Here is a 1010918-nt window from a genome sequence, read left to right as displayed (position 1 = left end):
CATCCCTGGCAACTCTGCCTCTTTTAGACTCTTCCACAGTCCCTCAGGGCCAGCCTTGGCCACCTCCTGACAGCTCCTCCAACTCCAGGCAGCTCCCAGAGTTCCTGAGGAGGTGAGGCCTGGCTTCTTCTCTGGGACCTCCAAGCATCGTCCGCCCTCTGCAGGGAGGAGCTGATAGAGCTGATGGCCTCCCCTGCCAGTAGTGGATGTGTGGTTCGTGGTCAGGCAGCCCCCGGTTCCGGTTCCAATTTGGCCTCAGCATGACTGTGACTTCTACCTGATCACTTCCTCCGTTCACCCATTCATTTGGTCAGGTGTTTATGGAACGTCTCCAGCAACACTTTGGTGTGGCTAAGGGTATAAAATGTCAAGAACAGCATTGCTCGCTGGACTGGTACTGGAGAGACCAGGTGAGGAACGCACCCAGACTCTTCTCCACGCGCTTCCCAGGCGTCAGAGGGGCTGCTGCCTCCCCTACCTAGGCACAGGGCCTCCCTAGGAGGGTAGGAGGAGGAAAAGGACAAGGGAGGGGTCTGTTCTCAAAGTGATGCTTTTAGGTCAGGGGCCGTCTGGTCTCTGGGGAATTTGCTAAGAGCCTCACTGGCCACGGCCGCCATCCGGACGGAAATCCTTGACTCTCTGGACAGACGCAAATCCCTCCTGGGAGCTGTTTGTTGTTTTTAGCTAGTTCGGGGGCTCATCTTCTGCCCAGCCCAGAGATCATTAACACTCCAGGAATGTGGCTTCCCCTGGCCCCATCCCCACCCACTGGCCCCTAGGGCCTCCCTCCTCCCACTCAGGCCACGGTTAGGAGGAGAGTCAGAGTGCCAGCGGAGGAAAGCAGTGATGAGTGACAGTTTCCCAAGGCGCTGGGGAGCCCAACCTCATTTTCAGGATGGAGCTTCCCTCCCGCCATCTCACCCATCCCACTGCCCTTGATTAGCTCCCCAAACAGGAAAGACTCAGAGTTCCCTGAAAGGCCTCACGCTCCAGGACCTTGCTTCCCTCAGCATCAGGTGTGTCTCTTAGGCAATAGCCCAGAAGTGTTTGCGTTCCACTCCGAGGAAGCTGCCGGCAGCCTGTCCAAGGTCAGAGCCTGGCTTCTTCTCGACAAGGACAGCTCCTCAACCGGAGCTAGAATCTGGAGACCCCACCTTGCTCCAGTTCCCTGGGCCTTGCAGAGGGGAGAAGAGAAGGAAGGAGAGGCACCAGACACCCCTTGAAGACCCCCACACAAATCCAGCGGGGAAATGAGGAAAGGGCGCTGCCATCAGCCCCCGGCCGCCCGGGCTGGCTCTCAGCCTCTTCACATGTGTGCACGCAGAGGGACGGACAGTACAGCAGGGCCCTCACTCTCTTCCAGAGGCTAGTTGCAGGAAGACACTGGAGCTGTCAGTGAGCCGGCAGCTGTAATGCTGAAGACAGCTGGAGCCACTAGAGGCTTTAAGTAGGGAAATGGATATTCAGCCGTCAACAGAGCAGAGGGTAGTGTGAACAGGCATGACTGCTGGGGAGACCGGGGAAGAGACCTCTGTGGCAGTCAAGGTGAGGGAAGATGGACCCTGGACCAAGTGATGGGATGGGGATGGAGAGAAGTGAGGAGGTTCAGGACTGCTTAGCTCCTGCTGATTCACGTGGAAAGGATGGCAGAAGACAGTCCAAGATGGCCCTGGATTCCTGGCTTTGTCAGTTGAGGACATAGATGGTGGTGCCATTTCTCAGAGCTAAGGGCAGAGAAGGATGAACATACTTGCAGAGACAATGATGCATTCTGTTCCGCAAGTTACTAGAGGTTCCTGTGAGACAACCAAGTCAAGATGCCAGAAGTCAACTGGGAGTGCCTGTCTGGAGTTCAGGAGCAGGGTGGGGTATCCAATCCCAATCGATGCAGATTGGCATGTTGTCCATTTATTGATTCCCTGGTGGCTCAGATGGTAAAGAATTCGCCTGCCAATGTAGGAGACTGGGGTGCAATCCCTGGATCAGGAAGATCCCCTGGAGAAGGGAATGGCAACCCACTCCAGTATTCTTGCCTGCAGAATTCCATGGACAGAGGGGCCTGGCAGGCTACAATCCATGGGGTCACAAAGAATCAGACACTGCAGAGGAACTAACACTTTCACTTTTCACCTGGGGCTAAAGGAACAGAGGCAACCACGGGGTGGGGGGAGTACGTAGAGGGAGAAGAGGAAGACCTGGGCTGGAACTTCCAGGGGTCCCCATCTGTGAGGACTGCAAAGAAGCTCAGCCCCAAGAAAGGTGTTGTGGGCTGAACTATGTCTCCCCAGTATGTTGAAGTCCCAACCTGCAATATCTCAGAATGTGACTACATTTGGAGGTACAATCCTTAAAGAGGTAATTAAGTTAAAATGAGATCAATTAGGATGGGCCCAAATCTCACCAGTATGACTACTGTCCTTATAGGAAGAGGAAATTCGGATGTAGTCACACATAGAGGGAGAGCACCAGGTGAACACGAAGACGCCCATCTGCAAGCCAAAGAGGGAACCCTCAGAAGAAAACAACCCTGCTGGCACTGTGATCTTGGATTTCTAGCCTCTAGAACTATGAGAAAAAAAAAAAAAAATCCTACTGTTTAAGCCACCCAGTCTGTGGTGCTTGTTGTGGCACCCCTAACAGACTAATACAAGAAGAAAGAGGAAGATGAGTAGGGTGTGGCATCCCAGATGACAAGAGATGAGGATGCTTCAAGTAGGAGAGGCTGTCCGGGTATTTAATAGAAGCTGAGAGTTGAAGGAAAATGAAGACCAAGGTGTGTCTTGGGAAGACCTGGAGAGAATGGTCTCAGTGGAGTGTGGTCATGGCCACAGATCTCCATGGGTTAAGAACTTAGCAGGACTCCCAGTGACTGCCAGTATCACATGGGGTTAAGCGAGGGCTCTAGGAGGGAGATTCTTGGGCAGGTCTGCACGTCTAGGGCAGGTCAGACCCCACCCCAGAAGTGGGGTCTCCAGGGTGGCAGGGAGTGGTAACAAGAGGCAAGAGGAGAGAACAGGTTGGATGCAGGAGGTGTGGGTCTGAGGGCGGGAAGCTGGTGGGGCATGGAGGCTAGCTTCCCTGGCCCCTCCAGATCCACTCTGCAACCGTCTCCCCCCACAGTCCGTCCCAGGAGGCTGACTCATACAGACTTGCTCTCTGGCTCCCGCCATTGGGAGTCACCAGAAGGAGACTGGAGGATCAGAGGAGAGTGAGACTGGAGCTCTCCCCTCCGAACCTCCCTGCAGTCTGTGGGCTTCGTGCTCCTAAAGTCTGTAGCTCCTGTTTGGGGCCCCCTCCATCCAACTGTCCTCTTAGACCCTGATACTTGCTCCTGCGCTTGCTTGGCCTCTTCAGGCCTGAAGGCCACATGGGTTCCCAACTGTTGCTAGTCCTGGGGTCCTGCAACATCTCTTGTTGGTTTCCCAAAAGGTGTTGATTCCCCTTTATTTAACTCTCTTCAAAGTGCTCCGTTTGAAGAGACCCTCTCTTTCTACTGGGCCCCTGGCTGATACGAAGGTGCTCCCTTCTACCGCTTCTAGATGGAAGTAAGTTCCTCTGCTGAGGGTAAGGGAGGAAAGGGGTTTGGGGGAGAACCCTGGAGAGAGGTTTGAGACACACCATGGAGAACAGGAATGGACCTATAAATGGGGTGAAATCTCAGCAGAGGGGCACCATGTAGCTCGCTGGTCCGATGGTCTCATGGACTCAGCTGCCAGGGCAGGTGGGAAAACGGGTTCAAGCAAGTGTGTGGTTTCTCCAGGTGCAACTAAGGAACAGCAGGACCAGGGGATGTCAGAGGATGGAGGGGCCCGTGAGGTGAGAGCGCGGATGGAGAGGAAAATCACGTGAGTGACGGGAAAGAGCATGTGGTCTGAGGGGAACGGACATCTGAACGTGGGATCAGAAAGCAGGTGGGATTCTGGGCTCTGACTTGCCCGAAGAGTGGGTGGTGGTGAGGGACAAAGCGGGTGAGAGGTTGGGGTACTGGATGGGTGTAGACCCTCAGGTTTTGAGAGGAGGTTCAGGACATCTGGGAGGACCGGGAGCCAGGAGCCACAGTCTTTGACAACTGAGGGGGCCGACTGGGACCCACAGCCACACACCCACACACACCCCCATGGTCACAGTGACATGCAGCACGCCCACAGCCCCACCAGACACTCCCAGACACCCTCACACGCACTCACCCTCACACGCGCCCCAGACAGCAGATGGGGCGCTCGGGTAATTGGTTAAACCTGTTCCCGATGTCTGGCTCCGCACTGGCAGCGCCTGTCTGACAGGAAAGCTGGCTGGGCCCCGCACGGCTCAGCCTGCTGGCCTTCCTCCCCTCCCCCGGGGGCTGCCCTGAGCAGCGCCCCCAGCGAGGCCTGTGGGCCCCGGCCTGGCTCCCTCCCAGGCAGAAGAACCCAGTTTATGAGTGAGGGTTCCACGAGCCCCACAGGAAGAGATCCCAGCACCTGTAGGGAGGAGCCCAACCATGGCTGCAGAGACCGAGGGACCAGGCCTGGAAAGTCCCACGGACAAGGGGACATGTGAAGATCATGCCCTGGGCGGGAGGCACGCCGCACAGGCCACCAGACCTGAGGACAGCTCCCTGCGTCCCTCCACCTCAGCCATGTGCCCCTGGGCTTCTCAAGGTGCTGTCAGTAGCTCAGCCTGCGGAACTCTGTGGGCCCTGGGAGGCCAGCCCGACCGAGGGCTGCGACTGAGTCGACTTGCCCAGGGAAGGCCTGCTGAGTGGTCCTGTCTGGCCGGCGGGGCTCGACCTGGTCCTCACCTCCGCAGGGCCCTGATCTCCAGCGGGAGGCGTGGTTGGGGGAGGGAAGGGAGCATCATTCCTCGCTGCTTCTCCCCTTCCCGCTGCATCTGTGTCTCTTCGAGAGAGACTTTGGTTTGTTCCCTGGAGAGGGCCCAAAAACTCCCAAATTAGCAAACCTGGCAAGCCCACAGCTCAGAAAATAGTTCATCCTGATTCCATGTTTTTCAGGCTCACAGAAGCCTTTATTAATGAAGTCACAACACCAATATTTACCGTCTGTGGGGAGAGGCACAACATGGGGCATGGATGGGAGTGCCTCGGGGACTCCCGCCCCGCCCCCTGCAGGCCTGGCCCGGGAAGATGGGCAGGTTTCCTCGAGTCCTTTCCAGCCCTTTATGGGGATGACAGGGGTGCTCTGCTGTGATCGTCCTGCATCCCCTCCCCCACCAAGTGAGAGAGGAAGAGTTTACCCACTCCTCCACCCCTGGTAGGGCCAAAAAAAAAGCCTCCTCTTCTTACCTTCACCCTGTCTGCGCATACATACTCCCCAGAGGTTATCCTGCCTGTCCGGGAGCGAGAGTTCACTGTGAGATTCAACTGGACTTACCCAAGTTAGGACTTTCAGGCTGTGAGGGAAGCATTTTCCTGGTTGATGTTTAGGAGGGAGGCATTGGGATGGAACACGGCCTTTAGGTTTCTGGCATTGACTGGACCCCCGAGAGACACTGACAGGCCCCAGCAATAGGACCTTCTGTGCTTAGATCGCTTCGTGTGCCTCAAGCAACAAAGCTTGGCCTTTGACATCTTTTCAACGACTTCAACATTGATCAACCCCCCAGGACATTCAAGGTACCAAGAATAGGCTAAGGAAAGGCACAGCACAGGCAAAACCCCTCGCTCACTGGGCAACAGGGATGACGTGGGTGAGACGGAAGCAGAGGAAACCAGGAGTGAAGGAGGAGAGGCCAAGGGCGGGAAAGAAGGGAGCAGAGTGGGGGGCTGAGCACGGGGCAGTGTGCTCCTATTTGGGCTTGAGGAAGAGAGGCCTAGGCACAGCACAGCTCCTTTGAAGTGGGCCTCATCCCTGACATCCACACAAATCTCATTATGCCCCCCTCTCCTCCCCTCCCAACTCAAACCCCTGGGATCCATTTACATTGCTTCCCAAGGTAGAAGAAACCTTGGTTGTTGGCAAAGGTGGGCAGTCCTAGAGAACAGGTAGGGCAATGAGTCAGCTGGGCATGAGGTGCTGGGGGGCATGGGGCGCCGCAGGCAGGCTGCTTGTGGGTCTGCAGCTCAGCAGAGGTCAGCTGGTGGCATTGACCAGGAACCAAAGAGAAGTCCTGGAGGTGGGTGCGAAGGCCCAGGCAGACGGCACAGCAAGGGAGGCGGGTGGGGCACGGACTGACCCTGGGGTAGACAGAGGGGACAGGACAGGGATAAGGGTGGGGAGGACTCAGAAAGGCAGGAAGAGCCATCAGAGGCACTGGGATGAAGGCAGGGAGGGGTGGGGGAGCCTAGGAGGGAATGGCCTAAGATGGAGAGCAGTGAAGCCAGATGGGGGGCATTGAGTTGGGCCGGGGGTGGCAGTAACCATGGGTGGTGACAGTCTTCAATTCCCACCCAGTGGGGAGGCAGAGGTGGGGAGCAGGGGTGTGGATCACGTGCGAGATGGAGCAGTAGAGGCAGGTCTGGCCATGGTAAGGGCCAGAGGCACGGGATACAGGTTGCGAACAGAGGTTTTCTTAGGATGAAGGAAACCTTGCTGCGTGACAAGCAGGAAAGACAAGTGAACAAATTGGAGGCAGACGAACTAGAGATCGGTGGGCCCTGCCTCGAGCTCTTGCCCAGGATGGAAGGCCCTAAGGCCCCAGGAACCAGTTGCAAGCTCAGCCTAAAGCCCTGTCTCTGAAGATTTCATCCACCCAGCAGGGCTCTGCAGGGGCAGGAGAGCATCCTGGTGGGGCAGGACTTGGGGCAGAGGTGGTCACCTCTGGGAAGGATGCCCCCTTTACCCAGCCGCATTTTTCCCTTGACTGGAGAAGTCACCAGAGCTCCATGCATGGAGAAGTATGGATGCTGTCTCCTCCTTGACCCACCTGGGCCTGATTCCCACCATTCATTAAGTTTGGGAAGACTTGAGCATAGCCTCCCTCAGAATACAGAGTGGTTCTTCCCTACGTCTAGCCTCAGTTTCTCTTGCTGTGGAGTTGGAGCTAGAGACCAGGGTCAAGCATCATCAAAAGAGAAGAGTCAGTGGATTGAGTCTCCAAGGCCCCGTCCAGATTCCCAGGCCCTGAACAAGCTTGCTCAGCCAGTTCCCCCTGTGGCTCTCAGAGCCAGAACCCACCACCCCAGGCTCACAGGCTCTGGGGTTGGAGCTGGATGCCCATGTCATTAAGAGAGAGACTTTTATTGTTCCCATAGGGAAGGGAGACACAAGGGGATCACTAAGAACTACAGCGGGTGCCTGCAAAATAAATTAAAACAGAAATGCGTCAAAACGAAAAGGAGATAAGAGAAATGGAGAGTGGCTGGGAGGCTACACTGCCCAGGCGGGCAGGCTCTCCAAGGAGAAGGTCGAGCAGTCCTGGGCCTCAGCCAGCCCATATCTTGTCCCTCTGTCGGTGGTGGCCCCAGGCTCCGAGCCCTCCGGGGCCGTGACCTGAGGCCTCCACGCAGCCCGGCCGAGGAGTGGCCAGAGTCCTGCTGGGCCCACCGGTGGGGGGGCCTGGCCAGCAGCGCGTGGCACTCTGCCCTGGTGGGATTCGGCTGCCCACCCTAGTCATTGGAGGTGACGTCGATGTCCTCCCCGTTGGCCTGCTTCGTGGCAATGCGCCACCGGTTGATGTGGTGGGAGCCCTTCTTCTTCTGCTCCGACTCGGGCCCTTCCTCCTCCAGCTTCTGCCGCTTGTACTTTGTCCTCCGGTTCTGGAACCACACCTTCACCTGGGCCGGGGAGGGAGGGGCACAGGTGAGAAACACCCAGCAAGCCCCCAGCAGCCACTCAGCCTTCAGGCTGGGCTGGGAGCTGGATGGGGAAACCGAGACCAGGGTTGTCTCCGCTGGCCGGTGCCACCTGATGGGTCTGGAGGTCTTCCCTTCCAGATGCAAATGAGGGGGGCCAGGGCACAGTGGGCCTGAGAGGGGCTGTTTTGCTGTCCCCTCAACAGAGGGGCAGAAAAGGCAACGGCACCCGACTCCAGTACTCTTGCCTGGAAAATCCCATGGACGGAGAAGCCTGGTAGGCTACAGTCCATGGGGTCGCTAAGAGTCAGACATGACTGAGCAACTTCACTTTCACTTCTCACTTTCATGCATTGGAGAAGGAGATGGCATCCCACTCCAGTGTTCTTGCCTGGAGAATCCCAGGGACGGGGGAGCCTGGTGGGCTGCCGTCTCTAGGGTCGCACAGAGTCGGACACAACTGAAGCGACTTAGAAGCAGCAGCAGCAACAGAGGAGAGGGAGGGGTCTTGGAGCTGCCGCGCATCCTGGTTCCTGCAGCCATCACATGGGTCTGGATGGTTAGGGTGAGCCCCACCCCAAAGTCAACCCTGTGCTCAGAGCAGCACGAAGAGGCAGAGCAGACACAGCTACTTAACCCAGAGGTGCTGTTCCTGCCAAGGGCAGTGTCCAGGACAGCGGAGCACTCTGAGGCCCAGAGACCCCACTGCTCGAGGCGCCAGCCTCTCATACCGTCCAGGTCAGTCTGTCTCACAAGAGGAGCCTGTCTTAGTAACCTCAGGTAGAATCCTCCATCCCGCCTCAGAGGTGGAGCTGGATGGGTGGGGAGTCCTGGAGCCTTGGGTGCCAGCTCCTCGGGGTAGTCTGAAATCCACCAATGGGGGCCTCATCCTCCTTACACATCGGGGTGTCTGCATCCCACCCAGTGCTCTGGACTTGCTGCCCCCACATCACCAGCCCCTGCAGCCCATCCAGATGTGGGAACAGGTCACACAAGGAATAGCTGGGAGAAATACCAGGGGACAGAAGTGAGCTCCTTCTTAAACACAGAGAGCCTCCCAGCTCATGTCAGGCAGTGAGAGCCCTGACAAGGGGAGGGGTCGGAGCCCAACAACTCTCCTGTGTGATGTGGAGGCAGGGCGGGCCCATGATGCTAAGCCCATCTCCTCTAGGAAGCCTCCCCAGACTCGGTCCCATCTCTCATCATCCATCCCTTCTCCCGCCTCCTCCAGCATTTGCTCAGTGCCCAGCACACGACAGCCCTTAACATCCTCTCCTGCATGATCTGGGAGGATCGTCCTGGTCCTTCACTAGCTTTATAGTTTTAGTTCTTGAGGAGTGTGGAGAAAACCTCACTTTGTCAACTCCTCCTGACTACACAGTCCTTTTCTTGGCCTTGCAGCACCAGGCCAGACCAGATCGCCCTCAGAGTTGGCGAGAGGGGTTGAGTGCTGATCATCTGCTGTGTTCCCTCCCCTCTCTGGATTTAAGTCCCTCATGCATAAGAGAGATGCTTTCTGGGGCCCTTTACAGCTTTAGGGCACCTTCTGGGCTTTTGTTCACAGGATACCTGGGGAAGGTGGTGCCAAGGGGGCAGGGTTATGAGGCATGGAGGGTTTCCTGAAATAACAGCACATTTAAAAAGCAAGTGGTAAAGAATCCGCCTGCCAACGCAGGAGACATAAGAGACGCGGGTTCGATCCCTGGTTGGGAAAATCCGCTGGAGAAGGGCATGGCAACCCACTCCAGTATTCTTGCCCGGAGAATCCCATGGACAGAGGATCCTGGAGCACTACAGTTCATGGGGTCACACAGAATCGGATATGACTGAAGCAACTAAGACAGACGCAGACAATTGCGGTTGGAGTGACCCGTGGCGCCCATACAGGTGGTGAGCGGTAGGTCATGTGTGTGGGACAACCGTAAGCACCTCGCTGCAGCAACAGCAGTGACTACTAAAGGGAGAACCTTGAATCCTGGGGTAGGGGGGCAGCTAAAGGCGATCCTCAGAGACACTACACAGATCTGTCCCTGCTCCCTGAGAATGGGTGAAAAGCACAGGCCTTAGCCACAAAGCCCAGAGCGGCAGCCAAAGCTGGGCCGGCACGCAGGCCCAGGGGGCAGCTTCATGCTCAGGATGCCCCGCCTTCCCATCCTGCAGACACTGCCCCCTGTTCCCTCCGTGGAGCCTGCCCCTCCCAGGGCCTCCATGGCACCACTGGTCCTGCCTGTTGGTTTCTGAGCACCAGGGTGGGTGTGAGGGCAGCCAGCGCTCCGTGCTACACAGGACAGCCACATGGACAGGAAGAGATGACTGGCCTTGGTGGACGGAGTGAGGGGAGGCCTCCTTCCTTCAGTTCCAGGGCTGGATTCAACCCATTGCCTGCATGTCCCAGCTCAGATAGATGGAGAAGATGGCAGATGCTCCAGGGGCAGGGCTTCTGGATTCCGTGCCCACCTTTCCTCAGGCACAGGGCTGGCTGGGCCCTGGGTGGTTCTCGGCACAACCATTTGGCAGCCAGCCTGGCCCCTGCCCCCCACCCTGGAGCCTACTGTGACTGTGCCAGCCCGTAGGCGGGTGAGCTCGCCCAGCCTGTGCAAGGCGTGTGTGTGACTCAGGCCTGGATGCAGGGCTGGGGCGGTATTCCTGAGAGCCCCAGGGGCTGGCTGAGGGCTAAGCATGGCCAGCCTGGTGATGCACCATCTGGGGCAGCACCAGGAACACAGGGCCCTTTCTGCACCTTCTCCCTCCCCCATGCATTCCCAAGTCTCCTTCCAAAAGGAGACTCATCTCTAGTTGCATGGGCCTAGCCTGCCACCCTTGCCCAGCATCACTGGCCCAAAGAGTGAAAGCTTCAGTGGTGGAACTTGGGGCACAGAGTATGTTTTCACACCAGGGACAGCTTCCTGGCCAACCCAAATGAAAAGCAATTCTGAATATTTTCTCCATGAAAATACTAGGGTCAAGGAGGCAGCTCTCTAGAAACGGGGACGAAAACTCTCTTCCCAGGCAGCCTGGCTATCTTCCGGAGAACAGCCTTGGGCTGAGTGTCCAGATGCTGTTTACAAAGACTGTAATAGCAAGGGGATGCTCATGACTTAGTGATATCAGTGAAAACGGCAGGATGCACAGTTTGGGCACAGTGTGATCACAGCCATGGAAAAACAAAGCCTATGCATAGGGGAAAAAAGACTAGAAGGAAATGTACCCAAAGTATGGGGGACCTGTCTTCTTTCCACACTTCCGACTTTTCTTTAATGCTTACTTGTAACAATTAATAGTAATTTTTTATTTGGCCAAAGAAAAGGAACTGGGCCCAAGTGTGGGAAGAGTTAAGAATGACACCCCATGAACTTTCCAGTCCAGCCAGGCAAATCTGGGGTCATCCCAGAACTCCTTCCCTAGAGGACAGAAGACCTAGAAAGGAGCCAGGTCACATAACGTGGCTACCAGCTCAGTGGCAGAGGGCCTTGGGAGGCTGCCTGCCCCCAACACTGGCATGCTACTCACCTTTCTTTAAGCCCAAGGCACATTTGGCTTTCTGACCGGGGAAGCCCTCACACACCTCTGAACCCTCTGGGTTTGGAGAGAGGTTCCTTGTGGCCTTCTAAGTCCCTACCATACTCAATGTCTCTCAGTCTTTCTGATAAGCAAGATCCTTCCAACAGTCTCCACTTCTGTCCAAGTTACACCACCGGGACCACTCTTACTTAGCCTTTGAAACTCTGTTCCCTGTCCCCGGACGTGGCCCGTTGCCTGTCTGTACTTCCTTAGTGCTTTTCTCTGTCTCCGTGACAGTGACTCCAGCAACGTGTTAATTTATTTGCTCAAACCTCTGTCTCCTCATCAGACAGTATGGGAACCTGGAGAACAAAAGTGGTGTGTTAGCTGGCTTTGGAGGCCCAGTGGGCATGTTCCAGGTATACTCAGCTGGCAGGGCAGAGGTGAAGTGACTGAGCCCTATGCTCTAGGAAAGAGGCACTGGTGCCCACCTGGAAAACAGGGGAAAATCAATGGTAGAGGGATTGGACTCTTAACTGGAAAAGGGGTTTGGAAATTTGCTAGAGAGATGGGATCCTTTCTTGGCTTACTTCAGTGGCCACTTCTATAAGAGGGTCAGTTCCTAATTCTTTCAGCTGTGGACTGAATTAACCACTTCTAGGGGAAGGTGGAGAGGAAGATCCATTGTTGAGGGGACAAGGGTCAGCTTGAATTAGGCTGACTGACTGATTCAGGTGAAACCGGTATGGATAAATGAATGAATGAAGGTACCAAAGCACTAGTGGACTGATCACTGGATACACCAATGAATGAAGATGTACGCGAGTGAATGGACAGATGAACTTACAAACAAGCAAACTATAGCTCCAGCCAATGTTTCAGGCTACCTTTGAATGAACCAGGTCTGGATCCCTTCTTTTCCTCCACTCCCCAGTCTTAGCCCGTCCTATCTGGGCCCCTGCACACTTTCAGGTGAATACCTGTCCTCTCCTCAAAGAGTTAAAAATCCTCTATCAGGGGCATTTGAGTCTTGTAACTCTGATACAAGAGGTTTCTCCTTATGTCCTACTGTTATCTCCTCTGTTTTAATTTAAGCCCGTGTCCTTCTATTCTGTCTCCCTCAGACACAGAGACACACCACTCTTTCTAGTCTGTCATCTTCAGACTAGACAGACGCTGGGAGGCATTAATCAAGCCACTCCTCAGCGCGCCTCCCTGCCCTCTCCACTGGGGATCCGCTTCCTAACATTTGACCACGTGAAGTGCTCCCACTCTCAAGGTCAAGCCCAATGCCATGCTAAGCTCACCCCTCACTCCCCCAAACTGACGTTGCCTCTGGCTCCTCATCAACCAGAGTCCTAACTCTTCCTAAGCTTTCTGGTTTCCTCCTCTCTCAGTCCACCCTGGATGCCTTCACTCTCAGGGAGACATCACAAGATTTGCCTATCTTCTCAGGACCACACCCTCAGAGAACCACTCCAGCCTCCCTTATCTCTCCTGTCCTCTCCTGCCTCCCACTGGACTCGTGGACCTTCAGAGGTGCAGAAGTTCTTGGAGAAGAGCCAAGACTTAGGGAAGGGATGAATCCATCTCAGAACACATGGTGAGCCAGTAACCTTTCCTAAAAATTCAAGTTCCTTGGATATCTCCCTTTTATCCTTCCCCCAAAGGGAGATATCCCAGGCGAGAAGTCTCCTTACCATGCCCTTCTGGGGAAAACCCATAAGCAGGTGACCACAAACTTCTGACTCCTAAGATCGCCCCCACCCATGCTCTTGGGCCCTAAGAAGGCAGCCACACTCCCACACCATCTTAATCCCAAACCCTCCCCCTTTCTTCCCACCAGTCTAGATGGCCCTCCTGTCTCCATGGCTGTGGTCTTCCAGGAGCCTTCCTCCCATGTAATCTCCCCTGACCTCCTCAGTCCACAGCTGTGGCTTCAATAGGACTCCAGTCACTCACCCCTTGCATGCCCTACCACTGTCTGAGGAATCTCCAAGGCCAAGAGACCACATTTCTGCATCCCTTTCCCTCACAATTCAGCTAAACTCAGCCAGGGTAGGTCAAGAAACACCTCCTGAACTGTCTGGAGTTGGAGGAGCAGCTAGAAATACTGACAAATCCATCAGCTGGAGCAACCAAATGCTTTCTCTCCCTCACCCTTAAAACTAATGTGCCCCCCCGCCCCCGACCATGCACAGAAGCTCACTGAGGTGCTCCATGCCATGCGTACCTATAGCACCTGACCTTTGGGCACTGATCACACTCAGCCCACATGTCCTCCACATTACGGGCACACATATGTTCGTGCATGTGTGCTAAGTTGCTTCAGTCGTGTCCAACTCTTTGCAATCCTATGGACTGTGGTGCTCCAGGCTCCTCTGTCCATGGAATTCTCTAGGGAAGAATACTGGATTGGGGAAATGAACTAGGCAGAGCTCCCCAAGCAGGCAAATGGGATTTTAGTATTTGTCTCCCTGCTAACTGACTGTGTGACCCTGGGCCAGTTACTTCATGCCATGCCCTCCTCTAGGGGATCTTCTCGACTCAGGGATCAAACCCATGTTTCCTGCATTGAAGGTGGATTCTTTACTGCTGAGCCACGAGAGAAGCCTCACACATATGTTACATATGCTCATTACACACACACACACAAGTTCACTCAAACTCGAGGGTCTGATCTAACCCAGGCCCAAGTCTGCCCCACCGGCCACCAGGATTGAATCTTAGATGGCCTTCACCCTGGTCAGACTGCTGGGCTGCGCTACAGCAGAGAGGAGCAAAGAGCTAGAAGGAAGAACTAGCCCTTGCCCAGGGCCCCTCCTTCCTCCTCCTGGATTAACCCGCGCCATTAATTCTACTCTCAACCAATTTAAAGCCCTAGCCCAACTAAAAAGCTCAGGTTGCCTACCCAGAGCATTCCATGCTAGAGCTTTGGGCATACAGATACCCCTGAACTCTGAACCCATACACCGATGTGCTTAACCCTCCCTGAAGTTTTATCCATGAATTGGTCAATAAAACTCCATCACCTATGACTGATCAACAATCAGCTATGATAGTGCAAGGGAATCACAGAAGCAGAGGGACAGAAAGGGAGCAGTCATGCCAAAGACTAAGGGGAATGACTGATAAAATTAGCATATGGATAAGTATACAAGTCAAGAGAAAACTGCCCACTCATTCAGTACATGTTTATGGAACATCTACTCCTCGCTGGTCACTGAACTGGCCCTGGAGCACAGCAAGAAAAAGGAAGGCTTGCCCTCTGTCTCCCAGAGCTGAGATGCTCAGGCCTATTGTTCATTAGGATCACCCAGAGAGCTACTTTATAAACTTCCCTGGGTCTCACCCTGGAACTCCTAAGAGAACCTCCTGAGCAGGCTCTAGGAATCCGTATTTCAAGATTTCTTTGAGAGATGGATGCAACCAGTGTATATATAGTCTGACAGGTGGCATGGCAGGTTATTAAACAATAGAAAAATCCTACATATATTGTGATATGCAGGAGATATGCTGTGAGTCCTGAGAACCTGGAAGACAGATTATACAGAAATACAGAGAAATAGAATATAGATAAGCCAGATGCTCAGGGCTAGAAAGAACCCTGGAGTTCATTTTATTCAACCTTACAGATCAGGAACTGAGGCCCAGAATAAAAGACAAAGCAAGAGTTGATGAGATGATAACCATTATAGACATATGCATATACTGTCAGCTGCTAAAGATCCATAGAGATGGAAGTTTGACATGGATGGTAGATATATAGAAGGTAAAATAGAGTAGATGATAAAGAGATAACCAACAGTTGGGTAAATAGGAATTATTGTTCACAGGAAAGATAGAATTAATAATAAATAGGAAATATAAATTAACCAGCTTTGTGGAGGTAATTTAATGAGAGTAGACAGAAGTATATGGCTAGATATAAAATAGCTATCTGTGAGGGACAGAACAGAGAGCTCTGAGAGACAAATATAGATATTGACAGTAGAAATAGATGGCAGGGGGCTGATGGGAATGACTGAAGCTTGACAAATAGCTGATAGCTAGATTTGACAGGTAAGCTTGCCTGGCAAATACAGCGAGATGGATAGATAATTAGTTAATTATATAGCCTAGGTCCAAATGATAGTTACAAAAGGGACAGAAAGCAGCTCTGCTGATGAAAGAGACTGAACTAAGAATCAGTAATTCCAGGTGGAGACCTTATTATAACAATAATTTGACATATTACTTTCAGCAAAGGGGAGAGAAGTACTGGGGATGCTAATGAATATTATTTGAGTTCAAGTTAGGTATCTTTGATCCTTAAACCTATTTTATGAACGATGAAACCAGAACTCAGAGAAGTTGAGTAACTGGCCCAAGGTCACACAGTTAGCAGGGAGGCAAATACTGAAATCCCATTTGCCTGCTTGGGGAGCTCTGCCTAGCTCATTTCTCCATCTTAAAGGCCTCACCTGGAAAGACAGGATTCTAACAAGGAGGTTTCTCAGGCTCAAATATCCCACAGTTCTATTATTTTGTTTCATATGCTTAAACCAGCTCATTTATCGATGCAACAAGATTAGCCATGAGTTTTGATAGTTAACAAAGCTGGATCCATTTTATTTTCTATCTGGTTTTCTTTTAAATATATGTTTAAGCACCTTCTAATAAAAATGAGAGGAAACAAGCATTAGGTTTACTAACTGGCATTGTTAGGCCCAAATATTGACAGGCAGATAAGTTCAGTTGAAAGAAGGTTTATTAAAAATGCTCTCACTGAACTAAAAAAATGGAGGTTTAAAAACAATGACATTATTTCAACAAGTGTTAATCTGTGGGTGGTGGACATAAATGGTTTTGTTTTCTTACACTTCTGCAATTAAATTTAATAACTAATAAATTTAAATGAAGGTACTATAAATACCATTCTTAAATGACACCTTGTTTTAAACAAAAATTTTAAAACGTTTGCGAAGAGGGGAAAAGTGGGTGTTATTTTATTAACTTGTTTTTTAAAAGTACCTTAAAAAAAAAAAACGTTTTTAAAATTTAAGTCCGTTTTTTTGTGAGCTTGATCTCTGCAGTTAGAACAGACCGGCTAGCAAATCTGAAAAAGCCCGGGTCGTGCCGCAGAGACGGGAGCAATGCATTGATGAAACAGGGCATGAGACAGGTAGGACATAGATACCCACATGCGTCGTGAGCGGGAAAGAGTGAGGTCGGGGCCGGGGACGAAGTTGGGTTTGGATTCCCACATGAAGCCTTCTATCTAGCCTCGCTACCCAGGAGACCCCAGGCTGCACACACACACCCCAACCCCGCCCCCAGCCCGGCACCATCTCTCTGCCGGGACTCGGGTGGAGGATGGTGCTGTGAGAGGAGAGCAGAAAAAGGAGCAGAAGATGAAATGCCGGCGGCGGGCGAGAGCTGCTGGGCCGCCAGCCGACCTCTCTCTTTGCGAGTATGGAAGCTGTCGGGGACGCGAGGGAGTTAAGGTCTCCCAAAGCCAACCTAGTTACAGAAATTCGCCTCCAGGGCAGCAACCAGCCACCCCAGCGCGCTTGACTCCGGGCGGACCGAGAGCTTTAGCGGTGCTTCCAGACAACATTTATTTATGCCAAAGTCTTTACTTACAATAAGGCCAAATCTGCCTCCCTATACTTCCCTTCTAGTTCTTTAATTCTTTAAAATCAATTACAAAAACACTACGTGGTGATTGTAATTTCATCCAGTTCAAATTCCTTCAATGCCACCGCAGTTTATTCCCTCCCCAACTCAACAGCCCTTCAAGTGATGAAAACAGGCCCTGAATACCAGAATCTACTTTCCCACCGTTTCCAGGTCCCGCCGACGCCCGCACACACACACCGCCGTTTCAGCGCAGTGCCAGTCCGCCTGAGCAGAGACCAGGGCCGGCCTCGGACCCCGGGCAAGGGCGCGCACTCCCGGCTAACCTTCTGCTCTTTATAGCCCGAGGACCCGTGGTCTTTCTCCCCACCGCGAGGCCTTCGCCCCCGTCGCCCCTGCATGGCAGCGGAGCCAGTACGGGACAGGCCTGGGCACCGCACACACCTCCGAGCGCCCCCAGAACAGTGGCGGGAGAAAGGCTGCAGTCACCGCAGGGCTGAGAGGACACCAGAGGGCCCGGGCGGGCGCGGAGTGACCGCGGCGTGGGTGTTCCGCGCCCGGCCGGCACCCGAGGGCGCCCGCCGCCTCCTGACAGCTGGCACCTCCCGTGGGCTGTGTGAGCCGGGTCGGAATAAGGTTTGATCCCAGCCTCCGGGTAGGTCCTTAGTACTTAATAAAAGTCTTGTGGCCCCTTCGAGGCTGTACGCAGTCGGAGGGAAGGCAGTCATGGCGGGGGCGCCGCAGGGGTGGCGGGAGGAGCCGGGGCCGGCTGGGGGGCGAGGCCGGCCTCTCCGGCACCCGCCCGGCCCACCTCCACCTGGCCCACGGGCGCAGCGCGGACCATTCATTACCTGCGTCTCGGAGAGGCTGAGGCTGCCGGCCAGCTGCTTCCGCTCGGCGCCCACCACGTAGTGGTTCTTCTCGAAGGCACGCTCCAGTCGCAGCAGCTGCGAGGGCGAGAAGGCCGTGCGGATCCGCTTGGGCTTGCGCGCGAAGGGGCCGTGCAGAAGCAGCCCGTCCTGGGGCACGTCGCTCGCTGTGGCCGCGTCGCCGACGGCAGATACAGACAGAGAGAAGGGCACCGTGAGCTGCGGCCCGGCAGCCCGCGAAGCCGGCCAAGCTTGGCCCTCGCGCCTCGCTCGCACACGCTCCGGAGCGCTCCGCTGCACTCTCCAACCCTTGACACACGCACACCCACGTCTAGGCTTTCCCCTTTGCCGCCCTTTCTTTAAGTCCACTCCTCTCCCCGAAACCTCCTCCTGGCTGAGAGCTATCGGGTCAGGGGACGCCCAGAATCAGCGGGGCGGATCACTGTTGGGCCAAGAGGCGGGCCGGGGTCTGGAGAGGCACCCACACAGTGCCTGAGCAGCCTAAGACACCAAGGGAAGCTCTCTTTGTCTGGTATGCCCAGTCGTGTCTCCCTCAAAGTGGACCAGGGGTAGAGACAGGGTTGGGTGTCAGGAAAGTGGCAAGGGGCACAACCTGGCTGTCAGATGTCCCCGTACCAAACGCAGATTCAAGAACTGAGGGTATCTTAGGAACTCTCCCTTCACACCTGCTTAAATCAGCCTTGCAGCTAAATGCTCAGGCTACTAGCCCATAGAAAATTCCTGCCAACAAGCGGAGACTCTGCCTTGCAAGTGGTAAAAATAGGCCAGGGGCCAGGTCAAAATCCAGACAGCATCTGGAGGTCTCCAGTTAGGTTACTTCTTCCCAATATCCCACCTCTCTCCCCCCAGGTCATCAGATAAAATCCTCTTCCTGCAGACTTACTGCTCTCTGGTGGAAAAAGACCTTGCTTCATCCCTGAATAATCTTGTGCTGAAGAGATGTGTATAAATAACTAGATGTCATCTTTCTCCCTAATAGATATAGATATATTGGTTTCTGCATGGGCGTATGTAAATATATGCTCCAGCCTCCCTACTGTCTTTTTCTCCTAGAATGTAACAGTCCCTTGGCAAATGTTGGCCATCATGGGGACTCAGCTGCTACATGCAGGACGAGGGCTGACATTGGGCTGAATAGGGCTGAGGTAGTAGGGTCAGGAACTACAAAAGCTGGAACAAGCTTCCATCCACAGCCCCAGTCTCAAGGAATCCCCCCACTAGGCCCTCACACAACCTCTGCCTTGGTTGCACATGCCAACAAGACTGGAAACAGGCCCTGACACCATCCATGGATTCCCATGCAGTGACACATACTAGTACCCTAACCCACCAAGAATGCAGAGCACTGCATGAAATGTTTTGACAGTTAGCAGTTGAGATTGGCTGATCCAATTAATTTCTTCAGAAATGGCCACTGGTTTGACTCAATTTGATTTGTTGTTTTGTTCTTAAGACAATTGTTTGGATAATTCAGTTGAGCTCTCCCATCTCTGGAAATATCTCTGTAAGTGAGGCAAGGGCACATAATTGAGATGCTGTTGCTACAGCTCTCCAGGTAACTGTTCATGTCCCTCTGCTGGTGGAAACTGCCTGACCTGATTTTCTCCAAGTCTATGGGCTTTGGACATCTACATAGGAAAACTTGATTGCTGGGGTTTTCTGGGGAACAGCGTTGCCTAGGAATGAGTGGCTAATGCCTGGGTGGGTGGGGGGAGACAGAGTCCCCTGAGAGGGAGAAGCTACTAACTTCCAGTTGCCTTATCCATTCCAAGTGACTGGATCTATGCTGCTACAAAAGTGAGTGGGATCACATCACAGGAAGATGGAGGGGTGGGAACGTCCTGCCCACTGGGTCCTTCAAGGTGGGGGCAGAGTCTCAGGCCTGACAGAAGGAAAAGTTTAGCTTGTGGTGATGGAGGGGACAGATGATTAGGGGAGGTGGTCTGGCAGAGAGGGGTAGGAGGGAGAGAAAGGAGGAGAAGGATCCAGGTGCGGAAAAGGATTACAGCCTCAAGTGGGAGCCAGTGTGATGAGGCCAGAGAAAGGTAGGAGAGGTGGGTGGGAAGCAAACACTCCTTGTTGATGTTAAAATAAATTGCTTCAAAAAACAATAGCATTCTGAGCTCAAGTCAAACACCAACAGTGGTTTTCTCTGGACAAATGAGCTGGAGAGGGACAGAAAGCCTAGCACACCCCTGTGATCACAGGCTTTGGCCTCAGCAACTTGACGGGGCCCAGGCTGGTCAGAAATGATGTGGCAGTGTGGAGACACCCTCGATTTGTGATTTGTGAGTGAATGGGATGCAGAAGTGTGAAGGGTAGTGTGGGGCTGAAAAAGCAGGACTGCAGCCTGCCTAGTGTGTGATTTGATGGGTGTTTTATAATTCTGTGCTGTGTGTTGGTCACTTGTGCGGTAGAGTTCTCTGTGTTTGTCTTTATAAACCCAAAGTGGAGGATGGAAACAACAAGCTTCTCTGTCCTGACATACACAGGACCATTTGGCTCAACGCTGGCTATTTTAGGGGAAAGATAGACTGCTTGGGGTCTTCTTCAGCTGGGGAGAGAATAGCCATTGTAAGTTCACTGTAATCCCCCGAAGGGGCGGGGAGCATGTGTTCTGTAATCTGTGTGTGCATGTGCAGAAACACAGAAGTCCTGACCCAACCAAGAGGAAGCAGAGACCAGGAACAACTACTCAAGAGGCTGAGTACTGATGAAAGATATGATTTCAAAAGAAGCAAGGGCTTTTTCCTGTAAGGAAGAGTATGTTTAGTACAAAATTAACCATCCTGAGAAATTGATTAATAGTTTCATGTTTCTATAAGAACCAGGGTGGTGCCTATGAGCCTGGGCCACTCTCACTCTGATCTATGGAGAAGGGACCTCAACCGTCCCTACCATGGCTTCAGTTTGCCTTAACTGGACCACAAGGGCAGAACACGCTCTCGGACTGGGGTTGCAGTGTGGCCTGTTTAGAGACAGTCTGTGAGAGTAGGCTGTCAGTTTCAGGCAAGGACACGTGGGAAAGTGGAAAGGGGCTGGCTGAGTCTTCCCTGTAGCTAGTAACTGAACCCCACTCTGCCCCGTTTTCCTCCAGCCTCTCTCTTTAAGGCAATGGCTGGGAACTAGCAATCGACGTTCCCAGGACTGAGGTGGCAGGAACTGGGAACTAGGGATTCGAAGGCCTGGGGCCCAAGCTGCAGTGCCTCCTGGAGATGTTATGGCAAGCTGGGGGCTCTGGGCCGGATGGCGAGGCGGAGAGGCCTGGGGCTACGAGAAGGAGAAGCCCGCTCGGGAACGGAGATAACCTATTCCCCCCTCCTCCTGCCGGAACAAAGGCTCTCTTTGAAGCACCGGCCCATTACCACCACCAGTCCCGAGGGCCTAATCTCCCACGGCCCCCTCCCGCCTCAGCTTCCCGGCCTGGAAAGTTCCTGCTGTCCGAGGGAAATAGCACCGAAGTGCGGCTAACTCGCTGTCTCCTCCAGCCCCTCCTCTTCAGGCCTCGAAAGCCGCCTCCGGCTTCGGGGTCCCGCCGCCTGGTCCCGACCATTCCGTGCTGACTTTTCTTCTCCCAGCGCCTTACTCAGCGGAGAAGCCCTACCCTGCGCGCCGGGACCGCACTGTTGGAGAGCGCTGCGCACAGAACGCAGACGTCTTCCTTTTCGTTCGTGTAGGGTTTTGCTTCTTGCATTAAAACGGGGCTGAAATGAGCATCGCAGAGACCCGGTTCTCTAGAAAACGCGGCGCCGGAGGGCCTGAAATGACTCGGCTCATATCCCCGAGGGCCCCCGAAGACGCAAGGACGCTGGGGCCGCAAGGCGTCTGCCCCGACGCTGACCAGCCCTGAAGCCAAAACCTCTCAGAATTAAAAAAGTCATTCCGTGCCCAACGGATTCTCGTGTTCAAAAATGAGACCACATTTGGCTCCATCTCCGCGTCCAGACACAGTTCTTGGGAGAAAAATGCAACCGTTTTTGCAACTAGACAACGTGCCCGCCGGGGCTGAAGGCTCAGGGAGCGGCGGCAATTTCCGAGAGGATTTTGCCGAGGATTTATTCAGCCTCGCCTGACTGGGGATGCTCAGAGCCGGAGCTGGATCTCTTACAAGGCGTTCCCGACCTTTGGTGCCACGGCCCTCGAACCCTAAAAGCCGGTGTCGGCGAGGTCAATGGAGGGAAAGGAAGCGCAGAGGGCATGGGGCGCCCGGTCTAAAGCCGAGGGCGTTGCCGGGGAGGCCATCTCCGAGTGAGCAGAGACTACAGGGGTCAGGACCGGTTCTGCCCTCTTCTTCGAGCTCCTGTCCCTCCTCTGGTCTGCTAACCTCCGGTCCCTCCGCCGCCCCAGCCCGAGGGTTTACAAACAGCCGCGACTTTCAAATTGGCCTGCAGTCGCCAAGTTTTAGAGACCGGGGACCCAGCCCATGGAGGACCGAGGTGGTTTGCTCAATTTAAAATAATACTTAATTTTATCAGTAAACATTGATTTTAATTGACAGACTTCTTTCCCATAGCAGCTGACACCATAGGCATTTTTTGTTGTTGTTCCGGATGATTTGGGCAAATCTTTGAAATCCCCAGAGCAGACAAGGCTTCCCACAAAAATTCTTGCTCAAACAATTACATTACCTTATTTTGTGGGATTTGCTGGGTCAGTATCTATTAGCCAGATGGGACTCAGAAAATTGACAAATTGGGGTGGGGAAAGCGGCTTTCCATGATACAGTTAAGCATCTATAGCCAGAGTTTCAAGAGGTCATTTTCTTCTGTTATCTAGATAATTGTACTAAATACCCAATTTATTTTGACTGTGTAGATCCAGTTTACCACCAGATCAGCCAAAGCTCTAATCACGTCCTTTTCACTTGTTTTGCTAAGAGCCAGTTTACCTATCTCTGAGTCAGGAAACCTAAGGCTGAGGTCTGGTCTACACTAACAAAACTGAAAACTAAACCAATTACTGCACAAATTAAAACCACTCCAAAAAAAGTGAGGGGGGGGCGCAAGAAGAAAGAAAAGAAAAAACCAATAAATACAAAGAAGAAAGCGAACTCCAACTAATGGAACTCTTTGCTTGGAGCAAGTCAGACTACTGAAATCTGTGTGTGTGTGTGTGTGTGTGTGAGAGAGAGAGAGAGAGAGAGAGAGAGAGAGAGAGAGAAAGAGAGAAGTGGGGGATCTTCCTTACCAATCCCATTGCCCAGTGCAGACTAGGGGGCTCAGACTGCCTACGACCTTAAAAGCCCTCTGCCCCCGCCCCCTGCCTGGGAGGACTTCAGTCGGTACCCTAGCAGCCTGTCGGTTCCCGGAGTCCTCGAGCGTCGCGGGAAGTCGGTTTGCTTTGGCAAACCTTCCCACCCTGGGTCCGAGAGGCACGTGAGACTTGGAGAAGTCGGGCCGAGGTTGCTGAGAAACATCCCCAAACAGAGGAGCACTGAACACTGAACATTAACTCTCCAGTTTTCCCTCCCCTCTGCCCCTTCTTCCCACAGAATCGGGGCAAGCAGGCGGACTTTCCCCTGTCTCCTTGCGCCAGCGAAGGCGGATCCCTGGGAGTTGGTGGTGGAAGTGCGAACGTAGTATGGTCCCAGGTCCACCTGGGTCGGAGGGAGGGCGGCCGACGCTGAGTTCTCTGGGATGGGACTGGCTCAGCCTAGACACATTAAGGCAGGCCGCAGGGAGGACCAGGAGAGGCTCCAAGGATGCGCCCGGGCTTGGCGTCCGGACCGGCATCATTCCTGGAAAAGCCTGGAGGTCCCAACCTGGTTCTCTGGGAGGGAACCCAACGCGGCAGAAGAGCGAATGGATCTGGCGCGGCTCTTCCCTGCTCAGGAATCGGCCTCTGTGGACCTGCAACCTTTTCTGACACAACTTCTGAATGGCCCCGGACTCCCCCGAGCCTTCCCCGCGCCGCCGCAGCGCGGGCGCCGGCCCGCCGCCGAGGCGGGCACAACGTGGGCACTCACCCTGAAAACGGTGGCCGAAGAAGCGGTTCCGCAGCACCCAGGGATAGAAGTGCAGAGGGTCCCGGTGCTGGGCGCCGAAGAAGGAATGCGGGGGCTGCAGCGGGGAGGCGCCCAGCTGGTGCGCCGGGTGCACGGTCAGCGCGTGGTGGTTCATGGCCTCGGGGAATACGAGCTCGGGACCGCCGTAGAGCGAGCGGCCGGCGCCCGCGGCGGCGGGGAAGCCGCTCACGAAGGCCGCTTCGGCTGCGCTGGGGTGAGGATAATTGAGCGCCGTGGGCCGGAGCGGCTCCTCCGAGGCGGCCGCCGCCAGGGGATGGGAGCCTGCGCCGCCGCCGCCAGTGCCCCCTCCAGTGCCGCCGTCCTTGGCCACCAAAGACTCGATGGTAAAGCCGCGCTTGGCTGTGGGCTGGAACATGGTCGCGGCCGCCAGAGCCGAGCGAGGCACCCGGGCTCTGGGGAGCGCTCCGCGTCCTGGCGCCGCCGCCGTGCGGGGTGTGCACCCAGCCAGGCACATGCACACACACCAGCACCCTTCACCTCCCCCGCCCGCCCGCCCGCGCTCAGCCCCTGCCCACAAGCCAGGCGCGGAGCGGCGAGGGGCGTGCGAGCCAGCGAACGCGGAGTCGGGCCACGGCGCGAGGCTAGGCGCGCCGGCCTCTGCGGCCAAGCGGGCAGCTCCCGGCGCCGGCACCGGCGCGGGCTCCGAACGAAGCTACGAGCTGCTTCTACCGCCTGGGGACTGAGCCCGGCCCCTTCCCTTCCGAGTCCAGCCAGGACCGACCCCCGCCCCCGGTCCTCCCAGCAATGTCCTGCCCGGCCTCGGCCACCGCGCTGCTAGGCGAGAGTTAGCGGGCACCTGCCCCGCGCTCGCCCATTGGCCGCCGCTCACCTGCCCCAAGGTGGGGGGCGGGGCGGGGCGGGGCGAGGGACCGCGGGAAGGGAAAGGAGCCAGCAGTCGGAGGCAAAAACCGGACTGGAGCTTGTGCCGGGCGAGCTAGGCCTCCTCCTGCTCTCCCGTCTTTTCGCATCTCTGCCCTTTAGCTGAGTCTGGCGGCAGCCGCAAGCGTCTCCACCCAGGCGGGAGCCGAAGGAGGTGTGTGAGGGGTCTGGGGCTTGGGAGAATCTCCAGCCCCACTCCCCAGTGTGTAAATCAGTTGAACCCTCTCCAGTTCGTCCCGGGATGTCGTTTCAGTTCTCAGATAACTTGAATTCGAGTGCAATGTGGGTGTTTGGGGTCCAACGAATAGATTTCTCCTGAGAACTTGCTCCCCTGGCCGCTAGGACCCTCGGGATCTTCCATCGTCCGTCTCCTGGGACGCAGTCTGAAGCCGCGGCCTTGTTCCTGAGGTTTCTCGTTTTCTGGGTGGTAAGGGGGACAGCTTCGGAAAGCAGACGCGCAGTTATTTTCAGAAGAGGCCAGGCCAGGGAGAGCGCTGGAGGAGCTGGCGGAGTGGTCACCCAGACGTCTCAAGCTGCAGTTCTCCGGGATTGGAAGCAGGACCTTGGCCCAGCTACGGGCATCGCGACCGGCCCGCAGGGCCATCTGCTTTCTTCGTCTTCTCTGATTGTGGAGCTCAGGTGCAGGCGGTCCAGGACAGGCCGGGGCCTTGAAGACACTGTCTTACGTTGGAGGTGGCCGAACAGTCCACAACCAACGCCTAAGACCCTCCAAGAAGACACACAGACCATCCCGGGAACGTAGCGGCCACCTGGGCTCCTCCGACCCTCACCTTCCACTCGCGAACGCGGAGCAGCGGACTACTCTACTCCAGCCAGTTTCCACTTCGTGCACTAATTCGTCGGGGATGAGAGGGCAGTTGGGAACGAGAACAAATACTCAGCAAACTTTTCCACCGGGGCCTTCCAATATCCAGGCCTAAGAGGACACTAGGCGGTGATGGGGAGGCTGGGACCCGCACCCTGCCAGTGCACTGCGAGAAGCCGACCTGCTTCCTCGCTGCTGCCCGGCTTAGTCAGAGCGGCCTGGCCGCGGCCCGGGTGCGCGGATTCAGGCAGTGCGTCCCGGCGCCCAGAGGCCAGAAGGTCCTCGTGCCGCGAGGCTCTGCAAGGACTCCAGGCCAGGTCTTGAGAGTGGCCTGCCGAAACGCCCGCAGTCTCGGCCGGGGAGAGCGCTCCGGGCGCCCTTGTTGCCACAAAGCGGGTTAAAGTCTATTTTCCACTCGACTGGTCCGAAAAGCCCCCGCGCGCCGAAGCCGTTCCGGCCCCCATGGGAGAGGTGGGGAGGAGACGGCGAGGGGGTGGGGGGAGACTGCCGCACCCTGCAGCCGGTCGCGTCCAGAGCAGACCCGGGCGGAGCACCTCGGAGGCGCCCCAGAAACACCTGAGGAAGGACTCGTTACTGAATTCGTGGCGAGGGCTTGTGTCTCTTTTACTGGCCCCTCCAGATCTTTCTGGCTCACTGTGCTGGTCTCTCCGTTTCTGGCTCAGGCTGTCTGTCTCTTTCTCCCTTTCCTGCCTCTTTACCGCCCTCTCTCCCACCACCGCTTTCCCTCTGTTTCTTCCCCCTCTCCCTTTGCCTCATCCTCCGTTCCGGGTAAGGAGAAGCTCCCTGAGTGGGGATAAGGACCTAACCAGGCCATATCGCTGGGGTGGTGAGGGCGCGAAGCTGGGCAAAGACGTGGAACCGAGATTTTCGTTCTGTGTGGAAGGAGACAACGTGAATTCTGCTGGAGCAAGGTCCCCGCAGGGAGCCAGGTTTAGCTGGATAAGCATCACCCGGGCCTGTTCTCTGAATGTGGCTAGGAGGGACTAAGTGCTTGGGCCTGTGACCGAGAAGACTGGAGCCGGATAGGGCTGAACTCAGCCCCAGGCTTTGTTCCCCTAGCCGGTGGTGAACCTCACCGGTCTAGCTGCAGGCCCCCACCTCTTACCTCACCGCAAGGCCGGACATTGACCCCTGAACTCACTAAATTGGGCAGGTAGAGGAGCTTGGAATCTACTGGGCCATTCTGGACATATCTACACTGGCCACAAGGACTTTCCTCATCTGGCTCTGGGTATACATCTCCCTATGTAAATCCATAGACTTTTATAGTAACAATTCCTTCCCTTGTTGTCGCGCTTTCCAAATACTTGGACATCAGTTGTCTGTCATTAACCCTGTTTACAGATGAAGAAACAGACTACACAGGACCAGTGACTGGAGTCCGGTCCTGGTCTGGGTTGAGGTGGGACAGTTCCGTGGGCCTGGCCTGGTTCAGGTTCTGCCCCCATTCTACCCCAACCCCAACTGCAGCTGGACTCTCAGAGGATCAGTGATGGGTTACCCAGTGCCTTGGGTGAAGGGGGTTCTACCTTCAGTTTCCCTCTCCTTAACCTCTCCCATTGTGCCTTTCTCTCACTTTCCTTCCCTGTAATTTCATAATTTCCTTCCTTCCCTTCCCTCCCTCGGCAGATATTTATCTCTTACCTGATTTCCTCTATTTCCGTTGCTCTTAGGGCCTCTTTCCCCTTTGTTGCCTCCCCTGCAGTAGGTTAAGAGAAGAATTTGTTACCTTCAGGAGCTCTCTAAGTCTCCCTCTGTGTTCTGGATCCAGCATCAATGCGCCCCACCAGGCCCCAAGTTTTTCTTGTGCCAGATTCCCTGCTTGGTCCCTGCCAAGCTCCCACAGGTCTCCCATTGCTGACCATGTGCTTGCTCCCTCCCCTCACCAGTGGACAGAAGCCCACCTTACCCCCAACCTGCGGCCCCTCCCCCACCTCTGCTCCCCAGCCCTTCCCCTCCACTTCCCCGTCCTCCCTTTCAGGCTGCTGAGTTCTGCAGGAGTCCCCAGGTTGATCATGCCTCCCTCATGCTGGAGCACCTTATAGTCCCACGCATCTGCAGGCTGCTTGCCTTTCACTCTACACCAGCCTTCCCTGGGTTCTCATCTCCCCAAACCCAGCACTTCGCTTTATTCAGAGGAGAAGACCTGAACCATCTGTCCTAGTTCTAGCCCCACATCAACTTTTCTCCCCTCTCCATCTCTGGAATAGACTGGGCTCAAGTCCTGACTCATCCATTTACCAGTGGTGAGCCCTGGGGCCAACAATCTTGCCTCAGCTTGCACATCTGTGAAATGGCAAGCCTTTAGTGGGACCTCTGTGGGGATTAAATGAGATAAATTTGTGATGTCCAAGACCAATGTCTGACTCCAGAGAGGCACTCAGTGAATGTTGCGCTGTCTGCCTTTGCCTATGCAGGAAACCTGGGACTTATCCTCAAATCCTCATTCTTTCCCATCCTCCTTATCCTACCAGTCACCAGGTCTTGAGGTCAAGTACTTCTCAGATCTCTATCTTCTCCCTTTTTGCGTCTTTGCTGGCTGATTTCATTCTTCATAACTCAGTTCAACTTCTCCCAGAACCATCCCCTATTCCCCCCACCCACCTGTCACCACTCAGTCATAGCATTCCCCTGGAGAGTGGAGCTGTCTTTGGAGACATTGGTCCCAAACATCCCCAGTCATCTCCCTTTGACCTTCCGTCTTCCTCTTTCCTCTTCAGCCTCCTTCATCTTCATGTCTCCCTGCCTTCGTGTTTCCCTCACCCCGTTAACTTTTCTTCTTCACCACCAGCTAAGTCTTAAATAACTTTTTGTCCCTCTCCGGCTCCCTCATTTCCTTCTTGACTCTGCAAGCCTTTACAACCTGGCTTCCATCCCCATCATATTAGGAATAAGCCTTGTAAAAGCTCCAAAACTTTTATCACGGTGCTATTACAACAGTAATGTGTGCTTACAGAGACAATAATAAGCACAACAACCTCATCATGTTATTGTCAGATTGAATTAGTTATAATCCCCACCCAATGGGCTTGAAGCAGTACATGTAGTAAGCACTTGATAAATGTTAGCAATTATTTTATAGAGCTGTGTTTTCTAATACGGAAGCCATGTGGCTATTGCGTGCTTGAAATGTGGATGGCTTCAACTGAGATATTTTGTAAATATAAAATACACACTAGATTTGGAAGGCTGAGTGTTAAAAATGTAAACAATATTAATATTTTCTATGTTGATTACATGTTACAATAATAATATTTGGGATATATGGGGGTTAAATAAAATATATTATTTTTATCAATTTCTTTTTACTTTTTAAATGTAGCTACTAGAACATTTTAAAGTGCTTATGTGTCTCACATTCCTATTGGACAGAATTGCTGTAGAAAATGCAAGTAATCCAAAAAAGAGAGGAAGAGTAAATGGGTTTGGGGAAAGGGAAAACAGAGGTCTTGTAATTGTCAAGCCCTCCCACGCTGAAACAGCGTTATGGGATTCTTGCAGTATATCCTTCCAGTTCTTTCTGTCTCTAAGTGTCTCCCTTCAAAAGCAGGAATCATACTGTACACACTTTTGTAAACTGCTTCTTTGTAACCATCACAAGCATCTTTGTATCCATTAAATATTCTCTATTGTGGGACATTTATGCTGTTTACAAAGTTTCAGTATTTTAAACAAAATTTGAGCCAGTCTTACTATCAATACATGTACATGGGTATTACTTTTCTATATATTTCTAGAAGTATAATTTCCAGATGTATCTTGATGGTTTGGGGGAAGAAAATGGACAGAATAAACAAGATAAATTTGCTATCATTTAATAAGTTCTATATGAAGTGCCACGTGCTATGCTATGTCCATTGTACATTAATTTCCAGATATGCAGTATTTTGATTCTTTTGAGCCACGTTGCTAATTTGGCCCTGGAAATGTTGTACCCATTTATTCTCCCATGAGAGAGTTTAAGGATTTCTCTTCATCCTCTGAAATACTAATCAGGACTCCTTCTTTCCAAACCCAAGTCTTTCTAGTTATAATTGTCAGTGGGCTCTTCAGCATTTGAAGAGCCCTTCAACTTCTATTCTTTTGGAAATTCTCTCTCCCCTTCATTTTCCTAACAAGTAATTGCCTAGATATGCAGCCTCTGGGAATAGCTCCTTCATGGACTTCCCTTTCTTTTCCTAACTGTGTGTCCTTGAGACTTCCCTATTTCAACCTTCCAATCTATCCATCTATATACCATTATTTACTCCTGCAGCTTCAACCAATAACTGATACAGACTCCTTTATGGATTTGTAATACCAGCTCTTTATTTTTCCCCAGATCAAGTCATTAATTTTTCAGATATTTGTGAGATGCCTTCCCACAGGCTCCTGAGACACTCACAATACCCTCAAACTGAAATCAATTTGCCCACAAAATCTGTGCCCCTTCCTGGCTCAGCTTCCTCTGAAACAGCCCCATCTTTCTCCAAGACATGGAGCAGCTAGGAAGCATCTGTGATGTCTTCCTCTTGGCCAGCACCCTGCACAGCCAGGCTTTGCATCCATTCCTTTCTTTCCGTGCCCTCTGCCACTGGCATACTTCCCTCCTTGTTACCTATCCCCAGTGATCCTCCTACAGTAATAATTTGTGGTCTCTCCTCTCTATGATTCATATCATATGTGGCTGCCGGATTTCTACAACACAACTGTATCTCGGTAAGATGTTTTCACACAACTGTGGGACCCAGGGCAGCTTCTTTACCTCTCTGTGACTCAGTTTTTTCACCTGCAATCTGCAGATAATAATAACACCTGGAGAAAGAATTAAGATGAGGTGATTCATGTATAGCTTTGCAAACTCAATAAACATCAACTGTTAGTGTCAATGTCTCCAACAGAGTTCAAACCCCTTAGCTGGGCATTTAAGGACCTTCATGAACAAGAACCTACTAGATCATGTCCTCTGCTCACCTAGGGATAAACTGTGCTGCACAATACTCCTGCCACCCAAGGCATTTATCCAGAGACCCCTTACTCTCTGCGGCATGCTCTACACATTTCTCCTCCCAAAAAATGCTACTCTAGAGCATATGTCCATCCCTTTTCTGAGAGGAGGAAAATTGTCAAAAGTGCATGAAGTCAACTGTATAGAATGCCAGCGTCATGAAAACTGTCATTTATTTTGTTCATTGCTGTGTTCCCAATACCGAGAATAATTGCCTGGCAATATTAGATGCTTATTCAAGACTGTTGACTGAATATACCAATTCGAAAAACACAATTTAAAGTTATGTTTGTTCTGAGACAGTGTAAAAGTGTAAATTTTCATCACCATAGAACATAAAGAAAAGATGATCCCATGCTCTGTGAGGTCTGTGATGAGAACAGGACCTATGCCTCATTCTGGGAGATTTCTTCTGCAGAGCCTCCAACAGATGGGAAAGGAAACCCAGACACTTTGAACTTGAACCCTGCCCTGTAAATTACCTAAAGTCTTGAGTGGGGAGGACTAAATTTTCCAGTGTCTCTCTAATTGTAAAATGTGTGAACTTGGAGCAAATATCTCTTTCTTCTGGGAAGACCACTTCAATGGCTGCCTCACTTTTGCAAGGACAAACAAAAGACTCAGTTCTTAAATGGAGCAGTTAGAGGTCCCGTGACTCAGTGCTCTGCATAACGATACAAACATCTCTCTAATAGGATGGTATCTTTGTAGATTACTATTATTTCAGGGACATATTTCTTTTCAACGTATGGATCTAGGCTGCTCTCTCCCTGAAAATTAGAACTCCTTCTTAGGACTATAGATGTGGTCTTATTCAAATACTTCTTCTATGGAATTGAAGGGCAGGGGAGGCCATGCCCTTCGCCTCCCACTGATAGTGTGGTCTTGACCAAAAGCGCCAAAGCCTACCCCAAGTTATTGATTCTGCTGAATATCACTCAAAATGTCAGTCCAGAAGGAATATTTTTACTTTTTATTTTAAAAACTTGCAAACATACCCCAAAGTAGACAAAAGTGTATAATGCCTATCCATATTCCCTGTTGCTTAGATTTTATAGCCACTCACATTTTTCCATTTTGCTTCATCCTTTTTTCTCTAGAGTATTTTAGAGTAGATTACAATCATCATGATATTTCACCTCTAAATATCTCACTGTGAATCTCCTTGGGGAATTCTTTTTGAAAACCAAAACTTTTTACCATATGAAATTTCAAACATACCTTGTAGAGAGAATGATATGATGAATCTCCACATGTTTATCATTCAACTTCAGTTATCAGTCTTTTGCCAGGCTTAAAAACATCTTTTTGAATGATTGCTGAGTTGGCCCAAAAGTAAAGAAAAATAATTGCCCATAAATTCTGGAAACTTGAATTGAGACAAGGAAGTACATTTTGAAGTTAGAGTTTGTGTTGGAACAAATCCTAGCTCACTGGTGATCCAGAGTTTGGGCTTTAAAGGGCCACAAGTTCGAAGGACAGGGGACAAAGAAGGGGACAGGAAGTCAGATCAAAGACTTTTTTTTTGAAAGGTGACATCTTAGCTGAGTGAATGAGAAAATAATTCACCTGCCACAGAAGGAGGTGGTGGACATATGATTCTGGCTTAGCTTTGGCTCTGTGTGGAAGGGAAAAAAGAAAACATGTTTTCTTGAGAGTTCCTAATCATAGCCCCGCTATACTTGGATTAGGGGCCAGAAATTTTAGCAAGCCTAAAAGATTCCAAGCTGAAATTTAGTATCCACTGAAAGAAGCAAGCAAGCTTCTTTAGAGGAATACACTTGAAAGCCAAACTTAAAACAAACTTTTTTTAAATTTTATATTGGAGTATAGTTGATAAACAGTGTTATGTCAGTTTCAGGTGTACAGCAAAGTGATTTAGTTATATACATACATGCATATATAGAAATCTTATTTGGGTTACTACAGAGTATTGAGCAGTTTCCTATGCTATACAGTAAGTCCTTGTTGGTTATCTGTTTTAACTATAGCGGTGTGTACATGTCAATCCCAAAGGCCTAATCTATCCCTCCCCCTGCCCCTGCCCCCCTCCCTTCCCAATCACAAATTTGTTCTCTAAGTCTGTGAGTGTGTGTCTGTTTGAAAGACAAACTTTAAATAACTTCCCCAGACAAAGTTCCAAGGAAGATAAACTCACAATGAAAAATCACAAAATATACAGGGAAATAACCTACCATGGAAGTCAGCAGATACTATAAACTATGAATCAGACCTGTAGAGGCAGAGCATATTAGAACTATCGGGTACAGAATATAAAATAATTATGTACATTATGTTTTTAAAATAAAAGAGAGTATTAAAAAGAAACTAAAAATACCTAACATGGGTGTGGAAATGGTACAACTTCAGAAACTACTTGGCAGGGTTTTGTTTGGTTTCTGTTTTGGCCATGCCATGTGGCTTGCAGGATCTTAGTTCGCTGATCAGGGATTGAACCTGGGCCCTGGCAGTGAGAGCACTGAGTCCTAAACACTGAATGGCCAGGAAATTCCCTTGGTGGTTTTAAATAAAATTATAATATACCCATTCAGCCATTCTACTCCTGGGTATATATCCAAGAGAAATGAGTACATATCTACAAAACTTTATTCATAATCATCAAAACCTGGAAACAATCTACATGCCCATCAACAGTAGGGTGAACAGATAAATTATTAGACTCATACAATGAAGTGCAGTTGTCCATCAGAACAACATGGATAGATCTCAAATGCACTATTGGGTTGATAGAAGTCAGAATAATGGTTATCCCTGAGGAATTTTCCAGTAGACTGGAAAGTGGAAGAGTGGAACATGCTGAGGTCCTAGGAATGCTCTATATTTTAACTTTGGTGGTGTTTATATGGATACACACAAATATAAAGGTTCATCATGAGTACATTTATGATTCATCCATTTTACTATGTAAATTATACCTCATACAAACAAAAGGGACTAGCCAATTTGGAAAAGTACCAGGGAGAGATATAAAGTAAAATTACTGAAACTAGAAACTCAATTACAGAAAGTTAGTAGAACAGACACAGCACAAGAGAGAAATGATAACCTGAAAGATCTGAAGAACTGAAGAAATACAGCACAAAGAGAGGCAAAGATGTAAAAACTTTTGAGAGTTTAAGGGATATGGAGGGTTGTCCACGAAAGATTATATCTAATCAAGATTCTGAAAGTAGAGAATCGAGGTCATAAGCCAGAGGCATCATTTGAAGAGCTAATGGCTAAGAATTTCCCAAAATCGATGAATGACACCAATCCTTGGCTTGGGGAAGTCCACCAAATTTCTACAAGATAAATAAAAGAAATCCACACATAGACAGTGTAATTGCAGAACACATTAGGAAAAGAGATCTTGAAAGCAGCCAGAGAAAAAGGACAGATTATTACAAAGACTGACAAGCGACTCTCAGCAGTGGATACCAGGAGCGAGTGGAATGTGTCTTCAAAGCACTGAAAGTAATGTACAATACGGAATTGTGTTGTTAACACAACGGGCTTTTCAAGATAAGAGTGAAATAAAGACGCATTTGGGCAAATCAAAAATGAAAATTTCTATCAACCCATCCTCCCTGAAGGAATTTCAGGCAGAAGAAAAGTCTGAGATGAAAAGATAAATGGTGAGTAAAGTTAATATAACAAATACTGACTGATTCAAAAATGGGCAAAGACTTGAACAGACATTCCTTTAAAGAAGATATATGGATGGCTGAAAGTACATGAAAACATGCTTAACTTCACTAATCATTAGGGAAATGCAAATCCAAACGAGATGGCTTCTATCAATAAAACAGAAAATAACCAGTGTTGGCAAAGATGGGAAGAAATTGAAAGGCTTGTGCCTGTTGGTAAGAATGTAGAATGGGGTAGCCATTGTGGAATACATAGCAGTTCCTCAAAATCTTAAAAATAGAAGTACTGTATGATCCAGCAATTCTACTTATGGGTATAATACCGAAAAGAATTGAAGGCAGAATTGTGAAGAGATATTTGTACATCCATATTCATTGCAGCATTATTCACAATATCTAAAATATGGAAGCAATTCAAATATCTATCAACAGATGAATGAATAAGCAAAATGTGGTATGTACATATACAATGGAATATTATTCAGCCTCAAAAATGAAGGCAATTTTGCAATATGCTATGATATGAATGAACTTTGAGGACATTATGGTAAATGAAATAAACCAATCACAAAAATTAAATATTGCATGATTTCACTTTTTTGGGGTACTTGGAACAGCCAAAATGATAGTGACAGAAAATAGAATGGTGATTGCCAGGGACTGGGAAGAAGGGGGAATAAAGAGTTATTTTTTTCAATGGGTAGAGAGCTTTAGTTTTGCAAGATGGAAAGAGTTTTGGAGATGGATGGTGGTAATGGTTGAACAACAGTTTGAATATACTTAATACCACTGGAGGGAGAAGGCAATGACAACCCACTCCAGTACTCTTGCTTGGAAAATCCTTGTAGGCTGCAGTCCATGGGGTTGCTAAGAATCAGGCACGACTAAGTGACTTCACTTTCACTTTTCACTTTCATGCATTGGAGAAGGAAATGGCAACCCACTCCAGTATTCTTGCCTGGAGAATCCCAGGGACAGAGGAGCCAAGTGGGCTGCCGTCTATGGGGTCGCACAGAGTCAGACACGACTGAAGCGACTTAACAGCAGCAGCAGCAGCAGCAATACCACTGGAGAAGGGAATGGCAATCCATTCCAGTATACTTGCCTGGAGAATCCCATGGCATAGAAGCCTGGTGGGCTATAGTCCATGGGGTTTCAAAGAGTTGAACATGACTGAGTGACTAACACATAATACCACTGAACTGTACACTTAAAATGGTTAAGATGGTAAATTTTATGTTATGTGTATTCCACCACGATAAAAGTAATTTAAAAATGAATACATAAATAAATAACAAGTAAACGATGGCAATAGCAAGAAATACGTGTATATCCTAAAATATATCTTTCTGGCAAAGTAAAAACTCTGCAACACATCCATCTAAAATATACATATTGATTACAAAACCTCAATGTCCTTGTATAATTTGTAGGACCAAAAAACCACTAAATATTGAACAACAGCACGTTAGTTGGGGTGGAGTGGTGACCAGATAAAGCAGTAGTCCCCAACTTTTCTGGCACCAGAGACTGGTTTGTGGAAGACGGTTTTTCCATGGACCACGGTGGGGGGGTTTGGGATGATTCAAGTGCATTATATTTATTATGCACTTTGTTTCTGTTATTATTACATCAACACCACCTCAGATCAAGGCATTAAATTCTGGAGGCTGGAGACACCTGAATCAAAGCATATTTGAATTGCGTATTTTTCTGAAGGAAAGTAAAGATAGTGATTAACGATTTTTGGAAGTTACATGTGCCTGATAAGATGTCTAGGGTAACACCCCAAAGAACAAAAACAGGATATTATTTCCACGTTACTAAAAGAGGAAAAAATTGAATTTTAAAAATCTAGAGTGAAAGACAGTTAAACAACAATAAAACATCTTCTTAATAAAAACTGTAGTCCAGTGGAAAAATCTGAAATTCATGGTTTCTATACTATACAGTAGAATGCCACTCGGCTGAAAGAGCCCTGCTTTGGGACATTAATCTGGTTAGAAAATAACTGAGAAAACATGGAAAGTGTCATAACAAGAAGTGTTAGAGAATCTGTCATTGGCATTCTCTTCTTGGAGATGGAACACAATCACTGAGCAATTCTAAATAAATACTTAAATCACAGGAATTTAAAACATGATGTCAAAACAAAAGTTTGAGTTTCTATTTTTCACAAAAATTTCGAAGAGTTTACCATCAAATTATGATGCCAAATAGAATTGTGAGGAATAATCACATATTTCACCATCAAGAGTTAATCAGGGTTGATGCAAAGATTGGTATAGACAGTAACACATTTCAAGCCAAGATTCTGTATGTGGTTTGAAATTTATGAAAGAAAGTAATAGGCCTTATCAATCTGAAACTACCTTCAAACTATTGCACAAAATCTTCAGGAAGAATTAAAATATTCTTTTAAAACCTTTATATTCAGATTGATGATGGATGAGACAGAGCATTCTAAAAGAGGTGCTGTTTTTTTAACCCATTCTATGGAATGGGCATTTTGTTATTCTGCTAACAAGAATTCAGGAATGAAAGTACTTGAAAAAAATTACTGGAAATTTCAGACAACCAGAAACAACATGAAATACATTTATATTGGTATAGTTTTGTAGAAAACATCTACTTTTTGGTGACATTGTCTTTTGTAAACTATCATAGGATTAACTGAAACCTATTGAGGAAAGCAGACTGTATCTACAGCTGAAAATGAAAACTGTGTCTATCAGGGGGATAGGGAATCTAATTTGTGAACAAAAGGAAGTATCTTGTATTGGAAATCAAAGAGAAATATCAACTAATTTAAGTTGGTTTCTACAAATTGTTCACACAATATGGATCTTTCAGTGCCAGTTTCCTTTTCTGAAATGGTAATATATCATAGAACCTGCTTTGAGTATATAAATGCAAAGCACATAAAATTGTGTTCAGCACATAGTAAGTATTTAGAATTATTAATAATATAATATAGACACTGTTTCCTTAAACTATGCATGAGATACAAAAAGACAACTGATGGCATAATAACACTAAACTCTGTGCAAGTTTTTTTGCAGAAAATGTCCCAGACCATCCTAATTAAGCAGATGTTCCTGGGTGCCATGGCTATGGATGAGCTCACGGGGAGGCTCTTATGTGAAATTATTATGGAAGCTGATTTTAATAAAATGCATGCCTATATCTACATGGGAGCTGCTGACACAAGTGAAAGATTTAATGTTGTTGCTACAACGTTTACGGAGGATGAGCCAAGAGCTTTATACACACATTGTCATGCACATCTTGGGGATTTAATGGTGTTGAGGTTTGTTGGGATATGAAAGAACTCCACAGTGATCTCAGTACTGTCAATTCTTTGTATGACACTATTCATGCATCTCTGAAAAGCTGGCAAATTTTCAAAACATTTGTAAGTGGAGTGAAGGCATAACATACAGGAAGCTCCAAGGTTGTTGAAAACATCTTGGATTGTTGGTTGTGTCTGAGGGACTTTGCCGCTTATTCAAACATGGGAAGTTCTATCAAGCTATTCTTGAAATGCACAGGTGGCTGGTGCGGTGAGGCAGACTCTGGTTTCCAAATTTGAATTCACCTTTGTTTACAAATTTTAAACAAAAGGATAAGCATTGCAGGCATTTTTTTTTTCCTAAAGAGCTTCCAAGGAAGCTATAGACATTTTTCTCTTTGCCATCAAAGTTAGAAGCAAGATTTTATGGTTTATCATCTGAAAGAAGTGATAACTATTTCAAAATCATTTGGGACAGAATAGAGAAATTATGCCAAAAAGTAATCCCTAACGATTTCAAAGTGGGAAAAAATTGTTTTAAGAAAAAAAAGTTTTCATGTTAATTCAGATAAAACATTTCCCCTACTACATAGAAAAGGTATAATAAACCTTTATCTTGAATAAATAGTAGTCATATTGCTAAACTTGTATTTTCAAAAACCAGTAATAGCTGGTTAATAAAATGAAAGAAATTTCAGAAACACTATCTTGTGGAACAGTATATTAAATGAAGTGAAACATGTACAAGAATTTTCAGTGTTCCTGCCTGCCATGCCCAGAGCTCCACACACCCCAACTGTCCTGGGTGAACCAGGGCCCTCCTCCTGGCCACAGCTGATTGGACTGTGATGGGCACCATAAGCTTGCCCATCACCTTTGGGCTGGGCTCAAACAATGGGATTCTCTCGCAGGCATTAGAGTTAAGTGACTTACAGTGAAATGATGCCTGATAGTGGGCAGAGGGGCAGAGAGCACTGCAAACCAGGGAGCTGGGGATGGTGGAGGCCCTGCGGGCTGGGCCTCCACGTGAGCCCAGGGAAGCCCAGCCCATGCAGAAAGGCCATCCTGGCTTCAGGCCAAAAGCCTGCTCTACTGAAGGTCGGGAGCGCAGCCGGTAGTGTGCAAGTGCTCCCCACCCATGTCTGTCTCCCCGAGTCTTTGAGAGCAGTCCTTATATTGCCTCCTGTCCCCCTACAGTAATGTTTGCCAGACTCCCTGATAAATGGATTAATTAGGATCAGAGGACAGGTAGGAAATATCTGCTGGGTGACGGATGTGATGAGCATGGTAGATCTGCAGGAGAGGACTCTTGGCCTCTTACTGGATCTCCTGGAAGGTGGCTGAAGTATTGGTGGGGAGAGGCCTGAAGAAAACTGTGAGAGAGCCTTGAGAAGTCTCAGCAGCCAGGGGCTGAGGACAGGGGCCTGTTGGTGTGTAACAGTCATCCCTAGGAGAGCCCCAGTGCCTCGGCCCCAGTGCTTCAGAGACTTCTGCCGTCTGGCCTCATCCACTCCTGACAGGCCTCGGGACACCCGGCTGGCGGGGGTCCACGTCCTCACACACCACACCCCTCGCTGCTGTGCCGTCCACCGCTCACCAGAGCCAGCCCTGCTCAAGCCTCAAGGCCTCTTCTAACCTCACTTCTCCCAGGCAGCCTTCCCCACCTTTGGAGGCTTCAGGCCTCCATTCACACTTGCATCTGTTAACTCAGGAGAGGCATGTGGCAGGAACCCAGGACTCCCCGGGGCCACAGCACGAAAAGAACAAGATAGCCACTGCCCTTGATTCCCACAGCAGGCGTTTAGGCCCTCCTCACCCCTTCTTTTGCCTCATTCCATGACCGTTCTCCAGTGAGAGAGGAGAGCCACAAGAGCCTTTTCTCGCTCGTCCATGGCTGAGTTTCTGGTCCTCCTCCTCCCGTGTCCAGGAAGCCTGCTGTTTCAGCTGTTCTCTTTCATTCTGCCTCCACATAGGTACAGGATGCTTCTCACCTCCACCCACGCCTGGGGACACTCCCTGTGTCTCCCCCAGGTAGCCAACCACCCTTTAATGGCACACTACCGCTCAGGTGTGGCGAGCCCATGATTCTTAGTAAGCTTGGCAGCTCTCCTGGAGACCCCTCTCTTTCTCAAGGGATCACAGACTTAGTCCCCTAGGTTACCCCCGAGTCTACACTGCCCTTCCCACCCTGCTGCCCCTTGCCGCTCAGGCCTCAACCTTGCAGCCCCCTTTCCTGTAGTCTGAGAGGCTGCTTCCAGGCCTTGACTAGCCTGATGTTCTCAGTGCCATCACTGTGATGGGTGGAATTTCTGATTGCTTAGACATGAACCACGAGGAAGGCCAGGATATGCTAAGCCGAGCTGTCCCTTGCTGCAGTGGAATCCCTATCTTACTGCCTTCGGTGCAATTTGCTCTTCCTCCAGGAAGCCTCCCCAACTACTCTAAACCTAACTCCGCTGGATCTGCCAGGTCTCTTCCAGAGAAGTTTGAAGCTCACAAGTGACTCTGTAACGTGTTCAACTTTTGCCTATCTATAAAACCTTTGTAAATGTATAGAATGGTGTGGTTATGTGTTTTCCCAGTATTCAACAGATATTTCCTGATCACCTGCTACGTGCCAAGCATTGTACTTGGTGCCGAGGACAAAGCAGTGAGCGAAACGAAGCATGGCTGCCCTGCCATGGAGCTTACCTGGTAGCATGTTGGGTGAGACAGAATGAGCAACCAGGCACTCATGGTGTGAATGGTGTGGAGTGGGTGGCAGGAGGTTTTAGGAGCAACATGGCAAAAGCACAATATCAGAGATGCCAACCGTTTCTTGTTCCACCCAAACCCTAATCTGAGGAATCTTTGGTCCAAACAGCCATATTCTGTGTGAGCCACACAACCCCAGAATAAAGGAGATCCGACGAAACAGGCTCTTAGGTCAAGCTTAAGCAGGGAGTGGGATTGGCCAGGGGAAGCCACTGGGGATGTGAGGGATCCAGCAGACTTAACCACCACGAGAGGAGCAGGAGGGAGTCTCCTGGAGGTAAGAGTGCTTGTCCCCGTGAGTGAGACTTCCAGGGGGCTAGGCCCCACAACTGCACTCACGGTAGCATGAGCAGAGCAGTAGACATTTGAGAAAAAAAATCAGAAGAGCTACATTTGGTTTGAACAGTGTACATTCTTCTATCCCTCTTTCCTTCTTTTTATGTCTCAGTTTATTCTCTCTCTTATTAAATTTTCTTCTAATTGCCAAGGAAAGGAATTTTCATGACAGAAAAATTTTCAGAACACTATAAAGCAAAAAGAGGTACATAAAAATTCTTCAAAGTTCCACCACTCCGATATCATTATTGTAAAAATCTTGGTGTTATTGATTACAACTAATACTTGTTGAGCTCTTTCTAGATACAAGGCACTAAGACTTACCAGGCGTTATTTTATTTAGTCCCCGTGACATTAGTAGGTGAGTACTCTTTGCAACTCAACCTGGCAGATAGAGGAGGACACTGAGACATGGTCTAAGTAGAAGACAGACTGCAACATGAATAAGGGCAGGTGACAAGCAAGCTGAATGATAGGCCGTGTTCAATTTTTGTTGTACATATTTACGGTCTTAAAAAAAAGACCATAAACAAATATGGACTCCTGTTTCTTTGTACAAATATACTTTGAAGAAATTTTAAGTAAAATACAGTCATACTTAATATACTTTATACAGGTCAAGTCATGTATTTGTGCTGGAGAAAGTAAAAAATACAAGTGATTGTAACAAAGAAAACAAAAATCATCTGTGATCCTCCCACCCGAAAGACCACCGTTTACATTTAGAATCTTTCCTCCATTCCTGGAATGAATTTAGAATTAGGGACATAGCTGCAGCTCCTAAACAGGCAACATCACCCAGGGAGCCTTTTAATGAGCTGGGAAGCCACATGAGTACGCACTGGAGGGTGTGAGTTACACTCGAGACCCTGAAGAACACTTCTGTCTGACGGCAGATGAGTTTGTTACAGACTGTAAGGTTAAACACTGCTCAAATTCTTTACAGACACCCCGGTGGCCGCGCAAGGGGAGCTGGACTTTCTCCCCAGAGATGCACGAGCTGGAGAAGTCATTTCCTGTCTGAGCCTCAGTTTCCTCATCTGTACAATGAGCTGCTACCTTTAGAAGAATGAGTGAATGCCAGCAGGGTTTCACTTCTGGGTTATCTGCTGCATTTTGGATGATTCCTGACACAGTTCCCACCCAGCTCTGGCACGAAAAACAAGAGGGCTGGTATTAATGAAAGAAGCTGGGGTCAGGGAACACCAAAGGCTTAAGGATGCCCAAAGGAGGGTGTGAGCGCTATTTCCCTGGAGGGCTGGGCCAGCCAAGCCGATTAGGGCCCCAGAGCAGCTGTGGGCAGAGGGAGGCCGCTGGGAGTGAGGGGATTCAAACGGCTCTTTCCCACCCTCTCCCCCACCAGCCTGCTCTGTGTAAAAATTCCAAACTCCCAATCAAACCCCCATCTCTTTCTTCTTTCATTCACCTGCCCATCTTCCTCTCCTCTTCTCTCCTTTTCTATCCAAACTCATAATTAATCGCTCAAGGCAAAAGTAATGAATGTTAATTGGCCATCTGTAGGAAGACTAATTAAAATCTACCACGCTGGGGTTTCAAACATACCTATAGCAACGGAGTGAATCGGGAATGAGGCGACGAGGGACTGAGGTAACAGCTGAAAGACTGCAAAACACCATTGGGCTTAGGTGTGAGGGAACAGCGCCAGAGAGGGGCCGAGACGCTGGAGAGGGAGAGGGGAGAGAAACTTGCTTGATTTGTTCTTACCACTGCAGGGCCTGGTGTTTTGTGGCTTTCTGTTTTGTATTTAACAAACACATTTACACATTTCCTTCTCACCGGACGTGGTTTAAGGGGTGGCTGGAGTTTGTCGACACACAGTTGTCGTTCCTCGGCCCCAGGCCTGAACACACCCCTTTTTCCAAGTACACTTGCCCCATGTCAAAATCACACACACACACACACCCCCCCCACACACTCCCACATATGCTGGCTGGTTAAATCTCTTGCACAACTTTGCACAGGTTCAGGCTTGTCACACTATACACTTGCACATTCAGTTATAACCTGAGAGCAACCCAGGGACATGTGGTGACACATAATCACATGTAATCATGTCTGCACACTGCTCTATGCATGTATGCTTTAAGTGTACAAGCCAACTGTCACGCAGATATGAAAGTGGGTGTGTACTCACAGTAATTTATACCTACACTCAAATTCACGTAATTGTCTTCTAGATACGCACAGATAGATACCCAGGCCCACAGTTGCATGCATATACTGTTACCTGGCAAGTTTTACATCAAAAGTTTTATACACAGGTATACTATGGTGACTTAGATGGTAAAGAATCTGTCTGAAATGCAGGAGACCCAGGTTCAATCCCTGGGTTGGGAAGATCCCCTGGAGAAGGGAATGGATACCCACACCAGTTTTCTTGTCTGGAGAATCCCATGGACACAGGAGCCTGGCGGGCTATAGTTCATGGGGTCACAAAGAATCGGACACGACTGAGTGGCTGACATTTTTCACGCATCGGTCAGTCAGTCAGTTCATTTGCTCAGTTGTGTCCGACTCTTTGGGACCCCATGAATCACAGCACGCCAGGCCTCCCTGTCGATCACCAACTCCCGGAGTTCACTCAGACTCACGTCCATCGAGTCAGTGATGCCATCCAGCCATCTCATCCTCTGTCGTCCCCTTCTCCTCCTGCCCCCAATCCATCCCAGCATCAGGGTCTTTTCCAATGAGTCAACTTTTCACATGAGGTGGCCAAAGTACTGGAGTTTCAGCTTCAGCATCATTCCTTCCAAAGAAATCCCAGGGCTGATCTCCTTCAGAATGGACTGGTTGGATCTCCTTGCAGTCCAAAGGACTCTCAAGAGTCTTCTCCAACACCACAGTTCAAAAGCATCAATTCTTCGGCGCTCAGCTTTCTTCACAGTCCAACTCTCACATCCATACATGACATAAGCAGAGCCAAATATTAATACTAAGGTGGCAAACAGGGACCCATACATACTTGGCTGGGGGCCAGGGCAGGCCTAAGTGTGATTCATATGTATCCACATATGTGCATACAGAGGCTCCGGCCCCAGGGAAGAACACACCCTGAATGACGACCACTCACCTTCTTGGGAACACAGGGCTGGAGCCACAGATGCAAGCACTCAGGCCTCATGTCCTTTTTCACTGCTTTGAGCAAAGTAGGCACCTACAACCTGCCTAGAATGGCCCATCCAACCTTCGGGCAGAAAGGATGGTGGATCTTGGGAAGGAGGGAGAGATGACTTGGGAGTTGGGACTGGCTTTGAGGAGGCAGGGCAGAGGTGGGGCTTCTGGCGAGTGGGATGGGTGGTAGGGCCTCTGGACTCTGCCTGTCTTGATGGGGTCAGTTATGTGGGTGTGGGGAGGCTTCCACCTCTGGGCCTGGCACTGTGAGAGGAACTCTGACCTGGGGCGGGGTGCCTTCCACCAGGGCTCCTATTCACTTAGACTGAGAAGGCTGCCCTCCTTTCTGAACAGATTTGGAGGACTCTTCCTCATGACTGTAAAATCCCTTTATGACAAGTGTAGATAAAAGCAGGAAGGAGTGCAAATGCACAGAAAAGAACTTCCTGACCCAGGGGCCAGGGGTAAGAGCTTGGAAAGGGTCAGTGAAGAGAAGGGGGCCAGCCTCCCCTGCTCCCCACCAGAAAAAGGTAAGCACCCTGGGCCTTAGTCCACACTCCCTGCTCAGGATCTGAGATTCTCAGACCTCTATGGCCCAGAGTCAGTGTCCCAGCACATCCCTAGGCCCAGCGGGGAATCCAGCTGGGAGAAGAGCCAGCCAGAGGAAGGCCACGGCTTTGGTGCTCCCAGAGGGAGCTGCAAGCTGGGTGCATCCCTGGAAGTCAGGAGTCAGCCACCGAAGGGATCCCGGCTCTAGCAAAAGGCTGCGAAGAACCCCTGAGGTCCAGGAATGACGGGCATACAGGAGGCCAACACTCACTACCACCCCTGTAGGATCCAGGGGGTTTGGCCACCCTTCCTCCCTACCGACAAGTAAGGACACCCAGTGGCTCCAGTTGCCCAGGGCCGCATGGCTCTAAGAGGCTAAACCAGGCCACAGAAGCCAAGCCCGGTACTAGGCCTCTCCGTGTGCAGGCCGGGAGGGAGTGGGCCTGCTTCCCTGGGTGTGGACTTCCTGGAGAGCCTCCGGGTCCTTGGGGATCTCCCTCTGCCAGGCTGAGGGCCTCAGCATTCTCTGGGAGGAATAGGCGCACACATGCACACACTCTCACACTCACACACACAACCCTACGACAGCTTCTACATTTGGAGCTGACAGATGTGCAAGGTAACAGCTCGGTGCCGCCTGTGCAGCTGAGGCCCCACGTCAGAGTGGGATTATTTCCAGCGAGGCTCAGGGCGGCTGCATGAGCGCAGGCCCGGGTGTGTGTGAGTGTGTGTGAGGGAAAGACAGAGAGAGTGTGTGTGTGTATGTGGTTTCTCTTACTCTCTCCTTCCATCTAAATCTGTCTCACTATGTTGCAAACCGTTGTCTGTTTTCCTCCCTGTGTTCCTCTGTCTTCCTCTTCTGTCCTGTTCATGCTGTCTCAGCCATTCACCCTTGCCGTCTGAGTTTTGTCGTCTCGACCTGGATGCTTCAGAGAAGAGAGAAGCCGTGCCTCCCCTCCCTCATTTAGCCCATCCCTTTCCTGTCACTCCCAGCAGGCCCCGAGGACGGACTCTTAGAGAAAGCCCATTTCGTCTCAGAGGACGATGCAGCTGTCCCTGCCCTGCGCACAGGGTGCCTGCCTGGGGGATAGGGCGGTGGAAGCTGGGGTGGTCATGAGGCTGGGAGCAGCTCCCCGCCTGACTCCTCGCCGTGGTCACTGTCTTCAGGCTTGGCCTTCTTCTCCTACTGAGCCAGCTCACCCCGCTGCTCGTCACTTATGTGCAGGCCTCCTTTGCTTCCCAAATGTTCTGTCTCCCTTTTGTTATTCCCAACTCCCAGCATAAGCTCAGCCTGCCCATGGCCCTGGGCTGACCCCAAACCTGGACTCACAATGACCCTGACCTTGGCCACATATTAATCCTTAATTCTGACCTAGACTAACCCCAACTCTTAAGCCTGACTCTGTCTCTTGAACTTCCCCTTCTTTGAGGGGTTAGCTCCTTTGATCTCTGCCAGTATCACCTGAGTTTACAAGGTTCACAGCTCACCTTTTAAATTAGTTAATTAATTTTTACAGCTCGTTTTTTAGTACTGTAGCATTGGAGTAGGGACATACTTGGACCCACTGAATTGGAATCTGTAGTAGAGGAGGGACAATGGAGGAGTGATTTTTTTTTTTTACCTTTCTTGGTGATTCTGACACAGGCCAGTCCTACCCATGTCCGCAATACACACGAGGGCTTGCCTTCAGGGATTCCAAGGGGAATCCAAGGAGGTGGGGTTTAACCCCCACATAGGGAAGGTTGGGGTGGGTGGAGGCTTAACTGCCAGGCACCAGTCATCACACCCAGCCCTTTTAAATGCTTCACTCAACCCCTGGCAGTGGGCCACTATGGATTCACTTGCTCACTCATTCATTCATCCATTCACTCACTTATCATCAAAGACTCAACAAGGCCTCAAAGAATTAGGTCTGCCTAAGGTCTCCGGGATACACACAGCCCCTTGAGCCTTGGATCCCTGGGGTCAAACTGGGCCTTGGAAGGGCAGGACCTGACAGGAAAGGACTCCACAGCAGCTGGACCAAGACCTGAACCAGAGTATGGACCAGACAGATTTCCGCGGCCCCAAGAGGAGGCACGGGTCTCAAAAGTGGGACCCAGGCCCCTCTCTTCCCTTGTCCTGGGGTTGGGGATGAGGGACTTGGGCCTGTGGGCTAAGAGACCACTAGACAGCTTGCAGGCCGGTCAGCTGAGGAATCGTCTGAGCCCCTGGAATCAGCTGGAGGTAGGCCTGAGAGGTGGATCCCTCAAAGGAAAAAAGAGGCTTCCTTTTCCCTTCCTTCCTTTTCCCAACCACTTCCTGAAAGTCAAAGGTCAGGACCCTCTCAGCTCACACTAAGGGCAGTTAGAGCTGTGGGGTTGGGGGAAATGGGAGACAGAGGGAGGGTAGGGGAGTCTTGCTGGAGTGGGATAATTTGGGGTGGGAGTGGGAAGGTGGGCTTTACTTCAAGTCTGAGGGAATGTCCAGCGTTTAGCACTGCCTCCCAGCACTGCAGGCAGAAGACCTTGGGGCTGGGGCAGAGAAGCAACGACAGCTCACTCTCTCCTCCGTCCAGCTACCCTCTAACCCCATCTTCAGTGGCCCCAGAGGCTCCCAGTGAGTCCTCGGCTAACCTCCCCGCAAGCTGCCTGGTGTCTTCAGACCCATGCCCCTCCGCGCTACCCCATCACTGTGTGATGCTGCGGGGGCCCCACCCCGTGACTGGCAGTGCTTTCACCCCCATCCCTGCCACCGCACAGGACCCCGGTGAGGTCCTGTGGTGAGGGCGCAAGGCTGGGCACTGGGAGCGGGAATTACTGCACACACGTCTGCACAAGAGGCCGTGTTCTGCGGGGAGAGGCTGGGCGAGAGCAGGCTGGAGGCAGCAAGCCCGAGCCCAGCTCTGAGGTGAGACCCCGGGGAGAGCCGGTGGCACCTTGCCCTAGGAGTGGTCCTGAGGCCAGGTAGAACAGCTGCTCACATCCAGCCTTGGCCAAACAGTGGACTCAGGCTCTAGGCTGAGTGCTAGGGGACGTGCTTCACCCACTCAGGGGACAAAGGAGAGGAATTGGGGGTGGACAGGGAGCTTCTGACCAATCCAACCCCTGCTGGTCATGCTCATGGACAGAGGTGGGTGCTGGGGCTCCCTGGGGTGTGCCTGGACTATTCCCATCCCCCACTCCCACAGGCCAGCTGCTGGCCTCCAGCTCAGGGGTATTAAACACAAAACCGAAAAACTACCAGCTCATTCAGGCCACAGACAAAGAAACCTTGTTTGTCTTTAGGCTAATCTGAGGCCCGCCGGCCAGCAGCTGAGCTCTGGGCACGTGCAGGCATGTATTGTGTGTGTGTTCGAGTGCGCTCATGTGTGTGGTAGCCAAGGACAGGCCGTGCACTCTAAGAACACACATGGCTGCCCCTGAGGTGGCAGGAAGGCCTCCCTGCCCCAGGGGTGCAGGACCTGCGAGCCTGAGTCCAGCCCAAGAAGCAAGGCCTGGGAAATCCCTATGGTCAGAGCACAGGGATCACTACAGAGGCCAGGAGGACCCGCCGGGCAGAGTGATCCCGGCTCTTTCTGCCTCCCCAGCTTCCTGGGGGCCCCTGAGAGTCCAGAAAAGTACAGGCAGAAAGGAAGGTCTAGGGTTTCCAAGGCTCTCAAATCCCCCAACTCCGAGCTGAGAGGATGTCAGGCATGGGAGTGCGTTGCCACCTTGTGGGGACATGTGGTACTTCTCCCTAAGTCTTGGTCAACCAGCTTCCTGGGGAGGGAGACAGCCCCACCGCACATCATACATTTTGCTGGTGCCGACTGCCCTTACATTCCCCTGGAGGCAAGAGGCCAGGCGAGATCTGTCCCACACTCACCAGACTGTGGCCCAGCCCCAGCCACAGAGGCCAATCTGAGAACTGCAGATGCAGCCTGACCACATTTGAAGCACCTTAGAGAAAAGTTTGCCAAGAAAGAATCTTAGAGCTCATCTACTCTAAGGAAACTGAAGCCCAGAGACAAGCCCCTGCCCAAGGCCCACAGCATCTCTATCACAGAGGGAAGCGAGACCGAGGGTCCAACTCCAAGCCTCAACCATTTTCCTGAGGGTCTGGTGAATCCAGGACAAGCTGTCCAGACAGAATCCCAGCCCGAGAGGCCGGGATTACAGGGGGTGTGGTGAGGGCTCTCGCCACAGGCCAGCAATGGAAGGGGCATCTGAGCCACACGATGAGGCTACGCATGCTCTGGATCTTGAGTTGCTCAAGTCGTGTCCGACTCCTTGTGACCCCATGGACTGTAGCCTGCCAGGGTCCTCTGTCCACAGAATTCTCCAAGCAAGAATACTGGAATGGGTTGCCATTTCCTTTTCCAGGGTATCTTCCTGACCCAGGGATTGAACCCAGGTGGCTCCTTTACTGGGGACCCATTAGGGACACCCCATCTTGATATTAAAAGGCAATAAATATCAGCTTCTGTGGCCACTCAGTGTGGCGCCAGCACTGTGCTGAACAGTTACAAACATTAGGTCATTTACTACTCATGATGCCCCTTTGAGGGAGGCACCATTATAATCCGCTTTTTTCAGATAGGGAAACTGAAACAAGAGGAGTAACCTGCCCTGGGTGGCAGAGCAGGGATCTGAGAACAGTGCCTTTGACTCCACTGAGGGCAAAGGCTCAGCTGGGTGAAGAAAGCGCATGAGTTGCTCCCTCCCTCCTAGGGAACCCAGCAGGGCACGGCCAGCTCTAGCTCAGGGCCTGCCTCCACAGGGACCAGTGTTGCCTCTGGTTCCCCAGGAGGCATGGCTTCAGTGCGCCCTCTGCTGTGCACGAGGAGGAACAAAGAGATCTGTCCGGCAATCAGAGGCAGGGCTGAGGCCCGAGACGGCTGGCAGGGACCATGGTCTCTGACCGAATAAGGAACAGGGACAGAGGGCTGCCTGGCTGTAGACCACCACCACCACAGAGCTCTCAGCCTGGCCCACACCTCCTGATCTACAGAAGGAGCACACCCTTGGTTTCTCAGGGTTTTTTCCTCTTAGAATCTTGTCTACTTTCCATAAAGGCATGTTGGTCCTATGTCCAATCCCCTGAGGATCAGGTCTGTGGGGCAGATGAATGTTACCAGGAGGGCCCACGACAGGTCCACTGAAGATCTGGGATCCATCCAAGCATTGCCATGTGGGTAAAGGGCAGGGTTGGGAATCTAAGAGAGCCAGGGAAACCACCTTTCCCCAAGGGCGGGGGAGCTCTGAGTCAGGCCCTAAAGGCTGGATACCCTTTGAATAGGTCAAGGGTGAGGAAAGGGTATAAGACTAGGGTAAGAATAGGAAAGGCATAAAGGAGGCACAGGTGTCTGGGCCAGTCACCTAGGACTTTGTTTGAACCTGGGTTTGCTACTGAGGGGCGCTCTGTGAGAAGAGGCAGACAGCCCCAAGACGCCCCAGGACATGAGGGCAATACCGCAAGTTTGGATTAACTGCCTCAGGAACACCCCTTGGGTCGAGGAAACCAGGGAGTTAGTCATAGGACCTGTATCAGAAGAGAAAGCAGGTATTAACAAAGGACAATCCACATTTTATTTGTATCTGCCTTTAACATGTAAAAAACTCTCAGGCTCCTTTCCCCCATCTGGTGGATAGATGGCAGATTCTGGAGGGAGGAAGCATCAGAATGAGGACACAGAGTTCAAGTGAAGGTCTTGCTACCCTGGGCAAAGAGCATCCCTGTGGGCTGGGACTTGCACTGTCCTCCTATCCCTCCAGGCCATCTGTCAATCTACGTGGGTCCTCCTGTTTGACACTAGCTCATCCCTCCTTCCCCATGGACCGTCATGGGCCAGAGACCCATCCTCCTTTTCTCAGTGTTTTTAGCTTCCTGTCCTAGTTTTCCCATCCCTAAAATTCTATTTCTAGGGAGAAAGAACACCAACAGCCATAACTTGTCTCTCCCAAGTTCACTCCTAACTCAGGGTGGTCAATACAGATATCTGAAAACTGGGAACTCCAGCCACCCAGGGCTCTCACAGTTGGTTGGATCTGAGGGCAGGGCAGTAAGTAAGCATGAGTGCTTATCTGTGTAAGGTAGGGTTGGCAGCGCCACTGTGGCAGCATGTAGGGAGGCACAGGGCTCCTGGGTGTGCCTGTAAGAAGGGGAAGAGAGCACCTAAAACCAAGGGCATGGTCTTATTCATCGTAGAAGTCAATATGGGCTCCAGACTCGAACTTGTCATTTTGCAGCAAGCTCAGAAGTTTCTGGGCTGATATCTTGCAATCCACAAGTTCCCCCTTTCTCTTCAGCTCCTGCAGGCTTTTTCGCAAGTCTGGGTCCACAGAGGTCTCCCGGGCTAACTGCTGCATGTCAGTGTCCAGGGGACCTAGGGGATGAAGAGCAGAAGATGAGGGGACATGACTGAGGCAGGGGCCCCTGATCTATGTGTGGAGTTGGGTGGAGTCAGGTCTGGACAGAGGCAACACCTCACCTTGGCTGACATGTGGTCAGCATCACCAAAGGCTCCACACTTCACTATCGAGTCCAGGCTCATCCAGTGTCCACTGAACACGGTCCCCTTAGACTACCAAATCTATAGATTCACGCTACCCCATCACTCCCCCTCAAAGTCCCAGAGCAGAGAGAGACACTCTCCCTGTGGGAGGAGAATGAAGTGAGCAACCAACTTCTCAAGGGCTCCCGAGCCAGCCCGCTCCAGCACCAGGTCAACTCCCATGGCTGTAGGTGGCTCCCTGTGCATTCCCAAAAAGTCTACAAACAATAGGTGCTGGAGAGGCTGTGGATAAAAGGGAACGCTCTGCACTGTTGGTGGGAATGTAAATTGATACAGCCACTATGGAAGACGGTGTGGAGATTCCTTAAAAAACTAGGAATAAAACCACCATATGACCCAGCAGCTAAAGTAATGCTAGTAAAGTAATGCTCAATATTCTCTAAGCCAGGCTTTAGCAATACATGAACCGCGAACTTCCAGATGTTCAAGCTGGTTTTAGAAAAGGCAGAGGAACCAGAGACCAAATTGCCAACATCCGCTGGATCATGGAAAAAGCAAGAGAGTTCCAGAAAAACATCTATTTCTGCTTTATTGACTATGCCAAAGCCTTTGACTGTGTGCATCACAATAAACTGTGGAAAATTCTGAAAGAGATAGGAATACCAGACCACCTGACCTGCCTCTTGAGAAACTTGTATGCAGGTCAGGAAGCAACAGTTAGAACTGGACATGGAACAAGAGACTGGTTCCAAACAGGAAAAGGAGTACGTCAAGGCTGTATATTGTCACCCTGCTTATTTAACTGCTATGCAAAGTACATCATGAGAAACGCTGGGCTAAAAGAAGCACAAGCTGGAATCAAGATCGCTGGGAGAAATATCAATAACCTCAGATATGCAGATGACACCACCCTTATGGCAGAAAGTAAAGAGGAACTAAAAAGCCTCTTGATGAAGGTGAAAAGAGGAGAGTGGAAAAGTTGGCTTAAAACTCAACATTCAGAAAACGAAGATCATGGCATCTGGTCCCATCACTTCATGGGAAATAGATGGGGAAACAGTGGAAACAGCGTCAGACTTTATTTTTTTGGGCTCCAAAATCACTGCAGATGGTGACTGCAGCCATGAAATTAAAAGACGCTTACTCCTTGGAAGAAAAGTTATAACCAACTAGATAGCATATTGAAAAGCAGAGACATTACTCTGCCAACAAAGGTCCGTCTAGTCAAGGCTATGGTTTTTCCTGTGGTCATGTATGGATGTGAGAGTTGGACTGTGAAGAAAGCTGAGCACCAAAGAATTGATGCTTTTGAACTGTGGTGTTGGAGAAGACTTTTGAGAGTCCCTTGGACTGCAAGGAGATCCAACCAGTCCATCCTAAAGGAGATCAGCCCTGGGATTTCTTTGGAAGGAATGATGCTAAAGCTGAAACTCCAGTACTTTGGCCACCTCATGCGAAGAGTTGACTCATTGGAAAAGACCCTGATGCTGGGAGGGATTGGGGGCAGGAGGAGAAGGGGATGACAGAGGATGAGACGGCTGGATGGCATCACTGACTTGATGGACGTTGAGTCTTGAGTGAACTCCGGGAGTTGGTGATGGACAGGGAGGCCTGGCGTGCTGCGATTCATGGGGTCGCAAAGAGTCGGACACGACTGAGCGACTGAACTGAACTGAACTGATGACCCAGCAATCCCACTCCTAGCTTGGTTTCCTACCCTGAGGAAACCAAAATTGAAAAAGACACATGCATCCCATTGTTCATTGCAGCCATATTTACAATAGCTAGAACATCGAAGCAACCTAGGTGTCCATCGACAGATGAATGGATAAAGAAGTTGTGGTACATATATACAATGGAATATTACTCAGCCATAAAAAGGAATGCATTTGAGTCAATTCTGATGAGGTGGATGAACCTAGAGCCTATCATACAGAGTGAAGTAAGTCAGAAAGAGAAAGAGAAATACCGTATAATAACGCTTATGTACGGAATCTAGAAAAATGGTACTGAAGAATTTATTTGCAGGGCAGCAATGGAGAAACAGACATAGAGAATAGATTTATGGACATGGGGAGAGACGGGGAGAGGGGAGGAGAGGGTGAGATGTATGGAGAGAGTAACATGGAAACTTCATTACCGTATGTAAAACAGATAGCCAACCGGAATTTGCTGTATGGCTCAAGAAACTCAAACAGGAGCTCTGTATCAACCTAGAGGGGTGGGATGGGGAGGGAGATGGGAGGGAGGGTCTAAAGGGAGCAGACATATGTATACCTATGGCTGACTCATGTTGAGATTTGACAGAAAACAACAAAATTCTGTGCAGCAATTACCCTTCAATTAAAAAATAAATAAATTTATAGAAAAGTCTACAAACAATAAATGTTGGAGAGGGTGTGGAGAAAAGGGTTAGAACCCTCTTGCACTGTCAGTGGGAATGTAAACTGATACAGTCACTATGCAAGACGGTATGGAGAGTCCTTAAAAACTAGGAATAAAACCACCATATGACCCAGTAATCCCACTATTAGGCATATACCCTGAAGAAACCAAAATTGAAAAAGACACATGTACCCCAATGTTCTTAGCAGTACTATTTACAATAGCTAGAACATGGAAGCAACCTAGATGTCCACTGACAGATGAATGGATAAAGAAGCTGTGGTACATATACACAATGGAATATTACTCAGCTATAAAAAGGAACGTATTTGGGTCAGTTCTAATGAGGTGGATAAACCTAGAGCCTATTATACAGGGTGAAGTTAAGTCAGAGAGAGAAAGACAAATATCATATATTAATGCATATATATGCAGTCTAGAAAGATGGTACCAATGAATTTATCTGCAGGGCACCAACAGAGAAATAGATAGAACAGACTTATGGACATGGTGGGGGGAAGGAAGGAGAGGGTGAGATGTATGGAGAGTAACATGGAAACTTACATTACCATATGTAAAACAGATAGCCAATGGGAATTTGGTGTATGGCTCAGGGAACTCAAACAGGGGCTCTGTATCAACCTACAGGGGGGGGATGGGGAGGGAGACGGGAGAAGGGTTCAAGAGGGAGAGGATATGTACATCTATGGCTGATTCATGTTGATATCTGGCAGAAAACAACAAAATTCTGTAATTATCCTTCAATTAAAACTAACTAATAGAAAAAAAGAAATGATAGCTGACAACTTCCCAAATCTCTAGGGAGATTTGTACATCTAAGTTTATGAAGCTATTATTTCAACCCCAAATTATCTTCTCCAAGACATCAGGACTAGATGGTTTCACTGGTAAATTGTGTCTATCTTTTATGCCAATACCATACTAGTTTGATTACTGTGGCTTTGTAATATAGTTTGAAATCAAGCAGCATGATGCTGGGGATCTTTGTTCTTCTTTCTCAAGACTGCTTTGGCTATTGAGAGTTTTCTGTGGTTCCATATATATTTTAGAATTGCTTGTTCTATTTCTGTGAAAAATGCCACTGGAAACTTGATAGAGATTGCATTAAATCTGTAGATTGGGTTGGATAGTATTGACATTTTAACAATATTAATTTACCCAATCCATGAACATGGCATCTTTCCATTTTATATTTTCTTGAGATTCTTTCATCAATGTCTTACAGTTTTTGGTGTACAAGTCTTTTATCTCCTTCGTTAAATTTGTTCCTTGGTATTTTATTCTTTTGGATGCAATTGTAAATGGGACTGTTAATTTCTTTTCCTGATACTTCATTATTAGTGTATAGAAATGTAACTGATTCTTCACATTGTTTTCTCTATTAAGATGATCATACAAATTTTATCTTTTGTTATTGTGGTGTATTACACTGATTTATTTGTAGATGTTGAAACATCCTTGCATCCCTAGGATAAATCCCACTTGATCATGGTATACAATCTTCTTAAAGTATTTTTGAATTTGGCTCACTAACAATTTTGCTGAGGATTTATGCATCTATGCTCATCAAGGATTTTGGCTTATAATTTTCCTTCCTTGTAGTGTCCTTGTCTGATTTTAGTATCAGGATAAAGTTAGCCCCAAAAAGTGAGTTTGGAGAGCGTTCCCACCTCTACATCCGCTTATCCAGCATGCCTTCCACCTGCTGATATGGAAGCAGCCCTCAAGATCAATGTCCAGTTTAGCTGCCTCCAATAAAGCCATCCCTGGTCACACCACCAGAAAGTGCTTCCTTCTTGAACTCTTACAAGTTCACTGATTTTATTTTTAAAAAACATTTACTTATTTATTTGGCTGTGTCGGGTCTTAGTTGTGGCATGTGGATTTTCAATCTCCACTGCAGCATGCTACATCTTTTAGTGGTGACACGTAGGATCTTTCAGTCGTGACAAGTGTGGTCTTCAGTTGCGGCACGTGAACTCTCAGTTGTGGTATGTAGTATCTAGTTCCTGAACCAGGATCAAACCCAGGCCCCCTGCATTGGGAGCACGGAGTCTTAGCCACTGAACTACCAGAGAAATCCCTCTAAGTACTTTCTCACCTGGGGAACCACAGCACCCCAGAATTTGGAGTCAATGGACCTCATGGGCAGAAAATCAAGGAATCTTGGACGTCGAAGAACCACCCTCCTGATCCTCAAATATCTTTCAATCAAATATCAGTGCATCCCCAGTAAGAAGGGATTTGGTCCCTTTCCAAACAGCCCTTTCCATCTTTGGACACCTGTTAGGACATTCTTCCAGAGACTTAAACAAAAACCCAACTGGTCTCTGCCTTCATTCAGGCCCTAAGAGCCCCACAAAAAAGTTCAACTTTCTCACAATGTCCAAGAGAGCTCCCTGAGACGTAAACCAGTCACATGGCATTCTGGAGTTTGTTCTGCTCCTGACTTTGGTTTCCACTTGCTCTCTGTTGCCTGAGTCTGAGGCTGAGCTCAGAGTGGGTGCTACGTTGAATGTCAGCTGCAAGAATAACCGTATATATTTGGGAGGAAGAGAGGGAGGGCTGGGTCCTAGAGATCATGAGGAAGTAGACGTGGCACCGATCAGACCTTGGAGGCGAGGCTTGATCGGGCTATGTTGCATCTGGGTTTTGATCAGCTTAATCTACCTCTCTGCCCCTAGGGTTCCTAGGGGAAAAGACTACTGGATCTCCACCTAAATTGCTCAGACATCATAAACCATCTTCCAATTCCAGCAACCTCAAGCCTAGAATAGAAGCCTCACTCTTAAGAAAGGGGTATAGTAGCATCATGGTAGAGAGAAACCAGGCCAACCGTCACAAGGCACCCCCCTCCTTTAAATTTCATGAGAATGGGGCTCTATCTTATTTATCACAGCATCCCCCAGTGTTCCAGCACAGTTCAGCACGGGATGGTCAGCATTCAACAATGTCTGTCTGCTCTGCATTCAGCCAACATTCACTGCAGACTGGCTTAGTGGAGCGCTGTGTGAGAAGCTGGGACAGAAAGATGAATAGTGCATAATCCCTGCCTTCAAGGCTTTCCTATGCAGAGAGAGACTAGACACATTAAGATAATACAGTATGATAAGTCCTATTTAACAAACGATAACAATTAGATAGTCCTTCACAGTTTGGGATCACTTCTACAAGTTTGACCTCATTCAGTCCTACAAAGGGCCCTGTGAAACAGGTAACATCTTCCCTATTTCACATGAAGAAATGAGGCACAGGCCTGGAATTCAAATCCTAAAATCCTAATCATCTCTCAGACTCTAATATCTCAGACTTCCTGTCCCCATCCTCAAGTCCAGGCAGCTCCCCACTCTCAGTCCATATCCACTAACTACAGCTTCCTGCCCCCACCAGCCCTAACTTCCTTGGAGCCTGTATTTCCCTTAAGGAGTGATGGGTCAGGATTCAAGGACAATCTACTCTATGGGGCCTTTCCTGGAGGAGACAGAGAGGGCTCCTAGCCCAGTCCCCGAAGGGTAAGCTGCCAGTTCTGAGAACATGGATGGCAGTAAAGCCTCACCTACCTGGGGCATAGCTCAGCACCCTCACGCTAGGTTCCTCCGCCGCCAGGACCTGGAACATCATGTTACGGGCAGCCTTCCCAGCACAGTACAGTCCCCAGCCCTTGAAGGGCTGCAGGGCACAGATGGACGAGATGTTAACCACAGTCCTGCTGAGGCCAGGACTGTCCGGGAAGGCCTTCAGGATACTGGAAGTCAGGCAGAGCGTGGAAGTCAAGTTCAGAGTCCAGTAGTTGTTCACTTCAGTTGGGTCAGTCAGGTCCACCCAACGTTTGGATACATCTCCAAGAGTGCCTGAAAAACCAGACCTTACGAATCACCCAGTGCCAGGCGGGGTTCTCTCTTCTCCCAGCCCTTTTCAAATTCATTCAGACACCCGCTTCCCAACCACAGCTAAAGGAGTCTCTCTAGGGCTTCTGAAGATGGCTCCCTCTTCCCAGACCTGCAGACTGACGTACCTGGGGAATCCCCATACCCGAAGCTTCAAACTGAGAAGGCGCATGCTCTGCTCTGGGGCTGGGTTTAGGGGAACTCTGGGGGCCATTTGGATAAGTGGGGGAAATTTACAACTGCGGAGAGACTCCATGCCCTAACTCAGGTCTCCGCCAGAGGGCGCTGAACAAGAGGATCAGAAAAGTTCTACAGGCATTCTGGAACAAATGGCGCTGAAACAGGAAGGGGGGCGGAGTGGAGAAGCGGGGAGAATGAGCCGCCGAGGCAGCACTAAATCTTCCTCCACACCTCGCTGAAACTAGGACTTCCAGGCGTCTTTTCTGACTCCTAGGAGTCACCTTTAAAGTTCCAAGAAGCGAGGGGGATGAAAGAGAGGGAAAACAGAACAGGACGCTAAGCAGTATTCCAAGCGCTCACGGGCCAACGGGCGTCTTACCCGCATTGTTGATGAGCAGCACTCGCTGCAGGCCTTCGGGCCTGGGGAGGTCGCACAGAGCACCGACCAGTTGCTGCAAGCCGGTCTCGGCGCCCAGGTCGGCGGGCACCCGCACGATACGCAGACCCGGCCACTCGGCGCCCAGCTCGGTCTCCAGCTGCCGCAGGGCCTCGTCATTGCGGGCGCTTAGGACCAGCACGGAGCGAGGCGACATCAGCGGGGCCAGGACTTGGGCCAGCGTCCGTCCGAAGCCCCGGGAAGCCCCAGTCAGCACGCATAAGGTGCGCCCCAGGCCGCCCACCTTGCCGACGCTGCCCTCCATGCCTCCTACCTGCTAGCTGGAACCGCTACCATGACTCGGCAGGGGGCGGGGCGGCCGCGGAGGGAGGAGGAGGAGGCAGCGCCCGGCGAGGGCGGGAACCTAAGGAGAGCGCCGGGGCACGCTTTTCCTTGGTCGCAGGCGGTTAAAGTGGAGGCGACTGCAAAATTAGAGCGCGAAGAGACTAAATCCGAGGCAGGCCCCCCACAGGAAATCTTAGCCCAATGCGGACCGCGGGCCTCATCCTTTGCCCTGCAAACCCATCAGTGCCCCTATGGAATTCATTCTCCTCCCGAGTTCAGACCTAACTTCCTTGTGTAAGTGATTAAGTGTTCGTCGCTCAGTCGTGCACGACTCTTTGCGACCCCATGGACTGCAGCCCGCCAGGCTCCTCTGTCCATGAGATTTTCCAGGCAAGAAGAATGGAGTGGGTTGCCATTTCCTTCTCTGGAGGATCTTCCAACCCAGGGATCGAACCCAGGTCTCCTGCACTGCAGGCAGATCTTTTACCAACTGAGCTACATGGGAAGCGCAGTTTAAGTGATTACCTCCAGGTTAAGCCATCTTGCTTCTTGCTAGACACCTCTGCACGTGCCAGTGTAGGGACTGGGGTCCGTACTAATGTTATAGCCACGCGTTTGCAGATAGTGGAGTGCAGCTTATTACACCAGCGGGCCCAAGGCCGAGTCTCCTCTTAGCCAAGGACCCCGACCAGCATTTGTGAAAATCTTTTATACCCCATGTGTACATTTCCGAACCCACCACCCCAATTTCCTTGAGACTTACATATAACAAAGGAAGGGTAAATATAATCACAATAACCCCATTATTCAAGTGTTATCAAGTGTTAGGTGTTCAAACAGTTAATAATCAATAAGCCTGCGGTTACACTCCAATAGATACAGAAAGAACTTATGACCTGTCCGGAGGGAGGGGTGATTAGAGTATGTTTTCTCCTAGGCGATGAGTAACCTGGATGTGATCTTCAAGGTTCCCCTGTCTGGAGGGGGTCTTATCCTTCTATTGTAGTTTCCATAGGCACTAAACACAGAGTCCAGAGTCCGTTGGAGAGGTGGCTGAGCGTGATCAGCGTGAACAGGCCTAAGATGGGGTCCAGGCCCTATGAATTCCTTCTTCACTGTAGGGGAAACTCGCCACCCCGGAACAACCTCTGGGGAAACAGAGTCTTCTCTGTACTGTGTTCACACAGATTCCCCTTGCCTCTCTGAGATTTCTCACTCCTTCTGTCCCTAAAGTTCTGCATTTGCTGGGATCCTGCACCCACTCATGCCACACTCTTTCTCGTAGGCAATTGCATCCACTCCCACATTCAGGTTTTCAGAAATGACCAGGCCTGTGGTTCAGAAAACCCACATTTCTGGCTTTTTTTCACAGAAAGGTCTCAACTTAAAAAAAATATTCACAACTTATAAGTTTTATTTGGTGGGAATTTTTAGGACTTCAAGCCAAGGATATAGCATTTCAAGAAACCCTGAAAGAACTCCAAGGAAGCAAGGAGAGGTACTAGGTTATATAGAAGTTTTTGCAACAAATAACAGGTTGTCTAAACATCAAAAGATTATTGTTAATTAAAGAAAACCAGATGACCCAAGTCAAGGAAGTTAGCACTTTTCTGTGTATGGGAAGTTGCAAAAGTCTGGGTTCACTAAAATAATTCCTTTGATACATGCCTTAGCTTTCAAGGGCCAGTATCCTGTTTTCACATCCCTAAGTTCCTCAGGGCTCGCCACAGGGAGTGGCTGCAGTCTGATGGCCACTAGATGGCAGGTATTCTTTCCTTAAACTCTACCCCTAATCCTGAGTTCCCTCAGGGCTCACCAGCTCACGTCTGTGGTGGCTGCTGGTGACTATGATGTCCTTGTTCACTGATGCGGCAGGAAGTATTCCATCTCTTAGAGGCAAAATGGGAAAGCTGGCAGATGGCCCCGGATCTCCTTACAAAGCAGTCTCCTGCGAGTTTAGCAAGCATGGGAGGCAACCCTCGTGGCTCAGCCCAGGTCCACACAGGGCTCTTCCCTGCCCCAGGGACAGACAGCAAAATCGCCTTTCAAGGCTCCTAGAAAAATGCACTTTGCTCCCTTGTTCTCTGGGCTGTCATTGTGAACATCAGAACAATTTGGAAGAAGTTTTTCACTTTCCACTTAGGTGCCTTTACCACAGACTTTTTGTAAAATGTACACCCCAGACTGTAGTACATTAATGTGGAAATTATTCTAAGAACAAATGAAACTGGAAAATTTAGTAGATTTATTTGTTTATATAGCATAGCATTATTTTGAAACATTTTAATGTAAAATACGATAAAGAAAATAAGTATTTATGCTAAGTGATGTTGGGAGTCAAGATTACCAGGTTAGTTAAGGGAATAATCTCTAAATTGAGTTTGAATTGGAAGCCAGAAAATAGTAGAATTTATTGCAATTACTTTCACATTTATACAATAACACCAAAAACCTTTTTCCCTTTTGATGTGTTCATTTTCCAATACCTGTTGCAACAGAGAAAAACAAACCTGACTCCATATTGAATCTATTCCTTTAGCTCTAACCATTGTGCTCTGGTGCCTGTGCTTCTGTCATGCTGGCTCAGTACCTTTTGTAAAAAGTGTTGCCTATAGCCTGAAATCGGAGAAGGCAATGGCATCCTACTCCAGTACTCTTGCCTGGCAAATCCCATGGACAGAGGAGCCTGGTGGGCTGCAGTCCATGGGGTCACTAAGAGTCGGGCATGACTGAGCGACTTCACTTTCACCTTTCACTTGCATGCATTGGAGAAGGCAATGGCACCCCACTCCAGTACTCTTGCCTGGAAAATCCCATGGACGGAGGAGCCTGGTAGGCTGCAGTCCTTTGGGTCACTAGGAGTCGGACATGACTGAGCGACTTCACTTTCACTTTTCACTTTCATGCATTGGAGAAGGAAATGGCAACCCATTCCGGTGTTCTTGCCTGGAGAATCCCAAGGATTGGGGAGCCTGGTGGGCTGCCGTCTATGGGGTCGCACAGAGTCGGACACAACTGAAGCGACTTAGCAGCAGCAGCACAGCCTGAAATATGTGGGATTGTGCATTCTCTAGACTCTGACTTTTAAAAGCATAACACTTTTACTCATATAGAAATGAAAAGTTGCAGAATGGAGGATAACATTTGTCTTGTTGGAGGTTTATAGGAACATTTCGACCTTATCTACTGGAGACCTACAAGGACAAAGGATTCTAGCACCAAGAAGTTTGCAACTAGCCATACCTACCTTGCCCCTTCTAGTATAAAAGAAACCTGAATTCTAACTTGGTAAGATGATTCTGTGGAACACTCCTCCACCGTCTTCTCAGTCTGCTGGCTTTCTGAATAGTTACCATCTCTTGCCCAACACCTCCTCTCTCAATTTACTGGCCTGTTGCACGGTGAGCAGCACAAGCTTGCACTCAGTAATGCTATGATGCTCCTTTTTAAGAGTTCTCCCTGCAACAGTGGCAGAGATTAAAGCAGTGCCCAGATAAAGTCTGCGCTTGTGTTTTGTTTGGCCAATAGGGATTTTTTTTTTTTTTTTTTTTAATGTGAGGTGACATTTCTGAAGTGGAAGATTTTACATAGTATCAGAATTTCCAGCTTCTTTGGAGTAATGGGAATGCCTGGCAAGCTGGGTTCTGATTGAGGTGAGCCAACATCACCTCTTGGAAAGAAGACTGCTCCAGTTTGCCAAGATTTTCATCACTCACAGGTGTAGGGAAACATTTCTTTCCCACTAATGGCACATAGCTGAATTCTTGGTTAGTGGTGATGGTCAAAACATTAAAAGCCAGGGCTTTGTGCTGGATTGTGGAGAAGTGGATCTCAGGATGAGATGAGGAGGCTTTTGAGGCTTTAACAAGGACAGGACTCTGTATACCTGTACATCATTTGAAGCGCCCCTGTTTTTCACTTATCTATTAAGGATGGAAGATACAGAGGTTAGATTTGATTGCTTCAAAGCTAAACTCTCTTGTACTGGGCCAAAGGCCTACTCTTTAAGTAAATTTCAATAGCTTCCCCCTGCTCTCCTGGCCTCAGAAAACAGATTGGTGAAAGCACAGTCCCATCCATTCATTCATTCAGCATTTATTGAATTTCTACCATGAGCGAGACTTTGAAGAAAGGAGGGAACTGTTTTCAGTGCAAGTGCGGTTGTTGGCCACCCAAATGTCCAGACCCTTCGCTTTGGGCCTTGGCAGCTAATCAACATTGTTGCAAGGTGGATGCTGCCAATTTATTCTTATGTAACCGGAGTCCTGTCTTGGGAGTTTACAAGGGAGTAAGGTGTGGCTTTCATTTGTAGGCATGGAGTTAGTTTGTGACTTGCACTATTTGAAGCAGCCAGATATGTATGATTTCTGGAAATCTATGTTTAGAAATGTATATGTATGTATATACATCTGTAGATACAGAATCTATCTCTAGAGAGTGGCTCTCAATTGGGGGGTGTGATTTTGCCCCCTTGGGGACATTGGGCATGTCTGAAGGCATTTTTGGTTGTCATAATTTCTAGGAGGGAGCAGCGGGCCTCTAGGCCAGGGATGCTGCTCAACCACCTGCAGAGGCACAGGAGAGACCCCCTTCCCACAGCAGAAACTTACTCGGCACAAGTGAGTACTGCTGCGGTGGAGAAGCTCTGTCCTAGGGTATGCTTTGGCTTTCAAAGTGCTACTTGTGTTAGGAGGAAGTTTGTTCTTGAATCTATATTGCCGTTTATAATAATCACACATACAGGAAGGGGCCTTAGAGGTCATGTATTTGAACTTTATTCTAACTTAAATCCCTCAGAACAGTGTTCTGCACAATATTAATATAATGAAAAAAGATGTTTATTTGTTCAAAGTGCGAATACTTGAGCAGTATTCAGTATAATAAGGAGAACGCAATGGCACCCTACTCCAGTACTCTTGCCTGAAAAATCCCATGGATGGAGGAGCCTGGTGGGCTGCAGTCCATGGGGTCGCTAGGAGTTGGACACGACTGAGCGACTTCCCTTTCACTTTTCACTTTCACGCACTGGAGAAGGAAATGGCAACCCACCCCAGTGTTCTTGCCTGGAGAATCCCAGGGATAGGGGAGCCTGGTGGGCTGCCGTCTATGGGGTCACATACAGTCGGACACGACTGAAGCGACTTAGCAGTAGCAGCTCTCCTGGCCTCAGAAAACAGGTTGGTGAAAGCACAGTCCCATCCATTCATTCATTCAGCATTTATTGAATTTCTACCATGAGCGAGGCTTTGAAGAAAGGAGGGAACAATAAAGGGATGGCCTAACCTCTTCTAAACTTAGCAGCTTCTAAGAGGAACTATTTGAAAATAGCACCCAAGGAGAGTATGGTTTGCTTGACTGGAAGAGAGCCTGGAAAAATTTTCTTTTCTGAGAAAAATTGTTATCTGCTGTACCTGTCCTCCCACCTGTCTTATTTCAAGCAATATTTCAGTAATTTATGAATAATATTTCATGGGCAGCAGCTCATAGAATTCATTTAATAGTAGCACTGCTGCTGCTGCTAAGTTGCTTCAGTCGCGTCCGACTCTTCGAGACCCCATGGACTGCAGCCCACCAGCCTCCTCCATCCATGGGATTTTCCAGGCAAGAGTACTGGAGTGGGGTGCCGTTGCCTTCTCCTAATAGTAGCACAGTGGTTTCCAAATTTGTTTACACACTGGAGTCACTGGGGAACTTCAGTACACTTATGCCTCTATCCCACAGGCCTCGGTTTGGGAATTTTTTATTCTATTTAAACTAAAGCAAACAAACCCAGTTCACCCATTTCTCCCACCTCCACCCCCACCTCTTACTGCCACCAATCTGTTCTCTGTACCTCTGTGCTTCGTTTTTGGGTTTTGTTTTTAGAGTCCACATATAAGAGAGATCATATGGTGCTTGTCTGACTAATTTTGCTTAGTGTTAATATAATGTCCTCAAGGTCCATCCATGTGGTTGAAAATGAAAGATTTCACTCTTCTTTTTTTAATGGCTGAATGATATTCCACTGTACATATATGCTGCTGCTGCTGCTAAGTTGCTTCCGTCATGTCCGGCTCTGTGCGACCCCATAGACGGCAGCCCACCAGGCTCCTCCATCCCTGGGATTCTCCAGGCAAGAACACTGGAGTGGGTTGCCATTTCCTTCTCCAATGCATGAAAGTTAAAAGAGAAAGTGAAGTCACTCAGTCGAGTCCAACCCTTAGCCACCCCGTGGACTGTAGCCGACCCGGCTCCTTCATCCATGGGAATTTCCAGGCAAGAGTACTGGAGTGGGCTGCCATTGCCTTCTCTGTGTATATATATATACCACAATTTTTGTATCCATTCATTCATCCTTTGACAATTAGATTGTTTCCGTATCTTGACTATTGTAAATAATGCTGCAATGAACACAGTCAGTTCAGTTCAATCACTCAGTCGTGTCCAGCTTTTTGCAACCCCATGGACTGTAGCATGCCAGGCTTCCCTATCCATCACCAACTCCTGGAGCTTGCTCAAACTCATGTCCATCGAGTCAGTGATGCCATCCAATCATCTCATCCAATGAACGCAGGGGTGCATATATCTTTTCAAATTAGTGTTCTTGTTTCCTTTGGACAAATACCCAGAAGTAGAATTGCTGGATCATATAGGAGTTCTATTTTTAATTTTTTGAGATACCTTTATACTATTTTCTATAGTAGCTGCACCAATTTGCATTCCCACCAACAGTGCACATGGGTTCCCTTTTCTCCACATCATCACCAACACTTGTTTCTTATCTTTTTGATAGCAGCAAGTTCTAACAGGTATGAAGTGATATCTCATTGTGGTTTTGAGTTGCATTTCCCTGATGATTAGTAATGTCAAGCATCTTTTCATGTGTCTGTTGCCCATCTGTGTGTCTTCTTTGGTAAAATGTCTATTCAGATCCTCTATCCATTTTTAATTGGATTGTTTGGCTTCCTGCTTCTGAATTGTATGATATTGTTTGTTTTAGTCCCTTATCAGATATATTATTTGCAATTATTTTCTCTCATGCAGTGGATTCCCTTCTTGTTGTGTTGATAGTTTCCTTAACTGTGCAGAAGTTTTTTAGTTTGATACCCTCTCATTTGTTTATTTTTGCTTTTATTGCTTTGGGTGTCAGATTCAAACAATCATTGCCAAGACCAATATATCACGGAGCTTACAGCTTATGCATTCTTCTAGGAATTTTATGGTTTCAGGTCTTATGTTCAAGTCTTTAATCCATGTTTAGCTCAATTTTTGTGTATCATGTAAGATAGTGGCTCAATTTCATTCTTTTGCAAAAGGCTGTCCAACTTTCCTGGTACCAATTACTGAAGAGACTGTCCTTTCCCTGCTTGATATTTTTGGCCCCTTTGTCATTTTTATTTCATTTTTATTTTGTCATAATTATTTAGCCAAATTTGTGGGTTTATGTCTGGACTCTATTCTGTTTCACTAACCTATGGGTCTGTTTTTAATTCCAATACCATACTGTTTCAGTTGCAAAGCTTTGTAATATATTTTGAAATTGGGGAGAATGATGACTCCAGCTTTATTTTTTCTCAAGAATTTTCTCTAGGAATTTTCATCTAGCTCTCCAGATGATTTTTATTATTTTTTCTCCTCAAGAATTTTCTCTAGGAATTTTCATCTAGCTCTCCAGATTGTGCAAACAAGCTTGAGAACCACTGCAATAGCAATCGGCAGTAACATTATTTTAAGGGTATAAACACCTGAAAGGAAAGTCATATGTTAAAATAGGTTTAAAAGCCTAAACCTGATAAAGGCATTTAAAGGAAAAATTAGTGAAATTTGAATAAGCTCTGTAGGTTAGTTACTGATATTGTATCATTTCCTGATTTTGACTCATTTCTCAGTCAACTGGAGTACCTTGAATTTGTTTTTTTCAGAGAAGATATATAAGTTGTTTCCTTTTCGAGCCCTTAAATATATAAAAGTATCTTCTGTTACATTCTCTTATGAACAAGACAAAGATATGACATAGAATTATTGACTCATTTTTTATTTGATATTCTGAAATGATACTCTATCACCTTTTAATATTCAGTGTTACCTGCTCCGCCCCCCCCCCCCCCACATAAGCCTGGTGTTAATGTTTTTTATTTTGTAAATAACTCATTCTATCCCTGACTGGGTTCGTACAGGATTATTTATTTACAAATTTTGAGTCTACTCGGTATGTTTAGGTGTAGGTCTCGTTTTTAATCATTTATTAATCTATTGCACAAAGATTTATTGGGCATCTACCATGTTTCCGTGGTAGTTTAGTGGGCACTTTTGTTAGGAAGACAACTCTTTCATCAGTTTAGGGACATCTTTCTCTAACTTATCTCATTACAGTCTTTTCAAGTAGAATTCCCAATGTTTGGTTCATTTAATCTGACTTGTACTCCTTTCCCAATTTGAACCAGTCCATTGTTCCATGTCTGGTTCTGTTTACTTCTTGACCTGCATACAGGTTTCTCAGGAAGCAGGTCAGGTGGTCTGGTATTCCCATCTCTTGAAGAATTTTCTCAGTTTGTTGTGATCCACACAGTCAAAGGCTTTAGTATAGTCCATGAAGCAGAAGTAGATGTTTAACTGGAGTTCTCTTGATTTTTCTATGATCCAATGGATGTTGGCAATTTGATCTCTGGTTCCTCTGCCTTTTCTAAATTTAGCTTGTATATCTGGAAGTTCTCAGTTCACATACTGTTAAAGCCTAGCTTGAAGGATTTTAAGCATTACCTTGGTAGCATGTGAGATGAATGCAATTGTGTGGTAGTTTGAACATTCTTTGGCATTGCCCTTCTTTGGGATTGGAATGAAAACTGATATTTTCCAGTCCTGTGTCCACTGCTGAGTTCTCCACATTTGCTGGCATATTGAGTGCAGCACTTTCACAGCATCATCTTTTAGTATTTCAAATAGCTCCACTGGAATTCCATAACCTCCACTAGCTTTGTTTGTAGTAATGCTTCCTAAGGCCCATTTGACTTCACACTGCAGGATGTCTGGCTCTAGGCAAGTGACCACACCTTTGTGGATATCTGGGTCATTAAGACCTTTTTTGTACAGTTCTGTGTATTCTTGCTACCTATTCTTAATCTCTTTTGCTTCTGTTAGATCCTTACTATTTCTGTCCTCAAGATTGCCAGGAAAAATGTCAACAGCCTCAGATATGCAGATGATACCACCCTAATGGCAAAAATTGAAGACAAACTAAAGAGCCTCTTGATGAAGGTGAAAGAGGAGAGTGAAATAACTAGCTCAAAACTCAACATTCAAAAAACTAAGATCATGGCATCTGTTTCCATCACTTCATGACAGATAGATGGGGAAAAAATGGAAACAGTGACAGACCTTATTTCTTGGGCTCCAAAATCACTGCAGACAGTGCCTGCAGCCATGATATTAAAAGACACTTGCTCCTTGGAAGAAACATAGGTTTCAAACCTAGACAGCATATTAGAGAAGAAACCTAGGTGACAAACCTAGACAGTGTATTACAAAGCAGAGACATCACTTTGCTGACAAAGGTCCATATAGTCAAAGCATGGTTTTTCTAGTAGTCATGTAGGGATGTGAGAGCTGGACCATAAAGAAGGCTGAGCACTGAAAAATTGATGCCTTCAAACTGTGGTGCTGGAGAAGATTCTTGAGAGTCCCTTGGACAGCAAGGAGATCAAACCAGTCAATCCTAAAGGAAATCAATCCTGAATATTCATTGGAAGGAGTGATGCTAAAGCTGATGCTGGAAAAGATTGAAGGCAGGAGTAGAAGGCAACAACAGAAGATAAGATGGTTGGGTGGCCTCCTTGACTCAATGGATGTGAGTTTGAGCAAAACTCCAGGAGATAGTGCAGGACAGAGAAGCCTGGTGTGTTGCAGTCCATGGGATCGCAAAGAGTTGAACACGACTTAGTGACTGAACAACAACCATCATATTGATGTCTTTTATCACTTTTATGTGAACTAAGTAAATATTTCTTAAATCAGCCTTTTAAAACACTGTAGCATCAATCTGTAAGTCATTGCCTCCTTAAGTTTACCTTGTTGAATACAGGGCTTCAGACTGCTTTAAGGTATAAGGACAGAGCTCTGTGTAGCCGTCAAGCTCAGTGCTTTGCAGAATGGATTATTGTCACCTGCTCCATGTACAGGAGGGTTATAAGTTATACGTGTGTGTGTGCACCTGTGTGCATGAATGTGTGTATGTCTAGAAGGTGGTCTCTAAGTCTGTTTTTGTTGGCCATGGAGAAAAGATGCTGATTGCTTGCAAAGGCATCTGGCCCAAGCACTCCATAATCCTTTGACTTAATAGCAAAACACACAGATATAATACATGTACAAGGAAGCACTCCAAACCTCTGAACAAACAGTGGGTTAAGCACACACATTTAACCTTGCTTCCTCCTGAAACAACAACAATAAAGTTGTTATTGTTGCTTTTAATGATACAAACATACTTGGTTTGGGAGATGGGAAAGGAGGTAATTACAAAATTTTGGATGCTAGAAATAACATAGATGACTTAGGAGACTCAAAGAGGCCAAATTATTGGTAGCAATGGGGAGAGTTGAGATCCAGCTTAACCTACTGGCAAAATTCTAAAAAGGATCAGAAGTTGGCAACACCAACTATCTCTAAATGAATGATAATGAGGAAGGCTATGATAGCAAGTGAGTAAAAGCCAGTGAGAATCTGAATCCCCTCCTTCGGTCTACACCCGTGGTTGATTAATCCTCTCTCACCTCAGATTATCTGTAGGCTGTTATGGACTAAATATTTACCCCTAAAATTCATATGTTGAAATCCTAGCCTCCAATTCGTGGAGAAGGCAATGGAACCCCACTCCAGTACTCTTGCCTGGAAAATCCCATGGACGGAGGAGCCTGGTGGGCCGCAGTCCATGGGGTCGCTAAGAGTCGGACAAGACTCAGCAAATTCACTTTCAGTTTTCACTTTCATGCACTGGAGAAGGAAATGGCAACCCACTCCAGTGTTCTTGCCAGGAGAATCCCAAGGACAGGGGAGCCTGGTGGGCTGCCGTCTATGGGGTCGCACAGAGTTGGACATGATTGAAGTGACTTAGCAGCAGCAGCAGCAGCCCCCAATTCGAGGTGGGAAGGTAATTAGGTCACAGGAGTGGAGCCCTTATGAATGAGATTAGTGCCTTTATAAGAACTCGAGAGCTTGTCCTTGTTCTCTGCCCTGTGAGACACAATGAAAAGAGGGCTGTTTGTAAACCCTCACTGGACATTGGATCTGCTGTCACCCTGATCTCGGAATGCCCAGCCTCCTGAACTGTTTGTGGTTTAAGGCACCAGCCTATGGTAATTTGATATAGCAGCCTGAACTGTCAAAGGGAGAAACATAAGATCTCTGGGCTAGAGAATACCAAGTACAGGTGAGGCCATGCACACCCTCATAAATGGAGACGAGGGAATGAGAAGGCAGGGTTAAGTGGACAAATAAGACTGAAGGCTGAGAAACCGCCCCTCCCCCGCCAGGCTTCTTCCCCCACTGAGCCCTAAGAATGATGGCAGCAAGATCTTGAACCTTCACACTGCACATTAGAAGAATCTGACCATCCCAAGAGGAAAGACCTAACATCGGGAGTTTACCATCAAATGGTTTAATGAGATCACCTTATAATGAAGTCCAAAGTCAACAAGCTCCATTCACTTACTCAGGGCTTTCAAATAAATTTTAAGTTCCCTCACCTCAAATAGAAACTGTCTTATGAATGAAACAAGAAGATACTATGTGAGAACAAAAAAGTTGCTAGAAATTTAAAATAGGATAGCAGAATAGTTATAAAAATTAATAGACTGGTTGCTGCTGCTGCTGCTAAGTCGCTTCAGTCGTGTCCGACTCTGTGCGACCCCATAGATGGAAGCCCACCAGGCTCCCCCGTCCTTGGGATTCTCCAGGCAAGAACACTGGACTGGGTTGCCATTTCCTTCTCCAATGCATGAAAGTGAAAAGTGAAAGTGAAGTCACTCAATCGTGTCCGACTCTTAGCGACCCCATGGACTGCAGCCTACCGGCTCCTCCATCCATAGGATTTTCCAGGCAAGAGTACTGGAGTGGAGTGCCATTGCCTTCTCCGAATAGACTGGTAGGAAGATAAATTTGAGAACATTTTTCCAGACAGTAGAGCAAAAAATATAAGGGAAAAAGAAAGCTAGAATCCTAGTGGACCAACTCAGGAGATCCAAAATCTGGATGAGAGCAATTTTATAAAGAGAGATAGAAAACAAGGAAAAATTAAAAAAAAAAGGAAATCGATAGTGAAACAATTCTAGAAAAATGTTCAGAATTAAAAGGCATGAATTTCTAACACAAAAAGGATACAAATTTCTACTGTGTACCAGCACAAGGGATGAATATCGCTTACACCAAGGTTTATCATTATAAATTTTGAACAATGGAGGTTAAAAAAAAGATCCTACTAATTTCTAGGGAGAGAGGTAAAAACAAAAAATAGATTATATAGAAACAAAAGATGGTAATTAGGATGTTGCTGGACTTCTGGACAGTCACACCAGAAATTCTGAAGAAAAATTATTTCTAACTTTGAATTCTATATTCACAAAAACCATTAATTATGAATGAGGGTAGAATCATATGCCTTTCCAGGTACATGTGCCTGCTAAGTCTTTTCAGTCGTGTCCCACTCTTTGTGACCCTAGGGACCATAGCTCTCCAGGCTCTCTGTCCATGGGATTCTCGAGGCAAGGATACTGGAGTGAGTTGCCATGCCCACCTTTTTTCCAGGTATACAAATCTCAAAATATGTCTCTTACATATTCTTGAATATATCAATAAATTAACTGAGGATTATGACACTAAAATAAGACTGCCGCTGCTGCTGCCAAGTCGCTTCAGTCGTGTCCGACTCTGTGCGACCCAGTAGACGGCAGCCCACCAGGCTTCGCCGTCCCTGGGATTCTCCAGGCAAGAACACTGGACTGGGTTGGCATTTCCTTCTCCAGTGCATGAAAGTGAAAAGTGAAAGTGAAGTTGCTCAGTCATGTCTGACTCTTCGAGACCCCATGGACTGCAGCCTACCAGGCTTCTCCGTGCCTGGGATATTCCAGGCAAGAGTACTGGAGTGGGGTGCCATTGCCTTCTCCGAAAATAAGACAAGTCAATGAAAAAAAGGCTTAGGATATAGAAAAGAAGAGCTAAAACACAGGAGAGGAGCAATAGCATCCCATGATAATGGCTGAACTACTTGATGGCAGGTGCAAGTATTTCTCTCTGTCAAAAGTAGGTGTGCTCCCCTGGGAAGGTCAATCACTCTATCTTCCATAAGACTGTTCAGGGGTCCAAATCCTTCTATCCTATTGGTTTGCCATCAACTAGGATGTTGTCCTTATCTATATGGTCCAGTCTGGCTCACCAACACTCCATTTACATTCCAACTTTCAGGAAGAAAAGGGCAAGCGGCTTCCACTCGTATCCCATTAGCCAGAATTGACTACATGATATATATGCTGGGAAGGATGGAAATCACGTGCTCCTGAGCTGGGTTATGGAAGTGGATTTTCCTTCCCTACAGCAACACTCCAACTTCATTGCTGTCATTAACAGATAGCTCCTGCTTTTCTTTAGTGGCTTGAGAAAAAAGGGAAAGAAATCAGAGCCAGTCCTCTTGCCCTCATACTTGTCATTACTCCTCAAAACTCACCTTTTCTAGACCCATATCATATGATATAACTAATATATGGAATCTAAAAAAATGATACAAATGAGCTATTTACAAAACAGAAACAGACTCACAGACATAGGAAACAAACTTATGGTTACCAAATGGGAAGGGGGAGGATGGATAAATTAGGAGTTGAAATTAACATATACACTACTATATAAAAACATATAGTGGACAAGTGCCTGCTATATAGCACAGTGAACTCTGTTCAATATTCTGTAATAACATAAATGAGAAAAGAATCTGAAAAAGAACAGGTCTATGTATGCATATAACTAAATTGTTTTGCTGTAGACCTGAAACTAACACAACATTGTATTCCAATATAGAATTTAAAAAATTTTTTAACTTACTTTTTCTTTATTGCCTCCTTTGACCTAAGATTCCTCAATAGTTTGTCACCTGGTGACAGTTGCCTTATTTGTATTCTTTGGTTTCTTTCATTCATTTGTACATTCATTCAACAGCTATTTATTGAGTACCTATGAAGTACCATGCTTCCAGGATACCATATCCACCCTACATTTAGGCACTGGGGAGACCTCAGTGTAAAAAATAGGTTGAAACTAACATTGTAAATCAACTGTATATCAACCATACTTCAATTTTTTTAAAAAGGCAGACATTCTTGTCTTCCCAAAACTTCCTGCAGGCTGGTAGGGAGAAACACACACATTACATGCACACACACACACACACACACTCACACAAAGTAAAACCTGTAGTATGTTGCGGATGGTGATAAACTTCAAAGGAAAATAAAACAAAAATGGTGAATATGGAGTGCTAGGCTGGAGGGTGCTTGCAATTTAATTTAGAGTGGCCAGAGAATGCCACACTGAAAGCACAATACTTGAGAACTGTAGGAGGAGAGAGAGTGATCCATGAAGACAGCCAGAGGAGGAATATTTCAAGCATAAGTATTTCTGAACATAAGTATTAAGACTCTGAAGTGGGAGTGTTCTTGGCTTGTAGGAAGAACAGGAAAACAGTCAGGGTAGTTTTATTAATGTTAGAAAGGCAGAGGGAATTTGGAGCAGAGATCAGAGAAATCATGGAAGGCCAGATTTGTATAGGATCTTGTAGGCTTTTCCTCTTATTAAGAGAACTTTGGATAAGCATTCGAGGGATCTGAGCAGAAAGGAACTGCTTAGATTTAGGATCATTGTTGCTTCAGTTTTTAGAATAAACTATCTTCTAGGGAGAAGCAGGAAGACCATTTAGGATATTATTTCTGTAATACAGATGAATAACTGTGGAGTTTTGGGCCAGGGTGATAGCAGGAAGGTCATGAGAGGTGATCCATATGGGGATGTATCTTGAAGAAAAACCCAAAAGTATTTGCTGAGGAAGTAGATTTGGACATATGAAAAAGATAATAATCAATAGTGACCCTAAGGTTTGGGACCTGAGCAACTGGGAGGATAAAAATTTGCCATTTTCTGGGATGGGGAAGACTGCAGAAGGAACAGGATTCTTCCAAGGGAAATCAAGAGCTTGGTTTTGCATCTAAGTCTAGATGTCTACTAGACATCCAAGAGGTAGAGATCAAGTAGTGGATAATGTTTGGAGTAAAGTAGAGAGGTCTGCATTGGTGATATAAATTTAAGAGTCTTCAGCAGAGAGTTTTAAAGCCTCAAGGCAGGTTGAGCTCACTTAGAGAATAAGTATGGATGAACATGGATGGGCTTCCTAGGTGGCACTAGTGGTAAAGAACCCGCCTGCCAATGCAGGAGACGTAAGAGACGTGGGTTCTATCCCTGGGTCAGGAAGATCCCCTGAGGAGGGCATGGCAACCCACTCCAGTATTCTTGCCTGGAGAATCCCATGGACAGAGGAGCCTGGCAGGCTACAGTCCATAGGGTCACAAAGAGTCGAACACAACTGAAGGGAATTGGCACATGCATATACTCTAGACCTACTGAGGGTAGAATTCGGTAGGCTAGTTCAACAGACGACTCTCTGACTCTCTAAGGCATTTTGAAGCATGGTATCTGCAATAGGGAACCCCTGCAATAGAGGTGACATCAACCATACCCACTCAGGAAAAAAATAATAATAAAATTTTTTCATACAATAAAAAAAAAGAAAGCTTGGAAACTGTAGACCGTCATTTTTCATGTCTTTCTTGGTCAAATAAAATTAGTACCCTAAGTATATATACACATGGATATCACCAGATGGTCAACACTGAAATCAGATTGATTATATTCTTTGCAGCCAAAGATGGAGAAGCTCTATACAGTCAGCAAAAACAAGACCAGGAGCTGACTGTGGCTCAGATCATGAACTCCTTATTGCCAAATTCAGACTTAAATTGAAGAAAGGGAAAACCACTAGACCATTCAGGTATGACCTAAATCAAATCCTTTATGATTATACAGTGGAAGTGAGAAATAGATTTAAGGGCCTAGATCTGATAGAGTACCTGATGAACTATGAAATGAGGTTCATGACATTGTACAGGAGACAGGGATCAAGACCCTCCCCATGGAAAAGAAATGCAAAAAAGCAAAATGGCTGTTGAGGAGGCCTTACAAATAGCTGTGAAAAGAAGAGAAGCGAAAAGTAAAGGAGAAAAGAAAAGATATAAACATCTGAATGCAGAGTTCCAAAGAACAGCAAGGAGAGATAAGAAAGCCTTCCTCAGCAATCAGTGCAAAGAAATAGAAAAAACAACAGAATGGGGAAAGACTAGAGATCTCTTCAAGAAAATTAGAGATACCAAGGGAACATTTCATACAAAGATGGGCTCAATAAAGGACAGAAATGGTAGGGACCTAACAGAAGCAGAAGATATTAAGAAGAGATGGCAAGAATACACAGAAGAACTGTACAAAAAAGATCTTCACGACCCAGATAATCACGATGGTGTGATCACTGACCTAGAGCCAGACATCCTGGAATGTGAAGTCAAGTGGGCCTTAGAAAGCATCACTATGAACAAAGCTAGTGGAGGTGATGGAATTCCAGTTGAGTTATTTCAAATCCTGAAAGATGATGCTGTGAAAGTGCTGCACTCAATATGCCAGCAAATGTGGAAAACTCAGCAGTGGCCACAGGACTGGAAAAAGTCAGTTTTCATTCCAATCCCAAAGAAAGGCAACCCAAAGAATGCTCAAACTACTGCAAAATTGCACTCATCTCACATGCTAGTAAAGTAATGCTCAAAATTCTCCAAGCCAGGCTTCAGCAATACATGAACCGTGAACTTCCAGATGTTCAAGCTGGTTTTAGAAAAGGCAGAGGAACCAGAGACCAAATTGCCAACATCCACTGAATCATGGAAAAAGCAAGAGAGTTCCAGAAAAACATCTATTTCTGCTTTGGTGACTATGCCATAGTCTTTGACTGTAAACTGTGGAAAATTCTGAAAGAGATGGGAATACCAGACCATCTGACCTGCCTCTTGAGAAACCTGTATGCAGTTAGGAAGCAACAGTTAGAACTGGACATAGAACAACCCACTGGTTCCAAATAGGAAAAGGAGTAAGTCAAGGCTGTATATTGTCACCGTGCTTATTTAACTTATATGTGGAGTACATCATGAGAAACGCTGGGTTGGAAGAAGCACAAGCTGGAATCAAGATTGCCGGGAGAAATATCAATAACCTCAGATATGCAGATGACACCACCCTTATGGCAGAAAGTGAAGAGGAACTAAAATGCCTCTTGATGAAAGTGAAAGAGGAGAGTGAAAAAGTTGGCTTAAAGCTCAACATTCAGAAAACGAGGATCATGGCATCCGGTCCCATCACTTCATGGCAAATAGATGGGGAAACAGTGTCAGACTTTATTTTTCTGAGCTCCAAAATCCCTGCAGATGGTGGTTGCAGCCATGAAATTAAAAGACGTTTACTCCTTGGAAGGAAAGTTATGACCAACCTAGACAGCATATTAAAAAGCAGAGACATTACTTTGCCAAGAAAGGTCCGTCTAGTCAAGGCTATGGTTTTTCCAGTGGTCATGTATGGATGTGAGAGTTGGACTGTAAAGAAAACTGAGCACTGAAGAATTGATGCTTTTGAACTGTGGTGTTGGAGAAGACTCTTGAGAGTCCCTTGGACTGCAAGGAGATCCAACCAGTCCATCCTAAAGGAGATCAGCCCTGGGATTTCTTTGGAAGGAATGATGCTAAAGCTGAAACTCCAGTACTTTGGCCACCTCATGCGAAGAGTTGACTCTTGGAAAAGACCCTGATGCTGGGAGGGATTGGGGGCAGGAGGAGAAGGGGATGACAGAGGATGAGATGGTTGGATGGCATCACCAACTCGATGGACATGAATCTGAGTGAACTCCAGGAGTTGGTGATGGACAGGGAGGCCTGGCGTGCTGCAATTCATGGGGTCGCAAAGAGTCAGACACGACTGAGCGACTGAACTGAACTGAACTGAAGTGAAGTATATCTATATCCCATGTATATTATATAATATGTCAGGACAACTAGATATCTTTCTGGGAAAGATAAATTTGGATCCATACCTCACACTATATACATCAATACAAATCCCAAATAGAGCAAAAATTTACGTGGAAAAATAAAACTATTAAAGGAGTCAAAGAAAGATGAGCAATTTCTTTGTAACATTGGAGTGAAAGGGGCCTTTCTGTGATTCAAAGTCCAAAAGCCAAATAAGAGGAATTGCTATATTTACCACTGAAAAATCTGATGGCAAGAAACATAGTCCAAGTTGCGACAGGCTCAGTTGTCTCCAACTCTTTTGTGACCCCACGGATTGTAGTCATCCAGACTCCTCTGTCCATGGGATTTTCCGTGCAAGAATCTTGGGGTGAGTTGCCATTTCCTCCTCTATGGGATCTTCCTGACCCAGAGATCCAACCCCTGTCTCTGGTGGTTCCTGGATTGGCAGGAGGATTCTTTACAACTGGGTCACCTAGAGTCAGTTACAAGGCAGAGAAATAGGAAATATTTGCAACTCAGAAAAATGACAAAGGGATAATCTCCTCAATATATAAAAAATTTCTTGCTATCAAGACACGAAAGAACACAATATGAAAATAGGCAAAGCATATAAACAGATGATTACCAGAAAAGAGAAATGTAAATGATTTTAAGCACATGAAAGATGCTCAATTTCACTTATAATGTGAGAACTGAAAACTAAAACAAAATTGACCCCCGAATTTGAAATTTAATAACATATTTTTGGCAAGGAACTCTTATGCATTGCTGATTGCAACCCTATGGAAGGCAATTTGAAAATATGTTTCAAAATTACAAATGTTTTTATTCTTTGACCAGTAATCTCACAGAATTTTACCTCAGACTTCCTATGTATTAAATAACTTATGTTAAAGGTCTTGCATTGCTTATAACAACAAAAGGTTAGAAAAGATCTAAATGTTATAAGCAGTGGCCTCGTTAGGTATGTTATGGCGCCTCTACAAAGTGGAATAGTACACGTATGTAAAAATGAATGGGACTCTATGTACTGATGTTAGAGGATCTCCAGACTATACTGACTGGAAAGGCAAAGTGAGGATCAGAAAAAAGTGTATATTATGCTACCTTTTGTGCATTATAAGGGGAGAATAAAAATATACACTTAGACTTTCTTACATTCACGTATTAAATATTAGAAAGATCCCCAATAAATTATAAAATTAGTTAACTATCAAAGAAGAAGAGGAGACTGTGAATATACTCACAGTGTACCTTTTTGTATTATTTTGATTTTTTTAAGCCTTATAAATGTATTCTCTATTCAGAATTAAATTAAATAGATTTCAAATGAAAACAAAATGTACTAAAAGAACAAAGAAAGATTATATCAGAATTTTAAGCTTTGTAGACTTCCTTGGCATTTTAGCATTCATAACATGAAACAAAATAATCTTTAAGAATTTAATTTTTAGTTATTAAGTTTTATTCAGCTTTGAATCTTTCAAAAAAAGGCCTATTTGAGAATTCTTCACAGCTTGTGAGAATGACTTACAAGGAGAACATCAACTTGGCCATCATAAAAGTTTGTAAGAAGGAAAACTCGAAAATCCTGTAAAGCAATATCTATGCTGAAATAAATCTGATCCAGATAGAACAAAGAATATAGACTATAAATAAAAGGAGAAAGTTTCAGAGAAAAATGTGATATCCCACACCCATTCTTCCTTAACTAATCAAATTTCAAAACAACAGACTTTATAAAAACATTTCAAGAAAATAGGTCCTTCTTCTTTTGAGTCTATGCAAAAATTTAAACAGAAAGCTTGAAAAATATTGCTATAGACTACAAACTATTTTTAGTGCTAGAAGATGAAGGAGTTTTGATGTTTGATGAAGAAATAAAATCCTTCTATAAAATGTTACTAAAAACATTTCTTAGAATTAAAGTCTGTGGTGTGTAAAAATGTTAATGATGTTATTAAATGTGCTACTTGTGTATCCTGTACATTGAAAATGAAGAAACTTGAAAACATTTGAAAATGCAGAAATAACTAAAATTCTTTCAAAAATAAGAACTATGGATTTCTGGAAATAAACAGAGTAGACCTTTTCCATACTGTTCTCCAGACAAAGCAAAAATATGATACAGAAGATATTTGGAATTGCTGTTGGACCAAAAGAAAGCCTTGGCATTTTCTTTGCAGATAACAACAGCAACACAGCAACAACTCATGGTAGCTTCAAGATAAAGCAGTTAATTTGCTGGACTAGCTGAAGTAATCAACTCAGTTGTTTTGTGAAGGCAATATTCCTTTCTCTGTCTGAATTTAACAATAAACATGAGCAGGAAGGAAGGCTAGAATGACCCTGTGATAAAGGATTGGCACTGGAGGTATCAATATGAATTCATATTTAGATTAATATAGACACAGAAGAATAGACAAATAATAATAGATACGTGCTCACACACACACACACACACACACACATATATATATATATGCACACACACATTTATCAGCTGTCTTTTGAGAGGGTCAGAAGCAAAGATTACCCAGTGGCAGTGAGTATAGTAAGTGTCCAGATCCTGGCTTGTAAAACCATTCTCTGGTAAAAAGAACCAGGGCTCCTTGGAGGAATGGCTGATTTTAGAACTGGTACAAAAAATGGCTTGGAGCATGTTGTAGTGCCAGAAAGTAAAAAAGTGCTTAAACAAAAGCATCCAAATGACAGGGGTACGTGAAAGAGACACGGGAGGCAAGTGCAAATGCTCACAGTGGCCAAAATGCAACAAAGTAAGCAATGAAACCAAGTAGACCGGATTGTGACCCAAAGCATGACATAGTTTCCCATGAATCTACATGCTATAAACAATTAAGTAATAAACAGAAGGAGTCGAATAGACAAACCTCTCATACAAAACAATTCCAGAGAATTCATGTAGATACCATCACCACAAGGACTGCAGCATGACTCCCCGTTTCTTAACCGTGGCTGTGCACAGTGAATTCCTTCAAATTGTAGAGTATGTAAGGGCCAGGGGTGAGGACATTACAGTGGAGAAATAATGGTGTGATGAGCATGTCACTTTACCATTGAGATCTTCCTCCCCCAAACCCATAATCCCAGAATAATCATGAGAAATATATCAGTCAAACCCATATTGAAGGACATTCTACAAAATATTTGACCAAAACTCCTCAAAAATATCATGACTATCAAGAACAAAGAAAGTCTGAGTAACTATCATTGTCAAAAGAACACTAAGGAGACATAGCAACTAAATGTAATATTTTATACTGGAAGAGATCTTGGAAGAGAAAAAGAATATTAGGTAAAAACTAAATAAATATGAATAAAGTGTTGACTTTTTAGTTAATAATAATGCATCAATATTGGTTCATTAGTTGTGAACAAATGTACCACACTAATCTAGAATATTAGTAGGGGTAAGCTACATGTAGATATATCATCGCAATGTTTTTTGTCAATCTAAAATTACTCTTAAAAAAGAGCCACTCAATAAATTTCTCTTCTTTTAAAAAATTATCAAACTTAGGTAGATATATTTTAAAATTATTTTATTATTCTTATCGTTATTTTATTTATTTTTATTTTTTGGCTGTACCATGCAGCATGTAGAGTCTTAGTTTCTTGACCAGGGATTTAACCTGTGCCCCCTGCATTGGAAGCACAGAGTCTCAACCATTAGACCACCAGGGGAGTCCTGATAGATATGTTTTTAAGTCTATAATTTATTACTTCAAATGCATGCAAAATATTGGATGGATTAATGGAAGGATAGAGGGCTAACTAGATAGACAGGTATGTGATTAAATAAAAAAAGACAATAGTGAATTGTTAATAGTAAAATCTAGGTTGTTGACCAGTAATTCCATTTCTAGGTATTTACTCAAGAGAAATGAAAACATATGTCTCTGTAATAACTTGCATACAAATATTCACAGTAGCATAATGCACAGTTGCCCCAAAGTGGAAACATTTTAAATGTCCATCAACTTGTGAATGGGTAAATAAAATGTGGTATACATATAAACTGGAATACCACTAAGCAACAACACAGGTAAACTTTATGAAAGAAGCCAGACAAAAATAACTACTTATTATATGAAACTTCTAGAAAGAACAAAACAGACAAAAAGCAAACCAATGGTTACCTAAGACTGAGGGTAGAAGCAAGAATTAGCTCCAAATAGGCACAAGGGAACTTTTTGGAGTGATTGAAAAGTTCTAATCAAAACATCTATTTCTGCTTTATTGACTATGCCAAAGCCTTTGACTGTGTGGATCACAATGAACTGTGGAAAATTCTGGAAGAGATGGGAATATCAGACCATCTTGAGAAACCTATATGCAGGTCAGGAAGCAACATTTAAAACTGGACATGGAACAACAGACTAGTTCCAAATAGGAACAGGAGTATGTCAAGGCTGTATATTGTCACCCTCCTTATTTAACTTATTTGCAGAGTACATCATGAGAAACGCTGGGCTGGAAGAAACACAAGCTGGAATCAAGATTGCTGGGAGAAATATCAATAACCTCAGACATGCAGATGACACCACCCTTATGGCAGAAAGTGAAGAGGAACTAAAAAGCCTCTTGATGAAAGTGAAAGAGGAGAGTGAAAAAGTTGGCTTAAAGCTCAACATTCAGAAACAGAAAATCATGGCATCTGGTCCCATCACTTCATGGGAAATAGATGGGGAAACAGTGGAAACAGTGTCAGACTTTATTTTTGTGGGCTCCAAAATCACTGCAGATGGTGAATGCAGCCCTGAAATTAAAAGACACTTACTCCTTGAAAGAAAAATTATGATCAACCTAGATAGCATATTGAAAAGCAGAGACATTACTTTGCCAAGAAAGGTCCATCTAGTCAAAGCTATGGTTTTTCCTGTGATCATGTATGGATGTGAGAGTTGGACTGTGAAGAAAGCTGAGTGTGGAAGAATTGACGCTTTTGTTTTTTTTTTTTTTAGAAAGATATTTAATTTTATTTTATTTTTAAACTTTACATAATTGTATTAGTTTTGCCAAATATCAAAATGAATCCGCCACAGGTATACATGTGTTCCCCATCCTGAACCCTCCTCCCTCCTCCCTCCCCATACCATCCCTCTGGGTCGTCCCAGTGCACCAGCCCCAAGCATCCAGTATCGGGTATCGAACCTGGACTGGCAACTCGTTTCTTACATGATATTTTACATGTTTCAATGTCATTCTCCCAAATCTTCCCACCCTCTCCCTCTCCCACAGAGTCCATAAGACTGTTCTATACATCAGTGTCTCTTTTGCTGTCTCGTACACCGGGTTATTGTTTGAACTGTGGTGTTGGAGAAGACTCCTGAGAGTCCCTTGGACTGCAAGGAGATCCAACCAGTCCATCCTAAAGGAGATCAGTCCTGGGTGTTCTTTGGAGGGAATGATGCTAAAGCTGAAACTCCAGTACTTTGGCCACCTCATGCGAAGAGTTGACTCATTGGAAAAGACCCTGATGCTGGGAGGGTTGGGGGCAGGAGAAGGGGACGACAGAGGATGAGATGGCTGGATGGCATCACTGACTCGATGGACATGAGTTTGGGTGAACTCCAGGAGTTGGTGATGGACAGGGAGGCCTGGCGTGCTGCGATTCATGGGGTCGCAAAGAGTTGGACACGACTGAGTGACTGAACTGAACTGAACACTGGATTGTGATGATATTTGCACAATTGTATGAGTTCTCTAGTTTTAGTTCTTAAATTTAAGTTTTTGATCCATTTAGAATTGATTTTTTTGTATGGTGTGAGGTGATGGTCTAAGTATGTTTTTTTTTGCCTGTAGATGTCCTGTTTTCAGGCTTCCCAGGTAGTGCTAGTGGTAAGGAACCAGCCTGCCAGTGCAGGAGACACAAGAGACACAGGTTCGATCCCTGGGTTGGGAAGATCCTCTTGAATGGGACATGGCAACCCACTCCAGAATTCTTGCCTGGAGAATCCCATGGACAGAGGAGCCTGGCAGGCTACGGTCCATAGCACTGCAAAGAGTAGGGCATGACTGAAGGGATTTAGCACATGTGCACACATATCCTGTATTCACAAAAATACACTGTTAAGAATACCTAGACCTGTCTCCCACTGAATGGACTTGGTACTCTTGTCAAAAATCAATTGGCCATAGAATCGAGAATTTGATTCTGGGCTCTCAGCTTTATCCCGTTGCTCTATATGTCTATTCTTATGCCAGTGCCACATATAGCTTTGTACATGTGGAAACTAGGAAAGTGTGAGTTCTTCAAAACTGCTTTGGCTCTTGAGGCTCTTTTGAAATTCCGTATGAGTTTTATGATGGGCTTTTCCATTCCTGAAAAAAAGAACAAGAAATGCCATTGGAATTTTGAAAGGAATTACATTGAATCTGTATATCAGCTTTCCAATCTATGAACATGGGGTATTTTCCCATTTATTTAGGTTTTCTTTAATTTCTTTCAGCAGCTATTTTGTAAGTCTAACCTGGGTAAGATAGTTCTTCGAGACACTAGTCCACCATCTTCTCAGTCTGCTGGTTTTCTAGATAAACTTACTATTCTTCGCCCCAATACTTCTTCTCTTGATTTATTGGCCTGTGGTGTGGTAGTACAGCCTTGAACCTGGCAACCTTTTCTTGCTTAATTGCTCTAGCTAGAACTTCGAGTCCAATGTAGAAATGAAGTGGCAAAAATCAACATCTTTGGTGTTTTCCTGATGTTGTTCAGTCACTAAGTCATGTCCAACTATTTGTGACCCCCATGAACTACAGCACTCCAGGATTCCCTGTCCTTCACTGTCTCCTGGAGTTTGCTCAAACTCATGTCCATTGAATCAGTGATGCAATCCAACCATCTCATCCTCTGTGATTCCCTTCTCCTCCTGCCTTCAATCTTTTCCAACACCAGGGTCTTTTCCAATGAGTTGGCTCTTCGTATCAGGTGGCCAAAGTATTGGAACTTCAGCTTCAGCATCAGGCCTTTTAATGAATACTCAGGGTTGATTTCCTTTAGGATTGACTTGTTTTATTTCCTTGCAGTCCAAGGGACTCTCAAGAGTCTTCTGCAGCACCACAGTTTGAAAATATCAGTTCAAGGAAAATCTTTCAGTCTTTCACATTAGGTTTTTTTACATGGCCATTATCATGTTGAAGAATTTCCCTCTATTTCTATTCGTTGAGTGTTTTTATCTTGAAAGAATATTGGATTTTGTCAAATAAATTTTATGCATCAGTTCAGATATTGATGGTCATTTCCCCCCTCATTCTATTAATGAGATATATAGAATTGATGAATTTTATATGTGAAACCAACCTTCCATTCTTGGGATAAACCCCACTTGGTGATGATTAAATTAATCCTTTTATAGTCATGAGGGAATGTTGGTCTGTAGTTTTCTTGTAGTGTCGTTTGCTTTGTTCTTAGGGTGATAGGAAAGGAGATTTGAACAACGCAGTTACAAGTTTGACTTAAAAGATATATACTGTGAACCCGCATGTGTATATATGTGTGTTTGTGTGTATTTCTTTGTGAAGAGAGAGAGAGAATATTTTGTATCCACAACTGAACAACGTTAATCTTTTAATTACCCAAAGAACATAAACATAGAGATTTCTATAAATCCCTCGAAGTCTCTTACCACAATGTACTCACTTGAATTTCTAAAACCATCTTTCCAGGTAATTCAGTTCAAAGTAGAAATAAAAATCTGTTCATTAAATAATAACAATGACAGCCCTACTTTGTATACTAGCAAGACCCTTCTCTGAGGAAAATTTACATAACTAAGTAGCTTTTATTAGACAGCAAAAAAGAAATGAATGAAATGAGTTCATTGAGTTAAGGATCTTTGTTTGCAAACAACAGAAATCAACTTGGACAAAATAAAACAGAAAAAAATTTGGTTCAATTCAGCACTGAAAGAAAAAGCTAAAAAAACACAGGTCTATAAAGGGCAGAAATCACAGGTGGCTCTGGAGTTGCTTTCTGAACCAGGAAACAGAAAGCAGTGAATCAGTACAGGATGAATCAATTACTAGATGAATCAGCTACAGCTGTTTCAAGTCTTATGATTTTGCTTAGGATTTAGTTGCCATGGAGAAAGCATAAAATTAGCCTAGGTCAGGTTTCATGTCTATTTCTTAATCTAGAAAAGTTCAGTGTGTCTTCATTGATGGTTTCACCAAGCAGTATCTAATGGGGACATTACTTCCTCAAGAAAAATTGGAATGGTGCCATCAGAGGAAGGGGCAATGAATATGGTATGGCAGAACAGCAAAGTGTCCATTATGCACCGTTTGATGCTAGATTTTTGCTAGGATGTTCACTACAGCATTTGTTTATAGTACCATAAAGTTACTTATCTTTATGGTAAAAAGCATTTATCTCACCATAAAGTTATGAGATCTCAATATTAACTGAACTGATAAATATAGAGTATTTAAGATCATCTATGATACAGCCATTATAACTATGTTTTGGACAAATATGTAAAGAATAGAAAAAACTTACTATGGATAAGTAGAATAAAATCTGTTTGTGAAAGTGAAAGTCACTCAGTCGTGTCCGACTCTTTGTGACCCCACGGACTATGCAGTCCATGGAATTCTCTAGGCCAGGCTACCCACTGGAGTGGGTAGCCTTTCCCTTCTCCAGGGGATCTTCCCAACCCAGGGATCGAACCCAGGTCTCCCACATTGCAGGCGGATTCTTTACCAGCTGAGCCACAAGGGAAGCCCAAAATCTGTTTAGAGTCTATGAATTAAATTTAGTTAAAGCATTTTATTTATGCATGTAACTAACTCCTGAGAAAAATATGAAATATGTGTGTGTGTATCCATAAACTAACATCTGAACCTGTAAAGATAACCTTATTTGGGAAAAAGGTCTTTGTAGATGTAACCATAATTAAATGAATGACCTTGAGATCATCTTAGATTATCCTCATGACTTAGATCTAATGACCAGGGTCCTTAAAAGAGACAGAAGACAAGACACAAAGAAGACATGGCCCTGTGAAGACGGAGTTTAGAGTAATGCGACCACAGGCAAAAGAATTACTGGAGTCACCAGAAGCCTGAAGAAGCAAGAAACTCTTCTCTTCACTCTTGAAAGGAGTGCAGCCCTGCTATAGACAGAAAGAAAAAATACACTGGGATCTTGCTCAGGACTGTAGCCTTTCAGATAGCCCTGAGGAATTGTTTCTAAGAGGGAAGGGAGGAACAGGATATTTAGGAGTTTTTACTTAAAAAGAACGTATTTGGATGTCGAAATATTACTGCTAATCACACAAAAAAAATCTTAAAGATTATAATGCTTTTTATGCAAAAGAAGATGCAAGAGTCTGAGCATATTGAAATTATGCTTTTGATATGCATCTTAAGATGCATATCTTGATAGTTAACTATCAAGGACCAGTATCCTGGTTTTTCCTCCATCCTGGATTTCCCTCAGGGTGTCTGCAGTGGCTGATGACTGGATGACTGACAGCTTGACAGTGGACAACAGCCTCTGTTTACTAAAATGTCAGGCGATGTTTTATGTCCACAACACCTTGTCTTGGTCATAAATTCAACCAAGGACTGGGGAGCATTTAATGACCAATTTGTCCCATGGTGCTAGAAAGACTCACTCCTAGATCAGCAGGGGATTCTGTTCCTAATCCACTTAATGTGTTAATTTTTGGATTAGACCCTGTTAATAATCTAAAATTCTCTGGATTACTTGTTCTTCTAGTCTACTATGATCCAGGAAATGTTTTCCTTTATTGCTTCTTCCCATGGCTAAAGTTGCTTAATAATATTATAATTATTCTATGTAGAGTTATATATCTGATCAATTGTCTCAAGATATTTAGACATCATCAATTTTGTCAGAGGCTCAGTTACATACTGGGTAATGCAAGAAACAGCAACCTTAGAAAATAGACAAGATATAAGTAATACCACTAGCAATATTAATAAAGTCATATATAACACAGAGAGATACAAGGCATAAAAATTTGAAAACAATGAGGGAACAAATTAAAACAAGGGTTAGTTTAAATAGTTGTAATCTGGTTGCAATAAGCCATCAATTCCACAGGTGAACCAACTGGAGAAACCAAATTCCAGAGGGATCAGATATTGAGAAAAAAGAGAAATGTTTCATCTTTGTTTACAAATGTGTTTTATCAACTGGTTGTAAGTCATGGTTAGCATAGGAGGAAATGTTTTTTGGGAAACAAATGTTTGTTGTTGTTGTTCAGTCACTTGGTCGTGTCCGACTCTTTGCTGCCCCATGGCCTGAAGCACTGCAGGCTTCCCTGTCCTTCACCATCTCCCAGAGTTTGCTCAAACTTATGTCCGTTGAGTCAGTGATGCCATCCAACCATCTCATCCTCTGTCATCCCCTTCTCTTCCTGCCTTTAATCTTTCCTAGCATCAGGGTCTTTTAAACAAACCTTAAATACCAGTATATTTCAGAAACAAGTCATAAAATTATAAATCATCTTTATCAGTTCATTTAGTCCCATGTAGCTAATTTCTGTTGATCAGGGAAGTCATCAGACTTTCCATTAGAGTAGTGCAATTTCTTCCCCAGCTCAGTGCTGTGCTTAGTTGCTCAGTTCATGTCTGACTCTTTGAGACCCCATGGACTAGCCCACCAGGCACCTATGTCCATGGGGATTCTCCAGGCAAGAGTACTGGAGTGGGCTGCCATCTCCTTCTCCAGGGGATCCTCCTGACCCAAGGATTGAACTGGGGTCTCCTGCATTGCAGACAGATTCTCTACCAACTGAGCTATGAGGGAAGCCCATCCAGTTCAGTGATATGATCTAAAAGTCAGAAACTTGTATTTGTCAAAAAGTCCTTTTTATGAATTTTCTTGAAGGTTTTCATTTTATGAAAGCATCAGAGTAAAACAACGACTGATTAAAAATGACAAAAGACTTAAAATGGCCCAGATAAAGATGTGATTACAAAGCAATTGACAAGAAACTTGCTCATTTCTATGACGTAACTTTTTAAGTTGATAACTAGAATTATGAATATGTGTAATTAGCATTACACTAGGACATAACAGATTTTTTAGGAACTCCATGTAAATTTTGGGATATTTACCCACACAGTATAACCTAAGATGATTTTATCACCACTTCTTTGACAATGTTTCCCATGTAATTTAACGTACCAAATAAGCCTAATGAGTTTAAAATCTCTCTTCAAGGTGTTTCAGAGCCCTTTGGAGCATCCCAAAGTTAGCTAGAGAAATTTATTAATAAAGAACTATATTTACAATTTGGCTTGAAGAAATTTTTTAGAGATATCAAAGATTTTAAAACATTTGGTCAAGGGAATTCCCCAGTGGCCCAGTGGTTGGGACTCAGTGCTTTCAGTGTCCAGGGCTCAGGCTCAGTCCCTGGTCAGGAAACAGGTCCACAAGCCATGTGGTGCAGCCAAAACAAACAAACAGAAAAACCTTTGTCAAAAAGATCATAGGTCTCTGTGAAACAACACTTGTTCGTTTAAGCAAAGTGGCAATAAAATAATTTAAAGGCAAATACAGGTCATTTAGAAGGCAAAGAAACGCATAATCTATTATCAAACAAAGAAAACGTTGTTCGCTTAACAGAGAGAGAAAACCAAACTTCTGTCCTGCACAAGCTCACCCTCAATAACAAAATTTATTTACTTAATTAAATTAAATTCAGTTCCAACCTGACCATGCACAGAACTCTTTTCTCAGAGCTCCCTTTCTACAAACTTTCCACAACTTTCTATATCTAATCTATATCTTTATCTGTATCTATATTAGATACATCTATAAAACTTTTGTCTTTTCCAGCTTTAGGACAAAATCACTTTTCCGCCATAACAAAATGCACTTACATTGCTCATATCTTCTTTTGTTGAAAACACACATCCTACTTTTTATTTCATACTGAAATGTTTCCTTTATTATTGCAGTAGCTTTCATGGCATATATTACAATTCTAACCCTTAAAAAAACCTCACTATCTAATGAAAACTGAGAAGCAAGTAATTGTGAACTGCTTGCCAAACTAGCATTTCTTGATTGGAAAACTTAGAAACATTCATAACCTCTAGAAATATTCACCTTCTCAGAGCATAATTCTTTCCTCAATGTGGTACAAGCCATATGTCTAGCAAACCCAAACTTTTTTCCTCTCATGAGAAAAAAGTAGGTAAACTTAGACCTGTTTAGTAATTAATGTTCCAGTATTTTATCCTAATTGAAATTATCTGGATATTCAGTGAATTCTCATCATTTAACTTAATATGGCAAAACTTTGTAATTTTAACTTACAAAAAATCTGGAGAAAGTATTTTGATAGACATACTTACCCCAAATATAATTATTTCTAAAGAGTTCACCTAAAAACTATCTCATTTATCTCTATTTTGTAACTTATGAAAATATCATCATAACAAGTTATTTATTTATTTATTTTTGTTAACAAACTGCAACACAAATAACATGAACTTACTGACCTTCCATAAACCTAGGTAAAATAAAAGACATGTTTCTATTGATTACGCCAACAAGCCTAAACCAGATTTAATACTTGTATTTAATACTCAATATTTCCTAGATCATGAGAGCTTGAAATTCATTCTGGCTGGTTTTCTTTATATTTCAGTCAGTTTAGTTCAGTCACTCAGTCATGTCTGACTCGTTGTGACCCCATGAACCGCAGCACACCAGGCCTCCCTGTCATCACCAACTCCCGGAGTTTATCCAAACTCATGTCCATCGAGTCAGTGATGCCATCCAGCCATCTCATCCTCTGTCATCCCCTTCTCTTCCTGCCCCCAATCCCTCCCAGCATCAGGATCTTTCCCAATTAGTCAGCTCTTTGCATCAGGTGGCCCAAGTATTGGAGTTTCAGCTTCAGCATCAGTCCTTCCAATGAATACCCAGGACTGATCTCCTTTAGGATGGACTGGTTGGATCTCCTTGCAGTCCAAGGGACTCTCAAGAGTCTTCTCCAACACCACAGTTCAAAAGCATCAATTCTTCGGTGCTCAGCTTTCTTCACAGTCCAACTCTCACATCCATACATGACCACTGGAAAAACCGTAGCCTTGACTAGATGGACCTTTGTTGGCAAAGTAATGTCTCTGCTTTTCAATGTGCTATCTAGTTTGGTCATAACTTTCTTGCCAAGGAGTAAGTGTCTTTTAATTTCTTGGCTGCAGTCACCATCTGCAGTGATTTTGGAGCCCAGAAAAATAAAGTCTGATGCTGTTTCCACTGCTTCCCCATCTATTTCCCATGAAGTGATGGGACCAGATGCCATGATCTTGGTTTTCTGAATGTTGAGCTTTAAGCCAACTTTTTCACTCTCCTCTTTCACTTTCTTCAAGAGGTTTTTTAGTTCCTCTTCACTTTCTGCCATAAGGGTGGTGTCATCTGCATATCTGAGGTTATTGATATTTCTCCCGGCGATCTTGATTCCAGCTTGTGCTTCTTCCAACCCAGCGTTTCTCATGATGTACTCTGCATATAAGTTAAATAACCAGGGTGACAATATACAGTCTTGACGTACTCCTTTTCCTATTTGGAACCAGTCTGTAGTTCCATGTTCAGTTCTAACTGTTGCTTCCTGACCTGCATACAGGTTTCTCAAGAGGCAGGTCAGGTGGTCTGGTATTCCCATCTCTTTCAGAATTTTCCACAGTTTATTGTGATCCACACAGTCAAAGGCTTTGGCATAGTCAATAAAGCAGAAATAGATGTTTTTCTGGAATTCTCTTGCTTTTTCCATGATCCAGCGGATATTGGCAATTTGATCTCTCGTTCCTCTGCCTTTTCTAAATCCAGCTTGAACATCTGGAAGTTCACGGTTCACATATTGCTGAAGCCTGGCTTGGAGAATTTTGAGCATTACTTTCCTAGCGTGTGAGATGAGTGCAATTGTGCAGTAGTTTGAGCATTCTTTGGCATTGCCTTTCTTTGAGATTGGAATGAAAACTGACCTTTTCCAGTCCTGTGGCCACTGCTGAGTTTTCCACATTTGCTGGCATATTGAGTGCAGCACTTTCACAGCATCATCTTTCAGGATTTAAAATAGCTCCACTGGAATTCCATCACCTCCACTAGCTTTGTTCGTAGTGATGCTTTCTAAGGCCCACTTGACTTCACATTCCAGGATGTCTGGCTCTAGGTCAGTGATCACACCATCGTGATTATCTTGGTCATGAAGATCTTTTTTGTACAGTTCTTCTGTGTATTCTTGCCACCTCTTCTTAATATCTTCTGCTTCTGTTAGGTCCCTACCATTTCTGTCCTTTATTGAGGGCATCTTTGTACGAAATGTTCCCTTGGTATCTCTAATTTTCTTGAAGAGATCTCTAGTCTTTCCCATTCTGTTGTTTTCCTCTATTTCTTTGCATTGATCACTGAGGAAGGCTCTCTTATCTCTCCTTGCTATTCTTTGGAACTCTGCATTCAGATGCTTATATCTTTCCTTTTCTCCTTTGCCTTTAGCTTCTCTTCTTTTCACAGCTATTTGTAAGGCCTCCTCAGACAGCCTTTTGCATTTCTTTTTCATGGGGATGGTCTTGATCCCTGTCTCAGCATTTAATTTCTAAGTGCTTACTTTTAAGTCAGTTAAATAGAGCTCTTTTATCATTTAGTTTTGATAATACTATTCATATCATATATATTATGTATACACAGACATATAAACAGATATAACTGGAGATCTCATAACTTCATTTAAAACTTAGTTTTGAATCTAGTATTACAATATAAACCCACTAGTTTATAAATAACAGAATAAGTGAAATTTATTTGCTCAGATCACTAAAGTTTTACTATCTGTGGAAAAGACTTTTAACATTTGTGTTGGTCTTGATACATCCTTAAAGGGGCAATGAATTAGCCTTTGGAACACGGAGTGGCTTGAGTTTTAATGGCGTTTCCCCCTCAGTTCCAGGTTTCCCTGGTTGAACCAATGAGGCTCAGTCTCAGGTCAGTCTGTGGCTGCATTTACATTTCTGATTTGGGGAGGTTTGCAAGACAAAGATGGCTGCTTTTAATTTCATAAAAAACTGGTCTTCTGCCTAAATAACTTTATAAGATTGATTTGCCTAACTATATTTTCTTTAATTTGCTTTTTTTATAAAGTAAGAAGATTTCCAACTAAACTAAAAATCAAGAGTTCCATGTTCTACCCCATACATGGTTGGTGGAAATGTAAATTGGTGCATCCAGTGTGGAAAACAGTATGGAGGTTCTTCAAAAAACTAACAATAGAACTACCATATTATCTAGCAATCCCACTCCTGGTTATATATCCCAACAAAAGTATAATTCAAAAAGATACATGTACCCTACGTTCATAGCAGCACTATTTGCAATAGCCAAGGCATGGAAATAACTTAAATGCTCAACAAATGAATGGACAATGAAGATGCGATACATATACACAATGAAATACTACTCAGACATGAAAAAGAATGCCATTTGTAGCAACATGGTTGGACCTAGAGGTCATCATACTGAGTGATTTAAGTCAGAAAGAGAAAGACAAATCCCATAGGATATCACCTGTATGTGGAATCTAACATATGACGCAAATGAACTTATTTATGAAACAGAAACAAACTCACAAATATAGAGACCAGACTTGTGCTTGCTGAGGGGGGAGGTGGGAAGGGAAGAAGTGGGAGCTTGGGATTAGCAACTGCAAACTATTATACATAGAAGGCATAAACAACAGAGCACAAGTACAGCACAGGGAAATATAGTCAATATTCTGCAATAAACCATAATGGAAAAGAAATGAAAAAGTATGCAAATATGGGTATAAGTAAATCACTTTGCTGTACTGCAGAAATTAGCACTTGAGTGTAAATCAACTATGCACGCATACTAAGTCACTTCAGTTGTGTCTGACCCTGTGACCCTATGGACCATGGTCTGCCAGGCTCCTCTGTCCATGGGATTCTCCAGGCAAGAATCTTGGAGTGGATTGCCATGTCCCCCTCAAAGGGATTTTCCCAACCCAGGGATCAAATCCCTGTCTCTTGCGTCTCCTACCAGCACCACCTGGGAAAAGCCCCAAATCAACTATCCTTCAATATGATAATTTTTTAAAAGAAGAGTTCTGTGTCCTAGAACTTTAGCGTTCAATATATCATGCATGAGAAATGTGCTCCCTTCATTAATCACAGCCTTGTCCTGATGAAGGGGCTTAGCTTGTATAATTCAATGAAGCTATGAGCCACACCATGCAGGGCCACCCAAGACAGACAGGTCACAGTGAAGAGTTCTGATAAAACATTGCCCACTGGAGGAGGAAATGAAAACCCACTCCAGTATTCTTGCCTGGAGAGACTCATGGACAGTATGAAAAGGCAAAAAGATATGACACAGGTCGGAAGGTGTCCAATATGCCACTGGGGAAGAGCTGAATATGATTACTAATAGCTCCAGTAAGAATGAAGTGGCTGGACCAAAGCAGAAACAGTGCTAGGCTGTGGATGTGTCTGGCAGTGAAAGTAAAGTCTGATGCTGCAAAGAACAATATTGCATAGGAACCTGGGATGTTAGATCCATGAATCAAGGTATATTGAATGTGGACAAGCAGGAGATAGCAAGATTAAACATCAATATCCTAGGGATCAATGAAGTAAAATGGATAGGAATGGGTGAATTTAATTTAGATGACAATTATATATGGGCAAGAATGCCTTTTAAGAAATGGAGTAGCCCTCGTCATCAACAAGAGTCTGAAATGCAGTACTTGGGTGTAATCTCAAAAACAATAGAATGATATCAGTTCGTTTCCAAGGCAAACCATTCAGCATCACAGTAATCCAAGTCTATGCCCCAATCACTTTGCCAAAAAAGCTGAAGTTGAATGGTTCTATGAGGACCTGCAAGACCTTCTAGAATTAACTCCAAAAAAATATGTACTTTCATCATAGGGGATTGGAATGCAAAAGTAGGAAGCTAAGAGATACATGAGGTAACAGGCAAGTTTGGCTTTGGAGTACAAAATGAAGTAAGGCAAAGGCTAACAGAGTTTTGTCATGAGACCATGCTGGTCATAGTAAACACCTTTTTACAACTGAAGAGATGACTCTACACATGGACATCACAACATGGTTAGTATTGAAATCAGATTGATTATATTGTTTGCAGCCAAAGATGGAGAAGCTCTACACAGTCAGCAAAAACAAGACCAGGAGCTGACTGTGGTTCAGATCATGAACTCTTTATTGTAAAGTTCTGACTTAAATTGAAGAACATAGGGAAAACCATTAGGCCATTCAGATATGATCTATCAAATCCCTTATAATTTATACAGTGGTGATGACAGATTCAAGAGATTAGATCTGAGAGAGAGAGAGACAGTGTCTGAAGAACTATGGACAGAGGTTTGTAACATTGTACAGAGGCAGAGTGACTAATACCATCCCAAAGAAAAAGATATGCAAGAAGGCAAAGTGGTTGTCAGAGGAGGCTTTACAAATAGCTGCAGAAAGAAGAAAAGCAAAAGGCAGAGGAGGAAGGGAAAGATACAGCAAACTGAATGCAGAGTTTCCGAGAATAGCAAGGCGATATAGGAAGGCCTTCCTAAATGAACAGTGCAAAGAAATAGAGGAAAACAATAGAATGGGAAAGACTACAGATCTCTTCAAGAAAATTGGAGATACAAAGGGAACATTTTCATGCAAGGATGGGCACCATAAAGGACAGAAGTGTTAAGACCTGACAGAACCAGAAGAAATGAAGAAGAGGTAGCAAGAATACACAGAAGAATTATACAAGAAAAGTCTTAATAACCAGGATAACCACAATGCTGTGGTCACTGCCCTAAAGCCAGATATCCTGGAGTGTGAAGTCAAGTGGGCCTTAGGAAGCATTACTACAAGCAAAGCTAGTGGAGGTGATAGAATTCCAGCTGTGCTATTTCAAATCCTAAAAGATGATACTGTTAAACTGCTGCGTTCAATATGTCAGCAAATTTGGAAAACCCAGCAGTGGCCACAGGACTGGAAAAGGTCAGTGTTCATTCCAGTTGCAAAAAAAGGCAATGCCAAAAAATGTTCAGACTACCATACAATTGGGCTCATTTCACATGCTAGCAAAGTAATGCTCAAACTCCTTCAGCTAGGTTTCAGCAGTATGTGAACCAAGAACTTCCAGATGTGAAGCTGGGTTTTGAAGAGACAGAGAAACCAGAGCTCAAACTGCAAACATTGGTTGGATCACACAGAAAGCAAGGGAATTCCAGAAAAAGATCTACTTCTGTTTCATTGAGTATGCTAAAACCTTTGTGTGGATCACAACAAACTGTGGAAAATTCTTAAAGAGATGGGAATACAAGATGACCTTACTTGCCTCCTGAGAAACCTGTATGCAGGTCAAGAAACAACAGTTAGAACTGGACATGGAACAACTGACTGGTTCCAAATCAGAAAAAGAGTACAACAAGGCTCTTGTCACCCTGTTTATTTAACTTATATATAGGGTACATCATGCAAAATCCTGGGCTGGATGATTTACAAGCTGGAAAAACATCAACAACTTCATATATGTAGATGATAACACTTTAATGGCAGAATGTGAAGAGGAACAAAACAGCCTCTTGATGAGGATGAAAGAGGGAGTGAAAAAGCAGCTTAAAACTCAATATTAAAAAAAAACTAACATCATAGCATCTGGTCCCATCACTTCATGGAAAATGGGGAAAAAGTGGAAGCACTGACAGATTTTATTTTCTTTGGCTCCAAAATCACTGCAGACAGTGACTGCAGCCATGAAATTAGAAGACGCTTGCTATGACAAAACTAGACAATGTATTAAAAAGCAGAGACATCACTTTGCTGACAAAGGTCTGTATAGTCAAAGCTATGTTTTTTTCCCAGTAGACACGTATGAATGTGAGAGTTGGACCGTAAAGAAGGCTGAGAGCCCAAGAACTGATGCTTTCAAATTGTGGTGCTAGAGAAGACTCTTGAGAGTCCCTTGGACAACAAGGAGATCAAACCAGTTAATCATATAGGAAATCAACCCTGAATATTCATTGGAAGGACTGATGCTGAAGCTTAAGCTCAAATACTTTGGCCACCTGATGTGAAGAACCAACTCACTGGAAAAGACCTGATGCCGGGAAAGATTGATGGCAGGTGAAGAAGGGGTCAACAGAGAATGAGATGTCTGGGTGGTATCGCCAAATCAATGGACGAGTTTCAGCACTCTCTGGAAATTAGTGGAGGACAGAAGAGCCTGGCATGTTACATACGGTCCATGGAGTTGCAAAGAGTGGGACCTGACTTAGCAACTGAGTAACAACAATAAAAATTTGCACAAGGCATTATACAACAAAGTTCCTCTTTCCAAGGGTACAAGTTAGATCCACAGGGGGAAAAAATCTCTCTTATTGTTTGTATTAGTCCCTGAATATTAGCTCCCAGTTTTAACATCATTATGTGTGGACTGAGGTAACCCTACTGATTTTCTTTAGTACATTTAATTAATATTGTCTAAGAGGCAGTTCTATATGCCCTGTCTTATAATACAAGGCAGGGGAAGCATTCCCCAGTGAGACATAAAGTTTATTCCATAATATATTTAGACAAAAGAGATGTAATCATCTTATATAAAGCCCATTTTAATAAACCAATTTTCACAAAATTTCATCTCAACTGTATTAGCTTTTATACCTATAACTTTAGTTTCTATTAGGATCCCATCAGTAAGCCTTAGCCTTACAAAATCCTCCAAAAGCTTTTTTTTTTTTTAAATCCTTTGGCCATTTTATCTATTTTTATAAAGGCTTTGGGGTTCCCAGTGAGAGGTAGAGCTGAGGGACTCAGACTTTTTTGTTAATCTCTTAACTTGATTAATTGGTCAGGTATTTCACTGTAATTTCACAAGCAATTTCACAAACAATTTTTGGCAAGATATTTCACTGTAATTTTCTTCCAGCCTTTTAAACATATATAAGTATATTTTCAATATACATATATTGAACAGGGGTAAATAAAGTGGGACTTGTTTGGCGCCCTTCAATGTTGGGATCAATGAAGGTCCTTTAAGCCCATCCAATCTCTGGTAGTATTGTATCAAAACCTTTTGTTTTAATTCCATTAGTATCCACTTTATTTTTCCCATTTCTTAATAAACATCTGAAAATCTCTATCCTATTGGGATGAGTTCCTTTAAAATCTCCATCTTCATGGGAAGAAACCTCTATTTTCCCTCAGCTTCTTCTTATATCCTTGTTAATCAATCTAATTAACACTTTTAAATATATATATATATTTTATTGAAATATAGTTGACTTAACAATGTTTTAGGTGCACAGCAAGGTGATTCAATTATACATATATACATATATTATTTTCAGATTATTTTCCATTGTAAGTTATTAGAAGATATTGACTGTAGTTCTCTGTGCTATACAGTAAACCTTTGTTGCTTGATGATTATCTATTTTTTTAAATTGGAAATCTAGCATTCTAGTCACACTAAGCTAAACAAGTGGAATCAAAATGTCATAAATTCTTACAGTAGGCCAAATTTCATAAGTTTTCTAAAGTATATATATTATACATACTATATACATATATACATATGTATACAAAAGTTTTTCTACAATGCTTGATAAAGGCTTGAGAAAGAACATCAAAGGAAAAAAAAACAGGAAGAGCTGGAGAAATTGGAAAACAGGTGGAATGAAATGGGAGCACTGAATATGAAATAGAAAAAGTGAAACAAACTAGATGAAAGTAAAAGATCAGCATATAGTCCAGTTGTTTTTAAACATTGCTGCTCATTAGAAACACATCAGGAGCTTTGGAGAAAAGAAGCATTAGTATTTTTTACAAAGTTTCAAGATAATTTTGATATGCATATGGATTTTTAAAAGTGATTACAGGTTTTTGTATTAAATGGCAGTTTTGGTGATATAAAATTCTATTATTTTCTATTGACCAATCATGATAAAATGGTGTTGAATGAGTAATAGTTACATAATCACAATAGTAAAAGATGTTTATCAATTTTCACAATCAATTGCCAGACAAAAATTAAAAGATAATCATATTTGCAAGGCATAATGGAAGCATAATTAACCTAACAATATAAAATAATTACATACAATTTGGGGGGTTAAGTAGAGTGATGTGGTAAGTGAAGTGCAAACATACACATGTTTTCATCTGCCCAGCAGTCTATGTCTTTTGGTCAGTGCATGTAATCCATTTACATTTAAGGTAATTATCGATATGTGTGATCTTATTGCCATTTTCTTATTTGTTTTGGGTTTATTTTCTATAGGTAAGTCTTTTCCTCCTCTTGCTTCCTGCCTAGAGAAGTTCCTTTAGGATTTGTAAAGCTGGTTTGGTGGTACTGAATTCTTTTAACTTTTTCTTTGTCTGGAAATCTTTTGATTTCTCCATCAAATCTGAATGAGTCTTGTTGGGTAGAGTATTCTTGATTGTAGGTTCTTCCCTTTCATTACTTTAAATATATCACGCCATTCCCTTCTGGCTTGTAGAGTTTCTGTTGAGAAATCAGCTGATAATCTTATGGGAGTTCCCTTGTATGTTATTTGTCTGATTGAAGGGCCTCAGCTTGAGCTGAGAATTGAAGGCTGATCACCTCTGCTTGGCAAAGAACTTGAATTCTGGTTCTGTTCTGGTCTGGTTTGTGGTTTGAATTCTGGTTCTGTTCTGGTCTAGTCTGGTTTCTGGTAGGGCCAAGTTCCGGTTCTCCCTTCCCTGGAGGCCCAGAGTAGAGTCCCGTAATGCCTGGGTGTCTGCAGGTGGCAGGAGACCTTACAGACGTCTGTGAGGTCTCCTGCTTCCTTCCCCCTCTTCTTTCAACCTGGCCTCCTTCCCTCCCTTTGAAATATTTGAAGACCTGAGATATTTCTGTACTTGGATCTGAAGTTCTGTGTCTCTGTAGGAGGTTTTCTGAGAGACTGCAGTCTTGTACTTCAGGGACTGTCTGATTAGGATGGCTGGGCATGTGTATGTGTTCTGTTGTGATTTGCGACGGCCATTTTGCTTTGTGTGGCTGCCATTTTGTTTAGACCTGCAGCCATTTTGGTAGAACTTGATTTTCCTTCCCTGTGCCTTGAGACCAGGACTCTTGAGATCACTTATCTATGACCATTCCTAATTCCTGAGACTGAGGGAAAAACAAGACTTGGATCTGAAGTTCTATGACTCCATAGGAGGTTTTCTGAGATTATAATCTTGTATTTAGGGGAGTGTCTGACTAGGACAACTGAGTCTATATGTGTTTCATACTGTGTGTTCTGGGTTGTGGTTTGTGATGGTTAATTTGCTTTGTGTGGCTGCCATTTTGTTTAGACCTCAGTGAAAGTTGGTTTAGGTACAAAACTTAAAAATTGGTTCCCAAACTGGTTCTCTTTGCATATACATTTAGTAAAAGCAAGCTTGATCAAACGGCTTTTTAGAATTCTGACCCTGACTTCAGAAAATCAAGTTTTACTTGATTTTCTCTTTGTATGCCTTGAGACCAGGGCTCTTAGAAGCACTAACCTAGACCATCTTTAATTCCAGAGACTGAGGGAAAAATAAGAAGAAGCCTTTAAATTTTTATTTATCCCAATTGTTATTTATAAACTAGTGAATTTTATATTGTGATATCCAATTCATGACTAAGTTGTGATCTTGCATTTACCTGTATGGGTATGTGTATGTCTTAGTATGTGTCTGTTTTTGGATAATATTGCTGAGATTAATTTATAAATAAGCTCTAATCTCATTGGGTTAAAGAAAATTAAGCACTTACAAATCGAACAATTCTAAATACAAGAGAAATTATCCTAAATGAATTTCAGGATTCATGTAGGATTATCCTAAATAAGTTGTCAAATATTCAGTATCAGATGAATACCTGGTAGTACAGACATGTCTCTAGAACCATCAATAAATGTAATACTTCAGTTGTACCTAGGTTTGCTAGAGGTCAAATAAGACCATAGTCTATCTGTTACAAATTTGCCAACAAGAAAAGGAACTTGATGTGGAAAAAAATTAAGGGAGTGTTTTCAGTAAAATAAGTTGTGAGAAATGAAAAGTAATGAAAGGAGTGAGTTATGCATGATCAGGATTTTCGAAGACTGGATTTCATTTAGTGGGTAAATGGATTTTGTTAGGAATGACACAACCATAGGAAAACTGGTTAGAACCAACTAGGTCCAAGACGGCCAACTTTCACCAAACTTTGAGCCTCTGTATATACACCCATTGTAACATATCAGCAAGCTAAGTGACATGCTCACCCGCTTTGACTGAATCTGACTGAGTGTCCTAAACCCTTTTAATTTTTTGGACAAAATTTCCTAAATCAAATTCTGTTGAAGTTCTTTTGACCTCTAGCTAACTTTGGGATGCTTAAAAGGGCCCCTGAAACATCCCAAAGAGAGCTGTTAAGCTAACTGTGTTTATTTGGTTGGTTAAATTACATGGGAAGTATTATCAAATGAGTGATACATCCTCTCAGGTTATATTGTATGTTAAATATTACTAACATAGTTATACTGGAGGTTATGTGGAATTCTTTAAAATCTGATACATCCTGGTAAAATATTATGAGTCATAATTTTCTGAAGGACTGTCTCCAACCTGGATGGAGAGACCCTTGTCAGGGCCCCTGCACTGGACTGGCCTATAGAGAGGGTGGCTGACCTCAAAATTACCTTAAAATGACTCTCAAATAGAAAAGAAACTACACAAAGATGATATCAAGAGAGAGACAGCTTGCCCAAAATCCTTGATGTGACTCTTATGATCATTTATAATGTTTTCTTGCCTTTTGGACCTTTGCATATAAATCAAGTGTATTTCTATCATAGGCATGATCCTATGCTAGTTTTAGAAATCAATCCAATTGTTGGGTGTGTGGCCAATTACCTGTGTCTAGTTCTGGGTTACCTTGGGGAATTTCTCTACATCAAGGCTCTAATTAGGGCTTCCCAGGTGGTGCTAGTGGAGAAGGAAATGGCAACCCACTCCAGTGTTCTTGCCTGGAGAATCCCAGGGACGGGGGAGCCTGGTGGGCTGCCTCTATGGGGTCGCACAGAGTCAGACACGACTGAAGTGACTTAGCAGCAGCAGGTGGTACTAGTGGTAAAGAATCTATCTGCAATGCAGGAGACATAAGAGATATGGGTTCAATCCCTGGGTCAGAAAGATCCCCTGGAAGAGAGCATGACAACCCACTCCAGTATTCTTGCCTGGAGAATCCCATGGACAGAGGAGCCTGGCAGGCTACTGTCCTTGGAGTTGCAGAGTTGCACATGACTGAGCAACTGAGCGCAGCAAGGCTCTAATTAGTTGGCCCGGAGGAAATTTACTTTAAAAGGAAAATTACAGTCATGTTCATGTCACTATTGATATTACTAGATGGGAATCACCTCACTCAGCCAATTAATAATATCGGCTCTGACCCTGACCATAAATATGAGTTTTTCTTCTGTTACTCAAGCTCAATCAAAGCAACAAGCTAAGTTTCAGCCAAGGAATAAAATCTCCCACAATTATGGGATGTATTTATGTAGATAACACCAGGCTATGGTAATTTAAGTTGAAAGTCTCTTCTATGTTGGGAACAATTAGATCATACTAAGGATAATCAGTCTAGTAATACCACCAAACTGGGCTATGTGCCTTATGGACAATGCTATTGTATAATTTCTCTGAAAGATAATGATTGGTACAGAATAGTCATCCTGGAATATTACTGGGCTGCACCTAATGGAAGTTCTTGGCTTGATTCTTACTTATGACTTTAATAATACTACTAGCTATGTTATTTGTGTTTCATCTGTTTCACTAAATTGCTGTTTCGTATATTACCAAATGTGTGACTGAGCCTCTGATAAAATAATATATAGGTCCATATGAGATCAATATTGATAATGGTGTAACTCTAGATATGGGAAGAAGCAATAAGAGGGAATATTTTCCTGGACCAAGAGGCTAATATAGACAGGTGGTCCAGAGAATTTTGGATACTGTTTTATGGCCTGGTCCATAAAGTGGACATTGAGTGGCCTATCAGCAAGATCTCTGCCAGACCTGAGAATGAGCATTCTCAGCACCGTGGGATGAAATGATCATGAAATGCCCCCTCAAAATCATGGCCAAGTTTGTAACTATGAAGGGGACCTGCCAACGGGAAACAGGCACTTACCATTTACCTCTACAAAGATTAAATCATGGCCACTGCAACTGCTGACCTTCAACACCCGTGAGAGGAGTTCAGGGCAGAGATTAGGAATGAAGCACAAAGTAAAAAGGCCATTTAATTCTTGAAAATATCTCCTAGAGCGGCAAGACTCAGGCAGTGGATGTGTTAATTTCTTCCTTCCTTCCATCTACAGGAAGACAGGGTTTTCAACAAAGGCACTTTAGCTTAATAGCTAGGCAAGAGAGGCAGGATTATCTGAGGCAGGCCATTATGTATGAATAACAAAAGCAGCAATAAAATAAGGGTTAAAGTCAAAGAAATGGATCTAGCATGGAAGAGTAAAAATGGACTCTTCTCTGTTACATTGGCTCCTGCCATCCCCATTTGTCTGGGAAGCCAGAATCGTATTTACAAGGAGGGGCTCTTTATACCTTTCCAGTGTGGAGGGAAGACGAGGAAAACCCCACAGTAATGCCCTAGCACTACTATACGATTTACAACACAGAGCAATGTGGTGAGTGCTTTTTATTCTCTAAATGCCATGGTGGGGAGTAAAGTTTCTTTTTTTGGTGGGGTATGGGGGCAGCCAGGCAGTAAGAACACAGGCCGCCTTATTTTCAGAAACCGGGAAGTGGAAACATGTATTCTAGGTGTCCAGTGCCCCAGATCACTCAACAAAAGAAAGTGAAATCACTCAGTTGTCTTCTACTGTTTGTGACCCCATGGGACTGAATAGGCCATGGAATTCTCCAGGCCAGAATACTGGCGTGGGTAGCCTTTCCCTTCTCCAGGGGATCTTCCCAACACAGGGGTCGATCCCAGGTCTCCTTCATTGCAGAGAGATTCTTTACCAGCTGAGCCACCAGGGAAGCCGAAGAATACTGGAGTGGGTAGCCTATTCCTTCTCCAGTGGATCTTCCCAGCCCAGAAATCGAACCGGGGTCTTCTTCATTGCAGGCAGATTCTTTACCAACTGAGCTATCAGGGAAGCCCAAAGAAGGCACCATCTAACCTGGTGGATTCTAGGAAGGGTGTAGCTCTCAGCGGTGTGACAGGCAGGCGGAGGATCACTTGCAGAATCAGCATCCACCGAGGGGTTTAAGCCCAGCCTGTCACACCGCCACCAGATGGCACCAAAGTGCAACCACACCTCATGCATTCGGATTTCGCGGCCTCAGACTGGACAGTTAGGAAAGCAGAATCAGATACTGAGGCAGGTCTCTTGAGAAAGGGTCTTTTCTGTCCTCTGCCCCCAATCCTCAGGGTTGAAACTTCCCTTAAGGGGATATGAACCTCTCCCACAAGCCCCCAGTTAGGGATGTGGGATCCCAAAATGGATATTCTCTGGGGAGAAGAGGGAGGCAGCAAGTCCTGCATAAGTGAGTCCAGGGAGCCTGGCAAGGTACCAGGATCATCAAAGGACTAGAGGGCCTGAGAAAGCGAAGGTTTCACAAAAGTGGGTGGGAGAGGACTAGCAGAATAGAAGTGACCTTGAGCCCCGGGCCAAGAAGTGTGTGTACTAAAACTACGAAGTGTGGGAAACAGTCCCACATTGTCCTGCGTAGTCTGTGGCAGGTGACAGGCTGGAAGGGGAAGTTGATTTCCATCTCAAGGGATGCCAAAGTTGGCCGGTGATGACCACAGGACATTCAGATGACTCTCCCTTAATGCTGCAAAGACTCCCCTGACTTAGATGCAGCCTCCTGTAAGAAGATGGGAAGGGGGAAATTATAATTCACTGGGAAAATCCTGAACAGGCAGAAATGGCTTAATTTATCTGGAAGTGACTACTATTCATGTCTGGTTATGGGTTTTGCTTTTCTTGGCCATTAGGATTAAAAAATAACTCAAAATAGAGGAAAAATTGTGTAACAGAAAAATAAAGCTACATTTTGTTTTACAAAACCTGAATCTTCAGCCTGTGAAATGTATATCAGTTACAAATATTCATAAAAATTGAGTGCATATAAAAAACCTTAATACATTCCAAAAGCAGAAATTGTACAGATTACATTCTATGGCCACAATATAACCAATAAACATGCCAAAACAAAACAAGATAACCCAGTCACTTGGAAATCATAAAAAGGGGAAAATTATCCTAAACAGCACTAGAGTCATAGAGAAATGAAGTTTACAATATAAGACTCTTTAGAGAAAGGATAATTGAGAAAGCACAACGTATTAAGTCTAAGATATATGGGCGAAGTTATGTTTTTGTAACGTGCTAGGTCTGTTTCTTTGACTTGAATTATTCTAAGTTGTTGAATCCAGATACTCTCAGCATCCAATCCCAACACAGAAATACATTTTCCTCGTGTCCCATCACCACTGATGAACCCATATTTTGGACCAAGGATTTTGATTAATTCTAACTGTGCACCTGAAATTAAAGGAACTACTCTGATTTCCTGGCCACCTATATATCAATCATTTGTAACAACTGACACCATATACAAGGACTCAGTGTCAAACAATCATTGTCTCTGTTAACCTCTTGGCATACAAGCCTAAATAACGTTTGTAAGACTCTAAAGATACTGGAGTTATCATTGTGCTACAAAAAGTATTATAAATATTTTGTAATAAAAAGTATTTTAAAGTGATTTTCTCCAATGGTTTTAAAAGTGTTTTTTCTCCATTCTTACTGTATGCATATAAAAAATAATATATATATCTACCTTGGTCTTTTCAAACCTAAAATCAGGAGCCCCAGCACTAGAGCATGTGACATCATGTTGTGGTCTGACAGCCATAAGGTGGCAGCAGAATCTGAAGCTTTTTCACTGACACGCAGTCCAGGCTATCTTGGCTTGTCCAGGTACAGTAGCCCTCCTTGTCCTTTAATCCTTTGGTCTCTAGTCTGGTTTTAGAGCTTGCTTTTCATTATCTTGCTGTGCTGCTTCTCACAAGTGAGCAAACACAGCACTTGTATAGTCACTGAGTCATGTCTGACTCTTTGGGACCCCATATACTGCAGCATGCTGGGCTTCCCTGTCCCTCACTATCTCCCTGAGTTCACTCAAACTCATGTCCATTGAGTCGGTGATGTCATCCAACCATCTGATCCTCTGTCATTTCCTCCTCCTGCCTTCTTTCTTTCCCAGCACCAGGGTCTTTTCCAGTGAGTCAGCTCTTCATATCAGGTGGCCAAAGTACTGAAGCTTCAGCATCAGTCCTTTCAATGAATATTTAGGGTTGATCTCCTTTAGGATTGGCTGGTTTGATCTTCTTGCAGTCCAAGAGACTCTCAGGAGTCTTCTCCAACACCACAATTTGATGCATTGGTTCTTCGGCTCTCAGCCTTCTTTATGGTCCAACTCTCACAACTGTACATGACTACTGGAAAAATTAAAGCTTTGGCTATATGGATCTTTGCCAGCAAAGTGATATCTCTGCTTTTTAATGTATTATCCAGGTTTGCCATAGCTTTTCTTCCAAGGAGCAAGTGCCTTTTAATTTCATGGCTGCAGTCACTGTCTGCAGTGATTGTGGAGTCCAAGAAAATAAAGCCTGTCACTGTTTCCATTGTTTCCCCATCTATTTGCCATGTAGTGATGGGACTGGATGCCATGATCTTTGTTTTTTTAAATGTTGATTTTTAAGGCACTTTTTTCACTCTCCTCTTTCACCTTTATCAAGAGTCTATTTAGTAGTCTTTACTTTCTGCCATTGCCAGGAAAAATATCCATAACCTCAGATATGCAGATGACAGCATCCTTATGGCAAAAAGCGAAGAACTAAAGAGCCTCTTGATGAAAGTGAAAGGGGAGAGTAAAAAAGTTGGCTTAAAACTCAACATTCAGAAAACGAAGATCATGGCATCCGGTCTCATCATTTCATGGCAAATAGATGGAAAAGCAATGGAAACAGTGACAGACTTTATTTTTTTGGGCTCCAAAATCACTGCAGATGGTGACTGCAGCCATGAAATTAAAAGACGCTTCCTCCTTGGAAGAAAAGTTATGACCAACCTAGACAGCATATTAAAAGGTAGAGACATTACTTCACCAAAAAAGGTCCATCTAGTCAAAGCTATGGTTTTTCCAGTAGTCATATATGGATGTGAGAGTTAGACTATAAAGAAAGCTGAGTGCTGAAGAATTCATGCTTTTGAACTGTGGTGTTGGAGAAGACTCTTGAGAATCCCTTGGACTGCAGGGAGATCCAACCTGTCAATCCTAAAAGAAATTAGTCCTGAATATTCATTGGAAGGACTGATGCTGAAGCTGAAACTCCAATACTTAGACCATCTGATGGGAAGAACCGACTCTTTGGAAAAGACCCTGATGCTGGGAAAGATTGAAGGCAGGAGGAGAAGGAGATGACAGAGGATGAGATGGTTGGATGGCATCACTGACACGATGGGCATGAGTTTGAGTAGGCTCCGGGAGTTGGTGATAGACAGGAAAGCCTGGCATGCTGCAATCCATGGGGTCTGAACTGAACTGAACTTTCTGCCATTAGGGTGGTATCATCTGTGTATCTGAGACTGTTGATATTTGTCCCAGCAATCTTGATTCCAGCTTGTGATTCATTAGGTTTGGCATCATGCATAATGTACTCTGCATATAAGTTAAATAAACAAGGTGACAATATACAGCCTTGTGGTACTCTTTTCCCAATTTTGAACCAGTCCATTGTTCCATGTTTGGTTCTAATTGTTGCTTCTTGACCTGTATATAAGTTTCACAACCACTGTTTGGTGGTTTGACATTCCCATCTCTTGAAGAATTTTCCACAGTTTTTGTGATCCACACAGTCAAAGATTTTAGCATAATCAATGACACAGAAGTAGATGTTTTTCTGGAATTCCTTTCCTTTCCTCATGATCCAAAGAATGTTGGTAATTTGATTTCTGGTTCCTCTGCCTTTTCTAAATGCAGCTTGTACATTTGGAAGGTCTTGGTTCACACACTGTTGAAGCCTATCTTGAAGGATTTGGAGCATTATCCTGCTAGCACGTGAAACGACTGCAATTGTGTGGTAGTTTGAACATTCTTTGGCATTGCTCTTCTTTGTGATTTCAATAAAACTGACCTTTTCCAGTCCTGTGACCACTCCTGAGTTTTCCACATTTGCCGGCATATTGAATGCAGCACTTTAACATCTTTTAGGATTTTAAATAACTCAGCTGGAATTCTATCACCTCCACTAGTTTTGTTTGTAGTAATGCTTTATAAGGCCCACTTGACTTCACATTTCAGGATGTCTGGCTTTAGATGAATGATCACACCGTCATGGTTATCTGGGCCATTAAGATCTTTTTTGTACAGTGATTCTATGTATTCTTGCCATCTCTTCTTAATCTCTTCAGCTTATGTTAGGTCCTTGCCATTTATGCCCTTTATTTTGACCATCTTTGCATGAAATGTTCCTTTGGTGTCTCTAATTTTCTCTAAGAGATCTCTAGTCTTTCCCATTCTATTTTTCCCTCTATTAATTTGCATTGCCTTGGAAACGAACAGAGATCATTCTGTCGTTTTTGAGATTGCATCCAAGTACTGCATTTTGGACTCTTTTGTAGACCATGATGGCCACTCCATTTCTTCTGAGGGATTTCTGCCCGCAGTAGTAGATATAATGGTTATCTGAGTTAAATTCACCCATTCCAGTCCATTTCAGTTCGCTGATTCCTAGAATGTCGACATTCACTCTTGCCATCTCTTGTTTGACCACTTCCAATTTGCCTTGATTCATGGACCTGACATTCCAGGTTCCTATGCAATATTGCTCTTTACAGCATCGGACCTTGCTTCTATCACCAGTCACATCCACAGCTGGGTACTGTTTTTGCTTTGGCTCCATCCCTTCATTCTTTCTGGAGTTATTTCTCCACTGATCTCCAGTAGCATATTGGGTACCTACTGACCTGGGGAGTTCCTCTTTCAGTATCCTATCATTTTGCCTTTTCATACTGTTCATGGGGTTCTCAAAGCAAGAATACTGAAGTGGTTTGTCATTCCCTTCTCCAGTGGACCACACTCTGTCAAATCTCTCCACCATGACCTGCCCGTCTTGGGTTGCCCCATGGGCATGGCTTAGTTTCATTGAGTTAGACGAGGCTGTGGTCCTAGTGTGATTAGATTGACTAGTTTTCTGCGAGTATGGTTTCAGTGTGTTTGCCCTCTGATGCCCTCTTGGAACACCTACCATCTTACTTGGGTTTCTCTTACCTTGGGCGTGGGGTATCTCTTCACGGCTGCTCCAGCAAAGCACAGCCATTGCTCCTTACCTTGGACGAGGGGTATCTCCTCACCGCAGCTCTTCCTGACCTTCAACGTGGGATAGCTCCTCTAGGCCCTCCTGCGCCCGCGCAGCCACGGCTCCTTGGACCAGTAACGCTGAAGAAGCTGAAGTTGAACGGTTCTATGAAGACCTACAAGACCTTTTAGAACTAACACCCAAAAAAGACGTCCTTTTTATTATAGGGGACTGGAATGCAAAAGTAGGAAGTCAAGAAACACCTGGAGTAACAGGCAAATTTGGCATTGGAATACGGAATGAAGCAGGGCAAAGACTAATAGAGTTTTGCCAAGAAAATGCACTGGTCATAACAAACACCCTCTTCCAACTACACAAGAGAAGACTCTATACATGGACATCACCAGATGGTCAACACCGAAATCAGATTGATTATATTCTTTGCAGCCAAAGATGGAGAAGCGCTATACAGTCAGCAAAAACAAGACCAGGAACTGACTGTGGCTCAGACCATGAACTCCTTATTGCCAACTTCAGACTTAGATTGAAGAAAGTAGGGAAAACCACTAGACCATTCAGGTATGACCTAAATCAAATCCCTTAGGATTATACAGTGAAAGTGAGAAATAGATTTAAGGGCCTAGATTTGATAGAGTGCCTGATGAACTATGGAATGAGGTTCGTGACATTGTACAGGAGACAGGGATCAAGACCATCCCATGGAAAAGAAATGCAAAAAAGCAAAATGGCTGTCTGGGGAGGCCTTACAAATAGCTGTGAAAAGAAGAGAAGTGAAAAGCAAAGGAGAAAAGGAAAGATATAAACATCTGAATGCAGAGTTCCAAAGAATAGCAAGAAGAGATAAGAAAGCCTTCTTCAGCGATCAATGCAAAGAAGTAGAGGAAAACAACACAATGGGAAAGACTAGGGATCTCTTCAAGAAAATCAGAAATACCAAAGGAACATTTCAGGCAAAGATGAGCTCGATAAAGGACAGAAATGGTATGGACCTAACAGAAGCAGAAGATATTAAGAAGAGATGGCAAGAATACACAGAAGAACTGTACAAAAAAGATCTTCACGACCCAGATAATCACGATGGTGTGATCACTGACCTAGAGCCAGACATCCTGGAATGTGAAGTCAAGTGGGCCTTAGAAAGCATCACTACGAACAAAGCTAGTGGAGGTGATGGAATTCCAGTGGAGCTATTCCAAATCCTGAAAGATGGTGCTGTGAAAGTGCTGCACTCAATATGCCAGCAAATGTGGAAAACTCAGCAGTGGCCACAGGACTGGAAAAGGTCAGTTTTCATTCCAATCCCAAAGAAAGGCAATGCCAAAGAATGCTCAAACTACTGCACAATTGCACTCATCACACATGCTAGTAAAGTAATGCTCAAAATTCTCCAAGCCAGGCTTCAGCAATATGTGAACCGTGAATTTCCAGATGTTCAAGCTGGTTTTAGAAAAGGCAGAGGAACCAGAGATCAAATTGCCAACATCTGCTGGATCATGGAAAAAGCAAGAGAGTTTCAGAAAAACATCTATTTCTGCTTTATTGACTATGCCAAAGCCTTTGACTGTGTGGATCACAATAAACTGTGGAAAATTCTGAAAGAGATGGGAATACCAGAACACCTGATCTGCCTCTTGAGAAATTTGTAGGCAGGTCAGGAAGCAACAGTTAGAACTGGACATGGAACAACAGACTGGTTCCAAATAGGAAAAGGAGTACGTCAACGCTGTGTGTTGTCACCCTGTTTATTTAACTTATATGCAGAGTACATCATGAGAAAGGCTGGACTGGAAGAAGCACAAGCTGGAATCAAGATTGCCGGGAGAAATCTCAATAACCTCAGATATGCAGATGACACCACCCTTATGGCAGAAAGTGAAGAGGAACTCAAAAGCCTCTTGATGAAAGTGAAAGAGGAGAGTGAAAAAGTTGGCTTAAAGTTCAACATTCAGAAAACGAAGACCATGGCATCTGGTCCCACCACTTCATGGGAAATAGATGGGGAAACAGTGGAAACAGTGTCAGACTTTATTTTTTGGGGCTCCAAAATCACTGCAGATGGTGACTGTAGCCATGAAATTAAAAGACGCTTACTCCTTGGAAGGAAAGTTATGACCAACCTAGATAGCATATTCAAAAGCAGAGACATTACTTTGCCAACAAAGGTTCGTCTAGTCAAGGCTATGGTGTTTCCTGTGGTCATGTATGGATGTGAGAGTCGGATTGTGAAGAAAGCTGAGCACCAAAGAATTGATGCTTTTGAACTGTGGTGTTGGAGAGGACTCTTGCGAGTCCCTTGGACTGCAAAGAGATCCAACCAGTCCATTCTGAAGGAGATCAGCCCTGGGTGTTCTTTGGAAGGAATGATGCTAAAGCTGAAACTCCAGTACTTTGGCCACCTCATGTGAAGAGTTGACTCATTGGAAAAGACTCTGATGCTGGGAGGGATTGGGGGCAGGAGGAGAAGGGGACGACAGAGGATGAGATGGTTGGATGGCATCACTGACTCGATGGACGTGAGTCTGAGTGAACTCCGGGAGTTGGTGATGGACAGGGAGGCCTGGAGTGTTGCGATTCATGGGTTCGCAAAGAGTCGGACACGACTGAGCGACTGACTGATCTGAATTTGCATTGTTCACTTAAGAGGGCTTTCTTGTCTCTCCTTGCTATTCTTTGGAACTCTGCATTTAGTTGAGTATATCTTTCCATATCTCCTTTGCCTTTCGCTTATCTTATCTTCACAGCTATTTGTAAGGCCTTCTCAGACAACCATTTTGCCTTCCTGCATTTCTTTTTCTTTGGCATGGTTTTGGTTACCGCCTCCTGTACAATGTTATAAACCTCCACCCAGAGTTCTTCAGGCACTCTATCAGATTTAATCCCTTGAATCTATTTGTCACTTCTGCTGTATAATCATGAGGTATTTGACTTAGGTCATACCTGAATGGCCTAGTAGTGTTCCCTAAGCGTCAATTTTGCATTAAGGAGCTCATGATCTGAGCCACAGTCAGCTCATGGTCTTGTTTTTGCTCACTGTACAGAGCTTCTCCATCTTTGGCTACAAAGAATTAATCAGTCTGATTTCGGTATTGACCATCTGGTGATGTTCATCTATAGAGTCATCTTTTGGGTTGTTGGAAGAGGGTCTTTGCTCTTTGTAAAGTGTGCTCTCTTTGTAAACTCTGTTAGCCTTTGCCCTGTTTCATTGTGTACTTCAAGGCCAAACTTGCCTGTTATTCCGGGCATCTCTTGATTTCCTACTTTTGCATTCCAATCCCCTCTTGTGAAAAGGACATCTTTCTTTGGTGTTAGTTCTAGAAGGTGTTGTAGGTCATCATAGAACCACAGAACTTCATCTTCTTTGACATCAATAGTTGGGGCATAGACTTGGATTACTGTGGTGTTGAATGATTTGCCTTGGAAACAAGCCAAGATCATTCTGTGATGTTTGAGATTGCACCCAAATTCTGCATTTCAGACTCTTTTTTTGATGATGAGTGCTACTCCATTTCTTCTAAGGGATTCTTGCCCACTGCTGCTGCTGCTGCTGAGTCGCTTCAGTCGTGTCCAACTCTGTGCGACCCCATAGACAGCAGCCCACCAGGCTCCCCCATTCCTGGGATTCTCCAGGCAAGAACACTGGAGTGGGTTGCCATTTCCTTCTCCAATGCATGAAAGTGAAAAGTGAAAGTGAAGTCGCTCAGTCATGTCTGACTCTTAGCAACCCCATGGACTGCAGCCTACCAGGCTCCTCCGTCCATGGGATTTTCCAAGCAAGAGTACTGGAGTAGGGTGCCATTGCCTTCTCCGTTCTTGCCCACAGTAGTAGATATGATGTTCATCTGAATTAAATTTTCACATTCCTGTCCTCGTTGGAGAGTTCTGACAAAACATGGTCCTCTGGAGAATGGAATGGCAAACCACTTAAGTATTCTTGCTTTGGGAACCTATTGAACAGTATGAAAAAACACAGTCCTGGCTTGCGTTACAATACCACTGTTGCTAACACAGAGTGACTTTTGTAAGTTATATAAAACCACTATAATGAGTGTTGTTGAAGCTTTATTCTTTCATAATGTGTTTATTTTGATTTGTTAATACTATAAGGTTCCTAATTTACCACTTCATCGCTTTCTTCAAATTTTGGCAGCTGGTCTTAAGTGAAATCCATGGACTCCCTGCTGCTGCTGCTGAGTCGCTTCAGTCATGTCCGACTCTGTGTGACCCCATAGACGGCAACCCACTAGGCTCCTCTGTCCCTGGGATTCTCCAGGCAAGAACACTGGAGTGGGTTGCCATTTCCTTCTCCAATGCATGAAAGTGAAAAGTGAAAGTGAAGTCGCTCAGTCGTGCCCGACTCTTAGCGACCCCATGGACTGGAGCCCGCCAGGCTCCTCCATCCATGGGATTTTCCAGGCAAGAGTACTGGAGTGGGGTGCCATTGCCTTCTCCGATGGACTCCCTAGTATTAGCTAAATCTAGGATTGGGAGAGGATCCCAAGGGTGAGAAGACTAAAATTCCTGGAAGCTGTCTTGGTGTTGCTGAGGTCTATTTCCTCTGAGATTTGGCATGAGTTTTCATTAGTTTGTGCCTTTTCTTTTTGTTGTATGTTTCATAGGCATGTTATTGTTGTTGTCATTTAGTCATCAAGTTGTGTCTGACACTGTAGTGAGCTACCATTTCCTCCTCCAGGGGATCTTCCCAACCCAGGGATTAAACCCAAGTCTCCTGCTTGGCTAGTGGATTCTTTGTCTCTGAGCCACCAGGGAAACCCTTGTTATGGGGAAGTTAAAAGAAGCTATATTGAAGACCGCTAGCCAGAACATCCTTATAACACACAATGGGGCTGAACCTTTGACAGTCCTGTGGAACAACCAGATACTGAATTCGAAGGTTCCTGGAGCTGGCACCAGGGGCAATGGAATGCTCCCCCTCCTCCAGCCCTCCTGACTGTACTCACTTCTTACCATCTTCAGGAAGAAAATGAGGTCTGGCTAGATCAAATGTCTGTGGCTCTGGAAGAGAGTCTCAGGAGTGTAGCGCCAGGAGGAAAAAAAGCCAGAAGCGTTATGTAGACTTGTTTCTCTTAAAAAAAATCTGTGTAACTCCCTGGCTGTCCGGTGGTTAAGATTCCGTGCTCTCACAGCTGAGGGCCCAGATTCGATCCCTGGTCAGGAAACTAAAGTCCCACAAGCCACGAGGTATGGCCAATAAAACACAATACTTGTTGCTTCCCTTGTGTTCAATTAGGGCAGAGGGTGAGTCTCCTTGTGGCCCCTTCTCACTCATGGTGCTCTTACTGACCAGGGCCCCTTTAGGTCTCTGCTCCTGACCACGATGCTCTTTCACAGCTGGGTGAAGCCAGCACCCTACAAAGGTTCTTACTGTTACTGCAACCATCCTCTCGTGACATCTCAGACAAGTATTTGGGAACTTATGCTCTGCAGTGTGGGCTCGACAGAAGGGGTGACCCCACTTTGAAGAAGGAGGGTCCCCACTATGGCACCCCTTCTACCACCATAATCTCCCCATAGCCAATTGTCCCAGCCCCTGACAAGCCCCTAGGTTTTTTCCTCTCTGAATTTGTTTATATATATATATCCAGTACTCTTGCCTGGAAAATCCCATGGACGGAGGAGCCTGGTGGGCTGCAGTCCATGGGGTCACTAGGAGTCAGACACGACTGAGTGACTTCACTTTCACTTTTCACTTTCATGCATTGGAGAAGGAAATGGCAACACACTCCAGTGTTCTTGCCTGGAGAATCCCAGGGACGGGGGAGCCTGGTGGGCTGCCATCTACGGGGTCGCACAGAGTTGGACACGACTGAAGTGACTTAGCAGTAGCAGCAGCATATATATAATTATGTTAAAAAACTTATTATTTCTAGCTGCACTGGGTTTTCATTGCTGCATGCAGGCTTTCTCTAGTTGTGGCAAGCAGGGCCTGCTCTCTAGTTGTGGTGTGTGGGCTTCTCGTTGCAGTGGCTTCTCTTGCTGCAGAGCGTGGGCTCCAGGGCATGTGTGGGCTTCAGTAGTTGTGGCTCAGGCTTAGTTGCTGCGTAGCATGTGGCGTCTTCTGGGACCAGGGATCGAACCCATTTCCCCTGCACTGGCAGGTGCATCCTTAACCACTGGACCACCAGGGAAGTTCTTCCCTCTGAATCTGATGGTCACGGCAAATGATCCCAAAACATTACATTCATTTAAAAGACCCCTTAGTTGGTCTAACAATGGCACCCCACTCCAGTACTCTTGCCTGGAAAATCCCATGGACGGAGGAGCCTGGTAGGCTGCAGTCCATGGGGTCTCGAAGAGTCAGACACGACTGAGCGACTTCACTTTCACTTTTCACTTTCATGCACTGGAGAAGGAAATGGCAACCCACTCCAGTGTTCTTGCCTGGAGAATCCCAGGGACAGGGGAGCCTGGTGGGCTGCTGTCTGTGGGGTCGCACAGAGTCGGACACGACTGAAGTGACTTAGCAGAGTAGCAGAGTTGGTCTAAAGGATGAAAAGGAGTGAAGAGATAGATGTTGCAGTGGAGGGAGGAACATCCCACTGTAAGGGGCCAATGTGAAGGACAGTTGAGGTGGCTGGCTGTTGGACAGTGAGGAGCGCCAGTGCAAGATAAGGCCAGGGATTGCTGGGGCTAAACATTTTGATCTTTATCATGATAGTGATGGAGAGCCATTCAATATTTTGAAACAGATTAAGTGATACAACCTGATTTGTGCTTTAAAAAATAATCTGCAAAATAATTTGGAGCAAGTCAGAAGAATATAGCTATGGCCCAAGTGAGAGATGATGGTGATGGAGAGAAGACTTATTTAGAATCTGGGGGGAGAGGAATGAAAGATGTCCACAGCACAAAGGTAGGGTTGTTTTCCTGTGGCCATGCCTACCTTTCTCTATACATTCACACCTACATTCATACTTTCACTTCACTTTGGGGAGAAGGTTTTCTCTGTCAATCATCTCGGAGGGAGAACTTGGGGAACTGGGAGCTTTGGGTAAGGAGATAAACATACGGTAGGTGAGATGGGGATGGTGAGATCCCAAGGTGTGGATCACTCTAGGTCAACAAAGCTGTTCAATTTCATCTAGCCAGACCCTCACTGAGAACCCTGGAGAAAAGCTATCCAGCTGCTTCCCTGTAGACCCAGAAGCTCCCTGGGTCCCAGTCTCTAGAGAAGTTGCACTAGGGTGCCATGGCTACAGTAGTCATGTGACAGACTACCTCCACCCCCATATCCCTAAGGACCTGGTGCACCACACTTGGAAGGAGGTTTGGTAGCAGGACCCCTGGGTTTTCACACAGGGCCTCTTAATTGTCTTGGTGACAGACACAGCTGAGGTGTGGTGTTTTCTGACTTTAGTCCTCCACAAGGGGCTGGTCTACCCAACCAGAGGGAAGAGTTGATGGGGGCGACAGGCCAAAGGTCAGAAAAAACCTGGAGACCTTGGAGGAAGAAGCCAGGCACCAAGAGAGGGAGATTGGCCACTGGCCTCAAGGTAATAGAATCAAAAGCAAGAAAGTGCTCAAAAAAAACAAGAGAATGAGAACATATCAAGAGAACACAGGAGTTGATCTGAAGGAGCTCCCAATGGTCAAAGCTGGAACAATCTGAGCAATAAAATGAATATTTTATTATCCGAAAACATTAAATATATGTACATGCATTCATAGTCAGGAAAATATGTCTGAATAAATAATTAAATGGGGATGGGAGAGAAATCTTGCCTCCAAAAGTTCTTTTAACTTATGTCAATAGTCCCTCATCTAGAAATCGGAGCTTAGTTCCCTTTCCACACCTAAGGGTGGACTTGATACTGTCTGTATTCCAAAGGGAGTTTGGGGAAGGAAAAATAGTAACATTGCTACTAGTGGAAGAGTCTGGCAGACACCGCCTCAACCGTGTGATCAAAGTAAACATCACAGGTGATGTTGTGTGGGTTTGTTGTTGATTCACTCAGTCGTGTCTCACTCTTTGTGATCACATGGACTGAAGCGCACACCAGTCTTCCCTGTCCCTCACCGTTTCCCGGAGCTTGCTCAAAGCCATGTCCATTGAGTCGGTGATGCCATCCAATCATCTTGTCCTCTGTTGTCCCCTTCTCCTCCTGCCTTCAATCTTTCCCAGCATCAGGGTCTTTCACAGTGAGTCAGTTCTTCTCATCAGGTGGCCAAAGTATTGGAGATTCAGCTTCAGCATCAGTCCTTCCAATGAATATTCAGGACTGATTTCCTTTAGGATTGACTGGTTTGATCTCCTTTCAAGTTCAAGGGATTCTCAAGAGTTTTCTCCAACACCACAGTTCAAAAGCATCAGTTCTTTGGTGCTCAGCCTTCTTTATAGTCCAACTCTCACAAAACCATACCTTTGACTATATATATGGATCTTTGTTGGCAAAGCAATGTCTCTGCTTTTTAATATGTTATCTAGGTTTGTCATAGCTTTTCTCCCAAGGAGTAAGCGTCTTTTAATTTCATGGCTGCAGTCACCATCTGCAGTGATTTTGGAGCCCCAAAAAATAAAGTCAGTCACTGTTTCTGTTGATTCCCTATCTATTTGCCATGAAGTGATGGGACCGGATGCCATGATCTTCGTTTTTTGAGTGTTGAGTTTTAAGCCAGATTTTTCACTCTCCTCTTTCACCTTCATCAAGAGACTCTTTAGTTCTTCTTCACTTTCTGCCATAAGGATGGTGTCATCTGTATATCTGAGGTTATTAATATTTCTCCTGGCAATCTTGATTCCAGCTTGTGCTTCATCCAGCCTGGCATTTCATGTGATACATTCTGCATATAAGTTAAATAAGTAGGGTGACAATATACAGCCTTGAAGTACTCCTTTCCCAATTTTGAACTAGTCGTTGTTTCATGTTGGGTTTATGTGCCCCCTAATGTGATGCAAAGAGAAATGACTTCATCTCTGTGGTGTTCTTTCCTGAAACTCACAACTCCAGTCTAGTTATGAGAGGAACATCAGCCAAACCTGAATTGAGTGGTATCCTATGAGATAACTAACCAGTTTTGGGCTTCCCCAATACTGCACTATTTTCACAATGTTTTCTGTAAATCTAAAATTATTCCAAGTTATCATTTTTGACTAATGCAGTGAAATTGCCTTCCTAGTTGTTGTTGTTGTTCAGTCACCCAGTCGGGTCCAACTCTTTGCGACCCCATGGACTGCAGCTCGCCAGGCCTCCCTGTCCCCCACTATCTACTGGAGTTAGCCCAAGTTCATGTTCATTGCATCAGTGATGCTGTCCGGCCATCTCAGCTACTGACACCCTCTTCTCCTCAATCTTTCCCAGTATCAGGGACTTTTTCAGTGAGTTATTTATTTGCATCAGATGACCAAAATACTGGAGCTTCAGCTTCAGCATCAGTCCTTTCAGTGAATATTCAGGGTTGATCTCCCTTAAGGTAGACTGGTTTGATCTTCTTGCTGTCCAAGGAACTTTCAGGAGTCTTCTCCAGTGCCCACATCCGAATCCCTAGAATCTCTGAGTGTTATCTTATGTGACAAAAGGGACTTCGCAAATACTATTAAGGGTCTTAGATAGGAGGCTGTCCAGCATATTGCAGGTGGGCCCAGTGTGAAGTTGAGACTGAGCAGGGTTCTGTGTGGCCTTCCTGGGTACAAAAGACCCTCTGTGTCTTCCATTTCTTGTCTGTAGGAAACAGGCTTTAGTCTCCTGGGTCTTTCCTGAGTTCCAAAGGCTACTCCATTTCTTCTAATTGATTCTTGCCCACAGTAGTAGGTATAATGATCATCTGAATCAAATTCATCCTTTCTCATCCATTTTAATCACTGATTCCTAAGATATCTATGTTTAATCTTGCCATCTCCTGCTTGTCAATGTTAAATTTACCTTGATTTGTGGACCTAACATTCCAGGTTTCTATGCAATATTGTTCTTTTCAGCATCAGACTTTAATTTCACCACCAGACACATCCACAGTTGAGCAATGTTTTCACTTTGGCCCACTTGCTTCATTCTTGCTGGGGCTATTAATAGTTGCCTGCCTCTCTCCCCCAGACATCTTATGACCTAGGGATTCATCATATCTTTTTGCCTTTTCATAGTGTCCATGGGGTTCTCTAGGCAAGAATACTGGAGTGGGTTGCCATTTCCTCCTCCTGTGGATCACATTTTTTCAGAATGCTTCACTATGACCCATCTGTCTTGGGTCCTCTAGTTTGTCTTTCATTTTTCTGATTTTTTTTCCTCCCATTCCAAGAGGGGTATCTCTACCTTAGGGCCATTTTCATGTCAAGACAGAAATGAAAGTAGTCAGAGGGAAGGCTAAGGTCCTTGATGGGTTGATACTGGGATGCAGAAAGAGTAGTAGCAGTAGCAGTAGCAGTAGTAGCTCAGTCGTGTCCAATTCTGCGATCTCAAGGCAAGAATTCTCCAGGCAAGAATACTGGAGTAGATTGCCAAGCCCTCCTCCAGGGGATCTTCCCTACCCAGAGATCAAACCTGAATCTCTAGCATTGCAGGCAGATTCTTTACTGTGTGAGCCACCAGGGAAGCCCTTAGAAAGAGAGAGCATACATCTGAAGGGATAAGACTGAAGTGGAGAGGGTAGAGGGGAGGGAAGAGTTCTGTAAGATTAAGACAGTAACTTAGGGGTTCCCAAACATGTGAGAACCCTGTCCCATTGAGTCATCTGGCAGAAGTGGTGAAATGGTAGAAAGCAAGAGCCACACAGTACCCCCAGGCTCCCTACCCAGAGATCAAACCTGAATCTCTCGCATTGCAGACAGATTCTTTACTGTGTGAGCCACCAGGAAAGCCCTTAGAAAGAGAGAGCATACATCTGAAGGGATAAGACTGAAGTGGAGAGGGTAGAGGGGAGGGAAGAGTTCTGTAAGATTAAGACAGTAACTTAGGGGTTCCCAAACACGTGAGAACCCTGTCCCATTGAGTCATCCGGCAGAAGTGGTGAAATGGTAGAAAGCAAGAGCCACACAGTACCTCCAGGCTCCCTGGTTGCCGTCCCCACCATGCTTCCTAGGGGAAGGGTGGTTTGGAGGCTGTGGCGCTACTTCACACATCCCCCAGGGCTGGACCAATTAGCATCTTACTGCTGCTCCTGAAAGGTCTCCTGGGCCTTGCTCAAGCCTGGACTGAACTGAATTTTTATTAACTGGATGGCTGAGGATTTGGAAGTAGATTTAATTTGACTGAAGGGAATTAAAGTGATGCACCATTTCTTGCATATCCAGTTTGTGAAGCAAAATTTATAGCTGCTTTGAGCGTGCTAGTCAACTTTCCTAAATAGATGAGACACTCTCTATATGCAGAGCTTACCTTTTATCATTCATTTGGTCAACAAAGATTTATTGGGAACTTCTATGTGGTAGGCACTGATCTAGGTACCAGGTATACATGAAATATTTCAGACACGGTCCTTGATCTCTTGGACTTACAGATTCATGAGGGAGAAAGAAAATAAACAAAAAAACCAAGCAAGTATATAAGTGTAAATTGGGATGAATGCTATGAAGGAAAAAAACCAGCTGTTCATCTTATAGCTGAGGACATAACACAGAAGCTGGCCCTGAAGCCATTGCTATCAGGGAGGGGAACTTGAGGCACTAATGTAACCCACGCCGCAGCTCCTCTGCTGGAGCAGCACCTCACCAAACTCCAAGTCCTTGGGTCTCATGTTGCTTTTTGTAACGGCCGCACCTGCCTGATGCGAAGACTCATTGGAAAAAACCCTGATGCTGGGGAAGATTGAGGGCAGGAGGAGAAGGGGGGTAACAGAGGATGAGATGGTTGGATGGCATCATCAGATCAATGGACGTGAGTTTGAGCAAACTCTGGGAGATAGTGAAGGACAGGGAAGCCTGGCGTGCTGCAGTCCATGGGGTCGCAAAGAGTTAGACACGACTGAGCAACTGAACAACAACACGACCTGCCAGATCTTTTCAATTTGAGTGTTTAATATTCAAATACCATAATCAAATCGTCAGTCACATTCTGAGGAGTAACTACTGAATCTGACTCATCATGCAAGTCTCAGACATAAATTGCAAACCCTGAAGTTGTCAAGGTTTCGGTTTTTGAGGGACTGAGAAATGGCTGATGGTGCTGGAGGGAAGAACAGGATATAATAAAACTGGGTGCTAACTTTGGGGAAGGTGCGCCTGGCCATGGTTTAAGTTCAAATTTTGTGCTAACTGCAATGGGAGTCACATGCGGATTTTAAGTTGACAAGTGTCCGTCTAATTTTTCTTTTAAACCATATCACATAGTGCTAGGTTTTAGGAGAAAGGACTATTTGTTTTTGATTTTTTGATGATTCCTTGCCATACTGAATTAAACTACGAGTTGGTAGATGCAGGGGGAGAATTACTTTATGGAGATGACTTCCTTATGGTTAATAAAGACTGGTAAGTGAAAAAGTTCTGTGTTGGAGCCTTTTTAAGTTTCCCAGTCTGTGAGAGTCAGAACCTGGAAAAGCTAAGTTGTCCTCGTTTCCTCTTGCTCAGCTTCTCCCTTTTCCAGTCTGAAAAAAACCACTGAGGAATGTTTTTTTTTTTGGATAATTCCCGATGTTTCCTTATTTATATTGGTGTGTCAGAGATTCCAGGCAGTGTGTGTGTGTGTGTGTGTGTGTGTGTGCGTGCATGTATAGCAAAGTAATGAGTGAGGCTTATGATTTTAGGGGAAAGGCAAGTTATGGTGAAAAACAAAAAGAAAAGAAAGGGACTTCTGGGCAAAGATTAGGACCTCTAAAATCACGGTTAGAAGTTGTTTAGGCAGGGGCATGTAGGTCTGAGTTGCTGTGAAGCTCCATGGAACCAAGGGTGACGTCAGTGTGATGTGGCCTCTGGGGCCTGGCAGAGCAGGAGGCTGACATCACTGCCCAGGGGATCCAATGAGCTGACTCCAGGGAGGCCTCCTCACAGCCCCCAAAGATGCTGGAGCAGCAAACATGACCCAAACGGACCCTGGGGACTGAGCTGCTCCCATTTGCTGTTCAATTATTGTCCTTTCCTTCACAGCTCCACTAGCATAGAGGCTTACCTCAGCACTGGTGAGGGAGAAGGAAGGAGTGTTGATGCTCTGCTCCCAGTAAACTTTAGACCTGTGGGGAGACATATTTTTTCCCTTAAAAGAGAGCCATCAGCTGAGTCAGGCTCCTGCCTGCAAGGAGGTCATGGTATAGATGATGGGACAGAATGAAAACTAATTAAAGCAATAAAGGAAAGCATATGAGCTCTGAGGTGGGGCCTGACTTCAAACCTCAGTCTGTCAGTGACTAGCCCTCTGACTCTGGGCAAGTTATTTAACCATACTGAGCTTCAGTTTTTTCCTCAATAGAATGGAGACAACAACTTTTGTCCTACAGCAGGGTAATTGTGACAATGAAATGAGAGAAATAGAATTATGTTCCTGGAACCTAGCAGGTCTTAATAAGCAGAAGCTGCTGTTATTGCTACTACTTCAGGTCACACCATGTGACAGGGACAATATCGAGTCATGTATTAATGCAAGACAGAGGGTGTTGACGAAGGATCTACTGTTCAACTGCCTGTGTTAGGAAAGAAAGGGTTATCTTCACAGAAGAAGGTCACACAAAGCTGGATCTTGAAGTATAATTTCAGCAAGTGAGGAAGGAGGAGGAAAGGGAAGAGCACTTCATTCAGAAGGAACAGAATAGCATAAGCAAAACCTGAAAAAAGCAACCGGTAGTTCATTTCAGATCAGTTCAGCTCCACTCAAGCTACATGAATTAAGTGCTGTCTATTCTAAGCCATTAAAAAAAGTTTTTTTTTTGGAGTATAGTTGATTACAATAAGTCTGAGTGAACTCCAGGAGTTGGTGATGGACAGGGAGGCCTGGAGTGCTGCGATTCATGGGGTCACAAAGAGTCAGACACAACTGAGCGACTGAACTGAACCGAATGTCAGGCAGACCATCTTCACTGGAGTTTTCTATGCTAGTCACTCCAAACTCACACTGTTGCTGGTAAAAACTCATGTGAGCTCTCTGGCTGCTGAGGGGGCGGCGGGGGGGGGGGGGAGGGCTAGAAATAAAACCTGCTGACAGTAGCAGAAGCTCATTTAATCACTACTGTACATATTTAGTCTACATACCCATCTTCTCCCTGTGAGGTATAAAAAGCTTTTTGCTTAGATGTTAAAATTGGTGATTGAAGGGACCAGAGATCTTTAGAAATATGAAAGCCTTCATATTCTTCCTGCCCCTCCTACCTGTGTCTGAAATTGTTTAAGCATGAGTAATGAAACAAGGTGAGACAGCCAGAGATTGTCTAGAAACAGACAGGTTTAGCAACCTTCTCAGTTCCTGGCAAACCAAGACTTGTAACTCATTCTCCTCACTATTGCTTTGTTTATTTATAAAATGTGCTTTTAATTAATAATGACTATTCTTTATTAAAAAAGCAGTACATATACAAGGGAAAGAATTCCAAAACTGCATGCATAATAAAAAATATCTTCCTGCTACTTCATGCCCCTTCCTCCCAATATCTGTCCTGGTTGTCACTAATGTTTACAGTTTCTTGGATACCCTTTCAGAAATATTCTGTGAAGTATTTTATACATATATAAGTATATATATGAATTTTTTCTTTGTGACTTTTTACTGAGGTATAACTGACACACACATCACATTAGTAATTTCAGGTATACAACATGATGATTCGATATTTATGTATGTTCTGAAATGATCACCACAATAAGTCTAGTTAGCAACTGTCACCATATGTATTTATGAAATTTTTTTTCTTGTGGTGAGAACTTTTAAGACCTAGTCACTTAGCAATTTTCAACTGTGCAATAGAATAAAAATTTTGTTTTTGTCTTTCATTTTTCATCAAATATTTGTTGTTCAGTTGCTAAGACGTGTCTGACTCTTTGCAAACCATGGACTGCAGCATGCGAGGGTCTTCTGTCCTCCACTGTCTCCTGGAGTTTGCTCAAATTCAGGTCCATTGAGTTGGTGATGCTATCTAACCACTTATCCTCTGCTGTCCCCTTCTTTTTTGCCCTCAATCTTTCCTAGCATCAGGGTCTTTCCCAGTGAGCCCGTACTTTGCATCAAGTGGTCAAAGTATTTGAGCTTCAGCTTCAGCATCACTCCTTCCAATGAGTCTTCAGGTTTGATTTCCTTTAGGATTGACTGGTTTGATCTCCTTGTAGTCTAAGGGACTCTCAAGAGTCCTCTCCAGCACCACAATGTGAAAGCATCAGTTCTTCAGTGCCCAGCCTTCTTTATGGATCAAATCTCACATCCATACATAACTACTGGAAAAACCATAGCTTTGACTATACAGACCTTTGTCAGCAAAGTTATGTCTCTGCTTTTTATATGCTGTCTATGTTTGTCAGAGCTTTCCTTCCAAGGAGCAAGCATCTTATAATTTCATGGCTGCAGTCATTGTCCGCAGTGATTGTGGAGACCAAGAAAATAAAATCTGTCACTGCTTTCACTTTTTCCCCTTCTATTTGCCATGAAGCGATGGGACCAGATGCCATGATCTTAGTTTTCTGAATGTTAAGTTTCAAGCCAGCTTTTTCACTCTCTTCTTTCACCTCCATCAAGAGGCTCTTTAGTTTGTCTTCATTTCCTCTATTTGGGTTGTATCATCTGCAATCTGAATCTAAGATTGTTAATATTTCTCCCTGCAATCTTGATTCCAGCTTGGGATTTACCCAACCCAGCATTTTGCATGATGTACTTTGCATATAAGTTAAATAAGCAGGGTGACAATATACATCCATGATGTACTCCTTTTCCAACTTTGAACCAGTCAGATGTTCCACATCTGGTTCTAACTGTTGCTTCTTGACATGCATACAGGTTTCTCAGGATACAGGGAAGGTGTCTGGAATTCCTTTCTCTTTAAGAATTTTTCACAGTTTGTTGTAATCCACACACTCATTGAAACATTCTATCACCTTTTAACACATAAATAGAAACAGATTTAATATAAATAGAATTACACTGAAGTTGAGGTAAAAAAACAAAAACTTATAACTTTCCTTGGAAAACTATAAATAAATTGATAATTTCCCGTCAGTTTTGCATTAGCCTTCTCTAACTACGTCAAGGTTTATGCTCTTTTAGTATTGTATTTTTTATGCTGATCAATGTGATGTAATTTCTTAGCCAGAAAGAATTCAAAGCAAAAATCAGATTTAGGGTCTCAACCTGTTCCAATTGGTTCTTCAGTTCAGTTAAACTCTTGGAGACCCCATGGACTGCAGCACGCCAGGCTTCTCTGTCCACCACCAACTCCTAGAGTTCACTCAAACTCATTTCCATCACATTGGTGATGCCATCCAACCATCTCATCCTCTTGTCTCCTTCTCCTCTTGCCTTCAATCTTTCCCAGCATCAGGGTCAGGTGGTCAAAGAATAGGAGTTTCTGCTTCAGTATCAGTCCTTCCAATGACTATTCAGGACTGATTTCCTTTAGGATGGACTGGTTGGATCTCCTTGCTGTCCAAGGGACTCTCAAAAGTCTTCTCCAACACCACAGTACAAAAACATAAATTCTTTGGTGCTCAGCTTTCTTTATAATTCAACTCTCACATCCATACATAACTACTAGAAAAATCATAACTTTGACTAGACAGACCTTTGTTGGTAAACTAATGTCTCTGCTTTTTAATATGCTGTCTAGGTTGGTCATAATTTTCCTTTCGAGGAGCAAGTGTCTTTTAATTTCATGGCTGCAGTCACCACCTGCAGTGATTTTGGAACCCCCCCAAAATAAAGTCTGACACTGTTTCCATTGCTTCCCCATCTATTTGGCATGAAGTGGTGGGACCAGATGCCATGATCTTAGTTTTTTTGAATATTGAACTTTTTTTTTTCCTAATTTTATTTTATTTTTAAACTTTACATACTTGTATTAGTTTTGCCAATTATCAAAATGAATCCGCCACAGGTATACATGTGTTCCCCATCTCGAACCCTCCTCCCTCCTCCCTCCCCATACCATCCCTCTGGGCCGTCCCAGTGCACCAGCCCCAAGCATCCAGCATCGTGCATCGAACCTGGACTGGCAACTCGTTTCCTACATGATATTTTACATGTTTCATTGCCATTCTCCCAAATCTTCCCACCCTCTCCCTCTCCCACAGAGTCCATAAGACTGTTCTATACATCAGTGTCTCTTTTGCTGTCTCGTACACCGGGTTATTGTTACCATCTTTCTAAATTCCATATAATGTCCATCAGCAGATGAATGGATAAGAAAGCTGTGGTACATATACACAATGGAGTATTACTCAGCCATTAAAAAGAATACATTTGAATCAGTTCTAATGAGGTGGATGAAACTGGAGCCTATTATACAGAGTGAAGTAAGCCAGAAGGAAAAACACCAATACAGTATACTAACGCACATATATGAATATTGAACTTTAAGCCAACTTTTTCAGTCTCCTCGTTCATGTTCATCAAGAGGCTCTTTAGTTCTCTTTGCTTTCTGCCATAAGGGTGGTGTCATCTGTATATCTGAGGTTATTGATATTTCTCCCAGCAATCTTGATTCCAGTTGTGCTTCATCTAGCCCAGTGTTTCTCATGATGTACTCTGCATATAAGTTAAATAAGCAGGGTGACGATATACAGGCTTGATATACTACTGTTCCTATTTGGAACCAGTGTGTTGTTCCATGTCCAGTTCTAACTGTTGCTTCCTGAACTGCATACAGATTTCTCAGGAGGCAGGTCAGGTGGTCTGGAATGAGTTTGACCTTTTAAATATGATATAATTGTTTATGAAAAGTTGCTTTAATAAGTAATAATTAAAATTCTATTGCCTTTTTAAAACTTGAAATAACTTTTGTTTTAAAAAATACAGCAGTAAAGACCGTCGCATAAACTTTTCACAAAACATACTTAGTCTTTTTACACTGAAAATGTTTTGCACTGAAAACATATTTTGTATAGTCCAGGGACTTATAATGGCCATTTCTTTCTCATTTTCACCTTTGTTCCCAGTCAATGTTTTTTAGGGTCCATATTCTGACTGTAAACACCAAGTTCATATTTACTTTCTTCCTGTGGATGGACGGAACCATATATGAGAATTTTATATCCAATTTGCAACAGTAAATCTTTTAAAGGGAAAATATCCTAATTGACTTGAGCTTCTCTGGTGGTGCTAGTGGTAAAGAATCTGCCTGCTAACCCAGGAGACACAAGAGACACTGGTTTGACCCTTGGGTTGGGAAGATCCCCTGAAACAGGAAATGGCAACCTGCTCCACTAGTCTTGCCTGGACAATTCCATGGACAGAGGAGCCTGGTGGACTACAGTCCATGGGGTTGCAAAGAGTCAGACAGGATTAAGCACACACAACCAAAGGCTTTAGCATAGTCAATGAAGCACAACTAGATGCTTTTATGGAACTCCCTTGTTTTCTCCATAATCCAGTGAATGTTGGCAATTAGATCTCTGGTTCCTCTGCCTTTTCTAAACCCAGGTTCTATATCTGGAAGTTCTTGGTTCACATACTGCTGAAGCCTAGCTTGAAGGATTTTGAGCATAACCTTGCTCGCATGTGAAATGAATGCAATTATACTGTAGTTTAAACATCCTTTGACATTGCCTTTCTTTGGGATTGGAATGAAAACTGACCTTTTCCAGTCCTGTGGCCACTGCTGAGTTTTCCAAATTTGCTGGCATATTGAGTGCAGCACTTTCACAGCATCATCTTTCAGGATTTGAAATAGCTCCACTGGAATTCCATCATCTCCACTAGCTTTGTTCATAGTGATGCTTTCTAAGGCCCACTTGACTTCACATTCTTGTATAGTTCTGTGTATTTTTGCCACTTCTTCTTCATCTCTTCTGCTTTTGTTAGGTCCTTACGGTTTCTATCCTTTTCATGCTCATCCTTGCATGAAATGTTCCTTTGATATCACCAATTTTCTTCAAGAGATCTCTAGTCTTTGATCTGTATTAAAAAAGAGATCCAAGATGCTTTTGATGCAGGTGGTTGTTGGCCCAGTTGAGCCATTAGAATAAAGTACAAATTTCTGTTCCTGGTGTTCCTTTTCCAAGATGCTTTCCTAGCACCATTTCTTGTTGCTAATTCCCTATACATCAGTGCAAATGAAGTTCTTTCTGGTTTTCTAGGTGCTTCTCACACCTTCCAATCACACCTTTTGAAATGTTCAGGCATAGTCTGTCAATGAATTCTTTACTGACAAAAGTGCTTGCCCTGTTTGATTCTCAGAACTTGCTTACAGGTACATTACACCTTATCTGTTAGTTTTGGGGTTTTTACTTTTGGGCTTTTCCTCTTTCATAACTTGTAAGATATCTGTTCAGGGAAACCTAGTTAATCCTTCCTTAATATTCATGCCTAAAGAGGCTTTTGCACTTTGAGGCAAGGGTCTTCAACAAGAACTGCCTGACAATCGCCGTTGCATATGAAGTTCTTAATTGTTCTTGCCTTACAGTAGAACTTTTTTTTTTTCCCTGAAAAACAAGTTTATTTATTTGGCTGCACCAGGTCATGGTTGCAGCACATGGGATCTAATTCCTTGACCAGGGAGTGAACCCGGGTACCCTGGCATGGGAGTACGGAATCTTAGCCACTGGATATAGTGGAGCTTTTAACACAAGTTTGTGGCTTCAATGAATAATGTGTGAAATCAGGCTATTTTTCCCAGAGAACTACAAATCCCAGCGGGCATCGCGCGGAACGTCCGCGGACGTGGTGATGCTAGGGGGCGTGCCCAGTCTGAGGGAGGGGTCGTCCTGCGGGTGGCCGGAGGCTTAGGATCCCCGGGAGCCTGGAGTGAGAGAGAGAGAGATTGAGAGCGAAAGGTGAGCGGAGCTGAGGGAGGGGACGCGCTGCGGGGCTCCCCGAGTCTATGGAGCGGGTTAAGATGGCGGAGGCGGAGAGCCTGGAGACAGCGGCGGAGCACGAACGGATTCTTCGAGAGATCGAGAGCACCGACACGGCCTGCATCGGGCCCACGCTCAGGTACCGTGGGTACCGGGGCCACAGAGGGGTGGGCACGGGCGGGACCCGGGAGCAGGCTCCCTCGGGACTGTGCGCCTGGCCGGCCTCCTGCAGGGCCAGCGCCGGCCCCTCCCTTCAGAGAACCTGGCGAGCGACCTCCACCCTCGGCGAGGCAGGTCCCCCTCCGTAGCCCCGCAGACCCGACGTGGGGTTCCTTCCCGACCGTCGGCGCCGGCAGCCCCGTTACCCTGTAGGCTCCTTCTGCCTCCCTCAGGGCTGGGGCAGCCTTCGTTCTCCCTCCGAGGCTGGCCCGGCGCGGGCAGCCGGAGCGCGCCCGACAGATGGTGGCTCTTAGTAGAGGGTCCCCCTGAGGACATCACCCTTCTGCCCCAGACGCAGGTCCTGCTCTTCAGGCAAAACAGAATTCACCCCACGGTCTGTTGCTCGGAGAGCAAACTCTTGCCTCTTTAAAAATCACAATCACTTCTCAGAAACGAGTTCCTGAAAATCCTAGGCCTGGAAGGAAGGAAGTTTCCTTCAGCCCGCGCGCCCCTCTCCTGGGAGCGGGTACTTGCCGAGCCCTGTCAGGAGGACGACCTCCCCAAAGGTCAGATTCCTGGTGCTCATCGCCGAAAAGACGTTATCTCCCCCCGTTCCCCGTGACCCTTACTTTGCCCACACACCCCCATTTCACTTGGAGACGTCAAACTAAGCCGCCACCTACCTCAACTTATTTAACAAACTTAGCTACAACTTACTGTGTACAGCGCAAGACATTTATTAAGAGATTTACAAGTATGACTTATTCAAACCGCAAAACAGCCCTATTTGGTAGGTACTGTTATTACCCTCATTTTACAGATGAAGCCCAAAGAAGTTAAGTGACTTGCCCAAGGTCACAGAGAAAAGTAGGGGAGTCGCGATTCCTGCTCAGGCATTCTGGATCCAGAGTATGCATTCTTAACCCCTCTTGTTCTGCCTCAGTTGGGGATCACCATCTATCCGTACTTTCTGCCAATTACTCAACCAAGCGCAAACTACCTTTCTCTTTCCCCTCAGTTTATTAGTGCCCTAGAACCAACACATCGTCCTTCCTGTGGCACCTTCTGATCTCCATGCAGCCAACAGAATGATCTTACCCACCTTGTACAGTCTTGGGAAGCTATTCCTCCCTTCATAAAGATTATTTATTACTCACTGCTTGTTTTTTTCATGGGGAGAAGTTGTCTCATGAAAGTCGTTGAAAGAGGGGGCAGGCTGCGGACTTCGCTTCTCATCTCCACCTCCACAGCTTCCTTCTCCAGGGCACATGGTTCTCCCAGTGCCATCCCTGGACATGGGACATGACCATCCTTAGTAGTTTGCTTTTTGTCCCTGACTGCGCTATGATCATGACTGTCACGCTCCTCTTTTTTCATATTTTCTTGAGCTCTTAAAGGTAAATGACCCTTATTTCATTATCTTTACTTTTATAAAAACTAAGACTACTTACTGGTATTCTATGTGCATTACTATTGGTTATTAATGTTTGGTTTTTGTAAAACAAAATGTTATTAGACTTACAGAGGATGCTGTTTGAGGATTTTACTAAGAAATTTGGCTGCTGAGCTATATAGCTGGCAGCCAAGCAAAGCTCCCACTGGAATAGTTGGGATTACCAGAGTTTTTAGGAAGGATTTTTCATCAGAATACCATTAATATTGTCTTGAGTTGGTTGTTTTGAGTTGCTGTTGTTCTTGGTTTATATGATAAATGACTTAATTTAGTGTTATCAATTTAGTTTGTTGTGATTTATTATGTTAGCCCTCCACTGAATAATAATGCATATTTGTTCAGCTGAATTTTAGCCTGTAATTTTCCATTATATTGGCTAAAGAATATATACATTTTGTTTAAAATGTTATCCATTTTCCCTAAAATTTGCTGCGTTATCACTGAATTCCATTGGAAAGTGGGGACTTTTTTGGGCTAAGTGAAGTAGAGATCTTTTGTCCTAAGGGGACATGGTAAGAAAAGTTTTGAGAACCACTGCACTATCCTACTAGTTTAATTTTCTTTTGTTGACTCCCTTTTTTCTTTATCAGGGGCTTTTCATTTTTGGTGTTGTCCTGTCTTTGATGGATAACCCTAAATCTTAACTATCAGACCCAAGATTCAATCATGTGAACATCCTATAATCCAAGTAATATCCACTGTCTTTGTCTTCAGTCTAGCTTGTTCCTGCCTGTATTCACAGGAGATGATCTCATCTTTCTTCCTTATCCCTTGCAGAGGCAGCGGCATGCATAGACTTGGTGTTTCAGATCCCATGCTTTACCCTGGGTGCGTGTTCATAATCATTATCTCTTGGTTTTCCATCACAGTCAGTAAACAGGTATGATAGAGGCAATAGGCTCTTCTTCCTACCATTACCCTCAACTGTAAATCTCAGCCTCTATCCCTCTTCATAGACTTTCCTATTTCTTCTGTCTTTTGAGGCATTTTTAAGGCTCTTGGTTCTTACCTGTCCCTGAGACAGGTATTCTAACTGAAGAGGAATTAAATAACAATAATTTGTGGTACCAAATTATTCTTCCAATTTTATCCCTTTTTGTTTGAGGAACCCCAATGGCTTGACTTTTTCATTATATAACTATCCTTATTTTAATCTTGAAACAGTACTTGCAATATTAGTTGATTACTGTTTATCATAAGGAGTGACTTTATTTATTTATTGTAATTCTAAAAGTCCCAAGCTTATCCATACATACAGAGGCTGTTGCCTAGAAGATTCTTTTGGGGAAGCGGCCATCTCTTCTCTGTCTTCATCTCAAAAATTATTTTGTTAGCTACAAGTCCTAATTTTGCAGATGAGGAAAGAAGCCTGCCAGGAGCCGGTGAGGCATTCTACTCGTGACAGAGGTCATGAGGAAGGAGGCTAGGCATATGCAAAGGCGGGATCCAACCTCAGGAGTCCCCCTGGATATTCTCGAGCATCTACCCCCAAAAAACCAGAGTCTGCCTACTTTATTGTTTTGTGCTCTCACCTCTGACTTTACTGGGGGCTGTTCCCCACCACCATCTCGCTCTCTCTGTCAAAGAGTTAACTTACAGCTCCAATTAATAAAGTTCCTGGGCAATTAGGAGTGTTTAAATCCAAACCCCTCAGATGGCTCTCTAACTCGCCTGACAAATTTACCCGGACTCCTACAGCTATGCATACTATTGTTCACAGTCTCCCAGCCTCGAGAGGCACAGGAAGCTTAAGATATTCAAATAGCTTAGAGCCTCTCAGAAAGTTAGAAACTGTCAGAATAAAACTAGTAAAAGATTTCATTGATGAGCCAATGCTTGTTGCCAAGTTTCCACATCCCCTGAATTGTATCCTTGAATGTGTATTAATTAATATAGTTGGTATGTAGAAAAAATAAGTAGTGGCCTTGGTGTTAGTAACTTTAGACCCTTAAGGTAATAAATTCTTTCCTTTGTTGTAAACCCATTACACATCTGCCCTATAGGAATGCAATTTTATCTTCGGAAGATGGCACCAAACCTTAAAATAATTACTCTTAGAGAAAATAAGTCTTTGTTGATAAGTCTTTGTCAAGAGTCATAAAATGTTAATAAGCCTTCTGGCCAGAAGATGATGTAAATCACCTAAACCATTTGTATATGGTAAATTTGCAGGAAAGAAACCCTGGTTTTTGATAAGGATCAAAAACTGCTGACTTTGCATCCCCTATTATCCTCTATGTGTAACTTAGGGTATAAAAGCCCCTGTTGAAAATAAAGCTACGGGCCTTGCTCACCAAAGCTTGGTCTCCCCATGTCATTCTTCCCCTTAACTTCCAGCTGAGTCTCTATCTGGAGCGCGGATATCCTCTGCGACCATTTATTTGCCTGGGCTTCTAAGACCCACTCGAGAAGGTGTCTAAGGTGGGGCACCTTCTGCTATTTGAGAGGGCGCCTGCGGCCTCCGTGGTCAGAGCTAACCTGGTGTCACGGGTTATATTGATTTTCCACGTAAACCAAGCTACTCAGCTTCTTTTCTCCACTGAATTTTCCTACTGAGCTATCCTCATTCTATTACTCTTTATATCTTTGATAAATAAATAAATAAATAGGTCGCCGAAGCCGTCTCTCCTTCGAATACCCTGGATCAGCCGGGGCTGGACCTCGACAGAAGCCCATTAGGTGTAAGGGCATGTCTTGTTTTTAAAATAATATTGATTCTTGCTTTGTAGTGCTAATGCATTACAGAAATTGATCACAAGATATTGTGCTGCTGCTGCTAAGTCGCTTCAGTAGTATCCGACTCTGTGCGACCACATAGATGGCAGCCCACCAGGCTACCCCGTCTCTGGGATTCTCCAGGCAAGAACACTGGAGTGGGTTGCCATTTCCTTCTCCAATGCATGGAAGTGAAAAGTGAAACTGAAGTCGCTCAGTCGTGTCCGACTCTTAGCGACACCATGGACTGCAGCCCACCAGGCTCCTCCGTCCATGGGATTTTCCAGGCAAGAGTATTGTGCTGATAATACACTGCAAAAATTGATCACAGAATACTGGTCACAAATCACTCATGAGTAATAGCTCTATATTCTCATTTTTCAAATCACATCTATGTATCCCTAGTCTTCTTTCATATCATTTATTCGAAATAAGTTGTTTCCTCACTTTGCTCTCTGGGTACTAGCAATTAATATTCAGTCTTAATTGTTATTTAAGATTTTAAAAGAGACTTTTAAATTTAGCAGTGAAGTACCTTGCCTTTAAAACAATAGCTTTATTGAGATATTCATATACTGTACAGTTAACCAATTGAAACTGTACAATTCAATGTTTTTTTTTTTTTTAGCGAATTCACAGAATTGTGTAACAGTTACCACAATCTAATTTTAGAACATTTTCATCAGCTCTGAAAGAAACCCCATACCCATTAGCAGTCACTCTTCATTCTGTCCCTTCCCCAGGCAGTCACTACTTTCTGTCTTCATGGGTTTGCATATTTTGTTCACTTTGTATAAATGGAATCATAGAACATTTTGAGGAACTGCTAAACTGTGTAACAAAATGCCTGCACCATTTTTTAGTCCCACTCCAGTACTCTTGCCTGGAAAATCCCATGGACGGAGGATCCTGGTAGGCTGCAGTCCATGGGCTCCTGAAGAGTCAGACACGACTGAACGACTTCATTTTCACTTTTCACTTTCATGCATTGGAGAAGGAAATGGCAACCCACTCGTGTTCTTGCCTGGAGAATCCCAGGACTGGGGAGCCTGCTGGGCTGCCGTCTGTGGGGTCGCACAGAGTCGGACATGACTGAAGTGACTTAGCAGCAGCAGCAGCAGCAGCAATGTATAAGGGTTTTAGTTTCTCCATATCCTTGTCAGCACTTGTTGCTATCTCTTTTTATTTTAGCCATCCCAGTGAATATGAAATTGCATCTCACTGTCATTTTGATTTGTATTTCTCTAATGGTTAATCTTTTCATGTGCTTATTTAGTTATTTGTTTATGTTTTTTGTTTGTGTATTATGTTTTTTGGAGCAGTGCCTTCAGTTTTTAATTGGATTATTTTTATTGTTGAGTTATAAGTTTTCTTTATATATTCTGGATATATCTTCTACCAGGAATAGGATTTGAAAATACTTTTCCATTCTTTTGGGTGGTTTTTTCATTTTTCTTGATGGTATCACCTGCTGCACGAAAGTTTTAAATTTTTGATATGAGGCCAGTGTATCTAGTTTTTATTTTTTTGCTTGTGCTTTTGGTGTTGTATCTAGGCAACCTCTGCTTAATCCAAGATTATGAACATTTGCTCCTAAGAGTTGTATAATTTTATTTCTACATCACAGTCTGTGATCCATTTTGAGTTAATTTTTGTCTATCATATAAGGAAGGGTGTCCAATTTCATTCTTTTGCATGTTGATGTGCAGTTTTTCCAGCATCATTTGTTGAGTGCCATTTTTTTCTTATCCAGGTATATTTCAGGTTGACTTATTTTGTCTTTTTATCATGAAATTTATGTTCTTTATTTGTAGCAGCAGTGTAACCTTCAAGACCTTGTCATTGTGTTTATTGGACCTCCCTTGCTGAGTGTTCTCACCTGGGAAAAAGTTTGCTCTATTGTTTTCAGCTCATGATTTTCTCTTCTTAGCTTAGTTGCTGCCTTCCATTTCTAAGGGGTCGGTGTTGTAAGAATGATATGATTGCTATATTTGATCCTGGTAAAGCACTTTACTGTAGGGACTGAGTCTTGTCTTACCGTATGGAGTGGTTTTGTGCTATACTGCTTAGTTTTAAGATTAACAAAGGGTATTAATGATAGAATCTTATCTATTTGATCTTTATCACTATTAAAACATTAAAAATTCTGTCAACATTATAAAAATTTTGGAAGCTGTATTAAGAATTACTTGTACTGTTGTGACATAGCTGCTGTTGTTTTGGTGCATTTCCTTTTAGATGCTTGCTTTATTTATTCTGTTGTTAAAAAGTTGTATTTTTGGTATAGCAACAGTTTTCTCTCTTGCTTATTTGGTGGTGGAGGTGGTTTAGTTGCTAAGTTGTGACCTTCTCTTGTGACCCCATAGCCTAACCCACCAGGCTCCTCTGTCCCTGTCCATGTCTCCTGCATTGCAGGCAGATTCTTCACCACTGAGCCACTGGGGAAGCCCAAACCGTGTATAAAGCTGCCTCTTCCAGAAAACAAATATGGGGGATATTTTCAAAAGCTCTTTTGCTGAATGTCATTTGATAATTTAATATGGTGAACTGACCTCCCCACTTACTGCTTCTCTGCCTTTGGCCACATGGCTTTGTTTTCCATCCTTTGGCCTTCCATTACCTGCTACTGCTAAGTCACCTCAGTCGTGTATGACTCCATGCGACCCCATAGACGGCAGCCCACCAGGCTCCTGTCCCTGGGATTCTCCAGGCAAGAACACTGGAGTGGGTTGCGATTTCCTTCTCCAATGCAGGAAAGTGAAAGGGAAGTCGCTCAGTCATGTCCGACTCTTTGCGACCCCATGCACTGCAGCCCACCAGGCTCCTCTGTCCATGGGATTTTCCAGGCAAGAGTACTGGAGTGGGTTGCCACTGCCTTCTCCACCATTGCCTAAGTTGTACAAAATCCAGATAATCCTTGGTTGATGACACTTTCTCATTATTGGTCCTTGTATGGATCTCTTTAAGCAGTTAATTATTTTTATAAGCAACTTACCACCTGAGTGGGCAATTTTTTTTCATCTTTAAGTGGGGATACTACCTACATTGCAGGAACAGTATTAAAAAAAAAAAAGGAGATAAAGCATTCTTCATGGTACCTGCTGCTGCTGCTAAGTCGCTTCAGTTGTGTCCGACTCTGTGCGACCCCATAGAAGGCAGCCCACCAGGCTCCCCCGTCTCTGGGATTCTCCATGCAAGAATACTGGAGTGGGTTGCCATTTGTAACTCCGATAGTGTGAGTCATATTCTGCCTTTTACCCTTGAGTTTGTAATGAGGACTTAGGTGTTTCATTGTTGTTGTTTAGTTGCTAAGTCGTGTCTGACTCTGTGACTCCATAGACTGTAGCCCGCCAGGCTCCTCTGTCTACGGAATTTCTCAGGCAAGAGTGGGTTGCCATTTCCTTCTCCAAGGGATCTTCCCCACCCAGGGACTGAACCTGTGTCTCCTGCTTGTCAGGGGGATTCTTTACCACCAAGCCAGTGTTAATTACAAAACTTTGTGTTTGGAGTGATTCTTGACTTTGATTTTTTACTTCTACTCATATATCTGAGGGATAAAATATTCATCAATAATCAGACCCTGGAAGTGGTTATTTTGAGATAGATGGAGAACGGAGGAGGAGATAGGAAACAATTTTATAAAAGCAGTTTAGGTGACTCTGATATTCTCCCTCCTTGACAATCAATGAGGGGAAAGAAATGATCTCCTATTTCTGATTGTTTATTTTTTAGTAGTAACTACCCATTCATGGGAAATAGATGGGGATACAGTGGAAACAATGTCAGACTTTATTTTTTTGGGTTCCAAAATCACTGCAGATGGTGATTGCAGCCATGAAATTAAAAGATGCTTACTCCTTGGAAGGAAAGTTATGACCAACCTAGATAGCATATTGAAAAGCAGAGACATTACTTTGCCAACAAAGGTCTGTCTAGTCAAGGCTATGGTTTTTCCTGTGGTCATGTATGGATGTGAGAGTTGGACTGTGAAGAAAGCTGAGCACCGAAGAATTGATGCTTTTGAACTGTGGTGTTGGAGAAGACTCTTGAGAGTCCCTTGGACTGCAAGGAGATCCAACCAGTCCATTCTAAAGGAGATCAGTCCTGGGTGTTCATTGGAAGGACTGATGCTAAAGCTGAAACTCCAGTACTTTGGCCACCTCATGCGAAGAGTTGACTCATTGGAAAAGACCCTGATGCTGGGAGAGATTGGGGGCAGGAGGAGAAGGGGACGACAGAGGATGAGATGGCTGGATGGCATCACCAACACAATGGACATGAGTTTGGGTAAACTCTGGGAGTTGGTGATGGACAGGGAGGCCTGGTGTGCTGCGATTCATGGGGTCGCAAAGAGTCGGACAGGACTGAGTGACTGAACTGAACTGAACCTTTAAAAAAATTTTTTTTATATTTTAATTTATAACTGTAATGTAGTGACTTTTAAAAAGAAGAAACAGACAACAACAAACTTAATCCTACCACCCTGTCACAACTCTTATTTTTGTATATTTCTTTTAAACTTTTTCCATATTAATTTTATTATATTAGAAGAATAATGTCATGTTATATGTTGCTTTTTCAGGTAACATTATACATTGTTATATATCTATCATTTTAGTGGCTTCATTCATGAATTAATTTATTTGTTTATTCAACAGATATTTATGAAACAACTTCTGTGTGCCAGGTATTCTTCTGGACTCTGGGATATAATAGAGAACAAAATAGATACGTCCTTGCCCTTTTGGACCATGAATTCTACTAGAGCACTTACAGAATAAACAGACACATAGACACATGAAATAATAGTGCTATTTAGTGGTTATGTTACATGTGATGGGATATTGTTTCTGACTTAGGTGTTTAGAAAAAGTTGTTTGAAGTAGCAAGCCATGTATCTCTTCCAGACAGCAGGCACAGTATGAAGACCCACAGGAGAAGCATAGTGGGAGGTGATGGTAGGAAATCAGTGAGGGTCCAGATAGCATAGACTAAGAAAGAGACTGTTTTTATTTCTAAGTGTCATGTCAAGGTAGAGAAGAGCATTGAGCAGGGAAGTGACATGCACTAACTTAAGTTAAACAAAGAACATTCTGGCTGCTATATGGAGATTGGAGTAAGAGAAGAAACAGGAAAACCAGTCAAGAAAGTGAAAGAAAAGTGAAAGTTGCTCAGTTGTGTCCAACTCTTTGCGAACCCATGTACTGTCCATGGAATTTTCTAGGCCAGAATACTGGAGTGGGTAGCCTTTCCGTTCTCCAGGGGATTTTCCCTACCCAGGAATTGAACTCAGATCTCTCGCATTGCAGGTGGATTCTTTACCAGCTGAGCCACAAGAGAAGCCCAAGAATATTGGAGTGGGTAGCCTATCCCTTCTTTAGGAGATCTTCCCGATGGGAAGAACTGGGAAGTCTCCTGCATTGGAATGGAACCGGGGTCTCCTGAATTGCAGGCGGATTCTTTACCATGTAAAGAATGACAGGCATCAGAGGCCAATTACTTTAGGTTATGCTTTCAATGAAGAGAAAAAGAAACTCTAAAATTGTATATAATTCCAAAAAATAAAATCTTCTGATATGTCAAGGTTTTCAAGATTTTCAGCAGTTTTATACAGGGAAGCTATCAGGGAAGCTTTAACCAGTCAAGGGATATTTGGAATTATATCCAAATGGTTATAGCATGGTTGTATAATGAGATGGTTGTAGCATGCAGTAAGCTATTGGGGAGAAGGTGATGAGAAGTAGTTGGATTTAGAATATTATTTTGAAAACAGAGTCAAACTTTTGGGATTACTTATGGGGGTTAAAGAAAGAGAGGAACCAAGCATGATTCCAAGGCTCTTGGCCTAAGTAAATGGGTGAGTAATGGTGGTGCCATTTGTTGGAGTAGAGAATAAAGGGGAAGGAACTTTATTTTTCTTCATAGCACTTCTGCCTGACATATATTTTTGATTGTCTCCTCTATTGGAATTTGTATTCCAGGAGGGGAGGAATTTTATTCCTTTTGTTTGCTACTGTATCTTGGGAACCTAAGAGAGGGCCTGGCAAACAGTTGGTGCTCAATAAATATTTGTTTAATGAATAGAAGAATAAAATAATTGTACCATGAGCTGTTAATTATCTAGGGGATTAATTAACTGATTTGCAGATTAACTGTCTTTAAAAAAGTATGACTAGGCTTTTGAGCTGGAGAAGGAAATGGCAGCCCACTCCAGTACTCTTGCCTGGAAAATCCCACGGACAGAGGAGTGTAGTAGGCTACAGTCCATGGAGTCGCAAAGAGTCAGACACGACTGAATGACTTCACTTCACTTCAGGCTTTTGAGAAAAAATAAACTGCTGAAAATCTTGAAAACCTTGACATATCAGAAGATTTTATTTTTTGGAATTACATATAATTTTAGAGTTTCTTTTTCTCTTCATTGAAAGCATAACCTAAAGTAATTGGCCTCTGATGCCTGTCATTCTTCAGTATTTTTGCAGTGTTGTTAAAAATTTTCAAATTTAAGTATAACTCTTGAGTAAAATTTTATTTTCTAAGTTAAAATATTTATAGATTTGGGAAGAATGGAATAGAAATAAGTTTCAGTTACACTATGGAATTGTTGTTCAGTCACTAAGTTGAGGCTGACTCTTTGCGACCCCATGAACTGCAGCATGCCAGGCTTCCCTGTCCTTCACTATCTTCCTAAGTTTGCTTGAACTCATGTTCATTGAGTCTGTGATGCCATCCAACCATCTTGTCCTCTGTTGCCCCGCTTCTCCTCTTGCTCTCAATTTTTTCCCAGCATCAGGGTCTTTTCCAATGAGTCAGCTCTTCACATCAGGTGGCCAAAGTATTGGAGCTTCAGCTTCAGCATCAGTTCTTCCAATGAATATTCAGGGTTGATTTCCTTTAGGATTGACTGGTTTGATCTCCTTGCAGTCCAAGGGACTCTCAAGAGTCTTCTCCAACACCACAGTTCAAAAGCATCGATTGTTCAGCGCTCAGCCTTCTTTATGCTCCAACTCTCACATCCATACATGACTACTGGTAAAACCATAGCTTTAACTATATGGACCTTTATCAGCAAAGTGATGTCTCTGCTTTTTGATACATTGTCTAGGTTTGTGGTAACTTTTCCTCCAAGGAGCAAGTGTCTTTTAATTTCATGGCTGCAGTCATCATATGTGTGATTTTGGAGCCCAAGAAAACGAAATCGGACACTGTTTCCACATTTTCTCCATTTATTTGCCATGAAGTGATGGGACCAGATGCCATGATCTTCAGTTTTTGAATGTTGAGTTTCAAGCCAGCTTTTTCACTCTTTACTCTTTCACCTTCATCAGAGGCCCTTTAGTTTGTCTTTGCTTTCTGCCATTAAAGAGTATCACCTGCATATCTGAGGTTGTTGGTATTTCTCCCTGCAATCTTCATTCCAGCTTGTGCTTCATCCAGCCCGGCATTTCACATGTTGTACTCTGCATATAAGTTAAATCAGCAGGGTGACAGTATTCAGCTTTCACATACTCCTTTCCCGATTTGAAACTAGTCCATTTTTCCATTTCCAGTTCTAACTATTGCTTTTTGTCCTGTATTCAGATTTCTCTGGAGGCAGCTAATGTGTCTGGTATTCTCATCTCGTTAAGAATATTCTATAGTTTGTTGTGATCCACACAGTCAAAGGGTTTAGCATAGTCAGTGAAGCAGAAGTATATGGTTTTTTTGAATTCCCTTGCTTTTTCTATGATCCAGCATATGTTGGCAATTTGATCTCTGGTTCCACTGCCTTTTCTAAATCCAGCTTGTACATCTGGAAGTTCTTGGTTCACATACTGCAAAAGCCTAGCTTGAAGGATTTTGAGCATAATCTTACTGGCATGTGAAATGATTGCAATTGTATGGTAATTTGAACATACTTTGGCATTGCCTTTCTTTGGGATTGGAATGAAAACTGACCTTTTCCAGTCCTGTGGCCACTGCTGAGTTTTCCACATTTGCTGGCATGTTGAGTACAGCATTTTCACAGCATCATCTTTTAGGATTTGAAATACTCAACTGGAATTCCATCACTTCCACTAGCTTTGTTCATAGTGATGCTTCCTTAGGCCCACTTGATTTCACACTCCAGGATGTCTGGCTCTAGGTGAGTGCACCATTGTGGTTATCTGGGTCATTAAAAGGTTTCTGTACAGTATGAAGTAGGATAATGAATTTTTTTGTAGTTTGATAATGTTAGGTTTTATTATAATAACTTCATTGAATTGTCAGGGAAATTGGAAAAATGAACAAAGCCGTGTAGCTGGTAAGACAGTGTTGGTTTGGTTCTATCAGCAGTGGGCTCCAACTTTGATTTTATTTGAGCTAAACACAAATTTTCATTGCAGCTTTTCCAGTGGAAGGTTATTCTAGTGTGTTATCTGATCAATTAGATTCAAGCCATAAGAAAATTAGTAGTCACAGAGGGAAATTAAATGGGAGAGTAACATTTGGCAATCATTCCTATATTGAATTTGAAGAGTTTATTAGGTATCATCAGATCAAATATGTGATGCTGGTGAAACTCATGTGGAAGTTTTACCTAGTATAATTCTGAAAATAAAAAAACGAGTAGGTAAATTATTTCTATGGGTTAGAAATATTTAAAAAGTGCAAATAAAAAGGTATGAACCATAAATCTAGTATGTTTCCTATTCCCTCTTTTTGTTTTATTAGTTTGTTGTTTATTCTTCCATTGTATTTTATTACAAATATAGGCGTATATGATTTTATTTTCTCCTCCCCTTTTATATAATAAATAATATACTGTATATACAATTATGTAGCTTAGTGTCTTGTACTTTTTGTATTATTTCATCAATATATTTTGGAGATCTGTCCGTATCAGTATGTAGAGATTTTCCTTATTCTTTTTTACAGCTACATAGTGTGACTGTACTATGGTTTATTCATCCAGTCCCCTATTTCTGTATATTTGGGTATTTCCAGTCTTCTTTTGGACAAAATGATGCAACTGTGAATAACCTTGAATATCTGTCATTTCTTATTGTACACGTTGTACCGTATCTGTAGGATGTATTTTCAGAAGTGGGATTGCTAGGTAAAATGATGAATGTATTAAATATTTCTACTTTCATAGGTATTACTCTCTATAGTGGTTATATCATTTTGTTCTCCTCCTAGCGGCCTATGAGATTGCTTATTTCTCCATAGCTTTTTAAACAAAGCATGTGTGTTAGACTTTTGAGATTTTTCCAATATGATAAGTGAAAATGGTATTTCAGTGAAGTTTTTATTTGTGTTGTATTTCTTTCTATGAGTGAGGCTTAATGTTTCTTCCTATATATAAAGGCTGTGTGTGTATATGTGTGTGTTTGCTGTTTGTCTGTGTCCTTTGCTTATTTTTCTATAAGGTTGGCTTTTTTTCTTTTTGATTTGAGCACTAGTGAAGAGCCTTTGGACATGAGTTTGAGTAAACTCTGGGAGTTGGTGATGGACAGGGAGGCCTGGTGTGCTGTAGTCCATGGGGTCACAAAGAGTCGGACACGACTGAACAAACTGAACTGAACTAAGAGCCTTTGATAGGTATACTGTGCTTAAATGAATTAGGAGTATGCAAATGAAAATGGGTTGTGATTACTAAAACAAAGAAACTTGTTTTTTTGTGGAATGAAAGTTTCAAACTTTCCTTTTTATTGTTTTAATTATAAAGGAACATGAATAAACAGACTGTTTAAAATTACAAAAATCAACCTACCTGACTTCAGGCTCTACTACAAAGCCACAGTTATCAAGACAGTATGGTACTGGCACAAAGACAGACATATAGATCAATGGAACAAAATAGAAAGCCCAGAGATAAATCCACGCACCTATGGACATCTTATCTTTGACAAAGGAGACAAGAATATACAATGGATTAAAGACAATCTCTTTAACAAGTGGTGCTGGGAAATCTGGTCAACCACTTGTAAAAGAATGAAACTAGAACACTTTCTAACACCATATACAAAAATAAACTCAAAATGGATTAAAGATCTCAACGTAAGACCAGAAACTATAAAACTCCTAGAGGAGAACATAGGCAAAACACTCTCTGACATACATCACAGCAGGATCCTCTATGATCCACCTCCCAGAATATTGGAAATAAAAGCAAAAATAAACAAATGGGACCTAATTAAACTTAAAAGTTTCTGCACATCAAAGGAAACTATTAGCAAGGTGAAAAGACAGCCTTCAGAATGGGAGAAAATAATAGCAAATGAAGTAACCGACAAACAACTAATCTCAAAAATATACAAGCAACTCCTACAGCTCAACTCCAGAAAAATAAATGACCCAATCAAAAAATGGGCCAAAGATCTAAATAGACATTTCTCCAAAGAAGACATACAGATGGCTAACAAACACATGAAAAGATGCTCAACGGTCCGCCATTTGCAAGCGACGCGGTGCGGAGCCGGAGTGGTGGGGAGCGCGGCCTGCCGAGTGGGTCGCTGCCGCCGCCGCCCCGAAAAAAAAAAAAAAAAGAAAAGATGCTCAACATCACTCATTATCAGAGAAATGCAAATCAAAACCACTATGAGATACCATTTCACACCAGTCAGAATGGCTGCGATCCAAAAGTCTACAAATAATAAATGCTGGAGAGGGTGTGGAGAAAAGGGAACCCTCTTACACTGTTGGTGGGAATGCAAACTAGTACAGCCACTATGGAGAACAGTGTGGAGATTCCTTAAAAAACTGGAAATAGAACTGCCTTATGATCCAGCAATCCCACTGCTGGGCATACACACTGAGGAAACCAGAAGGGAAAGAGACACATATACCCCAATGTTCATCGCAGCACTGTTTATAATAGCCAGGACATGGAAGCAACCTAGATGTCCATCAGCAGATGAATGGATAAGAAAGCAGTGGTACATATACACAATGGAGTATTACTCAGCCATTAAAAAGAATACATTTGAATCAGTTCTAATGAGGTGGATGAAACTGGAGCCTATTATACAGAGTGAAGTAAGCCAGAAGGAAAAACACCAATACAGTATACTAACGCATATATATGGAATTTAGAAAGATGGTAACGATAACCCTGTATACGAGACAGCAAAAGAGACACTGATGTATAGAACAGGCTTATGGACTCTGTGGGAGAGGGAGAGGGTGGGAAGATTTGGGAGAATGGCATTGAAACATGTGAAATGTCATGTATGAAACGAGATGCCAGTCCAGGTTCAATGCACGATGCTGGATGCTTGGGGCTGGTGCACTGGGACGACCCAGAGGGATGGTATGGGGAGGGAGGAGGGAGGAGGGTTCAGGATGGGTTCTTAAATTTGTAAGGAATATATTAAATTAAAAAAAAAAATTACAAAAATCTTATACCTGTAGGCTATGATAATTTGAAATCAGCAGGTTTTGGGGGAATGCAGTAAACATTATTAGATAATACTGCTTCATATACAAATGAAATTCTTAGCAAATCAGAGGATGTCAACATTTTAATAAATTCTTTACTTTAAAATGTTATGGTATATATTAAAATGTTTACATAATTTCCAGCATCTGCATAATTTGTATATGAATTAGTTGCAAAAAATTATTGAGAAGGACAGTTGTGTAGTATGGACAGTTATTTTGAAGGACAGTTATTTAGTATGGACATTTATTTAGGACAGTTATTTCAGAAGCAGTTTAGGATTTTAGATGACATGATTTTGCTTTAGTTTGAAATATGATATGTGTAGTTTAAAATATGAATATAGTTTGGAATATGAATATTTTTATGTCATTGAGGAAAATAATATTTTTATTCTTTCCATCATTGGATTTGATAGCTTTTAGCATTTGCTAATGATGTAATAATTGATTTAATCACATACGGGGTTTCAGCTTCCTGCTGAAAATAGCCTGAAATTAAATTTGTAAGTAGCTTCCCTATGAAATGTGTGAATCTAGGTTGAGATACTGAGCATCTATGATATTTAATATTTGCTTGGAGGAAATACCAAAAATAATAAGGGGAGATGAGTTAGTAAAAACTGAGTTAAAAGCAGAGCTGGTCTTAAACACTTGTGACCTGTTGTGACTAATAACTTATTTTTTAGAGATAACCTGCTAAGGCTATGAGAAAAAAGAGTAAAGCTTTTTTTTTGTAGTGTTGTAGTATCTGCTGGAGTATGTAACAGAAAACAAAGAAGACAGTTTGCTGACTAACTGATGTTGCACGAACTTTGTTCGAATATTTGAAATAAGCAGAGGTCAGCTAAGAAATAGAAAATGATAATGAAATATTTTAATATTTTGGCTATTTTAAAAAGCAATTTGTGATATAAATTTGTAAGTTATATTTATGTTATATTTTGCATTTATAGATATCCTAAGGATGTTAAATGTTTTCTTTCAAATTGCAGGCAACTTAGCATTAATATTTCCTTTATGTTTTGACTGATTTTTTGAAAGGTAATTAATTTTGTTTTAACTTTGTTTTGTGGTTATTCTCAATCTCCTTCCCCTCTTATTCTGGTTGACAGTTGACTGTTCTCCCCTTCCCTCTCTTTTTCTCTGATTTTCCCCTTGCCTTGTTGTAGAGAGGAATTAGATGGTTTCCAAAAATATGTGTGATTTACAAAAATACATATAGTAGATACAGTCAACGGTGGTGAGCAAATTAGGGCAAGGGAAAGCAAAGGTAGGAAAGAATATGAAGTCAAGAGAGAGCTGTAAAAAGATTATGTTTGTTAAAGTAGCCATCGGTTTGGCTCTAGGGTTTCCAGCAGCTAGTGCAAAAACGAGATATGCTTTGTTGTTTGAGTTATGGTGTAAAATTAAAAAGTAGTTACTTTGGAGAAGCACAGCTATTCTTGGTTCTGAGTAAGACCAGAGAGCTGTTTATACCATGTGTCCTTACAAAGAAGACCCTGTGTAATGTAGCTTTAATATCCGTATAGGAAATGCAGCAATATGTGACAGGCTGCTTCTTACATTGTCCTCTAGTGAAAACATACGGCATAACCAAAGCACAATTCAGTAAAAGCAGTTCTGCAGGGAGTCAAGGGAATGAAGGTGTCTGCTTGTCTTGCCTTAATCAGGGCATAGATTTGACAATATATACAGTGAAACTTGTGCACTTACCTCCTTTTTTTGATTATTGATCACTTTGAGAATCTTTGAATGCTACACACCCTTTCCTTAGTAAAATGCTTGTGACCAGTCTTCATAATTTCTAATATAGAAGAGTGTATGCGTTACATGTACATTAGTTAATTCTTCCTAAGTACTGCTTTTAGTAGTCAAGGTTTTTGACAATGACAATTATCAATGAGTTCAAGATTATACATATATATACTTGCCTTTCTTTCTGAATGTATCACTTGCCTGTGTTCTTAGTTAAGTAAGACCCACGTGTACTTTAAAAGTAAACCATCTGTGGATTGGAGTGTTTTTATGAAAGTTGAAGAACCTGAATAAGCCACTTTATTCCTTCAAAAGAAATGCAGTGAGAGAGAGTACTTAAGGATAGAGCCAAAGGTCTTTGAAAGTTATTTGGGTTGTGTTCTAGAATGACATAAATGCTGTTAAAGCCATAATAATTTTATTCCTAATAGTCTTAAATTTGGTGTTAAAAAAGACCAACCTACCTTGGCCATTTAAAAAATTGCCAGCAAATAAAGTAATCGTAGATATTTTGTCTTAAGTTGTGTAATTCACAATATACTCTCTGGAAAAGGTATGTGCTATTAATTAATGGAGGCTATTTACCTACAATGTCTGGAACCTAACTTACTCTCAGTTCAGTTCAGTTGCTCAGTTGTGTCTGACTCTTTGAGACCCCATAGACTGTAGCAAGCTAGGCCTTCCTGTCCATCACCAACTCCTGGAGCTTACTCAAACTCATGTCCATAGAGTTGGTGATGCCATCCAACCATCTCATCCTCTGTTGTCCCCTCTCCTCCTGCCTTCAATCTTTCCCAGCATCAGGGTCTTTTCCAGTGAGTCATTTCTTCGCATCAGGTGGCCGAAGTATTGGGAGTTTCAGTTTCAGCATCAGTCATTCCAATGAATATTCAGGACTGATTTCCTTTAGGATGGACTGGTTTGATCTCCTTGCAGCCCAAGGGACTCTCAAGAGTCTTCTCCAACATCACAATTCAAGAGCATCAATTTTTCAGCACTCAGCTTTCTTTATAGTCCAGCTCTCACATCCATACATGACTACTGGAAAAACCATAGCTTTGACTAGATGGACCTTTGTTGGCAAAGTAATATCTCTGCTTTTTACTATGCTGTCTAGGTTGGTCATAAATTTTCTTCCAAGGAGCAAGCGTCTTTTAATTTCATGGCTGCAGTCACCATCTGCAGTGATTTTGGAGGCCCCCCCCCAAAATAAAGTCTGTCACTGTTTCCACTGTTTCCCCATCTATCTGCAATGAAGTGATGGAACTGGATGCTATGATCTTAGTTTTCTGAATGTTGAGTTTTAAGCCAACTTTTTCACTTTCTCTTTCGCTTTCATCAAGAGGCTCTTTAGTTCTTCTTTGCTTTCTGCTGTAAGAGTGGTGTCATCTGCATATCTGAGGTATTGATATTTCTCCCGGCAATCTTGATTCCAGCTTGTGCTTCATCCAGCCCAGCATTTCGCATAATGTGCTCTGTGTATAAGTTAAATAAGCAAGGTGACAGTATACAGCCTTGATGTACTCCTTTCCTGATTTGGAACCAGTCTGTTGTTCCATGTCCAGTTCTAACTGTTGCTTCTTGACCTGCATACAGATTTCTTAGGAGACAGGTAAGGTGGTCTGGTATTCCCATCTCTTGAAGAATTTTCCACAGTTTGTTGTGATCCGCACAGTCAAAGGCTTTGGTGTAGAAGTAGATGTTTTTCAGGATCTCTCTTGCTTTTTTGATGATCCAGCAGGTATTGTCAATTTGATCTCTGGTTCCTCTGCCTTTTCTAAATCCAGCTTGAACATCTGGAAGTTCATGGTTCATGTACTGTTGAACCTATTCTAGATTTATAATTAAAAAGCTGAGATGTATAAGTCTAAGAGCACAGTGATTGATAAAATAAATTTAATCATGTGATATGTATTTGCATAACTGTGAACTGTGACTTAGAACTTTGAAAAACATGCATTGCCCAATTAAACATCTAAGTAAGCAAGAGCTATCACAGTACATCCAGCTAGATTACCTTGATGTGATTTGTGATGATATATATGGACTAGGACTCTGTTAATACATGCCTCCCATTCACAGTTTTTTTTTCTTTTTTTGGATAGGCACCATTTCTAAAGTCTTTATTGAATTTGTTATAATATTGCTTTTGTTGTTTATGTTCTGGTTTTTTGGTTGTGAGGCATGTGGGATCTTAGCTTCCCCACAAGGGAATGAACCTGCGCCCCTGGAACTGGAAAGTGAGATCTTAACCAGTGGACTCTTGAGTCCCCCATTCAGAGAGTTGATGATCATCTCATTGACATGTATCTTGCACTGTAATGAATTTACCTTCAGTTATATGGTAATTTGATAATCAGACTAGATAAAAGCAAAAGCAAAAACAATGACAGTAATAACAGACTTTTAAAAAGAGTAGTTCTATAATTTTTTGAGTTAAATTTAGATGTTTCCTGTGTGGCACCCCACTCCAGTACTCTTGCCTGGAAAATCCCATGGATGGAGGAGCCTGGCAGGCTACAGTCCATGGGGTTGCTAAGAGTCTGACACGACTGAGCAGCTTCACTTTGACTTTTCACTTTCACGCATTGGAGAAGGCAATGGCAACCCACTCCAGTGTTCTTGCCTGGAGAATCCCAGGGACGGGGAAGCCTGGTGGGCTGCTGTCTTTGGGGTCGCACAGAGTCGGACACGACTGAAGTGACTTAGCAGTGTTTAGGATGCTGGATAAATATTCTTTTGTGTATTAGATAAGTGATAGGCCATTTGCCAAAAGTGATAATTTGGATTAAAATGAGGCTCTTTTGCTGTAATTGTTTTTGAATAAAAAGCTGTGGAGTAACACAGACTTTCAGTTTTGATTGTTTTTATGCACTTGGAACATGACAGGCTGGGATGAAGCTGCATCTCTTGGCACTGTAGTTTTGTTTAGTGAAGCACTGCCATCTTATTTCTTGTCCAAGCCTTTGCTCTTATTGTTCTCAGTATCTCTATATTTGAAAAGTGCTTTTTAATGTTTTTCTCCTTTGCATATTTTGGCTTTGTTTCTTTCCCTATGTTTGTGCTTGCTTTTTGTATCTCTCTTCTGCTTCCTGTGATACATCAAAGCAAGCAAGAATCATCACAATGCAACTAACTTCCACTTTCTGGGGAAGCTCTGGTGCCAATAAACAATAAAATTTTAAGGGTATTGATATGAAATGTGATCTTACCAAGAAATATGAATGAATAAGGCCTTCCCTGGTGGCTCAGCAGTAAAGAATCCGCCTACAATGCAGGAGATGCTGGTTCCATCCCTGGGTGGTGGAAGATCCCCTGGAGGAGGGCATGGCAACTACTCTAGTATTCTTGCCTGGAGAATCTCATGGTCTGAGGAGCCTAGTGGGCTACAGTCCATAGGGCCTCGAAGAGTTTTGACACGACGGAAGCAGCTGAGCATGCACGCACGGATGAACAAAAACAGCAGACATTGAGCTTGACTGAATCCATGTTATGAAACATTTTTGGTATGGAGTTTGATTTTGAGAAAGACGTGTTTGTATAACACATTAAAAAAAAAAGGAAATAAGGGAGCTAGCCAAACATTTTGTTTTTGATGAGGTAAAAGAATTACTTGACATTTATAAGGGAGAAGTGTACAACAAAGATCTTTTGGCATTGGAGTAGCAAAAGAAAGAGGAAAATGGGATGAGAACAGCTTTGGAAATCTAAAGTAAAATAGGCTATTGGAAACATTTTCAATGGTAAATGTGGATCTGACTCTATACATTTATTATTTGCATTTTTTAAAAATGTAACTTTTTGTTTTGAGATAATTGGGGATTCAGTTCTAATAAATTATACAGAGATCCCCTGTACCTTCTACACACTTTCCTCCACTAGTAGCATCTTGAAAAACTGTAGCACAATATATCAGGAGCAAGATACTGGCATTGTTACAGTCAAAGTACAGCACATTTCCACCATCACAAGCATCCCTATTTTCCTTTTGTCCCTCTATGCTCTTTAATCCCTGACAGCCAGTAAACTGTTCTCTATTTCTATAGTTTTGTCATCTCAAGAATGTTATATAAATGGAACCATACAGAATGTAACATTTTGAAATTGGCTTTACTCACTCAGTATAATTTCCTGGAGATTTCATCCAAATTGATGTGTTATATCAAGTTTGTCCCTTTTTATTGCAGAATAGTATTCCATGGTATAGCTGTACCACAGTTGTATAATCATTTACCCATTAAAGGCCATCTGGCTTGTTTACAGTTTTTGGGTATTAAAATGAAACTGCTATAAATACATCTGTAAGTTGAACACACATTTTCACTTCTTTGGGGTATATAACTGGTAGTGGAATTGCTGGGTCATACAGTAACTCTATGTTCAACCTTTTGAAGAACTACTAAACTTGTTTTCTAAAGTGGTGATAGTATTTTACATCCCCACCAGCAATGTAGGTGGGTTCCATTTTTCCAGATCCTTGCTAGCAATATGAGGTAAAGTGTCTGTCTACAATGTGGGAGACCTGGGTTCGATCCCTGGGTCGGGAAGATTCCCTGGAGAAGGCAACGGCAACCCACTCCAGTACTCTTGCCTGGAAAATCCCATGGGCGGAGGAGCCTGGTGGGGCTGCAGTCCATGGGATTGCTAAAAGTCGGACACGACTGAGCAATTTCACTTTCACTTTCATACTGCATCATGGTTTTAATTTGCATTTTTCTAACTGCTAATGATGCTGAATATCTTGTTATGTGCATATTTGCCATATGTGTATATACTTTGTTGAATTGCCTCTTCATGTGTTTTGCCCAATTTCTAATTAGATTTTTTTTAATTGTTGAGTTTTGAAAACTGTATCCTAGATACTAGTCCTTTATTGTATGTGTGATTTATAGACATTTTCTACCACTCTGTGACTTGTCTTTTCACCCTCTTAACAGAGTCTGTTGCAGATCAGAAGTTTTTTATTTTGATGAAGTTCAAGTTACCATTTCTTCTTCACATAGAACATATTTTTGGTGTCAATTCTGAGAGCTATTTGCCTAGCCTTAGATCTTGAGGATTTTCCTCTGTGTTATTTTTTAATCCTAAAAGTTTATAGTTTTACTAAAATGTAAAGCGTGTGATTCATTTTGAGTTAATTTTTTTAATTTTGTAGTTTTTGTATAAGGAGTGACACTTCAAAATTTCTTTCTCTCTCCCTCCTCTCGTCTCCCCACCACCCACCATGGATATCCTGTTGTTCCACCTCCTTTTATTGAAAAGGCTCTTTTTCCTCTAATGAACTACTTTTGTACCTTTGTCAAAAGCCACTTGTGTATTCTGGGGCCTCAGTTTTTCTGTTGATCTATATGTCTGTCCCTCTGCCAGCATCATAGTCTTGGTTACCATAACTAAATAGAATAAGTCTTGATAATGGGTAGACTGATTCCTCCCACTTTAATCTTTTTTTAATCAAAATAGTTTTAGTTCATTTATTTCCTTTGCCTTTCCAAATAAATTTTAGAATAATTTTGTCTGCATCTATGAAAGTAACTTGCTGAGATTTTGATAGTTGCATTAAACCTGTTATCAATTTGTGGAGAGTGGACATCTTTACTTCATGAGTCTTCCAGTCACAGACATGGTATGTCTTTCAATTTGTTTAGCTCTCTTTTCATCACCATTGTGTAATTTTTTGCAAACAAATTCAGTCTATATTTTGTTAGATTTACACTTCAGTATTTCTTTTTAAAAAAAGTGATTGTAAACGGTATTTTTAATTTTAGTGTCATTATGTTCATTGCTAACATGTAGAAATATAATTAATTTTTGGATGTTTACCTTGTATCTTTATAACTTTCTTTATTATTCTAGGACCTTTTTTGTAGATTCCTTGGAATTTTCTATGTGGATAATAATGTCATGTGCAATATGGACAGTTTTATTTTTTCTTTCTAATCTGTACCCTTTTACTTTTAACTTTTTTTTTCACTGTCTAGAACTATGCTGTCAGGACTGTCCAGGACTGGACAGGACTATGCTGAATGAGACCAGTGAATGTGGACATCTTTGTCTTGTTCCTAGTCTTAGAAAGGATCCAGTCTCTCCCCCAAGTATAGTGTTTAAGTTAATACGATTTTTTGCAAATACTCTTTATCAAGTTGAGGAAGTTTCCTTATATTCCTGTTTGCTGAGAGTTTTTAATCTTGAAAAATTGTTGAATTTTGTCCAGTGCTTTTATTTCATTGGTTGATATGATCATGTGGTTTTTCTTCTTTAGTCTTTTGGATTACATTGATTGATTTTGAATACTGAATGAACCTGCCTTCCTGAAATAAACCTAACTTAGTAATTGTATATATTCCTTTTTATATACCTACTTGTCCATTTTTTCTTAAGAATTTTTATGTTTATATTTATGGGGGATATTGATACGCAGTTTTATTTATTTTTTGTTGTCTTGATTTTGATGACAGGGTAGTTTCAGAAAAATTAATTAGGAGATGTTTCTTCTTTCTTCTGTTTTCAAGAAGAGGCTTTAGAATTAATTAATTCATAATTAGGTTAATTCTGGTTTAAGCATTTTGTAGAATTCTCCAATTAAACTAGGCCTGGAGACTTATTTTTTGGGAGATCTTATATCAATATTACAAATTCTGGGCTTCCCTGGTAGCTCAGTGGTGAAAAATTCAGTGCAGGAGGTGTGGGCTCGATTCCACCGTCCAGAGAGGCTTTCCTGGTGCCTCAGACAGGAAATGGCAGCCCACTCCAGTATTCTTGCCTGGAAAACCCCATGGACAGAGGAGCCTGGCAAGCTACAATCCATGGGGCACAAAGAATCTGACATGGCTGAGCAGCTGATACTTTCACTTTATGCAAGAGTGTTGAGAAGATCCTCCGGGAAGGAAATGGCAACCCACTCCAGTATTCTTGTCTTGGAAATCCCAAGGACAGCAGGGCTACAGTCCATGGGGTTGCAAAAAGAGTCAGATATGACTTAGTGACTAAACAACAAGTCGATGGACATGATTTTTTTTTTTTTAATGGACATGACTTTGAACAAGCTCCGGGAGCTGGTAATGGAGAGGGAGACCTGGTGTGCTGCAGTCCATGGGGTCACAAAGAGATGGACATGACTGAGCGACTGAACTGAACTGATTACTAATTGAGTTTCCTTCATAGTTGTAGGGCGAAATTACTGTTTTATAGTGGGTAAATTGTGATAATTTGTGATTTTTGAAGACTTGGTTTATTTCATCTACATTATCAAATTTATGTCAAAAGAGTTTATAACTCTCTTTTATTATCCCTTTGATGGCTACAGGGTATGTAGTGATATCTGTGGTTTTATTCCTTACCTTGATAACTTGTTAGATATCTGTTGATTTTGTTGGTGTCTTCAAAGAATCATTTTTCCATTAATTTCATTGTTTTCATTGATTTTCTGTATTGTTTTTCTGTTTTCTTTTGTATTGATTTCTGCTTGCATCTTTACTATTTCCTTCCTACTGTTTGTCTTGTGTTTTGTTTTTGTTCTGTAGGCTCTTGAGGTATATAGCAGCTTCAAATATTGGTTTGAGACTTTTCCTTTTTTCTAATGATATAAACTGTGTCTCGTGCTGTGTGCACTCGGTTGTGTCTGACTCTTTGGGACCCATGGACTGTAGCCTGCCAGGTTTCTCTGTCCTTGGAATTTTACAGGCATGAATACTGGAGTGGGTGGCCATTTGCTTTTCTAGGATATCTTCCCAACCCAGGGATTGAACCTGCATCTCTGGCATCTCCTGCATTGGCAGGCAGATTCTTTACCGCTAGCACCACCTGGTAAGCCCATCTCTAGTGCTACCTATCTCTATATTTATAATACTATAAATTACCTCTGGTGCTATAAATAGCTCAGCTCTGCTTTACCTGTGGCCCACAAATTTTGATATGTTGTATTTTCATTTAGTTTAGTGTATTTTTGATTTCCCTTTAGACTTCCTGTTTGACCCATGAATTATTTAGACGTGTGTTGTTTAGTATCTAAGGATTTGAATATTTCCTGTTATCAATTTCTAGGTTGATTCTATTATGGTTGAAGAAGATACTGTGTTGATTTCAGGTCTTTTGAATTTGTTGAGGTTTGTGTTATGGACTATATGGTCTTTCTTGATATATATTCTACAAACTTTTGAAAAGAATGTGTATTTTGTTGAGTGTGTGTGCTCAGTTATGGTCAACTTTTTGCCACCCCATGGACTGTATAGCAAACCAGGCTCCTCTGTCCATGGAATTTTCCAGGCAAGAATACTGGAGCGGGTTGTTGTTCAGTCACTCAGGCATGCCCAGCTCTTTGTGACCCCGTGGACTGCAGCACGCCAGGCTTCCCTGTCCTTTGCTGTCTTCTGGAGTTTGCTTGAACTCATGACCATTGAGTCGGTGATGCCATCCAACCATCTTTCCCTCTGTCATCCCCTTCTCCTCCTGCCTTCAGTCTTTCTCAGAATCAGGGTCTTTTCCCATGAGTTGGCTCTTCACATCAGGTGGCCAAAGTATTTGGAGCTTCAGCTTCAGCATCAGTCCTAAAAGATGATGCTGTTAAAGTGCTACACTCAGTAACTGGAGCAGGTAGCCATTTCCTCTTCCAGGGGATCTTCCTTACCCAGGGATCGAACCCATGTCTCTTGCATCTCCTGCATTGGCTTCTTCACCACTGTGCCACCTGGGAGGCCCGTTCTGTTGGGCAGAGTATTTTATAAATGTTCATTAGATTTCCATTAATTTGTGTTTTTCTGTATCCATGCTGATATTCTATTTCTCTTAATTGTTGAGAGAGGGGTATTGAAGTCTCTTAATTATAATTGTGGAATTGTCTATTTCTCCTTTCAGACCTGTCCATTTTTGCTTCATATCTTTATCAACTCTTTTGTTTGGTACATATGAATTCAGAATTGTGATGTCTTCTTAGTGGACTGAGCATTTCGTTGTTTTTTTTCCTGGTAATTTTCTTTGCTGTGAAGTCAGCTTTATCTGATGATAATATTAAATATTAAATTATTAATTAGTAGTAAATTAATACTTATTGAAATATTAAATATTAAATCTGATGATAATAGATTACGCATTTTCCTTTTTTACTATTTACACGATATATAACTTTCCCTTCTTTTGTCTTTGACCTGCCTCACTGCATTTTAATTTGTGCTGATAGCGTGTAGTTGCTTTTTTCATCTGCCCTTTCTGTCAGGTATAATTAGAACATTTACATTTAATGTAATTATTGATATGCTAAATCTTAATTCTGTTGTTTCATTGTTGTTTTCTGATTATTCTCTCTTTTGTTTTTCTGTTTTCTTTTTTATGCTTTTCTTTGAATTACTTGAACATTTTTAGAGAATTTCGTTTCGATTTATCTAATGTTTTTGAGCGTACACTTTTTGGTGGTTTCTCTAGTGTTGATGTTGTTTTTATTTAACTTCCTAACGTTTTACTAGTGTCATCATTTTCTACTCTGAGTGAAGTATGGAAACCTTACCACCCCCCCTCCACACCATGTCCCTTTATTTATCCACATTTTTGCTTACTGTGTCCTTTCTGATACTCCAAGCTTTCCTTTTTTAAAAAAATCATTTCCTTTCTGTTTAGAGAACATCCTATAGCTATTCTTTTAGAGTAGGCATGCTGGCAACAAATTCTCTTTACATGGGAATGGCTGAGTTTTCCTTCACATGAGAAATGTTTTGATTTTTCCTTCATTCCTAGAGGATATTTCTCCTGGGTGTAGGATTCTGGTTGAAAAGTACTGTGCCACTTCTTTTTGGCCTCCATGGTTTCTGATGAGAAGTTTGTTGTCATTCAAGTAATTTTTCCCTTAGAGGAAAGATGTCATTTTTCCTCTGATTACTTTCAAGATTTTTTTTTCTGTCTTTAGTTTTCAGGAGTTTAATTTATAATGTGTCTTGGCGTGAATTTCTTTGGGTTTATCCTGTTTGGCATTTGCTGATCTTTTTGAATTGGTAGGTTTGCATCCTTTGCCAAACTTGGGAAGTTTTTAGCCATTATTTCTTCAAGAACTTTCTTGCCGCATCGTTTTTCTGTTCTCCTTCTGGGACTTTGGTGACATGGATGTTAGATTTTTGGTACAGGCCCCTGAGGCTCTGTTCGTTCTTTCAGTTGATTTTCTCATGTTGTTCTAATAACGTGATTTCTCCTGTTCTTTTATTTCACTGAGTCTTTTCCTCTCTCCCTTTCACTCTATTCTTGAGTGTAGCCACTAAGTTTTTAATTTCAGTTATTGTATTTTTCAGTTCTAAACTCTCAATTTGGTTATCATTTCCTGTATTTCTTTGTTCGGGTTCTCTTTCTGTTTCAAGCATGTACATAATTATTTGTTGAATCATGTTTATCATGGCCACTTTGTAATCTTCACCAGATAATTCTTTTCTGTTGTCTCCGTTTTGGCACCTAATGATTGCCCTTTTCATTAGTTTGGCAACTTCCTGGTTTTGGTCTGAAGAATGATTTTTAATTGAAATCTGTACATTTTTGTATTATGTTAAGCAGCTCTGGCTCTCATTTAAACCTGTTCTTTTAGCTGGCTTTCTTTGATATCACTTGGGTAGGAGAATGTGTGGGTCACTGCTTCAGTACTTTTAGGTAGGGTGCCCCTTGGTTTCTGCTGACATCTGAGAACGGTTTCTCATCACTGCCGGAGATGGCAGTTGTGACTCTTGGTCTCTGCTGACACTGTGGTGTGGGAGAGGGGGTTGTAACCATTTGGTGGAGATGAAAGTTCCAGATCCCTTCTTGGCCTTCTCTGCCACCCTGACTGGGGTGTTGGGTGCTTTGTCATCACCTGTGAGGGTAGATTTCTAGGTTTTCTTTCTGACTGTGGTGGTCTGGATTATGGGTGGGTCACTTTCCCCACCCTCCCTTCCCCCGAGCCCTGTGGTGTTTATCTTGAATAGAAGGGTGATTGTATAAATGTTTTCTGTCTTGATTGACTGCCTCTTTGGTCATCTTTTGACTAGAGAGAGCAAGCGTTTGTGGGGGCTTTTTAAAATTTGCACCTGTTTGTGTTTCTGGGTTGCCAGTCTCTTTAGTTCCAAGTCTGAGATACGAGGCAAAAAGAAAGCACAGGGGACTCATCATTGTGTCATGCTTTTTGTTTTGAGATCCAAGCCAGTTTGCTGCCTTCTTTCCACCTTTCATATTTTCTTATTTTGTTTTACATGTAATGTCTAGAGTTTTAGTTATACTAATGGGGAGAAATAGAAAATACTATGTCTGCTACATCTTTCCAGAAGTGGAAGTCTTATTATAAGCCTTTTGATTGTCAGTTTTTTTTTTCTTTTTGTAAGTATGATGCATGCTTATTAGTAAAAATAAAATTAAGCAGTAGAGAGAGTATAAAGATGATACAAGTATATATCAGGCAGAAATCTATTTATGAGATATGACCATCATTAACTTTAGGTCAACTTTTTACTTAAGGTAAAAAGTCAGTTTCCATATTTTAGGCAAATTGAATTCCATTCAATTTTAGGCACTATTAATTAATTTCCCATTGTGGAAGAAAAGGGAAATTAGTGCTTTTTTTCCTCCAATGGCTTTATTGAAAATAGTTCATGTACTATACAATTTACTTATTTAAACTGTACTATTAAGTGGTTTTTAGTATATTGTAGGCTACATAATTTCTCCAGAAAAGAATCCCCTGATACCTTGGTAGGTGTTTGGCTGCTGGAATCTCCATGTATGGGGTGCACGTGTATGGGTTTGACTGTTCTGTATTAACTTTTTCAGTTCATCTGTTTGTTTTCAGTGCTTCCGTTATTCATGGCGTTCTAAATCCTGACCTTCTGCATGATTATGGTTGGTACCTAGACTCCCTTTTGGATTTCATTCCATTGGCAAATAGACTCTTTTTTGTACTAATCTGCTTCATCCTTATTGCTGTTTAGCAGCTTTTCTTCCAGAAAATGTTGCTATATCTTGTTAGCTGCAGGTTCTTTCCTAGTTCTTTTTGGAGTAATAGGCTTACCTTTTCCTTTGGTGGAGTTTTAGGAGGGAGGAAGATAAATGTATGTTGTTTCATCACATTGAAATAGAAGTCTGAAAGCCAGAGTTAACTCACACTGCTCAAGCTGTTACCCTCTAGGCTGAAGCCAGTATACATTAAAGAGTGGATATTCACTAGAGTTTTAAAAATGAAGGAAAGCTCTAAAGATTTCCCGTGGCTACTAACTGGCTGTCCTGCTCCCCATCCCTCATTTATCAAGGCTGTTTTCATGTGACGTGATGACCCTCTCCCATGTATGGAACTTTTTCACTATCTCCTGATTTTCTTTCCACATATTTTGTGTCTTTTTCTCCTCTTCCCTTGTTTTACACTGCTTGTCTTTTCTCATCCAGTGTACCTTGGTTTTCTCTATCCATGATTTTCCTATAGAAACCTTATTTATATATGTGTTCCAGTGTTTGCATTTCTTCTTTTTCTTTCATATTTTATAAAAAGTGTATTGGTTGACGTGATTTTCCTTTAAACTTTATTGTTTTCTATTTTATGTAAAATTTTATGTCATATCTGTGAGTGTGTGACAGCCCCTAGGCAATTCTTAAAAATTTTTCTTTTGTTAATTGAGTAACATTCATGTACCAGGTACTTTATTTTTAAACAGTAATGACTTTTAAATATTTAAAAATTTTACGTTTATTATAAAAAAGAAACAATTTAGAAGTATAAGTAAAATTCCCTCTCTTCCCCACTCTAAAGTTGTCTCTTCAAAGCATTATTAATTTGATGTGTAGTTTTCCAGACTTTTTTCTATGATTATATAAGCATGTGTATATACATTCTTGCATTCGTATGTACATACATAGTCTTATAGTTTTCTTTTTAGCTAGGAGTTATCATTTACATTTTGTTACATATCTTTTTTTTCTATTTAGTAATATGTAAATATGTCAGGTATATTTATGAATTGAAACTTCTAATTCTACTTTTGTTCTTTTTAATGACTGTAGAATACTTTGTTGTAGAATTAAATATTCCTCTCTTGATGGACATTTAGATGGCCTCCTTTTTCTCCTTCCCCACATTGTTTTTACAAAAATTTTTGTTATCAGTATCTTTTTATATATCAGTACTATAGAATAGATTCTCAAATCTATTTGAGAATAGATGTGGGATTGTTGAATATGAGCTTTGTAAATTTAAAACTTTAATAAGTACAGCCAGTTCTTGTCATATTCTTTTTTCTTACCAAATGAAGTGGAAAATTTAAAGGGTACAAAATTGAAAAAACAGTATAATAAATTCCTGCGTACCCTTCTCACAGTCTTAACAGTTATGAACACACAGCACATCTTGTTTCATCTAATTCTCTAACTGCCTACCCTTTCTCCCCATCCCAGCCTTTGCTAATTTTGAAGTAAGTCCTAGACATCATATCAGTTCTTCCATAAACATTTCAGAAACACCTGTATTACTTCTGGAAAATTTTGGTTTGATTTATAAATATTTGCTTTGTATATAGACTCCTAGGAACTTATTTATTGAATGAATCAGGGACTGCCTGTAGTTGGTCTGAAATTATCCTTTCTGGCAATAATTAGGCAGCAAGGCCAGTTGTCTAAGGTCATACCTAAAACTGTATAATCAATATATAAGATGTAGCTTTTGTTTCCATTCTCTGCAGGTAGGCATGGGGAGGGTGAAATGGGGAAGAAAAGCATACATTCAGCTCAACCAAAAGAGTTTAAATCTTTAGGGTATAAGACTAAACAACAATAAAAGAAGTCTTTGTTTATCTCACTGAGTTATCATCTGATCTTTCAGAAGAGTTTGCCTATAGTTCCCAGCTCCTGCACCAGATTTTACAAATTGACTCTAAAGACTTTGAGTTCATAATTTTTTTTACTGAGAATCTTAAGTAAGGAAGCCTAATGCAGTTGATATTCTTTGTTATGATTCATTGCATTCATTGAGGATGCTGGCATGTAATTATAATGGATTACTTAGTATGTACTAATGGATTATGTAGTAATATACTACTTTTTTTTTTGTAAACTGAGGATGAGCAAAAGGTTCTTTAAAATAATGACTCAATAAGAAAAATAAAATAAAAATAAAATGAAATAATGACTCAGGCCCTCCTCTCCAATCAGAAAAGACATTGATGTGGAGGAGGTAAATTGGCAAAGTGATTCTTAAATACTGCTGGAGTCAGGAAATCTTCCTAAGGCTTTGTTTAGCTTGAACTTTTAAATCAGTTGTACAGTATGAGGGCCTGTGATCAGTACTTTAAAGTGGCCTTATTTCAACACACAAAGTTCTGAGAGTTTATAAAGCTGGGAAAATAACCTCCCAAAGGTATACCAGACTTAAAATGTTGTCATCTCCTTTGTCACATTTGGACAGCATGACCCAGAATTTAACCTTATTAACCAGACTTATTAAAAAAAGTTTATAATAATTAATTCTTAAAATAATTCCCAGGTCTCATTTTCTTGTGGTTTTATTTCCTATGTTATTACATAAACTTGGTCAAGAGTTTTATTTTTTGCTCTCTGTCAGTCTTTGACAAAGTAGGAGGACAAATTCCATGTCACTTCCAATCAGGTTTCTTTTTTTTGTTTTGGCCGTGCTGTGCGGCCTGCAGGATCTTAGTTCCCTGGCCAGGGGTTGAACCTGTGCCTCCTTTCTTGGGTGCACAGAGTCTTAATCAGTGATCAAAGAAGCAGGGAGAAATTTCTTAAGATACTTGAAGTAGAGTTGTAAAAGTGTATCACTGGATTACAAATTGCTAGAAAGGCTTTGAAATTCCTTTAATCTTTCTGGTTCTCCTCAGTTTGCTAGTCTGCAAAGGCCAGTCATACACGGAGATGGCTCCTTAAATAGCTCTTTTAAGTGTTAAATGAAGGAGAAATTGTCATCTGTCTGGTCCAGGAGTGAAGAGGGGCTGCAGAATGCTACAAATTGCTGTATACCTCAGCAGATTTATTTCTGGTATTACTATTTTGCACCATTAGGTTCTGTTCATCAAATAAAAAATTTTTGAAAGACTATTTTGCTCTAACTAACCCAAGTTAGTAGGTTGTCAATAAAATAATTAGTTGCTAGTGATCAGACCACTCATTTCACCATGGCCTTGAGTGCGTGCGTGCTCAGTTGTGCCCAACTCCTTGTGACCCCATGGACTGTAGCCTGCCAGGGTTCCTTTGTCCATGGGATTTTCCTGGCAAGAATACTGGTGTGGGTTGCCATGCCTTCCTCCTGGGTATCTGTCTGCCTGTATTGCGGGCACATTCTTTACCACTGAACCACCAGGGAAGCCCCTCTTCATGGCCTTAGGATGGGCTGTATCAGACCTTTGTCTATTGTGGTGTTTTTGTTTTAGAGATACAACAGATAAAATAGGAAAGCAGATCTATTAAAAAATAGATAAAAATTAAATTGACTCAGAGTCAAATGAAGGATATTAATCTGCAGCAAAATTCTTAAACTAATTTTGCTTTCCTATGTACTAGATCCATAGTCAAAGCAGCATCATCCTGTTTGCTGGAAAAGCCAAGAGTCAGAGGACAACCTGCTGGTCTTTATGTGCTTGAGGCTGCAAGCACAGAGCTATATAGTTTTATCACTAGTTACTTGGAAAGATGAGGTTATAGGTTATGTATGTAGCAGGGAGACTCCTATCAGTCTAATGTCTTGTCAGCTTTACCTTTTAAAGATTTTTGATTTACTGGGAGGTTCATGTATGGTCTGCTGCTGCTAAGTCGCTTCAGTCGTGTCCGACTCTGTGGGACCCCATAGATGGCAGCCCACCAGGCTCCCCCATCCCTGGGATTCTCCAGGCAAGAACACTGGAGTGGGTTGCCATTTCCTTCTCCAATGCGTGAAAGTGAAAAGTGAAAGTGAAGTTGCTCAGTCGTGTCCGACTCTTATCGACCCCATGGACTGAAGCCTTCCAGGCCCCTCCGCCCATGGGATTTTCCAGGCAAGAGTGCTGGAGTGGGGTGCCATTGCCTTCTCCGATGTATGGTCTAAATTAGGTTAATTCTTAAGTGTGTTTGCTTTGCACATTTGTGCAGGTTGTATAGTGCATAGCTGGGCCATATCAATGATGATGACATTCACAGCATATGTCATGTAGGTTTGTACATTGATTAGGACAGTTTTCCGGCAGATGGCAGGCAAGTATCTTGAAGAGGAGAAAGATACCATATGGGCAAATGTTTTTTTTTTGAGTATATAAAAATTTCTTGCAAAACTGTAAATGAGAACTCTTTTTTAAGTTGTATTCATAGATGGAGTAATTTTAAGTGCATTGTCCATATATTTAACGCCTCTTTCCTGTATTTATTATGTCTCTCACATTTTCCTTATTTTAATACTATGTATTTTTTTCCACCCCTTCTCCTGGACCCCTGGAGAAATGAACTCAAGTAAATTTGCTATGAAAAACTTTTGGACTTATTTTTGGCATATTTAGTTTGTTCATAATTAAGCAACTCTGAGCTTTAACATGGATGTTCTTGACATTTTGAGATGACTTAATGCTTGGATCCTGTTAATAGTTCCATTGTATGTTGTATAAACCGCACATCTTTGCCAGAGGTCTGTTCTGTCAGTATGTGATCAGCTGGGATTCTGTTTGTTACTGTCTAGAGTTTTCAGAAGGTTGCCCTGGGTAGCACCAGGCTTTTGATAGGATTCACCATCTGGAGCTGTTGTTTGTAATGTTAGGCTTGGCAGTTTTGTTATTTGTTCTCTTTGCATCAAGATTAGTCACAGGTCAGGTGGGATTGCTTCTTCATTAATGATATTTTGAATATTTTTGAGGCCTTTATCCCCTACATTTATCAGAAAGAAGGCTCTCTTAGTGGAGATGTCACCTACATTTGTTTGGATTTATGTGGCACCAACAATACCAAGAGGTGTTTAAATTGGTCTTTCAGGTTACTAGATTGTGAGTTCATCTTAAACAGTGGTCCTCAAACTGGAGAATGGGTCAGAATCATCTGGATACAGGTTGTGGGCTCCACCCTCAGATTTTCTAGTTCAGCAGGTCTGGAGTAGAGCCTGAGATTTTGCATTTCTAGCTAGTTTTTGGCGATGCTGATCAGCTGCTGGTCACTTTGAGAACCATTGCTCTTAAGATAAAATTATCTTATTCTTCTCTAAATTAACAGTACTTAGCATCTGTCATGAAAAGAAATAGGTTCAGGTCTTTGATAAGATGATCCAAATCTTAGACTTCTTTGTTTTATAGATGAAAAGGGATTTTTTTCCTGATTTAAAAAATTATATATATATATATAGTAAAAAAAAATCAAACTAAAAGGAAAAGTTTAAAGATAAAAGTGAAAAATACTTAAAATCCCATTATCAATACCCTAAGCTAATTTTGGTATACTTCATTCCAGATGTTTTCAATCCATTTACATACATTTATGATCTCATTTAAAACAATTCAATTTATACCTGACATTTTGTAACCTATTTCTAAAATTCAAAAATATTCATTGACTCAGAAGTACATCAGATTGGTATTCCATTATATAGATTACACAATTTATTTAATCAATAATAATGATAAACATTTAGATTGTTTCAATTTTCTAGCAATTATAAGTTCTTATATCTTTGTACATATGTCTAATCATCTTATGAATTACAAGAAGTGGTATTGCTGGATCAAAGGAAATGTACATTTAAAATTTTTATAAATATTGTCAAATTGCCCTCGAGTTAAGGTAGTGAATTAACACTTGCAACAAGCTTTCACAGATTTTTCCTGGGAAGTGAAATGGTTTTAAAGATATTAACTTCCTTTATTCTAAATTCCAATCTTTGTATGGTAGAAAATGTTCTTTCTAAGATAAGTGTTAGTCGCTCAGTCATGTCTGACTCTGTGCAACCCCATGGACTGTAGCCTGCCAGGCTCCCCTGTCCATGGGATTCTCCAGGCAAGAATACTGAAGTGGGTTGCCATTCCCTTCTCCAGGGGATCTTCCCAACCCAGGGATCAAACCTGGGTCTCCTACATTGAAGGCAGATTCCTTACTGTCTGAGCCACCAGAGAAATAGACTTTCTAAAATGAACAGTGTCTATTCTTGGAGCAAATAAATATTCTAATAGTTCTGGGATTGAGAGTCTTTAGTTCTCTATCCCTTCAAATTTCATCATAGTTCTGATCAGATTATTTAATCTTGGTGAGCATCAAAACACTGTCCCAGATGTTACCTTTATATTCATGATACTGAAAGGACCTTCTGGGATGACAGATGCATTATTTGTCCTTCATTCAAGTTTTGTTGAAAGTTTCTGAGAAGGACCTTTATTGCAGGGTAGGAACAGTCAACATGGTGTTTTTGGAATTCATCTGGTGACCAGTTAAACAGCTAAAAATATCCTGAAACTTTAGGGTGTAAAAGGAAACCTTTAAAATAAAAGTCAAACCATCTTTATAGTGATGTAATTTTTTTTTTGCTAAGTCGTCTTTTTTTTGACCATGTATTCCTGTCAGTAAACAATGAGCACACTTACCCTCTTTAAAGTATATTTATTTATAAATTATGTGCAAGTACTAAAATATTATATATTTTATAAAACATACATTGGAAAATAGAAATGTAAATGGATGAGATTAAGAGATTGATAGTAAGAATGTAAATGTTTTATTTCTGTACTTCAGTAGAAACTATTGCTCTGTTGAGGGTTTGTTTCTTAAGAATCATTTTCTACAGAGAATAGGGGGGCTTCCTGATTTGAGGCATCTGTATGAGCTGAATTTTTATATCTATCACAGTCCTACGAAGCCCAAGTACCTATTTTGCTAGTTTGTTCCTGAACCTGATAATGCACTTTATGTTTCTTTAGCAACTTCTGGAAAACTTAAGTTACTTGTAATCCAACTCAAGTTACTTGTAATCTCCACCACAGTGGAGAATGAGAAGAAGAGGATTTTATTTGATCCTTTAGGTAGATGGAAACATTCTTTTTAAAATCATTTATAGAGCATATATTACTTTGACTTTAGATCCAGTTCTATTCAGAATCATAGAATTTATAAAAATTATTGTAGGGACTTCCCTGGTGGTCCAGTGATTAAGACTGCCTTCCAATGCAGAGTTCATGGGTTCAGTGTCTAGTCGGAGAGCTTACAATCCCACACGCCTGGGAACCAAAAAATAAAACAGGAGCAATATTATAACAGATTCAATAAAGACTTGAAAATGGTCCACACCAAACAAATCTTAAAAAAAAGTACTGTAGAAATCATCTCATCTCATTTTTCTTTATTATCTAGGTTTTAGTGTGGTAATTTAGAATCCAGTCCTAGACTCTGGGGTCAGCCTACTTGGGCCCCATTTCAGGCTCTGTTCCTTATTTACTGTGTGATCTTGGGTGAGTCACTTTACCTTTTTGTGCCTTACTTTCCTCATCTGTAAAATGGGGCTGTAAGAGCATTCATCTTATGAGGGCTATTGTGAGAAACAGTGTCTCTCTTGTAGTCAGAGCTTCTACTAAATGTTGGCTATTATTACTACTATTCATTCATTGTTATTAATTTCAAAGAAATATGAAATGGAGTATTTAAATTAAAATTAAAACTGAAAAATTTCACTTATAAGTCTCCTATCAGCTATTTTGGTATTTTATGACAAAATGAAATATCTTTCTGGAGTTCTACTGTTTGGGTTTGAACTCTGGTTTTATTACTTACTAGCTATGCCGCCGTGGTCAAATCAACTTATATTTGCCTCTGGTTTCTCATCATTTAAATAAGTGATAATAATAGTGCCTATCCTGTAAAGTTATTGTAAGAATTAAATGAATGTGTAGGGGTTAGGAGAATTCTTGGATATAATGAGTGATTATTTTATCCTTTACAGATACTTAAAAATATATTTGTAAAGTTTAATTTTTAAAGTGGCGGTGGCGGTTTAGTCGCTAAGTCATGTCTGACTCTTGCAACTCCATGGACTCTAGCCTGAGACTTCTCTGTCTATGAGATTTCCCAGGGAAGAATACTGGAGTGGGTTGTCAGTTCCTTCTCCATGGTATTTTCTGACCCAGAGATTGAACATGGGTCAGAGGAGGGCATGGCAACCCACTCCAGTATTCTTTCCTGGGAAATCCATGGACAGAGGAGCCTGGGGCATACAGTCCACAAGGTCTCAGAGTCGGACATGACTAAAGTGACTTAGCACTTAGCTCTCCTGCATTGCAGGTAGATTTTTTACTTTTATGACCGACTGACTCATCAGGGCAGCCCTTTATTTTGGTTTAATTTTTAATGTCTATGATGCTGGTTCAGTCCCTGGGTTGGGAAGATCCTCTCGAGGAGGACATAGCAACCCACTCCAGTATTCTTGCCTGGAGTAGTGACTGAGCACACACGTGCGAAGGTATTCTTGGTTACCACAGGAAAGAGTTGTTTTTATGTCATTCTCCCATTTAAAACCTTGGTTAAATTATTGCTAACAAAAGAGATTTTTTTTTGGGGGGGCAGAATCTGAATATGATGAAAGGTATAGTTCCTTTCCCAGTAATAACAACCACGCAGAAATTTTGTAATAGTTTTGGAATGGCCTTTTAGAGGGCTAGCCTGACTTTGAAGACCTTTTCAGTCTAGCCATAATCTAGCTGTCCTTTTGTTCTGACCCTGTCTCCTAACCCAATTACTCTGGTTTTTTGTTTTTTTTTTTTTAGTTATTGCTTCTCAAACCTGGCTGTACCTGAGAAATGTACATAAAATTATGTATCCATAATTAACTCCTTCCCTTTCCAGGCAAGGTTGAGAACCACTGATACAGACACATTGGATTGTTATATTCCTGGAGAATTTAATTTCTTCCTTTTCTTTTACTCAGCTCCTCTAGATGAATTCCTAGTATTTTTTCAAGGTCTGAGTGAGATGGTGCTTATTCTGTTATGTTTCCCTGACTCAATTCCTATTAGAACTTTTCTGTTATTTCTTTATACTTAGATTTCACACTTTTTATAATTTCTGTTATAACAGTTAACTCATTATGTTTAGTTGTTCACATTTGTATTCTGAGCAGGTTATGAATTCCTTATTTCTAGCACCTGCTACACTCATTGGGTCATGTTAGGTCAGTTCACTTCAGTCGCTCAGTCGTGTCCGACTCTTTGTGACCCCACGGACTGCAGCACGCCAGGCTTCCCTGTCCATCACCAACTCCTGGAGCTTACTCGAACTCATGTCCCTTGAGTCGGTGATGCCATCCAACCATCTCATCCTCTGTCGTCCCCTTCTCCTCCTGCCTTCAATCTTTATTAGCATCAGGGTTTTTTCCACTGAGTCATTTCTTTACGTCAGGTTGCCAAAGTGTTGGAGTTTCACCTTCAGCATCTGATGCTGAAACTGAAAGCTGAAACAATATTCAGGATCGATTTCTTGTAGGATGGACTGATTTCATTTCCTTGCAGTCCAAGGGACTCTCAAGAGTCTTCTCCAGCACCACAGTTCAAAAGCATAAATTCTTCAGTGCTCAGCTTTCTTTATAGTCCAACTCTCACATCCATACATGACTACTGGAAAACCATAGCTTTGACTAGACGGACCTTTGTTGGCAAAATAACGTCTCTACTTTTTACTATGCTGTCTAGGTTTGTCGTAGCTTTTATTCCAAGGAGTAAGCGTCTTTTGATTTCATGGCTGCAGTCACCATCTGCAGTGATTTTGGAGCCCCCCAAAATAAATTCTGTCACTGTTTCCATTGTTTCCCCATCTATTTGCCATGAAGTGGTGGGACCGGATGCCATAATCTTAGTTTTCTGAATGTTGAGTTTTAAGCCAACTTTTTCACTCTTTTTTTTCACTTTTATCAAGAGGCTCTTTAGTTCTTCTTCACTTTCTGCCATAAGCGTGATGTCATCTGCATATCTGAGGTTATTGCTATTTCTCCTGGCAGTCTTGATTCCAGCTTGTGCTTCATCCAACCCAGCATTTCGCATGATGTACTCTGCATATAAGTGAAGTAAGCAGGGTGACAATATACAACCTTGATGTACTCCTTTCTCGATTTGGAACCAGTCAGTTGTTCCATGTCCAGTTCTAACTGTTGCTTCTTGACCCACATACAGATTTCTCAGGAGGCATGTCAGGTGGTCTGGTATTCTCATCTCTTGAAGAATTTTCCACAGTTTGTGGTGATCCACACAGTCAAAGGCTTTGGCATAGTCAATAAAGCAGAAGTAGAGGTTTTTCTGAAACTCTCTTGCTTTTGATCCAGTGGATGCTGGCAATTTGACCTCTGGTTCTTCTGCCTTTTCTAAATCCAGCTTGAACATCTGGACATTCACGGTTCATGTACTGTTGAAGCCTGGCTTGGAGAATTTTGAGCATTACTTTGCTAGCATGTGAGATGAGTGCAATTGTGCAGTAGTTTGAATATTCTTTGGCATTGCCTTTCTTTGCGATTGGAATGAAACTGAAATTGACCTTTTCCAGTCCTGTGGCCACTGCTGAGTTTCCCACATTTATGGCATATTGTATGCAGCACTTTCACAACATCATCTTTTAGGACTGATATTCCATCACCTCCACTAGCTTTGTTCGTTGTGATGTTTCCTAAGGCCCACTTGACTTCACATTCCAGGATGTCTGGCTCTAGGTAAATGATCACATGTTAGGTACTCAGTGTTTATTTTGATCATTTGTCAAGTAAACTTACTGAACTCATTCATCTGCTTATGTTTAGACTGTAGCATTTCAGCACCTTCTCTAAGAAGTGAGTAAAGGAAAGATATGTATAAAGTGGTAGGAACTGATTAAAGTGTTTTTGATTATTAGTGTACTTTATATGAGTGAACTTTCTTTTTCTGTTTGTAGCTCTACGTCTCAACCAAGTATCTGGGTGATGTTCACCAAATTTCAAGAGTGCCTTTAGGATTGTTTGACATTGATTTTGGGGAGCTCTGTAGGGAGGATTACCCCCAAACTACACAGTTATCATTGCAGAGCAGCTGATAGGGAGTTAGGTTAAGAGTCCCATGTGGCTGCCAGTTTGGAGAGTCATGCCATACATAGTTAAGCTGCCATAGATGGAGAAACAGTAGTTTCAAATGTTGGCTCCAAATCAAAGGTCAAATGATGGGTTATATGTGTGTTTTATCAGAATTGAGCTGCTCCTAACAAGGGCAGCTCTATATTGCATGAAACAGAATTTCTCTGTTTATATAATGATTAATGAGTATACTGAGCAATGTGGCAGTGGTTAGTGCGAAGGCAATTAGTTGTTGATAAATCAGTATTCATCTCTCATCCCTAATACCGAGGAGTACTTCCCTTTTAAAATGAGGTTTAGAGCAACTCTTGCTGGCACACCATGGCTCCACTGGAGAGACTGAGGCTCAATTTAGTTTTCTCAGCATTCTTTCTCTTACATTTTATTAATGTGTCTTACATACTGTCTACCAGCTCTTTGCCCATATCGTATTTGTTGTTCTAGGTACATATTATTCCAGTATCTTGTTTTCTAATATACCTTTTTCTTTCTAGTGCATCTTAACCTTCCCAGTGGTAAAAGGGGCTCATCTCCCAGTAGAAGTATTCCCCTTTATTAGTTTTGTTTTTTCCTGACGCTGTACCTAATGATTTCTTTTTACATCTCATTTACCTGTTTGTAAGGGTTGTCCTTTCAACCATTTTCCACCTCAGAGCCAAACCTACTCTTCAAGGCCCACTTGAAGTGTCTGTCATCTCTTTTCTCCTAACTCCTTCAGGTAGTTAAAGTAGTTCATTTTCTTTGCTTCAAAACAACACTGTTCATATCTCTGTTATGGAATTTATAACATTATTCTTGCCTGTCAATTCCTTCTTTCCCCTCAAGACTGAATATTTTATCCTTCTGTGAATATTTGGGATGGGTGAGGCATAAGCCTTTATCTGTGTTACAAATGCAGCCTGTTCTTAGGCAGATCAGTTTTAGAAAGTAGTATATACGGGAGTTATGGGTCTGAGTTGAATTCTTGAGAAACCGTATGCCCATTTACTGTTTGGAAACTCTGTGTATGTTCTTTGTGTACCTTTTGTGTAGATATGTGAAAATCTTTAGCTTATACATCAGATTACATGTCAAGGAAATGGTCACATCACCAGTGTACATAATAGTTAAAACATGGAAATGATTCAGATGTACAAAAACAATAGGATGGATGAATATTATATGTTCAGATTGTAGAACAGTATATAATAATGAAAATGGATGACTCATAGGTAAGGTAGAACCACATGGATTCAGCTCATTATTTATGTAATACTGAAAGAAACAGGGCACAATAGAATGTCTTGTATTCAGTTTGTGTAATATTCCAGAATGAGCAAAGCTAACCAATCTTGTTTATAGGTGCATATGTATATGGTAAGATATAGAAGAGAACAAGAAAATGATTATCACAAACTCAGGGTAGTGGTTACCTCTGGGGAAGGAAAGTGAGATAGTGATTAGGGAGTGATACTTGGTAGGGCAAAAGTAATGATTATAAGTGACCCAGTGAGTTTGGGCATATTATCTAACCTTTTAACCTCAGTTTCTTTAATTGGAATAATGTAACTACTTTATGAAGGTTGTAAGGATTAAGAGAGATAACCTATATAAAGCAGTTAGCTCAGTGTCTGGCTAATAGTTAAAACTAAATAAATGATAATATTGTCCTATTATATTGTTTCTCTCACCATGACTTGAAGTAGATGCTATAGACTTTTGGTACGGAGGATAAAGTTCAAAAAAAGTGGATGAAATTGAAATAAGAAAAAAATCTAGAAATAACGAAAAGGACAAGGAAACTACATTTAGGAACTACTGAACTACTGTGTCATATGTCTTGCTAGGTGAGTACATTATTTAATCTTCAAAATAACCCTGAGGCCAGATTCAGTTATATTATAATAGCCAGAGTTAACCCATATCTTGTGGCCTAGGTGTCACTATTACCATTTCATGTCAGATTGGTTAGGTAACTTTCCCAGGGTTCTACAACCGATAAGTAATAGAGCTGGAATGTAAAGCAAGAAATTTCCCCACTGTGCTGTTATAATGATTAAATTTAACTTGTAAGTTGCCAGAAGATAGTCTACATTTGTTGTACCTGTAAATGCTCACAGAATTATTTAACGAAGTTTATCCTGAGAGATTTCTCTTGAAGAACATTAGAGTATATTCATTTCCAGAGAGGGACTCCATTTTTCTATGGCTGTGCAACAGAGTCTGGTTAAACTACTGTAGTTTATTCTGGACTTCCAGGATTAATTCTGATTTAATAGGATCGATTCTGGAATGCTGAAGTTGAGTTTTGAAGAAATTATTTGGAATCTAAATTTCAGTGAATTCAACATTGGAAGACAGAAACTTACAGGGTTGGTTGCTAAAGAATATCTCATGTTGAATTATTGTGCTCACTGTCTTAGGTGTTTACTGCAGTGAAGCCAAGTGTGATAGTGTGCAATCAGATTTTCAATATACTCCAAGGATTAAAAAGATGAGTTAATCAAGAATTGCTTATCTACTAGGGATATATCCTTTGGGTATTGACTCCTTCCCTGTTGTGTTTGCTCTCTTCATTATTATTTCTTAATAAGCATTTATATAGCCCTTAGTTTTAAATTTATTTTTAATTGGCCTATTTTCAGTTCAGAAAGCATGGTTAGTATTGCTCTCAGTTTAAGTAGGTAAAGTTAAGTGGCTTCCAAAAACCACCCAGAGAGATTGTAGTGATATCAAGATGTATATCCCCAGCTCCAGATTGCTTTTGATGCCAGTATTAATCATCTTATCTAATTTTCTAGACTCTTGTTTTCTACTGAGAAGTTTTGAGTTAAAATGGGCCACTTTTTTTTGATTGGAGGATAATTGCTTTACAGTGTTGTGTTGGTTTCTGCCATACAACAGTGTGAATCGGTCCCAAGTGTACACATGTCTTCTCTCTTGAGACTTCATAAAATGGACCACTTTTATCTTGTCTCCTACATTACTTAAGAAAGGAGCTATGAACAGTTTGTTCCCTCTTTAGGTTAAAAATTTTTGGAGAACAGAGGAAGCTGAAAGCATAGCTTTGTGTCCCAGAAACTACCCGAGAGACCTTTTAATAAGGTGGGACTTCTCTGTGTCCCAGAAACTACTTGAGAGAACTTTTAATAAGCTAATTATTGCACTTAAAAAAAAAAATCCCTGTTTTCACATTATTTTTGTTTCCTGTTGAAGAGCATATTGTGGATTAGGTCCCCCCTGAAGTTGTGGCATTGATGGCTACTAAATACACAGTTCTTTTCTTACTTCTTTTTATTGAAAAAAAAAAAAAAATCTCTCTTTTGCTACTTAAGTTATAGAAACTCACTGCTTACTGCTTCTATGTAACTGCTTTTTCTAAGGCTTATTTAATTTAACTTAGTATTTTCATTCTTGGATTTAAAAATTAAAAAAGTTAATAAAGGCTCCGGCCATATCAGCCTGAAGGCGCCCGATCTCGTCTGATCTCGGAAGCTAAGCAGGGTCGGGCCTGCTTAGTATCTTAAAAAAAAAAAAAAAAAAAAAAGTTAATAAAGGTTTGTAGTGTTTTATTGGGAGAAGGCAATGGCACCACACTCCAGTACTCTTGCCTGGAAAATCCCATGGATGGAGGAGCCTGGTAGGCTGCAGTCCATGGGGTCGCAAACAGTTGGACATGACTGAGCGACTTCACTTTCACTTTTCACTTTCATTCATTGGAGAAGGAAATGGCAACCCACTCCAGTGTTCTTGCCTGGAGAATCCCAGGGACGGGGGAGCCTGAAGGGCTGCCGTCTATGGGGTCGCACAGAGTCAGACACAACTGAAGTGACTTAGCAGCAACAGCAGCAGCAGCAGTGCTTTATTGGAGTTTTTGTGGTAGAAGCTGGGAATACACTCAATAGACCAATCCATTTCAGCTGACTGTGTTAGAAAGTAAGGGGATTTTTATGGCTGCCAGGTGGAAATTCCTTTTCCTAGTTGGCCTTGTGCTATTCTTCTGAGTGTGGCCTTCTTAAGGGGGTCTATGAACATTTAGGTAGATTGGTATAAGACAACAAAGTTTATAAAAATAGAATCAGAAAGATTTTGCTTTCTATTAGATGGCATAGTTTTCCCTTCCAACTTCAGGGAGTGTTCGTGTATGAGTGTGTTAAGTTCTGCCACTCTGCCCTCTGCTGCCCTTTTTTTAAGCAATGTAGGTTTAGTAATTAATTATTAGCATTTGCCATATTAACTCTACACAGTTTCCTCTTTGAGCATCAAATTGGCTTTTTATTATATAGTTAAGAGAAAGTTCAGGTTGGTATCCACTAGGTAGTTAGTAGTTCTGATTTTCACATTCTTCCTGAAATGTAGAACATTTTGACTTCTGAATCAGAAAATAGAGCAATTTTCTTTCTGATGTTAATCATGACATAAACATTAAACATATAATCACACCCACAGTTTAGGAACTTGGGAGGCACAGCTAAAATGAGGAAGTAGAAATTGGATATCATTAATTTACCTTCAGCTCAGAAGATACTGAGTTGTCAAGAGCCCTAGTGTCTCCAAGCTGTGCCTCAGCAAGTTAAGCAGGCACACCCATCCTAGTCTCTCCAGACTTTTTCATTGTATACTCCTTGGAGGTGGGGATAAAGTAGAGCGAGGAAGGTAAGAAACTAGCATTTATTGATTGGTGCAAGATGTATTATGTATCTTAGGTCATTTAATAATAACAGCAATGTTCTTATAGATATTAGTATCCCCATTTTATAACTGAGGAGACTGAGGTTCAGATAAGTTAAATAATTTGCCCAAAGTCACATACTCATAGTAAGTAGAGGAGAAGTATTTTTGAATTAAAAAAACAACTATGTTGTTTTTAGGTCACTCTGATGACAGTATAATCAGGTACATTTGAATTAGAGATCTCAGATGAAAAATGGTTCATTTAGCATCTTGTGGGGCTTCCCAGGTGGCTCAGTGGTAAAGAAAATGCCTACCAATGCAGGACGCACTGCAGACTTGGATTTGATCCCTGGGTTGGAAAGATCCCCTGGAGAAGAAAATGACAACCCACTCCGGTATTCTTGCCTGGATAATCCCATGGACAGAGGAGCCTGGCAGGCTACAGTCCATGGGGCCGAAAAGAGTTGGACACAACTGAGTGCACATGCACGAGCATCTTGTAGTTGGGTAAATTGTTTGTCTCACATGATCAGCAGTCTGGGTGGGATTTGTTAATACTGCTTCGTAGAAGGTGGTTGACAAAGGTCTTAGTTCTTTTGGGATTTGATAGTGCTAAGTGAAGAACTTGTTGACATGTTTTGTGCGTTTCCTCACCCTGATAAAGAAATGGTGGAAAATTGCAAGTTAAACTAGTCTTAAATACAGCTGAATTCCATCACATCAGCATTCTCAGAGGAGATGGCGCCAAACATGGCACCACACCCAGAATCAGCCAGGCACACCCAATTAGAGAGTCTAAATCAAGAATTTAGTGGAGAGGTTGTGACTTATCCCAGGATCTTGGAGAAAAAAGCTGACATTAAGCTCTCAGGAGGAAACTCAGGAAAAGAATGGGATTCTTGCTCATTTGCTGGTGGTAGCATCAAGGACAGTCTTGATACTCCTGAAGGATGTATGTTAAGAATCTGCAGCTTCAGAACACTGCCAAATGTTGATGCAGGGTAGTTTCCTGGGCTCATGCACGGGCTAAATGACTAGCCTTCACACTTATGTTAATACCGACTCATGTCCATCTGGTTGGTGATGCCATCCAACCATCTCATCCTCTGTTGGCCCCTTCTCCTCCTGCCTTCAGTCTTTCCCAGCATCACGGTCTTTTCCAATGTGTCAGTTCTTTGCATCAGGTGGCCAAAGTATTGGAGTTTCAGCTTCAGCAATCGTCCTTCCAATGAATATTCAGGACTGATTTCCTTTAAGATTGACTGGTTTGATCTCCGTGCAGTCCAAGGGACTCTCAAGAATCTTCTCCAACACCACAATTCAAAAGCATCAATTCTTCCACATTATCCACCCCAAATTTCTCTTTCTTTTCCCAGTCACATGTTATGATTACATGCCCTTGGTCCTTGGAAGTTAGATGTGGCCATGTGAGTTGCTTTGACCTGTGATGTGTGAGCTGAAGTCGTCTTAGTCTCTGCCACAGTGACCTGCAGCTCTCTGATAAGGCTGTGGGCCAAATATGGTCTGTTGTCTGTATTTTTAAATAAAGTTTTATTGGAACATGCTGCTGCTACTGCTGCTAAGTCGCTTCAGTCATGTCTGACTCTGTGCGACCCCATAGACTGCGGCCCACCAGGGTCCCCCATCCCTGGGATTCTCCAGGCAAGAACACTGGAGTGGGTTGCCATTTCCTTCTCCAATGCATGAAAGGGAAAAGTGAAAGGGAAGTCGCTCAGTCGTGTCAGACTCTTCGAGACCCCATGGTCTGCACCCTACCAGGCTCCTCCATCCATGGGATTTTCCCGGCAAGAGTACTGGAGTGGGGTGCCATTGCCTTCTCCATTATTAGAACATAGCCATACTTATTTGTTTATGTATTATCTGTGGCCACTTTTGCACTACAATAACAAAGTTAAATGGTTGTTATAGAGACCGTATGGCCTATAAAGCTGAATATATTTACTATATGGCCATTTACAGAAAAGTTTTGTTGACAGCTTTTCTGGATGTTGGCTCCTTCTTAGAATGAGGACTTTGTAGAGCAGAGACTCCTACTGACCTACAGTGGAGATATGCATATGCCATCAACAAGAAATAAATCTTTATTCTTTTAAGTCACTGATATTTGGGAGTTGTTTGTTATAGTGGTGTAATCCAGCCTGTCTGACAGTTGGGCTCTTATAGGAAAAATGTTTCAGTGGTTCAGAGAGGAGGAACCCTTATGGATAGTAGCAATGTGGAACAAAGATGGATAGCAGTGTTATGGTAATGTTGTAAAACTGTGAGACTGTTAAGCTCAACTGTTTAGATTTTGTTTAGAATCCTCAGTATGGAATCAAGACTTATGATTTTTTTCAATGGACAGAAGAATAGTATGGTGGGAACTTTATGGTAAAAAGCTTAATCTGCAAATAGTTATCAAAAGGTTGGGAGCATTTGTTGAATCAGGAATTTGATCTATGTAAAACGAATGTTCCTGCAAACTGGACTGACAGTGGTTTAAATGGAGTTTTTTTTCTTTTTAATTTAACAATTTGCAGTGACTTAGTTTCTTGTCCTGTTTAATGCTTAATAGCAATCTCAGATTTTCTGAAATTTGAGCTGTTACACAAGTGAGGAATCCTCACTGTAAAGAGAATTGTGATAATTGAGGGCAAGTTTTTAAAAAAATTTTTCTTCCTTTTTTCTTTGATTTCCTCTTTTTTAGATAAAGCAAAACATCAAATACTGCCATCAACTCAGTGAACTTGGTGTCACTACCTAACTTGGTGTCAGATAGCCAAAGGTAGTTTAAATGGAAAAACAGTCACTTTAGAGTTAGATCTTACTGCATCTCCTGTAACTTCATCTGCTATATATCTGCTGAAGGAAACCTTCGTCAATTTGCCATGTTACATGAATACAGCTCAAGGTTGATGAGTCTAGCTAATGGTTTGTCAATTTGGTTTTTCTCAAAGAACCAGCTTTTAGTTTTATTGATCTTTTCTATTGTCTCCTTCATTTCTTTTTCATTTATTTCTGCTGTGATCATTATGATTTGTTTCCTTCTACTGTGGGTTTTTTTTTTGTTCTTTTTCTAGTTTCTTTAGGTGTAAGGTTAGGTTGTTTATCTGTCTCTTGTTTCTTGAGGTAGGCTTGTATTGTATAAAACTTCCCTCTGCATTGCTTTTGCTGCATTCACAGGTTTTGAGTTGTTGTGTTTTCATTGTCATTTGTTTCTATGCATATTGTGATTTCCTTTTTGATTTTTTCAGTGATCTGTTGGTTATTCAGAAGCATGTTGTTTAGTCTCCATGTATTTGTTTTTCATAGTTCTTTTTTTTTTTTTTTTTTGTTTAGTTGGTGTCTAATCTAGGTCAGAGATTATGCGTTGTGGTCAGAGAAGATGCTTGAAATGATTTCACTTTCTAAAGATTTACCAAGGCGTGATTTGTGGCCCAAGATGTGATCTATCCTAGAAAATGTTCCATGTGCACTTGAGAAAAAAGTGAAGTCTATTGTCGTTGGATGAAGTGTGCTGTAGATATCAGTTAGGTCCAACAGGTCCAATGTATTATTTAAAACCTGTGTTTCCTTAATAATTTTCTGTCCAGATGATCTGTCTGTTGGTATGAGTGGGGTATTAAAGTCCCCCACTATTACTCTGTTACTGTGTAGTTCAGTCACTCAGTTGTGTCTCTTTTTGACCCCATAGACTGCAATACGCCAGGTTTCCCTGTCCATTACCAACTCACAGGCTTGCTCAAACTCATGTACATGGAGTTGGTGATGCCATCCAACCATTTCATTCTCTGTTGTCCCCTTCTCCTCCTGTCTTTAATCTTTCCCAGCATCAGGGTCTTTTCCAATGAGTCAGTTCTTTGCATCAGGGGGCCAAAGTGTTCGAGTTTCAGCTTCAGCATCTGTCATTCCAATGAATATTCAGGATTGATTTCCTTTAGGATTGACTGGTTTGATTTCCTTGCAGCCCAAGGGACTCTCAAGAGTCTTCTCCAACACCACAGTTCAAAAGCATCAATTCTTTGGCACTCAGCTTTCTTTATAGTCCAACTCTCACATCCATACGTGACTACTGGAAAAACCACAGCTTTGACTATATGGACCTTTGTTGGCAAAGTAATGTCTCTGGTTTTTAATATGCTGTCTAGGTTGGTCATAGCTTTTCTTCCAAGGAGCAAGCGTCTTTTAATTTCATGGCTGCAGTCACCATCTGCAGTGATTTTGAAGCCCCTAAAATAAAGTCTGTCACTGTTTCCATTGTTGCCCATCTATTTGCCATGAAATGGTGGGACTGGATGCCATGATCTTAGTTTTCTGAATGTTGAATTTTAAGCCAACTTTTTCACTCTCCTCTTTCACTAAAGAGGCTCTTTAGTTCTTCACTTTCTGCCATAAGGGTGGTGTCATCTGCATATCTGAGGTTATTGCTATTTCTCCTGGCAGTCTTGATTCCAGCTTGTGCTTCATCCAGCCCAGCATTTCACATGATATACTTGGCATATAAGTTAAATAAGCAGGGTGACAATATACAGCCTTGATTACTCCTTTCCTGATTTAGAACCAGTCTGTTGTTCCATGTCCAGTTCTAACTGTTGCTTCTTGACCTGCATACAGATTTCTCAGGAGAAGGTCAGGTGGTCTGATATTCCCATCTCTTTAAGAATTTTCCACATGATCATGACGGATATTTGGGTGTTGTTCATAATCTGCTTTAGTTCAAGGAGCCAGTCATACCACATGCTGGACCAGGTAGAGCCACAAGCAACAGGGTTAGTCTGGGGAGGAACAAGTGAGAGGGTAACAGATAGGAAGGCTGGGGACCCCCAAACAGAGGAAATAGGCTGCAAGTGTCAGATATTTTTATCTCTCTCTTAAGCAGCAGGAGGAAGCAAACTACAAGTGTCAGATCTTTTTTCCCTTTCATATACAAAATTAAAAGGAGATTTCTTTTAAAATTCTGTGCTGCCATGACGACACTTGGTTCCACCTGAGCTTAACTTTTCTCAAACCTTGAGCTAACCAATGCATTTTTCTTACATAAGTATTTTTCTTAAGCTATGTTAATGAACTATGTATTTACTCTAGACTCTGTCTTTCTTCAAGTCAATTCCACCTAAGACTCAGAACTGATAATGGCTCAACAAACCAATATGTTTTACTGATACAATTGTTCTTCAGTGTATTTTAATAAGACTATGTATTTGCTTGGAAACCTGCCCTTCTTCAAGATTCATGTCAATTGTTTTATGGCCTGTGATGACTCACCTTGTGCCAGTGTTATCTCAAAATGCATGTTGTGGGTGAGGGGCCTGGTGCCACTCTCTGAGTTTTGAGACATTTCCTTTCTCTAATTATCAGCCTGCTAGTAGGTATATAGCATGGCCCCACCCATCAGAACAAGACCCAGTTTCCCCACAGTCAATTTCTCCCATCAGGAAGCTTCTATAAGACTCTTATCCTTCTCCATCAGAGGGTAGACAGAATGAAAACCACAATCATAGAAAACTGATCACATGGACTACAGCCTTGTCTAACTCAATGAAACTATGAGCCATGCCGTGTAGGACCACTCAAGACGGATGGGTCATAGTGGAGAGTTCTGACAAAAAGTGGTCCACTGGAGAAGGGAATGGCAAACCACTTCAGTATTTTTGCCTTGAGGACCCCATGAACAGTATGAAAAGGCAAAAAGATAGGACACAGAAAGATGAATTCCCCAGGTCAGTAGGTGCCCAATATACTACTGGAGATCAGTGGAGAAATAACTCCAGAAAGAATGAAGAGATAGAGCCAGAACAAAAACAACACCCAGTTGTGGATGTGACTGATGATGGAAGTACAGTGTGATGTTGTAAAGAACAATATTGCATAGGAACCTGGAATGTTAGATCCATGAATCAAGATTAAGTTGGAAGTGGTCAAACAGGAGATGGCAGGAATGAATATTGACATTTTAGGAATCAGTGAACTAAAATGGACTGGAATGGGCGAATTTAACTCAGATGACCATTATATCTACTACTGTGGGCAAGAATCCCTTAGAAGAAATGGAGTAGCCCTCTTGGTCAACAAAAGAGTCCGAAATGCAGTACTTGGATGCAATCTCAAGAAACAGAATGATCTCTGTTCATTCCCAAGGCAAACCATTCAATATCACATTAATCCATGTCTATGCCCTGACCAGTAATGCTGAAGAAGCTGAACAGTTCTATGAATACCTACAAGACTCTCTAGAACTAAAACCCAAAAGAGATGTTCTTTTCATTATAGGGGACTGAAATGCAAAAGTAGGAAGTCAAGAGATACCTGGAGTAACAGGCAAATTTGGCCTTGAAGTACAGAATGAAGCAGGGCACAGGCTAACAGAGTTTTACCAAGAGAATGCACTGGTCATAGCAAACACCCTCTTCCAACAACACAAGAGAAGACTCTATACATGGACATCACCAGATGGTCAGTACCGAAATCAGACTGATTATATTCTTTGCAGCCAAAGATGGAGAAGCTCTATACAGTAATCAGAAACAAGACTGGGAGCTGACTGTGGCTCAGATCATGAGCTCCTTATTGCCAAATTCAGACTTAAATAGAAGAAAGTAGGGAAAACCACTAGACCATTTAGTTATGACCTAAATCAAATCCCTTATAATTATAGTGGAAGTGACAAATAGATTCAAGGAATTAGATCTGATAGAGTGCCTGAAGAACTATGGATGGAGGTTCGTGACATTGTACAGGAGGCAGTGATCAAAACCATCCTCAAGAAAAAGAAATGCAAAAAGGCAAAATGGCTCTGAGGAGGCCTTACAAATAGCTGAGAAAAGAAGAGAAGCTAAAGGCAAAGGAGAAAAGGAAAGCTATACCCATTTGAATGCAGAGTTCCAAAGAATAGCAAGGAGAGATAAGAAAGCCTTCCTCAGTGATCAGTGCAAAGAAATAGAGGAAAACAATAGAATGGGAAAAACTAGAGATCTCTTCAAGAAAATAAGAAATACTAAGGGAACATTTCATGCAAAGATGGGTACAATAAAGGACAGAAATGGTATGATCTAACAGAAGCAGAGGATATTAAGAAGAGGTGGCAATAGACAGAAGAACTATACAAAAAAGATCTTCATGATCCAGATAACCACAATGGTGTGATCACTCGCTAAGAGCCAGACATCGTGGCACGTGAATTCAAGTGGGCCTTAGGAAGCATCACTATGAACAAAGCTAGTGGAGGTGATGGAATTCCAGTTGAGCTATTTCAAATCCTAAAAGATGATGCTGTGAAAGTGCTGCATTCAGTATGCCAGCAAATGTGGAAAACTCAGCAGTGGCCACAGGACTGGAAAGGTCAGTTTTCATTCCAATCCCAAAGAAGTAAGTAAGTAAGTGAAGTCACTCAGTCGTGTCTGACTCTTTGTGACCCCATGGACTGTAGCCTACCAGGCTTCTCCGTCCATGGGATTCTCCAGGCAAGAATACTGGAGTGGGTTACCATTTCCTTCTCCAGGGGATCTTCCCAACCCAGGGATCGAACCCGGGTCTTCTGCATTGGAGGCAGACACTTTAACCTCTGAGCCACCAGGGAAGATAATCCCAAAGAAAGGCAATACCAAAGAATGGCCAAAGAATGTTCAAACTACTGCACAATTGTACTCATCTCACATGCTAGCAAAGTAATGCTCAAAATTCTCCAAGCCAGGCTTCAACATTATGTGAACTGTGAACATCCAGATGTTCAAGCTGGATTTAGAAAAGGCACAGGAGCCAGAGATCAAATTACCAACATCCATTGGATCATCAAAAAAAGCAAGAGAGTTCCAGAAAAACATTTACTTCTGCTTTATTGACTACGCCAAAGCCTTTGTCTGTGTGGATCACAGCAAACTGTGTTACTGTCCGTTTTCCCTTTAGTAGTTGTTAGCATTTGCCTTATGTATTGAGGTGCTCCTATTTTGGGTGCATATATATTTATAATTGTTATATCTTCTTGGATTAATCCCTTGATCGTTACGTAGTGTTCTTCTTTGTCTCTTATAATGGTCTTTATTTCAAAGTCTATTTTATCTGATATGAGTATTGCTACTTCAGCTTTCTTTTGATTTCCATTCACATGGAATGTCTTTTTCTAGCCTCTCACTTTCAGTATATATGTGTCCCTAGGTCTGAGTTGGGTTTCTTGTAGACAGCACATATGGGGTCTTGTTTTTGTATCCATTTAGCCAATATGTATCCTTTGGTTGGAGCATTTAGCCCATTTACATTTAAGGTAATTATTGGTATATGATCTTGTTATCATTTACTCTATTGTTTTGGGTTTGCTTTTGTAGGCCTGTTCTTTTTGTGTTTCCTGTCTAGAGAAGATCCTTTAGTGTTTGTTGAAGAGCTGGTCTGGTGGTGCTGAATTCTCTTAATTTTGCTTATCTGTAAAGCAAATTTGATTTCTCCTTTGAATCTAAATGAGATCCTTACTGGATAGTAATCTTGGTTGTAGGTTTTTCCCTTTCATCACTTTAAGTATGTCTTGCCGTTCCCTTCTGACCTGTAGAGTTTCTGTTGAAAGATCAGCTGTTAGCTTTATGGGGGATCCCCTCACATGTTATTTGTTGCTTTTAATATTTGTTTTTTTGTGTTTCATTTTCGTTAATTTAATTAATTTTGTTAATTTTGTTAATATGTATCTTGGCATGTTTCTCCTCGGGTTTATCCTGTATGAGGCTCTCTGGGCTTCCTAGACTTAGGTGGCTATTTCCTTTCCCATTTTAGGGCAACTTTCAACTATAATATCCTCAAATATTTTCTCATGGCTTTTCTTTTTGCCTTCTTCTTCTGGGACCCCTATGATTCGAATGTTGTTATGCTTAATGTTGTCCCATTTTATTGTTCAGTTGCTCAGTCATGTCTGACTCTTTGCCACCCCATGGACTGCTGCACACTGGGATTCCCTGTCCTTCACCATGAGGTGAGCTCTGTTGTCCAGTAGCTCTTCTCATTACTTTTTATTCCTTTTTCTTTATTATGTTCTGTTTTAGTTATTTCCACCATTATATCTTCCAGCTCTCATCCATTCTTCTGCCTCAGATACTCTACTGCTAGTTCCTTCCAGTGTATTTTTAATCTCAGTTATTGCATTGTTCATTGTTAATTGTTTATTCTTTAATTCTTCAAGGTCTTTGTTAAATATTTCTTGCATCTTCTCAATTCATGCCTCTGGTCTATTTATTTGTGCCTCCAGTTTATTTTCAAAGTTTTAGATCATATTTACTATCATTACTCTGAAATCTTTTTCAGGTAGATTGTTTCCTCTTCATTTGTTTGGTCTTGTGGGTTTTTATTAAGGTGTTAATCATTCCTTTTCTCTTGGGTCTAATATTTTAATAATGTATTTCACATAGACCATTTCTTTAACAGAAATTAATAGTATAGAAATTCTTTTTTACATATTTATTGATTATGAAAATAATACATACTTAAATTGCTTAGGATTCTGATTGCAAGCGATAGAAATATGTGAATTAACTTTAGCAAAACAGTTCAGTTTATTAGCTTCCTTTGAGTAGGCATCTGAAGACACAGGGTGAAGCTGGTATTATGTAAGACTGCAACAAGGGACCCTTGTGTTTTTTTTACTGACAATGTGTTTTACATTTTTAGGAAATGTTTTCAATGTAGTTGAAAAATACATGTACAAAAATGTACATTTAGAAATTATATATATATATATATATACATACATGGGTTTCCCTGGTGGCTCAGATGGTAAAGAATCCGCCTGCAGTGTTGGAGACCTGGGTTCAATCCCTGGGTTGGCAAGATCCCCTGGAGGAGGGCATGACAATCCATTCTAATATTTTTGCTATGAATAGAGGAGCCTGGTGGGCTGCAGTCCATAGAGTCGCAAAGAGTCGGACACGACTGGGCAATTAAGCACAGCACAACACGTACGTGTTTTTATATAACTTGTATATTTATAATGTTATGTTTATTTTGTCATGGAACAGCAAGTTGTAATCTGTACATTTCATGTATGTATATTATATATATATATATTTTTAATGGGTGGATAGAGAAATAACTGAGTGTGGGATTCTGTATCAGTATACGTATACCTTATCATGGCTCTGTGACTTGGCAAATAATTTGTCTTATCTGTGAGTCTTTGTATGTAAAAATGAAGATAATAGTATTCTCTATCATGGGGTGGCTTTGAGGTTAACAAGATAATAAAGAGTGTTTAGAAGCATCCTTTATAAGTAGTGAACATGGGCTAAATGTTAGTTATTATAAATGCTGTAATATTTATATTACACTTTTGTTGTTGTTGTTCAGTCACTAAGTCATGAGTGATTCTTTCTGACCCCATGGACTCCAGCATGCCAGGCTTCCCTGTCCTTCACTATCTTCCAGAGTTTGCTCAAATTCATGTTCATTGAGTCAGTGATGCTATTTTATCCTCTGCTACCGTCTTCTCCTTTTGCTTTCAGTCTTTCCCAGCATCAGGTTCTTTTCTGATGAGTTGGCTCTTCACATCACCTATCCAAAGTATTGGAGCTTCAGCTTCAGCATCAGCCCTTCCAATGAGTATTCAGGACTTATTTCCTTTAGGATTGACTGGTTTGATCTCCTTGTGGTCCAAGGGACTCAAGAGTCTTCTCCAGCATCACAACTTGAAAGCTTCAATTCTTCGGCATCCAGTCTTCTTTATGGACCGACTCTCACATCTGTACATGACTACTGGAAATACCTTAGCTTTGACTATATAGACTTTTGTCTGCAAAGTGATATCTTTGCTTTTTAATATGCTGTCTAGGTTTGTCATAACTTTTCCATGGGTTGGAAAACTCAACAGTGGCCATAGGACTAGAAAGGATCAGTTTTCATTCCAATCTCAAGGAAAGACAATGCTAAAGAATGTTCACATTACCATACAGTTGCACTCATTCCATGCACTAGCAAGGTTATGCTAAAAATCCTTCAAGCTAGCCTTCAGCAGAATGTGAACTGAGAACTTGCAGATGTACAAGCTGGGTTTAGAAAAGGCAGAGAAACTAGAGATTAAATTGCTAACATTCATTGGTTCATGAGGAAAGCAAGGGAATTCCAGAAAAACATCTACTTTTGCTTTACTGACTTTGCTAAAGCCCAAGCAAAGAGAAACTAAAGAACCTCTTGATGTAAGTGAAAGAGGAGAGTGGAAAACCTGGCTTAAAACTCAACATTCAAAAAACAGTCATGGATCCAGTCCCATCACTTCATGGCAAATAGATGGGGAAACAATGGAAAAACAGTGACAGACTTAATTTTCTTGGACTCTAAAATCACTGCAGATGGACTGCAGCCATGAAGTTAAAAGACGTTTGCTCCTTAGAAGAAAAGCTGTGACCAACCTAGACAGCATATTAAAAAGCAGAGACATTATTTTGCTAACAAAGGTCCCTCTAGTCAAAGCTATGGTTTTTCCAGTAGTCATGTATGGATGTGAGAGTTGGACTAAAAAGAAAGCTGAGTGCCAAAGAATTGATGCTTTTGAACTGTGGTGTTGGAGAAGACTCTTGAGATCACTTGGACTCCAAGGAGATCAAACCAGTCCATCCTAAAGGAAACCGATTCTGAATATTCATTGGAAAAACTGATGCTGAAACTGAAGCTCCAGTACTCTGGGCACCAGATGTGAAGAATTGACTCATTGGAAAAGACCCTGATGCTGGGAAAGATTGAAGGTAGGAGAAGAAGGGAACGACAGAAGATGAGATGGTTGGATGGCATCACCAACTTGATGAACATGAGTTTGAACAAGCTCCGGGAGTTGGACAGGGAAGCCTGGAGTTGTGCAACCTATGGAGTCGCAAAGAGTCAGACGTGGCTGAGTAGCTGAACTGAACTTGACTGTATGGATCACAACAAACTGGAAAATTCTTAAAGAATTGGGAGTGCCAGACCACCTTACCTGTATCCTAAGAAACCTGTATATGGGTCCAGAAGCAACAGTTAGAACTTTACATGTAACAACTGACTGGTTCCAAATTGGGAAAGGAGTATGGCAAGGCTGTATATTGTCACCCTGCTTATTTAACTATTATGCAGAGTACATCATGTGAAATTCCAGAGTGGATGAATTCCACCTGAAATTGAGATATCAACAATCTCAGATATACAGATGATATCACTCTAATGGCAGAAAGTGAGAAGGAACTAAGGAGCCTTTTGATGAAGGTGAAAGAGGAGAGTGAAAAAGCTGGCTTGAACCTCAGTATTCAGGAAACTAAGATCATGACATCCAGCCCCATTATTTCATGGCAAATAGAAATAATTTGCCATGAAAATTACATCCATACATCATGTATGGATGTGAGAGTTGTTCCATAAAGAAGTCTGGGTGCTGAAGAATTGGTGCTTTTGAATTGTGGTGCTCAAGAAAACTCTTGTGTCCCTTGGAGTGCAAGGAGATCAAACCAGTCATTCCTAAAGGAAATAAACCCCGAATATTCATTGGAAGGATTGATGCTGAAACTGAAGCTCGAATACTTTGGATAGGTAATGTGAAGAGCCAACTCATCAGAAAAGACCCTGATGCTGGGAAAGATTGAAAGCTAAAGAAAAGGGTGACAGGGGATGAGATGGTTAGATAGCATCACTGACTCAATGGACATGAATTTGAACAAACTCTGGGAGATAGTGTTGTACAAAGGAGCCTGGCATGCTGCAGTGCATGGGGTCTCAAAAAGTGGGACACAGCATACAACTGGATAACAACAATGGGATTGCCTGATGGCTCAGTGGTAAAGAATTTGCCTGCTAAGCAGGACACCCAGGTTCAATCCCTGGGTTGGAAAGATGCGCTGGAGAAGGAAATTGCAACCCACTCCAGTATTCTTGCCTATAGAATTCCATGATCAGAGGAGCCTGGTGGGCTATAGTTCATGGGATTGCAAAAGAGTCTGACACTACTGAGCAAGTCAACAACAACGATGGATAGATACATATGGATTTTGTACTGTGCTTTTTTCACTGTTCTGTTTGTTTTCTTTGTTATATTTTTGAACTTTTAACACCTTTTGGAAAACTCATAAGCCTAAACGAGAGAATATTTGGAGTTCCTTGGTGATCTTAACTTTCCTCTGAAACATGGCATTTTGGGAAAAACTACTTGAGCATGCTAGCCTTTAACCCAGAGGTGTGATGTTTTCAGAAGGAATGGGAGATGACTAACACCAAATCTTAGTCATGATTTATGGTTGTTGCTTTAATGTGTCAATTATCAAGATCAGTATATCCCTTTCATGAACTGAAAAGATGATTTTTTGATTTAAAGAGTCGAAAGATCAGCCAGGGACTCTTTACCAGCGATTAAAATGACAGTTTTTCGTTAGTAGTATAAACCATATTGTGATTACATTTAAGTTTCTGTTTATTTTTGTGTTCTGCAGGATAACCGATTTGTTATTTGCACTACTTATGTGGGATTTATTGTTGCTGCCCGTTTGATATTTTCAGATATGTTCTGTTACCCTCCTAAAGGTTGCTAATACTTTTTTTAATGGGACTGAATAGTTGCCGGGGACCAGCCCCGGCTGATCCAGGGTATTCGAAGGAGAGACGGCGTAGGCGAAGATCAGGAAACAATTGCTTAATTAAATGTTAATTAAGGATATAAAGAGTAATAGAATGAGGATAGCTCAGTAAAATTCAGTGAAGAAAAGAGGCTGAAATAAGGATAGCTCAGTGAGGAAATTCAGTGGAGAAAAGAGGCTGAGTAGCTTGGTTTACGCGGGAGACCAATAAAACTTCAAGACAAGAAGTTTGCACCACTTACGTAGGCCGCAGGCGTCCTTCCGTTCTCCCGAAGGAGAGGAGACACTGAGGCCTCCCCGGTCGGATCTTAGAAGCCCAGGCATAATTAGTAAGCATGGCGGGTTCCGTGCTCCAGATGGAGACTCAGCCAGAGTGAGAGAGAGAGCGACATGGGGAGACCAGTATTTCGAGAAACTGATCCCAATTCTTTATTTTCCATGGTCTACTTTTATACACTGAGATGTTATGCAAAAGTCACGTGGGGACAGCAGTCCTGACCTTTATCAAAGTCAGGTGCTTCACACAAATGTATACAGAGGTCTTAGGGGTGTTACATCATCTTCTGGCCAGGGGGGGCCTGCTGACAATTTACGACCCTCTCCTTGTGACAACGGTCAGTCAACCAGGACACTTATTTCTCCAGGGGTGATTATTCTTAAAACAGACACCACCCAAATAAAGTTACATTCCTATAGGGTGATGGTGTAGTAGGTTTTAGTTAAGGAAAGAATTTACTTAGCCTAAGGTCTAACGTGATTAATATCAAAGGTTAATACTTATTTCTTCTATATATTCATTAATGTGTGTAAGGGCAGGGGATGTGGAGACTTAGCAACAAACATTGGCTCAACAAATGAAAAACCCTTCACCAATACAATTTCTAATCAGCCCATTATACTTATACTAATAGTGTCTAACTTCTCTAAAGAACCTGTTTTTAGAGGGTTTAAAGCATCTCGTGCCTCTCACGGTTGGGAGGCTGTGAGCAATCACATGTGGCTGGACGAGCCTGTCAGGCAGGCTAGAGAACCTTCAGAGGAGTTTGTAGGTTAAAACACTCTTGTCACGCCCAAGAGTTTTTATTGACTGGAGCTCTAGGTTAACTCCTTCTCCGAAAGAGGTGGTGGGGGACAGCCCCCTGTAAAGTCAGAGGTGTAGGTGAGAGCACAAAGTAGTAAAGTAGGCAGGCTCTGGTTATGGGGGTAGATACTTGAGGATTTCCAGGGGGACTCCTGAGGCTCGATCCCGCCTTTGCATATGTCGAGCCTCCTTCCTCATGACCTTTGTCATGGGCAGAGTACCTCACTCTGGCCCCCAACAAATAGTGATATAATGAATGTGATTTTTTGAATTGTAATGAATTATGTCAACATTTGGAAGACCTGCAAAACTCAGAGAATGAGTATTCTTCAAATGATCAATGTCCGATATTACATAATCATACATGGGTAAAAGTTTCATTTGAGGTTTCAGATCAATGGATTTTAATCTAAAACTCATCAAGTTTTGAGGTTGTATCATAAATTTGCATATATATGTAATATGTAAGTTTCCTGAAAGGCCTTTAAAAATACTTTGTCCTTTTTCCAACTACATTTGTGCAAGGCTGGATTTTCTCTATATACCATAACCAAAACATGACATTTATTATATTTAATGTAGAAGTGGTACAGAGTCCAGATGTCTTCTGTTAAACCAGACATTAAAGATATTTGCACAAATGCAGCACATACTCTTCCAACTATTTTTAAGAATATAAAAATATTCTGTTTTTCCTGAAATGTATTTTTTAACATGTAAATATTGTTGGTTGTTAATATTAAATGAATTAATTAGTATTTTCTAATTTTTAGTTTTAATTTCTAATACAGTAAGTATTGATGTATATAAAATTAATGTAAACAGAAATTATTTAGGGTTATTAAGAATTTTTAATAGTCTAAAGGGCTCTTGTGTTTAAAATGTGGAGAACTGCTAGTTCGGATGAAAGAAAACAGAAGATACATGGCAACTGAATGTAATTCATGGTCCTGGATTGAATACTCTCCAGGAGGAAATGAAACCACTCTAAAGACCATTATTGGAGGACTTGCCTGGTGATCCAGTGGTTAGAAATCTGCCTTCTAATGCAGGGGATGTGAGTTCAATCCTTGTTTGGGGAACTAAGATCCCACATGCCATGTGGCAACTAAGTGTGTGTATGTGTTGCACGCCACAAGTAGAGAGAAGCCCATGTACCTGAAGTAATTACTGATGTAGCCAAAAAAAAAAAAAGTGGAACCAAGAGATGGAAATGGTCCCCTGATTAAAAAACAACAACAACAAAGATTATTATTGGGACAGATAACAGGATTGGACTATGGACTATGAATTAATTATAATTTTATCAATGTAAATTTCTTGAATTTGATAATTGTGTTGTAGTTAGGTATAAGAGGAAACAGTAGTCTTAAGAGTTTAATACATGCAACATATTCTCAAATGGTTTAGAAAAATAAATATACAAATATACAGGTACATATACCGATGTACATATATGTACATATGTGTAGAAAGAGAAAATGATAAATGAGGCAAAAATGTTACAAATTGGTGAATTCTGTATATGGCTAAATAAGAGTTCTCTATTATTTGTACAATTTGAAAGTATTTCAAAATAGAAATTAAAAACTTATGAAGTAATGTAATGAATCTCTTAGAAGCAGATTTTACAGATTAACTGGTGAGAGTTTTATTGTGCTTGTGAATGACTGAGATTTTGAGCAGTTTATCAGTTCAGTTCAGTCGCTCAGTGGTGTCCGACTGTTTGCAACCCCATGGACTGCAGCATGCCAGGCTTCTCTGTCCATCACCAGCTCCCCGAGCTTGCTCAAGCTCATGTCCGCTGAGTCAGTGATGCCATCCAACCATCTCATCCTCTGTCGTCCCCTCTCCTCCTGCCTTCAATCTTCCAGCATCAGGATCTTTTCCAGTGAGTCAGTTCTTTGCATCAGGCGGCCAAAGTATTGGAGCTTCAGCTTCAGCGTCAGTCCTTCCAATGAATATTCAGGACTGATTTCCCTCAGGATTGACTGGTTTGATCTTGCTGAACAGTTGATAACTGGCTATGGCACCCCACTCCAGTACTCTTGACTGGAAAATCCCATGGACAGAGGAGCCTGGTGGGCTGCAATCCATGGGGTCGCTAAGAGACAGACATGACTTCACTTTCACTTTTATGCATTGGAGAAGGAAATGGCAACCCACTCCAGTGCTCTTGCTTGGAGAATCCCAGGGATGGGGCAGCCTGGTTGGGCTGCCGTCTATGGGGTCACACAGAGTTGGACACGACTGAAGCGATTTAGCAGCAGCAGCAGCATAAACTCCTTTGGAGTTGTCACGGCTTTTCAGAGGACACTCCTTGTGCTCTGCTGCCCCCTAGTGACATTTATGTTCATCAGCATTTTATTGTGCAAGTACAGTAAGTTGGGAATTTATAATAAATCATTGTAGTGATCATTTAAAAGTACTTTAGTAATTTTAATTAAGCAAAGTAACTTTTAAGGGGAGGTTGGGGAAGATACTACTGTGAGGCCGAATCTCATGATCTTTTTTTTTTTTTCTAATTTTTTAAAAATTATATTTTTGTTCTTAGAGTTCCTTTCTATTGTATCCTTAATCCCTCCTCCCTCCCACCTCTCTTTTTTGAAGATAGTATTTATTGGTTCCTCATCTGACAGAGATATCTCTAGGATGTGAAGGACAGGGAAGCCTGGTGTGCTGCAGTCCATTGGGTCGCAAAGAGTCAGATGCGACTTAGCGATTGAATAGCAACATCTGACAGAAATAGTAAAACTTCCTGTGTTTTCTTTTCTGTGACCACAGATATTAGTCAATAATATTATCTTAGTGTTTTACTTTATAGCCTTAAAATGTTTAGAATTCTGCTAGCCCATAATCTCTCATTTGCAATTTGAAAGTACCAAAGATTTTGGAATCATTTGTTATTAAAAGCTATCTGAATTTATTTGGTGAGAAAACTTAATGTGAGTTGATATGAGATAGTCTTTCTTTATATTTACCACTTGTGTGAATATTCCTGCATTTTGCTGCAGAGTTACTGATGTGATTGATTAGGGAATGTTTCTTAAGACCTCACTGGGGATGTTATATATAAAGCGCGCACTATAATTATTTTTTAAAATCTGCAAAAATCTGAATTATGGAACATTTCTGCTCCAAGGATTTTAGATTAGGGATTGTAGACTTGTATCTGATTTGCTTAGCTTTGACTCCCAGTCACTATGTATTAAGCATCACCAGTTTATATTACTTTCTTTTTTCTCTTTTTTAATTAGTTGTATAATTTTTACATGCTATTTAAAAATTTTTATTGGAGTGTAGTTGACTTACAGTGTTGTGTTATCACATACTATTTTTATATACCGTATTTTGTCACTCTTAATCTGATCTTTTTGTCTTAGGGTTGCAGTTAAGTATGTTCCCTCATTACTTCCAGTCTTTTTTGTTGAAGTTTCTCTTGTCATTTAGTTTGGTTGGAGTTTCTTCTCTACCAGTTCAGAATGATTCAAACAATAATTTTTGGATTATTAGATTTTCAGAATGACTGCTCTGTAGACTGTATATTCAGAGGACAGTTTCATTGATCTTAAAATTTTGACTCATATGTTGTTTCCCTGAGTATTGACTTCTGGTGTTCAATGTTGTCCGATGGCTGCTGGGTTTTGCTTATATGATTACTGACTGTTTATTTTTTCATTTGATGTCTTTTGGTTCTTCTTTTTCTAATCTACTTCTTATATGAAGTACTTTTCTGAGTACTTCATATTAAGTATTATATGAAGTACTATTCTGAGTACTTTATATAAGTAGAGTTGTGCAGTATTTGTCTTTTTCACTTAGGATAATGTCTTCAGGTTTCACTCGTGTTAGTATGTGTTAGAATTTCCTTCTTTTTAAGGCTGAATAATATTCCATTGTATGTGTACCACATTTTGTTTACCCATTCGTCTGTTGATGAGCACTTGAGTTGCTTCCTGCTTTTGACTCTGGTGAATAATGCTGCTATGAACATAGATGTTTAAATATCTCTTTGAGTCCCTGCTTTCACTTTTTTGGAGTATGTACCGAGAAGTAGAATTGCTGGATTATATAGTAAATTATTTTTAATTTTTTGAGGGACCACTAAAATGTTTTCTGTAGTAGATGTACCATTTTACATTGCCCGCTTTAACTTTCAAGGGGCTTTTTTTTTTAAACTTAGTTTTAGGATTTTAAGCTGGCAGTTTATTTTTTGTTTTTAGCACTTTACTGTATCATTCAGTTGTTGTTTGACATGTATTTCCTGTTAAACAGTTAGCTCTTAATGTTGTTCCTTTTATATTTTTTACCATGTTTTTGGTTTTCTGCAGTTTTACTATGAGGTATTGAGGTATAGTTTTCTTTGTGTTTATCCTGTTGGGGTTTGTAGAGCTTGAAACTGTGGACTGATGTCTTTCATTAGTTTTGGGAAACAGTTGACTATGATGTTTTCAATATTACTACCACCCCATTATAAAAAGAGTAGACCTCTTTCTGCAGAGTCACAAATTCAAAACTATTTCTTAGTAACCACTAAGATATTATTTACTTTTTTTACTCACATTTCTGTTGGAGAATATAGTGAAGTATCCAAGAGGCTATATGATATGTGAGGACTATCATTGTTTTAATGGGTAATGTAATATATGCTTGTATATAGTTATATTTAAATTCTTATTCAACTTTAATTTTTAATGTGATAAATGTCAATAAAAATAACCACATATACAAAATTTTTTGGGGACCTTCATATTTTTTAAGAGCATGAAAATATCCTTAAGCCAAATAGTTTGAGAACCACTGGGATACACATTTTGACTCTATCTCATACATTTCGTATAGTCTTACATATTTTATGGACTTCCCAGGTGGTGCAAGTGGTAAAGAATCCACCTTGAATCTCCATCTGGAGATTCAAGAGATGCATCCCAGGGTTGGGAAGAACCTTGGAGTAGGAAATGGCAACCCACTCCCATTTTTCTCGCCTGGAAAACTCTATGGACAGAGGAGCCTGGTGGGCTACAGTCCATACGGTCACAAAGAGTTGACACGAATGAGCACACACATGTGTATGTGTTGCATTTTACATATTTTTATTTTCTTCTTTATGCCTTAATCTGAATATTTTCTATTAATTTATCTTCACTAATCTTCTCTTGCTGAAAAACCATTCTATTGGAACTCTTAATTTTAAAAATTACAGTTTTCATTTCTTATTTTTCTCAGTTTTTAAATAACATAGATTTCAATGCTCTGGTGAATTTTCCATCTTTTCATCTGTTTTGTTCATCTTTTTCTTATCATATTGCTCATAGACATTTTAAGTCTTTTTCTCATAACTTCCAATATCTAGATCATCTGGATCTTGATTTTCAGTTTTATGGTCTTCCTTGGCATGCCTGGTAATTTTGGACTGAATGGGAATTTAAAATTTTAAAATTTAAAAATTCATGGAGGTTCTGAATAGCCTTCTCTTGCTTAAGGTTAAACTGTCTTCCCCTTACCCCTTTCTAAGGTGGATAGAATGGCAGTGATCTCAATCCAGTCAGGGACAGAACTGTGGCTATCTCTGGTTCAGGACTGCCTTTTGATATAAGTAAGTGTAAGTGAAGTCGCTCAGTCGTGTCCAACTTTTTGCGACCCCATGGACTGTAGCCTACGAGGCTCCTCTGTCCATGGGATTTTCCAGGCAATAGTACTGGAGTGGATTGCCATTTCCTTCTCCAGTGGATCTTCCTGACCCACGGGTTGAACCTGGGTCTCCCGCATTGTAGACAGACGCTTTACCATCTGAGCCACCAGTCTTTCACATATTCTAAAGAGCCTTGAAGTGATGATTAAGTTCCCTTTCCTCAGATGGCGTGAGGTTGAACATTTTTTCATGTGTTTATTAGCCATCTGTATGCCTTCTTTGGAGAAATGTCTGGAACTTCACCTCTTAAGTCTCTAATTTATGTCCCTTCAGTGCCACAAAACTGTCATAAGCTAATTTCTCTACCTCTTCTACTTGATTCCTTTAATGGAAACAGCCTCTTGTTTGCAGATTTGGCAAACATCTTGGGAAAAAGTGAAAAAGAATGTTGGTACACCCCTTCTCATTCTTCCCCTGGTCTCCAGCATTTTGTTCCCTTAATTTCTGGTTGTCTAGCAGCTCTGTAAGTCAGCCAAGAAAGAACATCACAAATATGGTATGCAGAAAGCCTGAACAGGTGTTAGTTCAGATTGGAGCAGGGGAAATGGGGTCATCAAGACAGAGTTTTCCAGAAAAGGGGGGGTTCCAGTAAGAAAGGGATGGTAATCTTAGTATACAACCTGGCTTAACAATAAAGAATATTTATATAAACTAATACAAATATTGTTTATTGCCTTTCAAAGACAAAGTACTGGTAAACCATAAAACTGCTTTTGATTCTGGTACAGAATATCTATGTTATCAACTCAGTGTATAATTCATTTCATCATTTGGAAGAAGGTGAGGAAAAGAAACCAAAAGAAAGTAGTGGAGAGCTAATGCCTCACTTTGCACAGGTAGGGCGTTGAGATAATCTATAGATAATAATGTAAGAATTAAAAGCTTAAGTACATTATTAAGAAATAAAAGCACAATATTAGGCATAGTATATTAATTACAAAAATCTTTAGAAAAACTAACAGTGGTATATGTATATTGAGGAGGGGAATGTTATGATATGATGAGGTAAATCTGCTCTGATTACAACAGGAAGTAGTCAGTATCTAAGCTGATAAAGGAGCTCCCCGGGTGGCTCAGTGATAAAGACTCCACCTACCAATGCAGGAGGCTGCAGGAGTTGTGGGTTTGATCCCTGTGTTGGGAAGACCTGCTGGAGGAGGAAATGGCAACCCACTCCAATATTCTTGCCTGGAAAAGTCCATGGACAGAGGAACCTGGTGGGCTACAGTCCGTGGGGTCGCAGAGTCAGACATGACTGAGTGACTGAGCACAAACTGATAAAAAGAAAGTAGTCTTATCATATTTTTTTTACAGATATGGGTTTACCTCCATAAAATTAGAATCAGAAATTTTAAAAAGCTCAAAGTAATTTCCTCTGGAATATTAGAATGGAAGTCCAAGAAGCCTAAAGATCCTTAAGCAGGATAAACACAGCAACAAAACTATACCAAGGCACCATCAAAAGAATCACAATAGCTCAAAAGATGAGAAGGGGAAAATGAAAGTATACTCAGTTAATTACAAAGAAGAAGAGGGAATTATTTATATTAATATAATTACCTATTTGACTAGGTTTAAATTTATTATCTTGCTATAATTCATTTGTCCCATCTGTCTCCCTTTTTTCTCTTTTTTTACTCTCCTTAACTAACTTAGATTAATTGAATACATTTTAGGATTCCAATTTTCTCCAGTATTGTCTTATTCAGTATACCTTTTTATTTTATTTATATGTTTTCATTATTCCTTTAGGGTTTATAATATGCATTTTTACTATTTGCTACTGCCTGAATGTTTTGTATCTCTTTAAAATTCATATGTTGTTATCTTAACCTCCCCTTCAATGTGATGATATTAGGAGGGGAGGTGTTTGGGAGTTAATTAATTCATGAGGAAGTGGTGAGAATGAAATTCTCTTGAATGGGATTTGTACCCTTGTAAGAACAGACATGAAAGCTCTCTCTGTTCTCTGCAATGTGAGGATACAGTGAGAAGATGGTTGTCTGGTAGACCAGGAACCTGGCTCTCATCAAACATTGGATTTACCAGCACCTTGATCTTGGGTCTCAGTCTCCTGAATTGTGAGAAATAATCTTTTATTAAGCCATTCAGTCTATGTAATTTGTTATAGTAGCCTGAACTGATTTAGACAACAAGCTACTTTCACATGATATCATGGCAGTTCATGTATAACACAAACTTGTAATAGTATACTTTCATTTCCACCATTGGCCTTTGAGTCATAGTTAACATGTAATTTACTTCTACATATCTTACGAATTCCACAATTCATTGCTATAATTTTTGGTTTAAAACATTCGTTTATCTTTTAGGGACTTCTCTGGTCATCCAGTGGCTAAGACTCTGCTTTCCCAATGCAGGGGGCCTCCATTTGATCCCTGGCTAGAGAACTAGGGAGTTCACATGCCACAGCTAACAGTTTCCATGCCTCAACTAAAAAGATCCCACATGCTGCAATTAAAATCCAGCGTGGCCAAATAAATAAAAGACAAAACCATTCAGTTATCTTTTAAGTAAGTTTAAAAAATTATAAAAAATCTGTATATTTATTGTTACTGTGATCTTTATTCCTTTGTATGGACCCATATTTTGATGTGATTTTGTTTTCTTTTCACCCGAAGAACTAAACTTTAATGTTTCTTGTAGTGCAGGCACATTGGTTGGAGAAGGCAATGGCACCCCACTCCAGTACTCCTGCCTGAAAAATCCCATGGACGGAGGAGCCTGGTGGGCTGCAGTCCATGGGGTCGAGAAGAGTTGGACACGACTGAGCGACTTCACTTTGACTTTTCACTTTCATGCATTGGAGAAGGAAATGGCAACCCACTCCAGTATTCTTTCCTGGAGAATCCCAGGGATGGGGGAGCCTGGTGGGCTGCTGTCTATGGGGTCGCACAGAGTCGGACATGACTGAAGTGACTTAGCAGCAGCAGCAGCAGCAGCAGGCACATTGGTAACAGCATCTCTAAGATTTTGTCTGAAAAAAATCTTTATTTTTCCTTAGATTTTGGGGAATATGTTTGCTGGATATAGAATTCTAGGTCTGTAGTTTTTCCTTCAAAACTTTAAAGATATCTTTCCATTGTCTTCTTGCTTGCATAATTTGGATGAAAAATCTGTAGTCTTTTTTCTGTTCCTTTTTTTGTTTGTGTTTTTTTTTTCCCTCCTCTGTATCCTTTAAGCTATTTTTTCTTCTCCTTTTTTTTTTTAACTGATTTTCACCAACTCCAAGAAACCCTTTTCTGACTAATCCAGTTCCACACCAAACATTATGTTGCTATAATGCTGTACAGATTTAGGTATATAGCTTTAAGAGTACAGACTTAAACATTATATTAATTTCTGTACAGATTTATAGTTTATAATTACCTTCAATTGTATTTCCTTGTGCTTTTCTTTACTAATTAAAGTATGTGCTTCCACAAAGAGTATGTGCTTCTTGTCTCCTTTTTAGTAAATTCTCAATAAATGATTATTAAATGAGCCTATGATGTAAAATGTCTAAACCACTTGGTAGAGCCAGTTTCTATTTAACTTGCTGTGGTCATTTCATTTTATTATTTTCCTATTTTATTTCTTTGTAGTCAAATTTCTCCTTCCTTTTAAAGTTTATTTCTTCTAGTTTAGTGTATCATGAACATTATTAAAAAATTGCTCCATTTCCCTCATTAAGTAAACAATCAAGTTACTCCTTAGATTGGACAACCAGAGTATTATAGTGATATTCCATAGTTTTTGGAGGGTGACCTAAACATAATCTTATGGAGAAATAGTTTACTGGTAAGCAGCATTTGTTTTTTCAGTGATTTTTGAGGCCATATTAGATTGTCATTTTGTTGACTGCAGAATTGATCTCTGTAGGGTATCTGATTCTTCAAAGAAGTTATATGGTCTAGACCAGATTGATTGATAATATATAATTGATAATAGATGAGTAATAAAAGTATGCACTAGATCTTAGGTAGATATCTAATGAATTGTATAACAAACTTTAATCATAGGATCATTTCTGAAGGAAAGGCAGTTTACTTTTTCCATACTTACCCGTTGTACATCTCTTAAATTGAACTAATAATGCGACATTAATGGCCTCTCTTCAGAAAAATGTCTCTAAACATATTAAATTAGTCCATCTCCAATCTTTATGTAAGTTTCCATGTTAGTCATTCTGTTAAACTTTATTTTGTATTGGAACCATTTTCCCATGTAAGTCCATATAGATCAAGGTAGTTTCAGATTTTCTTTTAATCTTTCAAGGTATTAACAAGAACATCATTTTAGTATCATTTATGTAGTTGAACAGCATATTTTATTTCTTGGTCTAGGTATAAAGTAAATGTATTCACTAGAGCAGGTACTAAGATGACTCCATGTAGAGATAGTTAATGACTGAAGTAAAGTCTTAATCAAAGACCATGACTAGCATTTAAACTAACCCTGTCTTGAACATAAAGTATATAGCAAGGCTGACTGTGATATGCCAGGGCAATGTTTGGGGATTATGATCCAGATCATTGGTTCTGGATGCTAACATTTGAGAATGATTTCTTGATGGAGCATTTGTGACCTTGGAATTATGAGTTGTCTTAGAATTTCTTTTCAAGGGACGGAAGCATATGAATGGGAGGGTAAGCAAATATTTTGTTAATAATTTGCTGTAAAGATGGTTTATTACAGTTTAATATTAAACAGCTCCGGAGGCCTAAAATTTATCTCGCTTGGTTCTAACTGGTGTTTCTTTCTGACACATGTTGTGAATCAACTGTCCTTCCAACTTGAAAGAGCAGAGAGCTTGCTGACGCAACTCTTTTGTTCTGGGGAATTGTTTCCACTGTGCCTTCAAAAGCAAGGGACATTAAAAGCTTTGACTCATAGCAAGTTCTCTCCAAGTTGGTCACAGTTGGAGGATTGAATGCGGGCTAAAGGAAATGGGTTGATGATTTCTTCTATATCCTGGACTTAAAAAAATAAAATTGAACATTTACTTTTTTGAGCTCTCTATTTAACCTTATGTGATTAACAATCCTTTCTGCCCTCTTAAAATGGAATCAGAAATGTCACATGTTGGTGTTTTCCAGAGTTCTCCTTTCTTAGATCCTAGAGTTGCTTGGGTTTCTGCCCTTCCCCATAGTTGAATTACTTTTGTGAAAATATTCATATACCTACTTAACTAAGCAAAACATGAAAAGGGAAGATTCAATGACAAAATCGTGTCTCAGAAGATCTCAGACAAGAAAAAGGATTATGATTATAACAGGTAATAAGTAGTAGATTCAGAATATCAACTGAATGACTATAGCAATATGTTAAAACAAAGATTTTATGTGACTTTAAGCTCAGTGTACAGCATGATATACCTGCCAGAAACACTCAAGCATTATTTTTAGACTGTTTTAATAGAGGCTGAGTAACAAGTTAAAGGCACTGAGTTTTATTTTCCTAGTTTGACTATATTTGATTTGAAAATTGTTTGTATTTGAAGTGTGCTTTCTGTGTGTCATGTACTGTTTTGAATGTTTTACTTATGCCATTTAATCTTTACGTAACAACTGTATGAAGTGGTTGCTATTTTTATCTGCATTTTATAGATGTGGAAACTGAAATAAAGAGAAGTTTAATAACTTTCCCAAGGTCACACAATTAATAACCAAGACTTGAATTCAGGAAGTTTGGCCTTGAAGCCTGTGCTCTTGACTGCTGCACTATAAATGCTGTCTGTATTGTTGCCTTTTAGGAATGTTGACTACTAGAATGTGTCCAGAGGGTAAAAGTCTGAATTGAAAGGACTTATGTAGAATAGTTGATTAATTTGGAGTCTTGAGTTTGGAGAAGGGAAGGGAGTGACCAAGGACTCATTTTTGGTGGTCCTTAGAGTGTAAAAATAAGATAAATGATGAAAATTACAGGAAGGCAAATTTTATTTTTTACAGGAACTTTGCAATAGCTATTGAAATGAGATTGGTTACCTTGTAATGAGCTTCCCTTTACTAGAGATGATCCTCTGAAGGAGAATATGGCAACCTACTCCACTGTTCTTGCCTGGAGAATCCCATGGACAGAGGAGCATGGTGGGCTATTGTCCATAGGGTTGCAGAGAGTTGGACATGACTGAAACGACTTAGGACACATGCATACATGTGATAGAGACATTTAGAAAAAACTGAACTTTTGTCTGAATTAAGGCCAGTCATTTCTGAGGTTCTTTTTTTCTGTACATTTCTATGTATCTCTGTTAAATAGGGATCTTTCAAATGGGCTAGTGTACACTGTCCTTAAGCAAATGCTTCTATTAAAAAAAGGCAGGATATTGATTCCTGATGGAAACATGGTGTGAGAGCCTGGATATGTTCTCATTTATTTTTGTCTAAAACATGAAGGTTTGTTGCAGATAGTTTTATGATGTTGGTAGGAAGTTCTTTGCACATCTGTTAGTGGTATAGGAAACAACAGAAAATGGCCTACTTTTCCAGTTCACAGATCAAGTTACTTAAATTGAGTAATAGATCAGAAGTTCCATCATAGTAACCATTGAGGCTCCCTTCTTCCCCACCATATAAAGGATTATGAAAGAAGGTTAATTGGTGGGGTTCATAGTTGTGATGGAAGGGCTCTGGGAAACTGCTATGTCAATTTGCAAATTAAAAATTTCAGGGTATCAGGTATATCTATTTAAGTGTATTTTGAGGTGATGATCAGTAATGAGATGGTTAGAATATAGAAGAGACTAAATTTTAGCAATTCTGGAATTCTGTGGTGGTCCAGTGATTAGGACTCCATGCTCCATTGCAGGAGGCATGGATTCTATCTTTGGTTGGGAAACTAAGATTCCACAAGCTGAGCAGTACAGGCAAAAAAAAAAAAAAAAAAAAAAAATCAATCCGTGGTGATTGCTTCTTGGGTTTGTAGGTGATAGATTGTGGGAAGAAATTCTTGTTCTTTTTTTTTTAACATAATATTTTGAAATAACTGTTAAAAATGAGGCCCCCAGTTACTCTGAAGTGTTTGTTCTTGTTTGTTTTTTATTTCAATTAATATTTTATTGAGCATCTGCTATGAACCAGGTACTATTGTAGACTTCTAAAAATACACCTCCTTTTTTCAATTATGTAAAAGCAATTATTGTAAAAGCAATGCATGGAGACTTCTCTAGTGGTTCAGTGGTTAAGAATCTGTCTGACAGTGCAGGGGACACAAATTCAATCCCTGGTCCAGGAATTAAGATTCCATATACCCTGGGGCAACTAATCCCAACTACTAATAAACAACTACTGACGCCTGTGCGCCTAGAGCCTGTGCTCTGCACCACGAGAAGCCACTATGATAAGAAGCCTGCACACCACAACCCAAGTGTAGCTCCTGCTCACTGCAACCGGAGAAAGCCCGTATGGCATCCAAGACCCAGCACAGCCAAAAAAATTTTTTAAAGCAATACATGTTTTAGAAAATAAAAAATGTAGAAAAGTAGAAAGAAGTCACATTTGCCTTATTCAGACACTGCCATTTGTATTATTTTCATGATTTTCTCTTCTCCCTTTTCCATCTTGTCCTCATCTTCCTGTGTCCCCTTTTCCTTTTCTTCCTTCTCTTTTATCTTTTTTTCTTGATATAGTTGTAGCAACCTGGGAAAGGGTAAATATTTTTGTTTCCTGGCAATGTCAGAAAGATTGCTTCATGTGTGAAATGATGATAATAACAGTGGGATTATTTTTTTAAAAGATTTATTTATTTACTTTTGTAACATATAATAATAATGTTACTATAATTTTGAGCTGGATTTATCACTTAATGTTCTGGGTGATATTGGTGTAATAAGATTTCCTAGACTCAATTGCTGGGTGGTTGAATGACTGTCTTCTAATGTTCTTTATGAGTTGGTACTGTAAGTGACTTTTTTCACTCACATTCTTGAGCCATCATTACAAACTTAGACATATACCTTAGACTTTTTTCACAACCACAATTAGGCATAAATCAATTTAGCTGTTCCATAAGATGTATGGTAGGATTTCTCTTCATATTACTATGATAACCATTTAATTTTTCATTACTCTATTTCGACCTGGATAAAGTGTCTACTTTATCCAGGTCGAAATAGAGTAATGAAAAATTGCTAAATAGCAGGATGTTTAGCATTGCTCTGTTCAGCTTTCTGTGATTGTACATTATAGTGCCTGTTCTGGGTATGAGACTGATGTTTATCATTATGATACAGAATTCTTGACTACTTTTATGTTCTACCAGATACAAATCTTTAACAGACTCTATCCTCCTCTCCTCCTTCAAAAAAGAAAGACTTTCCCAGCAGATTTTTCTCTCCTTTGAGAATTAGCTTTGTAATTTAGAGCATATAACCATGATGTTTGGGAGCTATCTAACTATTTCCACTGTTGAAATCTGGTTGTCCGTGGTTTAATCATCAGTAGTTAAGAAAGAAAGCAAAAAAAAAAAAAAAAAAAAGTGGCTCCAGGCTGCAGACTACCATAAAAAATTTCCACTTGGAAGCAATTTTTTTCTAAAAGCCCTTAGGGACTGCTGTCACCCTCCGCCTCTACTGGCAACAAGGTCTAGAAACACCGGTTCCCTTCAGAGCCAGGTTTTGTTGCAATTTAATCGTCTTCCTTCTCCTAGCTTCCAGAGAAAGTTTGAGGAAAGCTAGGGAAATAAATTCAGAGAAGGCGATGGCACCCCACTCCAGTACTCTTGCCTAGAAAATCCCATGGACGGAGGAGCCTGGTGGGCTGCAGTCCATGGGGTCGCGAAGAGTCGGACACGACTGAGCGACTTCACTTTGAGTTTTCACTTTCATGCATTGGAGAAGGCAATGGCAACCCACTCCAGTGTTCTTGCCTGGAGAATCCCAGGGATCGGGGAGCCTGGTGGGCTGCCATCTATGGGGTCGCACAGAGTTGGACACGACTGAAGCGACTTAGCAGCAGCAGCAGCAGGGAAATACATTATTCCCAGACACTTCTCTTCTATAGTAGATTTTCTTGAACCTTCTAAGTTCCTTTTTTTCTTCCTCTAACTCCTCCTTTTTCTGTTAAGCATTTTAGCTGAAGTATAAATTATTTGCACTGCTAGAACTTGAATTTCCTTTTAAGCAAGAATGTTTATTATTAGCTCTAGTGCTTGTCTTTGGAGAAGGTCTAAATATTCAAACATTTTGGGGCATTGCTTTGGGCCCTTTGTCACTTTATAATGTTTTCTCTGTGGGAGGTGGGCATTGTTCCAGGTATAAATCCTCAAGCAACTTGTGGTCCTGTAGGGGAGATAGACATGTAAATAAATCATTACTGTGTAGACTGCATTACGGTGTAGACTGCTCAATATAGTGCCTGTTCAAAAATATGAACAAATAAACATTTCAAAACAAAAGCATATCAACTCAGCTTTCCATTGGTGAATGTCATTAGAGGTGGTGCCCATTAATTTCTAGGATAATACTATGCATTTGTTCAAGAAGAAAACAGGATGATAGTACTTCTGGTGAAACTTACCTCAAGCCACACATGGGTTAATAGGATCAAGGATGGTTCACATTGTACAGTGTCAAAATGAGGTGGTAAATGAGGATACTGTGGCTATAAAGGAGCCACTTATATCACTTCCTATCAAGGGTAGGTCTGGGTGTTTCAACAGATATTGTTTCTTCATTTTTAAAATTGAATTTTAAATATATTTCTTAAAAGTAGGCTATTACATGCTATAACAAGCTTTTAATGTAGTTGAAGTTGGCTTCTTTTTGGGAAAGTAACAGAAAAGTAACCTTCAGTATGAATCTTCAAAGAATGGACTCATAATCCTGTTTGGTGTAAATGTCTTGAGAGAGTACAAGTTTAAATTCTTTCTGGTTTTATAAACAGTTTCTTAGGTTCTGCCTAGTTTGTAAGGAGGGGCGTTTCTATATCGGGTTAGAGTAGTTGTAGTAGGAAAGGAGGTTTTAGAGAGAGAGTGTTATGAGCTGAATCTTGAAGGACAAGGGGGAATTTGCCACCTAAAGTGATAGTAAGGAGATTGTGGGCAGAGGGATTATATAGTACACTCAAGGAACTTTAAGCAGAGTTGTAGAGTGGTATGGGGAGTACTCAGAGGTAAATCTGTACATGGAGGTGTCTCATATTCTATGCTAGGGAATTTGGATTTGATCCTGAGGCGGAACTTAATCCTAAATTGTGGTGTGTGTTTTATGATCATATTTCATTTAAAGGTTACTGCAAAAGAAGTATTAAACATGGATTTTTAGGGAAAGATGAAGAGGGAGGTGAAAACAGTTGCTCAGAAAAGAAATAATGACATGAGGCAAGGCGGTGGCAGGGGAGGATAGGGAGGAAGAGAAGCATAGAAAAGCTATTATGGAATTAAATTAGGAGGCCTTAGGGATTGATTAGTTGAAGGCAGGTGCAAGGTGGAGTGAAGTGTCAAGATTAATTTATGTATTTCTAGTTTGGGTAACTGGTTGGCTGGTGTTTGTTTCAGTTGAGATGGTAAATATAGGAGGGATGTGTAGGTTTGGGAAGAAAAGCTAATGGTTTAGCTTTTGAGATGCACAGTTTGAGATGTATTTGAGGATGAATGGTGGTTGAATATTCAGGTTTGTGGGATTTGACAGATATGCCTTGTTACTGATTTGGAAACCAAAGATGTTTAAATAACAGTGAAAGCTAAAGTACTGATAGATATCTCTTAGGGAGTTTGAAGAATGAGAAGAGGTGAAGTCTGAGAAGATATTGAGGGCCAGAAGGAAGAAGAATTATTGAAGACTGAGAAGGGGACTATAATAGAAACTCTGGGAGAAGATATTTCAGAAAGAAGAGTTGGTTAGCAGTGGCACATACAAAGAAGGAATCAAGCAAATGATGAATGGAAGAATGAATATTTGATTTGAGAGTTAGTAGGCTTTTAGTGACCTTAGTTAGCAAGAATAGGTTCTTTGTGGTGATGTGGTAAGAAACAGGTATGCTGGGTTGAAGAGCAAATCTAACTTGAGGAAACGGAGGCGATGAGTATGGACTGCTCTTTAAAGAATCTTAACTGTGAAAGGAGAAAACAGGAAAGAGAAAGGATACCAGATTAAAGTTACTGGAAAAGAGATTTTAATAATAGTACCTCTTAAAAAAAAAAGAGCCCAATTGTTTTATTAAGAGGTGGCATGTTTTGTTAAGAAAAATGGTGCTAACAGTTCATCTGTTTGTATAATTAGCTCCATCAGTGTAAGGTTCTATATATTACTGTAGTTGAGTCCTGAAGAGAATGACAGCCAGTTCTAAATGTTGATTGATAAAGCTCAACAGAGAGGAGTGCCCTTCCTCTGTTGGGAGACTTATTTTGGTCAGGTTTATAGGTTTGTCTTTTTTATTTCTAGAATAATAACTTCTTTGTATCTTTTATCAATATTGGGAAATCTTCAGCTGTTTCTCTGGATATTAATATTACCTGTTTGTTATTTCTTATTAGAGCTCCCATTAAACCCGTCCTATTCTCCATGTTAGAACTGGACATGGAACAACAGACTGGTTCCAAATAGGAAAAGGAGTTCGTCAAGGCTGTATATTGTCACCCTGTTTATTTAACTTATATGCAGAGTACATCATGAGAAATGCTGGACTGGAAGAAACACAAGCTGGAATCAAGACTCCCGGGAGAAATATCAATAACCTCAGATATGCAGATGACACCACCCTTATGGCAGAAAGTGAAGAGGAACTAAAAAGCTTTTTGATGAAAGTGAAAGAGGAGAGTGAAAAAGTGGGCTTAAAGCTCAACATTCAGAAAACGAAGATTATGGCATCTGGTCCCACCACTTCGTGGGAAATAGGTGGGGAAACAGTGGAAACAGTGTCAGACTTTATTTTTGTGGGCTCCAAAATCACTGCAGATGGTGACTGCAGCCATGAAATTAAAAGACGCTTACTCCTTGGAAGGAAAGTTATGACCAACCTAGATAGCATATTCAAAAGCAGAGATATTACTTTGCCAACAAAAGTTCATCTAGTCAAGGCTATGGTTTTTCCTGTGGTCATGTATGGATGCGAGAGTTGGACTGTGAAGAAGGCTGAGTGCCGAAGAATTGATGCTTTTGAACTGTGGTATAGGAGAAGACTCTTGAGAGTCCCTTGGACTGCAAGGACATCCAACCAGTCCATTCTGAAGGAGATCAGCCCTAGGATTTCTTTGGAAGGAATGATGCTAAAGCTGAAACTCCAGTACTTTGGCCACCTCATGGGAAGAGTTGACTCATTGGAAAAGACTCTGATGCTGGGAGGGACTGGGGGCAGGAGGAGAAGGGGATGACAGAAGATGAGATGGCTGGATGGCATCACTGACTCGATGGACGTGAGTCTGGGTGAACTCTGGGAGTTGGTGATGGACAGGGAGGCCTGGCGTGCTGCGATTCATGGGGTCGCAAAGAGTCGGACACGACTGAGCGACTGATCTGATCTAATCTGATCTGATGTGATTCTCCATGTTCTTAAGCTTTCTTTAATGTTTTCTGCTATAGGTTGAGTGTTTTGTGTCTCCCATCAAAATTCATATGTTGAAATTCTAACTCTAAGGTGATGGTATTAAGAGGATTAATGTAGTACCTTTAGGGGTGATTATGTCAAGAAAGTGGAGGCTTCATGAACAGGATTAGTTTTTTGAGCCATTATAAAGAGGCCCCAGAGAGCTTGCTTGCCCTTTCAGCTCTGTGAGGATACAAGTTGGCTGCCCAGAAGAGAGAGCCCTTACCTGACCATGCTAATACCCTGATCTCAGACTTCTACCCTCCAGAACTGTGAGAGAGGAATTTTTTTTTTTTTATAAGTTACCCAGTCTGTGGTATTTTGTATAGCCACCTAACAGACTAAGACATTTTACATTTTTCGTCTTTGTGCTACATTTTGTGTAGGTTTTACGTATACTTCCTAGTTAAATATTATCCCTCCCACTTATTAAATTTTAAAATATCAGTAATTATTATAACTTTTATTCCAAAAATTCTATCTTTTTCAGTATGTCTGTTTTTGTTTTGGTAGTTCCCTCGTATTTATTTAAATGTATTACATGTTTAATTTTAACTTATACTTATTTATTTTCAAGTTTTACAAGTCTAATTCTGTTATTTTTGTTGATTCTTATTTATCATGCTTTGTTTCTTTGTGTGTTTCATCGTTTTTGATACTTGAGTTCAGCTCAAAGGAATGTTATTTGTGACACTAATTAGAACTATGACTTAAGATGTATTCCTCTAGAGAAGTTTTTCCTTTTCTTCAGTCAGTTTTCTGGGGATACTGACAACCAGACTGGGACGACTTTTAAAATAAATTCTCAATTTGAGATATCTTAGACCACACAGGTAATGGTATGAACATGGGCCCTCCCTTTGGGTGAGAAGGGCCAGCTTGTGGTTTCAAATTATCCCGGGAGTCCATCCCCCACTTCCCTAGCCAAAGCAAGTAAGTTTCCTTTCAACCTTCTTTTATGGGGAAGAATTTTTCTACATCTTTAACTAAGGGAGTAGCCCTTGGGTATCTTGGCTTTATTCGTTTGGAGGCCTCTTACTGGACTCTCTGTCTCTTATGGGCCCTAGGTTTTGTCTCTTGTTCTCTAGATAGCTATAAAATAGAAGCATTAGGTTATAAGGAATTGGTGGAATCTGGATTCCTTTTCCAGTTTTGTTTTAGCCTCTGGAAATCTTTTCTTTTTTTGCTTAGTCATGCACTAGAAAAAATTTAGAAACTTAATGCAGCAGTTTTAGAAGTTTGATAGTAGGGACGTTTTTCATGGTATATTCAGTCTTGCGTATCGTTCATGGAATTTTATCCTGTTTTGCCTACTTAGTCTCCATCATTTTTTAGGATGGAAACTATTCTAATACCTTTTATCCATCTTCCTTACAGGGTCTTCATTGCTTAATGAGTCTTAAATTGTGGTCAGTTTTGGCCATGGTGTGCAAAATTGAACCAGGAATTGAATGTTATTTTGCCAAATCAGGTTCTGTGCTAAGAAAATCAGAAAAGTGTGTTGTGTGTGTGTGACTACACTCATACATATAGGATCAGTTCAGTTCAGTCCAGTTGCTCAGTCGTGTCTGACTCTTTGCGACCCCATAAATTGTAACACGCCAGGCCTCCCTGTCCATCAACAACTCCCAGAGTTCACTAAGACTCACATCCATTGAGTCGGTGATGCCATCCAGCCGTCTCATCCTCTGTCGTCCCCTTCTCCTCCTGCCCTCAATCCCTCCCAGCATCAGAGTCTTTTCCAATGAGTCAACTCTTCGCATGAGGTGGCCAAAGTACTGGAGTTTCAGCTTTAGCATCATTCCTTCCAAAGAAATCCCAGGGCTGATCTCCTTCAGAATGGACTGGTTGGATGTCCTTGCAGTCCAAGGGACTCTCAAGAGTCTTCTCCAACACCACAGTTCAAAAGCATCAACTCTTCGGCGCTCAGCCTTCTTCACAGTCCAACTCTCACATCCATACATGACCACTGGAAAAACCATAGCCTTGACTAGATGAACTTTTGTTGGCAAAGTAATGTCTCTGCTTTTGAATACGCTGTCTAGGTTGGTCATAACTTTCCTTCCAAGGAGTAAGCGTCTTTTAATTTCATGGCTGCAGTCACCATCTGCAGTGATTTTGGAGCCCACAAAAATAAAGTCTGACACTGTTTCCACTGTTTCCCCATCTATTTCCCATGAAGTGGTGGAACCAGATGCCACGATCTTCGTTTTCTGAATGTTGAGCTTTAAGCCCACTTTTTCACTCTCCACTTTCACTTTCATCAAAAGGCTTTTTAGTTCCTCTTCACTTTCTGCCATAAGGGTGGTGTCATCTGCATATCTGAGGTTATTGATATTTCTCCCGGGAGTCTTGATTCCAGCTTGTGTTTCTTCCAGTCCAGTGTTTCTCATGATATACTCTGCATATAAGTTAAATAAGCAGGGTGACAATATACAGCCTTGACGAACTCCTTTTCCTATTTGGAACCATTCTGTTGTTCCATGTCCAGTTCTAACTGTTGGCTTCCTGACCTGCATACAAATATTCTCAAGAGGCAGATCAGGTGTTCTGGTATTCCCATCTCTTTCAGAATTTTCCATAGTTTATTGTGATCCACACAGTGAAAGGCTTTGGCATAGTCAATAAAGCAGAAATAGATGTTTTTCTGAAACTCTCTTGCTTTTTCCATGATCCAGCGGATGTTGGCAATTTGATCTCTGGTTCCTCTGCCTTTTCTAAAACTAGCTTAAACATCTGGAATTTCATGGTTCATGTATTGCTGAAGCCTGGCTTGGAGAATTTTGAGCATTACTTTACTAGCATGTGAGATGAGTGCAATTGTGCAGTAGTTTGAGCATTCTTTGAAATTGCCTTTCTTTGGGATTGGAATGAATACTGACCTTTTCCAGTCTTGTGGCCACTGCTGAGTTTTCCAAATTTGCTGGCATATTGAGTGCAGCACTTTCACAGCATCATCTTTCAGAATTTGAAATAGCTCCACTGGAATTCCATCACCTCCACTAGCTTTGTTTGTAGTGATGCTTTCTAAGGCCCACTTAACTTCACATTCCAGGATGTCTGGCTCTAGGTCAGTGATCACACCATCGTGATTATCTTGGTCGTGATCTTTTTTGTACAGTTCTTCTGTGTATTCTTGCCATCTCTTCTTAATATCTTCTGCTTCTGTTAGGTCCATACCATTTCTGTCCTTTATCGAGCCCATCTTTGCATGAAATGTTCCCTTGGTATCTCTAATTTTCTTGAAGAGATCTCTAGTGTTTCCCATTCTGTTGTTTTCCTCTATTTCTCTGCATTGATCACTGAAGAAGGCTTTATTATCTCTCCTTGCTATTCTTTGGAACTCTGCATTCAGATGCTTATATCTTTCCTTTTCTCCTTTGCTTTTCACTTCTCTTCTTTTCACAGCTATTTGTAAGGCCTCCCCAGACAGCCATTTTGCTTTTTTGCATTTCTTTTCCATGGGGATGGTCTTGATCCCTGTCTCCTGTACAATGTCACGAACCTCATTCCATAGTTCATCAGGCACTCTTATCTATCAAATCTAGGCCCTTAAATCTACTTCTCACTTCCACTGTATAGTCATAAGGGATTTGATTTAGGTCATACCTGAATGGTCTAGTGGTTTTCCCTACTTTCTTCAATTTAAGTCTGAATTTGGCAATAAGGAGTTCATGATCTGAGCCACAGTCAGCTCCTGGTCTTGTTTTTGCTGACTGTATAGAGCTTCTCCATCTTTGGCTGCAAAGAATATAATCAATCTGATTTCGGTGTTGACCATCTGGTGATGTCCATGTGTAGAGTCTTGTGTTGTTGGAAGAGGGTGTTTGCTATGACCAGTGGATTTTCTTGGCCAAACCCTATTAGTCTTTGCCCTGCTTCATTCCGTATTCCAAGGCCAAATTTGCCTGTTACTCCAGGTGTTTCTTGACTTCCTACTTTTGCATTCCAGTCCCCTATAACGAAAAGGACATCTTTTTTGGGTGTTAGTTCTAAAAGGTCTTGTAGGTCTTCATAGAACCGTTCAACTTCAGCTTCTTCGGCATTCGTGGTTAGTGCATAGACTTGGATTACCGTGATATTGAATGGTTTTCCTTGGAGAACAGAGATCATTCTGTCATTTTTGAGATTGCATCCAAGTGCATTTTGGACTCTTTTGTTGACGACGATGGCCACTCCATTTCTTCTGAGGGATTCCTGCCCACAATAGTAGATATAATGGTCATCTGAGTTAAATTTACCCATTCCAGTCCATTTAGTTCGCTAATTCCTAGAATGTCGACATTCACTCTTGCCATCTCTTGTTTGACCACTTCCAATTTGCCTTGCTTCATGGACTTAGCATTCCAGTTTCCTATGCAATATGCTCTTTACAGCATCGGACCTTGCTTCTATCACCAGTCACATCCACAGCTGGGTATTGTTTTTGCTTTGGCTCCATCCCTTCATTCTTTTTGGAGTTATTTCTCCACTGATCTCCAGTAGCATATTGGGCACCTACTGACCGGGGGAGTTCCTCTTTCAGTATCCTATCATTTTGCCTTTTTGTAGTGTTCATGGGGTTCTCAAGGCAAGAATACTGAAGTGGTTTGCCATTCCCTTCTCCAGTGGACCACATTCTGTCAGATCTCTCCACCATTACCCGCCCATACACACTATGTAATATACCTGTATGTATATATGATGTATACCTATATAGGTATAATAAATATTTACAAATGACATACACATTTACAAATGATGTCAGATTTATTAATGTTGGTCTAACAAAATTGATTCAACCAATTTTCCAAGAATCACTAAATCATGGAATTTTTCAAATTTTCAAAATCTTCTGGGAAACTTGGTTGGTTGAATTTTGTTAGGCCCACATTAAATCTACATGCATAAGGAGACCAGAACTATTCACTGAAATGTTTCTAATACCCACCCTACATTGGTTTGCTTCTGTATGAATACTTTTATGATCCTTGTTATTGAAACCAGAATGATAATTTTAAGTGTGGAGAAGCTGAATCATTTCTTCAATTAATAGGCAGCTTTTAAAATATTTTCAGAGCTCTTCAGAGTAATTACTTAAATACTTAAATCTTTTGTAAAGGATCTTGAAGAGTTTTACTAATATACCCTAAATCCAGACGATTATGGTAGTGGGAGACAGTGAGTCAGTAGTTTTATTTAGTTCCAACTTTGCATGTTTAAGTGTTAAATTTGACACTTTGAATTCCAGGCAGTGAAATTGGAGCTTATCTATTGATGTTAATTATAACCCTGTATTTGCCAACTGTATCACCACTGTACTTTCAGCAGTTTTCCAGTTTAGATTCAGTCAGTATAACCAGGCCATAGTTGGAGTATTTGTTTTATTTGACAGCAGTATCTAAAATCTAACTTTTAGCTGCCAGATTTTATGACCACCACTGAAAACTACAATCGGATAAATCTAATTACACTTAATACAAATTGATACAGAGGTCAAAATGAAGGCACTAATATATCCTGTAGTGCCTTTATGTCTTCAGTTACTTGTGCTGATTACTTGTTCTAACAGTGTGACATTATCCTGGTAGTAGTTAGAGCATTCTTTGTATCCTTACTTTGGAGTTTCCTTGCTTTCGTTTCAAGGCTGTATATTGTCACCCTGCTTGTTTAACTTATGTGCAGAGTATATTATGTGAAATGCTGGGCTGGATGAAGCACAAACTAGATTCAAGATTGCTGGGAGAAATATCAATAACCTCAGATATGCAGATGACACCACCCTTATGGCAGAAAGTGAAGAAGAACTAAAGAGTCTCTTGATGAAGGTGAAAGAGGAAAGTGAAAAAGTTGGTTTAAAACTCAACATTCAAAAAACGAAGTTCATGTCATCTGTTCCCATCACTTCATGGCAAATAGATGGGGAAACAATGGAAACAGTGACAGACTTTATTTTCTTGAACTCCAAAATCACTGCAGATGGTGACTGCAGCCATGAAATTAAAAGACGCTTGCTCCTTGGAAGAGAAGATATGACCAACCTAGACAGCATATTAAAAAGCAGAGATATTACTTTGCCAACAAAGATCCATCCAGACAAAGCTATGGTTTTTCCAGTAGTCGTGTATGGATGTGAGAGTTGGAACATAGAGAAAGCTGAGCGCTGAAGAATTGATGCTTTTGAGCTGTGGTGTTGGAGAAGGCTCTTGAGAGTCCCCTGGACTGCAAAGAGATCCAACCAGTCAATCCTAAAGGAAATATTCATTGGAAGTACTGATACTGAAGCTGAAGCTCCAGTATTTTGGCCACCTGATGTGAAGAACTCACTCACTGGAAAAGACCCTGAAGCTGGGAAAGACTGAAGGCAGGAGGAGAAGGGGACAACAGAGGACGAGATGGTTGGATGGCATCACTGACTCGATGGACATGAGTTTGAGCAAGCTTGGGGAGTTGGTGATGGACAGGGAAGGCTGGCATGCTGCAGTCCTGGAGTTGCAAAGAGTTGGACACGACTGAGGAACTGAACTGAATTGCTTTCATTAGTTTATTTCCTAACAGTCTGTTGTTGATTTGACCGATGTTTTGTGACAAGGTCCCTTTCTCCATTTTCCTGTGCTGTTTAACTAATACCAGGTTTTTAGTAGGTTGTATGGCTAAGTGCCATTTGAAAGTTCTCTACTCTGTTTTTATCCCTTTGAAAATAGCTTTCATGGAAGTGGGTTTCCTTCCTTGCCTTGCGGGAGAGTTCCATCACAACTTCTTTTGGTTGCATGGGCTATCTTGGTCAAGCCAGTTCTATACCTTGCTATCTGTAAGAGTGGGAAAAGGATTTGAATGTATTTGATCTCCTGTGGCTGTACAAAAACATTTGATTGTGGTCTTCAACTTAGACCTCATCTATTAGCATATCCTTCCCCTGTCATTGATGATAATATACAGTGGTCTTCTTTCACCTTTTGCAATCAGGGCATTCAAATTACCTTAGTAAGGTCTGAATTAAATTGATAGACAAACTGAAGTAAGGAAGGGAAGGAACTTTAAACTCCTCTTGACCTCCTGCAGTTTCTCTTGCAAAATCATGCTCAGATCTGTTTTTCCATTTTATTTTTAACTTTTGGAATAAACAAGAAATACTAATGATGCTTTTATGGAGCTTAATGAGAAGAAAATGTTTCATGACTAAAACCATGACAGAAGTTAAAAAACATATATATGAAAAAGAAAAGAACAAACCAAACTCTGAATTTTTTTCTTGGATTAATCAAAAACAAAAGCAAAATGTTTAGTCCTTTGTGTCTTGAAGTTCTCTTTGGTTCTGAAAACATTTCAACAGATAAACTTTGTTTGATATAATACTCCTTTGTATCTATCTTTGAGGCAATCAGAAACCTACATCTTAGTTTCCTACCCTTCCTTCTCTTTCTCTGTTTTTAGCATATATGGAGGGTCTCCTCTATGCCAGTCTCTGTGCTATTAGCTGGAGATAAAATGGATAAGACATGGCCTCAGCCGACAAGGAGATTAACCTTTTGGTATGGGGAAATCGACAAGTGAATGGGTAATCAGAATATAATTAAACAAGTTCTGAAATGGCATTAATAACAAAAGAGAAACACATAACAGAGTCTATGTTTAGAGAATGTTTCCCAGTAAAAGAAAGGTGCAAGCTGAGATTTGAAGAGTGAATTGGAAGTTAACTTTTAACTAAAAGAAAATGGAGAAGAGTAGTCTAGGTCCCGGAAACAGGATTCCTTAGCCATATTTAGACTTTGGCTGCTGGTTGTTTTCTTTGATTTGCCTGCTACCTTTGAAGAATGAACAGTGGTAAACATTTAGGATACTTTCCTTTCCAAGTAGCAGACTATTAAGACAAAGTGGAAATAGGAAGTTTTCCTTAAAATAGAACATTTCTTATCACACATAACATGAAGACTGAAGATAGGACTATTCAAGGTTCATCATTAAGGACCCAGTTATTTTCTTTCCTCGTTGGAATTACCAAGTTATTGGCAGTATCTCCTCTCATCTCTGGATGGTTGCTGCATCCCAAAGCATTATACAGAACAATTTTCAAAGTAGAAAAAGCAGTTTCTTTTCCTGTATCCTTCAGGAAAGAAGCCTTTCTTTGGATCCTCACTCCCAAACTTCCTTTTACTTCATCAGTGAGTTGAGTTGTGTCATCTGTTAATTGATCACTGACTAGGGGAATTAAATTACTGTAGTGGTCTAAATTATTAATAGTTTTACCTCTTGCAGTGGGCTTCCCATGTGGCTCAGTGGGTAAAGAATCTGCCTGTCATGCTGGAGATGCAGGGGACACTGGTTCGATCCCTGGGTTGGGAAGTTCCCCTGGAGGAGAGCATGGCAACCCACTCTAGTATTCTTGGCTAGAGAATCCCAGGACAGAGGGGCCTGGCGGGCTGCAGTCCATAGGGTTGCAAAAGAATTGGACATAATTGGAGTGACTAAGCATGTGTGCACGCACCTCTTGGAGTAGGATAGAAAGGTGAAATACCAGAACAAATTGGGCCTCTTCCAATAGGAAGAAGAATGGAATAGCTGTTGTGTAGGCACAGCTAGTAGATAACTGACTCATCTTAAAGCAGAAGTGTGTATGTGTGTCTTTTTAAAAACCATGCTTCATATTGCATTGTCAGGCTTCATATTGCATTAGTTTTTCCTTTTTTTGGGGGGAGGAGGTGGGCCCAGGTGTATCAGTAACAGGCAATGTAATTTTGATTAAGGCGTTTAACTTTTCTTGATTTCAGTTTCCTCCATTGTACAATAAAGGCTTTGTATTCCATTTGCAAGACCTCTTTCAGCTCTAATGTTTTAGGGGTCCATGTGACTTTCTTGCTGTCCTTTGCTGTAAAAGGAGACAGACTGATGTACTACAGAGAATACTCTCTAGGAGTGTGGACTTGGCAAGTTACTTCATCTTCTTGGATTTTAGGTTCTTCAGAATAGAATAATGTCTAATTTATAAGGTGCCTAGGATTTACATGAGATAACATATGCTCATTACATTGTATTTTTTTATCTTTTGACAAACCAGTGGGAGTTGATATAGGCTTTCACAAGGGATATAATCCTCTTATATCAGTACTTGGGAATAAATATTTTTGTTGAGTAGAATTCCTGAAGTTTTTTATTTATAAGTTAAAAAAATCTCTGTTAATTTAGGTGCAATATTTAGAAGTATGTGTCAGATATGGACATTACGATGAAACATTTTAGTTTTCACAGAAGCCTGTGGTTTATTTGGGTGTGTTTTTTGGAAATGACTGCACAAGGCAGTATTTATGAAGTTGAATGAAATTTTAGGCTATACAAAGTTGCTAGTTTCCAAGCATATCTTCTTGTTTAACTTTCACTAGGTACCAGAATATTTGTTGGATCATCACAAATAATTAAACCCATGGTGCCGTTTATTTTGTAGTCTTGTTTAACTATGACACACCTAAGGCCCACATGTCAAAAGCATAGAACTTTGTTTTTAAGATTCTACTTTCTATTAGAAATGGACATTTAAACATTAGAGTACTTTATATACAATATCATTTAATAACAAGTTATAAGACTTTGGCTAGCAAATATTATAGAATAGTTTTAGATTTTTTTAAATTTTATTTTATTTTTAAAATTTACATAATTGTATTAGTTTTGCCAAATATCACAATGAATCCGCCACAGGTATACATGTGTTCCCCATCCTGAACCCTCCTCCCTCCCCATACCATCCCTCTGGGTCGTCCCAGTGCACTAGCCCCAAGCATCCAGTATCATGCATCGAACCTGGACTGGCAACTCGTTTCTTACATGATATTTTACATGTTTCAATGCCATTCTCCCAAATCTTCCCACCCTCTCCCTCTCCCACAGATAGTTTTAGATTTTTAAGCAGTCCTTTGCTTGGTCACATCAAATTTTAAAGAATATTAGAAATGGGCCATCACTAGATGGCAGTCTTTCTCCAGTTTTAATTCATTTATTGCAGGGAAGGGAAATAACTTGTTGTTCAAGTTCAATGTTGACTACAAGTATTAGATTAATTTCAGGAGATCTATGGTCTTTCCAGAATTTAAGGCTTGTTGTTTTTGTTTTTAGCATTTTATATCTGATGGATGGTTAGCACTAAGTCTGAGGTATATGTGAAATGCCGATGTAAGTTGAACTGTTAGGTACTGACTATAATTATAATTGCCTTTTCTATGTTAGGCAATTTGAAACAAACTTTTAGGTTTTTAACCCTTTGATAACCAGATGAAAACTATGGATATTTCCCTAAAAACTTATATATATGTGCTTTTTCCTATACATACAAAATCCATATAAGATATGGAAATTGTGGTTTTCCAGTTGTGTACTCATGGAACACATGTTAGTTAAACACAGTCTAAAACTCCTGTTTTAAGTGTAGGTTTTACATTTTATTCTAACTTTTTAAATTCTCAAGATACTCAGGAGATCCACTATATAAGCCTTTCATATTATTCAACATTATTATAATTAAGAGAGTGTTAGAATCATAAAGGCCCTAAAATAGGAGAAACAGGTGGGGCCCTAGTGATAAGGATGTAGAAAATACATTAACTCTTTACATTGTTCTGAAAAATGTTTGATGTTTACGTTATTATGACTGGACTTGAAAGTGGAATTGAATTGTAGAAATTTAGAGCTAGGCTGATGCTAAAAAGAATTTATAATTGATTGCTTCCTATTTCCTAAATGAGAAAGCTGAGTGTCCTAGAGATTAACTCCTAGTTAATCACATGGCTAAACACCAAGGCCACACAGTCAAGGCAGCTAAAATCCACTTTTCCTTTCTTTCACTTATACTTTTTAAAATAGAAATTTCAGGGAGCTAGGGAGGCACTATTAACATAAATTATAAACTTCTTAACTTTGAGATTTTCTTCTCCTTGAGGTTGTCTTTTGCATATTAATGTAGCCCTTTGGAGGAAGAACAATAGAAAGTTTTACATTGTATAAGGAAGTATACTTACTATTTAAAAGTATTATTGGGTCAAGATATAACTGAATTTGAAACCAAGAGGCTTGTGTCAATATTAAGTAATAATCTTCTTATGCCATTTACATGGTTGGATTTTCAGTGGTTATTTCTCTTCTTCAAATGGCAAGGAACACTGGTGCCTTTACATGGAAACCTTTCTTTTTCTTTCCTTTGGAGGGGGAACAGTTAGGCTTGTTTGAGGTTAGTTACAGATAGCTCATTTAGGCATTTTAATTGTTTTAATTGTCAAAGAAAGGGTTGTTTATAATTTATTTGAAGATCTCTTCCTTTTATTTATTCATAAATAAATGTTCAGAATTTTTACTGTAATCCAAACTTGTATATGTATTATGTTCTATGATTACTGCTGAGTTTTGGGCAATGGAACTTACTTGCTGAATCAGGATGGTAATCTGGTACCTACAAATTATGTGCTGTGTGTGCTCAGCTGCTTCAGTTGTGTCTGACTCTTTGTGACCCTAAGGACCATAGCCTGCCAGGCTCCTCTGTCTGTGGGATTCTCCAGGTATGAATACTGGAGTGGGTTGCCATGCCCTCTTTTAGGGGATCTTCCCAGCCCAGGGATTGAACTTGCATTTCTTGAATTGGCATGCGGGTTCTCTACCACTAACACCACCTGGGAAGCCCAAATGATTATAGAACCAGAAAATGTTGGTAATGAGCAAAAGTATATTTGTTGAATAAATGTCAAGAGATCTAAGAGCTCTTAGAGATAATGTTCTTCCTAGGTGGCACTGCTGCTGCTGCTGCTAAGTCGCTTCAGTCGTGTCCGACTCTGTGTGACCCCAGAGACGGCAGCCCACCAGGCTCCCCCGTCCCTGGGATTCTCCAGGCAAGAACACTGGAGTGGGTTGCCATTTCCTTCTCCAATGCATGAAAGTGAAAAGTGAAAGTGAAGTCGCTCAGTCGTGTCCGACTCTTTTCGACCCCATGGACTGCAGCCCACCAGGCTCCTCCATCCATGGGATTTTCCAGGCAAGAGTACTGGAGTGGTGCCACTAGTGGTGAAGAATCTGCCTGCCAATGCAGGAGATGCAGGAGACACAGGTTTAGTTCCTGGGTCGACGAGATCCTCTGGAGAAGGAAATGACAATCCACTTCAATGTTCTTGCCTGGGAAATCCCATGGATGGAGAAGCCTAGTGGGCTACAGTCCATGGGGTTGCAGAGTTGGACACGACTGAGCAACTAAACAACAACAGAGACAACAGTAGTCATTCATTTAGTCGGTGAATGTTTACTTACTACCTCTTACCTATCTGGCATTGTTTTAGAGATAGAGGTGAATGTGGCAGACAAAGTTGTTGCCCTGGAGCTTACAATCTAATTGGGATGGGTTGGGGGGGAAGATAACAAACTGAATGAGAAGGAGAAAATTGTTTGAAGATGTAGGGAATGAGTGTCATTAGCATATGAACAGCAAAAACAAAATGCTTGAGGCAGGAAGAGACTGAAAAAAATCCTCTGTAGCAGGAGCATAGAGAGGAAGGCAAGGCTAGAGGTGTGACTTAGGGAGAAACAATATTAGAAAAATAATCAGAGGCTAGGTTATGTGAAATGTTATAGGCCATGATAATAAGGATTTATGGCTCCTCTCTCCGTGGGATTCTCTAGGTTAGAATACTGGAGTGGGTTGCCATTCCCTACTCCAGAGGGTCTCCCTGACCCAGGAATCAAATCTAGGTCTCCTGCATCGCAGGCACTGAGCTATGAAGGAAGCCCCTTGACTAACACAAACAAGAGGGTAACATCTGAACTACTGCTTCATAAAGGCCATTTTTACTGCTGTGTGGAGTATCTCCTTTGGGACAAGAAGTAGCGGGAGTGAGGGGTGCTGAATGGAGAGTTTTAGGAGGCTATTGCTTTGGTCCAGTGAGCCAGTGATAGCAGTTTAGACTAGGGTTTTTATTGGAAATGGTGGGATGGTGGTTAATTTTAAGATATGCTTTGGAGGTTAAGTTGTCAGGACTTCCTAGCAGATTGGATGAGGTTTGATGGAAAGAGGTGCATTGGGAGTGATTCCTGGATTTGGGTATTTGACTTGGGCAACTGGATACGCCATTAGCTCTGATGGGTAGCTGAGTGGTAGCGAGCTTTTGAGAGGATCAAGTTTGGGATTGGAGATAGTTTGGTGATAGATGATTTTTTTCTATGTTAAAATTCAAGATGATTTTTAAAAATCCAATTGGAGTTGTTAAATAGTAGCTAGGCATTTGAGCCTAGTGCTCAGGGAAGTGCTCAGAATTGAAGGTATAGATTAGGAAGTCTAGCACTATAGTAGATGGTATATATTATAAAGACATGGGATTAGCTGTCATTTCTTGGTGAGAGAGCACAGGTAGGTAAGAGAAGAGCTCTTTGGAATATTAAGAAAAAGAATAGAGGAGGAGGAGTCCAGGAAGGAGATTAAGAAGGTATGTCAGTAAAATGATGAAAACCACTTAGTGTGGCATCATTGAAGTCTAGAGAAAAGAGTGTTTCCAGAAGGAAGATATATTAAACCATAGAAAATGCTGCCATTAGGTGCAGTAAGATGCTAACTATTCGGAGGTGAGGAGGTAGAAAGAAATTTTGCTGGGAAGAGGAGCAGTGACATAAGATGGTGGCTGGAGGGAAATGAGTAGGTAAAGATGGATTTCATAAAGTCATGTTTATATATTCATGAGAATGATTTAGTAGAGTGAAAGAGATATATAATTCAGGGTAGGAATGAAAGGGGATAGTTGCAGGAGTAAAGTTCTTAGAGACAACAAGAATGACTATAGATAAACACTTGAATTTTTATTGTTACAAGAGGGTGGACAGAATAGGAGTTTTAAATGTAAGCAGGTTGTTTGAGAGGAGATGAAATAATACATATATGGTATATATAGATAACATATATATATATTTCTGTGAAATACAACTGAAAGTGACAGAGAGGGTGGACATTTGAGGAGTGGAGAAAGTAAGGTTTTCACACATTTTAGAGACTACAAAGTGATTTTTTTTGGTGGTGGTACTGGGTGGGATAATTTTAATATTACTATCTAGTGATGTTTGGCTGCCCAATTTAAATTTGTCATCAGATGTAGCTGAACTGAGTTTAGCAGCACAGCTGTGTGATTTGTCTCTAGCAATGTCAGCTTCTTGAGTATAATCTTGGAGTAAATGTATAGTTGGGTTTTTCCAAAATTAAGTTTTTCTAGATTAGTTTAACTGAGAAAGAAAGGTACAGAGGAATTAAAATTCAGTCTTTTTATGATGAGAATTCTATGATGATTACTGTCAAACACTTAAATATTTTTCAATAAATAAGGAAGTAAAATTTTAGATTTTCCTAAAAAAATTCATCAAGCATTGGGGCAACATTAATACAATTGAATTACTCTGTGGTTTATGTTACTTAAACATCTAATTTCTAAATAAATTTGCTTGTGGGTTTGTAATTTTGTCTCTCTTTCTTAAGTATAAATCTATGTCTAATCTTCATGGCATTTTTTTTTTTTTTTTTGTAAAAGGTCTGTCTATGATGGTGAAGAACATGGACGATTCATGGAGAAGCTTGAAACTCGCATACGCAATCATGACCGAGAAATTGAGAAAATGTGCAACTTTCATTATCAGGGCTTTGTGGACTCTATAACAGAACTGCTGAAAGTAAGAGGAGAAGCCCAGAAACTCAAAGTAAGGAGACTCTCTCTGTCTTGGGGTTTTGGTTAACATTAAAGGAGTAGGGACTGCATTACAGGTTACATATTTGTGGTAAAGATCTTTGAATAGTAAGAACGAGGTTTGTACTGAAACATAGATAATTGGGATTATAGCTTTTAGCTGAAAAGGATACTCTTTTAAGTTAAAATTTATTGGGGATAACTACATGTGGATGAGAGCTAGTAATAAAAATCAGTTTCTTCCAGATAGAAACTTAATTGATCCTTCTAGTCCTCTGTCTACTTCCTTGCTAGATAAAACCCATCACCACTGAATGACAGAATTGCAAGCCATGGCTGCAGAAGTCTTTGCGGCACGGCAATCTGCGGCTGCTGCTGCTAAGTCGCTTCAGTTGTGTCCGACTCTGTGCGACCCCATAGACGGCAGCCCACCAGGTTCCCCCTCCCTGGGATTCTCCAGGCAGGAACACTGGAGTGGGTTGCCATTTCCTTCTCCAATGCATGAAAATGAAAAGTGAAAGTGAAGTCGCTCAGTTGTGTCCGACTCTTTGCGACCCCGTGGACTGCAGCCTACCAGGCTCCTCCATCCATGGGATTCTCCAGGCAAGAGTACTGGAGTGGGCTGCCATTGCCTTCTCTGATGGCAATCTGAGGCAGGGGAAAAAAAAATTGTGATAGTTGTGGAAGGTCTTCTACCAAAGTATGGAAGTTCTTTCTTGATAGGACTAACTCAAGTTCAGGAGAGAGGGTGGCTGTATTGGTTTTGTCCCTGGCATAGCAAATTTCCTTATCTTGGGTAACTGACTTTGCTACAGAAAAACTACTGTGTTTGATTATGGGATGCTGTCTTAGTGCCTTTTGGGGGGGGGTGTTATGAAATAAACAATATTGGCTCTATAAAATCACCCAAATTCTGAAGTACAAATCACAGTGGGTCTGCAAGGTTTCAAATAGGAATTTATGGACGTGTATAACAACTATCCAGTCATCATAAGAAATATAATGTTACAAAGAAAATTAAATCTCTCTTTTTTACCCTTCTCAGTAGCTTTCTTCACTCTACCATTCAAAAATAGCAAATCTTATTTGTTGTTAATGTTCTTTAATGCTTAACTATTATAATTGAAATTAAATTAATTTATTCAGCTTACCAAATTTAATTTCAGGTGAATTAAAAAGTTAAATGTAAAAAATAAAACCGTAAAGAAACAAGTAGAAAATATAGATGAATATTTATGTGATTTTGGAGAGTGAGGAATGCATTTCTAAACACAATTCCTAAGCTAGAAAGAAAATATTGATCCATACAACGATAGTACAGTGAAAGAACTTTCTACATACAAGTTAAAAATGTAAAAGTAAATAATAAATAAAATATTTACAAATACATATGACAAATGATTGATATCCTAACAGAAAATATCTTTATAAATTAATAGGAAAAATATGAATACTAATAGAAAACAGAAATGCTTGTTAATGTACAGTTTACATACAAAGAAATAGAAGGAAATGCTACAATTTAGAAATAATTAAATACAAATTTAAACAATAAAGTGCCACCTAATAAAATAAAAAAAATGAAACAAATGTTAATTAAAGTTGGAGATGATACTTATCAACTGGGGAATGCCTGATTGGAGTGGAGACTATTACAACTTTTAAGGGGAGCAGTTTTATATATCAATACTGAAAACTTCTTATGGATCACTGCCTTGTCATGGTGAAGGGGCTTGCATAACTCAATGAAGCTATGAGCCTTGCTGTGCAGGACCACCCAAGATGGACACGTCATAGTAGAGAGTTCTGACAAAATGTAGTCCACTGGAGGAGAGAATAGCAAACCACTCCAGTACTCCTGCTATGAGAACCCCATGAACTGTATAAAAAGGTAAAAAGATATGAAACCAAAAGATGAGCGCCCCAGGTCAGAAGGTGTCCAATATGCTACTGGGGAAGAGCAGATGGCAATTTCTCATAGCTCTAGAAAGAATGAAGCAGATGGGCCAAAGCGGAGAGATGCTGACTTGTGGATGTGTCTGGTAATGAAAGTAAAATCCGATGCTATAAAGAACAGTATTGCACAGGAAGCTGGAGTGTTAGGTCCATGAATCGAGGTAAATTGGATGTGGTCAAGCAGGAGATGGCAAGAGTAAACATTAACATATTAGGAATCAGTGAACTAAAATGGACGAGAATGGGAGAATTTAATTCATATGACCATTATTATATCTACTACTGTGGGCAAGAATCCCTTAGAAGATATGAAGTAGCCCTCATAGTCAACAAAAGAGACCAAATGCAGTACTTGGTTGCAACCTCAAAAACAGCAGAATGATCTTGGTTCATTTCTAAAACAAACCATTCAACATCACAGTAATCTTAAGTCTGTGTCCAGCCACCAGTGCCGAATAAGCTGAAGTTGATCAGTTTTATGAAGACCTAGAGGACCTCCTAGAGCAAACACCAAAAAAAGAATGTCCTATTCATCACAGGGGATTGGAATGCAAAAGTAGGAAGTTAAGAGATACCTGTAGTAACAGGCAAGTTTGGCATTGGAATACAAAATGAAGCAGGACAAAGGCTAGCAGAATTTTGCCAAGAGAATACACTGATCATAGCAAACACCCTTTTTCAACAACACAAAAGAAGACTTTATGCATGGATATCACCACATGATCAATACCGAAATCAGATTGATTGCGTTCATTGCAGCCGAAGATGGAGACGCTCTATACAGTCAGCAAAAACAAGACCTGGAACTGACTGTGGAACAGATCATCAGGTCCTTATAGCAAAATTCAGGCTTAAACTAAGGAAAGTGGGGAAACCACTAGGCCAGTCAGGTATGATCTAAAAATCCCCTATGATTATAGTTAAAGTTAAGTCGCTTAGTCGTGTCTGACTCTTTGTGACCCCATGGACTGTAGCCCACCAGGCTCCTCTGTCCATGGGATTCTCCAGGCAAGAATATTGGAGTGGGTTGCCATTTCCTTCTCCAGGGGATCTTCCAGACCCAGGGATCGAACCTGGGTCTCCCGCATTGCAGGCAGACACTTTAACCTCTGAGCCACCAGGGAAGACCCCTATGATTATAGGGAGGTTACAAATAGATCTGGTAGATCTGGTAGACAGAGTTCCTGAAGAACTGTGGACAAAACTTCCTAATATACAAGAGATACTGCAAGGAGGCAAAGTGGTTTTACAAATAGCTGAGGAAAGAAGAGAGGCTTAAGGCAAGGAAGAAAGGGAAAGGTATAACCAACTGAATGCAGAGTTCCAGAGAATAGCAGGGAGAGACAGGAAGGCCTTATTCAATGAACATTGACGAGAAGTAGAAGAAAACAACAGAAGGGGAGAGACTAGAGGTCTCTTGAAGAAACTAGAGATATCACAGGAAAATTTCAATGCAAAGATAGGCATTATAAAGGACAGAAATGGTTAAGACCTAGTAGAAGCAGAAGAGATCCAGAAGAGATGGCAGGAATACACAGAAGAACTGTACAAAAAAGGTCTTAATGACCCAGATAACCACGATTGTGTAGTCTCTCACCCAGAGCCAGATATCCTGGAACGTGAAGTCAAGTGGGCCTTAGGAAGCACTGCTGCCAATAAAGCTAGTGGAGGTGATGGAATTCCAGTTGAGCTATTTAAAATCCTAAAAGATGATACTATTAAAGTGCTGCATTCAATATGTCAGCAAATTTGGAAATACCAGCAGTGGCCACATGACTGGAAAAGGCCAATATTCATCCCAATTCCCAAGAAAGGCAGTACTAAAGAATGTTCAAATTACTGGACAGTTGCATTCACTTCCTATGCTAGTAAGGTTGTGCTCAAAATCTTTCAAGCCAGGCTTCAGCAGTACTTGAATCAAGAACTTCTAGATGTCCAAGCTGGGTTTAGTAAAGGCAGAGGAACAGGGATCACATTGCCAACTGAATCATAGAGAAAGCAAGGGAATTCCAGAAAAAAACTTCTATTTCTGATTCATTGACTATGCTAAAGCCTTTGACTATGTGAATCGTAGCAAACTGGAAAACTCTTAAAGATATGAGAATACCAGACCATCTTACCTGTCTCCTCAGAAACGTATTTGTGGGTCGAGAAGCATCAGTTAGGACCTTATATGGAACAACTGACTGGTTCAGAATTGAGAAAGAGTGCGACAAGTCTGTATATTGTCACCCTGTTTATTTAACTTATATTCAGAACACATTATGTGAAATGTTGGGTTGGATGAGTTACAGGCTGGAATCAAAATTGCCAGGAGAAATATCAACAATCTCAGATATGCAGATGATACCACTTTAATGGCAGAAGGTTAAGAGGAACTAAAGAGCCTCTTGATGAAGGTGAAAGAGGAGAGTGAAAAAGCCAGCTTAAAACTCAGTATTAAAAAAAGCTAAGATCATGGCATCTGACCCCATCACTTCATGGCAAATAGAAGTGGAAAACATGGAAGTGGTGACAAATTTCCTCTTTTTGGGCTTTAAAATCACTGTGGATGGTGACTGCAGTCATGAAATTTGAAGACGATTGCTGCTTGGAAAGAAACTATGACAGTCCTAGACAGTGTATTAAAAAGCAAAGACATCACTCTGCTGACAAAGGTCCATATGGTCAAGGCTATGGTTTTTCCAGTAGTCATGTACTGATGTGAGAGATGCACCATTAAGAAAGCAGAGCACCAAAGAATTGATACTTTCAAACTGTGGTGCCGGAAAAGACTCTTGAGAATCCCTTGGACCACAAGGAGATCGAACGAGTCAGTCCTAAAGGAAATCAACCCTGAATACTCATTGAAAGGACTGATGTTAATGCTTGAGCCACCTGATGCGAACAGCAGACTCATTGAAAAAGACCTGACGCTGGGAAAGACTGAAGGCAGAAGGAGAAGAGGGCGACAGATGAGATGGTTGAATGGCATCACCGATTCAATGGACATGAACTTGCGCAAACTCCGAGAGATGGTGAGGGACAGGGAGGCCTGGCGTACTGCAGTTCATGGGGTCACAAAGAGCTGGACTTGACGACTGAACAACAACAACTGAAAACTGCAAACAGCAACAAATGAAAACTATGTTTTCGTTTATTCTAAAGCTACAGGTGCATGTACAGTGATGTGCATGTGATTTTTTTTTTTTGATGGCTAAGACTTTAAAATGTCCCCGAAAGTCATGTACTAGAGGATTAGTAAAATAAAGCATGGTATATCCATTTAAAAGAGTAAGAAACTACATTACTGTAGAAGGATATCTGATATGAGAACATTTGCGTAATGTATAAAAACAGATTGAAAAGTATGAACAATTCGGTTCAATTTAAAAAGTTATACTGAATTTTAGGGGACTGAAAAGCCTCAAGTGGACAGAACTGTCTGAAATACGTGAAAACAAAGATACGGCGCTTCTGCCAGGAGTTGTACGTGCTGTTCGTCCTCACTCTTCTTCCTCATCCCAGCTTCCCATCCACCCTCTCCGTGTGCTGTTCTTGATGCCTGTGTTCGAAAACCTCTCTCTCTTCCTCGGGTGCTTTGTCCATGACAGGCAAAAGGGTGCTCTGTCTCTGGTTACTTAAGTAGACATGTAGTGGAGCACCTGAATATTACCCATAATGTTCTCTGTTAACACATGGGAGACTGCCCTAGGGGGCATCCTTTCAGCTTGTGTGAGGAGCCTGTGAAAATTCTTGAACTTTAGAAATAAGTTTAGAAAATGGAAAAGTTTGACTATTACATACTATCAGTGTTATTTGAACATAGCAATGAAATTTCTGTGTTCTCTAGGATGCCAGTTATTATTATTTTTTTTTTGATTCACAGTATGTGTGTGTGTGTGTAGGTGTGTATAAATATATATACATATCATACATATGTTCTCTGAATCAAGAAGTAGCATTCTAGACAAGCAGTATATAGAGCCTTTATTGAAATAAACATGGTATGTTTCTCCATTTATTTAGATCTTAATTATTTAAAATCCATCAAAGAGGTTTTTAAAAAAATTTTTTAAATTACGAAAGTATGATAACACTTTTCAGATGACTTGGAAAACACAGAACAAAGTTACATACAGTTCCACTATATATTACAATTATGTTTTAAGTAGATAATTTAAGATTTTTAATTGGAGTTTTAATATCAAACTTTCAGAAATTCATAGCATGAATAAGCAGAAAAGTAGAAGAATACAGTATACCTGAAAAGCAGTATGAACCAATTCAACATAATTAAGATTTATACAATTTTCACACAATAGCAGGATACAAATTCTATTCAAGTTCCCATAGACTGTAAAGCAGGAGGCACTGAAACATATCTAGGGACATAAAACGGGGCTTCCTAGGTGGCTCAGTGGTAAAGAATCTGCCAGCTAATGGAAGAGACACAGGAGACTCAGGTTCGATCTCTGTGTTGGGATCAATCCCCTGGAGGAAGAAATGGCAACCTACTCCAGTATTCTTGTCTGGGAGATCCCGTGGACAGAGGATCCTGATGGGCTACAGTCCCTAGGGTCACAAAGTTGGACACGACTGAGTACAGACATGCACAAATGCCAAAGAAGATGCAAAAATTTCATGGTCTAAAGGTATTGGAATCATACAGAATCTGTTCTCTTATCACAGTTGAATTATGTTAGAAATCAACATTAAAGATACTCGAAAATATCCCACATATTTTCAAGTACAATGTGGCATTTATCAAGAGAGATCTTGACTTAGCTGTTGAAAGCCTCAATAAAGTTCACTTGTTCAGTTGTGTCTGACTCTTTGCGACCCTATGGATTGCAGCATGCCGGGTTTCCCTGTCCATCAACAACTCCCAGAGCTTACTCAAACTCATGTCCATTGAGTCGGTGATGCCATCCAACCATTTCATCCTCTGTCGTACCCTTCTCCTCCTGCCTTCAATCTTTCCCAGCATTAGGATCTTTTCCAGTGAGTCAGCTCTTCACATCAGGTGGCCAAAGAATTGGATCTTCAGTTTCAGCATCAGTCGTTCCAATGAATAATCAGGACTGATCTCCTTTAGGATGGACTGGTTGGATCTCCTTGCAGTCCAAGGGACTCTCAAAGAGTCTTCTCCAACACCACAGTTCAAAAGCATCAATTCTTCAGCACTCAGCTTTCTTTATAGTCCAACTCTCACATCCATACATGACTACTGGAAAAACCAAAGGTTTGACTAGATGGACCTTTGTTGGCAAAGTGATGTCTCTACTTTTGAATATGCTGTCTAGGTTGGTCATAGCTTTTCTTCCAAGGAGCAAGCATCTGTTAGTTTCAATAAAGTTAAAAGACTGAAAAAAACACAGAGGGTGACTGTAGAGAAGGAAACATTTAAGTGAGAAATTAATATTAAAATGAGAAATTAATATGAATGATACTTTAAAAAACATGTATTTGGAAATTAAATGTGCACATTTAAGTGATGGATGTATCTAAGAAGCCATAAAAAGGAAAATTAGAAAATGTTTGTAATAGAATAAAAATGAAAGGAAAATTTATCAGATTTTGTTGCATGCAGGTAAAGCTGCTCTGTGCAACTGAATACAATGTGGAATCTTGAATAAGTTATGAAAAAAATAATGGACACTAGCATAAAATTTTGTGAAATTTGAACAAAATCTGTGCTTCAGTTAATAATACTGTATCACATGTTAATTTTTTGGTTTTTTTTTTTTTTTGCATCATCGTATTTCTTTATATTCTCAGAATTGGATTGAAAATGTCAAGCCTCATTCAAATTGAAAAAATGTCACAAAGATAATAAACTTTCTAGACTTTTAGCAGTAATACTAGATGCCAGAGTAAGTGGAATTATATCAAAGTTTTGAGTGAATATAAGTTAGAAATCTAGGATTCCATTCATGCTTAAGCAAACAACTGGAACCAAAATGTCATAAATTTTTTTAGCTAAGCAAAAATTCATAAGTTTCTAAAATATATATTATACATATTTCACTTTTTCTATTTCACGTTCAGTGCTTCCATTTTGTTTAAATGCTTTCCAATTTCTCCCTCTTATTTTTTGTTGTTCTTTCTCAAGCCTTTTTCGAGTGCATTTAAATAAAATGGGAGCACAGACTATGAAATAGAAAAAGTGAAACAAACTAGATAAAAGTAAAAAGTAATACTATAGTACAGTTATTTTTAAATAGGGCTGTTTATTAGACTCACATCTGAAGCTTTGGAGAAAAAAACAATACCTTGGCATTTGTATTTTACAAAAAATTTCAAGATAATTCTAATGTGCATCTGGATTTTAAAAAGTGATTGCAGGTTTTTCTATTAAACGGTAGTTTCAGTGATATAGAATTTACTATTTTCTGTTGACCAGTCATGATACAATGGTGTTAAAATGAATAACAGTTACATAATCACAGTAGTAAAAAATATTTTATCAGTTTTCATGATCAGTAGCCAGATAAAAAATAAAAGAGAATTTACAATTGCAAACTATAATGGCAACATGATTAACCTAACGATATAAAATACTTACAGTAGAGTGATGTGGTAATTGGAAGTGCATACTTCCAATTGGATGTGCGTAATTCCAAGTGTTTTCATCCACCCAGCCAGTCTATGTTTTTTGGTTGGTGCATTTAATCCATTTACATTTAAGGTAACCTATTGCTGTTTTCTTAATTGTTTTGAGTTTATTTTTTGTAGGTCTTTTCCTTCTCCTTGGTTTTTCTCCTTAGAGAAGTTTCTTTCTTATTTTATATCCTGCTGTTCCCTTCTGCCTTGTTCCTTTTGCATTTTATATCATGCCATTCCCTTCTGATTTCTGTTGAGAAATCAGCTGATAACCTTATGGGAATTCCCTTGTATGTTATTTGTCATTTTTCCCTTGTTGTTTTTAATGTTTTATCTTTGTATTTAATTTTTGTTATTTTGATTGCTGTGTGTCTTAGTGTGTTCCTCCTTGGGTTTATCCTGCCTGGGAGTCTCTGTTCTTCCTGGACTAGGTTGAATTTTTCCTTTTCCATGTTAGGAAAAGGAACTGTTATCATTTTAGACATTTTCTCAGGTGCTTCCTCTCTTCTCCTTTTGGGACCCTTATAATGTGAATGTTGGTGTGTTTGATGTTGTCCCAGAAGTCTGACTGTCTTCTTTTTTTTTCTTTTTTCTATATTCTGTTTTGTGGCAGTGAGAGCCACCATTCTGTCTTCTTGACCATTTACCTCTTCTTCTGCCTGTTACTCTGCTATTGATTCCTTCTACTGCATTGTTCATCTCTGTTTGTTCTTTAGTTACACTTGGGCTTTGGTAAACATTTCTTATATCTTCATTCTTTTTCCAAGATCCTGGATCATTTTCACTGTCATTATTCTGAATTCTTTTTCTGGAATGTGCCTATTTCCCCCCTTTTTAGTTGTCTTCCTGAGATTTTATCTTGTCCCTTCATCTGGGACACAATAGTCTGCATTTTCATTTTGATTAACTTTCTGTTATGTGGTTTCTCTTCTGGCGGCTGCAGGATTGCAGTTTTCCTTGCTTCTTCTGTTTGCTCTCTGGTGGATAAGGCTAAGAGGCTTGTGCAAGCTTCCTGATGGGAAGGACTGGTGGTGGGAAAAACTGGATCTTGCTCTGGTGGGCAGGGTTGTGCTTACTAAAACTAATCTGGAGACTTCCCTGCTGGTCCAGTGGTTAACACTTTGGCTTCCAATGCCCAGGGTGCAGGTTTGATCCATGGTCACGGAGCTAAGATCCCATATGCCCTATGGCCAAGAAACCAGATCGTAAAAAGCAGAGCAATATTGTAACAAATTTAATGAAGACTTAAATTAAGAAAAAAAAAGTAATCCAGTTGTCTGCTTATGGGTAGGGTATTGCACTCCCTCTTTGTTAGTTATTTGGCCAGAGGGAGCCCAGCCCTGGGGTCTACAGGTTCTGTGGTAGGGTTAATGGTGACCTCAAAGAAGGCTCACCAAGGGGCGCCTCCCAGGACTGCTGTTGCCAGTGCGTGTGGCCAGCCACTGTTGACCCACACCTCCATAGGAGACCCTCCATCACTAAGTAGGTCTGGTTCAGTCTCCTGTGGGGGGTCACTGCTCCTTTCCCTTGGGTCCTGGTGTGCTCAAGATTTTGTTTATGCCCCCCAAGTGGGTGTCTCTGTTTCCCACAGTCCTGTGGAAGTCCTGTAATCAAATCCCACTGGCCTTCACAGTCAGATTCTAGGGGGATTTCTAGTCCCTTTGCTGGATCCCCTGGCTGGGAAGCTTGATGTGGGGCTTGGAACCTTCACAACAGTGGGAGAAGGTCTTTGGTATTATGGTTCTCCAGTGTGTGGGTCGCCTGCCCAGTGGGTATGGGATTTGATTTTATAATGATCGCATTCCTTCTGCTGTCTTGTTGCAGCTTCTCCTTTGTCTTTGGGTGTAAGATATCTTTCTTTGGTCGGTTCCAGCATCCTCCTGTCAATGATTGTTCAACAGCTAGTTGTGATTTTGATGCTCTCGCAGGAGGAGATGAATACATGTTCTTATTCAGCCATCTTGAACCCCTAGATAAGCTGTGTAGATGTCCTCTCGTTGTTATGTTCAAATAGTATTGAAATAGTAATTATCTTTCTATCAGAAGCTTTAATTAGGCTCCTGTGGCTGTTTTAGAATTCTGGTTTGCGTGAAATTGGTTTAGTGGGCCATGATCAGTATTTTTAATAAAAATTGAAATAGAATGGAAAAGGGAACAATAAAGTGTATTATATGCAGTAAGACAAAATTGTTTCTTGAAAATTTTGTTTCTCTGTGTGTGTGTGTATTTCCTATACTTGCGTATCAGGTTGCAATGTAAAATATATTTCTTTCAATGAGTTTGAGGTTAAAAAAAAAGTTTCAGAAATATCTTTATAAAGTAAACAAGGCATTCTAGTAGAGAATGTGATACTGAAATTAGTAGTATTTATGGAAGGTTGAATTTTATGAAATCTCCTATTTACATGAAAAAAAAAATCTAATCATTCTTAAATAATAATCACTCAGGGGCTGCCCACACCACTTTTATTCACATTGTTTAAAAGCTTTTTCTTATATTGAACTGATATTAATCCCATTTTTGAATAACGTCCATATATTGGTTTGAATAATAAGCACTTCATCTCACTTATTCTAGACCAAGAATCAGCAAAGTATATCTTCTAGGCCAAATCCAGCTTGCCTCCTAATTTTGCAAATGAATGTAGAAACATATTGGAACATAGAAACACCCATTCATTTATGTATGTATATGGTTGCATTTTTGCTTCAGTGACAGTGCATGTAGTAATCTGCTCAGAAAATGATAGTCCAGGTATAGTGTATAGTTTTGGGCAAAATTTTCAAAGGTGTGTTCCTAAAAAACTGGTTTCCTGAGATGATCCTCAGTGAAAGGATGCTACATAAAATAAGTTGGAAAACACTGTGTGATATCTCCTTAGGCATTTATGGTGCTATAGAATATTAAATGCTTCAGAAGTTCCCAGTAAACGAACCTTTTTAGTATTATTTCCTATACATATTATGTATGTGTGTGTCTATGTTTGTGTGTATACAGAGTGCAGAGTATCTATTAGTATAAAATTTGTTGTCATTCTGAGGGACATAATAGAAAATGCTGGGTTAAGGAAATATCTTAAACATAAGGAGAGATTTAGAGTCCACCAATTTAGAATTGGTGGAAGTATAGGAAGCCTCTATTAAAGAAAGCTTTAGAAATTAATATTGCTCATGTTTTGATAATGTTTAAGAAGGTGGGGAAGTTACTATTCTATAAACTTAATTTTTATATCTACTGATTCTTCAAGAGTGGCTACCAAAATGAGTGGTGCCAATTCATGAATTCTATGTAAATTTAAAGCTTGTTTACCTGATTTTTTACTATCTGATGGATAAATTAGAAAACAGGGAATATGGAAATGTTAGGAACTATCAAGAATTAGTGATCCAAGAAATTAAGATAAAATACTTTCTAAAATTAGATTATAAGTAGAAATATTTGACCTGAGTTCCGTTCAGTTCAGTTTAGTCGCTCAGTCCTGTCTGACTCTTTGCGACCCCATGGACTGCAGCATGCCAGGCCTCCCTGTCCATCACCAGCTCCCGGAGTTTACTCAGACTCCCTTAGTTAAACAATTCAATTTATGCTCAAGTAAGGTTCTTTGTCCCACTCCAGTGTTCTTGTCTGGAGAATACCAGGGATGGGGGAGCCTGGTGGGCTACCATCTATGAGGTCACACAAAGTTGGACATGGCTGAAATGACTTAGCAGCAGCAAGGTTCTTTGTGGGTTATTTTTTCTATTATAGTTTTTCTTTCCATTTCAAATGAAAGTATGATATTTATTTGTGTTATATAGTTTGTACTATTTCAAACTGAACATATTTTTTAGTAATTTTTTTTTTATTGTTCAAGAAGTCATATAGATGTTCAGTAGAAAAGTTAATACAGTTTAATCCCAGGAGAATACAACTAAACCAAAATGTGGTGAAATATGGAAACAATCTGAATACTTACACTAAATATTTTCATTTAAAATCTTCATCTTAATCAAACTATTGTCTAGGTATTTATTATAAGTTTAAATTGTCTTCTCTCCACAGAATCAAGTGACGGATACTAATAGAAAACTACAACATGAGGGAAAGGAAGTAAGACCAGTTTACCTTTTGAAAAAGTCTTTTCTGTTTCCTGTCATTCTCTTTGATGACTGTGTTCCTGATTTAGTGGCTTGTGAGACCATAAGCTGCATGTTGGAAGGAGTTGGACATTATCATTGCTTCTCATGTTTGTCTGCAGTAAATGAATATACTCACTAGAAAGCTTAGTGAGAGTATGTAGCCTTCCTTAGTTGTATTTTTAAATCACTTGAGTAGTCATAATATGGCCAATGCTGTTTCCGCTGCCTAGAATCTTCTTTCTCTAGTGTTTATGCACTTCATATATTTGCTCATATGTCACCTCCTAATGAGGCCTTTACTAACCAACTTACTTAGAATTGCAATCTCACTTTCACCTTTTGTTTTCTTTTTACCTTTCCTGCTTAATTTTTCTCCATTGCACCTATCATGCTCTGATATTATATAGTTTTCCTTATATGTTTGTTTTTTTGGTCTCCTTCCAGTAGAAATTAAGCTCCATGAGGTCAGGATTTTTTTTTTTTTTTTAAATACACTGCCATATCCCCTCTACCTGCCTAAACAGTGACTGGCACAACATGAATGTGCCATAAGTATTTGTTAAAAAAGTGAATCATTGATTCTATTAGTTGATATATTCACCATTTAAATCATAGTTTATAAGATCACTTGATGTCCATTTTCTCACTTAATCCTCATGGCTGACCTATGACAAAATTAGGACTAGTATTTTATTGACCAGGAGAATAAAACAGATGATTTGCAAAAGTTTACATAGTAATTGATATGGCTGAGACTAAAATCCAAGTTTTCTGACTTATAGTCAGTTACTGTTCCCTGTATCATGTACCTTCCTTATTGCCTAATACTTATTTAATGTTTAATAATCTTTAAGATTAGCCTTTGATTGTCTTATCAGTAACTTAATCACGACCACTTCTCTCTTTTTTTTGGGAGGGGGGCATAGTATTTAAGTAGCTAACATTTTTAGGTATGGATATGGGATGAATTCTATAAGAGGCCATGTAGCTTATTGCTTTTTAAAAGTTTGTCTCACATATTTTAAGTTTTTGCAAAGAGCACAGTTTCTTCTAGTTTTATTTTCTATCACTTCAGAGGGAAGACTTTAAAACTCTATGAGAAGATAAGTACTGGATAAGTACTTCACTAAACTGGAATTCTTGAAAAAGCCACAACTTCTAAGTGTGTGGTTTATTCTCTATTGAAATAGAGATTTAGTTAAAGATTATTTTCAAGATTCATTTGAAGCTGTATAAGAAGGACTGTTTTCCTCTAGGCGTCTAGCACTGATGAAAGAAATATAGGATCTTCTTAGATTGATGAAATCATAAATCATGAAAAGTCTGAATAGGGTTTGGAGCAAATCTGCAAGTTTTTCTTTTTTCCTGGATAGCCCCTGAATTTTAAGATTTCATTTCACCCAGCCTTTCCTAGTGTAGTATGTATGCATCTTGGGGAGAAAGGGGGAAACCATGCAGGGATGTTTTACTGGTTGGGAAAGGCAGTTCCTTAGTCCACTTGGCAGGTCTTACTATGAAACTGTCTGGGATGTTCTGATGAATTGAACATAGGGTGGAAAAATGTGACTGAAAGCTTTTTATTTACAGCTGTTGGCATAATTCAGTTTTTTTTCCTCTTGCCAAGCTGGTGATAGCAATGGAAGAGCTGAAGCAGTGTCGACTACAGCAGAGAAATATTTCTGCCACTGTTGATAAATTAATGCTGTGTCTTCCAGGTGAGAAACTGGATATAGAGTAGAATTCTTGATGCAGTTTCTTTAGCTTTAATTAATCTTTCACTTTCTCTAAATTATTCTAATGTGCTCTTTTTCCCTTCTCTTTAAAGTTCTGGAGATGTATAGTAAACTGCGGGAGCAGATGAAAACTAAAAGGTAAGTTTTTTTTTATTGAACTTTGTGTTATCTAAAATTTGTTATTTAGAATTTTTTAAAAAGTCCATATTTAGCATAACCTTTCAAAAATAATTGTTGATAAGACATCTTCTCTAGCCTTTTGTATATCTATTGATTCATCCTGAGAGTTACTATTATTTACATATGCTAGTGGTATGCTGATGTATTTTGTCATGTATTATGTTTAAGAAAAAATACTACACATAGTTTGATTTTTAGGAGACCCAGTTTTTTAGGGGAAAAGCATATAATTGTTTTAGTGATAGTTAATTTCAGAAATATGCTTTGGTTTAGAAAAAATAGTTACTGGTTCTGGAGGTTCTCCATTGAAACAGAACCAATAATGTGTGTATCTGTGTGTGTGTGTGTGTGGAGAGAGAGAGAGAGATTGATTTTTTTTTTTTTTTTTAGCAAATTGGTTCACATGATTATGGAGGCTGGCAACTCCAAAATCTGCCTAGTAGATTAGTAAGCTAGTTAGTGTCAGGGAAGAGTGAATACTATTGCCTGAGTCTGAAGACGGTCTGCTGGCCAAATTCCATCTTCCTCTGGGGAGTTTAGTCTTTTTTCTATCAAGGTGTTTAACTGGTTTAATGAAGCCCATTCACATTATGCAGACTGTTCTTCTTTACTCAAAGTCTACTGATTTAAGCACTGATAAACTGAGTGACTTCACTTTCACTTTTCACTTTCATGCATTGGGGAAGGAAATGGCAACCCACTCCAGTGTTCTTGCCTGGAAAATCCCAGGGACAGGGGAGCCTGGTGGGCTGCCGTCTATGGGTCGCACAGTCGGACATGACTGAAGCGACTTAGCAGCAGTAGCAGCAATCTTGTGTCAAAAATACCTTCACAGAGATATCCAGAATAATATTTGATCAGATCTTTGGGTACTATGGCCTAACCAAGTTGACATGTAAAATTAACTATCACAAGGGGCAAAGTCAAGGTTAAGCTCAGAGGATTGCTTTCCTATGTATTATTTTAATCTGGTTTTATTTCAGAGGAAACTTTATAGTGACTCTTTGGCTCTTCTTCCCAAACTAGAGTAAGCATCCCCACTGTCTCTGCCCTGGGGTACCCTGCAGTATGATGGGGGTATGTGAAGCTTTAAGATAAACAGGACACATTTTCCTGGAATGTTAATTTTACCTAGTTTTGAGGGAAAAAGTACAGAATTAAAATATGTTAATACTGAAATAAGATTAAAAATATTATGAATAAAATTATAAATCCTCAAGACTTTTAAAGTTAAAACATGAGGCATCAGTATTTTTTTAATTTCTTAGGGCTACTTCCCAGACTGTCTTTTCCCCAGGAGAACATATTCATATAAGCGAACACAGATTGAACAGTATGAGAAATTCTGTTAAGAATGATAGAAAGTAGTATTATTTCCCTGATAACCTTTTTATGAAGTTCTAGAATTATAGAGAATTACAGAGATTTACAAAAAAAACCCCCAAACTTCTGTGTCAACTTCTCTGAATTAACAAATAATAACAATTCTGGTTTTAATTCATATATATAAATATTTATGGCATATATAAACATATGTGAGAGACAGGTAAACATGTACATTTTAAGAAATTCAGGTAGAGCTCATCCCCTTCCTCAGTCCTTTTCCTTTCCTTTCTCCTTTGAGGAAACCAGTATCATAAATCTGGTATTTCCTTCTAGTCCATGTTTTTAATGTCCAAAAATCATATTGTATTTTAAAAAACATTTACATGAATAGTTCTGGTATTTGTTTTTTTGAGATTCATTCATTCATTCATTCAATAAAAATGAATTGAGTACCTACTGTGTTGCTAGGCATTGCTTTTAGTGCTGGGGATATAGCTCTGAAAAAAATAGTATCTGCAATCATGGGCTAATATACTAGTGGAGAGCTTATTAAAACATATATAGAGATCTAGTTCACTTATTTTAATTGCTTTATAGTAGTCCATTATATGAACAATCTGCATTTTTCCTCTTAATTCAAGTGATTGTCATAAGTGCTGTTGACCAATATTTCCAGTTCAACCTTTTTCTGTTGCATAGAATAGGATTATATTTTGGGGGCTCCCTTGAGCTGTATCAGCACCACATACTGAGTTGCCCTCCTGTATGGTATCCTCCTTAATCTGCTTGGGCTCTAATACCCAATGTTATGCTTCTGTGCCTCCTGAATGCCCTTCTCATCCCTGTTTGGCCCTGACACAGCTGCCTTCCTATACAGACAGTCTTACCGCACTAGGTCCCTTATATCCCATGCTGGTCCATCTTACCCCTTATCCACCAGTATATGAATGCTCTTGTTTATTTGGATCTTCTTTAGCTGTTTTCTGCTTTTTAGTGAACAAGTCTTATATATCTTTTGTCATATTTCCCCCTAATTATATGGTATTTTTTGATGCCTATTTTCAATGGTATTACTTTTTAAATTTTAATTTTCAGTAATTTATTACTAGTATACTATTAAATTTGTGTATTTATCTTTTATTCTGCAATCTTATTAAATCATTTACTAATTCTAGGAGCTTTTTTGTATATTATATTGAATTTTCTATGTAGCTGATTATCTTATCTGCAAATAAAGACAGGTATATTTTTTTCTTTCCAATTGGGATGCTTTCTTTTTTGGTTTGGTTTTCTTGTCTTGTTGAACTTGTAGAGCCTCTGAAAGTGAAGTGAAAGTGAAAGTTGCTCAGTCATGTCTGACTCTTTACGGCCCCATGGACTACACAGTCCATGGAATTCTCTAGGCCAGGATACTGGAGTGGGTTGCCGTTGCTGTCTCCAGGGCATCTTCCCAGCCCAGGGATAGAACCCAGGTCTCCTGCATTGCAGGCAGATTCTTTACTGTCTGAGCCACAAGGGAAGCTGGTTAGAGCTTCTGGTACAGTGTTACATAGAAATAATGAGGCTAGATATCTTTGTCCTGTTCTTGATCTTAGGGGGAAAGCATTTAACCATTGAATCATATGTTAGGTGTAATTTTTTGGTACATGCAATTTATAAGGTTGAAGAAGTTTGCTTCTATTTCTAGTTCTTGAAACTTTCTGTTAGGAATGAATATTGGTTTTGTCAAATGCTTTTTCTGTGTAAGTGAGATGATCATTATGTGTGCTAAGTTGCTTCAATTGTGTCTGACTCTTTGCAACCCTATGGACTATAGCCGACCAGGCTTCTTTGTCCATGAGGATTCTCCAGGCAAGAATACTGGAGTGGGTTGCCATGCCCTCCTCCAAGGGGATCTTCCCAGCCCAAGGATAGAACCTGCATTGGCTCCTGCACTGGCAGGCGGGTTCTTTACCACTAGTGCCAGGTGATCATATGTTTTTTAAAAACTGCTTTTAGTTTCTTAATATGATGATTTATATTGAATGTTAAGTGTTAAACTTGCATTAATGGAATAAATCCCACTTGGTCATGATATACTGTCCTTTTTAATATGATGTGGTATTTGATTTGCTAAAATTTTGTTAAGGATTTTTGTATCTATGTTCATGAGAAATGTTTATTTGTGGTTTCCTTTTGTGTTATATCTTTTTGGAATCAGATTCATGCTAGCCTTATGAATAACTTGGAAAGTTTTCCGTCTTTGATTTTCTGGAAGAATTTGTATAGTGTTAGTAATTATTTTCCTTAAACATTAATACTTGGTAGAATCTACCATTGAAACCACTTGACCCAGGAAATTTGCATCTTTTTGGTAAGAAAGTTGTTAACTACAGATTTGATTTAAAAAATAAATACATGGCTGTTTGCATTTTGTGTTTCTTGAGAAAATCTTATTTGTATCTTTCAAGTAATTTGTCTGTGTTACCAAAATTGTTGAATTCATTAACAAAAATTGTTAATTGTATTACTCTATGCTTTATTGACTATGCCAAAGCCTTTGACTGTGTGGATCACAATAAACTGTGGAAAATTCTGAAAGAGATGGGAATACCAGACCACTTGATCTGCCTCTTGAGAAATCTGTATGCAGGTCAGGAAGCAACAGTTAGAACTGGACATGGAACAACAGACTGGTTCCAAATAGGAAAAGGAGTTCGTCAAGGCTGTATATTGTCACCCTGTTTATTTAACTTATATGCAGAGTACATCATGAGAAACGCTGGACTGGAAGAAACACAAGCTGGAATCAAGATTGCCGGGAGAAATATCAATAACCTCAGATATGCAGATGACACCACCCTTATGGCAGAAAGTGAAGAGGAACTCAAAAGCCTCTTGATGAAAGTGAAAGAGGAGAGTGAAAAAGTTGGCTTAAAGCTCAACATTCAGAAAATGAAGATCATGGCATCCAGTCCCATCACTTCATGGGAAATAGATGGGGAAACAGTGAAAACAGTGTCAGACGTTGTTTTTCTGGGCTCCAAAATCAGTACAGATGGTGACTGCAGCCATGAAATTAAAAGACGCTTACTCCTTGGAAGGAAAGTTATGACCAACCTAGATAGCATATTCAAAAGCAGAGACCTTACTTTGCCAACAAAGGTCCGTCTAGTCAAGGCTATGGTTTTTCCTGTGGTCATGTATGGATGTGAGAGTTGGACTGTGAAGAAGGCTGAGTGCCGAAGAATTGATGCTTTTGGACTGTGGTGTTGGAGAAGACTCTTGCGAGTCCCTTGGACTGCAAGGAGATCCAACCAGTCCATTCTGAAGGAGATCAGCCCTGGGATTTCTTTGGAAGGAATGATGCTAAAGCTGAAACTCCAGTACTTTGGCCACCTCATGCGAAGAGTTGACTCATTGGAAAAGACTCTGATGCTGGGAGGGATTGGGGGCAGGAGGAGAAGGGGACGACAGAGGATGAGATGGCTGGATGGCATCACTGACTTGATGGACGTGAGTCTGAGTGAACTCCAGAAGTTGGTGATGGACAGGGAGGCCTGGCGTGCTGCAATTCATGGGGTCGCAAAGAGTTGGACACGACTGAGCGACTGATCTGATCTGATCTGATTATTTTAACATGTAGAATCTATAGTGATACTTTCTCTTTGATCATTTATGTTGATGATTTGTCTTTTCTGTCTTTGTTTCAGTCTATCTCTCATTATTTTGGCTAGTTGTTTGTCAATTTTATTGATTTTTTGAAAATAGCATCTTTAGGTTTTATTGTTTTTTTTCCTTATTGTTCTATTTTACTGATTTTTAATATGAGGAGAAGAGGACAACAGAGGATGAGATGGTTGGATGGCATCACCGACTCAATGGACATGAGTTTGGGTAAACTCCAGGAGTTGGTGATGGATAGGGAGGTCTGGAGTGCTGCAGACCATGGGGTCACAAAGAGTTGGACACGGCTGAGCAACTAAACTGAACTGAACTGACTATTTCCTTTCTCCTATTTAATTGGGGTCTAATTTGCTCTTTTTTTTTTTTTTTTGGTTGAAGTATAATTGATTTGCAATGTATTAGTTTCAAATGCACAGCAAAATGATTCAGTCATAAACACACACACATGCCTGGCTTGCTGCAGTCCATGGGGTTGCAGAGAGTAGGACATGACTGGGCGACAAAACAGCAACTCTCTCTCTATCTATCTGTCTATCTCACATCTTCTTTATCCATTCATCTGTTGATGGACACTTGGGTTGCTTCTGTATCTTGGCTATTGTAAATAATTTGTTCTTTTTCCTAGCTTTTTTAGGTGGAAGCCCAGGGCATTGATTTTGGTTCTGTTTTCTAATGTAGCTATTTAAAGCTGTACATTTCTCTTTAACAGTGCTTTAACTAAATCTTACATGTTTTCTAATGTTGCAGTTTTTTTTATATTTATTTAAAATATTTTCTAATTTCTGTTGTGATTTTTTTTGATATTCCAATTAATTTTATTAAGTATTATTTTTCTTTGACAAAGGAGGCAAGAATATATGATGGATTAAAGACAATCTCTTTAACAAGTGGTGCTGGGAAATCTGGTCAACCACTTGTAAAAGAATGAAACTAGAACACTTTCTAACACCATACACAAAAATAAACTCAAAATGGATTAAAGATCTAAACGTAAGACCAGAAACTATAAAACTCCTAGAGGAGAACATAGGCAAAACACTCTCCGACATACATCACAGCAGGATCCTCTATGACCCACCTCCCAGAATATTGGAAATAAAAGCAAAAATAAACAAATGGGACCTAATTTACCTTAAAAGCTTCTGCACATCAAAGGAAACTATTAGCAAGGTGAAAAGACAGCCTTCAGAATGGGAGAAAATAATAGCAAATGAAGCAACGGACAAACAACTAATCTCAAAAATATACAAGCAACTCCTACAGCTCAACTCCAGAAAAATAAATGACCCAATCAAAAAATGGGCCAAAGAACTAAATAGACATTTCTCCAAAGAAGACATACAGATGGCTAACAAACACATGAAAAGATGCTCAACATCACTCAGTATCAGAGAAATGCAAATCAAAACCACTATGAGGTACCATTTCACACCAGTCAGAATGGCTGCGATCCAAAAGTCTACAAATAATAAATGCTGGAGAGGGTGTGGAGAAAAGGGAACCCTCTTACACTGTTGTGATTTTTAAAATTTATTTCACAGACTATTTAGAAGTTCATTGGTTAATTTCTAAATATTAGGGGATTTTCCTGATGTATCAAAATTGATTTATATTTTAGTTCATTGTGTTCATAAATGTAAAATGTATGATTTCAATCTTTTATATTTTTTGAGACTTGATTTATGGCCCAGTTTTATGGTCTGTTTTGGTGAAAATTACATATATACTTTAAAACAATATCTATTGTTATTGAGAAGAGCATCTTTAACTTTCATTTAGACATACTCGTTGATAGCATTATGCAGCTTTTCTACATCCTAATGATTTTGTATTTGTTATTTGCTGACAGGGGAGTGTTGAAATTGCCTATTATGATTGGACTTACATATGTGTTCTTTTTATTCTTTCAATTTTTTCAGTGTATATTTTGAAGCTCTTTTATTGGTTGCATACACATTAAGCATTGTTTTATCTTCTTTATGAAAGGACCCATTTATTATTATGGAAAGTTCTTCATCCCTGGTAATATTTTTTCTGAAATATATGTTGTTTGGTATTAATATAGCCAACCACTGCTGCTATCTTTTTGCTTAATTTTTACATTGCCTATTTTTAATATACATTTTTCTAAAATATTTTTAACAGCCTCATTGAGATATAGTTCATATACTTTTCACTTCATTTATTTAAAACATACAGTTCAGTGGCTTTTAGTGTATTCAGAGTTGTATGACCATCTTCACAGTCAATTGTAGAATGTTTTTATTCTTCACAAAAGAAACTCTGAGCCCCTTGGTCATCAGTATTCAATTTTTTCCTGTCCCCTGCCTCCCTTGCCAGCTACTGGGAATCACTGATCTGTTTTCTGTTTCTTCATATTTACTTATTCTGGACATTTCATATAAATGGAATCATACAATATGATTGGCTTCTTTAGCATAATGTTTCTCAGGTTAATCCATGTTGTACCATATATCAGTACTTTATTTCTTTTTGTTGCTGAATATTCCATTGCATGGATATACCACACTTTTATTTATCCATTCATTAGTGGATGAGCATTTGGGTTGTTTAAGTTTTAGGGTTTTACAAATAATGCTTCTATGCATTTTTGTTTACAATTTGTTGTGTGGAAATATGTTTTTATTTCATTTCTCTTGGCTTTCTTGGAATGAAATTTTGCTGGATCATGGTAATTCTGTTTAACTATTCAAGGAACTGCCAGATTGTTCTCCAAAACAGCTGTGCCAAATTACCTTACCCCCAGCAGCATATGAGGATTTGATTTTCTATACATCCTAGCCAGGACTTAGAATTGTCTTTTGATTACGGCCATCTTGGTGAAATGATATCATATTGTTCACCTTCATTTTTGAAATCTATTTTTGATGGATATATAATTCTAAGTTTATAGATTCATTTGTTCTTGAGATGTCTTTTTTTTTTTTTTGTCTTCTGGCTTGTATAATTTCTGAGAAAGAAGTATATGAACAGCTTTTTTTGGTCACTCTCCTTATTGTGTATTTTCTCCAGCTATTTAAAAACTTTTGCCTGTAAAATTTGTTCTCAGCAATTTGATTTTGATGTGCTTTTGTATAAATACGTATGTATGCATTCATGTATGTGTGTATTTATCCTGCTTGTGGTTTGTTTAGTTTCTTGGTTTTGTGAGTTTATAATTTTCATAAAATCTGAAAGATGTTCAGATACTATTTTTCCAAATATTTTTTTTTTTGGTCCCTTTTCCATCCTCATTCTGAGATTTCAGTTTTATCTATGTTGGACAACTTCACAAAATCCCGTAGGTGATTTGAGGATCTTCTTTTTTTCCCATCTTTTTTCTCTGTACTTTATATGGGATAGGTTTTATTGCTGTGTTCTTTTTCATTGTCAAATCTTTTAATTTCATCCAGTGAAATTTTCATTTCAGATGATATATTTTTCATCTTTAGGAGTTCCCTTTGGTTTTTTATTTTTAATTTCATTTGTTATTTTTCATCTTTTAAAAATACATGTTATAGTGCTCTAATTTCTCTGTTTATGTACTTCTTTGCTAGTTCTGTCATTTTTGGTATTTTGGATTTCTCTGAAGATTGTTTTTCCTAATTATACGTCAATTTTTTGTTCTTTTTGTTTCTTGTAAGTTTTGATTAGATAATGGCCATTATATTACGTTGCCGAGTGTTTGAAGTTTGGAGGACTTTTCTTTCTTACAGGATATTGGTCTTTGTTTTGGCAAATAGTTTAGTTGTTTGCAGATCCATTTGAATCCCAGTCTCATCAGACCCCATTTTTAAGCTCGGCTAACTTTTCCTTTTGGGGCTTCCTTGGCGGCTCAGCTGGTAAAGAATCCGCCTGCAATGCGGGAGAACTGGGTTTGATCCCTGGGTTGGGAAGATCCTCTGGAGAAGGGAAAAGCTATTCACTCCAGTATTCAGGCCTCGAGAATTCCATGGACTGTATAGTCCATGGGATCGCAAAGAGTTGGACATGACTGAGAGACTAAGCACAACTTTTCCTGTATTCCAGGGGTCGCTTGGAGTAGTATTCATCTCCTTTGAAAAACTCTGAAATCCCCAAGAGCTCTGCACTTTGGCTGTTCAGAATTCAAATGTTTTCTCTGTCTTATCTGAGCTCTTTGAAGTATTTTATCTTACATCTCCCTTCTGTCTGTCTCTCCTTCCTTGTTCTTCCTGTCTTTCGTTCCCTTCCTTTTTTTCTCTTCCCTCCCTTCTTTATTCCTGTTCGTGCAGAATTTTACTTTTCCTGTGCTTGGCCTAGTACTCAGCAAAGGCTCAAGGGAACTCTTGTATAAATTTCTGCACTTCTTTCTGCATTGCTTCCCTTTTTTGAGGAAATTTCTGCACAACCTTTAGGTGTATCATTATTCCTGAACTGCATCTCTGATGCTGACTCTGCTAAGTTGTTGGGCTTTGTTTGGGTTTTCTCTGACTGTGTCCATGATCTAGAAGTCACATTCAGGTAACTATTAAATTCACCTTGTTTGTTTTCCTTTTTTCAGAGACCACAGTTTTGTGTTATTTGATGTTCACTGTCTGAAAGCAGTTGCTTTATGAATTTTAGCTAGTTCCCAGGTGGTGTTAGTGGTGAAGAACCCGCCTGCCAGTGCAGGAGGCATAAGAGGCATGAGTTTAATTCTTGGATTGGAAAGATCCCCTGAAGAAGGGCATGGAAACCCACTTCAGTGTTCTTGCCTACAGAATCCCATGGCAGAGAAGCCTGGTGGGCTACATTCCATAGGATCACAAAGAGTTGGACATGACTGAAGTGACTTAGCACACACGTAGCCAGTGTTTTACTTCTTAAGAGTGGGAGTTCGTTCTCTTCCTTGTTATTCCTTCATGACTGGAAGCTTAGTTACTTTTTTTTAAAGCTATAAATACTGATTATAATACTAGGTTTTGTGCTCCCTGAGGAAAGCTATCTGACCATCTTTCTATCATTAGCTCATAGAAGGAATTAAGTATTTTTTATTAATGATCTTTAATTAGGAAAGACACCAGTGTTTTCTGTGGTGAAAGCTTTTATTTCATATTCTTACCATACTCTGAATTAAAAAAAAAATTCTCATGGTAGTTGTGATCCACTTTAAAAGATCAATTAGAAATTTAACACCTGTCACTGTGAAAGAGTGCCATGTGCTGTGCACTGCTTAGTTGCTCTGTTGTGTCTGACTCTTTGAGACCCATGGACTGTAGCCCACCAGGCTCCTCTATCCATGGGGATTCTCCAGGCAAGAATACTGCAGTGGGTTGCCATGCTGTCCTCCAGGGGATCTTTCCAACCTAGGGATCGAACCCAGGTCTCCTGCACTGGCAGGCGGATTCTTCACTGTCTGAGCCACCATGGAAGCCTAAAAATACTGGAGTGGGTAGCCTATCCCTTCTCCAAGGGATCTTCCCAACTCAGGAGTGGAACCACGGTCTCCTGAATTTCAGGCAGATTCTTTACCAACTGAGCTACCTGGGAAGCCTGAAAGAGTTCCATACTATGGCAAAAAAGTACCAAAATTTAATTTGAATATAATCAACAGTCCTCTTTTTAGAATAGCATTCAACCATGTTTAAGGTATTCTGAGCTTAGGTTATCCAATTTTTAGGATTATTTTGACTTCATTTCCTGCCTCATTTTTTAAACAATTTTTTGCTTTGAAGTGGGGAGAAGGGGAAAACTAGCACACATGCAAATGAAACTTAGGAATTGGCTTTTGATTCCATTTTAATAATGTTTAGAGGTTTTCAAAAGTAATGTCAAAGTTGTGTTCTAGATTTCCATGGCCCCTGGAAATAGAATTTTATTCTTTTGTTGTCTGCTATAGAGGAGTTTATACAGTCCATGGGTTCGCAGAGAGTCAGACACGACTGAGCGACATTTACTATTTTATAGAGGAGTTTAATTGGAGGATCATGGGAATTTGAATGAATGCTATTGATCTATTATTGATGAAATATGAGTATGTTAGGGAAAGGACAATGGAGAAATAAAGTAACATTCTTTATTGCCAGAAATCACTGGATTTTATACTAATTAGCCTCGAAAAATGTGGCGTTATTTGACAGACCAGATGTTTCCAGCATACAGCCATGTGTCTCATCAGTGAATGTGCCTGTGTCCGCAGGCAACATTGTTAGATTTTTCTCATTCTGTAAACAGTGTTCCAAAATATAACTAGACCCTAAAGTGTGTTTATCTTTTGGCTTAATTTCTGAGTTTATATCCATTCTAAAGTTTCTCTCTAGAGGAAATGCATTTTATTGCACATAGCTCTTCATACCTAATTGTAGTATAAACACCATTATGTTTACACTAAACCATGTAAATTGTACTATTTTTGAGTCTGTAACATTTTGATAAAAGCAACCATTTCAGGTTAAACTATATTTGTAGTTTTATTTCTAAATTTAGGGGAAATAAATTTCTTCCCTTCATTTATTTGGATTAAAATTTTGATTTTTGGAACAGAGGAAGGGAAAACATAAACAAAGAAAACAAGTAAATCCAACCTCTAGGCTTTAGTGTTTGTGGTATTAAGTGCATTGGAGTAAAAAGAGTTTAAGTATCTACCATGAAATTCATTCTTAAAATCTAAAGTAGAACTAGAAGTCTTTCACTTAAAGGATCAGAACTGAGTTTTTCCTCAGTTCAGTTCAGTCGCTTAGTCATGTCCAACTCTTTGTGACCTCATGGACTGCAGCACGCCAGACTTCCCTGTCTATTACCAGCTCCTGGAGCTTGCTCAAACTCATGTCCATCGAGTTGGTGATGCCATCCAACCATCTCATCCTCTGTCGTCCCCTTCTCCTCCTGCCTTCAGTCTTTCCCAGCATCAGGGTCTTTTCTAATGAGTCAGTTCTTCGTATCAGGTGGCCAAAGTATTGGAGCCTCAGCTTCAGTATCAGTCGTTCCAATGAATATTCAGGACTGATTTCCTTTAGGGTTGACTGGTTTGATCTCCTAGCAGTCCAAGGGTTTTTCCTATACCAGGTATATTATGGGAAATGTGGAAATTAAAAACATGAAGAAGAAATTCATTACCTTTAAGGTTTCTATCCAAAGGAAAGAAAAAATCACAGTTAACATTTTTGTATGTATTTTCCTAGTCATTTTCTATGTACTTGTTTGTGTGGGGGCTTATATTTACTATATGTAGCCATACATTGGAGAAGGCAATGGCACCCACTCCAGTACTCTTGCCTGGAGAATCCCATGGATGGAGGAGCCTGGTAGGCTGCAGTCCATGGGGTCGCGAAGAGTCGGACATGACTGAGCGACTTCACTTTGACTTTTCAGTTTCATGCATTGGAGAAGGAAATGTCAGCCCACTCCAGTATTCTTGCCTGGAGAATCCCAGGGACGGGAGCCTGGTGGGCTGCTGTCTATGGGGTTGCACAGAGTTGGACACGACTGAAGCGACTTAGCAGTAGCAGCAGCAGCAGCAGCCATACATAGATACATATTCATAATTTACACATATATATGTATTTGTAATTTTGAAAAACATGATTATACTTGTAAGTTCTATTTTTTGAATTAACTTTCATTCAACAATATTGTGAACATTTTGCTATTTTATTATTCTTTGGATATACATATATACTACATGGATATATCATAATCTGTTTAACCAATTCCTTGTTAATAGAATTCTACTTTAGTATTTTATTTGCTAATATAAGTAACTTTAATTCAAGAGGCTTATACATATTTTTGTGCATCTAATTTTTTTTTGCGGGGGCAGAGAAATGCAACTGTTTAGAATATGTGTTTGGTAATATTTTTCATTGAAAACTTGTATCAGTAATATAAATTTGTTTACCAGCAGGATGTGAATTCTCATTTATTGAAACTTTTGATAATAATATCCATTGCCTTTTAAGAAATCTTTGGTAGTGTGAATGACAAAATCATATTTTTGACTTTAATGTCTTCATATCAGTCCAACTTCTTTTTTCATGTTTGCCTTTTGGGGTGCTCTTGTGACTTTTCTTTTGCTCATTGCTTTTAAAAAACCCTCAAATTTATATGTTGCAAATAATCTGTACTAGGTTGCTGTTTCTTCTTTATTCTTATTATACTCTTTTTATATATACTTATTTTGTTTTTGGTTAGTCAACTGTATCAATCTTAGTTTCGTTTGTTCTCTTATGCTAATAGAAGCTTTCCTACCTAAGAGGTAAATCTTGTCCCTATAAAATTATTATAAAATGTCCTTCTATGTTTCCAACAATATTTGTTGTATATATATTTTTTAAATTTTATTTTATTTTTAAACTTTACAATATTGTATTAGTTTTGCCAAATATCGAAATGAATCCGCCACAGGTATACCCGCATTCCCCATCCTAAACCCTCCTCCCTCCTCCCTCCCCTACCCTCCCTCTGGGTCGTCCCAGTGCACCAGCCCCAAGCATCCAGTACCGTGCATCGAACCTGGACTGGCGACTCGTTTCATACATGATATTATACATGTTTCAATGCTAGTCTCCCAAATCTCCCCACCCTCTCCCTCTCCCACAGAGTCCATAAGACTGATCTATACATCGGTGTCTCTTTTGCAGTCTCGTACACAGGGTTATTGTTACCATCTTTCTAAATTCAAAATGGATTAAAGATCTAAACGTAAGACCAGAAACTATAAAACTCCTAGAGGAGAACATAGGCAAAACACTCTCCGACATACATCACAGCAGGATCCTCTATGACCCACCTCCCAGAATATTGGAAATAAAAGCAAAAATAAACAAATGGGACCTAATTAAACTTAAAAGCTTCTGCACAACAAAGGAAACTATTAGCAAGGTGAAAAGACAGCCTTCAGAATGGGAGAAAATAATAGCAAATGAAGCAACGGACAAACAACTAATCTCAAAAATATACAAGCAACTCCTACAGCTCAACTCCAGAAAAATAAATGACCCAATCAAAAAATGGGCCAAAGAACTAAACAGACATTTCTCCAAAGAAGACATACAGATGGCTAACAAACACATGAAAAGATGGTCAACATCACTCATTATCAGAGAAATGCAAATCAAAACCACTATGAGGTACCATTTCACACCAGTCAGAATGGCTGCCATCCAAAAGTCTACAAGCAATAAATGCTGGAGAGGGTGTGGAGAAAAGGGAACTCTCTTACACTGTTGGTGGAAATGCAAACTAGTACAGCCACTATGGAGAACAGTATGGAGATTCCTTAAAAAACTGGAAATAGAACTGCCTTATGATCCAGCAATCCCACTGCTGGGCATACACACTGAGGAAACCAGAAGGGAAAGAGACATGTATACCCCAATGTTCATCGCAGCACTGTTTATAATAGCCAGGACATGGAAGCAACCTAGATGCCCATCAGCAGATGAATGGATAAGCAAGCTGTGGTACATATACACAATGGAGTATTACTCAGCCATTAAAAAGAATACATTTGAATCAGTTCTAATGAGATGGATGAAACTGGAACCTATTATACAGAGTGAAGTAAGCCAGAAAGAAAAACACCAATACAGTATTTGTTGTATATTAATATAGCCATTCAAACACTTGTATGGTTACATTTTGGGTGTATATTATTGTAGCTTTTACTTTAACCTGTTTGTATCTGTGACTCTAAAGTGGGTTTCTTGTGGGTAACATGTAGTTGGATCATGCTTTTTAAATCTGTCTTTTGATTAGCAAGCTTATTAGTCCATTTGCATTTAATATAATTATTAATATGGTTGGGTTTTACTCTCTATTTTTCATGTCTTTTTTGTTCTTATTTATCTTTTACTCCTTTGTTGTATTAAATATTTTTTAGTATACTGTTTTAATTCTTCCATAAATTTTTGTGAAAAATTTTTTTATTGTTTCTGTACTTAGACTGTGGTGGGTCTTCGTTGCTGTGCACAGCCTGTGCTGAGCACGGCTGCGGCGAGTGGGGACCACTCTTCATTGTGGTGCATGGGCTTCTCGCTGTGGTAGCCTCTCGTATGGGGTACAGGCTTCGGAGTTGTGGCACATGAGCTTAGTTGCTCCAGTGCATGTGGAATCTTCCCGGACCAGGGATAGAACCTGTGTCCCCTGCACTTGGAGGCAGAGTCTTAACCACTGGACCGCCAGGGAAGTACCGTAAATTTTTTAACAGTGTATTTTTTGAGTTGCTTGTTTTTTTAGAGGTTACTCTATGGATTATAATCTGCTTCTTCATTTGTCATAGACTATGTGTCATAGTCTATTTTAGGTCATTGCTGATATAGTTTTGATGTAGTATATAGAAGTAGTTTTGCTTCAACTTAGCTCCATTTCTTCCCTCTTCTTTAGTGCTATTATTGTTATTTATTTATTTAATTTTTTTTATTCTCTAATCACCTTTATTACTTGAGGTTTAAAGAAAACCTTTTTTTTTAAACTTTTTTTAAAAATTTTATTTTATTTTAAAACTTTACATAATTGTATTATTTTTGCCAAATATCAAAATGAATCCGCCACAGGTATACATGTGTTCCCCATCCTGAACCCTCCTCCCTCCTCCCTCCCCATTACTCAGCCATTAAAAAGAATACATTTGAATCAGTTCTAATGAGGTGGATGAAACTGGAGCCTATTATACAGAGTGAAGTAAGCCAGAAGGAAAAACACCAATACAGTATACTAACGCATATATATGGAATTTAGAAAGATGGTAACAATAACCCAGTGTACGAGACAGCAAAAGAGACACTGATGTATTATTGTTATTTATATTTCATCTATATATTTTATAAAGCCAACAATGCAATATTATAATCATTGTTTTATAAATGTCTTTTATTGTATTAAAAGAAGAAAAGAGAAAAAACTATGTTCAGTTTTTTATATTCAGCAGATATTTATTGTTTCCTGTGTTCTTCTTCTTTCTTTTTTACTGAGAATTCAGTTTACTACTTGCTATCATTTCCTTTCTGACTTTTGTTAGTATTTCTTGTAAGGAAGATCTATTAACAAGGAATTATCTCAGTCTTTGTTTTTCCGGGAATATATTTCATTTTCATTTTTAAAGTTTAGTCATTAGCTAATGATTGGTCCTGGGTGCTCTAAGAAACGTGAGCCAATAAAAGTATCTACCCTTTGTCAGTGGATTTGTTTGTGGATTAGGGACTTCAGTAAAAATTCAGGCAGTTTTCAACTTTGCTGAGCTTTTATTTCCTTCTCCTGGGTGCAAGTCCAGTGCTGTGTGTGGTGCTTAGGCCCTTTTAGGTGTTACCTGTGTTTGTGCACAGCCTCTGGGTCAGCCAGTGATATGCAGAGAGCTGTCAGGTTATTCGTATTGCTGAAGCCTGGCTTGGAGAATTTTGAGCATTACTTTACTAGCGTGTGAGATGAGTGCAATTGTGCAGTAGTTTGAGCATTCTTTGGCATTGCCTTTCTTTGGGATTGGAATGAAAACTGACCTTTTCCAGTCCCGTGGCCACTGCTGAGTTTTCCAAATTTGCTGACATATTGAGTGCAGCACTTTCATAGCATCATCTTTTAGGATTTGAAATAGCTCCACTGGAATTCCATCACCTCCACTAGCTTTGTTCATAGTGATGCTTTCTAAGGCCCACTTGACTTGACATTCCAGGATGTCTGGCTCTAGATGAGTGATCACACCATCGTGATTATCAGGGTCAAAATTCTCCAAGCCAGGCTTCAGCAATATGTGAACTGTGAACTTCCAGATATTCAAGCTGGTCTTCGAAAGGCAGAGGAACCAGAGATCAAATTGCCAACATCTGCTGGATCATTGAAAAAGCAATAGAGTTCCAGAAAAACATCTATTTCTGCTTTATGGACTATGCCAAAGCCTTTGACTGTGTGGATCACACAGTGGAAAATTCTTCAAGAGATGGGCATACCAGACCACCTGACCTGCCTCTTGAGAAACCTGTATACAGGTCAGGAAGCAACAGTTAGAACTGGATATGGAACAACAGACCAGTTCCAAATAGGAAAAGGAGTATGTCAAGGCTGTATATTGTCACCCTGCTTATTTAACTTATATGCAGAGTACATCATGAGAAACGCTGGACTGGAAGAAGCACAAGCTGGAATCAAGATTGCTGGGGGAAATATCAGTAACCTCAGATACGCAGATGACACCACCCTTATGGCAGAAAGTGAAGAAGAACTAAAGAACCTCTTGATGAAAGTGAAAGAGATGAGTGAAAACGTTGGCTTACAGCTCAACATTCAGAAAACTAAGACCATGGCATCCAGTCCCATCACTTCATGGGAAATAGATGGAGAAACAGTGGAAACAGTGGCTGACTTTATTTTTCTGGGCTCCCAAATCACTGCAGATGGTGACTGCAGCCATGAAATTAAAAGATGCTTACTCCTTGGAAGGAAAGTTATGACCAACCTAGATAGCATATTCAAAAGCAGAGACATTACTTCATCAACAAAGGTCCGTCTAGTCAAGGCTATGGTTTTTCCTGTGGTCATGTATGGATGTGAGAGTTGGATTATAAAGAAAACTGAGCACCAAAGAATTGATGCTTTTGAACTGTGGTGTTGGAGAAGACTCTTGCGAGTCCCTTGGACTGCAAGGAGATCCACCCAGTCCATCCTAAAGGAGATCAGTCCTGGGTTTTCTTTGGAAGGACTGATGTTGAAGCTGAAACTCCAATACTTTGGCTACCTGATGTGAAGAGCTGACTCATTTAAAAAGACCCTGATGCTGGGAAAGACTGAGGGCAGGAGGAGAAGGGGACAACAGAGGATGAGATGGTTGGAATGCATCACCAACTCAATGGACATGCTGCTTCTGCTAAGTTGCTTCAGTTGTGTCCACCTCTGTGCGACCCCATAGATGGCAGCCCATCAGGCTCCCCCGTCCCTGGGGTTCTCTAGGCAAGAACACTGGAGTGGGTTGCCATTTCTTTCTCCAATGCATGAAAGTGAAAAGTCAAAGTGAAGCTGCTCAGTCATGTCCGACTCTTAGCGACCCCATGGACTGTAGCCTACCAGACTCCTCCATCCATGGGATTTTCCAGGCAATAGTACTGAAGTGGTGTGCCATCGCCTTCTCTGCAATGGACATGAATTTGGGTAAACTCTGGGAGTTGGTGATGGACAGGGAGGCCTGGCGTGCTGCGGTTCATGGGGTCGCAAAAAGTCGGACACGACTGAGCGACTGAACTGAACTGATTAGGTTATTCTGTGGGTCTCTTATTTCTTACTTCCTTGTTAAGTTTTTGATTAGTCCTCTAGTCAGCACTTTGTCCCAACCAAGATGAACATCAGGCCAGTAGATTTGGAAGCTCCCACCTCCTTTTTGTAACTGAGTTTGCTACTTTTCCTAACAGCACTAGTCAGTATAGGATTTTCATCCTCTGCTCCAAATCATGTCAACCCCTAATGGCAGAGAAGTTGCTAATTTTCCTGACAAGTTGTAACCAGGGATATGATGAGGGAAGGTGAAGAGGATGATGGAGGTAGCTCCAGGCAAGAACACCATTAAGTCCCTCTTTGTTTATTAGTTTTCATGAATAAACCCTTCTCAAGCTATTGTTCTACTTCCCAGAGTCCTTTCTAATTTCCAGTCCTGAAATGGCTGTTTGCAAAGTTTTATCCAGTTTTTATTTGCTTTTTGAGTAAAAGATTTGCTAAGTTCTTCTGTGTGCCACAGTTGAAAGTCTGTCCTTGGGATGATTTTTATGGCACTGATAGGATCATTTTGTATTTCTCTTTATTTTCGCTCTCTTTTTTTAATCTCCTAGCTGTGGGCTTTATTCTTTATGTAATGAATTTCACTGGTGGATTTTCTATGTTTTCTCTATTCTTGGGGTAAAATATTTTTTGATTATAATTTATTAAATCCTATAGTACATATATTAGTTTTTAATAATTTGATATTTATTTTTCCATTGATGTTTTTATTGAAACAGTCCTGCATTTGTCTTAATGTAAGTGAAAACTAATTCAGGCTAGAAATTTTCCCTGAAGAATATATCTGTGGCCCTAAAGAAGACTAAATTGACCTAAAGGTGATGCAATTCCTTTTATAGGCATTATCCTGCACTGAAAACTCTGGAACATCTAGAGCATACCTATCTTCCTCAAGTAAGCCATTATCGATTCTGCAAGGTGATGGTGGACAATATCCCCAAGCTTCGAGAAGAAATTAAGGATGTGTCTATGTCCGATCTGAAAGACTTTCTGGAGAGTATCCGCAAACATTCAGACAAAATTGGAGAGACTGCCATGAAGCAAGTAGGTCTGGGGTTTATGATAGGTTGGCCAGTGACTTTGCAAGTATTCTATTACATAGATTTCTTTTTGCTAAGTGTCTTAATTGTTTCTTGTCATTTTAGGGAAGTCCTTCATCTTTATGGGAACACGTGGTTTTAAAATATTTTTTATTTTCTTAACAGAGCAGTGAATTATTTACTAGTATATTGTTTTGCTCTGTAAATGCTCAGTAAATATTAATTGGCTGTTATGGTTTATACTGTTGTTTTGAAGAGGTTTTTCTATTTTTTGAATACTTTTCTAGACTTTGGGTATGATTCATAGCCCAGGGTTTCAAAAAGTACTACTTATAGTTAATGAGCTAAATTGTGCTGCATATACTTCTGATTGATTATTTACTGTGCAAGCAAAATGTTATATATGAGTATTTCTGTAATTGTTATTTCATGTATCAGGGATATCGATGAAAAAAGGCCTGTTGGAAATGGTGTGATTTATGATCATAGAAAGGAATTCGCTTATAACTCATTAAAAAGTAACAAAGTATTTAGATTTTTTCTTTCAGTATCTTCATCTCTAATTTATGAAAGTCACACAGAACATCCAGAAGTACTTTGTTGTTATGAATAAAGAACAGTAGTAATTTGCAGTATTATTTGCTCTTTGAAACTTAAGTCATGCTGATTTTATTAAAATTTCTCAGGATACCTTGATGTAACCTACAATGATAGGTAGTAGATTCATTTTATTATGGGAAGTCTTTTTTGGTTCTATAAACAACTATGTTCTTGAATAAGTCATTTGTAGTTTGCATCATTCTGTGAGGAAGAAGGGAGTAGGTCATATTTTGGGTCAGATTTTTGGTCTCAGCTATTCTTTTAGGTATTTGATTCTGTAAAAGAGATCTGCCTGTTGGAAATCCCTTTCCTAAGAGAATACAGATATTCTTTTCTCCTTTCTCCTTTAAAATATTTTTATTATTATACTTTGCAAAGTGCAAAGTTTAAAACTAGTTGATAAACTTTGATGGAAATAATCATATCATGTCTTTTTTTTTTTTTAGTGATGTATAAAAAATTAATCATTGGAAATATACTTTTGCTTTGCTGTGTATATTTTGAGTACAGGAATGAAAGTATCTTGTAAGGCAAGTCTTTATTGTGGTTGAAAATTTTTTACTAACCTTTCAAAATATTAAAAAGTAGAGTTGCTTTTTCTCGGCCTTTGCTTGAGAAATTACTTCGGTTTTGAAGTAAAAGACAAGATTCCATGAAAAGTATTATTATTTCATTTAATGAGATTTTCTGTCTCTCTCCCTAGTTATTTGAAGAAATTATGGCCTAGGGCAGGGAAGTGATTTGCTCAAGTTCAGTTTATAAAGGTCAGATCCTATAGTATAGAATTCAAATTAGATTGAGATGAATTTATCTGCTGTGTCATTCAGTCTGTGTAAACTGTTAGCTGTTGGCTGTATTTTTGTCATTTAAAGAAATGGTGATGAAATCTTTTGTGAATTCAGGACTTTTTAATTAATTGATAACCCTTTATTCCTCCTATAATATTTTTCATCTCAAGTATAGCTCTTATTGCATCTATTACTATCTTATGCTATAAGATCCTTGAGTAAGGATATCTTACACATTTTAAAATCTTCTGTAGTCCCTAAAAAGTAAGGAAAGTGGGAGGGAGAGAAACTACCACATACCCGCCTACTTTGTACGTATAGGTGTTCAATAAATATTTGTTTGAATTCATGGATGTTGGATTAAAAGGGAGAGGTTATGGTTTATTTCTCTCTTATGTCAAGTCCAAAATGATGTTTCTGATTTGTGATGGTTTTCTTTGCAATGGAGATTTAAGAAATGTCTCCATTATATGGCTCTGTCATATTTAATATGGTTTTGAAGCTTGCTGCAGAAGGGGAAAGACCAAAGAGTACTGGATGTGGTAGGGTTTTTTTTTTTTTTTTTTTAAGAAGCTTATTTATTTTGTTCTTAGCACACATTTTATTATTTATTTATCTTTTTGTCTGTTTCTTTGGCTGTTCCCTGTGGCATATGGGATCTTAGTTCCCTGACCAGGGATCAAACCCATGTTTTTAAGTTCTGGCCAATGAAATCAGTGTCGTAGTGATGATGTGTCACCTCCATGCCTAGTCCAAAAACCCGACCACAGGGTCTTCCCTGGTGGTCTAGTGGTTAACATTCTGTACTTCCAGTGCAACGGATGAGGGTTTGATCCCTGGTCAAGGAACTAAGATCCCATATGCCACAGGGAACAGCCAAAGAAACAGACAAAAAGATAAATAAGTAATAAAATGTGTGCTAAGAACAAAATAAACAAGCTTCTTAAAAAAAACAAAACAAAACCCTGCTTCTGCTAAGTCGCTTCAGTTGTGTCCGACTCTGTGCGACCCCATAGATGGCAGCCCACCAGGCTCCCCTGTCCCTGGGATTCTCCAGGCAAGAACACTGGAGTGGGTTGCCATTTCCTTCTCCAATGCATGAAAGTGAAAAGTGAAAGTCAAGTCACTCAGTCGTGTCTGACTCTTCGTGACCCCATGGACTGCAGCCTACCAGGCTCCTCCGTCCATGGGATTTTCCAGGCAAGAGTACTGGAGTGGGGTGCCATTGCCTTCTCCTTGAAGAGATCTCTAGTCTTTCCCATTCTGTTGTTTTCCTCTATTTCTTTGCATTGATCGCTGAGGAAGGCTTTCTTATCTCTCCTTACTATTCTTTGGAACTCTGCATTCAGATGCTTATATCTTTCCTTTTCTCCTTCGCTTTTCACTTCTCTTCTTTAATGTTCTGAACAAAGATTTATTTAGTCCAGATTTGTGGGTTTTTGGCATTATAGTTACCTCACAACTTAGTAGACCTCTGATCTGTTTGTTTCCAGTAGGTTCTGTTTAGAAAGTGTACCCAGTGTTCTTTTCTAAATATAATTTTCAGGAATGATTTTTTCCTTCTTCCCTGTTTGGAGAGGTAGTGGAATTGGGAGAGAATAACTCTTGCCTCATGTCTTTTTTCTTATTTTAATGGCCCTACTTGGAGGCCATTGGAAATAATGAGTAAGAAAACCATACCTGAATCTAATTTTTGCCTCAGAATTAAGTTCAACAAGTTTTTCTTTAGACTTAATTGCTCAAACTTTTACCTTCTTTTTCTTTTACTGTTTGGAATCTGTATGTGATTAGCTTTCTGACCCTCTGAGGCCCAAGTTTCTGGGCTCAGAAATATGGCCCAAATATTAGTTTGCAAATTAGGAAATTCTGTGCTCATCTCTTTTGTGTAAAACTTTGCTAAAAGCAGAAAGTAAATGCCAAGATACACTATAACTCTCTACATTCACTTATAGAGCTACAGGCCCAGTAGCCACGTGGTATGCCTTTTCATTTATTACTGGTTCCCGTTTTACCAGTTTTTTTTCCCCCACAATATCATAGGGCTCTTCAGGCTTTTGACTTGCTTGCTAAATGTATATATTCTTAAAGCCTACTGCCTGACCTCTAAACTGATGCCATTTATTTTAGGCTTTTTTGTTATTTTTTGTTATCAACACCATTCTTCCAACTCTAGTGATTGTTTCTTTAAATAATGCTACCTCTTATAATAGTTAAGCTCTAAAATCTCACCCTAGAAATTCTATTTTTTTGCTTAGGTGAAGTCTTCAATGGATACTCCTGGTGGGGTGGCTCTTCTTCAAGTGACTATGAAGGGATCTAGGACTTGTGGCTCTGTCACTTCACCATGTGACTTTCAGTGTTATAGCAGTAGGGAAAGGAGTAACAGCATTAGGGACTTTTTTTTTTTTTTTTCATTGACCAACTTGTGAGTGATACATATGACTGCTGCCAATATTACATTGGCTGAAGCTCACACACTGCAAGTGAGGATTGGAAATACAGTTTATCTGTATGACTGGGAGAAAGAAGAAATAGTTTCGGTGAATAGCTAGCTACTCTGCTACAACCTACTATTACATAGCCTAGAAAAATACATATCTCCATGTTTTTTTCCTTTTTTCTTCACAGTTTCATCTCTTTAACATTTCTCCCCTGTATGTTTGCCTTATAATTTACTGACCCAGTTTTTAGCATTGTCTGTGCCACTAATCATCGTTTTTAGTTCAACAATTGCAGTTTTGGCCTTAAAAATATGTTCTTGTCCTTTAAAGAAAAATTTAAGTGGCCTTCTTCAGAATTATACAAGAAAACAGATTTGAAAGTATCAATTTTGATAGTTGGTCTAGGTGCTTCTAGCAATTATGTAGTACATTATGCTTTTTCTTGGTGGACATCTCCCTTTTTCTTATTCTACTTACCCTATCCTGAGTTGCTGCATTGATCCATGGTTGAACTTTGTCCTTTGTAAAATGAAATGTTGGAGGCAGTTGGTAGACTGGCTTCTCTTTGGGATATACCATTTAAGCCACCAGAAGGACTCCACCAAATCGGGGTTTAATGAGCAAAGTAGGCTCCAGACTTTTATCTGAGATTATAATCTCAAAGTGTTTGTTCAATTTTGTCAAGATATATGATGCAAAAATTACTATTTGAGGCTGATGAAAAAATGCCATTTGAGGGATATGTAGTTTTATTCATTTTTCTGTATTCCAACTATTATATTGTTTCTGGATAAAGCTTTATCTGTAGGAAGATCTTTGCTTTGGTTTCAAGTGGTAGGCAAAATTCTGAGATAGTCCGCAGGATTCCTGCCCCCTGGTCTGTACACCCTGTAAAATATTCTCCCTTGAGTGTGTGAGCCTAGTGTATAAGGTGAGCACCTTTAAAAGAAGATCTAGAAGTACAGTCAAATGTCCATATAGTCAAAGCTGTGGTTTTTCCAGTAGTCATGTGTGGATGTGAGATTTGGACCATAAAGAAAGCTGAGCACCGAAGAATTCATGCTTTTGAACTGTAGTGTTGGACAAGACTCTTGAGCGTCCCTTAAACTGTAAGGAGATCAAACCAGTCAATCCTAAAGGAAATCAGTCCTGTATATCAGAAGGACTGATGCTGATTCTGAAGCTCCAGTACTTTGGCTACCTGATGCAAAGAACTGACTCACTGGAAAAGGCCCTGATGCTGGGAAAGATTGAAGGCAGGAGGAGAAGGGGATGACAGAGGATGAGATGGTTGGATGGCATCATCGACGTGATGGACATGAGTTTGAGCAAGTTCTGGGAGTTAGTGATGGACAGGGAAGCCTGGTGTACTGCAGTCCATGGGGTCACAAAGAGTTGGACACAACTGAGCAGCTGAACTGAACTGACAGGTTAGATACAGAAATTAGATTAAAAACTGCATCTGATGCTTAACTGTTGATCTTGAAGAAACAGATTGCCATGTTTTGGAGAGGGCCATGTGGCAGGAAATTGTAGGCCGCCATGAGTTGCTGAGAGCTATCCCCAGCCACCGGCTAGCAAGAAAATGGGGACCTGAGTTCTACGACCACAAGGAACTGAATTCTGGCAACAGTATCAGTAAACTTAGAAGACCCTGAGCTCCAAATGAAACCACAGACCTGATTGACATCATGATTTCAGTGTGGTGAGATCTTGAACAGAAGACTCAGCACAAACATGCTTAACTTCTGATCTATGGAAACTCGGATAATATTTTTGTGTACTTTTAAGTCACTAATTTTATGGTAGTATATTATACAGCAATAGAAAGTTAATACACTCTTATTTTGGTCTTGAATAGATTTACTTTTTACTGAACTGTACATTTTAATTTTGCCTCTGGATCTAGGAAACAATGGTATAGTCAGTCTGGTTTAAAATGTGTTAAGCTAGAAGTCTCTGCAGAGAAGGCAATGGCACCCCACTCCAGTAGTCTTGCCTGGAAATTCCCATGGAAGGAGGAGCCTGATGGGCTACAGTCCATGGGGTGGCTAAGAGTTGGACACGACTGAGTGACTTCACTTTCACTTTTCACTTTCATGCATTGGAGAAGGAAATGGCAACCCACTCCAGTGTTCTTGCCTAGAGAATCCAAGGGATGGGGGAGCCTGATGGGCTGCCATCTGTGGGGTCGCACAGAGTCAGACACGACTGAAGTGACTTAGCAGCAGCAGCAGAAATCTCTGAGTCTTTCAGTTGTCTTCCAATATACCTGGGAAGCTGTAGAAAATCAAGAGAATGTATAAGTATGGATGTGAGAATTGGACTGTGAAGAAAGCTAAGTGCCGAAGAATTGATGCTTTTGAACTGTGGTGTTGGAGAAGACTCTTGAGAGTCCCTTGGACCGCAAGGAGATCCAACCAGTCCATCCTAAAGGAGATCAGTCCTGGGTGTTCTTTGGAAGGACTGATGCTAAAGCTGAAACTCCAGTACTTTGGCCACCTCATGTGAAGAGTTGACTCATTGGAAAAGACTCTGATGCTTGGAGGGATTGGAGGAAGGAGGAGAAGGGGACTACAGAGGATGAGATGGCTGGATGGCATCACCAACTCGATGGATGTGAGTCTGAGTGAATTCCGGGAGTTGGTGATGGACAGGGAGGCCTGGCGTGCTGCGATTCATGGGGTCGCAAAGTGTCGGACACGACTGAGCGACTGAACTGAACTGATAAGTATGAAACTGTTAGGGGAAGCACACTGACTAAACTGCCCACCCTGGCCAGGCTCTATAGTAACCATTGGCATGAGTTATTTTACAGTAGGAAGTCCTGGTAAGGAACACGGACTTAATAAGCCACCACCAACTGGAAGAGTTTGGGAAAGGTCAAAAGGAAATGTTAACGTGTCCTACCACCTTCCAGAAATCCTTCTCAGTGACATCCATCTTGGCACAAGGTGTGCACCACCAGGAAGGACCCTGAGTCAGAGTGACTAGCCAGAGACAACCTGGAAACTAACCTGATCGCCTTAAAACCTGAGGCTGCGAACCGTGTGGCAGAGCAGTTCTGTTGGGTTCCCTTACCTTCCTTCTCTCTGCCCAGTTTTCCCTTCCCAATAAAGTCTCTTGCTTTGTTAGCACGTGTGTCTCCTTGGACAGTTCACTTCTGAGTATTAGATAAGAGCCCAGTCTTGGGCCCGGGAAGAGTTTCCCCTTCCTGCAACAAAACCTAGAATGGAAGTTCAATCATATACTGGAATCTGAGGAGGAATTTTAAAAGTGTTCATTCTACTGTTTATTGCCATTTTGAATTTTTAGTTAAGTAGTTTTATTAAAAAAGCAAAACAAAAAAACCCACGTTCATCTTCCTGTATATCCCTTAACATGAATTGGCTTGAAAGCATTTAATGGACCCTCCTGTGAGTTCTGCCACAAGAAGTAGAGCCATCTTTAAAGCAAGTAGAAAAACCTTCCCTTTTGTCCTGTCCCATTTTCTGTGTTGATATTCTTACAGTGTGCTTCCAGAATACTGTGTATGTCTTATTTTGGAATAATCAATTTAGCTTGACCTGAGTTTATAAAAAATGTCTAAAGTATTTCTTTGTTAATTGTATACTGTTTTTTAGTTTTCTTTATGAAATTGATTTCTGTAATTCACTTGTTATGGAATTTGTGCAGGAGGGAAGTTCTGTATTTGTTATTTTGATTAGTTTGCCTTAGGCTTTGTGGGACTAAATAACATTTGTAACATAAACATTCTTGGCTAGGTTGATTTCTATGTGAAGTCCTTTAACAAAAGGAAGAATTTATTTACTTTTAAAATTCTGACTTCGCTTTGCCAAATTATATGGGTTATATAACTGATGCTTAGAAAAGGAACTGGTTGCTCATAAAAGAAATTGAAGGCTCCCAGGCATTCTTCCTTTAGTAATTAGTTTTAAAGAAACTGATCCTTGGGTAAGATTAGTTTTCACCATGGCTTTTTCCATGGTCTTCTGAAGTAGCCCAGTGGTAAAGAATCTGCCTGCAATGCAGGAGACTTGAGTTCAATCCCTGGGTAGGAAAGATCCCCTGGAGAAGGAAATGGCAACCCACTCCAGTATTCTTGCCTGGGAAATCCCATGGACAGAGGAGCCCAGCAGGCTGCAGTCCATGGGGTCTCAAATAATTGGACATGACTACGCGACTGAGCACACTCATTCACACAATTCTTTCAGCCTTTGACTTTCTTTGGTTAAATCTTGGCTATAGCAAAATGAGCTCTTTTGTTTATTGTGTAGAACATCTTTTGATTTAGATCAGGCATGGTACTACCAGCTGAGTTCATGTAGGCCACGTAATGCCTGCCGAGTAAAAGCAGTATTGCCATTGAAACCTCTTTTGTGCTGGGTGCTCTGCAAAACTTCCACAGAATATGGCCTTTGGAGTCAAAGAAGTTGATGCTCACTTGGTTTGGTGTTCCTGGATTTATGTTTATTCTCTTTTCTTCTTGATTTTGATATTTATGTATTTGTGCAATTTCTTGCTCCTTACTCTTTGATAATACAGATGGCCTTAGGGTAGGGCAGGGGAATATGGATCTGTAAAACAGGGATTCTTGAAGTCGGAACCAATCGGAGTAGCTTATGCTAGATTGTACAGTGTTAGAATCTGAAGAGGATAGTAGGCAGTTAAGTTTACTGTTCAGTAATGATAATTAACAGAATAGACTTTGCAGTTTGGGTTAGACTCCTAGATTTTCCATTTGCTAGCTGGATGACAACCTGCAATTTACTAAACAAAACATTCAGTCTTCACAGCTCTATAGTTAGAATTTTTAATCTTCTCTTCAAAGATGTGGAAACGTTTAGGGAAATCAAGGACTTAGATTAGTCCTACGCTTATAATATATGTTAAATTAAAAAGAAAGAACCATCCTAGATGAATGGTGAATATAAATAGATTCTAAGAGTATGGAGAAGAAGAAGATAAACTTGATGATTGAAATTCTTTTAATTTTATTCCTAAAATTCAGTTTTCTGTCACAATTGTCAGCCTTGAATTAGATATCAGTTTTAAACATTTTCCTCCTTCCCATAAAAATTATTTCTATTATGTATACTTTAAGATATTTTGCACCTGATTTCAGTTAAAAAGATGAACGTTAAATTTAAAAGGGCAGTGACTCGATTCATGTTGCATGAAAGAACATACAGAATTTATTTCTTAAATCTGAGGACAATATTGAGGCTTGGTTTTGAGTTTTCTTCAGGATAAAAAGGAAACTATGGTGTGTGTATGTGTAAATATAATAAATGTATTATTTATTTGCCTTGACTAAGCAAAGCATGCCAGCTTATTAGAAATTTTTCTGTTATCAAAGGCAAATTGTCATATGGGTTCTCAATATAATTTGTAAACATGGCCTCATACTGTGCTTATACTAAATAGACCATTACTTTAGAGAAACAGCAGCTATTGCAATATTTACACCATCTCTCACAAATATGCTACATATATACATATTTATATACACACATATATATGTTTCAGTTATTTTAAGATTGAATTCTTTTGAAAATATTCCTTTTACTGAGTCTTGGCTTATACTGTAGAGCAGTAATACTTAATTTAAAACTGTATGGTATCATAAGAATAAACTGCTGAGTAGAATAGAAATACAAAAATTGACCCAAATATATAGTATACGAATTTAGTAAGTGATAAAGGTAGTGTTAGAGGCATAGACACAAACAAATTAGCGTTATGCCATTAAGTTGTAAAGTAAATTTCCTCAGTAAGCCTTATAGGCAGAAAGGTCAGCACAGTGCACAAAAATACCGTCTTCCTGTCATTTTATGAAGGAATCTGATGGGTTCTACTTTGCACTGCAAGCAACAGCATACGCCTCAGGAGAAGGACTCCGCTCTTGTATTATTGATAGGGAAGCTGAGAGAGGGGGAGGAACGTCTAGTCAATATGTTGGATCCTTGTTGGTCAGAGAAATGATTTGGTTAGGGGAATTCTCTTATCAATGCCACTTATATTGGCTAAAGAGACCTCGTCTTCAGATGAACTTACTCAGTCTACTGAACTAGTTCATTGCTAAGCTTTGAGAATGGGAAAGGTAGAGAGTTACTCGGGCCTCCAAGGTAGCATCTCATAGCAGGAAGGAATGCCATCAGTGTAATTGCTGCTTTACTTATCTGTCTTCCCAGACAGCTTATGGTCTCTCTAAGGATAGGGGTAGGTTTTTTAGCTTTGTATCTTCAGCACCTTTATAGCATAGTGCTTGGTCATAGTAGATAGTTAATAAATCAATTAATTACTCTTAATTATGTATTTAATTAAATTTAATGTACCTACACCTTAACATTTTTCAGGAACACTACCCTTTTTGATAGTCTAAGGTATATTCTCTTATTTCAATTATATTCTGAACTATATGAAAATACCTAAAGTTGCTCTTTGAATGGATTTTGAAACTATCTGAAAGTTCTCTGGAGGTGCTATAAAGTGATCAAATTAACTTCTTAATAAAGATGGTGTGTTGAACACATACATTTCTGTCTTCTGCCTCTCATAAAAACAACAGCTAAGGAAATTTTTTTAAAAAAAGCACAAGCTGTCAAACAAAGAATGTAGAAGAGAAGGTGACAGCACATTTTTTGGAAATTGGAAAGTAAAAGATGTGTGAAAAGTGTCCTAGCATATCCAAGAAAACTCAGTCCTGAATTGGTAGTAGAAGAAAGTGAGAACGATCTAGTTTTAGGGTTTTGCAGAACCTCTATGTTTAAGAAATTGCTGGCCTCAAGGAAAGTGGGGTAAAATTGATGCCCAAAAAGAAAGATTGGTTGAATGTCTATTTAAGAACCAGTTAGACAGAACCATTGGTTGAGTGTCTGTTTCAGAATCAATTAGGATTCCTTCCTCAGCTTTTCTTGCCAGTTAACTACCTGATCCCAATTCTAGCAGAAGACCAGAGAACAATAGACACAAACTGAAAACAGTGAGTTTATATCCTAAATATTGAGATTTATCCTAAATCTCACAGCCCTCTTTTCTGATTTAGTTTCCAGAACCAGACTTACACCCTTCAGGTGTGAGACTGGAAGATAATCTGAATACTCTGAATAATATAATTAGCCCAAGAGAAGTGTCCTAAAGATATGTCCACTGGGTAGTCACCAATAAAAAGGGCAAGTCAGATCACTTTGAAGGTCACAGTTGATTAGACTAATGTACAGCCAGAGAAATTGCAGTTAGCTTTTTAGTTTCCCAAATTAAAATTTGAGCAGATGGCTAAGGATCACCAGATACTTGAAAAAAGATTCTAACATGAAAATAGAGTCAGAACAAATGTGTACAAAGAAGCAGCATGAAGAAGAAAGAGACTATGCAAGAAGAGGAAAACCTAAAAGGCAAAATGAAACAAACTATCATCAGTAGCATTAGAAAGATAAGAGAAAGTAAATTACATGGTAGAAGCAAGATCAGAATGCTACATAAAAGAAGAGCAGAGAACAAGAAGAATGTTTAAAAATTAAAAATATGGCAGCTGAAAACATTTAAAGGAGGGTTTGGAAAATAAAGTTGAAAAAGTCTTTTAGAGAGAAGAGGTAAAAGAATATTAGGGAGTCAGTCCAGGAGATCTAAAATAGCATTTGAATACTAGATATTTTAGAAAAAGGAAGCAAAAAAGAAGGGAAGGAATTCATCATAGAAATAATGCAGGAAATTTCCCCAAATTCTATTAATAAGGCACAAACAAGCAGATTAAAGGACCCACCAAGTATCCAACAAAAAGGATGAAAGTAGACTTACATCAAGGCATATTGTAAAATTTCAGAAACCAGAGGACGAAGTGAAAGTTGTAGGTGTCTTTAGAGATTATAGGCAGTATCTTACATGGCTGTGAATTGCATTCATACAGTTATAATAATTAAATGCAAATGCTAAAAGTTAACATATCTAATTAATCCATTGATTTATCTCTGTTGTAGAGGGATAGGTGAATGGACACTGCCCAGATATGTGGTACTGGTGTGTTAAGAACGTGAAAGAGACCTAAACCCCCTTCTTCCTTGGTGGAAAGTCAATAGATAATGCTTAAAACTAAACCATAGTAGCCAAGAGGTAGAAACAACCCAACTGTCCATTCCATTGACAGATGGATAGAAAAGCAAAAAACGGGTGGAATATTATTTCACCTTAAAAAGGGAAATTTTGACACATGCTACAACATGGATGAACCTTGAAGACATTATGCTAAGTGAAATAAGCCAGGCATGAATGCACAAATACTGTTTAGTTCCACTTAGCTGAGGTTCCTGAACCAGTCAAATTCATACAGACAGAAAGTAGAATGATGGTTTCCAGGGCTTAGTAATAAAGGGAATAAGGAGTTAGTATTTAATGGGTACAGAGTTTCAGCTGGGGAAGATGAAGAGTTTCTGAAGATGGTGGTAGTGATGGTTGTACAACAATGTGAATGTACTTAATATCACAGAACTATACAATTAAAAATGGTTAAAATGGAAAATTCTAAGTCATGAATCTTACCACAATGAAAAAGAATCTAAAGAAACAGGCAGTAGCACACACAAGCATGGTATATAGAGATAAAGAGTGGTTGCTTCTGGGGAGCAGGATTTGGGGGATAGAGGAGAGGAGAAAGCAGTTGTTTTTCATAATAAGTCTTTGTGTATAATTTATGCATAGATTTGCATATATAACTTAGATAAGATATATTGAAAAAAAAAAGAACAGAAACTTAAGTCAGGTTTGGTATATGTGTGTAATAGATAGGATTTGTTGGTGGACTGGATTTGAGATAGAAAGTGTTATGACTGTCAGGTACAAAGGAAGTATTCTCTTATATAAGGGATTATTTATACTTATTTATGGCATTATTGATTTTCCTTTCTGCTTTGTGTGGGTAACTGAGGAGTCTTCAGAATCATAGCTGTAGCAAGATGGAAAAGGAATTATGTGTTAGATGTAAATTAAATGATTCCATTCAATTCTCTGTTGTATTGTGTGCCTTATTAAAGAAGTGAACAGATAAGTCTGATATAATGGACAATAAAGCAAGTGTTTTTTTTAATAATATAAAAATCTTAAAAGTGATGATTGTTGTTGAGTTGCTATGTTGTTTCTGACTCTTTGCTTCCCCATGAACTTCAGTGATGATAAAGATGGCAAATTTGTGATCACCAGAATGATCTCTTCCCCTTGCCTTGAATTCTTAAGATAAACATTAACCCTTGTTCAGAAGAGAATATGAGGTCTTCAGCACTCCCCTTTGGTTACAAAATGTTACACTACCATACCCCTGCCACTATTGCAGGCTCACACAGATTTCATACTTGGTTATGTGTTCTGATGAGTGAAGAGTCCCTATGCTGCTGCAGGAAAAGATGGGGAAAGAGGGAATTAAGAGGGCAGTGAGGGAAAATATTTCTGATAAGTTAGTGTACAATAATTTGGCTTGGCCTCAGAGTCTTGTGGGAGAGAGCCAGTAGCCTCATTATTATCAATATTTCATTGGGAAACTTAACTTTCTGCTAAATTTAAGATAAAGGAGAATGACCTACACTGTGAAGTTTTTCTTGGAGGGTTTGTACAGTAACTGAACTTCATTCCATTACAGTGCTCCTAGGATTTCCTACAGCTTCCAAGTATCGTGAATAATTGTGCCGCACTGTGTGGAAATGAAATTCAGATCATTGAACTCACTTTTGAATTGAGCTTGAGACCAGTCCTTTATATCTAAGTTATGAGGTAGAAAAATTGATTTCATTGACATAAATAAGATGCTTGCTGTTTGTGTTTTTATTATATAATTTAACCTCTGAAACATGCAAGGATATGAAAAGTTATTTAAAATGAGGCCTTAATTATAATACAAAAATATACAGCTGTTAAATATTACTATACAGGGGGTCAAGAACAACCACTTTATTATCTTTATTGTCAGATTAAATTTATTTATTATTATTTTTTGAAAAAGCCTTTATTTATTTACTTATTTTTGACTGGACCATGCAGCAGACCCCTGGCAGTAGAAGCACAGAGTCCTAAGCACTGGTCTGCCTGGGAGTTCTCATTACCAGATTAAGTTTAGGTCTGGTCAGACACAGCCTCTGTCTGCCTTTCTAAACGATGAATGGAAGCAAGATACATTTTTCATCTCATAGGAATGAACTGTTAAATTTCATGTTTAATAGGCAGTATTCCCTCATTATAAGACTGAATGAACTAGTATTCTTGTATTATATCTATTTATAAACTTACTCTGCTTACGTATCACTTCAGTTCAGCTCAGTCACTCAGTTGTGTCTTTGCGACCCCATGGACTGCAACACGCTAGACCTCCCTGTCCATCACCTAATCCTGGAGCTTGCTCAAACTCATGTCCATCGAGTCAATGATGCCATCCAACCATTTTCATCCTCTGTTATCCCCTTCTCCTCCTGCCTTCAGTCTTTCCCAGCATCAGGGTCTTTTCCAATGAGTCAGTTCTTCACATCAGGTAACCAAAGTGTTGGAGCTTCAGCGTCAACGTCAGTCATTCCAATGAATATTCAGGACTGATTGCCTTTAGGATTGACTGGTTTGATTTCCTTGCAGTTCAAGGGACTCTCAAGAGTCTTTTCCAACACCACAGTTCAAAAGCATCACTTCTTTGGGGCTCAGCTTTCTTTATGGTCCAACTCTCACATCTGTACATGACTACTGGAAAAACCATAGCTTTGACTAGATGGACCTTTGTCGGCAAAGTAATGTCTCTGTTTTTTAATATGCTGTCTAGGTTATGTATGGATGGTATTTTCTCAAGGCAGATATAACAACTGCATGATTGAAGCACAGAATATACATTTTAAAACAAAGACTTTTTGACAGTTAGATGTCTGCCACGTGTGCAGAGTGTGGTAGAACCAAGTTTGAGGTTTGGATTTAGAGCCCTTCCCAAATCCCTGTAGTGTGCCCTTTGACCTGAAGGATCAGTCTTACTGGCCCTGGAGAAATCCAGTTAAGAATTCCTAGGATTGTTATGCTCTCAGTGAGTTCTTTATTCTTGTGTCCTCTGCCAGATGTTCTCTTTACTAAACATGAAAACTCCTTCAAAATAATGATAAGGCAACTGGTATGTGAGGAAATAGAAAGTAATGGCAAGGGAACTGGTATGTGAGGAGACAGGAAGAGAAAGAAATATTCACATTTATATAGGAGGGCCAGAGATGTGGACCTAAGGATGTTCTAGAACAAGAGGAATCTATTTTGTCACATCCTTCTAAATATCCCTGCTGAAAAGTTTTAGCAAGTAAACTTAAAGCAGCTTTACAATTAAAAAAATTACATACAATAAAATCTTTTTTGTTGTCATCCGTAAGTTTTTTAACATGCATAGATTGATGTAAGCACCACTACAAACAGAACAATTCCGTCATCTTTCCAACTTCCTTTGTGCTCCCTCTTTGTAGTCAAATCTCTCTCTTCCTAATTCCTGGCCATTGATCATGAAGTTTGTCAAAAGTATAGCGTAGGAAGCACATGGAACAGATAATGAGACTACCAGAAACTTTTTAGTTAATTAATTTTTGCTAATTTTTATCTCACTGATTGAGAATGTGGCATCTCTTAATCCTTCTTGTTTAAGATCTCAGCACAGAAATGAACCCCAAACTTAAAACACAGAGAAATGAAATCTTTGTAATTGAAGAGTGACAGGTGACCACCTAAGTTGTTGCTTTTTCTGGGTCTGTGTGATTGTATGCTTTAGAGGCTTTATGAACTTTGATGGATTCTTCCTGTTTTCATTAGAAGGTGAATGGTTACATGACTGCACCAAGCTGGCTAGGGAATAAACACTAGACTGGGAATATGGAAAGTGGTTAGATCACTAGAGCTGAATTTTTCACTCAGACTCATCTTTGTTCTTTGTAAGTGGCTCCTGAACAAAGCAATGGCAAGAGTTTATACTGTAAGCTGAAAGTTTTCAACTGGCTACATTTCATTTGTTTTGAAAGCTTGCAAAAAGTTATTTTGTTGAGAGTTCAGGCTACTTTACCTTCCTGACGTAACTTTCTAATTGTACATTTACAGCAGATTTAGAAGTTTTCAATGATTACTTCTGTGTATGCATGCAGAGGAGAAAATACTCGACAGATTAGAGAAGTTGTTTGAGGGGAGAAAGAAAAGACCTTGTCAGGTTGTGATGCCTACTTTCACGTGTGTGTTTGCTTAAACTCAGAAGTCAGCCAACCATTGAGGCCTCTAGTGTGGTTAGCTATTAGAACAGTGATAATGGATCTTTATATAAATGTTTAAGTATTTGGAAATTTTTAAAAATTGAGAAAATTCTGCTTTAGAGAAAATCAGGGTGGGTTGTCAGGGGAGATGATTATACTCTATACCAGTGAGATGTTAATGAGATTGGGAAGGAAGTAGGGAATTTAAGAGCCCTTATTTTTAAAAAGTCTTACAGTGCCAATGCTTAAGATGTGTTCTGTGGCACACCACCATAAATCACAGGGGACTGACTTGCAGAATACTAGGTAATAAAAGGGATCTGGGGCAGGTGTTTGGAGGAGGGGAACCTAAAGCTAGGATAGAGTCGAGGAAGTGGAACTAAGATGATAATCATTTACTGGCATTTTCTCGAGAGCATGTGTCTGAATTAGCTTCATCTTTTTGTTCCCATAGAACCTAGCACACTGCATTGTACAGACTTGGCATTCGATGCATTTTTATTATATTAAACATATATACACTTTTTTCCCCTTTGGCAGGGCACTTATGCATTTAAGGACAGAGAATTTTCATGGATATTGTAAGCATTTTAATATTTTTCTGGTCTTCTTCGACTCTTAATTTGCTGATGAAACCTTTGACTGTTATGTTCAACTTTGATATCTCAAGATGCAAATTGTCTTGAAGTCCCAGGTGAAGTTTTTCACTTAGGTATAATTTTATCTTGATTCTCCACCAGTGAATATTTCTCACTTTTATGCTTTTTTCCTCCTGGAAAAATATGCATAATATAAAATTTACCTTTATAAAATCATTTTTAAATTATACAGTTTTATGATATTAACAGGTATATTCACGTTGTTGTGTAACCATCACCACCATCCATCCTCAGGACTTTTTCATCTTCTGAAACCAAAACCCTGTAACCGGAGAATCAAAAGCTTACGGTTTGTGCTTTAGTACTGACTGAACAAATAAAGTCTTCTATTTATATACTGAGGAATGTATGATCTCTTTGCCGGGAAGAAAAAGAGGCAAAAAGCAAATCTGGAATTCACACAGTAGCTTATTAATTTAATAAGAAGTAGATTATAGTTCCTGAATTTTTATAGATAGATTTTTCTCTTCTTCAGTTTCATTAAGAAATTTGTCCAGAAGCAACTACTGGGAGTAACTCTTATTCTTCCGAAGTATTTCCAGTCTCCATGTATGTATGTGGTGTGTGTGTGTGTGTGTGTTTCTGTAGTCTTTGTATCTAACAAGACATGGAAAGCTATAGTTTTACTTTAGGTTTTGTTTTAGTATTGTCACTGGCTGGCTTGAACCACGGTGGTCTTCATCTACTTTTGAGGGTTGTGCCCTTGAATATGGTGACTTTACTCTGGTGTCAGAGAATTTAAGGATATGGAGGATCTTATTTTTTGGTACTGTAATCTTATTTTGTTGACTTAGGCTGAAGTCTGTTATTAATTTTTACCTTCCCCTTGCTTTCCATGTAAGCAAACAAGCAAATGTCAAAAAATAGTACAGCTTACTTTCCAACAGAATGACTTCAGCTCTCTTCAGTTTGTTAAACATAGGCATCTCCTAGCCTCCCTGATGAAGAGGCTATGGTCTAGCTGGCATGCCTTCTGTTTTGTTTTTCTTGGTAGGTCTTTAAGCAGAGTTGGTCTTTTAACATTGGAGAAGAGAGATATCTATAGCAATGGTTCATAAACATTTTAGAGACAAAAACTTACCTTTTGAGAATCTATTGAAAGTCATGAACCCTCTTCTCAGAAAAGTTACTGAGTGAACACAAATTTTTCATAAAGTGTCAGAGCATTTGAATACTCTGTGAAGTATATCCTTGTGGGAGCCATCTGGACTATTAAGATCCAGTATCTGTATCAGATTCAGTAGTATATTCTGAGATACTCCATTTTTATTTTCATCATGGTTTGTGAAGAATACATAGTGGAAAAGCTTGAATAAAATTGTTTAACAGTCTCACAGTTCAGTTTTATGTCCTTTGTGAAATGGATGCTATTTTTACTATAAAACTTTGACAAGTAGGCTTAAGATGTTGGTATACTTTGCTGAGTTGCCCAGTTTAGACAGTAGATAAGTCTCTGAGAATAAGTTGATCTGTATTGTATACTGTGAAAGTTGGATACGGTTATGTTTTCAAACTTTGGTTTGCCTATGATTTCTCATATGTTTCTGTCACTTTTTTTCTTTCTTACTTCTGTTGTATAAGAAGTACAGAAGAAATACAGAAGGGCAAAATAACAGTGGAAAAAATTATTATTATTATTTTTTTGTAGGGCATAAGAAATCCTTTTTTTTTTAAAATGGACAAAAATTTTTTTTTCAGTTTTATTTATTTATTTATTTTACTTTACAATATTGTATTTGTTTTGCCATACGTTAACATGAATCCGCCATGGGTGTTCATGTGTTCCCCATTCTGAACGCCCCTCCCACCTCCCTCCCCATCCCATCCCTCTGGGTCATCCCAGTGCACCAGCCCCGAGCATCCTGTATCATGCATCAATTTTTGACATGAAACAGCTAGAGATAGCATAGTGTGAGTAAACTTAAAGTTGGTATGTTCAGTATGGCTTAAAATTGGTCATATTCTGTATGACATAAAAAGACATTTTGGTGAAGACTAACCTTTTTTTCACAGAGCAAATATTCCTTTTTCTGTACAGGTGATCTTCTTAACCAATGTCATAGAGAAACTGAGGACTTTTAAGCAGAAACTGTCTTGACTTTCAAGACTTATTTCTTAACTATGTGTCTCCACCATTCTTTATTCCTTCAACTCCAGTTTCAGAGGAAGAGGCTATTCCTCCTGTTTAAGACTATTTCTTCCACTTGTGCTCATTCTTATTTCTTTGTTCTGTCAAATGTTTCGACTTTCTCTTCCTTCCTTTTTTCTGTTTTTCTTCAATCTTTCCTTTCCAGACTGCTTTCATTTTACATTTGATGTGCTCAGGTCTTCCTTTCATTGGTCATACCACTGTATTTCCTCTTCCTGTTGCCAAACCAGTCAATGCTCTTCTTCCATATTTCCTGTCTCATTGAAAGATATCATTGTTCATCCAAGAAAGGAATTTGCCATGCTAAGGTTTTGATAGCTGGGTGGTGATCTAAGTGTAATCAGTAGTATAGTAAGTAAAATATTGTGGGATGAGGGGAGTATACATATATTGTAAGGTAAAAATGCACTGTATTAGTAAAAGCAGAATACTAGAACTATGGAGATTCTTACTTCCTGGGACAGTTTGGAACTTGTAATGTTGGGAAATAATGGTGGACTAAATAGTGGAGCTCTTTTTCCAACTTTTACTGCATGTAGTAGTGCATGACAACTAACTGAAGGTTTTTCAAAAAAATTTGGTACCATCATCTACAAAAGAAAGGACATTTATATCGAATAGCTGTATATTTGTAAATATAAATTTTATGTATATATTAACTTCAGTAGTAGTATACATATGGTTCTAAACTTTTTGATTATGATTATATACCTCCAGTAAAAATTTTTGTGTATGTATGCATTATATATGTATATGTTATTTATTTATAAGTAGTATACATATGTACTACTCTTTTTTTTTTTTTACTTTACAATATTGTATTGGTTTTGCCATACATTGACATGAATCCGCCACGGGTGTACATGTGTTCCCCATCCTGAACCCCCCCTCCCACTTCCCTCCCCATCCCATCCCTCTTGGTCATCCCAGTGTACCAGCCCCAAGCATCCTGTATCATGCATTGAACCTAGACTGGCGATTCGTTTTACATATGATAATATACATGTTTCAATGCCATTCTCCCAAATTATCCCACCCTTGCCCTCTCCCACAGAGTCCAAAAGACTGTTCTATACATCTGTCTCTTTTGCTGTCTCACATACAGGGTTATCGTTACCATATTTTTAAATTCCATATATATGCGTTATTATACTGTATTGGTGTTTTTCCTTCTGGCTTACTTCACTCTGTATAATAGGCTCCAGTTTCATCCACCTCATTAGAACTGAGTCAAATGTATTCTTTGTAATGGCTGAGTAATACTCCATTGTGTATATGTACCACAGCTTTCTTATCCATTCATCTGCTGATGGACATCTAGGTTGCTTCCATGTCCTGGCTATTATAAACAGTGCTGCGATGAACACTGGGGTACACGTGTCTCTTTCAATTCTGGTTTCCTCGGTGTGTATGCCCAGCAGTGGGATTGCTAGGTTGTATGGCAGTTATTTCCAGTTTTTTAAGGAATCTCCACACTGGTCTCCATAGTGGCTGTACTAGTTTGCATTTCCACTAACAGTGTAAGAGGGTTCCCTTTTCTCCACACCCTCTCCAGCATTTATTGCTTGTAGACTTTTGGATGGCAGCCATTCTGACTGGCGTGAAATGGTACCTCATTATGGTTTTGATTTGCATTTCTCTGATAATGAGTGATGTTGAGCATCTTTTCATGTGTTTGTTAGCCATCTGTATGTCTTCTTTGGAGAAATGTCTGTTTAGTTCTTTGGCCCATTTTTTGATTGAGTCATTTATTTTTCTGGAATTGAGCTGCAGGAGTTGCTTGTATATTTTTGAGATTAGTTGTCAGTTGCTTCATTTGCTATTATTTTCTCCCATTCTGAAGGCTGTCTTTTCACCTTGCTAATAGTTTCCTTTGTTGTGCAGAAGCTTTTAAGGTAAATTAGGTCCCATTTGTTTATTTTTGCTTTTATTTCCAATATTCTGGGAGGTGGGTCATAGAGGATCCTGCTGTGATTTATGTTGGAGAGTGTTTTACCTATGTTCTCCTCTAAGAGTTTTATAGTTTCTGGTCTTACATTTAGATCTTTAATCCATTTTGAGTTTATTTTTGTGTATGGTGTTAGAAAGTGTTCTAGTTTCATTCTTTTACAAGTGGTTGGCCAGTTTTCCCAGCACCACTTGTTAAAGAGATTGTCTTTTCTCCATTGTATATTCTTGCCTCCTTTGTCAAACATAAGGTGTCCATGGGTGCATGGATTTATCTCTGGGCTTTCTATTTTGTTCCATTGATTTATATTTCTGTCTTTCTGCCAGTACCATACTGTCTTGATGACTGTGGCTTTGTAGTAGAGCCTGAAGTCAGGCAGGTTGATTCTTCTGGTTCCATTCTTCTTTCTCAAGATTGCTTTTGCTATTCGAGGTTTTTTGTATTTCCATACAAACTGTGAAATTATTTGTTCTAGCTCTGTGAAAAATATCATTGGTAGCTTGATAGGGATTGCATTGAATCTATAAATTGCTTTGGGTAGTATACTCATTTTCACTATATTGATTCTTCTGATCCATGAACATGGTACATTTCTCCTCTGTTAGTGTCCTCTTTGATTTCTTTCACCAGTGTTTTGTAGTTTTCTATATATAGGTCTTTTGTTTCTTTAGGTAGATATATTCCTAAGTATTTTATTCTTTTCATTGCAATGGTGAATGGAATTTTTTCCTTAATTTCTCTATTTTGTCATTATTAGTGTATAGGAATGCAAGGGATTTCTGTGTGTTGATTTTATAGCCTGCAACTTTACTATATTCATTGATTAGCTCTAGGAATTCTCTGGTGGAGTCTTTAGGGTTTTCTATGTAGAGGATCATGTCATCTTCAAATGGTGAGAGTTTTACTTCTTCTTTTCCAAGTTGGATTCCTTTTATTTCTTTTTCTGCTCTGATTGCTGTGGCCAAAAGTTCCAAAACTATGTTGAATAGTAGTGGTAAAAGTGGGCACCCTTGTCTTGTTCCTGACTTTAGGGGAAATGCGTTCAATTTTTCACCATTGAGGATAATGTTTGCTGTGGGTTTGTCATATATAGCTTTTATTGTGTTGAGATATGTTCCTTCTGTGCCTGCTTTCTGGAGGGTTTTTATCATAAATGGATGTTGAATTTTGTCAAAGGCTTTCTCTGCATCTATTGAGATAATCATATTGCTTTATTTTTCAATTTGTCAATGTGGTGTATTAACTGATTGATTTGCGGATATTGAAGAATCCTTGCATCCCTGGGGTAAAGCCCATTTGGTCATGATGTATGATCTTTTAAATTTGTTGTTGGATTCTGTTTGCTAGAATTTTGTTAAGGATTTTTGCATCTATGTTCATCAGTGATATTGGCCTGTAGTTTTCTTTTTTGTGTGGCATCTTTGTCAGGTTTTGGAATTAGGGTGATGGTGGCCTCATAGAATGAGTTTAGAAGTTTACCTTCCTCTGCAATTTTCTGGAAGAGTTTGAGTAGGATAGGTGTTAGCTCTCCTCGAAATTTTTGATAGAATTCAGCTGTGACGCCGTCTGGTCCTGGGCTTTTGTTTGATGGAGGACTTCTGATTACAGTTTCAATTTCTGTGCTTGTGATGGGTCTGTTAAGATTTTCTATTTCTTCCTGGTTCAGTTTTGGAAAGTTGTATTTTTCTAAGAATTTGTCCATTTCTTCCACGTTGTCCATTTTATTGGCATATAGCTGCTGATAGTAGTCTCTTATGGTCCTTTGTATTTCTGTGTTGTCTGTTGTAATCTCTCCATTTTCATTTCTAATTTTATTGATTTGATTTTTCTCCCTTTGTTTCTTGATGAGTCTGACTAATGGTTTGTCAATTTTATTTATCTCCTCAAAGAACCAGCTTTTGGCTTTGTTGATTTTTGGTATGGTCTCTTTTGTTTCTTTTGCATTTATTTCTGCCCTAATTTTTAAGATTTCTTTCCTTCTACTAACCCTGGGGTTCTTCGTTTCTTCCTTTTCTAGTTGCTTTAAGTGTAGAGTTAGATTATTTATTTGACTTTTTTCTTGTTTTTTGAGGTATGCCTGTATTCCCATGAACCTTCCCCTTAGCACTGCTTTTACAGTGTCCCACTGGTTTTGGGTTGTTGTGTTTTCATTTTTATTCATTTCTATGCATATTTTGATTTCTTTTTTGATTTCTTCTGTGATTTGTTGGTTATTCAGTAGTGTGTTGTTCAGCCTCCATATGTTGGAATTTTTAATAGTTTTTCTTCTGTAATTGAGATCTAATCTTACTGCATTGTGGTCAGAAAAGATGCTTGGAAAGATTTCAATTTTTTTGAATTTACCAAGGCTAGCTTTATGGCCCAGGATGTGATCTATCCTGGAGAAGGTTCCATGTACACTTGAGAGAAAGGTGAAATTCATTGTTTTGGGGTGAAATGTCCTATAGATATCAATTAGGTCCCATTGGTCTATTCTGTCATTTAAAGTTTGTGTTTCCTTGTTAATTTTCTGTTTAGTTGATCTATCCATAGGTGTGAATATGGTATTAAAGTCTCCCACTATTATTGTGTTATTGTTAATTTCCCCTTTCATACTTGTTAGCATTTGTCTTACATATTGTGGTGCTCCTATGTTGGGTGCATATATATTTATAATTGTTATATCTTCTTCTTGGATTGATCCTTTGATCATTATGTAGTGTCCTTCTTTGTCTCTTTTCACAGCCTTTGTTTTAAAGTCTACTTTATCTGATATGAATATTGCTACTCCTGCTTTCTTTTGGTCTTTATTTGCATGGAATATCTTTTTCCAGCCCTTCACTTTCAGTCTGTATGTGTCCCTTGTTTCGAGGTGGGTCTCATGTAGACAACATATATAGGGGTCTTGTTTTTGTATGCATTCAGCCAGTCTTTGTCTTTTGGTTGGGGCATTCAACCCATTTACATTTAAGGTAATTATTGATAAGTATGATCCCATTGCCATTTACTGTATTGTTTTGGGTTCGAGTTTATACACCCTTTTTGTGTTTCCTGTCTAGAGAAGATCCTTTAGCATTTGTTGGAGAGCTGGTTTGGTGGTGCTGAATTCTCTCAGCTTTTGCTTGTCTGTAAAGCTTTTGATTCCTCCTTCATATTTGAATGAGATCCTTGCTAGGTACAGTAATCTGGGCTGTAGGTTATTTTCTTTCATCACTTTAGGTATGTCCTGCCATTCCCTCCTGGCCTGAAGAGTTTCTATTGAAAGATCAGCTGTTATCCTTATGGGAGTCCCCTTGTGTGTTATTTGTTGCTTTTCTCTTGCTGCTTTTAATATTTATTCTTTGTGTTTGATCTTTGTTAATTTGATTAATATGTGTCTTGGGGTGTTTCGCCTTGGGTTTATCCTGTTTGGGACTCTCTGGGTTTCTTGGACTTGGGTGATTATTTCCTTCCCCATTTTAGGGAAGTTTTCAACTATTATCTCCTCAAGTATTTTCTCATGGTCTTTCTTTTTGTCTTCTTCTTCTGGGACTCCTATGATTCAAATGTTGGGGTGTTTAACATTGTCCCAGAGGTCTCTGAGATTGTCCTCATTTCTTTTAATTAGTTTTCCTTTTTTCCTCTCTGTTTAATTTATTTCTAACATTCTATCTTCTACCTCACTTATCCTATCTTCTGCCTCCATTATTCTACTGTTGGTCCCCTCCAGAGTGTTTTTGATCTCATTTATTGCATTATTCATTATATATTGACTCTTTTTTATTTCTTCTAGGTCCTTGTTAAACCTTTTTTGCATGTTCTCAATCCTTGTCTTCAGGCTATGTATCTGTAACTCCATTTTGTTTTCAAGATTTTGGATCATTTTCACTATCATTATTCAGAATTCTTTATCAGGTAGATTCCCTATCTCTTCCTCTTTTGTTTGGTTTGGTGGGCATTTATCCTGTTCCTTTACCTGTTGGGTATTTCTCTGCCTTTTCATCTTGTTTATATTGCTGTGTTTGGGGTGGCCTTTCCATATTCTGACAGTTTGTGGTTCCTCTTTATTGTGGAGGTTCCTCTCTGTGGGTGGGGTTGGACAGATGGCTTGTCAAGGTTTCCTGGTTAGGGAAGCTTGTGTCGGTGTTCTGGTGGGTGGAGCTGGATTTCTTCTCTCTGGAGCGCAATGAAGTGTGCAGTAATGAGTTATGAGATGTCAGTGGGTTTGGTGTGACTTTGGGCAGCCTGTATATTGAAGCTTAGGGCTATGTTCCTGTGTTGTTGGAGAATTTGCGTGGTATGTCTTGCTCTGGAACTTGTTGGCCCTTGGGTGGTGCTTGGTTTCAGTGTAGGTATGGAGGTGTTTGATGAGTCCTATTGATTAATGTTCCCTGGAATCAGGAGTTCTCTGGTGTTCTCAGGATTTGGACTTAAGCCTCCTGCCTCTGGTTTTCAGTCTTATTCTTAAAGTAGCCTCAAGACTTCTCCGTCTATACAGCACCAAAGATAAAACATCTAGGTTAAAGATGAAAAGTTTCTCCACAGTGAGGGACATCCAGAGAGGTTCACAGAGTTACATGGAGAAGAGAAGAGGGAGGAAGGAGACAGAGGTGGCCAGGAGGATAAAGGGGGAATCAAAAGGAGAGAGACAGATACAGCCAGTAATCTGTTCTAAGTGTTCTCCACACCCTGGAACACACAAAGAGGTTCAGAGTTGGGTAGAGAAGAGAAGGGGGAGGGAGGAGATAGAGGCGATCTGGTGGAGAAAAAGGAGAGTCCAAAGGGGGAGAGAGCAGTTAAGCCGGTAATCTCGCTCCTAAGTAAAAATGGGTACTGAAGATGGGGTTCTTAAAGGTACAAAATTGATAACAAATACCAAAAAGCAAAGATTAAAAATCTAGAGTATTTGTTGGATTCTCAAAAACACAATATTAAAGAAAAAAAACAAAGTCACAAAAGTTAAATATATATATATGTTGTTTGCTTTAAAAAATAGGGTCTTTTTTCTTTTTTTCAAAGTAATAGTAGGTTATAAAAATGAAAATTAAAGGAGTAATAGAGGACTTAAAAATAAAACAAGTTTTTTTTTTTTTAAACTTAAAGAATGATAATAGTAAAAATATATCTAGGACTTTCTCTGGTGTTGTTGTGGACAGTGTGGGGTCAGTTTATTTTCAGATCGTTCCTTGATCTGGCTTATACTTCCCAAGATCTATAGACCCCTTCCTATGTAGTCTGTGCTAACTACAGGGTTTTAATCTATTGCACCTGTCACTTCCAAGGCGGTTCCCTCTGTTTTAGCTTCTGTTTGCTGGTCTCTTCAGTGTCTAATTTCCGCCCTGACACAAGGGGGCGGTGGTGGACACTTTTTTAGGCTCACTTGTTTAGTCGTGCTGTGGGGAGGGAGGAACACTGCAAACAAATAACACTGGCGTGTGCTCGCAGTGTCTCGGCCACACTGGATTTGCCCCCGCTCATGGCATGTGTGCTTTCCCTGTCTACACTGCTTAGGCTCTAGGTTGCTCTGCCGGGAACTGTCTGAGACTGGCCCTGGGTTGTATGCACTTCCCAGGTCTAAGCCGCTCAGGTTCAGGTACTGGGGTACTCCACAAAGGCACAGACTCGGTTGGGCCTGCGTTTTGTGCCCTTCCCAGGTCCGAGCAGCTCAGGTGACTAGGTGCTTGGCGAGCGCAGTCGCTGCGACTTATCACCTCCCCCATCCCTGCCGCTTGGTTTTCTGGGTGTACAACTGGTGCGCCTTCTCAGGTGTGCCGTATGTCTCTTCTGGGTAGCTGATCTCCAGCTGCAACCCTCCTGGTGGATGTCGACCGTCCAGAATCCCAAGAAGTCTTGGTTAGCAAGGAAGCCTGCTTGTAGTTTGGTAGATGATGCCGCGATTGGGGGCCCAGCTCTGGCTGCCCTCGCCTGCCTGTCAGTGGAGGGGGATAGTCTGCAGCTGGCTAGCTCTGCTCAGTCCTTTGTTCTATGAGCGGGCCTGACGGTGTCTTAGGTTAGGGCTTTTTGCGTAGCTCTAGTCGATCCTTTGTTCTGTGAAAGGGCCTGGCAGTGTCTTAGGTTTGGGCTTTTCGTGGGGTAGCTATCCCACAGTCTGGTTTGCTATCTCAAGTTAGTTCCCTCAGATTGCCCTCGGGGCATTTAGGCAGGGTCCTTACTCTAAGCAGTGCAGCCCGCGCCTTCCTGCCTAGCCACCGCTTGCTAGTGGCAGATGAGGTCGTCTGCGCTGATTCTCCACTGGGAGTTACCATTGGGCATGTAATCTGTGGGTTTTAATTATTTATTTATTTTTCCTCCCGGTTATGTTGCCCTCTGAGGTTCCAAGACTCGCCACAGACCCACCGGTGAGAGTGTTTCCTGGTGTTTGGAAACTTCTCTTTTTTAAGACTCCCTTCCCAGGATGGATCTCCATCCCTGCCTCTTTTGTCTCTCTTTTTATCTTTTATATTTTTTCCTACCTCCTTTTGAAGACAATGGGCTGCTTTTCTGGGTGCCTGATGTCCTCTGCCAGCATTCAGAAGTTGTTTTGTGGAATTTACTCAACGTTCAAATGTTCTTTTGGTGGATTTGTGGGGGAGAAAGTGATCTCTGTGTCCTATTCCTCCACCATCTTAGGACCGCCCCCCTGTACTACTCTTATTAGCTACTATCTTTAGGCAGGATGTATAGTTAGGGAGAGATTCATTGTTAACAATGTTTAAATCCCCTTTTTAAATAGTCATTTTATAATTTCAAATTCAGGGTGTTATTTTCTGTCAGATTTACTTTGATCATCTTTATATTTGCCACAGGGCTTCCCTGATGGCTCAGTGGTAAAGAAGCTGCCTGCTAGGCAGGAGACGTGGATTCAATCCATAGTGTCGACAAGATCCTCTGGAGGAAGAAATGACAACCCACTCCAGTGTTCTTGCTTAGAGAATCCCATAGACAGAAGAGCTTGGCAGGCTACAGTCCATGGAGTTGCAAGGAGCTGGATGCAACTGAGGCGACCGAGCACGCATGCATGCATATTTGCCACATACTATATTTTATGGGGAGGTCTTACCAGGTGTATCAGTTAATCTATTTCTCTTAACAAACTACCTCAAAATGTAATGACTTAAAAATAATACTTGCATATTTTTTCTTTTTTTAAATGTTAATTGAGTGGCATCATGATAGAGCTGATGCTTAGAACAGAGATTGGTTCGTGTTAACTCTTGGCTTTTTTTTTTTTTTTCCCTTGGCTGAATCACGTGGCTTCTCGGATCTTAGTTCCCTTACCAGGAATGGAACCTGTGCCCTTGACAGTGAAAGCATGGAGTCCTAACCGCCAGACTGCCATGGAATTCCCTGATGTATTTTTTTCTTATGATTCCATGCATTAGCACCTCACACTGGGCACAGCAAGAGAATTTATCTGCTGTCTTCACCTGGAAATCACTAATGTGGCTGGCTGGCAGTTGGTGCCAGCTGTTGTCTTGGTTCTGTACCTGAACTGCACCCCGTTACCCTCCCACTGCCAAGTAGGCTAAACTGTGCTTCCTCATAGCATGGTGGTCTTCCTAATAGCATTCCTCATAGCATGGGTTCGGACAGAGAAAGAGAGCTGAAGCTGCTAGACCTCTTAAGACCTGGACTCCAGAATTTGGCAATGTCCATCACTTTCTGTTAGCCAAAAGCAAGTCACAAAGCCAGTCCAGATTGAAGAGAGTGGGGAAATGGTCTCTATCTCTTGATAGAAGCAGCAGAATCACATTGCTAAGGGACATGCACACAGGCAGGCTTGATTCACTGGGGACCAATATTAAATGTGCTTCCCAGGTGGTGCTAGTGGTAAAGAACCCGCCTGCCAGTTCAGGATGTTGCAAGAGACACAGGTTTGATCCCTGGGTGTGGAAGATGTCTGGAGGAAGGCAGGGCAACTCACTCCAGTATTCTTGCCTGGAGGGTCCCATGGACAGAGGAGCCTGGCAGGCTACAATCCATAGGATCACAAAGAGTCGAACATGACTGGAGTGACTTAGCATGCAGTATTATAATGGTCTTACCGCACTAGGATGCAGATAGGTGTTAACCCTGTTTATTAGTATTATTTCAAATGACCGTGTATATCCAGGAATATGCTAAAACTATTTCTACAAGTTTAACTAAAACTAGGTAATATAACCTAATTTTCATATACAGCATATGTAATCTATATCACAATAAACTGAAAGAAAATCAACAAATGACAGTATTACTATCAACGACTCTGTCCTCTTTTTTCCTTAATATATATATTTTGAATTCCATGTGTGGTATTTGACTATCAGAGGAAGAGGGTATCAGTGTCATTTCTTAAATCAAATGTTAGTAACTTAGTTTCTTTCTTTGTTCTTTTAAAACAAGTACAAATATAAGTACTAATGTATTGTTTTTGCATAACCTTGGCGGTAGACACCACCCCACCCTGGAGACCAGCGGTCTAACTGATGTGGAACAGTTATGTGCCACAAGTCTGTGTCACTTGTTTATGTTCACCCTGATAGAAGTCAGTGATTCAGCATGACAGCCTTGCCACTGCACTAGACTAAACTGCAGAGTCCTTCTCAGTGGACCAAGCCAGTTTTCAAAAATAGATCATAGATGACACATGAGATAAAATATGTTTGTTATTCTGGTTATAAGAGATTAATTGCACTTGTGGAAGAGGTAATGTGTTCATATATTTTGCAGTTGGTGTTTGGAAAAGATCTTTTCAACAGTATGTGTGTGTGTTTTTGAGGGTTTGCTTCAGTAAGTTGGGGAGATAATGCCTTCCATCTCTGCTTTAGTAATTTTCTTTTTTATTCAATCATCAATGGTAACTTTCCTTTGGTTTCCACATTCAAAGAAATTTAATAGCATTTTAATATATTTTAAACGTGTGTAGATGGGAATTGGAAACAAGTGTTTATTTCTAAAATATGAGGTTTGTTTTAATCCTTTGTGTCTACAAAACTCAGTTCACAGTTGCACTTTCCTGATGTTTGAGAGTTTGCTGATGTGAGTTCTTTACCTTTTGATATATGATTGTCATATTGTGCTGCTGGAGTTTTGTGCTTTTACTAAGGAGTTTACTACTTGAAAAGCTTTGTTAAAATTCTGGTGTACTCACAGCTACTTCTCTTATAGTGTGGTTTTCTGTGTCCTGGTGACTCTGGAGAATGCTTCTTCCATGCAGCCAGCAGGATTAACAAATAGCCAAGCTGAACCTAAAGCATTCAGCCTTCTTTCCTGCTTTGACCCCATAACCTCTCCTCTGGTTGGCAGTGTGCTGGTGTTGACAGTTCTCCTGGTTCAGCCAAAGGTGAAAGATAATTGCTTGTGGAGTAGTGGTTGGGATGGTATGTGTTTTTGCAGCAAGCACCCCCACCCCCGTCCGCAGGCAAAGCTTTGGATCTGGTGCACATTTCAAAGCATGTGTTAAACTTTATGTGATACTGATTAAAATAGAGGGCTCCAGGGTGAATTGGCAGAGCCCCACAACTGCATCTGCCAAATGACATACAAAGAAATGTCTTGCTACAAATGGAAGGCCTGAATTCTGTCTATCTTAGCAATATGTAAGCCTACAGAAGGAAAGGTGGCTCTGGGCATGTATACATATACAGGCTGTGGAGCATCCAGGTTTCTTTAGTAACTCCTTTGTTCCTGTGACATTCTAACAGGGGAAAAAAGCCTTTTTATTTTTGTTCTCCTTTGAACAACAACAGCAAAACCCATATGGAAATAATAGTTCATATTACCATGTCCTTCAGTTTGCCATTTCCATTGAACATTTATTAAAAACCTAACTTGGACTAAAGACACAGAGATGGAAGAGCTATTTACTTTCTGAAGCTAGATTTGAAGCTAGATTTTTGGAATGAGATCCATAAATGTCATTGTTGAAGGAAGCAAGCTTTTACAAAGCAGACAAGTTTGTTTCCAGAGGTTTTTAGGTTGAAGGTCTCCTCAGGATTCCTTTCTAAAAAGGAGTATGTATTTTTTTTATCATGTGCATAGATCAGCACTTCCCCAGAGGGAACATAAATGACAGTATTGCAGGTCACGTTTCCTTAGACATCTTGCCCTGCTTTTATGACAGAGTTAGGCTAGAGAGACCATCAGGTCTTTAAAGAGATTTAGGCATTTTGTTAGGGACAAAGTAAGGAATTTAGAGGCGTAATAAGGGTAAGTGGAGACCTGCAGGAGGAGTTGAAGAGATTGGTGGAAAGAGGTGGATGAATAAAGAGATCAGCCAGGCTTCCAATCCATGGGTGAATCAGAGGGAAAAAATATTAGGGATTATAAAATGAGGAGTCGGTATGAAAAATCAATGAAAAGTAGCCATAATTATATTGATTTATGGATTTAAATAACGCCACTAAACATTGATGTGTTTTATCACATTCATTCTCTTCTCTGGAAAATGAAGAATTGTTTTATTCTTTGCATTATCCTTTTGTTTTTCAGAGTGGCCCAAAGATGACTTGGGGACTTACTATAGGATTTGTTATCACCTAGGTCATATTTGAGGTGGGGAAGGATAACTTGAACAATTTCACAGGAAAAGAAAAGTACTGTGTACAGCAGATCCTGAATTGGGCAAACAATTACATTTTATTGTTCAGATTGCTTTTACAAATGCTGTGTAAAAAACAATCATGAAAAAGCAAACACTGTACATATGGATATATTCCAGTTTTCAAGGTGAGACTATCAGATCTGTTTTGCTTATAACTGTTTTCTATGATGTATCCCATTTCTTTGTTAAATCAAATTTCATCCTCCCCTCCACCTCTTGCTTCTCCTCTCATTTCTCCTCTTTTGTCTTTATTCTTTTGAAACAAAGGTGGAGAATGTACAGGAAACAGAAAGAGAATATGCTGGCTGTTTGCCTACTATTTTGGAGCTTTTACTGAATTTCATACAGTTTGTTTTCCTCTGGTTTTAAAGCTCAGTTTCAGTCATGAAGATATTTCTAGAGTATTTTCGATTAAACTTTTGTGTAAGAGTTGTTTGGGGGGTGGGAGATTGGTAATCTATTTTTCTCTCTGCTAGAGTTTTGGTAGGGTCAAATAGGATTTGCCCTGAGGATATTAGTATTGACTTCATATAAAAGAAGTTTGAAACCTAAGAGTACACTTAGTTTCCTCTCCTGGGCTTTTGTAGAATATTTTGCAGAGAGAAAAATGCAGCTGGAATGTAGTTAGCCACCAGTCTTAGTAGTGAATGCCACTTCTTTCCAGCTATCATTTTAGAGCTTCAAATGGGTCAGTTACCAAATGGAAGCTTCACTTTATATAAAGTAAAATTGATAAAGAATACTATGAAAACAGAAGAGGAAGGTTTACACAGTTCTTTATGTAGTCGAAGTTGTAAAACAGAAGGTGGAATAATAAAGAAGAAATTTGTAACTTGTCAGTAATCACATAGTATTCTTCTTATGTAGCACATTCATTTCACTGTTTTATGTGTCAGAGATTATCCTTGTCTAGAAATATCCCAGAATTTGAATATAGTTTAAAAAAAGTCAAGTTTAATATCTTTATGTTTTATACTTCATATATTATTTCTGTCAATAAATACCTATTGAGTGTGTATTAAAAACAAGTCAGTTTAGTTTGTCAGGTGGTGGTATTTGCTATGGAGACAAATCAAGCATGGAAGGGGAAAGGTTTAGCTGTTTATTTAGAGGTTGGGTAAAGAATTCAGTCCTTAAATGTTCTATAGTTACTTAAAAATTAATTTTATATATTTAAAAGATTCATTGACTTCACATCAACCAAATCATCATCTCGTTAGAGTAGGCTACCTTTGGGAGGCAGCACTTAATGCTTCTGCTTCTTCAATAGCCCAGATTCTGACTGTAAGCAACTATTTTAAAGTTAAATGGGCATATACTTTTGTATTTGTCTTTGTTTTTCATAGTATCTTTGGCTAGTACAAAGCCGAATACAACAGCAGATCACCAAATAATAATATCCAATTTTTAGAAAAGTTCTTGAAACTTTAAAGAAGTTTTTATGCATTATAAATTTATATATTAGATCAAAAATGTATTTGGATATATTTCCTCTTTTTTTCTTTCTTTTCTATTTTTTAAATTATGAAAATATGATAACACATTTACAGGAGACTTGGAAAATACAGAACAAAGTTACATATGGTTCCACTGTATGTTATGGTTGTTTAAGTTGATAAATTAAGATTAGTTGGAGTTTCACTATAAAACTCTCAGAAATTTATAGAATGAATGTACAGAGAAGTAGAAGAATATAGTAGATCTGAAAAGCATTATAAACCAATATGACATAATTAAGATTTATACAATTTTCACAAAATAGTAGGATACAAATTCTATTAAAGTTTCCATAGACTATAAACTGGGAGACACTGGAATATATCCACAGACATAAGACAGAAATTTCATGGTCTAAAATCATACAGAGTCTATTCTCTTATCACTGTGGAATTATGTTAGAAATCAATATCAAAAGATATTTGAAAATAACCCATATATTTTCAAGTGCAATGTGACAGTACCAAGAGAGATCTTGGACTTAGCCATTGATTGCCTCAATAAAGTTAAAAATCTGAAAAAAACACAGAGGGGGACTGCAGAGAAGGAAGCATTTAAATGAGAAATTAATATAGAAATGAGAAGTTATATAGATACTTTAAAAAATTCCATGTATCTGGAAATCCAGTGTCCACTTTTAAATGGAGGGTACATCTAAGAAGCCATAGCAAGGAAAATTAGAAAATATTTGTAATGGAATACAAATGAAAAGAGAATTTACCAGGATTTGTTGCACGTAGCTGAAGCTGCTCAATTCCATTCAATACAATGTGGAGTCTTGAATAAGGTAGAAGACAAATAATGGACACTAGCATAAACTTTCATTATTTATTATGAAATTTGAACAGAATCCACACTTCAGTAGGTGATGCTGTGTCCTACGCTAAATTCCTCATGGTGTTTTTTTTTACAGCATAATATTTTTTTTTATATTCTCAGAATTGGATTAGAAGTTTCAGACTTCATTCAAAATTTTTCTTAATCGCTAAGGTAACAGACTTTCTAGACTTTCAGCAGTAATGCTAGATGCCAAAATACATGGAACTTTATCAAAATTTTGAGTGAATATAAATTAGTAATCTAGCATTCTGTGCATACTAAGTCAAACAAGTGGAATCAAAATGTCATAAATTTTTTAGCTAGGCAAAGATTCATAAGTTTTCTAAAATATATATTATATTGTACATACTATTTATATTACATATATAAAACAAAGTTTTTCTACTATCCTTGGTAAAGACTTGAAAAAGAACATTAAAAATAAAGATGGAGAAATTGAAAAACAAACTAAATAAAATAGAAGCACTGAATGTGAAATGGAAAAAGTGAAACAAGCTAGATAAAAGACCATCATATAGTGCAGTTGTTTTTAAAGATGGTTGCTCGTTAGATACTCATCTGGAGCTTTGGAACAGAAAAAGCAACATCTGGCCATTTGTGTTTTTAAAAAAATTCCAAGATAATTCTGTTATACATCTGGACTTTTAAAAGTGATTACAGGTTTTTCTATTAAATGGTAGTTTTAGTGATACAGAATTCTATGATTTTCTGTTGACCAGTCATGATGAAGTGAAGTGAAGTCGCTCAGTCATGTCTGACTCTTTGCGACCCCATGGACTATAGCCTACTACGCTTCTCCGTCCATGGGATTTTCCAGGCAAGAGTACTGGAGTGGGTTGCCATTTCCTTTAAGCAAAAATCGCAATAGTGGAAGACATTTATCAGTTTTTGCAATCGATAGCCAGACAAAAAAATCAAAGATAATTACAGTTGCAAGCCATAATAGAAACATGATTAACCTAACAATATAAAACAATTACATACAATATGGGGGGTTAAGTAGGCTGATGTGGTAAGTGGAAGTGCATGCATGCACATGTTTTCATCTGCCCAGCCAGTCTATATCTTTCAGTTCGTGCATATAACCCATTTATATTTAAGGTAATTATAGATATATATGATCCTACTACTATTTTCTTAGTTGTTTTGGGTTTCTTTTGTGTAAGTCTTTTCCTTCTCTTGTGTTTCTTGCTTAGAGAAGTTCCTTTAGCATTTGTTGTAAAGCTGGTTTGGTGGTGCTGAATTCTCTTAACTTTTGCTTGTCTGGAAAGCTTTTGATTTCTCTGTCAAATCTGAACTAGAGTTGCTGGGTAAAGTATTCCTGATTGTAAGTTCTTTTCTTTCATCACTTTAAATATATCATACCATTCCCTTCTGGCTTGTAGAGTTTCTGTTGAGAAATCAGCTTATAACCTGATGGGAGTTCCTTTATATGTTATTTGTCTTTTTCCCTTGTTGCTTTTCATATTTTATCTCTGTCTTTAATTTTTGTCAGTTTGATCACCACATGTCTCGGTGTATTCCTCCTTGGGTTTATCCTGGCTGGGTCTCTCTGTGCTTCCTGGACTTGGTTGACTATTTCCTTTCCCATATGAGGGGATTTTTCAGCTATTATCTCTTCAGATATTTTCTCAGATCCTTTCCATCTTTCTTCTCTTTCTGGGACCCATATAATGGGAATGCTGGTGCATTTAGTGTTGTCCCAAAGGTCTCTTTGGCTGTATTCTTCTTCTTCTTTTTTTTTTATTTCATATTCTGTTCTGTGGCAGTGATTTGCACCGTTCTGTCCTCCAGCTCATTTATCCATTCTTCTGCCTCAGTTATTCTGCTGTTGATTCCTTCAGGTACATTGTTCATTTCTGTTTGTTGGTTCTTAAATTCTTCTAGGTCTTTGGTAAATGTTTCTTGCCATCTTCTCCTGGGATCCTGGATCATCTTCACTATCATTATTCTGAAATCTTTTTCTGGAAGGGTGCCTATCTCCACTTTATTTAATTGTTTTTTTTCTGGGGTTTTATCTTGTTCCTTTATCTGGAACATAACTTTCTGCTTTTTCATCCTGATTGTTTAATGTGGTGTTTGTTCTAGCCACTGTAGGATTACGATTCTTTTTGCTTCTGTGTGCACTCTGATGGAGGAGGCTAAGAGCTTTGTGTAAACTTCTTGGAAAAGTTGGGTCTTGCTCTGGTGGGCAGGGCTGTGCTCAGTAAAGCTTTAATCCAGTTTTCTGCTGATAGGTAGGGTTGTGCTCCCTCCCTGTTAGTTGTTTAGCCTGAGGTGACCCAGCCCAGGGGTCTGTGGGCTCTATGGGAGGGTTAGTGGTGACTTGCCAAGTACTTGCCAAGTGGTCTATGTGTCAGACCAGGTTTAGTCAGAGGAGTAGAACCACTGGGAGAGTCTTACCCAATTCCTACAATTGCGTAAGGCAGCCCGTAAGCAGAACTGTTATCTTTGTGTCTGATACTGGAGTTTGAAATCCAAAGGGAAGATAAGAGAAAGAAGAATAAAGTAGGGGAGTAAGACAGAACTCACAGGCATGAGCTAGAACCAAAGAGAATGGACTGAAACTCATTCTTACTGCTTCTGATTTTGATGATGTGTACATACTGCAGGAGAAATGGTGCCCCACCTCTGGGAACTAAACACATACCTGGCCTAGGAGAAGCTGAAGGCAGATCCAGGGGAAAGTGGAGTTATTGGCAGGTTTGGCTGTTGTTCTGTGCCAAAAAGCTTAACTAGCAGATAAAACGTAGCCTGTGAGCTACAAAATAGCTGCTGCTTCATTTCCTCTCTCTACATTTTGCACTGGAATATCTCATGTGTCTCACCATAACTAGAAACACATAGGGAGGGGAATTGTGGGAAATGTAGTTTGGCATAGCCAAGTTGACTCATAACTATGTGTCTGTTTCTGGGACAATTAAGAACCATTACTCTATAGCAGGAGTTGGAACTACAGCCTTCGGGTGGACCACCTGTTTTTGTAAATAGAGTTTAATTGAAACATAGCCTTGCTAATTTGTTTACATGTTGTCTACTTTTGTGCTGCCAAGGCGAAGTTAAATAGTTGCAATAGCCACAGTATGGCCTGCACAGCCTAAACTATTTACTATTTGGCTCTTTAGGAGCAAGTTTACTGACCCTCATTCTGTGGGAACTAAAGGAGTCTTTGGATCCCAGAAGGCTCATGTCTATCTAGAAACACTTCTCAAAAGCTCTAGAACATTGTATTTATCCCCAGGAAGCCTTGCTAGTTTATATTTTATTTTTGTAAGCATTCTTGTTAAATTTCGTTTATCTTTACCTTTGTATTTTTAAGTTTCCTGAAATGTTAATCAGAAATCAAATACAAATTACTCATGACATATTATTGATTGACATTCTTTTAAGAGCTCTATGAATTAACTGCATATTCATCATGGTTTTTCTATAAGCTTTGTAGCTAAACATTGTTGTGTTATTTTTTTTTAATGTGATCCTTCAGTTTATAGTTAAATTTCTTAAGGAAGGTGTATTAGTTTCCTCAGGCTGTTATAAGAAAGTAACACAAATAAGGTGAATTAAAAAAAACCTCAGAAATTCATTCTTTCACAATTCTGGAAGCTAGAAGTCTGAAATCAAGGCGTAGGCAGGGTTGATTCCTTCTTGGATCCTTGGAAAATCTGTTACATGCCTCTCCTGGTTTTTGGTAGTTGACAGAAATCTTTGGCATTCTGTGGCTTGTGGCAGTATAGCTTCAATTTCTGTATCCTTCATCACATGACATTCTCCCTGTGTGTCTGTCCCTTTTTCTTTTCTCATAAGGACACCAGTCATGCTGGATTAAGGCCCAGTCTGATGATCTCATATTAACTTGATTATGTCTGCAATGACAGTTTCCAAATAAGGTCACATTTACAGGTTCTGGGAGTTAGGACTTCAACATGTATTTTGCATGGGACACAATTTGACCCTCAACAGTAGAATTTAAGTTGACTGCGTGCCTGACATGCCCTTCTTAGCAACTTTTTCTCTGTATTGTCATGCCACAAAGAAAGTGTAGAATTGAGCTTTACACACCCTAGAAAATTTTAGCGTAAGAAACTTGTCCTTAGGAAAAACTGATAAAGGCTAAATAGGATGTGAAAGTCGCTCAGTCATATCTGACTCTTTGTGACCCCATTTTCCAGGCCAGAATACTGAAATGGGTAGCCTTTCCCTTCTCCAGGGGATCTTCCCAACCCAGAGATTGAACTCAGGTCTCTCGCATTGAAGGCAAATTCGTTACCAGCTGAGCCACAAGGGAAGCCCAAGAATAGTGGAGTGGGTAGCCTATCCCTTCTCCAGCAGATGTTCCCAACCTAGTAATAGAACTGGGATCTTCTGCATTGCAGGAGGATTCTTTACCAACTGAACTATCAGGGAAGCCCTGATAAGTAGGTATAACAGGTTCTATATTCAGAAACTCAGACTATGTCAGTATACAGAAGGTTGGCAAATTGATTAAAAAGACTGATTCATGGTTTGTTACTAGTGTTTGTCAACAAGTCAACAGTGGTTAGTCATTGATATTTTTTATATGACCATTAAGTACAAGGTCTTATGTTAGATGTTGTCAAAACACTCAAAAGAAAGAATCCCTTAAAAAAAAAAAAAAAAAGAAAGAATCCCTTGAGAACCTTTTCAGGAAATGTGAATTGCTGTATGATCAACTGATAAAACTATTGAGGCCCCTTGGGAATAAAGGAATGATTAGGTTAGTTTAATTTAGAATATAAGATACTCCTTTATTTCTTGTCCTATGGAAATAAAATTATTGGTATATGCATAGGGATATGAAAAAAGCCATTTATTAATTTGTCATTAGTTAATTGTAATGTTGCTATCCTTGGCTATCATGTACCCAGAAGATACTCAAATGATGAAAAGATTGTTGATGATATGAAACATCTGTTTAGAGGTTTTAAAGTTACTGTTGACGTTTTTGTGAAGTAGGTCAGTGTTTTATCTTCTCTGCCTTATAGACTATGAGGAAAAGCAGTGTCTCTGGGCAGGCTGGCTATAGAAACTTTATGATAAACTGATTTGAAATGAAGGTTTAATTCCTGGGTTTTAATAAACCATCTCTGTCACCCTTTTGTGAAGAGTTCAAACTTGTAGAACGGGTTGTCTTGGCAGAATCAGAGCTAGAATGAAAAGTTAGGCAGTATTCCCTTGAATGTCTTATATGTGTTTTGGTCAGATACTCTCTTTAACTGTACCAGAAATCTCAGGGACACTTAAGCAGCAACTAGCTATGTCCCCTATTTGTCTGGTACATTATGGACCACCTGGGAAAGACAGTTAACACTCTGCACAGTTGTGCATACTTAAACTGAAATAAGGTGATCAGATTGCAAGGAGAAACAGTGGGAGCCCCTGTGAGAAACAAGCATGTGTATAAGGCTCCTGGCAGAGAGAGCCACACTTTGGCACAGGACCTAGATATTAGAAAGGAGCATTGATCTGACCATTCTAACCTAATCATCTTCCTAACCTCACTCTAGAGCCAAGCAGTTGTATACCCTAGGATATGAAACTGAGATTATATCATTAGGAATCCCAGTTCTTCTACCTGTGAATGTGAATGTGAACGTGAAGTCGCTCAGTTGTGTCCGACTCTTTGTGACCCCATGGACTGTAGCCTACCAGGCTCCTCTGTCCATGGGATTTTCCAGGCAGTACTGGAGTGGATTGCCATTTCCTTCTCCAAGGGATCTTCCCAATCCAGGGACTGAACCTGGGTCTCCCGCATCGTAGACAGACGCTTTACTGTCTGAGCCACCAGGGAAGTCTCACTACCTATGAGATACCCATCTTTAAACAAAGTATGTAGAGAAAGGGCATTTCTGTAAAGAATAGAGAGAGAGTCCTACAAAGTGGTCTGCAAGCCAGAGTATGAGGGGAAACTGTGGATAGATGGGGAAAAAGTGGAAACACTGGGAAATTTTATTTTCTTGGGATCCAGAATCACTGTGGACAGTGACTGTAGCCATGTAATTAAAAGACACTTTCTCATTGGAAGAAAAAGCATGAGAAACCTAGACAGCATATTAAAAAGCAGAGACATCACTTTGCTGACAAAGGTCCATATAGTCAAGGCTATGATTTTTCCAGTAGTAACGTATAGATGTGAGAGTTGGACCATAAAGAAAGTTGAACACTGAAGAACTGATGCTTTCAAACTGTAGTGCTGAAGACTCTTGAGAGTCCCTTGGACAGCAAGGAGATCCAACCAGTCCATCCTAAAGGAAGTCAACCCTGAATATTCATTGGAAGGACTGATAGTGAAGCTGAAGCTCCTGATTCAAAGAGCCGCCTCACTGGAAAAGACCCTGATACTCAGAAAGGTTGAGGGCAGGAGGAGAAGGAGGCAACAGAGGATGAGATGGTTGGATGGCATCACTGAATCAATGGACATGAGTTTGAGCAAACTCTGGGAGATAGTGAAGGACAGGGAAGCCTAGCATGCTGCAGTCCATGGGGTCATAAAGAGTCAGATACGACTTAACGACTGAATAACAACAAAAGAAAAGGCAATTCTATAAAGAATAGAGAGAGACTCCCACAAAGTGGACTGCAAGTGAGAGTATGAGGGGGAACTGAGGTCTAGCTGTTTTGGTAAGTTTTTGAGCCAATGGGTGTAAAGACATTGTTAGAATAGGCTACTAGAATACTTAGATTGCTGGGTCTAGAGGACATTCAGGTTGCATTTACCTTTTGGAAATTTAATATTATGGCCAAGTATGTGTTTTAATTATGGTTACCTAATTGTGAATTAAAGTAATGTACCTTTCTGGCCAGCTGCTCTGGGCTAAAATTCTTAGAGCTGGAAATTGGCATAATAAATGTGAATATGAAAGTTAGCAGGTGATACATTTGAAAGTTTAAAATGGGCACCATGAGTTTAGCTTTTAATTTTACCTTAATTTACTTTTGGAACTACGACATTACTTTGTTGATTTTGACTTGTTTTCTCATTGGTGAAATAGGGATGGTTAATGTTAATCTATGATACAGAGTAATATGGATAATAGCATTAACCCAAATAATGTACAGCTTTGACTAGATAATTTTGTAAAACTGCTTGGTAATTTTGGGACCCTTATCACTTATTACCAAGTTATTAGCTTTCTAAAAGACAGTAGAAAAGGATCAAGACAGAACCTCCAAGAGACAGTGTTTTACACTGAATAAAATAGTGACACAAAGTAGCTCAATTATCATAATGAATGTAGCGAATGCCGTTGCGTTTTGTTTTATATCCCTTTAGACTTACCCTTTCAGTGTGTGCCTACTGAATCTCCAATTCCAGCACCTGCATTTCTTTGCCTAAAAGTTTTCTTTGGATGTCAGAAATAGGGAATTAATTCCACTCCGCACACACCCAATCATTGATTAATAACTGATGGAAATTGATGTAAATACTTCACCTCCCCTGCCCATCAGGGGGTAGGATGGTATAAAATACTTCTGAGGCAGGTATTCTATACTATTTCTGTGTACTCTGTGGAATTGTCTCAGTTGACCTAATTTGCTTGATAATAGACCCTTTATTATAAGGCTTCTTTCTTTTCATTGTCTCACTTACTTCTTCATGTCCCTACCAGCCCTTCCTGGGGTCTTCTCCAAAATGAATTCTTTGGACTGAAAAGCTTGTCTCTGGGGGAACTGAAGACAATAATTAATAGCAATGAAAAGTCTGGACCCTGTTTTTATACCTGCTTAGCAGTAAATGTGAGTTTCTTGTGGTCCAAGACAAAGAATATGTACATAGCCACTTAACTCCAACTCCCATTGAAGTTATAACCCTCCTTCTCTTCTCCTACCTGTGCAGTGATCTGGATGGACAATTCCTTTGGGGAGAAACTTCCTTTGTCAGTATCTTTTGGTGATTTTTTTTTTTTTTTTTTTTTTTGCTGTTCAAATTATTCCAGTTAGGAGATTCTAGAATCCTTCTTGCTTGCCAGCATTTTAAGAAGTCTAAGTAGAAGGAAAAGACTGGGAATTCCAGCATTTAGTAAGTAGATTCTAATGCTTAATCCCCCATTTTCAAAATGATACTCATATTTCCCAGTTCAGAGACGTTCTATCTTTTTGCTGTGGTGAGGGAAGGATAGGTGGTGCCCAGATGAAGTTAGAAAGGGGAATCTGAGAGTCTAATTGTTTCTTAGACATACTTTCAACTTAGCTTATTCAAGCTTCCTTTTCTACTCTCCCTTCCAGAAATACCTAGTACTACCAATGTGGTACAAGTTAGGCTGCCACTTGGTCTTCCCCACTGCTTGCTTTGTCTGCTTACCAACTGGGCCCTCTACTTTGCAACTTCCAACATTTTTTGCTGTTGGTTCTTCTGTACTCCTTGATTCTTGTAGGTTTATGCTTTTAAAACTCGGTGCACATGCTCAATCCAGTATTCTTGCATGGAAAATTCCATGGACAGAGGGACCTGGTGGGCTATAGTCCATGGAGTTGCAAAGAGTCAGACACGACTAAGCAGCTATCATTGTCACTTCACTTCACATGCTCAATCTGCCATCTTTAACTTGAAATCATAGAAGTTAGTTTGCACCAAAGAAAACATAATAAAAGAAGGTTGTATAGCCAGCAGTAGATTGTGTATAGTGCTCCCATAGTTAACTATTTATTTATTTCTGAGCATCTGAGGAAGAACATTCCATGCGATTATTTCTTTTTGGATTATTCATAAAATGATTTTGAGTAATAAAAACATAGACAAAAATGAAAGTTGGGGAAAAAACTAAGATCTTATGATTTTAGTGGCATGAGATATATATTCTCTATTTGTGTAGGGTATTTGTGCTGGGTATCATTGTTTGGGATGTAAGTACTATATGTATGTATTGTACAGGTCCTCTTCTTTTATAGTAGGATGAAATAAGACTATAGCAAGAGTACTTACTTCCTATTGCTTCTGGAAGGTAAAGAATCTGCCTGCAATGTAGGAGACCTGGGTTCGATCCCTGGGTCGGGAAGATCCCCAGGAGAAGGGAATGGCTACCTACTCCAGTATTCTTGCCTGGAGAATTCCATGGATGGACGAGCCTGGTGAGCTACAGTCCTTGGAGTTGCAAAGAATTAGACATGACTGAGAGACTTTGGGCTTCCCTGGTGGCTCAGATGGTGAAGAATCTACCTGCAAAGCAGGAGACCTGGGTTTGATCCCTTCCATTGGGAAAATCCCCTAGAGAAAGGAATGGTTACCTACTACAGTATGCTTGCCTGGAGAACTCCATGGGTAGAGGAGCCTGGTGGGCTGCAGTCCATGGGGTTGAAAAGAGCTGGACATGACTGAGTGACTAACACTTTCACTTTCCCTATGAGAAGTTCAGTCTTTAAATATAAATAACTTAGAAAATTTGGTTAATTTTAATAAAGAATTAAGAATCTTGCTATGGTTACACAGAAGTCTCCAAACAGAACACTAATCCTTCACTTCTGAAACCTGTACTTCTTCAGATACTATTCCTTGGCAAAAAATCTGTGCCATAGTCAATAGTTTTACAATAGGTCTATCAGATCATAATTGTACATTCTAAGATTCCTATTGACTAGTGATTTTTCCCTAAGAGAATGTCTTTCTCCCATCACCCATGGTAGAGTCTATCTTATTATATCTTAAACTGCATTAATTCAGTTAATTTTGTATGTAGCATATTTGTTAAGTTAAAGAATTCTGTGGGTGGTTTTTCTATCATGACTGTTTTGCCTCTTACACTTAAAAGCCTGAGCCTACCTAAGGAAATTCACTTTTCAAAACTCCAGACTTAACGTATGATGAAACTTAAAAGAAACACTCTTGGCTGAGTTTGAATGCTGAGAGCCAGCTAAGTGGTTTTCTCTGTCTGGAGAAAATTGGAAAAAGGGAATTATTAAGCCCAGCAAATGTAGTTGCTGATGGAAATGCTGACATACTGGTCTTGCTTGGTGCCACTGTTGTAAGAAGTCGATCAGTATTAGATGCATTGTAAGAGCTGCTGCTTATGTGCAAGTTGTGTCTTGTAGACTGTCACACATAAATAAACCCCTTCAAAAAATGTTAAGTGATTTTCATAAAAAACATTTATTTTGTTCTCTGTCGTAAGCCAAATTCTTGTTGTTTATGGCTTCCTGTACCCAACAGTTCCTGATTGTCTCAAAAAGCAAAACATATCCTGCATGGATTAAGCTGCTGAAATGCCTCTCAGGCATTGTTTATGAGTCTGCTCTCTTTATTTTCAGAGAGAAAGCGAATACTTTAATGTCTTCCATATTCCATAAATCTGTCCCATGCTGCAATTCAAAGCTGTGTGTGTTTTTGTTAGAAGGTACTTCTGGTTGTACTTAGGGAAGAAAAGCTGCTTAAGAATGTTAGTGAATATTTGGGTGGTGGTGGCAGACTCCCCTAAAAAGGATTTGTACTGGTTAAAAGGGCTCTTGATTTTTTCGCTCAGGAAAGAAGTCACCAAAGGTGCTGTTAGAGTTAGTAGTAGTGTAGCAGCTCTTTGATTGCTTTGCACCAGTCAGTTTCCTGTTTGGCTCATCCTTTGAGACCAGTTTTCCCTCCAGCCAGGCTTGCTGATTTACCACTTTGACTGTACTGCTAAGTAGCATATTGAGTGTGCTTGTCTAGTGTTGTCAGTAGAGGGAAACTGGACTTCACTTCTCCCCAAAACTCTGTCTCTGGAGACTGAGCAAAATGTAATCTGAGCTGGAGGTCAAAGTTTGCTTTTTTCTTAACTTTTTTTTTTTTTTTTTGAAAAAATGTCAAACATGCAGAAAAGCTGAAAGAATTGTACAGTTAAAAGTCACACTTATCTACCACCTAGATTCTACAGTTACCATTCTACAATACTTGTTTTGTTATCTAATCTATTAATATTATTCCTCAACCCATCACATCTTTTTTTAAAAAATGAATTTCAAGGTAAATCTGAGACATCAGTACACTTCATCTCTAAATACTCCAGCATGTATAACATTAACTCGAGTTCAGTATTCATTTGACTATTTCTTTGAGGTAAAAGGTGGTGCTAGTGGTAAAGAACCCACCTGCCAATGCAGGAGACATAAGAGACGCCGGTTTAATCTCTGGGTCGGGACGATCCCCTGGAGGTGGGCATGGCAACTCACTCCAGTATTCTTGCTTGGTGAATCCCCAGTGGACAGAGGAGCCTGGCAGGCTACAGTCCATGGAGTCACAAAGAGTTGGACATAACTGAGGTGACTGCATGCATGCATGCACGCATGCATAATATGTACAAATCTGAAGTGTGTTTTTAGTAAGTATATACAGTGTTTAACCTAACCCCTGTCAAGATATAGGACATTACCATCTCCTTAGGAAGTTTTCTATACTCCTTTCTCCTTGGTCCTCTACTCTTTTCTTCCCAGAGACAACCATTTTTTTCCATTACAGATTAATCTTGCCTTTTGTAGAACATCATATAAGTGGAATCATACAATATGTATTCTTTTATATAAGTCTTCTTTCAGTCAGCATAATGATTTAGACATACATTTATATGGTTACATGTTTAAATAGTTCATTCTTTTTCATTGCTGAATTTTATTCTCTTACGTGAAATTAACAGTTTGTTTATTCATTTTCCAATGGACGGACACTCAAGATATTTCAGCTTTTGGCCATTATGACTAAAGGTACTCTGAACACTCTTACGTAAGTCCTTTGTGAACATTTGTTTCATTTCCCAGGGTAAATATACCTGGAGGTGGAATTCTGGGTCACAATTTTATGAGACTGACAAACCTTTTTGCAAGTGGTTGTCCCATTTTATACCCTATTAATATATGAAAGTTTCAATTGCTTTTCCTCCTTGCTAACATTTGTGTTTTCATTGTGTTCAACATTTATTTTTGTTTTAATATCAGAATGATAAGAGATGGAAGGGACATAAAACCAAGTTGTATCAGCTCAAATAGTGAATTTTCTGCCCTGATGTTGGATGTGGAGTGAGGAATACACAAAGAAAAATAAAACAGAAAGTTGGACTGATAAGACAGATGAAAAAGGACTGGACAGCCACCAGGGCTGAAGACACTTCAGGAATTTGGGAAATAGTATAGATGTTAGCTTACAGAGTTAAATTTAATTGATTTTTTCCAACATAAAAACATTTTAATTGTTTTGATATTCATGGGAGGGATTAATATTCATTATTTAAAAATTTCATACACTATATAATGGTATAGGTAATGAGGAATGTGGGAATCATTCCAAAATCCCACAGCTCACAGATAACATTTTGGTGAAAAGATTTTATATTTTCTTTATGGATAAACAAGAATCACTTATATATATATATACAGGTCAGTATATAGATATTTGCAAAAATGAACTTAGAAAAATTTTTGTAAACTGTATAATCTTTCATTCACATCTTAGACATAGTGCACATAAGTATATCAAATCACTTAAGATGTTTTATATGGTATTTGTATAATTATATAAATTATTATATATAGTGGTATAATATATAATTTTTCCTGTTTTTCTGGACATTGGATTGTTTCTAAATTTTTTTCCTTTCTAATATTTTTAAAGTAGTTCTTTTTTACTGTGTAAAACTTTATGCTAGGCACTGGGTGGGCAGGGTTGAGGAAAGCAAAGAATCAAGAATGAAAAAGACATAGTTCTGCCTTCTAGGAACTCACAAGCCAGTGAAACTGAATCAGATGCTAAAAGCTTTCAAAGTATGTGTTTTTCTAACTTTGAGTGTGCAGAGTGTGTGGTGGTTTGTGCAAAAGCTCTTTAAGTGAGATTTAATATTACTATTGCTTGTCAGTCCTTTGTCATGTACCTGGGCAAAGAGATTGCCAAATTTTGATAGAGTTTGCTATTCTAAGAAGTATTTTAAACAAGTTGCAGTTTAGTAATAAAACACTCTACCTGTGGTTTTTCATGTGTGACTCCACAGAACCTTAGTATTGCATGAGATCTTTATAAGGGTTCATTGAAAGAAAGAATCATTTTAGAGAGTGTGTCTTTACCAGTGTTTACATGTAATCCCACAGTAAGATTTCAGTAGGTTATAAAACAAGACCGCAGAATAGCTTCATAGTTTCTGCTTTAACTAATGTGAAATCAAGTTGGACTTTTTTCTTATAGATTTCTTATTAGGTATGTTTATAAAGTCAGAGCAAAATCAGTTTCAATAGTATTATTTGGTAACTTTGTTACCATCTGACTTAAATGTTTTAAAATTATTGAATGAGTGAACAGTTGGTTTTCTCCTGTGCTTTCTCCTTATCTCTTATAGTTACCCTGTGGTTTATTTTCGAGCCCATCATTTCTCCTTTCAAAAGTACTCTAAAACATATTTTCTTCCAGGAATCTTCTTACAGAGTTTTCTTACAAAAGCGATAGCAAAGAAGATGGAGAAAATGATAGAAATAGAAAAACAAAATATGTCTAGGAGTTTGTGCACTTTTACTGTTACTATTCTCTGAATTTTATCTGGTTTAAATTGTGGTCTTCAACTCCAGGGATCTTGTTTCTTGAATAGAATAAATAATGTCAGCCTATCCATTTGTGAAAATGGAATCTTAGGAAGAAAGAGCAGATGGTTGGAACCACTGTGTTTCTTACCCAGCTGGGAAAGATACTATTTTCAAATGTTATTTCCATTGTGTTTAATATGGCTCAAGGGCCTATTTCCAGCACCTTTTTTATTTGGCCATGTGTTTTGCCCAACGCACGGTGCAAAAAGGAACTCTGGTCAAGACTTTGATTATAGGAATTAACCAGGCATTGTGACTAGCAGAATTAAATGCCTTCACAGACAGATTGTATTAGTTCTTTTTTTTTTTTAGATACTCTAGTTAGAAATAACTTTATGAATTTAGGCCGTCCTGTTTCATTGCCAGTGGAGAGAAGGGACCTAGAAAGTTGTCATTTTCTATGGTCTATGCCTCTGGCAGCAAAAGCATTTTCAATTGTTAATATTGTTTTTAGCAGATTAAGAGCACAATATTGTTGTGACTGGTGTATATTAGGCAATCAATGAACATGTGTTTGGAGTAAACGCCCTTTCTTACCAAAAAACAGTGTCATCTACTTTTTCTGAGCTCTGAGGCATGAAGCTGGTTTTTTTAAGATGGAAACTTGCATGGCTAACATTTTACATACTTGGTTAAAAGTATAGATTTCACTTAAACATTAGACCTCTGTTTTGGACAAATGCTTTCACATACTGTTATTATTTAGTAGCTAAATTGTGTCTGAGTCTTTTGTGACCCCATGGACTGTAGCCTGTCACCAACTTTCTCTGTCCAGGAGATTTCCCAGGCAAGATTACTGGAGTGGGTTGCCATTTCCTTTTTCAGGGCTTCTTCCTCACTCAGGGATTGAACCTGCATCTCCTGCATTGGCAGGCATATTCTTTACCACTGACCTACTGGGGAAGCCCTTTCATATGCTGCTCAATAGATTATCTTGTATCTCATTGAAATTTATGTCAACATTGGAAATTATGTCTATATTGAAATCTCTTGTCAAGATTCTTATCGATTCACTCACTCAGCACTTATTGAAAGCCTGTATCATATCAGGTTTTGTGCTTGAAATTTGAAGGCTTAAAATACATAGATCTTGCCCCTAAGCAGCCTAGAACCTAATGAGCATGATAGCCTAGTCAGTGATTACAGTATAATACCATGGTGGAGGTATGCATGTAGGGTTTTGTGCTCTCAGAGAGGCATCTACATCATACTGAGATGTTCTGAGAGTGAAAATGAGATGGCTAGATGAATAAGGGTGAGATCCTGTTCTAGGCAAAAGAAAATCATCTATGTTAGGGATTTAAGATAAATAAATCGCTGGTGGCTCAGATGGTGAAGAATCTGCCTGCAGTATAGGAGGCCCACATTCAATCCCTGGCTCAGGAAGATCCCCTGGAGAAGGGAATGGCAACCCACTCCATTATTCTTGCCTGGAGAATTCCATGGACAGAGGAATTCCATGGACAGAGGATTCCAACCAGGTGGGCTACAATCCATGTGGTTGCAAAGAGTCGGACACGAGAATTCCATGGACCGAGAATTCTATGGACACGAGAGTTCCATGGACAGAGGATTCCAACCAGGTGGGCTACAATCCATGTGGTTGCAAAGAGTCGGACACGACTGAAGTGACTTAGCATAGGGATTGAAAATTTTATTCATAGACCTACATTGAGGCCTGAGTGAAGGGTATATTTGTGGAAGTGTAGAGATGAGAACAAGGAAGTATGCTCTAACTAAATGATGATGGGCTTTATAATAAGTTTAAGAAGTTAGAATCTTATCCTTTTTTTTTTTTTAAGCTCAGTCAAATTGGTTTACTGAAAACAAAGAAACAAATTCTTCCCTCGTCAGAATCTCATAGCCATGACTCGGCTGGACCACATCACTTCAAAGATATAGGGTATTATTCTTAAAGCTATTATTGAAAAGTTTAAGGACGATCTCAACAGAGTTGTATGTATAAAGAATTACATGTATAAAATCCCCTTTGACAGCCATCAGAGAATAAGTTAAAGAATGACCAACCTGGAGACAGGGATTAATAACTTTGAAGTTAAAAGATGAAACATCATGACTTTTCCCACTGTTTGTTTCTCTTTTTTTCTGTAATTAGCTTAGTCTAAGGCAGAGAGTGGTGGGGTGAAATGGGACGGGAGTAAGAATGATGTTTGGAAAGGAGTAATAATAGCAATAATGAGTAAGATTTGAGTGCTTTGTATGTGTCGGATATTATTCTAATAGATGCTTTACATGAATTATCTCATTGTCATTTTATTCTTTACAACAACTTCAGGTAGTGTTATAGTATCCCTATTTTACAAATGAGGAAACAGAAGCAGAGGCAAAGTTAAAAAACTTACTTGTCTAATGTAACAGAGTGACAGAGCCAGAATTTAAACCTAGACAGCCATGCTCAGAGCACATATTTTTAAATACTTTTAAAAATAATATCAGACTGAAAATTTACAGAAGTTGTACAAAGAAGTCTGTATACACTTTATCCAGGTTGCTTAAATGTTAGCATTTTACCATATTTGCTTTACCCATCTCTCTCTACATATAGTTAGACGTAATATTAGTTTTTTTTCCAAACAGTACAGACATAATTCCCCCTTTAAAAAATGCATTCTGTTAAAAAATACGTTCTCTTAAAAAAATGCGTTCTCTTATATATTCTCATATATTATCTTTTATATTCACATTTGCAAAGTCAGGGAATTAATATTCGTATTGTTATTGTTTAGTTGCTAAGTTGTCTCTCTTTTGCTTCCCATGGACTGTAGCCCGCCAGGCTCCTCTGTTTATGGGATTTGCCAAGCAAGAATACTGGAGTGGGTTGTCATTTCCTTCTCCAGGGGTTCTTCCCGACTCAGGGTTTGAACTCATATCTCCTGCTTGGCAGATGAATTCCTTACTACTGAGCCACCTGAGAAGTCCCCATATCCGTATTATCCAATCTATGCTATGCTAAGTCACTTCAGTCATGTCCGACTCTGTGCGACCCCATAGATGGCAGCCCACCAGGCTCCCCTGTCCCTGGGATTCTCCAGGCAAGAACACTGGAGTGGGTTGCCATTTCCTTCTCCAATGCATGAAAGTGAAAAGTGCAAGTGAAGTTGCTCAGTTGTGTCCGACTCTTAGTGACCCTATGGATTGCAGCCCACCAGGCTCCTCCGTCCATGGGATTTTCCAAGCAAGAGTACTGGAGTGGGGTGCCATTGCCTTCTCCAACTTATCCAATCTATAAACCTTATTTAATTGAAAAAATTTAAAGATCTTATTGGCTTTATTCAGTGATTCATGAATCAGGCAGCATCCAGTCTAACAGGTAGATAAGATCTCTCTAAAATTTTATAAAATAAAAAAAATTGTCCCCAAATCCAATCCAGGATCACCTGTTCAGAGTTTGTGCTCTTAATCTCTACATTGTGTAGCCTTCCCACAGGCTGGTCACCACTGCTAGTATTAAATACTACCAGAATCATTGTCTCTAGCTAAGCTATGAGACATGTTATGTCTCTAGCTATGTTCCATGTTTCTTTTGAAATCTTCTATCACCATTTCTGTCAGCTCAAAGATTTAATAATCATGGATCCTGTTTTTCTCTTTTTCAGAAATTTTTTCTCCAGTTATAAGTATACACTCTATCTTTTCTGTCACTTTCTCCCAATTCATTTTACAGCTTATATACCATCAGTGAAGTCCCATGACATTACCAATTTTTTAGAATTTTACAGTGTTAGAAATTTCATTTTCTTCTAAACTTCCTTTCTTCTCTCCTTGACCATAAACCTCCAAAACCGTAATATTTATTAACATTATATCTAAGGGACCCACATGTCCCTTATTTACCTTAAGATGTCTTTTTTTTTAGAACTGGAATTCTCTCTTGTTTTTAATTGAACTATAGTTGATTTACAGTGTTGTGCCAATCTCTGCTGTACAGCAGATTAACTCAGTTATACACGTATATACATTGTTTTGTAATATTCTTTTCCATTATGGTTTATCACAGGATATTGAATATAATTCCCTGAGCTATACATTGGAAACTTGTTGTTTATCCATTCTAAATGTAATAATTTGCATCTACCAGTCATCTACCAACCCCAAACTCTGAGTCCATTTCTCTCCCCACCCAGCTTGGCAACCTCAGTTTTGTTCTCTATGTCCATAAGTCTGTTTCTATTTTGTAAATAGATTCATATGTGCCATATTTTAGGTCCTGCATATATTTGTCTTTCTCTTTCTTAGTTCACTTAGTGTGATAATCTCTGGCTGCATCTATATTGCTGCAAATGGCGTTACTTTTGTTCTTTTTTATGGCGGAGTTGTACTCCATTGTGTGTGTGTGTGTGTGTGTGTACACACACACACACACACACACACACACCATGTCTTCTTTCTTTCTTTCTTTCTTTATCATTGATCAGCAGTGTAGGATAGCTCCCTTTTCTCTACACCCTCTCCAGCATTTGTTACTTGTCGACTTTTTAATGATGGTCGTTCTGACTGATGTGAGGTTATGTTTCATTGTAGTTTTGATTTGCACTTCTCTAATAATTAGTGATGTTGAACATCTTTTCATGTGCCTATTGGAATTCTTAACCTGTGGCCCATTAACCTGCAATAAGTTTATGTTTTTGCAGATATTTCTGGAGAGAGTGATCTTATCTTTCAATGGAATCTTAAAGTAATTGATAGCCAAGAATGATTTTTAAGAATTGTCTAGTTAGTTTGTTAATTTCTAGAATGGCGAAATTGTATCTTGAGGGGTTGTGTGTGTGTGTGTGTGTGTGTGTATGTGTCTTATGAAATCCTAGTAGACAATAAAACAGTCGGTCCTAGCAAATTTTAATCAAGTGCACTTTTTGAAAATTTATACTGTACACTAATTTGATGTGTGCACGTGCACGTTAGTACATCTTTGTTCCTAATTTAAACAGACTGCTATTGTGTATGTTTCAGCTATTAGCCTGTTTCTGTTCCTTAGTAACAGTCCTATCTACTTCTTATTGCTGCCTCTTCCAGGGAACCAGTGCCAATCCAGTCACACTATTTTACTACTGGGCAGTGAAATCAGATTGCACACTAGTGGCAGCCACATTTACAGGCACTGAAACAGAAATTGGTAATCGTATTACAGATGTTCAGTAAGTCACATTTCATGACCAGCTTTACAAGAAAATATTGCAAGTGTGAACAGCTGTTGGTACATTGCATTTGCATTTCTGAAATTTCAAGTGAGGATAAAACATTAGCAGCTGTGATAGACGGATTCCTGCATTTGCCCTAGTGCCTCAGGGTATGTAACACACTGATGTCATCAGACTGTCAGGGTCCTGCTGAGAAGTGTGGAGAGAGGGAGAATCTAAGAGATGAAAATAGGTTTGTTATTCTTTTAAGCTTTTACTTTTTTTTTGTTTTAAAATCTAGATAGACCTACTGGAATCTAGCAATTCGCATAGTCAGTGAAAGAGCTTTTGATATAGAAATTCCGATAGTTGATTGTCCTCGGACTGTGTATGCCTTAAAAATATTAAATAGTTATCTCTCTTGTAGATTGACCATTTTTAAATTTTGTCTGTTCTAAATTGTGTGCCTTTATGAGCTTTTAATTCTGCTTTGAATTTATTTGAGTTTCGTCTTCTGTCTTCACTTAAGGCATTGTTGAGGAACTCTTTTATGAGATCCAAATGCTTGAGGCCTGAATTAAACTTTATTGATGAAATTACTTTAAGCTCACTTCTCATAATATTTATTAATAAATTATTTTTTCTTTCTCCTCTAGGAGTTATGAAATAAACTGTCAAGGAATATACCACTGTTTGACTTTTGGGTCCACTGAAGCTCAATGTGTAATGCTTTGGAGAGGGTCCAGATAAAACTATTCAGCAGGATTTAAAGTGTGAAGAGTAGGCTTGAAGGCGTTGAGTGCCTAGAGCTGTGAAAGAAAGAATTGGGGAGGAGCTGAAAAGGATCAGTCTCCAGTAAGGATCGATTTCTTATAAATTTGAAAGTAGTTAGTTATTCTTTACTGTTGTGCTCTCATTGTCCCCATTTTGTTGAACTATAGAAAGGAAGGTCTAGGGTTTGGTCTCTGATAACTGAGAATTAGGTTATAGATTAGGACTGTGTGGATTCTGAAACACTGAAGTATATTCCAAAAGTTAGCAGGTTTTTGGTCCAGTGATACTAGTAAGAAAGGTAAATTTAATGTTTTGTTTGGAATGGTTTATTTTAGAAGATCCTTGAAGATATTTTAGTCTAAGATTTAGATTCTGAAACTACAACTTAGTGGATCTTATGGGAAGAACAGTAAGTCATTTGTGTGTTTTTTGTTGTTGTTGTTGTTTGTTTGTTTCTGGCTCATTTGACTCCAGAGCATCACTCTGATGTGTCATAATGTGGGTTAACACAGAACTTCTTTGTTTTGGGTCTTTTTTTGTGTGTGTATAATTCCTTCCTTGTTTGAAAACAAAAATAGTTTTTCAGTCATTGGTAGTATCTCCTTCAGCTGTTTAGGAGGCAAAAGATCTTGTGATCTGATTGTTTATCAAGAATATATTTGACATCTGATTAAACAAGGATGCTTTTTCTTGCCTTCTTTTAGTTAGAACTTTTGCCTCTGTTTTGGAAATAGCATTTGGTGGTTCCCCCTCCACTCTCAACCACTAGACTTGTTAATCTTATTGAAGTCTTGAGATTTTATATGCAGCCTGTGCAGGTAGCCAGATGCCATATGCTGTTAATTTCTGATTCCATGAAGGCCAGATCATACAGCTGGAAATGATTGAAAGGAAAAGCATGTTCTTTTGTTTAACAAGACAAAGCCTATTGTGTACTCTGCTTCTGATACTTAAAAGATGTATTTTTTTTTTTTCCTTACTGCATAGTATGTAGGGCTAAAAGTTTTGAACTCTTCACTTCAGAAATTACTTTTCCAGACAGAAGAGCATAACAATGTTTGTATAAATTGTTCTCTGGAACATGACTGATAGTGTTTACAACATTTCTATGACATTTTGATCCAGTGGGGAGTACTTGGTGAGGTATTTAAAGTGCTTTTCACTAAATCAGATGCTTTGTACTGTTTGAACCTTTAAAAAAAAATTATTTGAAAGGTTGAGCTGAGAGACAGAAAATGGCCAGGTCCTTCTCTAAAGACTAAGAATGGCTTATCATAAGCAAAACTAATTTTCTTCCCTCAAAAATAGAAAAACAACTTCTTTTTTAACTAGAGTGAGATGCATACATATTGGTTCAGAGCTTTTTTATTCATGTCAGCCCTTTCATAGGGGCTGTGTGTAGAGTCTACCTGCCATTCAATGAGAATTCTTTAGAAAAAGCCATTCAGTGTGTGTGTGTGTGTGTGTGTGTGTGTATGTGTGTGTGTTTAAATTCTACTGCAGAGGAAGTTATAGCTTGATTCAGATATCAGGGACATATTAGTAGAACATAGAAGAAAGTACTACATAAGTGTCTCTATTGAGCCAAAGATAGAGTATACATGGAGAAATCTGTGTTTTGAACATTGTTTTTTTCCTAATCCTGATGCTTGACATGTGAGTTGAAGACATTTAGCTGCTTGAAACTGCCTCAGGGGAGCTTACAAGCTATAAAAACTCCACAACATAAGTATTTAAGTAATTGACTCAGTTTGTATCATCAGTTACTTACAGAGAATCCCAGCTTTTAATGGTGATTTTTTAAGGCATTCTGTTTAGACTGCTGCTGCTGCTGCTGAGTCGCTTCAGTCGTGTCCGACTCTGTGCGACTCCATAGACGGCAGCCCACCAGGCTCCCCCGTCCCTGGGATTCTCCAGGCAAGAACACTGGAGTGGGTTGCCATTTCCTTCTCCAATGCATGAAAGTGAAAAGTGAAAAGTCAAGTCACTCAGTCGTGTCCGACTCCCAGCGACCTCATGGACTGCAGCCCACCAGGTTCCCCTGTCCATGGGATTCTCCAGGCAAGAGTACTGGAGTGGGGTGCCATTAGTGGAATGTTTAAATGCTGTCTTTAAACTGGGAAGCGATCATTTTCAGCATTTTATTTAATTTTTATTTTTTAATCAGCTATAGAAATTTTGCATCACAGAATTCCAGATATGAAAGTAAATGCAAAGTTCAAATAACTTAGTGATATGCCCTGATCATATATCATTTATCAGTAACAGACTTTGGGATTGGACTATGCTATGTACATACTTGTATAAATCATCACAGAGCAAGATATTTTAGTTTTGCCTGTTTTGAGTGGCATATGAAGAAACAGGTCAATCTTATTTTGTAGATGGGCTACATAATGAAGTTGGCTCTTAACCTAAAGATATGAAAGAAATATATTTAAGGAGCATTCCAGCATCATTATTAAGCACATTTATTGTTGTGTATTAGGCAATTTAGACGGAGAAGGCAATGGCACCCCACTCCAGTACTCTTGCCTGGAAAATCCCATAGACGGAGAAGCCTGGTAGGCTGCAGTCAATGGGGTCACTAAGAGTCGGGCACAATTGAGCAACTTCACTTTCACTTTTCACTTTCATGCATTGGAGAAGGAAATGGCAACCCACTCCAGTGTTCTTGCCTGGAGAATCTCAGGGACAGAGGAGCCTGGTGGGCTGCTGTCTATGGGATCGCACAGAGTCGGACATGACTGAAGCAACTTAGCAGCAGGCAATTTAGATAGTCAAATGGACACTGTCTGCTCTGTAGGCCTTTGTATGCTAAACCAGATAAACATTGTTTGTTTAACATCAGTTTCCAGTCAGATGCACAATCTTTTTAAAGGTACATATATCATTACTACTGGATAGATATAAATGATCGAAATAAATGGACATCTGCAGAAATGCATCTTCGTGTGTACAAGAGTATGAAAAGTAAGTGAAGAACATTGAAAGTTGAGCTAACACTGGTTCCAAGACTATTAATGAAATGCTTTGTATGAGACGTGGAACTTTGGATTTGAAAGATTATTAAAGGTAGAGAACTTGATAGTCTATAAAAGACAGGACTTTCCTAATCATAGAGCAAGATCTGAGAAAAATCTCAGAAGAAAGGTGATGTCGTTGAAGGGAGATTGGAAATATGCTTGTTTGATAGAGGTACAAAGGACCAAACTAGGGAAACAGGGAATTGGGATAACTGAGACTTCCTAGTGAAACTCACTGAAATGAAGAAATCATAGTTTTGTAAAATCAAAATGGTAAAGGATATCATTTAAGTCATATAATCTAACCTTTCCACCAGTATAAAAGTCTTTCTTCAGTATTACTAATAATCGAAGTGAAGAAAGGAAAGTCCCTCAGTCGTGTTCGAATCATTGTGACCCCATGGACTATACAGTCCGTGGAATTCTCCAGGCCAGAATACTGGAGTGGGTAGCCTTTCCCTTCTCCAGGGAGTATTCCCAACCCAGGGATTGAACCCAGATCTCCTGCATTGCATGTGGATTCTTTACCAGCTGAGTCACCAGGGAAGCCCACTAATAATTGAAGGGAATTTTTAAATGTTTAAAAAACTCTTTGGTCAGTCAATAAATGCTTACTGAATGTCTGCTGTGTGTCACACACTGTACTATTATTAATGTAGATACGAAGGAAATAGATACAGTCTTCTGCTCATGAATTTTACTGTCTAATTGAGAGTTGATGGTGGATGAAGAATAATCTTAAGGGGCTTAAAAACTAAATATATACTTATAACTTTGTGATAAGAATTATTTTCTTTCCAGTTACAGAAACCTAACTCTAATTACCTTCACCAAAAAAAATAGGGGGAACTTGCTGGTATACATAATTGAAAGTTCTAGGAATGGATCTACAGATGGATCTAATGTGCTCATTATATCTACTTTTCTTTGTGATGACTTAAGGAGACTTTTTCTGCCAGGTGGCAAGGATAGCCATGAGCACCTCTAGGCTTACATAATATTAGACAGTCAGTACTTCTCTTAACTTCAGTAAAAGCTCAGAAAAGGACTCAGCTTGAGTCATATGCTTAATCTTAAACTATGATGACCAGACGAATGGGGTACTCTAGCTAGCCAGTGTAACTTGGCAGCAATCCCCAACCTTTTTGGTAACAGGGATGGGTTTCATTATTTTTCCAGGGACAATTTTTCCAGGGACGAGTTAGAGGGTGGGGCTGGTGGGAGGAGAGATGCAGGTGGTACTAAGAGTGATGAGGAGCAGTCCAGGGGTTGGGGACCCCTGTTATATGGGCAACCTTGTGTGGGGAAGACAGAGAATATCACTGACAGTCACATTCATTTATTCCATAAATGCTAATACTAATATGCTCCAGACCAATTGAACCTGAATCAATGAGGATGGGGCCTGGGCGATGGTAAATTTTAAAAGCTTCCCAAGTAATTCTATGTATCCAGTCTAGATTAATGCTGATATAGGCCTTGAGTTAGTATAAAGACTTACTTTTGAGTGAGAAGGAAGCCTTTGGAGGGTTTTGACTAGAAAAGAATTGATCACTTTTTTGACTCTTTGGATACATCACTCTCACTGCTGTGTGGAATACAGACAAAGAGGGTAGAAATAGAATAAGAAGACCAGGTAGGAGGCAATTTTAATAATGCAGCATGAGAGGATATAGTTTAGATAAGACTGTACTGCTGGAAAAGGGTTACACTCTGGATTTAGTATATTTTCAGTGTGGAACCAATGGGTGGATTAAGTAGGGTTGTAGAATAAAGAGATACCAGGAATGACTCTAAGGCTTTTGGTTTGAATAGCTCAAAGAATAGAATTGCTCTTTACTGAATGGAGAAGAACGTGGGTGGAGTAGGTTTTGGTGGAGGAGAAGGGACTGGGAGAGGGAGTCAAGAGACAAGGGTTTGATCCTTGTATCAGGAAGATCCCTTAGAGTAGGAAATGGCAACCCACTTTAGTATTCTCACCTGGGAAATCCCATGGACAGAGGAGCCTGGTGGGCTACAGTGCCAGGGGACACACAGAGTCAGATGCAGCTGAGCACACGCATGCACACATACTACGGCAGAGATGCCTGTAAGACTTGTGAGTACAGTGTTTAGTAGGGTGATGGGATTTATGAGTCTGTGGTTCAGGGGAGCGGCCTCAGGTTGTGATATAATTTTGAGACTCATTATAGAACTGGAAGGGTTTCCCTTGTGGCGCAACTGGTAAAGAATCCACCTGCAATGTGGGAGACCTGTTCGATTACAGGATCTTTTGGGAAGATCCCCTGGAGAAGGGAAAGGTTACCCACTCCAGTACTCTGGCCTGGAGAATTCCATGAACTATATAGTCCATGGGATTGCAAAGAGTCAGACACAACTGAGTGACTTTCAGATAGAACTGGATGGATCACCTAAAAGGGTAAGCATTGATAAAGAAGACATCTAAGGCCTAAGCTCAGGAACCTCTCCAAAACTGAGAGGATGAGGAAAGGACCTGTAACTAGCAAAACAGATTAAGAATGTGTGTCTGTGTGTGTGTTAGTTGCTCAGTTGTGTCCGACTCTTTGCGACCCCATGGACTGTAGCCCACCAGGTTCCTTTGTCCATGGGATTCTCCAGGCAAGAATACTGGAGTGGGTTGCCATTTCCTAGAAGAGAGTTATTCCAGGTTTTGTTTTGTTTTTTATAATGAAGAAAGCTTTTAGTATGAAGGAAAAGAAAGTTCGGAGAAAGAAATATTGTATGACAAATAATAGTATCATATGCTATAGGATCTTGAATGCCATTTTGAGGAATTTGGGCTTCTTCCTTTAGCCCAATAATTTATAAACATCAGGGAGCATGATTAGGTTTGTGTTTTAGGCAGGCTTGCTGGTTAACATTGTGATGGCCAGGTTAAATGAGAAGGGAGAGACTGCAAAATTTCAGGGGAGAGGTGATACAGTTTAATGTACCAGTTCAGCTCTGTCAGACCCAATGCTGCCTTTTTCTAAGAAATATTTAATGCCCCTGTTTACAGTTCTTAGTAAAATAAATAGATAATATAATCTACCTCTGTACATGATTCAGAAACTAACATAGTACCCTAACTCTAGTATAAAGGAGAAATGAAAGTAAGTTGCAATAAAATATTATAACAAAAAAAATTATATATAACTTGACTTGTAAAGTGTTATTACACCCCATCCATGTGTGCATGAGTGAATCTGAAGCAGACACCATTAACACCATACAATTCTTACAGATGTGAATCCAGAAAATAGAACTGAGCCTGTGTATTTTAAAAAAATGTTTATTAAGCAGCTTATCCGGTGCGGCTCCTACGTGCACTGTAGTATTGTAGTATTAATTGTAGTATTATTGTGGTATTAATTCCTCATATTTTTGAGCTCTGAAGCATATAAAAACAAATAGATAAAAATGGTATTTACCCCTTTATTGGAGAAGGAAATGGCAACCCACTCCAGTGTTCTTGCCTGGAGAATCCCAGGGACAGGGGAGCCTGGTGGGCTGCCGTCTCTGGGGTCACACAGAGTCGGACACGACTGAAGCGACTTAGCAGCAGCAGCACCCCCTTTATAAATCAGAATCTTTTTTTTTTTTACTTTGTTTTTCCCTCTTATTTGAGAAAAAAATAAATGATCTTTGTTAGCTTAGACTGCAGTTACATTTTGGGTAAGAGAAACTTCACAGTGAACCTCCCACATTTTCATTGAGTGTTATGAAGATTTTTTGACTACCTTTAGTGGTTGGAACTTTTTTTTTTTTTTTTTTGCTGCAAAAACCTTTATTGTTTCCATTTGGTCCAAGGCTTTAGAGAGGGCTCCAGGGTGTTAAAAAAAGTTGCCTAGTGGCTGCAGAGAGGGGCTTCAGGCAGCCCTGATGTTAGGTGGGCTCCTCAAAGGCCACTGGTTTCCAGAAGCTCCTAGTCGTGCTTGAGGGTGAGCCTTTCGAAGAGATACTCGCCCAACCCAGCCTGGAGATCAGCCAGCCTGTGAGGGTTGGTCTGGTGGTCACCCATTTTCTTGATGAGTTTCACTTCCTCATCTAGGAAGTGGTTCTCCAGGAAGTCACAGATGTGGGGGTCTGTGTGGGCAGAACCCAGGTCATGCAGATCCAAAAGGGCCTGATCCAGGTTCTTCTCTACGAGAAGGGCGGCTTCCATAGTGTCCTGGGTTTTACCCCACTCATCTTGAGATGGCTTCTGCATGTCCAGGAAGAGGACACGGCCGGCACGCTGGTTTTGCATTTTCAAGAGAGACTCCATGCCCTCACGCTTCTCCTTGGCCAGTTGCAAAAAAAGTGATCCACACCCACACATTGTATAAACATTGTAATGTAATGTAATACTCTATTATATATATGTACCACAACTTCTTTATCCATTCATCTGTCGATGGACACCTAGGTTGCTTCCATGTTCTAGCTATTGTAAATACTGCTGCAGTGAACTATGGGATACATGTGTCTTTTTCAATTTTGGTTTCTTCAGAGTATATGCCTAGGAGTGGCATTGGTCATATGGTGGTTTTATTCCTAGTTTTTAAAGAAATCTCTATACCGTCTTCCATAGTGGCTGTATCAATTTACATTCCCACCAACAGAGCAAGAGCATTCACTTTTCTCCACACCCTCTCCAGCATTTATTTTTTGTAGACTTTTTGATGATGGCCATTCTGACCAGTGTGAGGTGATATCTCATGGTGGTTTTGACTTGTATTTCTCTAATAATGAGTGATGTTGAGCATCTTTTCATGTGTTTTTGAGCCATCTGTATGTCTTCCTTGGAGAAGTGTCTGTTTAGGTCTTTTCCCCACTTTTTGATTGGGTTTTTTCTGGTATTGAGTTGTATGAGCTGCTTGTGTATTTTGGAAATTAATCCTTTGTCCATTGTTTCATTTGCTATTATTTTCTTCCATTCTGAAGGTTGTCTTTTCACCTTGCTCATAGTTTCCTTTGCTGTGCAAAAGCTTTTGAGTTAATCAGTTCCCATTTGTTTACTTTTGTTTCTATTTCCCTTACTATAGGAGGTGGGTCATAGAGGATCTTGCTTTGCTTTATGTCGAGTGTTCTGCCTATGTTATCCTCTAAGAGTTTTATAATAATCTGGTCTTACATTTAGGTCTTTAATCCATTTTGAGTTTATCTTTGTGTATGGTGTTAGGAAGTGTTCTAATTTCATTCTTTTACATGTAGCTATCCAGTTTTCCCAGCACCATTTATTGAAGAGGCTATCTTTGCCCCATTGTATATTCTTGCCTCCTTTGTCAAAGATAAGGTACCCATAGGTGCTTGGGTTCATTTCTGGGCTTTTCTATCTTGTTGCACTGGTCTGTATTTCTGTTTTTGTGTCAGTACCATACTGTCGCGATAACTGCAGCTTTGTAGTATAGCTGAAGTCAGGAAGGTTGATTCCTGCAGCTCTGTTCTTCTTTCTCAAGACTGCTCTGGCTATTCGGGGTCTTTTGTGTTTCCATATGAATTATGAAATTTTTTGTTCTAGTTCTGTGAAAAATGCCATTGGTAATTTGATAGGGATCGCATTGAATCTGTAGAATGTGTTTGGTAGTATAGTCATTTTCACAATATTGAGTCTTCCTACTCAGGAACATGGAATGTCTCTCCATCTGTTTATATCATCTTTGCTTTCTTTCATTAGTGTCTTATATAATTTTCTGTATACAATTCTTTTGTCTTCTTAGGTATTTTATTCCTAGATATTTAATTCTTTCTGTTGCAGTGGTGAATGGGATTGATTCCTTTCTCTTTCTGATTTTTCATTGTTAGTATATAGAAATGCAAGTGATTTCTGTGTATTGATTTTGTATCCTGCAACTTTGGTAAATTCACTGATTAGCTCTAGTAATTTTCTGATACTGTCTTTAGGGTTTTCTATGTACACTGTCTTGAGTTTATCTTTGTGTATGGTGTTAGGAAGTGTTCTAATTGCATTCTTTTACATGTAGCTGTCCAGTTTTCCCAGCACCATTTATTGAAGAGGCTGTCTTTGCCCCATTGTGTATTCTTGCCTCCTTTGTCAAAGATAAGGTACCCGTAGGACTTCCCTGGTGGGTCAGACGGTAAAGTGTCTGTTTACAATGTGGGAGACCTGGGTTCAATCCCTGGGTTGGGAAGATCCCCCGGAGAAAGAAATGACAATCCACTCCAGTACTATTGCCTGGAAAATCCCATGGACAGAGGAGCCTGGTAGGCTACAGTCCATGGGGTTGCAAAGAGTCAGACACGACTGAGCAACGTCACTTTCACTTTCATGTACAGTGTCCTGTCATCTGCAAACAGTGAGAGCTTTACTTCTTTTCTAATCTGGATTCCTTTTATTTGCTTTTCTTCTCTGATTGCTGTAGCTAGGACTTCCAGAACTATGTTGAATAATAGCGGTGAAAGTGGACACCCTTGTCTTGTTCCCTGATCTTAGGGGGAATGCTTTCAGTTTTTCACCATTGAGAATAATGTTTGCTGTAGGCTTATCATATATGGTCTTTACTATGTTGAGGTTGGTTCCTTCTATGCCCATTTTTTGAAGAGTTTTAATCATAAATGGGTGTTGAATTTTGTTCAAGGCTTTTTCTGCATCTATTAAGATTATCGTATGGTTTTTATGTTTCAGTTTGTTAATATGGTGTGTATCACACTGATTTCTGTATATAGAAGAATCCTTGCATTCCTCAAATAAACCCAATTTGATCATGGTGTATGAGCTTTTTGATGTGTTGCTGAATTCTGTTTGCTGAAATTTTGTTGAGGATTTTTGCATCTATGTTCATCAGTGATATTGGCCTGTAGTTTTCTTTTTGTGTGTGTGTTGTCTTTGGTTTTGGTATCAGGGTGATGGTGGCCTCATAGAATGAGTTTGGAAGTGTTCCTTCCTCTGCAATTTTCTGAAAGGGTTTTTGAAGGATAGGCATTAGCTCTTCTTTAAATGTTAGATAGAATTCTCCTTTGAAGCCATCTGGTCCTGGGCTTTTGGTTTTTGGGAGATTTTTGATCACAGCTCCAATTTCAGTGCTTATAATTGGGTTGTTTATAATTCCTATTTCTTCCTGGTTCAGTCTTGGACAATTGAACTTTTCTAAGAATCTGTCCATTTCTTCTAGGTTATCCATTTTATTGCCATATAGTTATTCATAATATTCTCTAATAACCTTTGTATTTCTACATTGTCTGTTGCAACCTCTCATTTCTCATTTCTAATTTTTGTTGACTCGATTCTTCTCTTTTTTTCTTGATGAGTCTGGCTTAAGGCTTGTCAATTTTGTTTATCTTCTCAAAGAACCAGCTTTTAGTTTTTATTAATCTTTACCATTGTTTCTTTCATTTCTTTTTCATTTCTTTCTGCTCAGATATTTATGATTTCTTTCCTTCTACTAATTTTGGAGTTTTTTTTTTTTTGGTTCTTCTTTTTCCAGGTATTTTAGGTGTACTAAAAGGTTGTCCTTTTGATGTTTTTCTTGTTTCTTGAGGTAGGATTGTATTGCTATAAACTTCCCTCTTAGAACAGCTTTTGCTGCATCCCTTAGGTTTTGAGTTGTCGTGTTTTCATTGTCATTTGTTTCTAGAAATTTTTTGACTTCGCTTTTGATTTCTTCAGTAACCTGTTGATTATTTAGAAGCGTGTTGTTTAATCTCCATGTGTTTGTGTTTCTTATGGTTTTTTTTTTGTAATTGATATTGAGTCTCAGTGTTGTTTTCAGAGAAGATGTTTGATATGATTTCAGTTTTCTTAAATTTACTGACGTTTGATTTGTGACCAAGATGTGGTCTATCCTAGAGAATGTTCCATGTATACTTTAGAAGAAGGTGTATTCTTCTGCATTTGGATGGAATGTCCTGAAGATATCAATGAGATCCATCTCATCTAATGTATCATTTAAGACTTGTGTTTCCATATTAGTTTTCTGTTTTCATGATCTGTCCATTAGTGTGAGTGGGGTGTTAAAGTCTACTATTATTGTGTTACTGTCAGTTTCTCATTTTATATCTGTTAGTGTTTGTCTTATGTATTGAGGTGCTCCTGTGTTGGGTGCATAGATATTTACAATTGTTGTCTTTCTCTTGGGCCGATCCCTTGATCATTATGTAGTATCCTTCCTTTTCTCTTGTAATCTTCTTTATGTTAAGGTCTATTTTGTCTGATATGAGGATTGCTACTCCAGCTTTCTTATGTTTCCTGTTTGCATGGAATATATTTTTCTATCTTCTCACTTTCAGTCTATATGTGTGTTTAGGTCTGAGGTGAGTTTCTTATAGACAGCATATTTATGGGTCTTGTTTTTGTATCCATTCAGCCAGTCTGTGTCTTTTGGCTGGAGCATTTAATCCATTTCCATAATTATTGATATATATGTTCCTATTGCCATTTTCTTAATTGTGTGAGATTGATTTTGCAGATCTTTTTCTTCTCTTGTAAGTCTTGACTGTATAAGTCCCTTTAACATTTGTTGTAAAGCTGGTTTGGTGGTACTGAATTCTCTTAACTTTTGCTTGTCTGAAAAGCTTTTTATTTATACACCAATTTTGAATGAGATCCTTGCTGGGTACAGTAATCTTGGTTGTAGACTTTTCCCTTTCAGTACTTTAAATATATCCTGCTCTTCCCTTCTGGCCTGCAGAGTTTCTGCTGAAAGATCAGCTGTTAAGTGTATGGGGTTTCTGTTGTATGTTTCTTGCTGCTTCTCCCTTGCTGCTTTTAATATTCTTTCTTTGTGTTTAGTCTTTGTTAGTTTGATTAGTATGTGTCTTGGCGTGTTTATCCTGTATGGGACTCTTTGTGCATCTTGGACTTGATTGACTATTTCCTTTTCTATGTTGGAGAAATTTTCAACTATAATCTCATCAAAACTTTACTCATGCCCTTTCTTTTTTTTCTCTTCTTCTTCTGGGACCCCTATAATTTGAAAGTTGGTGGGTTTGATATAGTCCCAGAGGTCTCTGAGACTGTCCTCAGTTCTTTTCATTCCTTTTACTTTATTCTGGTCTTCAGAAATTATTTTCACCATTTTATCTTCCAGTTCACTGGTTTGTTTTTCTGCTTTAGATATTCTGCTATTGATTCCTTCTGGAGTATTTTTAATTTCAGTAATTGTGTTGTTTGTCTCTGTATGCTTATTCTTTAATTTTTCTAGGTTTTTGTTAATTGATTCTTGAATTTTTTCTATTTTGTTTTCAAGGTTTTTGATCATCTTTACTATCATTATTCTGAATTCTTTTTCAGGTAGTTTACCTATTTCCTCTTCATTTATTTGGACTTCTGTGTTTCTAGTTTGTTCCTTTATTTGTGTAGTATTTCTCTGCCTTTTCATTATTATTATTATTTTTTAACTTACTGGGTTTGAGGTGTCCTTTTCCCAGATTTCAAGGTTGAATTCTTTCTTCCTTTTGGTTTCTGCCCTCCTATGGTTGGTCCAGTGATTTGTGTAAGCTTCCTATATGGTGAGATTTGTGTGGAGTTTTTGTTTGTTTGTTTGTTTGTTTCCTTTTCCTCTGATGGGCACCTCTGAGTGAGGTGGTAATCCTGTCTGCTGATGATTGGGTTTTTTTTGTTTGTTTGTTTGTTTTGTTTGTTGTTTAGATGATGTGTCCTGCACAGGGTGGTACTTGTGGTTGAGTGATGCCAGGTCTTGTATTCATGTGGTTTCCTTCCTGTGAGTTCTAACTATTTGATACTCCCTAGGGTTAATTCTGGAAAAGGCAATGACACCCCACTCCAGTACTCTTGCCTGGAAAATCCTGTGGACAGAGGAGCCTGGTAGGCTGCAGTCCATGGGGTCGCTAAGAGTCGGATATGACTGAGCGACTTGACTTTCACTTTTCACTTTCATGCATTGGAGAAGGAAATGGCAACCCACTCCAGTGTTCTTGCCTGGAGAATCCCAGGGACGGGGGAGCCTGATGGGCTGCCGTCTATGGGGTCGCACAGAGTCGGACACGACTGAAGTGACTTAGCAGCAGGGTTAATTCGTTTGTGTTTGACTCTGTGACCCCATAAGCTACACAGTCGTTGGAATTCTCCAGGCCAGAATACGGGAGTGTGTACCTATTCCCTTTTCCAGGGGATCTTTTCAGTCCAGGAATTGAACCCAGATTGATTATATTCTTTGCAGCCAAAGATGGAGAAGCTCTATACAGTCAGCAAAAACAAGACTGGGAGCTGACTGTGACTCAGATCTTGAACTCCTTATTACCAAATTCAGACTTAAATTGAAAAAGTAGGGAAAACCACTAGACCATTCAGGTATGACCTAAATCAAATCCCTTATGCTTATACAGTGGAAGTGAGAAATAGATATAAGGGAATAGATCTGATAGAGTGCCTGATGAACTATGGACGGAGGTTCATGACATTGTACAGGAGACAGGGATCAAGGCCATCCCATGGGAAAGAAATGCAAAAAGCAAAATGGCTGTCTGAGGAGGCCTTACAAATAGCTGTTAAAAGAAGAGAAGCGAATAGCAAAGGTGAAAAGGAAAGATATAAGCATCTGAATGTAGAGTTCCAAAGAATAGCAAGGAGAGATAAGAAAGCCTTTCTCAGCAATCAACGCAAAGAAATAGAGGAAAACAACAGAATGGGAAAGACTAGAGATCTCTTCAAGAAAATTAGAGATCCCAAGGGAACATTTCATGTAAAGATGGGCTCAATAAAGGACAGAAATGGTATGGACCTAACAGAAGCAGAAGATATTAAGGAGAGGTGGCAAGAATGCACAGAAGAACTGTACAAAAAAGATCTTCATGACTCAGATAATCACGATGGTGTGATCACTCACCTAGAGGTAGACATCCTGGAATGTGAAGTCAAGTGGGCCTTAGAAAGCATCACTACAAACAAAGCTAGTGGAGGTGATGGAATTCCAGTAGAGCTATTTCAAATCCTGAAAGATGATGCTGTGAAAGTGCTGCACTCAATATGCCAGCAAATTTGGAAAACTCAGTAGTGGCCACAGGACTGGAAAAGGTCAGTTTTCATTCCAAGCCCAAGGAAAGGCAATGCCAAAGACTGCTCAAACCACCACACAATTGCACTCATCTCACATGCTAGTAAAATCATGCTCAAAATTCTCCAAGCCAGGCTTCAGCAATGCGTGAACCGTGAACTTCAAGATGTTCAAGCTGGTTTTAGAAAAGGCAGAGGAACCAGAGATCAAATTGCCAACATCCTCTGGATCATTGAAAAAGGAAGAGTTCCAGAAAAACATCTATTTCTGCTTATTGACTATGCCAGAGCCTTTGACTGTGTGGATCACAATAAACTGTGGAAAATCCTGAAAAAGATGGGCTTAAAAAAAGACCACCTGACTTGCCTCTTGAGAAACCTATATGCAGGTCAGGAAGCAACAGTTAGAACTGGACATGGAACAAGAGACTGGTTCCAAATAGGAAAAGGAGTACATCAAGGCTGTATATTGTCACCCTGCTTATTTAACTTATATGCAGAGTACATCATGAGAAACGCTGGACTGGAAGAAGCATAAGCTGGAATCAAGATTGCTGGGAGAAATATCAATAACCTCAGATATGCAGATGACACCACCCTTATGGCAGAAAGTGAAGAGGAACTAAAAAGCCTCTTGAAGAAAGTGAAAGAGGAGAGTGAAAAAGTTAGCTTAAAGCTCAACATTCAGAAAACTAAAATCATGGGATCTGGTCCCATCACTTCATGGGAAATAGATGGGGAAACAGTGGAAATAGTGTCATACTTTATTTTTAAGGGCTCCAAAATCACTGCAGATGGTGACTGTGGCCATGAAATTAAAAGACGCTTACTCCTTGGAAGGAAAGCTATGACCAACCTAGATAGCATATTGAATAGCAGAGATATTACTTTGCCAGCAAAGGTCCTTCTAGTCAAGGCTATGGTTTTTCCAGTGGTCATGTATGGATGTGAGAGTTGGACTGTGAAGAAAGCTGAGCGCCGAAGAATTGATGCTTTTGAACTGTGGTGTTGGAGAAGACTCTTGAGAGTCCCTTGGACTGCAAGGAGATCCAACCAGTCCATCCTAAAGGAGGTCAGTCCTAGGTGTTCATTGAAAGGACTGATGCTGAAGCTGAAACTCCAATACTTTCTCCACCTCATGCAAATAACTGACTCATTGGAAAAGACCCTGCTGCTGGGAGGGATTGGGGGAGGAGGAAAAGGGGACGACAGAGGATGAGATGGTTGGATGGCATCACCGACTCGATGGACATGAATTTGGGTAAACTCTGGGAGTTGGTGATGGACAGGGAGGCCTGGCGTGCTGTGTTTCATGGGGTTGCAAAGAGTTGGAGACTACTGAGTGACTGAACTGAACTGAGGGTTAATTCTTTGGTAGTCCAGGGTCTTGGAGTCAGTGTTCCCACTCCAAAGGCTGAGGACTTGATCTCTTGTCAGGAAGAAAGATTCTACAGTGCTTTATTATGGCATTGTTGCTGCTGCTACTGCTGCTAACTCCATTCAGTTGTGTCAGACTCTGTGTGACCCCAGAGACGGCAGCCCACCAGACTCCCCTGTCCCTGGGATTCTCCAGGCAAGAACACTGGAGTGGGTTGCCATTTCCTTCTCCAGTGCATGAAAGTGAAAAGTGAAAGTCGAGTCGCTCAGTCGTGTCTGACTCCTAGCGATCCCATGGATTGCAGCCCACCAGGCTCCTCTGTCCATGAGATTTGCCAGCCAAGAGTACTGAAGTGGGCTGTCATTAAGTAAGATTAAAACAAACATCCAAAAACGAGAAACCAAAGATAAACCCCAAACAAATAGCAGTTACAAAATCAAGCAAATAATAATTAAAATAATGGAATATACATATATACATATACACCCATGAGCAAAGTCAAAACAGTCCACCAATAATAAAGTACAGTAGATTGACCTGGTGAACAAAGGAAATAAACATTATATTTACCAGTTAAGAACAAAATTATCTAAAGGACAAACTGGTAAACAAAACTTAAAGCAAGGTGCCAAGTGGGGAATAAAGCAGTGAAAAAATAACTGTCAAATATGTTGAGAGAAAAGGAAAGAAAGAAAAGATATGCAGAGTTAAATAGAGGTAGATGAAGAAGATTTATATACATTAAAGATTAACTGCAAGGGGAAAAGAACAGTAGGAAAGGCAAAGGAATACCTGTGGAAAAAATATAATAGGTTTAAAAAAATTAAAACTTAAACTAATATAAAAGAGAAAAGAAAAAAATGGAAGAAGAAAGAAAAAAGGAAATAAAAAAGAAAACTCCACAGAACTACAGAAGCCCAATGTAGAGGCAGAAGTTTATAACAACAATAAAAAATGTGACTGAATATACAAATATACATATACACCCACAAGCAAAATCAAAACAGTCCAAAAAAAATAAAGTGCAATAGATTGATCCAGCAAAGAAAGGAAACCAAAAATTTTATCTACCAGAACAAAACTAACTAAAGCACAAACTGGAAAACAAAACTAAAGCAAGGTGCCAATTGGGGAATAAAGCAATGAAAAGAAAACTAACAAATATGTTGAGAGGAAAGGAAAGAAAAGAAAGAAAGAATAGATATGCAAAGTTAAGTAAAGGTAGATCAAGAAGATTTATATACATTAAAGATTAACTGCAAGGGGAAAAGAACAGTAGGAAAAGCAAACAAAGGAATACATGTAGAAAAAGTAATAATAGGTTTAAAAAATTAAAAATTAAAAAAAGAGAAATGAAAAAAAATTAAAAAGGAAATCTTCACAGAACTTCAAAACCCAGTGTAGAGGCAGAGGTTCATAACAACAATAGAAAATGTGAGTGAGGGAAAAAAAAGTTCAAAAGCTTAATTAGATTTCATAATGGCAATAAAATCGACAACTACAACAGCTGGGGGAAAAAAGGCAAAAAAAAAAAAATAGAAAAAGAATCTACAGAACAAGTCAAAACATAAGAATAATAAATGTTTTTCTTGAGTCACTGCTGTCAGAGTCCTTTCCCTCCCTGGGAGTTACAGTCCACCTCACCTCCCTAGGATGCCCTCCAACACTGTGCTGATCTCTGGACCTGCTGTGGGCACAGCTCAGATTCTAATCTGGTCCTACTCCTGTGTGTTCTTGCCTCCAATGTCCACAGCTATCAGAACTAGTGTGTTTTCTTTTGTGGGAGCTCTCAATGACCTTTTATATATCCCATAGACACAGAGTCTGCCTCGTTGATTGTGTGGATTTAATCTGCCAGCTTTTATAGCTGGGGGGAAGGTTTTGGGTCTTCTTTCTCATCCACACTGCCCCTGGGTTTCAATTGTGATTTTCTTTCCACCTCTATGTGTGGGTGGTTCAGCGGGGTTTGCTCCTGAGGCTGCCCTGGAGGGCTTGGGTTTGCCCCTATGAGGGCCAGGTGTGGAGGTGGTGCAGCTGCTTGGGTTGCAGGGGTTCTGGCAGCACCAGGTACTCAGGGGGTTGGTGGCTAGGGCAGCAGAAAATACAGTGCTCTTGAAGGTTATGGCAACCAGTACTGGCCAATATGCGCCAGTATTCTTGCTTGGAGAACCCCCTCCCTGACAGAGAAGCCTGGCAGGCCACAGTCAACAGGGCTGCAAAGAGTCCAGACACAACTGAAGTGACCCTGTGTGCATACATACAAGACTTTTTTTGCCTCTGGTAGCTCTGCCCCTGTGAAGGTTGAGCATGAAGGTGCCACAGCTGCTTGGCTTGTGGGAACCCTGGCGGTACCAAGTGTGCAGGGACATGGACTGCCTCTGCTGTCAGAGTAATGGCCCTGTCAGAGTCTTTTTTTGAGCCTCTTGTAGCTGGCGATCAGAAGACCTCTTTGGCCAGTCTGTCTCTGTAGCTTCCCCTGTTCAGGCCCTTAGAGGGCTCCCTTCTCTGTTGTTTGTCAGGTACACAGAGGGCACCCCCCTGGCTGGGGTCCTATTCTTTAGATCGGCCATCAGACACTTAAAGAGGCACCCTGGGTGGGGTCCTACTCTGTAGTTCAGTGCGTCAGGCATTTGATGGGCCAGCCTGTCTATTGTTCAGCTGCCGATGCTGACGTGTGGGGAGAGAGAGGCTATGGTCATGCCTCCACCCCCTACACGTGACTCAGCCCTATTGCCTTGCTTCCATGACTGCCTGGCTTTCCTCCGTGGGCATTTGCCACCACGATCTCCTCCCTCACATCCCCTCAATCTGTCTCTCCACAGTCATTAGCAGCCCTCGCCCTGGGATTGCTGCACAATCCCTAACCTCTAGCTCCTAGTCGCTGCGCCTTGCAGGGGACCTACCTGTGTCCCTATCAGGGGTGTATATGGCTGTGTCAGGGACTGTCTGATTCTCATTCCATTTAGACTGCCACAGATCAGCTGTTTCACTCTCAGCCTTAAGTGTTTCTCCTCTGACTCAGACAATTCCCCGACGTGGGGACTGGGCCCCTGCTTCAGTTCCCCCGCTCACTCAGGGCAGGTCCAGTCCTGTTTTTCCCCCGGTTCCTTCATCCTACTGAGTTTTGCATGGTTCTATCTATTCTTTTCCTCTGGTCATGTACTTTGTCCGCTCTCAGCTGATGTTCTGCATGCACTTCTGTGTCTGAAGGTGTTTTCCTGATGTATCCATGGGGAGAGATGTACTCCATGTTCACCTACTCCTCTGCCATCTTGTTCTCGATTTATCTGCTTTTTAATACACTGTCTAGGTTTGTCATAACTATCTTCCAAGAAGCAAGTGTCTTACAATTTCATGGCTGTAGTCACTGTCCACATTGATTTTGCAGTCCAAGAAAGTGAAATCTGACAGTTTCCACATTTTCCCCATCTATTTGCCATGAAGTGAGGACTGGATGCCATGATCTTCTTTTTTTTGAATGTTGAATTTTAACCCAGCTTAAAACTGAATGAATATTTTTCTCTGTAAAACATTTCATAGTTTTAGGTTTTACAACTAGGACTATGATTCATTTTTAGTTAATTATTATATACAATAAAAAGTTCAAAGCTTTCCCTCCCCCACCCCCACTTTGGGCAGAGGGGAACATATGAATGTCTAGGAGATCTAGCATCATTTGATGAAGAGACTTTTTTCCTCCAATGAATTTTTCTGCACCTTTTTCAAAAGTCAGGTGGCCATATTGATGTGAATCTATTTCTGTCTTTTCTCTTCCATTGATGTATGTGTACACCACTTTACCAGTAATATGCTGTCTTGATTGTTGTAACTTTAAGTCTTAAAAATTAGATAGTATAGTTCCTTTCACTTACTTCTTTTTCCAAAATCAGGAAAATATTTCAGTTCCTTTGCCTTTCTACATGAATTTTAAAATCAGCTTGTCTAATATCTAGAAAAAGTCCTATTGGGATTCTAATTGCAATTGCATTTAATCTATGGTTCAATTTGGGAAAAATTGATGTCTTTGTAATGTTGAGTCTTCTAATACATGGATATGATATGTGTCATCATTTATGTAGGTCTCATTTGATTTCTGTCATTAGCATTTTGTAGTTTTCAACATACAGATCCTGTATATATTTTGTTATATTTTTACCAATTCATATTTCATTTAAGGTATTGTAAATGATTTTAGTTTTTGTTTTCCATTTATTTATTGATAGTTTATAGAAGTACAGTTGATGTTTGTATATTGACCTGTGTTTTCCAAGTTTGACAAACTCACTTTTTTGTTGTAGGACTTTTTTTTTTTCTCGAAGGATTTGTTACTGTCTAGGTAGATAGTCATGTCACCTGTGAATAGGAAGTTTTGTTTCCTTTCTAATCTGTATGCTTTTAATTTCCCAGTCTTGTTTTATTGCATTGACTAGGTATTTTTCAGTTTCCTGGCTTTTTGAAAAAAATCCTTTAGTTATAAAGCTTGGGCTTTTGTTATTCTGCTTTGCTGTGGGACTTCCCACCTGCCCCCTCATCCTGAGACAAACAGTGGAAAGATATGAAGAAGGCAACCCTGGGTTTGGTCCAACCCTCTAGGAACCACAGCCTTACTATATAGAGGGAAAGGTTATACCCTTAAGATCTTTAGCTCCTGTGGGCTCCTATTAGTGACCAGTGCCACTGTTGCTTAGAAATTCCTTATAGGCTTTTGGTGGGATGGAGAAGGGAAAGAGAAAAAACATGAGATACTTCTGTACTCTCTGAACATTAGGTAGTCCCTTTCCTGTTTCTTGACCCAAAATCAGAGGGCAGGTCCTGAAGCTTTGTGGTCTACTTCAAAGTTTTTGGTACATTGAGTTCAGGCTAGGAGACACCAGGAGAAAAAAAATGTAAATTTACTGTCATTTTGGTGGTGCTTCAAATTCGGATCTTCTTCTCTAGTCAAGCTGCTACTGTTTCTTTTTAAGTCCTCAAGTAGCTGCTCCATGCTTTATGTCCATATTTTATAGTTATATTCAATAGAAGAGCTTGGTTTGAGTATGTTTACTCTGTTTTACCTGAAATTTCATTAATGGAATTTTACAGAGATTGAGTCAAGCCATCTCTCTTTTGTATAGACTTTAAGTAATCAAGAATGAATGAGCTCATGATGTTGCTGTAGTTATAACTGAAAATATTCTGTGGTAGATCAATTAATAGGCAAATGCATTGATGGAGACAAAGTTGTTTTTCAGTTCAGTTCAGTCGCTCTGTTGTGTGCGACTCTTTGCAACCCCATGGGCTGCAGCATGCCAGGCCTCCCTGTCCATCACCAACTCTCACAGTTTACTCAAATTCACGTCCATTGAGTGGATGATGCCATCCAACCATCTCATCTTCTATCGGCCCCTTCTCCTCCCACCTTCAATCTTTCCCAGCATCAGGTCTTTTCCATCAAATCAGTTCTTCGTGTCAAGTGGCCAAAGTATTGGAGTTTCAGCTTCAGCATCAGTCCTTCCAATGGATATTCAGGACTTATTTCCTTTAGGATGGACTAGTTGGATCTCCTTGCAGTCCCAGGGACTCTCAAGAGGCTTCTCTAACACCACAGTTCAAAAGCATCACTTCTTCGGCACTTAGCTTTCTTTATAGTCCAACTCTCACATCCATACATGACTACTGGAAAAACCATAGCTTTGACTAGACGGACCTTTGTTGGCAAAGTAATGTCTCTGCTTTTTAATATGCTGCTTAGGTTGGTTATAGCTTTTCTTCCAAGGAGGAAACATCTTTTAATTTCATGGCTGCAGTCACCATCTGCAGTGATTTTGGAGCCCCCCAAAATAAAGTCTGTCACTGTTTTCATTGTTTCCCCATCTATTTGCTGTGAAGTGATGGGACCTGATGCCATGATCTTAGTTTTCTGAATGTTGAGTTTTAAACCAATTCTTTCACTCTCCTTTCATCAAGAGGCCCTTTAGTTCTTCACTTTCTGTCATAAATGTGGTGTCATCTGCATATCTGAGGTTATTGATATTTCTCCCAGCAGTCTTGGTTCCAGTTTGTGCTTCACCCAGTCCAGCATTTCTCATGATGTACTCTGCATATAAGTTAAATAAGCAGGGTGACAAAGTTGTTTTTAGGAGGCATTGAATCATAATAATATTTGTACATTGTTCCTGAAGGGAGTTTCAAGGATACTGTAGATAATTCATCTTTATTATTTATTATTAGAAAGAGATACAGTTCTATAGTTTTTTTATTAATCAAAAGAGAATAGGAAGAAACCTAATTATCGTAAAGCTGAGAAAGGAGAGCATTTTCTGAATACCAGTCTACAAATGTCTCTGGAAATTTGTGCGGTAAGTATGTATTGTTGACTATATTGAAGATAATTAACTTATTATAGGCTTTTATTTCCCCAGCTTTTTGATTAGACAAGTCAAAGTTTTAAAGAATTAGGATAGTACTGGCTATCAGCAGACTGAGTTTTAAAAGCTAATCCTTCGCTCTTACTCTAAAAAATGTTTACTTAAAAGAGTGAGAGAGAGAGTGTGTAGTAAAGGGGACCATTGTGTCAAATTTATGCTGCGATTCCTCATTTTGGGGTTTGTCCAGACTGATCTACATGGGATAGACCTTTTGCTGTTTTCAGATTGCCTTTAGTAAGCTCAGTCTTTTAAGAGTTTAACATTACAAATACCTTGGGTACATTGGCATATGCAGAACAAATGTGAATCAAACACAGAAGTGATTTCTTCAGGAATTTTATTTATTGATGTGGTAGCGAAATACTACACCGTTTACAACGGAGAACTAAGTGGGATTTTGGGTATGCTGAGAAGTTGACAGCTGGTGGGTCTTGAACAAAATACTGTCTTTTGTGGGATAAAAGAAGAAAATATTATGTTCTTGAAATGATTATTTATAAATTATTTGAAATCTTGTTCTGCTTCCAGCTCAGAAGGTTTTGCCAGCATTGTGGTCACTGCTATAGTGAAATTTTGGATGCAAAAAAATCCTCACAAAATCTGTTTACATTTGAGTAACAAGTTAAAGAACTCTTATGTAGACTCAGGGAAATAAGATATAGATGTGCTCACAATTCTTTCACTTTCTTTTTTATAGTAAAATAATTAGGAATTGGAATTAAAAGTTGAAGGAATTCAGTGAAAAGTGAGTCATGGGTAGGTGGGAAGGATCTTTGCTTGTTATAACGTGGGTAAGAGATTAGCAGTCACATGATTGAGGAATAGATACCCTGTGAAGAGATTTTCTTCTTGTGTGACTTTATCTTCATCATGGGATGATAATATCTCATTTTTGGCTGTTTTTTAGAACTTGGGCTATAGTCAAAAGACTGCATTGTTTTCATATTGTATATATTCCAGTTTGTTTATTAATTTATTGTATGTTTCTGCTTATTTAAAAAAAAAAATTGAGATATGTTTGGAAAAAGACAGACATACAAATAGTGGACATGGAACAACGGACTGGGTCCAAATAGGGAAAGGAGTACCTTAAGGCTGTATATTGTCACCCTGCTTATTTAACTTATATACAGAGTACATCATGAGAAATGCTGGGCTGGATGAAGTACAAGCTGGAATCAAGATTGCTGGGAGAAATATCAGTAACCTCAGATATGCAGATGACACCACCCTTAAGGCAGAAAGTGAGGAAGAACTAAAGAGCTTTTTTGATGAAAGTGAAAGAGAGTGAAAAAGTTGGCTTAAAGCTCAACATTCAGAAAACTAAGATCATGGCATGTGGTCCCATCACTTCATGGCAAATAGCTGGGAAACAGTGGAAACAATGACAGACTATTTTTTTGGGCTCCAAAAATCACTGCAGATGGTGACTATAGCCCTTAAATTAAAAGATGTTTACTCCTTGGGAGAAAAGTTATGACCATCCTAGACAGCATATTAAAAAGCAGTGACATTACTTTGCCAACAAAGGTCCATCTAATCAAAGCAATGGTTTTTCCAGTAGTCATGTGTAGATGTGAGAGTTGGACTATAAAGAAAGCTGGCACTGAAGATTTGATGCTTTTGAACTGTGGTGTTGGAGAAGACTCTTGAGAGTTCCTTGGACAGCAAAAAGATCCATTTAGTCCATCCTAAAGGAAATGAGTCCTGAATATTCATGGGAAGGACTGATGCTGAAGCTGAAACTCCAATCCTTTGGCCACCTGATGCAAAGAACTGACTCATCTGAAAAGATCCTGATGCTGGGAAAGATTGAAGGCAGGAGGAGAAGGGGACGACAGAGGATGAGATGGCTGGATGGCATCACCGCCTCAATGGACATGAGTTTGAGTAAATTCCGGGAGTTGGTGATGGACAGGGAGGCCTGGTGTGCTGTGATTCATGGGGTCGCAAAGAGTCAGACAAGACTGAGCAACTGAACTGAACTGAACTGAAGAAAAGGGGGAAAGAAAGGGAATAGCTAATCAGTAGAGCAGCCAGAGCACACAGAATTATTAATTAATTTTGCTGTGTATGGTCTCTAGTATCCTATATAGTAGTGTACTACTAAGTCCCTTGGACTGCAAGGAGATCCAACCAGTCCATTCTGAAGGAGATCAACCCTGGGATTTCTTTGGAAGGACTGATGCTAAAGCTGAAACTCCAGTACTTTGGCCACCTCATGCGAAGAGTTGACTCGTTCGAAAAGACTCTGATGCTGGGAGGGATTGGGGGCAGGAGGAGAAGGGGACAACAGAGGATGAGATGGCTGGATGGCATCACCAACTCGATGGACGTGAGTCTGGGTGAACTCCGGGAGTTGGTGATGGACAGGGAGGCCTGGCGTGCTGCGATTCATGGGGTCGCAAAGAGTCGGACATGACTGAGCGACTGATCTGATCTGATCTGATACTACAGTATACTGTAAGTCTACTACTTATAGTAGTAATATGGATCACTGACCACAGATCAGTTTAACAAATATAATAATAATGAAAAAGCTGGAATCACTAAATGTGATACAGAGACACAGAGTGAGCAAATGCTATTAGAAAACTGGCACCTATAATCTCATTTGACACAGGATTTGCCACAAACCTTCAATTTGTAAAAAAGCACATTATCTGCAAAGCACGGTAAAGGCATACCTCAGTAAAATGAGGTATTCATGTATGTGGAAGGATGTACATAGGATGCAAATACTACATCATTTTTATATAAGGGAACTGAGCATCCATGGATTGTAGTATATGTAGGGGTTCTTGGAATCAGTTTCTCACTGATACTAAGGGATGAATAAATTTGAATATGTATGTATACAATTGCATTTGTGTGTGTATGTACACACACACATGTATTCAAAAGGTCTGGAAAGACATACACCAAAATGATGGTTGTAGTTATCCCTGGGTTGCAATTTTATATATTAAAAACATTTAAAAACAGTTCTATGATTAGCATCCTGGAATGAAGATTTCAAATTTCCTCAGTAGTGATTGAATGCAGCTTTTTAACCTATACTGTTGGCTGCCTTTTTTTCTTATTGAATTTACAATGTATTAATTTCTGCTGTACAGCAAAGTAACTCAGTTATATGTATATATATATACATTCTCTTTTATTTTCTTTTCTATTATGGTTTATCCCAGCACATTGAATACAGTTCTCGGTGTAGGACTTTGTCATCCATCCATTTTATATGTAATAGTTTGCATCTACTAACCCCAAACTCCCAGTCCATCCCTCCTCTACCCTCCCTCCCCCTTGGCAACCACAAATGTGTTCTATATGTCTGTGAGTCTGTTTCTGCTAAGTGGATATGTTCATTTGTATCATATTTTAGATTCCACATGTAAGTGATATCATATGATGTTTGTCTTTCTCTTTCTGACTTATTTCAGTTAGTATGATAATCTCTAGTTGCATCCATGTGGCTGAAAATATCAATATTTTTTATAGCTAAGTAGTATTCTACTGTGTATATGTACCACATCTTCTTTATCCATTCTTCTGTCGATGGTCATTTAGGTTGTTTCTATGTCTTGGCTATTATAAATAATGCTGCAATGAATATAGGGGTGCATGTATCTTTTGGAATTAGAGATTTGTCCAGATATATGCCTAGGAGCGGAATTGCTGGATCATTTTAGTTCTGTTTTTAGTTTTCTTAGGAACCTGCATACTGTTTGCTTTAGTGGTTGCACCAACTTACATTCCCACCGACAGTGTAGAAGGAATCCCTTTTCTCCATACTCTCTCCAGAATTTGTTATTTGTAGAGTTTTTGATGATAGCCATTCAGACTGGTGTGGGATAGCCTCTCACTGTAGTTTTATTTATTTATTTATTTTAATTGAAGGATAATTACAATATGTGAAGAGTTTTGTCGTACATCAACATGAATTAGCCATAGGCATACATGCGTCCCCTCGCTCTTGAGCCCCCTTCCCACCTTCCTCCCTATGCCATCCCTCAAGGTTGTCACAGAGCACCAGCTTTGGTGGGGTTCCCCACATCATACATCAGACTCCCACTGGCTATCTGTTTTATATGTGATAATGTGTATGTTTCAGTGTTATACTCTCAAATCATCCCACCCTCTCCTCCCACTGAGTTCAAAAGTCTGTTCTGTATGTCTGTGTCTCCTTTGCTGCCCTTCATGTAGGATTGTCAGTACCGTCTTTCTAGACTGTCTATATATGGGTTAATATATGATGTTTGTCTTTCTCTGTCTGACTTCACTCTGTATAGCTGAGTAAATAGTCCATTGTGTATATGTACCACAGCTTCCTTCTCAATTCATCTGCTGATGGACATCTGTGTTGCTTCCATGTCCTGGTTATTGTAAATAGTGCTGCAGTGAATATTGGGGTACATGTGTGTTTTCAGTATGTTTTCCTTAGGGTATATGTCCAGTAGTGGGATTGCTGGGTCATATGGTAGTTTTATTCCTAGTTTTTAAAGAAATTTCCATGTTGTTCTCAATAGTGGTTGTACTAGTTTGCGTTCCCACCAACAACGTAAGAGTGTTCCCTTTTCTCCACACCCTCTCCAGCGTTTATTGTTTGTAGATTTCTTGATGATGGCCATTCTTTCTGGTGTGAGGTGATACCTCATTCTGGTTTGATTTGCGTTTCTCTAGTGATGAGCCTTGTTTAGCATCTTTTCTCGTGCCTGTTGACCACCTGGACGTCTTTGGAGAAATGTCTGTTTAGGTCTTCTGCCCATTTTTCGACTGGGTTGTTTTTGTTTTTTTTCAGTAAACTTTTTACTGATATAAGAAGAAAAAAAAAATGATATCTTACTGTTTTGATATATAATGTTTTGACTGTTTTATTTCTTCTTTTGTAAATGCCTTTTCTTGTCCCTTGCATTTATTTATAGGCATTTTGTTTTATGTAATCATATTTGATGAGCTTTTCCTTTGTTTTCTATTGTGAAATCTTTCACTATTATAAGATTAAATAGTTATTCTTATGGTATGATTATTTTAGTATGAGATAGAAACATAGCATTGTATTTTTCACTATAGTTTATTCATTTATGCCATTTATTAAACAATTAATATTTTCCTGACTGATTTGAAATACTACCTTTATAATTTTAGGCTGTTTTTAGACTTTCTAGTCTATTTTTTTCTTCTGCCTAAGGCACACTATTTTTAACTTTAAGTTATATTTCACTTTAAGTTATATATCACTTTAAGTATATTTATCTGATATTTTAGTTTTCCTCTCAGTATTCTTCAGTTCAAATTGATTTTGAGCATTTTCATTTATGTTTCTTCATTTCCAACATTATCTTAGAAAACACTGTCACGTTTCACACTAGAACTTTGTTTAAACTTTGAAAAGAATTACCTTATATTTCCAATTTAATTTGTGGGTGAAATAGACCTTTTACAATAGAGGCATCACATCTAAGAATATGGAATGTATCTTCACTTATTCTGGTCTTTTTTATGTCTATTAAGTTTTGTAGACCAAGATATTATCAGAAAATATGTAATTTTAAACTGGGAACCTTTGCAGAATATCTCAAGGATAGTTAACTAGTTCAGTATTGTTATTCAGTTGATAGTCATGTCTGACTCTTTGTACCCCCATGGACTGCTGCACTCCAGGCTCCTCTGCCCTCCAGTATTTCCCAGGGTTTGCTCAAATTCATGTCTATTGAGTTGGTGATGCTATCTAACCATCTCATCCTCTGCCACCTGCTTTTGTTTTCAGTCTTTCCCAGCAACGGGGTCTTTTCCAGTGAGTTGCCTCTTTGCATCAAGTGGTCAGAGTATTGGAGCTTCAACTTCAACTAAATTACAAAGGCACTTTCTACATAAAAATTAAATTTATACTTTTGGTCATTGTGCTTTCAATAATTTTTTGGAATCTATTTTATTAAATATTTTGGTGTTTATATTCAGATGTTAAATACTCATTTTGGGGTTCTTATTATGATTAGTTTTTGTTTATATGAGTGCATCTTTGAATACTTTTTCAGTAAGTTTACATGGAGTGGCATTTATGTGGATGAAAATCTTTTGGAACTGTTGTATAGCTGAAGAATTTTTTTTACTCCTTTTTCTTTGTCTCACAATTAACAACTTTCTTAAAAACAGAATTTTTGTGTCATACATTTTTTCCACCCCAGAAGGTATCTATTTTCCTTCATCGTCGTCTTGTATTTATGATAGAAGTCTTTATATATATATGCTTGATTTTCCCTTTTAGCTTGTCTCTAAAAAAGCTATGGATTTAAAGAATTAAGGAAGAAAAAAACCTTGATAGTTTTGAATCAGTTAGCATCGTTATTTGTAATATGTACTTATAAATTTTTATTGACCTTTATATTTCCCGGCTATTAAGGTGATCATAGTTACAGATACTTCTGCATAAACTTCACTGCTCCTAATAGTGCTTTGTGTAGAGTGGTTACTAAATCTCTACATATTTGTTTGAGTTTACTGGTTTTACTGATCCAGTAATTCTGGACTCTGGGTCAGTTAGAAAACCAGATTTGTTTTTCAAAAGATAAATAGAATTGTAAGTAAAAATAATGAATTAATTCTGTATTAGTACTTATATATGGTGTTATTTGTTTTCAAGCAATAGTCCTGTCTGTTTTTTGGGAATTATTTAAGGTAGCGCACGTAGAATAAAACCCAAGAAAACATGTTCAGCCTGTTTTCTGCTTAATTAACATGTAAAAGCATACAGCCAGCTCTCTTGCTGAGAGATTTTTGTGGTTGGAGCATTAGGCTATCTGGATATGTGGGTGATAACAGCTGTTGAGAATTATATTTGGGGACTTTGGATTTAAAATAATCCTGCCATAAAGTTGTGTGGTCAAGAAAGGCAAAATGAAAGAAGCAAAGGAAGGATGGAAGGAAGAGAAAGACAGAAAGAGAAAGAAAAACAAATTATTTATCCTTGTGTTCCACATGTAAATATTTCATGTATTCAGAAAGGAAGAAAAGGCACTTAGTTGTTTAACTTACATCTCTAAAGGAGTCAAAAATAGTAAGACACAATCAGAAACTCTACATGTCAGTTTTAAAATCTAATCTCCCCCTCAACCCAAATCATTGTTGTTAAAAACTTTGGGTTTTTCTTGGTTAACCCAGGCAATTAAACATGAGAGGAATTAGGAAACTGATTTAAGGACTCGATGTATGAATCCTTTGGGAATAAGATAAGACTTGTTAGAAGACAGTTATGAAAGACTTCTGTGTGGATTGAAAACTGGAAGAAAATCTAATTTAAAAAGTGTGTTTCTAAAAAATTAAAAAGGGTGTTGTGCAGTGGTGTTATCAGAGATAGCCCTGTAATCCTTTGGATGTTATGAATACATAATATCCTTTTAGATTCATTTCTAGCAATGCTGCCATCATTGCTTATAGAAGCTTGGATGATTCCATTGAAGCACATATGTGGGAAGATTTTTATTTGATAAAACCTCTGCTAAATGTTAGGCTCAAATGTTGGATATGAAATCAATAACTTTTCTCAGCCAATTAAAATTATTTCTTCTTTAGAGAGTATTTATAATTCAGTAACTAAAATGGACTGGAATGGGTGAATTTAACTCAGATGACCATTATATCTACTGCGGGCAGGAATCCCTCAGAAGAAATGGAGTAGCCATCATGGTCAACAAGAGTCCGAAATGCAGTACTTGGATGCAATCTCAAAAACGACAGAATGATCTCTGTTCGTTTCCAAGGCAAACCATTTAATATCACAGTAATCCAAGTCTATGCCCCAACTAGTAACGCTGAAGAAGCTGAAGTTGAACGGTTCTATGAAGACCTACAAGACCTTTTAGAACTAACACCACAAAAAGATGTCCTTTTCATTATAGGGGACTGGAATGCAAAAGTAGGACGTCCATAGGGTTGCAAAGAGTTGGACACAACTGAAGCAACTGAGCATGAGCACACATTGTCTTCTTGCATTTATGGTAGAAGTCTTATGTTTGCTTGATTTTTGCTTTTAGCTTGTCTTTAAAAAATCTAGAAGTTTAAAGAATATATATAAACTATATATACATATATATAGCTTATTTTTGTGGAATTTTTTTCATTTAGGTAAGCAATAGAAATTATAATTAGATTGGTGTAGCAACAAGTAATAAAAATATTTTTCACTATGTCATTGCTGATAGTTGCAATTTCATTTGATTAATCGGGAAAAATCATAGGTAGGAGGAATTCTTTTTCTATCAAAACTGTTACTCTGTGTTACTGGCTAGGAAAAGTGACATTATTTTGGTTAGTGATTTGAGTTATTGTTGAAGCCACTATGACAGATTTTTAATGTGGTTTGCACTGTGGCAGTAAAATCTGTTGAAAAGTTGGGATTTTTGTGTCTTAGCACAAAAGTTAATCAGCCTTTCCTATCTATAAAGTGGTTATCACTTTTAATTTCCATTAGTTTTCTAACTTTAATATTTTGCAGAACAAGGGGTGGCGAGGAGTTGGTAAGGATTCTGTGGTTGTTGGGTAATTTTGTTACTTAGCTAAATAAATGTAAGTTTGGCATCACATTGAAGAAGCTGGCAGAGCCATTACTGAATAATAGAATTTGAATTTATTATAAAGTCAGAGTAAACTAGAAAGACACATAGATGCAAATTTAATAAGAATAGAGGGAATGGAATGTGTATAGGCTAGGCATAAGGTATAAGGGAGATACAAATTCAGTGATTTGTTAAAAGATGATTTCATTATAACTAAGTAGGGTTTGCAGCAGCAGCAGGGTTTGTTATGGAATATAAATCCTTAATTTTATGAAATAAGACTATCATTATTTCACTATCATTGTCATTTTTTCATTTATCATTATCACTGTTCAACATTTAATAGAAATTCTGTCACTCCAGTAAAAGAATAATAGGAAATGAATTGTGTAAAAAATGAAGAAGGAACAGAATTATTTAACTTGCAATGTAATGCTATTTATTGGAAAGACCCAAGAAAATCAGTTGGAAAATTATTTGAACTAGTAATAGAAAGTAGTAACTAGCTGCACATACATAAAACTTAGTGCTTTACCATATGCAAGAAATAACAGGAAAATAAAATGCAAAGAAAGAGCCCATTTCCAAGAGTACTGACAACAGCTATGTGTACTCAAGTGTATATTTCCTCAGAAAAAGTAAGGCACAGTTAAACAATTAAATTTAACAAAGAAGATATAGAATCTATGTGAAGAAAACAATGAAACATTATTAAGGGACATAAAATAAGACTAATAAATGAAGACACTATGTTGATGGGTGGGAAATTATAAATTTAACGTAGTTATTATGAAGATTGAAGTGAAATGTGAAATTCTTTTGGATAAAATGAAAAATTTCAGAATTCACTTGGAGTAACTATTGTTACTATGAATAATGGTGGGTGGCTTCTGTGGAATTTGTGATTTGGTGCTAACATAGGGAAAATATGTGGGCTTCCCTGGTGGCTCAGACAGTAAAGAGTCTACTTGCAACGCAGGAGACCTGGGTTCGATCCCTGAGTTGGAAAGATCTCTTGGAGAAGGAAATAACAACCCTCTCCAGTATTCTTGCCTTGTCCAGTATCCCTTGGACTGAGGAGCCTGGCAGGCTGCAGTCCTGGGGTCGCAAAGAGTCAGACACGACTGAGCAACGAACACTTTCACTTTTACTAGGAAAATATGTAATTCTATAATATACAATAATATCAGACAGAATGGAAGATTAGAATCAAAAGTATATAAATCATAGTACATATAAGAAGTTAATATGTGATAGGAAACATTTAAAATTATTAGTAGGAAGACTGAAGGGGTTTACAGACACTACAAGTGGATTAAAAAGTAAATATAAAATCTGCCAAAGTATTAAACAATATGTTTACTAGTCTTGGGGTCAGGAGGAACTTTTAAACTTGATACCAGTATTTGGGAAAATTTTAGTAAATTTCATTATAACATTAAAAACCTGTGTCTTCTTTATTAAAATCAAAAGTAAAAGACAAAACAGACTAAGGGAGAATATTTCATATCTGATGAAGGACTTATATCCAGAATATATGAATAACTCTTAAAACTCAGCATTTAAACAGAACACTCAATTAAAAAATTCCAGAAGAGCTGAACAGATACCTCACCAAAGATATTTACATAAGAAAATTAGCCTATAAAAAGATTCTCTGCATCATATGTCATTATGGAATTGCAAAGTTAGACAGCAACGAGGTACCACTACATGCCTACCAGAATGACCAAAATCCAAAACACTGACAATACCAAATGCTGGCGGTAACGTGAAACAACAGGAGTTTGTATTCATTGCTGGTAGGGATACAGAATGGTTCAGTCACTCTGGAAGACTGTTTGGCAGCTCCTTATAAAGCTACACATACTCTTACTATATGATCCAGCAATCATGCTCCTGGGTATTAACTCAAATGAGTTGAAAACTTGCATTCACACAAAAAAACCTGCATGCAAATTTTATGGCAGCTTTATTCATCCTTGCCCAAACTTGAAAGCAACCACGTTTTCCTTCAGTTGATGAATGGATAAATAAACTATGGTACATCCAGCCAATGGGAAAATTATTTAGCACCCCCCATGCCCCCAGAAAAAGCCTGTAAGGTCATGAGGAGACATGGATAAACCTTAAATGCATATTGCTAAGGGGATGAAGCCAGTCTGAAAGGCTACATGTTATATGATTCCAACTATATATATTCTGGACAAGGCAAAACTATGGGAGAAGATCAAGGGTTGGAGTTGGGGTAGAGGATGAATAGATGGAGCACAGCAGAATTTTAGGATAATTGAGCTATTTCTGCATGATACTGTAATGATGGATGCATGCATGCATGTGTGCTCACCGTGTCCAACTCTTTGCTACCCCATGGATTGCAGCCCGCCAGGCTCCTCTGTCCATGGGATTTCCCAGGCAAGAATACTGGAGTGAGTTGCTGTTTCCTTCTCCAGTAATGATGGATACATGTTATACTTTTGTCCAAACCAACAACTGTACAACACAGAGAGTTGAACCTTAATGTGATCTTTGGACATAATAATTTATGATTACTGGTTTATCAGTTGTCACAAGTGTACCCCACCAATGCAAAATATTAGTTTTTAAAAAAAATATCTAGGAACAAACTCTTTGACATAAATTACAGCAATATCTTTTTGGACTCATCTATTAGAGTAACAGGAATAAAAACAAAAATAAACAAATGGGACCTAACTAAACTAAAAAGCCTGTGCATAGCAAAAGAAACCATAAACAAAACAAAAAGACAACCTACAGAATGGCAGAAAATATTTGCAAATAATGTGACCAGTAATCACTAAAATATACAAACAGCTCATATAGTTCAATATCAAAAAAACCTAACAATCCAATAAAAAAATGGGCAGAAAAATCTACATACACGGTCTCCAAAGAAGACATACAGGTGGCCAAAAGGATCATGAAAAGATGCTCAACACTGCTAAAATTGTTATAGAAATATAAATCAAAACTACAATGAGATATCACCTCACACTGGTCAGAATGCTATCATAAAAAGTCTACACATAATAAATGCTGGAGAGGGTGTGGAGAAAGGGGAACCTTCTACACTGTTGGTGGGAATGTAAATTGGTACAGCTATTAGAGAGAACAGTATGGTGGTTCCCTAAAAAATTAAAAATATAGTTTCCATATGATCCAGCAATCCCACTCTTGGGCATATACCCAGAGAAAAACGTAATTTGAAAAGATATATATACCCTCATGTTCATTGTAGCACTGTTTACCATAGCAAGGACATGGGAACAACCTAAATGTTCATTGACAGAGGAATGGATAAAGAAGTGGTATATATGGAATACTGCTCACTCATAAAAAAGAATGAAATAATTCCATTTATAGTAACATGGATGGACCTAGAGATTATCATACTAAGTGAAGTAAGCCAGACAGAGAAAGACAAATATCATACGAGTTTGCTTATATGTGGAATCTAAAAAAAATATGAATGAACTTATATGTAAAACAGAAATAGACCCACAGACATAGAAAACAAACCTATGGTTACCAAAGGAGAAAGGTGGACAATGGATAAAGTAGGAGTTTGGGATTAACAGATAGATACTACTATATGTAAAACAGATAACCAATAAGAATCTATTTATAGCAACAGGGAAATATTTTGTAATAACCTATAAAGGAAAAGAATCTTAAAAAATAGATATGTATGCATAACTGAATCACTTTGCTGTACACTTGAAACTAACACAACATTGTAAATCAACTATACTGCAATTTAAAAAAAGCCTAAAGTGAAAGGCAGAGCAACTGGAAAACATTTGTATTGTGGAAAGCAAATAAATAGTTAATACTTTAGTTTTAGAGAATTCTAAAGACAAAGGGCCTCATAAGATGGGCAAACAACATGAACAAAAGAAGACAAGCTTAGTAAAAAATAATAGAAACGTGCATGAAAGCTCTAATATGGGCTTCCCTTGTGGCTCAGTGGTAAAGGATCTGCCTGCCAATGCAGGAGACACAGGTTCCATCCTTGGTTTGGGAGGATCCCACATGCCATGGAGCAACTAAGCCTGTGCACCACAACTGTCGAGCCTATGCTTTGGAGCCAGGAACCGCAACTACTGAGCCTATGTGCTGCAAAACTGAAGCCCATGGGCCCTAGAGCCTGTGCTCCACAACAGGAGAAACCACTGCAATGAGAAGTCCACGTGCTGAAACGAAGAGTAGCCCCCACTTGCCACAACTAGAGAAAAGCCCTCGCAATAACCAAGACCCAGCACAGCTCCCCACCACACACAAAAAAGAAAAACCTCTAATATGATGTTATTTGCCGCCTGGAAGTTGGCAGAGATACTCAAAAAGTGATAGTGTACCATTACTAAAACACTGAGAAACAACTTTTTTTTTTAACTTGGAGAAAGTATTAGAGAGTGAAAGAAAATTTGAGGATACACATCAAAACTTTAAAGGCTTTACCTAGAATTTGAAGGTTGATTATCCCAGTTAAATGATCAAGGGTGTGTGCAAAGGTCTGTTTATAATGATATACTCTGCCCTAGGTCAATAAAAATTGGAAACTGCTTAGATCGCCGCCATTAAATAAGTCATTGTGTGTTTATACAGTAGAAAAATATGCTGAAATGGTTTTCTAGACAAGTGAGTTTTCAAACTTAAACGTGCTTCAGAATGACTGGAACCTCATCTTCAGAAATTCTGTTCTGTCAGGTCTGAGGTGGGGCCATGAATTTACAGTTGATCAACATCTGCTCGTCTGGGGACCATATTTTGAGGACCACTTTTTAAAGAGAAATATTTAAGGAAAGAATACAGATTATCAAAGTGTTTATAATGTGATTCTACACTTATAAGTGAAGAAAATAACATTCATTTGTAAAAGTGTTGAAATACTATACACTGAAATGTTTGTATGGTTGTTTTTGTATGATGGAGATATGGGTAATTATGTTTTCTGCTTTTTGTTAATGTGTGTTTGTAAAACTTTCATAATGAAGAAATTTTTAAATAACGGAAAAATCGAAACAACTTAAAAAACAAAAAGATGAGGTAGAAGACTTAATTCTTTTCAGGTTGAACATGAGAACTAAAATCAAGCTGTAAGTGATTCCTTTCTCCTCTACCATCTCCCACATACAATTAGTTGTAAAGATGTATCAATTTTACTTTTTAAATGTTTCTTTAATCTTTTCTTATTTTGTCATTCGTTCAGCCACTACTTCATTTAGTTTGTTATAATCTCACTAAGAAGAGGTGGCAAGAATACACAGAAGGACTGTACAAAAAAGATCTTCATGACCCAGATAATCACGATGGTGTGATCACTCACCTAGACCCAGACATCCTGGAATGCAAAGTCAAGTGGGCCTTAGAAAGCATCACTACGAACAAGCCAGTGGAGGTGGTGGAATTCCAGTTGAGCTATTTCAAATCCTGAAAGATGATGCTGTGAAAGTGCTGCACTCAATATGCCAGCACATTTGGAAAACTCAGCAGTGGCCACAGGACTGGAAAAGGTCAATTTTCATTCCAATCCCAAAGAAAGGCAATGCCAAAGAATGCTCAAACTACGGCACAATTGCACTCATCTCACACGCTAGTAAAGTAATGCTCAAAATTCTCCAAGCCAGGCTTCAGCAATACGTGAACCCTGAATTTCCAGATGTTCAAGCTGGTTTTAGAAAAGGCAGAGGAACCAGAGATCAAATTGCCAACATCTGCTGGATCATGGAAAAAGCAAGAGAGTTCCAGAAAAACATGTATTTCTGCTTTATTGACTATGCCAAAGCCTTTGACTGTGTGGATCACCATAAACTGTGGAAAATTCTGAAAGAGATGGGAATACCAGACCACCTGACCTGCCTCTTGAGAAACCTAAATGCAGGTCAGGAAGCAACAGTTCAACCTGGACATGGAACAGCAGACTGGTTCCAAACAGGAAAAGGAGTATGTCAAGGCTGTATATTGTCACCCTGCTTATTTAACTTCTATGCAGAGTACATCATGAGAAACGCTGGGCTGAAAGAGCACAAGCTGGAATCAAGATTGCCGGGAGAAATATCAATAACCTCAGATATGCAGATGATACCACCCTTATGGCAGAAAGTGAAGAGAAACTAAAAAGCCTCTTGAAGAAAGTGAAAGAGGAGAGTGATAAAGTTGGCTTAAAGCTCAACATTCAGAAAACTAGGATCATGGCATCTGGTCCCATCACTGCATGGGAAGTAGATGGGGAAACAGTGGAAGCAGTGTCAGACTTTATTTTTTTGAGCTCCAAAATCACTGCAGACGGTGACTGCAGCCATGAAATTAAAAGATGCTTACTCCTTGGAAGGAAAGTTATGACCAACCTAGACAGCATATTGAAAAGCAGAGACATTACTTTTTCAACAAAGGTCCATCTAGTCAAGGCTATGGTTTTTCCAGTGGTCATGTATGGCTATGAGAGTTGGACTGTGAAGACAGCTGAGCGCCAAAGATTTGATGCTTTTGAACTGTGGTGTTGGAGAAGACTCTTGAGAGTCCCTTGGACTGCAAGCAGATCCAACCAGTCCATTCTAAAGGAGATTAATCCTGGGTGTTCATTGGAAGGACTGATACTGAGGCTGAAACTTCAATACTTTGGCCACCTCACGCGAAGAGTTGACTCATTGGAAAAGACTCTGATGCTGGGCAGGGTTGGGGGCAGGAGGAGAAGGGGACGACAGAGGATGAGATGGCTGGATGGCATCACCAACTCGATGGACATGAGTAAACTCCGGGAGTTGGTGATGGACAGGGAGGCCTGGCGTGCTGCGATTCATGGAGTCACAAAGAGTTAGACACAACTGAGCGACTGAACTGAACTGAACTGAACTGAATCTCACTGGAATAGAATCCTTATTTGTTTCCCTTACTTCCATTCTTATTCCCTTCCAAATCCATTCTTTACTCATCAGCCAGAATAATCTTTATAACATTAAAAATTGAAGGATTAAGCATATATTGTGTTTTAGTTGCTAGAGTAAAATCCAGACTCTTACCTTACCTCTCTTGCTTATCTTTCATAATTCTCCACTTCTGCTTTCCAGGGATTTTGAGCTCCTTTTATTTTAGATCATGTAAGATATATTTTAGTTTCACTGTTCAGGTCTGAACACTTTCCCCCCAACTCTTTGTGGGTCTTATCCTTTCACTTCACCCTTGACCTAACTAACTCCTACTGATTTCAGCATCAATGTTGTTTCCTTTATTGAGTTTTTTGTAAGGTGTTTCTTCACCATACTACTTCCTCATTCTATTAAGCACCGTTGCTGTGTACTTACATGGCATTCTCATCAGAAGACCTTCCACACTGCATTTTAGTTGCTTCTTGTCTGTATTGCTCATTTGACTGTAAACCTCAGAGGTAGAGATCAGTGCCTGGTACAGAGAGGGAGCTTAAGAAATAATTAATTGTTCATGACTGAGTGAATGAAGGAAGAATGAAACATGAAAATGATGTGTAGAGATGCACTGATGTATAAATAAGTATAACTCATGTAACCTGCTCTGGCTAGACTGGAATTCTCTTCTTATGTTACCAGAAGTTAAACTTTGAAAAAATTTGGAGAATTACCCTAATGATTATGAGCTAGAAAGAAGAACCAATGAAATGAAGTTAAAGAAACTAAGAAAATTATGAGTAGCTTGAAAATTAGCAGTATGATCTAAAGCTGTATATAAATATATGCATGTACAATTAATTTTCTAGAAATACATTGATTAGCTGGCTATTCTCCACCTTTTCATGAGGAAAGATAATTTGATTCTATAGCAGACTTTACATTTAGTATATGGGGTAAAACTTAATGGCTGCCAGTAAATCCTGAATTTATTTTACAATATGAAGCAATGGGATGTGCCAGCTTTTAATATATAAAAATCCTTGTAAGTTGAGAAGTCTTTTTGAGAAAGATAAAGGTGGTTTCTGATGTTCATTTTGTCAGTAAATAAAGTACATATAATAGTAGTGCCTAAATATTATGGAAATGTAAAACTAAAATTTCTCCTCCAAAAAAGTTTTTCAGAATTGAATATCGTTGATACGAAATAATTTTCTGACTAATCTTTGGAATACCCTCACCAATTTCCCCTCAAGATTTAAGAAATTTTAGCCTTAAATCTATGGGGAAAAGTCTGTCAAAATCTGAGATGTTAATAATCAATATATGAAGAGCTATTTGGGGAGTAACATGAGCCTAGAAATGTTGACTTGAAGAAGTGAGTGATGTGTATCCTATATAATCAACAGAATGTTAAGTTTAGCTTTCTATGCAGCTGCTGGTGACATATTTAATTAATACTGAAGCAATTATCTTGACAAGTAAATCAAACTCAGTTAGATCTCAATTAGAATATTAACATTTTCTAAAATATTGTATGGTTGCCAGATGGTTACACTTCTTTTTAGCCTCCTACCCGCTTTGTTCTTTTAAAGATAGACTTTCCCACTACTGTGTCTATTAGGTATAATCACTTGGTTTTGTTTACTTATTTTGGGGAGGAAATTTGAAATTTAAGTGTATATCAAAATTCTCTTCCTAGCAGTGTGTAGTTTTGTTCTATAGAAGATTGCAAAAGTAACAGATACTCACTTATAAAATTAACAAATTCTAATTAGAGATTTTAGATTACTTAGGAAGAGGTTTTTAGAAAGTATTTAATTCATACCCTTGTCAGAGGCAGCACAAATTACAACTGGATCTATATATCATTTGTGTCATAGTTATATTTTCTCTCTGAGTAAAATGGAATCATAGTATTTTTAGACTCCGTAAGTGTAGGTATTCCAATTACTAACTGTTATGTAATGCCCGATAAATAAGAAATTATAACATCTTCTACTTTTCAGTTAGTTATACTTAGAACAACTGTGTCTTCAGAGGTGTTCTTTTTTGAAGGTCAACTAAATTTATATATTCAGGTCCAGCTATTTCCCCTCAATCTTAAATTTAATTTCTTGCATCCCTATTTGTCTGAGGAGGCCTTACAAATAGCTGTGAAAAGAAGAGAAGTGAAGGAGAAAAGGAAAGATATACCCATTTGAATGCAGAGTTCCAAAGAACAGCAAGGAGAGATAAGAAAACCTTCCTCAGTAATCAGTGCAAAGAAATAGAGGAAAACAATAGAATGGGAAAGACTAGAGATCTCTTCAAGAAAATTAGAGATACCAAGGGAACATTTCATGCAAAGATGGGCTCAATAAAGGACAGAAATGATATGGACCTAACAGAAGCAGAAGAGATTAAGAAGAGGTGGCAAGAATACACAGAAGGACTGTACAAAAAAGATCTTCACGACCCAGATAATCACAACGGTGTGATCACTCACCTAGAGCCAGACATCCTGGAATGCAAAGTCAAGTGGGCCTTAGGAAACATCACTAAGAACAAAGCTAGTGGAGGTGATAGAATTCCAGTTGAGCTATTTCAAATCCTGAAAGATGATGCTGTGAAAGTGCTGCACTCAATATGCCAGCACATTTGGAAAACTCAGCAGTGGCCACAGGACTGGAAAAGGTCAATTTTCATTCCAATCCCAAAGAAAGGCAATGCCAAAGAATGCTCAAACTACCACATAATTGCACTCATCTCACATACTAGTAAAGTAATGCTCAAAATTCTCTAAGCCAGGCTTCAGCAGTACGTGAACCGTGAACTTCCTGATGTTCAAGCTGGTTTTAGAAAAGGCAGAGGAACCAGAGATCGAATTGCCAACATCCTCTGGATCATGGAAAAAGCAAGAGAGTTCCATAAAAACATCTAGTTTTGCTTTATTGACTATACCAAAGCCTTTGACTATGTGGATCACAATAAACTGTGGAAAATTCTTCAAGAGATGGGCATACCAGACCACCTGACCTGCCTCTTGAGATATCTGTATGCAGGTCAGGAAGCAACAGTTAGAAATCGACATGGAACAACAGACGAGTTCCAAATAGGAAAAGAAGTACGTCAAGGCTGTATATTGTCACCCTGCTTATTTAACTTCTATGCAGAGTACATCATGAGAAACGCTGGGCTGAAAGAAGCACAAGCTGGAATCAAGATTGCCGGGAGAAATATCAATAACCTCAGATATGCAGATGATACCACCCTTATGGCAGAAAGTGAAGAACTAAAGAGCCTCTTGAAGAAAGTGAAAGAGGAGAGTGAACAAGTTGGCTTAATGCTCAACATTCAGAAAACGAAGATCATGGCATCCGGTCCCACCACTTCATGGGAAATAAATGGGGAAACAGTGGAAACAGTGTCAGACTTTATTTTTGTGGGCTCCAAAATCACTGCAGATGGTGACTGCAGCCATGGAATTAAAAGATGCTTACTCCTTGGAAGAAAAGCTATGACCAACCTAGACAGCATATTGAAAAGCAGAGACATTACTTTTCCAACAAAGGTCCATCTAGCCAAGGCTATGGTTTTTCCAGTAGTCGTGTATGGAAGTGAGTGTTGGATTATAAAGAAAGCTGAGTGCCGAAGAATTAATGCTTTTGAACTGTGTTGTTGCAGAAGACTCTTGAGAGTCCCTTGGACTGCAAGGAGATCCAACTAGTCTATCTTAAAGGAAATTAGTCCTGAATATTCATTGGAAGAATTGATGTTGAAGCTCAATCTCCAATACTTTGGTCACCTGATGCTAAGAGCTGACTCATTTGAAAAGACCCTGATGCTGGGAAAGATTGAAGGCAGGAGGACGAGGGAACAACAAAGGATTAGATAGTTGAATGGCATCAACTACTCAATGAACATGAGGTTGAGTGGACACTGGGGCTTGGTGATGGACACAGAGGCCTGGCGTGCTGCAGTCCATGGGGTTGCAGAGTCAGACACATCTCAGCAACTGAACTGAACTGAAGTTGGATGGAACAGTGGAATGGAATAGAACTGCAGGTTTGATCAGACTGCCTGAATTTTGAGTCCTGGCTTTTCCACTTCTTAGTAGTGAATCTTTGGCAAGCAAATTCTGTGATCCACAGTTTAAGGTGATAAACTTAATTTAAGGTATAGTAGTTGAAGATTGAGTGAAGATTTGGTGTTGTTTTATTATTATCCATGTACTTAATCATTGTTTTTCCTCATTCACTTTTTCAATGAATACTTGGGTAATACTAGTCTCTGTGCATGAATGCTAAGTCATTTCACTTATGTCCAACTCTTTGTGATCCTATGGACCCTCCAGGCTTCTCTGTCCATGGAATTCTCCAGGCAAGAATACTGGAATGGGTTGCCTCGTCCTCCTCCAGGGGATCTTCCCAGCCCAGGGATTGAACCTATGTCTCTTGTGTCTCTTGCACTGGCAGTTGGTTCTTTACCTCTAGTGCCATCTGGGAAGCCAGTGCTAGTCTCTTGATTACACTGATTCTTAAATTTAAAGATTTTTGATTTTATTAACTTTGCTTATGTTAGCATATATGTAGGATTTTCAGGAAAGATGAAATAGTCTCAAATTATTTTCTTGTTTCTGTTTTGTCATTTTTCTATCCATTCTCCATATACTCTACATCAGGTGTGGACATATATTTTGTTTCAAGGGCAAGAGGGCAAATACTAATTGTAAATATTTTAGGCTTTGGGAGCCACATCGTGTCATTTATGTATGTTATATATATAAATTTCTTACTCTTGAGATATAGATTTACAGAAAATTGCAAAGATAATCTAAAGAGGCCTCATATACCTTTCACACATTTTCCCCAGTGGTTACATCTTACATAATTAAATTGCACCAGGGAGCTCACATTGGTATATGTGTGTAGAGTTCTGTGGTGTTTTTTCACATCTGTGGATTCCGTTACCTACCACCTCAATTTGCAATCAAGATACAGAATTATTGCATCAATTGCAAAGAACCTCATGCTTCTCCTACTTATCTCACCATCCCTAACTCCTGGAAATTTGTTTATATTCTTGTCATTTTGAGAATTTTCTATGAATAGAATGATATAGTGTGTGACTTTTTGGGACTGACTTCTTTTGTTTGTTCTTGAGACAGTTTCATGTTATGATGTACCACTTTTTGTTTCTTGTGTGTAGTTTTTGAGGAGTTGGTTCATTTCATCTAAGTTGTGTAGAGTTGTTTGTACAGCAGTATGGCCTACATAATCTATGGTGATATCCCCTAGTTCATTCCTAATTTATGCCTTTTCTCTTTCATTGTCAGTCTTGTTAGAAATTTTTCAAGTTTGTCAATTTTACTAATATTTTCCAAGAACCATCTTTTTTGTTTTATTGATTTTTCTGTATTATTGCCCTGTTCTCAATTTAGTTGATTTGTGTGTTTGAAATTATTTTCTTTGTTCTGCTTGTTTTGGGTTTATTTTGCTTTTCTCATTTCTTGAACTTAATTGATTTGAGATTTTCCCTCTTTTCTAATGTATACATTTAGCGTTATGAATTTACCTACTACTTTAGCTGTCTCCCACACATTTTGAAGCACTTCATTTACATTTTCATTCAGCTCAGTGTACTTTTGAATTTCCTTTGAGGCTTTCTCTTTTCTCATGTGTTGTTTAGAAGTGTTTTGCTTAGTTTCCAAGTGTGTGGAGATTTATTATTTTCAGAGATCACACTGTCTGATTTCAGTTATTTTAAATTTGTTTACATGTGTTTTATTGCCCAGAATATGGTCAGCCTTAGTCTGTGTTTTGTGAGTACTTGAAAAGAGTGAATATCCTGTTCTTACTGTAAGGAGTATTCTGTCAATTAGATCTTTTTGGTTGATGGCATTTTGAGTTGTTCTATATCCTTGTTGATTTCTTGTCTGCTTGTTCTATCAGTTGTTGAGGTAGGGGTGTTGAATCTCAACATATAACTGTGAAACGTTTCTCTTTCCATTCTATCATATGGTCTCCATTGACACTGTGCAGGGGGGTTCCTTGTGAGTGCCCTGGCTCCCTACTCTGCCTTTTCTGACAGCATCTGTAAATGAGGGAGGAGTTAGAGCACCTCATTAGAGTCTGGAGGGGTGGAAGTCTTGGCTCCTTGGTAGGCTTTTGATGAGGTGGTGGTGAGTGGGGCTGCAGTTTCTTCAGTGGTGTTTGGCTAGAACAGAGTGGTTACTGTGTAAGTTTTCTGTCTTGATAGAATGCTCCTTTCCTGGTCCTTTGGCTAGAGACAGGGAACTTTTTGGCTTTCTTTTGGTCAGCTTTCATTGACTTTTCCAGGTTGCTGGCTTGCCTAGTATCCAGTATGGTATATAGAAGTCAAAATAAAACCCAGAGAACTTACTGCCATGTTGTTTGTTGGGCCCCTTGATGGTATACTGCATTCTTTCCTCCTCTAACAATCTCTACGTAATGTCTAGAATAGCTGTAGTTAGCAGCAAGAATAGGAAAAAATACATCTGTCTTTCTGAAAGTAAAAGCCTGTTTTGTTTTACATTAATTTCTTCCAAGATATTTTTTGGGGGCAGTGTTTGGTTCACAGCAAAACTGAGAGAAGGCTACAGAGATTTCTCGTATCTGTGCTATCGCCACATGTGCATAGCCACCACCTCCATCATCAGCCACCTCCTTTACCCTCTACCATTTCAACTGATGGATGTATATCAACACCTCATATCTCTCGAAGTCCACAGTTTACATTATCGTTTGCTACTATACATTCTGTGGGTTTGGGCAAATGTGTAATGATATGTATCTACTATTATAGTATCATCCAGAATATTTTCACTGCCTTGGAAATTCTCTGTGCTTTGCCTGTTCTTCACTCACCCCTGCAACCCTTGGCAAATGACTTATCTTTTTATTAACTTCATCATTTTGCCTTTTCCAGAATAATGTCATATAGTTGTAAAGTATGTAGTCTTTTTAGATTGATTTCTTTTACTTAATAATATGAATTTAAGTTTCCTCCATGATTTTTCATGGCTTGATAGCTCATTTGTTTTTAGTGCTGAATAATGTTCTGCTGCTTGGATTTGTCACAGTGTATTTATCTACTGAAGGACATCATGGTGGTTTCAAGTTTGGGCAGTGATAAATAAAGCTGCTGCAAACACTTGTGCAGGTTTTTGTGTGGACATAAGTTTTCAGCTCCATTGGATAAATACTAAGGAGTGCAATTGATGAATTGTATGGCAAGGGTATGTTTAGTCTTGTAAGAAATCGCCGTAATGTTTTCCAAAGTGTCTATACCATTTTGTATTCTTGTGCGTGCATGCTAAGTCACTTCATTTGTGTCTGACTCATTGTGACCCTATGGACTGTGTAGCCCACTAGGCTCTTCTGTCCATGGGATTCTCCAGGCAAGAACACTGGAGTGGGTTGCCATCCCCTCCTCCAGGGGATCTTCCTGACCCAGGGATTGAACCCATGTCTCATGTCTTCTGCATTGGCAGATGGGTTCTTTACCATTAGCACCACCTGGGAAGCCCTTTGTATTCCTATCAGTGATGAATGAAAGTTCCTATTACTCCACATCTTCCTCAGCATTTCGTGTTGTCATTGTTCAGGATTTTGACCATTCTAATAGGTGGATAGTGGTGTCTCATTGTTTTATCATGTTTTTTGTACAATCCTTAAAAATGTTAAAAAACATTCTTAGCTCTAGGACTGTGTGAAAGACTATGGAGTGAATTTGGGTCATGGGCTGTGGTTTGCCCATGTGATAGCTGCCTCTAGTTTTAAAGTCTCATCTTGAGTCTTTCTCGTGATTGCTCAGTATATTGCACTGACTGGATTATTATTATTATTTTAATCTGCCAGTTCTTTGCTGTCTTTGGACCTTCAATCATACACTTTTGTTTTTTAAAAATTTATTTATTTTTTTATTGAAGGCTAATTGCTTTACAGAATTTCTTTGTTTTCTCTCAAACATCAACATGAGTCAGCCATAGGTGAATCATACACTTTCTTGGTGGAGATTGTTCTCATCTTTTGTCCCCTTCCATGTCTCTTGTTTATCCTTTAGACTTTAGCCTAAATATCATCTTCTAAAAACAGTCTTTCTTGACCCTAAGCAATCTAAGTTAGATTCCCTACACTATTTAATAAAACTGTCCACTTTTCTTTTATAGTGTTTAAGATGATATCTTACTCTAAATTTTATAAGTGTGACTATTTATTTAAACTTTGTTTTTATTCTTACAAAATTGTATGTCCTTCACTGGAACAGACCTCCTACACCCTCATCTGTTTTATTCACCAGCTTACACTGCCCTGGAGCAATATTTCAGTGCTTAACCAAGTAGTTGACACTTCAGCAATTTATTAAGGGGAAGTTGAAATTTTCATTTGGGTCAGCTCCAAGATATTGTTCTAGGTGTTTTACCGATGTTTGCTAATTTTATGTTTATAGAAATGTGTAAGCCAGACATTGTTATTCCTTTTTTATAGGTGAGGATGCTAAAGTTCTAAGAGCTAAAGACATTTAATGCTGGAGAGTTAGAAAGGACCAGAGTCACGTGGTCTGAATACAGACTTTTTTTGTTTTTAATTACACCAGTGGTTCTCACTGAGGCCTCAGAATCTTAATGGCAATAGGAATAGAGTGATATTAAAATAACACAACAGCAAAATGAAATGATATATGATCCTAACTATTTTCTTCACCAGTTTGGGGGCAGGAAGTCAGGTGGCCAGGAATGTCCTCTGGTGTTTAGAATCCCTGCACTTCCACCTATTGGAGAAGGAAATGGCAACCCACTCCAGTATTCTTGCCTGGAGAATCCCAGGGACAGAGGAGACTAGTGGGCTGCCGTCTATGGGGTCGCACAGAGTTGGACACAACTGAAGCGACTTAGCAGCAGCAGCAGCAGCACCTCCACCTGCTGGCAGACAGAGCACTTTTTGTTAAGGGACTTAATATTTGGTCTGAGAGTCAAATTTTGTATTTTATAATTTGCTATTGAGCTAATAAGTTAATACTGCTACTGCTGCTAAGTCGCTTCAGTCGTGTCCGACTCTGCGACCCCACAGACGGCAGCCCACCAGGCTCCCCCGTTCCTGGGATTCTCCAGGCAAGAACACTGGAGTGGGTTGCCATTTCCTTCTCCAATGCATGAAAGTGAAAAGTGAAAGTGAAGTCACTCAGTTGCATCCGACTCCCAGTGACCCCATGGACTGCAGCCCACCAGGCTCCTCCATCTATGGGATTCTCCAGGCAAGAGCACTGGAGTGGGGTGCCATCGCCTTCTCCAATAAGTTAATAAAATGTATAAAAAAAAGGACATAACAACGGATATACCAAAGAGAGTACAATTCATTCTAGTTGGACAGTTTAAAGAAGTTTGTTCACGTCCCATTGGGAAGCCAGGGTGTAAATTAATTACAAAGCTTGGGATTTACTTCCAGGGGCCAGTTAGTGTAGACTCTTACCAGATATAACGTATGGGTACTAAGTAGAGGGTATACTAAGAATGTAAAAGGCTACTATTATTAAATTTTTGCTTGTTTTCCTCAAGAATTTTGTTCTCCATGGCTATGCTTCTATAGACATTCTCAATCATACTATATATGTAGCTGTGTATCTTATTGTATACATTTACTTATAAGTGTTTTCATGTTGTCTATTCCATGTAAACATCACTTATACTGAGTGTTTTTTATTCACGTAGAAAGTGATTATGCTGTATGTTAATTATTTTTACTAAATGATGGATGTTTAGATTGTTTTTAGTTTTTTAGAATTGATTTTTAGTTTTTTTAATATTAAAATATCAACAATGTGCCCATAGCCTTTTCCATATTAAGATCATTTCTTGAAGATGGATTCTGAGTAGTGGAATTATTGAGTTAAACAACATAAATATCGTCAAAACTGTTGCTCACATTAAAGAATTGTTTTCTAAATTGATTTTTCACATTTTACTGATATTTTCAGAGAGTTTGTTTTTTTGTTTTTTTGAAAAATGAATTGTTTTTTTCAGCATTTAAAAATTTAATAGGCATTGCTTTACTTTGCATTTCTCTAATTGCTAGTTACAAGTAAACATTTTAACATGTGTTTATCCATTAGTTATATTTCTCTTTTGTGAATTGTGTGTTCATTTCCCTTGTTCATGCTTCTGTTCTATTGGGAGATAGTACCTAGGGTTGTTTTTTTTTTTTAATCATTAATTTGTGTTTACTTCACAGTGTATCTTCTATTCTTTTTTCTTTGTGATTTATTCTTGTTTTTATATTTAGATATTTATATTTGATCCAATTTTTTAATAGTTTGAGTGTTTTTATCCCTTAATTTAGCTCTTTAATCCATTTGGAATTTATTTTGTTGTGCACTGTAAAGTAAAAATTTAAATTGCTTTCCAAGTTAGCATCACCATTTATTGGATAATCCTTATATTGTATTATGAATTTGACTCCTGTACACATTTGACTCCTGCCCGTGTGTTTGTGCATTAAACATTACAATTGGATACAGTGAGGAGTAGAGCAGTAGAAGTTCTATATAATAATGATGTGTGATTATGGATAATTAATAACCTTTGACTCATTTAAGTTACATTGTTTTATACACGCTTATATTGATATATAGATATATAGATATGCACATACATCTGTAAACACATAATTTTATGCTTTAGAACTATGAAGAAATATTAGCAATGCTATTTTGCTCTTTTACACTGTGATATATTTTCCTTTATAAAAAGTTGATTTTTGTAGGATGTTGTGATTAGTGATAGTATTGCAAAGTCATGATGAATGTGCTATTGGGTAGTTTGCTATGTTAGGACACCACTTTGGGATTATTTAGTTTCGTTCAGTGATTTGATGTGGTGCCAGCATTTTTCCTTTAGGGTTGATTGGTGTAGCATTGTTACTCATATTGCTCTTTCCTCCTGAGATTTTCACTTGAGCATTAGAATTTTTTTTCCAGGGCAAAACTATAGTTAATATGCTTTAGATTGCCTTTTCTTCTACTGTAATTGTTTAATTAGCTAGCTTGGGAGTTCTTTTCTCTCTTACTTAGCTTGAGAAGTAATCCTATATTTCCTAAATTCTGAAAGCATTATTTCAGAAATGTAAAAAAAAATTTTTTTCTGCTTGGAAATATATACACACATTTTTTATACAATACAGAAGAGTACATAAGAGTATGTAAGAGTTGATGATCACAGAAGAATATTTCAGAGGTCACAGTGGAGGTTGGAGGACGAGGTCATGGACATGGACAGAACTAGGTTGTCTTGGGACAGACATCTTATAGTCAGTAAACTCCAGGAATTGAGCAGGTGTGTAAATAAGTGTGGTGACGATTGTGCAGTTCTAAAGGGATTAGCTTCTGTTAGGTCCATACCATTTCTGTCCTTTATCGAGCCCATCTTTGCATGAAATGTTCCTTTGGTATCTCTGATTTTCTTGAAGAGATCTCTAGTCTTTCCCATTCTGTTGTTTTCCTCTATTTCTTTGCATTGATCGCTGAAGAATGCTTTCTTATCTCTTTTTGCTATTCTTTGGAACTCTGTTATTCAGATGTTTATATCTTTCCTTTTCTCTTTTGCTTTTCGGTTCTCTTCTTTTCACAGCTATTTGTAAGGCCTTCCCAGACAGCCATTTTGCTTTTTTCCATTTCTTTTCCACGGGGATGGTCTTGATCCCTGTCTCCTGTACAATGTCACGAACCTCATTCCATAGTTCATCGGGCACTCTTATCTATCAGATCTAGGCCCTTAAATCTATTTCTCACTTCCACTGTATAATCATAAGGGATTTGATTTAGGTCATACCTGAATGGTCTAGTGATGTTCAAGCTGGTTTTAGAAAAGGCAGAGGAACCAGAGATCAAATTGCCAATATCCGCTTGATCGTGGAAAAAGCAAGAGAGTTCCAGAAAAACATCTATTTCTGCTTTATTGACTATGCCAAAGCCTTTGACTGTGTGGATCACAATAAACTGGAAAATTCTGAAAGAGATGGGAATACCAGACCACCTGATCTGCCTCTTGAGAAATTTGTATGCAGGTCAGGAAGCAACAGTTAGAACTGGACATGGAACAACAGACTGGTTCCAAATAGGAAAAGGAGTACATCAAGGCTGTATATTGTCACCTTGTTTATTTAACTTATATGCAGAGTACATCATGAGAAACACTGGAGTGGAAGAAACACAAGCTGGAATCAAGATTGCCGGGAGAAATATCAATAACCTCAGATATGCAGATGACACCACCCTTAAGGCAGAAAGTGAAGAGGAACTAAAAAGCCTCTTGATGAAAGTGAAAGAGGAGAGTGAAAAAGTGAGCTTAAAGCTCAACATTCAGAAAACGAAGATCATGGCATCCGGTCCCACCACTTCATGGGAAATAAATGGGGAAACAGTGGAAACAGTGTCAGACTTTATTTTTGTGGGCTCCAAAATCACTGCAGATGGTGACTGCAGCCATGAAATTAAAAGATGCTTACTCCTTGGAAGGAAAGTTATGACCAACCTAGATAGCATATTGAAAAGCAGAGACATTACTTTGCCAACAAAGGTCCATCTAGTCAAGGCTATGGTTTTTCCTGTGGTCATTTATGGATGTGAGAGTTGGACTGTGAAGAAAGCTGAGCACTGAAGAATTGATGCTTTTGAACTGTGGTGTTGGAGAAGACTCTTGAGAGTCCCTTGGACTGCAAGGAGATCCAACCAGTCCATTCTGAAGGAGATTAGCCCTGGGATTTCTTTGGAAGGAATGATGCTAAAGCTGAAACTCCAGTACTTTGGCCACCTCATGCGAAGAGTTGACTCACTGGAAAAGACTCTGATGCTGGGAGGGATTGAGGGCAAGAGGAGAAGGGGACGACAGAGGATGAGGTGGCTGGATGGCATCACGGACTCTATGGACATGAGTCTGAGTGAACTCCAGGAGTTGATGATGGACAGGGAGGCCTGGTGTGCTGCGATTCATGGGGTCGCAAAGAGTCGGACACGACTGAGTGACTGATCTGATCTGATCTAATCTGAAAGGGATTAGCTACTATTCAGCTGTAGCTGATTATTTCATTGGGGCTCAATGTTACTAGACCTTAATTTTTTTTCCCAAGAGATATTGGAAACATGGATTTTGCGTGAATTCTCTTAATTTCTAAATATTGGCAAGTCATACAATTGTGATCACTTAGGAGATCCCACTATGTGGGAATAGTCGTTCCCTTCTCCAGCAGATCTTCTCAACCCAGGGATCGAACCCAGGTCTCCCTCATTGCAGGCGGATTCTTTACCAGCTGAGCTATGTGGGAAGCCCAAGAATACTGGAGTGGGTAGCCTATCCCTTCTCCAGTGGATCTTCCCTACCCAGGAATTGAACTGGGATCTCCTGCATTGCAGGTGGATTCTTTACCAACTGAGCTATCAGGGAAGCCCTGATTGGCATTTTAGTCATTGTTTATACACAGTGAGGCCTTCCCTGGTGGCTCAGATGGTAAAGAATCTGCCTGCAAAGCAGGAGATCTGGGTTTGATCCCTGGGTTGGGAGGATCCCCTGGAGAAGGAAATGGCTACCCACTCCAGTATTCTTGCCTGGAAAATTCCATGGACAGAGGAGCCTGATGGGCTACAGTCCATGGGGTTGTACAGAGTCAGACACGATAGAGAGACTTAAGCTTTCATACACAGTGAAGAAGTTTTAGTTGAGTATAAAGACCAATAAGTAGAAACTGGTTGAATATAAAGTACAATGGTAAATGAATCTGTACAAACAGAAGATTGCTGCTATTGTATAGTGGTTCTTTGTGTTGATTATTGACTTTTTTTTTAATCAGACTAAAGATATAATGAATAGGATGAATATCAGAAACAAGATTCTGAATACTCTTTTTAGGGTGATAAATCTGGCTTCATACAATAGAATAAATTTTGTCTTGAGTTGAAATTTTATCTTGAGTACGTTGCACTGCTTTTAAATCTATAATAATTAACTGTTAAGTACAGTGTGAGAAAAGTTTATAAGCAATGTGTGTGTATGTGTGTGTAGGAATCTGGTCATTTAAAAAAAAGGCTGCATGAATAGTTTATTACTGAATGAGTGTATTCTGTTTGGGATACATGTAGAATATAATATTTAAAATAGCTTTTGGTGCAGCACTGTAATAGGCGAGCAGTGAAGCAGAGCACCTTCAGGGAGGTGGAAGTAGAGTAACTATTCAACAAACACCTCTGGCTCTGAGGAGTAGTTGAAGAGCTGAAAGAAATTTTAAATTTGGAAAACAGAACTTTGGGGGCCATTGGTATGACTTTATATTTTGAAAGGGTTAAACATGGAAAGTTAATTAGAATTGTAATGTTTTGGCACAGATAATAGCATTAGATAGATAGAAGCTTTAGGGTTGGGGATAGATTAGGGTAAAGGGGAAAAGTGCAGGATAGGAACTAACATTTCACACTTTAAATGTATTATATCATATACTCCTATAAACACTGAATACATTAAATATTACTTGAAGAACTTAATTTTATGTATAAACATTTTTATAATATAAAATATTTTTACAAGTTTGCTGATCCCACATTTGCTTAAAACAGCATTTAAAAGCTAATATAGTAGTTCAGATGACTTCTATATGCCGCATTTACAAAACTAATGAAGAATAACAAATGTGTCTACAAAAATACATTTATCACAAAATACCACAATAAAAAATGAGAAACCATGCAACCCGAACCTTCTATACATTACCTCTTTCTGTTTCTTGTGAGCAGATTTTCCTAACTTGGCATTTTCTGATTAAAAGGATGTAAAGTACTGGGGATACACTATATCATTTTCTTTCAAAAAAAAAAAAAAAGAAAAGAAAAGATAGATTTGCTAGGCCTCTGCAGAGTACATTTGCTTCCTAGGTAGCCAGATTGTGTGTGGCAGTTGAATAACACAAACAGAAAAAACCAATACTTTCATTAACAACTCATGTAAGAACTTTTATTAGTAACTTTATTGATTGTTTTCTTTGAATATAAAAACATAGTGTATTCTGCTTGTGGCTGTCTCCATCCAAAAGCTTTTCCACCTTAGAAGTGATTTCTGTGGATGGTATGCTGGTTGTATAAGGGTGTACAGCATAGTCTGTTAACTTACAAAAGTTCTGTTCTGTGAGTGGTAAATTATAATAAAGTTGGGCAGTGATCTCTAATGTGGCACCAGTAAAGGCAGTACTGCTGAAATGGAGAGTGTTTTTAATATGTACATTTTAGGGTCTTCAACTCAATTAGAGAAGGAATTTGGTTTGTAGTTTGCCCTGACTTTCAGTAACCTGAGAAGCAGGGATGAAGAAAGGAATAATTTTATATGCAGAACAGCATTCAGAGCAGCTAAAGAAAAATAATAGGACTTTGATTTTTCTGTGTGCTTACTAAAAGGCGGTTCATGAATTTTGTCCTCACCCATTGTCTTCGTAGTAGCTAAGAGGGCAGTCCTTCCTTGCTGCTGCTGCTAAGTCGCTTCAGTCGTGTCCGACTCTGTGCAATCCCCTAGGCGGCAGCCCACCAGGCTCCCCCGTCCCTGGGATTCTCCAGGCAAGAACACTGGAGTGGGTTGCCATTTCCTTCTCCAATGCATGAAAGTGAAAAGTGAAAGTGAAGTCGCTCAGTCATGCCTGACTCTTAGCGACCCCATGGACTGCAGCCTACCAGGCTCCTCCATCCATGGGATTTTCCAGGCAAGAGTACTGGAGTGGGGTGCCATTGCCTTCCCCGAGTCCCTCCTTACTCAACTACAAAATATATGATATTCATCTGATACTGCTTTCTTCCTTAAATCATCAACAGATCCACCCTGTGCAGTAGAATACTGTATAGTGAAAGTGAAAGTGAAGTTGCTCAGTCCTGTCCAACTCTTTGCGACCCCATGGACTGTAGCCTACCAGGCTCCTCCCTCTGTGGGATTCTCCAGGCAATAGTACTGGAGTGGGGTGCCATTTCTTTCTCCAGGGGATCTTCCCAACCCAGGGATTGAACCCAGGTCTCCTGCATTCCAGGCAGACACTTTAACCTCTGAGCCAACATAGGTAGTCTCAGAATACTGTATAAGCCACATTAAATAGAAAATTAAAATTGCTTCTGAATACTAATATCTATCCAATAAGGTATATACTTAAATGTGAGAAACCTCTTTTTACTTTTTTTTTTTTTTAATATGTTTATTTTAAATATGTGGGCTAGCATTTGCTCCTTGCTGGGCAGTGATCTTGGGATGATTCTGATCTATACCTTATTGGATAGATATTAGTATTCAGATGCAATTTCAATTTTATATTTAATGAGGCTTAGGTACTCTTGCCTGGAAAATCCCATGGATGGAGGAGCCTGGTAGGTTGCAGTCCATGGGGTCGCTAAGAGTCGGGCACGACTGAGCAACTTCACTTTCACTTTTCACTTTCATGCATTGGAGAAGGAAATGGCAACCCACTCCAGTGTTCTTGCCTGGAGAATCCCAGGGACGGGGGAGCCTGGTGGGCGCCTGTCTGTGGGGTCACACAGAATCGGACACGACTGAAGTGATTTAGCAGTAGCAGCAGCAGGTAGTCTCAGAATACTATATAAGCCTCATTAAATAGAAAATTAAAATTGCTTCTGAGTACTAATATCTATCCAATAAGGTATAGATCAGAATCATCCCAAGATCATTGCCCAGCAAGGAGCAAATGTTAGCCCACATATTTAAAATAAACATATTTTAAAATAATAAAAAAGTAAAAAGAGGTTTCTCACATTTAAGTATATTATGGGGGTATCAGGAAAACAAAAAACTCCTCCTTATACTTAGCAATATTTAATAGTATGTGTAAAGTACTATGCAAGTTCAATGCCAAAAAATTATTAAAAGCTTAAGATATTGCCTTTAATATTATTATAGTCTACGTGGGAAGACAAAGCTATTATGTGTAGAAAGAAACTAAAATGGTAGTATATAAATAGCAAGTAAATATTTTAGGCAATGTGTAGTAAAGGTTTTCAGTACAGGGAGAGATCACTGTTGGTGGAATGGTCAAGGAAAGCTAAATTGGAAAATTATCAGAACTTCGTAGTTTTTAAGGACCTACAAAAGTCATCTTGTCTAATAATCCATTTAAGAGTTGACTAGTCTACAGTCAAATACCTCTAAAAATTGAAAACTTAACCTCTTTCCAGTTTTGGTCGATGAGGTCAAATCATACAACGGGACTTCCCTTGTGGTTCAGTGGTAAAGAATCTGCCTGCAAATGCAGGAGACCCAAGTTTGATCCCTGAGTTACAAAGATCCCCTGGAGAAGGAAATGGTAGCCCACTCCAGAATTCTTTCCTGGGAAAGAATTCTTTCCTATGGACAGAGTAACCTGGCGGACCATAGTCCATGGGGTCACAAAAGAGTTGGACACGACTTAGTGACTAAACAAACAGCAACAACAATAAAATCATAAAATATCCCTCAAAATATATTTGGGAGCTATTATGCCATCTATTTATTATCTTAAGAAGAACTATATACTATTAGGAGTCTTTGGTATTCTCTTCTAGATAACCATTTAGTGCTTATTCTCTTCTTGATGAATCCAGCTAGGTCAGTTGCTGAAAGACCTGATCATTTCTGTAGTTAAATATGAATGAGTTCATCTGTAAGAATGAATTTAGGATATTTTTATATTTCATCATCTTATTTTTTTTAGTGAAAAACATGTTTTTTGGAATTTTAAATGATTTTTTTTTCGAGATTTGATGAGGTGTTCTGAGAAACAGGGAAATGTTAAGTTACTTGATTTATGCTGTCGTTCTGATATAGGAAAGGAAGGGCTACTGTTTAAATTCTGAATGAAGGTGAATTCAGAAGAGAGGTTTATATAAGCAGAAACTTTGAAGAATAGCCAGAATATCTAAGTTTAGACTCTGAAACCATAGAAAAGTTAAAATAATTCGGTAAAATCCACAATAAATTCAGTTGAAACCATTGTTTTCTGTAAATGATGATGAAACATGAGTTGAAGATCAGGGCATTCCTGAAGTTAAATTTGTAATGGATCCGCTGTGGTGGTCTTGTAGCAGTGGAAGGAGAATAGGAATACCCACTGATACTTATATGATTCAGTAAAAGACTTAAGAATCCCAAGAGAATGCATAACATTTAGAATCTGTAACAAGACTGCAGGAATTTGGAGGTAATTGGTATAGCCTGGAGCCTTTCTGGGTATATGTTAGCAAATTTTGGAAAACAAATGTTCTCTTTCCAGATGTGTTACATGGGAGAGTTTCTGGAATGAGGACAATAGAGGAAACAAGAAACTGATGTTTCCTTGCCTTCCTTTGATGGACAGGAGAGGGGGCCAGTTGCTCCTCATTCAGAGTCTGGAAATAAACTTTTTGTGAGAGATAACTGAAATTAGTGAACCCAGCAGAGCTGTAGTTAAGAGTTTTGGACATATATTTGACTATATGATTACAGGCAAATATGAAAAAACTGTCTCATTTGAAATTTCATAAGTGAACAAATTTTGAACAGTATTGAGTCTTTTTTTAATGTCTCTTTTTATAGAAAAGAAAAACTGTATGTTCCTGAGCATGGAAAAAGATGTGGAAAGACAGACCACCAGGCTATAATCATTGGTTAGAAGGTAGAAGAGTGTAGTGGTTAATACTACATAATGGACTCTGCAGCCAGACAGTATGTTTCAGACCCTAACTCTGCCACTCTGTGTGTAACATTCCTAACCTCTTGGTGTCTGTTTCTTCAGGTGATGTGAAAATTCAATCAGGTAATACTTTAAAGTACTTAGAATGGTGCCTGGCAGATGGTCAGTACTATATAAATGCTTTTTATAATAAAATAGAGTAAATAAAATTTTCTTACCTTGATCTGTAGGGAGAAAATATAGAGTTACTCTTTACATCTTTGTTCTTCATTTCTACTGAGGTCTGAACACAGTGTATTGTTAAGTGATTTTGTCATTATATTAATGTGCTACAGTTCATGGAACTGTTTTTATACTATTAGATATTTAAATTGTTTCCAACCTAAATCTTAGGGTCTTTCAAAGATCTTATGTATATATTAAAAAGTTGTAAAAAAAATAGAATCTGAACCCAGCTTTAATATTTATACAGATATGCTTTTAATTTAAAAATATCTCTGATGGCTTTCATTGAGACTGAGTAAAAATCAGTTTTCTTAACCTTAAGAATATCTGATTTTACCTTATTTTATCCTATTGAACTTTATTCCCAGAAGTGAATTGTGGTTTTTGAGAGAGCCAATGTAGTGCAAAATTTTTTTTAAAAATTTCATAGTTATCTCCTGTGGAAACTTCATGTTTTTTTGATTGAAAGACTAATGAAGAGGATATATATGAAACTGTAGTTTTGTGCCTCCTTTCTGTACTGTATCCAAATACTTAAGCAGATTATATTTAAATAGCAAATTATCACTGTTTCCACTCCCATAAATGAGACAGTAAGATTAGAACTTTTCCTAAAATTTTAATTTTTGAGTCTAGGTACAGTGAAAGTTAAATTGCTACATGAACCTCAGCCAATAAAATTTAGTTTAGCCCATTACCCTGAATAATGTTTCTGTCTTTATATTAATTAATGTTTATTAAACATCGACAGATAACACCATCTTTATTGATCTCTAGCTTAGACCTTTTTGCCCTTTGGTTTTTTTAACCATTTAAAAAAATCACCCTAATTTCTTTTAGTTATCAAAGAACTTTCATTTTATTTCTTTTATCCTTTGAAAATTTTATGGGTTTATATTCAAATGCCCCTTAGATTTAAAAAGCTGAGTCAAAAAACAAAGTACACAGTTGAGAAAATAGTGACAGGCGATGAATTATTGAACTCCTTCAAGCTCAGCTTCAGCAGTTTGTGGAACTGAGAACTTCCAGATGTACAAGCTGGGTTTAGAAAAAGCAGAGGAACCAGAGATCAAATTGCTAGCATTTGTTGGATCATGGAGAAAGCAAGGGAATTCCAGGAAAACATCTACTTCTGCTTCACTGACTACACTTTGACAGTGTGGATCACAACAAACTGTGGAAAATTCTTAAAGAGATGGGAGTACCAGACCACCATACCTGTCTCCTGAGAAACCTGTAGGTGAGTCAAGAAGCAACAGTTAGAACCACACATAGAACAACAGACTGGTTCCAAATTGGGAAAGGAGTACCTTAAGCTGTATGTTGTCACCCTGCTTATTTAACTTCTATGCAGAGTACATCAGGACAAATGCAGGGCTGGATGAAGCACAAGCTGGAATAGAGTTTGCCTAGAGAAATATCAACAAACTCAGATATGCGGAAGACACCTTAGGCAGAAAGTGAAGAGGAGCTAAAAAGCCTACTGTTGAGGGTGAAAGACGAGAGTGAAAAAGCTGGCTTAAAACTCAACATTCAAGAAACTAAGATCATGGCATCTGTTCCCAGCACTTCAGGACAAATAGAAGTGGAAAAAGTGGAAGCAGTGACAGATTTTATTTTCTTGGGCTCCAGAACCACTGTGGATGGTGTCTGCAGCCTTGAAATTAAAAGATGCTTGCTCCATGGAAGGAAAGCTATGACAAACCTAGATGGTGTATTGGAGAAGGCGATGGGAACCCACTCCAGTACTCTTGCCTGGAGGATCCCATGGACAGAGGAGCCTGGTGGGCTGCAGTCCGTGGGGTCTCGAAGAGTTGGACACAACTGAGTGACTTCACTTTTACTTTTCGCTTTCATACATTGGAGAAGGAAATGGCAACCCACTCCAGTGTTCTTGCCTGGAGAATCCCAGGGATGGGGGAGCCTGATTGGCTGCCGTCTATGGGGTTGCAGAGAGTTGGACACGACTGAAGTGACTTAGCAGCAGCAGCAGCAGATGGTGTATTAAAAAGCAGAGATGTCACCTTACTGACATAGGTATATGTATCTTGTATATCCTTTAACTATCCATGTAGTCAAAGCTATGGTTTTTTCCAGTAGTCATGTCCGGATGTGAGAATTCATAAAGAATTCTCAGTGCTGAAGAATTGATGCTTTGACTTGTGGTGCTGGAGAAGACTCTTGAGAGTTCCTTGGACTGCAAAAAGATCAAACCAGTCAATTGTAAAGGAAATAAACCTTGAATATTTATTGGAAAGACTGATGCTAAAGCTGAAGTTCCAATACTTTGGCTACCTGATGTGAAGAGCTGGCTTTTTGGAAAAGGCCCTGATGCTGGGGAAGATTGAAGGCAACAGGAAAAGGGAGCAGCAGAGGATGAGATGGTTAGATACCCTTACCGACTCAGTGGACATGAATTTGAGCACACTCTGGGAGACAGTGGAGGACAGAGGAGCCTGGTGTGCTGTAGTCTATGGGGTCACAAAGAGTCAGATGAGACTTAGCTACTGAAAAACAGCAAATTATTTAAAAATATTTATTGTTTTTTTGATATTTCTTCTTCGAGATTTTCATCATTTGGACATGTATGTAGAAGAAACATGGCTTCCCAGGTGGCACTAGTGGTAAAGAACCCGCCTGCCAGTGAGGAGACAGGGATTCAGTCTCTGGATTGGGAAGATCCCCTGGGAGAGCGCATGGCAACCTACTCCAGTATTTTTGCCTGGAGAATCCCATGGACAGAGGAGCCTGGCGGGCTGTGGTTCATAGGGTTGTAAAGAGTTGGACATGACTGAAGTGACTTAGCATACACGCATGCACATAGAAGATACATGGGGAAAAGAAAAGGTTAATGCTACCTGCTTTCCAGGAGTATTACTGCTTTTATGTAACAGGACACTGCTTTATTGTATTATGCTGCTGCTGCTGCTGCTACTGCTGCTGCTAAGTCGCTTCAGTCGTGTCCGACTCTGTGTGACCCCATAGACGGCAGCCCACCAGGCTCCCCTGTCCCTGGGATTCTCCAGGCAGGAAAACTGGAGTGGGTTGCCATTTCCTTCTCCAATGCATGAAAGTGAAAAGTGAAAGTCAAGTCGCTCAGTCATGTCCGACTCTTCGCGACCCCATGGACTGCAGCCTACCAGGCTCCTCTGCCCATGGGATTTTCTAGGCAAGAGTACTGGAGTGGGGTGCCATTGCCTTCTCCGATTATGATTATTATTATTATATTATGAGTGTTCTTCAAATTTTCTCAGGTTGGAGTCCTTCCATTTTTCAGTCTTCTGTACTTACTGAAATTTGCCTAAAATTTGATACTCTGATATCTTTTTTAGCCATATCATTTGTATTTCCTATATGAGTGGTATTTTTTCTGAATATAAGTTTTGCCATAATGTTAATGAAACTTTATTCATAAGTGTTTGGACTTATTCCTAAGATTTCCATTGGGTATAGAATAGTTTCATATTACATAGACCAGCCATCAAGGCTGTCCACAGCTTGTCACAGCCTTTCTTATCTCATTGTCTTTTTCTCCTTTACTCAGATATTCTTTTCCTGCCTAGATTATGCTGTGAATGTATCAGGACCTCGGTTAGCCTGTACGTGTATGTAAAATCCAGTACTATATTCAGATCCCAGTCATTTACTACCTCCTTTATATAGGTTTCTTGGTATCTTCAGTTAACTTTTTTAAAATTTTTAAATAATTAGAATTACAAAGACTGCAGGGATAGTATGAAGAAGTCCTGTGTACTGTTTACCCATTTTCTCCACTGGTCACATCTTCCATAATATAGTGCAGTATTAAAATCAGCGAACTGACATTGGCACAGTGTGTGCGTGTGGACTAGTGTGTGCCATTCTATCATTTGTGTAAATTCTGTATTTTTGCCACAATCAGGATGTAGAACTGTTCCATCACCACAGACATTTCCTGATATCAGTGTTTTGCCAATTAAAGTGTAGGAATCTTACCTTCTCCATGTTTTTATTATCCCTTAAATAATAATGTAATGGTCTTTAAATTTTTCTCTCTATAAGTTTGAAATCTCTACCAGACAATATTGTATTTTTGCTTTGATCATTGAATATAATTTAGGAAACTCAAGAGAAGTAGGAAAGTCTATTTTACTTATTCATGCTTTTTCTCTTTCTGTTATTTTTCCTTTTTTCCTGATGTTCTAAGACTCACTCATTTATCATTTCCTTTCTTTTTAAGAACATCCTTTAGGCATTCTTTAGGGTAAGTCTGTGGGTGACAATTCTCTTAGTTTTCCTTCATCTTTAGTGTTTTGAGCTATTCTGATGGCAATATGGAAGACACAAATTCCCCTTTAGTCACTTTTTTTTCTTTTTACTATATATCTATGTTTATTGAGGTATAGTTGATTTACAGTGTAAAGTTTTAGGTGTATAACATAGTGATGCGCAGGTTTTAAATGTTATACTCCATTTATAGTTATTCTAAAATACTGACTATATTCCCTGTGCTGTACAATATATCCTGTACCTTATTTATTTTCTACATAATAGTTTGTACCTCTTAATCCCCTATCCCTATTTTCTTTACATGGTTTTTCTCATCTTCACAGTCTTCTTATGACAGCTGATACTAAAATGATTGTTTTGTGATTTTATCACCTTCCATGACTATGAGAATATAACATACTCCAGGGGATAAAGAGAAGGAAGACCGGAAGATATCAACCTCTGTTTCACCTTTTATCTCTTGAGAATACCTTAGTTTACTAAATTACCTGTTTGTTGACCTTTGTTGATCTTGCATGGAAATGATCAATGCTATGTAACATCTGTAGACAGTTAATTACAAATTTGTACAGTATGTTTCTTTCGGTCATATGTTTTTGCCTTTATAAAAGGCAGCAGCAAATTTTTTTCTATATCTAATTTTTTCTACATACAATTTCAGTTGTGGGTAGTTAGAATAGTTTGTTACCCACATCTTTTGTTTTTTGATGGGGCTCTTGGCCTGAGAACACTGTGACCATTTCAGTATTTCACTATTTTCTAAAGTACTCCAAAGGCTACCTTATTGGAACTTCCCTTATGTAGAACATAAAAGTATTGTTGTTGTTTTTAAAATTGCAGCCATATTTTTAAATTAAAATCAGTTGCAATTCCAGAGAACAGTAAGTCACAAAAATTTCCAAACACTGGCCTTGAGCTGTTGTTTCTGTTTTTAACTTTATGGAAACTAACTTTTTTTCTTCTTATTATAAAAGTAATATATATTCATTCTAGAAAACTTGGAGAATATTGAAGTACAATGAAGAAATACACATCAATAATGATGTATCAGCCAAGAAAGAGATTAACATTCTGACAGGTTTTATTTTTTTAAAAGATATTTAAGGACACATTTATTTATCAAAAACATTGACATCATATTTATAGACTATTTGGCATAGTTTACTATTTGTGTTTTTCATTTGTTATAAAATAGAAAATGTAATAAAATATGTAATATATGAAAATTGTAAAATATAAAAATAAGTATCTTTGTATTACTCTCCAGCTTAAGATAGATATTATTAGCAACTTTGAAGTCCTCTGAGTAGATCAATTTCATCATATCCCTGCCTTTTCCTCCACAAGAAATACCTAGTGTGCTGTATTTGGTGTATATAATTTACTTCTGTTTTCTGTAGGTATGTCTAACTATATATAACGTATTGTTTACTTTTCCTTGCTTTTGACCGCTGTGAAAAGGGTAACATATCTGAGGCTTGTACTTTACTCTCAACATTATGTTGCTACAAATCATTTATGTCTTTGTGAGTCATTTACTTTCATTGCTCTAGGGAAATATCTTAAGGTATACACTCCACTGTTCTTCTGAAGGCGGACATTTAACGATGGCAAGTTTGATGACCTGAAAGTAGTACAGTATGGTTTGGTATGTAAAATTACATACATAAAGTTTATGTGTGTGCATTATACTAAGTGTATTACTATCACTTTTTGTTTTATTTATTAATAGTTTGAAGCTGTATTCTTAGGCGTTTGAATCTTACTGTAAGATCTTTTATCTGTAGTAATCGTTTCCCTCATATTTTGTGTGATATTAAACGAACTATGCTAGTATGTGTGTATATATGGTTAGTATTTTTATTATTTTCAGGGTTTTTTTGAAAATAAATTTTTAAATGTGTCTCTTGTGAAGAGCATATTGCTGGACATATAAAACAATCCAGTTGGATCCATTATCAGTGTTATTGTATTTACTAACAGGGGCATTCAGTTTACATATAATTTATTGCTAGTACATTTGAATTTTTGTCTGTCATCTTAGTTTGTATTTTCTGTTTTTTGGCTCTTCTTTGTTTCTTTCTCTCCTTTTCTTGCCTGTCTTTGGATTGATTTTTAAAAATCCTTTATCCACTATCTCTCAATTATTTCTCCCTCTTTGAAAGTTATACACACTTCCTGTTCTTTCAATGCTGACCCTGTAAATTATAACATATATCCTTAAGTTATGAAAGTCTAAAGCTAATTAAACTTCTACTTTCCTGATGGGTAAAGACCTTAGAACACCAAAATTCTGTTTAGCCTCCACATGATTTGTGATATCATTGTTCTATATTTTAATTTTCTTTTTATTCCTGCTAGACCTTATTATAGTTTCACAAAATAAGTGTTAGTTTATATTAGCAGCTTGCATTTTGGCTTTTTATTCCTTCTTTCCCTCGATCTCAGACCTTCCATTTGAGATCACTTACCTTCTGCCTGAAGAATGTCCTTTGTAATTTCCATTGATGGAAGTCTCTCTGCAACTAACATTTTCAGGTTTTGTAAAAAAAAATTCTGTTGTTTGGCTTGAAATTTCTTTATTTCACTCTTATTTTTAAAAGTAGGTGTGTAATTCTGAGCTTGCAATTATTTTCCTGTAGTACTTTACACACAGTATTTCACTGTCTTCTAGCTTTGTTTTTTGATGGTTTAAAATTAGCTATACATCTGATTTCCACTTTGAATGTAATTTATCTTTCTTCACTTGTCTGCTTTAAAATTTTCTCCATATCCTAGACTTTCAGCTGCTTCATTGTGAGATGTTGGTGAGTAGATTTCTTTTCGTTTATATATTTTGGATTTATTGCATGTTTGAACCAGTGGATTAATGTCTTTCATCAGTTCTGGAAAATTCTCAGCCATTTTTTAAGTATTTTTCTTGCCTCAATCTTTCTGTTTTCTCTTTCAGGAGCTTTAATTAAATGTGTATTAGATTAATTTCACTCTAAACTCCATGTTTGTTATTTTCAGCTATATAGTTTTCATTTTTTTCTGACTTGATTCTGTGTAATTTCTTCCAATTTATTTTCCAGTTAGTTCTTTCTTCTGTTGTGTTTCATTATCAGTAATGTAGACTGAAATTAAAATTCAGTTTTTTTCCCCCTTTTCTAGGATTTCTGTTTTTTCCCCAAATCTGGGTGTACGTGTGTGTGTGTGTGTCTGTGTGTGTGTGTGTGTATCTACATATCTATCTGTCTATCTATATATATGTTTTTCATATTCTTTTCCATTGTGGTTTAGTACAGGATATTGAATATAGTTCCCTGTGCTATACACTAGGACCTTGTTGTTTATCCATTTTATATCTACCAGTTTAATAGTTTTCTATTTTTATAAGGTATTTTCAACAATTTTATTTTCTGAAAACAGGTAAAGAATAGTTGTAATATCTTTGCCTATTAATTCTAACAGTTGAAGTCTTGTGGGTGTTTTTCTGCTAGTTCATACTCATAGATCTTCATTTTCTTTTTTGCCTAGTTTTCTTTACTCTGTCATGGCTATTACCTTTGAAAAAAAATGTGTATTCATGTGTGTGTTTGTGTGTATTCCTTGGAATCTTGTATGAAAGTTTCTTTCTCCAGGGCTGAATTTTGTCTGTTTCTGTCAGGTACCTAGTAACACTGCCAATAAAGGACTTTTTAAACCAAACTCATGTAGTCTACCCAGATATGGGCTGCAAATTCTTTTGAGGCTTTGGGTTTGAATACAGCTTCTTCAGAATGTTGTTTATTTTAACTCCTCTACTCCCTGATCCAGCCCCCTGACTTTCTTTTTTTGTGTGTGATATTGTGTTCTGCTCTGCACCAAGGTAACTTTCATTGGACTCCCCTCTGGATGGTAAGGATTTAGTGATCTATTCCTACTTCTAGAGTGTAGTTATTCTTTGAAACTTCATATGGGAGAGAATCTTGGATTCTTGGAGGGATTTGACCCTTAAATTCTGCTTTCTTTGCCCTTTTAGGCTCCCAAGATGAACCTCACATTTTTGGAATTGTAATTGAGAAATATCTTCAGTTCAAAATCAGTTTAGTGCTCTAGTATTCTCCTTATTTCCCTGGGTATCAGGTTTCTTCTAAAACTTGTCCTGGTATTTTCACAGTAGCTTATTAACACTGTGCTGTTTTTCAGTGATGCTTTAATGTTTTAGCTAACACATATTTTAAGAAGAAATGTTGGTTTGAGTAACTGTATGATTTGTTGTTGTTTTTACTGCTAACTCAGTTTCTTGGGGACTTTATTTATGGGTGCTATTGTTCTTATGAGAAAGCTGTATTAGTAGCTGCACATGGGGTGGGGAACATTGATTACTTGATATCAGTGTAAACTAAATTTTCACTTTGGTAGTTTTTCTGCCCCTGATCCATATGTAGACTATGTAGTAGCTACAAATGCCCAAGGAAAGTCTTCTTTTTACCTGGTCCCCTGCCCATGAATATTTATTGTGTAAGTAGGCCTGGGTCCATGTTATATGATTTTGTGGGATATATATTTCTCTAGTTTGCTTTTGATTAAGGGTGTATCCCTTTGTTCTTATGCCTTTGTACCACATCTCCAGTTTAATTCCTTGCCCTGTGTGAGCCAGAGGCTTTGTTTCCTGTCCCCCTTGTGTATTCATTAAAAATGAAGCTATTGGCCAAGAGTTGGCAAACTTTTTCTGTGAAGGGCCAGATAGAAAATATTTTAGATTTTTCAGGTCATACAGTCTCTGCTGTTGTGATATGAACATATCTGTAGACAAGACTTAAATGAATGAGCATAGGTATATTGTAAAGAACTTCATTTATAGACACTGAAATTTGAGTTTCATATAATTTTCATTTGTTAAGATTTCTTCATTTTTATTTTCAACTATTAAAATTTAAAAACTATTCTTAGCTTATGATTATAAGCTGGATTTGGCTTGTGGATTATAGTTTTCCAACTCCTGCTTTAGGCCATTAAGATAGCTTTCCTCCTTGCTGCTCTCATTCCTGGCCCTTTTAGGATTTTTCTCACTTCCATGCAAGCTTAGGAAAGCTTGATATTCATTTTAATATGAAGTTAAAAAAGCAAAATTTCTATTTTATCCAGCATTTTAGGTTTTTTGCAGTAGGAACATTTCAGAATACACACACACGTTGCCAGATTCATGTTTATTTCATCATTTCATATTTAGTAATATATAGTAAAATATGAACAAAAGGCCAAACATTCCATTTTAGATTTTATGACCCTGTCTGATCCTTGTTTTGCATTCTTTGTTTTATATAACTTTAAGAGTGTATGTACATTGTTTTTGTTCTGTGCTTTCAATTAATGTTCTTCTGTATGCATAACAATCTCCATACTTATTTTTTGAGTATATAATATTCTTTGTCTTGTCGTACTACAATTTCCTTAATTTAGTTCCTTATTTGGAAATTGTGGAGTTTTTTTCCCCCCTTCAGGTATTTGTTTTTGTTGTTGATTGCAACTGAGTTTCTGCTGACAAGTGCTGAGTAGTGTCTGACTGTCTGTAAACCTATGGGACTTTTCCAGGCATGAATACTGGAGTGGGTTTCCTTTTCTTTCTCCAAGGGATCTTCCCAACCCAGGGATCAAACTGGGTCTCTTGCATCTGCTGCATTGGCATGCAGATTCTTTACCACTAGCACCACCATAACTGAGTACTATAGCAATTAAAAAAAGTGGAAAATGTTTTTGTTTCCCATCATGATTCATTTCATTAAGACTGTTTAAAACACTTAAAGGAAGGTGCTTCCTAAAGAGGGGATCTTATTTTGTTCCTTCTTCACTCCAGATAACCTCTGCACAGCAAATGCCTATTCAGTAAAATGTTTTGTTACATGAACACTAAGTCATTAAATGAGAGTAAATTGAGAGGTATATCTCTGATTGTATTGTCATTGTTTTAATGATAATGAAACAATTCAAGCTGTTTCTCCTTAGCTTTCCCCCAAACAAGAATGGAACATTTCCTCTTCTACCTGTCCCAGGGAACCAAAGCCAGTAGGTATTGTGGCTTGAAAAATACCAAATACAGCTGAGTTGAATGACTGTCTTAAAAGTAGATTTTTCTTCTCTTTTCAACAGGATAAATAATAAGAAAAATTGGCATATAACCATCAGTTCTTTACTATGTGGATTGTATACATGTGTTCAAAGAGACAAAAATGGCATTTAAAAAGAGAGGGTTATATTTCTCTTTATCACAAAGTAAGGTGGTAGGCAGTTCAGTGCTGATGCAGTTGGGGCCCAGTCTTCTTCTATACTTCTGCCCAGAAATCCATAACATGTAGCTTTTACCCATATGTGTTTTCTCCTCATAATTTCTGTCTCCAGTGTTATGTCAAGAAGAAGAGTAAGAGGTGAAGGGGGTCGCAAACCGAGCTGAACCTTTACTTTTTTAAAGAGCATTCCTAGATGATTTTTGTATACAATTTCAAAATGTAGTTTTTTAACCTAAGCACACTGCTACTTCTAACAAAATTGGAAATCTTTTCTTTTTCTTTTAAACTAATTTATTTTTTAATTGAAGGATAATTTACAGAATTTTGTTGTTTTCTGTCAAAGCTCAACATGAATCAGCCATATGTTGATTCATACATCCCCTCTCTTTTGAAACTCCCTCCCATCTTCCTCCCCGTCCCACCCCTATAGGTTGATGCAGAGCCCCTGTTTGAGTTTCCTGAGGCATACAGGAAATTCCCGTTGGCTGTCTATTTTACATATGGTAATGTAAGTTTCCATGTTACTCTTTCCATACATCTCACCTTCTTCTCCCCTTTCCCCATGTCCATAAGTCTATTCTCTATGTCTGTTTCTTCATTGCTGCCTTGTAAATAAATCCTTCAGAACCATTTTCCTAGATTCCATACATATGTGTTAGAATATGATATTTATCTTTCTCTTTCTGACTTACTTCACTCTGTATAATAGGTTCTGGGTTTATCCATCTCATTAGAACTGACTCAAATGTGTTCCTTTTTATGGCTGAGTAATATTCCATTGTGTGTGTGTGTGTGTGTGTGTGTGTGTGTGTGTGTGTGTGTACTGCAATTTCTTTATCCATTCATCTGTCGATGGACATCTAGGTTGCTTCCATGTTCTAGCTATTGTAAACAGTGCTGCAATGAACAATGGATACATGTGTCTTTCTCAATTTTGATTTCCTCAGGGTATATGCCTAGGAGTGGCATTGCTGGGTTGTATGGTGGTTTTATTCCTAGTTTTTAAAGGAATCTCCATACTGTCTTCCATAGTGGCTGTATCAATTTACATTCTCCACACCTTCTCCAGCATTTATTGTTTGTAGACGTTTTGATGAGGGCCATTCTGACCAGTGTGAGGTGATATCTCATGGTAGTTTTGATTTGTATTTCTTTAATAATGAGTGATGTTGAACATCTTTTCATGTGTTTGTTAGCCATCTGTATGTCTTCCTTGGATAAGTGTCTGTTTAGGTTTTTTCCCCACTTTTTGATTGGGTTGTTTGTTTTTCTGATTGAGTTGTATGAGCTGCCTGTATATTTTGGAAATTAATCCTTTGTCAGTTGTTTCATTTGCTATTATTTTCTCCCATTCTGAGGGTTGTCTTTTCACCTTGCTTATAGTTTCCTTTGCTGTGCAAAAGCTTTTAAGTTTAATCAGGTCCAACTTGTTTACTTTTGTTTTAATTTCTGTTACTGTAGGAGGTGGGTCATAGAGGATCTTGCTTTGATTTACGTCATTCAGTGTTCTCCCTATGTTTTCCTCTAAGAGGTTTTTAGTTTCTGGTCTTATATTTAGGTCTTTAATCCATTTTAAGTTTATCTTTGTGTATGGCGTGTTCTAATTTCATTCTTTTACATGTAGTTGTGCAGTTTTCCCAGCATCATTTACTGAAGAGGCTGTCTTTGCCCCATTATATATTCTTGCCTCCTCTGTCAAAAATAAGGTACCCATAAGTGCTTGGGTTTATTTCTGGGCTTTCTATCTTGTTGCATTGGTCTATATTTCTGTTTTTGTGCCAGTTCCATACTTTCTTGATGACTGTAGCTTTGTAGTATAATCTGAAGTCAGGAAGGTTGATTCCTCCAGCTCGATTCTTCTTTCTCAGGACTGCTTTGGCTATTTGGGGTCTTTTGTGTTCCCATATGAATTGTGAAATTTTTTGTTCTAGTTCTGTGAAAAATGCCATTGGTAATTTGATAGGGATTGCATTGAATCTGTAGATTGCATTTGGTAGTATAGTCATTTTCACAATATTGATTCTTTCTACCCAGGAACATGGAATATCTCTATATCTGTTTATGTCATCTTTGATTTCTTTCATTAGTGTCTTATATAATTTTTTTTGTTGATTTTACATATAAGTATATTACATTTATATGTAATATCCTTTTATTTATTTATTTTTTTAAATTTTATTTTATTTTTAAACTTTACATAATTGTATTAGTTTTGCCAAATATCAAAATGAATCCACCACAGGTATACATGTGTTCCCCATCCTGAACCCTCCTCCCTCCTCCCTCCCCATACCAGTTCCTTCATCTCCTTAGGTAAGTTTATTCCAGGTATTTAATTCTTTTTGTTGCAATGGTGAGTGGGGTTGATTACTTAATTTCTCTTTTTGATTTTTCATTGTTAGTATATAGAAATGCAAGTGATTTCTGTGTATTGATTTTGTATCCTGCAACTTTGCTAAATTCACTGATTAGCTTAGTAATTTTCTGATACTGTCTTTAGGGTTTTCTATGTACAGTGTCATGTCATCTGCAAACAGTGAGAGCTTTACTTCTTTTCTGATCTGCTGCTGCTGCTGCTAAGTCGCTTCAGTCGTGTCCGACTCTGTGTGACCCCATAGACGGCAGCCCACCAGGCCCTCTGTCCCTGGGATTCTCCAGGCAAGAATACTAGAGTGGGTTGCCATTTTCTTCTCCAATGCATTCATGCATGCTAAGTCACTTCAGTAGTGTCTGACTCTCTGTGACCCTATGGACAGCAGCCCACCAGGCTCCTCTGTCCACAGGGTTCTCCAGGCAAGAATACTGGAGTGGGTTGCCATTTCCTTCTCCTTTCTGATCTGGATTCCTTTTATTTGTTTCTTCTCTGATTGCTGTAGCTAGGATTTGTAGAACTATGTTGAATACTAGTGGTGAAAGTGGACATCCTTGTCTTGTTCCTGATCTTAGGGGGAATTAAGCTTTTCACCATTGAGAATAATGTTTGCTGTAGGTTTATAATATATGGCCTTTACTGTGTTAAGGCCCATCAAGAAAAAAAGAGTGGTAAATCAAATCAACATAATTAGAAATGAAAAATGAGAGGTTACAACAGACAATGCAGAAATACAAAGTATTATAAAAGAGTATTATGAACAACTATATGGCAATAAAATAGATAACCTGGAAGAAATGGACAGATTCTTAGAAAAGTTCAATCTTCCAAGACTGAACCAGGAAGAAGTATAAATTATGAACAACTCAATTATAAGCACTGAAATTGAAGCTGTGATCAAAAATCTCCGAAAAAACAATAGCCCAGGACCAGATAGATGGCTTCACGGAAGAATTCTATCAAACATTTGGAGAAGAATTAATGCCTACATTTCTGAAACTCTTTCAAAAAATTGCAGAGGAAGGAATACTTCCAAGCTCATTCTACGAGGCCACCATAATCCCGATACCAAAACCAGACAAAAGCAACACAAAAAAAGAAAACTATAGGCCAGTATCACTGATTAACCTAGATGCAAGAATCCTCAACAAAATTTTAGGAAATAGAATTCAGCAAGACATCAAAAAGCTCATACACCTTGATCAAGTTGGGTTTATTCCAGGGATGCAAGGATTCTTCAATACATGCAAATCAGTGTGATACACCATATTAACAAATTGAAAGATAAAAACCATATGATCATCTCAATAGATGCAGAAAAAGCCTTTGACAAAATTCAGCACCCATTTATGATTTTCTTCAAAAAATGAAAATCTTTTAGAATGGAAGGAGGTAGTTGATCTCGGATAGGCAAATGTCAGCATCTGCCTCATTTAGGATGCTACTTTTGTAGAAACTTCAAAAGAAGGGTCATAGAATAAAAAAATTGACCTTGAGGCATGTGATACTCAACTTCTATGGTGCAACAAGAAGAGAGTTTTTCAAAACTCTCATGGAGAATTTTTAAAAACTATCAGAAATGCTTTAATTTACATTGTTCCTTTTTTATTGCATTACTGCCAGTGTTGTACATTTTACGAGAATTAAATATTATTTAAATAGTTTTTAATATTGATTTTCACATTTAAAACATTATTTATTAAGCTTTTAGCACATTGTTAAATTTCCTTTTAAACATTTTTTAAGGTTATATACAGTATCTCATGATATAGGTATATCATATATAGATATATGATAATTTTTTTTTACCAGTTCTCTTACTATTAAACATTTACTTGTTTAGTCTGATTACGAATCGATGCTTTTGAATTGTGGTGTTGGAGAAGACTCTTGAGAGTCCCTTCTCTGCAAGATCAAACCAGTCCATCCTAAAGGAAATCAGTCCTGAATGTTCATTGGATGGACTGATGCTGAAGCTGAAACTCCAATACTTTGGCCACGTGACGCGAAGAATTGACTCATTGGAAAAGATCCTGATGCTGGGAAAGATTGAAGGTGGGAGGACAAGGGGCAACAGAGGATGAGATGGTTGAATGGGATCACCGACTCCATGGACATGAGTTTGAGTAAGCTCCGGGAGTTCGTGATGGACAGGGAAGCCTGGCGTACTGCAGTCCATGGGGTTGCAAAGAATCGGACATGACTGAGTAACTGAACTGAACTTGCCTATTTAATTATACTTTAGGGGAAATAGTTTTATATTTACAGAGAAATTTCACAGATAATACAGAGTGTTCTTACATTCCCCTTACTCAGGTCCCCCATTGTTAACATCTTACATTTACACTTATCAAAACTAAGAATCTAGCATGGATGCATCACTGATAACTAAACTCCAGAGTGTCTTTATATTTCACCAGTTTTCCCATTAATTCCCTCTTTCTGTTCACTGATTCAGTTTAGGATAGCACATTGTTTAGTTGTTTTGTCTCCCCATTTTCCTGTGATCTGTGATAATCTCTCACTCTTTCCTTATTTTTCATGACCTTGACAGTCTTGACAATTTCCGACTAGGTATCTTGTAGAATGTCCCTCAATCTGGGTTTGTCTGATAATTTTTCTTATAATCAGATTGGGATTGTGGGTTTGTGGGAACCATACCACACAAGTCAACTGTTCTTTTTAATATCATCATATCGGGAGTGTGTGGTATCCACATGACAGCACTGGTGGTATGACACTTCATCACCTGGGTAAGGTTCCATTTGCCAGGTTTCTTCACTAAACAGCTACGGTTTTTCTCTTCTTCCTCTTTGGAAGTGAGTCACTAAGTTCAGCTTACACTTAAGGTAGTGTTGTGGGGTGGGATGGGGAGAAGCAGATACTCTTTCACCTTCTGGCAGGAGTATGTATATAAATTACCTGAAATTCTTCTGTAAAGAAGATTTGTGCCTCCCCCCATCATTAATTTATTGGTTCAGTGATTTATTTATATCAGCATGATCTTATGTATATTTTATACTTTGAATTGTAATCCAAAAGTGTATTTTTTATTTAGATGCTGAGATCATTCTAGTTTTGGGCATTGTGAATTCTTTAAAGGCTGCTTTCTATATACCTTTGATATACTCCCATTAATTAAAAAAAAAATCAGTTTCTTAACTTTTTATTGAGATGTAGTTGATTTACAATATTACATGTGTTTCAGCTAAAGTATTGGCTGTATTCCCTGCACCATATAACTTTGTAGCTTATTTATTATACATAGTAGTTTGTACCTCACCATCCTCTATCCCCCTTTCCCTTTCCCTTTTCTTCTTCCCACTGGTGACTACTAGTTTTCTATATATGTGAGTGTCATTTGTGTTGTACTCAGTAGTTTGCTTTATTTTTTAGATTCCACATATAAGTGATAACATACAGTATTTGTCTTTCTCTGCCTGACTTATTTCACCAAATATAATATCCTCCAAGTCCATCATGTTGTTGCAGATGTTGCAATTTCATACTTTTATATGACTGAGCAGTGTTACATTGTATATACCTACCACATCTTTTTAAATTTTTTAAAAACATTTACTTATTTATTTTAATTGGAGGATAATGACTTTACAATATTGTGGTGGTTTTTGTCATACATCACTATGAATCAGCCATAAGCATACATGTGTCCTCTCCATCCTGAAACCCCCTACTGCATCTTCTTTTTCCATTCATCTGTTGATGGACTCTTAGGTTATTTCCATATCTTGGCCATTGTAAATAATGTTGCTATAAACATTGGGGTGTATGTATCTTTCAAATTAGTGTTTTTGTTTTTTTCAGATATATACTCAGGAGAGGAATTGCTGGGTCATTTGATAATTCTATTTGTAGACTTTTTTTTTGGCTGTGCCACATGTCTTGTGGGATCCCAGTTCCCTGACTAGTGATTGAACTTAGGCCCTTGGCAGTGAAAGTGCAAAGTCCCAACCACTGGATTGCCAGAGAATACCCTCCTGTCTTTTAAGGAACATTGATACTATTTACCACAGTGATTGTACCAGTTTTCATTCCACCAGCAGTGTATAAGGATTTCCTTTTCTTCACAGCCACATCAGCATTTGTTATTTGTTGTCTTTTTGATGATAGCCAATCTGACATCGGAGAAGGCAATTGCACCCCACTCCAGTACTCTTGCCTGGAAAATCCCATGGACGGAGGAGCCTGGTAGGCTGCAGTGACTTCACTTTCACTTTTCACTTTCATGCATTGGAGAAGGAAATGGCAACCCACTCCAGTGTTCTTGCCTGGAGAATCCCAGGAATAGGGGAGCTGTCTATGGGGTCTCACAGAATCGGACACGACTGAAGTGACTTAGCAGCAGCAGCAGCAGCAATCTGACATATGTGAGGTGATACTGAGAATTTGAATTGCATTTCTCTGATGATTAACAGTGTTGGACATCTTTTCATGTGCCTGTTGGCCATTTGTATATCTTCTTTGGAAAAATGTCTATTCAAGTCTCCTGCCCATTTTTTAGTCAAGTTGGATTTTTTGGTTTTTTTTGATACTGAGTTTCATGAGGTATCCATATATTTTGGATATTAACTCCATATTAGCCATACCATTTACAAAAATTTTTTCTCATTCAGTAGGTTGTCTTTTCCTTCTGTTGATGGTTTCCTTCGTTATGTAAAAGCTTTTAATTTAATTAGGCCTTATGTGTTTACTTTTCTTTTTGTATTATTTACCTTAGGAGAAAGATTGAGAAAATTATTGCTGGGATTTATGTTGAGGAGTGTTCTGCCTATATTTTCTTCTATGTCTTTTATTGTTTCTGGCCTTACATTTAGGTTTATAATCTATTTCAAGCTATTTTTTGTATATGGGATAAGGAAATGTTTTAATATCATTCTTTTATATGTACATGTCCAGTTTTTCCAGCACCACTTATTAAAGAAACGATTTTTCTCCATGTGTATTCAATGCCTCTTTTGTAATAGATTAGTTGACCACAAGTGTGTGGGCTTATTTCTGGGTTCTCTACTCTGTTCCATTAATCTATATGTCTGTTTTTATGCCAGTACCATACTATTTTGATTACTGTGGCTTTGTAGTATAGTGTGAAGTCAGAAAGTGTGGTATCTCCAGCTCTGTCCTTTCTCAAGATTGTTTTGGCTTTGGGGTCTTTTGTGTTTTCATACAAATTTTAAAATTATTTATTCTAGTTTTGTGAAGAATACCATTGATATTTTGATAGAGATTGCATTGCGCCTTCAGGCTGCCTTTGATAATATGGTTATTTTAAAAAATATTCTTCCAATTCATGAACATGATCTATCTTTGCATGTGTGTGTTTCCTCTTCAGTTTCTCTCATAGTGCCTTATAATTTTCTAGTACAAGTCTTTTACTTCCTTAGGAAGTTATTACTAGGTATTTTAATTCTTTTTGATGTGATTGTAAATGGGATCATATCCTTAACTTATCTTTCTGGTAGTTCATTGTTAGTGCATAAAATGCAGTGTATTTCTGTATATTAAATTTGTATCCTGCAGCTTTAACAAATTCATTGGTGAGCTTTAGCAGTCTTTTGGTAATATCTTTAGGATTTTCTAAGTATAGTATATATGTATAGTCTGCAAAGAGTGATGTTTACTTCTTTCTTTCCAATTTAAATTCCTTTTACTTCTTTTTATTGTCTGATTGCTGAGGGTAGGACTTTCAAAACTATGGTGAATAAAAGTGGTGAAAGTGGGCATCTTTGTCTTGTTCTTGATGTTAGAGAAAATACTTTCAACTTTGTATGATCGAGTATAATGTTGTTGTTTAGTCCCTAAGTCATGTCCGATTCTTTTTGCAATCCCATGGACTATAGCCCACTAGGTTCCTCTGTCCATGGAATTTCCCGGGCAAGAATACTGGAGCAGGTTGCCATTTCCTTCTCCAGGGAATCTTGCTGACCCAGGAATCAAACCTGCGTCTCCTGCACTGGCAGATGGATTCTTTACTACTGAGCCACTGGAGAAGCCTGAGTATATTATTAGCTCTGTGCTTATCATATATAGCCTTTATCATGTTGAGATCACCTCTATACCCAATTTCTGGAGAATTTTTATCATATATGAATGTTGTCAAAATGTTTTATGCATCTGTTGATATGCTTATATGATTTTTCAAACTGTTAATTTGTAGTATAGTGTGAAGTCAGGGAATGTGTGATATCTGCAATTAACATTGCAGATTAAAAAGAATTTATTGGGGTATAGTTGGTTTACATTATTGTGTTAGTACTTTGCATATATTGGGCCATCCTTGCATCTCTGGGATAAATCCCACTTGATCATAATGTATGATCCTTTTAATGTATTGTTAAGTTTTGTTTGCTAATATTTTGTTGAGGATTTTAGAATATATTCAGTTCAGTCACTCAGTCATGTCCAGCTCTTTGCGACCCCATGAATTGCAGCACGCCAGGCCTCCCTGTCCATCACCAACTCCCGGAGTTCACTCAGACTCACTTCCATCGAGTCAGTGATGCCATCCAGCCATCTCATCCTCTGTCGTCCCCTTCTCCTCCTGCCTCCAATCCCTCCTAGCATCAGAGTCTTTTCCAATGAGTCAACTCTTCGCATGAAACTCTTCGCATGAAACTCCAAAGTACTGGAGTTTCAGCTTCATCATCATTCCCTCCAAAGAAATCCCAGGACGGATCTCCTTCAGAATGGACTGGTTGGATCTCCTTGCAGTCCAAGGGACTCTCAAGAGTCTTCTCCAACACCACAGTTCAAAAGCATCAATTCTTCAGCGCTCAGCTTTCTTCACAGTCCAATTCTCACATCCATACATGACCACTGGAAAAACCATAGCCTTGACTAGACGGACCTTAGTTGGCAAAGTAATGTCTCTGCTTTTGAATATGCTATCTAGGTTGGTCATAACTTTCCTTCCAAGGAGTAAGCGTCTTTTAATTAGCTTGGTGCAAATATAGTTACAATTTGGACTGTGAATTTTAAATCATTATAACTAGGCTCGAACACATCTTTATTAATCAAAACAGAAACCATTATAACAAATACATTTTTGCCAACAAGAAATGTTTGCTTATTCCTTTAGCATAAAAATCTATGCTTCAGGATTTGACAAACTCTTGGAAAGCATTTTCTGCATCCTGCTGGTTGTGAAAGTGTTTTCCCTGAAAAAAGTCATCGAGATGCTTGAAGAAGTGGTAGTCAGTTGTCGAGAGTTCAGGTGAATATGGGAGATGAGACCAAAGCTTCATAGCCAGATTCATTCAACTTTTGAAGCGTTGGTTGTGCAATGTGTGGTTGGGCATTGTTGTGGAGAATTGTTGGGCTCATTCTATTGACCAATGCCAGTTGTAGGCATTGCAGTTTTCAATGCATCTCGTTGATTTGTTGAGCATACTTCTCAGATGTAATGGTTTCACCTGGATTCAGAAAGCATTAGTGGATCAGCTGGGCAAGAGACCACCAAACAGTGACCAGGACCTTTTTCTGATGCAAAAGTTGACTTTGGGAATTGCTTTGGAACTTTTTCTCAGTTCAGTCCATCCACTGAGCTGGTCATCACTGGTTGTCTTACACAACCCACTTTTTGCTGCACATCACAATCCAATGGAGAAATGGTCCATTGTTGTTGTGTAGAATAAGAGAAGACAACACTTCAAAATGGCGATTTTTTTGATTTGCAGTCACCTCATGAGGTACCCACTAATTAAGCATTTTCACTCTTTCAGTTTGCTTCAAATACTGCACGACAATAGAATGATTGATGTTGGGTTCTTAGGCAACTTCTCATGTAGTTGAAAGAGGATCAGTTTCAATCATGGCTCTTAGTTTTCATTGTCAGCTTCTGATGGGCCAGGACTGCGTTCCTCATCTTCAAGGCTCTCATCTCCTTTGCAAAACTTCTTGACCCACCATTGCACTGTACGTTTGTTAGCAGTTCCTGGGCCAAATGTGTTGTTGATGTTGTGAGTTGTCTCCATTACTTTATGACCCATTTTGAACTCAAATAAGAAAATTGCTCAAATTTGCTTTTTGTCTAATGTCATTTCCATAGTCTAAAATAAATATAAAATAAACAGCAAGTGATAAGTCATTAGCAAAAAACATGAAGTGAGAACTGTGCATTAAAAGGATGTATAACATAACCACATTTATTTAAAATGTATTCCAATATCAAATGGCAAATTTCAACAATGCAAAACTCACAGTTACTTTTGCACCAACCTAAGATATTCATCAGTGATTCTAGCCTGTAATTTTCTTCTCTGTGATATTGTTGTCTGATTTTGGTAAAAGGGTGATGGCGGTATCATAGAATGAGTTTAGAAGCATTCTCTCCTCTTCAATTTTTTGCGGTAGTTTGGGTTGGATAGGTGTTAACCTTTTAAATATTTGGAAGATGTCACCTCAGAAGTCCTAGACTTGTGTTTGTTGGAATTTTTGAAAATTTCTGATTCGATTTTGTTGATGGTAATTGGTCTGTTCATATTTTCTACTTCTACCTGTTTCAGTCTTGGGAGACTGTACATTTCTAGGAATTTGCCTGGTTCTGCTAGGTTGTTCATTTAATTGGCATATGTTAATAGTTGTTCATGGTAATCTCTTATGACCCATTATATTTCTATGGTGTCAGTTGTAACTTCTTTTTCATTTCTGATTTTATTGATTTAGGCTCTCTCTCTTTTTTTCTTGGTGAACTTGGATATGGGTTTATTGATTTTGTTTATATTTTCAGTAAACCAGATCTTAGTTGCATTGATTCTTTTCTCTTTTTGTTTGTTTGTTTGATTTTAGTCTCTATTTCATATATTTCTGCTCTGATTCTTTTGGTTTCTTTCCTTCTACTAACTTTGAGTTTTGTTCATTCTTTTTCTAGCTACTTTAGGTGTAATGTTAGGTTGTACATTTGGGATTTTTCTTGTTTGCTGAAGTGAGATTATATTGCTATAAAGTTCCCTCTTAGAGCTGATTTTGCTGTGTCCTATAGATTTTGAAGCCTTGTATTTTTATTTTCATTTGTTTCAAAGTATTTTTTGGTTTCTTCTTTGGTTTTTTGGTTGATCCATTGGTTGTTCAGTAGCAGATTTTTTAACTACCATGTTTGTGTATTTTGCAACATTTTTTTCTTGTAGTTGGTTTCTGTCTTGTAACATTTTGGTCCAAAAAGTTACTTGATATGATTTCAGTGTTCTTAAATTTAAGAAGGCTCCCTTTGTGGCCTAGCACGTGACTTATTCTGGAAAATGTTCCATGTGCGTGTTGAAAATAATGTGTATTCTGCTGCTTTGGATGCAGTGTTCCATATATATCATTAAATCTATCTGATGTAGTGTGTCACCTAAGGGCAGTATTTCCTTATTAATTTTCTGTTTGCCTGATCTGTCCATTGATGCTAGTGAGGTCTTAAAATCTCCTACCAATTTTGTGTTACCGTCAACTTCTTTTTTTTTATGTCTGTTAATACTTGCTTTATGCATTTAAGTGCTTCTATGTAGTGTACATATATATTTGTAATTGTTATATCTTCTACTTAAATCAACCCCTTGATTATTATGTTATGGCCTTCTTTGTCTTGTTCAGTAGTCTTTGTCTTAAAGTCTATTTTGTCTGAAATAAATATTGCTTTCTTTTCGTTTTTGCTTGCATGATAAAACCTTTTTCCATACCCTCACTTTCTGTCTGTGTGTCTTTACATTTGCAATAAATCTTGTGTAGGCAGCATTTATGGGTCTTTTTTTTTTTATATCCATTCAGCCACTCTGTGTCTTTTGATTGGTGCATTTAGTTCACTTATATTTAAAGTAATTATTAATATGTACTTTTTCTGCCATTTTGTTAATTGTGTTTGTAGTTCCTTTTAGTTCCTTTCTTCATCTTTTTTGTCTTTTTTTATTGTGATTTGATGACTATCTTTAGTATTATTTTTGGATTCCATTCCCTTTGTGTGTGTGTATGTATATTTGTTAACAGATTTTTGGTTTTTGATTACTGTGAGAGATATATATGATAGTTTTGTTGCTGATCTCTTAATTTAAAATTAATTTTAACAGTCCTGCATTTGTAGTCTCATCCCCTCATGATTACCGTCTTTTGACATTTTATTTTGCATCTAATTGTTTTATGTATCCCTTAACTCCTTTTTGTGGGTAAGAATGATTTTATTCCTACCTTCCTACTCGCTTTGTGTGTGGTTGATTTCCTATCTTACCCTATATTTTCCAGTACTCTTTCATGATTTCATGTTTCTAGTTTTGGCCTTTCCTTTTTTGCTTAGAAAGTCCTTTAAACATTTCTTATAAAATTGGTTTGGTGGTGCTAAATTCTTTTAGCTTTGCTTGTCGGTAAAATTTTGACCTCTCCATGAAATCTGAATGAGACCCTTGCTGGGTACAGTATTCCTGCTTGTAGATTTTTAAATTTCATCAATTTGCATATGTTGTGCCATTCTTCTGATCTGCAGAATTTCTACTGAGAAGTCAGTTGGCAGCCTAAGGGGAGTTACCTTATATGCAACTTGTTACTTTTTCCCTTGCTGCTTTTTATATTATCTCTTTATCTTTCATTTTTGCCATTTTAATTAAAATGTGTCTAGCCATTCTTTCCGGACTTGAATGTCTGTTTCCATTCCCAGATTACGGAAGTTTTCAGCTATTATGTCTTCAAATATGTTCTCTGTCCCCACCTTTTTTTGTCTTTGCTTTTTGGGACTCCTCTATTGCAAGTGTTACTATGCTTGATGTTGTCCTAGAGATCTCTTAAACTTTTCTCATTTGTTTTTATTTTTATTTCCTTCTTTTTGTTCAGGATCAGGATTTCCACTGCTCTTCTTCCAGCTCATTAATGGGTTTCTTTGTATTGTTTATTCTGCTTTTGATTTCTACTGTGTATTTTTCTTTTTTTGTGTGTATTATCTCTTTTTTTAAATTTTATTTTATTTTTAAACTTTACATAATTGTATTAGTTTTGCCAGATATCAAAATGAATCTGCCACAGGTATACATGTGTTCTTATTCTTCATGTCTGGTTGGTTGCTCTTTATATTTTCCAACTCTGTGTTACAAATTCTGTCTTCTCGCTCTGTGTCCATTCTTCTCTCAAATTCTTTGATCATCTTTACAGTCATTACCCTGAACTCTTTCTCTAATAGTTTGGTTATCTCCACTTCCCTTAATTATTATGGGCTTTTATCTTATTTGGAACATATTTCACTGTTGACTCATTTTGCCTAACTTGTTTTATTATCTTGTTCCTTTATTTCAAACATTTTTATTGTTGACTCATTTTGCTTAACTTGTTGTTTTATTTCTATGCATTTGGTAGATTGGTTATGTTTCCCAAGTTTGGAGATGTGGTCTTTTGTAGGGGACTTCCTGTGTGTACCAGCAGACCACCCTCCATTTGGCCACCAGAGCTATATGCTCTAGGGATGTCCCCTATGTGGGCTGTGTGAGTACTTCTGTTTTGTTGAACTGTTTTGTTGAACTGGCTACTGTGGGTGGTCTGGTAGGCTTGGTTGGTTCCCGGTTTGATTGGTTGCCAGGCCCTGCCTTGTACAAAGGTTTCTGGCACCTCATTGGCAGGGCTGGGTCACACTGCAGCTGGCTGAATAATCCTGTGGGAACCTGCAGCTTGTGCTGACTTACTGGTGGGTAGAGTTGGTTCCACGAGATCCCCAGGCTGGTACCGCTGATGGGTGAAGCCAGGCACCAGGGCTAGTGCTGGCCCCCTGGCAGGTAGAGTTGGGTACTGGTGTCTAGCTGCACAGCCCAGAGGCTCCAGAGCTGGTGTCAGCCTGCTGGAGGGTGGGCTGGTTCCTGACACAGTTGTCTGTTTGGTTCATGGTACCTGAACTTTATGTTGGCCTGCTGGTTGGTTAGCTGTGTCCTCAGGCTTTGGGGCTCTAGTTGTCCTGTGGCTGGTGTCCTCTTGCTAATGAGTGAGGCTACTCCTGATGCTAGAGACAAATTGCTAGTGACCAGGACCAGAAATTCTAGTTCCTGTCCACTGTTGTGTGTAGGTGGGTCCCGTGGTCCCTGGCAGCAGATTCCCATGGATCCCAGGTTTAGCGTCTATACAGTGGTATGTAGGTTCAGTCTTGGGCCTTTTGGGCAGGGGCAGCTGTGGGCTCAGGGGCCTAAAGTCAGCCTTTGTGGTTGGATGGAGCCGTGTACTTACCTGTGTAGTTAGGTACTTGGCCTGAGGTGTCCTAGTACTGGTGTCTGTAGGCCATTGGGTAGGTACAGGTCTGGATTCTGAGGCTCATAAGCTAGGGGGAGGATTCTAAATTTTTTTTTGCCAGCACCAATGTCCATGTGGTAGAACAAGCTCCCTGAACTGTCTGCTGCCGCTTTCTCTTTCCCCAGGGTAGGCTCCAGTTGCCTTCTATCTCTCTGGGAAACTCTCAAGATCAGCAGATAGGTGTGACTTGGGCGCCTTTCAAATTATTGCTTCTGCCTTGTATCCTGGAGCATATGAGATTTTATGTGCACTTTTTAAGAGTGGAGTCTTGATCTCTAACCTTCTGGGACTCCCAACAGTAGGCCCTGCTGGCCTTCAAAGTCAAATGTTTAGGTAACTTGTTTTACTGGTACAGGACTTTTGGGCTGGGAAGCCTGCTGTGGGGCTTAGATTCATTACTTTTAGGGGAGAACGTCTGCAGTTGTAATTATTCTTCCATTTATGGGTCACCCATTTGGGGTATGGGCCTTGACTATACTGTGTCTCTGCCCCTCCTGCCCATCTTGTTGTGGTTCCTTCTTTAATATCTTTAATTTGTAGAAGATCTCATCTGATAGCTTCCAGTCATTTTCATCAATAGCTGTTCTGTTGTAATTTTGGTGTGTCATTAGAGCAGCCGAGCTCAGGATCTTTCAATTCTGCCATCTTGGCTGGTATCTTCCGCATTTTTAATGTTAGCCTCTCTGTGTTCTTTAAAGTGTGTTTCTATTACATAGCATAGATTTAGTCTTTCTTTAAAAAAATTTTTTTTGTAAATCCATTTTGACAGTATCTATCTTTTACATGGTATTGTTAGTTCATTTGCATTTATCATAAATCCTCATATGGCTGCATTTAAATTGTGTGTTTCTTCTTTATTTGTTGTAGCTGTTCTTTATTCATTTGTTCCTCCTTTCTTTTTTTGGGTTCATTCAGCAATTTTTAGAAATCTATTTCATCTTCTCAATGAGCTTTTTGCTTTAGTCTTAATTTTTATATACCAATTTTTTACTGGGCTTCTTTGGTGGCTCAGATAGTAAAGAATCCACCTGCAATCTGGGAAACCTGGGTTTGATCCCTGAGTTGGGAAGATCTCCTGGAGAAGGGAATGCCTACCCACTCCAGTATTCTGACCTGGAAAATCCCATGTACAGAGGAGCCTGGCAGGATACAGTCCATGGGGTCTTCTTTTAATAACAGTAATTTTTTTATTAGACAGTCTAAAATTTTAATATATATGTTTCAATATTTGTAGCATATCCATATAGTGTGTGTGTGTGTGTGTGTGTGTGTGTGTGTGTGTGTGTGTGCGTGCTCAGTCACTCAGTCATGTACAACTCTTTGAGACCCCATGGACTGTAGCCTGCCAAGCTCCTCTGTCCATGGGATTTTTCACACAAGAACACTGGAGTGGGTTGCCATTTCCCTCTTCAGGGGATCTTCCCGACCCAGGGATTGAACCTGTATCTTTTGAGTCTCCTGCACTGACAGGGAGATTCTTTATCACTGCATCACTTGGGAAGCCTATCTAGTACTAGTTAACAATTTTTATACTTTCAGTTCAGTTCAGTCGCTCAGTTGTGTCAGACTCTTTGCGACGCCATGAATCGCAGCACGCCAGGCCTCCCTGTCCATCACCAACTCCTGGAGTTCACCCAAACTCATGTCCATCGAGTCGGTGATGCCATCCAGCCATCTCATCCTCTGTCATCCCTTTCTCCTCCTGCCCCCAATCCCTCCCAGAAGCAGGGTCTTTTCCAATGAGTTAACCAAAGTATTGGAGTTTTAGCTTCAGCACCAGTCCTTCCAAAGAACACCCAGGATTGATCTCCTTTAGAATGGACTGGTTGGATCTCCTTGCAGTCCAAGGGACTCTCAAGAGTCTTCTCCAACACCACAGTTCAGAAGCATCAATTCTTTGGTGCTCAACTTTCTTCACAGTCCAATTCTCACATCCATACATGACCACCGGAAAAACCATAGCCTTGATTAGACGGACCTTTGTTGGCAAAGTAATGTCTCTGCTTTTGAATATGCTATGTAGGTTGGTCATAACTTTCCTTTCAAGGAGTAAGTGTCTTTTAATTTCATGGCTGAAATCACCATCTGCAGTGATTTTGAAGCCCCAAAAAATAAAGTCTGACACTGTTTCTACTGTTTCCCCATCTATTTCCCATGAAGTGATGGGACCAGATATCATGATCTTAGTTTTCTGAATGTTGAGCTTTAAGCCAGCTTTTTCACTTTCCTCTTTCACTTTCATCAGGAGGCTTTTTAGTTCCTCTTTACTTTCTATAGTTTACAACAGTATTATTCCACTTACCGCATTCTCTTTTTTGTGCTATTGTTATATATTGTATTTTATTCCTACATATTTTATAAATCCCTTAATATGGTATTACCACATTTTGTTTAAATTCAAAATCCTTTAAATACATTTTGCAAGAGTCTTTTATATTTATCCACCTATTTAAACTGTTTGGTGCTCTTTTTTTCCTCCTTCATAACTGGGTCTCCATCAAGGATCATTTGTCTTCAGCCTGAAGAACTTACTTTTATATTTATTATTGTGCAGGCTTTCTGGCAATAGTTTTAGCTTTTACTTATCTAAGTGTGCATTTATTGCACCTTCATTTAAAAGAATATTTTTCACTAGATATAAAATTCTAGATCTGTTTAGTTTCTGTCTTTCCCATAACTTTAATAATGTTATTTCATTATCTTCTGCTTGTATTGTTTTTGATGAGAAACCAGCTGTGAATATCATACAATATCACTTATACGTGGAATCTCAAAAATGGTACACAGAAACTTATTTGCAAAGCAGAAATAGAGTCACACATGTAGAAAACAAGATTATGGTTATGGGTTGTGGGGAGGGAGTGGGATAAATTGGAAGTTAGAGATTGACATATATATATACTACTATGTGGGCTTGCCAGATGGCTCAGTGTTAAAGAATCTGCCTGCCAGTGCAGGTTTGATCCCTGGGTTGGGAAGATCTCCTAGAGAAGGAAATGGTAACCCACTCCAGTATTCTTACTGGAAAAATCCTATGGTCAGAGGAGCCCGGTGGGCTACAGTCCATGGGGGTCACAAAGAGTTGGACACAATTGAGCATGTGCACACTTACTCGTCCTTGCACACATACACACACTACCATGTATATAATAGATAACTAATGAGAACCTACTGTGTAACACAGGAAGCTCTACTCCTCTATGGTAACTTAAACGGGAAAGAAAGCTAAAAAAGAGTGGATATGTGTATATGCATAACTGATCTGCTTTGCTGAACAGCAGAAACTAACACAACATTGTAAAGCATCAGTATTCCAGTAAAAATGAACTGAAAAAAATCACCTGTGTTTCTGTTGCATCCCCTGAATGCAATGTGTATTGTTTTTTTAGTTGCTCTTAATATTTGTTGTTGTTGTTGAGTCTGTGTAGTGTTCAGGAGAGGATTTTGGGGTGCGTGTGTCAATTTTTTCATTCTTGGGGTTTACTGAGCTTCTTGGACCTTGGTTTGGATTTTTTCCTTTTTTGAATTTTGGAAAGCTCTTATACTTGATCTCTTCAAATATTTTTTCTGCTTCATAATTTGTCTCTTTTCTTTTGGGAATCCAGTTATGCTTTTGTTAGATTTGATCATTTGTCTCTGAAACTTTTTTTTCTCCTTTGATAGTTTGATTTCTTTAATGCTATCTTCTCTTTCATCTGTCTCCTTTTAAGACCATACAGTATGTTCCTCATTTCTGATACCTTATGTTCCACACTGAAATTTCTGATTCTTTTTAGAGTTCTCATTGCTGAATTTCTTCTAGTCTTCTAAATTCTTATATTTAGTATTTATTTTACTGTTTTTGTCTGCTAATTTGGACAATTAGCTCATCTGTGAATCTTCTATTACTGTTGATTTTTTGATATATAAGTTACTTTTCCCCCCTTTTATTACATGTCTTCTCATAATTTCTGATTCTCTGCTCTTCTAGCAGGGCTCTAGGATGTAAGAAATGTGAAGCTCTAGATTTCCCTGTGTTTTCTGGTACCATCCTTGCCTTCCCACATGTTGCTTACTCAGTTAATATAACTCTGTGAGCAGAGGTGGGGTGAAGTGGTAACTGGGTGGTGAGGATTATGAGCTTTGTGTTTGGAACATTTCTAGATTACTGCTTAAGCATTTCTATTGATTTGAACATCAGTCTTTCTGCCACTCAGCTTCATCCCATTCATCATCTAGCAGGCTCTCTCAGCCACCTCTGGCAACTCAAACTTAACCACACTGCACCCCTTTGGCTTCCCATTCTCCATCTTGATGGTGGCATACAGCACGTGGCTGCATTCGTTGAACTTGTCTTTTAGCATCTTCCATGTAAAATCAAATGGGAGGTTTGTCACAAATATCTGGCATGCTTTCCTGGCCACCCCAGGGGCATGGCCTCCAGTTCCACCAAAGGAACCTGTGAAACTTCCTCCAAAGTTGCCATGCTCCATCTTGATGGCACGGTCAAAGCTGACACTGCCACCGCCACCCATGGCCAGGCCCATGAGCTCAATGCCAGCGTCCAGGGCTGGGCCCATGGCAGGACCTATGCGTTCCAGGCTGTTGGCGCCCATGCGCTCCAGGGCCATACGCTGGAGACTGTTGGTGCTCATATGCCTCAGGCCCATGCACTCCAGGCTGGTGGCTGTGTGGTCCATCACAGGGCCTGTGCTCTCCAGGCCTGTCCCCATGCCTGGGGGCACCATGTGCTTGATGACAGGGCCCGTGCGCTCCACACCAGAGCCCATGTGCCCGATGTTCTGGCCTACATGGTCAATGGGCATGGCCAAAGACCATCCTGGCACACATGCGCTCCACGTTGGAGCTGATGCGCTCCGTGATCTGGCCCGTGTGCTCAAGGCCCAGGGGGTCCATGTGCTCGATGCCAGAGCCCACATGATCCATGCTGTGGCCTAGGCCTGCCCCCATGCGTTCCATGCTGTCTGCCCTGTCCCCACCCCGCCCCTCTCCCCCCCTCAGCCATGCGGTCAGTGTTGGGGCCCATCCTCTTGATTCCAGGGACACTGCCTCCACCTCCACCATTTATTCTGCCCATGTTCATCCCAGATCCAAATCGACCCATATTTTTCATACCACCACCAATAGGTCCTTCCATGCCTCCCATTTTATTTGTTCCAAATCCTATGCCTTCCATTCCCATTCCGCAGGTCCCAGGTTGCCCATTCCAATGCCTTTATTCAAATGGTTGGCATCAGTAGGCTGCCCTCCTGGTCCTAACCCCATGCCAATACCACCAAGTCCATGGGGAAGTTGTTGCAGATGCTCAGGAGGGAAAATATCTCCCTTTGGTAAGGCCCTCTTATCCATTTTCCCGTGCATTGGTCTCAAACAGCAGCTGGCCACTAAACATAGATATAGTTTGCATGGCTTCAATGGACTGTTCAAAAGTCACAGTGCCTATTCCACGACTTTTTCCATCTTTATCCTCAAGAATGTGTGCTCTGACCACCAAACCAGCCATACTAAAAACTTCCTTCAGTTTCTACCAGCCAACTTTATAATCCAGATTTGCTACAAATACTGTGCTTCCCAGTCTTCCAGCCTTTTGCACTGCTCTCCGGGCATGTTCACCATCAGGATCTTCTTTGACTTTCAGTGGTCAGACTATGCTTGTTTAGAACTTCAGCAGCGTTTTTCATGCTCTCTTCCATCTTGAATTCAACAACAGCTCATCCCCTTGACTTTCCTTCAGCGTCCAACTTTTTCTTTAACCAGATCTTTATGTGACTGCCATCTCGCATCAAAAGGTATGTTTGTAATGAAGGCTCTGTATCTTTTAGTTGGATTGGCATATGGCTCAAAGCGATTGCCTCTCTTTTGATGTTTTTCTCCTTCCTCTTCTCATTCTGAGCAGGTTGTTTTCCTTCACCTTTCGGGCCTGGAGGGCCGTTGCCACTTGGCATGCCGGGCGCGGCACTCTCCTCCTCCATTTTGGGCTCCGTCGCCGCCACCTTGGCCGCTGCTTCAACGCATACTGCCATTTTCTGCGTGTCGGGGCTTTAGACTTTCTGGAATTTAATGACCTTTAATATCTAGAAATCTTGAAACTTTATTGTTTGTCCCTTATTCTCTGCTTTTTGCAACTATTTCCCTTTAATATCTTCTTTGTGTTGGTATTGAGTAACTTATTAAGTTCTTAAGGGATTTAAAAGTTCTTTAAAACTCTGGGCTTTTTGTGTTAAATCTTAATGCTATTGTCTGAGATCCACAAAACAAGAAATCAGGGAGGTAATTTTTAGGATATTTTATTTTGTGTTTTTCGTTTATTTAGCACTGTTTGGTTCATTTATATGTTATTTTTGATGATAACGTTCCTTCATATTTATTAAACATACATAAAACTGTCATTTTTTCCAAATAATATTCCCTTTGTTTTGGCACAGTTTTGTAATTTACTTGACCATACCCTAGAAAATCTTAAGTATAGGTCTATCTGGTATCTTTGAAAATTGGGTAAGTGTTAGAAATGATCTGTCAGCTAGCAGGCTAGCTGTCTAACAGTATTGTAATGATGTTTTCTTAGATTGTCATATTGAATACTATCAAATATTTGGTTTATCATATGTTGGTTCAGTTTTTAAACACACATTTCTCTCTTCACAAATGGACATTTTTCAGCATTATTGAGGTATAATTGATAAATAGAATTGTAGGGTATTTAAAGTGTACAACATTATGACTTGATATACATGTATAGTGAAAGGATTCCTTCCATCAAATTAATGAACACATGCATCACCTCACATATTTACTTCTTTGTTTTCTCCTGAGAGCATTTAAATTCTACTTCCCTAGCAGTTTCAGTTATACAATGCAGTGTTGTCAGCCACAATGATGTTATAAGTTAGGTCGTCAGATCTTATTAATCTTATAGCTGAAAGTTTGTACCCTTTCAACAACCCCTTCCTATTTCTCCCACCCCTACCCTGCTAACTGCTTTTCAACTCTGGTAACCACTGGTAACCACTTTTCTACTCTGTTTCCATATGTGTGTGTGTGTGTTTAATTACACATATAAGTGATACCAACACATGGGTATTTGACTTATTATGTTTGAAGAATCTAAGAAAAATTAATTTATATATGAATTTTTATGAAGTTAGAAGAATTTATCATGTTATTAATTATCCATTTTCTGTGTAAACCTCATTAAAAGGGACGATTGATTTTTTTTTTTTTTTTTCCGTCTGTGGACTAGGGAATGACTGACTGGACTCTAGGATATAGCATACATTTTCAAGTATCCACTTAAAGACTTGGATTGAGTATTATAATGTATCTGTGAAAATATTATTATATCTTAGGAAAGAGTTTCTAGGTGATTGGGTATAGTCATTATTTTCAATGGTTATGAGACATAAGACTGTCCTAATTATTTGGGGAAATAACTGGATATTTAGAGTTAGATTTAGTGCATATCTAGCGGTATTTGGGGAATAGGTTTTTTATATTGTAATTTGTGTTCACTCTGAATCTGAAAAATATTTAATTCTCGTTTTCTGATTCATTCCACTGATGAGCTGTAGAGGGCATTACATGAATAGTAAATATAGCTTTGTATTTTCAGTTTTCATCTGAAGTCATTGTACAAGGTGACTAGATTCTGAGTTATTATTCACTTTCTTTGATATGACATAAATATCAACATTATCTTCAGTGATAATGGATTGAGATAAAAATATTTATGAAACTTAATTTAATTACCATGAATTTTTCATTAAAATAATATTTTTCATTAACTGTGTTTCATTTTTTCTGAGAGCTAAGTGAAAAAAATGTGTTTAAAGGGATTTTGAGAACATATAAATAAAGCTTCTTAAGATATGTTTGCCTAGAATGGATTAGTTAATGAATCAGGCTTTTAATGTATGTGTACTAGTCTAACCTTTCCTAAAATGCTACCCGAGTGATCCTTGCTATTTTAGAACAACAAGGTGAATAAAGGTATTTTTTTTCCCCCCTTATTGCAGACATTTTGTGAACTTAAATTGCAAAGAGTTTAGTTCTCCTTATCTCTGAGACAAGTTAATATAATTTAATGAGAACTAATAAAAACTTACAAAATGCTTTTCCTCTGGCCTAAGGGGCCAACTATCTAATCAAAATAAGAATGGGAAGAGACTACTAGATGGGACTGGAAGTTGAGAAGCCCACTTTGCTTTCTTTTCACAAAGTAAACTAAGTGACATGCCTTCTTATCTTGGGGTTTTAGTGTTCCTCTCTGTAAGTTGGAGATTCTTCAGTGTAACCTTTATAAGATAGTGTTTTGCTTTCAGATTTTATGAGGTTCTTAAGGACATTAAGAGATGCTTATGTTCTTGTACACACCACTGAATAATCAGATACCTAGTGCTACCATTTTCTTTTTTTATGGTGTCAGTAATTGGGAAACTGAGTAAATGAACGAGTGATTCTAAAAAAGTAATTTGTGTAAAAACTTATCTTTACAGTATAGAAAGACTTTTTGCCTAGAATTTTAAAAATAATTTCTCTCATCCTTTGGTATAATACATGCCAGACTTGGAATTGCTGTTCAGTCACTAACTCATGTCTGACTCTTTGTGACCCCAGGGACTGCAGCACAGCAGGCTTCCCTGTCGCTCATTATCTCCTGGAGTCTGCCCAAACTCATGTCCATTGAGTTGGTGATGCCATCTAACCATCTCATCCTCTGGTGTCCTCTTCTCTTTCCTTCAGTCTTTCCCATCAGTAGGGTCTTTTCCAAGGAGTCGGCTCTTCACATCAGGTGGCCAGGACTTGGGGTTAAAATACTTTTAATGTAAGATAGCCTGATATGATCAGCAACAGGTGTTCTATATACAGATGAGAATATAGTTGTAATGATTATGTACAGCCATTATTGTTAGTTTGCCTTCAAATCTTAGTTGTGCCACTCTCTGAAATTTGTAACCTGTGGTCACTTAAATAGCCTTTCTAAACTTTAGATTCAGTTCAGTTCAGTCACTCAGTCATGTCCAACTCTTTGCGACCCCATGAATCGTAGCACGCCAGGCCTCCCTGTCCATCACCAACTCCCAGAGTTCACCCAGACTTACGTCCATCGAGTCAGTGATGCCATCCAGCCATCTCATCCTCTGCTGTCCCCTTCTGCTCCTGCCCCCAATCCCTCTCAGCATCAGAGTCTTTTCCAATGAGTCAACTCTTCGCATGAGGTGGCCAAAAAGTACTGGAGTTTCAGCTTTAGCATCATTCCTTCCAAAAGAATCCCAGGGCTGATCTCCTTCAGAATGGACTGGTTGGATCTCCTTGCAGTCCAAGGGACTCACAAGAGTCTTCTCCAACACCACAGTTCAAAAGCATCTATTCTTCGGCGCTCAGCCTTCTTCACAATCCAACTCTCATATCCATACATGACCACAGGAAAAACCATAGCCTTGACTAGACGAACCTTTGTTGACAAAGTAATGTCTCTGCTTTTGAATATGCTATCTAGGTTGGTCATAACTTTCCTTCCAAGGAGTAAGCGTCTTTTAATTTCATGGCTGCAGTCACCATCTGCAGTGATTTTGGAGCCCACAAAAATAAAGTCTGACACTGTTTCCACTGTTTCCCCATCTATTTCCCCTGAAGTGGTGGGACCAGATGCCATGATCTTCGTTTTCTGAATATTGAGCTTTAAGCCTACTTTTTCACTCTCCACTTTCACTTTCATCAAGAGGCTTTTTAGTTCCTCTTCACTATTTGCCATAAGGGTGGTGTCATCTACCTATCTGAGGTTATTGATATTTCTCCCGGCAATCTTGATTCCAGCTTGTGTTTCTTCCAGTCCAGCATTTCTCATGATGTACTCTGCATAGAAGTTAAATAAGCAGGGTGACAATATACAGCCTTGCTGTACTCCTTTTCCTATTTGGAACCAGTCTGTTGTTCCGTGTCCAGTTCTAACTGTTGCTTCCTGACCTGCATACAAATTTCTCAAGAGGCAGATCAGGTGGTCTGGTATTCCCATCTCTTTCAGAATTTTCCACAGTTTATTGTGATCTACACAGTCAAAGGATTTGGCATAGTCAAGAAAGCAGAAATAGGTGTTTTTCTGGAACTCTCTTGCTTTTTCCATTATCCAGCGGATGTTGGCAATTTGATCTCTGGTTCCTCTGCCTTTTCTAAAACCAGCTTGAACATCAGGAAGTTCACGGTTCACATATTGCTGAGGCCTGGCTTGGAGAATTTTGAGCATTACTTTACTAGCATGTGAGGTGAGTGCAATCGTGTGGTAGTTTGAGCATTCTTTGGCATTGCCTTTCTTTGGGATTGGAATGAAAACTGACCTTTTCCAGTCCTGTGGCCACTGCTGAGTTTTCCAAATTTGTTGGCATATTGAGTGCAGCACTTTCACAGCATCATCTTTCAGGATTTGGAATAGTTCAACTGGAATTCCATCACCTCCACTAGCTTTGTTCGTAGTGATGCTTTCTAAGGCCCACTTGACTTCACATTCCAGGATGTCTGGCTCTAGGTCAGTGATCACACCATCTATTAATACTTTATAGGGTTGTTTGTAGTTTAAATACAATTATCCAGTTTATGTGTTTAATATTATAATGCTTGTTGCATAAACAGTATACATAAACATTATTATTATTATAGAATTCCTTTTTATAATTATTTTTAAGGCAAAAAATGTTGCGATTTTCCTCATTTTAATGGTAAAGTGAAAATATTAAAGTATCTTCAAAGGACCTGAAATCTGAGTTTATTCACAGGTCTTTTTTGTAGTGAATTTAAGACTATGAATAATACTAACTCTCATGGGGAAATCTCCAGACATCTTTGAGATCTATTTCAATAACACTGACTTTAGGTTTTGTATTATACTTCCTCCTAAGGTGGTTAGAGTCAATAAATCATTTGGGGAATCTAGACGATTAGTGTGACAGAAATTTACATCAGCTCCAAGTGACCAGGCACTAATAAATCTAAGATTTTTTTTTCTGGCACAATTAATAATTCAGAAACTCTTGATGGAACATATCAATGAAAAAAAAAAAGGTGTTTTTTTTTTTTTTTTTTAAACATATCAGGAAACCACTCTTGCTATTAAGGGGGAAAAAATGTCCAGGACCGTGAAGGGAAAAATGTGAGTGGGGGAAGTCCTTGAAAAGTTGTTAACTTGAGTAAGGGAAATACCAGTATCTCTGTGGTCTTTCAGGAACAAAAATCATCTTTTGCAAAGGGCCTTGTGTTTGAGCCAAGTTATGAAGTGACCTTTGTGGCTGGCTGGCTCAACCTCAGATTTTCCTAGGGAGAGTTAGTCAGCATTGCTTCAGTGCTTGTCAATGGGCAACAGATCACTTATCAGTGGGAAGCAAGGAAATGATGGTTGAAGCAGGGAATGACTGTTATTTCTCACCAGCAGATAGGTACACATCACTTGCTGAAATGATTCAGCAGTTTAAAGTTGAGTTGAGACTTTGTGAGTTACCACATGGGGAACACAGGACCCAGGAGGGTCAGCTGTGTTGGAATACTTCTGGGATTGCTCTGTTCCCTTCTGCTTTGAATCACAATTGTAGGCTTTTTTTTTTTCTTTTTCTCCTCACTCCTAACCCTACCCCCAAAGCTCCCTAATAACAGAGTATTATTCTAGCCAGCAGCAGGTAAAAAATTTTCAGTTGTAGTAGGAGTGTGAGGGGCGGGGGAGGGGGAGAAGGAAGGTGCTTCATGTATTTCATTGGTGTTTAAGATACTTCCATCTTTCAAAACTGACACAGTTCTGTTCCACCCTCACTGCCATAAAAGAACAGGCCTCTTGTCTGGATCTTTTCCTTTTAATGATTTCCATGAAAAAGCTTTTACCCAGTTTCTGACATGACTGTCAGAACACACATTTAAATAAACGTGAGACTACTTTAAAGGTTATTGATATTCCCTGGTGGAAAAGAAAGGGCTTGGAAAAAAAAAACCATCTGTCCATACACAAGTTAACTCAGGCTGTTTATTATTATCTCCATTCTTGCTTTCTCCCTTTCTTCCTCCCTTCCTTCCTGTCTTTCTTTCCCCCATCTCTTTTTCTCCTCCTTGCCTTCCTCTTCTCTTTCCCCCTCTTTTTACTCAAAGACTCAGTTTAAAGGCAGGTCATTTGTTTCACAAAATTCTTGTGTTACTGTGTCTTAGAAGCTGTCATTTTTATACATTGATATCTCTGATAAATTTAATCCATATTCAAAGATGTTGAATGGCAAGGAAGAATGCTGAATTCTAAGGCTGCTGTTTAGTTTCTATAGACTATTCCTTTTGCCTATAGGATTCATTTCTGTTTGTATGTCTCAGATTTGTTAGCAGAACTCAGTTATCTGTGTGATAAAAAGATGGTATATACAGCAGGAATTTATACATAGTATTTATAATAAAAACACACGCATTAAAAAAATATATTGGGCATCAAAAAAGCACATTGGGTATGGATTTACTAAGAATTAGTGGGAATTAAAGTTCCTATCAGATTGCTGTACTACATAAACCAGTCTTTTATAGCAAATGGGTTCTCAAGTAACAACCAGATATTTGGTAAGATTTCAATTATTTGATAGGCATGAGAATATGGAGTTGTTAACATGGTTTGTCTATTCTGTTTTGAGAGAATGTTCTAATTACTATTAACCACTGTGTTCATTGTTGTTCTCTTTTCCTCACATGAAGTACGATGATTTTATTGAAGAAGCAAGAGATTAAGGTAGTAAATTTCATAAGAAAAAGCATTTATGGCTACTTATAAATACTTAATTATCTCACAAGTCCTGGTTAGTTTTTCTGTGGTGATTATTGTAAACTTTTTTTCATGTTACTCAGTACCACAGCTTTACCTCTGTTCTGTATTTCAGCAGATGTTCCTTTATGTAGAAAGTGGACATGATTAGGTAGAGGTATAAAAGACATCTAGGCCATTTAGAATAACTGTCTCAGATTTCTTTTTTTCTGTTTCAAATTCCCTCTGGGTCATCACCTCCCTTTGCTCTTTCACAGAAAGAAGTGCATAACTTCCATAAGGCTAATAGCTACAAGCTTTTTGATCTCGGTTCTTCCTAATTTTTCTAAAACATTGTTTCTATAGTGTATCTGTCTTTTTCTTACCTTTTCAGTCCCATAGTTGGCCCTTTTGCCACCAACTTGGTCTTGTAAGTTATAATAACAGAGAAAAAAATTATTCTAGCTATACTTCCCTCTTGAATGAAACTTTAGCTTTATAGTTCTTTTTTTAACATTTATATATTTTTTTATTTAAACTAAAATTTGTTTACAGTGTTGTGTTGGTTTCTGCCATATAACAGTGCAAATCAGCAATAATTACACATACACTGCCTCCCTCCCCAGCTTTCCTCCCTTCCCCTCAGCCCATCCCTCCAGGTCATCACAGAGCACCAAGCTGGGCTTCTTGTGCTACACTTTCTCACCAGCAGCTTCTCACCAGCTGTCCATCTCACACTGTATAGTGTGTATATGTTGATGCTACTTCCTCCGTTTGTCCCACTCTCTCCCTCCTCTGCTTTGTCAACAAGTCCATTCTCTATGTCTGTGTCTCCAGTTCCTTGCAAATAGGTTCATCAGTACTCTTTTTCTAGATTCCATGTATACGTGTTTATATACTATATTTCTTTTTCTAACTTACTTCACTCTGTATAAGAGGCTCTAGGTTCATCCACCTCACTAGAACTGACTCACATGTGTTCCTTTTTATGGCTGAGCAATATCCATTGTATATATGGACTACATCTTCTTTATTCATTCGTCTGTCAGTGGACATCTAGACTGCTTCCATGTCTCTGCTATTATAAATGGTGCTGCTGTGAACATTGGGGTACAAGTGTCTTTTTCAGTTATGATTTTCTCATGGTATATGCCCAGTAGTAATGCTTTAGCAGTGATATTTTTAATGTTTTTCAATGAAATTCAGTATTTACTGAGGACTGCCTACTGTGTGCTCAGCACAAAGATAACAGAGTTTTGGCCTCTGTCTTCTGAAACTTTATGTATATGTTGGTTTGGTGAAGAGGGGTAGATCTAGTTATAATACTAAGTTGTAGGTGCTTTAACAGAGATACGTACTTAGTGCTACAGGAGTTTATTCTGGCATTTCCAGTGTGTCCTCAACTTGGCTTTTCACTTTTCACAACACTCTAAATGTTGAATACTTAATGATTCTCCCAGTGGAGGATAAAGGAATTAATGCAGTTATACTGTGTCCTTTTTATTTTCATCTCATTTATTCTTATCTTTTCTGTTTTGGAGTTCATGAGTTCTGGTTATAATTAATTATTTTATGTTATATGAAGTTTTACAACATATTATAATCTTCATGTAATTTAAAGCTTCTACTTTTTATAACAGTTTCATGTAGTCTTATGAATGTGAGGTAAATTATTTAGAGCCAGTTCAATATTAAAAGAATTGGTGCTTCTACTAATCCTTTCATAGCCAACTTCCTCAGTCACAAGTACTTTATTTTAAATCAAGGCTAGTTGAATTTCTAACTTCAAGTAGAGTTTTCAAGAAGGGTTCATAAAATGTGATATTTTCCCCATGGATTAAAAACAAATATGAATATATCCTCCTGAAAGTGAAAGTCTCTCAGTTGTGTCCAACTCTTTGTGATCCCATGGACTGTAGCCTGCCAAGCCCTTCAGTCCATGGAATTCTCCAGGCCAGAATAGTGGAGTGGGTAGCTGCTCCCTTCTCCAGGAGATCTTCTCAACCCAGGGATTGAACCCAGGTCTCCCTTATTGCAGGTGGATTCTTTACCAGCTGAGCTACCAGGGAAGCCCATATATCCCCCTGATAATATGAGCAAATAGAATGTTCTCATATGCTGATTCTCTCCCTAGTGCAGTTTCCCCCATTATTAATATCTTCCTTTTGTGGGGTATTTGTTACAATTGATGAATCAGTATTGATTTTTTGAGACATAATTGTGTAACTTTAAGGTGCATAGTGTGTGGACTTCATCCTTTTATAATATTATAGTATGATTACCACCATAGCTTTAGCTAACACCTCTATCGTGTTCCATAATTATAATTTCTTTTTTTGTTGTACTGATAACATTTAAGATCTAGTCTCTAAGCAGTTTTGAAGTTTATAATGCATTATTGTTGACCATAATCCCTGTGCTCTAGGACTTACTTATCTACTGATTGTAAATTTGTACTCTTAAATAGTATCTCCCCAATTCTTCTACTGCCGGCCCCTGGTAACCACCATTTTATTCTCTGGTGTTAAAAATTTAGCTTTTTTAGATTCCATATATAAGTAGTATCATACAGTATTTGTCTTTTTCTAACTTACCTTGCTTAGCAATAATGTTCTCAAAGTTCATCCATGTCGTTGTTAATAGCAGGGTTTATCCAAAGGAAAGGAAAACAAGGTATCAAAAAGTGATTGTACTCCCATGTTTATTGCAGCATTTATTCACAGTAGCCAAGATATGAAAGTAACATAAGTGTCTGTCAGTGGATGAATGGATAAAGAAGATATGATGTGTATGTATATGTGTGTGTGTATAAATAAAAAAGGAATATTATTCAATCATGAGAAAGAAGGAGATCCTACCATTTGTGACAATATCCACTCCAGTACTCTTCCCTGGAGAATCCCATGGACAGAGGAGCCTGGCAGGCTACAGTCCGTAGGGTCGCTAAGAGTCAGACATGACTGAAGCAACTTAACACACACAATGCTATATTATTGTGTGTTTTTTTAAAATTTTATTTTATTTTTAAACTTTACAATATTGTGTTAGTTTTGCCAAATATCGAAATGAATCCGCCACAGGTATACATGTGTTCCCCATCCTGAACCCTCCTCCCTCCTCCCTCCCCATACCCTCCCTCTGGGTCGTCCCAGTGCACCAGCCCCAAGCATCCAGTATCGTGCATCGAACCTGGACTGGCGACTCGTTTCATACATGATGTTATACATGCTTCAATGCCATTCTCCCAAATCTTCCCACCATCTCCCTCTCCAACAGAGTCCATAAGACTGTTCTATACATCAGTGTCTCTTTTTCTGTCTCGTACACAGGGTTATTGTTACCATCTTTCTAAATTCCATATATATGCATTAGTATACTGTATTGGTGTTTTTCTTTCTGGCTTCCTAGGTTTATACTTTAAATTAGGGCTTATGCTTTGTTCTGTACAGTTCTGCAAGTTTGAGTCATGCATAATGTCATGTATCCATCACTGTAATATTGAACCAAATAGTTTCACCATGCTAATAATTTCCTGTGCTTCACAACTATTTATTCCTTCCTCCAACTCCAAGTCTCTGTGACCACTAATCTTTTTATTGCCTCCATGGTCTAGTTTTTCACCTAGACTGTCATATAATTAGAATCATATGATATGTAGCCTTTCAGACTGACTTTTTTCACTTGGCAGTATGCTTTTAAGGTTCCTCTGGGTCTTTTATGGTATGATAGTTCATTTTTTTTTTATTTCAAATTAATATTTCATTGTATGTATGTGCCACAGCTTCTTTATCCTTTTACTTAATGAAAGACATCTTGGTTGCTTCCAAGTTGGGCAGTTATGAATATAGCTGCTATAAACATTTGTACCTATGTAAATTTTAAACTCTTCTGGATGAATACCTAGGAGTGCACTTGGTAAGTGCATATAGAAAAAGTATATTTAGCATATTTTAGCTTTGTAATAAACCACTGAACTGTCTTCCAGAGTGGCTGTGTCATTTTATATTCTCAATAGCAATAAATGAGAGCTCTGATTGCTCCACATCCTCACCAGCATTTGGTATAGTTAAGGTTTTTTTCCCCCCTTTTTTGGTCACAACAGGTCTGTAGTGGTATCTTGTTTTATTTAGCAGTTCTCTAATAAAAGATGATGTTGAGCAACCTTTCATATGCTTAGTTGTTATCTATATATTTTCTTTGGTGAGGTGTCTATTCAGAACATTTACTCATTTTTAAATTGAATTGTTTTTTTAATTGAGTCTTAAGAGTTCTTTATATATTTTGTATAGCAGTTCTTTTGTTAGATATGTGTTCTGCAAAAGTTTTCTCCTAATCTATGAGTTATCTTTTTACTCTCTTAGCAGGGCCTTTCACAGAGAAGATGTTTTTAATTTTAATGAATTCCCGCTGGCTAATTTTGCTGTCATGGCTCATGCTTTTGGTATTGTTATCTAAAAAGTTATCACCAAGCCCAAGGTCACCTGGATTTTTCTCTATCATGTAATAGTTTTACATTTTTTGCATTTTATATTTAGATCTACGACACATTTTTTTTTTTGGTGAATGGTACTCAAGTTTATGTCTATATTAATTCTTTTGCATGTGGATATCCAGTAGTTCTAGCATCACTTGTTGAAATGACTATTTCTTTTCTATTGAATTGCCTTTGTTTTATTGTCAAAGATCATTTGACTGTATTTATCTGGGCCTAGAATTTGCATTCTAGACCCATTTATCTGGTTTCTAGAATTTGCATTCTATCCTGTTGATCTGTCTATTCTTTTGCTCCTACTGATAAGTTGCTTCAGTCGTGTCCGACTCTATGTGACCCCTTAGACGGCAGGCCACCAGGCTCTGCCATCCCTGGGATTCTCCAGGCAAGAACATGGGAGTGGGTTGCCATTTCCTCCTCCAATGCATGAAAGTGAAAAGTGAAAGTGAAGTCGCTCAGTCCTGTCCGACTCTTTGCCACCCCATGGACTGCAGCTGATCAGGCTCCTCCGTCCATGGGATTTTCCAGGCAAGAGTACTGGAGTGGGTTGCCGTTGCCTTCTCCGTTTGCTCCTACCATCCTGTAATTATTACAGTATCTTTATCCTAAGTCTCAAAGTTGGATACTATGAAACCTCTTACACCTTTCTTTGTCTTCAGTATTACAATGACTACTTTGTATCTTTTGCTTTTCCATAAATTTTAGAACCAGTTTTGTGATATCCACAAAATAACTTGCTGAGATTTTTTATCGGTATTATATTGAATCTGTAGAACAAGTTGTGAAGATATCTTAACATTATTGAATCTTCCTATCAGTGAACATGGAATATATCTCCATTTATTTAGATCTTCTTTGCAGGCAGATTCTTTACCGACTGAGCTATCAGGGAAGCTATCATCTTATATCATAGTCTTGTCATTTCCTCTTATAGGTATTATACAGTGAGATTTATACCTAATATTTCTTTTGGGTGCTAATGTAGGTAGCGTTGTGTTTTAAATTTCTAATCCCAATTGTTCATGTCAAGAATTTAATGAAGCAGTTAACTTTTGTATATTCACCTCTATCATGCAACTTTTTTTGTAATCACGTACTAGTTTTAGGAGGTTCTTTGTTTGTTGTTGGTTTTGGGTTTTTTGGAAATGTTTACATAATCATGTCATCTTCAAACAAAGACAGTTTTATTGCTTCATTCTTAATTTTTATTCACTTTATTTCCTTTTCTTGCCATATTGCATTAGGCAGGACTTCCAATATAATGTTGAATAAGAGGGAACATGCTTGCTTGATTCTTGATCTTAGGAGGAAAGCATGTAGTTTCTCAACATTAACTATAATGTGCTATAGAAGTTTTTAATAGATGTTCTTCTTTAAGTCTAGGAAGTAAGTTATTAAGTATTACCTTCTTTATCCTTGGTACTTTCCCTTGTTCTGTGGTCAGCTTTATCTGAACATATATAGTTACTTCATTTTCCTTTGAAATAGTGATAGTGTGCTCTGTCTTTCTCCATTTCTTTACTTTTTCAACTTGTGACTTTATGTTTAAAGTGGATTTCTTGTAGGCAACATATAGTTGGGTCTTGTTTTTTCATCCAGTCTTTTGGTCTTTGTATTTTAGTTGGTATATTTAGATTGACATTTAAAATAGTTATTGACAGATGGCTTAATATCTACCATATTCGTGATTCTTCAATTTATTGCATTTGTTCTTTGTCTCTGTCTTAAAAAGCCTCTCTAATTCTGCCTTCTATAGTTTTGAGTATTTTATAATTCCATTTTCTCTCTTCTTTCAGCAAATAATTATATTTTCTCTAAGTTTTTTTTGCTGGTTGCTCTGGCATTTGCAATACACATTTATAGTAAATCCACTTTCAAATAGAACTTCACAGGTTGGGCAGATATCTTAAAAGAGAGTATTCCAGGTCCTCCTTCTATCCCATATATTATCATTGCTCTTGTATATTTCCCTTACCCATAAACTGTGATAACCCAATACACTTAGCTATTAATTTAAATTAAAAAAAATTTTAAAAATTGAGGTTAAATTCAGATAACATAGAATTAACCATTTTAAAGTGAATGATTTAGTGGTATTTAGTACATTTACAGTGTTGTGCAATCACCATCTCTATTTACTTCCAAAACATTTCTATTATCCCCAAAAGAATCCGTACTCATTTTTTCCACGTTTCACTCTTTTTCTAGCAGACATGATGTGTCATATACTAGGAACTAAGGAAAACAGGATTTTAATGTGAGTGTTTATGTGTATCACAGGAGTTGCTGCTGCTACTAAGTCGCTTTAGTCGTGTCCAACTCTGTGCTACCCCATAGACGGCAGCCCACCAGGCTCCCTGTCCTTGGGATTCTCCAGGCAAGAACACTGGAGTGGGTTGCCATTTCCTTCTCAAATGCATGAAAGTGAAAAGTGAAAGTGAAGTCGCTCAGTCATGTCGGACTCTTAGCGACCCCATGGACTGTAGCCCACCAGGCTCCTACATCCATGGGATTTTCCAGGCAAGAATACTGGAGTGGGGTGCCATTGCCTTCTCCGATCATAGGCTTTATTTAGTGTTTGCTTTACCTCTAGCTGTTAGAGGCTCAAATTTTTTGTTTTGCTTTTGTTTGACCTTTCATCTTTGGGTTTCCCTAGTTGCTCCTTTTAAAATAGAGTCTTTTTCTTGTAACTCTCTCAGCTGTAATTTACTGTAATTACACTGGAACCCTGTTGATGTGGTGGTAAAGTATTGGGGACTGGAAGTAGTCTGTAGTCTTAAGATTATATCTCCATTTTTTGTTTTGTTTTAGATTGGACAAAATCTCAGAGCTGTGACCTTCAAAGTTTCTTTTCTTTTTTAATCTTCTTCCTTGATAAAGAAGGCTAGAGGGTCCTATTTCAAAACGATGCTTTTCCTTTTCCCCTGTTGTAAGTATAAGGGAAATTTTCTTGGTTGTTCTCCATGAGTACCTTGTTAAGCTTCTGGAGGTGAAATTCATGGATGTGTAAGGATCCTTCTATCACTGGGTCCTCAGGAGTTTCAATTTTCAGGCTATCTCAGACCCAGCCTCTGGGAATTCAGTGTATCATTTAAGTTTTCCTACCAGTTACTGGGTTGGCTTTAGGCACTTCTGTTTCTGATAAGCTGTGATTCTCTGTGTCTGCTTCTTTAATTTTTAGATAGCAGTCTGCCTTTTGATCTCAGTTCTCTAATGGATTTAGAAGAGTCGGTTTGCTTTCTTTTTGTCAGCTTTTTTCTTCTTTTGAGAACAGGAGTGACAACTTCAAGCTCTTTGCTCTTTGGAGCTGCAATTGGAAGTCTATTGCATTTTAACTTTTTATATTATCTTTGAAACAAGTCCTTCCTTCACTTTCTTTCTTAACCCCTCTATATTTTGACATCTTTTGTTATTGAGAAGAAGCCCAAGATCTACTTGACTTTTCTTTTTCTTTTTAATGATGCAGTGTGCTTCTTTTGACTTGATAATGATGAGATCTTTAGACTTAAGCTTTTGAAATCTTAGACTGTAACTTGATATTGATTATTTTGGAAGAATATGGTAGTGTTCTTTGATATAGAAATTTAAAACTTTTTTATCCTTCAACATTTTTGAATTCTACTTGTTTTTTCTCTTAGTCTGAAAGCATTTCATTGTTACTTCTTCATATGTATCATCATTTCACTAATTGTTTCATATCTTTGTCTCTTATCTTATTATGTATATATGTATTTTTTCTTTAATTGATGTCAGCTCTCTGCTTTTTGTGCCTAACTTGTTGTACTGCTGCTGGCTTCTAATATGCTTTCAATTATGTAATGGTTTAATATTTTATTCAGTTTCTTCTACTAACTCTCATCACTCTTAAAAAAAAAAGGCACTCTTTTGACATTTTCCTTTTTTTAGCATGTTGTTTCTTTTCTTTGATCACTTGTTTTATAGTACTTATGTTTTCTTAATTTCTGTTTGCCTTTTGCTACATCAAATTATTTTTTGAAAATTTTTTCTTTTAACAATATTATTTTTATTTTAAAAATTATATTATTAGCCCATCCTTTGATTTTATGTCTTTCCTTTTTTTTTTTTTTTCCCCATGCATGACTTCTCTACTTACTATCTTTGAGTTGAAGTGTTTATTTCTAGAACTGTAATTTTCCAAAAAATATTGTGAATAGGTTTTCTCTGACTTCTTTCTTTCTTTAACTATGTACTATTGAAATCATCCTTTTGAACTTGAGCTACAGAACTCAAAATGGTTTTCAATACTACTCTTGTGGTTTGGGGTTCTTATTAAGTAAAATAAAGGTTATTGAACACAAGCACTCTTGATTCCGTAAAACAATCAATATGATAACGGAGATGAGTACTAACTGACTAGTGGGCAGGATACGCTGGACAAAGGGATAATTCATCATGAGCAGAAAGCAGGATAGTGAGAGATTTAATAATGCTACTCAGAATGGCATGCAGTTTAAAACTTATGGATTGTTTATTTCTGGAATTTTACACTTAGTATCTTTAGACCTTGTTTCAGTGCAGATGATGAAACCATTGTTCACTTAGGAAGGCTTTCTAAGTGAAACAGTGAAAAGAAATAAGGAAAACAATAGAATGGAAAAGGTTGGAGATCTCTTCAAGAAAATTACAGATGCCAAGGGAATGTATCATGCAAAGATGGGCACAATAAAGGACAGAAGTGGTATGGACCTAACAGAAGCAGAAGATACTAAGAAGAGGTGGTAAGAATACACAGAAGAGCTATACAAAAAAAGATCTTAATGACCCTGATAATGACAATGGTGTGATCACTCACCTAGAGCCAGCATCCTGGAGTGTGAAGTCAAGTGGGCCTTAGCAAGCTTCACTATGAACAAAGCTAGTGGAAGTGATGGAATTCCAGCTGAACTATTTCAAATTCTAAAAGATGATGCTGTTAAAGTGCTGCATTCATTATGCCAGAAAATTTGGAAAATTCATTAGGCCACAGATGGAAAAGATCAGTTTTCATTCCAATCCCAAAAGAAGGGCAGTGCCAAAGAATGTTCAAACTACTGCACAATTGCAGTCATTTCATATGTTAGCAAGGTCATGCTCAAAATCCTCCAAGCTAGGCTTCAACAGTATGTGAACCGTGAACTCCCAGATGTACAAGCTGGATTTAGAAAAGGCAGAGGAACCAGAGATCAAATTGCCAACATCCATTGGATCATAGAAAAAGCAAGAGAATTCAAGAAAACCATCTACTTTTGCTTCATTGACTATGTTAAAGCCTTTGACTGTGTGGATCACAACAAACTGTGCAAAATTTTTCAAGAGATGGGAATACCAGACCACCTTACCTGCCTCTTGAGAAATCTGTATGCAGGTCAAGAAGCAACAGTTAGAACCATGTTGAAGTTTGACAGAAAACAACAAAATTCTGTAAAGCAATTATCCTTCAAAAAAAAAAAAAGGAACAGTTAGAACTGGACATGGAAAAATAGACTGGTTCCAAATTGGGAAAGGAGTACGTCAAGGCTGTATATTGTCACCCCACTTATTTAACTTATATGCAGAGCACATCATGTAAAATGCCAGACTGGCTGAAGGGAAATCTGGAATCAAGATTGCCCAAAGAAATATCAATAACCTCAGATATGCAGACGATACTACTCTTATGGCAGAAAGTGAAGAGGAACTAAAGAACCTCTTGACGAAGGTGAAAGAGGAGAGTGAAAAAGCTGGCTTAAAACTTAACATTCAATAAATGAAGATCATGGCATCCGGTCCCATTCTTTCATGGCAAATAATGGGGAAACAATGGAAACAGTGACAGACTTTATTTTCATGGGCTCCAAAATCATTGCAGATGGGGACTGTAGTCATTAAATTAAAGGACAAAAAGCTATGACAAACCTAGACAGCATATTCAAAAGCAGAGACATAACTTTGTTGGCAAAGGTCCATATAGTCAAAGCTTGGTTTTTCCAGTAGTCATGTATGGAATTGATGCTTTTGAAGTGTGGTGCTGAAGAAGACTACTGAGAGTCCCTTGGACTGCATGGAGATCAAACCAGTCAATCATAAAGGAAATCAACCCTGAATATTCACAGGAAGGACTGATATAGCAGAAAATCCAGTACTTTGGTCACCTGCTGGGAAGAGCTGACTTTTTGGAAAAGACCCTAATACAGGGAAAGATAGAATGCAGGAGTAGAAGGGGACAACAGAGGTCAAGATGGTTGGATGACATCACTGACTCAATGGACATTAGTTTGAGCAAACTCTAGGAGATGGTGAAGGACAGGGAAGGCTGGCATGGTGCATTCCATGGGGTTGCAAAGAGTTGGGCACAACTGTTCTACTGAACAACAGCTATAAACGAAACCATGGAAAGTGAAATGCAGTTACAGCAGGGACTGTTGGCAACACTTTCCTGAGTTCTGTGAGCCAATCTAGCAAATTTTGGAACCTGAAGATGGAATCATGGGAACTCCCGATTTGTGGCCAAATTGGACAGAAGTGTGGGTTTGCTGGGCACCCCGTTTTTGTGGCTGGCATCTGAAGTGATGGCAGTTGCATGAGACTGAGACCTTAAACCTGTGAAGTCTGATTACTAATTTCAGGTAGTTAGTGTCAAAATTGAGATGAGTCATAGGACACCCACTCCAACTCCAGAGAATTAGAGAACTAGTTGGTGTGCGGAAAAACCTCATACATTTGACGTCAGACCATTTGTGAGTAAAAACAGATCTTGGCCTCAAATTGCATTCCGAAGAGAAACCCCGTTTGGTTATGAAGTATTAGCATCACACACACACACACACACACACACACACTTCTATTGTTTTATTGAGTTCGCTGTTAGTGTTACATGTTTATATGTCTGTTTTTACAAGGGATGTATAGCTGTAGTTTTCTAGAATAGTTTTTGTTTGGTTTTGGTGTCAGGATAATACTGACCTCTCAAAATTAGTTTGGATATATTCTATTCTCTTCTATTTTCTGGAAGCATTGTGTGATATCTAGATAGATATAGACAAGCATATACAATATAGATGTTTGATTGAATTTAATAGTAAATTTTGCTTTCAGTTTTATTTGTTGGAAGATTTTTTTCTACAAACTCCATTTCTTTACTATTAATAGATATAGGACTATTCAGGCCATTTCTTTCTTCTTGAGTAAGTTTTAGTAGTTTTTGAATTTTTCCATTTTGTCTAAATTGTTGAATATCTGGGCACAGAGTTGTTCACAATATTGCCTAATCTTTTGAATGCCTGTTAGATCCGTAATGATGTCCCGCTTTTGCATCTTTAAAGTCTGTAGTCTAATGATTGTAACTTTTAGAACTTGATTATATTTTCATCTGTTTTTTTGCTCTCTGTTTTTTATTCACGTAGTCTCATCTCCTTATGTGCTTGTTCACTTTTGATTGTGTGCAGGGCATTGAGTTTTTAAATTATTTGTAGGAACAGTTTAAAATGTAGGATGATGATATCCTTCCTTGGAGAGGAGTCATGTTTGCTTTTATCAGACACTTTGTTGTTCAGTTGCTCAGTCTTGTCCAACTCTGCAACCCCATGGACTGCAGCATGCCAGGCTTCCCTGTCCTTCACTATCTCGCAGAGTTTGTTCAAACTTATGTCCGTCAAGACAGTGATGTCATCCAGCCATCTCATTCTCTGTCATGCCCTCCTCCTCCTGCCTTCATTCTTTCCCAGCATCAGAATCTTTTCTAATGAGTCAGTTCTTTGCATCAGGTGACCAAAATATTGGAACTTTAGCTTCAGCATCAGTCCTTCCAATAAATATTCAGGACTGATTTTCTTTAGGATTAACTGGTTTGATCTCCTTGCAGTTCAAGGGACTCTCAAAAGTCTTCTCCAACATCACAGTTCAAAAGTATCAATTCTTCAGTGTTCAACTTTCTTTATAGCCCAGCTCTCACATCCATACATGACTATTGGCATAGCTTTGACTAGATAGACCTTTGTTTGCAAAGTAATGTCTGCTGTTTAATATGCTGTCTAGGTTTGTTATAGCTTTTCTTCGAAGGAGCAAGCCTCTTTTAATTTCATGGCTGCAGTCACTGTCCACAGTGATTTTAGAGCCCAAGAGAATAAAATCTGTCACTGTTTTCATGTTTCACCATCTATTTGTCATGAAGTGATGGGACCAGATGCCATGATCTTAGTTTTTTTAATGTTGAATTTTAAGCCAGCTTTTACATTCTCGTCTTCCTCTCTTTTATCAGACACTAGTAGACAGTATTATTCTAAGTTATTGGTTGACAAGTAGCACTTTAGGATCACTTTAATCCAATTAATTGCTTAATTTAAGTCCCTACAAGAGCCTGTCTAATTCTGGCTTAACCTTTTCAAAGGGCAGCGTTCAGCCCGTTAAGAAAGGTATACCCAAGGCCATTCCTCCCTGGTGGCACTTGACTTTTACTCCAGTTTTCTAATTTTTCAGTATTTCATATAGTTACCTTTTCAGTATTGATAAATGCACTTGGGAAAAATGGCTACAAATGTTGATATCCCTTCCTCATGTCAATTCCCTTTCCTGGATTCTGGGCTACTTAATAAGTTTTTCCGTCATGTTAACTTTCTGAAGTCTTTAAGCAATTGACTTTTATATCTTGTTCAGTTATTCATATCTAGTTATCCAGCTTACCATAGTTTAAGGTGCCTATTCCCATACAGTTGTTTATATCCACAAATGTTTTATAAAATTTTGATCATATTGTCTATATTAATTATATCTCTTATTTTTATACTTACTATTAAGAATATTTGTCCATATAACTAAATATCCTTTAAAGACATGCCTTTAAAATATTTATTGGATAATATTTCTTTACATTATTGTTGAATGCATGTGTGCTTAGTCACTTAGTCGTGTCTGACTCTTTGTGACCCTTTGGACTGTAGCTCCTCTGTCTGTGGGAATTTTCAGGCAAGAATACTGGAATGGGTTGCTGTGTTCTTCCTCCTCAGGATCTTCCTGACCCAGGGATGGAGCTTGCATCTCCTGTGTCTGCTGCATTGCAGACAAACCCCTTACCCACCAAGCTCTCAGGGAAGCCTCTTTTATGTTGTATAATTTCCCATTAGTTTTTCTGATCCAATTCTCTATTAGTAAACATTTTGTATTCCCTCTTTTTATTTGCTACATAGTGCTAGATTCAAAATTATTTATAATTCCTCTGCTTTACACATTTTATAAATATAACCTTGGTCCTACTTACTGGAATAGACATGTAATGTGATAACAAAATTGAATTCTTGAGGGAGGATGCAAAAGAACCTTTAATATCTTGAGAAACACCTGGTTGTTAAATTAAAACTGGAAACAGAAGCTTGTTTATGTATAGTTTTATGTATAGTATAGGTGTAAATGTATAGTTTTACACCTAGCAATAAGAGAATACATGTCCTTCTGCTCTAAGGATGATTTTATAAGTTTCAAATGGGTCTTTGGGCCTGAGCCCTTCTTGCTGTCATTTTTTGTTAACTTTGTTCTCTTTTTCTTCTTATACAATGCCTTCTTTTTGTAATATTTTTTAAAAATGTAATTCCAATATATTGTAATATAGTATATTAAAATAGTATATCTTAGTCCATTAAAAAGACTCATAAAACATCATAACTTAATATATGCAGTAAATAGAACCACAGAGTTAATCTTAACTTTCTTCTAGCTATTTCATAGTCAATCACTTGGCAATGACCATCACCAAGGAGCAAATTTTTTTTTTTTTAAACAAGCGTCACTACTTTCGTTTGTGGATAAGAATGAGACATTTAATATCACATTTCTTTGATGGAGAGTCCAAATTGGAAATTTTAATAATGTCACTGAGATTAAATCTTACAGTTTACTACTTGATTTTTGCGTGGCATTTGTAGTGGCCTGTTAGTTTATTTTCATAAACTAGATTATATTTGTAATGTTGGGTCTTTCATAGATTGGCTAAATTGCAGTTATTGCTATTCTTTTTCCTGTGGCACTTAAGAGTAGGTAATAGAAATACGTTCTCTTTATTCTGTAACACTGTCTACTATGGTTTATCAAAACTCAGTGTTGCGAGAAATTGTGTTCAATTTTTTAATTCGTTTATGAACGAATTTATGGTTTATGGTTGTTATATTTAGCAGTCTTTTCTAGGTTGACTACATTATAATTATGCTGCTCCTTTTCCTGCTGCACTTCTTAAAGAAGTGGGTAATAGAGATATGCTCTTGCTGTCCTGGTATTTTTTTTTTTTTTCCCCAATAAAGATGAAAAACATGAGTTTGAAAATCAGCACTGTGCCCATCCCCCCACCCCTGCGGCTTTCCAGTAGATGAAGCTGTCATGGCACTCATGTGGAAAAGGTTAGTCCATCTAGAAAGGTGGTGCTGATGAACCCATCCACAGGGCAAAAATGGAGATGCACACATGGAGAACAGGCTCCTGGACACAGTAGGGGAGGGAGAAGGTGGGATGATCCGAGAGAGCAGCACTGAAGTATATATACTCCATATGCAAAATACATACCCAGTGGTAATTCACTGTAAGGAAGAGGGAACCCAAAGCCAGTGGTCTTGTGACAACCCAGAGGGATGGGATGGGGAAGGAGGTTTGAAGGAGGTTCAAGAGGGAGGGCTATGGCTGATTCACCTATGGCTGATTCACGCCAATGCATGGCAAAAACCATCACAATATTGTAAAGCAATTATCCTCCAATCAAAAAAAAAAAAAAATCATCATGTAGAAGAAAAATAAAGAAAAGGTTAACCCAGGAGGCCTACATTGTCCTAATTCTACAGCTTCTAAATCTTCAAGACTGGCTTTTGATCAGTTCTTGGAAGAAAACCTCTGAGCCATTGAAACATGCAGCCTGATAAGCAAGTCTTTGCGTGCCTGGGGCCATGTTGGATTGTTGATACTGACAGTGCCATCTATGGGGAATGCTTGCTTTCTTTTGCCTGGGGCCCTGGGCCATGCCAAATAAGTTTGACTTCTTGGGGAAAAGCGAGTTGGAGACTGAATAGCTAAGTTCAGTCACGTGGTTGCTTCCTGCCTATATAACCCCCAATAAAACCCCTCAATATTAAGTTTCAAAGGAGTTTTGTTGGTTGACCATAGTTCATACGTATTGTCACATACTGTTCCTGGGGCCATGATGGGTTGTCTGTTTGATTCCACTGGTAGAGGAACCTGGAAACTCATGCTTGGTTTCTCCTATACTCTGCCTTATACCCTATACACCTTTGATTTTTAAAAAAAATTTTTATTGAGGGATAATCGCTTTATAGAATCTTGCTGTTTTCTATCAAACCTCAACATGAATCAGCCATGGGTATACATAATATCCCCTCCCTTCCAAAACTCCCCCTATACCTCCCTCCCCATCTCACCCCTCAAGGCCAACACAGAGCCCCTGTTTGAGTTTCCTGAGCCATACAGCAAATTCCCACTGGCTATCCACCCTACACATGGTAATGTAAGTTTCCACGTCACTCCTTCCATACATCCCACCCTCTCTTCCCCTCTCCCCATGGCCACAACTCTATCCCCCATGCCCCCACTCTTGCCTGCAAACAAATTCCTTGGCACCATCTTTCCAGATTCCATACATATGTGTTAGAATATGATGTTTCTCTCTCTCTTTCTGACTCACTTCACTCTGTATAATAGGTTCTAGGTTCATCCACCTCATTAGAACTGTCTCAGATGCATTCCTTTTTATGGCTGAGTAATATTTCATTGTATATATATACCACAACTTCTTCATCCATTCATCCATTAATGGACATCTAGGTTGCTACCATGTTCTAGACATTGTAAATAGTGTTTCAACGAACAGTGGGATGCATGTGTCTTTTCAATTTTAGTTTCCTCAGAGTATATGCCTAGGAGTGGGATTGTTGGGTCGTATGGTGGTTTTATTCCTAGTTTTTTAAGGACTCTCAATACCATCTTCCATAGTGGCTGTATCAATTTACATTCCCACCAACAGTGCAAGAGGGTTCCCTTTTCTGCAAACCTTCTCCAGCATTTATTGTTTGTAGACTTTTTGATGAGGGCATTCTGACCAGTGTGAGGTGATATCTCATGGTAGTTTTGGTTTCTTTTTTCTCTAATAATGAGTGATTTTGAGCATCTTTTCATGTGTTTGTTAGCTATCTGTATGTCTTCCTTGGAGAAGTGTCTGTATAGGTCTCTTTCCCACTTTTTGATTGGGTTGTTTGTTTTCCTGGTATTGAGTTGTATGAGCTGCCTGTATATTTTGGAAATCAATCCTTTGTCAGTTGTTTCATTTGCTGTTATTTTCTCCCATTCTGAGGGCTGTCTTTTCACTTTGCTTATAGTTTCCTTTGCTGTGCAAAAGCTTTTAAGTTTAACCAGATCCCACTTGTTTACTTTTATTTTTATTTCCGTTACTGTAGGAGGTGGGTCACAGAGGATCTTGCTTTGATTTATGTCATTGAGTGTTCTGCTTTCCTCTAAGAGTTTTTTAGTTTCTGGTCTTACATTTAGGTTTTTAATCCATTTTGAGTTTATCTTTATGTATGGTGTTAGGAAGTGTTCTAATTTCATTGTTTTACATTTAGCTGTCCAGTTTTCCCAGCACCATTTACTGAAGAGGCTTTCTTTGCCCCATGTATTTTCTTGCTTCCTTTTTTTTTTTTTTCTAATTTTATTTTATTTTTAAACTTTACATAATTGTATTAGTTTTGCCAAATATCAAAATGAATCCGCCACAGGTATATATGTGTTCCCCATCCCGAACCCTCCTCCCTCCTCCCTCCCCATACCATCCCTCTGGGCCGTCCAGTGCACCAGCCCCAAGCATCCAGCATCGTGCATCGAACCTGGACTGGCAACTCGTTTCCTACATGATATTTTACATGTTTCAATGCCATTCTCCCAAATCTTCCCACCCTCTCCCTCTCCCACAGAGTCCATAAGACTGTTCTATACATCAGTGTCTCTTTTGCTGTCTCGTATACAGAGTTATTGTTACCATCTTTCTAAATTCCATATATATGCGTTAGTATACTGTATTTATGTTTTTCCTTCTGGCTTACTTCACTCTGTATAATAGGCTCCAGTTTCATCCACCTCATTAGAACTGATTCAAATGTATTCTTTTTAATGGCTGAGTAATACTCCATTGTGTATATGTACCACAGCTTTCTTATCCATTCATCTGCTGATGGGCATCTAGGTTGCTTCCATGTCCTGGCTATTATAAACAGTGCTGCGATGAACATTGGGGTACACATGTCTCTTTCCCTTCTGGTTTCCTCAGTGTGTATGCCTAGCAGTGGGATTGCTGGATCATAAGGCAGTTCTATTTCCAGTTTTTTAAGGAATCTCCACACTGTTCTCCATAGTGGCTGTACTAGGTTGCATTCCCACCAACAGTGTAAGAGGGTTCCCTTTTCTCCACACCCTCTCCAGCATTTATTATTTGTAGACTTTTGGATCGCAGCCATTCTGACTGGTGTGAAATGGTACCTCATAGTGGTTTTGATTTGCATTTCTCTGATAATGAGTGATGTTGAGCATCTTTTCATGTGTTTGTTAGCCATCTGTATGTCTTCTTTGGAGAAATGTCTATTTAGTTCTTTGGCCCATTTTTTGATTGGGTCGTTTATTTTTCTGGAGTTGAGCTGTAGGAGTTGCTTGTATATTTTTGAGATTAGTTGTTTGTCAGTTGCTTCATTTGCTATTATTTTCTCCCATTCTGAAGGCTGTCTTTTCACCTTGCTAATAGTTTCCTTTGATGTGCAGAAGCTTTTAAGGTTAATTAGGTCCCATTTGTTTATTTTTGCTTTTATTTCCAATATTCTGGGAGGTGGGTCATAGAGGATCCTGCTGTGATGTATGTCGGAGAGTGTTTTGCCTATGTTCTCCTCTAGGAGTTTTATAGTTTCTGGTCTTACGTTTAGATCTTTAATCCATTTTGAGTTTGTTTTTGTGTATGGTGTTAGAAAGTGGTCCAGTTTCATTCTTTTACAAGTGGTTGACCAGATTTCCCAGCACCACTTGTTAAAGAGATTGTCTTTAATCCATTGTATATTCTTGCCTCCTTTGTCAAAGATAAGGTGTCCATATGTGCGTGGATTTATCTCTGGGCTTTCTATTTTATTCCATTGATCAATATTTCTGTCTTTGTGCCAGTACCATACTGTCTTGATAACTGTGGCTTTGTAGTAGAGCCTGAAGTCAGGTAGGTTGATTCCTCCAGTTCCATTCTTCTTTCTCAAGATCGCTTTGGCTATTCGAGGTTTTTTGTATTTCCATACAAATTGTGAAATTATTTGTTCTAGCTCTGTGAAGAATACTGTTGGTAGCTTGATAGGGATTGCATTGAATCTATAAATTGCTTTGGGTAGTATACTCATTTTCACTATATTGATTCTTCCAATCCATGAACATGGTATATTTCTCCATCTATTAGTGTCCTCTTTGATTTCTTTCACCAGTGTTTTATAGTTTTCTATATATAGGTCTTTAGTTTCTTTAGGTAGATATATTCCTAAGTATTTTATTCTTTCCGTTGCAATGGTGAATGGAATTGTTTCCTTAATTTCTCTTTCTGTTTTCTCATTATTAGTGTATAGGAATGCAAGGGATTTCTGTGTGTTGATTTTATATCCTGCAACTTTACTATAGTCATTGATTATTTCTAGTAATTTTCTGGTGGAATCTTTAGGGTTTTCTATGTAGAGGATCATGTCATCTGCAAATAGTGAGAGTTTTACTTCTTCTTTTCCAATTTGGATTCCTTTTATTTCTTTTTCTGCTCTGATTGCTGTGGCCAAAACTTCCAAAACTACGTTGAATAGTAATGGTGAAAGTGGGCACCCTTGTCTTGTTCCTGACTTTAGAGGAAATGCTTTCAATTTTTCACCATTGAGGATAATGTTTGCTGTGGGTTTGTCATATATAGCTTTTATTATGTTGAGGTATGTTCCTTCTATTCCTGCTTTCTGGAGAGTTTTTATCATAAATGGATGTTGAATTTTGTCAAAGGCTTTCTCTGCATCTATTGAGATAATCATATGGTTTTTATTTTTCAATTTGTTAATGTGGTGTATTACATTGATTGATTTGCGGATATTGAAGAATCCTTGCATCCCTGGGATAAAGCCCACTTGATCATGGTGTATGATCTTTTTAATGTGTTGCTGGATTCTGATTGCTAGAATTTTGTTAAGGATTTTTGCATCTATGTTCATCAGTGATATTGGCCTGTAGTTTTCTTTTTTTGTGGCATCTTTGTCAGGTTTTGGTATTAGGGTGATGGTGGCCTCATAGAATGAGTTTGGAAGTTTACCTTCCTCTGCAATTTTCTGGAAGAGTTTGAGCAGGATAGGTGTGAGCTCTTCTCTAAATTTTTGGTAGAATTCAGCTGTGAAGCCGTCTGGACCGGGGCTTTTGTTTGCTGGAAGATTTTTGATTACAGTTTCAATTTCCATGCTTGTGATGGGTCTGTTAAGATTTTCTATTTCTTCCTGGTCCAATTTTGGAAAGTTGTACTTTTCTAAGAATTTGTCCATTTCTTCCACGTTGTCCATTTTATTGGCATATAATTGTTGATAGTAGTCTCTTATGATCCTTTGTATTTCTGTGTTGTCTGTTGTGATCTCTCCATTTTCGTTTCTAATTTTGTTGATTTGATTTTTCTCCCTTTGTTTCTTGATGAGTCTGGCTAATGGTTTGTCAATTTTATTTATCCTTTCAAAGAACCAGCTTTTGGTTTTGTTGATTTTTGCTATGGTCTCTTTTGTTTCTTTTGCATTTATTTCTGCTCTAATTTTTAAGATTTCTTTCCTTCTACTAACCCTGGGGTTCTTCATTTCTTCCTTTTCTAGTTGCTTTAGGTGTAGAGTTAGGTTATTTATTTGACTTTTTTCTTGTTTCTTGAGGTGTGCCTGTATTGCTATGAACTTTCCCCTTAGGACTGCTTTTACTGTGTCCCACAGGTTTTGGGTTGTTGTGTTTTCATTTTCATTCGTTTCTATGCAAATTTTGATTTCTTTTTTGATTTCTTCTGTGATTTGTTGGTTATTCAGCAGTGTGTTGTTCAGCCTCCATATGTTGGAATTTTTAATAGTTTTTCTCCTGTAATTGAGATCTAATCTTACTGCATTGTGGTCAGAAAAAATGCTTGGAATGATTTCTATTTTTTTGAATTTACCAAGGCTAGCTTTATGGCCCAGGATGTGATCTATCCTGGAGAAGGTTCCATGTGCGCTTGAGAAAAAGGTGAAATTCATTGTTTTGGGATGAAATGTCCTATAGATATCAATTAGGTCTAACTGGTCTATTGTATCGTTTAAAGTTTGTGTTTCCTTGTTAATTTTCTGTTTAGTTGATCTATCCATAGGTGTAAGTGGGGTATTAAAGTCTCCCACTATTATTGTGTTATTATTAATTTCTCCTTTCATACTTGTTAGCATTTGTCTTACGTACTGTGTTGCTCCCGTGTTGGGTGCATATATATTTATAATTGTTATATCTTCTTCTTGGATTGATCCTTTGATCATTATGTAGTGACCTTCTTTATCTCTTTTCACAGCCTTTGTTTTAAAGTCTATTTTATCTGATATAAGTATTGCTACTCCTGCTTTCTTTTGGTCCCTATTTGCATGGAAAATCTTTTTCCAGCCCTTCACTTTCAGTCTGTATGTGTCCCCTGTTTTGAGGTGGGTCTCTTGTAGACAACATATGTGGGGGTCTTGTTTTTGTATCCATTCAGCCAGTCTTTGTCTTTTGGTTGGGGCATTCAACCCATTTACGTTTAAGGTAATTACTGATAAGTATGATCCCGTTGCCATTTACTTTATTGTTTTGCGTTCGAGTTTATACACCGTTTTTGTGTTTCCTGTCTAGAGAATATCCTTTAGTATTTGTTGGAGAGCTGGTTTGGTGGTGCAGAATTCTCTCAGCTTTTGCTTGTCTGAAAAGCTTTTGATTTCTCCTTCATACTTGAATGAGATCCTTGCTGGGTACAATAATCTGGGCTGTAGGTTATTTTCTTTCATCATTTTAAGTATGTCTTGCCATTCCCTCCTGGCTTGAAGAGTTTCTATTGAAAGATCAGCTGTTATCCGTATGGGAATTCCCTTGTGTGTTATTTGTTGTTTTTCCCTTGCTGCTTTTAATATTTGTTCTTTGTGTTTGATCTTTGTTAATTTGATTAATATGTGTCTTGGGGTGTTTCTCCTTGGGTTTATCCTGTTTGGGACTCTCTGGGTTTCTTGTACTTGGGTGATTATTTCCTTCCCCATTTTAGGGAAGTTTTCCACTATTATCTCCTCAAGTATTTTCTCATGGTCTTTCTTTTTGTCTTCTTCTTCTGGAACCCCTATGATTCGAATGTTGTAGCGTTTAATATTGTCCTGGAGGTCTCTGAGATTGTCCTCATTTCTTTTAATTCGTTTTTCTTTTATCCTCTCTGATTCATTTATTTCTACCATTCTATCTTCTAATTCACTAATCCTGTCTTCTGCCTCTGTTATTCTACTATTTGTTGCCTCCAGAGTGTTTTTAATTTCACTTATTGCATTATTCATTATATATTGACTCTTTTTTATTTCTTCTAGGTCCTTGTTAAACCTTTCTTGCATCTTCTCAATCCTTGTCTCCAGGCTATTTATCTGTGATTCCATTTTAGTTTCAAGATTTTGAATCAATTTCACTATCATTATTCGGAATTCTTTATCAGGTAGATTCCCTATCTCTTCCTCTTTTGTTTGGTTTGGTGGGCATTTATCCTGTTCCTTTATCTGCTGAGTATTCCTCTGTCTCTTCATCTTGTTTAAATTGCTGAGTTTGGGGTGTCCTTTCTGTATTCTGACAGTTTGTGGAGTTCTCTTTATTGTGGCGTTTCCTCACTGTGTGTGGGTTTGTACAGGTGGCTTGTCAAGGTTTCCTGGTTAGGGAAGCTTGTGTCGGTGTTCTGGTGGGTGGAGCTGTATTTCTTCTCTCTGGAGTGCAATGAAGTGTCCAGTAATGATTTATGAGATGTCTATAGTTTTGGGGTGACTTTGGGCAGCCTGTATCTTGAAGCTCAGGGCTGTGTTCCTTTGTTGCTAGAGAATTTGTTTGGTATGTCTTGCCCTGGAATTTATTGGCCCTTGTGTGGTGCTTGGTTTCAGTGTCGGTATGGATGCATTTGATGAGCTCCCGTCAATTAATTTTCCTTGGAGTCAGGAGTTCCCTGGAGTCAGGGTTTGGACTTAAGTCTCCTGCTTCCGGTTATCGGTCTTATTTTTACAGTAGTTTCAAAACTTCTCCTTCTATACAGCACCATTGATAAAACATCTACATTAAAGATGAAAAGTTTCTCTACAGTGAGGGTCACTCAGAGAGGTTCACAGGGTTACATGGAGAAGAGAAGAGGGAGGAGGGAGTTAGAGGTGACCCAAATGAGATGAGGTGAATCAATAGTGGAGAGAGTGGGCTAGCCAGTAGTCACTTCCTTATGTGCACTCCACAACTGGCCCACTCAGAGATGTTCACGGGGTTATACAGAGAAGAGAAGAAGGAGGAAGGTAACAGGGGTGGCCAGAAGGATAAAAGGGGGGAATGAAAAGGATGGAGACAGATCCAGCCAGTAATCAGTTCCCTAAGTGTTCTCCACCGTCTGGAACACACGGAATTTCACAGAGTTGGGTAGAGTAGAGAGGGGTTAGGGAGGAGACACAGGCGACCTGGTGGAGAAAAAGGAGAGTCCAAAGGGAGAAAGAGCAGTCAAGCCAGTAATCTCACTCCCTAGTGAAAAATGGGTCCTGAAGATTGGGTCCTTAAAGGTACAAAATTGGTAACAAATACATAAAAGCAAAAATTAAAAATCTAGAGTAAAGTTTGGAATTTCAAAAATACGATGTTAAAGAAAAGAAGAAGGAAAAGAAAGAGAGAAAAAACGAACAAACAAAAACAAACAAGGTCGCGAAAATTATAAAGAAAGTACAGGTACAAAATTGATAACTAATACCAGACAGCAAAAATTAAAAATCTAGAGTAGAGTTTGGAATTTCAAAAATACAATGTTAAAAAAAAAAAAAAAAAAGAAGAAGAAGAAGAGAAATAAAGAGAGAAAACAAACAAATACGAAGAATGTCACAAAAATTATAAAGAAAATACAGGTACAAAATTGATATCAAATACCAAAAAGCATAAATTAAAAATCTAGAGTAAAGTTTGGAATTTCAGATATACAATGTTATATAAAAGAAGAAGAGAAAGAAACAGAGAAGAAAAAAAAAAAAAAGTCAGAAATTATATTAAAAAAAAAAAAAACTATAGGTACAAAATTGATAACATATACCAAAAAGCGAAAATTAAAAATCTAGAGTAGAGTTTGGAATTTCAAAAATACAATGTTAAAGAAAAGAAGAAAAAAACAAAAACAAAAACAAACAAAAAACAAGGTCAAAAAATTATAAAATATATATATATGAAGTTTGCTGAAGAAGAAAAAAATAGGGTCTTTTTTTTTTTTTTGCAAAGTAATAGGTTATAAAAGTGAAATTTAAAGGAACAATAGAGGACTTAAAAAAAATTTTTTTTTTTTAATTAAAAAAAAAAAAAAAGGAAAGAATGATCGTAAAAATAATAAAAATATATCTAGGACTTTTTTGTGTTTTTTTTTGTGGGTGTTGTGGGTTCAGTTCATTTTTGGCTAGTTCCTTGGTCAGATTTATATTTCTCAAGATCTATAGGCCCCTTCCTATGTAGTCCGTAGTAACCACAGGGTTTTGATCTATTGCCTGTAGCTTCCAAGGCGTTTCCCTCTGTTATATCTTCTTCTGTTTGCTAGTCTCTTCAATATCTGGTTTCCGCCCTGACACAAAGGGCACGGTGGAGGACACTTTTTTTTCTTTTTTTTTTTTTTTTAGGCTTACTTGTTCAGTCGCGCTGTGGGGAGGGAGGGAGGGAGGGATGCTGCAAACAAATGACACTGGCGTGGGCTCGCAGTGCCTCAGCCACACTGGGTCTGCCCCCGCTCACGGCGCGTGTAGCCTCCCTGTCCACACTGCTCGGACTCTAGGTTGTTCCGCCAGGAACAATCCGAGGCTGGCCCTGGGCTGCATGCACCTCCCAGGTCCAAGCCGCTCAGGTTCAGGCACTCGGGTAGTCCTCAGATGCGCAGACTCAGTTGGGCCTGCGTTTTGTGCTCTTCCCAGGTCCGAGCAGCTCAGGTGATGAGGTGTTTGGCGAGCGCCAATGCTGCGACTTATCGCCTCCCCGCCACTCGGTTATCTGGGTGTTAAAACCGGCGCACCTTCTCAGGCAGATGTTGACCGTCCAGACCCCCAAGAAGTTTTAGTTAGCAAAGAAGCCTGCTTACAGTTTTATAGATAATGTCTCTCTGGGGCTGCGATTGCCCCCTTCCGGCTCTGGCTGCCTGTCACCGGAGGGGGAAGATCTGCAGCCGGCTATCTCTGTTCAGTCCTTTGTTCCGTGCGCGGGCCTGGCGGTCTTAGGTTAGGGCTGGCTTTTCGCGTGGTAGATATCCCACAGTCTGGTTTGCTAGCCCAAATTATTTCGCTCAGATAGCGCTCAGGGTATTCAGGCCAGATTCTTACTCTCAGTGATGCAGCCCACGCCGCGCCTCCCTGCCCAGCCCCGGCTTGCTAATGGCGGATGCAGGCGTCTGCGCTGCTTCTCCGCTGGGGGAGTTACCGTAGGGCTCGCAATCTGCGAGTTTTAATTGCTTATTTATTTTTTTTCTCCCTGTTATGTTGCCCTCTGTGCTTCCAAAGCTCGGCACAGATTCGGCAGTGAGAAGGTTTCCTGGTGTTTGGAAACTTCTCTCTTTTTAAGATTCCCTTCCCGGGACGGAACTCCGTCCCTCCCTCTTTTGTCTCTTTTTTTTGTTTTTAATATTTTTTCCTACCTCCTTTCGAAGAGTTGGGTTGCTTTTCTGGGTGCCTGGTGTCCTCTGCCGGCATTCAGAAGTTGTTTTGTGGAATTTACTCGACGTTTAAATGCTCTTTTGATGAATTTGTGGGGGAGAAAGTGTTCTCCCCGTCCTACTCCTCCGCCATCTTGGCTCCTCCCCTCTTGCTTCCTTTGTCAAAAATAAGGTACCCATAGGTGCTTGGGTTTATTTCTGGGCTTTCTGTTTTGTTGCATTGGTTTGTATTTCTTTTTTTGTGTCAGTACCATACTGTCTTGATGACTGTAGCTTTATAGTATAATCTGAAGTCAGGAAGGTTGATTCCTCCAGCTCCATTCTTCTTTCTCAGGACTGCTTTGGCTATTTAGGGTCTTTTGTGTTTCCGTATGAATTGTGAAATTTTTTGTTCTAGTTTTGTGAAAAATGCCATTGGTAATTTGATAGGGATCACATTAAACCTGTAGATTGCACTTGGCAGTATAGTCATTTTCACAATATTGTTTTTTCCTACCCAGGAACATAGAATATCTATCTATGTCATCTTTGATTTCTTTCATAGTGTCTTATATTTTCTGTGTACAATTATTTCATCTCCTTAGGTAAGTTTATTCCTGGATATTTAATTGTTTTTATTGCAATGGTGAATGGGATTGATTCCTTAATTTCTCTTTCTGATTTTTCATTGTTAATATATAGAAATGTGTGATTTCTGTGTATTGATTTTGTATCCTACAACTTTGCTAAATTCACTGATTAGTTCTAGTAATTTTCTGATACTATCTTTAGGGTTTTCTATGTACAGTATCATGTCATCTGCAAACAATGAGCGCTTTACTTCTTTTCCGATCTGGATTCCTTTATTTGTTTTCTTCTCTGGTTGCTGTAGCTAGGACTTCCAGAACTATGTTGAATAATAGTGGTGAAAGTGGACGTCCTTGTCTTGTTCCTGATCACAGTGGGAATGCTTTTAATTTTCACCATTGAGAATAATGTTTGCTATAGGTTTATCATATATAGCCTTTACTATGTTGAGGTAGGTTCCTTCTAGGAGGATAGGTTCCTTCCTCCTATCTAGACAGATATTCTTAATACCTGTCTAGTGTGGTTCATGAAAAGCATATCTTCTTGTTGATAGAAAATAATTGATAAAGCGAGGAAACATTATTTTATGGAAGGAAGAGATAAATTGTTATTTTCAAATGTCATTGTTCATTTTACCCTGTGACAGTTACAGTGCTCGGGACTCTCATGTAAACTGAAGGAAATATTTTGCTTAGAACCTTTGACATTTTAATGAAAAATTGTCAAGGTAGTTGAAGCTTAGTTTTGGAAATGTTAATTTTTGCAGTGTTTTCTTTGTAATTTTCATTGTTTCTGGAGTAAGTGAATCAAGTGCAGAAGAGTAATTTATGGAATTTTTTGGGAAATATTCCTATTCTTCAAAGATTATCTCTCTTTATAGTTTTTTTTTTAAGCAATCTTTATATTAGAATATGGACTTAAGCTTAGTGTTTTCATAACTTTCCTGTTTGTATTATAAACTACAATGCTCTCTGCATTATTTTTCCAGATTGGCTTTACTACCAATAGTTTATACTGTATATGAATTTTACTAGGATCATAACTGAATTTTTCCTTGTATGGAGTTCTTTGGTATGAGCAATTGTCCTATATACATTTGATTCCCCATCTTTGATCTCATTATCACTCTTCTAGCCAGTGAGTTATACCCAGTAACCTTACTGCAGTCCCAGAATCGTGCCCAAAAATCAAGGTAATTTACAGGATAGGAGAAGCATACCATGTCTTTCCTAGTAAACCACACTAAAGGTATGGGTTTCCTCTGCTAAAAATTGGCTTCCTTCATCATTCTCCCTTCTTAAGAGGGCAGTTTAGAGTATTACCCTTCACTTTGATGTGGTCTTTAAATTTCTTTTCTTAATTGTACTTCTTACAGAAATCTTTATTTGAAACAGAATGTTGAAATCTAATTGTGGGTTTGTAACACGTAATTTTTTTTTTCATTCAATACTATGCCAAGTAAGTTGAGTTGGATCTGCTAAATCATTTTCTTGATGCAGAGCCATGAAGAGAAAAGCATATGTAGGTAGACATGGGAAGTAGTTCTAGTGACTTAATGCCCGTACTTAGAGCAACTTGTTTTTAGACTCCTTAATTTTGCTAGGGGAATATTAATACTTAGGTAGACAGTATATCTTACTGGATCTATTAGATACAAAGTATACAAATATACCTTAATATTCTGCTCCTTTTCAAAATTTAAAACTTTTAACAAAGGAATAATTTTCTTTATCTAGTCTGTGTTCCTGTTTTAAATATTCAATGTATATTGTTGAATATTTTCTATTTGATAATATTTAAGAAATCCAGAGCACTTTGTAATACTTTATAGAAGAAAATGGAAGGGGAAAAATTTGCTGTTTACTTAGAACTATGGTTACTATTTTGATTCAAACTTTTGCATGTTATTATAGCAGTTATTAACTTTGTATCTTCTGTCTTGGTGGAAAGAGTTCTGGTACTTAGAAAAACGGATCCCTTTACTTTTTCGTTTTCAGAGTCTGATAATTATTTGTTCTATCCCCTTTTAAATGAGGTTGTTGTTTCAGGTGTTTAAATAATCAATATGTATCTTTAGAGACTCAAAATTTTCATTTTCCTTTCAGCAAACCAAAATCATATAGGGTCATGTAAGCGACTTCACTTTCACTTTCACTTTTCACTTTTCACTTTCATGCATTGGAGAAAGAAATGGCAACCCACTCCAGTGTTCTTGCCTGGAGAATCCCAGGGACAGGGGAGCCTGGTGGGCTGCCATTTATGGGGTCGCACAGAGTCGGACACGACTGAAGCAACTTAGCAGCAGCAGCAGCAAGTATTGAGTAGCACTTAGAACTACAAGTTAAATCTCATAACTCTGATCAGTATTTTTTCTTTTTAGTCATGCCATTTTGTTTTGTCATAGTAATGCCTTAGTATTAACTTCCTTGTGAAGAACTCTGTCTTGAAAAAAATTCTGACAGACAGTTCAAAACTGGGGCCTAATTGGATTCCTCTTTTTGTGATAGATTACTGCTGAGAGAAAACCATAATTATACATTTGAAGGGAAGTGTTATATTGGATTGGAATCTTCAATATAATGTTGGAATGGGAAGCTTTTGTCCTTTGGGTTCTATTAGTAGTGATATAAAAGTTTTTGTTTTTTAGATTTACCTAACATTATTATCCCTTCTCCTACTCCCTACCCTTCTCAGATCCCTTCTCACTGTCACCTGTACTCAAACAAATAACACAATCATGGAAGTTTGGAAGGGATGAAGAAATATGGTAACAATACTTATCTTTGTGTAAATGACTTGTACCTCAGACATTTTGGAAAGATCGGTATCTCCTCTACTTCTGATAGCTCTTGAGACTCTAATACATTTTATTACATGAATACATTTTATTAGAAATTCATTGAAGAATTTAAAGGCTTGGGCAAAAGTTACAAATTACCTAGTTTCCTGGAAGGAAGGCATAAAGGATAAAGGCATAAAGGATAAAGACTGGTAAAGATACATATAGAATTACTATTTTGCTGAAAGGGTAAATCAGTAGAAGAGATAATTTTGAAATAATTCTTCCTGTTCAAGAGTAAATCCCAGGTTCTCTTGATTTTATTTATACTTTCTACCACACTTCTTAATTTTATCCTGTTTTTGTGTTTCTTACCTGGCTTTTGACTATAGGTATTTAAGTAAACCAGAAAAAAGAAGACATTTTCTCTGTAAGCCTAATATAGAAGAAATGAAAGGGACATTGAGAATAATAGCTTGTTGTCTACCTTGGAGATATATTGTGACCTTGTGTTACTTAGTGACACTTTCTTTCATTGAAATATAATTGACATGCAGTCTTAGTTTCTGGCGTACAGCATAGTAGTTTGACTTTTGTATACATTGCTGGGTGAATACCATAGCTTTGGATACAATCTATCAACATACAGAGCTAATACAATATTATTGACGTTATTCTCCATGCTGTACTTTACATCCCCATGACTTATTTATTTTATATCTGTAGGCTGATACTCCATGATCCTCCAGCCTCATCTCCAGTCATGCCTCCCTTCCCCCACCCTATGGTAACCACCAATGTCTTCTCTGTATCTATGAGTCTGGGTATTGTTTTTTTGCTTGTTTGTTTTGTCTTTAGATTCCACATATAAGTGAATTCATGTGGTATTGTTTTTTCTCTGTTTTACTTATTCCACAGCATATTCTGTCCTCAAGGTACATCCATATTGTCACAAATGGAAAGATTTCATTCTTTTGTCTGACTGTGTGTGTGTGCCTGTGTGCATAGGACTCAGTTTCTAAGTCTTGTCCGACTCTGTGACCCCATGGACTGTAGCCCGCCAGGCTCCTCTGTCCGTGGGATTATCCCGGCAAGAATACTGAAGTGGGTTGCCATTTCCTCCTCCAGGGGATCTTGCCAACCCAGGGATCAAACCTGTGTCTCCTGTGGCTCTTGCATTTGCAGGTGATTTCTTAACCACTTGAGAAGCCTCATGACTGAGTCCACACACACACACACACACACACACATGTTCTTTATCCATTGATTTGTCATCTATCAGTGGTCAGTTAGGTTGTTTCCAAATCTTATTTTTTATAAATAATGTTGCAATGAACATAGAAGTTATATATCACTTCAAATTATGTGTTTGTTTTCTTTAGATTGGTATTCAGTTGTGGAATCGCTAGATCATACAGTATGTCTATTTTTCTTATTGATGAAGAACCTTCATACTGTTTTCCATCGTTGCTGCCCCATTTACATTCCCACCAACAGTACATGGGGGGTCCCTTTTCTGTGCATTCTTGCCAACACTTGTTATTTCTTGTCTTTTTGATAGGAGCCATTCTGATAGTTTTCAGGTGATATCTCATTGTGGTTTTGCTTTGCATTTCCCTGATGATTCATGATGCTGAACATTTTCCTATGTGCCTGTTGACCATCTTTTTATCTTATTTGGAAAAATGTCTATTCAGATTCTCTCCCCATTTTTTTTATGGACTGTTATTTTTGTTGTTGTTGTTGATATGTATGTGATCTTTATATATTTTGGATGCTAACCCCTTGTTAGAAATATGATTTACAAATATCTTCTTCATTTTGTTGATTATTTCCTTTCCTATGCCGAAGCCTTTTAATAAATGTTGTCCCATTTATTTATTTCTGCTTTTGTTTCCCTTGCCTTTGGAATCAGGTGCAAAAAACATCTCTAAGACTGGTATCAAGAGGCTTAGTACTTGATTTTTGGGGGGGGTTTACGGTTTCAAGTATGTCATTTAAACTTTAATCCATTTTAAGTTACTTTTTGTGTGTGGTATAATATCAGCTTTTGTATGTGGTGTAACTTCAGTTTCATTCTTTTGTGTGTAGTTGTCCAGTTTTTCCAGCATCCTTTATTGAAGGGACTAGAGTTTCCCCATTGTATATTCTTGCTTCCTTTGTGTAAATTAATTGACCATATATCTATGGGTTTATATCTAAGCTATCTTTTTGTTCCACTGATCTATGTGTCTGTTTTTATGCAAATACTATGCTCTTTTTTTTTTTTTAACTATAGCTATGTAGAGTAGTTTGAAATCAGGGAGCATGATACCTCTAGCTTTGTTCTTAGATCCCAAGATTGCTTTGGCTGTTCAGGATTTTTTATGTTTCTGTATGGATTTTGGAATTATTTGTTCTCATTCTTTGAAAAATGCCGTTGGAGTTTTGATAGGTGTTGCATTAAATATGAATTTTGCTTTGGTGAGTAGGGACTTTTTTTTAAAGGGGAGTGTGGACATTTTAACAATAATAATTCTTCTAATCCATGACAGTGGGATGCTTTTTACATATTTGTGTTTTCTTCAGTTTTCAGATCTTTTACCTCCTTGGTTAAATTCATTTATAGATACTCTTTTTGATGCAGTTGTATTGCATCACAATTGTTGACTGATTTCTCTTTCTGATAGTTTTTATTTATGTATAAATATAACAGATTTTTGAATATCAATTTTGTATCCTGCAGCTTTAGTGAAGTCATTTATTAGTTCACATAGTCTTTTGGTGGAGTCTAGGTTTTTCTACATATAATATCATGTCATCTGCAAATAATGACAATTTTGTTTCTTCCTTTCCAGTTTGTATGTCTTTTATTTCATTTTCTTTCCTAATTGCTGTTACTAGGAGTTCTAATACTATGCTGAATACAAGTGAGGAGAGTGGGCATCTTTTGTTCTGTTTCCGATCCTAGAGAAAAAGCTTTCAGCTTTTCGCTGTTGAATATGATGTTAGTTGTGGGTTTGTTATATATGGGTTTTATTTTGTGAGGCAAATATTTCAGTAACATGTTTAATTCCATGTTTTAGTGTTTTGTTTTTTTTTAGTTTGTTCCTTATAATTAATTTTTATTTTCATTTCATAGTGGTAGGAAAAGATACTTCAATTATTTCAGTCTTCTTAAATTTACTGAAATTTGATTTTACTGAAATGTGATTTATCCTGGAGAATCTTCCATGTGCACTTGAGAAGAATGTGTATTTTGCTGCTTTTGAATAAAGTGTTCTATATAAATCTATTTTGTTTATCTGATATGATGATATTTTCTTATTGATTTTCTGTCTGGACAATGTATCCATTGCTGTAAGTGTGGTGTTAAAGTCTCCTACCATTATCATATTGCTGTTAATTTTCTCTCTAAGTTCATTAGCATTTGCTTTATATATTTTGGGTCTTCTATGGTGGATGCATACATATTAATAAATGTTATATCTTCTTGTTGGATTAGCCCCCTTATTGTTACGTAGTTTCTCTCTTTGTCTTTTATTACAGTCTTTCTTTTAGAGTTTATTTTTTCTCACACGAGTATAGCTATACCAGCTTTCTTATCATTTCCGTTTGCACAGAATGTATTTTTCCATCCTTTTACTTTCAGTCCATTTGTGTCCTTACTTATTATGAAGTGAGTCTTTTGTAGGCAATGTATAGATAGATGGGTCTCTAAAAGAAAAATCCATTCAGCCATTCTGTATGTTTTGATTGGAGAATTTAGCCTGTAAAAATTGGTGTCTATGTTGATAGTTATAATTGAAACTGTTGGTTCAGTTGAAATAGTGATTGAACCAACAGTTTAAATTATAACTATTTCTGGCCCTTTTCTGTTGAAACATGGGGTGCTCCTTGGAGGAAACCTTGCTTATATATGACATCTTTTCTGGGAGACAAGGTTAGTAAAACATTAAGCAGCTTGGCAATTATTTTTCTTCCCAGGTTTACTTATATTTTTTATATTTGGGGGTCATTATTATAACCATTTAAAATTGACATTTATAAAAAGATATAAAATTCAAACTGGTATGTGATAAAAAAAATTGTGGAGAAAAGTTAATGCTGTTTTCAAAAATAATGTTAAAGATTATCTTGAAATTTAGTTTATCCATTGACCAGCTATCTTAGAATAATGTGTAAATGATACTGAGTGATCATTTAGTGTGTTAGACATGTAGCAAGACTACCATAACACGCCTATCTTCAGGTTGTGTGTGTGTGTGCACGCTTAGTTGCTCCGTCATGTCCGACTCTTTGTGACCCCATGGAATGTACTGTCCAACTCTTTGAGACCCCATGGTCTGTAGTCCACCCTGCTCACCGTCCATGGAGTTTTTCAGGCAAGAATATTGAAGTGGGTTGCCATTTCCTACTTCAGGGGATCTTCTTGACCCAGAGTTCAAAACCTATGCCTCTTGCGACTGGCAGTGGCAGGTGGATTCTTTACCATTGCACTACCTGGGAATCCAGGTTATTGGCATTCTGAAAAGAATGTTGTGTTTGAAATGACTAAAGGTTTCTTGAAACATTATTAACATGTTAGATATTGTCTTTCTAGATATTAGAATATATAATAATGTTTTCAATAGTATAAAATATATGTAGGAATTCAAGATTAAAATGTTGTTCACATGCATATCTCTTTTCTTAAGCCTCTATGATTATTAAATAAATAAGTACTAATGTCTGAAATGCAAATGCCACTTTATGAAAGATACTTTCCTTGATCACTCTGTATTAGAAAAGCAGCCTCTCTTTTCTTATGATTGCTAGACTATTTTGCATTTTCAATTCTATTCATTCATTTCTGGGAATCATTTACTGGAATCATTTGCTTTCAGCCTGAAAAACTTCCTTTAGCACTTTTATAGTACAGATGTGTTGGTCTTAAATTGCCTTTATTTTCTTTTATCTGAAAATGTTTTCCTTTTGTTTTCATTCCTATATTAGTTTTCTAGGGCTGCCTTAACAAAATACCCAAAAGTGGATTTTTGTTGTTGTTCAGTCACTCAGTTGTGTCTGACTCTTTGTGACCCCATGGACTGCAGCACATCAGACTTCCCTTTCCTTCACTATCTCCTGGAGTTTGCTGAAACTCATGTTCATTGAGTCGATGGCGCTGTCTAACCATCTGATCCTCTGTCACCCCCTTCTTTTGCCTTCAATCTTTGCCCCCTATAAGAAATGTTGAAGTCCTAAACATCTCAGAATATGATGTTATTTAGAAATAGGATAACTGCAGATGTATTTAAGATGAAGTAATATTGCAGCAGGCTGAGTCTTTAATTCAATATGATTGGTGTCCTTTTAAGATGAGAAGAAGACAAAGATAGAAGATACAGAGGAAAACATTAGGTGATAATTGAGTCATATTAAAGCAATTTAATTGCAAGCTAAGGAATGCTAATATTGTTGGCAAAACACAAGAAGAAAGGAAGACACAAGGACACAGGACCCTACTGACACTTTGATTTTGAACTTGTAGCATCCAGACCTGTGAGACAGTATATATATATATTTTTTTATTAAGCCATCCAGCTCTTTGGAAGAGAGTGAAAAAGCTGGCTTAAAACTCAACATTCATAAACAAAAGATCATGTCATCTGGTTCCATCACTTCATAGTGAATAGATGGGGAAAATTTTTTAAATTTTTCTCTCGATCTTTGATTTTCAGTAGTTTGACTATGGTGTTCCCTTTGGGATTCATTAAGCTTCTTGACTGTGGTACTTTATGTCTTATATAAAATGTGGGAAATTTTCACCTATTGTTTTTTCAGATTTTTTTCTTCACTATATTGTTTCCCCTTTTTGTTCTAGGACTCTGGCACTACTTAGGTTAGACTTTTTGATAGTGTCTTCCATATTACGCAGGCTTTGTTTTTCATGTTTGTTTGCTTTTTTAACCTTTTATTTATTTTTTTTTCCTAATTTGATAATTTCTATTGATCTATCTTCAAGTTCACTGACTATCTCTTTTTGACTGTTAAGTGCTTTAAATGGTGAATTCTTTATTTCAGGTATTTTATTTTTCAGTCATAGAATTTACTTTGGTTGTTCTACATAGTTTTTATTTTTCTGATGATATTTACTGTCATTTCATTAGTTTATAATGAGAATGAACAGGGCATAATAAATCTTTGGCAGAAACAGAGTTGAGGTACATCTAATGTCAAAGCGTCTACATATGTTAAACAAATTACTAACAGTTCTGAAGGAAGAAATAGACAGCAATACAATAGTAACAGGAGGCTTAAATACCCTACTTGGACAATGGATAGATCTCCCAGACAGAAAAATCAGTAAGTAACCATTGGACTTGCACTAAACTTAAGACCAAATAGACTTAAAAAAGCATGTAAAGTTTATTCCACCTAATAATAGAATACATATCCTTCTGAAGTGCACACAGAGTGTTCTGCAGGGTAGATTATACGTTAGTTCACAAAATAAGTCTAAGCGAATGTAAGAAGACTGAGATTATACTAAAGGATATTTTTCATACTATTATAAAATTATACTATGTTTCTAATCACAATGGTATGAACTTTGAATGATGGAAAACTGGAAAATGTATAAATGTGTGGAAAGTAAACAACACATTGCTGAACAACTTAGCAATAATGAATCAGGAAGAACAGGAAATTTGAAAGGATCAATTTTGAGTAAGGAGATTGAAACTAATAAAATGCCTCCCAAAATCTAGAGAAGAGTTAACATCAGTTGTTCTAAATTCTTCTAATAAATTGAATAGGGAACACTCTCAAACTTATGTTACAAGGTGTCTTAATAAGGTGAAAGTGAAAGTCACTCAGTGTGTCTGACTCTTTGTGACCCCATGAACTAACTATACAGTCCATGGAATTCTCCAGGCTAGAATACTGGAGTGGGTAGCCTTTCCCTTCTCAGCATTTGCTTATGGCCATTCTAATCAGTATGAGGTAGTACGTCATTGTACTTTTGTTGCATTCCTCTAATAATTAACAATGTTGAGCATCTTTATATGTGCCTACTGGCCATATATATGTCCTCTTTGGAGAAATTGCTATTGAGGTTTTCTGTCCATTATTTGATTTGGTTGTTTGTCTTTTTGTTATTGAGATGTATGAGCTGTTTGTGTATCTTGAAATCTAACCCCTTGTCATTTGGATTACAAACATTTTCTTCTAGTCTGCAGGTTTTTTGGTTTTGTTTATGGTTTCCTCTGGGCCTCCCTGGTGGCTCAGAAGGTAAAGAATCCCCCTGCAATGAGGGAAACCTGGGTTTGATCCCTGGGTTGGGAAGATCCCCTGGAGGAGGGCATGGCAACCCACTCTAGTATTTTCACCTAGAAAATCCCCATTGCAGAGGAGCTTGACAGGCTAAAGTCCATGGGGTCCAAAGAGTCAGACATGACTGAGCAACTAAGCACATGGTTCCCTTTGCTGTGCAAAAGCCTAAAACTTTGAAACGGTCCTATTTGTTTATTTTTGCTTTTATTTCTATTGCCTTGGGGGACAACTGAAGAAAACATTGGTATGATTCCTGGCAAGCTTTGTAATATTTCTATATAATAAACCAAATTTTTAATTTTTAGGATACCAATGAATTTTTTAAACATATTATTTTGTTTTCTACCTTATCTGCTCCATCTAGCTAGTACTTTTTATTGTTGTTATTTGTTTTCTCATATTGGTATTTTGTATCTCTTTCCAGTTGGATATTTTCCTCAAATATCTATTGATCCTTGGCCAGTCACTCATATTTAGTAATAAATTACTTAACAGTTTACAGGAAAGTCTATGGGCATAGAAGACTGTAAAGTAGCAAACTTCATGGAATTCTATAAAGGAAATCACATCTTTGATTGGGAAATATAAATAGTGCTTTGTGGCAGTTCTTTGTTAATTTCTCTAGAAAAAAATTTTCCAATCTCCCAACTAAGAATATAAGTGCAAACATTCATTGCAAGTGAGTTGGATGGCTAGATCATATGGCAACTCTACTTTTAGTTTTTTAAGAAACCTCCATACTGTTTCCCACAGTGGCTATATTGATTTACATTCCCACTCAGTGAAAGACATGGGAATACCAGACCACTTGACCTGCCTCCTGAGAAATCTGTATGCAGGTCAGGAAACAACAGTTAGAACTGGACATGGAACAATAGACTGGTTCCAAATTGGGAAAGGAGTATATCAAGGCTGTATATTGTCACCCTGCTTATTTAACTTATGTGCAGAGTACATCATGAGAAACGCTGGACTGGATGAAGCACAAGCTAGAATCAAGATTGCCGGGAGAAATATCAATAACCTCAGATAAGCAGATGACACCACCCTTAAGATCATGGCATCCCATCACTTCATGGCAAATAGATGGGGAAACACTGGAAACAGTGGCAGACTTAATTTTCGGGGGCTTCAAAATCACTGCAGATGGTGACTGCAGCCATGAAATTAAAAGACATTTACTCTTTGAAAGAAAAGTTATGACCAACCTAGACAGCATATTAAAAAGCAGAGACATTACTTTGCCAACAAAGGTCTGTCTAGTCAAGGCTATGGTTTTTCCAGTAGTCATGTATGGATGTGAGAGTTGGACTATAAAGAAAGCTGAGTGGTGAAGAATTAATACTTTTAAGCTGTGGTGTTGGAGAAGACTCTGGAGAGTCCCTTGGACTGCAAGGAGATCCAACCAGTCCATCCTAAAGGAAATCAGTCCTGAATATTCATTGGAACGACTGATGCTGAAGCTGAAACTCCAATCCTTTGGCCACTTGATGTGAAGAACTGACTCATTTGAAAAGACCCTGAGCTGGGCAAGATTGAAGGTGGGAGGAGGAGGGGATGATGGAGGATGAGATGGTTGGATGGCATCACCAACTCAATGGACTGGGTTTGAGTAAACTCTGGGAGTTGGTGATAGACAGGGAGGCCTGGCACGCTGCAGTCCGTGGGATTGCGAAAGAGTCAGACACGACTGAGCGACTGAACCGTGACTGTGCAGTGGTGTATTTGTAGGGCAGTTTGCTTCCTTCATCCCTGGACTTCTGAGACGCCATATGGAACTCAGTGTGGGCGGAACTAAATGGGGAGTGTATCTGGCTGCTCTTTGGTCAAAGTTTGCCTCACTTCTGGGTTGAGAATCATGAATGCTAATTAATTGCTGTGGGATTCCGCACTGTAATGTCTGCAAAACCTCTGGGTAGAAAGCTGAAAGTGTGGCGTACATGCTATGTTGGTTTCAGTTTACACTATATGACACTTCCAAGGCTTCCCAGAACTGGTTGCTGATATTATACTTGAAATAAGAGCTGAACATGAGAGGATGTGAGGTAGAGTACAAGAAGTGTGCAGTACAGATATCTAATAGTTGCAGTATAGTACAAATACAAAATTGAATGGCAGTGTGAAGAAATATGAGATAATATTTTTTTTATGAGATAATATTAATCATTGTGTATCTAAATATTGCTAGATCTTTGATGCTTCCAGAGTAGAGAGTGAAACAAGATTCCTATCTCACATTCAGAGGAAGACAGGTGGAACTTAAAATTTTAGTGTTTTTTTTTTTCTTTTAAAAAAATGTGCAACATAATAAGTATAATTAGCTCTGCTCTATGTTATATAAAGTTGATAAGAGTAAATCCCAAGAAGTCTCATCACACAGAGCAAAAAATTTTTGTATTTACCTAATTTTTCATCTGTATAAGATAATGAATGTTCACCAACATTATTGAGATAATTATTTCATGATTATGTTAAGTCAAAAACTTTTGCTTAGACGTATCTTTTAATTTAGGATCATTTACGTGGGGCTTTCTTGGTGCCTCAGGGGTAAAGAATGTGATTGCCAACAGGAGACACAAGTTTGATCCCTGATCTGGGAAAATCCCACATGCCACAGAGCAACTAAGCCCATGTGCCACAGACTGTTGAGCCTGTGCTCTAGAGGCTGGGAGCTGCAAGTACTGAGCCTCCGTGCCACAAATACTGAAGTCCGAGCACCTTGGAGTGCAAGCTCTGCAACAAGAGAAGCCACTTCAGTGAGAGACAGGCCCACCCACCACAATTAGAGAGTAGGCCCCGCTGTCTGCAACTAGAGAAAAGCCCCTGCAGCAAGAAGACCCACTGCAGCCAAAAGTGAATAAATAAGTAAAATTATTTAAAAAAAAAAATGAGTGAATGATTAGGCATGTAAATTAAATGCCATTGAGCTTAAAGCCTGTTCCCAAACACAGTACTTTTGCACATTAATTAAAAATTTTTTTAAAAGATAATTTGCATGTATTTTTAATTTAATCCTTGTGGCAGTTCTGAGTAGATGGGATGTTGCATTGAGAAGAACCTATCCATGGTTATATAATTAATATATCACAGAGCTTAGATTTAAACATATCTTACTCAACGAAGGTTTTTTTCTTCTTCATTTTCTTTTCTGATACAGCACCCTGTGATTGAAGTCTGTGAGCTATAAGCCTAGGCCTCTCTCCATTTGTATTTATTCCTTTAGTCCACTAGAGGTCAGTATTGGGCTGATAAAGAAAGGAACCTTTGTTTTTTTGATTCACAGAATTTTGAGTCTTATTGCTAGGTACCCTTGGAAGTTGTATTTGCAATAAAACTTTATTTAATGGCATGTGTAATGACAGCTGTAAAAGTTGTAATAGCTACATTTTTAGGTGAATAATTCAAGTTAGGTGATTCTTATCCTCCCCCCCCCCCCTTAAATAAATAGGAGAATATTCAAATTATGTCTTTTACAGATATCCCTCTCTTTTGTTGGGCCAAATCTCATTCTTACATAGTTTTTCTTTTTTTTAATTATTTTTGTTCCTTTATATAGTAAGCATTTATCTGAGTTTTCTGTGTATATGTCATTGTATCTGGACTTGGGGGATTCTAAGAATAGGCAAGTATGTTTTCTATCCTGAAGAAGAGAAGAGTTGAACTCTGAAGTGCTGTACTGTCATTTTTTATCTGAATATCTGACAAGTTTACTTAACTCATCTTCTCTATCCTGCCTTTAACTTACTATTTCCACAGTTCCTATTTTTTGGAATGATCCCATCATCTAGTCTTAAAGACCAGAATATTTGCAGTTATTTTTATTTTCTTTCCCTCTTCCACATACAACATTTAAATCAGTAAACTATATTGCTTCTGCTTTTTCTGTATCTGCTGCTACCTTAATTCAAATTCTCATCATTGTTATTTGGACTCCTTTCAGTTCACTTCAGTTCAATTAAGTTGCTTGGTCGTGTCCGACTCTTTGCGACCCCGTGAATTGCAGGCCACCAGGCCTCCCTGTCCGTCACCAACTCCCAGAGTTCACCCAAACTCACGGCCATCGAGTCAGTGATGCCATCCAGCCATCTCATCCTCTGTCGTCCCCTTCTCCTCCTGCCCCCAATCCCTCCCAGCATCAGAGTCTTTTCCAAGGAGTCAACTCTTTGCATGAGGTGGCCAAAGTACTGGAGTTTCAGCTTCAGCATCATTCCTTCCAAAGAAATCCCAGGGCTGATCTCCTTCAGAATGGACTGGTTGGATCTCCTTGCAGTCCAAGGGACTCTCAAGAGTCTTCTCCAACACCACAGTTCAAAAGCATCAATTCTTCGGCACTCAGCTTTCTTCACAGTCCAACTCTGTGATCTATATTGATTTTCCTGTTTCTAGTCTTTATCTTCTCCCAGTTGACCATTGCTCAGCTCCCAGAGGATGTGCCCGAATTGTAAAGCTGATCGTTTTCTTCCCCTGCTCACATTCTTCTCTTGTTCCTCCATTGCCTACTAGCTGGCCTTGAAACTACTTTGTATGGCATCTTTAACTTTGTCTCTTATTGTTGTTCAGTCGCTAAGTCCTATCCAACTCCTTGTGACCCCATGGACTTCGGCACACCAGTCTCCTCTATCCTTCTCCCAGAGTTTGCTCAGATTCATGTCCATTGAGTTGGTGATGCTATTCAACCATCTCATCTTCTGCCGCCTCCTTCTCCCTTTGCCTTCAGTCTTTTCCAGCATCAGGGTCTTTTCTAATAAGTCCGCTCTTCACCTCAGGTGGCCAGAGTATTGGAGCTTCAGCTTCAGCATTAGTCCTTCCAATGAATATTCAGGGTTGATTTCCTTTAGGATTGACTGATTTGACTATCTCCTGTTAGTCCTTCATAACTTATGTTCTTATACAAAATTATTTATTGCTTGGGTGGATAATGTTATTTCACATGTCTTTTCTTATGCAATTTCTTTCTTCTGGAATGGTTACCCTTTCTACCTATTTCCCTTTGTAAAAATCATATTCACTTTTTTAAATTGGAGGATAATTGCTTTCCAATGTTGTGCTAGTTTCTACTGTACAACATAGTGAATCATCTATAAGTATACGCATATCCCCCTACTTCTTGAGCCTCCCCACTTGCTACCTTTTCCTCCAAGTTCCTGAAATCCTCCTTGCAGGTATGATTACTTTCTGCTAATCATCATACCCATGCTTATTTCTATCATACTCATTGCACTGATTTCAGCCACTTGTTTGCTTATCCATTTCTTAAAATGATGTGAGGTTCAAGAGTCAGAAAATCTGTTTCATTTGTATAGTCAACACAATACTGGGCTCAAGTGGTTGTTCAGTACATGTTTGACTGAAAGTAGGGATATAGGGAGAAAGCACTATGAGTTAAAACAGTGAGAGGAGGCTTTCTCAAGGAAAAAGAATTTTAGTTGGGTTTTGGAGGAAAGATTGAGTACAGGTAGGGAGAGGTCATCTAGAAGAGAAATGGCTCAAGCAAAGATATAGTAGTGAAAATATTCTTAGTATATCATGAGGTAGATTCTGTTCCAAGTAGAAATTCATGTTGGAGAATATTGGAAAATACATTGGGACAATCAGGTTCACCTCCCATTAACTGTAATGAGAAGGTGATGAGTTCCATTTTAGGTATGTAGTAAGTGAAGTGATCATCGCACACACAGTAGTAATATAGAACTAGAGATACACTATTGAATTCTGAGGGAGTGGGAAGAGTGGTAGAAGAGTAGGGGTTGAGGAATAAACTTGCTTTATTTCTATATATTAGGAAAACAGAGAAGAACATATGTGAGGGAATCTTGAGGAAGAGGTGGTTAAATGTGTAAAGATTATTCACAAAGAGAATGAACAAAGAAGTTAAAAAAAAAGCCTAAACGTTTTCTAAAGTCTGTTTGTTTGCTTGATACCCTGTTACCTGCACTCTAGGCAGCAAAAGTCAGTCAGCTGCTTCTTTGTCTCCAAGGTTGTCCTTGGAGGGACAGAATAAATGGTTCTGGTGAGATGGCTTAGCATGTTAGAAAAGAGCTCTGAAGAACTCTTGTTTGTTGTATGGACTTTAGAGTCACATTTTAATTTTTACATATATTGCATATATTTACATATTTTTATCTCTATTTACTCTTCTCTACTTCCTGCCAGTCCCATAACATAATTTTGAATAGATGGTGGTTTTCATTTGCTTTCTAATGGGTAATATCTGAGTATGTATTTCATTATTCTACTTGTTTCAATATTTCCAAGTTGATTAGTTCTTTCTTGGCAGATCTGCCCTGACTGCTCCTTTATAAATGGAAAAGCCTTGATAATTTTGACAGAGACCCCAAGTGACTATCGAGCCTTGGAATAAAACTTACAGTGCTCTCATTTCTAGCGTAGGCTATGTTGATTTGGCCTAAGCTACTTTATGCTCCATCAAAGTGATTGGTAAACCAGGCACAAAAAGAACAAATCATAGATGATCTAAAATTACTTCCATAGGGTTTCTTTCAGATTTGTATTATTTGAAGTATAAGTGATACTACTTAGATGTGGCTCCTCTCAATTGCTTTTGGTACATTGATAGTATTTTATTGATTGTGAAAGAAAAATATTTAACTTTGGATTCAATAAAATAAGACCAACTTATGAAAGGTTTTAGTTTTGCTGTACTGAGAGAAAGAATAAAGAGACAAGTGATCATTCTCTAGTTGAGGGCTTGCTTTTCTAATATGAAAGCTTTAGCTTTCTAGAGTCCTCAATCTCTTATTGTGTGGTTTACATTGAAAATAAGTGAGGGGGGGAACTTCCTACCTTTGAGAGGAGTAGGAAGAATGTTTTGTCGAATTTGGGATCTCGAATGCTTTAAGGATATATATTCTTGTTTACAAACATAAAGTAAATGTTATTGGGTATCTTCCCTCTCAGTTTGGTTACTGAAGCCATGTATTTTATGTAAGTCAAATCAAAATATCAACAAGTACTATGCAGAGAAACAAGTTAGTCCATTGATGCAAATCTCTGGAATGTAGATTCTTTTCATTTTCTTGGCAGAGTCTAGCTCACATAGTTGAAGTTTTTCTCTGTCCTGTTATAATTGTCTTATTTAACTAGTACCTGGACTAACCCTTATACTTAGTATTTATCTAGAATTCTTAATCTCATTCAAAATATTTGGAGATTCTGGTTTTTCTCTTGAATTAATTTCTACTTGTTGCTGAGTAGAAACATCATATAGTGATTAAGGAATGCATATTCTGAGAAGTCACATTTCTTAAGCTTTATATCTTTGGATGATACTAAGAATTAACATTATTGTTTTTAAAAAGAAAAGTTCCACTGTGAAACACTTTTGGAACATGCTGGATTAAAGCATGTTAAATAACTTTTCTTAAAATAGGACTTTTCCCAGTTTTTATTCTGTTAATGTATTATACATCATATGTCTAGAAGAAGGTTTGCATAACATGGAGTGTTTCACATTTATTTGACTGCAGAACTCTTTTTTGGGGGACTGTTTTTGTCATGCTTTATGGGACTGTTGGTGTAGTGGGAAGATGACTCATATGGAATTTAGGAGATCACACTTTGGGCTTCTGATTTACCACTTACTAACCTTGTGGCCTCATACAATCCTTTGTCTTCCAGTGTATTTCCTGAGTGGTGATTAAGATCCCTTCCAGCTCTGATACTTTGGTCTAACTTCTGATGTTGACTCTGTATAGTCACACTTTCCACCTCTTTGGATGTATGGAAACCACATTGTTATTTGAGTGTACTTTGTTAAGCTGAGGGAATTACACTTTTCTATAAAAGTTTAGAAAAAGAAATGCTTAAAACTCTGATTTCCTCAGACTAAGGTCATGAAATTCTGTTGGATTCATTAGTTCATATTACTCTATTAAGATATTTCATTCTCCTGATTAAAATTTATTGATCTCATATATCCACATATCTGTTTTTAAGAGTACCCTAAGCTTGAAGACTCCTGTCCCTTTTCTCCAAACCACAGTGGTTCTAGTATAGCACTTATCTTTTAAGAGATAAATATTTAGTCATTTGCACTAATCTCTTCGCTGCTGTGCCATGCTAAGTCATTTCAGTCGTGTCCAACTCAGTGTGACCCTATGGACTGTAGACTGCCTGGCTCCTCTGTCCATGGGATTCTCCAGGCAAGAATACTGGAGTGGGTTGCCATGCCCTCCTCTGGGGAAATTTTCCTGACCCAGGGATCCGGCCCGCATCTCTTACGTCTCTTGCATTGGAGGGTAGGTTCTTTACCCCTAGTGCCACTTGGGAAGCCCCAATCTCTTGGCAAATCAATAGATTTCATTTTTGTGATGACAGTGTGTGTATTTAGAAAATCTTCCCAGGTGGCACTATTGGTAAAGAACCCTCTTCCAATGCAGAAGACTTAAGAGATGTGGTTCGATTTCTGGGTTGGGAAGACCCCCTGAAGGAGGCCATAGCAACCCACTCTAGTATTCTTGCCTGGAGAATTCCTGGCACAGAGGAGCCTGGTGGGCTGCAGTCCATGAGATTGCAAAGAGTTGGACACGACTGAAGTGACTTAGCTCTCACTAAGTGATTATCTTTTTTTTTTTTTTTCCTATGTGCTACATTAATATGTTTGGTTTTATTTCTGGTACTAAAACTTTATGTATTTTAAGGCATTTCATTGTATTTTCTTTTGATACCAATTAATTCAAAATTAGAAGTTCTTTGAATGCTTAAGTTTTGTTTCTTCTTTTGTTTGTTTATTTGTGTGTATTTATTTCTATCCTAGGCACAACAACAAAGAAACCTGGATAACATCATCTTGCAACAACCCAGGATAGGTAGCAAGAGAAAATCTAAGAAAGAAGCTTATACAATTTTTGATACAGAAATAGAAAGCACTAGCCCCAAGTCTGAACAGGATTCAGGAATTCTGGATGTTGAAGATGAGGAAGACGATGAAGAGGTAACTAACATTTGAACCGGGGCAGTGAACTTATTGTTCCTTTAAATATAGTGTGTTTGGGATGTGATCAGGAATTTATCAATGTAACATAACTTGTGTGATCTTCAGGATATTAAAGATCATTTAAAATACAAATGGTGCCTGATTTAAAGAAACTGAAGATGTACTAAGATATCTTAGGTTCTAAATCTTTATATTTTAAATATACTCATCCATTTTTTGTTTGTTTGTTTGTTTGTTTCAGTGTTTTTGATTGTATACTGAGTACTTCATTAAGGGAAGAATAGAGTTTACCTGACCTAGAGAAAGAGATCTAGATGACCTCTGCTGAAGCTGGAACAAATTACTTGAGACAAATAAAAGATGTTACTTTAAACAGTGGAGTGTAAACAAAGAGCTTTCTTAGCCTTGAGAAATGGTTCAGATTGAAATTACTAAATGGTTTCAGAAAGTTGAGAACATATTTCTAGAAGAAATAAATGTATATATGATTATAGAGTATCTGGGAATTTTGAGACATGTCCATGCTGTCTTAATTCTGTGACACTCTGAGGTGAAGAATAAGATTAAGTGGCTTAACTAGTATATTTTTATATCTTTCTTTGTTGTTAAAAGTATATTTAATGTATTTTTAAAAATAAAACTACTGTGATACTTGAGATTTCCAGTTAAAATATTTTTGAACTACTTATTATTTGCATAAACTGGATCCTTTTTTGTGTAAGTATAGTGGTTAGGGTGACAATATACAGCCTTGACATACTCCTTTTCCTATTTGGAACCAGTCTGTTGTTCCATGTCCAGTTCTAACTGTTGCTTCCTGACCTGCATATAGGTTTCTCAAGAGGCAGGTCAGGTGGTCTGGTATTCCCATCTCTTTCAGAATTTTCTACAGTTTATTGTGATCCACACAGTCAAAGGCTTTGGCATAGTCAATAAAGCAGAAATAGATCTTTTTCTGGAACTCTCTTGCTTTTTGGATGATCCAGCAGATGTTGGCAATTTGATCTCTGGTTCCTCTGCCTTTTCTAAAACCAGCTTGAACATTATTTAACTTATATGCAGAGTACATTATGAGAAACACTGGACTGGATGAAGCACAAGCTGGAATCAAGATTGCCGGGAGAAATATCAATAACCTCAGATATGCAGATGACACCACCCTTATGGCAGAAAGTGAAGAGGAACTAAAAAGCCTCTTGATGAAAGTGAAAGAGGGGAGTGAACAAGTTGGCTTAAAGCTTAACATTCAGAAAACGAAGATCATGGCATCTGGTCCCATCACTTCATGGGAAAGAGATGGGGAAACAGTGGAAACAGTGTCAGACTTTATTTTTTTGGGCTCCAAAATCACTGCAGATGGTGACTGCAGCCATGAAATTAAAAGACGCTTACTCCTTGGGGAAAAAAGCTATGACCAACCTAGATAGCATATTGAAAAGCAGAGAGATAACTTTGCCAACAAAGGTCCGTCTAGTTAAGGCTGTGGTTTTTCCAGTAGTCATGTATGGATGTGAGAGTTGGACTGTGAAGAAAGCTGAGCGCCGAAGAATTGATGCTTTTGAACTGTGGCGTTGGAGAAGACTCTTGAGAGTCCCTTGGACTGCAAGGAGATCCAACCAGTCCATTCTAAAGGAGCTCAGCCCTGGGTGTTCTTTGGAAGGAATGATGTTAAAGCTGAAACTCCAGTACTTTGGTCACCTCATGCGAAGAGTTGACTCCTTGGAAAAGACTCTGATGCTGGGAGGGATTGGGGGCAGGAGGAAAAGGGGACAACAGAGGATGAGATGGCTTTATGGCATCACTGACTTGATGGACGTGAGTTTGAGTGAACTCCGGGAGTTGATGATGGACAGGGAGGCCTGGCGTGCTACGATTCATGGGGTCGCAAAGAGTCGGACACGAATGAGCGACTAAACTGACTGACTGATAGTGGTTAGGTGCATGAACTTTAAAGGCTTATGGACCATTCAGATATTGATTTTGCTATTTTATTTTACTTAAAAATTATGAGTAATGATCATATTATTTACTTTTCAAATGCTCACTGAAATGAGCAATAAACCATTTACTACTGTTCTCAGTAACCTGTTTTATCTTTAATTATTTGTCTCCTTTTTATGTTTCCCCAGGTAAAACTAGATTCACTGTTTCTTCCCCATCCGTGTTCTTTGTTATATCCTTACTACACTTCTTACTCTTCTCTCTCTGCTGAAACTACAGCCCCAAACTTTTCACTAGCTTTGTAATCTTAGATATTGTTTGGAACTTCTCACTATGTCTTCTCACTTAGTCTTCCAAACTAAAGTTTGGAACTTTAGTGTCTTTGGAACAAGTGCCTCTACTATTAAAGGTGGTCAGCAAATTTCACTACTCTTTGTTGCTGATTTCTCTTTCATATCATTATTATCAGAGTGCCTGCCCTTATTATCATTACTCTTTTTGCTTCAGAAATTAAATTGACACTATTTAAATGGGGCTGAAAAACAAATAAATGGATTACTTACTTATTGTCTAAGTCATTAGCATTTAACTGTCATTGCGTATCTGAGAGACTGTCATATACATAAGGTACTACATTCTTTTATATAGTTTTTGTTATTGACGGGATACATTTCTATAATCAAATCAATAATTTTATGTACAGTTTATCAGGTTGTGTTTACTATGTGAATGGGGTACATCAGTATTTCACTGGGCGTCCCTGGTGGCTCAGATGGTAAAGAAGCTGCTTGCAGTGCAGGAGACATGGGTTCGATCCCTGAGTTGGGATGATCCCCTGGAGAAGGGAATGGCTACCCACTCCAGTATTCTTGCCTGAAGAATTCCATGGACTGAGGAGCCTGGCGGGCTGTAGTCCATTGGCTTGCAAAGAGCTGGACACGACTAAGCTACTACACAATAGTTAATAAAATGTGAAAGTTTCATTTTAATCCCTAATGTACTTGGATAAAAAGAACTTTTAATAATTCTAAGATATAGAGGTAAGGAAAAACCAGACATTTCCCTGATACCCATGGAAATAGAACGGGGCAGAGAAAACTTGATCCCCTGAGTATTTTTTAGCTTTCTCTCTAGCTTGGAATGACTCGTATGGTTGGATATGGATCCACCCAGGAGACCAGATTGTCAGGGATTAGACTCATCACAAGTAAGAAGTTTATTAGCAGTAAAATAAAGCATCAAGATCAGGATGAGGTCCAGTTAACATTTTAAATTTACATTTTAGATTCCCATTAAGGAAGTTAAATTCTGTCAGGCACTATGGCTTAAGGAAACAAGTTAAACATAGTGTATGCCCCTGGATAATACACACCCCAAAGAGAGGGTTATGTGATAAGATGAAAGAATGAAAGATGTACACAGTTCTCATATATTAGTGAGAGCCTGCTGGATATGAGCCATTCTTTATTGTTAGCTCGCTGAAGATGCTGGGCAAGTCCTTTTTTAATTTTTGTTCCATATTTTTTCATTGTTTTGTCTTCTGACGACCAGAGAAGATGAAGAAAGCCTGACTAGTAAAATATGTTGGGGTTCCTCATAAAGGAAGTATTATAAGAATGTACTTGGAAGTTAGCATTTTAAAATGGTTATGTATCCCAAATCAAACAGAATTTGTATTAGAGATTTGCTGATTGCGCTCTTACAATAAGAATTCAGCACTTTGCTGTCATCTAATGGCATCCTATCTTAAAAAAAAATCCTACCTTATATTTATTTACTTCTCAGTTTGAATCTTCTTCAAGTGCACATTCTTAATCTCAAACCTCATGTAGAGAATTATTTATTTAGATGTCTCCAAACTGGTTTCTTGGCATAGTTCTTGCATGGTGTGAATAAATTCTTCAGATAAGGTCTTCCATGACCCACTGTGACGTTCTGACCTTCATTCTTGTCATTCTTCAACAGACCTCATTGAGAGTAGCATAAATAGTTTTTGAAATATTTTGACTTTAAACTGTGGCATAGAATTGAGTAGTTCTTAATCTATTTGGAGGTCATATTTTCTGTGACAGTTTAATAAACTATATGGACTTTACCCTTTACTTTGCTGCTTTACCCAGTAAAATCTATGTACTTTCACTTACAAAAAATTATGTATAAAATTTTAGGGAATTTGTGAAACTAATGTTGCCCCTAGGACGTAAGTTAAGAACCTGTGTTGTAGAGAGAGTGCTTCTTGAACTTAAATTTGCATAGAAATCAACTTGGAATCATATTAAATGCAGATTCTGATTGTGTAGGATGGGGGTGAATCTGAAAGTCAGCATATTTAACAAACTCCCAGTTAAGAACTGTGCTTCTGGTCCCTGGGCATACTTTGAGTTGCAAGGCTATAGTGGACCATGAGGAAGCATTTTTAGTACATAAAGCAAATAAATTCATGAATGTTTAGGTGTCTTACTGATTTTTCGTTAATGTGTCCTAACATTTTTCCAGCAAAGAATACTGTACTTGAATCAGTTCAGTTCAGTTCAGTTGCTCAGTCATGTCCAACTCTTTGCGACCCCATGGACTGCAGCACGCCAGGCTTCCCTGTCCATCACCAACTCCCGGAGCTTACTCAAACTCATGTCCATTGAGTTGGTGATGCCGTCCAACCGTCTCATCCTCTGTCGTCCCTTCTCCTCCTGCCCCCAGTCCCTCTCAGCATCAGGGTCTTTTCCAATGAGTCAGCTCTTCGCATGAGGTGGCCAAAGTATTGGAGTTTCAGCTTCAGCATCAATCCTTCCAATGAACACTCAGGACTGATCTCCTTTAGGATGGACTGGTTGGATCTCCTTGCAGTCCAAGGGACTCTCAGGAGTCTTCTCCAACACCACAGTACAAAAGCATCAATTCTTCAGCACTCAGCTTTCTTTGTAGTCCAACTTTCATATCCATAGATGACTACCGGAAAAACCAAAGCTTTCACTAGATGGACCTTTGTTGACAAAGTAATGTCTCTGCTCTTTAATATGCTGTCTAGATTGGTCATAAATTTTTTTCCAAGGAGCATCTTTTAATTTCATGGCTGCAATCACCAGCTGCAGTGACTTTGGAGCCCCCCAAAATAAAGTCTCTTACTGTTTCCATTGTTTTCCCCATCTATTCACCATGAAGTGATGGGACCAGATGCCGTGATCTTAATTTTCTGAATGTTGAGTTTTAAGCCAACTTGTTCACTCTCCTCTTTCACTTTCATCAAGAGGCTTTTTTAGTTCCTCTTCACTTTCTGCCAAAAGTGTGGTGTCATCTGCATATCTGAGGTTATTGATATTTCTCCCGGCAATCTTGATTCCAGCTTGTGCTTCATCCAGTCCAGCATTTCTCATGATGTGCTCTGCATATAAGTTAAATAAGCAGGGTGACAATATACAGCCTTGACATACTCCTTTCCCAATTTGGATCCTGTCTGTTGTTCCAAATCCAGTTCTAATTGTTGCTTCCTAACCTGCATATAGGTTTCTCAAGAGGCTGATCAGGTGGTCTGGTGTGCCCATCTCTTTCAGAATTTTCCACAGTTTGTGGTGATCCACATAGTCAAAGGCTTTGGTGTAGTCAGTAAAGCAGAAATAGATGTTTTTCTGGAACTCTTTTACTTTTTCGATAATCCAGCAGATATTGGCAATTTATCTCTGTTTCCTCTGCTTTTTCCAAAACCAGCTTGAACATCTGGAACTTCACAGTTCAAGGACTGTCGAAGCCTGGCTTGGAGAATTTTGAGCATTACTTTGCTAGTGTGTGAGATGAGTGCAATTGTGTGGTATTTTGAGCATTCTTTGGCATTGCCTTTCTTTGGGATTGGAATGAAAACTGACCTTTTCCAGTCCTGTGGCCACTGCTGAGTTTTCCAAATTTGCTGTCATATTGAGTGCAGCATTTTCATAGCATCATCTTTTAGGATTTGAAATAGCTATTGAATAGAAAGTACTTGAATAGAAAGTCGTATTTTGTTTTCTAAAATCTGTTGCTTTCCAGGTGGCACTAGTGTGAAGAACCTGCCTGCCAATGCAGGAGATGTAAGAGTGCAGGTTCAGTCCTTGGGTTGAGAAGATCCCCTGGAGGGGGGCATGGGAACCCACTCTGGTATTCTTGTCTGAAAAATCCATGGACAGAGGATCCTGGCGGGCTATAATCCATGGGGTTTCAAAGAGTCAGACACAACTAAAGCAACTTAGCATGCACACATAATAAATTAGAGCATTATTTTTAATGAAATTTTATAATTCTGATTTAACATAGTTCAGTTTAGGTATTTTTTTTCAATATCTGAAGAACGTTTTGCCCTTTCCTGTGTTTTTAGTGAAAATATACTTAATATATTTTTTGAGCCAAGTGACATTTGTACATTATTTACTATGTCTTTAGTTTGATAATAATAGTAGACTATAGAATGAGATGGGTAAGGAAAACTGAACACCTGCAAAAGAGGTTTCTACATAGCAAACAGATTGTATATTTTTAAACTGAAGTAAAGTTTGTGTCAGACATAGGAAAAACTTAATAGCCTGGGGATGAAAAACTTCATAGCCTGAAGATGAAGTCGCAGTAGGAAGTTGTCATCTTGGATGAAAAAAATGATTAAATGTTGAACTGACTGCCAAAGTCAGTCTCTTGATTGCTAGTTGCAAGAAAACTATTCCCCTGTAAATTCTCTCCCTATTTGTATTTTATTTTTGTCTAAGTTAATGAAAGGGTCACCTTAATTAATGTAAGTTTTTTATTTTAACTTGTCATATATATATATAAAGTTGAACTATATAAACTGCTGGTATTTGCCCATTTTTTGACCAAGAACTTAGTTTTCAGTGGAAGTATGTATGAATTTTAGAATTAAAAAGTATTTATATTTCAATTATATGGCATTATAATTTGAGATCTGTAACATTACAAAGTGATCACTCCCCAAAGGGTCACTTCTGTCAACATACTGCTGACCCCTTGAATGCCTTGAAGCCCTCCTCCAGGCCCCTTCCCCTCTGTTGACTACTGGTCTGTTCCCTGTAACAATGTGTTTGTTTTTATTTTATTTAGTTTTATATTCCACATATGAATGAATTCATACATTATTTGTCTTTTTATTTCTGATATTTCACTCAGCATAATAACCCTCAGTTCCATCCGTGTCATCCCAGTTGGCAAGATTTCATTGTTTTTATCTAGTTGATTAGTATCTACCTATATGCCAGATCTTTTTTATCCATTCCTCATCCATTAATGGACATTTTCCCCTATCTTATGGCTATTGTACAAATGGCTATCGTAAATAATCCTCAAGTGAACATAGGGGTACGTATATCTTTTTGAATTAGGTTTTCATATTCTTTATATATATATATACACACCCAGTAGTTACAATACCTGGATAATATGGTAGTTCTATTCTTAAGTTTTTGAGGAATCTCTGTACTGTTTTTCATAATAGCTGCACCAATTTACAATCCCACTAACCATATTTGAGTGTTCCCTTTTCTCTATATCCTCTCCAGTATTTGTTATTTTTTAACTTTTTGTTAAAGTTAAAGCCATTTGTTAAAACTTTAACAAAAGCTTTTTCATTCTGATGGATGTAAGATGATATTGTGGCTTTTATTTGCATTTCTGTAGTAAATAGTGATGTTGAACATCTTTTTATGTGATTTTAGCCACCTGTATGTCTTTAGAAAATTGTATATTGAGTTTATTTTCCCATTTTTTAAATTGGACTGTTTATTTTTTGTTGTTGAGTTGCGGGTTCTATATATGTTTTAAATATTAACTCTTTATCAGATATGTGATTTGCAAACATCTTCTTCCATTCAGTAGGTTGTTTTTTGTTTTAATGATGATTTCCTTTGCTGTGCAAAAGCTTCTTAGTTTGATATAGTCCCATTTGTTTACTTTTGCTTTTGTTTCCCTTCCTTTTGGAGTTAGATCCAAAAATCATCACTAAGACAGCAATCAATGAGATTACCTCTTGTGTTTGTTTTCCAGGAATTTTATGGTTTCAGGTCTTACATTTAAGTCTTTAAACAGTTTTGTGCTAATTTTTGTGTGTACTTTAAGATAGTGGTTCGGTTTCATCCCTCTGTCTGTAGCTGTCCAATTTCCCAACACCATTTATTGAAGAGACAGTCCTTTTTCCATTGCATTATATATTCTTTGCTTCTTCATCATAAATTAACTCTTTATTGACCAGGAGAGTTTTGCAGAAACTAATGCCTGTGGCCAGCGATTTGTTATATAAGTGAATATTGAAAAGTCTCTGGTCGATAATGTTTGGGTAACAAAAGATGTTTTCATATGTCTCTGTTCAGTAATGTGATAACTGTCCACATATACGTAGATAGTTTTTGGGCTCTTAATTATGTTTCATTGGCCTGCGTGTCTGCTTTTGGGCCACTGCCATTTTGTTTTGATTACTATAGCTTTGTAGTATAGTTTGAAATCACGATCATGGTCTCTCTGGCTCTGTTGTTTTTCAAGATTGTTTTGACTATTTGGGATCTTTTGTGGTTCCATACAGACTTTAGAATTGTTTTTTCTAGTTCTGTGAAATATTCCATGGGGAATTTTGATAGGGATTTATCTGCCTGCAATGAAGGAGACCTGGGTTTGATCCCTGGGTCAGGAAGATCCCCTGGAGAAAGAAATGGCAACCCACTCCAGTACCTTTGCCTGGAAAATCCCATGAACAGAGGAGCCTGGTAGGCTACAGTCCATGGGATCACAAAGAGTCAGACATGACTGAATGATTTCACTTTCACTTTTCATCGAATCTGTAGATTGTTTTGGATATTATGAACATTTTAACAGTGTTAAGGCTGTATATTGTCACCCTGCTTATTTAACTTATATGCAGAGTACATCATGGGAAACGCTGGACTGGAAGAAATACAAGCTGGAATCAAGATTGCCAGGAGAAATATCAATAACCTCAGATATGCATATGACACCACCCTTATGGCAGAAAGTGAAGAGGAACTAAAAAGCCTCTTGATGAAGGTAAAAGTGGAGAGTGAAAAAGTTGGCTTAAAGCTCAACATTCAGAAAACAAAGATCATGGCATCCGGTCCCATCACTTCATGGGAAATAGATGGGGAAACAGTGGAAACAGTGTCAGACTTTATTTTTGGGGGCTCCCAAATCACTGCAGATGGTGACTGCAGCCATGAAATTAAAAGACGCTTACTCCTCGAAGGAAAGTTATGTCCAACCTAGATAGCATATTCAAAAGCAGAGACATTACTTTGCCAACTAAGGTCTGTCTAATCAAGGCTATGGTTTTTCCTGTGGTCATGTATGGATGTGAGAGTTGGATTGTGAAGAAGGCTGAGTGCCGAAGAATTGATGCTTTTGAACTGTGGTGTTGGAGAAGACTCTTGAGAGTCCCTTGGACTGCAAGGAGATCCAGCCAGTCCATTCTGAAGGAGATCAGCCCTGGGATTTCTTTGGAAGGAATGATGCTAAAGCTGAAACTCCAGTACTTTGGCCACCTCATGCGAAGAGTTGACTCATTGGAAAAGACTCTGATGCTGGGAGGGATTGGGGGCAGGAGGAGAAGGGGATGACAGAGGATGAGATGGCTGGCTGGATGGCATCACTGACTCGATGGATGTGAGTCTGAGTGAACTCCCGGAGATGGTGATGGACAGGGAGGCCTGGCGTGCTGCGATTCATGGGGCCGCAAAGAGTCAGACACGACTGAGCGACTGAACTGAACTGAACTCTTCTATTCCTTGAGTATGAAATGTTTTTTCCCTTACTTGAGTCTTCTTTAATTTCTTTCATCAGTCTTCGAGTTTTCAGTGTACAGGCCTTTTATCTCCTTGGTTAAATTTAATCCTGGATATTTTATTCTTTTTGATGCAGTCGTAAATTGGATTGCTTTCTTAATTTCTTTTTCTGATATTTCATTACTGTTGTATATGCTTTCCTGGTGGCTCAGACGGTAAAGCATTTGCCTGCAATGCAGGAGACCTGGGTTCGCTTCCTTGGTCAGGAAGATCCCTTGGAGAAGGAAATGGCAATCCACTCCAGCATTCTTGCCTGGAAAATCCCATGGACGGAGGACCCTGATAGGCTACAGGAAATGCCATGGATTTCTGTGTATTGATTTAATATCCTGGAACTTTGCTGATTTCATTGATTAGTTCTGATTTTTTTTTTTTTTTGGTGGGGTCTTTAGGGGTTTCTAAATATAGTATCATGTCATCTGCAAACCGTGACAGTTTTACTTCTTTGTTTCTAATTTGGATGCTTTTATTTAATTGCCTTGCCTAATTGCTGTAGCTAGGACTTTGAATACTTTTTTGAATAAAAGTGGTGAGAGTGGGCATCCTTGTTTTATTTCTGATCTTAGAAGAATAACATTAAGCTTTTCACTGTTGGCTATGGTGTTGGCTGTGGGTCTGTCATATATGGCCTTTAGTATGTTGAAGTATATTCCCTCTATTCTTGGACAGAGGAGACTGGCAGGGTATGGTCCCTAGGGTCACAAAGAGTCACATGTGACTGAAGCGACTTAGCACACAGGCATATTCCCTCTACACCCACATTATTGAGAGTTTTTATGGTAAATGAACCTTGAATTTTATTAAAAGCTTTTTCTGCATTAAGATGATCATATGTTTCTCCTTTATTTTGTTAGTGTGATGTATCACATAGATTTTAGATGTAGAACCATCCTTGATCCCTGGAGTAAATCCCACTTGATTGTGGTGTATAATCCTTTTAATGTATTGTCAAATTCAGTTTGTTAATATGTTGTTGAAGATTTTTACCTCTATGTTCATCAGGGATATTGGCCTGTATACAGGTTTTCTTTTTGATGTTGTCCTTGTCTGGTTTTGGTGTCAGGGCAAACCAGGGCATCATAAAAAGTGTTTGGAAGCATTCCTTCCTATTCTTTTTTTTTTTTTTTTTGGCGGGGGTGGGGGGAAGAATTTGAGAAGCATGCATGTATGCTAAGTCACTTCAGTCATGTCTGACTGTTTGTAATGCTATGGACTATAGCCTGCTGGGGCCTCTATCCACCAGATTCTCCAGGCAAGAATACTGGAGTGGGTTGCCATGCTCTCCTTCAGAGGATCTTCCTGACTCAAGGATTGAACCCTTGTCTCTTATGTCTGGTACATTGGTAGGCAGTTCTTTACTGTTAGCAGCACCTGGGGTGCCTGAGTTTGAGAAGGATAGGTATTGAATCTTTTTCAAATATTTAGGATGATTCACCAGTGAAGCCATCTGGTCTAGGCCTTTTGTTTATTGGGAGGTTTTTGATTAGTATTCGGTCTCCTTGCTAGTAATCAGTCCATTCAGCTTTTCTGTTTCCTCACTATTCCATCCTGGTAGACTATATGTTTTATCTGTTTCTTCTAGGCTGTCCAATTTGTTGGCATATTATTGTTCATAGTATTCTCTTACCATTCTTTGTGTTTTTGTGGTATCAGTTATAATTTCTCTTTATTCCTGATGTTATTTGACTCCTCTTGCTTTTTTTCTTGCTTTGTCTAAAGGCTTGTCAATTTTATTTTTCTTCTTAAAGAACCACCTCTTAGTTTTCTATTGTCTTTTTGCCTTTACATACTGTTCATGGCGTTCTCAGGGCAAGAATATTGAAGGGTTTACCATTCCCTTTTCCAGGAGATCATGTTATTTCAGAGAATGAGATAGTTGGATGGTCAGCATCACTGACTCAATGGACATGAGTTTGAGCAAACTCCAGGAGATAGTGAAGGACAGGGAAGCCTGGTGTGCTGCAGTTTATGGGGTTTCAAGGAGTCTGGTATGACTTAGTGACTGAACATTTGTCTTTTTAATTTCTATTTCATTTATTTCTGCACTGATCTTATTATTTTCTTTTATCTACTAACTTTGGACTTTGATTTGTTCTTCTTTTTCTAGTTCCTTAGCATTAAAATTAGATTTCTATTATTTCTTGAAGTAGTCCTGGACTGCTGTTGACTTCCCTCTGAGAACTACATTTGCTGCATCTTAAAGACTTCAGTGTGTAATATTTCCATTTTTCTTTGTCTCTAGGTATTTTTTTTTTAATTTTACTTTTGATTTCTTCAATGACCCACTGGTTGTTTGGTAGCATATTGCTTAATTCCCACATTTTTACTGGTTTTTTGGTTCAGTTTTCTTCTTGTAATTGATTTCTGTTTTCATAGTGTTGTGACTGTGAAAAATGCTTAATATCTCAATCTTCTTAAGTTTATTCATTTAATTTCTTTTTTAATTGGAGGAAAATTGCTTTACAATGTTGTGTTAATTTCTACCATATAACAGCACAAATCAGTCATAATTATATATGTATTGGGTACATTCCACAATTCTAAATTTTTACTACCCCCACCAAATTTTATGTTTTTGATGTCACATTTTGCATCTTTTTATTTATGTTTCCTTAGAAAATTATTGTATTTTTTTTAGCTAAGTTTACTTCTTTTGTCTCTTAAGCTTTATGGTAGTTTTATAAGTGCTTGATTGGCTACCTTCTTTTTTAAAATTTTTAATTAATTAATTTATTTTAATTGGAGGATAATTGCTTTACAGTGTTGTGATGATTTTTGCCATACATCAGCATGAATTGGCCACAGGTATACATGTGTCCCCTACATCCTGAACCTCCCTCTGACCTCCCTCCCGACTCTATCCCTCTGGGTTGTCCCAGACCACTGGCTTTGGCTACCTGCTTCATGTATCAATCTTGCACTGGCCATCTGTTTTACATATAGTAATGTCCAGGTTTTAATGCTATTCTCTCAAGTCATCCCATTCTCCCCGTCTTCCACTGAGTCCAAAAGTCTGTTCTTTACGTCCGTGTCCTGCATGTAGGATCATTGGTACTGTTTTCCTAAATTCCATGCTGTTGCTGCTGCTAAGTCGCTTCAGTCGTGTCCAACTCTGTACGACCCCATAGACAGCAGCCCACCAGGTTCCTCTGTCCCCGGGATTCTCCAGGCAAGAATACTGGAGTGGGTTGCTGTTTTCCTCTCCAATTCATGAAAGTGAAAAGTGAAAGTGAAGTCGTTCAGTCGTGCCCGACTCTTAGCGACCCCATGGACTGGAGCCTACCAGGCTCCTCCATCCATGGGATTTTCCAGGCAAGAGTACTGGAGTGGGGTGCCATTGCCTTCTCCCCTAAATACCATATATATGTGTAAATATCAGTATTTGTCTTTCTCTTTCTGACTTGCTTCACTCTGTATATTAAGCTCCAGGTTCATCCACCTCATTAGAACTGTCTCAGATGCATTCCTTTTTGTAGCTGAGTAATATTCCACTGTGTGTATGCACCACAACTTCCTTGTCCATTCATCTGCCGATGGACATCTAGGTTGTTTCCATGGCCTAGCAACTGTAAACAGTGCTGCAGTGAACATTAGGGTACATGTATTGCTTTCAGTTCTGGTTTCCTCAGGGTGTATCTTGCTTACGTTTTCCCATGAGATTTTTACTTTCCTGTGTTTTCTTCTTATCAGTTAGTGTTGTTTTTTTTTCAACTTAGGGAATTCCCTGTAACTTTTCTTGTAAGTCCACTTTAGTGGTGATAAACTTCTTTGCCGTGCTATGCTTAGTTGCTCATTTGTGTCCGACTCTTTGTGACCCCCGTGGATTGTAGCCCTCCAGGCTCCTCTGTCCTTGGGGATTCTCCAGCCAAGAATACTGGTAGCCATGCCCTCCTCTAGGGGATCTTCCCAACCCAGGGATCAAACCCAGGTCTCCTGTATTGCAGGCAGATTCTTCACAGTATGAGCCTCCAAGGAAGTTAACTTCTTGAGCTTTTGCTTATTTGGAAAACCTTTACCTCATCTTTAATTTTGAATGACAAACTTGCCGATTAGAGAAATATTGGTTGGAAAAATTTTCCTTTTAGCAATTTGAATACGCCATGCCACTCACTTATGGCCTGTAGAGTTTCTTCTGATAAATCTGCTGGAAGCTTTATAAGGATTTTTTTTTTTTAATATAATAAGTTTTAAACTGTGGAAAATTCTGAAAGAGATGGGAATACCAAACCTATATGCAGGTCAGGAAGCAACAGTTAGAACTGGACATGGAACAACAGACTGGTTCCAAATAGGAAAAGGAGTACATCAAGGCTGTATATTGTCACTCTGCTTATTTAACTTCTATGCAGAGTACATCATGAGAAATGCTGGGCTGGAAGAAGCACAAGCTGGAATCAAGATTGCCGGGAGAAATATCAATAACCTCAGATATGCAGATGACACCACCCTTATGGCAGAAAGTGAAGAAGAACTAAAGAGCCTCTTGATGAAAGTGAAAAAGTTGGCTTAAAGCTGGCCAACTGGCCAATCTGGTCCCATCACTTCATGGGAAATAGATGGGGAAACAGTAGAAACAGTGTCAGACTTTCCTTTTTTGGGCTCCAAAATCACTGCAGATGGTTATTGCAGCCATGAAATTAAAAGACGCTTGCTCCTTGGAAGGAAAGTTATGACCAACATAGATAGCATATTCAAAAGCAGAGACATTACTTTGTCAACAATGGTCCGTCTAGTCAAGGCTATGTTTTTTCCAGTAGTCACGTATGGATGTGAGAGTTGGACTATAAAGAAAGCTGAGTGCCGAAGAATTGATGTTTTTGAACTGTGGTGTTGGAGAAGACTTTTGAGAGTCCCTTGGACTGCAAGGAGATTCAACCAGTCCATCCTAAAGGAGGTCCGTCCTGGTTGTTCATTGGAAGGACTGATGTTGAAGCTGAAGCTCCAATACTTTGGCCACCTGATGTGAAGAGCTGACTCATTTGAAAAGACCCTGATGATGGGAAAGATCGAGGGCAGGAGGAGAAGGGGACGACAGAGGATGAGATGGTTGGACGGCATCACTGACTCAATGGACATGAGTTTGAGTGAACTCCGGAAGTTGGTGATAGACAGGGAGGCCTGGTATGCTGTGGTTCATGGGGTCACAAAGAGTCAGACACGACTGAGCGACTGAAATGAATGAATGAATGAAGTTGTTTTTCTCTTATTGCTGTTAGAGTTCTCTCTTAGTCCTTACTCTTACCATTTTAATTATAATGTGTCTTGGTGTGCTTCTCCTTGGTGTCATCTTTCTTGGAAGTCTCTTGACTTCTAGACCTGGATGTCTGTTTCCTTCCCCAGCTTGGGCAAGTTTTTCAGCCATTATTTTTTCTGACCCTTTTCTAAGTTTTCTGACCCTTTCTCTTATCTTTCCCTTCTGAAACTTCTATAATGTGAACATAATTCCACTTAATGTTGTCTCAGATATCCCTTGAGGTATATTCACTTTTTTTTTTAAGATTCTTTTTTCATTTTTCACCTTTTTCCAGGTGATGTCCATGTTTTTCTTCCAGCTCATTGATTCTTTCTTATGTTTTAATCCAATCTGCTGTTGAATCCCCAAAGTGTATTTTTCAGTGAGTTACAACTGCTGTTTAGTACTTTCTTATATTTTCTATCTTTTTGTTGAGGATTTCACTGTATTCATTCATTCTACTCCTGAGTTTGGTGAATATCTTTATGACTGTTACTTTAAACTCTTTATCAGGTTGGTTGCTTATCTCTGTTTCATCAAGGTCTGTTTCAGGGCATATGTCTCCTTCTTTGGTTTTGGAATACGTTCCTTTGTCTCTTCGTTTAGCCGGACTCTCTGTTTGTCTAAATGTGTTAGGTGAAACAGCTGTCTGTCTCAGTCTTAAAGGAGTGTGCTTTATAAGTTATGATCCGTGTGGCCTGGAAGCACAGTCTTCCCTGGCCACCAGAACCAGGTGCTCACAGGCTGTCCCTCATGTGGACCATGCATGCCCTCCAGTTGTGATGGGACCTTCGCTGCTTTGTGGGGAGAGTGGAGAGTGGTGCACTTGTCCGGCCTGGTTTTGATGTTAGAAATTTGTTTTGAATCTTTATATCTTACTGTGGTATATTCAGATGTTATTGCTTATTTCTAAATGTCTAGACAGAACTTTAAAAATCTTTAGAAGTAGTGAACAGTTTAGTTTGAGAATGTATTAGAGTCATCAGAAATATTATTTTTGAAATATTGGAAGATAGAGTGCAAAGAACCATTTAAGATGATATATTATTTGTGAGAAAGTGGCCAGTAATACCTACAGAGAGTAGGGTTGTTGTGAGGATTGACTGAAGTAATTTATATAATGTTTTGTCATAGTGCTTGGCACTTACAATCCTACCAGTATATAATAGTTAACATTGTAGCATTCTGACTGTGCTTTTTTTTTTTGCAATAAAGATGAAATATATCTTGATATATTTTTGATAATGTACCAAAAAATGGTAATGATACCATCTATTGTAAACAAACAAACAAAAATCTATTGAAATAAAGCAATATTGAGTAAGACATAGTTTGAAGAAGCGGGGCCTATGATTTCTGCTTTGTCCTAAGGTTACTTAGAGCTTCTGCATTCTTAGAATACTTCATTGTTGCCACATTTCTGGCACATCTCATATTCTAGTTTGTTTGTTACTTTTCTTAATTTGTTTACATACTGTTAGTTATGTAAACTGCAAGGTTGCTACAAAGGATATGGTTTTCCACTAATCCATTTCTCTCAGAAAAATGATTTTGAAAGTCAATTTTATTCTTCATTCTTCCCCACTGTCCCTGTTAAATCTGTCATTTGAAAGAAAGTGGTATATTTTAAACATCATATTTGAACTCTCAGTACATTGACTTGTTTTCTGAGAATGACATCCTTCCACATTATCACAATAAAATAATCACACTCAGGAATTTAATATATAACTTATATACAAATTTTCCCAGTTGTCCCAATATTATAGCAGTTTTTTCTTTCATTTTTTTCCTGCAATCATATGTAGACATGTATCACATGTTGCATTTAATTTTTATGTATATTTATTCTCCTTTAATGTTCTTGTATTTAGGTGCATATGGTACACCCCCATGATTAGATTCAGGTTAATAATTTTTGGCAAGAATATTACAAAAGAAGTATTATGTTCTTTTCAGTGCATCATATCAGGAAGTACACAGTTGATTAAGGTGGTGTCTACCAGATTTCTCTACTGTTTTTCACCTATTGGTTTTAGAATTGATTGATGATTCTTTCCTGAATCATGTATTACTATGGTGATTATAAAATAGTGATTTTTCTATCTTTACCATTTGATTCACATTGATTGGTTGGCATTCTTCTAAAAGAAGAAATTTACTTTTCCCCCTTTCCTTTTTTTTGTCTCCGTGTTGGCACTTATATGTTTTTTTAGTATACAGCTGCTTATAGTCCATTCTTGTCTTTCATTTTGATTCTCCATTTGTTCCAAACTTGAGTCTCATCCATTGTGCTCTGCTGTGTCTCTGTCAGTTCTGAGCATCTCATTCATTGTCTTGCACAGGATGGGTTCACTCCAGGTTTTGCCCCAGCCCCAGCATTAGCTGTTTTGTCAAAGAGTTCTTGTTCCTTTTACTGGAGAACGGTATTTAGAAACCAAGATACGGGCATTGGGTGTGCTCCTTTTGTGGACAGAATTAAGAAATATACATACTACACTGGCAGAGATATTTTTATAAATTGTAAGTTAAGTCTGATGCTTCTAATTCAAACCTGGTATCATAGCTCTTCCTCTTCTGTTGCATATTTGTGTCTGAGAATTCTGGTTCCCAGAGTATTAATATATTTACTCATTTGCCTAATTATAATGCCCAAAATAGTTTCAGAATTTCTATGCATATACCACTAAAAGCAGTAAACTTACTAAGTTCAAGATTTCTTTGCTGTTCTTTTCATCTTAAATGCAGTGGAGCTATATTGTTCAAAATGTTTTGTTCAGATGTTTGTTGGCTATTTTAGTTTCTCGTGTGTGCTCATTATCCAATTTATATATTCTTAGGCTCATTGATTTCTTTTTGAGTAATTTTTGGAAGTTCCCTATCCTTATTAGTTTAATTTTTTGACTATATAAAATATGAACATGGTTCAAAAGGCAGAGTTATATAAGACAGTATGTTCACTGAAATCCCACTCTTCTCTTTATCTCTCCCTCCTGATCTTACCCACCCTTTGTAAGTAATCAATATTGTGAGTTTGTGTTTGTGGCGTGTATACATACTCTTTCTCATACCTTATATAACATTAACAGCATAATGCATATATATATGTTTTGTACTTTGTTTTTTCATTTGAAAATATATCCTGAAAATAATGATTTTTATATCAGTTCCTGGAAATCGTTCTCATTCTATTTTTACTACTAAATTGTACTCCATTTTTGAATGTACCACAGTTTATTCAGCTAATCTCCTGTATGTAGGAATTTAATGATTTCTAATCTTTTCCTGTAAAAGTATAGTGTTTCTGTTATAGAGCTATTTTAATTAGCTCAGCAAAATACTAACAATACCAGGTACTGGCAGGGTGCAGGACAGCTGTGCATTTGCTGTAAAAATGCAAAATGGTTCAGTCAGTTTGGAAAAGAGTCTGTTAGTGAATTTATAAAGTTGAACATACACTTACCATGTGACCCAGCAGTCTCACTCCTAGGAATTTACCCATTATGTTTACACAGTAACATCTACCTGAATTTTTATAGCAACTTTATTCATATGTTGCAGCAAGTAGAAGCAACCCAAGTGTTCTTCAGTGAGTGAAGAGATAAAAATGAACCGTGGTATATCCATAATTAGAGTGTCACTTTGAAGTAAAAAGAAGTAAACTATAGATACATGAAACAACACAAATGAATCTCAGATACTTTATGCTGAATGAAAGAAGCCAGATTCAAAGGTTATGTCCAGTATGAGTCTCTTTATATGACATTCTTGAAAAGGCAAAACTCTAGGGACAGGAAATGGATCAGTGTTTGGCAAGGGCTGAACATTATGGAGTAATTTGACTACAGAGGGACATGCCGGAAATTTTGGGGGTGGTGGAACCTTCTTTTAAAATCTAGATTGTGACAGTGATTATAGGATTAGATGGATTGTTTTAGAACATAAAGTTGTTCTAGAAAGTTGTCACTAGAAAGGATGAATTTTCCTCTATGCAAAATACCTTAAAACTTAAAAAAAAGTTTTATAGTAAACCCTCAAACCTGAAAATTGTTTTATATATAGTTGGAGATGTTTCTTCAGGGTAGGTTTCTAGATTGCTGATTCAAGGGATAAATGCATGTGTAGTCTTGTTGGATAATGTGAAATTCTGCTCTATAGAGGTTGAACCATTTTCTGCACCTCCCCACTACCAGCCATGTATGAGATGCTTATTTTCTTACAGCTTCTTTCAGGGAGAATTTTGTTAAGTTTTTTATTTTTTGCCAGTTGCATAAATGAAAAATAGTATCTCTGTATAGTTTTAAATTTGCATTCCTATTACTATGGGTGAAATGTGGTATCTGAGAAGTTTGAGAGGCATTTGTATTTTTTTCCCCAGTAAGCTATCTGTTTGTTTTTTTACCCATTTTTTCCTGATTTTTTTCCCCTTCAATTTTTATGATTTGCTTATATATTAGGGATATTAGTTCTTTAAGATTTTATTCTACCTACTTTTGATCAGCTTAACTTTTCCTCCCCTTAGAACTTTTATATTTAATACCACATTCATGCTAAATTTCCTTTTTGCCTGATAGTTTAGAGTTTCTTAGCATACAGTCTCTCTCTCTCCAGTTGCTAAGTCGTGTCTGACTCTTGCGACCCCATGGCCTGTAGCCTGCCAGGCTCCTCTGTCCATGGGATTCTCCAGGCAAGAATACTGGAGTGGGTTGCCCTTTCCTTCTCCAGGGGATCTTCCCAATCCAGGAACTGAAGCCAGGTCTGCTAGACCTGGCAGTTTTTTTACCGACTGAGCTATGAGGGAAATCCTAGCATACAGTAGACCATTGTTAAATAAAGATCAGTTCAATCTTTATTTCCTAAGTGTTCAGGTTCAAGCAGAGAATTCTTAAAGGACTCTCATTTGATTTGGTCACAAGGTTTTTTGTAATGCCTCAATAAGGAGAAATGCTGTTATCTTTCCTGATTTTCTTCTGTTTAGTGCAAACATGAATTAATTAAGTGGTAATCTACTTAGGGATTTTTCAGGAAGAAGTTGAGTAATTTGTGAGATGCTCAATAGAAAAAAATGCTGTACTTTTAGGGTAGGGCTCTGGTCAGGGTATTCTTGAGTGTTCAAAGGCTTAGAATGTTTTTTATCCTTTTAATCACCCTAGTGACTTAGAGTCCTATCTTCTAGTTTGTTGGTATGTCTGTGGTGTTAGTCCAGCTCTATTAGAGCTTATGTCCAAATGAATTTTACCCTTTTTCTCCTCTGAAATTTGTAAGTCAAATAGTTCAAAAATGCACACTGGTAAAAAATGTCTGCCAGGTACTTCTTGGCTTCTGGACATAATATAGGCAGTCACAGTTGATCTTCTGGATTCAAAGGCAGTACCCCTTTAGCTAATCATTTGTTGTTTTCTCTCTTGAGAAACATACCTGGTACATTTTAGTAACTTGAGAGTCAAGTAATTTTCAGAAATAGGTACCAAGTCCCTACATTCATTTATCAATACCAAGAAACCAAAGTACCAAAATTCTGTTTTATGTTAAGTGGTAATCAAAAAGTATTTTCAAGATCAAGAATGACCCAAATAATTAGTGAGAAGCATATCTACATTTTTTACAAACTTCTGTCATACTCTTTTTGGAAGGTCCACCTGCTTTGAAAGAGTTCATGAGAAAAAGATAAATGATATGTGTGTGTGTGTGTGTGTGTGTGTGTATCTCCCGGGCCTACTTAGAGGGAAAGCAGGTAGATTTATCTGATTGTTACCTGCAGATACTCTTTCCCCCACCTCCGTTCACTAGTGAGTCTTTGAAGTTATGGAGAGAGCTAAATTCTAACTCCTTTTTTTTGAGGGGGAAGGTTGTGTTATAAAACTATTAAGTGAATATATCTGATAAAGCTTGAGTGTCATTATTTTAAAATAAAAATCTCCTTTAAAAAAACTAAATCATTTTCCTATCATTTATGAGACTAACTTATCCACTAGCCTTTCCATTTTCAGAGATTTCCTTTGACTTGAACTAAGATATATTAGAAAACAAGAAAAACGTATCATAAAACCAAATCCTGATGTTTTGCAAGAATTTTCCTAATGAGAAATACTCTTTCTTTTCTTCTTGATATCTAATATTCCCATTTCTCCTCTGAATCTTTATATCTTATCTAATGTATGTTGTGTACAGAGGTTCATAGACTATTTTTTTCTAGGTGCTTTTCATTAATCCTATTTATAGAAAGGTTAGCTTTTCTTTTTTTCAATATCCTCTGTCTCCAGACTCTTTTTGCCATCTATGTAGTGGCATCATGTGACAGCTGGTGTATTGATGGATATAATGGTATTTAACAACAAATAGTCTATACACAATAATTAGGAATAATTGCTTTGACTAAAGCTGTTAATTTTTATCATAAGTATATAAGATTGAAACAGTCAAATTAGCCTTATAGATTGGTATCTAATGGCACATATCTCTGGTGGGTATGTGAATGTATAATTGTTGAATGTAGTTGTTGCCTTGATGATATCTCTCTGTGGATGTGGTAGGCCAGTCATCCAGAGATTATTTTAACAGCTTATTATTATCTGTTAATTTAAAATATATCCAAGTTTTCTTAATTTCATGGGCTTCTCAAGTGGTGCTAGTGGTAAAGAACCTGCCTGCCAATGTAGGAGACTTAAGAGATGCAGGTTCGATCCCTGGGTTGGGAAAATCCCCTGGAGAAGGGAATGGCAATCCACTCCAGGATTCTTGCCTGCAGAATACCATGGACAGAGGGGCCTCAAGTGCTGTGGTCCATAGGATTGCATAGAATTGGACATGATTGAAGTGACTTAGCACTAGCACTCTCTTAATTTATATAATTTATATTGTGCTCTCCTTACCTGCCACCTTACCGGCCTCCTGAGAAACCTGTATGCAGGTCAAGAAGCAACAGTTAGAACCAGACATAGAACAATGGACTGATTCAAAATTGGAAAAGGAGTATGTCAAGGCTGTGTGTTGTCACCCTGCTTATTTAACTTATATGCAGAGTACATCATGTGAGATGCTGGGCTGGATGAAGGAAAGCTGAAATCAAGATTGGTGGGAGAAATATCAGTGACTTCAGATATGCAGATAACACCACCCTTATGGCAGAAAGTGAAGAGGAACAAAAGAACCTCTTGATGAAAGTGAAAAAGAAGAGTGAAAAAACTGGCTAACATTTTTTCAACATTCAGGAAATGAAAATCATGGCATCTGGTCCCATCACTTCATGACAGAAGGATGGGGAAACAGTGGAAACAGTGATAGACTTTATTTTCTTGGGTTCCAAAATCACTGTAGATGGTGACTGCAGCCATGAAATTAAATGATGCTTGCTCCTTGGAAGAAAAGCTATGACAAACCTAGAAAGCTCATTAAAAAGCAGAGCCATTACATTGCCAATAAAGGTCCATCGAGTCAAAGCTGTGGTTTTTCCAGTAGTCACATATGGATGTGAGAGTTGGAGCATAAAGAAGACTGAGCGTCGAAGAATTAATGCTTTTAAACTGTGGTGTTGAAGAAGGCTCTTGAGAGTCCCTTGGGCTTCAAGGAGATCAAACCAGTCAGTCCTAAAGAAAATCAGTCTATTCATTGGAAGGACTGATGCTGAAGCTGAAGCTCCAATACTTTGGCCACCTGATGCGAAGAGCTGACTCATTAGAAAAGACCCTGTTGCTGGGAAAGATTGAAGGCAGGAGGAGAAAGGGACGACAGAGGATGAGATGGTTGGATGGCACCACCAACTCTATGAACATGAGTTTGAGCAAGGTCTGGGAGATGGTGGACAGGGAAACCTGGTGCACTGCAGTCCATGGGGTTGCAAAGAGTCGGACATGACTGAGTGACTGAAAAACAACAAATAGTGTGCTCTCAGGCATACATTTCTTGGTTGTGTGTGTGTTAAGTCACTTCAGTGTGTCTGACTCCTTGCGACCCTATGGACTATAGCCCACCAGGCTCCTCTGTCCATGGGATTCTAGGCATGAATACTGGAGTGGATTACCATGCCCTCCTCCAGGGGATCTTCCTGACTCAGGAATTGAACCCATGTCTTTTATGCCTCTTTCATTGGCAAGCGGGTTCTTTACCACTAGCACCACCTGGGAAGCCCGGATTTCTCATTTACATAATCTAAAATTTTACCTACTATTTGGTCCTTCCTGACAATAAAGAGGTTTGAAGGGACTCTCTTCAGAAACTATAGGGAATTAGGCAGCTGCTGTCCTTGGTGATGAAATTATTTCATGTGAATTCTTAAGGAAAACAACTAGTTAAAAAAGTGGGATAATCTTAAGTGCATTGTTTGTGACTACTGTTGGTATGAAGATAGATCTGTTTGAACTAGAAAAATACAGACTGCAGTATCTTAATGTCTTGAGTTCCTGACTGCCATGCAGAGGAAATGTTTAACTATTTTAATCATGTTTCTGTATCTCAGAAAGAAAGCCCTTATGAAAGGAAATGACAGCGTCCTACCACAAAGTTATCTCTTATCAGTTATAGTCTTAGTCGATAATGATTTGTCAAAGTTGGACATGTGTAAAATGCAAGGGCTGTGTTATTTACTTTGGAAAGGAAAAATTAGATGAAGCTGATAAAGACGGAGTCATGGCTTTTGTTAGGAGACAGAAACCATTAAAGGCAGTCATTGTTAGCTTAGGAAAGTGTCCTTGGACCCCTCCCTCTGTCCCAGCTGAGACCTAAACCTGCTTGAATCATTCTTTGCAACTTGAGGGGAGGGAGGGACAACTGAGGGGAAGAAGAATGAAGACAGCTCCGACAGAGATTTAGCATTTTAAATGGGGAGCAAAATGTGGACCTTGAGGCAGACTATTTATTTGAGTCAGAAAACACTGCCTTTTGTTCTGGTACTCACTCCCATTTATTTCGGTTTTTGAAGGTTCATTTCTTATCCTTCCAAACATGTAGCATTCCTTCACGTACAGTGTACGTTGCTCTCCTCCCTTCACCTTTCTGTAGATGTGATTCTTTTTCATTAGTGGAAGCAGAGAAAACACATTTAGCTCAAAGCAACATGAGTCAGTGCATGCTTTACATACCTTTCTCCTCACAGCACTCTTCTGGTTTCCTCACAGTGTTCCTAGTGTTCCTCACAGAAGGGAGCATGAAGGAAAAATCATCTCTAAATAGTAGACTATTTGGAGGGTGGAAGTAAAGTTTGTGAACTTAAGCCCCGTTCTGCTCCTTTTTATCTTGATTTCTGTGTACCACCTTCAAGGCAGGAAAGCATGTCCTTAGGAGGACTTAACTGGATTATGATTTCAGAGGCTAAGAAATAGCCCCCTTGACAGCCCTCCTGCGTCAGAGTACTTTAAACAGTTAGAAGCTGAATGTCAAGACAGCCTCACAGAGAATAGATTTGGTTGTAAATATTTGGTGGAGATGACAGAAAAGGCCTTTGTCTCTTCTCTAATTATATCTATTTTTAAGTTGGTCCAGAAAAACCAGTCTTCCCATGCCATTAGTAAAGGGCCCCATTAGGTTATTTGTCACAGATTTCTTGGGAAATTGTCCCCTAAGGTGGGATGTTCATTCTTTAAGGATGGGTCTGACATGTGAAAGGGCTAAGACTTTGACTGAGCAATGGCTAGAAGCAGTTTCCTTTTGAATGAAAGGCTTTGAGTTCAAAGCAAAACAAAATAAACTGTATGAAGAACATAGAAACAAAGTTGTGATTAAATTTGTTGTTTAAAATTAAGTAGAATGTTCTTAATATTTTTAAAGGTATATACTTCTAAAAATAACTTTATAATCATTAATTCTAAATAAAAGGAAAAAGTTTAATTTTCCACACAGATCAAAGTAATTTTTTAATGCGTTTCTGTTCTTGTCTTTTTCATGTACACATGTAATTTTTAGGTAATTTAAATACTATTGTAAATATAATTTTATGGGAATTTTCTGTATTTCTTCTTTTGAAGTTGTTTTTCACTTAGCTACAGTTTTCACTAGTAGGCTCTGATTTTCCGGAAAAATAAAATAAATTTCCTTGAAATCTCCGCTTCAGAATCAAAGAGGAGCGACTGTAAAGGTGCTTAATGTTGTAGTCATTTTAAAGAAGAGGGCCTGTAATGATCACCTATTGCCCCTTGTTGTGTTAAGATGAAAATGAATGTCCATTTGTATCCTTAAAGTTAGAATTTTTACATGCTTTTTAATCATACTTTTCTTTACCTACATGGTGCCTGTCCATGAAATGTTTTACTTAGTAATTTGGCAGTGCTCACTAACTCTTCTAGATTTTTTTTTTTTAAGTAAAACTGTGCTTTGGCCATGGTGTAGGATCTTGAGCACCTTATCAGTCTTTGGAGTCACAAAAACGTTTGTTTGGAGTGCTTATAGATACATAATATATTGAGTGAGATTCCCAAACATAGAGGTTTAATTTCTGATCTCATGGATGCAAAGCAAATAAACAGAATGGCCAATAAATTTGAACCAATACATAGAGACATGTGATGGTTTTGAAGGGAAAAGAAAGTGGATATTGTACTATTGAATTAGGATGAATAGGTTTCATTAGAAACAGCATCTTGATGAAGAATCAGTTCACCCAAAGAAGATATGAGGTTTACTTTTATGAAGTAAAGGAAACTGACTTTATAATCATGAATCAGCCCAATCCAATTTAGATGTGCCTGCTGCTCGTATTCAGATGAATTACAGTTACTAGTGTTGTACTAAAAACTTTAGTCTTTGTCTTTATTTAGTCTTTAGTTTTTATTTTAGTCTATATTTTGACTGCTGTATTTCTTCATGTAGTTGTGTCTTTTCTTTTTTGTTCTGTTTTGCTTAATACTTGCTTTCTAGTGTTTCCTTTTACTCTTATTAAATTTATTTAGGTCAACTAATATTTTTCTTTTTCAGATGAGGAAATTGAGGTCAAAGAACATTGTGACTTATTCATCATCACAATTGTAATGCATCAGTTTTAGCACTGTGACTGTATTGCAGTTCTAGTTTTTTGTTTTACTTTCCTTGTTTGATGTCTAGGATTAATCTGTATGCATTTTTCATACTATAATTTGTTGATACTCTAGGTTTGATTTTTCTATTCATTATCTTATTTTTAAAAATATCATCTCCCCTCTCTTCTTGGAGTATTTCTGTATTTGACTGCATGCAGTCTTAAATATTCACAGATTCTAATGCCCTTTCCTGCTTTTTTTCTGCAGTCTCCAAGTGTATCTCTAAAAGCGTATGCAAGACCAGAGACACCTCTTACTCTTCTCTGTTATCTGTTCTTCAGTTCTGTGTCCCAACCTTGGTGATAGCCTCACTGTTTTTTAATCTATGACTGAAATGCTAAAACTAGGTTTCTTGAAGCATACTTTGTTTTGTTTTAACACTTTAGTATTAAAAATGAGTGCTATTGCTCTTTATAGCTTTGTTTGAATATTTTGTGACAATTTTGGTTGTTTTGCAGGTACCTGGCGCCCAAGATTTGGTTGATTTCTCTCCTGTTTATCGATGTCTACACATATATTCTGTCTTGGTGAGTCTTTGGCTTTGCCTAATAAAACTTTACATTGAATTCAAATCTCTGCTTTCTCATATTTGATAGTTTTTCTTATTATTATTAAGGAATAAGAAACTATTATTAAGGAATTATTATTGTTATTCAGTCACTAAGTCATGTCTGACTCTTGAGACCCCATGGACTGTAGCACACCAGGCTCCTCTGTCCTCCACTATCTCCCAGAGTTTGCTCAAATTCATGTCTGTTGAATCAGTGATTCTGTTTAACCATCTCATCCTCTGCGGCTCCCTACTCCTTTTTTAAGGAATATCATTTATTAAAAAATAATCTTTTCATTTCTTCCTGAATCTTTTATTTATCTTTGCCATGTCATATGTGGTAACTAGTAACATTAATTTCTGTCAGTCATCAACAGATTATTAGATTATAGCTAAAAATAGTGACACACAAATTTGAATTTCTACTGTTAATTTAAAAATGTGTTATTCATATAACAATAGCCTATCTTCAAATATTAAAATAAGATTTTTTATTCCTGATGGTAATTACTCCTTTGTCATGTAACACATATGGAAAGAGGAACTTCTCTGAGGAGAAATACTGTGGATATCAATGTCATTCTAAGAAAGGCGCTTTATCCTTCATGGTAATATACCTACATGCAGACACACAGATACATACAATCAGTAAAAAGATTAAACTCTAAAGTATCATCAAAGACAAATTGATTAGAAAAGTCCATTATCAATACATTTTATAGCAAAATTCAGTGAATCTTCTATCAGGTTTTCAGTCTATTTGAATATGTCTTATTGCCTAGTGTGTTATCCATATTCTTTCCTTATATATTTACCAAAGTATCATTACTCCAGATAGTTTGGGTGGACTTTATAGCCTGAAGTGTTTTTGGTAACCTCCAGTAGCTTGAGAGCTTCCCTGGTGGCTCAGAGGGTAAAGTGTCTGCCTGCAGTGCAGGAGACCTGAGTTCCATCCCTGGGTCAGGAAGATCCCTGGAGAAGGAAATGGCACCCCACTCCAGTACTCTTGCCTGGAAAATCCCATGGGCAGAGGAGCCTGGTAGGCTGCAGTCCATGGGGTCACAAAGAGGTGGATATGACTGAGCGACCTCACTTTAGTAGCCTGAGAAAAGAACTGAAAGCTTCTTCTCTTCCTCCTCTCACTTGTTGCTGTCTGTTTCCCTTTTCCCCTCTCCCTCTTTTCTCACTCTCTATTCGTTTTCTCTGTTCATCGTTCTTTTGTATAAAAATGGGGCTTCCCTGGTGGTTCAGCTGGTAAAGAATCCGCCTGCAGTGCCAGAGACCTGGGTTTGATCCCTGGGTTGGGAAGATCCCCTGAAGAAGGGAACGGCTACCTACTCCAGTATTCTGGCCCGGAGGATTCCATGGACTGTATAGTCCATGGGGTCACAGAGAGTTGGACATGACTGAAGCAAGATATAGATAAAATTGTATCAAAACATCTAAAATAAGTTGACTGCTTCTTTTTAATATCATGTGTATGAAAGTCACTCAGTTGTGTCCGACTCTTTACTACCGCATGGACTGTAGCCTTCCAGGCTCCTTCATCCATGGAATTCTGCAGGCAAGAATACTGGAGTTGGTAGCTATTCCCTTCTCCAGGGGATCTTCACAACCCAGGGATCAAACCCAGGTCTCCCTCATTGCAGTCATATGCTTTACCCTCTGAACCACCAGGAGAATTAAATAAATTATATACATCTTAGTTTGTGACATGCTTTTTTTGTCATTTCATACAAGGTCCCCTGCTGTATTGTGTTTTATCATGGTTTTTCCATTCATCCCCTGTCCATAACTCCACTTGTCTCTCATCCCCAGTTATACTAACTCTATTATGTTTAACATATGATCGTGGTTATGGTTTTGAAAAGTATATAGTAACTTTGTATTTGATTTTAACTTATTCAAATAGTATTGTCTTATGGACCTAGTTCTATTTCTTATATCTTTTGTTTAGTCCTATTTTTAATATCAGTTCCTCATTATAGTTTGTATATTTAGTTCATTGCCTCCTGCTTATATGTGATATTTAATTGATCCCATTTGTATTTGCTGTGTTTTAATTATCTATTACCTTAGTACGTGTTAGTCATTCAGTTGTGTCCGACTCTTTGTGACCCCTTGGACTGTGGCCCACCAGCTTCTCTGTCCATGGGATTCTCCAGGAAAGAATGCTGGAATGGATTGCCATTCCCTTCAATCAACTCTTAAACTGCCTAATATATTCTGTTGTAACAAATAAATACCCTCCTATGGACTTGTAAGTTTCTATACTTTAGGTATGAAATTCTTGGTTGTAAGGTATATGTATAATATTTAATTTTACCAATTTCTAATTTCTGATAACCTGATGGATATTGATATCATTTTAATTTGCATTTCTCTGAATACTGGTAACATTATACTTCTCTTTTTGAACCTGCTGCTACTGCTGCTGAGTCGCTTCAGTCGTGTCCGACTCTGTGCGACCCCATAGACGGTAGCCCACCAGGCTCCCCGTCCCCAAGATTCTCCAGGCAAGAACACTGGAGTGGGTTGCCTTTTCCTTCTCCAATGCATGAAAGTGAAAAGTGAAAGTGAAGTTGCTCAGTTGTGTCCAACTCTTAACGAACCCATGGACTGCAGCCTACCAGGCTCCTCCATCCATGGGATTTTCCAGGCAAGAGTACTGGAGTGGGGTGCCATTAATCCTTTAAGATTTTTCTTCTCTGAACTGCCTACTTTTAGTCAGTTGAATTTATAGTTAAATTTTGGGAAAAAAATGATTACTTCATAATACTAAGTCATCCCATTTATGGAAGAATAAGGCCTACTTTAAAGTTATTTAATTAAGCTTTATTTTTCTCTGTTAATAGTCTTGGGCACTTTTTGTTTAGTTACTAACAGAACACTTAGTTTTTGTTGCTATTTTCTGCTTTCATTTCTAAAATTATTGCTGATATTGAGAAACACTATTGGTTTTTATAAGTTAACCTACATCTGGCAACCTGCTCAATTCTTTTGTTAGTAATTATAGTTTGTTTTTTGGTTTATGATAGGTTTTCTGTGTGGTTGATTATAGCATATGCAGATATTTGTTTCTTTTCTTCCTAACCATTTATCTCTATTCTTTCTATTGTGGTGTTGTATTGACCAGGATCATCATTACTTTGCTGTTCAGTAAAGTGATAATGGATCATCCTTCTCTGATTTCTAAATTCAAAGAGAGTATCTAAAGTTTCTCCATTAACTGATGTTTGCAATAGGATTTTGGCAAATATTCTTTATCTAGTTATTCTTAGACTTATATTTTTTTTTATAAAAACATAAATGAGTATTGAATTTTATTGAATTTGTTTTCCAAATATATTGATAAAATGCTGTGGTTTTTATTCTTTAATTCATGAAGGTGATGGCTTTCATTGGTAGATACTTTTGATAGTAAACAATTCTTTTATTCTTAGATAAATCCAACTTGTTAAGGATGTAAATCACTGCCTTTCTTTAACTCCCTGTGGAATTTGACTTCTTTTTGTCTATTTTATTTTTAATCTTTTTTGTATTTATGTGTACGGCTATGAGTAACACAGGCCTAGTGTTGTTCTTACTCTTCTTCTTTTTTTTTTTTTGTATTTTCTTGTGTGGTTTGTAAGTCAGTGTTATTTTAACCTCATTAGAATTGTTGAACATCCTTCCCTTTTTTTGGTCTTACGAAATGATTTATGTAACATAAAAGTTATCTATTTATTGAAAGTTGAGTAGAAATCACATTCAGTAATATGCATTTTTCATTTGCCACATACTTCCTCCTCCTTTTTCCCATATTATCTTACTTCTCTGACGCACTCCAGTATCCTTATCTGGAAAATTCCATGGACAGAGAAGTCTGCTGGGCTATAGTACACAGGGTTGCAAAGAGTCAGACATGACTGAGTGACTAAGAGCATATGTGTCATGATTTTGTTTACTCTCTTCAATAGTATGTATAGCTAAAAAACCATATTTGCTTATATAAAATTTTAAGTTTTATTATAAGCCTCATAATTATAAATCAAGTGAATATTTCCTCATAAAGTATAGGAAAATGGGTAGTTTGTTTAATGTTATATCCTCAGTACCAACAAGAGTTCTTGGTGTAGGTACTCAGTAAATATTAGTTAAATCAATAGATAAATAAGTAGTACGTGAAGATGGATAGGGCTTCCCTGGTGGCCTCAATCAAAGACTTATGCTTTTACAAAATTATAATCTGTCAGGAAATAAGTTACAACATTTGAATGACTATAATATGACAGCACTATATCTTATCACTGTGTGTATATTAATTCCTCAAGTGAGAAATCTAGTAGTGATTCATAAGAGTACTAAAGTAATTTGTTTACATAGTAGTGGTGTTAAGCAAGTTACCCAGATCTCAGCTTTCTCATATATAAAATGTGATAATAATGTTCAGTTGCATCTTACTCTTTGGGACCCCATGGTCTGTAGCCTGTCAGACTCCTCTGTCCATGGAATTCTCTGGGCAAGAATATTGAAGTTGGTAGTCATTCACTTCTCCAGGGGGTCTTCCCAACCCAAGGATTGAACCCAGGTCCTCTGCATTGCAGGCAGATTCTTTACCATCTGAGCCACCAGAGAAGCCCAATAATTACCTACTTAGTGCAGTTATGGTATGGTATGAACGTTGCCTGGCTTAGTGCATATTTGGCATTTAATAAATGGTAGTTAATATGTCAAAAAGTATGTGTCTCTGATGCCAATCATGAGACATGTTATAGGTATTTTTCAAAGTATATGACAAAGTATAGACATGTTGATAGAGATTGTAGTTTCTGCCATCAACATGCAATCTTTATCAATTATTTAAAATTCACACATTCTTAAATATACAAAGTCTATATAGTCTTAAATTGTAAGAACAAAAAAGAGGGCCTTAAACTGCCCATTTCAAAATACATTCAATAGTATTGAAATATTTAGTGTTTGTTAATTTTAATGTGGGGCTTCCCTGGTGACTCAGATGGTAAAGCATCTGCCTGCAATGCTGAAGACCCGGGTTTGATCCCTGGGTTGGGAAGATCCCCTGGAGAAGGAAAAGGCAACCCACTCCAGTACTCTTGCCTGGAAAATTCCATGGACAGAGGAGCCTGGTAGGGTACAGTCCATGGGGTTCCAAAGAGTTGGACACGACTGAGCAACTTCACTTTCTTATGGCAGAAACAAGCCTCTTTCCCCATTTGTAATGTTTCTTACAAGTTTTGAAAAGGTACAACCTTCAACTAGGGTGGTAAGAAGTCGGCTATGTATTTTTTGGAATACATGTTTAGTTTTTAGATGTTGCTGTACTCGACCTATATGGACTTTAAATAAGAACTCAGTTATCTCATTTGCTAAAACAAGAGCCAAATCATGTATAACTTCTAGGGTTGGATCTTTTCACAGGTTTTTGGGGGCCATAATCTGTCACTTTTCTGTATTTGTTTCCTTATTCTCAAGTCACTAATTTGTATTATTATGTGATAAAAGGTAGTTCCTCATATTGTTAATGACAATGATATTTAAAAATAGATTACTTAATATAAATATTTGTAACATAAATATTTTCTTATTTCCTGATGTAGTTCATATTAGCATTTTACTTGTTGTTATTTAGTCTCTAACTCGTGTCTGGCTCTTTGTAACCCCATGAACTGCAGCATGCCAGGCTTCCCTGTCTTTCACTATCTCCCAGAGTTTGCTCAAAATCATGTCCGTTGAGTTGGTGATACTATTCAACCATCTCATCCTCTGTTGCCCCTTTCTCTTCCTGCCTTCAATCTTGCCCAGCATCAAGGTCTTTTCCAGTGAGTTGGTTCTTCACATGAGGTGGACAAAATTTTGGAGTTTCGGCTTCAGCATCAGTCCTTCTAATGAATATTTTGGGTTAATTTCTTTTAGGATTGACTGCTTTGATCTCCTTGCAGTCCAAGGGACTTTCAAGAGTTAGGCTTGAAGAAAAGATTTAGGAATAGAGAAATGAGGAGTGAGGAGAAAGTAAACCTTCTCTTTCTCATTCTTTTCCATTTCTATACTTGTCTCGACTTCTTCACTTTTCATTCTTTCATCAACCTAGTGTATTTATCTTCTGTTTATACCACTACCCTGAATCTGTATGTTACTGGACTTTTTAGCAGTTTATGACTTTGATAGTTTACAATCTAAAACTAAGTTAACTGCTTAATCCCTTCCTATTTTAATAACGTATTCAGATCTCAGATCTTCCAAGTGTTACCTCTTAGGTGTCGTTTCACTTCACCTTCTCCTTTCCTAAAATGATTGCTCTAGTTTAGATTCTCATCAAGATTACTGAAAACTGTCTCCTAACTGTTCTCCCTACCTTGTATCTTAACCCCTCACTCACTTCTCACTGTAGTGTGTTAATAATCTATCATATAAATCTGATCAATGATGTCTGTGTAAAATGCTCTAATTGGTCATCTGTGGAGTAAAATGTAGAGGTATAGAAGAAGACCCAGCATATGAAAGCATAGTAGGTTTTCCATGTCCAGTCTGCTGTTTTTCCTGTGGTTCCCACCTTCCTTTACTGATACTGAAATGCTTCCGGTTCATTGAATATACCATGCTGTTTCACGCAGCTCATCCTGTCTTCATGCTAGTGCTTCTGCTTGAATTACTATTCCCATTCTATTTTACAGATTCATATTTATTTGCTACTCAAGTCCTCTAGCAAATTTTCCTGATGTTTCAGGTTAAGCACAGTGGATGCTGTTTCTCTTTGCACTACTATAGAACCTGGTGCATATTTACATTAGTGCTTACTATATTATATCATTGTATTCTCAATAGGCATTCTTTTTCTGCAGTAGACTATAACACTTAGTCTTAATACTTATAATACTATAGCACTTAATTCTTAGTATTAGTAGAATATAATGCTAAATACAAGTTTTTTTATTTTGAAATATAACTACCCTCCTTTTGACCTGCAAATGAATCCAGTATCCTAGTCTCGGTCAGTGTTATACAATATCAGAGCTGGGGCTTATACAAGGGAAAACAGTTCTATTGGTGTCCAACGGAAGGATCATAACAGAAGTAACAAAAAGTTCTAATATTTGTCATTTACAATAGTGTTTATCTGAACTTTTGGCCTGGAGGATAACAAGGCACACTTTGAATAAACATGGCAATATTTATTATTTTTAGTGAAACCGACCTTCCATTCACCCCCCTTTTATGGCTGTGCTGCTTATAAATTCCCAAAGGATTATTTGAAAAATCCTACTTATATCTGCCAGCCTTATCAGTAGGGCAGGAGTTCACGTATTGTAACAGGAGGTCAGATTTCGGTCATGGTCTTATAGATGGGGCCAAGCACCTGTAAATTCTTCCTTTGGTGACTAAAGTGAAGTACAATATCAAACAGGCTGTGAGACTTTTCTAGGAAGTGCTGAACTTTGGCAGGAAGGGCAAACTTTGGCAGGAGGAGGGGAGGGAAGAAAGTGAACAAGGGTCAGATAGTGGTTAATTGAGACTTGGTCCCTGGTGTAGTAAGGCAAATGGAAGTGTACAAAGCAGAGGTAGGTATATTTTATAGAATTGTTTTAAAGAGCTTCAAGTGTTTAAATCTTCCTGTACAGTTGAGAAATGGGCAGGTAAGGGATAGGATATAAGACATCTCACAGTCATTAAGGATAATTTTTTAGGAAGGGAGAAAATAGCATAAACTAAAAATTTAACTGGAAGGGAAATGATGAAGAATAATCTGAGATTCTTGTACATTGTGTAGTTTTAGTTTAAAATATGGATAGTTGTCTAATGAAGACAGAAACAAATCTGTCTTGCAGATTTTTAAAAAACATCTCATCAATCCAGGGATGTCTGCCATGTTTATGGGCTTCAAGCCTTGAATTCCAATCAACTTGGACAAAGATTTGTACATACTTCAAGCTTTTCTATGTACTATTCCATCTTTCTGACTCTTCTTCAGATTTGTTGCTCACTCACCTTTCTCTCACTTAAAGGGTGTATATATGCCCCATAACAAGGATCTTGGGTATCATTAAGATACTAGGGGAGCAAATCTGTAAATATAACCATAACCCCTAGTTTGTGGGCCTGATTTATAATCTTCTTGTGGTATATTGGTTGTCAGTGATCTATATCATCTGCTCATTAACAATTTAAAAAACTACCAGATTAAAAAATGTTGACAAATGTATACCTTTGATTTATGTACTTTTCTGCATGTGTATTACACAATAATGAAAAAAATTATTTTAAACATTTCTGACTTCTCGGGCCTAGGGATAGCAATTATAGCAATATATGGATTTTTTTTAGTAGGCAGTAACCCCTCAGTATTACCTAAATCATCAAAACCTTAGTTTAATATAATTGTCCTTTAGTCAGTAAAGAACACTGTGAAACTGCCTAAGATATAAGGAGAGAAGAATGCTGTTGTGCAGTGAATTCATTATTATAAAGGCAATATAATACTACAAATGTAGTATTTTTAAAAACTCTCTTCAGTAGGAGGCCTCTGAGAATTAGATGAAAGCTGAGAACCCTTTCCCCAGACAAGATGTGCATATGTCCATGTACTTTGTATTCTGCTTAGAATTTCAGAGGCTTCCCTAACTCCTGAATCTCATCCAAAGACCTAAAAAGAATAATTCATCTAAAGGGAGCTACAAGTTGAGTTAGATTTCAGGTATCTACTGACTATAGACCTATGCCCCAGAGTAACTTATCCCAATTCCATTTGAGTATCCCCTTTTATAAGCCCCCTAAGGACTCCCTACCACCTTGTCTTTTTCTTAGACTTGCAAACCTTGCCAAAATCTAACTTTAAAAGCATATTTCAAAGTAACCTTATTTCTTTGTCATAAATCTTTATTCCCTGGGAAGCCATTATACATGGCAAGTGAGTGGACCTGTTTTTCTGTTAAGAGTAAAGTTAACATCAGCATCTAAACTAATAGTTTTATTCCCCTGAATTCTTCAGCTTAGAAGGATACAGAGCAGAGATTTAGAAATAATATGAAGACTGTAGTTAGTAGTTTATCTTCCTGAATATAACTGTGGTAAATTTCAGAATATGTTACCTCTTACTTGTATTTAACAGTATCTCTTTTTAAGTATTTGTCCATAATTAGAAGAGGTGAGTCAGCAGCAGAGTTAGAATTTACCCACAATCTCTTTAAAGTCCTTCATTCATGATCATTGTTGACGCAAGAGATGGGGGAAGGTTGGGTGGGCAGAAACATTCCTGGAACATATTTCTCCCTTTATAATCTGAGGATTTCTGCTGGTATGGTCTGTACTGGCAGCTGGGAGAACTTAGAAAATCCATGGTCATGTAACTACAGATTATACTAATAGTAAGGAAAGGATTTGGAGAGTGGAAAAAGGAAAAGCTATAAGCAGTTGTAAGTGACACAAGGTTTCTGAGCTCTCAAGGGAATTATTTAATGAAATCAGTTAAAGAACTTTGTGGTAGCAATTGGCTATTATATAGAAGTACTTGAGGAATAAATATTTGAAGAGTCTGAAATTTTCAATTAAAGAAAAATGATTAGTTTTGGCATTCTTAAGGTTAAAGATCCTTTTGAGTAGTGGTCGTTGAAGTGTTGTAGCTTATGCCTGTATTTATAATTTTATCATCTTGGATTTTATCTAATACTTTGTTCAGCAGTCTCATAGTGCTATATGCAAATTTAACTACATCAAGTAAGTGACTCATTCATATGGTAAATATGAGGGAAACACCTTATTTCATAAAGACTAAGCTCACTCTGAAATAGTTGTTTTTTTGCTACCAGAGGTAAGGTTTTATGTTTCTTATTTCTGTAGTTTTATCAAAAAGTACTTTCACTGCCAAGTGAATTTAGTAGAGGGCTTCCCTGGAAGCTCAGTGGTAAAGAACCCGCCTGCCAATGCAGTAGACACGGGTTTGATCCCTGGGTCGGGAAGATGCCCTGGAGAACGAAATGACAGCCCCTCCCGTATTCTTGCCTGGGAAATCCCTTGGACAGAGGAGCCTGGCGGGCTACAGTCCATGGGGTTGCAAAGGAGTTGGACATGACTTAGTGACTAAACAACAACAAATTTAGTAGAAACAATTAGATCATAGACTTAAAGGAAATCAGAAGGATGGGGTATATTTTTGATGGTCAGATTTTTTTAAATTGTTATTTTTTAAAATGAAACCCCCTTTAAAAAAAACAAAACATCTCTGCTACACTTTGATTTTAAGATAATTGATTAGCAAATGAAAAAAAAAAGATATTCAGGTATTAACCTCACATAGCTTTTGACAGTGCTTCTCACAGATCATTGACCTGGCAGTGTGTGTGTGTTTGCTAAGTTGCTTCAGTTGCGTTGGACTCTGTGCAACCCTACTAACTGTAGCCTGCCAGGATCCTCTAGCCATGGGCTTCTCCAGGAAAGAATACTGGACTTGGTTGCCATTTCAGTGAATTTGATAAATAAAGCTCTGACTGATTATTTAGTTTTCATTACAATTGATTATACTTTTACAGTAGCCTAGTTTGTAAAATCTATCCTGATTCTACTTTGAACAGTTGATTTGTATTAATTTATATAGCTGTAGTAAAAATCCATTATTTAAACTCTTTCAATTTCTTACAAAGAAACTTGAATTTAAATTTTGGTTTGGATATAAATACAAGTGCAGTCATTTATTAATATTACTGCAATGGTAGAAATAAAAACAAATGGATAAGGCCTATATGCAAAATTCTTGGTGCTTAGAGTTAGTGGATAAGGTTGTTTTTGTTTTTCTCCTTGTTTGACATTCGCAAAGATGGTGGTACAGAGAGAGGGAAATATCAGTTGATTTTGCCTGTCACACAGAATTGGAAATTGTGGATATAGAATTTCAGCATTGTCAGAGGCAAATAGGATCTAAGTCTCCTTACAGTTGTTTCTGGAGCTGTCTTTCTGGGGAACCCCAGTTTTATCAGTTGATCTGTTTTTTTTTTTTTTTTTTCTGTTTGAAAAAAAAGGAGGGGAGCCCTATTTCAAATGTCTTTGAAACTCTGTGTACTTTATTTATGTCTTGGGTTTTTCACAGTTCACACTAGTATATTCAAGTATATTCTGAGATCTGAAAATAAAAATGTTATATTTCACTCAAGCAAACATTTCCTAATTCAGTGGAATATGTATAGATGATCAGGATGTCTCCTGATCATCAAACTTTTTGGTGATCAAAAAAGTTATAATTTGATCAATCTAGAGAAAAGCTCCTTTGTAAGACTCTGAAGAGGTCTGTTTTTTTTGTTTTTGTTTTTTTTAATTCATTATGTTTAGTTGAAATATGTATACTTACTTTGGGAAGTAAGAAAAGAAAGTTGAATTTTCAATCAAAAAGCCTTCCAGAGAACCATAATTTGAAATGAGTAGGTACTATTTTCAAATCTTTATACTGTTAGAATAGAGCTGAAAGCTTTCCTGATTGTTTCCATGGTGACCTTGAATACTTCTGAGCAATAAGAATGTATTAAAGTATTTTCTTTAGAGATATTTTTTAATGTGGAAAGTTTTGCCCTGAAATACTTGGTGACTCCTAGTCCATCTTTGACACTTAACAGATTGTCTCGTCACTATCCTGCCATATCTCACTGCCTCCTAGTTTTACTGACCCACCAGTGCCTGGTGAGGGTAGATAGGCATAAGCACTACATAGATCACAGCGGAAAGCTGAGGGTGAGCTACTCTGTGCGCTGCGTTGATAAGGGCACAGGAAAAGCCATGTATAGTGATAACTTTACTGTAGTAAGGGCTAATGGGTCCTGGTTTGTAGTAGCTGCAATCTAACTTTTTATAATTGTCATATTGCTCTTTTAACCTGGTGACCTTATTACTCATGGGCATACATATCATTTGGCTTTGAATAAAACAAGAGGAAAAAAAAGTGATTAAAAGTGTTTTTTTCTAGACATGCTTGTGTTTGTTTTTCAGAATGCTTACTTTGGGAACATGGAACTTCTCAAGTGTGCTTACATTTTTTAAAACAAGAATATCTCACTTAAACAGCTTTAGATACCACAATAATGTAACTGTTTAAGTCCGGACAAAATGAACAAGAAATAATTCACTTTCCTTATAACACACAGTCATCTTTCTAAACACAGTTTAAATCATATAAAAACTGTGCTTTAAATACTTTAGTTTCTTATTGTTCTCAGAATAAAGTAAACTACTTAACTTGGTCTGTATAGTTTTCCATATTGTATCCTTGCTTATCTCTCTTACCTCATTCTTAGTGCTCTTTTCCTCCTGCCTGCTCCAGATGTACAGACCCCGGTGTCCTTTCATAATGATGCCTTGGCACAAGCAGTTCTTTCCTGAAACATACTTCATCTTTTCTTTCTTCTTTTGATGTTTCTTCCTATTAATTATGCCAAATTTCTTCATTGCTGTGATCTCGATTTGGCATTTATAATCTTTCTCTCATCTCATATATCCAGATCTCTTCTATCTTTTTCTTCCTTTTCCTTCTTTCTTGGTTGTGACTGCCAGGTATTTTTTTGTTTTTAAATTAAAATTTTTTAGTTTGTTTTGTTTGTTTCTCTAAAATGGCTTCTATACTAGGTACTTAGTTTAATACATTGCCCTAATAGTTGGGGATTCTGGAGGGGGGGCATAAATAATTGTTGCCAGAAACTTGTGATCTAAGTGAGAGGGCATGGAAGGGAGGAATTTCCTTTTGTTTTAAAGGTAAAATTTGGTCATTGATTTATGTAAATTACATGTGCCAAAATGATCTTCGCATCAGAAACAAATACTGGAGCTCATGTTTATCTGTGATTGATTGTAGCAGGTGTAATGAAGAGTTTTTTTTTCATCTATAAATACAAATGGATTTAGTTTAAATTGTGCGGCCGTGCATACGGGCTCACTCACTCAGTCATGTCTGACTCTTTGTGACTCCATGGACAATAGCCCACCAGGCTCCTCTGTCCATGGGATTTCACAAGAGAAAACTGGAGTGGGTTGCCGTTTCCTTCTCCAGGGGATCTTCCTGACCCAGGGATCAAACCTGTGTCTCCTGCATTGCAGGCAGATTCTTTGCTGCTGAGAATTGTGGGGGATTCAAAAAGCTGAGTTAAAATAGAAGTGGATTCTCTTTTTCTGATTCCAAAACTCAGATCACAGTCTTTAGGTGAAGTGGTCTAGGATTTTGACATTGGCGTGGAATTGCTTGTCCACACCCCGACTCTTTGCTTGTCCACACCCCTGACTTTCTCAGGGAATGTAGGCAGTTTAGTTTCTTTCTTCAGTGTCTTTAACCGGAATTTCTGGAAATCTCAGAATACTGTGTCATTCACACCTCACAGAAGGAGCTTAGCAAATAATTTTAGAATTAATAAATGAACAAATATCATCAAAATATGTCAAGAAAATACTGTAAAAAATAAAAGGACTATGGTGGAAAACTGAAAGCATTCCCTCTAAGATCAGGAATAAAATATGCCATAGAGTAAGATTTAGATGTTTTAACTGAAATTAATACAGTTAACCTATTGATTATATACAGTGTTATCATTTAAGATTTGGAGTTTTGTCTTGTCCTAAATTGCCAACATCGGCTGGATCATCGAAAAAGCAAGAGAGTTCCAGAAAAACATCTATTTCTGCTTTATTGACTATGCCAAAGCCTTTGACTGTGTGGATTACAATAAACTGTGGAAAATTCTGAAAGAGATGGGAATACCAGACCACCTGACCTGCCTCTTGAGAAATCTGTATGCAGGTCAGGAAGCAACAGTTAGAACTGAACATGGAAAAACAGACTGGTTCCAAATAGGAAAGGAGTACGTCAAGGCTGTATATTGTCACCTTGCTTATTTAACTTATATGCAGAGTATATCATGAGAAACACTGGGCTGGAAGAAGCACAAGCTGGAATCAAGATTGCCGGGACAAATATCAATAACCTCAGATATGCAGATGACACCACCCTTATGGCAGAAAGTGAAGAAGAACTAAAGAGCCTCTTGATGAAAGTGAAAGAGGAGAGTGAAAAATTTGGCTTAAAGCTCAACATTCAGAAAACGAAGATCATGGGATCCGGTCCCATCACTTCATGGGAAATAGATGGGGAAACAGTGGAAACAGTGTCAGACTTTATTTTTGAGGGCTCCAAAATCACTGTAGATGGTGACTGCAGCCATGAAATTAAAAGATGCTTACTCCTTGGAAGGAAAATTATGACCAACCTAGACAGCATATTAAGAAGCAGAGATATTACTTAGTCAACAAAGGTCCGTCTAGTCAAGGCTATGGTTTTTCCATTAGTCATGTATGGATGTGAGAGTTGGACTATAAAGAAAGCTGAGCGCTGAAGAATTGATGCTTTTGAACTGTGGTGTTGGAGAAGACTCTTGAGAATCCCTTGGACTGTAAGAAGATCCCACCAGTCCATCCTAAAGGTGATAAGTCCGGGGTGTTCATTGGTAGGACTGATGCTGAAGCTGAAATTTTAATACTTTGACCGCCTCATGCAAAGAGCTGACTCATTTGAAAAGACCCTGACGCTGGGAAAGATTGAGGGCAGGAGGAGAAGGGGACGACAGAGTATGAGATGGTTGGATAGCGTCACCAACTCGATGGACATGGGTTTGGGTAGATTCTGGGAGTTGGTGATGGACAGGGAGGCCTGGCGTGCTGCGGTCGCAAAGAGTCAGACATGACTGAGTGACTAAACTGAACTTGTCCTAAAATGAAGTGTAAGATATGTTAATGTATTTTTTAGATGTGAAAAACTAAGTCATTTATAATGTTTAATGATGATGTTTGTGGCAGTGCAGATTGTATTTGTTAACGTGTTTCTAAAACCCAAGCATAATGGTTTAAATGAATGCTTGGGTTTTAGAAACACGTTAACAAATACAATCTGCACTGCCACAAACATCATCATTATTATTACATTCATAAATGAATATAGAGTTTGTTTCTTTATATATGATAAAGAAGTCCAGATATAGGCAATTCACTATTGGTATGGTGACTTACACTGTCATTAAGGCTTAGGTTCTTTTAGTTGTTGCAGTTCTCCTTCTTTAGCACGTAATGTGTCTTCCATTTTGCAAGGTGGATCTTTTTCATATTTCAGAAAGAAAGCAGGTGCAAAGGCCAAAGTGTAAAAGCTGCATCCCATCTGTGTCCGTTTCTGTTTTCAAGAAAACAGTAGCTTTAGTAAAAAAATAAAAGGTTCTGCAAAAATGATGAATTATTTTGTAATTTTAAAAACAAAAAATTGGGAACAAATCAGACAATCTTGAATCCAGATCTTGATCTACAGTGTATTAGTTAACTTCTTGTAGCTTCAGTTTCCCATTAAAAATGCAAATAAGAGTGTTTATCTCACAGTTTTTCTGTGAGAATGAAGTGAAAGAGTATATGTAAAAAAAAAGTACCTGGCATACTAGCTCGATCTGAAAAGAAATATTTCTCCTTCTAACTTGTACATGTTCTGCTCACCCCCATCTCCTATCACCAAATTCTTATAAGGATGTGATACAGATGGAGGAAGGGACTAGAAACTAGACTGATGCATGTGTAATACATATGCAGATGTAAGAAACAATTCAAGAAAACCCATACAGTTCCTCTCACAGCCCATCCCCATTTAATGTCGTCGTTGTTGTTTACTTGCTAAGTCATATCCAACTCTTTTGCAACCCCATGGACTATAACCCACCAGGCTCCTTTGTCCATGGAATTTTCCAGGCAGAAATACCAGAGTGGGTTGCCATTTCCTCCTCCAGGGGATCTTCCCAAGTCAGGGACTGAACCCGCATCTGGCAGGCTGGTTCTTTACCACTGAGCTGCCAGGTAAGCCCCATTTAATGTTACCTTTATAAAAAGTCTAATCTACAGATTAAAAGCCATGCTATATTAAGAGGAGAAAGACCTTTGTATACCTTTTAGTTTAATCATCTTATTTCCCAGAGAGGGAAACCTCGGCCTAGGGCAGTTGAATTACTCACCTAAAGTCCCCTATTGCTAAATAGCAGAATTGAAACTAAAACTGGAAATACATCTCTGTCTTGTGTTCTTTCCTCCATCAGTTTTCATTATCATTAAAGCAGTTAAATTTATCATCCTTTGTGTGATGCCCTATTCTAAGCACTTAAAAGTGTTAATCAGTAAATTATATTGTACTCTAATTTGGTAAAGAATAATTATATGAAATTTATAAACCTAATTAACCTATGGTTTTTCTTATTCTACTACAGTTAGACTAGACTTGGTTTCCTGTCAGTAATGATTGCAAATAGCGATGCAAAGCCTTTTGTATTTATTGTCTATCTTAATTTTTTTTTCTCTTTCAGCATTTTCTTTGCTATATACTTTAACAATTCTGTATTCTCAATTCTTATATGACCATATTTGTCAAAATTCTTACTCTGGTTGACCAGAGCCATGTTACAGGGAAGCCTAATGATCATAGTTGTTGTAGGGAAATGACCATTTTCCTTTCTTAAACAGTAAGATCAGTTACTTTTCTTCCATGAAAATAATCTGTCTCCTTTTTTAAATTTTTTTCCCCTGTCTTGTAACATAAGAAATGCCATTGAAACCAGTATCTATCAGAGAGTGAATAGTCCACACTAGACCACAGTTGGCTGCAACTGGTTTTGGGCTAAGCAATCAATAGCAGCTACTTGTGAATTTTTTTAAGCTATTATTTGGGATTTTAGGAGGGTCCTCAGGCCATTCTGAAGGAGATCAGCCCTGAGATTTCTTTGGAAGGAATGATGCTAAAGCTGAAACTCCAGTACTTTGGCCACCTCACGCGAAGAGTTGACTCATTGGAAAAGACTCTGATGCTGGGAGGGATTGGAGGCAGGAGGAGAAGGGGACAACAGAGGATGAGATGGCTGGATGGCATCACCAACTCAATGGACGTGAGTCTGAGTGAACTCCGGGAGTTGGTGATGGACAGGGAGGCCTGGCGTGCTGCGATTCATGGGGTCGCAAAGAGTCGGACACGACTGAGCGACTGATCTGATCTGATCTGAGGACTCTTAAATCTTAAGTTTTAGTTGTATTTGACCTCTTGTCTTTCTGGATTTTCCTACATTATTCAGAAATTCACAAACATAATTTCTTCCATCAAATGATACAATAAAGTAGAGTTGGGCTTTAAAATCTTAACAAAAAATAGAAAAATTTATGAGTATAGGTATTTTCATTGGGGAAAAATCAGAAAACTATGAGTCTATACTGATAATAAACAGGTATATAAATGAATAAACTATTACATATATACTTAAGTACATACACAAATAGAGAAGAAGGCTGTGATCTTACTCATAGTAGGATGCTGCATCTTGACTGATGGGAGACAATTATGGGCGTCTTGTATCTTTCTACATCTTGTGAGCACAGGCACTGACTTTGTTCTGGACTAGGTTTTCAAGGATGTTTGTGTAGTCAACAGGTTTCTAGAGGAGGGATAATGTCTCTGCTCAGAGAAAAAAGCAGGTGTGCTTCCAAGTTTGGAAGACTGAGATTGTGTTTTTCTTTTTTTTTTAATTTTATTTTATTTTTAAACTTTACATAATTGTATTAGTTTTGCCAAATATCAAAATGAATCCGCCACAGGTATACTGGAATAAAAATATTGGGTTCTCTACACTCAGGGATTCTCTGCTTTAGAACAAACCTAGATTATTTCCCATTGGTGTGTAGAAATTGGAACTCTGGGAACTGGTGCAAGTATAATTGTTGATACCCTGGCCACTGCTGTTGATACTAGTAATGAAGTCCTTTGTCTCTGATCCAGGGATCCAGCTTTTTTTTTTTTCTGCCTTCTACTGCTACTGCTGCTGCTAAGTCACTTCAGTCGTGTCCAACTCTGTGCGACCCCATAGACGGCAGCCCACCAGGCTCCCCCGTCCCTGGGATTCTCCAGGCAAGAACACTGGAGTGGGTTGCCATTTCCTTCTCCAATGCATGAAAGTGAAAAGTGAAAGTGAAGTTGCTCAGTCGTGTCCGACTCTTAGCGACCCCTTGGACTGCAGCCTACCAGGCTCCTCCACCCATAGGATTTCCAGGCAAGAGTACTGGAGTGGGGTGCCATTGCCTTCTCCACCGCCTTTTACTAGCATCCATGAAACTGTGGCAAGCTAATTTGTTGGCTTATAAGTGAGTAAATCTCAGATTCTTAATGGTTCTTCATTTGCAGACATTATAATAAAAACTTATTCAGGTAGAAATCATCAATAGATACTAAATTTATTGGGATAATTGGAAAAAAAAAAGTTTATTTGTGTGGTCTTAAGTTGTCTCCCCAAGATTGTTTATTAATAGCAAGACAAAAATTGTAACTAGACACTACCTTTGCCAGGTGATCAAAATTAACATGGTAATTAAGGATCATTGAGTGCCTCTGAATGAGAAGCCCTGAGAGGGATGTACTGTTTTGACCTGGAGTGTATATCCTGAATCTAATTTACAAGGAAACATCATAGCAACTTCAAGTGAGGAGCATTCTATTATGAAAGAAAGAAAGAGTGAAAGAGAGAGAGAGAAAAATTTTCAAAAATATCAGTTATAAAAGATAAATGCTTAGAAACTATTTTAGACTAAAGGAAGCTAAAGAAAACATGAGAACTAACTAAATGATCTAGATCTGGGATTGGCAAACATTTTGTCAAAAGGACCTGACAATAAGTATTTAAAGCTATGAAGGCCACAAGGTCTCTGTCACAACCACTGAAGTTTACTGTTACAGCTCAAAAACAGTCAGACACAATGTGTAAATGAGTGAGTGTGGCTGCATTCTAATTAAACTTTATTTGCATAACAGATAATGGGATGTATTTGACCCGTGGGCTGTGGTTTACTGATCCCTGTCCCATATTCAATCTTGTGCTTGAGGGAGAACATGCTATAAAGAGCATTTTTGGGTCCATTGACAGAATTAGAACATGGACAGTAGGTTAGGAAAATGTCATATTTTTTCTGAAATTGATAAATATTCTATTATTATCTAAGAAATTATTCTTATTCTCAGAAAATACACAATGAAATATTTAGAAGGAAAGAGATCTGTATATTACATACATTCAAATCGCTAAGGAAAAATATATGCAGAAAGAGCACATGAAAAAGAATATGGGGCAAAATATTAACAGTAGGTAAATCTGGGTGGAGTATACGGGTGTGTTTTTTGATACTATTCTAACTTTCCTATAAATTGAAATTGCTTCCAAATGAAAAGTTAAATGAGTGTATGTGTTTATATATGTAAACTTATATGCGTGTACATAGCCCATAGGGAGAGAAAAATATAAAAGATTTGGTAGCTTCTTTACACTCTCTTGATACCTATTAAAAAAAAAAAAAGGAGAATTTAACCAACACATGAATTGAAAATGAAAATCTGTGGTTGCTCTAACAAGGGGAGCCAGCAGACATCATCTTTGGCCTAATCTGAATGCACTTAGTTACCAAGTGGCTGTAGTCTAGGGGCCAGAGGTTTTTAGTGCGGTCTGAAAACGATGGTGGGAACCACATTTTCCAGACTATGAAACACAGGGCACCTTGTTTAGTCAGCACAGTTTAGGTCAAATGTGGTTATGAAAAACAGATGAATTCTGGTGATCAAGTTGTACTTTGACAAATATTCCATTGTTTGAACATGCAGTAATTTCTGAAAAATGTGAAGCAGCTTGGACTGCAGAGATTGAGTTCTCTCTTCTCAACTCCCTTGCCTGCTCACAAAGGTCTTGTCATCATGGGGAGTAAAAATAACATGGCAGAAGAAGTATATTAGATACCACTCCCCCCCTTTTTACCCTTTTCTTTGCTTTACTGGTAAATCAAGCAGTTTTGGGCAGGCTGTTTTGTCAGCTGGAGGTCTTACACTTACTCTGGGCTTTGGGTACAGCTTTTGTGCTTCAGTTTTATGGATAGTGGTGTGTTCTAGTGAATTAGATACTTTGAGTTTATCCCATTAATAAGAAAATGGTACTTGAGGTTTAGTGAGACGTTGTTGTATTTCACTGGCTGTTCTGGTCATGACCTAAGAGTCATTATTTCATCTAATGTCTAACCCTAGCTCAAGAGGCTTATCCCTAGAGCTCTGTTCCTATAACTTAAGAATTATAATAATAGTATAACAGGCCAGAGCTACTTGATGCAGAAAATTTCACATAGAATCAAGTCTTTGATGGCTTATTTTTCCATTTTTGTGCTAGTGTTGTATTTTTTGTTGTTGCTTTATGGTGTTTGTCTTACTTTACTCACTTGGTTCATTTATCCATTCAATAAATATTTATTGCATACTTATTGTATACAGAATACATGATCCAGCCTTCTGCCTTTGAGTAGGATTTTCATTTTGGATGATTTGGACTTCTGGTGTTTAATATGGTAACCATCAGCCACATGTGGCTTTTGAGCACTGGAAACAATGGATAGGCTGAATCAAGATATAAGTATAAAATATGCATCAGATTTCAAAGACTTAGCATGAAAAAAGGAGTGAAAATTATTTAATAAGTAATTTTTATATTAATTAGTTCAGTTCATTTCAGTTGCTCAGTTGTGTCTGACTCTTTGTGACCCCATGGACTGCACCACGCCAGGCTTCCCTGTCCATCAGCAACTCCCAGAGCTTGCTCAAACTCATGTCCATCGAGTCGGTGATGCCATCCAACCATCTTATCCTCTGTCATCCCCTTCTCCTCCTGCCTTTGGTCTTTCCCAGCTTCAGGGTCTTTTCCAGTGAGTCAGTTCTTCACATCAGGTAACCAGAGTATTAGAACTTCAGCTTCAGTATCAGTCCTTCCAATTAATTACATATTGAGATGATATTTTAGATATATTAAATATATTATTAAAAGTTAATTATACATATTATATTAATACATTATTAAAATTTATATCACTTTTTTACTATTGCTTCTAGAAAATTTAAAAATTGAATATGTTGCTTGCAATATATTTCTGTTGAACATTGTTGCTCATCATATATGAACTCTGAGTATTTTTCTCCTCTCACATGAAGCTATCTTGGTCTTTTCTAGTATTAGTATGTTTAGCATTTTTATATAAAAACGAATCAGCCGCAACTATTATACCTTCAGTTTTTTTCTTTCAGTTTTGATGATGATCAGCACATATAAAATATACCATCAGTTTGTGTCAAATTGGTATATAATTTATGAATAAATTTGTAATCTTAATGAATATTTCTGAGCATCTAGATAAGCTTCGGAGAAGGCAATGGCATCCCACTCCAGTACTCTTGCCTGGAAAATCCCATGGACGGAGGAGCCTGGAAGGCTGCAGTCCATGGGGTCGCTAAGAGTCGGGCAGGACTGAGCGACTTCATTTTCACTTTTCACTTTCATGCATTGGAGAAGGAAATGGCAACCCACTCCAGTGTTCTTGCCTGGAGAATCCCAGGGACGGGGAAGCCTAGTGAGCTTCCAAATCTATGGGGTCGCACAGAGTCGGATTTGACTGAAGCGACTTAGCAGCAGCAGATAAGCTTAATAACAAGCTGACATTTGTAACAATAATGATTATTGGTCAGAAATCTTGAGTGTAGTGTTCTTATGAATTCTGCTAAAATTTTTATATAAGCTACTGAAATCTTACGGGAAAGTTTCCTTTTTTTTTTTTTTTAAATTATTCTAGCTACAGGAAGTAAGTCTTGGTAGTTGCGTGAGCTGTAAAATATGAAAGAACTCATCTCTAATCTTGAACATTTAATAATTTTTAAAATTCTGAGTAAGTATAAAATGGTGCAGTGCATGTTTAATACTTATTTGTGAAGATTACTTTTTGTTGCTGAAATCTTCAGTGCATTGTGCTTTGAGAATAGACTGAGGAAATTTTTCAGATGACTGTCTGGCTGTATCTTTGAAAATATTGGTTCTTTCATGCCCTGGGAAGTCTGCCAAGATATAAGTATTGCAGTGCCCTACAGATAGCATTATTTTTTAGAAGCTTGAAGCTAAATCTTCATTGTATATACTAGTGTTGGAGCTCTGCAAGTGTTTGTGGCAGTGTTAACATCTTTTGTCATTGTATCCCCATGGTTTGGATTTTGATTGCCTTTCATTAGGTAAGTCATATTTGGTGTTAGTGGCATACCTGAATTTGGGAAAGTCTTTAATCTCTTGAAGTCTCAACTGTGGTATAGATACTTTTCAGGGCTGTAGGGACTTCTGTGACTTGAGATTCCATCAGGGAACAAACAGTCCTGATGAGGAATGAAGTTGTGGGCAACTTTAAGGGAAGAGAGAAACAAAAAACTCCTGCTATAGAATTGCTTAAGCAGAGGGTGGAAGCATGGATTTTAGCCAGGAAGAATCATATTCATCTGGATAAGGTGAGATCCACAATAGGAAGCCAGGATGGTAATTATCATTCTTTCTCTCTCCTCTTTTTTTTTTTGTTACCTTGTACTGATACATCTTTGCAATGAGCTTATTAGGAAAAAGGCCAGTCAATCTGAGAATATTGTTTTTACTGTGTCTTATACTTTGAGGAGAGACTAAAAAAATGGGTCATATTCTTATATTCAAGAGAAATTGATATACTGGAACTGCTTTGGTGGTCCAGTGGTTAAAAGTCCCCACTTCAAATGCAGGGTGGTGTGGGTTCGATACCTGTTATGGGAACTAGGATCCCACAAGCTGTGCAGTACAGCATAAAGTAGAATAGACTAGAATAAAAGAGTAAGGTCAAATAAAAATAACTTCCTTGAAAAAAAGAAAAAAAAAGGATATAGATAAGACATGAGATGAGTACCAGTATGTATAGAAGTTTATAAATTTGGTAAGGGGCATCTATGAAAAATCCACAGCAAAGATCAAAATGACTGAACTTTACAATGATTTCCAATAAGTCAAGAAGAAGACAAAGACAAATACTAGGCATGGAAAATACATGCCAGCATCATGATCATTATTCCCAAGGTTCTAGGTCAAGAAAAAAAGAGAGATTTTAAAAAGTATATAACATACCCAATAACAATTCTTTAAATCAATTATACTCATCAAGAAGATACAATTGAAAATAAATAAACCCTTTAAAATAGGTTATATAGAAATTAACCTGAAAAATGTACAAGTCCTTTATGATGAAAGTTTCAAATTTCTATTAAAGGACATGTAGGTGTAGGAAGTACTGAATAAATGAATAGTGAGATACTCTTCCAACAGAATGTCTGAACATTGCAAAATTATCAGTTTCTCCCTTATTTAATTAGTTAAGTCAATGAAATTCCTATAGTAATCACAATAGAAAGGTTGTGGTAATGTTACAATCCTCTTTTTAATTCACCAGAGTTGCTGTGCTGTAACGTAGAGGCAAGTGACTTACTGTCAAGACTTGAGGCTGCCACATTGTAATGGCCTCTATCCCATAAAAAACTCTCCTTTATTCCCACAAGGTTGCATTTATGAGGGTTTTATTTTGGCATTGTTGAGAGTGGTAAATAGTGGAGGCAATCTAGGTATTCATTACCCAGGAATTAGATAAGTAAAATTCGTACTTAGAGATGATTGAATGTAATATGAAACACATAACAAGCACTGTAAATGATGAATAATACTTATATACTATAAGGATTTCAGACCTACAATGCTGAGGATCAAAGTAAGAAACAATACATTTGATAGCTCAGTATCATTTATATAAATTAAAATTAATGCATAAACTAGTACTGTACATACTTAGGTCAAAGATGCATTTTTAGATAAATAACTATGAAAGATTCATATGAATAACAGGTCTTATATATAGTAAGATGGGTGTTTGTGTTGATAAGGAAAGTGATTTAGGAATGGAGTATAAAAGAGAAAAAAATTTAAATGTGTAATACTGTATACTTCAACAGTTACATTTTGAACTGGGATAGTATTATAATGTCAGTTCTTTGGAAGTGATACCCTATTACAATACTCTTAAATTGCTTCTACCTGCATGTCACATTATCAGATAAATTCCATTTAGTTGAGTTGCTCAGTCGTGTCAGACTCTTTGCAACCCCATGAATTGCAGCACGCCAGGCCTCCCTGTCCATCACCAACTCCCGGAGTTCACTCAAACTCATGTCCATCGAGTCGTTAATGCTATCCAGCCATCTCATCCTCTGCTGTCCCCTTCTCCTCCTGCCCCCAATCCCTCCCAGAATCAGGGTCTTTTCCAATGAGTCCGCTCCTCGCATGAGGTGGCCAAAGTATTGGAGTTTCAGCTTTAGCATCAGTCCTTCCAGTTAATACCCAGCACTGATCTCTTTTAGAATGGACTGGCTGGATCTCCTTGCAGTCCAAGGGACTCTCAAGAGTCTTCTCCAATACCACAATTCAAAAGTATCAATTCTTCGGTGCTCAGGTTTCTTCACAGTCCAACTCTCACATCCATACATGACCACTAGAAAAACCATAGCCTGGACTAGATGGACCTTTGTTGGCAAAGTAATGTCTCTGCTTTTTAATATGCTGTCTAGGTTGGTCATAACTTTCCTTCCAACAAGTAAGCGTCTTTAAATTTCATGGCTGAAATCACCATCTACAGTGATTTTGGAGCCCCCCCAAATGAAGTCTGACACTGTTTCCACTGTTTCCCCATCTATTTGCCATGAAGTCTTGGGACCAGATGCCGTGATCTTCGTTTTCTGAATGTTGAGCTTTAAGCCAACTTTTCACTCTCCTCTTTTAACAACTGAGCTATCAGGGAAGCCCATAACTTTTCTTATAATCCTAAGAAAATATACTTTAAAGAGTTGTTGAGAATAGAAATGGGACACTAAAATTGTTTTTATAAAGCATATAATAGGTGTAGTGGTTGCTCCCGCATGCATGATAAGTCGCTTCAGTCATGTCTGACTCTTTGCGACCCATAAACTGTGGCTGACCAGGCTCCTCTGTCCATGGGATTCCCAGTCAAGAATACTGGGATGTGTTGCCATGCCCTCCTTTAGGGGATATTCCTGATCCAGGGATTGAACCTGTTTCTCTTATGTCTCCTGCATTGGCAGGCAGATTTTTTACCACTAGTGCCACCATACTTCATAAAAATAAGCTCCACTTAAGAGTCTTGAGGGCTTCCCTGGTGGCTCGGACAGTAAAATGTCTGCTCACAATGTGGGAGACCCAGGTTCAATTCCTGGGTCGGGAAGATTCCCCTGGAGAAGGAAACGGCAATCCACTCCAGCACTCTTGCCTGGAAAATCCCATAGATGAAGGAGCCTGATAGGCTACAGTCCATGGGGTCACAAAGAGTCGGACACGACTGAGTGACTTCACTTCATTTCACTAACAGTCTTGAACAGGTAGGAGTTGGATTTAGGATTTGATGAAGTAAAAGAGGCATGCTTAACAAATGCTTTATTATATACCATCTTATACCATGTAATTTTGTTATATGCTTTTTAAAACCTGAAGCATAGATTATTTTCTTTTTTCAGAATAATTAAAATTATTTGTTGCTTGTGGTTTCTATGAAATATCCTTTGTGAAAATGGCCAGCATGGAGGATCCAGTTTAACTTTTAGAGCTATATCTATCTTCTCAAATTTCTTACAAATATGAAAATAGAGAAGGATCAAACTTTAGTCCTCATTAGAAGGAAGGATAGTTTTTGTCTTTTTTCTCCATTTGAAAGTATCACCTATGTTTGTGTTCGTTGCTCAGTTGTGTCTGACTCTTTACGACCCCATGGACTGTAGCCTGCCAGACTCCTCTGTACATGGAATTTTCCAGGCAAGAATACTGGAGTGGGTTGCCATTTCCTTCTCCAAATATTACCTATAGCTGTAAGGTATTCTACAGTCAGTGTCCAAACTGCTGCATTTTTTTAAGTTTAGGATACCAGTCTGACAAAAGCAGGTTTTATAGTCAGCATCATATATTGACTTGGTAGTTGAGGGAACTGAAGTTCAGCAAGATTAACTGAACTGCCTAATGGATCATGTACTCTGTATACATTATGTGAAATGCCAGGCTAGATGAAGCACTAGCTGGAATCAAGATTGCTGGGAGAAATATCAATAATCTCAGATATGCAGATGATACTCCCCTTATGACAAAAAGTGAAGAGGAACTAAAGAACCTCCTGATGAAGGTGAAAGAGGAGAGTGAAAAAGCTGGCTTAAAACTCAAATTCAGAAAATTAAGATCATGGCATCTGGTCCCATCATGGCAAAAAGATGGGGAAAGAATGGAAACAGTGGCAGACTTTATATTTTCTCGGGCTCCAAAATCACTGCAGATTGTGACTGCAGCCATGAAATTAACAGACTCCTGCTCCTTGGGAGAAAAGCTGTAACAGACCTAGATAGCATATTAAAAAGCAGAGACATTATTTTGCCGACAAAGATTCCTATAGTCAAAGCTATGGTTTTTTCAGTAGTCATGAGAGAGTTGGACCAAAAAGAAAGTTGAGAGCCGAAGAATTGATGCTTTTGAACTTTGGTGTTGGAGAAGTCTCTTGAGGGTTCTTGGGACTGCACGGAGATCAAACCAGTCAATTCTAAAGGAAATCAATCTTGAATATTCATTGGAAGGACTGATGTTGAAGCTGAAGCTCTAATACTTTGACCACCTGATGCAAAGAGCCAACTCATTAGAAAAGACCCTGATACTGGGAAAGATTGAAGGCAGGAGGAGAAGGTGATGACAGAGGACAAGATGGTTGGATGTCATGACTGACTCAATGGACATGAGTTTGAGCAAGCTCTGGGAGATGGTGATGCTTCTGGACAGGGAAGCCTGGCATGCTGCAGTCTCTGGGGTCGCAGAGTTGGACACAACTGAGCAACTGAACAACCACACTGGATCACAGTGCTAGTGGTTTGCAAAAATAGGAGCTAAGTTTGTTTTTGCATTGTATTTGAAACCTTGTATTACTTTTCTGTATCATTAATGTTTCTGTTCCGGGGCAAAAGTTATGCAGTAAGTAAACAAACTTTTTCTATAACTATACATTCTGAACGTACTACTAAAAAAAATAGATTGACATTATTTTGCATTCATATCTGGTATTTGAAATTTGAGGAAAAAGAAAAAAATTATAAAATTCTTAAGAAAGCAATGTTCTTGGTAGTTTTGGGAAATTTTTTTTTTTTAAATAATAGTCATGCCCTTCCAGGCAAAGCCTGGAAATCAGATATAAGGGCATAGAGAAACTCAGTCATATTAAACCACATATGTATTGGCTTAGAAAAATGGCCGCAGTAGAGAGAGAAGGTAGACAAATATGTTTAATATTTTGCCCTTGGATTAGGAGTATTGGCTTATAAAGTGAAGTCACTCAGTCGTGTCTGACTCTTTGTGACCCTGTGGACTGTAGCCCACCAGGCTCCTCCGTCCATGGGATTCTCCAGGCAAGAATACTGGAGTGGGTTGCCATTTCCTTCTCCAGGGAATCTTCCCATCCCAGGGATCGAACCCAGGTCTCCCGCATCCCAGGGATCGAACCCAGGTCTCCCGCATTTCAGGCAGACGCTTTAACCTCTGAGCCACAGGGAAGCCTAGGAACTCTAAAAATGTGTTAGTGTCGTCATGCAAGGTCTCTTTGAACATGTCAGAGTTTTGCAACTGCCATGTGCAACTGCAGCCTTGCTGGGGTAGTTCTGCACAGTTCATCCTAAGGGTTTATTTTTAATTAGAAATTATCCTGCGCTCACTCTCTGCTCTTCACTCTAAACCTGGCTTGGGAAATTCAGGAGGGGAGAGGCAGGTGATAGTTTTAAAAGGATCACTGCCAGCCCTCAGTTAGGCAAAGCCAAGCTCACTCTGGACTAGTCTTAGGATAGATCATCCTTCCTTGAGTTGCCAAATAGCCCTTCATAATGCCAGGTTATTGTGCAGTTTGTTCCAAGATCAAGCTTCACTTGGACCTTCCCATTCAGAAAAGAGCAAAAATTTTTCTCTTTCCAGGCATAGTTTTTTTACTCTTTTAAGGGAAATTTTCAAACAGACGTTCTGTTGAAAGTTTCTACAGTGCCAGATATCTTCTGTCTGAAATCGTCCTGTACAGTTATTATAGAGTTGTATACTTGGTTTTTACAGGAAGGAGTCTTCAGATAGGCAGCCACCTTGTCTGTAGGCAGAGTGGTAGATGGCACGGTCCCAAAGTATCAGTTTTATGGTTTTCTTATTGCTACAGGATGGTGAGTTCCTTTCCAGGTGCCAGCTGTTACTCTAACCCTGTCCAACTCTAGACATAGCACAGGAACCACTTTTATTCTCACCTATCAACTTTGAAGAAAGCACTTATTTTTTTTTCTCTTCTTATGTTCTTTATCTCGGGATATGGCAGTTTCTATACTAATCATTCCAGTCTGTCCTAGGCTCTTTCTACCCTGACCTGGTGAGATCATGGACCCTGTGATGCCTTTGATATTTATTTTTCACCTAAATGTCATTGTTCCTTGTTTTAAAAAGTTGAAAAATTTTAAGAAACCAAATTACTTGTAATTTCCCCACAATTTTGGTCTACTTCCATACAGACATTATTCTTTGGACACATTTGATATACTTTTTACATAAATTTAATTATACTGTGTGCATTTCTTTATACTTTGCTTCCCCCTTCCCTTAATATGAACATTATCACAAATATATGTTCACATCATATGTTGTCATATGATGTTACAGATCAACATTGTTGTTTTTATTTTCACTATATAGGTTTCCTTAATCTAATATTGTAATTAATCACGATAGTCATGAAAAACAGTAATGATGATAGTGATGATGATGATGATGTCACTGTCACCATTTATTGAGAGCTTAGTATATGCTAGGCGTCATTTTGTATGATTTGCATACTTTGTCTTATTTTATCCTCCTAGCAATCCTGTCAAGTATATATATTAATATTCCTATTTTTCAGGTGAGGCAGTTGAGACTTAGATTAAATAAATTGCTTAAGATCACAGAGTTAGGAATAAGCCAGGGTTCTAACCTATACTGTAAGAATGTGAACCTGAGTTCTTTCAACTGTGCACATTTTAAGCATTTTTTAAAAAAAATTACTCAGCCGTTAGAAAGAATACATTTGAATCAGTTCTAATGAGGTGGATGAAACTGGAGCCTATTATACAGAGTGAAGTAAGCCAGAAAGAAAAACACCAATACAGTACACTAACGCATATATATGGAATTTAGAAAGAAGGTAACAATAACCAGAAAGAAGGTAACAATAACGAGACAGCAAAAGAGACAATGATGTATAGAACAGTCTTTTGGACTCTGTGGGAGAGGACGAGGGTGGGAAGATTTGGGAGAATGGCATTGAAACATGTATAATATCATATATGAAACGAGTTGCCAGTCCAGGTTTGATGCACGATACTGGATGCTTGGGGCTGGTGCACTGGGACGACCCAGAGGGATGGTATGGGGAGGGAGGAGGGAGGAGGGTTCAGGATGGGGAAGACATGTATACCTGTGGCAGATTCATGTTGATATATGGCAAAACCAATACAATATTGTAAAGTTAAAAAATTAAAAAAAAATAGTTTAAAAATGAAAAAAAAATTACTCATCTAATGCTTACTTTAGGTAAAATGATTAAAGTGAGTTACAGGGCAGACATATTTTTAGCTTCCTGATAATCTCTCAAAAATGTCATGACAATTTGCATTCCTTAAGAAAAGAATTTAGGGTTGTGGTTTTGCCATATTTTCAATGATACAGAGTATTGTCTTTTTTCTTTTGCTAACTTTGTAACAGGAAAACAAATGGTACATTGGTGAATTTTATTAGTATTTTTAAAATCACTATTGATTTTGGACTTTTTTAAACAAAAATTGTTCTTTTTTTTATTCTCACATTGTTTTTTTTATTGAAATATATTTGATTTACAAAGTTGCAACAGTTTCAGGTATATAGAAAAGTGACACATACATGTACATACATATGTGTACACACATATATCCTTTCCTTTTTAGATTATTTTCCATTATAGATTATTACAAGATATTAAGTATAGTTCTCTATGCTATACAGTGGGATTCCCAGGTGGTGCTAGTGGTAAAGAACCCACCTGCCAATGCAGGAGACATAAGAGACACGGGTTTGATCCCTGGGTTGAGAAGATCCCCTGGAGTAGGAAATGGTAACCCACTCCAGAATTCTTGCTTGGAGAATCCAGGACATGGACAGAGGAGCCTGGTAGCTACAGTCCAGAGGGTCACGTGGAGTCGGACACGACTGAAGCGGCTTAGCACACACGCTGCACAGTTGTCCTTGTTGCTTGTTTTATCTGTAGCACCATGTGTCTGTTAGTTCTACACGCCCAGTCTACCTCCTCTTCTGCTTTGGTAACTCAGTTTTTTTTCTATGTCTGTGAGTTTATTTCAGTTTTTTAAGTATGTTCATTTCTATCATTTTTTAAGACTGCATATAAATGGTATCATGCAGTATTTGTCTTTCTCTGACTGACTTCAATTAGTATGATAATCTCCAGATCCATCCATGTTGCCACAAATGGCATTATTTCATTCTTTTTTGTGGATGAGCAATATTCCATTATGTGTGTGTATGTGTATATATTCACATGTGTATATAGCACATCTTCTTTTTTCATTCCTCTGTTGGACATGGAAGTTGTTTCTCTGTCTTAACTATTGTAAATAGTGCCAACTTGAACGTCGGAGTGCATATATCTTTTTGAATTAGAATTTCTCTGGATATATGCCCAGGAGTGAAATTGCTGGATTATATGGTAGCTCTATTTTTAATGTTTTAAGAAACCTCCAGATTGTTCTCAATAGTGGCTGCACAAATTTACATTTCCACTAACAATGCAGGAGGGTTCCTTTTTCTGCGCACCCTTTCCAGGATATTATGTTTAGAGTTTTTGATGGTAGCCATACTGACTGGTGTGAAGTGATACTTCATAGTTTTAATTTGCACATCTCTAATAGTGATGTTGGGAATCCTTTCATGTGCCCATTGCATGTCTTCTTTGGAGAAATGTCTATTTAGATCTTCTGCCAATTTTTTTTGGGGGGGGGTTGATATTAAGCTGCATGAGCTATTTGTATATTTTGGAAATTAAGCCCTTATTGATCACATCATTTACAATATTTTCTTCCATTCTGTAAGTTGTCTTTTCATTTTGCTTATGGTTTCCTTTGCTGTTCAAAAGCTTTAATTAGGTGAAGATGGTTAAGAGGTACAAACTTTCAGTAATGACAAAAAATCCTGGGGGTGTAATGTACAGCATATAGACCATAGTCAGTTATATTGTAGAGAATACTTGAAAGTTGCCATGAGAATAAATCCTAAAAATTAAGCTTGTGTGGTGATGGATGGTAACTAGACTTATTGTGGTGATCATTTCACAATGTGTACTATCTAATCTGAAACCAAATGATGTTATATATAAGACATAGCTCAATAAAAAGCTTTTTTTTAAAAAAGAAAGATGTATGGAATTGACAAAGGGCTACACAGACCAGTGGGACAGACCAGAAAATTTAGAAAGATAAAAACATGGGACGGAGTTGCAGAAGCAGTTCAACAAATGGTGCTAGAATAGTTGCACATTCACACAGCAAAACAGTGAACCTGCAGTTACTTCTCACATTTTGTACAAAAAGTGACTCAAAATGTGTTATGATTTAAACGTAAAATGCAAAACTAGACAACTTTTGAGATCAAGACAGTATGGTACTGGCACAAAGACAGAAATATAGATCAATGGAACAAAATAGAAAGCCCAGAGATAAATCCACGCACATATGGACACCTTATCTTTGACAAAGGAGGCAAGAATATACAATGGATTAAAGACAATCTCTTTAACAAGTGGTGCTGGGAAATCTGGTCAACCACTTGTAAAAGAATGAAACTAGACCACTTTCTAACACCATACACAAAAATAAACTCAAAATGGATTAAAGATCTAAACGTAAGACCAGAAACTATAAAACTCCTAGAGGAGAACATAGGCAAAACACTCTCTGACATACATCACAGCAGGATCCTCTATGACCCACCTCCCAGAATAGTGGAAATAAAATCAAAAATAAACAAATGGGACCTAATTAACCTTAAAAGCTTCTGCACATCAAAGGAAACTATTAGCAAGGTGAAAAGACAGCCTTCAGAATGGGAGAAAATAATAGCAAATGAAGCAACTGACAAACAACTAATCTCAAAAATATACAAGCCAACTCCTACAGCTCAACTCCAGAAAAATAAACAACCCAATCAAAAAATGGGCCAAAGAACTAAATAGACATTTCTCCAAAGAAGACATACAGATGGCTAACAAACACATGAAAAGATGCTCAGCATCACTCATTATCAGAGAAATGCAAATCAAAACCACTATGAGGTACCATTTCACACCAGTCAGAATGGCTGCGATCCAAAAGTCTACAAATAATAAATGCTGGAGAAGTTGTGGAGAAAAGGGAACCCTCTTACACTGTTGGTGGGAATGCAAACTAGTACAGCCACTATGGAGAACAGTGTGGAGATTCCTTAAAAAACTGGAAATAGAACTGCCTTATGATCCAGCAATCCCACTGCTGGGCATACACACTGAGGAAACCAGAAGGGAAAGAGACACATGTACCCCAATGTTCATTGCAGCACTGTTTATAATAGCCAGGACATGGAAGCAACCTAGATGTCCATCAGCGGATGAATGGATAAGAAAGCTGTGGTACATATACACAATGGAGTATTACTCAGCCATTAAAAAGAATACATTTGAATCAGTTCTAATGAGGTGGATGAAACTGGAGCCTATTATACAGAATGAAGTAAGCCAGAAGGAAAAACATAAATACAGTATACTAACGCATATATATGGAATTTAGAAAGATGGTAACAATAACCCGGTGTACGAGACAGCAAAAGAGACACTGATGTATAGAACAGTCTTATGGACTCTGTGGGAGAGGGAGAGGGTGGGAAGATTTGGGAGAATGACATTGAAACATGTAAAATATCATGTAAGAAACGAGATGCCAGTCCAGGTTTGATGCACGATACTGGATGCTTGGGGCTAGTGCACTGGGACGACCCAGAGGGATGGTATGGGGAGGGAGGAGGGAGGAGGGTTCAGGATGGGGAACACATGTATACCTGTGGTGGATTCATTTTGATATTTGGCAAAACTAATACAATTATATAAAGTTTAAAAATTAAATTAAATTAATAAAAACAAAAAAAACAAAAACAACAACAACAACAAAAAGAAGACCCTCAGACTCTAGAGGTAGACAGAGTCCTTGGACTTTACTCCAAAAACACTTATCACAAAAAGAAAATAATTGATAAATTGAACCTCATCAAAATTAAAAGACCCTGTTAACAGGGTGAAAAGCCAAGTTACAGAGTGGGAGAAAATGTTAGCAAATGGCGTATCCAAAAAGGACTAGTATCTAGAATGTATATAAAGGCTTTTCCAAACTCAACCATAAAAAAGTAAACAATCCAGTTATGGTATGGACAAAAAACACAATAAACTGTTTACCAGTGCATATGGACAGATGGAAACTAAGCACTTGGTAACATCTTTTGTTCAGCATCATTAGTTATTAAAAAGAATTAAAGCCACCATGAGCCATCATTACATTCCTTTACAATAATGACTACATGAAATACCATTACGATTGCTGATGGGCACATATATGGTGCAGGTCACCCTAGAAAACAGTTTGGCAGTTTAAAAAACTCAGCATGAAACTATCATGTAACCCAGCAATTGCACTCATGTTTACTTATCCCAGAGAAAAGAAAGCTTATTTCAGGTATTTTACTTCAGGTACTTTATAGCAGCTTTGTTCATAATAGCACCAAACGGGAAACAACCCTATAATCTTGAAGGAGATGAATAGTTAAACTATGGTCCATTTATACGATAGCATCATGACATATTACTCGGCAATACAAAGGAAAGAACTACTGATATTTGCAGCAACCTAGATGAATCTTCAGAGATTTATGCTGAGTGAAATAAGCCAATCTCAAAAGGCTGCACACTGTAAAATTCCATTTACATAAGTCTTAAATGACAAAAATTATAGGAATGGAGAGAACATTCAGATCAGATCAGATCAGTCGCTCAGTCGTGTCCGACTCTTTGCGACCCCGTGAATCGCAGCACGCCAGGCCTCCCTGTCCATCACCAACTCCCGGAGTTCACTCACGTCCATTGAGTTGGTGATGCCATCCAGCCATCTCATCCTCTGTTGTCCCCTTCTCCTCCTGCCTCCAATCCCTCCCAGCATCAGAGTCTTTTCCAATGAGTCAACTCTTCACGTGAGGTGGCCAAAGTACTGGAGTTTCAGCTTTAGCATCATTCCTTCCAAAGAAATCCCAGGGCTGGTCTCCTTCAGAATGGACTGGTTGGATCTCCTTGCAGTCCAAGGGACTCTCAAGAGTCTTCTCCAACACCACAGTTCAAAAGCATCAATTCTTCGGTGCTCAGCCTTCTTCACAGTCCAACTCTCACATCCATACATGACCACAGGAAAAACCATAGCCTTGACTAGGTGGACCTTTGTTGGCAAAGTAATGTCTCTGCTGAGAAACGCTGGACTGGAGAGAACATTAGTGCTGACCAAAAGCTCAGTAGAAGGTAGGGATGGAGGGAAGTGGGTATGGCTATAAAAAGGACACTTGTGACATCCTTGTAGTTCTGGAATTGTGCATCCTTGACTGATTGTATCACTGTCAGTGGCCCAGTTGTGATAGTGAACTGTAGTTTTCTCAGATGTTCACCTTTGGAAAACCTGCTTAACGGCACATGGAATCGCTCTCTATTAATTTTTTTATAATTGCATGTAAATCTACAGGCCTCTCATAATAAAAAGTTTAATTAAAAATTAGTATTGAAGCAAAGTTTAACTTTTAGTTTCCTTTTTTCTCTTAATCTATATTCTTATATTTTTAAGCAAACATCAGCTGAATATATTTATCTTTTTTTGTTTTTAGATATTCTGCTTGTTTTTCTGAATATCTGAAGTTCAGTGTGACAGATTTTTTTTTATTCTTATATTCTAAATTTGTCTGTTTCTGTACAGTTTCTGTTAACGGGGGGGAAAAGGCATAGATTTATGTATACAAAATTCCTCCAGTTGTCACTTAACTATATAAAGGGCTGTTTTGGGAGGTGGTTTGGCAAGTTTGATTTTGAAAGGCAGGGAGAAGCCATGTGTCTTTAATAAAACAGCCATTACATACATTTATATATCATAAAAATAATGTGTATAACTCGTTTAGTTTATAAACTTCTTAGACTGAGCCTCAGATTTTTTGCTTTTCCTGGTGTTGACTTCCTCTAATGTACTTGAGAAGTCACTTGAAAGCTATATGCCTAGTTCTTCTTGTATAAAATCTTGTATTGCACCTTCTGTTAAGCCAGCAGTTTCTATTTACTTATTGTTAATAGTGAGAACTATTAATAATATCTCATTGCCTTTCATCTCCATGAAGTGATTGTGTATAACAACTGTGACGTGATGATATAATTTTTATTTACATTTTTAGATGGTACCTTTTTCTGTGTGCTCTTTAGTAATTGTTCAAAGCCCTATTCATTTTGGCAACATGAAAAAAGATTAAGAGATTGGGAAATTTTAAAGTTTTAAATTTTGAAGCACTTCAGCAGTTGAAAAGATTGACAGTTGTGAGTTAGAAGAGGCTTCTAACCATCATAATCAAATCACCATACTGGATGTCTTAAACTTACACAGAGATGTAAGTCAATTATTTCTCAGTAAAACTGGAAAAAAAAAAAAGGGAAAAAAAGAATTCTCTTGCTAATTTTCTACAAATTGATTAAATTGTATTATAGTATACAATTAGCACATTATTTGTGCATGTAATTGTACACAGTTATATACAGATTATTCAACTTATGTTTTTTATAACAAAATGGGACACTTAACCTTAAAAGTGAAATCCAAGTCTTTTCCTGATCAATTACCTTAATCATAGAGGAAGTCTGGGTTTCTGTTCTATCCAGGTAGGTAGGTTGTAATTTTAAGCAGTTTGGTTTGCTAAGCATGATTAAGACACTGTTCCCTTTGAGGTTTACCCTTTCGCTTCTAAGGTACAACTGTTTATCATCTTGGGTCAAAGGTTATAAAAAGTAGTCATCAATTAAAGCTTTATTGGTTGTAATTGGTAATGCTATGAAAGGAGGCAGCCAAACTGAATCTAATAATAAAAGACTCTTTGTTAAAATATTTAATAAATTAACACTCTCTCATGGAAGAGGGGAAGCTAATTACAAAGCCCAAGATTGTTAATCATAATGTTTACTTTCTTCAAAAGCACAGACCCAACTATCCATAATCATTAGACATTAGATTTCTTTCTTTTTTAAAATTCTGTAGACTTCTGTCATTCCCGGAGGGGATGTTCTTTTCTATGGCTCAGACTTGGGGTATGGGAGAAAGAGGAAATGCCAAGACAAACATAAGTTATAAGGGGCATCTTAAAAATAAACAGGATTCTGTTAGAACATCAGATTACCGTTGCTCTTCAAACAGGGTCAGAAGTTTATGTAGGTTTACTCTGTAGGCTAAGTGAGTAATAGCAAGAATCGGGGCATTTAGAAAGTAATGGTTTTTTGTTTTTTTCATGGTTAATTATTTACCAGAGCAATTATCCTTTCCACATCTATGTTGTGAACAGTGTGGTTCTTGAATTTTAGACATTTTTCAAAGCCATAATGTAGGTAAGTGGAGCAGTGACACAGTACTACCTTCACAACTCTTGAATGATCTTGCCATGAGAACTGTGAATGGGCTTTCACATCTGAGAATCAAACGATCAAATGAATGTTTCTAGATTTAAGAAATAGGGGACATCTTGGGTTTGTTCTTTACATATGTTTCTGTAGTCTGATCTTTAAGTCACTTCTAATGAAAGAAAATCCTGCTTTCGGCCTGCTGTTCAAATTAGCCATATGGTGAAGTGTAATATCCCGCTGAATGTCATTACGGTGCCCTGTGATATGTGCTCCCCTTTTCACATGGAAGCAAATTAAAATAGCCCTTTCAGGTGTTTTTTTTTTTTTTTTTTTTAAACACTCTGAATAAACCTGTCTTCACTTGGATGCTGGGACAGTTAAAAGGGTGTTCTCCAGCTGCAGTCAGGGCAATGAAATTATAGGCTTTGCTCAAGACCAAATGGAAATATTGCTTCCTGTAGGCAAAGCCGGAAGAACCCTGCATGTGATTCCCTTCTTCCGTTTCTCTCTCTCGTTCTCTGCGTGCTTGTCCATAGTTGTTTCTCAGTCCAAGGGTTCACTGTGTTTTGTTGTGATGGATGGGAAGGATTCTGTCTACTTTGCAGTGAACCTCATATCAGTCTCTACCATGGAAGAGGCACTAGATGAAGAGCTGTTTAACCAAATCATGGCATAGTAAATATTTAATAAAGAAAATAGAAGGTCTTTTCCTCTTTCTGTTGTGTAGACATATTGCCCCTATGAGGAAGTATTGTCCCAGCATAAGCTTTTTTTCCTATGAAACTGGACATGTTTCCACTAACATTTAGAGACCTGGGGATCAGTAATTGTATGAAATGTTCAGGGTGTTTCTGCATATAGGATACATTGTTACCTTTTATGAAGGAAAGAAATTCAGGAAAGGTCCTTCATCTGGCCTTCTCTTTTCCCACTAAGAGCAAGGATCACATGATCCTGACTTATTTGATTCCTGGTGTGACCTACTATAGCAACTATAATTTGACTTTGAGCTTTGTTAGCAATGAATTTTATCACTTTTATTTATATACAAAAACAAAAGGCCTTACTCATTTGCCCCCACTGAGTGGCAATACTGTGTTTTTTTTTTTTTTTTAATGTTTATATTCAGACAAGTCTAGACATGTGGGAAATTCAAAATCATCACTTGTGTTTTTATTTTTAAACATTTATTCATAACTCATGTTTGTTCCGGCATTTGTATGGCAGTCTGTAGCATGTGTTTGAAGAAAGGCAGTTGGAACAGTGTTGTGCAGTAAAAGTGGATCATACTGGATTATGATGTTCTGGAAAAGATTTTTGCCTGGAAAAGTCAGTGAAAAGAATATGTATACTATGATATATGATCCTATTTATAAATGTGTTATATGCACATATGCGTGTAGGTAAAATATCTGTTTAGAATAGCTCCCTGGTACCTCAGACGGTAAAGAATCTGCCTGTAATGCGGGAGACCTGGGTTCAGTCCCGGGGTCTGGGAGATCCCCTTGAGAAGGGAATGGCTACCCACTTCAGTGTTCTTGCCATGAGAATTCCATGGACAGAGGAGCCTGGTGGGCTGCAGTCCATGGGGTCGCAAAGAGTCAGACACAACTGAGCAACTAAGCACACACACACATGAAGTAGTAAGCAGTAGCTGTCTCTAGGAGATGGGGATTATGAATGAGGTTTTTAAAAATTAAAGGTTGATTTATAATATTATCAACATATTAGTTTCGTGTATATAACATAGTGATTAAACATTTTTATAGATTATAGTGCATTTAAAATTGCTGTAAAATATTGGCTATGTTCCCTGTGCTGTACAGTATATCCTCATAGCATGGTTATTTTATATGTGCGTAGTGGTTTGTACCACTTAATCCCCACACATGTCTTGTCCCTCTTTCCTTGCCTTTACCTATTGGTAACAATTTGTTCATTCTCAATATCTGCTAGTCTTCTTGTGTTTTGTAATATTCAATTGTTTATTTTTTTTATATTTCACATGTAAGTGATAACATGCAGTATTTATCTTCCTTTGTCTAACTTACTTCACTAACCATAATACTCTCTAGGTCCATTCATGTTGTCGCAAATGGCAGAATTTCATTCTTTTTTATGACTGAGTAATATCCAATTGTATATATTTGCCATATCTTCTTTATCCACTCATCTGTTGATGGACATTTAGGTTGCTTCCATATGTTGGCAGTTGCAGATAGTGCTGCTGTGAACAATGGGATGCATATATCTTTTTGAATTACTGTTTTTGTTTTCTTCAGATCTGGATATATAAACATATAGGAACATGTATATCAGGCAACTCAAAATTTTTACCACTCTGTGTATGTCTGTGGATGACTATGAAAGTGCCATGGGTTTTGATTTTGAGACTACCCATAAATTTTAGCAGGCAGACAAATTTGCAAATTAGGAATCCATGAATAATAATTGACTGCATTTCCTCCTGATTCCTCTCTTATTAAATGACACCACCAGCCAAACTAGTTACCTAGGTTAGAAATCTCATGTCAGTTTTCTTTCCTTCATATCCTTTACCACATATATCCAATTGGCTTGTGCCTCCTTAAGTATATGTCAGAGTCTAATCCTTTTGTAGCTAATTTCCCCTTCCTTCATAGTGCTTACTACATTACAGCTTCCAGGTGTTTAAAACTAGAGTTGAAGTCCAAATATCTTATCATGATTCACAAAGTCCCCTGGCCTTGTCTCCTATCATACCTCTCCCTTACACGCTGAAGTTCCAATTGTGAAGAACTTCTTTCAGTTCATGGAGTGTGTGATATCTTTTTTCATTGAATCTCTCTGTCTCTACAAGGAACAGTTTTCCCCCCTTTCTGTTTACCTGGCTTATTCTTCTGAGTCATTCTTCAATTATGGGTATAAATGTTATTTTTTTCCTGAGAATCTTTCTCTAACATTTATCCCTCCCCCATTCATGTGCATGCATACACACACACACACACACGCACACACACACACTCAGTTATACATTCCACTCCAATCCATAGGATTTTATTGTTTATTTTAATATAATTGCTTATTTAATTTCTAGTCTTCCACTGTAGACTATAAATTCACTGAGGAGATTCTTAGTGTCTTTCACATGGTAAGCACTTTATATACTTTGTAACTGATTTTTCTGTGCCATTGTATGTATTAATTAATTATCGTATAGTCTTCGGAGCACTGTCATTCTAAAGACATAAAATGAAAATGAAAACAACTTTTGCCTTGCCTTCCTGTTGTTTTGTATCTTTTTGTTTATACCTTTATTAGCTGTTCAGGTGACTTTTTTGGTTTGTGTTTTGCTTTTTTTCATTTGAGTGGTTAAAGGAGCTTGAGGCCGAAGTGGCAGAACTCTATAGAGCATTGTCTATTGACCTATTTGTGAATAGGCAGGCACTTCCTCAATTACTCAGCTGTATTGGGCAGACATCTATTTCTCAATTTCTTCCTATAAGCATTGAGTTGACAAAATTGGCAAAAGAAATAGAAAAATCAGAGGTGAATTTCTTGAACATTCACTAAGGAAAATCTAACTCAATTTTGTAAATGGAGAAGCCAGACCTATTAGATAAATTGGTCTTTTCTTATGTTTTAATTTTATTAAAAAACAAAATATATATAGTTTAGAATTAAGTAGAAGTTCATGATTTGGTTTTTATATAGAATTTCATCTTGTTTATTTTCTGTCATTTATGACAAATAATTAAATTAGTATGCTACTGCTAAGTCACTTTAGTCGTGTCCGCCTCTTTGCTATCTTATGGACTGTAGCCCTCCAGGCTCCTCTGCCCGTGGGGTTCTCCAGATAAGAATAGTGGAGTGGATTGCCATTTCCTCCTCCAGGGGATCTTCCTGACTTAGGGATTGAACCCGTGTCTCCTACAGCTCCTGCGTTGAAGATGGATTCTTTACCACTAGGCCACCCGGGAAGTCTCGGTCAGTCCCGGTTAGTATGCTGTGTCCTAATTAACAAGGCTTTCCCTAAATTCTCAACTAAGTGTATCTTGGCTCAAAAGTATGTTGAAAGTGTAATGTCACACTCACATAATAAAGGGCCTTTTATGGCTGTTAACCTTAAAATGAAATGTCCTTCACTGTGTACAAAAGGTAATTGACCTTTAATAATACCACTATGCTGGAAAGTGGTGACAAGTAGGGAATAACTTTAACAAACCAACAGACAGTTTCCACTTCTTATTTCTTAAATATAATTATTTGCTACCTCACTAGCTTATGGACTAAGAAAGTCTTGAAATAGCTGTCTTAAGGTTTGTTTTCATTTTTTAGACAGAAAAATTCAGATGTATATAGTTGTCAAAACCTTACTGTGTTAAAATATTTGATTTTAAGCTACACCAAGAGTTGTCAAACCATGACTCTTGTGTTAAGTCCATCATATTGCCTGTTTTTGTATGACCTTGTGAACTTTTACATTTTCAAATGATGGGTGAAAAATAATTTTTTATCCCTCGAGGACTAATATTTTATGACAGGTGAAAATGGTTTAAAATTCTAATTTCAGTTTCTACAAATAAGGTTTTATTGGAACAGAGCCATACTCATTTATATATTGTTTATGACTGCTCTTATACAACAGCAGCAGTGTTGAGTAGTTGCATCAAAGACTGCATGGCTCAACAAAGACTATTTACTATTCTACTCATTACAGAAAGCATTTGCCAACCACTGAGCTACACTATCAAGTGTGCATGATTTAGTACCTTAAATAGCTTTTCTAGTTTAAGGATAACAAAGAAGTCATGTTGAGTAAGATTCTTCAGACTTTTGGGAAGGTGAAAAAAACTGAAGGTAGATAGTACATGGAAAATCTTCCTTCTGTGCAGGGGACCTGTGTTCAATCCCTGGGTTGGGAGGATCCCCTGGAGAAGGGAATGGCTACCCACTTCAGTATTCTTGCCTGGACAGAGGAGCCTGGCAGGCAATGGTCCATAGAGTCTCAAAGAGTCAGACATGACTGAAATGATCAACACTTTCACAGTAAACCTTATCTTCACATGGGTGGGGCTTTCACTTTCATCACTGATTTCATCTTATGTTTTAAATAAGTATTTGCATAGTGGTTATTATTTATCTAGACAGTATTCTAAAAGCTTTATAATGCTTCATAATCTTTATAACAAACATAGGAGGTTGGCATCTCTACAAATAAGTGAGCCATAGCATGTTTACTAGTGAAAGGTAAAGAGTTAAACAGTGGAAGTTAAATTAATGAAAGGGAAATTATATAGCTAGTCGTATGAGTTATACTGTAGGAGGAAATGGCAACCCACTCCGGTATTCTTGCTGGGATAATCCCATGACAGAGAAGCCTGGCGAGCTACAGTCCATGTGGTTGGAAAGAGTCAGACACAACTGACTGACAGAGCACATGAGTTACACAGTTAGTAAGGGCTAGGCCATGATTGGAATAAATTCATCTGGTTCTAAATTCAATACTGTTAACCGCTGTACAATGCTGTCTCTCCCTTTCTACTTTTGTTTATTTAGAAAAGTCTTGGGTTGTGAGTAGAGTTTAATAAAAGAGGAGCATCATGTTTTAAAAGTTTTGAGTTCATATCAGTTTCTAGGATTTTTATAATCAAGTACCACAACTCGGGGGCTTAAAATAAGAGAAATTTCTTCTGTCACTGTTTTGGAGAGTAGAAATCCAAAATCAGGATGTTAGGAGGCTGTCCTTCCTCTGAGATTCTGGGTAGAATCCTTGCCTCTCTGCAGCCTCTGTGGTGGCCAGGAGTCCTTGGTGTTGAGATGTATCAATCCCATCTCTGCTTGTGGCTCCAGGTTGAATTCTCCCTGTGCTGTCCTCATATAGCATTCTCCTCTTCTTATGAAGACACCAGTTATGCTAGATTAAGGATCACCCTGTTATAGTATGGCTACATCTTAATTTAACGAATTATACCTGTAAAGACTATTTCTAAATGGTCATGCTGTGAGGTCCAGGGAAGGACATTAATTTCGAGAGGACACTATTCAACCCCAGTTATAGAGCATATAAATCAGCTCTTGTTTTCTAGAGTACCTTTCAGTTTAAGCCCAAAAACCCTGAATGAAAAGTTACAGGGCTTTGTTTCTTCCTTTTTGGTGTTAATCCTGTGCTAGATAATACTCTGTCTGAGAAGACTGACATTATTCTCAATTTCTGCCTTTTTCTTGCCTTCTTTTGGCCTCTTGCTCATAATTTATTTGAGGCTAGATTTTATTCTGGAATTTTCTTCTGGGATGTTCTGTGATTTTTTTTTTTTAAGGATCATTTTCTCAACTGTTATTATAACCTACAAGAATGTTGGTTTGTTTTTTTCTTGTAAATTTGTGATAATTAGTTCAAAAACCAACTTTGGTGTTTTTGGAGGTTGAGTTCCGACAGTTTCCTCTGAATAATCTTGTGTCCATTTCTACTGGGATTTGTAAGTTAGGTTCAGTAAGTTCTAATAATTATTTTTGTTTTTTCAATGGTTATTATTGTTAAAATGACAGATTGTGAGAAATGTGGGACTGCCTTAGCTTCTGACCTGGGAGCTTCTCTTTTCCCACGAAATACTAGAGTGGTTGGCCCAATTGTGTCAACCTATTTCCTTTCATTTGTTTTGCAGGGGGCCCGGGAAACATTTGAGAACTACTACCGAAAACAAAGGCGAAAACAGGCTCGTTTGGTGCTCCAGCCTCCGTCTAACATGGTAGGATAACCACTTTTATTTTTCTCCCTTTTTCATTTTTCTTCTATATCTTTTAATTATTTTCCACTTGTGATTCCCCCCAGCCCCAAATTGTCATTCGGGGACCACTTTTGGTGGCCATGACTTGCACTAAGAAAGTAGCAACTAACATTTCTTGATTGCTATGTTTCAGGCATTCTTCTAAGTACTAGATATGTATTGTCTCATTTTATCCTCACTGTAATCCTATAAAGGTAGGTTGTTGTTGAGTCACCCAGTCATGTCCGACTCTTTGCAACCCCATGGACTGTAGCACGCCAGGCTTCCCTGGGCTTCACTATCTCCTGAAGTTTGCTCAAACTCATGTCCATTGAGTTGGTGATGCCATCCTACCATCTCGTCCTCTATCAACCCCTTCACTTCCTACCCTCAATCTTTCCCAGAATCAGGGTCTTTTCCAGTGAGTGAGTGCTTTGTGTCAGGTGGCCAATGTATTGGAGCTTCAGCTTCAGCATCGTCCATCCAGTGACTATTCAGGATTGATTTCCTTTAGGATTGCCTGGTTTGATTGCTTTACTGTCCAAGGGTATCTCAAGAGCCTTCTCCAGCACCACAGTTCGAAGGCATCAATTGTTTCACGCTCAGCCTTCTTTATGGTCCACCACTCACATTGGTACATGACTATTGGAAGAACCACAGCTTTGAGTATATGGACTTTTGTTGGCAAAATGATGTCTCTGCTTTTGAATACGCTGTCTAGGTTTGTAATAGCTTTTTTTACAAGGAGCAAGTGTCTTTTAATTTTATGGCTGCAGTCCCCATCTGCAGTGATTTTGGAGCCCAAGAAAATATAGTCTGTCACTGTTTCCACTGTTTCCCCATCTATTTGCCATGAAGTGATGGGACTGGATGCCATGATCTTTGTTTTCTGAATGTTGAGTTTTAAGCCAGCTTTTTCACTCTTCTCTTTACCTTCATCAAGAGGCTCTTTAGTTCCTCTTCACTTTCTGGCATTAGGGTGGTGTCATCTGCACACCTGAGGCTATTGTTACTTCTCTCGACAATCTTGATTCCAGCTTGAGCTTCATCCAGCCCAGTGTTTCACATGATGTACTCTGCATATAAGTTAAATAAACAGGGTGACAATATACAGCCTTGATGTACTCCTTTCTCAATTTGGAACCAGCCCATTGTTCCGTGTCCAGTTCTAACTGTTGCTTCTTGACCTGCATACAGGTTTCTCAGGAGGCAGGTAAAGTGATCTGGTATTCCCATCTCTTGAAGAATTTTCTATAGTTTGTTCTGATCCACACAGTCAAAGATTTTAGCGTAGCCAATGAAGCAGAAGTAGATGTGTTTCTGCGGTTAGCTTGATTTTTCTGTGATCCATCTGATGTTAGCAGTTTGATCTCTGGTTCCTCTGCCTTTTCTAAATCCTGCTTGGACATCTGAAAGTTCTTAGTTCATGTACTGTTGAAGCCTCACTTGAAGGATTTTGAGCATTACCTTGCTACCATATAAAATAAATGTAATTGTGGGGCAGTTTGAACATTCTTTGACATTGCCCTTCTTTGGAATTAAAATGAAAACTGACATTTCCAGTCCTATGACTACTGCTGAGTTTTCTAAATTTGCTGATATACTGAGTGCAGCACTTTAACTGCGTCATCTTTTAGGATTTAAAATAGCTCAGCTGAAATTCTATCACCTCCACTAGCTGTGTTCAAGACGCTTTCTTGGTTGCACTTGACTTCCCATTCCAGGATGTCTGGTTCTAGGTGAGTGATCACACCATCATGGTTATCTGGGTCATTAAGACCTTTTTTGTATAGTTTTTCTGTGTATTCTTGACACCTCTTCTTAATATCTTCTGTTTTTGTTAGGTCCATACCATTTCTGTCCTTTATTGTGCCCATCTTTGCATGAAATGTTCCTTTGGTAATTTTCTTGAAGAGATATCTAGTCTTTCCCATTCTATTGTTTTTCCCTGTTTCTTTGCATTGTTCACTTTAGAAGGATTTCTCATCTCTCCTTGATATTCTTTGGAACTCTGCATTCAGCTGGGTATGTATGTTTCTTCCTTCTTTTTACGTTTGCTTCTCTTCTTTTTTCAACTATTTGTAAGGCCTCCTCAGACGACCATTTTGCCTTTTTGCATTTCTTTTTCTTGGGGATGATTTTGATCACTGCCTCCTGTACAATGTCATGAACCTCCGTCCATAGTTCATCAGGCATTCTGTCTGTCAGATCTAATCCCTTGAATCTATTTGTCACTTCCACTGTATAATCATAAGGGATTCGATTTAGGTCATCCTTGAATGGCCTAGTGGTTTTCCCTACTTACTTCAATCTAAGTCTGAATTTTACAATAAGGAGTTCATGATCTGAGCCACAGTCAGTTCTCGATCTTGTTTTTGCTGACTATATAGAGCTTTCCCACCTTCAGCTGCAGAGAATATAATCAGTCTGATTTTGGTACTGACCATCTGGTGACGTCCATGTGTAGAGTTGTCTCTTTTCTCTTCTGTTGTTGTAACAGGGTTTGCTATGATAAGTGTGTTCTCTTGGCAAAACTCTGTCGGTGTTTGCCCCACTTTATTTTGTACTCCAAGGCCAAACTTGCCTATTATTTCAGGTATCTCTTGATGTCCTACTTTTGCATTTCAATCCCCTATGATGAAAAGGACATCTTTTTTTGGACACCTTGTTAGTTCTAGAAGGTCTTGTAGGTCTTCATAGAACTGTTCAACTTCGGCTTTTTCAGCATTAGTGGTTGGGGCATAGATTCGTAGGTACTCTTATTGTATTTACTTTATAGTCTTGGGAATTGAGCCTTAAGAAATGAATTAGCTGATTTGTGTCTTTATCAAAACAAAAACAATAACTTCTTTCTTCTTTGCTTTTTTGTAGCATGAAACTTTAGATGGCTACAGGAAGTATTTTAATCAAATTGTCGGGTGGGTATTTGTGTGTGTGTCTTAAATTTATACACTTTCAATAGTTTGGACACTTTTCCTGAGACTTGGAAAAGTATAGCAAGTGTTCTTTGGGAATTTATTTTTTTTCCTTTATTTAAATTCTTAAAACAAGATTTGGTTTTGAATATCTGATAATTTTAAAGGAACATCTATTTGTTTCAACATTATATTGTTGGAGAATACTTTTTATGGAGAAAGGAAGAATAATGTTGAATTATAACCTTATTATATGTGATATTTTGCTTTTCCATTATTGTTAAGAGAGAACCAAGCAATCAACAAACGTTGGCACTTTTTTTCTAAAAGAGCCAAATGGTAATGTGTTTTAGGTTCAACAGACCAAACAGTTTCTGTTGCAGCTATTCAGCTTTGTTACAGTACAAAAACAGCTATAGACAATATGTACATGAGACACAATTGGTGTGTTCCAATAACACAGCATTTATAAAAATAAGCAGTGTGCCAAACTTATTCCATGGACTGTGTCGTTTGCCACCCTCATCTTGAGAATACATACTAGTTTGGAATTCCAGTTCCCCAATAAGCTTCCCAAATATAGGCAGCTTATTCTTATTGCAAAATAGTGATTTTGTAGTGAAAAAAGGGAAGTAAGTTGAATTGTTCCATGAAATTTCTTTATTTTTCAAATTCAGATTGTTATACTGTAACTGGTAACTTTATTAAAGTGTTATCATGAGCAATTCTCTAAAGAATTGTTTTAATTAGTATGACTATTTAGGTAAGATAACTAAAGATAATTTCAGATGCATAAAAATTAGGACACCACAGCAGAATGTTAAAAAAATATGTGTGTATTTTTTTACCTTTGTGCTATATCTTTTCAACACTTTGATGAAAAAGTTTTGTATAAGGGGAATTGTTTTAATATTTTGTGTGTTGGATTCTTAAAATAATGGGTGTTTTAACTTTTGTTGTTTTTTGTAAAATGTTTTAATGGCCTGGTATTTTTACTGTAGTGAAACTAGTCTCCTTTATCTATAAACATTTTTTTCTTCCCTTTTAAATTCCAGGATAGCATGGTTAACATTTAATGCAAATGTAATTCCAGTTTACAAATGTAATTCCAGTTTATTGAAGTGATTAAAATGATATCATGATCAAAGGTATAATTCCAAGTCTAATAAATGTGATTTTGTTTGTTATACCAAGTAACTTTCTTTAAGAAAAACACTAGTATTGCCTTCAAATTTAATGGCAGCTCTTAATGTTTGTGACATGCTGAAAATAGTAATCAAACTATTTTCTGACAGCTGTGCTTTCTTTTTTTCCTCAATCTTAGCTTTTTTGTGGTTGAAGATCACATTTTACATACAACACAGGGCTTAGTAAATAGAGCCTACATTGATGAACTGTGGGAAATGGCACTTTCAAAAACCATCGCAGCACTCCGTACTCACTCGGTATGTAAGACACCCAAGAGAAATTTTTACTTCAAGCTAATTGTCTCTACAGTATTCAGTCTTCTACAGCTTTAAAATCATCCTATGAATACCATTTACTCATGAAAGATGTATGGAAGTAACCACTTCAAACTGCATGTTCTCTAATGCTAAGCCCCCTTTATGGATGTTCTTTGCATTAAGAAAACAACAGCTAACATTTACTGATTGTTCTCTATGTCTCAGGCATTGTTATTGTATTGTTACTGTGTAGTGCATATATATTTCATCTTCACTTCATCTTTCTGAGGCAGATACTGTTTTTATATTTGTCATATAGACTGCAGAACAACCTCAGAGAGGTTAAGTAACTAGCCCAATATCACCCAATAAGTGGTAGAGCTTGGATTCGAACCTTGACAGTATGGCTGCAGACCCTGTGTTCTTAGCCACTTTGTGGCTTTGTAATGCCTATTAATACTGGTTTGGAGTTCACAGGTTTATTCTTACTCCATAACATTTCAATAAGTTGCCCGATTTTCAGTGTCCATGCTCTATTGATCTGTTTTATGATAGCATCAATTTTAAATGGTAATCTACTTTATTACAGGTGGGGAATTCTGGCTCTGAATTATTCATTTATTCATTCATTCAGTATTTCTTGAACAAGGATTACATGTTGATGATAGCAATACAAGAATGAATAAGACTAAGGACTTTGTTCTCAGAGAGCTGTATTATGACTGGGGAGATTCCCAATAAACTAATCAATATCAGACAGTGATAATGCAATGCAATTAAAAGAGAGTGATATATTAGGACAACAAGGTGTCTGATTTTGATAAGTTGATATGACATGGCATTCTGAGATATAAATATCAAGGAGTCAGTATTTGTGCAAAAATCAATTAAAAGATCATACTATAGGTATAAGGAACAGTAGTGCAAGGACTTTGTGGCATTATTATGTATGAATGTGTTTCAGGAACAATAGTGAGAAGTTAATAATAAGAGATAATTTGGTATTTGAAAAATTTCAAGAAATGGTTCTAGTATGCATATTATTTTGTTAACCAGAAGCTTAAAAGTCATTCATAACCCTACAAGTCTCTATCTATTCATTATCAGGTGTTCCAGAGTAAATATCATGTCTAAAATCTAGAATTGAAGGGAGCGTAGCCACTTTAAAGGAAACTGAACAATGCTCCAAGTAGTTAGAACATAAGACATAGAACCCTAAGGAGGTATGGTAAGAAGTAAGAATAAAAAAAAAATAGGAAGATTTCACATTATATAGGGCCTGGTTGACCCTTTAAGCAGTGAGTTAAGTGGAATATGTGTGTTCGGGACAGGAGTAGAGTAAATTGGAGTGAGAAGATCAGATTTCTATTTTTAAAAGATTATTCTAGCTAAATAATGGATGAGGGATGAGAATGGATGTGGGGAGAAGAGTTATTGGTAGGCTGGTCTAGTATTCCAGACAAGAGATGATGATTGCTGGACAAAAGTGATGGTAGATATGGAAAGAAGTGAATGAGTTTGAGAGATATTTAGGAAGTAAGATTTATAATACTTTGTGATGGACTAAATATAAGAGATAAGGTTAAAGAAGTATCAGGGCCTAGTTTACGGTTTTCTTCCTTGGATGATAGTGTTGGTATTGATGGTTTGGAGTGGGAAAGTCATAAGTTACTTTTGGATACGATTACTTTAGATGCTTTTGTGCAATTAAAGTAGTAGGCTCTGTCGTTGTGGGTCAGTCGCTGTCATTTCTGACTCTTGTGACCCCATGGACTGCAGCACACCAGGCTTCCCCGTCCATCACCAACTCCCGGAGCTTGCTCAAACTCATGTCCATTAAGTCACTGAAGCTATCCAACCATCTCATCCTCTATCATCCCTTTCTCCTCCTGCCTTCAGTCTTTCCCAGCATCAGGGTCTTTTCTAATGAGTCAGCTCTTCACATCAGGTGGCCAAGGTATTGGAGCTTTAGCTTCAGGATCAGTCATTCCAATGAATATTCAGGATTGATTTCCTTTAGGATTGACTGGTTGGATCTCCTTGCAGTCCAAGGGACTTTCAAGAGTCTTCTCCAACACCACAGTTCAAAAGCATCAATTCTTTACCACTCAGGCTTCTTTATGGTCCAACTCTCACATCCATAGAAGACTACTGGAAAAACCTTAGCTTGGAGTAGACAGACCTTTGTTGGCAAAGTAATGTTTCTGCTTTTTAAAACACTATGTGGGTTTGTCATAGCTTTTCTTCCAAGGAGCAAGCGTCCTTTAATTTCATGGCTGCAGTCACTATCTGCAGTGATTTTGGAGCCCAAGAAAATACAAGTAAATTTTCTCAGCAAGAAAATACGCTGTTTTCTTCATCATACAATCATATTTATTATCATTAAGAATAGGACACATTGCAAGTGTGCTGATTAAATTGTATATCTATGGAAAAAATTAATTTAATTTAATTTTCATCTGTGGATCCACTGTATATTCCTTTGAACTAAAGGGAAAATGACACAACTACTTTTAAAAAATAGTTCTGCATCAGTCTACAGAGGCATAAAGAAATTAGTCGTCTCTTAGGGCTGAAAGTGGGTATGAGGAATAATGAGTGATAGTTTAAGGGGCACAGGGTTTCTCCTTGAGGTGATGAAAATGTTCTAAAGTTGATTATGATTATATTTGTACCTACCTGCAAAGATATTTTTAAAATGTAAAAAAAACATTGAATTATATACTTTAAGTGGGTGAATTGCATGGTATTGAAATTGTATTTCAACATAACCATTAAAATATAACTCAGCATTACATTCATTTACCCACTGAACCATATTTATCCATTATGAGATAGTGTAGTTGATGCCCATATACCAGTTCCATTCTATGATAACTATTTACTGTATTATATTTTCAGCAAGAAAGACAGATAGACAACCCAAACATCAAAACAAATCTCAAAAGGAAACATTTTATCTGAGTGGTTATTTTTTTATAAGAATTCTATATTATTCCAACTTTCTGTCACTAATTAAAACTCTTCATATTTTCTAATCGAATTATCAATCTTTGTATAAATTAGAAACATTTTGAAAGGTATATTATTCTCAATGCTGATTTCAAGAAAAATCTTATACAATCCATTTCACATAGATTTCAAATATAGCAGTACCTAATACATTTTCTCAGCAAGAAAATACACTGTTTTCTTCATCATACAATCATATTTATTATCATTAAGAATATGACACATTGTAAGTGCGCTGATTAAAGTGTATATCTATGGAAAAATTTAATTTAATTTAATATTCATCTGTGGATCTACTGTATATTCTTTTGAACTGAAATAATATACAGTATTCTTGTTTTAAAATAATAATATGCTAATACAGAATTCATATAAGAAATGGCTTCATATTGGAAGATCTGTTAATATAATTGCCAGCCTGGCTGCTAGTAAAATGATAGGCCGATCATCTGATAATACTGGAAAAATACTTTTTTATAATTTAAATTATGGAACAATGTAATCTATAGGCAAAAATCCTCATGTTTTATAGCTATTAAACATTAGACATCTTTTCTTATTATGTGATAGGCAGACAAGAGTGTGTACTGTGATAGTGGTTTGATACACACCCACAGCCATATTCACCCTCTCACACACCCGTTTTTGAATCAGAGGGTATACTGAGAATATGTGTCATTCAGCTCCCCTAACCAAATTGACACTGAAATAAAATGTAAGAAAAACTAAAAGGAAAAACAGTTCAAAGTGTACCTCTATAGGCTAGAAAATTTGAAAAATTTCTCTGAACTTAGAAAATCAGATGGAATCAGAATAATGACTCAGCCTGAGGAAAGAAAATATTGGATTAAGTATGAAGTAGAGGGTTTTGTGGCAGCCCACTCCAGTACTCTTGCCTGGAAAATCCCATGGATGGAGGAGCCTGGTAGGCTGCAGTCCGTGGTGTAGCTAGGAGTTGGACATGACTGAGCGACTTCACTTTCACTTTTCACTTTCACGCATTGGAGAAGGAAATGGCAACCCACTCCAGTGTTCTCGCCTGGAGAATCCCAGGGACGGGGAAGCCTGGTGGGCTGCCATCTCTGTGGTTGCACAGAGTTGGACACGACTGAAGCAGCTTAGCAGCAGCAGCAGCAGCAGCAGAAGGTTTTGTTAAAGCAGGAAATGTTCCAAATGGAATCTGCTGCTAAGTCACTTCAGTCATGTCCGACTCTGTGTGATCCCACAGACGGCAGCCACCAGGCTCCTCCGTCCCTGGGATTCTCCAGGCAAGAACACTGGAGTGGGTTGCCATTTCCTTCTCCAATGAATGAAAGTGAAAAGTGAAAGTGAAGTTGCTCAGTTGTGTCCGACTCTTAGTGACCCCATGGACTGCAGCCTACCAGGCTCCTCCATCCATGGGATTTTTCCAGGCAAAGTACAATGGAATCTAGGAACACTCTAAATTCAGTAAACAAATGTCATGAGCAGGAATGAGCCTGGGAGAAATCTTGGTGGAAATAATTTAGAGATCTGCCTTATATGCAGAATATATCCTGCAAAATGCTGAGCTGGATGAATCACAAGCTGGAATCAAGACTGCTTGGAGAAGTATCAGGAATCTCATATATCCAGATGATACCACTCCAGTGATAGAAAGTGAAGAGGAACTAAAGAGCCTCCTGATGAAGTTGAAAGAAGAGAGTGAAAAAGCTGGCTTAAAATTCAACATTCAAAAAACTAAGATCAGGGCATCCGGTCCTATTACTTCATGGCAAATAGATGGGGAAACGAAGGAAACAGTGGCAGATTTCATTTTCTTGGGCTCCAAAATCACTGCGGATGGTGACTGTAGCCATGAAATTAAAAGGTGCTTGTTCCTTGGAAGAAAAGCTGTGACAAACCTAGCTGCTGCTGCTGCTATTAAGTCACTTCAGTTGTGTCCAACTATGTGCGACCCCATAGGCGGCAGCCCACCCAGCTCCCCTGTCCCTGGAATTCTCCAGGCAAGAACACTGGAGTGGGTTGCCATTTCCTTCTCCAATGCGTGAAAGTGAAGTTGCTCGGTTGTGTCTGACTCTTAGCGACCCCATGGACTGCAGCCTACCAGGCTCCTCCATCCATGGGATTTTCCAGGCGTGAGTACTGGAGTGGGGTGCCATTGCCTGCTCTGTGACAAACATGTATTAAAAAGCAGAGACATTACTTTGCTGACAAAGGTCCATATAGTCAGTGCTATGGTTTTTCCGGTAGTCACATATGGATGTGAGAGTTGGACCATAAAGAAGGCTGAGCACCACAGAATTGTTGCTTTTGAAATGTGGCTCTGGAGATAACTCTTGAAAGTCCCTTGGACAGCAAGGAGATCAAACCAGTCAATCCTAAAGGAAATCAACCCTGCCTGTTCTTTGGAAGGACTGATGCTGAAGCACCAATGTTTGGGCCACCTGATGTGAAGAGCTGACTCATTTGAAAAGACCCTGATGCTGGGGAAGACTGACGGCAGAAGGAGAAGGGGGTGATAGAGGATGAGATGGTTGTATCCATCATCGCCTAAATGGACATGAGTTCGAGCTAACTTTGGGAGACAGTGAAGGACAGGGAAGCTTGAAGTGCTGCAGTCCATGGGCTCACAAAGAGTTGGACAAGACTGAGCGAGTGAACAACAACATTTACATGATATAGAAGACATTAATAATCAAAATGAATAGCTATTCTTTAGCAAAAACAAGTAATTCATGGACTAGGAGAAAAATTTATGAAATAACAATCATTTCTCATTTTAGGAATATAGGAGGCTAGATTATTCATAGCAACTGTTCAGCTTGAAACAACTAAAAGTACTGTAATATGTAATATGCATCATATAAGACATTAAGTCTCAGAGTGCTTAGTAAGGTTATTAAGGAATTTATCAGGCCAAATCCAGGGGAAATTGAGAGTCCAGAAGTTCAGAGTGATACGATGAAATACATAAGCTGCCTTTCCCTTGAGGTTGCTTGTTAGTCCAATTTGTACTCAGATTTTATAGTCTCTTGGGCCTACCTGAGATAAAGAGTCTAGTATGGTGCCCTCCCCACATTAAGCTGGAGAAACTATTCCTTTCAGGTTAAGAATGTATCTGAAGTAAGTGATCAGCAGTCACAGTTCTTCCCCCAAAGAGATCTTCAGGTTTGGGGAGTTTTATCTTAAATTGTTATCTATATAAATTCTTGGAGAACAGAAAAGGAAGATACTCACTAACTCATCTTATGAGTTGTATGAGGTGTGAGTAATCTTGATAATGAAGCTAGAGAAGGATAGCATAACTCATAAGCTCATAAATATACAGGCTTATTCATAAATATAGTTGTATTTAGTAAAGATAGAAATATAAATAAAAAATAAACCTTTGAAAGGAAAAAGGAAAATTGTCATTTTTGCTGATGATATATTTTAGTATATTGAAAATCCAAAGAAATTTACAGAAAAAATTATTCCAATAAATGGAAGAGGTTAGCATATTCTATGTTGCAAAATTGTCTCTTTATATCCAGGAATAAAATTTGAAAAATTAAAAATTTTAAAAGATAAAAATTGATACAATAACATATATTAAAAGTAGTAGAAATATGCCTAACATAATATGTCAAGACCTAAATGGAGAAAATTCAAAAATATTTTTGAGAGATGGAAAGGAATTAAAGAAGACCTAAATAAAACTGAGAGTAATAGCATGTTCAGTGATTGGAAGAGTTATTGTAGATATCTACTGTCTTAAAATTTATCTATAAATTTAATTCAATGCCAATTAAAATCTCCATAATCTTATTTTTGGAAAGATGAGTACCTTTGCAATTAGATTTATAATATTTTTAAGCCAGTACAAAAGCAAAGAATAGCTAAGAGACTCCTTAAGACTGAAGGCAGGTGGTTTTTCTCTACCAAATATGAAGACTCAATTTAAAAATCTTACTAAATCAATACCAGACCCTCTGGTACTGTCATTGGATAGATAGAACAGAATATAGCCCTCAAAAAAATATTTGATATTTATCAAAGACTGTTGCTGGTCAGTGGGTAGAGAACAGACTTTTCAATGAATAGTACTAGAACAATTGATTATCAGTATGGGGGAATTGGAGAAGGAAATGGCAACCCACTCCAGTGTTCTTGCCTGGAGAATCCCAGGGACAGAGGAGCCTAGTGGGCTGCCATCTATGGGGTCGCACAGAGTCAGACACAACTGAAGCGACTTAGCAGCAGCAGCAGCATGGGGGAAATAATTATACCAAAAAAAAGTTTCAGGTTGATAAAATACCAAAATGTGAAATGTAAGACCATAAATTCTCTACAAGATAGTGTAAGATAATATCTTTGTGGTTTAGGATATGGAAGAAATTCCTAACTAAAATACAAAAGAGACACTAACCATAAAGATTCATACATTAAGCTACATTAAAACTAAGAAAAAAACAAAAAAAAAAATTAAAGATAGTAGATAAAATAAGATATATGATGAGAAATGATATCTTCAACAGAATATCAGCAAAGAACTAACATAAAATATATAAAAGTTTTCACTATACATCATCATAATAGAGACAAACATCTCAGTAGAAATAAGAAGCAAAAAATTTACAGTTATTTCATTAAGGAAGGAATTCACTTGGCTGAGAAACATGTGCTCAACTTCAGTGCATCGGTGAAAGGCAGATAAAAACAAAATGAAATAGCATGTAAAAATTAGTAATACAGATGTTGATAAAGATATGAATCATTCAGAACTCTTATATACTACTAAGGGAATAAGTTTAAATTGATAAAACCCTTTGAAAAAAATAGTGGTATCTTCTAATCAACCATCCACATTAACCACAAATTCTTTTACTAACTATATTCCCTTGAAAAACTTGCCCTAATGCACCACAGTACACATGCAAGAATATTCATTCCAGCATTGTTCAGTTTTAAAAATTAGAAATGACTTAAATGTCCATGGTTGGATGGCATCCGTGACTCAATGGACATGAGTTCAGGTGAGCTCTGGGAGATGGTAAAGGACAGGGAAACCTGGTGTGCTGCAGTCCACGTGGTTGCCAAGAGTCAGACACCACTGAGCATCTGGACAACAAAATGTCCATTGGTAATAAAATGAACAATCTGAGTTAAACTCATAGCATGAAATATTATACAGCATGAAAATGCCCACCCTGCAGGCATATACAGTAGCATAGATGAATTTCACAAGTACAATGTTGAATTATAAAAGCAGGTCAGAAAATTATACATACAGATTTTTATCCATTTACATAATGTTGAAAAAATATTGAGTAAGGCTGAATATTTAGATGGTTACGAAACAATGAAATTAAGAGAATGAACTGACAAGCCACAGATCAGGAGAAAATCTTTGCAAAACACATACCTGTTAAAGGCCTGGTACTGAAAATACATACAGAACTCTTAACACTCAGCAGTAAGAAAACAACCCAATTAAAAAATGGACAAAAGTTCACCACAGAAAATACTCAAAGATCAAGAAAGCATGTAAAAAATGCTTAACAACATATGTCATCAGTTCAGTTCAGTTCAATCCCTCAGTCGTGTCCGACTCTTTGTGACCCCGTGAACCACAGCACAACAGGCCTCCCTGTCCATCACCAACTCCTGGAGTTTACCCAAACTCATGTCCATCGAGTCGGTGATGCCATCCAACCATGTCATTCTCTGTTGTCCCCTTCTCCTCCTGCCCTCAATCTTTCCCAGCATCAGGGTTTTTTCAAATGAGTCAGCTCTTTGCATCAGGTGGCCAAAGTATTGGAGTTTCAGAATCAACATCAGTCCTTCCAATGAACACCCAGGACTGATCTCCTTTAGGATGGACAGGTTGGACCTCCTTGCAGTCCAAGGGACTCTCAAGAGTCTTCTGCAACAACGCAGTTCAAAAGCATCAATTCTTCTGTGCTCAGCTTCCTTTTTAGTCCAACTCTCACATCCATACATGACTACTGGAAAAACCATAGCCTTGACTAGATGGACCTTTGTTGGCAAAGTAATGTCTTTGCTTTTTAATATGCTGTTTTGGTTGGTCGTAACTTTCCTTCTAAGGAGTATGCATCTTTTAATTTCATGGCTGCAGTCACCATCCACAGTGATTTTGGAGCCCTCAAAAATACAGTCTGACACTGTTTCCACTGTTTCCCCATCTATTTGCCATGAAGTGATGGGACCTGATGCCATGATCTTTGTTTTCTGAATGTTGAGCTTTAAGCCAACTTTTTCACTCTCCTCTTTCACTTTAATCAAGAGGCTCTTTAGTTCTTCTTCACTTTCTGCCATAAGAATGGTGTAATCTGCATATCTGAGGTTATTGATATTGCTCCTAGCAATCTTGATTCCAGCTTGTGCTTCCTCCAGCCCAGCGTTTCTCATGATCTACTCTGCATGTAAGTTAAATAAGCAGGGTGACAATATACAGCCTTGACGTACTCCTTTCCTGATTTGGAACCCATCTGTTGTTCCATGTCCAGTTCTAACTGTTGCTTCCTGATGTGCATACAGATTTCTCAGGAGGTAGGTCAGCTGGCCTGGTATTCCCATCTCCTTCAGAATTTTCCACAGTTTATTGTGATCCACACAGTCAAAGTCTTTGGCATAGTCAATAAAGCAGAAATAGATGTTTTTCTGGAACTCTCTTGCTTTTGCAATGATCAGCAAATGTTGGCAATTTGATATCTGGTTCCTCTGCCTTTTCTAAATTCAGCTTGAACATCTGGAAGTTCATGGTTCATGTATTGCTGAAGCCTGGCTTGGAGAATTTTGAGCATTACTTTACTGGTGTGTGAGATGAATGCAATTGTGCAGTAGTTTGAGCATTCTTTGGCATTGCCTTTCTTTGGGATTGGAATGAAAACTGACCTTTTCCAGTCCTGTGGCCACTGCTGAGTTTTCCACATTTGCTGGCATATTGAGTGCAGCACTTTGACATCATCATCTTTTAGAATTTGAAATAGCTCAACTGGAATTCCATCACCTGTACTAGCTTTGTTCATAGTGATGCTTTCTAAGGCCCACTTGACTAAGGATGGCTGGCTCTAGGTGAGTGATCACACCATCGTGATTATCTGGGTTGTGAAGATCTTTTTTGTGTAGTTCTTCTGTGTATTCTTGTCCCCTCTTCTTAATATCTTCTGCTTCTGTTAGGTCCATACCATTTCTGTCCTTTATTGAGCCCATCTTTGCATGAAATGTTCCCTTGGTATCTCTAATTTTCTTGAAGAGATCTCTAGTTTTTCCCATTCTATTGTTTTCCTCTATTTCTTTGCACTGATCACTGAGGAAGGCTTTCTTATCTCTCCTTGCTGTTCTTTGGAACCCTGCATTCAAATGGGTATATCTTTCCTTCTCTCCTTTGCTCTTCGCTTTTCTTCTTTTCACAGGTATTTGTAAGGCCTGCTCAGACAGCCATTCTGCTTTTTTGCATTTCTTTTTCTTGGGAATGGTCTTGATCCCTGTCTCCTGTACAATGTCATGGACCTCTGTCCATAGTTCATCAGGCACTCTGTTACCAGATCTAGTCCTTTAAATGTATTTCTCACTTCCACTGTGTAATCATAAGGGATTTGATGTAGGTCATACCTGAATGGTCTAGTGGTTTTCCCCACTTTCAGTTTAAGTCTGAATTTGGCAATAAGGAGTTCATGATCTGAGCCACAGTCAACCCCTGGTCTTGTTTTCACTGACTGTATAGAGCTTCTCCATCTTTGACTGCAAAGAACATAATCAATCTGATTTCAGTGTTGGCTATATGGTGATATCCATGTGTAAAGTCTTCTCTTGTTTTGTTGGAAGAGGGTGTTTGCTACGACCAGTGCATTCTGTTGGCAAAACTCTATTGTCATATGTCATCAGGGAATTCCAAATTAAAACAGCGGTAAACTACCGCCACATGCCCAGTAGAATGACTATAATGCTGAAAACACCAAATTCTGGAGAGAATGTGGACAACAGGTACTCTCCTTGCTGGTGGGAATGGAAAATGGTACAGCCAGCTTAGAAGAGAATTTGGAAGTTTATACAAAATGCAACATAGATATAAGATGCAGCAAGTAGGTATACACTATAGGTATTTGCTAAATGTGTTGAAAATGTATGTTAACACAAAAATCTGCCCACCAGTGTTTATAACAGCTTATTCAAAATAACCAAAACCTGGAAGTAACCAAGATGTCCTTTAATAGGTGAATGGATGAACTCTAGTACATCCTTATAATTGAATATTACTCAATGGTAAACAAAAGAAGTAATCTGTCAACCCACAAAAAGACAAGGAGGAAGCTAAGTGCATATTGCTAAGTGAAAGTACCCAAACTGAGAAGGCTACATATTCATAGGATTCCAACTATATGACATTCTTGACAAGGCAAAATTAAGGAGGCAATAAAAAGATAAGGGTTGCTAGGATTTGGGAGAGGGCTCGAGGGATAAATAAGTGGAAGACAGAATTTCTAGGGCAGGCAGTGAAACTATTCTGTATGATATTGTAATGGTGGAATACATCATTATGCTCATGTTAAAACCCATGATTATATAACACAGAGAGGAAACTCTAAATAAGCTATAGAATTTAGTTAATAATAATGTGGATAATGTGTCAGTATTGGTTCACCAACTGTACCAAATGTCACCACACTAAGGGAAAATGTTATAATAAGGGAACCTGTGCATGAATGTCTGTATGAAGGGATATATGGGAACTCTACTTTCTGTTCAGTTTATCTGTAAATGCAAAACTGCTCTAAAAAATAAGATCTATTAAGCTAAAAAATACAAAGAAAAAAGAATGAAAGAAAGATATGTAATGATTATAATAAATGTCATGATAATGTTTTCCTGAGTGGAAAGGAAAGAAGTTGTTTTTGAGCTTCTGATATGCTGGTGCTGTTCAGTTATGTTTGCCTGATAAAATTACATGTATAGGTTTTATTTATGTATACTATATTCACAGTTATACAAAATGTGAGAAGGAGGAAAAGGAAGGATGGCAGCCACAGAAGAATATAAATCAAAGATTAATGTTGTTTTCTTGAGATTTATGCCTACCAAAATAGAGAAATTTAATTCTAAGATTAAATAGATAAAACTGAATATCATTCTGTGATCAAGAAGACAAAGTCAAATACATAACCCCAATATAGAGCAGAGACACAAAGAGATGGAAAATATTAATGAAAAGTTAAGAAACATGGATAATTGCTGTAGATTTTGGTTGTATTTAGTAGAGATTTAGAAATAAAATATAGTCACAAAGGAGGGACCTTAATAATTAAATGAAAGAGGGAAATTTCCCTGCAGTAGAAAACGACTAGATTACTACAGCTGAAAGGGTGCATCTTTTTGTCAGGCAGAGTAAATGAGGCAGGCAGTTTTCTCATGTCTGAAATGGTGTATTTTAGTTTGAGTGCAAAAGAAAGACATTTCCAAACACATGAGGATACAAAGTTTACTTTTCACCCATCTTATCTTACTGATGTCTTACCAAAAATGAAAAAGAAATTCAAAATACGTGATGGGGTGAGAATAAATAAAATGTATGCAAAAAATGAGAGTAAAACTCATAGATAAATCTAAATAACTGATCAGTTGTTTGTAAGTGAAAGTCACTCAGTTGTGTCTAACTTTGCAACCCCATGGACTGTACAGCCCATGGAATTCTCCAGGCCAGAATACTGGAGTGGGTAGCCTTTCCCTTCTCCAGGGGATCTTCCCAACCCAGGGATTGAACCCAGCTTTGCCACATTGAAGACGGATTCTTCACCAGCTGAACCACAAGGGAAGCCCCCAAGAATACTGAAGTGGGTAGCCTATTCCTTCTCCAGGGGATCTTCCCAATCCAGGAATAGAACCAGGGTCTCCTGCATTGCACGCAGATTCTTTACCAACTGAGCTTTCAGGGAAGCCCATTGTTTGTAAAGTTTAATGCTATTAAGAATCCCTACAAGAGGAGTGGCTTAATGTTTAAAACATTTTTAAAATGACACTACAGATTATTTCAAGTAAACAGTGGACAGAAAGTATCAGTTCAGTTCAGTTCAGTCGCTGGGTCGTGTCCGACTTTTTGCGACCCCATGAATTGCAGCACACCAGGCCTCCCTGTCCATCACCAACTCCCGGAGTTCACCCAAACTCATGTGCATCGAGTCGGTGATGCCATCCAGCCATCTCATCCTCTGACAGAAAGTAAATATGTTATTAATAACCAGTATAAGATAATTTGAAAAAACTAATCCAATGAAAAACATGAAATGATACAAAAAATAAAGAATAAATCATTGAAAATAAAAAACTTAAAATAAGATGGCTAGAATAGGTCCAAATATGTCAGTATTCATGAGAAACATCACAGGTAGAAAGTATTATAGTTTGGTTACTAAGGGAGATTTCTGCATTAAGATTATATAGAAAGATTAAAAATGAAGAATGGGGAGCAGAAAGGGCAATATTCTTCAAGAACACCGGATTGAAGTTAAAGATTGTTAAATGGGAGAAGAGAGCAACATTTTGTTTTGATAATACTTTTAACCCATCAAAAAGACCGTATCCCATTTACTGGAAATAAGCAAGCATCAGATCAGATCAGATCAATCTCTCAGTCGTGTTCGATTCTTTGCGACCCCATGAATCGCAGCACGCCAGGCCTCCCTGTCCATCACCAATTCCTGGAGTTCACTCAGACTCACGTCCATCGAGTCAGTGATGCCATCCAGCCATCTCATCCTCTGTCGTCCCCTTCTCCTCCTGCCCCCAATCCCTCCCAGCATCAGAGTCTTTTCCAATGAGTCAACTCTTCGCATGAGGTGGCCAAAGTACTGGACTTTCAGCCTTAGCATCATTCCTTCCAAAGAAATCCCAGGGCCGATCTCCTTCAGAATGGACTGGTTGGATCTCCTTGCAGTCCAAGGGACTCTCAAGAGTCTTCTCCAACACCACAGTTCAAAAGCATCAATTCTTCAGCGCTTATCCTTCTTCACAATCCAACTCTCACATCCATACATGACCACAGGAAAAACCATAGCCTTGACTAGACGAACCTTTGTTGGCAAAGTAATGTCTCTGCTTTTGAATATGCTATCTAGGTTGGTCATAGTTTTCCTTCCAAGGAGTAAGTGTCTTTTAATTCAGTATGTATATAAACAAAAACTGATAGTAGTAGGAGGAGAAACAGAGGCCACACCACTTTGGGAGAATTCAACGTGCCTTCTTTAGGAATTGAGGAGTTAAGTAGAGAGCAAGTAACCAAATTATACTTAAGAGAATTTGAATATCAAAAGTCACTGAAAAATAGTGACATAATATATCTTTGTAAAGAAGATGCCTTCCAAGTCATTTCAGTTTTCAAATTTTTTAAGAGATTATACATTGAATTTGTTTGTAAATTTTATTTTCTTCTGTATTATATTTATTTTCTGTGTTCCTTGCATTGTTGTTTCTTTTTGTTGTTTAATTGGACTTACCTGTGATTTGTCTCTCTTACTGATTTTATGTTTAACTTGAGTTTTTGGTTTCATTGATCAAATCTTTCATGTCTTCTCTGTGTCATTAATGTCTGCTTTTTATTTTATCAGTCTCTCATTTGTGGTTTATTTTGGCTTTTTTGGCCTGCTTCATGAGTTGAGTTCTTAGTTTATTATAAGTCTTTTATGTTTTCTAATGTTCACATACATTTTTTAAATGGCATTAGCTGAATTCTATAAGTTTTGATATGAACTTTTTTGTTTTTTTACTATTTGTTTTATTTGTTTTTAATTAATTTTATTTTATTTTTAAACTTTACATAATTGTATTAGTTTTGCCAAATATCAAAATGAATCCGCCACAGGTATACATGTGTTCCCCAGTATCAGCTTTGATTTCTTCTTTAACCAGACAGTTATTTAGAAGTGTGTTTTTAAATTTCCAAAAGTTAAACATGTAGGTCATGGATTATTGGAGTCTTACTCATTCTCCCCTGACTGTATCTGGTGTTAACCTTAAACCAGGAAGGCTTTCCAGAGAACCTGCACCAGGTGAAGCGTTAAGTAATTGAATAAATCAAAAGATAGTTTTGTTTTTAATAAATATGTTTTTCCTCATTGTCTTTTATTTCCTTTAGTCTTACTGCTCTGATCCAAACCTCGTGTTAGATTTGAAGAACCTCATTGTGCTTTTTGCTGACACACTTCAGGTTTGTGGCTTATATTTATGTGATCTTAACCTAGATGAGTGTTTCATCAGCTCTATATCCTTTGATTGTCTATCTAAGCTTGAGTAAGTATCTTTTTCTTTTTAGTTGTGTTTCTTCTTTTCCTAGTGCTAGATAATTTTTATCTCTTTGTAGCATTTCCTGGTCATCACCTTGTCTATTATGTTCTCATAATTTGTTCTCATCCCCCCTTTTTTTTCTCAAAGCAAATTGATTAAATGAACTCACTACGTTAGTTCTTAAACTATTGTCTTACCTACTCTTTTGAATAATGATTATTGATATGAACCACATGTTATATTCAATAGAATAACATTAGAAGTGGGTAAGATTGGTAGCATTCTCATTTTCTGACCCTACTCTTAAAAGTTGCTAAGAGTTACAGAAGGAGTTATAGGGAAAACTTCATTGACAGTTATATCCAATATATATTAATTTTATTTTTTATTTTTTTTTAAATTTTTTATTCCTTTATTTCTCATGTGTTCCCCATCCTGAACCCTCCTCCCTCCTCCCTCCCCATACCATCCCTCTGGGTCGTCCCAGTGCACCAGCCCCAAGCATCCAGCATCGTGCATTGAACCTGGACTGGCATCTCGTTTCATACATGACATTTCACATGTTTCAATGCCATTCTCCCAAATCTTCCCACCCTCTCCCTCTCCCACAGAGTCCATAAGCCTGTTCTATATATTAATTTTAATGTTCATCTTTTTATTATTTTCTGACTGGTTCAAATATTTTGGTATATATCTTTTAATTATTGAGGATAAACACTAGATATTAGGTGGGAATGGAAGATTCTTGTATCATGGTTTTATTTAAATTGTTGTGCAAAGAACAAAATTATCTTTCAGTGCCTAATCTCTCTCATGTTGTTTAAAAAAATCACCTCATAAAATGAAACTTTTTTCTTATTTTGTTTCAGGTGTATGGTTTTCCTGTAAATCAGCTTTTTGACATGCTATTAGAAATCAGAGACCAATATAGTGAAACTTTGCTAAAGAAGTGGTCAGGTATTTTCAGGTGAGAGATTATCTATAGTTGTGTGTGTGTGGGCATGCATGTTTGTACACTCATCTTTATACATACGGGTTTTCAGGTATAATAGGCAACAAGTGTATGTGGCTTATTTTTTTTTAGGTCTGATTCCAATTATGATTGGGAATTCAATTAAATAGTGATGGTATCCCAAATAAAGTTCCCAGGATATTCAAACTCTGGATATTAGTACCTTCTATGTGAGGAGTCCCCAAATCCCCAGATTTGTTTCATTGAATAAATGGCAAATACCTTGGTTCATACCAACCAGATCACCTTGTGTCATCTTAATTTGATTTTTGATTTTCTCTTTGGGGATCATGCCTAATCTATGTCTCACTTGTAGGATAGTGGCTTTTGAACCCTTTTGAATAATTTAGCTTTTTTTTTTAACTTGTTTGAAGACTCACTCATGTTATTCCTCATCTTCTTTACTCTCCATACCCAAAGAAGAGATCTGTTACAATCTAGTATTTGAAGCATATTATTTAAATAGTTACTGCAACATGCATACAAAAATAAGAAAATTATTGTATTACATCTCCACTTACAAATATTTCCTTGGACATGTTTTCCTCACACATAACTCTTGTCAACTCACTTGCTTCTTCTTTTAAAGTGATCTTTCTGCTTACTGCAGGACCACTTCCCCAGATCAACTTTCTTTGTTTTCAAGTTCTTATAGCTTTAAGGTATTACATTGTCCCATTAATCTTACTCTTCACATTTTATAAACATATAGCTAATAATTATGTAGTGTAACTCATTAGTATATTCATATAAATATTTGTATTTCTAAAAAGTCCTGTTTATTAATGATATAATTTTCTTTAGGGGAGATTATCTTTGAATATTAGTACCATGATATATCCAAGTGCATCTGATCTGAAGCCTTCAGTAAATTTCTTTTTTGATTTTGGTAGTATGGTCTCTGCTCTGGAGAATCCCTAGTCTAGTTAAGGACACAGAACCTTTGGATGAAGAAAAGTCATTCTTAATATAGAGCAGTAGATGAAGTACATGAACATAGTTTGATAAAATATTTTTTTTTTAAGAAAGCGTATAAAACCTCTTTGCCTTTTCCAGAGCTCACATTTTTTTGTTGTTGTTGCTTCTCATTTGCCTTAAGGCTTCAACGTGTTGCCTTGAAATTTTCTGTCTGAGCTATAAATCTCAAATACTATGAGGTCATCTTTATATTTGTGTTCCATTTGTTTTAGAATGCAATTTTCCTTCTGTGTTTTTTTTTTTTTAAGATGTCCTTACCTAAGACCAAATAGCTGTACTGTAAAAGGAATAGATTAGGGACTAAGAAATGTTCATTCTGAAAGTTACTTGTGATCACTCTACTGATGAACTCACCTGTCTTTCCTTTTTTACTTTATCCCTCCCTCCTTTCCTTTCTTCTTTTATTTTCTTTATAGAAACATACTTGATTCTGACAACTACAGTCCTATCCCAGTAACAAGTGAAGAGATGTATAAAAAGGTGATCGGACAATTCCCATTCCAAGATGCAGAGCTGGAAAAGGTAAGGAACACTAAAGTAAACTTCTCTGATTTGACATCCTCTTAAAGCTTTCTTTGCATCAGTCTCATTAAAGGCATAATTTCTAACTCAATGAGTTAGGAATCTAAAACAGTTTCAAAGGATGATTTTTGGGCTTAGGGGAGCCAAAGTTCCTGTTTGGAGAATCAATCAGTAAATGGCTTTGGAGTATTGTCACCTCCAAAGTGTTGAGGAGATTTCTGGCAGTGTTTCCTTTTGACTTACACGTTGAAATATTTGCTTTTCTTATACTTTGAGGACATTTTATCCCCAAAATATACAGTAAAATTTACCTTGCTATATAATTGTATTGGTTTTTACTGTGCTTTGTGGTGTATGTACTACCACAACAATGTTGCAGAATAGTTCCATGATTCCCCCAAATTCCCTCATGCTATACCTTGGCTTCTGTCTATGGGGTCACACACAGTCGGACACGACTGAAGCGACTTAGCAGCAGCAGCAGCATACCTTCTTAATCAATTACTCCTCAAGCCCCAGCTTTTGGCAACCACCTATCGTTGCTATCCATCTACTTTTACCTTTTCTAAAAGGCCTTATAAATAGAATTATATAGTGTGTAACCTTTTGAGATTGGCTTCTTTGACTGAAGATAATGCTTTTGAGACTCATCTAAGTTACTTATTCCTTTTTATTGCTGAGTATGTATCAGAATTTGTTTATCAGGTTTTACAGGATGTTAGAATCATTTATTTAATTTAATCTTATTCTTTTTAGTATTAGAAAACTTTCACAAATATGTTTTTAAAATGTAGAGTTGTTAAGAAGGCAGTTCCTGGTATGCAAGAAAATCTCTTTTGTATTTTAGTTAGTAGGTATTTTCAATGTATGCTCATTTGTAACTTTCATTAATTCTTGCTTTTACAGCAACCATTCCCAAAAAAGTTTCCATTTTCTGAATTTGTGCCAAAAGTTTACAACCAAATTAAAGAATTTATCTACGCCTGTCTGAAGTTTTCAGAAGATCTTCATCTAAGGTATAGTATGAAATAATGGAAGTGCAATAGATACTGAGATTATGGCTCTATATACATAAATATTCTGGAATACTTTTGATGTTCCCTTCAGTTCCAAGTTTGAAAGTCTTAATATCAGCCTTGTATGGTATGCCACTGCCCTATTTATATGGTCAGGTTATAAAAAAGGGAAGTTGGAAACTCTTGAATAATTTCTTTTCATATTACTTACTTTATTCTCTACTGTTTTCTTTACAGACTTGCATTTCTAGTGAGAATTCACTAGAAAAGAGTAGTATAATATTCTGGTTTTTACATTATATTGATGAAATGTTAAGGCCAGTAGAGGAGTGGCATGTGAAATTCTTGCTGTGATCTCCTTGCTATCCAAAGGAATCTCAAGAGCCTTCTCCAGCTTCACAGTTTGAAAGCATCAATTCTTCGGCACTAAGCCGTCTTTATGATCCAGTTCTCACATCTGTACATGATATTGGAAAAACCATAGCTTTGAGTATGCAGACCTTTATCAGTAAAATGATGTCTCTGCTTTTTTAATATGCTGTCACATGAGGTTTGTCATAGCTTTCCTTCTTGGCTCTTTGGTTCCTTCACTTTCTACCTTTAGAGGGATATCATCTTCATATCTGAGGTTGTTGATATTTCTCCTGGTAGTTTTGATTCCAGTTTGTGATTCATCCACCCTGGCATTTCATATGATGTACTTTGCATATAAATTAAATAAGCAGGGTTTGTGTTTTTTTTAATGGTGTGGATGGGGAAACAGTGTAAACAGTGGCTGCCTTTATTTTTCTGGGCTCCAAAATCACTGCAGATGGTAATTGCAGCCATGAAATTAAAAGATGCTTACTCCTTGGAAGGAAAGTTAGGACCAGCCTAGATAGCATATTAAAAAGCAGAGACATTACTTTGCCAACAAAGGTCCGTCTAGTCAAGGCTATGGTTTTTCTGGTGGTCATGTATGGATGTGAGAGTTGGACTATAAAGAAAGCTGAGCACAGAAGAATTGATGCTTTTGAACTGTGGTGTTGGAGAAGACTCTTGAGAGTCCCTTGGACTGCAAGGAGGTCCAACCAGTCCATCCTAAAGGAGATCAGTCCTGGGTGTTCATTGGAAGGACTGATGTTGAAGCTGAAACTCCAATACTTTTGCCACCTGATGCAAAGAGCTGACTCATTTGAAAAGACCCTGATGCTGGGAAAGATTGAGGGCGGGAGGAGAAGGGGACGACAGAGGATGAGATGGTTGGATGGCATCACTGACTTGATGGACATGGGTCTGGGTGGACTCTGGGAGTTGGTGATGGACTTGGAGGCCTGGCGTGCTGTGGTTCATGGGGTCACAAAGAGTCGGACACGACTGAGCGACTTAACTGAATAGGTCTCTCATGCTTTCTTTACAGTTTTTCTCTTTGTTCCTCTTTCTGTTTTTAAATGGCCTGTTTTCTAATGCCCTAATTCTTTCTTCTGCATTATTTAGTCTGCTGTTGATGCTCTAAGAATTTTTCAATTCTTTTAATTGTATACTTCAGCTCCAGGATTTGTTTTTTTTTTTTTTTATAGTTTCTATATCTTTATTAAACTTCGCATTTTATTTGTGCATTGTATTCTAGATTTCATTTTGTTGTCTCTCTGTGTTCTCTTGCATATTATTGAGCTTAATACGATATTTCAAATTCTTTTTAGGGCAATTTGTATGTCTCAGTTTCTTTGGGATTCATTAGTGGAACTCATATTTGTTTTCTTTGGTGGTGTCAAGTTGTTTGATTCTTTTTGGTCCATGTAGCTTTGTATTGGTGACTCTGCCTTTGTGCTTCTCTGGGGACATGGAGATATGTGTCTCCCCCAGGTCCCAGGGTGGCAGGACTATTCCTGTACCGTGCCTGAAGGGGCCTGGAGTCAAATCATAGGTCTGCTTCGGGGTTTCACAATTAGAATGACTGATAGATTGTGGCTCTGCAACTGCACTGAGGAATTCATCGCTCAGTGGGGCACTTCTGGGGTTTCCTTCTGGTGGGTTCCTGGAAAAGTAGGGTTTCTCTTAGATCATAGTTGGGAGTGGCTGAAGCCAGATTCCAGAGCCACTTCAAGATCCACAATGAGACTGAGGTCACTGGGCCTATCTCTAGGGGTACATATAGCCATGTCTCCTGTTGGATCCCTGGCAGGCACAACTGCCTCCCGTCCATGGGTACAGTGGGCTAAAGCCAGGTTGTGCGGGCACATTAACCTCTCCAGTCAAGTTTGAGATTGGCGGCCCTTCCTCCAGGTGCATGGAAAGTTATTGCTCCAGCAGGTCTCTGAGTAGGCAGGAGTGTTCCTGGTCTGTGGCTATGAATATATGGGGTAATGTTACAGGGATTTTTTTAGTATTTGCAGTCAGACAAATGTTAGGATTTGGATTCATGAATTCATCTGGATTCATGAATGAGCATGTCTCTGCCCAGTCATAGGCAGGCAGGGTGGGCAGCTAATAGGAGCTGGAGTTGGGTCATGCAACAATTCAGTTTACAGCTGGAACTGAGGTTGGCAGACCTATTATCCAAAGCACAGGTTGGCATGACTCTTGCTGGGTTGTTTTCCAACTGGTGATGTTGGCAAGGCCAAATAGGCCATGTCCATAGGCTGTCAAGGGTCAGGGTCTGTTCCTGGGACTGTGGGTAGGACTATGGTTAGCAGGTGTGCCACATGAGTGAGTTTATGCTTGCCTTCTAAAAGCAACCCTCCTTGGTCTTAGATGCTACCAGAGTTTTACAGTCTTCTTTCTTCAATCCAAAGTTTCACGAAAGTACTTTTGTCTCTGCTTGCCTGCCAAATTATTATTGCTGAGAAGGGATATGAATGCAGGACTTCCTGTTCTGCTATTTCTAATGTCATTCCTCTATTTTTAATTGGTCTTACAGAAAATTGCTTGTGTACATGAAAAATAATGATAGTATCTGGTAAAGAAATGTAACTATAAAAGTAAAGAAGGCTATGGCACCCTACTCCAGTATTCTTGCCTGGAAAATCCCATGGACGGAGGAGCCTGGTAGGCTGCAGTCCATGGGGTCGGGAAGAGTCGGGCATGACTGAGCGACTTTACTTTCACTTTTCACTTTCATGCACTGGAGAAAGAAATGGCAACCCACTCCAGTGTTCTTGCCTGGAGAATCCCAGGGACAGCGGAGCCTGTTGAGCTGCCATCTATGGAGTCGCACAGAGTCAGACACGACTGAAGCGACTTAGCAGCAGCAGCAGGACAAAGAATATGAGAGATGAATGTGATTTACTATTTAAGGATTTTACATTATGCATGAAGTAGTATGGTCTAGAACAACCACTGAAAAAATGGTCAAAAACATGAAAGAAGTAAAAGTAATAAGCCAATAATGAAAATGAAAAGGAATCATGGAAAGAATACTCAATCCAGAAACAACCAACTGAAGAGTTAAATGGGCCATAGAACAGGTGGAACAAATAGAGATCAACTAAGAAAATGGTACATTTAAATTCAGGTACAATAGTGTTCCATGTATATTTGAATAAAATCTGTATCTTTAGTTGTTGAATGTTGTATTCTCTAAATGACAACTGGATTAAATTTGTTAATATTGTTGTACAATTTTCTGTATCCTTTCTTTTGTAGGTCTGCTTTTTCTGTCAATAACTGAGGAGTGTTCAACTGTCCAAATATGATTGTAGATTTGTCTGTTTCTCTTTTGAGATCTCTCCAGTTTGCTTCATATATTTGAATATATCTTTTAAGTTTATGCACAGTTTGAATTATGATATCTTCTTGTTATATTCATCTTTTTAATTTCATGAAATGTCCTTCTTTGTGTTAAAAATTATAATAGTCTTTTTTAATGCACTTATTTATTTTTTTATTTTTTAATATAAATGTATTTATTTTAATTGGAGGCTAATTACTTTACAATATTGTATTGGTTTTGGCATACATCAGCATGAATCTGCCACGGGTGTACACGTGTTCCCCATCCTGAACCCCCTCCCACCTCCCTCCTCATATCATCCCTCTGAGTCATCCCAGTGCACCAGCCCCGAGCATCCTGTATCATGCAACGAACCTGGACTGGCGATTCATTTCACATATGATATTATACATGTTTCAATGCCATTCTCCCAATCATCCCACCCTCGCCCTCTCCCACAGAGTCCAAAAGACTGTTCTATACATCAGTGTCTCTTTTGCTGTCTCACATACAGGGTTATCATTACCATCTTTCTAAATTCCATATATATGCGTTAGTATACTGTATTGGTGTTTTTCTTTCTGGCTTACTTCACTCTGTTTAATAGGCTCCAGTTTCATCCACCTCATTAGAACTGATTCAAATGTGTTCTTTTTAATGGCTGAGTAATACTCTATTGTGTATATGTACCACAGCTTTCTTATCCATTCATCTGCTAAAGGACATCTAGGTTGCTTCCATGTCCTGGCTATTATAAACAGTGCTGCGATGAACATTGGGGTACATGTGTCTCTTTCAATTCTGGCTTCCTCGGTGTGTATGCCCAGCAGTGGGATTGCTGGGTCGTATGGCAGTTCTATTTCCAGTTTTTTAAGGAATCTCCACACTGTTCTCCATAGTGGCTGTACTAGTTTGCATTCCTGCCAACAGTGTAAGAGGGCTCCCTTTTCTCTGCATCCTCTCCAGCGTTTATTGCTTGTAGACTTTTGGATCGCAGCCATTCTGACTGGCGTGAAATGGTACCTCATAGTGGTTTTGATTTGCATTTCTCTGATACTGAGTGATGTTGAGCATCTTTTCATGTGTTTGTTAGCCGTCTGTATGTCTTCTTTGGAGAAATATCTATTTAGTTCTTTGGCCCATTTTTTGATTGGGTCATTTATTTTTCTGGAGTTGAGCTGCAGGAGTTGCTTGTATATTTTTGAGATTAATTCTTTGTCAGTTGCTTCATTTGCTATTATTTTCTCCCATTCTGAAGGCTGTCTTTTCACCTGGCTTATAGTTTCCTTTGTTGTGCAGAAGCTTTTAATTTTAATTAGGTCCCATTTGTTTATTTTTGCTTTTATTTCCAATATTCTGGGAGGTGGGTCATAGAGGATCCTGCTGTGATGTATGTCAGAGAGTGTTTTGCCTATGTTCTCCTCTAGGAGTTTTATAGTTTCTGGTCTTACGTTTAGATCTTTAATCCATTTTGAGTTTATTTTTGTGTATGGTGTTAGAAAGTGTTCTAGTTTCATTCTTTTACAAGTAGTTGACCAGTTTTCCCAGCATCACTTGTTAAAGAGATTGTCTTTAATCCATTGTATATTCTTGCCTCCTTTGTCAACATTATCCTCAATGGTGAAAAATTGAAATCATTTCCCCTAAAGTCAGGAACAAGACAAGGATGCCCACTTTCACCACTACTATTCAACATAGTTTTGGAAGTTTTGGCCACAGCAGTCAGAGCAGAAAAAGAAAATAAAAGGAATCCAGATTGGAAAAGAAGAAGTAAAACTCTCACTGTTTGCAGATGACATGATTCTCTACATAGAAAACCCTAAAGACTCCACCAGAAAATTACTAGAGTTAATCAATGCATATAGTGAAGTTGCAGGATATAAAATCAATGCACAGAAATCCCTAGCATTCCTATACACTAATAATGATAAAATAGAGAAATTAAGGAAACAATTCCATTCACCATTGCAACGAAAAGAATAAAATACTTAGGAATATATCTACCTAAAGAAATAAAAGACCTACATATAGAAAACTATAAAACACTGGTGAAAGAAATCAAAGAGGACATTAATAGATGGAGAAACACAGCATGTTCATGGATCAGAAGGATCAATATAGTGAAAAAAAGTATACTATAGTATACTGTATACCAAAGCAATAGTATACTTTGGTAAAAGTATACTATATACCAAAGCAATCTATAGATTCAATGCAATCCCTATCAAGCTACCAGTAGTATTTTTCACAGAGCTAGAACAAGTAATTTCACAATTTGTATGGAAATACAAAAAACTTCGAATAGCCAAAGCAATCTTGAGAAAGAAGAATGGAACTGGAGGAATCAACCTGCCTGACTTCAGGCTCTACTACAAAGCCACAGTCATCAAGACAGTATGGTACCGGCATAAAGACAGAAATACAGATCAATGAAATAAAAATTAAAATAGTCTTGATGTCTTGCTTGCCTTGTATTAATATGACCACCACTTTCTTTTATGGTATGCCTTTGTCTCTTCTATTACTTATAACCTTTTTTAGCATGTTATTTTCAGATAATTTCAACATTACAGAAGAATTTTGAAAATGTTGCTGAACTGAAAGCTTTTTCCCCAAATTCTTCAGTTTTTGAAATGTTGCCATATTGACTTTATTACTTCCTTTCTCCCTTCTTTACTGTTTCTCTATATGTACCTATGTGTGTTTAGCATTTTAATCTCTTATGGTTCATATTAATTTTAATTAGCTAGTTAAGATTTTTCTGTTTTCTGTGTATAGTTTCCATTTTTCCTTTTGTAATAAGTAATGTTTGTATTAAAGTACTTTGAGACCATGTATTTATTCTTTTGGTTACTAGATGTCTTTCACTATAGTATTCATTAATGATTCTTGCCTGAATCAGTTTTTTTTCCTCTGATAATTTAGCTAATATGGGATTTTTTATTCCTTAAGGGGCTACTTTGTTGGTGCAGCAGTGAAGAATCTGCCTGGAGTGCAGAAGACTCAGGTTCAGTCCTGGGTCAGGAAGATCCCCTAGAGGAGGAAATGGCACTCACTCCAGTGTTCTTGCTGGGACAATCCCATGGAGGAGAGGGAGAGGAGAGAAGAGGAGCTTGGGAGCTACAGTCTTTGGAGTCACAAAGACTCAGACACCACTGAGCAACTCTCTGTGTGTGTGAGTCGCTCAGTCACATCTGACTCTTTGTGACCCCATAAACTGTAGCCTCCAGGGCTCCTGTGTCCATGGAATCCTCCAGGCAAGAATACAGGAGTGGGTTGCCATTCTCTTCTCTGGGGAGCAACTGAACATGTCGATATGTTATTACTTCACATTCTGTATTAGGGAGTCCTTCTGTATTACCTATTTACCTGTCTGTTTATCTTTCTATCTGTCTACCTTTGGTCTCCTATTATTGTATTAGACTCATAGATTTTTACATCATTCAGTCAAGTTGTTCCTTTAATGACCTTATTCATTTTGATGCTCAGATGGTCCCAGATGTAGCTGGTGTAAGCTACCTCAAGCTGGCTCATATGACGTGTTGATGCACTTTTATCATTTTGGGCAAATTTCCTAACTTAATCATGAGACCATTAATTTTTTCAAGGAGCTCAGTTCTTTTTAGTGCTGAATGGCATCTTGACAGTAAGATCTGGCCATGTGTCCTTGTATTTAAAATGTGTCAGTTTGAATCAACAGGTAGCTAGGTATCGGTTTTTTATTCATTCTGCCTAATTAGAATATTTATTCTATTACATTAACTGATTTAGTGATTTATGTGGATTTAAGTCTTGGATCTAGCTATTGTTTTTCTATTCCATTCTTTTTTTTTTAAGCTCCTTTTGTTCCCCCTGTTTTCCTTCCTTCTTCTAGATTACCGTCTTTTAGTATTATCATTTAGTTTCTCTATTGGCTTACTGGAGTATAACTTTTAACTTTATTTATTATTTGTTTGTATTTGTTCTGGGGATTACAATGTATATCCTTAAGTTATTAGTTTATCTTGAATAATGATATGTCACTTTACATGTAATTTAAGAATCTTATAGCAGTATAGTATAATTTACCTTTATACTTACTTTTTTAATGTGGTTGGTATATACTTATACAGTTATTTTTAAACGCTAAATATGTTACTGTTTGTGCTTTGAACATTTAATTGTATTTTAAAATTCAAGAAGGAAAAGTAGTTCATTATACTCATCCACAGATTTGCTATTTCCAGGCCTTCTCATTCTTTCTTACAGATCTATGTTATGACTTGGTGTCATTTTCTTTCAATGTGAAGAATTCTTTTAGTTATTCTTTTAGTGTATATCTGCTGGTTTTAGATTTTCTTAGCTTTTGTTTATCTAAAAATATTTTTTCATCTGTTTTCAAAGTTCTCCCTTTCCCAACCCCTTAAAGATGTTATTCCTCTGTTTGCTTTGATTGTTTCTGAAGAGAGATAAGCCAGTAGTCTTACTGTTATTCATCTAAATGTATTGCCTTCTTTTTCTGGTTGTCTTTAAGGTTTCTTCTTTATCTTTGCATTTTGCAGTGTTTGATTTTCTTGTGAGATTTCATTTGCATCAGTTCTTTTGGGGTTGTGTTAAACTTCTGAGATCTGTAGGTTGAGATCTTTTATTAGGGTTGGAGATGATGTTGCCAGTTTCCCCTTAAATATGTCTCTTTTCTCATTTCTCCTTTTGCAACTCATTGTGTTGTTCAGTTGTTCAGTCATGTTCGACTCTTTGCGACCCCATGGACTGCAGCCCGCCAGGCTTCACTGTGCCTCCTAGCTGCTAAATATATCATTCAGATTTCATCATTACTTGAGTGAACTGAATGTGAGTCTCAGTTTTTATTAGTTTCAAATTACTTATGATTTCAGTTCTAAAAATTCTGTTGTAGAGTCTCTTTGTCCTTAAGACTCTGAAATTCCAAAGCTTCTATCCAGGGGCTTATCTCTGATTTTAACAGGATTTGAGTTGGGCTGGGTTTCAGCTTTGATTGGTTTTTACTCTCCTTTGGATTGAATTGCAGTAGAACCTTGGACTCTAAACCCTTTGCAAAATGTGCAACATTTCTCTCTGATTTCTAGCACTCCCCATCCCCACGCCCACCCCACCCCCACCCACCATTTCTTATGGAACAGAATTGTTTTAGGGAAGAATTTTGGGTTAGTATGTTTATTTTTGCTTAGAGGCTCTTCCAAGATTACAGTCCAAAATAGCAGCCCACACTATTAAAGGATTGCATGGTTTTTTCTTGTTGTTGTTGCTTTTTTTTTTTTTTTTCATTCCACCAAAGTCTCTCAGCATATGACTGTTTCACTCTCTCATCTCTGTGTATCCAGATTAGACAACTGGCCTTAGATATGAAGGTGATGGCTGCTTTTTGCTCATCTTTCAAGAGCTTTATCTCAGTGTGCAGTTTAATTCAGTTATGCATCTTTGTGTATATTATACTTCATTAATATTAAAGGAAAATACAACTTTTAGCTTAGACCTAGCTTTCTTCTGCTTTTGAAGGTAATGACAGCGTTTCTTGATCTTTGACATCGTATCTAAGAATAGAATTTCTACCAGATCTTCTTAAAGCATAATAGAAATATGTAATGTAAGTAGAGATGCTAGGTGGGTGATTACTATCAGAGTCACCAGATTATTTTGGGCCCCTGTGTTCATCACTTGTATAGCAACCTGTACTTATTCATTACACATACTGTAATTGATATGATATAACTGTGAGTCTGACATATGAAGGCAGGAACCATGAATATTTCTTCGCTATTGTAAATACAGTATTCCATCAACACAAGTGTAACTTCAATATCTCTTCACCATTGTAATTTCAATACTCCATTAACACATTTTTGTAATGAAGTTTTAAATTCAATAACATTTTTGGAAAGGGTGGCAATAGGCCAGAGTTTATCATTCAGTAAATATATCCTGTAAGAATATTTTGAGGTATCTTTTTTTCCCCTAACTGAATTTCCTACCTGGATTCCTTGCAGTCTTCTTTATTTCAAATAATTTTCTCTTCTGCATAATAATCTAATTTGTGTACATATTTAGTAATTTAAGATTTTTAATTGAACTATATACTAAGGCTCTGATATTCTGTAGAAAGAGAAATCAATAAGATAAAATTTGTGACCTTTGCTCACAAGCAATAAATTACTGAAAAAGAACTGCTTACAAGTCTTTCAGATCAGATCAGTCACTCAGTCGTGTCCGATCTTTGCAACCCCGTGAATCGCAGCACGCCAGGCCTCTCTGTCCATCACCAGCTCCCGGAGTTCACCCAGACTCACGTCCATCGAGTCAGTGATGCCATCCAGCCATCTCATCCTCTGTCGTCCCCTTCTCCTCCTGCCCCCAATTCCTCCCAGCATCAGAGTCTTTTCCAAGGAGTCAACTCTTCGCATGAGGTGGCCAAAGTACTGGAGTTTCAACTTTAGCATCATTCCTTCCAAAGAAATCCCAGGGCTGATCTCCTTCAGAATGGACTGGTTGGATCTCCTTGCAGTCCAAGAGACTCTCAAGAGTCTTCTCCAACACCACAGTTCAAAAGCATCAATTCTTCGCCACTCAGCCTTCTTCACAGTCCAACTCTCACATCCATACATGACCACTGGAAAAACCATAGCCTTGACTAGATGAACCTTTGTTGGCAAAGTAATGTCTCTGCTTTTGAATATGCTATCTAGGTTGGTCATAACTTTCCATCCAAGGAGTAAGTGTCTTTTAGTTTCATGGCTGCAGTCACCATCTGTAGTGATTTTGGAGCCCAGAAAAATAAAGTCTTGACACTGTTTCCACTGTTTCCCCATCGATTTCCCATGAAGTGATGGGACCGGATGCCATGATCTTTGTTTTCTGAATGTTGAGCTTTAAGCCAACTTTTTCACTCTCCACTTTCACTTTCATCAAGAGGCTTTTGAGTTCCTCTTCACTTTCTGCCATAAGGGTGGTGTCATCTGCCTATCTGAGGTTATTCATATTTCTCCTGGCAATCTTGATTCCAGTTTGTGTTTCTTCCAGCCCAGCGTTTCTCATGATGTACTCTGCATAGAAGTTAAATAAACAGGGTGACAATATACAGCCTTCATGTACTCCTTTTCCTATTTGGAACCGGTCTGTTGTTCCATATCCAGTTCTAACTGTTGCTTCCTGACCTGCATACAAATTTCTCAAGAGGCAGATCAGGTGGTCTGGTATTCCCATCTCTTTCAGAATTTTCTACACTTTATTGTGATCCACACAGTCAAAGGCTTTGGCATAGTCAATAAAGCAGTAATGTTTTTCTGGAACTCTCTTGCTTTTTCCATGATCCAGCGGATGTTGGCAATTTGATCTCTGGTTCCTCTGCCTTTTCTAAAACCAGCTTGAACATCTGGAAGTTCACGGTTCACATATTGCTGAAGCCTGGCTTGGAGAATTTTGAGCGTTACTTTACTAGCGTGTGAGATGAGTGCAATTGTGCGGTAGTTTGAGCATTCTTTGGCATTGCCTTTCTTTGGGATTGGAATGAATACTGACCTTTTCCAGTCCTGTGGCCACTGCTGAGTTTTCCACATTTGCTGGCATATTGAGTGCAGCACTTTCACAGCATCATCTTTCAGGATTTGGAATAGCTCAACTGGAATTCCATCACCTCCACTAGCTTTGTTCATAGTGATGCTTTCTAAGGCCCACTTGAGTTCACATTCCAGGATGTCTAGTATTATTGCAATACTGACTTTATTTTGAAGAAATATTTGTCTCAAAAGGGTATCTTTTATAGAGAGACATCTTGGGTGACACTTTTAGGGGCTTGTGAAAGATACATAGTTCTGGAATTTTGTTTGTTGATTGTAAGATTTATTTTTAAAACTTTGCTTGTAAAATTAGCTTTGGAGTTATTTTCTTTATGTTTAGTTTCCTTTACTGAATAAAAAGTATCATTATTGATCACTTTTGGAATAGTAAGGATTATAAAACATTTAGGTAGAATTACATTATTGGTTTATTTTCGAAGTCAGGGGAAAAGAGAGTGCCAAGATAGATGTAGGGAATTAAGAAGTACATACTACTGTGATTGGACTAATAACCTGCAAGGATAAGTTATACAGCACAGGGAATATGGCCAATGTTTTATAACTTTAAGTGGAATATAATCTTTAAAAATTTTGATTCATTTTGTTGTCTACCTGAAAGTAATAAAATCTTATAAATCAATAATAAAGGAGAGAAATGGTAGAGACCTAGTAGATGCTGAAGAGATCAAGAAGCAATGGAAAGAATCCACAGAACTGTACAGAAAAGATCTTAATGTACTGGATTCCTACAATGGTGTGCTCAGTCACCCAGAGCCAGACATTCTGGAGTGCAGAGTCAACTGCTGTTAATAAAGCTAGTGGATGTGACAGAATTCCAGTAGAACTATTCAAAACCCTAAAGGATGATGCCTTCAAAGTGTTGCATTCTATATGCCAGCAAATCTAGAAGACCCAGCAGTGGCCACAGGACTGGAAAAGGTCAGTCCTCATCCCATTTCCCAGGAAGGGTAGTATTAAAGAATGTGCTAACCATCAGACAGTTGCACTCATCTCTCATGAGGTCATGCTTAAAATCTTGCATGTTAGGTTCAGCATTATGTGAACCAAGAACTTCCAGATGTCCACTCTGGATTTAGAAAAGGAAGAGGAACCAGAGATCAAATTGCCAACAGTCTCTGGGTCATAGAGCAGGTTAGGGAATTCCAGAAAAACATCTACCTCTTTTTTATCGACTACGCTAAAGCCTTTGACTGTGTGAATCATAAAAAACTGTTGGAAGCTCTTAAAGAGATGGGAATACCAGACCATCCTACCTATCTCCTGAGCAACCTGTTTGCAGGTCAAGAAGCAACAGTTAGAACCCTATATGGAGCAACTGATCGGTTCAAGATTGAGAAAGGAACACGACAGGGCTGTCTGCTGTCTCCCTCTTTGCTTAACCTATACACTGAGCACATCATGAGAAATGCTGGGCTGGATGAGTTGCAGACTGAAATCAAGGTAGACAGGAGAAACATCAACAACCTCAGATATGCAGATGATACCACTCTAATGGCAGAAAGCGAAGAGGAACCTCTTGGTGAAGGTGAAGGAGAAGAGTGAAAGGGCCTGCTTAAAACTAAGTATTATAAAACTAAGATCATGGCATCCAGCCCTATACTTCATGGCAAATAGAAGGGGAAAATGTGGAAACAGTGACAGAATTCCTCTTCTTGGGCTCTAAAATCACTGTGGATGGTGACTGCAGCCATGAAATCAGATGATTGTTTCTTGGCAGGAAAGCAATGACAAATCTAGACAACATGTGAAAAACAGACATTGCAGTACCAACAAAAGTCTGTAGAATCACAGCTGTGGGCTTCCCAGCAGTCTCATACAGCTATGAGAGCTGAACTGTAAGAAAGGCAGAGCACCACAGAATTGATGCCTTCGAACTGTGGTGCTGGAGAAGACTCCTGAAAGTCCCTTGGACAGCAAGGAGATCAAGCTGGTCAATCTTAAGGGAAATCAACCCTGAATTCTTGGAAGGACTGATGCTGAATCTCCAGTATTTTGGTCATCTGATGCTAACAGCCAACTCATTGGAAAAGTCCTGATGCTGGGAAAGATTCAGGGCAGAAGGAAGATAGGGTGTCAGAGGATGAGGTGGCTGGGTGGAATCATCAATGCAATGGACATGAACTTGGGCGAGCTTTGGGAGATAGTGAGGGTCGGGAAGGCCTGGCGTGTTGCAATCCATGGGGTTACAAAGAGTTGGACATGACTGGGCAACTGAACAAGGAGAAGACATAATATGAAATATGATGACATAGGAGCAGAGATATTTTTCTTTTTTTTAGGAGCCTTTATCAGCTAATTGTGCAGGAAGGCTACAGAGAGATCAGCTTGAAAAATTATGAATATTAACTGTGAAGGAATTTGAATGTGTGGGAGAAATAAAGGTTTCAGGACACAGAATCATGTTAGAGGATTCTTCATGAGAGGTAGTGTAGCATAGTGTTTAAGTGTTGTTGGCTTTAGATCTAGACTGCCTTATTAAAATCTTTTTTTTTTTTTTTTTGCTATCTGCTCAATACTAAAATTATTTCTCATGGTTATTGTGAAGGTTGAATGAATTTTTATACATTAAAGTATTTAGAACCTAATTTCTGAAGTACAATAAATATTTCCTGCAGTTATTATTAGTATTATTAAAGTACTACTGGAGCCTTGTTTGCAAAATAATTCTACCTATGACTGACTCTTGATACTTCCTTTTTAGCTCAACTGAAGTTGATGACATGATTCGTAAATCAACAAACCTGTTGCTAACTAGGACTCTAAGCAACTCTCTGCAGAATGTCATTAAAAGGAAGAATATTGGACTTACTGAGGTAACTCTGCTATTATTGGAGGCAGTCAAGGCAATATGTGAATAGATCTCCTAAGCCCTAGGGCTTGTGTGTTAATTAATTACAATTTTCTGTGTGGTCTGTCATGTTCTTCATGGGATCATGGTGAAAGTGCAAAATAAATTCCTTGTATTTTTCATTTGTTGCCTTGGAGAAATCCAGTATTTTTTGGAAAAGTCACTTTTCTCTCTCTCATATCTTCACTAATTTAACTGGTTTTCCTTTCTGAGGTTATTGGGTTAAATTTCTATTATTTGCAATTGATTATATATTTTATAAACATTGTTGATTGGAGAATAGAGTCAATGTCAGGATCCTGTTTAAAATAATGGCACTTTGAGTACAACATACAGTATGAAATCACATTTTGCCTACATAAGTCACTGATGCCAGGGATATTAGCATTCATAGTCATTGGTTAGTGTTAGATTCAGATTTTGTTTTTGAGAAACATTAGGAATATGAATAGTAAATTACTCTTAATTAGCATGTAACTGGGAATTTAGGATTGAGGAAATGTGAGAGAAAGGCAGTTGTCACATTTCTGTGGAAGCTTACACAATCTCACAAAGGATGAAGGGATATTGTACATATGTTGAGAACAGTATCTTTGCAAACCGAATATCTGATGCATTGTCTTAAGTCCTAAAATTTAGAAAGATGTGAAATTTCCTTTTCTTAGAAACCCAGGTTTGTGTAGGAGCCTCAACCTGCCACTTTATGGAAATCATAGTGCCAAAAATGAGAGACGGGAGGAATCTTATTCACAAGCAAAGGGAAAGGCTGTTGGCCATCTGCTTTACCTATATAGGTGGTGTAGTTTCAAATTCAGTTGGTCTAGAAAATTGACATTTTTAGGTATATGTTACCAAGGATGAACATCAGAAAGTGATTAACGATACTGACCCATAGGTAAATATAGCTGGAAGCCAGGTGAACATCTATTGTTACTTCTGATTTTGGAGTGATTGTTTCTTTCCCTGTGTTAATATTTTAAAATACTGTATTATAATATATAAATAGTGTATTACAACATGGGATATTGGCAGTGATTGAATTCTACTTATAACCAACTTATTTTTATAGTTTAAAGTCACATTTGACATTATTAGACAATCCCTTCACTTTGCAATGCTTTGTTTCTGTTGCCTGATCTAGAAGTGTTAGTTATTGCCATTATGTGTCTGAGGATAGGCTAACTTCTTTTGTAATCAGGAACGCTACAAAAAACCAAGTTCGACTGAAAATTTGGCAGTCCTTCTATTTTGTAGACTATTCTGTTCTCCTTTTCTGAATCCCAAGTAAGACAAGAAATTTATTTATTTTACGAACTGCTGCTGCTGCTGCTGCTGCTAAGTCGCTTCAGTCATGTCCGACTCTTTGCGACCCCATAGACGGCAGCCCACCAAGCTCCCCCATCCCTGGGATTCTCCAGGCAAGAACACTGGAGTGGGTTGCCATTTCCTCCTCCAATGCATGAAAGTGAAAAGTGAAAGTGAAGTCGCTCAGTCGTATCCGACTCTTAGCAACCCCATGGACTGCAGCCCACCAGGCCCCTCCGTCCATGGGATTTTCCAGGCAAGAGTACTGGAGTGGGGTGCCATTGCCTTCTCTGATTTTATGAACTACTTCTGCATTAAAGCTCTTGATGTAATTCTGCTTCTTGCCATCTTAAAAGCCGTTTTATTTAATTATTTAATTTTTATTGAAGTTTAGTTGATTTATACTACTGTGTTAGTTTCATGTATCCAAAAAAAAAAAAAAGAACCATTTTAAACAAGTAGCATAGCAGGAATGTGGTGTGGTAGAAAGAGCTTTGGCCACAGAAGACTCTGGATTTAGTTATGACTATGCCATTGATTTACTGTAGCGTCTTAAAAGAAGACCTAACTCCTTAGCTCTTCAGTTTTTCTGACTCCATTGTTCTTTTCAAGGGTACTGTACAGATCAACTAACAACAGGAAGAAGCAGTAGGAGCTTGTCAAGAAGGACTGTATCACATTTCTTGACATTATTTCACTGAATGCTAAATGTTATTGCTAAGTCATTGGATTGTTTTAGGAAAAAATACTTTTGTTATCAAAATCTTTGCATATGCATGAAGGAACATCCACACATATTTATTTATTTTGGCTATGATGGTTGTGTGTACACACAACTAGTGATTTTTTTCATCACCAAGTAAATCTTTGACTAACTTCACCTTTTATGAAAGGGAGGACATTATATCTTCCTTTATAGGTAACTGAAGTGATTTTTACATCTGAAATCATCATCATAATAGGCAATGTATGTGTAACAATTTATATTCTTCAGGGGCTATTCACATATAATCACCTTATCTAAATAAGGTGATTTAGCACAATAACATTTGAAGCAGGTTGGGCATATATTATTACTCCCTTTTTATAGAAGGTATAATTAAAGTTCAAGGAGAATGCCTAAGCGAGCAAAATGATAGAAATGAGGCTTGAGTTCAGGTTATTTTTTCCCCAAACTTACTAATATTTACTATATTGTATTTTCTCCAATATTGACTTAATTATTCTATCATAACAAGGATAGAGATTTTTATAGGAGGTCCATGGTAATATGGAAATGGTTCTACTTATAGATGATTTTCCGAGATCAGTCGAGATCGGGCGCATTCAGTGGCAGAAAGCAAAGAGGAACTAAAAAGCCTTTTGATGAAGGTGAAAGAGGAGAGTGAAAAAGTTGGCTTAAAACTCAACATTCAGAAAACGAAGATCATGGCATCTGGTCCCATCACTTCATGGGAAATAGATGGGGAAACAGTGGAATCAGTTTCAGACTTAATTTTTTGGGGCTCCAAAATCACTGCAGATGGTGACTGCAACCATGAAATTAAAAGACGCTTACTCCTTGGATGAAAAGTTATGACCAACCTAGACAGCATATTGAAAAGCAGAGACATTACTTTGCCAACAAAGATCCATCTAGTCAAGGCTATGGTTTTTCCAGTGGTCATGTATGGATGTGAGAGTTGGACTGTGAAGAAGGCTGAGTGGCGAAGAATTGATGCTTTTGAACTGTGGCGTTGGAGAAGACTCTTGAGAGTCCCTTGGACTGCAAGGAGATCCAACCAGTCCATTCTGAAGGAGATCAGCCCTGGGATTCCTTCTGAGGGAATGATGCTGAAGCTGAAACTCCAGTACTTTGGCCACCTCATGCGAAGAGTTGACTCCTTGGAAAAGACTCTGATGCTGGGAGGGATTGGGGGCAGGAGGAGAAGGGGATGACAGAGGATGAGATGGCTGGATGGCATCACTGACTCGATGGACGTGAGTCTGAGTGAACTCCAGGAGTTGGTGATGGACAGGGAGGCCTGTTGTGCTGCGATTCACGGGGTTGCAAAGAGTCGGACACGACTGAGTGACTGAACTGAACCAATAGATGATTTTGTAATATATCCAGTCAAATGATAGAAGTATTGTAAGCACTCAAAACTCACAAGAGTCCTATTTTTGGTTACCAGACAGACAATGCTTTTAGCATTTAAAAGCTCACATAACTTAATGTCTTCCTGCCTATCTTGATGCGCGATTATATGCCATCTCATCTCTTATTTTTTTCTGTCCATATACTCTATCCTTTTATCTCTTTCTCTCTATAAACTAGCTTTTATACCTTTCACAAGACTTCTTTACTTCCCACGTTAAGCCAACTCAACATTACCTTTCATTTCTAGCCCGTAATGTAACTTGAATGCCCTAACTCTCAGACCCTAAGTGATGATCTACATACAGTTCAGTCAGCACGTACAGCTGTTTCCTAGGGATTATTCTTCCAGGTCTGTGAGAAGGTCAGCTGAGCAGCAGTGAAGAGTGTATGTTTTAAAGCAGACTGCATGGGTTCCAGTTCTGGTTTTCTTTAATAAATATGATCCTGGGTAGATTACTTGGGTTTATGTGAAAAATGGGGACAAGAGTAGCATGTATTTCATAAGATTTCTGTGAAGATAAAATGAATAGATAAGTGCTTAGCATAGTTCCTGTTTCATAGCAAATACTCAATACATATTGCCTATTATTAAAAAAGAGGTCTGGCAGATAGGGTGGTGGTTAGGGCTGGTACAGAAATGGAATTTTTCTGTTAAGAAAAGTCAGAAGACTAGAGCAAGATGTCCTATTAAGGTAAATAATTTTTAAAATTAACTCCTACTCTGTGACAGGCACTGATCTAAGTCTTAAGAATAAATAAGTAAAGAACAATAAGAACAACAACAAAAGAGATTTTTGCTTATATTCTAGTGGCAGAAAAGAGATAATAAAGAGTAAATAAAATAAACAAGTAAATCATCTAGTATGATGAAAGGTCTTGAGTTCTATAGATGAAGAGAAAGAACCTGGGTTAAGGAAATCAGGAGTCTGCTGGAGGTTCAAGGTTGGTCTTACCAAAAAGAGCAGCATATTGACAGTAATTTATCATTGAAGAAGAAAGGGTATTCTTGGCAGAAGTTAGAACTAGAGCAAAGGTCTGAAAGTAGTTAAGTTATTGGCAAGTTTAGGGAATAATAAGGAAGCTAAAGTAGCTGGACTGGAGTGATCTAGGGGAAGAGAAAGAGGAGATTAAATCAAAGAGGTACCTGGGATTCATGCTAGGCCATTAAAAAGTGTTTGGCTGTTGTTTTGTATGAAAAGGGATGCCATGGCAGGATTTTGATAGTGGCATGATCTGGCATATCCAGAAAGGATCACATTGACTATGGTATTGAGAATTAAATGTATGGTAAAAACAGGGAGACCAGTTAGGAGGCTATTACAGTAATCCTGCAAGATTTGATGGAAGCTTGGGGATAGAGGTGATGACAAGTGGTCCTATTTGGACTGTATACTCAGTATGGTTTCCTGATGGTTAGATGTAAAGAAAGCAAGAAAATGAGAAATTGATACTTTTCAATATTTTCAAGTGAGCAACTAGAATGCTGCATATAACATGTGCTTTGATAGGAAAAATTTGAAGTAGAGCTAAATTTGGGGTAAAGGAAGATTGGGAATTTGGTACTGGATATATTATATTTGTAGTGTTATTAAACATAGTTTGAGATACTGAGTTAACAGATATATATATGAATTTAGTTTGAGAAAGTGATTTGACCTAGAGATAAAAAGTTGGGACCATAAAAATTATGTTTATAACCACCTGACTGCATAATATTACTTTATTTGTAAAGATGCAGAGAAATAGAGGAAAACAATAGAATGGGAAAGACTACAGATCTCTTGCAGAAAATTAGAGATACCAAGGGAACATATCATGCAAAGGGAAAGAAAGTGAAAGTGAAAGTTGCTCAGTCATGTCCAACTCTTTGCAACCCCATGGACTATAGAGTCCATGGAATTCTCCAGGCAACAATACTGGAGTGGGAGGCCTTTCCCTTCTCCAGGGGAACATCCCAACCCAAGGATCGAACCCAGGTCTCCCACATGCAAAGATGGGCACAATAAATGACAGAAACAGTATGGACCTAACAGAAGCAGAAGATATTAAGAAGTGGCAAGAATACACAGAAGAACTATACAAAACAGGTCTTAATGACCCAGATAACCATGATGGTGTGATCACTCACCTAGAGCCAGATATCTTAGAGTGTGAAGTCAAGTGGGCCTTAGGAAGCATCACTACAAACAAAGCTAGTGGAGGTGATGGAATTCCAGCTAAGCTACTTCAAGTCCAAAAAGATGATGATGTTAAAGTGCTGCATTCAGTATGTCAGCAAGTTTGGAAAACGCAGCAGCGGCCACAGGACTGGAAAAGGTCAGTTTTCAAAGAAGGGCAGTGGGAAAGAATTCAAATTACCACAAAATTGTACTCATTTCACATACTAGCAAAGTAATACTCAAAAATCTTCAAGCTAGGCTTCAACAGTATGTGAACGAAGACTCCCAGAAGTTCAAACTGGATTTAGAAAAAGGCAGAGGAACCAGAGATCAAATTGCCACTCTCCATTGGATCATAGAAAAAATAAGACAATTCTAGAAAAAAATCTGCTTTATTGACTACACTGAAGCCTTTGACTGTGTGAATCACAACAAACTGTGGGAGATTCTTCAAGAGATGGGAATATCAGACCACCTTACCTGCCTCCTGTGAAACCTGTATGCAGGTCAAGAAGTAACAGTTAGAACTGGACATAGAACAATGGCTGGTTCTAAATTGGGAAGGGAAAACATCAGGACTGTATATTGTTACCCTGCTTATTTAACTTATATGCAGAGTACATCATGTGAAATGCTGGGCTGGGTGAAGCACAAGCTGGAATCAAGATTTCCAAGAGAAATATCAATAACCTCAGATACGCAGATGACACTACCCTTTCAGCAGAAAGCAAAGAGGAACTAAAGAGTCTCTTGATGAAAGTGAAAGAGGAGAGTGAAAAACTTAACATTCAAAACTCAACATTCACAAAACAAAGATCATGGCATCTGGTCCCATCACTTCATGGAAAATGAATGGGGAAACAGTGGAAACAGTGACAGATTTTATTTTCTTGGGCCCCGAAATTACTGCAGATGGTGACTCTAGCAATGAAATGAAAAGACGCTTACTCCTTGGAAGGAAAGTTATGACCAACCTAGACAGCGTATTGAAAAGCAGAGACATTACTTTGCCAACAAAGGTCCATCTAGTTAAAGCTATGGTTTTTCCAGTCTGTCTGGATGTGGGAGTTGGGTTGTGAAGAAAGCTGAGCGCCGAAAAATTGATGCTTTTGAACCATGATGTTGGAGAAAACTCTTGAGAGTCCCTTGGACTGCAAGGAGATCAAAGCAGTTAATCCTAAAGGAAATCGATCCTGAATATTCATTGGAAGAACTGATGCTGAAGCTCGAATACTTTGGCCACCTGTTGAGAAGAGCTGACTCATTGGATAAACCCTGAAAGAGCACACAGCAGTAGGGTGAAAGACCATGGAAAGGAAGATTGAAGGCAGGAGGAGAAGGGGACAATAGAGGACGAGATGGTTGGGTGGCATTCCCGACTCAATGGATATGAGTTTGAGCAAGCTCCAGTAGATGGTGAAGAACAGAGAAGCCTGGCGTGCTGCAGTCCATGGAGTCACAAAGATTGGCATGTGACTGAGTAAGTGCACAACAATTTATAAAAATGGAGGAGAAGATAAAGAATTGAACCCTTGGACTTTTTAGTATTAAGAAATCAGGAGAAAAGAGGAATCTGGAATGGAGGATGGGAAAGAGCTACTAGGGAAGTAAAAAGGTAACAACAAAAACAAACAAAAACCCCACAAAACTCAAGAGTGCAGTGTCCTGGAAGTCAATGAAGAAAGTATATCAAAAAGGAAGGAGTGGTCAATTATGATAATAATTTGTGATACTTCAGGTAATTGAGGATTAAGATTTACCATTGGATGTAGCAACTTGGTGTAAGATGGTGACCTTGATAGGAGCATTATTAATAGAATGATGTTAGGAAACTCTTCATGAAGTAGATTTAAAAGAGAATGAGTTCTTCACAGAAGAATTTCAAATAAACTATATGGATATTACCCCTCCAGGGCTGGAGCTTTGCTTCATACCCCTTGGGTAGGTTGTTCTTAGTGACTTACTTCCTAAAAGCGGAGTGTTGAAGGAGGGAAATGCTGCTTTACAGTGAGCAAATCTGACACACTATTTAAGTCAGGTAATCAAGATTATCACCAATTCAGTGGACATGAGTTTGAGGAAACTCTGGGAGATAAAACGCTGGAGATGAGAGGAAACTCGAGGGAAGCCTGGTGTGCTGCATTCATGGGGTCACAAAGAGTTGACATGACTGAGCGACTGAACAACAACAAAATATTTTAACATCATCAGTTATAAGCAGTGTTGATGGCATGTACCTTCAATATGATGTGATAAGGTATTTTACCTCTCTGGTCTTCCTTACAAACCCATGATGTTAGTCTATCCATGAGAAAAACATTAAACAAAACCAAATTGAAGGATATTCTACAAAATACCCAACCAGTACTCCTCAAAACTTCATGATCAACAAAAACAAGGGAAGTGTGAGGAGGCTAAGGAGACAAGATAAATAAATGTAATGTGGTATCTTAGATGGGCTCCTGAAAACAGTAAAGAACATCAGATGAAAACTAATGAGACCTAAAGAAGGTGTGTTGTTCAGTTATTGGCTTCTGTCATAGCTCAGTTGGTAAAGAATCTGCCTCCAATTCAGGAGACCCCAATTTGATTCCTGTGTTGGGAAGATTTGCTGGAGAAGGAATAGGCTACCCACTCTAGTATTCTTGGGCTTCCCTTGTAGCTCAGCTTTGTTCGTAGTGATGCTTTCTAAGGCCCACTTGACTTCACATTCCAGGATGTCTGGCTCTAGGTCAGTGATCACACCATCGTGATTATCTGGGTCGTGAAGATCTTTTTTGTACAGTTCTTCTGTGTATTCTTGCCACCTTTTCTTAATATCTTCTGCTTCTGTTAGGTCCTTACCATTTCTGTCCTTTATCGAGCCCATCTTTGCATGAAATGTTCCTTTGGTATCTCTGATTTTCTTTCCTTTTTTTTTTATTTATTTTTAAAAAAATTTTATTTTATTTTTAAACTTTACAATATTGTATTGGTTCTGCCATATATTGAAATGAATCTGCCACAGGCATACACGTGTTCCCCATCCTGAACCCTCCTCCCTCCTCCCTCCCCATACCATCCCTCTGGGTCGTCCCAGTGCACCAGCCCCAAGCATCCAGTATCGTGCGTCGAACCTGGACTGGCGACTTGTTTCATATATGATATTATACATATTTCAGTGCCATTCTCCCAAATCATCTCACCCTCTCCCTCTCCCACAGAGTCCAAAAGACTGTTCTATACATCAGTGTCTCTTTTGCTGTCTCACATACAGGGTTATTGTTACCATCTTTCTAAATTCCATATATATGCGTTAGTATACTGTATTGGTGTTTTTCTTTCTGGCTTACTTCACTCTGTATAATAGGCTCCAGTTTCATCCATCTCATTAGGACTGATTCAAATGTATTCTTTTTAATGGCTGAGTAATACTCCATTGTGTATATGTACCACAGCTTTCTTATCCATTCATCCGCTGATGGACATCTAGGTTGCTTCCATGTCCTGGCTATTATAAACAGTGCTGTGATGAACATTGGGGTACATGTGTCTCTTTCCCTTCTGGTTTCCTCAGTGTGTATGCCCAGCAGTGGGATTGCTGGATCATAAGGCAGTTCTATTTCCAGTTTTTTAAGGAATCTCCACACTGTTCTCCATAGTGGCTGTACTAGTTTGCATTCCCACCAGCAGTGTAAGAGGGTTCCCTTTTCTCATCCTCTCCAGCATTTATTACTTGTAGACTTTTGGATCGCAGCCATTCTGACTGGCGTGAAATGGTACCTCATAGTGGTTTTGATTTGCATTTCTCTGATAATGAGTGATGTATAGCATCTCTCTGATTTTCTTGAAGAGATCCCTAGTCTTTCCCATTCTGTTGTTTTCCTCTATTTCTTTGCATTGATCACTGAAGAAGGCTTTCTTATCTCTTCTTGCTATTCTTTGGAACTCTGTATTCAGATGTTTTTATCTTTCCTTTTCAATCCCGGGGTTGGGAAGATCCCCTGGAAAAGGGAAAGGCTACCCACTCCAATATTCTGGCCTGGAGAATTCCTGAGACTGTATAGTCCATGGGGTTGCAAAGAATCAGACACAACTGAGTGACTTTCACTTCACTTCACTTCAGTTAATGGTAATGTACTGATGTTGGTTCCTTAGTTATGGCAAATGCACCATAGTAAAGGGCTTCCCAGGTAGGTCAGTGGTTGAATAACTACCTGCAATGCAGGAGATGTGGGTTCAATACCTAGATTGGGAAGATCTCCTGGAGAAGGGCAGGGTAACCCACTCCAGTATTCTTTTTTTTTTTTTTTAATTTTTAAAAAATTAATTTATTTTTTACTGAAGAATAATTGCTTTAGAGAATTTTGCTGTTTTCTGTCAAACCTCAACATGAATCTGCCATAGGTATAAATATATTCCCTCCCTTTTGAAACTCCCTCCCATCTCCGTCCCCATTCCACCCCTTTAGGTTGATACAGAGCCCCTGTTTGAGTTTCCTGAGCCATACAGCAAATTCCCGTTGGCTATCTATTTTACATATGGTAATGTTTATTTCCATGGTCCTCTTTCCATACATCTTACCATCTTCCCCCTCTCCCCGTGTCCATAAGTCTATTTACTATGTCTGTTTCTCCATTGTTGCCCTGTAAATAAATTCTTCAGTACCATTTTTCTAGATTCTGTATATGTTTGTTAGAATACAGTATTTATCTTTCTCTTTCTGACTCAATTCACTCTGTATAATAGGTTATAGGTTCATCCACCTCATTAGAAATGACTCAAATGCATTCCTTTTTATGGCTGAGTAATATTTCATTATATATATATATATAGCAGAACTTCTTTATCCGTTCATCTGTCGATGGACAAAGAGGTTGCTTCCATGTCCTGGATATTGTAAATAGTGCTGCATTGGAATAGCCATGCAGCTTTAAATATAAATATATATATATTTAAATATAAATTTATATATATATAAATTTATATATATTTATATATAAATATAAATAGTGAACATTGGGATACATGTGTCATTTTCAATTATGGTTTTCTCGGGATATCTGCTCAGTAGTGGGATTGCGGGGTCATATGGTTTTCTTATTCCTAGTTTTTTAAGGAATCTCCATACCGTCTTCCATAGTGGCTGATCAGTTTACATTCCCACCAACAGTACAAGAGTGTTCCCTTTTCTGCACACCCTTTCCAGCATTTATTGTTTGTAGACTTTTTGATGATGGCCATTCTGACTGGTGTGAGGTGATGACTCATTGTATTTTTGATTTGCATTTCTGTAATTATGAGCGAGGTTGAGCATCTTTTCATGTGTTTGTTAGCCGTCTGTATGTCTTCTTTGGAAAAATGTCTGTTTAGATCTGTTTCCTACCTTTTGTTTGGGTTTTTTTTTTTTTTTTCTGGTATTGAGTTGTATGAACTGCTTGTATATTTTGCAAATTAATCTTGTGTCAGTTGTTTCATTTGCTATTATTTTCTCCCATTCTGAGATTTTTCTTTTCGCCTTGCTCATAGTTTCCTTTGCTGTGCAAAAGCTTTTTTAATCAGGTCCCACTTGTTTACTTTGTTTTAATTTCCGTTACTGTAGGAGGTGGTTTATAAAGGATCTTGCTTTGATTTATATCATTGAGTGTTCTGCCTATGTTTTCCTCCAAGAGTTTTATAGTTTCTGGTCTTACATTTAGGTCTTCAATCCATTTTGAGTTTATCTTTGTGTATGGTGTTAGGAAATATTCTAATTTCATTCTTTTACATGCAGCTGTCCAGTTTTTCCAGCACCATTTATTGAAGAGGCTGTCTTTGCCCCATTGTATATTCTTGCCTCCATTGTCAAAAATAAGGTACCCATAGGTACCTGGGTTATTTCTGGGCTTTCTATCCTGTTGCATTGGTCTGTATTTCTGTTTTTGTGCCAGTACCATACTGTCTTGATGACTGTAGTTTTGTGGTATAATCTGAAATCAGGAAGCTTGATTCCTCCAGCCCCATTCTTCTTTCTCAAGACTGCCTTGGGTATTTGGGGTTTTTTGTGTTTCCATATGAATTGTGAAATTTTTTGTTCTAGTTTTGTGAAAAATGCCATTGGTAATTTGATAGGGATCACATTTAATCTCCAGATTGCCTTTGGTAGTATAGTCATTTTCACAATATTGTTTCTTCCAACCCAGTACATTGGAATGTACTCCATCTGTTTATGTCTTCTTTGATTTCTTTCATTGCTGCTGCTGCTAAGTCACTTCAGTCGTGTCTGATTCTATGTGACCCCATGGACAGCAGCCCACCAGGCTCTGCCATCCCTGGGATTCTCCAGGCAAGAACACTGCAGTGGGTTGCCATTTCCTTCTACGATGCATGAAAGTGAAAAGGGAAAGTGAAGTCGCTCAGTTGTGTCTGACTCTTAGCGACCCCATGGACTGCAGCCTACCAGGCTCCTCCGTCCTTGGGATTTTCCAGGCAAGTTTGTGTACAGTTCTTTAGTCTCCTTAGGGAAGTTTATTCCTGGATATTTAGTTCTTTTTGTTGCAATGGTGAATGGGATTGATTCCTTAGTTGCTCTTTCTGATTTTTCATTTCAGTATATAATGCAAGTGATTTGTGTGTATTGATTTTGTATCTTGCAACTTTGCTAAATTCACTGATTAGTTCTGGTAATTTTCTGATACTATCTTTAGGGTTTTCTATGTACAGTGTCATGTCATCTGCAAACAGTGAGAGCTTTACTTCTTTTTTTTCCAATCTGGATTCCTTTTATCTCTTTTACTTCTCTGATTGCTGGAGCTAGGACTTCCAGAACTATGTTGAATAATAGTGGCAAAAGTGGACATCCTCATCTTGTTCCTGATCTTAAGGGGAATGTTTTCAGTTTTCCACCATTTTGAATAATGTTTGCTGTAGTCTTATCATATATGGCCTTTACTTTGTTGAGGTAAGTTCCTTCTATGCCCTTTTTTTGAAGAGTTTTAGTCATAAATAGGTGCTGAATTTTGTCAAAGGCTTTTTCCGCATCTATTGAGATGATCATATGGATTTTATCTTTCAGTTTGTTGATATGGTGTATCACATTGATTGATTTGCATATACTGAAGAATCCTTGCATCCCTGGAATAAACCCAAATTAATCATGGTGTATGAGCTTTTTGATGTGTTGGTGAATTCTGTTTGCTAAAATTTTGTTGGGGATTTTTGCATCTATGTTCATCAGTGATATTGGCCTGTAGTTTTCTTTTTTTGTGTTTTCTCTGTCTGGTTTTGGTATCAAGATGATGGTGGCCTCAAAGAATGAATTTGAAAGTGTTCCTTCCTCTGTAATTTTTGGAAAGAGTTTTAGAAGGATAGGCATTAGGTTTTCTCTAAATGTTTGATAGAATTCTCCTGTGAAGCCATCTGGTCCTGGGCTTTTGCTTTTGGGGAGATTTTTGATCACAGCTTCAATTTCAGTGCTTGTAATTGGTTTGTTCATAATTTCTATTTTTTCCTGATTCAGTCTTGGAAGATTGAACTTTTGTAAGAAGCTGTCCATTTTGTACAGGTTATCTATTTTATTGCCATATCGTTGTTCATAATAGCCTCTTATGATCCTTTGTATTTCTGCAATATCTGTTGTAACCTCTCCTTTTTCATTTCTGATTTTGTTGATTTTATTCTTCTCTCTTTTTTTCTTGATGAGTCTGGCAAGGGTTTGTCAATTTTTTATATCTTCTCAAAGAACCAGCTTTTAGTTTTGTTAATCTTTACTATTGTTTCTTTCATTTCTTTTTCATTTATTTCTGCTTGGATGTTTATGATTTCTTTCCTTCTACTAATTTTGTTTTTTTTTTCTTCTTCTTCTTCTTTTTCCAGTTGCTTTAGGTGTAAAGTTACGGTCGTCTATTCGATGTTTTTCTTGTTTCTTGAGATAGGATTGTATTGCTATAAACTTCCCTCTTAGAACTGCTTTTGCTGCATCCCTTAGGTTTTGAGTTGTCATGTTTTCATTGCCATTTGTTTCTAGAAATTTTTTTATTTCCCTTTTGATTTCTTCAGTTACCTGTTGGTTATTTAGAAACGTGTTGTTTAATCTCCATGTGTTTGTGTTTCTTACAAGTTTTTTCTTGTAATTGATATCTAGGCTCATAGTGTTGTGGTTGGAGATGCTTGACATGATTTCAATTTTCTTAAATTTACTGAGGTTTGATTTGTGACCCAAGATGTGGTCTATCCTGGAGAATTTCCCATGTTCACTTGGAAGGTGTATTCTTCTGCATTTGGATGAATGTCTGAAGAAATCAGTCAGATCCATTTAATCTAATGTATAATTTAACACTTGTGTTTCCATATTAATTTTCTGTTTTCATGATCCGTCCATCGGTCTGAGTGGGGTGTTAAAGTCTCCTACTATTCTTGTGTTACTGTCAGTTTCTCGTTTTATGTCTGTTAGTGTTTGTCTTATGCATTGAGGTGCTCCTATGTTGGGTGCATAGATATTTACAATTGTTATGTCTTCCTCTTGGACTGATCCCTTGATCCTTATGTACTGTCCTCCTTTACTCTTGTAATCTTCTTTATATTAAGGTCTATTTTGTCTGATATGAGGATTGCTCCTCCAGCTTTTTTTTGCTTCCTGTTTGCGTGGAATATATTTTTCCATCCTCTCACTTTCAGTCTGTATGTTTCTTAAGGTCTAACGTGGGTTTTTTGTAAACAGCATGTATGTGGGTCTTGTTTTTATATACATTTAGCCAGTCTGTGTCTTTTGGTTGGAGCTTTTAATCCATTTCCATTTAAAGTAATTATCGATATATATGTTCCTATTACCATTTTCTAATTGTTTGGGGTTGATTTTATAGATCTTTTTTCTTCTGTTTTATTTCTTGACTATCAGTTCAGTTCAGTTCAGTCACTCAGTCGTGTCTAACTCTTTGCGACCCCATGAACTGCAGCATGCCAGGCCTGCCTGTATATCACCAACTGCCGAAGTCTACCCAACCCCATGTCCATTGAGTCAGGGATGCCATCCAACCATCTCATCCTCTGTCGTCCCCTTCTCCTGCCCTCTATGAGTCAGCTCTTTGCATCAGGTAGCCAAAGTATTGGAGTTTCAGTTTCAATATCAGTCCTTCCAGTTAACACCCAGGACTGATGTCCTTCAGAATGGACTGGTTGGATCTCCTTGCAGTCCAAGGGACTCTCAAGAGTCTTCTCCAACACCACAGTTCAAAAGCATCAATTCTTCAGCGCTCAGCTTTCCTTATAGTCCAACTCTCACATCCATACATGACTACTGGAAAAACCATAGCCTTGACTAGATGGACCTTTGTGGACAAAGCAATGTCTCTGTTTTTTAATATGCTGTCTAGTTTGGTCCTAACTTTCCTTCCAAGGAGTAAGCGTCTTTTAATTTCATGGCTGCAGTCACCATCTACAGTGATTTTGGAGCCCAGAAAAATAAAGTCAGCCACTGTTTTCATTGTTTCCCCATCTATTTGTCATGAAGTTATGGGACCAGATGCCATGATCTTCATTTTCTGAATGTTGAGCTTTAAGCCAACTTTTTCACTCTCCTCTTTCACTTTCATCAAGACGCTCTTTAGTTCTTCTTCACTTCCTGCCATAAGGGTGGTGTCGTCTGCATATCTAAGGTTATTGATATTTCTCCCAGCAATCTTGATTCCAGCTTGTGTTTCTTCCAGCCCAGCATTTCTCATGATGTACTCTGCATATAAGTTAAATAAGCAGGGTGACAATATACAGCCTTGACGTACTCCTTTTCCTATTTGGAACCAGTCTGTTGTTCCATGTCGAATTCTGACTGTTGCTTCCTGATCTGCATACAGGTTTTTCAACAGGCAGGTTAGGTGGTCTGGTATTTCCATCTCCTTCAGAATTTTCTACAGTTTATTGTGATCCACACAGTCAAAGGCTTTGGCATAGTCAATAAAGCAGAAATAGATGTTTTTCTGGAACTTTCTTGCTTTTTTGACGATCCAGTGGATGTTGGCAATTTGATCTCTGGTTCCGCTGCCTTTTCTAAAACCAGCTTGAACATCTGGAAGTTCATGGTTCATATATTGCTGAATACAAGTCCTTTTAACATTTATTATAAAGCTGGTTTGGTGGTACTGAATTCTCTTAACTTTTGCTTGTCTGAAAAGCTTTTTATTTCTACATCAATTTTGAATGAGATCCTTGCTGGGTACAGTGATCTTGGTTGTAGATTTTTCCCTTTCAGTACTTTAAATATATCCTGCCATTCTCTTCTGGCCTGCAGAGTGTTGCTGAAAGAGCAGCTGTTAAGTGTATGGGGTTTCCCTTGTATATTATTGCTTCTCCCTTGCTGCTTTTAATATTCTTTCTTTGTGTTTAGTCTTTGTTACTTTGATTTGTATGTGTCCTGGCGTGTTTCTCCTTGGGTTTATCCTGTACGGGACTTTTTGTGCCTCTTGACTTGATTGGCTCTTTCCTTTTCCATGTTAAGGAAATTTTCATCTATAATCTCTTCAAAAATTTTCTGGTACCCTTTCTTTTTCTCTTGTTCTTCTGGGACCCCTATAATTCAAACATTGGTACCTTTGATATGTTCCCAGAGGTCTCTGAGAGTGTCCTCAGCTCTTTTCATTCTTTTTACTTTATTCTGCTCTTCAGAAGTTATTTCTACCATTTTATCTTCTAGCCAGCTCACTGATTCATTCTTTTGCTTCAGATATTCTGCTATTAATTCCTTCTACAGTATTTTTAGTTTCAGTAATTGTGTTGTTTGTCTCTGTGTGCTTATTCTTTAATTCTTCTAGGTGTTTGTTAACTGATTCTTGCCTTTTCTCTGTTTTGTTTTCAAGGTTGTTTTTTTTTTGTCTTTTTTTTTTTTTACCATCTTTACTATCATTATTCTGAATTCTTTTTCAGATTATTTTCTTAGTTCCTCTTCACTGATTTGGACTTCTGTGTTTCTTGTTTGTTCCTTCATTTGTTCAGTATTTCTCTGCCTTTTCATTTTTTTTTTTAAGTTATTGTGTTTTAGGTCTCCTTTTCCCGGCCTCAAGGAAAGTTGAATTCTTTACTTGAAGAAAGTTGAATTCTTTCTTCCTTTTGATTTTTGCCCTCCTAATTTTGGTCCAGTGGTTTGTGTGAGCTTCATATAGGGTGAGATTTGTGCTGAGTTTTTGTTTGTTTGTTTGTTTTTCCTCTGATGGGCAAGGGTGAGTGATGTGGTACTCCTGTCTGCTGATGATTGGATTTGTATTTTTGTTTTGTTTGTTGTTTAGATGAGGCATCCTGCATGGGGTGCTACTGGTGGTTGGGTAATGCTGGATCTTGTATTCAAGTGGTTTTTTTTGTGTGAGTTCTCACTACTGGATACTCCCTAGGGTTATTTTCTGGTTGTCTAGAGTCTTGGATTCAGTGCTCCCACTCCAAATGCTCAGGGTTTGATATCTGGTCAGGAACAAAGATTCCACAAGTTGTTTGTCATGGAAGAGAAAAACAAATATCTAAAAATGAGAAACCAAAAATGAATCCAAGGCCAATGGCATTTACAAAATCAGGCAAATAATAATTAAAATAATGGAATATACACATATACATATACACCCATGAACAACATGAAAACGATCCAACAAAAATCAAGTACAATTGATTGATCCAGCAAACAAAGGAAATCAAAAGTTATATTTGCCAGTTAAGAACAAAACTAACTTAAGCACAAACTAAAAAACAAAACTAAAGCAAGGTGCCAAGCGGGGAATAAAGGAATAAAAACAAAAGTAACAAACATGTTGAGAGCAAAGGAAATTAAGAAAAGAAAGAAAGAATAGGTATGCTAAGTTAAATAGAGGTAGATGAAGATTTATATACATTAAAGATTAACTGCAAGGAGAAAAGAACAGTAGGAAAGGCAAATGAAGCAATAAATATAGAAAAAATATAATAGGTTTTAAAAAATTAAAATTAGAATAAAACAGAAAATAGAAAACACTTCAGTATTCTTGCCTGGGGAATCCCACGGACAGAGGAGCCTGGTGGGCTACAGTCAGTAGGGTCACAAAGAGTTGAACACGATTCAAACGACTGAGCACGCATACATGTACCATAGTAATGTGAGATGTAAACAATAGGGGGAACTGGGTGTGGAGTATTTGGGAACTCTTTGCAACTGTCTTGTAAATATAAAACGATTCTACATAAAGTGTTTGTTTATATTAATATTTTTAAAGAATGGAAAGAGAGGAATTGGAGACAGTGTGTATAAGACAACTCTTCCAGGAAATTTTGTTACAAAGGTAGGTAAGGAAATGAGGTCATAGCTGTCAGTGGAAGTCGGTTAATTAAAAAAAAATTGTGTAATAGCAGAAGTAACAGCATGTTATTTATGGTGAGAATAATACAATAGAAAGCAAAAAGTTGATGATGTATGAGAAAAGGGGAAATCTCCAGAATGCTGTACTTGAGTAGGTGAGAGACTTTAGAATCCCTTGCACAATTAGAGGAATTGGTTTTAAGTGGTATGAAGTTCACCTCTGGTAACAGATGAGAATCACAGTTTGTGGATGCAGATGGTGGTGATTGTGTATATGTTATGATGGAATTTTCCAAGTGCTCAGTTTTCCCACTGAAAGAAGTGTCTTTAGCTAAAAGTGGATTTCTAGTACAAATGTTGGGTTTAAGTTATCTCTGAAGAAGAGAAGGTATCTCTGGGCGCTGGAAAAGAGAATTACTTCATGAACAGTAATGTGGTTATTTCATAGCATTATATGTACACTTTGGCTAGTGGATATGAAGTAAAGTGAGGCTAGCCAGCCTAGTTATATATTTTATTCAGCCATATAAGCCATATTTAGCTGAATCTGTATATAATAAGCAGTAAGTCCACATCAATAATAAAGTTCCCATGAATTTAGTACATTTTATACTTGATACTTTATTATTTATATTGTTGTTGTTGTTATTCAGTTGCTAAGTCTTAGCTGACTCTTTGCAACCCCATGCACTATAGCATGCCCAGCTCCTCTGTCCTCTCCTATCTCCTGGAGTTTGCTCAAGTTCATGTCCATTGAGTTAGTGATACTCTTTGACCATCTCATCCTCTGCCACCCTCTTCTCCTTTTTATTTTTAAAATTTATTTTCTCTTCTCCTTTTGCCTTCGAAAAATGAGTTGGTTCTTCTCAATAGGCGGCCAGTGTATTGGAACATCAGTTTCAGCAACAGTTCTTCCAGTGAATTTTCAGGGTTGATTTCCTTTATGATTGACTTGTTTGATATCTTTGTTCCCAATTTGGAACCAGCCCATTATTTCATGTCCCGTTGTAACTGTTGCTTCTTCACCTGAATACAAATTTTGCCGGAGGCAAGTAAGGTGGTCTAGTATTCCCATCTCTTGAAGAATTTTCCAGTTTGTTGTGATCCACACAGTCAACGTCTTTAGTGTAATCAATGAAGCAGAAGTAGATGCTTTCTGGATGTGGAGATACCATATTATCCTGCAATCCCATTCGTGGGCTTATATCCAGAGAAAATCATTCTTTGAAAAGATACATGGACCACCCCCCCACCTTGTTCATAGCAGCACTATATACAGTTGCCCATGGGAACAACCTAAGTGTCTATCAACAGATGAATGGATCATGAAGATATGGTATAATTGTACAAAATATTACTCAGCCAAGAAAAGAAATAATACCATTTTTAGCCACAATGATGGACCTAGTGATTATCATACTAAGTGAAATAAGTTAGAGCAAGACGAGTAATATATATATCATTTATGCATTGAATCTAAAAAGTGATACAAATGAACTTATTTTCAAAATTGAAACAAATTCCAGACTTAGAAGCTTATGGGTACCTGAGGGGGATGGTGAGCAGAGGGTATCAACTAGGAGGTTGGAATGAACATACATACACTACTATATGTAATATATATAATCAACAGACATCTACTGCATAGCCCAATGAACTTTACTCAATGCTGTGTAATAACTTACATGGGAAAATAATCTGATAAAATAATATATATGTGTGTGTATGACAGTCACTTTGATGTATGCTTGAAACTAACACAATGTTGTAAATCAGCTGCATTTCAATTAAAAAAAATTTGAAGTAAGTTTTAAAATAAGGTTTATCTTTTTTCTAAGCCTTTTCTTTTTTACTACAGAAATTTGAAAACAATGTTGTAAAGAGAAAGGAAATAAACCACAAGTTTGTTAATTTCAGGATATCAGAGAATTAATTAAATTTGAAAGAAGGTTTTAAAATGAATCAAAGGATATTCTTTCTGTATTAAAAATGTACTTATAGGCTTAAGGTATAAATTAGACTTAAAATTATTTATTTATCACATATGGTAGCAATATATCTTCAGTTAAGTCCCTACTCAAATATTATTTCCTTAAGGAGATTTCCTTGACCACCTATTCTCAGAATAGCTCAGATCTCCCATCCCCATATACCTCCTTATCCTTCCTTCTATTAATAATAATCCCAGTGCTTATTGCCACCTGTTGTTGTTGTCATTCAGTTGGTAAGTCATGGCCCACTCTTTGCAACCCCATGGTTTGCTGGTTTCTCGGTCCTCTGCTGTCTCCTAGAGTTTTCTCAAATTCAAGTCCATTGAATTAGTGATGCTATCTAACCATTTCATCCTTTGCCACTCTCTTCTACTTTTGCATTCAATCTTTTGTAGCATCAGGGTCTTTTCCAATGAATCACCTCTTCACATCAGATGGTCAGAGTATTGGAGCTTCAGCTTCAGCATCAGTCCTTCCAAATGAATATTTAGGGTTGATTTCCATTAGGATTGACTGATTTGATCTCCTTGCAGTCCAGGGGAATCTCAAGAGTCCTCTCCAGCACTACAGTTAGAAAACATCTCTTCAGCACTGATCCTTCTTTATAGTCCTGCTCTCACATCCATACATGACTGCTGAAAAGACCATAGCTTTGACTGTATGGGCCTTTGTTGGAGTAATATCTCTGCTTTTTAATACACTGTCTAGGTTTGTCATAGCTTTCCTTTCAAGGAGCAGGCATCTTAATTTCATGACTACAGTCACCATCTGCAGGGATTTTGGAGCCCAAGAAAATAAAATCTGTCACTGTTTCTACTTTTTCTTCTTGTATGTGGCATAAAGTGATATTAGTTTTTGTAATGTTAATTTTCAAACCAACTTTTTCACTCTCCTCTTTTACCCTCATCAAGAGGCTCTTTAGTTCTTCTTCACTTTCTGCCACTAAAATGGTATCATCTGCACATCTGAGGTTGTTGATATTTCTCCTGGCAGTCTTGATTCCAGTTTTTGATTCATCTAGCTCAGCATTGCACATGTTGTACTCTACATATAAGTTAAATAATCAGGGTGATAATTTACAGCCTAATCGTACTCCTTTCACAATTTTGAACCAGTCCATTGTTTCATGTCTGGTTCTGTTACTTCTTGATTCACATATAGGTTTCTCAGGAGACAGATAAGGTGATCTAGTACTCCCGTCTCTTGAAGAATTTTCAACAATTTGTTGTTATCCACACAGTCAAGGGCTTTAGCAAAGTCAGTGAAGCAGAAGTAGTTTTCCTGGAATTACTTGGCTTTCTCCAAGATCTAATGAATGTTGCAGTTTGATCTCTCTTTCTTCTGCCTCTTCAAAACCCAGCTTATACATCTGAAAGTTCTCAGTTCATGTACTGCTGAAGCCTAGCTTGAAGGATTTTCAACATAACCTTGCTAGCATGTGAGATGAGCACAGTTGTAGTTGGGACATTCTTTGGCATTGCTTTTCTTTTGGATTGGAATGAAAACTTGACTCTTTCCAGTCCTGTGGCCACTGCTGAATTTTCCAAATTTGCTGGCATATTGAGTACAGCGCTTTAACAGCATCATCTATTAGGATTTTTAAATAGCTCAGCTGTGATTCTGTCACCTCTAGCTTCCTCATAGTAATGCTTCCTAAGGCCCACTTGACTTCACACTACAGGATGTCTGACTCTTGAATAATGGTCACACCATCATGATTATCTGAAATTCTTCTGTGTTTTCTTGCCACCTCTTCTTAATCTCTTCTGCTTCTGTTACATCCTTATCAGTTCTGTCCTTTATCATGCTCATTCTTGCCTGAAATGGTCCCTTGATCTCTTCAGTGTTTTTGAGGAGATGTCTTTGCCCTTCTATTATTTTCCTCTGTTTCTTTGCACTGTTCATTTAAGGAGGTCTTCTTATCTCTGCTTGCTGTTGTCTGGAACTCTGCATTCAGTTGGCTGTATCTTTCTTTCTCCTTTGCATTTCTCTTCTCTTCTTTCAAAGCTATTTGTAAAGCCTCCTTGGACAACCACTTTGTTTGGGATAGTTTTGGTCACTGCCCCCTGTATAGTGTTACAAACCTCCATCCATTGTTCTTCACACACTCTGTCTACCCGATCTAATCCCTTGAATCTATTTGTCACCTCCACTGAATATAATGTAAGAAATTTGATTTAGGTCATACCTGAATGTCCTGGTGAATTTCCCTACTTTGTTCAATTTAAGCCTGAATTTTGCAATAAAGAGCTCATCATATTAGCAGTAGTCAGCTACAGGTCTTATTTTTGTTGACTGTATAGAGCTTCTCCTTCTTTGGCCTCAAAGAACATAATCAGTCTGATTTCAGTATTGACCATTTAATGATGTCCATGGGGCTTCCCAGGTGGCTCTAGTAGTAAAGAACCCCTACTGCCAATGTAGGAGATGCAAGTTTGACCGCTGGGTTGGGAAGATCCCTTGGAGGAGGGCATGGGAACAAAGTCCAGTATTCTTGCCTGGAGAATTCCATGGACAGAGGAGCCCGGCAGGCTACAGCCCATACGGTCGCAAAGAGTCTTACATGATTGAAGCAACTGAGCAACAGGGCAGTCATAATGTCCATGTGTAAGGTCATCTCTTGGGTTGTTGGGAAAGGGTATTTGCTATGACCAGTGTGTTCTCTTGTCTAAATTCTGTTAGCCTTTGCCCTGCTTGTATCCCAAACCAAACTTGCTGATGGTTCCAGGTATCTCTTGATTTCCTACTTTTGTATTCCAGTCCCCTGATGAAAAGGACATCATTTTTGGTATTAGTTCTAGAAAGTAGGTCCTCATAGAACTGGTCAACTTCAGCTTCTTTGACATCAGTGGTTGGGGCATAGACTTGGTTGCTGTGATGTTGAATGGTTTGCCTTGGAAATGAATTGAGATCATTCTTTCTTTTCAGGTTCCACCCAAGTACTGCATTTTGTACTCATTTGTGGACTGTGAGGGCTACTCTTCTTCTAAGGGATTCTTGCCGATAGTAGTAAATATAATGAATTAAGTTTACCCATTCATGTCCATTTTAGTTCACTCATTCCTGAGATGTTCTATCTTGCCATCTCCTGCTTGACCATATCCAGTTTACCTTGATTCATGGACTTAACACTACAGGTTCCTATGCAATATTGTTCTTTACAACACTGAATGTACTTTCACCATCAGGTACTACCATAATTGCTCATCGTTTCCACTTTGTCCCAGCTGCTGCATTCTTTCTGGAGCTGTTAGTTATTGCCCTCTGCTCTTCCCCAGTAGCATACTGGACACTTTTCTACTTGGAGGGCTCATCTTCCAGTGTCCTATCTTTTTGCCTTTTCATACTGTTCATGGGGTTTTCCAAGCAAGAATACTGGACTGGGTTGCTATTTCCTCTTCCAGTGGACCATGATTTGTCGTAACTTCACTATGACCCATCCATCCTGGGTGGCCCTGTACTGCATGGCTCATAGCTTCATTGAGTTATACAAGCCTCTTTGCCATGACAAGGCTGTGATCCATGAAGGTTTTACAGTGAATGAAAGGATATTCTGTTTCTTTATGAAGAATGTAACTATAGAAAGGCTTAAAATATAAATTAGACATAAAATAATTTATTTATTACACATGACAGCAATATACCTTCACTTAAATTCCTTCTCAAATATTATTTCCTTAAAGAGGCCTCTTGACCACCCTATCTCCAAGTAGCTCAGATAGATTAATACCCTCCCCTTGTACCTACTTTTTCTCTCTCCTATTCCCAGTGCTTACTACCCCCTGCTGTCATACTATGTATTTGTATGTTTATATGTTTACTATAATCTCCATGAAACCAAGGACTGTGTCTTGTGTATAATTATGTACAACCCTATCCCAGTTCCTGGGCATACAGAAATTGTTAAGTAATGAAAGAGAGAAGAAGGGGAAAAAAAAAAAAAGAAAGTAGGTAGGTAGGTTTTCAGTGTAAAGTTAAAGAAATTTAGAGGGGCTGGTAGTTATACCATATTGAACACATATTTTTATGATTATAATCATGCCCCAGGGGATCTGAATAAATGACTGATGCTTTGCATTCTCCTTTTCCTTTTAATATAGTTTAGGTTGATGACCATTCCTATGTTATCTCCTGCATATCATTTGTCTCCATCCCCTATTGTTAACAGCAACGATATTGCTAATATTATGTTAAAACATTGTATACAGAAGTTTTTCAAATATAATCTTTGTGTTAGTCCTTTGAATTTGAAACCAGTAATTCCAAGTATTTTAATAGTTTAGATATTTACCATAGAGATGGTATAAAATGGGTAGCTGACACAGCTTTTTATACCCTCTTGCTGCAGTGAAATGGAGATAAAATTCCTTGAAGTCTTCAGTTCAGTTCAGTTCATTCACTCGGTTGTGTCCGACTCTTTGCGACCCCGTGAACTGCAGCTCACAGGCCTCCCTGTCCATCACCAACTCCTGAGTCAACCCAAACCCATGTCCATTGGGTTGGTGATGCCATCCAACCATCTTATCCTCTGTCGTCCCCTTCTCCTCCTGCCCTCAATCTTTCCCAGCATCAGGGTCTTTTCCAATGAGTTAACTCTTCACATGAGATGGCCAAAGTACTGGAGTTTCAGCTTCAACATTAGTCCTTCCAATGAACACCCAGGACTGATCTCCTTTATGATGGACTGGTCTTAGGGATAGCTTATACTTGTGAATGAGAAATAAGACTGTTATTTAGTTTTTAATCTTTTCTATCAGTAGTTGAGAGGCATTGGTGGGTGGAAAGAGTCATTTTCTTGGCTTGGATTAGTCCATTTGAAGCTTCAGTATACTAAATTATCTGTTTTGGGGGACAAGGTAATGTAACATATCAGAAGTAACTTATAATCAGGAACGGAAGCCTCTTCTTGGAATTTAAGGCTTAGTTTTGAACTGTTAACGATTATGAAGACGTTTTCTTTCCTGGAGTTTGTCAGGAATATGAACACCTATCTGTGATCATAGTTCAGCTTCTGCTGTGGTGTTTGGAGCAAAGTTGAAGAAGTGATGCCTACAATCTACTCTGTGCCTTCTTTATTAGATTCTCTCTGATTTTAGGAAGGAAAGACCCCCCCCTCCAAAAAAAAAAAAAATTCCTGTTTCTTAAGGGTTTTTCATCTAAGTAACTTCTGTCATTTGGTTGTGGAAGTGTTTATTTGCTTTTTGGTGTTTTTTTTTTTGTGTGTGTACAGTTTTCATGGAAATCCACTTTATGTGAGATATAACCAGTATCTTAATACATTGTTAGTTCCATGTTCTTGAAACAATAGGACAGTTTAGATTGCTGCAGTGATATATTTTTAAAAGAGAGTGGGTAGTATGGGTTAAAAATATCAAAGGAGCTCAAACTCTGATGAAAGTTGATATAAGAAATTGCTTCATTTCACCCTTAAGTTCAAAATAACTCCCAAAGCATCTGGCTTCACATTTGTAAATGCCCTTTTAAGGATTTTGGTTAGCTGTCATTCAGGAGTAGAGATCACTTAGACCTCATTAACAGACAAATATTCCCTTTGAAAATGACATGATATCTACTGTAATCCTAGAGTGTTTTAATAGTCTCTTCTGTGTTCAGCAATGAAACATTTCAAAAGTGACTGACAGCCAATTGATGTAATTCATGGTGATCTTTTGTGTTGACAGATCTTTAAAAAATCATGGGAAATTACTACTGTACCCAGTGAAGCCACCTCCTTTTTTTTTAAACTGCCAATATCCTGCAAAACATGACAATTTTCTCTTTGACTGCCACTGTTTTTTATTTCTATAACATGACACGATTCCTCCTTATTATTAGGATTTCTTTTGATAGATAGAATGTGTTCCCTATTGGTAATGCTCATTTTAAAATAGAAAATTTTTGGTTCCCCAAATTAACTCTCTTACTTTTCTAGCTTCCACATCAAGACAACCTTTCCAGTAGCCACATTCCCACTCATGAAGAAGAATGATTTAATGTATAAAATTTAAATTTTTAAAGTGATTTTAGTCCTTCTCTGAAGAAGAAACACATCGAAAGGAAGAGGGTGAGAAATCACTTATTTTTGTGGGTGTTTTTCCCTAAAGCACTCTCAAGTTAAAAAGCTGATATTTTGGGTAATTTTATAGGTGACAGAATTTTTTTTCCAAAATTCGAAGTGTCCAAATTCAAACTATCGAATGAATGGAAAGGACCTGGGTATGTGCTAAGTTGCTTCACTCGTGTCTAATTCTTTGAGACCCCATGGACTGTAGCCCACCAGGCTTCTCTGTCCTTGGGGATTCTCCAGGCAAGAATACTGGAGTGGGTTGTCATTCCATACCCCAGGGTATCTTCCTGACACAAGGATTGAACCCATGTCTCTTATGTCTCCTGTATTGGCAGTCGTGTTCTTTACCACTACCCCTACCTGGGAAGCCCAACCCTGGGATCGAACCCAGGTCTCCCACACTGCAGGCAGATTCTTTACTATTTGAGCCACCAGGAAAGCCCAGAAAGAGCCTAATGATTAATATGAACTTGTCTGATGAATTTTGGGAAATAGTAAAAGACTTAGTCCCATTGTTGCCCTAACTTATCTTTCTTGGAACTCGTCTTTTATCTTTGCCATTATATTTCAAAAGTAGCTGTTTTTGGCTGATCCTTAGTGGGTAGAAGTTACCTTTTCCCTTACTTGAATCTATTACTAAAGCATTATTATGAGTTGACACGTATTTTTGGAGAATGAATTGTGTATTTGGCCCTGTGCTGTGTGCTGTTTGAGGAGGTTGTTGTTGTTCAGTCGTGAAGTCATGTCCGACTCTTTGAGACTGCTTGGACTGCAACATACCAGGCTTCCTGTCCTTCGCTATCTCCTGGAGTTTGCTCACATTCGGGTCTGTTGAATCAGTGATGCTATCTAACCATTTCACTCTCTGCCACCCCCTTCTCTTTTGCCTTCAGGCTTTACCAGCAGCAGGGTCTTTTCCAATGAGAAGGTTTTTCAATCAGGTAGCTATAGTATTAGAGCTTCATCTTCAGCATCAGTCCTTCCAATGAATATTCAGTATTGAGTTCCTTTAGGACTGATTGGTTTGATCTCCTTGCTGTCCAAAGGACTCTCAAGAATCCTCTCCAGCACCACAATTTGAAAGCATCAATTCTTCAGCCTTCTTTATGGTCCAACTTTCACATCCATATATGACTACTGGAAAAACCATAGTTTTGACTATATGGACCTTTGTCAGCAAAGTGATGTCTCTGCTTTTGAATACACTGTCTAGGTTTATCATCAGTTTCCTTCCAAGGAACAAGTGTCGTTTAATTTCATGGCTGCAATCACTGCTGTGATTTCGGTGCCCAAGAAAATAAAATCTGTCACTCTTTCCACTTTTTCCCCTTCTATTTGCCATGAAGTGATGGGATGGGATGCTATGATCTTAGTTCTTTGAATGTTGAGTTTTAAGCCAGCTTTTTCACTCCTCTTTTACCTTCATCAAGAGGCTCTTTAGTTCCTCTTCACTTTCTGCCATTAGAGTGTTATCATTGGCATATCTGAGGTTATCGATATTTCTCTCAGCAATCTTGATTCTAGCTTGTGTTTCATCCAGCTCGGCATTTCTCATGATGTACTCTGCACATAAGTTAAATAAGCAAGGTGACAATACACAGCCTTGGTGTACTCCTTTCCCAGTTTTGAACCAGTCTGTTGTTCTGTGTCTGGTTCTAACTGTTGCTTCTTGACCTGCATACAAGTTTCTCAGGAGACAGGTAAGATAGTCTGAGACGTACTCACATCTCTCTAAGAATTTTCCACAATTTGTTGTGATCCATACAATCAAAGGCTTTAGTATAGTATTTCTGATTATGGTCCTATTAATAATTTAATTTAATATTCCACAGCATAATACAGTCACTTTTACTGAAGTACAATTCTATCTTTTAAACTTTGTTTTCGAATATCATTTGATTTAAAAATGTGTAGTACCTCCCTTCATCTTTAACTCCAGTTTTCCCCTTCTGTCATCTACTTACTTCTCTGGATTATTATCTCATTAGACTAAAAGAGGATGCAAGTTCATTCATAGCCTTAAACACCAAAATTCCCCTGCCTACCACAACCCCACCCCTAGACATATTCTTGTGAAAATGAAAAGTTAAAGATGTAGAAAAGAAAAGTAAAAAAGGTTCCATTTTACTTTATCTTTGTGTTTCTTTTTGGGGAATGTGAATAGTTTTTTTTTTTCAATATAAATGTATTTATTTTAATTGGAGGTGAATTACTTTACAATATTGTATTGGTACATAGTAGGTATCAGTCATTAAAAATTTTAACTTAATTTTTTACATAAGGTAGAATCAAAGAATGGAGATGTATGGTTGATGTCAGCCCCTGAATCTGATAGTTCAGCCTAGTATACATAAAAATGTAGTACTCCAGGGCTGCCATCTTAAGCTTATGCTAAAAGGCACTGGCTGAAATCATTAAGATGAGACCATAATTTGAAGGTTGATGACTTGGATTTGAATCCCAGTTTAATTTCATTTTTTGTTTCTCTTATGGTAGAATGGAAGTAATAAGTATGCCCACTTAACTTACTTCTTCAGGTTGCTAGGAGGGTGATGTAAGAAAATGAACTGTAAAGTGGTTTAGAAAGTTTAATTCTACAGACAGCAGTTTTCTTCCTCATCTTGCTCTCGAAGAAATTTAGAGATGGCTTTTTATCATCAGTACTGCCTTCTTTAAGGATCTCTTCTGTAAGAAAAGGAAAATAGTATTAACAAAAGAATATTTAGTCTTCATAATAAGTGTGAGTTAGAAATTATTATTAATATTTTACAGGTAAATAAATAGGCTTAGAGAAGTCAAGAAACTTTGTCAGTATCAATAATTTGTAAGTAGTTGCTCCCTGGTTTCTCTGATTCCTGTGCTCATATTTTTTTCTTTCATAGAAACTGATGTAGTTTATTTATATATTGCAACTGTTCCAAAATTCCTATGTTCACTGTGCCTTATTTTGAAACTTACTGTCCTTTACTGTCTTATTCTTTTAATAGGAGTTTATTTTATTCATTTGGCAATTATTTATTTCCAGGTTGTATGCTAAATACTATCAGTTTTTTATCTTAGCCTAGTCTTTATTTTGAACCAAAGATATGAGTTTAAAATAGTGACATTTACTCCTATGGTTGGGGGAAATGCTAGATTCTTTGGGAAGTCAGGGAAATCTTCATAGAGGAAGTGATACCTATCCTGTGCTTTCACTTTAACATTTACAGAATACAGATGGCCTCTGCCATTATGCCTTTTGTTTTTCTTATACCAGTAGATTCATAATGAGCCATGCATCCAAGGTTAAATAGTCAAATGACTCTTACATGTTCTTGTTATTTTCTAGCTTGTCCAGATTATTATCAATACAACACACTTGGAGAAATCCTGTAAGTACTTGGAAGAATTTATCACCAATATCACTAATGTCCTTCCAGAGACAGTCCACACTACCAAGCTGTATGGCACCACGACTTTTAAGGTGAGAAAGTCCTGCAGTACTATAGAAGTGCTTCTGGTGTGCTGGGGCTTTATACCTAACCTTGCTTTGTTTCTCTCATAAGTCATACATGGTCTTGAGAATAAGTCCTTATTATTTCCTTAGGAAAACAAATACCAATGCCTGTTTTGGGGTGTTTAAACTAAAAAGGGTCTATGGTTGTATTCACTGAATCTTCCTTATATTTCATACGTAAAAATGACTGTTTTCCTCTACTGACTGCCTGGCATTCAAGAAGTCTTAAGTTTGGTCTAGAAAATGGTGGTTATAGCTGAAATCAACAGCAATTAAAATTTAAATTTAGCCACCTTCTCTTCTCTGTGTCCTATTTCTAGTCTTTTCTTTTTTTACCTTACTAGAACATGTATGTTTTAGGATTCTGTTGTTATTATTTGATGATTGCAGTTTTCAAGCAAATATATGTTTTGAAATCCAGAAGTTGATATGAATTAGATATAAAATTATAGAATTGAAATTTTTTTCTCTATTTCTCTTTATTGGTACCTTCCCTTGAGAATAGATTTAAGAGTACAAATCAAATTTGATTCATGTTGCTTATTATATTTTATGAGATATAAAAATTGTTGGTATGATCTACTTTTTTCTGTTCTAAGAAAAAAGATGTGAAAGAACCTGTCCAAAGCAGTCTTGAGAGAAAAGAACAAAGCTAGAAGCATTACACGATCTGATTTCAAAATGTATTATAAAGCTATAGTAATCAGAACGGTATGGTATTGACATAAAAACAGAGATATAGATCAATGGAACAGATTGCAGAGCCCAGAAGTAAACATGCATATATGGTCAATTAATTTATGACAAAATGGCCAAGAATGTATAATGAGGAAAGGATGGCCTTTTCAAAAAAGTAAATCAAAACCACAATGTGATAATGCATCACACATGTTAGAATAGCTATCAGTAAAAATACAAAAGATGATAAATACTGGACTAAAGGGAACACTTGTACACTGTTGGTAGGAATGTAAATTGGTATAGCCATTATGGAAAGCAGTATGGAGGTTCCTCAAAAAATTACAAATAGAGCTTGTAATTTCTTGAAGAATCATATGATCTTGCAATTCTGCTTCTGGGTGTGTATTCAAAGAAATTGGAAAATTGTATTTCAGAGTTATATATAGTTCCATGTTCATCGCAGGAATAATCACAATAGCTATGATATGGAAACAGTCTTAAGATAAGTGGATAAAGAAATGTTTTATATATATATATATACACACACAAACATATATTCTCCATATATGTATTGATATTGATATGTGTATATATATGAATATTATTCAGTTATGAAAAATAAGAACATCCTACCATTTGTGATAATGTAGATGGACCTAGAGGGCATTATGCTAAGGAAAATAAGCCACACCAAGAAGGACAATTACTGCCTTTATATGAAGAATATTTTTAAAAATTAGTAGAAAAGTGGTTGCTAGGTACTAGAAGAGTGGGTTAGGCAATAGAGAGAAGTTGGTAAGGAGGAACAGACTTTCAGCTTTAAGAGGAAAAGGAGTTAAGGATCTAATGTAAAGCATGATTCCCATAGTTGATAGTACTGTATTGTTGCTAAGAAAATAGAACTTAAATGTTCTTATAGAATAAAAAGTAATATGTGAGGTGATGAGTATGTTAAATAACTAGATGATGGAAAAGAAATACTCTCACAATATATATGCGTGTTAGATCACCACAATGTATGGTTTTAAATATCTTATGATTTTGTTTTCAGTGAAGCTGAAAAAAAGGAAAAAATGGGATGTGTAACAACTGGTGTATTCTTTCTCTATGTTTATCATTACATTGACTGCTAGATGAATTACACATTTATGATGTGACCTTGGGTTATTTCAAATTATCTATAAAATTACTTACAATAGAATTCATTATACATGATTTATATTTGTAGCTTGTAAACTTTTCAATAATGTCTCATTGTATTAATATCGACTCTCTTTTAGTGATGGATACTGAGCGACTTCACTTTCACTTTTCACTTTCACGCATTGGAGAAGGAAATGGCAACCCACTCCAGTGTTCTTGCCTGGAGAATCCCAGGGACGGGGGAGCCTGGTGGGCTGCCTGCCATCTATGGGGTCGCACAGAGTCGGACACGACTGAAGTGACTTAGCAGCAGCAGCAGCAGACTTATTTTATAAAGAGGCCCCAAGTATTAATATGAAAATATGACAAGAGATTTAAGACTGTTAGGATGACTTTCCTTAGGTAATTTAATAGGAATTATAAATATTCTTAAATATTATCATTATTATGGAACATGGGCAATAATTTTATCAAAAAGTATTTCTACATGATTTCTACACGTGGAATCTAAAATTTCTCTTTGAAAGAAAATGAGGTGGGGACTTACAGTTGAGTGTTGAATAGAAAATAGGAGAGAGAATGTGATGTGCATTTATAGTTGTTTACCCTATGTATGTAATATAATTACATACATATGTATGTACGAATATGTAATATGTACTACTATTCTTCCTCTAATCCATTTCAATTTTCTTATTTCAAGGGCTTTTCAAATTATGGTTAGAAATCCTCCCAGAGGATGACTTGTGTATTTTGTTGTTGTTCCAGCATTAAAATTGCTGAGGGAAAATTAAAGGCAGACAGGAAGGCATAGAGGTTGAGCATCCAGTTAAATACTTAGCAAAGGAGAAGTTCTGGAGACCACTAAAGGTCATGTTGACAGTGCTTATTGGAAACACTGATTGCTTAAAACACATTGAAAGTTTATTTTTACCAGGACTGTTTCAAAGCAGCTAACCCAGAACTCAGTATAAACATGGCAATTATAAGAGCTTCATATTGTGTATTTTCCTAAGCTACTGTTTCCAGAAAACTTCTCCTAGCAGATGGAAACTTTAATGCTGAAAATGGGGCAAAAATAATCAGAAGGTCTTCAAGGTATTTTCTTGCAGAGTTCCTTCTTGTTTTTACCATATGTGACCTAATCAAGCTGATATTCTTAGCTTTCCTTGTTTATAAGAATTCCCTCACTCACTGACAATATAAAATGAAGGTATTTTACATCACAAATATTGCCTGTGTACCTACTATTAAATAAGGTAGATTTTTGGGTAGAAGAAGAGAAAATACTTAGTCCTTTAATTTAGAGTTTATAATCTATAGGGAAGACAGTCACTGTAAATTTTGTAAAGAACTGTGCAAAAAAAAAATGCTATAATAATACAATAAATACATTAAACTTCTCTGTTTTCTAAAAGTTTTTATAAAGCATTTGTTACATACCAGGCAATAAACCAGTGTCCTGGCTTGACGTAGCTTATATTCTAGTGGTGATGGATGGCACACAAACAAAAAATTTAATATAATGGCAGGTAGTGTTAAGAACTAGGAAGACAAAGAAATGATCTGAATGAAATCAGAAATTGAATCACTTGGATTTCTAATAGATAAGCATTCTAGTCGGAGCTAGGGCTTATTAGGTGGCTCTAGTGGTAAAGAACCCACCTGCCAATGCAGGACGTATAGGAGATGTGGGTTGGGAAGATCCCCTGGAGGAGAGCATGGCAACCCACTCTGTCCAATAGTATCCCATGGACAGAGGAGCCTGACAGGTTGCAGTCCGTACTGTCTCAAAGACTCAGAAAAGACTGGAGTGACATAGCATGCACTCATGCATGCACGTCAGAAGTTACAGTATAGTTCAGTTCAGTTCAGTCACTCAGTCGTATCTGACTCTTCGCGACCCCATGAATCACAACACGCCAGGCCTCCCTGTCCATCACCACCTCCCGGAGTTCACTCAGACTCAGGTCCATCGAGTCAGTGATGCCATCCAGCCATCTCATCCTCTGTCGTCCCCTTCTCCTCCTGCCCCCAATCCCTCCCAGCATCAGAGTCTTTTCCAGTGAGTCAACTCTTCGCGTGAGGTGGCCAAAGTACTGGAGTTTCAGCTTCAGCATCATTCCTTCCAAAGAAATCCCAGGGCTGATCTCCTTCAGAATGGACTGGTTGGATCTCCTTGCAGTCCAAGGGACTCTCAAGAGTCTTCTCCAACACCACAGTTCAAAAGCATCAATTCTTCAGCGCTCAGCCTTCTTCACAGTCCAGCTCTCACATCCATACATGACCACAGGAAAAACCATAGCCTTGACTAGACGGACCTTTGTTGGCAAAGTAATGTCTCTGCTTTTGAATATGCTATCTAGTTTGGTCATAACTTTCCTTCCAAGGAGTAAGCATCTTTTAATTTCATGGCTGCAGTCACCATCTGCAGTGATTTTGGAGCCCAAAAAAGTAAAGTCTGACACTGTTTCCACTGTTTCCCCATCTATTTCCCATGAAGTGATGGGACCGGATGCCATGATCTTCATTTTCTGAACGTTGAGCTTTAAGCCAACTTTTTCACTCTCCACCTTCACTTTCATCAAGAGGCTTTTTAGTTCCTCTTTACTTTCTGCCATAAGGGTGGTGTCATCTGCATATCTGAGGTTATTGATATTTCTCCTGGCAATCTTGATTCCAGCTTGTGTTTCTTCCAGTCCAGTGTTTCTCATGATGTACTCTGCATATAAGTTAAACAAGCAGGATGATAATATACAGCCTTGACGTACTCCTTTTCCTATTTGGAACCAGTCTGTTGTTCCATGTCCAGTTCTAACTGTTGCTTCCTGACCTGCATACAGATTTCTCAAGAGGCAGGTCAGATGGTCTGGCATTCCCATCTCTGCAGAATTTTCCACAGTTTATTGTGATCCACACAGTCAAAGGCTTTGGCATAGTCAATAAAGCAGAAATAGATGTTTTTCTGGAACTCTCTTGCTTTTTCGATGACCCAGCAGATGTTGGCAATTTGATCTCTGATTCCTCTGCCTTTTCTAAAACCAGCTTGAACATCAGGAAGTTCACGGTTCACGTATTGCTGAAGCCTGGCTTGGAGAATTTTGAGCATTACTTTACTAGCGTGTGAGATGAGTGCAATTGTGCGGTAGTTTGAGCATTCTTTGGCATTGCCTTTCTTTGGGATTGGAATGAATACTGACCTTTTCCAGTCCTGTGGCCACTGCTGAGTTCTCCAAATTTGCTGGCATAGTGAGTGCAGTACTTTCACAGCATCATCTTTCAGGATTTGAAAGAGCTCAACTGGAATTCCATCACCTCCACTATCTTTGTTCGTAGTGATGCTTTCTAAGGCCCACTTGACTTCACATTCCAGGATGTCTGGCTCTAGATGAGTGATCATATCGTGATTATCTGGGTCGTGAAGATCTTTTTTGTACAGTTCTTCTGTGTATTCTTGCCACCTCTTCTTAATATCTTCTGCTTCTGTTAGGTCCGTACCATTTCTGTCCTTTATCGAGCCCATCTTTGCATGAAATGTCCATTGGTATCTCTGATTTTCTTTAAGAGATCTCTAGTCTTTCCCATTCTGTTGTTTTCCTCTATTTCTTTGCATTGATTGCTGGGGAAGGCTTTCTTATCTCTTCTTGCTATTCTTTGGAACTCTGCATTCAGATGCTTATATCTTTACTTTTCTCCTTTGCTTTTCGCTTCTCTTCTTTTCACAGCTGTTTGTAAGGCCTCCCCAGACAGCCATTTTGCTTTTTTGCATTTCTTTTCTATGGGGATGGTCTTGATTCCTGTCTCCTGTACAATGTCACGAACCTCATTTCATAATTCATCAGGCACTCTATCTATCAGATCTAGTCCCTTAAATCTATTTCTCACTTCGACTGTATAATCATAAGGGATTTGATTTAGGTCATACCTGAATGGTCTAGTGGTTTTCCCTACTTTCTTCAATTTAAGTCTGAATTTGGCAATAAGGAGTTCATGATCTGAGCCACAGTCATCTCTTGGTCTTGTTTTTGTTGACTGCATAGAATTTCTCCATCTTTGGCTGCAAAAAATATAATCAATCTGATTTCAGTGTTGACCATCTGGTGATATCCATGTGTAGAGTCTTCTCTTGTGTTGTTGGAAGAGGGTGTTTGCTATGACCAGTGCATTTTCTTGGCAAAACTCTATTCATCTTTGCCCTCCTTCATTCCGTATTCCAAGGCCAAATTTGCCTGTTACTCCAGGTGTTTCTTGACTTCCTACTTTTGCATTCCAGTCCCCTATAATGAAAAGAATAACTTTTTTGGGTGTTAGTTCTAAAAGGTCTTGTAGGTCTTCATAGAACTGTTCAGCTTCAGCTTCTTCAGTGTTACTGGTTGGGCCATAGACTTGGATTACTGTGATATTGAATGGTTTGCCTTGGAAACGAGCAGAGATCATTCTGTCGTTTTTGAGATTACATCCAAGTACTGCATTTCGGACTCTTTTGTTGACCATCATGGCTACTCCGTTTCTTCTGAGGGATTCCTGCCCGCAGTAGTAGATATAATGGTCATCTGAGTTAAATTCACCCATTCTAGTCCATTTGAGTTCACTGATTCCTAGAATGTCGACATTCATTCTTGCCATCTCTTGTTTGACCACTTCCAATTTGCCTTGATTCATGGACCTGACATTCCAGGTTCCTATGCAATATTGTTCTTTACAGCATCGGACCTTGCTTCTGTCACCAGTCACATCCACAGCTGGGTATTGTTTTTGCTTTGGCTCCATCCCTTCATTCTTTCTGGAGTTATTTCTCCACCCATCTCCAGTAGCATATTGGGCCCCTATTGACCTGGAGAGTTCCTTTTTCAGTATCCTATCATTTTGCCTTTTCATACTGTTTATGGGGTTCTCAAGGCAAGAATACTGAAGTGGTTTGCCATTCCCTTCTCCAGTGGACCGCATTCTGTCAGACCTCTCCACCATGACCCGCCCGTCTTGGGTTACCCATAGTAGAAGGTATTAGGTAGTCAAGGTGATCAGTATGCAGAGGGGTCAGTCTGGCAATGCTGTATGTATCATTTGTGGTAGGAATGGTAAGAGACAGGATTTCGAGTCATATGATTTCTAGGTTTTTGGCCACAGTAAGGAGAAGGCGATGGCACCCCACTCCAGTACTCTTGCCTGGAAAATCCCACGGATGGAGGAGCCTGGTGAGCTGCAGTCCATGGGGTCGCTAAGAGTCGGACACAACTGAGCAACTTCCCTTTCACTTTTCACTTTCATGCATTGGAGGAGGAAATGGCAATCCACTCCAGTGTTCTTGCCTGGAGAATCCCAGGGATGGGGGAGCTGGTGGGCTGCCGTCTATGGGGTCACACAAAGTTGGACATGACTGAGGTGACTTAGCAGCAGCAGCAAGTATTTTTTATTTTATTTGAAATGAAATGTGAGGCCATAAGAAGACTGGAAATGATGGTGATAACCTGATTTTATAATGGGTAACACTGGTTGCAATGTGGAAAATATATGATAGGTCAATAAGAGTGGAAGAAGGCGCCCAGTCTGAAGGTCATTACAATAGTCTAGGTAAGAGAGACTGATCATCTGGACTATAGTGGCAGGGACAGAAGTGTAAAGAAATATTTTTGAAGGTAGAGATGGCAAGTTTTACAGCTAGATTGGGTATGAGGTTATAAGAGAAAGCATGGAGTCAAAAATTATTCTAAGATATTTAAGCTAAGCAAACTAGATGAGTAGTGATGCTATTACCTAAGATAGGGAACAGTGAGAAAATAACAGGTTTGGGGAGTGGCAGTAGAATCAAGATTTCCATTTTTAATATATTATGTTTGAAGTATTTAGTAGTCATTTATCATAGAGATATTAATTTGACAGGATAAAGTCATGCTGCTAAGTCACTTCAGTCGTGTCCGACTCTGTGCGACCCCATAGACGGCAGCCCACCAGGCTCCCCCGTCCCTGGGATTCTCCAGGCAAGAACACTGGAGTGGGTTGCCGTTTCCTTCTCCAATGCGTGAAAGTTAAAAGTGAAAGTGAAGTCGCTCAGTCATATCTGACTCTTCGCAACCCCATGGATTGCAGCCCACCAGGCTCCTCCGTCCATGGGATTTTCCAAGCAAGAGTACTGGAGTGGGTTGCCATTTCCTTCATAGTTGTACATAAAACTTTAAAACTTATATATATATATATATATAAAGATGGTATTTAATACCATGGAGCTGGCTTTCTGCTGGGAATTGAATATAGATAGAGAAAAGCTGAAGAACAGGGAAGCCTGCAGTCCACAGGGTTGCAAAGAGTCAGACTCTTGCTAAGTCAGACTTAGCAACTGAATAGCAACAACCAAAGAAAAGCTATGAGGTTTGAGCTCTAAGGAAAATCAACTTTAACAGATCTAGAAGAGGTGAATGGTACTTATCCCAGGTATGAAACTTTCAAGGAGGACTTACCAGAAAAGGCTTAGTAGGAGGTGTCCAACAGGAGTATCTTTGGACCTGCAGAATGTATCCAGAGAAAGGATGAGGAAGGGATAAGGGACATTCTTAGGTGAGGCAACTTCATGTACAAAAATGAAATAATGAAATAAAATTGTACATGTTCCATGTCAAATAAGGGTAGCAATGACTTATAGAAGTAGGTAAATGTCAATATGTGAAGCACTGTGCTTTATAATGATAGATAATTTGGATTTCATCCTAATAAAATCTTTGAGAGACTTTAAGCAAGGGTATGTCACAATTTAAAAAATAATTGTTTATTTTGCTTAATTGGAAGGAAAAGGACACTTCCCTGGTGGTCCAATTGTTAGGAGTCCTCCTTGCGGTGCAGGGAATGCGAATTCAATCCCCGTTTGGGGAACTAGAGTCCCTATGCCTCGGAGCAACTAAGCTAACTCCATGCACCACAAAGACCTGAGTCAGCCAAATAAACAAATAAATGTTAAAAAAAAAAAAGGAAGGAAGGAAAGAAGGAGACAGGAAGGAAGTATTGAAAAAAGGATAAAGAGCAGAAAGGAAAGGAGAAAAAAAAGGAAAAAGGAAGGAATAAATAAATCACAATTACTTGAAATTCATAATCAGAAGAAATGAAATATATCTCCAGAATATGTTGTATAACTCTATGCTAATAAAATTGAAGATCTGTTAGAAAATGTGTGATTAATAAATGATACAAGAAAATACAGAAGATTGGCATAACTATGAAAGAAATATAAATATTGTTAAGTATTTCTTGAAAAGAGGATGGAGTCGCATGATTTTATAAGGGAATTCATTTATGCTTTCATGAAACAGATAACTTCTGTATAATTTAAAATACTCTAGACTATAGAGAAAAAAGGAAAATATCTAAGTTAATTTTTGTGAAGTCAACTTAGCAATGATTCAAAAACTAGAGAAACCACAAAAAGCCCTGAACAATTAAAGACAAATATTATGTGAAAATCATAAATAATAAAATATCAAACAAGATCTGGAAGTGCATAGAAAATAGGGATAAATAGGTTATGAATGCAATGATGATTAGTACTAGAAAATTATATAAAATTATTCACTACTGTAATAGATCAACTGAGAAAAAAGGCATGAGTATTTAAAAAGGTATTTATTAATATATAAGACAGATTTTATTCTCTTGGGCTCCAGAATCACTGCAGATGGTAACTGCAGCCATGAAATTAAAAGACCCTTGCTCCTTAGAAGAAAAGTTATGACAAATCTAGCCAGCATATTAAAAAGCAGAGAAATCACTTTGCCAACAAAGATCCACACAGTCAAAACTATAGTTTTTTCAGCAGTCAAGTACAGATGTGAGAGTTGGATCATAAAGAAGGCTTAGTGCCAAAGAATTGATCCTTTCCAATTATGGTGCCGAAGAATACTTTTGAGAGTCCCTTGTATTCCAGGAGATCAAACCTGTCAATCCTAAAAGAAATTAACTCTGAATATTTGTTGGATGGACTCATGCTGAAGCTGAAGCTCCAGAACTTTGGCTGCCTGATGTGAAAAGCCAACTCATTGGAAAAGACTCTGATGCTAAGAAAGAATGAAGGGTAAAGGAGAAGGGGTGACAGAGGATGAGATGGTTAGATTGCAATGACCGACTCAGTGGACTTGAATTTGACCAAACACTGAGACATAGTGAGGGACAGAGGAACCTGGCGCACTGCAGTCCATGCGGCTGCCAGGGGTCAGACATGACTTAGCAACTGAGCAACAACACCAGCTTATGTAAGACCACATCTCTTCCTGGTAAAGTCTCTTAGTAAACCCCTCTATCAGCAATTGACAGATTATTAGCAGAAAATTAGTAAGGCTGGAGTTTAACTGAATGGTGCTATCGATCAGCTGGATCAAATTGACATTTATAGAATATTTCATCTAATAACAACATAATACATATTCTTCTCAAAAGTCATAAGAACGTTCACCAACACAAATTATGTTCTGGGTATTAAAACACATCTTAAAAATTTTAAAGAATAAAAATCATATGAAACTTGCTCTCAGGCCAAATGGTATTAAACTCTAGAAATAAATAATAGAAAGATAGATAGAAAATCCTCAAATATTTGAAGATGAACCTACACACTTTAGAAAAACACGAGTCCAAAAATTTTTTTTCAAGAGAGATTAAGAAAGACTTCAAATTATATTATATGACCCCCATGAACTGTAGCCCGTTCCTCTGTCCAAGCAATTCTCCAGGCAGCTAAACTGGAGTGAATAGCCATTCCCTTCTCCAGGGGATCTTCCCAACCCAGCAATCGAAACCCAGGTCTCCTACATTGCAGGCGGACTCTTTACCATCTGAGCCACCAAGGAAGCCTAAAATAAAGTGTAACTTATTAAAATTTGTGGCATCAGTGAAAGCACTGCTGATAGAGAAATTTACAGCATTAATCACATAAATCAGAAAATAAGAAATTTCAAAGTCAATAATCTAAGATTCTGCTTTAGGAAACTAGGGAAGGAAGAACTAATTAAATCTGAAATAGCCAGAAGAAAAGAAAGTTAGAATAGAAATCATTGAAAACAGAAAGGCAGGGGGAAGGAGGGTTCAGGATGGGGAATGCATGTGTGCCTGTGGCTGATTCATTTTAATGTAGGGCAAAACCAATACAATATTGTAAGTTAAATAATAAATAATAAAAAAAAGGAAAACAGAAAGGCGAAGGAGAAAACCAATGAAATCAAATACAGATTTTTAGAAGCATCAATAAAATTGATAAACTTTGAGTTAGGCTGACCAAGAATAAAAGAGAGAAGACACAAGTTATTAATATCATAAATAAAAAAGGGGCCATCACTAGTGATTCAGTGGATTAAAAGATTAACAAGGGCATATTATGAACAACTCTGTACCCACAAATTGATAGTCTACATAAATTGAACAAATTATTTCAAAGACACAATTTACCAAAACTCAAAAAATGATACTCTAAGTACCCTTATATCTATTGAAGAAATTGAATCAATAATTAATAGCTTTTCAAAATAGAATTAATATGTTACCAATATCCAGACTATCCAAAGTGACCTGCAGATTCAATGCAATCCTTATCAAAATGATTATTTTTAATAGTATGATATTTTTATAGAAACTTAAAAATCAATATTAAAATCTGTATGAAAGTTCAACAAACTCTGGAAATTCAAAACAATCATGAGGAAGAACAAAGCTGGAAGAATCACACTTCATGATTTCAAATTATATTATAAAGCTATTGTAATCTAAACAATATGGTATTGGTATAAAAGCAAACATATTTATCAATGAAACAGATGGGATCGCCAATACATATATCACTTGTATATATCTCCATTACATATATGGGATCTCCCATACATATATGGTCAAGTGATTTATGACAAAAGGGCCAAGAAATACAATGAGGAAAGGATAGTGTCTTCAATAAGTGGTTTTGGTAAAACTGGATAGCCATATGCAGAAAGAATGAAACTGGATCTCTATCTTATATCATAGGCACAGATTGACACAAAATGGATTATAAATTTGAATGTAAGACTGAATCCATAACACTCCTAGAAGAAAACTTAATGTGTAACTTCTTTGACATTGATCTAGGAAGTGATTTTTTGGAATTTACAACAGAAGGAAAGGCAATAAAATACAAAATAAACAAGTGGGACTTCTGTATGAAGTTATTTACAAAACAGGAACTAGAGCCACAGACATTGAAAATAAATTTATGATACCAAAGGGGAAAGGGGATGGGAGAGCTATAAATTAGGAGTTTGAGACTAGTAGATACAAACTGCAATATATAAAATAAATAAATAACAAGGTCTTACTGCATAGCACAGGAAACTGTATTCAGTATCTTGTAATAAAACATGTGGAAAGGAATATATATATGTGTGAGTTTGTGTAAACACACACACACACACACACATACTTGGCTGAATCACTTTACATAAGAAACTAATATAACACTGTAAATCAACTTTCTTTTTATTAAAGAAAAAAGCATAGATGACAAATGCTGCAAAGGATTTGGAGAAAAGGGAACCCTTGTATACTGTTGGTGGGAATGTAAGCTGATGCAGCCACTGTGGAAAACAATATGGAAGTTTCTCAAAAAATTAAAAACAGAGTTACTGTATGATCCAGCAAGTCTACTTCTTGGTATCTTTTCAAAGGAATCAAAATCATTATCTTGAAGAGTTATGTATACTCTCAAGTTCATTATTACATTAATTAAAATAGTGAAGATTGGAAACAACCTAAGTGTCTAATGGATGAATGGCTAAATTACACACACACACACACGTGCACACACACACCATACATACAATGGAATATTATTCAGCTATAAAATAGAAGGAAGGAAGTACTGCAAAAACATGGATGAACCTGGAAGGTATTATGCTAAGTGAAATAAATCAGATAAGGAAGGACAAAAACTTCATGGTGTCATTTATATGTAGAATCTGAAAAGAAGTTGAACTCATAGAAATAGAGAATAGAAAAATTATTGCCAGGACTGTTGGGTGACAGAAGTAGAGGCTGATAAAAGAATATAAACTTTCAATTGTAAGATGAATAGTTTGAGCACCTAGTGTATAACAATGTGACTGTAGTTGATTGCACTGTATTGTACTAATGGTGATTACTAAGAGAATAGGGGCTTCCCAGATGGTGCTGCTGCTGCTGCTGCTAAGTCGTTTCAGTCGTGTCCAACTCTGTGCAACCCCATAGACGGCAGCCCACCAGGCCCCGCAGTCCTTGGGGTTCTCTAGGCAAGAACACTGGAGTGGGTTGCCATTTCCTCCTCCAGTGCATGAAAGTGAAAAGTGAAAGTGAAGTCGCTCAGTCGTGTCCGACTCTTCGCAACTGCATGGACTGCAGCCTACCAGGTTCCTCCATCCATGGGATTTGCCAGGCAAGAGTACTGGAGTGGGGTGCCATTGCCTTCTCCGCCAGATGGTGCTAATGGTGAAGAACTCGCCTGCCAATGCAAGAGTCATGAGTCAAGAGTTAGATCCTTGGGTGGGGAATATTCCCTAGAGGAGGGCATGGCAACCCACCTCAGTATTCTTTGCCTGGAGAATCCCATGGACAGAGGAGCCTGGCGGGCTATGGTCCATAGGGTCACAAAGAGTCAGACATGACTGAAGTGACTTAGCATGTACACATGCTATGAGAGTAGAACTAAAATGTTCTTACACAAAAAAAGTAAATATGTGAGGTGATGATGTGTGTTAATTAACTTGATGTGGGGAATCTTTTTGCAGTGTGTCCGTATATTTAATCATTATGTAGTGCATTTTAAATATCTTGTAGCCTCTCAATTATATCCAAATTAAGCCAAAAAAACTCTATCTAATATTTAAGGGTGAAATTTCACCCCTTCTCTATAATATTTTCTAGGAAGCATAAGCAGAAGAAGTACTACCTAACTCATTGTAGGCATGCATGTATGCTCAGTTGCTCAGTCATGTCCCACTTTTTATGACTGTAGCCTGCCAAGCTCCTCTGTCCATGGGATTATTCTGGTAAGAATACTGGAGTAGGTTGCTGTTTCCTTCTCCAGGAGATCTTTCCGACCCAGGGATCAGACCCACATCTCCTGCAGCTCCTGCATTGGTAGGTGGATTCTTTCCCACTGAGGCGCCTGGGGAGCCCTAACTCATTGTATGAGTTCAGTATTATCCTAATACCAACCAGACATTGTATGAGAGGAAAACTACAGAACAGTAGTTCTCATGAACATTGATGTAAAATCCTCAACAAAATATTATTAAATTGAGTCCAATAATGTATCAGAATTATACATGACAGCCAAGTGGGATTTATTCTAGTTCTTCAAGGCTTATTCAGCATCAGAAATCAAGTAATGTATTCATCACATCAATGGGCTGCATACAGAACAATTAGATTAATAGAATCATATCAATAAATGTAGAAAATGTGTTGACAGAATCCAACAGCTATTCATGACAAAACATCTCAGCTAACTTTAATAGGGGCAGGGGGGGAAATTTCCTCAACTTGACAGAGTACATCTGCATGAGTCCTATAAATAACTTCATACCTGCTGATGAGAAACTAGAAACTTTCCTGTTAAAATCATGGAAAAAGAAGGCAGGGTTGTTCTTTCATGCCACTCTTCTTCAATGCTCAGTAAACCTTGATATCAAAGATTTACAAATTGGGATGTTTCTGTTTAGTCACTGAGTCTGTCCAACTCTGTGACCCCATGGACTGTCACCCACCAGGCTCCTCTGTCCATGGATTTCCCAGGCAAGAATACTGGAATGGGTTGCCATTTCCTCCTCAGGGGATCTTCCCAAACCAGGGGTCAAACCTGCATCTCTTGCACTGGCAGGCAGGTTGTTTACTACTGAGCCACAAGGGAAGCCCCTTAAAGATTGGGAAGATAGAAATAAAGCTGATCTCAGTTACAAATGACATGATTGACAACGTAGAAACTATAAAAGGATTAACAGTAACAAAAAGACTACTGGAAGTAATGAAAGATTCAGATTATAAAAGTGATATACAAAAGTCATTTGGTCTTTGTATCAGTAATGAATAACGCATTTGTAATTGAAAATGCAATACTATTTAGATTATCATTGAAGTAGGATAGAAATATGCATAAATCTAACAAAAAAACCAGTATCTATGTGAGGAAATCTTTAAAACTCTGATACAAAGTAGTCAAAAAAGTAAGATCTAAATAAATGGAGATATTTGATTTATAAGTATTCATGGATAAGTAGATTTAGTATTTTATGAATATATCAGTTGTTTTCAACTTAATATAAAGATTCAGTCCCAGTCAAAATTCCAGCAAATATCATTTTGTGGATATTGGCAAATTGTTTCTGAATTTTATATGGAAATGCAAAACACCCAGTACAGCCAACACAGTATTGACAGAGAAGAACAGTGTTCGAGAACTGACACTCCTTGACTTCAAGATTTACTCTAAAGCTACAGTGACAAGACAATGTGATAATGGTAAAAAATAAATAAATAATTCAATCAAAGGAACAGAATAGGTAGCCCAGAAATAGACTCACACAAATATAATCAATTGATTGTTGACATGGAATAAACTCAGTTTAATGGAAAAATGAAAAGCTTTTCCATAAATGGTTTGAAACAACTTGTCATCCACATGCAAAAGAAAAAGAAAGAAATCTAAACACAGATGTTACACTTCGAAATTGAGTTAAAATTTTGAGGATTTTTCTCCTGAAATTTTTAAAAAATTTAATTGCAGGATGATTTCTTTATAAAATGTATTGTTTTCTGCTGTACGGCAATGTGAATCAGCTCTAAGTATACATCTGTATCACCTTTCTCTTGAAAAAAAAATTTCAGTTTGAATTAAACTCAAGAAAATTTGAGCTAATTGACTTAAAGATTAACACAAAAGGGATCACAGACTTACAGGTAAAACACAACACAATAAAACTCCTAGAAGATAATATAAAGGGAAATGTTGCTGACCTTGACTATGAAACTTTTAAGGTTCAGTTCAGTTCAGTCACTCAGTCATGTCCAACTCTTTGTGACCCCATGAATTGCAGCACGCCAGGCCTCCCTGTCCATCACCAACTCCCGGAGTTCACTCAGACTCACGTCCATCGGTGAGTTGGTGATGCCATCCAGCCATCTCATCCTCTGTCGTCCCCTTCTCCTCCTGCCCCCAATCCCTCCCAGCATCAGGGTCTTTTCCAATTGCATGAAGTGGCCAAAGTATTGGAGTTTCAGCCTCAGCATCAGTCCTTCCAATGAACACCCAGGACTGATCTCTTTTAGGATGGACTGGTTGGATCTCCTTGCAGTCCAAGGGACTCTCAAGAGTCTTCTCCAACACAGTGGTTCAAAAGCATCAATTCTTCGGTGCTCTGCTTTCTTCACAGTCCAACTCTCACATCCATACATGACCACTGGAAAAACCATAGCCTTGACTAGACGGACCTTTGTTGGCAAAGTAATGTCTCTGCTTTTGAATATGCTATCTAGGTTGGTCATAACTTTCCTTCCAAGGAGTAAGCATCTTTTAATTTCATGGCTGCAATCACCATCTGCAGTGATTTTGGAGCCCCCAAAAAAATAAATTCTGAGACTGTTTCCACTGTTTCCCCATCTATTTGCCATGAAGTGATGGGTCCAGATGCCATGATCTTCGTTTTCTGAATGTTGAGCTTTAAGCCAACTTTTCATTCTCACTGAAACTTTTAAGGTGCAACAACCAAAACATGATCCATCAAAGAGAATACTAAGTTGGACTTCATTAAAATGAAAAACTTCTGCTGTAGAAAAGATACTATTAAGAAAATGAAAAGACAATCATAAAATATTTGTAAAAGGCTTATCTAATAAAGGACTTATATCTAAAATATAAAAAAACTGGTAAAACTCAATAATAACAAAATTTAAAACTGGGTTTAATATGGGTTCACTCTAAAAATGGGCAAAAGATCTGAACAGATATCACACCAAAGCATGGAAAGGGTATTATAAATTAAAACAACAGTTAGACACCATTGTATAGTTCTTAAAATGACTAAAACCCAAAATAGTAACAACAATTGCTGGAGCAATAGCAGCTTTCTCATTCATTGCTGGTGGTAATGCAAAGTTCAGTTCAGTTGCTCAGCTGTGTCTGACTCTTTGCAACCCCATGGACTGCAGCACGCCAGGCTTCCCTGTCCATCACCAACTCCCAGAGCTTGCTCAGACTCATGTCCTTTGAGTTGGTGATGCCATCCAGCCATCTCATCCTCTGGTAATGCAAAATGGTAATGTTATTTGGAAGACAGTTTGTCAGTTTCTTACAAGGCTAAACAGAAATAGTCTTCCTATGCAATTGATCAATCATGTTCCTTGGTGAGGGGTGAATTGAAGTCTTAATCCACACAAAAACTTACACATGAATCGCCACAGCAGCATTGCTAATAATTGCCTGCATTTGAAGACTACCAAGATGTCCTTCAGTAGGTGAATGAGTAGAAAAACTGTGATGCATCCTGACAATGAAATATTATTCAGTGATGAAAAGGAGTGAACTATCAAGCCACAGAAGACCTGAAGGAAAATTAACTGCACATTGTTAAGTGAATTAAGGCAATTTGAAAAGCTACATACATGATTCTCAGTATAAAACACTCAATAAAGTTAAAATTTTGGAGAAAGTAAAATGATCAATTATTTCCAAGATTTGGGGGATAAGCAAGGTAGGGATAGTTAGAGCAGAGTGGATTTTTAGGGCAAGAGAACTCTTCCATATGATTCTGACTGTAATGGTGAATACATGGCATTACCCATTTGTAAGTACCCATGGAACTGTACAACATGAATAATAAAATCTGGTGCAAACTATAGACTTTATTTAATAATAAAATATTGTTATTGGTTCATCTGTCGTAACAAATGTTCCGCACTCACTCATGGGTTTTTTAATTGGGGGAACAGGAGGGAGACAGGGATGCAGCATCTGCGAATGCTCTGTGCTTTCTGCTCAAGTTTTCTTCAAGCCAGATTTTCTAGAAAATAATGCTTATTAAAAGAAAATTTAGTAAAATGGGAATTCAAGGACAACATTAGATTATCATACAAGCAAGTAAATAAGCAAGTAATCAGAGAAATGTTCTTGAAACTGTTCATATAAGTAAACATAGTCAGTGCCTATATTAGAGTATGTAAATACCTTGCAAAATTATGCAGGTATTAAAAAGGTGAAAATGGAGAAGAGGTTATGAGTTAGCATAAAATTTGGAGGTTAGAATTTATAGGACATAGTGAATGACTATGGAGGAATCAGTGGAATCTAATATGTTGCTTAGATCTCTGCCTTGAACTGAAATGAACAGATGAAGAGTGGTTCAGTTTAGTCACTCAGTCGTGTCCGACTCTTTGCGACCCCATGAACCTCAGCACGCCAGGCCTCCCTGTTCATCACCAACTCCCGGAGTCAGCCAAACCCATGTCCATCGAGTCGGTGATACCATCCAACCATCTCATCCTCTGTCGTCCCCTTCTCCTCCTGCCCTCTATCTTTCTCAGCATCAGGGTCTTTTCCAATGAGTTAGCTCTTCGCATCATGTGGCCAAAGTACTGGAGTTTCAGCTTCAACATCAGTCCTACCAATGAACACTCAGGACTTATCTCCTTTAAGATGAACAGGTTGGATCTCCTTGCAGTCGGATTATAATTATTCTAGTCCTGGACTTGGAATAATATTTAAAGTTTCTGTGAACCATAATGCAGGAAACAATCAGTTATATGTGTCTTTAACAAGAATGGGCTTGGACAGAGATGGTGAGTGAAAGGCATAGGAGGTGATGAAATCACTCAGCAAAAGTGAGAGGATTAGAGGCCAGAAAAGTAAAAGAAAAACTATGTCCTGAAAGCCAAAAAGGAACAGGGTTATAGCAGAGAATGTTTAACAGAGGATGGTCAAGTAAGATCAGCCTGAAAAATGAATATTAGATATGGTAGCCTGGCGAATTACCCTGGACCAATCCATGTTGATGGATTGTTAGCGTTTCAGTTTAGACTGCTTTGCCCTAAATATGTTTTTCTTGGAGCCTTAGTCCCATGACACTTCTTAGCACCTTTTATATGCCACTGTACATCACAACTCTTTTAAATAGGGTTTCTCAAACTTGCTTGATTTAGGAACATTTTTTGTTATTGTTTAAGTACTTTGCAGGACTATTGTTAATTAGCCTGAAATTAAGTACTTTTCAGGACTGTTGTTAATTAGCCTGAAATTGTTAATTTTTGTAAATATGTGCCCATTTTTGGAGAAACTTCATTATAAAGAATCTAGAAAGCTGGGATGGTAACTAGTGGAAACAAAGAGCATTAAATTTGGAACTTCAGGAAACCTACAATAAGGAAAGTGAAGAGACTAGCAATTTTAAGAGAGGTTGGTATTGTCAGGAGAGAGGTTCTTGGAATCCCAGAAGAGAACAGGATCCTGAGAATGAGTATGGTTTTGATAGTTTGTTTGATAGATAGTTGAGTATAGTTTGATGGATAAGAAAGTAAAAAGGATGCAGATCGCTGAGAGTAGTGAAGGCAGTTTCTTATTTGGTAAATCTAAATAATAGCTTGTTTTGCAGACATAAAATAGAAAAGATTCTACTGAGCTTTTGGAAAAAAGAAAAATTAATGGAGACTGTAATATTACTTGATATTCTCAATTATGTTACTTAGTTTGAGATGTTTCCAAGCAGAAATTTCTGCTTTGTTTGTAATGCAATTCTGAATGATTATTAAAATTTCATATATCATAGGATGCCAGACATGCAGCTGAAGAAGAGATTTATACCAACTTAAACCAGAAGATTGACCAGTTTCTACAGCTGGCTGACTATGACTGGATGACAGGAGATTTGGGCAGCAAAGCTAGTGACTATCTAGTGGACCTCATTGCCTTTCTACGTAGCACCTTTGCTGTATTCACGCACCTTCCTGTAAGTGACAATTGCTTGTATTTTCTCCGTCATATAGAAAAAGGATTTCTTAAAATCTAGGTTGGTGAAAGATGTTTCTGCTGTAACTAGCCAGGAAGCAATGGGTATAAAATCTCACATTATAATTATCGCTTAACAATATTTACAGACTTCTTCCATCTTATTCTAAGACTTCTTTTTTTCATTGACATTTGCATTTTGTTTATTCTGGAAATGATTCCTAATATTATGTCTGCTTATATATCCCTACTAACTTCAAGGTAATTAGTACAACACATGATGGATGCCTTGGTGGAAGTAAAATAGAAAATTAGGAGTTAGAATTTTCTATATGTATCTTTTAATTCTATAATGTTGATTTAATTTTTTTTTAATATCCTCAAATTCTCTGGTAAAATTCTCCAAGATTTTTCTATTTGTCTATCTTTTCTCTATTTTCTTAAGCATATGTATCACAGTCTTTTAAAAATTAAAGTATAATTTATTTGCAGTATTATATTAGGAACTTCCTTGGTGGTCCAGAGATTAAGATTCCTTGCTCCCAATACAGGGGGCACGAGTTTGACCCCTCACTGGGGAACTAAAGATCCCACATTTCTCACAGCATAGCCAGAAGAAAAGTTACATTATATTGGTTTCAAGTTTACAGCATAGTGTTTCAGTGTTTTTACAGACTGTAAGATAATGGCTATAATTCCATGTGCTGTATGTATATCCTTGTTGCTTATCTGTTTGATACACAGTAGTTTGTGTCTCTTAACCCCTTTCTCCTGTCTTGCCCCTCCCTCTTTCCCTCTGGTTTATTGATTCCCTATTGTTTATTGATCTCTGTTTTATTCATTTTCTCTCTAATCTTTATTATTTCCTTCCTTCTGATGACTGGACTTTGTTCATCTTTTTCTAATTTTTAAAACAGTGGTGGGTTAGGTACTTTGTTTGAGGTTTTATTTATTTCTTAAGAAAGGCCTGCACTGCTGTACACTTCCCTCTTAAATACTGCCTTCTGCATGCCATAGATTTTTGGAGTTTTGTGTTTCCATTTTCCTTTATCAGAACTGGTTTTCTGATTTCCTCTTTGATTTCTTATTCAATTAGTTGGTTTTTTAGTAGGATGTAGTTTAGTCTTCACATTTGTGCTTTTCCCATTTTTCTTCCTGTAATTGATTTCTAACTTTATACAGTTATAATGGGGGAAGATGCCTGATATAATATCTATCTCCTTAAATTTGTTCTGACTTATTTTGTGGCCTAGCATGTGATCTGACCTGGGGAATGTTTCGTCTATACTTGAAAGGAAAGTATATTGTGGTACTTTTGGATGAAATGTCCTGTCAATAGCTTTTAACTGTTCAAGTGTGTTAGTTAAGACCACTGTTACATGATAAATTTTCTGTCTAGATGGTGTGTTCACTGATGTAAGTGAGGTGGTGTTGTTGCAGCCCTATGGGCTATAGTCTGCCAGGCTCCTCTGTCCATGAGATTTCCCAGGCAAGAATACTAGCATGGGTTGCCATTTCCTTCTCCAGAGGATCTTCCAGACCCAGGGATCAAACTCATGTCTCCTGCATTTGCAGGCAGATTCTTTGCCACTGAGCCACAAGGGAAGCCTAAGTGAGATGTGAAGTCCTCTTTTGTTATGGTATTATTGTCAATTTCTCCCTTCGTGTCTGTAAATATTTAGGTACCCTTGGGGTGTGCATATTAATGCATATAATATCCTTGTCTTGTATCGATCCCCTTATCATGGAATAATACCCTTCTTGGTGTTTTGTTATAGCCTTTGTTTTAAAGTCTATTTCATCTGAAGCAAGTATTGTTACCTTGGGTTTCTTATTGTTTCTCTTTGCATGAAATACCATTTTCATTTCCTCACATTCTTCCTATATGTGTATTTTACTTTGAAGTGAATCTCTTAAGCAGCATGTAGAAGGGTCTTTTCATTTAATCTGTCACCCTATATCTTTTAATTGGAGCATTTGTCCACTGATATTTAAAGCAATTATTGGCAGGTATATAGTTACTGCCATCTTGTCGCTTGTTTTCTGATTGTTCTTATAGTTCTCTGTTCATTTTTTCTTCCCTTTGTATCTTCCCTTGTGGTTTTGCTGACTTTTCTTTAGTAGTATATACCAGAGAACTCTCAGACTGTTTTGAATTTTTACAATTTGCTCTTTTTTTTTTTTTTTTTAACTATTCAGATTGGGCAATCTCCTCTATTTTACCAGATCACTTACATGTTCCTCTGTATCAATTAGTTTGCTTTTCATTTTTCCTAGTGTGTTTTTAATTTCAACTATTGAATTCCTCATTTATTATTGGGTCTTTTTAAATAGTTTCTAGTTTTTTTATTAAAATTATCACTTTGTAGATATAGTCTTTCCCCTAATTCAATTAACGTTTTTTATAACCAGTGGTTTGAATTCTTTATCAGATGAATTATTTATGTTTTATTATTTTTTCAGGTGTGTTTTCTTGTTCTTTCAATTGATAATGGTTCTTCTGCCATTACATTTTGCTTAACTTATCTGTTTCTATGAGTTTAGGTGAAACAGTTACCTGTTGTGATCTTGAAGGGGTGTTCTATGTGGCAACAACCCGATGCGTGCCCTGTGCCTTTGGTGTGAGAGCTGCATTTGATGGGAAACAAGTCACAGTGATAGCTTTCCTCAGGTTGTGCTGATAGCATCAGCTTGGTAGAGAGTGGGGCTCCAGAGGGAGGAGCCAGGGTCTGTTCCGGGTGTGAAATGGGACTTGCCCTCTGCTCAGTGGGCATCAACACTCTATGGGGGTGGGGTCTGATTCCAAATTCCTGGAACAGAAGTCCTGAGCACCTGGCCTGGGCCAGCTCTGTCCCTTTAACTATGTGTTGCCCATTTTTTCCACACTGGGAGCCTTACCTGAGTGGTGGGAACTGCTGAAGTAAGTTGGGTCCTTGGGGGCTCTTGGCTTGTGTTGATTAGAGGCAGAGGCTTAAGCCCCTCTTATGTGCTGCCTGTATGGGATCCCACATTTGTTTCCCTTACTCTGCTCTGACTCAGCCACAGGTCCAAGTCCTCGTTGTCTCTCACAGCTGATCACTGCCCTCTGTCCCAGCTCCCCCTCTCTTGTCGGGAACCACATTATAGTGTTGTTGCCTATGTTGATTCTCAGTGTGTGTCAGGAGGTGAGCTATGCTTGAGTGCTACCATGAGAGATCTGGGTTGCTTGTGATGTTCTGCTTGAGTAAGCATCAACAATGACCCCATCCCCCCACCCCTCAGGCTCCCCCAAAAGACCAGATTGCTTCTGCCTCCCAAGATCGAGTTTTCTCCCTGGTCATGACCACCCCAGATTTAATACCCTGCTGAGATGTGAATAGCCATGGTGCACTGGCTCAGCTTGGGCTGGGTCACACACTGAGGTGGTTGTGGGAAACCTGGCAGCCTCTGGAGTATACCTCTTTCCACCCTGTCTTGGGGTATGAATGTGCTCCTCATGAGTGGAGTGCAGACTTCCCACTGCCCTCCTAGTAGTGCCAGTGGCCCTCAAACCAGCCAAGAAAGCTTATCTCTCCTGCATAGGACCCCAGACTTGGGCATCTAATTTATGGCTCTCACTGCTCACTCCCCTGGTCAGGTGTCCACCTGTGTATTCCCCCTTTTACTCTGAGTCACCTCCCAGGAACACATCCTTCCTGATTACTTGTGTATTTTTCTTCCAACCTTTTTCATGCTAGATGTCTTCTGTCAGTTTCCAGTTTGTTTTCAGTGAGAATTTTTAGACTTGTAGATGTCTTTTTGGTATGTTCATGGGGGGATATGAGCTCCATGTCCTCTTAATCCACTATCTTGATCCTGCTCCTCTGCAGTTGTTTTAAACATGTTTATTAATGCATACATATAATTCACCTACATATTGGTTAGATTTGTTTCTGAGTTTTATTGTTGATATTGCTGTTCTCAGTCATATGGTCCTATCTCGTCCTATCACTTTTTGGTATATGGTAGACATTGTTTTTAAAATATGTTTTAATAGGTGTTCCAGATAATATCTTCTGCCACCAGAATTGTTTCGTCCTTTCCCATACTAAGTAGTTAAAATGAGTGGGTGGTTTGTGGTTTGAACCTCATCACCTTAATCCAATTATGAACTGGTCTGGATTGAGCTTGGGTTGCAGTTGTATTGTACCTTTGGTTTACATTTGTTGCTAGGATGTGGTTCTTCAGAGCTTTTAATGAGAGCCTGGCACATTATTGTCTCTTCAGTACCAAGAGGACTGTGGAAATTTCCACTTTTCATATAAACTTAGCTCTTCAGCTTCCTGCTTTTTATAGTCTTAAAATTTGGCTAATATCTTGAGTAGGTGTCTTACTCAGATCAGCAATTGCTAACAGTAAAAACTGTGATTGGAGACTGTCGATATCAATTCATTAATCCCTCAAGAGCTTTCAAATTGCCACCTGTGATTCTTATGAACACTCCCACTAGTGAGTTGTTTTTTCTGAAACATTGTGAAACTGCAGGAAAGCTTACTTTGCTTTTGAAAGGTTTTGGCTTAGACTTATTTTCCTCGGCTGTATAGCTTTAGAATTCAGAAAATGTCTTGAGAAAACTGGCCCTGAGATCTCTAATTTTGGCACTTCAGCCCCATGGAAGCAACAAAAATTCAGTGATTCTTTTTTTTTTTTTTTCCTCCAGGGCAGTTGCTTTCTGCCTGGACCTAACCCAGATTTTCAGTCTGTTACTACTCCTAGGTTTGTCAAATGCCTCCAGGGACAACTTGAGATCCTCAGCTCACCTTTAACAGGTCTGCCCTCTTTGCAATTTTATTCCCTTACGTTTTCATTACTTCCTTGCCTTCCGGTTTTCTCCAAATTTTTAAATTACCTTTCCTAATTTTTGGTGGAAGCACTACCTATAAAAAACTAGGCCATTTTATCTATTTTATCTTGATACCAAAGTCAGAGAAAGTAGCCCAAAAGACAAAACTATAAATTAATCTCACAATTATAAATAAAAAAATTTAGCAAATCTATTCCAGAATGTTTCAAGAAAATAATTTAGCATTAGTATGTAGGATTTACTCTAGAAATGCAGAGATAGTTTGATATTTAAAAATCTAATAATATAATTTATTATAATACTAGATGAAGGAGATAAAGTATATGATCATCTTTATGTAATTCTAAAAAGATATTATACAACATCCAGCCTGCTTTTCAAATTTTTTTAAAAAGTTTTAAATACAAGAAATATTATATTTCAGTAGCATGATAAAGAGCATCTATATGAAGTTTAGCAGCAACCAAAGATTTAACAGTGGAACACTAGGAATATTTATTTGCATCAACATCAGAAGAATGGTGAAGACATCTCACCATTACTTTAGATGCTCTATAAAATAGGGTAAAATAGAAGTAAATTTCAAATATTACAATGAGCCATGTATCTTATCATTATCCTTATGTTAGTATTGTGTGGTTGAAAACTCTAGAAAATCAACTGAAAAATAATTAGGACCAATAAAACTTTTGGTTACAGAGTACACTTAGAAAACAGGTCATCTTCTCTTACCTTTGCAATACCTTCATGGAAAATATTGTCCTAAAAGTATCCTATTTGCCATTGATGCATATTATATAAGGTCTCTGTGAGTATATTTTAACAAGTCATGTATAGCATCAGTGTGGAAAACATGTCACAAAATAATTTAAAAGATACTCTATTATGATCAGATATGTGCAGGGTTCTAGGATGAGAAAATAAGGATTGTGGCATCTGGTTTCATCACTTCATGGCAAATAGATGGGGAAGCAATGGAAACAGTGAGAGACTTTATTTTCTTGGGCTCCAAAATCACTGCAGACAGTGACTGGCCCAGAGGGAGGGTATGGGGAGGGAGGAGGGAGGAGGGTTCAGGATGGGGAACACAGGTATACCTGTGGTGGATTCATTTCGATATTTGGCAAAACTAATACAATATTGTAAAGTTTTAAAATAAAATACAATTAAAAAAACAAAAAAGACACTTACTCCATGGAAGAAAAGCTATGATGAACCTAGACAGTGTATTAAAAAGCAGAGACATCATTTTGCCGACAAAAGGTCCATATAGTCAAAGCTATGGTTTTTCCAGTAGTCATGTGTGGATGTGAGAGTTGGACCGTAAAGAAGGCTGAGTGCTGAAGAAGTGATGCTTTCAAACTGTGGTATTGGAAAAGACTTCTGAGAGTCCCTTGGACTGCGAGGAAATCAAACCTGTCAATCCTAAAGGAAATTAATGCTGAATATTCATTGGAAGGACTGATGCTGAAGCTGAAGCTCCAGTACTTTGGCCACCTATGTGAAGAGCCAACTCGTTGAAAAGACCTTGATGCTGGGAAAGATTGAAGGCAGGAGGAGAAGGAGACTACAGAGGACAAGATGGCTGCATGGCATCCCTGACTCAATGGACATGAGTTTAAGCAAACTCTTGCATATGGTGAAGGACAGGGAAACATGGCACGCTGCAGTCTATGGGGTCGCAAAGAGTGGACACGACTGAGTGACAGAACAACAAGGATGAGAATAGTAGTTTTTCCAAAATTAATCTAACTGCAGTGAATCCGAAGTAAATTTGATGGTGGTGGGTTATCTTAATAAAATAATTCTACAGTTCATTCAGAGACAAAAATGGATAATACTTGGCAAAAAAAATATGGAAAAGAAAATTAATGAGTGTAGTACCTTCGAATATAGAAATGTTATTATTAATGAAAATAATTAATATCCCTTCTACACAGGACTGGACTGATAGAATAAAGGGATAGTTAAAGAAAATATCTATAAATATTTCAAAGAATATATGGGCTTCCCTGGAGGCTCAGACAGTAAAGCGTCTGCCTGCAATGTGGGAGACCCGGGTCCGATTCCTGGATCAGGAAGATCCCCTGGAGAAGGAAATGGCCATCCACTCTAGCACTTTTGCCTGGAGAATCCCATGGATGGAGGAGCCTGATAGGCTACAGTCCATGGGGTCGCAAAGAGTCGGACACGACTGAGCGACTTCACTTTCTTACTATGTGATAAAAATGGCATTTAGCAGCTGTTACCAATGCTGTCTGCTTGTTGGGTAAAAAGAATATTAAGTCTATACCTCATATATCAAAATGAATTCTAGATCAAATGCATGTTCATATTTTTAAAAAGAAAGAAACTATGGGAAAACCAATAAAAATATTAGCAAATATATCTATAATCTGAAAGTGACTTACTCTCATAAGGATGACACCAAAGACTGAAATCATTAAGGAAAAGGTTAATAATTTGACTACAGAAAATTATTTATAATGTTCCTAAAAGGTATTAGTTAGAAAATAGAATGTAAGATTATCAGTAAAAACATTTATAGTAAATATTCCCAAAGGTTAATATCTATAATGTATAACAATATAACACATTCTTTCAATTTTAATCAGAGGAAGATACAACTTGAAGAAAAATTTGCAAAAGTTGTATTAAGGCAATCAGAAGAGGAGAAAAATCAAAGACTAATAATAACATGAATAAAGCATGTAATTCTAATAATTATAATTTATATATATATATAAACATCTATAATTTATATATATATAAACATTGTGGGGTATTTTTGCCTATAAATTTGCCAAACGTAAATAAGAAATGACAGCCTTCAGTATTTGTGATTAGTATTTCAGGAACTACGTATTCTGATACTTTGGTGGTAGGTGTGTAAATTGGTATAGTCTTCTTAGTACTTAATTTTTCAGTGTCTCTTATAAATGTTTTAAAATTTGTGTACCTATTATGCTGAAATCCCATTTATAGAAATCTAACTTAATGAACTTAATCTAACTTAATGTTCAAGCTGGTTTTAGAAAAGGCAGAGGAACCAGAGATCAAATTGCCAACATCTGCTAGATCATCGAGAAAGCAAGAGAGTTCCAGAAAAACATCTATTTCTGCTTTATTGACTATGCCAAAGCCTTTGACTGTGTGGATCACAATAAACTGTGGAAAATTCTTCAAGAGATGGGAATACCAGAGCACCTGACCTGCCTCTTGAGAAATTTGTATACAGTCAGAAAGCAACAGGTAGAACTGGACATGGAACAACAGACTGGTTCCAAATAGGAAAAGGAGTACGTCAAGGCTGTATATTGTCACCCTGCTTATTTAACTTATATGCAGAGTACATCATGAGAAACACTGGGCTGGAAGAAGCACAAGCTGGAATCAAGATTGCCAGGAGAAATCTCAATAACCTCAGATATGCAGATGACACCACCCTTATGGCAGAAAGTGAAGACAAACTAAAAAGCCTCTTGATGAAAGTAAAAGTGGAGAGTGAAAAAGTTGGCTAAAACTCAACATTCAGAAAACAAAGATCATGGCATCTGGTCCCATCACTTCATGGGAAGTAGATGGGGAGACAGTGGAAACAGTGTAAGACTTTATTTTTGTGGGCTCCAAAATCACTGCAGATGGTGACTGCAGCCATGAAATTAAAAGACAATTACTCCTTGGAAGAAAAGTTATAACCAACCTAGATAGCATATTCAAAAGCAGAGACATTACTTTGCCAACTAAGGTCCGTCTAGTCAAGGCTATGGTTTTTCCAGTAGTCATGTATGGATGTGAGAGTTGGACTGTGAAGAAGGCTGAGCGCTGAAGAATTGATGCTTTTGAACTGTGGTGTTGGAGAAGACTCTTGAGAGTCCCTTGGACTGCAAGGAGATCCAACCAGTCCATTCTGAAGGAGATCAGTCCTGGGATTTCTTTGGAAGGAATGATGCTAAAGCTGAAACTCCAATACTTTGGCTACCTCATGCGAAGAGTTGACTCATTGGAGAAGACTCTGATGCTGGGAGGAATTGGGGGCAGGAAGAGAAGGGGATGACAGAGGATGAGATGGCTGGTTGGCATCACTGACTCGATGGACATGAGTCTCCGTGAACTCCAGGAGTTGGTGATGGACAGGGAGGCCTGGCGTGCTGCGATTCATGGGGTCCCAAAGAGTCGGACACAACTGAGCGACTGAACTGAACTGAACTTAATGAAATTTCCTTCATGGCTTATAGCCTTGATGTGATGAAGTGATTTGTGTAACTCAGTGAAGCTATGAACCATGCCATGCAGGACCACCTAAGACGGATGGGTCATAGTGAAGAGTTCTGACAAATCGTGGTCCACTGGAGGAGGAAATAGCAATCCACTCCAGTATTCTTGCCTGGAAAACCCTATGAACAGTATGAAAAGGCAAAAAGATGACACTGGAAGATGTTGGAAGGTGTCCAGTATGCTACTGGGGAAGAAAGAAAAGTGAAGGAAAGTGTTAGTTGCTCAGTCGTGTCTGACTCTTTGTGATCTCATGAACTGTAGCCCAGCAGGCTCCTCTGACCATGGAATTCTCCGGGCAAGAATACCACAGTGGGTAGCCATTCCCTTCTCTAGGGTTTCTTCCCAATCAGGGATTGAACTCAGATCTTGTGCATTGCAGGTGGATTCTTTACTATCTGAGCCACCAGGGAATCCCCGGGGAAGAGCTGAGGGCAATTACTAATAGCTCCAGAAAGAAGGAGGTGGCTGGGACAAAGCAGAAATGACATTCAGTTGTGGTTGTGTCTGGTGGTGAAAGTAAAGTCTGATTCTGTAAGGAAAAATATTGCATAGGAACCTGGAATGTTAGGTCCATGAATCAAGGTAAATGGCACATGGCCAAACAGGAGATGGCAAGATTGAACACTGACATCTTAGGAATCAGTGAATTATTAATAAAATGGACAAGAATGGGCAAATTTAATTCACATGACCATTATATCTACAACTGTGGGCAAGAATGCTTTAGAAGAAATGGAGAAGCCCTCATAGTCAACTTAAGAGTCTGAAATGCAGTATTTGGTTGCAACCTCAAAAATTACAGAATGATCTTAGTTCATTTTCAAGGCAAACCAGTCAACATCTCAGTAATCCAAGTCTATGCCCCCACCACTGATGCTTAAAAAGCTAATGTTGACCTGTTCTATAAAAACCTACAATACCTTGTAGAACTAACACCAAAAAAGATGTCCTTTTTATCATAGGGGGTTGGAATGCAAATAGGAACTCAAGAGATACCTGGAATAACAGGCCAGTTTGGCCTTGGCATGCAAAATGAAGCGGGGCAAAGACTAGCAGAATGTTGTCAAAAGAACACATTGGTCATAGCAAACACTGTTGTCCAACAGCCCAAAAAATGACTCTACACCTGGACATCACCAGATGGTCAATATTGAAATTAGATTGATTCTTTTCTTTGCAGCCAAATCTGCAGAAGCTCTATGCATGCTTGTGTGCGTGCTAAATTGCTTTAGTCGTGTCTGACTCTGTGCTACCCTATGGACTGTAACCTGTCAGGCTCCTCTGTCTATGGGATTCCCAGGCAAGAATACTGGAGTCGGTTGCCATGCCCTCCTTAAGGGAATCTTTCAGACCCAAGGATTGAAGCCAAGTCTCTTTCATCTCCTGTATTGACAGGCACGTTCTTTACTGCTAGTGACATGTGGGAAGCCCTGGAAAGGCTCTATACAGTCAGCAAAAACAAGAACTTCAGCTGACTGTTGTTCACATCAGGAGCTTCTTATTGCAAAATTCAGGCTTAAATAGAAGAAAGTAGGGAAAACCACTAACCATTCAGGTATCACCTAAATCAAATCCCTAATGATTGTACAATGGAGGTGATTAATAGGTTCAAGGGATTAGATTTGGTAGGCAGAGTGCCTGAGAAACTATGGATGGAGGTTCATAACATTGTAAAGGAGGCAGTGACCAAAGCTGTCCCACAGAAAAAGAGATGCAAGAAGGCAAAGTGGTTGTCCAAGGAGGCTTTGAAAATACCTAAGGAAAGAAGAGAAGCAAAAGGCAAGAGAGAAAGGGAAAGATATACCCAACTGAGTGCAGAGTTCCAGAGAATAACAAGGAGAGATAAAAAGGCCTTCTTAAAGGAACAATGCAAAGGAATAGAGGAAAACAATATAATGGGAAAGACTAGAGATTTCTTCAAGGAAATTGGAGATATCAAGGACGCTTTTCAGGAAAGAATGGGCATAATAAAGGACTGAAATGGTAAGGACCTAACAGAAACAGAAGAGATTAAGAAGAGATGGCAAGAATACACAAAAGAGCTATACAAAAAAGGTCTTAATGACTGGGATAACCACGATGGTGTGGTCACTCACCTAGAATCAGACATCCTGGAGTATGAAGTCAAATGGGCCTTAGGAAGCGTTACTATGAACAAAGCTACCTGCAGTGATGAAATTCCAGCTGAGCTATTTAAAATCCTAAAAGATGATGCTGTTAAAGTGCTGCATTCAGTATGCCAGCAAGTTTGGAAAATTCTGTGGTGGCCACAGGACTGGAAAAAGTTAGTTTTCATTCCAATCCCAAAGAAGAGCAATACCAAATAAAGTCCAAACTAGCATACAGTTACACTGATTTTACATGCTAGCAAAGTTATGCTGAAAATCCTTCAAGCTAGACTTCAGAAGTACATGAACTGAGAACTTCTGGATGTATAAGCTGTATTGTATAGCTGTATTATATAAAAGGCAGAGGAACCAAAGATCAAATTGCCAACATTTGCTGAATAATGGTAAAAGCAAGGGAATTCCAAGAAAACATCTACTTTTGCTTCATTGACTTTGCAAAAGCCTTTGACTGTGTGGATTACAAAAAACTATGGAAAATTCTTAAAGAGATGGGTATACCAGACCACCTTACTTGCTTCCTGAGAACCCTGTATGCAGGTCAAAAAGCAACAGTTTGAACTGGACATGCAACAATGGACTGGGTTCAAAATTGGGAAAGTAGTATGACAAGGCTATATATTGTCAGCCTGCTTATTTAACTTATATACAGAGTACATCATGCAAATGCCAGGCTGGATGAATCACCAGCTGGAATTGAGATTGCTGGGAGAAATATTAACAACCTGAGATGTATAAGACTCTGATGCTGGGAGGGATTGGGGGCAGGAGGAGAAGGGGACGACAGAGGATGAGATGGCTGGATGGCATCACCGACTCGATGGACGTGAGTCTGAGTGAACTCCGGGAGTTGGTGATGGACAGGGAGGCCTGGCGTGCTGCGATTCATGGGGTCGCAAAGAGTCGGACATGACTGAGCGACTGAACTGAACTGAACTGAACTGAGATGTATAGATGATACCACTCTAATGGCAGAAATTGAGGAGGAACTAAGGAGCCTCTTGATAAAGGTGAAAGAGGAGAGTTAAAATGCTGGCTTAAAATTCAACATTCAAAAAACTAAGATCATGGCATCCGATCCCATCACTTCATAGCAAATAGAAGGGAAAAAAGTGGGAGCAATAGCAGATTTTATTTTCTTGGGCTCCAGAATCACTGTGGATGATGACAGCAGCCATGAAATTAAAAGACGCTTGCTCCTTGGAAGAAAAGCTATGACAAACCTAGACAGAATATTAAAAAGCAGAGATATCAGTTTGCTGACACAAGTAAGGTTTTTATATAGTCAAAGGTAAGGTTTTTCCAACAAATTATATATGAATGTGAGAATTGGACTCTAAAGAAGGCTGAGTGCCAAAGAATTGATGTTTTCGAATTGTGGTGCTGGAGAAGACACTTGAGAGTCCCTTGGACTGCAAGGGGAAGGAAATCAAGAATAAATATTCATTGCAAGGACTGATGCTGAAGCTGAAGCTCCAATACTTTGGTCATCTGATAAGATGAGCTGACTCATTGGAAAAGACCCTGATGCTGGGAAAATTTGATGACAAAAGCAGAAGGGGGCAGCAGATGATGAAATGGTTAGATAGTATAAATGACTCAATGGACCTGAATTTGAGCAAACTCAGGGAGATGGTGGAGGACAGAGGAACCTGCGTGTTGTAGTCCATGGAGTCACAACGTGAAAAATGACTTAGTGACTGAACAACAACAAAAAGAAAGTTAATGAAATAACCATGGATGTATTATAAAATTAAGATATAAATATGTTCACCATTGCATTACTTCCCTGGTGGCTCAGACGGTAAAGTGTCTGCCTACAATGCAGGAGACCTGGGTTGGGAAGATCTCCTAGAGAAGGAAATGGCAACCCTCTCCAGTATTCTTGCCTGAAAAATCCCGACAGAGGAGCCTGGTGGTTTATAGTCCCTGGGATCACAAAGAGTTGGACACGACTGAGTGACTTCACTCACTTTGTATAGTAAAAAGTTGGAAATAAATTAAAAATCTAGTAACAGATGTACTAGCTAAATAAATTATTATATATTCACATAATGTGATGTCAGTGATTCACTAAATTAATGTAAATGATATTTACTTATTTAAAAATATGTTATTTGTCTCTTAATTTGAAACTTGAGATTACTTTTCAAACTGGTTGGAGAGAAGGTGAAGTCCAATGATGTTTTTGATTTTAACTCCAGATTACTCTTTTATTCTTAGATAAAGAAGACTATAACCATAAAAGAAAGGACATCCCTGCAGTCTGGTTGTTAGTACTTGGCACTGTCCTTGCAGTGGCCCAGTTTCAATCTCTATTCAGGGAACTAAGATTTTATTAGCCTTATAGGATGACCAAAAAAACACCCAAAATACAAACAAAAAACTGTAACAATATGATCTCATTTTTATTAATATAATTATAGGGACATTATTCATTATTCATAGATACTAATGTGTTATAAAATACATTGATATTAATGTGTAATAAAAAACTAGAATTAAATTACTCTCTAGTTTAACTGTACTCTGTATAGTCTGTGACTTTTCCCTTTTGTTCATCTGTATTAAAAGTTTTTTTTTTCCCGTCATGAAATCATGAAATGTTTATAATCCTGGGTTGGTGGAAGGTCATGTTTAGAATCTTTCTCAGTATATTTTATTATTCTCTATCTCAAGATTATTTTTTGATAATTCATATTAAAATATTTTTATTAATGAAACATTATTTTTAAATGTGTTTCATATTTCAATAGGAAAGTGGCCAGCAGTATTTTGGTCATTATGTCTCCCCCAGTATTGTACAATTCTTTGACTGAGATTTTGGAGTATCATAAGGTAAAAATGCAGTATGTCAGGAGAAGGCAATGGCACCCCATTCCAGTACTCTTGCCTGGAAAAACCCATGGACAGAGGAGCCTGCTAAGCTGCAATCCATGGGGTCGCTAAGAGTCGGACATGACTGAGCGACTTCACTTTCACTTCTCGCTTACATGCATTGGAGAAGGAAATGGCAACCCACTCCAGTGTTCTTGCCTGGACAATCTCAGGGATGGGGGAGCCTGGTGGGCTGCCATCTGTGGGGTCGCACAGAGTCGGACACTACTGAAGTGACTCAGCAGCAGCAGCAGCAGCAGCATGCTGTTCTTAGTGGCCAAGTCGTGTCTGACTCTTTGTGACTCCCATGGACTGTAGCCCACCAGGCTCCTCTGTCCATGGGGATTCTCCAGGCAAGAATCCCAAAGTGGGTTGCCATGTCCTCCTCCAGGGGATCTTCTCAACCTAGGGATCAAATGCAGGTCTCCCACATTGCAGGTGGATTCCTTATGGTCTGAGCCACCAGGGAACCCAAAGAATTCTGGAGTGGGTAGCCTGTACCTTCTCCAGGGGATCTTCCTGACCCAGGAATTGAACCAGGGCCTCCTGCATTGCAGGCAGATTCTTTACGAACTGAACTACTGGGGAAGCCCCCAAAATACTATACTTCTAGTCAAAACCATGCTGTACAGGTGTTCTCGGTGTTCAAATTTCTTTTTATTTTCTGTTTTTAAAATGTAACAAACAACTTATACCAAGTGTTATTGTTCATACATGCCATATAATACAGTGGTTCTATATATACAGTAACTATCATATGTCAATACCATACTTACTTCAATGTCCAGGCCATTTAGAAGTAGTACTTTGAATTAAATTCATGTTTGTCTAACTACAGGTACACACTTTTTCCACTTGTGGAGTTGTAATCTTTGTTATAGGATTATATTGTAAGTATTTAATTGAGGGTATTTTTTTCATTTTTGTTTATTCTGAGGTGCCATTGCTTCCTAAATATTATACAGTAACCTCTCAGTGTAGATTCAGTTGATCCTACTGTTCATAATCACCTTACCACTTACCACTAATAATTGAACTCAGGTAGTTCAGAGTCCTGAATCGTCAATATCACTTTCATAATTGCCCTATTTTTTTCTTGTCTAATACAGAGATGTCTTTCTGAAGCCATACTTTAAAAACTTAGTCATATTGACCAACTTTGTATTCGATAAAATAAAATTAGTATGACTTTATAAAACTGCCCCTTGTTCTAATTTTTCACAGCGATCACTCCACACTTATGTTCATGTTCCCAGCATGCTAGATAACTTCTTCGTGGAACTTTATTTTAGTAAAATGTATTAGCAAAAATAGCTGTGTCTGAGATTCACTGTAGTGTGTTATTAGTGAACAATGAGAGAGGAAGGAGCTAGGTATTTCTGAGAAAGTACCAGGGTTACCTGTCTTTTCATAAATATAAATACTTCTTTTCATTTAAAAAATTCCCTGATAAGAGTGACTCTATGTCAAAGAGGGATTGAATGATATGAAATATTGATATGGAAAGAACTGTAAAGAAAAAAAGCAAAGACTATCTTGTTCTTTTACACTTTGAAATCCCCAATTTTTCTTAGTTCTCAAAGATGTTTTATCACCACAATAGCAACAAAGCTAAAGGGTATGTCAGTGACTGACTGTGTGTGTGGTGGAGAGGGGAGATGATGTCCTGGATTAGATTTATTAGATGGTGAATGATCAGGGGGAAATTATTGAAATTTGCAACTATTTTCTCATTGAAATTTTGATGACCAAGATAGCTTACCTCTTTTCACATGTATTGTATTGTGTGTGTGTTCAGTCAGGTCTGACTGTGATGCCATGGACTCCTCAGCCCATGGAATTTTCCAGGGAGAATACTGGAGTGGGTTGCCTTTTCCTACTCCATGGGATTTTTGTTGACCCAGGGATCAAACCCACCTCTCTTGAGTCCCCTGAATTGGCAGGCGGATTCTTTACCACTGAGCAACCTGGGGATGATTTGTGGGTACCTCCTAACTCTTCATGAGACACCCACAAATCAGTAATAATAAGGTTTTCCACAGTTAGACTTCTAAAATGTTGCTGTGTCTCTTTAATTAACAAATGAGGTAAACAGACAAGTATTTTTTCAGCCTCCAGTTGTATAATTTACACTTGCATGCATAGCTACTCATTTTGCATGCTCAGCATAAGAACATACTTTCGAGAGTTTATCCTTGTTGTTCTGATAATTATCTTTCATAAATGCTTGAGAGAGAGGAAATACTGTCTCAAGTATCAGACCCAGAGGAGGGAATCTTGAATTAGTTTTCTCTGTCTGCTGTTAATGTTAATTTATATGACCTTGGACAAGATCTCTCTTAACCCACCTTGGTTTGCCTTAGTTTCTTTGTCTGAAAATACAGTGATACCTGTTACTTGATGGGTCATCTTTAAGAGGAAGTTATTTTCTACGTGCAAGTTCCTGAAATTCTTCTAAAATCTTTTAAAAACGGACATTCCTCTCAGCACAAATGAATGGACCTAGAAGGCAATGGCACCCCACTCCAGTACTCTTACCTGGAAAATCCCGTGGATGGAGGAGCCTGGAAGGCTGCAGTCCATGGGGTCGCTAGGAGTCGGACACAACTGAGTGACTTCACTTTCACTTTTCACTTTCATGCATTGGAGAAGGAAATGGCAACCCACTTCAGTGTTCTTGCCTGGAGAATTCCAGGGACATCGGAGCCTGGTGGGCTGCCATCTATGGGGTCTCACAGAGTCGGACATGACTGAAGCGACTTAGCAGCAGCAGCAGCAGCAGCAGTGATTATCATACCATGTGAAGTAAGTTGTCAGAGAAGGACAAGTATCATATGATACAGCTTGTACATGGAATCCAATTTAAAGAAAAGATACAGAAGAACTTATTTCCAAAGCAGAAGCTGACTTGTAGATATCAAAAACAAACTTAGGACTACCAAAGGAGAAACTTTGGGGGAGGAATGAATTAGGAACTTGGGGTGAACACATGCATGCTACTGTATATAATATAGGTAACCAGCAAGGACCTTCTGTATAGCACAAGAAACTCTACCGTATGTATTCTGATAACCTACCTGTATGAGAAAAGAATCTAAAAAGAACGAACATATGTATATATACAACTGAATCACTTTGCTGTGTACCAGAAACTAATAATACATTATAAATCAACTGTGTATGTATGTGTGTGTGTATTAAGTCACTTCAGTCATGTCTGACTCTTTGCGGCCTATGGACAATAGCTCGCCAGGTTCCTCTGTCCATGGGATTCTCCAGGCAAGAATGCCGGAATGGATTACCATGCCCTCCTCCAGGGGCTCTTCCTGACCCAGGGGTTGCACCCACGTCTCTTATGTCTTCTGCATTGGCAAGGAGGTTCTTTACCACTAGCACCACCTGAGAAGCCCAAATAAAATATTAAAACCTTCATTACTGAATTGAAAAGGAAAAATAAGATAATAATAATAAGTCCAAATACATTAAAGATCACAGTAACTGTGAAACTAGTACAATTTCCTTTTCAACTTAGAGATTGTCAAATTTACTTTATGTCAGAATTTGGCTTTGTGTTGTTTACAAGAATAAACAAATTAGGCAAGATAGAAAAATGCAAAATAAGTGTGAGAAATAGTCTAGGCTAAGAGCAGAAGAGATTAGGAAGAGGTGGCAAGAATACACAGAAAAAATGTACAGTAAAGGTCTTAAAGACCTGGGTAGCCACTATGGTGTGGGCACTCACCTAGAGCCAGACATCCTGGAATGTGAAGTCGAGTGAGACTTAGGAAGCATCACTACTACAAACAAAGCTATTGGAGGTGATGGAACTCAAGCTAAACTATTTACAGTCCTAAAAGTTGATGCTTTTAAAGTGCTGCACTCAATATGCCAGCAACTATGGAAAACTCAGCAGTGTCCATAGGAATGGAAAAATTCAGTTTTCTTTCCAATCCCAAAGAAAGGCAATGCCAAAGAATGTTCAAGGTACTGTACAATCATGTTAATTTCACATGCTAGCAAGGTAATACTCAAAAATCCTGCAAGCTAGGCTTCAACAGTATGTGAACTGAAAACTTCCAGATGTACAAGCTGGATTTAGAAAAGACAAAAGAACCAGATATCAAGTTGCCAACATCCATTGGACCATATAAAAAGCAAGAGAATTCCAGAAAAACATCTAGTTCATTGACTGCACCAAAGCCTTTGACTGTGTGGATCACAACAAACTGGAAAATTCTTCAAGAGATGGGAATACCAGAACACCTTACCTCCTCCTGAGAAACCTATATGCAGGTCAAGAGGCAATGGTAAAAACTGGACGTGGAACAATAGAATGGTTCAAAATTGCAAAAAGAGTACATCATGGCTATATATTGTCACCTGCTTATTTAACTTCTGTGCAGAATACATCATGCAAAATGCTGGGCTGGATGAATCACAATCAGCAATCAAGAGTGCTAGGAGAAATATCAACAACCTCAGATATGCAGATGATACCACCCTAATGGCAAAAAGCAAACAGGAATGAGCCTTTTGATGAAAGGAGACTGAAAAAGCTGACTTAAAACTCAAAATCACAGATATGTCATCCAATCCCATTACTTCATGGCAAATAGATGGAGAAACAATGGAAATGGTGGCAGACTTGATTTTCTTGGGCTTCAAAATCACTACGAATAGTGACTGCAGCCATGGAATCGCTCCTTAGAAAAAAAGCTATGACAAATTTAGACAGCCTATTGAAAAACAGAGACATAACTTTGCCGACAAAGGTCCATGTAGTCAAAGCTATGGTTTTTCCAGTAGCCATGTATGGATGTGAGAGTTGGACTATAAAGAAGGCTGAGCACAGAAGAATTGATGTGTTTGAACTGGGGTGCTGGAGAAGACTCTTGGGAGTCCCTTAGACAACAAGGAAATCAAACCAGTCCATCCTAAAGGAAATCAACCCTGAATATTCATTGGAAGGACTGATGCTGAGGCTGGGGGTCCAATACTTTGACCACCTGATGTGAAGAGCCAACTCACTGGAAAAGATCCTGATGGTGGGAAAAATTGAGGGCAGGAGGAGAAGGGACTGCAGAGGATGAGATGGTTGGATGGCATCCCCGACTCAATGGACATGAGTTTGAGCAAGCTCCTGGAGATGGTGAAGAACAGGGAAGCCTGGTGTGCTGCAGTTCATGGGATCACAAAGAATCAAACACAACTTAGTGACTCAACACCACCACCAAGACAAACAGCATATATAGCAGTATTAACATTATATGGTTAGCAGACATTTTTTCCTGTCCGAAATGTTCATAAGAAGTTAGGTTCATGCCAAAAGGTTTTAATATTTGGTCCTATTCAAAATCACTTTTCATGCCCATGGGCATTTTGGATAGGACCAAATTTCAGAGACCTTCTGGCATCAACCAAATGTGTTACGGACACTTTGGACAATACCAAATGTCCTACAAGGCATTATATAAAATAGAAGTTAAGTTAGACAAGCTCAAAACTAGAAAAAATAGGTATATAGTGTAGTATAAAAAATTACACTACCAGGCAGATTAAAAGGGAAAAACCGTATATTCATATAGTAATGAAAGGAATAATATTTTAACATGAAATTAAAAATTTAACATTGAATATATAGCCATTCCTAATAGAAGCTGAACAAACTAATATTAGACTGAAACTTTTGTCAATTTAATAGCTGCTGTCTATCAGAGACTTGGAAAAAACATCATGTTTAATGGTGAAACACTAGAATCAATCTCGTTATGCCAGATCAAAGAAATAAAAAGACTATTATCACCACTGCCGTTCAGTGTTTTCAGGGGATCCAAACCAATGCAGTAAGACAAGAAAAATAAAAAGCAGTAGGACTGTTGGAAACCAAGCGAGAAAGCTTCAGGATGCAAACAGTGTGATTATGTAAAACAGTCTTAAGATAACAATTGTGGACCGACTGGAATTGACGAGAGTTTAATAAAAATGACTGACTGCAGTATTATAAATCGTATCCTTCAGCTTTTGTGTGCCTATAACATATTATGAAATGTAATGAAATTGGTTTGCGTTCACAACTGCCAGAAAAATAATAAAAGTCATAAATATACATGACAAGAAGTATGTTAGACTTATAGGAGGAAACTTTGAAAGTTTAATGAGGGGATCACTAGAAAACCAGATTAATAACAGGAATACAATGTTCCTGGACAGAAAGGTTTGGGATTTGAAATTACTAGAGTGTAAAGCAGTAATAACTAAAACAGTAATGTGTACTAATAGAAAAGAGAACAGTGACCTAGAATGGGAACCAAAATTATTTTAAAGTGCCTCATAAAATTGAAATTTGTGTACGATATAAGATACTGCATAATAAAGATAATTCTAGATAAAGACTGAGGAAATATTTATAATATAACAAAGATTAATAATTAAATCTTACAAATTATTAAGAATAAGCTTAATAGAAAAATAGGAAAAGTATATGAATGAATATTTTACTAAATGCCTGGTAATAAATGAAAGGAGATTCAGTCCTTACTTCAGAAAAATAGAGTTTAAAATCATAGTAATACATATTTTTCCTATCAGATTAGCTTAAATGATAAAGATAGATAAAATACAAGAAAACCAGCTCTTTCATATATTTTTGATGATAAGCTCTTTTGGAGCACAATGTAACAGTATCTAACAAAACTTTTAAGTACATACTCAGAGTCTGCAATTCCATGTTATACTCATAAATGAAGATCAATATATATAAATATTCATCATAACAGTGTTGTATGAAAAATTGAAAAGAACCCAATTGTTCATTAATAGGGGGCTTGTAAAGTAAATTCTAATAAGTACTGTAGTAAACAATTAGACTAATATTTAATCTTTTAAAATAAAGCAATGATGTGATAAGTTGCTAATTGAAAATTTAAGTTGCCGAGCAATAGATACATTATGACTTTATGTTTTAAGAAAAGATATATATGCTTGTGCAAATGTATGAAAATGTATAAAAGCCAGACTGGAAGAATGTATTCCGTGCTGTTAGTGAGTATATGTGAAGAAGGACTTACACATTTTGCTCTATTAAATTCTTAATTATTTTGAGTCTTTTATAGTGACAGTGTAACGAAAAATTAGAAGAAAAATGTTGAAATGACAAAAAATGCACAAAGTACAATAAGTAAACTTATTTGCACTCTCAATTATAGAAACACGTAAAAACAGGGAGATTTTTCATCTATCATATAAGGAAAGGTTGAAAAGAACTCAGTCTTGGGAAGGTTGTGACCAAAATAGGGCTGGATATACCATAGGTTAGAATATAATTTGACTTATCATATTATGAAGTCAGTTGACTTCATCTAATGAAATTCTATTTTTTTATTTAGCAATCTCATTCTTATATAGTACTTTAAAGACACCTCTTCAAAAGGCAACAGTATATCTCTAAAATTTTTTTTAAAGATTTTTCAGTTATTCAGTTTTTACAGTGCTATGGAAATAATCAGCAGGGACTTAAATTTTGACACATTCATATGTCAAAATTTGTCCAAGATACACATTAAGATTTTTTTTTAAGTTTGGTACAAATAAGCATGTCTAGTGTGATCTCATTTTTCCAAAATGTGTGTGTATTCACAGGGTATTTTGGTTAGGAAAAAAACTTATAAAGGTAAGTAAAAGGTTTGAAATCAGTAATCCCTGCAGTGAAGGAAAAGGGACTTGCTCTTTCTTACTTAAAGATTTCCATGATGTTTGATGATTTTTTTTTTTTAGCTGCAATTATGCATTGCTTCATCAGGGAACCACAAATATGGCAGTTGAGCTATAGAGAATCTGTCTTCCTATTAAAAAAATGTTCTGTGATTTTTAGGAGTTGAATAAGCAAAAGTCTTTTCTTGTTTTTGTTCATTTTTCATCCCTTTGTTATCAGTGGTAACAATAATATCTAATATTTATTCAGTGTGTATTTTGTCAGGCACTGCTCATGACAAATAGCATTTATTTTAATCCTCAAAATCCTTGAATCATTATTATTATTTGTGCTTTATAGTGGCAATTTTCAAACTTTTTGGTTTCAGGATCTATTTGTATGCCTAAAAAGTATCAGGGACCCTAAATAACTTTTGCTTATTTGTGTTATATCTGTATGATATATGCCATATTAGAAATGGTCTTGAGTGAAGTCGCTCAGACTATAGTCTACCAGGCTCCTCTGTCCATGGGATTTTCCAGGCAACAATACTGGAGTGGGTTGCCATTTCCTTCTCCAGGGGATCTTCCCAACCCAGGGATTGAACCCGGGTCTCCTGCATTGCAGGCAGATGCTTTACCCTCTAAGCCACCAGGGAAGTCTAGAAATGGTCTTAGACTTCTTCTAAGTATTATTTTATTTCAAAGAGCAATAATAGATCTAATATGTTAATATAAATAACACTTTTATGAAAAATTACTATTTTCTATATAAAAATTTATTCTTTTGAGTAGCACTATTTTACATTTTTGCAAATCCCTTTTACTTTCTGGCTTAATGGAATACAGCTGAATTCTTCTACATCCTGCTGCATTCAATCTGTTGTGATACATTATTTTAGTAGATTATATTATTTCCAGTTATTCAGTTCCCTTCCCTGTGTCAGGCTTGGCCATGTGACTTGCTTTGGCTACTGAAATGAAAATGTTTCCTGTATTACTTTTCAGAATAAGCTTTAAGAGCCATTTTGTGGTTCTTCATCGCTCTTTTTCCTCTGCTGTGTGCATAGAATGTCATAAAGAGTAGCTGCTTCATTTCCAACTTTGTTCTATGATAAAAATGTCATGAAGCAGAGCAACTGATCCCTAGCCAACAATAACTGAGGGAGGATTAAACCTTAGTTGTAAGAAACTGAAATTTGGCAGTTATTTTGTTATCATATAATAGCTGAGTATAAGGTAACTGATACAGAAATTGATAAAACTCTATGAGATACTGAAGTGATAAACACACATACAAAAATACCTAGAATGTATGACACTGACTTTGGGGCTAAGCAAAAGTTGATTCCCATGATAAAACTTTTGATGAAGTTGTCTCTTGAGATAACTGGAAATCAGATACTATTCCAGACGAGTGTACCAGCAAAGAGTTTGGGAACAGAATATGATCAATATTCTTTGGTTTCTCTTGGTTTCATTTGATTACAAAATAAAGATGAACTCAGGAAAGAATTGACCTGTTTATAATCAGAGGGTAAAGGGAATGGAGAGACTCTAGAAATTTCAAGAATAACAGTCAAACTGTGAAACTTTTTCTCATTTTCTCATTTTTGGTAATATACATAACTAAAAAATTATATGAATGGATGGAAGTCTATTTCAGCTGTCTGTCGAAGATAACATGAGGGTTAAAGCCAGCATATTTTTTTAAAAAAACTTAGATTCAATTAAAGTAGGTACCCAGTAAATATTTTCATTTGATTGAAATGTCTCAGAAGGCAAAACAAGTACTGAGTATGTGGTTATACCATAGAAACTTGCTCACTTCAGGAAACTTGTAATTAAGTCTAGAGTAAGAGGCATATCCTGAAAATATTTGTAAATATGGGTACTGGCATAACAAGATGACTGCAGTTATTAATAAATAAATAAAATTTCAAGAGTGTTGTACTGCCAAATGAGCTAGTAGGTTCCATTAAAATAGATTTGTGATTGTTCATAACTTGTGTGCCTCCTACCTTCTGTGAATTAGAAGTAGCCTGAGAAAGCTGCTCAAATCACCAAGGAAGTAGTAGTGAGTCATATTCTTCAATACCTTATCTATAGATCTAATGAGGGTCAAAGAAAATGAAAAGCCTCTTACAGGCTGAGCCAGCAGCCTCAAAGAACAGTGAGTTAGGAAGGTACCCCAAGAGAGTGAAACCAGGGCCCAAGTAAGGTATGCTCCCCACTTCAAGGGCAAGCGGCCCTCACAAGTTCTGAATTGATATGGATACGTGCTGTGTGTTTCCCATTCTTCCCCTTTCCAAATTGGAGATTTAATCCAGTTGTGTTTTTCCCCTTCTCCACTTATATGTTGGATATGTGAGGGGCAGCTCACTTGTTTTTTTAGTTTATTGGTCTACAGAGTAAGAGGTGCCACATCTGGGTTTGGTATGGAGTCGATTGCCATGTCCAGAAAGGACTTTGAGGTTATCCCTTCTGGGAAACAGGGTGTGTGTAGTTCATGTGCAGAAGGCAAAAGCAAAGCTAACTGACTGGTTATCAGTTAGCAGACTGTGGTATTATTATTTTATCCAATTATTTGCTGCCTCTCCCTGTGACAGAATTATGATTCTCCATTCAGTGATTGGAGTGATTGCCACAATCACTCCACGGCCACAATCACAATCCACACAGTGATTGCCTGTGTCCAGGGTAATGTGAACAGAAGGGATGCATGTCACCCCCAAGCAGAATCTTTAGAAACATTACATTGTTCTGCCATGGCTGTCTTTCCTTTGCCATGAAGTTAGCATGTCCATGAAAAGGGGCTGCTTCTGCAGCTGACATGGAACATGGGTAGAAAATAAATCTTCGTAGTTGTAAGCCACAGAGATTTGGGAGGTGTGTAAGCTGTCTGACAAATCAGTATTTGGCTGAAGTTTTTTGTGTGTACTGCAAGAATCCTGAAGATGCCAAGACTCCAAAATCTCCTGGAAATCACGTTTTCTCTGCACTTTACTACCAGAAGATATACAGTAAAAAGTATGATTGCTGTTTGGCACTGTTTCGTATGTAGTCTCTGTTGGTGGTAGCAGTGATGTTCAGTCATTAAGTTGTGTCTAACTCTTTGTGAGCCCGTAGACTGTAGCACGCCAGGCCTCCTTGTCCCTTACCTTCTCCTGGAGTTTGCCCAAGTTCATATACTATATACATACAGTTGTTATTTTTTTTTACAGTTCTAAGCTCCAACTTGTTTTGTCATAAGATCAGAAATTTCATTTTTTGCTACCTGTTTCCCCTTATAAGCAGAGTGAAGCAGTGTCCTGCAACAGTTTTATTCCGTTGGCTTTTACATTGGCATGGTTAATTCTAGAAGCTGTGATCTAAATTGGTTTATCATACTTTGGACACTTAAATACAATGAGTTGTAGCAGCTGTCTGTGATTGAATACAGTCAAAAAAACACATGGAAATGTCTCCACACTTTTCAAACTACAGTGTCAGTACATTTTTAAGAGTTTTCAGGATCCTTTTCAAACTTAGGTTTTTGTTTTTTGTACCCTGAGAAGACCTTGCTACTTTCCCCCACTGCTTTTTGTTTGCCACAGCTACAACGATTTGGCCTTTGATCAGTGTATTCTTTGGAGGACCCTAGGCTCAGCATCTTTTTCCTTTTTGTTTGCTCTTTGACTTGTAAGCTTTCAGAACTCTGAGCTATATTTGGGAGACTGGGGCAAAAGCTGCAGTCAGGAAATTTGTTTAATTTAGCTGAGTTGTAGAGACTTAAGGTTCATTATCTTTCCTGACTTCAAAATATGAATGCGTACCAAAGTTTTAAGAATCTTTCTGGATTGCTGCAGCCATTGATTGTGTTTAATACAAGAAAGATATATTAAAAACTCCACTTGTTCATATCCTTTACAAAAACATTTTCACCAAGTAAGTGAGAGGGGAATGCTTCTGACCAGGTTAATTCAGCCGAGGCTGTGGGCGTAGTCTTAAATTAGGCAAGGGAAAAAAGGACTGCCATAAAATAGACTGTAATCTGCTAAATTGTCTGACTATTGATCCTCTGCTAACCCAATCAACTTGAGGTAAGTACGAGCAGAGCTGAGCAATTTTAATGATCTGGTAAATTTTATAAACTTGAAAATTGTATTCTTAGGATTTATCTTAAGTCTGTCAAATGGACTTGAATTCAATGTAATGCTCAAGAAGTTGGCACAAAAAATAAGCAAAGCTATGTAAAGGTCGTTGATTTCTAAAGTTTAACCAGTTGACACTGAGTGCATCAGATCCTTGCAAGAGTGCTCTTGAACATATTAATATCACTGCAAAGAGGGCCTCTGGCAGTATTGTGTGAAATTGGTAGGATTCTCTGTCTTCTTGTCACATTAGCTAACTGGAGTCAAGTGCTCAAATTTGAAAGTAATTCCTTTTTTTTTTTTTATAGTTTTTGTTAAGTATTTATAGGAAGAAGGCAATGGCACCCCACTCTAGTACTCTTGCCTGGAAAATCCCATGGACGGGGGAGCCTGGTAGGCTGCAGTCCATGGGGTCGCTAAGAGTCGGACACAACTGAGCGCCTTCACTTTCACTTTTCATTTTCATGCATTGGAGAAGGAAATGGCAACCCACTCCAGTGTTCTTGCCTGGAGAGTCCCAGGGACGGGGGAGCCTGGTGGGCTGCTGTCTATGGGGTTGCACAGAGTCGGACACGACTGAAGCGACTTAGCAGCAGCAAGTATTTATAAAACTGTCTTTTTGGATGACTCATAATTAGACAAGTAAACTATTCATATAGTAGTGAGGGAAGCATTTAGTTTTCAAGGGTTTTTGGAAAGCATTATATAGTTGATTCATTGTTTTTTGACATCCTTAGAAATTCTGTTAAGAGAATTTAAAAAAATAATTTGTAGAATGCTCAGTCCAGAGCCTTTAAGTTCTCTTAATGTCAGGGAAAGGACACCAAGATATCTTTAAAACTGGTATGCTTTTAAATTAGAGATGACAGAGATCTGGAACTCCTCTTAGCTTAATGAACTAAAACTAAAATATAAGAAATAATACACTCTCTTCATATATGAATATGTCACTAATGGTTTACCTATGTAATGTTCATTTTGTTGATTTTCTCAGTAGAGATGGAAAATAAAGAACAGGAATGTTTAGTTGGTTATTCAAATCAATTGTGCTTGTTAAAAAAAGGCTTGAAATCTTGATAAGGAAGAATGGAACTGGAAGAATCAACCTGCCTGACTTCAGGCTCTACTACAAAGCCACAGTCATCAAGACAGTATGGTACTGGCACAAAGACAGAAATATAGATCAATGGAACCAAATAGAAAGCCCAGAGATAAATCCACGCACCTATGGACACCTTATCTTTGACAAAGGAGGCAAGAATATACAATGGAGAAAAGACAATCTCTTTAACAAGTGGTGCTGGGAAAACTGGTCAACCACTTGTAAAAGAATGAAACTAGAACACTTTCTAACACCATACACAAAAATAAACTCAAAATGGATTAAAGATCTAAACGTAAGACCAGAAACTATAAAACTCCTAGAGGAGAACATAGGCAAAACACTCTCCGACATAAATCACAGCAGGACCGTCTATGACCCACCTCCCAGAATAGTGGAAATAAAATCAAAAATAAACCAATGGGACCTAATTAAAATTAAAAGCTTCTGCACAACAAAGGAAACTATAAGCAAGGTGAAAAGACAGCCTTCAGAATGGGAGAAAATAATAGCAAATGAAGCAACTGACAAACAACTGATCTCAAAAATATACAAGCAACTCCTACAGCTCAATTCCAGAAAAATAAACGACCCAATCAAAAAATGGGCCAAAGAACTAAACAGACATTTCTCCAAAGAAGACATACAGATGGCTAACAAACACATGAAAAGATGCTCAACATCACTCAGTATCAGAGAAATGCAAATCAAAACCACAGTGAGGTACCATTTAATGCCAATCAGAATGGCTGTGATCCAAAAGTCTACAAGCAATAAATGCTGGAGAGGATGTGGAGAAAAGGGAGCCCTCTTACACTGTTGGTGGGAATGCAAACTAGTACAGCCACTATGGAGAACAGTGTGGAGATTCCTTAAAAAACTGGAAGTAGAACTGCCAGACAACCCAGCAATCCCACTGCTGGGCATACACACTGAGGAAACCAGAAGGGAAAGAGACACGTGTACCCCAATGTTCATTGCAGCACTGTTTATAATAGCCAGGACATGGAAGCAACCTAGATGTCCATCAGTAGACAAATGGATAAGAAAGCTGAGGTACATATACACAATGGAGTATTACTCAGCCATTACAAAGAATACATTTGAATCAGTTCTAATGAGGTGGATGAAACTGGATCCTATTATACAGAGTGAAGTAAGCCAGAAGGAAAAACACCAATACAGTATACTAACGCATATATATGGAATTTAGAAAGATGGTAACGATAACCCTGTATGTGAGACAGCAAAAGAGACACAGATGTATAGAACAGTCTTTTGCACTCTGTGGGAGAGGGAGAGAGTGGAATGATTTGGGAGAATGACATTGAAACATATATAATATCATGTAAGAAACGAGTTGCCAGTCCAGGTTCGATGCAGGATACAGGAAGCTTGGGGCTGGTGCACTGGGATGACCCAGAGGGATGGTATGGGGAGGGAGGTGGGAGCAAGGTTCAGGATGGGGAGCACGTGTACACCTGTGGTGGATTCATGTTGATGTATGGCAAAACCAATACAATATTGTAAAGTAATTAGCCTCCAATTAAATAAATTTAAATAAAAAAAATGGCTTGAGAATTTGAGTTGACTGCAAATTCAGGTTAAGAAAGCAAGATCTACCGAACAGCTTAATTGTTATAATATTTTATTATAGAAGAATAGTATCTAACAGTTTTCAAAATGTGGTACCTGGAACATCAGTGTCATATTTTTGTTAAAAAATGCATGACCTCAGGCCCCATCCTAGACATACTGAATCAGAAACTTGGTTTTTGCCCTAGCGATAGGTATTTTAATACGTCCTCCAGGGAATTCCTGATATATACTAAAGTTTAAGAACTACTGATCTAGAACAAAATCCTCTTCTACTTGATGCTGACCAGAGCATTGTTTTGGATCAGTTGTTTTGCTTTTATTTTGTAATCTAAAAAGGATGCTGAGCAGTGGAGTCCTCTAAAAGAAAATGCTGTGGTGTAGAAAGGACTAGAAACTAAACCATATAGGGATATTTGAAGATGTTTATTTAGCTTTGAGAAAAGATCACTTAGAGGCTCATGGCATATAGTTGTGGCCTTTTGTTAGCTAAAGGGCTATTTTAGCTCCAGAAGGTGAGGTTTAGCTGAAAAACCTTCTGACCAAAGTTTTATTTGATGTCTCTTTGATTTTGTGATCTTTACTTCTCTGGAGGCATTTGTGTAAGTTCTAGACACCCTCTTAATGGCAGTACTGTAGTAGTCATTTATGTAGTAGTTAGAATCAGATGCCACTAACTAAGGTCTTTTCTATATTTAGTTAGTGGCATCTGATTCTAACCACTAACTAAACTAAATGAACTAAAATGGACCGGAATGGGTGACTTTAATTCAGATGACCATTGCATCTACTACTGTGAGCAAGAATCCCTTAGAAGAAATGGAGTAGCCCTCATAGTCAACAAAAGAGTCTGAAATGCAGTACTTGGGTTCAGTCTCAAAAACGACAGATTGATGTCTGTTCATTTCCAAGGCAGAACATTCAATATCACAGTAATCCAAGTCTGTGCCCCACCCAGTAATGCCAAAGAAGCTGAATGGTTCTATGAAGACCTATAAGACCTTCTAGAAATAACACCAAAAGAAAGATGTCTTTTTCATCATAGAAGACTGGAATGAAAAAGTAGGAAGTCAAGAGATAGCTGGAATAACAGGCAAATTTGGCCTTGGAGTACAAAATGAAGCAGGGCAAAGACTAACCAAGTTTTGCCAAGAGAAAGCATTGGTCATAGCAAACACCCTCTGATCAAATGCCTTCACTGATCTAAGACTAGGTTTTTGTTCATATTTTAGCTTAGGGCTTCCTGTACTACATTTGTATTGTAAATTCTGACAGCATATCAATACTTAGATTTTTATTTCTCATGGAAGGCTATTTTTTTTTCCAGTGCAAAATGTCACTTTAATCTCATTCCTTTTGACTGAAAGTATAGCCTTTTTGAGGTCTCAAAAGTGCACGCGCTATGGACTGAATATTTGTGCCCCAGTGAAATACGTATGTTGAAATCTAACTCCATGTGATAGTGTTTGGGAGTCTTTGGGAGGTAATTAGGAATGAAGGTGGAGCCCACATGAAAAATGGATTAGTATTAGCGGGCTATAGTCCATAGGGTCTCAAAGAGTCGGACACAACTGAAGCACCTTGACATGCACACGCACGCATGCCCTTATAGGAGACCAAAGAGCTAGCTTGCTCTCTGCTCACCATTTGAGGATACAAAGAGAAATTGGCAGTCTGCAACCTTGCAGAGGGTTCACACCAGAACTCAGTCATGTGGGCATCCTGATCTTGACCTTCCAGTCTCCAGAACTGTGAGAAATAAATGTCTGATGTTTACACACACTCAGTCTGTGGTACTTTGTGGTAGTAGTCTGAAGTGACTAAGCGGGAGTCTATTTTATATCCGCATTCTTTCTGCAGATCCCAAGGCGTATTGCTCTGTTGATATTAAACTCCTGTATGTAGCTATGAATTAACTCCAGCCTCGTGTCCTCCTGGGATCAGGGCAACAAAATACTAGCAAAGTGAATCCAACAGAATGTTGAGAGTATTGTGTCCCTGGACCAGCTGGGATCTTACCTAGGAATGCAATAGTGGTTCACTGTAAGGGGGTCAATAATTATAATACAGTCAATAGAATGAAGCACAAATACCACGTGATCATCTCAGTTCTTGCAGAAAAGTGATTTGACAGAATGCAACACCTTTTTATGGAGAAACGATCAGTAAACTAGGAATAGAAGGGAACCATCTTCAGTATGATGGAGCATTTTTGAAAATTCCACAGCTAACATCTTACTCAGTGGTGAGCGACTAAAAGCTTTCTCCCTAAGAACAGGATCAAGACAAGCATTCCTGTTTTCACTGTTACTGCCCAACATTATACTGGAAGTTCCAGCCAGGTCTCTAGATGAGAAAAAGAAATAAAAGCCTTCGAAATTATGACGGAAGAAGTTAAAGTATCTCTAAAGCAGATGATGTGATTCTCTATGTACAAAAATTAAAGAATTCACAAAAAAGTTATTATAGCTAATAAACAAGTTCAGAAAAGTTTCAGGGTACATGATAAACACACGAAATCCTGTTCTGTTTCTGTATACTCACAATGAACAATCCAAAAAAGAAAACAAGAAATTCGTTTACAATAGTGTCTTTAAATATTTCACCTTCAGTGTATTTCCTATATATTTGTAGCTAGTGGTTAATTGATTGATTTTTGGTATATACACTTATTAGGTTAATAAATTTCCTGATATTCCAATGATTATGAATATTTTTCTCACCAGTTACTGAATTCCTCACTTTCTTTTCTTACATTTTTTGAGACAAGTATGTGATATTTCGCCCTTTATTCTGTTACAAGATAAATTACAATCTTGTATTCCTGGAACAAACTGATTGTGATACATTTTTACATGAAACTGGATTTCATTTGCTAATATTTTGTTTAGAATTTTGTTTCTGTATTCATGTTAGAGATCGGCCTATGCTTCTTAGCTATAATGTCTTCATCAGGGTTTGGTATGAGAATTATTCTGCTTTAGAGAACAAGTTGGAAAATGTTTTATTATCTGGAAGTATTTGTGTAAGATTATTTGTTTCCTTCTTGTTGTTGTTGTTTAGTCACTATGTTGTGTCCAACTCTTTTGGGACCCCATGGACTGTAGCTTGCCAGGTTCCTCTGTCCATGGGATTTCCCAGGCAAGAGTACTGGAGTGGGTTGCTGTTCCCTTCTCCAGGGGATATTCCCAGTCCAGGGATTGAACCCAGGTCTCCTGCATTGCAGGCAGATTCTTTACTACTGTCTGAACCACCAGGGAAGCCCTGTCTGTAAGTATTTGTTTAAGATTGGTATTATTTGATTCTTTACTGTTGGAAGATTCAGAGAAGCCCCCTGCGCCTTTGCTTTTAAGGAAAGTTTGAACTGGGATAAAGTTTTTAATTGCAGGATCAATGTACTTCAGGGCTATCCAGATTTTCTTCTTCTTGTGTCACTTTTGATAAGTTGTGTCATTTATTTCATCTACCTTGTTAATTTTATTGATATTTATTTGTTAATATATTCTTATTTTTAATGTCAGCATTTATAGTGATGTCCTGTTTTTCAGTCTTCCTGATGCTATTGATTTCTTAAATGCTCTTGTTATTATTTATGTTGACCATCAAAAATTTTTAATCTTTTCTTGTTGTTTGTAATTTGATTTATGCTTTCAAAAGCCAACTTGTGGTTTTATCGTTTTCTCTATTGTATGTTTTTCCATTTCATTTCTTTTTTCTCTTATTTTTATTATTTACTATTGATATGTTTAAAAATACATTTTCCTACTGTTTGTTTTTTGAGATGGATACTTACATAATCAATGTACAGCCTTTAAAACAATGCATGTTTAAGGCTGTAACCTTAAGCGTCTCTTTAGTTACATTGCTCAAATTTTGATGCATTATATTTTTATTCTGGTTCAGCTCAAAGTAGTTTTTAGTTTACATTGTGATTGATTTCTTGGCCAATAGATTATTGTTGCTTGATTTTCAGTTTCTGTTGTTACTATTGCTGTTGGGAGGGGATTTCTTTTTTAGGTGTCTTTTCTCAAAATCCATTTCTCGTTTACTTCCATTCTGGTCAGAGACCAAAATCTATATTAAATTTTATTTATTTATTTTTTTTAAATTTTTTTAATTTTTATTTTTTTCTTAAATTTTTAAAAGAAAATCCATCCTGAACCCTCCTCCCTTCTCCCTCCCCATATCATCCCTCTGGATCATCCCAGTATATTAAATTTTAATACTATCAAATTCATAAGGACTTGCATTATGACTATGACCTATTAGTCATATGAGCTCTTGAAACATGCATATATTCTGAAGTTGTTAGGTTCTGCATTATTTTATATATATCAATTAGGTTAAACTTCTTCATTGTGACATTTAAATATTCTGTATTATTTTGCCTTATTTGAGTTAGTCTTTTTTTAGTTTTCTTGTTTTTGTTTAATATATTTGAAGCTAGTTAAGTGCATATAAATTTAGATTTATTATATCTTTTCATTGGATTAACTTTTTTTATCTATGGGGATATTTTCATACCTTATAATCTTTTTTTGATATTTGCTAAGGTACACAAACTTTCTTTTAATGCTTAGATAGTGTATCTTTTTCCATCTGTGTGTCCTTACTTAAAGGTACATTGCTTTCAAGTAGCGTATGTATGTATTATTACATATTTTAAAAAACTATTTTGACAATTTTTTCTTTAAATTGTACTGTCTATTTGACATACTTCTAATATGATTACTGTAGCATTTCTATTTAAATCTACCACCTTACTTTTTGCATTCTCTTGGTCCCATCTGTTTTTTGTTTCTATATTCTTTTCTTTGCCTTATTTGGATTTAATCAATTCTTACTATTCTCTTGTTCTATATTAGCTTGTTCTATAACTTTATTATTTTAGTTGTTTCACAAGAGATCACAGCATGCATTTAAAAATTGTTTAAAGGTACTGCAAACAAGAAATTTTGCTAGTGCCTGAATAATGCAAGAACTTTATAATACTACCATTCCGTTACCTTCTTTCTGCCTTTTGTGCTACCATTGTCACATATATTAATCTTACATTTATTTCAAAACTTTTAAAACCTTATTATTACTGTTTTGCAGTCTATGCATTAACCTCGTTTATAATTTCTTTTTGCTTTATCTTACTTCCATCTTGGTATTATTTATGTCCTGGGTAACTGCCTTTAGTATTGTTTGTTTTTGTTAGTCTACTGGCAGAAAATTCTGTTCATTTTGTGTGTCAAAACTTAAAAAAAGTTTTCTTCATTTTTGAAGGATTTTTTAAATTAATTTTTATTGGGGTATAGTTGCCTTACAATGTTTTGTTAGTTTCTGCTGTGCAGCAAGGTGAATCAGTTATACATATACATATATCCACCATATAAAAAGATTGCCTTCTAAGTTTCCTTTTAGATTTGCTTCAGATGACCATTAGGTCATCACAGAGCACTGAGTGGAGTTCCCTGCGCTATGCAGTAGGTTCTCATTAGTTATCTGTTTTGTACATAGTAGTGTATATAAGTCAATCCCAATCTCCAAATTCAAACACCTCCCTTTCCTCCTTGGTAGCATAAGTTTGTTCTCTACATCTGTGACTCTAGTTCTGCTTTGCAAATAAGTTCATCTGTACCATTTTTCTAGATTCCACATATAAGTGATATTATCCAATATTTGTTTTTCTCTTTCTGACTTACTTCGCTGTGTATGACAGTCTCCAGGTCTTTCTATGTCCCTACAAATGGCACTATTTTGTTCATTTTCGTGGCAGAGTAATATTCCATTATGTATATGTAACACCACATATTCTTTTAACATTCCTCTGTAGATGGACATTTAGGTTGCTTTCATGTCCTTGCTGTTGTAAATAGAGCTACAATGAACTTTGGGGTGCATGCATCCTTTCAAATTCTGGTTTTCTCTGGATATAAGCCTAGGAGAGGCATTGCTAGGTCATATGGTAGTTCTGTTTTTAGTTTTTAAAGGAGTCTCCATACTGTTCTCCATAGTGACTGTGCAATTTTACATCCTCAACAACAGTGTAGGAGGATTTCCTTTTCCCCAGATCCTCTCCAGCATTTATTGTTTGTAGATTTTTTTGATGGCACCCATTTTCACAGGTGAGAGATGATACCTCATTGTTGTTTTGATTTGTAAGTTTCTAATAATTAGTGGGTGGCATCACTGATGCAATGAACATGAACTTGGACCAGCTCCAGGAGATGGTGAGGGACAGGGAGGCCTGGTGTGCTGCAGTCCATGGGGTCACAAAGCGTTGGACACAACTAGACAACTGAACAACAAGAACAACAATTAGTGATGTTGAACATTTCTTTCTGTGTTTGTTAGCCGTATGTATGTCTTCTTTGGAGGAAAAAAAATTGGGAAAGAAGAGGTAAAACTGTCTTAGTTTAATTTTTTTCTTGGCTCCCCTTTGCAAACATCAGTTGATCTGGTATTAACTTAATCTTCTGTCTTCAAATTGATCATCTCTGTTATGATTTTTAGCTTCTTACTAGTTTTCTAAGTTCTGGGAAAATGTTTCATGTTTGTTTTCCAAATAACTTGGGTAATTTTTCATAGCATAAGTCCTAAACTTATGCCCTCTCCTTTGAATCTTAAACTCGTTACTGTGCTTTTGGTTTTTCTTAATAACTCTTTATCTTATTCATGTCCCTTTATATTTCTATTTGATTTTTTAATTTATCACGTTATTATTTCACTTCACATTATTCTCTTCTTATTCTCTTGTGCTTCTCTTTTTTAATAGTATTCTTTGTTTTTATTTTTAATTGGAAGATAATTGCTTTACAATATTTTGTTGGTTTCTGCCATACAACAATGTGAATCAGCTATAAGTATACATACATTCCCTCCCTTGGAGCCTCTCCCCAACCCACCCCACCCCCATGTCATCCCTTTCAGTCATCACAGAGCACCAAGCTGAACTCCCACTAGCATTCTCCCACTAGCTATCTATTTTACACGTGGTAATGTATGTAATTCAATTCTACTCTCTCAGTTCATCCCACCCACTCTTTCTCCCTCTGTGGTTCATAAGTCCATTCTCTACATCTGTGTCTCTTTATTCCTGCCCTGCACATAGGTTTATCAGTATCATTTTTCTAGATTTCATATATATGTGTTAATATACAATATTTGTTTTTCTCTTTCTGACTGACTTCACTGTGTATAACAGGCTCTAGGTTTGTTCACCTCGGTTCAACTGACACAAATTTGCGCTTTTTATGACTAAATAACATTCCATTGTATATATGTACTGTAACTTCTTTATCCATTCATCTGTCAGTGGACATCTAGGTTGCTTCCATGTCCTGGATATTGTAATAGTGCTGCAGTGAACATTGGGATACATGTGTCTTTTTCAGTTACAGTTTTCTCAGGATATCTGCTCAGCAATGGGATTGCTGGGTCATGTGGTTGTCTTATTCCTAGTTTTTTAAGGAATCTCCATACCTTTCTCCATACTGGCTCTCAGTTTACATTACCACCCACAGTGCAAGAGGATTTCTTTTTCTCCACATTCTCTCGAGCATTTATTGTTTGTGATTTTTTGATGGTGGCCATTCTGACTGTTGTGAGGTGATACCCCGCTGTAATTTTGATTTGCATTTCTCTAATAATGAGTGATGTTGAGCATCTTTTTATCTGTTTATTTGCCATCTATAAGTCTTCTTTCGGAGAAGGCAATGGCACCCCACTCCAGTACTCTTGCCTGGAAAATCCCACGGATGGAGGAGCCAGGTGGGCTGCAGTCCATGGGGATCGCTAAGAGTCAGACACGACTGAGCGACTTCACTTTCACTTTTCGCTTTCATGCGTTGGAGAAGGAAATGGCAACCCACTCCAGTGTTCTTGCCTGGAGAATCCCAGGGACTGGGGAGCCTGGTGGGCTGCCGTCTATGGGGTCACACAGAGTTGGACACGACTGAAGTGACTTAGCAAGTCTTCTTTGCAGAAGTGTCTATTTAGATCTTCTGCCCATCTCGGGGTTGCTTGCTTTTCTTTTCATGGAAATGGTTTATTTTATACTCTAGCTGATGATGCCATAGAGTTGTTTGAAAAAAAATTTTTTTGATCCTCTAATATATAATTTTATGAAGCTTTATAATTTTCCTAGTCTTTCAGATATTGTGTTAGTCAGAATTCTTCAGAGAAATAAAACCAATAAGTTATGTGTATAATAATCTAAGAGACTTACGAGGAATGGGCTCATGCAGTTATGGAGGTTGGGGCGTCCCAAGGTTTGCAGTGGCAAGCCTGAGACTGAGGAATTTGATATAAGTTCATGACCAAGAGCTAGCATACTGACGATCCAATAAGAGCCATAATTCAGTTTGGTTCTGAAAACTGGAAAGACTGATGTGCAAGGTCAAGGCAGTTAGGCAGAAAGAATTCCCTCCCACAAGTGGATAGCCTTTTTATTCTACTCAGGTCTTCAACTGGTTGGATGAGGCCCATTCACAATAAAGAGGGCAATATGTTTTACTCAGTCTCATTTACTCAACCATTTAAATATTGTGGTTGTTCAGTTGTGCAGTCATGTCTGACTCTTTGCAACCCTATGGACTTCAGCACACCAGGCTTCCCTGTCCTTCACTGTCTCTCAGAGTTTGCTCAGATTCATGTCCATTGAGTTGATGATTCTATCTAGCCATCTCATCCTCTGTCACCCCTTTCTCCTCCTGCCTTCAGTCTATCCCATCATCAGGGTCTTTTCCAGTGAGTCAGCTCTTCGCATCAGGTGGACAAAGTTTTGGAGTTTCAGCTTCAGCACCAGTCCTTCCAATAAATATTCAGTACTGATTTCCTTTAAGATTGACTGATTTGATCTCTTTGCTGTCCAAGGGATACTCAAGATCCTTCTCCAACACCACAGTTCAAAAACAATTCTTCATCGCTCAGCCTTCTTTATGGTGCAACTCTCACATCTCTACATGGTTACTGAAAAACCATCACTTTGACTAGATGGACCTTTGTCAGCAAAGCAATGTGTCTGCTTTTTAATATGCTGCCTAGGTTTGTTGTAGCTTTTCTTCCAAGGAACAAGCATCTTTTAATTTCATAGCTGCAGTCACCATCTACAGTGATTCTGGAGCCCAAGAAAATAAACTCTGTCATTGTTTCCATTTTTTCCCTATCTATTTGCCATGAAGTGATGGGACCGGAAGCCATGATCTTAGTTCTTTGAATGTTGAGTTGTAAGCCCGTAGCCTGCATGGGGGTCACTGGCACTGGCAGCAGCAGGCCTGGGAGGCACAGGGTGCTGGCACAAGTCCTCCTGGAGGAGGTTGCCCTTACCCCTACCTTAGGGCCTATAGCCTACCACAGAGACTGCAAACTCTAGAATGGGGCCACCTCAGGCCAAACCACAGGGAGGGAGCACAGCCCCGCCTTCAGCAGAAAGTTGGATTAAAGATGTTCTGTAGTTTCTTAATTGTCCACCCTACGGCTCTGTGGTGGGACTAATGGCGACCTCCTCCAAGAGGACTTACACCACACACAGTGCCTCCCAGAACTTCTGTGGCCAGTGCTCCTGTCCCCGCGGCAGGCCACTGCTGACCCGTGCCTACACAGGAGATCGTCAAGCACACACAGACAGGTCTGGCTCAGTCTCTTGTGGCAGCCACTGCTTATTTCCTTGGGCCCTGGGGCACACAATGTTCTGTTTGTGCCCTCCAAGAGTCTGGTGGAAATGAGGTTTGATATTAAACACGATTGTGCCTCTCCTATTGTCCTGTTTCAGCTTCCTATTTGTCCTTGGACATGGGGTATCTTTTTTTTTGGTGGGTTCCAACATCCTCCTTTCAATGGTTGTTCAGCAGCTAATTGTGGTTTTGATGTTCTTACAGAAGAAGATGAGCTCATGCCCTTCTGCTCCACCATCTTGCTGGTGTACGATTTAAATATTAATTTCATCCAAAAATACTTTGACAGTCGCATTCAGCATAATGTTTGACCAAATCTCTGGGCAGCTCATGACCTAGTCAAGTTGACACATGAGATTAACCATCACAGAGTTTGTACCCTGTCCTTTGTTTTATAGTATTTCTCCTTGGATTGTATGTTAGTATTTTTACCTTCCTCCTTACCTGAAGAAGATATAGAAGTCTTTTCACACTGTATACTTGTCCAAAAACAAGGTAAGTAGATAGCCTTTCATCCCTTTCTTCAAACTATCCATTTGTACATCTCTCATCCAATTTCCTAATTCTACTGGCTTGGACCGCAGCCCTTCCAACTCCTGTCCATGACATTTGCCAGGCAAGAATAGTGGAGTAGGTTGCCATTCCCTTCTGCAGGGGATCTTTCTGACCCAGGGATCAAACCTGCATCTCCTGCATTGGCAGGAGGAATCTTTACCACTGAGCCAGCAGGGAAACCCAACTGTCTATATAGCCAAGGATTATTTTGTTAAGGTAGAAGGGAGCGTGGATAATATATAGGCAGCTAACATATTCTGCAAGTATATTCTTTTTTCAATGCTAGCATATTTTTCCTATCACCAGTGTTTGGTTCTCTGAAAATTATCTGAACTTGTGGAATATAATGTGAATGATTAATATCTAGTATGTTCTGTTGTAGAGTTCCTTCTACAAGGGCAGTTAGGGACATTGCTCAAGGAACTATACCAGTATCTCATCAATATCTGCAGCTTCTGATGAAATAAGAAACTAACCAGGCAGCAGGTAGTAGGTGAGGAACCCACTAGGAATAGGAAGAACCACATTTTAACTTAATGGCTAGGCGTAGCAAAGTATAAAGAGGAGCAGCTTCCCGGTTCTGTGTTATGCAACACTTAGAGTCTGTGAGAACAAGGGATAGACGGAAGAGCACTTTACAAGAATGTTTGATGTCTCATATTCTGAATTTCTAGGAAGGCTTTTCTTAAGTCAGCTTCTGCCTTCCACATAGTATAACTTCCTTTGTGGGTTTGTCAATTATGGTTTTAGCATTATTGTGGCTTTTCATCTTTTTCTGGGTCTTTACTATTGCAAATGTTTGTAAAAAGCTATATTGAGGTTGTTAGCCAGGCAACCTGTATTCAGTGGGTACTTATTTTAATAGCCATTTGGTTTCATTACTGTTTAATGAGCTTTTTGATAGTAAGTTTCTTAATTAACAAGGCAGTCTTTCAGATTTCCTCTTTTCTAATTGTTAACATATTTTGGTGCTTTCACATAGATATACTGTGATGAAAAGTTTCCTCTTTTATAGCTCCTGTCGGACCATTCAGAAGGGAAAAAGACAGGGATGGGAAAAATGTACAGCATATTTCCCTGAGATATAAATGGTTTAAGAGCATTTATCCTTTCAAACTGAGACATAGTCTTGCTTTATGCTCAATTTCCTGCAGCATGATTAAGTCAGTGTGAATTTCTAGCTGTATGAAAGTTGATTAAGTTCAACTCATATTAGAATTTGTATGTTGAGTTTTTATATAACCACGTTTCCCTGGGACCCAAATAAATTTTCCCTTTAAATTTTCTTTGATGTATTGGCAGTACTGCTCAAAATGACAGGGATATTTTATAATAAAGTATCTACCATTCATTGAGCCTCTACATTGTGCCAGACACTGTACAGGGCTCTATATTATATGACCTCAGATATTGCATATGTTTTCTGCATAGTTGGTGTTACTATATTCATTTTGCTGATGAGGAAGTTGATTCTAATGAAGATTAAACTTTCCTAAGAGTCACACAAGTGATAGGGCCAGGATTTGAGCCTACGTTAGTATGAACCAAAGTTATTGCTCTTTCTCTATGTCTTACTTCCACTCTGGTCCTATCTTTTCACTATTACTTACCATAAAATGGATATAATGGTTCATGCACTATTCTCCCAGTAGTGAAATTAATTAGAGCTAATTAAATTCTTGTAAAGAAGATCTTAAATTGTTTCTGTCAGAGAAACCTGAGGTTTTAAATATTCTGAAATGAAGCATATGTTATTGGCAGAAAATAATGAACCAAAGCACCTACAGGATACATTAGCTCAAAAAAGCAAAAAAGAAGCAGGCTAATGAGGTGTTTGGGTGGAGAAACGCTCTTATTTAGGGTATTGACCAGTTAGGGACTGAGTAATAAGTTGTATGTGGAAGTTAAAAGCAACTGGCTGGCAGACATTCAGGCGTCTGTAGCATCGTGTTTTGTAAACTTTCTCCTATGGCTGTGGTGTGTTTTTTCCAGGCCCATTTAATTTTTTATGAGGTTTGTAAAGGTCTTGAATAAACAATTGAGATTATAGAGGTTTTCCTGGAAGCTTTGGTTAATATTTTAATATGATTTGCTTTGTCACATTATTAAATGGCTTATTGGAAAGTTTGAAAGAAAAGGTTTATTTTTTACTTTTCCTATTTTTCTTCTTCTCTCCTCCCCGCCTTTTTTTGTTCTAGTAGTTAAATATCAAAATTGGCTTTAATTTTTAGCTCATTCCCACTCTTCTTTTTATTTTAACTTTATTCCTCTACAGATCACCCTTGGGTTGGGAATTCAGCTTCTGGGAGGCCTCCACTTAAAATGCACTTCCAGTGAATTACAGTTTAGAGGGTATATCTTGAAACGAAGCCAATGACTGTAAATGTGTGTAGTAAGAGAGGACTGGAGAAAGGGAGAAGGAATTGGATAGGGTCAGAAAACAAGAACTAATGGAACTTTGGAGATTACTTCATCATGACCTTTTGCTTATTAATATTTGAATCTGATTCTTTGGCATCTTGGTTGCAGTCTGGTGAAATGTCAAACATGACAAAGACTGAATACTCTTAAAGATATTTCTGTGTTAATGAGATGACTTGATGAAGTTGAACTTTAACCTGAACAAGAGTTGAGAAAAGGGAAAGGAAAAGTTTTTATTTCTCATTAAGTGAAAAGTAAAAGTGTTAATTGCTCAGTCATATCTGACTCTTTGTGACCTCATGGACTGTAGCCTGCCAGGCTCCTCTATCCATGGAATTCTCTCGATAAGAATACTGAAGTGGGTAGCCATCCCTTCTCCTCTTCCAAACCCAGGGATCGAACCCAGGTGTCCTGCATTGCAGGCAGATTCTGTACAGTCTGAGCCACCAAGGAAGCCATTTTGTAGAGGTTTGTCTAAATAGTAATAATTGTTGTTATTTGTAAAATGTTTGCCTCATTTCAAATTGGACACCAGTTAAATATTTCTATGTTGTTGGGATGAAATGAAGGTCACCCAGCAAGTTCTACCGCTTTTGTGAAGTCTTCTCTGATTATTTTGGCCTCATAGTCTTTTCTTCTAAAATCATATAGTACTTAGAGTTTATTCTGCTCTATTTAGCACTTAATTGTATGTTCTCCTTGATTTGCTTCAGAATAGGAAGTATGCTTTCCATTTTTTTGTGTGACAATTTTTGGTTTCGAAGAAAAAAATCATATGACTCTATAAAAGGCATAAGTGATTAGTAAAATATTATGTACTTATAAAATACTTATATTTTAAGCAAGTATACCCATTGTCTTTTTCAACTGTTTTTCATGTTCAGGATCATAGAAATAAAAATTAATCATAATTATAAGACATTTGCCAAATAATTAATATAAGACAGGTACTGCAGTAAATACTACATAGGAATTATTTTTATTTAACCATTATAACAATCATATTGTTCAGGTGATGAAACTGAGAAACAGATTAAATAAAGTTAATGCTCTAGGACATTGTATTTAATTTGTATGTTGATTTTCATTAAAACACATATCTTTACTTTCTCCATTTACCTTTATATAGATTTCTTTGTTTTGCTCTGACAATGTTTTGATCTACGGCAGTAGAACATACAAGCTAAGATTTTGGCCTTTGGTGGTTTTGTTGTTTGATAATATGCATGTACTGATTATTGGCTATACTCTTTATCCCTTATTGTAAATTTGAGTTCAAAAGAAACATATATGTGTGCATTTACTTTATAAAGCAAAAATGATGGCTAAGATGATAAAGGAAATCAGGACTAGGGCATATAAAAATATTGACCAGATTGACATTCTTTGTTTTCTATACTATTCTATAATTTGACTACTATAGTTTTTTTCTGGTTGATATAGATTCGTAAATGATTTTGGGGGGATTCTAGTTGTGATGACATAGCGAGTATCAGACTTATCCTCTAGCCATCAACAATTATAAAAACTGGACAAAATATAAATCAGAATATTGTCAAAAGAGTGAATCAGTGTTTGGGATTCCATAAGAATTGGTTATTGAGAAACAGAATACTAAAGAAGAAGGAGACATAGAAGAGGGGCCCCCTCAGTGTCTGTATAAAATTCTTCTTCAGTCTTTGGCCAGTTTCTAAGCTGAACATGAATACAGCATACTGTGGACTTAAGAAGACATCAGTTGCTAAGATATTGATAGCTGAACAAATATTCTAGAAGTTACGTAGTGGAAACATTGCAGATTGAACCCACAGAGTGACTTGATGAACATAAGATTCAATTAAGGTCAGTTCAGTCATGTCCAATTCTTTGTGACCCCATGGGCTGCAAAACACCAGGCTTCCCTGTCCATCCCCCACTCCCAGAGCCTGCTCAAACTCATGTCCATCGAGGCAGTGATGCCATCCAACTATCTCACCCTCTGTGGTCCCCTTCTCTTCCTGCCTTCAATGTTTTCCAGTGTCAGGGTCTTTTCCAGTGAGTCAGTTCTTTGCATTAGGTGGCCCTAGTATTGGAATTTCAGCTTCAACATCAGTCCTTCCAATGAATATTCAGGACTGATTTCCTTTAGGATGGACTGGTTGGAGCTCCTTGTAGTCCAAGGGAATCTCAAGAGTCTTCTCAAACACCACAGTTCAAAGGCATCAATTCTTCTGCACTCAGCTTTCTAATAGTCTAACTCTCACATCCATACATGACTAGTGGAAAAACCATACCTTTGACCAGACTGACCTTTGTCAGTAAAATAATGTCTCTGCTTTTTAATATGCTGTCTAGGTTATTCATAGCTTTTTTTCCAAGGAGCAAGCCTCTTTTAATTTCATGGCTGCAATCACCTTCTGCAGTGATTCTGGAGCCCAAGAAAATAATTCTGTCACTATTTCCATTGTTTCCCCACCTATTTGCCATGAAGTGATGGGGCCAAATGCCATGATCTTGGTTTTTTGAGTGATTGAGTTTTAAGCCAACTTTTTCACTCTTTTACTTTCATCAAGAGGCTCTGTAGTTCTTCTTTGCTTTCTGCCATAAGGATGGTGTCATCTGCATATCTGAGGTTATTGATATTTCTCCCGGCAATCTTGATTCCAGCTTGTGCTTCATCCAGCCCAGCATTTCTTATCATGTACTCTTCATATAAGTTAAATAAGCAGGGTGACAGTATACAGCCTTGACCTACTCCTTTCCCAATTTGGGACCAGTCTGTTGTTCCATGTCCAGTTTTAACTGTTGCTTCTTGACCTGAATACAGATTTCTCAGGAGGCATGTCAGGTGGTCTGGTATTCCCAGCTCTTGAAGAATTTCCCACATTTTGTGGTGATCCACACAGTCAAAAGTGTTGGCATAGTCAATAAAGCAGAAGTAGATGTTTTTCTGGAACTCTCTTGCTTTTTCAATGATCCAGTGGGTGTTGGCAATTTGATCTCTGGTTCCTTTGCCCTTTCTAAATCCAGTTTGAACATCTGAAAGTTCTCAGTTCACATACTGTTGAAGCCTGGCTTGGAGAATTTTGAGCATTACTTTGCTAGCATTGGAGAAGGCAGTGGCAACCCACTCCAGTACTCTTGCCTGGAAAATCCCATGGACACAGGAGCCTGGTAGGCTTTAGTCCATGAGGTCGCTAAGAATTGGGCACCACTGAGCAACTTCACTTCACTTTCACTTTCACTTTGCTAGCATGTGAGATGAGTGCAATTGTGCACTAGTTTGACCACTCTTTGACATTGCCTTTCTTTGGGATTGGAATGAAATCTGACTTTTTCCAGTCCTGTGAAGTTTAAATATCTGTAAAGTCGTTTGAAGGGATTACGGACAAGGTCCTAAGTATAAGGGAAAAATCACTGTAATTTTTAAAACAAGCCTGACTATATCAAGATGATCCACTAACAATTTAACTGCCTGCCTAAACAAAACTTAAAATTCTATTTAGGAAGGTAAGATAATCTAGAGCCTCTATAGCATCTTATTTGCCATATGAAACAAAATTTCTTAACAGGATAATAAGCAGAAAAAACTGAACCTTAATCAAAACTTGAAACAGTCAATAGAGGCAGAGTATTAGATAATCCAGATATTTATGCTAGGAAACAATGATTTCAAAGTAACTATGATTAATATGTTAAAGAGGAACGAATGGACAAAATACCAAAGCAAAGAAAAAAAGATTATACATTCTTTGTACAGATATTAAAAAGCAAGTGTGTATTCTAGTATGCTGTGCCATGCTCAGTCACTTCAGTCATATGCAGCTCTTTGCGACCCCAGGGTCGCAACCTGGACTGTAACCTGCCAGGGTATTCTGAGGCAAGAATACTAGAGTGGGTCACCCATGCCCTTCTCCAGGGGACCTTCCTGACACAGGGATCGAACCCCTATCTCCTGAATTACAGGTAGATTCTTTACCAATGAGCCCCTTGGGAAGCCTGTATTCTAATATATAGCAAAATACAAAATCTGTAATGAAGAACTCATTAGGTGAAGTTTTTAAAATGTATTACATGGGATTTAACAACAGACTCAACAAAGTCGAAGTCAAGATTTGTAAACTCAGAGATCTAATATTAATATTTTTTTAAAAAAGTAAACTTAAACACATATATAAAAAAATAAATTTTTAAATTTTAAAACTGGTAAGGAGCATAAAAGAGAGATGCAACATAATTGAAAGGTATAATCTATATGTCTTTGGAGTGTCAGAAGGAGAGGAGAATGAAAATGGTACAGAAGCATTACTTAAATAATGCTTGAGCATTTTCTGTATCTGAAGAATTGTATCAATCCACAGATTTTTGGAAGATCAATAGGTATTGGAACCCCCTGAGGCTTTGGCTAAATATTAACTGTTCATGCATAGGGTGAAAAAAATCCATGAGGTTAGGCAAAAAACAACTTCTGGGGCACAGAAGCTGAGCACAATTGCCAGAATTCACATAAGGAAGGGAAATGGTCAAGTTCCTACTTGTAAGATGGAAAAGTAGAACTTCCAGAAGAGTAGAGACTCTAAAGTTTAACCACAGCTTGTCTTAAGCATTGAAAACCTGAGACCTCATCTCACCATTAGGACCAGAGCAATGTTTGGCAGGGGCTTCCCAGGTGACTCAGTGGTAAAGAATCTACCTGCCAGTGCAGGAGACACAGAAGACACAGGTTCCATCCCTGGGTTGGAAAGATCCCCCGGAGAAGGGAATGGCAACCCACTCCAGTATTCTTGCATGGAAAATCCATGGACAGAAGAGCCTGGCGGGGCTACAGTTCAGCGGGTCACAAAGAGAAGACAGGACTGAGCACACACGCACAACAAGGTAACTGGAGAAAAGATGATTTCTAATCCCTACATAAGTTTGTATGCCAACAAACCTCCAAATTTCAAAGTGAAAGAAAAAAAATGGAGCTGTTTGTTTCAACAAAAGTCAACGCTCTTTAAAGAAATTCATAAAGAAGAGAGACTGTAAAAGGTTAAAGATGCATATTATAAACCCTGAAGTAACACTGCATATATAAAACAAGGAGCAGTAGCTAATAAGCCAAAAATAGAGTTAAATAGATTCATAAAAATATTCAGATAATTCAAAAGAAGCCATAAAAATTGGAAAATAAGAGATTGGATGAAAAAAAAAGCTAAGATCTAAGTAATCAAATTAAATCCAACCAATTCTGTTATTTATATTGTACCAATACTCTGAATAAATGGCAGAGAATAATTATTTTGGATAACTAGAGTTATTCAACTGTATTATAAAAACACAGATAGGTTAAAAGTAACAGGAAAGAATAAAGTTACACCATGTAAACACTAATCATAATAAAGTCGAGTTTCCATATTAATATCAGGTAAAGTAATCTCAGAAGAAGGAGCATTCTAGGGATAAAGACTGATATTTTATATTGATAAAATGACCAATTTGTTAAGGATATATTGCAGTCTTAACCATGGCTACATTCAGCAATGTGTGAACAAAATTTTAAATTCATGAACCAAAAAGAAACTGAGGACTGCAAACATAAACAAATACAGAATTGCAACTAGTTAACACTCCTTCAGTTCAGTTCAGTGGCTCAGTCGTGTCCGACTCTTTGGGACCCCATGAATCGCAGCACGCCAGGCCTCCCTATCCATCATCAACTCCTGGAGTTCACTCAGACTCAGGTCCATCAAGTCAGTGATGCCATCCAGCCATCTCATCCTCTGTCATCCCCTTCTCCTCCTGCCCCCAATCCCTCCCATCATCAGGGTCTTTTCCAATGAGTCAACTTTTCGCATGAGGTGGCCAAAGTACTGGAGTTTCAGCTTTAGCATCATTCCTTCCAAAGAAATCCCAGGGCTGATCTCCTTCAGAATGGACTGGTTGGATCTCCTTGCAGTCCAAGGGACTCTCAAGAGTCTTCTCCAGCACCACAGTTCAAAAGCATCAATTCTTCACCACTCAGCTTTCTTCACAGTCCAACTCTGACATCCATACATGACCACTGGAAAAACCATAGCCTTGACTAGACGGACCTTTGTTGGCAAAGTAATGTCTCTGCTTTTGAATATGCTATCTAGGTTGGTCATAACTTTCCTTCCAAGGAGTAAGCATCTTTTAATTTCATGGCTGCAGTCACCATCTGCAGTGATTTTGGAGCCCAAAAAAATAAAGTCTGAGACTGTTTCCTCATTTCCCCATCTATTTGCCATGAAGTAGTGGGACCGGATGCAATGATCTTCGTTTTCTGAATGTTGAGCTTTAAGCCAACTTTCTCACTCTCCTCTTCCACTTTCATCAAGAGGCTTTTGAGTTCCTCTTCACTTTCTGCCATAAGGGTGGTGTCATCTGCATATCTGAGGTTATTGATATTTCTCCCGGCAATCTTAATTCCAGCTTGTGCTTCTTCCAGTCCAGCGTTTCTCATGATGTACTCTGCATGTAAGTTAAATAAGCAGGGTGACAATATACAGCCTTGACGTACTCCTTTTCCTAGTTGGAACCAGTCTGCTGTTCCATGTCCAGTTCTAACTGTTGCTTCCTGACCTGCATATAGGTTTCTCAAGAGGCAGGTCAAGTGGTCTGGTATTCCCATCTCTTTCAGAATTTTCCACAGTTTATTGTGATCCACACAGTCAAAGGCTTTGGCATAGTCAATAAAGAAGAAATAGATGTTTTTCTGGAACTCTCTTGCTTTTTCGATGATCCAGCAGATGTTGGCAATTTGGTCTCTGGTTCTTCTGCATTTTCTACACATGGACATCACCAGATGGTCAACACCAAAATCAGATTGATTATATTCTTTGCAGCAAAGATGGGGAAGCTCTATACCGTCAACAAAAAACAAGACCAGGAGCTGACTGTGGTTCAGATCATGAACTCCTTATTGCCAAATTCAGACTTAAATTGAAGAAAGTAGGGAAAACCACTAGACCATTCAGGTATGACCTAAATCAAATCCCTTATGATTATACTGTGGAAGTAAGAAATAGATTTAAGGGACTAGATCTGATAGAGTGCCTGATGAACTATGGAATGAGGTTTGTGACATTGTACAGGAGACAGGAATCAAGAAAAAGAAATCCCCAAGAAAAATAAATGCAAAAAAGCAAAATGGCTGTCTGAGGAGGCCTTACAAATAGCTGTGAAAAGAAGAGAAGCGAAAAGCAAAGGAGAAAAGGAAAGATATAAGCATCTGAATGCAGAGTTCCAAAGAATAGCAAGAAGAGATAAGAAAGCCTTCCTCAGTGATCAATGCAAAGAAATAGAGGAAAACAACAGAATGGGAAAGACAAGATCTCTTCAAGAAAATTAGAGATACCAAGGGAACATTTCATGCAAAATGGGCTCGATAAAGGACAGAAATGGTATGGACCTAACAGAAGCAGAAGATATTAAGAAGAGGTGGCAAGAATACACAGAAGAACTGTACAAAAAAGATCTTGACGACCAAGATAATCACGATGTTGTGATTACTCACCTAGAGCCAGACACCCTGGAATGTGAAGTTAAGTTGGCCTTAGAAAGCATCACTACGAACAAAGCTAGTGGAGGTGATGGAATTCCAGTGGAGCTATTTCAAATCCTGAAAGATGATGCTGTGAAAGTGCTGCACTCAGTATGCCAGCAAATGTGGAAATCTCAGCAGTGGCCAAAAGGCCTGGAAAAGGTCAGTTTCATTCCAGTCCTAAAGAAAGACAATGCCAGAGAATACTCAAACTACTGCACAATTGCACTTATCTCACATGCTAGTAAAGTAATGGTCAAAATTCTCCAAGCCAGGCTTCAGCAATACGTGAACCGTGAACACTCCTTCAGTAATTGATAACACAAGTAAAGAGAATATCAGTAAGAATATTGAAGACCTGAACAGCAGTATCAAATAATTTGACTTAATTGGCATTTATAGTTCCAGTAAACAAAGCATTCAGTAAGCAAGAGCATATTCTGGACCATAAAACAAGTCTCAATAAATTCAAAAGGAGTAAAATCATATGACTATTTTGCCATCTGCAACAGAAATAAATTGGAAATCAGTAACAGACACATTTATATAGCTATAGTGCATCATCTTTTTTTTTAATATAAAGGCTGGACTTGATTTTTTATTATTATATTAAATTTTGTGTGTGTTTATGTGAGTTACTGTTCTATAGTTTTCTGTTCTTGTTTTGTCTTTCCATTTATTTTTATGAGTGATGTTGATTTCATAAATTTATAAATATTTCCCCCATCTATTTTGTGAAAGATTTTGTTTAGAATTGGTTTAATTTCTTCAACAGAAAGATTTTTAAATACAAATTAAATTTCTTTATTAGAAATAAGCTCATTCAGTGTGTGTGTATGTGTGTGTCTGTCTGTGTGTGCATGTGATCATCTCAATAGATGCAGAGGAAGCATTTAATTGAATACACTTTCATGAAAAAGAGACTTTTGGTAGACTAATCTAGTCTTTTCTAATCTGAAAAAGGGTATCTATGAAAAACTTACTGCTAATATTTTAGTTAATGGCAAAAGACTGAAAAAGGCAAGATTGGAACAAGGCAGGTTATGTTTGCTTTTACCATTTCAATAGAGTATCCTGTTGGAACTAGTAAGTGCAATATGGCAAGTAAAAGAAATAAAAAGCATATTACTTAAAACAGGGAAAAATTAAGCTTTTTTTCTTTTTTTAAAAGATCACACTATCTTTTTATTCTTACAATATATTTGTTGAAAAAATAAGGAAACCACAAGAGAAAGACTCACAAATTGGACTACATAAAAAATTAAAATTTCTGCATTACCAAATACACAGTACACAAAGTGAAAAAAATCAAGTCACAAAATCAAAGATTTGCAGCGTGTAAAACCACCACCACCACCACCAACAAAAATGCCCACTGTTGTCTATATAGAAAATCCTAAGAGATCTACAAAAAAGGATATTAGAACTAATAGTTTAGCAAGATCATAGAGTACAAAGTCACTATGCAAAACAATTCTATTTCTAGGTACTAATAATGAAATAATTAGAATCTGACACTAAAAATCAATATAATTAAATAGCATCAAAAAACTGAAAGTACTTTGTAATAGGCAAAATATGTACAAAATTTATACACTCAAAACTGCAAAACGTTATTAGCAAAATTAAAAATCTAACTAAGTGGAAGCATATACTATGTTTATGGATGCAATATTGTTAAAATGTCAGTCCTCCCATTACTAATCTGTGGCAGTTCTTCTCCAGACTTCTGAGTGAGAATTAAGCCTTAATGCTCTAAGCCATCCATTATATGTAATAAATTAATATTTCTTGCATTCATGTAAAATCATACTAGCTATACCAATCTAGAGGAAATTGAGTATACATGTTAACAAGCTGATTTCAAGATTTATATGAAAATTAAAAGGACCTAAAATAAAGACTATCATGAAAAAGAAGAATAATGTTTGCAGAACTTTATGCTGCCTGATTTCTATATCTACTCTAAAGTTTGGGCTGTTAAAGACAGTGAAGTATTGGCATAAAGATAGACAAAAAGATCAATGGACCTGAATAGGGAGTCTCAAAATAGACCCACATGTAGTGGTCACTTGATTTTCAACAAAGGTGCCTATGCAGTGGGAGAAAGATGAGTCTTCTCAATAGATGTGTTCAAGCAATCCAGTATTTGAATTGACAAGAAAATTAGTACTGACATCTATCCCACACTATTAATTAAGATGGATTATACAGCTAAATGTGAAAGCTATATAGTAAATTGTCTAAAAAATGAGAATATCTTCAAGACTTTGACTTAAGCAAAGATTTCTTAGACAAGTCATAAAGGGTATTAGCCATAAAAAGAAAAGTTAATACTTTATCAAAATCTTACATTTCTGATCATCAAAAAAAAACCACCATTAAGAAAGCAAAAAGGCAAGCCAAAGAACATGTGAGAATATTTTCAGTACTTGTATCAAATCAGTCATCCAGAAAATACAAAGACCTTGTACAAATCTCTAAGGAAATGTTAGATCACACTTTCACCCACCCTCAGTGTGGACAATCAACTTAACTGGTACTTTACAAAGGAGGATATACATTTGCGCAACAGGCCCACAAAAATATGCTTTAATAGATTTACTCACAAGGGACTGTAGATTGAAACTGCAATAAGATGCCACTATATGCTGGTAAAATAGGAATTAAAAAGACTTATAAGACCAAGTGTCAAAGAAGATACAGAACAACTCTCAGTACATAGCTGGTAGGAGAATGAAATAATACAATCACTCTGAAGAACTTTGACAGTTTCTAATAAAATTAAGCATACTACTAACAAACTCGGAGAAAGCAATGGCACCCCACTCCAGTACTCTTGCCTGGAAAATCCCATGGACGGAGGAGCCTGGTGGGCTGCCGTCCATGGGGTCGCGAAGAGTCGGACACGACTGAGCGACTTCACTTTCACTTTTCACTTTCATGCATTGGAGAAGGAAATGACAGCCTACTCCAGTGTTCTTGCCTGGAGAATCCCAGGGACTGGGGAGCCTGGCGGGCTGCCGTCTATGGGGTCACACAGAGTCAGACATGACTGAAGTGACTTGGCAACTAACAAACTATGATCCAGCAGTTTCACTCCTAGGTATTTTTCCAAGGAAAACAAATAGTTCCATTTGAAAGACTATTCACAGGGCTTCCCTGATGGTCCAGTGGTTAAGAATCCACCTGCCAATGCAGGGGGCACAAGTTCGATCCCTACTCGGGGAAGATCCCACATGCCACGGAGCAACTAATTCTGTGTGCCACAAGAACTGAACCGGTGCTCTAAAGCCCACAAGCCACAACTACTGAGCCCTCATTTCACAACTGCTGAAGCCTGTGCACCCTAGAGCCTGTGCTCCGCAATAAGAGAAGCCGCTGCAATGAGAAGCCCGAGCACTGCAACAAAGAGTAGCCCCCACAGCTAGAGAAAGTGCATGCATAGCCATGAAGACCAAGTAAGGCCAAGTATAAATAAGTAAATAAATCTTTAAAAAAAAAGAACACTCCTTGACATAAATCATAGCAATATTTTAAAAGACAATTCATAATAGTGCCTACCTAGAAATAAACCAAATTGGTATCAATAAGAAAAATGAATAAACAAATTGTGATTTATTCATACCTGTAAGGTTTTTCTTTTTTTTTTTTTAATGAATGAAGTTCAAGAAACAGGCAAAACATATCTATGGGCTTTAGAAAAGTTACGTCATGGTGCCAGTGGATCTACTGATTTGAAAGGGGGATGAAGAACTTTCACGTTTTGTGGAAATATTTCACATCTTGATCTGAATGTCAGTTTTAGAGGGTTTTACATATAAAAGTCATAAATGGAAACAGTGACAGACTTTATTTCCTTGGGCTCCCAAATCACTTCAGAAGGTGACTGCAGCCATGAAATTAAAAAGATGCTTGCTCCTTGGAAGGAAAGCTATGACAAACCTAGACGGCATATTCAAAAGCAGAGACATTACTTTGCTGACAAAGTTCCGTATAGTCAGAACTATCATTTTTCCAGTAGTCATGTATGGATGTAAGAATTGTACCATAAAGAAGACTAAGCATCGAAGAATTGATGCTTTGAACTGTGGTGTTGGAGAACACTCTTGAGAGTCCCTTGGACTGGAAAGAGGTCAAATCAGTCAATCCTAAAGGAAATCAAATTGCCAACATCCTCTGGACCATTGAAAAAGCAAGAAAGTTCCAGGAAAATACCTATTTCTGCTTTATTGACCATGCCAAACCCTTTGACTGTGTGGATCTCAATAAACTGTGGAAAATTCTGAAAGAGATGGGAATACCAGACCACCTGACCTGCCTCTTGAGAAACATGTGCAGGTCAGGAAGCAACAGTTAAAACTGGACATGGAACAACAGACTGGTTCCAAATAGGAAAAGGAGTACGTCAAGGCTGTATATTGTCACCCTGCTTATTTAACTTATAGCAGAGTACATCATGAGAAAGGCTGGGCTAGAGGAAGCACAAGCTGGAATCAAGATTGCTGGGAGAAATATAAATAACCTCGGACGTGCAGATGACACCACCCTTATGGCAGAAAGTGAAGAGGAACTGAAAAGCCTCTTGATGAAAGTGAAAGAGGAGAGTGAAAAAGTTGGAAAAAAAAAAAAAAAGTTGGCTTGAAGCTCAACATTCAGACAACTAAGATCATGACATCCGGTCCCATCACTTCATGGCAAATAGATGGGGAAACAGTGTCCGACTTTATCTTTTTGGGCTCCAAAATCACTGCAGATGGTGACTGCAGCCATGAAATTAAAAGACACTTACTCCTTGGAAGGAAAGTTATGAACCTAGACAGCATATTAAAAAGCAGAGACATTACTTTGTCAACAAAGGTCCGTCTAGTCAAGGCTATGGTTTTTCCAGTAGTCATGTATGGATGTGAGAGTTGGATTATAAAGAAAGCTGAGCACCAAAGAATTGATGCTTTTGAACTGTGGTGTTGGAGAAGACTCTTGAGAGTCCCTTGAACTGCAAGGAGATCCAACCAGTCCATCCTAAAGGAGATCAGGCCTGGGTGTTCATTGGAAGGACTGATGTTGAAGCTGAAACTCCAATACTTTGGTCACCTCATGTGAAGAGCTGACTCATTTGAAAAGACCCTGATACTGGGAAAGATCGAGGGCAGGAGGAGAAGGGGATGACAGAGGGTGAGATGGTTGGATGGCATCACTGACTCAATGGACATGAGTTTGGGTAGATTCTGGGAGTTGGTGACGGACAGGGAGGCCTGGCGTGCTGTGGTTTATGGGGTCACAAAGAGCTGGACACGACTTAGTGGCTGAACTGAAAGGAAATCAATCTTGAATATTTATTGGAAAGAATGATGGTGAAGCTGAAGCTCCAATACTTTGGCCACCTGATGCAAAGAACTGACTCATTGGGAAAGACCCTGATGCTGGGAAAGATTGAAGGTAGGAAGAGAAGGGGATGACAGAGGCTGAGATGGTTGGATGGCATCACCAACTCGTTGGGCATGAGTTTGCACAAGCTCCGGGAGTTGGGGATGGACAGGGAAGCTTGGTGTGCTGCAGTCAATGGGGTTGCAAAGAGTCAGACACAACTGAGTGACTGAGTAACAAAGGTCATCAAGCTGTATATTCTTAAGATCTCCATATGTACAGTTTGTGATCATACCTCAATAAAACCATGGGTAGCGAAAAGTATTTTTAAACAGTTTCTTGTGTTTCTTGAAAAATGACTGAGAATAAGAGTGAAACAGGTGGGTGAGTCTGAGAACCAGGTTTATGGCATCTATTACATCCCTCCTCTGACACCTCCTTCCATCTACATCCTAGTTTTCTTTTGACTCTGCTTTTTCATTTGAACTTATTAATTTTTTCATGAGAAATTGATTAGGGATTATTTCCCCTTATTTACTTTGTGTTGTGTTTTTCTTATTTTTGATTTACTAGAGGTTCACCATCTCATTGTAGACTCTACTAATGTCATCAAATAACACCACATACCTTGCCTAGGATATTTTAACTATCACCCTTGGGCTTAATTTTCTGTAGTTATTAGGGAATATTTGTTTATCTAAAATAGGGCTTTGTGAATCTTTTGATGAGTGGATATTTATATAGATTCTCTAATTGAATTTGAGATTACTCTTTAAACAGGATTATAATCCTTCCTATGACATGGATACAGTTGTAGGAAAAACTGCTTGGACAGGCTATATGATTTTTAAGATGGTTTAGATATAAAGACTTTGCCATGGGGTTTCTGCAGCACATAGGAAACAAAGTTCAAAACATGGGTCACAGACAACAGGAACGTATGGGGTGATCCAGAACTCTGCTCTCTGAACGTGGCTTCTAGAATATCCATTCTAAGTAAATGGGAAGTGTAGTGCTCTGGGAATGAAGCGGCTGTACCCGTGTCTATGGGATACTGAGGAAAAAGAACAAGACAGCATGCTTGTTCAGTGAAGAAAGGACAGCCGGAAGAAACTGTGTACAGTCGTGGCCAGGGCAGAAGGTTAAGGAATTAGAGGCATGGGTACACAGAAAGAATGAGCAGTGTATAGGGTGGATTTACTTCTCTCTGAGTAGTTCTTACTTGCCTTGCTAGAACAGTTTCTGTGTCTGAACTTTTCTCTTTCACAGTGAAATAACTCTTTAAATAACTAGAGAGAGATAAAATTTGACACATTATACCGTAAGCAATGGAGTGTTACTCAGAGAGCAGAGAAGAAAGTTGGTGTGAAAAGACAGCTCTTTCACAGAATAGTTCCTCGCCTTCTTTCCTTACTTTGAAACTTAAGATTATCCACAGAGAGAAATTTGGCTTTTACCACTTAAAGTCATATAGTTAAGATTCTTGATGATCTGGAAGTCAGATCTGATCCCAGTAGGTTGACAGAGAGCTGTGGTTGGGATTCGTTCTAAACATCTGTGAATCCAGTGTTCTGTGGATGCTTACTTAGATGGAGAAGGGAGAAAAAAGAAGTTTTCTTCTTGTCCTCTTCATTCCCTTACCCACAGTCTCAAAACTACAGAAAGACAATATAATAAGTATCACAAGGACTTTTACTGGCAGGCAGAATCAAATGATAAGAGCCTTTGGAGTTTGACAAGGCTGAATTCACATCTTTGGTCCACAACTCATAAGGTATTTTCATATGGCTTAAATTCTCTACCCTTATCTATAAAGAGAGGGTTAAATACCTCATGGGGTTCTTGTGAGAATTATATGAGAAACTATTTTCAAAACACTTGGCACATAGTCAGTGCTCAATATATGGAAGCAGCTGCTCTGGTGATGGTGGTAGGGTTTGTGGTGATACTGTGGGTGATGATGCTTTCTCTAAACTGTTCACCTCTACTCGTTTTTACTACTATGACATAGCACTAAGTATTGTATAATTGAAGTACGTAGTAATTGAAAGTTATGAATACTAAGCTTTCTGTATTTATTTGAAATCTGTGAGATTCCTATGTATCTTTTTTAGTTGTGTTTAGTTATATCTATGTATGAAACAATGGATGGCATCTCCCTTTTTGTAGAAGAGAATGAGATAGCCCCAAAGCATAAAGTTGGATGGCAGTGTGTACCTACTTTGCAGTCTAGAACTGTTGCTTCATTTAGATACACCAAAGTTTTAAATGCCATAGTGTCTTTCCTTGCAAATCACATAAATTTCAAGGAAATGTAGATGCATGAAATGACACTGCAGTAAATCATTTAGTGCAAAGTTTTATGTTACAAGGGAGACTGTAAATAGAGAATAGGAGGTAGATGGAATAATTCAAATTAGATGATGTGAATCTGCATGTATTTTTGAAGGAAGTGGGTTGATTTGGTTACTAAAGAGCTCCATGGTGAAAACCAAAAATGTATTATCACAGATCTTGACTTATGCCCAGTGAGGGTCCTCACTATGGTACTAAGCCTGACTTTGAATTTACAATATGAATTTTCACCAATGTACTCTTCTTGGTTTCCCAAAACTTTTTTTTAAAAAAGGTATTTTAAATGAATTGATAAGTAGTATGAACTATTTAAGTCCTTTGGTAATTGACTTTTAGTTCATTTAGTTGATATTTATTGACTCTCTTGGAATACGGAAATATTGTAGCTGCATCAAGAGGCAGTATGATGTTGCCTCTAGAACTTTTTATAAGACTGCATGACTCAAATCTCCCTGCATCCCAGGTTCCTCATATATTCAAAATATGATGATAACACTTAGGTCATTTTTCATCTTCTCTGACATTCTATTTCTATTCATGTGTAGTCTCTGTACACTAAGACTATCATAGCCTCATAAGATATAACCTAGTTGTGATTATCTAGGTTGTGATTTGAAAGTGTTCCTGGGGGCATCCAAAGGCAGTTTTGGTCAGATTAAGTTTTTTTATGTTCCAGATTCTTATCCTGGTCCTAGAGTTTGGCGGTTCATCCCTAGAAAGAATCTACTTCATAAACAGATTACTTAATAAAGAGGGTGAAAGCACCAATTTTTATTGCTTAATGCTTTGATTATTATTGCCTGAGTTACTGTTTATCCTTTCTTAGAAAACCTATGGATGCTGTGGTAACCAGAAGTAAAAAGGGAAATGGGAGAATGAATAGCAGACTGTGAATTAGCAAAGCTCCAAAATGCTTTCTAGAATTAGAAAAAATGTTTAACAATGAAAATATACATTTCTGCAATTATCACTATGTTTGGAAATAAAGAATTAGCTTGAGTGGGAGGAAATGGGGTGGAAAGTGATTGGAGGACAGTTAAGTAATTCAGTATGTTAAGGTAGTATATAGCATATGGTCAAGTACAAGTGCCTTTGGTTCTATTGATATCAGCTGATAGATTTGTTTCATGTTAATGCTAAAGTTGATAAGCTGTTTAATATTTTGAGATAAATAATGATCGAACCCAGGTCTCTCACAATGTAGACAGACGCCTTACTGTCTGAGCCACCAGGAAGTCCAAGAATCAACTAACTTGTCCTAAATTGCACTTCTAAAAAGTGATGGAGACAAAAATTCAAACCTTGGTCTTTCTGATTGTGAGCTATCTTATTTTAATTTTATTAGGTCGATTTTGCTTCTCCTTGGCAATCTGTTTTGACTGCTCGAAACAAGCTTTTCAAATGTTATCTTCTCAGACTCCAGCTTAATTGGACTTTTAGCTGTTTAATTTTTACAACATCTCCTTGTTCAGTTTGTTAGGACCTTTAAATATCAATCTTGGCCTAGATAATTATTTTGGACTTCAAGTTAAAAAGCATGCCCCAGCAGATACGCAGAATTTGAAGAGTTGGCTCCTGAGCTACTACTGTCCTACCTGTTTGGACCTAGTTTTTATGTCTTGGATAACCTGTCAACCCTGTTATTATCTGAACCTGTTTCTGCCCAACTGTTCCAGTAGAAGACAATGTAAGATTTACTGTTGCTTTTTAGGTAATGATTTACTGGAAAGATACAGATTTAGGATTGGGTAGAAGTAACAAATAGCTGTATTAGTTTGTCTAAATTTCTTAACCTCACAGAGAAGTGAGGTTTATTCATCTACAAGAAAGAATAATGCCAACTTCTTGGGGTGATTGGGAGAATTAAGTGAAATAACATAAGATGCCAGCTGCCTAAGACAGAGTGTCTTTCCCTTTTCTCTGCCTTTTGATTTGCAGTGTTATCTCTGGACTTACAGTTTAGTCTTTCCTAATTGCTTCACTGCACTCCCACTCTCATTGTTGAAAAGCCATAGAGCTTCTCACAGCTTTGATCTGCCACCTCTGAGTGTTCACATGGGACATAGCCTAACAACTGTGTTGAATTATATGGCTTCTTGGTGGCACCTGTTCTAGGTTTCCAGCATGCCATTTAATGTGGATTTCTTTTTGTGACTTTTCTCTTTAGGCTACTTTATGCTTCCATTGCCTCATTCTGACTTGGTCTCTATTCCCTAACTTAAGTATTTCCATTTGTTGTCTAAATCACCTACAGAGTATGGGTCTTCAGAACATACAAACAGAACCATCTAGAGGAGGAACATTTTTAGAATGTGTAATTTCACTGTTTATTAGTAATTTTTTATTCTATAAAATAGTTTTAAATCAAATAAAATTTAGAAAGTTTCTTTCTTTCTTTCTTTTTTTTTTTTTTTTTACTTTCTCAAAGGTAGAAGCCAGACATACAAATCATAAAATATGTCTTATTTAATTGTGGAAAAAATGTTACAGTACTCATGCTGGTGATTATGCAACTAAGTGACACTCAGAAATATCTAGGAACATTGTAAATCAGAACATAAGGTAGGCAGAGCTATTTATAGTTAGGTATTTGGAAATCTGGCTTCTACCCATGTTCCTCTTCATATATACACATGTACATTATGAATCATTCTCATTCTAGTAGATTCAAGAAATAACCTTAAAGGAATTATCTGAAGTATATAAAAAGGCATGCAAAATTTAAAACTTCATTCTGGTATTGTTTGTTCTATTTGTTCAATTTAAAGCCTGCTACTTTTGTAAAAGGGCTTCCCTGGTGGCTCAGTGGTAAAGAATCTGCCTGCCAATAGAAAGGGGTTCAGTCTCTGGGTCGGGAAGATCCCCTGGAGAAGGAAATGGCAACCCACTCCAGTATTCTTGCCTGGGAAATCCCACGGACAGAGAAGTCTGGAGGGCTGTAGTCCATGAGGTTGCAAAAGAGTCAGATGTAATTTAGTGGCTAGACAACAGCAACAACTTTTGTAGAAGGCCCTGGCCCAGAGAAACATGTGGCAAAAAAAAAAAAAAAAAATGTATATGAAAACTATAGTCAGAATCTGGTATAATAGGAAAAAAAAAAACCCATAAACCATCAACAACAGAAGAATGGACAAATGAATTATGGTATAGTCCTAAAATGGGATACTGTGGAATAATTAAAGGAATAAACTACAACCACATGTATTTCATTAAAAAAAAAAATTCACATTCATAACATTGAGAGCAAGTTGTAGAAGGATATCCTGTGTAGTAATAGAAAGTTCCAAATACATAAAATAAGATGTTGTTTTTTATTATATACTTGTCATATAGTGTTTTTATAATACAAATGGTATACTTAAAGTAAGAAATGGTCACCTCTGGGGAGAGGGAAGAAAATTATTTAAGGAGGCCATATAGGGCTGTTGGGAGAAGGCAATGGCACCCCACTACAGTACTCTTGCCTGGAAAATCCCATGGATGGAGGAGGTAGGCTGCAGTCCATGGGGTCGCTAAGAGTTGGACATGACTGAGCGACTTCAATTTCACTTTCATTCATTGGAGAAGGAAATGGCAACTCACTCCAGTGTTCTTGCCTAGAGAATCCCAGGGACGGGGCAGCCTGGTGGGCTGCTGTCTATGGGGTCACACAGAGTCGGACACGACTGAAGCGACTTAGCAGCAGCAGCAGCATAGGGCTGTTGACTATATTTCTAATGTTTAGTGGATATGTGTGCTCGTCATAAAATTATATATATTTTTCTGTATGACTGAAATACTTCATTATTTCACAAAAGAAGGATCCACTGAGTAATATGAGGAGTCAGACTTTTAAAAACTTATCAGGCTTTTCAGACCAGACGATAAATAGCAGAAATAAAATGAATATACATCTGGGGAAGAAATGGATATGTTCTCCATACTGTACAACTCAGACCTGGGACTAAAATATAATTCACTAGTGTAAAAATGAATCTTTCAAAGAAATAGCAAATTACTAATTTTGATATCAGTGTTTTAAAAATTAGCTTAGAGTATGTGCTTATAAACTTCAGTGCTTATTTTCTGAGAAAATTTACCCTTTTATTAATTTTTTCAGAAAACTCTTTTGTTTTAAACCATTCTTTTCATTTATTTTTTTATTTTTTATTTTTTAAATTTTATTTTATTTTATTTTATTTTTAATTAATTTTATTTTATTTTTAAACTTTACATAATTGTATTAGTTTTGCCAATTATCAAAATGAATCCACCACAGGTATACATGTGTTCCCCATCCTGAACCCTCCTCCCTCCTCCCTCCCCATACCATCCCTCAGGGTCGTCCCAGCACTAGCCCCAAGCATCCAGTATCGTGCATTGAACCTGGAAACTTTACAATATTGTATTAGTTTTGCCAAATATTGAAATGAATCCGCCACAGGTATACCTGTGTTCCCCATCCTGAACCCTCCTCCCTCCTCCCTCCTCATACCCTCCCTCTGGGTCGTCCCAGTGCACCAGCCTCAAGCATTTTATATGTGTTAAATCATAAAGTAGTAAACACTTTGGTTTCTAGATAAGTTAGGAAATTGTTTTCATTTGCTCTTTAAGAACTACAGTAGTTTTGAAGGGATTGCTGAAATTTATTCTCTCTGGAAACATTCCTTCTCAGTTTAATTAAGATTTTGAGTATTGTTTATCTATTGTTGATTTAGGGGAAAAAACATTTTGTGAATGAAGAGCTGGGATTTATGAATTTTAGCTGAGTATTATAGTGACATAACTAAATAGTGATGGAGCTAATATTTAAGATGTTTGCCATCAGGTGCTATTAATTTCAAAATTATTTGAAAGGAAGGGTTATCATGATGGAGAAAACCTTTAAAGAAATTCCTAATTGAAAAATAAATGATTTTAATTTTTGTTGGAATTTCATTTTAATCCATCAACCTTATGATTTGCTTTCTTGTATTTCAGGGAAAGGTGGCCCAGACAGCATGTATGTCAGCTTGCAAGCATTTAGCCACATCTTTGATGCAACTTTTGCTGGAAGCTGAAGTAAGGCAGCTCACCTTGGGAGCATTACAGCAGTTCAACCTGGATGTCAGAGAATGTGAACGTAAGACAGGAAACCATCTCTTTGTTTGTTTGTTTTACCTGCCTGCTCACTACTGCAGGAAAAAAGCTTTAGGTCTGTGGGGTTTTGCTCCTAAAGGAGTCAAAAAATACCTAAGTGACAGAAATAATTTGTAGGTCTAAAAGTAAGAGTCTGTCAGCAAGCTAATTTGAACATCCAAAAGTGCATAGGCCTACATATAGGAAAAAGACCCCTGGCCGCATGGAAGTCTAGGGGGAATACAAGGCAGACATGCATTTCATACACAGCAAAGGAAACCTGATTAGTTCATAGACTTCAAAAGAATGCAGTTCTCAACCATTTGCTTTTTATCTTGTAATTTAAAATTATTTTTTCATCTTATGTGCAAACTCTTCTTAGTCTAAAGAATAAATGGAGTATGCATTTATCAGTCAGAAATGCTTTCTATGACAGGTAGAAACAGAAAACCTTAGGCAGAGTTGTTAAATAGGTTTTGATTTTCTCAGAGACCGTGGGTTGCTGTACTAATTTAGTTGTTCAGTGATGTCATCAAGGACCCAGGCTCTTTTGTTCCCTCTCCTCTGTCACACTTAGGAATATAGAATTTTCCTCCTCATCTATATTATAGTCAGAAAGGACTCACATTCAATGGACAAAAAAGGTGCCAAGATCACCTAGTCTTTTTTATTTAAAAAATTAAAATCTTTTCAGTAAACCCCTAACAAACTTTCCTGTATGTCTCGTTGATCAAAATATAGTTGTATAATATTGAAGAAGTGAATGAGTCTTATTTTCGTGTGTAATTAGTAGATTTATCACAGTCCAGATTCTAATCTAGTTTCATAAATAAATAAATTATTCATTACATGCAAAATATATATATATAGGTGTATGATCACCTCCAGCTCTCAGGGAGGCTGGGGGATTGAGTATCTGGCAGAGTGAAAGAGGAGCATCATTCCTGACATAGTTCATTTATCATGAATCATCTACTTGGAATTAAACATGAAATCAGGCTTTGGTTAGCAAAGAAGGAAGGGATGAAAAGTGTGTGCCATCGGTGCACATCTCACTGTGCCATCGGTGAGAAATGAAAATGAACTAAAATGATATGACTTCTGGAAACTTCTGTTTCTAGAAAAATTAAAATAGTGAAAAATTACATAAGTGTACTAATACTTCTGCCTCACCTTTTTATTTTTCTACTGCTAATTGGTTTCCTTTTGTGGACATTTTTTTTTTTTTTTAATGTACCACGCAACCACAGGATCTTAGTTCTCCAACCAGGTATTGTACCTGGGTTCCCTGCAGTGGAAGCGTGGAGTCCTGACCACTGGACTGCCTGGGAATTCCACCTCTTGGTTGACTTTTGATGGCTAGAAATTAAGGCTATGCTATTTTTAGTTAATTAAATAAGACTTCCAGTTCCAGCATCATGGTGTAACAGCTATCAAAGTCACCCTTTTGCCACAAACAGCTCTAAAACTGGATTAACTGTATGAAGCAACCTTTTTCATGCATTAGACAGCAGACAGCACACGACTATGATCCTTCAAAGGGGAAGTGCACAAGGTAACCTTGACATTTGCTCTTGTTTTCTGTCTAAGGGCACTATCCAGACACAGCACAGAAGAGTAGAACCCCTATAAAAAGCTGTGTTTTACATAGGAAAATACCCAGAGATTGGCATATAGAACTGTTGAGACACCTTAGCTTAGGTTTATGGACCAAGGTACCATAGAGCAAGGAGTTGTTTAGAGAAATAGCTCTAGAAATATGCATTGGAGATCCCTTGAGTCTTTGATCAAAAACTAAGTTGCCATGTGTGGTGTAAAACTCTGGGAGGCTTAGCAGAGAATAGCCACTAAGGAGTTATGAGCTGAATAGGAATGCCAGATGTCACAGAGTGCTAGGAAGCTCTGAAATTCTGACCAACCAGAATGGAAAGACCACCCTAACATATTGTGCATTCAGTAATACCCTTAAAAGTTAGGCATTAAGAATACTTTTCAAGCTCTGGAGTAAGAGCTAATCTTGATCCACCCTAATAAAGCCTAATAACAAGACTTGACAAGATGAAGGTAATCCACCAGTAAAATAACTGCCTGCCAAAACATTCAAGAGTCTTTGAAGGAAGAGGAACATGAAAATGTTTTCAGATTCCCACCATCTAGCATCTATAATTTCACATCAAAAAACTAAAATTTGGGATTTCCCTGGTGGTACAGTGGATAAGAATCCACCTGCCAATGTAGGAAACACAGGTTCAGTTCCTGGTCCAGGAAGATTCCACATTCCGCTGAGCAACTAAAGCCTGTAAACTATGACTGATGAAGCCCATGCGCCCTAGAACCAGCAGGCTGCAACTGCTGAGCCTGTGTGCCTAGAGCCCGTGCACAAGAGGAGCCACTGCGATGAGAAGCCCGCTCACTGCAGCTGCAGATGAGCCCCCGCTCTCTGCAAGTGGAGAAAGCCTGTGTGCAGCCATGAAGACCTACTGAGACCAAAAAAATAAGATAAACATTAAAAAATTTAAAAAACCCTAAAATATGACAAATATGTAGGGAAATATGACCCATAACAAGAAAAAATGAAAAATAGAAATAGACCCATTGATTATACAAATGTTGAAAATAGTGGGCAGGGCCTTTAGAAAACAGAATATAGTCAATAATATAAAGGAAAAGGTGGAGTGACTATAGCTGAAATCTTTTCCAGGTTTGATTAAAAAAAGTGTTAACTCACTGATATAAAAAGCTTAACAAATTTTTAGCAAGATAAACGTATAGCCACGCCCAGGCACATTATGGTCACTAAAAATAGCAATAAAAGAGAAAGTCTTCAAAGTAGAAGAAAATACACATTACATAAAAAAGAACAATGATAAGAATTAGAAACAGTGCAATCCAGAAAGCAGTAGAAGGACATCTTTACAATACTGAAAGAAAAAGTCTGTTAATCTTAACTCAAAAATTCTTTTTCTTGTGAAAAATATCCTTCAAAGATAAAGGTAAAATATAGACATTTTCAAATATGGAAGTTGAAAAAAATTGTCACCAGAAGATCACCACATTTAAAAGTTGGTTTTTCATGTTGGAAGGAAATTATACTACCTGTCTGTCACCCCAGCTCTGCAGTGAAGATAACATTGTTCAAAGATGTAAACCACAGTATCTCTTTCCTCACATCTTTTTGTAGAATCTTGACACTACTAAGAATTGACGTCTGTTAGAGGGAAGTGTGCAGTATTGTATGCATGTTCAAAATTATTTAATTGAAAAAATAATCAACATCTAATTCCCCTTCTCTTGAATCTGAGCAAGCTTGTGACTTGATTGTAACCCACAGAATGTGGCAAAAGTGGCTTTTGTGGCTGGATCATAAAAGACAGTGCAGCCTCCACGTTCTTAGCTGCTGTATATCAAGTCCCTCTACCCTGAGGTGTCCATGCTGTGAGGAAGCCTAAACCAGCTCATGTGGACAGACCACATGGAGGAACTCTGGTATATGACATATAAAACTGTATGCTGTTGCTACTGTGTTTTGTTGTACTCCTTCAAATAGTGCTAGATTTTGTTCTGACCTAGAATTGCATTACTGGTTGGATCCTTTTGAGATTTGTTTTTCATTTATATTAGGTCTAGAGCAACCTTTTGTCTCAGTCAGATTTAACCCCAAATCTAAAGCAATGCCCTTTGAAATATTCTACCTCATTACCCCAAGTATATGAAGATATTTCAACTCTGGCTGGTGGAAACCCAAAGTATGCCTGGCTATATAAGAACTCCACAAATTATTCCGCCATTTCTTTCTTATAATTCTTTGCCCAGCCTTGGGTAGTTTCTTCTCATGCTATCCTATGCTATGCTAAGTCACTTCAGTCGTGTCCAACTCTGTGCAACCCCATAGATGGCAGCCCACCAAGCTCTGTCATCCCTGGGATTCTCCAGGCAAGAACACTGGAGTGGGTTGCCATTTCCTCCTCCAGTGCACAAAAGTGAAAAGTGAAAGTGAAGTCACTCAGTCGTGTCCAACTCTTAGCGACCCCATGGACTGCAGCCTTCCAGGCTCCTCTGTCCATGGGATTTTCCAAGCAAAAGAGTACTGGAGTGGGATGCCTTTGCCTTCTCCGATAGCATCCAGCAGCCATAGAATTTTTTCTAGAGTTTGCTCAGCTTTATGCCATTGAGTCCAATGATGCTATCTAACCATTTCATCCTCTATTACCCTTTTCTCCTTTTTGCCTTCAATCTTTCCCAGCATTAAGATCTTTTCCAACAAGTTGGTTCTTTGAATCAAATGGCCAAAGTATTGGAGCTTCAGCTTCACCATCAGTCCTTCAATGAATATTCAGGGTTGCTTTCCTTTAGGATAGACTGGTTTGATCACCTTGCTGTCCAAGGGACTCTCGCGTCTTCAACACCACAGTTCAAAAGCATCAATTCTTCATGGTCCAGTTCTCACAGCCATACATGACAACTGGAAACACCATAGCTTTGACTATGCAGACTTGTCAGCAAAGTGATGTCTATGCTTTTTAATACACTGTCTAGGTTTGTGATAGCTTTCCTTCCAAGGAGCAAATGTCTTTTAATTTTATGGCTGCAGTCACCATCCACAGTGATTTTGGAGCCCACAGAAATAGAGTCTGTCACTGCTTCCACTTTTTCTTCTTCTACTTGCCATGAAGTGGTAGGACCGGACGCCATGATCTTCGTTTTTTTTAATGTTGAGTTTCAAGCCAGCTTTTTCACTCTCCTCTTTCACCCTCATCAAGAGACTCTTTAGTTCTTCTTCACTTTCTGCCATTAGAGTGGTATCATGTGCGTATCTGAGGTTGTTGTTATTTCTCCCAGCAATCTTTTTGATTCCAGCTTGAGCTTCGTCCAGCCTGGCATTTTGCAGGATGTACTCTGAATATAATTTAAATAAACAACCAGTACCATTGGTTGAATAGGAAAATCTGAATTATTGGGAATGACTTGTGACTGCATTTTTGATAGAGCTAAAAGGTAAAGAGGGATGAAGGGTGATAAGCTAAAATATATTAACCTTGAGGAGGAGGAGCACTGAGAGAATAAGGAAAAGGCCCATCTTATAGCCCAATTCGGAAATTTATTTTATATGGAAGAATGAACAGTTTCTACTTTAGACAATTTATAGGTGAATTGGTATCCTTAGTAGAGAGCCATATTTCAGTTAATATTGAGGAAGAGAGACCATTTAATGAAAAGTTGGAAACTGTGCAAATAGTTTGTTAATTTTGCAAAAGGAGTTCCAGGGGCCAGTGTCTTATCTGAAAAGCCATTCAGTATCTGTAATAGCCTTTTGTAATTGGGATCAGCTTGAAGCTAACATTTGTAAAGCGTGACAGTGCCTCTAATAACCCTATTACCACTGAAATTTTTTCTCCGTATATTGAGGAGCCTCTAAGGTTCATTGATTTAGAATTTAATGTTTCATTTCTGATTGGCATTAATTTGTCTGTCAAAAAACTTTTCATGGACATTTATTTTAATTTAAAAGAAAGAATTCTATGTCTTTTGCTATACCATCCCCCTCATTTTCTTCTTTAGATGCTCAGTGGTCTATAAAAAATCTTAAAGAAATGATACATAAGATTCACATAACTATACAGAGGCGTATTAAAGCAACTCCAAATGACAAGATAATTAACACTTACATCTTTCTACCCAGTGGTGTGTACGTGAGGTATTTTTGCTATTGTCTGTGAGTCCTTGGAAGAACTGTGTATAGGTCTTAAATAAAACTTTGGACAAGATAGAATGTGAATGTATCTTTAGTGTTTGACTCTGAGGCCTGGCCTGCCACTTTGTTAGATTCAAATACTTAGATGAATTGTATGCATACAAGCATGAGATAATCAATTAGTATAGTGTAGTCATTAAGAACTCAAATTTTAGAGTCAGCTCAATCAGATGGATTCAAGTCACTACTTCTTTTTAGTGTGATTGTGTATAAATTAACCTCTTACAGCTCCATTTATGAAATAGGTACAATAATAGTACCTAATATTACAGGAATGGGTTCAGAATTAAATGAGATAATGCATGAAAGAGTTTATTTCATTACTGGCAAAATATTAAATATGCAGTAAGGAATAACTTCTCCTATTGTTATCATTGTCAGCAATTAATAAACTGCTGTTTATTAACAGCAGTTAATAAACATCCAGCAACTCTCAGAAGGTCCTTTGCAGTTTCTGTAGTTTGTGAATCAGTTAGGTTTGGAGATGCCCTTTTATTTGATTTATGTTGTGCTTTTTTGTAGCTGTCTGTCAAGCTTCCATATTTATTTGGAAAGTTATCATCCAGAACTGATCATTTTCTAATTCTTAGCTTATGCTTTTGCAAGAAATCAATTAGTTAGCTCAGATGTTTACTAGAGATGGTACCTACTGCTTTGGATACCACCATCTAGGAATGTTGTTGATTTCTTACTGACAGACTGTCAAACCAAGTACCTTTAAGGTGACAATTATTAGGACTTAGGAGATATGAAGAAAATATTCCTTTTCCTTTAAAAATTGACAGTAATCTCTCGGTATTTCTTCTCTGTTTGAGTTTCATCTTATATTCTCCATTTGTTTGTATGTCTTATATGTAGTTTTGGATATTGGAACACTGGATCCCAACAGAGAAACTGGATTTTGAATACTAGCAGGTCTTGATGACCTAATGCTTACCTCCTTGATAAAACTTCGGCTTTTGTAACTTTCATGTACTAGGATGTTCAGTCTGTGTCCAGCTTTGGAATTTCCAAATGTTTTACTTTGTATATTCTAAAAATATGGAGGTCTAGGTTCATATTCAGGCTCAACTACTTGTTAACAGCACTAATTCAGTAATTTGTTCATTTATTCAAAAAATTCATGTGAAGTCCCTACTCCATACAAAGTACCATGCTGGAGGCTTGAAACAAAATGGGAAACCACTGATGTTAATTAGGAGGGTAATGAATCTAAATTCATTAGATATGTGGTTTGAAAAGGAACTCTCCAATTTATCAGGAGCCTCAGAGATCTGTTGTAAGGCTGTTGCAGTAATCCATAATAGAGACGATTTGGAAGCTTTAGCATATTTATGCATCATAATTCAAGCCATTGGAGTGAATGAAGCAACTCATCTAACCTCTCTTGAGTCCATCAGTAAACTGGAAATGATAATCCCTGTATATTTTTCTCACAGTATTGTTATGAAGTCAAATGAGATACTATACATAAAATCATTTGTATACAGCCATGGAAAATTTATTTATTATGGCTGTCATTTCTTTATCCATATGCTTTCATATGTTTTTATCTTGTTTTCTTTCCCACTTCCACTGTTATATGAGTTACAATGTTAAATATTTTCAGATTTTAATAATCTGTTCACGTTCCTAAATTATTTGAAAGATTGGTGTGTTAAAAATATAACAATTAAACCAAATCCAGGGGACATTTGGTTGTGAGGAAATGCAGCAGCAATTGCATCTTTTTAAATTTGCCATAATCCATCTTTTCCCAGGGCCCATAAGCCTTTTGCACAGAATAGACCAAGTCCTTGTACAGAAAGGTTAATAGTATGCATCTTGCCAAATTCCCAGCTCTTTGATGGTCAAGTTAACCAGAGCTCGGTTTGCTATTTTGGAAAGGAGCAAGGACTCCAAAGCCTTGTATTTCACCCTTCTTACCATAATAGCCCTTGCTTTACAGGTCAAGAAGCCAATGTGGAGAATCTGCCTAAACTCAGGACTTAATAAAACAATTTCAGGTTAGATTCATGACTTTACTGAGCGAATTATGGTATAAAATATTGGCAGAACACCATTTGTCACTTAACTCCATAAACCCCACTCTAACTGAAAGATCAGATCACTTTCTACATTCCTAGAGAAGTAGTTTTAGCTCAAAGTCAGGATCAAATAGCCCAGTACTGAAAAGTCTGAATTTTCTATCTCTTAGTATATATTTACTAAAACAAATGGCTACAAGTTTCCCTTGTGGTATAGCAGGCTCTCCTCTGACTCAGGTGTGAGATGTTTTAGCAAATCTTACTGGGACAGACCTTAATAGGCTTGCTTATGATTTTGCAACTGGAGCTTCTGAACTAAAGAATCTTTATAAAGTGATCTTTCTGAATTTTAAGTACTAAGCCCAAAAATACCTGCCATTTGAGGTAACTGTACTCACTTTTTGTTTTTTCTATTACTTGGGTCCAGCTATCCTTGACTGTCCACCTCTGTATAGTTAATTATCCCCATAGACTCCCTACAAGAGTCTGAGAACTTTCAGGCATCCCTTTACCAATCTCTTCCTGGTGAGAGGGAGACAGTAGAGAAGTGAGTCCTCAGGACCCTGGTCAGAAGCATCATGGAACCATATGTGACAGCTCTCACATCCATTCTTCTCTTACAACCTTTGAAGTTTACATTTGCAAAAGGAATTTTGATCTTGAATAACTACGCCAGTGTTAAACTCCCCGGTGGCTCAGATGGTAAAGAATCCACCTGCAGTACAAGAGACATGGGTTCGATCCTTGGGTCAGAAAGATCCCCTGGAAAAGGGAACGGCTGCCCACTCCAGTATTCTTGCCTGGAGAATTCCATGGACAGAGGAGCCTGGCAGACTACAGTCCATGGTGTTGCAGAGTTGGAAAGGACTGCACAACTAACACTTTCACTTTTCATATTTTTCAAATCCAAACTGCATCAGCTAACCAAACTGTACAAAGTGACTACTAGCTCATGTATTAAATCAAGCCTCTCCGGTGAGATGCCTTATAGTAATTAACTTGTCATTCAAAATTATGTTTAGTTGTCCTTGAATAAGTAGTAAAAAATGCATATCCACACTGTTGTTTTTTTTCCCCCTAGAGATTCCTTAGAAAACTCTTCTGTTTCTTTCTGAATGTATTCTCTGCTACTCTTATTTAGCATATCACCTTTGAGACCACGTTGTGTTTAGATCCTAGTCATGGATCAATATTCAGTAAGGGGTAGAGCAGAGCAGAGTGCTACCCTTCTGTGGCAAGGGAGACACAATGGAAAGCATTCTGGAGAAGACCGAGGAATCAAGGTTTCAAACTTTCTCTTAGCACCCTTGCATTTTTCAAGGAGATGTGGTGAAAGTATGAAGGCAGATGGTGTGTCAGTTCATAACTTGAAAGAGCAGTTTGTGCCCCATTTGCATTGTAAGTTGCCCAGTGTTAGTAAAAGCTTTTACATGAAAACTTTTCATATTCTTCAGTTTACTTAAATTGAAAAATGTCAGGACAACCTGGAGAAGGAAGTGGCAACCCACACCAGTATTCTTGCTGGAAAATCCCCTGGACAGAGGAGCCTGGTGGGCTATAGTCCATGAGATCTCAAAGAGTCAGACAAGACCAAGCTAATTTAACTAATGCTAAATTCTAGGACAACCTAGTCCTCCAAAGCTTCACCTTCAATGAGAACTTGTTCCCAGGTGACTCAAAATAATACCTTAATTTTGAGCTTGGCTGCCATATCCCACTGACCATTAACTTCTCATCCTAGGAAATGAAGGGATGTCTTAATGCCCTTTTCCCTGCCATCACCTGTTAATAAATTCCAAATATTCTACTTTTTAAATAAAGTCTTTGGATTGCCAACTCAATCTTCAATCATCTGTCTTAATTAAATTATGCTTATTTGCATGAAACAAAAATTTATTAAAAATAGTTCAAAAAAAGAGGAGGGCTTATTTTGAATACATGGATTTCATAGGACCCCAGAAAAAGATAAATAGATCATTTAGGTTAGGGATCGTGTCTGCTCACACCTGTCTCCTTAGTCTCTTACATAGTACCTGACATGTGGTACTTACTTAATATTTATTTATTGAATGAATAAAAATGATTCAGCAACTACCCAAGTTTCTGGATCTTTCTGGTCAGCTCTGACGATGGAAGGGAATAGAAGTAAGAAGTGGCTTGGAATGGATGTCATGTGATGTGAACAGCAAGACAAACAGGGATGTAGTTGGAACCCTAAGGAATATTCTCTTAGGAGAATGGACAATTGGCAACTTGAGTACACATATCCTACCAACGTCTATGGATTATAAAGCCGTTCTTGCCGACAACAGTCACTTTTTGATATATCACCTGTATAATATATAATAATTAAAATCAGAGGTGATGCAAACAGATTGGCCTTTGACATCAATCTGTTTCTATCACTTCTGATTTTTATCATTATATATTATATTTAGTAGTTTGGACATATTTTATTCCTCTTCTAAACCTCAGTCTCTCTACTTATAAAATGAATTTACAATTATACTATCTCACAGACTTGTTCAGTTGGTTGAGTAATTAATACATAACAAATGCTCAGTAACTGCTAGCTGCTATTCTCGTTGTCTGTGTCATTATCGTTGTCATAGAGTATTAACCTGGAAGGAAAGTTGTATTACGACCTCAGTTTTGCCACTGATTTGCTGTATGATCTAGGTAATTCACTAAATCTGAATTTGGGCTTCTTGGGAAGCCCAAAGTGTTCCAATATGGGAACACTTGGCTAGACTGTTTCTGAGTTTCTATTTAGTTCTGGCTTCCATGATGGCTCAGACAGTAAAGAATCCACTTGCAATGTGGGAGACCTGGGTTCAATTACCGGGTTGGGAAGATTCCCCTGGAGAAAAAAATGGCAAACCACTCCAGTATTCTTGCCTGGAGAATTCCATGGATAGAGGAGCCTGGTGGGCTATTTAGTTCTAAGATATTATAGTTTATCGTGGGAGGGAAGATTGTGTGGATATGTTTATATGTATGGAAAATTGTTATAATTTATATTGTTATATTAAATGAGATAATGTAATGGAATGCTTTATAAATCCTAATACATACATATTTGTAAGCACCAGTAAATATTAAATATGTTTCTTGTAGTTTTTATTATATTATGTATGATACCATGTTCATCAGGGAACTTGATACATGTTCATCAGGGAACAGAGTATATGGAAGTAGAAAGCAGGCTTTGAGTGATTGCCATTAAGGGTTCTTATAAACTTAATGGCCATTGGAATAGGGTCAGTGGTTTTTTTTCTCAAAGAAACTTTCTGTATGATTAAGACAAGATTGTCCCAGGCTACTTTATGCTATTTACTTTGGATAATATTAGTTTAGGAAGAAAGCAAGCTGTCTAGTCAATACCTAAAGCACTATGAAACAGTGAAAGTGTTAGTCACTCAGTTGTGTCCAACTCTTTGCGACCCTGTGAACTATGTAACCCGCCAGGCTCCTCTGTCCGTGGGCTTCTCTGGGCAAGAATACTGGAGTGGGTTGCCATTTTCTTCTCCAGGGGATCTTCCTGACCCAGGGATTGAACCGTGGTCTCCTTCATTGCAGGCAGATTCTTTTACCATCTGAGCCACCAGGGTATCCCCTAGAAATGTCAGTGTGGTTTTGGGGAAAACCAGAGTTGCCGTGGTGAAACATGTTAGCAGTCCTGAATTTCAGAAGTCTAAAGAGTATGATTACATTTCTTTTGGGAACTTACTTACTAGAACCTGAGTACTAATATAGTACTGATATGAGAAATAGATTTTTAAAAATTGGCTTTCTATAAGATTTCCTTTAATCTTAGAAATGTTAAATTATTGTAGCAAATGGTATCATTACATATTATGAGATTCTTGTGAAAAGTCTTGAATTTACTTCCTTTCCTGTTAAAGCATAGGTTTTATGTTTTATCCAGAAGACACTTTTCAAATTGTATCTTAATTATTTTAATTGTACCTCTTCAAATCTTAAAAAGAAAGCCCTGTTAAGCCCTCTTAAGAATATAAGGCTTGAAAAGAGACAAATGGAGAAAGTTTGAGCCCAATAAAATTTTAAACCTCATCTTCCTAAGTTATATCAAAATAATAGATGCCTCCTTTGTTTGAGGATATGTAATGCCTGAAGATGCAAATTTCCTATTGCAGACTATTGAAGGACATTTTGTGTGTTTCAGTATCATTAATTTCAGATCCCTTAGCTTCTATCCTCGGCCTCATCTTTCTAAATTGCAGTTTTAAAACAAGCTTTCCTGTTCTGCCCTCTTCCATCTGAGAAACATTACAGTGGAAAGATTGATGATAGACTTCGAGTTTGTATGCAGAAAAATAAACTTGCTTCCTATAATTTGCAGTGTTCTGCACATGTGAAAATCTAAGGATAATTAGTTGTTATTGCTTTAATGTGATGGAGACAATAACTTGTTCTGTGAGACAAGCTCCATGGCTAATGAATTTTGTCTTTTGGTTGATTGACTGGTTAATGGAATCAGAAAGAAATATTTTATGTTTCTTCTTCAGAAAAATGCTTTCATTTTCTGCTGGAAATGTACAGGGATTTAGTTGGCCACTCTTTGTTAGAACACATCTTTCTTTATTCTATCATTTGTTTTCCCTTTTGCTCAGTTTTGTTCTATATTCTTGTTTCTCATTCTCATTTTGACTCAATATTTGCAATGAAACTCACATTTGCAAGGGAAAATCATTAAGCTGGCAGTTATATATGCATATGTATTAAATATAGTTATAGTTATCAATATTTCATTCATTCTCTTCATTCCTTGTTTTCTCTGCAAGACCTGGAACACTGTAGATGTTCTATACAAGAAATCAAATTTAAAACTAAAGTGCAGTGGGAATTTGTAGGGTGAAAATAGAGGCCATTTTTCTGAGAGGTACTTTCTCAGTCACACAGCTCTCAATCAACCTATGCAGAGGCTTCCCCAGAAACATACAGGTTGTGTGGCTTTGTCTCTCTCCCTCTTCCCAGGCCCTTACTAGTTCTTTTTAAAAGTAGGATTGAGCTTGAATTCTTAGATCTAAAATGGTGTGGGAAGAACACAACTGCAGATATCTTCCTTCTGTCAAAAACAGGCAATACAAAACCCTGCTTTGCTCGCTGTTGTCTTCCCACACCGGCAAGGTTTGTCATGCTAGGTGCTGTGCTGTTATGATGTGCCTTTCTTAGCCACGGAAAACCCAAACAGAAGGCTTCACTGCCGTTTAAAGGGCCATGTCACTTCTCTTTGACTATGGATGATGGACCCTGTACCCTCTGGAAGGACTTTTCCCAGACATGGATCAGTGAGTAGTGCCCACTCAGCAGTTATTTTGGTTTATGGGCTGAAGTTCCTTGAATTCCAGGAGATAAGACACTCATTGTCTCTGTGAGCCCATTGCCAGACGCCTAGTCGTTAGATAGTATGTGCTGCCAACCTGAGCGCTGAAGGCAGGCAACCTGCTCTTCCTCACCATGGCGAGGATGCCATCCCTGTCAAGAAAATGGAGATGAATCATGCTGCTCTGACCTGGTTATGCATCACTGTCAAACCCTGTTGTTGGCTTCCAGACATTGGCCAACAGAGACAAAATACTTTTTCTGGTAGCAAGTGTGACCTTGGATTGTTTGTGAGCATTTAAGTGATGAGGAAGTACAAAGGACCTGCTACGTGAAGAATCATACTACTCAATTAAGCTTTTTTATTTGTGGCAAACTTAATACTCTAAATTCTGTTTGGCTGTTTGGTAAATGTGGTACTTATCCCAGCTCTAAATAAGGACAGGGACTGATTCCTCTTTGAAATTGTTTAGATTTTTCTTCCCAGCTTTGTTTCAAGGGATATTTGGAGGGAGGAAGATAGAGGTGGTAGGAGGAAATTAACTTAAATCAGCTGGTAGCTTCCAGAAGTCCATTTTTCTACTGTATGATTTTGAAAAGAAGAAGACCAGATGTTTTTTAAAGTGATACTCCAAACTTGGTGCTCCTTTCTTCTTTTTCTACGTTTTTCATTACTTATTTTTTCTTAACTTTGAGACCTTCTGCACTTTGGAAGTTTCAGAGACTGGAAGATTAAGAAATGCCATTTCAAAGAAGTAGAAATTTAAAAATATATTGTGGTTATTGCTATTTTCCTGTTACTTAACCCTGGTTCCAGACCCAGTAAAACAGATTTTTCTTAAAGTTAAAAGAGTATGTTATAGCAATTTCATAATCTCCAAAGACTTTTTACTATTTCTCTATTAGAAACTTTAAAAACAATTATTAAGTTGCCAGTCCAGGTTCGATGCATGATACTGGATACTTGGGGCTGGTGCACTGGGGTGACCCAGAGGGATGGTATGGGGAGGGAGGAGGGAGGAGGGTTCAGGATGGGGAACACATGTATACCTGTGGCGGATTCATTTCAATATTTGGCAAAACCAATACAATATTGTAAAGTTTAAAAATATAATTTAAAAAAATAATAAAAATTAAAAAAAAAACAACCAACAATTATTTGAACATTTTCATGAGTCCTCATAATTTGCTTGAAAACACCCAGAAACATTTTCCTGGAGAAATGAGCCCACTGAAACAACAGTGTTTCTTAATCATTGCAAACCAGAGACCTCACCTCACCATTAGCACCAGAGCAGTGTCTGGCTGAGGCTTCCCAGGTGACTCAGTGGTAGGAACCTGCCTGCCAATGTAGGAGATGGGGATCAGCAGGTTCAGGCCCTCGGTCGGGAAGATCTCTTGGAGAAGAAAATAGCAACCCACTCCAGTATTCTTGCTAGGATAATCCCATGGACAGAGGAGCCTGGGGGGCTACAGACCATGAGGTTGCCAAGAATCGGACACGAATGAGCCACTGAGCTTGACAAAGTATGTACGGCTGGCCATCTCTTTCTCCTATATCAACTATATCAACTACAAACATCACCTCAGGTGAAGAGTTACTTCTTCAGCATCGCTGCCTCATTCCATCAAGGCATTTGCACCCACTTTTATTCACATAGGCTAAAATCCTAATATTTGTACTAAACCAGACTCTCCCAAGAACATCTGATGCATTTACTGTTCTTGTCTCCGAGTGATTATGCTGAGGCGTTGTGTACGTTTTCTATTTTCTTTGGCCCTTACTTCCTGTCTTTGGGGTTGAGGCCAGTAAACTATTTATTTATTTATTTTTTTCCTTTTTTCCTTTTTTTTAATATTGAGTTTTTTTTTTTTATTTTATTTTTAAACTTTACATAATTGTATTAGTTTTGCCAAATATTTTAATTAGGCCATTTTATAGGGTGTAAACCAGGAAATCATATTAAATACAATGTATATTTAAAAATTATTTTAATTGTTGAAAATTGACAGACTTGGGCCCACAAAAAATGCCTGTAACATTCTCATCCACCTACTGCCTTTAGGTGGAACAGTACTATATACATCTCAAAAAGTTGATCAAAGTCCTAATTTTTATGAAACATTTTAAAAGAAAAAAACTTTCTTTTCCATTATCACCTGCTGTAACATTTTAAGAGTTAACAGATTCTGATTTGAGTTCTAATTTGAGTTCTGAGATGATTTTAATTAAACCATCTATCTGATCTAGTTTTTCTAAAATTTATTACAAATTTTAGAAATTTATCCTTTCTCTCTTCCTCTCTTCTATGTGTGTGTATATGTATGAGAGAGTGGCACCCCACAATTCCCTTAGCATTCCCAGTTTCTTTTTTCTAAGATTGGAATTTAGAAAATATGAGTAAAATGTCACTGCCAACACTTCCACTTAGAAAAGCTGAAGTTTTCAGAAACTAGTGAGACAATGAATAGCATTTTTAAAGTCTTACCTATAATGTTCTGTAATAGTAGTTGATCTATATTTTGCTTCTATTTTCTACTCCTTTCCTGGGAGGAGAATATTAGGGTCACTGGTGGGATAATGTACACCTACCAGTACTTTGGATGGGTGAATTGAGGCCCGTGTTTTTGTCTTTGTTTGATCACTAAGTAGCTGTGAATTTGGACAGCACACTTAATCTCTTGCAAAATCTTTTTACTCATTTGTTATATGTGAATGATTTGGACTAGGATATTCCGTTGGACAACGTGGCTAGGAATTAGCCATTCAAGTAGGATGAGGTAGACTGGGAAGGGTGTTCTGACAAAGGCAAGTATTTGTATCAATTCTGGGAGGAAATAAAGAATATGGCCTATTAGGGAAATAAAGCTAGTTCATTTGACTAGAAAATATAGTGAAATGAACTGGGGTATCCAGAAAGAAACATGGAAATATAATTGTTACTATTGGAGCCAAAGCAGATTTTAGAGAGCACACTTTCAGTGGAAGTAGATGATGGACCAGATTGCTAGGAGTTGAGAAATGAATGAAAGACAAAGAAATTGAATCAGTGCTTATAAAAGACTCTCAGAAATTGACATTGAAAAAGAGGAGAGAAAAGGTTGTTTATTTCATTGCCTCCATTAAGCCTGATAATTGGGACTGTTTAATTGTAAATAACAGCAAATATTTTGTATCATGTAGCCAAGAATAAAAGAAAAATAACTCTTAAATTATTTTGTCAGTATCAGTAAAATTTCCCTAGTAATCTTTGTCTTCTTTCTCTGCTCTTTTTTCCTGAATGATGTGCCTTTCTGAAATTCAAGCCTCCTCAGTTTTTCACCAAATCCCAGCAGTCAGGCTTAAGGGCCTGCCATTCCGTCTGGCTCACAGAATCTCTTTGTCAGCTGTCTGCCTGTCAATAGATGGAAACAAGGTGTAGCATCAGCTCCTGTCCAGACAATTAACCAGGGGAAAGAATGTTTCTGTACTCTCCTGTAGAAAAGCATTTCGAGAGCTTTTAAACATTTTAAAGACAGAAGTGCTTTTAATACTTGAGATGCTCATTTGTCTCCTATACTTCCTATTTGTTAGGATATTCCTTTCAAAGCACCAGTTTATCATGGAAAGAAGTTGCTTATGTACCTAAAGAAACACTTACTTCCATTTCCTTTTTTTCCAACTGACTTAAATTCTCTTAAAACACTAATCTCCCCCTTTCTTACCAGCGCCTCCAAGTTAAACGCCTAACATTGCCTCTGGAGTTCCCCGTTGTGTCTGCCTTCAAGTCTTTGGTCTTACAACCACCAGCTTAAGGTCTCAGGTTTCACTGACAGAGATTCTCTTCTTCACCTTCTTTTGTTTTTGTTTGCTTCATTGTTTGTTTTAGGGGGAAAAAAGAAAAGGGAAAATACACCTCAAACTGAGCTCTTAGTGGCAATGTTTATATTCTTTAGTAAGATAGATCCTGAGTGTAGATCTTGACCTCTGAAAACAAATTCATTAGTCTGTATAACTATAATGGCAGACCAGTATTTATGTTCATACTGATCTAATGCAAACATTTAGTGTGGAAGTGGATCATTGTTTTAATACTTAACATTATAATTCCATTTGAGGAGGTGAAATTCCCAACAAATACTTGAACAATTATATGAAGTAAAGCTAGAAAGTGTAGAAAATGTTATTGTTCTCTGAGAAAGATATGTGAAACCTTTTATTTTGCTATGTTAAAAATAATCTCTTCTAACGAACACTCAGTTTAATGCAATATCTTTAATAAGTTTTTTGATTTATTGAAGAAGTGGCCATGTAGGCAAAAAAAAAGCATATCATTATTTTATTATATCCGTTTCCAGTTAATTTCATATTTGTTATGCTGGGACAAATCTGGCTATAACCTAGATACTAAAATGTACCAAATATCAAGTTGTATTGTACATGATCTGAGTTGAAACTTGTGTTCCAACAGCAATTCTTCAACACCAACTGAGTGAGGAGTAAAGTTGCTCAGTTGTGTCTGACTCTGCAACCCCACTGACTATACAGCCCATGGAATTCTCCAGGCCAGAATACTGGAGTGGGTAGCCGTTCCCTTCTCCAGGGGATCTTCCTAACCCAGGTATCAAACCCAGGTCTCCCACATTGCAGGCAGATTCTTTACCAACTGAGCCACCAGGGAATCCCAGCAACAGCTGGGTGTTCTACAATTCAATCCAGTTCTAACAGTAACTACCTGGAGTTAGTAGATATTCTACAAATTAAGGGTTCAGTCCCACAAGACTGCCCCTCTACAGATGTCAGCTACAAGCCTCAGGTGTCCTCAAGCCACTCCCACTTCTTTCTAGCTGACTACAGATTTTGGGGGCTTCCCCGGTGGCTCAGATGGTAAAGCGTCTGCCAGCAATGCAGGAGGCCTGGGTTCGATCCCTAGGTTGGGAAGATCCCCTGGAGAAGGAAATGGCAACCCACTCCAATACTCTTGCCTGGAAAACCTCATGGATGAAGGAGCCTGGTAGGCTATAGTCCATGGGGTCGCAAAGAGTCGGACCTGACTGAGCGACTTCACTTTCATTTTTTATTTTCACAGATATTGAGCTCACCACATCCCCTTTCAGTTCAGTTGTTGTTGTTCAGTTGCTAAGTCATGTCTAACGCTTTGGGATCCCATGGACTGCAGCATGCCAGCCTTCCCTGTCCTTGACTATCTCCTGGAGTTTGCTCAAATTCATGTCTGTTGAGTCAGTGATGCTATATACCCATCTCATCCTCTGCTGTCCTCTTCTCCTTTTGTCTTCAGTCTTTTCCAGCATCAAGGTCTTTTTCAGTGAGTTGACTATTCACAACAGGTGGCCAAAGTATTGGAACTTCAACTTTAGCATCAGTTCTTCCAATGAATATTCAGGGTTGATTTCCTTTAGGATTTACTGGTTTGATCTCCTTCTCCAGCACCACAATTCAAAAGCATCAGTTCTTTGGCCCTCAGCTTTCTTTATGTTCCAACTCTCACATCTGTACATTCAGTTCAGTAATTCACTACAAAAACTCACATAACTCACCAAAAATGCTGTACTTATGATTGCAGTTTTATTATAAAGGCTATAACTCAGGAACAGCCAAATGGAAGAGATATATAGGATAGGATCCTGGGGAGGAGGGTGGCAAAACAGAATTTCCATGTCCTGTCCTTAAGGAATCAGGCATGTCAACCTTCCAGCACATCAGCATATTCACCAAATCAGGAAGATCCACTGAGTTTCAGTGCACAGAGTTTTTATATGAGGGTTTTATTATGTAGTGAAGTGAGTCGTTCAGTTGTGTCCAGCTCTTTGTGACCCCGTAGACTGTAGCCTGCTGATTAATTAATTAATTAATTAATTCCTGTCCATGGACTTATCCAGGCAAGAATACTTTAGTAGGTAGCTATTCCCTTCTCCAGGGGATCTTCCCAACCCAGGGATGGAACCCAAATCTCCACATTGCAGATGGATTCTTTACCATCTGAGTCACCAGGGAAGCCTGAAGCATGATTGAATAAATAAATTGCTACATGATTGAAATCAACCACCATCCCTTCCCCTCTCTGGAAATTGGGAGTGGGGCTGGAAGTGTCAACCCTCTGGTCATAGGCTTGGTCATTCTGGTTTGTGCAGCCCCTCCCTTAAAACTACTTAAGGGCCCTCAGGAGCCAACTTCTCAGCATAAACTTAGGTATGATCAAAATTATTCAATTATGAATTGCTCAGGAGCTTTCCTTTTGCTTAGGACCTTTGGAAGATATAAAACTCCTTGTCAGGAGCTAGGACCAAAGACCAGGTATATTCCTTGTTATATAATAGGCCTCAAGAGTATATTTGATTCAGTCCCATAGCTTTAAGCAAGTGAAATATTATTGCCTTCATTTTACAGAGGAGACATCTGGCACTAAAAACTTATATGATAGACCCAAGGTCACATAAGTAAAATCTAGAAATGTTGGAATCCCAGTTACCTTAGCTAATGATATATCCATTTCCTGTGAACACCAATCAATGTAGACTGAGACTCAGTTTTCCTAGCAAATTGTGAGACTATCCACGAAAGTTATACCAAAGAAACATTATTGGCTTTCAGTTTAGAAAGAATTACAACTAACTTAAAAAAAGTCTAGCTCTTTTAACTTAGCAAACATCCTATGTGGAACCTACCTTAATCATTTCTCTTTTGGCAGTTTTGGTACCTTTGTATACCTTTGTCTACCCTGTTCAAGAGCACTGACAGTGTCCTGATACTTTTCCTTTTAATGAAAGCATTTGTTTTGTGTTGTGGACTTAACAAAACATTTTGCAGTTATAAGTCAGGATTGTTATTGTCATCACTTGCTGGGGAACCTGAGAGTCAAAGAGCTTTGTCTGGAAACATATACTGGTCAACTATCAGTTTTTTAAATATACCTTAATCATCCCAAAATGATTTGAGACTACTTTCAGTAGGATAAGTTGAAAAAATTAGTAAATTAGATATTAAGAAAAGAAAATGAGATGAAGAGAAGAAAGGAAAGAATACTAGCATAAGAAGTAATAGAGAGGTACTGTAAAAATTTATTGACAGACATGGTGAAGAATATACAAAGGATATAGCTGCATCAGAGGGTGGCATATTTTAAAAATATGAGCTGAAGAGAAGCCATTGTGTAGTACCAGGAACATTTGTTTTGATCCTAATTTCATAGTCAATGTAGAAACAATTCATATTGCTGTGAATTTGGAGAGTGCTCTTTCCTTGTCATTTCAAAGTCTGAAATCATTCTTTGCACATTTCATTTTAGCTTTCATTCTTTACAGTCAACATCATCTGAAGCTGTGCTGTCCAAAACTGTAGTTACAGCCACAAGTGGCTATTAGAGCATTTGACACGCAGCTCAAATATGCGTTGTACTCTAAGTGAAGAACACATCCTGGATTTCAAAAAAAATCTCATGAATAATTTTTAAATGCTAATTTTATGTTGAAATTAAAATATTTTAGATATATTAAGTAAAATAAGATATGCTATTATTAATTTTTCATTGATTTTTATTTTCTTAAGTGTATTGACTAAAAATTCTAGAATTACACAGGTAGCTCTTGTTTCTATTTGGACCGTGCTTTTCTAGAGAATTTTTTACCTTATGTTAAATGCCTACAGAATCCTTCTCAATGTAAAATTTCAGATAAACTTAATCTGTCTTGTGTCCATACAACAGAACGATCAGTGCTGAACAGACACATGGATAAGATTAAGTCCTTGAAAGCACAGTAAAAATACCAGGGATATAAAGTTGCTACTTTAGAACACCAGCCTTTCTCATCTCTCAGGAAACCCACGCCTTTCATGCAAGTTCTCAGCTTTCTTTAAGATTATGCACAGAAGCACTGCTGTTTGCTAATTGGCAGAGGCATCTTTTCACTGTAGTATTAAAAAATCTATTATGAAATTGGCCTTTATTTTGCAAAATTGCAAAACTTCAGAAGAAAATTGTGATTTTACACAGATCTGTATATTTTTATGACTTCATTGTTATTGAAATGAAAAAGATATACACACGTATATATGCATATATATGAGGAACGTGTAAAGTAAATATTTGCTTTCAGACATTATAGGTCAGGGATGCATATTGAAATAATAGGGGAATTAGATTTTAACTGATTCACCAACTTACTTTTTTTTTGGTTTTAATTTTTTCATCTGTAAAAGTCCTCAGCAATTACAAATGCTCCTTTCAGCTTTAGGATTCTTGGTTGTAAACTCAAGTCCTAGGACATTTTGTGCTGTGTTTTTGGCAATTATTTATGGAATATTAAGGGAACGTCCAATGCCATGTGGCATGACATTGTTCTGCCACTTGTTATGGGTCTTGGCTTTCCTTAACCTTCTTCCTCTGCAATGCAAAGGGTACTCTGTTTAATTTGGTGAATACATCTAACGTGTTCTTATCCACCATTTAGAATACTATTTCCTTAAACAAAGAACACCACTGTATTTCTATAGAAGCACCCAGTGGCACCTGGAATCCATGACATGGTAAGAATTTATGTCATCTCCTTCTTTTAAATCTTGAATAAAATTATTTTCTAGTTTGCTTTGCTAGAAATCAATCAATTAATTTCATTAAACTGTTTACAGATTCTTCTTCTATGTTAGAGATGTTAGTAGGGCATAAAAATCAACTTCTCCAATTTCCTAGGTTTATTCCACGTAAGACAGCTGTGTCCAGGGGAATGTGTTCTGTCATTGACACCAGTCTCTGCCAGTATCTGAACCCTCGTTTCCTTTCAGTGGTACGGCATAAGGGACAGACACATGGAGACTGATTGGCTTATTTACTCAGCGGCATCGTGGAAGTTCCTTCATGCTTGTGGCCATTTTCTCTCTTACAGTAGATTAATCTTTTATTAATTAAAAACCTATATTTATCTGTCCTAGTTTTCGATTCATTTTGATATTTGGCAAAACTAATACAATTATGTAAAGTTTAAAAATAAAATAAAATTGGAAGAATAAAAAAATAAATAAATAAATAAAGAGAAAAAAAAAATAAAGCAAAAGGAGCTAGGAGAATTAAACTTTGAAAACAATTTATGAATCTATTTAGAGTGCTGCTTTGGCATTTGCTATCAGACTCTGTTATTATCAGTTTTACTTGTATTTCTCACACAGAAACTCAGAATAGGTTAGATTGTACTTTACTCTGCCCTTCTTAAGGCAGAAGGTCTAGTGAGTTTAAAATATATGAAAGCAAAGAAAAATTTATATCACAGGATTATACTCTATGTAATTAAAGGTGACTGTTTTTTATGATCACATGTTCATACAAATGCTTACACAAGTATAGTCAGCTGAATCTTCAAGGAACTTGTCCCTCCCCACTCCCGCCCCCACCCCCGGGCCTCCCTTCCTTTTTCTGTCTCCTTGATAGCTCTCTCATCTGTACTTACTTCCTTATGTTCTGGCCTACCTTTCTCTGACCATCAGGGCCTTGAGTGGAGTCCCTGTGGAGTCCATCAACTCTTCTTCGTAATTAGCTTAGTGGAACCACTGTGAAGTGATGCAAGAAGGCTTTAACTTCCCCAGAGTTACACTTCATAGTCTAGCACACTCCTTATCTGTTGCCCCAGGGACCCAATACCAGGAAACCGTTATATTAATACAGCAACAGCAGCTCTTATTTTTAATCCCATAAAAACCGCATGTGACCTGACCTGATCTCAAGATATAAACAAGTACCCAATATAGTTTGAGTTCCAGAATACTGATTTTCCTTTCTCACCTGACATTTTGGCCAAAAACAAAACCCTGATCTGTTCAGTGGAGGCTGGTAATGCTATCTTGTCCACTGTCTAACTTGGAACTTCACTGAAAGCAGTAGTATATTATGCTAACCAGGAATTTCTGGTTAAAATTTTGCCCACTGCCTTTTCAATTTTCTCTTATTTGAACAAATTAGCTTTTCCTCTAAGAATTGCTATTTTACCTACTTCCCAGATACTGTACTAGTTTTGATTTTTTGAAATAAATTTTGCCTTGCTCATCGTCCTTTGAAAATTATTCTTGTTTTATGGACAATTTGCAAAGATTCAGAGGAATTTCTTTTATATTCTGTTTCCCACAAGTTGCTTTTGATAAGTTCTCAAATGTCCTGTCTGATTACAGATTACAGACTAAGGCAGCCTTTTTTTGGTGGGGGGAGCTGTTTTATTTGGTGACCTTGTTGTTCAGTCGTTAAGTTGTGTCCGACTCTCTGGAACCCCATGGATAGCAGCACACTAGGCTTCCCTGCCCCTCTCTCTTGGAGTCTGTCCAAACTCATGTCTGTTGAGTTGGTGATGCTATCTAACCGTCTCATCCTCTGCCACCTCCTTCTCCTCCTGCCCTCAGTCTTTCCCAGCATCAGGGTCTTTTCCAATGAGTCAGCTCTTCACATCAGGTGGCCAAAGTATTGGAGCTTCAGCTTCAGCATCAGTCCTTCCAATAAATATTCAGGGTTGATTCCTTTAGGAGTGACTGATTTGATCTCCTTGCAGTCCAAGGGACTCTCAAGAAAACTATCTAGCACCACAGTTTGAAAGCATCAATTCTTCCGCGCTCAGCTTTCTTTATGATCCAACTCTCACATCCATACATGACCGCTGGAAAAACCATAGCTTTGACTACTGAGAACTAAAACCTAGGAGGCACCTCTCAGATAAAACTGTTCCAAAAAGGTAAGGGAGGAGCCGGAATATATAGGAATTTTTGCTGAAAAAGAAAACAGAGTCAAACATCAATAGATTACCGCTAATCACAGAAGGCAGACATCTCAAATTAATGATTTTGGTTCTTGTCTATAGATGGAAAGATACAAAAGTCTGACTCATAGAATTTATTCCTTTGATGTGTATCCTAACTATCTTGGGCCAATATCCTGTTTTTCTGCATCCTGAAATCCCTTCAGGGCATAGTTAGGGTAGCTGCAATGGTTGATGGCTTGATGGTGGACAACATGTGATTTTTACCAGAATGGCAGGCAACATTCTTGTTTATTGAAATGGCAGGCAACATTTTTTTATCCATATTGATGTTAAAACTTAGAAGTGCTGTATCCTGGGAATCCTTCAAGCAAGAGGAGGGAAAAAAGGAGACACATAAGTCAAGCTTTTCCAGGCCCCCACCAGCCAACTTCACCTATAATCATTTAAGGTTTAACCTTTCTGAGTTTAATTCACTTTCCTTTACTCTCTCAAGGCCTTGAACTCTGAAAAACTATAATACTGTTCTCTGGCTATAAGGCATCATTTTGACTCCTCAAAGCCTCTTCTAACTGTGACTCTCCCATTTTTTCTAATTAGGGTTCTATGCTCTTTATCAAATGTATATTTTGTTTTCCTCAGCGAAATGTGAATGTACCAAGTAATTTTAAAGTTTATTTAAACATTTTTTTCCTCCCCTCTCTAAGTGGTAGTTCATTTTAAGAAAAGCCTTCAAGAAGTCTAGAAAGCATTTTGAAATTAGTTGAATTCCTCTATTTTCTACTTTGGTAATTTTTATTTCAGTAAAATATGAAGGTTATTAGAACTGTAAACCTGTTGGATATTTTTGAGAAATTAATATTGATTTAAAAATATTGTCACACCTCATAAATTTAAGTGTGTATGAGAATGTGAAAAAATGTTGGATATTTGTTAAGTAAAAGTGAGAGGTTTTTTGTGTGTGATTTTCTTTCCCTGTTTATACCTTCACTTAACAGTATGCCACCTTTCCTACAATTTTTATACCTCCCTTTAATTTTTTTAATGAAATATTTATTTCATTAAAATATTTTTTATACTTGCAAATTGGATTTGAGAGTCAGGCTCTGATAGCAGTTTCAACTCTTGAGAAACCATACTGTGATTAAGGGCAGTAAAAAGGAACTGGAGTGAGCCAAGCTCTCAAAAAGATGGCTTGGCCAGAAGCTCCAATAACCTGAACAAGTCTTTTAAGAGGAAGCTTTCTTGCCAGCCCATTGGAACCTTGATTCAGTCCCCAGATAACATAAGATAGTCAAAGGTAGGATTTGGTTCTCTGTGAAGTGGAACAAGCACCTTGATATTCTTGTGAGGCTGGCGCCACTCTGCAGAACTCCAGGCACTGGCTTAAGCCTCTTAGAGACTGAAAACCTACTACAGATCTTGGAATGCAGAGACAAGTCCAGAAAGAGGCGTCTTCACTGTCCCATTCATCCGTTGGTTCTACTTGGCCACTAGTACAGACATGTTCTCCTTTTCATTTGTGATTATAAAGGAAAGCTTCTCTGTGTTCATGGAGTCAATCTGTGTGTGTTTCAATGGACTGGGGGCTGCTGTACCCCTCCCATGTGTAGTTGTTCTCGTCTCTGTTAAGCAGCCTCTGAGAATATGGGTGTGCAAATCAATCCCAGTTGCCTGTAATGCTAAATCCTGAACAGGTTATAGCTCTTGTTACTAGAGAAAATAGCACTGAATAATTTGGGGATGTATGTGTTCTTCTATTTCCTGTTCTCTGATTATAAAAGTGGTCTGTACTCACTTTTAAAGTTTATAAAATGTAAAGGAGAATAAAATCCCGTGTAATCGTTCTCTCTCTAACAGCCTCAGCTAACATTATGAGATGAATGCCTACTGTCATGTGTTTCACTGTTACTGTATTTTACATAGTTGAAGATAAATGCAAATTTTAATTTAAAAATATTCACACTTTCTTATGCTATTAACATTTTTCATATGTGTAAAAAATTGACCCTATAGGAACAGTCCTGTTTTAAAGGAAATATTGAATCACAAAATTATAGGAGATCTGCTTAATATATTTATTGATTTTCTAAAATAATACTAGTGAAAATTCCTGTGCTGTGGCTAATACACTAGTAATTAGTCATATCAGCCTCCTTTAAGTGAATCACTTAAATATTTGCCCATAAATTTCAATACCAACTCACTAACTTACAACTGAATGGAAGCTGAATTTTCTTCTAATGTTTTGTCCTGGATATAAAACAGTGTTTCTTTACATTTGTTTGGTCACCTACTCTCTGAGAATTCAGTAAAACATACCCACCTTCTTCACAGGGAAACGCATATTCCCACAAAAAACTAATTGTAATGATAATCAATTATGATATGCCAGGCACTCTACTCTGCCAGTGGCTTTACATGTTATTTCACTTAACCCTCATAGCAGCAGTGTAAGGAATACACTGCCACCCTCATTTTTGAGATAAAGATATTGAACCTTTTAGGAGATTAAGTAGTTTGCACATATCCATAGAGCTAGTAAGTAGAACTCAAACTCTGATTTTTAAAACCCCAGAGCCCATCCCCTCAATCATTGTGCACCTAATTTTAGGAAGCTCATATATTCCTAAAGCCTACTTATTGATACTCATGTTAAGGACGCCTTACTATTGCAATCCAAAGAGTTTCATTGGCAGTAAAGAATGTGTGTAATTAATTGATCTTGTTATTTCTGTAAAGTATAGGTATTTGTTGGACATCTACTATTTTGAACACTTTGCTGTGTTCTGTGATATAGTCCTTACCCCTAAGAATTTTACTGTCTACACGAGAGGATAGCACTACATTCATAAAATAATGAGAAAATATAAATATGAAGTTGAATATATAGTATTTAATATTTCTATATTAAATAATTAATCTCTTAACTTTGTTGCACCTGATGCAATTGTCATTTTCTGATTTATAAAATTAAAATCAAATCTAAAAGGCCACTGTGTCCTCTGGGAACCTGGAAAATTGAGTGTGTCATAAAATGAGATCTATAAAGTGTGATTTACTAAATATGTATCAGATCCAGATACCTGAGTGGTTTCATCAGCATCATGTCAGCCCCAGGGAGCATGCCCAATAACGAGATTCAGGAATGTGTAGCCAGCTCTCAAGCATTCAACCTGTGTATCACAGGGCAGTCCTGTTGAACTGAACATGTGTAGGTCAGCAGAACACCTTGGCAGTTGCTGTGTCTTGACTTGTGGGGTTCCTACTGACAGAGGAAACTTCAGTACTTCAAATGATGCAGCATAAGGCATATGTCATATGGGAGTAGCAGTGATAATCCACCAACATTGGATGAAATCGTCAGACATAGGAAGCTTATTTAAGCTGACTGTCTGACCGTCAAGGCTGTCAAAAAGAGTGACTGTGGCTATGACTCAAAGAGCTGCTTTCTATAGGAGTATAGTATGAGAAAGTTGTACATGTGATTGAGCAGCTGTTATATACAAGGTTATCACAGATGATTGCTATGAAGGATGGATTATTTAAGCTTTTATTAACATGGCTCTTATCATGTATTTGTACAGTTTTAGAACTTTACCCTTTTAAAACTTTAATTATCTGCGCTATACATATGATGGAATTAATTTCTAAATGACATATAAATTTTCTTTCCAAAGTAAATAGAAACTTAGTGTGCTGTCATTCTATATAGTTTATCTCCTTCCATTTGAGTTATTTTTATTTGAAATCTCTGAAGTAAGACTATTTTGTGAAAACTCCAGGATAAGAATGTTTTTTTTTATTTCACATTTGTGCTCTATATAATTAGTTTAGCAAATTGGTGTAAATTTTATTTCATGTAGTGTTTTTATATTCCCTGCAACTTAACTTGTTAACATTATTTTTTAAAGTAGGGCAAGGAATTTATGAAAACCCATTAGACATTTCCTAGATGGAAAATATTTTTAAAGAACAGGAATATCTGTCATTGTTCGTAAATCATCATTTGAAGCTATCCAGTTACTAGTTGTTTGGAGGAATTTTCCAGACATATATGCAAATATATTGGTAGATTTTATTTAATTTCAAAAGAAAATATGATACCAACTTCCTGTAATTTCTTAAATTCATTCCTGGAGAAAAATAAAATCAAAAGGAAAACATCCCTTTTCATATTTGTTTTGAGCAGATATTTGAGTTGTTTTTGAAGTAAATAGTAGATTGATGTTAAATGTTTATCTTGCTTTGTTTGACTTCACAGATAGAATTCAAAGGATAGTAACTGTACAACTTTTGAATTTTCTCTGTGTCTATTTTGTCTGTATATAGGGGCTTAAACAAGACCTTTTGATTTCATAATAAGCAGGGCTTAGGGACAATAAAACTTGACATTCTTAACTGTTAACTAGTACATTTCCCTGTAGTCCTATGCAGTTACCTTCTTCTTAATGATGTAGAAGCCAGAGTCATAAACTAAGCATGTACCCAAGGCACTATTGTAAATTGCAAATAGCATTCATGTGTCTCTTCGACCTAAGACTCAATTGGAGTAGAGGAAGAGAAAAATAATTTTTAAGAGTGAAATAGAAGTCAAAAACAAAGAATACACTAGGAGGATAGACATATACAAAAATTTCCTAAGTTTTTGCAGTGATATTTATTTAGATGGGTCTTTTCATATCTGCAATACTCTTTTACTGAAGAGCCAAGCACTGGATTGGGGCAGCCTCTGCTGCTGGTGTGTGTGTTTGTGTGTCTGTGTGTGGGTTGGCAATAATGCACTCATGAGATAATACAAATAATCAGTGAGGGAATAATTAATGATGTAGCAGGGAATATTTTTTGATAAATGCTTGGGGAATGAGGTGACAGGCGTGAAATTAGAAAATTCCTTCAGCGATCTAAAATATAAATAGCTTTCGGAACTGAAAAGAGTTTCACAGCTGAAGATTTTATTGTGTTGAGAGGAAAAACTTTTTTCTCTCCCCCACTCCCTCCTCCTTTGCAAGTTGTTTGTCCATTCACAAAACAAATACTCTGAAGCCCAGCGCGGCTCATGGGAATAAATTTCAGGTCGAATTAGTACAGTTTCCTTGCTGTCAGGATGCTGGAATTAATGGTGTTTTGATGACACGAATTTTGAAGGGCAAACAAAGAAGCTGAAGGGAGAGAGACATGACTCCTTAGAAGCTTGGTCCTCCTCTCCCCCAGCCTCTCTTGTCTTCCCTGTCATCCGTCTGCCAATCTCCCTGTCCATGGTTAGTTAAAGGCGCTTTTTATCCTCTTTTCTTTCCCACAGAGTTTGCCAGATCCGGCCCGGTGCCTGGGTTCCAGGAGGACACGCTGCAGTTGGCCTTCATCGACTTGAGACAAGTAAGTCTTTGTGTTTTTGTTTTTTGTTTTTCTTTTAAGATGTGTGACTGAAGACCATCAGGTCTTAAGGAAAAGGAGAGGGGAGGGGCATTGGCATTGGCGATTCACACTGGAGACCTAAGGGCTTTTCCCTGTGTTTGAGGCCACCTCTTTTATTTAGCTATCTGGGATCCTTAGCTATGGTGGAGTTAAAGGTTTTGTGGATGGAAGGAAAGGGAGGAGGTGGAAGGAGGGCCCCAGAATGTAGTGGGACTCAAGTGACCCTCAAGTGATGTGACCCATTGTGCTATAGTTGGCTTTTGCAGACACAGCAGAAAAGATAACTCGGCAAACTGATGCTAAGCAGGTGCACTGATGCAGACTGCCTGCTTAGAGAACTTCTGTTTGCAGATAATGAGGGCAGTAACAGTTAATAAAAATGAAATATTTTACATTCTGGATTGTTGATTTGGTTTGTTGACTTTTTTTTCTGTTCCCTTAAGTCTTCTCATCCCCACCTTTGTAGAATGTGGTCAGCCATGAGTGACTGAGTGGTCATTGTAGATGACTAGTAAAGGCCCTGAACAGTCATGATAACCTGACAGGTAACTCTACTGAAGTAGTGTGGTGAAAGCGGGTACTTAGGTATACCTGAGGTTTGCAAGCCCATCAGACAGAGTCATTCTGTAGAGCTGTTGCTTGCAGATTGAAAAGGGTGGGTCGGTGGGTCTTGGTGGATTTGGTACAGAGGAGCAGTATGGGTGGGGGCCGACAGAGGGAGAGGGTTAACTGGGCTCTGTCATCTCTTCACTCTGAAGATGGATGGGGTTGGATAGAAAGTGTGAATGAAGTAAGAATCAATGACTGATGCTTCTCTCCTATTAAAACAATCTTTTTTTTTTGTCTGTTTTTAAAAGGGTGCTGGCTTTGTTTCTCCTGCCATAATGATGCAGTGCCTCTTGTTTTCAGAGCTGACAAAGTTTGCATTCTGAGAACTTTTAGATGCCCAGGGTATTTCTTAAAGCTGTAGGACCCCTTGTATTGGTAGTCTCCTTACCACTGTGACTCGATTCATGCTAGCACAGCTTTTAACCCATAATGGATGGCTTGAGCTACCCCTGAATCCTTGTGGATGGGTGGTGTAATCTGTCATCTGATGACAATTCTGGAAAGCCCTGTTAAGCAGAAAACAGAAAATTGTGTCTCTATAGACCCGCAAAGTTTGAGGATTCAGGCTGTGTCCCAGAAACGTGTGTCAACTTAATATTTAGGAGTTGAGATGGGGGTTCTCTTAAACATAAAGGCTTTCTCAGCATGGTCCCAAATGGAGCTGAGTATCTCTTTCCACCCTTTAGACCTTCCACCTGTGGATTCAGCAACTCAACTGAGGCGTTCAGGTTTTAACCCCTTGACTGATGTTAAGGCTGAAAGGTTGGGATTTTGCTTTGGAGTTTTGTGGTATGGTATCTGTCTGACTATCCCCACACTGTTCTTTCTCAGAGACTTCTGAGCCAATTGGCTTTTCTTGGAAAGCAGAAATTGAATTTCATTGGAAAAACACATTCAAGGAAAAAATTTTCTCTTCTCACTGTTCATGAAAAGGAATTGTGGTAATTCTCTCAAGTTTGTGGTTTTGGTCCCTATGGAAAGTGACTAGTGTTCACAGAAAATGTTAACTAAAGGAGTAAGTTAGAAAGCACAGCCAAAATAAGGTGGATCTGAGCTGGGATGAATGCTGAAATACTTGTGAGTTCTCAGTGAGCACTGTTGTTTATGCTTAAGTTCCTATTTTCTATTACATTTTTGTTCTCAGAGTTCCTTGCATGAAATTTTTAGGAGTAGAAAAAACTCTAAAACTCACTGAATCATGAGAGTATGCCTCTTCCTATTGAATCTATCACTTAATTTCTATTTATGTCTGTCTCTATTAAGGCAGCTTAAATTCTTCTTAGATCATATGAAAAACTTCCCTAGCTCATTATTAGCATTATTTAACCTCAGGTAGGTTAAATCAGTGTGACAAAAATGATCTTTCCCCATCCCATGCTGAAAATGCATCTCTCTTTGTAGTTCATCTTAGTCATTCTCATAAATTAATTAAAGTGAGCGTTGTTTTTAAAGGGAGCAGTTTATGAACTATAAGAGATGTTCAGATTATAAATAGAAAGCCTGGAAGCATGTTTTCAAATAAGACATGATTAGGTGTCCTTTAATATATGTCCCTTTGCCTGCACTCTTTGGACTCCTAAAATAAGAGTTACAGAATTTTGGGGGCTACGCTGGGTGCTGATCTTAAAAATCATGTAAATGTATCCTGATTTATGGAGCTTCCATCTGCTAGTAATTGAATCTTTTTCACACATAACATTGTTACCCACTCTATATCTAGTTCTTACGTGGTTGATTTTATACACCACAGCTGAAGGTTTCGCTATCTTTGGACAGTGTTTGCCTTTTAAGACATTTTATTAACAAACCAGATTTTAATCATTAAATTGTTACTTAATAATTAGTCATTTCATTATTTATTTAGCCTGTCTAAATCTTTAATGTCTTGACTCAATTATCCACCTTACTACTTGATTTGACTGTTATGTTCCTTATATGTCAAAGATAACAGTATTGATCAGAAATGGCTGAAGTTAAAGAAAGAAATTAAAGCATGTTATAGGATACATATATGCACCCATGGAAAAGGGGGATTTGTGCCCGTTCAGTGCAGCAAGGATGTTCTTTTACTGTCATTGAGTTTATTTTGCTCTCTGGTTTATGAATATATTCATGCTGATCATGCTTTTCATGTCCTTTTGCTTTAGAGTGTTTCAGACTATCAACTGAATTATAATTTTGAAAATATTCAAAACATAGAATATTTGATGAAATCATCTCTGTACAGACTATAATAACAGAGTGTCATTTGAAAGCCATAGAATTTTATTAGGAAGCAAATTAGATGTGGATAGCAAAACTATTTATCCTTTCTGAGCCATCCTGTCTACTCTGATTTTTCTACTTCTTAAGGAAAAAAGTGAAATGACATTCTGAATACACAGGATTTCATGATATTTTACATTTGTAAAACACTTCAGAATTAAAGCATATTTATACACATAAGTCATTTGTCAGGTTTGTGGATTTAGAAAACCAGCCGTTAATGGAAATTTGTGCAAATCAAAGGAGAAGGCAATGGCACCTCACCCCAATGGTACTCTTGCCTGGAAAATCCCATGGACAGAGGAGCCTGGTAGGCTGCAGTCCATGGGGTTGCTAAGAGTCAGAAACAACTGAGCGACTTCACTTTCACTTTTCACTGTCATGCATTGGAGAAGGAAATAGCAACCCACTCCAATGTTCTTGCCTGGAGAATCCCAGGGACGTGGGAGCCTGGTGGGCTGCCGTCTATGGGGTCGCACAGAGTCGGACACGACTGAAGCAACTTAGCAGTAGCAGCAGCAGCAGTGCAAATCAAAATCTTCTTCTTTTACACTTTATATTTTCTGTATTCTGAAGCTCATGAAAGGATTGCAGTACAATTTCACATCCATGTATCAAATGTGTGATATTTCTATTAAAATCCAAAATTTGGATTAATCCTAAATATTGAGAAGGTCAGCTTAAGGGCTCACTTATTAACTGCCTTGAAGTAGCATGTATATTCTAGGTACTAATAGTTGCTGTCCCTTAATGGTTCATAATTGAAAGTAGCAACTCAAGGCCACTAGCAGATCCTCAGTAGTTATTTGATTCTCAAACAGTACTATGGTTGGTATTTTCTTCTGTTGTTAGAGTTTAAGTAAATAATGCCAATGAACACCAGAATTTTAACTTTAGTTGATTTTCATTTCAGTCTATCAAACTCTGAGTGCCTACTATGAACAAATTACAACTTAGGTGTTGTGGGAATAGACAGTGGATATAATACACTCTAATAGCAAAGAGGTGAACAGCAAATACTGGATTCTAGTATAAGGCACACTATGAGTAAGTATTTCATTGGAAAGCTAAAACCATTGTGTGTGTTTCAGTTATTTCAACAGCTTTCGCTGCATAACAGATCACCCCACAACATATTGGCTTAAAATAGGAATCATTTATTTAGCTCATGTTTCTACAGACTGGACAGATTCAGCTGAGCTCATCAGACTTTGAGATGAGCTACTAGAGTGGCTGCAGACTACCTGATCCAGGATGCCTTAGCTAAGCTGACTCTTCTCTGCTCCTTGTGATTTCTCTCTAACCAACTGCCCAAGCCAGGCTTCTTCACATGGCATCCTGGCAGGGTTCTGGAAAAGCAAGAGGAAATGTGAAAACCTCTTGAGGCCTACACTTGAAATATCACTTCTTCGGCATTCTGTTGGCTAGAGCTGGTCACAGATAGGGGCAGCCCAAATTCAGGGAATAGAGAAATAGATTCCAACTTACAGTCTCATTGGAATATGACTTTTATATAATGATGCAAAATAAACAATGCAAATCAGGAGCAAAATTGAATCTCTTAAGTACAAAAAGAGGCCATGAAGTAGAGAGGTCTTTGTAGGCCTTGGCAGTATAAAATTTTTCATGGAAAAGGTGGAGAGTTAAACCGAGAGAAGAGTTAAATCAAGAATAGCTGGATTTAAGTACTGTTTGGAAAAATCTGTGCATGTGTCTGTGTGTTTGTTGTTAACCAGGATCTAACTGTCTTTCTGCCTTTAACTATTAAGCTCATCTCTTTAAATACCATTTTCTTAATTTCTCTTCTTTATTCTTTGTTTTTACTTTTCAGCTTCTTTTTGGACCTCTTTTTTTATGTTCCATATCTCCTCATCAAATGCTGTTTATTACAAGCTACCCTGAAACATTTCACATTTCTGTTATTCCTTTCATTATGAGAGTCTTAATTTCCCCTGAAAATTATTACATTATTTATTTAAGTTTTAGCTGTTCATCTTCCATTTCTGACCAACAGGGAAAGGCTTGAATGTGTTCTTTAGCAATGTCACATTATTTTCTGTTCTTTGGCATCAACAATTATTTACTTCCAATATACTTAAGTTTTATAAAGCTGAATGAATTAGGTTGTGACATTGCATCAGATCTCCTGAATGGAGCTTGTTGGCAACGACTCTTAAACAGCAAAGCCATCCCAAGATATCTGTGGCTTTTTTTAGATTGAGTTGGTGACATTCCCTCTAGGCCAGTTATTCTCCAATTTCTAAACCTTCTGTCTAAAGTAAACACAGTGCATTTCCATTGCAGGCACTTAACATGCCTTAAAAACAACTATAGGACCTAAAAGAAATAATTGTAAATTTCTTTGGAGATATTGAACAAATTCTGGTATTATACCTGTTAGAGATATAGAGGCAAAATCAGTAAGTTAGCCAACATCAGGTAGGGAAACCTGAGAACCACCCAAGAATCTTACTGCGTAGAACTGCCCCTTTTATTTCCCCTCCTATCTTGATCCTGTTCAATAAAATTTTGTCTTTTTATTATATTTACTTTCTGTCTTTTTTGGCCTACCCTCAAGTTTAATGAACAGTGTTCCATTAAGAGGAATATGTTCCCTTTGCTTGACTGCTGTTGGCTCTTATGGAAAAAAATCCTAACTTCGCTTTATAATCACTTATATTTTAGCCTCAGTAGAATATCCATTTATATCAAAAAACTGCTTTTGTCTAATATGGCATATATCAAAATGATACTTAATAGAATTTATTTTATATTATTTCACCCTAACCAGACTAAACAACCCCTAACTAGGTGATTAGGAGGCTAGGCTAGGGGACAGGCATGAAAGGCCTCAAGGATCAGTCTTCATCACTGATCATTTCTTCCAGTATTAAACTGGAAGAAAGCCATCTCCCCCATGTACTTCTTAATAGGGAGGGGTGGTAGCCTGTAGTTTTCCCATGTATTTACTGAGCAGTTGTCAGTAAGTGATGGTAAAGAAGGGAGGTGTGGGTGTAGATAGATAGGGGAAAGTTTTTATGAAAGGATGTTCCTGTTGGAGGAAAATAGAGACCGTGGTGTATTAACCCTCTAGTATTGAAGTGTGTGGATCAGTAATGTGGTCAGTAGAAATACTCTCCAGGTGCTCAATTGAAATAGTTTGTGGGTATTTAATAATGACCTATAAAACTGGGAGTCTGCTGCTGCTGCTGCTAAATCACTTCAGTCGTGTCCGACTCTGTGTGACCCCATAGACGGCCTCCCACTAGGTTCCCCCGTCCCTGGGATTCTCCAGGCAAGAACACTGGAGTGGGTTGCCATTTCCTTCTCCAATGCATTAAAGTGAAAAGTGAAGGGGAAGTCGCTCAGTTGTGTCCGACTCTTAGCGACCCCATGGACTGCAGCCTACCAGGCTCCTCTGTCCACGGGATTTTCAAGGCAAGAGTACTGGAGTGGGGTGCCATTGCCTTCTCCAGGGAGTCATCTACACCAGAGTTATTAATCAAATAGTTTGATAACCCATGAAATTGGAAGATGTCATTTATATAAATGATGTGAATGGTGGGGTTGGAAGGATGGTTTAAGGCATTAATTGAATTATCTAGGAAAAGATTATCTGCACAGCCAATATGATAGCATATGTAACCTATCCCTTGGACAGTAGGGAGATCAATGCAGTATGTCCTAAATTTAGTAAATCCTAAAGGAAATCAACCCTGAATATTCATTGGAAGGACTGATGCTGAAGCTGAAACTCCAATACTTTGGCCACCAGATGTGACGAGCTGACTCATTGGAAAAGACCCTGATGCTGGGGAAGATTGAGGGCTGGAGGAGAAGGGGAAAACAGAGGATAAGATGTTTCGATGGCATCATCAATTTAATGGACATGAGTTTGAACAAACTCAGGGAGATAGTGAAGGACAGGGAAGCCTGGCTTGCTGCAGTCCATGGGGGTCACAAAGAGTTGGACACGACTGAGTGACAAACAACAGTGTAGGTAGATGTCATTTCAGGAATGAAATCCAGGGTTATCATATTCCAAAGGCATTTGCTGATTAGAAGAGGTTGTAGTATTAATAATATATTGGAACACCTTCACAAATCTATGCTGATACAGAGCTACTAAAAGTTCCTGCAGGCTATAGTCCATGTTTTGATATAACCATGGCAAGCACTTGAATGTTAATATAGACCTCCCTAATCAGAAAGTATTTATTCATTCATTCATTCAACACTATGCCTAGCACTGTTATAGTGGGTATAGTGATATAGGGGGTATAGGATAATGAATAAAATATGATCCATCCCATTGTGGAGCTTATATTCTGGTATAGTTTGCCCATGGTTGTAAAATAGGCCTTTTTAATGTTCTGGCCTTCCAAAAATCTCTCTTCATGTGACCCTGGTGCTTTGAGAGAATGCCATTTTGTCTAGATAATCTATTTTTTGTATTGATGCTGTATTGGTCAGTTTTAGGGACAGCTGCAGAATTTTCTGTAAAGATCCCCAGGACAAGGTGAAGTCTGTTGCATATTGATAAGCAGGCTTTCACAAAAGAGTATTTAGGTATGGTTGGCAGCCTGGCATAAATAAGATAGTTAACTTGAAATACTTCAAAAAATAGTCCTTTGGTTTTTGAAGGCAGGTTTTTCTAATTGTATTGACAAAATTCTTTTGCCCAAGTTGTTTTGACAGATGCTTATAACCTTCACAGTGATACCTCTAACCTTAAAGGAGGTTCTGACAGCAAATAATTTGTATTCTGAAGTAGGAGAAAGCTAACACTTTTAGGTCTCTAAGTGTAAGTAAGTGAAAGTCACTCAGTCATGTCCAGCTGTTTGCGACCCCATGGACTATACAGTCCATGGAATTCTCCAGGCCAGAATACTGGAGTGGGGAGCCGTTCCCTTCTCCAGAGAATCCTCCCAACCCATGGATCGAACCCAGGTCTCCCGCATTGCAGGCAGATTCTTTACCAGCTGAGCCACCAGGGAAGCCCTTTTGGGTCTGGTTCTGTAAAAAAAAAAAAGAAAGTAAAAATGGGAATATTTCCAAGAATAGACTCTACTGAGCTAGACTTTTGACCTCAGCTAAGTCAACGCTAGATCAGCATACACACAGATGGGGCACAGGTGAATAAGGTCTTCAGCTGCTGCAGTGTGGCTGCAGCTTTTGCAAACCAGATATATCTCCTTACCTTCCTCAGGACAGTATTAACTAGAGCTGTCACAGAAGCTTTACAGAAGGAATTGCCAGTAATATGTCATATATTCTAGGATTTACTGAATGCTTTTGGTTGGTTGGAGAATTTATTCTAGAACTGTTGAGACTTTGTCTCACCTAGACCAGCCTCTTAACTGGGGAGGAGGTGAGCTCAGAAATTCTGTCTTAGGGCTCATTTCTGATTTAACACAGAACCCATTTTTTCTAGACCAGGGTTTTATGAAATAATATCCAAGTAGAGTACAACTGTTTGGTAATAGAAAATCGTATAAGGAATCACTTAAGAACTAGGAAAAGACCCAGATATTTAATGGGCCAGATAACATTATAGCGTGTTAGGAAAACCATTTCCTATTTATTAACCTCTCTCTATGGAGATCATTTTAGCAATTCAGAGGTCTAATTTCTTAAAGTCTCATGGAATCATTTCAGGAGGTCAGGAGTCAGAGGAGAGGGAACAAATATTACTGGTTGATCCTCACCGCATTGAGACCATGGTAGTCTCAGAAGAAGGAGACTCCTCAATGATTTTTTTGAAGTGAAGAATAGTTGGGGCCTTGAAGGGAAGGGGGAAGGGTTAATGAGCTCCACTGTGTATTTGCCAGGGGCTTTGCTTTTCCTCTGAGAGGAGGCATATCTACTTAGCAAAAATTTAGGCAGCAGAAACTCTCTGCACAGTTGTGCTTGGTGGAGAGGCCTCTTAGCTTCTTTAAGGGCCTCCTCCTGTAGGTAGTTTGTGTGTCCAAAATGCTGAATCATTAATAATAGGATATTAATGACAGATACATGGAAATAAGCAATGGATGAAGAACCTTCAGTTAGAGGGGTTGTGGACAATCTTTTGGGTAGCACGAGATAAAACACCAGGCTTTTGATGTGTTTTCCCACAAATAATACATTGGATTTGGCCTTTGACTTACAAGCTGGCCAGGCTAACGTTTTCCATTGTTACTGGCAACTCATATTGATACAGTCCTGGGTTAGATGGCTCATCTAATCTAAAGCTGGTCAACAGAGTTGTCCACTACTTCCTACTTTAAACTGGAGGCAGAGAGATCTGCCAGCTAGAGATTCTACCCAAGTATAGAATAGCCTTTCCGGAAGAGTGAGTCTATAGTCTGTGACAATCCTCCTACTCCTTTGGTCCAGTAAAATCTCTGTAACATTTAATATGGGCATGGTGCCAGCATCACTCCAGATAGCCCCATAGTGAAATATGTCAGTTCAGAGGCTAGTTTCATTCCCTTTCAACTCTTACGTGAAGAGCGAATAAGTGTAGCATAGTAAGCCACATGGTTATTTCTACATTGGCTCATAGACAACATTTGTGATCCTCATGCTAAATCATAAAAGACCTAGGCAGTCTGTGAGACTAGCTACTAGGCTGACCTGAGGCACTGCACCACTCTCTACTTTCTCAGCAAGCCAAGCCTCAGAAACAGATTTCTCCCTTACTTCCAACACAGTGTGGATATGCATATGCATAAACCTGGAATTTGTGAATTTCTTAGATAATAACATCTTCAAGAGAAAGGACAGGAAAGTCATCACCAATGAATTTCCCTGGGAGTAACAGTGGAGTCAGAGGCTGTTGTTGGTAGTGCTGGCTGAGTTGCAGCCTGGTGAGCTCCCAACACAAAGCTCATCTGCATTAACTACACTGTCTAGTGTCCTATTAGAGGACACTCACGGGCCAGAGGGCAGTAGAGCCAGTGCGTGCGTGCTCAGTTGCTATGTTGTGTCCGACTCTTTGTGACCCCATGGACTGCAGCCCACCAGTCTCCGCTGTCCATGGAGTTTCCCAGGCAAGAATACTGGAGTGGGTTGCCATTTCTTGAAACTAATTTTTAACAGGGCTTCCCTTGTAGTTTAGTCGGTAAAGAATCTGCTTACAGTGCAGGAGATCCAGGTTCGATCCCTGGGTCTGGAAGATCCTCTGGAGAAGGAAATGGCAACCCACTCCAGTATCCTTGCCTGGAACATCTCATGGACAGAAGAGCCTGGTGGGCTGCAGTCCATAGGGTCGTAGAGTGTATCCTACTGGTAGCCGCTGGAGGGCAGCAGAGAGTGACAGCAAAGGGCTAGATTTGGGGAATTGGGGCATATTTCATTTTGCCAAGAAAGAAGCCCCATAACTGTAAGAGAATTAGCTCTCTGGGAGCCACCATTACAAGCATAGGCCCATGGTGAACAAGGAACAAAGAGAACATCCAGAACCTGATCTGAAGATTAAAACCCTTTATTAGGCAAGTTCAGAAACCAGGATTTGGTAAAGAAATGAAGTAGAATGAACTATGAAAGGGGAACCAGACATCAGTAAAGATCGGGAACCAAAAGGGCTGTCTAAAGTGTCAAGTTCAATGAAGCAAACAAAGATGGATCAGGAACCAAGTGAAAGAAGCAACTACAGTGGGACGCACGCCAGAGTGAGTGCACTGAGGCAAACGGACAGTCAGGAACGACTGACTCAGGCAGCCGTACAGGAAGGAGCCTTTTGTAGGACACCTATCAGCAAGCAGGGAGCTGCAAAGGAATTTCAGACACAATCACACAGCTATATCAACGGGATGCTCACCTCATAAAGTAGTCCCTCCTTGATTAGACAGGATTATTTCTTGTTTTGGTCTTTGTTGATTTCAGAAGCCAAATAACCCATTGAGAATGTGGAGAGAGAGAAATGATAAGGCATTTTAAGATGTGACCAAGGAATTATTATATATGAAATGTTAAATTTGGGCATGAAGCCCTTCTGAATAGTATTGGTTTCAAAGGACAGCTCACTTTCCTAGTATAGCCTCTGATGTTCCCTTTTGGTATTTTTACACTGTAACATTTGCTGAGAATATCCAGTGGAAAAGAAAACCAGGCTCTTGACTAGTTATATAGGCAAGATCCCAATCAATCCAAGATTTGGGATCTGTTCCCAGTAGGTTAGCAGAGAGCTTTCTGGAGTCTATTCTAATTGCTATGTAAGCAGATTTCCAAACCTCTTAAGTATGGAGAAAGAAAACTCTTTTTTGGCCTGTTAAAATTCTAGTGTCTCCCTTTGTTTCAACTCCTTAAACATCAGGAAAAGGAAATTCTTGTACCTGCAAATTACAGTAACCTTATGGTGACTGTTAAGACAGCATAATGGTTAAGAAATTTGGAATCAAGAAGACCTGGATTTCTAGCTGTGATATTGGCAAATTATTTGACCTCGCTAAGATGTAGTTTTCAACTATCTTTGATTATACGCTTACCAAATACTGTGATGTAATTACAATATCTTATTTAGTGCTTACTCCAGCATTTTTAATCTTATAAGCTATAAAATCTTCATTTTTATAGACTAAGAAATGTTTCCATAGGTTAGTTCATAAATATAACAGGTGAATAAATTATGCTATGCCCTATATTAAAGAAATATCTCTCATCAATAAAAAGAATAAACTACTGATACATCAAATTCTAGAATTTATGTAAAATTCCAGAAAGGGAATTTCATACAGCATATTTGAGATTCATCCATGGAGTAGACGTATCAGTAGTTCATTCCTTCCTTATTATTGATGAATGATATTCTTTATATGGATATATTGTACTTTATTTGATTTTTCACCTCTTATGAACATTTTGTTTCCAATTTTGCACTATTGTAAATAAGGCTGATGAACATTCAAGTACGAGTACTTGCATAGATACATGTTTTTATTTCCCTTGAGGAATTATTGGAGTATATGTTTGACTTTATTTTTTTAAGGTCAAACTAGTTCCCAAAGTGGTTGTACCATTTTCCATACCTGTCAGCAGTGAATGAGAGTTCTGGTTGTTCCACATTCTCTTCAACACTTGGTGTGACAGTCTTTTATTTGTTTGTTGGTTTGTTGAGGCATAATTAACATGTAGTAAAAATTCATCCTTCTTAGATATACAGGTCTATAAATTTTTACAAAGTTGTGCAATTGTGTAACTACCACCAAAATCAAGATACAGAATATTGCCATTACTCAAAAAATTCCTTTATACTTCTTTGCAGTGAGTCTCTTCTTTCTACTTTCAGCTTCTGACAATGATTGTTTTGATCTCTGATGCTACAGTTTTGCCACTTGAAAGGAATAATACATATAAATGGACCCATACGTTTCATTTGACATCTTTCACTTAGCATGATGCTTTTGAGATTCATTCATATTGTTACATATATTAGTAGTTTCTTCATTTTTATTACAGACTACTATTCTGTAATGGGGATTATTTATTTACTCATTCACCAGTTGGTAGATATTTGGATTTTTTCCAGTTTGGGGAATATTATGAAAAAAAAAAAACCCACAATAAAGATATGTGTAAAAGTTTTTATGTGGACATGTGTTTTCATTTCTCTGGAGTACTTAGGAGTGGGGTTACTGAGTCATATGGTAAGTATATGTTTAACTTTATAAGGAACCATCGAACTGTTTTCAAAGTTGCTTTACCATTTTACATTTTCACCAAGAATACTTGAGAGTTACAGTTGCTGTGCACCCTTACTAACATTTGATAGTGTCAATTTTCTTTTCATTTTTTAACATTCCAATAGGTATATATAGTGTATCTTGTGGTTTTTATTTGCATTTGTGTAATGACTGTTGATGCAGAACATTATTTTGTGTACTTATTTGACATCTGTGTTTCTTCTTTTGTGAAATATTTGTTCAAATCTTTCATCCAGTTTTAAAAATAGTTATTATTGAGTTGTAAAAGATTTTTACATATTCTTATTAGCAATTCTATTAGATATGTTTGGCAACTTTTTTCCTTAGTCTGTAGCTTTTAATTTTCTTAACAGTATTTCTTCAAAAGTTTGAGATTTTTACCCGAATAAAATATAGTTCACAGTGACATCAATTTTTTCTTTTATGGCTCGTGCATAATGTAGAACATGAAGTTCTTTGTTAAGAAATTTTTACCTAACCCAAAGATACAAAGATTATCTCCTGTTTTTTCTCTAGGACTGTTATATACAGTTCGGGGTTCTGGTTTTTTGTTTGTTTGTTTGTTTAAAAACCCACATTTTATTTATGTAGATGCATATACCTATATATATTTTTTTTAAATTTTATTTTATTTTTAAACTTTACATAATTGTATTAGTTTTGCCAAATATCAAAATGAATCCGCCACAGGTATACATGTGTTCCCCATCCTGAACCCTCCTCCCTCCTCCCTCCCCATACCATCCCTCTGGGTCGTCCCAGTGCACTAGCCCCAAGCATCCAGTATCGTGCATCGAACCTGGACTGGCAACTCATTTCGTACATGATATTTTACATGTTTCAATGCCATTCTCCCAAATCTTCCCACCCTCTCCCTCTCCCGCAGAGTCCATAAGACTGTTCTGTTTTGTTCGTTTGTTTGTTTACATTTGCATCTCTGTTCATACTTTCTGAGTTAATTTTTCAATGTAATGTAAAATATGGTCAAGGTTCATATTTTTATATAGAATGTATGTGTTTTGTAGCCCCATTTGTTAAAAAGGCCATACTTTTTTTATTGATTTGCCTTGAAACCTTTATCAAAAATCAGTTGACCATAGATGTACTGTTCTATTTCTGGACTCTATACTTTGTTCTGTTCATCTGTGTGTCTGTTGTTTTACTCTGTCTTGATCTTGCTTTTATATTGTCTTGAAATGAGGCAATGTGGTATGTCCTCCTGTATTTTTTCTTTTTCAAAATTGTTTATTTACTCTAGGTCCTTTACATACATATTCTAGAATCATTTTGTCGATTCCTACTAAAAAAACTCTTGGTGGAATTTTGACTAGAATTTTACCAAATTCATAGGTCACTTTGGAGAAAATTGACATTCTGACAATATTGAGTCTTCTAATCCATGTACATAGCCTGTCTCTCCATGTATTTATGTCTTTGATTTCTTCTATCAGTGCTTTGTACTTTTTCAGATAATGTGCACATACTTTGCTAGAATAAATCAAAGTACTTAATGTTCATTTTAAAAGCTATTGATTTATGTCAATTTTTAATTGTAAACTGCTAGTATATAGAAACCCAATTGGTTTTTGTATGTTGATCTTAAATATCAAAAATTTTAAGCTCACTTATTATATCTAATAGTACTTTATGCATCTTTGGGATTTTCTAGGTAGACAGTTATGGCATCTGTGAATAAAGACAGTTTTACTTCTGCCTTTCCAATTGATGCCTTCTGACTTGACTAGTTGCACCAGGACCTCCAGGACAATCTTATATAGAAGTGCTGAGAGTGGATTCCTTGCTTATTCCTGATCTTAGTGGGAGAATATTTGATCTCACACCATTAAATGTAATGATAGGTGTAAGTTTTTTTATGCTTCTCATCAGTTGAGAAATTTTCTTTTAGTTCTTAATTTGCTTAGAGCTTTTATTATGAAAAATATATCAATTTTGTTGTTGTTGTTTAGTCACTAAGTTGTGTTTTACTCTTTATGACCCCATGGACTACAACACGCCAGACTTCCCTGTCCTTCACCATCTCCCAGACTTTGCTTAAACCCATGTCCATTGAATCAGTGATGCCATCCAACCTCTGTCACCCCCTTCTCCTGCCCTCAATCTTTCCTAGCATCAGGGTCTTTTCCAGTGAGTCAGCTCTTCCCATCAGGTGGCCAAAGTATTGGAGCTTCAGCTTCAGCATCAGTCCTTCCAATGAATATTCAGGATTGATTTCCTTTAGGATTGACTGGTTTGATCTCCTTGACATCCAAGGGACTCTCAAGAGTCTTCTCCAGCACCACAGTTCAAAAGCATCAGTTCTTTAGCACTCAGCCTTCTTTATGTTCCACCTCTCACATCTGTACATGACTACTGGAAAAACCGTATTTTTTACTATATGGACCTTGGTTGGCAAAGTGATGTCTTTGCTTTTTAATATACTGTCTAGATCTGTCATAGCTCTTCTTCCAAGGAGCAAGCGTCTTTTAATTTCAGTATCTCATCATTTAATTAGTCACTGTTAGTTTCAGAGAAGGCAGTGGCACCCCACTCCAGTACTCTTGCCTGGAAAATCCCATGGACAGAGGAGCCTGGTAGGCTTCAGTCCATGGGGTCGCTAAGAGTCAGGCACGACTGAGCGACTTCACTTTCACTTTTCACTTTCATGCATTGGAGAAGGAAATGGCAACCCACTCCAGTGTTCTTGCCTGGAGAATCCCAGGGACTGGGGAGCCTGGTGGGCTGCCGTCTATGGGGTCACACAGAGTCGGACACGACTGAAGCGATGCAGCAGCAGCAGCAGCAGCAGCAGTTTTGGACTTATGTTATTACTAGTGTTTTTTTATATATTTAAATTATAATGTGTTCATACATAAAGCCTTCTTTTAATCTGAATTTTTCCTTAAGGTAATTTCTTTATGCAAGAGTTATAAAAACATTTTTATGGCTTTTAAATATATTGCTGGTTCATATAACAAAGTAACTTAAAGTACACCTAGCAGTGTATTCATGCACTAGTTTTTCAGCACCCTCATCAATATTGAGTCTATAAATTATAAATTTTAAGTGTTTGGTTAACACAATATGTATAAGAGGGTATTCTTATTTTTTTATTCCATGTCTTTTTTATGTTGCACATTAAAAAAATGAGTAGCCCATGAACATCAGTAAGGGCATGAATTTACCATTGTCTGGTTTTCAGTTCTCAGTGCCCTGTCCTGTGATAGGTTTTTGGTAATCTGATTTGATGGATCTCCAATTTAGCTTTTAGCTTATTACAATCTAGTAGGAAAGATAAACCTGATATTTCTAAAAAGTAGCATATCATTGACAAATTAAGTATTGTGCAAGCATTACGGGCATTTGAAAGAGAAAAATATTGCTGAGCCTTTAGAAGTGATGATTCTTGCCTTTCTGGTTAATGGGTCAGTAGGAGATGATTTTGTTTCTTAATTTTATTTTGTTTACTTAGTTTTATAAAAGTGTTCTGTGACCAGTGCATTTGAGATTCACTATTTATGGTGTCTCTAAAATTGTGTGTGAAATTTAATTCCATGCTAATAATAAAAAATGTTCAAACTATTGCTTACCTCCAGTGTTACTGTAAAAAGATCAAATGAGCCTGCTCTTGGCTAGAAAAACTAAGGTGTGACTTCTCTATTTTCCAGAGTATGCTAAAAAAACAATATGCTCCAGAGATTTTATCTAAAGATTGAGGTGCAGGTATTCACCTAAGCTGAACATCAATCAGAAAAGACCTATCAAATTCTTTCCAGAGTTCTGATGCTTTGGGCCTGGTGAAGACAAATAGCAGGTTCTCTGTCATAATGTTTTGGCTACTTTAATGGCTACTTTAAAAGCTACCGCAAGTATAGTCTGTGGTATTCTGTGACTTGGGACCACAAGAGACTTGGAGAGACAATGGGAAGAAAGTGGTTCTCAGGATCTACTGGTACACCAAAGCTCTATTTAAGAGAACAATAATGAATTAGCAGCATCACTGAAAGTGAATGTATGTTAAGAGGGAAAGGAAGGTGTATCATTCTTTTTAGATTATATATTGCTAACAATTTGTCAATACAACATTTGTAGTGTACGTGCTTCCCTGGTCTAAATCCAAGTGTGATTAGAGTTACATTGTTGTTGTTGCTCAGTCACCCAGCTGTATCCGACTCTTTGCAACCCCTTGGACTGTGGCACGCCAGGCCTCTTTTTCCCTCACCATCTTCCAAAATTTGTCCAAGTTCATGTCCATAGCATTGGTGATGCCATCCAGCCATCTCCTCCTCTGACACCCTCTTCTCCTGCTGCCCTTAATCTTTCCCAGCATCAGGGACTTCTCCAATGAGTCAGCTGTTCACATCAGATGACCGAAATACTGGAGTTCCAGCTTCATCAGTCATTCCAGCGAGTATTCAGGGTTGATTTCCCTTAAGATTGACTGGTTTGATCTCCAGCTGTCCAAGGGATTCCCGGGAGTCTTCTCCAGCAACACAGTTAGAAGGCATCAATTCTTCAGCCAAGGTCCGTCTAGTCAAGGCTATGGTTTTTCCAGGGTCATGTATGGATGTGAGAGTTGGACTGTGAAGAAAGCTGAGTGCCAAAGAATTGATGCTTTTGAACTGTGGTGTTGGAGAAGACTCTTGAGAGTCCCTTGGACTGCAAGGAGGTCCAACCAGTCAGTCCTAAAGGAGATCAGTCCTGGGTGTTCATTGGAAGAACTGATGCTGACGCTGAAACTCCAGTACTTTGGCCACCTTATGCGAAGAGTTGACTCATTGGAAAAGACCCTGATGCTGGAAGGGATTGGGGGCAGGAGCAGAAGGGGACGACAGAGGATGAGATGACTGAATGGCATCACTGACTCGATGGACATGAGTTTGGGTGGACTCTGGGAGTTGGTGATGGACAGGGAGGCCTGGCGTGCTGCGATTCACAGGGTCGCAAAGAGTTGGACACGACTGAACGACTGAACTGAACTGAACTGAATTCTTCAGGGCTCCACCTTCTTTACAGTCCAGCTCTCACAACCCTATGTGACCCCTGGGAAGACCATAGCCTTGAATATATGTACCTTTGTTGACAGAGTAATGTCTCTGCTTTTCAACACACTGTCTAGGCTTGTCATAGCTCCCCTACCAAAAAGCAGCAGTCTTCTGATTTCATGGCTGCAGTCACCATCTGCAGTGATTTTAGAGCCCAAGAATAGGAAATCTGTTGCTACTTCCACCATTTCTCCCTCTATTTCCCATGAATTAATGGGTCCAGATGCCACGATCTTAGATTTTTTAATATTTAGTCTTCAGCCGGCTCTTTCACTCTCCTCCTTCACCTTCATCAAGAAGCTCTTTAGTTCTTTCACTTTTTCCCATTAGAGTGGTATGTCAGATATCTGCATATTTGAGGTTGTTGATGTTTCTCATGCCTATCTTGATTCCTGCTTGTAACTCATTCATCACTTCTCATGATGTGCTCAGTGTATAGAGTAAACAAACAGGGTGACATTAGACAGCCCTGTCATACTCCTTTCTCAATCTTGAACCAACCAATTGTTCCATTCAGGGTTCTAACTGTGGCTTCTTGACCTGCATACAGATTTCTCAGGTAACATGGTCTGGTATTCCCATCTCTTCAAAAGCTTTCCACAGTTTATTATGATCCACATAGTCAAAGGCTTTGTTTGGTGTAGTTGATGCAACAGAGGTAGATGTTTTTCTGGAATTCCCTAACTTCAACTATGATCCAGTGAATGTTGGCAATTTGATCTCTGGTTCCTCTTCCTTTTCTAAACTCTGCTTGAACAGCTGGAAGTTCTTGGTTCACATAATGCTGAAGCCTAGCATCCAATATTTTAAGCATGACCTTACTGGCATGGGAGATGAGTGCAGTTGTTTGATGGTTAGCACATTCTTTAGTACTACCCTTCTTGGAAATTGGGATGAGGATTGACCTTTTCCAGTCATGTGGCCACTGTGGGGTCTTCCAGATATGCTGGCGTATTGAATGCAACACTTTGAAGGTATCATCCTTTAGGGTTTTGAATAGTTCTACTGGAATTCTGTCACATCTACTAGCTTTATTAATAGCAGTGCTTCCCAAGGCCCACTTGACCAAACCCTCCAGAATGTCTGGCTCTGGGTGACTGACCACACCGTTGTAGTCATCCAGTTCATCTGGATCTTTTTTGAACATAGAGTTCCATATGATGCTGTTAATTTAATTTTTCCTTCCATTATAACCTCTGATAGAAATCATTAAAAGAGAGAAAGTGGTTTTTCTTGTGTTTTCTTGGAAGAACGTAGGAAGTTCTTTCCAACTTCCTATGTCTATCTGTGTGAACCTCTTTTCCTTCACTGTCTGATTGATTAAATGGTAGTGAAAGAAGACAGTTTCATTGGAGGAGGTAATGATTGACTTGGAACATAAGTGGATAGTGGTTATGTTCATGATACTTTCTGTTAAGTATGAAACTATTTTATTGTCACTTCTTCTCTTGACCTGTCTTATGCTGCTACCATTAAAAATTTCTTATTTCGTTTTTTTCATTCTGCTACCTACTATTTTTAAAAACTACAGTTATTGTTAGGTCATTTGCTTGCTTATAAAGCCTAAGAGCTCTGTTGCCCAGAGAACAAATGAAAAACTCCCAGCAAAACAAGTCTGGTCCCAGCTTGTCTCTCTAGTCTCCTTTCCCTGTCTTTTCCCCATGTAACCTCTAATGGGACCACTCTTTACACCTCCCTGATCCAAAAACTGGACAAGCTTTAGGCCCCCTCTGCCTGTCACAGACTGCTCTCTTGATAAAGTGACAAACTCCTTCCCTTCCTTCACAGTTTGGCTCAAATGTCATCTTTATAAATTCTTCCCAACCTCCTCAGACAGATTTAATTGTTCCCCCTTTGGGTCCCTGACATTTTGTATATCCCTTCATTACTAATTCCTTTGTAATTACTTGTTTAATCATCTGCCTTCTCCATTCGATTCTGAGTTCACCAAGGGCAGGATCTCTGTTTTTATTTATCCTCAAATTTCCCCTGCTCCAGTGGGTAACGTAGTTCCTATGAGGTATTATGCTTTCATAACTGCTTTCTGAATGCATTGACTTAATATTGTTTTGTGCCATTTTAGAAGTAAATGGAATTAGATTGAATTTCTGATAATATTTGTACTCAAACTCCCTTAAATAAATAGTATTCATTATTTTCCTCCCACACCATGCTCTTCATTTTCACTTTACTTTAGTCCTGTTAAATGAAGTGCAGAGGTCACAGCCCTGAGGAAGGTAGGACCAAATATAGGGAAAGGGAGCGTCACCGGTAGTCCCTGTGACCCAAAATAGGAAGAGCTTCACTTCCTACAGTGAGAATCATGAGGGAAGCCGACCTAGAAAGACAGTAGCTCCTCGTCTGGTAAATTATTCTTATTACTTCAACAAGAGATGACTTCTTAGATGAAACGCTTGGTCATATTCCTCCAACCTTAATGAGCACCTGCGTTCAAGTATCAGGTGATGCCTTTGTATTTCTGTGCCCAGATGGGTGTCATTTTTTCTCAATGCAAATGTTCTGTTAGAGTCCATCCAGTATTTCATCCTTGCTATATCCCTCTAAGATACATGTATCCCCTGTAACTGAGCTCCAAAATTAGGCCAGAATGTCAATCCAAATTCTTAAACCAATTCACAATGTTGACATCTTTTTTTAGAATGACTTCTAGTTTACAAATAATTCTTATTGAGGCAGTGAGGAATTTTGAATCAAAGTGATTACTGCATTGAAAATATAAATATGGCCTTATTCTCCAAGCCAGAAATATACTATCTTCATCTTATATAATAATTTAAAAACTCTTAATATGTTATATCCTAATTTTAAATGTCCTGAAACTAAGTTCCTGATTCCCCCTCACCCCAGCCCCATAAAACCAGGCTTCCCAGGTGTCATTAGTGGTAAAGAACCTACCTGCCAATGCAGGAGAAGTAAGAGATGCAGGTTAGATCCCTGGATCAGGAAGATCTCCTGGAGGAGGGCATGGCGACCCACTCCAGTGTTCTTGCCTGGAGAATCCAACACACAGAGGAGCCTGGTGGGCTACAGTCCATAGGGTCACAAAGAGTTAGCCTTGACTGAAGTGACTTAGCATGGCATCCTCAAAAAAACCTGTTCCTTCTGTAAGGAACCTGTTCTTCTTCATCTCAATTAATGGCAATTCTGGTCTTGCTTGTAGGAATAGATATCTTGAAGTCATCTTTGACTCCTTTCTTTTTCTAACTTCCTACATCTAGTCTGTCATGAAACCCTGTTTTCTCTCCCTTCAAAATATATCCAGAAACCAGCCATTTAGAACTATCATTTTTCTCGTGATTGAAGTAATAATTATTTCTCATTGTATTCTTACAGTAACTTCCTAACTAGTCTCCATGATTGTGACTTTGCCCCCTACAGACCATTCTTTGCCCCCTACAGACCAGCATGAAACAAAACAGAAGTCAGATCATATCAGTCCTCTGTCCAAAACCTTACGATGATTTCCCATTTCACTTTAAGTAAATGCCTGAATTCTTTTAATGTTAAGTCGCTCCAGTGGTGTTCAATTCTTTGCAACCCTATGGACTGTAGTCCACCACGCTCCTCTGTCAATAGGATTCTCCAGGCAAGAATACTAAAGCAGCTGCCATGCCCTCCTCCAGGGGATCTTCCTGACCCAGGAATGGAACTCTTATGTCTCTTATGTCATAAGAACTCTTATGTCTCTTGTGTCTCCTGCATTGGTAGGTGGGTTTTTTACCACTCGCACCACCTGGGAAGCCCTTTTAATGACCTACAAGCTACTGTAGAATTTTCGTGCACACACACACACACACACACACACCCCACTTGACTGTCTGGCCTCATCTCTGCTGCTTTTCCCCTCACCCACTCTGGTTCTGACAGCCTCCTTGTTGTCTCTCCACTATGTCAGGTACAGGCCCAGCTCAAGGCCTTTGCACCTGATGTCAACTCTTCCTAGAAGGACCTTTTCCATATTTGTAGTGTTTGCTACTTTCTCTCTTCAGGTCTTTATTCAAGTCATTTAAAATTCACCTTTACGTGGAGGCCTTTTTTATTTAAGATTGTAATGTCACTCTCCTGCTACCCCTGCCTCCCTACCAGCAAATCAAAACCAAATTAAAACTCTATCGTTTTCCTTGTTTTAGTTTTGTCTGAAGAATTCATTATCTTCTGGTATGTACCTTACATATCTTGCTTAATGTATTTTCCCTTCACTAGAAAATGATTTCATGAGGGTAGAGATTTGGCCCATTTTGTGAACAACTTTATTCTTAGTTCTAGAACATTCCTAGTACATGGTAGGCCTTCAGTAAGTATTGTTGAGGGAAAAAGTGTAACCTCTACATGTTTGCTTTAGTTTTAAGTACTGACAGGTTAATATCCTTTTAGACATGAACTTTTCTACAAAGCAACCTTATACTATGATATATATAATATAATTATACTATTATAAGCAACCTTATACTATAGGGATTTCAAAAAGCTGTTGATCAGTGGGTTAAACTACTGATCAACAGCTTTTTGAAATCCCTATAGTATAAGGTTGCTTATAATAGTATAATTATATTATATATATATATAAGTATAATAGTATAAGGTTTACAGATGACATGATCCTCTACATAGAAAACCCTAAAGACTCCACCAGAAAATTACTAGAGCTAATCAATGAATATAGTAAAGTTGCATGATATAAAATCAACACACAGAAATCCCTTGCATTCTTATACACTAATAATGAGAAAATAGAAAGAGAAATTAAGGAAACAATTCCATTCACCATTGCAACAAAAATAATAAAATACTTAGGAATATATCTACCTAAAGAAACTAAAGACCTATATATAGAGAACTATAAAACACTGGTGAAAGAAATCAAAGAGGACACTAATAGATGGAGAAATATACCATGTTCATGGATCGGAAGAATCAATATAGTGAAAATGAGTATACTACCCAAAGCAATCTATAGATTCAATGCAATCCCTGTCAAGCTACCAATGGTATTTTTCACAGAGCTAGAACAAATAATTTCATAATTTGTATGGAAATACAAAAAAACACGAATAGCCAAAGCAATCTTGAGAAAGAAGAATGGAACGGGAGGAATCAACCTGCCTGACTTCAGGCTCTACTACAAAGTCATCAAGACAGTATGGTACTGGCACAAAGACAGATATATAGATCAGTGGAACAAAATAGAAAGCCCAGAGATAAACCCATGCACTTATGGACACCTTATCTTTGAAAAAGGAGGCAAGAATATACAATGGAGAAAAGACAATCTCTTTAACAAGTGGTGCTGGGAAAACTGGTCAACCACTTGTAAAAGAATGAAACTAGAACACTTTCTGACACCACACACAAAAATAAACTCAAAATGGATTAAATATCTAAATGTAAGACCAGAAACTATAAAACTCCTAGAGGAGAACATAGGCAAAACACTCTCCAACGTAAATAAAAGCAGGATCCTCTATGACCCACCTCCCAGAATAGTGGAAATAAAAGCAAAAATAAACCAATGGGACCTAATTAAAATTAAAAGCTTCTGCACAACAAAGGAAACTATAAGCAAGGTGAAAAGACAGCCTTCAGAATGGGAGAAAATAATAGCAAATGAAGCAACTGACAAACAACTAATCTCAAAATTATAGAAGCAACTCCTGCAGCTCAATTCCAGAAAAATAAACGACCCAATCAAAAAATGGGCCAAAGAACTAAACAGACATTTCTCCAAAGAAGACATACAGATGGCTAACAAACACATGAAAAGATGCTCAGCATCACTCATTATCAGAGAAATGCAAATCAAAACCACAATGAGGTACCATTTCACGCCAGTCAGAATGGCTGCCATCCAAAAGTCTACAAGCAATAAATGCTGGAGAGGGTGTGGAGAAAAGGGAACCCTCTTACACTGTTGGTGGGAACGCAAACTAGTACAGCCACTATGGAGAACAGTGTGGAGATTCCTTAAAAAACTGGAAATAGAACTGCCTTATGACCTAGCAATCCCACTGCTGGGCATACACACTGAGGAAACCAGAATTGAAAGAAACACATGTACCCCAATGTTCATTGCAGCACTGTTTATAATAGCCAGGACATGGAAGCAACCTAGATGTCCATCAGCAGATGAATAGATAAGAAAGCTAAGGTACATATACACAATGGAGTATTACTCAGCCATTACAAAGAATACATTTGAACCAGTTCTAATGAGGTGGATGAAACTGGAGCCTATTATACAGAGTGAAGTAAGCTAGGAAAAAAACACCAATACAGTATACTAACGCATATATATAGAATTTAGAAAGATGGTAACGATAACCCTGTATGCGAGACAGCAAAAGAGACACAGATGTATAGAACAGTCTTTTGGACTCTGTGGGAGAGGGTGAGGGTGGGATGATTTGGGAGAATGGCATTGAAACATGTATAATATCATATATGAAATGAATCACCAGTCCAGGTTCAATACAGGATACAGGATGCTTGGGGCTGGTGCACTGGGATGACCCAGAGGGATGGTATGGGGAGGGAGGTGGGCAGGGATTCAGGATGGGGAACATGTGTACACCCGTGGTGGATTCATGTTGATGTATGGCAAAACCAATACAATATTGTAAAGTAATTAGCCTCCAATTAAAATAAATAAATTTTTTAAAAAAAGATTAAAAAAGAAACCAAAAAACAAAATACAAAAAAAAAAAAAAAAGTATGTTGCACATATTGAACATAAACTCTTTCAATGAAGTAGAGAAATGGTATTTCCTAAGTGTTCTTGGTTGTGGATTTCTTTGCTTCATAATATAGATTGATAGATACTGATAAATCTCTCTCTCCAATAACCTATTCCCAGGATGATAATGATGGTGATGATACTGTCTGGAGAGGTAAACTGTAAGCCAGGCGCCATAATTTCTGCTCACAAGGTAGCAATGAAACTTAAGGCAACTCTGCTTATCAAGAAATGCAGAAGTCACTTTACAGTGGCCAAAGTAAGTCAGCAGAACTTGATGAGAAGTAGTGTTGTCGTAAAGGGAAAATTGACTCCTGATTGCAGAAGTGTGTTGTGACTTTTACAGAGGACTTTTAATGTTATATAGGGACATTATATATTCTTTTTCCAGCACAATACAGTGGAGAATAATGAGATATGGAGAGTTTGGGAAATCAAAGGATACCAGGTGAATATGACACCCTGGATAATCAGCATGACTACACCAAGGAGATAGAGAGGCAGAAGTCCTCCCTGCATTGTGATAATCCACATATTCTATTTTGTATAACAGCAACAACAGCAGCAAGAGATATTTAAACTGTGTAATCAATAATTAGAATCTATAAATTCAGTAGCTCATCCTGAGAAGTGGCAGAGAATTCTGAAATTAGATTTCCCTTCATTTTTGTCACCTTTTTTTCCTTCATCTCCTTACTCAATATGGTTATATGTCAGTGTCCTGGAGGGCATTAGGCTCATAAAAACCCAGAGAAAGAAGGGTGATCTGTGGAGGATCTAGCCTGCAGAAATCTCCCACTTCTTTTACAAAGGGCAACTGCCACAGTTTACTGTCCTTAAGCAGCACATTGCCTGGACAGGGATCATAGGATTTAATTATTAAATCTGTGACTGGCTGATTGCATAGATGCTAGGGTTGGGTGGCCTAGATAGGCCAACTGACTCCCTAAAATGTGAGATTTTTTTTTTCATTTCACTGTCTGGAACAGAAGAAAATGGCTGTGGTTTTATGTGAGTTGCATCCTGTAATGTGCTGGGAAGCATGAGTTTCAGAGATTTCTTTATTGTGGCTCCCGCTTTTTATGAGGTAATAGAACCAAAAAAAAAAGTCTTGGCAAAAATCAAATGTGGGAGAGGTGAGGTGAAACCATTCACCTTTTTTCCTACTTTCTCTTTCCCATTTTCATTCCCCAGAATCCAGTGGTGGTTTTACATTCACACACACCCCTCAAAATCTCTTATGCAGAGCTATTGAGTTTTGAGTTGTGTACTGTCTTTTGGTTTTCTAGGCATACTAGCCCCTGGGAGACACCTGGAGTTCACTGGTTTTTAGAAGTCATCCCCTAGAAGAAAAGATGTTATTTAGGCTCAAATATCCTAGAAGTGACTTTCTAGTAAATTGAGGCTAGAATTGCTTACAGTGTTAAAGCATTGTGAGTGGCAGTGTTTCACCCATGTTTTGGTCTTCCTCACTGAAGCCCCAGAATAAAGTAACTGAGGAAAAGAATCCATTAAGGAAGTGGAAGTAGATCTACCCTCTATGGACCATCCCCGGATGCAGAACATTGAAGGGGAAGTCAGGATAGCTCTGATGTTGCAGCAACTAGGTTATTTTAGAAAAGTCCTTTCCTTGTATTTTAATTTCCCCAATGTAAAATGAAAAGATTAGGTTAAATATTCATGTTCTCTTTGATCTCTTGTGTCCTGTGATTTTCGATCATACTAGCTTTAAACTTCTCTTCAAGATGGTTTCTTCCTTAACTTCTCATATGTACTTGTTTAGAATTCCTATATTCCTATATTTCAGTTTTAGAAGATAGCATGTATTTGATAGGGAGCTTTTTGGCTTTATCAACACTGATAATTGTCAGCTTATAACACAGAATCCACTGAATCTTTTAGTTAAATTAATGCTTATTAATCCACAAGTCTATATCTCATAGAACTTATTGACTCAGTTGCAGGGAGCAGGGTGGGGGTCGGGGAAGGTGGAGAGTAAGTACTGACACCAGGAGATTCCCTACTTGGTCTCTCCTTTTGAAAACCTGAGGTCAGGATCTTGCTTGCCAGCAATGGAATCTGCCATCAAGGTACTGCAGCTTTCCACAGCTACCTTGCTTTAGAGAGTTCTAGCATGATCTATTATTCTATTGCCTGGAGCAAGATGTTCCTGGAAAAGAGGTTTCTGAATGTTCAGCCAATTTAGCAATTCATTGGCTCAGTGTTAGAGATATTTCAGTATACTATGTGCAAAACTGAAATTTGTCTGGTCACTGCCCAAGAATCAGCACCATTAATGATGACTGGATTAGGAGGTAAAAGACTGGGCAAAAGAGCTTTGGGAAAATAGCATGTTAAGTGATGTTTCCAAGTTAAAGAGGAAATTAGTAAGTCAAGAGAAGACAAAACTTCACATAAGAATCTTTAAGATACCTCAGGATCTACCTCTCTGACTGTTTCCCAGGCTCTCTTTTTGCAGGAGGTGGGAGAGGGGTTTTTTCTTCTGATTATCCTTTAGTATCAGCATCTTACTTCAAGGGCTCAACCAGTCTTCTGTCAGATCTGCCAGTCCTCTGTTCTTCTTACTCTGTATATTTACCTAGCCGAGGTAAAAATATAAGGGTGTGTGTATATGTGTGTGTGTCAGAATAAATGCCCTGTTCCTCCAAAGATGTCCACATATTAATCCCTGGGACATGTCCATGCTACCTTTAAGACAAAAGAAACTTCACTGATGTGATGTTAAGGACTTTGAGCAGATTATCCTGAAATTGTCTGGGTGAGTCCAGTCTAATCCCATGAATCTTTAAAAGCAGAAGAGGGAGGCAGAAGAGTGGGTCAGAGAGATGAGATGAAAGAAAAAAGAGAGATTCAAAGTGTGAGAGGGATTTGATAAACCTTATTGGTTTTGAAGATGGAAGAAAGAGGCCATGAGCAAGAGTACAGGTGGCCTCTAGAGCCTAGGACTGGCTAGGAATAGCTGACAGCCAGCAAGGAAATGGGGATCTCAATCCTCTAACAACAAGACACTGAGTTCTGTCAACAATCCAAATGAGCAAGGAAGTCCAGCCTCCAGAAAGGGATGCAGCCCTGCCAACACCCTGATTTTAGTTGGTGGACACCCATGTTGCACTTCTGACCTATATAGAGCTGCTGCTGCTGCTGCTAAGTCGCTTCAGTCGTGTCCGACTCTGTGTGACCCCATAGATGGCAGCCCACCAGGCTCCCTCGTCCCTGGGATTCTCCAGGCAAGAACACTGGAGTGGGTTGCCATTTCTTTCTCCAAGTGCATGAAAGTGAAAAGTGAAACTAAAGTCATTCAGTCATGCCCGACTCCTAGCGACCCCATGGACTGCAGCCTACCAGGCTCCTCCGTCCATAGGATTTTCCAGGCAAGAGTACTGGAGTGGTGTGTCATTGTATATAGAGCTAGAAGATAATAAATTTGTGTTGCTTAGGCCACTAAATTATTATGGAAGCAACGGAAAGCATACATTCCTTCTTTTGTTACCAAAATCAAAAACTTTACATTATGCTATATAATAATGAAATGCAGTACAGTAGAGAAAAAAAGAGTGTGGTTTGTACAGTTAGACAAAGCTGGATTTGAATCTTGTCTCTATCATTTCCTACTGAATGACTTTGAGAAAATTCCCTTTTTGAACTTTTTTTTCCTCTAGAAAATGGCCTACTACCAACCAGGTTAGAGAGAGGGAGAATGAGAGTAACAGCAAGAAAGGGGCGGGTGGAAGGAAATGAAAGAGCACACGTGAAACGCCAGCATGTGGTTGCAATTTGATAAATTGTAGTGATTAATATAATAAAAATTAAAGCCAAAATTGACATATTTTAGCTCTCTAAAGAAGCACCGTAGTTAAATATGATATCAAAGAAACAAGCAACATAAGAAACATAAATTAGACTTCATTACAATTGAAACTTTTTGTTTCAAAAGACACTAGGAAGAAAGTAAATGACAACTGATACAATAGGAGATAATATTTGCAAATCATATATCTGATAAGGGGCCAGTATCCAGAATATACCAAAGAATTTACAACTTAACGATAAAAAGAAAATCCAATGTTAGAGTGTACAAAGGATTTAAATAGACATTTCTCCAAAGAAGGTATACAAATGCCCAATAAGCACCTGAGAAAATATTCAGCACCATTAACCATTACAGTTCAATATTACTCTATACCTACAGGGTAACTGTAATCAATAAAATGGAAAATAACAAATGTTGGTGAAGATATAGAGAAATGAGAACCCTTATACATTGCTGATGGGTGTAAGATGATGCTGCCTCTGGAAAATAGTTTGGTGGTTCCTCAAAAAGTTAAAAAGAATTACCATATGACCCAGCAATTTCATTCCTGAGCACATACCCCAAATAATTGAAAACAGATGTTTAAACAAAAACTTGTACTTGATTATTCATAGCAACAATATTCACCATAGCCAAAAGGAGAAACAACCCAAATGTCCATCAACTGATGAATAGATAAATAAAAGGTAGTATATATACAATGGAATTATTATTCAGCCAAAAAAACGAGTGAAATACTGGTACAACATAGAGGAACTTTGAAAACATTATGCTTAGTGAAAGCAGTCAGATGCAATAGGGTCACAAAGTGTATGATTCCATTTATATGAAATATCCAAAATAGCCAAATTCATACAGAGAAAATGCAGGAACCAAGAATGTAAGGATGAATGTTCAGACTAATTTTCAATAACTCCACATTTTAGTGAGGGGTATATTTCAAGAGGTTCACTTGAAAACAAAGTTTCTGAAGAGATTAGAAGAGCATTATTAACTTGGCATCAAATGGTGGGAGCCAAATGAACCCCCTATAGCAGCCAGGTCACTTTCTCCTCATTTTAAGTTCTCTTTCCTATTTACCTGCGTTTTGTCCCTCTTTTCTTGTAGAAAAAAATTTTAGGTGGCCATTTAGGATCAGTCACAGAAAAAGAGAAAAGTAAAAGCAGAAACACTTCAGGGCAGTTTTATACTGCTATAGAAAGCAACATCCCCTGTTGGTCAGAGGGAGTCTCAGTGTCTTAGGGCTGCCCCAACAAAAATACTACAGACTGGATCTCTTAAACACCAGACATTTATTTTTCACAGTTTTAAAGGCTGCGAAGTCCAATATCAAGGAATTGGCAAATTTGATGTCTGATGAGAGCCTGCTTAGTTCATAGATGGGCATCTTCTTGCTGTGTCCTCACATGGCAGAAGGAATAAAGAAACTGTCTGATGTCTCCTTTATAAGGACACTAATCCCATTTAATGGACAGCAAGGAGGTCAAACAAATCAATCCTAAAGGAAATCAACTCTGAATATTCATTGGAAGGACTGATGCTGTAGCTGAGGCTCCAATACTTTGGCCACCTGATGTGAAGAGCTGACTCATTGGAAAAGACTCTGATGCTGGGAAAGATTGAAGTCAAAAGGAGAAGGGGGCAGCAGAGGATGAGATAGTTGGAAGGCATCATCAACTCAATGGACGTGAATCTGAGCAAGCTCTGGGAGATGGTGAAGGACAGGGGACATCTGGTGTGCTGCAGTCCATCAGGTCACAAAGAGTAAGACATGACTTAGCAACTGAATAGCAACCACCATCATCATGACCTAATTGTTTCCCAAAGGCCCCATTTCCAAATACCATCATTTCATTATTGGGGGACTCAAAACATACAGTGTACAATGTAAGGTTATCTATCCCTTGCTTCTCCATGATTATACTTGAGATAACTTATTTCCTAAGGTTTTTATTACTTTTCTGTCAGATTTGCCATTTTTTATGTTAGTAGAAATTATTTTTTCTCATGACAATTAAATCATTTTGACTTAAGTACTTCCCTTATTCATTTAGAGTCATTATTTTCATTAAATGACAGAAAATAACTTTGTTTTCCTACTACTAAAAAATAAAAGTAGACAAAAAAGTTTAACTAAAATAGTTTTAGATGTTATGAAGAACTTCCTATTAGGATAGGGAAAGTAACAAAGTTGGGATATTAGAAACTTCCCTAGAAATGTACATGTATAGAGACTGTCATCAGCCATGAGTAACTGCTACTGCTAAGTCACATCAGTCGTGTCCGACTCTGTGCGACCCCATAGATGGCAGCCCACCAGGCTCCCCCATCCCTGGGATTCTCCAGGCAAGAACACTGGAGTGGGTTGCCATTTCCTTTTCCAATGCATGAAAGTGAAAAGTGAAAGTGAAGTCGCTCAGTCACGTCCAACTCTTCGTGACCCCATGGACTATAGCCCACCAGGCTCCTCTGTCCATGGGAGTTTCCAGGCAAGAGTACTGGAGTGGGTTGCCAGTGCCTTCTAAGACATCTCTTATTAGCCCAAAATGCTGGCCCAGGTTTTTATTTACTTAAAGTCTTAACTTCCAGCTGCCTAATGAGAAATGAAAAGACAACATAATAGTGCCAGGCACTAAGCATTTCGAGTGATTAACTCATTCATTTCTTACAATACCTCTGTGAGGTGGATACTACTGTTACTCTCACTGCAGATGTGCTCTCAGTAGTATAAGTTGATCAGTTAGAAACATCGCTTTACTTTAGTGTGTTCCTTCTTACCAGCTCCGTAGCTGTTTTGTTACTTATTTATTCCATAGCTGTTCCTCTTGCTACCTTTCTTTGATCTCTTTGTTTAGGCTTTCAGTGTATCTACAATAAAAGAGAGTTGATTTTGACAGTTAATAATGCCATAAAACAAGAAAAACCAAGGATGAGATGTTTAAAGGATGATCCACTGTTGTAGAAAGGAGCTAGTGTTTAGGATTGATAGTTCTGCTTGAGCAGATGCCAGTAGAAACATGGGCATTTCCTGGAGACTTTAGGATCATTTAATGAAGTAAGTGTAGAAAGCAGAAAATATTTACGTACTGTGATCTTTGCTGAGTTTTCCTTCTTTGAAGTTTCTGTAGAGGAGATTTCTTCACTTCAAAGTATGTAAAGGACTCAACTTATTTAATTTTGTAAGTCTTTCAAATGAGTCAACTATTTTAGCACAGTGTTTTGATAAATTTTCAACAATGACTCAGGAAGCCCCGATGGCTATGTTTTTGTGATGTATGATTGCCTCTTCTAGTTTATATTCTATTGTATAAACATATTTATAACGTTTTATGGTGAAATATTACAAAGTATTTGCCAGACACAGACTTTACTAAGTTTGTTCTTTGTATTACATCTTGATATAAATCCACTGAACACATAATTGAATGTAAGATGCTGTGCTAAACTTTGGGTGGAAGAGATATATAAAAACCAGCCCTACTAGCCCAAGTTAGTTCCCTCAGATTGCCCTCGGGGCATTCAGGTCCAGTCCTTACTCTAAACAATGCAGCCCATGCCTCCCTGCCCAGCCCCCTTAACAAGTGGTGCTGGGAAAACTGGTCAACCACTTGTAAAGGAATGAAACTAGAATACTTTCTAACACCATACACACATAAAAAAAACTAAAAATGGATTAAAAATCTAAACATAAGACCAGAAACTATAAAACTCCTAGAGGAGAACATAGGCAAAACACTCTCCGACATAAATAAAAGCAGGATCCTCTATGATGCACCTTCCAGAATATTGGAAATAAAAGCAAAAATAAACAAATGGGACCTAATTAAAATTAAAAGCTTCTCCACAACAAAGGAAACTATAAGCAAGGTGAAAAGACAGCCTTCAGCATGGGAGAAAATAATAGCAAATGAAGCAACTGACAAACAACTAATCTCAAAAATATACAAGCAACTCCTGCAGCTCAATTCCAGAAAAATAAACGACCCAACCAAAAAATGGGCCAAAGAACTAAACAGACATTTCTCCAAAGAAGACATACAGACGGCTAACAAACACATGAAAAGATGCTCAGCATCACTCATTATCAGAGAAATGCAAATCAAAACCACAATGAGGTACTATTTCATGCCAGTCAGAATGGCTTCGATCCAAAAGTCTACAAGCAATAAATGCTGGAGAGGGTGTGGAGAAAAGGGAACCCTCTTACACTGTTGGTGGGAATGCAAACTAGTACAGCCACTATGGAGAACAGTGTGGAGATTCCTTAAAAAACTGGAAATAGAACTGCCTTATGATCCAGCAATCCCACTGCTGGGCATACACACCGAGGAAACCAGAATTGAAAGAAACACATGTACCCCAATGTTCATTGCAGCACTGTTTATAATAGCCAGGACATGGAAGCAACCTAGGTGCCCATCAGCAGATGAATGGATAAGAAAGCTGTGGTACATATACACAATGGAGTATTACTCAGCCATTACAAAGAATACATTTGAACCAGTTCTAATGAGGTGGATGAAACTGGAGCCTATTATACAGAGTGAAGTAAGCTAGAAAAAAAACACCAATACAGTATACTAATGCATATATATGGAATTTAGAAAGATGGTAATGATAACCCTGTATGTGAGACAGCAAAAGAGACACAGATGTATAGAATAGTCTTTTGGACTCTGTGGGAGAGGGCGAGGGTGGGATGATTTGGGAGAATGGCATTGAAACATGTATAATATCATATATGAAATGAATCACCAGTCCAGGTTCAATGCAGGATACAGGATGCTTGGGGCTGGTGTACTGGGATGACCCAGAGGGATGGTATGGGGAAGGAGGTGGGCAGGGGGTTCTGGATGGGGAACACGTGTACACCCGTGGCAGATACATGTTGATATATGGCAAAACCAATACAATATTGTAATTAGCCTCCAATTAAAATAAATAAATTTATATTTTAAAAAAAGAGTCCTTATCTTTGGTTTACACTCTAGTGGGGAGACAGAATATACAATATCTAGCTCTTAAACTCCTGAGGTAAAGAAGGCTTGCTTACTGCTCACATGAAAAAAGTCTGCTCTTACAGAGTTTTCTACAGTTCATTAGAGAGATCAGACGTTCAATAAGCAATTTGAATAAGGTGAGCTGATTAGTGAGGAGCTTTAAGTTAATGATAGATTTTAGTGACATTTAAGAGTAGCTCAGTAAAATTTAGCTAGGAGAGGGAAGGTCAGTCCCTTGGTGCATGCATTTGAAGTCCTGATCTTAAAATGTGTGCTAAAGTGAAAGTTAGTCACTCAGTCATGCCTGACTCTTTGTGACCCCATGGACTGAAGCCCACCAGACTCCTCTGCCCATGGAATTCTCCCGGCAAGAATACTAGAGGGGGTAGCCAATCTCTTCTCCAGGGAATCCTCCCAACCTAGGGATCAAACTCAGGTCTACTGCATTGCAGGCAGATTCTTTACCATCTGAGCCTAAAGTGAATACCTAAAGAAGCAACATGACAGGAATCTCATTTATAAAAGAGATGTAAATATCTTAAATAAAATAGAATTTAGTTTTAATAGCATTATCTAGAAGCTCATGTGTAGTAATAAGAAACCATTATCACATTTCCCCAGAATTACAGATATTGAGAGCATATGGAAACTCACTACCACTTACAAGAGAGGACTAAGATTTGGGGAGAAGTAGGCTTAGATGTGGAGAAGGCAATGGCAACGCACTCCAGTACTCTTGCCTGGAAAATCCTATGGACAGAGGAGCCTGGTAGGCTGCAATCCATGGGGTCACTAAGAGTCAGACATGACTGAGTGACTTCACTTTCACTTTTCACTTTCATGCATTGGAGAAGGAAATGGCAACCCACTCCAGTGTTCTTGCCTGGAGAATCCCAGGGACAGAGGAGCCTAGTGGGCTGCCGTCTATGGGGTCGCACAGAGTTGGACACGACTGAAGCGACTTAGCAGCAGCAGCAGCAGCAGGCTTAGATGTCATTGAGTAAATTGCCAGTCTTTTTTGGAGAGAAGTTTAGCAATAAACAATGAAGATCATAAAATGGGCACTATTTTTGACCTAAAACTACTATTTTCATAAAATTACCCAAAGAGGTTAGAAAGAACTACATATGTATAGCTTCACCATCACTATTTTTAATAAAAATGAGAAAAGGTACTAGAAGCTCATGTGTAGTTGAAACTAAGTGCTAGACTGTTGTATGTTAATAAAAATTGATTATTGTAATTGAAATCACAGAACTGTTGCCTGTGTTAATGCATGTGAGGAGAATAATACATATAAAATGTACAACAAAGTAATGTTTAAAAAAATCAAAAAATGGCACATCCATATGATACAATTATATAAAATGTATTTTTAATAGTAAAGGTAGGAAACATAATTTATGTTTCTTAGACTCAGTTTTTTTTTTTTTAATTATTTTTACTTTTGGCCGCATTGAGTCTTCATTGCTGTATGTGGATTTTTCTCTAGTTGCAGCAGATGGGGGTCACTCTCTGGTTGTGTGCAGGCTTCTCGTTACCTGCAGTGGCTTCTCTTGTGGAGCACAGGCTCTAGGCGCCTGTGGACTTCGGGAGTTGTGGCGTGAGGGTTCTAGAGCTGGTGCACGGGCACAGCTGGTCCATGGCGGGTGGGATCTTCCTGGACCAGGGAGCAAACCCATGACCCCTGCATTGGAAGGTAGACTCCCAACCACTGGACCACCAGGGAAGCCCCCTTAGATTCAGTTTTGTTAGCTGTAAAATGAGGATGTTGGATTACAAATGTATGCATTTTTCTTTTCAATTCTAATCTATGAAATATTTATCCCCTTTTTTGTAAATATATTTAAGTGGGCAATATATATGAGTATATCTTGAGATATGTCTTAAGATGAATCAGCTTATTCAGAGTAGGAAAGTTCCTCCTTTCCTTCAATTGAGCCTGCTCTTCCCAAGAGGAAAAATGTATTCAGAATTTTTAGGTCTCTGGGACCATGCTGCTTGCTCCCCCTTTTGGAATAGAAGAACAAGACAGGAGCCCCAGCCACATGCTGTGTAAATTAGAACAGATTTCTGAGCCTTAGAATTGTAATCTTTTAATTTTACTAGCTTCTTGAGATCTTTTGAATCTTACCAGCTAGTGTTCAGAGTTTTAACAAACCTAAATTAATTTGAAGTCAGTAGTAGAGATTAGTTTCCTAAACATCTGGAGGATACTAATATATTGAAACTTGCTACTTATTAGAGCAGACAAGGAATTTGGTGGAATACATTAGAGATGGAAACTTTGTGTAACTATATGCTAGAAGTATCTTCTTATAAATCTTTCATTTTGAACACAGCATCTATTTTAGCAGTGTAATCTACTTTGCAGTCTTAGGTGGATAATTTGACTATATAATTTTAGTATCCACAAGGACACAGTTAACATTCCGTGAAGACAAATATTCTAACCTTTCTTCACAGGGTTCAAAAGGAACAACTGGCTCAGTGTATAAATGATCAAACATCAGAAAGGAACAAAAACAGCATCATATACACACCTGTAAACATGCACTCACACCCTCACTCTTATACCATATATTTTTTTCAACTTAATTGTCTTAGGCATTCCTGTGAAATCATTCCTCCACTAGCCTCAGAGCCAAAGCCAACCTGGCTTTACCTACATAAACTTAGCAATATAACCCTGGACAAGTTCATAGCCATTCTGTGCCTCAGTTTCTTCACTTGTAAAACACAGATAATAACAGTAGCTGTTTAGAAGCTACCTCATATGCTTGTTGTCATGATTAAATAAGCTAATCCATTCAGAGTGCTTAACATACTACTTGTCACATGATAAACATTCAGTAAATGTTTGTGATTTGTACTTGTTCTGATTTACTGTATCATTCAGAAACTCCTTCATTCTTTAGGCATGCTCACATTGGATTTGTTGAAAGAAAAAGATGTACGATGCATGTTCTCCCAGATGCCTCTGAATGCCCACTTTTCTTAAGAAACCTTGTTCTCAGTCTCAGCTGCCTGATAGCAATTCAAATAACCTAACCCCAATCTTACTGAATTTCTTCCTTGTTGTCTAGGGCCCTTGCACCTTAAAGGTGGTCAGGTTCCCAAACATTAGTTTTACATTTGGGGTAAAGAGGTTGGTAATAATAGAACTGATATGACCAAAAGTAAGGGTCCTGTTGAATGCAGAGCTGATTAACCTTTTCATATCACAAAAGGGATTTTGTATTAGAGGGATCATCTTCAGGTTGACTCTGCTACGTAAAATTCACTCCATCTACTCCAGTCTATTTAGTGTAGCTTAACTTTTGAGAGCCTTACTTACTGACAATCTAGAAAGAGATGGGTGGTAGGCAACAGACAGATTATCAGCTAACACTGAAAGGTGTGTGTTTGTTTTAATTTTGCTGCATAAAAAAATGAGAAGTTACCTGTTTTGTCCTCGTTTGGATCAGCTGGATTTCTCTTCTGCATCTCTCTAAAACAGTAGTCTAGAACTCAAGGAGTGCTATTGGCAAATTAGGGAGTGAGATATATACCTCATCCACGATGAAATAAAGCATAACTGTCCTAGAGTTATGCTGGGTATTTTGTTCTTTGCTTTGGTTTTTTATTTTAACCTGCTGCTGCTGCTGCTAAATCGCTTCAGTCGTGTCCGACTCTGTGCGACCCCATAGATGGCAGCCCACCAGGCTCTCCTGCCCCTGGGATTCTCCAGGCAAGAACACTGGAGTGGGTTGCCATTTCCTTCTCCAATGCATGGAAGTGAAAAGTGAAAGTGAAGTCGCTCAGTCGTGTCCGACTCTTCCTGACTCCATGGACTGCAGCCTACCAGGCTCCTCCGTCCGTGGGATTTTCCAGGCAAGAGTACCTAGATAGGTTTAATTTGGAGATAAAGGAAGGATCAATTTCTTGGTTACTGAACCTGATATTTCCACTGCACATTTTATCACATATATTTCCCAAAAATTATTGCTCAGAACTGCCCGCACCCTCACTCTTCTTTCTTAAAAATAAATAATACAAATATTTATTAGAGAATTATAGAGCTTACTTTCAATATACTAACATTAAAAGAAAAGAGAAATAGAAACAGCAGAGTATACATCACCAAATTGGATTTTGACCAACATCCAGACTTAGCACAGGGAAGACCCGTGTCACAGCACTTCTGGAGTCTCAATTGGGAAAAGGTCCCAGGCAGCACGTCCGATCTGTGGGTGAGACTTCAAAGATTGCAGGTCAGGATTCCCATTTATAATCCCAGGATGCCAACTGATTTCATCATCAATCTGTGACCAAATTGCAGCTCTGGTTTCATGTTAATGCTGTCGGTTTTGTCATGTAAACTTGGAATGCTGCTAAGCCTGGGGCTCGGTTGCCCAGGTCCCTTCCAGGGTCACAACAATCTTAAAATTCCTCCCCCATCTTTCTATGGCGCTGGAAGTCTTGCACTCACAGCAGACAGTTACTTACAGTCAACTCACAGTCAGGGTAGTATCCAGGCAGGTTAGAAGCAAGGTTAGAGGCCTACTCTGATTTGTCTCTGAAGCCTAAGCAAGACTATTTAATTTCCCCAGGATTGTTTAGGCTGAAGAGAAAAGGAACAAGGCAAAATAAGATAAGCAGTCTTATTAATTTTACAAGTAACAATGTAGAACATATTGTAGGTTTTAGTGAAAGCAGTCTATTCACAGGAATTGATGCAGTGTTCTAATAAACAGGGTTCTCAAATTTGAGAATTTGGTTCATAGCAGTTCTTCCATAGCCTTGTCACAGTCTGTCAGTAAATGGGTGCAGTTGTCAAAGTCTAGATAATTTAACCACCTTTGCAAGAGTCTATGATGTTATGCTTCTTTTGGCCAACAGTAGGGCAGGTGAACTTGTCTTGCCACCCCCACTCTTGCCCAATACTCAGTTTATACCTGAACCACAAAGAAAACTTCCTGGGTGAGGGGGCAGTGACTATCCTTTGCTATTCTTTCCTTAGCAGAAAGAAAGTGCATGAATGACTGGCTTTTGTTGTATTATTGTATATTTTCTTGCTATTTTGCTTTTTTTTTCCTCTTTGACTCTTTGGCCTACTATGTTTTCATTGTTTTTTATTTTTGCTGGTAAACAGAAGATTTATGTTACACTTTTATTTCTACTGGTTTTTAGTTTTCCCATACTTAATTTTGTTTTCTTATTCATGTATGAGACAGAAATTATTTATTCATTCATGCTCCACTCCCATAAGAGTTAATAAGCATTATTTTTCTTCTCTTAATTTTTTCTTTCAACCTTGCTTTTGCTATATTGATACTTGTGTATATATAATGCAGTAGTATACATATGGTAGTATACATATAGTATTATGGAGTTGAGTGCATGCCTACTTAGTGATGTTCGACTCTTTGCGACCCCATGGACTATAGCCCTCCAGGCTGCTCTGTCCATGGGATTTTCCAGGGAAGATTATTGGAAAGGGTTGCCATATCCTTCTCCAGAGGATCTTCCTAACCTTCCTAACCCAGGGATCAAACCTGTATCTCTTACATCTCCTGCATTGGTAGGTGGGTTCTTTACCATTAGAGCCACCTGGGAAGCCCTCATATAGTAGTATACTGATATATAAAATATATCTAAATCTATGTTAGCAGTAGGAAGTATGGAGAAGAGGAAGGTTAGGTAAGTGACAGCAGCTTAGTGAGGGGACTGGAAGGTTGAACAGGAGATGACAGTACAGTATGACAAACGCTATAAAAGAAAATCACATGCACAAAGTGCACACCTCGCCTGAATTAGGGAAGGGAGTCCTCGCAGGGAACAGTGTCAGCATTTGTTCCTGTCTTATACTTATTATAACAATTTTTAGATTTAACACGTTTGGCTGATTTCTTTGTTCACTACCAGGACATAGAACACATTGACAACATAATTTTTCCAGAATTCTTGATAGGCTAGTGAGTGTCTTTGGGTAATGTTTGCAGGAGTGATTTGAAGTAGATTTTGTAGGTCTTTATATACTTGAAAATCTCTCTTTTTTTTTTTTTTAGTTTCACATGGCAGTAACAACCTGAAGAATATAAATTTCTCAGGTCATATCCTTTTTATCCTCTTGGACATTGCTTTGTGATCAGCTTGATTTTTGTTACTAAAAATTTACCTCTTACATTTTGTTGCTAATAATTTACCATATATTTGTAAACTTATTTCCTTATCATTGAAGTTTAACAAATCTCCCAGGATATATATCCAGGTATTGATCTCTTTTCCTTAAGTTTTCTAGTTATATGGTGAATCTTTCCAATCTGTATGCTTCAGTCTTTGCACTGCTCAATTTTTTTTCTGTTGTATTAATTTATTTCCTATGTTCTTTTCTTCCTCATGGATATGAATAATCTATATGTCATAAAAAACTTTGTATTCACTATTATGTGCCTTTTTCTGTCCTTTCCTCTATTTTCAGAGGAAGCATCTCCAATCAAAGGATTAAATCTGTTGGGTTTTTAAATTTTCACTTTGTAGGACAGATTGTAGTTTTACTTGCATTTTTATTTATCATCTCTTGTGGCATCTACCTCATTTTAAAGTTCCATGAAACTAACAATTTTTTCAGTATTTTTATCTTTCAACTCTTTCTCCCAGAGAATCTATCGTTCCTTGAAGTCTATTGAAAATATTAAAATTTCTGTCCATGCTTAAGTTTACTTCTATAGTTTACTGTCTTTTTATTATAAACTCCTTTCCTCATCTTCCATGATTCTTTACTTCCTTTTCCTTAAAATTATGTACCTGACTCTGAAAAGAAAGGTCTATTTGGATCTACCACTTGCTTGTGAAAAGGTTGTCATGTAATTACTGACGTGGGGTCTTTACACCTCTCATCCAGGAATTATTAGAACTGTAGAATCTCATACCCTACTCTGGACTTACTGAATCAGAATCTGCCTTTAAACAAGATACTCAGGTGACTGATATACATATTAAAGTTTAAAAAGCACCATTCTACATTATTGCTATTAGAATACATACAATCTCAAGTTAGAGGGGTGATTGATGGAAGCATCATCTATTCCCATTTGATTAATTGTTTGATTATCTTTATATAGGATCACAATCTGCAGTTCTGCTTTAGCCATAAAAATTGGGGGAGGAGCAGGAATCAGTAGCCTACAGGATACACTACTCTTATGGATTTTCCAAGCTCATCTCCTTCTTGTTGACAACTTTTCACTGAGAGATGAAGCTCTATCCCTTTACTATTTCAGTCTCAAACTATGTTTTATTCCCTGTGTAGAAGAGGAAGTACTTTAATTCTATACCCTGAGGTTCTATTTTAGGGCCTATAAATTAAACTGACAGAGGATAGACTAATAAGAGAACAGATATATACATTTTAATATATTTTTTGTTGTTTGTTTTTTCTTGTAATATATTGATTCTTTTTTAATTTATTTTTAATTGGAGGATAATTGCTTTACACTATTGTGTTGGTTGCTGCCATACATCAACATGAATCAGCCATAGGTATACCTACATCCGCCCCCTCGTGGCCTCCCTCCCTCCTCCCACACCATCCCACTCCTGTAGGTTGTCACAGAGCACTGGTTTGAGCTCCTTGAGTCATACAGCATTTTTATATACATGGGGGCTTCACAGAAAAGAATTGGAAACCCAAAGAAGGAGCTAGATTCATTGTATTATATATACCATTTTAACAAAGGGTGATAAATTGTGGAGAAGTGTCTAGATAAAGGAAAGGGGATTTGGGATCCTAGGGGTGGTGAATTTGGGGACAGTGGTTGGGAAATGTATGATACAGCAGGCTCATCTGGTGCCATATCTGTCTTCTGAGCATAGGAGGGTTTACAAATGGAAATTTATATCATCTTTACAAAAGAAAATTTATGCCCTGTTGTTGGGCCAAAGGTGGAAGAGCAAAGTATTCTTCTGTATAAATTGTTTCTCTTTTGCCTTCAGCTCAAGACAATCCTAAATAATACTAAAGTGGCATATTTTGGAGTAGCATATTCTAACCCCCTTTACAGGGAATCATAGTCCTAAAATGTCCTTTTAGGACATGCTTTTACAGCCTTATCTATGCTTTGAACAATATGAATTCTTCCTGAATCCTGACAAGTAAGTTTCTTAGTTTTCAATCAGCTTGAAACTTGTCATCACTTGCTGTAGTTTCATGAGAATTTTAATGGGAAGCTGAGGAAGGGCTAACAGGGCATTGTTAACATTCCCATCATTGAACAAGGAGCTCTCACTGTAAAAATGCAGACGTCAGATGGCCACTTTTGAGAATGCTGTATGAAGAATTCCTCCCTGATAGAAGATTGCATGGATGACTTTGAGGTGTTCTCCCACCCAAACAGATCATCATTTAGCAGTCCTTTTGTTGCATGTAGTCCAATTTATATCCCTCTCTTAATATGGAGTAAAGTGAAGGTTTATAAAGGCATACAGCTTACGGAATGTTTAACTATAAATACCATTTTGGGCTTAGTCTTTCTTAAATTATTTAAAATGTTGAATTGTTTCTTGTATTTAGTTTATAATTTACACACACTATCTTAATATATGTTACACTTTTGAGTCACATTTTACAGTTGAATTAAAATGTGGCCACAAAGATTAAGCAACTTGTTTAAAATAATTTAGCTGATAGTTGCAGAACCTCAACTACTTATTGGCTGTGTAAACTTCTCAAGTAACTAACCTGTTTGTTTTCAGTTTCCTCATTATAACAAAGGGATTGCACCTTACTGCAAGTAGTTCTTGTGAAGATTAAACATGTCAGTGTATGTCAAAGCATCGAGTATCAGTTCAGTTCAGTTCAGCTCAGTCACTCAATTGTGTCCAACTCTTTGCGACCCCATGAATTGCAGCACGCCAGGTCTCCCTGTCCATCACCAACTCCCGGAGTTCACTCAAACTCACATCCATCGAGTATAGTGTCTGGTAAATCGTAAATGTTCATTAACTGTTTATTTTTTCCCTTTTCTGCAGTTATGATTTCCCAAGCACACTTTGTGCCTTTCTGATTTCATATCTCTACTGCCTCTTCTTTTTGCCACTAATCTCAGTCCATTGAGAAGGCACCCATTTAATTTAGGCTAGAGAAGTAATCACCCAACTGGACAAAGTTGTATGTACCAAGAAGTTTGTCACAGTATTGTTTGTAATGGCAAACATTTGGCACCATTTTGATTTATTTAATGAAGTTTGGATTAAATTATTGAATCAAAATTTGATTTCTTTAATCTGATTAAATAAATTATGATACATACATACCATATGGTATGGCACGTACCTCAGATGTAATGAAGATTGAGTTGATATTTATAAAGCACTTCAAACAGTGCCTAGTACAATCACTATGCTTTTTTAAAATGGTAAATTCAAACCACAGAATGTGATACACTTGCTAGAGATGATTTTTATACCTGTGGCGGATTCATGTTGATGTATGGCAAAACCAATACAATATTGTAAAGTAATTAACCTCCAATTTAAATAAATAAATTTATATGGCAAAAACCAATACAATATTGTAAATTAAAAAAAAAAGAAAAACTTAAAAATAAAAAATCTACTTTTATTTACATTCAAATTGGCCACAATATGTTGTTAAGATAGAAAGTAGCTCATAGTACAATTATCTATAATATATTTTTTCAAGAGTATATAAATTTTTTGCAGAGTACAGAGCCAGAAATATAGCCTGATTTTTTTCTGCCTGACTTCCTTGGCAGTAAGTCAGGATGGGATTATATATGACCTTGAGAGATTTATTTAATGGTGATAAGTTTTAAGGACTTTACTTCAGCTCCTCTTAGTCCATGTGGCTGTCCAAGTAGATTCTTATGATGAGATTCTATAGCTCAAACTGATCAGACTTGCTTACTTGGAAATTAAGGAGCTTTGGGGGTAGAGGACAAGTGGCAACTTGCTTAACTCACCTTAGGTGGGGGTGTTTAGATATAACTAACAGATTACAAAGTTCCTTAAAGGGAAAACCATCAGGATGTCCTTTCTGTGAAAATGCTATTTGGGGAGACTAATTTCACTTATCCCTTATGGCGTTGCTATGAGGATTAAATGAATTAATATATTTAAAATATGTAGAAGAATATCAAGCGTACAGTAAGCACTACATATGTATTTCTTAGTGTTTATGTGTGTATGTTTTTTGAGCCAGTATTTAAATGGAGCAGAAGCTCTCGTGAAGTATCTCACCTCGTGACTGTTTTCACTTAACCAAAAGACAGGGAGGAATAATGTTTCTTTTCTCAGTGTTTTTGACTAGATATAAAAAATATATATATGTATTAGAAAGGAGGAAATGAAGGTGTCCTTATTAACAGTGTATATCATCATCAACCTGAACATTTCAAGTGAATTGATTAAAAAACAATATTCTAATAAAAAATGGTAAGCAAGTCTGTCAGGCATAAAATTAATATACTAAGACAAATGCTTTCCTGTATAATAGCAAACACCTATAGAGGGGAAAAAATCCCATTTATAATAAGAATAGAATCAGTAGAATAAAATAGGCCATGGAAATTTAACTTATTTATGATTTAGAGACAATTTAAACTCAGTCAGAAAAATGTTGGTAAATGGTGCTGAGTCAACTCACTGTTTCTTTAGGGAAAACCCTAAGTTAGATCACTCCTTCATAGCATTGCCCAAAATAAATTCCAAATGTATTAAAGGCCTAAATGTAGAAGATATTTAAGAAAAAGATAGGAGAATGTTTTTATATGCTTAAGGTAGAAAAATACTTTCTGACTGAAATACAAAATCTAAAGCCATACGATAAAAGAGTGATAAGATTTGAGATTTTAACATGGTACAAGTCAGTATAAATAAAGTTCAATCACAATCTGAGAGAATAATGGTAGTAACTATAATGAAACACTGATTAACATTCAGAACATATTTAAAACTTTGCAGACTCAATAAGAAAAATTGCTAACAACCCAGTAAAAAGTGATCAGAAAATAATCAATAGGCAGTTTTAAAAATAAGTGCTCTGGGACAACATAGAGAGATGGGATGGGGCAGAAGATGGGAGGGAGGTTCAAGATGGAGGGGGTATATGTATACCTGTGACTGATTCATGTTGATGTATGACAGAAACCAACACAATATTGTGAAGCAATTATCTTCCAATAAAAATTAAAAAAAAAAAAAAAGAACTAAAGACTTGCATGGTGGTCCAGTTGTTAAGAATCCACCAGCCAATGCAGGGGACATGGGTTCAGTCCCCAGTCAGGGAAGATTCGATGTGCCACAGGGCAGCTAAGCCCATGAGCCGCAACTGCTGAGCCAGCGCCTAGAGCCTGCAAGCTGCAACCACTGAAGCCCACGCGCCCTGAAGCCCACGCTCTGCAACAAGAAAAGCGTCTGCAATAAGAAGCCCCTGCACCATAACTGGAAAGTAGCCCCCGCTTGCTGCAACTAGAGAAAGCCCCTGTGCAGCAATGAAGACTTAGTGCAGCCAAAAATAAACAAACAACTTTTTAAAACAACTAAAAATCCCCCTCCCCTACAATGAAGACAATTACCTTCATTATTAATGGAAATTAAAATTATAATGAGGTACCATTTTTTGATTATCAGATTAGAAAAAAGTTTTAATTTACAGTATCTAGCTTTGCCTGGAAAATCCCATGGACGGAGGAGCCTGGTAGGCTGCAGTCCATGGGGTCACTGAAAGTCGGACATGACTGAGCGACTTCACTTTCACTTTTCACTTTCATGCATTGGAGAAGGAAATGGCAACCCACTCCAGTGTTCTTGCCTGGAGAATCCCAGGGATGGCAGAGCCTGGTGGGCTGCCGTCTATGGGGTCGCACAGAGTCAGAAGTGACTGAAGTGACTTAGCAGCAGCAGGTTTGCAAAAAGGAGTGAAGAAACTGACACTATTTTGAAGCTGTAAATTACAGTGTGAATTAATGCAGCTTATTTGAGGACAGTTTTGGAAATAACTATTATTATTTTAAATTACACTTTCTACTTGATCTCTAGTAATTTTACTGCTAAGAGTCTATTCGAAAGAGTCAGTCATGTTTCCAAGAATATGAGTGTAAAATATTCATTAAAGTATTCTAGCAAGGGTGAGGAATTAGAACAAATATCCATTAGAAGAAGAATGGTTAAATGATGAACCATTTCTAGTTGAGATATTATACATCCCTTGAAAAGGCTGAGGCAGTCATATACATATTGGCATGAAAAGATCTCCCAGACATACCAAGTTTAAATAAGTCACCAAACAATACTTATAGTAAAATCCTATCTACACCTAAAAATCTGTCTATATTGTGCATATTTATCTATATTAACAATTAAATTATTCTTCATCTTGAATATGGGAGAAAAGGGAGAATTTCAACTTTTACTTGATATCTTTCTTTAAAATTTTGAGAATGTTTTCACATATTCTTTGCATACTTTTTCAAAATGCAGTTAAGAGGTGGATAAATTTAAAGGTGGAAAATTCTGTAGAATAATATTGTTCATGTCTTTCTTGTTTCTGCAGGTGTATTCTCTATAGAATAGTATAAGAAGATCAGTCTTTCACATGACTATGCACCATCTTCCCCAGGGAATTTAGTTCACAAGTAGAAATTTAGGAAAACTCAGAAAAGCTTTCTTTTTACTCTGCATTTTCCTTTGCCTAATTTCATCCCATTAACACAGGGTTAAAGTCTCTTTAGATGTTACCTCTGTCTCCTTGATAGTCACATTCATGAAATACTTGGAGAATCATCACAGAATCATGGAAATAGAATGTCTTTTCTATTTCCATTTTAAAAGCATTATTGTACACATATCTTTTATCATGAAATACCTAGAACACTTTTTCGGAGCAGACAAAATAGATAAATAATCATAATAAATCACGATATCTTCATCTATCTGCTCTACTCTCATCTATTATTTAAATGTATACTATACATATAAGAGATCCTGGATAAATACTGAATGAATTATCTTTAAATATTTAAGGGATTCTCTTGAACTCCCCTTCTTCCCTGTCCATGTCTGCTCTAAAGAGAACAGTGGTATTATTAGGAAGGCCAAAGAAATTGACCTTATAGTTTTGGCAACTCAGAAGGCTTTTCCACTGGAAAAATCTGAGTGTCCCATGTTTCTTTTCCCCCAAACATAATCAGGTATCATTTCAGCTAACTCAAGCTATATTACATTAGAAAGTTCCTGTTTTATATTGGAAACTTCCAGAATGAATATAATCTTATATTCAGCACTCCAGTAGTACATACTTATTTATTCCAAAGCATATCTATTGTTTTTAATATATTTTTATTTAATATCATGTAAAACGGAGACTTAGAAGAAATGGAGTAGCCATCATAGTCAACAAAAGAGTCCGAAATGCAGTACTTGGATGCAATCTCAAAAATGAAAGAATGATCTCTGTTTGTTTCCAAGGTAAACCATTCAGTATCACGGTAATCCAAGTCTATGCCCTGACCAGTAATGCTGAAGAAGCTAAACGGTTCTATGAAGACCTACAAGACCTTTTAGAACTAACACACAAAAAAGATGTCCTTTTCATTATAGGGGACTGGAATGCAAAAGTAGGAAGTCAAGAAACACCTTGAGTAGCAGGCAAATTTGGCCTTGGAGTACAGAATGAAGCAGAGCAAGGGCTAACAAAGTTTTGCCAAGAGAACTCACTGATCATATCAAACACCCTCTTCCAACAACACAAGAGAAGATTCTACACATGGTCATCACTAGGTGATCAACACTGAAATCAGATTGATTATATTCTTTGCAGCAAAAGATGGAGAAGCTGTATACAGTCACCAAAAACAAGACCAGGAGCTGGCTGTGGCTCAGATCATGAACTCCTTATTGCCAAATTCAGACATAAATTGAAGAAAGTAGGGGAAACCACTAGATCATTCAGGTATGACCTAAATCAAACCCCTTATGATTATACAGTGGAAGTGAGAAATAGATTTAAGGGGCTAGATCTTATAGACAAAATGCCTGATGGACTGTGGATGGAGGTTCATGACATTGTACAGGAGACAGGGATCAAGAACATCCCCAAGAAAAAGAAATGCAAAAAAGCAAAATGGGTGTCTGAGGAGGCCTTACAAATAGCTGTGAAAAGAAGAGAAGCAGAAAACAAAGGAGAAAAGGAAAGATATACCCATTTGAATGTAGAGTTCCAAAGAACAGCAAGGAGAGATAAGAAAACCTTCCTCAATGATCAGTGCAAAGAAATAGAGGAAAACAATAGAATGGAAGAGACTAGAGATCTTTTCAAGAAAATTAGAGATACCAAGGGAACATTTCATGCAAAGATGGGCTCAATAAAGGACAGAAATGCTATAGAAGCATAAGATATTAAGAAGAGGTGGCAAGAATACACAGAAGAACCGTACCAAAAAAGATCTTCACGACCCAGATAATCAGGATGGTGTGACCACTCACCTAGAGCCAGACATCCTGGAATGTGAAGTCAAGTGGGCCTTAAAAGCATCACTACGAACAAAGCTAGTGGAGGTGATGGAATTCCAGTTAAGCTATCTCAAATCCTAAAAGAAAATGCTGTGAAAGTGCTACACTCAATATGCCAGCAAATTTGGAAAACTCAGCAGTGCCCACAGGACTGGGAATGGTCAGTTTTCATTCCAATCCCAAAGAAAAGCAATGCCAAAGAATGCTCAGACTACCACACAATTGCACTCATCTCACACTCTAGTAAAGTAATGCTCAAAATTCTCCAAGCCAGGGAGAGTTTGTGTGAACTGCAAACTTCCAGATGTTCAAGCTGGATTTAGAAAAGGCAGAGGACATTATCAGAGAAATGCAAATCAAAACCACTATGAGGTACCATTTCACACCAGTCAGAATGGCTGTGATCCAAAAGTCTACAAATAACAAATGCTGGAGAGGGTGTGGAGAAAAGGGAACCCTCCTACACTGTTGGTGGGAATGCAAACTAGTACAGCCACTATGGAGAACAGTGTGGAGATTCCTTAAAAAACTGGAAATAGAACTGCCTTATGATCCAGCAACCCCACTGCTAGGCATACACACTGAGGAAACCAGAAGGGAAAGAGACACGTGTACCCCAATGTTCATCGCAGCACTGTTTATAATAGCCAGGACATGGAAACAACCTAGATGTCCATCAGCAGATGAATGGATAAGAAAGCTGTGGTACATATACACAATGGAGTATTACTCAGCCATTAAAAAGAATACATTTGAATCAGTTCTAATGAGGTGGATGAAACTGGAGCCTATTATACAGAGTGAAGTAAGCCAGAAGGAAAAACATAAATACAGTATACTAACGCATATATATGGAATTTAGAAAGATGGTAACAATAACCCGGTGTACGAGACAGCAAAAGAGACACTGATGTATAGAACAGTCTTATGGACTCTGTGGGAGAGGGAGAGGGTGGGAAGATTTGGGAGAATGGCAATGAAACATGTAAAATATCATGTAGGAAACGAGTTGCCAGTCCAGGTTCGATGCATGATGCTGGATGCTTGGGGCTGGTGCACTGGGACGGCCCAGAGGGATGGTATGGGGAGGGAGGAGGGAGGAGGGTTCGGGATGGGGAACACATGTATACCTGTGGTGGATTCATTTTGATATTTGGCAAAACTAATACAATTATGTAAAGTTTAAAAATAAAATAAAATTGGAAGAATAAAAAAAAAAAAAAGAAAAGGCAGAGGAGCAGAGATCAAATTGCCAACACCCGTTGGATCACTGAAAAAGCAAGAGGGTTCAAGAAAAACACCTGCTTTATTGACTACGCCAAAGCCTCTGACTATGTGGATCACAACAAACTGTGGAAAATTCTTCACGAGATGGGCATACCAGACCACCTGACCTGCCTCTTGAGAAACCTGTATGCAGGTCAGGAAGCAACAGTTAGAACTGGACATGGAACAACAGACTGGTTCCAAAGGCTGTATATTGTCACCCTGCTTATTTAACTTCTATGCCAAGTACATCATGAGAAACTCTGGGCTGAAAGAAGCACAAGCTGGAATCAAGATTGCCTGGAGAAATAGCAATAACCTCCGATATGCAGATGATACCACCGTTATGGAAGAAAGTGAAGAAGAACTAAAGAGTTGGCTTAAAGCTCAACATTCAGGAAACGAAGATCATGGCATCTGGTCCCATCACTTCATGGCAAATAGATGGGGAAACAGTGTCAGACTTTATTTTTGGGGGCTCCAAAATCACTGCAGATGGTGACTGCAGCCATGAAATTAAAAGACGCTTACTCCTTGGAAGGAAAGTTATGACCAACCTAGACGGCATATTAAAAAGCAGAGACATTACTTTGCCAAGAAAGGTCCTTCTAGTCAAGGCTATGTTTTTCCAGTGGTCATGTATGGATGTGAGAATTGGACTATAAAGAAAGCTGAGCACTGAAGAATTGATGCTTTTGAACTGTGGTGTTGGAGAAGACTTTTGAGAGTCCCTTGGACTGCAAGGAGATCCACCCAGTCCATCCTAAAGCAGGTCAGTCCTGAATATTCATTGGAAGGACTGATGTTGAAGCTGAAACTCTAATACTTTGGCCACTTGATGCAAAGAACTGAGTTCTTGGAAAAGGCCCTGATGCTGGGAAAGATTGAAGGCTGGAAGAGAAGGGGACGACAGAGGATGAGATGGTTGGATGGCATCACCGACTCAATGTACATGAGTTTGGGTAAACTCCGGGAGTTGGTGATGGACAGGGAGGCCTGGCATGCTGGAGTCCATGGGGTTGCAGAGTCAGACATGACTGAGCGACTGAACTGAACTGAACTGAAAAACGGAGAAATAACATGTTCAACAATCTGTTACGATTCTCTTTCTGTGTACCCTTGGACAAATCCATAACTGTCCTTGTCCTTCAGTTCTTCATCTTTAAGAGTATATCTGTGTATTTATTTTACAGAGAAATTTTGAAGCAGAGTTCTTATTATAAGAACTCCTTATAAAGATTTAACTTGTTATTCAGTCACAAAGTCATGTCTGACACTTTGCGACCCCATGGGTTGTAGCACACCAGGGTCCTCTGTTCTCCACTCTCCTAGAGTTTGCTCAAATTCATGTCTGCTGAGTTAGTGATGCTATCTAACCATTACATCCTCTGCCACCCCCTTCTCCTTTTGCCTTCAATCTTTCCCAGCATCAGGGTCTTCTCCAATGAGTCAACTCTTTTGCATCAGGTGACCAAAGTATTGGAGCTTCAGCTTCAGCAACAGTTCTTCCAATGACTATGCAGGGTTGATTTCCTTTAGGATTGACTGGATTGACCTCCTTGCCATTCAGGGGATTCTCAAGTGTCTTCTCCAATATCACAATTTGAAAGCATCAATTCTTTAGTTCTTGGCCTTCTTTATGGTCCAACTTCTTTATGGTCCTTGTCCTTTATACAGTATCTTTTTCTATGTTAAAAAAATTACATACTGTAAGTCTGCTTTTCTGTTCTTAATTTGTTTTATGCTCAGTTGTCTTATCTTTTATAATAAATATACTGGAAATGACTTCAGTATATCATCTGGTCTAATAATTGGGATCTCTGACTCAGTTTCCCATAAAGCTGGAGTCATTTCAAAGCTCTCTTGGGAAAGATTTACTTCCTTGCTTACTTAGTAGTTGGTTGTTGGAGGATCCATTTTCTTATTGGACTGAGACCTCAGTTCCTCAGGAGCTCTTAACCAAGACCTTCTTTAGTTCCTTGACACATGGGTCTCTCCCTAACATATCTCATAACATGGCATATTGCTTCATCAGAGCAAGCAAGTGAATGGGTAACAAAGTATAAGAGCAAGACAGAAATCAGTCTTCTGGAACCTACCACAGAATCCCCTCACTTTCCCCATATTCTACTTTTCTCCTTCTTGTCTGGGTTTAAGGAAGTACTCATAACTGATCTGACATGTACAGACATGTGACAATAAATATCCAGTTGTTTCCTGTCAAAACAAAAAATTTCACCTGTAGCTGTAGACATTTAAAATCTACACCAATTTTTAGGCAGCTGAATTCACACCTGGGACCAGGATTCAAACTAGGGGTTGATTCACCTGACAGAACCTTGAAACCAAATACTCCTCATATCTTCCATTTTTTCTCTTGATGCCTAAAAGGTTGGATAAAAGATAAACTGAGGCATACGTGTCTTAGAAGTAATACAGAACCTTATATAGATGATGAAACGTCTTCATTCAAACTAGATGAATATATGTTGATAGCTAGATCTGTTTCTCTCCTGCAGAAAGTTATCACCCGTAATGAACCAGTTAGCATTGTGGCTTCAGTTAGCATGGGAAGATGTACGTATGAAAGAAGAAAGCAAATCAAATCAGTTTTGGTAAGGAAGGGGATTCCTGAGAAATAAAGCAGGGGAAACACTTTTTCTCTAGGTCATACTGAAGTTTTACCCACTTAGGAAATTAAAAAAAAAAAAAAAAAAAGTCGCTCAGTCGTGTCCAACTCTTTGAGACCCCGTAGACTATAGCCTACCAGGCTCCTCTGTCCATGGGATTTTCCAGGCAAGAATACTGGAGTGGGTTGCCATTTCCTTCTCCAGGAGACCTTCCCAGCCCAGGGATTGAACCCAGGTTTCCTGCATTGTCGGTAGATGCTTTACCATCTGAGCCACCAGGGAAGCCCAAGGAAATTAAGGTGGCAGTTTATTAGGTGGGAGGGAATGGTTTTCACTGTCTTTGAGGATAGATGTTCTGCAGTTTCATGATAGCTTTATTACAGTATTTTCAACTCTTCACTTAAAACCTGTTTCTTATTATTCTGGCCTTGATTGAGTTCACAAGTCATTCAAAACCATTATTGCATTAATTTTAGATCACAATTGGAAATGGACCCACATACCACTGTATACATAAACAGGTACCATACAGTTAGGGAATTTTCTTCTCACCCTTTCTTCTCCAGGTTCAAATAGCTCCAGCTTCATTAGCCTCTCCTAGGACCTATGTTCTGTCTATTAAACCTTGTGACTTCAGACCTTCTTTGAGTTTTTAATGTAGTTTTTTTTTTCTTTCTCTGTGAATTTGACAGTCTTAATTTCAGGTATTTTACAGATATTTCATACAAAAGTGATTTTTGTTTTTTGTTTGCAAGCCATTTTTATCCAGTCCCTTATTCTAATCTTCCTCTCTTTTTTTGGTAAATAGAGAGGGATTACAAGATTACATTGGTCCTAGCCATCCCCTCAAAATATAAATAATTAGGTAATTATAAATATATAAAGAGAAATATATACATAGAAATAAACACTTAATAAGGATTTTATTCTGGCAAATTTGCAATAAATTTAGGAGAGATGAAAAAAGAGGCAAACCAAGGATGTCTGCTCTCAGAGGTTCACTGGCTTGTCCTGACTTTTTGTCCTTTTGGCTCTGATCACAGTGATCAGTGGTCCCACTAGATTATGCTGCATCTTTGTCTGGATTTATTAGGAGTCCCAAAGCTCTATTTTCCTGGTAACTGACTCCTTATCTCTCCTTCTTTCTCCTCCTACCATCTGGAAGACATACGTTTGCTGATATAATTTCAATTCCAATTTCTTTCTTACAGTTCCAATTTAGTGAAAATGAGAGCCCTGCCCCCTAGAATCACCGAAAGCTTCATGCATGTCGTTACACCACAGGATGCGTACGGATCTTTCTCTATGCCTTTTCCAGTCAACTTACAGAAGCAAAGATTGAAGTTATTAGTCTTCATTCTGTACACCAGCTGGATTTGTCATACTCATAAAAAATCGTAGAACCTTTAAAATTCACCCTAAAGTGAATCTTTGTTTTTACATTCAATGGAATAGGACGTGGGACAAATATTTAGGCCTGCTTTTATGTTATAGAAAAACCAAGTTTTCTATTAATAGAATGAGCATGCCAAAAGAAATTAAGCAGCATCTCAGAGATTATATACTTTAAAGAGCGCATATTTGGTCATTCTGGTTTTAAAATACTCATTGACACTCTAGTTTTATGGTTTTTAAAAATCACAGTAAATAATGACTGCATATCTACTAGATTTACGGTCGAGTCTCTTTTTATCAGGGGAATAGGAAAGTGGAGAACCTAGAGCTGTGCCTCTTACTTCATGTATTGTCATCTAACCTTAGAAAAAGGCTGAATCCAATCACACTGGCCCCATACTTTTTCTCTGTAGCAACAGTTGGCAATCTGTGGCCCACTGCCTGTTTCTAGAAATAAAGTTTTATGGGAACGTAGCTATACTCATTTGCTTACTGTCTGGGGCTGCTTTCACATTACAATGGCAGAATTGAAGACTTAATTCAGAGAATAAATATATGGCCCAGGAATGTAAAGCATTTACTCTCTGGCCCTTTACAGAAAGTTTTCCACCTCCTGCTCAACAGAATTAAATGCAAGAAAGTGAAAATCTTTACAAACTTAAAATAGGATAAAAGTCTCTATAATACTAATCAAGTTGTCCATGTTTTTGATCAATGGAATTTTTTTTTAATAAGAGGATGTGATTTTATAAAAGGACTGATAGGGAAAATTAAGCTATTTTTAAACATGAAGTCTGAGTAAATTTTGAGAGACATTTTTAATATTTAAGATACTTTTGAAAAACACATAAGATACTTTTGTATGTAAATACTTAAAAATAAGAAGCTGTGTCTGAAATCCCTAATAATATCAACCATACTGAGAGATTAGAAGTGTAGAGCTAATAATGCTCTTTTAGTCTTGACACTGATAATTAAGTTTATATTTTAAAAATTGAATTGAGACTGTATACATTCTAAATTATTATCAAAAACTAATCAGAGAAAATTTCTGTGTAGCAAAGGAAACAACAAAGAAGAAAACAAAGCAGAAAGCACAAAAACAAATAATGCAAGGCCAAACATACTCATTATGATAATAAATATAATTAGAGTAAATGTTCTACTAAAAGGCTCAGATTGGCTTTTTAAAAATATCAAAATATGAAAAATAGCTCTGAGATGTTAAAAGACAAATAAAAGGCAAAAATTCAAGCAAATACAATTTAAAGGAAAGTGTAAGTTGTAGTTTGATTATCATGTTAAGAGTTAGTATATTAATTTTTTTAATGGGGCTTCCTAGGTGGCGCTAGCCTGCCAATGAAGGAAATAAAGGAGACTCAGTTTGATCTCTGGGTTGGGAAGATCCCCTGGAGTAGGAAGCGGCACCCTACTCCACTATTCTTGCCTGGAAAATTACATGGGCAGAGGAGCCCGGTGGGCTGCAGTCCATTGGGCCACAAAGAGTCCCAAATGACTGAGCAACTCAGCACCACCATATTGATTTTTACTTGAAGAAATTACAGTGCAACTGCATTTAATTTCATTGAACATTGTTATTGAGTTAGCAATGAAGCAAGATTGTTAAGGTCTATCATTGTAGTAAACATGTATATAATCTCTGGACATTAAAGTATATTGTATTTTGGATTAGTATATAAATGTGTAAAAGAAGGAAATCTGTTTAAGATATATCCAAGTTTCTGAGGAAAGAAAGTCAGACACAGGTAATTATTGCTTATCTTCAACATATACCTTGCTAATTCTTAATGCCTTGAAATTAGAACCACATTGGTCAAAATCCCAGAGCTAAGCAATTGTTATCAGATTCTCAATGATCTATTTCTATTATGAAGAATCAAACTGAGGACAGGAGAAGAGAATGACTATAATGTTACCTTGTGGAGAGTAAACACTAAATAATTGTTTATTCAGTTCTTAGATCTTGTCTCCCCATACAAATCATTTTCTTTATCTGTTTCTTTTCTTTTTTTTTTTTTCATTTCAGCACTCATTAAAGTTATTCAAGTTTGTCCTTCATATCTGTTATTTAAGTTGCTGAAGTTGTGATCATCATTACCTTCAATATTTATTGAAAATTCTACTATTGCAGGTTTTTTGCATTGTTTCCACTATCTCCCTTAACATGAACTTTCATTCTGGACTTCTGCTTCCTTGCATTGTATTGAGAATGCAAATTAGTTTTTATTTTTTAAAGTTCTCTCTGGTTTCTATACTTTAAAAAAAAATGTGCCTTTTCTCTTAAAGAATAATAGTCCCTTCCGTGATCCTGGAGTATTTTTCCATATTTTTTTTTTGTTTTTTTCCTGATTATCCATCATGGAAGGAATATTTAGATGCATTCTGCATATCAACAGACAGGATATGTCGTTCACTATATATGAATGACATATCCTGTTTCTTAGGTTTGTTTGCCATATAGTATCCCAAGAAATATCAGGAAAGGAAGTTCATGTTCTTGTATCTACCTTAGGAGTCAGCACAGTAGCATGTATTATAAGCCGAGAGGAAAAAAAATGTTGGCTTATAGGCTACATTACCATAAGCCATTTTTAGGCCAAAAGCCATTTTTATACCAAACTTTCAGTTTTAAAAACCAGACATCTATTTACCTTATTCTTGAGTGTGATTAGCCTCATCTCAGATCCATAGCTGGAGAGTGCATTGATATACACAATTCCTATCCAAGTACCTCACCATTAGCAGATATTCATCAAATGCAATGTGATTTATTGTAAGCCTATACCCTCATTGTATCTTTCTCTAATAGTAACCAGAGAATGAATGGAAACTCTGTTGCCCTAATGTGTCCTCTTACTGGGCTCTTTAATTTGTGCCCACATCATGACTCCATAGTATTTTGCATCACTTAAGTCCTGTTGCCTTTTGCCATGTTATAAAGGCATAAGCTAAGCTAAGTCACTTCAGTCGTGTCCGACTCTGTGCGACCCCATAGACGGCAGCCTACCGGGCATAAGGGCTCAGAAAAAAGGATATCCAGCTTTGTGTACCTCAGGAAGCATGAGGTAAATGAAATGCTGGTGAGAATGCAGCACAATTGAATCTCTTGTGTATATATCACTGGTGGGGATATAAAATGGTTCTGTCACTCTGGAGAACAGCCTAGCAGTTTCTTATAAAATTAAATATATCCTTGTCATATAAACCAGCAGTCACACTCCTGGGCATTTGTCCTAGAGAAGTGAAACGTTTACCAAAAAAAAGAAAAAGAAAAACCCTGTACGTGAATGTTCATAGCAGCTTTATTTGTAATAACCAAAACTGGAAGTGTACTTCCAATGTACAGTCCAAATGTACCTCAGAGAATGAATGGATAAATAATCTGTGATACATCTGTACAACGGAATACTGCTTGACAGTAAAAAGACTGGTCTGTTGATATGTATGCAAAAACTAGGATAGCTCTTGAGGGCATTATGCTAAGTCAAAACTAAAATTCAAATTTTATATACTGTCTAATTCCACTTATGTGACATTCTCTAAGTTACAAAATTATACTGATGGAGAACAAATCAATGGTTGTCAGAGGTTAGTGCTGGAGAAGGTTTGACTAGTAAGAAAGAAAACAGAGGAGTTCCTTAATGGTGATAGAACAGTTTTGCATTCTTGATACAAATCTACATGTGATAAATTTTTGTGCAGCTGCATGCATACAAGTGTATGTCTGACGCTGTGCGACCCCATGGACTATACAGTCCATGGAATTCTCTAGGCCAGAATACTGGAGTCCATAGCCTTTCCCTTCTCCAGGGGATCTTCCCAACTCAGGGATAGAACCCAGGTCTCCCACATTGCAAGCTGATTCTTTACCAGCTGAGCCACAAGGGAAGCCCAAGAATACTGGAGTGAGTAGCCTGTCCCTTCCCCAGGGGATCTTCCTGACCCAGGAATGGAACCGGGTTCTTCTGCAGTGCAAGCAGATTCTTTACCAACTGAGCTATCAGGGAAACTGCATATAAAACACACATATACAAAAATGTGTGTGAAAACTGGTGAAATCCAAATAAGGTCTATACCTGAATTCATAGTATTGTACCAGAGTCAGTTTCCTCGTTTTGACATTGTGTTCTGGTTATATAAGATATTATTATTGGAGGAAGCTGGTTGAAAGGTTTATGGAAACCCTTGGTATTATTTTTTGAAACTTGTCATGAGTATTTAAAAATTTTTTAATTATGTTTTTAAAAAAATAGCAGCAAGTATGCAACAGAGCAGTATCCAGTATCCAGTTTTAGTAATTGCTATAGACCAGTAGTTTTCTAACCTGGGAGATCATCAGATTCATTTAGTGTTTTATAAAAAATATTCACTTACAGACAACTCCCCCTACTCCCCAACTACCCAAACCAGACGTTGAATTAGGATCTCTACAAATGGAGCCAAAGGATCTGTATTGCAGAAAACTGCCCGATGTTGAAAAGTACTGTTGTAGAGCCTAGTTTCTGACCTGGGGGTAGGAGTAGAGAAGTCTGGTGAGTCTGTTCTTATGAGCCCTGAACTGGGATTCTCAATTCTGCTCTCTTCCTGTTCGTTTGAAAATCCTTCTGAATTTTGGCCATAGTTTAACCATTCATTTTAGAGTTTAACATTGTTAAGAGTTTCTGCTTTTTTCAAAGTTTTTATGGCCATTTCAGTGGGAAGTGTCTTGGTGCTGTATCTTTAGCTCCTAATCAGTTGCCAGCGTAAACCAGAAGCAGGGCAGCAGTACCTTTGTAGATGGACCCTGTCTTTGCCTTATCCACATGTGAATGGTGACTTGCTTCCAGCTCTCCCCAGTTAGGCTACAGAGTTCTACTTTACTTGATCAGATTTTCACATTGATGTGGCGTCAGCATAAATCATGCTTCCCCCAAGATTGGCTAGTACGTGGAAGACAGCCAAGGCACACCACAGTGAAGACATCAGTTAGGAAAATTACATCCAAAACCTGAAAGCAGCTGTCACTGAAGTTTTTGTTTATGAAAATTGGAAAAACTTTCCTCTCTCAACCACTGACATCCCTGATTTATTGTTTCTCTGCTGAAAATTATCCAAAGATGTTTTCAGACATTAGCTGGTGAAAGCCAAATTTATTGAAGGTGGAAGAAAATGTAAAGAACCATTCTATTTGTGAATTTCTCAGTCAGATATGGCAACTTTTTAATAGCTAGAGATGACCAGATTCTTTTTGTGCATGTAAAAAAAAGCCTTTGAGGAGCTAATATGACTGATCGTGCTAGAAGGGACAGGTATCTTAGGTGGTGGTGCAAAGAATTCTGGCCCAATAATCAGGACACTTGAATACTTACCCTAACTCTGCTGCTAACTAAAACTGTATTCTTAGTTGAATTGCTTGACTGCTCTGGGTCTTGGTTTCTGTATCTGTGATATTTGGAGGTAGATATTAGATCCAAATCTACTTATATGACCTGTTGTTTGGAATTTTTAATTTTGAATATTGAAAGCTAGTATTTTTAGTATTTAATTTCAACTTGTGTTTCTAAATATTATAAGAAAAGGTCTTTCATGCTAGTGAGTGCAAGTAATTCTCAGAAATAAATGTCAACACAACTAATCTTAAATCCTGATAAATATAAAGGCAAACTAAACATATTTCCTCTTTTTAAATATTAAGTTTAAAAAGATTAAGACTATGTACATTGTAAGGAGCCTGATCAATTAATGTGATTGCATGTTTAAGATATTTCAGACTTATTTGCAAAATTGTGATAATTTTATGGTCTTTATGTATTTTTATTTTTTCAGTATTTCTTATGTTTTCTGCCTTTAACAAATGATCTATTATGGATAAAAATTAAGCAATGTATGAGTGTATTAGTCAGAGTTCTCCAGAGAAATAGAACCAATAAGATATATGTGTATGTAAATGTATGTATGTATACTTATTTACTTACTTACAATGAATTAGCTCATGTGATTATGGAAGCTGGCAAATTTCCCTAGATCCGCAGATCCATCAAGCTGCAGATGCAAGTAAAGTTCCGTTTTAAAATGCTAGCAGATTTGAGACCCAAAACTCATGTTTTCATTTCAGTCAAGGCCAGAAAAGACTGATGTTCCAGCTTAAGACAGTTAGACAGGAGGAGTTTCCTCTTACTTGTAGGAGGGTCAGCCTTTTGATTCTATTTAGTCCTTTACCCAACTGGATGGGGCCCACTCACATGAGGGAGAGCAATCTGCTTTACTAAGTCTGTCAATTAAAATGTTGGTATTTATCCAGAAATACTCCCACAGGCACACCCAGTGTAATGTTTGACCTAATTTCTGGCCCAGTCAAGTTGACACATAAAGTTAACCATCACAATGAGTACAAATGAAAACATTTTCAAGTTTTATGGTGGTAAAAATACACACACACACACATTTGTATCACAGAACCTAGCTGTGTCAGCTAGGGAGAAAACCAACCAAGACTCTGGATCTGTGAATACAGTCTTCTAAATTCCTTTTGCTATTCATGACTTACTCTAAACCCACTTAGAGGATCTGAAGCAATACAGATTTAAAGGAGAAAAGTTTACAAATGAACTTGTTTACAGAGCAGAAATAGAGTCACAGGAGTAGAAAGCAAAGTTATAGTCACCAGAAGGAAAGCAGAGTGTGTAGGGGAGGAGGGATGAATTGGGAGATTGAGACTGAAAAATATACACACTACTATATATAAAATCAGAGGTTCCCTGATAGCTCAGTTGGTAAAGAATCCACCTGCAATGCAGGAAACCCCAGTTTGATTCCTGGGTAAGAAAGATCCACTGGAGAAGGGATAGGCTACCCACTCCAGTATTCTTGGGCTTCCCTTGTGGCTCAGCTGGTAAAGAATCCACCTGCAATGCGGGAGACCTGGGTTTAATCCCTGGGCTGGGAAGATCCCCTGGAGAAGGGAAAGGCTACAGACTCCAGTATTCCGGCCTAGAGAATTCCATGGACTGTATAGTCCATGGGATCACAAAGAGTCAGACATGACTGAGCAACTTTCACTTTCATATATAAAGTAGATTACTAATAAGGATCTACTGCAGAGCAGTCTTCTCAATACTCTGTAATGACCTATATGGGAAAAGAATCTAAAAATGTGTGGAGATACACATATATATGTGTACTAATCTATGAAACTAATATACATTGCTATACAACAGAAACTAACAGAGCATTATAAATCAGCTATACTTTAATTAAAAAATGTTGTAAAAGACAGTTCATGTCTACTTTTTAATAAGTTCTACCCATGAAGGAAAAAAATTGAGGCAAGTTAGAATATTCCTTTTATTGACATTTTAAAGTCAAGGTTATTGTAGAATAGAAAAAGCTGTAAATTACAATTGTGCACCTTGGTTTGTCTTTGTAAAGTGAATGCACCCATAAAACCCAGAAAAAATTACTCATTCTTGGGAATGAACATTCTCATTATTCCTGTTCCCAGTCCCTAATTCCTCTCATCCAATAGTAATCACTATACTTATTTCTATCAACACTGAATAGTTTGACCTGTTCATGAGATTCATCTAAACTGTTGCATGAGGTGATAATTTATCCTTTCTCATTGCTGTAAAGCATTCCATTATATAGTTATGCAGATATACAAAAAACTCAGCAGTGGCCATAGGACTGGAAAAGATCAGCTTTCAATCCAGTCCCAAAGAAGGGCAGTGCCAAAGAATGTTCAAACTACTGTGCAATTATGCTCATTTCACATGCTGGCAAGGTAATGCTCAAAATCCTTCAAGCTAGGCTTCAGCAGTATGTGAATCGAAAACTTCTAGATGTACAAGCTGGGTTTAGAAAAGGCGGAGGAACCAGAGATCAAATTGCCAACATTCGTTAGATCATAGAAAAAGCAAGGAAATTCCAGAAAAACATCTACTTCTTTTTCATTGACTATTCTAAAGCCTTTCACTGCATGGGTCACAACAAACTGTGGAATTTCTTGAAGAGGTGTGAATACCAGACCACCGTACATGTCTCCTGAGAAATCTGTATGCCGGTCAAGAAGCAACAGTTAAAACTGGACATGGAACAACAGACTGGTTCAAAATTGGGAAAGGAGTACATCAAGGCTGTATATTGTCACCCTGCTTATTTAACTTTGATGCATAGTGCATCATGTTAAATGCCAGGCTGGATGAATCACAAGCTGGAATCAAGATTGCTGGGAGAGATATCAACAACTTCAGATATGCAGATGATATCACCCAAATGGCAGAAAGCAAAGGAACTAAAAAGCCTCTTGATGAAGGTGAAAGAGGAGAGTGAAAAAGCTGGCTTGAAACTCAACATTCAGAAAACTAAGATCATGACATCTGGCCCCATTACTTCATGACAAATAGAGATGGGAAAAAAGTGGAAACAGTGGCATATTTTATTTTATTGGGCTCCAAAATCACTGCCAATCATGACTGCAGCCATGAAATTAAAGGATGCTTGCTGCTTGGAAGGAAAGTGATGACAAACCTATTAGCGTATTAAAAAGCAGAGACATCACTTTGCTGACAAAGATCTGTATAGTCAAAGCTGTGGTTTTTCCAGTAGTCATGTACAGATGTGAGAGTTGGACCATAAATAAGGCTGAGTGCCAAAGAATTGATGCTTTCGAATTGTAGTGCTAAAGAGGACTCTTGAGAGTCCACTGGAGATCAAACCAGTCAGTCCTAATGGAAATCAACCCTGAATATTCATTGATGCTGAAGCTGAAGCTCCAGTACCTTGTCCATCTGCTTCAAAGAGCTGGCTTGTTGGAAAAGACCCTGATGCTGGGAAAGATTGAGGGCAGGAGGAGAAGGGGGCGACAGAGGGTGAGACGTTTAGATAGCATCACCAACTCAATGAACGTGAGTTTGAGCAAACTTCAGGAGACAGTAAAGGACAAAGAAGGTTGGCACACTGCAGTCCATGGGGTCTCTAAGAGTTGGACATGACTTAGGGACTAAAGAACAACAAATACAGATAAGCCACAGTTTAGTCATTCCTGTTTGATTGTTGATGAACATAAGGGATATTTCTTTACTGGGTTTTTATAAATAGCACTGCCTTAAACAGTCTTGTATATGCTTTTTGATGTGCCATTTTCTGTTGGATATATACCTAGGGTTGAATTGCTAGTCATTTGTTAGGATATATGCATCAGCTTTAGTAGATACCACTGGTTTTTCAGTGATTGTAATCAGTTTATACCAACAATGATGGTAGTTCAACTTACTCCACATCTTCAACAATGTGTGGTATTGTATTCTTCCTAATTTTAGCCATTCTGGTGAGTGTACTGCTATTTTTTTGAGTTTATTGTGTAATATAATTATTAGTAATATTTTTCTAATATTTATGATATTAGGCAATCTTTGTATGTTAATTAGCCATTTTGGTATCTTCTTTTGTGAAATGCTAGTTCAGCTATTTTTCCCAATTTTCTGTTGGGATTTTCTTTCTTATAATGGCCTGTGGGGTTTTGATAGCAAGGTTATGCTGGTCTACTAAAAATACTTGATAAGTTTTCCCTCATTTTCTTTCTTAAGAAGAATTTGTGTAAGATTAGTTTTATTTTTTCCTTTAATATTACAAAAATTTCACCATATGGACCAGGAAATTTCTTTCTGGGAAACTAATTATAGACTCAACTTCTTTAATCCACAAGTGTCCCATCTTCTATTTATTCTTGTGTCAATTTTGGAAAATTGTGTTTTCCTAGAAATTTGTTTCATCTAAACTTCCTAATATGTTGACATAAAGTTGTTCATAATATTCTCTATATTTTTAACATCTATAGGATATGTAGTTATATGCTTCTTTTCATTTTGAATACTGGTAATTTGTGCCTTCTTTCCGTTCTCTTTGATTATTGTTAATGCAACGTTTTGTCATTTTTAGCAGCCTTTTCAACAAGCCATTTTTTTCCTTTATTGATTCCACTTTACATGTGTATTCTACTTCTCTTATTCTGCTATAAGCAGTGGCAGCAGCAGCAGTTTGCTATTCTTTAACTTCTTGAGATACATATTTAGATCTATCTTTTTTCTTCTTTAGTTTTTCTTCTCTTTTAAGGTATTCATTTAAGGCAATAAAGTTCCCTAGAGATACCTTCATCACAGAAATCTTTGTACCTCATATTTTCATTAACATCTCCAGATATTTCTGATTTCCATTTTGATTGCTTCTTTGACACATGAGTTATTTAGTAGGGCATTATTTTCCATTTTTTGATTTCCTGGCTGTCTTTGTGTTGTTGATTTCTACCTTGATTCTGCTGTGGTCAGAGAACATAATAGAATGATTTCTAGTCCTGTGAAATTTGTTGAGACTTGACATTTGGCTCAGCATATGGTCAGTGTTGGTACATATTCTGTACGCCGTTTAAAAATGGAACTTGTGTTTACAGTTACTGTCTGCAGTGTTTCTATAAACATCAACTAGATCAAATTTGTTAATTACAATGGATAAATAGTCTATATCTCTATCAATTCTTTCGTTTTATTCTAGTTATTCCATTGATTGTTGACAGTTGTATGCACCCCTCCAATTATGATTGTGAATTTATTTCTCTTAGTCCTGTCCATTTTTGCTTTATATATAATATAACCATATATTACTAGGGGCATATAAATTTAGGATTTTTTATCTTCTTGTTAAATTGACTTTTAACATTATAATATATTATATATATATATATATAAAATATGTTATAATATAATAATGCCTTTGCCTTAAAGTATACTTTGTCTGATATTAGTATAGCCACATCAGCTTTCTTTTTGGCTAGATTTGTGCAGTATATGTTTTTTCATCAGTTTACTTTCAACTTTTCAGGATTGTTATAGTTGAGGTGTGCTTTTATAAGTGGCATGTAGAATGTTTGTTCAAACAAATTTTGCTTTTTATTGGAGTATTTAGTAAATTTTCATTTAAGTTAATTACTGATATGTTGGGATTTATACATAGCATTATACTTGCTTTCTGTTTTTGCCCTCTCTTTTGTTTTTGTTTTGTTTTACTTCTTTCTTACTTTTTAAAAATTAATTATACTTCACTACTCTACTTTTTTTTCTCCATTATCTTGTTTGTTATACAGTCTCTAAGTGATTCCTCTAAACAATACAACCTGCACCTTTTACTTATAAAAGTCTGATATAACTTAAACCCCACAAAAATGCTAGAAATTAAAGCAACTTTAATTTACTCCATTCCTACTTTTTTTTATTATTGCTAACATTTTCACTTCACAAGTATTTTAAGTCTAAATCAACATTAATATTACTGATAACATTTATTTATATGTATCTAATATATGTATATATGTTTCCTTGCACATTGTTTTTAATGTATCTTTTAGTATGGATCTGCTAATAATAAATTATCTTAGCTTTTGTCTTGAATTTTTTTTGCCTTCATTACTCAAGAATTCTTTTTACTGAGTGATGAATTTTAAGTTGCCAGTTATTTTCTTTTAGCATATCCATGTGTGGTTCCATTGTTTTCTGATTTTCATCATTTTTCTTGATGAAGTAAAGTGTAAGTCTTATAGCTGCTCCTTTGAAAGTTTGTCTGCTTTTGACCATTTTACTCTAATGTGCATAGTGTGGTTTCCTTTGTATTTTTCCTCTATGGAGTGTAAAATTACTGTTGAATCTGTAGATTGGGTTCTTTTGTAAGTTTTAGAAATTTTGCAGCTATTATGTCTTCAAACTTTCCTTCTCCTATTCTCTAGCTTCTGCTTTTGGGGACTCCAGAAAGACATATTTGGCTCTTCTCACTATGTCCCATATGTTCTGTCCTTTTGTTACAATCTAGCTATTTTCTTCAGTCTAGGTATTTTGTACTCATTCCAATTTATTAATCTTCTCTTCAACTGTGTACAATCTGCTTGTCAACCCACTATTTTATTAATTTTAGTTATATTTTTCAATGCTAGAATTTCTTCTTTTTTAAATATTTCAGTTGTATGGTGCAGTTTTGCATTTTCTTTTGCATTTTATTATTTCTTAGTCATGTAATGTAGGTCACAGTTTTTTTAAAGCCCATTTCTGATTTTGTTCATCTGTAGGACTGTTTCTATTGTCTAGTTTTCTCTTGCTCCTGTTTTTGGCAAATCTAAATTTTTATTGAGTCCCTGTCATTGTGAATGAAAAGTGTTGCTGGTTCTAGATGACGACATTTACTGCAGAGATGCATCTTGTCTTTTGGCAGGTACCAGGAGTGTGGGTGACATCACTGCAGTCTGCCCAGAACCTTTGCAGACTTGGTCTGGGGCGTGGCTCAGCCTACTCTTTGCTCAGGCCTACCATTATACGTATTCACCTTTGTGTCCCCGCTGAGCGTCCAGGGCATTTTAGTAAGGCTTCTCCTAGGCGGACCTGAGCTCTTCATTTTTGTTTCCTCAGCACCAAGAATCTATAGAAAACTCTTCTCTACTTTTTAGCCATTATCTACTTGGCTTCTCAGGCCCTACGTCCTACAGCTTAGCATCAGCACATACCAGTAGGCTCACTTTTCTGTCCCTCTCCAGCCCTTTGAGTTTTCTAGAAGTTCTCTTAGCTCCTCTGCCTTTCTCCCAACACCAAGAACCTGGTGTACAGAATTTTGGCTTCATCTCAAAGAACTTCTTTTTCTTCCCAGTCTTGTCTTCTCAAATCCTGTATTCCTCAGTTGTTAGCTGATTTTTTGCTTCTAATCTTCCTAATTGTTTTTGGCAGAAGTGTTGGTCTGCTACAAGTTACCTCATTATATTCAAAAACCTGTTTATTGATTGAAAATAGAAATTCTTACTGATGCCATTACCACCTTGAACAATTTGAAACCTCAGGAATTCCCAAACACACCTATGACTGCATGATTTCTGAGTGAAAGTGAAAGTCGCTCAGTTGTGTCTGAATCTTTGTGACCCCATGGAAAATACAGTCCATGGAATTCTCCAGGCCAGAATACTGGAGTAGGTAGCCTTTTCCTCCTCCAGGGGATCTTCCCAACCCAGGGATCGAACCCAGGTCTCCCACATTGCAGGCGGATTCTTTAACAGCTGAGCCCCCAGGTATATTTAATTTTAACTTTTAATTTTAAATTAAAATATACTGAATACTTAAGGCATATTTAATTTTAACTTCTAATATTAAATATACTGAATACTTAAGGCATATTTAATTTTAACTTCCAATAATTCTTTCATATAAACATCAAGAACTTTGATACCTATATCAGTGTATGGGAAATGATCATTTCTTTTTGCTTAATTCTAAAATCTGTTCTCTCGGGTTTCTTTATTTTCAAAAGGGTTATGAGCACAGAAAAAAATTGTGAAAAGAAAGAGAAAAAAATAGAGTTTCCATGTTTAAAATATATTTGAATTTGTGAACCAGTCATCAGCAATGCAGGCTCCCAGAAAAGAATATGAGATGTAATAGGGAAGTAAAAGTACAGAAAGAAATGCCAGGGTATGATTTTTGAATCTATGTCATAAAAATTACTTTGTTCTAATGCCACTTTTTAAGTACAGAAAAGGAGAAAATAGCCAGATAAGAAGAAATTAATAATGACCAGAGGTTATAATGACTAAGACCCTATGCAGATTGAGTACTTGATACATGGTTGCTATGAGACAAATGAAAGATGTACTTTTAGAAAGCATTTCTTGGTTCAGTAAAGCAGGATTTTATTGTCATTGTCATCATCATTGTTGATAATGATGTTCCTCAGCCATCTGACTGCTTCTCAATGTACCTTTAGAAAAATTATCTGTTTTGCTAGTGCACTGTTGATCCAAAAGGAAAGGGTAAGTTTAGCTTAACTGAAGTTCCTTTGTCATCACAACTTTTTAGAGGAATAAAAAATGAGTTCCAGCTCACAATTGTATTTTATCACATAAAAAAAAAAAAAGAGTTCTTTAGCATTTGAACCCTTATATAATTTTTGTGTGGATCAAGGTCCAAATTTTCTAAACCACCAAGTCCCTTACCCTAGCCATCTTGACTGTCATCTAAAGGTATGGATCATAATATCCCTGAGGGAAATCTAAAATGTGACTTTGTGACTCCCGAAAGTTTGGCAGAGGAATAATTAACTAAAGGTAAAGATCTTAACACTGGTAATAGGCCTATGACTTCTACACTTCTGAGAGTATGTAGTTGTTCTACTTCCAGTTCAGCCCTGACTCGGGTATAAAAGAAGAAAGAAGAAGGACTTCCCTAGAGGTCTGGTGGTAAAGACCCTGTGCTTACACTGCAGAGAGCATGGGTTCAATCACCGAACTAAGATTCCACATGCCATAGGGCACGGCCAAAAGAAAAAAGAGGGAAGGAGGAATAGAATAAGGGATAGTGATGGGAAAGATGTGGTGATTGAGATGGAAGTCCTTTTCATGTTTTTAATCTTAGTAATATTCTGAAACCAATTCAGTTTGATATATCCTGGGATTTATCTTTGGGCTTCCCTGGTGGCTCAAATGGTAAAGAATCCACCTGCAAGGCAGGAGATCTGGGTTTCATCCCTGAGTTGGGAAGATCCCCTGGAGGAGGGCATGGCAACCTACTCCAGTATTCTTGCCTGGAGAATTCCATGGACAGAGGGGCCTGGCAGGCTACAGTCCATGGGGTTCCAGAGTCAGACACGACTGAGCACAGCACAACATAGGAGCTTACTTTGGAACAAACCCAGGGCTCTGGATTCCCCCTACCCCCACTACACAACTTTAATTCCCTAAAGTTAAACTTGTACCCCTGTACCCCTTGGATACTAAATTACAAGCTGCCTGGGTGTTCACCTAATGGCAGTTGATTTACAAAGTCAAAAATATATTTCTTTCTTATCTCTCTCTTGAACACTTGGCATACTTAGGATCACACACAGGATCCTGAATCAGTTATAAACCAGGAACAGTGCTTGATAAATCTTTTATATCTTGAAAATAATCTTGTGAGGTAGCAATTATTATTCTACTTAAAGAGGTAAGGAAATAGAGGCAAGGTGCTCTTAGGCAGTATCTTATTGCTATGAAGTAGCAATGGCACCCCACTCCAGTACTCTTGCCTGGAAAATCCCATGGATGGAGGAGCCTGGTAGGCTGTAGTCCATGGGGTCGCTAAGAGTTGGACACGACTGAGCGACTTCACTTTCATTTTTCACTTTCATGCACTGGAGAAGGAGATGGCAACCCATTCCAGTGTTCTTGCCCGGAGAATCCCAGGGACGGAGAAGCCTGGTGGGCTACCGTCTATGGGGTCGCACAGAGTCGGACACGACTGAAGCAACTTAGCAGCAGCAGCGACAGCAGCAATCTTAAATTTGGACTCCAGTGTTCTGACTTCAAGTTCAATGCTCATTTTAGAAACACAAAGTGTGTTAGTCGCTAGTTTCTCAGTTGTGTCCGACTCTTTGTGACCCCATGAACTGTAATGCACTAGGCTCCTCCTTCCATGCAATTCTCAAGCCAAAAATAATGGAGTGGGTTGCCATTTCCTTCTCCTGGGGTTCTTCCTGACCCAAGGATTGAACTGCATCTCCTGCGTTGCAGGCAGATTCTCTACTGTCTGAGCCACCACATGATCAGGATATCAGTAAATACTTGGTTAATTGGTGACTGAGAAGGAACAATTTTCCTAAAATAGAAGGCAGACTTTAAATGACTTCCTTGGCTTGATTTAACACTCATTATACCTCCTTTTGAATTTCAGGCAAGGGAAATGATTAGTTTGATTATTGCCATTTTTAAGTTGAGACCAGATAAGCTTTATTGAAGGCCTCAACTTTCAATTGTCATTCTACATTTCTCATTAAGGAAAGTTGAGATGTGTGGAGGTTGTCATCTTGTTTGAAGATAAGATGGAGTGTTTCAGTGATGACTGCTATAGTGGCTTGTCTCTTGTGATCTCTGTGATGATGTGATGACTAGGGATTTCTGAGTGAATACAGAGTGAGGGAGGAGAGAGATATCATTTCTGCCCCCTTAAAATGTTCTACACAGAAAATAATTTTTTCCAATCTGAGGCAAGGCATTGTAATGCAAGATTTATTAAACATTTAGGATTAGCTAGATTTTATAGGGAGTATAATATAAACAAGACAAAGCTCTTGTCTTCAAGAGATAGTCTTTTAATAGAAAAAAGTTCTAACATGGTCATTCATATAGTTCTGAGTTAATTAAGTTTGAGGAAATGATTTGCCACTTACAAATACCTATTTCCTAATTACTACCAACACCATGTCTTAGAAGCTTTTAAGCTGTGTTGGGTGGTAGCTGGTGGTTCTATTGAGTTCCCTTGGGTATGATTCTGTACTGTGCTGGTAGAAGTGGGGAAAATTGAGGAGATAGATGAGCTGAGCTGATAGGTCTTGGGGTGGTTTATCCTAAATCTGCCCAAGCAGCTTTCATATTACACATTTCATATTTTGGGCTTCTTCATAAGATTCATTTGGGAGAAGCAAACAGGCTCTGCAACTAAAAAATTTAAATCACTGCGTTATGCAACAGTAACAAAACATCAGGCTTTATGGTGGGGCACTCATCTAAATGCTTTGTGGTCCTGCAGGAACTAGAAATTACCTCCCTCATTTGAAAAGCACTATTGAAATAATGTGCGGTTAACTTTTGAGAGTGAAAAGGGTTGTCATACCACCCACTTATTTGCCAAGAAAGGATCCTCTGAAGAGGGAATAAGTGAACATTATAGAAATTGTCCTTTCATTTTGTCAAAAAGGATTGACAAGACAGATCAAGCTGTAAGAAAGCAGATGCAGCCCAGCCAAGTGGGATCTAAATGCCAGGGAAGACTGCTCTTAAGCAATTTGAGACAAAGTACCATACAACTAATAATTGTTTCAAGGGGAATAAATGGCCAAGAATAAACGGGGTCTCTATTTTTTTATCTCTCCAAAACAGTTCATAGTATGAACCATAAATACTAAGCAGTTGAGCGTTTAGATAGTTTGAAAAACTAAAAGAAAACAAAACAAACAAAACATGGCTAAGCTCTGTGAAATGGAAAATGACTTTTCCATACAAATGACTGATGAGTTATGCAAAAAGCATTCCTGAGCAAAAGCTTTAGGACCACTTGCTTTTAGTTTGGTTTGGTTTTTAAATGGGAAAATGGGTCGGTTGGTCTTATTAAAAAAGTGAAAGTTGCTCAGTCCTGTCTGACTCTTTGGGACCCCATGGACTGCCAGGCCCTTCTGTGCATGGAATTCTCCAGGCAAGAATACTGGAGTGGGTAGCCGTGCCCTTCTCCGGGAGATCCTTCCAACCCAGGAATCTTACAAAACATCCCCACAAAGCTTGTCATTCCAACATGTGATACCGTATAGACAGTAGAGATGAGAAAAATCACATCTGAAATGATTCCTCTCATTAATGTTACCTGGGCTTGTTCAACCTGATTTGTAAGATAAAGAGCCTTTGTCTGTAGAAAACATTTACCCTTCTGAGAACTTCCATTTCTGCTCCTCTGTGTGTGTGTGCTTAGTCGCTCAGTCATGTCCGATTCTGTGACCCCTTGGACTGTAGCCTGCCAGGCTCCCCTGTCCATGGAATTCTCTGGGCAAGAATTCCACTGAATTGGGTAGCCATTCCCTTCTCCAGGGAATCTTCCCAACCCAGGGGTAGAACCCAGATCTCCTGCATCGCAGGTGGATCCTTTACTGTCTAAGCCACCAGGGAAGCCCTTTTCTGTTCCTGCTCACTGAGAAAGAGAAGGAAATCAGCCCTGTCTCAGTTGCCATCAATGCAGAATCAAGCTTCCGCTGTTGTGGTCACTTCAGAATGAAAATATAAGGCTGCTTTGGAGCCAGTTTTGTTTCTGGCAGTGATGTAATCAAGTAAACACTAGAAACTCCTGAAAGGCTCCACCTCAAAAGTGTAGAGCGTTCCGCCACAACCCAGAATCAGCCAAGATGGTCATTGGTAGTGAACCTCTCAGAACTGCAGAAGGCAGGAACCATGGCTCTGCTTCCCCCTTCTACCCTCTCCTTTCCTTCTCCCCCACTCCCTCCTTCCTTCAGAGCTACTAAGTGCTCTCTCTGGAATGTTTGAAGATGAGGATTTAGGTCTGGGCAACCTGTTAAAAATATGAATTGTTACCATGAACTCTGAGTGGCCTTTCAGCTTTGCTGACAGAAATTTACTCCATGTAGACACCTCCCTCCAAAAAAAAAATTAAGCAGGTAAGGTCATTTGGAGTTGAAACAAGCATGCAGTCGGTGTGTTTGAAATGAAATTATAATTAACCTACTGATGGCTGTGAGGTGTTACCTTGAACTCTGTGTGGCCTCTTGGCACAGCGGCTGAACTTGCTTTATTGAATACCCAGAGACCTGAACAGGTGAAATCAGGATATGTCCAGGGCCAATTGTACTTTTAGAAAAAAGGTTATTTCTCTTTTAGTGCTGATTATAAGAGAGTTGAGGATTAATTGAGCAACACTAATCAGAAAATAAAAATGAGTTTTGACCATTCATGTCTACATGAAACATAAAATTGGTTAAAACTGCTGAGGAAAATGAGTTTACTTGCCCACTTTGTGAATTGATTCCTGAAGTGATGAGAAATTACTAGGCCTGAATAGTGGCCTAGGAAGATTATTGCAATTTGGAAATCATATATTATCTACATGTTTAGGAAAACATTATAATTACCAGCTGAGAGATATGAAGTGTTGCTCGAAGTCCAAGTGGTCTGTTGACACATGGGCTGGACAACTTTATAGAGCTATTCAAAATGAGGTAGGTAAAATTATACAGCAGTAACTTAGCATTGTTAATGACAAGGAAGGATGGTGAGGTCATTTATGGTGTAGAATGAATGAGTCAGAGATAAAGTTTAACTCTCTCTTGTCCATGAAATATTATTTTAACCGAAGTGTGCAGCTTACTGCCTTACAGAATCAACAAAATTGAATAATGGGTACTGCAGTTATCAAGTATGTACTAGATTAGGGGAATACTATAAACAATTTATTGACAGAGTTGGTTATAAGCTATACCTTGTCTTGGCTTTAAGCTGACAAGAAATCCATTTCACCCCTTGTGACACTGAATAAAAAACAACTGCATTATTCTTTTGCTTCCGTCTTCACATCTCCTCCCTCTCATTATCTAATATCATTGCATGGTAAAGTCACGGTTCATAAAAGCAAAAGTTGGGGGATCCTGCTTGTTTTGGCTGAGAGCACCTATTGTTCGACTAAACAGAGTGTTTGGTTCATTTTGTGCTTTTGACACACTAGCTGGAATGAATGCTCTTGTTGGTTTAATAAACAAAGAATAATAATCCAAAATGGGGTTTGATTACTATGTGGAATTTCTCGTTCATAGAATGATCTAATTGTTCACATCTCTGCGTAGTGTTAAGCAGTAAAGTATAAGTAATATGGAGGTTTTTCTATTTGAAAAGAAGTTTCAGTTAGGACACACGTAAAAACACTCTTGGCCTTCCCAACTCCTTTTGTAGTAGGAGTTGTCATCATATACTCTTCTGTTTCTTACAGAACACTTAAGTGAAGTAGAAAGTTCACAAAGTACTAACCAGTAATCCAGGTTCATATCAACTTAATGGGATTTCACTTGGTTGATGACTAAGGTTCAATATTGGTAACAGACCAGAGAAATCTATCTTTTTGGAAGTAAGTGCTTTGTATTTGCCCAGCATGTTTCATCTCCATCTAATGCACAAACTTAGAAATGGACTAAACTCCCCACAATAGTTATAGGTACGATCATGTCAGCTCAGTGTCGACAGTGCTTGACTGCCGAGTCCTACTTTGGGGTGCCATGTAGATTTTGGTAGACTTCAGTGTAACTTAATATACCTGCCTAAATGTATAAGGCCTTGGATAATTTTATTTCTCTTGTTTTCCCCAATAGTCTGATGTTCTCCAGTTCACAGATGCATCATGGTTCTATCCTGTATTTAGAGGCATCACACTTTATTTGAAAGATTTCTGCAATCTGGGATGGTCATCCTATTACAGCTTCAGTTGTATCTGTCTGCCTGCCTTCTCCTTAAAGCCTTTCCTTATCATCCCATTCCAGTCTCTGAACTCTTATTATATTGATTTTCCATAACACTCATAATGGTGGCAGATATATGACAAAATTTAAATAAGTATCCACACTTACATCAGCACTTTTAAACTTAATCATACTAATTTTACATACTTGTCTCAGAGTCCCCTCTGCTTTTGCATGGTAGCTACTCCCTTCTGATTACTGCCAAAGTTATCTTTCTAAAATATAAATTTGATTGATTATTCTTCTGGGTCTGCCCATCATCTCCAGAAAGGGAAGAGAAAGCCCTTGCATATTGCTGTCTTTTTAAGCCAGCTCCCACCTACCTTTCCAACTGTGTCTTCTACCATTCCTTTGGTATACCCACACTTGGTTGCTATTCACCCAACATGACATAGCGGAGTTTCTTCCTTTTAGCTGGGCACTTATACCCCTGGCAAATATTTACTCAACTTTTAAGACTCAGATGTTTCCTCCCCTTGGAAACTTTCCCTGACTCTTTCAGGCAGGAGCTGGCCTGCCCTCTGCACCTCTTTAATACCATACACAATGCTCTAATACAGTATATCTTATTGTACTATTTTTGTTTTCCCATATGTCTCCTCTTCTAACTGTACACTATTTAAGATAGAAACTGTTAAACTGTTACCTTCCTCACATTTATATCCTAGCTCAGTTCCTGCCACATAGCAGCTGCTCAATAAATGTTTGTCAAATGAATGAACAAATGAACTTTTTCAAAAGAAAAAGTTTAAAAGCCAAGTACTCTCCAATGAGAGAGATGCTTTAAAGTATTTTATATCCATAAATATCCTTCCTTTTATGTCAGTATATCGGAGAAGGCAATGGCACCCCACTCCAGTACTCTTGCCTGGAAAATCCCATGGATGGAAGAGCCTGGTAGGCTGTAGTCCATGGGGTCGCGAAGAGTCGGATACGACTGAGTGACTTCACTTTCACTTTTCATTTTCATGCACTGGAGAAGGAAATGGCAACCCACTCCAGTGTCCTTGCCTGGAGAATCGCAGGGATGGCGGAGCCTGGTGGGCTGCCATCTATGGGGTCACACAGAGTCGGACACGACTGAAGCAACTTAGCAGCATGTCAGTATATGAACTACTTGCTAAGGAGCCTGGGTGCATACCCTCTGTTGTCTTTCAGCAGGGAATCCAGTCTGTTGAAATATGTCTTGACCATGAATACTTTGATTGGAGAAAGTTTTCTAGTTTGAGAAGAAGTGATTATTGCTATTGTTGATCACAGCTAGATTCCAAAGTAGATCAGATAGGTGTGAGGACAATTTGACTGTAATAGGGTAGAGTTTTTAGTCTTATCTTTTACCTTCTCTTTACTGCAAAGTGAGCTTCAGAAAATTAATACTGTTCCTTAGTGTTGACCTTAACAGGGCAGAATGAGTCAATATTCCCACCTGCTTTGTAACAATTCACATAAGACCCAAGCAATGGCCAGTTCTATCCAAAATTAACATAAAGGAACAATGCTAATATCCTCTTCAGGGACAGCCATAGGGCTTCCCCATCAGCCAACCCTCAACCCCCAAATCTGGAAGCACAAACTTGAAATTTGATATTCTGTTTCTTTTTCTGTTCCTGAGACCTAGGTGTTCTACTGGCCAGGGCTCTTTAAGCAGGTAATTGAAGCAGTTCAGGAATAAAGAGTAAGAACTGCCATTTTATAGGAGAATATAACAAGGCAAGCGAAGGTTATCCAGATTGTGAAACGATGTTGGGAAGGTTCGGGTACAGGTCAGTGCAGTGCTGAGGAAAGCACCCAGGTATCCTTGACAGGTACCCGGGCTAAATACCCGACTCTTCCACCCTGGGCAGTTTAACTTGTGCCAGCAATCCCATGGATTTTCTGAATGAATTACCATAATTGGATTTAATTCAGGAGGGGGATGTTTCCTGTACACACCAAACAAGCTGCATACTGGATTCTTTTGCCCCTGTGACAGGGAAAAGAAACCCAACAGGAAATACATCTTTGCAAATTAAAAAAGTTGATGAGCTAAGTCCTTCAATATTGGGCACTTATCCAAAGTGAACTCCTAGTGACCCCCTGGCACCTTGGCTCACCTCACCACACTTCACAGCCAGAAGCATACCAGGTGGATTCCCGCTCTTCCCTCCCTGATAAGGCAGCAGGACCTTGCCACACCCACACTCACATCCAGTCGCCTTCCCAGCTTCCGCTGACCCCAGGTCTGATGGAAATCCAGGGTGATAATGCTATTGAGGTACAGGCCATAAACCATATCAGTATGTACGTAAGTGGAGGGAGGGGAAATGGGGAGGAAAAAGCAAAAAAGGCCAAATGGAGAGTTCAGCGTCACCTCTGGGTGACCTTGGCAGCATGTAGAGTAGAAGGGAAATTGCCAGGAACTCGCAGTCTTTTGTGGAGCATTGTTTTGACTTGGCTTTGCTACAGAGCAACTTTGGGGGACTGGGGCAAAAAATAGGTCATTGTGAACTGCAGGTGCGGTTTTGATCTTGAACTATAATCTGAACTGTATATGTGCAAACCCAGAAGTATTTATTGAGATGAAAATGAAGCTTTCCCTCATAGATAATACAGACCACTTTACATTATAATGGCACCAACAACATAACTGGGTTTTTCTTTCCCCAAAATGGAAGGATAGAGTAGCCAGCTCTCCTTCCTTCCCCCTGCCCCTCTCCTTCTCTTTTTTCTCTCTCCCTCCCTTTCTCCCTCAATCTCTCCCTCTACTTCTCTTTTCTTCTCTCACGCCCTCCCTCCTTCACTTCCTGCTTTAATAGACTGTGCTTCTCTATTATGAAAAGCCTCATTTGACAAACCAACCTATGAATCTGAAGGTATCCTCGTCAGGAGATACTGATTAATGTAGGCAGATGCACTCAAAGACTCAGTGACAGGCAAGATATTCAAAGGGCTGGGACTTTAACTGTCGCTCCCAAATAGTCAGCACTTACCATGATCTTTGCCTACTTAATTTAAACTCTTGAGAGTATGCAGGCCAGTGTGCAGAAAAAACATATCCCAGCAAATGAAAGAGAGTTTTAAAACCCTTACTCTTGGCCTCAATCATGTCATTTAATCCCTCCCACCATATGTTTGCTCGTTTTCTAAACCTAATAGGAAACATGTCAAAGCACCTGGCTGCTAAAGTGATAGGCACTGTCTTTGGACTAAGAGGAAAATCTGGAGAGTATTGCCTGAGCAATTTTGTTCTTGAGAACTATTAAACACGTTGCTGGGGTTGCTGATTTCTTCCCTCCAAAGTACTCTGTACATACAAAGAAGATTAAGAGAGCAGAGGTTTAAATTGCAGCAAGAAATATTTAGATTAGTCTAGAAATGCCCTGCCACAGATTTGTGTGGGAAAGGTGTCTTTGGTGGTGGTGGTTTAGTTGCTGAGTCGTGTCCAACTGCTTTACAACGCCATGGACTATAGCTGGCCAGGCTTCTCTGTCCATGGGATTTTTCAGGTACTGGAGTGGGTTGCCATTCCCTTCTCCAGGAGATCTTCCCGACCCAGGAATAGAACCTGAGGCTCTTGCAGTGCAGGTGGCACCATTCTTTATGCTGAACCACCAAGTTAGGTGAGGCCTGATACCAAGAAGGCCAGTTTTATTCATTTTCTGATCACTGTGACTTTTGAAGATTAATAACTTAAAGGAAAATAGGTATCTGCTACTGACATTTTTGGGGTAAAGTTGGATTCATTGACTGAAAATGTTGAGAAACATAAGCAGCTAAGAAAAGTGGTTTCATTATGTTTTCAACAATGACTTGTGATGTAATCTGGATAATGTGGGTGGGAAGGTGGAAAAGGAAGGATAGGTAGTCAGATGGACTCCACTGGAGGTTTCTTCAAACTTTGTGATTTAATATGTTTGAACAGCTCAAAGTTTTTTGTTCTTTTTTTCTGAACCTTTATTGATATTTGGAGGAAAGAGATGTAAACTATTATCTCCTTTCAGGAGCGAGACAAGATTGGGGTAGACAAATATGTTAGGACACTGTGTTGGCCTTCATTTGGGATTCCTCTCCTGTGATTCAGGGTGGGGTCCCCTAAGACACTAGGCTGCTTAGACAGAGTACGAGCCACCATCCCTTCCAGTGCCCCAGAATTTCGTCCACCCAGGAGACCCAGCTGCTGCCAGCAGGAAGTATCACACTTCTGTGATCTCTGGAATCCAGGTTCCCAGAGGGAGCAGTGATCTGGAGCTGCTACCAGCTACACCTCTGTTATCCTAGAAACCTTAAATTCCCAGACCGGGATACTGCTAAACTATTCATAGAACAGTGACTCTCAGTGATGATGGGAGGGGCACTGGGGTTAGGGGCACATCTAGAAGGCTTCCTGACCCCAGTCATCACCTCACATCCTACTCACCTCTTCATAGTCTTCCACTATTGTGATGGAAACTCCTCATATTCATCATGTATGTAGAATTAATAAAAGAGTGGTTAACCTTTAAAAGTCCATGTGTAACAATAAATGCTTCCTCATCCGTTTCATTTTCACTAACCATTCTTTGAATATTTCCTATGTGCTAGACAAAGTGGTATATTTATACATTAGCTCAGGAAATTTTCCAAAAATTATGTGAGATGGGCTTCCCTGGTGGCTTAGATGGTAAAGAATCTGCCTGCAATGCATGAGACCTGGGTTCAATCCTTGGGTGGGGAAGATCCCCTGGAGAAAGGAATGGCAACCTACTCCAATATTGTTGCCTGGAAAGTTCTGTGGACAGAGGAGCATCGCAGGCTGTTACAGTCCATGGGGTCGCAGAGTCATACACAACTGAATGACTAACACTTTATTTCTTCACTTTCTATGTGAGATAAGAATTATTATTTCCATTTTATACATGAGGAAATGGAAGCTTAAAGAGGTTAAGCAGCATAGCTAAAGTCACACTTAGTGGCTGAATCAGGAGTTAGGCCCAGATCTGTGTGATGTCAAAGCTTCTTAATTGTTACACTATTCTGCTTCCTCTTGCCAGTGTCCTTGCCTAGAACCAGTATTGCTGAATGGCTGGCTCATGTCTATAGTAGCAATTGTTCACGCAGATAGCCATGAACTCTCTCCTTTAAGTTTCAGACGAAACATTAAACAGTGCTAAGTCTTTACGTATGTTTGGAATTCCTAACATCCCATACATGCGTTTTTCCATGCCAGTCAAGTGATTGGCCCCTTTGAGGTCTAATTTTCTTAAGAAGTTTAAATAGAACAAATACTATATTCCTACTACCTAGACTTGAAAATTAACATTTTTGTCTGATGTTTCATCTTTTTATTTTAAAACTCATACATTGTCAAGAAATAAACAAAGAAAGGAAAAATAGTTAAATGAAAATAAATAAAAGAAGCAAAACAGTATAACGTAGATAACATCCTAGGCCAGCCCATTCCTGCCATGAGTTTGCCATTTATCTTTTCAGTTTTTAAAAATATTTTAAAGCCATTTATGAGTATCTATGTAATGTAATGTATATGTAATGTTGCTTTGTGGGCTTTCTAGGTTTATGTATGTAGATCATGCTATGTATCATTCTGTTACATTATTTTTCGGGCTCAATAGGTAAAGAATCCGCCTGCAATGTGGGAGACCTGGGTTCAATCCCTGGGTTGGGAAGATCCCCTGGAGAAGGGAAGGACTACCCACTCCAGTATTCTGGCCTAGAGAATTCCATTTTAGTAGTATTTTCAGAATTTCTTCATCCTTATAGTAAGATCCAATTCATTCCTTTTATCTGTAACATAGTTCTCCATTGATTCCTCTGCCACTTTTTATTTTCCATTCTGCTATTGATGAACATTTCAGTTGTTTCTGTTTTATTATTTTGTTTCCAAATCGCATTTCATGGAACATTCTTCATTGCTTCCTTGTGCATACATATGTGTGTTTCTTGAAAGTTTATTCCTAAAAGCATACCTACAGGTAAAATGACTGGCTCATTAAGTTGTCTAGCCTTTTTTTAAAGCTATTTATTTTGTATTGGGATATAGCCAATTAGTAATGTTGTGATAGTTTCAGGTGAAGAGCTAAGGGACTCAGCCATACATATACAAGTATCCATGAGTTGGATATATATGTATTCTTGAGAATATACATGTATTCTTGAGTTGTCTTGTCTTGATGCACATGAGATTTTTATATGTTGAGATAAATCCAAGTGAAACCATCAGTGTGTGTTTGCAGTAAGAGAAGAAAGGTAGGGATAGTGTCACTGTAGAGTATAGAAATGAGAGACTGGCTCTCAGGGCTGTCAGTAGCATTGTTCCCCTTCAACAGACAGAATGTCAGTCTTCAGCTCTACTGGCAGGAGAGATCACTGTAGTTCAGTTGACTATATACGTCATCTTCTCTTTATTGGAATGTTTCCCCTTTTTGATACACTCTGGGATAGGCCCATTCCTTAATTCAGAAAAAGGAAATAAAATGTTTTATGCTCAAAATTCAAACATCAGCCAGCTCTGTGGTATTCTAAGCAAACTGCTTTCAGGATCTTCATAATATCCCAACTGTCTGTCAGAATGCTTTACTGTGGTGCCTGCAGCAGAACCTGAAAGAAAGAATTTCTCTTTGCAGGAGTGGCTGAGAACGGCAGGACTGTGCATTGTCTGGATGTTCTGCTGTACTTATTAAGTATTTATTTACTTTATTTAGTGGCAAAAGCTGTGACTCTGTCTTCTTCTAGCTCATTTTCCAGTGTAACAGGATAAGACCACTCCTGCCATTATGATTTACCATGCAGTAAACAATGAGGGCTTTTGGACTGCATTTTACAGAATTGCTTTATTCGGTTCTCCTTCCAACCCCTTTGGGAAACAATTGACAATTGATATTTCTCTTTTGGATTTCTCGGTGAATTCAGCATTCCTAGATTTGGTTTCTGTTTGTTATTGTCTTGTAAAATCCATCACTTTGGGGGTAAGAATGGCCTATGTCCAGCCTAACAGCTTTTTGCTTACTAGTCTACCCAGTGACAGGAGGGAAAGCGCAACGTGGCTTGCCCTGGCCCTCTCTCAGTTGTGCTTTTCGTATCTACTTCAAACATAGCAGTGCCCGTCTCCCAGACAAACGACCGTTGGGTGTCACCTTTGACCATGGAGCATAGGCCTGTCCCAGGAGTTCATCTACAGTCATGGAAAGTTCAGGTATCTCAGAGTCAAAATTCTACAGAATTAATCGGCTCATCCTAGTCTCTCTGTCCTCAGTCATGCCCTACTCCGCAACCCCATGGACTGTAGCCTGGGGCTCCTTTCTCCATAGAATTCCAGGCAAGAATACTGGAGTGGGTAGCCATTCCCTTCTTCAGGGGATCTTCCCAACCCAGGGACTCAGGTCCATTGCATTTCAGGAGGATTCTTTACTGTCTGAGCCACAGAAACCCCATCCTAGGGGCCAGTTAATTTCACAGGGCATGTTTATTACGCTGATAGAAGAGGAGTTTCTGGATCTTTTGTGTTTTGAGGCTTTCATGTAATTTTCAATCTGATGTCAAATGTAAATTGATCCCAATTTTAAATTATCCCCCAACTTTGGATCTTGCTTTCAGAGGAAAAGATTGAGTATAGGTGCGTTTTTATTTTATGCATCCATTTTTTCCTTGTATCAGCATAGCTTCTTTGTTATCTGCGTATTTGTCTTTTTAACATTAGTTGCTGAGTTCCTTTAAGGCAGGCCTCATTCTTTTTTATGTGTGTGAATTTCAGTTCTCAATGCCTTTTGTCTTGTTGATTTGCAGTAAGTAGATATTGAATTAATTCCATATGTATTTTCAGGGGTGAATTTGGAACTTATGGGGGGTAGGAAAGATACAAAGAAAGCACATAAGCCAAAACCCAACCATTGTGCAACAGAATGCTATTTTGCCCAAAGCTCTCAAACTCAATTTTAACTACTAGCCCAGAAGTAATATATACATCACTCCATTCTGCATCTTTGCTCTATATATTTTATATTCAAAATTCTGATTAAAAGGTGAGTATAGTTGAGCTTTATCTGCTACCACTCAGGCTGATATTTAATTGTCTTAAATTTATAATTTGTCTTTAATGTCAGGGGAGTAAGTATTGGGATTTCAGTTGGGAGGTATAAGAAACCCTTCTGGATTGCACCAAACCTCTTAAACAAAGACCAGGAGGTGCTCACTCGTGCTTTGATCCTTTGCAACTACATCCTTTGAGACCTGTATCCAGAGAGAATACATTTTTGTTTTCCTTCGTGGACAGGAGTAGAGACCCGAATAAGGGAATTAAACTGGCCTGTAAGAAGGAAGTTCTTCATCCTAAGACTCATTGCTTTCCATTCATTCCTTTTGTAATCACAAAAATCCTGTTATCCATGTTGAAGAAACATATTTTTCCTATATTACAGATTATTTTCAACATGATATAAAGAATTCTGACCTGAGAATACAGAGATCCATTTCTTATTTCTGTCTCTATTTCTTTTTGATTAAATGTGAGCAAGTAATCTAACCTTTCTTGTCAATTTTCATTGGAGGCAGTTAGCTATGATAATAAGCCCATACCTAAGGCATTGCGTTTGATTTGGAGTACCACATGTTGAGCAAGACACTGATAAAGTATGTTTAGAAGATAAAATTAATCAGATTATCAAGAGATCTGGAAATCCTGTTTAAAGAAATGTGGATATTTCACCCGAGAAAAGAGAAGGCTTGGGTGATTTATGATACCCAGTTTCAAACATATGAGGACCTCACTTGTTAAGAATTGTGAGTAGACTTACTTCTGTTTTGCTAACTAGAACCCATGGTTGAATGTTAAAAGGAAGCAGATTTCCTCAGTATTAGAGAAAAACTTGTCAACAGTTAGAGAACTCAAACATTTTAACAGACCACATGTCCTGTGAAGCATGCAAGCAGAAAACAGATTCATATTTATAAGGGGATATTTTATATTGGGTAGCGAACTCTACTAAATGATTCCCAAGGCCCCTACCAAAGCTAAAAGTCTATGATTCTGTGAGTAGACACACTCAAATTCCTTCCACCCTTCACTTCTATAATCCTAGAGGATCTATACATTTTAACAAACTTTTCTTAAAATCATGAGAAAAATAGATAAAGCATGTTATTTCGTTACTTTAGAATCTGGCAGAATTTCGAAGTCTGATATGATCACAAGTTCCCTGGAGGGGGTGCTCCAAGCTTGTTCTTCCTCTGCTGGTTCTCCCTCCCTCCAAGCACATCTGCCACGTTTTTTTTGTTTTTTTTTTCTTCTTCTTCTTCTTAGTGATTTTTGTATTTCTTTGAATCTTTACAGGTGGTAGCAATTTTGGCTCATCTGACTTGATGGTATGAAATTCTAAATAGTTGGGGGTCATTTGGAGTGATTACTTTTTTCTTTGTATTCTGGGAGCCTGGGGGAGTGTGTGGAGCTGCTTAGTTTATAGTCCTTGTCAACATAAACTCTGTATTCATCTTCCCATCTCTGAAGAACAGACAGAGGAGGTTCATGATATCACAGATGTCCTGCAGCAGACACATACAGAGTCAACAGAATTACAATAGTCTCTAAACTGGACAAATTTTGTAACTTACTTTTTTAAGTCAGTGCTTCAGGCGGCAGGGGGGATATCTGTATATTATCACCAGATAGAAAATAAGACCTCAGTTTTGATGGACAGTGTCTCTAATAGGAAATTTGTCAGTATATGCTCTTGCATGTGGGAATATCTTCACCTCACCATCCCCCCAAGGATTAAGTTACTGAGAATTGCAGCTATTACAATGAAATTGCCAAGATCTTCTCTGTTCTCTTATCAAATTATCTGGATGACTGGGTTTTGTTTTGTTTTGTTTTTTTTCCTTACTTCCCATACTCCTCTTTCTGAATTCTGCTGGAACCCACATTTTATATGAGATTCTTCCCCATTACACTTTCCGGGTGTTTGAAATCCTGTCTAGATTGTTGGCCATGGGGCAGGGAAAGAGAATCTTTGAACTTGATCTGTGTGGCAGCATATTTTAAAACAATCTCTTCCAACTTCACAGAGATTGTGCTTGTGACTCTCTGCTCATAATTGTTTCTTCACATAATCAAAACTGGATATAACTTCTGTTATCCTACAGACTTGTTTCAAAGCAAATTTTCAAAAGTAGATTGCCATTCTTTCATAATGTCCCAGTCAGCCTCAACTAACCCTGTGATATTGATGAAAGCCTAACCGTCTTCATGGGCCACAGCATTCCCCTTGGATATGCCCACACAGTTCAGTTTTCCTTCATACATCTAACTTTTCTTTAAGGCATAATTAAAGATCGTTGTAGTTGTTTAGTAGCTAAGTCATGTCCAACTCTTCTACGACCCCATGGACTATAGCCCTCTAGGCCCCTCTGTCTTTTCCTAGATAAGAGTACTGGAGTGGGTTGCCATTTCCTTCTCCAGGAGATCTTCTCAATCCAGGGACTGATCCCTGTCTCCTGCATTGGCAGGGAGATTCTTTTCCACTGAGCCACCAGGGGAGCCCTTAATTAAAGAGACTGCTTTACTATTATCTATAAACTTCATTAGCTATATACTTAAGGGGGAGCTCAACCACTGCTACTCCTCTAAGACAAAGGAATCCAGAATGCCATGCTGGGATGACACTGCTGCTGCACTAGACACTATAATAAAAATGTAAATTATAAAGTTTAGGGGATGAGTATATAGTTGTTTATTGTTAAATTGTTTCAACTTTCCAGTATGTTTGCAAATTTTTATAAAATGTTAGTGAGAATAGTCGAGAAGCATTAATAACCACAATGACAAGAAAAGCCAAGCTTAAAGTTTTCAGTGGAGTAATTACTGTCTCAATCTGTATGTGTTAGAGCCTTCTAATACTGTTATTGTTATTATTTTTTATTATTGTTATTATTATATTCACTCATACACTTATTCAGCAAGCATTCATAGAGTACTCACAAGTTCTGGTCTTAATGCTGGTAACAACAGGATAAAAGAAAGATAAACCCTGCCCTTAAAGAGCTCACAGTCTAATAGGGTAGAGGAGCTAAGAGATGCTTCCATGCTGTTCTGGTAGCTCAGACCTAAAGAATCCACCTGCAAGCAGGAGACCCAGGTTCGATCCCTGGGTTGGGAAGATTCTCTGGAGAAAGAAATAACTACCCACCCCAGTATTCATGCCTGAAAAATCCCATGGACAGGGGAGCCTGGTGGGCTACAGTCCATGCGGTTGCAAAGAGTCAGACATGACTGAGTGACTAACACTTTCCATGCTTTTCATACTTAACTTCTCAAAAGAAAAACATCTCTGTTTCCTTGCTTCTTTGTCTTAGTAATCTGAGAATTTAAAAATGAATAATTGAAAGACTGTATAAAATCTAAGCAAATGTAGGATTTTAGTTATAAAGTACTTAAAGACTCTAAAAGTGAAATCTAGTGAGTGAACCATCCTCCTCCTGAAAATCCCAGGATAGAAGTTCCCAGAGGGTGTAGGATATAACACAGAACCGTGGGAAGAGTCCCAGTTGCCTGAATGAGATATTTGTGTGCCCCTTTAACTTTAACTCTTCAAAGAGTCTTTAAAGAGACTGGTGTTGTAGAAATTAGAATGCTATCCGGGATGATGTGATTCCTCTCCATCAGCCTCATACTGCCCTGTGACTGTAGATTGTGAAGACTAGCCCAGCCCTGGGAAATGGGGTAGTTGGAACAAACAGAAAAAATAACTCCTGCTTTGATCTTCCTCAAGATAACCAGGGATCTGTGTTTCATTGATCTTTCTAGGTTGTCCAAATTCTGCAAAATTCACAAATCCTGTCTCCATAAGGATCTTCTGCGGCTGACAGACATGTAATTCAGGCTCTATGTGTTGACAAGCCTTGTTAACACATGGTATTCAGCAAATAGTAAACATCAGAAAAATACTTTTCCTTCTGTGTTGACTTCATGACCAGAGAGTCATAGTGATTTTTAATTCTGCTAAGATTGTGTTTACTCAGGACCAACGAGTTTTAAAGATTACATTTAGGCTCTAATACACATTAAATTTTTCCACACCTACTATTGCAGTTAGACATTAAATTTAGGAGACAAAATATGGTAAACTTGAGAGCCAAGAAGATAACTCAAGCCTAGATTTAAATACAAACAAAAAAACCGTATATAGTCAAGCTGGGCCTTTTTCTAAGAAGGAGGATGTGTTTTTTTTCTTAAAGCTGTGTGACTTCTGAAAGATGGAAAAGATTTTGTGAATATTATTCTCAGATGTGACAAATCCATGTTGGCAACACTAGCTTGTATGCAGACATTTTGAACGATACCTGTTTCACTTGGCCTGTGTTGTGTCACATATGTGCTTTCCCTTTGTGGAGAGAAAACACTTTACACAATCATCCTGTTCACAGAACACGATGAGATGCGACAGGAAGGAGTCAGCCAGGGACAGTGACTGGTTATGCAGAACAAAGATATTAAGAGTTATTTTAGGCCCAAATCCCATGCCCCTGGAACCTGGAATAAATAGGTTCCAGATACTTGCTTTTACATTCATCCTCTTTATGTTCACAGATATACACAGTCCACGCCCTGCATATATTTAAGTGTTGAAAACTATGGGAATAGGTCTCTAATCCAATACGAAACATAGCACCAAGTGAGATTTGATAACCATCTCACCCTGTGATTCCCAAACTTGGTGATCTTTAATCAGCTGGGAATTTTTAAAAGATAGATTTCAGAGCTGCAGTGATTCTGAATTAACAGGTTGGACAGGGGTGGTGTGATAAAGGCTGGGAGTCTATAGTAAGTCTATAGGAAGCTTTTTATGTAAGCTTTCCATGTGATTCACATGACTAGCAAGTTTTGAACTCTCTCTGTATATATATAATATATGTATTATATATATTAATATATATATATTTATATATAATATAAATTAAGTATGTATATATATATAAAATACTCATCATCCCCACTCTCACTTTTACAAATGAGGCAGCTGATGCCCAGAGAAGTTATGACTTGTCCAGAGTCCCACAGCTAACACCAGAACTAGAACTCCCATCTCCTCACTTTCATTCCACTGCCTTTTCACCCTACCTTGAAGCAACAGTTGCAAAGACAATCTGTTTCATGCTTTTTCTTTAAACTGAAATCACTTAAGTTCTTTAAACTTTAGTTACCTTAGCTGTAAAATGCTGTCTTAGTTGTATAAGTTTCCTGTGGCTACAGTAACAAGTTACCACAAACTTGGTAGCTTGAAATAGCAGAAATTTATTTTTTAACATTTCTGGAGGCAAGAATTCCAAAATCAAATGTAAGAAGGGTCATGCTGTCTCCAAAGCCTAGCAGAAAGAATCTTTCCTTGCTTCTTCCCCTTCTGGTAGTTCCAGGGATTCCTTAGCTGTGGTTTGCGTAACTCCAGTTTTGGCCTCTATGTTAAATGACTTCTCTTCTTCTCCCCACGTCTTCTCCTCTTTTGTCTCTCAGAGGATATTTGCCATTAGATTTAAGGCTTATCTGTTTAATCCAGAAATAATGTTTTCTTAAGACCCTTAACCAAGTTACATCTGCAAAGATTATTTTTCCAATTAAGGTCATATACAGAGACACTTGAGATTAGGACCTGGGCATATCTTTTTGGGAATCATCATTTAACCCACTAACTTTTACTTTTTGGCTTTAAACAAATCAAATCTATCCCACATGAAAAACACATTCACCCTGTTCCAACATCTACAAAAATTCAACCCATTACAACATTTTCTCCAGGTCTGAAATCTCATTTAAATATTATGAGCTCAAGAGTCACACATTTTATCATCTAAATGATCTGTGTCAAGATGTAGGTGAGAATCTAGGTATGATCAATACTACGGTAAAACTCTTCTCTATTTATGACTCTATGAACCTAGAAAATAAGTTATCTGTTTCCAAAATTACTGTGATGTTTCAGGCACATGATAGACATTTTCATTCCACAAGGATAAAATGAGAGAATAAAGGGGTTACTAATCCCAGAAACTTTGGAATACAGTAAGTAAAATTCCATTAGATTTCAGGGATTGGGACTTGCTCTGTGGCTCTTAGCACTGCCCTCTGGGCCTCTGACTCCAACCTCCACATCTGTGGCATCTCTATCAGCTTTTGCTTCTGCATCTGAGTCTGTCCTGGAAGTCATTCTTTCCTTTCCTTGAATGGCAGCACATGTTTGCAGTTGGGTAGCTCTATCAGCACATTTCCTGCTTGTAGAATTATGGAAGTGCAACAATCTTTCTTCACTTCCTCCTGTCTTAATCTCCTTCAGTTCAACCTGACAATGCTTCTGCTGATGCCCTATTCCTAAATATTGTAGAAAAGATTCCTGTGTATGTCACAGGAAGCCTGATTTTTTGACAGTGTAATAATGTGTGGATTGTTCTTGTTGTTCAGTCACTAAGTTGTATCTTACTGTTTGTGACCCCATGGACTGAAGCACAGCAGTCTTCCCTGTCCTTCACTGTCTCCCGGAGTTTGCTCAAACTCATGTCCATTGAGTTGGTGAAGCCATCCAACCATCTCATCCTCTGTTGCCCCCTTCTCCTCCTGCCCTCAATCTCTATAGTCTTTCCCAGCATCAGGGTCTTTTCCAATGAGTCTGCTGTGCGCATCAGGTGGCCAAAGTTATTGGAGCCTCAGCTTCAGCATCAGTCCTTCCAATGAATATTCAGGGTTGCTTTCCTTTAGGATTGACTGGTTTGATCTCCTCACCGTCCAACTGACTCAAGAGTCTTCTCCAGCACCACAGTTCAAAAGCATTATTTCTTCAGTGCTCAGCCTTCTTTATGGTCCAGCTCTCACATCTGTACATGACTACTGGAAAAACCATAGCTTTGACTCTACAGACCTTTGTCTTTCAAGAAGCAAGCATCTTTTAATTTCATGGTTGTAGTCACTTTCTGTAGTGATTTTGAAGCCCAAGAAAATAAAATCTGTCACTGCTTCCACTTTTTCCCATCTATTTTCGTTGAAGTGATGGGACCGGATGCCATGATTTAAGTTTTTTGAATGTTGAGTTTAAAGCTAGCTTTTTCACTGTCTTCTTTCACTCTCATCAAGAGGCTCTTTAGTTCTTCTTCACTTTCTGCCATTAGAGTGGTGTCACCTGCATATCTGAGGTTGCTGATATTTCTCCCAACAATCTTGATTCCAGCTTGAGTTTCATCCAGCCCAGCATTTTACATGATGTATCCTGCATATAAGTTAAATAAGGGTGACAATATACAGCCTTGACGTTCTCCTTTCCTGATTTTGAACCAGGTGTTCCATGTCTGGTTCTAACTGTTGCTTCTTGTCCTGCATACAGATTTCTCATGAGGCAGGTAAGGTGGTCTGGTATTCCCATGTCCTTAAAATTTTTCCACAGTTTCTTGTGATCCACACAGTCAATAGCTTTAACTGAGTCAAGGAAGCAGAAGTAGATGTTTTTTTTTTGAATTCCCTAGCTTTATCTCGGAGAAGGCAATGGTACCCCACTCCAGTGTTCTTGCCTGGAGAATCCCAGGGACGGGGAAGCCTGGTGGGCTGCCGTCTATGGGGTCACACAGAGTTGGACACGACTGAAGCAACTTAGCAGCAGCAGCAGCTTTATCTATGATCCTGTAGATATTGGCAATTTGATCTCTGGTTTCTCTGCCCTTTCTAAATCTAGCTTGTACATCTGGAACTTCTTGGTTCACATACTGTTGAAGCCTAGCTTGAAGGATTATGAGCGTTACCTCACTAGCATGTGAAATGAGTGCAATTGTACAATAGTTTGAACATTCTTTGGCATTGCCTTTTTTTGGGATTGGAATGAAAGCTTACCTTTTCCAGTCCTGTGACCGCTGCTGAATTTTCCAAATTTACTGGCATATTGAGTGCAGCACTTTAACAGCATCACCTTTTAGATTTTGAAATAGCTCAGCTGGAATTCCATCACCTACACTAGCCTTGTTCGTAGCAATGCTTCCTAAGGCCAACTTGACTTCACACTCCAGGTGAGTCTGGCTCTAGGTGAGTGACCCCATCAAAGTGGTTACCAGGTCATTAAGACTTTGCTGTAGAGTTCTTCTGTGTGCTGTTGTCACCTCTCGATCTTTTATGCTCTTGCTAAGTGAAGTGACTCAGTTGTGACCAACTCTGTGACCCCATGGACTGTAGCCTGCCAGGGTCCTCCATCCATGGGATTTTCCAGGCAAGAGTACTGGAGTGGGCTGCCATTTCCTTCTCCAGGGTATCTTCCCAACCCAGGGATTGAACCCAGGTCTCCCGCATTGCAGGCAGATTCTTTATTGTCTGAGCCACCGGGGAATCTTATGCTTCTGTTAGGTGCTTGCCATTTCTGTCCTTTATTATGCCCATGCCAAAGAATAAGATATGTGTTTTTTTTCTGTGCCATTAACATAGTTATTTATTTAAACTCTTGTTTATTTAAACTTAGTTAAATTTTATTTATTTGTTTATATAGCATTATTTGTGTAAACTAGAAATGATTATAAGAAGCAAATAAAACCATTGGCTAATAGTTCACCCATTTACATTTATCTGTATATTCAGCAGGTGTTTATTGAGTACCTTTTCTGTGCTAGGCAGGGATATAATACTGAACCAGACAGAGTAAGTCCCCAGTCTGTTTATAAGCTGATGGAAACAGACAAACAAATGACCATACAAATAAACAATAAATTATCAGGTGGTAGTGATTAGTTTTATGGTAAAATAAACCCATATGCATTTGACTTTTGATGCTGGTGTAAGAGATATCCATTTGGAAAAATTTTACAAATCAGTTATAAAATTAAAGAACCCTATATACTTTTTTGTCCACCATACAAAAAATGTCTCTCCTAGAAATCAGTACCAGGAAAATATTTGACTATTCAGATGAATTCTATTGAAACTAGAAATTTTGTGTGTTTTTCTTTTTGTTTGGCAGCTTGGAAGCCAGTGAAACTGTTTAGCACTCCATTACAGTGATAAATTTACCCAGATTCCCAGTTCATCTTTCTTACTTTCATTTCTATTTTTTCATTTTCTAAAATCCAACTCTTTTCTATTTGTATATATTTAAAATTTTTATTGTATTTTTATTACTTCTGTTATTCTATTATTTATAGCATTTTTACTATATACATGTATTCATAATGTTTTACTATTTCTACTATTAATTTTCTTATTTCCACTTTTTCTTATTTTCAGTTACTTTTTAAATCATCGTATTTTTTACTCTTTATATCAATTAATCAATCAATACTTTGACCACCTGATGTGAAGAACCAACTCACTGGAAAAGATTGTGATGCTGGGAAAGATTGAAGGCAAAAGGAAAATAGGAAGGCAGAGGATGAGATGATTAAATAGCATCACTGACTCAGTGCACATGAGTTTGAGCAAACTCCAAGAGACAGTAGAGGATATAAGAGACTGGGGTGCTGTAGTCAATGGGGTCAGAAAGAGTTGGACACAACTTAGTGACTGAATGACATATGTTTTAATGTTATAGGCAAACATGTCATTTTTGGTAGTAAATAAGGTATGAATAATAATTTAACGAACTCTTAAGACACGCCACTTTCTCATTTTTTCTACAAATACCCTTATATGAACAAACACTACATATGGCACTGGTATAAATTGGGCGAACTTTAAGCTAAAATGCCTCTGCTTGCAAAGGGCTTAAAATTCAACAAATCCAGATATAACTGTTATTTCTTAAGTGTCTGTAAGTGCTGTTTACAATAAAATGATGACTTATCACACCTATATCCTACCTTCAAAGATGGTCAGTCTGGTTGGTAGAAAAGAACAGAAATCTAAGATTAATGTTAACTGAATATGTAGTACCTATATCTGTCATGGGATATAGAATTATAATAATAAAAATGTTCTAACCTATTTTTAGATGTTGTCATTGTTTTTGTGTTATCTAAGTAATTCAGAGTGTGGAAGAGAGGGTCAAGTAATGTGGAGATGCCTCCAGAAGGATTAGAGAACAGGCCAGTGTCCCAAGGCCAGTGGCAAACATAGGCACCAATAGACTCACTGTCTGATTAGATTGTATATTGTTGTAGAATCTTTAGTGAAAGGCTCTTCAGGACAAATTAGCCTGTCTTGCATTCTCTAGGCCTCCTCTCCCTATACCATTAAAAAGATAGATAACAACCTTTTTAAATCCCCAAAATTCTTTATTATATTTTTTTTAATTTTTTAAATTATTATTTTACTTTACAATATTGTACCAAGATTCTTAAGAAAGAGATTGAAATTTAGATTCAGAACATTTTAATATGCTTTCCAAACTTTTTTCATAAACTGAGTCAAAACAAATTACTGACCAAAAGTATGAACTTTGAGAAAACTACTAACCATTCTTCCCCTGTCCCCCACAAAAAGAGTCTCATCTATGAGCCAGTCATCATGTTCTGACAAATTCACAAATTTCCCATATTTGCCTTCCAACACAGCTGTAGAAAAGGAGATGGGAGTTTACATGAGTAGTTACAGTCATAGACTTCAGTCTGCCAAAAAGTGTCTCAATTTCGTAGCAGATATGAGAGGGAGGACTTTGACATCTGGATGGAGCTGGAAAGGCCAGAGGCACATCATCAGGTCAGCACAGTATATTATCCTTGGGAAACCCTGGGAGAAGAGCTCGAGGAAGACTAGAAACTTTTAAAAGGCCCTAAGCAAACAAACACTGCTTCCCTGGTGGCTCAGAGGTTAAAGCATCTGCCTGGAATGCAGGAGACCCGGGTTCGATTCCTGGGACTGGAAGATCCCCTGGAGAAGGAAAATGGCAACGCACTCCAATACTCTTGCCTGGAGAATCTCATGGAGGGAGGAGCCTGGTAGGCTACAGTCCATGGGGTTGCAAAGAGTTGGACACGACTAAGAGACTTCACTTTAAGCAAACAAAGGAGTTCCCTGGTGGCTCAAGTGGTAAAGAATCTGCCTGCAACACATGAGACCTGGGTTCAGTCCCTAGGTTGGGAAAATTTCCCTTGGAAAAGGGAATGGCTACCCACCCCAGTATTCTTGCCTGGAGAATCCCCATGGACAGAGGAGCCTGGTGGGCTACAGTCCGTGGGGTCGCAAAGAGTCAGACACAACTAAGTGCAGCACATTTTTTTTTTTTATTTTTTTGCATTGAGTTTATGAGCTGTTTGTATGTTTTGGAAATTAAATCCTTGTCAGTCATTTTCAAATATTTTGTCCCATTTTGTAGACTGCCTTTTCATTTTGTTTATGGTTTCCTTTGCTGTGCAAAACCTTTTAGGTTTGATTAAGTCTCATTTATTTACTTTTGCTTTGGGAGATTGACCTAAGAAAACATTTCTACAATTTCTGTCAGAGAATGCTTTGCCTATGTTCTCTTCTGGGAGTTTTATGGTATCATGTATTATATGTAAGTCTTTAAGCCATTTTGAATTTATTTTTGTGTATGGTGTGAGAGTAGCCTAACATCATTGGTTTACATGCAACTCTCCAGCTTTGCCAACAACATTTGCTGAAGAGACCATCTTTTCTCCCTTGTATATTCTTGCCTCCTTTACTGCAGGTTAATTGATTGTAGGTGTGTGGGTTTATTTCTGGGCGCTCTATTCTGTTCCACTGACCTGTGTGTCTGTCTTTGTGCCAGTACCACACTGTTTTGATTACTGTAGCTTTGTAGTATTGTCTGAAGTCTGGAAGGGTTATGTCTCCAACTTAGTTTTTTTCCCTCAGGATTGCTTTGGCAGTATTGAGTCTTTTGTGGTTCCATATAAATATTAGGATTATTTGTTCTTGTTCTGTGAAAAATGCCCTGGGTAATTCGATAAGGATCACATTAAATCTGAAGATTGCTTTGGATGCCCTCATTATTCTTGATAATTTTCCTTGACTCTGAAATCCACATTGTCTGAAATCAATAGGTTTTATTCCAACTCTTTGGTTTTAATCTGTCTGTGTCTTTGTATTTAAAGTGAGTTTCTTATGGGTAACATATAATGGCATCTATTAAATTTATTTACTCTGTTACTGTTCATCTTTTAATTAATATTTAGATCATTCATTTACATTTTAAATGATTATTGATATAGTTAGAGTAATATCTACCATATCTGTATTCTCTATCATTGCCCTTGTTCTGTGTTTGTTTTTATTTTTATTTTTTGTTATTTTTCTCTGTCTTCTATGGTTATAATTGAATGTTTTAAAGATTTCTTTTTTCTCCTCTTGTATCATATCAATAATAGTACTTTTTTTAGTGGTTGCTGTAGATTTTGAAATATAAATTTACAATAAATCCAAGTCCATTTTCAAACAGTCTCCCTTCATGGGTAGTGCAAGTACATCATACCAAAGTATTCTCAATTTTGTCCTGCTATTTCTTATAACATTGCTGTCAATTTATTTCATTTACCCATAAGGTATATATAATTCCCTAGTATGATGTTGCTATTATTGTTTTGAACAAACTGTTAAATCAATTAAGGTTAAGAAAATGAATTTTGTATTACCTTAGTTTATTGCCACCTCATGCGAAGAGTTGACTCATTGGAAAAGACTCTGATGCTGGGAGGGATTGGGGGCAGGAGGAGAAGGGGACGACAGAGGATGAGATGGCTGGATGGCATCACTGACTCAATGGACGTGAGTCTGAGTGAACTCTGGGAGATGGTGATGGACAGGGAGGCCTGGCGTGCTGTGATTCATGGGGTCGCAAAGAGTCGGACACGACTGAGCAACTGAACTGAACTGAACTGAACCTATTCCATCTCTAATGCACTTTATTTAGAGTTGATTTTCTGATGTATATAAGTTTCTTCTTTTTAAGAACTTCATTTAAAATATCTTGCAAAGAACTGGGTATAGGATTCTAGGTTAGGGGTTTTTTCTTTCAGTGCTTTAAATATTTCATTTCACTGTCTTCTTGCTTGCATGGTCTTCTGAGAGAAGTTTGAAATATTTCTTGTCCATACTCCTCTATAAGTAAAGGCTTTTTTTCTCTTACTTTTTTCAAGATTTTCCCTTTGTCCTTGATTGTTTGCAGTTTCAATATGATATGCGTTAAGTGTGGTTTTAGATATTTATTCTGCAGGTTTTCTCTGAGCTTCTTGTACCTGTGACTTGAGGTCTGTCTATGATTTTGGAAAGTTCTCAATCACTATTACTTCAAGTATTTCTTCTCTTTCTTCTTTCTTTTCCTTCTGGTGTTCCCATTACACTTATGTTATACCTTTTGTAATTGTCCCGCAGTTCTAAGATAGCAATAGTCCCCACTCTCTGAAACTTCACATTACACCATTTGCTTTTACAAAAAAACCTATGTTGATACTTCTTTTCACTAACCAAAATAAATCCAAAGGGAATTTTTTGTTTAACAAATAAAAAATTGTTACCATACTAACATTGGTCTTTCACGAAAGTAAAACAGCATGATGTGAACTTTTAGCAAGCATGGGATACTGTCTGCTTTATGCCAATTTGGCATATAAAAGTTTTCATAGGAATGCTCTGCATTCAGGTCCTGGGAGAGACCTGTATTCTGTTCTTTCCCTTTCTCTTTACATTTCAATTTTGACAGTTCCTATTGACATTTCTCCAAGCTCACTGATTCTTTCCTCAGCATGTCCAATCTAGGGATGAGCACATCAAAGGCATTCTTCATTTCTCCTCCAGAGGGCTTTTGATTTCTAGCATTTCCTTTAGATTTTTTCTTAGAGTTCTTATCTCTCTACTTATGTTACCCATCTGGTTTTGCATGTTGTCTACATTCCTGACTAGAGCCCTTAGCATCCTAATCATAGTAGTTTTATTCCCAGTCTGGTAATTTCAACACTTCTGTCATATATGAGTCTGTTTCTGGTGCTTGTTCTGGCTTTTCAAACTATGTGGTTTGCCTTTCAGTATGTCTTGTAATTTTTTGATTGTAAGCCAAACATGATGCCAAAAAACTGAGGCACTAAGATGTCTTTAGTGTAAGGTTTTATGAATATCTGGATAGGAGTCAGGTTGTATTTACTATTTGTTTAGATCTGTCAGAGGCTAAAATTTTCTCTGATGTCCTTGTTTTTGTCTTCCTTGTCTTTGGATTTCCCTAGAAACTTCTTTAAAAAAAATAAATAACACCTAAGATATGTTGTTCGTTCAGTTATATTCCTCATTTGTTATGCAAGAGCTCTGTTGTTATGGCCATGAGGTGTGGGGAGAGGGGAAGTGTTCTGTAGTCCTAGTGTTTGGTCTCAGTCTTTCAGTGAGCCTTTGCTCTTGAGATATTACCGTCACAAGCACATCTTATCTCTCCCCACCCACTCTGATGAAATAGGAAGGCTGCAGAGGGCTGGAGTCCAGTATTCTCCTTCCCCCAGGCTGGAAGGAAATACTTGGAACAGTCTGGAGCATTTCCTTTCCCCAGGATTGTTAGGCTCTGATAAAACCCCAGTTAGGTTCTAATAAAATAGTTTTTCTTGAGAGCAGGCCTTGCTGAGAACAGGATGCTCTGGGAGTATTTCAAATCGACTACTGAAAATAGCTACAGGGTTTCTTTTTAGAGTGATGAAAATGTTCTAAAAGTGATTGCAGTGCTTGATGCACAGTTAATGTGACTGTCATAAAGACCATTGAGTTATACACTTTTAAGTGGGTGAATTATATGATATGTGAGTTGTATTTTAGCTAAACTGTTAAAAAAAAAAAATGCTTCCTCAAGTCCAAAAGTGAAAGAAGTTTTTGCTTCCTTTTTTCTTTGGCCTTGACTCTCTCCTGTCTCTTCTCCACCCACACTTCAAGTCAGTAGCCTCCAAGGAGCACTCAGTTTACAGCCCCTGCTGCCACAATGTCAAACTCTGTAGAAATATGTTATGCAGAGCAGAAATCAAAAAGTCATAGTATGTGAAGTCCGACAGAAACTGGCAATTGCACAGACACTGAGAGGTCAGGCAGGGGACGAGGGTAAGAAGAAGGACAAGCTGACTCTGGAACATGTTTAAATTCTCTTTGTCCTGTAGCTTGTTTTATATTGTCTGCTAGAGGCTTTACTTCATATATATTCAAGTTTCAAGTTTACTATGTATTTTGTTCATAATCTACATGTTGATTTCTTTTCATATTTTTATTATGCATATCTGTTGAGTCTTGTGCGCCTGTCATATTGGCCCTCTTTTTCTAGCAAACATGTATGGTTGAAATTTGTATGTGTACATTTTCAGCGTCATGATTGTATTCTCAGAGAGAGGCCTGTATTTGGCCCATGATAAAACTATTGATCAGAAATAAAGGAGACAGCATCTCAGTTATAAGCTGCCTGCCAGCCATAGGAAAGCTGCCTGCTTTCCTAGTTTGGTCTTTGCATTTACTCATCCTAGTGATAGATTTAACTTTGGAAAATAACTTTCCAAAAGTTATTCCAACTGTTAAAGGAATGTAACAGTTTGCATCTCCACTACTTAACATAATGCCTGGTCACTCTTAATGCACTCCATAAATATTTATGAATGAATGAATTCATGAATGAACTACCTCATAGCCTCTACTTAGTACTGATGCTTCCACTCACTTCTTTCTCTGGTGCCTTTTTCTTTTTCAAGCCTACCTTTCTACCTTGAAGTCTCAGGAAATACTGACTCTCTTTAGAGTCTATAGCTGTGTCATCTGTCTGTCCTGCAAGTAGAAAATCATTCTGGAAGAAAAGAAAAACTTGATTACTACTTCTCTGTGTCTAAATATGAGACTAGTCATCTGCTGTTGACAGTGATCAGAGACAGCATTGACTTTGCCAAAGAGCAGTGGAATCACCTGAAATTGTCTGGGAGAAATTGAGACCCTTTGTGGTCTCCTTAATTTTGATGTCACTCTTTGCTTACAATTCTATAATACATCTTTTTGCACCAGATCTGGCTAAATGACAGTTAAGGCAAAAATTACCAGGGAAGTAACTGCATCTTTCAAGATTCTTCTGCTGAGTCACAGAAATCTCACCACTTTGCCTGTGGAATAGCATCACTGATTGATTGAGTCATCATGGGCCAAACATGTCAAACAGTTCAAAAGACAGGGACAATGCTGGAATGCAGTTTCCAGGGCCTTCTGCAGAACCTAAGAATATTTGAATTTATTGGTAGCTGTCTTACAGGAAAGTGTGAGGAAAGTTATATTGTATTTGAAAACCAAATATTTAGTGATTTGAGAAGTCTAAATTCAAGACAGTACTGACAAGTCAGTGCCAGGATCTGATTTACTTCCCTTTGCCCTCAAAATGGTGTATCCAGAAAGTTATTTTCCAAGCTCAGAAAAAACTAGGATTCTGAATATTTCAAATCACTTCATCTCCTCTTCTGGATGGAGTATCCTAGTATTACAGCCCTATTTTCCAACTGCCATGTGCCTGCAAACATAAAACAATACCAGCTATGCTGGTAAGCAAGCAGTGGTACTGAAGAATTAGTTACTTTGATTTGCCAAGAGGTTGCTTGATCTGGTCAGGAGAGAAGCATTCTTAGTTCCCTTTAGGTTCAGTTCAAGAATATGAGGAAAGTAAGTTGGCTATTGTAGATGTTAATTCATATATCCATAGAATGTGAGTAGGAATCCCTTCTTCACAAGAATTATCAGAATGGTTAGATGTTAGTGTTTGTTAGGTGTGTTAAGCTCTGTCATCAGCTGGTATCTGTATATATGATATCTGTATGTATGTGTGCATCTGTATGGTTGTGTTTACAATCTTCTTGATATGGGTGGCAAAATATACCTGTACAAAGATAAGCCAAAATAAAAGGTAGTGTATGATAGTTCAGTTCAGTCGCTCAGTCATGTCCGACCCTTTGCGACCCCATGAATCGCAGCACACCAGGCCTCCCTGTCCATCACCAAATCCCGGACTTCACTCAAACTCACGTCCATCGAGTCAGTGATGCCATCCAGGCATCTCATCCTCTGTCGTCCCCTTCTCCTCTTGCCCCCAATCCCTCCCAGCATCAGAGTCTTTTCCAATGAGTCAACTCTTTGCATGAGGTGGCCAAAGTAATGTATGATAAATGCCAAATAAATGGTACAAGCATTGGGAAGAAGAGATGATAGCAAAGGCTGCAATGATGTAGAAAATCTGCTTGGAGAGACAGAGAGCCTTACTAATGCAGCAAGGGGGAGGACAAGGACTGCACTGTAGAAAGAAGGACAAGGCATCCAAAGAACGTGTCTGGGAAAGAGACTGGAGTAAAGGAAGTTAGAAACTGAAAGGCCTGTATACCTGTGTCTTGGACCCATTTTAGCTTTTATAAGAGTGGGGTTTGTTTAGTAGGGTTTATTTCCCTGAGTATAAAAGTAGTACATGTTTATTATAGAAATTTTGAAAAATATGGGTAAACTATTGGGAATTTACAATAACCTCATGTTTATTGCCCATGTTTCATAGTAACATTATATTCTTATCAGTTATAGCTCTTCATATAGTAGAGTTATTACTTCTTTGTCATATATACCGAAGACATTTTCTGTGGTTTCTTTGCCTTTTGTTTTTTTTTTATATGTATTCTAAAGCTGTAAATTTGTATGTATTAATAGTAATTTGTAATTCCTCCTATTCTTCGAAAGTCTTTCCACAATCAGAAATAAGATTAATACTGTCATTTCTTCTTTATTGTTTCATTTTTTTAAAAAATATATTGTAAATGCATCTAGAATTTATTTTGGAGAAAGGCCTGAAATTAGGATTTATTTTTGTCTCATGCAGCTAATTTTCCAAGCGCCCTTGTTGATTAATCTATTTCCCCAGATTTGGCAATCTGGTCTTTTACATTTATAGTGCTGTTTACTTAAAGAATGTGTGTGTGATGTTTTCATGGAAAATAGGAAGTTGGGAAAGTTGGGAAAATCTTTCCCCATGTTAAACCAGAACGAGGTTCTATTTTCAGTGGGAACTTTTAAATCAAATAATCTCAGTGGATTTAATTTTTTCAAATCAAAGCTATTCTTTATTTCTAGCTGTTCTCATTGATGGAAAAAGATTGTAAGTTTTCCTTTTTGATTGTTTTAACCTCTGTTCTCTGACACATACCTGTAAGGCCTGTTTCTTCATTCTTAGGAATGTGCCAGCTTTTTTACTGCTTTCATTCATAGTGCTTTTTGCCTGAAAGGGCCTCTTTCTAGTCATCTTCCAGTAGAACTTCAATACCCAGATCAAATCCTAATTCTTCCAGCTTGTTTTGTTTGGTCCTCTAAACTTCAGTAACATTGATGGTCTGTATCTAACAATTGAGCCCTTTCATTCATTTTATCCCCTATGTAAATCTTGTTTTACAAGATATTGTAGGCTTCTTGCAGAGACTATTTATCTTCCTTAATACCTAACACTAAGATTTTCTTTTAATCTCATTTTAATATATGGATCGGGTCAATAACTAAAATATTAGAATGCAGAGAATCACGATAACTAAAATATTAGAATGCAGAGAATCAAGTGTTATATATTTACCATCCTCTCTACCATCATCTCATACAGCTAGTATCAGGGTGTCTGTAAGACTAAGGCAAAATAAATTACTTTCCCCACTTGACACAAGAAAGAATTGTAATGCAAAAAAGTACCATCAGTTATTTAAAGATATCACTCAGAAATAAGAACTCCCAACTTCAATCTTCTTGTCTTTCTACTAGTTCTTCCCTTTCCAAAGCTACTTTGTTACCAAATGATTATTTTAATTTAGTTTATATTTGTCAAAGTATGTTCAATAGAACCATAGTTTCATAGCATGCTAATAAGTGTTTTGCAATGAAAGTTCCATAGTAAATAAATTTGGGACATACTGAGTTAAATTTCAAATGAGCTTTTTACAACAGAACTTCTCAAAATCCTATACTTGACATGGTGGGTTTAACTTTTAGATTGCAGAATTCTTTTTTGTTTTTCACAGAGAATCTGTGAACATATTTTGGGAAAGAGTGCTACCCTGTTACTTTACCTAGGCATTTACCTCTGTCTTTCCTGCTTTTTATATTCCTTTTTTTGGTTTCTGTCTAGGGTATAGTGTACAGTAAGGTGATCCTGCCTTTAAAAGATACTTTGAGATGGGGATGCCTGTCAGAAAGAATCCCTTGTCTTGATATAATTACATCTAGTAACACAAAAATAGCCAAAGCTTTATCATTTTAAGAAATGTTATTAAGTGGCATGTGGTATCTATTTCTTTGAAATAGGCAGCTTTTCTAAAAGAAATGTTTTGAGTTAATGTACCAAAATTTACCAATTTGAATCTTTGTTGGGAATTTAGGTGATTTATCATTTTTGCTATTGCAAGTGACTCTATGATACACATTTTCATGCAGTATTAACTATAGAAGAATGAAAATGAAACAGATATTTGAATTTGTAAATTGTCTCTCTCTTTTCTTCCCTTTGTGTGATGCTCTGTAGCCTCCACTGGGGGAACTCCCTACCTTGACCTCTCTGAGAAATATACTTGATTTCTTCCAGGCCTGGGAAGAGGTGTCTTGCTTATCATTATAGGCAGCAGTGGTTGGACTAAACCTGTCCTGTTGTCATAAAGATTGCAAATGGCAGACTGATTCTGGGTGCTCAGTTTCTGCCAACCTGAATCTGTCTGACCTCTAATCATCACCTGCTTTCTCTCTGCTTAATGCTGCTTCCTCTACACTCTCCCATCACTGTCAGAGTTAGATCTTCTTCAGGATGTTCCACTAGTACTCCAAATGCAGTGTGTCCTAAATGTGATGCTTTATTTTTACTTCTTTTCCATTCCTTCACTGCCCAATCCATCATTCAAACTAAAACATCTTTAATTTACCCTTGATTCCTCTTTTTCTCCCACTTAACTATTCACCCTCCTGGATATAGGGCAAATTTTCAAGTAAGGTCAACTCAATGTCCTTATAACTGCTGCTGCTGCTGCTAAGTCGCTTCAGTTGTGTCCAACTCTGTGCGACCCCATAGACGGCCTCCTACCAGGATCCTCTGTCCCTGGGATTCTCCAGGCAAGAATACTGGAGTGGGTTGCCATTTCCTTCTCCAATGCATGAAAGTGAAAAGTGAAAGTGAAGTCGCTCAGTCGTGTCCGTCTCTTAGCGACCCCATAGACTGCAGCCCACCAGGCTCCTCCGTCCATGGGGTTTTCCAGGCAAGAGTACTGGAGTGGGGTGCCATCGCCTTCTCCGGTCCTTACCACATCTCAGACCAATTGTTTACTCTGTCTCTCCACTGCTTCTACCCAACTGAAGCTCTTTGAATTTATCACTCTCTTCGTTATTTCTTCAATGTATTCCATCCTCCACAATGGAATAGAACGATGAACGTTATCAACTCAACACTTCGACACCTGTGATCACTTCCCTTTATCTAAATGGTAAAATCCAAACTTCCTTCTTTGGTATAAAATCCAAATGTGCTGACTCCAGTCTGCTTTCACACCCTCTTTCCTCCTTTTTCCCTCTCACCCTATGTACACTGTAATCATACTTTCACCCTGAATGTCTTGCTTTTTCACCACTTTACCTTTACAACCTTTGTTCCCCCACCGGCAATACTCTCCTTGTTGGCCTGATGGATTCTATTAATGAGCAACCTTAGTTATGTAATGCTGAAATGAAGGTATCACCTCCTTAGCTTTTGCCCAGCCGAGCTGTTTTTCTAAGTTGAGTAAAATCATTAGCTTCCTGATGAAAGATTGTCTTGTTTAAAAAAAATACATGCAGCTTCAAGTTATTTGTTTATAATTCTATTGCCCTAATACAAAGAATGTGGTATTTTTTGAGATTTGCTTTATAGCATGTTTCTGACCTAGTTTTGTAAACACCCCCTAGGTGCTTGTAAAGAATATGTGTTTTCTCATAAATAAATGCAGGGTTATATAGCCAGTGAATCAAACTTAATAATTGTTCTCAGTCATCTGCAGCTTTACTAATTTGTTTAAAACCTGCTTTATCCAATTACAAAAAAAGAGTCTTAAAAACTCCCTCTATTATTGTGGTGTATCAATTTATTCTTATAATAGTGTCAGTCTTCATTTTGTATATTTTAGTATATAGTCTGAGATCATGGTCTGGGTACATAGAAGTTTAGAAGTTTGATGTCATGGTGAATTTTTCTTTTACCAGCGTACTGTGGCCCTCTTTATTCCTGAAGACTGCTTTTTTGTCTCATAGTCTGTGTTGCACCTACCTTCTCTTTAGTTTTTACTATCTGCTCAGTATGTCTTTTGCCATTGCTTGACTTTGCGCTTTCTGTGTCCTCATGGTTATCTTTAAATTTATCTTTCATAAGCAGCATACAGTTGTATTTACTTACTAATGCATGAAAATGTTTACCTTCTGACTGTTTTAATTTAGATCATTGCAATCACATTTTTGTTTCTAACATCTTATTTGTGCTGTATGTACCATGCTTTTTCTTAGTTTCTCTTTGTTTTTATTTTTTCCTGCTTTCTATTTCTTATTTTGGTTTTAAAATATTAGCATTACAAATATGAATTTATAGAATGCAGTTTTTTTTTTACACGATTTTACCCTTGGAATTGCTTTCGGTCTTTGACACACATATCAAGGATTATATCTTTTATTTGTTTGTTTGTTTTATATAATGGCTGCTTCCTATTTACCTGACAGTTCGACTGCTTCTTATTTACCTGGAAAAATAAACTGACAATTTGCTTCTAATTAAGAAGGCAGAGAACATGCCATTCCTAATTTCAAAGCGTTCATTTTTCCCTTTGCTATTATTTATTTGAATGACAGAGCTATGAAATTTAATGTAATCATCACCAGTTGGCTTTTCGCACACTTTGCACACCAGTTCACTGATGAACCAGGGCTCCTGACTTACTGGATGCAGTCAGCCCCGTGCGGTTACTACCAGAACGACCGTGCTCTGGTGGTGGTCCTCATCGTGGTGCGTGCCTGCATGCAGTCGTGTCTGACTCTTTGTGACCCCGTGGACTGTAGCCCACCAGGCTCCTCTGTCCGTGGGATTATCCTGGCAAGAATACTGGAGTGGGATGCCACTTCCTCCTCCAGGGGATCCTTGCGATCCAGGGATCAAACCCGCATCTTGTGGCACCTGCATTGCAGGCGGGTGGTTTGCCACGGAGCCACCAGGGAAGCCCTTGGTGATGGTATCAAGAGCTAATCAAAGTGAACAGAAAATCTAAATTCTTATTTTTTTCTTTAAAATGTGAGAACCTAAGTGAACCTCAACCAATATATTTTAAAGAGATATTATGCAAAAAGGAATAATAAATTCATACATCCAGAGCTGCACCTTGACTCTCCAGTAACACCAGGCTGCCTCTAGTTCCTTGCATGGATGGTGCTGTTTCCCTCTCGATGTCTTTGTTTACACTACCCTCCTCACTTGCTGGAATGTCCTTCCCCTTTCCCTTGTGTTTTATGTAAAATTTGGGGGAGAATATTTTAGATACACATAAATGTTACAAAGATAATACAGAGAGTTCCTGTATGCCTTTTAACCAGTTTCTCCTAATGTTAACATCTTTCCTCTTACTGTTGTATACTTGCCATACTAAGAAATCAACATTGGCATACTATTATTGACTAATTACAGACTTTATTCACATTTCATCAGTTTTCCCACTAATGTCCTTTTTCTGTTTCAGGATCCAGTCCAGGTTACTACATTGCGTTTAGTCGTTCTGTCTCCTTAGACCCTCTACGTTCTATTTGACTTAAAAAAAAAAATCCTTTCCTTCTTTTTCCCTTTACTCTGATGGTTTTGCATTCTATTTCTGTTCTTGTAGAAGTTACCAACACACCATGTTTCCTGAGATATGGAGGGACCATCACATATAGTCCTGTGGTGGTATAAATTGGCACAACTTCTAAGGAAGAAATATAGTGTGTACATCTTTTAATCCAACAGTTCCTCTCCAAGAATATAGTCCTACAGCTTTATATACTTGTGCACATATACTAGGTTATTTACTGCATCATTATTTATAATTGTTTAATAGGACACTAATTAAGAAGTTTTATATACTGATAGGAAATAATGCCAAACATATTATTGTTAAATGGGGACAGGGGAAGCAAAATTCAGAACAGTGTGTTTAATGTACTCTGACAAACAGATGTCCTTATTCCTGCTAGATTTGCTTTCTGGTCTGCCCTTTTATGAAGTTGCAGCTCTTGAAGAGCCTTGTCTTCACACAGCAGTCTCAGGTCTAATCTGGCTGCATAGACAGGTCCAAGTCATTGTCTCCAGCCCCCACGTGGGCTTGAAAACCCAAGCTTCGGGCACCTCCCTGCCCTCTCGGACAACTAAATGAACTTTTCATTACTACCTGGTTTTGATAATGACTTTTTATATCAATGTAAAAAACTACCACTTAGGAATATGAAAATTAAATAAAGAATAATGTATGCAAAGAATTTAGCTCAATACCTGACCCACGAAGTACTCAATTAACTTTAGCTATTGTTGTTGAGTTGCTTTTCTGGATACTGTCAGACTTGCTACTGATATTAGATTGATATTTATCAAAGTTTCTTTACTCATACCTCTTCTTAGTAAGCCAAAACTATCATATCCTGTTTAATATTGTTTAAAATGATAAGATAAAGCAATTTTATGTCTAAAAGACAATAAAAGCATTGGTAATTTCTAATATCCTTTTCAAACTACACATGTATTTGGTTTCTTTCCTCTTTCCCTCTGGGAAGATTCTGATATACTTTCTTCCTCCAAAAAAGGGTGCTGGTACCGTAGTTGATAGCCAGTGATTTAACTTCTTTCCAATTTTGTGTTGTTTGGTTTCCTTTTTCCCCTGAGAATTCTGTTATATACATCTTCATGCATATAACGTTTTTAGTCTAGTAGATTATTCCCTTCATATAAATTTCTAGGAGTCGAATCAATTGTGCCAGAGGTAGAAATATTTTTGTGATTCTCAAAACATAAGGTAGTATTTCTTCCTAAATTATTTGCTATATTATAGTGCTTTATTTGCAATGCATGAGTATACTGAATTTACCAAAACCTTGCAAGCATGAAGTTAATATTTAATGCATTTAGCTAATTCTTAGGTGTAAAATGGCAACTTCTCATTGTTTTAATGTCAGTTTTCTTGATTACAAGTGAGTGTAAACTAAATGTCTATACAACATACATTTTTGCTATCTTTTATTCCTTTAATGAGAATCACCAGGCATTAATCTAAAAAATTTCGTATTTAGGCACTCTGAAAAGATTTGGAGCTTAAACAAACTGAAACAAAGGAGAGAAATTAAACTAGAAAGTGGCTGTGTTTATAAACAAGCAGTCTTGAAACACAAGACCATTGTGGTAATTGGAATGGTCTGTATCCCAGAATGTCCTTCTTAGTAGATGCCAAGCTTACCAACTAGCTGGGAAAAGGCAGAGCAGTGTGTTTGCCCCCAAGGTGTTCAGATGAGGCAAATCTGAGTTCCTAAGCTCCACAATTACTCTCTGCCCAAAAACTTACCATGGCCCCCACCATCTAAGTGTTTACGTTAAGGATTCTGTTTTTCTGGCGTGTTACAGGATTCTGGTTCTTTAAAAAAAAAAATCCTAAAATACAAAAAACAGGCATCTACTAGATCTGAGAACATTTTCTTTCTTTATAAATGTATTTAATAATAAAATAGAAACACATGTTCTTTTTCCAAATACCATGTTAATTCAAAAAAGGCCTTTTCATTAGATGATATATACACAAGGGCTAAAGATTACAAAGGAAAAAAATTAAATTGTAAACTATACAAGGATGCTTAGGAGAAAAGCTTAACAGAGGCCGTAATCAGAGATCCTATCCTTTCTGCTTGCTCTGTTTGCAATCTGACATTCATGGGGAATACTGTCTAGGGAGAGCCTGAAATGGTTTCATAATCTGTAACCACAAAGGGATGACTCAGATCTTTATCTTTTATAAACTGCACTCATAACTTGGTGCTGTACTCACTTTCCCAATGTCTAAATGTTTGGTCAAATGATTTAAAACAAGTTGAAGGAATCTTTTTGTTTTGGGTTTTTTTCCCCCACTGCATTTCCTGAATAGTGGTTTCTCAGTGGCTATTAGCCATTGAAATCGGTTAACCCTCATAACTTTATCTTCCTATGGGGCTTTTTCTATCTTCTTACCGAGTTAGAGTAGAGCCTAGTGACCAAGGAAAAGACAGTGGTGTTCTTTGCGGACAGAGGTGCAGGGTAGAGGGGATGGAGCTCAGACATGCTGAGCACAGATTATGTTGCCACCACACATTTTTAGTCCTGGTGACTCACATAGAAAGCAGTCAGTCTCTAAAGAGAGAGAGTGTGCTGCAAGGACTCACGTGAAAGTAAATGTCTCTTCTTCTTCTCCTGGTATCTTGGCCACCAGCCTCACCTTATTGGTTGAGTTACTAAGAAATGGTAAATACTTGAAGGGAAGGGACCCCTACCATTAAAGTCTCTTCTGCCCAATTAGGGTTCAGAGTACCTTGTGATGAGTTATTTTAAGTGTTGTGCATATGTTAAGTGATATATACAACTCATCGTGTAGTCATAGCATTTTCCAGGGGAATTGCTCATGTAGCCAGGCAGCCCCATGACCTCTCTCCGACATAGGCCAGTATCAGATATTTCCTGAGAAAGGTACCAGTGAGCTCAGAAGGACTCAATTACAAAATCCTCCATCACAAGAAGAAAGGCTGTGTGCTCCACGTGCTCTCCCCAGCTGATAGTTAGCTCAGCTTCCAGCCTAGGGCTGTTTGTTTTTGAGATCCTATAACTAGGTACAGTGCCACTCAAATATATCATCAAGTTTTTGTATTAAAAACGATTGAGAAGTTTCTTGAATAAATTGTCCTATGCCTTAAAAATATAGTTATTGCAAAGTTTTTATCATGTCTACACAGAGATACTTCCTTCCATGCTTTAAGGCCTACGTTTCCTGTAGAAAGGTTTCTCTGATAAATTGTGAACACAAAGATGGCCTTTGAACTTTTCTCATACATGGTGTTTCTCTACTGCAATAAGTAGGTATTAGTCAGCTTGGTATAGCACTTCCCCTCTTTTCTTAGATCTGATTCTGTCTTCCAAGGGAAATCATAGAATTCCCCGTGTCTTATAGGACTCATTATTCAGGTGCCTAGAACACACCAGGCAGCGAGGTCCAGCCAATAAAAGGATGGAAGTTGTAAATGTTTAAAAGAAATACCATCTTCCTTGGCGATTATTTCAATAGTGAATCTCCTAGGTTCTGAGAGGCTTTAATGACGTCTCTCGTTATTATGAGACTACTGGCTATTTCTCAGTTATTCTAAAATCTCTGGTTAGTCACATCCCTTGGCTTTGCCCAGCCTCACTTCCCTAGCTTGACCCTTTTACCAGCTAGTTAATTCATAAAGGTTTTCCAAAGCCAAGGAGAAGACAGATGAAAGAAGGCAGTCACAGAGTATTTATGGGTTTCAGATACATATGTCAGATGTGTCTTCAGATATTTTCTGGGCCAAAACTCTGAGTTGATTACAGTAACACACAGAAGAAGGTAGCCTCTGCCCTAAAGTACCTTAAAAGTAAATTATTCTTAGAGGTTCATTCATTCATTCATTTTTTTTCAGTAAATATTTGCTGAGCCTCTGCTGTGTGCTGGGCACTTGAAATAAATCAGTGAACAAAACAGACTTCTGACTTCATGGAGCTTACAATTTAGGATGGAGAAGTGAGTAAATAAGTAAATAAGGAGAATAATCCATCAACTGTGTACTTGTAAGTGGGTAATAAGCTCCATGGAAAGAATAAGAAAGTAGAATAAGGGAAAGGTGGGTTAGAGTGTGGAAGTCTGGGGATACAAGTCACAGTATTAAAAGAGATCAGGTAGGCCTTGTTGAGGGTGAGATTTGAGCAACGCCTTGTGGGAGATGATATAATTAGCCAAGCAGGTACCTGAGAAGAGCAGCCTTACAGGTGATGGGAGAGCCATGATTTATCATTTAAAATTTGCAGGCATTTTTAAATTTGGTAATTTGATGTAGATTGTTTTATTCTTCTTTTTCAAGGGAAGAAACTGGATATACCAGGTGAATATCAGCTCTGGCTTAAAGAGATTGTCAGTTGAGATAGGTTTTAGACAGAGGCCATTGTCTTGGTTTTACAGATGGGAAAAAGTAAGACACAGAAAGGAAAGAGGAACCAAATTCCTTAGAGTTATGAAACTGAGCAACATGGAACAGGCCACCGTCTTTTAGATTAGCACTGCGATAGTATATCATCACAGGGTTTGTCCTCCCTGGAGCTTAGAGATTTCTTTCCTTGTACATTTATTTCAATTCTTTTATTTGATGTATTACATTTTCATCAGTTTCTCTATGTGATAAGATGTACTTTCATCTGTTGTAAAGCATGTTAAATGAATTTCAGTGAAAGGTGGTGGAGCGGTGGGAAATTATAATATGAAGACCTTGGACATAGGCCTAGGTCATTTCTAGGCAGCATTGCCACACTGTACATGCTTTGAATGCCCTGGAAATTATTAGGATGTTTTCTTAGAGGTCAGAGTGCCCATCTGGAAGGTCTGTAGGGAATCTGCTTGTGATCATCTCTGCTGCTTCAGGGGGCATGAAGAGCCAGCCCTCCTGCAGGATTTTCTCACCCCTGGCTGGATAGAGAGCAACCATCTGCTTTGGTTCAAGTGAGGAGGGCCAGCACAGTGAGGGCTTGCAAGCAGCAGGGCCATCACCTAGGAGCAGTTTAGAAAGAGCTGGGCATGTTCTCTAAGCTCAGTCCAGTTGATATACTTTGTAGAACCCTGAAAAGTATAAGCACTTAGAGATAAATTCAATTCATTTCCATGCTTGGGTACCTAACGGAGCCTTACCATACAAAGTTAATTAAAACATTTATGTAACACTTGAAATCTCCAAAACCCTTTATAGTTATGTATTGGCTGATTAAAATCTGCAGCTTCCCTGGGATATAAGTTGGTACTTTCATCCCTATTTTAGAGATTAGACACAAGTAGTTTAAGTGGCTTACCTGAGGCTGTAGTGTGAGTTGGGTCCCCAGCATTCCACAGTACATGAGCCACTATTCAACCATGACCCCCCAGCGTAAATCACTTAACCTCTCTGAGCCTTAGATTTTTCATGTATGTATGGGATACTAATGATCTTCATCCTACCTATTCTGAAGAATAGGTGTAAAAATAAGTCATTGTATCATTCAGCAAACTCAAAGTGCTATAATGCTTGTTATAATTAGGTAATGGATTAAGGCAGAAAGAATCAGCAACTTCATTACTTAGTATTTAGGGAGTGCTACTCGTTTGGGGCCAGAGTGGAAGAAATGGAGAAAGAGACCAGCTATCACTAACCCTTTAAAAAAACTGAGTCCTCCTACTTGTTTGACTCAGCCTTGATTAGAGTAGGGAAGAGAAGGAAAACAGAGTAGTGAACTAAAGATTGAAAGAGTGAGTAAATGCTGGGAGGAGAGAAATGAAAGAGCCAAGACTGCAAGTCTTCCCAAGATTAGCAATGAACTGCTGATCTCAGCCTAAGAATCACTGTCTGAACTTGGGCAGTATTGCAGCATACAGGGAGAGGCTTAACATTCCAGTGCAGAGGACACGAGCTGGATTTTGCTGTCTAAACCGTTGGTCCGTGTCCCAGATCTGGTAATGATCTAAGATCGTGTAGTCCTGCGCTCCTTCCCTCCCCACTCCCCACCTCACTCCCTCCTGCCACTGCCTAAGCCAAGCTTCAGAAAATGAGACCATTACTTGGTTGTCAGTATCCGCACACCGGCTGACCACTTGATGATTGCAGCTGGCGTTCCCTTCAGCCATCTCTAGTCTGGCTTGGAGACTTCCAGACCAGCCCTTTCTTTCCGTATAATCACAGGTGAATGCAGGTGTCCCTTGTTGCATGTATAAAGCAAGGCCCCCAGACACAAGCGACTGAAGGTACAATCAAGTTGCTAGAACTTTAGCCATCTTTTCATTCTCTATGGTTTTTTTTTTTTTCATTCCTTTTTCTTTTTTAAGTTGGTCCATATAAGAGCAGAACTGAAGGTTTAAGTAAACATAAAAACTGAAGTAAGTCGTGTGGAATAATGCAAAAGAAGAGGTCCTGGGAACAAATAAAAACTCAGCAAGGTGATGAACAGTGTTGGAGGACAGTGGACAAATAAATCATTGCTAGTCAGGTTGTTTGTTATGGATGTACATGCATACACATGCGTATACATTTTTGTGTGTGCACTCACACGTACACCATGTTATGATACCTTTGTTAGATGGTCTCCTCATTCTAGGTTGAGTCCCTAGAAATTAAGACAGAGTCAAATAATTTATTCATATGCATAAAAGCTAAAGAGTAAAATGTCTTATGCTTAGGATTAAAGCTCCATAGCTACTGGAGCAGGAAGCAACCTGAAAAATTCACCTTACTGAGGAGCTGAACACTAAGTAGCCACTCTGCAGGCCTTACTGCACACATCCGCAAAAAACAAACACATTTATGAGATATTTTCTTGATTGACACAAGGCAAGTAATATTTTTCCTCTGAGTACACACTGACTGTTAATGGCAAAGTTTTCTTCCTTCATTGTTCCCAGTAGCGTGCATTTTCCTTTTCCAAAGAGTCCTTTGGTGATTTAGAACAAGTTACTTAACCTCTCTGGCCTCATTCTCTTCAACTATAAAGCGGGCTTATTAATAAACCCTGCCTCATAGGGTTGTTTTGAGGATAATTAAAATGATATATAAAAATGCTTCGCACAGGGTCCGGTGTGTCATTTCCATATTAGCACTTATCGCTTGCTGAATGCCAGTTACGGGCTATGTTCTTTTCAGGGCAGTGGAGGCACAAGGGGGGTAGAGCATAGCCAAGGAGGCCTCCAGATGCGCATCCTCTTCAATGCCTGGAAATTCCTAACTGAAAATGCCCGATATCAGTTCTTTGAAGCAGACGCAATGTGCTTAAGCACTCAGGCACCCTCACTCACGCTGCGATTTTCCTGTCTCTTTTTTCCTGTCTCCCACTCTTCCGTCCGGCCTCTTAAAGGCAGTTCCCTCTATCCCACCTTGACAAGGAATGCCCCTGTGGTGGGAGACTGTGTCTTGGCCACTAGGCCAGGATCTCCTCGGTTGGAGCACTTTTCGTTCCTCTGCTTTAGGTGCCTGGTGTCTTACACACTGAGTGCTTGGAGTGCACCCACTCCTTTCACACCAGCTCCATTTTGTAGCTGAGGAGTGTGTAGCTCCACATGCATTTGGACCAATACCTTCATCCATGTCACTGACTTTGGAAGTCCACCTTGGGTATCCGTGCTGCCCCAACTCAGGAAATCCTATTTCTTGATCCTGCTCTGTTTGTTGTGTGTTGGTTCCTTATCCTAATTCAAATAAAGGGACAGAAAATAGCCAAGAGGGAGAGATTGAGAGGCAAAGATTGGTATTATCGACGGTGGACCTGCAGTGGGAAAATATGTTATAACAGTAGGATTCTGTGGGAAGCATAGTTCAATCCCTGGGTTGGGAAGATCACCTGGAGAAGGGAAAGGCTTCCCACTCCAGTATTCTGGCCTGGGGAATTCCATGGACTGTATAGTCCATGGGGTCACAAAGAGTTGGACACAACTGAGTGACTTTCACTTCACTTCACTTCATGGAAATCATGCAGTGTACACCTTTAACCCCCAAAGTTAGGCCTATAGGAGAAGAGGAAGACACCGCAGTTCAGACCACCTTATTCCCTTAATCACCCCATTTGCTGCAACTTTTCTTCATGGTCTTCTGCTCCCAGTCTTACTGTCCACTGGGTGGTGTTCTCCATGTTGCTGTTAGATCTCTCACTGCTCAGAGACCCCATAGCCATAGGTCTCTCCTTTGACGGTTATTGCTTTCTTGTGTTATTGCTTGCTTGTGTGTAGAACTGTGTGTGAATATCCTGTCTTTGCCAGATTAGAAGGTTACAAGGTCACTGTGCTACAATATCTTTCTCTTCTTTGATTATCAGTCTTCTTTATTTTATGAACCGCCCAGTCTATACTAGTCTATGGAATCAACTGCTTCTGTTTAAATCCTGGCCCTGCCACATGCTAGCTGTCTGATCATGAGTTAACTTTTCAGTGCCTCAGTTTCCACATTTATAAAAAGAGGGTGATAACAGAATCTTTTAGAGCTACTAAAGATCAAATAAGGAGGTACATAAATAATACCTGGCATATAGTTAATAGTTTATAAATGAAGCTGCTGCTGCTGCTGCTCTGCTGCTGATAGTCAGAGGACAGTACTTTTCCCCAGGGCTTCTGAGGTTCTGTGCTTGCTTCTAAGGCGACAACTGTCCCGTAAAGAAGACTCATTCTTAGTCATGGGTAAGAGTGCCTGCTCTCGTACCAGCTCTTTAAACGCAGGATCTGTCGTTACCTAACTCTTTGTTCTTTACAGTGCTGTGGAAATAGATGCTGACTTATGTCTTACGGTTTAGTTTTCCAATTTTAAAACTTCTAAATGCTCATTAAATAAACTTAGAGAATGTGACATATAATTCAGAAAGAAAAAATATTACCCATTTTTGTACAATCAGAGAGACTCACTGCAAATATTTTGATGTGTCTTCCTTCTTCACTAATATGGAATGTGTATGATTGAGCTAATTCTATATATATAGTTTTATATGCTGATTTTTTAATACTGACTATTTTAAGAATATTTTCTCCTATATTTTTACAAACATAGCTGACCTTGTGGCTGTACTATAAATTGACATTCCTTTATTGTTGAATGTTGCTAATTTTAAGTTATAATGAAGAAGTCTGTAATGATCAATTTGGTATATAATGCTTTTTTTAAAGCATGTCAGGGGACTCGGTACTTTCAGCTATCAAGAATAAAATTATAATGTCAAAAAATATCAGTGTCAATATATGAAATGTCAATTTCATTTTTGTTTTCAACATCTGTTTTCTTCCCTTTTGTGAAAGTTGAGACCTTTGGTCAACTCTAGGCTTCAATCATTCTTCTTATTTTTTATATATTATAGTCCTTAATCATTTATATATTTGAAAAATAAAAGGTGAAGAGGCATCTGCAGAGGAGTGGCCTGGCAGGTATGTCAGGGTCTGAGCAGGATGAGAAGGATGTCTGCGTAGAGGGTGGCCTGGCGCAAGGACTCAGGGCCCAGGAAGTGAGGAAAGCATGCCCACAGAGAGGTGGCCGGGGGTGGGCTGTCGGAGCCCACACAGAGTGAGGTCAGAGTGTGTGCTTGGGGGCAGTCTGGTTTCAGGGGTCAGAACCCGTGCAAGTAGGGGAGAGCGCACACTTGGAGGAGTGGCATGGCCTGGGCCAGCAGAGCGCAGGAGTGGCATAAGAAGGGCTTGCACCTGGGAGAGCTGTTCAGAAAAGGGAGTCAGAGCCAAACAGGAAAAGAGGGTATCCACATGTGGGAGAAGGTAGAAACCGAAATAGGAAACTCTTTGCAAAAGGAAAATTGATTGAATAAATAAGTGACTATATTAAGGATAATGGAAGCCAGTTTCTGTCAGAGAAGGGGTTTATAGATATAGAAAGGGAAAAAAGTCAAATGAACCCTATGGTGTGAACTCATGGTTCTTTATTATAGATAAATATAGAAGTAAGTAAGTATATGTGTTATGTATGCATTCCCTAAGTTTGTCTGGGAATAGTAATACCCCCATGGAAATGAGTAAGCTTGTCTAGTGCTATATCTTGGCCTCTCAGTGTAATTGTCTACTAAAAAGAATCAGTGCGTTTTGGCCAAATGACTAATTCCTGGGTCATGAGTCTGTTTCTAGGCTCATCATGAGCCTAGAACATCTTGTACCAGAAATGAAGTGCTCAAAGAATATGGAGGTACGTCAAAATGATACCAAAGCAGCCTAAAGGGGCCACTACTGGCTAAACTGGCGACAATTTGAGCACTTAACTAAATAATTAAAAACAAATTGTTATAGTAACAAATTATGTTGAAAAAATAAGAAATCACAAGGCAGTACAAATACAAACAACAAACTGAATACATTGAAAGTTTGATGAAGAATGGTGTATTTATGTAATTTCAAAGTATGTATCTTCCCACAAAATACTTACTAGTTAAGAGTGAGAAAATGTGCCATTACACCAGATAAGCCTAGCAGATAGTGCCTTAATCAAGTGATCAAAGTGAACATCATCAGTAACAGGGAAATTTGAAATCATTTGATAGAATCTGAAATCTCTCGATAGGATGCAGTAAGGAAAAAAGCAAGATCACTGATATAATATTATTGACCAAAATGAATCATCTGAATCTAGTCATAGGAGAACATCAGCTAAATCCATACTGAAAGACATTCTACACAGTAACTGGTCTGTAATCATCAAAAAATCAAGGAAAATCAAGGAGCTAACAGTTCCAAATCTAAGGAGTCTAAATAAGTGACAATTAAACACAACTCATAATTCTCAACTGAATGCTTCTGGTGTAAAAAACACTGAGTCAACTAGTGAAACTTGAGTGGGATATAAGGACTAGATGATAGTAACTTATTGTAATTTTCTGACTTTGATAGCTATACTGTGCTTATGTTGAATAATGTCTTTGTTTATAGGAAATATAAACTAAAGTATTTGCTAGAGAGAGGGAATCAGATTGGCATTTTACTCTCAAATGGCTCAGGAAATTTTAAAAAATTGTACTGTATTTCCAACTTTTCTGTAAATTTGTGATTATTTATCAAAGTATAAAATATTAATTCAAAAAGGGAAAAATAAAAGATTCAAAAATTACATGAAACCAAAATAAATTAACCTAATTGTGTATTAAAATGATAATATAAAATGAAAGATTCAAAATTTGCATGAAACCAAAATAATTAACCGAGTTGTGTATTAAAATGATAATATAACCATGTGAGACAAATAGTAATTTCAAGTTACTTTTGAAAACAGTTCTATTCTTTCCACAAAAGGACTGCAAAATGTTTTTAAATTTTTGCTCATAGGTTCATTATAGTTGGTAATATTGATGTTATACTTTGAATCAACATTACGTATATTACCAGTCAACAACTAAAAGATCGATGTTATTAGAAACAAAGATTTTTATGAAAAGAAAGAAACTAATTTAAAATAAATAAAAGAGGCTTGAGGACTGAACAGTCCTCTGATGTGGTTTTTTACCATATATTTAGTGAATAATCTTATTTAATGTATTCCTTTACAACACTATTTAAATTATATCAGAATTTAAGAAAAACAGAACATCTTCCCAGTTCACTTTTTTTTAGTCTAATCAAATTAGACTAATTACTAAAGTTGCATTTCCAGAAACACACAAACAAACAAACATTTTAAATTAGAACATTTATTTTTTTAATCTGAAGTAAAATACTACTGAGTGAATTCAACAGCATTTTAAAAGAATAATCTGTCTTGACCAATAAGATTTATCTGAGAAACACAAGGATATTTCACATTATCAGTAGATGAAAATAGAAAAATTATTAGGTAAGATAATTAAATTGCTAAATAAGAATGCCCACTGTCACCAGTATCATGGTACTATATTTTCCAGTTAATGAATATGACAAGCAGAAATAAAAGGCAAGGAAAAGAAAAAAATTGTCCTTAATTATAAACAATATAATTGTCTGCTAATAAAACATATAGGAATAAATTGAAAACTAATTGGAGTTTAATGAAAACTTAAAAACCAGAGTTAAAATACAAGTAACAGACTAGAAGAAAATATGTTCATATCTGTAATTGACAGAAGATTAACATTCAGAACATATAAAGAGCTCTTACTAATCAATAGGAAAAAGCCTGCAGAAAAGTGGACAACAGATGTGAACATGTGTATATATTGTTGTTGTTTAGTTGCTCAGTCATGTCCAACTCTGTGTGACCACATGAACTGCAGCATGCCAGGCTTCACCGTCCTTCACTGTAGCCCGGAGTCTGCTCAAACTCATGTCCATTGAATCACTGATGTCAGCCAACCATCTCATCCTCTGTTGCCCCCTTCTCATCCTGCCTTCAATCTTTCCCAGCATCAGTGTCTTTTCCAGTGAGTTGGCTCTTCGCATCAGGTGGCCAAAGGATTGGAGTTTCAGCTTCAGCATCAGTCCTTCCAATGAATATTCAGGGTTGACTTCCTTAAGGATGGACTGCTTTGATCTCCTTGCTGTCCAGGGGACTTTCAAGAGTCTTCTCCAGTACCACAGTTTGAAAGCATCAATTCTTTGGCTCTCAGCCTTCTTTATGGTCCAACTCTCACAACCATACATGACTACTGGAAAAACCATAGCTTTGACTATATGGACCTTTGTCAGCAAGGTGATGTCTCTGCTTTTTAATACATTGTCTAGGTTTGTCTTAGCTTTTCTTCCAAGGAGCAAAAGTCTTTTAATTTCATGGCTGCAGTCATATGTGTGTGTGTTTCTGTATGTGTATGTGTGTGTGTATATATATATATATATAGTGCAATACTGCTGCTGCTGCTGCTGCTAAGTCGCTTTAGTCATGTCCGACTCTGTGCGACCCCGTAGACAGCAGCCCAGCAGGCTCCCCCGTCCCTGGGATTCTCCAGGCAAGAACACTGGAGTGGGTTGCCATTTCCTTCTCCAATGCGTGAAAGTGAAAAGTGAAAGTGAAGTCATTCAGTCATGTCTGACTCTTAGCGACCCCATGGACTGCAGCCTACCAGGCTCCTCCGTCCATGGGATTTTCCAGGCAAGAGTACTGGAGTGGGGTGCCATTGCCTTCTCCGAGTGCAATACTACTCAGTCATAAAAAAAGAATAAAATAATGCCATTTTGCAACAATATGGATAGACCTAAAGATTATCATACTAAATGAAGTCAGAAAGAGAAAGACAAATACCATATGAAATCACTTGTATGTGGAGTCTAAATTATGACACAAATAAACTTATTTATGAAACAAAAACAGGCTCACAGACATAGAGAACAGACTTGCGGTACCAAGAAGGAGGAGAGGTGTGGCAGGGATAGACTGGGAGTCTGGAATTGCCAAATGCAAACTGTTACATATAGAAAGGATAAACAGGGTCCTACTGTATAGCATGAGGAACTATATTTAATATCCTGTAATAAACCATAATGGAAAACAAAAAAAAGAATTATCCAATATAGAGCTTTTTCAGTCTGGCTTCTTTCACTTTGGGGCTTGCCAGGTGGCGCTAGTGGTAAACAATCCGCCTGCCAGTGCAGGAGATGCAGGAGACATGGCTTTGATCCCTGGGTCGGGAAGGTACCCTGGAGTAGAAAATATATGCATTGAGATTCATCCATGTTGTAACAGGTATCTGTAGTTCATGCATTTTGTTGCTGGGTAGTGTTCCATGGTATAGGTGTACCACTGTCTGTTTATCCACTCATCTGAACTATGTCCAGTTTTTTGAAGTTATGAATAAAGACATTTTAAGCATTCACATACAGGTTTTGCTCTGAAAATAAGTTTTCATTTAGCGTTTATAAATACCTAAGAGTAGGATTTGTGTGTATGGATTGTACGCTAAGCCTTAATGAGAAATTGCAAAGGTATTTTCCACGTGGATGTACAACTTTGTTTTTAATTTGAGCTGTTTCAGTAGGTGTATGGTGATCTTGTTGTGGCTTTAATTTATATTTCCTAAACAACTAATGATGTTGAGATCTGTGTACCTTCTTAGGTGACATGTCTATATAAATTTTTTTCTCATTCAAAAAATTGGGTTTTTCTTATTATTCAGTTTTGAAAGTTCTTTTTTTATTCTGGATACCAGTCATCTATTATATATATTATTTTAAGACATTTTCCCCTGGTTAGTGGCTGTTTTTCATTCTCTTTTAAAGGGCAGAAGTTGAAACATGTATAATATTATGTATGAAACGAGTCGCCAGTCCAGGTTTGATGCATGGTACTGGATGCTTGGGGCTGGTGCACTGGGACGACCCAGAGGGAGGGGAGGGGAGGGAAGAGGGAGGAAGGTTCAGGATGGGGAACGCGGGTATACCTGTGGCGGATTCATTTCGATATTTGGCAAAACTAATACAATATTGTAAAGTTTAAAAATAAAATTTTTTAAAAAATGGGAAAAGAGAAATCAAAAAAAATAAAATAAAATAGCTCAACTGGAATTCCAAAAAAAAATAAAAATAAAAATAAATAAAGGGCAGAAGTTCTTAATTTTGATGAAGTATGACTTATCAATTTTTTTGAGTTTATGGATTAGGCATTTTGTATTAGATCCAAGAAATCTTTGTTTAAACCAAGGTCACAAAGATTTTCTTCTGTAAGTTTTATAGTTTTAGATTTTTTTTGTTTGTTTAGGCATTATGTTCCATTTTGAGTTAATTTTTACACATGATATAATGTATAGACTGGATTATTTGTATACAGCTTTGGTGGCCTCAGTGATGGTCCCCCCAAAGATATGTCCCCATCCTGACCCCTAGAACTGCGAATGTTACTTTATGAGGCACAAGATGCAATTAGATTAAGAATTTTGTTTATAATAGCCAGGACAAGGAAGCAACCTAGATGTCCATCAGCAGGTGAATGGATAAGAAAGCTGTGGTACATATACACAATGGAGTATTACTCAGCCATTACAAAGAATACATTTGAATCAGTTCTAATGAGGTGGATGAAACTGGAGCCTATTATACAGAGTGAAGTAAGCCAGAAAGAACACCAATAAAGTATACTAACGCATATATATGGAATTTAGAAAGATGGTAATGACAACCCTGTATGCAAGACAGCAGAAGAGACACAGATGTATAGAACAGTCTTTTGGACGCTGTGGGAGAGGGAGAGGGGATGATTTGGGAGAATGGCATTTAAACATGTATAATATCATATAAGAAACGAATCGCCAGTCCAGGTTCAATGCAGGATACAGGAAGCTTGGGGCTGGTGCACTGGGATGACCCAGAGGGATGGTATGGGGAGGGAGGGGGGAGGGGGGTTCAGGATGGGGAACACATGTACACCCGTGGCGGATGTATGTTGATGTATGGCAAAATCAATACAATATTGTAAAGTAAAAAAAAATAATAATAATAATAATAAATAAAATTTTAAAAATAAATAAATAAAGCTTTGGGGACACACACACATACAAAAAAAAGAATTTTGAGAGAAGTGTTTATCCTGTATTATCCAGGTTGGCCCTAAATGCAAACACATGTAGGAATTTTTGAAACATACAGAGAGAGAGGAGGTGGTGGTGTGACCACAGCAGCAGAGATTGCAGTGATGTGTAGGCTAATGATGCTTCCAGAAGCTGGAAGAAGCAACAAACATATTTTCCTCTAGAACTTTCAGAGGGATATGCCAGCATCTTGATTTTGGACTTCTGATCTACATAACTGAGAAGGAATAAATTTCTCTTGTTCTAGGCCACCCAGTTTACCATAATTTATTACGGTACTCATAGGGAGTTAATATAATGACTCTACAGTTCTTCCAGCAGCATTTGTGGAGAAAGCTCTCCTTTCTCTGTTGAATTGCCTTTGTACTTTTATCAAAAACCAGTGACCACACATACGTGTTAGGTCTACTTCTGATCTTTCTGTTCTAATTTACTGACCTGTATATCTGTAATTTCACTAATACTACTTGGTCATGATTACTGTAACTTTATAGTAAGTTTTGAAAGTAGGTAATGTGAATCTTCAAATTTTGTTTTGTTTTCAAAATAGTTTTGGCTTTCCTAGTTTCTTTGCTTTTCTATATAAATTTTAGAATCACCTTGTCAATTTCCGCTAAAAAGTTCCTGCTTTCACTGGAAATGTCAGTCAGTTCAGTCACTCAGTCATGTCTCTTTGCGACCCCATGAACCGCAGCACGCCAGGCCCCCCTGGCCATCACCACTCCCGGAATTTACTCAAACTCATGTCCATAAAGTCGGTGATGCCATCCAGCTGTCTCATCCTGTGTCGTCCGCTTCTCCTCCTGCCCCCAGTCCCTCCCAGCATCAGGGTCCTTTCCAATGAGTCAACTCTTCGCATGAGGTGGCCAAAGTATTGGAGTTTCAGCTTTAGCATCAGTCCTTCCAATGAACACCCAGGACTGATATCCTTTAGGATGAACTACTGGTTGGATCTCCTTGAAGTGCAAGGGACTCTCAAGAGTCTTCTCCAACACCACAGTTCAAAAGCATCAATTCTTTGGCTCTCAGCTTTCTTCACAGTCCAACTCTCACATCCATACATGACCACTGGAAAAACCGTAGCCTTGACTAGATGGACCTTTGTTGGCAAAGTAATGTCTCTGCTTTTGAATATGTTATCTAGGTTGGTCATAACTTTCCTTCCAAGGAGTAAGCATCTTTTAATTTCATGGCTGCAAAATCACCATCTGCAGTGATTTTGGAGCCCCCCAAAATAAAGTCTGACACTGTTTCTACTGTTTCCCCATCTATTTCCCATGAAGTGATGGGACCAGATGCCATGATCTTCGTTTTCTGAATGTTGAGCTTTAAGCCAACTTTTTCACTCTCCTCTTTCACTTTCATCAAGAGGCTTTTGAGTTCCTCTTCACTTTCTGCCGTAAGGGTGGTGTCATCTGCATATCTAAGGTTATTGACATTTATCCCGGCAATCTTGATTCCAGCTTGTGCTTCTTCCAGCCCAGCGTTTCTCATGATGTACTCTGCATAGAAGTTAAATAAGCAGGGTGACAATATACAGCCTTGACGTATTCCTTTTCCTATTTGGAACCAGTCTGTTGTTCCATGTCCAGTTCTAACTGTTGCTTCCTGACCTGCATATAGGTTTCTCAAGAGGCAGATCAGGTGGTCTGGTATTCCCATCTCTTTCAGAATTTTCCACAGTTTATTGTGATCCACACAGTCAAAGGCTTTGGCATAGTCAATAAAGCAGAAATAGATGTTTTTATGGAACTCTCTTCCTTTTTCCATGATCCAGGGGATGTTGGCAATTTGATCTCTGGTTCCTCTGCCTTTTCTAAAACCAGCTTGAACATCTGGAAGTTCATGGTTCACGTATTGCTGAAGCCTGGCTTGGAGAATTTTGAGCATTTCTTTACTAGCGTGTGAGATGAGTGCAATTGTGTGGTAGTTTGAGCATTCTTTGGCATTGCCTTTCTTTGGGATTGGAATGAAAACTGACCTTTTCCAGTCCTGTGGCCACTGCTGAGTTTTCCAAATTTGCTGGCATATTGAGAGCAGCACTTTCACAGCATCATCTTTCAGAATTTGAAATAGCTCCACTAGAATTCCATCCCCTCCACTAGCTTTGTTCGTAGTGATGCTTTCTAAGGCCCACTTGACTTCACATTCCAGGATGTCTGGCTCTAGGTGAGTGATCACACGTTCGTGGTTATCTGGGTCATGAAGATCTGTTTTGTACAGTTCTTCTGTGTATTCTTGCCACCTCTTCTTAATATCTTCTGCTTCTGTTAGGTCCGTACCATTTCTGTCCTTTATCGAGCCCATCTTTGCATGAAATGTTCTCTTGATACCTCTGATTTTCTTGAGATCTCTAGTCTTTCCCATTCTGTTGTTTTCCTCTATTTCTTTGCACTGATCGCTGAGGAAGGCTTTCTTATCTCTTCTTGCTATTCTTTGGAACTCTGCATTCAGATGCTTATATCTTTCCTTTTCTCCTTTGCTTTTCACTTCTCTTCTTTTCACAGCTATTTGTAAGGCCTCCTTAGACAGCCATTTTGCTTTTTTGCATTTATTTTCCATGGGGGTGGTCTTGATCCCTGTCTCCTGTACAATGTCATGAACCTCCGTCCATAGTTCATCAGGCACTCTGTCTATCAGATCTAGTCCCTTAAATCTATTTCTCACTTCCACTGTATAATCATAAGGGGTTTGATTTAGGTCATACCTGAATGGTCTAGTGGTTTTCCCTTCTTTCTTCATTTTAAGTCTGAATTTGGCAATGTATTTATCTACAATTTGGGAAATTTTGACCTCTTACTAATCTTGAGTTCTCTAATCCATAAGTTTGGGTATTTAGGTGTTCTTTGATTTCTTTCATCATTTTGTAGTTTTCATCATACAGATCTGGTACCTAAGATCATGGGTTTTGGTGTTTTTTAAATAAAAGTACTTAAATTTCTAAGTATTTATTTATATAGCATCAGGGTACATCTTTCTGTAGAGTGACCCTGTGTGCTGTCATCTTACTGAATTTGGTTACTAGTACTAGTAGCTTTTTTTGTAGACTTGGGGGAGATTTTCTCTGTAGATCATCTTGTCATATATGAGTAGTGCTATTTCTCCCTTTCTTTCATTTTTTCTTCCCTTGCCTTATTGCACTGCCAGAAACCTCCACTGTAGTGTTGAAGAGAACAGGAGTGGCATCCTTGTGTGGGTCTTCGCTTTCTGCTTCGTCTCCGAGTGTGTCTCCTCCAGCAGTTTACCACTGCTGTTGGCTATTTGTTTCTTGCTGGTTTGGAGGTGAGGAGTCAAAGTGTTCATATTTTCTCTTCTCAGTGCTCCTGCCCCTCCGTCAGCAGTAAGGGCTGTCTGATGATCTTGGACACCCTCCTTTTTCTGTGTTTCCCCATGGATCCAGGGCATCCATGGGAAGGGTATTCCCTTCCCCCAGCTGCACTGGATCTCATCCTGTGCCCTAAATTCTGCCCCTTCTTTCCTAAATGGCTCAAGGCTTTCTTTTTTGCAATTGAGAAAGGGTAGAAGTACCTAGGACAGAACTCTGATCCTTTCTTGAAATGACCACCACATGTCTTCCCCAGGCCTTCACAGTGAAGGAAGCCTTTTCTCATCTCTCCTGTTCCAATCCCAGTCTCTCTTGAGTGGTGATATCTGTGAGAAAGAGTCTCCTAAATTCCTCTGGTGTATATTGTTCCCAGAAGTTCTGTACTCTGGCTGGTCCACACTCAGCCTTTAGGAATGTGTTAACAATTTTAGCTGACTTCTTACCAGCTTGCCTGGTACCCAGCTTCTGCTGCAGGTAAGCATGTGCTTGTCTTCCCTGTCTGCTTGAAACTGCCTGTCTTTCCTTAGGTTTCAGACTGGTTAGTTGTGCAATATCGGCTGTCTGATAGCTTCAAGAATTGTTCCTTCCTTCGACGTTTTTACTCTGCTTTGATTTTCTTGGGCATTTTTATGTAGTATAATGGTTGCTTTCTTGGATATAAGTTTAGTTAATAAGCATGTGTTTAGTAGGGAGTGAGACGTGTTGCAGAGGTCCTGTGAGGCAGAAGATGCATCTGCTTCGGCCTTCTTGATTCCTGGAGGATGTTAGGGTGGTGAATCAAAGAGGTGTGATGAGACTTGTGCCTGGCCAGGCCGATCCCAAAGCGAAATGAGATTTCTCTCTACATCTTACCTCAACGGAGAGACATGATACTGTAAGACCTATTAGCTTCAATGTCCCTGCCTTCTTTCTGTGCCCAAGCAGGCAGGTGGGAAGGAGATGAGATTACGTGGCCCTCTGTCACTACGCAGCCAGCTCATAGTTTGAGCCTCATAAGTAGCTCTTGCTCTCCATTTCCAATGTAAGCCAGACTCCTATGATTAATGTGATGGGGCATTCACCAATGCTTTTAAAAGATGGATCATTGTGAAAAGGCCCAACCCTGTTTGCTGCATTTCCTCCCTAAAAGCAGTCAGTCTTGACAGAAGCTATGCGAGTCATCCTGTCTCCCATTAACAATGACCTCAGCTGTTTGTTTTAAAGAGTTCACAACCCCAAAGCAAAATTTTCACATACAGAAAAACATAGCACGAACCAAACCTTTTGGGAAAGCTTCTCCTGAGCCCTCAGCCTGTGTTTCTGTTCATTAAATCAAAAAAACCCTTTATAGTGGGTGGGAATCTCCCACCAGTTGCATTGGTGTGATCTGAAAGGAACTTGCAAACGGCCACCTCTCTATGTGCCTGCAATCTAACTGCACATCAGCTGATGAGTGGAAATTATGGCAGAAAAGAAATAGAAGAGGTGATTCCACAGAAGCAGGGTTGATTGGCTAGGGATTCCTACTCAGAAGCAGACTCTGATAAGGGGCTTAGGCTGCCACAGCGGTGTGTGATAACAAATAGTCATCAGAGATGGTATTCATGAAACATCCTGTGCCCTAGGCACCAGTAACAGTTCTCAATAATAGCAAATGACTGGATGAAGAGAAATGGCACATTCTTGACTTAGGTTTTCCACAACAGGAAGAGACTCATTCGAGGGCGTGGTGGACAAAAGAGCATCATCAGAACCCCTTTTTGAGCATGAATGGAGAGTTTCTGTTTCAAGAGCTACCAGTCTACAGATAAAGTCAATTTTTCCTTGAAGGTTAGTGCCATCCAGAGATCCTAACAAGACTTACTATCGAGAGTCGAAAGGAATTCATTCCTCCTTTTTCCCCATGTTGAGTGGATTGGTAAAACCAGAAAGGTGAATTTGAGGCTTCAAACTGTCTCTGAGTTCCCAAAACAATGACTATCTAACTTGTTATATAATTGATCTAGGAGGGAGATTTCCACCTGTTTTGATTTTCATTTGCTAATGTTAACCATCTACCCCCAAATGTAGTGACTTCAATCAACAATCATTTTATTTGTTCACCATTCTGGAGGTCACAGATTTGGCCAGGGTGCAGCTGGGCAGTTCTTCTGCTTTACATGGTATTAACTAGTGTCTTTTGTGAGGCTGCAATCAGATGGCACTTGCGGTTGGAGTCCCAGAATGGCTTTACTCATAAGAGTGGCACCTTGGGAGGGCTAACTAGGAGGCTAGGATATCTCTCTGCTTCCTCGCATGGATCGCTTGACTTCTTTGCATGACACCTAGATTCCAAGAATGAGTATTCCAAGTAGTGAAGCAGAAGCTATGATCTCTTAAGGCCCAACTACAGAAGGTACATACACAGCATCACTCATGATAACCTTTCGATGAAAACAAGTCCTAGGGCTAACCCATATTCACAGGGAATGTGGGAAATGGAAGGGTTACTCATCAAAAGAGCACATGGCATGGGAGATATCATTGCAATCATCTTTTGAAACGCAGTCTACTACACCACCTAATGCTCTCCTTCCACTGCCTCAGATTCTGCTCTGTGAGAACTGTTTTGTATTTAACCAAAGTGTTATGTACTGCAGTTGGCATTCATGCTTTTTGTTTGGAGAATATGGGAGTCATTGCCCCTTCATACATCCCTGAAAGACTGATTATCCAATAGACTTGAACTCTGCTTAAGTAAGATTAGGAGTTGTGAGATATAACTTGGAAAGAAACAAGATGCAGATTCCTGCTTCATTTCCCCCATTGCTATCTACATCAAATGCATTTTTATTATTATTAAGTTAAAGGTGTTTTATTATCCACACAGGGATTTTCAGTTCAGTTAATATGCTTGATACTGACATTTAATTTTTTTTTATTACCCTATTCTTTTATCCCTTCTCAGTACCAGCAACTCCAAGTCCTCTTTTATAGGGCTATTATTTTCTAGGGTTATTCTATTCCTACGTGTGTTAGAAATTGGGTTTATTTCTATGAGACATTAGTAATTAAAGCAAATCTCTACAACAAGCCATAAAATAGCCTGCCCTGCCCCAAGAAACTGGAACTATGGAGGAGACTAAAAGTTGAATCAGACAAAGATAAAGAGTTCTGTCGGTAGCTGATCCACCTACCATCACATCCTTTGAAACAGTTTCTGCTCCCTGCGTCTAAACATGCTTCAGGCCCCCTTTCAGGCAAAGATGTCACCTTTCTAGAAAGAGAGGCACCAACCTAGGCCAGACTCTACCTTTGAAACAGCACTCATTTTAACTCAGTGTTCTTGAGCCAAGGGGAGAAACACCCTCAGCATATTCCAAAGCAATGGAGCCTTTTTTTTTTTTTTTTCCATCTCAACACACCTAAGGGATTCCACACACTCCTATCGGTAGAGACTCATTAGGGCAGTGAAGGGCTTTGTGGTTTGGGAAAAGTCCATTATTGAGAATCACAGAAATAAAACTTTAAATAGCTTAGGGTAACACTGGATGACAGAGAAAGCCAAACAAAAGAAACAGTCAACCAAACTGATACACAACCTCCTAAATCCTTCACACAGCCTCTGAGGTTAACAAAACAAAGACTACTTTTATCCAGAATCACATTGGTTTCCTAGTAATCCTTGATTATGCTACCTGACCACATAATAAATTCACAATGAGAAGTGGGAACTTGGGTAATTAAAAATCATTCATAACTCTGCTCATCACCTTCTAGTAACCTTGCCAGGCACAGTGCCTCATTAAAATCTTCATAAAACCCGCCCTGTGGTGGGTGTGGTCTAGTGTTTCATCTCAAGCAGTGACTAAGTTTTTGTTTCTGTTTCGGCTGCGCACTCTTGGGGCAAGTGGTAGGTCTTCATTATGGGTCTTCATTAATGAGTAGATGAGAAAATGAACGCATGTGTGGAAATAACTCTGCCAGCCTTAGTCCTCACCTTGTACCTGACTTTTCTAAAGGCTTTACTTTCCCTGGCAGTACAGCCTTAGTAGAAGAGGAAGGCTCAGTTTCCCACCTCAATCTCTCATTGGAGAATATGGCATATGTAAAGATTAAGTTTCAGAGCTCGAAAGGGGCCCTTAGAAATCAATTAGCTCCAAAACTTCATTTTACAGATGGAGAAATTGAGTCCAGAAATATTATGACTTTGCTCAGCATCACCTGTCAGTACATCTGTAACTGAATCTCTGCTAGGGGGCGGGGGGGAGCATATAAACTGGTTCATTGAGGACTGAGTCTTAGAGGGCACAGGTGCCCAGGCATTTGGTGCAGACAGGACCCATTTCAGGTGGAGAGGGAGGAGAATAAAACGGCCCACCCTTTCCTAGATCAGCTCTGGCAAGAGGAAGCAGCGGCTGCCTGCGGAGGGTGAGAGGTGGTATGTTTGCCTTCCACCGAGACCATCTGACTCAGCCTGCTACTCTTTCGTCATCAGCACTCTCAAATAAGTTCTAAGTGAAAACACTTTGAGAAAAAGCCTTTGTAAACTTGGTTGCTCTCTTGTAACCCAGACATCATCTCAAAGGTTTCGCGGCTGAATGCCCTCTCCCCGTCTGCAAACGGCTGATAGGGGTGCGAGCCATGGGGTTTCTAAAGGGATGTGTGTACGCTTTGCTGAGGAAACAAGCCTCTCCATTGCAGACCACAAAAAAAAAGAAAAAAAATTCTCATTAGTAGTGCCAAGCAAGCTCCTGTGGGCTCTGTCCCTGGAGAAGCAGTGCACGCTGACTTGTTACGTGAAGCATGTTCCCCTCTGGGACGGCTGCCAGAAAACTGCACAACCTTATGGAAATTCTAATGACTTGGGGGCCCTTTGGGAAAGGTAGATGTCCTGGAAAACACCTGGTCCCTTAGCTTTGAAATAGATGGCAGGACAGGAGAGGGGGGAATTCAATCTATAAATATTTATTGGGTGTCTATTATGTGTCAGGCACTGTTCTAGGAAATAGGTATCTAGTATGAACCAAATAGTGTTATTGTCCACTGTTCTTCCTTTCTAAACCTTCTGTAGTGATCCATATCTTCCTGCACAATATGCTTATCTTATTTAGCATCAAAAGAAAATTAACAATATGCCATCCATAAAATAGTATTTGTTTTGACAAACACATTGGTCAGGATGCCCAATTAAATTGTAGCCTCCTTGAGGGCAGAGGTAATATTGTCTGTTTCCTTTGTAGTCCTCACAGCATTTCACATGATGGTGAATGCAGAGAAAATATTCAATAAAGGGTAACTGACTAGATCCTTAAGAAATAATATCTGTAGACAACCAAAAAGAATTAGGGATAGCAAGCAGAAGTTTAGGATCTGAAAGAGAGGGCATCTAGAGATACCCACCAACAGAAAGCCTTATTGTTTACAGTGACTTTAACACCATCGTTGGGTCCATCGTATTCAATTGTAAAGAGCAGTCATAAAATACATTATCACTGAAGAACAAAATTAAATACCATTTATTTTAAGAAAGAAGGATTGCCGTGATTATGGCCATTGTATTCAGATGCTCACAATTATATTTTCAGTGCACTTGGCTTGATTTTAACCCTGAGGACACAGGTTATGGCACTCATTCTCTGATGCAGACATAAGCCTTTACTTCGGCAAATATTGTAATGATCGGAAATGTAACTACAGCCCCATTTCTTAAACGAGCCACTTGTTCTTTTCTTCTATGAGCTTAAGTCTGCTTTGGCTCTTTGAAACACGTATAGCTTCTGATCGAGTGGAATTCTTACACTTCCTATTAGCAGGAGAGTATGCTAAGATGGAGACATTTAGAGGTCCTGAAGACATCAGGCTGAACTTTGCTTCTTCAGAAACCTGACAAATGAAGAAAGAAAGGAGTTATTATGGAATAGAGAGAAATTGCTGTGATTGTAAGATAAAATCCAAAGGGAAGATGGTTCTGAATCCTCGATTAGTGGCAGTGGAAGACAAGAGAACCTTAGAGAGTTCTTGATGATTTGCAACGAAAGGTGTGGGCACCCTGAGTTTATAGCATTGTGAGGTGCAGGGCTGGGTCTAAGATCTAGAAAAGAGTTAAGAGGAGACTAGGCATTCATTTTATTTTGTAACTTAATCATCCTTTGATTGTTCTAGTTGGAGAATATGAGTTTTCATAGCCAATAACTTATTATTGTGGAAAAGTATTGTTTATACTTCAAAATGAGAATATATTTGAACACATTTTACAAATCATAAAGCACTAGATAAATGGAGGTTAGCACACTCCTTCCAGAATATTCCAGGTATTTTCAATGCGTTCGCTGGATTTTCAGTACATATATATGATTTAAACATCAGGGCAAGAAAGCATGGGATCTTATAGTAGATAGAAACCATTGAGGTTCCTAATACTTTCCATTCATCTAGGCTCTATTCAGTTATTTCCATTCAAAAACACTTTGATATATGTTAATGGAGAGTAAGTCGATACACCATTTTGGAGGACAGTTTATCAGTGGATATCAAAAACTGTGACTGAGAATTCTGCTCCCAGAAATTTATCATCAAATATCATTATCAACATCATTATAGCTAACATTTGTTGTGCATTTACTCTGGGAAAGGCACTGTTCTAAATGCTTTGCGTGAATTTATTCAGTCCTCACAGCATTGCTATGGTGTGTGTTATTATCCCTGTTATATAGATAATGAAAAACTGAATTATAAAGAAGTTAGATAACTTGCCCAAGATCACAAAACTGGTAAGTTGAAGAGCTAATAATCTAAGTTAGGCTGTCCAGATCGAGTCAATACATTTAACCACTGTACTATATTAGGACTTGTGTTATTTCCTAAATAACAATTGAAGAAATGCACAGTGATGTATATTCAATATTTCATCAAGGCATTGAGTAACGTAGGGAAGGATTAGGGGAAACCCAAAATATCTGCCAGCAAGGCATTTGTTCAACTTAGTATGGTGTATAGCCATTAAAAACAGATACTGTGGTGTCTTTCAAATGATTAAGTTCATCAGTATAACTTCTTTTGACTATCAGTAAAAGATGTGCTGTATTAGTGAAAAAATCAACCTTTGAAAGTACATATAATTTGCTCTGTTTTGGTAAGAACATAGTCTTGAAGGCTAGATACCAAGTCATTATCAGTTATTATCCCTCCGAGATAAGATTATGGATGATAGGTTTTCCATTGTCTTTTTTTTTTTTTTTTTTTTTTTGAGTTAAAGAAGTTTTTCTTGAATTTTTATGGAAAAAATTATACTCAAAAGAAGTAGGTCTCATTCTACTCCCACATACATATCCCTTACATCTTCCACTCCAGCACAGTCTGCTGGTAAACAGCTCTCTTTGTTATAAAGTGTTTCTTCACTTCGTACACTAAGAGATTTTGTTGGTTTCTGGGGGCTTAGTCACAAACGTGTCGAGGCCCCACTATGTGTGCCTTGCCATGTTAGGCATTCTGAATCTTAGATTGCAAAGAATTGACTTTCTATTCTGGGAGACTTTATCTCCTTAGGTTTGGGTTTCTCTCTGTATCAACATCTGGTTACTGACATACTCAACTATTTGGTTGTGAGGGACAAGTAGTTGGAAGAATAGAGAAGTATGTGACATGTGACACAATGCTTCCTGCGCACGTAAACGATAGGTGCAAGTGGAGTTCAGAGAAGGGATAAATCTAAGAAGCCGATAGCAGCATTCAGGTTTTCCTAAAGGAGATAAGGACTTAAGCAGGATCTTGAAGGTTGATAGGAAGAGGAGGACATTTTATCCAGTCTCACCAACCGAACTTTTGTAGATTTCCTTCCTGGTTCTAAGATTCTGCTCTCATATTTAAAGATGCATTGAATCAGATAAACCTGAGTTCAACTTCTGACTTGTTTCATTAGCAGTGAACTTTTAAGCAGTTGTTTATTTGCTCCGTGCCTCAGTTTTCTTATCTATAAAATGGGCATGGTAATAGTATCTTCCTCTTAGAATAAAATTAGATGAGACAGTGCCAAAAAAGCATTTAATATAATGCTTGGCCCACTTTCAGCTCACAACAAATGTAATTTTTATTATACTTCCCAAACCCTCACCCCCAAGTTGCCACCCAAGGGTATAATTTCTTATTTTCTTTCTCTTGGAACATAGTTGCCTTCTTCCTCCCCAAGTTTACTTTTTCAGTTCCTAACTGACCTGTTGAGTCTGTCTCTTTGCCCTTGGCTGGTATCTATGTGTTATGCAACTGTTTGCCTGATTTCAGACTGTCAGCTTCGTTACAGCCTCCTGCTTGCTCACTCTACTTTCCCGTGATTCTCATATCCCAGCCTCCATATGTCCAGACTCCAGGACTCACCACCAAACACGGAACTTGAACTGAGAGGCAAGAATCTGTTTTCATTCTTCTCCAAGTCCAGGCTAAAACTTTGAACACCAATTGCCCCCGTGACTAGAAGATGACTTCAGAATCCCCATGCCAAACTTAAATATCCCCCAGTACTGTCCTGGCTCCATGGCCATTTCACTTCTCCACTCAGCTCTGAGTGTCAAAGGCAATGCCAAAGCATTTCTAAAGGCCTGATTCTTTAGAGCAGTGAGAGGTCTTGCCTAGAATGGAAGCTGAGCTAAGCCACCAGCTGCTTTCCTCATGTCATGGACCCTGGGTTTTGCAGCTTTTATGGTCAAGGCCTTGCCAACTGTAGAAACAATGAGTCTCTTTAGCACCCGTGTCTCTGCCGTAGGGTAACCAGAGACAGAATGACTCCTTTCCAAAGGTGACTTTGCTGGCCAGAGCCTATCACCTCAGTCTGGGCTTCCTGACCACATTTTACAATTCTTTTGGATCAAACAGAGTACTCTGTGGCCTTTTCTGGTTATAGAGGTCTCATTGTTTAATGGTCAGTACAGGCCTTTTGCAAACGTATCCTGGCTTTGGAATCTTAGAGGATTTAGCAAACTTTACTTCAGTGGAATATCCATTTTTTTTTTTCTTTAACCATGAAACAGTGAATCATAGAAATAAATGTTCTTGGGTCATCTGGTCAGTCTCCCGGGTACAGCTACAGGGTGTTTCCTTTAGAGTATGTTCTAGTCTTTGTCCAGTCACCGTTTAAACGTCCCAGATGTCAGGGCATCCTCATCTCCCATAGCAGCTCAAAGAACAAAATAAGCAGTGTTTTCTTTCAGGCTTCTTTCTGCTGCCTGCTGCCCTTCAGTTTGCCCCGTACTGTACAGCAGACCCAAGGAAGAGCATCTCTCATACAGGCAGAAGTGTTACACCAGGAATACCCTTTATGACAAGCCAGGAGTCAGGGTAGAACAGGCTCGTGTTCACCTGCGAACTTGCAGATTGCCTGAAAATGGAACCAAGAGCAGCTCAGCTCTTCTGTTGAGTTTGGGGCTTTTGGAGTCTTCTAGAGCTTTAATTTCTCTCACGTGGCCAGATTTCTTTCCCCTTCTTTCTGGGATACCTATGCAGTGTTTTCTCTTTTGTTCGGAGCTGTGAAAAGGAACTGTTTGTTTGAGTTTCCCTTTTTTTAACTCCCCCCCACCCTAAACCCATAGCTCTCTTCCTCTCCCAAAGAAGAAAGAGGAAAGCAAGCCACAATAATACTTCTGTAAATTTATGGCCACTCTGTAATGTTTAATCACAGCTACGTGACTGGGGGCTTCAGAGCAGGCGTACAAGTTCAGCGCAAGGTGAATCTTGTCTGAGATAATCTGAAAGTTCATTCAGAGGTGAGGGCAGCAGCCTCTTGCAGACGGGTGAGGTTAACAGGAGGTCACCTGCTTTTTTTTTTTTTCTTCTGGTCTTCTCCCCTTTAATGTGTAAACAAAGGGAAAATGTAACTTCCAATGAACTTGGCATATGTTGTGCTCACGCTAATCTTGGCCTGGCCAACTGTAAACAGTCCAATATCCTGTGGCTGAGCCTTTCCACCCATTCTCCGCCCTTTGGAGAGCATGGAGAAACATCAGCAGAGAGCACAGACCAGCACCTTGTGGAGGCGGACTCTGGTGCCCCCAGAGAAGCACCAGGAGCCCAGCACGGAGGCCCTGGCCAAGACTTCAGACTGACGTTTCTGCTGTGATGTATTCAAGGGCCTCCAGCACATGTGATGCTTTCTGACAGCCATCAGTCAGCATGCACTTATTGAGCTTCTTTTCTGCCCCAGTACACAGCGCTCAGCACTAAGAAGTAAACATGCAGAGGCCCTAAGGTGCTTTCAAGCTGAAGGGCAAGAATGCCTATGATCTGGCCCTAGAGGTATGAGGATGAGGGAGGGACGTTGCTAGTATCCAGAGAAGGCTGACCACAGCTTCTGGATAGAACCCTGTCAGAAGCCCCCTCCATTGTAGGGCTGTGCTTTGGTTTCCATCCCATTTGTGGACAGACATGTCTCAAGGCTAGAGGATTCCAGAAGCCTATGGAGGCAGTATCTGCGGGCTGTATGGGGACCCATAGCCTAAGCATCAGCAGCTTACAGTACAGCAGGGGTTATTTGATGATTTGTTACCAGCTCTCATTTGCCATAAACCCAGTTCCTTGGGCCAATATAGATGTGCTCGGGGAACATACCTCTGCTGTACCTCAGCAGCTCTCTTGGGAATGTGGGAATGTAATTAGTATTCCAATATCCAGAACAGGAATTACTAATTAGTGAATTATTTGTTCAGTTCAGTTCAGTTGCTCAGTCGTGCCCGACTCTTTGTGGCCCCATGGACTGCAGCACGCCAGGCCTCCCTATCACCAACTCGCGGAGCTTACTCAAACTCATGTCCATCGAGGCAGTGATGCCATCCAACCATCTCATGTTCTGTCGCCCCCTTCTCCTCCCGCCTTCAGTCTTTCCCAGCGTCGGGGTCTTTTCCAATGAGTCAGTTTTTCACAGCACGTGGCCAAAGTATTGGAGTTTCAGCTTCATCATCAGGCATTCCAATGAATATTCAAGACTGATTTCCTTTAGGATTGACTGGTTTGATCTTACAGTCCAAGGGACTCTCAAAAGTCTTCTCCAACACCACAGGTCAAAAGCATCAATTCTTTAGCATTCAGCTTTCTTTATAATCCAGTTCTCACATCCATCATGACCACTGGAAAAACCATAGCTTTGACTAGACAAACCTTTGTTGCCAAAGTAATGGCTCTGCTTTTTAATATGCTGTCTAGATTGGTCATAGCTTTTCTTCCAAGGAGCAAGCATCTTTTAATTTCATGCATCTGCAGTGATTTTGGAACCCAAAAAATAGTCTCTCACTGTTTCCATTGTTTCCCCATCTATTTGCCATAAAGTGATGTTTGACCAGATGCCATGATCTTAGTTTTCTGAATGTTGAATTTTAGGCCAACTTTTTCACTCTCTTCTTTCACTTCCATCAAGAGGCTCTTGATGAAAGACAAACATGAATTATCTGTTCAGTTCAGTTCATTTGCTCAGTCGTGTCCAACTCTTTGCGACCCCATGAACCGCAACATGCCAGGCCTCCCTGTCCATCACCAACTCGCAGAGTCCACCCACCCATGTCCATCGAGTCAGTAATGCCATCCAACCATCTCATCCTCTGTCGTCCCCTTCTCCTCCTGCCCTCAATCCTTCCCAGCATCAGGGTCTTTTCCAGTGATTCAGCTCTTCACATCAGGTGGCCAAAGTATTGGAGTTTCAGCTTCAACATCAGTCCTTCCAATGAACACCCAGGACTGATCTCCTTTAGGATGGACTGGTTGGATCTCCTTGCAGTCCAAGGGACTCTCAAGAGTCTTCTCCAACTGCTGCTGCTGCTGCTAAGTCACTTCAGTCATGTCCGATTCTGTGCAACCCCATAAGACAGCAGTCCACCAGGCTCTGCCGTCCCTGGGATTCTCCAGGCAAGAACACTAGAGTGGGTTGCCATTTCCTTCTCCAAGGCATGAAAGTGAAAAGTGAAAGTGAAGTGAACACCACAGTTCAAAAGCATCAATTTTTTGGCGCTCAGCTTTCTTTATAGTCCAACTCTCATATCCATACATGACCACTGGAAAAACCATAGCCTTGACTAGACAGACCTTTGTTGGCAAAGTAATGTCTCTGCTTTTTAATATGCTATCTAGGTTGGTCATAACTTTCCTTCCAAGGAGTAAGCGTCTTTTAATTTCATGGCTGCAATCACCATCTGCTGTGATTTTGGAGCCCAGAAAAATAAAGTCTGACACTGTTTCCACTGTTTCCCCATCTATTTGCCATGAATTGATGGGACCAGATGCCATGATCTTCGTTTTCTGAATGTTGAGCTTTAAGCCAACTTTTTCACTCTCCTCTTTCACTTTCATCAAGAGGCTTTTGAGTTCCTCTTCACTTTCTGCCATAAGGGTGGTGTCATCTGCATATCTGAGGTGATTGATATTTCTCCCGGCAATCTTGATTCCAGCTTGTGCTTCATCCAGCCCAGCATTTCTCATGATGTACTCTGCATATAAGTTAAATAAGCAGGGTGACAATATACAGCCTTGATGTACTCCTTTTCCTATTTGGAACGAGTCTGTTGTTCCCATGTCCAGTTCTAACTGTTGCTTCCTAACCTGCATACAGGTTTCTCAAGAGGCAGGTCAGGTGGTCTGGCATTCCCATCTCTTTCAGAATTTTCCACAGTTTATTGTGATCCACACAGTCAAAGGCTTTGGCATAGTCAATAAAGCAAAAATAGATGTTTTTCTGGAACTCTCTTGCTTTTTCCATGATCCAGCAGATGTTGGCAATTTGATCTCTGGCAAGCATTAACTCTTAAACCAGCTTCTAGAACCCCTTACTCATTTGAGAAGTATTTAGGGACTGTGGGCTTTCCAAACATTCAGCCAGCATATGACTTTTTGAGTAGTATGAGACAGTAAGAAAAGCTCAGAAATCCTGAACTGCCAAGAAGACACAGCGTTCAGCTGGGAAATTCCCTGTGTCCTGTGCTTGGTACCACCCTGTGACCAGGAAATAGAAACCTCTGTAACTACACTTAATATCAAGTATTTCATAGCTAACATGGGCCCAGGCTTGTGTCGGGTAGAAGCAAAGGGAAAGATCCTGTGCTTAAGAAGCTTATAATCTCCCTGAGGAGGCAAGACAAAAAATATTAATAATATTTAGGAGTTTAAGCTGGGTTTTGACACTATCAAGTGAGCCGTTGTACCTGGAGCACCTAATAACAATTAGGAGTTTAAGATGGACCATGATACTACCAAGTGAACTATTGGGACAAAGACTTGTTAAGGGTCTCTTTAGAAAGGGAAAGGTCCAGATGGGACACAGAGGAAAGGGGAGATATTCCACATGAGAGGACAGCATGAGGGCATTGTGAGGGCAGAGATGAATTTGTCACCTTCGTTGTCGTTTTCTTCTTTTCCTTCTTTCATCATTGTCATCATCATAACTAATGTTTGATGAGCATTTACCATGTGCCAGGCACTATGCTAAGTACTTTACCAAGGTAGGCATTAATATTTCCACTTCCATGAAAGCCCAGGGCCACAGAAGTGAGACACAGTGGAAATTCTGAACTGTAGCTCCTAGGCAGATTGACTTGGATTTGGCTCAACACCACTCCTCTTTATAACTCTGAAGATCTCGTAATCCCCTCCCCTCTGCTCCCAGCCCAGTGTTGTAAAGTGTTTGATCTTGAGATCCATAATGGGGACAGGGGAAGGTGCTGGGAAACTTTAGCTGCTGAAGAGGACACTTTCAGTCAGGAGCGGGGCTAGTCTGTGGAGAGGACTAGTTAAGGGCTGACAAGATGGTGATGATTTGCCAGTGCACTGTGCTAGCTCCTTTGGGGTTATTTTCTTACAGACATGCGAAAGGTCTCAGGTAGAAAACTAGATTGTTTTTCCCACAGCTTACCCACTGTATTTAAAGTGTGGGTGGTCCCCTCCTAAAAGCCACTGCTTATAATCTGGCCCTTGAAGGAACTCTGCTCCGAGGAAACAAGCCACATGGACAAATGCTAATCTGGAGAATGTCCATCTGCCCCTGGCTCACAAATAATACGGATGTGAAAGCCCTGGGGTCAGGGGAAGGGAGTTGTAGCTTGAAAGAAAGCCAGGGGCTCCAGCCTATATTACATTGAAGCAAAATTTAGACAGTTTTTGTTGCTTTAAAGTTCATGAAGGGTAATGTTTAGTTGCTTTTTAGAAATATCTTTGAATAGTAATGACGCCCTGTGATAAGAATGTTATTAACTATAATAACAATGTGAAATTTTCAAGTGGTTTCACTATGTCTCTTTTCATACCTTTATTCAATAAATTGGAGCAGTTTTTTTTTTTTTTTTAACAAATTCACATCACTGATTGATTCAGAAAACCATAATGATTTGTTTGAGACCTTACAACAAGCCATACTATAACCCAGAGGTAGTAAACAGGAAGATCTTCTGTAGGATAAAGGCCCCCATGCCATCAAGGACCTTATTACTCTGGCCATACAAGAAACCAGAAGGTTGATTTATCTTTGCAAAATAACAGAAGAATTCTTTCCATTCTAGGATCTCAGAGAATGACACTAAATTCTCCCCCAAGGAGGCTTCTTTCTTCTCCTAATTTCTGCTTCCCACCAAGTCAAACAGTAGCTAATGGGCATTTAGGTGCTTCAAGTTCGAGACAGAAGAAAATGGCTACTGAAGCAGAGTTTGCCATTCTCTGCCATCCCAGGTCAACCTCATCTTTGAAAATACTGTAGAAACCTTCTGGTCCATTCCCAGAGGCTCAGAAATGAGAATGTAACTTCCTGACTTTACTATTCAAAGAAGAATTAGTTTGTGTTTATCTTCATTCTAGCCTGAGTGGGTGTGCTTCTTTCTTTATTCCTCTGCATGTTCTTTCTCAAGGAGAGATGGCGCCCTTCAGTTACTCTTTAAGAGCCTTGGCCTGGACCGAGATTCCTCTGTGCCACTGGCCGTGGTGTCAGAGTCAGGAAGTGTTTAAGTTGGCTCATTAAGTGACAGGACACTTTGCTATCATTTCAGGTGCGTGTGGTGGTAAGGATGAACTGACACCCCTTTCTCACTATACTCGCCTGGAATGCTGTGTATTCCTTGAAGGCACTACAGATTCCCTATCAGCCAGAAGCACAGTTGTGCACATTCCCATCAGTTAATGAGTTTGATGAATACAGTGTAGTATATTTAAATATGCTTATACAGTGGAGAATATTCTTCAGCAGTCAAAAATCAGTGAACTAGGTTTACATGGATCAACGTAGGTAGATCTTGAAAGCGTTCTCTTTTTTTTTTAACTTGGGGTATAGTTTCTTTACAATGTAGTTTCTGCTGTACAACAAAGTGAATCAGCTATATGTGTGCATATATCTCCTCTCTCCCTCACACCACCACTCCCATCCCATCCATCTGGGTCATCACAGAGCTCCAAGCTGAGCTCCCTGTGCTGTATAGCATGTTCCCACTAGCTATCTGTGAAAACAAAATACTGAATGAAAAAAAAAACTTACAGAATTTTGTATACAATGTTTTAATATATATAGAAAGTAAAACACAAAACATTACCATATATCGTCTCTCTAGTTGTTGTTGTTTAGTCACGAAGTCTTGTCTGAGTCTTTGCGACTCCATGGACTGCAGCACACCAGGCTTCCTTGCCCTTCACCGTCTTCCAGAGTTTGCTTAAACTCATGTCCAGTGAGTTGGTGATGACATCCAACCATCGCATCCTCTGTCACCCTCTCCTCTTCCTGCTCTCAATCTTTCCCAGCATCAGAGTCTTTTCCACTGAGTCAGCTCTTTGCATCAGGGGGCCAAAGTATTGGAGTTTCAGCTTCAGCATCAGTCCTTCTAATGAATATTCAGGGTTGATTTCCTTTAGGATTGATTGGTTTGACCTTGCTGTTCAAGGGACTCTCAAGAGTCTTCTCCAGCACCACAAATCAAAAGCATCAATTCTTCGGCCCTCAGCCTTCTTCACGGTCCAGCTCTTACATCCATACATGACTACTGGAAAAACGATAGCTTTGACTACACAGACCTTTGCAAGCAAAGTGATGTCTCCTTTTTAATACACTGTCTAGGTTTGCCATAGCTTTTCTTCCAAGGAGCAAGCATCTTTTAATTTCAGTCACCATCTGCAGTGATTTTGGAGCCCAAGAAAATAAAGTCTGTCACTGTTTCCACTTTTTCCCATCTATTTGCCATGAAGTGATGGAACCGGATGCCATGATCTTAGTTTTTTGAATGCCAAATTTTAAGCTAGCTTTTTATTCTCCTCTTTCACCCTCATCAAGAGGTTTTTTAGTTCCTCTTCACTTTTCTGCCATTAGAGCAGTATAATCTATATCTGAGGTTGTTGATATTTCTCCCAGCATCTTGATTCCAGCTTGTGTTTCATCCAGCCCAGCATTTTGCATGATGTACTCTGTATATAAGTTAAATAAGCAGGGTGACAATAGACAGCCTTGACGTACTCCTTTCCCAATTTTGAAACAGTCTGTTGTTCCATGTCCAGCTCTAACTGCTGCTTCTTGACCTATATACAGGTTTCTCAAGAGGCAGGTCAGGTGGTCTGGTATTCCCAGCTCTTTTAAGAATTTTCCACAGTTTGTTGTGATCCACACAGTCAAAGGCTGTAGCATAGTGGGTGAAGCAGAAGTAGTAAAAGCGTAAAAGCTTGTGCTGTGTGTATGCTATGTCTCTTCAGTCGTGTCTGACTCTTTGCGACCTTATAAACTGTAGCCCGCCAGGCTCCTCTGTCCATGGGATTCTCCAGGCAAGAATACTGGAGTAGGTTGCCAGGCCCTCCTCCAGGGGCTCTTTCCCATCCATTGATAGAACCCCCATCTCTTATGTCTCCTGCATTGGCAGGAGTTCGTTCTTACTGCTAGCGCCACCTGGGAAGCTCTTTAAAAAAAAAAAAAATGTAGGAGATTACATAATTAAATCATGATGGTAGTCTCCTCCAAGAAGGCATAAAGGAGGGGGATTTCATCTTTACTTATGTTTTATTTCTTGAAAACAGAGGATCTAAACTAAATTAGACAAATTGTTAACGTTTGTTCACTAGGGCTAAGATGGACTTTATATATTCTTTTTTACTTTATTTTTTAATTAAAAAAAAAAAAACTTCTTGCCTTCTCATTCACCTGATCTAGGCATTTGTTCTCATAGATTTTGGTTCTTCACCAGCTGGTTAAATTGCACCACATAACTGAAAGAAAAGTTGACTAGAAATCAAGGGCTTATGTTCTAATCCAGCCTGCATTCACAGAAGCTTTGCCTGTGATCGTGACATCTTTCTTGACCTATTTCCTCCTCTGCAAGACAAAGAAATGGTCATCTTCTCTGCAGTTCCTCACGATTTGCCATTTTAGCAGGCTCATTCCAGCTAAGTGATGAGAATTACTCTCTGGGTCCTATAGTTGTTTACTTCCCAATAAGGAATTCTCTGGGTTTAGAATCTTAGAGCTAGAAGGGACATTAATGTTTCTGGTCATCAGTAAGTGTGATTTTTAGAGGAATCCTACTTAGTAGTAGGACTGTCTGCTATTGGCGGATGCAGGGCTGTGATGCTGGACCCTGATTGATTTTCCTAGAAATTAAACGAAATAAGATGAGTAAGTTGCCTGGCCCAGCAGAATCTATCGCATAGTAAGTGTTCAAGAAATGTCTAGTTCATTCTTCCCTTGAACACATCTGAGCTACTCCCCTTTCTGCACTTTGACTGCCACTAGTCTTTTTGTCTGAAATTCCCCCTGTTCTCTTCTGTATTTGATGTAAACTGTGCCCATCCTTTTGAAAGACTGAAACTTGAAATCATTTGGGCCTCTCCCATCTTTCCTTGTCCTGAATGCCTTCATTTGGCTCCCAAGGACAAGTGACATGCTTCACAGCACTTTTTATCAAATTTGTTTAATTCCACCTATTTCCAAAATGACCTTGAGGTGGCTTATTAGAATGATACATAAAACATAATTAGGAAAATAGGATTGAAAGGAAGGAAAGAAATTTAATGAAAAAGAACCAGCAAATACCCCAGCCCCATGGGGCTGAGTCTCTAGCCTTCCTAGGAACTAGTGTTTACTTCACACAGTCTTTAGGAGGCAGAGAACCTTTTTGTGGTTTGGAGTGGTGGTTGAAAACCACTTATCATCTGATACTTCTTTATTTGGTCTATTGATCAGCTCCAAAATTTGGCAGTGGAATCTGAGTTGCAGTTTTCCTCGATCTCCAACGCCTCACACACAGAACAAAATAGATTTTAAATGCATACGTTTCTGGGCTAAAGGCCTTCAGAAGCTAGCCTTCTAGTGCTGAGCCTTTTGTCCAGACCCATGTATATTTCCCAGACCACTGAGATTCTAGCTTATTCTAAACTTATCCAGGGTATAAGGATGCTTCCTGCTTAACTACCCTTGTGATGTCAGATATTTTTTCTTAGGCCAATCAGGAAGTTCGTGGACTATAATTTGTAATGACTCATATAAGACAAGAAATAGTGTTCTATAACTAATGTTTCTAATTTATCCACTTACAAAAGAGAACCCAAACCGTTTTCATTATGAATTTTGATAGTTTTTCCTGCAGGTTATCTAACCAGTATCTCCAAACTTTTTGATTGGCCACTACTGCTGACAAAGACATCTTGAAGACTCACCCCAAATATATGTATAACAATTTATTAACAAACTGTAATTAGATACTGAATGGCTACAAAAGAATAGTCCCACACACGCCCTTCTCCCCACCTCAGTTTAAAAACAGAAATTATATTACCTTTGAAAGTCTATGTGTATGCCCATGTGCGTGTACATACTCATGTTACTATCAGTAATATTTCAAGGCACAATATGTACTTAGGCTAAGTTAAGTTCATTGTTCACAATACTGGATATGAATCATGTTTTAAATAGCCTTTTTATAATTTCAGGTTTGGCAAACTGCTTTATCGAAGCTAATTAGTCATCATTGTTTTTACTTTGTGGTGTGGGTGATAAAGACCTTGCTCATGATCTGCAGACTTGTGTGCTCTGCCATTTTCTTGATGCTGCTTACACTTTATGGTTAATGTTATCTTCAATTCATGGTGTCTTTACAGGGGTATTTTTAAACCACTTATTTATTTTGACTAGAGAGGGAAGAAGAGTAGTTTAGTTAAAAACTCAACAGTATAGTGCCCAATCCGCCTACCTAGCACACTTTAACAGATCACAATATGCTGAAAAGGAACTGGGCCCTGGCTCCCACCTCCTGCCACATCCATGGCAGCAGTCCATCCAAACCAACACCTGCCTGCCTCCCCCCTTCCCCATCCCAACAAGGGGCAACTCCGCCCAGGGCAGTCTCCCGTCCTCCCCTTGAACATGTATGTACAGTATGATTATCATCACCCTGCGCAGGATAGATGCTGTCATGAATGAGAAATGGCCTTACAGTACAGTCTCTGACACAAAGGAATGCTTAGTGTTAAAATGTTTTGAATTTTGGGACTCTTCCCTCAGACTCCAATTGATGACAATGGGAGAGCCTCAAGCCTCCCTGTCTTTCCTTTTCTCTTTACCAGGGTAGTCTCAGAGGTGAAAAGTTTAGATAGCAAACCTATAAACCCATATTTATGAGGCAAATAAATATTTCCCAGAGTGACGTTCCCTTCCAGGCGAAGCTGCCGACGTGTAATGGGTTTCTGATAAAGAGCTGAGTGAAACTTCCATCCACCTGGCAGCTGGGCTGGAGGGAAAACAGGGACCTGCATAGCCACGGTTTGCCCCTCGCCTGCTGCACTCATCCGGGGGAGAAAGAGGAAGAAGGCAGAAGTTTCTGGGAGGCCCCAGTGCCAGCCTATAGAGTGACCATTGTTGCAAAACTCAGGTTTAAGCCAGATCCCTTTAACCTATAGAGATCCGGAGAAACTTGGAACCTCTCCCCACCCCAGTTTCATAGCCTGTGGAAAATCCTAAGACCTCTTTCAGATTTCTGTGGATCCCTAGATACCTCCAGTCTTCTTGTTTCCTGGGGTCCCCTTTCCACAGTCTATCTATGCAGCTTTCTAGGTGTGAAACTCAACCTTAAAAAAAAAAGTCATTCACCCAAGCAATTAGGAACAGATTGTCTTAAGATTGGGATTGAGGATATGGATTTTTAGGGGCGATTTATATCATACACTACACAGCAAATAGCTTTGAAAAAGTCAGTTAATCAGCCATCCCAGATCTCCAAAGTTGTTTGGGGCCATAGTAACAATAACAATAGGAATTCCCTTCTTAGCCCTTCTCACACACGTTAGTTGTCTCCTCTCTTTAGATTAGCTCCCTGCCTCTCAGAAACCAGAGCAACAAATTCTGTCCCCTTTCTGCACTGCATGTCTTGGCACCCTGGGGGATCTCACAAAGCAAGGTATTTCCCCCAAACACATTTTTCTATCCTATGATGCCAGATGTTAAGATAATGAAGTTTTTGCCATTCATGTTATAATCAAAATTGTCTCCCTGAAGCCATTTTCTTTCCTTCTTTTTTTTAATTTAGTGGCTATTAGACATTTTACACCTGAGAAAATTTCAGACCACTCTGTCCTCCCTGGCCTGAATCTAGAGGCAAATTTTCTCTGTAAAGGACTAGGTGGTGAATATTTTCGGTTTTTTAGGCTATAATGGTCTCTGTCACAACTACTTAATTCAGCTGTTACAGCACATAAACATAGACAATATGTTAAGCAATGAGCATGGTTATGTTCCAATAAAACTTTATTTGCAAAAACAAGTGGTGGCTATAGTTTTCCATCCCATGATCTAGAAGAAAGCAGATAGCAGCTTTGATGAAAACAAGTAGAGAAGGCTCCAGGCTAAAATTCAATCTCCTCAGCTTATTAGCATATGAGGCCATTTATCATTTGCTTCATTGGTCCTACTTATTACTAAGGCAGTCTCCACCTACCTGGCTCAGGCTTAGATGCACCTGTTAGAGTACACTTTCTTTGCACCCTGTTAGAGTACATCTCCTAGTGCTCACGTCACTCTGCATCTGTTATTTACTAGACTGAGTTTCTCAAAGTAGAAGTGTCTGCTTCATCCTTTCATGTGCCTAGAAGAGTAGCTGAGACTTTGTTGGTACTCGGTTTGTGTTTGTTAAAGTGACTGCTGCTTTCCCTTTCCTGTGTTTGCCCAGATTTCTGTGTCAGGAAGCATGGGAGGCAGACAGGTGGTCTGTGAATGAGAGTGGCCCAGCACCAAGGACAAGGAGTTGGGGGGACCTTGGGCAATAAACCCAATGAGTCCTTAGTCAAGTCTGTGCTTTTTGGTGGACTTTCTACAGTTGTTCTCTTCATCTGCCCTCAGCTATTGATAGGAGCTCTTGTGTTTCCATATCCAAATGAGAAAAACAGATTTGGTGACTTACCTGGGGTCACACTGTCAGTTGGGGGACCTCCAGCCTGAGGGTCTTTTATTGTGTTAAACTGCCTTTTAAAAGGCACCTGGGCATTGGATGTTTATGAAAAATACTTTATAGTGATATGATTGGTTTCATCCTGTTAGAGGCTAGAAGTTGACCAAAAAAAAAAAACAAAACAAAACAAAAAAACCCCTGGCTTAGTGTTCTATATGTTTGAAAAATGAAAGTGAAAGTGTTAGTTGCTCAGTTGTGTCTGACTCTTTGCGACCCTATAGACTGTAGCCTGCCAGACTCCTCCGTCCATGGGATTCTCCAGGCAAGAATACTGGAGTGGGTTGCCATTCCCTTCTCCATGGATCTTCCCGACCCAGGGATCAAACCTGGGTTTCCCACATTACAGGCAGATTCTTTACCATCTGACTGCACTTTATATGGTAGCCACGTTCTGAAGAGGTAGCATGTTTAGAATTTTGTCATTTAGACTGTATGTTAAGAGTTCCAGAGGAACATATTATTTGAAATCATTTTGTCATCTAACCTGTTTAACATGAAGGTTTCTTCTGGAGTATATATAAAGTGCAAGTTCAGATCTTCATGTATCAAGTTTCCTTCAAGGACGTACTTTGGGAGCACAGTTCTCTACATGACTCAGTGTGCCTTTTCAATAGAAAATGTAAACAAAATCGCTTCTGGGCAAAAGAGGCGTGGCTCTGGTCAGTACGTCTTTGTGTCTGTCTGTGTGTACCTTCAGTGTGTGCCTGTGGTCCTTCGCTGCCCGTGTTATCTTTAAGAGGAAACTCTCCCTAACATGAGGTAGGCCCCATGCTGCCTGCTAGAAGCCGGCACAGTTAACTCGTTGAAGCCAGACATCTGCTGAGTTCCCATCACTAGTCACAGGATCTTCCCCTTCGTGCCCACTCATCTGTCACAACTCTTATTGCTCCCGTTTGATGTGTCCTTCTTCCCCAGACAACCTTGTTTCTAGTGCTGGTCAGAGGGTCCCTAAGTTTGGTCTCTTTGTAAAGTTTGTTCTGAAAAACAAATTATAAGTCCGTCCCACCATCCCCAATATTGTTCCTATAAAATGTCATTTTTACCTAGCTTAATTCTATTTAATGTGCTTTTACTGATTACCTGCTGGTAACCTAGCCCTATCTGGTCCATGTTCTGGAGTAGTCAGGAGGAGGAAACATGATCTCCATCCTTGTGAAGCTCCCCGTCAACATGGGAGATGAGATTCATATCTCAAGAATTAGCAGTGAAGGGTGAGAATATATAGAATAATTCTCCTCACCAAAGTAAGCATGATGTGAACTTGTTTAGTAAAAAATACTAGTCTAGCAAACTTTGGGAGATAGGACAGGGAAGCCTGGCGCGCTGCAGTCCATGGGGTCGCAAAGAGCTGGACTCGACTTGGCCCTAAACAACAGCAGTGGGAACATGCAGGGCGTCCTTCACTGATCTTTTCATTTTTACTTTCTGAGTTGGTGGGGGGCGAGGTGGTAATCCTTTCTGCCCGTGAGAACACAGGAGCACCCTCAGGACCATTTACTTGAATATTAACCTGTAATTCTCCTTTACCCATGAACAATTCATCCATTTGAATCACTTCTGCATGTTCTGTGGGAGAAGTATGTGTGTTGATATGCATGAACAAGTATGTATGTTGATATGCTTATCTTAATATCTCATTTCTACGGTCTTTCCTAGAAGTTTGCGTTTGTTCTACTATTATGATGCTATCGACACTCTGCCAGTTAGCTCACTGTCTGGCTCTGAACTAGCTTGCACCTTGACTCATTTGAATTTTGCTAGTCTTTCCTAGCTACCATTGCAAAAAAATGAAAGTCTGGTCAGAACTTTGACCTAGCCTTAGGCAAGTGCTTTATCCAGAATCAATGATGATTTTTAAAAATAGACAGCTGTGGTGTCTTAGGGAGTAGAAGTCATCAAGCCATGTCTACTACTTGTCTTCTTTGTGACTTTCAGCAATTTACTCATCCTTTCTGGGTCTTTCTCCTCCCCCTCCTGCCCACCCCCTGTCACCCCATGAAATCAGAACTGTAATTTGAGTCCTAGAAAGCCATGAGCATGTTCTGAAACAATGAAATGTATTAGAGTCAGGTTTAGAATTGCCAAAGCCCTAGTTAGAAGTCATATAGCTTAAATTCATGGAAGAGGGAAAAAAAAGAAGATATTCCTAGGATTAATAGCTTCTTTAGTATAACCTGATATCTTTCCTTGTCATATCCTTTACCTGTACAAAACTTGTACACAGTTTTGTATAATAACCAATAATCACATAATTTATAATTTTTATTAACCTTTTTTCTTTGTAGCTTATAAGATGTCACATCAATTACTACACTAGTTTCTCTGATAAATACCATAAACAAATAACTCTGTGTTAGAGGTCAAAGCATCATTAATGATTGGTTGAGTTTGCTTTTGTTTGAAGAAGCCGTAACATTTATCAGTATGTTCTACTCTGAAAATATCCAATACTCCTGTTCCACCAGTTAAATGATAAAAATGCCCCCCCCACATAATGTCTGATCTATCCCTTGAAAATGGCTTATATAGTTTATAAAAACTGCACTTATATGAATAAATCAAGAATATGATTAATAAGGAATTAGCGTCTTTGGTGTGAGTCCTAGGAGTACTGTTAAGTGAAAAACGCAAAAGTGCAGAAGAGTATCTACAGCATGCTACCCTTCCGGTGAGAAGGAAGAGGATATAAGAACATGCACGTGTAGCTTCTTGTTTGTACAAAAAAAGTAAAAGAAGGATAAACCAGAAGCCATATTGGTCACCTGTGAAGAGTCAATAGAAAAGATGTAGTAAGAAATGCAGAGAATAGAGCAGCTTAGTTGGGATGAGGAAAGAATGTTACTTCTGAGTGTACTTTTTCTATAGCTCTGATTCATTCACCAAAATAAATGATTTAAACCAACTAGAATGTGAGGGGGTCCAAAATGGAACACAAGCAGTGAAAACTAAATCTTAACTAAATTGTGAGAGAAGAGCATAATCATACTGAAAGGAGTGAGGAAGAAAACAAGTAAGGTAAGTAATTTTGAGATGGCTGGATGGCATCACTGACTCAATGGATATGAGTCTGAGCAAATTCAGGGAGATAGTGATGGACAGAGAAGCCCGGCGTGATGGATGCAGTTCACGGGGTCACAAAGAGTCAGACACGACTTAAAGAACTGTATAAAGTACTGAACTACAGGTAGTAAACTTGTTTTTCTCACATGGGTATGGATTAGCAGTTCTGAAACTACTTTAGACTGTACCAGGATGAAACCCAGTAAGTAAAATATAATGAGAGCCAGGTTTCTCATTGTCAGAGAAAGAAGTGATAAATAAGGAAAGAGGGAAAGGTAGACTGAACCCTGTGGTGTTGGCCTGGAATATGAACTGACATAAAATATGAACTCATAATTTTAAAATATATTCACAAAGAGATATAGAAATAAATATGTTGTGTTAATAAATATACATGTGTTTCCTAGCTCTGTCCATTAATAGAGCTTAGAAACATTAACACCACAATAGGAATGAGCATGCTAAGGGCCCAGATCTTGGTTTCTAAATCTATTCTACAATACAAGGAACTGGAGCTCCTTGGAGAAGTGACTGGTTCCAAAGCAGGGGCAGGGAATGTGCAAGATGAGCTTGGCACATCTTATAGCACCAGCAAGTAAGGAATTGTTCAAGAAAGGATCAGTTCAGTGCAGTTCAGTCACTCAAGTCATGTCCAACTCTTTGCGACCCCATGAATCGCAGCATGCCAGACCCCCCTGTCCATCACCAACTCCTGGAGTTCACTCAGACTCACGTCCATCAAGTCAGTGATGCCATCCAGCCATCTCATCCTCTGTCGTCCCCTTCTCCTCCTGCCCCCAATCCCTCCCAGCATCAGGGTCTTTTCCAATGAGTCAACTCTCCGCATGAGGTGGCCAAAGTACTGGAGTTTCAGCTTCAGCATCATTCCTTCCAAAGAAATCCCAGGGCTGATCTTCAGAATGGACTGGTTGGATGTCCTTGCAGTCCAAGGGACTCTCAAGAGTCTTCTCCAACACCACAGTTCAAAAGCATCAATTCTTCAGCGCTCAGCCTTCTTCACAGTCCAACTCTCACATCCATACATGACCACTGGAAAAACCATAGCCTTGACTAGACAGACCTTTCTTGGCAAAGTACTGTCTCTGCTTTTCAATATGCTATCTAGGTTGGTCATAACTTTCCTTCCAAGGAGTAAGCATCTTTTAATTTCATGGCTGCAGTCACCATCTGCAGTGATTTTGGAGCCCAAAAAATAAAGTCTGACACTGTTCCACTGTTTCCCCATCTATTTCCCATGAAGTGATGGGACCAGATGCCATGATCTTCGTTTTCTGAATGTTGAGCTTTAAGCCAACTTTTTCACTCTCCTCTTTCACTTTCATCAAGAGGCTTTATAGTTCCTCTTCACTTTCTGCCATAAGGGTGGTGTCATCTGCATATCTGAGATTATTGATATTTCTCCCAGCAATCTTGATTCCAGCTTGTGCTTCTTCCAGTCCAGCATTTCTCATGATGTACTCTGCATATACCTTAAATAAGCAGGGTGACAATATACAGCCTTGACGTACTCCTTTTCCTATTTGGAACCAGTCTGTTGTTCCATGTCCAGATAGATAGATGGAAAATACATGGGAGAGCCAGTCTGCAGGCATCCCTGACAACCATAGCTGGAACAGTTCGAACAACAGCATGAATGATGATTGTATTAGATTATAATCCACAAAATAAATACCTCTGAGGTCATACTGATATAAATAAATGGACAAATAAATGGAGGAGCAGGGACAACACTTTTCCTCACAGGAGGATTTCATTTAATAACTGTATATATATATTTATTAGCATTATTAATTTAACATTATTAATAATAAATGTTGTTATAGACAAGATCTACCAATGGATGTTAACATTAGTGGACAAAAGTTTGAGGAGAAACAGGATATTTTCTTAGTATCAAAGTATATCTCTGACAAAAAAATATTAATTACAAAGGTAAAAATAATAATTTTGCAATAGAGAAACTTAACCACTTAAACTAAGTGATCAAGTGATCATTATTGGTTAATGTCACCAATAGTGAAATATGTGGATATCCTGTACGCCTGATATGATACACTAAGAAGGGGACAGTGTCACTTCTGTAGTGTTTTTGCAAAACAAAAAATGCACAACCTCAATGCAGAATTTGGTAACCGTGACACCGCTGCCATTTGGGCTTGGTAGTTCTTTGCTGTAGGGGCTGTCCTGAGCACTGGAGGATGCTTGCCAGCATTCCTGGCTCCCTCGATACCAGAAGCATCACCTCCACTACCTCCGCCAGCCTTGTTACAACCAAAAATGTCTCCAGACGTATTTCCAGGTGTCCCATGTGAGGCAAGGTCTCCCTCACTGAAAACTACTGCCTCAGTTTAACCAGAAGCAAATATCGAGGGAGTGAAGTCGCTCAGCCGTGTCTGACTCTTTGCAACCCCATGGACTGTAGCAGGCTTCTCCATCCATGGGATTTTCCCAGCAAGCATACTGGAGTGGATTGCATCTTCCTGACCCGGGGATTGAACCCGGATCTCCCGCATTGCAGACGCTTTACCCTCTGAGCCACCAGAGAAGTCTAAGCAAATATTGGGCAGACTCAAATTAAGGGACCTTCTGCAAAATAAATAAGTAAGAGTAATTTATAAATGTCAAGGTCTTCAAAGATAAAAATGAGAAAATATACTGGAAGAGTCATAGAAGACATGATGATTAAATGCAGTGGGATACTGAATGTGTTCAGAAAAAGGACGTTAGTGGAAAATCTGGTGAAAGTAGAATGAAATAGTTTAATAGCATTGTACCAATGTTGATTTCTTGGTTCTGATCATTGTAATATAATATGTGGACATTAGAGAAGCTGGGTAAATCTGGACGTTAGAGGAATTGTCTAAACTATTTTTACAATTTGTATGTAAGTCTAAAATTATTTCAAAACAAAATTTTTTAATTTTGTTTAACAAAATCTGTGACTGATGGTAATAATAAAATGCAGGCAAATTTCCATATCTGACTCAATGACAGAGATATAATCATAACACATTTGTTTCTGCTGATGTGATTCTAATCACCTCAAACATTGTCTGATAATCTAAATAAATTTAAACCCAATGTGTGTGTGTGTGTGTGCCGTCTGAACCACAGTTTATATATGCTGTTTAAATTTTGTTACAAGTGAAAAACCTTGTAAATTGTTCATGTGATAGTTCAAAAAGAAGAGGAATACATTACTTAATAGCATTAAAATCATTTGGCTTGGATTGCAGTTATTTGTGTTTTTCTTTTATTCTCCTATGTGGGGGGAAACCACATATCTTAATATCACTTGAAAAGCCCATCCCTGTCCTTCCACGTATTAGATGCTTCTAAAAACATTTGCTGAATGTTTTTAGAAGACAATGGCTAATGTCTTCATTAAGACAATCTGAGACGAGAAAATATGCTTTATTATTTATGTTTCAAATCCTATGAGTAAATATTAGAAGAAGCCACTCGAACTTTTAAACTTAAGAAGGTTATAATTTTTATGCAACTCTTAAGAAATATAAATAGAATGAACATGGTGCAGGCCCACAACATGGTTCTGTAAATTCAATGAGAAGGCATCACATGGAAAATCAAGAATTTTAACAATGTTCTGACACAGAAGTAAGAGTTCATCAAAAGTCGATTACGTGGAAACCCACTCTCTAATGAGGGTTCCCGGGGATGAGAGAAGTGAACTATTCTCGTGATTGTGTTAACCTGTCGCCCCAGCCCATCTAGCCTCCCAGGTCTTACCAACCAAACCAGACCTTTGGCTGTGGACCCTGCTGACCATCCCAGCACACAGGGCCCAGGTGTGCTCTGATCCTCTCTCATAATGAGACTAATTCTTGCTGAAAACATCTGTTACAGGTGCTTCCCTGTGCCCATACACCACTTAACACTGGTGCAGGCACACAGTCATCACTCAACTCTTGGCTAAAGCCACAAATACCAAAACAGAGGGTGAATGGAGGGCTTCCCTCTTAGCTCAGTTGGTAAAGAATCTGCCTGCAATGCAGAAGACCCCGGTTCAATTCCTGAGTCGGGAAGATCTACGGGAGAAGGGATAGGCTACCCACTCCAGTATTCTTGGGCTTCCCTGGTGGCTCAGCTGGTAAAGAATCTGCCTGCAATGTAGGAGATCTGGGTTCGATCCCTAGGTTGGGAAGATCCCCTGGAGAAAGGAACATCTAGAGAATTCCATGTATAGTCCATGAGGTCGCAAAGAATCGGACATGAGTGAGCAACTTTCACTTTCACAGGTTGGATGGAATAGCGGAGTTACGGAAGGCCATCTGAAGTGGCACTTGAGTTGTTGCTTCAGTCGCTTAGTCACGTCTGACTCTTTACAACCCCATAAACTGCAGCATGCCATGCTTCCCTATCCTTCACTATCTCCCAGAGTTTGCCCAAACTCATGTCCATTGAGTCATGATGCTACCCAACCATGTTATTTTCAGTCTCCCCATTCTCCTCCTGCCCTCAATCTTTCCCAGCATCAGGATCTTTCCAGTGAGTCGGCTCTTTGCATCAAGTGGCCAAAGTATTGGAGCTTCAGCATCCATCCTTCCAATGGTTATTCAGGGTTGATTTCTTTTATGATAGACTGGTTTGATCGCCTTGCAGTCCAAGAGACTCTCAAGAGTCCTTTCCAGCACCACAATATGAAAGCATCAATTCTTTGGTTCTCAGTCTTCTTTATGGTCCAACTCTTACATCCATACATGACTACTGGAAAAACCATAGCTTTAACTAGATGGACCTTTGTTGGCAAAGTGATGTCTCTGCTTTTTAATATGCTGTCTAGCATTGTCATAGCTTTTCTTCCAAGGAGCAAGCGTCTTTTAATTTCATGGCTGCAGTCACCATCCACAGTGATTTTGGAGTCCAAAAGAATAAAGTCTGTCACTGTTTCCACTTTTTCCCCATCTATTTGCCATAAAGGGATGGGACCTGATGGCATGATCTTCTTTTTTTGAATGTTGAGTTTTAAGCCAACTTTTTCACTCTCCTCCTTCACTCTCATTAAGAAGCTATTTAATTCCTCCTTTCTTTCTGCCATTAGAGTGGTATCATCTGCATGTCTGAGGTTGTTATTTCTCCCAGCAGTCTTGATTCCAGCTTGTTTCCAGCTTGTGATTCATCCACCCCCACATTTTGCATGATGGACTTTGCATATCTAAACTGAGTACAGGGTGAGATAGTACCGAGATGCACATTAAACACAGAATCATTGTTGAAAGAAAGCTATCCCTTTATAGCCTTTGCGACAACAAAGCAAGTATCTCATTGTTGTGCTGATGTTTGAGTTATCTTCTATTTATGACAAGTTAGAATGGTTTCCCATTTATGATAGTGGTGTAAAGTGTTCTTTAAAATTTTTTAATACCAAAACATGAATCAATGCAAAACTGTTAAATTAATAAATACACTTGTAGCATGAGGATATGGTAAAAATTATGAATTGATACTCAATAAAGTTTGAAGAATAGTTCAGTCTCCTGCCTTTGACACTCTCTTTTCTTCTTCTCCATCCCCCTCCTGCTTATAAATGTGAAGAAATAAAATATCTTAAGTGCATACATAGTATTCTACTTTCTGTGAAAGAAAGAAGAGGAAATAAGGAAGCAAACGTGTATCTGTTTATCTTTACAAATAGAAACATATTGGAAAGAAAGTTATGACCAATCTAGATGGGGCATATTCAAAAGCAGAGACATTACTTTGCCAACAAAGGTCCGTCTAGTCAAGGCTGTGGTTTTTCCAGTGGTCATGTATGGATGTGAGAGTTGGACTGTGAAGAAGGCTGAGCGCCGAAGAATTGATGCTTTTGAACTGTGGTGTTGGAGAAGACTCTTGAGAGTCCCTTGGACTGCAAGGAGATCCAACCAGTCCATTCTGAAGGAAATCAGCCCTGGGATTTCTTTGGAGGGAATGATGCTAAAGCTGGAACTCCAGTACTTTGGCCACCTCATGTGAAGAGTTGACTCATTGGAAAAGACTCTGATGCTGGGAGGGATTGGGGGCAGGAGGAGAAGGGGACAACAGAGGATGAGATGGCTGGATAGCATCACTGACTCAATGGACGTGAGTCTGAGTGAACTCCAGGAGTTGGTGATGGCCAGGGAGGCCTGGCATGCTGCGATTCATGGGGTCGCAAAGAGTCAGACACAACTGAGCGACTGAACTGAACTGAACTGAACTGAACTAATGAATATAAACTATTAAACAGTGGAAACCCATGAATCCATACCAGTAATAAAGCAGATGAATTAATAGTGGAGCAGAAGCGAGCACTTGCTTATGGTCAAATGCTGAGTGACAGCTGATAAACTTGGAGGGAAGGATGGAATCAGTTTGAAACTATCGTAGTGAAGACTAAATTGGAGAAACATCTTCAATAGATGCTAAATCTAATAGAAAATTTTAATCAGGAACAGTATGTTCACGTGATCTCCTAAATTGCTTGCTCGTTACAAAAGAAAAAATAATACCTAGACAGTGGAGAAATCAGACGACATCTTATCTTGACTGGGTGATCAAAATTAATGTCACCGTTGAGAGACACGTGAACATTTGCACCTCCAGATGTGATGCCCTGAGGAGGACACAGCATCACATGTAGGATTCTGGCCAGATATGCATATCTTACATCTTATTATGAGAAAGAGTTAGGAAAGTCAAAACCTAGGATGAAAAAGGAGGTAGGGAACTTTTGAAGAGTTGATATTATTAAAAAATGTCAATATCATATAAGAAAGACTGTGGAAATAGTCCAGATTAAAGGAGACTCAATAGCTAGCTAAATGTAATACCTGATCCTGAACAAAGAAGCTATACAGGACATTATTGGGTCAATTTATAAAATTAGAGTATGAACTGTATCAAAATTAGATTTATTGAAGTTAAAAACCATACTGTGATTATGTTTGAGAAGAATGCTGAAATATTTGGGGATAAAGGGCCATGATGTGTGTAATTACTCTCAAGAGACTCCAAGAAGAAATACTGTATATGTGCAAAAAAAGAAAGAACACAAATGATGGGGCATGCTGGGTAAAACATTGGTGATGCATGGATCTGGGAGGAGGGTATATAGTGCTCCTTAGACTACGCCTCTTCTTAGAACTTTCTGATAGATTGGAATTATTTCCAAAATGGAAACTTTTAGAGATAAAAAATTAAGATGTGCTCGCGATGACACACGTTCAGTGATGACAGAATGTTCAGCGTCCTCGGGAGAGACTTTACTGAGATCTTACAAGGCAGTTGCATGTAGAGAACTAGGCTGAGAGGCCTCATTCACCTCGGAATATCATAGTCTGGAGATCCAAGTGCTGTGATAAAGAGGCCTACTGGTTTTCTTATTCTCTTATTCTAACTCTGATCTAAAGAATCCAGTAGAGCTGTACCCCAGAGCAGGTTAACTTAGCTAAGTCTTACCCAGCCTCTAGTCTATGTCCATCTGTCTCAGAGGAGACCATCAGATCTAGGTGCAGGCCACAAAAAGGCCTGTGGGAAGCAGCATAGACCCAGAGCGTGAGCCACAGGCTCATACTGGTTGAGCTTAGTAGAGTTGTGTGGTTTCCAGGCCCAGCGTGGGATAAACTAGCTAGCTTGTCATCCCAGAGTCGTAGGCTCAGTACTGGCATTGAGAGACTTTGGCAAGAATTTAAAAATAGGAAATCTTGGGACTAAGTTATGAACTGCCCTCCACGCCCTATTGGTGATTTACCCAGGTTTCATCATCCAGAAAGACATGGTGTTCTTTGCAGTAAATCAGAAAATGCTGATACCATCAGTTCCATCACTGAAATTAGGATTCTATTAGTAGAGAACAAAATGAAATTAGATTTATGAAATGTATATATATATATATATATATCCACATCTGAGAAATAATATCTAAAATAGCTTTAAGAAATCAGGTTTTCAAATTTTTCCAATTAAACTTATTTGTTATTCTTTCATGCTTCTTTTGTTAGGTCCCTAGCATGCAAACAGCAAAAAGCTCCCAACATTTTCTGTTTAGTTTTCTAAGAGAAAAAAAACTAATTAATAAAATGCTCTCTTTTCCCATAGTTTCTTTCCTTGGGGTTTCAGGGAAAAACATAATCTTACTTGTAGAAGACCTTTAGAACAAGGGACACTCCAAATGTCTATCATGTTCCTTAGGAGGAACTGTCTTGAGCAGTCTTTAGGCTGGAAATACCAAGATTAGGATAGGAAGTCAGGGAAATTTTTCTTCTAAAGGAGAGCTCTGTGAGGCCTTGGGGCAGTGAAAGGAAGTGGTAGAAGCCCTTTTGCTTGCCAACTAAAACAAGCATGACCTAAAAGAGGCCTGAGAGGGCCGTTTGGGGCCTTGCTGACCCAGGCCAACCAACATGTCTGTCTCTCTCCCCGTCTCCTCTCGTATTTAGTATCCCTTTCTTGGCTGAGGGTGTAGGGGCTTTTCTCTGTTTTAGTTTTGGGACTTTAGCCAATTTGCATCCTGAGGAAGTTCTTAACATCTATCCTAAGAGAATGGATAGAAGAGGAGACTTGGCCCACACTGCTTGTTTGCCCAGCTGCACAGTGGGGAAGACAGAGGAGGAAGGTATGCCTAAGAGCCCAGACTCCAGCGTTGAATTTGATTCTTGGCCTCTCCGCCTTAGTTCTGCACAGAGAGATTGTGGTCTGCTTACCTTCATCAACTGTTACCTCTTGGAAAGGGAGAAGTGGGGAAACGCCCTAAGTCCAGAAGCACTTGTGTGCATCTCATGGCTAGAAAGACTGCTTGAAGGCCCTTCTGTGTGATGATGTGAGTCTGGGGCAGTGACCCCCGCAGGTTTATACAGGGGGCTACCAGCTTCCCTTCCGTCACCCCTACCCCACCTTTGAAAGGCACTGATTTTTTTCTTTTTTAGTTTTATTTAGTTATGAGTTTTCAATATTTGTTAGACTGATACCTGAGGCTAAAGCTGGCTGAGAAGGAAAGCCTTTGACAAAATGTGGTTAGTTAGCAGATTTCTATCTGTTCAACCAGTGTCCACATGGGTGTTGTATATTGCCTCATGTAAATAGCATATGGTCCATTTGTGTCTTGGTTCAGTGTGTTTCTGTGCTATCTGTGTGTCCTGTTTGTTTTTGGCATGTGTCTGTATCAACTGAGTAACTTAGCAAAGTCAACACAGCAAGTCATGAAATTCATACTTGAACCCAGACCTTTTAACCTGAAAGCTCATATAGTTGCATATGGGGCACTGGACACACCCACCTGTATTTGTTCATGGTTGAATTCTGAGCTCCTAGAATGGTGCTTGGCACATGGAAGACATTTCGTAAGTATTTATTAAGTGAATGAGTGATTATTATGATAGTCTGGTGTTTTGATTCAGTCCAGTGCCAGTTTCTTTCCAGGCCTGCCTCTGAGAGCTCTCTCCCGGCATCAGCAGTGCAGTGCTTCCGGCAGAGATGACTCTACCTTACAGTGATTACCCGTTTATTTTCTTAGTTTTGTTACTGTAGCCATTCTTTCTCTTGTGTGTGTGTTAGTGGCTCAGTCATGTCCAGCTCTTTGCAACCCCATGGACTGCAGCCCGCCAGGCTCCTCTGTCCATGGAGTCTCCAGGCAAGGACACTGGAGTGGGTCACCATCCCCTTCTTTGGGTGCTCTTCCCAACCCAGGGATCAAACCTGGGTCTCCTGCATTGCAGGTGGATTCTTTACCATCTGAGCTCTCAGGGAAGAGTCATACTCTTTCTCGTATTACAATTTTAATTTTATTTTTCAAATCTAGTGGGTAGTGAAGGGTGCTAGGAGTTTTTGAGATCCTGATTTGTCTTATCTGTCTGATTAATCACCAGAGTGGGGGTTTGGATATTTTACAGCTTTTGGATCTCTTCATCCAGTGGGATTGGTCAACCTACCTTGCTGACTATGGTCAGCCCACCTGCAAGTACCTCCGGGTAAACCCTGTGACAGCTCTGACCCTGCTTGAGAAGTGAGTACCCATCCCATGGCCTGTTTTGAGGGGTGGGGTGATGGGGAGGGGAGACTGATACAGAGGATAATTTTCTCTTTGCCACTACCTTGAAAAGATGGCAAAGAGGCCCCACTCTAAAGCCGCCACAGGTGTTCTCAGCAGTTTCCATTGCTGGATTTGGCAGTTCAGTCTTCCTTTTGGAGCCTCTTAATCCCTGAGCCCCAGCAAGCTAGGGAAAGTGTGTGTCAGGGGAACTGTGGCATTACTTCAGAGCTTACCTACAGATGACAGGAAGAGAAAGGAAGATGCCTTAGCCTGGGGCTCAGGTCAGCCTGGTGAACAGAGTGAGCCAGCCCCAGCCATCTGGGGTGTGATGATGGATGGAGAGCGTCCCCACAGAACAGATGGCTTCTCTGGTTCCTGGCAAAGAAGCTCCTGAAATTATTTCAGCTGCCCTACCAACCCGTGTCTCCATCAGATTGAGCTTTCTTATGCTGAATAGCCCAAGAAAGCTATATTGGAAGTGTCTAACTCTTGCCTTAAGCAGTCACTAGCCAGCAAAGTGGCTGCCATGGGACTTGCGCGTCTCTGAAGCAGAGCTGCTGCCGCTGAGGTTGAGTTAGCCAGCTCCAGAACATCTCACTAACCAACATGTCACCCAGATGCTGGAATCTGCACTGCGTTGTAGCCTGGGCCTGGCTTTAGCTTACCTAGTTGAGAGCTGGCAGACCAGAGACAAAGACCCATGTAAAAAGGAAGCTTTCTCTTGTCATCAAACTAGATAAAACCCTTGGCTTCTTAGAAGAGCGCCCTGCATATAGACAGTGTAGTAAGTCTACATATATAGCCAGTCAGGCAGGTCTCAACTCCTAAGAAGGTAAGAATCCGAGTCCAGGAGGCCAGAGTGAAGCCTTAAGCAGAAGGAGAGGCTGAGGGGTGCCTTCCTACTGAAGGCTATAATGGGGGAGAGAAGGGGAGGAGGTAGAGAGCGGGCGCGAGCAGAAGGCAGAGGTGTGTGTCTGGAGCCAAGCCACTAAGAGCCCAGAATTGACTTTTTCCAGATCAAGACAGACTCATGTTTCCATTTTAACTCTGTTTCCCATGATTCTCTCTCCCAATGACCTTCTTCCCTAGGATATCTAGAGAGTAAGTATATTATTCACTTGGGCCTTTTCCACTACTTTCAGGCAAGTCCTTCTGGTTTCCTCATTGACACTAATGACTACACTAAAATCCCTACCCTGTGAGTTGTCCCCACCCTGACATACTAATCTGCTAAACCAGCCCGGTGCCAGCTGGCTGGCTGCCTCCTCTCTCCTTGGTCCTTCAAGTGACCCTTGGCTTACCAGTTCCTTTGGGGCTGGGAGTGGTGACAGGGATTTTCCCCCATCAGTGCCAGGTAAAAGGTTGCTCCCGCCCACCTTCCTGGCACACTCAATACTCTTGCTAGTCCAGGGCCTGAAATCCAGCCCTGACACAAGGGAGCTTCCTCAGCAGTCTTCCCGCCCTCCCAGTGGTGAGGCCCTGGCTTCAGGATCTCCCACAGAAGACTCTTTCTTAGAGGCGAGGCCTCACCCACGTTCTCTGCACCCTACTGGCTTTTGCGTTGCTGCTCGGGTGTCCTGTTCAGATGGGCTCTGGGATTCCCTTCGGCCAGTTGCCTCTCTCAATAGTTCTTACGCCTCTGTTCCTGAGAATCTCACATCCAGGAAGTACTGGCTTATCTACTTCCTGTGGATCAACAACAGGCTAAAATAATCAGCCTCTCAGTAGCATTCTGGAGGCCTAGCCAGTGATAATGCCATGTACTTACCCTGGGTGATCAGCAGGATTTAAAAGCCCCCTTCCAAACACAGTAGGGCCAGAGGCCACCCAGATCACTAAAATCCACATTTCCCAGCCTCGTAGGAATCAGTCTCTCGATTTGACCCTCTCCTGCTCTCCCCACAGCCAGCTCTACCACCAGAGCTCAATACTCTGTCCTTTCCAGCCTGACACTTCTTAGTGGGATGAGACGTGGAAAGACACAGGACATGATGAGGACTTTCAGGAAAGAGAAGAGGCCCCTGTGTCTTTGAGAGGTGTCCAGGGCCAGAAAGATCCAGATCCTGGGCTCACAGAACGTGATAGGGGATGGGAGCTGTCCTTTGGTTTTTGAGCATTGCAGGGTACACACCAGCATGCCACCATCAGCCCTCAGGGCACCTGAGTTTCTCCTTCAAGTAATCCCCACTCCAGGCCTTAATGGCTAAGAAATCCTGGCCTCTGGGGCCCAAAGACTACCCTTTTCTCCTGTTCCCTCCTTCCTTCTTTCCGGACCTCCTCAAAGGGAATTGAAAGCCATCTCTGTCTTTGGGCTGCTTTGAGGAGTTATGAAACGAGTGACCACATAGGATGTTAAATTAAGTGTTCTATAAAGGTCAGAAGTGCTTTTCTTCCTTTATTATTCTTTTTTTTGTTTGTTTAGTGTTGGTTTTATTTAGATTTATAGTATATCCAGCAAAGGAGTTGCTGTCTGGGATAAATAATCCTAAGTCAAGCCAGTTCCACAAATATGGTGCGGTTACTGTTTGAGAGACCAAATACAGTAATCATCATAGCCTTGAGGTCCTTTGTGCTTTCTTTTCAACCTAAACCTCTAAACCTCTGTCATCTCTTCTTCTTCCTCCCTTTCAAGCACAGACCTCCACATGTGGGTGGTTGTACCTTATACGCAGTGTCTAAGTATGCTTGATGAGTAATTCCAGGCTCAAGGCCCTAAAGTTTAGATCAGAGAGAGAAGTCTCAATTCATTTGTGGCTGTCACCATCAGCCAGAGCCATAAAGCTGGGATGCTCATCAGAACCTCCCTACCATATGGATATAAACGTCCTTGTGGACTCTCTGACCTTCTGGCCTCTCTAGTCCATCCCTCTGCACGGGGCCTCCCCACGGGAAAAAGTGGTCCAGGATTAGCCAAAGGCCCCTGGAAGTCTTCCTGGGAGTAGTTGACTCCCTGGTGCCAGGTTCCTTCTGTCCCCTCTCCTCGCCCATCGCCATGCAGGGCAGGGGGCTGTGAAGTCAGAGAGCCGGCCAAGCTCCTGAGTGATGGTGGTAAGGAACCACCTAGGCCGCCCCAGGGACAAATGAGTCTGGGCAGAGTCCTTCTTTCTCTACCACGAGAACTATCTGTGGGCTGGAGATCCGATGTGCAGAGGCTGGGGCCAAAGTTGACAATCACCAACAAATACCAGGGGCTGGGGCGCCTTTCAGGGGAATGAAAGGTTCCTGGGATCTGTCACGATGGCTGAGTCAGGCTTGGGGTTCCTCTGGACCTCAGCCTGGCCTTGCCTTTCTCCATCCATGCTTTCCAGTTAGGTCTCTCCATCTGCGTAATTGACGGCCAGAACTGCCCATGGTTTGTGCTCTAGGAATACGCCGTCTTGGGAGCTTTAGCAGCAGCCAGTTAAAAAGCTTTCCAAAGGTCAAGATCTGAAGGTGTCGCAGCCATTGAGAACTCAGGGGCTTCTCTTGCCTAAAGCCCTGGTTTTTCAACTGAGAGAACAGCTCAGCCTTTTGGCACCTGCTTTCCTCAGCACCGTGCCCTCTGAACCACCTCACTGCCTCTGGGCCCCATTCTGAGGCAAAGGAAAAGAGATCAGTCAGGCCCTTGGTTTTGTTAGGAGTAGGATAGAGTTACCAGCTAGAGTAATGTTTAGGAATGCATAGTGGCTTTCAGTACTCGTGTTCTTTTGAAATGCTCGTTAAGAGCATTGTCCTGCTTTCCCTTTCAAATGCCAGCTGTAAGGTCGCAGCAGGATTTCAGTAGGTTCGGGGTTGATGAGAAGACCTTAGACATTCTCTGAGGTCCTGTTGTCCATCAGGGCTGCAGCAGGTGCCAGACACCTACGCCAGGCTCATACCTGGGCATAGAAAGGGAGGAAGTAGGTAGGGTGAGCATGGATAGTAAGGGGGCTGGCCATGGCTGGCTCTCAACTGTTTTCCAGAGGTGACTGAAGTTGGGAGGTATGGAGGTGCCAACAGGGCAGCTTTCTGAATAGTAGGTGAGTGTGGGCCTGACAGTGGAAATATTCTGGACTCTCTCAACTCCGGGTGGTTGTTCAGACATACTGGCCACCTTGCTGCCTCGAACACTTTGCTATCTCTCTTCCCCCTCTCTGTTTAGGATGAAGGACACCAGCCGCAAGAACAACATGTTTGCACAGTTTCGGAAAAATGAGCGAGACAAGCAGAAATTGATTGACACCGTGGCCAAGCAACTCCGGGGACTCATCAGCAGCCACCACTCGTGAAGACGGGCCTCAGGCCCACAGAGGCTGATGGCTGCAGCCCCAGAGTCCAGGACCCAGCGCTGGCTGGCCCTGCATTTGTGCATTCTTCTTCAAAGAGAACAAATGTATTTTTTTATAATAACCTATGTACAGTATTCGCATAACCTTTCCCTATAGTAGAAGAGGCACAAGAGTAAGCAAGTCCAGGAGATGTTGCTAGGCCGGGCTTCAGGGGAAGCCACACTACACTGTATCTTCCTAGAGACGGTGGCGTCCTCAGTCCGGTGTGAGGAACCCCCTTTCACCCGTGGCTCTAGAGCTTAGGTCTGGGGCTCAGAAACTGCACAGACAAAATGGGCACTTGGCACTGGGAGATAAGGTGATAGGCAGAAGGATAATAAAGTACATCCTGTTCACTCCTAGGTGCCCCATTCACTGCGTAGGTGAGGCTGGTTGTTCTTGATGCAAGGAAGGGGCCTGGAAGACACTACTCCTTGGTCTATGAAAGACCAACACACAGCTGTGGAGTTCCAGAGGTTTTTTTTCTCAGTCCAGAGACTTTCCCTAAGCAGACAGCAAGCACGCCACTGTGACCAGCTGACAGCTTCGCTGCAGCTCCCCCAGGATGGCATCTTGAAGCCTCAATCTGCCCCCAGCGCTTGCACTCCTGATTTGTCTGGGGCATGGCAGAGCTGAGTACGCAGTGGGACTAACTAGACTATGACTAGCTGTAGGTTGCCCCCACACCAGGAGGAGTCTTGAAAGCCAGTGTGAATGGAGTCAGAGCCCAGCCCCTTCCCCATTCCTCTCACTGCCCTCCTTCCTGGTCAGGCGCTTGGTTCAGGGCCCAGGTCCGCAGTTATTTCACAGACAGAGAAGCTCAGACGTGGCCTCCGCCAGCAGTGTCACTGGGATAGTCAGCTTGCAGAAGCCTGAAAAATGACCTCTTGCTTTCCGCTTAGGTAAAACCTGAAGGTTACTTGGAATCGATCCTTTGTGTTTTAAAACCAACTTTCTGGCCACCATCTCTATGGGAAATGCCACCAGCTCTGTGCTGTGGGGAGAGCTTTCGCTGGACCTGCCTCTGGGATGGAGCCGCTGTCACCATGAAGTAGAGCAGAGCAACCCTGACTAATGGTTTGTCACCCCAGCCGTCCCTCACCAAGTCATACCCTGGATAAGAAGCTCCTGCTCAAGCCTAAAGCTTCCGTCCCCCTTTGAGGTCCCCAGAGCTATCTTTTGGCTTTGTCTGAGAAAGATTGCCTGTAATCCTATCCTTCAAGCTCTGGAGTTTGCAGAGGAGCCTGAACTGGCTATGTCCTCTGTCGCAAATGGGCTCCTGTGACTTAATGCAAAGGCTTTGCTATGAGGTCAATCATTGGAACCTGCCCTTTAAGACACTTCAGGAAGACGCTATTAAGGCTACTGGCGAGAGTATAATTGTGCATCACCAAACAATGACAAATAAGCCACACAGGCCTTTCCAGCTAGGATTAGTGGGAGGAAAGACTTATCAAACAGAATTCACTACCTTTGTCAGCTGTTGAGTTGCTTCTAGGGAGGGCAGTGCTTTTCACCACCACCCCCGCCCCCCTGCCAAATATTATGTCACAACTTGAAAACCGTGGGGAAGAAAATATGCACACAGACACACAGACTTCCTCAAAACTGGAAAGACCAGGCTGCTGGAGGCTCTGCAGAGCTTTCTGAGGCTCATCCTCAGGGCTAGTCATCCTGAGGGCTTGGTCCAGGGTCTTAGGATGAGGCTCAGAGATGAGTGCTGCCACTCAGAACTGCTATAGCCAAGGGAAGGCAGGGGCCAAGGGAATGAGACCTCAAATGCCATCTCTCAAATTCTGGACTTTATTAGAAAAGAGCAAGAAATGATCACTCAAATCCTATTGCTTAAGAAGGGCCCCAAACACCCTGCTTCACTAGACCCGTTACAGCAGGATCTCTTCTGCTTTTTGCATTCCACTCTAACTTTGAAGTGGAATGGAGAGAAGCTTAAGTATGTCGCTTTATTTTTCAAGCATTATCATTGTCGGTCTGGTCTCAGACCCATACCCTGGAGAAATAGTGTTACAAAGAGAAAATGAACAGGGTAGAGGAATGAGGGTCACCCTGCCCCTTGCACACAGAAGCCCCTCTGTAGAAAACACATACTCAAGCCCGAGACTCACAGGGCAGATCCTTTGTTAGAGCCCTTCTTTCCTCTTGGTCTGCCTCCAGCCTTCCCTAACAAAACCAACCTGCACCACTGAGTTGTCTGTGGAGACACACTCTTGGTGACCAGGGAAAGGTAGAAAACAGGGACTGGCAATGTCCAGACTGTCTGAATTGGTGAAGTCGGAGTTTTAGTTTTGTCTGTAGGCCTCAAGCTAGGTCAGCCCTTGAGAGGACTTGGACGAAGCATGGGTGCCTGTGTCCCCTAGAATCCTGAGATCTGGCCTCAGATGCCCAGAGATGTAGATGCGCCCCAGAGCCCTGAGGAAGAGGCGAGAAAAAGGGTGCTTGGAGGCCTTCCCGTCTTCAAGTTGGCTGAGTTCTTGGGAAAACCAGACCCATATTCCTGAAGGGACAGTCAGGTTTGGGACCCTGGTGGGTTGCAAGTAGTAATGTAGGCAGCTGGAATAGTTTGAATGTATCACATGGCAAAAGCTCTGAGGAGAACAAATGAAGCTGCTGATGGTGGGGAAGAACAGGACGTGAAAATTGGAAGCGGCAGAGAGTTCCCATTGGTAAAGGGCATATACAGCCTCCAGGGAGCAATGCCCGGCATTTGCGTTGTCTCCCAGGCCTCCGAGTCAGCCTAGCTTCACTGCGCACTTGACAAGTGCTTGCTCAGCAAGTCCCAGACCCAGGCCCTTTATCCCCAAGGTTGACATTGGCCGTGACTGCCCATGAGGCCTCTGAGCACACTCCCCACGGCCTGCTGCAGAAGCCCCTCACCAGAGCCTCGCTTCTCCCAGGACGCTGCTCCTGACTGCTTCTGGTGCCTCTTTTATCTTTTTCCTTTGCCTGAGTTTGCAATTACTTTTCACTAATGTGTTGGAAATGGCCTTTTTATTTTGCACAAATAGTTGCACATTTATGAGGGAAATTTAGGAAAGTCCATTTTTAACTCTAAAGGGAACTTTTTTCTTTAAAACTCAACCAGTAAAGCTACTGATACAGATGGGCCTTGTGGTTAGTAGAAAACCTCTCATGTGGAAAGAGCATGTCTACTCCTCCTGTATGTTCTCTTTTAATTGCTATTAAATAAGGGAGCCTACGCACCTGCTCATCGTGTTGTCTCATGGTTTTTGTTCTCCCGCCCCTTTCACACCGTGGAGTATGGTTGGTGATCTGGATACAGACCCTGCACCCCTTCAGCCCCACTGGGGACTAGAGCAGGCAGAAGCCTGCTGGGGAGGAGAAAGCTGCCTGCTAGGCAAGGCGAGAAATCGAACTGTGGCCTTGGAAGCATTCCAAACCACCGGCCTAGGCTTTCCTGCCTGTACCATTAACACTGGCATCGTCGTCATCAAGAGGAATAACCCTTGAGTTGCCTGATTTATGAGGAGTACCTGGCTAGGCTACTAGGGGCTCACGGTGTTCTGAACACTGGCCCTGCCATGGAACGGCTCCTGGTTAAGATGGAGCCAGGACGGATTATGTAGAGGAAGCAGCGAAATGAGCCTGTCTTAGAGCTTGGTGGAGAAAGGGACAGGCATCCCAGACTGCTGTGGGAACGGCTCTCGTCAGGGAAGCAGCACAAAGTGAAAGTCGCTCAGCTGCGTCCAACTCTTTGCAACCCCATGGACTATACAGTCCATGGAATTCTCCAGGCCAGAATATTGGAGTGGGTAGCCTTTCCCTTCCCCAGGGGATCTTCCCAACCCAGGGATCGAACCCAGGTCTCCTGCACTGCAAGCAGATTCTTTACCAGCTGAGCTACAAGGGCGCAGAGAAATGGGGATGTTAATTAGCTGGACCTTGAAGGAATTAAATCCAATGTGGGGCAGACCACGTTAGAGTGAAAAGTTGGCACAAGTCTGGTGTGTGCACAAGTCTGGTAGGCATACCTGAAACCACGGTGAGTAAGGCCTGAAATGTCTGTGCAACAGCACCAGCCTTCCTGGCCCCAGGTGGAATGGGAATAGGCTGGAGAGAATTTCTTCAGTAACAAGTCTGACCACTACAACTGGGCTTCAATGCCTGAGAGACCTGGGCTTCAATTCCTGCTGTACCAATACCAGCTGAATGACCTTGAACAGTGAACTCCCTGAATCTCATAATCCTTATCAGTGAAAGCAGAACCATAGTCAGGCCTAATGTACAGGCTTGTTGTGAAGTGTAACTGGGCTACGGATGGTCAAAAGGCCTAGCCATTTCCTAGCCACACACACAAGCTCTTCCAGGCCTTTCCCTCCCTCGCCTCCAATTCCACAACAGGCGGTGTCACGTCATATAGAATTGTCCAGAGCATCGCTGCATCCCGGGCTCCCCTCCCCAAGCCCATCACAGGCTTCATGGTCCCTAGGTCCCCCGAGCTCCTACGTATACACCGAGATACAAGCCTTCACTTCAGACAGCCAGTTACCTGGCTCAGAGTAGAGCCAGTCCTTCAGGTGGGATCTGCCCCTCAATTCCACTTGGAACCTCTTCTGCCAAAACTTACACCTCCTTCTAAAGTTTAGGAGTTCTTGACCAGAATTCCGTGAACCCTTGGAGTGTGTATGTGGGGGAATATATGTACAAACACACAGGCTTGTATCCACTCAGTTTTCTGGCTGGAAGGTACATGGCTTTCATCAATGTCTAAGGAAGATTCAGGACTAAAATCCTGAATAATAACCAGATCCCTTTGGAAGTATAGATCTCCCTGTAGAAAAAGCCAGACACTGAGCAGTCACCTCCTCTCTCTGCCTCACAGAGTTCTGGCAGGAGATTTTTCAAGACCTGCAGCCCTGCCTCCGACCCTCCCACCTCTCCCGGGAGCCTCTACATGAACCTCGGTTCACACCTAAAAACCAGCACAGCCACCATTCCTAGTTTGACCTCCCTGAACCAGTTTAGGGTACCCAGGGGCACGCAAAGACCCTGTACTTCTGAGAAGAGAGACTTCCAGCTGGTTGAGGGAATCACAAGCAAGAAGGTCCAGTCTAGAGACTTGGGATGTGGAAGCTGAACCGAACTCAGACTGTTTCCCACAGCTTCTGAGTCTGAGCACTGCTACAAAGTCTCACCCACGGCTCTGTCCAGAGAGGGCCCAGCAACCCTTGTGGTACGTATGCACTGCGGGGAACCACACCAAACCAGGGACAGATGGGAAGCTCTCTCTAGCTTGCCCCTTGTCTGATCTGCTCAGCAGGCAGACGAGGGTGGGGAATAGCCAGTGGGAGATAAGGGGAGGGAGGAGAAAGAGTTGCCAGACCCTTTACCCCAGAGGCCTCAGCTTTGATTTAATGGACACTGTTTGCCGGGAATGAGAGAGCCTCCAGGCTCAAGAGACCAGAAGACAAAAGGCTCTCGAGGAAGTGCAGGGAGGGGAGGGGAGTGGTGGGGGCCCCCGCATTGTGCTGGAGCACCACCCCTCTATCTGTTTCAATCTCTGCTAGGGTTAGGGTTACCCTGCCTTTGGGGCCCCGGCTCCTTTGTGGGGTCTGTGACATCAGCTGTTGTGATGTTAATGGAGCCCCCACCCCTGCCCCCCACACAGGGGGTACCCCTGCACTGGCCAGCCCACATCAGCTCCTGGGGAGGATCCCAGCTCCTATTCCCTCAGGGAGGGGGCAGTCTGTGGGCCCAGAACCCAACCCAAGACAACAGCCCCCTCCCAGTCTGAACCCACTGCTAAGCGTACCTTCCAGGCCCAAGCTGTGACCTTCCTCTCTCCAAAGCTCCAGAGAAGGAATGAAATCTGAACATTGAGATGCTTTTCTGGCCCTAAACAATCCTTCCATTCTCTAGGCTCAATGATGGGTCTATTCCCTCCTGTAAATGGGTCTCGTAATCTTCAACTTTTACCTTTGCTTCTAAGGGTAATTAATTGCATCTCCCTCTTGTTCTCCCCACACACTCCCCTCTCTGTTACAAGGCTCAGGTTAAGCTGGGTGGATGGCTTTTCTTTCTTTCTATTCGATAGAGTGCTTATTTTTAAAGCTGATGGAGTCACGCCCTGCCCTCTTCAGTGAACCTCTTTTCCGGAGAAGCCTGCCGGGGAAATACCACTTCCCTGGGCACAGGAAAGGGGGCCTCAGACTGTCCAGCTTTTCAGAGAGCCAGCTCTGAGCTACCATTTCACTCCTCCCAACCCCCAGATATGTTTCCAAGGTTTTAGGAAAGACATTTTCAGGTACCACTCAGGAGCAAAGTGGAGGGTTAAGCAGTGATCTGGAAAGTAAAGATGGGCATGGGAGAAAGCAAGACCAAAGGGTCAGAGTCTCCTTTTTTCCAGGATGAGGAGAAACAGTAAGGTTCAAGTGCAGGGCAGCCTGAGGACATCCAGGATGGAGGTGAGGGTAAGACCCATGAAGGCCAGCTGGCAGAGAGACTGCCGTGGTGGAGGCAGGTCGTGCAGGCAGCAGGTTGAACCCCACAGGGACTGCTGCTGGTTTCTGGTGTCGGTGTCCTTGGCTCATGCCTCTGCTCTTCGAAGGCGGGAAAGACATCACAGGCCTGTCTGGGGCCCCCGCAGCACCTCACCCAGCAGATGGCATATGGGCTCTCGTGGCCACATCAGGTCACACTTAGTGATTCGCTACCGAGAGTGGGGACTGTGAGGGCAGCACCCCTTGCTAAGAGGAATTCTCTGTCACTGACATTCTTGAGAAAGCATATGGTGATAATAAAAAGCAAACCAACGTTTAGCCAGGTTTATTACCGTGTAAAATTCTCTGAAGATATGTTCCATTCCACTCTTGGTATGCCACGGAATAAGGAACAGGTTGAAAACAGATTGAGTAAGGTGAGAAATCAAAGTAGCATTTTAGTTCCTGATGGGCAGGATGTGGTCCTGGTGGTGATGGTGACCGTGTTCATACATGCCTGCGCACACGTGCACACAGAGATCCGACAGCACTGCTGGAGGGTTTCCCCACTGGGCCCGAAGGCCGTGCCCCACACTGAATCACTGCTCGCGGGATGGTGACGTTCTTCCAGATCATTTTACTACATACATACTGACTTTTTTCACAAAAAAATTATGATGTATTAACTACAGGTTTTTTTTTTTTTTTCCTACACTGTGTATCTTAAACATTTTTGTGGCAACATACAGGATATCTTCATCCTTTGTGAAGCTCATAATTATTTCTATTGCATGGATATACCTTGAGTTTGTTTAACCAATTCCCAATTGATGGATATTTGGGATGTTTCCAGTATTTCACAGGTGTTTCACAGTATATCAAGACATCTGTATACATCTTTGCCTTGTTTAGGTATTTAAAGGCTATAAATACCATTAATATTAATAAAAAGTGTGTCTTACTTTCTAGCAAATCACCAACTTATACTGTCTCCAATACTATATTATGAGTTTGTGTGTATTCTCAGCCCTAAGGAATTTCAATATTCTTCATTCATTTTTTTACAAAAGTAAAAAAATCATTTCCTTTTGTTTTATTTATACTTCCTTATAGTAAGCCTAGCATCACTTATATTGTTTACTGCTCATTGCATTTCCTCTTGTATGAAGTAGCCATCCGTTTATTGTGCCTTTAAAAAAATAGGTTGTTTCCTTGTTCATATGATTTGTAACTCTTTGTCTATATGGGCTTTCAATTATTTGTCTTTCGCATAGCAAATATTTCCCCCAGCTTTTCTTTTGAGTTTGTTCACGGTCCATAGCTTTTAGAACTCTTCATTCTACAAGTGAAAAAAACCAGCTCATAAAAGGAGATCTGTTGATTGAAAGTCCAAAGTTAGTTCAAGGCTGTTTTGTTTCAATGACTGAAAAATATCAAGGTTCTTTCCTTCTCTCTACTATCTTTTCAAGTAGCAAGGCCGTCCTAAATTTCACTATCCTTCTGGTGGCTGACTGTCCTTTTTCCAGGTTTCATGTCTCCATACCACACCATGTAGAAACTGACTTCCATTGGCCCTCTGAGCTGAGTGAGGAACCTTCTGTCCCATACACCTCCCCTATTTGGAGACCTAAAGTTAATTACATGTCATTCTTTTTGATCAGAACCAATTCATGAGTTTACTGCTTAGGCCAGAGTGACTTGTACCAATCATGGTGGCAGAGGCAACAAGGTTGCCTTGGTAGATTAAACCAATCAGTTCTTACCCCTAAAAGTTATAGTAAAGAGGTATTAATACTCCCCACAAAGCAAACTGCAGGACATCTGTGCAATGGGGAAGAGGCGGAAGGAATGTTGGGGAGACAGGCCACAATACTCAGTGCACGGTGCTTTTTTGTCATATAGAAAGATTTTTCATTTTTGGAACGTTCATTTATCAGAATTTTCATTTATGATGTTTAGATTTCACATCATACTTAGATTTCCCCCTCTTCAAGTAAAAACATTGACCCACGTTTTCTTCTGGTATTTGTGTTTAATATAGCAACCATTTATCAGTTTGAATTTTCCTTAGAGGTGAAGAATGTGGCAGAGATCCAGCTTTTTCTTTTTTTCCAAATGGCTCACCAGTTGTCCCCCAACAGCACTGATTTCTTTTTTAATGTTATTTTTATCATACATAAAATTCCCACTGATTCTTGGGGCTATTTCTGGGCTTTCTATGCTGTTCCTTGATCATCTGTTTCTGAGCCATTACCATATTGCTTTAGTTACCATTGTCTTCGTAATTTGTTTAAATATCTAGTAACCTACATCGTGGAGGAGGAAATGGCAACCCACTCCCGTATTCTTGCTTGGAGAATCCCATAGACAGAAGAGCCTGGCGGGCTACAGTCCACAGGGTCACAAGAGCCAGACACGGACTGAGGCCGCTGAGCACACATGCGGTTGTCTTTTTTCAAAATGTTCTTCAATATTTGGATACTTATTCGTCCCAAGTAGTTTTGTTTTTTTTTTTAATTGAGGTACAATTGCTTTAAAATGCTGTATTCTCCCAGAGTAGTTTTAATCTTTAAAAAAAATGTTTAAAGGTATATTGTGATTTTGACTGGAGTTGCACTGAATCATAAAATAATTTGCAGGTAAATGACACCTTTATAACATAAAGCCTGTCTATGCAATGATGAAAAATGTTTATTTTCTCACCACATGTGTATTCCTGACAGTTTTTAACATTTTCTTCATTTAGATTCTTTGCATTTCTTATTCAATACAAACAGATGTTTTATGTTGTCATTATTGTTATAAATGGGATCTCTCCTTCCATGTTCTATATTTTCTTCGGCTTTTAATTACAGAAGTAATATATAAACACCTATAAAATTAGCAAAACTCCTGAAGTCTGATATTACCTAATATTGGTAAGGATATGGAAAAACATTTGTAGGAAGATAAATTAATACAACTACTTTAGAAAGTAGTTTGATGATGCAGATCCAAACCTCTCATCCACAACTTAGAAACCCAAAGAGCTCTGAAAACTGAACTGTCTTTCCTAACTCATCTGGTGGCAAATCCTGACCTGCTGTGAAGCTAAGTGGCATCTTTATTTGTCTCACTTTATGTGAATATTTCTATTTTTCACCACAGAAGAAGTAATACATCTGATTGTAGAATACTTTCCCAAACCCTACTGAAAGTGTTATGTATGGCATATATACTATATTACCTTTCTAAAATCCAAAAAATTCTTATCCTGCAACGTATCTGACCGTAAGGGCATTGAGCAATGCATTGTGGGCCTGTATCTAAGAAAGATGCACATATCCTAAGACCCAGCAATGTTACTTCTGAGAATATTCCCTTGGGAAATCAATCCTGTGGGCACGAGGAGACATAAGACGGTTCATTCTAGCCTTGCTTGGAATGATGAAAAACTAGAAATTACCTAAAGGTCCACCAAGCAGTGAGTAGATAAATTGTGATATAGTCATCTAATAGAATATATCACAGCAGTTAGAATGAACTATAGTTACATAAGTCAATATGAATAAATCTTTTAAAAGCTGTTGAGTCAAAAAGCAAGTTGAAGAGTAACAGTGCCTTGCCACTCTAAAAACACGCAGGAGAGCGATCAACAGTAAGTTCCTTCTGCGGCAGGAGGAACAAAGTAAGGTCCACTGGGGCACACAGGGCTTTTTTACTTTATAAAGTCTAACTTCTTTTTTAAAAATCTGAAATGAACATGGCAAAATGTTGAAATGTTTTTACAAATAAATTTGTAGTCTACATAATGATCCTAACCCGTTTTGTGGCTGCATAGTATTCCATGGTGGGACTACTTAATTTAGCCATTCCTTTACTATTTATTGATATTTAACTTGCTTTTACTTCCTTGTTATAACCAAAACTGCAGAATCAAGCACATTTGATATCATTTTGCATTTATACAAACATCTCTTTAAGATTGCTAGTAATTCCTAGGAGTGATGTTAGTAGGTAAAGGGTGTACATTTCATGGGCTCCCCAGGTGGCACTAGTGGTAAAGAGGCTGCCAGCCAGTGCAGGCTGCACAAGAGACACGGGTTTGATCTCTGGGGCAAGAAGATCCCCTGGAGAAGGGAATGACAACCCATTCCAGTATTCTTGCCTGGAGAATCCCATGGACAGAGGAACCTGGCAAGCTACAGTCAATGGGGTTGAAAAGAGTCAGACATGACTGGAGCAACTTAGCACACATATATTTTATATTTTGTTCAGTTCAGTTCAGTCGCCCAGTCGTGTCCGACTCTTCGTGACCCCATGAATCGCAGCACGCCAGGCCTCCCTGTCCATCACCAACTCCCAGAGTTCACTCAGACTCACGTCCATCGAGTCAGTGATGCCGTCCAGCCATCTCATGCTCTGTCGTCCCCTTCTCCTCCTACCCCTGATCCCTCCCAGCATCAGAGTCTTTTCCAAGATGATGCCAATTGTCTTTCCAAAAGGCTGTACTAATTTACTTTCTTACCAGCAATGTAAGATTATCAATTTCCCAACATCATCAGTGAAACTCAAACTGGAGTGAGGAGAAATGGTGTATTAATTTGCAGTTGTCAATTTCTGTTAGGCTGAATCATCTTTTCCTATCTCATTAGTCATTTATAGTATTCTCAAGAAATTGCCAGTTGATACTGTTTTCAATTCAAAGTATGTTCAGCTACAAGTAATGGAAAATGGACAATGACTTTGGTAAAGAATAAGGTAGGGATTTTTTTTGGTTCTTCATTTGGTTTCCATGTTTTATTTTGACTAAGAAGAATTCTGGAGGCTTAGCACAAAAGCAGTACAAGGCTAGAGCAGCAGAGCAGCAGAGACCTAGGCACTTTCTGTCTTCCTGTTCTGTCTCCTTAGTATGCTCACCACTTCATAGGCACAGGGGAGCTGTGTCACCTACAGACAGCATGTCCACCTTCCAGGATGGAGGAAGAAAACAAAAAGAGATAAAGGCCTGTTCAGGTCAAAGCTGCCCCTTTCATATGTGCATGCCTGCTCAGTCGCGTCTGACTCTGCCCCTTTCATATGTGCATGCGTGCTCAGTCATGTCTGACTCTGTGACCTCATGGACTGAAGCCTCCAGGCTCCTCTGTCCATGGGATTATCCTGGCAAGAATACTAGAGTGGGTTGCCATTTCCTCCTCCAGGGGACTTGCCTGACACAGGAATCCAACCCGTGTCTCCAGCATCTCCTGCACGGGCAGGTGGATTCCTTACCACTGAGCCACCTGAGAAGCCTGTCCCTTTCTTAGAAACCTGTAATTTTCATCTTTCTTTGGGTTTGAATATTACCCTAAAATTATGCATTCTCAGAATTATTTAAATTGCTATTTAACATTATCTCTTCACTTTACCTCCCCTTACATCATATTGGTCAAAATGTGGCCACTAAACCAATCATGACCAAACAGAGTGTGAGTTTGGTTTAGACCAATGGTGGTTCATTCCCTGTGAGCTCCGTCAGAAAAGAGTGTTTTGTTCATAGACTTACCCTTAGTGTCTAGAAGAGTTTTTGCCACATAGAATATGTTCAATAAATTTTGCTGAATAAACTGTATCCATGAATGAAAAGATAAATGGAGCTGGGATGGGGTGGGAGATCAAGGGATTTGTAACAGCATTTGAGCCAATCTGAGTCCTGTCCACAGGAAGTCGTTAGGAATAAATACTCTCAAGAGAGGGGATCTATCACAATATCCTGGAACCACTGAGCCAATTGATGCTAACTACCTGTGTGCTTGGGCAACTATTGTCTCCCAGTCTTTCATTTATTTTTTAAATAAACTTAATTTTCAAATAATTTTAGGTTTACAGAAAAGTTGCAAAGTGGCACAGAGTTTATACCACTCACCCAGATTCCTCTGTTAACATATTATCGTGTATATGTGTGAAAATGTTAAAAACCCAAAGCGTTTTCCTAGCTCCTTGGTCTCCTCTGGCCCATGACAGTTTCTCAGTCCTTCCCTGCTTTTCATGTCCTTAACAGTTTTGAGGAGTACTGGTCAAGTATTTCGTAGAACGTCCTTCAAATTTGCGTCTGTCTGGTGCTTTTCTCTTGATTAGCATGGGGTAATGGGTTTTATGGAAGAATACCACAGAGGTGAAATGCACTTCCCATTGCGTATCAGAGCTTACACGATGTCCGTGTGACATCACTAATGATGCGAACCTTGATCACTTGGGTAAGGCAGCGTCTGCTCTGTTTCTTCACAATAAAGTCATTATTCATCCCTTCCCATATTCTGTTATTAGAAGCAAGTCACTAATTACAGCCCACACTTAAAAATGATGACAGGGAGAGGTGGAGTGTTTTTGCCTAAAAGGTACCTAAAAAAATTCTTTGGAATTCTTCTATAAGGATTATTTTCTTTTTATTCTCATTTATTACTCTAAATTATTCATGTATTTCAGTGTGAATGCACACTCATTTTAGGTTTTTTTCTTTTTGTAACTTTTTATTGTGATATAACTCACAAAACGTAAAGTTCATCATTTCAAAGTGACAATCCAGGATTTGGGTATACTGTCAATGTTGTGTAGTTATCACCATCTAATTTCAGAATATTCCCATCAACCCAAAGGAAACACTGTATTTATCAGCAATCACTTCTAATTCCCTCTTTCTCTACCCCAGAATCTACTTTCTGTTCCTGTTAATTTGCCCATTCAGTACATTTTCTGTAAGTGGAGTCATATAATATGTGTCCTTTTGTGTCTGGCTTCTTTCACTTAGCAAAATGCTTTCAAGGTTTATACGTGTTGTAACATGTATCAGAACTTCATTCCTTTTATGACTAAATAATATTCCATTCTATAGATATTACTACATTTTGCTTATCCGTTCATCTGTTGATAGACTTTTGCCCATCAGTGAATAGACAAACAAGTCCAACAGAAGAATAAACAGCTTGTTTCCACTCTGGGGCTCTTGTGGACAATGCCACTGTGACCATTAGTGCACAGTTTTGTTTGGACATGTTTTTAATTCTCCAGACACATACCTAGAGGACCTGCTGGGCCATATGATAGATCTATGTTCAACTTTTTGAGGAACTGTCAAACTGTTTTCCGAAGTGTCTGCATTACTTTATAGTCCTGCCAGCAATGCATGAGGGTTCAAATTCCATCATGTATTTGCCAGCACTTGGTATTTTCTGGTTTGCTTTTTTTTTTTTATAATTGCCATCCTGGTAGGTATGAAGTGATATCTCACTGTAGTTTTAATATTCATTTCCCTAATGACTAATGATGGAGAAGGCAATGGCACCCCACTCCAGTACTCTTGCCTGGAAAATCCCATAATGGAGGAGCCTGGTAGGCTGCAGTCCATGGGGTCGCTAAGAGTTGGACGTGACTGAGCGACTTCACTTTCACTTTTCACTTTCATGCATTGGAGAAGGAAATGGCAACCCACTCCAGTGTTCTTGCCTGGAGAATCCCAGGGACGGGGGAGCCTGGTGGGCTGCCGTCTGTGGGGTCACACAGAGTCGGACACGACTGAAGCGACTTAGCAGCAGCAATGACTAATGATGTTGAGAATCTTTGCTTGTGCTTATTAGCCATTTGTATATCTTTGGAGACATGTCTGTTCAAATCATTTGTTCCTTTTTAAACTGGGTCATTTGTCTTGTTTTTGAATTGCAAAAGTTTTTCATATATTCTGGATATTAGACCCTTATCATATACATGATTTGCAAATTTTCTCCCATTCTGTGGAACTTTTCTCATTTTGACACTGCCCTTTGATCCAAAAAAAGTTTTAAATGTTGATAAAGTCCAAATTTATCTCTTGTTTTTGTTGTTGCTTGTGCTTTTGGTGTGATAGCTAAGAATCTAAGAAAATGTTGCTTCATCCAAAGTCATGAAGATTATGCCTCTATTCCAAGAATTTTATAATTTTACCTCATGTTTAGGTCTTTAATGATCCAGTTTGATTTGAATTTCTGTGTGTGGTGTAAGTTAGGGGTCCAAGCTAATTCTTTTATGTGTGATATCCAGTTGTCCCAGCACAATTCATCGAAAAGACAATTCTTTCCCCGTGGAATAGTCTTGGCACCCTTGTTAAAATCAATTGACTATAGATGTATATGGGTTCATTTCTAGACTCTCAGTTCTGTTCCGTTGATCTATGTATCTACCCTTTGGGCTTACATATTTATTTCACCTTTTAGGTTATAATCCAATACTACGTTATTTATTTCTTTTATTGCTCAGATTATTTCAGGTTGGGAGCTCTTTTGGGTTGTCTCCAGAGTACCTTTGCTAAACCCCTATTCTTTCGTTAAAAACATTTCCTTGCTTTATCAAACTACAAGATGCTACAAGTTTATCTTCTCTTTTCCCTGTTCCATCCCTAGAATTCACCAGTTTTTCATGGAGCCCTGATTCCTTTTATGAAAGAATGATTTTTAGAAACTAAGATTTGGGTGTGTGGTGTGCTCACTGCTATTGAGATGTCATTTTTTATTTTTTGGCTCTCAGCAGACAGAGCTAGATACTTTATTATATATGATGTCCATATATACACATGGTATTACTGTTCCTATATCTATACATCTGTGTGTATATATGTGAGGTATGAGGCTTATGTGTTTATTTATACTATGCATCAAACTCTAGTACCATAGAAATAATTCTAACCTTTCATCATTGCTTATCTCTCTCCAACAGTGAGAACCTGGCTCCCATCATCTACCAGCCATTAACTTAATTTCAACCCCAGTACACAGTTTCAGAATTGTTAGCTCATACACGTACTTTTATCTATTTTCATTGTTTATACTGGCTTTCCTCATACAGCATTTTGAAATTTGACGTAGTTGGTCAATTCTTTCTTTTAAAAAGGAAGCTCCTGAGTTTTGTATCTTGCCTAGAAAAGCTTTCCCACCCACCCCCAGATTATAAAAAATTTTAGTTTTGTTTTACATTTAGATAATCTTTCTGAATTTTATTTTGGGATTATATAAGATGCAGATCTAATCTTTTTTCCCCCAAATGGTGATCTGAAGATCCTAAACACATGTTATTATGAGCCAATCCTTCCTTACTGATTTGTAATGCATGAGTCTATTGATAGTCTACTGATCTATTGGTCTATTTCTGTGCCAATAGGAAACATTTTAATTTTTGTAATCTTAAAATACGTCTAATATCTAGTAGAGAAAGCCTCCCATCAGCAACCTTCTCTGAAAATGTCTTGGTTCTTCTTGTATGTATATTCTCATAGATGAGCTTTAGAATTATTTTGTAAAGTTTTATTTTTAAAATTCCATGGGAATTTTGATTAGGATTACACTGAATTTATTCAATATTGGAGAAAGTGACTCCTAACATTGTGAGTCTCTATCTAGGTCTTCTTTTATGTCCTATGTAAAGTTTTGTGTTTTCTTCCCATAACTACTGAATTCATGAATTCACTTTATTTGCATTAATTACATAAATCCACAAGAGTATTCATATTATTTATTATATATTTTAAATTAAATTTCCAAATTTAATAATGTTAACATACATGAAAGCTATTGATTATATATTTGTCATGTATCTGAGCAAGTTACTGCATATTTTGTTCAACTGAATAGGTTTTCAGTTGATTCTCTGGGATATTCTATTATAGGCAGTCCTAATATCTGCAGATGATGACAATTTCACATTTCTTTGTAAATCAAAGAACTGTCTATTGGTGGGAGGAGGAAACACACAAATCACTAAGCAAACCTAAAAAATCATGGAAAAACAATGTAAAAAAGTACAGATACTACTATCCTTATTTCTAAATAAAACTAAGAAATAGAAAGTGGAAATTACCACTGAAAAGGGTTTAAATAATAATTTAAAATAATAGTTTAACTATAAGTAATGCTGCACTCAATATGCCAGCAAATTTGGGAAACTCAGCAGTGGCCACAGGACTGGAAAAGGTCAGTTTTCATTCCAATCCCAAAGAAAGGCAATGCCAAAGAATGCTCAAACTGCTGCACAATTGCACTCATCTCACATGCTAGTAAAGTAATGCTCAAAATTCTCCAAGCCAGGCTTCAGCAATACGTGAACCATGAGCTTCCTGATGTTCAAGCTGGTTTTAGAAAAAGCAGAGGAACCAGAAATCAAATTGCCAACATCCACTGGATCATGGAAAAAGCAAGAGAGTTCCAGAAAAACATGTATTTCTGTTTTATTGACTATGCCAAAGCCTTTGTCTGTGTGGATCACAATAAACTGTGGAAAATTCTGAAAGAGATGGGAATACCAGACCACATGATCTGCCTCTTGAGAAACCTGTATGCAGGTCAGGAAGCAACAGTTAGAACTGGACATGGAACAACAGACTGGTTCCAAATAGGAAAAGGAGTACGTCAAGGCTGTATATTGTCACCCTGCTTATTTAAGGTATATGCAGAGTACATCATGAGAAACACTGGGCTGGAAGAAGCACAAGCTGGAATCAAGATTGCTGGGAGAAACAACAATCACCTCAGATATGCAGATGACACCACCCTTATAGCAGAAAGTGAAGAGGAACTCAAAAGCCTCTTGATGAAAGTGAAAGTGGAGAGTGAAAAAGTTGGCTTAAAGCTCAACATTCAGAAAACGAAGATCATGGCATCTGGTCCCATCACTTCATGGGAAATAGATGGGGAAACAGTGGAAACAGACTTTATTTTGGGGGGCTCCAAAATCACTGCAGATGGCGACTGCAGCCATGAAATTAAAAGATGGTTACTCCTTGGAAGGAAAGTTATGACCAACCTAGATAGCATATTCAAAAGCAGAGACATTACTTTGCCCACAAAGGTTCGTCTAGTCAAGGCTATGGTTTTTCCTGTGGTCATGTATGGATGTGAGAGTTGGACTGTGAAGAAGGCTGAGCGCCGAAGAATTGATGCTTTTGAACTGTGGTGTTGGAGAAGACTCTTGAGAGTCCCTTGAACTGCAAGGAGATCCAACCAGTCCATTCTAAAGGAGATCGGCCCTGGGATTTCTTTGGAAGGAATGATGCTAAAGCTGAAATTCTAGTACTTTGGCCACCTCATGTGAAGAGTTGACTCATTGGAAAAGACTGATGCTGGGAGGGATTGGGGGCAGGAGGAGAAGGGGACGACAGAGGATGAGATGGCTGGATGGCATCACTGACTCGATGGACGTGAGTGTGAGTGAACTCCGGGAGTTGGTGATGGACAGGGAGGCCTGGTGTGCTGCGGTTCATGGGGTTGCAAAGAGTCGGACACGACTGAGCGACTGAACTGAACTGAACTGAATGTTGAGAATAATTTATGTAATTTTGTGTAAATAATCCATAAACCCAAAGAAAGACGACTGATGCTGCTACAAGAGTGTGTATTACCAAGAGTGACCCAGGAAGGGAGAGAAAACCCCCAAGATCAATAAACAGGAAAGAAGCTGAAAAAGTTGTCCAAGAGCTCTTAAAATTTTTATTTTTTAAAATTTTAAAATTTTTATTTACCCTTGCATTTCTGATTTTTTCTTCATTTATTTAGCTAAGACAATCAGACAGTGTTGCCCGTTAGTGGTAATGGTAAGAATTTGTCTCTTTTCTTGCTTTAACCGAAATTCATCTAATGTTTAATTATTCATTATGAGGTTTGTTGTAGGCTTATAAAGTTAAGGGAGTTTTCTTCTATTCCTGGATAGTATAAGAAATTAGTGTTGAACTTTACTAAGTGCTGTTTTTTCCAGCCATTCCCTTCACTCATGCATACAGTTAAGTACTAATGTTTCAACATTTTGGTTCATTTATGGGTTCAACCCCAGTTGGTCGTCATGTCTTACTATTATGAACTTCTGAGTTTTATTTTGCAGCATTTATTTTAGGATTTTTGTATAAATATTCAGAAGTAAAATTTGTCTGTACTAACACTGTGTTTATACCACCTTCAAAAGGTTTGCTCTGGTCCTCAGGAAGATTTTTTGAAAGATCTTATCTTCCTTTTTGCTTTGGTGTATCAAGGGTTACCTGTTCCTTGACATGACTTGTAAAATTAACCCCATCTGTGGCAGGTGGAGGTAGCTAGCGTGCTGGTCGTTGAGGTTTGTGGTTCCTATAAGCCACCAGATGAGCGTGGATGGGTAGAAGCAGTTAGTTAGGGTGGGAAGTAAGCTGAGAACATAGGTTACCAGCAGCCTTCATTTGTATATACTGTCTTCTCCATTCTGAAGCTTCCTCTACTCCGAGGACAGTGGAAACAGGAATGGAGATGAGGGGTATATTTGAGAACCAACGTGAAAGGTGACTCAGTTGACTTTGGTTAACTAAACAGCCAGGGAGATGGGAGATGTCAGGTTAATATCTTCTTGATTCACTGGGAAAAAATAACAGGATTGCTAGAAACAAAAGATTCCAGAGGAGATTTAGTTTTAGGGAAGATGAGAAATTCAGTTTTGGATGTGTGTGGAAGATATCTTTCAGAACTTGAAGAAGGAAAGAGATTGCGCACAGAATGTTATCAAATGGTGAGTGTAACTCTCACAACTCATTTACATCTGATGTACAGACTGCTAAACCAGAGGCCTGGAAAGATTGAGCTCTTCAAGTTCTTTTAATTCTAAAAATCATGTTCTTTTCAATGCATCCTTTATGAGATATCAGCTTAGGGTTCATTGGCATCAAGGGAAAGACTTTTCAGGCTAAGAGAGATATTCGTTTGGTCACAGGCAGAGGAAAGAAACATTTAGAAATGACTAGAATAAAGTTTGGAGAAGGCAATGGCACCCCACTCCAGTACTCTTGCCTGGAAAATCCCATGGATGGAGGAGCCTGGTGGGCTGCAGTCCATGGGGTCACGAAGAGTTGGACACGACTGAGCAACTTCACTTTCACTTTTCACTTTCATGCATTGGAGAAGGAAATGGCAACCCACTCCAGTGTTCTTGCCTGGAGAATCCCAGGGACTGGGGAGCCTGGTGGGCTGCTGTCTATGGGATTGCACAGAGTCGGACACAACTGAAGCAACTTAGCAGCAGCAGCAGAATAAAGTTGCTTGAAGTCTGAGTGAGGTCCTGGAGTACATAAGACGGGACTTAGTTAGAAAAATACTTATTGAGAGTACAGACAGAAAAAGAATGTGTCGTGATTGCCCGACTTCCCCATTCTCACAGACACAGCCCACCCTCTCCTTCACTCTTCCTCCTCCCTCCAACGGTTCCAAAAGGCAGGAAACTTATCTGCCTTAGCGGCCAAGGCAGAGGGCGGTGTGTGAGTGAGAAAGAGAGGAAGGACTATGGTGAGATGGTAAATGCTAGGGTGGTACGTACCGAATGTTCCGGAGCACCAAGGAAAGGTTGACAAACTGGAAAACTCCACACAAGGATATAATTCTTAAATTGGGTTTTAAAAGACAAGTAGACGTTTACTAGTCAGTGAAAGGGGGGTAGTCAAAACAGTGGTAACTGGGATGTGTGAAGGCCTCAGAGACTTCATTCTGATCAAACTGGCAAAACTAGAAATGAGCAGAATGCAAGAGTCGTTTACGATGTGAGGAACCAGGCACCTTTGTGCACTGCTGATGGACGTGAGCCAGTGCGGTCTGCCTGGAGTCACACAGCAAAACTTCATTTGCATCTGCACATTCCCTAGGATGCGCTCATTGCTGGTTAAACGCCCAGAGAAAATACATTCACTGCACAGTGTGTGCAGAAATAGGAAGCTGGAAGAAATCTGGGCGTCTGCTACCAAGGTAAAATGTGGTAGATACATATTTTGGAATATTTTACAGCAGTTACAGAGTAACAAACTAGAAATACATAAAGCAACATAAACAGAATTTTTAAATGATGTTAAAAAATTTTTAAACCTGAAATAAGATCTACATTGCAAGATGATTTGTGTTAGTTGAAGACACATACATACAAAAGATAATACTATTTTCAAAGATACATACACATTGCCAAACATATACCAACACAATGGCAGGTGGGCCTGGGGGTGGAGGTGAGGGTCAAAAGGAGGGCTGGGGATCAGAGGGGAACAGGAGGCGAGCAGAGGCTGTACTGACCAAAATGTTCAGGAACTGGCGCATGTGGTGATCAGTTTCCTGTCCCTAAAGTCCAAATAAAGGATCTAGAAGTGTAAAAGTGGATGGCGTGCCTTTGCCACAGAAGAGGCTGGGTAAGTTGGAGGGAACCCCAGAGCTGAGGCTGGGGGAGAGGCTGGAGTCAGAGTGCCAGCCTGAGACCCATCCCGAGGGCAACAGGGAGCTGCTGACAGCTTTTAAGGAGAAAAGAACATTTTGTTTTAAAAGATTCCCTCTGGTGGTCTAGAGGACAGACTGGAGACAGTGGAGTGTTTAGAAGTCTACTTTAAAATGACAGGAGAGAGACATCGAGATCAGAACGAACATGGGTAGGTGGGGCTGCAGGACTGTGGGTGGTCTGGAGTGAAGGCCATCTCGGGCCCCTGTGGGAACCTGCAGCAGACCATGTCCTCTTTGAATGGAAGCGGTCATCGGCCTCCCTCTTCTCAGGAGAGCAGCGGAGAGGCCAGAGTAGCGTTGTATCTCCTTTCCTAGTCTCATTCGCTCCTCCATCTCTGGCTGCAGCTGCGCAGAAAGCAGGAGACTCGAGTGCTAAGTCTAGCTCTTTGGGTTCCAGAAGTGACCTTGGACAGGTCACACCTTCTCTCCTGGCCTCACTTCCCCTCGCTTCTTTCCTTCTGCATTTTTTTTTAGTTCCATATGATTTCCCTAGTAATAACCCCCAACAAGGAAATCTTGCCCCCCACCCTCTGCAACCCCCCCAGGTGTCTCCCAAGTCCTGACGTCCTCCTTAATCTCCCAGCCCCACTGCCCCGCCCTGGTGAGGAGGAGCAACAAATTGGTATCGTAATGGCCCTGCTGATCGCATTATGGGTGTCTAATGCAATATGCCCTCATGAGGACCATCCATCAGAGCAGAGCCCCTCCCCAGGTCCCTGCCACCCCAGTCACATTAGTCAGGCAGCTCATTCATCACTCCCGCGCACCTCCATGGAGACTGGCCTAGACAGATGAGGGGCCAAATCAGATTTATGGGGAGGAATCCTGGAAAAAATCGGCCCCATCCATCTCCCAGACACTGAGGAGGGAGTCCTGTGTCCCCACTCCCTCCAAGGCTCCTCAGGGAAACGGGTGCTAATGGAGAAGCCGGCCAAGTTGCTTTTGTTTTCCTGAAGGCCCATTCTTGAGCCCTGGGGTTGCCTAGCACAGCCCTAAAACTAGCTTCCCTAGGAGTTCATAATTTTTGGAGCAAAGTCTCTGCCAGGACTAGGACACAGTGCCCAGAATTCCAGGGAATTCATTTAAAGGGGTCCCAGCTGGCTTAACTGCTGTGAGCCAGAATGGGGTGCACAGCCTGGCTCAGGGAGGCAGCCGTCCCGGGGTGACCAGCTCAGGGAAGGTGACGGCGCCCGGGCCTTCCACCTGGAACGAGGCCTTGCCTGGGGCTGGTTTCAGCTCTGCCCACCTGACGGGGGCATTCTCCTGTGCCTGGGAGGCAGTGAGAGGCTTGAGGACGGGGTGGAGCAGGAAGGGCAATGGCTACCATCCAGGCCCCAGGATTTATGAAACCCGAAACCTTGGGGACCCTCTTGAAGAAAATAATGCAAAGTATAAATTGCCAGGGCTTCTCAGGAGCCTAGACAAGTGAGAAACCCAAAGCTTCCTGGCCTTCCTGTGGCTCTGTCCCGGCTCCGAGCCCACCACCGTGCCAAGTGTTTCACATGGAATATCTCTGACATTTTTATCAATGTCATCACTGCCAATTGCCCAGTTAGGCAAGACTTCTTTTCCCCATTTTTATAAGATTGAGCCTGAGGGGTGAAGTGACTTGGCCAGGACTGTACATCTGATGAGCGGCAGGAATGACTCCCTGACCTGTACTCCTGTTGGCTGGTTGGTTCCAGGCCATCCTCAAGCTGTAGATGGGGTGTGTCCTCTGCCCTGGGGATCCTGATGAGGGACCAGTCACAGGGACAGGACAGTAGAAAAAAAATCCTTGTACCACAGAGCCCCAAGGGTTCAGTGACGGGTGCTCTGAGCCCCTGCCCTAGAGCAAGTATTCTTTCTTCCTCTAAACCGACTAGGACCCCGTGGAGCTGGGTCACTGTAGAGGGGGCTCTGGGGTTAAGGGACCCGGCAGAGAGCCACAGAGTCCTTCTCCTGTCACTGTAGCCGTCTCTGTGTAGCCTGCCCACGCCCCAGCCTCACCCTTGGCCTTCCCCACTCCACTGAGGCTCTGAGCTGTCCCTCTCTGCCGGCCAAGGCTGTCACCGCTCATGTGAGTTCTAAGGTACCGAGAGGGCTGGGTGGCCCAACCTTTTCCTGCCAGGCCAGAGGTGCCAAGGCCATGAAGCTCCGTGCCTGAACCGGCTTGTGGGGAGTGGGGAGGGGGCTGGGCATGTGAAGCTTCGGGGCGGGGGCTGGGGGCTCCGGAAGAACGTGTCTCCGTGAGCAGGCGTGAGTGTGGGAGAGCACCTGTGAGACAGGAACGTGAGCATCCACCCGAGAGGGGAATCTCTGCTAACGTTTCCCTGAGTGTGTGCTCTCGGCTGGATGGTTGTGCAGGGGAACTTGCCCACAGCTGCCACTTGCCTCTGAGGGCAATGCCTTGTCTCCCCCCAGAGGGCAAGCCTAGCCTAGGGCTGTCTGAGCTGGTGCTTTCATAACTAGTGTGGGGAGACCTAGCCTAAGCACCTCCATCCTCCTCTACTTCCCTCACCCTTCTCTCCTGGTTGGCCCAGGCCCCTCCAGGGGAGCTTGGCAGCCCTGCTTGCCCAGCCAGCACATGGACTCTCCCTGATGGGTCAGGAGAGCAGTGGGAAGAGAGTCCGTCTCTCTCTCGCATTGCCTGGCTTTCTTCCCGTGCTTCCGCCGTTCCCCGTTCCCACTTGGTTCCCACATGGTTTTCAGTGTGGCCTCTCCATCTGGCGCGTTCTGGCCCTTCTCTGGACCTCACCGGATCCTCACACTCCCTGCTCCCACAGAGGCCCCCTTCCTGTCTCAGCCCTGAACAAACAACAGCAGGCCGCCCAGTCAGGTAGTGCTGTCTGGGGGACCCACAGTCTGCGGCAGCACGCCGTGCAATGGGGAGCTCTGCCGTGCCGTGCAGCCTGGGTGGAGTGCAGTCTGTGGCAGGCAAGATCCAGACCCACGAGGAGGTGCCCCTGAAAGTGTTACGGCACTGTATGACATGGTGAAAAGCTCAGTGAAATGGATGGCTTTATACACAAGATGTCAACAGTAACTCAGCAGCTAGATTCAGAATCCTACCAATGACCATAGGTCAGGAAGCTCTATGCGAGTACGTGTGTGTCCCTAAGTTATGCGGGGGCGAAATAACTAACCTGAGTACCTTGATTACCCTGAGCTTCTAAGTGCTGAGTGGAAACAAACACGTCGGATCATCAGTCTCATGAGGTTAACACTAGGGCGTGAGTTTGGGGCAAAGAAGAGAGGCCCCTCTTTCCCAGACCTCTTTTTCTCTGCTTGTGCCTTGAATGTTGGTGTCCTTGGGGCTCTATCCTAGGCCCACTTCTCCTCCCGTGTAGGCTTCTCTACTCCCACGCCTTCCATTATCATCAGAACACAGATGACGTTTAAATCATTTCTAAGAGCCCACCAGAAAACTCCATTTGAATATCCCCTAGTCACCTTGGGACTTCCAGGGCAAAACCAAACTCATCATCTTGTTCCCTGAGCTTCCAGCTCAGTAGGTAATTCTGACATGCACCCAGCTACCCCGCCTGAAATCCTAGACACCCACCTTCCTCCCTACCTAATCAGTTGCCAAATATGTCAATTTTTTAATTGGACACTCCTAAAATATGTCCGGATTCCCTGGTGGCTCAGACGGTAAAGAGTCTGCCTGCCATGCAGGAGACCTGGGTTCCATCCCTGGATTGGGAAGATCCCCTGGAGGAGGGCATGGCAACCCACTCCAGTATTCTTTCCTGGAGAATCCCAGGGACAGAGGAATCCACTTTTCTCCATCCTCACTGCAGCCCGCTTGGTTTAGTCCTTAGTATGCTGGCTAAGAGCCCTGGCTAATGCAGATTCCCTGGGCTTGAATTCTAGAGGAGATTAAATCTAACCCCCGAAGTGCAGCAGGATTCATTTGGGTAAGTTGTCAAAACATTTGGTGCCTCAGATTCTTCGTCTATGAAGTGGGACTATAGTACCTACCTCCTGGGGTTGATGTGAGGATTAAATGAAATAATATATGTGAAGTGCTTTGAAGCGCACCAGGCGCATAGGACCCAGTGGTGGCCTTCGCTGCGGTGTTATTGCTTCACTACTGCTACTACTGTTATTGCTCCTGGGTTACCACCAGCCTTCTAACAGGACTCCCGCCTCAACCCTCATTCCCTTCTAATCCAGTGACCACATTGGAGACATATCCGAGGCTCAGATGACCAGCGCTCACGGGAATGAGCGGTGGAGCAGGCTCAGCGCCCAGGTCTCATGGATTCCAGAGCCAGTATTCCGAGTTACAGGCCACTCTGCCTATTTGCTGCAAGTATGATGAGTGAATGGATTTGGAAAAGCAGGGCAGGGAGGAAGGAAAGAAACCAGTGGAGGGAAAACTAAAAGAGAGAGAGAGGAGCTCCAGGTTTCCCACACAGAAGGGATTTCAGGAGGCAATCTAGTTGTGGGATGGGAGACCAGGGGCTTGGTACTGAAGCTGGGACTGAAGAGGAAGCCTAGAGTTCTGGTGGGCATGCTGATGGAGAGACTGTGTAGGAGGGGCCCAAGTCCTCCCACGAACTTTCTGGTGCCTCAGGGTGGTCAGGAAGGGGAAATCCTGGTGGGAGCACAGGTACAGGCTAGAACAGCCCTGGACTTCAGGACGGCGGGCCCCAGGGCGTCTTGCTGGGAGCACCTCCTCTCACCAGCGTCTGGGGAAGAATCTGAGGAGAGCCGTGGCATCTGGGACCACTTCAGCTCGGAGCTGGGGTGGACAGTGGGGTACAGGTGTGAGAAGAAAGGGGGGTGGACTTCAGGTGGGCGGCCATACAGCCCCCCTGCTCTGTGTCTCCTCCAGCTCCGCCTCCAGAGAGAGCCCACAGGAGCCACAGCCTCACGCAAGAGGAAGGGATTTGGACTCAGGGTTGGGGAGCTCTGCCAGCTAGCTTCTCGGGTGAGCTCTGCTCGCTGAGCTTTCTGAGCAAGGCTGCCAGTCAGCTGGCCGGCCGGCCTGCTGGGAGGCTTCTGGGCCAGAGCCAGCTAGGAATGGGAAGGCTGGTAGGAGTCAAATTGTTCTGGGCACTTTCTCTGGATGAGGGGATATTCTTCCTGGCTCCTTTGGCTGTGTCTGAGGCTGGCGACTGGGTTGCTGCTCTCTCCCTTCCAGCCCCAAAGAATGGAGACCTTTGGGAAAGCAGTCCAGTGACCCCATGTACTTTGCTTCAGGCCCCAAACTGCCTTGACAGTTCATCCAGCTCCATCTAGCAATCCTCTGAGTTCAGGTGCAGGGCAGAACTTTGGCAAGAAAAAGCCCACCCAATCCTTGTCCCAGCCAGGCCCAGGGAGAGAAGCTGGCTGCACAGGCCCGGATGGGGGAGGGCAGAGGGCACTGTACCTCCGTGAGCGACTCCTCTGAGCAGGCTTCCCAGCCCTCCCCTGGCATGGGGGGCTGGGAAGGGCAGCCCTGGAGGGAGGAAGCTGTGCTCCAGCTTGCCTGGCTCAGCCCGTGTGAAAATGAACAGTGTTCCTTTTAAAAATCAACCATCTTGCAATTTCTAGGATCCCTGGGATTTTTGCAGCTGAGGTGGTGGGTGGAGGGAACAGTTTTTAACACCAACAGCATGAAGGCAAAATCTCTTAGAGCCACCCGACCACATCCCCGCCTTTGACATCGGTGTTTTACCCTCCACAAAAGCCTTGGGTTCTCTGTCGTGCCTTTCTTTTTTCCTCCTGGATCTCCAATTGTCAAGCCTTCAAGAAAATGCACTTCAGTCCTTTGTCACTGAGTGTAATTTGATAAACTGAGCAGAAACACACTGCTCTCCCCATCCTTTCAAAAACTGTTACTGCCAGAGAAAGAGGATGAGGGAAAGAGATCTGAGGTCTTTGAATGGAAGTTTAAGCACGAGCGCACGCGTGAGCGGACAGACACACACAGACACACTCACACACACACACACACACACACACGACTCTCATGCACATACCAGGACATGGAGTTGCCTGGGATGGGAGGAGGTTGAATCCCAGATTCTTGTGCATGCGGCCTGGCCCTGGGGTCCTGGGGCGCATGCCCTTCCAGCTCCTAGCGACTCCCCTGGTTGCAACCGCCCAGTGGGCGGTGCCAGGGCAGGTTTCAGGCTATAAAGGGCTCTTGGCTCCCAGGGCCTGAGGGAACGCCATCGCTGCAGCACTGTCCCTGCCAGCCACAGCCAGCTTGGGGCACTCCGGCCGGTGTCCCATCGCCACCGGGCAGGCTACTCTTTTCCAGGCAGTGCCGACTTGGACACTGCCAGCTGCATTCCTCATCCCTACCTCGCTCCTTCCATCGGCAAGTCCCTTTTTTGGTTGCTTTGGTTTGGGTTGGGTATGGGGTAGGAGGAAGGGGACTGGCTGTGGGGGCTTTGACAGAGGAAGATGGGGATATTTCCATTTCTCTGAAAAAATTCCTTCTGAGGCAAGTGTCCGAAGCTGCGATTTCTGAGATGAGGTATGGGGTGAGGCTTGTTCCACATTCAGGCAAAGGAGGAAGCAGCAAAGTTCGCTCCTAAGGGCTGCCTGCCTGCTTCCCAGCGCTGCAAGGGGGTGGGTGAGGGGCTCCCTCCCCCAGCCATGGGTCTCAGAGCAGCTGGCAGCAAGGTGCCAGGCTGTGTCTGCATCTGGCCCCTGCCAGGTAGAGACACTTGGGGGGTTATCGATAAAATAAAACAAAAACAAAAGAGTCTAAAGAGCTAATGATGAGAGGGTACTGGGGGTAATGTGGGAGCAAGTCACACTGAGGGACAAGGAAGAAGAAGAAACCTTTAGGAAATAAATAATTAGAATCCAGAATCTAGCTCTGCTTCGGAAGCACCACAGGCAGCAGGATGGTGGCTCCAAAGAGGTGGGGGGCCTGGCTGGGACTCTGGCAGGTAGTGGTTTTGAAGGGGCCCATAAATGTTCTAAACAGTTCAGAGCCTAACTTGGGGGGTGGAGGGGTGGGGAGTGAAGGGGAGCTTAGCCCCTGGGGGCTCTAGGAAGGCAGCATCCACGGCACTCTGGCGATTTCCAAATCGAGCTGGGTTATGTCTGCAGCCCCGCCTGGCCCGGTGAGCAAGGGACCCAGCCCCTCGCAGAATCACCAGCACAGCCTGGGACTGCCCTCTACGCTGTCCTTGAAGACTGGGCGCCCGAGAGGCATGGCCGGCCTAGCGATGCCCGATCCAGAGGGAGGACGTGGAGAGGAGAAGGGTTAGCTGTCCTTGGGATGAATGTCCGGGGCCACAGCTGGGGCCCAGGGCCAAAGGGGTGCTGCTAATGTGCTGGGGTGGCACCTTCTGCTCCAGTTCTAGAAAGCACTGGAAGAGCATGACTGAGTAGGGCCTGGTGGCCCAAGGCAACCTCTCTTCTTCACCCCTCAGAAACAGAATGTCGCTTCCCCTCGGGACTTGAGGTTTTTCAGGCAAGGAGGCCTGCTTCTGCCATGCATCTACAGAGAGGCCTCAGAATGGAATGGGGACCAGCCTGAAGCCCTGGGGAGGATGAGGAGGAGAAAAGAGCTGACTTCCAAGGGTGCCTTGGTGCCAGCAAGGCAGGAGAGGGCAGCTTTATTTCTCAGGATAGACTACCGTGGACCCAACGGGAGGCCAGCAAAGCCCTGCAGCCTCTCTTTGACCTCTGAACAGTAGCCCTGCTTCCTACCCACAGCCTCCTGGTCTCCACTCTGGACACTGGCCACCTTTTATCATGGGCTTTTTTTTTTGTTGTTGCCTCTTTCCATTTGGCTCCAGTTGGAGGAAGCAGAGGTAGTTTTAGGGGAAAGAAATTACTGCAATAAATCAGCATCAATTTTAAAAATTCAGGGCCAAAACTATGCAAAATTAGGTGTAAAACTAACAACTCCCTCCGTTGTCAGCTTTAATGGTCAGAAGCATGGATGTTAAACAAAGGGGCAGCTGCTATGTGGGACAGGATCTCCGTCTCAGGGGCTGTGTGCTTGACGTGGGGAGAGGGGCAAGGAGAATACAATGGAGATGGGGAGGGCCTCTCTGGGGCTAAGCTTTGTCTTCAGTACAAAAAGTTATATGTAAATCTAATATCTAAAAATAGTGTTTTCTCACAGGGCTGAGTGGAGATGAAATAAATAGTAGCTGTGGAAGAGATGTTGGCCCTACAGGGCTGCACACATGGAAAGGATTTGGAAAGTGCAATGTCGTTATTTCTTTGGGCACAGAAAGGCTGGGATACTCCTGGGGAGCCCTGTGCCTCTGTGAGGAGCTGACTTGCCCCATAGATGGGTGTTTCCTGAGCCTGGGAGGCGGGCGCAGAGCCTGTGCCTTGCCCGACTGACTACATAGTCCAAGAGTGTCTGATGTCTGCCCTCTGTGTTCTTTCAGCCCCTGTGCCAAGCATTGCAAAGTTCATCCAGGCAAAGCTCCACTTGAACTGGCATGATTGATCCCCCAGTCTGTTCTGATTTCAAGGTGCCCAGAAGGCCACAGAGACGTGGGAGGCAAGCTGTGAACCCAGGCTTCAGAGCACTTCAGGCAATAGTTGAAACCCCATGGAAAAGGGTTGTAAGTGGGGTGGGGTGGGAGGGAAATATTCTATCCTACAGCCGGGTCTCACTCCCAGAGCCTCCGGGCTGAGCTGCGTCCCATTGTTGGGGAGTCCACAAGGGTCCAGCCACACTCCTCTCACCAAATGCAGGGTCGGATGATGCTTGAGAGGATTGGGGTTCAGTCTGGGGTCAGGGACAGGGTCCTGACCTATGACTCCATGACCAGGATAAAGGGTCAAGCTGGGATTAAGCTTGGGGATCTGTTTTAGGTCAGGGTTTTGGGTCAGACTGAGGTCTGGATCAGGGCTTGTTCTAGGGCCAGGGTCAGAGGAACATGTGAAGCGGATGAAGGCATGTCCTCAGTTGGAATCTGTTGAAGATGATTGCCGACCTTTCTCTGTCCTAGTCCCACTCTTTCTGAGGCTGCCCCACGGCCCCAGGATTCCTACTCTCCCTAGCACCTCTGGCAACATAGATAATTACAATACCATGGCTTTTCTTTTCTTTCTTTTCTCTTAAGTACTCTGTGATTTGAATAGAGAGATGGCTCCAATGAGGACATCCAGGGACTATTGCTATGTAGCCATGCTGTCCCTATGGGCATTCCCCAGGACCCCACTTGGTGGCTGGACAATAAAGACTCAGAATGACTCCCCCGGGGCCCCTCCCAACTCCCACCAGAACAGGAGGAGAGGATGGAAGTGCTCCAAAGCCAACGGTGAAGCAGGAGAGGGGTAGGGGAAGACAGTAGGTTCCTGGAGACTTCTGAGGCTGTGATCTCTGCAGAGCAGACACCTCCTATGGTCTCTTGAGGTTGGAGGCAGGTGTTGTGTGAATTTGTTGACAATGATCCCTAAGGGTATGTGTCTGTGCCTCTCTGTGTGTGCACTATTTGCCTATGCATCTGTTTGCGTCTCTATAAGGCCATGTGTCCCTCCTTTCAGAGGTTGATGTTTCTGGAGATGGGTTCCCAGGGTGACTGCCCATTCTGCCGCCTTCTGGGAGTGCTGTGTCTAGGGGTCAGGCTAGATCCTTAGGGCTCTTCAAAACAGCAGGGCCTCAATAATCCACCCCCCTCCAGTCCTCACCCGAATCCCCTCCCCGCATGGGGAACACTGTGGTTTCGGTCTCACAGCTCCTGTGTTCCCAGTCCAGAGTTGTCCTCCCTGTTGTGAAGATGTGCCCCGGCTCTCTACTTCTGGGGTCGCAACGGTCCCAACGAGGACTCCGTGTGTCTGGGTCCAAAGCTGCTTGACGTGGCAATCTGAGGGCACCGAGGCAGGAGTGGAGCCACTTAGGAGCCTACAAGCAGGCCCTTTAGAGCCAACCTTCCCTTGCGAATGGAGTCAGGAAAGGGGGAGCCGGAATCGCTTCCCCCTGGATCTGTAGTGCTACGACTGTCCAGCAGGTGGGGTTCCAGGGCAGAGAGAGAATTGAGATGACCCAGCGCTAGAAGCAAGAGACCGAGCTTTTAAACCTCCGCCCGCCACATCAACCTCGGAAGCGCTCGCACAGGGAGGAACAGCACAGATGCTCGCCCATTAGACACTCACATACATTCTCTTCCGGTGAACTCTAAAAGAGAACCCGTATTCGGTGCAGGGGACGTGTTAAAAGGGGAGTCGAGTTTCACTTACACACACATCATCCTAACCGAAGGTTAGGTCTTCTGCTCTGGGAGTGCCAGAGTGAACGACGGAGAAAGGGGGCCGGGGGAACAGGACGCGCGGGAGAGGGCGAGCCAGGCGCGGGCTAGACCGTGTCGGGGTTGGCACGCACAGCTCCATGTATCACAGACAGCAGGAGGAGAGACCAGATGACAGACGGATGCACGATGCACAGACACACATTCAGCACCAGAGAGAACACACAAACGCGCAGACACGCCACGCAGCTCCACAGACGTCGGGCCGACCCGGGACACACGCGCGCGCACAGACGCGGCCCCGGGCCACACGCACACCTCGCACAGGCGCGCGCGTTGGGCCCTCAGCGGCCGGCTGGGAGAAGGTGGCCGCTCTCACCTGGCATGTTTATTTATTAATATTAATTTATCAATGAATGTTTGTATCCTACTCCTCCCGCCGCCGGGTGCCGGGGCCGCCGCATTGGTCCTCTTCGCGGGACATTCACCAGCATCGGGGTTCCTCTGACGCTGCGGGGCGAGGAGAGGGCGGAGGGGACTACAAAATGAGAGAGTCTCGAGGTGTCCGAGGGGAAGGCTGCAGCGTCAGCTGCCCGGGACGCGGACGGGGAGAGGGGTACATCGGGTCCTGTAGGGTAAGAGACGTATAGAAGCGGGGGGAAGGGACCTTGGCCTCCAAGGTCTGAGGATGTCGGGATCCAAGATGGGGACTCCCCGCTAGAAGGAATTGGGAGTGACAGTTGAGAGGACTGAGGGGTTCCGGGAGACGGGAGCCGGCGGGGTCCCGCGGGATAGGAGCTGGAGATCCTAAGCACAGGTTCAGGGGCTTTTGGCGCCCCTCAGTCGAGAAGCGGTCCGCCCGAGACCTCAGCTGCTGGGGCGACAGCCCACGCGGGACTGCCTGGGGGGCGAGAAGGGGGCCGGGGGCCCGGGAGGGGGGAAAGAGGGAGGGAAATAGCCTAGCAGCCAAGCGGGCACCATGCGAGCGCTCACCGTGTGTGTGTGTGTGTGTGTGTGTGTGTGCGCGCGCGCGCGTGTGTGTGTGTCTCTGTGTGTGTCTCATCTCGTCCGTCTGTAGGTGCCGGGCTCAGCGAGACGCCGGCGAGAAGGAAGAGGAGGCAAGAGGTGAACTGAGTTTGATCCTGCGGCGGCTACAAGTGGGTCCGCGGCGGGCGGCGGGCTGCGGGCGGCCGGGGCGGGGCAGGAGGCCGGCGGGCGCTCACACGCTCCGGCCGCCGGCCTCTCACCACGCCTCCGGCTTCGAGAGCGCGGCGGGGGGGTGGTAGGGAGGGTTGGGGGGGTGGGGGTGGGAGGGGGGGGCCCTGGCGGAGCGCCCACGGCGCAGCCTCCCGCCTCTATATAAACACACGCATCGCCTGGCTCTCAGAGGCACAAATTCACATTGAGGGAAGCTTTTAAAACCATCAGCCCTGAAATCCTGCCTCCGGCTTTTCCCCCTCTTTCATTCCTTTTGCCTTCCTTTCTTTTTCCCCCCTTTCTTTCCCCAGCAGCAACTCCAGAGCCGAGAGACCGCGTCCCGGGACGGACTGCCTTTTCTTAATTGATACAATAGCCCAGCTCGGGTTTTCACCTCCTCCCCCAACCCCACCCCGCCTCACCCCTCCCGCCCGCCGCCGCCGCCGCCGCCCCAGCGCCCGCCCGGGGCTCTGTCGCCGGCTGCGTCCCGTCCGGGCCGCGGGCCGCCGGCTCCGCACCCGCGTCCGCCTCGCCGCCTCGCCTGCCGCGCCCTCCTCGGGGGTGCAGCGGCGGCTCCGGGGCTCCGGCGCGCCGCCCCGGGCAGCCCAGAGGCGCTGAGCTCGGCCTCTCCACTCGCCTCAGCCGGGGAGCCTTCCCCCTTGCACCCAAAGTTTCTGGGTTCGTTGGAATTTGGGGATTCAGGATTTTTTCCTTTTTTTTTTTAAACCTAGGAATTTGAGGGGAAAACTTTTGACAAATCCATCGCACTTTCTCTCCGCTAGTTCTCTGTCCCCCTTCTTCTTTTTTTCCCAAACAGGGGAAGGGGCTTACGAGAGAGACTCCCGCTGGACAAAGTTTTCCCCAAGTTTTCCGAGTGTGATGGTTGCGGGGAGAGCCAACCCACCAGCTTGATTCACGACTTCGTCTCGCCACCCCTCGAGCAACCCCTAAGCCCGCTATAAGGGAACAAACAAACAAACAAACAAACAAAGTTACACTCCGAGTCGCCTCGTGTCTCCTCTCTCTCTTCTTTTAGGCGATTTCCCGCCCCCCTCTGCTCTCCCCTCACAACCTCCACTTCCCTTCCCTCGGCCCCTTGCTCCTTCTCTGTTTCGGCTGGAGGTGCCAGGACCCCCGGCCGAAGCCTCCCCTCCCCCGCCGCTCGCGTCCCTTCTCGTCTGGCCCTCCCCTCCCCCGCCGAGGCCCGCACAGCCAATCCCCCGAGCGGCCGCCAACATGCTCTTTGAAGGCTTGGAGCTGGTGTCGGCGCTGGCCACCCTCGCCGCGTGCCTGGTGTCGGTGACGCTGCTGCTGGCCGTGTCGCAGCAGCTGTGGCAGCTGCGCTGGGCTGCCACCCGCGACAAGAGCTGCAAGCTGCCCATCCCTAAGGGCTCCATGGGCTTCCCGCTCATCGGAGAGACCGGCCACTGGCTGCTACAGGTAAGGGCGCACTCACTCCGTTGCTCTCCAGGTTCCACTAACGGCGAGCACCGGGCGGATGGAGCCGAGGGCCGGCCAGGGGGCGCCGGGAGCCTGAAGGCACCAGTCCCCGCCCCGCCCCTTCCCTCCTCTCCGCTTGAGCCGCCCGGGCTTCCCCGGCCCGCCTGTGGCGTGGTTCTGAGCCCGCTGGCGCCGGGTGCGCAGGTTCAAGGGGGTGGTAAGAGAGGTCCCTGGATCCCAAGACCGACTTTTTCCAGCCGCGAGCGACTCAGCAGGGGTGCGTCTAGCGTCCCGGGGGCTTCCCGAGCCGCGCGAGTCGGAGGGGGCGTCCCGTCTTAGCCGCTTTCGCCTTTCCTTAGCGTTCCCGTCCCAGTCGCTGTCGACTTCCCTGTCTATGTCGGTGTACCTGGGACCCGAAAACGGAGTCAGGCAAAGAAAGAGTGGGCCAGTGGCAGCCGGGATTGCCGCTTTAAGACCCGGGCTCTGTTCCCGCCGCGTCCCGTACTGGCCAAGCCAGGTACTACTGCCCTGGTCCACGGTTCGAGAAAGTGTGTGTGTTTTGTGGTGGGGGAAGAAGGAGGTAACCCAAGGAAAATGAGAAGCCTGAGACCCGAGGTTTCTCGACTTTCGGAGAAAAGGGTCTATTTACTTACTGGGTGGGGACAGTTTAGCAGGGGAGAGGAACTTGGGAGAGGTGTGTGAGATCCATAGAGAGCGTTTGTGTTTGTTGTTAGACGCCGCACAACCACACTGACGGCGATAATGGGGGTGGGCCTGTCGGGGACCAGACCCAGGTAGGTAATGGGGAAATTAATCTGGAATTAACCTCCTCAAGCGCTAGACAACCGCTTTTGCAATGTGTTAAACAGCAGGTTTTTCTTTGGGATGGGGGTCCTCTGGGTTAACCGCGGGAGGTGTGTTGCGTGCGCGTGTGCACGCGGGTTTGTCTGGCAGATGCTGATGAGAATTAGAAGGATGGCTGTACTGAAACAGACAGTCCAGGCCCAGGAAAGCTGAGGCGGGAGGTGAAGGCAGAGACCTGTGGGTTTAGAAGTGCGAAAGCTTGGCTTGAAATTAACAGACGCGTGCAATCCGCGCGTGCACACACAGACACCCAGCGCAGCCCCGCCCCGCCCGGAGCCAATTGACAGCAGAGCTGGGGCGGGAGGGGTACGCGAGCTTCCTCTCCCCAGTGGTCTTCCCAAGTCCCGAATCAAACTCATCTCTTTGGGGTTCGTGCGGCAAGGTGGGGTTCATATCAACCAGTGAGACCTACATACCCCGCCCCCACCGCTGTGAAGAAATCCCCAGAGCCTCTCCTGTGCCAACACACTTAAAGGGTTAACTGCAGCGGTGGTCTAGGCTTTTGGCCGAGAATTTAGGAAATAAAATAATTCACAGGGGCGTCGGCCCCTGCCTTGTTATAGCCAATCTGCCGAATTCGCGGTCTGGCCCCCCCTTTCTTTACCCCCCCTCCCCCGGCCACCAACGTCCCCCTGACCTTTTCTCCGAATCCCACAAGGGCCTCTGGGGCTCCGCGTCCAACTCGCATGTAAGATGGGGAGGGGGAAGCAGGCCTACGCCTCCCCATCCGTCCGCCCCCGGGGGCCCCTTGACCCTCCGGGCTGGCGGGTAATGAGAGATGCGTGTAGAGGAGCAGTGAAGGGGTTAATGGGAACCCTCTGAATCCCAGCTTTATTTTTTCGGAGTCATTTATCAGATTTTACTGGGGGACCTCCAAGGGCTCTCCGTTTCCACCGTGCGCCATCTAAACAGAGCCCAGGGCTAAAAATACAACATTTTTGTATAAATTGGACTCGCGGCCCGAGCGGCCGCCCCTATGAAAGTCCTCTTTGTGAAGACCGTGGAAACGGCGGACAAATAACCCTTTATTAATACCACAAAAAACGCACTTTAATTATAGTTAGGCAGATCAGAGGCGGGGGGGTGGTGCGGCGGGAGAAAGGCGGCGGCGACCTCGGAAAATTCACAACCCAACTTTTGTGTCGAAAGAAAAGAAAAACAGAGGAAACGCAGGAGAGGAGCGAAGGAGAGTCAGACGGAGTGAGAGAGACCGGTACCTCGGGCAGGGTGAAGGAGCCCCGCTCCTCAGCCCCCTTTGGTCGCACCTCCACCCTCGCCTTGATTTCTCTTAAAGGGGTAGACGCCGCCTAGAAGTGCCGCAGAGTGGCGGGAGTTCTCCCCCACCCGCCAACCTGGAGGCGCGGGCGCTCCGGGCTCGCTCCCTGTCGCGCGCCCGGGCCGGAGGCACATGTGGAAAAGTGATTAGGGCTCCGGGTTCTGCAGAGTCACTTTTCGGCGGGGCTGGGGTGTGTACACATCTAACTGGCGAATACTTTTCCGCCGAAGAAAGGAAAGTGAGGAGGGGGACCAACCGGGGAAAAGAGGAAGCCGAGGGTCCCTTCGGGGGATGCATGACCCCGCAGGTCTGGAGCCCGCATCTGCACGTCTGCTGGCGGGCGGGCGGGACAGCCTGACAGGTGGCGCCCCTCCCCCTTCACCGGGTTGTAGCCGCGGCTGGAGAAGGGTTAATGCGGGGTTGGGTGGCGAGCAACGACGTCAAAGGTGAGCGGGACGCCCCTGCCCCCGCCCCTCGGAGGTCCCCTCGGTTTCCGGTACCCTCGCGGGGCCAGCACCGCCAGCTCCTCCGAGCGCCCGGCTCGGGCCGGGGCCTGGCTCTGCTCGGCTCGCGCCGCCGCCGGGGATCCGGTTACCTGTGACGGCCGCCCAGCCCCGCCCCGCCCCGCCCCGCGGGAAGCGCCTTCCTCTGCGCTCCAGTTCCAAACTCCAAGGCGGCGACGAAAGTCCTGCTCAGTTATTTCGGGGCAAATTGCATTCGAAAATCGCGGCTCCGGGCCCGTGACTCTACCCTGCGGAGCTCTCAGAGGGCCGCCGGGTCCCTTCGAGGCCCACACCCGCGAACGGAGGAAACCCCAACCCCCATCTGTAGTGATTGCCTCGGGGCACCGACCGCTCGCCGCTATAAATAATCTTTGGCCTGCGGCCACCCCGCGGGGTCTCGCCAGCCCGTGGCCGCGAGCCTGGAAATATTTATTCCGAGAGTCTCCCGAGCGCGAGGCGAGGGAGGGGGGAGGCGGAGGCTCTAGTTTAGGGTCTCGCGGTCCGGTCCGTGATACCTTTTCCCTCCCGCAAGTCATTACTAAAAAGCCTCCCGCGGGGTGCCCTGGGCCTCTCGCCCCCTTGCATTATTTATTATCCTCTAGGCCCCACTTCCCAGTTCTCGTGCATGCTATGAAAAATAAAACCTACGTGCGTGCGTGCGTATGTGTGTGAGTGGGATAGGGGAGGGCAGGGAACTGGTGCCCGAGGTGGGGGTCCTCCGCCCCTCCCCCGCGGGCCCTCGAGGCTGGGCCTCCTGGACGTCCCATCTAGCGCTGTGGGCCCTGAGAAAGTTCTTGCGTGGCCCCTGTAGGGTTCTGGCTTCCAGTCGTCGCGGAGGGAGAAGTATGGCAACGTGTTCAAGACGCACTTGCTCGGGCGGCCGCTAATCCGTGTGACGGGCGCAGAGAATGTACGCAAGATCCTCATGGGCGAGCACCACCTCGTGAGCACCGAGTGGCCACGTAGCACACGCATGCTGCTGGGCCCGAACACGGTGTCCAACTCCATCGGCGATATCCACCGGAACAAGCGCAAGGTAAGAGCTCCGCAACCGTGCTCTGATCCTCTTCTCGCGTGCACCCCCTCGGAGTAAGGAGTTCTTGGGGCCCCGGTGACGTCCCCACCAGAATCCGCACCCGTATTCGCACACCATGCGGGAGAATCCCGAAGCTCCCTGCCTATACAGCTGCGACCCCAGATCCAGGGCCTGCACAGGCCTCCTCCGGGTCTGCCCTTTTGCTGACCCACCGCACCGTGCGCGCTACCAGGCCCAAAGGGAGGGTCATTGGGAGTTGGTTTGGACAACTTGAACATGCGGCGATAGGGGCGTCCAAAGCCTGTCCTCGCCGTGCTCCACAAACCTGGACAAAAAGAGAGGGCGGACGGTGGCCAGCGCTCCTCCTTATCGCCCCTTGGAATCCCGAGGACTAGAAACGGCTCATTCTAAAATCACACGTAGCCTCCCCTGCTGCAGGTTGCTTTAAGGGCACCGCAAGCAGGCGCAGGCGGCTGGGGGCACCTTGTGACAGAGGTTGCTGGGCCTTGCCTGGGAGGGGCGAGGTGAAATTTGGGCCACCGCGCTCGGATCTGGCCGAGGGGGAAGTACGAGGGGTGGGATAACAGCCGAGGAGGCGGCGGGGGATCAAAGCGCACCTACCCCCCTCCCATAAAGAGGAAGAGAAAGTGGGTGTTTATCCTGTGGATTTCCCGAGCGCCTGGAAGAGGCGAGGAGGCGAGCCAGCGCGCACGGAGCAAGCCTCCCCCGCCCCCTCCCAGGGCTGCGCCGCCGCCGCGGCTCCGAGCGCGGGCGGCACGTGCTGTTTGAACTGCAGTAACCCGAAAGCTGAGCCGCCGGCGGGCGGGGCGCCGGCCCGCCGGCTTAAAGCGGCCGCGACAGGGGAAGGCGGCGCTGCACGACCTCCCCTCCCTTCATTTTTTCCACTGGGTCAGGGGACTCACCAGGTTTGAAACCTAGAGGAAAGGGAGAAGCAGCGTGTGGTTTCTGGGAAGAATGGCAGAGCCCGGGAGACAGGAGACGGCCACGGTGGGCAGTCCCCTCCGCCGGAAGTCTGTGTGTGAACGGAGGAATTCATCCCATAGAATTCGATGTCTTCCGAACGGCCCGCGAAGAGTAGTTCTTCGTAACAGACAAAAGGAGGAAAAATCAGAGGGGACTGGTCTGCACATACCCACCCCCACCCCGCCCCTGAAAAGCACGCATTTCAGGGGCTGGGAAAGGGGCTTCTGAAGTAGTCTCTCCAGCTGCTTCACTGGAGCCGGAAGCAGCTAACAGAGCCCGGGGGCAGATGGGGAGAGTTCTCGGGAGTGGCGGGGAGGGGGCTGCCAAACACTTCTTTTTTTCTTTTGGTGTTACTCCACCAAAAGTTTATTTTAAAGAGTTAGGAGAGAGCCCGAGACTCAGAAACCCAGCTCCAAAGAATGTGGCTTAGAAAGCCATTTTTGTCCTCCGCCCACAGAAGAGGACCCTGAGGCTTAGAGAGGTTGAGGGACTTGAAACAGGTCAGTTCAGTTCAGTCGCTCAGTCATGTCCGACTCTTTGCGACCCCATGGACTGCATGCAGCAGTCCAGGCTTCCCTGTCCATCACCAACTCCCAGAGGTCGGGAAACAGATCGGGAAAGAGGAAAAGACAGGGCAGGGCTTGCAACACTGGCATCTCTGGGAAGAGCCTTTCTAAGCCATCGAGGAGAGCCTACTCAGCCCTGCCCACCCCGGGCTGCCAGAAGCTGAGGGTGGAGTTGGAGGTGGGGGTGGGGGCGGTGCTGGGAGGAAGAAAGCTTGGTCAGGACCTGAGTGTGAGACCCTGGGGATGTGGAAGGTTTGCGGGGAGGCTCTTGCCTTGCAATTGCATTCACCCTCTGCTTGACTTGGCTGTAGGCCTTCAGGTGGGGCAGGGCCCTCTTGGAAAGCCCCCGAGGGTTTGGCTTTCTGTGGTCCGTTTGGAAGGAGGGCCGGGAGGGTGGGGGAGGGGGAACACAAAGAATGCTGCTGGAGGAATCCTCAGGGAAGGAAGCCTGAGGGACAGGGTTAGGTGGTGGGACCTGAGAGGCCAGAAAGCTGGATCACAGAGGAGGCATGGATAGTGTCCCTCTGCCTGGCACCCTTGCCCTCTAGCTCCTTGGGGGTCGGGAGCAGCCAAAGACCAGCTCATCCTGACTGAGACTTGGGGACCCTCTGTGTGTACAGGTGGTGGTCTTGTTATGTGGCATGTGTGTGTCTTATGTTAAAAAGACAGATGAAAAAGTCCTTCTCCCCCAGATCATTAATTGGTGTTCTGTCAGCTTAAGTTTACTGAGTTAAATAGCAGGGCTTGGGCTAGAAACAAACACAGAAGGTAGGTATAAAAACATAAAGGCAAGGTCCTTGCCCTTGAAAAGTGGAATCTAGCTGGAGGGATGAGAAGAGAATACTCAGGAGCACACATATGGGTCCTGGAGAGAATGGCCTGTTTGCTGGACCCAGTGCCTGGTAGACCCAATTTGGCCAGGGTTGGGGCTGCCCCGTGGCACTCCTGCTGCCTTATCCAGCCCGCACTGCAAGCAGTGCTACCCTGCCGAGGGTAGCATGTACTCGCAGGCAGTGGGGCCCAGGTGTAGTGAGGCCCTGCTGGTGGGGAACTAGGAGCGTCACAATTTCCATTGGGGCAGGTACCCCACCCCTTCTCTGGGAGGTCTGACCAGATGTGCTGGGAAGGGGTTCCTCACAGTCATCGCTGAAGTCCAGGTGTTTGTCCAGGCTGCCCTGGTGGTCTAGGGCCCAGAAGGGTAGGGCTGCCAGGGAGAACACTTCCCCCAGTCTAACAGAATCCTCTCAGGACTCCAGGCCAATGTCGTCACAGCCACCACCTCAGATTCCGTCCCCCTCCTCTGTTACGCCTCCCCTCCCTGGGGCCTGGGGAGTCTCTGATTTTGAGGGGAGGGACTACATCTGTCTATGTGTGCAGAGAGGCTGGGTTGCCCTGGAAGAGTGCGTGGAGAGAAGTAGAGAAGATCAGGGGAGGGTTACCAGAGACACAGAGGAGGGGGACAGGGGATTGTTGTGCGTCATCCTGGAAACATCCAGTGCCGAAGCCCACACACAGGATCAGACATTTCCTCTTTTTCTTTGGAGCTGGGGCCTGGCTGCTTTACACCGAAGAGCCAGCATCTTCAGGGCATCTCAGGCAGTGGCCCTGAGATTCTGCCGGAGAACTTGGAGTTCTCTGCATCATAGTGCATCTCAGGGATGAACTTAGCTTTGGAACTCTAGACTGGAGAGACCCTAGGAGTGATCTTCTTGCCCCTCCTACTCTGACCCCTGGCTCAGGGACTTCTGTGGCCATGACTGAGATAGGCGAACAGCTTCTCAGGTTTTGGGGGTAGGAATTAAGAAACTCTGCCCGCCCACCTAGGGCTCCTCACAGACTTAGCCTTTCGGCCCCCTGGGTGGGGATGGAGCTCAAGCTCAGGCTCATTGCACTTCTCTCAGAAATCCTGTGTATGCTGGGATTTGTGTCAGGATAGAGAGACCAGGAGGTGCTTCAGCAGGAGGCAGAGCCAAGAGGGCCACGGTTGCAGGATCCTGAGGGAGGCCAGCTCAGACCGGCTCCAGGTGTTCTTTGAACCAGTGCACAGCCTCTGACTCCAAAGTCATGTCCATCAGGGTTGGCTCAGGGCAGAAGCTCCTACCTGGGTTGAATGGGAAAGCAGTGAATGGCCAGGCAGCCCTGCTCCTGGGAGCTGCCCCGCCTCCCCCACCTCCGGCATAGGCTCAGAGCCTTTGTTTGGCCAGCGGAGGTCCTTCACCAAAAGTTACTGTAGCATCAGGGGCCTCTGAGGGGGCGGTTGACAGGAGCGGATGTCTCTGAAGGTCAGCGGGGGAGGGTGCCCACGGCTGGCTGCCAGGGCGCCTGGGAGTGGTCTCCTCCCTCTGTGTACCCTTGTGTTGGGCAGAGGCAAGTGGTGTGGGGGCTGTCCTCTCCCTTCCCTCTCCCTCCTGCGTCCTCCTCCCAGGGAGGGATGGATCCAAGACTGTGATGCTGAGGTATGTGCTCACTCTCCCAGCCTTGGGAGGCAGTTGTGGCCTTGGCCGGCAGCAGGGAGGCTTGGCCGGGGTCTGCTCCGGCCCTGAGCCCTCTATGCCGGTTGCTGTATCTGTTCCAGGTGCCCCAGGCTGAAGGGCAGAGGTTGGGGGTGTGCCCCAGGGGCTGACAAGGTTTGAGAGTAAACCAGAGTAGCCAAAAACAGCTGGCCTTACCCTTAGAATAAACTTGGGCCCTTGAGGAGTGTCCCCTTCAGGCTCATAGATACACTGGAGTCCCCAGGACTGGTAGAGGCTGGCTCAGTGGGTTTGGAGTGGTGGGAGGCTGGGTATTCAGGGACCCTGGTGAGTGTGGCCAGTCATGCCTGGGACTGTGGCCTTGGGAGGCTCTTCCTGCTTTGGGCCTCAGCTTTCCAAGGGGGTTTGTCTCTGGCTGGAGGAGGGATAGAAGGGTCTGAGAAGACCTTCTCAGAGTCTATGGCCCAGCAGGGATGTACCAAGTGCTGCCCTCCCTTCACGCACTGGGTGCTTTTGTTGTGTGTGGAAGAGTTAGGGGAGACGGTCAGAGCTGGACTCAAACCGGGGACAGAAACTGTTCCCACAGGTGCTGAGGACCCAGAAGGGCATGCACAGGCTGGGCAGGGCGGGGGAGGTGGGTGTCTGGCCAGCACCTCCCCATCAGAGGGTCTGAGTGGGGCCTGACTCAGGAGGCAGCCAAGGTGAAGTGGAGGTCCAGTGGAAATGCCAGGCAGCCAAGGGGTGACGTCCTCTCCTGTCCTCCCCCTTCCTTGAGTATAAAGTACACACCTTGGCGTCACCCCTGTGCTGTGCGGACAGCTGCCTCGGCGGCTACCCGCCCTCTGTTATTCTTTCCACTCCGCAGGCTGCAGCTCCGGTGGCTTGGCGGGGTGGCCTGCCCGGGCCCCCACCCTCCCGGGCAGCCGCTTCCATTCCTCCCAGTCTGAGTCACTGGCCCGGGGAGTGGGTTCCCTCTCCGGCTCTTCCAGCTTCTGAGGCTGCCCATCTTTCTCTGCATCCATCCAGTTGTGAAGGGGCAGTTATCTAGCTGAGTGGGTCAGCAGAGGGCTCTGGGGGCCTGGGGATCTACTCCCCTACCAGGGTGAGATGTGGGGAGGGGGGCCTCGGGGTGTGAGGGAGACATTTGCAGAAACAATCACAGGGAATTTGAGCCTTGACAAGCCCCCTGGTGGTTACCCCAGCCCCCACTGTGGAATCCACTTTTATTCCAGGGAGAGGAAGAACCAGGGATGAGGGGTCTTGAGCCAACTGCATTGCTGGGAAAGCCAGTAGAGGTAGGGGGAGGGTTTCCAAGCATGTCATCCTTCAAGGCCGGAGCCCATCCTGCTCTGGCGTCTGTGCCTGAAGTTCCCAGGTCTCCCGCGCCCTGCCCTCCCAGCACCAACCCCATGGGGCATTCCCTACCTGCTGCTCTCTCTGCCGGGCTCTTTGGAGCCGGGCTGGTTCCCAGTGACCTTTGTCCAGCATTCTTGGCTCACTTGTGGGAATTCCCAGGGAAGCCCCAGAGGGAAACAAAGCAGTCCTGGCTCCCGCTGCGACTGCGGTCAGGCCATGGGCTCTGGGGCCACGAGACACCCTTCCCCTCCTCACCCAGAGCTGCTGCGCCGGCGCCTTCCCCAGTGCCCGAGTGCTGACCCTGCCCGCCCCCATGAGCCCCGGCCTTCCTCTGCCCTGGCCAGCACCTCCGCCTCCTCCTGGGCTTTGTGGTGGGCGGTGGTTTCTGGGCTGCCCCAGCTTTGGGAAGCGCCCGCGTTGTTAACCCTGGGCACGGTCCCAGGGATGAGGCCCTGGAGTTTCCCGGCGCCTGGGAGGCCTCGATGCCTGTGGAACGGCTGAGCAGGAGGCAAGAGCGTGGTCTTCATGACCACGGAGCAAAGCCCCTTGAGCTTGGAGTGCCCGCAACCTGCCTTTGCTTAGCTTCTCGTTTGGGTAGTTTTTCCCCCTCAGGGGCCCTCTAAGGAGAATCATGGGACTGCCAGGAGGAAAGGGATCCCAGAGCATCCAGTTAGACTCCTGGATGGGTCAAGATAAGGGCCCTGGTTGGGGCTGCCGTTCTTTCAGAAGCCCCACCTCAACGAGCCTGCAGATTCAGGCATCCTGGGGTCATTTCAGCTTCTGGCCTTGCTCAGGGCCCCTTCCCACTTGGACGTCAGGTGTGGACCCCCTGCTCTGGAATCGTTCTGCTCAGTCCCAGGTCCCCTTGGGTCCCTCCTGTTGTCCCTGGCTCCCAAGGCTTGAGTAGGAGCAATTCAGCCAGCCATCGCTAGAGGGCGCAGGGAATGTAACCTTTGGGACAGGACAGGGCTTGTCCCTGGGTCCTGCCTGGCCACTCCTTGGGGTGCAGTGGGGTCCCTCAGAGCTCCCTGTTTCATAGCCCTGGAGTGACCCCTCCTGAGCCACTGTAGCCCATACAGAGTGTGTGAGTAGGGGCCCAGCAGGCAATTATACCATGTGATTATACCAGATTCTGGGCTTTGAAGGGATAGTGTCTACTTAGGGACACGTGGATATTGGTGTTTATGTGATTTGTACATTGAAAGGAACCTCAGAGGTCACCTGGTTCAGCCTCACCAGTTTACAGATGAGGAAACTGTGAGGCCGGGAGGTGATTTGGGCATGATCCTACAGTGAGCTGGTGGATGATCTGGGATTAAAACTCAGGTTTCCGGGTGCCAGGCCTGCCTTTTTCTACCACCCACTGCATGGACAGAGGAGCCTGTCAGGCCACAGTCCACGGGATCGCAAGAGTCGGACATGATTTAGCGACTAAACCACCACCACCACTGCATCTTAGGAGCCTCGATGGCTTTGACTTTGGCTGATCCTTGTCAGCGTGGACCTCTGCTTGCTTCCCCCTCCCCCTCCACATGCCCACTTTTGTGGCCAGGTCTTCTGTGTGCTGGGGGCCCTGACCAGCCACTGCTCCGTTTTCTTCAAGGTAGTGCCCTTGACTCTGCTCTGCACCGGCTGGCTCTGGCCAGGCATGATGCCCCCACCGTCCCTGCCTGCCCTACCTCCAGCCTCCCCACAGAGGCCTGGCAGCCACAGAATTATCATCCTGTGTCCCTCATGAGCCTGCTCGGCTCCCATGGACCACTTTCTGTGGGCTGTTTGCTATTTTATAAGGGCCCCTAGTCAGCTGGTGCTGGGTTCTGGGGCAGTGCCCTGCTCCTACCCATAAAACTCTTGGACCAGGAGTGGAACCTGGAATCCTAAGAACACCAGGGTTGGGGGGGGGGGGCGGTGCTGAGGCAGAGAGCACGCTGGAGGGAGGTGGCCCTGGAAATGCCCCGGGCCCCCACAGCTGAGCAAGGTGTGAGTGACCTGGCCAGGCCTGGGCTGCCCCTGCCACCTCCCCTCATCCTGCTACATTTCAGCTGTCCCTTAGTAGCAGGAGCAGCCCCAAACAGTGCTGGTTTTTCTGCCCCTCACCGGCCTCCCTCCCCCCTCCCTCCCTCTGCCCACCGGGAATTTCGGAATGAAAGTGCTATTGTGAGCGTCTGGCTGGGCCACTGAAGGGCCAGCCCTGTTATTTCTGCAAACCAGCCCTCCCATTAGCCATGCAGGGCCGGGGCCAGGAAAATGTTACCTTTTCCTTCTTGAGCTGACTGCAGGGGAAATTCTCACATTTACAGTTTGTGCGGTGGTTGTGTTTGGGGGCAGGAGGGGAGGGCGGGCGCGTGTGTGTGGTTTGCGTGGGGCTGATTGGGGGTGGCTAGAGGGATATTTGTCTCCTTCCTCTGCTCTGCCCCTCCCCTCTCTGCCTTTCCTGATGACCTTTCCCTTGGCATTGGTGGGGGCACCCCTTCTTTCTGTCTCCAGGGATTGGGGCTAGAGGTTGTTGGTTGCCAGTGAGACCCACAGGCCACCAGTAAATAAACTCACATCTCACCCTCTCCTCTACACCTTGGGCAGCAACGTGAAACCGTGCACAGGGGCATCTGGGTGAGGAGGGGCAGGGGGGCTAAGGACTTCTTTGCTCAGGAATTGCGAGGACAGAAAGCAAGGGAAGTGGAAGCAGAGACTCACTGGCTACTTAAAATGAACTGGGAAGATGCAGGGAATTAAAAGACCTTCTGTTTGGCTTTCTGATCTTTTGAGGTGAAAAGCCTTACCTCCATTCCCATGCCTCCAGACCCGGTCACAATGAAGACTTCTGGATGGCACAGTAACAGACTCCCTAGGATCTCCACCCAATAGGTGTTTCGCAGGGAGTGAGAGCAGCCTTGGGTCTCAGGAAGTTCTGCTTGCAGTCTAGCCTTAGACTCTCTTGTTCTCCCATCAGTGGAATAAAAGAGCCACCTCCTGCTTTCCACCTCTTCCTCGTCCAGTCCACTCACCTGTGTTCTCTTCCTGCTGGGCACATCTGTGCCTTGACCTAGGCATTCAGGAATGGCCCCTGCGGCGGAGGAGCAGCCTCCCCTCCAGCCCTGCCCAGCCCCCTCTTTTTTGCCCCTCGTGCTGGTATGGCCACATGGCCTTGCAGACCTGTTGGCAGCTGGACTGCCGGGTCTCCGGGCTTTGCCATTGTTTGGAGCACATGCTTTTCTGGGGCTTCAGTAAGAAAGGACAGCTCAGGTCACCCTGTGAGTGATGTTGAATGTCCCAACTCTGTGAACTGTTTTAATTCCATCCTTCCCCTGCCTTCCCTTCAAGACATGAGCAGTGGGAGGGGGGCTCAGAGTGGAGGAGCCAGCAGAGGGACTCTGACTGGAGACAGGAAGGCCTGAGGCTAGTCAGGGCAAGGACCTGGAGTTTCCCTAATCGAGGTCATGGGGACTGCTCTTCGGCTGGGCAGGGCTGAGTCCATCTGACCAGTTCACTCCTCTGCAGGTCTTCTCTAAGATCTTCAGCCACGAGGCCCTAGAGAGCTACCTGCCCAAGATCCAGCTGGTGATCCAGGACACGCTGCGTGCCTGGAGTAGCCACCCCGAGGCCATCAACGTGTACCAGGAGGCTCAGAAGCTCACCTTCCGTATGGCCATCCGAGTGCTGCTGGGCTTCAGCATCCCCGAGGAGGACCTGGGGCACCTCTTCGAGGTCTACCAGCAGTTTGTGGAGAACGTCTTCTCTCTGCCCGTTGACTTGCCCTTTAGTGGCTACCGGCGGGTGAGCACCCAGGGCCTGGGAAGAGAAGAGATGGGCATCCGTGAGCTCCCCTCGGGGAGGGGCAACTGACCGCTAAGCTGGTCACTGGTCACATTGGCAGAGAGGGGTTTCAGTGGGAGGGCACAGTGGACCCTTCACCTGGGCTCTCTGCTACTTAGATGGGAAATTCTCAGAGGATTCCCTACCACACCTTGCCAGACCTTGGGAGGAGGCCCTTGGTGACCCTGCCCTTCCCCTTGGGTAACCTGATGGCCTCCTCCCTGCCTCAGGGCATTCAGGCAAGACAGACCCTACAGAAGGGCCTGGAAAAGGCAATCCGGGAGAAGCTGCAATGCACGCAGGGCAAGGACTACTCGGATGCTCTGGACATCCTCATCGAGAGCAGCAAGGAGCACGGGAAGGAGATGACCATGCAGGAGCTGAAGGTGGGGCCCCCTGACCCCCGGCCCAGGCAGCGCAAGTGCCGGAACTCTACCCTGGGACTGCATGTGCACCCATAGGGGTGGGGCTGTCCCTTCCGTCCCCATGACTTGCTGTGCACAGAGTCCTGATGATGAACTGGTCCCCACAGCAGCTGGGCCCCAGGCTCTCCCTCTCACCACAATTCCCTCTACCATTTTGGTAAAGATGCTGGAAATTGGATCCTAGAAATCCCGAACAGATGTGGCATCAGGGACATTGTCAATCCCCTCATCTGCTCCTCACCCACAACCCTCCCCCGACCAGTATTCACTATTGCAGTGCCTTTCATGGTCGCAGTAGCCTTAGGAGCTCACCTAGGGAAATGAGGCCCAGCAGAAGCCACGTGCTGGAGGGCGGCCTCAGCCCTTGGGGAGGAGCAACCTTTTCAAGTTGGAGTCACAGCCTGCCTAGCACTGGCCAAATCCAGCTGGGCTGCCAGCCCCGGGACTGTCCTCTCTGGGCTCCAAGAAAGGCTTCCTGCCTACCCTTTCTTGAGGCGGATGTTCATCCTCACTTAGACTCTGCTGCCCACATGCTTCCCAGGTGCCCGTGGACACTGAACTGCCGACTGCTCCATCCCTGTCTCTGCTTCCCCTTTTTTTGGTTGTTTATAAATCTTTGATGAGCCAGAAAGGAGCTCAAAAGACTTCCCCATTTCATAAGAAGTTTTGTGACTTGTAGATAGTGCCATGGCAAGTAAGGGACATACTCGTTCACTCCGGTCTCTGGGCGCAGCGTCCGCATTTGTAAAATGCAGGGCTTGGAATGAGACGGTTTGGGGAGACCTTTTCATGGGGCACCATTGCTCCCCAGAGGGCCCTGGAGGGGCTCTAAGTCCTCAGGGGGCCACCTCGCCTCAGCCTTCTCACTGCAGGTCCCATCCCAGGTCCTCCTGCCTCCTTAGCCCCTCAGCTCTCCTGACCACCTGCCACCTCCCTCCGTCTCCCGAGGAGGGAGGAAGAGCTGGGGCTGCCAGTGTGGAGGCCCAGCTGGAGACCCTGCAGCACACTCTACTGGCCCAAACAGTGCCTGCTCCCTGGGATTTGCTCATTTGCACTGATGAGGGCCGATGGCCAGCCCTGGAATCCAGCAGTGAGTGGGAAGCAGCTGTGCCCCAGGGGACTTTTAAGCTAGTGCCTCTGCCCAGCCAGGGGACTGGACCTATGTCTGCCGTGGCTGACACGCCCCAGCAATGTGAGGCTCAGAGGAAGCACCAGGGCTCAGATAGATGGCCCCAGGGTCGGGGGGATATGGGTGAAGAGGGGCTGCCGCCAGGCTGAACCCAGGTTGCAAGCGGCTCCTCCTCCCTGCTGCTGCAGGATGGGACCCTGGAGCTCATCTTTGCTGCCTACGCCACCACTGCCAGCGCCAGCACCTCGCTTATCATGCAGCTGCTGAAGCACCCGGCCGTGCTGGAGAAGCTGCGGGAGGAGCTGCGGGCCAAGGGCCTCCTGCACAGTGGCGGCTGCCCCTGCGAGGGCACGCTGCGCCTCGACACGCTCAGTGGGCTGCACTATCTGGACTGCGTCATCAAGGAGGTCATGCGCCTGTTCACGCCGGTCTCTGGCGGGTACCGCACCGTGCTGCAGACCTTCGAGCTCGACGTGAGACTCCCATGGGCTGTGGGGCGGGCCGACGGGAAAGACCAGCTCCCCGTGGGGTACCTCAGTCTCAGTCTCGTGGGGAGATGATGCTGACTTTCAGGGACCTTTCAGGCTGGTGGGAGGGTCTTTGCCCCAAATACTGGGTCAGATGCAGCCCCCCTGGGTGTCCTGTGAAGCTGCCTGAGACATCTATAAATAGGTGGACTGACATGCCCAAAGGAGAGCCTGGCCAGGCCCCTGGGACCACAGTGGGAACATCTGGGTGGAGACTGGCAGGCAGAAGGTCCTGGGTCCTCTGAAACCCCCTTTGGTTCTCACCACCCCCTCCCGTCCCTTCCCCTACCTTGCCTCCAGGGTTTTCAGATCCCCAAAGGCTGGAGCGTCATGTACAGCATCCGGGACACACACGACACGGCGCCCGTGTTCAAGGATGTGAACGTCTTCGACCCCGACCGCTTCGGCCAGGCGCGGAGTGAGGACAAGGACGGCCGCTTCCATTACCTCCCTTTCGGCGGCGGTGTCCGGACCTGCCTAGGCAAGCACCTGGCCAAGCTGTTCCTGAAGGTGCTGGCAGTGGAGCTGGCCAGCACCAGCCGCTTCGAGCTGGCCACCCGGACCTTCCCCCGCATCACCTTAGTCCCCGTCCTGCACCCCGTGGACGGCCTCAGCGTCAAGTTCTTTGGCCTGGACTCTAACCAGAACAAGATCCTGCCAGAGACCGAGGCCATGCTGAGCGCCACGGTCTAAGGCTCCAGGCCTCGGGGTGGGAGCGCTGGAAGGGTATAAACCTGTGTGCGGGTGGGGCTGGAGCCCGGGGAAGGGAGAGGCCCCCAAGCCTTGCCCTCCCCTGTTCCCCTACCTGCAAACCTGCCCCAAGTCAAAAGGGGGCCAGCCTCCGGGGTGGGGCCCTCCCCCGACCCCTGCCTCTCTCCAGTCTCTCTGGTTCCCAACAGCTTAGTCCCCCGGGAAAGGGCCCGGCCCCCCGGGGCCCCGCATGCCCGTCACAGTGTTAACCGTCGGCTGTGCTGCAGCCTTTGCTTGTGATGTTCTGACCTGGTCTCTCCCCTCCCTTTTCTTTTGGACTCTTAGTTTGAGGTCAGGTGATTGCCATGGGGAGGGAGAAAAAGAGGTTCCCCCTGTGGCCCTCTCTTCAGCACCCGCCCCCGCTGCCCCGGCTCAGACAGGCGAGTGCCCCTCCCGGCGTGGCCACCCGTGCCCGCGGGGAACAGCATTGTGGGTAATAGAATGCCAGTCACCCTTGGCAGAGCGGGGATGGGTTGTCACCAGCCTGGAGGCCCACCCCTTGCCATCTGGGACGTTTGAAATTACCTGTTGCTGCTACTTTTTCTCTCTTCTGACCTTGGGGCAGAGGAGCCCCAGGCCCTGTCCTCCCAGCATCCTCCCTGGTGGCCCTGGGCACGCGCACTGACACCCCCACCTTTCCACCAGGCGGCTCAGAGCCCACCCTGCTCCCTGTACACCCACGCCCAAGGCCCTCTGCCCATGGGCTGACCCCCGTACCCCACCCCCCATATTTATTCACTGATATAACCGACTCTTGGTGTTACTGGGACTGGAACAAGCATTCTGCCATCCCCTGGCTTCCATCCCAGCTGTCCCAGGCAGGACTTCTGCAAGTGGCCAACCCCCAGCCCCTGCCCCCACTGGCCAAGGGTCGAGCAGCCCCCCAGGCACCAGACCTTCTGTGGGCTCAACCTCGGAGCCTCACCCCCGAGGTGAGATCCAGTGGGTCTGCTTTTGTCCCCAGGGGAGATGGGGAGATGGCGCACTGCCTCCCCGCCTGCTCTGTCGGAAACCTCTAGCACAGGGGCCCTGGGGGCTGCTGCCGGCTCCCACGTGGTCACTGTCCACCGCGGTGCCCCCCACTCTGGCTGGTGAGTATGGAGAAGGATACGGGTTCTTCTGACGGGGAGCCAGGGCCTCCGTCATCCCTCCCTTGACCCTTCCCTTTGCCCTTGGAAAGGTGTCCCTGAAGTCCCTTCCCACCTCTATGCCACTGTCTGCTTAGCCCAGCTCAGGGGTGTGGGGACCAGATGGAAGCCAGGGGAGGTGAGAGCAGAAGGCAGCCCTCCCTCGGCCGTGGTGGCTTGAGGTGGCTGTGGGGAGCGCTGCAGCGAGAGCCGAGGAGGAGGGTACGTGCGACTTGTCAAGTGATTTGGTGGAAAATGAGCGGTCAGGGGATGGAGGAGGAATAGCTCCTGCCACTGGCATTTTGAGTGTTGGCAATTAGGGATGCCTCCTGGGATGGTTTTGGGCCTCTGGTGAGTCTCTCAGTGATTTTGTCTGTTTCCAAACTTTTCTTTGATTTTCATGTTTCTCTGTTGGCTTTTGATGTTATAAAAGCAATGAATCCTCTTTAGGAGAAAATCAAACACACACAGAAGAATAATGCGGGGCACCAGTGCCCCCGCTGGGCTCTCCGCAGCAGTGACTCAGTGGCTTCCCAAAGGCGTTCAGTGGGCAGGTGGCAGACCTCCACTCCTGCCCCCACTCACACCTACCTTGTGCTGGGCTTTACGGGAATGGTTTGTGCCCACGGACTGGTCTGTGACACCCATTCTCAAGTATTTCATTCGGTTCCTACCTTTCCATCATTTAAAAAGCCAGTGCAGCACAGACATTATTGACAAAACTTGACATTAAAAAAATAGTAATATTATCAATTTCCCCCCACCCCATTCTGAAAAACAGGCAAAAAATACCCCACAAAAAAACATGTTAAGGACTCATCAAAGCTTGCAAAACAGCTGCATGGTGCACCAAAATTTATCCCCTACACAAAGCCCAGTCTCTGGAAGGTCCTTGCTCCTCTATGCTGACCCATCTTATCCCAAACCAATTGTTTTTTGACTGCTTTTTGATTGCAGTAAGTGCAGATTCACCAGGAAGCCCGCCAGGCCTGGCCCTGGCAAGGAGCAGAGAGCTGGAGGGCTGTGGGAAGCTTCAGTGGCCTTCACTTTCGGCCACCAGCCTGGGAGGGGCAGAGAAGGCAAGACAGAGGATCCCTGTGAGGGAGGGAAGAAGGATTACTTACCCCACTGGGTCTCAAAGGGGTTAAGAATAGAACTGAAGAAAGCTCTTGACTGGCTGACAGGAGGGTTTCCATGTCGAGGCTCATCCATCTCTCCTCTTTACATCCATCCGTGTCTGTGTGCTTGTCGTAGGTCTTAGAGCGGTAGCATTAGATGGGTGACGTGTTCTCACTTACCATTCCTACTATTGTAACTTGACATTAAAGAGACAGAACCCCACAGAGCTCTTCACGCCATGGGCTTGCGGATTGAAGCACTTTCAATGTTGGGCGCTGGCATCTGTGTTCTGGGCCTCATCTTGACTCTGCCCAAATCGCTCTAATTTTATACACAAAACTTGTTTTTTCATAAATGTTATAATTTTGTGTCTGTCTTTATAAACTATTATAAGTACTATTTTTGTTATAATTCAAAATAGATATTTAGTATAAAGTTTTTGCTGTTAAATATTTGTTATTTAGTAAAATATGAAGTGTTTCCTCTATTGTAAACATGGTTCAAAATATTAATATGTTTTTATCACAGTTGTTTTAATATTGAAAAAAAGCACTTGTGTGTTTTGTTTTGATATGAACCTGGTGCCGTGTGAGTGTTTTTGCCGTCGTGTGGTTTCACACTGTATATAATATTCCATGTTGCATATTAAAAAAATGTTGTGCATTTTGTGATTTTGGAAATACTCAATGTGGCTCTTTTATAGGCTTCCATAATAAACCGTGAAGACTCACCCTCGTTTGGCTCTCTGGCCTCTGCTTTCTTTCTCAGCTCCCTGAAAGGGTCCTCCTGGCCACCCACAGTCCCTTCATCAACACCCAGTCCCACCCACTTCTCAGGGAGGAAGGTCTTCCCCTCAGGGTTGGTCCTGAAAGGCCACCCCCCCCCCCCAACTCCCCGTGTGAAGGCACACAGAGGTCTGTGGCTGTGTCCTGGGAGCAGCAGGTCCCCCAGGGAGTGGAGGGTGTACTTGGATGGTCGTTGGCCCCAGAAGCCTGATGTGGGATGGAATGACTGGGAGCTGAGTCCTGGCCGCGTGGCTGGGCCAGGTGTCTTGGCAACCAGAGTGCTGCAGAGTCCAGCTTGTTTACACAAGTGAGGACATGGATGTTCACAGCCACACGACAAATAGGAGAGCAGAACTCAGTTCTCCTGACTTCCAGTCTCACACTCCATGAGGCACTTCTCAGGGCTATTTCATGGGTGTCACAGGAACGCATTGATTCTGGGACCAAATCAGTTTGCAAAAGGGCTTAAACAGAGTCAGGCACGCTGAGGGCTGGACAGTGAAGAGCTCACAGGCTACAGGAGTCCCTAAGCCCACTTGATGACTAAAACCATGTCCTCTTTGCCCATTCTCAAACTCTGTGACTGTCATAGAGCCCAGAGATGACCCTGCAAAAGACACATCGTCCAGTGCCAGACAAGGAACGTCCAGGGCAGTCCCTAGAACAAGGGGCTGGGGGTGGGGAGGGAGAGAGGGCAGTGAGTAGCAAAGCCGTGGTCCCTGGAGCTACACCAGGCACCGGGGGGCCCAGCCCTGGCAAGCACCAAGCCTCACAGTGCTCAGGCCAGTCCCAGACCCTGTCTGTGCCCAGGCCCTTCCTCAGAGCCTGGGGAGTGAAAGTCCCCACTGAGCTGGCCTGAAAAAGGCCGTTTTGTGGCTTCAGTGTTTCTTTTTGATACAATCAGTCAGACCCAACCTCAGCCCAGACAGGGCCTCTCACAACCTGGGTCACAGAACCGGGCCACCCAGAGGGGCATCACCAGCATCTCCTGGGCAGTGCCACCGGTAGGCTGCTTCACCCTTGCTCTGCTTCCCCACCCCGATCTGTACTCCCCAAGCCCTAACCTCCACCCTGGGGAGGGGAGAGCAAGGTGATCCCCCGTTTCCTTAAGCTGAAGCAGAGTCTCAGCATAGCAGGGATGTTCCCAGAACCATGCAGAAGCAGAGGATGTCCTGTGCCAGAACGGGGACCACCTGGCCCTAACAGCACAGGCCCCACCCAAGGGCTTTCTCAGACTGAGGCCTCCAGGGCCAGCAAGAAGCAGCAACAGACACCCCCAGCTTCCCTCAGGAAGTGTGCCAGTGGAAGGCAGTAGTTTTTCAGAGTGTAAATTCCATCTCTCCCGGTGGAATGTCCTGTGTGGCAGCAGAGGTGAAGGAAGCCTGGTCCTCGGGCTGCCCTCGGTCTGACCGCCCTGCCACGGGGTGGGAGGGCCCGGCTGGGCGGGTGGCTGGCCTGTCATCACCAAGTCTGTCCTGGCCTCTCCCCCGTGGGCCCAGCGGGCCAGTGACGTCTCCCGCACGGCTGCCTGCCCCTGGGATCTCCTGGCCTGGAAGGAGAACACAGGCCGCTGTGGACAGGCCGACACGGCCGCTGTTTGTCCAGGGGTTGGGGCGCCAGGTTGGAGGGAACTCACAGACCGCACATTCTGCCACCTCCCAGCACTTTTCCAAAACAGCCTGCCTTGGTTGGGCCTGGCTGCCTGGGGTGGCCGGGGGCTGGGCGCCAGGAACAGGGCAGGGGAAAGCAGGGCCTCAGGGCCAGCGAGTGAGGTGGCTAGGTGAGGGCAGAGACAGCACTCTGCCAGAGCCAGTCTGTGGGCTGGGTCTTGGACTGGGGCAGGGGGAGCGGGAGGAGGACTGTGTGTGTCTGTGTTGGGGGCTAAAGGAAAAACAAGCCTGACTAGCCTGAGTACTCAGCTGAGCCAGCCAGGCTCTGTTCCTCACAAAGGCTCTGAAGCCCTGAGCACGGTGTGGAGGTGGTGATGGCGAAGCAGCAAGCTGGGCCTCAGGTTCCGCTGCTTATCTCCTGCCCCACTTTCCTTTCACCGGATTGGTCTGCCCCGCTGGCCTCATCCACCCCGAGGGACTCTGGCCTCCCAGGAGATACTTATTCTAGTCCCTGCAACCTTGGCCTTCCCATGATGAGAATGCCTCTCCGAATCCTCCTGAACCCTAGTGCTCTAAGCCTCTGCCCCCCTCCATCAGATCCCCCATGCTGCACAGTAGTGGAGCATGTGTGAGCCCACAAAGACTTCCATGGGAGTGTGGCGCTAAGACACCAAATTTGGAAGCAGCTGGGTCTGCCCCGGGGGGCTGTCAGAGGCACAGTGGGGGATCCTTGGCTGCTGGCAGCCCTGTGGCCAGGTTGCTGGCCCACGTGAGGGCATCATGCTCCTGTGAGGGAATGTGGGTGGTCTTGGAGGCAGATGTGCCTGGGCAAGGCCCACCTGCTTGGCTATAGTCCTCTCCTTCCTGGCTTGTCTCCACCCAGAGAAGCCCTTTTTGCCTTGCCTCGTGTAGACTTGATTTTTTTTTAGACTTTGACATTTTGGTAAGTCCTTCCTTCCCACAGCTTTTTCCCTCTGGGACTCACCCTTAGATTCCCTCTGAGAGAAATGTTTTGTAGGACACATTGTGAGTGGTGCCCTCAAAGGTAGGCAGCAGCGAGAATGCTCCACCCTGAACCCATAGGACAGTTTTCACATAGCAACTCCTGCGAGGTCTCTGATTGGTCCAATTTGAGTCACATGCTTATCCCAATGGGAAAAAGGATGGCTACCTCTGATTGGTTACCTTGCCGTGGGAGCAGCTACATCGCATATGATTGGCAGCCCAAGGTGGAGGTGTGAGGGAATTGTTGGAGGGGACAGATGGAAGTAAAATTTACTCCAGAACACAGTCGAGGAGGGAGAGAAAGGAACAAGCAAGATGGGGAAAGATCCTGGCTGCCGAAGTGATGTGCCAGGACTGTAGAAGGAGGATGTGTGATGAATGATAGTTCAAGAGAAGAGAAGCTCTTAAGTGGCAGACTCGCATGCTTCTGGTGAGAATGTATGGCTATGATGTCAACTCCTCGTCCGTCAGAATAAAGTGCGCCATGTTTCCAAGGGCTTTGTGTGACAGTGCATGTTGGTATTTTATTTTGAAATAATTACAGATGCACAGAAAGCTGCAAAGACAGTACAAGAGAGGTCGCATGCACCCTGCACCCAGTCTCTCCCGATGGCTTCTTACATAATTATAGTACAATATCCAAACCAGGAAACTGACACTGCACAGTGGTTGTGTGTAGTTTGATGCCATTTTATCAACTACAGATTCATATAGTCATCAGTGATATCAACATACAGAATTATTTCACCACCACAAAGATCTATATAATACTTTATACTCACTCGTGGTATACCTCCCCACCAGTCCCTTCTCTCTCTAAGCCCTGGCCACCGCTACTTTCCCGTGTCTATAATTCTGTCATTTCAAGAAGGTTAAACAAGCGGAATCATTCAGTGTGTGATCTTTTGAGATTTTTTTCCCCCTAACAAATCATAATGCTCTGAAGAACCACCCAAGTTACTGCTGCTGCTGCTAAGTCGCTTCAGTCTTGTCCGACTCTGTGCGACCCCATAGACGGCAGCCCACCAGGCTGCCCCGTCCCTGGGATTCTCCAGGCAAGAACGCTGGAGTGGGTTGCCATTTCCTTCTCCAATGCATGAAAGTGAAAAGTGAAAATGAAGTCTCTCAGTTGTCCATGACTCTTAGCGACACCAAGGACTGCAGCCTACCAGGCTCCTCCGTCCATGGGATTTTCCAGGCAAGAGTACTGGAGTGGGGTGCCATTGCCTTCTCCAGTTACTGTATATATCATTAATTTATTTCTTTTTGTTGCTGAGTAGCATTCCATGGTAAGGACGTATAACAGTTTGTTTAACCATTCACTTGTTGAAGGATATTTGGGTTGTTTCCAGTTTTTGGCTGTTTCAAATGTTATGTTGAGGTTATTTCCTTCTATTCCTAGTTTGTTGAGTTTTTACAATGAAAAGGTGTAAAATTTTGTTAAATGCTTTTTTAGCATCAGTTGAGGTGATATTGTCATGTCCCCACAATCATTCCATTAATGTGATGTACTACATTGATTGAATTGTATATGTCAAACTATCCTTGCATTCAATGAATAAATCCCACTTGATCATATGGAATTTATTATGATATTGAATTTTGTTTCCTAGTATTTTGTTAGGATTTTTACTTCCATATTCATCAGGTATATTGATCTATAGTTTTCTTTTTTTGTAGTGCCTTTGACTATAGTAACAGGGTAATGCTGGTCTCATAGCATGAGTTTAGAAATGTTTCCATCACTTCAATTTTGGGGAAAGGTTTGAAGAGGATTGTCACTCTGCTTATTTAACTTATATGCGGAGTACATCATGAGAAATGCCAGGCTGGATGAAGCACAATCTGGAATCAAGATTGCCAGGAGAAATATCAACCTCAGATATGCAGATGACACCACTCTTATGGCAGAAACCAAAGAAGAACTAAAGAGCCTCTTGATGAAAGTGAAAGAGGAGAGTGAAAAAGTTCGCTTAAAACTCAACATTCAAAAACTAAGATCATGGCATCCCGTCCCATCACTTCATGGCAAATAGATGGGGAAACAATGGAAACAGTGATGACTATTTTCTTGGGCTCCAAAATCACTGTGGATGGTGACTGCAGCCATGAAATTAAAAGATGCTTGCTCCTTGGAAGAAAAGCTATGACCAACCTAGACAGCATATTAATAAGTAGAGATATTACTTTGCTACAAAGGTCCCTCTAGTCGAAGCTATGATTTTTCCAGTGGTCATGTATGGATGTGAGAGTTGGACCATAAAGAAAGCTGAGCACCTAAGAATTGATGCTTTTGTATAGTGATGTTTGAGAAGACTCTTGAGAGTCCCTTGGATTGCAAGGAGATCCAACCAGTCAATCCTAAAGGAAATAAATCCTGAATGTTTATTGGAAGGACGGATGCTGAAGCTGACTCCAATACTTTGGCCACCTGATGTGAGGAACTGACTCATTGGAAAAGACCCTGATGCTGGGAAAGATTGAAAACAGGAGGAGAAGGGATGACAGAGGATGAGATGGCTGGATGGCATCACCAACTTGATGTACATGAGTTTGAACAAGCTCTGGGAGTTGGTGATGGACAGGGAAGCCTGGCGTGCTGTAGTCCATGGGGTCACAAAGAGTTGGACACGACTGAGCGACTGAACTGAACTGAACTGAGGATTTCCTACCCATAGTATCCTGTTACGTTATCTGCAACCAATGACAGTTTTATGTCTTTCTTTCCAATCTGATTTCCTTTTATTTTTTCTATTATCTGACTGCTGTGGCTAGGACATCCAATAATATATTGAATTCAAGTGGCCAGAGTGTGTATCCTTGACTTGTTTCTGATCTTAGAGGAAATAGTTTCAGTTTTCACCATTGAGTATTGAGTTTTAGCTAGGGGTTTAAAACTCAATGAAACTATCAGCCATGTCATGTAGGGCAACCCCAGACAGACGGGTCATGGTGGAGAGTTCTGACAAAACGTGGTCCACTGGAGAAGGGAATGGCTAACTACTTCAGTATCCTTGCCTTGAGAACCCCATGAACAGTATGAAAAGGCAAAAAGATATGACTCTGGAAGATGAACCCCCCAGGTTGGTAGGTGTCCAATATGCTACTGGGAAAGAGGAGATAAATAGCTCCAGAAATACTGAAGAGGTGGAACCAAAGTGGAACTGACACCCAGTTGTGGATGTGTCTGGTGGTGAAAGTAAAGTCTGATGCTATAAAGAACAATACTGCATAGGAAGCTGGAATGTTAGATCCATGAATCAAGGTAAATTGGATGTTCACATAGGAGATACCAAGAGTGAACATCAGCATCTTAGGAACTAAAATGGAGGGGATGGGCAAATTCGATTGATATGATCATTATATTTACTACTACTGTGGACAAGAATCCCTTAGAAGGAATGGAGTAGCCCTCATAGTCAACAAAAGAGTCAGAAATGCAGTACTTGTGTGCAGTCTCAAAAACGGCAGGATGATCTTTGTTCATTTCCAAAGCAAACCATTCAACATCACAGTAATCGAAGTCTATGCCCCAAACACTAATGCCAAAGAAGTTGAACAGTTCTGTAAAGACCTGCAAGATCTTCTAGAACTAACACCCAAAAAAGATGTCCTTTTCATCATAGGGGAAATGCTAAAGTAGGAAGTCAAGAGATACCTGGAGTAACAGGCAAGTTTGGCCTTGGAGTATAAAATGAAGCAGGACAAAGGTTAACAGAGTTTTGCCAAGAGAACTCACTTGTCATAGCAAATACCCTCTTCCAACAACACAAGAAATGACTCTACATTTAGATGTCACCAGATGGTCAATACTGAAATTAGATTGATTATATTATTTGCAGCCAAAGATGGAGAAGCTCTATATAGTCAGCAAAAACAAGACCAGGAAGTGACTGTGGCTCAGATCATGAGCTCCTTATTGCCAAATTCAGACTGAAATTGAAGAAAGTAGGGAAAACCACTAGGCCATTACGGTAATATCTAAATCAAATCCTTTATGACTATATAGTGGAAGTGACAAATAGATTCAAGGAATTAGGTCTGATAGAGTGTCTGAAGAATTATGGACAGAGGTTCGTAACATCGTACAGGAGGTGGACACCAAAACCATGCCGAAGAAAAAGAAATACAACAAGGCAAAATGATTGTCTTACAAATAGCTGAGAAAAGAAGAGAATCAAAAGGCAAAAGAGCAAAAAAAAAAAAAAAAAAAAAGGCAAATTAGACCCAACTGAATGCAGAGTTCCAAAGAGAAGCAAGGAGAGAGAAGAAAGCCTTCTTAAGTGAACATCACACGGAAATAGAGGAAACAATAGAATAGGAAAGACTAGCAATCTCTTGAAAAAAATTAGAGATACCAAGGGAGCATTTCATACAAAGATGGGCACAATATACGACAGAAATTGTATGGACCTAACAGAATCAGAAGATATTAAAAAGAGGTGGCAAGAATACACAGAAGAACTGTACAAAAAAGGTCTTAATGATTCTAATAACCACAATGGTGTGATCAGTCACCTAGAGCCAGACATCCTGGAGCATGAAGTCAAGTGAGCCTTAAGAAACATTACTACAAACAAAGCTAGTGGAGGTAATAGAATTCCAGCTGAGGTATTTCAAATCCTAAAAGATGATGCTGTTAAAGTGCTACACTCAATATGCCAGCAAATTTGGAAAACTCAGCAGTGGTCACAGGACTGGAAAAGGTCAGTTTTCATTCCAATCCCAAAGAAAGGCAATGCCAAAGTATGTTCAAACAACTGCACAATTACACTAATTTTCCATGCTATCAGTTCAGTTCAGTTCAGTCACTCAGTTGTGTCCGACTCTTTGCGACCCTATGAATTGCAGCACGCCAGACCTTCCTGTCCATCACCAAGTCCCGGAGTTCACCCAGACTCACGTCCATCAAGTCAGTGATGCCATCCAGCCATCTCATCCTCTGTCGTCCCCTTCTCCTCTTGCCCCCAATCCCTCCCAGCATCAGGGTCTTTTCCAATGAGTCAACTCTTCGCATGAGGTGGCCAAAGTACTGGAGTTTCAGCTTTAGCATCATTCCTTCCAAAGAAATCCCAGGGCTGATCTCCTTCAGAATGGACTGGTTGGATCTCCTTGCAGTCCAAGGGACTCTCAAGAGTCTTCTCCAACACCACAGTTCAAAAGCATCAATTCTTCGGTACTCAGCTTTATTCACAGTCCAACTCTCACATCCACACATGACCGTTGGAAAAACCATAACCTTGACTAGACGGGCCTTTGTTGGCAAAGTAATGTCTCTGCTTTTGAATATGCTTTCAAGGTTGGTCATAACTTTCCTTCCAAGGAGTAAGCGTCTTTTAATTTCATGGCTGCAATCACCATCTGCTGTGATTTTGGAGCCCCCAAAAATAAAGTCTGACACTGTTTCCACTGTTTCCCCATCTATTTCCCATGAAGTGATGGGACCAGATGCCATGATCTTCGTTTTCTGAATGTTGAGCTTTAAGCCAACTTTTTCACTCTCCTCTTTCACTTTCATCAAGAGGCTTTTTAGTTCCTCTTCACTTTCTGCCATAAGGGTGGTGTCATCTGCATATCTGAGGTTATTGATATTTCTCCCAGCAATCTTGATTCCAGCTTGTGCTTCTTCCAGCCCAGCGTTTCTCATGATGTACTCTGCATAGAAGTTAAATAAGCAGGGTGACAATATACAGCCTTGATGTACTCCTTTTCCCATTTGGAACCAGTCTGTTGTTCCATGTCCAGTTCTAACTGTTGCTTCCCGACCTGCATACAGGTTTCTCAAGAGGGAGGTCAGGTGGTCTGGTATTCCCATCTCTTTCAGAATTTTCCACAGTTTATTGTGATCTACACAGTCAAAGTCTTTGGCATAGTCAATAAAGCAGAAATAGATGTTTTTTTCTGGAACTCTCTTGCTTTTTCCATGATCCAGCGGATGTTGGCAATTTGATCTCTGGTTCCTCTGCCTTTTCTAAAACCAGCTTGAACATCAGGAAGTTCACGGTTCACATATTGCTGAAGCCTGGCTTGGAGAGTTTTGAGCATTACTTTACTAGTGTGTGAGATGAGTGCAATTGTGCAATAGTTTGAGCATTCTTTGGCATTGCCTTTCTTTGGGATTGGAATGAAAACTGACCTTTTCCAGTCCTGTGGCCACTGCTGAGTTTTCCAAATTTGCTGGCATATTGAGTGCAGCACTTTCACAGCATCATCTTTTAGGCTTTGAAATAGCTCCACTGGAATTCCATCACCTCCACTAGCTTTGTTCATAGTGATGCTTTCTAAGGCCCACTTGACTTCACATTCCAGGATGTTTGGCTCTAGGTGAGTGATTACACCATCGTGATTATCTTGGTCGTGAAGATCTTTTTTGTACAGTTCTTCTGTGTATTCTTGCCACCTCTTCTTAATATCTTCTGCTTCTGTTAGGTCCATACCATTTCTGTCCTTTATCGAGCCCATCTTTGCATGAAATGTTCCCTTGGTATCTCTAATTTTCTTGAAGAGATCTCTAGTCTTTCCCATTCTGTTGTTTTCCTCTATTTCTTTGCATTGATTGCTGAAGAAGGCTTTCTTATCTCTTCTCGCTATTCTTTGGACCTCTGCATCCAGATGCTTATATCTTTCCTTTTCTCCTTTGCTTTTCGCTTCTCTTGCTATCAAGGTAATGCTAAAAATCCTTCAAGCAAGGCTTCAACAGTACATGAACTGAGAACTTCCAGATATACAAGCTGGATTTAGAAAAGGCAGAGGAACCAGAGATCAAATTGCCAACATCCATTGGATCATAGAAAAAATTAAGGGAATTGTGGAAAAACATTTACTTCTGCTTCATTGACTATACTAAAGCCTTTGACTGTGTGGATCACAACAAACTGGAAAATTCTTCAAGAGATGGGAGTACCAGACCACCTTACCTGCTTCCTGAGAAACCTGTATGCTGGTCAAGAAGCAACAGTTAGAACCAGGCGTGAAACAACAGACTGGTTCAAAATTGGGAAAGGAGTATATCAAAGCTGTATATTGTCATCCTGCTTATTTAACTTATATACAGGATACAACATGCAAAATACACATTCCAGCACAAGCTGGAATCAAGATTGCTGGGAGAAATATCAATAACCTCAGAAATACAGATGACACCACTGTAATGGCAGAAAACAAAGAGGAACTAAAGAGTCTCTTGATGAGGGTGAAAGAGAAGAGTGAAAAGCTGGCTTAAAACTCAAGATTCAGAATATGAAGATCATGGCATCTAGTCCCAACACTTCATGGCAAATAGATGGGGAAACAATGGAAACAGTGACAGACTTTATTTTCTTGGGCTCCAAAATCACTGCAGATGGTGACTGCAGCCACCGAATTAAAAGACACTTGCTCATTGGAAGAAAAGCTATGACAAACCTGGACAGTGTATTAAAAAGCAGAGCTATTACTTTGCCAGCAAAAGCCATATAGTCAAAGCTATGGTTTTTCCAGTAGTCTTGTAGGGATGTGAAATTTGGACCATAAAGAAGGCTGAGTGGTGAAAAATTGATGCTTTCAAATTGTGGTGTTGGAGAAGACTCTTGAGAGTCCCTTGGACCGCATGGAGCTTTCCTGGTGGCTCATATGGTAAAGAACCTGCCTGCAACGTGGGAGACTGGAGTTCAATCCCTGGGTTGGGAATATGCCCTGGAGAAGGCCATGGCACCCCACTCCAGTATTCTTGCCTGGAGAATTCTATGGACAGAGGAACCTGTCCACAGGACTACAGTCCATAGGGTCCCAAGAGTAGGACATGACTGAGTGACTAACATTTCAGGCTTCCCTGGTGGCTAAGCTGATAAAGAGTCCACCTGCAATGTGTGGGACCTGGGTTTGATCCCTCGGTTGGGAAGATTCCCTGGGGAAGGGAATGGTTACCCACTCCAGTATTCTGGCCTGGAGAACTCCATGGACTATATCGTTCATGCGGTTGCAAAGAGCTGGACGCAACAGGGTGACTTTCACTTTCCACTTTCACTGGACTGCAAGATCAAATCAGTCAGTCAAAAAGGAAATCAACACTGAATATTCATTGGAAAGACTAATGCTGAAGCTGAAGCTCTAATCCTTTGGCCTCTGTTGCAAAGAGCCAACTCATTGGAAAAAACCCTGATGCTGAAAGATTGAAGGCAGGAGGAAAAGGGGACGAGAGAGGATGAGATGGTTGGGTGGCATCACAGACTCAATGGACATGAGTTTGAGCAAACTCTGGGAGATGGTGAAGGACAGGGAAGCCTGGTGTGCTGCAGTCCATGGGGTCACAAAGAGTCAGACACAACTGAGCGACTGAACAGAAACAACAATTTGTCTTTAATTCTTGCTCTGTTAATTGCAGTGTGTCTTGGTGTGGTCTTCTTTGGGTTGATCCTGTTTGGTAATCTCGATACTTCTTGGACATGGATGTCTATTTCCTTTCCCAGTTTAGGAATGTTTTCAACTATTATTTCCTCAAAATGTTTTCTGTTCTTTCTCTCTCTCTTACCCTTCTCCCCCTATAATGTTAATGTTAGTAGGCTTGATATTGTCCTAGAAGTCTTTTAAATTGTTTTCTTTTTATTAAATTTTTTTCTGTTCAGTCAGAGATTTCCAGTATTCTGTCTTCCAGCGTGTTGATTTGTTCCTCTGTATCATCTAACCTCAATTGACTTCTAGTGTATTCTTCACTTCCATAATTGTATACAACTTCATCTTTGTTTGGTTCTTCTTTATATTATGTAACTCCTTGTTAAAATTCTCACTGTTATCCAAACTTCTCTCGATATATCTTTAAGTATCTCAATATACGTTTAAATATATCTTTAAGTTCTTTAAATATCTTTATGATCAGTACCTTGAACTCTATCCTTAACATAGCTTGCTGCTGCTGCTGCTAAGTCGCTTCAGTCGTGTCTGAGTCTGTGCGACCCCGTAGACGCCAACCTACCAGGCTCCTCCATCCTCGGGATTCTCCAGGCAAGAATGCTGGAGTGGGTTGCCATTGCCTTCTCCAATTCACATAGCTTATCTCCACTTAGTTTTTCTTCTCAGGTTTTATCTTTTTTTTTTATTGAAGTATAGTTAATTTATAATGTGTTAATTTCTGGTGTACAGCAAACTGGTAAATGGATTCAGACGTATATCTATATATATTCTTTTTAATATTTTTTCTATTATAGTTTATTATAAGATGTTGAATATATTTCCCTGTGCTATACAGTTTATCATCTGTTTATCATCTATTTTATATACAGCAGTTTGTGTCTGCTAATCCCAAACTCCTAGTTTGTCCCTCTCCCCATCTTCCCCCTTTGGTAACCATAAGTTTGTTTTTTGTGTCTCTGAGTCTGTTTCTGTTTTGTGAATAAGCTCATTTATGTCAAATCTTAGATTCACTATATAAGTGGCATCATATGATATTTGTCTTTCTCTGTCTGATTTCACTTAATACGATAATCTCTGGGTCCATTCATGTTACTGCAAATGACATTATTTTATTCTATTTTTATGGCAAAGTAGTCTTCCACTGTGTGTATATATGTGCTATGCTGTGCTGTGCTTAGTTACTCAGTCGTGTCTGACTCTTTGAGACCCCATGGACTATAGCCCACCAGGCTCCTCTGTCCACAGGGATTCTCCAGGCAAGAATGCTGGAGTGGGTTTCCATGACCTCCTCTAGGGGATCTTCCCAACCCAGGGATTGAACCCTGGTCTCCGACATTGCACCTGTATTCTTTACTGTCTGAGCTCCCAGGGAAGCCATAAATACTGGAGTGGGTAGCCTATCCCTACTCCAGGGGATCTTCCCAACCCAGGAATCAAACCAGGGTCTCCTGCATTACAGGCAGATTCTTTATCAGCTGCTGCTGCTGCTAAGTCGCTTCAGTCGTGTCTGACTCTGTGCAACCCCATAGACGGCAGCTCACCAGGCTTCCCCGTCCCTGGGATTCTCCAGGCAAGAACACTGGAGTGGGTTGCCATTTCCTTCTCCAATTTTATCAGCTGAGCTACCAGCAACTCCCTGTATGTATATGTGCGTGTGTATACATATGTATATACACACACCATGTTTTCTTTATCCATTCACTTGTCAGTGGTCATTAGGTTGCTTCTATGTCTTTTTTGTTGTTGATAGTGCTGGTATTAACATTGGGGTGCATGTTTCTTTTCAAATTAGAATTTTCTCCAGATGTGTCCACAAGAGTAGGATTGCTGGATCATATGGTAACTATTTTTAGTTTTTAAAGAAACCTTCATATTGTTCTCTATAGTGGGTGCACCAGTTTACATTCCCACCAAGAGTGTGTAGGAGAACCCCAGTTCTTCTGGGGTTCTATCTTGTTCCTTCATTTGGAACGTATTCCTCTGTTGCCACATTTTGCCTCATTTGATGCTTTTATTTCTATGTATTGTTAGGTTGGTTATGTTTTCCAACCTTGGAGTTGTGGCTTCTTATAGGAGACACCCTATGTGTCCCAATAGCACACTTCTATCTGGTCACCAGATTTATATGCTCTAGGGTGACCCTTACGTGGCCTTCTGTTGTGGGTCCTTCTGCTGTGGTAGGCTGACTGCTGTGGGTAACCTGGGAGATGTGGCCGGCCCTCGTCTGGTTGGTTGCCAGGCCCTGCCCTGAGTGGAGGCTGCTGGCTTCTGGTTGGTAGGGCTGTGTCACCAGGCAGGTGACTGCAGAGCCCCAGCAGGTCCTGGGGCTAGTGACAGTAAGCTGATTGGTTGAGCCTGGTTCTGCCCATGGTTGCAGGGTCGGCGATGCTGGGTTTAGTCTTGGCTGGCTGGTGGGTTGGGCTGGTTCCCATCCCTGCTGGCTGCGGGATCCAGGGTGCCCCAAAGCTGGCCTTGCCCCATTGGAGATTGGGGCTGGATCCTAAGGTGATGGCCTGAGTGGTCCAAGGTGTCTCAGAGCTTGCTGGTGGGTAGGGTTAGAGCCCAGTGTTCCCAGGGCTAGTTCTGGCTCACTGGTGGGCAGTGCCTGGTTCTTGAGTCTCTGGCTGCAGGGCCGTGGTTGACCTGGTGGCCAGTGCTGTGGCCCAGGTGGTCTCAGGCTTGGAGCTGGCCCACTGATGGGCGGGCTGGGTCCTGATATGGCCACCTGCAGAGCTTGCTTTGGTCCCGGGGCTGGGGCCTGGAGGATTCCCCATGCTGGTGCCTGCCTACTGGTGGGTGAGGTTGGATCCTGCAGCTACTGCTGGCCCATTGGTGGATGAAACCAAATCTATGAATCTGTGGTTGCAGATCCCTGGGGGTGGTGCCTACCTACTGTTAGAGGGAGACTGATCCCAGGGTATCTGGCTGTAGGGCCTTAGAGGCCTAGGGACTTGTGCGGAGGCATTGGTGTTTGGAGCTGAGTTCTGGGCCCTGCAGTGGACAAGGCAAGCTCCCGGGGCTAGCCAGTGCACTTGTGGGTGGTGTGATCCTGGGGCAGCTGGGGGCTCAGAAGGTCCTAAGGCAGCCAGCCTGCTGGTGGGTGGAGCTGTGTCTCTGCCTGGCTAATTGCTTGGCCTGGGGTGTCTCAGTACTGGTGCCAAAAGGCTGCTGGGAGGAGTCAGGTTCTGGTATTAATAAGCCAGAGAAAGGATTCCAAAATGGTGCTTACCAACACCAGTGTTCATGTGTTGAACGAGCTCCCCAAAATGGTTTTTGCCAGTGTCTGTGTCCCCAAGGTGAGCTCCAATTGCCTCTTGCCTCTCTGAAAGGCTAAGATCAGCAGGTGGGTCTGACCAAGGCACTTTTCAAATTACCCCTTCTAACCTGGGTCCTAGAGCTTGTAAGATTTTGTGTGTGCTCCTTAAGAGAGGAGTCTCTATTTCCCACCATACTTTAGCTCTTCTGAAAGTAAGCCCTGAAAGTAAGTCGCTTCAGTTGTGTCTGACTCTGTGCAACCCTATGGACTACAACCCATCAGGATCCTCTGTCCAAGAGATTCTCCAGGCAAGATTACTGGAGTAGGTTGCTGTGCTCTCTTCCAGGAGATTGAACCCACGTCTCTTATGTCTCCTGCATTGGCAGGTGGGTTCTTTACTACTAATGCTACCTGGGAAGCTGAAAGTAAGCCCATTGACCTTCAATGCCAATTCTTCTGTGGGTAAGTAGAAGAGATGAGAAAGTGAAAGTCATTCAGTTGTGTCCAACTCTTTGTGACCCCATGGACTGTACAGTCCATGGAATTCTCCAGGCCAGAATACTGGAGTGGCTAGCCTTTCCCTCCTCCAGGGGATTGAACCCAGTTCTCCTGCATTGCAGGCGGATTCTTTACCAGCCAAGCCACAAGAGAAGCCCAAGAATTCTGGAGTGGTTAGCCTATCTCTTCTCCAGCAAATCTTCCCAACCCAGCAGTCGAACCAGGGTCTCCTGAATTGCAGGCAGATTCTTTACCAACTGAGCTATCAGGGAGAGACCCCAGAGACCTCAGAGAGGTCTCTCATCTCAATTTATCTATAGTATTTTTGACTGTATTTCTTTATGGTTTGCATTTCTTGGTGGTTGCTCTGGGTATTTTAACATATATGTCACCTATAAGGTCTGCTGGTATCAACATTTCAGCAGTTTGAGTGAAGCATCGAGACCTTAAACCTATTTAAGTCCTTTCACCTAGTTCACTTTTAAATATTATTAGCTTGAGTTTCGGGGCTTCCCTGGTGGCTCAGAGGTTAAAGCGTCTGCCTGCATTACAGGAGAACTGGGCTCGATCCCTGGGTCGGGAAGATCCCCTGGAGAAGGAAATGGCAACCCACTCCAGTATCCTTGCCTGGAGAATCCCATGGACGGAGGAGCCTGGTGGGCTACAGTCCACGGGATTGCAAAGAGTTGGACACGACTGAGCGAATTCATTCAGATGGTGTTATATATTTTGTTTCAGTAATAAAATATAGTTTAGAAAGCTTACAAGGAGAGAATAGTTTATTGTATATTCCCATATTTATTTTGTTCTATCGTTTTATTTTCCTTCCTGATGTTCCAAGATTCTTCCTTACATCCTTTCCTTTCCATTTGGAGAATTTCCTTTTCCCATTTTAAGTCATATGAGAAGGCATATACCTCCTTTATGCCCTAAAGACAGTTTTACCCAGTGTAGGCTCCACAATGGACAGATGTTTTTGCATTTGAAAAATATTATGCCACCTCCTTCTGGTCTCAGTGGTTTCAGATGAGAAATTTGTTTTTCAAATTGGTGTTCCTTTACAGTTAATATACCGTTTCTATTTGACAGTTTCAAGACCCTCCCCTTTTCTTTAGTTTTCATGAATTTAATTATGTATCTTGGCATGGATTTCTTTTGAATTTATCCTTTGGTGTTCATTCAGCTTTTTTGATCTGTGGGCTTATGTCTTTTGCCAAATTTAGGATTTCAGCTTATTTCTTTGAGGACTTTTTCAGCACTTTCCCTCCTCTTTTGCTTCTTGGATGGCAATTATATGAATATTGGGTCTTTTTTGTCATCTTCACATAGGAGAAGCTCTGTTTATTTATTATATTTTTAGTACTTTCCCTATATGTTGTTTAGACTGGATAAATTCTATTATTATGTCTTCAGGCTCACTGATTCTTTTCTCTCTCAACTCCATTCTACAATTTAGCCTATCCAGTGAGATTAAAAAAAAATATTATTTTTCAGTTCTATGATTTCTATTTGCTTCTTTTTTATAGTGTCTACTTGCTGAATTTTTAAAATTTTTTCATTTGTTTCAAGATAATTTATAATTGCTGTTGAAGCAACTAATGTTTCAAAATTCTTGCCAGACAACTTATCTTATTTGGACCTCAGTTGATTGTCTTTCCTCGTTCAAATTGTAATTTCCCTGACTCTTGGTATGCTGGGTGGTTTTTTATTCTATCTTGTATGTTTTGGCTATCGTGTTAGGAGACTCTGGGTTTTATACAAATTTCCAATTTCAGCACTTAGTTGCTCTTTTTAGTACAAAGGTCTTGGCTTGCTTTTGTGAGTTGTAGCTTCATTGAAAATTTAAATTTCAGAGTTGTTTTGGTCTACTTGGTTTATCTAGGTGGCTCAGAGGTAAAAAGAATCTGCCTACCAAGCAGGAGACCTGGGTTCTATCCCTGGGTCAGGAGGATCCCCTGGGAAAGGAAATGTATTTCCCACTCCAGTATTCTTGCCTGGGAAATCCCATGGACAGAGGAGCCTAGTAAGTTACAGTCCATGAGGTCACAAAGAGTCTTTGTAGCTATATAAGTCTTAAACTTGGGTAGAATTATTTCTTCTACATTCTTCTTCTTTTTCCACATTGTTTTAGCTATTCCAATTCTTTTGCCTTTCTATACAAAATGTATAATAATTTTTTCTATATATCTACAAAAATTCTTTCTGGGATTTTGATAGGTCTTACACTAAATTCCTGTATCAATGTGAGGATAAGCGCATCTTGGCAGTCCAAGGTCGAGATGGGGTGGGATAGGGGAAAGGGACAGATGGAAACTAACATTATTCCAGAGGAAGAGGAAGAAGCTAGCAAGACAGTGAGTGGGAAAAAAAAAAAAAAGGCAGCATGTGGGCTGGGAGTGGGGAATGACATTTTAAAGGTGGAGAAGCTCTAAGATGAAGCTGTTGCTGCTGCATGTGAAATTATTTGAGTTATTATGATGTCAAATCTTCCTCTTTCAAAATTAAGTCTACCATGTGCCAAGGGCTTTGTGTAATTCTGTGTGTGTGTGTTTAAAACATTTAAGCAGGACTGAGTCTCCCATCAGTGTCTCTGAATACAGAGCTGTTAGGCGGCACTAGTGGTGAAGAGCCCGCCTGCCAGTGCAGGAGACATAAAAGACTCAAGTTTGATCCCTGGGTTGGGACGATCCCCTGGAGGAGGGCATGGCAACCCACTCCAGTATTCTTGCCTGGAGAATCCCATGGACAGAGGAGCCTGGCCGGTTATAGTCCGTAGGGTCACAAAGAGTCGAACACTGAAGTGACTTAGCACGCATGCAAGATACATAGGAGCAGGAGTCCAGGCCCAAGGTTCGAGGGTAGGCAGAATGTATGCTCCTGGGAACCCCAGGGCTTGTCACATATAACTCCAGTGTGGATGGGAGATACTGAGGGGTTTTTTTAAACCTATTTCTCAAGAGCAGAGGAAGCTAGCTGACCTCTTTGGTTTGCTCCCATTATTCTCCAAAAACAACCAGAATTGGAAATTCCCCACTAGTCTTCTACTAGTGTGAAAAGTAAATGGGGAAAAAGAGGGTGAAATTCAGTCAGATGTGACTGAATGCTTTCTATTAGGGACAGAAAGAGCCTTTTGGAGCTGGTAGCAAGCCTGAAAAATCATCCTCAAGTCTGAACATCCTTGCCATTTCTACCCTTCGTGGAGGTTGGAAGATGTATCAACCCCCTCCATGAGACCAGTCAACTGGCAACCCTCCCCAAGTTCAGGCCAACAGACGCCAAGCTTGCCCCATGGTCTTGAGACATAACCCATACCCTTTTGCTTGCCATAAGCATCATAACTTATGAATAATTTCATCATTCACATCATAACTCACGAATAACTCACTACCTCAACGCCCCAGTTAGTGAAGGCGTTGGGTCTAAAAAGCATTACAGATCTCTAACTGCAAATGTATACTCTTTAGCCAGTCGAGATGGTGTCAGGGCCCGTAGGTAGGAACAGTGCTGGCTGAGAAAAGAGCAGGCCCGGACAGCACTGTCCAGAGCTCTCCTTTCTGCTTACCTCTCCCCTCTCCCGTCAACATTCAGAACAGTTCCGAGCAGGTGGCCAGTGGAGGGGCGGCGAAGAGGGGAGTGTCCAGAAGCCTGGCCCTGTCCACGGGCACCTGCGCACTCTGATTCCAGGCAGGTGGTCCTGGAAAGATTGGCATAGTGGGGAGAGAGGTCTGAACTAATCTTTCCTAAGTACAGAAAGGCCCAGAAGTGGAGATAAGCAAGCAGGGAGCCCTAAAGCAGAGGTCACCAGCTTAACTGGTTCCTCCTGGCTTCTGGGGACATTTGACACAGGACATACTCTCCTCTGCATTGCTGAGCAATGGCTGAGCAAATCAGTGCCACAGGAGGGGGTGCTCCTGCCACCCTTGGTGGTATAGCTCTCTGGACACACGGAGAAGGCCCAGCCCTCCGGTAGGATCCTCCCAGTCCTCCTGGCTTCTGTGTAGGTAAGCACCCACCCCTGTTTGCCCAGGTCAAAAGTCCTGTCTCCTAGGAAATGCTTCAGTCCTGGGCAAACCGGGCCAGGTTTTTTTGTTTTTGTTTTTTTACCCGATTTCTGTGAGTGGCTGTGAAAGTCGTTTCTAACCCACTTGAGGGGCAGCCCTGAACAGCCTGCCTGGGGCTCACAGTTTGGCTGAATACAATATAGAGGATTCCTCAGTAATGAAGGGTATCCAGCGTGATGGAAAGTGCTGCCTTCTAAAGCAGGGGTCAGAGCATCCCCACGTGGGACACATCCCTGGACCCAGTCTGCACCCAGGCTAACCCAACCTCCTGTCTCCTGGAAAGGCAGGCAGATCCTGCCCACCTGTCACTAGGACACCAGGGCCCGGCTTCCACAGCCTCACAGCTTTTCCTTGGGAAGCAGCTACTGCTCTCTTCACCTCCCTGCCTCTCCGCCTCCAGGCACTGCTCCTCTTGAACTTCCATGCTGGGGCGTGCTAAGGCCGCCCAGGCAGGAGCATTGGCTAAAGTCTGGCAGCTCAGAATGTCTCTCTGATGTCCTCACAAGTAATATGTCAAGGATTCCAAGAGACCTCACAGACCTCTGAAGGTGTGTATTTCCCCTCCTTTTTGCCTGCGAGGAAGTCACCGCCCAGCTTACTCGACAGTACAGAAATTGTCAAATACCCTCCAGGAGGCTTCATCCCTGGCTCTCTGTGCAGTCTCCTTTGTCTCTAATCTGGGCAGATGCACAGGTATCTTTTCTGCATCAGGACCTAGAGCTAAAAACCAAATCTAATGTAACCGTTAGTGCCCATGCCCTAGAGGTCTGAACTGGAGAGCCTCCCCCAGCCTCTTACTGTGCTGGGCGCTGGAGGAGGTGATCTGATTTATTAATGCTTTTTTATATTTATATATTTCTGTGTGCTATTTTCATTGGTCTGGTATAGTTCACACACAGAAAACTTAACATTCAAAAGAATGTGAGATTGTCCCAGGTAAGAGATCAGTCCTGGGTGTTCATTGGAAGGACTGATGCTAAAGCTGAAACTCCAGTACTTTGGCCACCTCATGCGAAGAGTTGACTCATTGGAAAAGACTCTGATGCTGGGAGGGATTGGGGGCAGGAGGAGAAGGGGACGACAGAGGATGAGATGGCTGGATGGCATCACTGACTCGATGGACGTGAGTTTAAGTAAACTCCAGGAGTTGGTGTTGGACAGGGAGGCCTGGCGTGCTGCGATTCATGGGGTCGCAAAGAGTCGGACACAACTGAGCGACTAAACTGAACTGAACTGAAGAGCTACAAAGGAGCAGGGCGTGGGACCACATCCTTCCGAGGACAGCCACCTTGCTTGGAGGCACGTGGGCCAAGATGCTGTGGGGCGGCAGGAGCCTGGTGGGAGAGGCACACCGCACATCCCACAAGCCACCCTTTGCTCTGCCAGGAGAGCTGCTGCCATCTCCAGGCCCTGCTTAGAATGGAGAGCAGAGCCCCGTGCACTTCTTTCTGCCTTGCACGCCCCTGCGAGTGTGCTCCCGGATGGGCCAGCTGGAGCACAAGTGCTTTGTTGTGGGCCCAGCGTGACCACTAAGGCTGGCCTCAGATAGCCCTGAGCGCCGAGCCCCACCCAGACTGCATCTGTGGAACAGATTTCCAATGCAGGGGCAGTGGAGGGCTGCAGGGGCCCCTCAGCCTGAGCACTGCTTGTGCAATGTTTGCGTGGTTGCCTTCTTAGAGGAGGGAGGTCATACCCTCCAGAGCTTTTCAGGGGGCCCCAGATCTAGAGAGAGGTGAGGAGTTGGTGCTCTGCGCTTCTGCCGGCAAGAGTAAAACAAGCAGAGACCATCCTGACTCGGCTCCTTCTGTGTCCCAGGCCCCATTCTGTCTTTTTTCAGAAGAGGAAACTGAGGCTGAGCTCTGGGCGCTTTGTTCAGGTTCTCACTGTTGGAAAGTTGGAGTCTTCAGAGGCGGTTTCTCATGGCTTTCTCCTGGAGATGGGGGAGCAGGCTGGGCCCTTGTGCAGCTCTCAGGAGCCTCTCCTGGCTCAGGGCGGACGCCACGTTGGGATGGCTGCCCACGGGCCTGGGGCGCTGCTGCAGAAGCTCCAGGTTGGTGCAAAGCCGTCAGGCATGGCTCCTCCCTTCCCTTCTGTATGGCGGCAGAGAAGGGGCTAAACAAAGGGACAAGTAGGCCCCTCTGAGGCTCTGAGATAGCAGGGGGAGGAACAGCTCCATGCAGACCCTTCTCTGGCCTTTAAGGGGCTCTGGGGGCTCTGGGGCTGGGGGTGACCCTGGGGGCTCCTCAGAGTGGCAGGCTGGGCTCTGCGCCGGGAGGCTGGGAAGAGCGATGTGAACACAGAGAAGAGTCAGGGCATGTGTGGGCTAACACTGGAGAAACAGCATGAGGTGTGTCCTGAGGGGCTGAACCCGGAGCGTTAATACAGGGTGGGAGAAGCCGGTGAGGCACGCATGCTTAAGAAAACGACCCGGGGGTCAGGGCTGGCCCCACGCTGGCAGTGAGCAGCATTTAGAGCTGCTTGTGGGGTGGGGCCCATGGCAGGGTGTGGGCGAGCTGAGAGCCAGGAAGCGATCTTTCCTCAGCCCTCAGCATCAGCCCCACCCTCTCTGGAGTGTCCTGTCCGCTGAAGGGCAGGCTGTTGTCCGGCCTGGAGTTGGGGACCACCAGTCTGTTGCTGGTGTGTGGAAAGGGTGTGCCCTTCTCTGTCCCTCAGGCTTCCCTCAAATGCTCAGCCTCTCAGACTGAGGAGGGGTGTGAGGGGAAGGAGCGAGTGAGGACGGACACGGAGGGCCCCGGGGGGCCGGGCCCGGAGGGTGACCTGTGTCAGGAGCCTGCCCTTGGTGCCGCCCTTTCCCGGCACTTTCACTGCCTCTTGTCTGTCGGTCGCCTGTCCGTCAGTCAGCAGGCTGAGTCAGACGCGCTCCGGGGCTGGGGGCCGCCTGCCAAAGGCCTGACTCACTGAGGATGGCTGACTGATTTCCCCACCTCTGCACCTCCCTGTCATGACACGCTGAGGGGTGAGGGCCGGGGGAGCACAGGGCTTCTCTCTCCCAGGAGGCTCCTCCAGACAGCAAGGAGCACTGGGCTTCCCGGACAGGACCACTGGGACTGCAGATGGCTGGCAAGAAAGGCCCTCCTGCCACGTGGGCTTCTCCCCACTCCAGAGCCTGACACGGATCGTGCACGTGCTCAGAACCTGTGTAGTGACTGGATGCGTGACGCCCTCTTCACTGCTGGAGGAAAACGACACTCCACCCACTCAGGATCGTGTGGATCCCAGCTTCCTCAAGTCCAGACAGTGGGAAACCCTCATTTGTGTGCCATGGTCCAAAAAGACATTTTCCTAGCATTAGTCCCATCATTAGTTCTGATTTCACATTTTATTTAAATGAGAAATAACTCCCAAGCTAGCATGCTAAGGAGACAAATCAAATGAAGGGTTTGGGCAGGGAGTGAGCCTCTGAGTGTACGTGATCAGGTGCAGCTCTTCAGAGCAGGCTGCATTCCCGAGGTGGGGACCTGGAGCTCCAGACTGAGGCCCGGCAGCCAGGCTCGTGTACAACCCAGCCCCTGGCACTGGCGGGCGCCACGTCTGCTCTGAGCTGCAGGGAGGGCCAGTCTAGGACCACGGTCCTCACCATGGGGAAGCCAGGGCTGCAGAGCCACAGGTTCTGTGTGGTGGGTGAGGCCGAGGAGCCCGCGTGTTGCAGTGACAGCTGAGGAGTGAAGGTCCAGGTATGCGGCATCCTGTGTGTTAGAGCTGCGTCAGTCAAAACCCTTTCATTTACAAGCAGCAGGAAATACGACCCACTGACTCCAAGTCTAGCTCAGGCACACCAGGTCTGGGGTTCAAATAGAATCCCTCATCTGAGTATCTGTGTTTGGCTCCATTCTGAGTGAGTAGGGGGCCAGTGGTTGGCCGTGTGCTGTCCGGTCCTTGCAGCCCTGGTGGAAGAAGAGCTCTCTCGCTGTTGATGCAACAGCGCAAGGAAGGTTCTGGCTGGAGGCAGGGACTGAGTCTGTGGTTAGGGTCACGTCCTAGCCTCCTTGGGGTGATGGAGGGTGTGGACTGTTGGCCCCACCTGGAATGCCTGAGGAGAGATGACTGAGGGGGCGGCAGGAAGCCTGTCTCTCCTAGCCTCTCTGGATGCTGGGCCTGTGCACGAGGTCATTTGCGGCTCTGACCCCTTCTAGCTGTGTACCTGAGTGAGCTCTGACCTGCTGAGAGGCTAATGGTTCAGGGAGGTAACAGACCTAAGGGGACATACTGGGAGACTGCAGCAGGACTGCTGTCTTCGTAACAAAGAGAATTTCAACCTGGGCAGACAGCCTCTCCCAGGGAAACCTTTTCCCTTGTGTTCAGCAAACCTACGTACACTTGCTGGGTCTTCTGGGAGAGATGATTGTGGGGAACTTCCAGCCCCAGGGCCAGCTGGGGTGATTGAATTCTTGTCACTCCCCTCACTGGGGGGGCAGCAGGGCCAAATGCGGTGTCTGGAAGAGGACCATCCCCACTGGGAAATGCAGCTTTCTGCCTCATCCGTCTTCCTCCGGAACTAACCCTCAGCACTGGGCCCTGCAGGAGGTCAGCTCCCCTCTGAGTGACCAGGCCACGGCATGTTTCTCACCCCCCACTTCCCTCCCTTGGCCCAGGCACAAACCACCAGGTCCTGCATAATCATCTCCCAAACACCCCACCAGTGCCTCATGGAGTAGGTCAGGTGGCTCGGAGCCTCAGTGTTCTGTCACGGGCTCTATCAGCCACTGCTGCTGCTGCTGCTGAGTCACTTCAGTCATGTCCGACTCTGTGCGACCCCATAGATGGCAGCCCACCAGGCTCCCCGGTCCCTGGGATTCTCCAGCCAAGAACACTAGAGTGGGTTGCCATTTCCTTCTCCAATGCATGAAAGTGAAAAGTGAAAGTGAAGTCGCTCAGTCATGTCTGACCCTCAGCGACCCCATGGACTGCAGCCTTCCAGGTTCCTCCATCCATGGGATTTTCCAGGGAAGAGTACTGGAGTGGGGTGCCATTGCCTTCTCTGTTATCAGCCACTGAACGGGGTCAAATGCAGCACCTGCCAGAGCTTTCCTGCAGACTGAACACTTGGGGAGTGGCTGAGGGCGACGATGCATCCTGCAGCCATTAAGAGGGTCTCTCGCTTGAGGAGTGGACACAGCACCCCCTCCCTGAAGCTTCACACACACCCCCACCCCGTGGCTCTACAAGTTTCTGTTCCCTGCTGGCCTGACGCTGCACTCGGCCCGTGGTCTTCCAGACCTGACTTGCGACTCTCCCCCTCCTTGGCTCTGGCCTTCTCAGACCCCTCTGAGCCCCTAGGACACTCGGCTCCGGGGTTGTTCCGCGCTCAATGCCCTCCCCAGTGGCTGGTCTCAGCGCCCGTCTGCGTTTGTCTGGGGACTCTGCCCTCGAGTCGGCCTCTGCTTGTAGTGCTCTTGGCCTGCTGAGTGTGGTCCTGTCTCCTCAAGAAGAACACAACCTCTGTAGTGATCCTGCTCACTGAAGTCACTTGGCCACTCATCAGTGACACTTGTACTCTGTAAATGGTTACCAAGTAGGGACCATGAGGTTAAAATGGGTATGAACTTCACTTGGTCCACACTTCCCACTTGACAGATGAAGTAACTGAGGACCAGGCAGGAAAAGCAACTTGCCTGTAACCAGCCAGCAGCTGAGGCTGGGACAGTCTGTAGACCTGACTGCCCTGGGTCTCAGGCCAGTGTCTCCCCACCTGCCCCTGCTGCCCGGGGAACTGATTCAGTGAATGAGTCCCTTCAGAACCAGCCACATGAAGGATCAAATAAAAATTCTCAGACCTTCCTGTACATGTCAGAAAGGGCGATTTTAAGAAAGGCTTAATAAGCAAACACTTGTGTATTAGTCAGGATTCTTTTAGATACAAATGACAAAATACCCACTCAAAATAGTTTATGCACAAGAGGGATTCTATTGCCTCCTGTTCAAGGCAGTCCAGGGAGGTGCTGACCAAGAGGTGTCAGGCTGGTGCCAGTCTGGATAGATGGAGGTGCTGCTTGAGACTGAGGACCCGATCTTCTAATGCAGCTCCCCCTAGGGAAAGGGGTGGGGGTTCTTGGCAGGGGGAGGGGCGCTGCTGTGTGACTTGAAGAGGGAGGCATGAAAAGGCGAGCAAATGCCAGTTGCTGAGTCTGGAAGGAGCCCTCTGTGTAAAGTCCTGAGGCATGAAGTTGTGAGAATATTTTTGATTTATAATATTGTGAAGCATTGATATTTCTTACATATTAAAGAGCATTAAAGAATAACAATAAAGCAAATACTGTGGAACCACCACTGGGGATGGGAAAATGAACTCTGCCAGGTCTGGTACCAACCCAGTGAAACTCACCCCAACTGCACACAATTCCCTTCTGATCCTTCTCAATTTTGAGTTTATTACTCTGTTTCCCACTTGGGAGTGTAGCCTTGAGCAAGACAATATTTAGCGTTGCTGACCATTTTGTAAATGGAATCCTTGTTCTACCTGTTTCTTTTGCTCCATGTTATGAATTTTGAGATTCCGCAAAATTAAGTTGATATGTGGAGTTGTGATTAATTTTTTCACTACTTTATGACATCCTATTATATATGAAAATACACCTCGCTCTATCTATCCATTCTACAGTGGATTATCTCCACTTGTTTTTCTACCGTAAGCAGTGCTACTGTGAATATTCCCGTGGCCCGAGGAACAAATTCCACAGTTTCTTTAGAAGTAGGTTGTAGGATACATGGGTGGGAGTGTTCAGCTTTACAAGATGATGCCAAGACGGTTTCCCAGAGTATGTTCTTCCTGTGTGGTTGTTCCTTCCTGATACTGTCCTCATGCTTCCACTGAGACCATAGTTTAACACTATGGTCTGATGAGTTAATTTGGTGGAGATTAATGGGGGAGGCATTTGGCTCTTGAATGCCCTGGAATGTGAACTTGCTGGGGCCTGTAGTAGCCCCTCAGAGATTCAATATAGGTTCCAGGGAGATCTATACCAAGCAAGAAAGAAGACCGTTACTATGACCATGTGGCTGGCTGAGATGATAAAAAGGATGGCTGGGGAGCTTGTTGGCGCTAATGTCTGGGAGCTGGGAGAGGTCCTTGCTACCACTAACACTCCAGTATAGCCATATAGAAAGCCCTTCTGCACAGTGAGGAGACACCTGGCACCAGGCTCACCAAGCTGAAGAAACTTCTGTATTCATCAGTGACAAATAGACCTCTTGAGAAAAGTAAAGCCACAGAATAGCTCAGCCTTTCTCTTCTCCTTCCTCTAGGATGAAAGAGTTGAACAGAGACCCACATGCTTTTAGCACCACCTATCTCAAGCCCCAGTACTGGAAAAGTAACATTTATTGAAATGGCCAATCAGTTCAAAAGAAGGGGGCTCTATCAGTTATCTATGGCTGCCTAACCAATTATCCCAAAACTCAGTGGTGTAAAACAATAATAAACACTTATAATCTCTGAAATTTCTGTGAGTTAGCAGTTTGGGAGACCCATGGAGGGGTGGTTCTGGCCTGGGGACTGTCATGAGGGTGGTCCTCCAACATGTTGATCGGCTGCTATCATCAGAAGACTTGATGGGTTGGGATGATCTTCTTCCAAGGTAGCTCATTCACACAGCTAACAAGTTGGCACTGGCTGCTGTTGGCAGGACCCCTTTTTTCCTTTCCAGGTGGACCTCTCCCCAGGGTTGCTTGAGCATCCTCATGACATGATGGTGGGCTTCCTCCAGAGGGAGAGATCCCAGAGGACCAGGAGGAGATCACAATGCCTTTATAACCTAGCCTCAAAACTCAGGCACAGTAATGTCTGCACTGTGGTGAGACACCACTGGTCTCACAGGTTGCCCTGGTTCACTGTGTGGGGGGAACACAGAAGGGCAGGAAGAGCAGGAGGGAGATATCTCTTTGAGAGATATTTTGGAGGCTGGTTAGAAAGAGGAGGGGTTCCCTTATGGCTCAGCTGGTAAAGAATCCACTTGCAATGCAGGAGACCTGGGTTCAGTCCCTGGGTCAGGAAGATCCCCTGGAGAAGGAAATGACAAGCCACTCCAGTATTCTTGCCTAGGAAATCCCACAGACAGAGGAGCCTGACAAGTTACAGTCCATGGGTTTGCAAAGAGTCTTTATTATTGTAGCTATTGATTGTTCAGTTGGAAAAGAATCTGCCTGCAATTCAGGAGACCCCGGTTCATTTCCTGGGTCAGGAAGATCTGCTGGAGAAGGGATAGGTACCCACTCCAGTATTCTTGAGCTTCCCTTGTGGCTCAGCTAGTAGTAAGGAATCCACCTGCAATGTGGGAGACTTGATTCAACCCCTGGGTTGGGAAGATCCCCTAGAGAAAGGAAAGGCTACCCACTCCAATGTTCTGGCCTGGAGAATTCCATGGACTGTATAGTCCATGGGGTCACAAAGAGTCAGACACAACTGAGTGACTTTCACTTTCACTTAGAAAAAAGGAAACTGAACAAATATTCCCCTGTGGAGCAGAACTACTGCAAGAAACAAGAGAAAATAAAATGGAATGAAATAAAATACTATATCTGTCTTTATAACTTTTACAAATTTCATTGCACCTGTGAGAAAAGAGTAATTACAATTACAAAAATTTATTTTATATGAAAAATTGCTATTATAAAAGTATGAGAAGTGGATAGCATAATAACAAATATTATTAGAAAGCTAGCTTGAAAATTTCTATTAAATACCAGAGGAGAAGGCTAAAGGGATGAAGGAAATACAGGTGATGAGCATTTGTATAATTGGGAGATGAAGGGAGCAAAGAAGGAGAAAAAGAAGATTCATTCATTCATCTACTTGTCATTCATTTAACATATATTTATTGAGTCTATCATGAGTCAACAACTAGCGGAGACTTTTTCTGTTCATTTAAAATTTCTAGTCAAGACAGAGAAAGACAAATACTATATAATCTCACTTATATGAGAAATTTAAAAAAAAAGCCAAATTCATAGAAGATGATCTGGTTACCAGAGGTGGGGCTCGTGAGTGAGGGGACTGGAAAGAGCATCAAAGGTACAAAATTTCTGTTATAAGAAAAATAATCTCTGGAGATGTAACGTAGAACGTGATGACTATAGTTAACACTGCTGTATGGTATATTTGAAAACTGCAAAGAGAGTAGATCTTAAACATTCTCATCACAAGGAAAAACATTTTCTCTTTCTCTCTTTTTCTGGCAATAATGTGAAATGATGGATGTTCAGTAAACTTATCATGGTAATTATCATACAATATACGCTAATTGGGTCATTATAATGTACATTTTAAACTTTTCTAGTGCTGTATCATAGCAGTGTTAGTGCTCAGTCATGTCCTACTCTTTTTGCGACCCCATGAACTGTAGCCTGCCAGGCTCCTCTGTCCACGGGATCTACCAGTCAAGAATACTGAAGTGGGATGCCTTTTCCTTCTCCAGGGGATCTTCCCAACCCAATGATCCAACCTGGGTCTCCTGCATTGTGGGCAGATTTTTTACCATCTGAACCAACAGGTTCAATATATGTAAATCAGGTTACAATATATGTAACATATACAATATATGTATCAGATTACAATATATGTAAATCAGGTCACTATAATGTATACTTTAAACTTATAGAGTACTGTATGTTAATTATATCTCAATAAAGTTGAACAGAAAAAAAATTTTTTTAAGTTCTAAAAATGTTCTGTAATTTACTATTTCTATAATCAAAGAATTAATAGAAAACTTCTCTGATGTGGAGGGTGTAAGCCATCAGATTTAATGGCTGAAATTAATGTAAAGGGACCCATGCGTATTTGTGTCTTTATAAAATCTCAAGTTTCAAAGATAAAGGAAAAATGTTTTCATGTTTTTAGGAAAAACAGTTTACTCACATAGAAAAGAATGGACTTGTCCTAGACTTTATTAGGTAACTCTCAATTCTAGAAGACAATGAAGCAATTACTGCTGAATTTTTAGAAGCAACAAATGTGAAGAATTCTTTAAGTAGCTATGATGTCATTCATACATGGGTCAAGAGAAAGACATTCTTAGACATGTAAGGACTCACATTATCTGCCTGAAAAATAATGCCGTCAAAGGTCCACCAATTAACCTAGAAATGAGTCAAAAAAAAGAACCCAGGAATGGAAGAGGTGGTACAAAAGAAACAATCATGAGTAATTAAGCCGGTAAAGAATAGTTAATGTCTAAATCATTGTTCAGAACATGGTTATGAAACCAAATGCAAACGTCAGAAATAATCTTTAAGAGAATTATTCTGACAAAAATTTAAGATGAGGGAAAAGTAAAGAAGGAAGAGCCCTCAATTTCTCATCCAATTTGAATGCAGTTGTAGATATTGTTTAATTCTTGAAATTGGTAGAATTTTTTTTAAACATTTTGTCTTATTCTATAAGAATACACAGAAGAACTATATAAAAAAGATCTTCATGACCCAGATAATCACGATGGTGTGATCACTCACCTAGAACCAGACATCCTGGAATGTGAAGTCAAATGGGATTTAGGAAGCATCACTACGAACAAGCTAGTGGAGGTGATGGAATTCCAGCTGAGCTATTTCAAATCCTAAAAGGTGATGCTGTGAAAGTGCTGCACTCAATATCCCAGCACATTTGGAAAACTCAGCAGTGGCCACAGGACTGGAAAAGGTCAGTTTTCATTCCAATCCCAAAGAAAGGCAATGCCAAAGAATGCTCAAACTACCGCACAATTGCACTCATCTCACACGCTAGTAAAGTAATGCTCAAAGTTCTCCAAGCCAGGCTTCAGCAATACGTGAACCATGAACTTCCAGATGTTCAAGCTGCATTTAGAAAAGGCAGAGGAACCAGAGATCAAATTGCTAACATCCACTGGACCATCAAAAAAGCAAGAGAGTTCCAGAAAAACATCTATTTCTGCTTTGTTGACTATGCCAAAGCCTTTGACTGTGTGGACCACAACAAACTGTGGAAAATTCTGAAAGAGATGGGAATACCAGACCCCCTGACCTGCCTCTTGAGAAACCTATATGCAGGTCAGGAAGCAACAGTTAGAACTGGACATGGAACAACAGACCAATTCCAAAGGCTGTATATTGTCACCCTGCTTATTTAACTTCTATGCAGAGTACATCATGAGAAACGCTGGGCTGAAAGAAGCACAAGCTGGAATCAAGATTGCCAGGAGAAATATCAATAACCTCTGATATGCAGATGATACCACCATTATGGCAGAAAGTGAAGAAGAACTAAAGAGCCTCTTGATGAAAGTGAAAGAGGAGAGTGAAAAAGTTGGCTTAAAGCTCAACGTTCAGAAAACTAAGATCATGGCATCCAGTCCCATCACTGCATGGGAAATAGATGGGGAAACAGTGGAAGCAGTGTCAGACTTTATTTTTGGGGGCTCCCAAATCACTGCAGATGGTGATTGCAGCCATGAAATTAAAAGACGCTTACTCCTTGGAAGGAAAGTTATGACCAACCTAGATAGCATGTTCAAAAGCAAAGACATTACTTTGTCAACAAAAGTCCGTCTAGTCAAGGCTATGGTTTTTCCAGTAGTCATGTATGGATGTGAGAGATAGACTTTAAAGAAAGCTGAGCTCTGAAGAATTGATGCTTTTGAACTGTGGTGTTGGAGAAGACTCTTGAGAGTCCCTTGGACTAGAAGGAGATCCAACCAATCCATCCTAGAGGAGATCAGTCCTGGGTGTTCATTGGCGGGACTGATGTTGAAGCTGAAACTCCAATACTTTGGCCACCTCATGCGAAGAGCTGACTCATTGGAAAAGACCCTGATGTTGGGAAAGATTGAGGGCAGGAGGCTAAGGGGTCGACAGAGGATGAGATGGTTGGACGGCATCACTGACTCAATGGACATGAGTTTGGGTAGACTCTGGCAGTTGGTGATGTACAGGGAGGCCCGGCGTGCTGCAGTTAATGGAGTCACAAAGAATCAGACATGACTGAGCATCTGAACTGAACTGATATGTATATAACTTTCAAATTATTACAGAAAAGCAAGCCAATAAAAATTGATCAACTAACCAAAATTCAGAAAAAGAAATGGCAAAGGAAAAAAAGCAAGTGCAAAATAATGTTACAAAAATAATACCAAACATAAATGTTTCATTCAAATATGAGAGCATGAATTCTACTATTAATAGTTGAAAACTTTTAGATTGTATTGAAAATTAAGGTATTTTGTTCATCAGAAACATAAGATGTTATGCAAAAGTGAAAAATACATGAATATAAAAGTATTATACTCAGGAAATGCAAACAAAAACAGCAGAAGTAGTGATATTGAAAGTATATGGGGTAAAATTCAAGAGAAAATACCACTAAGAGACTGTTAATAGTAAACAAAGTGGGTTTCCCCCCGGTTCAGTGGTAAAGAATTTGCCGCCGATGCAGGAGATACGGGTTTGATCCCTGATCCTGGAAGATTTCACATGCCACGGAGCTACAGAACTCCTGCTCCACAACTATTGAGCCTGTGCTCTAGAGCCCAGGAGCCACTACTGAAGCCTGCGCTTCTAGAGCCTGCGTGCCATGACAACAGCAGCCACCTCAGTGAGAAGCCCACGCCCCGCGACTAGAGAGTAGCCCCCCCTACAACTAGGGCAAGCACGTGCAGCAGTGAAGACCCATCACAGCCAGAAGTGAACAAGTAAATATCACCCCCCAACATGATGAAAAAGTGTCAATCTACATTAAAGATACATGGTAGACTTTTATGAGCCGAGTAACATCTCATTAAAAAAACAGAAGACAAAAGCTATTACAAACAAAAGAAGAAATTCACAAACCCATCGTACTAGTGGGGATTTAAAACATATGATCTTTGTATTTGACAGAGTGAGGAAACTCTTAGAGCTATAGAGAAATTGAATACTATGAATATAACAGTAAAGGGGGTGAGTGGAGACTCCTGAGGTTTCATTTGAATAAGGAAGAATCACCTTTTAAGGTTGCAGTGCTCCCTTTAGCGTTTGTTGGGTGAGAAAGGAACACCAATACTTCATCCTCAACCTAGCCCAAGACTTTGTTCTGGGATTAAATCATACTCTCACCTTAGTGCGTTTACTCCAGCTTTCCCTTAGTTTGGAAAAACCTGACCTCTGCCTGACCTGTATTTTCTTGACTCATCCTCACTGCATTTTCTTGAAAGCTCAAAAGCCACCTCCTCAAAGAGGCCTTCTACTTCTCCTCATGATAGGATTTTCCCTGTTGGCTCTAGGCCATCATTATTTCTTATTGTGCTTTCTTTGTTTATTTTCTGCACATAAAATTATCACTATTTGACATTATATTATTATATAAACATTTGGTTTGTTCACCTTTATATCCCCAGTACAAGAACTCTGTTTAGCATACAATAGCACTGGCTCAATAATATAATTTGTAAATGAATGAAGTTACAAGTGTAAAAAATTTTAAACTTCTTCAAGTTCTTTGGGTTGCTATAAATCAATGGTTCTTGACTAAAGGTGATTCTGCACCCTCCCCTCTTCTCAGAACATTTGGTAACTTCTAGGGAAATTTTTGGTTGTCATAACTTGGTAAGAGTATTTCTACCTGCCAGCAGCTAGTAGGTAAAAACTGGGGATGTTGCTAATATCCTACGCTCCCACCACAAAGGAAACTCAGCTTGTTGTTTAATCGCTAAGTCAGCTATAGAGACATTATCGCCTTTCTTTGGAAGATACCTTCTTAGGATTTAACAAATTATGAATATGTAATAAGATTAAGAAAAGAAGGGCAAACCACTTCAGTATTCTTGCCTTGAGAGCTCCATGAAGAGTATGAAAAGTCAAAAAGATATGACACTGAAAGATGAACTCCCCAGGTCAGTAGATGCCCAATATGCTCCTGGAGAAAAGTGGAGAAATAACTCCAGAAAGAATGAAGAGACAGAGCCAAAGGAAAAAACAATGCCCAGTTGTAGATGTGACATGATGGAAGTAAAGTCCAATGCTGTCAAGAACAATATTGCGTAGGAAACCGGAATGTTAGGTCCATCAATCAAGGTAAATTGGATGTGGTCAAACAGGAGATAGCAAGAGTGAACATACACATTTTAGGAATCAATGAACTAAAATGGACTGGAATGAGAGAATTTAATTCAGATGACTATTATGTCTACAACTGTGGGTAAGAATCCTTTAGAAGAAATGGAGTAGACCTCATAGTCAACAAGAGTCTGAAATTTAGTACTTGGGTGCAATCTCAAAAGTGACAGAATGATTTCTGTTAGTTTCCAAGGTAAACCATTCAATATCACAGTAATCCAAATCTATGCCCCAACCACTAATGCCAAAGAAGCTGAAGCTGAATGGTTCTATGATGACCTACAAGACCTTCTAGGACTAACACCCCCAAAAGATGTCCTTTTCATCATAGGGGACTGGAATGCAAAAGTAGGAAGTCAAGAAATACCTGGAGTAACAGGCAAGTTTGGCCTTGGAGTACAAAATGAAGCAGGGCAAAGGCTAACAGAGTTTTGCCAAGAGAATGCACTGGTCATAGCAAACACCCTCTTCCAACAACACAGGAGAAGACTCTACACATGGACATCACCAGATGGTCAATACTGAAATCAGATTGATTATATTCTTTGCAGCCAAAGATGGAGAAGCTCTATACAGTCAGCAAAAACAAGACTGAGAGCTGACTGTGGCTCAGATCATGAACTCCTTATTGCCAAATTCAGACTTAAATTGAAGAAAGTAGGGAAAACCATTAGACCATTCAGGTATGACCTAAATCAAATCCCTTATGACTACACAGTGGAGGTGAGGAATAGATTTAAGGGACTAGATCTGATAGACAGAGTGCCTGATGAACTATGGATAGAGGTTCGTGATATTGTACATGAGGCAGTGATGAAGCCCACCCCAAGAAAAAGAAATGCAAAAAGGCAAAATGGTTGTCTGAAGAGGTCTTACAAATAGCTGAGAAAAGAAGAGAAGCTAAAGGCAAAGGAGAAGAGGAAAGATATACTCATCTGAATGCAGAGTTCCAAAGAATAGCAAGGAAAGATAAGAAAGCCTTCCTCAGTGATCAGTGCAAAAAAATAGAGGAAAACAATAGAAGGGAAAAGACTAGAGATCTCTTCAAGAAAATTAGAGATACCAAGGGAACATTTCATGCAAAGATGGGAACAATAAAGGACAGAAAAGTTACAGACCTAACAGAAGCAGAAGATAAGAAGAGGTGGCAAGAATACAGAGAAGAACTATACAAAAAAGATCTTAATGACCCAGATAAACACGATGGTGTGATCACTCACCTAGAGCCAGACATCCTGGAATTCGAAGTCAAGTGGGCCTTAGGAAGCATCACTACAACCAAAGCTAGTGGAGGTGATGGAATTCCAGCTGAGCTATTTCAAATCCTAAAAGATGATGCTGTGAAAGTGCTGCACTCAATATGCCAGCAAATTTGGAAAACTCAGCAGTGGCCACAGGACTGGAAAAGGTCAGTTTTCATTTCAATCCCAAAGAAAGGCAATGACAAAGAATGCTCAAACTACTATACAATTGCACTCATCTCACATGCTAGCAAAGCGGTGCTCAAAATTCTCCAAGTGAGGCTTCAACAGTATGTGAACTGAGAACTTCCAGATGTTCAAGCTGGATTTGGAAAAGACAGAGGAACCAGAGATCAAATTACCAACATGTTTGGATCATTGAAAATGCAAGAGAGTTCCAAAAAAACATCTACTTTTGCTTTATTGATGAATCCAAAAGCTTTGTGTGGATCACAGCAAACTGTGAACATTCTTAAAGAGATGGGAATACCAGACCACCTTACCTGCCTCCTGAGAAATCTGTATGCAGGTCAAGAAGCAACAGTTAGAACCAGACTTGGAACAATGGACTGGTTCCAAATTAGAAAAGGAGTACGTCAAGGCTATATATTGTCACCCTGCTTATTTAACTTATATGCAGAGTACATCATGAGAAATGCTGGACTGAATGAAGCACAAGCTGGAACCAAGATTGCAGTGAGAAATATCAATAACCTCAGATATGCAGATGACATTACCCTTACACCAGAAAGTGAAGAAGAACTAAAGAGCCTCTTGATGAAAGTGAAAGAGGAGAGTGAAAAAGCTGGCTTAAAACTCAACATTCAAAAAACTAAGATCATGGCATCCAGTCCCATCACTTCATGGCAAATAGATGGGGAAACAATGGAAACAGTGACATTCTTTAGTTTTGGGGGCTCCAAAATCACTGCAGATGGTGATTGCAGGCATGAAATTAAAAGATGCTTGCCACTGGAAGAAAAGTTATGACCAACCTAGACAGCATATTAAAAAGCAGAGACATTACTTTGCCTACAAAGGTCCATCTATTGAAAGCTTTGGTTTTTCCAGGAGTCATGTACAGATGTGAGAGTTGGACCATAAAGAAAGCTGAGTGCCGAAGAATTGATGCTTTTGAACTGTGGTGTTGGAGAAGACTCTTGAGAGTCCCTTGGACTGCAAGGAGATTCAACCAGTCAATCCTAAAGGAAACCAGTCCTAAATATTCATGGGAAGGACTGATGCTGAAGCTGAAGCTCCAATACTATGGCCACCTGATGTGAAGAGCTGACTCATTGGAAAATACCCTGATGCTGGGAAAGATTGAAGGCAGGAAGAGAAGGGGACAACAGAGGTTGAGATGGTTGGACAGTATCACTGACTCAATGGACATGAGTTTGAGCAAGCTCCAGGAGTTGGTGATGGACAGGGAAGCCTGGCGTGCTTCAGTCCATGAGATCACACAGAGTCAGGCACGACTGAGTGAATGAACTGAACTGTTGCTGCTGCTAAGTCGCGTCAGTCGTGTCCAACTCTGTGCGACCCCATGGACGGCAGCCCACCAGGGTCCCCTGACCACCGGATTCTCCAGGCAAGAATACTGGAATGGGTTGCCATTTCCTTTTCCAGACCTGAACTGAATAAGATTGAAAATCAGTTTTAAATGGTTGCAAGAGATTAGGAGGTAGAGAGGGATGAATAGGCTGAGTGCAGAGGACTTTTAGGGGGCAAAACTACTTTTATGATAGTTGTGAATATTAGTCATTATACTTGTGTCAAAACTGTACAACAAGAGTGAGCCCTACTGTAGATTATGGACTTTGGGTGATTACAATGTGTCAGCATAGATTCACCATTTGTGTGGGATGTTGATAATGACAAGCTGTGCATGTGTGGGGGCAGGAGGTATATGAGAAAATACTGTGCTTTCTACCCAGTTTTGCTGTGAATGTAAAACTGCTCTAAAAATATAAAGCCTATAAAAAAAGAAAAAGCAGAGTTTTACCAAAACACATTGATATTCTAGCTCCTTGATGCTCAAATCATGGTCTTCAGACCAGATATGTTACATTATTTGGGAGTGAGCTTGTTAGAAATGCAGACTCTGGACCCCAGGCTTACTATTTAATGGCGTCCTGGGCCCATCACAAGCACATGAGTTTGAGAAGCACTGGGCCAGGACACTGTTCTCATTCTTGGCTGTTCATTGGAACCACCTGGAGAGTTTTTAAAAAACCTCAATGGCCAGGCCACATCCCAAGCCAATTAAATGAAAATCTGGAGGCTGGGGTGTACTATTTTTACAAACACTTCGGGTGATTTCAGTGTGGACCCAAGTAGTGTAGCCTTGCAGGGATCATATGCAGAAGTGACTAAAGACAGTTAAAAAATTGGTTTTGTGACTTGGGCCCTTTACAAAAACCACTGGTGAGGGCCAGGTGGTGAGGGTTGGAGGGGATTTGAGAGGGAGGGTCTCCTTGGAGAACGTGGGCATGTGTGAGCCTCCGGCTCCCCTCACCTCTGGGCCCGGGAGACTTGGCTGTGCAGCCTGGGTGTGGGCATGCAGTGGACTGGGTTCTGACTTCTGCCTGAGAAGAGGCAGAGTGAGGCCGGCCACAAGGAGACTGAGCTTGCTTCCACCCAGGACTGATCTAGGGGCACCATTTCTCATGAAATCAGAGTGAACCTCGGGGTGAGAATTCACCAACTGGCTTAAGGGAAAATGTGTCCCACATCCTCTTCCCGCTTTCACTGTGACTGGAAAGGCTGTGGGAGAAAATTCATCTCCCCTTCAAAGCAAGTACAGCAAGGGATTCCCAAGGAGGTGCAGGCTCAGAAAGTCACCTTTAAATCACAGTGTAAAGCATTCTTGCAACAGTACCTGTCAGGTGGGTACTCTGCTCTCGCTCGTATCCTTACTCCTCCTTCTTCTCCTTCCTCTCAAGACCCCCAGTCCTGGAAGGACAGATGCCACAGCTACTGGTCAAGGAGGTAGAGGAGCACCAGATAATGAAAGAGAGAACAAGTCATATGCCTAATGCCCACCCCAAGTTGCCCCCTATGCACAGCACCCGCTTCCTGCATGGGAGTGAAAATAAAAATCAGGTTTGAGGATTTTATTCTCAGTTGGGGGCCTGGACACTTCCAACTGAGTCAGTATTTGGAACTTAAAGTGATTTTTATTATTTGAAAGTGAGATACAGAAAAAAAAAATATTGCTCCAATGTTTAACCCAAGGCTTTGGGATTAAATAACATTGCTTACTGAATAGATCGTGAAGGGCTGATGATGGGAGACGGGAGTAATGGAAACTACTGAATTCGCTGTGTAATTCCAGCTCAGTGGGCGGGCTACAGGAGGGCTCAGTCTGGAAGGCGGGGGAGGAATTTCACCAAAGACGGCTATATCCTTCCATGTAATCGAATGTAACAGAGCACAGAAGGAGGGGTCTTGGGGTGAGGGTCTGAGAGAGAGCTGGGAGAAGGGACTCAAGTGCAAGGCAAGGGCACAGGCTAGTTCCTGAGACACAGACCAGGGGCCCTGCATGTTGGGCGTGCCCCAGTGCGAGGCTCTGAGAGTCACACAGGCCACACACATGCGTGTTTGGATGTCTAGAACCGTGTCACTGCACTTTGGCTTTTTCTAAGCAAGATAAAGCAGTTGAACCAAGGATAATAATGTTCTCTCTTTCTTTGAGTTCCCTGAAACTTTGGGCTTCCCCGGTGGCTCAGACGGTAAAGCGTCTGCCTACAGTGTGAGAGACCCAGGTTCGATCCCTGGATCAGGAAGATCCTCTGGAGAAGGAATTGGCAACCCACTCCAGTCCTCTTGCCTGGAAAATCCCATGGACGGAGGAGGGTGGTAGGCTACAGTCCATGGAGTTGCAAAGAGTCGGACACGACTGAGCAACTTCACTTTCACTCACTTTCTTTGAGTTCGTGTCAGGATTAAGTGACCCCTCTCTTCCCTGAACCCCCCACTACCCACTGTCACACTTGGGGGAGAGAGGCCAGTGAGGAGCAGACCTGTTCTCAGCAAGTCTGGCTGCTTCCTTGAGGGTCCACTTGGCCTCTCCGCCTTTCTGTGTTCAATAAGCAGGCAAAATCGGGCCCCCAAGCCGCAAAACAATGCTCTTTGAGGGGCTCCTGTGCCCCCACCCACTGTCTGCCCCAGGTGTCTCTAGGAAGAACTTCCAGGCCACCTGGAAGTTGGGATGGTTTTGGACAGCTTGGGAAGGTTTCCCGGCTCCTCCTGTGCCTTTGCCATCCACGGACTCCCACCCTTGGTCTCTTTCTAGTGTTAAAAAATCTGGTTTGTCCCGAGGGGGATTGAAAGTCATGATTTCTCCATCCTTCAAGCTTGCTCAGGGGTCATCTGAGAGTATCCTACAAGCAGGGATATACACTCTGTATATATAAACTGTTGAGACCATTTTCAAAAATTATTTTTATTCCAGGTCACAAACACGTTATCAATAACCTCTAAAATGTACAAACTGCATAGGTTACATTCTCTGACTAGAATTTAAGAAAACTAGAAATCAAAACTTGCGTGATAAATAATCAACAAAATTACTGAACCACTTGGGAAATTAAATATCACTTTTTGAAGTCACTCTTGGGTCTAGGCGGGAATACAGACAGACATCCCTAATGAGAAGTATAGAACCAGTGATCATGATGACAACACAGAGAAACAAATGAGCCAAACATTTATTTCCAGATGCCAAAAAGAGATGAAAGCTAACTACCACCACCGCAACCCAAAGAAACAAGATGGTGAAGCTAATAACAAAAGCCCCAGAAATTAATGAATTAGAAAATGGGAAACAAATTGACAAATGCATTCCGAATCTGGCTCTTCAAAAAGGCCGATGACTTAGAGAAGCCATTGGCAAGGCTAATCAAGAAAAGGAAAATGTGATTGGGCAGAAATGAGAAATGGTATGCCATTAAAGAAAAATGCCGAGGAGTAGGTTTCGGAGAAGGAAATGGCACCCCACTCCAGTACTCTTGCCTGGCAAATCCCATGGACAGAGGAGCCTGGTAGGCTGCAGTCCATGGGGTCGCTGCCAGTCGGACGCGACTGAGCAACTTCACTTTCGCTTTTCACTTTCATGCATTGGAGAGGGAAATGGCAACCCACTCCAGTGTTCTTGCCTGGAGAATCCCAGGGACAGGGGAGCCTGGTGGGCTGCCATCTATGGCGTCACACAGAGTCAGACATGACTGAAGCGACTTAGCAGCAGCAGCAGCAGGTTTTACAACTTTATATTAATAAGCTTGAAAATCTCAATGAAGAGGATGGTTTTCTGGGAAAATAAAAATTATCTAATTTGACTGAAGAAGTGGTAGAAAAGATGCATAGATGAAAAATCCTAGAAGAAGCTGAGAAAGTTGTCCAAAAATGTGTTACCCAGACCCTTTCACCAGAAGTGAATCAACAAACTGATCATCTCCATGCTGTTTAAATAGGGTTAGCATGTGGGAAAAGAGAGGCAGCCCAAGTCATTTTAGTAAGCCAGCATTGCACACCACTCCCCCACCCCCCAACAAAAGCGAACCTGTCAGGCGAACAAAAGAAGAACGGCAGCCGAGTTTCACAGTAGAGACACAAAATGATAGAAAACTGAATGCAACCAAATGTGTAAAATAACAATACACTATGTACAAGCAGGACTAATGTCAGCAAAACAAATGTTATTGTATCGCTGATCCTGTTCGTGATGCCAAGTCGCTAAACTGAGGGTAGGCAAGGCGCGAGTGGGAAGCTGGAAGAAAATTCAAGGAAGCGCAGGAACTGCAGACATGTTTCTTCTCTCCTGGCTGGCACAGCAGCTGTAGCAGCAGACAAGCTATATTCTCCCCTCTTGTGCTTGACCCAGTGGTGGACACAGCCGTGATGCAGCAGCAATGCCACCACTTTTTAGGTGGAGCTCACACATCAGTACCACACAACCCCTGACAAAGGGAGAAACTCGTGATGTGCATGCACAGCGCTATAAGTGTACTCAACTGTTACATAGTCTTACAGAAAGTGGGGCAAGAGCAAGGCCATGCGGTGAGAGAGCCTGACCACGCCATCTTGGCTAATTTGCTTTTCCCTACAGTTGTACAGTATCAGGAAATCTGTTAATGTGATCAATTATGTTAGTAGATCAAGGAGAACAACCACATTATTGCTGTCTTATGAGCTTAGGTTTTGAAATCAGAAAGTCTGAGTACAAATTCTGTCTTTTTTCAATTCCTAACTGTGAATCTTGTACACTTTCCCTATCTTCAAGTTTGGAAAATATTGTCTGAAGTCAAGGTCGTATACAGATTAAATTAAATAATGAATATAACTCTTGACACAGTGCTGAATGCATAAGCAGAGCTTAGTAAATGAGAATTTTAGAAAAATTCCAAGATATTGCCTTCCATTCCTGGTAATGTTTTGTAAATAAAACAAGAATTGAAGAACAGTCCTTTGGTATTACAAAGATAGTCTCTCTCAAACCAAAGTAATAATTAACTGTGGAAAAATTAGTGACATCCTAGTTAAACTCAGGAACAAGATAAGGATGCCTTTGTCTCCCCACTACCACTTATTAATGTTCCAGAAGTTCTAATAATGGATCTAACAAGAGAATAAAATAAGAGTCACAAATATTCCCAAGGAAGAAATATTATCATCATAATTTTCAGGAGATATGGGGTGTTTTTTGTAATTTGAACCTCTCAAAAAAATGGAAAACGTCATAGAGCTAGCAAGTGAATTTAGTAGGGTAGCAGTCACAAAATATAGAATTAGAGATGTAAAAACAAATACTTTTTTTAATGATAATAAGTAAGCTGTTAGGAACATATCATGGAACTATATCACATTTACAGCAGCAACAAAATTCATGGGAATTAACTCAACAAGAAATGGACAAGATTTACGCAAAGAAAACAGAAAGACCTTTAGAAAGAAATTTAGGATGAAACTTAAAAGGAGATACAAACACTCTTTTCTAAGAAGAGTCAACAATGTAAGCTTTCAGCTGTTCCAATGAATCTACAAATGAACAAATTCCAATCTAAGTCTCAATGAGGTTGGTTTTTTTTTTTCCTTAGGGAAATCTTGACAAAATTATTGTAAATTTACTTGGAAGACTAAAAGTGTGAAGAGGAAAATGGTGCGGGAGAGCAAGGTGGATAGACTGGCCCTACCAGGTATTAAATATAATTAAAGACTCTAACAATTAAAACCAATTCACTGGTACATAAAAACAGACAGGATTCATGGGACAGATGAGGGAGGGAGGAGGAAATCCAAATGTGCATGAAAATTTATTATTTCATAGACCAGTCAATAAGCAAATCTCAGCTTCTACTTATGTATGTTTTTATTTTTGATCTTTTGTTTTGAAAAAATTTCAAGATTTTTTTTTTTAAGGTGCAAGAAGAGTACAATAAATTCCATTATCCCTCATGAGATGATTCACCAGTTGTTAATATTTTACAATTGTTTATAACTTTAAGCTAATAAACTTATAAATCTCATGAATTCAAATCCTGGCTTTTTTCCACTTCCTGACTGTGCCATGCACACACACACACACACAGAGACGCAAAGGAACACATTTTTTTCTGTGACAATTGAGAGTAAGTTTCAGACCACATGTACTCTTTATCCTAGAGTGAAATTCTCCAAAGAACAAGGGTATTCTTTTGTGTAACCATAACACAATGATCAAATTCAGAATATTTAACATTAAGACAATACTCCAAGGTGGCTCAATGGTAAAGAATCTGCCTGCCAAGCAGGAGACATGGGTTTGGTCCTTGCATCAGGAAGAACTCCTGGAGAAGGTAACAACAACCCACTTCAGTATTCTTGCCTAGGAAATTCTATGGACAGAGGAGCCAGTCCATGGGGTCGCAAGGTTTCCACACGACTTGGCAACTAAACAATAGTAACAACAAAATGTTTAGTCCATATTCAAATTTTGCTGTTTCCCATTAATATCCATTTTGGATACCCCCCTGCCTCCATCCAGGACCGGAATCTGGGGTCACTCGTTACATTTAGTTGTCACGTCTTTCGTTTCCTTTGATCTGGAGTAATTCCTCAGCCTTTCTTGGTCTTTCATGCTGCTGATATTTTTTGAAATATACAGAGCAGTAGTTTGGAGGAATCTCTCTCCATCTGTGTATATCCAGCACTTCTTCATAACTAGAATCAAGGCGTGCATTTGTGTGGGGATACTGCACAAGGTATGTTATGTCCTTCTCGATGCTGCACTCTGGGAGGCACGCGATGTAGGTTTTTCCATTACTGGTGCTGTCAACTTTGATTGATCACTTAGTGAAGTAGTGGTTAATGGATTTCTCCACTGTGCAGTTATTCTATCTTCTTTTGTGATAAATACAAAATCTGTGACATAATACTTGGAAGCTATTTAAATATTTGTTACTCATTTTGGCTAAATTAGTTGCTGCTAGGGTTGCTGTAAGGTGGTGATTTTCCAATTCTGTTATTCTGTCTGTATTTATTAGTTGGCCCTTATTGTATGGAAGAGCTTTCTCTCCCTGTTTTCCCCTCTCCCTCTCTTCTCTCTTCCTTCCTTTCTTTCTCCTCTGTCAGTGTGGACTCGTGGATTCTTATGTTATTCAATGGGCCATCATCCATTACCATCATAATTCATTTTGATGCTGAAATTTTCCCCTGTTTGGCAGCGGGTCTTTTGCCCCTGGGACCCGTTCCCATCATTTTTAAAGCTCTCCTTTGCTTTCTGGCACAACAAGATGTTCCAGGCTTATTTTATACGTTCTCTGTCCCAGACTTGGAGTCAGCCATTTCTCTAGGGAACTTTGGTTCTTTTTATTGGGAAATGGTATTGAAAAATAAAGATCAGGGCATAATTAAATATAAAAGTTAAATCATAAAAGAACCATAGATGAAGAGTTATATAACCTTTGAGTGAGAAAGAACTTTAAAATATACTATCAAAGCCAAAACTCATAGATTTATCTATATATAAATTTAGGACCTTCTCTAGGAAGTCATCATAAACAAATATTAAAAGGTCCAAGCTCGTTCCTTGAATTTTTTCTCTTCTCTTTCCATATTCCTTTCCTTGGTGATTATGTGATGTTATGGCTTTAAGGATTAGTATATTCTGATACGTAACAAATTTGCATCTCTAGCCTGGATCTTGCTCCTGGATCCCACCCTTGTGTGCTCAACTGCACATTCAGGATCTTCACTTAGATGTCCACTATGAATCGCAAACGTCTCTACCCCACCCTCGCTTACTCATATCGCATCACCCCTCCGTCAGAATCCCCATTGCCCCTTGGATCTCACAGCACTTGGAAGAGAAATCCAAGTCCTTGTAACGGCCTCCATGCCTCAGTGTCACTGGTTCTTAACTATGGCTACACGTTAGAATCATCTGGAAATTTTAAAAGAAGTAGAGATGCTTGGAATAGGGCCAATTAAATGAGAGTCTCTGAGAGTGGGTCATCAGCATTGGGAGTGTAGGAAAGCCCTTTGGGGTCCTAATGAGCAGATGGAGTGGAGAAGCCCTGCCCTTCACCTTCTACTGTTGCCTCTCTGGTTTCATCTTCTACAATTTCTTTCTCACTTGCTTACTCCATTCCAACTGAACTGGCTTTTCACTGATCTTGAGCACACCAGGCAAGCTCCTGCCTCAAGGCCTTTGCACAGGCTGTTTCCTCCTGCTTGGAACCTATTCCCTCAGACATTGGAGTGGTTTGGCTGCCTCATTTTCTTCAAGTCTTGCCCTGACTTGAAGACATGCCCTTACTCAGTGAGATCTCCCTTGTTTAGAGTTGCAGTCCCTGTCTTCCTGCCAGTACACTTTGTCCCTCTTCCCCGCTTTATGTTTTTTTTTTTCTCTAGCACCTCAATAATTTGACAGTTTATATATGTACGTTTTTATGTACTCATTGTATGTCTCACTCCTCTAGAGAAGAGGTTAGAAGCCGCAGCACATAGGTCAAATTTGGCTGCAGCCTGTGTTTTTATGGGTCAGCTCAGTAAGCTAAGAAGACCTCAGAGCACCTCCTGCACCCATTTCCCCCTTAGCCTCCAGGGACTGCCTCCCTTGTCCCACCTCCCCGGCCCCCAAGATCCTCTGGTTGATATCTCTGTGCTCTTGGCAACAACCAGGCACTGACTGGTGGAAGGAATATCAGTCTGGGAGACAGTGACTCAGCCAGCAACCCCCCAACCCCACCACCAACCGCTGCTCTGGTTGAGATGGCAGATTTTCTTGGAAAAGCAAGCTGTTTTGAGGCTTGGTTGTCACTGGAGCAGAGGGTGAAACGCTTCATTGCAGCTGCACCCACTCTTGTCTGCCATCCCCTCCTTGAGATGGTCACTCTTCTTCTCAAGAATGTCTGCAGTGGACGTCCACCAGCGCCAGTCAGGCCCATCACCCTGGCAACTGGGGTGGGGTCGGGAGGAGAGGGAGCTTTATCATTATATAAGTACCTACCTCAAACTTGTCTACTGACCTAAAGTATTTAGTATTATCTAGTCCTTTTCACGGAGAAGGTGATGGCACCCCACTCCAGTACTCTTGCCTGGCAAATCCCATGGACGGAGGAGCCTGATGGGCTGCAGTCCATGGGGTCGCGAAGAGTCGGACACAACTGGGCGACTTCACTTTCACTTTTTACTTTCATGCACTGGAGAAAGAAATGGCAACCCACTCCAGTGTTCTTGCCTGGAGAATCCCAGGGACGGGGGAGCCTGGTGGGCTGCCATCTATGGGGTCGCACAGAGTCGGACAAGACTGAAGCGACTTAGCAGCAGCAGTCCTTTTCAAAAAAAGTTTAGGACGTTTGCCTAAGTTTCATGAGGTCATGTCTTTTTAATCTTATTTTGTTCACTAATGATATTTCTGCATCTAGTAAAGTGTCTGGCACATAATAGATACTTAGCAAATATTTATAGATGAATACAAACCAAATAATAAACTAGATGATAAATGATAAAGCAAACGATAAGTACATTAAATATCACTTGTAATGAAAAGCCTTAAAATATAGAGCCAGCGTATACCATTAAGAAAAACTTGAACATACTAAGAAAAAAAATCAAGTAAAGACAAGCAGATAAAGATTCACAAAGTAGAAATACAATGACCAGTAAACATGAAAACTTTAATAGCAATCAAATAAATCCAAAATAGGAAAAGATTTACTTCTCAGGTTGGCAAAGACTAAAATGATGAAATAGCTGGTTTTAGGAAGGCTGTTTGAACTGCTTAGTGTATTAATTTCTGGGTAATGAGATTATGAATGTGTTTTTTTTCCTCTTTATCTTATAAGAATTTTTGAAAGTTTTATACTGAGCACATATTACTTAAGTAATGATCTAGAAACTTATTAAAGAACAAGAGGAGTTGCTGGGACAGCTGAATATCTATTAGGAAAAAATAAATCTCCACATTTACCGCTCATAAAAGTTAATCCTAAATGAGTCATAGACCTAAAATAATAAAGTTTCTAGAAAAAAACACAGGAGAAAATATTTGTGACATTGGCTTAGGTAAAGATTTCTGAAACAGAACATGACAAACACGAATCGTAAAAGAAAAATGATACAATGAATTTTATCAAAATTAAAAAAATTTGCTTTTCTAAAGACAACGTTAAGAAAATGAAAAGGCAAGTCACACAATGCGAGGATATATTTACTAAACATGTCTGGCCCAGGACTTGTATACAGAATATTCAAAGAACTCGTACCATTTAGTAATAATACAAATTACCCAATTTAAAAGTGAGCAAATAATTGAAGAGACACTTCACTAAAGAACACATATGACTGATCAGTGTGTGTCCTTAATTGCTCAGTTGTGTCCAACTCTTTGTGACTCCATGGACTGTGGCCCAACAGGTTCCTTGGTCCATGGGATTCTCTAGACAAGAATACTTGAGTGGGTTGCCATTTCCTCCTCCAAGGGATCTTCCCAACCCAGGAATCAAATCAGTGTCTCCTGTATCTCTTGCATTGCAGATGGATTCTTTACTACTGAGCCACTAGAGAAGCCTGACTGATTGATAAGCGCATGAAAAGATGTTTGAGATCACTAGTCTTCAGTGAAATGCAAATTAAATCCACAGTGAGAAACCACTATCTGCCTGCTAGAATTAAATTTGAAAGATTGACCATACCAAACATTGTTGAGGACAATCAACTAACAATCAGATTCATTACTTGGGAATGTAAGGTAATGCACCCACTTTGGTAAACAGGATGGTTCACCTTATCACATGAACCAATCGTGTCTGACTCTTTTCGACTCCATTGTCTGCAGCCTGCAAGGCTCTCCTGTCCATGAAATTTTCCAGGCAAGAATACTGGAGTGGGTTGCCATTTCCTACCCCAGGGGATCTTCTCCCCCCAGGGATCAAACCCACATCTCCCACCAGCAGGTGGATGCTTTACCACTGCGCCACCTATCCAGTAATCCCACTCCTAGATAGTTACCCGAGAGAAAGAACATCTGTCCACTAACATACTTGTAAGAGAATGTTCACAGCACCTTTTTTTCATACATGTCCCAAACTAGAAACAGCCTAAATGCTCATCAGCTGGCAAGTGGGTAAACAAATTGTGGAATTTCTGTGAGGTAAACTTAGCAATAAAAAGAACAAACTATTGATACATACAATAGCATGAATTAATCTCAAGAGAGTTATGCTAAATAAGAGAAGTAAAGTGTAAAAGACCAGGTACTATATGATTCCTTTATGTGAAGTTCTACAAAATGCAAGATTATAGTGACAGAAAGTGGATGAGTGACTCTCTGAGCCTGTGGGGCTGGGGGAGGGGATTGATACAAAGAGACACCAAGAAAATTCTAGGTTGATGAAAACACTTTTGATCTTGATTGTAGCAGTGGTTATATGACTGCATATAATTTCCCAAACTGATGAAGCTTTACACTTAAAATGAATATTAATGTGTATAAATTATACTCTAATAAGGCTGGTTTAAAAATCATGCGGGAAAAATAGAAAAATAATAAGAAGGACATTCAAAAAAGAAGGGACTGCAAGGAGACCTCTTGCTCACCCTTGGAGTGGCAGAGGACCACTGGAACCTGAGTGATATTGTGTCCTGAGACAGAGAGCACAGTGCTTTTGGTAAGACAGTGGTCTTAGAGTAATGCCTGAATTAAAGCCGTCAGCTGTGGGCATACCGCACCAATATAATTCTCAAGAAAAATGCTGGCCTAGACAGAATTTTCTCCATTCGAAGGGGAAATAGTTTCAGAAAGGAATCATCAAGAAAATTGGTACAACAGAGAAGGGAGAAAAGACACATAAAAGTAAAAAGTTGATGACAAATGCATATCAGAAAAAGAATTACTCCTGGAAATAGAGGAACATTTCAATAAAATATTCTGTCCATGATCTCAAAGAAATTAATGAGAACATGAACACTTAGGAGGGAAATGGAAGACAGAGAAGAGATAAAAGATTGAACAAGCAACATTAAGATAGTGGAGAGACAGAAAAAGTGAGCCAATGAAGATTAAAAAATAGAAATATAAGATAATAATGTGTTAGAAAGTCAAAAATCTTATCTACAACACACAAAAACTGAGCGTACTTTTGAAAGCAAAGTAAGTATAGTGTCTACTATCTCATACATAGTAGATAAGTATGAGAAAATTTACAAAATGAAATGAGAAGAGCAAATATAAAAAATAGATTAAATGCTCAAGATAGATCAAAGGACTGCAGCATGTATGCAATTGTTGTTCCATTAAAAGTGATACAGTAAAAGGAATAAGAAAAATTCAAAAGTAAATGAAAACTGTCCAATTAAGGAAGACCTGAATGTGCAGTTTGAACAGGCACGTTTATGTTCCTGAAAGAACACATCCTGGTGAAGTAATTAGGTATTAAAGCTAAAGAATCACTTGGGCAACCAGGAAGAAAAAGCAACTCACTCACAGAAGAAAATAATATTAGCTGGCCTGAGGCTTATCTTCAGTGACATTCAGTAGCAAAAGAGAGTGGAGTTCTGTCTCGAGTTCTGGGGAAAGTATGACCCAACAAATTTTCACTCAGCCAAATTGTCACTCAAGTCTACAGGCAATAGTCATTCACAAACCTGAAAATACGCCAGGACTATTACATCCTGTATTTCTTGATAAACTGCCTGGGGTTGGAATCCAGTTAATCAATGGAGGAGTCTAAATAAAGAACCCAGTGGAATTGAGAAACCATTGTATTAGGTGGTGGGTGATGAATATTTAATAATACATTTATGTATAGAATTATTATGCTTATATTTAATGTTTTAAATAATGTTGCAAATGTAAAAACTTGTTGCAAGCACCACTGAAATTGTGGGATTTCTTGTTGCTGCAAGGTAAAGTAGCACAAGCTAATTGATACACCAGTATTGGTCTACTAAACCAGAATTTACTTGAATGAGAGACTGAGGGGATTTGGGGGAAAGAATATGCCCTAATATTATAAAGGTCTTGGTTGGTCTTAAAGAGGCTAAGGGAGTATAATACAGGGTGATGTGTATTACTTAAATATGTTCTTGGCCACACCCTATGAAGTTGCATCTTATCCCTGGGGGAAAGAGAACTGCAATACAAGTAAAAGCAAAATGTTTCACTAAAAATCTAAAAGGTATTGTGACCAGAGCAACGAGCTTTGAGATTTTCTCCCAGAGGGCAGCACAATGGCAGAAGAAAGAGTCTGTCTCTCCACCCTGATCCTCTGATGACTTTGCATCTTGAGGGTACCAGAACACTGGTGTCTGTGCCCACTGGGAAGTGCTGTGGATAGGCGTCATGTTCAGGGGTGGAGATTAGAGTCCAGTGGGAAAAGGCATAGTCCAGTGCTTGTGTAGGGTGTGTTAGATGCTGGATGTGTGCTGTACAGAAAAGGAAAGTGCAAGTAGCTCAGTCGTGTCTGACTCCTTGCATCCTCATGGACTGTAGTCCATGGAATTCTCCAGGCCAGAATACTGGAGTGGGTAGCCTTTCCCTTCTCCAGGGGATCTTCCCAACCCAGGGATTGAACCCAGATCTCCCACATTGCAGGTGGATTCTTTGCTAGCTGAGCCACAAGGGAAGCCCCAAAATACTGGAGTGAGTAGCCCATCCCTTATCCAGAGGATCTTCCTGACCCAGAATGGAATCAAGGTCTCCTGCATTGCAGGCTGATTCTTTACCAGCTGAGCTACCCGGAAAGCCCCAAGGATTCCTTAAGAGATGTTCAAAAGGGGAATGACAGGGACTTCCCTGGTGGCTCAATGGTGAAGAATCTGCCTGCCAATGCAGGAGACACAGGTTCAATCCCTGATCGGGGAAGGTCTCACATGTGGAGGAACAACTAAGCCCATGTGCCATAACTATTGAGCCTGAACTACTGAGCTCTGAAGCCTGAGCATGTACCAAGTTCACGCTCTGCAACTACTGAAGCCCGTGTAGCCTAGAGCTGGGCTCCACAACAAGAGAAACCACTACAGTGAGAAGCCCTCACGTCGCACACAACTAGAGAGTGGCCCATGCTCTACACAATTCGAGAAAAGCCCATGCAGCAGCAAAGGCTCACTCAGCACGGCCAGTTCAGTGCAGTTCAGTCACTCTGTTGTGTCCAACTCTTTGCAACCCCATGAATCATAGCACGCCAAGCCTCCCTGTCCATCACCAACTCCTGGAGTCCACCCAAACCCATGTCTATCGAGTTGGTGATGCCATCCAAAGATCTCATCCTCTGTCATCCCCTTCTCCTCCTGCCCTCAATCTTTCCCAGCATCAGGGTCTTTTCAAATGAATAGTTCTTCTCATCAGGTGGCCAAAGTATTAGAGTTTCAGCTTCAAAATCAGTCCTCAATGAACACCTAGGACTGATTTCCTTTAGGCCAGAGTGGTTGGATCTCCTTGAAGTCCAGGGGACTCTCAAGAGTGTTCTCCAACACCACAGTTCAAAAGCATCAATTCTTCGGTGCTCAGCTTTCTTTATAGTCCAACTCTCACATCCATACATGACCACTGGAAAAACCATAGCCTTGACTAGACGAAGGCTGTGTTGACTAAGTAATGTCTCTGCTTTTGAATATGCTATCTAGGTTAGTCATAACTTTCCTTCCAAGGAGTAAGCATCTTTTAATTTCATGGCTGCAATCACCATCTGCAGTGACTTTGGAGCCCAGAAAAATAAAGTCAGCCACTGTTTCCACTGTTTCCCCATCCATTTGCCATGAAGTGATGGGACCGGATGCCATGATCTTCATTTTCTGAATGTTGAGCTTTAAGCCAACTTTTCCACTCTCCTTTTTCACTTTCATCCAGAGGCTTTTTAGTTCTTCTTCACTTTCTGCCATAAGGGTGGTGTCATCTGCTTATCTGAGGTTATTGATATTTCTCCCAGCAATCTTGATTCCAGCTTGTGCTTCCTCCAGCCCAGTGTTTCTCATGATGTACTCTGCTGCTGCTGCTGCTACTGGTAAGTCACTTCAGTCATGTCCGACTCTGTGTGACCCCATAGATGGCAGCCCACCAGGCTCTGCTGTCCCTGGGATTCTCCAGGCAAGAACACTGGAGTGGGTTGCCATTTCTTTCTCCAATACATGAAAGTGAAAAGTGAAATTGAAGTCACTCAATCGTGTCCAACTCTTAGTGACCCCATGGACCGCAGCCTACCAGGCTCCTCCATCCATGGAATTTTCCAGGCAAGAGTACTGGAGTGGGTTGCCATTGCCTTCTCCGCATGTACTCTGCATATAAGTTAAATAAGCAGGGTGACAATATACAGCCTTGATGTACTCCTTTTCCTATTTGGAACCAGTCTGTTATTCCATGTCCAGTTCTAACTGTTGCTTCCTGACCTGCATATAGGTTTCTCAAGAGGCATGTCAGATGGTCTGGTATTCCCATCTCTTTCAGAATTTTCCACAGTTTATTGTGATCCACACAGTCAAAGGCCTTGGCATAGTCAATAAAGCAGAAATAGATGTTTTTCTGCAACTCTCTTGCTTTTTCCATGATCCAGCAGATGTTGGCAATTTGATCTCTGGTTCCTCTGCCTTTTCTAAAACCAGCTTGAACATCTGGAAGTTCACGGTTCACGTATTGCTGAAGCCTGGCTTGGAGAATTTTGAGCATTACTTTACTAGCATGTGAGATGAGTGCAATTGTGCGGTAGTTTGAGCATTCTTTGGCATTGCCTTTCTTTGGGATTGGAATGAAAACTGACCTTTTCCAGTCCTGTGGCCACTGCTGAGTTTTCCAAATTTGCTGGCATATTGAGAGAAGCACTTTCACAGCATCATCTTTCAGGATTTGAAATAGCCAAACTGGAATTCCATCACCTCCACTAGAATAATAATAAATAAATAACATTATTGAAAAGGAGAATGACATCATCAGTTTGCCTTTGTAAACATCACATCTTGTGTTGAGGAAGAATTAGGTCGAGGACACAAGTTGGGCAGGATAGTCTCCAGTTAGAAGACTACAGCAGCATCCTGGGTGGGGCCAGATGATGCATGAGGTCAAGGAGGTGGAGAGGAGGGCATGGGTTTGAAAGCTACTAGGTGGAGGCAGTTATAGGATTTGGAGATGGGTTGAATGCGGGATGTAAGAGAAGAGTCAAGAATATCTCCCACACTTCTAACCAAAACTGCGTGTTGGGTGATGGAACCAACTGACAGAGATGGAGTACAGAGGAAGCACTGGCTTGTTGATATGGGGAGGAGACGGTAGGTTGGGTTTTGAATCTGCTGGGTTTGAGGGCCTTTTAGGATTTGGGTCTGGAGCTCAGGAGTGCCATCATCTAATCAATGGAACTGAATTGGTGGGAGGGGAATTGCGTGTAAAGGGAAAAGAAAGCAACTCAGGAGAGAAAGTTGGGGAAGCCGAACTTCTAAGGACAGGCTAAAAAGAGCCTGAAAGAGGGCTAGGAGGAAAATCAGAGAGGGAAAGACACTTGGGAGAAGGAGGTAGTTGCCAAGAATCAGACACTACCAGGAAATCATGTACAATAAGGCTTGAAAGCAGCTGTTGAATTTAGCACCAGGAGGCCGCTGGCGACCTTGGAAACAAGTTTTCTTGAAGCGATAGAGGTGGAAGTCAGGTTGCAAAGCACTGGGGAGACGATGGGAAGTGAGGAGATAGAGAGGGTAAATCCAAACCCCTCTAAGGAAAAGCTTGACTGGAAAGAGAGCCAAAGGAGATGATGGCAGGAGGAAGGGAAAGGCAGATAGACAGAAAATTCAGAAAAACCTGAAAGCTGCTTCCATTAAATCTAAAAACCAAATAATTTTAAGAACGTTAATGGTGAACTAAATTGCATTAATAAATGACTTCCTTTGAAGGAAAAAAGTGAGCATTAATACAGACTTTAAAAAAATCAATGCTTGTAAGCCAATAATTTTAGCTTTTGTTACGTAATCTAATATTTTCTTATTATTAATATAAAAGTAGTACCGAGAGTAGTTCTCCTGGGTTCCCTATCTTGCTGCTCTCCACTTGAGCTCCCCTTTCCAATAAAGTCTCTTGCTTTGTCAGTAAAGAAAAAAGAAAGCAATATGTGTTACTTAAAACTTTAATTTTAATTTATATCATTTATATTAAGAATAATTTATGGATATATTACATACTTATAGATTTAGTATATATTGAATTATTTTATACTTTATATAATTGTTTCTCTCTTGGTTATTTTCATTTATTTAGATGGTCAGAACTTTCATGCTAAGGGAAAGAGTTAGTGGAGGGGAGGAGAAAAAGAAGTGCCCTGTTCCAAGTTCATGATCCCCCTAGGAGATTGAAACCGCCTCTTGCCAGCTCAGGAACCCCTTTAATTTCTCACACATTTGAGGAAGCGATAACTAAGGTCAAAGGATGAGCAAGCCCTTGCCAGCGGAAGTCACCATCCTTCTCCAGTGCCCAAGGCTTCCCACCTTCTGAGTGAGATCATTTTCCGGAAATTTATTGCATTTGCTTTACATCCATGTTTCCAAATGTGCATTGTCAATACACTGAAAGCCTCTAGTGCCCAGTCATTTCCTCACATGAGGCGGAGGAGTCTGGACTTGATCTTACAATATGAGTGAGAAGTTGGCTCCTATGCTAACCGCCCCCTGGTGTAAGCAGGCCTTCTCCTGCTGCCTCTGGACTGAATCTTCCCTCCTCCTGGGTGAACCATCCAGAACAAATGCAAATGTTCAATTCCATCACTGCCTTTTTGAGCTGATGACTCAGATGATACCCAAACATCACCCCAGGATAATCAATCAATGTGCTGATATCTTGTAAGAGGCAGTCAGGACTGCAGACCCAGAGACAGCCGTGGGATTGCACAACTCTAAGTCATCATGGAAGCTGAGAGGGGATCAGGAAGCCTGGCCCAATGCCATCCTGAACTTAAAAACTGGAGAGAAGATGGGTTATGGCAGAAGGTATTATGGATGGGTGAAAAAAGAAAGTGGACAGTGCCAGGAACTGCTTTGGCTCTGCTCAAAAACATCCGTGAAATTCCTTCATGTTTGTTTTTGAAGGATTATGAATTAAAAGGAAGGGGCAGGCATGCCCATTTTACCTGGAGTTTTTCAGGTCACCCCTGTAGGGTCAAATGGTGGCCCAGGGGCTGGGATGACCTATCCCTTCTCTGACCCGCCTCTTTCCTTCTCTTACAGCTGAAGCCAGATGGATGGCTGTCCAGCTATATTTATATTTATTTAGGAATAATTCCCTGGGAAATGTAATGAGCTCAGTATGGATTTGGTTAAGTCAGCACAATTACCTCTTATTTTCAACTTGTTCTGATTGAAAGACTCATATTCAGAGATTAGGGACATCCTTGAACTCAATCTAATATAAGGTCTCTCTTGTCCCTGAGACGTTTCAGGAACTCTGGTCCATCCACATGTTGGGTCTGTGGGTCTGTGTCTGGTCCTTACCAGTCTGCTGCATCTGCTCTTTCCAGAGAAATGTACACAGTCCGTCCACCAGGACTGCCAACGTCTGTGGCTTGGTCCTCTCTTGGGCCCTCTTCTTGCCAGGCCTCTCCAAGGCTGGCCCAGCCTTGGCAGTATCTACAGCCAGTCTACTCTCTTTCCGCTGGCCCAAGCACACTTCCTGCCCCCATGACAGCTGGTGTGTCCCAAGCAAACGGCTGTTCCAAAGTCATGTCTGGTTTCTGATCCCAGCATTTCTACAGCCTGCTCCTGTTCTCACAGGTTGGAGCCAGAAGCACTAGTCTGGGGGACTCCAAGTGCCTGCCATTCCCACTGCTTCCTTATGAGGAGAGTGGCCTTGGGCAGCTGCTTGCAAGTGAATACTGGCTGTTATAGTCTGGGACCTTGCTCCTCTCTGGCCACGTGAATTGGCCCAGGAATTAGGACTTGAGCCCAAGGAGCCATTTATTGGCTGGGCATGGGGAGACTAGCATCCCATGAACTAGCCTGGAGGTTAAGATTTTGCTTACAGGACAGTTGCATATTAGACAGTGACCAGCAGGCTCAATCGGATCTCTCTTGGGAATTTTGATCATATAAGTCAGGCAGTGAAAAGGAGAAACAAACGCAAAGGAAGTACAAGAGAACTGCTTACTTCCGAGGTGGGGAAGATACCTTCTGCAGCCATGTTGAGCCTTCCTGGGTACCAGATAGCAGTCTGTTCCTCCACCTGGGAGCCAGACATGACTGAGACCCCGTTGGGGCAGGTTTTCCTCTCTTTTCCATCTCCCAAGGTTACACTGAGCCAAGCTTTATTCCCAGCCTCTTCAGGAGTGAATGGCCACACCCAGAGGGTAATTGAGGAAATGACTGTGGTTAGATGGAGGCAGTTTTCAGCAGAATGTGCTGGCTTGTTATTGATTCTAGTAGCTAAAGAGATGAGATGCAGATGACATGTTTATCGAATGAAGGGGTGACCCAGGACTGAGCGGGACAGTGAATGGGTATCAGGGTCAAAGGTCGAAGAGGCTTCGTGTCAGGCTGGAGAGATGGGCCAAATGCAATGTGATGACACTCCAAGGACAAATAGGAACTTCTTCCCCAACCCCCACCGTAGCAGTACAGCTCTTTAAAAATACTTGGCGTATCTCATTGGCTGCGGGAAAAATAGCCCACAGAGTGAAGGAGTTGCTCCAAAGCGAGACCAAAATGTTTGAATCCTATAATAATGAGAGTATGGTCTCTGGTTCAACCTCCACCTGGAACAAAATGCCATGAGGCCCTATGGGCTATTCTAGTAGTGAGTGGAGCTTTCCATCAGAGGGATGAAGGGGCTGATGGTGCCCAGGGCATCATCCTAATCTTTCCTTCCTAATCCTTCCTTCCTTCTTTCCTTCTTAAGCCTTACTTTCTAAACCTTCTTCCTTCTCTTCCTTTCTTCATCCCTTCCTTCCTTCTCTCCTTCTTTTCTTCCTTTATCAAACACTGAGTGAACACCTCTGATCTGGCACTGATAGGTATTTGGTCTCACAGGAGAACAGAGAGGTCAAAGAAGTTGTACAGAGAAGTTTGTGTCTGGAGAAATGAGTAGGAGTTTCGTTTAGTCAAGCAGATTTAGGACGAGGTGGGGGGCAGGGGAAGGTCATCCCAGTTGAATGGTGAGAAGTTTAAACTGGCTGGAGTTTTGGGAATGGAGGAAGAGAAGTTATGATCCCACAGTGAAAGACATTACATATAGTGTGCCAAGGACTGTGGTCTTTATCCTGAGGTTGATTATTAAGAGTTTTTGAACAGGGACAACACAACCAAATCTGAGATTAAAGAGATCTCTCTGGTGGCAGGACAGAGGATGGTCCAGAGAGGATACAGATTAAGAGCAGTGAGATCCAGTTAGCCAGCATGGCAGTCTTCCTTCTCTTGCAGGCAGAAACCACTCCCTGGTAAAGGACTAAAAAGTCAGACACTGGCTTTCTCCACCTCCTTTGGAGCTAGATATGAACACATGACCTGGATTGGCCAATGGGACCAGGGAATCCTCCTGGGGACAGAGTTTCTGGGGGAAAACTTTTTTCCCTGATAAAAAGAGAAAAATGAGGTGAAAAATGTCTTCTTTGCCTTTAGATTTTGCCTTGTGCAAATGTAATGTCAGAATCTGTGGCCATTGTCTCACACACTCAGGGGAAAGCCACAGGAATCAAGGTGCATCTGATCCCAATCCCTAATATCTGGGTGGCTGAGTTAGCCAGTCCTTCTTCCCTGCCCCTTGGCTACCTCCTGTGGAATAAGGAAGGCTAAAATTTATTGAGTGCTAGCTCAAGAAATATGCATGTATTGATTCTTTAATTCCTGATAACCTCATAGGGAAATTTAAATATATATATGTGTGTGTATTATCATCTATATATTTAACACATGTAGGTTATTATCTATACCTTACAGATGAGGAATTGGATACAAAAGGCCAAAGTGACTTGGACACAGAGAATGCAACAACGAATAATGAAAGAACCAGAATTCAGCATTTCACTTGGTTAAGCCCCTGATGGCTAGGTATTTTGTAATTGACAAACAGAGGCGTGCTGACTGATGGAGGCTACTGCTGTGGTCCAGGGAAGCCAGGGTCAGGTGAGGCAGGACGCCGGCCCTAGCATGGTAAGAGAAGACAGAGGAGAGAGAGATTTGAGGGGTAGATGATCAGCCTTGGTGCCCTACTGGGTGTGGGAAGTAAGGGAGAGGAAGGAGTAAAGAAACTTCCTAACTGCCTGGTGAGGTTGTAGAGAGTGACAGGCAAGGAGAGGGGTTCTCTGGAGGAAGAGGAATTTGGTTTGGAACAGTTGAGTGTTCCAAAGGGGTGTCCCTCTGGAGTTGTCAGGTAGCATTGGGGGTCCAGCAGGCCCTTGAAAATTCTCCTGTAGGAGGAGGGATGGAGCTCTAGGCTGCAAGCTGTTGACACAGACAGGGAGCTATGCTAGGCGGCTTGAAGTTATGCAGAATTGAACGTTTGGTGGTGGGGTGGTTCCTCGAGATGAACCTTCTTCTCACCTTCTCCCCCACTGTGCACTCTCTCCCCTCTCCTCCTGCCCCTGTCCGTGAGGGCTGCAAGGGCTTGAGGGAGCCATCAGACCAAAGTGGTGCTGGGAATGTAGCCTGGGCAAAGGGCAACTTCCTCCGGGCAGCCTGCCTAGGTCGATGGGGAGCTGGTGGGCTCCCGCACAGCTTCAGCTTGCCCAGTGGCCTCACTGCCCAGTACTTGGCCTGACTACTTCATGTCATTACTTTCAGGGATCCTCGCTCTTCCCTTGGCATTTCTGAAGCAGATAGATGTCTGTCTGTGAAGATGGGTTTCTCTCCCAAGACTGGATCTTCCTTTCTCCTCAAGGCACATTCTGGGAGGGAAGTGGACTTGGAAGATGACTGTCTGGGCAACCTCACAGGGGTTTACTGGGAATCCGGAGCAGAGTTCTCATGAGGAGATACTGGGGAGACTGAAGGGATGTGAGATATACTTCCAGGGCTATGGAGGTCCTGAGTCCCACCTTCTGCCTCCGAAGCCTGGGACTTGGCTGAGTTCCACGGCTCCACAGCTATCCTGGCTTGGGGGAGCCCTTGATGCTCCAGCCCCACCAGGTACCTGTCTGGAGGAGGTCATCACGGGGTCAGCCCTGCTGGGTGGGGCACAGCATATCACCCAGCTCTGGGGCTGTCAGCCCTTCCTGCCTCTCATTCCACATCCGCTTAACAAGGGAGAACAAGATCCTTGGGGCCACTTTCCTCTGTGGGCAGCAGTACTTAGTGCAGAATAAATCCTGGTCCCCGATGGGCTCTGAAGTCAGACCACTTGGGTTCCCGAGTTTAAATCCTAGTGGTGCAGGTGCCAACAGAGCAACTTAAACCTCTCTGAGCTTCAGTTTCCATTTGTAAAATGGGGTTAATATTATACCCAGTCTACAATGTTAATGTAAGGATTTAAGTGAGATGATCCACAAGCCAGGTGCTATGGTGTTCTGTCCCTTGGTGCCTTTGTTGGGACAGCCCTGTCCCCTGCATGTTCAGGGCACCCCCATCCTGGGGAGCAGACAGACAGGAGACAGCTCTGTCTGAGGAGGACTGTGCGTGTGTCCAAGAAGAGCTGATCCGTGAAGCGGAGCCTGGAATTCCTACACTCATCTGCTGGATCCCAAATGGAAACAAATCCAAAACCTCTCTATAAACAAAGACGGCATCTTAAAAAGAGAACAAACCAATGAGCCAGTCTGAACTGGAACTGAACCTCTGGGTTTTCTATCTAAATAGAAAACTCCTCTCCCCGCAGTGCCCAGACCTGACTGTCCTCCAGGCCTGGATGCCGGTGGCTGGAGTGCCTCCTCCCACAGTCCAGCCACGTGCCGGGAACTCGCCGGCTGTGGGAAATTCTTCCAGCAGCTTCTCTTCCAGGCCCAGCCAGCTAGGAAGGGAGATGATGTGGTCCTTGCCCCTTGAGGGACTGAGGTTAGTGGACACGTTCCCTGACTAAGGCGTCCCTCCCAGGTCAGTTCTCCACTCTGCTGGCTCCCTTCCCCATATAGCTCAGATTGCGTTCCTGTCCCTGTGTGGCTCCCCGTCTTCAAGAGAAGAAAATCAGGGTCCTTAGCTAGTGTTCAAGACTCTTTACAGTCTTTCTAATTTTCACTTAAGGTTCCTGCTCCCCCACATGCTGCCCACCAGGCATCCTCCTCTGGACCGTCAAACACTCTGAACACTCTCGAGGGACAGTGGGCCTGTACAGCCAGTGCTCCCAAATCTGGCTGTCTTATGTCCAGGCTCATTATGTCTTATGTCCAGGCCTCAGCTCATTGTTCTCCAAGTGCAGTCTTCTCTCACACACCCAACCCCAGCCCCCCACATGGGACTCTCCTGGAAGACATGGAACCAAGGCAGACTGCAGGGTCCCTGGGCCCCATACACTCAGAGCCTCTGGAGTCACCTCTTAAGCCAGCTGCCCTGGTGGTGTTTCTGGTTCTTGCAGACCTTTGAAGAGCCCTGTGGACATTGACAGAGACTGAAGGCTGGCGAGGGGTTTTTTCTCTTGGCTCTAGCTCTCAAAGCCCAGCGCAAACTCAAGGAAAATCTCAAACTCAAGAATTCAAGCAAAATCATGTCCCACAGGAGACCTAAGCTTCCAGGGGTTGTGTCTGCCTGTGGGTGGGAACACTCATGTCAGCAGTAACTGCTGCTGCTACTGCTGCTAAGTCGCTTCAGTCGTGTCTGACTCTGTGCAACCCCATGGATTCTCCAGGCAAGAACACTGGAGTGGGTTGCCATTTCCTTCTCCAATGAATGAAAGTGAAAATTGAAAGTCAAGTCGCTTAGTCGTGTCCAACCCTTTGCGACCCCATGGACTGCAGCCCACCAGGCTCTTCCATCCATGGGATTCTCCAGGCAAGAGTACTGGAGTGGGGTGCCATTGACTGAGGAGGGCCTTAAATAGCAAGGACCCTCAAAACACCAGTTTCCTTTAATGGAAGGGAGAGGATGGACAAGAGGTCTTCCAGGCCAGGATCCATGCAGGGAGCCACCACCTATTGACGTCCCCAACCCAAAGGGTAAAGGACACAGTCCTCATCTTGGGGGTGCAAACTGGAGAACACACCCATGAATCAGTTTTTCTGAGAAGGTGACACATGTGGGGTCTCAGGAGGGAGGGACCAGCTACCAGCAGTTCCGGAGTGGCTCCTGATGGTAGCTGATTCCTCCTCCAAGCCAACTGTGATTTCCTGTGACCAGGTGTAATTGCACACGCCCACTGCACCCTGTGCACTGCTGGAGGGACACCGCAGCCAGGTAGGTGCAAGGTGGGCTCCTAATGCCCTGGGCCTCAGGTGGTGCTGGCCTTCTGTCCTCCAACCAGTTTCTGCCATCCAGTAGCCCAGGCTCCATGGGCCGTCACTCCCCACAATCCCTCTCCCCTGAGGCCTGGCCCACTCTAATCCTTGTCAGCACTCCATCAGGGCCAGAACCACCGTGGTTACCGGCAGCACTCAGAGCAGCAGAAGCAGAACAATGCATGACTCAGAGTGCCACACTTCTGTTGTGGGTTCTAATTTTAGGCCATTGTCCCATTCCTCCCTTTGCCTTTCCCAGAATTCTAACGGGTGGGGGCAGACTGACTTGCCAAGATGGAGACCACAGCTGGGATGGGGTGCAGGGCTGAGGTGGGACTGAGGCATTGCTCTGGGGGCTGGGCGGAGAGCAGATGGCGAAGAAAGGTGACCCTTGGGGAAAAGGGACTCCGCCATCCTCCAGAGAGCAGCTCGAGGGTGGGGAGACTGATGGCTCTGATCCTTGTAACCTCTCTGTGATTACTCAGCAATGCCATTTGAGCTACAGGGAGGGAGATCTGGAAACCTCATAGCTCTGAGTCACTTGGGTTCACAGGCCAGTGAAAAGCCCCACAAATCTCAGAACGACAGCAGGCTCGTGCACTGGTGGGTGAGCACGGGTGTGCCTGTGGTTCACGTGCTCTGTGGCTGCAGGGCAGCTGAAGAACAGCTCCATGGCCCCTCATTTTCCTCCTCCCATCCACAGAGGGACCAGCAACAGCCCTGCTCACCAGTGGTCCAGGCATGAGGTGGATACTGGGGGTGGGTCTGCACTGCCAGGAAGCCATCTGGCCACTGCTTCCTTCCTGGGCTCTGAGCATCAGTGTTCATGATGAAGGGAGGCAGAGAGCTGGTTTGGAGTCTGACTGTCTGGTGCTCCCGTGTTTTTGGAAAGTTTTTCAGAGCCTGCATTCCCCTGAGCAGAATGTGGTATGTGATTCACAGCTCCTTGCAGTCCGATGCGTGTGTGTGTGTGTGTGTGAGCGTGCATGTGTGTCCGAGTGCATGCACATGCATGCCAGCACAGTAAGCTCCCTCCCTGAATTGTGAATAATCATGGTCCTTCCTGGAAATCATCTTTGAGCTGGGATGTGAACCTCCTCATCTCAACTCACCTCTCCTTTCTACCCCTCACTTCCTGTGAAGTGATTACTTAGGTGTAACCTGGCAGAAAGAATAGGGCTGGGTGTCCAAGAGGCCTTGCATCCAGCTCCACCCATGCACTGGGTGTGTGGCCCTGGGCAGTTTCTTGTTCACCCTGCACTGGTTCTCCTGGAATCAGGAAACTTGCATGCCCTTCTTTCCTCCTCAGAGAGCTTGGAAGGGTGGAACGGCTCTGAGGAGAGCTGGGCGCCCCACTATGTGCTCTGGGAGGGTTTCCCTGGCAAAAATGAGGGTGGTCCTTCTCTTCCCTTGCTGACTCAGGCAGGGGACAGAGCAGACTGGATGCCTAGAACCCCACAAGGGCTCAGGATGCTGGCGCTCCTCTCTGCCTTCTTTCTGCTTTCTTCCCCTGAGCTCTCTGCCCCTTTACCCCTGGTTCAGGGAGGCTCTTCTGGCCCACATGCATTCTGGACTCCTCCACCAGCTATGCCCCCTCAACCCTTTTCATTAACTTCAGGGCTCATTTTCTCCCAATTCAGTGCCCTTTCCCTTACCCTGCTTTCCTCCCCTCAAGATCAGAAACATTTCACTCTGTCTCTTCCTCTGCAAATCCCCTGTGTCCCCCAATGTCAATACAAACCATGTCTCCCTTTACTCCAGTCCACGAGTACCTTTTGCTCTTATCCGGTTCCTGAGTGGTCTGCCTCAGCTATCTACTGTTGTGTAATAAACAACAAAAGCAACCACTGTTTTGTTATACATCACAATTGTGTGGGTCGGGAATTTTTGGATGGGGCTCAATTGGACGATCCTTTCAATGTTTCCCATGATGTTGATTAAAACCTCTTAACAGTCCTTAGTGGATGAGATGGTTGGTCTGGAGGGTCTAAAATGCTTCATTCAGACATCTGGTATTCCCAGCTGACTTGCCCCAGAGTGAGTGTTCCGAGAGACTTGGATGGAAGCTTCCAGGCTAAGATCAGCTGGGGTTGTCACCTAGAGCATTTACAGGTGATCTGTCCAGCCTGGTGGTCTCAAGGGTAACAGCCTCAGCTGAGCCAGCCCATAGTCGAGAGGAGGGATTAGATTCTACTCTCAATGCAGGGACTAGCAGAGACTTTCAAGTCACCTTTCATTGACCAGCACATCTTTCAGGTCTTGCTCTGAAGCCTCTCATTTTGCCCTTGCAGATGAGGCATTGCTCTGTGACTTTTTCCTAGGTCCTTGATAGTCTTGGTTTTCCCAGCTGGGCTGTACACTCTTCCAGGAAGGGAGGAAGGGGAGGTGCTGGCCAGGTGCTGCAGGCAGAGGCTATGCCCAGCAGATGCTTAACAAAAAGAGCGGGAGAGGCTCTCAGGAGCTGGAAGATGAGTTGTATAGGTTAAACATCATGTCAATGACACGTATTATCCATAAGCTGTCCTCCAAACACCAGGAACAATCATGGGACCAAGAAATCCTAGCTCAGCGGCCTTGTTAGGAAGCAGGTATTTGGGCCCCCAGGTGGATGAGACAACAACCACCTGGTCAAAGTGGGCAGAGTGAGGGCTGTTTTGATGATGGCAGTTCTCATTCACAGGCTCTTGGCTCCTGCAGATTTGAAGTTGGCTGCCTGAAGGAGGATAGAAGCTTGTGAATTTCACCTGCTTCAGCATCAGCGAGCTGTACAGAACGAAGCATCAGTGCGCAGGTGCTGCAACAGCAGTGCTGCACAACAGCCTGGTTAACCTGTCATTGGTCTCTCTCAACAATTTGTTTGAGCTTCAGCTTTACAGAACCTGTTGTCAGTTACCGTTTGATTATCCACTTTCACCTTTCAATGTTTTGTGACTGTTTACTCTTCTATTCTATTTGTCTTTGTGGGTTTATACCTAAAACATTCACTTTTGTATTAGTGAGACTTCCAGTTCAGTTCAGTTCACTTCAGTTGCTCAGTCGTGTCCGACTCTTTGAGACCCCATGGACTGCAGCACACCAGGCTTCCCTGTCCATCGCCAACTCCTGGAGCTTACTCAAACTCATGTCCATTGAGTCGGTGATGCCACCCAACCGTCATCCTCTGTCATCCACTTCTCTTGCCTTCAATCTTTCTCAATGTCAGGGTCTTTTCCAATGAGTCAGCTCTTCGCATCAGGCAGCCATAGTATTGGAGTTTCAGCTTCAGCATCAGTCCTTCCAATGAATATTCAGGACTGATCTCCTTTAGGATGGACTGGTTAGATCTCCTTGCTGTCCAAGGGACTCTCAAGAGTCTTCTCCAACACCATAGTTTAAAACCATCAATCCTTCTGCACTCAGCTTTCTTTATAGTCCAGCTCTCACATCCATACATTGCTACTGGAAGAACCATAGCCTTGACTAGATGAACATTTTTTGTCAAAGTAATATCTCTGCTTTTGAATATGCTATCTAGATTGGTCATAACTTTTTCCCAAGGAGTAAGCATCTTTTAATTTCATGGCTGCAATCACAATCTGCAGTGATTTTGGAGCCCCCCAAAAATAAAGTCTGACACTGTTTCCACTGTTTGCCCATCTATTTCCCATGAAGTGATGTGACCAGATGCCATGATCTTAGTTTTCTGAATGTTGAGTTTTAAGCCAGCTTTTTCACTCTCCTCTTTCACTTTCATCAAGAGGCTCTTTAGTTCTTCTTCTCTTTCTGCCATGAGTGTGGTGTCATCTGTGTATCTGAGGTTATTGATATTTCTCCCACCAATCTTGATTCCAGTTGTGCTTATCCAGCCCAGCATTTCTCATGATGTACTCTGCATATAAGTTAAATAAGCAGGGAGACAATATACAGCCTTGACGTACTCCTTTCCCTATTTGGAACCAGCCTGTTGTTCCATGTCCAGATCTAACTATTGCTTCCTGACCTGCATACAGATTTCTCAAGAGGCAGGTCAGGTGGTCTGGTATTCCCATCTCTTTCAGAATTGTCCACAGTTTATTGTGATCCACACAGTCAAAGACTTTGGCATAGTCAATAAAGAAGAAATAGATGCTTTTCTGGAACTCTCTAGCTTTTTCAATGATCCAGTGGATGTTGGCAATTTGATCTCTGGTTCCTCTGCCTTTTCTAAATGCAGCTTGAACATCTGGAAGTTCATGGTTCATGTACTATTGAAGCCTGGCTTGGAGTAAAGCATTACTTTACTAGCATGTGAGATGAGTTGAATTGTGCAGCAGTTTGAGCATTTTTTGGCATTGCCTTTCTTTGGGATTGGAATGAAAACTGACCTTTTCTAGTCTTGTGGCCACGGCTGAGTTTTCCAAATTTGCTGGCATATTGAGTGCAGCACTTTCACAGCATCATCTTTTAGATGAGACTTCCAGAGAGAGTGGCTAAGTCTGCCGTGTTTAACTGGAAGTTCCAGGGTGCATTATTTAGTCACTTTATATGGTACTAGTAGTAAAGAACCTGCCTGCCAATGCAGAAAATGTAAGAGCTGTAGGTTTTATCCCTGGGTTGGGAAGCTCCCCTGGAGGAGGGCATGGTAACTCACGCCAGTATTCTTGCCTGGAGAATCCCTTGGACAAAGGAGATTGACGGGCTCCAGTCCATGGGGTAACAGGGAGTTGGACATGACTAAGCAACTTAGCATGCAGGCATAATGAAGAAAGTTAAGCTCACAAAGGATGTGAGTTGTGTAAAGACCACAAAAACAGTGAAAGAACTTGAACCCAGATCTGGTTCTAAATCTGGTGCTGTTTCTTGACCCACCCTTCGGTCATTCCTCTAATGATCATCTCTCATAAGACAGTTTTGTGCAACACGTTTTGCTAAAGGTTCAAGAAGGTAATAATGAAGGAGAGCTACATCACAGGGTATGCAACTCAACACTGAGCATTAGACATTTTAATAGTCAGTTCTTCCCACAACTGAGAATTATATTTCTAACTAATTTTCCTCCTTTGGCTCCCTAACTGCTGTCTTCTTTCTTCTTTTTCTCTCTGTATTTCAGGTGGCCTCATTATCCCTTTCTCAAGCTACCCATGAAAACTCAAGATTTCTCTCACAGTTTTTTGCACAATTGAGCTACTTCTTCTGTATTCTCTCCATGCCATGGAAGTAGTAGGAAGATAGGGAATGGGGAAGAATTAATTTTGACTAACCAAAAATCTCATTGTATTAGTTAAGGTAAAAGGGTAAAATTCTGGGAAAAAAGGAATCCAAATTTATAGGACTGAAAACAATTTATTTCTCTTGTGTAAGGGTATTCGGTGGAGGTCTATGTATACCCCATCCAATCCTTCAGGGAACCAGGCTGATGGCAGCTCTGCCAACTTGAGTATTGACTTCCAAGGGTGCTCTGGTACTTGACATCTCAGTAAGCTGAAGGACTGTGGAGAAATGAATAAGCAGGGCTCTCACCTACCCCATCCTCCGGGGCAACTGGAAGCCACTTTTAACAAAAATCTAGCAGAATAAAAGCAAACAAAATAATCTTTTTGACCAGGATGAAACAATTTGAATAGGATCCAATACCTAAATTATTGCTTATTATTACAAGTCCTAGTCCTGAACAAATATGTACATCCTCTCTATAGGCAAACAAAAATCACCAGATACATGAACATATTCAGCAGCTCCCAGCAAGGGATTCATCGAAAAAATTACACAATCTGAAACATATTTAATCCTTTAAACCTTAACTTTAAAAAGAAATAATCTATATTTATATTTCCAGGGAGAAGGAGTCTGAAATTAGTTTCCAGCAGTAGTTGAATCTCTCTTTACCTTTTATTTTTTTCTCTATCTTTACTTGGTAATCAATACATTTTCTTTTTTGGCAGGATCCATGTGCTCCTGATTGCATCTTCCGTCATTGTTCAGCTCTGCAGTTACTTTGGAATGGCTTCTTTCTCAGGTAGCCTGTTTGCATGGTGACCCAAAGGGCTATTAGCAGCTCTGAGACTTTGCTTTTATAATATTAGCTTGATGCAAAAGTAATTGTGGTTTTTGCACTGTTGAAACTTGCCATTTGATATTGGAACACATTCTGAATAAATGTGGTTATGTTATACATCATTTTAATGCTCATTTCTCACTTTATTTTGTTTTTGCTAATGACTTATTACTTGCTGTGTATATTATATTTTGAACTGTGGTGTTGGAGAAGACCCTTGAGAGTCCCTTGGACTACAAGGAGATCCAACCAGTCCATCCTAAAGGAGATCAGTCCTGGATGTTCATTGGAAGGACTGATGTTGAAGCTGAAACTCCAATACTTTGGCCACCTCATGCGAAGAGTTGACTCATTGGAAAAGACCCTGATGCTGGGAAAGATTGAAGGCAGGAGGAGAAGGGGATGACAGAGGATGAGATGGTTGGATGGCATCACCGACTCAATGGACATGAGTTTGGGTAGGCTCCAGGAGTTGGTGATGGACAGGGAGGCCTGCAGTCCATGGGGTTGCAGAGTCGGACATGACTGAGGGACTGAACTGAACTGAATTGATATTATATATATTTTAGACTATGGACATAATGTTAGACAAAAAACAAAGTCAAGCAATTTTCTTATTTGAGTTCAAAATGGGTCATAAAGTGGCAGAGAAAATTCGCAACATTAACAATACATTTGGCCCAGGAACTGCTAACGAATGTATAGTTCAGTGGTGGTTCAAGAAGTTTTGCAAAGGAGACAAGAACCTTGAAGATGAGCAGTGTAGTGGCCAGCCATCAGAAGTTGACAGTGACAATTGACAGCTATCATAGAAGCAGATCAGTCCTCTTACAACCACATGAGAAGTTGCCAAAGAACTCAATGCTGACCATTCTATGGTCCTGTGGCCTTTGAAACAAATTGGAAAGGTGAAAAAGCTCAGTAAGTGGGTGCCCCATGAGCTAACTACAAACCAAAAAATCATTTTGAAGTGTCATCTTCTCTTAATTCTATGCAACAACGAACCATTTCTCCATCAGATTGTGACATTCGATGAAAAGTGGATTGTTTACAACACCTGTCGATGACCAACTCAGTTGCTGGACCAAGAAGAAGCTCCAAAGCACTTCCCAAAGCCAAACTCAGCACCAAAAAGAAAAAGGTCATGGTCACTGGTGGTCTGCTATTGGTCTGATCCACTACAGCTTTCTGAATCTTGGCAAAACCATTACATTTGAGAAGTATGCTCAGCAGATTGATGAGATGCACCAGAAACCGCAATTGTCTGCAGCTGGCATTGGTCAACAGCATCGGCTCAATTCTTCTCCACAACAACACCCAAACACATGTCGCACAACCAATGCTTCAAAAGTTGAACAAATTGGGCTATGAAGTTTTTGCCTCATCTGCCACATTCACTTGACCTCTCACCGACTGATTACAACTTCTTCAAGAACCACTTTGCAGGGAAAGCACTTCCAGAACGAGCAGGAGGCAGAAAATGCTTTCCAAGAGTTCGTTGAATCCCGAAGCATGGATTTTTATGCTACAGGAATAAACAAACTTATTTTTCATTGGCAAAAATGTGTTGATTGTAATTGTTCCTAATTTGATTAATAAAGATGTGTTTGAGCCTAGTTATAATGATTTAAAACCGCCAATTACACTGAAACTGCAATTACATTTGCACCAACCTCATAGTTCCAGCAAAATCAATCTCATTGTCCTGGCATCAGTCAATGCCTCCTACATTACCTATAAGGTGGCCAAAGAATTGCCATGCTATTATTGTCATATATCTGTTCACCCATAGGATCTGGGGATAGAGTCTCATTCACTCAGCCCACGTGAATCCAGAAGGAGGAAGAGGTATTTCCTTAAAGGAAGAGATGGGTGCTGGACCAGCAGAAACAACTTTTCACTTATCCAACCTAATTACTGTTCATGTGGAAGACAACACAGAGACACTCTTAGATACACTGGGATTCAGAAAGTAAGCTATCTATTGTTGTTGTTGTTTAGTCACCAAGTCATGTCCTGCTCTTTGCAACCTCATGGACTGTAGCCTGCCAGGCTCCTCTGTCCACGGTATTCTCCAGGCAAGCGTACTGGAGGGGGTTTCCATTTCCTTCTCCAAAACTATCTATTACCCTTTCTGAAAAGTTGTTTCAAGAAATATAACTAAGAAATGAATCCAAATAAAAACTCTAATGTGGAAGATGTACTATAAAAGAAATGGTGGCAAGCAATACAATTATAAGACTTAGAGTTAATATATATATGACTACTAGTAACATAGTTAGAAATTTAATCAAATGAGAAAAATTCTTTAGAGAGCTAACCAAAGTGAAAAGAAATCTGTGGTAATAACTGACACCCAAACAACTCTGGTTTGTTGTTGTTGTTAATTCACTAAGTCATGTCCGACTCTTTGCCACCTCATGGACAGCGGGATGTGAAGGACACCTGTCCTTCACTGTCTCCAGGAGTTTTCTCAGTCATGTCCATTGAATCAGTGATGCCATCCAACCGTCTCATCCTCTGTCATCCCCTTCTCCTGTCTTCAATCTTCCCCATCACCAGGGTCTCTTCTAATGAGTCAGCTCTTCGCATCAGGCGGCCCTAGTGACTGGGAAGAGCCAATTCCGACGGCATGTTGGATCAGTTTCTCTTACTTTCACCCTTGCATTTTGTTGCTTTTGCTCTTATGAGAGTGTTAGTCACTTAGTTGTGTCCGAATCTTAGTGACCCCACGGACTATAACCTACCAGGCTCCTTGCTCCATGGGATTCTCCAGGCAAGAACACTGGAGTGGGTTGCCATTTCCTTCTCCAGGGGATCTTCCTGACCCAGGGATAGAACCTGGGTCTCCCACACAGCAGGCAGATTCTTTATCTTCTGAGCCACCAGGGAAGCTCTTTGTTCTTGTAATCGTACATAATGGCTTGCCTCAGGGAGCCCTGCCCCTCTGTGCATGCTCAGTCACTTTAGTCCTGTCCAACTCTTTGTGATCCCATCCAGACTCTCTGCGCATGGGATTCTCCAGGCAAGAATAACTGGAGTGGGTTGCCATGCCCTTCTCGAGGGGATCTTCCTGATCCAGGAATTGAACCCTTGTATCTTATGCCTCTTGCATTGGCTGGTAGGTTCTTTACCACTAGTGCCGCCTGGGAAGCCCCTCTGCCTGAGGGAGTAAACTTAAGTGGCTTTGTTCAGTTTACAGAGGGACAATCTGACCCTTCCTATCTGTGAAAGGATGTAGAAAAGAAGAAATTAACATACACCCCTTCCTGTTTTGCAAGATAAATGGCCTTTTTTTACTTTAATTCCTCAACACCTCTCCCTTTCTGTTTTATTAAAAAAACAGATCCTGATAAGAAATTGGTAGTAATAACTGACACCCAAACGACTTTGGATCTAGATCCTGATAAGATGGTTTTTTGGCGACACTAATCTACCATCTTTTCATTCTACAGGCTTTCCAAATAAGGTCATTATTCCTTGCCTCATCGCCTCATTTCCCAATTCATTGGCCTGTTGTGCAGCAAGCAGAGTCTGGACTAGGTAACACTCTAACAAATTGCAACAAACATGATGCCTTGAGACAACATACATTTATTCTCTGGCAGTTCTAGAAGACAGATGTCCAAACAGCTCACTGGAATAAAATCAAAGTATAAACATGGCCATAATAATTTTGGAGGCTCAAGGGGAGAACCCATTTCTTGCTTCTTCCAGCTTCTAGAGGTTACTGGAATTCCTTGACTTGTGGCTGCATCACTCCAGCATCTTCTCCCTGCTTAGTCTGCACATCTTCTCTGCTGTGTGTGTCAAATCTTCCTCTATCTCACTCTTATAAAGATAATAATAAATGGGATTGCATTTAAAGCCCACCATAATAATCTAGGATAATCTTCCCACCACAAGATCCTTAATTTAATCACATCTGCAAAGATGTTTTCGTAACGTTTACAGGTTCTAGGGATTAGTATCTGAATATCTTTCAGAGGGCTTTTTTTTTCCCAGCCATAATCTCAAATTGGAAATAATCCAAATTTTTATGAACTGATGAGTGTATTTTGGTATATCCATATGATAGAATACTATTCACTTTTTAAAAAAGGAACAAACTCCTGATATTTACATGTGTGAATCTCAAAAACATGTTGAGAAAATGAAATCAAATATAAAGCACAAATTTTATCTGATTCCATCCCTGAAAAATTCTAGGAAAAGCACAGTTACAGTGATAGAAATCAAATCAGTGGTTGCATGGGGCACAGGTTGGAAGAGGATATTGATTGTAAAGGGGCCACAGGGAACTTCTTTGCATGATGGAAATGCTCTATATTTTTGGTGGCGGTTACAAGAATGCATTTATTTGTTAAAATCCATTAAACAGAACACTTAAAATGGGTGAGTTTAAAAGTGTAAATTGTATTTAAAACTAATATTTAAAAAGAAAGACTAAAGGGCCAAGAAATTTGAAAATCTAGATGAATTGGTTGAGTTTTAAGGAAAATATTACTAAAATAGAGTCAAGAAGAAAAATAAAGTTTGAACAGAGCAATCAACATGGAATAAATCAAGAAGTTTGTGAAGAACTTTGGTCCTTTTCCCAATATCCTCTAAACTGCGTCACAGGAACAGGAAGTAAATCTGCTTGTTTGTGATTTATTTCACACCTGAGAGAATTCCTATGCAACTTAAATTGCTCTAGTGAATAAATAAAGAAGGAAAAGCTTTCCATTTTTAAAATAAAATTTATTTAACCTTAATACAATACCTGTAAAACTTCACAAAGCAGAAAGCTACTGAATTATATGTACTTGAATAAAACATTAGCAAATTAAATACATTCCTGTGTAAGAAGAATAACACCACTAAATTAGAGCTCATTCCAGATATGCAGTGTAAGTTTGAGGAACTAAGAAAAATAGGTAGAGATTAACTTTGGACTTTTGCTTCCAACCTCACCCTCTCCAAAGGCGCAAGACAGATGGTCTCTATTGGGTGGGTGGGAAGTGGGGAGCTGTTTCTAGGGTGCAACAGGTGAATGAAGGCCAGCCCCAAAGAGCTGTTTTGTGGTGTGGATAGTGATTGAGATAGATTTCTCCTTAGTGCATTTCTTCTTCACCCAGATGTCTTTTATCCTCTCAGCTCACTGGGACTCACATAGATAGGGATCTGGCTTTGTACTGACTCACAGACCACAACATCCTCAGCAGAACATAAGCTGAGGTCCAAACATTACAGTTTAGAATCACAGTCATTCCAAACAAAAAATAACATATAATTGGAGTACAGGTTCCTTCAGAAGGAGAAGTATTCGAACAGACAGACAAATAATTTAGAATTAGACTAAAAGTGATAAGGGAAGATATTAGCAGTATCTAACATCTTAGGAAAAAATAAGAATAAACTAAATATATAAGAAACTAAATATACTAAACTAAATAAACTAAACATATAAGAATAAACTAAAAGTGATAAGGGAAGATATTAGCAATATCTAACATCTTAGGATAAGAATAGGAAGATAAAGACCAAGCAGAAATACTAGTATGAAAAATGTGGCAGTTGAAATAAATGATAGAGCAGCTTAGATAAATAGCAGACAGGATCTATGTGGAGGGGATACATTAATGATGTAGAAGGCTAAACTGAGCTCATCCTCCCTTAAGGAAGAGGAAAATGACAAACAAAAAATATGAAATGAAAAGCCAAGACACATGGAAAAATAAAGTTGAAGTGCTAACATTCAGCTAATAGAAGTACCAGAAAGAAAGAAAAAATGGAGAGGAAGACTTATTTGCAGAAATAATAATGATACAATTTCCAAAGTAGAGGGAAAAGAAGAGGAGGATAAGAAGAAGGAAGAGGAAGGGGAAGGGGAGAAGACGAGAAGGTGGAGAAGAAAATCTTTGGATTGAAAGAAACTGCAGAGAATAGATAGGCAACATGGGATGAAAGTGAGAGTGAGAGTCACTCAGTCTTGTCCGACACTTCGCAATCCCATGGACTAGACAATCCATGGAGTGAATGTGATTTTAAGAATAGCAAAGTTGACCAGAAAATTCTAAAATTTTCCAGAGAGAAAGAATAGTTCACATACACAAAAACAAGAGTTAGATTGATCTTGAGAGATTTTTCAATTAAGTACTGGGTACAGGAAATCAGAAGATTATCATTTAAAAAATATTAGAAGGAAAGAACTTAGACTCTAGAATTTTATATTTAGCTAAGACATTTACATATGAGGGCATGATAAAAATATTCTTAGTCCCAGAAAGCTTCAGAAGGTTTGTCACAAAAAGATCCACACTGAAAGCTGTTTTGGATGAAGTATATAAAGAGGAAATACAAACCCAGATTTGGCTACTATATTGAACAGCACAAGTATAGATTCTTGCTTTTCAAAATGTCGTGTTTTGAACCAGCATCAGCATCACCAGGGAGCTTGTTAGAAAAACTCACATCCCACCTCAAAACATGCAGAATCATAACGTACCTTTTAACAAGAATTCTAGATGCTCTGAGACTTTAAGAAGCACAAGTCTAGATATATCATTATGATTGGGGTTAGGTTGGAGGGAAAACTAAGGGAATATAAAAATGTGCTAAAATGCTTGTCAAATTAGAGGGCAAAGGATTGAAAAGAAACATTGTCAGACAACTGAAAAATTAAGATGGTAGAAACTAATCCAGATATATAAAAATAAATATGAGTGGACTTAACTCACAAGTAAAAAGCAAATGTTGATAGATGGAATTTAAAAATTCAGATGTTATGTTATTTACAACACATACTTAAAAAGCTAAATGCAAGCCCAAGTTAATAACAAAAGGGAGAAAAAATGATATATCAGCAAATATTAACCTAAATACAATAGTTATAGCTATATTGGTATCCAAATATCTATATCTATCTATATTATATACATATATATAAAATATAGATATATTCATATACAAAGAAATAAAATTGACTTTAAGGCAAAGGGCATGATTAGGGATGGATAGAGCACTACCTAATGTAATGATAAAGTGTTCTTTTTTGCCAAAGAGATATAGCAATTTTAATGATGCATCTAACAAAAGAACCTCAAATAGCTATAGAAAGCAAAAACCAATAAATAAAGAGCTCATAAATCTACCACCATACTGAGAGATCTCAACTTTCTCAATTATATCAACAAAGATATAAAAATATGAATAATACAAAAGATTATCTAGTGGGAATTTATGACGTACTGAATAAAAAATTGGAAAGTACACATTTTTCTCAAGCACGCCAGAAATACTTACAGTTTCAAATAACAAATAAAACTCAGAACATGATCTCTAACCACAGGATATGTAATTCTGGAGTAACCAAAAGATAAACAAGAAACCTTACATATTTGAAAACTTAAAAAAAATACACTGCTAATTAATTCATAGATCAAGAGAAAGTCATAATAGAAGTGTAAAAATATTTAGATCTTAAGTTCGGTTCAGTTCAGTCTCTCAGTCGTGTCTGACTCTGCGACCCCATGGACGGCAGCATGCCAGGCTGTCCATCACCCAGTTGTCCATCACCAACTCCCGGAGCCTACTCATGTCCACCGCGTCTGTGATGCCATCTAACCATCTTATCCTCTGTTGTCCCCTTCTCCTCCCGCCTTCAATCTTTCCCAGCATCAGGATCTTTTCCAATGAGTTGGTTCGTTGCATCAGATGGCCAAAGTGTTGGAGTTTCAGTTTCAGCATCAGTCCTTCCAAAGAATATTCAGGACTGATTTCCTTTAGATCTTAAAAATTGTGAAGATACTAAATATCAGATTTTATGGAACTTAAAAAAAAAAAGTGTAGCTTTAGCTATGTATATAGGAAAACAAGACAGCCTCAAAGTTAGTGAGCTATATGTCTAACTTAAAAAGGTAGGAAAAAACAACAGGATAAAACAAAAGGGAGGGGAAACAGATACTATGAATGAAAAGGGAGGAGTAACTTCACATAGAAATTTAAAGATAAGAATATCCTATCAGCAATTATATGCCAATAATTTTGAATCTAGAGTCAAAATAGGCAAATTCTTGGAAAATTGAAAGTGCTGCCTAAAAAGTAAAAACAAAGCATCAGTCCCAGATGGTTTTACAGATGAGTCCATCTTATATAACTTTCATGTAGGAGAAAAAGGAGGAATATAACTTATTCTATGAGGACTGCACCACCCTGATACCAGAGCCAAAGACATACTGAGGAAGGGAAAAAGGGAAATCTAATCTGAAAAAGCTATAGACAATACGGTTCCAATTCTATGATACTCTGGAAAAGGCAAAACTATCAAAACAGTAAAAAGATCAGTGGTTGCTAGAGGTTAGATTAGGAGGGATGATGAGCAGGCAAAATCCAGAGGATTTTTGGAGCACTGAAAGTAGTCTGTATGACAGCATAGTGATAGATACTCATCTTTATACATTTATCAAAACCCATAGAACATGTAATAACAAGAGTAAACACTAGTGTATATTGTGGATTTTGGATGATTGTGATATATCAATGTAGGTTCATTGATTGTAACAAATGTCCCACTCCGATAGGAGATGCTAATAATGCTGGAGGCTATGCATGTGTGAAGGGAGCATGTGGGAAATCTCTGTACCTCCCCTCAATTTCACTGTGAATCAAAAACTGTTGTTAAAAAAAAGTCTTAGAAAAAGAGAGAGAAATTAAAACAATATGGAAAAAAATTTAAGAATTTTAGTTCTCTAAAAGATTTTTAAAATAAAAGAGAAAGTCAATCTAGAAACTGAGAGATGATCTTTGCAATATCTGCTGATGATAATGAGTTTGTATCAAGAATATATAAAGCACTCGTACAAAATAATAAGAAAAGCACGTGTAACCCAATAGAAAATTACCCAAAGATATGAAGAGACATTTCATGGAACAGGAAACACATATTACTCACAAATAGATGAGGAAATGGTCAGCATCATTAGTGACAAGAAAATGCCAATTAGCACTACAATGAGAAGCATTTAATACTCATCCAACTGGCAAAAATGAAAAAAATCTGACAATACAGAAAGTTGGAGTGGATATGATTCCAGAGGATCTCTTTCTTAAACATTGCCAGTAGGAATTTAAATTGATATAACCATGTGGTCCATGGGGTCGTGAGGAGTCGGACATGACTGAGCGACTGAACTGAACTGAACTGAACCATGGTAGAACGCAATTCAGGACGAACTCCTAAAGTTTATCATCTCTTTTGAGCCAACAATTCTACTCCTAGCTATATCAGAAATTCTCATATGTACAACATGAGAAATTCACATATGTACAACAGGAAGTATCCACAAGAGTGTTCATAGCAATACTGTTCACAATAGCAAAAATCAGTGAATGATTAAATGGAGATACTTGGATGAAAAAGAAGCACATGGCCTACAAAATAAATGAACTAACGTGATACACAACCATACGGATGAATCTTAATAGTATACTATTAAGTGAAAATTGTAAGGCCCCAAAGATTAATAACCTCAGATATGCAGATGACACCACCCTTATGGCAGAAAGTGAAGAGGAACTAAAAAGCCTCTTGATGAAAGTGAAAGAGGAGAGTGAAAAAGTTGGCTAAAAGCTCAACATTCAGAAAACGAAGATCATGGCATCTGGTCCCATCACTTCATGGCAAATAGATGGGAAAACAGTGGAAACAGTGTCAGATTTTATTTTTGGGGGCTCCAAAATCACTGCTAATGGTGACTGCAGCCATGAAATTAAAAGATGCTTACTTCTTGGAAGGAGGGTTATGACCAACCTAGATAGCATATTCAAAAGCAGAGACATTACTTTGCCAACAAAGGTCCATCTAGTCAAGGCTATGGTTTTTCCTGTGGTCATGTATGGATGTGCAAGTTGGACTGTGAAGACAGCTGAGTGTCGAAGAATTGATGCTTTTGAACTGTGGTGTTGGGGAAGACTCTTGAGTGTCCCTTGGACTGCAAGGAGATCCAACCAGTCCATTCTAAAGGAGATTAGTCCTGGGTGTTCATTGGAGGGACTGATGTTGAAGCTGAAATTCCAATACTTTGGCCACCTCATGCGAAGAGTTGACTTATTGGAAAAGACTCTGATGCTGGGAGGGATTGAGGGCAGGAGGAGAAGGGGACGACGGAGGATGAGATGGCTGGATGGCATCACCGATTCGATGGACATGAGTCTGAGTCAACTCTGGGAGTTGGTGATGGATAGGGAGGCCTGGCGTGCTGCAATTCATGGGGTCACAAAGAGTCGGACATGACTGAGCGACTGAACTGAACTGAACTGAAAGATTACACTTTTTTAACAAAAATAAAATATGTTCAATTTTAACAAATATATATGCAATCAAACTATACAGAAAGAAAGTTTAAAGAGTGATGAATACCAGCTTATGAATGATGGTTAACTTGAGTTGGAACAGGAAGGGGAACAGAATACAGAGAGATCATATAATTTTGTTGTTCAGTCACTAAGTTGTGTCCCACTCCTTGCCACCCCGTGGACTGTAGCATGCTAGGCTCCTCTGTCCTCCACTATCTTCTGGAGTTTTATCATGTTCATTGAGTAGGACATGCTATCTAAACATCTCATCTTCTGTAGCCTCCTTCTCCTTTTGCCTTCAATCTTCTCAGCATCAGGGTCTTTTCCAATGACTTGGCTCATCGAATCAGTTGGTCAAACTATTGGAGCTTCAGCGTCAGTACTTGCAATGAATATTCAGGGTTGATTTCCCCTAGAATTGACTACTTTAATCTTCTCGCAGTCCAAAGGACTCTCAAAAGTCTTCTCCAGCACCACAATGTTAAAGCATCAATTTTTCACCCCTCAGCCTTCTTTATGGTCCAACTCTCACATCCATACATGACTACTGGAAAAACCACAGCTTTAATTATATGGACTTTTGTTGCCAAAGTGATGTCTCTGATTTTTAATACACTGTTGAGGTTTGTCATAGCTATCCTTTCAAGGAGCAAGTTCTTTTATTTTCAAGGCTGCAGTTGTGGTACAGCGATTTTGGAGCCCAAGAAAATAAAATCTGTCACTGCTTCTACTTTTTCCCCTTCTATTTGTCATGAATTGGTGGGACCAGATGCCATGACCTTAGTTTTTTGAATGTTGAGTTTCAAGCCAGCGTTTTCACTCTCCTCTTTCACGCTCATCAAGAAGCTCTTTATTTCCTCTTCTGTGTAGTTAAATGCAGGTTATTTTCAAGGTCCAAGCTCTTGTTTTGGATGTTGTGTTCACAGATGCTTATGTAATTATCAGAACTAAAAACCAACTAAGTAATTTACTATCCATTTCAGTTATTTATTATTGCCTAACAAGTCACTCCAAGGTAAATGGCTCAACAGAACAGTTGTTATTATCACACCTCATGCTTCTCTGGGTTGGGAATTTAGACAGTGCACAGAGGGGCTTGTTTTTGTTCCACAATGGCTTGGGTCCCTTGAGATTAGTTCAAGTAGCAGGGGGTGGGAACAGAGAGGGGCTGGCCAGGAATTTCTCTCTTTATGTCCATGGGGCTAGGCTTCCTCACAGTATGGCAGCCCCAGAGTAGCCGGACTTCTTCTGCAGTGGCTGAGGACTCTAGAGTGACTAGGTAGAAGTTACAAGGCTTCTTTTGATGTTGCCTCATAAATCAAGGAAAAGGGAGGAACAGACTCCATCTCCCTCCACCTCTGGAGAGGCAGGAAGGATGAGGAAGAGAGGCATTGATGGCAACCATCTTCACATACAAGCCTGCAGGAAGACTGTATCATAAATAGATCTATTCTCCCCTAATTAACCTATTACTTTGATATGTTTCTCAGCAGAACTCAAAGATCTAAAATTTATACAAAGGTTCAGTAATATAGAATAGTCAAGAATATTATAAAAAAGAGAAGTGATGAGAAGATACTTTTTTATCCAGGTATATAATGTATGTTCTTGGGGAAAGGGAAGGAAGAGGGGTAAAATAAAGACGGGATTAACAGGTGCAAACTATCCTGGATAAAATAAGCTACAAGGATATATTGTAAAACACATATTTTATTTTAACTAAATATTTAATTATAACTAAAATTGGGGTAGGCTTCAACAATATGTGAACTGAGAACTTCCCAAAGTACAACATGGACTTACAATATGGCAGAGGAACCAGAGATCAAATTCTCAACATCCTTTGTACTGTAGAAAAAGCAAAGGAATTCCAGAAAAACATCTATTTCTGCTTCATTGACTATGTGAAATCCTTTAACTATGTGGATCACAACAAACTGTGGAACATTCTTAGAGATGGAATACGAGACCACCTTATGTGCCTCTTGAGAAACCTGAATGCAGATCAAGAAGCAACAGTTAAAACCAGACATGAAACAATGAACTGGTTCCAAATTAGGAAAGGAGCAACGGCTGTATATTGTCAAGGCTGTATATACAGTCAAGGCTGTATATTGTCACCCTGCTTATTTAACTTATATGCAGAGTACATCATGTGAAATGCTGGGCTGGATGAATCACAAGCTGGAATTAAGATTTCAAGGAAAAATAGCAACAACTTCAGATATGCAGATGATATCACCCAAATGGAACAAAGCAAAGAGGAACTAAAGAGCCTCTTGAAGGTGAAAGAGGAGCGTGAAAAAGCTGGCTTGAAACTCAGCATTAAAGAACTAAGATCATGGCATCCAGTCCCATCATTTCATGGCAAATAGACATGGGAAAAGTGGAAACAGTACCAGATTTTATTTTCTTGGGCTCCAAAATTGCTGACGACAGTGACAGTAGCCATGAAATTAAGACACATGCTCCTTGGACGAAAAGCTATGACAAACCTCAACAGTGTATTAAAGAGCACAGACATCACTTTGCCGACAAACATCCATATAGTCAAAGCTATGACTTTTTCAGCAGAAAAAGTGATCTCAGTTCTTTCCAAGGCAAAGCATTCAAAATCACAGTAATCCAAGTCTATGCCCCAACCGCTGATGCAGAAGCAGCTCAAGTTGAATGGTTCTACGAAGACCTACAAGATCTTCTAGAACTAACACCAAAAAAAGATGTCCTTTTCCTCATAGGGGTTTGGAATGCAAAAGTAGGAAGTCAGAGACACCTAGAGTAACAGGCAAGTTTGGCCTAGGAGGACAAAATGAAGTAGGGCAAATCCTAACAGAGCTTTGTCAAGAGAATTCACTGGTCATAGCAAACACCCTTTTTCAACAATACAAGAGATGACTCTACACATGGGCATCACCAAATAGTCAATATCCAAATCAGACAAAAACTATATTCTTTGCAGCCAATGATGGAAAAACTCTATACAGTCAGCAGAAACAAGACCTGGAACTGACTGTGGCTCAGATCAGGAGCTCCTTATTGCAAAATTCAGGCTTAAATTGAAGAAAGTAGGGAAAACCACTAGGCCATTCAGGCATGACTTAAATCAAATCCCTTATGATTATATACTGCAGGTGATGAATAGATTCAAGGGATTAGATCTGGTAGACAGAGTGCCTAAAGAACTATAGACAGAGGTTCGTAACGATGTATAGGAGGCAATGACCAAGCCATCTTAAAGAAAAAGAAATGCAAGAAGACAAAGTGTTTGTCTGAGGAGGCTTTACAAATAGCTGAGGAAAGAAGAGAAGTTAAAGGCAAAGGAAAAAGGGAAATACACACACAACTGTATGCAGAGTTCCAGAGAAAAGAAGGAGAAATAAGAAAATCTTCTTAAAAGAACAATGCAAAGAAGTAGAGGAAAACAATAGAATGGGAAAGACTGGATATATCTTTAAGAAAATCAGAGGTATCAAGGGAACATTTCATACAACAATGGGCACAATAAACGACAGAAATGGTAAGGACCAGAAGCAGAAGATTTTAAGAAGAGGTGGCAAGAATACACAGAAGAACTGTACAAAAAAGATCTTAATGACCCAGATAACCACGATGGTGTGATCACTCACCTAGAGCCAGACATCCTGGAATGAGAAGTCAAGTGGGCCTTAGGAAACATTACTATGAACAAAGCTAGTGGAGGTGATGGAATTCCAGTTGAGCTATTTCAAATCCTAAAGATGATGCTGTTAAAATGCTGCACTCAATATGTCAGTAACTTTGGAAAATTCAGCAGTGGCCACCGGAATGGATAAAATCAGGTTTCATTCCAATCCCAAAGTAGGGCAGTGCCAAAGAATATTCAAATTACCATTCAGTTGTGCTCAGTTTTACATGCTAGCTTCCCTTGTAGCTCAGCTGATAAAGAATCCACCTGCAATATGGAAGACCTGGGTTCGATCCCTGGGTTGGGAAGATCCCCTGGAGAAGGGAAAGGTTACCCACTCCAGTATTCTGGCCTGGAGAATTCCATGGACTGTATAGTCCATGGGTCACAAAGAGTCAGACACGACTGAGCGACTTTCACGTTCACGTTCAAAGTTATGCTTAAAATTCTTCAAGCTAGGCTTCAGCAGCTCCTGAACTGAAAACTTCCAGATGTACAAGCTGGGCTTAGAAAAGGCAGAAGAACCAGGGATCTAATTGCCAACATTCACTGGATCCTAGAGAAAGCAACGGAATTCCAGAAAAACTACTTCTGCTTCATTGACTATGTGAAAGCCTTTGACTGCGTGGAAAATTCTTAAAGATATGGGAAAGCCAGACCACCTTACCTGTCTCCTGAGAAACCTCTATGCAGATCAAGAAGCAACAATTAGAACTGGACATGGAACAACTGACTGGTTCCAAATTGAGAAAGGAGTACGTCCAGGCTGTCTATTGTCACCCTGCTTCTTTAACTTATATGTACAGTACAGGGTGTTAAAAAGCAGAGAAATCACTTTGCCAACAAATCTTCCAATAGTCAAAACTATGGTTTTTCCAGTAGTTATATATGGATGTGAGAGTTGATCCATAAAGAAGCCTGAGGGCTGAAGAATTGATGCTTTCAAATTATAGTGCTAGAGAGGGCTCTTCAGAGTCCTTTGGACTGCAAGGAGATCAAAGGAGTCAATCCTAAAGGAAATCAACTCTGAATATTCATTGGAAGGACTGGTGCTGAAGCTGAAGCTCCAATACTTTGGCCACCTGATGGGAAGAGCCAACTCATTGGAAAAATGATGCTGGGAAAGATTGAGGGCAGGAGAGAAAGGGGAGACAGAGGATGAGTGGTTAGATAGCATCACCAATTCAACGGATTAAATCTGAAGAAACTCCAGGAGATAGTGAAGGACGGGGAAGCCTGATGTGCTGCAGTCTGTGGGGTCACAAAGATTCAGACATGACTTAGAGACTGGACGACAGCAACATATTGTGCTCATGTAACTTATATAATACTGGACATCAACTATATTTCAATTAAAAGAAATTAAAGCAAAAAAGTGGAGTAAATAGAAAGTTCAGACCCAAACAGATCTTTATAAGCATAAGATAAAGATGAGGTTTCTTTCAATAAGGAAAGGACAGGCTATCGGCATAATTGACTTCTTATTTAAGAAAAAATATGGTTGGATTCTTTTCCTTTTTACTTACTTTAAAATAAACCTCAAAATTAATACATATTTAAATAAAACAATTAAAAGAGAATGTAGAATATTATTTTCACTGTTTCAGAATGGGGAGGACTTTTTACTCTTGATGGTGAAAGCAATGAAACAAGATACTGACAAATTTGTCTACATAGAAAGTACAAATTTGTGCTCTAAAATTATCATTCTGAAACAATTAAAAGATATCAAACTAGAAATTTTTTTGCAATAAAAGTACATAAAGAGTTAATATTCTCTATATACAGCACTCTTAAAAATCAGGAAGAAAATGAATAGTGTAACTGTAAAAATATTGACAAATTACACAAGCAATTTACCAAAGAGGCAATGCATGCATGCATGCTAAGTCGCTTCAGTTGTGTCCGACTCTGTGCAACCCCATAGACAGCAGCTCACCAGGCTCCTCTGTCCACGGAATTCTCTAGGCAAGAATACTGGAGTGGGTTGCCATTTCCTTCTCCAAAAGAGGCAATAAATATATTAAAAAAGTTAATATTCACTTAAAAATGCAAAATGAGATATCTTCTCCCTTAACAGATTGACAAAGGTAAAAAGGAGTAAAACTGCACAGTGCTTATCAGAGTATAAAGAAATGGTCACATTCATACCCCGATGGGGTACTTAAAAAATGGAGGGCATTTAGACCATCGCTACCAAAAGTCTTAAAATGCAAGCAAGCCCTTTGACAAAGTAATTCCACTTTGGGGAAGGAATTTATCTTAATAAGGAGATAATTGGAGAACTTCAAGTTAAACATGGTGGGTTTTAAAAAAAAAATGGGTTTATCCCTGCCCCTCTCCTGAAACCACACTAGACTGATACAAAGTTAAAAGAGAAGTGTAAAGTAACAAGGAGATGACAGTAGGGCAGAGTTGTCAACATAGCTTTGGAAGTTGAGAATGGATGAATGAACAGAGAATGGCAAACTGAACACATGCATTTAATTTTGTTCTCTTCCAAATATCCCATGAAATCTACAGTAAAAGGATTGTTTAAAAGGACTTGAACCCAGAAGGGTGGGGAGAATAGGAGAAGAGAAAGGAGGAACACAATTTTGTAAGCTAGAAAGTCAATGGATGAGTCATAATTTACTTGGTGAAGCTGAGAAAGCTGAGAACTCACCTGGTTTATACCACAGAATCTTCAAAGGACACAAGAATTGGAGGCTCCAGTTCCTCTGGAAGGAAGTGCAGGAAGGAATGTGTGTGACTAACATAGGGAGGATTGTTTGAAAGCCACTTAAGAGGCAATTAGATCCCTATGCCCCCTCTTCAACTCTGTGTCACTGAGTTCCTGCCTCTCCCCTATGCCAGCAGATGACTGGAGGTTTATTCTCTTTGGAGAAGGCTGTTTGGACTTGTGGCTATATTATGCCAGTCTCTGCTGCCACGGTCACACTGCCTCTTCCTCTTCTGTGCCAGTCTTCCTCTGCATTAGGATACTTATGATAGCATTTAAGTGAAAGTGTTAGTGGCTCAGCTGTGTCCGACCCTTTGCGACCCCATAGACTGTAGTCAGCCAGGCTTCTCTGTCCATGGAGTTCTCCAGACAAGAATACTGGTATGGGTTACCATTCCCTTCTCCAGGGAATCTTCCCCACCCAGGAATCGAACCCGGATCTCCTGTATTGCAGGCATATTCTTTACTGTGTGAGCCACCAGGGAAGCCCATGATAGCATTTAGGACTCACTTACATAACCGAGGATTATCTTTTCATCTCAGAATCCTTGACTTGATCTCACCTGAAAAGATTCTTTTTTCCCAAATCATGTAACATTTATAGATTTCAGGAATTAGGATGTGAGTATCTTTTAGGGGACAATTTTTCATCCTGCCAAATATGCTAAATTAAATTGATTAATTTGCAAATGTTAAACTAACTTTCCATTTCTGGAATAAACCCTATTTTGATTGTACTGTATTACCCTTTCTGAGAATACATTGTTGGATTCAATTTACTAAAAATGTTAATGGATGTTTTCTAAGCCAAATATCATGACTATCACAAAGGACATTTGTCTAAAACTTTCTTTACTCTCTGTTAGGTTTAGATATCATGGTTGTGATGTCAGTTTTCATTTCATGTACTTTGAATAACCAGTTTTTGGTTTCAATGATTTTTCTTCATCGTTTTTTTACTTCCTTCTAAAAATTTATTTCTGTTCCTTATTATCTCCTTCTCCCTTTTAACTTGGGTTTAATTTGACTTTTGTTTGTTTGATTATTTTAGTTTCTTAAACTTAAGCCATTAGTTTCCAACCATTTCCCACCTTGTCCCCTCATATAAAATCATTTAATGCTACAAATTTCCCTCAAAAGAATGTTTTACTTGTAACTTAATTATTTTGATTGACTGTATTTTCACTTTTATTTAATTCAAAATATACTTTTATTTTGCTTGTGAATTCTTTGAAAGATAGGTTATTTATAACTGTGCTATTTAATGTCCAAATATTTGGAAATCTCCCAGTGTTTTTCTGTCGCTGATTTATAGTTTAATTCTGGGTGGTAAGATGTATTCTTAAATTTATTGAGATTTCGTTTTATGGTCCAGAATATAGTCTATCTTCCAGGACTCCATATGCCTTTGAAAAGATTTATATTTTGCTATATTAGATGGTGTGATCTACAAATGTAAATTAAATCAGATTCGTTGACTTAAGTCAAATCTTCCATATTATTAATTTTCTACTTGTCTTATTCAGTTACTGAATGAAGGCTGTTGGAAAATTATAGTTATCTCTTCTTTCAGTTATATACTTTTATTTCATCTGGTTTGAATATTTTTATGTTCTGTTGACAAATCTGTCCTTTTATTCTAGCTTTATCTCTGGTAATATTCCTGCTCTGAAGTCTACTATATATGATATTAAGAGAGCTACTCCAGCTTTCTTATGAATAGTGTTTGCAAGATACATCTTTCTCATAATTTTGCTTTTAACCTGTGTTTTTGTATTTACAGTGGGTTTCTTAAAGAGGATATATTATTGGGTCTTGCTTTAAAAGAAAAATCAAATCTGATAGTCTTTTCTTTTTAACTTGTATGCATAGATCATTTATAATAAATGTACATTTCAATATTTTTCAGCTTAAATTTGCCAACTTCCTCCTTGTTTTCTTCTAACTCCAACTGCTATTTATTTCTTTTTTTTTCCTCTTTTCTTCCTTCTCTGGTTTAAATTTTTAAAATTGTATCCCCACTTGGCTTTTTGCTCTATCTCTTTGCTTTATTTTTTAGCTATTGCTCTATGGTTTGCTATAAATGTCTTTAACTTATGCTTAATATATTACAGTATAATTAAAAGTAATACATAACCTCACATGTATTTGTAGGAAACTAGAAATAGTATATTTTCATTACCCTCTCCATCCTTTATACTATTTCCCATAATTTTCCTTATACATATTTGTAAATGGAATAATACTCCAGTATTCTTGCCTGGGAAATCCCATGGGCAGAGGAACTTGGCAGGCTACAGTCCATGGGATCACAAGAATTGGTCATGACTTAGTGATTAAACCATCACCACCACTCATCCTAAAGCTTATGTGAAATTGCAAGGGACTCTGAGTAGTAAACAGTTTTGAAAAAGAAGAGCAAAGTTGGAGGTCTCACATTTTGTGATTATAAAACTTACAACAAAGCTGCAGTAGTCAAAAGAGTGTGGTACTTCAGACATATTTAACAACGGAATAGAATAGACAGCCCAGAAACAAACCTTTGTGTGTACGGCCAAAAGGCTTTCAGCAGGGCGCCAGAACCGTGGGGAAATGCCAGCGGTTTCAACACGTAGTGCTGGGAAAACTGACATCCACACGCAGAAGAATGAAGCCGGGCCTGTACCTTACACAGTACATGCAAATTCATAAACATGGATTAAAGACCTAAATATGAGAGCTGAAGCTGTAAAACTCTTAGAAGAAAATACAGAGTAAAAGTTACATGATTTGATTATGATTTTTTGAATATGACACTAAAAGCACAGGCAATAGAAGAAAAATTAGGTAAACTGGACCTAATAAAAATTAAAAATGTTTACACATCAAAGGACATTATGATCTTAGTGAAAAGACAACCAATGGAATCGGAGGAAATATTTGCAAATTGTGTACCTGATAAAGGATTGATATCCAAATTATATAAAGAATTTCTATAATTGACAAATAAAAAGCAGACAATTAATTTTACTAAAAAACAGAAGACTTTAATAAACAGTTCTTCAAAGAAGGTATATAAACTGCCTATAAGCACATAAGATGATGCTCAATGTCAGGAATCATCAGAGAAATGCAAAACAAAATCTCAATGAGATATCATTTATACCCATTAACATGACCTCTATACAACAACAATCCAGAAAATAATGAGCATTGGTAATGATGTGAAGAAATTGAAATCCTTGTGCATTCTTGGTGGGATATAAAATGGCATAGTTCTGTGGAAAACAAGGTGGTTCCTCAAAAAAGAGGGCACTCTATTAGCTATGGCCTAACAATTTCACTCTAGGGTTATACTCCAAAGAACTGAAAGTAGAAACTCAAACAGATACTTGCACCTCTACATTCATAGCATCATCATTCACGGTTGCCAAAAGGTGGTAGTGGTTTAGTTGCTAAGTCATGTCCAACTCTAGTGACCCTCACGGACCCCCTGCCAGGCCCCTCTGTCCATGGTGTATTCCAGGCAAGAGTACTAGAGTGGGTTGCCATTACCTTCTCCAGGGGATCTTCCCAACCCAGGAATCAAACCCAGGTCTCCTGCCTTGCAGGCAGATTCTTTACTGACTGAGCTATGAGGGAAGCCCTGCCAAAAAGTGAAAATAATTCAAATGTCCATCAACAGATAAATGGGGAAGCAAAATTTTGTACACACAATGGAATATTAAAAAAAAAATTCTGACACATGTTATGATATCAGTGAAACTTGAAAACATTATACTAATATTTTTTTATGAAAAAAAACCAATTACAAAAGGATAAGCACTATACAATTTCACTTATATGAGGTACACAGTGGAGTAAAATTTGTAGAAATAGAAAGTAGAATGGTAGTGGACAGGGGTTGTTTCAGTTTGGGGAGATGAAAAGAGTTCTGGAGGTGGATGATGGTTATGATTGCATGACAGTGTGGATATTCTTATAGCCACTGAATTGTACAGTTAAGGATGCTTAAATGGTGAATCTTATGCATATTTTACCACAGTATAAAAAAAAAAAAAAGTACATTTTGCACTGGACCAGGGTAAATTTATCACTAAAAAATCTATGCCCATCCTCATTGAAGACCAATTAAATCAGGTTCTGGAGTATCAGTATATATGTTTTAAATCTCTGCCAGTGATACTAATGTCAATCCAGTATTGAAGACATCTGACTTGCCTTATAGATGTCAATGATGGGAGAATTGTTTCCTGACTTTATTTTTATTTCCTTATGCTTTTGAGTTTGGATATGAAATATAAATTGTGTTTAAAGTAATTTTTCTAGCATCTGGCTATATTTTAGTAGGAGGCAACTTTAAAATATAAATTTAGATTTTTATATCCAGAGAAACTATTGATCGATCTTGAGGGTAGAATAAAAGCAATTCAGACACATACTTTTTCAAAAATTTTATCTGCTATTTTTCCTGAAGAAACCACAGGACATTGTGTTCCAACAAAATAAGAGACTAAACCAAGAAAATAAAAATAGGGGAACTAGGAACCAGGCTAGCCAACATAAGAGAGAAGCAAAGTGGTCACAAGATGATGAAAGAAATACTAAAAAAGAGATGTATTAGATGCTGTAGAAGCACATACAGTGGTATGAAGTGCTCAAGAGCCAGATCAGACAAGAAGAGTAGGGTAAATAACTATTTGAGGTGTTGGTCTTATTTAGAAAATTTTCATGGTTTTGTCAGAGAACTTGAGAAGAATTAGCAATAAATATTGAGAAAGTGAAGTAAATTTTAAAAATGAGGCAATTATTAACTCTGGGAAGAATTGAAACTTTTACAGGAAAAAAAATGTAATCCTAGTATATTACAAGGCTCAGATTTAAGAATGTTGTAATTTAACCCTACTGGAAGATTGAGGAGCAGGGAAATGTTTGTGCGTGGCAGTACAAGAGCACTCCTTGCCCACCTCTCACAGTAGGAACTAAATAGACAATGTTTAAACTTGGTTAAAGAAAGTAGAATATTAAAAATTTATATGTATACAGTTAAATACCAGGAAAACCACTAAAAGAACTGTGAATGTCTTGGTGGAGGGGGAGAAATGAGACAGAACATTGCTGGTTTTCATTACGAGAGTTTTTGACTTTTAAAATTTGGTTGGAGAGAAGTTCTTCAAGTATATAAATGCATAAAGATTTATTTATAAGGATATTCGTCTCAGCATTGTTTATGATAGTGGAAAAATTACTGTCTATTTGCAGAGATAATTCGAGTATATACCTTACATGCAATCATTCTGCCAAGGAAAATAACTGTGGAAGAAGACAATAGAAGGAATGTTTATGATTAATGGCCGGATTGATTGTTAAGTTACACGGTTGCAGGATTCCACAAGACAGAAAGAGCCTTCTGGCTGTGTTTGGTTTGGGAAAGTAGATGATGTCTGTGTTTGGCTCAGGGGCCTCTGAAGCTGGGACAGGGGGTATCAAAGGCCCAGAAGAAGACCAGGAGCCCGGGGTCAGGGAAGAATGGGCACACTTGCTTAGCAGATTGCGGAGGGGCATGGTGAAGCGAAGAGACCCGTTCCTGTAGGATGCTGGGCTACACTGCAGAACAATGGCTGTGGGTGACTGGCAGCCTTGGCCATGTGCAGCCAAGCGTCATCCCACCAGGCCCTGCAGCAGGGTTCTCAGCGGTGTTTCTCTGGAAACACCTACATGCTCTTTTCCTCTACCTTTGAGATCAAACATGCAGTTTTGAAGTGGCCAGTGGCCAAGATTAGGCTCAGTGAAGCTGAAGGAGTTGGGATTAGGTAAGTCTGAGGACAGATTTAGCGGTGAGTCTTGGCCAGGGTTAAAGTTCAGTTTGAGGCCAGGTCTAGGGTTCAGCCTGCGATCATTGTTAGGGTTTGGATCTCATTTTTCACCCTGTCCATAAATGTTGCTGAAGTTCACGGATGAATTGCAAATTCTGGCCAGCTATCCTTCTCAAAGCTTTTCATACTGCCCCTTCTTTTGGCTTTCTGTCTCTCTCTTAGGACACCACACATACAGGCATCTCTTCCAACCCTCCCCAGGTCCAGGGTGCCCTAGTCTCAACCCACCACCTCTCCCCATCCTCATTAGCTAGGCTCCAAGCCCTCAGGTGCCTGGCCTGTGTTGTAAGGAAGAGTCTGCATGGTGAGAGGTGGTGGTGGGGCTCTGGTTCTCCTGCTAGAGGAGGCTGGCCTGCCCACCGCACCCCAACCAGTGGCTGGTGGCTCTTCCCCCCTCATCGTTCTAGTTGCCGGCCTTACTCAGTGCTCAGGAATCCTGGCTCACACAATGCCTGGGTGCTTTTGAGGCAGGTTACTGAAACTTTAATCCCAGCTTTCCTTTCATTCCTGACCCCCCGCCCCAAGTGCCATGGTCTGTCGGGTCCCTCCCTTTCCCTGTCCCCAGAAGACACTCAAGGCCGACCTTGGAGAAGGACTCCTCATCCAGCCCAGTTCTGCCCTCTGGGTGAGGGACTGTCCCTCAGCTAGGTTGGGGTGAAGTGGAGGTGTGATGGTGTGGGCCACAGGGCAGGGCAGTTTCTCCTTGACCCAACGCCACCCCTCTGGGTGCATGAGTCCCTGGCATTCTGGTCCTCGGCTGCCTTCCAGTTTGGCTACCTTCCTTCTGCCTTCGTGCTTCAACATGCAGGAGTTTCAGGAGTGGCTTTGAGGATGCAGAGCCCAGCCTGGCACTGAGGCAGCCAAGGAGGGAGGGGCCCACGCTCTGGCTACCCTTCTGCCTCTCTCGGCTTCGCTTGGCCTTCCTCTCCGTTGCCCTTGTTTGCGCTCTCTGGGTCCCTGCCCCACCCAGGCCCTGGCCTCTTCCTGTCTCTGCTTGCCCCTCTCCTCTTTCCCTGACCCTACTTCTGTCTATCCCTGTCGCCGCCTTGCTCCTGCTCCGTTTCTCTGCCTCCATCCCTCAATGGGCTCTAGCCCCTATCTTGTTGCTCTTCGTGATTTCTGTCTGCACCTCTTGCTTGCAGATTTTTCACTCCATCGTCAGATTGGAGGGGCAAGTCTCATCCTCAATTACTTGGCAACAGAGACATATGACAAATACCTGTTGGTGATGATCATAATTTGAGGGACCCTTCCCGTAACCTCACCCCACACAATGATCCCTATATAGGAAACCTCGTCACCCACTCACTTCTTGGAGCTAAGGAATTCAAAACCACAGACTGTTCTCCACCAGGCAGGTAACAGCACTCTACTGGGGGTTGGAATATATTAGTAAGACAGACCTCCAGCCCCTAAGAGTTTGCAACAGAGGAGAGGTGGTGGTGAAGAACACAAATGCTGATGAGAGGAATAGCAATCTACGATGAAAGTGACTGTTGGAGGCAACAATGAGACTTCTAGCGGAATGTGCAGGCCCATCTCCCCTACTGTTTTGAGGAGTAAGGAGTCATCATGGGCTGAGGGAGCTTGTGGGAGCTGGGTGGAATTCATAGATGATGTGATTACACCTGGGGAGTGAGGTGGCCATTCCAGGGTGAGAAACGTGAGCAATGCTACAGAAGTAGAACTGTGCTTGGAGCCAGCACCCTAGGGGGTCAGCTTGCTGAGACCTTGGTGTTAGTGTTTGTGGACAAATGGGGAAAAACTGACAGGCCACTTGAGCTCAGATAGTGGACTCAGACTGGACCCACTGGGCATTAGGAAGGCAAGGCAGCTGCTTGAACACAGGGCTGATAGGCCTCAAGCGAGCACCAGCAAGCAACTCCAGTCTGCCCTGTGCATCCTGCTTCTTCCCTCAACAGACAGGCTTGGACCCGGGTCCGTGTGGACCATGGCCACAAAGGCAGCTGTGTAGGTCCTGGTCTCCACTGAGACCAAACAAGGCCACAGTGTCTGTCTCCAGTGGGAAGTCTGCAGGTGTGAGGACCGCTGGGCCTAGGCCCAGGTAGGTCAGGAAACGTGATGGCCGTGTCTCCTGTGTTATTGCCCTTCAGTGGCTTCTCCTGGCCTGGAATAAAGCTTAGGATCTGTGCCGAGGTCACAGGCCCTACCTGCCTGGAGCTTGTGTCCTGTTGTGCCTCCCCCATATGTTTAGACTGTCTCCCCGGGGACGCTCAGCCCACTCCTTCCCACCAAGGGCTTCTGCAGTGAGGCCTACCCTACCCATTGCAGGTGACCTTGGTCCTGCCCCTGTGTCACACTTTGAGAGTCCTGGTTCCTCTGCAGGCCCCATCGGGTGGGGCGTCTGGTGGCTAACTGGTGCTTGTAAAGCACTTGAAAACATAAAGGATGACACCAGCGAGGAATGCAGCTTCTAATCCCAGTGTCTCTTGAGTCAGAGGACAAACTGGGCAGGGGACAGTCCCAAGAAGCTTCTGGACTGGTTTCTTTTCCATCTTTGGGAGACATGCCCATTCAAGGTCTACACCCGTCTGGAGGGTCCCAGGAGACCCTCTTCTCAGGAAGCACCCCTGAGCACTGCACTGGTCCTGGTTGCTTCTGAGGTGGAAAGAGGACCTAGTGCAGGGTCAGGAGACCCAGGCTCTGACTTCTAGAACGTCTGTGAGTTCATTAAAAGACGCCTCTTGTATTTGAACCACCATGGCGACAAGTAACTGAAGGCCTGCTTCAAAGCAGCCTCAACAAGAGGGCTTGTCTTCTCACACATCAGGGAGTCTCTGACATATATATCTGATATACAGGGTGACCCCAGGCCAACTGACCTAGCAGGGCAACTGTCCCTCAACCCTCAGGGATCTGGTACCTCTCATATTTTCTTTGCCTAAAAGCAGCAATTGGCAGTGCTTCCCTTAGGGTGGTAAATAGCAAAGTGGTGTCTCACTTTTCAATACTGAGAGAATTTCCCCTTACACCCCTCCTCCCAGGTCCTATTGACCAAGATTGGATGACACATTCAGACCAGGGGAGTGAGACCCTGCCCCGCTGGCTCTCAGAAGCAGAGTGTGGTGCAGGGTGGTTGTCTTGGTGATGTGGATGCTCTGGCATTTGGAGGTGGGGGGCTGGGGATGGTCTGCAATGCAGGGGATGGTTTGTATCCCCCGTGACTTTTGACTGTCTTACGAGTCATTCGTGAAGGTGAAAAACCTTACTTTTACTGTTCAAGCCTAGGCCCTAACTCCATGTTATAAGAAGTGTTCTTGCCCAAGATTTACCACATAAATTGAGAGAAAATTCTCCGTGGCTTAGAGTCATCTGCCACTTTGGAAGATCCCAAAACTCAGGTGTGGCTGGATGGGCACGAGTGACTACCGCCCCTCTGGCCCCTGCCTTTGCCGCTATCCCAGTACATCCTCTTGGGTGATCCTGCTTGAGCACGTAATGTATCAAAACACAATTATCTTATTGGAAATTGCTTTTCATGTGTTCCTCCTTTATGTTAGGTATGGTGCTGTGTTGATTTTTTTCTTCAAAATTGTATTATCTATGGATTTCATTTCAGGGATAGAAAAGAGCCTGGCTCAAAGTGTCTGCTCTCCAAAGAGGGTGTAAGGTTTGAGAGGGTTGTGAGCCGCTGCCTTAGGCTAATGAAGTTTGTCCCTGAGGCAGAGAGCGGGCATCCTCCTTGGGCACCTGAGATGATAAACTTCAGGACAAAATTGGGAGTTCGGAGCAACACACCTTCTCTGGGATGGGGTGGGAAGTCAGGTGGGAAGCTGTACTTATCCCATGGGGCCTCAGTTTGCTCATCTGTGGAACAGATTGATACTTTCCACTCTGTTCATCTCCTCCCTTGTGAAACTAATGCGGGGAACCGTGAACGTTTCTGGAGAAGAGTAAAGTGCTGAAGACTAGGAAGGCCCCCTGTGTCTTATGGATCACTGTTCCTTCCCTCAGGAGCCCATATCTTCACAATCCCATATTTTAGACCCAGAATCATTAGTGCCATTAATGTCAAACAGAAAGGCTGTTACCGACATAAAGCACAAACTTGTGGTTGCTAAGAGGGATGGGTATGGGCGAGGGATGGAGTGGGAGTTTGGGATTAGTAGATGCAAACCAGTATATGTAGAAGAATAAGCAACAAGGGCTTACTGTGTAGCTCAGGGAATTATTTTAAATAGTCTATGATTGGAGCTTCCCTAGTACCTCAGTGGTACAGAATATGCCTGTCAACGCAGGAGACACAGGTTCAATCCCTGGTTGGGGAAGATCCCACATTCTGCAGAACATTGAAGCCCATGTGCCACAACTACTGAGCCTGTGCTCTAGAGCCTGGGAGCCATAACTACTGGAGCCCGCACGTCTAGAGCCCGTGCTCTAGAGCCTGGGAGCCATAACTACTGGAGCCCGCACGTCTAGAGCCCGTGCTCTAGAGCCTGGGAGCCATAACTACTGGAGCCCGCACGTCTAGAGCCCGTGCTCTAGAGCCTGGGAGCCATAACTACTGGAGCCCGCACGTCTAGAGCCCGTGCTCTAGAGCCTGGGAGCCATAACTACTGGAGCCCGCACGTCTAGAGCCCGTGCTCCGCAGCAAGAGACGCCACCACAATGAGAAGTCCATGCACAATGGAGAGTAGCCTGCACTCTCTGAAACTAGAGAAAAGCCCACGTAGCAGTGAAGACCCAGCACAGCCAAAAATAAATAAATAATAGATAAAATTATTTTTAAATTTATGAGAAGCCATAAGGGAAAAGAATATGAAAAAGAATGTATATGTATATATGTATATATATGTATGTATATATGTATATGTATGTATAACTGAAATTAATACAACATTGTAAATCAACTATATATCAATAAAAAATAGATAAACAACAAGGTCCTACTGTGTGGCACAGGAAACTATATTTAATATCCTTTGATAAACCATAATGAAAAAGAATATATATATATAAATATATAAAACTGATCCTGGGTCGAGGATGGCATGGCAGCCTGGAGGAGGGCATGGCAACCCACTCTAGTATTCTTGCCCTGAGAATTCCCGTGGACAGAGGAGCCTGGCAGGGTACAGTCCATGGGGCTGCAAAGAGTCAGTCACGACTTAGCGACTAAGCACACACACAGCATATATAACTGAATAATCACTCTTCTATACACCAGAAATTATTATAAAACAACATTGTAAATCAAGTATACTTCAATTTTAAAAATTAATTAATTAATTTGAAAAAAACATAAAGAAGATAACAAGTGAAAGACAAAGGAAAGGAAAAGCTGTTACAACAGCATCCTGCAGTCCATGGTGTTTCTCGACCTGGCTCCTCAGGAGGCTGGCACACTCTACTGGACTGCCCCTCCCAGAGCAGAAGTGCGCCGCGGACCCTGTGCTCCATAGAAAAGAAAAAAAATGAAGATGGTGAAATTCCAGGTACCAGAAAGTGCGGAGATGGTGCAACCGCTGCTGGCTGGCATCCACTTCTCTCCCCTGGGATTCACTCCTGGAGACTTAGACACTGGCTCTCAGTTTCTTCCAGGAGGCAGGGATTGGGGGATGATGGGGATCATGGAGTGGGGCAGGGGGTGGTGGGGTGGGGACAGCTTTGGCAAAGTCACAGCTTGCTCAAATGGGGATGGGGTAGGATCAGTCTCAGCTTTATGGGCATATGGTAATTAAGAGCAAGGCTGACCACCTGGATTTAAAACTAATGCCTGGATTGAAATGCAGGAGCCACAATGTGCCTCAGTTTCCTTATCTATAAATGGTATGATAACCTATATTGGAGTAAAAGAAACAATGTGTAAAAAGCCTTAGAACTCTGCCTGTGCAGTATGACTTCACCATGAGCTGACTTGCTGCTGACGCATGAAGTTCTAGGGTTGAGAGGAACGTGCTGCTGGGGTACCCTCATCCTTTGCTGGGCCCAGGAGCTGTAGGGATTATGACTCACAGGCACTCTGGGGGAGCCACCTCGGAACCTCTGCTTCCCCTCCCAGGCCTGGGGTGGCTGGGCCCAGGGAATGACCTCAGCCTGGAGGAATGAAGAATCTAAAGGGCTGCTTCCCCCTAGGGCCCTCTCGACTCAGCCTGGTGCCTGCTCCCTAGCAGGTGACCCACAGGCAGCAGATTCCAGGGGTCACCCCAACAACTCACTGAGGCCTCTCCTTTCACAGCCAGTGCATGGGACTCCCCTCAGCCCCTCCCTTCTGCAGCCAACTCCAGTCTCAGATACATTATTGACTTTGACTTCTAGCTGACATCTCAATCCTGCTCTGAATGATGTGTGACCCTGACCTTTGACTGACCTCTGACTCTGGGCACAGACTGACTCCTGGGCTCAGGCAGTTCCAGTTCTAGTCTTTGGCTGAGTTCTGGACCTGGCTTGGGCCTGAACCATCTCCCAGGCATGGAAGATGGTTAGGGGCTCCTGGGATGAAGTCCCTCTCCTGGCACCACTTGCCTCTCCCTTCTGATCCCTGGGCTCTGGGCAGGCACGCTCCATCTGCCTGGTAGTCTGACTCCCTGAAGGTGAGGAGTGCATGTCTGGCCCCCCTTGCTGGGAGTGGTCACACAGAGAAGGGACCTCGCCCTGGGAGGAGTCCACTTCTCAGTGATACCTGCCGGGGAACATCCTTCCGCCTTCTGACTACAGCTCCCAGATGGAAAGGAACCACCCTCCCCATACCACACCCCCGTTAGCTCAGGAGCTCCCAACTGGACAAGGTTTCATAAGGAAGAACGGTGTCTCTTCCTTCAGACTGGGGCATCCTTCAAAGCTGGAGTTCTGTCTCAATCTAGAGATTGAGGGGTGTCTTCAAGAAGGGGATTAGAGCAACTTCGGTGCTGGAGTTGTACAAACTTGGATTCAAATCTTGACACTGTTCATTAGCCTGTGTTCTTGAACCAGTCCTTCAACCTCTCTCAGCTCAGTTTCTTCACCAGCAAAATGAGGCCAGTGGTATCACTTACCTCGTAGGGTTGTGAGGATTAAATGAGATGAGTTTCAGGAAGTGTCTGCCATTTGTAAGTGCTCAGCAGACATCAGAAATCACGGATATTGTATCATGTTAGGGGTTTTGCAAGTGCTGGTAGGCTCAGTGAAGCTGAGATCTTTGCCTCCACCTCTCAAACTAGGTTTTTGTCACTGGCGGGGGATCAGATGGCAGTCTCTGGGCTGGCCTCCCCTGCCTCCCTCAGGGACTCTGGGCCTATAGAGCTTGGTCCAGCCTCTCTGCAAATCTCCTCTCTGCCCTTTGCTGTAAGAAGGCTTCTCCTTGGCTTCACTCCTCTGCATCTACTCATTCTTCTTGGGTTGCTGGCCCAGCCCAACCTCTTTAGCAAGCCTCTTGAAGTTGACACCTGCCAGGGCCTAGATCTCTAAGGCTAAGTCACAGAAGCCAGGGCTGATCCTCCACTGCCGATGGCCTTGCTGTGATCCCTGGCTGCCTGTTTCCAGAGACAGTGAGGATCTGGGGCCAAGCCCACCCTTCCCATCATGGACTCTAGGGCAGGTCTGGGGTAGAGGTGAGGTAAGTCGTCTGAACATGAGACACTGCGGCAGACATCTCTAGCACTGGTGACCCAAACAAGTGCCCAAACTGTCCTTGGGAGGGTTTGGTTTTTCCTCTCTTTTTAATTCAGCAAATCAATTAAGTCATTTTGAATCATTCCAGTTAGCCACTTGGGGCTCTCTCTTTAGTGAAGCCTGATTCATTAGGGTAACGGGACAGGTGCCAAGGTCAGCCATGACTTCATGAGCCCAGGGCATACTTCCTGTGGGCAGGCTAGGGGGTCCTGCCCACAGACCATTACTCAGGAGAGAGAAGAGCAAGGCGTGCCCCATGCATGCCCCAGGACTGACCTCTGGAGGAAAACAAGGATGTGATGCCCAATGGGATCAGGTGGCCAAAGCAAGGTATGAACTCAGACCACCCCAGAGACTGGGGAATCCAATTTTTCAATCAGCCACAAGCATTGCTTTGATAGTCTTCTAGATGCAGGTTTGGGGGAAGGTGAAAAAGAAAATGGCTCTATGACTCCTAGAGACTCCCTTTTTACCTTGGTGGTTGGAGAGCTCAGATATTAATTTAATCCTTAATCACAGTGATCTAGGTCAGCCTCTGTGTCTGACATATTTGTATCTTTTTCCTCTCGAATTTTGATTTACTAGTATTATTTATTAGTAGAAGCATGGTATTATGCATGTATTTTATTGTAAGTTACCTCATGTCCCCTCTGGAAGTAAGTAGAGTATAAATGGAAAATCAGGGTGGCTCCAGTGGAGCCCAGACTATTCAGGGAGACTTGTGGGATCCTGTATCTTTAATTCTTGGTGGAAGGTGACCTCAAGCTAAAGAGTTGGAGAAAGTCAATTTTCTGTGGCCCAAGGATCTGTAAACAAATTTCCAGGGAGGGCCTTGGCTCTCTGTAGAGGGAAAATGGTCTGGGTTCAGGGCCACAAGCCCTGACTTTCGGCTCCAGCTTCACTCTTCTGTAGCAGTGGGACCTGGGGCAGCTCCGTTTGCTCCAGTGGGCCTCTGTTTATCTGGGTGTCAAATAGGTATGATGGGGGCTGATGGACTTTGGCTTTCATGGTGCTCTTCCATGGCTCCCCTGAGCCAACGGGCAATTTGAACAATTTTTCTGATCAGGACTGGTTTATACACTGCCCTTGCTGCTCAGAGAAGGAACAAGAAGGGTTTTCTCAGACTTCAGGGCTAGAAAGGCCCCCTACTCCCAGCTCCTAGAGGAGGAATACATGTGTTATAAGAATAATTGCTTCTGGCACCAGAAAGACCCACTCCTCACCTGAGGCCTAGTCCCCTCTGCCCACTGCCTCCCCAGGGATACTGGCCTTTATCCCTCTATGTCACATTCCCAGAATCTGATGGTGACCCAGTGCCTGTGCCATAGCTGCCCAAATTCCTTGGAGCTGCAGCTGGCTTCTCAGCCTGGGGTGCCCTCCTGGGACTCTGAACAAGAGGAATTTGCTGAGCAAATTGACAAGCGCTTCCACGAGGATCTCTAACCTGGAAATGGTCCAAGTGGACTCTGACCCTCCTGCCTCCCAATGATTCTGAGCAGATGATATCACGGGCACAGTCAACATTTACTGAGCCCACATCATATGCCATCTGCTGAGCTGAATACCTTATTTAATCCACACAACATACCTATGAGTCAGGTATCATTATTAGCTTCATGTTACAAATGGACAAACCAAGGCACAACAAGGTCACACAGTTAGGAAATGGTGAATTACCCAAGTTCTCTTAACCATTACAATCTACAGACTCTCATTCATTTCACAAGTGTTTATTACATGTTTGTCACGTGCCAGGAGGTAATGATCCATTAACATGTGAACCAGGCTGGGAGTCCTGCCCACCTGGAACTGACATTCCAGAGTGGGGAGAAAGACAATAAATAATAGAATACAGTAGACAAGTAAATTGTATAATACGCTAGAGGGTAGTAAGTGGTATGGAGAAAATAAGGAAGAGTAAAGTGAATGAAGGATGCTGTGAGGGTGGAGGGAGTATTGCAATTTAAGGAAGGCCTCACTTTTGGGCAGACTTGAAGGAGGCGAGGGAAGGAACCCTGGGAGGAAGACGCACACGAGCCTGGGGGTGACCCTGGAGCGTGCCTGTGTATAAAGACAGCAGGGGGTCAGGTGTGACTGCAGGGAGGCTGAAGGGCCTGAGGACAGAGAGGGACTGGGGGACAGGGACCCTGTGTGCAGGCGTCTGATGGCCATTGTAAGGCCTTTTGTGTTGTTTTTTTTTTAAACCAAGTTGGTTTTATTACACAAATAGGAGGATGCCTGCATTGTCAGGGCTTTGGTTCTACTCGGAGAGTAACGGGTAGCCTTGGCAGAGTTCTCAGCCCAGAGGAACCTGCTCAGACCTCCTATTTACAAAGGCCCCCTCTGACTACAATGAGAGGTGGAGCTGAGGGCAGGGGTTCAAGGGCTGGGCTCCTGCAGACCCTGGGGCCTGGTCTGGTGAGGAAGGGGAGGTGCATTGAGGAACAGTGGGATTCTGGGTCTATTTTGAAGGTGAAGCCAAAGGATTTGCCCGTGGATTGGATGTGGATGGGAGGGAATGACAGGAGTCAAAAATGTGTGGCTTGAACAACTGGTAGAATGGGTTGCCATTTACTGAGATACGGGGTGGAGAATTTCTTTTTTGGGGTTTGCGGGATGATCCAGAGTTCAGTCTTGGGCGTGTTGAGTTTGAGCTGCTTTTCATTGCAGCTCAGGCTGAGCTACTGAACTGGCAGCTGGACTTAGGGGTCTGGAGTCCAGGGAGAGGCCAGGCTGAGGCCTCGTCCCCAGGTGTTCTAGCATCAGAGCTTAGGGACTGCTGAGGACCAGGAGCGGTGGGATGTCAGGCCACACAGTAGGCAGATAGCTGGGCTGGGACTGTCACTCTGTGCTGTCCCCAGGAAAAGGGCCACCTTCACTCACTGCTTTCTAGTGACAGCCAGCTCAGGGAAGATTTGTGGCTACTGAGCCCACCATGCCTGTTACACAGAAGGGCACTCAGGCCCACATAACTCGCCTGGGCTGGCGAGGGCAGGCGGCAGAGCTGGACCCCAGGCCTCCTTGACACAGGATTCAGAGATCTGTGCGTGACAAGATAGCACTCGTGGAAGCGCCCTAACAGGTCTGGAATGTGGGAGTGAGTGCGGTGGTGATTATCATTTGCCCCATTGGCTTGCCAGGGGCGCATTTCAGCAGGATTGCCCTCTCACCCAGAGAGCTCTAAGGACCGGCTCATGCGCTTCCTGCTGGGAGAGGCCCGATCCCCTGGGTGGGGGCCCAACACTCAGTACCTGCCTCCCTGATTCATTCCAACTCTCCTGGCAGCCTGAGTCACGTTCCAGGCGAGAGCGGCTGCCTGTTGGCCAAATCCCTGAATCCTGGAGGGAGCGATGGCAACGAGAGGCCAGGGTTAGTCCTATGTGAGGCAGGCAGCCACCCACACCTGCCCTGGATGCCTGTCTCAGCCTGGAATTCACTCACTTGTCTCACTAGCCAGCCAGCAAATCCTGAGTGACCATCTCTATTCAAATGCTCAGTACTGTGCAGGTTACAAACCACTTTCAAATTGTCCTATTTTGCAGATGAGAAGACCAAGGTTCAGAGAGAGGAAAACACTGGTTCAAGAGTGCCCGGCTAGTTAACAGAAGAGCCAGGGTCCAGCCCTACCTTTTCCAACTCCAAGAGCTCTTCTGCTTACATCCATTGCTGCCCCCAAGCCTGGCTGCCATTTTCCAAATCTTGGCCCCGATTCTCTGCTCTGGGAGGCAAACCATGACCTTGGGGAAATCTATGGATTCGCCTTGTACTTTGGGTAGACAGTCTCTTGGATGACTGTGCAGCTGGAGCTGGACAGAGGCTCTGGGAGAAGTCTCTGGCAGAAGTCTTGGTGGGTGGGTACTTAGGAGCAGCTCCATGGAAGCAGTCAGAACGTCAGAGAAAAAGTCAGCTTGTAGAAGGCATTCTAGGGAGGGAAATAACCAGAGGAATAGACAGAAATGTATTCAGGAGCCAGGATCATAGGGTCTGTGTGTGGGTGAGGGAAGGTCAACTTGCAGAAGTTCCGGAATGCCTAGGGAATGCTCTGGGCAGTACTGGTGAGGGGCTAAAGCGCCGCTTCTCCCAGGAAGGCGTCCTGTGTAAACTCTGCCGGCTCCTCTGGCCAGTCAGCTCTCCTTCCTTCCCTGGCATAGCCTGTGCTTCAGAAGGAAAGCATGAAACTTCCTGTGTCATGCCATCTCTCCCAGAGAACAGGGCATGGGGCAGCTCCCAGGGTACCCGTGTGACTGATAGAAACCAAAGACTTCCCCAAGAAGGAGCGAAGCTCAGAAGGAGGACCAGCCTCAGGACAGGTGCGTTGTGTTTTTCTTGAGGTATATTCAGACGTCTCTCCAAAGAGCCCCAACCAAACATTATGTGCCTGGAATGCAAGACGTGGAGACTATTTTGGATAAAAGCACATCCCTTATCATAGGCAGATTCCCAGAAGGGTGTTATTGTTCCCATCTCTATGAATGCCACAGTTTAACACTTTCCTCCTTGGTTGGGTGGTGAGGGTGGGATGGGGGAGCAGAGAAGAGGAGGGTGACCTGAGACCCCCACAGGAAGGCTGGGTGGCAGAGGCACCTCTGGCCACTTCAGACCTGTGGCGTGGGAGGACTGGGTCTGTTGAGAGGCTTCGCAATAATCCATTCCCATGTTCCACTGATACCCCGGCAGGTACATCAACTTCTGCCATCCTTCAGTAAGACTCTTGGTGGATCCTGGTCTTCCTTGTTATAGGGCTGTATAGCGGCTGATTTAAGGGGACCAAGATGAGGGGTCTTGGAATCCAGTGCCCCTTAGCAGGCAGAGCCTGATTCAGGGAAAGCAAACCTGGGCACCTGTCAATCTATAGAGGGTACAAAAGAGTTAAATTGTAAAATGATGCCCTCTCACGTTTCCACCTGTGACCCCATCTATAACTGCCCAATGCAAATTAGCTCTACTCCTACCGAAATGGACAGTGCCCTTGAGCAGAATTAAGAAAAAAATACCAACCTATCCTGATACGTATTTCTGCAATAAGTATGCACATACTGCATTTGCATGTCACACCTCTCACCTAGAAGTCAAAGCTGCAATTAGCCAAAATCATGCAACCAAGCAATGCATGGTGGATACAGCACGACTTCTGGGGAAGGAGGGATTTGTTTTCTTATATAAAGTTAAACCTTTTGATATGACTTTCAAAAGCAAGTCTGGTTTAGAAAAAGGCAGTCTGAAAACTTGAGGAATGTGGCCAGTGGATGACCACAAGCCAAAATTTAAAAAAAGTGTAAATATGTTGTGAATAAGGCTTAGTAATGATAAGTATATAAGGTATCGCGTGTGTGCTAAGTTGCTTCAGTCATGTCCAAGTCTGTATGACCCTACTGTAGTCTGTAGTCTATAGACTGTAGTCTGCCAGGTTCCTCTGTCCATGGGATTCTTCAGACAAGAATACTGGAGCTCTAGCTGCTCCCTCTGCCTGTCGTGCCCCTTGCTCAGCTCTTGCTCAGACATGACTTTTGCCAGGAACCTCTGCTGCTCTCTGCAATGCCCCTGTTCTGTGTTGGCTGATCTGCTTAGTCTAGATTATGATAACGTGATTTTATCTCTCACATGGAGCATGGGTGAAGGTCCTTTGATGTGATGAGGGAGGCACCGGGAGCATCCTGCCATCTGGGACTGAGCAACATTGAGGGAACCCTGGCTCGAGGCTTGTGCTAATTTCAGGAGCTAATGGAGCCCTGGGAACCCAGGACCTCAGACCTGCAAGGAAGAGGGGAGGAAGGTGCCCACGTAAAGCTCCCCCTGTGTGGGCTCTCTTTGCACCATGATCTCTAATCTAAAGCCCCTGATGCAGTTGCAATTTCACTTCTCTTTGATGGAGATCATTTCCACACCCAGACTGAAAGTTCTGAGGAGGCCCAGATGGTGTCCGTGCCTGGCCTGTTGCCTGAGCCTGGCACACAGCAGAGTTCAGCAGTTACTTTTGATAGACGTGAGACTTCTCTCTGCCCAGCTGGCAGGCAGGAAGAGCCGTGCCTGCTCACAGCTTCCCCGACCTCTTCAGAATCTGCACCTCTCAGCTGGGCTTACGTGGATATTTCCCCACTAGCCTGCAAGGTCATGGCTTACTCGTTTTGCAGGAGGTTACCAGTGACTCACACCTGGTGTGGCTGGGCCTGGCTCTGAGGGAGCTCCCCGGAGACTGGGTAGCTGCTCAGGAGACGTGTGCCGAGTTGAGTGTCAGCCAAGCTTGGAGGCAGACAGTGGGACAGGATGGCCTGGTTGGAGGAGCATGGGCCCTCAGAGGAGAGGACAGACAGGACAGGTGCCTGAGGTCAGGTTCAATTCAGGGTCAGGTGGCGGGGCCTAGGCTCAGATGCTGGGGAGTCTGGGGAGTTCCACGCCCCATGATCTGGGCTGGGTGCTCCAGATAGGATTCTGGCACACCCCCAGCAGCCTGCCCCCACCTGCTCCTGGGGCGGGGGTAGCAGGTGGGGCCCACTTATCGCCAACCAGGCCAGCAGGCGGAGCTGGCCCAGCTCCGGGGAGATGACAATCACCCGGCACTCCTCAGTGGAAAATCACCTCACTGCACAGCCCCTTCCTGGGAATGGGGACAGAAAGAACCTGGGAGACATGGGGGGCAGAGGGCTCCATCAGGCGTAGGGTCTGCAGAAGACACTCAGACTCCTCTTGACCTGGAGGCAGGTGGGCTCCTCTCTGTGGGACACACAGGTGGGCAGTGCTCAGACTTTCCTCGGGTCTTGGGAAGCAATTGTAGCCTCCTTCTAGGCCCTTGGGGGGGGTTCTCTAAGATCACCTCTAACAAGTAGGCCTGGACCAATTTCAGTCATGGCCTCCTGAGGTCTCCTTAGATGTGACAGCTCCCTTGTCCAGGGCCAGCTTGAGAGCTGAGTGCTTCAGATACTGTTTAGGGGGCCGAGGTTGCTGGCCTCCTTACATTCAGGGTTGGCAGGCTGAAGAATGTCCACATGACTTACTAACTGGCTTAAAGACAAAGACTTTTACATAAAACATATGAATATACTGAGAGTATCCACTGGTATGTGCTTCCTCACACACGTCCACAAATGAAGACATGCTCTAGAGTGACCACAAACACAATCAGGCTCCTGTGCACCAATGCAGGGTTTTCATGCAGCGGTGCGTGATGTACCAGTCTCCACTAGCCCAGTCCTGTTCAGGAAGGTGAGCAGTCATGCAGATCTTCCAGCCTCTTTTCTCTACACTTAAAAAACATACATGCAGTTGAACTGTTTGCATGATTTTGTAGCTCATGTCATGAAACACTTTTTAAAAATGTCATTTTAAATTATTGCATAATCTACTGTCACATACCTGGAGAAGGAAATGGCAACCCACTCCAGTATTCTTGCCTGGAGAATCCCATGGACAGAGGAACCAGGGGGGCTTAAGTCCATGGGGTTGCAAAGAGTTGGACATGACTGAAGCAACTTAGCACACTGTCGGCAGACCATAATTTATTAAAACCAATTCTGTGTTATTGAACACATTATGTTTCACAATCATTTTCAGCTATTCACGAGACAGTGCATAAATCTCTATCCACCTAACAGATGATTTCCTTGGGCTGAATTTCCACAATTCACAATACTGTCAGAGGGTAAGATTTTTCCCCTCAATTTTATTGAGATACAATTGATATATAAAATGGTATGATTTTTGTAAAGGCTTTTGACAAATATTGACAGATTTACTTAAATAATCAATTTACATGTCCTCCAGCAGTGCTCATGTCCACCAGCAACTGCTCACTCCCTTGCCAAGCCTAGAAACTCTTATTTAAAAAACTATTAACTTCATGTGCAAAATTGTTTTTTGTCATTCTTGTAGTTTACCTTTGTAAATTATTAATGATTACAAACCTTTTTCTGTGTTTTTAAGCCATTTATACTTCTACTTTTTTTTCTATTTAAGTCCTTTACCATTTATGTATTTTGATCCTAGCTTTTTGAAAATATTGATTTATAAGAACTCTTTGTATATGAAGGACACAACTCTCCCTTTAGTGGCCATAGTTATATCAAAGATTGTTTCTGTGTTCCTTCTTGGTTTTATATTTTGCTTATTTTTTG

General features: G+C 40.1%; 4 protein-coding genes, 1 non-coding gene and 1 pseudogene across 11 annotated transcripts; 2 read left to right on the top strand and 4 right to left on the bottom strand.

Moving 5' to 3' along the window:
- Positions 1–7156: 7156 nt before the first annotated feature.
- On the bottom strand, positions 7157–25897 carry EMX1 (empty spiracles homeobox 1). Of its 2 annotated transcripts, XM_086327609.1 has the most exons (3): positions 23705–25897; positions 17701–17885; positions 7157–7711 (listed from the first exon to the last, which is right to left on the bottom strand). In XM_086327609.1, exons 1-3 carry the CDS (start codon positions 24216–24218, stop codon positions 7544–7546), a joined length of 867 nt encoding a protein of 288 aa, XP_086183735.1. In that variant the 5' UTR covers positions 24219–25897; the 3' UTR covers positions 7157–7543. The 2 variants fall into 2 exon arrangements, with proteins under 2 accessions (XP_086183735.1, XP_086183736.1); XM_086327610.1 differs by lacking the exon at positions 17701–17885 and having other exon boundaries at positions 23705–24355.
- A 23817-nt stretch (positions 25898–49714) lies between these two features.
- Positions 49715–57877, bottom strand: SPR (sepiapterin reductase). 2 transcript variants are annotated; one of them, XM_086327594.1, is made up of 3 exons: positions 57516–57877; positions 56630–56920; positions 49715–50534 (listed from the first exon to the last, which is right to left on the bottom strand). In XM_086327594.1, the coding sequence occupies exons 1-3, from the start codon at positions 57835–57837 to the stop codon at positions 50344–50346; spliced, it is 804 nt and encodes a 267-aa protein (XP_086183720.1). In that variant the 5' UTR covers positions 57838–57877; the 3' UTR covers positions 49715–50343. The 2 variants fall into 2 exon arrangements, with proteins under 2 accessions (XP_086183720.1, XP_086183721.1); XM_086327595.1 differs by lacking the exon at positions 56630–56920.
- A 69288-nt stretch (positions 57878–127165) lies between these two features.
- On the top strand, positions 127166–857697 carry EXOC6B (exocyst complex component 6B). Of its 4 annotated transcripts, none has more exons than XM_086327590.1 (22): positions 127166–127254; positions 219791–219956; positions 232526–232573; positions 234227–234317; positions 234428–234473; positions 253541–253745; positions 445688–445864; positions 472320–472388; positions 515770–515853; positions 518743–518789; positions 520111–520231; positions 535356–535427; positions 536374–536471; positions 537911–538016; positions 538923–539032; positions 553014–553125; positions 582413–582547; positions 602194–602373; positions 663840–663981; positions 693133–693206; positions 850049–850161; positions 854309–857697. In XM_086327590.1, the coding sequence occupies exons 2-22, from the start codon at positions 219825–219827 to the stop codon at positions 854433–854435; spliced, it is 2289 nt and encodes a 762-aa protein (XP_086183716.1). In that variant the 5' UTR covers positions 127166–127254; positions 219791–219824; the 3' UTR covers positions 854436–857697. The 4 variants fall into 4 exon arrangements, with proteins under 4 accessions (XP_086183716.1, XP_086183715.1, XP_086183717.1 ...); XM_086327589.1 differs by having other exon boundaries at positions 127166–127414; XM_086327591.1 differs by lacking the exon at positions 127166–127254 and adding an exon at positions 172380–172403.
- Positions 179926–179997, bottom strand: TRNAW-CCA (transfer RNA tryptophan (anticodon CCA)). The gene has a single exon. It is a non-coding gene; the product is annotated as a tRNA-Trp (tRNA).
- Positions 390620–394182, bottom strand: LOC147363579 (heterogeneous nuclear ribonucleoprotein M pseudogene; annotated as a pseudogene). The gene is made up of 2 exons (XR_015135987.1): positions 393008–394182; positions 390620–392957 (listed from the first exon to the last, which is right to left on the bottom strand). The product of XR_015135987.1 is annotated as a heterogeneous nuclear ribonucleoprotein M pseudogene (transcript).
- A 29397-nt stretch (positions 857698–887094) lies between the features above and the next one.
- Positions 887095–906633, top strand: CYP26B1 (cytochrome P450 family 26 subfamily B member 1). Its single transcript, XM_086323882.1, has 6 exons — positions 887095–887957; positions 891412–891636; positions 900512–900787; positions 901057–901212; positions 902569–902853; positions 903208–906633. Exons 1-6 carry the CDS (start codon positions 887754–887756, stop codon positions 903598–903600), a joined length of 1539 nt encoding a protein of 512 aa, XP_086180008.1. The 5' UTR covers positions 887095–887753; the 3' UTR covers positions 903601–906633.
- The last annotated feature ends 104285 nt before the right edge of the window (positions 906634–1010918 follow it).

This window comes from Bos grunniens, chromosome 11 (assembly GCF_055505025.1).
Source record: "Bos grunniens cultivar Pamir isolate PY7600 chromosome 11, Bosgru_T2T1.0, whole genome shotgun sequence".
In the NCBI taxonomy this organism is placed as follows: domain Eukaryota; kingdom Metazoa; phylum Chordata; class Mammalia; order Artiodactyla; family Bovidae; genus Bos; species Bos grunniens.
This window is presented reverse-complemented; position numbering and strand designations above follow the sequence as displayed.

Bases quoted from the DNA above. Each gene is read 5' to 3' on its own strand.
- CYP26B1 (XM_086323882.1), top strand. From the start codon at position 887,754: ATGCTCTTTGAAGGCTTGGAGCTGGTGTCGGCGCTGGCCACCCTCGCC. The intron at 887,958-891,411 runs GTAAGGGCGCAC...TGGCCCCTGTAG, and splicing joins CCGGCCACTGGCTGCTACAG to GGTTCTGGCTTCCAGTCGTC. The intron at 891,637-900,511 runs GTAAGAGCTCCG...ACTCCTCTGCAG, and splicing joins TCCACCGGAACAAGCGCAAG to GTCTTCTCTAAGATCTTCAG.
- SPR (XM_086327594.1), bottom strand. From the start codon at position 57,837: ATGGAGGGCAGCGTCGGCAAGGTGGGCGGCCTGGGGCGCACCTTATGC. The intron at 56,921-57,515 runs GTAAGACGCCCG...CTGGTTTTTCAG, and splicing joins GCTGCTCATCAACAATGCGG to GCACTCTTGGAGATGTATCC. The intron at 50,535-56,629 runs GTAGGTGAGGCT...TTCATCCCCTAG, and splicing joins GGTGCTGAGCTATGCCCCAG to GTCCCCTGGACACTGACATG.
- EXOC6B (XM_086327589.1), top strand. From the start codon at position 127,302: ATGGAGCGGGTTAAGATGGCGGAGGCGGAGAGCCTGGAGACAGCGGCG. The intron at 219,957-232,525 runs GTAAGGAGACTC...TTCTCTCCACAG, and splicing joins GAGAAGCCCAGAAACTCAAA to AATCAAGTGACGGATACTAA. The intron at 536,472-537,910 runs GTGAGAGATTAT...TTTTCTTTATAG, and splicing joins AAGTGGTCAGGTATTTTCAG to AAACATACTTGATTCTGACA.
- EMX1 (XM_086327609.1), bottom strand. From the start codon at position 24,218: ATGTGCCTGGCTGGGTGCACACCCCGCACGGCGGCGGCGCCAGGACGC. The intron at 17,886-23,704 runs GTGAGTGCCCAC...ACGCGGCCACAG, and splicing joins CTTCGGCCACCGTTTTCAGG to CGAGCGACGTGCCCCAGGAC. The intron at 7,712-17,700 runs GTAATGAATGGT...TCCCCGGCCCAG, and splicing joins TCAGCCTCTCCGAGACGCAG to GTGAAGGTGTGGTTCCAGAA.